At 42.2% G+C, this 977,305-nt stretch overlaps 19 protein-coding genes across 71 annotated transcripts; 11 read left to right on the top strand and 8 right to left on the bottom strand.

Moving 5' to 3' along the window:
• Positions 1-38,200: 38,200 nt before the first annotated feature.
• On the bottom strand, positions 38,201-85,106 carry TUBGCP3 (tubulin gamma complex component 3). The gene is made up of 22 exons (XM_077343742.1): positions 84,879-85,106; positions 79,702-79,809; positions 76,663-76,730; positions 76,125-76,202; positions 75,609-75,826; positions 73,942-74,114; positions 72,699-72,817; positions 66,679-66,804; positions 63,913-63,981; positions 63,117-63,249; positions 62,214-62,380; positions 59,834-59,944; positions 59,294-59,402; positions 57,743-57,932; positions 54,066-54,201; positions 52,222-52,290; positions 49,702-49,837; positions 41,707-41,795; positions 41,416-41,547; positions 40,982-41,122; positions 40,406-40,522; positions 38,201-39,268 (listed from the first exon to the last, which is right to left on the bottom strand). The coding sequence occupies exons 1-22, from the start codon at positions 84,952-84,954 to the stop codon at positions 39,110-39,112; spliced, it is 2,724 nt and encodes a 907-aa protein (XP_077199857.1). The 5' UTR covers positions 84,955-85,106; the 3' UTR covers positions 38,201-39,109.
• Positions 85,107-85,209: 103 nt separating this feature from the next.
• LOC143840327 (uncharacterized) lies at positions 85,210-105,020 on the top strand. 11 transcript variants are annotated; one of them, XM_077343737.1, is made up of 4 exons: positions 85,210-85,339; positions 99,265-99,390; positions 99,498-99,615; positions 99,697-105,020. In XM_077343737.1, exon 4 carries the CDS (start codon positions 99,761-99,763, stop codon positions 104,741-104,743), a length of 4,983 nt encoding a protein of 1,660 aa, XP_077199852.1. In that variant the 5' UTR covers positions 85,210-85,339; positions 99,265-99,390; positions 99,498-99,615; positions 99,697-99,760; the 3' UTR covers positions 104,744-105,020. The 11 variants fall into 11 exon arrangements, with proteins under 11 accessions (XP_077199852.1, XP_077199849.1, XP_077199847.1 ...); XM_077343730.1 differs by lacking the exon at positions 99,498-99,615 and adding an exon at positions 93,712-93,819 and having other exon boundaries at positions 85,220-85,339; XM_077343731.1 differs by lacking the exon at positions 99,498-99,615 and adding an exon at positions 93,712-93,819 and having other exon boundaries at positions 85,230-85,344.
• A 38,671-nt stretch (positions 105,021-143,691) lies between these two features.
• Positions 143,692-289,525, top strand: ATP11A (ATPase phospholipid transporting 11A). 9 transcript variants are annotated; one of them, XM_077343724.1, is made up of 31 exons: positions 143,692-144,452; positions 215,992-216,114; positions 219,851-219,940; positions 221,285-221,365; positions 222,875-222,982; positions 230,705-230,833; positions 231,439-231,542; positions 234,625-234,675; positions 240,197-240,261; positions 241,623-241,704; positions 245,017-245,167; positions 246,691-246,888; positions 247,348-247,521; positions 250,223-250,386; positions 252,059-252,130; positions 252,401-252,474; positions 253,334-253,437; positions 254,235-254,416; positions 254,807-255,058; positions 256,677-256,851; positions 258,803-258,905; positions 260,189-260,334; positions 262,653-262,712; positions 264,587-264,714; positions 267,384-267,519; positions 268,509-268,532; positions 274,094-274,159; positions 275,584-275,687; positions 277,255-277,420; positions 281,498-281,602; positions 284,589-284,813. In XM_077343724.1, exons 1-30 carry the CDS (start codon positions 144,414-144,416, stop codon positions 281,585-281,587), a joined length of 3,441 nt encoding a protein of 1,146 aa, XP_077199839.1. In that variant the 5' UTR covers positions 143,692-144,413; the 3' UTR covers positions 281,588-281,602; positions 284,589-284,813. The 9 variants fall into 9 exon arrangements, with proteins under 9 accessions (XP_077199839.1, XP_077199841.1, XP_077199840.1 ...); XM_077343726.1 differs by lacking the exon at positions 281,498-281,602 and adding an exon at positions 278,791-278,879 and having other exon boundaries at positions 284,589-284,722; XM_077343725.1 differs by lacking the exon at positions 284,589-284,813 and adding an exon at positions 278,791-278,879 and having other exon boundaries at positions 281,498-283,496.
• An 8,338-nt stretch (positions 289,526-297,863) lies between these two features.
• On the top strand, positions 297,864-444,391 carry MCF2L (MCF.2 cell line derived transforming sequence like). 11 transcript variants are annotated; one of them, XM_077343709.1, is made up of 32 exons: positions 297,864-298,370; positions 302,928-303,117; positions 380,871-380,954; positions 384,433-384,547; positions 398,118-398,208; positions 402,398-402,511; positions 405,949-406,065; positions 406,522-406,671; positions 408,170-408,294; positions 409,028-409,142; positions 410,902-411,021; positions 411,141-411,332; positions 412,383-412,574; positions 412,914-413,073; positions 413,191-413,267; positions 414,771-414,847; positions 415,206-415,272; positions 417,128-417,243; positions 417,930-417,999; positions 419,624-419,716; positions 419,808-419,900; positions 420,327-420,452; positions 421,618-421,839; positions 423,144-423,236; positions 424,867-424,945; positions 427,816-427,882; positions 428,794-428,909; positions 431,265-431,339; positions 439,478-439,596; positions 440,723-440,835; positions 441,518-441,621; positions 441,895-444,391. In XM_077343709.1, the coding sequence occupies exons 2-32, from the start codon at positions 302,949-302,951 to the stop codon at positions 441,987-441,989; spliced, it is 3,546 nt and encodes a 1,181-aa protein (XP_077199824.1). In that variant the 5' UTR covers positions 297,864-298,370; positions 302,928-302,948; the 3' UTR covers positions 441,990-444,391. The 11 variants fall into 11 exon arrangements, with proteins under 11 accessions (XP_077199824.1, XP_077199827.1, XP_077199832.1 ...); XM_077343712.1 differs by lacking the exon at positions 431,265-431,339; XM_077343717.1 differs by lacking the exons at positions 297,864-298,370; positions 302,928-303,117 and adding an exon at positions 321,477-321,498.
• Positions 444,392-450,540: 6,149 nt separating this feature from the next.
• On the top strand, positions 450,541-467,028 carry LOC143840323 (coagulation factor VII-like). The gene is made up of 8 exons (XM_077343708.1): positions 450,541-450,700; positions 455,311-455,471; positions 457,908-457,932; positions 458,021-458,134; positions 459,903-460,043; positions 461,982-462,088; positions 463,764-463,884; positions 466,365-467,028. Exons 1-8 carry the CDS (start codon positions 450,631-450,633, stop codon positions 466,904-466,906), a joined length of 1,281 nt encoding a protein of 426 aa, XP_077199823.1. The 5' UTR covers positions 450,541-450,630; the 3' UTR covers positions 466,907-467,028.
• Positions 467,029-469,308: 2,280 nt separating this feature from the next.
• Positions 469,309-491,690, top strand: LOC143840322 (coagulation factor X-like). The gene is made up of 8 exons (XM_077343707.1): positions 469,309-469,776; positions 477,361-477,521; positions 479,225-479,249; positions 480,696-480,809; positions 481,704-481,835; positions 483,737-484,038; positions 484,640-484,757; positions 487,166-491,690. Exons 1-8 carry the CDS (start codon positions 469,437-469,439, stop codon positions 487,741-487,743), a joined length of 1,770 nt encoding a protein of 589 aa, XP_077199822.1. The 5' UTR covers positions 469,309-469,436; the 3' UTR covers positions 487,744-491,690.
• A 4,945-nt stretch (positions 491,691-496,635) lies between these two features.
• On the top strand, positions 496,636-508,735 carry PROZ (protein Z, vitamin K dependent plasma glycoprotein). The gene is made up of 8 exons (XM_077343702.1): positions 496,636-496,792; positions 499,057-499,220; positions 500,431-500,455; positions 503,186-503,299; positions 504,318-504,446; positions 505,247-505,332; positions 507,103-507,217; positions 508,112-508,735. Exons 1-8 carry the CDS (start codon positions 496,723-496,725, stop codon positions 508,627-508,629), a joined length of 1,221 nt encoding a protein of 406 aa, XP_077199817.1. The 5' UTR covers positions 496,636-496,722; the 3' UTR covers positions 508,630-508,735.
• A 2,008-nt stretch (positions 508,736-510,743) lies between these two features.
• Positions 510,744-530,577, bottom strand: PCID2 (PCI domain containing 2). Of its 4 annotated transcripts, XR_013232118.1 has the most exons (16): positions 530,345-530,569; positions 528,759-528,817; positions 527,943-528,032; positions 526,885-526,958; positions 526,148-526,213; positions 524,965-525,006; positions 524,341-524,395; positions 523,161-523,264; positions 522,053-522,128; positions 521,808-521,949; positions 520,523-520,623; positions 520,273-520,346; positions 518,538-518,663; positions 512,827-512,950; positions 511,230-511,492; positions 510,744-511,198 (listed from the first exon to the last, which is right to left on the bottom strand). XR_013232118.1 is itself a non-coding variant. In XM_077343704.1 (15 exons), exons 2-15 carry the CDS (start codon positions 528,792-528,794, stop codon positions 511,403-511,405), a joined length of 1,200 nt encoding a protein of 399 aa, XP_077199819.1. In that variant the 5' UTR covers positions 528,795-528,817; positions 530,425-530,577; the 3' UTR covers positions 510,744-511,402. The 4 variants fall into 4 exon arrangements, 3 of the variants coding, with proteins under 3 accessions (XP_077199819.1, XP_077199818.1, XP_077199821.1); XM_077343704.1 differs by having other exon boundaries at positions 510,744-511,492; positions 530,425-530,577; XM_077343703.1 differs by having other exon boundaries at positions 510,744-511,492.
• A 947-nt stretch (positions 530,578-531,524) lies between these two features.
• On the top strand, positions 531,525-569,049 carry CUL4A (cullin 4A). Its single transcript, XM_077343701.1, has 20 exons — positions 531,525-532,286; positions 536,201-536,316; positions 537,829-537,933; positions 538,735-538,803; positions 538,899-538,972; positions 540,708-540,870; positions 542,373-542,462; positions 544,283-544,365; positions 545,902-545,969; positions 551,442-551,560; positions 553,638-553,830; positions 558,038-558,142; positions 559,112-559,222; positions 559,445-559,530; positions 560,696-560,803; positions 561,995-562,108; positions 564,659-564,764; positions 565,666-565,838; positions 566,959-567,111; positions 567,522-569,049. The coding sequence occupies exons 1-20, from the start codon at positions 532,127-532,129 to the stop codon at positions 567,615-567,617; spliced, it is 2,292 nt and encodes a 763-aa protein (XP_077199816.1). The 5' UTR covers positions 531,525-532,126; the 3' UTR covers positions 567,618-569,049.
• Positions 569,050-575,115: 6,066 nt separating this feature from the next.
• Positions 575,116-595,528, top strand: LAMP1 (lysosomal associated membrane protein 1). The gene is made up of 9 exons (XM_077343700.1): positions 575,116-575,411; positions 585,932-586,044; positions 588,847-589,060; positions 589,175-589,333; positions 590,620-590,822; positions 591,243-591,365; positions 592,432-592,501; positions 593,357-593,527; positions 594,565-595,528. Exons 1-9 carry the CDS (start codon positions 575,360-575,362, stop codon positions 594,702-594,704), a joined length of 1,245 nt encoding a protein of 414 aa, XP_077199815.1. The 5' UTR covers positions 575,116-575,359; the 3' UTR covers positions 594,705-595,528.
• A 3,279-nt stretch (positions 595,529-598,807) lies between these two features.
• Positions 598,808-629,441, bottom strand: GRTP1 (growth hormone regulated TBC protein 1). Its single transcript, XM_077343699.1, has 8 exons — positions 628,813-629,441; positions 625,802-625,953; positions 614,857-615,015; positions 612,394-612,518; positions 606,001-606,097; positions 601,933-602,105; positions 601,600-601,785; positions 598,808-599,255 (listed from the first exon to the last, which is right to left on the bottom strand). Exons 1-8 carry the CDS (start codon positions 628,881-628,883, stop codon positions 599,166-599,168), a joined length of 1,053 nt encoding a protein of 350 aa, XP_077199814.1. The 5' UTR covers positions 628,884-629,441; the 3' UTR covers positions 598,808-599,165.
• Positions 629,442-666,903: 37,462 nt separating this feature from the next.
• ADPRHL1 (ADP-ribosylhydrolase like 1) lies at positions 666,904-695,061 on the bottom strand. Its single transcript, XM_077343696.1, has 7 exons — positions 694,696-695,061; positions 683,795-683,959; positions 677,435-677,560; positions 676,515-676,655; positions 674,724-674,851; positions 671,029-671,161; positions 666,904-668,513 (listed from the first exon to the last, which is right to left on the bottom strand). The coding sequence occupies exons 1-7, from the start codon at positions 694,907-694,909 to the stop codon at positions 668,356-668,358; spliced, it is 1,065 nt and encodes a 354-aa protein (XP_077199811.1). The 5' UTR covers positions 694,910-695,061; the 3' UTR covers positions 666,904-668,355.
• TFDP1 (transcription factor Dp-1) lies at positions 685,320-780,052 on the top strand. Of its 10 annotated transcripts, none has more exons than XM_077343688.1 (13): positions 744,263-744,401; positions 746,448-746,533; positions 747,726-747,755; positions 762,128-762,194; positions 768,822-768,928; positions 772,012-772,133; positions 772,609-772,774; positions 773,107-773,253; positions 774,144-774,212; positions 775,315-775,466; positions 776,603-776,769; positions 777,688-777,769; positions 778,778-780,052. In XM_077343688.1, the coding sequence occupies exons 2-13, from the start codon at positions 746,522-746,524 to the stop codon at positions 778,926-778,928; spliced, it is 1,272 nt and encodes a 423-aa protein (XP_077199803.1). In that variant the 5' UTR covers positions 744,263-744,401; positions 746,448-746,521; the 3' UTR covers positions 778,929-780,052. The 10 variants fall into 10 exon arrangements, with proteins under 10 accessions (XP_077199810.1, XP_077199808.1, XP_077199803.1 ...); XM_077343690.1 differs by lacking the exon at positions 744,263-744,401 and adding an exon at positions 744,412-744,550 and having other exon boundaries at positions 773,110-773,253; XM_077343685.1 differs by lacking the exon at positions 744,263-744,401 and adding an exon at positions 744,412-744,550.
• On the bottom strand, positions 701,797-718,766 carry DCUN1D2 (defective in cullin neddylation 1 domain containing 2). Of its 6 annotated transcripts, none has more exons than XM_077343681.1 (7): positions 718,669-718,766; positions 716,022-716,238; positions 709,646-709,814; positions 707,090-707,220; positions 704,086-704,168; positions 702,727-702,823; positions 701,797-702,322 (listed from the first exon to the last, which is right to left on the bottom strand). In XM_077343681.1, the coding sequence occupies exons 1-7, from the start codon at positions 718,684-718,686 to the stop codon at positions 702,243-702,245; spliced, it is 795 nt and encodes a 264-aa protein (XP_077199796.1). In that variant the 5' UTR covers positions 718,687-718,766; the 3' UTR covers positions 701,797-702,242. The 6 variants fall into 6 exon arrangements, with proteins under 6 accessions (XP_077199796.1, XP_077199798.1, XP_077199794.1 ...); XM_077343683.1 differs by lacking the exon at positions 718,669-718,766 and adding an exon at positions 718,519-718,651; XM_077343679.1 differs by lacking the exon at positions 718,669-718,766 and adding an exon at positions 718,283-718,487.
• SLC9D1 (solute carrier family 9 member D1) lies at positions 718,522-742,441 on the top strand. 5 transcript variants are annotated; one of them, XM_077343678.1, is made up of 13 exons: positions 718,522-718,701; positions 720,425-721,303; positions 724,272-724,451; positions 725,240-725,431; positions 727,304-727,432; positions 728,265-728,357; positions 729,709-729,895; positions 731,061-731,178; positions 731,749-731,944; positions 735,206-735,356; positions 738,420-738,499; positions 739,235-739,384; positions 741,597-742,441. In XM_077343678.1, exons 2-13 carry the CDS (start codon positions 720,782-720,784, stop codon positions 741,708-741,710), a joined length of 2,112 nt encoding a protein of 703 aa, XP_077199793.1. In that variant the 5' UTR covers positions 718,522-718,701; positions 720,425-720,781; the 3' UTR covers positions 741,711-742,441. The 5 variants fall into 5 exon arrangements, 4 of the variants coding, with proteins under 4 accessions (XP_077199793.1, XP_077199790.1, XP_077199789.1 ...); XR_013232117.1 differs by lacking the exons at positions 718,522-718,701; positions 741,597-742,441 and adding exons at positions 718,762-719,275; positions 736,975-737,249 and having other exon boundaries at positions 739,235-739,267; XM_077343675.1 differs by lacking the exon at positions 718,522-718,701 and adding an exon at positions 718,765-719,124.
• A 6,776-nt stretch (positions 780,053-786,828) lies between the features above and the next one.
• Positions 786,829-797,762, bottom strand: ATP4B (ATPase H+/K+ transporting subunit beta). Its single transcript, XM_077343698.1, has 7 exons — positions 797,572-797,762; positions 795,945-796,073; positions 795,372-795,485; positions 791,790-791,989; positions 791,230-791,286; positions 787,424-787,513; positions 786,829-787,322 (listed from the first exon to the last, which is right to left on the bottom strand). The coding sequence occupies exons 1-7, from the start codon at positions 797,681-797,683 to the stop codon at positions 787,161-787,163; spliced, it is 864 nt and encodes a 287-aa protein (XP_077199813.1). The 5' UTR covers positions 797,684-797,762; the 3' UTR covers positions 786,829-787,160.
• Positions 797,763-819,793: 22,031 nt separating this feature from the next.
• Positions 819,794-874,052, top strand: TMEM255B (transmembrane protein 255B). Of its 3 annotated transcripts, none has more exons than XM_077343671.1 (9): positions 819,794-819,921; positions 827,622-827,764; positions 832,387-832,449; positions 842,883-842,972; positions 853,102-853,182; positions 862,359-862,444; positions 866,024-866,183; positions 868,594-868,737; positions 873,096-874,052. In XM_077343671.1, exons 1-9 carry the CDS (start codon positions 819,861-819,863, stop codon positions 873,261-873,263), a joined length of 996 nt encoding a protein of 331 aa, XP_077199786.1. In that variant the 5' UTR covers positions 819,794-819,860; the 3' UTR covers positions 873,264-874,052. The 3 variants fall into 3 exon arrangements, with proteins under 3 accessions (XP_077199786.1, XP_077199788.1, XP_077199787.1); XM_077343673.1 differs by lacking the exon at positions 873,096-874,052 and adding an exon at positions 871,118-871,275; XM_077343672.1 differs by lacking the exon at positions 832,387-832,449.
• A 1,397-nt stretch (positions 874,053-875,449) lies between these two features.
• Positions 875,450-928,323, bottom strand: GAS6 (growth arrest specific 6). The gene is made up of 15 exons (XM_077343670.1): positions 928,016-928,323; positions 927,198-927,367; positions 908,118-908,142; positions 905,774-905,827; positions 898,301-898,423; positions 897,226-897,348; positions 893,759-893,884; positions 891,311-891,432; positions 890,677-890,795; positions 889,371-889,560; positions 887,357-887,521; positions 885,317-885,485; positions 882,680-882,852; positions 881,418-881,646; positions 875,450-876,033 (listed from the first exon to the last, which is right to left on the bottom strand). Exons 1-15 carry the CDS (start codon positions 928,080-928,082, stop codon positions 875,882-875,884), a joined length of 2,007 nt encoding a protein of 668 aa, XP_077199785.1. The 5' UTR covers positions 928,083-928,323; the 3' UTR covers positions 875,450-875,881.
• A 31,897-nt stretch (positions 928,324-960,220) lies between these two features.
• Positions 960,221-975,578, bottom strand: C6H13orf46 (chromosome 6 C13orf46 homolog). Of its 2 annotated transcripts, none has more exons than XR_013232354.1 (7): positions 975,311-975,578; positions 972,106-972,157; positions 970,450-970,549; positions 968,068-968,121; positions 965,926-965,990; positions 963,867-964,000; positions 960,221-960,322 (listed from the first exon to the last, which is right to left on the bottom strand). XR_013232354.1 is itself a non-coding variant. In XM_077344266.1 (7 exons), exons 1-6 carry the CDS (start codon positions 975,513-975,515, stop codon positions 963,928-963,930), a joined length of 549 nt encoding a protein of 182 aa, XP_077200381.1. In that variant the 5' UTR covers positions 975,516-975,578; the 3' UTR covers positions 960,221-960,322; positions 963,917-963,927. The 2 variants fall into 2 exon arrangements, 1 of the variants encoding a protein (XP_077200381.1); XM_077344266.1 differs by having other exon boundaries at positions 963,917-964,000.
• Positions 975,579-977,305: the final 1,727 nt, after the last annotated feature.

Here is a 977,305-nt window from a genome sequence, read left to right as displayed (position 1 = left end):
AGGAGGGGTTCTGGGGCCCCAGTCAATGTTGTTGATTCAGTTGACCTCAACCAAATGTCTGGCAGAAGAGCTCCATTTTGCAGGCCTCGTGGAACAGTGTTATTTTTAAAACATAAACAAGACCCAAATTTATTTCTGAAAAAAACAAAACCATGGTAAATATGAACAACTAAGTAGTGTTATGTTAGGTTTTACACAGTACATGCCTCAAAAAACACTCTCTCATGCAGCTTTATCACATGCCTGTGCATGTTGCAACTATGTTACGCGCTGAGCCTACCAAAACCCTGTGGCCTACGTTAACACCTCTATGCACTCAGTTCTTTGTACCAGAAATTTATTTATTTATTTATTTATTACATTTTTATACCGCCCTCCCTTGCGGCTCAGACTGGTTTAACCCAAAGATCCTTTATTTCCTAAGATCTTTAATTCACCCTTCTTTCTCAGCCTTACAACCTAACTTCTAGAAGAAGAAGAAGAACGGTTGGTTCTTATATGATGCTTTTCTCTACCCGAAGGAGTCTCAAAGCGGCTTATAGTCACCTTCCCTTTCCTCTCCCCACAACAGACACCCTGTGAGGTGAGTGAGGCTGAGAGAGCCCTGATATCACTGCTCGGTCAAAACAGTTTTATCAACGGCATGGCAAGCCCAAGGTCCCCGAGCATTTGGGGGAGTGCAGAATTGAACCCAGCGTGCCAGATTAGAAGTCTGCACTCCTAACCACTACACCAAACTGGCTCTAACATACTTTCCCAGTCAGATCTTAATTGTTACGAGATATTAGTCTTATCAGCTGATCCAGAGTACTGCTTTGATTGGCTCCTGTGTCTCTGGGATACATTTTTGTACTCTGCCTGTCATGTCAGCTCCCATTTTGGATCATTCTGTCAAGGTGAGCAAATAATTTTTCTTACATATGCCAGACTTGAAGATGGGAAGCAACATTATACCCATTTGGACATTATTACTGTACAGGAAGTTCATAATGTTTTAATTAAATAAACAATCTGCTGTGTTTACATAGTGATGAAACCCAGTTAAAAATACTATGGATGCTACTTAACATCTGCCCTAGTTCATGCAGATCTATTTGTCTTATTTGAAAGCTAGATCTGAAAACTTTGTTGACATTTTGATCCTTCCATTTTAGGAAGGTACAGTAATTTATGACATCCAACTGAGAAAAACTATGTACCACAGGCTGCAGGGTAGTTTGTACAGTTTGAAGTTAACTTTTTCACAACAACATTGTTAGAATACAACGGTTAGTGCATGGAAGCAGCATTTTTCCTGATAAGATCCTTGTTCATAAAGCAAAACAGATAACCAGGGCCTAGGACCCAGACATAGTTTCTCTTCGGGGAAGAACCTTGAGAAGGCATCTCTTGCTATTCCACCGAGAACAAGCTCCCACATATCCCTCTATTCCAGAAGCAAAGGACAAGATCCTGCAATGGGCTCGCAGCTATCAAACAGGCAATCTCATGAGAAAGCCTGAGCAGATTTGAAGGCTGAATCTACATACAGTCAGCTTTAGTACTGCTATAGCAGTTCTATGGAGTCAATGAAGTCAAACCAACTCAATGGTGCCACTGTGGCCTATTATGCATGGCCGCTGAAACGGCGGTATGGAGAACGAGGAGGAGGAAGAAGCGAAGCAAACCACTTACGCACGGGACGGAATGCAATGGTGGCAAAACCCAGAGTATGCAATTATAATTGGCCTGTGATACTGGAGTGTTATATTGGTTTAGCACTGTATTACTCAATTTAGAACACCCCCCCCCAAAAAAAAAACCTTCAAGAAAGATTGTATGGCAAAAAAAAAAAAGGAGGGAGGAGCACTGTTTGAAATGACCATAGCATTTCAGGGACTGCTAATTACCTGAAGGAAATTTGCTGTATGAAACCCCTGTCCCTGTATTGCTTTACTCAAAATTGGGCCAATGACAAATAAGATCCACTTTAGAAAAACAATGTGAAAATCTTCTATAACTGGGTCTAATCAGGCTTGTGTTTATTTTTTACAAAGCAGCAGGCTGGTAATGACTGGTTTGTTAAGACTTTGGATTCTGACAGAGATAAACTTACTCAGGGTGAAGTACAGGAATGACTTCGTAGTGAAAAGTTACCGTTTAGGGCAAAATTATTTCTGTTATCTGAAAGCAATTGAGTCAATACGCTGTACCTGCAACCACTTAACAATAATAAGCATTTTGAGGAGAAAATAAACCCATACTACTGTTCTTTTATAAATCTGCCTCCTGTGTTTTAGTGCCCTTAAAAGAACTATAAAAAGTTGCCTCACATGACTGAACTCACTATTTAACAGCTATTGAAATAAAACTCTAAGCACATCATTCTAGAATACCACAGAGAGATCGAACAGGAGAGAACTGCTACTAACATGCATAATTCCATGTAAATGTGTAGGACCCATTACAGACTCATCCCCAAGGATTCTATATTACCCATCTCTTGAGACTGTCTCCTAATATTCTCTATTGTATTCTCTATTGTGGCCCAGCCTGGTGAAATGAGTTGTCAGTTGGGCTCTGGGCTCTGATGGAACTACCTAATTTCCCCAGGACCTAGAAAATGGTGCTCTTCCACCAGACCTTCAGTTGAGACCAGAACCAACTAGAGCCCAATAAAATCTACAGGTGTCCCTCTATTAATCTCTGGGTTATTCCCTGCACCAAGTTAGAACCCAATGGAACAGCAGTCGGCAAGCTTCTCCTTGCCGCGGACCACTGCGGAGTGGTGAGCAGGCCGGGGGCAGCCTGGGGGCCCGCGCACGCGCGGCAGCTCCAGCGCAAACGCGCGTGTGCGGCAGTCTGCACATGCGCGTTTGCGCCGCCGCCATGCCGGCGGCCGCGGCTTCCCCTCCTGGCCCCTCCGGGCCACGAGCAAATCGGCTGCTAAAGCGGCCGATTAGCTTGCGGCTCGGCAAGCTTCTCTTCCCTCCCCTCCCGAAGTGAGAAGCTTGCCGGGCCACGAGCTAATCGGCTGCTTTGGTGGCCGATTTGCTCGCGGCCTGGCAAGCTTCTCGCTTCGGGGGGAGGGAAGACGGAGCTGCGGCCCAGCGCCAAGGCCTTTGCAGCCCGGCGCCGGGCCACGGCCCGCGGGTTGGGGACCACTGAGATAGAATATCATACTGTCTGTGAAACGAACCAGAAGGTGGATCGATAAATCGATGAGCAGAAGTAACAGAGCAAAATAAGTTGATGTAGTGGTTAGGAGTGCAGACCAGCTGGGTGACCTTGGGCTCATCACGGCACTGATAAAGCTGTTTTGACCAAGCAGTAATATCAGGACTCTCTCAGCCTCACCCACCCCACAGGGGAAGAGGAAAGGGAAGGTGAATGCAACCCACTTTGAGACTCCTTCTGGTAGAGAAAAGTGGCATATAAGAACCAACTCTAATGATAATGATAATGATAATGATATTTTGACTATGATTTTATAAACAATGTACATGATGTAAACCACCTTGAGCCTGCATGCGGGGAGGAGTGGTATATTAAAACCAATAAATAATAATATCATAAAACCTTATGAATAATTTACGTAAGCATTGCATACATCTCTTTTTTATGTTAACAAATATAGCAAATTAAAGTGGAATGCCATACTGCACCATTATTACTGTTTGTCCTGTTAAAAATGACAACTTAAAACCACTTAAGAACAATGACGGAGAGAGCACAGAAAGTCAGTGAGGGAAATGGAGGTCAAACTGTGTGTATTAAAGGCTGAAGGCAGGCAGAGCAGGCATCTTGCAAGGGATTACAACTGGAATTTTGGCTTAAAGGAGAAAACAAACAGAACTTTCTAAAGTAAATTGGTTCCCCCCCCCATATTTGACATTGAGACATACTTTAAAATGTACATTTCTGTATGTCCCAGAAAGAATACCTCAATGCACTATTAGTAATTATATCGAGCAATGGAAGTACTTTAGTGCTACCTCATCATGATAGACATAAATTGTTACAGTGGAATGAAGTCATGCTATGGGGGGAAGGGAGGCTGTTGGCGAAGGTGCATTTGTTAAAGGGTTTTTTTTTTTTGCCATCAGTAAACATTTCCGCCACCTTTATAAAATGCCCCCCCCCCCCATAGCAAGCCTTCATGTTGGTGTACATCCCATAAGAAACAAATACAGGAATAAGAACTTCTCATAGTTCTTCTGTGGGCAACATGTGGCATTCTTTATTTCATTGAATGGCTGCTGAAATATGAATGAGGATACTGACCACACTCTTAAACCTTCTAAGGCAGTAGAACAGGATGCCACCACAATGAGTTTTGCCTTGGAGTTTTCAGAACTGGTAGCAACTGTCAGCACTAAGGAGAATAGCCACGGAAGAAAATTAACCGAGTAACGTTTGAGGAGAAAAGAAGGTGGGAGTAATGTCAGGATAGATTGATGGGACTCCACCGTCTTTAATATCCTTGGTTGTGGATGTTTATTTTGTATGTCAGCTTTTCATATGGTAGATGCTCATCACAAATATGGCTTCTGTTTCTGAAATGTTGATTTCCAGTGTTTTATGACTGGACATCAGATAAGTGAACAGATAACTTGAAGATACTGAAAATAAAGCTGAGCTAGTGTAAGCTGAGCCCCTGATTCAAACAACTGTTCTGTGAAGAATGTGAGAAGCTTCTGATTGTGCCAGGTAGGAGCTGAGCAGCTTCAAGCTCAGTAGTAATGTTCTCAAAGGACACCAAAGGAGCCTTAACAACTTTCTCCTGAGCATTTCTGTCACACACCTAGCATCACTAATTATATAGTGTACAGTGTCCATGTACATGTAAGTAATCCATATGTCTCCTTTCTCACTCTTTTCTCCTACAAAGAACTATGATTTGCAGTCTACATCCATTTTGGAATGAACTTAATCTTAGCCTGCACAGCTATGTATAAAGCAAGTGACATCTTCAAACGGTGAGAAAAATGAGCCAAAAGACTCTGAGTCATTAAGCTCACATTAACTACATGTTGTCACATTAACTATAGGGTGTAGCACCAATTTTCTCTTCTTTGTCATGATCTAACACTATCTTCTTTTTGTGTACATGCTGCACACATCACACCATTCATGATATAGGGTGTCCTGCTTTCTGTTTTTACCCTTGCCCTTGATTCTCTCAGGGGTTCTTTTTTTGTTTTTTTGTTTTTTTTGCCACTTGCACTATTTTTTGACATGAGATTTGGAGCTCATGAGGAGGAAAAAAATAATGCTTACAATTACACAGACATTTGCACCTGAATGTATTTCTAGTAGTAAAACAAATCCTCCAGCCTGCAAGTAACTTGGAATTTCTCTTCAGTTGTTTCAGTTCTAGTTTAGTGCAGATCAAGAAATCAAGTGAGCTGAGGGAGAGTGGCTGCCTAAAACTACACTACAACCTGAGAGCTATGGAATAAAAATGACTGTGTTGGGCTGTAGCCAAAAACCCATGGCAATAGGAAACCTAAGTCTTCAAGAGGCAAATCTCTTTATTTATCTATTACCCCAAAGATACTTTTTGCTTTCCACCACAAAAGTACTTTGTATAAAAGTTTACCACAAGACCTGTAAATTAACAGTATAAAACCCTACCAAACAAAACCAGACTTGTTTAGCTAGCCTGTTTAAATATTGTACAGTATAGTACAGTAGGGGGCAAGCAAGATGGTGATAAGAGTGGAGCACCTTTCCCATGAGGGAAGGCTAAGGAGTCCAGGACGTTTCAGTTTCGAAAAGGGATGACTAAAAGGGGGGGGGGGGAGGGGGAAGGATAGAAGTTTAGCAAATTATTCATGAGGTAAAGTGAGTGAATAGAAGGAATTTTCTCCAAATATTAGAATCACCAAATACTAGAATTTGGGGGAGGGCACTCAATGAAGTTGGTGGGAAACATACACTGTACAAAATAAATATTTCAAAGATTTTCACATTACCATTCTAAACCATGTTATTCATTGTTGGACCCAATTTTGAGTAAAGTGACACAGGGATGGGGTTTCAAACTGAATTTCCTTCTAAACCAATATAGCACTGTTGAGATGCCTTGACTCAATTGACTCAGTAGGGTTGCTGTAAGATGGAAGTGCTATTTTGGTTTACTGCAATAGCGCTCAACTAAGAACTAAGTCTGCAGAAGATTGTGTGGCAAAAAAGAATGGGGGAGAAGCGACATTGTAGGAAGTGCTATGGACATTTTAAACCATACACTATAGTGATTCAGAAGTGGGGTAGAAAACAGAAGAAATCAGTTTCCCTCAAAACCACCTGAGTCATGCTTTCCTAAGCCAATGCAATTAAGTTTGTATGAACAGGTAAATAAATTCCACCAGCAGCTGGTTACTAAAACAGGTCTGTTTGAAATGACAAAATCCATTAGCAACCAATTACTAATGCAGATACAAAGGCCGATTGAAAACAGACTTTATTGAATAAATGATGGCACTGTAGAATTGTCTGCCGGTATATGTAGTGATGGCCACAAGCACAGGTGGCTTTAAAAGACAAATTCATGGAGGAATAGGTCCATCAATGTCTACTAGGCATGATGACTAAAGGGAACCTTGATAGTCAGAGATAGCAAACCACTGAACATGAGTAGCAACATCTGGGAAGGCTTTTCCTTGGATGTTTTGTTTGTTGGCCTCCTAAGGCTACTGGCTGGCCACTATGAAACAGTATGTTGGACTAAGTGGGCCACTGGTCTTATCCATCAAGTCTCTTGTTATATTCTTTTGTAAGTCATTATTTCTATAGTAAACTGTCAGTGCCATCCTGTGGAGAGTTACTCCAGTTTAAATTCATAGTGAGTTTGGACTGAAGTAATTCTGCATAGGATTGCTCTGTTTGTAACTTCAGTTGTCCCTGCTGTTCTTGAAGAATCAAATTACACAGAAGAGAGCTTCAGAGTCTCAGATTCTGAATAATATAAAGATTAAATTATAGTGTTTACTGCGCTCTTTACATATAAATATTACTATAATCAGAAAAATATACATTAATTCTAAGAATATATAGCCACAGCCAAAAATATATGGGAAACTGTTTCACCGTTAGCAAAACTAACATTACATTTGCCATATAATTTCTAAGCTATGGGTAGAAGGTTAATCGGTCTGTAGTTCTGAGGGTTGTTTCTATCTCCCTTTTTATGGATGGGGACAATAATATTGGTTGTCCATCCCTGAGGTTAAAAGACTTGATAATACAAGAGCCCACCAATCAGAAAATGGGTTAATGCAGTAAAACCTTTACTACTAACATTGAATAATTTTCATTGAGGTGAGAAATACGATGGGAAAAATAGCTGGGAGCTAGGGCCCCAAAGAAAAGAAAGAAATCAGAAGGAGAAAGATTAGATTCAAGCCCAGCAGCAATTTAGAGACCAACAAGATTTTCATGCTATAAGCTTTTGAAAGTAAAAAAGAAACCCTTCAACTAAGAGCCTGAAACTCTTGCTGATTTCTAAGGTGGTACTGAATCTAAGTGTACTACTGTCCTACTGCAGATTAACATGGCTGCCCTATAAAACTTATTTTTGATGTGAAAAAGAATGAGTAAGTGCACCTTCTTCTATTCCTTTTTTACCTTATGATGATGCATTTTCAGCCTTCAGATTCATGGAGGACAGAGTTTGCAGCAGAGAAATGGTAAAGGATAGCTACATCAGAGGTATGATAAACTCTTTCCCTTCTTGGTCCTCCTACTCCAAATGGCTCCCAGTAATCTCAAACCACCTTGGGATTCAAATGGTGTGCTTATGAGTTAAATGAAGATAAAGAAGCAAATTGGTGCATAGGGGGAAAAGTCTTTAACAATTGTAAAACCCATATGCATTTCCTACAGATAAGTGAATGTATGGGTACAGAACTAAAAATAATCTGAAAGTAGATTCCCCCTGATGATTCCGCACACGAAATACGTAGCAGTTGTACAATTAAAGGCCCTTTCCCCTCTACACCAATTTGTCTCTTTGTCTTCATTTTGCCTTGGTGTGGCTCACTTTACTCCTCATTGCATATTAAGCATACATCCCTTTTAGTGCTGCTTCTCTCTTCTAAAATATGTTCTCCCAAAGTAGTTTTTCTTTTTCTAATTCTGAGTCATTATTGTACAGCATCAATATGTAATTGATTGGTTAATTTCAAGAGTACTTATAAAAAGCATTTAATTTAGTTCCTTATTTGCACAATTTACACACCACCTTTTTGCCCAGTGATGGTCACCAATGTGGGTAACAATAGAACATGAAGGAGAAGTCATTGAGAGAATTGTTAGTGGCCAGACCCCTCCTCACTTTGAGGGGAAACATCCTTCTTCAACATCACCTCCAGAATGCATTGCATTACCATGCAATCACCTCACCTGGCTGAAATCTATAAATGGATGTTAGTTGCTTCCAAACTAACCAAATTGTGCTGTCTGTTCCCAAGCAGAAATGGAACTATACATGCGAGCCAAACACCATGCTTCCAGGAGTTGTCTTATCCTTCCCTTCTTGCCTACACAACTCACTAACAGCCAATAGCTTGCTTCGCCTAGTTAATATCCTGCCCTTCTTCTAGAGATGCTAGTTGTTTCTTCTGCAGACTTTTCCATATTGTGACAGTAGCTATACTTGCTAATACTCACTCTCTTAAGACCTGTTCACCCCTGCTTTCTTTTAGTTTAAATTCTTGTGTGAGCGCTTCATTTATTTTATGTGTAAGTTTGATTAGTTTCTTTTACATTATTTCTCTTAATAAAAACCCACTTTATTTTCATCTGGATTATTTTAAGAGTTTCTAAGGGAATAACTCTGGTATACACTGGCAGAGATCCCATTATTACCCCCTCTCACTAACTAAATTTCCCATTCCAAACTGGGTGACAGAATCATAGAATCATAGAGTTGGAAAAGACTCAGTGTCATCTAGTCCAGCCCCCTGTAGAATGCAGGAAACTCACAACCACCTGCCCATCCACAGTGACACTAATTCCATGCCCAGATGATACCTCCCCAAAAAAACAGAATCCATGGCCAGAGTGGCCGGGAAGAAATTTGTCTCGCAACCCCAAAATGGTGATTGTCATTTCCCTGGACAGACAAATTAAACAAATAAACAAAGTTGTCAGGCACTAGTGAAACCCAGTGATAGAAGGGGACAGTTCTACAGTTTTGGAATTTCTACTGCACTGAAATGATGTAACTAAATAAAAAATAACCCCTCAATAAGCTATTGATGTAGCACATTTGGGTGTGACAACTGATCCAAGTGCCGTAGCTTTGAGATGAACCATGCCTTGATTTTGCATTTACTGTCTGGTCCTATAAGCTGCTGCAATAACATAGCACAGGTTCTGTTTGGTTTGACTCTTTTTTTCTTATAAAGAAATAAAATTAATTTGTAATCCAGGGGGAGGGAAAAATACAACTTTTGACATGGCTCATCTATCCTACTTTGCAGCACTTCCTAAATGGAAAAAAAAAAGTTAAGGGGACAATTGAACACAGACTATAGAAAATGTTTTAAAAGCCAACAACAATATATCATAAACAGCTCAGTAAATAATAGTGCCATTTTCTTAGTTAATACAGTGTTATAACACCTGAATACATTCACATGCCTGATTAAACATTAACAACATAAACCCATAAAAGAAGATTATAAGTTACAATATCTCTTTTCAGGTAACAGCATATTAACCACTGTTGTGTACCTCTTCAATTACATTCCTTTTATTTATGCTGTTGTGTAAAAACACTATTCCTGTTTTTAAGACAAATGATTGTATTATATAGTTTATTCATTTCCAAATACAAGTCCTCGTGCATAGGTTCAATATGAAGCTCTGCTCAAGAAAAATGGTGATGAATGCTTTCTTTAAACTGTCATAAAATTATGTTTTGTATATGTTTATTACTGAGTCATTCCACCATGTGCTAATTCCCACACAATCTTTATCATGCTACCGTCCAAGGCAAGGGTTGCACATGGTCAAAAATCAGCAGATAGATCCCATGGAGCATTTCTGCATATCAGTAAAAATAGCATTATGCCAGCTGAATGGCAGAGTGCTAAATTTTATCATGCTTCCCAGACCCTCCTCACCTTTTATTTATTTTATTTATTTTATTAATTTATTATTAAATGTATACCGCATCTCTTGCAACATAGTTGCCTCAAGGCAACTTATAGAATAAAACTATTAAAACAACAATAACATTCATAATAATATCCCTTAATTAATTAAGATAGTGATAACAAAATCTCCCCAGTCCAACTTGCCAATTCCAGCTAACCCCATGTCTTGATCTAATTCTAACCCTCGGATGCTCAGATACAGTGGGATCGGTTTTGCCTTTGTCTTCCGCCTTTTTGCACATCTCACCCTCCATATCTGCTGCTGGAAATGGTGGAAGAGAGCAATGTGCCTTATACATGTTGCACTTCCACCTGTCAATCAGTTTAGCCAATCAATCCCCTTTCTCCATATTTTAAAGGTCCTGTGATGTCTGCTAATTTTTTTTTAATTCATACTTCTCCGTTGCAATACCTATGGAATCAAAAATGCATAGTGCTTTTCAAATGCCACCCCTTATGGGATCACAAGTCCTTTGATACATGTAAAAATTAATATTGTTCCTGATTTTTTTGGGGGAGGGGTAGAAAACTTTCCAGAGGCATGCTTTATGTTACAAATGTGAAAAAAAAATATTTCTGTCATCACTTGTATGCATGTCCGCCTATTCGTTGCTCCAGGAAGTTAGCTATTTTAAAAAACAAATTCCCAGAGGGAGGCGGGTGCAAGAGCAGGATGAAGCAGGCGACTTTAGTGCGTTTGAGCCTCCATACCTTCCTTCTGCTGGTTGCCTGCATTTTACAGACTGTATTTTTGTTTTCAAATATACACCAAATAATAGCACAACCCAACATATGTTTTTAAATAATCAATGAAAAGCCCAAATGACACAATCCAGGCACCTTAGACAAAAATTGTGTAGCTTTCTCTATGTTCAATGTCCTTCATAAACATTAACACAGTAAGCCTTACAGCAGCTCTACAAAGTATGCCAATATTTATTTAGTTAGTTTATGGGCTAGCTACTATAATCAGGAAGAAATGGGCTATTAATCTTTAAGTGTAGAAACAAGAAATATCTGTGATAACTTTAACTGGCTCCTTTTAGCAGTTTTATTGTTTTTAGCCTATGACTGGTAAGACTGAAAGATGTTATTTTATAAAATCTTAAACTGCTTTTAGCCTTTTTTATTAATATTATATAAATGCTGTATTTCATGATGATATGATTCAATTGTTCCTGTTTGTAAATTGTATCTGTTTTTATCTATATTATATCTGTACTATCAAACAAACACCTTTAGTGCATAAATACCTGTACTATCACTATTGGTCTATGACTGTGAATAAATGAATAAAGACACAATAAATATAAATAAAACAAAAAACAGAACAAAAAAATCCCCCAATTAATAAAATAATGAGTCATTTGGAAAATTAAAACGACTGGCCATCTCCCTTGTTCAGGCTTTCTCAACCAGGTTTTCGTTAAACCCTGGGGTTTCTTGAAGGCCCTGGAAGGTTACCAGAATGGCTGGGAATTAATTTTAATTTTTTTTAAATATTTGTTAAACATTTATCAGGTGATATGACAATATATGATCAGGTCGACCCACCCACCCCTCCCAAAATGGCCATGATGGTCCTGGGGGGAGTGGGAAGGGGGGGAGGGGTCCCAGGTGGGCATGTACACAGCTATGCTTCCCAACCATGTTTTGTAACATTGTGCCACTTCTGGGGTTTCTTGAAGCCTGAAGAATGTTTCAGGGATTTCTCAATAGTAAAAAAAGTTGAGAAAGGCTGCCCTACTTCATAGCCAACTTGGTGTAGTGGTTAGAAGTGCGGACTTCTAATCTGGTGAGCCAGGTTCGATTCCGCGCTCTCCCACATGCAGCCAGCTGGGTGACCTTGGGCTCAATACAGCACTGATAAAGCTGTTATGACTGAGTAGAAATTTCAGGCCTCTCTCAGCCTCACCCACCTCACAGGGTGTCTGTTGTGGGAGAGGAAAGGGAAAGTGGTTGTAAGCCGCTTTGAGACTCCTTCAGGTAGAGAAAAGTGGCATATAAGAACCAACTCTTTTTCTTTTTCAATATTGGCTAGAGGTCACATAAAACAAAACAGGAAGATCCGACAGGGCATAGATGTCCCTGGGGAGTTGATTCCAGGGAGAAGGGTCAGCCACTGAAAATGCCCTTTCCCTGATAACTGACAAGCAAGCAGTTCACCAGCCAGATTCCTACAGAGGGACCTATGATGGTGATATAAGGAGACAAAGAGGGTCATATTGGGTGAAGCAGTCTTACAAATAGTATGGTCCCAGGATGTATTCATATTGTATTCATATCGTATTCATATTGGGCTGTATTCATATTGGGAAATGAGGCTGAGAAACAAGAGCTCACCTAAGCCCACATTAATAGCAGTCCTAACCTGATCTACTTGAAAGTAAGTTTTTTTTATGGGATTTACTCACGGAGACATGTTCTTAGAATTTTAGCCTTTACTGCTAAGTAAAATGAAATACAATCCTGTGTCCTCTTGGACCACATCATGTTCTCTCAACCACTATGCTATACCAACTCCCCTTGATTTTAGGAGCAGAGTTTGTGGTAAAGATTTACACTAGTATTCAACTGTGCAATTCTAAACAGAGTTAGAGTCCTTCTAAGTCGATTCAAGTGAATATATTTAGAAGAATGAAACTCTACCCAGGACTATATTGTAGGGATGGATCATATTCAACCAAGTATGTATATCATGTATATCAAATAAGTGCACCCCTGTAACTATCTGGCACTAATTTAAAAATGACTTAGAAGAACCTGTTTTTAATATAATGAAGAGCTTGTTACCATCACTCACATTTAACAGGAATTTATTATGATTAATTTTCCATGTATAATTTTCTTTTCCTTGTAGCCAATTTAGAGTTACCAGATGTTCATCCTTCATTTGAAAAGATTCATCCATTGCAACCCTACAAAGAACACCTGAGTTCTCCTATTTCAATGATCCCATTCAATTATATCACAGGTCCACTAGCTCTTGTTTTTTGAAATTTCATCCTTTGAACACCACCACCGTCTATACCTCATTGCCGTATCTTACTGAATTGCTTTGAAATGCAGGGTACAAATTCAGCTCATTAATTTCATTGAACGAATTAAGCTGAATTGTCCGACTGAAAAATTACTATTTAAAAACACTTAATCTGACTGGATCTCATTCCTCACTACACAAAATATTGTAACTACTAGGGGCCAAGCCTGTTGCACTCAGGAATACAACAGGTGGTAGATTGGGGTGGGGTGGGGTGGGGTGGAATGGCCTGTCCCTCCCCCCAAGACCTGGAAAGGGTGCAGGCTGGAGGCCCCTGTGAAGGGAACTCACAGAAGGGGCAGCTCTCACGCAGCAGGGATCTGCAGGAGGAGGGGTGGACAATAGTGGGGGACGGAAGGCAACTGGCTGAATGCTGGACATACAGGCAAGCTGTTTGGAGGAGAAAGCACTCAGGGGTAGGACAGCTACCCTGAGTGGATGTTAAGCGCTGAGTGGCACATAATGCATGAGACATGCTCCTCCTCCAAGGCCTTACCAAAAATATATTATGTGGAACAGATAAACCCCATAATATATTAGCTAAAACCAGTGAATAAGAATTAGGTTAAAAGCAATACCAGCACTAAAAAAATACAGTAAAAAGAACGCAGTAAAACACAATAAAAACTCAGCAGTCATTAAAAATCTATATTGATTTGGATCCTTTGTACAAGTTTCATACATGCCAGTCTGTGCCACAGACCATGTTTCCACAATAAAACCCACTGATCTTGCACACATGGAAGTCTTAATGGAAGAAGAAGTGATCTTTATTTAAGGCCAAGATTACATAGTGGGCATTAGAGTCATTCACCAGATCCAAGCTGTTATATTTACATCAAGGATTAGCAGCAACAATCATGCAGGAACTCATAATTCCACATGAATTCAGGCAAACCAGAAGCCAACTGAAATTAAAATGCCTTTGCTTATCACAGGAATGACAACCAAGATGGTGCCAGATGTATATCCCAGAGAATATGGTTCCATAATCTGATCAACACTATTGAAAATGGTATTGTCCCACCAGATCATCCAACACCTATCAGTTAGTGGGTATCCAGAATAAGGCTGTGATTAATAGAATGGAAAAGATAATGTTTGTACAGGAAGACCCAACATGAGATGGATTGACTCAATAAAATAAGACACAGCCCTCAGTTTGCAAGGCCTGAGAATGGCTGCTAACAATAGGATGTTTAGAAGAATGTTAATTCATAGAGCCATCGTAGGTCAGAAGTGACTTGATAGCACTTAACAAATACACATACAAAAATCTCTCTATGAAAACAGATTTACACAGGCAGGCACTGTGTTAGTACAATGGAGGGTGTATCTTTCCACTTATCCCTACAAAAAAGTTTTGAATGCCATCTCCAAAGAATTGTTGATCTTCCCAAGAAAAGTTGTTCTAATGTAAAGATACTTGTTTGGGGCAGTTTGGAGCTATTAAAGCTTGATTAGAAAATATGTTGTTAAGGGTAGCTCCGGTAGCTCTGTCCAATAACCACAACAAAGGTACAAATGACCTCACTCTTCATAAAGTTTGCAGGGTGACTTTGGGTCAGTCTCTATTTCTCAGCCTACCTTACTGCACAGAGTTGTTGTGTGAATAAAATTGAGAAAGAATAATGTAAGCCACCCTATTTAACCTAGAATGTTGAGATGGCAAGTCACTATGGCGGCTGAAAATTCCATAGGGATGCCTAGCATTTTTGACAAATATAAACCCCAGCATCTGTTATTGTCTCTTTGGCAGCTGCTGCTGATCCTGACAGTATTGCCCCTTAGGCATTATTGGTAGCAATGATCAGAAAATGTGGTTGCTAAAACACAAACCCCCAAAGTGTCAAAAGTCCCATTGAATTTCTAACAAGCAGACTCTGGTGCAAAAAAGAAATCTCTTTATTGAAGAAATACACAAACAGGCACAAGAAGTTTCCTTGCTGAAACTGAGTTACAATTAAGCCAGCATATCTAAATGGGCACTTACGATCCCTCCCCCTGTTTTGAATCTTGGCACACACAGGCCAAGTGCAAAAACCATCCAGCAGCATTCTCACACTAAAAGTCTGTGAAAGCAGTGCTAGTCTACACAACATCCCAAACCATTTACTTCAGTTACCCAAGGCCAGGAGAGGAGATAACATGGGAGTGAGTTCTGTTGAAATTTGCTACACCACTAATCACGGTCAGCACAAACAAGTCTGAGAACATTAAGTGGCAGAGCCAGAATAACAGGTCCCAGAAACAGCTCAAGGTAAAAGAAGAACATCTAAGAACATGACAGGTCGGTTAAACAACATAGCAGCACCAGACAGGAAAACAGCTTAGGGCAAGAACATATAAACTGGTGAACAGGATCTTGACAAAAAATGTCAAGAGCTATGGTAGATGTCCACCTTATACAGAATTCCACAGTTTGTAGAACTCTCAACAGAATGCCAACCACCAGCCATGTCTGGCAGTCTCAGTAGGGTCTTGGTGAAGCTCCATGTTCTACTACTTGTTCAGACTGCAGAAACGAACCAGAGGGAGTGAGGGAGTCAGTCTCAAACACTCCAACATTGCTCCTTGTCTTTTGCAAGATCCATGCAGAAGAGGCTACCTGAAGCAGGGGAATCAGCCTTGAATTTTCATGACATCATTTCCATAGCTTTTCCCCCGCCCCTCCTTTTTTCCCAACCATTATCTTACCCAGAAAGGCAACCAGCAATTTGTTTTACTTGGGCTACTAATCAATCCATAAGAAGAATTTGTCGGTGATACAGAAGGATGCAGACATTAGAAATTAAGAGAAATTTGACATAGTGGTGCAGTGGTGGCATACAATACTAATGACAGGATCTGTGAATGAATGAAGCTGTTGGGAAAGTAATAAGTGAGCTGCATTTGACAATGTGTTGTTGAAAACCATATTGCTATTGCAAAAATATAAATATTTTACTGCATAGGCTTCCTAGCTTCCTTCTCCAGTGTTTTCTGTCGTAATTATGGGACTGACACGGAATGTGAAAAGAATATTTTTAACCAAGTGTTCGTATGATGCAGCTGTACTCGTTCTTAATCACTCATTAATGTCTCGTCAAAAGAGTACTGTACTTTTTGTTTGTTTCATTTACTAAAGGTCAGCATACTTGGAAGCAATTGTCATGCACCATTACAGACCTCTTTACATATTTTTCTTGCATTGTTCTAAGCTATCATGTGCGCAAATGAGTCAATTGGTATGCAGATTGTCTGTCATTAAGACCATTTGAAAATCAGCTTTGTCATTGGTTTAGTGTTGGAACTTCAGATTCATGCGTTTACTTCTTGAATGTGTTGTGGCAGTAAGATCGGGTTTGATGATGAGTGGTCATGCCAGAATCATAAAGGATACTTCTATACCCAGTCAAACTAAAATGAACACTGATATAATTCTTCTCCACTCCCAAATGGAACTTCGGGATGGAGACAGACACTTGTTTCTAAGAGAGTGAAACAGGGTTTGATAATACAGTGATGAAATGTCTTGTTTACCATCATGGGTTCTACCTCCACCTCCCAAAATTTTTTGTAAAACCCTAGAACAACTTGCAAACTACTATTACTATTTATTCAAGGCATGAGCTTATGTGTGCATGCACACTTCCTCAGACAATGGAACAGGTATCATAAGAGTATAGATATAAGGAGAAAGTAAATCAGTAGCAAATTAATAAATAGCATCACAACATCCAAAATATGCAGTATGATAATTCCTTGCTAGAAATGCAAATCAGTCCTTTGGATTCAACTGCCGTTCACAAAAACATTGAAGGAATAAAAATGTTAAGGTTAGTGATTAGTGGCGGACGCTTTCCCAGTTGTGAAAAGAAGTAATTAAAAGGGACATTGGGCTAGATTTAGCCAGATTTTTCACACAGTCTTTCTCATTTCCCTTAGTTACTAGACTCTCAGTCCCATGCATTCCCCCCATAGGCATCCCATGATACCCAACATAGCCTCTTGTGTGGTCAAAGTGGATCTCTTCTTCCCTCTCATCCGTGGAAAAGTTAGTTCGATCTGACAGTGGCTACTCATTGAAATGGTGTGTTGCATTCACTTCCTCTACCAAATCCATATTGGCCATTGTTACTAGAAATGTTCAGAGTACCCATTAATACTCATTTCACAGGTGTTAATCAAGGGACTCTTTTGCCCATTCCTGAAACAAGCATAGGTTAGGCAATATTTTGTGGACAGAGCTGAAATAGGAGACAGTGATGGAGAGTTTTATTGAATATATGAAAGTAACAAAGGAAAACCTAGAGAGCCAAGTGTGGGGAATTACTGAATGGCTAGAAACTACATAGCATATAAAATCACACCTGTGTTTACAAAACAAGCAACAACAAGCAAATCCAATGATCCCTAGTCAAAGCTCTCCCAGTTACACTAGATGTCTCTTCTCCTGAGTTAGTGTTAAATTTGTTTATGATGACCAAGAAGAGGGTTGGAAAAATGTGAGCTTGAGGATGAGTGTTCAGAGAGGGTTTTTTTCTCCAAGTAGCCTCTGAACTGGAAGGGGGAAAGGTAAATTTCAGGGAGCAAAGGATTTGGGAGAAGGGAAGTAGATTAAAGAAGATTAAAGAAGCAGAGCAGAAAATTTCATATGTTGCTTGGTCCAGCAGCTCAACACTCGAGGTGGAGGAATCTCAAGGGGCAAAAAGGAAAGCCTAGATGAAAAAGAGGATCTCTATCCAGCAAATTCAGCACCAGAGCAGTGGTCTTGAGGACCAGGTAAGCCTTGTCCTGTATTAGCAAAAGGACAATTGGTCCCATGCCAGTCAGGAAAACACATATATCCATTTTTTCCTGGGTGTTATTATTGAGGCCAGATTCTATTGGTGGCATTTGGAGATCCTTCCTTTCATGGTGTGTGTGTGTGTGTGTGTGTGTCATGAATCTCTACATTCTACTGTGATTGGGGGAATATCAGGATCGTTGCTATTATTTGGGAAGTCAGGATCCTGGATATAATGGCTGAATTTTAACGTTGTTAAAGTAACAAAAGCATAAAATATCCAAAAGGTTCATAATAAGAAGACGGGAACATTAGGTATCAATGAAGATGTGAGATAGATCTGAACAAGATGACTGAATTATCTGACTGGCAGAACGGATTAATGCCTGAACAAAACCTAGAGATGATGGGTAGTTTTGGCTTTGCCTACGGTTTTGTTTCCAGAAAAGTCTGCACTGTAAGACAGATTCTCATAAGGTCCTGTAAGATTAAAATCTTGCAAACCTGTTAATCATGACCAGAATTTTGATTTGTCCTCAAGAAACTAAAGAATAGGCAAGGTCTGGGTGCACAGGGCAGGGCAGGGTCTGGGTGCACAGGAAACCTGGTATCTGACCTTTGTGAACCAGTATCTTACCTGTAAAAAATTGAATTTTGTCATTTTAATATCAAACATGGAGTCTCTCCCACAATTTCAGATATTGTAAGGTCTGAGAAGTCCTGGAGGGGGGTTCTCAGAGAGAGTCAGGGTGGTCTAGTGGTTAAGACTGGCAGCTTCTCATCTGGTGACCTGGGTTTGATTTCCCGCTTCTCCACATGCAGCCACCTGGGTGACTGTTTTCACAGAGCAGTCCTGGCAGAGCTTTCTCAGCTTCACCTCCCTCACAGGGTGTCTGTTGTGAGGAGAGGAAGGCAAGGTGATCGTAAGCTGCTTTGAGACTCCCTTGGGCAGTGAAAAGTAGAGTATAAAAACCAACTCTTCTTCTCATGCATCAAAAACATGGGTCCTGATGCAGAGCTTCTTTTGGGATAACACCACATTGTGACTAAATTTGCTTGTTCAATGATGATGTAAAATAAGTTTTGAGTTTTTGATCAGATATGCACAGGAATAATTACAGCTAATTCATCACGAACTGCACACACTACATAGACTTTCATAACCCATGTCTATTATGGTTGGATCTTTCATTGACTTTTGAAGTTGCATTTCTTGAAGTATTATCAGTTAAACCACACAAAGTTGTATCATACTGAGCTCAATATTGGTGGAATGAGACACAGTGGCTGGCCTATAACCATTAGGTAAGCTTATTTTTCAGATAAGACTTGATTTGGAGTCTTCTTGGCACAAATTCTTAGTCAGGCTTGCAGTGGTAGTGGTATATTTCAGTGGTAGTGGTAGTTTCTTTTAGCTATTGCCACATATATCCATAGGGGTTATTTTATTTATATGTCATCAAACCAAATTTCTGTGCACACACAAAAAGAATTAGGCACATGGCTCTATTGACAGAGTAACAAGAACATCATTATCTGTTCAGGTGAATGTGCTAAAAATTAAGTATTCCTTGTTGCTGGGTATTGCGGGCACAAACTTTCCTATAGAGAAGAGTTGTATTTGTGCTTGTTAAGTTTCAAAAATTTCTTTGAGCATCTAAAGTTCATTTGCTTATAAATCAGGGCTGAACTCTCATTAGGTGAATCTAGGCTAGAATGCGAGGTAGAGGTGGAGGGTGCTAAAAGTAGCCCTGCTGCCACTCTACCTGCCCATGACATCAGGGTCTACTGTAGCAACCCAGACCTACTGCTTGGCCTGCAGTGAGCCAGCTCCTTTCCTCTATCCATCAGGGGAAGGAGTGGGTTGGCCATATTTGCCTCCTAATCTAGCTCTGTTGGAAAGTGTGGCACCACAGCATGCCACAGCCCAGGCCCCAGGGAAGGTGGTGTAAATGGCAGCCAGTTCCCTCTGAGCTGTGGAAAAGGAGAAGCAAGGCGATAGGTTCCCTGCCACATGAGGAGGCAAGAAACATAGTTGCCTACAAATGTTGAGTAACCTTTCTTCTTTGTTTGGGTGGGACTAGCTTCCAAGGAAGGGGGCTTAAAATCTCAAATAGATTCCCACCATGCACATTTTTGTACAAAACCTTTTTGTTGTACTGTTTTAAATGCTGAGAGGGAAATTAAATAAAAGGAGACTCCATTAGTAATTTTTAAAGGGTCCTGAAACTTAAGGTGACTCTAAAGCAGTTTCCTCTAGAAAAGCAACTTCTAGTGGCTGAATGACACAAGAAACCCCATCAACTACTAGCAATTATTTGCTGGTTGTAATAGGCTAGGCAAGCTTTCCCCAAATATCTTTAAGGGCTTTTCAATGGGATGCAATAAAGCAAATGGTGCAGAAACTCAAGGAGATAACATTGCTTCCCAGACCTAAAAAGGTCAACAATGCTAGCAAATCAATAAGAACAAGTACTATTACTATGAGATTCTTCTCTTAAAAGTCTAGCAAAGATTGACATTTACAGTGCTGAAGATAACTAGGTACCCAACCTTCGTATTGTAGCCTGGATAGTTGTTAGCCAGGTAGTTAAGAATGATTCAGTAGTACTACAAAAGAATGGTTTGCAAGTGGTAGTAAACAGTTCAATGGATGATAAAGTGTAGGATATACCTGAAAAAGGGGGGAAAGAAAATTGAGATAAAACCTATTGAATGCCAGTAAAAGACATCACCCTTCAGAAAAACCTTCTGATAAAAACAATATTTTTCTTTTTGGTAAAAGGTGGTGCCCCTCTTGAAATAATTCATCAAATCTGTGGTATTATTACTACCTTGTCACTTGGGAGTAGATTGTGATTCTTTACTGGATTTGAGTGGAATGTAATTGGTAAACATTATTTGCTATGGAGCTTTTCAAATAAGCATATTGTGTTTCAAGGTTTAAGTGTTGTTTTTCCCTCCACTATGATCTTGTGAACTATGCCATTATACTTATACAAGTAGGAGATTCTTCCCCCATTACTTCCTCATTCCCTTTCCTGAAAGGCCCCATATCCTTTTCCTGATCTGTCTCTCTTTTCCACCCAGAGCCAACATACCTTTGTCTGCCCCCTGTCCTCAGGATTCCTTCTTTCCCATTTCCTGGCAGTTACCAAGGTGCCATCCAGGTCAGGCCCAGTTGCACAGTGGAGAACCCTCAAGGACTTTGAACCTAAGTCTTCCAGAGCATAATCTGAACCTCTATCACTACATCACATGGGCTTTCAGGAAATTGTACAGATTGCCCTGACCTAGATGGCCCATGGTAGCTTGATCTTGTCAGATCTCAGAAGCTAAGCAGAGATCACCCTGGTTAGTATTTGGATGGAAGAACAGCAGGGAAAGCCATGGTTGTTACACAGAGGCAGGCAATAACAAGCCACCTCTGAACATCTCTTTAGTTGAAAAACCCTCTGGGATTGCCATGAATTGGCTACAGTTTGATGATACTTCCCATTCCCAGTTCTGCTGACTAAGGATAATACCATTGGCCTGCCTTAACAGCCCGTTTGTAAGGATTGTGGAGATAATAGAAGTGAAGTTCTTTGAGTACTTTAATTTGTGAATTTATAGACACGCCTAATATTAGTATTTGCCAAATAGTGGACAGGATCCAGACTAAATTGTCAGTTTCCACTGATTCCCCCTTCTGCTGTAAATACCCTGCATATAGTTTGTCAGGTTCCCCTAACTCCCAGGAGTAGCATTTCATGGGTTACAATGGAACAGGGGAAGGAAATTTTGTTCTGCTGATAGAAATTCAATAGCCAGCCAGCCAGACAGACAGACAGACAGACAGACAGACAGATCTGACTTTTGATCCAACCCAATATATTTTTAAAAGGTAGTTGCCAAATAAAATATCATTAAAAATAAATACAGCTAGCTGTGATGGACAGTAAACTATTAAGGTTCTAACCCAGTCTGAAAAACTTGAGTGACAGAGAATTCTTCTACTGAGAGTGTAGTTGGGAGTGGTAGTTACAAAATGATAATCAGCTGGAAAGGAAGGCTAAGTAGAAAATTAAGAACTATCCATATTCAAGCCTGAGAGAAATAGCTCCTAGAAAAGGGAGGTGATCCTATCGAGTCTGAGGGAAATAGTTCCTAGAAAAGGAGGAGCAATCCCTGTTAAGTGGTTAAAAGGGGAAATTGGAACTTGTTTGAATGTCTCTGTGTATCTGTGAAACCAAGAAGCTTATACTTGTTTATGTAAGCAAAGACTGCCAAGAAATCTCTCTCAAGTTTTAAATGCCTGCCTGAATAACAGAAACAGCTACTAGTTTATGACAAATTATCTGAAGTTTATTTTTATACAAATTTACCTTGTTCCTATTGCCTATTCACCTCCTAAGTCCTATAACTAAGTCCTATACCTGATTCCTGCCTGACCATTTCCCCCTTCAAAGTTAAATAAAACAATTTATTGTTTAAGTACCATTAGTTTATCATGTACCATTATCAAACCAGGACATAAAAAGGATTTAGCTGCTCCCTTCAGTTCCCTAGGCTGATCAGTTTTTACCAATATCTATTCAAAAGACTGTGACACAGCCAGAGAAAAACAAAGAAGAAAAGGGAAAGGGGGTTGCTCACTCAAAAAGAAGCTCAATGGAAACCCTTTGAGGGATGGAAAAATTATACTGGCCTTAAAAGTTTAATATGCTTAGTGTTAGCCAAACATCTGTGGGTAGAATGTTCTATAACTGAGGCCACAAACAGAAAATGCCCTGAATTTCAGATAATTAATTAAGACAGAAGCAGTGGTGGAATGTGGGTAGGCTTCTCCACACATTTCTTTGTAGACTATTCCATCCACACTGACTTTGCTAATGCAGGTTTAATCAAGAAAACAAAAAACAAAAAACACTGTACTCTCTTATGCTCACTCCCAGGTAGGTAGGTATAGCTCTATTCCACAAGCCTGTCATTTTGTTCAATATTCTCAGAAATTTGCCTTTTTCTTATTCATATTTTGGATAGTAAAAGAGAACGGGGAATAATGACTCGAGTTCTGCCATAGTACTTATAGCAATTAATACTAACTCATTTTTAAAGAAACTTCATGCTCATTATTGTGTACTTACAGTTTGCAACCATTTGAAGTCAATTATGCCTACCTGGCTGCTGTTAGCTGCACAGTTCTTGCTGGCATAGTCACCTCAGATCTTGACTGCTAAGTCAAGATCATCCTTAGTTAACACGTGGACAGAAGACCACAAGGAAGTCCTGAGGAAGACAATGGCAAACATACTTTGAGTGACAGTGACTTAACAGTACTACCCACCACCGTGCTTAACTTTCAGTTTCTTTTATTTTTAACATAAAGTATTTTAATATAAATTATTTTTAACCTAAACATAAAGTAGCAAAACTACTTTCAGATTTGATCATTTAAAAGCCAGCTGAAGGGGCTTTTAAGATGAACTTGTACAATAGTGTACACATGAAATACTATGTCTGAGGACTTTACTACTGCTACTCTGTTTGCATGTATGACCAACAGTTCATGTGTGAATCACACAAGGTATAGTATTTTTGCATCTAAGGAACTAGTTCTAACATTAAGTCCTGTGAGGAAACCTGCTCACCATACTTTAGTGTACCTTTCTCAGCCTTTCTACCATTGAGAAACCTCTGAAACCCTGGAAGAGATGTCAGCAGGCCACACCTCTCTGCCACATCACTGGAAGTCACACATCAGCAGAAGTGAGATCACCCAGACACTCCACTGGATGTGACATCACACTCTGTCATTCCCTCCCCCACCCAATGCCAGAAGCAGCCCATTGGCCTACTCCACTGGGCTTGGGCAGGTATCCACTGCTCCATTGCCCCCTGCCACCATCACCCCAATGCAGTTAAGTTCAAATGAAAGCACTTACCTCTCTGGACTCCAGGCACCATCAGCCAGCAAGGATATTTATGACTGGATTCCCTTTTATGACTAGGGCCCTTCTCCTCCTCTTTCCACCTCCTCCAATCCAATCATTGGCCATTGGGAGGGGGGGAGACATGTAGACATTTATGGTCATATCACCCAGTAATTTTTTAATGTAAAAATATGTTGACAATTAATTAACTCACACCCAACTGGGGAAACCTTTCTGGGGCCAACAAGAAACCCCAGAATTTCATGAAACCCCTGCTTAGAAAACTTGCTTTAATGCATGCTTCAAAGTTTTGGAGACCTCTCATTTTGGGTTCGAGACAACTCATTTTCTTTCACTATACCATATTCAGTATCCCCCAAATCTAAGACACACATAGAGTTGCTACTAGGTCTCTCCTGGACCTAGAGATCTCCTAGAATTGCAGCTGATCTCCAGACTACAGAGACCAGTTCCCTTGGAGGAAATGGCAAGTTTGCGGGGTGAACTCTATGGCATCACATCCCTGCTGAGCTTTCTCTCCCCCCAAATTTTATCTTCCCCAGGAATTACTCAAGCTGGAGTTGTCAACCCTAGGAGGACATGTTGGAGTTCTTGTTTCCAGTGCAAATATCTTACAGGTCCAGTGCTAGAAACCTAGATATACATGTTATTAGACTTACATCTGCAAATAACCCTCTTTGCATTTCAGCTCCCATCTCACAGTTTCCTGACAGTTCCAATCATATTGCTCCTTGGATATGCAAATATTTTTGACTTGAATTATTGCTACAAGACTGGATCTCTTCTGGACTGCCACATCAGAAGTGCAAAGTTTTAAAAAACACATTTGCCAGCAGGAACATATAATAGCTAGGAATAAAGGTTAAGTGTGACAGAAGTATGGGTATTTTTGTAATTTGCATTTTATATAGCCCTATCAAAAAGAAAGCACAACAGACTGTCTATTTTATGATGATAAAAGAGTTATAATAAATCTATTGCAGAAGTATAGCCAATAGATTTGGAGTTGTGTCAAACACTGATAGTTGAATTATGCTAAGGTACCACTGAACGACCCACCTTAAATTATTTCAAACAACACAAGAGTATGTGTTGTGCAGAAACTCTCCCGAAGCACCACTGCTTGTTGCTTTGTGGAGTTTTCGTGTTTAATTATTCTGATTTTAAAGAGGAAGAAAGGTTTACCAACCTTTTTAACTGCTCTCCAATGGCCATTCCTCTCAATCGATATGTCTTTCACAAATATTGTGAAAGGAGAGGCACAGATGTTTTTTCTGCTGTTCAGTGAAAACAGTAGATATGTTAAAAGAACCATCCCCCCAAACCCAGGACTGTTGCCAAACATAGAGTATATCCATTCCTTTGGCAAAGTGTGTATACTGAATGCCTGATGAAGTGAGATTGCTGTCTCGCTTTCTCCTTCATTACCACATGTACATGGCAAGATGTCTTATCAGGTACTAATGGCATACACTCAATGTACACCTCATTCCCACCTTGTCCTGTGGATCCTGCAATTAAGGGTGGAAGAATTGCTCATATTAGTTCTATGGGAGCACTTGCTTATGTTTGATCTGCAATGCAGGGTGCCCAATCTCACTATGTTCAGTATGCTCAATTATGAATAGGCTTCTGCAATCATGCAAAACCTCACAAACTCAAGTCTTGGTTCCGTTTTTATTCCAGCAAGCATTCGAGTTAGGAGAACTGAAAATAAAGGAAAGTTCAGAACTGGAACACCATTGTGTTGCAAATGAAGCCTCCTGACTGTTAGTCACAAAGTAGGCCTGGCATATCACTGCAGTTGATTCCACCTTCTCTGAAAACTACGCTTTGTCAAGCTGATGGTGTTTACATTTTATTATGTCATGTGTATTCCACCCCAGCAGCTCGTTGTGTGCCCAGGCCAAGTTACAGGTCCACAGGAGAGATATTTCATCAGATCAAACCTACAAGCCACAGAGTGACACAGAAATACATGCTGGAGAGCTGGTAAAAATCTCTTTGTGTGCTGGTAAACTTTTTGAACTCGTCTATACAGCTGGTGTCTCTTGTTTGCCAAATCATTTTGCTCTTGCAGAGAATGAATACACAAGAACCATAGAATGCCTTTGCTCAGAGCCACTCAGTGCAGCTTTTCATGTAGAGTTGGAAATAACCATAGCAGAATCCACAGGACAATTTCAGTCTGGTATTAGCTAGCAAAAGGCTCTTCAGAAAGCCTCTCTTTACAACTGTACAGTAATATGGTTTCAAATGAATTGTCAAAATTATAGGATGGTTTGTGTCAATGCAATTCTAAGCAGGTCTGCTTGGAAGTAGGCCTCATGTTATTCCACGGGGCTTTCTTCCAGGAAAACGTTCTTAGGATTGCAGCCGGAATCTCTGTATCCATTTGATCAAAGATGCCTTAATGCAGCAGTTATGCCAGCACCAGCCGACCACCAAATCTTTACCCCCAAATGATGGGTTGGTGTAAGGATTTGATCAAATATTGAAAACACATTAGGTAAACTGCCCTGGGATTATTCGTGACAATGGGGCCAGGACTATTATTTGCTGCACAGGAAACCAAACTGGTCTTAGCAGGGTTAAAACTTTCAAACTGATAGATAGATGTCAGAACTAGGGGATCCTGGGCCTGCTGGTGAACAGGTGAGTCACACCTACCACAGCTCCTGGAGTGACTCCCCAGTGAAAATATCCAGCCATTGAATAAGTAAATAGGCCTTATCTGCCAAGGCCTAGTGACAGTGGATAGACACCAGATCCACCCAGTATGATCTCAAGATATGACCTCAGTCCCTGGTGACAATTTACTTTTCAGAGGCAAAATGAGTCCTAGGGCTGGCCTGCAGCACTAGCAAGGTCCTTACCTGGTTACTCAGGTTTGGGGCCACCTTATCTATGTGGTTCGTTGAAGTTCTTGAGATTGCTGGCCATATAAAGAAATAGTAGGAACACTAAAAGGTAAAGGTATCCCCTGTGCAAGCACCAAGTCATGTCTGACCCTTGGGGTGATGCCCTCTAGCGTTTTCTCGGCAGACTCAATACAGGGTGGTTTGCCATTCCCTTCCCCAGTCATTACCATTTTACCCCCCAGCAAGCTGGGTACTCATTTTACCAACCTCGGAAGGATGGAAGGCTAAGTCAACCTTGAGCTGGCTGCTGGGATCGAACTCCCAGACTCATGATCAGAGCTTCAGACAGCTGCCTTACACACCCTGCACCACAAGAGGCTCTAGTAGGAACACTAGTTCTATTTGGGAGTGCTATTTGGGAGCCTAAGCATCATGAATTAATGGATGGAAAACTATCCTGAATCTCAGAGGATTCTCAGAGACCTATACTTATCCTTGGAGAAGAGGACCCACCTCCCCAAATACTTGCATTCATCCTGGTAGTCCACTCCCATTGGCTTGCCAGTACCTTGGCTGTACAACATTCACTTCCAATCAAGCCAAGGCAGGTGGTCTGTTCCATCTGGTGCTCCATTTTCCAGAAATATTCAGAGCAAACTGCCAAGGAGATCACCAAATTGATGCATGTCAAAGTACATGCTGGAGGCACATTGTGTTGGTACCAAACCCCAGTGGGAGCAACCATTTTTGTGAACTATAGGGAGCTAAACAAAGTGGTACACTTTGAGATGTACTTTATGCCTTGAGCAAACATCCTTATCAACCCATTGTGATCTCTGTAATTTCTCTCCGCTATTAAGCTCACCAAGGGCTATTTGACAGGGATCAGTGCACCAGGAAGATTGATAGAAGAGTACATTTGCCATCTTACAGTTATTTCAGTTTACAAAAATGCCATTTGAACTATATGGCACTGTTGTCATATTCCAGAGACTTCTTCAAATCTTGGAGGACTGTCATGCCCAGCCTATACAGAAGACATCATCCTCTGAAACCAGATTGGCAATCCCATCTATTCTGCCACAAGAATGCTCTGTAAATCCTGTATAAGATAACCAAACTAACAGCTACACTCTTCCAAAAAGATGAAGGGAAAAGGCAACTCTTTGAGAAGTTTCACAGTCATTTCAAACACCACACTACCATGATTTGGAAACACCAAGAACACCTGAAAACCAAAGAAATGAGTAAAAAGAAACCCAAACAAATAGCTGAGCCCCTCTTTCAGAACAGGACACATGAACTTTGTTTCAAAAGGTAAAAAATCTTTTAGCAAATGGGATTCAAAATTGTTGTGAGGGAAATGATACAGAAATGATACTAAACGGGCAGCTAAAATGCTTGTACAACTCTTAAAGGGGTCTGTGTTTTGGTAAAGAAGTCCAATAAAACTCTGAGGTAAATGTTCAGAAGAAAAGAAGCAAGAATCTCACCTCAGTCATACTATAGTTAATAACATATTCACTTCTTTGGAAGAAAGGTTGTAACAGCAGGGTCACAGTTGGGGGTCATTTTACTTATTTAAACTAAAACATCCTATTCATAAGGCTACTGAACACTGTTTTTTCTTCTGTTAAATAAAACATGCAGTTCTGCGTTCAACCATGTCTTATCCACCCAGTCAAATATTTAATAAAAGGGGACTAAAATTTACCTCATAAATACATCCAATCCAATATTGTTTATAAAGATGTCTGAAGAAGAGACCTGTGAGGATACGTGCTACCAACATTACATCTATTCGTATCATCATGAATGTGGGCAGTTGGTGATTCTGAGACAAACAGAGCTAGTCTGAGGGAGAGGCCGTTTTTGAAAAGTTCTAAGCAATTACAAAGGCCCCTGAGGTGTTTCAATACAACCTAATCCTAAACATGATGTCTTGACCAAAGGTACAGCTGCCTCAGAAATTCATCCTCCCCAGCCTCCTCCCACAACTGCCACACCTATCAAGACAAAATTTTAACATGAGGTAGGTTTACACAAGTCAACAGTTGTCTTCCCTGCTCATTTCCCTACAACTTGAGCAAAAGCCAGCATTACCTAATTCATCAGGGGTATAATTTCCACTTTGTGGTCCTGTGTTCATTAACTTACAGCGGTGATAGCAGTAGTTTGCTATTTTTAAACACTTGATTTATGCCTTTCAGATGGATCTGTTCTGCTAAGATGCATTTTGTGTGTATTCAGCTGAAAGATAGCAAACATTTTTTTCTATGGCTATGGCAATTTGTTTGCCTAGACCTCAATTACAAAATTAACAGGGCAGCTTTTTTGTTGTTCCATTACTTAAGCCACAGTTTAAACCTCTAATACATTAAGAGCTGTAGACACCAACAAAAAGGTATAGCTTTGTTTACTCAGTTTTGTAAACCAGCTGCAGAGGTGCAGTTTCAAAATTCGTCATGCGAGGCAGAAGCAAACCAGGTACAGATGCAGAGTTTGCACATTGAAATTACGTTGTTTGCGTCACTATATCAGTAAATGGAATTTGATTTCATAGATAAAAGAAAGATTAAATAGAGCAATGTACTGATGTTCTAAAGACTAATAAACAGCACACGAGCAGTCCTGTCTGTAACCCAGTTATGCCTCCTGCACACAGATTAAGACGATTTAGTCTCAGCAGAAACATTTCATCTTTCTAGTCAGCCTCTAGTGAAAATAGAGATTGTTTTAATGGCATTAGTGGTTTTTATCATGAGGTAAAAGCTACAAACTCCCATGTAAATGCCAGCTTTTGGAAGCCAGAGCATTGCGGCTGCACCATTCAAAGGCTTAAGGGTTGCCAGGCTTAGGGCACTGTTCCTGCTTCCCGGCTCCAGTGGAATAGATGCCTAGCTTTGGTGTGTGCTGATTTCTCTGGGCTTCTGCAGCTTGGGTCTGATGCCAAATGAGTACTGGCGAGGTTTCCAGTTCCAAGATCAAGCTTGAGTCCCTTGGCTCTGCAGCAGTCAGGTCTGAAAGTGTAGTAAAGTCAGCACATTGTAGCCTTTGGGGAAGAGCCACAGAACTGTCGCCATCCTAAAGACCCAAGAAGGATCCCAGTTGGTTTCTGGGAGATGAACCATAATGTTTATGATTTAAAATAGATGAGATGAGAATGAATACAGTAAAAAGAAATTTTGTTTTTCTCTCCCATCCAGCCTGGTTTTTAAATACCAGAAGGGTAGCAAAAGAGGGATCATCATGAGTGAAAGAAAATCTGATTAGTAATAGGATGGTTATCCAAATCGGTCCCCACTATACGTCTGTCAGGTGTAGAGTTTTCTTTTTTTTTTTCAGATTTGTATGCCACCCTTCCCCACTGTTATATTTTTGTATCTTATATATATGTCCTCCCCCTTTCCCCTTTTTAAATTAGTTATTGGATTTTGAGGGTTTCTCCCTTCTTATTTTTCTGTTTTTTTCATGTCTCAGGGCAAATCCTTGAACCTGTTCAGTCTAATGTACTCATGAGTCCCTATCTTGGCATAGTACTCTCATTCTGCATGATTCTTAGAAGAATGTTTTAGGGGTTTGTCAACAGTAAAAAAAATTGAGAAAGACTGGACTACGATCTTGAGAGATCTGGGTTCAGCTTCCCACATAAATTCAGTGTGTGACTTTGGGCCTGCCACAAAGTCTGGGCCAGGCTCACCTCACAGGGTTGTTATGAGACAATAGAGGAGGGGTGAACAATGTTCAAAATGGCTTTGCATCCAAGCTGGGGAGAAAGGCAGGGTATAATTAGATACATGCATGCATGTGGCAGTGTAGTTAGAAAGTAACGATAAAAATAAAAAGACAAAGGGCAAATCGAAATAGGGGGCCCCACCGGCATCCAGTGGCGGGACCTCAAAATCAGTGCCAATGCTGGGCACAGGGGTTGTCACACCAGTCTTGGAAGATTTCAGAAAGACTTAATAAGCAAGAAGTCATTAAGATGACCTTGGCATTATCTCTTCCAGAGGGCCAGATTGAGGATACGTCAGATGTGCCTTCAGGCTGGGATGCAAAACATCAGACTCAGGAGCAGAAGTAAACTGACACTCAGTACCAGAGAAGTAAGCGATACAGTGACATACAATGAGGCAGCAGCTGCATCTCTTCTCAATATCAGGAGTACTCCCCAGTGAAAGACTTTACAGTCTGAATTTTGACAGGAGGGTCAAACCCCTTCAGGAAGCTTGGAGACTCTTAAAGCTACAATACTGGAAGCTCAGATAAAATGCAGACGGCTGGTTAGGAAAGGTACGAATAGATATTAAAAAGGCTTGCATGGTTAACAAACCAAGTAATAGAAGCAATTAAGGAGGATTAAGTATTGGAAGGCTAAAAAGGTAAAGGTAAAGGTATCCCCTGTGCAAGCACCGAGTCATGTCTGACCCTTGGGGTGACGCCCTCTAGCGTTTTCATGGCAGACTCAATGCGGGGTGGTTTGCCAGTGCCTTCCCCAGTCATTACCGTTTACCCCCCAGCAAGCTGGGTACTCATTTTACCGACCTCGGAAGGATGGAAGGCTGAGTCAACCTTGAGCCGGCTGTTGGGATCGAACTCCCAACCTCATGGGCAGACAGCTCCAGACAGCATATCGCTGCCTTACCACTCTGCGCCACAAGAGGCTCATTGGAAGGCTAGTCCAAGTTAAATAAAAGGGAGCAATTTGCTTAACCAGTGTTATATACTGAGAATAGGCTGGCTAATAATTCTGTTTCCTGTTATTGGCAAATAATAATAATAATAATAATAATAATAATAATAATAATAATAATAATAATAATAATAATAATAATAATAATAATAATAATAATAATGCAAGTTGCTGATCAGGCAGGCAAAAGGGAACTATGAAGAACTTATTTAAAAAAACACATAATGACCAAGAATAAAAATTCTCTTCACATAATTATAAACAGAAAACAAGCCAGGGAAGCAGTGGGGTCTTTGAATGATCAAGGGGTGAAAGTATGACTAAAGGATGATAGGGAAATGCCAGATAAACTGAATGCATTTTTGGCCTCTGTTTTCACTGTGGGAGATGCTTGCCCACCAGAAGGGGTGTCATAAGGCCTGAGTCAGATTGAGGTGACAAGAGAGGAGGTCCTACCATTAATGTTCAAATTAAAAACTGACAAATCTCTAAATCCAGATGGCATATAACAAAGAGTTCTGAAAGAACTCATATGTGAACTATATATCAAAGAGTTCTGAAAGAACTCAAATGTGAACTTTTGGTTCTCCTGACAAAAATATGCAAGCTATCACAAGAATCTGCCTCCATCCCTGAGGACTAGAAGGTAGTTAATATAACCCCCCATCTTTAAAAAAAGTTCCAGAGTAGGTCCAGGAAATTAAAGGTAAAGGTATCCCCTGTGAAAGCACCCAGTCATGTCTGACCCTTGGGGTGACGCCCTCTAGCGTTTTCTTGGCAAACTCAATATGGGGTGGTTTGCCAGTGCCTTCCCCAGTCATTACCGTTTACCCCCCAGCAAGCTGGGTACTCATTTTACCGACCTCGGAAGGATGGAAGGCTGAGTCAACCTTGAGCTGGCTGCTGGGATCGAACTTCCAACCTCATGGTCATAGCTTAGACAGCACGTCGGCTGCCTTACCACCCTGCGCCACTACAGGCCATTTCATCTAATGATAATAGAAGAAGAAGAGCTGGTTCTTATATGCCGCTTTTCTCTACTCAAAGGAGTCTCAAAGCAGCTTACAATCAATCGCCTTCCCTTTCCTCTCCCCACAACAGACATCCTGTGAGGTGGGTGAGGCTGAGAGAGTCAGAACAGTTTTACTGCTCGGTCAGAACAGCTTTATCAGTGCTGTGGCGAGCCCAAAGTCACCCAGATGGCTGCATGTGGGGGAGTGCAGAATTGAACCCAGCTTGCCAGATTAGAAGTCTGCACTCCTAACCACTACACCAAACTGGCTCTTGAGTAACTTGGTGAAATCTGTTATCAAAGACAGAATTAGCAGGCCCATTGATGAACAAAAGCTACTGAGGAAGAATCGGCATGGATTCTATAAGGGAAAATCTTGTCTTGCTTTTAGAATTTTTGAGGGGGTGAATGAACATGTGGACAACAGTGACCCAGATGTTGTTTACTTAGACTTCCAGAAAGCTTTTGATATTCTTCATCAAAGACTCCTAAGTAAACTCAACAGGGCAAGTCCTCTTGTGAATTAAAAACTGGTTAATTAACAAGAAACAGAGAGTGAATAAAATGGGCAGTTTCCACAGTGGAAGGTGATCAGCAAAGGGGTACTGCAGGGCTTGGTACTAGATCCAGTGCTTTTTAACATGTTCATTAATGATTTGGAGCTGTGAGTAAGCAGCAAAGTGGCTAAGTTTGCAAATGACATCAAGTTGTTCAGAGCAGTGAAAAACATGGAGGTACTCCAGAGGGCTGGGCAAACAGGTGTCAACGTAGCAAATGAGGTTCAGTGAGGGCAAGTAGTCACATTGGAGCTAAAAATCCCAATTATAAAAAAAAATGTTGATGGGGTCCAAACTAGTGGTAACTGACTGGGAAAGAGATCTTGGAGTCATGGTAGGTAACTCACTGAAGATGTTGATTCAGTGTGCAAATGCAATTTAAAAAAGAAAATGCTATTATTAGGAAGGAGACTGAAAACAGAGTTGGCCTCATGGTTAAAGCAGAGGCATGCAAGTTAATAAAGGGGCAAATAAATTCAACCCATCATATTGAAGACTGTATTGTAAACTTGCTTGGCCACAATTTTTTCCTTTAAGCGGGTTTCAGGGACGCTTCTTATGGCATGCATAAACGTTCCTGTGTTTTCTGTCTCTTCCCTTGAGCTGTCTTACACCAAGGCTGAACGGAAAGCCCATGAACCACGATTCCCATGAGGCTCTTCCAGCAGCATGTGTCAGTCAGGCGACATGGCTGCTGACCACAGCCTACCAATGAGCTCCTAGTACAATTGATGAAGTACTCTCCCATTTGAAAGCTCCCTCAAATGCACAATCCCTTACATAATCCTTCTATGGTATGCAAAAAAAAAAACACACACACATTTTTAAAAGGGGTGATTTAAATGGGGCAATTTAATGGCATCAGTGATCTGACTTTCTTGGAAACCTGCGAGTGTATAACCACCCCATATTTCACTGAGATGAGAGACTTTGTCCAATGAAGCCAAAGCACATCCTCAGGAATGTGTGAAGTGGCAGGGTTATTCAGTGAGAGAACTGAGGATAAGCTGGAGAGAACTCAGAAGATTCACTTCACAGCAAAGTTGATGGGCTTCTCTCACGTGTCTTTACAAGCAGTTCCCATGCAATAAGTTTAAAGTAAGACGTAGGTCAGTTTCACCAGTGGAAAGATCTTCAAGTAGGAGAATATGCAGCTCATGTATAGAGAGAACCTTTTCAAAAGCTCAAGGTTCACAATGTACCAAGACCACGCCATAGTCTAAATGGGGTCTTTGACACAGGAGCTGAGGAGGGATCTTGATCCCCACTTCTCAGAAAATATCTAAGTGGCTGGGAGCAAATTGCAAGTGATCACTGAGCGCTTAAATAATCAAACTAGGTTATGCCATAGAATTTGCAACTTGACCTGTTGTCAGTGTTTTCAATGTTAAAAGCCCACTGCCTGTTCTGCTTTAGAAGGTCGAGGAGCTATTATTTTAAAAAAACACAATAGAATAGGTTTTATTTTCTCAGATACTTACTGGCCTTTATTCCAGATAGTCTGCAATTCCAAAAAGAGATGGGTGCATGCAACCTTTCTTGGATCTGTGGAGGCGAAACGGTTTCATTGAAACAAAGTCATTTAGAATGGCTTCAATACCTTCTAGCTTGCCTTTCCTAAGTGCAGATATGTTTTTCATCTGCATAGACATGAAGGAGGCAGATGAAGTGACTTTGCAATCAAATCTATCAGTTTGGCCTGAAATGGAGCTACAACTCCATATGTCTCAGAACATAGTACTACCAGCCACCATCCCCCCCCCCCCAACTCTACAACAAATACAGAGTGAGTACTGCACACTTCAGATATTTAAAAAAGCTCTTGGCTTTTTCTACCAAGAAAACACTATATTTCCATAGAAAAAGGTTCAAAAGATTTCATCTCAGCATTTGAAGAAGTGGATTCTAGAATTAACATCTCCATGTTAGCACCACTGCCAAGAGGCTGCTGCCACATACTGTCAGAGCAAATTCAGCGGAAGCAGCTACAATGTCCATTCTTTTGTCGAGAAGTCCATACCAGACCTCTGTAAGGTGGGTACATGAACTCCTTCCTAAATGTCTGGATGACAGATGGACGTTAGAGCAAGCAGACATGCAGAACTGGGAAATTTGTTTTAAACTCATTAGTTTCATAAGCTGTTTGTACGGTGTGGCTTGTGCTGAGTTTTGTTACTAGTACAGTTTTATTTGGCATAATTTCACCTGTCCCCACCTCTGTTGTTTTAAGGTTGCTAATCTACCCCGTGTGTATGATGCACACATTCCGAACAAGAAGGAAGAAGGAAGAAGGAGGAGGAAGGAGGAAGGAGGAGGTTGCCTACTATCCACTGGTGTTCTTTCAGTGTTATTTCTACAATCACACAACTCCCCCAGTCTTCCCTGCAATAGGTATCTGTAATTTCTCTAGCCTGTTGAATTATTGGGAAGAATTGATGGGTGAACTCCACACAACTGTGCTCATTCTGGGCACATATGATGAGTGGCCATGGCCAGCAGCAAGGCCATGCTCAAATTTTATAGCTTTCATTGGTTTTGAGGTAGACTTTGCTCATGCTTCAGATCTCATGTCGTTGACTCCAAAGAAGAACATTCTATACCAGCTGCAATTTAGAGACTTGAATCAAGCTTCCGATTATAAGAGAGTGAACATGGAAGCTAGGGTCACCATCTGGAACTTTTTGGCTTTGAAGAAGTCATTAAGGCTTCTGATATGGGTCAGAGACCTTTGTCTTTCTTCACTATGCAAAGCAGAGTAGATACCCTGGCAAGTTACAGGCTGTATTTCCTATTTCTGTAGAAAGGAGTTTCATCTTCTGATGGAGACTGGAAAGGTTGTCTGGAACACAGAATGGAAGGAAGATAAGTGAAAACCAATGCTGCACATCCCAGTCTTACAATGGTTAGGAACCAATGTTCCATCATGATTGTGATGAAAAGCCTTACACCCAAGGAGTTATGCCAAAGTTCATGGCCCAAGGGACAATTATTGGGCCAGAACTCTAGTCATTCAGAATGTACAAAGGTTATTGGTTGTGATAGGCTTGCCACGCTGTCTCATGCCTCTGCTGGGATTTTGTGGTTCTACCATCGTTTTTTGGGCTTGCTGGTTCTTTTTTAGGTGAGAAGCTTTGGGCCAGTGGTTGCTTTGCTTGTTCCCATGTATTTAACTAGTCTTTACCCTGGAGAAAGTGTGGAATTTTCCCTACAGAGGTAATAATGGAAGATGACTGGGGACATCTTGTTCAGGTATCTGTAGAACTCTTGGTCCAATCCACTTAAAACTTGAGGGATGGACATGAACCAGCAGCTCCAGTACAATTTTGGTGCCATTTGCTCAAAATACAGCCCTTCCAGCCCTTTTAAAAGATTCCCCCATGGGGAATAATGGAGCTAAATACTGGAAATTGAGCAACGAGATGCCCATGAAGCATGTTTTTGTTCTACATTTTTAAATTCACCCTTAAGATATTGTCCATTTTTGTCCCTTTACCATCAAAAGTAAAGTCCTCAGTTTTTGTCCTAGTATTGGGCATTAAAGAAGTCACATATGACATTAAAGGGCAAATAGACCTCTGATGTGACTCATGCTCATTAATGTGCATGGAAGGAGTGCTTCAAAAGACTTCAAAAGAAGTGCTTCTTTAAAAATAATAGCCATGAATCTCACTTTCTCTACAAGTCAATCCAAGTCTTGAGGCAACTTCTCCTAGAGGAAGTGCTGGTACACAGTTCCCCTTCTCTCAGTCTTCCCAACTGACCACCTTCCCCCACTACCAAGAAAGCTGGGTTTTTTTTAACACTATAATTACGCCATAGCAAATCTTTTTAGCTGTAATCTTCTCTGAAGGCTTTAATGCTAGAAAGGATGTATTCATTTTTAAAATTAATTTCCCTTCTCTTTTTAAAGAGTGGTCTGTTTCAGAGGAAAGAAGTGATATAGAATGAAACGAGTCCTTCCCCCTCACCCCCAGTTCCTTCCTGCTCCTAACCTATAATATAGTATACTTCATTCTAGTGTTCTGGATATGGCTATTAATTTGCATCCAGCTGCATTTGCCGTTTTATTTGTCTCCAGCACTGTTGGAAGGCTCTGGGCTGGCTGGTAGAATGGCTGCGGTGATTAATTACTCTGGCATTTTAAACTTCTACTTTCTCCAGGTTAAACATCCTAAACTCAGGGGGAAAAGGATGCTAGGAATTTTGGGGTGTTTGAAGAGGGAAGCCGGATCATTAGGAATTAGAAGAAAAAGCCCTATTGTGGAACCAGTGCTGGAAGCTCAAAGCATCAAATGGGAATTCAACTTGCAGGCAAAAAAATGGAAGACTGTACTGTGGAAATAGTCTTAGTGAAAGCTAGAGACTGCCCCAGTGGCTTGAACCTCAGCAGAATATCACCGTGGCCCTCTCCTTTTCTTCCCTTCATTCTGTCATTCCTATTGCAGGTGCAGTAAGTATGACATCAGGAGCAATTCATTTTATTTCTGTCCGAACTCACAATTTTGCAGGGCCTGCAAAAGGGAGCTCCTCCACCAGGCATTTGCTTGAGGCCAACCAGCCCTAAAACACCCACTGCCCCCCCAGACACCCCCTCCCATGACTGAAGAACCTGTTTAAATATTGTTCTGGTTGACATGTTATGACTGTTATATTTGTTGCAATGTTCTATGTAATTACCCCATGATGTTATATGTAAACCGCCCAGAGCCATATGGAAAGGTGGTATAAAAATATAAATAAATAAATATGCCATGAGATGCTGATTAGCATCTCCTACTGCCATGGCCACCAAGGTCTTAGGACTGAGCTTTTATTGCCTAACTATGCCAGCCTCAAACCTGGGGCTGGAGAAGCTCAGAGTGCACAGAATGTCCAGCTGTGCCTCCGTATCTTGCTAACACCTCCAACTGCTATGCTGACGTTCCGGTTACGCCATGCATCAGCACTATGCTTGCAGGGCTGGCCAATGGTATATTCCAGAGGTACCAACTTTGGGCTTAGTTATCATAAACCATTTCGTGTTTAGGATGGTACTATGAATACTGGATTTCAGGAGCTGCTTTTGTGGCATCGTCATCTGTGAAGTATGGGTGTACTTGTATTTTTCATCTGAAGTCAGTTCCTACTTTGAAAAAGACTGAAAGCTAAAGCTTGAAACTACGGCAGGTCGAGGAAACAGACAAGAATGTTTGAAAGATAATTGTGTTTATTCTCTACTCATTTTACCTGCGAATATAACAAATGGTAATCAGCTATGACTTGATATATAGTGACTTCTTTACAAAAATGTTTCTCCCCAAAATCTGGACAGCAATATATAACTATGTACAATGGAAAAATAGGCAAGGAAAGAAAAATAAGTAGTCTTCATTATTTAAATTAATTTCTAATATACCAGATTTTGAACACAAAATACTTCATTCACATCTATTCATATTTACATGTTGCATTACTTGATTGTGCCGAGGCTCCAAATGCATTTTACTGGTATTAGTTATGTTTCACTCCTGTTGTCTCTCTATTGTTTGTTTCTGTGTAGCAGTTTTAAATTTTTTCTGGAAAAATAAATTGTTTTGAAAATGTTAAATATTACTGGACATATTTTAAACTGACTTGTTTTAAGACACGGTCAAGTACATCACGACTTTGAAAAAGGGAATCGGGGGGAAAAAAATGCTTTACAAATATATTCACTGACCAGATCCTTTTCTGGTGGCTTTAAAACAAAAGTAGTTTTCTGAATTGAAATGAGAAATTATAAACCATTCTTAATGCTGCAAGTGAATATAAATTTCCCGGACACAATTATAAATTATGGCAGAATGTGCTTCAAAAGCACCACAGAAAAATATAGTGATTTGTTAATGAGGTCATAAGCAAACTTTTAACATTTTAAGCTCACTTAGTAATATCAAACATTACATAATATGAAACGAGCCTTTTTACTTTCTGCACAATCACAAGACTGAAAATGGGTTGCTTGCAATAATGACAAACCCCCATTGCATGCCATTTGGTTTGAGTATGCCGATCTCGACTGCTGCATCCAGCCAACAGGTAACCTTCAGCCATCCTGAGACATTCCTTGCAGAGAGGTTTATATGTGTGAAGTACGTCGCCCTCTAGTGCCTAAAGACACCCTAAGCCTGGGTTCCCTGGCTTTATAATGTTCATTGAAATCCAGCCGGAAGCTCAGAAACTGAAGACTTTCATCAGAACTGGTGGTCAGTAACACCAAGAACTGCTGCACAATGCCCTGAAAAAAAGAGGGGGAAAACCCAAACAAGATGAAGATAAATGTGCACATACTAATATTTGAATATAATGAAATCATGATGAGAGCCGGTGTGATCCTCACGCGAGGATCCGAGAGAGGTTTGAATTTAATCCTCGCTCTGCTAGGGAAGCTTGTAGGGAAGCAGTGACTGATAGGCAACCCAGGCCCATAGATGGCTGAGGAAACCACACGGAAGGGAGGAGTAAGAGAAAAAACTGTTACACCGCCACCTTAGATCAATCTGAACAGAGAGAAAGCAAGGTTTGCATCTCCAGAATGTTAACGTGGACAGAAGCTGTCTTAGTGACTATCTAAGTCTCAGAGTCTGACTTCTGCAGGAAAGCAGGCTAGCATAGCGAATGCCTGAGAAAGAGACCGAAATCTCAGGGTCCAATTTCTTTGGGAAACTGGTGGACGATTAGTACTTTCTAAGAGAAGCTAACAGTTACCCTGTGAGAATCCCAAGGCTGAGGGAAAGGCAATAATCACCTGAAAACTACATAATTGGCTGTTCTGTGCACCCAAGAGTTCACAGAAACATTGTAACAATATGTCAGCAAAAGCTATGTCTTATCTGTAAATAGTTTTAAGCCTTTTTACTGATTCTCCTTATTTCTCCCACCCTTGTAGTGAATTAATTAAAATTGTTTTTTAATCCAGTTTGCCTAATGACTTTAATGAAATGAAAGGACTTAAGAGCCTACTGAAATTAGCAGCATGATGGCCATGAAATTTGTTCTCACCAGAATGCAGTCAAGCGAATGTCTTAAAAATTCTGTCCAGTTCATGGTTGAGTTTTTAACAACATACTAATTTAAATTATTTGTATGCCATTTTAGAATTTTGTTCTAGCCTGAGTGCCCTCTGATGCAGGCTCATCTGTAGACTGTTCGATGGCTGAGGAATCATGTGTGGGTTATTTGACCATTCCTTTGTTAAGAAGGAGTATCACACTTCCCGTAATACAATAATGGAACAGGCTACTCTGTACTTCATTGGTTTTCACCTTCCTCTATGTTCCATATAGAACAGTTAGATCAGCATATACTTTGACAGCAACAATACTTCATCCATAGGTAATTTATCTAAAATTCAACAGTAACAGTTTTTAAATACCTGATAGAAGTGGGTAAGAAGCCGCAGCTGTGAGCACATTTTTGGTATTGAGTCTTGGAATTCTTTAATTCTCTTATTCTCTTCTTCCTCTTCTGAAGCTGTAACTCCCCATTCACCCTTAAGAATTGAAGTGAAAAATGACATTTTGGGATTAGCAATCAAAAGGCACAAATTCACACAGCAGCATTTATTAACAAAGCAACATGTTGACTTTCTTAGAATACTTATTATGAGGCTACAAGTGTCTTAGATTAGTCTGATGATCTCTCAACTCTGAAAGTCAAGAAATTAATCAACGATATTCTTTGACAAACAGTGTAGTAACTATGAATAAAGAATTTCTCTCATTTAAAGAGCAGATGGCCACCCAAGTTATTGTAATGGAAAAAACGAAGGTTTGACCTTTGCATTCATTTTCAATTAAGAATTATTCAAAAACTAATAAAGAAAGGGCTTCAGTTGTGACTACAAATAATTATTTACCCAACCTTTCAAGAGTGAAAGAGATGATATTAAGGAATATAGAAAATACATTCTCTTGCTTTCTTTCATGATGTCATTGAAGACAATCTGTACCTCGAGTTCTCGCTCTTTTTTTCTTTCATCAAATTGCAATCGTAGCTGTAGCTCCTCCAAGGCAGATCTATACAGTGTGTCTTGAGCATTTTGAAATTCAAGGATCTGATCAAAGACGGCTCGAAGCTGGTTGAGAAGCATCTACATAAAGATAGTAATAATTTGAAAAGACACAAGCAAGATATATCTGAAAAAATGAGGTGTTTAAGTTGAAACCAAGATTAGTAAACCTCTACAGATTTGCCAAAATACTGCTTTATTACTATTTCCTTCTAAAGCAAGGGGACACATAGAAAAGATTATTACACAGATATTTTCGAAGCATCATAAAATAAATCACTAGGAAACCCAGGTGAAATAAATTCAACACTGAAAGTTCTGTTAAGAGAATAATAGAGAAAATGAAAAACTCATGATTACATAAAAGAGCTTACTCTTGAGTCAGTATCCAGCAAACAACGAGAAATAATTGTGTCCAAGAAAACTTCATGAGCAGCAATGATGTGATCCAAGTCCTGAGCTTGTTGAACTTTGTTCCACAGTTCATCCCATGAACATTCAAGTACCTATGAGACAAACTATCAGTGTTGGGACATGTTTTATTTTAGAGAGAATTGAAACAATTACTTCTCTGCTCCACACTTCTGTAACATAATTAGTCTGATATGTCAACAAGAATGTTTACCTACTTAAAAACAACAGTAAAACAGATGGTTAAAGGGTACCTCAAATGTAATGTAATACTGCATTTGATGAATGAAATGGACCATTTCTGATGCCAGAACGTGACACTGATGCAGCACCCCAGAAAGCTCTGTAAGAAACCCAAAGAATTTGGATATTAAAATTAATGCCAAAAAAATCCAGCTAGATTATTATATATAGTTTTTTATTTTCCATTAACAAGTTGCAGTATCGGCCTATTCCGTTCTTTAAGAGGAAGAACCTAAAGATAGGGGAGGCATACAATACACCATGGTTTGATCTAGTCTTCCAGTGAATTCATAGAAGTGGTTTTTTGCCACCTTCTTCTAGCAGCTCCCACTGCTTTTACCATAAAGCCACTGCAGAATATTAGGAGAACCTCCAGGACAATACACCATGTGGCATTGGGGGCACATCTCAAGAGGGGAAGAAACTGGTTAATATCTAACCACACCTGAACATGCTTGTGCAACCTCCCCAGTCTGTGGGAATTTGCAGTCAAATCCATATGTCAGAATTAAGGTACCATCATGTTAATCCCATTGCATTACTACCATAATTGCTTATGCTCAGTACTGCATCAGGTTACAAACTTAAAATACACCACCCTTACAAAAATTTAACTACAGGATCAAAGTTATATGTTGCCAGCACTGTGGAACTTTTGTATAATGCAAAGGTATTGCATTTTGTATAATGCAATAAACTAATATGAAATACGTGCTTTACTATTAGGCAGATGCAATCACTGTATTGCACAAGGAAGACATGACTCCCCAGAATCATTCAAATGATCTATAGAATTACTACTGCTGCCTAAAAATACCTCATTTCTCCTGAATTGTTTAAAAACCTAGGGTCAGACAATATGTCTCCCACTTTGGCACTACCTAATTCTGTATTATATTATAGGAACCAACAACTTCTCAGTGAAACAACCAAATGAATACGCTGAGCTCTTTAAGAAGCAAAGGATGTGGTGTCAGAATAGCTAAGCAATCCTACAGCTACCTATAAAAAATCCAAGACTGTCCAATATTTTTTCAGATTCGATGTTCTACTCATTATACAATACTCCAACACAGCAACTGGGATTAAGAATTTCTAGTTCACAGACAGAACATTAATCTAAAGAATTACACAGGATCAATCATCTTTGAACTGTAATTTAAGTTTATGTGAACATGGGACCAATCTTCATAATTACTCACATGCTTCAGACTATTAACAGGTTGTATGTTCAATATTTTAATACTATAGTTCCTGCACCAAAATTAAAATAAGAGTAGTTAAAAGTGACTTTTGGGTGCCTATTGCCATTGCAATACCAAAGTTGGTGCTTAACATCATAACTTTTATCCTTGACTTGTTAACAGCCAGTGCAAAACGCTATAACACGCTAGGGTTTCTTGACAGCCCTGGAAGGATTTCTGGAATGGGTAGGAGTTAATTAATTTTTAAATATATTTTTTAAAATGTGTTAAACATTTATTGGTGGATATGACCATATATGGTCATGTCAACCCTCCCTCCCCTCCCAAAATGGCCAATGATGGACCTGAAGGGGGTGGGAAGGGGGGGCACTTTAGATGGGCATTTACACTGCTATGCTTCCCTACCATATTTTGGGATTTCTCAATGCCTGAAGAAAGTTTCAGGGGTTTCTCAAAGGTAAAAAAGTTGAGAAAGGCCGCATTATAGAGAGACTGTTTCAAAACATAGCAGGCAGCAGAGATAGCTGGAGGAAATTACAGAAAAGATGGGACACTCAAAATAGAATTTTGTAATGTTTTGCTCTTTTCTGAGACCCATTATATGTAACACCTGTAAATGCACTACTCAATAATATTCTGAGGTGATTCTCTATGCTGCCTCCTTCACAATCTGAGTGTTTCCTTCTTATTTTCGCTGCCCAAAGGGTCTGGTCTTACAATTCTTAGAATGGCATAGTTATATCTGCTAGCATGACAGAATAGTCAGTGCATAGGGCTGGCTCTGAAGTAAACGGGGATCCTTTAAACAAAACAGTTGGTTCCCCCCCCCCTTAAACATAAATAGAGCTTATTTAGATGATAACATTGTTTCAGTAAAGGCAATAAGCATAATGATTGTAGATGGGTACAATTTTTCTTTGTCTGAAAATTCCTTAAATAGATCTAGTCACAAAGGATTATTTTTTTCACTTGCCACTTAGGCTCATAGCTTCCACACTGAACATAGGTTTTTCTCATACTCCATAGCATCTAACTCTCTTCCCACACACTCTGAAAAATCCCTTCCTCACAACTAGTAAAATTTGCCCCCTACGATACAGCTACCAGCCAGTCATAACATACTTCAATCACCCATCCAGTTCCCTTCTTTCTTACTCTAGAAGCCTGCCTTTTTAAACTACTGCAATATTCTTATAAAAGCCCACATTAAATCACAAATAAAGCACACAATATTTACATATCAAAACACCACAACTATGATTTTCTTTATGTGCCAGTCTGTGGTTGACTTCATTTCAAAACGCTTTTCTGCGTGAAACCAACCACACCTTGAGAAGCCGTGGCTGATCAGGAAATAACCAGCTAAATCCTTTACCATGTAGAAATAGCAGTTATATTCCATTTGTAGTTCCCTTCCCAAGGAATCTTGTTTGTTTTTGAGTATCAGAACTACACGTTCTTCAGTATTAGGATAGTGACTTGTCCAAACTACCTTCCGTCAATCCTTCTCTATGCCCATTCAATACATTGCATCTCATCCTTCATTCTGTTTTATTCTTTTAAAACATACCATAAAGTTTGAAAGCAATATTCTACTTCTTTAGGAAGAAAACTCTCTTGCTCATAGACCATTTAATGGGCAAATCTGTTTAAGAAGCTTGCAAGTCAGTGTTTTAGCCAATGAGCCATTCTCTATGACAGTAACAAACCAAACGAATATCATATTGGGTAGCCTACCTAGTGATTTCTGGGGTTTGTGTTCAACCTTGGGAGGCAGAGTCTCCCTTTTCCAGAGCATGATCCTTCTGAGCTTTCTGGGCTCTTTTTGGGTGAGCTTTGCAAAAATGCTTAGACTGAACTTTGTGGGAAAAGGAGATAAAGCATCGTCAGTCAAGGGTACTCAGGTGTAGCGCAAGCTTCAAAAGGAGATAAGGCCATGCCAAAGCTTCCCTGCTTGCACTGCAGTTTAAACAAAACAACAAAAATGACACCTGTATGCCACAGACTACCTATGAGAAAGGCCAAAGAATTGTTTGCTGTGTTTAATATTCCTGTACTCCCAGAGAAAACACAACATTGACAATGCAGACTTAAAAGTCAGAAAATAAGATTATAAAAACCACAGGGGATACAATATACCAAACCAGGGCAAAAGGAAAAAACCAACAGAACTACAGCTCAAGCACAGGCTTCATTTGGGTCTCGTTACCTTCTACCAGTCTCATACTAAATATCTGAATTGAAGAGCAGCAGAGTATGACAAAAACAAGACAAAACTGGAAGCTTCTGAAGAACATTGCTAGAAGCCCCGTTAAGTTCATACTATTCCACTTTCTAACAGGGTTTGAGAGAAGACCACTGCTACCTGGAGGAGTCTCAAAGCAGCTCACAATCACCCGCCCTCCCTCTCCCTGTGAGGTAGATGAGGCTAAGAGAGCTCTGAAAGCTGGGACCAGTCCAAGGACACTCAGCTGACTGCATGTGGAAGAGTGGGGAATCAAAACCAGTTCTCCAGATTAGAGGCTGCCACTCTTAACCACTGTAACCAGCTGGCTTCTCATCCCTCAAAGGAAATAAAAGCATGATGAATAATTATTAATTACAACCCAGTAATTTTTCTATTTTGTTTCTTTTCTTTGGGAGGGAGGATACTCCAATCATTTTTTTCCTGAAATGTTCTGTCAGGATACAGGAAGAGACACATTAGTGTGGCAAAGTCCCCAATTTAATTTTCTTGGACCGGTTTGGTGGCAGGGAGGTACAAGGAAGACTGCTAGCCTTTGTAATTCCAATAGGACATAACATTTGTTTGTTTGTTTGTTTGTTTGTTTTCTTGCTCACAGGAACTAAAGTGCAAGTTGGCAGGATGGCCTAAAACACTGGTTCTCAAAGTTTTTTTCAGGCTGCCGTTCCCTTGGCTCCCAGGCCACATCCCGGGTGCCCCTCACACTCATACAAACAAACATCCCATTCTTGGTGTTAGGTCATTGGGGGGAGGAGGGAGGGAGGGGCAGAGGGAGAGAGAAAGAGAGAGAGAAAGAGAGAAAGAGAGAAAGAGAGAAGAGAGAGAGAGAGAGAGAGAGAGAGAGAGAGAGAGAGAGAGAGAGAGAGAGAGAGAGAGAGAGAGAAAGAAAGAAAGAAAGAAAGAAAGAAAGAAAGAAAGAAAGAAAGAAAGAAAGAAAGAAAGAAAGAAAGAAAGAAAGAAAGAAAGGCAGGCAATGGAAAATCCCAAGGCCAAAAGCAAGCATGAGAAGGCATTCCAGCCTTCCAAAGATGGAGGCATTTGAGGAAAGGCTGCGTTAAGAAATTCCTGCGTTGGGGTGGACCCTAGTCTGAGGAAACAGTCTGAGGAGGGGAAGGAGCTCAGCAGGAATATGATCCAACCCGGATAACCTTCTGAAGTTGTTATTTTCTTCAGGAAGACAAGCAGGGTTTGACTGAGTCAGCACTAGGAAAACCCTTCAATGGCCATAAATTGACTCAGCTCGACAGCATTTTCCTCACATACCAAGATCAGCTGTAATGCCAGGAGAACTCCAACCCCTCGCCTGGAGGTTGGCAATCTCATTTCATGGAGAGGCTATAGCTCCGTCCTTACCATGCATCCATCCCAAGGCAGGTGGATGTGAATCAAAAGACCCAAGCAAGCCACTTCCTAAAGAGTCACATTTTGACAGATATCAACTGGATAAACCAAGAAAGATGGAATGTGTGAGTGAATTCTCAGACATAATTTAGAGTGCCATACTTCTGAGATTAAAGCAGCTGACCAGAAGACTCAACTTCACGCTTTGAAATCTGCCAAAATAAATTTTTGGCAGATTTCCTTGAAAACTTTCCTCTTAGGGTCCAATTTAAACTCAGTTGAAAAGCTATCCCTTAACAGGACCTCATGAGAAGGAAGGACTCCCTGGAGAACAGCCTAATGCTGGGAACGATTGAGGGCAAAAGAAGAAGGGGATGACAGAGAATGGGGTGGCTAGATGGAGTCACTGAAGCAGTGGGTGCAAGCTTAAATGGACTCCGAGGAATGGTAGAGGACAGGAAGGCCTGGAGGATCATTGTCCATGGGGTCACGATGGGTAGGACACGACTTCGCAACTAACAACAACTGGACCTCACCATTGTGCAGGCCAAACTTCCTTGTTCAGTTGTCTGCATTGGCCACTGTAAACCGCCCTAAGACCTAATTGGAGAATGGTGGTCTAAAAATTTAATAATAATAATAATAATAATAATAATAATAATAATAATAATAATAATAATAATAATAATAATAATAATAATAATAATAATAAATTCCCTGCATGTCTCAAAAAGATTGTGCAGAAGAGGCATCTGCAACCCAACAGACTGAGTTTTCATGAAAGCTGGCATTAGCTTTTCTCCATCTTCTTTTTTGTTCTGGGAGCGTTCTTCAAAAAACTACCTTCTCCAAGTGTTAAATGTGGAGGCAGAAATCCCATTTGAACATGCAGGGAAACGGTAAATGGCCAAAGCAGCACCACAACTGACTTGTTCTAAAGATTAATCCAGTTTTGCATCCCAAAAAGCAACAACAACACTATTCAGTAAAATTACACGACAAAACTAGGTTCTGTTCCGAACACTGCTATAAGCCTTTGCACAGGAGAAATGCACTGGTCAGAAACCATCTGTAATGCTCTATTGCCCCCTCAAGGCCATCTCAAAAATTTCACTATTCTTAAATTCTTTATAACTCCTTTGGGATTAAACACACTTCCCCAGTGAAACTCTTGTAATTAAGGAAAATCCACTCACTCTGTCACATAAAGTTATTAGGAAGAATTCACACATCAGTGGATGCAGTTCACCTATCCACACCTCTCAGAACTATGCTTAAAAGATGTCCTGACAGGAAAGGAGGAAACAAGGAATCATAATGAACTGACTGCCTAAAAGGGAGGAGACTACAGCTCATCTGCCAGTTCTTAGTCCACCAGAATGAATGGAGGCCAGCAATTATTTGCAGAATCCTAGGCAAGGATTCCCCTTCTTCCTCCCAACATTTCACTTCCTGTGTCCAACTGCTGCTATCACTTAATTGTCCTCAAGAATAATTGTCTCCTACAGTGATGGACAGCACTCAGAAAAATGAGGCTCTAACAACAACAGCAATGTTTAGTGAAGGGTTAAAAAAAATCCTCATTAGGCAGTGTAAGCCAGGGCAACAGGTTCTGTGCCCTGTGATTGGCAAAGCTAAGTGGAAGTTGTTATACTAACTGTGGGCTGGAAGGAGTTCAAGTCTAAGATTGGTTTATCATTATTAAATGTACTAGCTTCAAAGCCCATTCCTAAGAAACGGTCCCCTCCCCTGGTCAGGCAGCTAAAAGTGGCTTTGGGGCGCAGCTCGCAGCCGGATCAAGTGGGGCGGGGACTGGGCAGCTCATTAGCAGGCCTGGGTCAGATCTCCTTAGCAGGCAGTCAGCAGGCCGGGAGGCCCTCGTTAGCAGGCCCTCCACCACAACCCTTTGCCCAGGGCCCTCTCCCCTTACCTGCTGTTGGCTCCAGGCACTGAGGTGCGTGTGAGAGCAAAGAGGCTAGATTCCAGGGACAGCTGCAGGGGCAGGGCCAATCAGGCCAATTCCAACTTGAACAGCCAGACATGCTCCACCCCCCAGGCTGTTTCACAAATATATAGAGGAACCATGGATAAGGCTAATCTATCTAACTCCGAAGACACAAGCAGGTACATAAAAATATAAATTCCATAAAATCCCATAAAACCCTGTAAAACTCCCAAGGTACCAAGATGGCCAGGTCCCTCCTACCTCCCACAGGTTCTATAGCAGAGCCTAAGGAGGACTCATCGCTCTTGCTGGCCTGGCCTCAACCATAGACCTGGTGGAAGAGCTCTGTTTTGCAGGCCCTGCAGAACTTTGTCAGGTCCGTCAGGGCCCTCAGCTCTCCTGGGAGCTCATTCCAACAGGTCAGAGCCAGGATTGAAAAGGTCCTAGCCTGGGTAAAGGCCAGGCATATCTCTCTGGGGCCAGGGGCTACTAACAGATTAGTACCCACAGAGTGAAAGGCCCAGTAGGGGGCATGAGCAGACACACAGTTCCTCAGACAGGCTGGGCCCAAGCCATGAATGGCCTTAAAAGTCAGAACCAAGACCTTGAACTTGATCTGGGACAAAACTGGCTGGATATGTGTCCTCTAAGATGAACCAGTGAGGACACTATCAGCTGCATTCTGCACCAGCTGGTGTTTCCAGGTCAAGGAGAAGCGTAGGCCAGCATAGAGCAAGTTACAGAAATTTCGTCTAGAGGTGACCATCGCATGGATCACTGTGGCCAGACAGTCTGGGGGCAGGTAGGGTGCTGTGCTTGGTGAAGATTATGAAACATCATGCATGCTATCCCTGTGACCTGTGCCTCCATCATAAGAGAGGCATCCAGGATCACTCCCAAGTCCCTTGCTGTGGTCAAGATGTTAAGTTGTGCCCCTGCAAAAGTGGGAAGATGCGCTTCCTGTCTTGCTTCTTTCCTGTTCAGCCACAGGACCTCCATCTTAGAGGGGTTGAGTTTCAGATGACTGTGCTCTAACCATCCAGCAGTGTCATCCGCATATTGATGTCAATCCAGCCCATAGCTCCAGCCCAGCAGGTCTGATTCTGACCAATTTTACTTAGGAATTACTTGGGAGCAACATTTCATCTGCTTAACAGCATCCTTTGAGCAATCTGTAATTAGCAAAACCCAAATTTTAATTTTATTTTTGGTTTAGCATACAATAAGTGCATTGGCTTGAACAAATTATCCCTGGAGGTTACTCACCTACCTGGCATATTTTTTAGAAGCTTTGCATTGCACATGTGTCCTTTCCATATGTCTGTGAGTATATATTCCATTCGTTTTGCCCTCCACAGGAAGTTGAAGACCCGTAGGTAGTGGCTCATGCACTCTCGTGTGAACACCTGCAGGTAAGACCAACACACAAACTTAAAATATTATTATATTCTGTACCTGAGTTTCCATCACATGAAGCGTCATTTCTGGCACAATACATCAAGATGAACTGCAAGAGAACTAACACACATTTCCAACTGAGTTAAGAGATTTCCAATAAAAAGGTTAAGCAAGCACTGGGATAACGGTATTAGAATGAAAGGTGAGTCAATACACACACACAAGAATGAAGGGGGGAAACCTAGGACCTTTTCTCCAATAACTCTTTGCCAGGAAATAATAAAAAAAAATTGCTAGTATGGAAGATGCTTTGCACATACAAAGCCCAAACTCTCTAATATCCACATTTCAATGTTTTCCGGAATAGGGAAACCATGTTTACACAAGACACAGTGGAAAATCACTGCTAGTCAGAATTGACCATCTTAGGCTACAGTAACATCGAATAAACATCGAATAAAATATTTAGTGGGTGAGGGGAGTATTTTTCAGAAAAAATAGAAACAGTTATCCTGAAACTCTGCTATAATTACACTCCCCCCCCCTAATAAAAATCACTGAAATCTTCCATGTGGATTCTCTCCTGGTAATTTTAAGACAGGAGAGCTGCCCCCCTTCTTCCACCACATGGAATTGGATTGAGCATCAGCTGGTTCTTCACCATATTGAAATTGGTACCTCCCACACTGGGAAATTAGAGGCAGTCTGAACTAACAGTGTGCAGAATGTTTTATTTAAACTGTGGTTATTTTATCAGTGTTTTTATATATGTTGTTACCCACACTGATCCTTCAGGGAAGGGCGGGTCATAAATATAATAGCACTATTACTATCATTATGTCTCCCAGGTTCCATTTCACCAATGAACTTGGCCCTGTTTATTCCACACAATGCCAATACATTAGATGTTCTCCATCTGAGATGTCAGGGTGAGGAAGTGGGGCTTCCAGGAAGCGTTCAGCCGAGTTCCACCCCCTGACAGAAAAGGGAGGGAGAAGAAGCAAGGGCAAGGGTGAAGAAGCAAGGGTCACATGCAAGCATGGCAATGAAGAGCTCAACAAAAAGATCATCACAGTTTGTTGTGATGTCTGAATGATGCTTGAAGGAGTCACTTACACTAGCGGTACCCAACCTTTCTCAGGTCAGGGAACGCCTCCGTGGTGAGGGGAAAGCTGACAGCCTGGGTGCTGCGAAAACGCGCACGCACAGTTGCCGCACCTGCGAGTTTTCGCCACCAGGTGGCGCAAACGTGCATGCACAGCAACTGCGCACATGCGTGTTTACGTCAGTGGCGTGCCGGCGGCTGCGTCTGCCTCTTTCCTTCCTTCTCGCTGCAGGTGGGGGGAGGCAGGCGCGGCTGCAGGCGGCCCAGTACCGTGGCCTTTACGGCCCAGCACCGGGCCGCAGACCAGGGGTTGATGACCCCTGACTTACACCACACCACCCAGTAAGTCTGTAACTATGTTGAAGATACTGATCTGAATTTTGGACAGCAATGGCTGAGCCAAACTAATTGTTTACCCTTTCACTACTGAACTATTGCTACTCCTGTTGTTAACTGTGTTTGTCATTTTTTTTAAAAAGCAGGAGATGGAACGTGTGTGTATGTCTTTAAAAATGCATTATTACACAAAACAATTCCAGTACTGTTGGAAACCACTTTCTCTACAGTTCCTTTCTATACTTCAAACGGTTACCTTCAATATCAAGTTGCTATGAATAATAGTAAAAGATGAAATATAAAGAAACTGGTTACACATCTCTGCAACTAGTTACAATTTACTGGAAGGGATACAAAACATAAAAATGGATTAACAAACTAGCAAATGGAGATATTATCTCCCATTCGCCAAAGGATACATAGCAATAACGTGCTGGTCAAAATCTCACTTTAGACATCTTGTTCAGAAAGCACTGCTATTCTATACAGATGGTAAAAGCATTTTTAACAATAGTGCTGCTATTTTCTCATCTGTTTGAATGAATACTACATATCAGATTTTATTTAAAGAGTACAAATAGGTTCCCCTAAAATACATTTTACAGTTCTGGCAAATTATCCCAAATTAGTTGCTACAGTTGCAGAATAATGGAAGAAAATGAAAATCCATTTATTAAGTACTTTCTAAATTCTCCAACAGAACAAATGAATTATTTATTTCAAATAATGAAAGTCTTAAAATGTGGCATTTTAACACTCATTAATAATTTAGGGAAATTGAGATTTTGACTGTACTCTTAATACAAAGGGGACCATCCAAGGTGCCATACGGTCTCTTTAATCAGGCACTTCCAAAACTGCAATGGCTATTTTAATAACAAAGTATTTAGTGAATTAACCGGATGGTTGGGGAGAGGCTGGAAAATGACAACCTGAAATATATATCCTTACCGTTGCAATTGGTCCATCAACATGATAGTCTAAGCTGAAAACATCCCAGCCTGTATCACCCGGAGACACCTTTTTTTTGGGAAAAAACAAATTTATTTTTTCAAACCAATTGCATCCATAGTTAGTAGTTGTTTTCTAAAGTGAACCTATGATCCCTATATTAGCCTCGGCCCTTATTAAAGGCTATTCTATATGAATGGGAAATAGTCAGATACTTTTCTGGCAGAAAATGTGACATTCGAAGTATGAAATACCACATTTGAGAGCATATAGTATAAGGGAGACTGTGTCTACTGGGTTCATCTCCATTGGAGCATCACATTGTTTATAAAGTAAACAGGATGGAGAACAGAGGAACCTCAGAAATCTCACCCTCTATAAATACTGGGCTGAAGATAGTAGTATCTGAACCGATCTGTAAAAAGGACCTGTATATACAGTTTTTCCAACAATTTTTCATTGCAGTTTTAAAAGAAAAAAGAAGAAAATAGCCATATAGCAATAATGAAGTTAGTTATAAGGCTAAAAGACACTTTTCTATAACATTTTCTATAACATTCTATAACACTTTTCTATAACAATTCCATTGTTTTTTTATGGAAAATTCTTCAGGGGATTCTTTATGTAAGGTAAAGGTAAAGGTATCCCCTGTGCAAGCACCGAGTCATGTCTGACCCTTGGGGTGACGCCCTCTAGCGTTTTCATGGCAGACTCAATACGGGGTGGTTTGCCAGTGCCTTCCCCAGTCATTACCGTTTACCCCCCAGCAAGCAAGCTGGGTACTCATTTTACCGACCTCAGAAGGATGGAAGGCTGAGTCAACCTTGAGCCGGCTGCTGGGATTGAACTCCCAACCTCATGGGCAGACAGCTTCAGACAGCATATCGCTGCCTTACCACTCTGCGCCACAAGAGGCTCTTTATGTAACAAAAAGTAGTTAACTTTGCTATGATTACAAATTCGCCAATTTTGTTCAACCATATGTTCACTCCAGGTAGTTCTTGTTGCTTCCATCTTTGGGCAACAATTAGTCTAGCTGCAGCTGTTACATGAAATAAGAACTCTCTGAATCGTTTAGGCAAGTTCAGAGGCAAGGTTCACCTGGAGGAATGAGCTCCTGGAAGAGGTGAAGGGCCTTGCAGGAGCTTCCATGGTTCCGCAGAGGGTGTAAGATGGAGCTCTTCCACGAGGTTTTTGGTTAAGGTTAGTAGATCTGGTTAAGGGTGTGGTAGATCTGAGGCCCCCTCTCACAGGTTAAACATCTATTGTAAACATCTATGGATGGCACCCCTGGACCTTCCCTAAGACACTGCTGGATCCAGGTGCGGAGGTTGGGGTTTTAGTTTTTCGCTGCCTTCTTCTGGTTCGGTAATGGGGGGTTGGAATATTTTAACTTTTTATGTATGACTTTTATCTTTTATTCTTATAAACCACCATGAGACAGCTTGCCGATAGTGGCGCAGAATAAATCCAACAAAATGAATGAATGAATGAATGAATGAATGAATGAATGAATGAATGAATGAATGAATGAATGAATGAATGAATGAATGAATGAATGCTTAAACTGTGTTCCAACAATTGAGCCAGTGGCCTTAAATACATGCAACTCCATTTCATGGTGGCTTTAAGTTTTATTGTCACACATTAAACTGAGTCTGAGCCCATTTTTGGCATGATGTAATCATTATATTAGAGGTATACAGTTGTACAGAATTCATTTTAAAAATCAGGTTCTACATACAAGGACAGAATGACAAAAGCTAAGAACTAATTTTGTCCATTTTTTTGCTTAAAGTACTCAGACAAGCATTTTCCTGAGACATGACATTGCTCAGAAGTACCTCCAAAAGTCTGACATCTAAGCGCTTGAGGATCTCAGGGTTATCAAACTGTGCATTAGTTGCTCTGACAGCCGTCTCAAGGATTCCTGTCAGATTATGCTGATACAAAGTGGTAGCTGGCCTAGCAAGCTCCGGCCTAAAATTAAGATAAAAATAGGACAGATAAAACAGTATTAACAAAACAACATAGATGTCAGTAAAACAATGAGATATATTTTCAGATCACATATTAGTGTGCTTTGAAAGTGACAAATTACAAGCTATGTTTGTATATTTAGAACTAGTTGTGGATTTACACAAACAAAAATGACCTAAGAGCTCGATAGTTACATATCAGAATTCACAGCCAGGCTCGATAATTAAGCAACTTCCTGTAACCATGTCGCATCCCACAGTCAGTGCCATTATATACAACCAATTGTATATAAGACCAACCTTTAAGGCCAACAAAGAATTATTATGCTACTGGACTCTGATTTTATTGTGCTACTTCAGACCAACACGGCTACCCAATTGTATCTAACCAATTGGTCCTTGGGAGGGGGGCTGATTGTCTCCCTAGGTTTCCCAAATAATAATTCAGTTTGCCAACAGCAACCCTGGTAATTTTCTGTGCCTTCAGTATTGCTCTTTTGGAAAAACATCCCTGACTTAATTTTCTCTTGAACCCTTGTTTTTGGAGGATCTCAGATAATCAATGTGGCTGAAGTTTGGGCAAACCCTTCATCCTTGCGTGTGGCTGTATGTACATATTGTTGATCACTATCCTAATGAGGGAGGAGGTGACTTCCTCTAGAACATTGTTCTAAGATCAAACATTGCAGTCACATTTTCAAGACACTCTCAACAACCTTAAAGGTTAAAAACATCTTTAAAGAAACTTGAAATAAAAGCAGAATCTCTCCTGGTAAGTGACTGGAGTGCCAGTTAAAATTCCATCAACGAAGACCAAGCAGACACGCGTTTGCATTAGAAAAGCAATGGACAGGTGTAAGATAATATTCTCAATCAACTTGAAATAGAAAATTAAAAATTCCATATCAAAAGATATTTTGTTCCACTAAAACATGACTCTTCACTGTTTGATGAACCAAGTGTTGTGCCGATTCTATGTCTCCTCATTATTCTGTTGCACTTTAGTGCAGAGATGTTACATCCATTCATTTCCTGGACAAGAAGAAGCGCCCTTTGATGTCTGGCAAGTAAATGGAACCTTTTGTAATGAAAAATCTGCATTATGGAAGGGGAAGGCATGAAACATATAGGAAGCCTGCCATTCTACTTTGGAAACTCCATCCTAAGGGAAAGTCCAAGATGCTTTCAAAATATGCCGGCACCTAGGGAGGCAGATGAGGGTGTGGAAGTTAAGTACGGGATCTATGTATTTCAAAGCTAGAGATCTAAGTGTGCATTTAAGATACAGGTATTTTGATACATTCATCAAAGGACAGTTTTTACTTCCCATTGATCAAGATATTATTCATTGCTACAACTGCTGAATTGTTAATGCCAGAGTATCTATGAATTTTTATGTTAATCTTAACAGTTTGATACTAGCCTAAAAAGTAGGGGGGAGAATGAGATTTGAGGGCTAATTTTGTGCTGCAAAATGCATGGTGTCCATTTTAAGCTGCATTTCAACTAAATCAACCTTTATTCTCTGTCTCCAAATGGACACAATTTGCAATCCACATCCACCATAGAGAAGAGGATCCCTATAGGGAGTTTCAGGAGCCCCCTCCCTGAACAGATACTGTTTGTTCCAAGGACATTGTAACACCCAGCTATTACTGTGAATGTAGGGACTGTCCATGCATAACTATGTGCAGCTATTCTTGTCTATCTGAAACTGCTGGGAGCAGTATTCATAACTGGTTAAGGCCTTAGTGGGCGGGGAAGTGGGTGGGGCCAGTTTGAGTGAGGGGCCAATAGGAAGGCGCAAAGCACCTTCCAATTGGCCCCTCACCCAGACTGACAAGAATTCCAGCCATTCGGGTGAGGGCCCAATCAGAAGGCACAAAGCACCTTCTGATTGGCCCATTACCCAACTCGCTGGAGTTCAGAGGGGGGCAGCCCAGGCAGCGGAGGCTTCCCTGTGGGCCTCCGAGCAAGCCCGTCATGTCGGGGACACAGTGGGCCTGCTCTGAGGCCCTCAGGGAAGCCAGGGAATCGGCGGGAAGGGGGGCAGGCAGGGGAGGCCCGCAGGGAAGCCGGGGACTCAGTGGGGAGGGGGGCGGGCGAGCAGTGGGGTCCTAGTATGCAATAATATGGCAGCACCCACTAGCCTGATCTCCACAATACCAGCCTACAAATACAGTTGGGGACAACATGCTAACACCAGCCAATCAAGTACGGTTAAGGCCCACAAAGGTGGTAAGGTCTGCAGTCACAGTAACATCCCCCCCCACACCACCACCACCACGTATACTGTGCTAAAGATAACCAGCAGCTTGCAGTTCTTCAGGACCGAAGTGCAGACTCTTGTATGCCCAGCCCGTAAGAATAAGAACATGCTATAGGAGTTCTGGCAAACACCTGCTTGTAGCTTCGCAATCTTATATAGAAGCATCCAAACGGAAAGGGAAGAGGACAAAAATAAGTCGGGGAAAGCAAAAAAAAAAAAAAAAACGTAGATTCTTAAAGGTTGAAACCATGGGTTCTAAAGAAGTGCTAAAAATGTTACACTGAATCCGTACCTATTTGTATATATGCAAAACTGAGTTCTACAGCACTCACAATCCATTATAAATAATATCCAACATTTAATATCAGACAATAAGTTGAATAGCAAATGATCAATATAACCAAGAGGTGGGATAACAGATTAGACTGTCAACATCTGCCAATTCCATTCCACTTAGGAGATGAAATGCCCAATAATTCATACTACACTTTCTAAAATAGTGCCTCTACATTAGCTCAACATGAAACCTGAATATTTTAATATTCAATGGCATCGAGTTGCAACTGAATTATGGCGACCCCACAGGGTTTCAAGACAAGTGATTAAGCAGAGGCGGTTTGCCTTCCTCTGCAAATGTAGCTTTTAATTTCTGCTTTAATGTTTTAAAACTTATTTAATCAAACTTAATATTTTAAAATTGTATTTTCTGTAATTTTACCTTTGTTGTAATCCGCCCTGAGATTCCAGAGAGAGGGAAAATATAAATAAATAGATAAATAAGTCTTCCTTGGTGGTTTCCCATACAAGTACTAGAAGACCAACTGTTTTTTTATACTCCACTTTTCACTACTAGAAGGAGTCCCAAAGTGGCTTACAAACACATTTCCCTTCCTCTCCCCACAACAAACACCCCTGGAAATAGGGAAATAGGTAGGGCTGAGAGAGCTCTAACAGAACTGCTCTGTGAGAACAGCCCTAAGAGAACTGTGACTAGCTCAAGGTGACACAGCTGGCTGTATGTGGAAGAGTGATGACTCAAACTTGGCTCTCCAGATCCACTGCTCTTAACCACTACACCATGCTGGCTCTGCTTCGCTAACCCTGATTAGCTTCCAAGATCTGACAAGGTCAGGCAATACATATTAATAGCAGCATAATACATTTCTATTGTAATCGTAAATTTTCCTGTTCACCCATACCAAAACTCTGGACATACATCTTTCTCTCTTGTATACACATTAAACTGAATTCAAATACAATCCAAGTCACTTACTTAAGCAGGTCCATTAAGTGCCTGATAAAATCGCCTTGACCAAGAAGTAGGTAGCGCCTCATGGCCTGCATGTGTTCCAGTAAATTGTACTTTTTATTAAGAACATCAAGTAAATATTTGCTGGTCTCAAAATAGGCAGCATCTATTTTTCCCTGAAATGCATTTTCCAAATCTGTGAACATTTCAGCAGCTGTCAACAGAAAAATCTCACGTCACCTAGATTGCCAACATGCTTTTCTTTAACATTTACTCTCTTAAATGCAAGCAGCACACAATAACCTTCACAACTCAAGACACATCATTGACAAATTCTATAAAACCAAATCACTGCCTTCGTTTTTGCTTGATGAGGAAAGGAAGATCAATGTATTTAACTGGGGCTTAAGTACAGGTTTTCAGAGTTAAATGTCTTACAGCTCTTTAAATAAATACATTTTCTGGCTATGTAAGGGTGGCAATAATTGATACATATATTTGAACTTTCAGAATAAATATTTTTGTAATACTTATGAAGCTTTCGCACTTTTGCAAATATTCCCATGAGAAGTCTAAAAAATAAAACATATGCAAATCAGTGCAATGGTCTGATGGAGCAAAAACCAAAACCCACCCCATATTAACAGGATCAAATGTTGGACTGAAATGGATTCTGCAGAATGACCCACAAACAAACCACAGAAAATGAGTGTTTGTGCAAAGCCCACAGCCACTATTTAGACACAACAGAACAAGTAAATAACAACATCTATTCCTATAGGCAGGATTCCTTTTCGATTGGATGCTGTGAAGGAAACTTTTTTGGAAGCAAGGGGGTGTTGTTGTTGTTTTTTAATGTATTTGCTTCTCCCTGTAATGTGAGAGTGCCACAAAGTGATAGTTGAGATTAAGAACACATCTACAACGAAGTATGGACAGCCTTTACACTTGCACGACGGGACTTATCACATTTTTCCTTTTGCAGACTTTTTGGGGGGTAGGAGAACACATGAAACTATTGTGAGGGATCACTAAAAACAACTGTTAAATATTGATATCAACCCCATGCAGTAATGCCAAGAGGCACATCAATGGGAAAATGGCCTCCTAAGACTACATTAACCAATGATATGATCCACTGAGAAAATTCCATATGGAAGCATCCCATGCATTGGTTTTCTGCTAAAACATTAAACAAAAAGTGCAAGAAAGCAAGCTCTTGTACACCAATGCACTACAATGCGATGTCAATATTCTGAATGTAAGAAGACCTCAGCTTTTCAGAGGTACATTCTCCAAAGCTGTCATGCAACTAGGCAGGGCAACATCAAAAGCACTTCACAAAGTGTGCTGAATGACAACCCAACTCAAAACCCCTAGTGAAGGACCACGCATGGACTTTGCACCTCATGGCAGCCCAACCCACTCCATGCAGTCCATCTGCGGCTAAGATGGTTTCCTTAATGGCCAATGGTTTCTGGTTTCCTTAATGGCCAATCTGCCCATGCTCACCAAATAAGGCAAGTATTCTGTTACAAGGCATACTGCTAGAGTAATCGTACTCTAATTTCTTACCATCTTTTGGTGATTCTGCAGATTTAGCCACAGCTATTGTCTTCGATGATGGAGTTTGGTCATGACAAACTTGATGCAAGAAGTTTATGGATTTTCCTATCAGGAGAACCTAAACGGAGTATTTTTAGGAATTACCTTTTCAAGAAAATAAATTGGAGCAACAAGTTTTCAGTTATTTAAGGAGAGCCCAAAGACAGTACACACCTGTTATTTTAGCTGATGTTTCCAAAACCCAGCCAAAGCTAAAAGCCAACAATCATAAGTTAGCCAAACCAATTGTTCTGCACTCCCAAATATTTTTTTCAGACTAGAATCTTTGACATATTCTGCCAGATCAGTGACAGGCAAAAGGACCTAGTTCACAGATCAACAATGGCAATGCAGCTATGCTGTGTATTCAAATCAGATACAAGACCTGGGAGCGGTCCACTCAAATTAATTGGTAGACTTCACAAGAGAGAAAGGCGAAAGCAGGTCACTCTCCTCGATGCATGCATCTCAGATACGTTCACTTTTAAAAGAAGAGCTTTTCAGTCATACCTTTCTCGAGTGATCCATTGTAATAAAAGAAGGAATCATTGATTTTCGTAGAGAGTATTTATCATGCCACAGCCGGTCAGTTTTTACGGTAGGATCTGAAGCTACAAAAAACTGCAGACAAAAGACTTCATATTTACCTCCTTTTTAAAAAAACAAAAATTTATATTCAAGCTATTATATACTTTACAAGGCAAATAAGCACACACGGTTTTTTTGATAGCAATGTAAAATCAGAAAGTTATTTCACTGCTGTTATCTTTCAGCACAACACAGAACTAGAATGTAACAGCAACACTGGAATTTTTTTAATGGTCCCTACACTAACTGAAGGATAAAAGAAAGAGCAAGCCAATAGAAGCATGGACATTTTCAAACAAATAATTTGTGAGCAGTTGGCCCTTATTGCAGAAGGGAAGCAGGAAGACTGTTCAGATATTACATTCCAGGGGAGTGTGGAGTCAGCAGCCATTCACCCAACTCAAATGTTCTCCTCCATTTTATTTGCTGCAAATGAACATTACACATGAACCACAAGACACCATGCTTCCATGAATGTAGGCTCTGCCTGACCACATTAGCTACATGCTTAAATGACTTAATGCAATCCTATGTCTAAACAAGTGTTAAGGCGTTGTGTGCGTTGAAGGTCTATGCATAAGATGGATCTCGATAATTTTCTATTATCGGAATGGACTTTTTTAGCTCCCTCTTCCAACTGCAGCTCATGGTTTAGGGAACCTGAGGAATGGCATGAGGGGGTTCCATAGCAGGACTTGGGAATCAGTGGAAATTGGAAAGTAGTCTGGCTCCAACGATATATGCATAAGACCAGTGCTTGATCTCAGTGCCATGCAAAAATGCCATGGAAGACAGGGCATCATTGGAACAGGCCCTAGATATAGTATCCTAAAAATATAGCAGCTGTACTGCAATATTAATTCATATATAGGGGGAGAAACTTACCCAGGAGAGTTAGCATAACACAAATCAACAAAATCAGTCTCTGAAATGTATTATCGCAATTCCCCTTGGTAACTGGCATGGAGCCATAATTTAAGTATTAATGAGAAAAAATTAATTTTAAAATCCATCAGACAATTCAATCATCTTTGGGAGTTATAAAAGCCCTCATTTTATAAACCAGGGCAAAGTAACATGCAATTAATGTATTTAGAAAACATCTAGTAAAAAATACAAAGAGTGGGAAGAGCATTTTATAATTACTCCTGTAAAAAAAAGAGAGCTTGGAAAGAGTGAAGCAAACCAAGGTCAGAACATAATTGCAATATAATTATTTTATCGATTCACTTTACCCATTCAAGGTTCTTTGGCTTTTATTATACCTAGTTAGAAAAGACTGCCAGAGAGATGGAAAATCGTGGTACAAATGATGAACAAATGCCAAGGCCTTCCGACCAACAAATAAAAAGGGAGATTTTCTCAAAATGAAATTAAGAAGTTGTTTACAAAGCACAGCAGTATCCCATAGAATAACTGTTAGAACATGGGAGGCAAACCCACATATTTATTTATTCCACTGCTGTTAACCTCCTTTTTTCCAAAAATGCTCTTTGTAGGGTTGCCAGGGACAGGAGATGAAGGAACATGGGGAGCAGTCATCAGTGACAACGGTACGTAACTTCTCGGGGGGGGGGGGGGGGGGAGGGAACCAGAAGTATACCTCAATCCTCTCTAGGAATTGCTAAAAACTCTATGATTTCCAATGCTCTCTAGGGAGGGGTTTACTAGAAGTGATATCATGCTACAGGACTGATGGCTGTTTCTTTAAATTTTGAACAGTGATGGGAAAGGTGAGCTGGGGATGGGGGTTCCCCTGCTTCCACCGGCAGGGATGGCATCCCTAGATATATGGGAAACTTATTGTAGTGAGAATATTACTTAAAAGCAGACTGTTCTGAGAGCTTCCACCCTATAGAATTATTCATCTCAGTTCCTCCTTTGAACTTTTTCTATTGGAGTAAGGATCTGCAAGTTAGTGGAAGGTATTAAATATTGCTGTGCAGAATGTAGGATTATAAACCTATACATTTTAGGATCAGGACACTGGTAGCTACTGAGCTTTTGGGGGGAGCTGAGGGAGCCTGGGCTTCAACTCTCCCAGAGTGGAATAAGAGACTGATCTATGACAAAGCCCAGAATGCCCAGAATGCAAGAACTAGTTACATTTCATCTAGGCACACACGCATTTTCATACACCAATCTATGTTAATGTTAATGCCACTATTTCTTCTCACATCTCCTCTTAATTGTACAATTTTGAGCCATACAGGTTGAATGCTAGACTTTAAACATTTCATTTGTCACCAAAACAAGAAATGGAAAGAGAACCTCAGATGAGAAAATATTTGATGCAACCTACTTCATGATATGTGTCCTCCAGTTCCCCATCATAAATCCAGCGATAAAGAAAATTCAAGACAGGATGCGACACAAGGCCAAGAATGTGCTGCACCAGGGACCTCATATACGGGTCACCGGTTTTACTGTAGGCATGCACAGCTGATGCTAGTTCACCTCCTTTTCTTCCTGCAGAAACGACGATGGTAAGAACAAGGAAAGAAAAAAAAATCAAAGATCTATTGATCAGTATAGATATATGAAGAACAAGGATTCCAAAACAGCATTCTTGAAATGAACCATCATTAGTCTCAATGCACAGACCAGTGTCTCTGATCTTTTAAGCATGATGAAAAGATGAGAAATAAAGCACAAGATCACATGGTATCTCTATGCCAACTAATCCTTCCATCAGACGTTTTGGTTAAATATTAGCCAGAAGATCCAGGAGGAAAGTAAGGACAATCTTAGGATATTATTGAGATTGTACCTTTTCGACCTGGTGGAATGAGCTCCCAGGAGAGCTGAGGGTGCTGACGGAATTATCTAGATTCTGCAGGGCCTGCAAGACGGAGCTCCTCCGCCAGGCGTTTGGTTGAGGCCGGGGGGGGGGAAGTGACCGGAGTTACGATCTGTGGGTCTCACCTTGCGCTAAGCTCTATGCTAAGCGCTTCTTGCTAAGCGTATGCGATCAGAGCCCTCAAGTTATACCATCAGGCTGGAACAGTTGAGTTGGGTTAGGTATATTAGGGAAGTTATTCTGCCACCTTTGATACTGTTTCGATACTATTGATATTGTTAATGTTTTAATGGGGGTTTTATGGCTTATATTGTGTATTTTTTATTATGTTGTTAGCCGCCACAAGACAACATTGTCGAGAGTGGCAGGGTATAAATCAAAATATAAATTAAAAAATTCATATACCTTGACAGTGATCAACAAGTGCTGCAAGTGTCTTCAATCTTATCTTAGGATCATATGTCCAAACTAGGAGACGCCGAAGTGTTAAACTGCTCTCACTGCCCAAATTTACACCTTGATCATCTTCTACCTGCAACTAGATATTGAGAAAAGTAACAAAAAGGACAAGATCTAATAGAGAACTGAAGCAGAACCATTCATGCTGTTCTCTAGTATTCCTTTTAACCTCAAATATGTCCAATACACACACTTTATATTAAATTAAATGTTGATGCTGAAAATTTTGCACAGTTGAAAGAAATCGTGTAAATCAAAGGGAAAAGCCATTAATAGAGCCATATATTTAAAAGATATTAGAAAGCAGATTAAGAGACATGAAGTCTGTGGCATGACAAAAAATTCCAACAGTGCAACCTGAAATAAAGTTTCACCCTTCTAGGCTTATAGACCTCACTTTGCTGCAAAAGAACCATCACCACTTGAAAGGGTTCAGAATATTTTAACATTGTTTTTAGAGAAGCAATTTAGACAGGTGGGTTGCGAGCAGCCTGCAGCAGTTAATAATTCTTCCATGGTTTTTGAGCTTCCCCAGTTCAACATTTATCACGGCACATGATTTCTGCCACCATCTATCTACAAACAAAAGAAAACAACCCATTTTCATCCAGTTTCTAAAAACTCTCTCACTTGTAGACAATTCTTGCCCACTACAAAGAACCTCTTACAAGCCTATTATACAGGCCAATTTAGCTAACTTGGCAGATCCAACCAAGAAACAATCACATATTTGTTTGTTTACCTGGGAGTGTAAAACAGATAGTAGCCTGTAGTATTCTTTGAGTTCCTGGTTTAAGGCAGCACAAAAGCTCTGCAAAAGTGAAGAAACCAAAAACGGAGACACGGTTTACACATAAACACTCTCCACATTGCAGTGATCTTGAAAGTGTCTACATGCTTCCAACAGGACAAACAATTCTGCAATGCCAAATCCATTCATTGCAAGTCCCTTTTTAAATTCAAGAGGACTCATAAAAGCTGTCTGCTAAGGTATGAATATGTTTCAGAAAAAGCTTCAAGAAAAAAACACAATAACTTGTCTCACAGAACTCTGGATTATGACTACTAAGTAATTTTAAAAAATCTAGAACATGCCACCGAAGCTTCTCAAGTGGATTCAATTCAAGTGTCTTCAGAAATGTATGTTCAAATCACAGGTGATTACACATAAAACAAAAGACAACAGATTGCAAAGTAATTCAGCTGAATCAAAACATGAACAATAATAACTATGAGAAAAATGGGCCACAAAAAGGACAGAAGTGAATTTTCTGAAATACCTTTAAACATACTAATGTTATAAGTACTTATACTTATAAGGACTAATCATTATTTCTGCTTTTGACAACAGTTTGCTATCCTCACTTCTGCAGCTTTTCAACATAACTAAAGGATTTTACTCATTTCCCAGAATAGATGAATCTTAACGTCATTCCAAAGTAATGGGAATTTTGGAAGAACACCCTCATATCTCCCAGTATTCAACCACATATTCCCAAATTTTTACACACACTCTTGAAGCCACACATGTGCATGCTTTTTCCTGCACCGCCAATTCCAGCAATGATCAAACCTCAGGAAAGCAAAGTCATAAGCACATAAAAGGAGTTTCTACAGTTCTTGTAGACTTTTACACCACAAATATTTGTTTCTATAATATTTTTCAGCAGTGTCAGAATTAGTACATAGGAATAGATATCGATCTGTCACTTACTATGATTGTTGGGGGCGGAGTGTTAAATCGAGAGGTTTCCTTGTTGAGCTGATTCCAAAACATGTTAGTTTTTATTTGATCTTTTGAGTTTCCCAGAACCAATCCTGGTTCTTGAAAAGTAGGCACACTTTGTTCATGCCACAACTTTCTCCCTTCCTGGATGACCCAGTCTCCCACTGTTATCTGAGGTGACTGAAGCTCTTTCACACACCTGTTATCTTGAAAATACATCGCTGCTTTCCCCTCACCAACTAAGCAGGGTTCCCATCCTCTTCCTTAGAAGGTATCACCTTTCCCTTTGTGCTAATTTGGGAATATCCACCTGACTACCCAAATTATCTCTGCCAAATGACTACTCTAGTTTACCACACACTGTGTCAATTAGCTCTCAATTAAAATCTGTGTCTTTTGAGATTATCCTCAGCGGAGTGTATCAGCTAAGGATCTTAATCAGATCTCTCTCTAACCAGATTCAGACTGAACTCAGACTGAGCTGTCTTCCCTCCAGCCCACGGTCAGTATAATAACTTCCCCACAGCTGTGGCTGGCCAATCACAGGGCTCAGAGCAGCCCGTAGCCCTGGCTCTTTCTTCCTAGTGAGGATTTTCAGCTTCTCATGGACTACTGCTGTTGTTTTGGCACTTACAGCCTCGTTTTCTAAGTGCTGTCTGTTGTAGAGTCCTTTACACTTACCCTTTAATCATCATTCTAAACAGTAACTAAATTGAAAAAACGGCCTTTGGGTACCTGCATACCCTCCCATGCTTATACCTCCCTACCCACTATCTGCAGCCTTCCGTGCTGTCTATTTCAGATCACAGCTTCTTGGGGCAGCAACCTGTATGTTGTTTTGTTTTTTTCCCTGCAACACTGCATGAGAATATTTAGCCTGGGTGTAGCCAGAGACAAGAGCTGAACTCAAGAGTCAAAAAGCTCTTTGCCCTTGGTTCTTAGCTTATGGCTCCCAGTCTGACATGTTGAATTGAGCTGGCCACTTAATCCAGGTTCCACCCAAGATTACTTATATCTATGTTTTTATTTGTTTATTTAAATGGCATTTTGTATGCTGCCTTGGGGAGCATTGGGGAGAAAAGTTAGCTAAAAGCCTACACACAATGAAGGCCTTATAAGACCATGAAAAGTGTACAGTATAAAAACCTATAAAACTATCAACATGTTTGAGTTTGCAAATAGCCACAGATTTGCTCATCAAGTTACGCAGGACCTGCAAGATGAAATTTTTCCACTGAGCATTCGGTCAAGACCAGATGGCATGGAATATCTAAAAGTTCTCTCCCTTGCAAGACCCTGATAAATACAACCAGGCCTGGAAATTAAGGAAATTAACAGTTCCTTGTTATGGTTTTATTGTATTAGTGGTTTTATGAACCCTATAAACAAAATCAGATCTATCTATATTGAAATAACAAATGTCATCTTCAAAGTGAAAACATCAAAATATACATTTCAGCAGGGAGAACATTTACATTGCTTGCCTAAACACACCATGCCATTTCTAAAATTTTCTACCAGCAAAGAATTTCATATAAACTGAAGGAGAAACAAATCAAGCAAACCAGATAACTGAGTTCTAGTTAGTGCCCATAACTACAACACCACATCTCTTAACACCTACTAACAATTCTAAAATATCAGTAATAACAAGCCTTTGACACCAAAGACTACTGGGTTTTTCTTCCTCCCAAGCTTTTGTACAATTAGATACAGCAGATTTCTTTTCCTATATTTTAAGGAAGGTTAGGCATATGTTATCCTGTTTGGAAACCAACATACCTGACCCACTAGTCCAAATGCACGATCCATGCTCCTCTGGTCTGTATACTTCCGTATTTTGTTATGCAGCCATCCTAGTTCAGCAAGCCGGCTTGTAGTATCTCTCAGTGACTTAGAAAGGCTTACCTGAATTATTAAATGAAATGTTGATTAAAATACAACACTGTTTAGTTCAATGATTTTTAAAATAAGCCTCCTTTATCCAATAAATTCTTGATCACACCCTGTGCAGAATATTCTTTAAAGCAGTTATGTGTAATATAGAGCCAGTAGGGGGGGAAGTCTGTTTATTCCAAGATGGGTAAAATGAAACATGGCACAATAAAAGCCTTGTTATTCAACAATCACAAGGAACGGAGGGTGCCAGTTAAGCAAATATGCTGGGTACTCGGGATGGGCCCAAACCAGGAAAACCTGGGTTGGGTTCAAAATTGGAATGTGTCCCAAACTCAGACCAGAGCCCAGCCACTCTGTCAAACTGGTTCGGGAGGTTTCGGATGTTGGAGGTGTCCCCTGCAGGGTCCTAAAAACTCCAAATCATAGGGAAATGCCAGCTGACTCTCCTCTACCTGCCCACCAAGTTTGGTAAAGATTGGACTTGAGTGGATGCCAAAGCAACGTGGTCCCTTAAAAGTGCTTTTTCAGGGAAATGTTAGCCAAGGTTTCTAGATTGTACATAATGCCCCTTGTATGATCTTAAGGCATCAAATTTACAGAGGACCTCCCAGATATGTCAGTGTTCATGTTCCTCCCCCTTCCTCTCTGACAGCAGACATCCAGCCTTGATGCTGCACGAGAAGTGGCCAGCTAGGCTCCAGCAGTTCTTCAACAGGGCCCCATCCCCCCTTATAGGTGCTCCTCAGTTCTTCACCACCAGGTACAACCTGTGCGCCAGTCAAATGCTGTTGCTGAGGTGTACATCCTTCACTGCCGCCTGCATGTTGGTGCCGGCATAACAAATACAAAATTTACCTCCCCCTCCCCGGAGAAGCAGATCAGTGAGTACAAGATTAGTGGTCAGTAAAGACAAACACAGATCACCCTAAAACAAAAAGCAGCCCAGTGTCTGTGGGAGGGGGGAAAAGATGGCAGGGAAATAAGTTAACCCCCCCCCAAATGCAGCTTGAAAAAAATACCTAAAGAGTTAAACCTCATCTTACTGCAACGAAACATCTGCAAGGTGGGTTGGGGGTGAAATAAAATGGAATGAAAAAGGGAACCTACTTAGGAAGCAGAGAGTAGGAAAATCCCACTAGACAAAAATGTTTGCTATAAGAAAGAGGAATTCAATCCCTGTCAAGCTCTGGAGGGCCCCTTTTGTGATTCCGAGTCATAGTAAAGGGAATGGTCTCTCAAGAAAAGATGGTAATTGCTAAAGGAACAAGACAAGTATGTCCCCTTTCACCATTGCTATTCAATCTGGTCCTGGAGGCAATGGCCAATAACATCAGAATGGATCTAAGTATCTTTGGCCTACAGTTTGAAGACTAAGAACATGAAATATGCAGCTATGCGGACGATGTAGATTTAATGATGACAAATCCCCAAAATATCTATGCCAAAATTGTTAAATTGTTTGAATGAGTTTGGAGCAGTTTCTGGGTATAAAATAAAGTATAAGAAGACAAAAAATTATAATGTATGGGCAAGAAAAAAAGCGAAGGAGATGCAACTAAGTCTAGGATGCCAGGGAAACCCGACAAAAGTTAAATATCTGGAAGTGTATCTAGATAAAGATTTAAATAAGTTATTAAAAATAACTATGAAGAAACTTGGCAAAAGATAAGGAGAGATCTCACTGGCTGGGATAGATGGAACCCATCATGGTCAGCTAGGATTGCGACAGTGAAGAAGAAGGAAGAAGGAGAAGAAGAAGGAAGGAGAAGAAGAAGGAGGAGAAGGAGAAGAGGGAGGAGAAGGAGAAGGAGAAGGAGAAGGAGAAGGAGAAGGAGAAGGAGAAGAGTTGGCCCTTATATGCCGCTTTTCTCTACCCGAAGGAGGCTCAAAGCGGCTTGCAGTTGCCTTCCCTTTCCTCTCCCTGTGAGGTGGGTGAGGCTGAGAGAGCCCTGATATTACTGCTCGATCAGAACAGCTTTATCAGTGCTGTGGCAAGCCCAAGGTCACCCAGCTGGCTGCATGTGGGGGAGCACAGAATCGAACCCGGCATGCCAGATTAGAAGCCCGCACTCCTAACCACTACACCAAACTGGCTCATTAAGATGAATGTATTACCTCAGTTGATTTTTTAATTTCAAATCAGTGCCAGTAGAGCTTAGCGAGAAGATTTTATTGACCTGTACAAACATATTAAGAGCCTCTTGTGGCGCAGAGTGGTAAGGCAGCCGTCTGAAAGCTTTGCCCATGAGGCTGGGAGTTCAATCCCAGCAGCCGGCTCAAGGTTGACTCAGCCTTCCATCCTTCCGAGGTCGGTAAAATGAGTACCCAGCTTGCTGGGGGGTAAACGGTAATGACTGGGGAAGGCACTGGCAAACCACCCCGTATTGAGTCTGCCAAGAAAACGCTAGAGGGCGTCACCCCAAGGGTTAGACATGACCCGGTACTTGCACAGGGGATACCTTTACCTTTACCTTTACAAACATATTAACAAATGTACATGGAATAATAAAATACCTCGAATTGCTTTTAAAGTACTGCAAGATGAAGAGAGGAAGTCTGAGAATCTCTATTATAAAACTTTATTATTATTATTATTATTATGCAGCAGTTTTAAAGTGGAGTACAGACTGGATAAAAAAATCCAGAAAAAAGATTGGTCAAATTGGAGCAGGGAAGCTCGGTGGAATGGCTTCATACATTATTGTGGCCATGCAAAAAGAGCCAGGTGCAAAAAACTGAATGACAGCAAATTTTTAGGAGGAGTCTCATTAAGGTTTGGACAAAATACAGAGACAGAGTAAGTCCTAGTCATTCTCCACTAAAAATAATCATTCAAAGAAGATCAAAAGACTTGGGACGAAACACTAACTTTGTATGTTGTCTTTTCTATTTATTAATTAATCAGAATATCAAATAAAACTTTATTTTAAAAAAAGAGATGGAATTTGAAAACTTAAATTTTTAAAAATATTTTTTTTCAAACTTCTGGCGGTTTTCTGTTGGAGCAAAGCTGCTTTCCTTATCACGCTTCAGGAGCTCCCTTCTGAAAAATGAATCTACAGGATCACCGAAAGCAAAACTGGTCTGCATCTACAAGCATTGGCCTTCAAGTACTGAAGTTCAGCGCACACTGAAAAGGTTTTGTTTTGTTTTAAAGTTAACCTAGGCTAAGTGTACTACTGTTTTAGAAGAAGAAGGAGAGTTGGTTCTTATATGCTGCTTTTCTCTTCCTGAAGGAGTCTCAAAGAGACTTACATTCGCCTTCCCTCTCCCCACAACAGACACCCTGTGAGGTGGGTGAGGCTGAGAGAGCCCTGATATTCCTGCTCGGTCAGAACAGTTTTATCAGTGCTGTGGCGAGCCCAAGGTCACCCAGCTGGCTGCATGTGGGGAAGTGCAGAATCAAACCCGGCTCGCCAGATTAGAAGTTTGTACTCCTAACCACTACACCAAGCTGGCCCTTTGAGATACAACCTTAGCTCTTTTAATACCATAACCCTGGCCTAATTCAGGAGGAACTAAAGCCCTAAGCTAAAATTTAATTAGAAACGTTGTAAACAATTCCTAACAGACTATTATTACTAAAAGCCTCTATTTAACACCTACTACCTGAATATATATTTAACAATTACATAGGTTCCTTGAACCAGAGCCAGAAGCACACCAGACCTTCAACTGAAATACTGACTGAACAATGAACTTCCAACCCCCCATAAACCCTCTAGAAATTAAATAAAGCAGTTATAAGTAGAACTCAAATCTTTCAACAAACTAAACCATGAGAAAGTAAACGGGAGGAAAGGGTGGGGGGAAAGAAAGCAAAGAGAAAAAGAAGCAAAGGCAAAGGTTCCTCCACACACAAAAGACCTGCACACAATGCAGCAAAGGATGCTGAAGAAGACAGAGAGAGAGAAAAAAGAAAATTCAAGTAAAATAGCTTTAAAAAACAAACAAGAAGCAGCCCTATGCACACACCAGACCTGAAAAAGGAAAGGAAAAAAGCAGAGAAGGCAAGCAACAAAGACCATCCCCAGACACTCTCCAAAAAACAAGAAAAGAAACAGCAAAGGATGGTTAAAGGGAGAGGGAAAGAAAGAGGAAAAGATAATACGGCCTTCAAGGCCATACGTGGTCAGGGCCCAGTGTACCTGAGGCTCCCTATGCCCCCCAAAGAGCTCTATGCTCTGCCACCAGCTAATGATCCCTGGCCCTAAAGAAGCCCGCCTGGCCTCAACCAGGGCCAGAGCCTTCTCTGTCCTGGCCCCCACCTGGTGGAATGAGCTAGTGGAATGAGCTCCCACAGGATAGCGCTCCCCAACCTGTGGGCCGCGGGCCACATGTGGTCCTTTGACTAATTGGAGGTGGGCCCCGAAGGACGCCTTCTTCCCCCCTCCCCGGCCCTTTACTTCATCCCCCCCAGCCCTTTACAACACACTTCATTGTTGTGGCGTGTCTGTATCTTATTTTGAAGGGATGTTTAAACATTATCATAGCGATCAGAGAGCGCTAGGGCAGTAGTCGACAGTAGAGGAGTAAACTACCCCCCCCCACCAGGCCTCAGTAAAAGGCATTGAGTGGTCCCCGGTGATAAAAAGGTTGGGGACCACTGCCACAGGAGATCAGGGCCCTGACGAAGCTAAAACAGTTCCGCAGGGCCTGCAAAAGGGAGCTCTTCCGCCAGGCATCTGACTGAGACCAGGCATAACCAACAACATCTGCATGGCCCATGACCCCCCTCTCCCCAGAAATCAATCAAGGCATTCTGCTTCTGGACCTGTTTGTACTATCACTATTATAATGTTGTACTGTTATCACTGTTATTATCAGTTAGTAATATTAATGTTATAGTTATTGTTCATGGTGACCAATGGTGGCACAAACATGAGGGCAGTGGCACAGACACTGAGCCTTAGGTGCATTTACTGTGTGGTCCACCTTCTCCACCTGGTGGTTAGAGATGTCTTGGGGATGGGTTCTGCAGAGAATCCCAGTTAGGATGCTGAGACTCATGACTTCAGGCATCTCGTCCAGAAATGCCAGTATCTCATGGGTCACTTTTTTCATAGTGTGAAGGATGCTCATCTCCTGCTCAAGAAGAAGGCACTGACAGATGTGCCAGAACACAGCCTGATCAATTATGTAAGCACTCCCTATATCTTCATCTATGACCGTTTATGCACTGGAGGTTTCATGCTGGGCTTCAGGCTGGAGTTTTATTCATGGCAGGTTGCCCCAATTCTTCCTGTACCCACACGGGGGAGCATTTGGCCTGGTGCTCCTCATCTGCCCCCAATTTGTGCTCCTGCACGGGAGCTGAGGCAGTGAAGTTCCCAGTGCATAAACAGTCCATGCCATGCTCAAGCATTTGATGGGCACGTAGGAGTAAAATTGCCTCAAGATAGAGAGCTTAAAGCCGGGAGATACGTCTTAATTTACTGTTAAATGGATTACAGACTCTGCAGTGGCAATCATTGAAGAAGTATTTGAAAACGGGGAAAAATATACCTAGGAGCCCATTCTGATTGCCCAGAAATTATATGATTTATACACCAAATAAGAGTGGCTATAAGACTTATCATTTTGGCCTGCTGATTTTGTTTTTCTCTTATCTGCAAGCATTTGATGGAGCAGAAGACAGCACTGACTGCTTTGATCTCTGATACCAGGGTAGTTTGGGGAAAATAATTACATAGGAAGCAGACTTCTGTTGTATTCCTATGTCTATGACTCCTAAAATCATCTCAGCTTTCTATCCTAGGCTGTTTGCAACTTACATACTAATACAGCTAGTGATATACATACGTATTGTCTAAAAAGGCATTTTGCATGTCTGAATTGCGCAAATGCAGCATTCTAGAAGCAGCCTGTCTATACGAAACAGGTGTAAGATCACTGTCCAGTACCTTTCCGTCTACTTTATAACAGTTTTCAGAGTTGACCATTTTGATGACTTTGCCATCGATTCCCTGGAAGACGTACAAAATGTCTCTCACAAGAAATGCTTCAGTTATTTCAACAGATCCTGAAAAAAGGAAAGGGGGTGTCACTTGCAGGCATCTTTCAGAATCCTATTTGTTATTTTAACACCTCACTATTACTTCCGTTTGGAGGAACACTCATGGCATCTTACTGATCCACAAAATTCAAAGGAAATCATAATAATTACAATAGATATTCAAGCACACCTAAAACAATAAAATTCAAACAATTTAAGACCCCATCTTAAAAATTGCTTTTGAAATAATCTGACTTTTGTCAGGTGACCTATAGCAAAGAGAGGTCACATATAATACCGGGGGGGGTCCAAGATTAGGAGCAACTGCAAAAAAACAAACAAACAAACAAAACAAAAACCTTAAAAAGGTCCCACCAAAATAACCTCATATCTTCAGAAGTTATTAACCATTTACAGATTTTAAAATAAAAACCAGCATTTTCCTTGAGCCCAGAAACAAACTGGGAACCAAAATAAATGACACAAAATAGATGCTATATGCTGAAGCCCATATTCATATTCTGCCTTCCATATCTTGAACTGGCAGCAGTTTTTTGGACTGTCTTCCAAAGGATGTTAGAATAGTATAACCCTTATGTTACTAGGGGATTATAACTGTGGTCAAATCCATCTTCACGAAGGCTGGCTGCAGCAGACACCCGAGCCTAGACAGTAAAAAAGCATTTCTATGCACCTCCATCAACCATTTAGATGGAAGGCTCCCAGCTCCGGAGGTTGCTTTTTCAGAGGGAATACAGCCCAGTTCAGAGCAAACAGAAGACCTATTCCTGGATCAGTTATACCCGCAACCCACACATTTTGTCTTAATCATGCTTCTTTCCCCCATTATTTCTGCCTCAGAATGTGTCAAATTTAAGCCAAGGAACAGAAGCTAGAAGGGCTTAAATTTTTCATTGCCCCCTCCCTATATATTCCACTCGTTGTTGCTCAATATAACCTGCTTCTTATTTAATTGTTTAATTGTTGATACAAGAAATTTCACCTCTTTGGGACCACAAAGAATAGCTTGGATTTAAATTAGTTTGTTCCCATGGAAATGAACAGGTCTGTTTAAACAGGACGACTTCAGGCTTTCTACAGAAAGGAAATGGGAAGGAAAGCTCCTAACCAGTGAAACATGCCTTGCTTACCGCTTAGATCCCCTTCCCGCCTAGTCCTCGGCACATTACGGGAAGCGGCTGCTGAAACACCTTTTGAGGAAGAGTTCTGTAAGGTGGGTTGGCCTGCAGTTATGGTCCAAGCAAGCCGGGCCCCTAGCTGCTGGCGGAGACAATCGCCCACTCCGGCACGTTGATAGGATTGTCTGTGAAAAGAAAATTATATCATCCAACTACCAAAGTGTATGCATACACAAGAAATTAATCTACATTAATTCTCAAAAACAAGTATTTCTGAAAAAAATTAAATTTAAAACTGCACATTTTTATAATTCGGGACAATTCTAGGGAAGAAACTTGGATGCTGGCACGCTGGTACATCAAGTATATGAAAAAGAATCACTGATGCCCTAAATATTGGCTGAAATGCCTTCCATAATATAAACTGTTTCATCTGATAGCTGGAGTTTAATTTAATAGCCACCCTTATCCCTTTTGTAATTTGTTTTCCTTTCGCTATGGTAAGCAACTGTCATAACAGCAACTGAGATATTGCCACGTTGCATCTTAAGATCCCTAGTACATTGAGGTTTTGTGGATTACTAGAAGTCTCCTCATCTCCCCCTCCCCCATTTTTTGCAAGCCTCAAGGCTCTTGCAGTTTGCAGAAAGATACCCCTTGTCTGCTCATTACCCCCACTGTGTTGATTTTTTGGTCTTCTTTCTAGGGCCATGTTCAGAAGCTGATACCCAGATATGATAAAGCCACCTCTAGTGTACTAATGAGTTCACCAGGTTTGACATCCTTTTGTTATTCCGATAGGCACATAAGCCTTGATTGGCTGACAGTATTCCAAGTTCTGAAAACCTTTAGGTGGAAACCATAACTACCAGAAATAAGTTTTAGGAGTTGACTCTTCTAGTCGTCTATTTTATCCACAGGCAAGTTCTGAAAACCTTTAGGTGGAAACCTTATCTACAGGAAGAAAATTTGGAGTAGTCTCCTCTAGCGGTATATTGTAGCCACAGCCTTAAATGGAGTTCACATCATAAAAGACAGTATCCCTTTTCAAATCCCATGGAAAGATACAATTGTGGCTAAAGAAAGAATGAACTACCAATTTGGTTTAAATGCAGTTTATGTTCTGACCAAGAATTTGGCATATTTCACCAACAGAATATGTGCCTATAAGTATTTTTGGCCTCTTGCAGAGATCATATTGGTTCAGTGAATGAAGACACAGGATTATCTGCCTTTCCAAGTTCCCCGGACCTTTCCTAGTACCATCATGGAATCATTATGAGGTCTTTGAACAATTCAATAATCGTAACACCAATATCTCTTGGTAACAAACATCAAGGACAGCTACATTCAACAAAGGTTTGTGATCCTTATTGCAAGAATTCAGCTAGCATGTATCCAACCACCCAGTTTCTCTGATGGAGCACCATTTCCATTCACAGCAATGTCTGCCAATTAATCCCTTCTACCCCCCCCTCTCATTTTGCCCCCAGTGCTGCTCTTCAGGGTGTCCTGGCCTACTAGGATCCAAATTTGGAGCTGGGGGAATTAGTGGACTGAAAGAAGAAAGAGAAGCAGAAGAGTCTTGGTCCACAAAGTCTATGGATGGTTGGATACTATATTTATGGGAGCTGGATTTCTATAAAGAATTATCTTCAAGATGATCAAGTCTCATTTACCCTGGAAGAAGTGATTGTGGAGTTGGAACCGGCCCATTTGGGGCATACATGCCTATGCTGCTGATCCCACTGCTCCCCATACTGCCAGAACTTTGGCCGGGCTGGACATTTCGGTCTTGATAGTTCAACGGAAGAGTCTGAGGCCTGGCATAGTAGTATGGAGTTGAATGAGCATCTCGTGGCAGTGCTTGAGCAAACAGCGTAGCAAAATTTGACACCTTGAAGGGATAAAACAGGACATGTTTTAACAGATCCCTTCTCCTTCCATAGATTAAATAAGCCTGAACACCCTTCTGCTGTTAATTGCTTACTGTCATTTCTTGATTACATGCCTACAACGAAGTTTTTAAAAATACAAAATACACATTTGTAATTTCAAAACCATTCCTAATCTTATTAAAAATATTTCAGGTAGTCTTACTAAGATTTTGCATAGAAACAGCCGCCTAACTTTGCAGCTTTGCACTTGACCCATTCTGGGCTCTAGTTAAGAGGCCAACAGATTGAATGGCCTACCTTGCTTGATGGTTTTCGTGGATCTTCACTGAGGCTGAGGAGGAGGTAGAGGATTGACCATCTGTTTTTCAAGATGCCCTACCACAAGAAACTTGTTTCAGAACAGATCATTGGAGAGGCCAACAGAACACATATTCATTATCTTTGAAACCATAGTCTAGCGCTATTTTTGCTGACCCATATCCTTCCTGTTAAAATTAAGAAAACTACGCTCTTACTATACTATTTTTATTCAGTATAACTAAACTAAATTACTGCTCAATTGAAATTTTTACCTATTTTATATTTTAAAACTGAATTTTAAAGAATAATTTTAACTATGCTAATGTTGGACAATATGATGTACACCACCCTGAGCCGATCTGCTGGGAGGGTGGTATATAAATTAAATAAATAAATACATTTTCAATACTTTGCAAGTCAGATACAAACAAACCCCAAAATCTTTCTAAAACACTCATTCTAACAAAAACCACACTACTCAATATGCAGTTCCTCCCTCTTCAGAAAACAAGTCATCCCCAACTTAAATCTGTACCTGTGAGTAGAGTTTTCTGTAAAGTTCTGAAAACAAAGCTGCACTGTCTTCCCTTCCTTGCCGCACCACTGTGATAATAAAAGCACACCAGAACCATCATAAGCATATGGAATATTAAAATTTATATCAATTATTATGCTCGGTTTTGTCCACTATCCTGCACCAATGCATTAAATTAGATGTAACAACTATCTTCCATTCGCAAAAAGAAAAAAAAAACTATTCGTTTTTTTGCTTAGAGGTTGCTTGGTCTGGAGAGAGATTAGTTTACTAACATCTGCTCAAAGAGAAAGCAAAAGTTCTGCCACTTTAGGCCATGGAATGTATCCAACTTTTATTTTGTTGCTTCTTAGTCCACACTGTATAAAATCAGAAAGGCAAAGCAAAATAATCATAACGTCTGGAGTCTTAGCATCAAAGGGCACCACTTACATATTCTACCTGCAGCTGCCAACAGAGTTCATTGCCAGACACTTCTGGAAGCACAGAAAAAGATTATAGAGGAGCTGGGGGAATCCTATGGGGTCTATAAGATTGCCTTACTTCCCTCCTGTCAGTGAAGGAGGGGGGAAAACATTTTGGTTATAAATGCTTTATTTAAAAAATAATTATTATAATAGCAACTTTCCTAAGTACAAAAGCAGTTATAGGCTATATATATTACACAGAATTATTTATCATTCCTGTTCCTTGGTTTATTCATAAAATTGTTATCTGACTTTCCAGTGCGTAAAGGTTAAATGGCTTAGCAGTATAAGGAATGGTAAATAGATAGCACCATTTGACAGATTTGGTATTCAATTTCATAGAGAAGTGGGGGGAAGGGTCGAGGGCTTACCACGTTTCATTCATTTCTTCTACTTTAGCTTATTCTTAAGCAAGGGGAAGGAAAATTCTTTTTCGTAAGGTCATTGTCTACCATTCCCACCAGGCACGGCTGAAGACAGCCATTTGGGTTATAAACTGACTAGATCCTAGAATGTATCCAATTGTTGCCTAAGCCTGGAGAGAGCAGCTGGAATTATCTTGTCAGATAACTATTTCTACATCTCATTACACGAAGGTGAAATTGTACAACACTCTTGGGCATCTTTATTTTATGACACTGTGCAAAAAGGAATTCAGCTCATTCAGCCAAGGTCAGAGCAAGTGTGTTTGATACTAGTGAAGCAATGTTTCCAGGGTCAGAATATGAAGGAAGCCTGAGGGAAAAAAAGTATTTCCAAAAGTATTTCAGCTGAGATCCAAACGTTTGAGTAGAAAAAAACAGAAGGAAGTATAGCTTGATATATGCTAAAAAGAAAATTTGTATGTTCTTAAGTGATCAGTCCTTCCACAAGCAGCTTGTATGAACAAAAAGCTAAAGTCAAGAAGGACTCCCCTTTCCATTAGCCCCTCAAAGCATCAACTGAGTTTCAACCATGGCTTAGCTGCAGCTCCTTACTAATCACTCCTTACTAACAAAACCTTATGGTTTGGTAGAACAGGGTCCCAGCGAAGAAGCGCGACTGTCTGACTTGGATGGGGTGCAACTACTAGTAGCACTCTCAGCCAAGAATCTGGGCGGGATCTTTGACTCCTCCCTCTCCATGGAGGAACAGATCACAAGAGTAGCATGGCTGGTGTTCTTCCACTTGTGCCAAGCTAAACTACTAGCTCCCTACCTGGCCCCAGAACACCTAGCCACAGTGATCCAGGCAACAGTCACCTCTAGACTAGGTTTCTGAAACTCACTCTACACTAAGGTGACCAGATTTCAACATTGGTAAAGCAGGACACCATTGACCGGGGGGGGGGGGTTCTTGATTTAAAATTTGGGCTTTATGGAGCAACAAAAACTTTCATAGAATGCATAGAACGCAAAAATAGTATTGTAATATATGTTTTTTTATTTCAACATAAGTACAATTTGCCAGGTACCCCAAGATGTCCCTCCAAAAGTGGGACAATCTGGTCACCTTACTCTACACGGGTCTATCCTTATCCTTTATCCGGAAGCTACAACTGGTGCAGAACCTAGCAGCCGGGGTTCTCATGGGAACACCTCAGAGGGCCCACATCCAGCCCATGCTCCAACAGCTGCACTGGTTACCAGATCAGACTTAAGGTTTTGATAATTACTTTCAAGGCCATATGCAGTCTGGGCCTGAATACCCGAGGGACCGCTTCTCTGCCTACGCCCCCCCCCCCAAGAGCACTACACTCTACAATTTCCAACAAATTCATGATCCTTGGCCCCAGGGAGGCTCATCTGACCTCAACCAGAGTTGGCGCCTTTTCTGTCCTGGCCCCCACAGGACAACTCCTGATCCAGCACTGCTTGCAGGAAAACTGAATTACACTTGTACTGTCAACAGTTGTTATAAAGTTATAAGCTTTTACTTTTAGAAATGTTATAAGTTCATATAAGGTCTTCCACTGTCAAAAATGCTATAAGTTCGTAATCATGATGTTCACTGTATTGCACTACGAATCTTCATTGTAAATCACCCTGAGCTGCAAGGGAGGGAAGTATATGAATGTAATAAAATAAATAAAAAATCCAAATAAAATGCCTGAGTAAGGCTGAGAGGAATACGAACAGAACTTGAATACCTCTCCAGCCCATCAGAAGCCGTTCCCAGTGGTTTGCTTGGCTTTGTGTTGTGTTCTACAGCTTAGCTCAACCAAGCCTTCTTCTAGTACTAAGAACCCTCCTCTGGTTCAAGAGGGGCTTCATGCTGGAGAACCTGTCCCCATTTGGCCAAGCTAAGTGAAATACAAACCAGAAACTAGACAAGAACTACTAAACCCTTGCTACAAGGGTTATCATGTTTCTTATATCTATGCTACCACGAAAGTTAGAAACTGGATCAGACATAATACATGCTAATTCTCTATTAGTCTTTCTCCCTCTTTCCCCCATAATCTCATCTAGTAGAGGGATTAATGTTAGTGGAACATACACAGAAGCAATATATATTACACATAATAATAACAATAAAATGTACTAATAATATACCAGATCTATCCAAAAGGGACCAAAATCAAACAACTTACGTTCTTTTTTAATTTTTTCTGCTACCAGAAATTCATCTCTCTCAACTGTGGGGGCAAAATTGCTTCCAATGACTCGCACTGCATACTGAAACTGCTGGGCTACATCAGCTGAAACAGACGTCACAATCATATTCAACACTTAATGACAACAGTCTGTTTGTTTGCAACATTAATATTTTTAAAACGACAAATACACACATTAGAGCATTTACATCAGAGTAGCATGAAAGTCATAAGTGTTTTCCAACGTTTAAAAGGCCGGGTATTTTTTGCAAAAAAAAGATACAAAGTATTTTGCATATTGAACGTTTCTAGAAGCTCCACCCATCAAAGCAAGTGGCTTCCAAAGTTACTGGTGAGGTTACTGCTGCAAGCAAAAGCATTCTTCCTTCAACAAGAGCTGGTTGCTCTGACTTCTGGTCTTGCTTCCTTCTGCCTCTCCTCCCTTCCTCACTCCGGCTAAGAGTCTACTTATACATCTGTAATTGCAGGAGCCGGTAAGTGGCCCCTTGAGGACTCTCATAGCAGGGAAGCCTATGGCATTTCCCTTCTCACATCTTCCTCCACCCAAGTTTCCCTCCCTCTGGCTGCCATTTTACTTCTCATGATTGAGGCTTGGCTGGCAAGCAGTGATATGTATGTGTACCCTGCATATAATTTGAAGCCAATTTAATAGCATATCCTCCGTTCCAGGTGGAAGGCTGCCCTCATTCACTCTTTCTGTCTACTTGCCCTTTTTTGGAAGACAATTTTTAATATATTAAAATTAAAACATATTAGCAGGTGTATATTTAAACTTCAAGGGACTGTGTATATTAAGAAATAAATCTCAAAGTATTCAATGTACTTAGGACTGTACTCTACCATCTGGTAGGCCAATAATCCATTTTTTTTTAAATTGTGACTAGCCTGTGTATACAGCCCAGTGCTTCTGAGAACTGTACTGGATGGGGGGCAGAGGTCTCTTCTTTTCTTTGCCATGGTCGAATTGAAAATCCCTAGCTAATAGCAGATAGAGTTGAGTGGATTTAACGGGAAAGAGAAGAGTTAGGCCCCTAAAATTATACTACTCATATTTTTATTTATTCAAGGATAACATTAAAACTCTGCAAATGCTGCTCTGGTAAAAACCCTGTAAGACAGGGGTCCCCAACCCCCGGTCCGTGGCCCAGTACAGGGCCGCAAGGGCCATCGTACCGGGCCGCCAGCGGCCGCGTCTGCCTCCCCCCCTGCAGTGAGAGGGGGGGAAAGAGGCCGGCACGGCAGCCGGCGCGCCAGTGACGCTAACGCGCGGAACTGCCGCGCATGCGCGTTTGCGCCCCCTGGTGGCCAAAACGTGCATGCGCGACAACTCTGCGCATATGTGTTAGCGCTACCTGGTGGCCAAAACGCGCATGCGCGGCAGTTCCGCGCGTGCGCGTTTTTGAGCAACTGCAGCAACTCTGGCTCTCCCCCACCCCTGGAGGCGGTCCCCGACCAGATGAGGGTTGGGGACTGCTGCTGTAAGATGTCTGCAAAAGGAAGTTCTGTTTCAAAGAAACGAAAAATTGCAGATGAGCACCGTGTTTTTAATGAAAAATGGACTACTGAGTATTTCTTTATTTTAAACTTTTTTAAAGTTTGCCTGGTATGTCTTGAAACTGTCTCAGTATTAAATGAGTACAATATTAAAAGGCACTTTGAATCCTGTCACAAAAGCTACTCAATATATGATGGAAAGGTGTGAGTAAACTAGATAAACTCTCTTTTAAAAATCAATATTTTTACAGCTAAAGAGAACCTGTCTGCTGTGAAGGCCAGCTATCATGTTGCTAAATGTACTGCTGAGAGTGGTATACCATTCTGATGGTGAATTTGTTAAAAAGTGCATGATTAAAGTAAGAGAGGAAATGTGTCCTAAGAAGGAATCTTGTGTTAGTTGCGTCAGTTTATCTGTGCCTACAATCGTCAGGCAACTTGAAGAACTAGGAGAAAAGCTGCATGTGTCACTGATTGTCAAGGCAAAACATTTTGCATTTTTCTTCATTTACCTTTGAATGGTTACTTTTGATCTAAATAAGTTGGTTAATAATTTTGTTACATTTTGGTTTAAGATGTGCGCTTCTTTAGGCACTGGGCATGCTAATTCAGTCCCCATGTGCCAAAAGTTTGGGGACCTCTGATCTAAATGTATGAATGCCACCCAAGTGCTCTATATCACTGTCCTCCCTGATTGCTGAAATTGTTTCTGGCCTTGTTGAGAAGTCAGGGCATCTTCTTTGATACACAAAGAGGCATTTATTTGTACACTAACATCTCTACAGAAAGGTAATATGGCCAGTTATCACACTTGCCCTAATCTACCGTTTCTCTACAAAGCGATTGAAGGACAAGTGGCAGAATGGCTCTAGTCCTTCTTGGATGACTCATCTGCTGTAGACACTTCATTTTAGCTTCAGGCTGGGTTATGAAACTGGGGTTTTTTGCTGATCTCCACCTGAATGTAAAAATTGCCATACCTCTTTGCTGCTCCTTCTGGGTTAATCTGCAGCCTTTGCTTCAGTAAACCATGCTATTTTAGTAAGAAGTCTAGAGGCAAAGCAGGTATCAAGTATTGCACTTTAGACTGGTTTAAACCATTCTTTACAGACCAGATCCAAAGCACTGTTAGGAGACCAGTTACCATTAGGGTGGGATTAATCCAAAGAATGCAACCTTATCCCCCACAGTTTCAACCTGCAAGTAAAGCCTTTAGGAGAAATGATTAATCATTCTGGAATAGATGTCATCCGTATGTTGACAATACTCAGCTCTGTATCTCTCCATCCCAGGCTTTCTTAACCATGGGTTTCTTGACAGCCCAGGAAGGGTTTCCTGAATGGATTAAAGCTAATTTGTAATATATTTTTAAAAATATTTATCTGGTGATATGACCATATATGGTCATGTCAACCCCCCCCCTCCCAAAATGGCCAATGATAGGCCTGGAGGGGATGGGAAGGGGAGGGGCCCCAGGTGCACATGCACACAGCTATGCTTCCCAACCATATTCTGCAGGATCACACCACTTCCAGGGTTTCTTGAAGCCTGAAGACTATTCCAGGTGTTTCTGAAGACCACTACAATCTTAGATAAAATTCAGCATACATAAAATTCAAGTGTTAATGAGAAATAATAATAAAAACAAGTTAGTTAAAAATTAAGAAAAACAAAGATGAAATTTCCTAGCCCCCTAAAACAGAAACAACAGCCATAATAAACATACCAATCAAGCTATAGCAAGCTGAAACTTGCACATAGCTTTAGCTCAAATTTTCATACCCACGAAAGCATACAATGAAACCATGTGGATGACATGTGTATATAGCAGACAAAAGGAAAATAATTTTCTCCACTAATGAACTCAGGTATAGGCTAGAGGAAGAAGGAGTAAGAAATTTGGACTGCGGCTCCATGTAAAGAGTGCGAAACAAAACATTAAGAGGAAGGAATTCTCATTCTAAGGCTCCACTGAGACACAGTTGCTCAGCAACAGCCTTTTAAATGTAGTGACCTAGTAACATGATGGTTGGCATAGTATGACAACGAATAGCAGGGAAAGTAATCCCAAGTTTAAGGAAGGTAATATTTAAAAAGCAGGGAGCTCTATTATGGCTTCTTTTGACCAATTCAAACCAGTTCGGAGCTAGGTAAGACACTCCTGTCAAATGAGGCATCTAGACTGAATGGCGGTGGGAAGTGCTGTCAAGTTGCATCCAGGCACTAACCAGGTGCAACTTTGTTTTATTTCTAATATCTGAAACAACTGGGTCATTCCAGTCACAAACCACTAATTAAAGCAGCATGCACACAAGCCCTGACTGAGGGGAGACCAAGCTCAACCTACTTCAGGACCACTGGGGTATGAGGCAGTACAGTAGTTCTAAATAACCAATGTTAAGAGAGATCAGATATTCTCTACAGGTGATGAGTTTAAGTGAAAATTTACAGATATAAAATTACAGTCTGGTAAAACATATTAAGAAAGGCAATCCAGATTTCTACAAAGTGGCTCTTGTAGAGCTATCAGAAACTGTAATCTATATTATGGCTCTCCAATGTCTTATAAATCAAATGGCATTTGGTTCAATGCTTGGCTTTTAAAACTCTTCTGACCTCCCATGACTGAAATATTATTACAACACTCATATTTTGGGTCATAACAAAACGGAATCATTTTCCTTTGTTCAAAAGCATGAGAAAAAAATCGTGTATTTTTTTTTAGCAGTTTCTCTTGCAGGGAGACAGCTGAGAGACTGACCTGGCCTGCACTCACTACATACACAGAAACATGCTGTTTCTCTCCTTGCTGTTCACAGATGTGGCACTTCTTCAGAGTATTTCTTCATTTATAGCAAGCCCAACTGTTTATTTACAGCATGCCCAGTATGCAAGGCTGAGGTACAAGGACTTGCTCAAAAAGGGTCAGTGGTAGGCGTTAGAACCTGGAACTCCCACATCCCCAGCTCAACAGTCAGATGAAGATGCCTCTTACAGAGACAAGACTTACCATAGGTTGCCTAGTCTATACAGATTGGCAGCTACTGTTCAGGGTCTCCGATAGCCTACTACCTAGTCCTTTTAACACGATAGAACCTTGGATGCCTTTGACATGCAACCCCTCCTCTGTGGTTCCTCCCTTGACTGCTACTGTTTTGGGCCCCTATTTCCACGACAGCAAGAATGGACAGAACCCAACACTACCCTCTCTCTCAGCTGGTTCCTGCTGCACGAGAACGGGCAGGGGGTCCATTATAATCAGGGGTGCCATCCTCCAGGGGGGGGACCTGGGGATCCCCAGGGATTACAGCTCATCTTCAGCCTCCAAGATCAATTCCCTTGGAGAAAATGGATGCTTTGGAGGGTGGACTTTATGACACTGTATCTCACCAACACCTCCAGGCGTTTTCCAGACCAGGTCCGGCGACTCTACCACCCCCCTCCCCTGCCAGTGGGCAGGAGGGACATGCCAACCCTAGTCTAATGGGGTGGGGCAAAGCCCGGTCTGTGGAGCCTGCATCGCTCCAAGAGGCGGGGAGTCTGGCTGGGGTCGCTCTTCCACCCCCCGGAATGAGGAGAACCTGCCCGCCCGCTCTCCCCTCCCCACCTCCTTCCTCCCCCGCTGGGGAGTTGGGCCGGGGCGGCCCCAAGCAGGTTACCTTCGCCCTTGCCCAGGATGCGGCAGCACAGCGTCTGCAGCAGGACGTTGGGCGATTTCTGATCCGGACTCGCCATCGGCGCAGATGGGGGGGGGGGGAAGGCGGGACAACGAGGGAGGAGCCCTCGCCGGACGACCACCCTACCCTCCTGGGGGCGCGGGAGGGCAGCGCTTACTTCCCCGAGGCTTCCCGCCCGGCACGTTATTTAGGGCACCATTTTTAACAGAACCCGCCGAAAAAGGGAGGGGGGTGGGAAAGGGGGGGGGGAGCGACGGTTTCAAACACGGCCCCCCATAATGCCCCGCAGCACGGAGGGTGTAACACTGAACACCTTCCCCCGAGTAACGAGCGAGACGGTTCCGGGGTGCAGCAGAGCGGCGGTGGTTTCGATTCAGCCCTCCTCTGCGGGGGTCAAAGGCGTACAGAAAAAGAAGGGGACTGCCTCGTGTCTTGAAAGAGCTGTAAGGTCTGGCGGTGTTGGTTCGCCTTTTTGGTCTGAGCCCTCTTGATTTCCATGGCTTCGGGGGGGGGGGTTGATATCTTTCTATTAAAGAAACACTGGGCGGGGGAAACTTTGGAAGTATGCAAAGATTATTTTCCGGTAGGAAATTTCTGGGATACATTTCAGCCACTCAAAGATAATATTCCAGAAATGGAAACGCACGACTTTCGCACCTTTGTTAATCTTTCCAAGCCAAAATGCCTCCGGAACAGGCATTAAACGATAGTACCGCAAAAAGCACTGGTATGCATTCAGGGCTCTCCAGAACAATATTGGGAAACTCCTAACACAGAAATATCGTACACTTATTAGGCTGTTTTTTTTTTTTTTGTAGTAGTATTGTTGGTTTTTTTGCAGTACTTTTGTTTGTTCAATGCCTGTACCTGGAAAGGATTAATAAAGGTGTGAGGGTCTCTTTCATTTCGAAAATATTGTTCTTTAGTTCCTTGATGCATCCCAGTGTATTCTTTCTTTCTTCCGTTCTTTCTTTGGATTTCTATGCTGTCACTCCTGCAGTCAGTGGCTAATGGCAGCTTACAAACTACCCATAAAAAAACCCCGCAGCATCCTACAGAAACATAAATACCCATAAATATAAGCCACAGTTTGTTCAAGCTGTGATCTTTTAGGGTACAGGTTTTAAGGAGGGTACTATAGTTTATTTAATGTCCATTCTGAGCTGTTCGTTCTTTTACCCTGTCTCCTTTCCTTCCTTGCATGAGCCAGGGTCACACTGATTGTGGCCTACCTTGCTTAGCCTTAACCTGGACTGTTCCCTCTTTCCTCAACAATTCTGATGGCTTCTTTATCTGAACTGTTGATTACTTCCTCAATCCAGCCATTTCCCCAAATAAGTAGTTTGTGATAAAGTGCAGCAGAGTATTTGCCTACCTTGTATGACCATATTTTATATTTGTGAAGCATTTGAACACTGGAAATGCATGTGGAGTCCCTGTGCACTTGACGGCTGAATGCATACATAACCATGTGACTTGTCCTGGCACAATTTGTAGCCAATGTGGGAAAGATATTGGAAATTTACTCCAGTATTCTACTATTCTAATGACAGAATCCGCCACTAAGACCTTGTAGTCGGTCTTTCTTCTTTGGCTCCTATCTTCATGGGATCGACTGGTCTTCATTTGTTTACTCCTTTGCATGGCATATAGTTCTTTCTACTTTTCATCACTCTGAAAATATTTTTTCAGTGTTTTCAGATGTTCTCTGTTCTTCCTTTGTACTTCCAGACATGCACATGAAATTGCCTTATACTGAATCAGATCCGTAGTTGGCTTTGAGGACACTATTGTCTGCTCAAGCTGTCTGAGACTCTCCAGAACCTTAGGCAGAAGTATTTCACAGTACCTCTTGCTGGGTGGATTCATGTCTGATGGGTAGGCTTCCAACTATATTTTTTATATAGCCAAGATCAATTTAAGACAAATATAACTAAAATTGCTGTCATTACTCATAAATACCAGCTGCTTGTTTCTTTTAACTGAATATTAAACCTAGGACTTTCTGCACCAACTAGATTCCCTTCCACTGAGCTACAGCCCCTCTAACTTGTCCTTGGCATTGAATTAAAACATGCTGCAGTGGACTGTTCTGAATTTAATTTTCAGTTTTTTCTGATTTAATGATCTTTGTACAGGTGTTTCTTCATCACACTGGCATTCAATTCCCCCCCCCCCCCTTGCTTCTTCCTGGCAGCATCTCCTTTTGGAAAAGTACAGCCAAGTTGCAAAAAGTCACATGGTAGAAAACAGTTCAGGTGACTTGTTGGTCAGCTACTCCTGCTCCTGGATGTATTATGCATCTTGCATTGTAAAGAACTACCTGGTAGCTGCAGCTGGGCCTTGCCCCATAGAGTCCTTCATCCAGGGCAGGAAAGAAAGGATCAGAAGTTAACTGGAAGGCCCAAAGGGACCCATCTACCCTACCATTTAGTGACAGAAACCAAGGTTTAAAGGCAGGCAATATTGTTGTGGTTGCATTCATTTCTTAAATATACAGGCACTGCTTCTATTATTAGGGAGAAGTTGGTTTCTTTTTTTAAGAATTTGGATTTTTCTGAAAACTTGGCACTTTTCTCTGGTTGGAAGAAAGATCTGTCTTGCCTGTTCATGGCTTCAGTTTCTGGATTTATCTACAACTGAGAATTACGTATGTTGGTATGACAACCTAGCCCCATTCCCTCACTCAGATACAAGATTTTCCTTTCATTTTTTTCTTCCTTTGGGACTGAACAGTCCCATTATCTATTTTCTTCTTTTGTGAAGATTTATGGCTGTCCCACCCTGTCACAGTAGTATATTCTGATGCTGACTCAGCCCAGGAACTTGAGAGAGATCAGATCACTCTCTTTAACTTAAACTTCAGAAAATGGAATACAATGGGCTTTAGAGTGTTCAAGGATAAGATATTGTATTCAACTTAGAGGGGGAAAGGGCAAGTGAAATCAGGGGTAAAATGTCTTAGGTGAATAAAATATAACTCTGAGATAACTTGGTATAATACAAACTCCAGTTCATATATTTCCAGCATGTGAGAGTTTAATGCTTTACGCAATCTTAGAATCTTTGAGAGGTAAGGCTTTTGTTTCAGTGTTTTTATTTTATATTTTCTTGAGATCTGATTTCTTTAGATATTAGAAGATGGATACATAACCAAGTACCCTAAAAATCTTCTCTCTAAATACACCAGGGATCACTCCACTCTTTCCAACAGGGCAAGATCTGCCCCTTTTTCTGGCCCAAATGACAGTCTTCACTCCCACTCCTCCATGCCAATCTTCCCAGTCCTCAGAAATTGTTTAAAAAATTTCAGTCAGTGCTAAACTCTCCTTAGTCATGGCTTAACTGTTCCTATTCTCACTCAATGTTGAACTCTTCTCAGTTAGGACTAAACTGAGTCAGTTTCCAAGTCTTTCTGCTCAATTGGTGAGGTCTGGGGACCGGGACCGGTCCATGGATCAGTCAGTACCAGTACGCGATGACTCCTCGTCCTCCTCCCCACTGCTGCCTCGGGGGCTGCCCTGCCACTCTGCTGCTGGCTCACCTTTGGTTCTCTCTGGCAGCCATCATGGCTGGGGCTCCCCCTCAGCATGGCACTATGCAGCTGCTGTGCCTCTCAGTGGGTGGTGGGAAGTCACACAAGGCTCTTTGCCTCGGTGAGGCATTAGCCCCTCACATTCCTTCAGATGTTTACACAGCGCTTATGAGCTTTTAAAATCACAGTTGGTTTTGCAAACAGAATGCATATTAAAATAAAAGCAATGGGAGCAAGTCCCTTTGAATGTAGTTTGAGTATCAGTTTGTTCATGCAACAGCCTACATGTGACTTCCTCTTTGAAAAACATCTTTTAAAAGCACAGTGAAAGTGGAATGCCTATCTGTGTGAAGCCAATCACAGTATGAGTGGTCTGCTGTGATGAAGACTTCACAGATTGATGAGGAAACCTCACCAGCTGAACGTTTTCCCACTGAGGGGATGCTATCCTCCATTATTAGTTCCCTTCCAAAACTATCTCTTTTAAAAAAGAAAAAGTTTCCAGCTCCTAGTAACTAAAGGCTTAAAGTTTGTATTAGGATAATTTGTTCAAACAAACTATATTCTGTAAATCCTTATCAATGCCTTATTCAATACTTTGCAACTCATCCTGTTTCTTCTTATGAAACACACCATAAATTTCAAAAGCAACATTTCCCTTCTTCAAGAAGGAAAAACAGTCTTGCTCTTGACGCAGATTTTGCATTAAGAAAACTAAGCAATTATATATTGGGTAGCCTACCTAGCAGAGTCTCCCTTTTCCAGACCATGATCCTTCTGCCCTTTCAGGGCTCTTTGTAGAAAGCTTTGCTGAAATGCTTAGGCTGAACTTTGTGGGAAAAAGAGATAACGCATCATCGGCCAAGGGTACTCAGGTGTAGAGGAAGCTTCAAGAGAAGATAAGGCCATGCCAAATCTTCTGTTTATGCTGCAGTAAAAAAAATCTTCTGTTAGCTATAGACTACTGGTAGGAAAGGTCAAAGAACTGTTTGCTGTATTTAATATTCCATCACTACTCAGCCTTCTGACTAAGATCAAGTGTGTGTGTATTTAATATTCCTGTACTTCCAAAGAATATATACATACTCGCAACTCTGAATTTGAAATAGGTGACAAAATACAGTATAGAAGCTATGTGGGATACAATATACCAAAACAGCACAAACAGAACCACTAGTAATAGAACTATGTTGTCAGTCTGAGAGCACTCAGGTCAAAACAAGTTCTTACATTTCTGTCATTTTCTCCCATTATTCTCATACTAAATATCTATATTAAAGAGCCTGTATAATAAACGTAAACAACAAAACTAGGGTATGTTCCAAACACGGCTGTGAGCCTTTGCATACTAGAAATGCACTGGTCTATAATGCTCTATTGCCCCCTCAAGGCTGTCTCAAAAACTTCACTATTCTTACATGTTTTTTAACTCCTCTCTGATTAAAGACTTCCTCAGTGAAACTCTTGTCATTTAATAAACTACTCTCATTTTGTAACAGAACATTATTAGGAGGAATTCTTACACCTGTTGATGCAGCTCACCAATCCAGACCTCTCAGATCTATGCAATGTCCTGCCAGGGAAAAAGGAAACAAGGAATTGTAACAAACTGACTGCCTAAAAGGGTGGAGACTACAGCTGTTCTACCAGCTCTTGGTCCAATGGTTTGCAGAAATGTAGGCATGGATTCCCCTTCTTCCCAACATCTCACTTCCTATTTCCAACTGCTGCTATCACCAAATAAGTGGACAACAAATTGTCTCCAAAAATTTTTCAACATTAACTGAAAGCCCTATGAAACAGGACTGTCTTGCAGGTCAACAAAGATAGGACCCAGCATATATCCCAAGAAATCAATTTCCTTCCTATGGTACAACAATGAAGAGTGCCTAGTACTGAGAGAGGAATTGAGCAGCAGGGGGAGTCAGCCTTCTTATTTAGGCAAGTTTTATCCTGATATTTCAAAGGGCAAAGAAAGCTTATTTATTCATTTAATACATTTTTATCCCAACAGTCCCAAAAAGCTCAGCAACCATATACAGTTCTACCCCTCTCTGTTTTATCCTTGCAACAACCTGGAGAAGTAGGTTAGTCTGAAAAAAATAACTACTTCAAGAAGAACCGATAAGCTTCATGGCCAATGAGGATTTGAACCCAGTCTAGACCAAAATTCTAACCATGTAACTGTTATACCAGTTGTGAAAGAGAACAGCAATTTTCTTAGCTCATGGCTCATCTCCCTTCCCTCTCGACAGGGAGGGGTTATGCCTTTAATCTTGGTTTTGTTTTATGGGGTCAGGAGTTTTAATGGGCTCTTATATGTACTGTAATCCACCTCGAGTCTATGGAGAGTGGCAGGCTAAAAATGCAATAATTCATTCATATGGACAGTTAATACAAACCTTGCCGATACACTGAGCACCATAACATGTCCATGCACTGAAACAACAAATTGTGGCTTGCTTCCTTCCAACCAAATAAGGACACCAAACTCTGGTTTAATACAGAGTTAAAGAAGAGAGCAAAACACAATTTGCATTTTAGATATAACCGCAAACTATGAACTGCTGTTTTCCATAAAAATGAGACATTCTAAATTATCAACTCTTGTGAAAAGGAGAAAGAATGAGAAGGGCAGACAGAGCAGGTAAAGCAGCTGGTCTACCTAGTTCTTACCCACTATGCTACAAGAACTCTACATAACTAAAGCAAAATGGCAAGCCAGTATAGTATATTTGGAGTAAGTCTTCCTTGCCTCAGCAACCAAGAAAATGTACAAGGACTGCTTCATAGACTATGTAATGGCAATCACGTTTAGCATCATGTAGTGGGGAATGATGCCATCATGTACATATCTGTATGGTGAATGTGAAAAGAAATATAACTGTTGAGTGCATATTATGCTTTTACATTTGCAATGTAGAAGACTATGCTAAAAATGCAATATATAATGTGCCCCACCAAAATTTGGAGAAGAGAAACATGGTGTCTATATACTACCCAGACCACAAAGTTCAATAACATTACACACTATTTATTTTATTTATATTTGTAGTTGTTGACCTCCACTCCTGGGTCTAGCTGGCTCGTGGTGGTTTACATAAAAATCTTAAAACCCCACATAAAAGAAACACACAACAATCCAAGGCAGCAGCAAAAATCCTGATATGCAGGACATCCCCATTCCCACCCCCTTTCACATAGTCAGCACCCTTCCAGGGGGGGCGATTTCAAGCGATATCTAGCCGAACAGGCCTTACCAGGCCTGTATAGGGAGGAAGCCGCTCTTCCTAGCCCAGCCTCAACCAAACGCCTGGTGGAAGAGCTATGTTTTGCAGGCCTTGTGGAACGTTGACAGCTCCATCAGGGTCCTCAGCTCTTCCAGTTCATTCCACCAAGTTGGGGCAAGTACCGAACTTGGTGGAACAAGTTGTGTTGTAAAAATAAAACTGTATTATCTCAGGCCTAGAGTAATCATGAACGTGGAGGAGCTTTCACAGGAAATGGTGCTCAGAAGAGCCAAACATGGCTTCCAAGGCACTCAGTATAACTGCTTTACATTATGGTAGACTCTCATTTGCAAGCACAGCAATGCTCTCTTGTTCCTTCCGAGTCCCCGGGGTTTTGAAACCTAATGGGTTATAACTTTCCCCATAATAGTATAGCAACTCTATTATAACAACACTTCTTTGAATAATTGTAAATTAAAGACAAATACTTGTTAAAATTAGGTACACATTGGATGTTACTAAAGTTTGTGAGGGTTACTAAGGTTTGATTCCTTCTTTTTCTAAGAATAGCTAGGAACAGAAAAATCCTATCTTATGACTTGCTCTAATTGCTAGCTAAATACTTCTTTCCAAAGGAATTATTCTGCGTTTTCTTCATAACTAACCAAGTCCAACCAGTAAATTATTTGGACACAAGCCCACTCTTTACTTAATTTTTCATATCACATTAATCCTTACTACCGTCCTGAAAGGTTGTCCTTCCAGATGGGAAACTAAAGCAGGACTCAGACAACACAACCAGATGCATTTATAATCTAATCTATGAAAAACGATATTTGTTGCTGTGATTCTGACACCCTCCCACCTCCCTCTTGTTCTGCCATGTGTCATTGCAGTGAGCATCTCCCAGGCCCCTCCACAATGTCTGAGTGCAGGCGCTTCAGTGAAAGGGACCTTGTTTACTCCACACAATGCTAAAACACTAGAGCAGCTTCCTCATGAAACCTTGAAGTTTCTTGACGGGTTTCCCAGATGGATTAGAGTTATTTTTTTGCATATATTTTAAAATTTGTTAAACATTTATCAAGTGCTATGTCCATATATGGTCACATTGACCAATCCACCCCTCCCCAAAGGGGAGGGGGCCCAGATAGGCATACACACAGCTGTGCTTCCCAACCATATTCTGTACAATCGCGCCACTTCTGGGGTTTCTCAAAGCCCAAAGAATGTTTCAGGAGTTTCTCTACAGTAAAAAAGTCATGAAAGGCTGCTGACTAGAGCTTCAACTGGGATATCAGGGTGATGAGATGGAGCTGGATCAAACCATGAAATGTTCAGTCAGGTTTCACCTCCCTGAAGGAAAAGGGAGGGTGCAGAAGCAAGGTGTTAGACTTTGTCAATAGCAAGATTCGGCAACTGTCAGGAAAGGGTTAACTGTTTACACTTGTTCTTATGGTGGAGATAGGCAGCTCAGGTCATGTGATTGTTTATTGGCATGTAAATTGTACTCCACAACTTACATGCTTGTTCTCATATAGTTCCTCTAACAGAGAATTCTTCCTCCCTTATGCTCCTAACTGCTTTATCTCGGATCCATATTGGAGTCTCAGCATGTAACATCTTTAGTAGCTCCTGTACGAGCTAGAGGAATATATGTACTTTCTTGTTTTTTTTTATCCCAGTACCCTACTCTGATAGGTCTAGTAAATATAAATACTTATATTATACTTTAACACTGCCTTGCCTGGTCTCATAATTGTTAACTCTGCTAATTTAAAATACAAAATACCCAACAAAAGGGCCCCATGCCAGTAGGGCAATAAAGTGTGCTTGTACCCAACCTAAATTTAATCAAAACTTGTGATTAAATTTGAATGCTGCTTGAAGGTGTAACTTACTTCAGACCATCCTATCAGGCTTATGGCTATGCTAAAAATATGAAACTTTGGACAGTAAATGGCTGAACCAGATTAGTTCATTTTGTTAACCTTCTCACTACAAGTTGAACTACTGCTACTTCTATCTTTAATTGTGGTTTTTATTACAGAGTAAGAGAGTGAACATGTGTGTATATTAAAGAATACTTTATTATATGAAACAATTCCACTACTGTTGACGACCCAGTTCTCTACACTCCTGTTCCATACTTCAAAAGGTTCGATCTGAAACTTTCAAATATCTTTATACAGATTTCGCTGTATTCATATTTGGCTAAGGGCTAAGTGGGTGGTGAGTGGGCCTCTCACCAGGACAGACAGCAGTTCTAGCCAATCGGGTGAGGGCACAATCTAGGCCCTCACCAGGATAGGCCAGAAAGCCATGGGGAAGCGGCAGGACACTGTGAGTAAAGATGGAGGCCTTTCCCTCGGGCCTAGGAGCACACCCGGGGCCTCAAAGAGGCCCCAGGTGTGCTTCTAGGCCCGAGGGGAAGGCCGCGCCACTGCTGGGGGGAGGGGGGAAGCGGGCCTAGAAGCACACGTGGGGGGGGCTTTCAAAGCCCGTTCTCATGAACAGGCTTTGAATCTAGTCTATTAATAATACTATGAAGGTGAAACATAAAGAGACTGGTACCACAGGCCTGCAAATAGCTCCAGTTTACTGGAAGGAATGCAAAACATGAAAAATGGATTAACGAATTAGCAAATGGAGATATTATCTCCGATTCATCAAACTACAATAAACAATACCTTGTTGGTCAAAATCTCTTTTGACAAATTGTTCAGAAAGCACTGCTATTCTTTACATAAAGTAAAAGCATTTTGAACAACAGAGCTTCTACTTTCTCATCCATTTTAATGAATACTGCATATCAGATTTTATTTAAAGAGTGCAAAGAGGTTCCCCTGAAATACATTTTACAGTTCTGGCAAATTATCCCAAATTAGTTGCTACAGTTGCAGAATAATGGGAGAAAATGAAAATCCACTTATTAAGTACTTTCCAAAATCTCTGAGAGAAGAAATGAATTATTTATTTCAAACAATGAAAATCTTAAAATGTAGGATTTTTAACACATTAGACATTTAGGGAAATTGAAATTTTGGCCATATTCTTAATACAGAGGGCCATACACAAAGTGACCTACAGTCTCCCTCATCTCGGAATTCCAGAAGATCAAAGGCTATTTTAATAACAGTATTTAGTGAACCAAGTGGCTGGTTGGGGGTGGTGCTGGAAATAGACCACCTGAAATATATGTCCTTAAAGTTGCAATTGGTCCATCAATATGAAAGTCTGAGCTGAAAACATCACTTTTGGGGGAGAAGGGGGGAATAAGTAATTCAGACCAATTGTATCCATTGTTATTTAGCTGTTTTCTAACGCAAATCTATCATCCAACCATTAGCAATGGCGCTTATCAAATGCTATTTAATTCTGTCATTCCATATAATTCTTAGTGAGAATTAGTCATATACATTGCCGACATAAAATGTGACCTTCAAACTAGGAGATAAGACATTTATCAACATACAATATAAAGAAGATCCTGCATATAGGATCCTGTGTTATATTTCATTATTTGTGACAGTAAAGAGAGAGAACAGATGAACTGCAGAAATCTTACCCACTTTAGATACTGAGCTGAATGGTGCAGTATATAAACAGGTCTGTAAAAAGGACCCATAAATATAGCTGAACTAAATGCTTAGATTGTATTCCAACAACTGAAATAGTAATCTTAGGGGTAGGAATGAACCTAAAAAATCTGGTTTGGTTCAGGGTAGCCCCCACCCAAACCCAGCCAGTCCGGTGAGTTCAATTCTGCATGGCTAGAGAAAGGAGGGGATTGTCTGGGAAAGGTTCAGTGACAGGCAACCAATTATGTTCATTTTGCTTCTCCTGCTCCAAATCAGGGGCAAACAAAACAGACTGTTCAAACAGCTCACAACCATTTCAACCAGGTTTGCCCATAAGATGTTAGATTAAAATGGCTGACAGCCATTTCATCTTAACAGCTGATGCTGCACAACTGAACTGTTAGATTTAAATGGCTGCAAAAAGCCATACTGAACTAGACAAATGTCCTTTAATTGTTCAGAGAAGGAGCCTTTCTGGAATATCGATTTGGGGGCTGTGAATTGGCCTGTGTTTGTGCCAAATTTTGGCTCATGAGCTGATTCGTGTCCATTTCTACACATAGCTGATTTTACTGTGGCAGCCTTTCTCAACATTTTTACCATAGCAAAACCCCTGAAACATTCTCAGACTTTGAGAAACCCTGGAAATGGTGTCAGCGGGCCACACCTTCTTGTCACACCCCTAGAAGTCATGTCACCAAAAGTGCCATCATACAGACACTCCCACCAAATGTGACATCACACTCCATCACCCTAATTCCCCCAACACCAGAAACAGCCGAACAGCCGACTCTCCTGGGCTGGGTCAGGCATCTACCACTCCATTCCCCCCTGCCATTGCCTCTGCTTGTGTGTTTGTGCACACGTGTGGGTACACACAGAAAGTTGATAACTATTTTATTGAGGGAGGAAGTGGCTTCAATCCAGAACAGCCACACTGGCCTGTAAATGTAAGAAACCCTGTTCGAAGACCAAATATTTCAGTCACATTTTCAGGATATTCTCATCTGCCTTAAAGGTTAAAACAGTTTAGAAAGAAAATGAATGCAGAACCTCTTCTAGTAAGTGACTGGAATGTTCTATCCAGAAAGAGTAGACAAATACCATTTTTGTTTTTTTAATTTAAAAAGCACTGGAAAGCTGTAAGATATTATTCTCAGTAAACTTGAAATTTTAAAAAATCTACATCAAAAGGTATTTCATTCCATTCTTTACTGTTTGATGCACCAAGTGTTGTGCTAATTCCATGTCTCCTCATTATTTTGTTGCACTTCAGTGCAGAGATGTTACATCTGTTCAGTTCCTGGACAAGAAGAAATTTCCTTTGATGTCTGACAAGTAAATGGAATCTTTTGTAATGAAAAATCTGCATTAAGAAAGGGAAATGCATGGAACATGTAGGAAACCTGCCATTATACTTTGGAAATGCCATCCTAAGGAGAAGCCCGAGGTGCTTTCAAAATCTGCAGGCACCTAGGAAGATAGATGAGGGTATGGAAGTTAAGTACAGGATCTGTGCATTTCAATGCTGGAAATTTAAGTGCACATTTAATTTAAGATTAAGATATTTTGATACCTTCATCAAAGGGCAGTTCTCACATCCTATAAATCAAATTATTATTTGTTGAAGCAACCAAATGAAAGCCAAAGTCTCTATGAATTTCTACATACATCTTCTATGTAACTAACACCCTAAAACCTAAATGCAGAGAAACATTGGGGGGTATTGTTAATTGAATCACACAGATACTCCAGAATCTTGTGAGCCAGTTGGGCTATTTATATTATGAGGTGACAAACCACATATGAAAAACATTTATGGGAATCTGAAGGAGAGGGAATAGCCACTGAAGAAAAGGTGTTTATCTTGAAAATGAGTAATTTTAATCCAGATCCCATTTTAAAACTGAGAAGCATCTTTAACACTTTGCTGTCTATAATATTTTGGAAAAGGACTCTTGGGCGGAGCCTCTCTAGGGCCTGTCTAGCATGTGCTTCTGCCTGCAGGCAAAATGTGCACATCCTAAGAGGCCCTCACACCCTCCCCCCACAAACCCAGCGATGACACTTACCTCCATTTGGTTCCTGGACATCACCAAGGAACGGAGATGGGTGTCAGTGGGGCTTCGGCCAATGTGGGGGAGGGTCCATCCAGGGCTCCCACTGGGCCCAAGAGAGCCCGGGGCACCCTTTCTCCACATCTCCGAGGCTTCCAGGGCCAAAGGGGGGCTGCATCTCCATGCTGGCCCTCCCCTTCTCCATGGAAAGCCTCAGAGAAAGGGCGCACCAGGTCTTCTCTGGCCCCACAAAAGTCCTTCCCCACCTCGACGAGGCTTCAGCCAATGGGAGGGAGAGGAGGGTCCGCCCAGGGTTCCCGCTGGACCCGAGAAGGCCCAACACACCCTTGCTCCACATCTCCAAGTCTTCCCGGGCCAATGGGGGGAGGGGGCACGGCTCCAAGCATCGACCCTTATTTATTAATATTGGAGTCGCAGCCAGGCTCCCCTCCCCTCCCTGTGGTTCTCATTATGAGAACTTTGGGGCTTGCCATGTTGAGCAAATGTTATCTCACCACTGAATGTCAGGTGGGGTCTCTTTCACTAGTTGTTTTTAAGTTCAGGATGCAAAGGTTGACCACAAAGGAAGGTAAAATAAAAATGCCTGTATTTAGCACATAGTAAGCTGTCTGAAGCTCTGACCATGAGGCTGGGAGTACAATCCCAGCAGCTGGCTCAAGGTTGACTCAACCTTCCATCCTTCCGAGGTTGGTAAAATGAGTACCCAGCTTGCTGGGGGGTAGAATAGTAATGACTGGGGAAGGCACTGGCAAAACCACCCTGTATTGAGTCTGCCAAGAAAACACTAGAGGGCGTCATCCAATTATAAATAAATAAATAAAATAATTCACACACACACACCCGGTTCTAAGAGGGTAGTGATCTAGCATCTGTCATCTATTCTCCCTCTTCCCACTCCTCTGTGTAGATATTGGGGGTGGATGGCATGCATACCACCATGTCTTTTTAGGAGTCTGATTTTACTGCATGTTTATGTCCGGAGTTTAAATGGGGTTTTATAGGGTTTTATATGGAAAAATTGGACTTATCAATGGTTCTTTTTAATCTAAACTCAAATGCTTTAACAAAATATTTTCCATTCAAACCAAGTGCAATGCCGCATTTTTCTAATACAGAGTTCATTAGCTCTTTTTTCTCCCTCACATTTGCATCTGATCGAAAGTGCATTTTATTAATCCAAGATATGAATTTCACAGTCCTTTTTCTTTTTGTGCCCAGTTTTGCACCGTTAATCAAATAATATGAAACGGCTTCTTAAAAAACTAAGCAATGTGTTGTGCATACAAAATGTCCATTTCAGACACTTTGCCAGTGTGATATGGTTGCAGTGTATGACAGTGGTCCCCAACCTTTATTAGGCTGGGGACCGGCAGGGCATCGGGCCGCGCCCGCGAACCGCGCCCGCGGATCGGGCCGCACCCGCGGGCCATGCCCGCGGATCGGGCCGCGTGGGCGCGGCCTGCACGGGCCCGGCCCGGCCCTGATTCCCTCTCCCCGCCCTCCCGCAGTAAGAAGCTTCCCGGGCCGCAAGATTGTGGCCTGGGAAGTTTTTTACTGCGGGGGGGGGGGGCGCGGAGAGGGGGCCGCGGCCCGGCGCCGGGCCGCGGCCCGAAGGTTGGGGACCACTGGTGTATGACATGACTTTTGTCAATGTCCTATAATACCTTTAAGACCAAGAAACATTTATTCAAGGCATGACCTTTCAAGTGCACGCACTGTTTCACCATCATTCCCCTTTGCAACATCCTTCAGAGGCCACACCTCTCCCACACTGCATGTGCTAGCCTCAGCCTACCCTCATGCCCAACTCCCTTCCCGTCCCCTCCCATCTCAAACCAACAATTCCCTCCCTTTCTACACACTCCAGTTCTCCCCTCTATTTCCTCACGCCTTTCACTTTTACCCTTCTGCCATATGTCTGACCCATCCCTTCTGTCTTCACAGGCACTCCACCGCCTGCCTGCCGGTTTGACTACTCTGTACACAACCTGCTGACTTCACTACCCCCATCTTCTGTCCTGCGCCTTTCCTCTGGAACAACACCCACCACTTTTCACTCAAGCCTACCTGGTAAGTCCCCCACCCATCCATCTATCTTCTCCCACCTGCCATCACTCCACCCCTCCCAGACTCCACCCCTCAAAATCACATATCTCACCCGCTCCTTCTCCCTTCAGTGCCCTTCCATTTCCTGCTTGCCTGCCTGCCTGCCTGCTTCACTGCTCTCCACACCTAATGCTGACTCTGCTGTCAACATCTTCTGGCCTCCTGCCTGCCTGCCTGCCTGCCTGCCTGGTGAGTCCTCCACCCACCCATCCATCTGCTCCAACCTGCCATCAATCCACACCTCCTTTTCACTCCCATTCTCCATTTCAGAGGCCTTCACGCCACCTTGACTGTTCCCTGCATTACACCTACGTGCGCAGAGACACCAACTGCCATGCCACAGCAAAAGCGTGTCCGCACTCCAGAGGAAATTGAGAGTGCTCGACAAGCTCGTGCTGCCTACAACCGCCATCGCCGCGCTTCCCGCACTCCAGCTCAGGTTGCTGCTGAGAACAGACAACGGAGTGACCGACGCAGGCAGGCCCGTGCTGCCACTGCTGCATGCAACCTCCTGTTTCCCCCAGGCACCACTCTACAGGACCACACTCCAGGGACCTCCACAAACTTGCAACAACCCTGTGGAGCAACACCTACCGCTCCTCGCTCAATCCTACCTGCTGAGTCCCTGGTGAGTCCTCCGCCCATCCATCTGCTCCAACCTGTCATCAATCCACACCTCCCTTTCACTCCCATTCTCCATTTCAGAAGCCTTCACACAACCTTGACTTTTCCCTGCATTACACTTACATGCACGGAGACTCCCACTGCTGTGCCATGGCAAAAGCGGACCTGCACTCCAGAGGAAATGGAGAATGCTCGACAAGCTCGTGCCGCCTACAAACGCCAATACCGTGCATCCCGCAATCCAGCCCAAATTGCTGCTGAGAACAGACGACGGAGTGAACGGCGCAGGCGGGCCCGTGCTGCTGCTCTTGCATGCAACCTCCCCTCGCCCCTTGGCACCACGCCACAGGACCACAGTCCAGGGACCTCCACAGACATCAATCCGACCACTGCAACTCGAACTCCACCATACATAGTCCCCAGTGACCCAACAAGTAACCCTGCTGCTCCTCAACCTCTTCTCATGCCCACCGTTCATGGGGCTTTGCCTGCTGCATTCACCATCCCAGGGAGCCTAACCACTTCAGACCCTCACTCCTGTGGCAACCTCACTGAAACCTGTCTCTGCTGCCAAGCACGCCACTTTCCTAGCGAGAGGCACGATGCTGGCCGCTACTCTACATGCTGCTCTAAGGGAGCCGTCAGCCTCCCACCCATTCGCACTGCTACCCTCATCAACGACCTCCTCTGCAAGCGCCATGAGTACTCTGCCAACTTCCTGGACAATATCTGCTCCATTAACAGTTCCTTAGCATTCGCCTCTATGGGCGCCTCCATTGCCCCACCACCTCACAATGGCCCATACTGCTTCTGGATCAGTGGGGCTATCTACCACCGCACTGGGACACTACATCCCGCCACTGGCGAGCCACGCAAATATGCACAACTCTACATACTTGATTCACTGGAGGCAACAAACCAACGGCTCCAGTATGCCGAAAATGAGGCCTGCAACCCGATCCTTCTACAGGAACTTAGCTCCTTCATGGCTGCTAACAACCCTTTTGCCCATGCATGCAAGATGCTCTACAAAATTGAGCAAGATTGCCTCCGTGATGCCATCGCCAACAATGATACACTGTCCGCTGTCACAATGGCCATCATTCAAGACCGAGAGCATGGTCCCCGACAATACAATGCCCTGTGGTCCAATGAGGTGGCAGTCATCTTTGAAGCTGAAGGTGGATGCCCACCTCTGCACCGTGACTTACTCATCCACTGTCGCAGCCCATCTACTAGCCACAGTACACACACTGAGCGTATCAGCATACTTGACCCAAACCTTGAACCCTTGGTCTACCCCGTACTATTCCCTTTAGGAGATCAGAGCTGGGGTACAGAGATCCCACTTACCCCACAGCCTGCCTCAACGTCACAAGTCCGCCCACCATCCACCCACCCACGGACACGCGTTACACAGATGCAGTACTACCAGTTCCGCCTTTCTATCCGAGACACCTTCAATCCATTCCTAGCTGCTGGTAGACTAACCCAGCAGTACATTGTTGATGCTTATGTTAAGACTGAGGCCAACCGTCTCAATTTCCTAAGGACCAACCAGACTGCCCTCAGGGTTGAAAGCCACTATGGACTCATGGACCACCTTCAACAAACAACTGGCAACGTTCCCATACCAGGCACTGCAATCATCCTTCCATCTTCTTTCCAGGGGAGTCCCAGGAATAGGATGCAGAACTATCAGGATGCCATGGCCATTGTGCGTGAGTACAGTAAACCTGATCTCTTCATAACCATGACATGCAACCCACAGTGGCCTGAGATTCAAGAAAACCTTGATGGCCAACAAGCAGAGAACAGGCCAGACATTGTTGCCCGTGTCTTCCACCTCAAACTTACTTCACTCCTTGATGACTTGATGCGCCGACATATTTTTGGCATACCTGTGGCTCAAGTCCATGTCGTAGAGTTCCAGAAAAGTGGACTTCCACATGCCCATCTCTTGCTCCTCCTCAAACAGGAGTTCAAACCACACACACCGGACATCATCGATCTTATGGTCAGCGCTGAGATCCCAGATCCCCAGCAAATGCCTGCTTTATATGATGTTGTCACCAGACACATGATCCATGGCCCTTGCGGCGACCAGCACCTATGCTCTCCCTGCATGAAGGACAAGATGTGCAGCAAACGTTTCCCTAAATCCTTCCAAGAGGACACCCTACCAAACCACAATGGCTACCCACTGTACCGTCGAAGAGACAATGGCAGAACAGCATACGTCCGTGGAGCCAGACTCGATAATCGATGGGTTGTCCCATACAACCCCTATCTACTCCTCCGGTACAACTGCCACATCAATGTCGAGGTTTGTGCCTCCATTAAGAGCGTCAAATACCTCTTCAAGTACATCTACAAGGGCTATGACTGCAGTATTGTTCGCATCACAGAAACCAACCAGAAATATGATGAGATCCAAAGTCATGTTGACTCGCGCTTCGTAAGCCCCCCTGAGGCCATGTGGCGCCTCCTCGCCTACAAACTCCATTCCCAATCATACACCATCATACGCCTCCCTGTCCATCTCCCTGGCTTCCAGTCCGTCATTTTTTCTGAACATGCACCGCAGGACAACCCTGACTCTGACTCTCACACTGCCCAAAGAGACACCATGCTTACAGCATGGTTTCTACTCAACGCTCAGCATGAGGAGGCACGTTCAATCCTATACATTGATATTCCACGCACCTATATTTTCCGCAAAGACATCAGAGAATGGGTTCCTCGCAAACACCACGCTACTGATATCATTGGCCGCATGTACTCTGTAAACTTTGCTGCAGATATAGAACACTACTGTTTGAGACTCTTGCTTCTGCACGTCCCTGGGGCTACCAGTTTTGAACATCTAAGGACCTTCAACAACATTCCATGTGCCACCTTCAAGGAGGCTGCCCTTCACCATGGCCTCCTCCAAGATGACAATGTCTGGGATGCTACAATGGCAGAGGCAGCCCTGTGCAACATGCCACGTCCTCTTAGGGACCTCTTTGCCTACATCCTCATCTTTGGGGTAGTCCCAAGACCTCAGGAACTCTTTGACAACTACAAAGAACAACTCTGGGAGGACTACGCCATACAACATGTGCAAGGACATACCGATGAGTGCATTGATTGCCTGGCACGCACGTTGAAAGACATTGATGACACTTTGCAAATCCATGGTTCCTCATGCACCAAACAAGGTCTCCAGATACCGCCCACAATCCTACCACCATCACAGGATGAGCACAACCCACAACACTACCACGAGCTTGCAACACACATGGCAAACACTCTTAATGACCAGCAGCTTGCCGCTTACAACGCTATTCTCTCAGCTAGCCAAGACGAGACACGCCCAAACCGGTGCTACTTCATTGATGGCCCAGCTGGCACTGGGAAGACATATCTATACTCTACTCTCATCTACACGTTCAAAGGACAGGGAGGAATCGTTCTCCCTGTGGCATCTACGGACATTGCAGCAAACCTCCTCCTTGGCGGGAGAACATTCTTCAGCCAATTCAAATTACTTCCACCACTAACAGAGACCTCCACCTCAAACATCACCCCAAATTCGCCAGAAGCCACCATGATACGCCTTGCCACTGCCATTATCTGGGATGAGGCCACCATGGCACCAAGAGCTGCCCTGACTGCTGTTGATTCCCTACTCAAGGAACTTATGTCTTCTAACAAACCCTTTGGTGGAAAACTACTCATCTTGGGAGGAGACTTCAGACAGACACTCCCTGTTGTCAGGCCCAGTAACAGGACAACTGCCATTGAGGCCACCATCAAGTACCACCCTCTCTGGCCATTTTTTGAAATCTTCCACTTGACTGTCAATGTTCGTGCAACAGACTACGCCTTCAGTCAGTGGGTCCTGCAAGTCGGTGATGGTGCACATGACATCACCCCTACCCTTCCAGAAGACATTATGGAAATCCCTAGAGACACTATCGCAATCCATGACCTGCCTACAGATATCTTTGGTGCCAAGATCAATCCAGCAGATACCAACAGCTTTACTGACAAGGCCATTTTGTGTTCAAACAACACATATGTCGACACCCTCAATGCCACTATACTACACCACCTTGATGGCATTCCAACTACATACTACAGCGTAGACTCCATTGAAGACGAGAATGATAAGAACTCAGAAGTTTTCTTCCCTATTGAGTTTCTAAATTCTCTCAAACCACCTGACATGCCACTGCATCACCTGACTCTCAAGACTGGCGCAATTGTCATGCTCTTAAGAAACCTTAACACTAGAAAAGGCCTCTGCAATGGCACAAGGCTTATAATCACTGCCCTCAGGCCCAATGTGATTCTCGCACGTGTCATCACTGGCTCCGCATCAGGAGAGACACTCTTCATACCTCGGATCAAATTAGCCCCCAAGGATCCTGACCTACCTTTCACCCTCTGCCGGCGACAGTTCCCACTCAGACTTGCATTTGCTATGACCATTAACAAGTCTCAGGGACAGACCCTCAGCAAGGTTGGACTCCATCTTGAAGAGCCTATTTTGAGTCATGGGCAGCTATATGTCGCACTCTCACGAGTACGCCGCTTCCAGGACCTCCACATTCATGTCACCCTCGGACCACAGCAGGGCATGCTACTCCCACATTCAGACCGCATATTTACAAGAAACATTGTCTACCAGGAGGTCCTCTTCTAACCACCGCATGACCAAACACATTGCCACCTTCAACATCTTTGCTCTCTTCAACTATCTCCTCAGCACTCTACTTGCGCTCACTGGAAAACACTCTCTACACTACCAGCCCAGTACTTACCACGACAAACACTATGTGCCTCAAACACCACACAAGTTCATGGACACCAACAATTCCAAACAGAACACTCTCCCCTCCCCCCCAATCCTAGCATCTGTTGTATTTGCAGCTGCAATGGGCTTTAATTGTATCAATTAAATAAAGAAGAAATGGACAAGTTTCTAAGTTATTTATTGTTTATTGTTATTAGCAAGTACTGCCTCACAACATTTCCCTTTGTTTCCCAACTGTAGTCTCGCATCCCAGCATTTCCATGGGATCCAAGCGAGGGCTTTTCTCCACGATGACTGATCAATGTGGCCTGGAAATTATTTACAATTCCACCGAATCCCCAGGTCCCAACCTATCCTACCCTACAATCTCTCTGCCACAGAGTTCCCCTCCCAGTCAGGCAGGTATCATTCTCCAGTCCCCTCTCCAAAACAGCAGTTTTTCCGTGGAGAGCTGATCTGTATAATCCAATTCCAGGACTTTCCCACTCTGCAGCTGGAGGTTTCTGACCCCTGGGTTTCAAGGCAGGACCTCAGGAGTCCAAGATTTGGCAGGAGCTTCTGCCTCAAACACCATATGACTTCACGTACACCACCAATTCAGAACAGGACACTCCATACTCCCCCCATGTGGGCGCCCATTGTATTTACAGCTTCAACGGGCTTTTATTCTACTCAGGAAATAAATTTATTTTTTCGTCTGAAAACCACTTTGTTTTCTTTTCTCTACTGGCTATCATGGAAAGTGGCTTGCTGTTTGTTTGTTTGTTTGTTTGTTTGTTTGTGGGATGGTTGTCTCAAAATGCACAGCATATATTTTTTCTCTGAAATACATTTTCCATATCTGTGAACATTTCAGCAGATGTTAATAGAAAAATGATACATTACCTAAGCTCCCAATGTGCATTCTTTCCCCCCCTTTTTTTAATGCTGGGGTTCCCCAGTTTTTATTAATTTGTATAGAATATGAAAGAAAAATTAGAACAGAAAGTACAGAGATACAAAAATATTGAACCCCCATATAGTTATGATTCACCCTTACTTTGCTAATACATTTGTATCTATATAGTCTATATAGTAATGCCATAATCCTTTGAATTCTTCTGCTGATATGCAGTTGATTAGGCTGGTTAGCTTAGCCATTTTAGATAATTCTCTGAGTTTCTTCAACCAGTCGGTTATCATTTGCTGTTGTTTCCAGATCTTTGCTAAAACTATTCTTGCCGCAGTAGTAGCATGAAAAAAGAAAATTTCAGCTTGTCAAAAAATATTATTCAGCAATACACTTAACAACATATACTCAGGACGCATAGGACATTTAATATTCAGCATTACTTCTAGCATAGTAAGAACTTTTATCCAAAACTTCCTTACTTTCTTACATCTCTACCACATATGGTAGAAGGATCCAACTGTTTCTTTATATTTCGAACACTTGTCATATTTTTGGACATTTTACTGATTACCTTAGGTGTAATATACCATCTATAACAGTGGTCCCCAACCTTTCTGAGGCTGGGGACCGGCAGGGCATCAGGCCGCGCCTGCACGGACCACACCCTCACAGCGGGCCGCGCCCGTGCGGGCCATGCCCGCTCATCGGGCCGCGCCCACGCATCGGGCCGCGCCCACGCATCGGGCCGCGCCCGCACGGGCCGCGCATGCGCGATGCGCGGCCTGGCCCTGATTCCCTCTCCCCGTCCTCCCGCAGTAAGAAGCTTCCCAGGCCACAAGCTTGCAGCCTGGGAAGTTTTTTACTGCAGGGGGGGCGGGGAGAGGGAGCCGCGGCCCGGCACCAGGCCACGGCCCGCAGGTTGGGGACCACTGATCTATAATACATTTGATACCAAATTTTCTCTTAACATCTGACATTTCTTAGATTTTACAGTTTTACCCCACATTCGTTCCCACTCCTCCAATGTATATCCATTCCCTCCTTTAGTAAGACATGTAAAGTTTTTAATTTCCCAGTTGGAGTAAAGAAATCTTTATACGTGAGACCACCCAGTCTTTTCTGTTGAATTTTATTAAAATAAGCTTCTTGTAAAAAGTTTTTCCAGGATCTCAAAAGACAAAAGTCGTACATTGTTTTGTTCTATATACATGTTCCATTAAATTTAATACAAAGCGAATATAGTTTTTCATATATCTTTTTTGGCATAAAACCTGTTTGATCAACATTATCAACATTGCCTATACATTTCTTAAGTCTTTCTGCTAAAATTTTAACAAAGATTTTAAAATCCACATTCAATAATGAAATTGGTCTATAAGATTTCAGAGAGGATATATCTGTGCCATCTTTATGTATAAGAGTTATTGATGTCTGCTCCCATGATTCTGGAAGTGCTCTTTCTGAACTCCCCATTATATTCTTAATTAACTGGGACAATATTGGTGTAACAAAATGTAATTTTTTATAGTATTCAGCTGATAGTCTAGCTGGGCCAGGTGCCTTTTGTGTTTTCATAGCAAGTATTGCATCGACTTCTTGAGTTGAAACCTTTTGATTTAAAATCCTGCAATGGTCTTCTGAAAATTTCTTAATTGGAATGGTCCTCAGAAAACTCAGTTCTTCCTCTAAGTTACCTTCTTTATCCACTGTTTGGTATAGGCTTTGAAAAAAAAGTGTAAAGCACTCTTGAATACCTTTTCCAATAGGTATCCTCTGTTTTATATCAGTTCATGTTCTTGCCGACTGTAAAGGTAAAGGTAAAGGTATCCCCTGTGCAAGCACCGAGTCATGTCTGACCCTTGGGGTGACGCCCTCTAGCGTTTTCATGGCAGACTCAATACGGGGTGGTTTGCCAGTGCCTTCCCCAGTCATGACCGTTTACCCCCCAGCAAGCTGGGTACTCATTTTACCAACCTCGGAAGGATGGAAGGCTGAGTCAACCTTGAGCCGACTGCTGGGATTGAACTCCCAGCCTTATGGGCAAAGCTTTCAGACGGCTGCCTTACCACTCTGCGCCACAAGAGGCTCTACTTGCCGACTGTATCATCTTCAAAAATGATGGACAGATTCAAGTGTAAATCTTGGCACCTGTTGGGTGACTTAGAAGTGCCTCACCCCGTTTTATCATCCATAGAAGTCTTCAGAGGTTATTTCTCTCTTAATCAGTCCATCACCGCGACAAATCGCTCTTCAAAAGAAATCAGCTGAAACATTGCCTGTGTCACCAAAAGGGACTGCAGGAGAGATACGCTTCCCTCTTATCTGGTCCAGTATACTCTATGGGCAAAGGTAACGTTGGAAACTCACTCAAATTCAAATTTTAAAAAACCTTTAATGGCATATAAAAACGTCATAAAAATAGGGGTAAATCATAATTAATTGATAAAAATTACATAACCTAAAGAAAACAAATAAGAGAAACAAATAAATAAATCAAATTGGAAACTCACACAATATTTCAAGGGATAGTATCAGATGACCAATATTCACGAAATAAACAATATTTTGTAATTTAAAATAGTCTCTAACTTCTAATTATCCCCCTTTCAATAGTCTTCAGCCAAGAGAATCTGTCCGCTTCTTCTTTAGTAATAAGTTCTTAAGCAGATGGCTTTTTTTATAAAAAAGAGGGATAGAGAGAAATTCCAGGAATAATAAAACTCACAGTTCTGACGAACCCAGACCAAGAATAATAGTAAAAGCATCTGCAAAGTATTTAGTCCACCAAGTGGTTCATAAACGTAGAAAAAAAACCAAAAACAGAAAATCATAAAAAGAAGAAATGGTGGAGGTGACACTGAGACCCCAAACATGGGATACTTCTGATCCAGAGGATTCAAATTCAAATTTATTTTAATACAGCACTGTGGCCAGATAAAACAGATAGCAAGAAAAAACATTTCAGAGTAGAAAATTGCAAAATCAGGGAGCCAGTACAAAATTTAAAATATATAAAATTGTATAATTGATGGGTACATTATAAAAAAAATCCAGAGGATTATACCTCCACAGATCTGTTTACTAAGATCTGGTACCCCACAAGAGGCTTCCAGAGGAGAAATAGAGAAAAACGCAGCCATGATCGGCCCCCATCTGGTTCGGGAGCTTGCTTGAAAGCAAACTTATTGTGCTGCCATTCAATAAACTTCACAGCTCAAGACATGACAAATGATTCACTTGAATTCTAGAAAACTAAATCACTACCTCCATCTTCGCTTGATGGGGAATGGAAGGAGATCTATGTCTTTAACTTGGATTTTAGTAAAGATTTTGATAAGGTTCCCCATGATATTCTGATGGATAAATTGAAGGACTGCAATCTGGATTTTCAGATAGTTAGGTGGATAGGGAATTGGTTAGAGAACCGCACTCAGAGTTGTTTTCAATGGTGTTTCATCAGACTGGAGGAAGGTGAGTAGCGGGGTACCTCAGAGCTCGGTGCTCGGCCCGGTACTTTTTAACATTTATTAATGATCTAGATGAGGGGGTGGAGGGACTACTCATCAAGTTTGCAGATGACACCAAATTGGGAGGACTGGCAAGGATTTCCAGAGCAGAGGGGTGGATGAGAATAGGCAAAACAGGGTTGGAGCAGAAAGAGGGATAGTAGGAGAATAAATACGAGTTTCTTGTATCCTATCATCCTTTCCCATAAAACAATCCAATGGAAATAAACAAAACAGGAATAAGGAAGAGATTTCATGGAATATAGAAAGCTGTTCATCACAACTATAACTAGATGTGAATTGCCTAATAGGATAGAGCATGTGGTCACCTGCAGTGCTATCATTTTTTCTATTTTTACCAAGTTGTTTGCAAGGGAACCTCCAAGTCTATCCAGAAAGAAATACCACTGCAGACAATTCAGTTGGTGCAACTATCATCTAGTGATGACAAGAAGCAAAACATAGTAGTCTAAAAATATAGCAGCTGTAGTATAATGCAATATTTTTTTGTTAATAGAAAAGAAACTTACACAGGAGTTACAAGTATAACATATGCTTGTAAAACAACAACAAAATTCCATTACTGAAATGTATCAAAACATTTCCCATTGGTAAATAAAATTAATATTAAATAAATAAAATTTCCCGTTGGAAAATAAATTAATGTTACAGTCCATCAGACAATCATCTTTGGGGAGTTATGAAAGCCTTCATTTTATAACCAAGGTAAAGTAATATGCAATTAATATATTTAGAAAACATGCAACAAAAATGTAAAGAGCAGGAAGATCATCTTATAATTACTCTTGCGGGAGTGGGGAGGGAGTTCTTGGAACAGAGAAAAACAAACAAGATCAGAACATAAACTGCAATATAATTATTTTATTGATTCAGTTTACTCATTCAAGGTTCTTCAAATTTATTATTTCTAGGTAGATAGAAAAAAACGGCAAGAGAAATGAGAAATCATGGTATAAATGTCAAGGCTTCTCAAACAAATAAAAAGGGAGATTTTCTCCACATGAAATTCAGAGCTTGTATCCCACAGGATAATGGCTAGAACATGGGGATAAAATCCACATATTCATTTTCCCACTATAAGCAAAATCCATTTACCAAAGGTGCTACCATAGTGGTAATGTTACTTGGAACATGCTTGCCAATAAATAGTGTTCTCAGAGGTTCCACTCTAAGGAATTATTCATCTCATGAAAGGTTATCTTATGAAATAAAATTCCACTGACCTCACGCTGAGTGATAATGTAAAAACTCATGTTTCTCGTGCAGAAACTAAGAAACAGCAAAAAAAATATACTGTTTTTAACTTAGAGGAGGCTGTTAAATTTAATTCGGCGGAATGTAGAAGATTCTCAGTGCAATAGAATTGGAGGTGCCATTCAGACAGTCCTGATCTTAATAATTTTTGTATTTGTTTATTTTATTTTGTTGTCAAGTCGCAGCTGCCTTATGGTGACCCTATGAGGGGTTTCAAGGCAAGAGCATTCAGAGGTGGTCTATCATGGCCTGCCCCTGTGTAGCAACCCTGAACTTCCTCAGTAGTCTTTTATCCAGGTGCTGACCAGGCCCAGCCCTGCTTAGTTGCTGACATCTGCACTCAGAAAAGAGGGGTTTGGGTCACTGAGGACAAAAACATAGGAAAAATAAAACACTGTCAGTGATCAAAGGCTCATACCCCAACATTTGCCCACCACTATTTGCCCCATCGAGTGCAAAAGTTGGCTTGAAACTCAACATCAAGAAAACAAAGATCATGGCATCCGGCCCTCTCAATTCCTGGCAAATAGATGGGGAAGAAATGGAGATAGTGACAGATTTTATTTTCCTGGGTTCCAAGATCACTGCAGATGGGGACTGCAGCAAAGAAATTAAAAGACGCTTGCTCCTGGGGAGAAGCTATGGCAAATCTAGACAGCATCCTGAAAAGCAGAGACATCACCCTGCCAACAAAAGTGCGTTTAGTCAAGGCTATGGTATTCCCAGTTGCAACGTATGGCTGCGAAAGTTGGACCATAAGGAAGGCCGAGCGTCAAAGAATTGAGGCTTTTGAACTCTGGTGCTGGAGAAGACTCTTGCGAGTCCCTTGGACTGCAAGGCAAACAAACCGGTCAGTCCTAGAGGAGATCAACCCTGACTGCTCTTTAGAAGGCCAGATCCTGAAGATGAAACTCAAATACTTTGGCCACCTCATGAGAAGGAAGGACTCCCTGGAGAAGAGCCTAATGCTGGGAGCGATCGAGGGCAAAAGAAGAAGGGGACGACAGAGAATGAGGTGGCTGGATAGAGTCACTGAAGCAGTAGGTGCAAACTTAAATGGACTCCGGGGAATGGTAGAGGACAGGAAGGCCTGGAGGATCATTGTCCATGGGGTCGCGATGGGTCGGACACGACTTCGCACATAACAACAAATTTGCCCCATCTGTCACCATGCAAGTATTTTTGTGGACCACAACTGAATTCCAGGGGATTGATTGGCTGTTTTGGCAAAGAATTATCATATGTCTGCATTTGGATGAGTGACACTGTTTACTAATTTTTGCTATATATTCCCACTGTCATGTAGGGAGTTATTATTCTGAGGAAGAGTGCTTGCACTCGAAAGCTCACGCCTTGAATAAATCTTTGTTGGTCTTAAAGGTGTTACTGGACTCGGATTTTATTGTGCTACGTCAGACCAACATGGCTACTACCCATTTGAATCTAAAGTTAGAGTTAGGCTTAGCTTAGGTTTGGTTCTGGTTGGGGAGTTTTTAGGTTTAGTGGGACCGTTAGGGCTGGTAAGACTGAGTGACATGGTTAAGAAAGGCCTGTTTTCCATTACAAACACTGAGAGAGTGAACATTTGTATATATTAAGGAGAAGAGGAAGGACAAGCTCTTATATGCCACTTTTCTCTACCCAAAGGAGCCTCAAAGCAGCTTACAATTGCCTTCCCTCTCCCCACAACAGACACCCTGTGAGGTGGGTGAGGCTGAGAGAGCCCTGATATTACTGCTCGGTCAGAACAGCTTTATCAGTGCTGTGGCGAGTCCAAGGTCACCCAGCTGGTTGCATGTGGAGGAGGATCAGGGAATCAAACCCAGCTGACCAGATTAGAAGTCAGCGTTCCTAACCACTACATGAAAAATGCTTTATTATATAAAACAGTTCTACTACTGTTGACAATCCAGTTCTTGACACTTCCTTTCTGTACTTCAAAAGGATCATAGAATCATAGAGTTGGAAGGGACCTCATGGGTCCTCTAGTCGAAACCCCTGCACTATGCAGGACACTCACAACCCTATCGTTCAATATGAAACTCTCAAATGTTTATTAATAATACTAAAAAATTATTAAACAAAGAAACTGGTTACACAGCACTGCAATTAGTTATAGTTTACTGAAAGGGATACACACGATTAAAATCAGGTTAACAAATTAGCAAATGAAAATCTCATAAAACTATATATAGCAATACCTTGCTGGTCAAAATCTCTTGACATTGTTCAGAAAGCACTGCTATTCTTAACGTAAGGTAAAAAACAATAGTGCTCCTATTTCCTCATCTGTTTTAATGAATACTGCATATCAGATTTTATTTAAAGACTACAACTAGGTTCCCCTAAAATACATTTACAGTTCTCGCAATTTATCCCAAATTAGTTGCTACAGATGCAGAATAGTAGAAGAAAATGAAAATCCATTTATTAAGTACCTTCTAGAATCTCCAATGGAACAAATTAATTATTTATTTCAAATAATGAAAGTCTTAAAATGTAGCATTTTAACACTCATCAATAATTTAGGGAAATTGAGATTTTGGCTGTAGTCTTAATACAAAGGGGATCATCCAAGATGTCATATAGTCTCTTTAATCACACACTTCCAAAAGTACAAAGGCAATTTTAATAACAAAGTATTTACTGAACTGAGCAGCTTGTTGGGGAAGAGGCTGAAAACTGACAACTTGAAATATATATCCTTACCGCTGCAATTGGTCCATCAGTGTGATAGTCTAAACTGAAGGGAAAAAAATTAATTCAGTCCAATTGTATCAATTATTATTTAGCTGTTTTTTAATGTGAATCTATGATCCATTTGTTAGCCCTTAAAATGCTACTTAATTCAGTAACTATATTAGGGGTGTGTATTCAGTTCTACACAATGGAAAATATACCCGGAAAACACCTTATTGGTATTTTTCAGGAACATTTTGGCATCCCAAATGTATCTGGGAACAATCGGGGGAAATATTGCGGAAATATTCAGAAATTACCTGCAAACCAGATATATTCAGGAATAAGTATTACCTGGATATATTCAGGAAATATACTGCAAACCCAAACAATATACCTTATCTATCAGGTATATCTGGGAAAGAAACCTTCTGATGCCTGAGACCCCATTTCTTCTTCTATGGCACCTTTGCCTGTTAAGGAGGCCAAAGCCTGAGCAAGGCTGCTTGACAGGACACCTTAAAGGAGAAACACAATTTAATTTCTAGTCTATAGCTGAGTTCAACAATGGACAAACCCATTCATGTGAGGTAACAGGCTCCCACATTGTAGCAAACTGGATCAGTCTGTCCCTGAACTTAATAGGGACCGGCAACAGTATGATGACTTCTGGGATGAGGTTACCTCCGTGGAAGAGTGATAACCGTGTTGTGAGGTAAATTGTTTAGGAGTGGGATAATTAGGAGCATGATCGACCGTTTATAGATTATTTTAAATTGTAAAAGTTATAACGACTTATAAATTTATTGTATATGTCTTTAAAACTATATTGTAAGCTTCCCTGCGCCAGCAATGCCAAGAGGGGTGGGATATAAATCTATAAATAAATAGACCCCACTGGGTCCCAAAATTGGTAATCCCTTTGGTCTCTAATGCCAACCTGCAGCCAGTTCCAGGAGGGTCAGGGAGGCAGAGCTACAGGTTCATTTCTTAGCTCCACAACCACCTACTTCAATCCTAGTCTGCAGGCAGCTCCAGGGAATTTGGGGGAAAGGCTCAGGAATGAATGTCTAAGACATACACAGAGTCTGTAATTCATTCCAGGATGGCTGGGGAGGAAAAGCTCTGTGCCCACCCATCCCAACCTCAGCCTGCAGCTGAATCTTCAGGAGATTTATGGAGGCAAAATAAGGAAGTTTAAATACAGCTACAAACTAATTGCAAGTTACCAAGAACGACATAGTGGACTGCGCATGTGATGAGGGTTGTCAACAAGTTTTGAAAGATCCTTCTGAGATTGCAAAGGAGCTAGAAATGCTACCAAAGTTTGAAAAACAAGTTAGAAAAAGGAGAAAGAAACAACAGTTTGAGTCTGAGGCCCAAGAAAAGGCACTACAAGACCCAAAGCAGAAATTCAAAGTAGATTTCCGTTATGCTGTCTTAGACATGGCCATACTATCTGCTGAAGAGATATTCCAACAGCTATAACAATCTAATTCCCCATTTGGCTTCTACAAAATATGTGCTTAAAGCCTGCAAAATTTTGGGGAAATCATTGACGCGCAATGGAAACAAATATATTGATGCTAAAAATCTGTGCTGTGAACTTGTAACAATAACTCAAAGACTCTAGGATCTATGCCAGGGGTAGTCAAACTGCAGCCCTCCAGATGTCCATGGACTACAATTCCCATGAGCTCCTACCAGGAGCTCCTGCCATGGACATCTAGAGGGCCACAGTTTGACTACCCCTGATCTATGCCATCACAAGGAGTACTTCTCTTCTCTTCATACTGCAACAAAAACTCCTGGACAGTGTGCCTAATGTTTCTGTTGAACTAAGGATCCTTCTTATACTTCCAGTGTCAGTGGTGAACAGTGAACATGTTTTCTCAAAAATCAACTTATAAAACATACATACAGTCAAAACTAGTTGGTTTTAGCAACCATATCCATTGAAAATGCCCAGGCATCAGCGCTTGACCTGATGGAATTGGTGACAAAATTTGTAAAGGAAAAGGCACACAAAATGAGATTTTGACGCGCCTGAAATTGAAACTTTTACATCACAATTCATGGGATTGTTCAAAATTATTTATGATTTGTGTGCTAAAACCATTTTGAATTGGGGAATGAAAGTCAAAAATTATTATATTACTTAATCTTATAATTTTTTTAAAATTAGTAATTTCCAATGTCTTGGTTTTTTCCACAAGACATCTCGTAGACATAGAAAGTGTAGTGGGGTTAGGAGTAGGGTTGTGTGCCTGGCCATCCGAATCAGCTGCTCCATGCGGCTGCAGCCAGCGCCTCACTGCGGGGGGGAGGGAGGGTGCACAGCCGTGTGAGGCGCTGGGTGCAACGTCATGAAGCCTCCGATTCAGCCGGCCGGGCACACAGCCCTAGTTAGGAATGCGGACGTCTAATCTGGCGAACCGGGCTTGATTCCACGCTTCCCCACATTCAGCCAGCTGGGTCATCTTGGGCTTGTCACGGCACTGGTAAAGCTGTTCCGACCGAGCAGTAATAGGGCTCTCTCAGGCTCACCTCCCTCACAGGGTGTCTGTTGTGGGAAGAGGAAAGGGAAGGTGACTGTAAGCCACTTTTAGACTCCTTTGCGGAGAGAAAAGCGGCATATAAGAACCATATCTTCTTCTACTTTTGAAAATTGGTTAGCAGTGGGGAGGGTAGGAGTAGTTAGCCTTGCCTAGGGTGCAAAAAAGCCTGACATTGGTCCTGTTGAATTCCTTATATCCCAGTCAGAAGGTAGGACAGAAGTCAAAAAGAAGGCACTCATCTCCCAGTATCATTGAGAAGCAGTTCTTTATCCTTCAAACTGAAGAACAAACTCATTGCTCCTGATATTCAACAACATCATCCCCAGATCATTTGGATGTCCTTACAGCAACACCACACAAGGCTTATCTTTCCTACCACATCCTTTCCATCAGTTTTCAGAACCTCAGTTATGGATTTATTAAAGGCAAGGCAATGTCATCTATATATAACGAGACTTTACACAGTTTCTTATTGGCTTTTTAATATCATGAATATTAGTGTTGCTGTGAAGGATGGGCAAAAGGTCCTGCCCTTTCTGGAATGAGTTGCCAGCCGAAATCCGGGTCGTCATGGTGCTGCCAAAGTTCTGGAGGGCCAGCAAAATGGCTTTCTTCTGCCAGGCTTAAGGCTGAAGACTTGGATATCTGAAATTATACAGGCCTCGTCCTTGGCTCCTCCCTTATTATGCCATTCCCATTAGCCAACTGAGTGGGTAGGGGACTGGTTTTAACTGTTTTATTATTATAAACTGCCCTGAGCCCACTTGTGGGAAGGGGCAGTATAGAAGTCAAATAAATAAACAGAGAAGCTAGTACTGAATCAGCCTCCCTGGAAGGCCCAAAGAGCCAGATGTGAGGGGTGGAAGTGAGACAAAGGCAAAATTCTCTCTGTTTTTACTTAATAGGCTTGGAGGATTGAAAACAAGAAAAGCCAAGTCACTGTGTGTATGTATGTGTGTATATATATATATATATATATATATATATATATATATATATATATATATATATATATATATATATATATATATATATATATATATATATATATATATATATATATATATATATATATATATATATATATATATATATATATATATATATAAATCAAGTACAACAAAACAATAACTATTTAATACATAAGAAAGTAGATGTATAATACAGCAGATACATTAAGAGCAACAAGCACAATAGAGTCCTGTGCCATTCTGGAAGCTGTGAGTGAGGTCCTGCAAGCTACATAGAGAACTTAAGGGGTAAACTGGCAAATGACTCAGACAGTTGTCCTTGACATCTCAAAACTCATAGTCCAAAAGGAGGTGGCATTACAAATACTAATAAAGCCAGAGATTGTAAGATATAGCTCTTCAATAAACAGAGTAAGTTCTTCCTGGTTCCAGGAAACCCCACTTTTATACAAAACCTCACCATCATATCTCCATATTTTGGGTATAAACCCATTTAAAAGAGTGTATCGGTTAGCCCATTTAATTTTTTCCCCCATCAAATTCAACCTGGGGTAGATTCCAACAAATTTTCCCTTCTGGGATACTGTGCCTCCATGGGTTCAAAGTCCCAGATATTTCTCATATGCTGTTAGAATGCCCAAAATTTGCTCATTAGCTAGTGACCATCTGAAGAAATTAAATATCTTTTGTGTAGACAAGAAACATTGGATGAAAATTACTTTAAGTGATACAGATCCAACATCCATTATGACAATTGCCTCAGTCCTGTTGGTCATTTTAAGAGACAACCTTTTGGCCATGAGCTCGGTAACTGCATAAAATGTTAATGTTACTGAGTTTTTTTCTGTCGTTTCTTTATGCCAATAAAAGTATTCAGATTCTGTGAACTTTACTGTAAAAACGGACTCATTTTGGCATTATGTAGAGTTGCACGACAATCTCGTGACTCTGCCTTGCAAACAGTGTAGCAAAATTTGCTCCCTTGACGGGAAAAAATAAAACAGATTTCAAGAGATTCCTTTACCATAGACTGAATATGTCTGAAGACTGTTTCACTGTTCCTCTTGTTGCCATGTACGAATGTAATATGTACCTACAACTTAGTAAAATATAGAATGCACACTTGACATTTCAAAACCATTACTAATTTTCCCAAAGATATTTCTCAAATTCTTACTAGTGTTTAGCACAAAAAACTATCTTCTAAATTCCAACTTTACACTTGGCCCAATTCTGGGTTGTAGAAAAAAGAGGATCTACCCGGCTTGACTGCTTACATGGATTTTCACTATTTTTCATGATGCCCTACCAGAAATATTAGAAAGGATAGCATCAGTTCTTCCACAGCTTCACTTCTCAACAAGCAAGTGATTTACAGTTTAGTTTAGAAGCAATATGGTTAGAAGACATGCTTTGGTCTGATCCTGCGTTGAGCAGGGGGTTGGACTAGATGGCCTGTAGGGCCCCTTCCATGATTCTGTGATTCTGTGACATGAAATATTTCAATAATCCATGCACAGCTGATCATCAGTCCCCATTACCGACAGCCTACTGGTCAAGTCAATTATGGACTTGAAGAGTTTGTTCTCAAGGGTTGTGTACATATACTTGAAGTATTCAGAGGCCAATTACCACTTGACTTACTCTTGACCAATTACCACTTGACTTACTCTTGTACACAAGGAATAATTTTTGTTCTGAGACAAAGAGATTGGACCTGCTTCTTCAATCACTGCTGATGTCCTATTCCTCCCTCCCCCTAGATCTGATTTTTTTATTTAGCTGAGGAGAACACATATGAAGCGGCCTTATTCTGAGTCAGATCAATGGTCCATCAAGGTGAGTATTGTCTACTCAGATTGGCAGCAGCCCTCCATGGTTTCAGATGGGGGTCACCTTCTGCCTGATCCTTTTAACTGGAGGTGCTGGGGATTGAACCTGGGATGTTCTGTATGTCAGGCAGATGCTCTACCACTGACGCACAGCCTCTGCCTAGTGGGGAGCTGGTTTCATAGTGATATTTCAAAAGGCATCTCAACATAATCATGTGACAGCACCTTAAAAGACACACACATGTGAAATTTACTGTTAAAACTAATGTATAATTTTCTAGTAACAAATGCTTTCAGAACCCTATGCTTCAACTATTTTTCAGAACCCCGTGCTTCAACTACAAAAGAAAGAAAACCAAGATCACTTAAGAGACCAACGGAATGCATGACAAATAAATCAATACACATTATCTTAAAAATAGACAGTGATGTTTAAGTTTAAACTTAAAAACACTCTTTTTTTGCTGATCCATATCCTTCCCATTAGAAGTAATTTAGGACACTGTTCTCTAAAATAAATGCTGTTTATTTTATTTTTGTCAGATATACATTTTAATATTTTTGCAAGGCAGACAGGAACACTCAGATGTAATCCATTTCCAAAAACACCGTCCTAACAAAACCACATTACTCAATATTCAATCCAAGGCACCTCAGAAAGCAACTAATCTCCAACTGAGTCCTGTACCTGTGAGTGGAATTTTCTGTAAAGTTCTGGGGGGAAAGCAGCATGTTCCGCCCTCCCTTGCTGCACAACTGCAAAGACAAAAGCATATTAGAAGCATCATAAACTTGCTGTATGGAATGTTAGTTTTGACCAATATGCTGCATTTGTGAATTAGATTAGACATACCTGTCCTCAATTTGCCTACAGAAATCTATTCACCAGAGAACACTTGGCTGCTTACTGGACAGTCATTGCAGAGAGATCTTCCATAAAGGAAGCAAGTTTTTCCACATTAAGCCCTGGACAGCATCTAATGGCTGGCTGCAGTTTGTAATTGTCTCTTGTGTCTCATGATGACATTTCCCAATACTCACAGGAATCTTTTTGACAGTGGGTCAGAGCAAATAACTAGTGAATGCATTTTGGGGGGATCACTGTGGCTTGTTTATGTAAAGAGGAAGTAACAGCAATTGTGAAGAGCACTCTGTGACAGCCACCTTATTAATGGGAACTAAGCAGGCAGGGAAAAAGAAAAGAAAAAAATAGAGAGACACATCTAATTAGCTGTTGTTACAAACAGTGACTATAGTTCTAAGAACAAGGTGCTACACTATGCAAATGTTTTATTTATTAAAGCTGTCTGTTCTTAACCAGAGGCAAGGTTGTATCAGGTAGACAGCTATTAGGAACACTACGCTGTGCAGGGTATTAATTTGGTGCCTTCCAGAAAGCAATTTTCATGTACTTCCAGAACTGCTTCCTGAAAAATAAACCCACAAATAAGTTATTTTCATTTTAAAACTTTGTATTAATTATGTGCCAATTAAATAAAATAAATTGACTAAAAATAATTAGACTAAAATAAAATAAATTGACTAAAAATTGCACTTTTATTAATCCTTTCCAGGCCAAAATGCCCCCAGAATACTATGGAACAGGCTGGGCTGGGCACTAAAAAAATAATAGCATCACTAAAATCAGTGTGTTGAAAGCCCACCAGGGCAATATTTTGGAATCAAAACGAAGAAACATCCTGACTTTATTAACTGTTTCCAGGCCAAAAAGTCTCCTTAACACTATGGAACAGGCATTAAATAAATAAAAGCATCACTAAAACCAGTTTGATGCATTAAAGGCCCAGCAGAATAATAGTTTGTAAATTAACTGAGAACCGAAGGAGGGGGGAATCAATGCAGAATGAAAAAGAAAACCCAGTGGAGATACATGGTAAAAGTGAGGGTAAACACCCATGCATAATAGCCCAATGATCAAAGAGGCAAACTCAAGCACAACTGGTTTCCTGAAGCAAACTAAAGCCTTTGAACTGCAACCCTCTAACTATTAGGATCCTTGTTTTCCCCGGAAGAAAACAGATGCTCTGGGGAGTGGATGGTGTTGGCATTGTACCCCACTGAGGTCCCTGTCCTTCCCAAATGTTTCCGAACCTGGATCTGGTAACACTACTCCCCCATTCCCCATCAGTGGTCAAGAGGACCTTGTAATCCTAATTGTACTGAAATAAATACATTCTGAATTGGATTTATTATTATTATTATTATTTAGGGATTCATACACCAGCCCTCCCAGCAGGTCAGCTTGGGGTGGTTTCCAACATTTAAAAACCAATGCATAATAATAAAATACCATTTATCATAAACATTAAAACATTGATGTTAACTTTAATAGGTTGCTATTATCTATGGTTGCTATTGTCTATGTCTCCTTTGTTCCAGGATATTAGTTTTGACCTTCTTCCAGCTGAAGATGCAAAGTCATATACATTTACTGACAATGTTTCTTTCTAACAAAATATAATGGCAATCAATTCTCTTGAATATTTAGGCATGCATTGTGCTGATATTTTTCCTGAGTCAAAGTAACTAAATCCGTTCTCTTGATAGTCTGTGGTCTTTAAACTGACTTCAGATGACAATAAAGCTCGTCCTTCAAAAAGACTAAATTAAACAAGTTAATCCAGGGGCCCCCAACCTTTCTGAATCTGAGGGCACCTTTGAAATTCTGACATAATGTGGCAGGTGCAACCACAAAACAGCTGTTGAAGGAAGAGCCATGAACAGATGCTGAAAGCCCAAGTGCAGGGGGAAAGAGGGGGTAATTTAAAATTATGCACTGGGAAAGAGGAGAAAGAGACTGAGTAACTCTCTGGTGGCAGCTCTTGCTGATACAATGTTATTTTAACCTGCAAAGCCAATCAGATCTCCAACAACAAATCAGAAGCCCTGCAGGGCAAGAGCCCCACCTAATCTCCACACTTGCTGGACATTAGGACAGTGTCAGCAGACACCCTGGTACTCACAAGCACCGCGTTGGCAGCCCCAGAGTTAGCCAGCCCAATTTTCGTTATGTCCTGATTGCAGACAGAGGTAGTCAAAACATCATTCCAAAGTCCAGATACCAGCTAACGTACATTCACAACATCGTCCAAAGGTATATCCCAAAGCAGAGTTCTACAGCACAGGCCAGGATCAGAGACAACAGAATCAACCAGGAATATAGGCTGAAAGGCCAGGAACTAACCAACCTTTGTTTTCACACAGCCACACCCTTGTTTGCTGCTTTTATACATCAGGCTAAACACCTGTCCACCACCTAAATCCTACTCCTGCAAACACTCATCCTCACTGATTTGTAGTGCCTAGGATAGTTTCAAAGAGAGTACAAAAGGTGGAGGTTGCGGATCTGCTGCCTCTGCCATTCCATCAGGAGAAGTGGGTAGTACACGGTGTTTGGACACTGGTTATCTCCATTGCCTTGGAGCCTAGGCTGAGCTGCGGTGTCTGGTGGCTAGTTTCATTTTGCCATGAGAAATGATGGGAGGGAGTCATCAGGAGTTGATATAGGGGTGCTTGTGTAGCCATGCTTTAGTCTTAGCAAAGAACTAGAGACGTTCTGTTTTCCCTTGTTCCTGAATAAAGAGATTTTCTTCAACAAAGTCTGCTTCTTGGAAATACTGACTGGAACCTCACAACCACAGTGTTTCATCCTGACATCACTTATGGTTTACTAATGCTCCCCTTCCCGATACTCCCAGCCCTGTCTCCTGATGGTATTAGGGCCTCTCTTAGGGGCCTCTCTTTTACAGACCTCACTGTTCCCAGTTGTTTGGTCCCTGGGGCCCATTTCTCTGTGCCTATGGGGAAATGTGTCTGCAAATCTCCATTTATTAATATTTTTGGTAAACTCTTAAGAAGTGCAGCTAGGCCAGGAAGCTTGCCCAGACATCTAAGCATATCAGAAATAGGCCAATTATATGCATTTATGTGAGATGTCAGCCTCAAGTGAGAGAATTCCTGGCTATCAATTAATTGCACAAATGAATGGCATAGCCATTGACCTTCACTTCACCCTGAGATAATATGAACAAAAGAATTATCAGCATCTCACTAATCCTCTCAATGACCTCTAACACTTGGAAGTATTGTCTCCCCAATATCTCCTCACATTTAAGTCACCCTTCCAACCATTTCCTCCATCCTTGGCTGCTGGATCATCAAAATTACACTGATAAAATAGCACCTCCATGCTCAGGTCAGAATGCACATATTACAGATATCTGAGAAAGCCCCATGTTTGTTAACTCATTCAAAGATTTTTTCCTTAACTCAATAAAGGTTTCTTTGTCTCAGACTTACTGCAGACATTAGCAAAGTCTCCGTTTCTTTATTTTATTCTCACAATTAGTTCAAACACATTATTTTTGGACTAACTGCCCAGTCTTGGCCTCAGGATATGTGTTTGGCTATTTAAACCAGTAGTCAGGAGCTAGTGTGTGTGTGTGTGTGTGTTATTTCTGAGCTTTTAACACCCACCAGACACTTTATGCTGGCTAATCTTGTAGCTTCTTTCAACTGTATTGGACTTCTTGCTTTGAAAACCTTACGGGGTCACCATAAGTCAGCTATGACTTGACAGCACACCAACAGACACACACAATTATTATTTGGCCTCTTCATAATTCCGTGTTAAGATATGTGTGGTGTTTTCTGAATTTGTTTAAAAGGAATGTGACTAGGGTCAATCTAGCATGTGAGGATCCTGCTGTCAGAGTAACCCGAGGGACTACATATCTGAAAAACCACATGTTTCCTTACACCCCCCCCACAGGGCCCTTCACTCTGCGGATTTGAATTTGCTGGTGCCCCCCAGCCCAGGGGAGGTCTCCCTGGCAGAATGGTAGAATGAGCTCTCAGAAAAGGTGAGGGCCCTGACAGAGCTGGTGCAGTCCCACAGAGCCTGCAAGATGGAGCATTTCTATCAGGCACTGGGTTGAGGCCTGGCCGTGGAAGATCGGGGGACCCTCCTCAGGATGCCCAGTACATCTAGGGCAGGAGGCCAGCTGGACAGAGAGTGTAGGGGGTGGGTATTTTTGGCCTGCACTGGACTGGTGGGGTGGGAGAGAAGAAAGAGGGATTATGCTGCCAGGGGGGTTTGTAATTGTATTTTATTGTTATTTTACTGGGGGTTTATTGTAAACCGCCACGAGCCCGCCTGGACTGGGAGTGGCGGTCAGTCAATTGACCGCCACTCCCAGGCAGTTGGCGCTGCTATCATTAGATCTGACAGCAGCATTTGACATGTTCAACCATGGACTTATTAGCCCATCACTTAGCCAACATGGGAGTTCAAGATCATAGAATCATAGAATCATAGAATCATAGAGTTGGAAGGGGCCATACAGGCCATCTAGTCCAACCCCCTGCTCAACGCAGGACTAGCCCTAAGCATCCTAAAGCATCCAAGAAAAGTGTGTATCCAACCTTTGCTTGATGACTTCGAGTGAGGGGGAGCTCACCACCTCCTTAGGCAGCCTATTCCACTGCTGAACTACTCTGACTGTGAAAAACTTTTTCCTGATATCTAGCCTATATCGTTGTACTTGAAGTTTAAACCCATTACTGCGTGTCCTCTCCTCTGCAGCCAGCAGAAACAGCATCCTGCCCTCCTCCAAGTGACAACCTTTCAAATACTTAAAGAGGGCTATCATGTCCCCTCTCAACCTCCTTTTCTCCAGGCTGAACATTCCCAAGTCCCTCAACCTATCTTCATAGGGTTTGGTCCCTTGGCCCCAGATCATCCTCGTCGCTCTCCTCTGTACCCTTTCAATTTTATCTACGTCCTTCTTGAAGTGAGGCCTCCAGAACTGCACACAGTACTCCAGGTGTGGTCTGACCAGTGCCGTATACAATGGGACTATGACATCTTGCGATTTTGATGTGATGCCCCTGTTGATACAGCCCAAAATGGCATTTGCCTTTTTTACCGCTGCATCACACTGCCTGCTCATGTTTAGTTTACAGTCCACAAGTACCCCAAGGTCTCGTTCACACACAGTGCTACCTAGAAGCGTATCCCCCATCCAGTAGGCATGCTTTTCATTTTTCTGACCCAGATGCAGAACTTTACACTTATCTTTATTAAATTGCATCTTGTTCTCATTTGCCCATTTTTCCATTGTGTTCAGATCTCGTTGAACTCTGTCTCTATCTTCCGGAGTATTTGCCAGTCCTCCCAATTTGGTGTCATCTGCAAACTTGATGAGTAGTCCCTCCACCCCCTCATCTAGATCATTAATAAATATGTTAAAAAGTACCGGGCCGAGCACCGAGCCCTGAGGTACCCCGCTACTCACCTCTCTCCAGTCTGATGAAACACCATTGACAACAACTCTTTGAGTGCGGTTCTCTAACCAATTCCCTATCCACCTAACTATCTGAAAATCCAGATTGCAGTCCTTCAACTTATCCATCAGAACATCATGGGGAACCTTGTCAAAAGCTTTACTAAAATCCAAGTAAATGACATCAACCGAATTTCCCCGATCCAGCAAACCTGTTACTTGGTCAAAAAAGGAAACCAGGTTGGTCTGGCAGGACCTGTTGGAGACAAATCCATGCTGACTTCCTTGGATCACCAAATTGTCCTCCAGATGTTTGCAGATCGCTCCCTTTAATATCTGCTCCATTATCTTCCCCACAACAGAGGTCAGACTCACTGGTCTGTAGTTTCCCGGGTCACCCTTCCTCCCTTTTTTGAAGATCGGAATAACATTTGCTCTCTTCCAGTCCTCCGGGACATCTCCAGTCCTTAAACAGGTTCCAAAGATGATGGACAAGGGCTGTGCAAGTTCTCCGGAAAGTTCTTTGAGTACTCTCGGGTGCATTTCATCCGGACCAGGGGATTTGAAGATATAGCCCTTCAATTGCTCCGGTCCTTCAATCAATCAATAATCAGATCTCTTCATCCACAAAATGTTCACATATTATTTAATTTGAACATAAGTACAAACTGGAGACTTATGAGGAATTACGCAGGTGGTACAGAGACAGAATATATACATATTTTAAAACTCACTTCCACATATATGCATCTTCCCCTTTAGGTGTCTAGGAGCCTTCGTAAGTATGAATAGGAGAATTTCTTCATCTCCCTCTTTTGTTTTCTCTTTAACTGCCTTCAACTGCTGCCACTGATCCATGCCTCCTGAGTCCTTCCCAGGCTGTTTTGGGAATTTCCTGTTTTGATTATCGTGATATTTTCCTGTATTCCTTTACAGTCCTTCAAATATTGATACCCCTACCTGATGTGGTGACTCACTTGAGCCGTTTGTTTCATAACTGAAACGATCTGGGTTCTGGCAAAGTGAGCTTCATTTCACAAAATCTTGTACCCTGGAAACATGTGCTGCACCTTAAGGTGCTACTGGACCAATTCTGCCTGTATTTCTGTACTATTAACACTGGGTGGCAGTGCAGAAGCTTTAAAAGCTCTAGAAAACCAGCATGTTGTGCAGTAAACTGTGCATCTTCTCCTGTTCTTTGAATTATAAACAAAACAAATTGTTTATTCCAGTGTTTTGCTGCTAGTGCACCTGAGCATCTGCAGTGTTACATGCAATTTCTTGTACCAAACAAGTATGGTAAACAAACAAACCAACTCTAATGAACAATAGTATTTCTGATGGCACCAGTTTGTTTCTATATAAGTATGTATTTTCACGTGACCCTAGAGTTTGGCCACTGTGGTGTAGTAATTTAGAGCAGATAATTGGTTTTGATTCCCCACTTCTCCACAAACAGCCAGCTGGATGATGGGGTAGTCACAGTTCTCTTAGGGCTGTTCTTGCAGAGCAGTTTTATTAGAGCTCATTCAGCCCCACCTACCTCACAGGGTGTCTGTTGTGGGGATAGGAAAGGAAAGCAATTCAGGTAGTGAGAGGCAGGGTATAAAACTCTTCTTTTGTAGTTTGGAGTGGGGGAGGTATTTTGCCCAGAGAGGAGGGTTCTGAGCGGAAAAATAGCTCTAAGGAGAAAATGGAGAAAGAAGCCATCTGGGTCCCAGTGCAGAGGGTGGTGAAGCCCGAGAAGGAGCCTCAAGACAGCTGTAGCTTCCAAAGATCTACAAATATCAAGTGCCTCACAATCAGCAGGGGCACCACAAAAATAAGGTGACCAGATTTTAACATTGGTAAAGCCATTGACCGGGGGGGGGGGGTGTTCTTGATTAAAATTTGGTCTATATGGAGCAACAATTTTTTCATAGAACGCAAAAATAGTATTGTAATATGTATTTTTTACTTTCAACATAAGTACAATTTGCCAGGTGCCCACAGATGTCCCTCCAAAAGTGAGACAATCTGGTTGTCTTACACAAAAAGCCAATAAGGACTCAGACTTGTGCAAGGCCTCAGAGAGACAATAAAACTTTTAGCACCTCTTTGATGGCCTGCTGTAAGTTGTGTTGCCTAAATTTGAGTTTAATACGTGCGTCTCCTGTTTTGATTCCCTGTCCCTCCTTGTTGAATTAAACCCCACTTGTATTTTTTCAGTGCTGTTTTTGAATGGTTATAGGTCTGAGGGTTGCTTTTGAAATCCCATTATTTCCTTTTGAGCCTCCTGGCTGCCGCTGCTACCACCACCCATTAGGAAGCGGAGACCAGTGGTCTGGAGGCTCCAGTAATTTCTTGTTTATCACCCTCGCCCTCCATTATCCAATAAGTTCTGCCTCAAGTCCTAGTTGAGGGAAGAAATTGTGGTTACATACAGTAGAGTTTATTTTTGCTTTTTGAAATATGTGAGAGAAGGAAGTGTGAATATCTCTGCCTCACTCTTTCTGTAATTGTATATTTTTAAATAACCCAGTTATTTTTCTGGGACTGCCAGCAGCAGTCAGAAATGCATTTAGTTTTATGGAATGCAAGCTGCATTTATGTGTGTATAACACATGCCCTCATAGACGACTTCCAGAAGGAGTTGGAGGTAGGTGGTTGACGCTGCTGTTATTAGATCTGACAGCAGCATTTGACATGTTCAGCCATGGACCTAGCCAATATGGGAGTTCAAGAATAGCCCTTCAATGGCTCCAGTCTTTCTTCTAAGTTTGGGGACAGTGGGTGGCACTAAGGGAGAGAGTCTCCCAGAGGCATAATAGGTGGGGTTCTGTAGGGATCAATTGTCTCTCTGATGCTATTTAATATTTATATGAGCCCCCTCACCCAATTGATTCAGCGGACTATATCTTGATGACATCCAGCTATATCTGTTGATGGACCCCTATATTTTCTGGCCAGATATCTGGAGGCTGTGGCAGACAGGGTCAAGCAGAGTTGTCTGAAGTTAAATCTAGCTCAGACAGAGGTCCTCTGGCTAGGTCGACATGCCCCAGATGGGCCACTACAACTCCTGATTTTTGATAGAGTCCAACTAACAACTTTGGCAACCTTCAAGAGTCTGAGTGTGATGCTGTATGGGGGCCCAAGTCACAAACCTTACTCTCCAAGCCTTTTATCATCTGTACCCTGAGTGGAAGTTGGCACCCTGTCTGTCAACATATGAGCTAGCCACTGTGATCATGCAATGGTCACCTCCAGGCTAGATTATTGCAACTCACTCTACACAGGGCTATCCTTGAACGTGCTCCAGAAGCTCCAACTAATCCAGAACACAGTGGCAAAGGTCTTTTCCGTGACCCAATGGAGAGCCAATATACAATCTCCCATATGCTCTGACTCCAGATTGGAGACAGAATCAGAGTCAAGGTTCTGGGTTCTTTCCTTTAAAGCTTTATATGTACTGGGAGAGGGCTGGTTTATCTATGTAGCACATGTCACAGGCCCCACACTTCTAGGAGCCCTGCACGGTGTCTTCCGCCCCATGGATCAGGACTGTAGCCTCTTTTCTCCTACCCTTTCCCTCTTTATAGACACTCAGATTGACACTTCCTGTGGGGGGGGGGTCCCTGTGCCCCCAGTCCCTCTGCCCCCACAGTCTGGCTGCTCCCATTTCAATTCTACTCATTTAGGGCCCTGAGAATCCTTAAACTGGCTCTGGTGCTATGAACCCCACAAATCCTTAAACAACTCCTCGTCTGGGACCTTTTTATTTGTAGGGCCACCTCTCTCACAGTGTCCCCCATAGGACACTGTGATCTAGTAAAAGAAATTTGCTTAGGGTTCCTAGCCCCAAGGAGAATAAACTGGAGACAAAGCTTTTTCAGCCCTGGCCCCAGCCCAGTATCATGCTCTGCCAAATGAGATTAGAGCCCTGTGGGCCCTTCAACTGTTTCACAGGGTTTATAAAATAGAGTTGTTCCACCAGGCCTATAGTTGAGGCCTATGGTTGCAGGCCTCTCTGCCCAACTCCACTAGTCTGAAACCTTTATTGAAACCTTCCATATGATGTCGTCTCACACCCATGAAAGAAAGCAATTTTGGCAATTTTATTAGGAGTCAGACTATAAATTCAATGAACAATATATGCTGAGTGGGTAGAGTTCATTAAAATGGGAGGGAGTCTCTTAGTAGGCATAATTTTTGGCTATGATTTCTTGTACTTGCTGAATAACACGGTGTGCTCGAATTGTGGGCCACCTTGGGTTGCCACCACTGGAGATTTTGAGGGGTGGGACCTGGGTAGGGCAGAGTTCGGGAAGGGACCATAGCAGAGTATAGTGCCATAACGTCCACCCTCCAAAGAAGCCATTTTCTCCAGGGGAACTTATCTGGATCATTTGGAGATCAGTTGTATTAATGGGAGATCTCCAGGTGCTAACTAGAGAGTGATAACCTTAAGATCAACTGAATACCTGTTAGATCTTTGTCCCCTCTGGCCTGCTAACATTTGCTAGTCCAGAATGGCTGTACCATATTTACTATGAATTTTTTTTTTGGTCCAGTCAGCTTCTGGCTTAGAACAGACAGAAGATGACAAAGTTTGACACAATTCTTGGAAGTAAACAGGAAGGAAATTGATGGGATTTCTGAGAAACATATTAAGGGTTAGATGGTCCGAATGCCTGCATGACTAACTTAAAGCATTACTTGGGCTTTACACAATGTACTATGCCATCACACAAATAGTAATATTACCATCAAAGTCCCACGTAGCCTTATGTGCATATAATGAGCGATTTATCTGAATATTTTATAATGTCCCTCATCAGATCATGCTTTAAATGTAATGCTAAAATGATCTTGTCCCAGAAAAGGAAGTTGTAAATGCATATATTTTAGAGGGCTTTTGTTCTTTCACTTCAAGAAGATGTTCAAGCAAAACAATTCTTATAAATATTTCAAGAAGACATCAGAGGCTGTATATAGACTTGCCTCAATTGACTCTTTAATTCGATGAAATGGGGGAGGAATATTGGCAAGCTCAGTTAAATGAAACTCTGCATATTTTTATTAATTTGACCAAATAAGAGCCTCCAGGTTGTTTTAGTTCATTTGTCATGCTGAAGAGTTTGTGATCATTCAGTTTGCTGCTCAGCACTAAAATTCATTGCAGATTCCCAAGACATTCCATACGCTTAATACACATTCCTCTGGAAGTACATTTTATACAGGGTAAATACAACCAAGACACTAGCACAGATCCAGAAAGCCAGAAATGGAGAGGGCCACAGTGACATGGACAGATGTCAGAAGTGTTAATCATTAAGAAACATATACAGAACAGATTTATGTGGAATCCATTCACTAATTATGTATTTATTAGGAATTTTTCCCTCACTGGCAGTCTTCAAGCAAAGGTTGGATACACACTTTTCTTGGATGCTTTAGGATGCTTAGGGCTAATCCTGCGTTGAGCAGGGGGTTGGACTAGATGGCCTGTATGGCCCCTTTCAACTCTATGATTCTATGATTCTATGATTCTATGTCCAGCCCTTCCATTCTAAAATAGTGAGTTCCTGTAGATGTAAGCATGATCTAAAGGTACAAAATAGGTACAAATGACAAGCTTGCATAAATGCTAATTTGATTATTTTATTTATTTTATTTCTATACCACCCTGCCCAGAAAACCAGCTTATCCTTATCCATTGTTGTTCCTCTATATATTTCTGAAATAGCCTAGGGGCTGGGACATGTCTGGCTGTCCAAGTTGGAATTGGGCCAATCAGGGTGCAGCCAGATTTGCCCTGATTGGCCCTGCCCCTGCAGCTCCAGCCCTCCGTCCCTGGACTCTAGCCTCTTTGCTCTCAGGTGCCTCAGTGCCTGGAGCCAGCAGCAGGTAAGGGGAGAGGCCCTGGGCAAAGGATCGTGGTGGAGGCCTTACTAACGAGGGCCTCTTGGACTGCTAGGCTGGACCTGCGGATGAGGGCCTCCCAGCTTGCTGACTGCTAATTAAGGACTGCTAAAGAGCTCTGAGCTGCTGCCCAAGGCCACCTTAAGCTGCCTGGCCAGGGGCCAGGGGAGGGGACCCTTTCAAGGCCCATTCTTAGGAACGGGCTTTGAAGTTATTAGTCCTAATAAAGGGTAATGACATGGATTCTGTACTTCTGTTTGGATGTTATATGGGCTAATATGGCTATACTATAAACCAAAACAGCCCCTAAGTACCCAACCACAATGAAAACAGTTACCACATAATTAAAACACATTAATTGTCATCACAAAAATTAACAGACCACAAAACCTGGGTTTAACCAGCATTTGGGAAGGATTACTAAAAACTCCATGTCTCTTTAAAGCCTTTATAATACATGGAACATCAACAAGGATGGTAACCAAGCTTGTCTTCCTTGGGGTGGGGAAGGTGTTCCAAGGAGTCTCTTTCTCTTTTCCTCACCTCCATCACCATTCAAGTAGTGGGTAAACATGAGTAAGGATCTGTTATAATGATTTCAGCTCCCACCCAGATCTGCATGGGAGACGCTGATTATTGAGGTAGGTAGTGAGTTGAATCCAATGGCTGATTTCCGCACATACAACATCTCTCGTGAAAGCAGAAGCACGAAAATTACTCCCCACTGCCTGCTTTGTGCTAAATGAAAGCAATTGTATCCCCTGCTGTCTTTTCTGTATATGCAAAGGAATTGCGAAATTTCATTCCCAATTGAATGAAGTCGTGAGAGCATTCCGTTCGTTGTTCCATAAACCTTCTGGTTTCCTTTAAAATTATACTGTTGCTGTAGCCATTGCACAGCTGTAAGTGGAACTGAAAATGGAAAGCAGAGAGAATGAAATGGGCTACGGACTGGGTGACAGGACTTTTTAAAACGGAAACTGCAGACCATTCAGGACAAAGCAGTTCTTCATGTATTTTCTTATCCTGTTTATCATCACATCAAAAGGCATAGGCCAAAGTTTCTAACGCACAAGACTGTTGCATCTTCATGAAAGAAGAGTTTTTAAAATTATACTTTGATTTCTAGGCTGCAAGTGGGCTCGGGGTAGCTCACAAAATATATGCAAATTAAAAGCATATTTAAAACGTAATAAAACATTTAAAATTTTTACATTTTCACTGTTTCTACTACTCCCATTGTATCTTCAGTCATTCTGTCTGGCATATAAGAAAGGGCAAGGAAAAGGGCTTAGAGGTACCTCAATCATCCTGGCCTCAACCACAGGCCTGGTGGAAGACTGTCATTTTGCAGGCCTTGAGGAACTTTTTAATTTCCATCAGGGCCCAGATCTCTACTGGCAGCTCGTTCCACCAGGTGGGAACCAAGGCTGAAACGGTCCTGACTCTCGTCTAGGGCAGCCAGATTTCTCTGGGACCAGGGAACATCAACAGATTAGCATTTGCAGAGCAGATGACATATGGGGAGAGGCAGATCCAGGGCTGGGACTTCATAAGGCCTTAAAGGTTAACATCAACAGAATTCTACTGGCAGCCAGTGCAGCTGATATAGGAGAGGTTGAATATGGGCCCTTCAGGGTGTCCTCATGATGGCCCATCCAACTGCATTTTATACCAGCTGCAAGTTCCAGATCAAGGTCAGGGATAGGCACACATAGAATGAGTTACAGTAGCCCAGCCTGGAGGTGACTATCACATGCTCAATGGAGATGCCTATTATGCAGACATCCATTGGAACAATCTCAGTCTTCATTTGTTTTTTTGTTTTTTGTTTGTTTTTTGCAGGAGTAAGAGTATGTCAGTCAAGGATCCCAATGGGGCACCATATCTGTACACCGCCCGTGGCGCCGCGGGCGCCACGGACTAAATAAAACAGTAAGGGGTTCTGGGGCGGGATGTGTCCGGGATGAGGAAGGGTCCGGATTGGACCCTTCCTCATGACAGACAACCGGAGGGACCAAACGGCAGGCGCGAAGCGCCTGCCGATTGGTCCCTCCGATTCCCAGCCCCAGCAACTGCGAGCCGCGCTCAGCGCGGCTCGCAGTTGCTCCCGGCCTGACGTGGTGAGAGGCGCGAAGCGTCTCTCACCGCGTCAGGCCGGCCCCAAGGAAGCCCCCGCCGCAAACACAACACAAGACTCCAGCCGCCGAGAAGCTGCAGAAAAAAAAGAAACACCCCCGGAGGAGCCTTTCGCCGCTAGCGCGACGAGAGGCAGCAGAAAAAAAAACCCCTGTAGGAGCTCCAAGCCGCCGCGCCGACGAGAGGCAGCAGAAAAAAAAAAACCCTGTAGGAGCCTTTCGCAGATCCAAGCAGCAGAAAACAAAACCCTGAAGGAGCCTTTCGCAGATCCAAGCAGCAGGAAACAAAACCCTGAAGGAGCCTTTCCCAGCTCCAAGCAGCAGAAAAAAAAACCCCTGTAGGAGCTCCAAGCCCACGAGAGCTAGCAGGAAAAAAAAACCCTGCAGGAGCCTTTCACAGCTCCAAGCAGCAGGAAAAAAAACCCTGTAGGAGCCTTTCGCAGATCCAAGCAGCAGGAAACAAAACCCTGAAGGAGCCTTTCCCAGCTCCAAGCAGCAGGAAAAAAAACCCCTGTAGGAGCTCCAAGCCGGCACGCCCACGAGAGCTAGCAGAAAAAAAAACCCTGCAGGAGCCTTTCACAGCTCCAAGCAGCAGAAAAAAAAACCCTGTAGGAGCCTTTCGCACATCCAAGCAGCAGAAAACAAAACCCTGTAGGAGCCTTTCCCAGCTCCAAGCAGCAGAAAAAAAAAAACCCTGTAGGAGCCTTTCGCAGATCCAAGCAGCAGAAAAAAAAAGCACCTCCTGGTGTCCCCTGGGTCCTAGCGCCCATTGCATTCCTGGTTGCAATGGGCTTTCTTGCTAGTATTATAAATAAAATAACTATTAGTAGAGTAACATGTTCTTGATATTACTGTTTTAGAGGTGTTGCTACTTTACATTCAGGAAAACTTCATTTTTAGATGGGAAGGTTAGATTGGCAAATTCAATAATCAAAGTCTATGGCCAGGATTCTAATCCCAAAGGGACTGGAATGTACATTTCTCAAACACCAGCTCCTCAAACTACAGGGTAAATTGCTTTGGAAATGGGATGCCTGATTCAAAAGCTATTTGTGATCTAGTGTGAAAATTTGCTATAGACAAAAAAAATAGTCAACCATTTAAATGAGTGCATGGAAAACTTCAAGGCCACATAAAGTAGTCCTTTAGTTGCTGGCGTAATACTGCTCTCCTTTTAGGTAAATACTTCAGTAACACTTGTATCTTGGTTTATGTAATGAGGATGAGGTCAGAACGAAAAGGATTGAGTTCTCCTGATATGTGATACTGTCTGAGTGGCTTTCCACAGGCTCTTTTCTCCTACTGCAAAATGCACTTATTCTGTTTGATGTAGTATTCTACTTCAGATATTTGCATTGGGGCTCATAGCTTTAATGCAATGAGAGACTCACCATTTAAGGTAAGACAGAGATCTGTGATCAAAAGCAGAATATATTTTGCAATTCTAACAGTGCCATTTTAAACACAGATACACCTTTCTAAGCCTGTTAACTTCAAGGGACTTAAAATGGTATAACAGTTTAGGATTGTACTGTACGTGTATTCATTTGCTAAATTGATGTATAACTAACAAAATACTAGGTGTATAAATAACACGACTATCTACGTGAGAAACAGAGTGAAGAAGGATGGTTAAGAGGGACATGTTCTAGGAAGAGCAGTACTTCTGCTATTCCACACAATCTCAAGAAATAATAACATTATAATAATGTTATTTTTATAACCTGCCCTTCCCAGTTAGCTCAGGGCAAGTAACAACAAAGGAAAAACATATGAAAATAATATAAATTCCATAAATAAAAAATCATACTATAATATATAACATATATTACATTGCATAATATATGTTAATGTATTATATATATATTATATTATATTACATTATAGTAATAGCCACCTCCTTAAAAACTTACAGGGAGGGCTAGTTTACACTGGGCAGATCAGGGTTTTGTGTTCTTTTGTTGTAGGTGAGGCTTCTTAAGCAGGGAGGCCAGCATTTTCTTGATGTTAATTTCCTGGCTTCAGCCATAGGCCTGGTGGAACTGCTCTGTCTTATAGGCCGTCCAAACTGATATTGCCAAAAAAAGGCTATGGCCTTGTTCGAGGCCAGTTTTACTTTTTTCTCCAGCCCCACCTCCCTCTCCTAGCTGTGGGTCATCTTTTTTTCCTCTGGGCCTGGAGTGAGCATGCCCTAAAAGCCATCTCTTCTTCAAATGCTCCTCTAGAGTAAGGGATTCTGCAGCTGGCTTCTGGCCTGTTGAGCTGCAGAGGCTTTGCTAGAGCCTTCTTTGTACCCACAGATTTCTTTTTGGTGAGCATGGGGCCAGAGTTACAGACAATATGTTTCAGCTTCAAACATTGTGCTTATGTGCATGGCAATCCTCTAGCACAGTGGTTCTCAACCTTCCTAATGCTGTGACCCTTTAATACAGTTTCTCATGTTGTGTTGACCCCCAACCATAAAATTATGCAAGAAATTAAACAGAAATTGACCAATGGCGTGAAAATCCATTGTTCATTATTTTATATAAATTAGTTTTTTCCCGGGGTTTCTCAGTTCAGCTCTGCCTCTTGTCCCACCATGCCGATCTTGCTCTTTTCCGCTGTTCCAGTCAGACGAATGCTCTATCTCGATCTACCACGCAAGGCTGTTGTATGGATGCCCTCCCCCGGCCAAGCTGATTGTCCTGCCACGACCCCTGTGAAAGGGTCATTCGAACCCCAAAAGGGTCCCAACCACCGCTCTAGCAAATATACAAACTGATTGTAAATGTACCCAATTAAAAAAAGGTTTGAAATAGAAATATGTGTTTATAGCAACAGGATATCTGAAACAATATAGGAGGCAAACAGAGAAACTACAATGCAATGGGGCAATTAACAAAAACCAACTTGGCTCTCCCAGTGACAGAAGTCCCCTTCTGTTGTCACAATTAAAGGTAAAGGTAAAGGTATCCCCTGTGCAAGCACCGAGTCATGTCTGACCCTTGGGGTGGCGCCCTCTAGCGTTTTCTTGGCAAACTCAATACGGGGTGGTTTGCCAGTGCCTTCCCCATGCCAGTGCCTTCCCCAATTCACAATTAAGAAGCATGATATAAACTTTCACATTTCCCTCCAGTATAATATACCTATGTATCCAAACATGATCATGACCTGGATAGTCCAGGCTAGCCTGATCTATGGGGGAGGGGGGGGGGTGGAATTCAAGCCAGAGTAGTTCAGCAGTGGAATCGGCTGCCTAAGGAGGTGGTGAGCTCCCCCTCACTGGCATTCTTCAAGCAGCATCTGGACAGATACTTCTGGATGTTTTAGACTGATTCTGCATTGAACGGCATTCGCTGGCATGGGGCTCCTGGGAATTGTAGTCCATGGACATCTGGAGGGCCGCAGTTTGACTACCCCTGGACTAGATGGCCTGTATGACCCCTTCCAACTCCCTGATCTAATTAGATCTCAGAAATTAAACAGGATTAGCTCTAGTTGGTACTTGGATTGAGACCACCAAGGAAGTCCAAGGTCAATAAGCAGAGGCCAGCAATGGCAAACCACTTCCGTTGGTCTCTTGCCTTGAAAACCCTATGGCAGGGTTGGGCAGTGTGGCTCTCCAGATGTCCATGGATTACAGTTCCCATAAACTCCTGCTAGCATGCCCTGGCAACGGCTCATGGGAATTGTAGTCCATGGACATCTGGAGAGCCACACTTTGCCCACCCCTGCCCCTTGGGGTCTCCATTAGTTGGCTGTGACCTGATGTCACTTTTCACTATCACCTCCTGTGCCCATGTAGACTGCCCAAGTTGAGCATTAGCATCTGTAAAATAGCAGCATGAAGGAACAATTGTCTGGAGGTGTACTTATATTTTCTTGGGGAAAACTTCATGGAATTAATACTATTGAAAGAGACTAAGAAACAGTCGTTAGTGTGGAAAACCATGCAGCTGTTAAGTTTAAACTGGACAACAGAAATCTTTCTTATCAACATACAGCTTTGCTTTTCATAGGTGTTTCTTAAGTTTCCTCCACAAGACCCAACTACTCTCAGTAGATGTTGAGCAATCACTAACAGCAAAATGTTTGTGGGTGCACCTTAATGGATTAATGACTGCAGAGTTTTGGCTTTGATCACCTGGTTAGGACAGTCAGGTGACTGCAACTAATTGATTCTTCTATTTTTAAGCTTTGCAAGAATTAGTCTTCCAAAGGAATGAATCATAGTCTCTCATAGCCATTACAAATGACATCTCAAAAAGCCATTATTTGTTTTAATGAATATGTTGGCATATTTATTTCCTGGCACGCTGAGCAGTACATTTTTTATAAATCGACCATACAGTGGGATGTTTGTTGTGGAAAGCTATTATCACAGCAAGTATTTTGTGTTATATATTAGATTTAGAATTGTAGGCCATGATATAGCTGAAAAATTCAACCTGGATTATCCAAGTGCTCGCCCAGCGGTGCTAAACGCCTTGTCTGTGTTTTGCCGGCTACCAAGGTGCATGTGCGCTCATTCCCAGTCCACACAACAAGGAGCCGACATACAACATTCCACGCCACACGTCCTACCACTGGAGTTGTAGGGCAACCTCCAGGAACCATTTATAGGATAGGGGGCATGATTAGATGCCAACGAGGGGTGCTGCCAGCGCGGGGGAGGGTGCTGATTGCATGAACCCTTAGTATCCTAAGCTGCTTGGGTTTCTGTGGGTGTGGCCACAGTTGTGGGAGTGAATTTAGAGTTATCATGGCCACCAATGGGCTAGGCCAACATCTTTGCTGCTGCAACTTTGTGTTTGTTCTGAGACGACATCCCCATACCGAAAACACTTGGGGAGCCAACTAACTGGTGCCACATATTCCCAGGATACCCACACTCATGTGAATGCATAGGGTTGCACAATCATTCTGTCTACCACCAATACTGTGGAGGTAGGCTGTGCCAGGAGCTTGTTTCCATCTCCCAGCTGCTACATCTAAAGATCGATGCCCGGAATATGGGGAGAGCTTCTTAAAATTCCTCTATCTTGTATCTGTATGTATCTGTATTTATATTCTATACTGTTTTACTGTTTTGGGGGAGAATATTACTGATACTGTTTGTGAACCGCCGCAAGCCAGTTTCTGGGAGCGGCGGTATAGAAATACAATGATAAATAAATAAATAAATGAAAATTCCCCCAGTGGTTGGCTGTAGTGCTGCTGCACCATTGGAACTGAACTGTGCATTACCAATCATGCCCTGCACTGGTGTAAACAGCCCTTATGCTGGCATAACTCCAAGTTATGCCAGTATGGGGGTCAGTCAGCTCCCTGTGCCAATTATACCCACCCCCGGACTGGACTGCACTGTAAAAGTATAAGCACCTTTGATAGGTATGCCATTGCCAGGTGGGGATTGACAAGGAGCAGTTCTTCACCCAGGTGAAGTGTCCTTTCTCTCTCAAGTTCGAAAGCAACTCCCAAATGGGCTTCTTGGAATAAAGCACTTCAAGTCCAGTCAAGTGCCTCTTTCATCTTTTCTGCTTTTCCCTACCTGAAGGGACAATATGATCAGATTCTCTTCTACACACCCTGTCTTAACTGTTAGTCCAGTTCACTCAGGCTTTAAAGATATTAAATTTAACAATGCTTCTGCTTATATGAACAGCAGGTAACTGTATTTTTAGATCCACATCCTGAAAAGGTTCACTGGTTGATTTGTGAGTGTCTTAAAGATACAGAAGCAAGCCAGACTAATGTTTTTTTTTTCCATTTGGAAAAAGTGTGTGAAGCTTTAGATGTGTAAAGTATTTGGAGATGCTCCAAATCCAATTAGAGCAGCCTTTTTCAACCTTTTGACTGTGGAAGAGCCCCTGCTATAATTTTTCAGGCATCAAGGAGTCCTGGAAGTCAGGTCAGTTGGCCACACCTCCCTGCCACACCCCTGGATGTGACATGTCACTGCCCGCATTAATAGGCAGGCTGGAGGAGGACTGAAGAGGGAAGAGTCAGAAGGTTGGTTAAAGTAGGAGTAGTCATGCAGGCTCCACCCCTTTCCAGGTGCAGAAACCACAAGAGAAGTCACTCATAATTGCAAGGGGAGGAGGGGGAGCAATGGAAGCAGCTGGTTCCCTAACTTGTAGCCGAGTCCGTTAAGGCGAAAGGGAAAGGCCATGGACCCCCTCTGGAGTTCCAGCAGACCCCTGGGAGCCCACGGACCCCTGGTTGGGGACCTCTGAGTTAGAAGCTCAGATCTTTTGCATTTAGTATTGGTCCCCAACCTTTTTATCACCGGGGACCGGTCAACGCTTGACAATTTTACTGAGGCCAGGGGGGGGTAGTCTTTTTTCGAGGGACATCGCCGCCGCCTGAGCCCCTGCTCCATTTGATTTCCCACAATGCCACGCCAAGGGGGAGCCCCAGCCATGGCGGCCAGTGGAGAGCACCAAAGGTGAGACGGCGGCAGAGTGGCAGCCCCCAAGGCAGCAGCTGGGGAGGAGGAGGAGGAGGAGCTACGGCCCGGTACCAACTGATCCACGAACTGGACCGGGGGTTGGGGACCACTGGCATATAGTACCAAACTGTTCACCTGCAATAATATAATAACACAGTCTACCTACTTGCGATTATCTCATCCCCCAATATAGGGGAGGTGTCTTAAACAGAACAGTGATTGTGTATGCAATCTTTATAATACAGTTCGTTGAAAGCTATTCCTTGGATGGACAGAAACTCCTGCAGGCTGATAGCTACACCCACTTCTTTCATCTGCCTGGTAACCTGGAACCATTTAAGATTTTGCATATTAAGACGACACCATTTTCAATCTACTTTAACGCCATGAGGATTTAGCTTACAGAATACAAATGAACTGTGCATCTCTCTGCTGTTTTTTTCAAGCACACTTTGGAACATGAAGCTGCTCTGAGAGTTCACAGAGCAATGTTAGAAATAATAGTCTGCAATGCCCCAACCAGAATACTGATCTTTATTTTGTATTCTATTAACCTCCTTTAACCTCCTTTCGCTGGCAGGGACTCATGGGAATTGTAGTCCATGAACATCTGGAGGACCACAGGTTGACTACCCCTGGTCTATGGCATCATACCCCATTTAGGCCCTGCCCTCCTCAGGCTCCACCTCCAAAATCTCCAAAAGCTGGCAACCCTGGTTTGAATCCCTACTCTGCCATGCAAGTGTGTTGGGTGCCCTTGGCCCAGAAAAACACTCTCCACCTCACCTACCTCACAGGGTTGTTGTGAGAAAGAAATTGAGACAAAAACAATGTTGTAAGTCACTTTGGGCCCTCACTGTGGAGAAAAGCTGGGTATAAACTGAGCAACTAAATAAAACAGTGTGACTTTCCATTCTCTGAATGGGCAGTTTAAAAAGAAGGCTTTCTCTGACCTGAAGAGTTGGAAAAAATGTCTCACTCAGCTCTTGCTCTTGGCGGAGACACTTTGCTCTTGGCGGAGACACTGTCGGTCGGTCCCTCCGTGCATGACCAGTTGCTTAGATGTCCCCCCCCCCCCCCAGCATTCTCTCTGGGCTTGCTGCTCTTTCACCTCTACTGTTATGCATTCCTCCGGGTATTCTCTTCCCCTCCCCCAAGGCTTCCCTGTTATGGCTTGCTAGCGGTTCATGGCATTCCACCTGCCCTGCTAGCAGCTGACAGCTGTGCTCTCACTGCAGCCTTCTGCTCCACTGGGGTTTTTATGGGAAGAAAACTACATCTAGCTGGGAAAAGGACCTTGAGAAATCACATTAACTTGACATCATATTAAGTGCAGGCTTGCACATGTTATTGGTCGGGAAACAGCATAGCGCATAGCAGAAAAATGCAGGCTGTGTTGGACACTCTAGGCAGAGTTTACCTTGTACTTCAGCTTAATCTGGAGCCTGCTTTAACATGAAGATTGGGGGGAAGGGCATAAAGAAATTTAAAAGTGTGCCTCAGCCTAAGTAGATCTCCTTAATGGTGAATCCTGGCACCAATACATCTTACCTGAGATGGTATGTGACTTTCAGGTAGGCAAGTGATCAAATACCCCTCATGTTAGAAATTACAAAAAATGTTCAAAATACCCATCTTTGCTCCACGACGAATTTTTCTGATTGGGACAGGAAGGCAGAGCTTGAATGAATGGAAGCTGTTTGTGGCGTCACTAAGGGACAGTTCCATTTTAATATCCTGTGTTGCATTTCCAGGAAAAAAACAATGATTTCATTTACACACAGAGCTGACCAAAGGTTTTTTTGTGCCCTTAGGTGAATGATGAAATTAGGTTTAAAATGGACTTTTACCTTTATTACTTAACATTTGAAATAAACAAGTATAATAATGCGTATTTTAATTATTTTTTGGTACTTTTCATTAACCCTAGAAATTCAGTCTTACTTGATGCCACTTTCAGCCTGGCAAGCTAGGCGATTGCCTGTATGGTCATCCTGGTATATTACATGGACTGACACAGAAAAGTATAGAAGTGCGAAAGTAGATCAGTGCTAAGAGATCATAGCATGATTCTCCATTTAAAAGAAGTGATGCTCCTGTGTGCCAAGTCTATGACCAAAGAGATGGTATCTACACTTGAAAATGTTCCAAGGCATAATCCCTCCAACTTCTTTCTTTCACTAATTTTCTCACCCATTTTTTCCCCACACCTATGGAGTCTAGCAGGTCCCTCATTTGGCAGAAATAGATTCAAGGAGTATGTACCTGAAGAAGCTAGCAGGGAACTAATTTCAATCTGTGAGAAGTAGCTAAGCTTATCTTTTGGCTTCCAAATCGTTTCAGCTTGGGCCCAAGTTGGTGAAGCACAGAAAGAAGCTTCTATCACTCATCAGGTAGTTAAGCCATAAATCCATAGAACTAAAATGTGGTACTTATATTAAGGAATATCCTCCAAGCACTGATGTGAGACAAATTCAGAAATTTGTCCCCCCCTCCATCAACTAGAAATAATCTTGGTGTAAAAATACATGTAACAGAATTCAGAAATTATTTTGACACAAATACATAGGCCAAGGTAAACTGAAAAATACAAGTAATATATGTCCATAATTGCCCTTCCCCACGCCCACTCTTGGAATGTCCCTTTCAGCGTTAATAAACAGAACAAAGCACTAAGGACTGAGCTTGACATACACAAAAAACAACCTCTAGTGCCCAACTTTATTTAGGCATTTCTAAACCGCCCCTCTCCAAAAATTGGCCCCGGGGCAGGGTGAAGGACTACAAAATACAAATGCATCTAAGTAAAATTCTAAAATTCAATTAAAACCTATCCTAGTATAGAGAGATGGGTTTTTTTCAAATGTCATCTTACTTTCATTTCCAAATAAAATGACTAATAACCATTGACTTCCGCCTCCAAAACTGCCTTACCACATAGTTAAAAGAAGTGTCTTGTTGAAGCGAACACAAAGAACAGTGGGAGAGAGTACAGAGATTGCATGTGCTTGAGGGAGTGCCCTAAATAAGTACATCTCTTTCTGCTGGTTAATGTATTATGTATGCCTAAACTCATGGTTGCTAAGAGCCACGAAACAAAGATGCGCTGTGCACCAAGAGCCATCCCAAGCATCAAGTGACATGGAGTCACGTGGGCTTCCAAGCCCCATCTCTCCTCCCGAGGGACTGGAGCCCCCAGAATTGGCCTCCCGGTTCCCTCTGCAATAGCCCCGTCTGCATTTGTGATCAGAAAAATGGTGCCTTGTGATTCTGTTACGTTTTAATCCCACCTTTTCTCCAAGGAGTTCAGGGCAGTGAACACAAGGTCTCTCCTCTACAATTTTATCTTCACAACCACCCTGCGAGTTTAGGTTGAAAGACAGACAGCAACTTATCCAAAGAAACTTAATAAGCTTCAAGTGGAATTTGAACCCATGTCTTCTTAGTTCCGGTCCTATGCTCACCCTGACATTTACTTGTTATTGGACTTAATATCCGCCACTCCCGGCAAAACCGGCTTGTGGTGGGTAACAAAACAGGTTCTGGCTCTGTCAGAAATATCTAACAGAATATTCTTGTGATTCCTGACAAAGGTTCAGTTTTTCTTCCCGGCTGGGAATTAGCTATTCTGCAATCGTGGCTGGTGAGGAACGATGTGCAAATGAAAGGTTTGCAAATTGTCATAGCAGCCGAACTTGGTTAAACACACATGTAGAGCCACCTCCGGGGTGACTAACAGGGCTTGCAACACTCGGGTAGATTTCTGGAACTGTAGCTCTCCTCCGCAGCTTTTGCGCGCCCGGGTGAATCAGAAACTCGACAGTAGGAACTGCACCCTGCGCGCCTCCCCTTTGTCCCTTGTCCTCCAGATGCCTCCTGAGATGCTTCACCAAGCCAGAATCCGCGTAGGCAAGGGCAAAAGCGACCGATACCCAAACAGCCCTTTCCCTTTTTGTCGCGCCCATGCCCCTCTCGCCGGGCGCGCCCCCCGTTTCAGTTCCCGGGCCTGAGCAGAAGTTGTGGCGAGCGCAGGACGCTCCGTCGCGCACAGACGTGTGAAGCCCCCACCGAGAGAGACCTTGGAGACAGCAGCAGCTTTGCGTCTTATTGGACAGGCAGGTGCATCCGCGAGCCCGCGACTGGCTCTTTCCCAATTTGGAGGGGGGGTCTACTCCTCCCCGCAGTGATTTCACGACCCCTCCCCGCCTTCTAGGCGCAGGTGAGCTTGTGGTACAGCAGCCGAGTTCTCCCGTGGGGCAAAGACTCGACACAAACAAAACCCTCTCCGTCTCCAGGCTCCGCCCTCTTCCCCCCCTCCCTCCCTCCCTGTCTCCATTGTACCCTCCAAAGTCGGGCGGTCTAGGCTGAGCGGCGACGGTCGGCAGCCAAAGAGGCCGCCTCGTGTGCGACCGAGCGCAGGCACAGGGTCCTCGGCTCCCCGGGTGCAACAGGGGGGCGAAAGGGGTGTGTGGCTGCCCGGGCAAGGAGGCTGGAGAGCGCATGCTCGCCCACTCCGTATGACGTGAGCAGAGTGGCTAAGCCGGGGACGATCAAAGCGCGAGCAAGAAGCAGCCGAGGGAGTGTCGAGCCGGTGCGCGAGGAGCCTCTTTGCGCGGGAAGCAGCCGGGCCAAGGGAGAGGGGTGGGGGCGACGGCGGCTTTTCGGCCGAAGGGAAACCCGACGGAGCGACCGGCCCAAGCCGCTTGAGCTCGGCCGCGTGCGTGTTTGCCCCCCGCGCTGGTTTTCCTTGCCGAAGCGAGGCGTCGGGGCGCGCAGGGACGGCCAGCGGCGGCGCATGGGGAGGCGACCCCGGGCGCACGCATGAGTGCGCAGAAGCCCGGGAGGAAAGGCGCCCGCCCGCCCAGAAGCAGCCCCCCGGCCAGGCACGGGATGGTGGCGCGGCTGCGATGAGGCAGAAACTTCTTCGGCGTGGATGTAGGAGGTAGAAGTGCGACGAGGTCGGAAGAAGCCTCCCCCTGGCTGGAGCCTGCGCCCGGAGGACAAGGAGCCGGCGGCGGGGCAGGGGCAGGCGGAGAGCCGCCTGAGCAGCTGCCCCGCGCCTCGCCATGGATTGCAGCCGTCTCAGGACTTGGATCAACAGATACGTAAGTACCCCGCGGCGCTTCCCCCTCTCCCCCCCCCCCCGGGGTCGGCGCTGCCTTCCTCCGCCAGGCTGAGCTTGGCGCGCCGCGACGATGCTCGGGCACGAAGCCCCGGCCGGCCTCGCCTTCTCGCCACGAAGGGCGGCTGGCCCCTGGTTCCCCGGCATGTCCAAGTCTCCTCGAGCGCCGCGGCCGGCCCTTTAATGAGCCCAAAGGTAGAAGCCCTTGTTCGACCGGCCGCTTCCTCATTCCCTCCAATCCCCGGAGGAGGAAGGATTCAAGTTTGAGAGGGCAGCGCTTCCCCAGCGGTGGTGCTTTTCCCCCCAGTCGACTTCGCGCTTATAGAAGTCTAGTGGAAAGCTCTTTTAAACGGATGTGTTCCTGGACACGTTGGTTTAAGAACTCTCTGCTTTGCCCGCTGGAAACACTTAAATCTCAGGTGAAGCTTACTTTAATTGTAGCAGGCTTGGCCTTCATTTTTTTTTTTTTCAGAAGTGGGGAGAGTTGTTGGGTAGGATCACAACTATGCAGCATATGCCCTGCATATTGTTTGGAAGTTAGTCCCATTGTGTTCCAGGAGGCTTATACTCCACAATAATTTCCATTTCTTCCTCCTCCCCGCTGACAGCAGGGCTCTCCTTTTGCAATTTGAAGATGAAAAATATTTGCAATTAACCAAGTAGCAGTGGGTGGTATTTTTGGCTGGCAAGGCAATGTATGTGTGTAACCATGAATATTTAAGCATATTATTATCTTTGCTGTTAATTTTTTCTTATAACAGGCTAGAAACCTGTAACATTCTTCCATTTCATTTCCAAAGCTTTCCTAAATGCTTCTAAAAATGTTTTTTTTAAAACACCCCAAAGGTTGTTGCTAAACAGCTGCAACGGATAAATATCAGAGGGATAATTTTGCTAAATCATTATACTTGTGCTCAACATATTCCATGGTTAGGGCTTCTCTTTCTCTTTTTAATAAGTATAGGGCCTTGACTTGGATAGCCTCAGGTTAGCCAAGTCTCATCAGATCGTTGAAGCTAAACAGGGATGATCCTGGCTAGTATTTGGATGGGAGACCCCCGAAAAATACCAGTGTTGCTATGTACAGATGTGCCACTGTATACATTTCCTTTTATTCAGAGCTGAAAGGGAGATTTTTAATCTAGTATAGTCTGACACATATACACATTTATGATATGATATATACATATATGATATATATACAATAAGACTTTAGAATCTGTCTTTTTAGGTACAATTTATATGCCACTCATCTTTCTGAAGCATGCAGTAAGTGATCACACTTGAGTTTGTCTCATGATTTGCACTGAGTTTGAAACAGAAGCCTTAGAGGCATATACTACACATAATTTTCTGTAGCAGGCATCAGTTCTGTAATTGCCTGTGTTTTTCTGAACACTGATACATTGTGAAATTTCTTAATGAAACTTGATGTATGCATTTAGTTTGAATAGCCTCTAATCAAGGCAATAATAATAGGGTAGGTAAGCTTCTCCAGTATCTGTTTAATTTCATGATTAGAGGAAAGGCCCTGAGCATATCAGTTTTCCCTCACGGCTCTGGGCTTTAGCATAAGGGTTGTGTGTACACCAGACAAAAATTAATTTAAATCCTCTGTAAAGAAAGGCTTCATTGTGAAGTCTGTGTGCAAATATGTGCCTGTTCTCTGGTTTTATTCTGCCATTGTAACTATTGCACATGGGAACAATACAGTGTGATCCTAACTACGGGGAATCTTGTTCAGTTTGTCATCTTTGTGACATCTGAAGGTATTCCTCGCATACTTGACAATCACACAGAAACTCTTAGGAGGTTGAATAGTGTACTCAGTACCACATTCTTGAGGGTTTCCTGCATTCTTGTATCACTTCAGTATATACATAGTTCTAAGTAACTTCTCAATTCACGGTTCAAGTGAAATATAACAATTGGATATATGTTGGAATGTATCACATTCCTAAATGTTTTTGTTGGCATATCTGACCGGAGCACGTTCCACACAAATCTTCTGCATATTTATCAAGAAGTAAGTTCCGCTGGTTTCACTTGAGGCTTAGTACAAGGAAGTGTTCATGTTTTTGTGACTGCGATTCTGCATTTGGAATACTGTCCTAAGTACAAACTTGTTAATGAGCAAGATCTTGTGATGGGTCCCTTTACTTTGTTAAAATCTATGAAAAGAACTGAAGGAATTGGGCTGAATATGTTTGTGGGCCATGACGACGGCTCCAGTGACTTCAAGTCTCTCCCATCCTGCCAAGTCATTCATTACCTTTATTGGCATTCCACAGCATTGCAACGTATGAGCATTACAACGTATAACCAAGTCATTCCCACTGCATCCCTCCTTGGCATCGCCCACCAAACTTCCTGTTACATCATCACAATGCTAATCAAAGCCCCTTCTGTCTGCCATGTTTTCTTTGTGTCTAGAGATGCTATACTTCTGAATATCAGATACTGGGGAAAATGTAATAGGGAATTACCGCTGCTTCCTAGACGCACTTGGCATAGAAACAGAATGCTAACTTACTTAGAAACAGGTAACTTGTCTGAGATCCGAAATGGAGTGTGAGGCAGAGTAGAGCCTGAGCCTTAAATGTTGCTTTGATCCTGTGTTTGCTGTTGCGCTCCCGAAGTTATAGGAGGCAGCTGTTGAGACTGAGAGACAGGCTATAACTGCCTAAGACCACACACTTAATGTAAAGCCAGGCTAGAACCAGAACTGCAAACCTCAAGCCAGTTCCCCTACATTTGCATGCAAAGCACTCATTCTCTGACTTCCCCAAAGGGGAGAGAAATCTCTAATTTTATTGGTTACCCGTTCATGGTGCTGGCCTGGGTGGCTCAGGCTTGTCAGATCTCAGAAGTTAGTATTTGGAAGGGAGATGCTACTATTTAGATGGGAGACCTCTAAGGAAAACCAGCTTGGTGTACTGGAGTGTGGACTTCTAATCTGGTGAGCTGGGTTTGATTCCCCATTCCTCCACATGCAGCCAGACCTTGGGCTCACCACGGCACTGATAAATCTGTTCTGATATCAGGGCTCTCTCAGCCTCACCTACCTCACAGGGTGTCTGTTGTGGGGAGAAGAAAGGGAAAGAGATTGTAAGCCGCTTTGAGACTCCTTTTGGTAGAGAAAAGCGGCATATAAGAACCCACTCTTCTCCTTCTCTACCAGGGTCATGATGCAGAGGCTGGCGATGGCAAACCACCTCCTTTGAAACTCCTATGGGATCACCCTAAGTCAGCTGTGACTTGATATCACTTTCCACCATCACCTGTTGATGCCCAGAATGTATGCAGTGCACCCAGTCCTCCTCCTTGGCTGCAGGCTTCCAGTTTGAAGGAGCCTGGAGATCATAGAAGGTACAGACTTTAAAGCAGGGGTAGTCAACCTGTGGTCCTCCAGATGTCCATGGACTACAATTCCCACGAGCCCCTGCCTGTGTTTGCTGGCAGGGGCTCATGGGAATTGCAGTCCATGAAGGACCACAGGTTGACTACTCCTGTTTTAAAGGATGACTGTTCTCTCCAGCCAGCCAGTGTTCAGCTCTCTCAGCCTGCTTCTCCTATAGTGTCCCTCAGAGGTCCGCCTACGAATCCCATACAGGCTGAATGAGAGACAGGGTGGGAGTGAACCCTCTGAAACATCCTGCATTTTGGTGGGCCCTTGGTCTATAAAAAGCCTCCACCAAGCCATCATTTTATCAGAGACACAGAAATGGCCATTAGGTTATTATTGTGGTTTTTGTTTTGTTTTTTCCCCGCCTTAATGTGGTTAGAGCAGCATGCTGCGTTATGTGAGTATTAATGGCCAGGATGGGGGCACAGATACATAGACGCTGTGCTTTTAGCTGTTCATTTTCAAATGGGAGTTGCTTGCTGCTTGGACCCATTTTACCTGTATCATTTGGTAGCCTCACGATTTGCAGTGAGCTTTATTTATTTTATTCTATGTCTATTCCACCCTCCCATGAGGCTCAGGGTGGTTTACATAAGATTGTTTATTCTTTTTCTTTCTCATAATTCTGCCAAGGAGTTCAGGGGGGGACACCTAGAATTATTCCCATTTATCTTTCAAACAGCTTGGTGTAGTGGTTAGGAGTGTGGACTTCTAATCTGGCGATCCAGGTTCGATTCTGCGCTTGCCCACATGCAGCCAGCTGGGTGACCTTGGGCTCACCCACAGCACTGATAAAACTGTTCTGACCGGGCAGTGATATCAGGGCTCTCTCGGCCACACCTACCTTACAGGGTGTCTGTTGTGAGGAGAGGAAAGGGAAGGCGAATGTAAGCCACTTTGAGACTCCTTCAGGGAGAGAAAAGCGGCATAAAAGAACCAACTCTTCTTCGTCTTCATTGCCTCCTCCTCCTCCTCCGTTTTCAAAGTTGCTAATGTTGAATTGTGTAATTTGTAAGTTGGAATTAGTTACTTGAAAGATTTGTACATATATATTGAAAAATCTGATTTATATATGGTGTTTTGTAGAATGGAAATAATTTAATAAAAATATTTTACCTCCAAAATATTTTACCTTCGTAGCTGGCCCAAAGTCACTGGGTAAGCTTAAGTGTTGAATGGACAGTTGAACTCAGCCCTTGCACCTTCCTATACACCATGCTAGGCATTAAAGTCAGTTCTCCTTCTGTCTGTAAACAAGTGGTAGGTAGTAAGGAAAGGCAAATGCTTATAGTAATAATCAAGAACTGCAGGGAAAGTTACAGAACACCACTGCGGTGTATGGTATTAGCTGAGTACTGTACGTGTTTGCTAATCTTCAGTAAGGAGGGTAATGTACAGCTCTGCAAAAATGGATCCACTAACAAGATCAGCCTTATGGATTTAGCTAGTAACTGAGCCTCTTTGATGAAGTATTCAAAGGAAAAAAATGGTCATAAAACATATTGTTATGGGTGGAAGATCAGACACATATAAAAATAGTGAACATACGTGAAAAAGTAGCTTAATTTTTGGATGAATGCAAACGTAGAGGACCCTGTCATATTACTGGAGTCATGTATTTTTAAATGAAACTCTGAACTGGGCTATAGTTCTTCTGTGACTGTGATAAGCATGTGACCAGGAACTTGGCATTACAGTGTGGTCTTTGGAATGCAGAAACTTGATAGACTAGGCTGTAAAGTGATGTTTCCAAATTCCTGTGCTTAAGGCTGAAAATATCACTTCAAGAACCAGTTGTTACATCACCTGTTTTGGTTTGAATCCCTATGACAGCTCAGAAAATCTGCAGGGCATAATGTCATTGGGGAACGCACAGGAAAATGCCCTAAGTTCATAGTTCTCATCCCTACCTTTGCACATATTTAGTATGATTTCTGGGTTCACAGTAACAGAATGTTCTGACTTCCCAGCTAGTACTTTGAGTACATTTACAAGGGACTACGTTGTCCATGGAGATTGTGCATATAATAAAATGGTATAGTACAGTATCACATGATCTAGGCTATTACTGTACTGCTAGTGGTGTATACAGTACCTAAAGGGCAGATTCCTACTGTAGCATTTTATAGCTGGGAGAGCAAACATAGCTGCATAGACTTTTTTGTGGGTGGGTAAAGTGGGATACTTTCCAATGTGATGTACTCTGTAAAGTTGTTGGGTGGAAAAAAGACTGTAGAAAGGAGCTAGTAAATAATAGTAAATTATGATGTGATGGAGAACTGGGCTGTAAATACATTTTTTGTGCTTCGTATGGTTATCAGGTAGCCTTAATAAAAAATCAGATTTCATTTGTATGTAAAATCCAAAACAGAAAAAAAATGGTTTTCATTCAGTGAATTCTTTTCAGATCCCAGGTTTGGTCTTAGTAATAGAATAATCAGTAGAAAAGTTGCACACATATAACAAGAAACTCTGAAAGTAAGTAGCTAGTTATCTAGAGATTCAAATCTTAATTTTATGTATTATATATACAGTACCAAGGATAAATTTTGAGGAGGCAAGTTCAGAAATCAAACAATAACCATTGGTTCAACACCATTTTTTGTCATTGTGCAATGATACTTGTGCAGGTGTCAGCTTTTTGAAGGCCAAGGTAGATGTTGTAACGAGATGGGCATAATGAATCCTCATAGCATTATCTCTGTTTCTCTCTCACTCTTCATTAAAAGCAACTTGGAGAGTGCATGATCTGGATTGGAAAACACTTGATCCATTCCTAACCTGCCTGCTCCAGGTCATCCTCACCTTTCATACGGAACATCCAAAGTAGATGTGACAAGAGTCCATGAGGATGATGCTGCCATTTTAAAATGCCTTAAAGGCCTGGTCCTAATCAGGCTTGCAGGGCAGCAGACTAAGACACTTCTGTCCTCTCCCTTGTGTCTTTTCAAGTGTTGAAGATGCAATTACTACCCTGTGGCAAAAGTGGGTGCAGGCCGGTCAGAATTGGGCTCCTGTGGCAATTTAAAATGATTTTAACATGGTGATGGCATGCTTTTGGTGGGCAGGTGGTCTTTCAACAAAAGCTCCATTTCCAAATTATGGCTGTAATGCTAATTCCAGGGTTTCATGAGTGAGCAGTGCAAAATTTGAAAGAGATGGCCAGAGTTACAACAATTCTGCACGGCCTGCAAACTGGAGCTCTTCCACCAAGCCTTTGGTTGAGCCCAATGAACCAACTCCACCAAACTAGAGCCCCTAGAGGCCCCCTCCTCCACAAGCTGCACCCTGCAGATGAAGAACCGGTCTACGGTGCAGTGTTAACCATTGAAAATGTTAAATGTTTTGCGGTTCGATGTTATGCCATTCGTAATGTTAAATGTTCACAATTATGTTTTTCCTTGTATTGGATCACAAATGATGTTTCCTTGTATTGGAGCACAAGTTCAAATGTAAGCTGCCCTGAGCTGCAAGGAAGAGAGGTATATTTAAATAAAATAAAAATATAATAAATTTCTATGAGTGGGAAAATATTGCAGAAATGGAACCGCTACCAAAGCTTGCCCTTCTGTCTTCCATTAAGTATACCTGTCTGAATTTGCACTTCTTAATTCTTGCACAGAATGGTTCATACACCATTCTAGTCCATAATGTATGAGATGTGATTGCTGGTAATATTGTTTAAAGACGTTGGACATCTTCATTAATCACATTATTACTGTCATGAGTTACAAATGATAAAAGGTCTGGTAAAGCTGTGGTGGTCACTTAACACAGTGGTCCCCAACCACCAGGCCGCGGCTCCCTCTCCCTGCCGCAGTGAGAAACTTCCCAGGCCGTAAGCAAAGCGGCTGATTAGTTTTCGGCCCGGCAAGCTTCTTTCTGCAGGAGGGGGGGAGAGGGAAGTGTGGCCGCCGGCGCAAACGCGCATGCGCTGACCTGTTGTGCATGTGCGTTTGTGGCGCAAACACGCATGCACGGATGTGCTGCACATGCAAGATGCCCGGATCGCCTCCTCCCCCCCCCCACTGGTCCACAGCCTGAAAAAGGTTGCGGACCATTGATCTAGCACACATTCTGGTATGAATCTGCTAGGAGTTACAGGATTAAGTACATTGTAGTGTCAAAGCCTCTTGTGGTGCAGAGTGGTAAGGCAGCAGACATGTAGTCTAAAGCTCTGCCCATGAGGCTGGGAGTTCAATCCCAGCAGCTGGCTCAAGGTTGACTCAGCCTTCCATCCTCCCAAGGTTGGTAAAATGAGTACCCAGCTTGCTGGGGGCTAAAACGGTAATGACTGGGGAAGGGAATGGCAAACCAACCTGTATTGAGTCTGCCATGAAAATGCTAGAGGGCGTCACCCCAAGGGTCAGACATGACTCGGTGCTTGCACAGGGGGATACCTTTACCTAGTGTAATTGTACTTGCTAGGCTGGAAATAGAAGTCAAGCACAGTAATTTTCCATGGGAAATGTATCTGAGATATGGTTCTGGAAGCCTGTCCAGATGATATATCTTTGGCATCTGCTTGTTTGATTTTTATGACTGCTTTTCAGCTTGTGGTTCCCAAAGACATGGATAAGATCTTTGGACAGGGGAGATCTGCCACCCACGTGCTCATCCCTTGCCTTTCCTAGCTCATAAATGCTATCAGAGGGGTACCAGCTGATTGGATAAAGGGAATGGTAACTATTCCTTGAGAATGGGACCTCTGCTCCCATATTTAAGGAGGCAGTGATAAGACCTGTTTTTTTTTGGGGGGGGGGGAGAATGACAGAGACCTACTATGTTAGAAAATATCAGGCCAGTCACCAATCTTCATTCTTTGACAATGTGCCAGAGTGGGTGGTTGTCTTTCAGCTTCAAAAATACCGATATTTTGGACCCATTTCAATCTGGATTTGGACTAGGCTGTTTTGGTTGCCTTGGTTGATGCCCTCTGTTGAGAACTTGATGGGGGATATGACCCTGCTAGTTCTGCTGAATTTCTCCGTGGCCTTTGATACTGTTAACCGTAGCATCCCATTGAGCTGTCTCTAAGCACTGGAGCGAAGGGGTACTATATTACAGTGATTCAGGTTCTATCTGGGGGAAGGCGGGTCAGCTTCAATATTGTGTTGGGGAATTCCCAATCTGCCCCATGGCCATTGACCTGCAGGATCTCATCTTATTCCACATGCTATTTAATATCTGTAAGATGCCACTGAGAGTGGTCACCAGGAAGTATGGACTATAATTTCTCTGCTATACAGATGATACCCCACTCAGAATTTCTTTTCCACCTAATTCCAGTGATCCTGTTGATGTTCTGAACTGGTGCTTAGAGTCAGTATTGGGCTGGATGGGAGTGAACAAGCTGAAACTTAAGCCTGAAAAGACAAAGGGGGTTTGGCTTAGTAGAAAGATCTATGAGGCAGGTCTCCCCTGTGTTAGATGAGGTTATATACCCATTGAAAAGACAGATTTACAGCTTGGGAATACTGTTTGACACAGTGGTCACCTTAGGAAACAGAGGGTAGGTAGGCTGTGGCTTGTGGTACATTTGTCCAGCTCCATCTGCTGTATCAGCTGTGTTGATTCCTGGGCCAGTCAGAACTGGCCACAGTGATCTGTGCCTCAGTTACATCTAGACTGAACTACTGCTATGCGTTCTTCTTGGGGTTGCCCTTGAAGGCTGTTCAGAAGCAGCTACTGCAAAGTGCTGCAGCTAGACAACTGGTTGGGACCAGCTATCAGGAACATATGTCCCCAATACTGCAGTAATTACACTGGCTACCACTCTGCTTCCAAGCCTAATTTAAGATGTTGGTGTTGGGTTTTAAATCCCTTCATGGCTTGGGACAGGGTAGCTGACAGACTGTTTTCTCCAATACATTCCTGACCGGGAATTAAGATTGTAGGGAGATGCCATCATGACTATCCCATCAATTAAAGATTCTCATTTGGTGGGTATGCAACAGAGGGCCTTTTTTGTGGCAGCCACACAATTATGGAACAATCTCTCCAGGGAGGTGCCCCAGACCCCTCTTGGAATATTATCAGGAGACAGCTGAAGGCACTTTTACTTAGGACAACATTTTGAATTAATTTAGCTTTTATTATTGAGTTTGGAGTTTTTAGGTCTGTGACTTTTATGGGTTTTATAATTGTGTGTTTTTTATGTTTGATTTAAAGCATAAGCCACGTTGGTTTCCACATGGGAGAAAGGTGGTGGATGTTTTTTTAAAAAAAGTATCTGTACAACAGTATTATACCAAGCTACAAAACGGATCTAACAAGCAGCAAACTGTTTCAAAGCCGGATTGCACAGGCAGAAGATAAGTGGTTTAACTTGGAACGGCAATTGTTATAATAAACAGAAAAGATAGAATCTCACCTCTTGTGAAAGTAAAGGAGCTGCAGTTTGCCAAATCACTGGAGGGATAGAAATTTTTTCTCTCACCTTTCAAACTCATTAGTATTTGGGTGGGAAGCAAGTTCCATTTTACTGCATCCACTTCAGTTTCTCTCTTATACATGTGAAAGGCCCAGGTTGATTTCTGTCCTTGAAAGTCAATCTATGCCTTACAGGCTAGTATTTTGCTAGCTATTCACAGCGAGTTGTGGGTCAATGACTGCTCTTTACAAACTTCCTGGACAGCCAGCTGATTTGCATCTGTGGGTCATTAACGCCCTGATCTAGAAGCAATATGCACAGCATTTAAACTCATAAAAAGTACTTGTTGAATTAAACATCAAAGGCCTTAAAGGATTTGTCATCTCACTCAACTGGCTTTTTTTTTGTCATCAGAACAGCTAGAACAGAAGCAGAGACCATTGTATCCTGCAACTCCACTAAACAAAGTTGGAGACTGTTCTCCAGTCCAAAAGCCAGCATGGTGTAGTGTTATGAGCAGCAGACTCTAATCTGGAGAACTGGGCTTGATTCCCCACTCTTCCACATGGGACCTACTGGATGATCTAATGCAAGTCACAGTTCTCTCAGCCCCACCTACCACACAAGTTGCCTGCTTGGTGTAGCGGTTAGGAGTGCAGACTTCTAATCTGGCAAACCGGGTTTGATTCCCCGCTCCCCCACATGCAGCCAGCTGAGTGACCTTGGGATTGCCACAGCGCTGATAAGGCTGTTCTGACCGGACAGTGACATCAGGGCTCTCTCACCCTCACAGGTTGTCTGTTGTGAGGACAGGAAAGGGAAGGTGACTGTAAGCCGCTTTGAGACTCCTTCGGGTAGAGAGAAAAGTGGCACATAAGAACCAAGTCTTCTTCTGTTAAAGGGAGAGGGAGAGAAGGCAATTGTAAGTCACTTTGAGATTCAGTAGGGTAGAGAAAAGTGGGATATAAAAATCATCTCTTCTTCCAAGGAGCTGTTTAAGTTGGATGGAGACTCTCTTTTATTTGAAGAGTTTGTAATTTCTTTTTAGGCTGGAGAAAGATTCTATCTCATATCTTTTTGCGCATTATGTTGGGGGGAGGCACTCACCTTAGTCATGCTGTAACATTAGAGCAGTGGTCCCCAACCCGCGGGCCGTGGTCCCCAACCCGCGGGCCCCCGAAGCGAGAAGCTTTAGCGGCCGATTTGCTCGCGGCCCGGAGGGGGAGCCGCGGCCGCCGGCATGGCGGCAGCGCAAACGTACCTGCGCGGACTGCCACGCACGCACGTTTGCGCCCCTGCCGGGCACAAATGCGCGTGTGCGGCAGTCCGCACAGGTGCGTTTGCGCTGGGGCTGCCGCGCGTGCACTGGCCCCCGGGCCGCCCTCTCCCTCCACTACGCCACAGCGGTCCGCAGCGAGCGTAAGCTTGCGGACCGCTGCTTTAGAGGAAATTAATAACTGTTTCTAGTTCCAAGCTAATCCATTATTCTTTTTAACTAATTCTGACAATTCTTGAAACATTTGTATTTAAAATAGATTTAGTGGCCATGAGCTAAACTGGGTGGCTGGGGGGGGGAATCCAGGAATATGTTACAAATACTGCTGATAGAAATGTTTCATTACCAGTAAAATCAATGAGAAAGTGTCTGATGTCTGGAATTTTCTTTTCTTTTTTAAATTTATTACATCCCAGTTTCCTCCCCAGTGGGAATTCATCGTGGTGTACAGAATTTTCCACTTCTTCATCTTGTTCACACAACAATTCTGTGATGCAGTTTAGAATGAATGAATGACTAGCCTAAGATCACCCAGCAAGCTTCCAGAGCAAAATAGGGATTCAAATCTGGGTCTTTAACTTACTACCCATTTCAAATATTACAAAACTGTACTATTTGAGTAAATTATTGTAGGCAGTCAAATTAAGAATCCAGTTTAATCATAATAGTTTATGCCTAAATGGAGCAATAATTATATGGAATGATTACCTGTTTTTAAAATAACGTTTACAAAATAAATGCATTGTGAAATTTAATTATGAGGCTAGATCAGTCTTATTCTTTTTAACGATGTTCTGTTACATGAAGTGTAATAATTATATTTCACACTTATATAGCACTTCCATTGTTCAAAGGGCTTCACACCCATTGTGTTGGATCCAGAACAGTGTTTCTGTGGGAGCTAGGATCATTGTTTTGCCTGCTGCAGCTTCATATGTCCTCTAAAATGATGCTCTTATACTGCTCTGGATTCAGACTATTATTTTTCAGTCCTTATAATGACTCAGTGAGAATATAACAAAAGTCAAGTGATACTTTAAAGAATAACAACATTTCTGTATGTGTCCTAGTTTGCTTTGTCAGCTCATGAAAACTCTTACAATTGGACCACTAGACTTTTTGTTTTATTTTGCTTCAGTTAGACTGATATCTGCAGCTACCTCTGAGGTAGGTGCTATTGCATTAACTGAGTGTGGAAGTTCTGGGAGACTGAGAGAAAGTAGCTCTTTTAAGAAGAAGAAGAATTGGTTCTTATATGCCGCTTTTTCTCTACCCGGAGGAGTCTCAAAGCGGCTTACATTTCACCTTCCCTTTCCCCTCCCCACAACAGACACCCTGTGAGGTTGGTGAGGCTGAGAGAGCCCTGATATTACTACTTAGTCAGTATAGCTTTTATCAGTGCTATGGGGAGCCCAAGGTCACCCAGCTGGCTGCATGTGGAGGGGGAGTGGGGAATCAAACCCAGATGGCCAGATTAGGAGTCTGCACTCCTAACCATTACACCAAGCTGGCTCTCTTAGATCACAGTTCTTTTTTTTGTTTTTATGCCACAAAGCTACAACAGCTATGGCTTTTGAGAACTGAATCTCCTGAAGTGCTGATGATTTTAGACAGCAGTTAATCTCATGCATTTGGAACTGCCTAAAGTTTTTAAGGCATACACACCAGCCGCAGGAAAAGGTCTGCAAAACACTCGTGGTATGTGTGATTGTTTTATAATCTACAGAAGTTTTATAATCTACAGAAGTTGTATAATCTGCATAGAAGTTGTATAATCTACATAGATTAGAAGTTTTATAAAGTATAGAGAACAAATGACTTGTCCTTGTTCTGTAGTGCTTTAACTAAAAATAGCTCAGTTGCACCTCTATGAGATCTGACTAGGGTTGGGTTTGCATCTGAAGCAGCGCTCATTCCAGCATGAGCTTTGGAGTCAGTGCTCACTTCTTCAGATGCTGTAGAGAGGAAATCATATTCCTTATTTTTATTGGGGAAATTACTGAAGGGGATGGAGGAAAGGGAGGAGTTGGGGTCATTGAGAGATTTGGTGTGAATCATGTCATAACTCATGCATGGTTGTGAGTGTAAGAGACTGAAATGTAATAGATTGTTGTTACACGTAATGAATAGAGCCTCTTGTGGCGCAGAGTGGTAAGGCAGCCGTCTGAAAGCTTTGCCCATGAGGCTGGGAGTTCAATCCCAGCAGCCGGCTCAAGGTTGACTCAGCCTTCCATCCTTCCGAGGTCGGTGAAATGAGTACCCAGCTTGCTGGGGGGTAAACAGTCATGACTGGGGAAGGCACTGGCAAACCACCCCGTATTGAGTCTGCCATGAAAACGCTGGAGGGCGTCACCCCAAGGGTCAGACATGACTCGGTGCTTGCACAGGGGAAACTTTTACCTTTACACGTAATGGATGATAGAGGTAAGGGGGTTGGAGCCAACAATTTTTTCCACTGGTGAAAAAGCAGGGAATGTGCCCCCGCCCCCACCAAAACAGCTATGTTTAAGGTCATTAAACAAAAGCCATGTGGAATGGGGGCTATAATAAGGCAAGTTGGGAGGGGGAGGATTGACTAAAAATGCTGGCTGGATTCAACCCAAATGTTCCAGTCTCTCTCATGGTGTATAGATACACAAAATGTAGTGGCATGCACATTTTGTTCCTTCTGATTAGTCAGTTCCACTTTAAATTTGGTCAGCATTATGTTTGATTATTGAGTATTCAGCCTCAGAAATGCAATTCAGAATTCTGTTTGGTTTTTCAAGTTTTGTTGGTGTAAATCTTACTCTAAACTTTGTCCTGATGTTTTTGCTGGAGGCCAGAAAGTTATTTGAATGTATTACATTTGTATTCAAAGATAAGAAATATCTTACTACCCTGCCCCTTGTGTACTTGTGTGCTGGAAGTTAGCTGGTGAGATTGACATGGCAAACTAAATTTCTCGGGGATACAATTCCTCCTGCACAAATGATATCTGCAAACTTGGATGGACCTCTTTAAGAGCATTTGTATTAAACTATTCAGATTGAACAATTCAATTATTTGTTAGAAGTCATTTCTTATTGAATGTATACTGTTTTGTTTGTAAAATAGAATGTCATGAAAAATATTGCTGAATATAATGTCGTCTCTCAAGTTTTTACAAAGTTTTAACTGTTCCCTTGTGGTAATCAAATGGTTGTTGTTCCACTGGAAAGACGGATGCATTCTAACTGGAGTTAAACTGGAAAGAGGGATGTATTCTAACCTGTTCATTTTGTTTTGCTTTGTTAAAATGTAAATTCCCCTTTCCTCTATAGATAACCATTATATATAGTACAGTCTGTTAGTGTACTTAGTATGCTGTATGTGCAGCAGTATAAATGTGGAGTAGCATGCTATTTCAGGCTTCTTGAAAACTTATCCCTTGCAATGTGCTGTGAATCTACTATTTAACAGTTGTTTAATATTTTATAACCAATGTCATTTTCCTGTTCTGTTTTACTATGTCACCTAGTTCTGATCTATTTGACTGTTTTTAAAGTTGTACATTAGTAGGCTCTTGACCTGGGTCTCAAGAAACTGTGTGGTCCAGTGATTGAGCTGGGATTTGGGAGACCAAGGTTCAGATCCCCACTCTGCCATGGAAGCTTGCTGGGTGATTCTGTCTCTGTCACATTCTCAACTTAGCCTGTCTCACAGAGGCTTTGTGAATATAGGATGGGTCAGAAATTTTAGCTTCAATTAGTAATGTTAGCTTCAATTAGTATTTTTGAGGAAGAAGAAGAGTTGGTTCTTATATGCCGCTTTTCTCTACTAGAAGGAGTCTCAAAGCAGCTTACAATCGCTTTCCCTTTCCTCTCCCCACAACAGACACCCTGTGAGGTGGGTGAGGCTGAGAGAGCCCTGATATTACTGCTCAGTCAGAACAGCTTTATCTGTGCTTTTGCGAGCCCAAGGTCACCCAGCTGACTGCATGTCTGCATGTGGGGGAGAAGCGGGGACTCAAACCCAGCTCTCCAGATTAGAAGTCGGTGCACCTAACCACTACACTAAGCTGGCTCTTGGATACTTATGTCCCAGTCCTTAACACAATTTGCTTGTATTAGGGGTGAATTGGCCATTGAGGCTCCTGGGAAGAAATTCCCCCTTGACTGGAAGTCACTAAGTGGAGTCTCAGGGTATTTGGGTATTTGAAGGTAAGGAATGTTCTTAACCTGGCTGCTCTGTAGTAAGGGACAATAGGGGCCCACCAAGCATTACCTCAACAGGCCTTCTTGGTCTCAAACTGCCAGGCCTCTCAGCTTGGGGCCCTCTTGGTAGGTTCTCTCTCCTTTTTGGGATGGGTATTAGGTCATTTTCCAAGGCCTTTTCTCATCCTCAGTCTGCCCTTTCTGCCTGTATTCTGACTTTCAATAGCATTTACTTTCCTTCCAGTGTTTGAATGCTGAAGTACTTCATGGTTTTTGTAAAGGTCAGATACCTAGAGGACCTCTCAAATGTGCACTTATTGCCCACTGCAGGTCAAACGGCTTTCCTGTGCAAATATGAACGGGCAAGATTGCACATTTTGACATAATCCTTTCAAGGGGAAATGTAAACAGAAAGTTGCTACACTCTCCACTTTTCAAACTAAGGCTTCAATTGAATAGTTAAATAGTTACAAGGGTAGAGAACTATTAAAGCTGATGGTATTCGCTGCATACGTACAACTGCCACACAGTTATGGTTTCTTAAACAGGATTGGCACATTCAGTTTATTATGGGAATCTTCAGTCTCTGTGATTGTGCAGATTTGAGGATTGCCCAAGGTGATTCCTGTTTGTAGCTTCGTTAGAACCTGGAGGGTCAATTTGGATACCCCAGCTAATAGGTATTGAGAGAATTCTCCTCCATTAACTTTCTAATCCCTTTTTAACCCAGTGGCCATCACATCTTGTGGCAACAAATTCTGTAATGTGTGTGTTGCGTGAAGTACACAGAGAAGATTTGAGGCAGATAACTGGGTTTTTCCTGATTAGCCATAGATGTAGAACAATCGCTATGAGTGACTCCAACACCCATTATTTTGATAAAAGAAGCTATGTTATACTGTCTGTAAACCTATAACCTGGCCGCTTCCCTCCACCTACAGCTTGTATGCATCATTTGCTATTCTGTTGCCCATTCGTAGTTTGAAGAAATGCTTTTGGAGCACTTTCGGACTGTGTGGGTTTCCTGTACCATCTAGTGTCATCCACAAACATGATCATCTCCCTGTTCATACTTGAATCTTTATTGTCTGTAAATAAATTAGCACCAGTCTCAGTGCAAAATCTGTGAGGAATTCCACTGCTTGCTTTTCTTTAATGGGAGAGCTGTATACTCATTCCTGTCCTCTGCTTCTTGTTTGTCTAAATTAATGAACTATCCTTTTCTCCTTCTGAAGTGGACATCTATCTTGGGTGATTCCCACAAGTTGCTAAAGTTGCTGGTTTGTCTTGAATAATTGTTGGAGACATATTACTCCATATAAATAGAATGTTTTTGCAAAATAGTTTGAATTAGGAATCCTTATATATGTCGACTTCTCACAAAAAAAAAATTCTCACAGTGCTTTCTTTTGTGAAGAAATACAGGTACTGGAACAGTCCCAGCTTTTTTTTCAAACCTGAGGACTACCAATACTTCCTAGTGAAATCTCTAGCTCCTCTTGAACTAAGACAACCTGTGGTTACAGAGGACTCCTCTTCAAATGCCAAATTGAGGCCCAGATATAAAGGGGATGAGAAGTTTTCCCCTTTGACTCAAAAGGTATTTTCCATGCCTGAGGTCTCTGAGAAGAAGACATAATGACTAAAGCCTATGTCAAATAGAAAGGTCCCCATTTTCATTAAAAGCTGCACAAACTATCTGACTATGCCTGTCTCTTAGGTTGATGCTCCAATCATTATTTTTTTTTGGGGGGGGGGGGATGTTTCTAAGCCACTTTGGGATTCCCTCATGTAGTGAAAAGCGAGGTATAAAAAACCCATCTCTTCTTCTGAGACATTTCTGGACTGCTTTCAGAAGATGGGGAGGGCAACATTAGGGAATATATGGACAGGCAGGATGACTAAAGATTCAGAGGGTGGTTCTTCAGACTTTGTGAAATTCCTTGTCTCTTTCAGTAATTGCTGCTGTTGCCTCAGTTTTCTGTTTTTGCTTCTTTCCTTGGTGATTCCGCTTAAGGGGGGGAATCCAAAATCCTAGCTGGAATTTAGTAACAAAATGAAATATGCAATAGTTAAATTATATTTTAATTTAACTGAATTTGAATCACTGAATGCAGAGGTGTATTGTTGAGGATACAGTGCTCTTTGGATATAGCTATAATTTTTACTTGCTGTTATTGAAGTTTTGCTCTGTTATGTAAATATGTAATGTGATTTTAGAATTTATTGTTTAAATTTCTTGAGCTCTTTGATGGTGCTCATTAATCTTCATTTATTTTCAAAACTCCTTCACTGTTTTATAATACAAACATTCATTTTACTTGCTTCTAATTAGCACATGTACATTCAAAATCAAAAAGGAATTCCAGAGTAGCAGTTGGAGATTATTGAAGGAATTTGTTATTGAGAAAACAAGCACAACTTGATGAATCGAGACTACATTCTGTGTCATTAAAAACTGCATGTCTTGGAGACTGCATTTTTTTCTGGCTACTGGAAGATCTACTTGCTGATGAGAAATCATCGTACAATAGCAGTCATAGTCCCGCTGCATACTGCATTGGTCAGACTGCACCTGGAGTTTTGTACGCAGCTCTGGAGGCCTCACTTTAAAAAGGTTATTGACAAAATTGAGAAGGTGCAGAGGAGAGCAGTGAGGGATGATTCTGAGTCTGGGGGCCAAGCCGTATGAGGAAAGGCTAAGGGATTTGTGAACATACAACCTGGAGGAGAAGAAAAAGAAGAGGAGGAGGAGCTGGTTCTTATATGCCGCTTTTCTCTACCAGAAGGAGTCTCAAAGTGGCTTACAGTGGCCTTCCCTTTCCTCTCCCTACAACAGACACCCTGTGAGGTGGGTGAGGCTGAGAGAGCCCTGATACTATTGCTTGGTCAGAACAGCTTTATCAGTGCTGTAGGAAGCCCAAGGTCACCCAGCTGGCCGCACGTGGAGGACCGGGGAATCATTAGCTGGACAGATACTTGTCATGGATGCTTTAGGCTGATCCTACTTTTAGCAGGGGATTGGACTAGACAGCCTGTATGGCCCCTTCCAACTCTATGATTCTATCCCACAAAGGTCATGTAGCTTAGACAGGAAAAAAGAAACAAAATTGCTTCTCATGTATACAAATGCAAGGGCCTTCCTCTCACTTTTTCTGTTCAAGTATGGCCTGAGTCATATCTATACTTGCAGTGGCAGTTCCCCATATGCCTCCAGAGATTCTATATGATCTTAAACCAGGGGTAGTCTAACTGCGGCCCTCCAGATGTCCATGGACTACAATTCCCAGGAGCCCCCTGCCAGCGAATGCTGGCAGGGGGCTCCTGGGAATTGTAGTCCATGGACATCTGGAGGGCTGCAGTTTGACTACCCCTGTCTTAAACCATCATTTAGGAGCACTGTGTGTGGCTAAAAGTAGCTGGAACTGTGAGGGACAGCTTTGTGCAGATAACTTTACACAGGTAGAACGTTTGAATCATTTCTGAGACCCGTGTAATGGCTACCAGGTCTGTTCTTCATGCATGATCACATCTGAATGGATAGTTCTGTGAGCATTCTAAATTTTATGTAAGGAGTCAGGATAAATGTGAAATTTCTTCCTAAACCAAAATAACCTCATAAACAATGTTTTGTTGTTATATATGTATTTGGATCCAAAGAGTCTCTTTAGGTCATGGAGGAGCTTTTGAGTCCAGCTTATTCTTTTTTCTAAATGTCAGCTACATTGTTCAGGTTATGCATCATGTTTTTCTTGTTTTATTTCTTTCTGTGCTCATTTATGATTGTGGATCCATCTTGTAACCTGAGAGAGTTATCTGCAAAGCTTCTGAATGATTTTTGTTGCCTTTTCTAAAAGAAGAAACCTTTATTGTCTCTGTGAGTGTGTATTTGTCCTACTTTGAATAAACAAACATATTTTGGGCTGTGGTGGCTGCAGAAATTCTGGTTCCTGTTGCTATTGGTTACAAAATACTGCTCTGTTGCATATTGTATAAAACGTGCTATGATGTTAGAACCCTCTTGACATTCAGTTGCTTACATTTTTCAGCTGACATCGTCCCTGCACAAATTCACCACAAATCTTTAGACCAAGCTCAATAATATTTGCAATGATCTCTTATTAATAAAACAGGAGCAGTAGGGAGTGAAGGATTTGTGGAAGAAAGCCTCTCTGACAGAGAGCAGGACATAGCAGGACATACAGTCTGTTTACTATGCAAATAACTATAGCTGGAGGAAGAAAGCAAAAATATTTCCTAATCATTGCTTTATTAGATAGATGCGTGTCCATGTGTGCACTGCACGTAGGGATGCTGGTCCCCAGGTGGAGCTGGGGATCCCCTGAATTACAGGTCATCTCCAGAATAAAGAGATCATCATCATCATCATCATTGCCTCACCCAAAGGCTCAAGGTGAGTCACAACATTTAAAAACCCCAGTAGAAACCCTACACAAAGAATAAAATAACAATTCAATAGATTCTAATCACATTAGAATAAGATGAGGTGGTAAAACACAACTCCCAACAACCCAGCCTGAGGAACCCAATCTAGAGGGGAGGGAGACAGAGGGAGCTATTGGAATTTGCTACTGCCGCTCCGATCACTCCCATTGGGAGGCCCAGATCTTCCTTGCCACCTGGCCTCAACCAATGACCTGGCGGAAGAGCTCCATTTTGCAGGGTGGACTCCATAGAATTATATTCCACTGAGGTCCTTCCCTGTCCCAAACCCTGCCCACTCCCAGCCCTATCCTCCAAAGTCTCCAGCCGTTTCCCAGCCTAGAGCTGGCAGCCCTGACTGCACACACCACAAACGGTGGAATGCTCCAGGGCAGCATTATACATGTTTGGTTCCTCTTGGATTTGAGAGAGCGTTTGAGACACCCTGTCTTTCTAATACACATTTAAATGGCACTCCTAGAAAGCAGCAGACCTGTTGTCCCACAGCTTGTCCCTAGAAAGAGTTTTCTGCACTACAAGGAACCATGCTGTGAAGACTTCTGACTTCATTGAATAATGTTTTCTTCTGTCTCACTTCTACTTTTCCATCTTTGCCCCTCTTGTCAGCTAGAATGGTACATCATCTCCAGGCTCTTCTTCAGGAACATAGAACCATGTTCATCTAATAACTGACTCCCGTTGAAGAAACATCCAGTTATTTAAAAAAAGCAATAATGTCTTGTCCAATTCCTCATAAAGCAAAACATATTGATTAACCACTCACAATGATCAAAAGCATGCAGATTGTTCAGATGTATAGGAATGATTTTGGGGGCATGCAGGATCCTTCAGCACTCCCTGCCCCATTTCAAGCAGACTTGGAATGCTAGTTTGAGGGGAAGAGGTCATGCCATTAATTTGCATTCACACCAAACCACGGTTTGTTGGTTTGCCATAAAAGTTTTTATCTGACCACATTGAGGAGGTGAAATGTGACCTGCAATCCACCCAGGTGTATTCACTGAAATAACAAATCATGGTTTAATCTCTTCTTTAGCAGCAGCCATAAAAGCCCCCTTCCAAATTATTTTTATAGTTTGTTCTGCTGTTGCAGGAAAAAACAAAGCAAAACACAGTGAGGCATGCTGTAGGAACAGTCAGACAGAGGCAGTGTTAACTCATGATGAATTTGTTGCTTTTGTTGTTTGTTGAAATAATACTTCGCTGTTACTGGTTCTCCTGATCCTTGAGTACTGCTTTTGTTGGGTGTAAATTACGTTGATTTAAGTGGTACATAATTGTAGTATTGCCTCTTTTCTTTTATCAGATCATGTAGTGTAATTTTTCTGGTGGTATAACTGTCAAGCAACAGCTCATCTGGCATTCTAAGAAGGCAGAGAAGCACTTTGAATATTGTTATACTTCTAGGTGTAATTGCCATAGCAACAGTTTCCAGTGGTTAAGGCAGACTTCAGGTTTGCCGTAGGAGCATCTCCTTGGAATGTTCTTAAAAAGCAAATTTTGCAAATGTGGGTGTATGTTTATTTCAAGAGATGTGCACACACATTTGGAAGATCTGATAAAATCGATATTTGGTAATGTGGATAGAATTGAACTTGATTTGGTTATCGGATTCTATATAGGGCTTGCTCTTGTGTGCACTATATGCACTCATGTCAACTGAGCTTTCTTTGGAATATATTTGATATTGCATTACCTTAAAGCAGAGGAATTGGTCTATGTCAGTGCTCTCTAGGCCATGGGATTGTGGACCCTCATTGATGGAGAATATGCCCTGATAGACTGATATTTTTTGTTCTCTTTTTTAAAAGGACCTGCTGCCTGTGTAAATATTTACAGAGCAAGGTGGCTATGCTTCTTGCCCTCTCCTTGGATGTATGCTGCAAAGACCAGCAAGACAAACTCAGTCACTCTTTTTGACATGGGCAAGTTCAGGGCCCCTATTCCCCTGGATTCTTTCCAACAGTTGATGCTCTAATGTGCTACATGCACTTGTTGTATGAAACCTGCCTCTCCACTGGTGAAGTTACTTTATACTTTGCGTTGTTAGATTTGTTTTTTTTTCTGACACACATGGAAATGCACTCTTGATGTAGAGTTAGGCAAAAGTTGAGAATGGTGGCCTCAAATATATATTTTAGAAGGTAGGCTCCAAATCAGATACCTTAGAAACACTAGCTGGGGCTACACCGAACAGATTTTGCTTTGTCACCCAGGAAGACTTTTTTGATCTTATACAAGAGAGCATGTCACATTATAAATTGACCACTGAGGAAGGCCCCTGTGGGTCAAAACGTATTTGGTCTATTCTGTCATGTGCTGTTTTTAATATATTGGTGCACTTTGTTTAATAAATGTCTATATTGGTTTTTTAAATATTGTTTTGCAAGTAAACTTTTGGGTTCCTGACTTCTGTTCGGGTTGGGTTTCAGTTCCCTTTTTGGCTTTGTGTTAGATTTTCATTTCACATGACTTCCTATTGTGGGTTTGTAGTCCACTGGATCCTGAGTCTAGAAAATTTGAAGAACACAAGCCCAAAATTTGGAGCCTCTCCATTGAAGTGTGACCTAGAAATTTCATTTGTTTTCCCCCTTCATTTATTATGGTACTAGCCCCAAAGCCCATTGTATCTGAAAATACAACTGGCTGTAGGGCTCCTCTGCCCACCGCAGGTGGGCCAGCTGAGGCCTAGAGAGGCCTTAGTGGGTACTTTCAGGGAGGGAAGAAGCACTGGTGGGGACCCCACTCCTCCCATTGCCACTGCTCTGAAAAAGCTCTCCTGGGCCTCGGCAGGTGTTTTCAAGGTGGCGGTGGGAAGCACTTGTGGGGACTCTGCTTCTCCCTCCGCTGCCCGAAAAGGCTCTCTGAGACCTCAGTGGGTGTTTTCATGGCAGTGGCGGGAAACACTTGTGGGGACTCCTCCCACCACCACCACCATGAAAAGGCTCACTGAGGCCCCCGCAGGCCTCAGCAGGTGTTTTCGTCACAGCGGCAGGAAGTACTTGCAGGAACTCTGCTTCGCCCCCCCCCACCCTGAAAAGACTTACCAAGGCGTCAGCGGGTGTTCTCAAGGTGGGAAGCACCCCAAAAAAGCTTGCCGAGGCCTCCACAGGCCTCAGTGGGTGTTTTTGAGGTGGTAGCGGGAAGCAGTACCGGGGACTCCGCTCCTCCTTCCAATCAGGGAGGGTGCCTCACCCTGGCTGCATCCCTGTTTGTTGGACAGCCAGCCAGTCAGGGATGGGACGGCAATGAGTGCCAACTCCTCCCAGCACCCTCTTACAGATTTATTTATATAGAAGAAGATAGATAGAAGAAAGATTTTATCCAAATATGTCACCAATTAATTTGTCAGAGATTTTCCATATCTTCCAGAAGAGCTGAACAGTTAAATTGCAAAGTAGTGGTGATTCTGTCCCTGATGGCACTGGGTAATCTTCCTGCTTCAGTCAAAAGAGGATTTCATCTTAACCTATTTTAAACAGAGGATTAAGGGCAATTAGGCTCTTCCACTGCATCGTTGCTAGGAGAAAACGGTTTGAAATACACATCTGCTAAAGCTTTAGCAATGTTAGTAAAATTTAGCAGCATTTTAAAAATCCAGTTTTTAGACATTGCATTCGAAGAGGGCATATTAGATACAGATTAATATGCACTTTCACACTATTGAAAAACAGATGTATGTATCAGCAGCATAGATGTAAAAGGGGAATGAGAGATCATAGCCTTTTTGTTTGGCAACAGGAAGACAAAAGAAGAGCTAAAAGGAGTCTTTTCACAATATAAGCTGAAGGTTACTTGAGTTCAGGCACAATAGGCAGGATTCCCTGGAAAATTTCTGATAATTGAAAAGGTGGGAGTGATTTTTGGCAATTTCTGTTATCTGGCTCCCCTCATGTTGCTGGGGGAGGTGACAATTCCATTTTGGTATATGGATAATATTTTGAGCTACAGCTGGAGGGGGGGGGAGCAAGGAAAATCCAGGTTTATGGCAGACATTTATCGGAGAATATGATACACAGGATCCTAGTCAATACTTTGAACTTCCTGAAAGTATCGCCTCCTTGTATGTGAGAAATGTAACTTTTATTAGTCTCTCTCTCACACACTCAATCACATACACACAACATGGACTGGTCCAATTGTATTTTGTGAATGAGCCTCGCATACTTCCTCCATTACTGTTCTTGAGCTAGCAAAGTAGATTTCGTAACCGATCTCCAGATCAGATTTGCAAGCTTGCTTGATTATTATTTGTGGCTTCTGTTTAGGTGGCAAGTACATAATTGGCTAGTTCAAAGGTAATGACAAATTATGATTTGACTCGAAACACGGATAAAAGTGTCAAGTATAATGTAGAGGAGGGATTATGTGAGCATGACTGTCAACACCAAACAATTGCTTGGCAATATATCAAGCTAGTGTCTTTTGTCTACACTCAGTGTTGACGATCGTGGTCTGATATTGTTCTTCCTTCAGTTCAAGGGAATCTTTGTTAGGCATTCTCCTTCAGTAGTGCAGAACTCTATGGGATTCTTATTTATAAAATAATTTGTATGTAAAAGTCAAGCAGTTATTATGGAGGGATAATGCCTCTTGTAGCAGTATTAGGCTGCCTCCCCTCCCCCCAATAACCAGAAGTTTTTAATGCTCTAGTTCTATTTCTAGTTCCTCCAAAGTTAGATGTATGTATCTTACTAATTGGAACTGCAAGAACCACCATAAAGGATGAATGACACACTGCAAAACATAGGGAGCAGTAATGTCTTGTGTCTTGGATTCATGAATGATTTTTGCAGGTGGAAAATCGTACTTCCATCACTGAAGTATGACGGCTTTTCTTCTGCTTTTGCTGTAGCCCAAAATGCCGCTTCTGGGGGCCAGGACACCTCCAGGGGCAGCGTAAGAGAGAAAGTCTGTCATGAGATGAGGAAACTGGGGAAAAAACAAACAAACCATCCTTCTGGTCACAGATGTTTTCTGCAAGTTCCAAGCCTATGTCCTCTTTTCTTTTACTCTTTCCGTAGTTTGCGTCACACATTACGTGATGGGGTTCAGTGATGAGTAGAAATGCATTTTATTTTCCGGGTACAATAAAAATATCTGTATCTAACCTTGCTCCTAGATGAGAAAACTCCCTGTTGCATAAATGCCTAACAATATGAATATATCTCAAAGAACAAAATGTTAATACATGCAATTCCTGTTCTGATTTTAGATAATTGTGATTTGTGACCGCCATTTATAATAATGGTTCAAGAAGTGTCTTTTGAAGGAAATTTGAGTAAGATAAAAAATTACCGGCTTTACTATTTTTCTTATGGGATTTTTCTTATGGGATTTGGCTGCTATTTAATATGACTGCTCAGTTGATGTTACAAATGTCTTGTAACAAGCTTAAACAGGTACAGTGTGTGCTGTTGCTTCTTTCTGAAAGTAATAAGGTTGAAGGAAAGTGAAAACATTGCCTTTATAAAAATCTCAAATTATTCTAGTAATTTAAAAAATCTAGGCTGGTAATTAAAAAGACCCTATTTTTAAATCATTTATTCTGTTGTCTTTGTTCTTGTCGCAGGAATAGTCATTACTTTTAGTGGAATTCTCCCATTAGAATTCTTACCTGTCCTACATTCATTCATACTCAATTTGCAATGCTGCTATTGTTGACATGTGATACATAAACGTGAAGCTACCAATCGGAGCTCTTCCACCAGGTTGTGGGATGAGGCTGGACCGCGTGGATGATCTGGCCCCCATTGCAGCAGCAGTAGTAAAGTCCATCTGGCACCCTCTGTCCTCCCCCCCCCTCTGTAGTGGGTTACTGAGGGGTAGTGCAGATATGATCTGAGCTTTTTTACCGCATCTTGTTTTACTGTCTGGGGGATTGTGTAGGATGTGTTTTTTATGTTTCATTGGGGTTTTTATATGTTGTAACTCGCCCTCGGGCCTCCGGGGAGAGGCGAGCGATAAATCTAAGAAATTAATTAACAAGCTTAATTTAATTACGTTTAACAAGGTTGTCAGTTGTTGTTGTTGGGTTTTAGTATTGCAATTAGCAGATTCTGACCACTTGTATTACTAGAGTAAAATACACAGTTATATACATACTAAAGTATGAGCAGGTGGGAATGGATAAAAACTGCAAGTTTTTGTAATGTTTCTCTATGTTTCTTGTTATTGTCAGTGATGTTTAAAAGTAAAGGTAAATTTTAAAGAGCAGTTTTAAATAGTGGGCTTATTAAACTGAAAACGGTATTCAAACATTAATTATCTGAGCTCTAAATTCACTTGTGGGATTGCCAGTTTTAGAAGATTCTTGCTCTCAGAGTTCAGTGCCTCTTGCTGTTTTTACTGTCATTAGCCAGTTTGGTGTAGTGGTTAGGAGTGTGGACTTCTAATCTGACATGCCGGGTTAGATTCTGCACTCCCCCATATGCAGCCAGTTGGGTGACCTTGGGCTTACCACAGCACTGGTCAAACTGTACTGACTGAGCAGTGATATCAGGGCTCTCTCAGCCTCACCCACCTCACAAGGTGTCTGCTGTGGGGAGAGGAAAGGCAAAGCGACTGTAGGATCTCCTTCAGGTAGAGAAAAGCGGCATATAAGAACCAACTCTTCTTCTAGTGCAGAACAATGGATAGCAATATTTGGGTGGGGGGAGAGTTGTGAGAATGTGGGAAAACACTCTAAAGTTGCACAAAGTTTTGAGGTTAGCCTGTCAAATGTGCAGTGCCAACATTGTTAAATGATAGTAAGTAAATGCAAGTTAATTCACAAAGATTACTGGCCAGTGAAGGTTATTAGCTTGCTTGTCCATTTGTTTAATTTTTTTAAATAAGATTTTTATTTTTATTTTCCAGAATTAAAGATAGTGAAATACTTGCAATCTACATTGTTAATACAGAAAAAAGAAGGGTTATGCTCTTCATTTAATACATTTAGTTCCCCATTTCAATCCCTTTTGTATTATTTTCTTAAATAGTTCAGGTAAGGGCCCCATTGTTCTTGAAAGGTCTCTTCTGTTCTTCTGTTAACTATTAGTGTCAGTTTAGCCATCTTGGCAAAGTCAGCTAGTTTATTCAGCCAGTCTTCTATCGAGGGTAGTTATTGCGTTTTCCATTTCTTGGCCAATTCTAGTCTTGCTGCCGTCATCGCATAGAAGAAAAAACTTTGTGTGTGGGTTGGGAGGCACTGCGGAGGAACACTTAATAACATAGCTTCAGCTTTCATAGGAAATCTAAGACCCCACATTTTCTGCATAATAATATGTATTTTTGCCCAAAACTTATAAACTTTTTCACATCTCCACCACATATGAAAAAAAGAGCCTACTTTATCATCACATTTCCAACATTTGTTGTTACAATTTTTGGCAATTTTAGCGATCACTTTTGGTGTTACATACCACCTATAAAAGATTTTATACCAATTTTCTTTAAGTATTTGACTATTAGTATACTTTGGTATTCTAGACCATACTAACTCCCATTGTTCCATTGTCACATTAGTCTCAATATTTTGCATCCATTTGATCATACATGGCTTAACCTGTTCCATTTCTGTCTCATACCTTAATAAAAATGTATATATTTGGCCCTGTAAATGTGGTTTATCTTGGATTACCAAGTTTTCAAACTCTGGTATTGGAGCCTCTAGATTTAACGGTTGCTGAAACTCTGCTTTGAATCTAGATATTAGTTGGTTGTACTCTAACCATTGAATTTCTACTCCTTCTTTCTTTATTGTTTGTATATCCTTGAACTTGCCAGTCTTTGATATTAAGTCTTTGTACTGTAGACAAGTCAACCTTTTCTGTTGAGCTTTCCCAAAATATGCCTCAATTGGCGATTTCAATATTGATGGTGCTGGGGGTAGTCTCTTATTATATCTTGACCATACGTTCAAGAGTCCACTAATCCAGGTGTTTGCTACTGCTTTTTGCTTTTGTTTTCCTGCTGGCCATAGTCTTTCATGGAAACTGTTACCCATGGTTTTTCTTTCAAATACCAATTCTCTTGAGTGCGGTTCCCGAATCCAGTCCACTATGTATGTAAGTGCTGCTGCGTCTTTGTATAGTTTTAGATTAGGAACACCTTGGCCTCCTCTCTCCTTCACATCTTGAAGTATTTTAAAAGCAACTCTTGGCCTTTTTCCACTCCAGATAAATGTGTTGATCACTGATTGCCATTTTCTTAGCGTTTTCTCCTGGATCAATATTGGTAACATTTGGAACAAAAAGTTAAATTTGGGCAACAAGTTCATCTTGACCGTGGCCATTCGAGCCGACCAGGACAGTTTTGACTCGTTCCATCTTTTGATATCCAGTTGCATAGTCTTTCATAGTTACCAGTGAAGAGTTCTTGGAAGTCTTTGTCTAGGTAGATTCCCAGATATTTCACCCATTTGGGATTTGTCTCACATCTGGTTTTTCGGTTGATATTTTGCACGTCAAGATCTGTGGTTCCCTGTAAAATGATTTTTGTTTTATCCTTATTTATTCTGTACCCTGAATAATGCCCAAAGTCTTTCAGTAGTTCCAGGAGAGGGGGAATTGACGCTTTTGGGTTCATAACAGTACACACTACATCATCAGCATAACATTTTAATTTAAATTCCTGATCATCGATTTTGATTCCCATGATCTCCTCTGTAGCTCTTATCTTAGTTGTCAGCATTTCTAGTACCAGATTGAATAACAATGGAGACAAAGGGCATCCTTGTCAGGTACCTTTACCTATTTTAATGGATTGTTTTGTGAGCATTCCATTTATTAAAATTCTAGCTTCTTGTTCAGAGTATATTTGTCTGATGAATTCCAGGAAAGTACCACCACAATCGGTTGCTTTCAGTGTTTCAAACAGGAAGTCCCAACTAACGTTGTCAAAAGCTTTCTCCGCATCCAGGAATATGAAAGCGGCCTGCAACTTTTCTTTACGCACGTAGTCTGCCACATTCAAAACGAATCCTATGTTGTTCCTCATTAATCTTCTTGGCATAAATCCAGTTTGATCTTGGTGTATAACTTCTCCGATACATTTTTTCAGTCTTTCTGCTAAGATTTTTGCCAAAATTTTATAGTCCACGTTTAGCAGAGAGATTGGTCTATACGAGTTGGGTGAGTTCATATCTCCTCCTTCTTTATGAATAAGTGTTATTGAGGCCTGTTGCCATGATTTTGGGAGGGATTTTCCAGGATTGTCTATAATCTCATTCAATAGTTGAAGTAAATGTGGAGAGACAACATGGCTCATCTTCTTGTAATATATTGCACTCAATCTATCCGGCCCTGGGGCTTTTTGAGCTTTTGTTGCCATTATTGCATCATTTATTTCTTGCATTGTAATTCTTTGATTGAGAATTTTTCTGTGATGGTCTGTGAATTTGCTCATTGATATTTTTTGACAGAATGTTCCAGGGTCTATATTTTGTTCCTTTTTTGTATATATATTCTGAAAAATTGGGTAAGACATGAATTAATTTCTGCTTCATTATTATAATTCAGGCCTTCATGTGATAGCTTTGTGATGCTATGCTTCTGATAGCTCTTCCGCAGTCTTTGAGCTAGCCATCTCCCCGGTTTATCTGCCCATTCAAAGTTTTTTTGTTTGAGATAATCAAGTTTCTTCCTCATTTCCTCCGCCTCTAGGTTGTCTCTCTGTATTCTTAATAATTTTATTTGTTTTGCTAATCCTCTAGTTTGATGTTCTTGGTGTTGCTTTTCTGTCTGTTGCAGTTTTTCTTTTATTTCACTCAGAGTCTTTTCCTTTCTTTTTCTTATTGTAGTGTTAAGTCGCAAAAGTATGCCTCTCATATATGCTTTACTGGCGTCCCACACCGTGGCCAATGAAGAGTCTGGGGTGACATTTAGTTGGAAGAACTCTTGTAGACTTGCTTCACAAATCTGCTGGACCTTTGGGTCCTCCAGAAGATAATTATTCATTTTCCACCTTCTTATTCCAACTCTTTTCACACATAGCTCTATTTGTAATGGGTTGTGGTCTGCAAAGGTGTTTGGTAGTATCTCTGAAGTTCTCAGTTTGTGTAACATTTGTTTTGACGCCCAACATTGATCCAGTCTTGAGTAAGCATCATGTCTGTTTGAATAGAAAGTATATTGGCGCGATTTTGGATGATGTTCTCTCCAGACGTCCACTAGAGCCAAGTATTTGAAGTTACATCTTGCAGAGGGTGGAAATGTTGAGCCTGTTTTCCTTGAAGATTTGTCCCCATATGGGTCTTGGACTGCATTAAAGTTTCTGATTATCATTACCTCATCCATTTGTTTAATTGATTTCAAAAACTTTTTTTTAAAACCCATCCAAATTGACAGAAGCTTCCCTAGCTGCTGGCCTTGAAGAAAATTCTTAGTCTGCAAGGGAAAGCTGATGAGACTTACCTGTGCCTGTTAGTAACCGTACAATGTTTAACGTTTGTTTGCTTGGCAGGAGGGCAGCTTGGTGCCCGCAGGAAGAAAGACACCACACAAGTGTTTGGAATAATAAGGCCACAGCTTTATTCTCCAGGCAAAGGAGAGTTGGCTTGGCATGAGGAGGAATCCCTTAAAGAGTCGGTCAGCAGACCGATGAATCAAGGTATCAGATGGCGCCCTGGAGAACCAGCCTAGGCGTAAGCCTATAGCATGGAAGCTCCTTGCCCTCTGAAACCGCACACCCAGGGAAGGCGATTTAAACAGGGATCCAATGGGCGTAAGCCTCTGACTGTCTCCCCAAACCGCCTGGCAATGCGAGCCTGCCTCCCCAGCCGGGTTGACATTCGGCTCGCATACGTGCCGATCTCTTAGTGAGACCCCCAAATACCGAGGGAAGCAGATACGCAAACCTGCTTTTTCCCCCCAAAAAGGATTCTCCCCATGCCAACCCGCCAGCTATGACAATAACTATATATAACCCTAACAGTGACCACTAATACACGTTTTCGCAACAAACCCGAAAAAAGAGGGAGGGAGGGTGGGAAGCTTCCCCGTGCTGCGCGCCGAAGGAAAGAGGCCGAGCACGCATGCTCCAGCCCCTTAAATAGGCGTCGGAGACGCCTATTCCTCCCCCCGCCCGAGAGGCGTACTACGCCTCTGCAGCCCCACCCCCTCAGGCAATCCTGAGAGGCGCGTCAGCCGAGACGCGCCTCTTTCTTCGCTGCCGGGCTCCGCTCCTCCGCGGCAGCAACACGGAGCTCCCGGTAAGTCTCCGCTCCCGATTGCTTGGCAGGAGGGCAGCTTGGTGCCCGCAGGAAGAAAGACACCACACAAGTGTTTGGAATAATAAGGCCACAGCTTTATTCTCCAGGCAAAGGAGAGTTGGCTTGGCATGAGGAGGAATCCCTTAAAGAGTCGGTCAGCAGACCGATGAATCAAGGTATCAGATGGCGCCCTGGAGAACCAGCCTAGGCGTAAGCCTATAGCATGGAAGCTCCTTGCCCTCTGAAACCGCACACCCAGGGAAGGCGATTTAAACAGGGATCCAATGGGCGTAAGCCTCTGACTGTCTCCCCAAACCGCCTGGCAATGCGAGCCTGCCTCCCCAGCCGGGTTGACATTCGGCTCGCATACGTGCCGATCTCTTAGTGAGACCCCCAAATACCGAGGGAAGCAGATACGCAAACCTGCTTTTTCCCCCCAAAAAGGATTCTCCCCATGCCAACCCGCCACAGAACAGAAGCCATTAAAGCTTCTGTTCCCGCCAACCTCCTAAAGCTGTAGCCATTCCCCCAGGGTAGATCTCACATCATGAAGCCATAGATCACAGCCCCAATCTGATAAATGCACCCCATCTGATCGATAGAGTGCCTCTATCTGATGGGAAATATCAGGATGCCTGATTAACGGAACCCCCCAACCCAAACAGATCTTCGCCAAGGTTTTGTTCACCCTGCGTCTTGATAAATCTATCTTTGAAGGATCAGCTGCATTCCTCCAAACCCTTCGTTCTAACCACTCAGACCATATAATCTGGGCCCCTGGCAACCTAAAACGTAAAACCAAAAGGTCATCATAGATCATGCGTATCAGTTCAAGACCTTTAACATGCCCCAAGTCATTTTCCCCTAAGTGTATGAGCAGAATCGAAGGGGGGCCTTTTTGATGGACTTCTTCGGCGACGATCGTCAACAATCTTGGCCACTTCATGCCACGGTGTCCCGACCAACGAAACTCCAGATGCTGCCCGAGACCAAGGTCTTCTCCCCAACCGGATTCTGAAGCATAACGACCGGCCCAGAAGACAATGCTATGCCCGATGATTAGGATCGAAGGTATCCTCTTAAATGAAACTAAAAAGAGAAAATATTAATTCACCAGTTCCGGACGAATGTAAGCCCTGTATGCAGCAGACTTCCATCGTCCAACTGCCATGATCTGTGCTGGGGATGCTCCACTATGGAAAGCCTGAGTGGCCGCTCCTATGCGGAATGAGTGAACACTGAAACATTTTGGCTCAATGCCAAGGCCTTCCAGGCATAATCTAAGTATAGCGGTAAACTGATACCGCGATAAACAAGAACCATTTTCATGTATGAATAATGGGCCCGGGACCTTAGGCCGTATCACTAGAAAATCAGCCATGCTGCGAACTGGACAAGGTAAGTTACGATTTGATGCTGCTAAAATAACTGATGAACCCACACCTAATTGATCGGTCTTTGACCGCTGTAGTCTAATGTGTAATTCCGATCCAAAAAGCTGAATGTCCCTAACTGACAGGGCCGTTCCTGCCCTCTGTGACTTAGAAGCTGCAAGAAACTCGCAGCTTCTAAAGGCTCCATAAAAGGCTAATGTGAATGCCGCCTGCAGTAAAATTTCTTCATATCTGGAAAAACATACCTTACGAAGTGTTATAAGTAATGCCTCGAGCAATTGTAGTGTTATGGGCCTCCTAGCATCTGGAACATTGGGAACTAATTTTTTCCACCCTTCTACTGCCCTTCTTGCCAGGAATGAAGAGCTCGGGTCCCATTGACCCGTTACTTTACTGAAAAATGAGAGACTGGCTAAATGTACTCTCATGGTCTTTGGTGACATACCTTTTAACTTAAGGTGTGCTAAATAGTGTAACACCCTGGGCTCACTCAATGGAAAAGAAGGGGAATAACCCATGTCAATCGCAAATTTTAAAAAGGAATTAAAGGCCCGCCTATACGCCTGTTGTGTAGACGCCGCCAATGACCCCATCACCCCTTCCAGGATTAATCGACGCCAAGGTTCCAAAGATCTTCCGGAAAGGCTTCTGGATCCCTGTTCGCCTCGGGGACCAGGTCGAAAAATCTTTCTTTCTGGAACCGAGAGAGGGCGTCAGCGACATCATTACACATACCTGGAACATGCTTTGCATTAAATTGAATGTTAGCTTCTAAACAAGTTAAAACTAGATGACGCACCAGTCTCATAACTCTGTCCGAGCGAGATGTCTGCTTATTCACAATAGTGACCACTGCTTGGTTGTCACACCAAAACAGGACCTGCTTATTTGTGAATAAATCACGCCACAACTGGACAGCTACGACTATGGGAAAAAATTCAAGGAAAGTAAGATCCTTGCGCAGTTCGGGGCTCCAAGTGTCCGGCCATCGTCGGGCACACCAACGATTCCTATAAAATATTCCAAAGCCCAGGCTGCCAGCTGCGTCAGTGTGAACCTGGAGTTCCTTACCCGGATTTAAAATGGATTTCCATATAGAAACTCCATTAAATTTTTCCAAAAATTGCAGCCAAACATGTAGATCTGCCTTAATCCCTTTGTTAATCCTAATGAAATGGTGTGGAGCCCTAATTCCAGCCATGGCTCTGGCTAACCGTGAGCAAAAGGCCCTCCCTGGCGATACAACTTTGCAGGCAAAATTCAAATGCCCCAGCAAAGATTGCATCTGTTTTAATGTGGCTTTTTTACTAGCCATCATGGCTGCTAAGAGACTACGCAGTACATCCAGCTTATCCTCGGGTAACTGTGATGTCCCTAGTACTGAATCAAGTTGAATACCCAAATATGTCAGTTGGTATGCAGGACCCTCTGTTTTTTCCTGAGCCAAAGGTACTCCCAACTCGCCTGCTAGCATTTGAAAAGTCGCTAAGCGCTCAGCACAAGCAGGGGAATCAGCAGGACCCGCAAAAAAGAAGTCGTCTAAGTAGTGAGTAGCCTGATGAAAATTCCCTTTGCTCTTCACAGCCCATTCTAAGAATGTGCTGAAGGCTTCAAATGCCGCACAAGCTACGGAGCATCCGATTGGCATTGCCTTATCAACGTACCAATATCCATCAAATTTGAAACCTAATAGGTTAAAATCATTTGGATGGACAGGTAGTAAACGAAATGCAGACTGAATGTCGCATTTTGCCATAAGTGCACCTCTTCCACATGATCGAACTATTTTGACCGCCTGGTCAAAAGGAGCATATTTTACTGAACACAGCTCAGGTGCAATAGCATCGTTGACAGAAGAGCCTTTTGGGTAAGACAAGTGGTGTATAAGCCGAAATTGACCCACTGCCTTTTTTGGCACCACACCTAATGGAGAAACCCGTAAGTTATTAAATGGGGGAACTGCGATGGGGCCGGCTACTCGCCCCGCTTCGCATTCTTTCTTTATTTTTTCTCTCACTATACCAGGCATTTCTTTGGCCGATTTCAAGTTAGGGCAGTCCGTGGCTGTACGCAATCCCGTGAATGGAATACGAAAACCCTCTGTAAAACTAGCAGCCAAATATGCTGCTGAAACTGAATCAGGATAAAACTTGAGAACTTCTAATAGGGCCGGTATGTTAACAGGTGTAGGTGCTAAACTATTTAAGTCTAAACTAGTCTTCGTGCCTGTGACTTCAGTTGGCATTGAAACTGTTGGATCCCGACCCTCCCTCTTTTTTGTAGGAGGATCGGGAGCCCCGAAAGGGATTCTGGGAATTACTCCCTTTTCTACATGTAGCCTTGGAATGATAGCCGCCACATGACTCACAAGCATGTTCGAAGCGGCATTGCCGGCGTTTACACCCTTTTTTATTAAAGTCCCAGCAGTATAGGATGCTGCTCCTTCTGCTATATGATCCCTTTTTGTCCGACTCACGTTGATGTCTCATACCGGGTCCCACTTTTAACAGCCAGGTGGCCTGATGTATAATATCCCACCGAGTTAACGAATTATGTGAAGCCAGCTCTCTGAATTTTTTATCATAAGAGAGAGCTGCATCATCTCCGGCGCACTCTCTGGCTTCTAATACATTAGATAAGTGGCGGCTAAGATGCCATCCTCTCTCAGGATAAGCCGCCAGTACTACAGCCATGAATTCGGCATAGCCTCTTACCCAGTTTTGAAAAGTGCGCTCACATGTTATTTTGTCCTTCTTGCGTTTTTTAGGGCGATCCCCAGTATTGCCCCCTTCATCATCTAATGGCACCAGTGCAAACATATCCACGTAATACCCATCCAAAATTTTGTTATGTACCTTACTCGACATATGTAAGCCTGGTGGAGCATCGCCATCCTTGTACCGACCTGGTGGGTCAAATACTTCCCCAGTGATGTCACCCTCCTCCAAGCTCTGCTTCGCCTCCATCCGGCGGCAATAGAGCCATGGAGGTAGACCAGGGATAAATGCCCCTTCCAGCCAATACTCCCTATCCCCATAGTTGTCCCCTTCATCCTCATCTGTGGATGACTCACCAGAAGTGTGATCACAATGTGAGACACATGTCCTCCTGTGATGACAAGACCGACGTTTCTTCCGTGGCCTATCATGTGCCCTGGACCCTTCATTGTTGCAGTCATCGCCCGAGACAGATTCACTGCGAGTACTCCCTTCGCTGACATCTTGTATTGTAGCTTGACCCGAGGCGGCCCCTGTCAGCTGGGCGACAGCTTGGGAATAGCCCTGCCAAAATAAGGCTGAATCCCCCCCATCAACATGTCCCATGTTGAGGTTAGAACCGACCCCTGTATTACTCACGGTTGTTCCTATCCGGATCCGTTGTCTACCTAAGCGTAATCTAGGACTAGTGGTAATACCACCCCGACTAGCCCGTGGCCTCGTCTCCCTGACCTGACTTTGCTGGCCATGAGTTTCTAAGTTTCGTTCATTTGAAAGCTCACCCCTTGAAATTACTGGTCTAGTATTAAGGGGACGGCGGCGACCGGACCCAGGCCTGGGTTGTCGATTTTGACTACGGCCTCGATGTTGGGGACTGGACTGCCTAACTTGCCTGCTAGCTGCTCGCCTGCGGCGTCCAGGTCTCATTAATGTGGCCGTGCGTGGCGTTCTGCGAACCTCTTTCCCCACTGGGAGGGTTAAAGTCACGGTGGCAGGCGTGACCTGTGCACTGGGCTGGGCAGCCTGTTGGCTCCTGCCCGTTCCCATTGATCTCTCTAGAGCTCTTGCAGCAGCAGCTCTCTGAGGAGGGCGATTGGTAAGGGGCACATTGGCAGACTCCCCTGCCTCATTGATTAATGCTGGATCCCGACCTGCCCCAGATGCCCTGTTTTTTCTTTGGGGCCTAGAAGCATTGGTGGGGGCAGAATCTGAACCCAGTCCCCCTTCAGCCAGGGCCGTTGCAATAACCCTCCTCATGTCCTCCCTGCTATCACCAAGCCCCACTTTTTGAGCTTGCTGCTTCCTAGGAGCCATTGCTCACCCCGTTTGAAGCACTAGGTGCTCCCCTCTTTCCTCCCCTTCCTAATCCGCCCCAATCAAATGTCCCAATCAAATGTCCCCCGCTGATCCCTCTCCGTTTGATTGTTTGTCCGTTTTTTTTTTAATTAATTAATATAATGAATTCTGTGTCTATGCCAGCATAAACTACCAGCATAGACTTTTACCACCCAACCTGCGGCGGATTAGGGAGGTTCCCGACTCCCAGGCACGCCTACGCAGTTTGGCCTGTAAAGCCTGCCTCGAGTACTGCGCAGCTCCGAGCAAGAAGCTTCCCCGTGCTGCGCGCCGAAGGAAAGAGGCCGAGCACGCATGCTCCAGCCCCTTAAATAGGCGTCGGAGACGCCTATTCCTCCCCCCGCCCGAGAGGCGTACTACGCCTCTGCAGCCCCACCCCCTCAGGCAATCCTGAGAGGCGCGTCAGCCGAGACGCGCCTCTTTCTTCGCTGCCGGGCTCCGCTCCTCCGCGGCAGCAACACGGAGCTCCCGGTAAGTCTCCGCTCCCGATTCTGTGAAACATCAGAAAACTATAAGTGTGTGTGTATGTTAAAATTTCTTGAAGTCTGTCTTCTTGGTCTTAAAAATCTGTAGCTTTCAAGTATTAGATGCAGCAGTAGTTTGAATCTGGGGAAAATGAATGAGTTCCTGTATGCTCAGTGGTTCATTTGTATGTACACGTCATTAGGGAAAACGAATATAGTTTGCTGTCATAGGGACTTCATGTCACTTTAGAAAATAAGGTTAGGATCTCTACACTACCTTGGAGTAGTGGTTAAGAGTGGTGGCTCCTAATATGGGAAGCCAGGTTTGATTCCCCGTTCCTACACATGTAGCCAGAGGGGTGACCTTGGGCTAGTCACAGTCTTGATAGTACTGTTCTCACAGAGCAGTCTGTAAGAGCTCTCTCAGTCCCACCTACCTCACAGGAAGAAAAAGCGATTTCTGATGAAGTATGGAAATGTGATCAGATTTTCATTTCTTGATAGGCTGGTACAGATTATAGGGCTACCAAGTGCCCCTTGGTCACTCACTGCATTATCTATAAATGACTGGAAGTATGTCAGTGGCATCACACTGGGACAAGAAAAGGCAAATAATTCCTTGTTTCAGTTGACTGGAATATTTGTGAGCAGGTATAACATGGATTTGAAATTGTGATTGTTCCTTTTATCTCATTCCTTAGCCCCTGTTTCCCATCCTTATGGAATCCTTATGGAATTAATGAGCAGGAGAAAAAATGGCCTCCACATGGTACCCTAGGTAAAAATAGTAGAGACTAAGGGAAGCAACCTAGAATGTACCATATGTAAAAAAATGGTAGAGACTAAGGCAGGCAGCCTAAAATGTCACCTGGAAGTGACATCACATCTCCCCCAAGCTCCGAAGTAAGGGAAGGGCGCACAAATTCATTATGGTATTACAGATACACAGTTGTGTGAAATTCTGCACACATTAAGCCTCATTCTTTGAAGTGATTGGAGAATCAAGCTTGTGTAGAAATGGTTGTATTATAGAAAAAATGTTATTGCAATCATGCTTACAAATTAAGGATAATCTTTAAAAAATTGGTATCTGTCTTTATAGCTTGTTTAATGTTGGGCGTCTTTATTGAATTTTAGAATTACCTTCACTGGGTGTTTTCTGGTTGTTATCATTCTGCCAGCAATTTACCATCTAAATGTATTTTTGAGCATTTTATTTCTTTTAAAATATGTATTTGTTACATTATTATAAACTATAACGCAACATATATAACACTATACTCCATAGTTTTTAGCATTTTATTTCTAAAGTATAGCATTTGTATAGTGTATTTCTGAAAGGAAGTCTGCACAACCATATAATAAATATTTAATAATAATGGTAAAGACTTCTTGTTCGCAGCGGGCAAAAGTCCAGATGTAGAGAAAATGATGCTGGTTTTCTAAATTATTAATAAATGCTGCTCATAGCAAGATTTCTAACTTTATGATGTTCACAATAACTAGATAGTAACATTTTTTTCAGTTTTATTTGGGAAATGAATTTAAGTATAATTATTCTAACTGTTCATTTTAAATATATAATCATTCTAGCCGTTTGTTGTAAATAGAATTTTTCTAGCTGTTAATGAGACCATGTGACAGTGAGAATTCCTGGGTCAAGTTGAGATCCAGAACATCCCCCCCCCAGCATCTGATATGTAGAAGCTAAATCTCTGTAGTGTGACATGTCTGGTTGAAAGCTCAAATACAGCACCTTCCCCAGGTAAGCAAGGCACTTGGAACAATTAATTTGTATGTTGCAACCACCAACTTACATGTCCTTCCTTAGAGGTGGCGATTTGATGATTGCTAAATCAAAGTGGATTTCAAGATTTTTACAGTTTTACAGTTGGCCTTCAATTGGTTCATGTACGGGGCTCTATGGGGCAGGAGGTGTTCAGTCCATATTCAGTAGAATACAGTGTGAGATAAGAAGAAAGGTATGTATGAGGTGGATCTGTTCAAAGTTTTTTTAAAGAAGTCTTCAGAATGAGCACAGACTGGTAGGTTGCTAGTGGAGCACTAGTACGATTGTGTTCCTGATTATCCATCCCTCATGCTCTGTAGCTAATAAAGATTTCGGACCTTCATAAAGAGCATCCCATGCAATGCTAACTACAGTAGCCTTCAGCTAGTGACAGTCTTCAGAAGAAGGAAGTGATGAAATCTCTCTCTGCAGTGGATTTAGAAGCATTTGAAGGCTAATGAGGCAGGTATGTCAGTCTCAAAGTACCTGTTAATGAATCTTGCTTCCATATATTGATGGCACCATGTTCTAGGTCTTAACATGATTTCTGTTAGACTTGTGGTCCATTGTAGAAGAACTATTAGATTATCAGCCAGGGAAGTATTCTGTGTAATATCTGGTTAAAATCCAAACCGGTATAACTTTTAAAAAATTGTTCCGCCAACACCTCTCAACAAAGATGGAAATGATTGATGTTACAAAAATGAAAACACATGTCAAGCAATATAAAATAATTCTCTGTGCCATGTAAAACCACTGCTTACAATGGGAAGAGGTTTAACCCACCTACATTTTAAAAATTCAACTGAAGAAAAGAAATGGCAATCACTAAATCAGTTTTTATTTAAAACCGGTCTTCTAGAACTATAGGAGACAACTTCCAGATTAAAATGTCTAGGGTCTAGCAGATTTGTCGTAATAAGTAATTTTCGAAACATAAGAATGGGAAATCTTAAACTGATCAATCTATTACAGTGTTTTGTACAAAAGATAGCCTGAAGAGTTTGCTCTGTAATCTAATGCGTCAGATCATAATTTAATACCTGAGATCAGATTGTCTCGTGTTATGTCAATATTGAATCATTTATTTTATGTCCAGTGCAGTTTTTGTGTTCTTTTTTTTTGTAATTGAGTTTAAAACCTGACTAAACAGCCTACTTATGGTTTTCTATTGCTTGACTCTGCTACCACAATTACTAGTTAGTGACTAGATGTAGTTGGTAGCAAATAGAACAGAGTATTTTTCTGTATGTCCCGTATTTAATCTTCATAGCTCACTGGAATTGATCAGTGTTATGACAGAAATGGAAAAGTGGATATGCCCAAAAGATGTTTCAGTCATTGGAAGTACTGCATCTAAATCTACGATGCTTTCTTGGAGGTCATCTAAATGTAGACAACAGGATTTTAAACATGTTGGTATATTTCCCCTGCCCAAAGTGGCCTTTTACGGGTTAAGTGCCATCAAGTCACTTCCAAATGAGTAGAAAAGACTAAGAGTCCAGTTGCACCTTAAAGACTAATAAAATTTATGGTAGGCTATGAGCTTTCATGAGTCACTGCTCACTTCTTCTGAAGAAGTGTGACTCACAAATAATCATACCCTACCACAAGTTTTTTCTCCTGCTATAGTCAGACAGATTACCCATCTTGATTTAATTTGGAATAAATTACTTACAAAATAATATAATAATAATAAAGACAGAAGGCAGCTGTCAAGGAACAGGCCTATCAGGCCTCTGAGTCTCCAGGGTGGTATGTGCAAATAGACCATGGCCTTAATTCAGATTTTTAAATTTTTATTTTAGGGAACTGGGAAAATGGTGGTGGGGGAAACAGTTTCATTCAGTATAACATAGAATTCACAAAGCATGCAGCACACAACACAATAAACACTGGGATACAAATATCTAGGTAAAAGGTAAAGGTAAAGGTACCCCCTGTGCAAGCAACGAGTCATGTCTGACCCTTGGGGTGACGCCCTCCAGCGTTTTCATGGCAGACTCAATACGGGGTGGTTTGCCAGTGCCTTCCCCAGTCATTACCGTTTACCCCCCAGCAGCAAGCTGGGTACTCATTTTACCGACCTCGGAAGGATGGAAGGCTGAGTCGACCTTGAGCCGGCTGCTGGGATCAAACTCCCAGCCTCATGGGCAAAGCTTTCAGACGGCTGCCTTACCACTCTGCGCCACAAGAGGCTCTTACAAATATCTACTTACTCTTAAATCAGAAGATTCTACAGATTTATATATGAAAGAAACTCCTAATCTAACATCCTCTCCTGTGAAATATTTTTTCTGTGTTAAAGATATCAAGGTCCCAGCTAGCTCTCTGCTTTGTATATCCAGGTCCATACTTTTAAGTTCTTGATCCGATGTGATCAGGTGATTACCTACAACCAATCAGAGTGACTTCACCTTTTTATTCATCACCTCCTCAACCCACATTTTGCAGTTTCTTCCCACCAGCAGGCACCCAGGACAGCAAACTGGTCTTAAAAGATAATGGGGCAACTCCAGGCCTTCTAACAGCTGTGGATAGCTGGGCATTTCAAATCCTGGCAATAATTCTTGTAAGGGAGTCTTTCAAGATGTCTTATCTGACAGCAGCATAAAAGTATTAAATTAAAACTAGGCTCCCTATTTAACTCCAGTTAAAACCCAGCATTAGAAACCCAACCGCAGAATAAAAATACAAAACATTAATTAGCTCAACATGAATTTTAAATAGCTTTCAGGATAAAAATTAGACTATAAAATGGCATTAAATTATACCGCTTAATTAAAAGCCTAGGTAGAAGTAAATGGTGTGGCCTAGTGCCTAAAAGAGAGCAGTATAGGCACCAGATAAGCCTCAGGGACAGAAGATATTTCACCAGTGAAGTGCCATGACTGAAAAAGCCGTGTCTTTTGCTACCATCCACTTCTCCTCTGAAAGTAGCAGCACAGAAAACAGGACCTTTCCTAAGTCACATTACTAGCCTAACCTGTCACAAACACTTCAGGCTAGTATACATTTTATTCTCACAGTGCCAGAGAGTGTGTTGTTTGCCTAAGACCATCTAGTAAGCTTCGTAGCAGGGTGGTTATTTAAACTCAGTACAATATAGCAAACTATTAATTAAACTACATTGGCACTTGAGCATGCCCCTGGCAAAGACGCCTGAAGAGCCATCTCAAAGATGTACTTTGAGCACAAGGTGGATCAAAATTCTGCAGAGGGAAGCAAGTAAATGTTACTGCTATGGGAAATATGGCCAATGCCTACTAGCCACAGTTGAAATATATCAATACTAGAGTGCTTGGCCTTCCAGAAAACAAGCAGGAAAGGATTCCAGACTTGGGGTTGATAGTATAATATAGATCAGTAGTTCTCAACCTTCCTAATGCCCTTTAATACAGTTCCTCATGTTGTGGTGACCCCCAACCATAAAATTATGCAAGTACTCTTTCACAGAAATTAAACCGAAACTGACCAGTGGCATGAAGATCCATTGTTCATGACTGTATATAAATTGGTTTTTTCCCGGGGTTTCTCAGTTCAGTTCTGCCTCTTGTCCCACCATGCCGATCTCACTCTTTTCCACTGTTCCAGACAAATGAATGCTCTATCTCGATCTACCCTGCAAGGCTGTTGTGTGGATTGTGCCCCCCCCAGCCACGCTGCTTGCTCTGCCGCGACCTCCGTGAAAGGGTCATTCGACCCCCAAAGGGTTCCCGACTTCCAGGTTGAGAACAGCTGATATAGATAGAAAGATATAGCCCTTGATCAAAGCACATGTTTTCCTCTGAAGCCCCTTCTGACTCCTGGAGAGATCATTCCTAGGAAAGAATGTGGAAGAGTAGCTGCATAGGTCAGAAAGCAGGAGAATGAAATGCCAAGGAGCAACTGAGGCATGTTCTTTCTGGTCAATAAGGAGTTGCAGACACGGAGAGGAACATGAGAACTGGAAAGTCAACAACGTTCGAGTTTGGTGTGGGCGAAGCACTGGAAGGCTACTGAGACTCCAACTACTTCTACATGGCTGGACAAATTAGCGGACTTAGCAAAAATGGCAAGACTCACTAACATGGTTAAGAAGAAACCACTGGAAGAATATGATGAACAGTGGAGCGATTATCTGGACTTTCTTAAGAAAGACAGTAGTAACTGTTAGGTTAGGACCAATATGCAACGGGAACTGACTATATATTTCTTGAGATAATATTAGACTACACTAAGTATGGTATACGTGTATAGACGATGTATAGACAATGAAATAATTACTTATCAGCTGGTCGCTTTTTTCCTCTCTACCTTTCTGTAAATGCTTTATATAATAACAAATAATAAAATTATAAACAAAAACAAAAACAACATTCGAGTCCAATGGCACCTCTAAGACCCAACGAAAATTTATTCAAGGTGTGAGCTTTCATGTGCATGCACACTTCCTCAGTCAATGGAACAAAAATCATAAGAGTACAGATATAAAGAGTTTTTCCCATTCTCTGAGGAAGAGTGCAGGCATGTGAAAGTGCACACCTTGAATAAATCTTTGTTGGTCTTAAAGGTGCCACTGGACTCAAATTTTGTTGCGCTACTTCAGACCAACACACCTGCTCACTTGAATCTTCAGAAGTCAGTTACACAACTGCACATACATAAATATCCATATACAAAAAAAACCCATTACAGTCAGGAAGGTTGAATAATAAGTTATTAGGTTTACAGAAAGGTTCATGAATTTAGTCTATCACAATATAGATCCAGGATATTGAGTGACACCTCTGTGTAATACAGTAAAGTATTATATGGAACCTATATGTTCATATAACTGTACTACTTTTGGTAATATCTCATTATTCGTTTTTACAGAACTTTTATTCAACCTTTCTGGCTGTAAAAAGTTTTTTGTTTATGGCTATTTATGTATGTGCGGATAGATGTATAATTGGCCTCTGAAGATGATCCTTTTTGATCAAACCGCAGCAGGTCATTTTGTTGTAGGCTGTTTTGTTACCTGGGCATGTTTTGTGTGACTCCTAGCATTCTTGTGTATTTTCTACTGAGATTTTAATACATCGTTTTTGATTGACCTTTAGCACTGTACAATAAAATGTACGTTTGATATATTTTATGTTAGTGTTAGATGGCTGAACCTCTGAGGAACATGAGAACTCCTTGTGCTTTTCATGTACAGATGATTTGTGCAAATACCATGGTGATCCCAGTTCATAAACTTCATTTTAAAAACAACTATGTATTTTTGCACATAGTATGTCTATTAATATTCTGCTAAGTATTGCACTGAATTGTTGTCTTAAATGTGGGGCTAGCTTGCTGGGACTCCATTACGCCAGATACAAGTATAAAACTTTGTTTTGGATGCTCCCGATGTTTTAAAATAGAATAAAATAACAAACTGATTGAAAGCTAGTACTTTGAGGGAGACCCTCATTTGGCTTGCCGTCTGGAGCGCTAATTTTCTGTGTGTGCAGAGACTGTTGAAACATGAATTTGGAATGCATTCAGAGGAACAGTTTCCTCATTCACAAGTGGTACATTCCCATTATGTGATGTGTAGATCAGCTCCATTTTTGTTGGAAACATTCTCATTCCTAAGAGAGGTTATTAAGGGACATGAGACACTAGATTCATGTCTGCTTTGAAGGTCACATAGCATTATTGTAAAAGATACTATCTCATTTTCTTTTTTGAGTCTTCCTTTACAAAAATTATAGTCTTGATTTCCTGCTGTAATCCCTGTAGTCTTCTGGGACAGTAGACATTGATTACATTAAAAGGTATAATATGAAAAGTGTTGACTCGCACAGTTTCCTGCTGGTAGCATTGCATTGTTTTTTCCATTTCAACATTTCTTGAAATTAATGGACCTTTATGTCTTAGGTCAGTATGATTATGGAGCTGAGCTGCTACTTGCTAATATCTGATGACTTAAAATCAAAAGAGCTGTTTTATAAGAACTCAGTAACTCTTTTCTGTCTAAGAAAATCTGAGTATGTGCCACTTTCTGGATTGCAAACTGAATACACTTTGGGATATGCACCCCAGTATGGATTCAGTCTGTCTCTTTGTCATGCCATCTTTTTATTCTTTCCATAGTGCAGTCACAAGACTTAAAATAGTAGAATAATAAGGGATGGAGAATGGAAGAAGAGTATCATTATTATCTTAACCCCTGCCCACGGCGTCGCGGACTAAATAAAGCCGTAAGGGCTTGGGGGGAGGAGTTAGGGCGGGCTCTGTCCGGGATGAGGAAGGGTGCCGATTGGCCCCTTCCTCCGGACAGACCATTGGAGGGGCCAATCGCACCTGCCGATTGGCCTCTCCAATTGCCGCCCCGCCTCCAAGGGAGCTGCGCGTGGCTGACGGGTGCTCCCTGGCCGGCGGCCTGACGTGTCGGGAGGCGCAAAGCGCCTCCGACGCGTCAGGCCACCAGCATGCGGGACATGGCGGCCTGCTGACTCGCTGGCCGCGTGCTGCCCCGCTAGCGCCCGCTGTATTGGAAGTACAGCGGGCTTGATTACTAGTACATCATAAAGCTCAAGTTGACAATTCACTTCCTACCTGATTGGCCTTCCTGGGGATGTGCCACCAGTAGAGACAGAGCACTCTGCCAACAAGGGCCAATCAGTTCAAATTGCACTCTGCCAACGAGGGCCAATCAGTTCAAATTGCACTCTGCCAATGAGGGCCAATCAGCTCAAATTGCATGCAGATGAATCACACTCTACCTTATTGTCCCTGCCCCTGGAAATAGTCCCCCACAAGAGGCAAAGCCCATTACACCCAGGAATACAATGGGCACTAGCACAGGCATCTGCACTGTGCATTTCCTGGGTTCTGACCACCATATGCAGCCAGCTGGGTTGCCAACTTGCAGGTAGGGATCTGGAAACCATTGTGGACATTAAAGACAGGATGAAAGAAAGAGACAGAGAAAGTACGATGCGGGATGAAAAAAGGCATCAGTTCTCCTGGATAATACAGCTTTGGAGGGGCATTCAACCTCCTTTCCCCACCCCCATACAACAGTGTCTACACTGGTCCCCACTGTCCCCACCCAACTCTGCATCATCCAAAGGCCAGGCCAGGAAGGCTGCAGGGGATGGGGGGTGGGATGCCATCTTTCTGCCCCCACAACTCCTAAAGGTCTGGCTGCTAGGGAGCCTACACCAAGCCACAGATTAGCAACTGCTGGCCAAATGCTTTTCCCTGACTTCTCTGCACCCAGAGAGCATTTGGGGGAGGGGAAAGGAGTGTCATATTCAAAGGCCATAGGGAATGGGCTGCCTCCTTCCCACCCACATCTCCCAAAGGGCAGGATGGTCAGGGAAGACTGTAGGGGAAGGGGGCTGCCTCCTTCCTACCCTCCACCAATCTCCCAAAGAGTGGGCCAGACAGGGAAGGTTGCAGGGGTTTGCCTCCTTCTTGTCCCCTCCCCCATATTTCCCAAAGGCCAAGCTGGGTGGGGAAGGCCCTTCCCTGGGGGAGATGGATAGGAAGAGGTTGAGGATGGGGCAACTTACCAGCAGCAGGGCCTTTCAGAGAAGCCAGCACCTCTTCTGTCAAGCAAGCAGCAGGAAGAAGATGAGGAAGCCAGGTAAGTCCTATGATTGGCCCTAATTAGGAGAGTGCTCTCTCCCAATTGGCAGCACACCCCCCAGGGAGAACAAATCAGGTAGGGAGTGAAGTAGTCTGCATGCAATTTGAACTGATTGGCCCTCATTGAGACAGTGCTCTCTCCCTGTTGTCAGCACATCCCTAGGGAGGGCCAATCAGGTAGGGAATGAGTTTTCAACTTGAGCTTTATTATATTTAGTGATAATGATGAGCACTTTGTGATGACATTCATGTTTGTAAGTGTGAAATTCCCCTGGCAAGACCTACACCAGGCCACAGATTAGCAACTGCTGGCTGAGAGTTTTTCCTTGCCCTCTCTGCATCCAGAGAGAACTTGGGGAGAGGGCAAAGGAGTGTCATACTCAAATGCACCTGTTTTTGCCATGGAGACTGCTGCCTGGAGACAAGTTGTGATTCCTGAAGATCTCTAGGCCTACCCATGAGGTTAAAAAACAAAAACCTGTTGATCCCATGAAGTAGAAGGCAAGAAAAGAATTGATAATTGACTTTGTGATAAAGTCGTATTTATTCAAAATAGACTTTATTGCACAGCCAATTATTGATTCTTGTCTCAGCTCCCCTGGCTGCACCTGGAGGAGGCATCAAATCCAGCTCTTGACATTAGAATCTGTTACTCTTTAACGACTACACCACACTGGATCTTAAGATCGAGTGGGAAGCGGGGGGAGGAGGTTGTCCAAACCAGGGGTAGTCAACCTGTGGTCCTCTACTCCAAACCATGAGTTATGCTTTTGCCATGTGGCAAGCACCCATGAAGGCCACAATCCAAGCGTGTGTCCTAGCACCTGATGCATTGCCTTCAGTGCAAGTGTAGTAATGGACACAGAGATTGGCCACTAGTTTTTTTAAAGTGTGGTGGGCAGACAGTCCTCCTATACAGAGTTGTACCCTTCAAAATCCATTAAAGTCACTGCTTAGAATAGAAATGCCAATTTAAGCCCACAACCACCACCCCCGCCATGATTCCTAAGCTGATTCCAGTGCTTTCAAAGGACATGGCAGCATTTTCCCATGTGATAAAGCTTTTGCTTGTTAAGCATTGTAAGAAATTAAATTTCTGGGCTTTCCCCCCTATAGTTGACAATTTAGCTAGTGGCAATTTATAGTGGAGTACATACAACTCTCTCTCTCTCTCTCTCTCTTGGGGGGGCATTTGCTAAGAACCTTACCATATTCTCATTTCTCCACATTTGGTAATAGGTAGAAGAGAGAGGAAAATCACGCTCTGAGGACTAGTGCACAACATATGACTGACTCCCTTGATAATTCGTGTTGCACTTAATAAATTCTGCATGGTGCTTGTGTTTAATCCTGGTGTCAGAATGATAACAGCTGCAGGGCAAAGGATGTCAGACCTTTTTCCATCACTCTAATCAGCTTGCTCCAGCATCAACTCTGTATTTAGCTGAGCTGATATTCAGCAAAGTGACATCTGAGGGTACTCTGTATTTTACATGTTTATAGAATTAAAACATTAATTTTAGAAGGACTCAGCTGTCTTTTGAATTAAAAAAACCCAGCTGTCCTGGAACCTGCAATTTACCTACATGTCAAGGCTGCTTTTCTACCTATTCTGAATTATGGATTATTCTGAATTATGCTAGTTTCTCTGATGAGCCGTATGCCTCCCAAGCTGCTGGGTTAGGTTGGCAGTAATGTTGTTGGCTATCTTCCCCTTTTGTTAATATCCTCTAAGTTTTCCAAATGGAAGAGCTGTGTTAAATTTAAAGTACCTTCTCTATAGTTGAGAACTATCAATTTTCAAGGAAATCGATCCTTGATAATTGATACTGCACCGGAATGGATTGCAGGTATCAGTGATACCACCACCAAAACCAATTAACTAGGCCTCAAGTCAAGTTGGAGATCTCTTACATTAGTGTGACCAAATCTCTTTTTCTGCTCCTAATTGTGCTAAGGAAAGTATGTAACCCTTTGCTCCCAGTGGCTTGGCAGGAAATTCCTGCAAGTCTAATCTTGAAGCCAGCAGAAGTATATTTTCTCCCAAGGCTAACAGGCTGGAAGAAAGTGATACGCAAGACAGGGCACATATAGTTAAATGTAAATGTACCTTTCTGGGGTAAATGAACCTGTTGTATCTTCCAAAAACGTTTTTAGTAGTTTCATATTGGTTTTTTAAATTACATTAATCTCTTAATATTAATCAAAGATGGGAAGAGAAGGGGGAGAATCTACTCACATTTGAAGCAGTAAAGGAAGAATCCCATTGGGCGGAATTAGAAAGTAAAGTATAACATAAATCTTTGTAGGGGAAATATATGCTGAAGGTCTTGGGTATTGCAGAAACATGAATATATGACACTACCATATATTGTGCATTGGTCCCTTTAGCCCAGAGATGTCCTGATTGGCAGTGGTTCGCTGGCTTTAGGTAGTTTCCTGGCGTTCTGTAATACTATTTTTAGCTAGAGACAGCAGGAGTTGATCTTGGCTCATTGCTCATGGCAGAACATGTACTGAATTGTTATGGCCTCTCTCAAGAGATTGTGTATCTCGGCTTCCTGTAAAATGCTGAAATGGACAATTTACTGCATTTTACACTAGCATGAATCACTTGTTCTGATATTTTGTTCCAATCTAATGGCCAGTTATTTCAGTTTTTGGTATTCTTTATGCCTAACAATTACCTGGACCCTGTATGTAAAAAAGAAAACTCAATGGCCTTAAACAGGGTTAGGATTGTGCTGTAAGGCTTTGGTTATTGCTGAAAATTGCTGTGACACGTAGACTGTACTGAGAAAGGAAAAATGAATCTTGTGTATAAATATTAATGTTTAATATTGAAACTGTATTAAAATGTTTGTAGCTGTTAAATTATATATTGAACAGCATATCTTCCCAGCTGGTGGATTTAAATATTACATTTCATATCCACTTGTTTTTACCAAGAACAGCTGTTTCTAAAGCATACATTTGTGAACAGGGAATTGACAATTGAAATTTTACATGCTTTTTTCAGGTGACTCCTTTTATCAATCTGTTGGCCAACAAATATATTGCGATTTGTTATATTGAGACTGCAATTCTTGTGCACACTTTCCTAGGAGTAAACCTCATTAAACACATACCCTACTACCCAGAAGTGTATCTCCCATCCAGTATGCATGCTGTTCATTTCTGTGACCCATATGTAGAACTCTGCATTTATCCCGGAAGGACGGACGAGAACCAATGGAATGAAATTAATTCAAAAGAAATTCCGTCTCAATATCTGGAAGACGTTCCTGGCAGTTAGAGCAGTTTCTCAGTGGAACAGGTTGGTTCTCCATCCTTGGAAATTTTTAAACAGAGGCTGGATAGCCATCTGACAGAGAGGCTGATTCTGTGAAGGTTCAAGGGGGTGGCAGGTTACAGTGAATGAGCGATAGGGTTGTGAGTGTCCTGCATAGTGCGGGAGGTTAGACTAGATGACCCATGAGATCAGATCCATGTTAGCCATTAGTTTGAGGAGGCTAGATTAAGGTGGTTTATCTTTTGGGGGATCTGTGTGAATTAAAATGCCAATGTGCCATGGGAATTCTCTGGACTTTGTTTTATTGTAGACTTTCGAATACTACATAACTAGTGCTCTGGGCCCAAATGACTGGTGAATTGCCTGGGCATGCTGGTGAAATAAAACTATATGTCTGTAGTGCAAGGCACCACAGGGGACATAGTAAATACTTAATTGTATGGCCTACTCCAAGATCCACCAAAGGCCTGTCCATGATACTTGAGACTTAACTATGCTACAAAGGTTTCTCTGCCTTTTCAGATATTTGAAATCCTCCAACACTTGCTGGTTAAGATGAGGATAACTCACTGATTTGAATTTACTGGATGGCCATTGGACAATTACTATCGCTCACGAACAGCAGCTTCTGCAGTTCAATTGCTTTCAGTGTCTGTACAAGGCTGCTTCTTCTATAGAGTGTGTTGTAAACCATCCCAGGCTGCCTCCCCTCTCCATCACACAACCTTTGACAGTAAATACATGCCACTTTGTGCACCATTCTTGCAGCTGAAAAGAAATCTGCGGTCTGAAAAGGTTAGGCAATCTTTTAATGTATCGCTGAACAACAGAGACATCTGGAAGTTGTGATTACACCTATCTTTTCACCCAGACATAACTACCTCAAACTGGCCTTGGCATTTATGATCAGAACCAGTGCAATTATGATCAGCACCAATGTAATTCAGAATCCATTAATCCTAACATAAATTACATCTCCTTGCTTATTAATGAGAAAGAAGAATAATTCCACAGGAGCAAATTTAGAGTCCAGTGGCACCTTTAAGACCAACAAAGGTTTTTTTTCAAGGTTTAAGCTTTTGTGTGAATGCACAATTCCTCAGATACATTATTCCACAAGAGTAACTCTTCTCACCTAAGCTTAAGGATGTAGAGCAAGTTTTCAATTCTCAAATGTAGTTGAGATGCAAACGTGCAGTTTGGTGTAGTGGTTAAGAGTGCGGACTTCTAATCTGGCATGCCAGGTTCGATTCTGCGCTCCCCCACATGCAGCCAGCTGGGTGACCTTGGGCTCACCACAGCACTGATAGAACTGTTCTGACCGAGCAGTGATATCAGGGCTCTCTCAGCCTCACCCACCCCACAGGGTGTCTGTTGTGGGGAGAGGAAAGGGAAGGAGGCTGTAAGCCACTCTGAGCCTCCTTCGGGTAGGGAAAAGCGGCATATAAGAACCAACTCCTCCTCCTCCTTTTGATATTATTTACTTTTAATTTTATTATGACTGTGGTTTCCTGCCAGTCAAAGATGTGTTGCTTTAACATGACTACTCCAGATATCACCCCAAGTTATTTTACTTTTAGATGTAATTGATCATTTTAGCTGTTGGCAGCATTGAGTTGTTCTGGTTGGCTTCTGTAAACCATATGTAGAAATTTTCCTTCTGTTTTAAAAATTTTTCACACTCTTGTTTATTAGTTATTCTTCTGTTCTCCTTCTGAGGTAGAGGATATCTTGGTGAGTAATTCCCACCACCTTCTTCACTTTGACTGACCATCTCGCTCTCCTTTCTCAAAACTCTACACGGGGGAAGACGAGAGAAGAACTGGAGGGTCTCTGTCAGACGCAGTGGCCATTTTCTATCTGCTGGCTTTCAGAGTTCATCTTTTTTACTGCTCAAGACATGGAGGAACAAGAGGGCAGCAGTGGCTGAGGAGGAATTAGAAGCCCCTCTTGCCACTGACACCAGGGAGACCACTGGTGGGGCCAGCAAGAACTGCAGCAGGTTTGCCTCAGCCTCTTTAACCAAACTGATGTGGCTGGAGCTGCTAAAACACGTGAAAAGTGTTGCCTTTTCAAAGCATCTCCTGGACCCTCAGCCTTCTCAAGTCTATCCACTACAAAGGACAGGGGTAGTGGAATGGCATACGCCTGCTCCGTCCATTCTTCTGCTGTTGGGGTGGGCATGGGGGCAATGAAGCAGCATAGGCCTACCGTGGCCCTGCTTCTGGTGTGTGTGTGGGGGGTACCAGTGCAGCGTAGGCCTGCCCTGGCCTTGTTTCTGCAGGCTCCTCCTGTAAGCTACCTTTGGTGAAGAAGAGCAAACTGGTAGCCAGCCCAGAGTACAGGTATGGTTTTGTTCAGAAAATATCTGAAAAGTATTTCTGCGCTGCCATTTCCTGTGCTGTGGGAGTGGCCTATTGATGTCACATCCATTGGGAGTGTCTGGGTATATGTTACCTAGCAGGTGTGGTTTTTGTTGTATGATGATCTCTTCAAACTCCGTCCAGGGGAGTGTCTGGGTGATGTCACTTCTGGTGACGTGTGACTTTCAGCAGTGGTCCCCAACCTTTTTATCACCGGGGACCACTCAACGCCGGGGACCACTCAACACCTTTTACTGAGGCCCGGTGGGGGGGGTAGTTTACTCCTCTACTCTCAACCACTGCCCTAACGCTCTCTGATCGCTATGGTAATGTTTAAATATCCCTTCAAAATAAGATACAGATACGCCACAACAATGAAGTGTGTTGTAAAGGGCTGGGGGGGGGGAGAGAAGGCATCCTTCAGGGCCCACCTCCAATTAGTCGAAGGACCACATGTGGTCCGCAGCCCACAGGTTGGGGATCGCTAACTTTCAGGACATGGCTGGAAGGTGTGGCCTGTTGATATCATCAACTGCCCGAGTAAAAGATAAAGGATAAAAGATAAAATACTTCCCTGAGAGCATCACCCGCTGTGTTATCTTCTCACCACTGCCATCTTGGTTTTCACCTGCTGATATCAGTTCCAAGGTTTCTCAAAGCCTGAAGAATGTTTTAAGGGTATTTCAATAGTAAAAAGGTTGAGAAAGGCTGCTCTGATCAGTCACTGAAACCCTGCAGCCAGAAGCATACCTCACCTGACAGAGGCCATGTCCTATTTTTCCCGTGTCTGAGGAGAATTCTATGATTCTGTGTTGGAAAGCATCATCTATAATTCTTCCATTCAAATTTGAAGATCTTGATCAATCCTGTCATAATACGTAGGGAGTAGGGCATCCATATCCAACCTGAACTGGACAACTTGTTGATCAGATCCAGTTACTGGCTGAAGTGGAGACAGTGATCCAAAGCCTACAAACTCACAGATTCATACTAAATCTACAAAAGAATTCCCTGAATACGGTGCAACACCTCAAACACCAAGGTATCATAGACACTACATCCATTGCCTTTTCCTGACAGATAAGAAGGCAAGAAATATGAGAGATATTTGCGTCAATCATCAGAAATCCTCCTCATTGATGGTACTCACCAAGATTGTTCAGCTCAGGCAACAATGGCTGAGATGCTTTCAGTTATGAAAAAAAACAAGATTTCTCCATTCGAGTTCCACTCAGTTTGGCATTCATATCTGGAGTGGCTGCATTTGCCTGCCTGAAAATTGAAAGGAGCAACTTTCTTCAACTAGGCTGTGATACAGAAGTCATAGATATTCTTTTGGCATCTAGAAGGGAATAGACTAATGGGATTACAGTACTTCATGGAAAGCATTTGTTAAGTGGTGAAAGAGGAAAGGTATTGATCCTTTAAGTCCTCAATTCAAACCTGTTTTGACCTTCCTACAAGAAGGACTTGACAGAGGTCTAAAGGCCTCCACTCTTAGATGCCAGGTTGCATTTTTATTATTTATTTATTTTTATTTATATTTTTATACCGCCACTTCCAGTAAACTGGCTCACAGCGGTTTACAGGGGAAAAATGCCATAATCCAATAAAAGTATACACATTAATAAACACCTTAAAAATAATCCCAGCAACCCACAAGCTGGCAGGTTCCTTTATGGCCTTAAAGTAAGTCCCTCTTGGCATTGTCTTGGTGCAGATAATTGGGTTGGCAGATAAGAGTGACATAAGGCCTCAGCACCATCTAGCACTGTGCACAGGAGCCGGGGGTGGGGGGAGGATGACATTGTCATCTAGGATGCCTTTTCAGCTATTTAACCTTAAAAGATCTACTGCAGGTACATCAGTTTCCCACATGGAGACTATATGTGTGGTAATTTTTTTTCCTTCACAAGTTTCTTCAAGCCATTTAAGGGAAATCTTCATGAAGTGGTTGAGGATTGTAGCAATCTCATAGCAATGAAATCTGAGTATTGAAGCTAGGCATCAAACCTGAGCTGTGTGTTTTCCACAAATACAGAGTAATTTCTGAGTACTGACCCAAACTTTAGGCCAAAGGTCAACTCTGCCATCCACAGATCTCGTGATCTTTCATCCGTCCTTCTTTCTGAACCCAGGGCATCCAAGGTAAGAACCTTCAGTGAAGGGCAGAATATTGTTGTTGTTATTATTACTATTATTATTACTATAATTTATTATTTATTAAGAGACAAGGCACGTGCTGGATGCAAAGAGAGCTTCAACTCTGCAAGTCCTATTTTGCCTTGCTTACTGCAGAGAATCTCTCTAGGGTAACTCGTTGCCACCACTGACCTTTATACAGGAATCCCTGCTGAGAGGGACCGAACTCCCAGCTTCCCTTCTCCAATACTGCCCCATGCCTGGTCACAATGTGGCCAGTTTACTGCAGGCTGCAACTCAGGCAGAATAGCTGCCAGCCCAACCCCCTTCCTTGGGACTTATGTAGCATGTTCAAGATGGTTGAGGTTGATGTGGTACAGAGAACCACTATCTGCTCCCAAAATTATAAAAGATTATTTATTATAAAGAAGATGCTTACAAGTACAGTTTTAGCACCACATAGATTGAGCAAAGAATCGAAGGAAATTTGATATAATAGCAAATCTTCTGTCCCTTCTCTAAACATATCCAATAACTGTTAAAATGAAAGGTAGGCTGCTATAACTTAAGACGTTGCAAAGTTCTATTGATTATCCATTACTTCAGGGCCTCCTCAAGCCTGCCTGTTTGAGCATATGGTTAAGATGGCTGCTTGCTTTAGATCTCAGGGAAGAGGTCTTGCTGCTCTGATGAAATCCATACCAAAGAGAGGAGCTTTCTGGCTGCCAGAAGATTTTATTACCTCTCCTTTCCTTCATGCACAGACCAGGTCAAGCTAGGTCAGAGAATTACTTCCCAGCAACCTCCAGGAATCTTGTCTCTGACAAAGTGCACGAGCACAGGAAAGCTCATAGCTTGAATAAAACTTTGTTGGTCTTAAAGATGTCGCTGCACTCTAAATTTGTTCTGCTGTTTCAGACTAAAATGGCTACACACTTGAATCTGAAGCCTGTCTAGCGTTCCACACCTCCAAACCTCTATCTTCCTGCTTGGAGAAGGGAGGGCTGATCTAACTGTCTCTCAGCTATAGTCATTTGCCCCTGAAGAAAGGAGGGCATTTGGATTAACGCCCCTTCCCTTTCCTGGTTGCAGCCTTCGGGGGTGGGGGGAAAGAAATAGTTAAAAGGTACAGTGTGAAATCCTTCTCAGCAAAATCACATTTCTCTACAGCCTACAGATGCAGAACTGTGCATATTAAGAAAACAGATGTCCTGGTCATATCCATCTGTCCACCAAATTCAGAAAACAAAATGTCCAAGTCTGCCATCAATAGTTCACTCAAAGGCTGCAACATCAAAGTCTACAAACTCCATAAATTAGACATTCCATCTGGAATTATGGCTCAGTGAGGAATGCTACCACCAGTGTTTCATTTGCAAGATACACAACAGCAGAAGTCATCTGCAAGACAGCAACTTAGTCATCCATCTTATAAAGCACTATAAGATAAATGCATATAACTCAACCAATACCGCCTTTGACAGAAGAGTGCCCCTACACCAGATATCAGGACATTGCTTTGGTAGGTTCCATCAAGATGTCCTGCACCTCAGAGGAAGAATGTACCATTGGATGTGTAGCATGAAGTGTCCTTCTCCTCTGAGGAAAGGAGGACATCTTATTCCTCCTGAAGCCATCATCAAAAAAAACCTAACAGTGAGATCATTTCCTGTCCCAACTGTTTTTACTTACCTGTTTCTCTTTTATTCTATGTTACTATTCTGTTGCGTTTTATTGAAGTGTACTGTAACTATTTATGGAGTTATCCCAAAAGAGAAGAGGGCTGATCCCCACAGCAGAGTTGGAAGTGTGTGTGTGGGGGGGGGGGGAGTTGTTCCTGCATCCCTGAATGGACAGTGGGAATCACCCACTAAGATATCCTCCCTTTCTTCACAGTACCCAATGGTCCAGTCTTATATTAAAACAACTTAGGGATGTGTTAAGAACATTGCCTTTCCCCAGAGGATTACATATCATGTGTAGAAGGTTTACAATTCAGAATTTGTTTCCCAAGTATATAATTTAGACTTTGTTGCTTCTTTGTCCATTTTTCCAAGGGGAACCATTGCTCTTCCTGTATTGTACGAGTCCCATAAGTCAGGGGTAGTCAACCTGTGGTCCTCCAGATGTTCATGAACTACAATTCCCATGAGCTCCTGCCAGCAAACACCTGGGAATTGTAGTTCATGAACATCTGGAGGACCACAGGTTGACTACCCCTGCCATAAGTGACTATACCAACTCATGAAGCAAATCGGAACTTAATGGACTTCCTATCTCTCTGTGATGAAATGCTATGGTTCACAGAATCATACGGTAGAATCAATATCATCCTCTGCAAGTCAAAACCTATTAATTGTACCTCAGTACTATGGGGCAAGTACTTGTATAGTTTCTTCTTTAAAGCCTTTAAGGGAAGCAGTCTTAAACTTACTTAATTGGTTGATTAGTTTCACAGTTAAGAACTCTTCATGCAGTCTGTAGTGTCCTTTCCATAGGCTTATTCTGTTTGAGTTTACTGGTATTTTCATTGATGTGGTTATTTGGAAGAAACGTGGTAGGTGCACTGCTGTCTGACTGAATACCCTATACATAGAAAAAGTTGAGGCAGGTTTATAAAAAGCTGCTTCAATTAACTTCCCAATGAAAGTGGGCTAAAGTCCAAATCATTGTGAGTCAGAGTCATTCAAGTTCTCTGATTCATCAGATTCCAGTTGCTTTATTGCTATTGCTCTAACCGGCTAGATCATCAACCTTCCCTTCAGTATAATGCAGTGCTAGGATTGGTGGATTAGATTAGCAACAATCTAGCCTTAAATTATTTAAATTAATTACATTATTAGCTGCCTGTCTTCCTTACAGAGCTGAAGCTTGAAAACTTAAATTTAAAATGACAACTCAGGACTACTAGTAAACGTAACCAAACACAGTGCTAAATAAAACTGTCTTCATCTGTGTCCTAAAGATCAAAAGTGACGGGGCCAGGCACACTTTTCTGAGAAGTTAGTTGTATAATTTTGAGATTTGTCACTGAAAGGGGCCTCGCTTATGTACCCATCAAATGTGCTTCTTTGATTAATTGGACAGTCAAGGCTGCCTCTCTGTGGGCCATTTATTTATTTATTTATTTTATTTATATACCACTCTCCCCTGAGGCTCAGGGTGGTTTATATAAAATGCAGAAAACAGTACATGGAGCTCTTAGTTTTTCATAACAATAATATTAACATTAAACTATAATAGAGGTAACAGAATATAATGATGCAAACAGGTCCAGAGCAGAACGCATGGGTGGATTTCAGGGAGGGAGGGAGCAGGGGCCCTGTAGATGTTGCTGGTCACCTGGTCTCAACCAAATGCCTGGTGGAAGAGCTCCCTTTTGCAGGCCCTGCGGAACTGTTTTAGCACCGTCAGGACCCTGATCTCCTCTGAGAGCTCATTCCACCAGGTGGGGGCCAGGACAGAGAATGCTCTGGCCCTGGTTGAGACCAGGTGGGCTTCTTTAGGGCCAGGGATCATTAGCTGGTTAGTGATGGTGGAGTGTAAAGCTTTTTGAGGGGCATGGGAGGCCGTCCCACAGGTACACGAGGCCCTGACCGCATATTGCCTTAAAGGTAATTACCAGAACCTTTAGCCATTCCGCATGATGGTGGCTGCGCTGGGCAAGTAATTCCTGGGCAAGTAATAAAATTATGTAGATGTTACTTTTTCATCTTTGGTTATAAACTTTTAACATTAAGTGTATATATGCATTACTCATATAAAGTATGCTACCATTTTTATGACTAAGACTGGTAGAAATTTAATAAATGTAATTAAATTAATAAATTAATTGCTGAACCTGTATTTTGAATACATTTGTGGTAATAATTATAAATCATAACATGTTCTACATGAGGAACATGTGTGTATTTGGAATGAAGCTTTACTACTTTCGAGGCATGTTTCCAGGTTAAATACATGGAAAATTGAAATATAATTTTTTGTTATCATATAAAACTAACAGAAATGAGAAGCTGTAATCAAAATGTTATTCTTGGTTGTAGTTAAGGGTCAACAGAAAAGGTGAAACAGCAAAGCACCCATTATAATTTGTATTATTTGGTTTGAGTGACAAGTTAGTGTTTGCAATGTAACTCTGATTGTATCTTGCCTTGGCTGCAAATTTCAGTAGACACAATCCTCTAGTACCCTATTGCTAGAACTCAGATACCATACCACTCTCTATCGAGAACAAATTGGAGCATTCACATTTACCTTAGATCAGTGGTTCTCAACCTTCCTAATGCTAGTTTCCTCATGTTGTGGTGACACCCAACCATAAAATTATGCAAGTGTTCTTTCACAGAAATGAAACCAAAACTTACCAGTGGCGTGAAGATCCATTTTCATGATTGTATATAAATTGGTTTTCTTCCGGGGTTTCTCAGTTCAGTTCTGCCTCTTGTCCCACCATGCTGATCTCGCTCTTTTCTGCTGCTCCGGACAGACGAATGCTCTATCTCAATCTACCCTGCAAGGCTGTTGTGTAGATGGTGCCCCCCCCCCGGCCAAGCTGCTTGCTCTGCCGTGACCCCTATGAAAGGGTCGTCCGACCCCCAAAGGGATCCCAACCCCCAGGTTGAGAATCACTGCCTTAAATGCTGTGCTGGAATAAATTGTTTGGGTTTGTTTTCCAGTAAAGTCTGTTACTTAATGGAGTTTGTTGTAAGAACATGAGAACATTAAAATCAAGTAATGAAGAAACATTATCAGGATAATGTACTCTTTGTGTGCGGTCAAGCAAGTGGAAGCTCACATAGAACAGAGTATGTTCCGTTGTCAGAGGATGTGGGTTTTAGATGCATACAGAAGCCAAAATGCTTGATGGAGAATATAAAGCATAAAATCCTGTAAAAAAAATAAGTTTCCACATTTCTTGTTGGTTAAAACTATGCTTGTGGTTGGTATAGGTTTTTTATGCTATTATTTATTCATGTAAATTTCAAAATCTATATGTTCAACGAACTGAAGGTAGAATAAGTTGTGTTACTTCAAAGTTATACTTTCACCATGTAATATGCTGCGTGATGGTTACTGCACTTAGGAAATAAGGCTTTATAAATAGTCAAGTGTAGTCCTCATTGGAACTTGCTTCCAATTTATGTGTATTTTATTTGTTTGCTTGTTTGTTTACTGGGGCCACCTCTCTCCAAAATGGCCACCTCTCTCCAAAATGGCAGCTTACAACAGTCATAGATAAAAACCCAATACATTAAAATTCTTAAAAACCTAAAAGTTAATCTATTTAATATTAAACAACAGTCACTTGCTCCATCTACTTTTAATCCAGGAGCCTGGGATCATGAGAGATGGAGTTCCTGGTTCCAGCCTGGCCTGGATGGGGGTACAGTCTGGCAAGAGTTTAGGTGGTAGTGGGGATTTAATGGTAAGTGTGCCCACTTATCTCACCAGTCTCTTGAATACAGATAAAGAACTTCTGAACATGCACAAGTGTCGCCACAGCTGACTGGGCAGGAGCTCTGGAGGCATCTTCCCACTTCTTCCCCAGCTGTTCATATGTCACACCTGCTCAAAGACTGAAGTGTCAGCCACCTGCTGGGCACTCAGGTCCAGCAGCATCTCGGCGGCTGCAGTGACCAGCCTAAACCTCACTCTGGTCCCCAGAGGCACTCACTGCATTTGCACTTGATGGGCGGTGGCCCCACAAGCCCCGTCAATCGCTGACCTGTTGTGAGCACCTCCACTACTAAACTCACTGCTGGCCCTGGTCTTGCTGCACTGGCCAGCTGCACTCTCTCTGACATGCGGACAGAGCACCTTTAAGGAGCTCAGCCTGATTTGTGATTCTGATTGGCTGGTGCTGTCTGGGGAGCACTGGAAAAAAGTCAATCATTGCCAGTATGACTTGCCTTTTATATATGTAGGATTTATTGTTGCCCTCTGTATACATTTTCATTTTTTTTCTTGCCTTGTCTTGTAGTCAGACAGGTTTCACAACTGTTCATAGCTGTTTATAGCCCTTCAAATTGTACCTTAGAAAACCTAAATTGGTGACTTTGGTTAGTGTCTATGATAATTTCCCCCATCCAGACTGACTGACTGGCATTAAGAACCACAGGACAGTGATTGGGAACGAAGTTCAACTGGGCCACACCGAGACCTGCACACTTGCACAGCAGACACCTCGAAGCTCAGTAATATTGAGCAGGAGATAAAGTATTGGTATAGGGGGTGAGAGAGTCTCAGCTCCGTGGTATGGAGGGTGGGGTGGCTATTCTTGTCTGGGAGGCTTTCTCCTACAGGGCTCTCCTGGCACCAGTGATCTCTGGAGTGGAGTGTGTCGATATTGATTGGGATGCGGTTGAGGGCTTGGCTATCTGGCTGGTGTACCGCCTACCCTCCAGATACCCTGTTGAGTCTGCTGGAGATGGTTTGGACCTGGTGTTCACCATGGCAACACTGGGGCTCTTGCAGTTTGTTACCAGTCCTACCCATCAGGCTGGCCACACCCTTGATTTGATCTTTGGTGCTGGGATAGATGTGGAGCTGATGACAACGTCTATCGTCCCGTAGCTAAATAGTTAGCAGAGTTGCTTGAAACTCAACCCCTACAAGATGGAGTTCCTGTGGTTGGGTAGGAAGGTTAGAAGACCAGGAAGCGCGTTTATCCATCCTATCGCTCAAAAGGAAGAAAGAGGAGGGGGGTGGGGTTGCTTCTTATATGCCGCTTTTCTCTACCTGAAGGAGTTTCATAGTGGCTTACATTTGCCTTCCCTTTCCTCTCCCCACAACAGATACCCTGTGAGGTAGGTGAGGCTGACAGAGCTTTGATATTACTATTTGGTCAGAACAGCTTTATCAGTGCTGTGACAGTGCTGCGGTGAGCCCAAGGTCACCCAGCTGGTTGCATGTGGTGGAAGAGCAGAGAATCAAACCTGGCTCGCTAGATTAGAAATCCACACTCTTAATCTCTATGCTAATGGAGCAGGCCAGGAAAATGTTTACTGATCCTGGCTGGGATGCAATTTAACATTTTGCTCCTTGCCAGGAATTTGGGGGTGCAAATCGTGAGTATAGGCTGCCTGGCTTTTTACCAGCGATGCCAGGCATGGCTACGAGCACCCTGCCTGTCCCCATAGCACTTGGCCATAGTGATCCATGCAACAGTCACCTCCACAATTGACTTCTGTACCTCACGCTAGCCTACCCTTATCTCTGACCCCAAAATGGCAGCTGGTATAAAATGCAGCTGCTAGAGTCTTCACAGGAACATCTTGGAGGGCTCATATCTGCAGCCGTTGCCAGTTGCGGCCCAGATCAGGTTCAAGATTTTGGTTTTGACCATTAAGGCCTTATGTGGTCTGGGACCCACATATCTAATGGACCACTTGTTGCCTTATGCCCCCCTCAGAGTGTTATGCTGTACGGGTTTCAACCTACTGATATTTCCCGGACCCCAGGAGGTTCTTCCGGCCTCGACTAGGGCCAGAGTTTTTTATGTCCTGGCTCCAACCTGGTGGAATGAGCTCCTGGAAGAGCTGAGGGCCCTGCAAGTACTTTCTGTGTTCCGCAGGGCCTGTAAGATGGAGCTCTTCATCCAGGTGTTTGGTTGCGGTTAGGGCGTGGGAGATCAGACAGGTTGTTCTAGATTAGACCATCTGTAGTGGAGTTGGCATCCATAAGTTGTCCCTGATGCACATGGATGGGAAATTTTCAGTTGAGTGGGAGGGGAGAGTTTTTCCGATAGGATTAAAGATTTTAATGTATTTTTGTGGGGTATTTTTATGTAACCCACCACGAGATCGCTTGTCCAATAGCGGCAGGCAATAAATCTAAGTAATCATCTTTATTTTATCCAGCCATGGTGGAGTGTTAACATGTCTGAAGGAATAGGTGCTTATTCCCTTTTCAAACTGAGTTCCCAGGTAACCCCATAAGAATGGTGTGAAATTGTCTGCCCTTTCCCTCATTGCAATTTCCTGCTTTTTCAAGAATACCGCTTCCCCGCAAAGGAGTAAGAACAATTAGTCACCATCACCCTGCTGAAAAATGGTGCCCCAAACCACAGATTCCCTATTGGGTTTTCTGAGCTCTAAGATTCTTGCCTCTGGCAAGATTTCCACCACTGTTTGAGGAACAGAAATGGTTAACTGCTATCAAGACTCCCCTCTCAGGAAAGGTCAGAAAGCCCCGCAGGGTATGCACATTTCACCACACTCTGTTTTCAAAGAAGGCTGAAGAAACAAGGAGGGGAAGGCCGATCAGCTGTTCTGGAGGGGAGTCAAGAGAGATTGTAGCCTCACAGTATTGAGACAGTATTATGGATCAGGGTGAATGCTATCATAGTTTGAAAGAGGAAGAAGCTCCACATTACCTCACAGGAATCGGCCTCAGTACATAGCCTCTCAGGGGGATTCTCTAGGAAATTAATTTATGCTCCCAATAGTAGTTTGCATTGTAATAAATCAGAAAGGGGGGATCATTGCAGACCCAGCTTACTTGATTTTCAGCAGAATTTACCAAAGTGGGGTGGCTTCGAATTTACGAAGCTGAACACCCATCTCGAAGTCGGACATCTGTGCAAATTTGGCCTGAGTCTTCTCTAAAATGATCAGACATTACAAAACCTAAGAATTGCTATAAATAGCCTCGAGGTACAAGCTGTTTAACTTCAGTGAAACATGACTTTCCTGGTTTCCATGGTTATGTGCATTTGCAGGCTAATCAGCGACCCAGTTAAACTACTCACTTTTGAGCCTACTTAGTTCCACGCAAGCCGAAGCAGTCTGATGTAATTTGGCTTCAGCTAGCTATGGAATGTGCCACCAACAATAATGTTGCATTTAAACTTTGTCAGAAAGAGAACCAGGTACGTTCATGTATGTAGGCTTTGGAGAAACCTGAATTGGGAAGGGTCTGGCATTCCGGCCATGTAGCCCAACGGAAGTTGCAGTCTTTTGCACAGACTTGAAAGTAATCCCCACTGATCACGGTGGAATTTCGTTTCCAAGTAAACAGACTTACGATCAGTCTGTAACCTGTACCAGTAAACAGGGCAATCTCCAGCTCAGTGACAGCAGCAAAGTAATGCTAAAAACAGCAGCGGTGATAATTACAACTTTATGCAGCTTCTCCAACCAATTTTATTGGCATCCATAGGCAACTCCCCAAGGACTTCAAGGAGGAAGGAACTAGTTGCTATGCAGCAATGTCTTGACTGCACCAATATTAACCTGCTTGTTTACGTTTTCCTGTGTCTGGTAATGAATAGTGGGGGCAGAAATAGCAGCCCTCAAGGCTTAGATACAGTTTTTTTTCATGGGCCAGGTGAGACCTGTTGTGAGACCCATGCTTCCCAGGCATATGGGAGGGAATGAATTGGATCAGGACAGGGAAAACCTTCCTTCCTTCCTGGCCCAGCATTTAGCCCTGTGCACCTCATCCACACTGGATTTGTGCTCCCGCATGGGAGCTGGACAGTGAAGTTCCCAGTGCGGAAACGATCAAAGGGGCCCAGGTTCAACCCCCAGCATCTCCAGACAAAATATCAGGCAGCAGGTGATATGAAAGACCTCAACCTGAGATGCTGGAGAGCTGATGCCAGTCTGTTTAGACAATACTAAATCTTATGGCCTGTTTCTGTATTTGTCAACTTCATGTGAAGCATGATATTATAATTAATTTAGAGAACATTGCCAGGTATTGCACCCATCTTCTTTATGCCTGTAAATCTGCATAGATTCTTACATATCTTTGCTAGGCAGACTGCAAGCTGACAATGTATTTACAAACCTGGTTTATATGCTGACTGTAGTAGTCAATTACGACTGCAGCAGCGTGAATGTGATTTTATTTTCCACCTTGATACTATTGCCCCTAGGGGCTTGAATGCAAACTGGGACTTACGTTGATTTTTATAAACCATGTATTGTATAAGGTCCGTGTCTCTTTAAACTGGTGTAGGAGATTTGTGAATGCAGGTTTAGCATGAAATGCATGTTCATTCATTGGTTTAGTGAGCACGTTATAGAACAATCCCAAACATTTGAACTCAAGCCAAATATAAGTCTTTGTTAAAAGCTGTCTCGAGACAGAGGTATGTAATTATTTATTATTACAGTGTTAATGTTTATATTCATGTAATGATGAAGATTCTGATCTTAAGAAATTCATTTATATTGCAGAAATTACTGTGCAATCACTGAGGAAGTATGAGGAAAACGGGTTTTTGATACCTAGGATCCCGTTCTGTCTGAACAAAACAAATAAATGCAAGTTGTTGGAACTGATTTATTAACAACCTTTGGATTTCCTTTTGGTTCAGGCAATATATTTACAGCAGCGACTTCTCCACTGCCAGGGAGACAAATCTAAACCCTGATTTGTTTCTAAAAGCAGGCTGTTGTAGAAATAGAAGGCCAGTGTTGTTTAAGGGAAAACATTCATCAAGGTACTAATGGCAATAAAATATTGTGGATTTGTTTTGCATGATTCTGCTGTGGTGTTTTAATCTCTTCCAGCGCCAGAAGTTCTTCCCCCCGCTAATTTTAACCCTAGTGCAGTGCTGTGGATAGGGAGTGGGTGACCTACGGTTAGGCTTACACCCTCAGACTAACCTAATGCATAGGTTTGGGTTTGTGGTGAGGGTAAAATGAGAAAGTGGAGAATGTTGTAAGGCACTTTAAGTCAACATTGGGAATAAAAGTGGGCTATAAATAAATAAACAAACGGGGAGGAACAAAATCCCAAATTTAGGAGAGTCTCAATCGGGTCTCACACAAACTTTCCCAAGCCTTTGAAAAGATGTGGGAAAGAAAAACAAAACTATATTTTGACGATAATTTTAATGGTGTCTTTCTTAGACCTAAGACCTCTAGATTTCAGTTCAAATGACCCAGGATTGAAGGTTTTGTTTACACCCTTTTCCATTTTTCCCCATGTCACGATAGTTTTGTCACCCTCTAGTCTTGCCATAAAATATGGTTTACCACTTATGGTCTCAATGCTTTAATTTGATGCATTATCATCGGTGAATGTGAAGAAAGTATTAGCAGCCATGGTTGGTTTATAATAATATTTATTTATTATATATTTGTATACCACCCTCCCCTGATGCTCAGGGCGGTTCACATGGAACATAATCAATACATCGAACAATATAGTTCAGCAGGAACGTTTGGGTATGATAGACTTTTCTCCATATATCACCCAATCTCCCCAGAGGTCTAATTTTATTGAAAAAAGATTTGTGTGTGTGTATGTGTGTGTGCCTCTTGTGGCACAGAGTGGTAAGGCAGCAGACATGCAGTCTGAAGCTCTGCCCATGAGGCTGGAAGTTTGATCCCAGCAGCCGGCTCAAGGTTGACTCAGCCTTCCATCCTTCTGAGGTCGGTAAAATGAGTACCCAGCTTGCTGGGGGGTAAAACGGTAGTGACTGGGGAAGGGAATGGCAAACCACCCTGTATTGAGTCTGCCAAGAAAACGCTAGAGGGTATCACCCCAAGGGTCAGACATGACCCGGTGCTTGCACAGGGGATACCTTTACCTTTACCTTATGTGTGTGTATGTGTGTTTATGATAATGAGACCCTAGTTTAATTCATATGTGCTTTTCTGATATAGCTGCAGTGATTCAAGAAGAAGAAGAAGAAGAAGAAGAGTTGGTTCTTATATGCCGCTTTTCCCCACCCGAAGGAGGCTCAAAGCGGCTTAGAGTCGCCTTCCCTTTCCTCTCCCTACAACAGACACCCTGTGGGGTGGTGAGGCTGAGGCTGAGAGGGCCCTGCTATCACTGCTCGGTCAGAACAGTTATATCAGTGCCGTGGCGAGCCCAAGGTCACCCAGCTGGTTGCATGTGGGGGAGCGCAGAATTGAACCCGGCATTTCAGATTAGAAGTCCGCACTCCTAACCACTACATCAAACTGGCTCTCATGTTGTTTATTCACAGCAATAGTATATGCAAAGAAAATATTAAAAGTTAAGAAGCAAATATTGCCAGCTAATCCAGTTTTCTCTGTTTAGCAATGCAGACATCCTTCTAAACTACCATGGGTGGCCCAGTACACTTCTGCTTCTCTGGCTTTGATGCTCAATTGTGTTTCCTTGAGGCACGCAGCCACTGCATAAGCTTTTCATAATCAACTAAAACTTTAGTATGTCAGTCAGAGTAGCAGCACCTGATAAATAAATGAGGTGTTGTTGTTGGAACATGACATCAAAATGCGGTGCTTAGTTCCCCACTGTGAATTACAATCACTTTGATGTATTGACTGTGTTTACTTGCAGGTTAGTATGATGAGAACAATGTATGTCTTCATAATAAGGGAAATATCTTGGCACTCGGCACTTTTTCACATCATGGGATAAGCATTAGAGATCTAGCTGCTGTTTCCATCTTATGGCAAACACACCCTGCCTCACTGCCAACTGACTGAGAAATCAGGTAGTGGGTCATTAAATGATTATTCAGGTGTCTCGCATGACCTCGGGGTTTTAAATTCCTTTTTCAGGCCCCTATTTACTACTAGTCCGATTATCCCCAAGAATAACACTGAGCTGTAAAGCTTCAAATGGGTAGCCATGTTGGTCTCAAGTAGCTCAATAAAATCAGAGTCCGGTAGCATCTTTAAGACCAACAAAGATTTATTCAAGGCATGAGCTTTCGAGTGCAAGCACTCTTCCTCACTCAAAAGCTAACACATTGAATAAATCTTTGTTGGTCTTAAAGATGCTACTGGACTCTGATTTTATTGTAAAACTTCAGTAAGCATAAAACTTGGCTTAGCACTGAAGATCTTGTTTAGAATAGCGAAAAGATTTTAAAAGGGGGTGTCCGGAATTTTCGGTAAGGTTTAGGATTTTGATTACTCGTACATCTTCAGTTGTTTATAAATATTCTAAAGATTGTAATCTCAAGTTTCACATTGATCATTTAGATGTGCTGATACGTTTATTGAAAGGTTTGTGTTTTCTAGAAATGTGGCAATTATAATTTAGACTAGTAAGCAAGCCCGCTGTAAAATAAATACAGCGGGCGCTAGGCGCGACTGCCGGGGGCTCCCTTGGCCAGCGGCCTGAAGCGCCTCTCGCCGTGTCAGGCCGCCAGGAAAGGAGCAACTGCAAGCCGCGCTGCACGCGGCTCGCAGTTGCTCCAGCGGGGACTCGGCGGGACCAATCAGCAGGTGCTTCGCGCCTGCCGATTGGTCCCTCCAGTAGTCTGTCCAGAGGAAGGGGCCAATCGGCACCCTTCCTCATCACGGACACATCCCGCCTCCCAAGCCCTTACCCTTTTATTTAATCCGCAGCGCCGCGGGCTGTGTTAAGATGTTTGCAGCTTGTGATGCTAGGAATCTAATTTTCTTTGTAATGTGCAACATTGATTTGTCACCTGAAAAGCTTGTCTTAATGGGTTGCTCTGCACTTCTGAACTCATACATTTAAATTGTGTCATTTCCCTATTGCCTGTGTACAGCATTAGTTTCAAGCATCTCTGCAAAATCATCTTTTAAGCCCTTCTGGGGGGGGGAGGGGTTAAACATTTGTATATTGTACCAACTTCTTGGCTTATGTTTGGTCATAAGATGGGCAACGTTCCTTCCAAAAACGTTACCAAGACAGTATAAGAGGGGATAAGAACTCTCACACTTGGTATCCTGCAGAATCATTAAATACTCATTCAAATTCACTTATAACCAGGATGCCAGTCTTTAGAAACTTCTAGTTTTAGTTAGAAAAGGGTACAGTAACAACATCATATAAACTCCTTTTCTGCTATCTAAATGTAATTCCAAGTCCCAACATTTACACTCAAATTCTGGACGGCACTTGCAGTGCCTTTGACATACTGTGCCAAGTAAGGTCATATTTTTAGCTAACTTTCCAGAGTCAATAGCTTAAAGGTCGTTTCTAGTATAATGATACAAACAGATGAGCCAATCACTTTTATAAGGCAATAAGCTGAGTCTGCTACAATATATATTCCCTTTACTGCGTTGTCTTCTATCTTTTTTAACCAATAAACCACATTATGGCACTTTCATGCCTTAAACAGTTTATGGTTTGATCACTGACATAGACCGTTTATGCACTGGGAACTTGACTGCCCCAGCTCTCATGCAGGAGTACAAATCTGGGGCGGATGAGGTGTATCAGGCCAAGTGCTCCCCCGTGTGGGTGCAGGAAGAGGTGGGGCAGCCTGCCACGACTAAAACTCCAGCCTGCAGCCTGGCTGAAACCTCCAGTGCATAAACAGTCATAGACAGTTTTATTTCTCCTATGCCTTTGTGAAGTACAACGGAATTTGAGGGGACTGATTGGCTGTTTTAGCAAAGAATTATCCTATTGGCTGTACTTGGATGTTGTGACGTGATGGTCAGTTCATACTCTGGGGAAGAGTGCTTGGACTCGAAAGCTCACGCATTGAATAAATCTTTGTTGGTCTTAAAGGTGCCACTGGACTCTGATTTTGTTTTGTTGTGCTGCTTCAGACCAACACGACTACCCACTTGAATCTAGTTTGTTTTTTGTTATTGTTTGAGTCCTACCACATTGTTTATAGAAGGTCTTTGCTGTCTATTCAAATTGTTGCTGTTTTTTAATTGTAATTTCCCTTGAGTCTCTGTAAGAGGGAGAGGCTATGAATTAAGGAAATGAAATACTTTTTACATGGAGCACCACACCTGAAGTACAGGCCCACACCTGAAGTACAGGCCCTTTTCAGTGGATTTATTAGCTAAAATAATTCTTGATGGAACTGTACTGTAATACTCTGAAATGCTTTTATTTTAAAACAGAAACATTCGGTATAAGCAGGTTAACCACTCACTATGTTTCCAATTTAAACTGTCATCAAAGCTTCTGTTTATCCAACACACACAAACATATAGGATTGATTTGTTCCATGTTTGTCTTCTTGAAAGAGTGATAATTTGTCAAATAGTCCAGTATGATCCAATGGACAGAGTTCTAGACATGGGTGCTAAAAGTAATATTTGTTTAATCGTGGATCCAAGTCACTGAGTTCTCAAGCTGTAAAATAGTTCTTCTGACTTAATTTATAAGACTTTTGTGAGAGTTCATAGATGGATTTCAGTTGTTTGGAAGTTAATATCCATTAGACATAAGACAACTATATGGAACATTCTGTAAGTTTGTGCTGAAACAAAATTGTTATTATTTAGGTTTTTGCTGTGCAGGGTTTACACAGTAATCCATCTCCATATTAATAAGGATTTTATTGATTGCTTCTCTTTTGTTGTGCTTCCTAAATTTGCCGTTTACAAACAAGATATTCCATAAATACTCAAATCTTAACTAGCAAGCTGATAACATTTCTGCCCTGCTTTTGAACATTCGTGTCCCATCCTATTTTTAAGTTTTCGGCGACGCTCAACTTTCGTGCCCTTAAACTGAGACACAAAGTCGTATATAAATCGTTATTTCTTGACCATTCAAGTTTGATGAAGATAAGATCCTTTCTGTGTGAAATAAAGACAGCTTAATGGATTTTTCACCAGCTTGAGGATTCTGTATTTGCTGACAGTGCTGAAGCGAGAAGAGTCCATAAGTAATGCTTCCTCGTTGATAGTGCCAATGGAGCTGGGTTTCGGTACATTGAGCTTCAAGTTATTATTAGAAACTTATAATGCTTAAGTTTATTTATGGTTTCTTGGATGTACATTTAATGGACTTAAGTAATAGCATATAAAATATTGCACCAGCAGCTGCTGCTTCCTTTTTGGGTTGGGGGTAGTTAGGTAAGGAGAATGGGCTGCTCTTTGTAGTGGGGAAAGTAAGACATATTGTTGTTGATAGACATAACAATCATATTTTGATTTTTAGCATTAAGCTAATGAGCCCATTATTGTTCTAGTACCAATTTATGTATATAGTTTCTTAATAAGATGTTTAAAAGGCTGCCATGTAGAGGATGGAGCAGAGTTGTTCTCCTGCCTGGGAGAGACAGACCAGAACCAAGGGGATGAAATTAATTCAAAAGAAATTCCCTCTAAACATCCTGAAGAAGTTCCTGACAGAGCGGTTTTTCAGTGGAACAGGTTCCTCGAGAGGTGATGGGTTCCTCCTCTTTGGAAATCTTTAAACAGAGCCTGGATAGCCATCTGGTGGAGAGGCTGATCCTGTGAAGGTTCAAGGGGGTGGCAGATTACAGTGGATGAGCAATTGGGTTGTGAGTGTCCTGCATAGTGTGGGGGGTTAGACTAGATGACCCAGGAGATCTTTTCCAACTCTATTATTCTATGATTCTCTGTTGTCTGTTGTAATAATGGGTTTTAATAATGAATAATCTGCTTCTATTATACTGTACAACTTTGCTTGTACATTGTTCTAGTGGCTGTTTTCATCCATATATGCAGTATAAATTATTTGCATAGATGGGTTTGGGAGTTCCTCCCCCCCCCCCAAAAAAAAAATCCCTGTGATTAACTGTGCAAAACATGGGGAAATGTTAGCTAGCAACATCATTCAGATGGGCTTAGAGAGGAACACAGATCTACCTTAACTCAGACCATTGGTTCATTCACATACGCATTATTGCCTACTTAATTTGGCAGTGGCTCTCCAAGGTCTCAGACAAAGAAAATTCTTTAAGAACCACTAAATCCTGAAATGATTTTGCTATATTTTCCAAGAATGTGTGTGAAACAGTTATCGAGTGATATGACCTGCCCCCCCCCAAATGGCCAGTGATGTGCTGGGAGGGGCCCCAGGTAGGCATGAACACAGCTATGCTTCCCAACCATATTCTTCAGTATTGCAACACTTCTGGGTTTCTCAAAGCCTGAAAAATGTTTCAGGGGTTTCACAATGGTAAAAAAGTTAACAAAAGCTGATATAGATGGTGAAAATTAGGAATGCAAGATTAGAAGTGGCCCAGCTCTGAGGCAGAAACCAGTGGAGAAGTCGAATTAGCTTTACTTCAGATGTTGTGTTTGCATCCAAAGAACAGGAGAGACATATTTCTTATTATTTTATTGCAGATTTAAATTCCAAAGTTTCTTTGACAGTATATATGACAGATTTTACTCAAATTTAAAATCACTATGAAAAGATATGAATCCTAATTAACACTATCCATCCCTTCCTTTTAACAGTTCATATTTTTTGTGTTAAAATATTTTCCTATCAAGGTGGGCTGCAGCCTATGTGTCCGAGAAAATAGATTTGCCTTCAGTATTTAGATAAATGGCTTATGCATTTAAAAATCAACATAAGGTGAGGTCAGAGTATATTGAAACCTGTTTTAAGGGATAAGTGATTTGAATTACATGGGTTTGTTGTTATTGCTTTAGGAACTTAGTGAAGGCAGGACTGTGACAGCTCACTCCTGTGTGTCTCCTATGTATTCCTCAAGAAAAGATATTTCGGAAATGGAATTTTGACAGAAATATGAAAATCAAAACTCTGTTGATAATGAGAGGATACAACTAGGTTGTTCAGTGTATGACTCATGTACTGGATGAATGGAAATGACACATCCTTTCTTTTACAGTGTGCAGGAGAAGAGAACTGGGTGGACAATCGGACTATATATATTGGGCATCGTGAACCTCCTCCAGGCACTGAGGCATACATTCCACAAAGGTATCCAGATAACAGAATAGTATCCTCAAAGGTAGTGTATTTTCCCCTAGTTTGCCTGTTAAATCTATTTTGTTCTCTCAGATTTTTGTTTTCACTAATAATGCATTTGTTGCTTCCTTTTTTTTTTTACCAATGGCTGTTCAGACATATATTAAAATACAAAGCAACAACTGATTTCTGTCATTAAACTTCACGAATAGTTGAACTATCTCTGACTTGTACACAAATAAAATGGTATGGTCATAAGTGCTTATCTATTATGGCGGTTTGCCATATCAATGAGTTTCAAATTAAATTTTACATTGAAAATCTCGTATCTGGCAAAGGGAGCTTTGATTCTCAAAAGCTTTTACCCTGAAACTTTTGTTGGTCTCAATGTGTTATTGGGTTCGAATTGGGATGTTGTACTACAGACCTCCTTCTGAAGCATTTTTTACTTTTCCTCTTTCTGACATGATATTCCTTCCTCTTAATCTCCGCTGCACTGACTGCTAGAAAGAGTTCCAAAAATAGTTAGCAGATTTCAGTTTTGCCTTTCAACTCACTGGATAGAACATGCACAAAAATTGTGCGTGTGAGGATGTGGGGCATTAGTCAATCCATCAGTCAATCAATCAATTTATTTGACCAATCAATTATTTGACCAACAAATTCCAAGCACCAGGAAGTGTACATTAGTGAGTAAGAAGTAAAGGACTGGAGCCATGGAGAAATGTTTTCCATTACTGAAAGGCCTCACTGTCCTGGCTGCTCTGGCAGGAAATGTGGTATTCTTGCTTCCTATGCATGCACACTATAGCAGTAAGCCCTTCCAAGATGAGCAAAACAAGGTCACTCATTAGGATCAGACATGACTCGGTGCTTGCACAGGGGATACCTTTACCTTTACCTTTATATAACCTTCTAATGTACGGAAAGTGACAAAGCTAAATAAGTGCAATTGGAAACCCATGGCTTTTCATGGAGGCTTGCCATAAATGACAGTGTGTATCTTGCATTGGGTTTCCAGTGAAACGCCTGGAAACTGAATGTGTTTCCTTCTCCTGCTTCCCCCACCAAAGTTATCAGATGACATGAAGAATGTGAAGTCAGTGTTGTGAAGAGTAGTCACCCCATTTGAAATATTCATTCCATTTTTAATTATGTCTATCGCCTTAACTTCACAGTAAAGATGTATATTCCTCATTTTATTGTACGTTAACATGTCAAGAATACATTTCCTGCAACAGGATCTCCTAGACTTTTTCTGCACCAGGAATCTGGCCCAGCGTAGGGCTTGTACAGTCAAGGGGCTAATTTCTGCTTTGGGCGCAACACAGGCCCTCATTCGCCCTGTGCCAAGGGAATGCAAGGTCCTATGCTGTGCCTGTGCAGACTGATATCAAGATATTAAGGGGCAGCGGAAAGGAAAGTGGGGAAGTCCTGCTCATCAGTGTCCACAAATGGATGCCCTGTCTCCCTGCAGCATTTTTAAAGGGCATAAAATATCCCATCTAAATAAATGCAAATTCAGTGATCTTAACGAAACAGTTTGTGAAGAAAAGGGTTGTGAATCTTCAAGTGGGGCCTGGAGATCTGGAATTACAAGTGACCACTGGATGACAGAAATCAGTCCTTCTAGAGAAAATGGCTGCTCTGGAGAGTGGCATTGAAAACTGATAACAGGTTCATTTTGGCTGCACATGGGCTGCATGTGTCAGAAAATCATGTCAGGAGAGCTGTCTGGTTGTGTTACTGACTCTGTGTTTAGTGGAAATGTTACTAGCAGGTCATATTAGAGTTCATTTGCTTAAAGGCATGTGAGTAATGCTAGCAAGCTTGACATGGAATATTAATAATAGCTGTTAGGAATTTCGATGCGTAAGATATTGGCAGATGCCTTGGCACCGTGGATCCAGCTGCTGGTTTCAAGTGACTAGAAACATCTCCGGATGTCCCTGAAAGCAGAATGGAAGCCAACAAAAGTACTGAGATTTAATGGCAACTAAATACGCATTCTTTCCCAGGCACAGAGCCCTGTCCAGGGGATGGCTAGCAGGTGTCTTGCCTGATCTAGGCCATGGCTTGTTGAAAGATTCCCTCAGAGTGGGAGGCAGAACACTATCCAAAGAGCAGTCCTAAACAGGCCTGCTCAGAATCTTTCTCCCGCGAGAGGATTGCACTTCCATCAGCACCTAAGATTTCAGAATCATAAAATAGGCTGATGTGAATCGTGCAGACATAATTAGAAGTCTTAGCCAGCTGCTGCCTAGCGAAGCATACAGAGACACGAAATTTGGCCACCTTAAGAGTTGTTTTGTTAGAACAATCAGAGGGGAGGAGAGGAATATAAAATTCATTGGGTCTGCCTGGATCGTGTCAAGCTTGGCAGATCTATAAAGATGGACTGTGCTTTGAGTTTCTAGCCATCTTTGATGGCCTCCTAACTCTCTCTCTCTAGCCAGAATGGGAGCTTCCTGCCTGAGCCGTTTACCCAAGTAAATACCGTGTCCTTCCCATATTTCCAAAAAACGATCCCTTGTTTGTTCCTGGGACCTTGACTTACCGTATATACTCGTGTATAAGCCGAGTTTTTCAGCACAGTATTCACACTGAAAAAGTGCTTCTCGGCATATACGTGGGTATATAGGGTAATTGAAATAAAAGCCTGCTTCAGCCAGCAAATGGTTACATTGCTTCTGCAAGCCTCCTGCAAGCTGAAGCTTGCTTGCTCTAGCTGCTTGTAGGACAGCAATAGTTTGACTGAAGGACTCTGATCTTTTTTTCCCTTTGGCCTTCACTTCTTCCAAACTATTCGTTTGGTTTCTGTGGGTGGGGTGGGGTGGGTTTTGGAGGTGCTTTAGGATTTACTGTTTCTCCTAATATTTATTTCTTCTTTTTTCTGAGGGGCAGCATTATTTGCCTTTTCCTCTTGGGGTTGTGTTTGTTTTAAAAGTTGATTTTTACAGTTCTTTCTTTCAGTGTTGAGTTTTACAGTTCTTTATTTCAGTGTTTTGTTCTGGGGGAGGCACTGTAGCTGTAGTTAGAGTAGTCCATTCTCCCAGTTTGGTAGCTGCTGTACTTGTAATAGGTTGCCAACTTTAGGTACTGTTGTTCTGCTCTGGTTTCCTGGCCCACTTTTGCTCTTACTGTTTTTTCTTTGAAATATGTATTCAAAAACATTTAACCTACTGGTGCCTCAATTAATGTAAATTTACCAGTAACTGCTGCATTTCCCACCCTCGGCTTATATGAGAGTCAATAAGTTTGCCCAGATTATGTGGTAAAATTAGGTGCCTCGGCTTATATGCGGGTGGGCTTATATGCGAGTATATATGGTATGTTAGTTTCCGATCTGCGCTGTGTCTTCTGTCATGGCAAGTGGCAATGATAATTTAGCACCTTTCACTCCCTCAGCCCACAACTCAGCATGTTCCTTCTTCCCACCAAATTCTTCCCAAATGCACATCACAGCCATGATCAGAAAGATCACCTCCTGCTCCTCACAGACCTAGCATGTAATTTACTACACAGCTTATCAACGCTACCTTCTTGTCTCAGTGTATCAGATTTGCTTGTGGTCATTAGATTACTTTGCAGCTATGGTATGTGTTTACTCATAACAAGAAATTATTGTGCTGTGATAATGATCCAGAGAAAGTTAGTCACACTTAACTCGATTATAAACCAATATTTAGATATGATTAATTTTCTATGGACCAATTGCTTCTTTATTCATCAGTAGTAGTAAACTATGTCACAAACCCTTCTCTCTTTATTTCTTCTAGTACACTTTTTGGAACTTTGTACCGAAGAATTTATTTGAGCAGTTCCGAAGAATAGCAAACTTTTATTTTCTTATAATTTTTCTTGTACAGGTAAGATATATTGTATATTTTGTTCTGTTTTAATACCATATCTATGTCCTGTTCTTAATATAAGTTTCCAGATTGTTGGAGTTTTGTTGTTTTTTGTTTTGTTTTTTGCTTACAGTACAATCTTCAAAAGAACTTTTAAAATGTAAAAGTTTTATAGTATGTTAATTTTGATCTGGCAGCTAATATTTTATACAGAAAGGATTGCAGGTCTTTTAAGTCCCACAGTAATCAATGACATTTTGTCTCCGGCATTTTGAAGCATGCTAACCACACTTCATAGCAAGTAAAGCTTCCAACATTGAGCTAAAATGTTTAAAGATTGTAAATGAGCACCTGAACATATGCTGCTGCTTTTAACAGTTATTGGCTCATATGGTTCAGTATAGTCTAATCCAGGAGTGGCCAAACGGTGGCTCTCCAGATGTCCATGGACTACAATTCCCATGAGCCGCTGCCAGCATCTAGTCCAATGAGCAGCAGTGTTTCGTTTTTCAAAGAAAAAGTCTTATCCAGTACCTGTCACTAAATCTTTTGACTGGAGATGCTGGGGAATCATACCTAGGACATTCTGTATGTGAAACGTATACTCTTTGACTGAGGTAGCAAAAGGGTGTTGTTCTCAAAACGGAACTGGGTCTTATTCATATGTGTCCTAAATGAACTGTGAAGACTATGGGGTGGAAACGTATAGTTATACACAAATTGCCATATATATGATGCTTCTTTTAAGTGCAGTGGCTTTGTTTGTATTGCCATGGCTGTAGAACCTCATGACTACTTAATGCGTAATGTTTGTAGTGCATGTTAAGCTAAGTTAAGCAGTCTAAAAACATAAAGTATGAAACTGACAAGCATTTGTTTTGCATACGTCAGCTTTATGTAGGTATGCTTGTCATGGAACCATAATTGGCTGCTACACTCTTATTGAGAGTGCGTGTAGTGGCAAATCTAGATTTCCCTTGTTGTAAAGCAGCCTCTGCCACTGCTTTTCTCGTCAGAGAGCTAAGACTGATTGATCAACTTTGCAGAATGCTCCCCCAAGTTACTAAAAAAGTTATGTGGTGTTCATTAGGTTGTAGCTTCTACAAATGGCAAATAAGCTGCGTGAACCTAAGAACTAATTGATTGTATTCTGATTTGTCCTATTTTTTATGCCAATAAAGGTGGTTGTTGTTGGTTGTAGCTTACTATTTTTACTGTTTAATTTTAGTCCATACTTTGCCAAAAGCTGGAACTTTTAAAAAGAAGTGTTGAACCACATTTTTAAAATCAGTTTTAAGATTTGGTGTATTTACCCTTCTATTGCTGTTCTGTAAAACTATGCAATAATTCTTTGTTTTGCAGTTAATTATTGATACCCCAACTAGTCCTGTGACAAGTGGGCTTCCACTTTTCTTTGTCATCACTGTAACAGCTATAAAACAGGTAGGGACCTTGGTTGTCCAAAGTGGATTTATTATCAGCTTTGTGCAGTTATTCATCTTGCTTCTTCTGGTGCAGCCCCACACTGGGACCACGTTTGTGCAGTCTAGCCATGAACATATTCTCCCTAGCAACAAAATTCTCCTAGAATAGAGTCTCCCTGCCCCTTGGAACTAGCACATGCATGCTTTTTCAGCTTCAAGCATCACATGCTTCATGGGCAGGAACACCTTCACATGAACCATAGTTGTGAAATAACTTCAGGTGGGTAGCAATGTTAGTTTGTAACGGCAGAACAAAATGTGAGTCCAGACACACCTTAAAGGCCAACACAATGTTTCCAGAGTATACGCTTTTGTGAGTTCAAAGCTCATTTGGTTGCTTGAAGTATATCTCATACTCCTTTTATGTACTTATTTACATTTATGACCTGCCCCATTTCGAAACTTTGTAAAGGTTAACATTACCTGAGAAAGAGTGCTTTGATTCCTGAAAGCTTATATTCCAAAAATCATTGTTGGTCTCTAAGGTGCTACTGAACTTGAGTCAAGCTCTTCAGCTATAAACCAATACGGCTACCCTCTCAAAGTGTTACAGATTAAAACATTGAGAAAACATTCACTAACTTTTTAATATGCAGAGTACACTGCCTCAGGTTTAAGTCATAGGTCAGATTAAAACCACAAAGAAATGGGCAAATAATTAACAGAAGCTGTTCAGGCAAACCGCTGGAAGTCTTGCCCAGCTCTGAGCCAAGCATCCAGTTACTGTCCACTCAGAACAAACTTCATTGTGGCTGTAACACACAGGTCATAACTTTGCTTAGAATGGAGGAAATCTATGTAGTAAGCAGCTGGCTTCGGTACACATAATGGGCCTTTAGTGTTAAAAGCTGGTGAATTCCTTGAATTTCACAAATGTACCATGGGAATTGTTTGAAAATGTAACACACTGGAGATTGTTTTGACTATACTCCATTTTTTTACATATCAGCATCAGTCTGTTGGCAAAAGACAAGATCTGCTCTGCAAATGAATGGGAAAATGCTTTGGCCTCTTCAGAAAATGTTGAAATAGTACTTTTTTAAAATCCAGCTCTGCAGAGTTAACCTGTGATCACTGCTGTTTTTATCCTAATTGTTTAGTTTGCAAGAAGAGCTTGTGTTAGCTACTTTTCATTCATCAGCTATAAAAGAAGAACAATCGCCAGCATTTTCATGCTTTTGCAATCAACAGCTGTGATTTGTAGCTGAATTTCGCATTAGTGGTACTAGATCTTTATGACTAGCTATTTAAGTATGTCCCCTTTCACCTGAAAATATAATTATTGGTGCCAATCAAGAATTGAAGTTGCAAATGTTCATGATCATTTCAACTTTTGTCACCCTCTCCCCATCCCCACCAAATAACTTACGTTATAGTTTCTCCAAATTTTATGCTACAGATCCAGTAGGTCAAATCATAAATGCTCCTTTTTATTTATTTTGAATGTTTACTTAGTTATTTCTTTTAGGGCTATGAAGATTGGCTTCGTCATAAAGCTGACAATGCCATGAACCAATGTCCTGTTCATTTTATTCGACATGGCAAACTGGTTAGAAAGCAGAGCCGCAAACTGAGGGTGAGTGCTGTGAGCCTTGGACAGGGCTTTCTTCGTTAGTGTGTATATTATCTTTCATATACAGGGGATAGGCTCATGTATTCCCTTCACTGAGTCAAACGTTACCTTTAACAGCAGATTTTACGCATCTTCATGACATTTCTAAATATATAGCCGTTCACAAATTTGTTTAACTCAGATCACAGAAATGAATACAAATCGCAAGGAACAGAACTTGCAGTGCTGTTCAATTGTAGCAAAAGTTCTCTCCCTTCAATCCTGACCCTGGAATGGTCCAAATTCTTACCAGCTTTCACCTACCTACAGAGCAAGCAGAATCTGAGGCCAACATCCTCAGCTTCCAGATTAACACTGTGAAACAAAATATGCTGAAACATATGGAGGGCAGGGCGGGAGGAATCTTTCTTTTAACCATTGTTCGCTGTTATTTAACAAGCTGTTCTTGTCCTACCTGTTCCTAAAGGAATATCTCCTTTTATTTTAATCAGCAGCTACCTTACAAAAAATTTGCTTCTCTGAGAAAAAGAAAGGAGAAAATGAAACCCAACAAGCTATTATTGGGCAGCTGCTGCTACATTGTGTTCTCTTCCACTTCCTAATCGGAAATCCCTGCTCTAGTATTGCTGACTTGAGGTTGGGAAATTCTGGAAGACTTGGGGGAGAGCAGTTTGGGCAACGGAGGGTTTGGCTTTCTGAAGCTAACGTTTACTCCAGGGTAACTGCTCTCTAGTTGGGAGATCAGGTGTAATTCTGGAAGACCTGTGGGCCCTACTAGGAGGCTGGCAATGCTATCCTGCCCAATTATCTTTGATAATTTTTATGAGGGTTTTCCTCTGCCTCGCAAATGGGAAGCAAACATCCCATAGATCAATCCCAAGCCACTTCAGTATTATATATTATATATTGGCAAATGAAGCTGTGTTTTTTTTTTGTGCAGCCTTATATAAATAAATCAACCTGATTTGCTCTGGAATTATGTGACATGACTTTTCTAAAATCAAAGTGCTGGGTGTATTTGTAGTTACTTGTAAGGCAAATCTGTTTGGGGAAGCTGATCCATGAAGTTTAAGTGCTTTTATTATATATATATAAATTCTTATTTAAGGATTTGAGCATAAAACCAATATATCACAACAGGGCAAAAAACCAAAACCAACATTACCAAACTTGACAGAATAGGCAAAAGGCAAAATACAGAACAATAAAATATATGCATCTCACTAAAGCCTAAAATACATTGGATAAAATATAACAGTGGACCTATACAATTTCTTATAAGGTCAGCAGGATAATACTCATTTTAGCAGCATTTTATGGACATTGTTGTTGTCAAATATTTTGCAACCAGTTGTTATTTCTGGATCAAAATCTGCTGACAAAGGAAATACCACCCAGGATTCAATAGGATGCTGATATCTGGACAGAACAGGGGCAGTCTGGAGGCCTGGTGATAGTGCATGGATCACAGAATAATGAAAGGTGGTCTGCAGTCTCTATTGCACCAAATACACAGAAGCAGTCTGAAAATGGGATTTTAGCAAATTGTCCTCTCAATTCTGCTATCAGCAGAACATTCAACGTGGCAAACATAAAAGCCCATCTGTAGCTAGGGATTGTAAGAAGTTTCAAATATCAGGGAGGGATCATAGAGGAAGGAATACCTAGTGCAAAAGTGAAACATACACACTTGGTGCAGATTAGTGTGCTGGCATGGTAAAGGTCACTCACCCTTGTCCTGATCAACTTCCTGATCATCTATATTCCTGAGCATTAAGAGGGAAAAGCCAAGAGACTGTAGCCTATTATCTACACCTCTCCCAAGTACTTCTGAAATTGTCTTTTTAAAAGGTGCAGAAGCATTGAGTACTGAGAAAAGGACTTTCAGCCTCAGATTGATAGCAGCAATCTAAGCCCTGGACTTGAATGAACACCATGCAAATTCCACTCATAGGGGCAATTCTTGTGACACAGCTAGCCACTTCGGCCGTCTGGCACAGGAACTGAAACAGTGTATAATCCAGAGAATAAAAAACTTAATTTATCCTAATGCGTGCCCGAAACAAGACCTGTTAAATTATTTTAGGATTAAAGGCCTTAATAAAGCAGGTACATACTGACCTCTTTAAATTTAAAGGAGAAAAAAAACTTAAAAGAACATTCATATTGGCCCTAGTAATTTCAGCAGCTGGCTGAACATGGTTTTTCAGGTGAGATTATGGCTGAACATAACTTCCAGATATTTAAAATGAACCACCTACTCTGTTTTCCCCCTTAATAGTCCAAATCTTCTGTCTACAGCAAGGCCTTTTTGACAAAAATAATGTTTAGATTTACCATAATTTACTGATAGCCCCCAGATCCTGAAGATGAAACTCAAATACTTTGGCTCAATACTCATGAGAAGGAAGGACTCCCCAGAGAAGAGCCTATTGCTGGGAGCGATTGAGGGCAAAAGAAGAAGGGGACGACAGAGAATGAGGTGGCTGGATGGAGTCACTGAAGCAGTAGGAGCAAACTTAAATGGACTCCGGGGAATGGTAGGGGACAGGAAGGCCTGGAGGATCATTGTCAATGGGGTCACGATGGGTTGGACACGACTTCGCACCTAACAACAAGTGATAACCCCTCCTGAATACAATAATCAGTAAACACATGTAATGCCTTATGAAGACCAACGTCTGATCTAGATGGTAGTACTGTGTCATTCGCATAAAGATTAAAAAGCAGAGGGGTTTGAAGACAGCTTTGTTTAACACCTAGTGAAAGGGAATTAGGACCAGTCAGCTGCCCACAGCAAATTTGTGCCATTGGAATCTCACATGATTTAAAAATTAGCCAGAGAAGCCTTTTATCTAGTGATGTTTTAGGTAGTTTAGCCCAAAGACAATATCTTGGGACTGAATTAAAAGCAGCCCTAAGATCTATAAATGCATAGAAATGGTTTACTGGGAAAGAAGAATATTGTCAGCTAAATGAGACAGCATGAGACAGTGATCAAGGGCTGAAGTGCCCTCCTAAATCATGCTTGTTCAGAATTCAGTATAGATCCTGACTTTCCCTAGTTCAGAACCTTGGAATAGAGAAAGGCCATGTAAACCTTGCCTATTGTTAACAGCAGCCGAATAGGCTGATAATTTGTAGGATCATTCTTGGTCCCTTTTTTTGTATATGGAAATTATTATTTCATGTTTCCAAGCTACAGGAATAATTCCTGAGACATTAATGTGGGTGAAAAAATGGAGTGGGGGAGCAGTTTGTTCCACCATAGCAAATTGGTTTTCAAAAGATTGACTGGTATTAAATCAGGCCCAGGGGCCTTGCCTGATTACATTTGCTTAATTACAGAGCCTGCTGTTTCCAGCAGAACCAGCTGCCATAAGTCAGTCTCAGGCGATTCAACCGAGACCTATCCTGAATCAGATCCAGGGGCCTGTGCAATGATACAAGAAAAATGATGTTCCCAGGTCCCAGGAGCGATACATGATGGATTGCTGGACACTACAGAAAGGCTATTATTAACCATGTTCCCAAAATCCATGTTTGATTATTATTGACTAGGGGCCAAGCATGTTGCATTCAGGAATACAGTAGGCACTAGATTGGGGGGGGGGGGGAGTGTGGACAAACTCTGTGGATAGCCTCCCCCCAGGACCTAGAAAGGCTGCAGGCAGTTGTTAGGGAACTCACCAGCAGGGGAAGCTCTCGTGCAGCAGGGATCTGCAGAGTCTGAGCCTTGGAGGGAAGTGGAAAGAGGAGGGATGGGGGACAGAAGGAGATTGGCTGGCCACTGGACAGATAGGCAAGCCAGTTGGAGGAGGAAGCAGGTGGTCAATGAAAGGCTGGTAAGCCAAGATAGTCTATATGGAATCCTTCAACTGGGCATCCAAGTGGCCACAAGGCCAGCGAGTCAGAGGTAGAGTCTGTAGTGCTGAAAAGGTCTATAGGACCAATAAACCATCTCCCCCCCCTCCCCGCACTGATGGGCCAGTGTTACAGTTCCAGGGGATCCAGAATAGGCCGAAGAAGTCAGCAAAGAAGTTAATGAGTCAAACAGGGGAAGCCCAAGGAACTGAGGAGTACCGAAATCATCCAAAGCTAGTTGATGAGCCCTTAGTTCAAAGGCAGGTGCCGAGGACACTACAGATGCTGAGCTGTTGCTTCCACTGTTGGGAGCCACTAGACACAGCTACTCCGATGAAGAACCACACTGCAGTGCAAAGAACAACAAAGGAGCCCCAGGATGACAAAGATGTCCCCACAGCTGGCCACAGCAAGTGGAAACAAGCCCTTATTCTAAATCCCCTCCAAGTGATAGAGGAATATATAACAAACCCCCAAACTGTTTAATCTTGTTTAAAGTGTGAGGCTACTTATCACATTGTTTTGAAATCCTACATGGAAGGTAAGTAATGCTTTGTCAAATATGTCAGTCCTATCCACATCAGTCCCAGCAGGGAAAGCCAAAGACATTTTGGTGCTTCCCAATATGAATATGGGAGCCAGTGTGGTGTAGTGGCTAAGGAGCAGCAAGACTCTAATCTGGAGAACCCGGTTTGATTTCCCACTTTTCCACATGCAGCCAGCTGGGTGACTTTGAGCCAGTCGCAGTTCTCTTAGGGCTGTCCTCACAGAGCATAGGGCTTCTGTTGTGGGGAGAGGAAAGGAAAGATGTTTGTAAGCTGCTTTGGAACTCCTGGTAGTGAAAAGCGAGGAATTAAAAATCAGCCCTTCCTCTTCTTCTAAGCCAGTGGTTCTCAACCTTCCTAATGCCGCAACCCTTTAATATAGTTCCTCATGTTGTAGTGACCCCGAACCATTAAATGATGCAAGTGTTCTTTCACAGAAAATAAACCAAAACTGACCAATGGCGTGAAGATCCTTTGTTCATGATTGTATATAAATTGTTTTTTTCCCGGGGAGGATGCTGGAGCAGCTGGAGGAGCAGCAACAGTAGCGCCTCCCCCAACCTGCTCACCCTGCCGCAATCTCTGTGAAAGGGTCATTTGACTCCCAAAGGGGTCCTGACCCCCCAGGTTGAGAACCACTGTTCTAAAGTATAATTATAAACTAAATAATTGACAAATAGAGATCTTTAATGGTTCTTCAAAATCTGTTGTCTGAAACAGACTGTTTCATAGCAGGCAAGGGAAGGGCTGGCCTGGAGTACATTTGTTTAACCATGCCAAGAAGCCTCCTATGCCCAATTTTGTAGCGTAGTGCCCTTCTGCACAATCTGCTTTGAGTAGCTTCCACTGCATTCTCAATTACGATATAAAAAATTGTAAAAAAAAGATGAGGTAGTTGACAAGGAAGAGTAGGAGTGAGGGAAGATTCAATAAAGCTCATATTCTTGTGGGCAATCTTACCACCCCCTGAGGATACTGAACCAATATTTTCTTTAGAAGTATATTTGTTCCCTGGAAAAGGTGATCTAACTCAGAGCTCTCTGTCTCTTTTTAATGATTCTCTGTCATGTCAAGCTCTTGTGGCTTTATGATATATCTCTAACGGGGCTTCTAGTCTAGGACTGTGGTAGTTTGAAAACTAATCTGTATAGACAGGAACTCCTGTAAGGTCTTGTACACTGCAAGAAGAATAATCTTTGTATTTTTTTTTCTTCTGGTCTGGGACCAGATGTTGTCATAAGCAACTAGAAGGGTTCCTGATATTCAATAAAGCAACAGTAGAACTGTTTTAGTCCAAAACTGCATGGGCTCCTTCCCCTGCCTCTGCACAATTGGATCACCTGATTGTCTGCCGAGTGCAACTGCACCGAGGAAGTAGCAGAGCATGCACCCAGCCCCCATGTTCAGAAGTGCAACATCACTGTTAGCGGCATAGAAGGGGATATATGCATTGGCACTTCCTTTTTGTGGTCATTCTCTGAAGCTGATCAGGCATTTTGCTCTCTTAAAACAGGATTTTTTTAAAATCCAGAAACACACGCACACACAAATCTTTTGTCAGAGAACATTCTGTTAGGGAAAGAACTTTCCAACAAAGGCCAGAAAGTTGCTTTCAGGCAATACATGATGGCAACAAGCAATACATGATGAGGAGGAAGAGGAGGAGGAGGAGGAGAAGAGTTGGTTCTTATATACCACTTTTTCTCTACCCGAAGGAGTCTAAAAGCGGCTTATATCTGCCTTCCCTTTCCTCTCCCCACAACAGACACCCTGTGAGGGAGATGAAGCTGAGTGAGCCCTGATAACACTGCTTGGTCAGAACAGCTTTATCAGTGCTGTGACAAGCCTAAGGTCATCCAGCTGGCTGCATGTGGAAGAGCAGGGAATCAAACCCAGCTCACCAGATTAGAAGTCCGCACTCCTAACCACTACACCAAGCTGGCTCTCGATGAAGGCTGAGACGCTTTTGATTGTCTGTCCACATTACTTAGTATTCAGAGATGTGCTGCCTCTGAACATGGATACTCTGTTAGCTTTTCTGGCTAGGAAAAGGAAATTTAGCCTGAATGTTTGAGTGTTAATTTCTTTGTAAGCCATTTATTTATAGAGGCTGTTTTGCTGGCCAAGTAGGTCACTGAAAAGCAAGAGCTTGCCAGATGATCATTCTTATTCCTCCAGAGAGAGTTTTGCATATTCTTACTCTACAACAACATGAAAAATGATTGTAATTTCTACAAAAATGTGCACATTTTTCATCCTGCTCTAATTTCCATGGAGCGAAAATAAGCCACTATCCAGAAGGGCATTTTTTAAGGGAGTGTTGCAGAATAATTTTTATGGAGTGGAGATACTAACAGTGCAACCCCATGAACATTTTCCTGGGACTAAGCCCCACCAAATAGACTTGAGTAGGATTCTGAGTAGCCTGGCTTTACCTGACACAGTAACAGAGTTGACCCTTCTAGAAGGATAATTCTGCTTAGAGTTAAATCTGGTTTTGAATGCCAGTTAACCAAACGATGTTAAGCTCCAGTCAAATGCAGCCTCCCTCTAATGCCTTTTCTTCCACAGAATTGTGACAAAATATAAAGTAGCCCCACATTTCTTTGTAAGTGACAAGCTCTTAGGGAGAAAAAGATGGTAAAGAAAAGGGGCAGATTGTAAGCCATGACTTCTTAGGGAAGAAAAGGAGCAGGGTGGGAGAGAATATCAAAACTGATGATGAGAGAAATATTCCTTACTAGCATTAAAATAAAGCAGCATTTCACAATATTTACGAGTAGGCAGCTTTCGTCCTACTAGTACTGAGCTGGAGCAGGGTTATATCTCAGTTCAAGGCTTGCCCTAGAAGGGCCCTAGTTGGCAGGTGAAAAGGAAAAGCAGATGAGAGGAAGATTTGGACATTGTTTCCAAATTCCTTACCTTTTAAAAACCTCTTAAAGAAATCAGGAAAAAAAATGTAATCTTCAAAAAAGTAACCAGCCACTTTCCCCAGTCCTGAATACAGTGGTTAGAGGTTTGATTCTTCATACATATTTATTAGTCTGTTCGCAAACATACTTACCTGGAATTATCTTTCCTTGAAATTACACAGGATCAAAGTGTCTGCAGTTAAGCTGCCAAACTATAACCTGGAATAATAATAATTCAGTGTTACTGTTCATTCATAGCTCTTTATAGGAAGCAAACATTTGTAATGGTTAAGTGGTGTCATTGATTCCTATATAGTGTATGTACCTATATTTTGGAAGTGTGAGTTTGTTAGATTTGTGGTTTAAAATTGTTACTCTAACACTTGGTTTTCCTACTTTCTGAGGTTGGAGATATCGTAATGGTAAAAGAAGATGACACATTTCCTTGTGACTTAATACTTTTGTCAAGTAGCCGGGCAGACGGAACATGTTTTGTTACAACAGCAAGTTTGGATGGCGAGTCCAGTCAGAAGGTAGTAATTTGTCTGAAACTTCATTATAAGACCAGATTGAATGCTCTTTTAGGTTTGCACAGCATACACCTTGTGCATGGAAGTATATGTCATTCTCAAGTTTAAATGTAGCCGAACCGTGTTTTTCTATTCTTTCCTTTTATTCAATAAAAGCTATGATAAATTTGCCAAAGCAAATTAATACGCTAGTTGGACAATAAGTTTGTATCTGAGCACTGACTCTTCATGAAGGGCGTGCCTCCAGAATTTTGGGATGACCCTATTTGTGAAACCAGTGAAGTAAGGATCTCTGCCCACCCAGATGAATTAAATTTGAATAATTCATTTGGTATAAGTTCTGTACAATAAAAACATTATTTTTATATGCAAAATCATCTTAAGACATAAAAAGTTTCGGAATCTTATCTTTAATACAAGATAATTATTTTTTTTTGCAAAGTTGGAAATGTTCTGTGGTACTAAAACAATTCATAATTCTTTAGAATTGAAGAATTTCACAACTTAAAAAATAATTGACTGTTTGACAGAAGGCAGAAGCTCTTATTCTAGTTTTACTGTAACCAATGACTATTGAGATTTACCAATACCTTTTCTGTCCATTCCAGACGTATTATGCTGTTCAAGATACAAAGTCCTTCCAAAGTGAACAAGATATTGACACTTTGCACGCTACCATTGAATGTGAACAACCTCAGCCTGATCTATATAAGTAAGAATATGCAGTAAATTATTATCTTTTTGTTTATGGTGACTTTACTAAAATAATGTCTCTTGCAAGGCTCCATGTATACACATTGATTTCTCTCTGAGGGTACAGGGAAACTGCTTTTCAGAGATTCTTGCAAGAACTGAGCAGCCACCACATATTGCTAGCTGTTTGGTTTCCTCCCCTCCCCTCCCCTCCCCTCATGCTTCATTGGTCGAACATGTAGAATACTTGTAATAGGAATGCTTTTTTTGTTTTTATGTATCTGTTCTTGATTTGAGGATTGAATAGCGTCTGGAACAACTAAAATAGGTGGTTAGTCTTATATCTGTAAACATTTGTTTACATGTTTTTGCTTTCTGTTGATACTGTTTTTGATCATTATATTTGGTGAGATGAGATGAACTGGTATGATATCTTCACTAAGCATCTTTTGCATTACATATTTTAGCTTTGGTTGTTCAGTTGCCCACTCACTGCCCACTAGTGCTTGGAGTTGTTTTTAATGCATGTCGTTTAGAGTTTCTGAAATTACTTTCAGTTAGATGTAATGTTTATACCTACTCTGCCAAGCTTGAGTTGTGGGAATGAGGCCAAGCAGCTTCAATTTCTGTTGGCTCTTCTTTCATTTCCTACTGTCTGATCATGCTTAGAATCCTAACTTGGAAAAGTGCCTGAATAAAGCTAAACAACTGCTGACTGCTAACTGTGCCAACATTATGGGTATGCAATTTTTCTTTCTTGATATTTTTCATTTCGAGTTATCGGACCCAAAATTTTGGCGGAATTCTAAAGAAAGAACACTAGATACTAATACCAATAGAGTATTCAGATCCTGGATTTTTCAGAAATCCCGAATTTTGTTCAGGTCCAATAGACTCAAACTGAAAAACATTGAAAAAGAAATCAGCCCGAAAACTACTAAAACCGCTGATAGGCGGCTCAGTTGGGGCTCTGTCCAAAAGAGATGGCCAAGTAGCCAATCCTGTGGGGAGAACTCTGCCTGCAGACTCAGCTGGGGCTCTGCTTGACAGTCCAGTTTAGACCAGAACTGTGCATTAAAGCAGGGGTATTCAACCTGTGGTCCTCCAGATGTCCATGGACTACAATACCCTAGAATTGTAGTCCATGGACATCTGGAGGACCACAGGTTGACTACCCCTGCATTAGAGCCTAACCAGGAGCTGATCCAGCGAAGATCCTGCAGATGTGGCTGGGACTCTGCTGGACAGTCCAGTTTAAACTGGATTGCCCAACATCACCTGCCAAGGAGCCAGTTGCTTGGTTGGGGACAAGCTGGCCTTAGGATCATGTATGCTATGAAATGGTCTCTCTCCACCTCATGTAGACCTAACTGCATTAATTTTGTTGCCATCTTTTGCCTTTCTTGTTTTGTTTGGTGTACCCTGAGCAATCCGTCCTTTCTAACCTATGTGTTAATTATTGCTTTTATGCTTTTGTATATGTGCATTTTAGCTCTGACTTTAATTATTTTAATTATGTATTTTGAATGGTTTTTAAGGCTTTATTGTATATGTTTTTAATTTGTTAGCTGCCTTGGAAGCCCTTGAAGGCAGAAAGATGTGGTATAAGTTTTAAAATAATAGATTTATGAAATCCTAAATTATACATTTCCATAGTTCGAACCAAAAATGTCAGTATACATAAAAATTGAGAGAGCATTGCACACCTCTAAAACCTATGCTATGCTAGCCTGTATATTTTAATTCTTCTCTTTGGGGTTTCTCATCTAAGGGTTTGCTGCCACTATCCTTTTGATTCCCTTATTCTCCAGCAAGAAAGAATGAGAAGTAGTGGAGAGTTGAAGGTTTTGCTAATTTAACTGTAATGCTGGAGAGTTCCCAAGCCTTTGTTTAAGGGGAGGGATGAGGCAGCATCAAATCTGTGAAGGATTCCAGTTCAGCAGTTTCACCCTTTGAAGCTCTTTTACTGAAGACTTGTGACTTTCGAGTCAGAAAGTGTCCAATGGTTTGTGAATTTAAATGTCAGATTTATATCCGTTTATTATGTAGGGGACAGACTCATTTGTTCTATATAGAGAGCCAAAGGGCATTCTTGAAGCATGATGACATACATCACATTGGAGGGTGAGCAAGTGAATAGGTTCATTATGACCTTATTAGGTCCAATAATAGTATTGCCTGAGTAAAAATGGATTTCAGAGCCACCAGATGAAGGCAAGCAGAAATTCAGAAGCACATAGTACCCAGTGTGCTTTTCCCATGGAGATGGCACCATCTTCTAGGTAGAGAAATAATTTTGGAGTTAAATTTTTGTATGCAGATCACATAGAAATTTCCATTACCTATTGCTGTAAATTGATGGCGTAGTGTTAAGAGCAGCGGCTTCTAATCTGGCAAGCTGGGTTTGATTCCCTGCTCCCCCACACACAGCTGGGTGACCTTGGGCTTCTCACAGCACTGATAAAGCTGTTCTGACTAAGCAGTAATATCAGGGCTTTTAGCCTCACCCACCTCACAGGGTGTCTGTTGTGAGAAGAGTAAAGGAAAGGCAATTATAAGCTGCTTTGGGACTCCTGGTAGAGAAAAGTGGCATATAAAACCCAGCTCTTCCTCTTCTTCTCCTAAAAAAAAAATATAAATCTGCCACTTGCAATGGGACAGTTTTGTCTCAGGAAAATAGTGTTCATGGGTAGGTTGGAGCTTTACCTCCTGTGGTCCTTTCCAAATTAGTCCTTGAAGCACAGGTAAGCAGGTTCCCTGTAGCTGCAAGTTCCCTGTAGCGGGGACCATGTGTCCAAACATCTCATGTAGTGTGGCTGTAGACCTGCAGAAAGAAGAACAAGGTAGTCAATTTTGAGATAGTGATGGGAATTTAGATCATAGTGGGAGCTTGTTGATTGTTATTTCAGTCCAGGAATGGTCAACTAAGAAGATAAGACTTTAGGAAAAGGTGAACATTTGTGGAGTTTAAGATAGATTGATTTGTGGTTCATCTTTGTGATAGAAGAAGCAAAAACTAGTTGCATGCAGGTCTATACCATTACCTTACTGTATGTTTTTCTACAGGTGCACAGATTTCCTAATATGATTTTCTGTTGCAGGTTTGTTGGCCGAATAAATGTTTACCATGACCAAAGTGAGCCTACTGCAAGGTAAGACAGTGACTTCTTAAAAAGCACATCCATACGCACAGCTTAGGTTATTTATTCCTCACTTTGAACAGATTGTATAGGAATATCTTGGTTCCTTTGGTTTGTCAGAGGTTTTGGATTCAAAACACATATTTCAACTGCATACAGTAAACTATGTATTTTTTTAAGATGAAGGATTCTAAATCCTGTCAAATTTAACAGTGGAAAATAGCGGTCCTTAAAAGAGGGAGAAATCCAGTCATAGCTCCATTTCCTAAACATGATTAACAGTACAATCCTAAACAGGTCTACTCAGCAGGGATCACTCCCTGGAAAATGTTCTCAGGATAGCTCTGAAATAAATTAAGCAGTTGGGGACATTACATTTACATCAGCTGTACAATGGGATATTTTTAGTCTGAAAGTAGGTCTGATTTACCTGGTTCTAGTAAAATAAATATTATGCTTATATCCAGACCAAAGTATTTGTGAATGTTGCAAGGGACATATTTATTTTTATCTTAGGAAGGGTGTTTCATAGTTGTAAAGGGTGCGAAGTGTTTGACTTTTTGTTCCCAGGAATTTGATTTATCACTGTGGGGGAAGGGATCAGCGTATGGGAGGCATATATGGCACATAAAATACTTGATTGCACATGGCTAGACTAAATTTTCTGGGAAAATTCCAGGTGGCTTCCATAGAAAGATTAAAAGCCAGTAGCTAAGAACAAAGTACAATATATTTTCTGATAAAGAACTGTGTCTTAATTTTGCCCCCAAAACCTTATGGCATAACTTATTCTTATCCCATCCCCCAAAATGTATACACCAGTAAAAGAATGCATATAATTTAAGCAGCATTCTGTTTTTCTCAGAATGTAATGACTACTTTTTAGAACATAATCAGCTGCCTCTTTATCTTGCAAAGCCGCTCATTGTAAAACTCTTTAATTTGTAAGCACTAATGCTCTTAAGATCTTCTGTTAAGATCACTCATGCTTATTTATAATCTGTGTTGAGATACTGAAGAAAGATTGGTGTTATCCATATGTAGTGTTTCCTTTTAACGTGTTAAAGATTTACATTCTGGTTTCATATCCTGTTTGATACTTTACTCTATGTGCATTTTGCATGTGACCTTGGGCAATTTTTATTTAAAATAGGTGCACAGTTATATGTATTTAAATAAATATTTTCCCCTGCAATTATTCTTAAGTAAAGTTGTTCTTCTGTTTAATCAGTCTTTAGCCAGAAAGAACATTCAGTAAGCAGTTTCACGTTTGTACCAACCGCAGAACTTGCTTATTGCGTGTAAAACAGTGACAGTGTTAAGTGAATGTCGGGGAGAAGAGCAAGTCAGCAGGAAGTCAAAACACAAAACTATCCAAATTGGGAAGGGAACCAGACAAGGATGTCCGCTATTCCCCCTACTATTTAACCTGGTATTGGAGTCACTAGCTCGTAAAATTCAAGCAAACGCAAAGCTCTCGGGACTTATGATTGCTGGAGAAGAATTTAAACTTAAAAGCTATGCTGATGATGTTGTTTGTGTATTAACCAATCCAAGCACCACCCTAGAATTGTTGTTTGAAGAGATAAACACTTTTGGGAAACACTCTGGATACAGGGTAAACCTCTCTAAAACCAAGGTTATGCTATTCGGCATGTCAGACTTGAATATAGAGATAACCAAAAGGGCATTAAGGTGTGAGATTAACCCTAAAAAGGTCAAATATCTAGGAGTCCAAATTGGAAACCGCTCTGATACCTTGTTTGCAAACAACTACGGGGAGCTCTGGTTACAAATCCAATAGGACATTAAGAAGTGGAACAGCCTGAACCTTTCGTGGTCAGCAAGAATGGCCACAGTAAAAATGTCAATATTACCAAAATTTAACTTCCTCTTTCAAACCCTGCCAATAGATATCAACGACTCTGTGGTAAATAAATGGCAGTCTGGAATAAATAAGTTCATCTGGAACTATAAGAGGCCAAGAATTGCCTTTAAAATTTTACAAGAAGACAAGAAGAGAGGGGGACAGGGCGTCCCAAATCTAAAATTATACCTACATGCGGCAACACTGACAGCAGTGGCAGACTGGATAACTGATCCAACGACAAGAGACTTGGTGTTGGAAAAGGTAGATAGTAAGCAAAGCTTTCATGAAATGCTCTGGCCCTCTCTGAAAACAAAAGGAAAAGAAAAACCTAAGGTCAACTTTTGGACAAGATCTCTTCTAAAGATCTGGAATAAATACAAAAAAAGACTTTGTTCCTCATCATATTTATTGAAATCGCCAATAGAGGCGTATTTTTCCAGACAGCAGCAAAAAAGAATAACATGCCCAATGTACAAGGACTTGTTAACGAGAACAGGTGAGCTCAAGAGTCTGCAAGAATTAAACAAAGAAGGATATGAGCTACGATGGATGGAGTACAACCAACTGAAAGTTAGACTAAAAACAGACTTTGAAATTCAAGTGGACAAGAACTCACCTCTTAGTGATTTTGAAAACATGTTACTGCTCAAAAAACCACACCTACAGGGCCAGATCTATAAACTTCTTTTGAAATACGAGACTGAGTCAGAACAAGTAAAGAATTGTATGATTAAATGGATGCAAAACCTGGGCTCCATAATTGTTATGGAGGAATGGGAACGAGTTTGGACCAAAATTCCTAAACAAACCAACAGCCAAATTTTAAGGGAAAACTGGTATAAGATGTTTTATAGATGGTATATTACTCCAAAGGTCATTGCAAAAATCTCAGATAGGTTTGATAATAAATGTTGGAAATGTCATAAAGCAATAGGTTCCTTTATCACATGTGGTGGAATTGTGAGAAAGCAAAAAAGTATTGGGCTAAAATACATATGGTGTTACAGGAAATATTTAAAATGCGATACCCAATGAAGCCTGAATCTATGTTGCTAAGTTTCCACCCAAGTGCTTTACCAACTTCCTCTAGAATCCTCTTCTTCCATGCAACTACGGCGGCATGGTTGGTGTGGGCGAAGCACTGGAAGGCGACTGAGACTCCAACTACTTCTACATGGCTTGACAAATTAGCGGACTTAGCAAAAATGGCAAGACTCACTAACATGGTTAAGAAGAGATCACCGGAAGAATATGATGAACAGTGGAGTGATTATCTGGACTTTCTTAAGAAAGACAGCAGTAACTGTTAGGTTAGGACCAATATGTAATGGGAACTGACTATATATCTCTTGAGATAATATCAGACTACACTAAGTATGATATACGTGTATAGACGATGTATAGACAATGAAATAATTACTTATCAGCTGGTCGCTTTTTTCGCCTTTACCTTTCTGTAAATGCTTTTTATAATAACAAAAAAAAACACACACACACAAAACTGGATGTACCTTAAATACAAAGTATTAAGTCTGTGGGTTTGATAGACACAGACACAGCTCTTTGAAACCAATCAGCTTTTTATTAACTCCAACTCTAACCAGAAACACCAAACATTGAACATAGGAACACCACGAACTTATATACAGTCAAACCAGTCCACCAAGCCCTTGCCTGGTGGAATGAGCTCCGTGCGACTGCCAGGGGCTCCCATGCCTAGCGCCCGCTGTATTTTAGGTACAGCGGGCTTGATTACTAGTAAAATAATAAATCAATAAAATATAGGCAAGCAGTAGCAAGCTACCTTTGAACATCTGTTGCTCTTAAAACCCTAAAGGAACACTGTAAATCAGCTGCGACTTGACAGCGGGGGGCAGGGGAAGAGGCCGGAGCAAGCCAGTGGGAAGTTCGTAAGAAGAGCCATAAAAAAAAAAATTGTGCAGGATATAGGATTGAAAAGGAGGGATGTTGCATGAATCTATATATTAAAATAATTGCATGACTTTGGCAGCAAAGTTTGGGGTACAGTTGAGAAAGAGAGTTAACTAGAAAAAGGTGGTATAATTAAAATATCTGAAAAGAGTATAGTTGAAATAAGTGAAACTTAAATTGAGGCTTTATAAAGCAAATTTATAATCTTAGGCTCTGAATGACATAATGCATAGGTGACTAGGAGTGGCAGTCTCAATAACTGCAACATAGCTAAGGTTGCAATGCTGTGGTCTCTTGATTGATTAAGCCCCATTAAACACAGAGCCAGCTTGGCGTAGCAGTTAACACTGGTGGCTCCTAATGTGGCATGCCAAATTTGATTCCCACTCCTCCATATGCAGCCATCTGGGTGACCTTGAGCTAGTCACAGTCCTGATAGAGCTGTTCTCACAGAGCAGTCTCTCTGAGCTCTTTCAGCCCCACCTACCTCAAAGGGTGTCTGTTGTGGGGGGAGGCAGGGAAAGCAGTTATAAGCTCCTCTGAGACTCCTCTAGATAGTGAAAAGCAGGATATAAAAAACAACTCTTCTTATTTCATGTAAGAATTCATAAGATTTTGAGTAGTTGAGGAAAGTAGAGGGGAAAATGGGGATAACGGGGAATTGGGAAAGGGAAATTATACTGTATAATCCTCACAGTCTCATCCCTATAACAAAATGTATTGTCTGTACATTAACAATAGTCGTGTTTGCTGATATTCTTTAAAGTATTCTCATTGTTGTTGCGACTTCTCCGGAGAGTCCTTGCATAGTAGGTTCATCAGCTTAGCCATGGAGGCAAATTCTCCTACCTTGGACAGCCATTCTTCTATTCCGGGGAGGGAGGTTTGTTTCCATTTTGCCAGTACTATCAGTCTAGCTGCTGCGGTTGCATGAAAAAATAAATATTTTAACTGTTTCAGTGAATTTGGTGGGAAGAAGCATAACAACGTAAATTTAGCATACATTGGGGACTAATGAGGAATATGCTTGTTGTCAGGGTTCTGGAAGTGTTTCAGTCACCATCGATGATTTCATTCATTGTTTGTTGTAGCGATATAGATACTTCCAGCTTGATCTTTTTATAGAACTCGGCTGATATACCATCTGGTCCTGGTGTTTTGCCGGGTTTCAAAGAGGATATCACAACATCAATCTCCTGGATTGTAATTGTTTGATTTAGGAGCTTTTTATGTTCTTGTGTGAATTTTTTTTATCAGGATGCTTCAGAAGATTTGGTCACATGCTTTGACTGTCAGCCCACACTCACTTTATTTGGGAATGTCCCATTGAATTCCTAACCAAACCTAGGTCTTAGGGATACACACACATATACATGCATACACACTCACACCTGTGGTTAGGATTAGTTTCAGGGTGTTTGAGAGGTGGTCTATGCCTAGGAACTAGATTTAGCAAAGGTATTCTAATACATTTTACAAACTTGGACTGCTGATCTAGAAGTGTGTTTAAATGTTTAAGAGCTTAATTTTAATTTTAATTTGAAAACGCAAACCTGACCTATAAACAAAACAATTATAAAACAAAGGATTCTAATTTAGTAACAATGTGAAAGTTTTAAATAAAATTCTGATTCTCACCTTGTTCATTTCTTGTATTATGTGAATTTTAGAATCACTATTCTCAACCCTTTGGAGATAACTGTTAAACATTTGCCAATTTTACCTTTGCAGGCCATTGGGATCTGAAAATCTGCTTCTTAGAGGAGCTACTTTAAAGAACACAGAGAAAATCTTTGGTAAATATTGTAATTAATTACACTAATAGTATAAAAACAATAGAAGTCCAAGTGTACAGTGTACATGAAAAGATTTGCACAATGGCTTTCAGATATGTCTTTTGATCTATTCAAAAGAAAGTAGATAAGCTCTACTGAATAGGTTTGCTCAAGTATTTGCTAAAACATGAGACAAAAGTAATGTTTTCAGCATGTGTCAAGATGTTCCTGGAAAAGCCATAATTATGTACATTTTGGTTCACATTTTGCTTTGGTTTACTGTCATTATCTCTGTTTCTGTTTTGGCACCATTTTGAGGGTTATATTCTTCTTGGAATTAGTCACATGGGTTATCCAAGCCAATTGAAGATATCATAGCAAATATAGGCATGTCATGAAATTAGCCAGTCAGATTTGTCTGCCTACTGATGTTGCTGATTAAGAGCTAGGGCAATACTTCTTGGATCAATACCATCCTCCTCCTGCATGGATGAATACTTCTGAAACATCTCAGAGCAGCCAAACTTAAAAATTTTTTTTGCTAAAAGAGGTATTTCTTTCAATTAAGAATAGATTTTATATTCCACTTTTCTCTACCTTGAGGAGTCTTAAAGTGGCCTATGCCCCTTTGCTTCCTCTCTCCCACAGCAGGCACCTTGTCAGGTCTAGGTGCGGCTGAGAGAGTTCACTGTGATCGGCTCAAGGTCACCCAGCAGGCTTCATGAGGTAGAGTTGGGGGATCAGGCCTGGTTCTCCAGTCGAGAGCCTGCTTCTCTTAACCACTACACCATGCTGTCCCAAAACTTTCATAGAAAATTTCAGCTTACTTATGTTGGTAAATACATACAGTTTCCAGTGTGCTCCCTGGAACAAAGCCCACCATTATGATTGATTAACATTAACATTTATACTCAATCTTGTGTCTGCGGCGAAGGTCAAATAGAGACAGCTGAACATGTCCTATTTGAGTGCAGGCTCTATCGTCACCTCCGTACAAATTCACTGGCCCCATTGCTCGCAGAGTGCCCCAGAGGTCTGAGGAAACAGCGTCTTAGGCTACTACTTTCAGACACAAATAAAGATCTAACAAAAATTATTGCTAGATTTGCTTGGGTAGCTATAAAAATAAGGCAGAGCTGGACCAACCCTGTTCCCTAGTGCTTTTATACTGGATCCATATACAATTGTTCTTATTTCTTAGTTTTCACCCATTTATAACTGATTTTATATCTGTAATTTTATGTTTTTTACTGGCTGGTCTATGACCGTAAATAAAATTGATTGATTGATTGAACATTTATACTCTTTTGATTAATGCTTGCATACTTGTGATCACTTTTTTTTTTTTTTTAATGAAGCAGTATTGCTTTGTTTTGTTTCAGGTGTTGCTATATATACTGGCATGGAAACCAAAATGGCATTGAACTACCAGTCGAAATCTCAGAAACGATCTGCTGTAGAAAAGTAAAGCTGCTTTAAAATATATTCTTATGTATCATCGATGATGACTAGGGAGGGATGAGTTTTCACTTGCCTTTGTGAAAAATGTGATGAAATAAAGTTTATATTAAGTTTTTGTGAACCAGAGCTATATGCATCCCTAGCTCGATTTGTATTTTCCCCCTTGTTATTTATTCGTTAAGAATTTGGGTGCAGTAGTTCATTTCAGTGCAGTAGTAGTTCAATGAGCCTCTTGTGGTGCAGAGTGGTAAGGCAGCCATCTGAAAGCTTTGCCCATGAGGCTGGGAGTTCGATCCCAGCAGCCGGATCAAGGTTGACTCAGCCTTCCATCCTTCCGAGGTCGGTAACATGAGTACCCAGCTTGCTGCTGGGGGGTAAATGGTCATGACTGGGGAAGGCACTGGCAAACCACCCCGTATTGAGTCTGCCATGAAAACGCTGGAGGGCGTCACCCCAAGGGTCAGACATGACTCGGTGCTTGCACAGGGGATACCTTTACCTTTACCTTTAGTTCATTTCACTGTTTCTAGCTTTAACAAATTCAGATAACATTCTTCTTGTCTTGATCTTTATACAGAAATGTGTTCGTGTTATAAATAATGCAGGTTGGCCATTGATCAGAAAGCTACGTCTGATTAAAGAAACTCTGCCATGTGTATCTGCATGAGTATGCAGACATGTTTATTTTACCTCTTTAGGTGTACGTCTGTTAAAATGTAATGTTTAATTGCCAGTAAACCTTATGACCAAGTGCTGATTAACTTTTTAGAAGAGTTTAAGATTCTTTAAGAGAGTTTTGATAGTGCTGTGCACGCAGGGTATCCTTCGACTTAGCTGAAGCAAGAATGAAAAGAGTGTACTACTAATATTGGTCTCCTTTTCAAGTCTAGCTTCAGCTCTCTAAAAACTGTCTGTAGCCTAGGAGACATTGTTCTTCACCAACACTGTGTGAGCTTGTAGAAAGAACATATGCTGTTTAATTTAAAACAAACATAGCTTTTTATTTAAACCGCCCTGAGCCTTCGGGGAGGGCGGTATATAAATATAAATAAATAAAACACCTCTAAAAGAGGAGCTTGCAGTTTACTCTTTTACTGTTGTGTTGCTGGAAGTATCAGGACGCAAATATTTTGCAAATGAGGAAAACCTAGGATCACATTTCTGCTCAGTCATTAAGCTCATAGGGTGTGGTTGAGCCAGTTCTTGACTTAGTCCAATCTACTTTATAAGGATGAGGATAAAATCGGAGAGTCTTAAGGTTCACAGATGTGAGATGTAATGAACCCACAGTACATGTCTACATGAGACAGAACTGTATACAAACAGAACTGTATGCAAACATTACAGTTTGGGATATGATAAGTGGATAGCCAGTGCTTAACCAATAATCTAAGAGTATCAGCTCATCACATTGTTAAACTAAACCAGTACTCACTTCATGGTTCACAGAGAGCCACATTCACAGTTTCGAACTGCTAAAACAACCACATCTACTCCATCCCTAGCATGATGCTCAAACCTCAGGTAGGTTCACAGTTTACTCATTTAGAATAGAATCATGGACTCCTGGAGTTGGAAGGGGCTATACAGGCCATCTAGTCCAATCCCCTGCTCAATGTAGGGTAAGCCTAAAGTATCCAGGATTTCTCCAGTGGTGGCTGTTTAAAGGTGGAATCCACCTGCCGGCTGTAAGCCCCACCAGGCAAGGGGCTTGCCCACTTTGCTGAAATGTGGGGCAAGCCTGAGCTAACACAATTCCGCAGGGCCTGCAAAATGGAGCTCTTCTGCCAGGCGTTTGGTTGAAGTCAACTGAACCAACAATACCTGTTGGGTCCCCCAGAAACCCCTCCCCATGAACAGGTCCCAAACATGGGACCATAGTTGACAATGTCATGACCATTGATGTTGGAATTGTTGTATTGAAGTGTTGTTGAAATTATTGTTACTGGTTGTTGAGACTACTGTTACTATTTTGTTGTTCGAAGTTGTTGAACTGTACTTACCTCTGTTCCATGTAAATTACCCTGAGCCACAAGGGAAGATGGTAAATAAATACAAGAAGTAAGCAAGTACCACTTTGGGGAACAGGACTCCATTTGTATCCATCTGTTGGGCACATATACAAGCTTACTATTGTTGATCCCTGGCACTGTTAACCTGTGCTATCAATCCTTTCTCCTGTTTCCTGTTAATATTGCTAATGGTTCACTCAGAAACTTTAGAAATTAGGAAATTACTTTCAGTAAAGAAGCATGAAGAGAGCACACACCATAGTTGTCAAAGTAACTAAGCTATTAAACTTGAACCTTTCCTCATTTAATATGTTAACACGAGACTGCTTAGGGGGTAACTAAAGCCCTATGCTGAAATTGTAGTTAAAGTGTTTAAAATTTAAACAATTCCTAACAATCTCTTATTAAAAACCTAGTGAGCACTGGAGAACCAACCTAACTTGCAACTCTGAAACCAGAAGCATTCATGTAAACAGTTTACCCAACCTCCGCAAGGCCAAAATTCTAGAGACTGTAAAAAAACAACAACCTCAAAACAATCCCAAATGCCTATAAATCAAAGCAGACTCCAAGAGAAACTCAAAGGAAAACAAAGATAAAAAAGAACCAAGGCAAACCAAGAAAACCAGTTTAGCATATTTATGGTGCGTTGACCAAGAAAACCAAGAAGAGGCTTGTGGACTTTTGGCCATCTCCCGTCCCACACACATGCACATAAAGCAGGCTCAAACCAAATAGCAAAACTCAGAAATTGAAAAGAGAACCCTAACAGAACCACAACAAAACCACAGAGAGAAAGAAAAAAAACCTGCGCCTACCTGACCCATAATACCCAGCAGCACACACCCATCGATCCCAAACAACAGCAATTAAAGATGAAAAAGAGAAACTTTTATTAAAACTTTTGTTTAAAAGAACAGTCAAACCAGTCAAGGTCTTCTCCAAGTGTGGTGTCTGAAGAACCAGAAGTCGTCTACATGGTCTTTTGGGAAGGCAGGAAAGACTAGAAGTTAGAGAGCAAGAAGGATAAGGTTTTTTAAACCTGAAAGGAAATGTCTGTCCTTTCAGTGATTTGGGAACATAAATCAATTTGGCTCTTGCAATATGAGTCCCAAATCACACCAGAGAATTTCAGGTTGGCTAAAACCTCAGGCAGGGGGTCAGGGAGAGTCAAAAGCAGCTTTGATTTGTTTGGGGTTTTCTTAGTTTACCCGAGCGGAATGTGCACCCCTACTGAGAACCACAATGTCATAAAGCTTTGTTATTTTGTTAATCTTGAAACTGTTCATCTGATTTGTTTCAGATCCATGAATGTATTTCTTATAGTATACCTCTGCATCCTGATCAGTAAATCCCTAATAAATACCGCCCTGAAGTATGTTTGGCAAAGTGAACCATTTCGTGATGAGCCGTGGTATAATCAGAAAACTGAACTGGAAAGAAAAAGAAATGTGGTATGATGAACAGCTCTAATACCAGATAGTACTCATTGCTCAACAGTATATTTAGAGAGATGTTCTTCCTTTCCCACATAACTTTGGGCTGTACGCTCTTATCTAGTTTGTGTGAGATTTTCATCCAGCAAGAGAATCAACACACAAAGTCATTTCCTGTAAATGGATCTACTGTTCTGGATTGGAATATTGTTTTATTTATAGTACTAGCTTCAAAGCCCATTTAAAATAAATGGGCTTTGCAAGGGGGAAGGGAAGGAGAAGCCCCCCCCCCCCCCGCAGCTTACCTGATTGTAGCTGTCCTCGGCGGCAGAGAGGTAGGCGATCCTCCAGGAAGGCCTCTCGCCTTGGCAGGCTTCCCGGAGCCAGGGGTGGCTCTCCGCCGTTGTGCCTGGCGGGGAGGGCCCTTGCAGATGCCCCTGGCCCCGGGAAGGCCTTTTGAGGCTTTCCCAGGGCCAGGGGCAGGTCTTCGGTGGTGTGGCTGGCAGGGAGGGCCCTTGCAGCCATGCCAGGGCCTGGGAAGGCCTTTTGAGGACTTTCCGAGGCTAGGGGCAGCCGCAAGGGCCCTCCCTGGCGGGCGCGCAAGCAGAGAGCTGCCGATGGGCCCGGGAGGCCTCTTGCCGCAGCCATTCATCAGCAGATATAACAGTGACACCCAAGTCCAAACCTCTGGACCAGACAAACGAAGGAATACATACAGATATTTATTAGCATAGAGAAGAGAATAGCCTCTTGTGGCACTCTGCACATCAGAATATGATATGTGATAGACTTCTCCCTTGCACTACCCTCTGCTCCCCTGCCCCGAAGGAATAAGGCTAGCTACTGAAGATCTAGGGCCCTCACTCCTGCCACAGTGAGCCAGTGGATAAGCAGGTCATGACTGACCATGTCAAACGCTGCCAGTACGTCTAACAGTATAAGCAGCACTGATCCTCCCTGATCAAGCTGTCTCCGGATTTGATCCATGCAGGCAACCAACATTGTCTCTGTCCCTTGGCCAGGCTGGAAGCCTGACTGGGGTGGATCAAGGACTGATGATTCATCCACTAATGTGTTGAGCTGTTCAGTTTCTTTCCCAGATATACTAACTGTGAAACTGGGCAGTAATTGGGCCCAAGGATTGTTTTTTAAGAGCGGCCTCACCACTGCTTCTGTGGGTCCCATCAAGAAAGTCCCTGTAGCCAGGGATGCATTGACAATTTCCTGGAGGAGTTCATGTAGACCCTCTCAGCCAGCTTTCACTAACAAAAAGGGGCAAGGATCAAGGGAGCAAGTGGTGGGTCTCACAGCTCCCATTCACCTGTCTACATCATCCACAGAGAGCTTACAAATCCAGAATGGAATCTAAAGATGGCTAAGAGGCCTCATGTTCCTCTACTTCTGAAGTAGATGGATTTTATGGACTATATAATACTTATTTGAGTCTATTTGTATGTTATAAATATGTATAAAATATGGCTTATATCATAGCCATATCCTAATTCTTTTTTTCTTGTTTTGCTTCCCCCACTCCTTGTCAGTTTATTAGAGCATTTACAGATTTCCTTGCCTTCATGGTTCTTTTCAACTACATCATTCCTGTATCCATGTATGTCACCGTAGAAATGCAGAAGTTTCTTGGTTCTTATTTTCTCACTTGGGATGAAGAGATGTTTGATGAGGAAACAGGTGAAGGACCTCTTGTAAATACTTCTGACCTCAATGAAGAGTTAGGGCAGGTAATTATCATGTGCATGTTGTCATACAAACTAAGAAATTGACTCTTAAAATATAGACATATCAGTTATATGTGATTTGTTTGTGTTATATTGTGGAGGGGTAAAGTACCACTGAATTACATTACAAGTTAGTCCAAATAAGTTATTTAAAGATTTTGAGAATCATTGTTTCCTTTACAAGCCAAGAAATAAGGGCCAAACTAAGAATAGCAGTATCCTTGTTCTCAAGGGCTCCAATACAGCTGTTTTGGCACTTTTGAAAGTGTATGTTGGGGGGGGGGGGAAGAGTGCCATGCCATAGACCAGATCAACATGGGGCCATTGTGGCATTTTAAAATGGCAGTGGTGTCCTTGTAATTACCTATAGCTTAGTCCTAAGTCTTACAGAAAGTTATCTTGTTATTTTAAGGCCTGTCACTGTGATTTCAATCATTTGTTCTTCTGTATGTTGCTCCTCAGGTTGAATATGTCTTCACAGATAAAACTGGGACATTAACCGAGAACAATATGGAGTTCATTGAATGCTGCATTGAGGGACATGTTTACATTCCTCACGTCATCTGTAATGGCCAAATCCTCAATGATTGTTCTGGAATTGATATGATTGATTCTTCCCCAGGAGGAAGCAGCAAAGTAGGAAGATTTATCTTCTTAACTTAAATGCTGATTGAATAATATTGGTGGTAGTGGAGTTATTCAATATATAGAGTTTTGCAGTTTTTAGTTAAAGTGGCTTTTAAGTTTTGAGTAGAAATGTATTTCTAGCTTTACTTGTATTAAGGACATTCGTACTTCAAGGATGTGAGAACTGTTGCTTATTGTTTATCTTCTGTGCAGGGGCACTGTGCAAGCCAAGAATTTAGTTCCTGCTCAGAGATCATTTGCCGCAGCACCTCCACCTTCAGTTTGTCTGATGAGTAGCTTGCTAGAATTCCATTATGGGACTGCACAGAAGAACAATGATAAAAACAAGGTTGCACTTACCTGTTACTGTTTCTTGTATCTTCTGTACAGGCATACATACCCTCCCTCCTGCCCTTCTGCATGCTTGAGCAGTGCTAAAGGTACTGAGGGTGGGGTTGCTGCCATAAAAGAACACATGGTCCCTGGTTTGGATCTAAGCTTTCAGTTCTGGCATATAGCACCCCCCTTTTTAGCTATAAAATCCTCTCTGATGGCAGGCCTACTCATGTGCATTCCTCACGTGTGCCTGCACAAAAGATACTCAATGAGCAACAGTTACAACAGTTGCAACCCAGTTTTTCACATGAACAGGCTGGTCTCTTAAACTATCTCTTGTGATATAAAACTTAATATGCCAAAGCTTATGTTATCCTTCCCATTCTCATTGTAACTTTTGAGATTTCATATTTTCCCAATATTGTCTTTTTCAAGTGATCTGACAGATGGTATATCAGGTTGGAACTGAAAGCTGTACTTCTTTATTGGCTACGCATATCCAGAGAGAGCAGGTTGCTTAGGGAACTTGAAGGGGAGGAGTATACAAGGATCTGGCAATCTGTACAAGTTCTTGACTAAACTCAAATACTTTGGCCACCTCATGAGAAGGAAAAACGCTCTGAAGAAGAGCCTAATGCTGGGAGCGATTGAGGGCAAAAGAAGAAGGGGACGACAGAGAATGAGGTGGTTGGATGGAGTCACTGAAGCAGTAGGTGCAAATTTAAATGGACTTCAAGTAATGGCAGAGAACAGGAAGGCCTGGAGGATCATTGTCCATGGGGTTGCGATGGGTCGGACACGACTTCGCACCTAACAACAACAACAAATAAGTTCGTATTTATAAACAAACAAAAAGTATTTTGTGGAATAGGTGTGGCAATGAAGCAACCGGAAAACTTGGAAACTCTAACCTGTTAGTACGTATTTACGTGTTTATACATAAAAGATTGTTCTTCCCTCTGTCTTCCTTTCCCCACTATTAACATTTCCATTCTATTTTGGGGAGTTCAGAGCAGTGTATGGCTGGCAGATCATGTTGGGGGGAAGGGATTGCTTCAGCATTTTGTCCTGAGCCCAGCAAATTCAATTGTGGCATTGCATCCTTTTTTTCCTGCTGCTGCATGCAAGCAAAGAGCTCTTTGTTCACTTTCAATCTTTGGATGGCTCTCTGTATCCACAATAAAAGGTGCACATGGAGCTGTCCCCAACATGAAAGAGTCCCTACATCCACTCACACAGGAGGAATGTCTGTGCTGCTAAGCTGCTGGAACAGAACTCATAAATAGGTTTATAAGGAAGCCTTTTTCAGAGATGCCCAGCTTTGTAACAAGAGCATTCTGTTATTTTTTGATAGCTGGGAAGAGAAAGGAGTTTTAGCAGGTGGAGCTTGTCCTGTCCCAGTGTGGCTGAGCTTTGAAAAAGTGGCCTCTGTCATTTTTTTTCTCATTATTAAAGGTACAGAATGGTAATGCTGGAATATTGGGCAGGCCTAAAGTACCTGGTTGTATCTACCTATCCTGAACTGGAGGCCAGTTGTAAAAATATTATAAGCCAAAGACTGTAGGAAAGAAAATTTCAAAAAGTAGAACTACAAACAATGCTCATTTTACTGAAAATGGTTAATTTTCATTGTTGGAGCTCTGGTCTTAAAGCCTGTGACCCAGAGCAAATAAAAAAAAAATCAGAGTCTGTTTCACTGATGCATCATACAAATAAGGTAATTCAGCTGATTTATAATTCTTTTCCCGAGCATCATAAGCATTGAATAAAAGGGGCAGGGGCAGCTGGTTGGATTGAGTCTTTTAAGCCATAAGGAATTCATTTTTACAGGTCTTTAAATCCTTAGTATGACAATAAACACCAGCCTATGAGCTAATAGAAATAGTGGCACTATTTGTTGTTTAAATAGCAAGGTTGAAGCCAGTTAGGAAGCCACACCTTGTGCTATAGGAGCCCTGGCAGGTAGCAGAGGCTTATTCTTGTTCCTTGACCTATGCTTGAAAGAAGTTTTCTTGTTCATGTCTGAGCCCTGCTTTAAAGCTGTGTTATAGGTATACCATGATGAATCTTGAGTGAACAATGAGCAATAGTGACTGAAACAGAATTCCTAATACAGATATAGAACACAGAAAAGAAGACACAGACAAAAAACAAGTTCTGGTTTTAGAAATTCTTCAGATATATCTATTAATTTTTGCAGGTTACAAAATTGTAATGCTTTATTAATAGAGATGGGTGGTCTTTAAAAATGCAAGCTAGTATGTTACAATTAATCATCTCCCTCTCACTTGCATCTGTTCCAAAAAGAAAATATTTAATATTGGTGCTTAGAACTAAAAAATTGTACCAGAAGTGTTCCTCTTTAATTTATTAGGAGAGGGAAGAGCTCTTTTTCCGGGCATTGTGTCTTTGTCACACTGTTCAAGTGAAGGAGGATGACAATGTGGATGGATTAAAGAAAGCTCAGCTCTCAGGAAGATCTTCGGTGTATATATCCTCTTCTCCTGATGAAGTTGCTTTAGTTGAGGGGATTCAGAGGTATGTGTTACGCTTTATTTATATTTATAAAATTATATATACTGCTTCTCCTGGTATGTACCTGCTTGTGGCGGTATCTTACTGTCCCAATCTGTGTCAGAGTTGAGTCTTATTTCATCTGGGATCAGCCACAGGGAGTATGTAAGAACAGCCACAGGGAGTATGTATATAAAAGATGCACAATGTCAGACAGAAATTTGAGGGGAAGATAGGGGAAGAGAGAGTTGAAAAAACACAAGGAACAAAGCTGAAGAGGAAGGCTGAGAGTCAGATTTTGTGAGAGGCATTGTTTTGGAGACAAGGGCAGGCCCACGTAGAGCAAATTATAGAAGGCCAATCTAGAGGTGACCATTGCATGAATAACTAGCTAGGCAATCTGAGGACAGATAGGGTGCTAGTAGCCTCACGTGGCAAAGATGGAAAAATACCATGCGGGCTATTCCTGTGACCTGAGCCTCCATCGAAAGGAAGGCATTCTGGATCACACAGATTTCTGATGTTAAGTTGCACCCGAGCCAGTGTGGGAAGGCACACTCCCTGATCTGCTGCCTTCCTGCCCAGCCACAGGAAGGGGGTTGAGTTTCAAGTGACTCTGCTCTAACCATCCAGCTATGGTTTCCAGACTGCTGGCAAATGTATCCGGGCAGGGGGGGGGGAGTCTGGGTGACCGTCCATTAGAAGATAGAGCTGGGTGTCATCCACATATTGGTGACAGTCCATCCCATAACTCTGGACCAGCTGGGCCAGAGGGTGCATAAAGATGTTAAAAGAGTTTGTTAGAGACAACCACTCCCTGCAAAACCCCACACAGGAGTTTTGCCATCATAACCCTGTTTTGCAGCACATGTGTGCTTTTCCTAAATCTCTGAATGGAGGTAGGGGGAGTTTCAGATATGAACATCAATTTTAAATCTTTCCCCCTAATCATAGAATCATAGAGTTGGAATTGACCTCAAGGGTCATCTAGTCCAACCCCCTACATATGCAGGACAATCACATCCCAATCGCTCATCTACTGTAACCTGCCACCCCTTTGCCTTCACATGTTTGTAGTCTTGTGAACTAAGGTTCATATAGAGAAATCCATCATAATAAAATGTTGTGAATCGTTTGTGCTTTTTAAATAGGTCAAACAGTATAATTAAAATATAAAGCAATTGAATGTGTTTGGCTCTATCTGAGCTATGTAGCTAGAATGAGCATGAAAGGATTTTCCTGTATCTTTTGGGGCAGTGGTCTCCAACCTTTTTGTCACTGGGGACCGGTCAATTCTTGACAATTTTACTGAGATCCGGGGAGGGGGGTAGACTTTTGCCGAGAGACATCGCCGCCACCACCTGAGTCCTTGCTCCACTTGCTTTCCCGCCGGTGCTCCTGACTTCCCGCCACCCGCTGGGGGACGCTGCCAGCAGCAGCTGCGCAGTGCCATGCCAAGGGGGAGCCTCACCAAAGGTGAGCCAGCGGCATAGTGGCAGGGCAGCCCCCGAGGAGAACGAGGAGGTGCCGCGGCCCGGTACCGGTCCCCGGACAGGTGGTTGGGGACCACTCTTTTGGGGGAAGGAAACCTTAAGTTTTGAGCAGATGGTGATGTGAGTGTTGGTTAATGGATTACACAGTTCAGTTTCTTTATACATTCACTTTTATAACTTCTAATCTGTCATTCACTTTTTAGGCTTGGCTACACATACTTAAGACTGAAGGACAATTGTATGGAAATCTTAACTCGAGAAAATGACATTGAAAAGTGAGTAACTGTTTCTGTATGATGTAGGAGTATACTAAAAGCACACTGCAAAACCTTTATTTGATGTCTGCAATTTTCATTTGCAGAAAATACTTAAATTATATAGTTTAATGGGCTGATAATCTATAATTTTGCAAGGTTTGGATTTTTAAATTTCTGTGTGAGCAAATTTTATTTCTCACAAAAGTTGTCTGAGAATAGATTGAAGTTGCTTTTAACAGGATATTACATAAATTAAACATTTTGCTGGTTTTGTTTTTTCTTCTTCAGGTTTGAATTGTTGGAGGTCCTAAGTTTTGATTCAGTGAGGAGACGGATGAGTGTAATTGTTAAGTCAGCAAAAGGTAGGTTTTTATTTATTTATTTTATTATAATATATTTATACTAGCCAGAAAGCCCATTGCAAGCAGGAATGCAGTGGGTGCTAGGACTCAGGGGACAACGGAAGGTGCAGCTCTCTTTCTGTGTCTCTCCCTCTCACTGTGTGTCTCGGTGTGCCTCGCAGCAGAAGGCTTAGCAGGTAATTAGGGCTGGTTTGTAGGAGGGAAGGAGGGCTGGTGTGCAGTTTGGGGCAGCTCTCTGTCTTTGTCTCTCTCTCCCTCCATCGCAGCAGGAGCAATAAGAGGGAATTTGGGCTCATGTTCGGTCTGGCAGGGCTGTGTGTGTCTCTCTCTGTCTCTGGCATGTCTGAGAGGAACGTGGCTAGCATCCAGGGAGGGAGGGCAGGAGCTGTAGGGGCAGGGCCCTGATTGGCCCTATTCCAACTTGGACAGCTGGACACCCCCCAGGCTGTTTCACAAATATATAGAGGAACCATGGATAAGGATGATATTGTCCTCCCTTGCGGCTCAAGGCTTCTTGAATTGTGTGTTTTATTCTGAAATTCAATTCAAAACATTGTTTCGTACCTCTTGTTACCTCTGGTTTTTCATTTGATGTCTTTGAAGTCATACTTTAATAAGTGGAGGAGAAACTTAGGAAGAAACTTAGTTACCTGTTTTCCATTCTCTCTTGCTTTTCTCTGAGAATACGGGACCTTCAGGAACGTAGCATTTGGCACAGGAGACTGCAGTTGAGCTGGGGAAATCCTACATTAAAATAGATGAATGGATATTAAGGAAAATATCTATATTTGGCAGGGGACAATAGTATATTTAAAATTTGTCCTGTATTTAGAGTTTTTTGTTTTGTTTATATTTTCAGGTGAAATACTGCTATTTTGCAAAGGAGCAGATTCTTCTATATTTCCTAGAGTTGCAGAAGGCAAAATAGATCAGATTCGATCAAGAGTCGAACGAAATGCTGTGGTAAGATCCACTGTTAGGCAAGCATTAATTGTGCTCTTTCCACTGAAGGTCAAAAATCACAACAATTGTGTAAGTCAGACAACAGCCATTGTGTTGATTTCCATTCCCCTCCATCATGTACCTTTTTTAGGAAGTCCGTGTATTAGTTTTAGGAACATATCAGGAGTAACTTTTGCAAAGTAGGAAATTGTAACTCCCTTTAAATCTGATTTTAAAACTTTTTCATAAGCAGTATTGCCATGATCAGGGTAAACTTCCTCCCTAATTGAAAGTCAGGCCAGTAAATGAGATGTCACTATTAACTGTAATCATCATAAACTAATTTTATTCATATTTATATCCCACCATTTCTCAAAGGGATTTCAGTTTGGTGTGTATGGTTCTGTCCCCCGTCTTATCCACATACTAACCCTGGGAGATCATGGCATGTATCCAGCCATCCATAGACTTTACTGAGCATGACTTTCTTAACTCTTCCTCTAGCTGCCACCCAGTAGCTCCCTGAAATTTTGTTCCTGAGGGTTAATGGACCCTCAAACACAAAAGGGGGAGTGGAAAGTAATCTGCAGCAGGAGGGGAAATTTGGCAAAAGTCTGTGTCTTCCACAAACAGAAATGTATTCCACTGAGAAGCTGCATGGTTGTGTACAGGGAGAAGATGAGCCAAGGTCACCTAAGCAGGCCATGGCAGAGTAGGAATTTCAACCTAGGTCTGAACCGTATTGCTCCTTCAGATACTTATGAGGGGGATGGAAATCTGTAAACACATTCCTGTGCTTTTCAAACAATTTTCTTTAGGAGGGTCTGCGGACATTGTGTGTTGCTTATAAAAAGTTCACCTATGAAGAATATGAGAGTGTGCAGAAGTCTCTGCAGGAAGCAAAGTTGGCTCTGAGGGATCGGGAAAAGAAACTTGCTGAAGCTTATGAGCAGATAGAAAAAGGTCTTATCCTGCTTGGTGCCACAGCAGTGGAAGACCGGTTAGTACAGTTCTTTTGTTGTGTCCTCTACTGTATCGTGATGTGTTACTCCCTCTACTGTTTTCCTGACCTGACACAGCCAGGGAGGGTGGTCGTGGTGGTATTTATTTGTTGTGCCTGAATCGTTCCCCTGCATCACTTTTTAGTAAATCTTATTTTGTGTCCCTTCAATGGATTTAGTCCAGTCACTTTAATAAATAACTGTAAGAATTTGAACAATCTTATGTTAAGAAAAAATAATATGTTATAACCGTCTTGTTCCTTGCTTGTATCGTTTAATGGTATTGAACCATGCTTTACGAGTGAAGACCCTCACAATTTTCCTGTATATGTTTTAGTAAATCTCTTATATTTTTCATTTCACAAATGTTTTCAATTGGTGTCTCTCAGTCTACAGGAGAAAGCTGCTGATACCATTGAAGCCCTACAAAAAGCTGGCATTAAGGTGTGGGTTTTGACTGGAGACAAAATGGAGACTGCTGCTGCAACATGCTATGCTTGTAAACTGTTCAGAAGAAACACCCAAATTCTTGAGCTGACTACAAAGAAAATAGAGGAGCAGAGTTTACATGATGTGTTGTTTGAGTTAAGCAAAACTGTCCTAAGGCACAGTGGTAGTCTAACAAGAGATACTTTCTCAGGGTATGTAGAAAGCATAAGTTCTGACTCGCGTGTAAACTTTGATTATTTTTTTGGCATCGATTTGGTGATAAACTGGAAAACAAGTTTTTAAGGATTAGGTTGTTTATCTGAATTCTGTAGACAGAAGTTATAGCTCTCTGGAATGGGTGTTTGAGCAGTTTTATTAGGTCATCTCACTGTCTTGCAAATTCTGTTGTTACTGACTGATGGTGTCAGCATGCATTCATGTAGAAGAAGAAGAGTTTGTTTTTATACACCACTGTTCAATACCCAAAGGAGTCTCAAAGTGGCTTACAATCGCCTTCTCTTCATCTCCCAACGACAGACACCCTGTGAGATAAGTGAGGCTGAAAAGAGCTCTGAGAGAAACTGTTTTGTGAGAACAGCTTTAACAGGACTATGACTAGCCCAGGGTCACCCAGCTGGCTGCATGTGGAGGAGTGGGGAATCAAACTCAACTCTCCAGATTAGCAGCCGCCATTCTTAACCACTACACCAAGCTGTGTTTTTTTGTGAGCTTCCTATTCATTTTCCAAAATAGCTTTTTATATTTCCCTACTTCTCTGGCTTAGTATTCATATTTGTTCATTTTGAGCAATGCTTGGAGTTAAGATCAGGCACATGTCCAGCTAATTCCACTGTATGCATACAGTCATCAGTGATGAACATTTCTATCAGTAATAGCTTATTGGGAGATTTTGGCGGAAGGGAAGAGAGATCTGCTTCTACAAATCTCCTATTGCAAAAGCTTGGAATCAACCCATAATTTTTTAAAAGCTACTAAAATCTAGCATGGTTTGCGTTCTGTATAATGCACTATCTAAGCTATATAACCTTTGCATGATTTTCTTGTCCATGGAAGCTTCACTTGATTGGGTCTGCTTCCTAGTCTGGTAGCTCACTTGGATTTGGAACAGCTGAAGGTCCTTAATCCCCTTGCCAAGGATTCTGGAGCTTGTACACAGTTGCTCTTCTTCATCTTTTGGATTGATTTGTTTAGACCAGGGATAGTCAAACTGCAGCACTCCATTTGCTGGCAGGGGCTCATGGGAATTGTAGCCCATGGACATCTGGAGGGCCGCAGTTTGACTACCCCTGCCTTAGACCATTCCATGGAGGCCCATCACACACATTCAGAATGGCAGTCATGTTAACAAACTGCTAGTCACCCAGAAGTCCAAAACCCCATTATTTCCCTATGTTTTTATGAGAAATCTGGCCAGACGATAATTTAAAATTAGCTGTTCACCCCTGGCCTCTTTGCTTTTCCTTTTGCTTCTTCTTTGGCATTCATTCCCTGTTGAATATGATCATTCTCAAAGAGTAAAAAACACTTTAGAGTATGTGAAATAAGTGAAAAGTGAAAATTTGACTTCTGAAGGTAACCCATGAAGTTGAGGAATGTTGGCTTAGTATAGTAAAGTTCTCTTCCCATTGTAATAGAGGGAAGCAGAAATAAGATATTGCTGTTGAGCTACATTTCAGATCTACCTTGATATTAGAAGTATCTGATCAGTCTCTTAATTTCACGTACTTCTAAAAGTAGCTATGTAAAAAATGGAATTGGTTAAATTGCAAAACAAAGTTTCATTTTGTGCATGTTTTTGTCACTCTGTAGGCTTTCAACTGAGATGCAAGACTATGGTTTAATTATTGATGGAGCAGCATTATCATTAATAATGAAGCCACGGGAAGATGGGAGCTCTGGTAACTACAGAGAGCTCTTCCTTGAAATATGCAGGAACTGCAGTGCAGTTTTATGCTGTCGTATGGCTCCTCTGCAGAAGGCACAGGTTTGGGTTTCATTTCTTTAATCATCAGATAAATGCTTATTTGTACAAATATTGAAAATTGTTATGTAACATGTTGTAGTCATGACTCATAATGAAAAGTTTAAAACACCCACATATCCATGATTGATAATGAAAGGAAAAAATTAAAAATAAGGAAGAAAGAATTCCTGTAAGAGAGCAATTAGTTAATGGTACATTAAAAATGTTATCCTGCTGAGCTTCTGATTTATGCAGATTTTAAGCTAGTGCTAGGATAGATACAATACTGGAAAAAATGAGCATACTTATACTAACAAAAAGTGCTGCACTTTCAACAGATATTTCATTGGAAGTCTCAACAGTAATTTAATATGAAACTTGTGTTGGTTAAGAAGAAAAATAAAAGGCAAAATATGGTAGAAATTCTTTTTTAAAATTCTGATTGATTAGGGCTTTAAATCAGCAATGTTGTGAAAAAAAATGAAGAAAACAGGTTAAAAAGTATAGATAACAACACAAACTTTTGATCTTTCTGGCTCATTATTTTCTTGGGAGAAATTTCTAGCCAGTGTGCTCTCTTCCCCTGTGGCAGAACAGTCCTGCTCTGACCTAACCTGTTCCACCCTGATCCCCAAGGTTTTCCCGACAGCTGAAAAATGTGTTCTTTCTCTCGGTTCAACTGCCACTAGCAACTGACCTACATAAGAATTGCCCACTGGGAGGGTCAGGACTTCCAGCTTCCCTTGCAAGTTTTGAGGCCTTGACTCTGTGTGTCCTGCTACCTAGAGTCTGGATTACCATAGAGACAGCTTGCTACCTTGTGCACCTTAGGGTGTAGCCACTTGCTGACTGCCCTCCCCTTCCTCCTGTCACTCCTTTTAAAATAGCGTGTCCAAGATGGTGGAGGTCTATATGGCACAGAGACCCACTACCAGAATCAAAAGTTATAAAGCATTTATTTAAAAGGAAGCGTTCACAAACATATTCTTTGCATAGCACCAGATTGAGCAAGGGATTCAAAAGAAAAGGGTAAAATGCAGTTCCTCTGTCCTTCCCGCTATACACGCCTGTCAAATATGAAATATAAGGCTTAGGAAGTTACAAATTTTTAAAGACGATTTTTACAGGAGTTCCACTATCTTCAAACCACCTTCAGGTGTGCAAAGCAGTACGTGGCAATGGCCACCACTTCCAAATGTCAGTTAAGAACTCTGTCTCCTTCAATGGAACCGGGACCAAAGAACCCTTCTTCTTTGCTCCCAGGAGTTTTATATAATTGTTTCTCCACTCCATCAAAGAAGTTTTTCCTGAAGTCTCCAGAGGTTTCTTCCTACAGTCCTTCCAGTAGTTAATACCTCCAAATCTCTGTTCCCTGCTTGAGGGAATAGGGAACTTGACCATCTCATTGTCTTTTGTTAGACCTGTAAGCATTTCTTAAGAGGTAGCCGAGGTGAGGATGGAAAGACATTGAACTGTCTTCCCCCTTCCTGCCTGTTCTGATCCTAGGGGGGAGAAAAACTTTTAAAAACTCATGAAGATTTAGCTCAGTTCAGATCTGCATCCCATAATGCATTTCTTCATACCCTCAATGCCCCTGAATTAAGGGGGGGGGGGAATGAGTGAACTGCACTTTTTTGGTGTCGTCTTAGCCACCAGCCAGTCCTCAGAAAGAATGGCGATTTATTGATGAGAAATTATGAGGATAACATGTTTTTCTGTGTCACAGCAAGAGCAGAGAGACTATCTGAGCAGAAAATCATTTCCAGAAAAGAATTGAGAGCAGGCCCAAAGATATGTTTTGTTTACCTGTCTTTCACCTCTATCTCAAGAATATACCTGCACACACACACACATACTCACAGGTGTAGTTGCATGATCTAACACCTGGCAGATTGGAGAAAATAACACAAGCAAGAAAGAGGAAAGTTTGTTTCCAAAATAAGACTATTATGTTTTTTTCTCTTCCTTCCAGATTGTAAAATTAATTAAATGGTCCAAAGAGCATCCCATCACATTAGCAATTGGTGATGGAGCAAATGATGTCAGTATGATTTTAGAAGCACATGTGGGCATAGGTAAGTGGATTTGGGGTTCCAATAGAGAAAAAGCAAACATAATTTTAAAGTAGCAATGTTGTGTTGCTTGGCAGATTAGTTCTTTCAATTAGAAGGGACTGCCTACTTTTGATGAAAAGGGAGAGGGACTCCATCTGCTGGGCAGGAATTATATTACCTCTTTTAACAGGTTGGGTGGAAGTAATAGTCCTTAATATTTGTGTCAAAATAGATTAAAAACTTTTAAATATATATTTACACATCCCCAAATAATTGAATGGCAGGTACAGCTCAAGTGCATGAACATTCTACATCAAAATGTGCAGTGTGAAACAAAAGAGAGAGCCAAAAAAAGTGGCCAGGTGTGGTTGAATACGTGATAAGTTGGATTCATGAAAAGGTTTCTGCTGACGAGAATGGATATCTGTTAGCAGAGCTTCTTTTTCTGACCCTCCCTGTTGCAGCCCAAAATGGGGCACCTGGGACAGGGGGACCCAGGAACAGCTGAACAGGGGAGTCGGGTCTACAGCAGGAGAAGAAGAAGAAGAAGAAGAAGAAGAAGAGTTGGTTCTTATATGCCACTTTTCCCTACCCGAAGGAGGCTCAAAGCGGCTTACAGTCGCCTTCCTTTTCCTCTCCCCACAACAGACACCCTGTGAGATGGGTGAGGCTGAGAGAGCTCTGATATCACTGCTTGGTCAGAACAGCTTTATCAGTGCCGTGGCAAGCCCAAGGTCACCCAGCTGGTTGCATCTGGGGGAGCGCGGATTCAAACCCGGCTTGCAAGATTAGAAGTCCACGCTCCTAACCACTACACCAAACTGGCTCTCCTAACCACTGCACCAAACTGGAGGGAGGGATCAGTAAAATCACCCAACCCACACTCATCTAACCTGGTGTTTGCATAGAGTTGTGTACAGCTTGAGATGACGAGAGCTCAGCCTTCATGCTACAGTTACAACTTAACTGGTTATAATGTAATTTAAATAAATCCAGAGCACCAGAGTGGTGTAGTGGTTACTAGCTGTGGACTTTAAACTTGGTTTGATTCCCTACTTTTCCATAGGAATCTGGGTGACCTTATGCCAGTCAGAATTTCTCTCAGAACTATTTCAGCCCCACCTATCTCACAAACTGATTGTTGTGGAAAAGAAGGAGATTAAAGTTGGGTATAAGAACACCCTGTTCTCAGGGTGTTTTCAATTCAAAATACATAGCATGTAATCTGGTAAAACAAGGGGAAATCCAATTATTGATAATCATTTCGGGTTGCATCACCAGTATTTATCAATTTCTTTTCCTAGGTGTTATTGGGAAAGAAGGCCGTCAAGCTGCAAGGAATAGTGACTATGCAATACCCAAATTTAAACATTTGAAAAAAATGTTGCTTGTTCATGGGCATTTTTATTATGTCAGGATATCTGAGCTTGTGCAATACTTCTTTTATAAGGTAGGCTGGCCTTTTCTGTTTTGTTTTTGTAGTTGATAAAAGTGCTACATTGTGTTCTCAACTAATGTGAAATCTGTTGTTTCGTAAGTACCATATTTGTCAGCGTATAAGACGACTGGGCGTATAAGACGACCCCCCAACATTTCCACTCAAAATATAGAGTTTGTTATATACCCAGCCTGCCCCTGCATCTCCCTGTAACCGGCACTAGTGCGCAAGTGTGAGCTCTGTGTAAATAAGAGGCGGGCCGGAGCACCACTGCTTCCCACCGAGCAAAACGGGCTGGTCACGCCGAAAAGGCTGGCACCCCTGTCTCGCTGCTGATGCTCGCTGCAGCCATGCTGATGATCCGCCGCGGCTGCGCTGGAGACCGTGCGATACTGGATGGTATGTAGAATGAGGTGGGCGAGCATCGGGAGGCCACTATGGGCAGCTATGTCTATCCCAACTGAAGTGTACTCGGTGTATAGGACGACCCTCCCCACTTGGAGACATGTTTTTCAGTGGGGGAAAAGTAGTCTTATACGCCAGCAAATACAGTAATTTGCATAGTAATCTGATATTTAGATGGAGGTAGCTTATTATCAAGAGTCTCTTGTGGCGCACAGTGGTAAGGCAGCAGACATGCAGTCTGAAAGCTCTGCCCATGAGGCTGGGAGTTCAGTCCCAGCAGCCAGCTCAAGGTTGACTCAGCGTTCCATCCTTCCGAGGTTGGTAAAATGAGTACCCAGCTTGCTGGGGGGTAAATGGTAGTGACTGGGGAAGGCAATGACAAACCACCCCGTATTGAGTCTGCCATGAAAACGCTAGAGGGCGTCACCCCAAGGGTCAGACATGACTCGGTACTTGCACAGGGGATACCTTTACCTTCAACTTATTATCAAATACAGAAGTTTTGATCTTAAAATACGTTGTGCAGAGCGGGTATCTTTAACCCTTGTAGTCAGTTTCTTATGGGTACAGTGGTTGCAAATGTGTGTGAAGTGAGGGGGCAGGAATTAGAAATTCTCCCTGTGTGATGATCTGTTAGAATATCTTGATTCAAGTCACAACAGCTAGTCAACACTTCTTCCAAAGTTCTGTTTTTTGTCATAGTCAGAAATTTTCATTTAGCTTTCTAACATTGGCTTTGGGAAAAGTTTTTTTTTAAACTTAAAGCTCGCTTGTTTCCCAGCCTTAAAGATTATGCTGATTTATATATCTGCAACATTGTGACCTGTAATTCTGAAGCAGATGGCATTACAAGTGGTCTGCATTGATTTGCTAGCACAGCAAACTCACAACTGGATCACAGAAAAACCCACCTTCCAAAAACCACTTACTTTTTAGAATATTCAGTAATGCGCTGAATAAAGGAGTAAGCAATTTGACCACTGTAACATGAATCAGCTTCTAATTTCAGTTGACCAAGCTGGAGGGAAGACAGAATGTTTGTTTTTGTGTCTACACTGATAGGCAAGATCATATTAGTGATGACTTTTATTGACATTATCCCTAGTCTTGTAAAAACTCCATTTTAAATATCCAACTTTATAATATTAGATTAGCACATTGGATAAATGTGTTCTGTTAACATGCTGAGAATTACATAACTTGATGCCACAGTTAACTTTAGCCATAGTATTTCTACATGAGTAATTTCATCTTTTTCACCAGTTTTGATATAGTAGGTTATTTTATTTTATTTTTAAATGTTTATATTCTGCTGTATCTTCTTACACTGAACAAGGCTAACAAAAATAAGTTGCAAAGCATGAAAAAACAATATAACAGTTGGTCCATGAGGTAAAAATACATACGCCAGAACTGCCAAAAACAATTTGCCTCACCAAATGTTATCTGAAATAGAACCAGTTCACACAGCTTCCTGAATACAGAAAATGAAGGTGCCAATTTTTTTTTCAAATTCATCAGCTTGGAGGCCATTTTGCATTGTTTACCATGTTCTCGTGCTGCCAGACCACAAACAGTCTCATCCATCTCACAGTTCCAAGATCTCCTGACCTTTTAAATCTTTTAAACTGTTTGTTCTCCCTGGGGCATTGTTCTAGTCTACTGTGCATTATCCCAGTATATCTGGGATCTGTATGTGCATTGAATTTCATTGGTCCCCACTTGGTTTTACAAATATGACTTCTATCTACTATCGTGCTGTTTCTACATAGTACTGATTTTTTTTCATTTTTTAATTAAAGTCAACCTTCTTATGGAAATCTAAATGTCAAGTTCAGTTCAACTTTAATATCTGCTTGATTTCATGTACCTTCAGTTTTATTGTATGATAATGATACACCACATGTATTCATTTTGTCTTTCAGAATGTCTGCTTCATTTTTCCTCAGTTTTTATACCAATTCTTCTGTGGGTTTTCACAGCAGGTATGTCAGAACATATTTTCCCCTTCTTAATGGACTGGCACTATGTTGTAATATATTTTAACAGACCAAAAGGATTTTAAATATGTCTTGCTTAAGACAGAGTTGAACAGATTAGAGGTCCCCAAAGGTGCTATAGTGCCCATTGACACATTTCCTGATACCTGCCAAATGGTTTTAGAAAATTGGCAGGACCAGATGGGGCTTTTGGCTAGCTGGGCTCTGATTGGATGACAGAGATCGAATTGTGTGTGCAGATTTTAAAATATTTTCTTTTGGTGACAGCTGCCAACATAGCACAAGGATCTTCAACAATAGGCCTGAAATTTTGAAGAGTTAGAGTTATGTATTATCTCACTTCCTCACATTTTGTGGGTGGCTCCACCTTCCATGGCAGCTATTCTGCGGTGTCAGAATTCCAAAGGTGCCTGCAGGCTCATAAAGTTGGGGGCTCCATTGTGGAGATTGCGTCCATGCCACAGAATCAGAGTCAGAATTCTGCCAGCAAAACAGTTCTGTAAGATTTCTGGTTAACCAAAAGCAGATTGATTTAGTATCATGGAGGATAGCTGTCCTTGAGAATTACTAGACTGAGATTTTATCTCTAGGACTTTAAAAAACCACAACCTCCAGCTCACTCTTCTGACTCAGCTTCCTATTCATAATTCACTGTTATACAACCACTATGAGGTTCATTATCTCAAGCATGCACAATTTGGGTTTGAGCAAGTAGTATGGTTTTAAAATACTTACTCTTAATTTCCTTTAATGCTGTTAGTTGTGTTGGCTAAGATCACCTGAGAAAGTAGTTCATTAGATCAGGGGTAGTCAACCTGTGGTCCTCCAGATATTCATGGACTACAATTCCCATGAGCCCCTGTCAGCGTTTGCTGGCAGGGGCTCATGGGAATTGTAGTCCATGATCATCTGGAGGACCACAGGTTGACTACCCCTGCATTAAATGATCATGGCCACCACCTTATATTGTTGCAATTGTCTGAGGTGACAGCAATCAACTAAGAACTGAATTATATTGAAAGTTTTTAAAAGTAATAAATCACTACACAAATAGTATAACTTGTGAGGCTGATCACCCTCCTCCTCCAATTAGCATTTTAATGGGAAAGGGAAACATATGCTTGTGTGTTATGAGAGCCTGCATGGTGTAGTGGTTAAGAGAGCCAGCCCTTGAGTACTAAGAGTGGCAGCCTTTAATCTGGAGAACTGGATTTGATGCTCCTCTACATGAAGGCTGCTGGATGATCTTGGACCAGTCACAGTTCTCTCAGAACTCTTAGCTCCACCTGCCTCACAAGGTGCTGGTTGTGAGAGAAGGAAGGTAAGATGATTGTAAACCCCCATGAGATTCCTTAGCATAGAGCAAAGCAGAGCATTAAAAACCAACTCTTCTTCTTGTACTTCCTAAAAAATATGGCATTGCTATACATTTGGTTGGCTAGCACTGATTTCAAATATACAATATATTCATTTATTCCAGTTTTCTAATCAGATGTTTGGCAACCAGGAGTGCTTCATGTAGTTAGCCATGTTAGTCTGAACTGGCACAACAAAATTTGAATCCAATAGCACCTTTAACACCAACAAAGATTTATTCAAGGCATGAGCTTTCATGTGCATTAAAAATGCTCCTGGAATCAAGTGTTGTTGAACCAGGACTGCTGTTTAGTTTATGGCTAGATCTTTAAAGGCCGGAGCATGGTGAATTTGGAGAATTAGGAGTCTGGTATTGGATAATGGACATTATGCTTTGGAAGATCCTCCATTTGCTTCATCATTTCCCCTTTTAAATCTTTACCATTACTTTATCTTAGAAACGCTCTATGTCTGATTGATATAATCTGTTTTTCCATCTACAGCCTTTGTATGATACTGCGTATCTTACCCTGTACAATATCAGCTTCACTTCACTTCCTATCCTGTTGTACAGTCTAATGGAACAGCATGTCAGTTCAGAAACACTCAAGAGAGACCCTTCACTGTACAGGTAGAATTAATTCAAATGTTTTGATGGTACTTGAGACGAGTTAGTGGGATCTTGCTTAACTCTGATAAGCCAGAGACTTTGGAATGTACTTCAAGTTGAAATGCACTTCTGTTTGAGATTTTAAAAGGTTTAGTGAAAAAGAGTTATGTTTGTGAAATTAACCATTCATTTAGACAGTCATCTAAAACATTCTAATGTAGAGCAGTATACCTTAATATTTTAATCTAACCATATTAGTCCCTTTTAATGAAAATGGAAGTTTTACTGTTTTATTGTTCACTAGATTCAAAGCCCGTTTGTGAGAACGGGCTTTGAAAGGGGCCCCCCTCCGCGGCCGCCCAGCACACCTGGTGGCCCAGCGAGGCGGCGGGTATGCCGGGCAGCCATGAGGAAGCCAACCCCGGCCCCCTCCCCCCGGCGAGGCCGCAGCTTACACAGAAGCCATCCCTGGCCCCCTCCCTGCTGGCGAGGCTGCAGCTTCCACAGGGCCTGCCAAGCACACCTGCCACCTCTGCGAGGTGGCAGATGTGCTTGGAGGGGGCGGGGTGGGAGGCGTGAAGCATCTCCCGACTGGTTAGAACTCTGGCCTGTCCTGGTTAGGGCCCAATCGGAAGGTGCTTTGCTTCGCGCGTTCCGATTGGGCCCTCACCCGGACCAGCCCTACCCACTCTCCGCCCCCCAGGCCCTTAGTAAAATATGATACCGCTCACCAAGCGGTTAAATATATACATTTAGATTGTTGTTCAGTGCCCTAAAATGGCTAGTCCAAGAGGGGCAGTATACAAACTGATTTGATCAATTGATTGATTGATTGTGCATGCCTACGTGCGTGCTTGCATGTGTACATAAAGCAAAATCTTGTCTGCCCTCACTACCATCTTGTGTGGTAGTGGATATTTTTCCACCGAGGATGAGGACAGGTGGCAGGTAGCAACTACCAGGGATTTATTTATTAGATCCCTGCCTTTCTATCCTGTATACCTACAAGATGACTAACAAATGCTGGTGTGTTTCTAAGTATAAAAAATAACAATTGAAATAGGAAACAAAACTTAATAGAGATCTGAAAAATAATACCAGCAGATTTTAAGATGTTCTTTACCCCCAAAAGCTGAAATTAGGCACCTAACAATCACCAGGTAGAAAATAGAGGCAGCGCGGGGCGGGGGGGGGGCTTCTATAATCTGAGTGCCATCATAGAGAAGGCCTTGATGTGCACAGTACCTTAAATAGTGAAGGACACACGAGTCAGCGATTATGAGGATAACCTGATTACGAGAGTAGTTGCATACGATACGTGATCACCACATCCTTTTAGGAGTCCAAATGAGCTTTAACCACACATTCCAAATGTATCCCAACAAAGAATGCTCACTTAGGCTCAAGTAACATGCATTGGATTAAGCAATAATAATTACTCCAAAACAGCCCTTAAACAAAAAAAAAAATTGCATTTTGTCTTATGCTTTTATATCGGTAAATAGAATATGCTCCCATTTATTTCTTTTCTGTTCTGCTACTATGTTTCCCATTTGACTTGTACTATGATACATCCCAAATGCTTGCATTAGCTCGCCAAACTATTAGGACTCACGGGGCATGTGAAAATTAACTTGAGGTCAGCTTACTTGTTACTCAATAAAGCATTCTAATAATACTCTTAAAATGTAATCATGATTCACTTTCTTTGAAGCCAGCTAAATCTCTGGTAATAAATCCTCCTAATAATATGATGGATGCATGCGCTATTCTCATTACAGAATCTAGCACTTTATAGAGGTTATTGCAACTGAGCTTTGTGAATTCAAAGCAAATGTTCTGGAGACCTCTGCTGTCACTTTTTATTATTTAAAATGGGGTTATCACTTTATTTATATAGAAGATAGTTTCAGAGGGTAGCGGTATGATTCTGCAGTAGAGCAGTGTGATCCGAATCCAGTAGCACATTAGAGACCAGCAAGAGTTTCAGGGTGTAATCTTTTATGAGTCAAAGATCACTTTGAAGATACAGTAGAGTAGAAGTGGAGATCTGAGCCTTTTCTTTTGTCACCAGAAGGTGGGAGGGTGCTGTAAAAAATGCCTGTACCTTAGAATTTATTTTTATTTATTTTCGCATTTCTGTACCACCGCTCTCAAAAAGTCTCATGGTGGTTTACAACAATCCAGTAAAACACAATAACTCCCCCCTAAAAACACCCCTTAATACATTAGTCAGATGGCGGTCGATAAGAGTCCCAATTAGGGTTGTGTGCGGCGGCCTCCGAATCAGCTGTTCCAGCACCATGCCTGCGTGTGTGCGCTGAGTTACGCACCGGTGCCCATGCCTCCCCCCCCCCCCCCCCACGACGCAGTTTGGCTCCATCGGCCTGGAACGGCCAATTCGGACACTGCCGCTCACAACCCTAGTCGCAGTCTCTCACCACCACCCCTGTTCAGCCTGCAGGTCAAAAGCTTGCTCTCACTGGGAATGACACCAAAGAGCAAGTGTACTATATGCACATAGAACTGGACATCAAGGAAGGAACGTAAAAAATACACTTCCTGGATAAATATATAGGACCTTTCCATTAATCAAGAAAACATTTGCAATTTCTCATTTCTTAGTTTAAAGCATGATAAACATGTCAGACTCTCAACCTGTTGGAATTATTGTCTGTGTCACTCTTCAGGGATGTTGCCAAGAATGCCCTCCTGCGCTGGCGTGTATTTATTTACTGGACATTCTTGGGAGTATTTGATGCTGTGGTCTTTTTCTTTGGTGCCTATTTCTTGTTTGACAACACAACAGTGACCAGCAACGGACAGGTTAGTATCCAGCAAGTTTAAAACTGCCCTGGAAAAATCTGATGGAAAAACTAATATGAAACTTCTGCCGCTCTTTGTCTTCATTCAGTATAATCCATTGTTTCATAATTTATTTCAAGCTCACATCATTATTTGTTAATAGAAAAGGCTGGTATTTTTGTAGGGGATGGGAGGGAGTGACAATGCTTGAATTCTGCATGTGGAAGAGGGTTTAACAAGTAGATTGCAATATCATTTAGGAAGAATCCATGTCTAATAGGGACTATATATTTTTAATGTGGTTCATTTCGCCAGTAAATGCATACTTTGTATTTTCAATTGCTTGACTTATTCATAACTTCCTTTTTAAGAAACAGGCACTCAGATATAGCAATAAGCATCATTGTTAATTTGTCAGGCTACATAACCCATTCAGAGCATTCTATTTGTTATTAAGTGGCACTGCATTAGAACCAAGGCTTCTGATTCCCAAAGTCTGTTGGAGTAATTTCAACGCACTCTAATTCCTTGCTGGAGCCCCTTTGTGCCCCTTTGTGCCATACTGTTCTGGAGGGTCTCTGACTCTCAGCAAGTGGTTTGGGAGGCTGTGGGAAAGCAGATATTGAAAAGTCTCTTCTGCAGACATCCTCTAAGACAGGGGTAGTCAAACTGCGGCCCTCCAGATGTCCATGGACTACAATTCCCAGGAGCCCCCTGCCAGCATTCGCTGGCAGGGGGCTCCTGGGAATTGTAGTCCACGGACATCTGGAGGGCCGCAGTTTGACTACCCCTGCTCTAAGAGAAGGGGTGAGAATTGTAGTCTATGGACATCTGGAGAGCCACAGTTTGGCCACCCCTGCTCCAAAGCCTTGTTATCCATCCAACCCACCAAGAATAATTTTAAGGTCTTTCTGCTTTTTATTTGCATGTTAACATTTATGTGGTCTATTTTATTTGTGTCTTGCTTTTTTTTTTCCTTTTTTGCTACTTGCTTCTCTTCCTATCCTCAGCTAATGACAGCCAGCTCTCACATGGTAAGACTATTGTGGTTTTGTCATGATGTGTGTTTTCCACTTTTCCTATTGAATTACAGAACAGATCAGGCTCAGGTTTCTGGAAAGTGTTTTATCCTGTTCTGCTGTGCTGAAGTAATGCCTGTGACCGCTCTTCATTTGATATGTCAAAGCAACAAAGGAGATTATTTTTAAAATATGTGTATGTTTTACCTGCTACCTTTCAGTTAGTTTTTATTCCTGTTTGGTTCACTGTACATTTTGTTTGTTTTTTGCATAACTAGAATAATTCCCTATTGTGTGTTTAAAAATCAAATATTTAATAATAAACCAAATGTATTACTTAAGTGACCACTTTTGGAAAGGAATCCAGAGAACTGAGGTATCTAAAGGAGAAAAATTAAGATGACTAAATCAATTTATAAGGCACTACGCATAGAGCAGGAATAAGGTAAAGGTAAAGGTATCCCCTGTGCAAGCACCGGGTCATGTCTGACCCTTGGGGTGATGCCCTCTAGTGTTTTCATGGCAGACTCAATACGGGGTGGTTTGCCAGTCATTACCGTTTTACCCTCCAGCAAGCTGGGTACTCATTTTACCAACCTCGGAAGGATGGAAGGCTGAGTCAACCTTAAGCCAACTGTCATGGGCAGAGCTTTAGACTGCATGTCTGCTGCCTTACCACTCTGCGCCACAAGAGGCTCTTCAGAGCAGGAATATGGAACACTTAAAATAAATGTACTAAAAATGCACGTCTAGAAATAAAACCTTCGCAGATCCATGATCTAAATCGATGGCGGCCATACTTTGAAGGCCATATACTTTTGGATATCATGCCTAATATATGAGATAATACCAACTAATTATTATGATACCTCAGTCACAAAATAGAATTAGGAGATGGCATCTTCTAAGAAAAATAATAATGAATTTATTATGCTGGGAACACTGAATTCATAGTCATGTTTGTACCTTCATTTTTAACAGAAGTTAGACAGAACCTCTCAAAACATGTCCTAGCTGTTGGAAAAACCAGTACCATCTCTACATTTTGTTCTGCTATCTTTCTTATGAGAAGGGCTCCCTTTCTTACAGTGCCTAAGAGAAATGGCCCAAATCTGCCTATTGTGAAGACAGGATAAAGGGTTGTGTTTGGATAAAATATGCTTGCTAAATAATAATACTGGCCTGCTATAAAGCCACTCACTCATTATCTGTTGTGCTATTGTTGTCACGGGCAATGATAGTAGCAATTCTCCTGACAGCAGATCTCTTGAGGAAAGAGTCTACAGAAAAACAAACAATCAGCACCTATGCAAGGGCTAGGTTTCTTGCTGTGATATACGACTAACAGCCAAGATTCCAGCTTTTTAGATACTCTCTCCTGAAAGACACTTGTCTATTTAAATACCGTGCTTCATTTTAAAGTTGTATTCTTCTGCAGTTCTCACTTGTAAAAAGACTGTCATCTTCTTAAAGCTTTTTGATAGTGAATCTGACTGCTTTTCCCTAAATAAGAGATTAGTCGGTCAGTTAAAATTCAGTTCGTTTTCAAACAGCAACAGATCCATGGAGGCTGCTGTTTGAGGATCCTGTAAGAATGAAACAGTTTGCCTTTAGTGACACACAATTTGGGAAACAGAGACCTCTTGTCATTGACTCATCGAATCATCATAGAATAATGGAGTTGGAAGGGACCTGCTGGGTCATCTAGTCCAACCCCCTGCACTATGCAGGACACTCACATCCCAATCGCTCATCCACTGTAACATGCCACCCCCTTGAATCTTCACAGAATCAGTGCTGCAAGTAAAACAAAAATTGTTACTCAAATATGGGATTATAGATTATTAAATATTCCCTGTGTGAGTAATGCCTCAGGTCTAAAAAGGTTTCAATAATAAATACAAATTCTGTCGGTATTATTTAGTTATTAATATTAGAACAAAAGTCTCAGAGGCTTTGTGGCAGAAAACAGCTGTAGGGCAGTCTTTACATTTCTGGTTTTTAAATCCTTTATACTTCAGGGAGAACAACTTGTGTATTTTTTTTCACCTTTCATTGTAACAGACCCTATAGAATAATTTGTGCAGATTAAAAAAAAATCAGCTATCAATTAAATTGCCTCAAGTTGACTAGGACATTGTCATGTTCATACAGAATAACATCCATATTACAGATACTGTGATTCAAACGTAGGATACTGTTATTTGCTCAATGCGGACCTACCCTTGTCAGATACAGAAATTTCAGCAGGTCCAAAATGCAGCTGCCTGAGTTCTCTCACAAACACCATGGAGAGCCCATATAACACCTGTTCTGTGGCAGCTGCATTGGCTACCAATCAAGTTCCGGATCTGGTTCGAGGTATTGGTATAAACCTTTAAGGCATTACGCAGTCTGTGGCCTGTGTATCTGACAGTCCACCTAGCTGAATATGTTCCTCAGAGAGAACTCCAGTCAAGTAAATCTAACCAGCTAAGGATCACTGGCCCAAAAGAAGTATGCTTGGCCTCAAGCAGAGCCAGGGCTTTCTCGCCCTGGCTCCTGCCTGGTGGAACGAGCTCCCCAGTGAGATCAGGGCCCTCACGGAACTTACTAAGTTCTGTAGGGCCTGTAAGATGGTTGAGGCAACCCAGAGACTACATGGTTACATCTAATTAGGGTCTCCCTCCTCCCCTGAGTCTCATCCCCCTTATTTTATAATATTGATTACCCATCATTGGGGCTAGTAGCTACTTTTAACCATAAATTTAAAGCAATGCTATTTTTGCTGCTTTAATGTTTTGTCAGAATGCTGTAAGAATGAGATTGTTGTTCATCACCCTGAGTTGGCAAGACCAAGAGGGGCGGTATACAAACTATATCATACTGTATACTATGCTATTTTACAGTAGTGTGTCTGCAACATTTTGGAGTGTCCTTTTACATGTTTCAGTAGCAGTACATTATCTATGGACTCCAGGGAATGCTAGAGGAAAGGAAGGCCTGGAGGATCATTGGCCATGGGGTCATGATGGATCGGACATGACTTTGCACCTAACAGCAACAACATTATCTATAGCAGTATAAATCTGGTAGCAGCAATAAGCCTGAAGTTTCAGAAAAGCAAACTGATTTTCATACTAACACGTGTCAATTACATACAATTCGTTTTCATGGCAAGCCAGTTGGCGGGCATAAGTTTGGGATGAATGTATCCTAAAGCTGTGGAATTTTGCTTCAGTCCTCAAAAATATTGTTATGTATCTTTCTGTTCCTTCAAAGAGCTCAGATTTGGTCTCCTTCATATATATTTTTTAAATTTTCTTGGCTCATTTGCATCGCATATTAAGTGTTTACCTGTGACCAGAGCCCCAAAGTCCTTATGGAAGAAAGGCATTGTAGAAACATTGTCCTTTTTTTCCACGGTTCTGCAATTGTCTTGTCGTAGAGATGGCAAATAGACCAACCCAATCTAGCTGCATTTCCCTCAGCCATGGGTCTTCAATGCTTACTCTGCTCTTGTCCTGCCAAAAATGTTTAGGATTATCAGGGCATAGAGATACAAAGTAGACAGAACTTCAGGATTTAGAATAGCTTTGCATCTGGTGACAATTGTCTGTACCAGGAGCTCACTCCTGTGTCAAGTGATACTACCGATACTGCAGAAATTCTGTAAAGCAGGCCAATATTTTTATTCCCACATTACTAATTGCCACTCTTTTGAGATATCTTTGATGATGGCTCCAGAAGTTAAATAATTAAGTGACCTGGGTAGGTCTTTAATTACCCAGTATAGTCAGCTGTTATAGAAAGATATGTGAGGCATCAATTCTTATTAATGTAATGCTTGTATACCTGCAAATTGAGAGAGGACAAGCCAGTTAAATGTCTGATTGTACCAAGAACTAAATTCCACATAAAAGTGGAACTTGCAAAGTAAGAAGTCACTTGGCTTAATGGAGTCTCAATTATCCAGTTTTCTTATTAAATATATATTATGCAAGCCTATCTTCCAGAAATGTTACGATTACACAAGTAGCATTATACCTACACTTTTTGTATCCTTTGCATAATTAGAAAATATGCAGCTTTAGATAGAGAAGTTTCTAGATTACTCTTATTTTTATTCCTTGTCACAGTCCCAGATATGTGAGCCTCACACCTTTATGAAGATCAGCAGATATTCTTGTGGGGAAAGCAGCCTGTTTGTCCATATTAGTCCCTAGCATGTATTTCTACATCATTTAACCAATAGTCACTGAATTTCAGTATTGATGCTGTTTAGCCATATATTTTGCTGAGTTGATAACCTGAAATATTCAGAAACTAGATTCAAAGCCCGGGCTTTGAAGGCCCCTAAGAACGGGCTTTGAAGGCCCCCTTCAAAGGTCCCCTTTGAAGGCCTCAACAAGGCAGTGGGCGTGCTCGATGGGCCACGGGGACGCTGTTCCCAGGCCTCCCCACCCCGGGGATGCCGCAGCTTCCTCTGGGCCCTCCAAGCAGGCCTAGGGAAAGCCATTCCCGGCACTCCCCGCTGATGGCATGGCTTCCCTGGGCCCTCTGACCAGGCCCATCAGAAGCCATCCCCCCCCCCCGATGGCCCGGCTTCCCCTAGGCCCTCTGAGCAAGCCCAGGGGAAGCTATCCCCAGCCCCATTCTACAGTGGTGAGCCCAGCGGCCAGACTGACTGCCTACTCATGGTGGTCTGTGTGGCTTCTGGCCAGAGCTCTGGCTTGTGCTGGTAAAAGGCCCAATCGAAAGGCGCTTTGTGACTTCCGATTGGGCCTTCACCCGACTGGTTAGAACTGCTGTCTGTCCTGGTGAGGAGCCAGTCGGACAGCACTTTGCGCCTTCTGATTGGCCCCTCACCCGGACCAGTCCCGCCCACCCTCCACCCACTAAAGGCTTAGCCTTTTATGTAAACAGCGAACACTGTTTACAGATGCATTTGAGTTTCCATTCAGAAGAGAGGTAGGATATAGATAAACAAGTCTTGCATTTGTCAGTTTCTAATTTTTACATTTTTAAAGTGATAAACATAGTATGAAGAATTCCTGGAATAGACAGGGATTATCAGACACCAAATGTGAAGTAAAGCCTTTATAGGCTGAATTGCATCTATTCTATTTATTCTCAATCTCAACAAAGTCTATAGGATTTTCTTTTGAAAGAATGGTGTGGTGGTTTTAGTGACTTGGACTACAGCTTGAATATGAAATTCATTGGGTACCATTGTGCCAGTCCCTTTTAGCCTAACCTGCCTCACAGAAAAAGTGGAGGAGGTGAAAACCATGAATGTTTCTCTGAGCTTTTCAGAGAAAGGGAAGGATTCAAAACATTAGAGATCTTTTCAAAGTGCCTTTGGCTTGATCTAGGACAGGCGATAAGAGCACTGTGAGTTCAGTGAGGGGGTGAAGCAACAAATAAAAACACTGTGGGTTATGGTTTCATATTCTATGGAACATGGGCTGCAAGTTTATATCATTTGTTCCAATAGTGGTAGCTGATGCTCCCATTAAAGTGTGTGGACTCAATTTGCTATACAAAAACACATTACTTGGGCCACCTTCAGTATGTATGTCATTTTTCCTTCATAGATGTTTGGAAACTGGACCTTTGGGACACTGGTGTTCACTGTACTAGTATTTACTGTTACTCTGAAGGTAAGACCTATGTAGGTGGCATTTATACAGCCCCAGCTAAAATCATTTCCTATTATGTGCTTTGCAAAGATATTTTTTCCCCACACAGAACCTTGATAAATATTGTAGTGTGCCAATCAACTCACATGTAGCTAATTAGGAACTGTTGGTTAAAGTACAATGGTATTTCTGTCACAAGGAGCAATCAACAGAGCCCCCCCCCCCCCGATCTAGAACCTATTTTTAGTGCCAGCACTTAACCCTGGAAGATATGAAATACAACGTGAGTGACTATTGAAGGTAAAAAAAGATAGCTGGGCAGGGAATAAAGAAGGGAAGTGATCCTGGCACAATATAACATTGGAGAGAGGATACCCACTCCAGATACATGAACAGGTTAACCAGCTGTGGTTTATATTCTACTTTATTTTGTTAAGTGAGGACAATTTTCAGGAACAGCTCATCCTTTTTATATAAAACGTGAAGAGTACTTGCCACAATGTGCCAGCCCTCTGATTGGCCCTGGGGGAAGTCTCTCCCTTCCCCCCCCCCCAAGAGCCAATCAGAAGTCTGGCATGTCATGGGAAGTCCCACTCACTCTTGGAGGACCAACCCCCCAGCCCAATCAGAGGGCTGGGATGCCGCAGCCAATATGCACACCCTGATTAGCCCTTGAGGAGAAGCTCCCCCCACAGCCAATCAGGGGACTGGCATGCTGCTGACATCATGCCTGCCTTCTGGCAGCTACTGCACCCTTAAGGATGCCTATCTGCCTTTTGCCCCAGCCTTGCCACCCACAGGGCCCTCTAGGCCTTTGCTGTGCACCAAGGGCGGGGGGGGGGGAAGTGCTGCTACAACCCCCGTGCTCCCTCCCCGCCATGGACAACGAGCACCGCTACCTCAGCCCTGCCCTCCCATCACCACAACTTCTGGGTTCGGGAACTGTTGGCTGCCGGGTAAGTCACCGGGTGCAGGGTATGGGACTCAGTGCCGTGATGCGGGGGACCCGCCTTTTGCCCACTTTTAAAATGGGTTTAACAACTAATCATAAATAAAAAGCCATGCACCTTGACACTTAGGCTGTTAAAGAGGATGTCTCTTAAAACAACTAAGTCCAAAATAAGATGGACAAGGGGTTCTTAGCTGGAGGAAGGGCGTGGGGCCCTTACAACATCTTTCTGTTCTGCTGGGTGATTGGTTTTCCTGTCTGCTGACTCACTCCCCCACCACTAGCCTTGTCAGAGTACAACAACAAGGCATTAGAACATCAAAGAATAATGATTCCTAATTATTTCTAAAAGAAGCTGATTTTCAATTTAGAGTCTGTATAGTAACTGTAATAAAGAACAGGGTCTATTTCGTTTGGCTTTTGATGAGTTGCCTTCTAGTCCCACATCTCTTTCACATAATGTCCTGATTTTGATTTTAAATGTCTTTTCATGCAGCTTGCACTGGATACACACCACTGGACATGGATTAATCACTTTGTTATCTGGGGATCGCTACTATTCTACGTTGTGTTTTCTCTCCTCTGGGGAGGGATTATATGGTAAGAAATTGCTGCAAACTGTAATGCAGATCTCTCACACTCAGAATCACAACAAATGGATTCTAAACTACCTATAGAGAAAGTTCTACTTGAGGTTACATCATGGCTAGCCACAGCTGTAGTCTGGAAGAATTTCGGTCAATACCAGGTGATGAGACATCTCATCATCCCTTTTAAACAGAAAACCAGGTCAGTGTGGCTTGGTGATGGTTTTGAGAATTCTGTGGGATAAAATTAACTAGGATTAAGTCAGAGATGACATTCCACCCACTTCAGGTAGAAACCAATTTGGATTGGGAAAAGGTACCTCATCCTGTGCTTGCAAGAGGACATAAAAATAAGGTCACTGATTCAGATTCCCCTCTCCTTTTGGGTTTTTGCAAGTATAATCCCTTCAGTCATGAAGGAGTTAAGCTGAAGTTTCTGTAAGCTAATAATAGCAAGTTCAGCATAGAACCAATCAAGTATATTCTGACTGCCCTAACGGGGAAATGTTATTTGTTGATGTGTGTATTTATATACTGCCACTGACGACTGGTCGTTTCCTGGTGGTTCACAAACAAGCATTAAAATTGCAACATAAAAGCCCCACAAAACCCCATACAGCAACAGATGGGGGCTTAATTAAAATCTCAACCCAGCTACACTCAGCCCCACTGTTCCAGCTGATGGGCCCAGCTAAAGACACCAAGCAAGATGACCCGGGGGTACCCTTAAGATTGATTAATGGCTAGGCTGTGCACTGTCTCAGGAGGTTCGAGCAGGCTACCCAGGCATTCTGTAATAGCTCAGCCTGTACTGAGTGACAGCTTCTTAGACTAAGGAGCCTGGATACAGTCGGCAGTGACATACAGCCAGATGGGAGCTTCTTGGCCACCTGATCCTAAAGCTGAAAAGCTTTAGGAGGCTCTTTGGGTCATCTGCAAGGTGGTGCTGTACATATCGGCTAGTTCCTCATGCCTGCTAATTGTTGTGCATGGAGAAAAGCAATACGGCCCCCACTGTCAGAGCTCCTGTTCCTGATTCCTGTCACCTTGCAGGAGTGGTCTTGAGATCCTGAAGAGTCACTGCCAAGTCAGAGCGTGCACTACTGGGCAAGATTTACCAGTGTTTTGCCATGATAAAATAAAGGCCCCAAATTCATGTTTGCTGACCCTACTTTGTTGTTTGTTAAGATTCAGTTCAACTTGCAGCTGTGAATTTCTTCTTGGAATTGATCACTATGAATTATAATAGTGTCAGGAAAGGAAAAGAAAGAGATGTCTCCCTTTCTAATAGACCAAGACTTATTCTGAATTCTTTTAGGACTCTAGGAAGGCCAGCTATGAAATCCTAAAATAAGTTGTTTTCATTTTAGTGGATAGTAGATGTAATTGCTTGGAAAGCACATTTTCTGCTTGTATTATGCCAGTTAATGAATTTGACAAACAATATAGAGGTTCTATCCACACCCTCACAGTTTTTATGTTAGATTGCAAAGAGAACATTCTGTGAAATGATGCTTTGCACTTTATGCACATTGAAACCACCAAATGTCATGTTCCTTTTTTCTTCTTCTATCCATTAGGCCTTTTCTCAATTATCAGAGGATGTACTATGTGTTCATTCAGATGTTGTCTAGCGGTCCTGCATGGCTGGGTATTATAATGCTCATAACAGTGAGCCTTCTTCCAGATGTGTTGAAGAAAGTTCTTTGCAGGCATTTATGGCCTACAGCAACAGAAAGAGTCCAGGTAACAATACTGTGTCCTCATTTGGCTTTATATGCTTATAGGAATTCATTAGGAGCCCCTGCTTAGAAGATTCACAAGCCAATCAGACATTTCTGCCCATAAACTAAATCCATTAGACTCCTTAACGCAGGTTTTCTCTCTCTTTCTCTCTCTGTATTTATATATATATATTCCTTTCCTGGGTTTCCCCATGTGCTTGCTTCCTTGGCCAGACATTAATGTTTGAACTAATGATAGATGTGGACTGCGGGAAAGGAAAATTATAGGGAGGGAACAGAGTGCAGTTGCGATTACATTTCCGGAGAGCCACATTTGATTTATTATATAATAATGTGGTGAGGTCATCGCTCTGGCCGTATGGTATCTGGTTGGCAAGAAAAACATGGTGTTTGGGGGAAGGAAAATACAGTGACCAAGAAGCAGCTGGTTGTAGCTGCAGATCGACTGTGAAAAGTAGCTACAATGGAAGAGTGAGTAGGTTTTGAGGAACGTGTAGCAGACATTGAAAGGTGTGTTAGCTGATTAAAATTAGTAGCACTTACCTGGTGCACCTGTGATTTATCAGAGTGGCTTGCCTTGGACAGTTCTCACTTTCTGGAGAGATTTGTTGATTTTTAGGTCATTATATAACAGGGGGAAACCCCTCTTTTATACATAATTCTAATTTGATAAACTAATCTGATTGGTTTACTTGGGAAGGTGTGATCAAATGGTAAGAAGAACCAGAAGTTCAAAGCAAGTCACTAAATAAATGCTAAATAATACGATCCTTCAACACTGTTCGGAGGAACAAATTTAGAGCCCAGTGGCGCCTTTAAGACTGACAAAGTTTTATTCAAGGTGTGCACAAAAGCTCACACCTTGAATAAAACTTTGTTGGTCTTAAAGGCGCCACTGGGCTCTAAATTTACCCTGCTGCTTCAGACCAACATGGCTACTCACCTGAATCCAATGTTCAGAGTGTCATTTAACATGTTGACAGCTTCCAGTAGAATTTAGTTACTCCCTCCAAACTGGCAGAAACCAGCAATACTCTTTGCACTTGGTGACTTTAGCAAGACACCTGAGGATAGACCTGGTAAAATAGTAACGCTGTGGCAAGTTGTCCGGTATAGCATTTTTTCAGTAGCATGGTCCTATAGATAGAATCAGAGGCTCCTTAATGTGCACTTCCAAAGCTTAGCATTACTAATGTTGCTTAGTTATATGCACTAGAAAGCCTTTAGCATTTAATCCAATGTATTCCTTGTGTTTCTTCTCTTCCCTCTGTGTTCCTGTCTCCCAACCTTCTTTTCCTAAATAACTGCTACCTTGCTTTAAACTATAAATGATGCTCACGGGTACTTGCTTCAATCTTCTGGGGAAATCAGACTAAACATCAGTGCCTTTCTGTTGAGCAGTCCACCATCTTTATGCTTTCTCAGACTTCAAGCAGTCTAACTTTCTAATGGAGCAAAAGGTGATTTTTTTTTAATCCCCTGCCTTTCTGCATGCTTGGCCATCTTGTTCAGAGGACTTCAGATAGTGCATTCATGGTCACAAGTAGTTTGTGGTACTTGGTGTCCTCAATTTCGACATAGCTGTACTTGAACTATTTCCACAGGCTGTCCTTCTATCTCTTTCCAAGTTTGTCTGCATACTATAAGTCATTATCTGCATCCTCCCTCTCATTCTGTATGTGTACAATAGAGCATTTCCTTCTTGAGGTTCATTCCTGTTAAGTGCTGGTGCAAACACAATGTTTGCACTGCAATTATCTAAGTGAATTGGTCACCACACAAAGATGTGATGGAAGCTCCTGAGCACAGTGATTATTCTTTCTGCTGTTTCCAGCTTAGTACAGAATGCCGTTTCCTTTAATATGGGGCAAGATGTTCTCCCACCCCCCACTGTTGCTTAGTTTTTTATGCAAAGGATTTTTTCCTTGCATTGCCCTTTATAGAATATGTTTTTGAAAGGATCTAAGACATTTTGTTTTTGTAATATTCAGTGAATAAAATATAAATAGTAACATATAGCATTTATTATTATTTTTATTTTTAAAAGATTTAGTAACTTGAAATTAGGAAATGCATGGGTTGTATGGGAAGGATGCAAAACTGACCAGCAAGTAGCTGGTGTTTGACTTATCCTAACACTTTAATTAGAGACTATTCTTGAGCTTTCCTTTTTCAGTTTTGAAAGTTCAACGTTTTATTTCTTCATTTCTTACCATATCCTTTTCAACTGTCATTTCTGTGTGTGGTGATCAAGTTTATGTATTCTCATAACATTTTTGGGGGAGAGGAGAGTTTCATTCACTGTTTCCAGAAGGATTAAAAAGTGTGCAAACTGCTTTTCTTTGTACAATAGTAATCATTCGTTCTGCAAAAGCTTTGGAGGAATCTGTTTCTTTTGGTAAACTGCAAACCAAATCCTGTTTCCTTTGCCAATTCAAGAATGTTTGATGATGCTGGTCTATTCTCCTAATTTTAATCTTTTGCTGGGAATTTATGCCTATAGTTGCTTGATTATTTGTGCCAACCATTTATAATTATCCATTTAAATCCTATATAATTATCTATTTTAATTAGAAATTCATACTAACATCTTCATTTCAATTTAACATCATTATTCCTTTATCTAACAGCCAGACTCAGTGTAAACTTACCAGTTGTTCAACTTCAAAACTTATATCCATTTCCTAATTTAATCAATGTAATAAAAACTTCCAACAAATAAATCAAAATATATTCCTGACTGAAATGCCAAACACTGTATCTGAGACCAATGCAAGTAACTGCTTCACTTGTTTTGATTTCAGCCCATGTGTACCTTTTTGTTGTTTTGTTATAGAAATTAGAAATGGCAGTTTTGAGAAAGAATTTTCATGAATGTTGAGTTCCAGTCTTTAATTAATGTACTGTAAAGGGATTTTAGGGCTGAGGGAACTGGTAAGTTCCTTCTGAAAATGAGGTGATGTTTTCCAGGATATATTGTTACAAAATGATGTAGAACAAGTGTATCATATGGCAGAAATGTTAGAGAAACAACTGTAACCATTTATCTGTGTATAGTGCATACTGATTTTATGAGTGATCTTCGTTTACCCTTTCAATGAACTGGCAGAAACAATCCTGCTGCTTATCCAGCAACAGGTATTACTGTATGTGGTCAGATGCACACCTCTAGAGTTAATTCAGGTGAAGGAATAGGAAGTAGTAAGGACAGAGATGGAATGTCAAAGTGCAATAGGCAGGATATGTAGTAAGTAGTCTTGAAATCCAGAAAAGAACCAGCATTTGATAAAGGGGATCCACGCACTGTATAGCTAGTAAGGTCAAGAGAAAGAAGGAGGGCCGCATATCATATGCCAAACAGGTCAGACTGGAGGAACTCTCAGAGTGTGGGTAACCTCTGAGATACAGTCCAAAGCACACAGAATTTAAGTAAGGATAGAATCCAGTGGTAAGACAAACACGTTTCTTTCTGGGCTTGGAAACAGCAAATAATGAAAGGAGGATTGAGAAGATGGTATTGTTCTTGGAGCAAGTTTGCCACTGATAAGTCACGGGATGGGCAGGAAGGAGGTAGATTCTTTGAGTACATTGGTCAAGGAGTATTTGATTGGCTTGACGGTTTGATTTTGGTATGAAATAAAGTTAAATTTAAAATTATGTTCCTTAATTGTGATCTGATAATCTTTTGGTAGGGCATTGCTGAATGCTTTTTCTTGAGTTATTCCCAGAAGTGTAGTTTCTGTGCTTCCTTGATTCATTTCACTCTCTGCCTTTGTTCTCTGTAGGCCATAATTTTCTTAAGAACCATGCATTGCAGTCTACAAAATACTGTTTAATATGGACTAGTTTCACCTACACATGTGACAGTCAGGCTTGGAAACAATAGAAAGTGATTAATACTCAACAATTACAAATAACAATGTCTCCATTATTGTACTTTATTAAACCTGTTAGCTTCTCATTATTGATATTGTCAATTTGGTATAGCTTTAACCATCCACCATTTACATTTTCCTCTCTAATTCCTTGAGATGCTCATATTAAGCTGTAGTCTCGGTATTTTTCCTCATCCTTGCAGAAGATTATGAAACATAAAACAACTCAAAATGCATTGGTGAACAACGATGGGCCACTTCTTGAAGGAACCCTTTCGGCTTCTGAGGCATAATTAGATCATTGATAGGTAACAGTACTGCACGTGTTACCATTTTGGTAATTTCTCTTGGTGTGCTGTGATACTTTTAAAGAAAACCATTTCCTCCAGAGTTTTTGCTGTGCTTTAGCAGATGAAATATAATTTTCCAGGATTTTGATGTTATTGTTGTCTTCCATGTTTTTCAAACTGCAGGTAAGTTGTGTGGTAGAACATAATATGTTTTGAAAGGTTGACAACAAGCTTTGTTTTGGCTGTTGATTTTCATAGGATTTATGTGCATGGTTGCTGCCTTAATAAAATATGAATTCCTGTTTGCTGTTGGTCAGTCACTACTATGTCACTGTTCTTGAGCTTCAAATGAGAATTAGTGGCAGGCCTCATATCTAACAAATGCAGCACACAAAATGTAGTAAGCAAATATCAAATGAATCCATGTATGCTCAATAAATGGTTTAATGAGGGAATCTCCCAGCAGGAGTGTGCCAATTTTCAACAGAATAACAAATAAGTCCCGGTGGATTAACCTTGTTTCGGTAAACTTCATCAGTGTATAATGTAACAATCCATGGACAAAATGAGATATAATGGCAAATGCTCTGTGTTCTCTCAATTTCCAGGAACATGCAGTGGCAATTGTTCATATCTAGATGTAAGCTGCCTTTGGGAAGTAAACCATAGTTTTTATATTACAGTTGAATTGGAGATTTTAACAGTGACTTCAACAAAAACCAAAGTACCTTTTCTTCTCAAAGTACTATGGTATAATATCCATAAATTATTAATGGCACAGGTCTTGTCCTCTAATTGCCCTGCTTTACAGTCTTGTAATATAATGAAGCAAAATTAACTTTGAACTTCTATTCAGGATAGAACACTTGTTTTATTAAGCATCTATGAAAGATGAAAACACAGACTTTAAGGAAAGATAGTGTTAGGGCCAATTTGAAAATAAAATGATGCTAACAAAAACAGGTGCACAAGTATGCACTCACTTTTACCCTTTGGGCCTCTCATCAGTGAATGTACATGCTTGCTGGTCAAAAGCAATCATAAGAAAATACATTTATAGATTTGATCTTAAAAGGTCAAATGTATAAGAGCACTCAAGAAGGTAAACATTTTTTCTTCAAAGTGATTCCAAAGCTGAAATTATCAAGGTTCATATTATCTTCCATATAAGGTGCACCCTGGTGAATCATACTAGTTATCTTTATAGTCCAGCATCCTGTTTCATGCAATGGATATCCAGGTATCCAAACAGGGAATAGTAGTCAAGACTTTCTTTGACATTTCCGCCTAGCTTTCTAGAGTTTACTGCATCCAAATGTGGAGGTTTCTTTTTGTAATCTTAATTAAGAGGCATTAATGCACCTGTCTTCCACAGTAATTCCCTTGTAAAACCATCTATTCATCTGTAATGAACACATGAGTTTTCTTCATGTTAGTTTGGGGAAAATGTACTCAAGCACACCATTATTACCTATTGTGCTGCATTTTCAGCGGGAGATGCAGCCTAGAAAGGTGTTTCATAATCTTTAATCCCCTGCTGCCCATCAAGGATGATCATTGAAAGCATCCAGAGTCACTTATTAAGGACCTTAAAAACAGCATTGCAGGACAAAAAACTTTATTAATCAGTGTATCTAATTTTCAACATGGCTGAATTTGTTGATAATTTGTAGATTGGAGCCATGAACAAAAATAATATTTTAAAATCTTTTAAAAAATTAAATTGGGGAAAGGGGTTTAACCCTCTCCAAACCAATATTAGCAGCACCTGTAACCTAAAGAGGTTTATGCCCTCTCATTAATCTTAGTTGAGTTTTGTTGGCCTAGCAACCCCAACACTACTGCCAGGTTTCAAGCTTTGGTTTCTGCCAATAAAACACAGAGGCAGAGTAAAAGACCTCTTTTGAGCTTTGAGAGAGAATTCATTGGGGTCAGCCCCACCAACAACCAATGGCAGGCATTGCACTAAAGCAAGTGTGGTGTAGTAGTTAAGAATTTCAGACTAGGGACTAGATCCAGACTATGCTATACAAGCTGACTAGGTGACCTTAAGCCAGTTACACATTTTCAGCAGAACCTATTTCTCAGGATTGTTGTGAAGATAAAATGGAGGGAATAATAATATAAGTTGCTTTGGGTTCCCATTATGGAGAAATGCAGGGTATAAATGAAGTAAATAGTTAAAACAAAAGGTAGGTTTGTGGGTGAGTGGTAAGGAGGGATGGCAACAGAGAAAGATGAGGATATGGCAGCTGCCAGAGAGAAGGAATAGTGTGGGAAGGTGGGATACAGGGAACTGAGGTACCCCCATAAGTCTTTGCAGGTACTTAGGTCTGATTCTAATTTGTCCTGTATTGTTTTTTTTAAGGGTCTGGGGAGAAAACTGGAATTTACCCTCAGAATGATGTGAACAGCAGAAAACTATTATCCTCTGCTGGCCTGACAGAAAATTCAGAGAAAAAAACCGCCAGAAATCATGAAGCCTTCATGATTGATTGACCCCAAGAATTTTGAATGCCACACCAAAATTTCTAAATTGCACCTCCCCCCTCCCGTGAGGTCCCTGCAACAAATCAGCAGCCTAGAGTTTTCTGATTCAAGTTGGGGACAGCACCAAATGTATAGCCGTGATCTCTCAAATCCAAAATAATCCACGTGACAAAATGTTATGGATGTGAGTCATCGAGGTGTGATATTATCAATTATCCAAGGTGCATCTTAACACTTTGCATTCTTGACAAACACACAAAAATTATTGAACAACACAGAAACAGCACAGTGAATGGTTTAAAAAATTATTCAATTATAAAATAATGGTGAATTAAAAGTACTGAAATTGCTCCTTCCTTCAGACTGCATGTTCATTTTAAAGGGAATCTCTGTCCTGTTTTGGTAAATATATATCCATGGCCATAAAGCCTCTCTGAAGTGATGGATACCACAATGATACCTTCTAGTTAATCATTGTGATAAGTGCTGACTATGTCATTTATTTTCTTGGCAGAATACATCAAGCTATGGGCAGGACCATTTTTCAGAATTCACACCTCTTGCCTCTCTGAAGGGTACAAGATACAGGAGCAATGACTGCAAGAATTCCCAAGCAAGAAGGTCTAGTTCTCGCTCTAAAAAGACAATGTTTACACATTGGAGAAACAGTGATTATTCAATACTCCCATCTATCTTTAGCTATTCCAATAAACGCTGCAATGCAAGAATGGGGTACTACCAAAGGGGTTCAGGTTTGGAAACGTCTGTGTGACAGATCACCAACTCAAGCCTTCAAGAACTACAACTATGCCCCACTCCCCCAAGCCCAGCAAACAACCATTTGATAGCATTGATTGAAATGTTGCTTGGTTGTAATAACCTGACAGATTGGATCAAGAACACCAAGTATAAATCCTTCCAGGAGCACTGGCTTTTTAATGTTTTAGACTGCTGAAACGACGGATTTACCTACACAGTCTGGCACTGTGAGAATCGACAGCACTAGAATTTCACTCCATCCTGTCAAAACCTTTTGTGTTTGAATTGCTTCCGTCACCCTTGTCCTTTATTGTTTGAAATGTGTTGCTTCAGTTAATGATCCCCTTCTGAAATCAACGGTTAAACATTTTCAGTCAATAGCATTGATCAAAGAACATATTAACAGGTGCTGTTTCTGACTTGTCTTTGTCCTTTCTTTGTTCTGTCTATAGAAGAAGCTGGTGTTTCGTTTGTGCAAATCTGATGTCAAGAAATACTCTCTAATGCCCATTTTATTGTAAGTCGCCAAGTATATGCTATTAGGATTGTTTCTCCCCAGTAGACCAATACATTGCTACTTAGAGTCTGTACAGACAATAAGAAGTCGAGCTGGCTATCAAACAGGTGAAGTTGGCTGCCACCAGGTATATTGAAAATAATTATTGAATTTAAGACTTCATCCTAAGATTATTCTTAAGACTTTGTCAATAATAAATGAACCAGTGTTCTACTATTTTGCTACCTCTGAGATGGAGAGAATGTGTGGATGTTTGGGAAGTCTTTTAATGCCCTAAGGGTTTTTTCCCCCTGTTGGGGCAAAGAAGTAGTTCAGTCCTTAATAATTTTATAGAACGATGTAATATTTTAGATACTGATGGGGGGGAAGAGTGTGAGGAGAGAGGCTAACAGAAGGATTACTGTATTCTGAAGGCTCAGCCATATCACTACTGCTTCTTGTTAAATAACCACTAGATGGCATTTTTCTCTTTCTGACTGGGGATTCAGCTGTCCTTCACTGGGAATGGAAAATGTGTATGATTACACAAATGCTGTGATTGCACAAAAGCTGCACCAATAATTTAAAATCATTATAGCCAGCTTGTACTTCAGTCCTCCATCTGTGGCTCTCGTTTTGCTTCATGCTGGTTTTGATCATAGCAGACTCGTAGCAGTCTTGTTTATCCCACCCACCCACACCCAGTGTTTTATTTAGGGTGTCAAAAATCCAAAGGATGACTTCAGAGGAATTAAAGTTCTGGATAAAAATAGGGAACGCCTCTTTCACTTTCCATGAGCAGAGATTGGGAGAGTGGCAAATGCAGCACTTTACGGGATAAATAATGTAAACTTCCATTTATCAAAGAAGACACGAGCATGGCTTTCATAATTCCACCCTCCCCCCCCCCCAGTGATGTGATGTAAGGCATCTTAGTAGTTCTGTGGCTAAACTGAAGCACTTTAAAGCATCACAGTGTAAAGCAGGGTTTCTTGATGAATGGATGGGAGTTAATTAAAATTTAATACATTTTTGGGGTGATATGACCATATACGATTATGTTGTCCCTCCCTCCTCTCAAAATGGCCAATAATGGGCTTGGAGGGGGTGGGAAGAGGAGGGGCCCTGGGTGAGTTGGGTACACAGCTATGCTTCCCAACCATATTCTGCATGATCATGCCACTTCTGGGTTTCTCAAAGCCTGAAGAAAGTTTCTGGGGTTTCTCAAGAGTAAAAAAGTTGAGAAAGGCTGATTTAAAGTGATACCAATATAATAAAGTTAATATTGTTTGTCAAGATATTCTAGCGTAACTGCTAAATACGACCCCTACATAAAACACTGGTTACATATATATATGTATGTGTGTGTATATTTTTAAAAAAACAACTTGATATGGGTATTCATTTTATACCTGTAATAGTGACAAATCTCCTGTTTGGGTGTAGTTAACAAAATTATTTTTAATGCGTTTTTTAAAAGAAAATCTTAAAATTGCCTTTGCACTGAAATATTTTTCAATACTGTAGCTATTTATATATCTGTTTTACGCAACATTTGTTAACACACCATTTCTATTTTTTTAAGCGTATGTCTTAGAGAGTTGTTTTATACTTATATAAGTTACGGCTCTCCAAAAAATGTAGCTTATAGTGGAATTGTGATTGAATGTTGAAATTCAGATGAATGTTAAAATTAGAAGTAGATTATACTGCCAGATTCATCCAAAACCACTGATGCTTCCCCCCTCCTTTTTCATGCTTTTGCTAGGGATAATAGCTTTTGATGCAATACAACATCTGCTTATAACCAACTGCTGCTGCTATTCCCATATTCATGTTCTGCAAAGCTTATCTGTTTGTTTGTTTTTTCCATTGGCATCCTTTAGCCTTAAATAAGAAGACTCTTGCTTGAGATTCTGAAAATGCTGCATTCCTACTAGCAAAAGGGTTTATTGCAACTTTCTTACATCTCATCTATTCCCAAAACATTGAATGATCGTTAATAAGCTGGGATCTTTAATGGTAGCTGTTGACATTTTTAAAGCTTTGTTTCATTGTGTTACTTCTGGGGTAGGGAAAGAAATAGGATTTGGCATCAGAAGGGACATAGCAGTTGTGTTGGAGTAATATCTGGATGGTCCAGGTTTGAAATCCCCATTTGTGCCATGGAAGCTGGCTGGACGACCTTGAGCCATTCATACCGTTTCTGCCAACCTACCTCGCAGAGTTGTGAGGATGAAATGGAGTGGAGAATAATATAAGCTGTTTTGAGTCTCCAGACTAGGGAGAATGGTGGGATATACATTGAATAAATAAAATAATAATAATTCCATAAACAATCGGAACTTTAAAGAATATCCCCTGCAAATGGAAAAAAGCTATATAGGCTTACATAACTTTATCTCCTTTCCATTATGTATATTCTAGTGTAATCTGTTGTGATAGAAGTTGGACTTTCATCCAGAGATTATCATATTGTAGTGGCACACATCCTGCTATATTTGAGTATCTTCATTGCAGACAAATGAGTAATACTGCAAATTCTATATTGATCAACTGGCAAGATTGTACTCAGTATAATCTGGATTCACACTTCTACATTCAAACAGGTATTTGAGAGTATGACCTGATAAAGCTGATCAGTAATCAGTTTGTGGTACACTTTCATGGTAGAAGTAGAGAATATTTCCTGCAAATTTTCCCCACACATGGAGGGCACTGGATTTGAGAATGGGAGAACTCCAAAACAGTCATCTGTGCCCAGTAATCCATTTATCTGAAGACTGTTTTTGCTCAAGGCAATGTGTAGATAGGTTGAACAACAGACTAGGAATTAAAGGGTTGCAATAGGATTATTTTTAACTCAACAAAATCATTTAAAGGCAGAAAAATTGCAACCTGTGTAACTCAAATTGGCAGGTTTGAATGGTTAAATCTTTAACAAGAAAAGTTACAAGATCCTTTAATCCAGTGGTCCCCAACCTTTTTATCACCAAGCGTTTATCATCATCAGCGCTTGACAATTTTACTGAAGCCCAGGGGGGTAGTCTTTTGCCGAGGGACGTCGCCGCCTGAGCCCCTGCTCCGCTTGCTTTCCCGCCGGTGCCCCTGACTTCCCGCTGCCCACTGGGGAGCGCTACCAGCAGCAGCTCCACAGTGCCACGCTGAGTGGGAGCCCCAGCCATGGCAGCCACTGGAGAGCACCAAAGGTGAGCCAGCGGCAGAGTGGCAGGGCAGCCCCTGAGCCAGCAGCCAGGGAGGAGGACGAGGAGGAGCCGCGGCCCGGTACCGACTGATCCATGGACCGGTCCTGGTCCCTGGACCAGGGGTTGGGAACAGCTGCTTTAATAGATGTATTGGAATGTATGGGTACCAGCCAAATAATTATGAAGAATAAAAATGTACTACTGGTCATGCTCACATCTTCTTGATTAGTAGTAAGAGTCCATCATTTTAATTCTTTTGGTTATTGAATGATCATTATTTTCCTCAGCTACTTAATGTAAGAAGCCTACCATTTATCCTCTGGCTTGCATCAGTCTATCTATTCCACTATATTGCAAGTATCAAAAGAAGAAAACTGCGTTAGTTTGTGAAATTAATGTGATAATGTTTAAAAAGCTTTAATGAAAATCTGTCCAAGTATTACAAAAGAGAAAAGTGTACTTGATTGTATTTGACACAACTGCACACATCAGCTAACATAGCTTTACCTTCATCAAAATTATACAGAATTTTAAATGTACATGGTGTCTAAAAATTCTGTCATGTGCTCTGTCATTCTCAATACTCCTTTATTCTATAATGTAAAGTAGAGTCAGCAAAAATGCTTTTGGAAAATGGCGGGACATAGTTATCAGTGCATTAACCATTCAAAGTATCTGTAGTCATCAGCACTAAATAATGTGTTTATAAATGGTACAATGACAGGTGCACTTATCTGATAATTCAGCCTTCAGAACTACTGTTTAGACTAATCTATTACATTTCGTTAACTGGATCAAAGCAGTCCCAAATAAGTATATTCTCTGTACACTTGTGCATTAATGTAAAGTTTATTTTCAGTGCTGTTTTTAAACTTTTGTTTCTGTAGATATCTGAACAAGAATTCTTTATATTCATATTTTGGACCTTTCTGTAGATTGTATAAAGGGGTAGATGTTCAAATCTGCTTGCAATAAAATAAAATTTACATATTTAGTTCTCTTTTTGATTTCTGTAAACAATAACAGGCATTTAAAGGGTTTTAATTCAAATAGAAAAAATTACATTCAGTAAGCATTTCAGCTTCCAGTGAATGTTTATATTTAAACATATTCATTTTTTGACATCTGAACTGAGCGTTTTACAATAAATCGGGCTACTTCCATCTAGCTGTCTAGAATGGGTGAAGCGTTGAGCCATGTATGTGTATTCTGTAAACGGGTAATAACAGATACAGCTCCTCCCTTTGGAGGGCAAACTTTATTATATATTGATACATTATTGCACAATTTAAATTATGCAAAGTTACCCTTGGAAACAATATTGGCAAGTTCATTTCTATTTTTTTCTATGCAATTCAGAGAAAGCACTTCATATAGTGACTCCTACATATTCACCTTCTCCCTAAGATTGTTCTTCAGTGCCGACCACTGGATTTTGTGACAATTAAGGCTTGCTATAGTTACAATTATTCAGACATGAGATGTGCTTGTTTATAAAATGCAGCAGGCATGAAAGCCTTCCAACACTATAGTTATATGATTCTTCATCTCAAATGCATAAAGTGGGTCCTGATCTCTGAACTATAAAACTTGCAAATGCTGCCCACAAATTCCAAAAAGGGTACATATCAAACTTAAGAACCACTTTTAAACGGGGCACCAACTTAATCACAGTAACTAATATATCCTTCGCCTTTAAAGAATCTATGGAAAGTTACCCAAATTGGCTTTCAGTCACCTTCCCTTTCCTCTCCCCACAACAGACACCCTGTGAGGGAGGTGAGGCTGAGAGAGCCCTGATATTACTGCTCGGTTAGAACAGCTTTATCGGTGCTGGTTGCATGTGGAGGAGGAACAGGGAATCAAACCCGGCTCGCCAGATTAGAAGTCCACACTCCTAACCACTACACCAAGCTGGCTAAGACACCTGCTCACATTCGCTCTTGTGTGCATTAATTAAAGTTTTAGGCAGCAGCCTATAACAGTCCGCACTCCTAACCACTACACCAAGCTGGCTCTGTACTAATTTGTACAATTTTAGGACACTGGCTAAAAATGTGGATTAAGAAATAAATGTGTGACAGTTGGTCCTCTAGTCTAAACCAGGGGTAGTCAAACTGCGGCCCTCCAGATGTCCATGGACTACAATTCCCAGGAGCCCCTGCCAGCATTCGCTGGCAGGGGCTTCTGGGAATTGTGGTCCATGGACATCTGGAGGGCCGCAGTTTGACTACCCCTGCTCTAAACAAAGGGTGCCAACATGATGCCCACCAAGTGCTTTTAGAATGTGGATACTGACAATTTGGGGTTTTGTATATCAGCGTTTCTGATGGGCCATTGAAGACCTGTAGAGTTTTTTTTTTAAATACTGCTTTGACAACAGATGCCACTGCAACACGAAGCTCTTTAGTGTGTTACTGAACGTAAGCTTTGTGCTTGGCAGGAAAAGATCTTTCACAAGATGTTCATTTCATACTAAAAACAACTGCTGCCTGAAATGCTGAAGAGTTACTATTAGAGTTATGCATATGACGACCCTTTTGTGATTATCTCCACCTCCTTTAGCAGCCAGCTTCCAGTTGCCCCCACCACTCTGTGTCAGAATTCCAAAGGTATCCAAACGCGGAGGAACCGATCTAAAGGTTAGCAGGTTCCCTACATTCCTACAGCACGGAACTCGCAATGTATTAGGTCTGCATACTATTCAACAACTCATGTCTTAAACAAAAACATTAATATTTTTTCTTAATCTACTCATTTTTAATTTTGAACATTGCCTTGCATAATGTAAACATTCTCAAATAAATATTCTTCCCATGTTTGTTTAGACGGTTTTCAATTTTTCCTGCATGAGCAATTAGTTCTTTTCCACTATAAAGCTTCATGCATGATTTTGTAAGATTTTTATTAGCATATTGTATAAATACTCCTGCAATGGTATTAAGTACCATCGTCCCGTGGCCTCTTGATATATTTATATAAAAATAAAAGCAATAATATAAACAGTAATTGGAGATGGGGATCCCAAATATCTAAAGCATCTCATGACATTTCTGTAGTAAATGAAATTTCTCTAGTAAAGAGGCAAGTATTATATTATGAAGGACTCTCCATGGAGACCTTCCCTCCCCTTTCAGCAGATTTCTAAAGCAATAATCCAAATCCAATAATTTTGGCACAGACATAACTGTACAGCCATGAGCACAATCCTTGAAATGGGAGGGCCATTGAACTTTTAATTACTGCTGATGTTAATATGATGTTGTTCGCTCTGAGCTGGCTTGCTGGGTAGGGCAGTATATAAATTTAAAATGGCTGGAATGCAACTGGCACAAATCCAAATGTGAATCTGACCAAACACTGTTAGAGCACATTATCATGCCTACAATATGGCAACAGCGGTGACAAAGGCGGCTTGCATATTCTCTGTATCCATTGCTTCCTCGTGGCCGTACAGCTCAGCTGTTCCAGGTGGTTAAAACACTATTGTCATCAGGCCATAAAGATACGTTGATGCCATCTTTGGAATCTTGCTGTGATAAGTTTGCAAAGCACTTCCAGGATAAAGTTGCTCAGATTCACATGGAATTGGACTCCACATTTGCAAGTGGTCCTCTGGAGGTATCCAGAGAACCGTCTGGTCCTATTATTTTGGATCAGTTTAAATTACTGTGGTCTGGGGAAGTGGATGAGCTACTTGCAGGCGTATGGCCAACTACATGTCTCCTTGACCCCTGTCCATCAAGGCTAATAAAAGCTAGCCAAGGGGTATGCTGGTTGGGTCCAGGGAGTGATAAATGCCTCTTTGAGAGATCGAGAGGTGCCAGCAACATCAACGTGTGCTGTGGTACACCTCCTCAAGAGGGTATCCATGGACCCAGAGGCATTAAATAACTACTGCATAATGGCTAATATTTATTTATTTATTGAATTTATCCACAGCCACTCCTGAAACCAGTCTGGCTCGTGGTAAAAATCTATATCCCTACCCCTACCCTGACCGCAGCCTATAATGCCAGGGCACGCTGGTCCCCAGTATTCACCATCATCCTTGGGAGAGGTGTCCCTGCCCAGTTGACCTGAGGCTATGCCTCTACAGGGCTCTACAGTGGTTCATATAGGGAGGGACCCAATCTTCCTAGCCTGGCTTCAACCAAATGGCTGGTGGAATATTTTAATCTTACAGGCCCTGCAGAATGTTGACGGCTACATCAGGGCCCTCAGAACTTCTGGGAGCTCATACCACCAGGTTGGGGCCAGGACTGAGAAAGCCTTGTCCCTGGTTGAGGCCAGGCATGCCTCCCAAGGGCTGGGGATAATAAGCAAATTCATACAGAGCAAAGAGCCCTGTGGGCGGCATAAGGAGATAAGCAGTCCCTCATATATGCAGGGCCCAGACCGCGGATGGCCTTAAAGGTAAGAACCAAAACCTTGAACCTGATCTGGAAGCTAATTGGTAACCAATGCAGCTGCCTCAGCATAGGCATCCAAGATGATCTTGTGGGGACCCTAGCAGCTGCATTCTGCATCAACTGCAATTTCCAGGTCAGAGACAAGGGAAGGCCCACGCAGAGCAAGTTACGGAAGTCCAATCTGGAAGTGACTGTTGCATGGATCAGTGGACAGTGCTTGCTACTGTTAAATGGCAGCTCCCCATGCAGACCAGAATCCGGGAAATCCAGGTTCAAATCCTAATTCTGTCACAGTGCTCACCGGGTGATATTGGCCTAGCTGATTTTTCCCAGCCTAACCTGCCTCACAGGGTTGTTGTGAGGAAAACATGGAAGAGAAGAGAATGATGTCAGCCCCCCCCCCAACATATTCTACCTCCCAATAGCTTTACTCCTGCTGTAGGAGGAACAGTGCATTTGCTGGCTCAAGGAGGCCTCTTCCCTGCAGACTGCAAACCTTGCAGGGTGAGGTAGTGCTGCAGTTTCCTGAGTGCTTGGTCTGCATCCTAGGGTCTGCATCCTGGTGGCTTCTTGCAGAACCTCTGTGAGTGGCAACCCTTGGGGCGAGATGAAGGACCTACAAAGGTCTCCTCTCCCCTTGCTTGAAGGGAGGTTGATGGAAGATGGGAGGGGTGAATGAATCCTCTGACCTTGCCAACCTTGGAGTGCAGGGCTGGAGTGTGGAGCCAATTTCTGCAAGTCTTGCTTCCTGATCAGGCCTTCTTACCCTCACTGCCATACTGGTCAATTGTGCATGCCCCACTGTCAGGGTCCGCCGGGTCTTTGCCACGCTTCGGGTCCGCCACGTTGTTCGGTGAGGGAGACCCGGGACTAGACGGCTTTATCGTTAGGAAACAGTGTCTCAGAATGGAGTCGGTATTCTCTCTCCCGCTCCTGGGTTCAGGGTAGTTCTTTCACTACACCTCCAACCCCGTCTCCTCATTGACGCTTCCTTAAGTAGCCTCTCTAGCCCCTGTCTCCACCCTCCGGGCTTCTCAGGCGGACCTCGCCCTTCCGGGACTCTGCATCTCTCCCCCACCGCCCCACCCTGGGTTTCTCCCTTGCTCTCCCCGCTTGTACTGACTGCCCCCGTGCTACCGTTTCCCCCACCCCTGGCGAACTGATTCCCCACATCCCTTTATGTAAGTTTCGTATCCAAAGAGGGTCTGCCGGGATCTCTTCCTCTGTATCTTCCTTTCTTAGGTTTCCGCTCCTGTCCGCACGCTCCTTCTCCGGACCCCCCGCGCTGCCCAAACTAGTCGTCCTCGACACCCATGCATGGCCATGCTTCCCCTCCCCAGATCTTGACTGCAGGAAAGGGGAAGGAAGTCACTTTTCAGGCTAGGCCCTCCTTCCACCTGGCAGGAACGCGTGAGTCCATTGAGCAGACCCAAAAGCGGGGAGAGGGGGCTGATCTGGGAGGGGGTCATGCCCTCAGGCATCTTCATGAAAAAGACTTTTCTGCAGCCCAACAGGGCTGTGGTTTATGGGATGTGTTTGGCAGGGAGGCCCAGGGCCCAAGAGCAGTATGGCTGTGCTCTGCTTCATGAAGTCCTGAAAGCTGACCCAGTCCTTTCATGGGGGGGGGGGATGTATAACTCCACCGTGCAAAACTGCCTCCTTAACAGAAAATTTGCCTCCCAAACAAAACATTTCTGGTTAGAGGCCTGTTTCTCAACTCCACACCCACCCCTTCACACCTTCCAGGAGCAGTTGCCAAACTGATTTGGGTTATGGCATGAGTTGTGAGTTGTCAGTAAGGCTATTTTTAATTACTGTGGTGGATTACGTGCTCCTCTCACCGAGGAAGCCCAGGGAAGCTGAATAGGAAGCTGAGGTAATTTTCCACCATTTTCACCATCCCTTCTCCCTCAGTGATTCACACCAACACATCCTTTTCACAACAAAAAAGGATAACTTAATTGTCTCTTCTTTGGAAGGATAACACAAGGAATGTAACAAGTTGTTGGCCGTTTACACCAAGGATCAGCAGAGCTCTTATTTAAAGCAGTTACAATTTCACACACAAATCAACTTCACTGCCCTGTCAGGCTATTTCTGTTAAGCGTGAAAGAATTATTTCATTTGGAACGTTCCCCTAAACTCAAGAATCTCAGCCTATTGAAACAGAGTTAGATTATCTTGGAATATTTCCCTCAGCCCCCTCATAAGTCCTTAACCTTCTATTTCTGTAAGGTTATACACAGGATACCTGCTCTATTCATGCCCCTTGAGTATGGGTGAAGCCTAACTAATCAACCCCTTGGTCAGAGAGAGACTAAGACGTGTCTGAGGCAATGCCAAATTTTGCCTCCACTTAATTCACCTCCCTCTCCATGAGTTCTTCTCATTTTCTGATACTGCTTAGTATCTGCCTTCTCCACCTGTGGACAAGGTTTGCTGGGGTACCTGGTAACTAGAGGCCATATGTCACAAAGGGTAACCAAACAGCAAACAAAATGAAACAGGATCCAAACAGCATCTTGAAGACTGATAACAAAAAATTCTAGCATGTGTTAGAGTTCCCTGCCTCACTTACATAATGGTAGGAAATTAGTCAATGGATATGAAGTGATGCAATTGGGATTTCAAAAAATGAGACAGAGAGAGATGTTCTAAACGGAACATTAGTAATCAGGAAAAAGGACTCGGACTGTGGCATACAGATCAGTGGAAAACACTGATTCAGCATCTCTGCACAAGGAAAACAGATAGTGAGGGGCCTTGGAAAATACCTGTTCGCTTGACCTGTCCATTCAGCCAAATATCAGCACAGCATGAGAGCCAGATTGGTGTAGTGGTTAAGAGTGGCAGCCTCTATTCTAGAGAACTGGGCTTAATTTCCCATTTCTCCTCCATGTGCAGCCAGCTAGGTGACCTAGTTACAGTTCTCTTAGGACTGTACTCACAGAGCAGTTCTCTCTCAGCCCCACCTTCCTCACAGGAAGGGGCTCAGATGGAGGGAAAGGTACTTGTAAGCTGCTTTGGAACTCCTTTGGGTAGTGAAAAATTAGGTATAAAAAACCCAATCTTCTTTTCTTCCATTTCTATATGTGCCGAACAGCATTATCAATTGGATGGACTAGAATGTACTGTTTGTACAGACATAGCCTCTCTATGCCAACCATACGCTGAATGTACATGGATGAGTGTCAGGTAGCTGCTTTGCACAAACAAATGGGATAAAACTGAAATAATGAATGCCTAGTGTGATTTCATTTCGAGTATTGTATGCAGTACAGAAATTATATTGTAGAGCTAGAAAAGGGGAAAAACAACCCAAATCATAGGTTTTTGTGTAACTATGGGAGAAAATAAAGTTATGCATAGTGTAGATAAATTGGAGATTTTTTTCCTCCTCTTACTTCAAAACTACTAGAATTTGGGAGCACCCAGTGATGCCGACTGACTGCAGGCCCAGAGCTGACAAAAGGAAGTACACAGTATAATTGCATGGTTTATGGCATTCACTGCCACAAGATAGGGGGATCATCACTGCTTGAGATGGGGATTAAACAGAGTTACAGAAGATCGGTCAATCAAAGCTTATTTGCTAGGAGCATAGCTAAACTGATCTATCCAATTGTTGACCTCCGCTTTCCATTGCTCTGTAGTCGACTAGAGAATTTGAAAGGATGAACTGAAATTTTGTAGGGAAGATTCCCTTTGCATTAGGAGCTCAGTTCTGACAAAGTTTTGCCTTTATTAATATTTATACTTACATGTTTTGGGAAATACAATTTCATGAAAATTGGGGGGTGAGAATTGACCATGGGGAAGGCAAGTGGTTAGAATGCAGGTAAAGATGAAAAGATGAAGCTTCTAGATGAAAAGAAGAAGAAGGAAGAAAAAGGGAGAAGAAGAAGAAAGAAGAGTTGGTTCTTATATGCCGCTTTTCTCTACCAGAAGGACTCTCAAAGTGGCTTACAGTCGCCTTCCCTTTCCTCTCCCCACAACAGACACCCTGTGAGGTGGGTGAGGCTGAGAGAGCCCTGATATCACTGCTCGGTCAGAACAGTTTTATCAGTGCTGTGGCGAGCCCAAGGTCACCCAGCTGGCTGCATGTGGAGGAGTGCAGAATCAAACCTGGCATGCCAGATTTGAAGTCTGCACTCCTAACCACTACACCGAACTGGCTTTTAGTATTTGTGGATACTTTCTAGGTCGTTTTCTTGTATTTATCTTATTGCTTTAAAAACATTGTTTCACCCTGTCTCTACACAAAAGGCAGTATGAAGTAAGTTAGCAAATGTATAAAAACCAGGGAGTTGAAAAGAGCACAAAAGGAGAGATCCTTAGCCCAGGGGATAAACACCACAAATTCTTTCCTTATTTCAGAAACAAAAGCTCTGGACAAGACCAATCAATCAAGACATATCTGGCTGTGTGTTAAATAGAAAGAAGAAAAATGATGGTGGAAAAAAAAAAGGCAGGCCATGATCCCTCTTAAATATCCAATCTGATAAAGAGTTTCAGGGAACTCCAAAGCTTGCATGCTGGCTAGTCTTTCAGGAAAACCTGAGATGGCTTTTGTTTCTGGCTTTTAATCTTCAGATAAGTAATTAACAGCGCCATCCTGCTTAACACTTGATTCTAAATCCACCCAAGTCCGTAACTCTGTTTAGGGCTGCATATTGTGAAATGCCAATGCATGACTTCAGAAGGCAATCAGAGAGTCACAGAGCCTAGGACTTAGGGTTGCCACCTCCAGGTTGGGAAATTGGGGGGCGGAGCCTGGGCTGGGCAGGACTCGGGGAACGGAGAGACCTCTGCAGCGTATGGTGCAGCAGCCATTTGCTCCAGTCTGGAGCTGAATTGCAATTCCAGGAAATCTCTAGGCCGGACCTGGCAGCCCTAGGATAGGTCCATCCACAGCCAGAGCATGAGCCAGAATAGCTAAAAGAAACTTCCATACTCGGAAGCCTCTGGCCACCTGTGGTGGGAGGCAGCTTCAGAGGCAATCCCTTGGCCTTTGTGCCCATCCAGTGGCCAATAGTTGTTCCCGGCTAGGCAAGAGGGACTGATCGGATCCAGCCGGGCTACCGGCAGCGCCCGCCTGCTGTCTCCGCGTCGCGCATCCTCCGCTCGCCACGGCAACAAAGGAAGCCCGCCCGGATCCTCCTCGCCTCCGCCGCGTTCCCGCCTAGAATAACGGGGGACTGGGCTGGGCGGCGCTCGAGGGAAGCTCGCCGAGGGGAGGTGGGAAGCGCCGGCCCCTCTTCCCTCGAAAACTTAGGGGGCAGCCGCCCCCCGGGCAGCAGCCAGAGACGCAGCTTCCTTCGGAGGCGCAGGGCGGCGGCCAAGCCTCCCCCCCCCCCCCCGGCCTCGTGGGTCCTTGCCCAGAGAGGCGGCGTGCGCGCTTCTGCAAGCCACAGCACCTTGGGGTGAGTCATGTGCTTTGTGCCTTCGCCTGGCCGGGCGCTCCTCCTCTTCGCGGCGCTGCGAAAGGTCTCGCGTCCCTTCCCAGCTGCCCCCCGCAGCGGAGGGGACCCGGGCAAGGGGAGGGGGGGTTGCTCTGCTCTGCTCTGCGGATGGGGAACTTTGTAGCGCCTGGTGTTTCCTGGCTGAGACCGTCCCAAGGGGCTCCGCCGCCGGTTAGCAGCGCACCTCGTCCAGTTGAGTGGCCAGGGGAGGTTTGCCCGCCGGGCGCCAACTCCGTGAAACTCACCCCAGACCCCCGCTGATAAGTGCTCCGTGCTGGGCGCGGGCACCTCGGCCAGTCGCTTTTAAAACGGGTCTGTGCGCGTCGTCGCCCCCTCGATTGTATTTGGGACTAGACCCCCCCGCCCCGCGCACACACGCTGACTTAAACGCCGCACTGATTTCCCGGCTTACTCCAGGGTAAGGCAGCGTAGCCTCTTTACCTGAACGTGAAGCAAAGCTCCAGCCCTGTAGCTGTTTAATTAGGAGAAGGCTGCATCGCATCCAGTGGTTGGGGAAAGGCCATACAGTGCCACAAGGTATTCTGAGTATTCAGAGGCAGATGCGGACATAGCTTGCAGTGTGTATGCCTAAAAGTTTTGTAAATATTCCAGATTCCTTTCTATATTGTTTTGGGTTTTCCAATGTCCCTTCCTCTCCTCAGGCAATGTGGCTGTGTGGTGAATCAGCAGCCCTCAAAAGCATGCACTCATTCCATGGTAGGCGATTTTGTTCTGTTTCTTTCTTGATCACGAACCACCAGACTTTATTTTCCTAACATTTTTGTTCTGCACCTGCTAGGATTATTAGACTTGACATTCTCAAGTAGGTAAACATTTCTGTAGTTGTTTTTCTCCACCGTATCCTGCGCTGCTGCCTGTAACTTTAATTGGTGCATACGAGAGGGAATGTGAGCAGGTGCCTTAGCCAGCTTGGTGTAGACGGTTTGATTCCCTGCTTCTCCTCCACATGGAGCCAGCTTGGGCTCACCACAGCATTGATAAAGCCGTTCTGACCGAGCAGTAATATCAGGGCTCTCACAGGGTGTCGGTTGTGGGGAGAGGAAAGGGAAGGTGACTGTAAGCTACTTTGAGACTCCTTCGGGTAGAAAAAAGCGGCATATAAGAGCCAACTGTTCTTCTTCAGTAATATCAGGGCTCTCTCAGCCTCACATCCCTCACAGGGTGTCTGTTGCGGGGAGAGGAAAGGGAAGGCGATAGTAAGCTGCTTTGAGATTCCTTTGAGTAGAGACAAAGCGGCATATAAGAACCAACTCTTCTTATTCATGTCAAGAGGATGAGTTGCAGGAGTGAGATAAACTTGGATCTGTTGAAATTCCCTCACTGATACCACAGCTACTGGAAGGATAGTCCTAGTGTCTCCTATTGCATGTAGGAAGTCATTCTGTGATTGTCACTTAAAGGCCAAAATGGAACTGTTCACCTTAAACACCTTAAAGATAGCTTTACAACATACTTTATGAATGAGTGAAAGTCACTGGAATCTCACATTTTAAAATTGCAGTTCAAACTTTTTCTTATTTTGCATATTTTTACAGATTCAGTGAATTTGAAAACAGGATAACTAGAACCTTGCCTTGAAAAACAGTGACACCTGCATACTTCCTAAGTTTACTAGATCCCAGCGCACTCAGATTAGAAGAGAGCTCTTTTTCAGTATGTCTAGACAGAAGATGCACTACCTAAACTTGCAGAGGAAATAGGTTTGGAGACAGCAAACCCACTGGCATCACTGGATGTGACTCTTAAGATGGCACAATTAATTTTGCAAGCTCTCTGTGCTGGTGCATGCTTCTTCAGATGCTGGAGAGGAAATGGCTCTCATTATTGGTATTTCCAGACATCTTCCCATGTGTGGTTTTGTCAATGAGCCCTTCTCATTTTTCTGTTGCCCTCAAGAAAATTGCCCTCCTGTTGTTTGAGAATTGTGTGTGCCAGTGAACACTGAACATTCAGATTGTATCTCTTGGCTAAAGTGGTATGGGCAGAATCAGGTTTTCTCTGTTTTCAGTGGTAAACTGCGTATTAGTATAACTATTCAGGTGCCTTAAACAAAGTTATCATTTCTATATATGCATACAGTAGTAAAAGACAGATGGATATCAGTGTTCCATTAAAACACCGTGGGAACTGCTCCTGAGTACCTATAGTTAGATTGCAACTGTAAACTGATGAACTTGGCTTATAGATTCTGTGTTCTACATTTCAGAAATGGGTCCAATCTGTTCTTGCAAGTAACGATTATAAAGAACGAAAGCAACAGGCAAGAATAACAGAAACTGTTTAGCTGTAATTATTTACACATTGGTTGTGCTACTTATCTGCTTGGAAGCTTTAATTTCAAATTACATTGTAATTTCAGCTCCTCACTGTTCACTTGTGTGATTGCACTGGAAGTTTTTGCAGTCTTCTTTTAAAGCAAGTGAATGATTAGCCATGAGAACCAGAGCATACATCTGATTTCACCAAAGAAAAAACAAACGAAATTGAAGGATTTTGTTGCACATATGAACACATAAAGTTCTCCAACTTTCAGGCTTGGTTTCAAATGGGTAAGAAAGGTGCAGGATAAAAGAGAAGAATATATTTGTGAATTAAAATTGTGTATATTTATACAGTCTGAAAGCATCACAGGAGAGGTCTTTTGTTTGTTTTTAGTAAAACATGGCATGGATTCTATGCCTTGCTTCTGCTGCACCCTGTTCCATGGTAGAGGAGTTTGTGTTTATATAACACTGCGAGCCTAAAGGACCTAACACTACAGTGAAAGCACTGCAAAGGGGAGAACTTCAGCAAAGACAAGTGAAAACAAGGCCTAAGATCCAATCTTATGTGTTTATCGTTTATGACTTCGTAGTCCTCCTGTGTGGTTCCACAAAAATAGCAGGCTGGCTCATCAGATTTCAGAAGCTAAGCAGGGTAGGTCCTGGTTAGCTCTTGGATGGGAGACCACTAAGGAAGTACAGTGTCACTGCACAGAGGCTGGCAATTGCAAACCAGCTCTGAATGCCTCTTGCTTTGAAAATCCTACAGGGTAAACCATATGTTCCAGAGGGCCTGCAAGAGGATTCTCTTCTACCAGGCATGGAGTTGATTTCCAGGGCTGCACCTCTAACATCTAAATGGGCCCCGCATCTGGGGTTCCGGCCCTGTTTGCAAACCCCCATCTTGAGCCAGGCCTCACAGTGAGTTTTTACAATCTGTACGCCTGGCTCTTTAGGTTGGTTTTTGGGATGGAGTGATTGGAGTAATAATTACAGTATGTTTTTAGCATAAAGTTTGTTTTATTTTAATTTGTATCCGACATGTTTTATGCATCTGATGTAAGCCACCCTGAGACCACTTTCTCAGCCTCACCTACCTCACAGGGGGAGAGGAAAGGAAGGTGATTGTAAGCTGCTTTGAGACTCCTGGTAAAGTGTTATATAAAAAACAACTCTTCTTTCTAAACCTGTTAATGTTTTTTGGAATTATCCCTTTGAATCGTAGAATCATAAAGTTGGAAGGGACCTCCTGGGTCATCTAGTCCAACACCCTGCACTATGCAGGACACTCACATCCCAATCTCTCATCCACTGCAACCTGCCACCCCCTTGAGCCTTCACAGAATCAGCCTCTCCCTCAGATGGCTCTCCAGCCTCTGTTTAAAAGTTTCCAAAGATGGAGAACCCACCACTTCCCGAGGAAGCCTGTTCCACTGAGAAACTGCTCTAACTGCCAGGAACTTCTTCCGTATGTTGAGACGGCATTTCTTTTGAATTAATTGGTATCAGTGTGATGATAAAGGATCTGTAAGCCAAAAAGCCAAATCATTTCAAGAATGTTTCTTGTGAATTATAGTGATTTCTCTTCAAATGATTTGGAATGGTTAGGCCTGGCAGTCTGATACTTCCCAGTAGGTTGTAAATTATGTTTTTATGTAGTTTGTAAATTATGTAGGTTGTAAATTGTTTTTAATAAGTAATGGTATAGTTTATCACCAAGTGACAAATCACCAGAAGCATTTGACTAAAAATATTTGCATCAAATATATAAATAGGTCAGATCAGAACATGCCCTTCCACATGCTGAAGGTGTTTTCAGCTGACAAATAACTGTTTTTGTAAATCATGCACTAGAAATGTGTTTAAAAAAAATCCAAACTGTGTTTTGGTTCACGCAAAATGCTTATCAGCTGTTCCTTTTGCTCTAACAGAAGCATAAAACTCCGGAACCTATAATAGCACTACATGAATTCCTGTTTAAGCATTTGTAGAAAAGAAGTAGCAGCTGTTTTTCTTTCATTTGCCGTTTTTTGGATCCTGCCTATTATAATCTGTTAGATGTAAAATGTACATTCCTCCAGTTCTTGGTGTGGTCCTTAACCTGTCCAATATTGAAAGGTACTTTATTTCCCTTTGTTGTAAAATACAAAAACCTAAGAATATTAGCATAACCCAAATTAGGCTTATCACTTGCAGAAGAATCTTACTTTTTTTTTTTTTGCTTGTTAAATTGCAGAAGTCAGCCTAAGATATTTTCATGTCTGATTACTGGAAGTTTATGCTGTGCAAGGAAACCGGGAGCTGCAGTTGTTTTGCCAAGGAAAGCCAGACTAATGAAGGGAAAGAAGACACAGACTATCGCATTGTGGTGTCTGATATCATTCGGCTTGTGCAGGATAAGGAGCAAGAGCTGGCAATACAGCCAGGTATGGTAATATTTACTAAATTCTACATCTTGGGAGAATGACTATCATCTTACTGTACAATTACTGTTTGGGAGTGACATTTAAGGTAAGATAGTTCTTTTCTTTAGTTTAAGATGGGATGGCCAGGTCAAGCTACAAAAAAATTGACATTGAAATGGAAAACTGTCCATGACCAAGTTAGTTGGATGCTAATGGTCATTCTAATGTTAGAAATGCTTTTGTACGGCAGTGTTAAGTGCTGGCAACCTAGGCTAAAAGACATTCTTTCATGGCTTTGTGAAACACGGGTTAACAGTTAGAATATATGTCTCCATTTATGTTAAAGGGTTGATTAGTCAGCTGCAATCCATGCACAATTGTTTTATTGATGTTGAGAAACTTCAAAAACCTAAGCGCTGTTTCCCCCCCCCCCCGAACATTGCAATCTGTGTCATTCTAAAAAGGCTGATGCTCTTACACATAAGTCTGCAGAAGTTCCTAATGTTCTTTCTTTTCTAAGCGTTCACAAATGCTGCGTATTTGTTTTCAATCTACTTTCAATGGACTTTAGTGATAATTTTAAAGTGATATTTTTTTTATTTCACACACTAATATCCAGTTGCAAAGTGCATTGAAAGTGCTTTGTTCCAACCCTTGTGAAAGTATTTCTCTCTTAGTCACATTCTGCCACACACTATAACTTTGCAGTGTAACTTGAAGTATGATTTGATCATTTTGTACATACAGCTCACATTTTTCTAAGTGTTCCAGTGAAGTGGAAAACATTCTGAAACTTGATTTCCAGTTTTCAAATGACCCCCACATCCTATACAAAGTCACGAAGGGACACATGCGGAAGGAAACACAGTCCCTTTCCTCTTTTGCCTTTGACCCTGCTGCCTCCCATATCCACTATCTGTTCCTGTTCCTCGTATTCATAGAGAGGTGCTGGGCAGGACAGAGGGACATTGAGGACAGGCTGTTGTAAAGACAGGATGCATTGTGTGATGGTCTAACATTCATTCTGTCACCTCACCTCAATGCCTATGATTGGCACACCTATTTCCTGCAAGAAAAGTAGGAAAAGATAAGTTAGTGAATCTCCTGTTTTGTGTTCACTCAGCTTCATCGCTTATCGCTTATAGATATATCTATTTCTTTCTCCAAGTCACTTAAGCACTGTAATTTTCTTCCAAGCATGATTATCCAGCTAACTTTTGAGCCTGAGATAGCCTGATAAGGTTGGGGTTTAGTTTGTTTTTTTCCTATAGAACTTGCTTTCATTTTCAGTCTCTTCAACCATAGGTTGGTGAGATTATGAATTACACAAGAATAGAGCAAATCAATAGATGAGATCGTTTTAGAACATATGCAAGAAATCTAGCAACAACTTGCAGCCTGCCCATATCATTTGAAAACAACAGTTTCAGAATAATATAATTACCAGAGCACGAAATGTCAGAATTGACAAGAGATTCCAATATATCATGCCTGGTTTCAGCAAACAAAGGACAAAGCAACAGCACATGTTAAATGGTAGATACACACAAACAATCAAGGTTAAGTTTAGCAGCTGATCAAAGTACTCCTGAAACTTCTGGGAAAGTAATTGGAATTCAGTCAAAATAGTTTGTCTTTTCCTTTTGCCACAGAGCAAACAGGCTGTCTGGCTTGTTCAACAATGTATAATGTAATCCGAAATGAAATTGCACCATTCTAAGTCCATTAAAGTTACAAGTGCATAACTGCTGTTTGCTGCTAGGAACACTCTTTTTGTTGGTTGAGCTACAGCAGTTCTTGGATATCCCTGTAGGCTTTCTATCCAACATTTACCAGAGTCACAGCAAATGTAGAGTTTATATATGGACATAGTTGTTCACACAATTAAAGGGTGAGCCCAGGATGGAAGTATAGTAAGGAAAAAGTTCTTGAGTATAATGATTTATTTTATATTTATATATCGCCGCACTCCATTTGGATTCGCAGCGGCTTACAATAAAACAATAAAAAACAGCCCAATCCAACTCCCCTTAAAAGTATACAATAAACATTAAAATTATGCAGTTTCACGCCAGGATAACTTCTGTTGGTCTGTTCATAACCATGTAATCATTTTGGATTATTAATGATCAACTACTTGTTTTACATAGACGTTTTTTATATGCCATTAAAGGTTTTTTTGAATTTGAATGTATGGTAAAGGTAAAGGTATCCCCTGTGCAAGCACCGAGTCATGTCTGACCCTTGGGGTGACGCCCTCTAGCGTTTTCATGGCAGACTCAATACGGGGTGGTTTGCCAGTGCCTTCCCCAGTCATGACCGTTTACCCCCCAGCAAACTGGGTACTCATTTTACCGACCTCGGAAGGATGGAAGGCTGAGTCAACCTTGAGCCGGCTGTTGGGATCGAACTCCCAACCTCATGGGCAAAGCTTTCAGACGGATGCCTTACCACTCTGCGCCACAAGAGGCTCTTTGAATGTATGAGAATAACACAATTTAAATACTGTGGGATGATGGAGTCTATGGCATTGAAGTCTTTCTCCTCCCCTTCTACTACCCCCCTCAGCTCTAACTTTAAATCCTCTGGGTATTTCTCAATCTGGAGCTGGCAACACTAGCAAGTTTACACAGTGTAGGAATACAAAATGTTGATATGGGGCAGGAATGACTGTTGGTGCCAGGCTACTGGTAAAGATTACAGCACTGTAGGAACAGATTACAACGTTGTAGGAACCAGCCCTGCCCTGGATTGTCCCGGCTAGCCTGAACTCATCCAATCTTGGGCAATGATAAGTATTGGGATAGAGATGACTAAGGAAATCCAGGGTGACATGCAGAGGCAGGCAATGGCAAGCCTGGGGGGTTTGAAGTAGTCATCATCACCCTCCATCCCCCAATGCCCTTGTTCAGGTAGGGGAGACTGGTATTTTCCACCGTGTTGGGTATTTTTAGTCTTTTAATGGGGGTTTAATGGAGGATTTTAAGACTATTGTTACCCGCCATGAGCCTGTAGGGAGTGGCGGGAAATAAATCTAATAATAATAATAATAATAATAATAATAATAATAATAAGCCACCTCTCTTGCCTTGAAAATCCTATGGGATTGCCATAAACTGGCTGCAATTTGATGGACCTTTCCCCCTCTCCCCCCCTTCCTCCCAGAACTCCACCAGAGCACTCTGGACCTGTTGTGGTATTGCACTGTTCCATCGTTATATTATTTTATTATATTGTTATACTGTTACATTATTCTGTTATATGGTTACAACCACTGTTATTAATTACTGTATGTTTTAACGAAGACTGTTTCATGTATCGTTGACTAGTTTTAATGTTAACCGCCCTGAGCCTTCGGGGAGGGCGGTATATAAATCTAAATAAATAAATAATAAAAATAAATAATAAATCCACCAATTCACTGTATTGAAAAAGAACTATGATAAAAATTGCAATTGCATTATTGATTTACAAAAGTAGAAATAAGCTAGGTTAAGTCAAAATGTGTTTCCAGATTAGGAAACAGGGCAATTTAAAATTAATAATGGACACACTCTCACTACCTTGGCTGACAGCCTCCCGTGGTAAGGAGGGCTTAGTTATTTTACCTCCATGTGTATTGTATTGTTGAGGGTTTTTAAAAATAGTATGGGTTTTAAATGGGATTTTATTGTATTGGATTGTTATGTAACCTGCCATGAGCTGGAGTGCCGAGAGTGGTGGGTAATATATCAAATAATAAATAAATAATAGTTGACGTTTATGATGAAAAAGCATTGCAATAAATGGTGATGTGGCTCAGTTGTACAGTTGTTTAATGTGTTGGAAATGTTGCAGATGATCAAGTATAAATTTTAACACATAGTTGTTACTTTCACATATCTAGAAATTCATAGCTATAGTCTATGATTTATGGGGAAGCAGAGTGACATAGTCCAGTCAAGATGTCAAACTAGGAGTTTCACCTGGATACAGTGCTTTCTTCAGCTGTATGTTGCAGGGAACTGTTATATTGGGGAGGGGTACTGAGATCCTGCAGGGGTCACGTTCATAATAAGTTTGGAACAGATTCAACTATGCTTATTATCAAGTTAGTACTCATTTAATAGTATGGAAATTCAAATGAGAAAGGAAATAATACCCCAGATGAGAATCTATTGTAGTATAAATCTTGCTAAATCCACTTAGTGCTGACTTAAGTAATTAATCCCATGCATTGCCACTTGAAAAATCAAAACGTATGCAGAACTTTGCCCGCTTTCTTTTTATTGAATGTCTGACATAAAGAGAGGGTGTGGAGAAATATGGCTTATTACAAGTGGTATTCTCTTCAATCTTGCCTGTCAAGGGAGGAGGAATGCGTCGGGAGAGGAAGATAATGGAGGTGAATCACTGGCTGCGTAGTTGGTGCCGGTAGGAGAGATTTCGTTTCTGGGACCATGGGATAGGCTTTCTTGAGGAAGGCCTACTAGCACCTGATGGACTGCACTTATCGAAACTGGGGAAGAATGTGTTTGGCAGGAACCTGGGGAGATTCATCAGGAGAGCTTTAAACTAAAGCCACTAGAGGAAGGAGACGATCAACATAGGGAGTGTATGGAAGGAAAACGATTGGAGGCAGCCCAACCGGCAAGGCCAACTCATAGGGAACCAAAAGTAAAAGGATTCAGATGTCTTTATACTAACGCCCGAAGCATGGGCAATAAAAAGGAAGAGCTGGAACTTCTCATGCTGATGGAAAGGTATGATCTAGTAGGCATCACAGAAACTTGGTGGAATGATTCTCATGACTGGAATGTAATGGTGGATGGATATGAACTGTTCAGAAAAAACAGAATAGATCGAAGAGGTGGAGGAGTGGCACTGTATGTGAGGAAAGGGCTTACCTGTCAGGAAATTCTAGTGAAGGAGAGCATATCTACAGTGGAAAGTATCTGGGTGAAAATAAGCGAGGGGAAAACAAACAGTGTGGTGGTTGGTGTCTGCTACCGACCGCCTGACCAACGAGAGGATGTGGATGCTGCACTTTGTGAGCAGCTTGAGACAATATCCAAGCGGCAGGACTTTGTCATCATAGGTGACTTCAATTTCCCAGATGTGTGCTGGGAAACAAACTCTGCAAAGCGTCCTCAGTCATGTAACTTTCTGACCTGCCTGGCTGACAATTTCATTTATCAAATGGTAGATGAACCCACAAGAGGTTCAGCCATACTGGACTTAATACTGACCAACAGGCAAGAGTTGGTGGATGAGGTGAAGGAGGTGGGGACCCTAGGGGGAAGTGACCATGTCCTCATAGAATTCCTTTTGAGATGGGGAGCCAAGGAAACTTGCAGCCAGACGCAGATGTTGGATTTTCGTAGGGCAAACTTTAATAAACTCAGAGACATGATGAGTGTCATACCATGGACGACAATGCTGGAAGGGAAGGGAGCATGTGAAGGGTGGGCGCTACTCAAACAGGAGCTATTGCATGCTCAATCAATGACTATCCCAGAAAGACGAAAACACTGCAGGAGCTCTAAGAAGCCTATTTGGATGAACAGAGGACTTCAAGAGGAACTAAGAAAGAAAAGGAAAATGTTCAGGAAATGGAGGGAAGGACAGAGCTCTAAAGAAGAGTACCTACAGGTTACTAGGCACTGTAGATCAATCATAAGAAAGGCCAAAGCTGAGAGTGAGCTAAGATTGGCCAGGGAAGCCCATTGTAACAAGAAAAGATTTTTCAGCTATGTGAGGAGCAAATGTAAAGTGAAGGAGGCAATAGGCCCACTGTTGGGTGCGGATGGACAAACTCTAACGGAAGATGCAGAGAAAGCAGAAAGGCTTAGTGCCTATTTTACATCTGTTTTTTCCCACAGGTCAAAGTGTTTAGGCACATCTAGAGATGGCCATAGCCAAAGGACAGTGTCTGGGTGGCAGGTTAACATGGATAGAGAGGTTGTCGAGAGGCATTTAGCTGCACTGGATGAATTCAAATCCCCTGGTCCGGATGAAATGCACCCGAGAGTACTCAAAGAACTTTCCAGAGAACTTGCACAGCCCTTGTCCATCATCTTCGGAACCTCTTTAAGGACTGGAGATGTCCCGGAGGACTGGAAGAGAGCAAATGTTATTCCGATCTTCAAAAAAGGGAGGAAGGATGACCCGGGAAACTACAGACCAGTGAGTCTGACCTCTGTTGTGGGGAAGATAATGGAGCAGATATTAAAGGGAGCGATCTGCAAACATCTGGAGGACAATTTGGTGATCCAAGGAAGTCAGCATGGATTTGTCCCCAACAGGTCCTGCCAGACCAACCTGGTTTCCTTTTTTGACCAAGTAACAGGTTTGCTGGATCGGGGAAATTCGGTTGATGTCATTTACTTGGATTTTAGTAAAGCTTTTGACAAGGTTCCCCATGATGTTCTGATGGATAAGTTGAAGGACTGCAATCTGGATTTTCAGATCGTTAGGTGGATAGGGAATTGGTTAGAGAACCGCACTCAAAGAGTTGTTGTCAATGGTGTTTCATCAGACTGGAGAGAGGTGAGTAGCGGGGTACCTCAGGGCTCAGTGCTCGGCCCGGTACTTTTAAACATATTTATTAATGATCTAGATGAGGGGGTGGAGGGACTACTCATCAAGTTTGCAGATGACACCAAATTGGGAGGACTGGCAAATACTCTGGAAGATAGAGACAGAGTTCAACGAGATCTGAACACAATGGAAAAATGGGCAAATGAGAACAAGATGCAATTTAATAAAGATAAGTGTAAAGTTCTGCATCTGGGTCAGAAAAATGAAAAGCATGCCTACTGGATGGGGGATACGCTTCTAGGTAGCACTGTGTGTGAACGAGACCTTGGGGTACTTGTGGACTGTAAACTAAACATGAGCAGGCAGTGTGATGCAGCAGTGAAAAAAGCAAATGCCATTTTGGGCTGTATCAACAGGGGCATCACATCAAAATCACAAGATGTCATAGTCCCATTGTATACGGCACTGGTCAGACCACACCTGGAGTACTGTGTGCAGTTCTGGAGGCCTCACTTCAAGAAGGACGTCGATAAAATTGAAAGGGTACAGAGGAGAGCGACGAAGATGATCTGGGGCCAAGGGACCAAGCCCTATGAAGTTAGGTTGAGGGACTTGGGAATGTTCAGCCTGGAGAAAAGGAGGTTGAGAGGGGACATGATAGCCCTCTTTAAGTATTTGAAAGGTTGTCACTTAGAGGAGGGCAGGATGCTGCAGAGGAGCTCTGGCTGCAGAGGAGAGGACACGCAGTAATGGGTTTAAACTACAAGTACAACGATATAGGCTAGATATCAGGGAAAAAATTTCACAGTCAGAGTAGTTCAGCAGTGGAATAGGCTGCCTAAGGAGGTGGTGAGCTCCCCCTCACTGGAAGTCTTCAAGCAAAGGTTGGATACACACTTTTCTTGGATGCTTTAGGATGCTTAGGGCTGATCCTGCGTTGAGCAGGGGGTTGGACTAGATGGCCTGTATGGCCCCTTCCAACTCTATGATTCTATGATTCTATTGAACAGTTCACTCCTGTGAACTCTGGAACCTGACAGGGGTCGATTTGCAGCAGCAATCGGCAGAAAGGGGCGAGGTGTGCAAACCTCCCCAATTTTCTACCCAGGAAGTTCTTGGGAACTCATGGGGCCAATACTGATCCTTAGGGAGATTTATCTCCCTGGATAACAAGCTGTTTGTGTTCTGGGCCACGAAGAAGCCATTCGCCATCTTTGAACTTTTCTGTCTTCTCATATTATTTTTTTTTAAGATTGTTTTTCTTCTATCACTCCCTGAGCTGCTTGGAAAAGTCCTCAGAATTTTCACGGAGCTTAATCTCTGACTACAAATGCGTAAGAGTGAGTAATTCTCCAGTGACTTCAAATTGTTTTCGCACACCACCCCTGCTCTGTTATCAAGAAGCGGCAGTGAAGTTACCTCCTACAAAGCCTTTCCTGCCAGTTCTTTTCTTTTTTTAACTTCTGGGGGAAGGTGAGATATATTAATAACACTGAAAACGAAGAAAGCATTTAACTAGTCTGTTTATCATTTCACAGAGATTGTTTCTTTGATAAGGCATTCATGTGACACCTTTCCTGAAGCTCCATGACTTTCTAAGCAACGTCATCAAAACCCTTTGAGGGACGACCTCTCCTGGCTATTTGCAATATTGTCTGAGCTTGGCTGGTGACTTATAAGCCTAAAACATGTCTATATTAAAAAGAATGGCCCATCTATTAGAGAAAAAAAGCCAAGATTTAAAAATATTTACAGAAGGTTTGCTTAAGAATATTTTAAAGGAGATCCAAGACGGCAAGGAAGAAGTTTTTAACAGGATTGATGGACCAATAACAGTGGTTGATGACAGCACTAAATAAGGTTGGAAATCATCAGCAGAAGATAAATCTGAAATTTTGGAGATGGAAAAGGGGGTGTCGGAACCCCTCAGAAAACATGACTCCCCAGATAAGGAGGCATTAAAAAAGGCATACAGCTATTTCAAAGCAACAGTACCCAAGAACCAACCAAAAGATACATGGATCTGTTTTGAAAGTAATCGATTTAAATGAGCTTCTCAGGAAAAAAAATTGTACTGATACATTTCGGATTGGAGTCCAGGAGGTGCAACTGCCTCAAGATTTATCAGTGAATATTATGTGGAAAAGAGTACAGCTTCACTTTCTATGTCAAAGTCTAATTGGACAGAATATAAGTCTATGGGAACAACAAGGTGCAGTAAGCCTCAATATGGGACCCCCTTAAGAAGATTGGGGAAGGGAAAGGCAAAGGGAAGGGGGAACAAAGGGTTTGCAATCTTCTTTATTCTTTTTCTGTACACTTTTAAGGCAATATAATTGTAAGTGCTGGAAATGTCATGATAAAGTGGGTTTTTTCCTCACTCTCTTTTTTTTATTAGTGTATAGCTATAGGGCCAAAGTTCATACTGTTCTACAAGAAATGTTCAATGTTAAGCATCTAATTCAAACCTGGAAATATGGTGTTGAATATCTGTCAGGAAGGCTCTTAGACTGTGTTAAAAACCTAATTTTCTATGCAATCACTGCAACAAGGTTACATCTATAGCTAACAGAAAATTAGTTGAAGAATCTCAAGAACTGTGGAATTCTTATATGAAAAAATTTATAAATATTGGGCTAAGGTCAAGACATCATAGAATCATAGAGTTGGAAGGGGCCATACAGGCCATCTAATCCAACTCCCTGCTCAACGCAGGATTAGCCCTAAGCATCCTAAAGCATCCAAGAAAAGTGTGTATCCAACCTTTGCTTGGAGACTGCCAGTGAGGGGGAGCTCACCACCTCCTTAGGCAGCCTATTCCACTGCTGAACTACTCTGACTGTGAAAATTTGTTTCCTGATATCTAGCCTATATCGTTGTACTTGAAGTTTAAACCCATTACTGCGTGTCCTCTTCTCTGCAGCCAACAGAAACAGCATCCTGCCCTCCTCCAAGTGACAACCTTTCAAATACTTAAAGAGGGTTATCATGTCCCCTCTCAACCTCCTTTTCTCCAGGCTGAACATTCCCAAGTGCCTCAACCTATCTTCATAGGGCTTGGTCTCTTGGCCCCTCATCTTGGAGAAAGAGTGGGCTTTTCCTTTTTAAAAAATAAATACTGGGTTAAAGTATAAAAATGATCTGAATTGAAGAATTCAGGAGCTGGAAATGTCATCATAAAATGGGTTTTTCCTTTTTTTCATTTATTTTTATAAATACTGGGTTAAAGTTCATATTGTTTTATAAGGAACGTTTAATGTTAAGTACATGAAAATATGTTATTGTGAACAAGTGCAGGAGCCAGTTGATTTCCTAGCTTAAGGATAGGTCTTGGTTCAAGTTTAAGGGTAATTTTTGTAATACCCAAGGTTGATTGTAAGTGGAAATATTATGTTAAAGTGGGCTTTTTTGTTGTTGCTTTGTTTTTATATTTACAGGCAACAGATATATTTGGAGTATTTGGCAAAATGAAATTTCAAGCAAATGGGGACTTTGGGGGGTAGAGGGAGGGGTGATATTGTAATCAAATATATTCTTTCCTTGTTCTTTTCTTTATCTAAATAAAAATTAAAAATATATTAATAAAACAACATTTCCAAAGATGCAGAACCCATCACCTCCCAAGGACACCTGTTTCACTGAGAAACCACTCTGTCAGGAACTTCTTCTGGATGTTTAGATGGAATTTCTTTTGCATTAATTTCATCCCACTGGTTCTGGTCCGTCCCTCCAGGACAACAGAACAACTCTGCTCCATCCTCTATATGGCAGCCTTTTAAATACTTGAAGATGGTTATCATATCCCCTCTGTCGTCTCCTCTCCAGGAGAAACAGACCAATCTCCCCCACCTTTCTTCATATGTCTTGGTCTCCAGAACCCTCACTATCTTTGCTGCCCTCCTCTGGGCATGCTCCAGGTTGTCTACATCCATTTTCAACTGGGATGCCCAAAACTGAACACAGTACTCCAAGTGAGGCCAAACCACAGCAGAATAAAGTGGTACCATCACCTCCCATGATCTGAACATGATACTCCACTTGATACAGCCCCAAATCCCATTTGCCTTTTTAGCCACCGAGTCACACTGCTAACTCATGTTCAATGTATGGTCTTACTAAGACTCCTAGATCCTTTTTGCACATCTACTGCCAAGGCAAGTCTCCCCCATCCTATATTTGTGTGTTTGGTTTTTCCTACCTAAATGCAGAACTTTACATTTGTCTCTATTGAACTTCAGTTTAGCCCACTTCTCGAGCCTATCAAGATCATCCCGTCTTCTAATTCTGTCTTCTGTTGTGTTTGCTATTCCTCCCAGTTTAGTATCATCTATAAATTTGATAAGTATCCCCTCTAATCCCTTATCCAAATAATTTATAAATATGTTGTGCAACATATTGAATATAACAATAAAAGTTACCTTATTCATGTTTTTAAAAAAAGTCTGGCATAAAATACTTCTCATATCCATTATTTAAGATGTGATTTCTATTTCTAACAGGATAAAGCAGAATGTAGCTTGGCTGAAAAAATTCTAATTTTCATTGCTTTTAGCTAGCTCTTGAAAAGTATCTTTGAATGCTATCATTAAATAGCTTAAATAACTATAAGAGTTTTAATGCTATGATATCTGTGAATTTTTAACAACTGCACAGCCCTCCCTCAAAATATTCAGAAAATAAAATGGATTGTCCAGTTGCCTGTGAGCTTCCCAATGAGATTTAGATTTTTTTTTTTAAAGTCAGTTGCCCTGACCAAACTCCATTCTGCAAATTGCTATTGATTACTTCATCCTCACATAACTTTATTGGAGGGGAATATTGTATTTATTGGGAATGAATCGAAGGGGTTTTGGAGACTTATATTTTATTGTTTTATCTGTTGTAAGCCACCTTTGGCCGACTATGTCGGGAGGGGCAAGGTATAAATTAAATTATAAATAAATAAATAAATATGTCCCTTAATTGATTAATCATTGGGTTCCTATGAAAGATGAAGCGCTTGTTGTTCTTGTATAACTGAATAAAAGACATAAGTAAGGACTGTATAATGACTAAATGATGGAATAGCTGGCAGTATGGAAAAAAACATGAAGAATTTATTAACTTCAGTTGTAAAAGCCTTTTGCTTTTAATTTTTACTGCATAACATTTCCTTTGTTCTTGCAGACTGTTTCATCCAGTTTAACATATACTGTTGTCTCAAAGGATGTTTTTGAGTGTGACTTTAGCTAGTAAGGTGATTGACCGAATGTGGCTGATTACAGGAAATTATGTCAGGCTGTTGGCCACTAGAAGCCATGGGACACCAGGTAGATCTGAGAAAGCATTTGTCATGTCCATCTGGTGCACTGACAAAACAGAGGCAAAGAGTACAGTAATTGCAGATAGTTCGTTTTGTAATGCCAGCAGGATCCCATGAAATCTGTGATACCATCTGTACATGAGTACCAGCCAGACTATACTATGCTCTGTTCATGTCTCCCATATCTGTGTAAATGTTAACCAATTACATGGTAGTGGCATTACTTATGAATTTGCAAATCCTTAAGGGGACTCAGTGGAGGGCACATATATGGCCTGTGCTCTCTGAGCTGCATTGGCTCCAGATTGTAGACCGAATCAGAGTCAAGGTTTTGCTGATGACTTTTAAAGCCCTAAACAGTCTGTGACCATCATACCTGCAGGTATGCTGCAGGGACTGCTTCTCCCTGTATACTCCCCAAGGGGCATTATGATCAAGCCAGCAAAATTTGCTTAGGGTTGCCACCCCCAAAGAGATTGCATCGGCCCTGGCCTTGTGTAATACGCTCTCAAATTATATCAAAGCCTTGCAGAACCTTGAATGGCTACACAGGACTTGTAAAACAGATCTGTTCCTTAAAAAATCACTGAATTATGCTAGCATCCATGCTATAGATCATCTAGCGATGGGAAGACTTCTACCTCTTCTCTCCTTCCTTCTCAGAGAACCAGCTTGGTGTAGTGGTTAGGAGCGCTGACTTCTAATCTGGTGAGGCAGGTTTGATTCTGTGATCCTCCACGTGCAACCAGCTGGGTGACCTTGCGCTGGCCATAGCACTGATGAAGCTGTTCTGACCAAGCAGTAATATCAGGGCTCTCTCAGCCTCACCTCCCTCACAGGGTGTCTGTTGTGGGGAGAGGAAAGGGAAGGTAAACTGCTTTGAGAGTCTTTCGGGTAGAGAAAAGCGGCATATAACAACCAACTCTTCTTCTGTTTGACAGAACTGCTCTAGATGGTGGTTTTTAACTGTATTTTATTGTTTTTTTTATAGTATTTTGTACCCTTTTAATACATGAAACAGTATCAATTGCCAACCCTTTCTCTCTGCATAACAAACAACCCTGTGAGGTAAAGTGAGGCTGAAATAGTTCTGAGAGAACTGTGACTGGTGCAAGGTCACTGAGCTGGCTGCATATGGAGAACTGGGGAATCAAACCCAATTCTCCAGGCTGGGATATTATCAGTGTGCTGATGACACCCTGCTATATTTGTTGATAGGTGGCCATCCAGCTATCCTCCCTAAGCCCTTTTCATCCCCACTTTCACTGCATACCTTTATTGGCGTTTCTTTTTCATTCTGCATGGATTTTCCTCTTGTCAGCACTCGCTTCTTTTCCCCTTCAATGTTTATTTGTCTTTTAAAGAGTGCTTTTGTGGTGGTTTTCCCTTTCTCTCCAAAGGCGATGCATAATTATTCCCTCTAATTCTCCCCTCCACCCTTTTCCTGCCCCTCACAGGCCACTGTTCCACTGACCACGTTGTGAGATGTGATCAGTCTCTTCCTATTGGTCATTTTCATGCTGGGCTTGTTTTTTAAAATTGTAAGTAGAGATTCTTCAATCTGTATTTTAGCAAACTGTCAGATCCTTTTGGCTCTCCTCCCTTCATTGGTGTAGAAATCCAATCTTTTTTTTTTTGGTGTGTGCAAAATTGGGAATAGTAAAATATGAGTTGAATGCTAATGTTGGATCACTGAGGTAAAAATTGACAAAAGCAAGCTGTAAAAGTGAATGAATTTTAAATGAAAATTTAAGGAAGCCATTTTCTCTTTTTGGCAAAGGAAAGAAGATGAAATTAAAGCCAATGAGCCCCCCCAACCTGCCCTACTTCTCTCAAGCAAGCAGTGATGTCTGAGTTTGTATGGAATATACACATGAATGGCACCCACATGGTTGTTCCCACCAACTTAGTGGTTTTGGGTTCACTCTTCCAGCTCCTTTTAATTAGGTTGAAAGAAGGGAGCCTACAGCTAGGTATCTCTGAAGAGAGAAGAAGCAAGATGAACCAGTGCCAGATCTGGGTGCATGCTGTGGATCCAGGGACATAGCACACGTGATTGGGTCCAGTATGGCATTTAAGTATCCAAAAATATATCCTGAGGCCAAGTTTGGGCAGTTTGTTTGAAATAATTATTGGCATGAAATCAGGAAATGGTGACCAGCTAATGGCTTTAGCAAGTCTGAGGAAGGAACCTTGAGTGAATTAAAAGGAAATCTCCCAGGTGAGGCCATTTTCTAGGTTTTTTTCAAGTGGCTGTAGTATTAGCATTTGTACCTGAATAGGTGTTTGGATATGGCAAAGCCACCATGCTAAAATGGGTTTGATGATCTGGTGTACATGGCTGGGGAAATGGCTTGGGTGTAGATAACTTAATTAGGGAAGAAATTAGGAAAAGGATTTTCTAGGTTCTGAGATAGTGCTGAGGGCTGACAGGATTAGCAAACTACTAGAGTCTGAAGATTCATTTGAAGCATTCCCATGCGATAGAAAGAACCTCTGTGCAATTAATTATGTTACTTTGTGATAACCAGAATCCTCTTGCTGGGAACTGACGTCTCACAAGAGCGAGCTATTGTCTCTTTTGGGCCTGTCTTGCAACAGGTTTTCTCTGGGTACCATTCTGGCTTTGTTAATTTGTTTCTTGACTTCATCAGGTGGGTGCTTTAGTTCCAGAAAGGGTTGTTGTGGGTCCCTTGAGTAAGAATCTCTGTCTGTGGGATAGGAATAGATGCAGCTGTAGCGTAGAGCCTGGCTGTATACAATGGATTGTTTGGTATGTTTACCATGGTAGCTGGAGTCATACAGATAGATTTGTTTGTCAGTAGGTTTCCAGTATAAGGAGGTGTCTGTGCCCACTGCATACTTTTACAATAGTGTCCAGAAAATGTATTTCATTCATAAATTGGCAATCTCTGGCAAGCAGCATGCCTGCAGAAGCTTTCTGGCCCAGCCATACTTTTCTAGGTGTACCAGAAATATTATGACGAAAGGAAGGTTTGCAGACAAACCCCCTTTTGCACAAGAAGGGGTCCTGAGTCCTAACAATCCACGTGAGCCTCCTACAGTCTGCATCAATACAGCTCAGAAATGATTTGCTCACCAGTTCTGTTTGTAAAAACGAGGCCTGTGATTGATGCTTGTGTAAACATTTTTGCAGTGAAATAGTACATTGCTTGTGTAAGAAAGTTGTTCTTTACATTTAACTGAGTTGAATATGTTCTGATATCAGTGTTTAATTACAGGTCGTAGGTAACAAGCAGTATCCGACCTCAAGATAGTAGCACAGTAATGTTTTGGTGGTGGAAAGAGCTGTCAGGCCGCAACCAACTTGTGGTGACTGTTTTGGAATTTCAAAGCAAGAAACAAAGGTGGCTTATCATTGTTTGCTTCTGCGTGGCAACTCTGGACTTTCATGGTGGTCTCCCATCCAAGTACTGATCAGAGCTGACCCTGCTTGGTTTTAAAGAACTGAAGAGACCAGCAGGGCCTATTCTGCACACAATAGATGCATTTTAGAAGTAGATATTCCTGGTCTGCACAGGAAAATCCAGCTGCCAAAGCACATTGAAAGTGCATTATCCTATGTGTGCAGAATGGGCCCAGAATGCGCCATCCCAGTCAAAGCTGTAGCTGCTATAACATTATTCTAAAAAGCATGACCTATGAATCAAGCAGTCTTCAGTTTGAATGTTCTGTCTGCAATAGCTCTTGCATTGATTATTATTCTTTGATATTCTCCATGAACCATCAGCAGCAGTATTAGTACAATGAAATACAAGCACGTTGAATTTTTAAAATGTAATTCCCTCCCTAATTTGTTGCGGCTTGAATTGTTAGCTCCAATATTTATTTAATTTTCCGGGCTGTTTCGGTTGTGAGTGTGGGTGTTAATCACACATCCCCAAGGGAAGGCCTGGACCTCTATGCCCTGTTGTCGGCCCTCCAGAGGAACTGGTCCCACCTGGAAGTTGATGCTGGAATACAGGAAATAGCCCTTCAGTGGCTGAACTCCTTTCTTTGTGGTCAGGAACAGAGGGCTGTGGTGGGAGTTGCTCCTTCGTGGAACTTGGCAGGGTGCAATGATGTCCCCCATTTTATTTAATGACTTTATGTGCCCTCTTGCCCAGCTGTTCCTGGGATTTCGAACAATATGTGGATGATATCCAAGTGTAACTCCTGATGGACGGCCACCTGGACTCATGTCCAGAAACATTTGCTAGTTGTTTGGAAGCAGTAACAGTCTGGAGCAAGCAAAGTGCCTGAAACTCAACCCCTCCAAGGTCCTGTGGTGGGTAGGAAAGGGCCATGAGACAAAGTGCGGCTGCCCTGCTTAGATGGCATGCAATTGATGGTTGCACAATCCACTAGGTATCTGGGTGTGATTTTTGACACCTTGTCTATGGAGGCTCAGATCACTAGAGGAGCAAATTCTACCACCTCCACCAGGCAAGGCTGCTAGTGCCCCACCTGGCTTAAGTGATCCATGCAACACTCAACTTCAGGTTAGATTACTGTAACTCACTCTATGCAGACCTGCCCTTGACCCTGACCCAGAATCTGCAACTAGTCCAGAATGCAGAGGCTCAGATCCGCAGTAGAATAACCTGGAGGGCCCATATTCGGCTGTAGTCAGGCAACTGCACTAGCTGCTGGTTGAATTCCAGATCAGGTTCAAGGTATTGGTACTGACCTTTAAGGTCATTCGTGGTCTGGACTCGACATACCTGAGGGACTGCCTAACATACTATATCCTCTGAAGAGTGTTTTGCTCCACCAACATGAACGAGCTGGTGACACCTGGCTTCAGTCAGGGCCAGGACCTTTTCATTCCTGGCCCCTACCTGGTGGAATGTGCCCCCAAAAGTGCTGCAGTCTGAACTGGAGGCTCCACAGTTCTGAAGGGCCTGTGAAATAGAACTCTTCCACCAGGCAATTGGTTGGGGCCAATGAGTAAATAGAGCATCATTAAAAAGGGCCATGTTCTGCAGAATTCCCATCCCAGAAAGGAGAGAAGAGCAGAGCTGATTTGAGCAGCAAAAGATTGGCAGCTACTGTGAGTAAGGATAATTTTAATGGATTTAAATGCTATTAATTGGTTTTAATGTTTAATTGATATTCATGAATTTTGTAAGCCACACAGACATGCCGAGAGGGATGGTAATAAAAATCAAATAGAAGATGAGTTGATTTTTATATGCTGCTTTTGTCTACCAGAAGGGCGTCTCAACGAGGTTTACAATCTTCTTCCCTTTCCTCTCCCCACAACAGACATCCTGTGAGGTAGGTGGGATTGAGAGAGTCCTGAACAGCTTTTTCAGTGCTGTGGTGAGCTCAAGGTCACCCAGCTGGCTTCATGTGGGCCCATTATGCACGGCCGCCGAAACGGCGATTTCGGGTCACATGGAAAACGCGGAGGGGGAAGACGCGACACACACCGGTTATGCACGGGGCGGGGCGCGACGGCGGCAAAACCCAGAGTAACCAATTATGCACGCGGCGATCCGGGCGCCGCTTCTGGTTGTGCCCCGGTCACCCGGAAGCTGCGCTTTCTTCCGCGTTTCGCTAACGCGGCTTTTTCGGCGGCATGCACCGATGCTGCGGCCGGTTGCAGCCGGCACCGTGCGTTATCGGTGATTTTAGTCGCCACCATTCCACCCCGAATATGTGATAAAACCCCCGTGCATAATGAGTCGTGGAGGAGCACAGAATCAAACCCGGCTTGCCAGATTAGAAGCTGCTGCTCTTAACCACTACGCCAAGCTGGTGCCATAAATGTTATCAAGTTGCTTCTGACATATGGTGAACTAATGTCCTTCCAAATGCCCTGTTAACAGCCCTACTCAGGTCTTGCAATGTGACTTTCTTAATTGAGTCTCTCCATCTTCAGTGGGGTTTTCCTTCTGCCTTTAATCTTTCCTAATATTATAGTCTTTGTCTTCTCATGACATGACCAAAGTCTGATAGCATCAGTTGAGTCATTCAAATTTCTTGTTGTTTGTCTAGTTGTTTGTCTTTTTCGCAGTCCATGGAATCTGTAAACCCCTTTTTCAACATCACATTTCAAATGATTGCTTATGGGTACGCTACAAAATAATGTATTTATAATACTCAATCAGTTTTGGGGAAGCTAGTTCTTAATTCTGAAAACAAGTTTCCAAAATAGACTTTAGAACTTATTTGCTGCTCCCCAGTGAATGTGTGGGGTTGTTTTTGTTCTTTTGTACTCCTGTGTCTACTGACATGTTTTGTTGGCTGTCAAGGTACAGCCAGCTTACAACAAACCTGATTTCCATCAAAGTACTAAACAGGGCTGACCCTGCTTAACTTCTGAGATCTAATGGGATTGGTCTATTGGGGGCTATCCAGGTCAGACGCATTAGGTCTCTTTTCAGTGGCTGAGCTGAGGTTTGAAAACTTGTATACACCATGGCTGTCCAGCAGGTGCTGCTGTTGAATCATTGTAAGTTGCTTGGCAATTGAGTGATTTGGTGTTTTTCAAGTAGGAAGAGGAAAACTGTTTCAGCACCCCTTGGCAGAGCCAAGCTGTTTGTATTACAAACAAGAACACTACAGAAGCCATGGTGAGTGAACCTGCTCACTGTTCAATCTTCCTTCTTACCCAGTTGTTTAACCTGATTTTTACAGACTAGAAAATTTGTACACATTCAAGATGTGGCTCTTAGCCTAAAACAGAATCGAACCAGCAACAATTTTGAACAGTGAACCCTTCTTCAAGTCTAGAATTAGATAAAAGATGTTTGGATCATGTGCCGAATAAATCTCTTCCAAGTAAGTGAGGATCTTTCTGCAGAAATGCCTTTCCCCCTGCTAAACCCATGTGACCATTCAGTTTCCAAGGAAACCAGTTCTCTGCAAAGGACTGTATTAGGCTGAATCTGTCAGCTATACGGAAGTTGATTGTGCAGTTGCTGATTTTGGATCTAATGTTTGCAGTCTGGTTATTTTTTCCCTCTCCTCAAATGGTACTGAAGCATAAAAACTTTTAAAAACTGAATATTTGGGGGAAATAAGATTGGAATTTTGAAGAAAACTACAAGAAAGGTCTGTATAAATAGAAAATGTAATATAGATCAAAGAGTTGGTAATACACCAGGATTTCTCTTCCCCCCCCTCTTAGAGTGACAAACCAAATTATGCTATTAATGTATTAACTAGTTTATGGAAATTTTTTGGACAGTTCATACATTAATCAGTGAATGTTGACTGTTAATTCAGCAGCATAAATTGCAATAAACTTTCAGAATCTGTGTATGCTGAAATAATAGCTGATATTAACGTTTTGGTGATAGTAATTTCTTCATTTGTGCTTATTAATACCAGTTTATAAGGACTAACATTAAAATGAGAACCAAAGTATGTTAGTATATAGGGGAAGGTTTTAATTTAAGCTTTCTTGGTATTGATACAGTGTGGTCACGAGTTTTTTAAAGAGACATATCCTGGTATCAAAGGAGATTACGGTCTTCAAATCAACACCAAGACATACATCAAAGTTGGAAGGGGAAGGAGGATAGAGATAGGTGTATCACAGTTGAATATAGGCACACTTTATTTAGGCATCATTATAGCTGGGAATGAACTATAACATAATGTGCATATAATCACTTGTTTGTGTCTTGTTATGTTACAATGGGTTCTGAAATTTATATTTTTATACCAAAACACCACTGCATTTTTCTTTAAATGAAGTAAGGAGACCAGTTTTTCGAAAGGAGTTTATAGTGGTCTTCTGTCACATTTGAAGGGGTAATCAAGATTTGTTCAATTCATTAGGATGTTGCAAAATAGTGATTATTATTAAATGTATAGCCACTTTCCTCCTTGTACTCAAGGCGGATTACATATGAATAAAATCCCCATAAAAATCTCCACCCTAAAACAGCATTTCCTCCTCAAACCTAAGATGGCAAGATCCCTCCTACCTCCCACAGTCATCTAACAAGGGGATGTGCTAGATGTAATAGAGAAACCTGAGGGGGGAGGCATTGAACTTGTTAACCTGGCCTTAATTATAGACCTGGTGGAAGAGCTCCATTTTACAGGCCCTGCAGAACTTTGGCAGCTCCATCAGGGGCCTTAGCTCTCTCAGGAGCTCATTCCACCAGGTCAGGGCCAGGACCAAACTCTTTGAACACAGACCTTGAAATAAGACTACTTCAAAGGGTAGATTAGCCTGCAGGCCAAGCTAGGTGTAATCATTTATGTATTTACGTAGGAGATTTCTATGCTTTTTCTTTAGAGTTCTGATTGAGGCACCTTACAATACCTGGGAATATCAGTAGAATAAAACTGTCCATAACACAGTCCAGAAACAGACCATTCAAAATTTGGACTTATGAAACCCAGAATTCAAAACCTGGATATAGTGAATCTTTTGGCCTGAAGTCTATGAGACAGTAAAGTAGCTGCCAGGAGAGCATCAAGGAGGAGGACATTCCAAGGTGAGGGGCCACCACAGAAAATGCCCTGTCTCATCACCACCTGCCTCACTTCTTGAATGATGAGCACAGAGAGCAGGACTTGAGAAGCAGATCTTAGCTGGTGGGAGAAGATAGTCTTTCAAGTACCCTGGCCCCAAGCCATTCAGAACCTGAAAGGTAAGAGCTGGCACTTCAAATCACGCCTATAATCTGGGTAGCCAGTGCAGATCTTTCAGCACAGGGGATATGCCTTTATAATAAATCCGACTGCTGAATTATGAATGAATTACAGTTTTCTGACTGTTTTCAAAGATAGAGCCATGAGTAGATTTTTCCTGAATGTGTCCCCAACCACAGGTGGGAGTGACAGAATCAGGGGCATCCTCTTACAGGAATCCTGCTGGATTAAGGTCCTAGCAAACTCCTATTTGGTAGTGAAGGAAAGTGCTGTCAAGTTACAGCTAACTTACATTGCTGACTCAGTAAAAAGGTAAAGGTATCCCCTGTGCAAGCACCGAGTCATATCTGACCCTTGGGGTGACGCCCTCTAGCGTTTTCATGGCAGACTCAATACGGGGTGGTTTGCCAGTGCCTTCCCCAGTCATTACCGTTTTACCCCCCAGCAGGAAACTGGGTACTCATTTTACCGACCTCGGAAGGATGGAAGGCTGAGTCAACCTTGAGCCGGCTGCTGGGATCGAACTCCCAGCCTCATGGGCAAAGCTTTCAGACGGCTGCCTTACCACTCTGCGCCACAAGAGGCTCAGTACAAGAGGTAAATAGGATTGATTGGCCATTGCCTACCCCTGTGTAGCAATCCTAGATTTCCTTGGTGGGCTGACCCTGCTTATCTTCCAAGATCTGATGAGATTGGGCCATCTGGGTCATCTATGTCAGGGCAGGCCCATGTGTGCCCCGGCCAAATAGTTATGGTGAAATATGAAGTTCCAGACAGTCAGAGCAGTTTCTCAGTGGAACAGGCTTCTTCAGGAGGTGGTGGGTTCTCCATCTTTGGAAATTTTAAAACACAGGCTGGATAGCCATCTGACGGAGAGGCTGATTCTGTGAAGGTCCAAGGGGGTGGCAGGTTACAGTGGATAAGCGATAGGGTTGTGAGTGTCCTGCATAGTGCAGGGGGTTGGACTAGATGACCCATGAGGTCCCTTATAATTCTATGATTCTATCAGTGTGAGAATCATATGAAGTCTGTCCTCTTTAATTCCTTGTATGTGGCCCACTCCATCTTCCCACCAGCCAACACCAGCTGTGCTTCTGAGCTGAGGCCAGTGGGGTGGACCCAGCAGAACCACAGGCTCAGCCCCATGTTTATATTCCAGATATGATAGATGGGGAGCTGCCACATGCAGAGTGACAAGAGTGCCCTCGCAAAGGTAGGAAGCCAGTCTTTTAGAAGTCAGTGAAGCAGCTGTATTATCTCCAAGAATAAGGGAGGATCTTGGCTGAACTAACTGTAATGTAGTTGAAAGGATTGTTCCGAGAGGGAAAGTTCCTGTATCAAGTTCCCTTGTTTTCTCCAGCCTTGTTACTAAGGGGATAAATGACATGGGCTTGTTTGTCTTGCATGCCTCCTCCCGGGTGAGGAAATAGGTGAGGTGATGACATCAGCTCACACATTCTCTTACTAATTGTTATTGGCATAGAAAGGAAACTTCTTTGTTACTAGAGTCTTGTCTACTTTTTTTCCTGAAGCACATAATGAAGTTTTCTGGGAATGTCCTTATAGGTGCTGTTTTTCGTTTGCTCTTGTTTGTTCAAAAACGTTTAAAGTTTTGAATGGTCTTTTATTGATATATTTTTAAATGTTCCTCACCAATTTTGTTGTTGTTTTTGTTGGGGGGTATTTAAGGTCAGTTGCCTGAGATAGTACAGTTATATAAGCTTCCCTAGAACATACATTTGAACATGCAATTCCCCCCAGAACTTATATTTGAATAGCACTTCCCTGCTCATTTTTGTGTGAACAGTTTTCATCTCAGCATTCATCATCTGAACAAGGTATTAGAACTCTTTCTGTAGAACACTGATTCACCAGTCACTTCAGAATTCTGTGAAGCTCTGAGTTAGACCCACCAAAAATTATTTGTTAGCAAAGCATTATTGCCAACTGGCTTTTCCCACTGAGGAACTCCAGATTTTCCCCAAGTATTCCTGGGGAATCCTTATCCCCTAGGAGCAATATTTCAGGGGGAGACCAGGGTTCAATGATATTGGCTACCACTGGTATTTGTCATAGCTTGTGTTAAAAAAACAAAATCTATAAATACATCCTGCAGTGTCTGTAGTTGCATGAACAAAACTGCCTGACAACAAAGAAAGTGGGAAGCAAGCTGTCACTTAAAAAAAAATTAAATTATAATTTGGAACAAAATGATTTAATGGTAACCTAGCAGAACTCTTGATGTCAAGGTAATAGGAACTATAAAGATGATGCGAGATTTTAATGTAATTTTGGTGAAGTAGAAAAAGATTGTTCATTGTTTTTTCTGTGTGTGATGTAACTGGTCAGGTTGTATCTTAAGGGTAAGTTCTTCCTTTCTCTGATATGTATTCAAACTGACATGGTACCGGTTATGTCCTCTTGTTCTATTCTGAAATTCCTTTAGAATTAATGTTACATGTAAGAGTTGGACACGACATTTTATTAAACAGCTATTTGCTGCATTTGTTTAAATTAGCCTGACCTCCTCTTGAGTTCATATATGCTGTTGACTGCGTGTTATTTACAGTGCCTTCCTAAGCACTAAAATGTTGAAGTCTCAATCTGATGACACTGTTAATGTCATTACCTGAGAATCTTACTGCAAGCAATCCTCATGACAGCTTTTCCTCTCTGAATGTTACTTAAAATATTCATTATTCCAGTTAGTTTCCTGATTAAAAAAAAAACACTCCTGACAGTCACATGGGATTAATTTAAAGGTAAAAACAAAACACCTTTGTCTGCTGTTAACTGTCTAGCATCTACCTCACAACATTCCTGTTAGGTAGGGTAGGCTGAGGTCACCCAGCAAGCTTCCATGGTACAGTGAAGATCTGAACTTGGATTTTTCAAAGCCTAATCTGATACCCCAGCCACTACTCTCCACTGGCTCTCGAGAATGTTATTTGGGCTTCCTTAACAGACAGTCACAAATAAAAGACAAGCTTCTATAATTAAAAGCTTGCCTACAAACTGTTACTCTTTGCTGTTTCAGAATTTTGGTTAACATCTTCAGCTGTATGCAGTTTAATAGGTATGAAAATAAGGGCAAGCCAGTTATATACTTGGATTTCCAAAACATTTGAGGACTAAAACCAGGAAGATTTTGAGCTAAATCAGACTTCTGACAGTCCAGTCCTAAACTGCTAGACTCGTCCAAGTCCTTGAAATTAGTGAACTTACAAAAGTGTAACTTCATTCAAGATTACAGTGTGATGCAGTTGAACTAAATATAATTTGTGTTGCAGAAGGGGTAGGCTCAATATTTGTAAAATGCATGTGACCAAATGTCTAAATTAGAGAGATTCTCATTAAAAATAGTTCACGTGTGCCAGAACTTGTAAACAACCTGATTTCAGTAAGAGTATTTGCTAAAAGAAGACACTCCCAGGGACCAGCCGCCTTTTACCCTAATGGGGATTTAAAACTGTTTACATCATTCTCCTCTTCATTTTACTTTCACAACAGCCCTGTGAGGTAGGTTAGACTGAGGGTGTGTGACTGGCCTAAGGTCATCCAGAAAGCTTCCATGGCATCAGTGAGAATTCGAACATGAATTTTCCAGATCCAAGCTTGACACTGTATGTAACCACTACGGTGCTGGCTCTGAGCCATACTTTTGAAAAGTTGTCTATTCAGGAACTAGGGTAAGAGTGTAGGCTGCTTCAGTGTCACTTTTCTCTTATTTTTAGGATGTTATTTGGAATTTCTTTTGGATGGAGAATTATGCAACATAAAAATTGCCACAAATTACCCAATGCAAGTCCACAACAAATTTTTAAAAATCACATGTAATATCAGCCTCTGCAAGTGTACATCTATGATAACATAGATGAGCCTCTGCAAGTGTACATCTATGATAACATATAGTCACATAGATCTGAAGACTTCATGGAATGCCCCCTATTGTTCCTGAAAGTCCACTGGCACACTGTTGGTAGAGTTTAAATATGCAGAGAGGAATGAAGAACCAGGCTGCTTAGAAGAATAAAATAGTTTTATTAAGAAGAGAAACAGCTTGTAGAGAAAGAGAGAGACCTAACTGTTCTGTTCTGTGCTCATTCAATCTGATCAGGAGACAAGCAAGGAGGAAGTATGCTCGAAGGAGCAGAAAATCTCTAGTTGAGCCAATCAGGACATAAGAGGAGACTATTCGAAAAATATTTAAAAGTTCCTAATCCAGCTATGGTAAACACATATCTCTTCCGATGACCCCTGTTGGATATTCTTTATATGGTTTTGAATCGTGCACACTAAAGGGCTTGTATATTTCAACAATCCTTCTCAAGATCTAATGTTCATACTTCCATAAAATCTTCTGGGATTCTTCTTAGAAAAAACCCATTTGTATCCTGCTCTTTTCCCTGGATGCAGGACTGTGAATGTCCACGTTTGTTCCACAATCAGAGCTTTTAGAATTTTCTCTTATGCAGCCTCATTTCTACTTTTCTACTTCTTTTCCCATGTGGAAGGCTCTGTCACAGTTTCTGATTTAGTTAAATAAGTAGTCCCTTATTTGCTCTAGTTGATTTTCTGACTTTAGCATCTGCGTCCCATTCTGGTCCTTGGGGTTCTGATCAACTGTAAATTTCATACTGCTCAGTTGTACTGCTTCTGGTTGCTGTACTCTGTTTTCTTCCATTGGTGTGGATTCTTTGAAGTTTGTGTCTTCTGTATTTGTAGGGTTTTTCTTCTTGTCAATGTAGACTGTATTACAGATCTGTATAGTCTCGGTTCTTGGATTAAGGATCCTGTATCCTTTACATCAAAAACGTCTTGCTCAGTTCTCATTCTAATCTTGCTTCATTTCTCCTTGGGAACATAGGCATAGACTTTTGCCCCAAGCACCTTCAGGTGGTTCATACTTGGTTTGGGTTCATATCATTGCTCACATGGTGCCTTTCTGGCACATTTGATAGGTAATCTTTTCTATAGGTAGGTAGCAGCATTAATCACTTCCCCTCAGTATGTTTTTAGGTAGCTGTGCTTCTAGTAGCATGCAGCTGTACATCTTGATTAGGAAATGTTTCTTTCTGCTATGCCATTCTGTTCTGGAGCGTATGGAACAGTGAGCTGATGTTCTATTTCTTCTTTAGTCAAATAGTCTTTCATGTCACATCCCACATATTCTCCTCAATTGTTAGTGCAAATGCCAAATGGCTTTCTATGGTATCTGTTGGTTTCCATTGCAACATATGGTTTGAATTTTTCCGGTACTTGGCTTTTCTTCTTGATTAAGTAGACTTTGCAAAATCATCAATAAGGGTTAGAATACTAGGAGTATTCCCACAAGGAGTCTCTGCCTTTATTGAGCCACATACATTACTATGAATTAGCTCTAGAGTCTGCTGTGTCTAGTTTGTCTCATGGCTCTTACTGAAGTGAGGTGTGGTTTCTTTAGCTCAAATGTATTGAATACAGACTCTTTCAGTATTGCATTCGGTTATATCTATGCCCTTAATAACGTTCTAGCTATCAAGTTAGGTAATAGTATTATCATCTCTATGTCCAAGATATAGCCAAGAACAGTTCTTATGATAGCAAAATACAGTCAGGTTTGTATTTTCCATACATGTGTCTAAAGCATACAAATCCTCTCCTGCACTGTCCCAGTTGCAGTCAATTCCCCTCTTTGCTTGCTGAAACGTCTATCTGGATCTAGGTACAAAGATGGAAATTTATAATGAAGAAAAAACAAAACAATAACATAAGGTAATGATAAAGAAGTATAGATTGTGAGTCTAATATCTGTGCAGAAGCTTGTATCATTCCAAGCTAGATTTTTTCATCAAAATTAAATGGGTAAGCAATGATTTGCAGCAGCTTATGTGACTTGTTTTCTTTAGCATAGTTAATTTTGGGCTTGGTGTAGCTTTAATTCCTGTTTTTCCCCAAGGTGCTCTGATATTTAACAAAAGGTGTTTTTAATGTACACTGCATAGAAGCAAGAGAATTGAAAGGTTACATGCTGTATGGCACGTAATGCTTTGCAATTTGAGATTCATTCCCTTGCTGAGGTGTTTGCCCTTGCCTGCCAGTGTGACATAATAATATTGCTGATGTTTCCATGACATTGTTTATTTTTATGGGCTCTTGAATACTGTAGGAGACAGTAACATGAGAAAGGCTCCCTGTAGCCAAGTCTGAAACTTTCAGAAGGTGTAGATCATAATTGTAGCTGCCTTTGGGTTGCGACCCAATCAGTACTGCTTGTAAATGCTGCAAGTGTTTAAATCACCAGCTGATAGTTTGACATGTCTTTTGTGGAGTGAACATCAAGCCCTGAATACCAAGTGGAACTTGTACACACAAACACACACACCTCGACCACCGTTCTACTTACACTGCATTAGGTTGCTTTTTAACTTTGCTGTTGTGGCCCCTCTTTAAAGCATCATTAAAAATTCTTGTGACTTAAATAGTTGTAGATATGCTTTTTATTTTTTAAAACTGATGTTAATAGTTGGTTACTCATTTTAGGGTGAAATATGTGTTGCCACCAGATTAGCAGGAAATGGCACTTGAGGAATTGGCTGGTTTTAACACAAAATTCTTATTTTTCTATTGGATGAAGAGTTCACGGCTTGAAAAACAGTGGAGTTCTGGGGGTGGATTTATTCAGGCATCTTTGTTTTGTGGCTGCACATAGGAAACAGAAAGTGTGGCTTGTGGTATTTGTGGCTTCCTGATGAGATAATGGCCTTTGTGAAGTAGACTTTAGCATTTTCTTCTCAAGAACACGTTCTTCTTAGGAAGTACTTGGTCCTGCTGTGGAACCCAGATTAACCTCTCCAAGATTAACCCTACAAACCACAAAAATTCATTCAAGTCTGTAATTACCTTTTTAATTCAATTGGTGATGCAGGGACCAGGTTGCATCTAATAATGATGACATTTGTTTTTGTAGCGCTCCCTTCTGGGTTGGTTAAGGGCAGGCGTCAGTAGTATAAAATATACAAAAAATACAGTTTACGTAGTTAAACAATATATAATTTATGAATAAAAATCATTAAAAGCTGCCTCCTAAAACCCACAACATAGAGGAGGCTAGTTTAATGGGCAGAGTAATGTTTTGTGAGTCGGGTTCTTGGATAGGGAGGCCAGCAGTTTCTTTAATGGTAGTTTCCTGGCCTCAACCATAGCCCTGGCAGAACAGCTCCCTGTAGCCAAGTCTGAAACCTTCAGAAGCTGAAACCTTCAGAGAGCCAGTTTGGTGTAGTGGTTAGGAGTGCGGACTTCTAATCTGGCATGCCGGGTTCGATTCTGCACTCCCCCACATGCAGCCAGCTGGGTGACCTTGGGCTCGCCACAGCACTGATAAAACTGTTCTGACCGGGCAGTGATATCAGCGCTCTCTCAGCCTCACCCACCCCACAGGGTGTCTGTTGTGGGGAGAGGAATGGGAAGGTGACTGTAAGCTGCTTTGAGCCTCCTTCGGGTAGGGAAAAGCGGCATATAAGAACCAACTCTTCTTCTTCTGTTGATCATGAGTGGCAATGCATGTGTGTGTTTTGCGGGCCCTCCGGAAGTGTTGAAGGGCCCAGAGGGCCCTGATCTCACTAGGGAGAACATTCCATCAGGTCAGGGCCAGTTTTACTTCTTTCAGGCCAGGGATCTTAGAGCTCTTTGAGGGGTATAATAGAAGAGATGGTCCTTTAGGTATAAGGGTCCCAGACCATTTAGGGCTTTAAATGTAAGAATCAAAACCTTGCATTTGATTCAGTCTCCGATCTGGAGACAATGCAGCGGGGAAAGCACTGGGATAATATGTGTTCTCCGCGGAGTCCTGATAAGGGCAGTCCTGCATAGAACAAGTGGCTAGGTTGGATGCCAACAGATATGGCACAGGTTGTCTTACCTGGTGAAGGTGGTAGAATGCCTGGCACACAGGAAAACTTGGGCATACATACTGGAAAAACCTTTTAAAAGACTGTATGAAATTAACATTTAGAACATTTGACCAACAAAAACATGTTTGTTCATTTTTTTCCTGAATGGATTAATTCAAGCACACACAAAAGAACTTATTACGTGATTTTTTTCCTTTCCCTTGACAAAGGTTGAACTTTCTAGCAATTAATGACATTATATATGACAAAAGGGGTATTTCATCAGTTCAGTTACCAAGGCCCCCCCATAAACCCTTTGGGCTCCCCTTCTCACATTTTTCAATCTGTGGCCCCCTCCAAATGTGCCAGGGCCCCCCAGGGAGCCATATGTCCACTGTTGAGAATGGGTGTCCTAGTCCATCCTCAGGAATGTTCTGTGGGGGATACTGTTGCAAGGAAAGGATCACTGGTGGTGGGTAACCAATGTTACAAGTCTCCCTGAGAAAACATTCCCCTATGTCTGAGAAATAGCTATAGGTAGGCTGCTGGAAGATTTATCAGATAGTTGTTTGGAGAATAAGTCATATGGGTGATACCTACATTTCAATCAACCTCCTTTCTTTCCTTTCACAAAAATGCTACCTAATTCCTCCTCTGTTACCAGAAGAAAATCTGATGCAAAATCAAGTTCTGTGGGACCTGTGAAATAACAACAGAGTAGAATTGAGGGCACCAGCTTATGAAAGATGCAGTGTCTTTGCCAACAACCTTACAGTGTATGCATGTGTGGCAATGTACATATTTTAAATTCATCTCTGTAAGTAAAATATCACATATAAAACATCGCCAGCATGTATGCTGATGTAACCTTTTTGAAGGAGCACATTGAGTCATTATTTCTCCAGGGTGGAGAGAAATGGAAATCTCTTCTTTTAGGGTGTGTAGACTCACGAGAGCACGCATAATCAAACTGCATCTCTGGAGCTGCATGCAGCACTTAATTAGTTCCAGAATATATGCAGAGGAAGACTACAAGGCAAGAGGAAATGTATTGTTGCCTCCTTTGCTGTCCTAGCTGCTGATACCAAATGAGATTAACTGTAGGTGACAGCATTGTAATTATGTTGGGCCACTCAGAAGTCTGTCTGGATATCACAGATATAGGATCTGATCCCTCCGTGGATCTTGAGTTTGCAGTGAGGAAGGTTAAGTGTGGATATAGTTTATGTGCTAACTACCATCCAGCTCTGACTAAAGGAGGGAACCACAAGATCATCCACTGCCTCAGTATGCCAGTTTGCCAGTCAAGTCATGTGGTTCTCTTTGGCACTTAATAAGGCTTGCCTGCCAGTCTGTGCAACTTAGAGGCATTGTTCCTGGTTGGCTGTGGACCATGGTTCCCTTAATTTAGCATGAGTCTGGCCTGAAAAAAAGAGAGAGGGAGGAAGCAAAAGCCACCTGAGGATCTGATTAGTGCACAGGAAGGAGGGATAGTCTTAATGGGATTCCCCCCCCCCAAAAAAAAAAGAGTCAGGCCTATCAGGATCTGCAAAAGAAGGTGCACCAGAAGGAAGGGATACTGGAAACAGTGAAATATAAATATCAGATTGTGGTTCCTGGCTAAATTCTTACCATTTTTCTGTTCTATTTATGAACCTCAGTCAATCTAGCCATCCCTAAGGTATAGCTTTAATACAGAAATTTAGGGCTACCTGGTATGTCCTGGGTGCCAGTAGAGGATGGGGGGAGTAGTTGCCAGATCAGGTTGGGAAACTCCTGGAGATTTTGGGATGGAGACTGGAGATGGCAGGGATCTCAGTGGGTTGTAACTGTAGTACCTTAGAGTCCACCCCCCCAAAGCATCCTTTTTCTCCAGGGGGACTGATCTTTGTAGTCTGGAGATGAGCTTTAATTCTGTGGGATCCCCAGGTCCCACCTGGAGGCTGGCATCCCTGATATCTTGTGGACTTGTATATTCTTTGTGTCTTCTCACTCATTTTCTACATCAAGGAGGCTGGGAGCATGTTAAAAGGCATAGAAAAAGATGTTTATTTATGACTTAGTTACTAATTGTCCTCAAAATGCTGACTGGATATCTCTAGTTAATTGTGCTGTTAATCATCTATGTTGTTTGTGTTGAGAGCATAAGGCAGCTGTATCTGTCCAGGTTTTTCTCATTTTTACCTATGCTGGATCAAGCTTCCTTTAAGCAACTCTGCTGAAATTTAAATGTATCTTTGAGCCAATGTGCTGTACTGGTTTGTCAGACTAGGATCTGTGAGACCCAGACCTATATTTCCACTCTGCCATAGTAGCTCAATGGGTGACCTTGGGAAGGTTACAGCTAAAATGGTAGACAGGAGAACAGTGTAAGCTACTTTGAGTTCCCATTGGGGGAGGGGGGAATGTAGACAGAAATGAATGAAATAAAACTCCCTATCCTTGAGAAGAAGAAATTGGGCAATTTTTGAACCACCCAGATCAGTCAGGAACCCATGAACTCATCTTTAATTCCAGGCTGCAGACTATCCCCTCATTACAGCCCATGGAAAAAATATGGCCAGTACCATGTCTAATACACCCCACTGTTTCATTTGACCTTGGTAACCTAAAGGCTCATGTTCCGCCTCAGTTAAGTGGACGTGAGAGACTTTTTCAACTAGTAAGCAAATAAAAGTCTTAAGGAATGCAGCCAAATAGTTAAATCCTTTACCCTACTGGATTTCATGTCTATTCGTATCTGTTTTCCTATAAAAGGTTCATATTTGTTCTGGCATAAATATAAAACTAATATTTGATCTCACACAGATTTACATGCATTCTTCAAACTGAGAGTCTTGTATAGCCCCAGGGTTTAAAACGAGATTAAAGTGATGTTAAGGAAGATTGCTTGAGAAAGAAACTGCAGTATGGTTTTGGAATGGAAGGACTCTTTTTTTGTTAAAATGTGTATTGGCTTTTCTTGCTGTATAGAGGAGCAGGCAGCTTTGGTATGTAAGTGCTGCTGAAGCTGTACAACCCTGAGAAGGGCTTGCTTTTAATCTGAGAGAGAGAGAGAGAGAGAATTGGCTAATAAAGGTTTCACAGTAATTCTGACATGCAGTAGCAATTCAGCAGAAAATACCCACTTTGTGGAGGAGGGGAGAACTTTTTAAAGTGACATTGATGTAATTATCATTTGAGGTTTTGAACAGCATCCCTACTGCCTGTGCATTGCAGGGGGAGAATGCTGGCTACGCTTAACGCCTCCTTTTGTGTAGATATTGAGGGATCTGTGTGGAGTAATTGAAATGCAGTGCTATGAAGCTTCACCACTGCTACTTCTAGCGTTGAGGACGGGCAGGGAATGCTACCTATGAGTCGTCTTTGTTAACAGTCAAGGGTGAAGACGGTGACTGAAAACTGAAGAAATGGCTTTAGAAGAACTGGGGTGGCGATTGTATGCGGTTTCCCAGCACACTGGTAGGAGGAGCTGCTGGTCTTAAATTATTATGCTGTTGAATATGACACTTTGTAGTTTTAACAGGATTTTTTAAAACCTACCCTGGCTGTTGTACGTGTCTACACTGATGGAAAAGAAAATCATTTGGTTTTATTCTTTTACTGGCTATTACTGGTATTGGGATCTAATCCTCTGTCTTTATTAGTGGGCATAAAGGGGTCAGCTAGAAGAATCAGATAGAGAACAGGCACTGGTTCATACATGCCTCCTGTCTCGGAAAGCAAGTATAAATCAGATGTGCTTGTCCTTCAAGGTCACTTTGAAGGACTGAAATTATTTAATGGGGAGACTTTGCAAGCTAATTTTAGTTTGTTTTCAGATTGGCCTTTAAATTGCAAGAAACATAAAGAGTATGGCAGCAAAGCACTTGGTTTGCAGGGATTGTCATCTGAATTGGGAAGGAATGCATGCAGCTATTATGCACATTTGATGCTTGATGATATTGGTTTATGTTGTCTTATCGGTGTATAGGAGAAATTCCTGTACCTATTATATGGAACAGTGTATGTTGAAACAGAAGTACTCCAATATTACAGTGCAAGCCGTTTTTAATGACAGGCATAATTGAAAATTGGATGTGTTCTCTTCCTACATGCTTATCTGTCACAGGTGTGAAATTCTTCTCTTCCGTAGAAGCAATCTAGTGGGGTGTTGAGCAAAATGTCTAAGTTATTGTTCTTCTTTCAACCAATTTATTACTTATTAGGAAGCAAATCCTATTTATTTTGGTGAGTCCAAAGGGCTGCATTAGAGGAAGGAAAGTTCTGTTCTCCTTGCAGAAGTGCATCGTGTAGGTAAAAGAGACAACCTAGGAATTACGTCCCTTGTGTTTAAGGTGCTTTACAGTTATCATCCAGGCAATATTTCTAACAATTCTGTGAAGTAGGCAACACACTATATTCATATTATAAACAGGTGTGGCCAGGGCTGAGCAGTAGCTTACCCAAAAGAACTTCTAGGCTTTGTGGCTGGGTAGAAATCTTGAATAAGGATCTTTGTAACTTGTGTTCCTAATAATTATGCTTCACCATCATCTCAAGCAAAAGATGGATGTCAGGAGGGACATTCTTCCTTTCTGTTGCAGTGGTTCTAGAACTTGTTCCTTACTTGCATCCTTATATCTAGATTTTGGACTACTTTTTGGAGCATAAGATAGGCAACCAATCATCCAAAAAATAGGTGAAATACCATACAGACTTCCTTTCTACAGAATTAAAAATGGATGCTGTATCACTTGGAGAAAGCCTTGTATACTCAGTGAAAGCATATACCCCCCAAAGCCCTCTGCAGATGGAGGTTTTCACATGCTAACTTTTGTTCACTGCTGTTATGAGCATAGCTTTATTCCTACCTGCCTTTCAAAGTGTCTTCTCATTTTTCTGTTTGATTATGGAAGGTATTTAACAAGAAAGATGGTGGACTGCAGCTGCTAGTAACAGTCAGAACAAATCTCTCATTGGATGTTCCAGATGACTTTTTGAGCTCCATTACTGCTGTGCATAACCCTGTTTTGCATTGTATCTGTGGGGGAGGATGTAGGTGCAACATCTGATCCATTTGTGGCTTTCGCAAACTGAAACTTAGTCCCTTGTGCTGTGGTAACCCTTTCAGGAAAAAGATACAGACACTCCACCCCCTTCAAAGGAGTAATAGAGCATGACCCCCAAGCTATTTACAATTGGAATGGTTATGCCCCTTCTTGTGTGTCTGCCTTCTGAACCAAAGTCTCATCTGAAGAGGGGCAGTGGCTCAGTGGAAGAGCATCTGGTTTTCACGCAGATGGTACCAGATTCAGTCTCTCTTTAAAAGACCAGGCAGCAGGTGGTGAGAAAGATCTGTATCTGAAACCCTGGAGAGCTACTCCCAGTCTGAGTAGACAATACGGACCTTGATGGCTTGATTCAGTATAAAGTAGCTTTATTTGTTTATCTGGGATGTCTTTAAACACAAACAGAGATTCATGACATCGGTCAAGTGTATTGTTGTGTCTGTAATCCTGCCAAGGAATGAGCTTGAGGTCCGAGGCAGGATCGTGGTTTGCAATGTAATTGACCAATGTGTAGCTAGATCCCATCTGCCGGATCCAGTCAGTTTAAACTGAAATTGATTGATAGTGGGCAGTGGCTGGAAGATCCATTGTTTGCTAGTGTATATAAATGGGGTTTTTCTTGGGGGTTGTTGGTACAGTTCTGTTACTCTTGTACCATTTCGGGGTCCTAATGCAGAGCTCAAATCACTACCGGTGTCCATGTCCACCTCTGAACCCATGGATTTAAGATCTAGTTTGACCAAAAGATTGGTTTTAGGAAGAAGAAGAGTTGGTTCTTATATGCCGCTTTTCTCTACTCGAAGGAGTCTCAAAGTGGCTTGCCTTTCCACTCTCCACAACAGAAGCCCTGTGAGGTGGGTGAGGCTGAGAGAGCCCTGATATTACTGCTTGGTCAGAACATGTCATGGCGAGCCCAAGGTCACCCAACTGGTTGCACGTGGGGGAGTGCAGAATTGAACCTGGCTCACCAGATTAGAAGTCCGCACTTCTAACCACTACACCAAACTGGCTCTCTTAAATGCATTAGGAATGGATAATCTGAACTATTAATCCTCAAGTTATCATACACTGTCATTATTGAATGGTACTGGGTATATTTGATAATAACAGTCTGTCAGTCACATCTGATTCATGGTGAGGTCAGGAAACATGGATTTTCAAGTCAAGAGATGAACAGAGGTGGTTCGCCATTGGCCTTTTGTGCATTGTAGAAGATCAGATGGGGCTCCCCCCTGGAAAATATGCTCCCACGCCAGACAATTGTTATAGTTGGTTGTCACCCCTCTCCTAGCCACCCCGACTCTTAGTGGGGGCTGTTAAAATACAGTGTTACCATTTCCACTGTATGTTTTTGTATTTTCTGTAATTTTATGAATTATTAATGGGGGTTTTAATTGGGGATTGGATTATTGTTTTGAACTTTGAGTGTAGCCCGCCATGAGCCAGCTTGCTGAGGAATGGCGGACAATAAATACAACAATAATAATAGGAATTCTGTCTTCTTAAGTGGTTTAATAGTGTCTGAAGTTATCTTCCAAGCGCTGACAAGACTTGGCTTGGCAGGGAGTGTTTGGCTGTTGATTTGTAACATAGAAGAGTTCAATATAGAACCACTTAAAACAAGCTTAAAACAAGTTGCAAAGTTGGGTATGATAAGAGACCAAAATGGTAGGGACCTCACAGAAGCAGAAGAGATTAAACAAAGGTGGCAAAATTATACAGAACAACTATACAAGAGCGAGCTTAACATCCCTGATGACCACAGTGGGGTAGTTACTGACCTGGAGCCAGACATCCTGGAATGTGAAGTCAAATGGGCCTTAGGAAGTCTGAGCAACAATAAAGCTAGTGGTGGTGACAGCATTCCAGTTGAACTATTCAAAATCTTAAAGGACGATGCAGTAAAAGTGCTACACTCAATATGCCAGCAAATTTGGAAAACTCAACAATGGCCACAGGATTGGAAAAGGTCAGTTTACATTCCAATCCCAAAGAAGGGCAATGCCAAAGAATGTTCAAACTACCGCACCATTGCACTAATTTCTCATGCTAGCAAAGTTATGCTCAAAATCCTACAAGCTAGGCTCCAGCAATATGTGGACCGAGAACTTCCAGAAGTACAGGCAGGATTTCGAAGAGGCAGAGGAACTAGAGATCAAATTGCCAACATACGCTGGATCATGGAGAAAGCTAGGGAGTACCAGAAGAACGTCTACTTCTGCTTCATTGACTATGCTAAAGCCTTTGATTGTGTGGAGCACAACAAATTGTGGCAAGTTCTTAAAGAGATGGGAATACCAGAGCATCTTATTTGTCTCTTGAAAAATTTATATGCAGGTCAAGAAGCAACAGTGAGAACTGAACATAGAATCACTGACTGGTTCAAAATTGAGAAAGGAGTTCGGCAAGGCTGTATACTGTCGCCTTGCCTATTTAACTTGTATGCAGAGCACATCATGAGAAATGCGGGATTAGAGGAGTCACAAATTGGGATCAAGATTGCAGGGAGAAATATCAACAACCTCAGATATGCAGATGATACCACTCTAATGGAAGAAAGTGAAGAGGAACTAAAGAGCCTGTTGATGCGGGTGAAGGAGGAGAGTGCAAAAGTTGGCTTGAAACTCAACATCGAGAAAACAAAGATCATGGCATCCGGCCCTCTGAATTCCTGGCAAATAGATGGGGGAGAAATGGAGATAGTGACAGATTTTATTTTCCTGGGCTCCAAGATCACTGCAGATGGGGACTGCAGCAAAGAAATTAAAAGACGCTTGCTCCTGGGGAGGAAAGCTGTGGCAAATCTAGACAGCATCCTAAAAAGCAGAGACATCACCCTGCCAACAAAAGTGCGTTTAGTCAAGGCTATGGTATTCCCAGTTGCAATGTATGGCTGCGAGAGTTGGACCATAAGGAAGGCCGAGCGTCAAAGAATTGAGGCTTTTGAACTCTGGTGCTGGAGAAGACTCTTGCGAGTCCCTTGGACTGCAAGGCGAACAAACCGGTCAGTCCTAGAGGAGATCAGCCCTGACTGCTCTTTAGAAGGCCAGATCCTGAAGATGAAACTCAAATACTTTGGCCACCTCATGAGAAGGAAGGACTCCCTGGAGAAGAGCCTAATGCTGGGAGCGATCGAGGGCAAAAGAAGAAGGGGACGATAGAGAATGAGGTGGCTGGATGGAGTCACTGAAGCAGTAGGTGCAAACTTAAATGGACTCCGGGGAATGGTAGAGGACAGGAAGGCCTGGAGGATCATTGTCCATGGGGTCGCGATGGGTTGGACACGACTTCGCACATAACAACAACAACAAAACAAGCTACTAATTCTTTTTGTGATACTTTTTTGTTAATGAGCTTTTATTTATTATTATTATTTATTTTATTTATTTGATTTGTATGACCGCCGCTCTCGGAAACCGGCTCGCGGCGGTTCACAACATTTTAATACAGATACAATATATTAACCATTAAAATTCCCCATTAAAACCCCATTAAAACAATGACTAAGTCACAATGATGGCGATTAAAACTATTCTAAACTAGAAATGTTTAGTTAAAAATATATAGTATTCAGAAATGCCAAATACTCAGATGGGGATAATGGTCTGTAATTCATGGCCAGATAACATGTTTTGCATAAATATATAATTTGAATATTAAATATAATAAAATCAATCCAGCTTGCATTGCTCAATCAATGCAGACTTTGTTTTTCATGGAAGAGTGTTAGGAGAATTAGACTCTTTTACTACAGAAGTAGAATTAGGTTGAAGGACACATTCAAAGTCAATTCTGATTTTCCCTCCCTGAAGAATGCATGCTACTTGAAGATTGCTCTTAGCCTCTGTGAAAATGTCAAGTGTAGCTGTCCTACCAAGGGGGAAGAACAGACTAATTATCACCATGTAGGTATTCCTATAAGGTTCAGAAACATGGAATAATTTCATGGAACGGAGTGCTGGAAATTTTACAAGAATGATTTTCAGAAATGACTGGTGTGCTAAATTGCAATTTAAACTTGTTCCAAATGCCTACACTTGGAGTTAAACCTTCTTGGTTTAACAGAGTGAGTGAAGGATTAGAGTTTGGTGCGAACGGGACCCCCCCTTTGGGGCTCAAAGGATTACCGTTTTAAGACATGGGACATAAACAGTCCTGTTTGACCCATCAGAGCTTGGGACTCACCATGGAGCCTCCACTAGAGGTGTCACATATTCTGGAAGATGCCAACGCATTTGGGTGGGCAGGTCTGGATAGCATTGGCAAGCAGCTGTGGTGATCCAAACAGAGGCTAATGCTCAGTGATTTGCCCGGGTGGCCACAATCCAGGTGAGATTAACAGCAGGGAGTAGAACCATGACCCTGTTAAGGGACAGTGCTCTCTCCCACAGAACCCAGGGTGCCCCACAGAAGGCTTTTGATGGGAAGAGCATCCTTTCTCACCCAACACTCTTCATGGAGAAATAAGTCTACAGTGGTTGCGTTCAAGGTAGTGTCCAGAGAGTGATGAGAGAGTGGAGCTGTAGGCCTCAGTGGGAAGTTTGGCCATAAATGTCCATGAACAATAGTTTGCGACCTCTGTTACTGGGGATTAAACTTCTGGAGATGTTGCATGGAGGGGTATTGGAAGTGGCATTTTGGTGTTAGGGTTCAGCCATGGCTGCTTCCACCCACAGGAAGGAGAGGCCAAAAACATACCTGGCCACACCTTAACACCTGGAGATGGTCAGGCATCCCTGCCTTTGCTTGGCTGCCTGGCTGTGTCGTGCCCTGGAGTTTATCTCAATGGCTCCTGGGGAGAGGGGGCCCACTGTGCCCTCTGCACAATGGATCCAGAGGGCCTGCCTGCAGAGTAGGGGGTGACCAGAAGGGTCCACAAGCTTGGAGGGGCCAGGATGTGCTGTCACCATACTCCCTGGGCCCTGGGTCTGGTGCTTGTAGGTAGTTGTGCTCAGCAGGTGTTAGAGACATGGGCAGATGGTGATGTAAGTTGGCAGTTAGGCAGTTGGTTAGGTAGGTAGGTAGAAAGTTGGTTAGGTTGGTAGGTGGATACATGGAAAGTCAGAGCACCTGACCCAGGACCCAGGGAGTGTGCGACGTGCACGCTGGTGGGAGAAGGCTCTCCTCCTCCTCCCTTTCCTCCTTGCCTTTATTGCCACCACCTTTTCTGGCCTCTCACACACCACACACTCCTGCAGGTACAGTTGGTGCGGGAGCCCTCTTCCCTGCCCCCTTTTAAACCTGGCTTAATTACTAGTTGAGAAATATCCCGAACACACATCAACAGTTTAAGCCATCCAAACACAGGAAAGAAAATAAAGAGGTGAGATGCTGCAAAACACCACACTGGGCTGGGCCAAGCATGTTGTTTTTATACCCAAAAATGTATCCTAGGGCCACATTTGGGTGATTAGTGTTTAAGACAATGTGTTTGGATTTGAGACAAAGAAGTGATGACTTTGCTAATGGCTAAGCCGGTCTTTGACAAAGAAACCTTAATTGGCTTATTGGGAAGCTTCCAGTTTTGACATAATGACCAGGGAGTTCCTCAGGTGTTAGCCACATTTGCATGGCCTGAGTAGATGCCTTGGGCTTGATGGATCCACTCTAATGGGAGTTCGATGTGCCAGCAATTAAGAATAGAGAAAAGCTGCTGGAAGGATTACTTCATTGGGAAAAGACTTGAAGGGAAAACAATACTTCCAAGTGTGGAGGATTGTTGGAGATGTTAGCCAGCTGCCTCAGATGGCTGATTCCTTTGTTTTGTTGTTCCAGCATAGGGGGAAATTAACGGCCCAGACCCTCCTTGGTGCGATTACATTATTAAATAGTAAGTGGTTACTCATTGTGTATGATGAGAGAGGTCAGAGCTTTTCTCTCAGGAAATGCAGATGAATGGTTTTATGACATTGTTCAGGAGATCAACCGTGAAATCATAAGCAAAGTTACGCCCTGTTTAGACTTATGCAACTCTGCTTGGGATGGCACTGGAAGGTGTACTGTATGACTTAACTAAGGTGACCAGATTGTCCCATTTTTGGAGGGACATCTGGGGGTACCTGGCAAATTGTACTTATGTTGAAATTTAAAAAATATATATATATTACAATACTATTTTTGCATTCTATGCATTCTATGAAACTTTTTGTTGCTCCATATAGACCAAATTTTTAATCAAGAACCCCTCCAGTCAATGGTGTCCTGCTTTACCAATGTTAAAATCTGGTCACCTTAGACTTAACCTATTTTGACAGATTCCCATCTGGATCAGCTAAGAATTAATTCTGCAGGAAGGACAAGCATCTGAATCAGATTGATCATTGAAAAATGTATGGGATGTTCTTTGCTGCCAGGTATTGTATTTCTGTAATAACAGCTGGAACGAACAACTTGCGTTTTTAACACTGCAGGAAATCAAGGAGTACCTAGATTCTAACATACAGTACAAAGGAGCCTAAGGGATAGGTGTCTCAAAGGTTCCTGGTTGTCTCTCACTCCAGCCCAGCTCTAGGTACAGAGAGAGGTGAAAACAGATATGGGTTCTTGCTACTGACAGCACCTAAATAAGGCAGGACCTAACACCGGATGTTCCAACCATGCCTGGATCTATAAACAGAGACTTCAGTTAATGATGTTTACACTACTGCGGTTGGGGCAGGTCCTGTAAGTAGTTTCAACACACTGAAGTTCACTCAAATCTGGTCTAGACACAGACAGAGAACAACAGGCCAGTCCCAACTAAGATTTGACAAAAGTACTACTTACTGAAGAGCATCTTTCTCGGAGACAGATGCAGCAGTAATGGGTTGGAACAACTTGGCTCTGGCCAGGGATCTGGGCGGGGTGGGGGGGGGTGGGGAAGGAAGTACTGGGGAAGTAGACTGAACTTTTCAAAGTCCCACTTTGTTTTGTTTAATTAGTAAAGTCATGGGCTGTCAAAGCCCTGTCTGCTATTTCCTGCCTCTTCTGGGATCAAAGGCAGTTTGAAGGTATTCACCTGTGTCCTTATGCTGGCTGGTTCAGAGACTAAGGTTTTCTGTGTCAAGTTGCAAGAAGTATGAATAGTGCTGTGTTTTTATCAGCTTTGAATGGATGCATATGTGTAATTACCCACTGCTTAGCTTTTAAGGCATAGAACAGATGACCCTAAGGGACAAGTGTACAAATTTAAAATTGTGAAGCAGGCTACTTGAAGTTTAGCATAACTATAACCTCTTTGTGTGCGTGTGTATGGGAAGATTTGGAATTAGAAAAAAAAAATTAAGGGAGCAAAGCTCTGACAGGTGGCCAGAATGAGTTTTAACTTCTGATACAGTTTCATTAAAGCTGTAGTCCCTTTCTGATTTTTGCTTAGAGCCTCTTGTGGTGTAGAGTGTTAAGGCAGCAGACATGCAGTCTGAAAGCTCTGCCCATGAGGCTGGGAGTTCAATCCCAGCAGCCAGCTCAAGGTTGACTCAGCCTTCCATCCTTCCGAGGTCTGTAAAATGAGTACCCAGCTTGCTGGGGGGTAAACGATAATGACCGGGGAAGGTCCTGCAAACCACCCCGTATTGAGTCTGTCATGAAAACGCTAGAGGGTCAGACATGACTTGATGCTTGCACAGGGGATACCTTTACCTTTATACTTCCACGGTTTCATTAAAGCTGTAGTCCCTTTCTGATTTTTGCTTGCACTTGAGAAGGGGTGTTGCTTGCAACCACAGAAGACTTGAACCTGTTGCCATAAAATAATGGTTTACTATATATAGGGAATCACTATAGTGAGTCTCTGACCTTGAATAGCCGAATGCAATTGAAAGTCACTTTGGCTTCCCTTTTGGGTTTGCAAATAGGATGGGTAACTTGAGTAAAAACTCACTTCTTTAATCTGTGTAGACACAATGTCTGGTTCTCACACAATCAGGACTCTTATCTATTTTTAGACTTCTTTCTCATCAACAGCTTTATACTCTTAGGAAGCTCTCCTTGGAGGAAACAATTTCTGTATCCTCCTCCTTTGTCAAAGCATTAGTTGTTTAAATTTAACTATCCAGTTTTTAAAAATGTAAGCTTTATCAATGTTACCGACATGAAATTTGCTGGTATACATTTTTTGCTTTTACCAGCCAAGTGATCTTCTGTTTATACTACTTCAAAGCTATATGTTAGGGATGACAGCGTTGCTAGTTTCCTACACAAATTAGATGGATATTTTGCTGGCATTTAAAGTTTATGTTGCTTCAGGTGTACCATCAAAAAACCTAGGATAATGAACAGCTTTTTAAAAAGGCAAAGTCTTAAATTGGAAAGATACTGCAAAGCTCATCCTTATCTATGGTTCCTCTATATATTTGTGAAACAGCTTGGGGGGTGGGACGTGTCCAGCTGTCCAAGTTGGAATAGGGCCAGTCAGGGTGCAGCCAGTTGGCCCTGCCCCTGCAGCTCCCGCCCTCCATCCCTGGACTCTAGACTCTTTGCTCTCAGACATGCCTCAGTGCCTGGAGCCAGCAGCAAGTAAGGGGAGAGGGCCCTGGGCAAAGGGTCATGGTGGAGGGCCTGCTAACAAGGGCCTCCTGGCCTGCTGCCTGCTTGCTAAGGAGCTCTGTCCCAGGCCTGCTAACAAGCTGGCCAGCCTCCACCCACCATGTGAGCTGCGGCCCAAAGCCACCTTAAGCTGCCTGGCCGGGGCCCAGGGGAGGGGGCCCTTTCAAGGCCCGTTCTTAGGAATGGGCTTTGAAGCTAGTGTATGGAATATTTTCTTTATATATCATGTTGACATTTTGTTCAAATTGGTTCCCATAAATAGCCTATAAAACATCACTCTATGAAATGTCAATCTGTTCCACTTAATATTTCTGGTAATGGCAAGGAAGTGGAGCTGGTCTTATGGCTTAAGTGCCACTCAGAGCTTAATACCCACTCAGGGAGGCTGTCCCACCCCTAACCACTCCTCCTCCCTCCACTTCCCGCTGGGGCTCGGAGGCTGCAGATCCCTGCCGCATGAGAGCTGCCCTTGCCAGTGAGTTCACTTCCCAGGGGCCTCCAGCCTTTCCAGGTCCTGGGGGGAGGGAGAGGCCATATATTCTTCTACTCCCCCCCTTCCAATCTAGCATCTGTTGTATTCCTGAATGCAACGGGCTTTGTCCCTAGTCTGCATATGTTGCTCCTAGTCTGTATATGTTACTCAAATTTCCAAAGATGATAGCAGGACCCAGCAAGGCAAAATACATTAACCAGGAGCTCTGTTCATTTCCATCTTATGCATCCTACTGAACTCTGCAGAGATGTCATCTGATTCCCCACCTGTAAAACCTTGGTACAACCCCAAGCATCCATCATACATGCAGTTCAGCTGGGTGACTTTGGGCTAGTCACAGTTCTGATAGAGCTGCACATGGTGGAGTGGGGAATCAAACCTGGTTTGCCTGATTAGAATCCACTTCTCTTAACCACTACACCAAGCTGACCCTTAAAGTGAGGATACTCATTTCCTTCTCTGTTACTTGGTTGGGGTGATGAAAAGAAAACTCATAAGGTGACGGCTGAAATTAATTTGTGTGTGTCCTGCTTGATCATTCTCCCCTCTCTGTGCCACTGACTCCCTCCCACCTGCCGCAGCCACTCCTTTTCCTGTCCATCTCAATAGAGGTGGCAGTAGCCACTCCCAGGCCTCTCATTCCTCCTCCCCCACCCACCTGCAACATCACCACCTTGGTAACAGAGCAGCAATAGAGCTTGCTCCTCCTCCAGTTTGGTGTAGTGGTTAGTAGTGCCAGCTTCTAATCTGGCGAGCCAGGTTTGGTTCCTGCTCCCCCACATGCAACCAGCTGGGTGACCTTGGGCTGACCACAGCACTGATAAAGCTGATCTGACTGAGCAGTAATATCAGGATGCACCTGCCTCACAGGGTGTCTGTGGGGAGAGGAAGGGAAGGCGAATATAAGCCACTTTGAGACTCCATCGGGTAGAGAAAAGTGGCATATAAGAACCAACTCTTCTCCTCTTCCTCCTCCTCTTCTTCTTGACATGAAGCCTTGAAAGCACCTTGCTGGGATTGTCATGAGTCTTTGGCAATGTGAGAGTGCATGCATACATATACTATCTGCTTCCTACTAATCTGTGAAGATATTTATGACTTATACTTCTGTTATTGCAGCATAATAGTTTAATTCTTTATGCATATGTTGCTAAGCGTCGATGACTAACATAATTTTCACTTATGAGCTAGTACAACCTTATATTCTCGGCACACAATTTTAGTCAGCTAGAATTTATAAGCAGTCATGTCACTCTCACATCTTCATCTTTGCTACAAAAATGTGGGAGTGATTCTCATTCCAAATGTAGATCTCTTTTGTATCTTGCTGCCATAAATTTGTTTACTCATCTAAGCCCTTGTAACAAATGCATAAATAAAATGTTTTTGTTAAATGGCAATTTGATGTCTGCATAGAAAAAGGGGAAGATTCTGCCACTCCAAAAGCTTTTGCAAGTTCAGGACTAGGGGTATGAAAAAAAAATCAAAGAATCTTGGGTTCAGGTCAAATTTCTGTATTAAAGCTATACTTTAGGGATGGCTAGATTGACTGAGGTTCATAAATAGAACAGAAAAATGGTAAGAATTCAGCCAGGAACCACAATCTGATATTTATATTTCACTGTTTCTAGTATTCCTTTCTTCTGGTGCGCCTTCTTTTGCAGATGCTGATAGGCCCCACCAGACCAGGATCAGGGGCCCATCTGATGCTGTGGAGAGAGGCTCTGTGGCGCACCAGCAGACCCTTTCTGATTCTATGGATAGAGCTTGTTCTGTGCAGGATCAGCTGTTTGGTGGACTGGGAGGGTTCAAACCAGCCTTTCCTGACAAATGGCTGATCCACAGAGAGAAATCTCTCCATCAAATCCACTTGAGCTGGGGGGGGGGGGGGGGGAGTTTGAACCATCACCACCTATCTCAATAACCAGCTGATCCCCAGAGAGGCTTCTCTCCACAAATCAGCTGTTTAGCTAAATATATTTAGCTTTTGTAATTCAGGTCCTGAATATCACTAGGGGTCCACAGCTTGGCTAAAAACTCAGGGGGAGGGGGACGACAACAAATCAGCGTTGATTTGGGGGGTTTCTTTGTTTTTTTCTGAGCTGAATACACACCCCTGTTCAAGACCATGCAGACATGTGCAGGTTCTGTGTTTTGCAATTTCAGGACCGTGAGTTTGTCAACTGCTTTGATTGTAGTTAAAGTGTGGCAAATAGAAGTCAGTTATTTAAAAATTCAGATTAATTATAGTCACAACAGGAGCCAGAAGACATTTCACTGTGGCCCCATACAGCCTTGAATGAACTGAGCCCAATCAGCCAATCTACATTGCTCAATGCATAGAGAGAAGGGAGACCTGGATACAGTATGGAAATATGAAATATTTACTTCAGTCAAAAGGGGGATCTGTAGCACAAACTTCAGCCAGGATGGTATTGTGTGCAGATAAGGGGAAGTGAATAAATGGTAGTCTCTGGCTTTTTTTCATCTTAGCAATGGAAGATCTGAAGTGCCGTCTTCCAAATAACTATGTTGTGGATTACAATTTTATTGTTATGAGCTTTGGTAAGCCAGAGCACATCGAAATTACTCTTGTAGGTGTCCAAACACCTGTGGAGTTTCCCACTGTGTGGGCTAATACAATTTGCCGAATTTTTTCATCTTCCTAATGAGGTTAATTTTATGTTGCTGAAAATTAGTGCCATTGTATGAAAGACCAAGCCTGCAGGCTAATGTTAAGCTTTTTAAAATTAATTTTATCACCTTTTCATCTCCTTTTCTGTTTCCTTGCCTCTGCAGCTCAGCTTAAAGCAAGTCTCTTATGTTGCCTGAAATAATTTTATTAGGAATAACATTTTTATCACAAAAACCCCAGTCTTGTGGCCCTTTGAGAACTCATACATTCTTGGCACAATAGTGGTAAATTATCCTCTACTGTGAAATCTTTCAACAGATATGTGAAAAGATATATGTATCTTGTGAATGGACCTCTGCAAATTTTCAGTGTCAGAAAAGTGAAATCCCAGATGACGCGCCGATCATTAAATGATCCACCGCAAATTGTATTGTATCTTTAAGAAAAATGTTCAATCTTCCACTGAGAACATGTTGAGAAGACATTTAGGGACGAGATGGAAGTGACTGTTTTGGAGGGGAGATGAAAAGGTAGTACTCCCTGACCTGGATGCCCCAGGCTAGCATGATCTTTGTCAGATCTCAAAAGCTAAGCAGAGTTGGCCCTCATTAGTATTCGGGTGGGAGACCACCAAAGAAGTCCAGGGTCTCTCTGCAGAGGCAGGCAATGTTAAACCACATTTCTGAATATTTCTTGCCTTGAAAACCCTGTGGGATTACCATGTCAACTGCAACTTGATGGCACTTTACATACACACATTTACACTACAACTTGTTTCTTAACATTCCCTATTGGTTTAACTACCCAAAGTATTTATCTCTTTTGGAGCAAGAAGATCAGGTGCGGTTTACTCTGTATTTCCAATTAACTCTGTAGGATATTCCTGTTTTTTTCAGGCTGCTAATTAGCCTGTTGGTGGTTGTTGGGCAGAGACCAAAAAGAAAAGGAAAAAAAACCTGTGTGTGTATGTTTTTTTAACGTTATGGATCAGCAGCCAGAAAAATATTTAGATCTTCTTTCCTGATGTTGTCCCACCATCTGTTTCCTTCTGATTGTGAGCAGCCACAATCATTGTTGGGAATAAATTTTTTTGCTACTAGAAATTCCGAATGCGTGGAATAAAATGTACTGCCAATTGTACCACAGTGAACTTCACCCACAAAAATACACCCGTTGTGTATGGCCAGAATGGCCAGTTGTGCAAACTACAACGGATTCTGTAGTGAACTTTACTTTTGTTCTTTGTGGTTTTAAAATGTAAACAATTGTGCTGCGCACAGAGAGCTAGTTCCTTACTGTTGTTATCGGCTTCAACCGTTTTCTGGTATCATTCAAGTTGGAAGTAGTACTGTTGGTATAGAAGGAGTGTTTTCAGTGTGGTGGGAAAGTACAGGCTATCTGAATACATCCACAGCTAGAGAATAGTTAGTGCCAAGTAAAGTAGCGTAATCAGTTTCCCCCCTCTCTCTCTGCTGCATTGAATTAGACGATGAGAACAGACAGTGCAGGACTTCCTGGTATGGTTTAAGACATCCATGATCTGTACCCCTCCCTTCCTTCCTGCTGTAACTTGTGTTGTAGGCTTGGATTTTCCTTGGAGGCATTTTCTTAGGTATTTCTGGTTGGAATGCTTTGGGGACAGTCTTTCTGACTCTAAAGAGCTCAGCTGCACTGTTCCTTCTGTCTGATAGGGAAGCAGTGGAAAGGTGTGCATAGTTTCTTGCAGTTACATTGTTAGTGTTGCTTTTATTCTGTCTTGTTGGAGTCAGCTACAGGGTGAGTGCTGACCTCCTAGTGAAGAGTAGATGGTGGGACAGCCATAGAACACCACTTACAGTTGTTGCCAGTGACAGAGTTCTGCCTATGTAACCGCTGATCTGTGAAATATATGAGAAGGACCTCCAGCTGCCATTCTGCAGTGGAAGAGGAAGACCCCGCTTGGCGATTACAGAAGAGTGTTCCGCAATTCGAAGAAGGTTGCAAAGGATGATAGAAGGGACTTCAAGATGAAGGAAATATTCTTCAGTGTTTTAAGAAAGTACTCGCTAACATGGTGCATGGTAAAAATTGGATGGAACTTCCTCAGTGAAACCAACTGAGATTGTGAGTTTTTGCTTAAAACCTGGTTCCAACATGTGCAGGTTTTAACTCTTAAAACTTTATATATCTTCCTCTAGCCTTGTCTCTCTCTGTGTGAATTGTGTTGCTGGTTTCAACTACTACTGAAGAGAAGGTGTGAAGTGGTCTGTGCATCAAAAAAGCTACGCTTGTATGCTTATGAGTCATCAAGACTTTGATACTCTTTGCACCTGAGAAACCATTAATATGAACTTAAGAACTGGCCTTAGATCCTCCAAATGCCATTTTTTTGTGTTTGAACAGAAGAGGGATATAAGGAACTATCCGCTATCTCCCAGTTTTATAATTTCATGCATCTTTTTTCAACGACACTGTGGCATCCTGAGTAAAGCAGGCAACAAGAGGAAGATTTGAGGTGCCACTATAAGGGGGTAAAGTGAAAAAGACACAAAATGTCACAACGTGTATATGTAAGAGAGGGACAAGAGAATCATTACCGGATTCTGCGCAGAGTGATCAACGTTCTTCACAATGCTTCCTCAGCAGTATTACGGTCTCTGTCGAAGAGGCATGGGCGGCAACCACGCTTTACCCTGTCTGGTGAGAACTGTGTTTCAGAATAAAAATTCATAATCTATTTTTAAAGTGTGCCAATTTGGCCCTATATGTTTTCCATAAAGGAAGATAATGTGTGAACTCATCCTGAATCATACATGTGTTGGACCCTGCAGCCAAGAAGTTTGGTGAGGATCCCTGTATTGGGGGGGATCCTCAGTGGGAAAATATGCATCACATGATGTTCTGCAGTTACTATGAAATGTCTGGTTACAGCTGTTCGTCTTCTGAATGAGTATTTGCAATCTATTAACCACCGCTCTGAAGTGAAAAATCTTTAAATCGTGTGTAATTTGCTTCTTGCACAAGATCGTAGATTACTCTTCTTTATTTCTATTCCTTTTATTAAATCACTATCTTTTTTTAAAGATGCTTCATACCCCATAGGCTTCTTTTTTGACTGATAACAAAACAGTATTATTTAATTCCTGCATTGTGTTCTACTAAATACGATACTATGCGTATTAGTATGAATAAGTATACATTTTATTTTAGTGAAGCAGGCAGGATATTTGTTGCTTGGTCAACATCCTCTTTTAAACTGCATGGAGAAAATATGGCATTTTCAGTGTTGTTGGAGTCTGTCTTTTGACTATTTCTAACAGAACACAGGAACGAAAATTCACTACTATGTACAATTGTGAATTTGTTGTTGTTGTTGTTATGTGCGAAGTCGTGTCCGACCCATCGCGACCCCATGGACAATGATCCTCCAGGCCTTCCTGTCCTCTACCATTCCCCGGAGTCCATTTAAGTTTGCACCTACTGCTTCAGTGACTCCATCCAGCCACCTCATTCTCTGTCGTCCCCTTCTTCTTTTGCCCTCGATCGCTCCCAGCATTAGGCTCTTCTCCAGGGAGTCCTTCCTTCTCATGAGGTGGCCAAAATATTTGAGTTTCATCTTCAAGATCTGGCCTTCTAAAGAGCAGTCAGGGCTGATCTCCTCTAGGACTGACCGGTTTGTTCGCCTTGCAGTCCAAGGGACTCGCAAGAGTCTTCTCCAGCACCAGAGTTCAAAAGCCTCAATTCTTTGACGCTCGGCCTTCCTTATGGTCCAACTTTCGCAGCCATACATTGCAACTGGGAAGACCATAGCCTTGACTAAACGCACTTTTGTTGGCAGGGTGATGTCTCTGCTTTTTAGGATGATGTCTAGATTTGCCATAGCTTTCCTCCCCAGGAGCAAGCGTCTTTTAATTTCTTTGCTGCAGTCCCCATCTGCAGTGATCTTGGAGCCCAGGAAAATAAAATCTGTCACTATCTCCATTTCTTCCCCTTCTATTTGCCAGGAATTGAGAGGGCCGGATGCCATGATCTTTGTTTTCTTGATGTTGAGTTTCAAGCCAACTTTTGCACTCTCCTCCTTCACCCGCATCAACAGGCTCTTTAGTTCCTCTTCACTTTCTGCCATTAGAGTGGTATCATCTGCATATCTGAGGTTGTTGATATTTCTCCCTGCAATCTTGATCCCAATTTGTGACTCCTCTAATCCCGCATTTCTCATGATGTGCTCTGCATACAAGTTAAATAGGCAAGGCGACAGTATACAGCCTTGCCGAACTCCTTTCTCAATTTTGAACCAGTCAGTGATTCCATGTTCAGTTCTCACTGTTGCTTCTTGACCTGCATATAAATTTCTCAAGAGACAAATAAGATGCTCTGGTATTCCCATCTCTTTAAGAACTTGCCACAATTTGTTGTGCTCCACACAATCAAAGGCTTTAGCATAGTCAATGAAGCAGAAGTAGACGTTCTTCTGGTACTCCCTAGCTTTCTCCATGATCCAGCGTATGTTGGCAATTTGATCTCTAGTTCCTCTGCCTCTTCGAAATCCTGCCTGTACTTCTGGAAGTTCTCGGTCCACATATTGCTGGAGCCTAGCTTGTAGGATTTTGAGCATAACTTTGCTAGCATGAGAAATTAGTGCAATGGTGCGGTAGTTTGAACATTCTTTGGCATTGCCCTTCTTTGGGATTGGAATGTAAACTGACCTTTTCCAATCCTGTGGCCATTGTTGAGTTTTCCAAATTTGCTGGCATATTGAGTGTAGCACTTTTACTGCATCGTCCTTTAAGATTTTGAATAGTTCAACTGGAATGCTGTCACTACCACTAGCTTTATTGTTGCTCAGACTTCCTAAGGCCCATTTGACTTCACATTCCAGGATGTCTGGCTCCAGGTCAGTAACTACCCCATTGTGGTCATCAGGGATGTTAAGCTCGCTCTTGTATAGTTCTTCTGTATAATTTTGCCACCTTTGTTTAATCTCTTCTGCTTCTGTGAGGTCCCTACCATTTTGGTCCCTTATCATACCCACCTTTGCATGAAACGTTCTCTTCATATCTCCAATTTTCTTGAAAAGATCTCTGGTCCTCCCCATTCTATTGTTTTCTTCTATTTGTTTGCACTGTTCATTTAAGAAGGCATTCTTATCTCTTCTAGCTTTTCTCTGGAATTCTGCATTCAATTGGGTGTATCTTTCTCTTTCTCCCTTGCCTTTCACTTCCCTTCTCTCCTTAGCTATTTGTAAAGCTTCCTCAGACAGCCATTTTGATTTCTTGCATTTCTTTTTCTTTGGGATGGTTTTAGTTGCTACCTCTTGTACAATGTTGCGAACCTCCGTCCATAGTTCTTCAGGCACTCTGTCTATCAGATCTAATTCCTTAAATCTATTTGTCACCTCCACTGTGTATTCGTCGGGGATATGATTTAGTTCATACCTGAGTGGCCTAGTGCTTTTCCCTACTTTCTTCAATTTAAGCCTAAATTTTGCAACAAGAAGCTCATGATCTGAACCACAATCAGCTCCTGGTCTTGTTTTTATTGACTGGATAGAACTTTTCCATCTTTGGCTGCAGAGCACATAGTCAATCTGATTTCTGTGTTGACCGTCTGGTGATGTCCATGTGTAGAGTCGTCTCTTGGGTTGCTGGAAAAGAGTGTTTGCTATGACCATTGTATTCTCTTGACAAAATTCTACCAGCCTGTGCCCTGCTTCATTTTGTACTCCAAGGCCAAACTTGCCTGTTATCCCGGTTATCTTTTGGCTTCCTACTTTAGCATTCCAATCCCCCATGATGATAAGCACATCATTTTTGGGCATTGCTTCTAGAAGGTGTTGTAGGGCTTCATAGAACTGATCAACTTCATCCTCTTCAGCAGCAGTGGTTGGGGCGTAGACCTGGATCACTGTGATGTTGAATGGTTTGCCTTGGATTCGAACTGAGATCATTCTGTCATTTTGGGGATTGTATCCCAAGACTGCTTTTCCTACTCTCTTATTGATTATGAAGGCTACTCCATTTCTTCTACGAGATTCTTGTCCACAGTAGTATACCTGATGGTCATCTGAATTAAATTCACCCATTCCTGTCCATTTTAGTTCACTGATTCCTAAAATGTCGATGTTCAGTCTTCTCATTTCTTGTTTAACCACGTCCAGCTTGCCTTGATTCATGGATCTGACGTTCCAGGTTCCTATGGAATAAAAATCTTTACAGCATCGGACTGTCTTTTCGCCACCAGTTACTTCCACAACTGAGCGTCCTTTCGGCTTTGGCCCAGCCGCTTCATTCATTCTGGCGCTACTCGTACTAGCCGTCTGCTCATCCCCAGTAGCATATTGGACACCTTCCGACCTGAGGGGCTCATCTTCCAGCGTCATATCGTTATGCCTATTGGAACTGTCCATAGAGTTTTCATGGCAAAGATACTGGAGTGGTTTGCCATTTCCTTCTCCAGTGGATCACCTTTTGTCAGAGCTCTCAGCTATGACCTGTCCGTCTTGGGTGGCCCTGCACGGTATAGCTCATAGCTTCACTGAACTACGCAAGCCCCCTTGCCACAACAAGGCAGCGATCCTTGAAGGGGGACAATTGTGAATAGCTGAGCAATAAGCTCTTGTTTGTGCATTTCTCAGCAGATAACACTAACTCGTCTTTGGGACTTAATTGCCTTAAAGGCTCGCGTTAATTGGTACAAATAAAACCACCAGTGATAGAGAGTCCAGAAATGCAACTCTGTTTCTCATTTCTACTGTTGCAGTGTTGTGTAAGGTGCAAACTACATGTTACTTTTTATATATTAGTGGTGTTAGGACTCGGAATCAGACAACAGCCACAATCTCTCTGAAAACTCAATTCCAAAGCATGGCAGAGGCCTGATTTTTGGGGGGATTGTAAGGATTGTTGAGCTAGCCAGACTGAGAGTGGCAACCAATAAATAAATTAATTTGGATTGGGACTGCACTGCGTGTGAAAAGTAGATGCTTGAGCATTTCCACTATACCATTTTTCTAACTTGAATCGCACACACACACACACCCAGGTATTGCATGTGCAGCCATATAGTGGGGCAAAGAGCTCTGAGCCTGCATGCCAGTGCCAGTTGTGTGCCAGTGCCACCCCTCCGCACCATGTCACGGTTCAGTGAGCACCAAGATGGCCGAACAGTGCTGAAGCGCTCATCCCTAAGTATTGTGTTTTGCATGTTGAAAGAAGTCATAGCCCTAATATCTACTTTAGAGAATGGAATACAGGTTTTTATTATTGTAGCTCTTACATCCTAATAGAATTCTTTAGAGCAAAAAAACATAGTCTTTATATGTTTGTTTTTTTACTGCATGTCTGCCAGTAAATTACAAGTTAAAGGCAATGGCAGAGCCAGGTGCTTAGTGGTTACCCCCACACTATTAATCTGTAATAGGCTTCTGATAAACACCTGTTTATCCTGCTCAGGTCAAGCACGAGTATTGATTAAAACCTACCAGCTGCTCCTTTTCCTTCACTTTCAGAGTAAGAGATGAGGTTCAAAGGCCACCGTCTGGCTTTGTAGGGTTATGTGAGGTATCAAATTCAAATGGCCTCTTTTGTTGGCTTTGAAGATAATATCCTTGTTTCACCTGCCCATTGCAAATCATGAGAATTCAACAGTATGCAAACCAGTATGTACCAGAGCAGAGAGCAGGATTTTTGGAAGAATAGAATGGTTTGCACTCCATGAATTTAGCTAAGGTATACAAGGGTATAATAAAAGACAAACGTATTTATTATTAGGTGTAATGTGGATAGTTCATGTTTAGGAGGGACAACTCAGCGACTGGTTTCAGAAAAGGTTGTTGCATTGTGGATTTCTCAGAGATCTGGCAGAAATTTGGGAGGTTGGGCAGTGAACTTTTTGTTGCTGTTAAATGAGAGCCAAACTACACAAATCTGACCATTTAAAAATGTTGTGAGAGCCCAGCCTTTTCAAGTACTGAAGGAATTGGGTGGGGTGGGGGCAAGATCACCTGTCCCCCCAACTGCAGCATTTAAAAAAAATGGTCACATTCTTGTGTAAAATAGTATCAGTGGTCAGAGGTCAAAATTTCGCACCTGCCATTTCTGGGCTAAGTAATTGAACAGCTACAGAGTTTCCTGGAGGAAACATTGACTCTTGATTCATTCCAATCCAGCTTCTGACCTGGCCATGGGGTGGAGATGTCTCTGATCACCCTCAAAGATAATATCCCAAAACAGTTGAATCTAGGCAGGTCGACACTGCTGTTATTGTTAGATCTGACAGCAGCCTTCGACATGGACAGTCATAGGCTACTTGTTCAATGCCTAGTTGACATGGAGGTTCAAGGGGCTGCAATCATTCCTTCAAGGTCAGGAACAGAGCGTGACACTAGGGGAGAGAGCCTTCCAGCAACATGTCCTAATATGTGGGGTTCCACAGGGAGTGATTCTCTCCCTGATGTTATTTAACATCTACATGCATCCCCTTGCCGAACTAATCTTGAGGTATGGGCTGGATTACCATCAATATGCTGATGACACCATGCTGTATCAATTGATGGACGGCCATCAACACTCCTGAACTCTCTGGACAGATGTCTAGAGGCCATGGCAGACTGACTCAAACAGAGTATACCCCAGATGATCTGCTACAACTCCTGGCTCTTGATGAAATCCAGTTAACAACTTTAGAGACTGTCAAGAGCTTGAGTGTGATTCTGGATGCCTCCATAACTATGGAGGCCCAGGTCACAAACGTTACCCACCAGGCATTTTACTATTTCCATCGGACCTGACAATTAGAACCCTATCAGTCAGCATCTGACCTAGCCAGTGTGGTCCATGCAATGATTTCCTCCAGGCTGGATTACTGAAACTCACTGTATTCCGGGGTGCTCTTGAGACTGCTCCAGAAACTTCACCTGGTCTAGAAGGCAGCTGCACGAGTCCTCACTGGGACCCTTTGGAGTGGATCTGTCCTTGCCCAGCTGCATTGGCTCCAGACTGAATGCTAGATCAGGTTCAAGGTCTTAGTTCTCACATTTAAAGTCCTAAACCAGGGGTAGTCAAACTGCGGCCCTCCAGATGTCTGTGGACTACAATTCCCAGGAGCCCCTGCCAGCGAATGCTGGCAGGGGCTCCTGGGAATTGTAGTCCACAGACATCTGGAGGGCCGCAGTTTGACTACCTCTGTCCTAAACGGTCTGGGACCTTCGAATCTATAGTATTGCCTTTCCCACTATGTCCCCCAGAGTTGGGCTAAAGTACTGAACTGAGCTGTTGTAAGTGACTTGTCTCAGCAACTTTGTGTATACTTTTTAAAAAGGAACATGGTTGGAGGCAAGCACAAATAGTGAGGTATCAAGCAGCAGTATCCCAGCATCACCTTTTAGAATCAGGATCCTCCAAGTAGAATCAGAATACAGCATCTTCCTATACCCATCTCACCAGCCAGTCAAGAAGGATACTGTGATCCATGATACTGAAAGTTCTATAACAGGCTTTCTCAGCCAGGGTGTCATGAAATCCTGGGGTTCTTGATGGCTCTGGAAGGGTTTCCAAAAGGGTGGGATTTATTACTATTTAATATTTTTAAAATGTTTATTGGGTGATTATGGCCACATGAGGTCATGTTGACCTTGCCCCCCCATGGCCAGTGATGGGCCAAGGGGGAAGGGGAGGGGCCCCAGGTGGGACTGTATGTAACTATGCTTCCCAACCATATTCTGCACTATTGCACCAATTCTAGGGTTTCTTGAAGCCTGAATGTTTCAGGGGGTTCTCAATGAGCCCTCGGGTAGGGCGGTATAGAAATATAATCTTTAAACTGCCCGCGGCACCATGGGCACCGCAGACTAAATAAAAGAGTAAGGGCTGGTGGGGAGTAGTTAGGGCGGGCTCTGTCCGGGATAAAAACTCGGAGAAGCGAATCAGGAGCCGCAAAGCGGCTCCTGATTCGCTCCTCCGAGTGGCACTCCAGGGCCAAGTGTCCAATTGGGAGGCGCGCAAAGCGCGCCTGCCTGTTGGACACTTGGTCCATCTCCCGGACGCCGCACCACAGCCTCCAGTCCTCCCGTGCCGCCATCCTACACGGATGGCTGCCAGGGAGGAAGCTCACACCACACCGCGCCCCTTGGGGAAAATCATTTCCCCTCCACCCAACGACTGCCCTTCCCCGCCTTTAAAGCCTCCCCGACTGCCACCACATGCCCCCTTCCCACCCCCACCCCAAACGTCCGTCCCTGGCCGACCCCGCCAGCCCCTTTCCACCCCCCCCAAACTAGCCATTCGCCGCTTCTCCGCCTCTCCCTGGCCTTCCCCACCGACGGCCTCGCGAACATGCCTGACGCCCCCAGCACTCGCCGCCCCGCCTCAAAATGGCCGCCACCACGAGACCCCTGTGGAGCCGCCGCGTGCCCAGCCAGCCGCCCGCCGCTACCCGAGCCGTCCTTGACCAAGCGGACCGCCTAACCTTCGCCGCCCCGAAAATGGCCGACCCCACCCGCCGACCGGCACACCCGCTGACCGCAACCCGAGGCGTTGCCGCCTCCTCCAAGCCACTACACACCTCCATCCACGCCGAGAAGAGGACGCCGCAGCTGAGCTGCTCCGCCGACAGCGGCCCGCACAGCCCTCGTGGCCCGGCAACAACATGGCCGCTGCCACCCCGAGATCGCTGGCAAGCCGCTCACATGCCTGCACAGAGACGAGCCGTCGCCGCCCACTCCCAGCCATTGCCCTGCCGCCACAGTGAGTCTCGCCCACTGGGGAGGGGGCCCAGACCGACACGCAGCCACCCCCGCAACAATGCCCACCCACCCTGCCTCCCGCCACCATACCCACCTGCACCTAGTGCCCGCTGTATTTTAACCATAGCGGGCTTGATTCCTAGTAAATAAATAAATTAAATAGTTGAGAAAGGCTGGTCTAGAACAATAAATAACTTTGACCTTGCCCTGTCCCTTGTTGCTGAAAGTCATCTATCAGGGCAGTTTATGATGAGACAAAAATAATATTCAAGGATTTATATTTTATATTTTAGAAAGGTGTATATAGTTTAAAGGAAGAAATACAAATTTTAATGAGAAGCCTAAGTAGAAGGCAGGTTTTCAGATGATTTTCTTCTGTTGCCATAAATCATGGTGGTCAGGCTTCTGGAAGACTGTTCTCATGGTTGAGAACAAATGTCTTGTAGGAGGTACATCCTTATACCTTTAAGGTAGGACCCTTTATAGCCTTATTCCCACCAATATTTCACAAATGAAATACTTTTTTCTGAGAAGCATTTGTGCCTTCTTGGGACAAGCTCTCTCACTTTGAAAAACTTGTTCAACAAATTACTTTCTGGCACTGAGATGTTTTTCTAGGTCATGTAGGCTCTGTTGAGACCCTGATCTTGTTAAAATTTGAAGGTAGGCAGCCAAGACTCCAGTCACCTAAGAAAACATTAGTATCCTGTACTTAAGTTCAAATCTGCTGCCTATTCCAAATCCTGAATGTGGTTTTATAGTACGCTGGCTATTTGGTACACCTACTTTAAGTAAACATCCTGAAAAGCTGCTGACAATTTTATAACTGAAGAGAGAATAATGACACACGGTGGACTCATGGGTGGGAATAACGTGTATACAGTCTGCCTGATTTTAAAGGAGCAAAGTTCATTGCACAAGAACAGTAGGTCCCAGACCAAGTAAGTCTGCTTTTAGTGGAAGGTGGAGTTTGCTGTCAGACTTGGCGTGAAGATGGGTTTTGCTGGAATATCAGTAGAAGAAATGCAAAGCTATTGTCTTTTTTCTGGTTGCAGTGCCTCGCTAGTTTCTATGGCTCAAGGTAAACAGAAATTTCTGATCTTGTGTCAGAAAGACCGTTTGTGCACTGGGAACTTCACTGCCCCAGCTCCTGTGCAGGAGCACAAATCGGGGGCAGATGATGTGCACCGGGCCTGTGTGGTTGCAGGAAGAGGTGGGGCAACCTGCCACGACTAAAACTCCAACCTGCAGCACAGCATGAAACCTCCAGTGCATAATCGGTCAAAGGGAGGATTCAAATGGACCTCCACAACACAGTAGCCACGCGGGCTTTCTTATGTGGCAGTCGTCTGTAGGTTCTTGCACATGGCCAGGTGTATCTCACCATGCCTTTGCATCCCATGTATCACTGGCAGAGGTGTCATAATGGTTTTCTCTCTGTACAGCAGAGGCTGCAGATAAACCAAGTTTTCCGATGGTCTCAAAGCTGAATGATGTGTGACACTGGAATTGCACAGTCGGAACTTTAGCTCATAAAGCGGATGCAGCTGTGGATCAGGAAAGGTGTGCTGGGGATTGATGTTAGCAGTTCTTCTGGAATATTTTCTCTACTCTAGACTGTGTTAAGTCTCAGTAAGAAAAATCAGGAATCCATATGGTTACTGGATGTTTCCCCTCCCCCCTCTATTGGGTCCTAAATCAGTCAGGGAGACAACTTCCCATGGGGGGGGGGGGGAGTGGAGGATGAAGTTCAGTTTCCACATCACCATTATGATATGCAAGGTCAGGACCTTGGTAGCTTCTTTTTGTAGCTCAGTAATATGTCTTGCACCTCCAGTATCATGTGTAGCTTGAATTTTAGAAGAAAGATTAACTACTGGCAAAAAGAGTCTCTTGCGGGAATTTAAATCTTTTTTTCACTGTTCAGTAACTGATTTTCTTCACAGATTTCAGGACTGCTTGGAAGGGGTGGTGGGACAGTCGGGGTTTTTGTACTTTGTAATGCTGTTGGGTCTCGGTAGCTGTAGGCAAATTCCACATAAGACAAACCCAGTGTGCAAATATTAAATGAAAACCTTGTTAAAATTGACTGGAGTGTTGTGATGGAGAGGAAACTGCACATAAGTGTACAGAGCGCTTGCTGATGAAAAGTCCTTACTATGAAAATACTTCTTAAAACAAATCAGAAAGAGAATTGGGCTGCAGAGGGCAGTACCACCAAATTAAAAACCAAGAGCTAGCGATTTCAAGATGAGTATAGCTAAGAACTGATTCATATTTCATAGGAAACGTTGAAAAGCAGGCGCTCTGGGTGTTGGGTGGCGAAGGTGAAGTCCTGGGATTTGGCTTTCAATACAGTGAGCAAATCTGAAATAAAATGAATATTATTGTTATTGTTGTTGGATTTATTAACCGCCACTCCCAGCAAGCTGGCTTGCAGTGGGTTACAACAGTGGTCCCCAACCTTTATTAGGCTGGGGACCGGCAGGGCATCGGGCCATGCCCATGCTTCTGGCCGCGCCCGGCCACGCCCGGCCGCGCCCGCAGGTTGGGGACCACTGGGTTACAACATTAAAAACCCCTCAATAAAATATAGCCATCTCCAACTAAATCCGGTGACCAATTAATCCTCTTCCCATCCCTCCATCCAACAATACCCCTGTCCGACGCCTCAGGGGAAAAGATGCAATGGGGGAAGAGCCTGATGACCTGGGTGAACTGCGGAGGGGCCCCTGAGGAGGGGCCCCTGCCACCAGCCCAAACTAAATGACTGGTGGAAGAGCTCTGTCTTTCAGGCATTACAGAAATGCACAAGCTCTGCCAGGGCCCTCAGTTCGTCTGGGAGCGCCTTCTTATGGGAACTCTCTAGTTAGGAAGTCCTTTATTGTACGTTTCAGATTAACCAATAGATTGTATCCAAAGACAAATCGGTGTCCATAGATTCCCACTTAAATTATTCTTCTTTCCTTCAGTTCACTTATCAGCTAGTTTGGGAGATTTCAATAGAACATCTGCAAAGAAGAAGCTGCTACTGGGAATCAGATGGAATTGAAGCAACTCATTTGCTTTCTGTGATGCTTGCAGTTGGATGTTCACTTGTGCTGGAGTGTTTACTTCTCTAGGGAGAGCGTGCATGTGCACATAATGTCTTGTATATCCTAGAATCCAGTATGCTTTCTGCTGAAGGGGGGGGAATTAGATGCTGCAGCACACAATAGCAGGTTGTGATAGGGAGAATAGTGTTGGTCGTTGTATGCCTGAGGACTTACATTATTTATTTACTTCATAGTCCACCTTACTGAGACTCATAGTGGATTGTCTGGAAGTATGGGAACTGTGCCTAAGAGCGTCCAACTAGTATCTAGAACAGGGGTAGTCAAACTGCGGCCCTCCAGATGTCCATGGACTACAATTCCCAGGAGCCCCCTGCCAGCAAATGCTGGCAGGGGGCTCCTGGGAATTGTAGTCCATGGACATCTGGAGGGCCGCAGTTTGACTACCCCTGATCTAGAATAAAAGTATCAAACTTATTTTAGGAGGACCAGATCTGACATAAATGTAACTTAGTTGGCCAGACGATGAGTGCTATTAAATCTAATGTCTGATGCTGGAGATAAAAAGTTTATAAAGAACACAGGCAAATCCAATTTTTATTTAAAATACAAACATGCTTAAAACATTAATGCTCTTACGATATTTCCTTACAGTATCTCCCTGATGCGCATTCTCTTCCTTCCATTGTCCATTATGAATTAGCACTGGGATAGTATATAGGGATGTCAGGCACAGCCCCTATCTTTGGGCAAATAAATCTCTATTTTTCCCTGTTAGAAAAACTAAATCATTAACAGTGGAAAGGACAGCTCCTTTTTAAACTGTGTCCTTATTTTTTTCAGTTTCCCTCCATAGATTTTAACATCTCTAGGTCAAAGGAGGCCTAAAATGGTTTCAACTAGGATTTTGTGGAAGTGAGAGTAACAAAAACAAGTGTTTCTTATGCTAATGCTCACCCAGATAGGAGAACCACATATATATCCTATAGTGCCCACTGCAGAATGATGATGGTTCAAGTCACATGAAGAAGGCTCCCCTTCTGTATAGCTCTGGTCAGTCATTGCTGGAACTTACTTTGGTTATTGCAAAAACAGGAAATACTTTGTTGGCACACTCTGGAAGAAGGCAGGAAGATAGACATAGAGGTTTTCCCCACTTTACACATTCTCCTGTCCCTTTTGAAATTAGACACTGTCACCAGAGTTGAGGATTTGGTTTCTATGCTTTACTAGATTTTAAAGTGAATGTGTCACAGTGGTGTAGGGGTTAGGCAGCCCTTCCTGGGTCTATGGAACTTCTGTAAAGGGGCTTTTAGAATGACTGAACTCTGGAATATGTAATATAGGAGAATGTTGGAAAAAAGCAAGGTGATCTTTCTGGCCAAGATTGTTTCCTCTTCCTTGTTGGGTTTTGTATGTGTGTGTGCTAAGCAAATAATACCAGCCATACCTATAAAGAAACCATGTAAACAACAGTTCTTAATGTAGAAAGAGGCAACTCTCCAACTTGCTTAGCTCCATAGGAAACTGAAAAGGAAAAAGATGACTGACATTTTAAACGGAAGATTTAAAGAATAAGTATCTTTCTTTGAGGTAAGGTTGTGCTGCTTTTTTGGCTGGCCAGGCAAGCATGAATACCATAGGGGTGGCTGTGTTTCCTCATAGCTATGATGATAAAACTTTTGTTTTGTTACATGCTCTAAGCTACTTTCCTTAGACGATTTAATTATGAAGAGAGTAATAGTATTATTATTAAGAGAATAAGAGAATAACATGCCCAATATTAATCAAATGTATTTTGAGAGAATACTGTTTTTAGGAGAGTACTAATTTATAGATCTACCCTATAAGTGTACGGTGTTTGCAGAAGCTAATCTTTCCCTCTGATTACCTGACTGAAGCCTTTCTTGTGATGGCAAGTGATGATGAAAGTGTGCATGAACCAAAAGTCACACAGAACAGTAGGCAGTGGTGAGAAGGGGGAATTTGGTAAAATCTCCCCTCCTTATTCTTCTGCTCAACACTTCTATATTGTTGTAAGAAGCAGGAGAGAAAGCTTCACTTGTTTCCCTTTTCTCACCCAAATCCCTTTCTTTTTTTTTTTACTCTATGTTGCTTCAGCTCCTAGCATCAAGTTTTGGATGGTCAAAAGGGTCTGTGGGGGCGGGAGGAGAGACGTATCCATGAACACCTTCTGTAAGGGCTTTCATAGATTCCAACCCAATAGATTTAATGGCCAGATCTTTAAAAATCACATTGTAGGAGAGATTTGAAGCAGTATCCTACCCCCCCCCCCCCATATGCAGAAGACACAGGAAACTTCCCCATGTTTTTCTGCATTATTGTAGCTCTTTCTTACTCTTGGAAAGATCATTGTTGTGGGTTGCAGGGTCTTTGTCAAGGAAGAGCCCTAAGAATCAGCAGGCTGGAGTGAGAATGAACTTGACCCATGCCTTCAGCAGAGCAGCATTCTTGAAAAAGACAGAAGAAACAATATCCACTCTTTCTCCTTCCTCGATCCAGTCCACCCATCCACACATCTGTTTCTCCATGCTTGTCCCCTGAACTTGGGACTGATTCTTTTCAGGGGTTAGAAGGAGCTGTAGCTATCCAGAGGTTCGTGTGAAAAACTACACCTTCTGCTTACAGACTAGTAGGATACTTCCATTTGGAGCCTCTCCCCTGCTGTGAAAGGTCTGGAAAATAAACTTGTTTTATGCTGCTGATGGATTTGCATTCAGTGATCTTATGAGTGTTCAAGCAAATGTCACCCTTAGCCTTATGTGTCTTTGAAGCAGTTCGGTAGGGGATCAGGTATGTTTACCTAAGAAGAGGAGGAAGGGACTGCTTCAGGGCTACAATCATCCTTTACTCAGTTCATTATTGGTTCAAAGAGCTACTCTGCTCTTAAACTATCTGGGTTGAATAAACCTGGGCAACAGATTGTGGTTTTGTAGTGCTGATATTTCTTCCCATTGTGAACATCACTAAACAAATAAAGGATTAGGAAAAGAACAGTTGGGGAAGCTTGCCTTGAGGATTACCTTGAGGGTCTTTGCCAGGGACAAATCCCCATAATGAGCTATGGAAGCAGTGGCAGATGCCTTAGAAGCTAGAACCGTACCAGGAAACAGGGTACCTATCATATAAGTCCATGGTGATATAAACCTTGGTGAAACAGTTCTACTTCCCTATCCATAGGATAGCTTGTGAAGAGAGGTCCTCTTAGTAAAGAGGAAAAAGGTCTACTTTCCAGATAAAGGTTCAAGAATAACTGGGGAAAATCAAAGGAGAAATAATGCCTTTGGAGAGATTTATGAGGATAGCACCTGCTGGCAGTAGATGGACCCAGCCAGGTGTACAGATACAAGAATGGGGAGCTCTGTTGGAAGCTTTCAGCTGTTGTCCATCTGTACATGAAAACAAAGGGTCAAAGTTGATGAATGTGTGAGTGTTAGGGGGAAAAGAAACCATTGTAGTCACCATGTTTAAATTCAACTGAAATTCAAGTTCCCTTCTTTCCATATTGCTTTCCCAGGTGTGTTGTCTAGCTGTTGGTGAAGGTTTTAAAATGTGATTTTGACTGAAATTAAGACATTGTTCACCTTAGAAGTGTGATACCCTTCATATGGACAATGAAAGCAAAGACTAAAGTTGCTAGTTAGCCTGTAGGGAAACTTATGGCGTGGAAATGGACAATTGAAGCTTTTCATGTCATGGAGATAAGTAACATCTAATTAAGGGAAGAAGAAGTTTTTTTCACCAGGGTAGTTGATAACTCTAGTGAGCACAGATGTAATGTGAAACAGTGACTCACAGTTAATTCCTACCAATTTTACAACTGAATTAACATAGTTATGTGTCATTTCCTCAGCAACACCCAACACGGAACTGCTTGCCCTCTCATGTCTTACCACTACTAACGCCACCTCCAGCTAGAGGTTGAACAGCCTGAAAGCACAAAAATAGATGGCCATCTGGTCATCATTCCCTGCAATATGCAGCACACTGAAGGAGAGGGATGTAAGTCCGACCACATCCTCTCATTTTGTGAGGGCCTCCAGAGGAGAGGGCACCCAGACAAAGTAAGGGGGAAATGGCCATGAAGCACTGTCCCCAGCCATAGGAGGCTTAGACAGTAGAAGTGTCCTCAGCAGGCAGCCCATCAGAAGTGTAGGTATGTTTGAGAAGACTAGCTACTGAGCAGGCATTGAGAGCCAGTTTGTTGTACTGGTTAGGAGTGCGTACTTCTAATCTGGCATGCCGGGTTCAATTCTGCACTCTCCATATGCAGCCAGCTGGGTGATCTTGGGCTCACCACAGCACTGATATAACTGCTCAGTCAGAGCAGTTTTATCAGGGCTCTCTCAGCCTCACCCACCTCACAGGGTGTCCGCTGTGGGGAGAGGAAAGGGAAGGCGACTGTAAGCCTCTTTTAGCCTCCTTCGGGTAGAGAAAAGCGGCATATAAGAACCAACTCTTCTTCTTCTTCATTCTTCTTCCTTCCTCCTTCTTCCTCCTCCTCCTCCTCCTTCTTCTTCTATGAACATCTGCCCGGCCAGTTTCAATGCTGTACTTGCTCCACTGTTGAGGAACTCGCATTGAGTTCTCTTATTATATTTGTCTTCAGTCTGTGGTGCTTACAAAAGTAGGGTGTGTGAGTGTGTGCATCTGTAAAGAGCAACAACTTTTAAAATATATTGGAAAGTATTAGGATTGGTTCATAAGGTCATTTTAGGTTTGGGTGAAGTGCAAAGGGACTTTATTGAAAAGCTTGTGGTTTGGGGGGTGATATGATACAAAAGCTTGGTCCCTGGTAACATCTGTGATGGCCTGTTATCTCATCCTGATTGTTATTTGATGTTGTTATCAAGGGATATATGTGTGAATCCACCCACAGACCTTATAAAAATCAGTTTTTGTCTCACAGTTGATGAGAACTCCCGCATGTGCAGAAAGGCAAAGTAGCAAGATTACATTTTGTGTAATATGATTTATATAAAAGTGGATTTATCATTTGCAATTTGTCTGTTTTGTAATGCAGAGTGCAAGTCTGTTCAATATTTTGAATAGATCTAAGTTATAGAATACATTTAGTTCAGTGACTTTAGCTAGAAGACTTTTTTGTAATGCAATTGCAGCTGCATGCCTAAACTCCATGCATAGACCTGGAGAATGAGCTATGTAACAGATTACTTTCCCACATGGAAGGGTTCAAGGGGGAAATAATCTGTTGTTGTGAGTTATAGCTTTATGCGAATAGATGTAATTGCTATCCCATGATTTATTGACCATGGCTTCATTCTTGACCTTTTTTGTAACACTGCAGAAGGGGAGTGTTTCCTTCGATAGAAGAGCACCCTGCTTTTTCTTTGGGTTTATTAACAGTTGCTTCTGCCATTCACATGTACCATCTTATCTTGCTTATTACTTCCACCGAGATTACTGACAAGTAATCTTGAGGTCCCTAATTAACTGCTAATCTTCATGTCAGTGGGTGAAAGTTTTACCCTTTTAAGTTATGTCATACATGTCACTGAAAGGCAAGGTGGGAAAAAAGTGTTTTCTGTTTCATAGGTTTTTGTAAACTACAACTGAATTCCAGGGGACTGATTGGCTGCTTTGGCCATAAATGAGTTATCATACGGCTGTATTTGGATGTGTGACACAGTTTACTAATTTAACAGAATTAATTTTTGCTTCCTGGCAAATAGATGGGAAAGAAATGGAGATAGTGACAGATTTTATTTTCCTCGGCTCCAAGATCACTGCAGAGGGGGACTGCAGCAAAGAAATTAAAAGACGCTTGCTCCTAGGGAGGAAAGCTATGGCAAATCTAGACAGCATCCTAAAAAGCAGAGACATCACCCTGCCAACAAAAGTGCGTTTAGTAAGGCTATGGTATTCCCAGTTGCAATGTATGGCTGCGAAAGTTGGACCATAAGGAAGGCCGAGCGTCAAAGAATTGAGGCTTTTGAACTCTGGTGCTGGAGAAGACTCTTGCGAGTCCCTTGGACTGCAAGGTGAACAAATCGGTCAGTCCTAGAGGAGATCAGCCCTGACTGCTCTTTAGAAGGCCAGATCCTGAAGATGAAACTCAAATACTTTGGCCACCTCATGAGAAGGAAGGACTCCCTGGAGAAGAGCCTAATGCTGGGAGTGATTGAGGGCAAAAGAAGAAGGGGACGACAGAGAATGAGGTGGCTGGATGGAGTCACTGAAGCAGTAGGTGCAAACTTAAAAGGACTCCAGGGAATGGTAGAGGACAGGAAGGCCTGGAGGATCATTGTCCCTGGGGTCGCGATGGGTCGGACATGACTTCGCACATAACAACAACAACAATTTTTGCTATATATTCCCACTGTCATTTAGGGCGTTCTTAGTCTGAGGAAGAGTGCTTGCACTCGAAAGCTCACACCCTGAATAAATCTTTGTTGGTCTTAAAGGTGCCACTGGACTCTGATTTTATTATACCGTCTTTTGTAATCCTCAGTATCTGAATGGGCTACAGAGTTTTATGGACTTGCTGCCAGAGGGAGAGAATGGATCCAATCTTCCACTGGTGAGAAAGGGAAAGGGGAATCCCTTTGACCACTCAGTGTAGATTGGAATCAGGGTACTTGAATTGACTGAAGCCATTTGAAACAGGGGATATAGTAAGGAGGAATGGAGAAGGTGGGGTACAAAAGCACAACATATCCATCCATTTGCAATAAATAAACTGTCTAGATGTGCACTCCTGCACAGGAGTTGAGCAGTTTGATCCAAAGAATGAGAGAATCCCTTTTCTGAAAAACCAGCAGCATCCTGTGGATGTTCATAACACATGAACAACCACATTCTTCACAGAAATATAAGCTGTAACATAAAGGTAAAGGTATCCCCTGTGCAAGCACCAAGTCATGTCTGACCCTTGGGGTGACGCCCTCTAGCATTTTCATGGCAGACTCAATATAGGGTGGTTTGCCATTCCCTTCCCCAGTCATTACTGTTTTACCCCCCCCCCCCAGCAAGCTGGGTACTCATTTTACCGACCTCAGAAGGATGGAAGGCTGAGTCTACCTTGAGCCGGCTGCTGGGATTGAACTCCCAGCCTCATGGGCAGAGCTTTCAGACTGCATGTTGGCTGCCTGACCACCCTGCGCCACAAGAGGCCCTTAAGTTGTAACATAAGCACTATCAAAAGGACTGCTTTCTCACATTTGTAATACTGGCCTCTCCAAAGTGCTGTATCTCTGCTACCTTAAGAAAAGACATGGGGAAAACTGTGTCTCAGTGGCAGAGCCACCCATTGCACGCAGAAGGTCCCAGGTTCACACCTCTGGTAGTAGATGATGTGAGCAGACAGTACTGGCCTTGATGGACCAGTGGTCTAATTCGGTTTAAGAAGAAGAAAAATCATGTGGGAAGGCCCAGAGAGTCAAAGCTGCCTTACAGCAGGGGTAGTCAACCTGTGGTCCTCTAGATGTCCGTGGACTACAATTCCCAGGAGCCCCTGCCAACAAACGCTGGCAGGGGCTCCTGGGAATTGTAGTACACGGACATCTGGAGGACCACAGGTTGACTACCCCTGCCTTACAGCAGTGGTCCCCAACCTGCGGGCCGCGGCCCGGTGCCGGGCCGCAAAGGCCATGGCACCGGGCCGCGGCTCCCTCGCCCCGCCCCGCCCCCGCAGTAAAAAACTTCCCAGGCCGCAAGCTTGCGGCCCGGGAAGCTTCTTACTGCGGGAGGCGGGGAGAGGGAATCAGGGCCGGGCCGCGCCTGTGCGGGCCACGCCCGCTCGGCCCGATCCGCGGGCGCGGCCCGCGGGCGCGGCCCGATCCGAGGGCGCGGCCCGGGCGCGGCTCGCGGGCGCGGCGTGGGCGCGGCCCGCGGGCGCGGCCCGATCCGCGGGCGTGGCCCGCACGGGCGCGGTCCACGGGGGCGCGGCACGATGCCCTGCCGGTCCCCAGCCTCGGAAAGGTTGGGGACCACTGCCTTACAGGATTGTGGTGAGAGTGAAACAGAGGCAGGGAGAATGATGTTTGCTGCTCTGAGGTCTCTGAAGGAGGGGTAGGATAAAGATCTCTGAAGGAGGGGTAGGATAAAAACCTGCAAAATAGGGAAAGAAGAATGAGGCTCAGAAAAGAAAGGTACAGTGTGATATTGCAGGATACGAAAAAGACTACTCTCTGGGAAGACAAAAAGGGCTGAGAATAAATTGGCTAGCTCCTGTGTGGATCTTTGATTCTTAATCACCTGCCATTCTTGAGTTTTACTTTTGTTCTTTTAACTGCATTAACATTCTGTGAAGCATGATGCTCATGCATACTGACCATTCAGCTTAGTCAAATATATGCTTTTTTATCTATGCCGTTCAATATAGTTCTGCTCCTTCAGGAATTTTTAAAACTCCGGTTGATGTGAAACTTCCCATTCAAATTGCAGGAGCTGTTTCATTAGAAAGCTCCTTCAGAGACTCAACTGTTAGCTGATCAGCATTGTTCCTTTCAGGCTAAAAAGAGATGGCTTTACTTGATAGGTTACCATTTGTTAAAACTAGGGCCCTGTTAGGGGGGCCTTTGACATACCACTGCGGGAAAGCTTTACGATTAATTCATTTAAACATAGCTTCTTGTTCTTGGCAGAATTTATTCAGTCGTCAAGTTCATGCTGAGTAAGTAAATATAGTTTTAATGCGTGTGAGCTCTTTATACAACAAAAGAGAAACTGAGAAGGTGCTGCTAAATGGCTAGCCCTTTCGTGGACCTCTGATCCTGTTTAAAGACACGCTTGTTTCACATGTAACTTGAAGAAAGATATTGTATCCTGCCTAGCTTGGCTTTTGCAGCGGACGATGAAGTTTTACGCGTTCTTTGTGTTCCACCGGCAGGTTTGGAGATAAAATAGGAGGCTGTCTATAGGACTCTTTGTCACTACGTTGATTTGTAACAATATGACTTTAAGTCTAATTTCTTTACTATACAACGATATTGCAGAGCTGTGGCACCTTCTGAAGAAGAGCACAGGTGTGTCTAATTTTTTTGTTGTTGTTTTCTTTCCTTGTTCCTCCTCCTAGTGACTTCCTGGCATTCAAATAACATATGTGATACAGAACTGGATATCGCTCTCCATTCTAGCAAATTATTATTCAAAGTGGGTAGAAATAAATCTTTCAATCTAGCCCGGCTTTTGTAGTTTGAACGTGTGTGTGTTTTTAACCCAAGTGTGTATGTTGTTTTCAGATGATCACACAGTGCCACGTAAATGTTCTGAATTTGACATGTTTGTAAAAATGTATTTAGTGAAGATTCACAGCAACTAGAGGGACTACTTCCTTTTTGTATATTGCTGCTTTAGAAACTGTTTTGTTTGTCTTAGGATAACTGATTTTGAGGCTTGTAATTCTCAGTTTGAAGCTTTTTGTGGGAAAGCCCATTGGAATGGGAGAGAGGAAATAATTGCTTTGAAAGGCTTTCACTGCACTTTCTACCAAATTAATTGGCACAAAGTTCAGACTGTAGTATCTTGTGTTTCATCCCTTCAAGCTTTGCACAGAATTCTTGTTTCATTAGGGCATGAATGAAGGACTGGAGGCAGTCTTTTCTCTAAATAGTGAAACTACAGTCCAGTGTGAAACTGAGAGCTTCTTTTTTTGGTGGAAATTGGGGGGAGGGGGGAGAGGGAAGAACCAAATACTGCTGATTCAGTTCATGTTGCTAGTCTTGAGTTCTGCCTGATATGCATGACCGTGACAGAAGAATACAAGATGAAGAGCCATGACATGTCAGGTGGGAGATTGCTGCTCAGTTTCTTTAGAATTTTATATGTTTTTTTTTTAAACAGTAATTTCATACAGTCTCCCTAGTGAGATCAGGGAGAACATTTTAAACAGTAATTTGAAGGTCTAGAAGGCTTTCTGTATAGGGCTATGAGTGAGGATGTCTACCTTTAGAATACAGTCTACAGTAGTCTCTGGGTGAGCCTGTAGCATCATTTTGTATTCCAGTTAATGTTTCTATGCTTGACTATGAGAAATGATAGAAACCAGAGATTAGTAAACACCTGAGGATTCAGAAAGAGTAAGCTATAAGGAAACCTAAGCCTTCAGTCCTTTTCGTGTACATTCTGTGTGTGTGCATGAGAGGGTGAATTGCCTTGACTGAAAGTTCTTTTTTATACAAACTGGTAGTAAATTGAAAATCTATGTGGCTTTCCCAAGCAGCTCCATTGTGTTAGAAATTCCATCTAATTTAATTGAGAATAAGAAAAAGAGTGCTGGTATTTTCTGGTCTCTGCTAGCTCAATTATATTACAGCTAACTGGGGGTGCGAAATGGACTGGCTTATTAGTGTGGCTTCAGATGTTACACCTGTTTAACAGCAGAGATGGCTGAAGGATCTGACACCTGTTAATCAAATTCTGAGAAAACCAACATTTTAGTCTTGACAATTTCTAGAATCTGAAGTTCTGTCTTGTTACCATAAAGCACAGGCATGGTATTGGGGGAGGGGGAGGGGGAGGGGAGGTGGGACGGGACCATGCTGGCGGACACACAAAACCTGTTATCTTTAGTGGCTATAAGAAACCAAGTAAGCATGGGGACTTAGTGTAGCTTGAAGTAGGAACAGTGAGTGAGCTTGCATTTCACTTCAGTTCTCTGTGGTTGAGTGATTAAGACTGATGGCTCTTTTGTAGTAACCACCTCCTTATGCTCCCCTGCCCTTTGCTCCACTGTTCAGCATTTTGCGTGACATAAACATTGACCTAAAGTGAAAGGCATTCAGAATTAGGAGATGAATTTAAAATGAGGAATGAGCTCTGATTATTGAATATACAGGATGTGGCTGATCTGTACACTCGTTTGTTGTGATATATCAAGTGAGAGAAATTATGAAGGTCAGCAAGGTCAAGCTAGTATTGCTTGTGTCACATGGCCGGGTTTTTCCTAGTCTCGGGCAGTATATAAATTCAATAAATAAATAAAGTACAGTATATACTCTAATATAAGCCTACTTTTCCAGCACATTTCTAATGCTGAAACCCCTCCCCCCAGGCTTATACTCGAGTGAGGGTCCCACTTACCTGTTATTGTTGATATTGTGGTAAAATCAGGTGCCTCGGCTCAAATTGAGGTCAGTTTATGCTCGAGTATTACTATATGTTTTCTGTAGGAACCTGCCATTTTCAGTGTGCAGGAAATTCTCACATGCCATAAAGTCTGGTAGTGGCCCCTGACCAAACTGGCCATTAACCATACAAGAAATGTTGTGGGTGGAAAATGAATGCAGAAACTGGTGGAAATGAATGAATGAGCAGTACAAGGGAAAGGAATACTATGTGTAATTGTGAATGAAACAAAAATGATTTTTTTCAACTAAAATAAAGTTGCACACATCCGCAACCAATTTTTATATATTAATTCTGTTTCAAATGAAAGTTTGAAAAAGCATTTAACCCACCATCCGTAAATTAGTAAATTACAGGAGACAGCATCTTTTCTTAATGAGTTAACTGTTGCAATGGGGTGTGTCTTCCTCATGAAGATTCCTACCAGTTTTTTTTTAATCCAATATCTTTTTCTTCCTTCTCGATGAATAGTTCTATAAGTAATACCCCAAACGAGTTGCAAAATTAAATGTGTGCCTCAGGGCTGCAATTTCCACTTGTACGTGATGAATAGGATGCTTTTAAGTTGTTATTGGTCGGTTGTAAAATGAAGGATCTCTTTTACAGACTGTTACAATGCGTTCATTTGTGTTTTGTGAGCAGCAGTTCATTATCTAGTGTCCAATTTTCTATTTTGTGTGGTTAAAATAGAACATCTATAACTGAGACACCTCATGATGAATATCCATATTTATACTTTCAAGAGTGACCAAATTTGACACTTTTAAAGTATTTAAAAGGAAATTTTCTATGCTACGAATTGTCTTTGCAGTCTCAATACTATCATTTTGCTTGGAGGATACTTCAGCTCTTGACTCATACCAGTCGGGCTTCCGTCCTGGCGACCATGCTGGTCGCCCTGATGGACAATCTCTGGCACCAGCTGGATCAAGGCAGTTTGGCTATTCTTATGCTTTTAGAACTGTCAGCAGCGTTTGATATTGTTGACCATGAGTTATTAGCCCACCGCCTCGCTGGCACAGGGATGAGGGGGACAGCCTTGCGATGGCTGATCTCCTTTCTCCAGAACTAGACACAGAACTAGCATTGGGTATAGAACTATCAGACCCTTTCGCACTCTCTTATAGGGTACCACAGGGGGCAATGTTGTCTTCCACGCTTTTTAACATCTACATGGACCCTCTGGCACAACTAGTCCAGGGGTTTGGACTGGATTGTCATCAGTATGTGAATGATACCCAGCTCTATCTCCTGATGGATGGCCAGCTGGATACACCCCCCCCCCCCGAAACATTTGCCAGTTGTTTGAAAGCCATATCTGGATGGCTCAGGAAGAGTCGCATGCAACTCAACCCCTCCAAGACAGAGGTCCTGTGGCTGGGTAGAAAGGGACAGGAGCAGGAAGCACGCCTCCCCTTGCCTGGGGTGCAGCTTATGGCTGTGCCTGCAGCCCGGAATTTGGGTGTGATCCTTCATGCCTCCCTATCGATGGAGACTCAGGTCACAAAAGTAGCCCAAATGGCATTTTTCCACCTGCACCAAGCAAGGCTACCAGCACTCTACCTGTCCTCGGACCACCTGGCTGTGATGATCCATGCAATGGTCACTTCCAGATTAGACTCCTGTGACTTGCTCTATGCTGGCTTTCCCTTGTTTCTGACCCGGAAACTGCAGTTGGTGCAAACTGCAGCTGCTAGAGTCCTCACAAGATCATCCTTGAGGACTCATGCCCAGCCTATGCTGAGGCAGCTACACTGGTTGCCAATCTGCTTCCAGATCAGGTTCAAGGTTTTGATTCTTACCTTTAAGGCTTGGGTCCCACCTATCTGAGGAACCGCTTATCTCTTTATGCCCCTTACAGGGCTCTTCACTCTGCGGATAGGAATTTGCTGGCAGTCCCCAGCCCCCGGGAGGCACGCCTGGCCTCAACCAGGGCCAGGGCCTTTCTGGACCTGGCCCCAACCTGGTGGAATGAGCTCCCAGAAGAGCTAAGGGCCCTACCGGAGTTGTTAACAATCCGCAGGACCTGTAAGATGGAGCTCTTCTGCCAGGCATTTGGCTGAGGCCGAGCCAGGAAGAACTGCTCCCTCCTTGTGTGGGGCCTGTATGGGCATAGGAAAATCTGCTGGATCAGACTCACTTGGAAGCTATCTCCTGAAAGGCTGATGGTTGTGCATATGGGGGGGGCTGGGGAGAGGGAGTGAGGAGAGGGACTTTCTGCAGATTGTGTTTTGACCGTCATCTGGGGGGGGTATATCAATATTTTTATGTGGGGTTTTAATACTGTGTAAACTACCACGAGCTGCCTGGACCAGGAGTGGTGGTCAGTAAATATATTAAATAAATAAGTACAGTAACCCAAAATAACAAAATATTGCAAGAAGTAGTTATTTCCTCTTTTTAATAGAGAGAAATTCCAATACTACCAAGCATAGGGAAATCCATTAGTGGGGAAATCCATGTCTAATGGCAGAATGTTTATGTATTAAAAGGATGACTTTTTAATGTGATTACTAGGTTGATTATTTTGTTGCATAATTTGAATATTATGCTTAGCTTGAAGAAGGTCCAGGGTCCTATCCCTGGATTCTCTAGTTAAAAGCATCAGATGGCAGATTATGAGAAAGATCTTTCCTTTGAACCTGGAGGAATGTTGCCAGTCTGAATAGATAATTCAGTAGGGATCAGTCCAGAGAAGCATGCATACTGGATGGGAGATACACTTCCAGCTAGCAGTGTATGTGAATGAGATCTTGGAATACTTGTGGACGGTAAGCTAAATATTAGCAGACAGTGTGATGCAATGGTAAAGAAAGCAAATGCAGTCTTGGGCTGTCTCAACAGAGGCATTGCATTGAAATGGCAAGATGTCTTAATCCTGGGATATACCTCATTGGCTAGACTGCACCTGGAGTACCGAGTGCTGTTCTGCTGTCCTCACTTCAACAAGGACATAGAGAAAATTAAGAGGGTGCAGAGGAGAGCAATGAGGATGATCTGGGACCTGCGAACGAAGCCTTATGAGGAAAAGCTAAGGGACATGGGAAAGTCTGGAGAAGAGGCTGTTGAGAGGGGACATGATTGCAGTCTTTAAGCAGCAGCTTATCGTGGATGCTTTAGGCTGGTCCTGCATTGAGCAGGGAGTTGGACTAAGTGGCTTGTATGGCCCCTTCCAACTCTATGATTCTATAATACCAGTCTTGATGAACTGATGGCCTGATTTAATAGAAGGCAGCTTCTTGCTAATGAACTTCAGATTTTTCAAGCTCTGGTCCTTCCTCCCTTCTAAGCATGCACAAAGCCTCAATAGGTTGGGCTGAATACGTCCTTGTGTCAGCAAATCTTCCATTTTTGCTGTGCATGTAAGAGGAGAGCGTATGTGCATAAAGCAAGTTTGATCATGAAAGTACTGGAGTTTGTTCATGATGTCTGAATGAACTCTTTTTAATGGGATACCTTTTTATAGGTCCACCTCTCTTATTTACAAGCATTCTTTCATAGATACACATCCTTACAGAACATCACACTTACTCTGATGGACACTGGCAATTGCCATCATTCTTGCTGCGTACATCATTACAGGAAGCCCTGGGAGGACTATGTCCATCTGATTATGGGTTTGTCAAGTGTGACAGAGTATGTATAAGGAAATTACTTCCTGTATAGGATTATCCTCATGTGAAAAAAAAATAGTGAAATAGTGGTGGTCCTAATGGTGCTGTCCATGGTACACCGTTAGAAATCCCAGTGAAAAATGAGGTATAAGTAAATTCATGCGTTCTGTCTTGACTCTGCTAATAATTTTGGAGTAAAAAGAATGTTTTTGTTATGTTAAACTGCAAAGTCCAATATTGCATGTCTATTGACTATTAATACAAAGTATAAACCCTTACCTCTACTTATATTTCTATAATTATACTGGATCAGGCAAGATTTGTAATCTCATGTATTGTTTGAGATCAGTGGTGAATAGAACAGGCAGTGATATAGTCTGATGTCTATGTTTTTATTAGGGAAAATGGAGAAAGTGCACCCATTTTTGTCATACAAAATGTCTTTTGCGTCATTATCTTCAATATATAAATGTTGAGATGTGACCTTTGCCCTTCATGGGTAATGGTATCAAGCCAGGTAGGGGTTGTAAAAATGGATTCAGGAGGTAATAAATACTTCCCAGCAAGAAGGTATAGTTCTGGCCACCGTAAAATAGGTGTTCATTTGACTACTCCTGAAGAAAGCACCCCTGAGCCCCACAGACCTGAACAACTAATGCTAGGTGGGCAGCATTCTGTTTTTAGTCAAACTGCTTGAATAGGTAGTTGCCATGCTGCTTCAGGTATTCTTGGGTGAGGTGGATTATCTAAACCAGGATTGGTCCAACTGCGGCCCTCCAGATGTCCATGGACTACAATTCCCATGAGCCCCTGCCAGTGAATGCTGGCAAGGGCGCATGGGAATTGTAGTCCATGGACATCTGGAGGGCCGCAGTTGGACTACCTTGATCTAAACTATGGATCCCTGTATTACTCCCTAATGAGGATACAAAGTGGCTTTTGTAAATGACTTTTACAAAGAAGTTATATTTATTTCTTCCAGACTAAAATATGGCCACTTCACAACAACAACAAAAGAAGCGTAGGCAATGTAGTGTGTTTTAAATTTGACCTAACACCAGGAGAGAGGGGTGTGTTCATATTTGGGGGGGGGGTCACTAGGAATGAGGCCTAGGAGCCAAGGAAGCAGCAGCTCAAAAAGGTTTGTGAACCACTGATCTAGACCAATTTCAATCCAGATTCAGGCATGGATTTAGGACCCAGGATACATGAAGGACTGCCTCCTCCCATACTATCCAACCCATAAGTTAAGGTCTGTCTTACAAACCTTGCTGTCTTTAGAATGAGGTGGGTATCAACCAGAGACAGGCTTTGTTCAATAGTGATATCTTGGGCCAGGTTCATCTGTTTTCCAATATATTTGGTCTTTTCCTCTTCGCGGCAGTACCCCATATCAACATTCTTTTGAACTTCTGTCTCCTCTTCCTGCCCACCCACCATCCAATATACCTACTTTTTTATCTGTACATATCTTTGGTCATATTTATTTGCTCTATTGTTAATCCAGCCTTTTCCTGAAAGCAGCTGGACTTAAAGCAACTTACAATATTTTCTTCCATTTTATCTTCAGAACACCCTTGTGAGGGAAGCTAGGTTCAGAGTATGTGATGGATCCAGGGTCACCCACTGAGCTTTGCAGGTGGAGTAATGATCTCCCAGCTCCTAGTGTGAAACTCTTACTATACTACCACACTAGCTTTTTGGTGCAGTTGAACAGCAGTGAGCAGCCAGACCGGGGAGAGACACCAAGTCACCTAATGGATACTGGCAGGCGTGGTCCCCACGAGTCTTCCTCCAAACACCAAAACATCCCTGGAAAAGGAGCTTACTGGCAGAATCCAAGGCTTCAACTGGCTATACTAGAGGCCAGTTCACTAGGCTATACAGAGGCCAGTTAAACCCTCTCAGGCTCTGCTTCTATTATTTTGGAGATTTTTTAAAACTTCCCCCTGTGTATTTTTTAAAAAGATCTTGGAATTGTCTGCAAACCTGCGGCTTGTCTCAGGTTTGTAGAAAGATCTGTCTTGTCTGTTCATGGCTCCAGTCGATAGATTTAAGTATCCAAAGATTTGGCCATGTTGAGAATTATATATGTCATATATTAATAATTAATAACTATCTACTCTCTAAGCAATCTCATAGTTTTCAGTGGCTATTTAGGCTTGGCCTAAGAGCATGGCCCTGTTCTGTACGTGGAAAAAAGTCTTGGTCATGTTTCTTCAAAACAGCTGTCTGTTGCTTGTCATATGAGAGGATCCACAGCTTTCCTTTAATTTTATTTCTCCCTTCAATTTCCCTATTGTTATCACATTGCAAGCTTGTGACATATTTCTGCTGTTTCAGTAGGGTTTTTTTTTTTGTGGCGGGGGGAGGTTTGGGAACTCAGATTTCACTTTCTGTTCCTCACTTTCTTATTTCCTTTATTGCACAGTTCACTTTCTAGTGGCAAACCAACTGCTGAGGAAAAGGTGAAAAATAATTCGTGTTGGTGAAATCATAGCTATTGCCAGGATTCCTAATGGGAGTACACCACGGAAAGAGGACGGTTCAAAATGAATATAGCAGCCAAAAAAAGAAGAATCTATCCTAGGCTATAACAAACAGTTATACAATTTAACAATGAAAAAAGATGGAAATAACAGTATATACCTTATATCTTCTTTTTAATAGTAGTTGGCCAACCAAAATGGACTCTAGTTTCGTACCGTTTTCAATATGGCATTTTCATCAGTGGTTGTTTCCTCCTGTTACTATTTTAAGTGCATAGAGAAAACAAATGCCATTGTTTCAATAGGTATCCAACTAAATCAAGTCCTTCACTTATTCTATTATTCTCTGTTTCAATTTTAACAACATTTATATTGGCCTTTGGCTCAAAGGTATGGGGAAGTTTAGTCAAAAGACTACTTCCCGGATTGCCAGGATTCCTACTGGGCACAGTTGTCCAGATTTGTGACTGGTTTTACTAGTATTTGATTATTTTGTTTGAAGTATTTCTGTGACTTTAAATAGCTCTACAGAGCTAAGCATGGTAACTATCGTTATTTGCTGTGAAGCAACCATAAACAGGAAGAATGGTTGGCCTTATGCCTTTTGTTGCTCAGCTGAGGGAGTTCTTCATCTTCAGTCTTTCGGCCAGCAACTAATCTTTCCTCCTGGGACTTGGGCTACCACTGGCAGCCCTTCCCCCATCTCCTTCCCTTGACCTTTTGTACTTCCTGGCTGCATTGTTTCCTACTTGCTGAAGTCTAGGACGCTGAGAGGTGGAGTTCGTTCAGCATGGTGACTTTCAGCACAAATATTACAGGTTTCCATGAAGTAGCTTTACTTCGAGACTGGGATCAGTAGCACTGTGCATGCACAGTGACTTTTCTTCCTCCTTGCAATACCATCCATTCTTTCTGAGAATCCACACCAGAAGTTTGACAACACTGAAAGCTGCACCTTTAAAATGCTGATGATTGTCCTAGAAGTAAAAGTTGGCCCCATGGGAATCTAGAAGTAGTTTTCATACACTAAGAGGTTTCTCTGGATCGTGGTCCAAATGAAATGAAATCTTATGCTTAATTGTATAGTCAACTAATAGTTGCTAGTCTCTTTGTGCACATTTTCCAAGCTATAGATCAGGTAACATGATGTTAGAACTGAGGTGTAATACCATATAGGCATTAATTCCCCTGCTAGCTTTTGCCACTATCAGACAAAAACATGTATCATCTTTCTGCCCCAGTAATCATAAGAATAACTTTCTGCCCTAATAATCATTTTTAAAAAATCTGTTTATCTAACTACACTTTTAATTCAGTGTAGTGCTTTGTAAGCGCTTTGGGACATTTGAATATTCTTCTCAGTTAACAGAGGTTTAATTTATAGATTAGCATAATAGATTGGATCCAGTGGAAAAATCCCACCACAGAAGGGAAGGTTGATTTTTTGCTGGTTCTGCCCTTTGCCCCTTCTGACTCCTCTATCTGATGCCACGTTTTCTCCAGAAGTAGCATTTTGGGGCTGGGGAAAGAGGAGGGAGATGAGGAAGATCCGCTCGCCTTCAAAGAACATTTCCCACTTTTGTAGTGCATTGCCCTTTTAGTACACCCTTTTTGTTTAATGTAAACAGTTTGAGTCTACTTGTAATTTGTACGAAACGGTTTGGAATTGTTAATGTAAACGGTTGTAGAAAGGTGGCGTATTCATGGGGGTTGAAAAATAAAATGAATGCCTTCTATATAGATGTATAAAGCAGTGTGTATTGGGGTTTGTTTCAGATGAAATCATGCATCAAGATGTCATTCCCCTCTGTGCGACAGATATTGAAGATCAGCTAAGGAAGAAGTTTGCCTATCTGTCTGGTAAGGGCAAATTTTTTTATTAATGTGTTTAAATAACAAGGATTGATTTTATATTTACATAGGCTAGGATATCTTTTTCAATTGCAGATTTTTCTCATTAATCCTTCCAACTCAATTACTAGAGTAATGGGCCAGATGCAAAGTTGTTATACGGTGAGTGCATGACTGATCTGAGATTTTGAACCAGGGTGCATGACAAACAGGTTCTATTTTTCAACCACTACACCATATCAGCTTCAGACAGCACAGGTTAGATGACTGCTTTGTCATTTTTATAACATGTGTAAGTATAAATGGTTTGGTTTTCTCAAAGAAAAAAAAATGCCAATATCCCCAGTACTAGAGAGAGAGAGTGTGAGTGAGCAAATCTGCCCCAGAATTCACAATATGGCTTACATCATAGCTGGATATTTATTTATTTAGAACATTTTTTGTGCCACTTCCCCAGGAACCCACCTGAGGCAATTTTATGGAATTCCAGCATTAAAAAAAACCCAGCCCAGCATACCCTGGCCATAGTCCATTTGGGGCTTTAGAGATGACAGCCAGATTTCTGCATTGAAGAAGAAGAGTTGGTTCTTATATGCCACTTTTCTTTACTAGAAGGAATCTCAAAGCGGCATACAATCGCCTTCTCTTTCCTCTCCCCACAACAGACACAAGGTCACCTAGCCTGCTGCCTATGGAGGAGCAGGGAATCAAACCTGGCTCGGCAGATTAGAAGTCTGCACTCCTAACCACTACACCAAGCTGGATTTCTGTTTGAAAACAAATGTGCAACTGGTACAGATATTCTTCACTAGGATGATTATCAACCCTGTGAATAGCTAGCCAGCTGCATTTTGAACAGGCTGTTTCCTGTCTGTTTTCAAAGCCAGCCTCATGTAGAGTGAATTACAATAATCTAACTGGATGTAATCAAACCATAAATCGCTGTAGCCAAATTATACTTTTGGAGGAATCGCCTTAGGTGGCTGAAGCGGGTAGATTGAATTAAACTTTATTAGCCCTGAAAATGGCATTTCTTCAGTAGTGTATTATTGTCATATACACTGTAGTGTATTATTGTCATGTACATTGTAGCCTGAAAATGGCATTTCTTCAGTAGTGTATTATTGTCATATACACTGTAGCTTATTGTATACACATTTAGTTACCTTAAACTACCTTAGTCACATTTAACCTTGAAAACCAAGTTTCATTTAACTTTGAACATGCATTGTACACATCTACAGTGTACTTAGGAGCTCTGTTACTTGAATGTTGTATTGATTAATTGGTGAACTTTAGTTACTGGATTTCAAGTTTGTTACACCTCCTACCTCTCTTTGGACATTCACTGGGAACAGGAAGGTATAGTAAAGTCATGAGAGAGAAGGAACAGAATTGTGATATGAGGTCCGGCTCGGTCAAAGAGGAGGATTACATTGATTGGTACCTCCCTATGGTTAATCTCTTAGTGCTTGGCTTTTGTATCTCTGGTACGCTTGGTCTGCTTCTCAAGTCCCATCCTTGATTCCAGTGAAGTCATAATTCTGATTCCACACTTCCTGTCATTTCCTAATTTTCTTGAAGCTCAGAGCAACCTGTGCTGTCAACTAGGAGTTAAAGGTGGCTCTTCTTGAGTCTTACATAAGTAAGAATGTTGCTTTCAAATGCATTTAGCTTATTCTGAAAGAGAAAACATTTTGTAGGGTTTTTTTTAGTGCTCCCAACTATGTTCTATATTTGTGTTTTTAAAAAAGAGAAGAGAGAATGCCTTCAGCAGGGAACACTCCCCCTTTTCTGAATTCCTCTAGGGTATTTTCCAGGCCTTTGCATCTCTAGTCTTGTAGCACTTTCAAGGCTAATAATTTTTTATCGAGCATAAGTTTTTATGGACTGAAGCTCACTTTTTTGGATGCATACACAAAATAGGCTCTAATTCATGAATGATTACGGTACAATTTAAAGCTTGTTAGTCTTTATAAGATAATGTGATTGCTTTATGGTCTTAATCTATCAGGCTACTCTGCACATTTGTAAATGCATGCATCTGCAAACATAATTGCAACTTGGTTACATCCACTGTGCAGTGATGCTGAACAGAAATGATCCTTCTTAATTCCACCTCCTTGGATTTGTAGTTAACCCTTTGATCCTGCACTAGTAAGCTTATTATTTTACAAGTAAGCAGAGGTCTCTTAACAGGACTCTGTTCCAGTGGTATCTCAATTTTCGTCACAATTTAGTACTCCAGAACAACTTCTCTGTGAAGCCCGAAATTGGGCTTTGTACCATGCTAACAGCTAACTTCAAGCTAACTGAATTGTGCCCTCACAACATTAGAAGTGTGTATATTGGTTTGCCATTGGATTTACACAGCAAATGTGTGATTCTGCAAATTTCAGGAACATAAGGCTCTTGAAGATAGTTGGAGGGTTCCAATAATATAATAAAAAGTCATATCAGCAGTACTACGTGAAAGAGCTAACATTATGGATGATCTATTTGGGTTACCTGTTATTTACTCGGATGAAGTTAACCGTCTCCGAAAGTTGTCCTTTTTGACCTTCTTGAATAACAGCCGTTCCTGTTAGCCTCCACCGAGAATTTATCCAATGCAAGAGTGCAAATTTCTTAGAAGGCTTAATGAAGGAAGAGATATATAATATAAAAATATAAAGGTAAAGGTAAAGGTGCAAGCACCGGGTCATGTCTGACCCTTGGGGTGACGCCCTCCAGTGTTTTCATGGCAGACTCAATACGGGGTGGTTTGCCAGTGCGTTCCCCAGTCATTACCGTTTACCCCCCAGCAAGCTGGGTACTCATTTTACTGACCTCGGAAGGATGGAAGGCTGAGTCAACCTTGAGCGAGCTGCTGGGATCAAACCCCCAGCCTCATGGGCAGAGCTTCAGAAAGCATGTCTGCTGCCTTACCACTCTGCGCCACAAGAAACTGTTATGTAAATATAATAATGGGCAAAATTTAAAATAGCCCACTGTTGCCATGAAGGGGAGCAGGGAATAGCTGCTTTGGGGATAGGGAAAATGTTAGCTGTGTAAGTAGGGCTGGAAAATGTTCTTGTCCACACAGCCACTAACCTGGCTTTGCTGCAGTTTTTCTCAAAACATCACAGCCAGGGAAGGAGGTTTAGGACAGATCTCTGAGAACGTGAGGAAAGCCTTGTTGAAAAGTGGGGGATCCTTGTTTCCCAAAAGCATTGAATCCAGGGCAAATCACCAGTGTAGAAATGTTACTGCACCATAGAGTAGCCATGGAGTTCAGCGGGTTTGACACTTGCTTACAACATTGTGTCTGTAATACTACCAGCATTGGGCCTTTTGTTACAAATCTGTCTACAAACTGAAACAAGTGAATTAGAGAAAGTATTTGATGTCAGAATTGATTTATTTCCATGTTAATACTCTGAAATGACTATAATTGCTTCATTCAGTAGAGGGGTTTGTGAGTAATTCTTTTTTTTTTTATTGCTAGGTGGGCGTGGGAAAGATGGCTGCCCAGTCATTACTTTTCCAGAATATTCAGCTTTCAGCGAAATTCCAGAAAAGGATTTTCAGAGTGTTCTGACATACCTCACTAATATCCCCAGGTAAGGTCTGTGTACTTATATTGTATTTATCCAATCAAAGTAAATGATTTAAATATTATGTAGTATATACACAATGGAAAAGTTCAAGAGACTATAAAAACTAAATTTTACAAAAAGCATTGTGAGCATAAAATAGGGCTTACAAGTAGCAATGACCCTGTGACAACCAATGGATGAATAGACAGATGGACAGACTGCTTGAAGGCCTGCCCCAGGGAACTGAGGGAAGAGACAGAATCACTTTCTTACACTCTGCTTTTGAAATGGCACATGGGAGGCTTTTGAAAGTTCAACATAAAATGTAGGAGAAAATGTCAGGTGGAATCATGTGTTGGATGTATGCGGTGAACAGATAATAAACTTGAGATAACTTTGTATTCACAAAAACACCAGCTAATTTGTAGTCAACAAGTAGTTGTTTGAAGATCCTCCTTGATCCATTCACTCTCTTAGCCTCCTTCCCAGTGCACAGTCAGTGCTTAACTAACTCCTCTTCAACTGTCAGTTCTCAACTGTCATTTTTAACTGACTCTCTCAACAATCCCTTCTAGTAGCCTGTCACTCACAAGTTCTCAGACTCTGTTAGGCATTAACTCTTAACAGTTCATCATAGAGCCACTGGGCACAAGCAGGTAGGAACTTAGAGTTCAGGGTCTCTCTTATTATCACCTTCCTACAAATTTAAAGCAAGAAAAATTTCAGCTCTTCATCTTTGGAGGAAAAGCTGGGAGAGTGTGGAACTTAGCAGTAACCTGGCAGAAAGCAACATTCCCCTTGTAAGAATTACTCTAGTGCCACATTCCTATTTCCACGTGGAAAATTGAGCTGGGATTAGATGCTGGTGAGGAAGCACAGTAACATTCCTGCTGCAACAGAAGTTGATGGTGGAAACAAAAGTTTTGTTTCCTCCAGCCTAAATGGGTATTCATTACGATACATGTGCATATTTTATTTATGTCGCTGTATTTACCTGAATAGTTGGGGTGGGGTTCAGGCAGCTAGTAGGCAGCAGAGGGCTCAAGGCAAAGCTACCTTTAAGAACTGTTCCCCTCTGCTGCTGAGGAAGACCTATTGCCTGGAGACTTGGCATCTACTGTCCTGCGGCTGGAGTTGCAATGAAGCCTTGGGTCATCAGCCTGTGTGAGAGGCACTGTTGGGGGTCTAGTTTACAACCACCTCCTGGGAAAGGCCAAATCAACCTCCATAGGGTGCTCTACCAAGGCCAAATTGACCTTCATAGGGTGCACCTGCCTGGACATGGCAGCGGTGTACCTGACTGGGCCCCAGGGAGCCAGAAATGGGCTGAGCATAGCCCAAGCTGGCATGATCTATGTATGCTCTGGTAGCCAGCATGGGCTGCAAAGTGGCCCTGCCCTGGCCAGCACAGCTTGGCCTAACCAAGGCCATAGTGTCCCCTGCAGAGTGCATCAGCCTGAGCATGGCTACAGGGCAGTCTGACTGGGCCTGTGGGAGCCAGTAATGACTTGCAGTGTGGCCCAGGCCTAAGGAGCCAGCATGGAACTGCAGTGCAGCTTGGCCTTGGCCAGCACAGCCTGCAGGCCAGTGGAGCTGGCATGGGGCCACCACACGGCCTAATCCGACCTATGGCCCCGCCCTGTGGTTGGTTGCTATGGAAGATCTCACCACATGAGAGCTGTGGTAGGCAACGGTAGCTGGAGCGGCAAAGCTATGGGGTTGTTTCCGCCATCTTGCTGTTGCTGTTGCCTTAATATTAGGTTGTTTTAATTGGGGCTGGGGATGTTTTATTGTTGATATTAGATTATTGTTTTTATTGTCTTATTGTGAGCCACCTCAGGCCAGCAATTGCAGGGAGAGGCAGGGTATAAATATATAAATAAATAACCAGGCTGTAGCAACCTCCAGAGGGCACAGCTGTCCAGATGCAGTTGTGGAGTGGCCCAAGGGAGCTGGAAGAGGGCTGGGGTTTGGCCTAGGCCGGGCATGCAGTCCAATAGGCCAGCACCAAGATTTCAGCGTGCATCTCAGGACAGTGAAGCCAGTGAAGGCCCACAGTGCGACCCATGCCAGGCCAAAAGGAGGGCAGGGAGACTCAGGAAGCCTTCCCAAGGGAAAGCCTCCCTCCTCCCTTCCTAGTACATCATTCACCAATGTGGCAAAAGGGGGAAGAGCTGAAAAATTCCCTCCCGCAGCCAGATTCCATCCTCTCTCATTGGGGGCCAGTGTGAGTCCCAAGGCCAACCTCCAGTCTGCCACCGATCTGCTCACCCCACCATCCAAGTTGCTACTCACCAGGCATCCCAATAGGCAAACCAGTGGCATGGGAGAAGACCTGGCCTCTCCGACTCATGTTCCCCTTATGTGTGGGGGAAAACGGCCAACAATCAGAGCTAGCTCTGAAGCTGACATGGAGGGGCCAGGAGCAGGAGTACTCCCCATGTGCAGGCCCATGGACTAACAAGCTCCACCCCCAAGCAGTATGCTGATTGCACCTAGCCAACCACACCCACACTAAGTGTGCCTGACTCCCAGCCATCCCTTCCCAGCCAGTGTCAATGCCTGACCCCTTCCTTCTAGCCTCTGAGTTGACCGTGGCTGCAGTCTTGTGGCTTCAGTAAGCCTCAGGCATGCTTAGTGGCTGGCATGTTGTATATTATGGCAATAATATACTCAATCAAATGGAAGCCTTGCTGAGTGATAGCAGCACATACTTTTAATATTTTGAGGAAAGATTCTTCTAGTGAAGGCTCTGGTGGGTATAGTGATATGAACTTGTTATGTTGTCGTTCGATTTTTAGGAGGCCTTTTTAAATGTGAGGATGATATGGCAGTATTTGCTTTGGCACGTAATAGGGAAATGCATTTGAATTGCTTAGCAATATCCTGGCTCATGTACTATAAAAGCCTATTTTATAAAACCTTTATGGTTTGGTACACTAAATTGTTGAACTGTATGTGGGTATCTTATGTGGTTGCTGCCCTCAGCAAACAAGATCATAAACGATGCAAGGTGGAAAATGCTCTGTTTCCAATAAGTTCCCAATAAGTAACCCAAGTCCCTTTCTGCACAAATCTCATAATAGCACAATTTAAAATCCAACAAAAATTAAAGACTGTGTATAGAGCCAGAACTATTTAATATGAATGTATTTCTTTAGTGCCACAAAGCTGCATGTAGCAGCGAAAAGTACCCAGTTGCTGTCCGCAGAGATATCTTCCCACAAGCAAATACGGTTCTGGCTGCTTCAAAAGGTCTAGTTTGTGCAAGGGATAGGTCAAAGTCCTGCCCATTTCCTGAAAGCTGCCAATCCCCTTTAAACATGGTTGGAATGTCCACTGATCCGGCAACAGCCAATCTGGACCCTTGGAACCTTGACAGAACAGATGGGAGCTGAGACAAAATGCAGTTCAGATTCTGTTTTTCTTCAGACAGGGCTTCGATGGCAGGATTATTCTCAGGATTATTCTCAGGATCTTATTCCTGGTAAAGTGTGGTGTCCAGGGGAGACTCACATGCAACGATTCTGAATTACTTATTGGACTTCTGGAGTTGAAGGAAGTTAACTGGGCTGGCTGTTCTATTCTCAACTACTATGGTAGCTTTGAGCTGGGATTCAGTCATCTCAGGTCCAGTCATTCATAAATTTAATCTCGGTGCACATTGTCTGTGACTTGATCACTATCCCCAGAATAGCTCTTTTATTGTTATTATCCTCATAAGTCCAGCAGAAGCTGAGAGCTACAACTGTAAATATTTACAAGTGTTAATGCTGTTCCTAAGCCTGTAACTCTTCCCAGTGGAATAAATAACTTTTCTTATAGAGCAGGCAAGGTATTGTCCTACATAATAACAATACAGGAGAGGAGGAAAAGTAGACTTTTAGCAACAGCACACCAAAATTAGTTTTACCGGTCAGAACTTTGTAAAAAGAGAGGCTGGAGATGCTTTAATCCACATTTACCACAAGGGAAAAGATTATTAATAAATGCCTTAAAGAAATGATAAGATACTGAATTGTGGCTGCCAGTAAAATCCATATGACTGCCTATTTTTTATACTTATATAATCTCCATGCCTGTCACAGCTTGAGACACAAGTGTCACATCGCTGTCTAGGCCCCACCTGCCTGCTTGATGACGGATACGGCACCTGCAGGGTTATTTTACTATCCCTCATGGACCAAGACAGGCCATCCTTATCAATGGTTCCTCTATGTATTTGTGAAACAGCCTGGGGGGTAGGACATGTCCGGTTGTCCAAGTTGGAATAGAGCCAATCAGGGTGCAGTCAGCAATGCTGGCTGCACCCTGATCGGCCCTGCCCCTACAGCTCCTGCCCTCCCTCCCTGGATGCTAGCCACATTCCTCTCAGACACGCCAGAGACAGAGAGAGATACCCAGGGCCGTGCCAGACCGAACAGAAGCCCTCATTCCCTTCTATCGCTCCTGCTGCAAAGGAAGCAGAGAGCGACACAGAGACAGCTGCCCCAAGCTGCTGACAGCGACACAGAGAGAGACACCCTGCTGTGACGGAGGGAGAGAAAGACAGACAGAGAGAGCTGCCCCAAACTGCACACCAGCCCTCCTTCCCTCCTAAGAACAAGCCGTAATTACCTGCTATGCCTCCTGCTGTGAAGCAGACTGAGCCATGGGGGCGGGGGGGAGACAGAGATCTGCATCTCCCAGTGTCCCTTAGGTCCTAGCGCCCATTCCTGCTTGCAATGGGCTTTCTTGCTAGTATCCCTAATAAAAAACATGACTTGAACACTTAACACAGTGGCACAGCAAAATAGCTCTGCTATAATGAACAATTCAGTAAATCTCCTACAAGCATCTTATATGGTACTCCAAAGTGTTTGATTGTTGGTCAGCTTCAGTGGCATAGAACGAAGTCAAGTAGGGATTTGTCAGGAACCTTTGGTGTATCGGGTGAATCAGGTACTTTGCCACAGGACAGCCTTTTTGGTTTTACACACACACACACACACACACTGCTTTTTCTGTAGTTCCATCTTTACTTCCAAGTTTACTGCATTTTGAATTCAGTTCTTGCATGCACCACTAGAGGCTGCTGTTGGAATGGCAATACCAGATTCTTTGCTGCACTACACCTTTTGCATCGTCATCAGCTTGCCTTAAAACAAAACAAGAGCCCCCTGTGAAAGGAGATTTGCTTGCTTCAGGAAAAGAGACCAGAACAAAAAGTGAGAGGAAAATCTACTTCGTGCTTTTATATCCGATGGCAGTTAATATGTTTGATAATTTCCTTTGCATTAGCTTTACGTGTTTTTCTCCTGTTTACTCACTTTTTCGTATTGTATAAGAGCTCAGAAAAGTGATGAGATTTTTACCAATCCTAAATGGCAAAACAGACGTATATATAACATTGTTTGGCTTGTATTGGTAGTGGGAAATGGATGATAAGAAGTCATTGTATCATAGGAGCCATAGCAGCTGGGTTTTATTTTGCAGTGCACATTTATGTTCCAAGATACATTACTCAAGGGTCCTTTCCTGGCAGTGGTAGCTGCTACAGCAGTAGTTCTTAACCTTCCTAACCCTTTAATACATTTCCTCATGTTGTGGTGATCCCCCTCCCCAACCATAAAATGATTCAAGTGTTCTTTCACAGAAATTAAACCGAAACTGACCAATGGTGTCAAGATCCATTGTTCATGATTGTATATAAATTTTTCCCCCTGGGGTTTCTCAGTTCAGTTCTGCCTCTTGTCCCACTAGGCTGATCTTGCTCTTTTCCGCTGCTCCAGACAGATGAACGCTCTATCTCGATCTACCCCACAAGGCTGTCGCGTAGCTGGCGTCCCTCCCCCTTCAACCAAGCTGCGTTCCCTGCTGCGACCATGCGAAAAGGGTAATTTAATCCTCAAAGGGGTCCCGACTCCCAGGTTGAGAACCACTGTGCTACAGTTATCCAATCATATGACGAATAACAGCGGTTCTATCTGAACGTGCCATTTGATTGGCAGATCAGTTGTTTTCATTCAGCAGGCATCCCAAGTTTGCTGAAAAATCAGTTTAGCCTCCATTTGCCCCCTTTCTGCAGATTTAGCAATCTGTAGATAAGGTCATACATGGGAAAATAATATACAGATGGTTTGGATCCAACCAACTTTTCTGCTGGTGTAGACAGCAAGAGAAAATCTCCTTAGTTCACTAAAAAAAAGTGTAGAATAGGGAGAGTAATAAAGGGAATTAGGACAGCTTGACCAAAATTGTTGGTAAAATTCAGCCCTATGTATGAAGAATACAGAGGTATCTAATCCTGTAGTTTGTCTTGCATACTATGCATTTTGAAATAGTTCCCCCCCCCAAAAAGCCCCTCTGTTAAGAAAAATGGGGGGGGGGAGGTCCAGAGGGAAACAAATTTTCCACTATTTTTCCAGGGGACTTTTTGGAGGGCCGTTGTATCTCTATAAAAACATAAGTGGAATTCTAAATAAACACTCAATTCTAAGAGGTTGGTGAGGAATGCTTGCCAAAACCATGCTGATTTTTCTCAGTAAGACTTGTTTTTCTATATATTTTTAATGTCTACTTTTAATTATACTTGCTACTAATAACCTGTAATAGAACTTGGCCTCAACCATTTTGCCACCCATGCAACCTGAGCAGTCATTTGTTGTGGAAAATGCCCCCCTCCTTGTACTAACGTCACCACCACCCAGGGTCACAACAAGCTATAGCCTTCTTTGAAGGGGGGAAGTGACATAGGACACCCAGCCCAACATACAGTCCTGTCCCCCCCGGATACTTGCTACCTTCTAATCTTCCATTAAGGGAGTTTATCTTTCTCATGAGGCATGTTTTTATTAGAAGGGTAACAGTTTCACATTTGCAGAGAACTTTTTGGTCCATGTTTGGATCTAATCCCCTGTTAATTTGTTAGTCCTAGAAGTTTCTCTATTGTCATCTTTAGTTGTCTGAGGCCTTTGTGGAAAAAAAATCAGATTTTGTTACCTGTTCAGTATCTTATTCAATGAAGGCTGACTTAAAAATACAAAAAAACCAGTTTTTTCACAGTGTTCCTATCCTCTTCCTTTCTTGCCTTTGTCTGATGCTCGATTCACCTTCCTGACCGACTTCCTTCTCCAGATGTATTTAAAGAAATGTTTCTTTATATTTTTTAGCAATATGTTCCTTGCTTTGTTTCCTTATATGCAAACAAATGGAAATTGACAGATTTTACAGTTCTTAATATTTAGGTGAGACTTCTGTGTTTTAAGAGAAGTCTTAAAGGCTTTTATAACTTCTGCTCACTCTCTATTCTAACATCTTCTTGCACTACTATGTTATATTCCTAATCTAAGTTCACATTTTATCCGGCCTTCTGTTACAGTGGCTTTGAGTAACTTGTACATGTCCAGAAGATAATTGATGTCGAATTTTCCTTTCACCGTTCTTTAATTTTCCTTGAAAGTATTATTGTTAAAATTAACTGTGACTATAGGATTTCCAGTAAAGACTATCATCTAGTAAAATGTCATATGTTCATCTTGCAAATAACATGAGTATCGATACTTTTGTTTTTGCATGATGATGGAATATTAACTTACCACAGTGAAGTCCATTAAGTATAGAGCCCTGTCATTGCAGCATTGGGTTCCTTGGGTATCTCCTTGGTTTTTATTCAGCTCAGGGTCACTATCAATCTCAGGCAGTAGAGTTTGTAGTGTGTCCCAAGCATCATTTTCTTTTTTGAACCTGGTATTTCTACCCACAGTGATTGTCTCAACATCTTCTAGCTTATTGAAATTCATATCTTCTCATGTTAAGAGCGCATTTCACTCTTTCCTGTTTTTTTCTGTTAATTGGTCTGTTAAAGAATGAATAATAGATTAATATATATAAAATATTTATATTCAGAGATATTCATAGAATCATAGAGTTGGAAGGGTCATCTAGTCTAACCCCTTCACAATGCAGGAACTCACAAGTACCGGCCCACCCATGGTGACCTCAACTTCATGCCCAAGTGATTCCTCCACGAAAAATCTCCAGAATCCAGCCTGGCCTGGATACATTGGCATGCTTTATTCATTGGCATGCTTTATTCAGCTACACAGGATACCCTATTATGAGAAAGAAAAGGTCATTTTTAATGTCAACATTATTGGACTATACAGCCCCTTTGCTCTGAAAGAAAAGACTCCTCCAACTAAATGGTAGGTCATTATAGCATTGAAAACATTATCATGTGGAATATCAGTATTTACAACAGTGAGATAACATCCTAATTTTGTTTCCAAGCTCAAAAAAGTATGGAGAAGATGGTTTAGCCATGTATTGTGCTTCCCCTCAAAATTTATGTTTTAATAATAAGTTGTATTCTAATTACTTTGTTGTGCTTCTCAGACATGCAACTCTTCAGCTGACTTTACTGAAAATAGCACAAGAGCTGGAACATGACTCCAAGATATTGTTGCTTTCTGTCTAAATAGCTAAACTTCATAGTGTTTTTATACCAAGATGACAGTATTGGCTGTTGAGGAAGGATGACTCATGTTGCTCGCTTCTGGGCTATGAGATACTGAGATTAATGTGAACTGAAGTTTTAATGCAGAAGATACCAGTATGGTTAAGGGTTTAGGCTTTTGTTATCAGTGGTCATATGAGGTTATGGCTGCTACTAATTCATAATAAACCAGACAGGACATTGATGTAGTAGTTTTTTTTTTTAAATAACATTTTAAAATCTGAATTGTGTCATCTGAACTCAGTCCTCAGTGTAAACACTTTACTTCCAGGAATTACAGAGAAAGAAGAAAAGGAGTGGGTTTTTATACCCCTGCTTTTCATTACCTGAAGGAGTCTCAAAGCAGCTTCCAGTCGACATCCCTTCCTCTCCTCGCCACAGACACTCCTTGAGGAAGGTGAGGCTGAGAGAGCTCTGACAGGATTGCTGTGTGAGAGCAGCTCTATCAGGGCTGTGATGAGGTCATCCAGCTTGCTACATGTGGAGGAGCGGGGAATCAAACCTAGCTCACCCGATTAGAAGCTGCTGCTCATAAGCACTACACTATGACTTGCTCTCCCAATTCAAATTTACAGTGTAGTCCAGCTCAAGATTGTTCTTTTATATAATAGACCTCCAATAATGTTTTCCAGTCAGAAATTTAACTTTTTGAACTTTTAGCAATGTCTTTTACCTATTAGCAGTCTTTCTCATCATCACCTTAAAAAAAAAATAGATTTTTTCCCCTTGGCAAATAAATCTTAAGGTTTCTGCTGTATTGACAATTCAGAGCCATGTATACCAAAGTATTCCCGCAGTAATATTTCAAGAAGAACTAGTCAGCATCTGATGCAGCATTTTCCACCACCCATACCTTGGAGAGTGTGATGTTCTTCTAAATGACCTAACAATTTCTTCCACAGGACCTTGGGGGAAAGTTCCTTTCTAAATCACCAGGCTTTATAAATTCCCACCCTTTCCCTTAAGGACATGAGATCATATGTCAAAGTAAAAGGCAAAGTAAACGATTTCATTATAACCAAAAACTGAAAGTCTGATAAAGTGAAAACCTCAACAATAGCCGAGACAGTTCGGGAAGAGAAGAGGAGGATCATTTTAATGCACTGCCTTACTACTGAAAGGGGTTGTTGTTGGATATATTTGAATATTTGCAGAATCTCTAGATAGGTATATTTTGCCTTTCCAACCTGTTTTGTGTTTTATTTGGTCTGATTTACCTTTGTGGTTTATTTATTGAAGCTGTATAGTATTGCAAGACAAGGGCGTATCGAAACTCACTTACCTAGACTATTTTTGTCCTTCATCGCTGTATGCATTTCTAACTTGATAATCCCTTGAGTTCTCAACCTCCTTTTGAGCCATAGGCAGGAACCATAGTTAATGAGCAGGTTTTCTAAAGCTAGAATACTCTGCAAACTTGCTATACGCTAGAATTACTCAGCCTAACCCAATGAGGTGAGTGATAAGATGATGTCACTATTGTTGAGAAAATTATTGTTACCATTTCTAGAAGTGAGGTCCAAAAGAATGGCACCAGCTGATTGATATCTGAGCTAACAATCAATGTATATGGGTGGGTTAAGAAATCCGTATCATAGGTTTACAACAGAAACAATTTGGAAGTTCATTATGTATTTTACCTCTTGAAATTACAGGGTTTAGGGAATCTCAGAACTCTATCTTCTGAAAATGGATACTACGTGTGTAGAATCCAAGTACATACAGCATGCTACCCTATACAAAAAAAAAAATCTACGGATTGTGGAGTGACTTGCTTACAAATTGTTATTTCTCATGGTTCAGCTGATCTCACAATTTTATGGAAAACCCAATCAAGTGTTTTCATTTTTTCAATTGAAATAATATAGATTATATATTAAACTAGAAATTAAGCCCGCTGTAGCTAAAATACAGTGGGCGCTAGGGGAATGAGGGGAGAAAGGAAGGTATGGGTGGGCCAGTGACGGATGGAGCGGTGGCTCTGCGGCGGAGGGGGGGATCGCGGCGGTGACTTCTGGGAGTGGGTGGGCAGTTTGTTGGGAGGGGGAAACCACTGCGGATCTGCAGCCGCTTTGCGACTCCTGATTGCCCCCTCCGAGTTTTTATCACAGACAGGCCCTGCCCCTTCCTCCTCCCAGGCCCCTTAGGCCCCTTAGGGTTTTATTATTACCGCTCCACAGGAGCGGTTACAGATAATATATTAAATGTTGTTACTATTAATATCTCAGGTTGCACTAAAAGGCTATTTAGAAAGTGTTCACGGTATTGGCTGGCATTAGCATCAGCATCCTGGTTCCCTAGCAACCTGCAGCAGAGTCATATATATTAATGCCTTTTAGCCATAAGTGCTGTACCAGACCATGCCATGTACAACTAAAAAAGTGCCTTCTACGCAGTGACCTCTTCAGGTTCACAGGGTGAGCATTTGTTTCATAAATGCAGGACTGGATTAACCCATTATATTAATAACACTGCTGAGCAGAGCTTCAGTGATATGGAAGTTAGTTCCACAGTGCCGCAATAATATAGACAATGGAATTGTGTACTATAGCTGAATCATGCTGGGTGTGCTTTTATCTCAAAATGCAGAAGCAATAGCCTTGTCACCAGTTGGAGGTACTGGCTGAGTAGTAGGCAGGAGTGAACACAAAACGCCATGGGATAAGAGAGCTGTAGAGCCTTCAGTATTTAAGAGAAGAAAGATCATAGAAATAGAAGAAGAGTTGGCTTTTATGCCCTGCTTTTCACTGCCCGAAGGAGTTTCAAAATAGCTTAGAATCACATTCTCTTCCTCTCGCCACAGTAGAAATCCTGTGAGGTAGGTGAGGCTGAGAGAACATTGAGAGAAATGCATTCGGACTGATTGCTTCCTTTCTGACAGTCACAGCTAGATAGCTTCTGTACTGTGAAATAATAATATAAGAGTAGTCTTGCTTAGTCAGATCAAGTATCCAGGTAGTATTTTTTTCTCTCTCCATAGTTAGATACACCTGGAAAGCTTGTAAGTAAACCAGGAAGGCTTACCAGCCCCACCAAATGGTCCTCAGGAATGAACTTTTGAGAATGAAGATTTTTCGTAGCCATCATGACTATTGATGGGTATTCTCCACTAATGAAGAAGATTTAGGTATTATGCTCTGTTCTTCACTACCGGAAGGAGTCTTAGAGCAACTTACAATTGCCTTCCCTCCCCCCGCAACAGACACCCTGTGAGGTAGGTGAAGCTGTGAGAGCTCTGATAGCACTGTTCTGTGAGAACAGCTCTAACAGGACTGTGACTAGCTCCAGGTCACCCAGCTGCATATGAAGGAGTGGGGAATCAAACCCAGCTCACCAGATTACAGGCACCATTCTTAACCACTACACCAAGCTGGATCATAATGGTTATGATGTAAGCATCTTAATAAACTTAATGTTAAATACTAGTGAACAATAGTTAAAATTGTCATTTTGCTCCCCTCCCTTTCTATATTGAGGGGGTCAGTGCTCAGGTTGCTATCTAGCATTTGATTGTATCTTATGCTCTTGTTTCTAGTATTCAGGGGCAAAACAGCCAATGAGAAAATTCCCGAGGGGACAATAGTCTTGGGGGATTGCCTTCTCCATTGGTCAACACTGGTTTCAAACAAGGGGCTCTCTTGACCCTGTGTAGGGCAGGCAGCACCTGCAGCATGCAGGCAGCCCTCACTCCACAATGGGTAGGCACGGACCCACACTGTTTGGCCAAGCTCAGCACCAGGCAAGGAAGGAGGTATGGGGCTAGATCTTTCCCTTTCCCTTCATCTATTTGGGGGAGGGGGGAGGTCCTCTTCCCAGGCTGTTTCCTCACAGTCCATCTCTGCTAGTAATGAACATTTTAAACTAAGTCTTCCCCTGGAGAACTTGGGTATATAGTGGGCTGTAAATTGTAATAATTGGTTTATTTAAACCAAGATGCTACTCAAATATCTACTGGAAAGGAGAAGGAGGGGAGCTGTCAAAATCATTTTGAGTTGCTCACTTTTTTTCATGCTCTGGCTGGGCTTTTTATGCTGGATTTTTAATAATGCCTGCATAAATAACTGAAGAAATTAATGCCTGTGATAATTAGTCAAATTGATGGTTGTGAAGACGATGTATGTGTCTTAATAGATTTGAATTTAAATAATCCAAATGTGTTTTGAAAGCCAGAGATGAAGGTAGCATTTTCATATAGTAATCATAATAATTCATAAAGCAACTTCATAAAAATCCTTAGTCACCTTATGAAATGCCTGAACCTTATACATTTGTCCTTCACAATGTGTGTTCCTTTTGGGGAGGGGGAATAATCCATAAGATTGGACACAATATTAAAACAGAAGTGACATAATCTGTTTAAACAGACTCAAAAACAATTAGAGATTCCAGTCATTCTGGCCCATGCTTGCCTGTCACTTCCATTATATTGCAATTGGCTAGCAGTCAGCTGCTGGCATTACACAATTGGTTTGTATGCAAAATTATAACATGGGAACAGATCTCTTTATCTGTACTCTGCATTGGTAGCACACACAGCTGAACAGAGCAAGGAAACAAAGATCCAGTTAGGGTGCTTTCCTAGATTTCCATTTCAGGAAAACGGTCTTTTCCTTCACCTTTGCTGTATCTACGACGTATGGAATTCCTGCCTTGATTTGGAAAAACGGTCCTTGAAAACGCAGAAGACCAGAGCAATATCAGTGATGCATGGAACCAAAATCCTAAGAGCTTGCATTCCAGAAGATTAAAAAATACTGAGATAAAACTGGCATGTCAGTAAGAAAAGGTTAAACGAAGAAGAAAGAATATATTTTTTTCATTCTGAAATGGATATTATTAACCCTGTTATAAAGGCTGGATTACAATTGTAAGAGAAGCAGCAGCAACAGAAATCCTGAAATAACGAAGTGGAAGCATATCTGTAAACTGGATTCCTAAAACCGGGTTGCCTGCGGAGGATGGCAGTGGATGTTTTGGTTATCTGAAGTTGAAATTCTTCTTGATCAGAGCATAGATTTAACATTACTGGCATACTTAGTGACTTTTAAAAGGAACCAATTGTATAATTTTCTGCCTACCTTTCTCCTTCCCCTTTAGTGCGCAAGATGCTGGAATTGGATTTATCCTTGTCATAGATCGCAGGCAAGACAAATGGACCTCAGTGCAAGCCTCTATTCTACGAATTGCGGTGAGCTGTTATGCAGTTAAGGTTTTTTTTTAATCCCTTGACAAACCTTCCTGTTCTGTATTGGAAACAGAAAACTGTGTATTTTCTCATAAGCTTGGATGCTCCTGTTTTTCATGTATGTAATCATTCATTCTAATGTTAAATCATGCTGGAGATATTAATATTATGCATAGCATCATACTCATGATAGTAGTAATCCATGATAATACAGTTTTCATTTTTTTTAAATCTGAACTTAGAGGAAATTGCTACATTATCAGTGAGTGCATGTGAGCCTTAACTTCAAAGATTCTCTGGATTTTGTAAACCTAGACTTCAAATCATACCACAACGGAAGGGTATTTACTGTTTCAGTTTCCTAAACCTGTAAGGAAACTTGCTTCTAGCCATGCATTTCAATAAAAGGCAAATCACCCTGAGCCGGAAGCGAGGGTGGTATACAAATCTAAATAAATATATTACCTGGTCAAAAATTGAAGCATAAATTACATTTTAGAAGAAAACCTTTAAAATGATTGCTGTAGTAGCATGTTAGAGTACTTATGTTCGTTAATACATGTTAGCTTGCATACTTTCTAATTATACTGAATAATGAAAAACAGTAATTATAGCAATAAAGATTCATTTAAGCGGCAAAGCAGCAACTTTAGTTTCTCTAAGTAGGGCCCATTATGCGTGCACATTTTACTGTGGATTTCCAAACAGTGAGCCTTGAATTTATACCTCAGATTCTGTGTCTGTCTTATACACCAGTGGTCCCCAACCTTTTTATCACCGGGAACTGGTCAACGCTTGACAATTTTACAGAGGCCCAGCGGGGGGGGGTGTGTGTGTAATCTGAGCCCCTGCTCCGCTTGCTTTCCCGCCGGTACCCCTGACTTCCTGCCACCCTCTGGGGGGCGCTGCCAGCAGCAGCTGCACAGTGCCCTGCCGAGGGGGAGCCCCAGCCATGGTGGCCGCCAGAGAACACCAAAGGTGAGCTGGCGGCAGAGTGGTAGGGCAGCCCCCGAGGCAGCAGCTGGGGAGGAAGACGAGGAGGAGCTGCAGCCCAGTACCGACTGATCCATGGACCGGTACCGGTCCTCAGACCAGGAGTTGGGGACAGCTGTTATACACCATTCTTTCCCCTCTGATATATATATTCTGCAGCTACAATTTGAAAAAAGCACTTTTCCAAATGGGGGTGGAACATCACACAATGTGTAGGGAGTGATGTCCAAAGTATTAAAAATTTTTTACACAGTTGCCCTTTACTTACGCTAATATTATTCCCTGTATTTTCATATGTACTATAATGACACAAGATACTTAAACACCCCATGGCCTGTCCTAATCATGACACAACATCTTCCCCACCCCTAATACTCTCACCAAATTTACAAACTCCCCATCAAGACCCATACCTAAGCTAACCCTAACCTGAGCATTTACACTAATGTAAATCCCTCTATTGTTATATGTACTATAATGTCAAAAAATACTTAAAACATCCCATGTCCTTTTCTAACCATGTCAAAACATCTTCCCCATCCCTAATGCTCCCACCAAACCTATAAACCCCATCCAGTCCAATGACTAAGCTAACCCTAACTGGAGAATTATCCTTTGTTGGGTTTTGTGTGTGCATTTTACAGTTAGTTCATGGTGTTGTGGTTAAGAGCTTCTAATCTGAGCCGGGTTTGATTCCCCAGTCCCCTGCATGCAGCCAGCTGGGTGACCTTGGGCTCATCACAGTCCTGATAGTGGGGTTCTGACAGAAGTCCTGTCATGGCTCTCTCAGCCTCACCTACCTCACAGGGTGTCCGTTCTGAGGATAGGAAGGGAAGGCGAGTATAAGCCGCTTTAACACTCCTTCAGTCAGTGTAAAGTGGGGTATAGAAACCAACTCCTCCTCCCCCCTTCTTCTGAAAGGGAACAAAAAGGCAAGGAGGGGAACACAATGTTGAAACTGACCGTATTTTTTTGGAAACTGACAAGTAGTTGCAAAGCCCCATTTTCCATATTGTGGAGATCTAGGGGATTCTCTGCTGTGTCATCAGATACCTTGAAAAATAGGAGTCACATGATCTCATAATAGGGGGGAACATGTTGAGTGTACAGCATGCTTTGTAGAACCCACTGACACTGGTATTACAAGCTGTCGTTTTAGATGTATGTAAATGCGTTCCTGTGCAAAGTTGGGTGCAACTCCACTAGGGCTTACACGTGGCTCAAGTTTGTATGAGAGAGGAGTCCTCTGGCAGAAGCACTCCTTCAGTCTTGTGCCACTAAACTGAAAAAAGGAGTGTTTTTGCTAATGTATGGTCATACTAATTTCCTGTCCTTTCTTGCAAATTTCTGCAATATTCTCTTTATGGTTCTCTAATCTGATCCTTCACACTTTCTAGTGAACTTAGCAGTTTTTTTTGTTTGCTGCTGCTTTTTGAGGGGTCTGCATGTTCAGTACATCTGCCTGGAATATGATGCATCTTCTCAGCATTTAGTTGCCAATGCAGCATGTCAGAGTAAGATCCTTAATGTTTCTAGACATGGGAGTAGCTAAGAAACGGACAGTCAGGCCAAAATAGAGGGTGGGGTGCCGATTTATTTTCCTGTGTTTTAAAACATTTGTGATAGACCTTAAGGAAAAAATTAAAAGCTAGACAAGCTTTTAGGCTTTTAGGCTAAGCTTCTTTTAAGATAACAAAGCCAAGCTAAGTCAATGTGGATGGAGAATATATGTGTGGCTGCCTCTATGTAATTTATGTACTGAAGTTACATGGTGACCTTTTATGGCTCAGTATATGAACTGGTATAAAGGTAAAGGTAAAGGTATCCTCTGTGCAAGCACCGGGTCATGTCTGACCCTTGGGGTGACTCCCTCTAGCATTTTCATGGCAGACTCAACACGGGGTGATTTGCCAGTGCCTTCCCCAGTCATTATACCCCCCAGCAAGCTGGGTACTCATTTTACCGACCTCGGAAGGATGCCATATGGTATATGGCCCTCAAATAGTCATGTACAGTCCTATACAGAACATTTGGCAGCATTTGATTTCTGCTTTCTAACCAGGTTTAGATCCACAACCTGTTAAAGTTAAAGTGGAGGAAAGGAAGCAAAGCCTGATGGTTGCTATCCCACTAAAGCAAAAGCTCAGGTATCCTTACAGAGCCAAGGAATGAAGCTCAGAGTAGATCCATGGGACATGAATAAAACAGAAACCAACAGGAATAATATCAGCTGACCATGATGTTTCAGTCAGCAAACCTACAGCTGCATTCTGAACCACTTGCAGTCCGCAAAGCACTTTCCTATGTAGAGCAAATTGCATTAGTCCAACCTGGAGGTGATCATTTTGTGCATCAATATGGCATAGTCTGACCCAGACAGATCCAACTGGTAGGCCTGGGATAGGTGCCAAAATGCCAGTCATGCTACCATGGACACTTGTTTATCCAATAATAGTGCAGAATCCAACTCACCCCAAGGGTCTTTACAGAGTCTACAGTTGTCAACTAGACATCTGATAATAGTGCAGTCTTATGGGTCTGAAGCAATAGAACAAAGTTTGAATCCAGTGTCATCTTTAAGACCAACAAAGTTTAATTCTAGGTATAAGCTTTCATGTGCATGGACATGTTTTCAGATATACTGAATCAGATTTCCTCAAGTCTTACCTATAGGGAGAGAAGGTGGGGTTAGTTGCCAGGAAGGGCTAGTTAGAGTCAAGTTGCCAGTTTGGCGTAGTGGTTAGGAGTGCGGACTTCTAATCTGGCATGCCGGGTTCGATTCTGCACTCCTCCACATGCAGCCAGCTGGGTGACCTTGAGCTCGCCATGGCACTGATAAAACTGTTCTGACCGAGCGGTGATATCAGGGCTCTCTCAGCCTCACCCACCCCACAGGGTGTCTGTTGTGGGCAGAGGAATGGGAAGGTGATTGTAAGCCGCTTTGAGCCTCCTTCGGGTAGGGAAAAGCGGCATATAAGAACCAACTCTTCTTCTTCTTCTTGCATAAGTAACTGGATGATAAGTATAGCTGAAGTTGGATGAAAGCAGTTGGTAAGACTTGTGAATGGCAGCAAGTTAGCATTCAAACAGATGTGAGAACTAAGTTTGAGTCCAGTAGCACCAAGACCCAATTTCTAATGAATTCACTTAATAAATTATTCTAAATCGATAACATGTGATAATTTTAATGGTTTTGCAGGCATCATTTCCTGGAAATTTGCAGCTAGTTCTGGTATTGCGCCCAACAGGATTCCTCCACAAAACTCTCCTGGATATTGCATTCAGATTCCATAGAGATGATTATAAGATGAAGGTACCAATATTTTATTGAAAAACATAAGTGAATGCAGATGACTGCTTACCAAGTGATAAATTCCATTAATGATAATACAGCAATTTATGGGGCAGGTCCTTTGTAGTATTGAACAATTTTATATTGATGATAGTCATTCAGATTTCTAAATATGTGTTGATCTTATTATGTGTGGCAAATATAAATGGTACCATGATAGGGTTGCTGCCTTGTAACTGGTCATATGTTTCTACTCATTGTCATCATCTGTTTTTTTAAATATTAACAGAGATTATTTATATTTGCTTCCCCCCCTATTTATTATTATATAGAGAGGTAAAGCCAATCACAGATGAAATAGGAGGGTTGGTATACTGGGCGAGGCTGTAAGGAAGAGTTCGTAAAAAGTATAGAAAAAAAATATTACAGAACAGCCTTACAAATGCTAAGCATACATATTGTCCTTCTAGAGCAGCCTATCCCAGCTTTTTTATTATTGAGAAACTCCTGAAACATTCTTTAGACTTCAAGAAACCCCAGAAGTGGTGTGATCATGTGGAATATGGCTGGGAAGCATAGCTGTGTACACACCTACCTGGGTACACACCTTCTCCTTCCCACCCCCTCCAGGCCCATCATTGGCCATTTTGGATGGGTGGGGAGTCAACATATCCTTATATGGTCATAAGGTAAAGGTATCCCCCGTGCACCCCTCTGACCCTTGGAGTGACGCCCTCTAGCGTTTTCATGGCAGACTCAATTCAGGGTGGTTTGCCAGTGCCTTCCCCAGTCAATACCGTTTTACCCCCCAGCAAGCTGGGTACCCATTTTACCAACCTCAGAAGGATGGAAGGCTGAGTCAACCTTGAGCCGGCTGCTGGGATCGAACTCCCAGCCCCATGGTCAGAGCTTCAGGCAACATGTCGGCTGCCTTACCACCCTGCACCACAAGAGGCTCTTTATATGGTCATATCAACCAATAAATGTTCAACAATTTTTTTAAAAATACACTAAAATTAATTCACTCCAATTATAGAAATGCTTCCTGAAACCCTGGTTGAGAAAGCTTGTTCTAAAGAAACCACATAATGCTGAACATCTGCCTTTTGAAAGATGGACTGGAGGGACATACCTCTGAACAGCATATATTATCTGAAACTATTCAAGCTAATATAATCTGTTAAAGTTCTCTGTCTTGACACTGATGAACTTCACTGTGTGCTAGAGAGGATTTGGTTAGAACTGGGAAGAAAATTATTTCATATCCTAATTAAGACCATGCCATCTTACATTAGTCTTTAAGCTTCAAAGAGGGCAGTGCCCCCAGTTTGTAATATTCAGGAATGAGGGTTAAAATTAAGATTGTCACATATTGTTCAATGTGATGTGCACTTCCAAAGCCAATTTCCATGCTCGGAAAGTCTCCCAAGCAGGAACTTAAATAAAAATATCCTGTCCCTATATTGCCTTGCAGGGGAATACTTTTGCCAAGAAGATACACACAACTGTTCCTTTGGCTTTAAACTGGCCACAACTTTTATTACAAAGAGAGCATGGGGGTGCAGGAACCAGCCCTCTTGTGACCAGCCGGTTCATGCCTGAATGAGTTCTCAGAATGGGGTCACCTCCCCGATATCCTGCAGGTCATTGGGGGCACGGGGAGCCCGGCAAGGTGCCGGAGGGCCCCGGGCATGCCTGCGGGATTAATGATAAGAGTGGGTGCCAAATTGTTCAGCTGGCAAACCCAATTTACATAATGCGCTCCACAGAACTGAACCAAATTGGTAACGAGACAGGCACATCCTGTTCATTTGAATCAAAATCAGACCCGCAAGGTCCGGACGAATCTTCAAAAAGGCTCTCATGGCATGGACAGGACAGGGGGCCCCCTCACGCCTTTTTTACCTCTCCCTAAAAGGCAAACAGAGGGGAGCCTGGGAGGAGCACCATGCCCCCTCCTTCCCCAGGCATCCCCAGCCACGACGCCCCACAGGATTGTGGGATTTGTAGTCCCCCACCCCAGAGTCTTCAGGTGATGGCTTCCCCGCCGCGGCAAACACGCCCAGAGTAAGTCCCGATCGCCATTGTGGTTGCAATCCAAAGGATCATTTCTAAGGAGCAATCCACATCAGACTACATGAGACTTACTTCTGAGCAGACCTTCTTTGTCATGCTGTTATAGGAGAAGAATTTCCTCAGTGTATATTTCCTACCCCCTCTACATACAATTTGCATTAATATAATTGTTGACCTTCATTAAACTCTAAATTTATCTTTGTTGGTTGTCATAATTGCTGACAGATAAATTTCTTTCTACTTGGTTGGCACATCAAATATAGTCAAATGTAGGGTAGGTAGTTAGCTACCTTTGACATCACAGCTATACTTGATACTATTTTTAAAAACATAATTTTATCTAAAATTAAAATTATGTTTTCAGAGTTTAAGATCTTGAGTTCAAGATTAAAGATCTTGAGTTCAAAAACACATACTTCAGTTTGTCAAACTAAGATGTTTTGGAAATTCTAAACTCCCATTTACCCATTCCATTGGATGTCATATTTGGAAAGTGGCAGTATAGCCACAAACAGTATAGCCATAAACAATTAGAAAGATAGTATATTTTAACAACAGTGCCCCACCTGTATTCAAACACATGCATGTTATGATATTTGTATGGTGGAGACCCATAATCTTGGATCCAGCAGCATTCTAGAATGAACTCACTTGTGCTTATTTGAAGAAGGAGGACATGTGGCTCTAGTTACTATTGATTGTCCAACATTCCAGACCTTCTGAAATGTTCCAAGCTATTCAAGTGCCACCAATTTAATCTTGGACTATGCCAGGCGTAGTCAAACTGTGGCTCTCCAGATGTATGTGGACTACACTTCCCATGAGCCCCTGTTGGGAATTGTAGTCCATGGACATCTGGAGTTTGGCCACCCTTGGTCTATGCAATGGGGGGTGAACATGCAGGATGGGGAGGGGGGGCTTGCATGGTCCCCAAGCAATGTTGCTGAACATCATCTAGGATGGCACAAGGGCCTGGTATGCCTGGTACAGCTTCTTTGCCTGCACATTGATTTAAAACAGCTTATATGGCATGAAATGATTATAATATTAACCAGGTCCTTCCACAGACGTCTTTTTGCTTCTGCAGAGTCTCAGTGGCTATACCCAATTGATGCTGCTGTCTCCCACCTTCTGTTACTGCTCAGTGACAGTAACCCTGAAGTGTATCATTGACTGCTTTTACGTTGTGGGAAATGATTGTAAACCATTCATATTAAGTATCTACTGCTCTGTTAATAAAGTACTTCAGCTTATCTTTGTAGCCATGCCTTCTTGCTGCCATATGATTGAAACTCGGCGAGGAGAAATTACCCATTTTGTCACTGCTGAAACTAAAATCCTAATTTTCCATCGGTTTCACAATGATATTTCTGTGTTGTTAGATCATAATGCTGAGCTCACTAACAGAGTTAAATAGCTACATTGACAAAACACAGCTTACAGAGGATCTTGGTGGCACGCTGGATTATTGCCACAACAGGTGGCTGTCTCATCGCACTGTAAGTAATTCTTGTTCCAACTACTCTGGATCAATGGACCCTTCTGTTGCATATGCATTTGCTAACCAGCTTGGGCAAATGAATGTGAATTGAAATAGTTTGCATGAGGAAATGTCTCAGGGGAATTTAGTCATCTCAGAAAATCATCTTGAGTAATGAATTTGGGAGTGGTGATTTCAGAGCAAAGATATCTACAGTATGTTATTAATGGGCTTTTTTGTGTGTCTCCCAAGAGAAGGAGAATACAACAGCTGGATTGTAGATTTTTTTAAAGGTTTTATATTGCAAGTGGTGAAAGTATTTTTATTTACACATTTTAAGGTTTACTTTAAAGCAGTCTGTTTTTTTTTAGTCTTGTATCTCCATTTTGTAAGATGTATTTCTCAAGATGTGTACGTATTTAAGTTCACTTGATTGTGAGTTTGAAATGATGTGATTTTTTTCATATTCCAAAAGGCTATAGAAAACTTTGCTCTGATGGTTAAGCAAACAGCTCAAGCACTTCGGGCCTTTGGAACTGAGCTGGCAGAAACAGAGCTACCCAATGATGTACAGTCAACCAGTTCCCAGCTTGCAGTACACACTGAAAGGAAGGACAAAATGAAGGTATGCAAGTTGTTCTGTATCTGGAGCAGCTGTAGTCAGTTCAAACCTACCAGATTGAAACCCATGATGCTCTTCCACCAAGTCTTCTTCCATAAGAGGAAGACTTTCTTCAATAAATAGTTTTTTCCATCAGAAAAAACTGGAAGAATTCTTTCCTTTGAAGAAAGCAGGAGACAGTTATCTGATGAAAACCACCTTTTATAGAGCCCAAAATAACCTATAAAATTTTTAAAAGATAGAAAATTTATAACAAGTTTATTTGTGTTATAGTATCTCATTTCATTTATGTTCTTGTTCTTTAATTTGAAAAACTGTGTATGTGTGTTAATTGCCATCAAGTCACTTCCAACATATGGTGACCCGATTAATCAGTGACTCCCCAAATACACCTGTCTTTAGCCTTGATCAAGACTTGCAAAATAAGCGCTGTGGCTTTCTTTACTAAATCAATCCATCTCATGCTGGGTCTTCCTCTTTTCCTGCTGCGTTCAACTTCCCTCAGCATGATTGTCATTTCCAGTGATTCTTGTCATCTCATAATGTGACGAAAAATTCAATAGCCTCAGTTTAGTCCTTTTAGTTTCTAGGGTAAGTTCAGGCTTGATTTGATCTAGAACCTAGTTATTTTTTTTTGGTGGTCCATGGTATCTGTAAATTCTTCTCCAATATCACACTTCAGATAAATCAACTTCTTTCCTGCCAGCTTTCCTCTTTGTCCAACATTCACAGCCAGCAATAGGGAATCCCGTGGAATGAATTATCTTGGTCATGGTTGCCAGCAATGCATTCCTACACTTAAGAATCTTTTTTAGCACCTTCATGGTTCTAGCACTCTTCCTGTTTCAGTCTCATTCTGATTTCTTCATTGCAGTCTTCCTTTTGGTTGGTGTCAGAGCCATGAAATAGAAAATACTATTTCTTCATTGTCAACTTTAAAGTTTATAATTCCTCAGCTAGCAAGGAGCAGGATATTTAAGTATTTGCTGAACTCTTCAGGTGACCTGCATGGTATCCAAAAGAGATTGCAAGGCCTTGAACCATTTCAGGTCTGGAATTTCTGTATGCCATGGCCTCATTGGTGGCAGTACTCAGCCCCACTCATAAAGACAGCTTGTGGGACCAAGGCAGAGATTAATCTCTCTCTTTCCTTTATTAAAATGTGATTTCTATGGCTTAGAACAGCAAATGCTGGCAGGGGCTCATGGGAATTGTAGTCCATGAACATCTGGAGAACCACCGGTTGACTACCCCTGGCTTAGAAAATATGTCATGAAATGAACTCCTATTATATTTATTGTTAGAACTGTTACTGATATGCTATGTTGTGACTGTTATTTAATATATGATATTCTGTGTTTTCCAAAACTTACCATGTAAACTGCCCTGGGCTGTATGGAAAGGGCGGTATAAAAATCTAATAAAATAAAATAAAAAAATAATAATCTCACATTCCACAGAATGGCCTGGATTAAATCCTCATCTTTTAAATTGTCTACAGGAAGATCTCAGGATAGCATTAATACAAGGCGATGACATTCTCAAAAGCATTAAAAAACCAGTTCTTGAAATCCCAGAGTACCAAATGAATCCGGATCAACTTGAAAATCAGTTCACTGTGGAAAGGTGAGGTCAATCTACTGTTCTGGACACAGGTCATATTGTATGTCTTCCCTAAAATAAAACCTAATGCTAACGTAGCCAAGAGGTGTGCTAGTATATGTTTGTCCCCCCTGGAAAGTTTCATCCGTTTATCCAGGTAACACAAGGAGAATTCTAAGGCTGCACTGTACTCTGCGGCTGCACCTAATGCTATAGGATTAAGGGGTTACATAGGAATGACAAAAAATTAAAAAAGAACGCTAATACCAGTACCCTGACAACATCTGTGACTGCACTGATCAGCAAGGAAGATCCTGTAGCTCTTCTGTTTAACTTTGTAAAATGTTCTTGATGCAGATCAGCTTGCATGCCCAGAGCACTGAGTATTTTTACCTGTCTGTTACATTTTTAACCTATAGACCAGCCCTTCAGATAGAGAATCTGAAGAAGTGTGCCTGCACACAAAAGGTTATACTGCAAATAAAACTTTATTGGCCTTAAACTTTATTGGACTCAAACTTTGTTCAGCAAAATAGAATTGTTAGGAATTATATTTTACAGACCATTTGTTCCATTAAATGAAAAGTTACAACAAATAATACCATACAATAATAGTCGCTTATTTTTTCTATTTATATGGCAAGTCACATTTATTTCCAGCTAAATGATGAGTGTGATTTCAAAATGAAGAGAGCAGCTTATTTTATATATATAATATGCTGGATATGTTTTTGTCTTAGATATATTCTCTTTTTAGGCTTCTAGCACAACTAGACGAAACAGAAACAGCCTTTGATGATTTTTGGTCTAAACACCAACAAAAGCTTGAGCAATGCCTACAACTGAGACATTTTGAATTGCATTACAAGGAGGTGATCTTTTAAAATATATATATATGTATGATCCTTTAGTCTTGTTTAGCACACATTTTGCTTGTATTTCTTGCTCTTTTGACTTTCGCTTCTTCTGTTCAATTCATTTTGCCTTATGTAGTGTTCTGAAAAAAATTTAATCACTTATGGAGTAAATCCAAAGGTTTATTTCCACTAGCAGAAGATAATGCAATGGTTGAAGCCCCCCCCCCTTTCTCTGGAAACCACAATTTGGAGACTTCCGTGAGTTGCAATGGGAATGCTGCTTCAGGCTGATCCCCACTGACAGAGAATGACCTATGCATTCAGTCCTAAATCTGTGGTTCTGTAAATTAAGTTACGCCAAATGAGTAAACAACAACAAATGACAAGTAAAGAAATATAGACAAAATTGATGACACTTTAATGGGAATCTGCATTTTATTTACAGCCTTTAAAATGTTATTGTATAATTTGTTGTAATTGTTTTTATTACCTAATTTATAATGTAATGTGGTTTTTGGATCTGCTGTTAACAACCCCAAGATGGTGAGTCTGAGAGGGGTAATATACAAATTAAATAATAAATAAATATGTTCTAATGAGAAAATGTAATATCTGGTGAAAGGCAATCTGAAATATACAGATAAAATCTTGATATTTAAAACTTACTGAAATAATTCTTTACAGAACTGAGCTGAATCACTTCTTAGAGCAGGGGTAGTCAAAGTGCGGCCCTCCAGATGTCCATGGACTACAATTCCCATGAGCCCCTGCCACTGAATGCTGGCAGGGGCTCAAGGGAATTGTAGTCCATGGACATCTGGAGGGCCACACTTTGACTACCCCTGTCTTAGAGGTTCAGAAGGCATTGTCTGTAACTGGTGTCCTTTTTCTTCTTTTCTTTTCTTGTTTTTAAACTATCAGAGTCATACAGGGAAATTTCAGTGGGCACTCCTCACAGATGTTTTGTTATTTACCATTATTGTTTTATTTAGACAACTGCTGACACTGCTGTTCCAAACAGCTACTCAGACCAGCTCATGAAATAAAATGTTGCAATAAAATCATATAACCATGGCATAGTAGCTAGCCATTAAAAACTAGCATGAAACCAGCAATGTCTAGAAACAGTTATCAGCTGCTTAAAATGATGTTCGTAGGAAATCCTCAGCAAATGCAGACCATGAAAATCATTTAAAAAGATACTCTCGATAAAAACCTGGGTGAAAATAATTTGTTCTGCCTGGCACCTAAAGGATAGTTCGATTGGCACCTCTATAACTAAGCTGTGGATGTAAGAAAGAAGGATACTTTATCACTCTTGCCACCAAAGTGTGTTCTTGCCTACCACAAAGGATTAGTGGACTGTGAGAAATAGCATGGAATGCATTATACAGGATTGTAGCTGAAACTGAGACATTTTCCAGCTTCTTGCACCATGCCTTGCTCCGTTTGCACAGGAACTTTGAAACTGGTTGCCTCTTTGTCCCTTCCTGCTGCATCCTCTTGCCATTCCTCATGGTCAACTGCTATTTAGTAGGGGCTTTTGGTGGGTTCTTGTGGGAAGAGGAGAGATAATTATGATTCCCTCTGTTCTGTACTATGTTCACAGTTCTTAAGATTAGCAATTGAGATTTTTGTCAAGTCTTGGTTTATTTGCCAGCAGAAGTAGAATCTTCTTATTCAGTTGGTGATTCATGATGGTACAAGAAACCTTTTGTTCTGTCACAACTGTTTTCTCAGGCTTTTATTTATATGTACCTGTCTTTCATTTTAGGTTAAAGCAGCGCTAAATATTTCATCTGAGAGGCTATCTGCTTTCACGGAAGTGGGGAATAGCTGTCCGCACGTGGAACACATTTTAAAAGAACTTTCTCTCTTTGAAGAAAAGTTGCATGTAAGGGTTAGAAATATCTGTTTAGTGTGTACTTTTCACCGAGCTGAATTTATAAAAATATTTTTTTTTACAGTTTATAATCTCCTGTTGTATCAATCATCAATGATGTTTTTCCTTAGGATGTTTTGGAAAAGGCAAATATGCTAATTTCTGAAGGGGGAGAGTTAATACAAAACAATCATTATGCCGTGGACTCTATTCTCCCAAAGTGTAACGAACTTGAAAATCACTGTGAAACACTTACCATTGAAAGGAACAACAAAAGGACTCTCCTGAACCAGTCGTATGATTTACATAGCCAATTAGAGAAGGTAAGTCTAATCTTACTGTTTCTTCTTATATTTGGTCATAATGTTGGAGTATCTACCTTGAGCTATCACTTGCTTACTTTCAGGTGGGTAGGCATGTTGGTATGAAGTAATAGAACAAAGTTTGAGTCCAGTGCACCTTTAAGACCAAGAAAGTTTAATTCTGGGTATAAGTTGTTGTTTGCATGCACATTTCATCAGATTGCTTACTGTTGTTTTTGGTGAGGGACTGAAGCGGGACCTATATAGAATGGGCTGAGAAATCTGTAAAGTGTGAGATAGAATTATTGGTCAGGGAGACAGGCCAAGATCACTCAGTACCCAGAAAGCTGTCCAGAAAAACAAGGCAGATGTAGAGAGACAATCAAAAACCAGGATAGTATGGCCAATAAATTAGGAAAGTGACTGTGAATCAAGGAAGTTTTTGCCAATTCAGCCATTCCAGTCCTTTCAATCATTTTCAGATTTGTTTGTGAAGGATACAAGAACTTTGTCTGTTCAGACTCTTAAGTGACAAATAACAAGCACCTTTATTTTAAATATACTGCTAAATCACTTCATTTAAGGGCATGTGCTTGCGGAGGGGCTGTGGCTCAGTGACAGAGCCTGTTTTTGACATGCCGGAGGTCAAAGGGGGAGCCGGGTTTGATTCTGCACTCCCCCACATGCAGCCAGCTGGGTGACCTTGGGCTCGCCACAGCACTGATAAAGCTATCCTGATTGAGCAGTAATATCAGGGCTCTCTCAGCCTCACCTACATCACAGGGTGTCTTTTGTAGGAGAGGAAAGGGAAGGCGATTGTAAGCCACTTTGAGACTGCTTCAGGTAGAAAAAAGCAGCATACAAGAACCAACTCTTCTTCTTAATCTCTGGCACCTCCAGTAAGAATCCCAGGCAGTAGGTGAAAGGAAAGAATTCTCCCTGAGACCCTGGAGAATTGCGGCCAGTCTGAGCAGATAATAATGACGTTGATGGGCTGATGGTGTGATTCAGTACAAGGTAGTTTCATGTGTGTTTATGTGTGTTCTTTCTCCCTCTTTTGTAAATCTGTAGTCCATGAAGTGGTGCGATGAAGGAATTTACCTGCTGGCTTCACAACTTGTAGATAAATGTCAGTCCCAAGATGGAGCAGAATCCGCTCTACAGGAGATAGAGGTTTTTTTGGATACTGGGGCAGGCAGTAAGCTCAAGGAGCTGAATTACTTGTACAAAGAATATGAAGCCATCCTTAACCAAGAATTAATGGTAATATTAATGTATTGATGCCATAGTTTAATAATAGTATTTGATATTCATAAATAGAGACATGGGCTGGGGGATTTTAGCAACCCCAGCATCTCATTCTGATTAAGAATTTTATTTTGTGAAATACTGGCATTTGAAATTAGAGAAAATGTGTATTATTAAAGCTGAGTGTGTTCTTTTTCTGGGGCATTTTTGTATTTGAAGAATTCTTTTGTCTTGTATGCATAAATAGTTACTGAAAATAACTACTGAATATAGCTACTGAAAAAAAATTAAATGCATGGCATTATCCTGACAGTGTTTTTTTTAACTTTGATAAAACTTTGGGTCTTTCTACAGGACCATGTGCAGAAGGTCTTTCAGAAGCAGGAGAGCATGGAAGAGATGTTTCAAAAGAGACGAGTCAGTCTTAAGAAACTGGCTGCTAAGCAAATGCGTCCTGTTCAGCCTGTGGCACCTAGGCCAGAGGTCTTTGTTAAATCACAGTGTACATCTCCAGGTAAGAACATGCTCTGGACCTAATAGCATATTAGTCAATTCAGCTTGTGAGTTTGGCTGTAAATGTGAGCAAAGACCTATTCCAGTTTGAGCTGGTGGGTTCTGTTTCATATTCCAGGCCTTCAAAGAGAATCTGAAGACTCATCCAGCCCAGAAAATCACATGATCCGGAGAGCAAATTACAGAAGAGCAAAGGTGTGTGGTTTAATTATTATTGTTTTTATTTTCCCATCCCCCTTTGCTGTACATTTTATGTTTATTTATTTAAATAAATGCTTGTGAAAATAGGACTTATTTCATTCTGTACGGGTTTTGGAGCATGTATATGTCTTTAGATCCATAATCATAAGCGTCTACACTTAAACAAATTCCTTAACTGCAACAAAATGCAGAAGGTGATTCTGCCATGGTGGTGTAGTGGTTAAGACAGCGGCCTCTAATCTGGAGAGCTGGGTTTGATTCCCCGCTCCTCCACTTACAGCCAGCTGGGACCTTGGGCTAGTTACAGTCCTGTTAGAGTTGTTCTCACAGAGCAGTTCTGTCAGAGATCTCACAGCCTCACCTACCTAACAGGGTGTCTGTTGTGGGGAGAGAAAGGGAAGGTGATAGTAAGCCGCTTTGAGATTCCTTCAGGTAGTGAAAAGCGGAGGTATAAAAAACAATTCTTCCTAGTTTAATATAACTCTGATGGATGACCTTTGCCCAGGAAACAACAAGATAACATCTTTGTTATTTCAAACTTATTAGCAGTTGGTTAGGGTACCCTTTGGCTCTGACTGCATGGGTAAAATAGTGTAGCTCATTTTTGTAACAGTTATGAGATTGCTTCTTCACCCTTCTGTTTGTAAGATGTTGTAAGATGTTCAACGCCATTTAATAAAAGCCTAAAACTTCTGGTTAATATTGCTCAGAGATCTGATGGTATTACTGCTCTGCAGATGACATAAGTTTTTCCCACTTCTGTCCTGGAGAAGCAGTGGAAGGTCTGAATTAATGTCTGAAGTCAGTAATTACCTGGCTTGGGGCAAACAGAATGAAAGTTTGCCTAAACAAGACAGAAGAATTGCAGACTTCAAGCATTGTCTAGTCTGAGAGAAGCGGTATAGAAATCGAAGAATAGATTATTTTTATTTATTTATTTATTTTTCTATTTGTATACCCCCGTTCTTCCAATGGTCTCGCGGTGGTTTACAGCAATAAAACATTAAAATACAATAAAACCCTGTAGAATCATCCTTATAACAAAGGCAGCAGGTGGTCACATATTAAGCCTTCTCATTACCCCCAATCCCTTCCCTCCTTGTTCAGCTGGAGGCCAAGTCTTCTTCCATTAGGAGTGAGGCGACATATCTGGCTGAACCTTGTGGGGGATCCTCAGATTGAATACCGGGACTCCACCCTGGCCTCAACCATGTGTCTGGCGGAAGAACTCCGTCTTGCAGGCCCTGGAGAAAGCTGACAACTCTGGCAGGGCCCTCAGCTCTTCCAGGAGCTCTTTCCACCAGGTTGGGGCCAGGACCAAAAAGGCCCTGGCCCAGGTCGAGGCCAGGTGAACATTCCGGGGCCCAGGACAACCAGGAGATTCATACCCGCAGAGCGAAGAGCAGGGGGCATAAGCAACCAAGCGGTCCCACAGGTAAGTGGGGCTGAGACTGCGTATAGCCTTAAAGGTCAGTTAACCTTGTTTTCTCTCTTCAGAGTGATATGAGTGACATCCATCAAACCAGAGGTGGATCAGTGATGGATGATGATGAAAATCTAGCCGTGTTACGAAAGTGAGTCCAGCTTCTCATGTAGAACTCGATTATACTGTAGAGTTATCACACTAGAAACTTCTACAGTGATTACACTCACGTTATATAAGCATTCAGTACAGAGCAAAATGTTCTTCTGCCATTATAAAGTTGAATGAGTTGTCAGTATAAAATCCAAATGTGCAGTGTTTCAGGAAATGGCCATAAAATCTGCCTGCTCTGTTGCGTTAATCCCCTTGTGACTTGATAAGCTATGACAGAAGATGTTTCAGTGTGAATAATTCTTGGAGACTTGGCACAGTCTCTTTGTACACTATAGTCTTTCTCAGTGTCCAGCAGTCTAAAAGAGCCACTTCTAATCTATTCCTTATATTTACAGACATGTAATTAATGAACTTATTGAAACTGAACGCGCTTATGTGGAAGAACTTCTCTGCGTTCTCGAAGTAGGTATTTGATGCTGTAGCCTTACTATATCTAAGTTATTTTTTAAAATTTGCTCCTGCAGAACAGTCCAAATATATGTTTGTGAGATACAGTGCACACATGCATGCTTATTAGGCAGTATATGAGGATCAGTCTTGTAACCCACCATGAGCCACTTGTCAGAGGTTGCAGGAAATAGGTAGGTAGGTAGGTAGGTAGGTAGGTAGGTAGGTAGGTAGGTAGGTAGATAGATAGATAGATAGATAGATAGATAGATAGATAGATAGATAGATAGATAGATAGATAGATAGATAGATAGATAGATAGATAGATAGATAGATAGATAGATAGATAGATAGATAGATAGATAGATAGATAGATAGATAGATAGATAGATAGATAGTCAGTCGTAAAAGATTTGTTAATTTGGCCGTTTCTGAGTTGCTTTTCTTCTTGAAGCAGCTTACAGAAACTTCCATCATACAAAACAGCCTATTTAAATGCAGTAAAGAAAACTGGGATGTTGCGGGCAGGTCCTGATTCACCAGTTCTGGGTTCTGAGTTGCACATCATGGACCAAAATCCCTTTGGCTTGTGCTCTGGCCATTCTCAGGCTAAGTACCTGTATCCAGAGGATTGGAGAAACTCAGCCCAGATGTTATTTGGCTTTTGCTAGCAAGATCTTCCAAATATCCATACATTGAGCTTCTGAGGTCAGAGTACATGCTACCTTTGCCAAGGAGATACTAGTGAAAACAGACTTCCTATAAAAAGTGATTCCACACACACACACAATTTGGAATTACACATTAGAGCAGGGATCTTCAACCATTTCAGCCTATGGATTTGAAATTCTGACACAGCATGGTGGGCACAGCAGTAAAATGGCTGCCACAGGCGGCAGAGCCAGCAACAAAATAGCTGCCACAATGTACCCGTCACATGGTAAAGATCCTTGTGCTGTGATGGCAGATGCTTCCAAACTAAAATCTGCACAGCCAGTCAAATCCCCAGTAGGCAATCAGAAGGCTTGCTGGGCAAAAGCTATACCTGGCCCCTGTCCTCTTTTGAAAATCACTTGGCAGGCACCAAAAAGGAAGGCCCTATTGCTCCTAGAGACACCACATTGGGATTCCTGCATCTGGGAAATTGGGTATTGCACAGCACATCAACTCTCCACGTTTCTGATAATGAACTTCATGGAGACTTGCAACATAATGGTCTTGATTGGTGTAAAGAGTGTTACAGGAACAAAGGTCCCGATGATGACAGACTTAAAATGTGCTCCAACCCTGAAGTAATTCCTCCAAGAAGAGGGGACATCAGAAATTGCCTGATGTGACTTTGGTATTGTTTCCCTTCCTAAGTCAGGTATTTTATATGAAGCAGCTAAACTGAAAACTTTCATTAGTTGTGCTTAATGAAGAACATTTTAGCTTGGAATGCAAAGAAGGCCTTTCTTGCTCTCGGGAAAGGCAGAAAAAATAGGCCCTGGTGTTGTTGCTTCCAGCAGAAGTCATAAACAGGAACTTGTGGCAGGAAGGAAACAGTAAGAACAATTGGCTTGAAAGGTCATGATAGGAGGTTCTGATGTAATTGTAGTCAGCTTTGGAACTGTCAGCTGTGCGAGTGGTTTATAAATAGCTACAAGTATGTGAATAAATAGTTCAGAAGCATGCTTGATTCCAAACGCTGCCTTCCTTTCTTTAACTGTAATGTACTGTTTGCAAGCCTTAGATGTATTTGTGCAGGGTTCAGCTGGTAAAAGGGATAGCTGGTGCTCTTGAATTTTATGGCTGATGTTGAAATACTGCTGTATGCTTATCAGCTTTGAGCAGACTGAGCAGTAAATTTGATTCCCTTTCTGTATCACAGGGGTACGCTGCAGAAATGGACAACCCTTTAATGGCACATCTGATTTCACCAGGTCTGCAGAATAAAAAAGATGTTTTGTTTGGGAATATGGAAGAAATCTATCACTTTCACAACAGGTTAGGATTTGCCCTCCCCCTATTCACTGGCAGGAATTGACCTTTCCAAATCTCTTCATCTCAGTCTATGTTGTACATGAAAGACCATTGATGTGGAAGGTTGCTTGTGTGAGTTCACTCCCAGTAGCTGATGTGATATTTGAAATAGAACTTTATAGCCACTGTGGCGCTAAAATATTTATGGTATGATCCAACCAAAGATAAGCATTTTCACTGCCTATAGACTTAACTTTCTTTCATTGAAACCAATGAGGGGCCACTTTAAGCTCTGACAGAATCATTCCCTTAGCATTTAAATTCTGTTAGTGTAAAAAAAAAATCTTGGAAACTTCTATACAATGATAATATGGTGGCTGTATTCAGTAGTCACTTCTAAGCAGTGTTAAGATAAACCCGTAATCAGTGTACGTGGATCTAAATGGCTGCCATTACTCCCTCTTTCCGTCACTCGTGGAAAATTTTGGATTGTAACTAACTTTAAATAACAAAAATAAATTGCTGTAATATTGTTATTGGGGGAAAGCAAATATTGCACATAAGAAGTGTTAAATGCAATATATTAATAAGTGGGGACTGTCAATAATCTCTATGGCAACATTAATTTTACAGTACATTCTTATGGGCACATCTTGTAGATGTTTTAGGCTATTTCTTTGTATTTTCAAACACAATAATTTTCTTTATAGAATATTCTTGAGAGAACTAGAAAACTTCATAGAATATCCAGAATTGGTAGGAAGGTGTTTCCTTGAAAGGGTAAGTAGTACAAAGAAAAGGGAATGTTATTCTGCACTAAACTGTATTTATGTTTGATCTTTCATTGGAAGTTGGGTTTCTTTGTGGCAGCCTCCCTGTTAACAAAAGTTATATCCTGGGTAGAAGCACCAATAAATAAGCTTTGTTCATTCTTGACTGGTTTACACAATTTGAATAGTTCCTGTAATAGAATCCATTTGTGTGCACAACTTAATTTTAGTAAACCAGTGCACGGCTGTTTTACTAAATTCTATGCCCTAAATCAGTGGTTCTCAACCTTCCTAATGCTGCGACCCTTTAATACACTTCCTCATGTTGTGGTGATCCCTAGCCATAAAATGATGCAGGTTTTCTTTCTCAGAAATTAAACTGAAATTGACCAAAAGCGTAAAAATCCATTGTTCATTATTGTATATAAAAAATTGCTAATAAATTGTATATAAATTGGTGGCTGCCTTCAGTGGCGGCGCCCCCTCAGCCAAGCTGCTCACCCTGACGCGACCCCTGTGAAAGGGTTGTTCAACCCCCAAAGGGGTCCCGACTCCGAAGTTGAGAACCACTGCCCTAAATACTCTAGTCCTGAGTCATGTGCATCTGTATTGCACATCTCTGGCCTCTCAGATTAATAAAAGCACTTCTGTTTATTGCAGTACAACTGATTTATATGTATGAAGCTGGATTTCAAATGTGTATACATTACTGTACTTGATCATATAAATGGCTGTATTTGTCTTGTGATAGCTTGGTTATATGAGATGCGTTATCACAGATGAGCTCTAGGGCTATGGGATAGGGACATAGTTAGGAAAGGCCATGGGATGTATAATTTTTTAACCTTCTTTTACATGGAAAAATATGTTACAAATTAAAAAATATTAGGGGATTAAAGATTTTTGGGGATAGATTAGCTCAGGTATGGTTTGGGCTGGGGAGTGGTTAGGTTTAAAGGGAGTGTTAGGGGTAGGAAAAAATTAGACAAGGTTTGGAAAGACCATGGGACGTATAAGTTTTTTTAACCATAATGTACATGTAAAAATATGTAAGAAAATATGGATTCATATTAGGGTAATTTTAGGTTAGGGTTAATTTAGGTGTGGTTCGGGTTGGGGGTGGTAAGATATAGTGGGAATGTTAAGGATAGTTAAGAGAGTCATGTTTAGAAAAAGCCCTGAAATGAATAAATATTTTTACATCATTTTACAAGGAAAAAATTGATGGATTCATATTGGGTTTAATTTTAGGATTACGGTTAGCTTAGGTATGGTTTGGGCTGGGGAGTGGTAGCGTTTAGTGGGAGCATAATAGCTAGGGAGGAGTTAGATTCATGTTTAGGAAAGGCCATGAAATGAATAATTTTTTTACATTATTTTACATGTAAAAATATGATAAACATGTATGGATTCATATTGGGGTTTATTTTAGGGTTAGGGTTAGCTTAGGTATGGTTCAGGTTGGGGAGTGGTTAGGTTTTGAGGGACCATTAGGGGTAGGGAAGAGATAGCAGTACATCAAGTAACTAAAAAGTGTACACCTTACATCCATGGTCATCTTTCATTTGAGTAAATATGGTAAATCTTAGACAGCAAAAGCTCCTGGACTTACAATTCTTTTCTTTCCAATTCAGATGGAAGACTTTCAGGTTTATGAAAAATATTGTCAAAATAAGCCTCGTTCTGAAAGCCTGTGGAGACAATTCTCAGACTGTGTTTTCTTTCAGGTATTCTTTATTTTGTTGTATTACTTTGTTTCTCAATGCATCTCACAGCAGAGGTACTGTCAATTCTTTATCCGTGTCTGTTTCTTCATAGGAATGTCAGAGAAAACTTGACCACAAGCTGAGTTTGGACTCCTATTTACTGAAACCAGTTCAAAGAATAACCAAGTACCAGCTGTTGCTAAAGGTGAGAACAACTCAATTTTTATTATGCCCTTAGTCGATTTCTGCTCTAAATGATTAATAATGTGAGGTAAAGGAAATGAAGTTAATTTTTTTTCACAAAGAATAAGAGTTTATCTACAGATACCTCTGCAATGTATCCATTAGACAACATTTGTAATTTGCCAAGTTGTTTATACTCTGTCATGTTTGTTTTTCTGTGGCATACTGTCAAAGCTTACATGTGTCCCTTTTTCCATTCAGGAATTGAGTGCAGGATAGAGTGTAAGGAAAAGATGGTAGCTGAACAAAAATCATTCTTTGCAGATGTCCTCTGTAGCTCTACCCACATCTTTTTCTGCTTTTTATAATGGCCTTCCTGTTAACTTACTCTTTAAAAAAGGCTGTGTTCCCATGGAATTTCATAATTGTGTATATTGTTCTTTCCCAGGAAATGTTGAAATACAGCAAGAACTGTGAAGGGGCCGAAGATCTGCAAGAGGCATTAATGTCAATCCTGGGAATTCTTAAGGCAGTTAATGATTCCATGCATCAGATTGCCATCACTGGCTATGATGTAAGTGATAACATCTTAAAATATCATAATTTAGGGATACATAATAAGAGGACATAGGCAACAGGTCAAACAATGTTTCCCATTAACTGCAATATCTGTTAAATATGGGACATAATTTCATTATTTGTTTATAACTTCTGATTTTTTTTAGTTGATGAATGGATGGAGTCATGCTCCTGGTCTACCCTTGTAGTAGACTGAGCTCAACAAGTTGGTAGAAGATAATCTTCTCTTATGCCAAAAAGTAGTAAAAAAAAGCACAGCTGGCTAGAAAGTTTATTCCTTATGTTTCCTTTATTTTATTGTTTACCTGCACAGAGTTTTGTGTATGGAAAAGTGCTAAAAACTCCCATCTTCTAGTTGCAGCTTTAGTTAGTATGGTTTGGCTATGCCTCTTAGGATTCTGCCAAACCATTCTGCTAACTTGGCTAGACCAGGCCTACCTCCATTATCCCTCTCTTTGCACAATTTTACATCTTGAGGAAGATGAACATGCCTTGAGTTAAATTACTTGGGCTTTATGTGTAAGTGACTTGAAGCTGACTTCTCCCTAGTGACATATTTCCCAGCAGTGGGTAAAATCTAGCATACTAACTGTTCTACTGAGAGAATGGTTTACTAAAGAAGTTCAGTTGAATTTCACTCACCATTTTGGCATCGGTGCTCAGGAACACAAAAAGCTCAACATCCTTGTGTCTTTTATAGTATACTTTGGTCTGTTATGTAAGTCGATAAATGTGATTTTTCTTAATGTCAACACCAAGCGGTGGTTTATGCCCAGTGGGGGCACTATGGAGAATACATCAATTACAGCCTTGACTCTCCACACCAGAATAGCGTTAGCCTAATTATATTTTCAAGTGATTAACAAGAACGGACTTGTTTTGCCACTGACAAAAGCACTGAAAACAGAAAACAATCTAGAGACCGTTCTGGCAGAGTCCAAGTGTAAATAAAAGAGATAACAGAGACTCTTAAACTTTTGATCTTTAATTAAGCCACTGGACAGATTCTTTCTCTCCTTTGCTGAAGGACAGGAATACAGGTTTAGAGTTCTGCTTGACTTCAGGATGGGCTTTCTTCTTTTCCAATTCACAATGAAGAAAGGATGATAGAGAAAGACTATTTATTATTACTTAACATTTCCATTGTGTTTATTTTAAAGGGAAACTTAAATGACCTAGGAAAGCTTTTAATGCAAGGATCCTTTAGTGTGTGGACTGATCATAAGAAGGGTCACTCAAAAGTGAAAGATCTGGCACGGTTCAAGCCAATGCAAAGGCACCTCTTTCTCCACGAGAAGGCCATCTTGTTTTGTAAGAAGAGAGAAGAAAATGGAGAAGGATATGAAAAAGCGCCTTCATACAGCTATAAGCATTCCTTAGATGTAAGACTTTTTAATGTTCTAACAAGTAAAATGGAATTTATGGTTTGGCTGTAGTACCATAATATATTCCTTTGCATCACTGAATGAATCTCTTTTCTGTAAGAAAAATTTCATGTAACTCTGTAGGTCTGGAATGTTGAAATTTTTGACATGGTGATTTCAGGTTTTGTCCAATTTGATTTACACTGCATTCTCACTTTCTAAAAAATTAAGTAAATGATGGTTATAAATATGCACCACTGAAATTACTGGGATTTAGTTCCCATCAAAATGATTGATGTTAAGGACCTGTACTGGTTGTCTCAGTAGTGTCAAAGCCACAACAGCTGTGGCATTGAGGTAACATGAAAAGCTCATATATGGGAGTCTGCACTGCACTTTCTCCCCATGTTAGTATTAAACCTCATGAAACAAGGCTTCCTTCATGAAACATGTGCTCCCAGGCTTCTGATGTTATCCAGCTGCATGAGAAGGGGTGGCAACTCAGTGGCTGCAGTGCCACTGGAATAGAAATGGAGATGTTTGTGAAGTTCTATAAAACATAGATTAACAACTGGATTGTTAGCTTTCTTCAAGTGCTGATTTCTACTTTTTTTCTTAGTAACAGTGCAAAACAGTCTACTGCATGTGGGAGAACAGAGAAGCTTGTATCAATCCATGAAAATCTACTTAATATTTTGTTATGTTTAGTATTTATAAGTAGTATAAAAGAAGAAGAGTTCTTATATGCCGCTTTTCTCTACCTGAAGGAGTCTCAAAGCGGCTTACAATCCTCTTCCTTTTCCTCTCCCCACAACAGACATCCTGTGAGGTGGGTGAGGCTGAGAGAGCCCTGATATTACTGTTCGGTCAGAGCAGTTTTCTCAGTGCTGTGGCGAGCCCAAGATCACCCAGCTGGTTGCACATAGGAAAGTGCAGATTCAAGCCCGGCTCACCAGATCAAGCAATTATGATTTGCTCTGTTTCCTCCAAACTAGAATTAATAATCTGCTTTGGAACCCTGGCTTGTAGGCGAGAGAACAAACCAAAGTTAGCATAACTGAAGATAGAAGTCTTCATACCACACTTTGAGTCACTTATACCAACTCCACTACACTGAATAAGCAGTTTTCCTGTTCTCCACCATTATAACCCTTTTTTTGGTCAGTTGACACTACAAGTTCATAAGAAGGGGCAGTGTTTAAGGAAACAATAGAAAATGACCCCAAGCCACAATGGTAGATACTTCTGAATGAAAACAGTGGAGCTTTTGCTTTTCAAGAATGTGAGCCAAAATACCAGTTTGTGTGTATTATCTTTTCCAGATGACTGCAGTTGGGATAACAGAGAATGTTAAAGGTGACGCTAAAAAGTTTGAAATCTGGTATAATGCAAGGGAAGAAGTTTACATAATTCAGGTAAACTATATCATTTTATGCTGTTTTACTGAAATTATGCAGTAGTGCATTTTTGTGCCTACATGTCCCGTGTACACATGACATCGTTTTAAAGTAAGATGAGTTGTGTTTTCACATATTTTATTGTACTTTTCTTTATAGCTAACTTTTCTTCAATGCAAAATATATAGGCTTCCCAGGAGAGCTTCCATTTAGGCACTGATCAAGACCTAGCCTTTCTTAGTATCAGGAAGGTTCTTGAATCATATGCATTCAGTCCATATTCTGGGCATATGCAATATACCCTTTTAAAAATGTAGGAAGTAGTCCTAACTAAATGCAGGAATCTTCTACATGGAGGGTTTTTTTCAGTTTGGCATCCAGATTGGAGAGGGTTTGCTTCCCAAACACCCACATAATGTCCACTTAACTAGTTTTCCCCTCCTTTGCTCTGATCTTTTCTAAATTTGGTATCGCTGTCAAAATGTGCTTATATGCTGTGTGAATGGAAAGGTGCACATTTTGAAGGTCCTGCCTGGATCAATGCCATTTCCTTGCTTCAGCTGTTGGGGCCACCATTCCCCCCCCCCCCGTCCATACTTTTGAGAGATTTTTTTTGAAAGAAGATAATTGTTTTAGCGCACTCAAGATAAACATTTTCAGCTTTTTGAAAAACCCTTCTGGTGCAGGCAGACAAGCTCAGTGAGCTGAAGCAAGGAAAATACAGGGAGAACAAGCCTGTGTGTATGTGTGTGCTCCATCATTGCTGTGGATGTTTCTGCATTAGCCACATAGAGAATTGTCATACAAAGAAAAGCTTTCAGCGTTCCGCAGGGCCTGCAAAATGGAGCTCTTCTATGGTCTGTGGTTGAGGCTGGGCAGCAAGGATGATCATGGCCCCCCTGTAGGAGCGGCGGCTTGCGAGTTCCATCTGTTCCCTCCTTATCCTTCTTTCCCCCCCCTCCCCGAGGTATTGCTGGGGATGTTAGGGATGGGATGATGTTTCCATTGTATCTTTATTCTATACTGTTTAATATTGTTGTATTTTATGGTTTCTATGTCAGGGGTTTTAATGGGATTTTTTAGATTTTATCTGACATTTGTAACCCGCCATGAACCTTCGGGGAGTGGCAGAAAATAAATTACAAAATAAATAAATAAACAAATAAATTGTGTGGAAGCACAATGTGTAGTCTTGTTAGAAGGCCGCATTTCCTAAAGATGATGGCAAGAGGGCAGCAATGAGCAATCTATAGAAAACACTTCAAATGCAAAAATATAGTACAGACCAAATGTGACCAAATCTAATTTATAACTGCAAAAATTGTCTAGATCTTAGTAAAATGTTTATGAGTTTCTCATGCCCAATCCAAATAGGTTTTGAGCCTAAGCTCAAAAGTTTTATTTTAAAAATAAAACTATAAATAAAGTCCACAGGCAACTGCTTGCCATGTAACAATGTTGGAACATCAAAACTGCAGCGTCTTTCAAAACGATAAGACATTTTGTAGCCATGGCAAAGACATAATCTGTACTCCTTCCTAACAAAAAACCCCGCCATATCCCATGTTATTGGTTCTTCTGTTTGCTTTCCTTTGGATGGCTTAATTTGGTGAGTGTATGACTGGATTGTTTTTCTTCTTTGAGGCAGGCTCAAACCCCTGGAATTAAAGCCACCTGGGTAAATGAAATCAGAAAAGTATTGACCAGTCAGCTTCAGGCATGCAGACGTAAGTCCTGTTTTTTCCACCTGTAATAATTGCAAAGTGACTTGGGATCCATTTATGCAAAAGTAATTCCTTCCTCTTCATTAACTTAGTTACTGTTTACAATGTGGATGACATTGTTTTGCTCCGCATAACAGCAGGACATGTGGATTACTGTGGTATTACTTTGCCCTCCCAGACAGGAGGGACAGTGGCGATCACTGATCACTCCATCCAAGTGCTTCCTTCCAGCTCCTCTATTGTTACTCTATCAGCACTACCTGCATAGACCTCCTCTCGTGTCCTTCCCTTCCAAGTGAAAAAGCGGCAATTATTTTTTTGTGGAGTGCGTTACTCTTCATCTCCAGCTCAGTGTTTCCATCTGAATGGACAAGCTTGCTATCTCAATTGCATCCTACCCTGCCCCTCACACAGTTACTTATTGAAGCTATCTAGGAATATTCCCTCTTCTCCTAATCCGGAGACATATGTCCTAGCACAAAGATGTATGTTTGCAGGGTAGAAGTTAGGAGATTATGAATGGGTTGACAGTAAGCATTGGAATAGGTATTGCGGCAGGGATCTGCCTGGTGGACCCACCCCTGGGCCCAGCAGCAGGACGCACCTGGTTGGAGCAGGGTGGGAGCAGGAGCAGGAGAGGGTACCCGTGGTAGCCTGGGTGCCAGCCAGGTGTTTTAAGGCAAGGCATGGCTATGTAGAGCAGGGAACAGAAAAGAGGAGGGTGGAACGCAGCTCAGATATAAAAAGAGGAGATGAGGTTTGTGACTGCAGGAAAGGTAGACAATGTTGGCAGCAGTGTGAGAGAGTGAAGAACATAAATAGTAGCTGTCTAGGTTCTAAAATTGGGTGTGGAATGGGCATCGGGGAACCATCTTGTCAATAGACTCAGAAAGCACATCAACTAAGTCACTAGAGAGCATCGGATCCCGCAGAGCATCCTAGAAGCAAATTGAATCCATAAGAGCCAGCTTGGTGTAGTAGTTAAGAGCCGCGACCTCTAATCTGGAAAGCCAGGTTTGATTCCCCACCCCCCACATGCAGCCAGCTGGGCTAGTCATGGTCCAAGCCGAGCTGTTCTCACAGATAAGTTCTGTCACTTAGCCTCACCTACCTCACAGGGGATCTGTGGGGGGAAAGGGGCGGGTGATTGAAAGCCATTCTGAGACTCATTTGGGTAGTGAAAAGTGAGATATAAAAACCAACTCTTTTTCTGAAGTCTCCTTGGGCAAGCATATGAAAACAGTTTGCTGTTGTCTGATTGAAACCATATCATTTGTCTTGTATTCTGTCTGTATTTTAACAACAACAAGCCTTTAATAGCATATAAAAGTACAATATAAGAAGGGAAAGTTCAAAAGGATCCACTGCTAGAGAAAACAAAGGCAAAGATCATGCTTTAGGGGAAGACATAATACATTCACGATTTCTCATGGCAAGATATAAAAACTTTGCAACTGGTTCAATTATATCAGGGTTCTGGGATGTCAAAAGAAACTGAATCTTACGTTCATCCGAATACAGTTCTCTTTTACACAGCAGTGAGTTAAGAAATTTAGCTCGGATCGAGGAATAAAATGGACAATGGAAGAAAACGTGTGTAATTGATTCTATACAGCATTGTCCACATGGGCACAGCCTAGCTGAATACGGGATCTGTTGAAATCTCCCATATAGAACAGCAGAAGGTAGAGCATTAGTTCTAGCTAACGTGAATGTTCTACGCCAGTAGTCCCCAACCTTTTTATCTCTGGGGACCGGTCAATGCTTGACAATTTTACTGAGGCCCGGGGGGGGGGTAGTCTTTTGCCGAGGGACATCTGGGCCCCTGCTCCACTTGCTTTCCCGCTGGCACCTCTGACTTCATGCTGCTCACTGAGGGGTGCTGCCAGCAGCAGCTGCGCAGTGCCACACTGGGGGGGAGGCCAGCCATGGCGGCCGCCGGAGAACACCAAAGGTGAGCCAGGGGCAAAGTGGCAGGGCAGCCCCCGAGGCAGCTGCCAGGGAGGAGGACGAGGAGGAGCCGCAGCCCGGTACCGACTGATCCATGGACCGCTACCGGTCCCCGGACCAGGGATTGGAGACCACTGCTCTACGCTGTTGTGGGATGATTACATGGTAGAAATACGCAGCTAGGGGCTGAAAGCTTGGTGAGATCTCCAAGCTCAATGGTGAGCATATGTTTTCTAGCTTTACTGCTAAGTTCCTGCAGTTCTATGTCTAACCGACTGCGTTTAATTGAATTAAATGCAGTCTTTTCAGATACCAGATACCGGGAGTCTAAAGAGATTCCTATAGATTTAATTTTTCCCCATATGTGTCTTAACCAAGTAGATGACTCATGTTCAGATAGCATAAGGGAAATTAGACTATTGGGGTCAGATCTAAAATGAATGCGAAGCCAGAACATGATTGTTAACAACCATGCTCTGGTTTCCAATAGTCTTTGGCTGGTTTCTAGACATAGGACTGCATAAGAGACACAGTTTGGGATCCTAAGGATTTTACGAAGGAAGACAGATTGGAGACTTTCGGCTGCTTGGTTAAAAGCGTTGATCCAAATAGGGATGCCATAGAGCAGTTGGGCACTTAGTTTCCCATTGAATACTTTGAGGGCTGCTGGCACATACTGATTACCACTGGTGTAGAAGAAGCGTGTAATTTTTGCAGATGTGATTGCATATTTCCTCTGTGTAGCCCAATTTGCATTATGGTGAAAAAATATTCTCAAGTATTTGAAGCTTTTAACTTGTTCAATGTTGTTACCTCTTACATTCTATTCTCTGTAGCGATTCTGCAAGCATGTTCTAAAAAGAGAGCCAAAGAATTATAGAGTGGCTGAAGTTCTTTTAAATGTTTCTCTTCCTTCCTTACAGAAGCCAGTCAGCATAAAGTTCTTGAACATACACACAGTTTACCTCTGCCTGCATCATCTGATGTAAGGTGAGTTACTTTCTGTTCTCGTATTATTAAAGCTTTATAAAACATACTCTTCTCATTTAAATGCCTTGGCTCGGTTTCTATTTAAATTATATTATACATTTTAATTTACTTATAAATATCTTTTAGGTTTCTGCTTGTTCTTAAATGGAGCAACCTTTAGTTGTTGGGAATAGCAGAAGATGGTGAATCCAACTTTGCTAGTTCTCCAACAGCCTTCAAAGTTAGTTCACAGTATCATGTCTAGTTCGGCTCTTTATACCAAGTACAACTTTTTCTGACCCGAAAGGGTATTTAGTCCTAAAGTGAGCCAGGGAAATAACATATTTCAATAAACATCTGTATGTATAATTTATAAGCTTGCAGTGTGAATTTTAAACACTGGTCAAAATAAAATACGTTGTTTCACTCAGATATAGTGAAGGCAGGGCAAGGGGAGAAAATGATGTAATGTAATGTGTCAACATTACTTCCAGGTAAAAAACAAGATGTGATGTCAATGCATTATGCAATGTCACTTCTGCCCCCGCCACCCCTCATTTCTCCTGGCAGTCTATACACAAGTGGGTGGGAGGGCCAAGCCACCAGGAGCTTGGTATAGTGGTTACGAGCATGGATTTCTAATCTGGTGAGCTGGGTTTAATTCCACATTCCCCCACATGCAGCCAGCTGGGTGACCTTGGGCTCACCACAGCACTGATAAAGCTGTTTTGACCGAGCAGTAATATCAGGGCTCTCTCAGCCTCACATACCTCACAGGGTGTCTGTTGTGGGGATAGGAAAGGGAAAGCAATTGTAAGCCACTTTGAGACTCTTTTGAGTAGAAAAAAGCAGCATATAACAACCAGCTCTTCTAAATATACTCTCTGTTGCTGGATTTTGCTTTAACTGTGTGCTTTATGTTTACAAAACAGCCCTTCAAGAAATCAAGGAAGGAGTATTAAAAGACAGGAAGAAAGAAATGCTGATCCCTTAAGTCATGATGGTTGCATCACCTCATCATCACCAAAGTATCCTGAAAGGGGCAAAGGTATGTTTGAAATATATTTTAGTTTTCCCTGAGCATCAGGTACTGTGGTGTCAGAAGTTGTGGTGTGAAATGATAGTATCATATTTTGCAGTATCCATTCTTGTGGAAGATAAAACCAACCACATTCTAAAAGTTACTATTTTGTTTGTTTTATTAGATATATATAGTTGTGCTGTTCAATATTACCTAAATTCTTTGAGAAAATGACCAGGGTTTTTCTGCATGCACCTATTTTCCTCTTTAGTTTTCCTTTCTAGTTTTCAAAATATTTTAAAATGCAAAAAGATTGCAATGGTATTAAGGGCTTAGATTGTTACTTTAATTTCATCAAATTTCAATTATTATTTCTTTTTAAAAATCCCTATCTCCTTCTTTTACCATGACATTGGATAATTTCTGTTTACCTTTCCTGTGTGGTCTTCCTTTCTTTTCCCGTCTTCTTTTTTCTGGAAGATATGACAAATAGTCCTACCACAGGTTGTTCAGCACTTTCAAAAACACACACACACACACAGATACTCTTCACATTCAAAGCTTTCCTAACACCAATACTCAGAAAGATATATATTATAAATCTAAACTAATTCATTGTCTTGACTAGACTGTAGTTGTCATTCTCTTTGTGTGCATGTAAACCATTGCAGAAATAACAGGATTTCCAAAGTCTAAATTGACTCTTGCTGTCTCAAAGCCTTTTGTAGACATCCTAGATTTAGAAAGCTCTGGTATGTTCTGAAAACGGCAAAAAGATAGAAATCACCCTTGATCCATGAGTTTATCCTGACCTCCCCTGTGACTTTTCACCTCCACTGTGACTTTTCAAAAGATTATTTGTTACCAACCTCGTGCTCATGTTGTTGTTGTTGTTTTGAAGTGTCCACTTGTTAAGGTTCTAGCATGGAGACCTACACAGAAGTTTAGACATTTGTGCCACATCTACCAGAAAAGTGTTTAATGTTCAAAATTAATTTGTGAATGGGAATAGTAACACAGAATAGTAACACAGAATTCTAGAGAAAGGATGTGATGAGACACATGGGAAAAGAGTTTCCATGAATGAAAGCTCAAACTATTCAAGGTGCCATTGGTCATTTTCTGGCATCTTGATTATTTTTGCAGGCTTGATCAGTCTAGACATCACCGGTTTATTATCATTGGTTTGATGTGATCCCTGTGAACATTTTCCTCCACTCCTTTATTCCTCTTCCAAATCAAGTGGTTAGATTCTTCAGTCTCTAAAGTATCTCCAATGAATAGTGAGTACAGGGCTGCCACTAGTGGGAGATGGAGGGGACTTCACAGGAGAAAGAGGAAGGCCCAGGTCCTGGTGGTGGGGAACCCCTGCCTCTGGGGGGGGGGGGGGGGGCTGGCAATCCGTAGTGGATGCTGTTCAATTCCATTCTTATCATTGTTTCCACCTTGAACGCAATTGTCTATTTACAGAAAACATTTTTAAAGTTATATGCTTGTTTGTTACAGTGATGCAAAACTGAATTATTTTTACTCAAAAAATCCTGTGTGCAAAACATGATCTTCCTAAGACCTAAGGTGGAGAGAATTCTTGTTTTCTAACACTTGGATGAGTTTTGCTCTGAAAACTTGAATGCATTTTTAACGCGTATCACCACTCAGGTCCACCTTAAAATATGCTTTTGGACTTTTTTAGTAGCATATTACCAATGCTGCTGTTGTTGTGCTTTGTGAATGCATTCTCCCCTGTATGGCTCCATGTTCGCAGGTTATATGGATTGTACAGCATTATGCAAGCGTGAGTTTTCATTCATAGTGAATGAGGAAGACACATTTGAGGTAACCCGTATAAAATCAAGGAGCCATCATAAGATGGGAAGTGGTCACCACTGCAATTTGGACATCAGCTTCCCTGTGCATTTTTTGTGTGCCCATTTCTATAATATGTCTTTTTAAAGGCTTGGGTCTTTTTTTCTGGACAAACTGCAGATTGTTGCAGCCAGGTATTTAACATTCACATAAGATTAGTACTAATATTCCATGCTTGACTTGACAGAGTCCCCCAGGCTAAAATCCAAGCTTAGCCCATAATACTTCTTCCAAGAGCAGGAATTGATTATAAATGGATCATGCTTTCCATGTAGCAGATGGTTCTGCATGAAGTTGGGGTCACTGTGGGTGGGCAGGTAGTTGTGAGTGTCCTGCATAGTGCAGAGGGTTGGACTGGATGACTCTGGAGGTCCCTTCCAACTCTATGATTCTATGACCTCCTTCTGTTTCCCAGTACATACCCAGACATGGCTTGCATGCTACCCACTTTTTCTTTCTTTTTCTGATTCTTCAATCTCTCTTTTTCTGTCTTTTTGCCTATTCATCCTGTTGCAGCTTCTCCTACCAGCCCTGACAAAAATACTAAACGACACGAAGTAAAGAGTGATCCAACTCCTTTGGGTTTGAAAGGTAGAGTGGAACCTACTTTTCATATTCCATATGTATTAGGGCCTTGTTGTAATGTATTTGACTGTATTACCAAATCTCTTTTTTTTTACCCTCCAAGTATTCTCACTACTGCTACTGTGCAGAAATTTAACACCCCTTTATAATCTGTCTCTGTGAATAAAGTGAAAACCATAATGGATTGTTAAAATTGCTAATTTCACAGGGACAGTTGTAGGTTTCAATGTTACCAACCACATTTGAATCCTGTTAAGAACAGAGCTTTTAAATAAAAAGCACATTTCAGATGATGAAGAAGAAGAGTTGGTTTTTATACCCTGCTTTTCACTGCCCGAAGGAGTCTCAAAGTGGCTTACAATCACCTTCTCTTCCTCCCTTCCCACAAGAGACACCCTGTGAGGTGCGTGGGGCTGAGGGAGCCCTGACAGAAATGCTCTGTGAGAACAGCATTAGCAGGACTGCGATGAGCCCAGGGTCATTCAGCTGACTGCATGTGGGGATCAAAACTGACTCATTAAATTAGAAGCCGCCACTACACCAAGATGACTCTTGGTGCAAGCACTGGGCCTAGTATGAATCTGGGGTGAGTGGGGGATATGTGTGTGTAGATATCAGCATTAAACACTTGGAAAAATGAGAGCAGAGATTTTTCAGGCCACCTGTCAGTTTTGAGATTGAATAATAAGCCTTTGAAAAAAGCTTCTACATTTATCTCCATTTTCATGGAAACATAATTGGTCTGGCTGTGTTAGCAGGAATTTTTGAAACTGCTTTTGCCTGTGTTAATTTTCATGTAGAATATTGTGGGGGTTGTACAGTATCTAGAATAGCTGTGCTGTGGGTACAAAATCAGACAGGAATGGTTTGGGGGCTGACATGAGGAAACAAAATGGAGGGGGGATCATCCTCCTTTGCTTTTGTGTGAGGTCTGTGGACTTGCTCTTTGCTGTGGTCATTCAAGAGGGATGGAATGAGTTTTCCTTGCTGCAGTCTCCTGTGGCAATTTATAGACAGGGTTCTGCTGGGAGGAGTGGGAGATCCTGTTGTGCAGTGCTCTTCCCATCCCTAGGATCTAACCCAAGGGTGACAGCATCAGCCTGGCACTCTGTTGACAGCAAATGTAAGCAGATAGCAAAGCTGAAATTTATTGTAACTTATTCACTGTGAATTTATTGTGAAATTTAAATTAGGACTCTCATGTCCTTGGAAGCTTAAGTGAATGTCTAGAAAGGGCAAATGAGGTGAGAAGCACAAAATACAAGATCGTAAACATTTGCTTCAGAGAGGCTCCTCCTTCAGAACTTGCATTTTAGTCTTTGTTCAAGCCATTGTTAAAAGAAAGTCAGGCGTCTGTTTGAAAAAGAGACCACCAACAAGTCATAGGTATTAATCTTCACAATGGTATACACCTGAAGAGCTCCAAAGGACTTGCTGGGGAGAGCCCCTGAACAAAAGATCCAAAGCTTAGTAAAGTGTTAGATGCAAGTGGGTAGCCATGTTGGTCTGAAGCAGCACAACAAAATCAGAGTCCAGTAGCACTTTAAGACTTTAAGAATAAATCTTTGTTGGTCTTAAAGTTGCTACTGGACACTGATTTAGTAAAGTGTTGTGAAGGTAATGCAGAATGTTGTGAAGGTAATGCAGAGTACTGGATGAGAAAGCTAGCTTGCAATCAGTGGGACCGAGAATTGCAGTCCAGCTAATGACATGGAGGCATACTTGAAGGTAACTTGGAATCTGGCCATTAGTTCATTCCATGGAGAGTGCAGAGTGGCCCGGTAAAGGAAAGTCCACCTAGAAGGTTTCACAGCACTCTAGCACAACTTGTAAGCAAGAATGGAAGCCTCCATTGTAACATGACAAGCATGTCGAAAGGTCACATACTATTAGATAAAATTATTCAAAGTTTAAAACAACAAAAAATGCATCCATAAGAAGGCATCTGCAAGTCCTTGCAAGCCCCCACCCCTTGTCTAGGATGGTGAGTCTGGGCTGCAGCCCAGTTGAGCCATAGTGGGGCACTGGCTCTCGGACATGGATTGCGCTGGGTCTGCTGTCTCTGCAGAAAGGCCCCCTCCCCCTCTGTTTCTACTTCAGAGCATTTCAGAGGTGAACGTGCTGGGTTGGGGCGGTTCGGCCACCGAAGTGGCCGTTTGCGCCTGAAGAAGCCAGCGGCACGGGGGGAGGGGCGGTACGTTGACTATATTGAAACCAAACACAGATTAGAGAATCTGTATCTGGTATAGCATATCATATATATCATAAGCCTGTTCCACATAGGCTGGGAAGACTTTGGCAGATAGACAAATATCCAGTCATGGTCAGTCTTGTATTTCTAAAATACAGCTCGGAGAGGATAGGCTTATGATACCCATATGGGTTGGTTACATCCCATGTGAATAAGACTTGTGTATTCCATAGAAAACAAAATTTTGAGTCCATTATAGCCATCTTAAAAAAGCTTGCCTGACAGGGTTGTGTTAATATTCCTTATTACCAGCTTCTTTAATTAATTCGAAAGGGGTTATTAAGGAGGCTATGCTGATGTGGAAATTGTTCTTTGCAGAGAAACTTTGATTTCATAACACAGTAGTCTAATTCACCAAGAGACTTGTGCAATTCTGAAGATCCTTCTTTTGACAGCTTCTATGAAAATCTGTGATAAGAGATGTTGCAGAATATAGATAGCAAATATGAGAGGAAAGGGGGGGAAAGAATGGTTTTGGTTTAGTAAGCAGTGGACAGCTTACTTCGTATTTCACTTTAGCTACAAGGGTGCTCCCAATTTCAGTTTCAGGATAAGGGCAACATCACAGCTATTAATTAATTGGATTTGTTTCATGCTACTATCAGAAACCATCTTGTGGCGGGTTACAGTTATAAAAGCCCCACATGAAAAGTTAAATAATATAAAACCCCACAATAACAAGTGGCATGCTAAAAACTCCATCCTCTAACCAGCACCTCAGGGCTCTGGGTGCCTGCTGTGTGGATGTAGCTAAATATGGAGGGGCCCCTAGATCTTCATTGCTCTGGCCTCAAAGACCTGGCAGAAGAGCTCCATTTTGTAGACCCTGCAGAACCTAGAAAGTTCCTACAGGGCCCTCATCTCTTCTGGGAGCTCATTCCACCAGGTCAGGGCCAGGACCGAAAAGGCCCTGTCATTGGTTGAGGTCAGGAGAACCTCCCTTAGGCCAGGAATCTCCAACGTTAGTACCCACACAGCGCAAGGCCCTACAGGGGGCATAAGGTAATAGGCGGTCCCTCAGATATATGGGTCACAAACCATGAAGGGCCTTGAAGGTTAAAACCAAAACATTGAACTTGATCCAGGCTGCAACGGTCCTGGCCCTGACCTGGTGGAATGAGCTCCCAGAAGAGATGAGGGCCCTGTAGGAACTTTCTAGGTTCTGCAGGGTCTACAAAATGGAGCTCTTCTGCCAGGTCTTTGAGGCCAGAGCAATAAAGGCCAGAGCAATGAAGATCTAGGGGCCCTTCCATATTTAGCTACATCCACACAGCAGGCACCCAGAGCCCTGAGGTGCTGGTTAGAGGATGGAGTTTTTAGCATGTCACTTGTTATTGTGGGGTTTTATATTATTTAACTTTTCATGTGGGGCTTTTATAACTGTAACCCGCCACAAGATGGTTTCTGATAGTAGCATGAAACAAATCCAATTAATTAATAGCTGTGATGTTGCCCTTATCCTGAAACTGAAATTGGGAGCACCCTTGTAGCTAAAGTGAAATACGAAGTAAGCTGTCCACTGCTTACTAAACCAAAACCATTCTTTCCCCCCCTTTCCTCTCATATTTGCTATCTATATTCTGCAACATCTCTTATCACAGATTTTCATAGAAGCTGTCAAAAGAAGGATCTTCAGAATTGCACAAGTCTCTTGGCGAATTAGACTACTGTGTTATGAAATCAAAGTTTCTCTGCAAAGAACAATTTCCACATCAGCATAGCCTCCTTAACAACCCCTTTCGAATTAATTAAAGAAGCTGGTAATAAGGAATATTAACACAACCCTGTCAGGCAAGCTTTTTTAAGATGGCTATAATGGACTCAAAATTTTGTTTTCTATGGAATACACAAGTCTTATTCACATGGGATGTAACCAACCCATATGGGTATCATAAGCCTATCCTCTCCGAGCTGTATTTTAGAAATACAAGACTGACCATGACTGGATATTTGTCTATCTGCCAAAGTCTTCCCAGCCTATGTGGAACAGGCTTAGTACCCACACAGCGCAAGGCCCTGCAGGGGGCATAAGGTAATAGGCGGTCCCTCAGATATATGGGTCACAAACCATGAAGGGCCTTGAAGGTTAAAACCAAAACATTGAACTTGACCCAGGCTGCAACGGGCAACCGATGCAACTGCCTCAGCACTGGCTGGATATGGGCCTTCCAGGGTGTTCTATTGAGAACCCTAGCAGCGGCATTTTGTACCAGCTGCAATTTCCAGGTCAAGGACAAGGGAAGGCCCATGTAGAATGAGTTTCAGAAGTCAATCCTGGAGGTGACCATTGCATGGATCACCATGGCTAGGTGTTCCAAGGACATGTAGGGTGCTAGTAGCCTCACCTGGTGAAAGTGAAAAAACTCTAGGCTGCTACTTTTGCGGCCTGCACCTCAATTTAAAAGGAGGTGCCCAAATACAAAGGGAAAGGTTTATAATATCCTTGAGAGAACCTCCTATCCGCTAGTCACTCCCTCAGAGCAGCCAAGGCAGACAGGGATCAAGGGGGCAGGTGGCAATTTGTCCACTTGGGTTAATGAGAGCCACTTGAAACCATCAAATGTCATCTCCCGAGCTGGCCAACAGGCCTCTAGCTTCCTTTCTGACTCAATCGTAGCTGGAGCAACAAGACTTTTTCCACAAAAAAGCTTGCTAGTGCCTCACAGCTAAGATTCCAGTTGACTGAAATTTTGGCGCCCTTCTTCAAGGGTGGTGGGAGACCAAACTAAATATAAATATAAATAAGTAAACTAAATAATTGTGCTGGGCAAGAGCTTGTGGAAGCAAAAACTCCCATTTTGCCACTTTCACTGCCATCCCATATTCCCTCATAAGTGTGCGATAAGATGTTCTTGAGGCATGGTTGTGAGTCTTCCTCCACACTCGCTACAGTGTAATGCACTGGGGATTTATTATTCAGTTCTTCCACAGATGCCAGTTCTGTTTTAACATGGAACAGGGCCAAGTGGGTCAGCACTACTTACCTTATGCTAGCCGCACAACGCAGGAAAGGTAATGTATCTTCTCTAGGTCAAATGGAGTTTAGCATGGTGTGGTGTGTTTTGCTGTGGGACTGCATAAGAGGGTTCCTTGGGCTTTTCCTTGGCATCTGTTTGTCTGACCTGAAGGCAGTAATACTTGCCTGACTAAACTGTGAAATAAAATAAAAACCTAGGCTCTTTGGTATATTTTAGATGTTTATAGTTAAGGTTTCCCCACACTTCATTTATTTTATTACATCTGCAATATAGGGTTTCCATTCTTATTAATTTGTGTCATAGCTCTTCAAGGTAGTGTACAGTCTCTTGTCTTTTAAACCAGTGGTCCCCAACCTCCGGTCCGGGGACCGGGACCGGTCCGCGGATCAGTCGGTACCGGTCCGCGGCTCTTCCCCAGCTGCTGCCTCAGGGGCTGCCCTGCCACTCTGCCACCAGCTCACATTTGGTGCTCTCCAGCGGTCGCCATGGCCAGGGCTCCCCCTTGGTGTGGCACTGCACAACTGCGGCTGGCAGCACCCCCCAGTGGGTGACAGGAAGTCAGGGGCACTGGTGGGAAAGCAAGTGGAGCAGGGGCTCAGGTGGCAGCGGCAACATCCCTCGGCAAAAGACTACCCCCCCCCCCCGGGCCTCAGTAAAATTGTCAAGCGTTGACCGGTCCCCGGTGATAAAAAGGTTGGGGACCACTGTTTTAAACGATTTGTGAGATAAATTATCAAAAGAGAGGATTGTCTGAAGTCACCATTGAGCACCTTCATGGCAGAGCAGGACCATCAAATCCAACAGCAGCTCTCTCTGTATATCTTAGGTCATACTAGCAAGTTGCCTATCAGTATGATGGAGGTGGACAACAATGGCTTGTGTGTTGAAAGGACTGTGTGTAAGAATGAAGCCACAAATAGTGATCGACGTGAACCAGCCAACAAACTACAGTTCGTCATGAATTTTGGGTGGCCCATGGTTAAAGCAATGTTCATAAACTGAAGAACCACCATGAATTTTAATGAAGTTTTTTGCAGGTTGTGGCAGTTTCATGAAAAACAGCTCCCTGCAATTCTGCTGTTTGGTTTCAGTGGCTGGGAGCCATTTAAACCACTGCTTTCTGCTCCCCTCAAAAAGCTGCAGAAAGCAGGGGACCATTTAATCCAAACAATTGAGCAACAGCAATGTGAAAGCAGGGGATGAAATGCCTGGCAGTCACTTAAAAACCTGCTTTCTGCTCCCCACAGTTCTTCACAGGGAGCAGAAAGCAGTGGTTTAAGTAGCCATCTCTTTTCTCCTCCCCGTGGTTTTTCATGTGGAGCAGAAAGCAGAGAAGCCATTTAAACAATTGCTTTCAACTTTCTGCAAAAAGCAGCAGAAATCAGGGGGTTAAATTTTAAATGGTCACAAATCGGGTCAGTTCACAAACTGACCTTCTGGTTTGCATGGGTTTGTGCTTCAGTTCATGGTTCAGCAACAAATTACAAAACTGAAGCACAAAAAAGCAATTCATGTCCATCCCTACTGACAAAATAATCTGAAGATTCCCTTCTGTCAAAGGGCCATCCAATGTAAGGGTTGAGGGTCGCAGAAGTTGCCTTCACCACGATACTGTTCCCAAATGTAGTAATGGTAGCTATTAATTTTTAATATGAGATAATAAAAATTTGCATGCATTAACACCACTGGATGGGGCTAAAGCTGCTGCACATAACATCAGTTTGATGAAAAAAAGATTATTTCTTTCTTGAAATGTTCTTGCCCATTGCAGTTTATTTCTTTTGCTCTAACTAAACTGTTTCTTATCTGTGTACTTCAGGTAAGGTTGACTCTTAAGAGGGCTTGAGAATGTATTGATTAATGTTCAATACTGTTAAACTAATCCAGGCTCAAACGACATCTAATAGCTGGTCTAAATGAACTCAATTTCATGCAGATATTACACATTTAAGTGCCAGCAACTTTTAACATCAGTATATAGTGCTTCAAAGCACATACATGTATAGTGTTAACTTAATATGAAGATAGAGTTTGATGCATTGCACATAGTTTGATGTGTGTGGTGCTTCATGACCAGGGCAAAAGGTCCAGTGCTAGTAAGTCGCAGAAAGACCCCTGGAATCTGGGTATGGTGGACAGACCCAATTATAGTCAAGTCCTAGTCAAGAGGTCAAGGAACCGATGTCAGAAATCAATGCAGGTTGAGTTCCAAGAGCTGTGGTCAGGTCCAGTTCAAAGGTCATACGTAGCACAAGGAATAAGGATGCTAGGTGAGTCCAAGATGCATAGTCAAGTCCAGAGCAAAGATTGTAGCAGAAGGGGCCAGGTTTTAGAGCAAGTCCAAGAGCTGCAGTCAAATCTGAAATGAAAGTCAAAGCACAAGCAGTCAGGAAGCAAGGCTGATCCAGGGAGGCACCAGAAAAGAAGGAAGCTGGAACAGAAGTTGCTTGTCAGCAAAGGACTGGCTGTAACCCCTCAGTATTTATGGGACTACAGCAGCCCCTCCTTGAAAAGGAGTCAGCAATTCCTCCAGGTGTGCGGACTTACTACTGCATTCTCTTCTGCCTTTGTCTCTTTTCCCTTGGATGCTTTAGCAGTGTAGGTGGGGAGATTCCCTCCTCCTCAGAGGTGGGCTGTAATTCCTGGGAAGAATTTGTGCGAGTGAACCCCAAATGAGCCTCGGCTCCACTTTGGCTTTTCATGGCTAGCAATTCTCATGTGTTTCTCAACCAACCAGGTTCACTGTGATGCTTGAGCCAGGGAAGCTGTAGTTTTCAAAAACCACAGGTAGCCCAGAAACCATAAGCCCAAACCTGCAACTCATTTAGTTTGGTTGTATGTCTGAAACAAGTTATTTTGGGGGGGAAATTGTTTGTGCTTGCTTGTTAATAATGATGGACCATTGGTTTATTAAGGATGGTCTAAAACTTCTCAGTCCCTTGATGCTTCTGAAGAAAATGATGGCTGGTCAAGTGCTGAAGACCCACTTAATTCTTCAGATGCAGAAGAAGAAGGACGAGGAGAAAAAACACTGGTAATTATGACCCCCCTCCCCCCTCTGGTGCCTGGCCACTATTGGGATTTATATTTTTGATAGTTTACTGTTGGCTAGTGGATGCGGTGTGCTTGCAGGTTGCACCAATTTGTACATTGCTTCAGACTGTGAATATGTATTTTTTAAGTAAACTTTTTGTCTATGCTGTATGTACCTTCTAGATTGCCAGTGGCAGATGGGAATCCATTTGTTTCGGGGGGGGGGGGACATAAGCTAGATTTTTTAAATAAGTTAATCATCTACTGCATTGCTATTTCCCAAATAATATCCAGAAATATGGATATTTATACACACTTACTTTCTAGTGCCCATTATTAATAGGCAGTGGAGTGGGTGGAGTGAAGAGATATACATTGGTCAGACAACAGCACTGTGCATGTTATTACATTTTTGTAGGAAGTTGGACTACTCAGTGACATGGAGATATATCAGATTCAGTTCCTGTCACAAATTTGTATTCAGACCTACCTATTTACTTGTCAATGGTAGACCCTCACTTGTATGTCAGAGAGTAGAAGAACAACACAACAGGGAAGGACTAATCCTCCAGCTGATAGCTCATAAGCTGCAACCTATTTATTCAGTACTATGGAACCCTGCTGAAAGCTGCTCATAACTTCATAGTTTGTGGATAATTGTGGCTTTATGGGGTTTTAATGCTGTATTTGACTGGTTTTATGTGTGAACCACCCCGAGATGACGTGTCATGAGGGGCTGCATAGAAATTTGGAAATAAATTAAAAAATAGCTTCATTGTGGGCTTTCTTGAACATACTAAAGAGTAACAAAATTGTAGGAAATGGCATTTGTGTATGTTCTGTGGGCATAATTAAAAACCCCAATTTCCATGTCTTATTTCTGAGGGGAAATACTCCACATTTAAGAAAATCCATGCACACTCAGAAATCATGTCTTCATAAGGAAGAACAGAACATCCCTGCACATGTGGAAAGAAGGCTTAAGTAGTTCCCAGTGTTAGAAGTTCATGTGACCATTAGGTCTTCTGTGCCTGGTAGAATTCAATCACAGTAAAATAACCATTCATTCATTAACCAGTCATTTTTGTTTTAAACCATTGTGGCTCTTCATTCTCCCATGCATTTAGACTCCTGGCAAATACACTGTTATAGCTGATTATGACAAAGGCAGTTCTGAAGATCTGATGCTGAAAAGTGGCGACTTAGTTCAATTGATCAATGAAGGAGTCGATGGACTTTGGTAGGAAGAAGTATCCTTACTCTGATCCTTAATGGTTGTTAAAAGTGTGGTGAATGTGTGTAGTGGGATGTTGTATTCCTTCTCTCTCAGAAATAATCAGTTAGTTTGCAAAGTATGATTAAGATCTGAAATGCCCTATGCAAATAATCTCAAAATGTTGCTAAAATTCTGATGTAAAGTCCATATGAGACTTTCATTATTAAACCATAACAATGTTTGGTTGGTATGCAGACAACTTGGTAAAACCCACCCTGATTGGCCCTCAGTGGGGAACATGCATCCAATAGAGAGGGCACACCCCACTGAGAGCCAATCATGGACCTTCCCTGACCTCGTCCTCCTCCGTGCTGCTTCTGGGCACTTGAGAGGAGAAATAGCTGGCAGAAGGTAAACTGGGGGGGGGGGGAGGCCAGCTGTGCTGGCTCATGCAGCCTGGCTCAGCAACCGGGCTGCCACACACCCAGGCCTCCTGCTCGCTAGGGAGTAAGAGGAGCCCGGCTAGTTATGCTCTGCAGTGCTGCCACACTCTGCAGAAGCCCTCTTGCCTGCCGCCCCTTGATACTAGTTGAAAATATTATCCTTTCTATGCAATGAACTAGCTTCCAAATGCGTGGAGGTATGTATAATACTTTAATCATGCTTTGCAACATTCAGTTTAAAAGCAAACATTTTTGCTTCTTAGGTATCTTAAGAACCTGAGCACCAGTAAAGAAGGCTGGCTCCCAGTTAGTAGTCTTCTGATGCTTCTTGGGAACTCGAAATCTGCTGTGTCTCTGAGCAGCTCGGGTAAGATATAAATATTTTAATTTAGGCATCCAAACCAGAGCAGGTTTTGTTGTTGTTTGGGGGCAGGAGAAGAATCCACAGGATAATACCCCCAGTCTTCCCCTTCATTTGGGTGGATGCTCTGGAGTAGCAACGTAGAGCACACTGAGAATTGTTGCCATGTGGAAGAAGCCGTTGATCAGCTTGCCGAAGAGTCCACAGAGATGTAGTTAAAAAATTACAGGTAAACCTATTTTTTTGTCCTTTTTCATGCATTCCTGCTCTTCCATCTAGAATCTGCAGCTGGTTCAAGTACGCTGAGCTCATCATCAAGCTACAGTGAAAGCTGCAACATTAGTAGTACCAGCTACTCGGACATTAAGGCGTGACATCAGAGCTCCATCAAGACGCTTGTGAAATCATCATCTGGTAATGCAGGTATTGGACAGTAGATGAAATACGGAAGCAACAGACTTCTGTTCCTTTTGGTTTCTTTCCGTGTTTAAATGGTAGTTTACAAAGTCTTCTTAAAGAGATCAACTGGTCTACTAGGTGCAAGCCCGTGTGCTGGATCTAGCCTCTTTCCTCCAGTTCCAGGCTGCTAGCACCCATCAACACTGCCAACCCTCGCTATTTAAAACTGAAGGCCCTGCGTCAGAGGAAGCCTAACTGGCCTTGCCTGCAGAATATAGGACAATAGCAATGCAGATGCTTCTTGGAGCCATGGAGTAGTGAATGATGAATGGGATGCATCTCCAGACGGAAGTAAGCAAGTGTTTGAATGGCCTTAGATCACCGTGCACCCCAGGAAACTGAGCTTTTAAAAAGACTTCAGAGATTCTGGAAATTCTCCCCTTCGGACAGAAATCGCTGGAAAAAAGTATGCTAAATATAAGGAAAAGACCCAAATAAACATCTATGGAATTCATCAAGAGCATGGGGCAGTAGGAAGGATTGTTGGAAAGAAAGATTTCTGCAACTTGCCTGTTGGAAATCTATCATCTTGCTGGAATTCAGTGCACCTTGCTGTAAGATGGTGTGGGGAAAATACTTTGAAGAAACCGGATTGTATTTGTTGGTGTAAATCTGTACATTGAAACAAGTATGAGGGTTAATGTGTACGGTTAAAAGAAAAAAAAAAGAAAAGTGATCTTTAAGCAGAAGTCTAATGTGGTAGATGTCTAATGTATGGAAAATCATATACCATCGGGTTCAGTTTTGATCTGACTATACCTTCTGACTTTTGTTTAACCACTGTGCTTTACATTCCCATTGGTTTTATCACAAGCAAAGCTATGGTTGGGGGGGTGGGGGTGGAGAACAAACATTTCCACTTTTAACAGAGACAATACTCTAAAGAAAATAATCTGTAACAATGGCCTTTTTGAGAGGGATTTTTAAAAATCACTAAATGAAATTCTGAAACAAAGATAATTGTTTACAGAATGCTTGCAATTTGATAAAGTACTTTGATTAAAACGAATCTTATTTTTTTAATTATGAAAAAAACACTGAAACATGTTTTATATTAGTTAAAATATTTTTCAATATTATCTAATATCATGCACTTGTCATCAGCACATAAGACAGCCCCAAGCTAAGAAATGAAATGGTAAAATTCTATTAAAGATTTAGAATTGCATGGGAAAAGAAACCTTTTATGAATAGGGTTTTTATAAAGGAAAGCCATAAGTACACTGTGTTCATCATGTGAAATAGAGTAATGCTATATAAATTATTCCCTCTCAAATCCATCTTACAAATGTTAGTGGTTTATCAATAAATTTTTATCAAGATAGATTCTCCTTTATTTCACATACTTCTGAAATCAGAAGTAATGTAATTTGTTCCTCATTCATATGTTATATAATTAAATGCCACTTGAGAATGGGTGTTAGGCTTTCAGCACTTAGGTAAACTAGGCAGTTGTGGTATCGCAAGAAACAATTAATTTGACTTCTTGCTTTCTGGGGTATAAGCCAAGTCTTCAAAAGTCAGAAGTCAATCTGGGCTCACAATTTACAATCAAACTACAACTGACCCTGGTCAGCGAAATTTTTTATACGTATCTGTTTACGTCTGTGTGTGTGGGGGGGGAGGTGTATGTATCAATGTAAAAAGATGTATTTATACTCTTCAGGCTGCTAAGGATGGCGTTATGTAATCAGAGTTCTCTGAAAGGCAGCATTGTGGATGCGGCCCATGGCTTTACTTTAAACCCCATTTCTGGCACAAGATGATGCATCTCTGAATTATGTTACGCAAGCAAGGCTGTGCCGGTAAGGCGCTGTCTGTTCTGTTGTGATAATTAAAATAGCAATAGTCTGTAACTTATTTTGTAAATACAGGTGTTACAAAAATATCCATCTATGTTGCATCAAAACTTGTCCCTTCATGAAACACTGGAGGCAGTCCTGAGGGTCTGAGTGTGTGTCCTTCCATACGTGGGGCTTTGTTCATATTCTTGCCATTCCATGTCAGGAACCTGACAAACAATAAGCTACTGTTTTGTAGAGGGTTTATTTTTAAAGCAGTTTATTAATTCTTGGTCTCATGTGAAGGAGAAGTACCGAGCAAGGAGGACTGTGAAGAAAGCCCTTGTGTCAAGTCCTCTGCCTTTTCAACTCGCTCCTGACAATGTCTTCTCCCATTGCTCACAGGAATCATGTATATTTGCACTTTAATACAGCCCATATTTCAGTTTTCTACTGTTGTAAATAACTATTGCAGAATCAAATGTCTTTAATGTATGTAAAAAACTTGGAATAAATTTCAGCATTTCTTGCTGAGGCCTGTTATGCAAAAATTTTTCCCCTACTTTCACCATGCCACATTTTTCTTGCTGTTCTGCATTGATTTTTCCTTCTTTAGCACTCATTTCCTGGTTGCTGTTTCCCCAGGTCTTCTGAAAGAATGCCGCATGGGCATTTGCAAACTGCCAAACTTAAGAATCGCTTCAGTCGATCCATTTGGAGGAAAGTGTGCAATCAGCACAGGGGAGGCACTGCCCTGAACCAACTTGCTGGGTGGGCAGTCCAAAACTCCAATAAATTAATCTAAACTTTAAAAACTGCCAAGATCACTACCAGTGTGAAGGATCAAATCAGAGAATCACAAAGAGAAAACCTCACAAATTTTCAAGGAAGGACAGACAATTAGTGTTCCTGTGTAGCTGTCCTAGGACTTCGGTGAAAATTTACTGAAGCAAGAATAAAAAAGCTCTCCACTAGGCTCCTCCCCATATCCATTGCAGCCAACTTTCCACAAGCATGCATGCACACACACACATATGTTGCCAGTGATCAAAACTTGCAACGCTGGCATCAGTGGGTTCTGCTATACATTCTGTGCACTCCGTGTGTTCCCCCATATTATGAGATTTTTCACAATGGCCAATAACACAGCAGAGAATCTTCTCGTGTTCAGCAGCATGGACAGCAGGGCTTTGCAGCTGTTTGTCAGTTTCAGTATTGGGGTTTTTCTCCCTTTGCTTGCATTCCTTTCTGTTCCCTTTCATTTTATGAACTAATGCTAAAATGCTTGTGCAAAAGCTGAACCAAGAGGATTTACACTGAAGGCACTTGCTGGGTGCTACTGCACATCTTTGATAGGGCAATTGTGTGATTTGTTCTTTTTTAAACTCACATTACAAGTGACGTTCCAGCCCCAACCAATTTTTTTCACTCAGTCTTTCCCAGTTCTCCTGTTGCACGAAGCTTTTATCCATGTGGGTCTCAAAATCTCCTGCATAATCTTTTATGTCGGCAGAAGATCTGGTTGGATCTACTCCAGTATGACAACAACTTCATGTGTTTATCTCAGAGCATGTGGCTCATTCATCTTTCATTTGGTGACTCTCAGCTGAATCTGTGAAGTGCTTTCATTGGATAGTGAGGGTATGCGGTGGCGTGGAACCTGAATGGTGTGACAGCCATTTTGCATGTGAATGTTGTGTATTGGGTGATGAAATGTGCACACATGAACACATCCCATGCCTTCTTATTTTCAGCTTATTTCCATGTAAGAAGACTTAGGGTTAGAGTCTGATTGTAGCATACTGTGGGAGGTGATGGTAAGAACAGGTCTAAACAAGGGTGAAATACAGCTATTGTCCAAAAAAGCAGACCTCTGAGTTTATGGCCGGATAGACTCTGTTGACATGGGAGTTGAGCAAGACTATGAAGAAAAAGAATATGACTTGATAGGAAGGCTACTTCAGGCATATGGTTTGAGGCTCATCGTCCAACATACATTCTGGAAGAAACAGATTCTGATATATAGAATCATAGAACCATAGAGTTGGAAGGGACCTCATCTACTTAAAAGGTGATACTTTATCCCCATTCACCCTTGAAAATTAGTTGCTGACAATGAATCGTATAAGATTTGTCAGAATTAGCACCTACAGCAAACAGAGCTAATGTAATGTCTCTAGAAAGTGATCTAAGGTTAATTTCACTGAACTGGCTCATTCTATTAAATCTACTAAATGCAATCATAATGTTACCAGTCAGGCCCCTCCTCACATTGAGGGGAATTCTATATAGACAAATAAAACCATGGCCACCCCTTGCAGAACACTACACCAAATATTGATTTGCAGCACACTGCCTGACTGAAACTGACACTGATATAGATACAAGCTATATCTTCAGTGTAAAAACACTGTTCCAAAACAGGTCACAAGCATGAATGCCAGCCAGTCTCCAGTACGCACCAGGACACTACAGAGGCTGATTCATGAATGTGTTCCTCCCCACCCCAGGGAGATGCATACTTTAGGACAATAGGATTCCCAAGAGCTGGTAACTAATCTGGTCAATTTCCCAATCTCTGTCTTCTTGCACCTACCTACCCAAATTAGCAATTCCTAATACTTTGCCCAACCTTAATAGTTTTCCCAAGCAGTCGTCAAGAACACCTATTGTTCTCAGCTGGTAAGACAACCATAGCCATTATCTATTTCATGAGACCCCATTGAGATTTTATTGTTTTAGGGGCTAGCACATCAACATAACCAGTGCTGTGTGTGGGTGTGTTCTGGATTATTTGTCTATACCTCTACTTATATGTAGGTCCTCTCCTCCCTGAAATGCTGGCTGTTTTGCTGCTGAATCTGCGGACCTTTCTCCACATCGTGACGTAAATATCATCTTTCCCCCAAACATTCTCCTTTCCCCCCACTCTTATTTTCTTCTTTGTGTGTTTTTATCTATTTCTGTGTGATAGTTTGTTTGCTGTACTCCTCTTAATTCCCTTAATTAAGAACAATTCCAGTTTACTTCTGACTGGTTATTTAGAGTTTCTTGAAGGGAACCATCCTTGTAAATGCTGGTGAAGATCTCATTTACCCCCTCTTCATAAGTCTCCAATAAAAACTAATCTCCCTAACTAAATTAGGAGACCACCTATTTGGGTAATAATAGTCTCCTTGGACTATATTCCAAGCACCCTATCTTATGGCTGTTAAATAATTTATAAGCATGGGGAAAATGCCTTGCTAATTCTCCACTGTTGGAAGGAATTTCTGTTGACAAAGTATGACCTCTTCACCCCTGCTGCTGTTACCTAAAATAGATTTATCTGCTCTTGCATCAGCCCTAAATATTGTTGGGTTATTATTTTTATGCCACCATTCATGCAAGGAGCTTAAGATGGCATATATTGTTCATATTACAATGGGTGTGCACCTGGCCCAGCATCAGTATGTGTGTTGGCCTGGAAGGAATTTGAACCCAGATCTCATGGCACTAAAAACCAAGCTAGATGCAACAGCATCCTTGTGACCACCATGAGACACTGTGTTGGATGAATGGTTGTACACCGTCCTGAGCTGGCCTTGGGATAAAAGACGAATAAAGAAATAAAAAGTATAAAATATTAAAATAGAAAATATTAACTAAAAAAATGGGATCATTATATTAGAACCAAAAACAGCCACCACTGTGATAGCATTTTACAAAAATTTACAGCACACAATATGATTACAAAGAATTTTCAGTTTATGTAATTACAGGAAACATTAAAAGACAAACGGGGATAAATGTAATGTCCATGAAAGCCTTGAAAATTTCAGAAATCCCTAATAACATCTGTGGAAATAGTCATAGTGCCAGCCATTGGACAGGAATCTTGATAAACACCTGTCTCATTGTTTTCTTCTTGAATCACTCCTTAAAGCGGCTAAACTACCTATTAAAGGTAAGCTGTATTAATATGGAGCAATGCCAATCTCATCAAGTTATCCCTTTTCAACCGATGGAAGCACCTAACTGTTATTTAGGAATGCAGGAAGTTGGAAAACTGCTTTTTGGATGGAGGATACCCACATCAAGTAGTAAAACATGCAGTTCCTTGAGCTCAAATCAATTTCTAATTCATATCTCAAGGGATGTACAACTGACTTGTTCTGTGATAAGCAAACATCAGTTTAAAAAGGCGTAGCATATGCTCTACAACAGTGGTCCCCAAACTTTTTATCACTGGGGACCGGTCAACGCTTGACAGTTTTACTGAGGCCCAGGGAGGTAGTCTTTTGCCGAGAGACGTCGCCACCTGAGCCCCTGCTCCACTTGCTTTCCAGCTGGTGCCACTGACTTCCCGCCATCCGCTGTGGGGCACTGCCAGCAGCAGCTGCGCAGCGCCATGCCAAGGGGGAGTCCCAGCCATGGCGGCCGCTGGAGAACACCAAAGATGAGCTGGCGGAAGAGTGGCAGGGCAGCCCCCGAGGCAGCAGCCAGGGAGGAGGACGGGGAGGAGCCGCAACCTGGTATCGACTGATCCATGGACCAGTTCTGATCCCCAGGCCAGGGGTTGGGGACCACTGCTCTACAATACACACCTCTGGCCATATCTATTTAAAAATTGTTTACAGATTTTGCATGGAGTTAGTGACATCCTGAGTATAAGAGTGCTCCATTTAGACTTTAGGAGAGAGAATTAAGAACTTGAGAAATATTTTCACCCATTCTGGTGTTTATATGAATCCTTGGAATAAAAATATTCCTCTTGGAATATTTGCCCCCTTTTAATGTGAATCATCCACAGGGCCAGTGGCTCTTCCTCAGTTTTCTAATTTCAACAGCAAAAGGGTAGTTTATATCATGATTTGCCCTTGTATATTACTTTACATGTGACTGGGGTTTTGGACTGTAAAAACTCACACAGTTGAACATTGATCTTGTAATAAAAACAAGGAAGCACCACTTTGTGGAAAGGTGTCATACCAGTGAAGATTTGTGTGTTTCTTGTTATTCGTAAACCATCATATGTTTTTAAACTCACACATTTTCAGAAGATTTTACAATGACAGGAGGCATCTTGGATTTTCAGATTTAAAATGTACTTACTCCACAGGCTTAATGACAATGGATTTCTCTCATTTTGTCTGAGTAATTACTCAATAGGTCATTGTAGTGTATATTGAAAATAGTTATGAACCCGTCATATTATTCAGAATATTTATTAAGTTTGTCGTATCTTTCCTATTAGAATGTATCATAATGGTACAATAGGATATATTTAGCTTCTCCTACCTCTTGTGGCGCAGAGTGGTAAGGCAGCCGTCTGAAAGCTTTGCCCATGAGGCTGGGAGTTCGATCCCAGCAGCCGGCTCAAGGTCGACTCAGCCTTCCATCCTTCCGAGGTCGGTAAAATGAGTACCCAGCTTGCTGGGGGGTAAACGGTAATGACTGGGGAAGGCACTGGCAAACCACCCCATATTGAGTCTGCCATGAAAACGCTAGAGGGCGTCACCCCAAGGGTCAGACATGACTCGGTGCTTGCACAGGGGATACCTTTACCTTTACCTTTACCTGGTGAGTAAGAGAAACATGATGAGATGGTATTGTTTCATGTTGATATAGCTTTACCAGTATCAGGTGGGAGCTTATGCTTCTGGTAATGGGCAAATGGGTGTGTATCTGCCTCTGTGTTACATGCAGCTGTGTGATCTTCTGTTTTAATGAATACATCAGTCTAAGGAGTAGCTGAAAAAGAAAACAACAAAGCAGGTGTTTATCTTAATGCCAGTCCAATGGCTGCTACTGTGAATATTTCCATAGCTGCTATCACGAATGTCTGAAATATTCAGGGCTTTCATGGACATTACAAATTTTGGCTGCTTATGTCCATGGCTTTGTATTCTTGAAAAGTTTCCTGTAGTTCAAAGTCATACTGTCTGCAGGAAAAGCTTGTAGCACTTTACCACAGTAGGATTGCCAGGTTTCTTCTGGCAACTGGTGAGGGGCTGGGATGGGGGGAGGACTTACCAGAAGCAGGAGGGAGGCTCTTCCAATGTGCAGCAATATGCCTACGTCATTCCCCACATGATCCGGAAGTGACTTCAGAATGACACTTTAGTAGAAGAGGATGAGGAGTTGTTTTTTATATGCCACTTTTCTCTGCCAGGAGTATCAAAATGGGTTACAAGTGCCTTTGGGTAAAAACTTTATGGTGAATTTGCAGTTTTTGCTCCAATACCAGAGCATCGCCCTGGTGCCCCTGATGTCATGACATCACTTCCGGGGCATGAAGACAGTGACATGGACTTATCACTGCACATCAGCAGAGCCTCCTCCTTTTTTAAGGGTACATTCCCCCCTGCTGGCCAGCTGATTGGCAGTGGTGCCTCCACTGAGGGCCTCTGGCAACCCTATATCATAGTGGTGGGAATTTTTTTTAAACTTGCAGCCATTTTAATTTTAAAGTCAGTTATGATTGTTGCACAGGCCCAGTTCTGATCACAGTGCTCTTGTCTCCTCACCTAAAGGTTGCAATCCTAAAAACAGTTTCTTAAACCTCAGTGAACAAAATAGGACTTCTTCGTAGACCTGCTTAAGATTGTTCCCTTCACCCCTCACTATCCATTACATCACATTGTTAACTGTACTGGATGTTACATTTTTCCATTCTGTCTCCTCTAGTGCTTCAACTCCCCTCCTCCAACAGAAGTAACAGAAGCAAAGAACTTTGGTCACAAAGGTCTTCCTGGAATATCAGCTCACTATTTGGACACTGGTCGGTTTCATCATGGTTTCCCGTCACCGCAGCGTTCTGTTTTTCTACTTTTTCTTGATTTATCCTCTTTTGCTGACTGCAGGTATGATTTAAGAGATGATAAAAATTTACATTTAGCAAAATGTTATAGTGGTTCATATTCTCATGAAAAGCTCTCTGAGCAAAGAAATGATTATGCACTCTTTATTTTTCCAAGTTGAATCTGTTTTCATGATAGTGTTTATTCCTTTACTTAATGATCAAAACAGAAGAGGCTGTTGTCAGACTTATTGATAATCTTTTTTTAAATTGTGTTTCACTCTTACATGGTTTCCAAACTGTGAAATCAGGACATCAGGAGATTTGATCTTCTATATTTTAAAATAATAACAGTATCCATCATTTAATACATTCAAATATGAGCATGTGTTCCTGTGGAAGCTATAGGAGAAGCTGTAAAGAAAAGCAACTTAGACATCTAAGTATTTAAATATCCACAAGTTCATTTAAAAACTGCTTAGTATGGTTGTAAGGAATTAGGTTCCTTTAATCATTAAGGTTCAGCTTTTGGACAGATGCAAGAAGTTAAATGGGGAAAGCATATGGCTAATAGTGTCTTTTTAATATCCAGTAAATTAATAGTGTGCCGGCTGTACATTAGAAGAATTTTTCCCCAATGACCTATACTGTAATTTGGTCATTCCAATTTACAGTCTACAATTCAAGAGGGATTATTCACAGCAAATCATTTAAAACTATATTTTAAAGTTACCGTCTTCTAGGGAAAAACTAAAAGGGGTTTCTATCAGCAAGAGCTTCAATTTAACTCCAAAACACAGTTCAGTAACTAACCAGAGCAAAGATTTAACTAGTTGTTTAACTTGCTGCAGCCTTTCATAGTAGGCATTCTTAATCCATTGAATGAGTTAAAACAGAAGTAAAAATGTGTCTTCTGAAATAAAGCCATACATTGCCTGTAACCCTGCTGTTCTTACAATCAGGGACGTAAATCACAGAAATCTCCTAGTATATCAGATCATGCACATAATGTGAATTATGCTCTTCCGTGCACATAGTCTTCCTGAATATTCTTTTCATGTAGAAAAAGGGACAAAATTATGGATTCATTCCATTATACACATACACAGATGCAAGATGCCACTGTATATCTGAAGTGAATGTGGGTCACATTGTTATCTGGCATAATGACTACTAGGTTACGGTGAAACTTTGTAGAGAAAAAGGAAGAGGAAGAACAGGAAGAAGAAGAAGAAGAAGAGTTGGTTCTTATATCCCATTTTTCTCTACCTGAAGGAGTATCAAAGCGGCTTACAATCACCTTCCCTTTCCTCTCCCCACAACAGCCACCCTTTCAGGTGGGTGAGGCTGAGAGAGCCCTGATATTACTGCTTGGTCAGAGCACCTTTATCAGTGCTGTGGCAAGCCCAAGGTCACCCAGCTGGTTCCATGTGGGCGAGCGCGGAATCAAACCTTGCTTGCCAGATTAGAAGACCACACTCCTCACCACTACGCCAAGCTTGAAGGTACAAGAACAGAGAGCTGTTCCCTCTGCAGGTGGAGAGGGAACAGGGGGAGATCTCCTGCTTTTATAGTTTACCTTTAGACTACAGAGATCAGTTCCCTTGGAGAAAATGACTGCTTTGGAGGGTGACTCTACTGCATCATCCACAAGCCTCACCCTTTCCAGGCTCCATCTCCAAATCTCCAGGTATTTCCCAACCCTGAGCTGGCAACTATAAAATATGCACACATGCTAGATTTCAATTTACACTGGATGGAAGTGAAGTCAACTCCAGTTTTTTGTTGGCCCTGGACAAAACAGCATAACCAGGCCCCCTTTCCCACTTTAGGTCCCTGTTGATGAGAGAGACAGGGTATAAATGAAATAAACATCTCAAGAGAACCTTGAGGAACAAATTAGAGAAAGCTATGGTGACTTTGTCAAGATTACTCAGTGAGCCTAGACAAGGCTTTTTCAACCAAGGTTTTGTGAAACCCTGGTATTGCTTGATGGCCTCAGAAGGGTTTCCTGAATGGGTCGAAATTAATTGGTATTTTTAATATATTTTTAAAATTTGTTAAACATTTATCGGGATCGCACCACTTCTGGGGTTTCTTGAAGCTTGAAGAATGTTTCAGGGGTTCTCAACAGTAAAAAGGTTGAGAAAGGCTGACCTAGACTAAGTCTGGGTGGTGAAAATTTTAAAACCTAGCCTCAGTCCATCTCTAAAACTATCAAGTAGTTCTGACTAGGGGTGTGCATTCAGATCCAACATATTTGAGTTATCTCAGGAAAACCAGGGGGAAATCCTGAGAAAATCCCTGATACATTCAGAAATTATCAGCAGATCCAAAAGCAGCAAGAGACAAGAACAGATTGTTCCCCCTCTCAGTTTCTTGGGCTTATGCAGTCCCTTTAAAATTTAAAGAGACTGCAGAAGACAGCTTCTCCCAGAGCACATGACTGAAGGGCAAGAAATGGCTATTGTGGTCCCTCCAGCTCTGTTACTAAGTGTGTGAAGAAGTCTTCTGCACCTGCTCAGAATCTACATGTGCCTGCACAAGGACAACTAGATGAACAACAGTCCAACCCTGTGCGGGGGTTTTCCGCACTTCAATATACCAAAACAGAAAAATGGGGGGCGGGAGGGGACTGCACATCACTAGTTCTCACTAATCGCTTTTCAATAGGTAAACCAGTGTAAGGGATGGTAATTATGGGATAGTGTTTTGTTATGACATGGAAAGGAATATAATTCCATGGTATTTTATTCATACTTAGCATGGGCCATGCTAGTTCATTTTTTTAATTAAGCAAAAGCAATTAAAATGCCAAATTTGTTAGGACTAAAAGTCACAGCTAGACTTTGAATTTGATTTTTAAAAATTTCTCAGGATTTGATTGTAAGTATGCAATTTAAAAATGCTTCAGACTGTAACCTCAGGTTTTGGTGGACAGGTTTTTTGGTGCAGCCCTCGAATTTCTGGAACGATTGGCCTCGTAGTGGAATGATGAGCCCTGGGAGGAGTGGAAGCATTCTGTGATTAGAATGACAGCCCCAGGCAGTAGCAGAAATGTTCTGGACCGAGAGTGCCAGACCCCCACTTTCCCTAGGAATAAAATCAGTGCTTTGAGTCAGGGAATGACAGGGCAGCCCCTGGAGGTAGTAAAAGTATGCTCAGCTTGGAATGACAAGCCCCAGAGTAGAATAAGGTAAAAGTAAAGGTATCCCCTGTGCAAGCACTGCGTCATGTCTGACCCTTGGGGTGACGCCCTCTGGTGTTTTCATGGCAGACTCAATATGGGGTGGTTTGCCATTCCTTTCCCCAGTCATTACCACTTACCCCCCACCGTTTACCCCTCTTGGAAGGATGGAAGGCTGAGTCAACTTTGAGCCAGCTGCTGGGATCGAACTCCCAGACTCATGGGCAGAGCTTTCAAACTGCATGTCTGCTGCCTTACCACCCTGCGCCACAAGAGGCTCTAGAGTAGAATAGGGGTGTGCAATTTTTAAAATGAGCTGCAAGGGGAACCAGCAGCACCCAAGGCTGTGCAGAGCTCTCAGCTCCCACCATGTCAGCTGATCTTCTCTTGCAGCTCGGTTTAAACCAGGCTGCAGAGAAAGCCTGCCAGCCCCAAGCTGAGCTGGCAGGGCCTGTCTTCTGCATTCTGCATTATTTTTAAGAAAATCAAAAATCTTTTTTTTTTAATGGAAGCATTAAGAAATGGACGGCCACAGTGGCCGTTGCCAGGCAGTCACAATAGAATTGCCAGTCTTTCAAGCCCTGATTTCTTTCAAGGTCTATTCTGGCCTTTGAGAGGAAGATTTATTGGGGTCAGGTGTTTGGTACCGGGAGTCAGGTTGGCGTGGTTCAGGAAATGTTTAACTTTTCAGCTCTCCAAGGCACATGAAGGGATTGGGGTCTATTTAATGCCTCCAGAGCCACCACACAGCTGATCTTCACAGGGGCTTATCTCAGCAGGTCAGCTGTTTGTCAGGAGTGGGGAGGTTCAAACCACCCACAGCCCAAGCTGACCCTGTGGAGAGACTGATACCATACAACTTGCATGACTCACCCAGGACAGGCTGCTTGCTGTGGTTCAAAAGCAGCCAAACCATGAAAGCAAATGTGATGTAGTAGTCAGAGATTCAGACTAGGATCTGGTAAACTCTGGTTGAATCTACACCCTGCCATGGAAGCTCACTTGATGATCATGAGATAGTCACTTTCTCCCAGACTAATCTACCTCACAGAGTTGTCGGGAGGATAAAATTGGTGTTGTGTCAGCTGATTTGAGTCCTCCCCCCTATTTGGGGGAAAAAGTGGGATAGAAATCACGTAAATGAGTAGCTGAAGATGGATAAAAGGCTGATGGGTAGGTGAGAAGGAAGCAAGGAAAGGGCTGCCAGGAGGATGAGAACAGTGGGGAGGGGGGATGCAGGGGGAAATAGCATGTGCCCTGCTGGGCTATGGTTCAGTGGCTCATTATCAGCTATGCATGTGAAAGGTCCTAAGTTCAATCCCTGGCATCTCTAGTGAAGGAATCTGAAAGTAGGCTATATGAAAGACCTTTACTCAAGACCGGTCAGACTGAGTTATGCATGATGGTGGACCAAGAGTCTAAGCAACAGGGCCTAACCAACTTCAGTTCACAAGTGACTTCAGCTAGCCTATAATTTCCTTTTAAAGTCTTCTTAAATCACAAGGAAGCTAGCAATATCCTACAGAGGAAAAGGCGAGCCAATTCCTTCCTGGAAGAGCTGAAATCTGGGTCGTTGGAGCGAGAATGCCTAGAAGAGCAATGTTCATTTGAGGAAGCCAGAGAAATCTTCCAGGATAACAAAAGGACGGTAAGTAATATAGCACCTGAAAGGGTGCGTCTTCCATTGTCCTGAAGTTTTAAATGGCATCTTCCAATTTTAATGATGGTGACTTGGAGGGTGGTACAAGGTGGTTAATTTTAGCTGATGTTGCTCCTTGGGGACAGCCTTCAAAAGAATTAGCTTGGAAGGGGGAGATAAACATTGCCTTCCCTTGCATGTGTGGAACTCTAGTCAGGATCTAGGTTAGTTGATTGTACAAGGATATAAAATTCAGGTTAAACCCTATTATGGTTGTATTATTATGTTTGCACTAAGAAGGCCCTTGACATAGTGGCATAAGGAATTGCAAGCATATTTATCATTGGCACAGTCTGCTGAATCTCAGTGGTTTCATCTGGCAGCAATAATTTGGGAATAGGGCTGGTGATGCTTTTGTCAAAAGCAGCGATCCCACATTCCCTCCTTTTTCTGGCCTTGTGCAATGACAAACAACCTCAAAAAATGATGTGAGGAAATGGGAATTCTGACAACAGTGATATCTTGTCACTCAAGTTCTTGTCACTGTCCTTTATCAGGGTAAGAAAGAGAAGGAAATACAAGGTTTCTGCTCTGAGTGCTTCCCTTATATTATCTGATCTATTTGAAGACAAGAAGTTCAGTTGATTATTTAATTTACTTTTTTCTAACCGGTGACCATGTGAGTCTGTCACTGATTCTTAAACCAGAAGTGTTGAAAGATCTTTCAAGCTAGGATGTCCTTGTTCTCTGACATTAGTGCAACTTGGAACTGACCATTGTGCATCATAATTGTATGCCTCCTATCTATAGTGCGTATGCACGTTAATGCATACACATGTTCATACATATGTGCCTGAACACCAATGCAATATGTATTGTGCAGTTTGCTATTTCATATGCTACAGCTGGATAAAACCTTATTTGTTGGTAGCATATTTTAGGATAATTACAGTATTTTTCTTCTGTATCATTATCAAAGTCAGCATAAGCTTCTTAAATTATTGCAAAACAGGTTATTGACGAATGCCCAGAATAGCTCTCTGTGATCTGTAGCATTGTGGTGATGTTGGTAGAGAATTAGGATGGTTAAATCCTGGCTATGAGAATAAAGGTGCTTTAAAATATACCATATTAAGCCAACTGTATAATAATAATAGCTAGCATTTATATGATACTTTTGGTGTTTCTCATTTTTCATTGTAATCCCTATTCCATAGGTCAATACTGTCGTCAAGAACACCATCCATGCAATATTTTTCATGTGGACCAATTCAGTAGCACATAATTGCCTCTTGCTTTTGTGGCCAGCTGCCACCTGAATTTTTCTTTGCCTGCCAGAAGTTCCACCATATAGTGGAATGAGGAGGTCTTAAGATCATGAGGACCTGAAAAAATCTCCTTTTTTATTTTAAAAAAATCTCCCCCATTGTCAAGACTAGGTCCATATTACGGAAATCTTCCAGTCTGTTGCAGCTGAAGCGACACAGTTTCCCAAATCAACTCCACTCTTCCACACAGTTCCTTGATATACTATTAGTTCTGGTCATCTCTACGCTGGCAGATATTTGGCAAGGTTATTCACCCAAAGACTCACTTAGTTCACTTCCCTTGGAAGATCCCATGGATACTGTCCAGTGGTTGGTTGAGGAGGTCAGGAGGTTATGGTCAGGAGGCCTCTGGCCAGCTTCCCTGGGAGTGGCAGGCTATAAATCAAATAATAATAATAATTTTCTGTAAATATATTTAGTGAGAAAAAGCATTCTCTCTTTACCCTTTCTGTTCCATTCCTCCATGCTGCCAAGAAGATATCTGTATTATGCTCAAGGACTCTGCTTCCTGAACCAACTACGCTGTGTTAGAGCCACAAAAAGAGATCATGAGTTAGCTTTCTTGTTTTTCTGCTGCCACAGAACTGTACGCCTTGTTTTTTTAAAGACCTTTTTCTTGCATTTCTTCCATTAAACTCTGTTTTGCAAACCTAGGAACAGCTTCGTTCTGTGACCACATCAAATCGGGGTCATCCTTGACAATTGTCTGCCCCGACAAAGAGATTTGGGGAACTCAAAAGCTTGCACGCTTACATGACACTGGGTTGGTCCTAACAATAGGCATTGCTTGGATTGTGGTCTGGGCTTTTTGGATTTTGTTTTTGGACTAGCACTGCTGTAAACAACACACAATACTAATGCCCCAGTGTTGTAGATCATAAGCTCAATAACTTGCTTAAGGCCACTAAATGTCTTTATGATAGAGGTCAGATGTAAACTAGGACATCCCCCAGTTGTAGTTCATTCTCTGCTTGTCATCTGTGAAATGTTATTGGAGTTTGGTAGCCTTTCGTTGTCAGGGTGAAGGTACTTGTGAAGGTATTTGTGAAAGAAATAGGCGGTGATATATGAAAGCATCCTTATGTATGATTTGCTTCTTCTTTCTCCCGCATCCTAGATGGAATTCTGGAAGTTGTATACAGGTAAGGCAGTGCCTATAAACAGTGTTGTACAATGCTTCCTACTAGAGTTCTTTCCAAACATTTTGCTGACCCCACATATTTTTTACAGCTCCCAAAAGTTGCGACTCCAACCCTTGCCAGAATGGTGGGACGTGTATAGACCATTATCAGAATTACGTGTGCCTGTGTCCTATGGAGTATGAAGGCAAAAACTGTGAAACAGGTCAGATGATGTTAATTTCCACAAATAGCTTTGAAATTGTGTTTTGAATTCAAGGGCCAGGCATTTCAAATATGTGGTTCCAGCATCTGAGATATTTAGGAAATGATTGTGTGTGTTGAATGGGGAAAGTTTTGTTTTGCTTTAATTATGAGTGCTTCCCAAATGGGGCAGGGAGGCAGATAGAAGACTTGTGCAAACACGAGGCCTGTTTCCATGCTACAAAGTCCGCAGATTGGAGTCCAGGATCGGCACATTGTATCCCAGGCACTCTTCAGTTCCACAGTGCCCAGTTAGGATTTTAACTACAATGCAGAGACCGGGCTTCAGCCTCCTGCCCTCACCATTTTCCCAACCTGAAATTGTTCTAACACCTCAGTAAAATATTGCAGTGGGGAAGACCGAGGTCCATGTGCACCACAATCATTCACCAAATGAAACATCACACACACACTGAGGAACTAACATCACAGGCACACAGGGTAGGACCTTAGACTAGGGGTAGTCAAACTGTGGTCCTCCAGATGTTCATGGACTGCAATTCCCATGAGCCTCTGCCAGCATTTGCTGGCAGGGGCTCATGGGAATTGTAGTCCATGAACATCTGGAGGACCACAGGTTGACTACCCCTGCCTTAGACCCAACTGATATATTACACTCTACATAGCTATCAGCCAATAGGTAACTAGCTATGTTTCTGTTGCCAATCATATGTGAAAGTTGTGCTTGCTGGTGAAGGAATCACAGTTTTCAGCAATTATGCCCGATGAGGGGCTGTAACTTAGTGGTGGAGCATCTGCTTGATATGCAGAATGTCCCGGGTTTGATCCCCAACATCTCCAGTTAAAATATCTGGCAGCAGGTGATGTGAAAGACCTCTGCCTGAGACCCTGGAGAGTTTCTGCCAGTCTGAGTACACAGTACTGACCTTGATGGACCAAGTCAGTATAAGGCAGCATCATGAGAGCCAGAGCGATATCATGGTTAACCGCCTACTCTAATCTGTAGAACTGGATTTGATTTCCCAATCCTCCATATGAAGCCTGTTGGGTCACTTTGGGTCAATCACGATTTTCTCAGAATTCTTTCAGCCTCACCTACCTCACAAGGTTTCCGCTATGGGGAGAGGAAAGGAAGGCAATTGTGAACTGCTTTGAGACTCTCCTGTGGATAGAGAAAGGCAGGGCATAAAAACCCATTCTTCTTCTGTGGTTTGAAGGCAAGGAAACAATTTCCCCTACAACTAGAGCAGTTTTCTGACTTATTCAGTTGTGAAGTTGGTTGTGGATGTAACACTTCCTCTTAGCACACAATATCGGGAAAAGACTTTCAGTTCTAGCATTGCTAAATGTGGACTTCCAGACTGAGCGTTTTCTGAAAGTTGGGTGCACTTCTATCACATGTCTGACTCACACTAGGTCGATGGGAGGAGGCTGCCATTGGTTTCCAGTTCCTTATTCTATCTTCCTAGTTCCTTTCAGGTGTGTAACTGTGTTGATCTAAAGCAGCAGAACAACCCCTGAGTCCAGTGGCACCTTTAAGGCCAAGAAAGTTTTATTCAAGCTTTCGTGTGCACAAACACTGTCAGATATCTGACGAAGTGTGCATGCACACAAAAGATTATACCTTGAATCATAATTTCTTGGTCTCTTGGTTCCTTAAACATGGTTGTTCTGATATTCTTCTGAAGTTTTTCTCTAGCTTCACCCTTTTCCAAGAACTTATGGAAAACAAAATTTGGTTCATTTATGTCGCTTTCTCTATTGATTAGCTGAAATAGAAAAACTGAAGTGCATTTATGACAACGGCAATTGTCACCAATACTGCAGAGACACCCCAACCACAGTACGGGAGTGTTTTTGTGCAAAGGGATACAGGCTAGCCAGTGATGAAGTATCTTGCATCCCAGAAGGTAAGGAACATTTCATATCACAACCATGTAGGTAGCATCCCTTTCCAGATAGATGCCAGAAAGCAGAACTTTTCAATAGATTATCAAGCTGAAATCCGGTTTTAATTAGCTGATTTTATTTTTATTTATTAAATTTCTCTTTGCTCAAGGCCAATCCTAGCATGAATAAGGAAGGTAGTCAGCCCAACTGACCAGAGTTGGAAAATTACTCATCTCAGCGCCAATTCCAGGTTTTTTGGGGCCAGCCCCAGGGCAGAGAGTGGCCAGAGGCCTCCTCCCCTCCTTGGCAGGGAGACGGCAGGACAGACGCAAGGGCAAGAGGTCAGTGGCAGTGCTTCACCTCACTGCATGAGGATGCCATCCCTGAGTACCTTTTAAATAGGGCTTTTGTAATTTCACCTTCTGAGGGGTGACTTTTTCTTCTCACATAAATTGCATTTCTGGGTTCTGAGCTGAGAGATGGACACTATGACTTTTGTTAGTGTTCTTGCTAGGGATGCCAGTCTCCCGGTGGGACCTGGGGTTTCCCTGGAGCTACAGCTCATCTTGAGACTACAGAGATCAGTTCCCCCTGGAGGAAATGGAGGGTGGACTGTATGCCATTGTACCTCACTGAGATCTCTGTCTTCCCCAGGTGCCATCCCCAAATCTTTGCCAATCTGGATCTAGCAACCCTATTGCCTACCCCGCATCACCTGCCAGTGGCTAGGGGAACCTGGGAACCCTAGATCCGGCATACCGCTTTTGAGCTAGCACATGATGTTTGCATTGTCAGTAACAGAACTGCAACTCCTAAAGTGGTGGCTACAGAACAAACTGTATTTTATTATATTTTTATTGTTTTTATAGCATTTAAATGGGAAACTCCCTGAGCCCATCATTGGGGAGGGGCGGTTTATAAGTTAAATTATACATTAAAGTAAATAAATAATGCAAACTCATGGTGTTGGATCTTCTGACTCTGAACCAAGAGTCCTCCCTTAGCAAAAACAGATCATTGTAAAGATAAAGGTATCCCCTGTGCAAGCACCAAGTCATGTCTGACCCTTGGGGTGACGTTTTCATGGCAGACTGGAGTGGTTTGCCAGTGGTTTGCCAGTGCCTTCCCCAGTCATTACCGTTTACCCCCCAGCAAGCTGGGTACTCATTTTACCGACCTCAGAAGGATGGAAGGCTGAGTCAACCTTGAGCCGGCTGCTGGGATTGAACTCCTAGCCTCATGGGCAGAGCTTTCAGACTGCATTTCTGCTGCCTTACCACTCTGCGCCACAAGAGGCTCATAAAACAGATCGTAGGATCCAATTCATTGACTGGATAGTGAATCTTGAAATCAGGTTCAGTCCCACGGTTTTCACAGGTAGGCATTTGTTGGGCTACATATAATTTTAACAGCCCATTGAGAATGAACTGAAAATGATTTGCATGCCATATTTAGATAAGTAAGAAGTAAGAAGAAGTAAGAAGTGTATTCAGAGCCAATGTGGTGTAGTAGTTAAAATGCTGGACTAGGATCTGGAAAATTCAGGTACAAATCTCCACACTGCCATTGAAGCTAGTGGGTGACCCTGGGCCAGTTACACATGCCTGAGTACATACCTGACCTATCTCACAGGGTTGTTGTGAAGATGAAAGGGAGGCACAGGGAACAATAAAGCAGGGTGAAAACGCTAGAGGGCATCACCCCAAGGGTCAGACATGACCCGGTGATTGCACAGGGGATACCTTTACCTTTTTATAAATGGAAATAAATAAATCATAGAAGAGTTAGGCATGACCATACAAGCCATTTTCCTGCTCAACGGTCAGTCATACAGAGAAACTGCATAATGACGGTCCTGACAATATCTCTGCTTTTCAAAATATTATTCTGTTCAGTATAAGCCAGCCTAAAATGGCTTATATCACAAGTTTTGTACAACTTTGTTAATCCTTTTACAGTTGATTATCCATGTGGGAAAATACCCATTTTGGCCAAAAAAAATGAGTCTCGGGAGGGAAGAATTGTCGGTGGCCGTGTCTGTCCTCCAGGGGAATGCCCATGGCAAGTAAGTCTTTATTGAATTTTAGTAACATTTCCTCTTAACCTTTTCACATCCCATGTGCCTGGCACAGGACTCTGTAATCGTGCTTTGCATGAGGGATTAAAAACAACTCTGTTCTTTTTAGCCCAGCGAGCTAAACATGGCTATACTCATGCATGCAGTGAGGAGTAAGTTCACAAAATTACACAGTTAATGGATGACACTTATAGAAAAACATTTGTACGAAGCAATCAAATGAGTGATTTAATGACTAACATGTTTTTCACAGGAAGAAAAACCTCAAATTTTCCACAACCTCCCACAATCGATGGTGCAGCCTTGAGGGAGATTGGTATCTCACAAGGGGTTTTTTGACTCTCTGAAGCTCATATTCTAAAACTCTTATTTCTCTAAGGTGCTACTTATTGGCAGAGGAGCAAAGCACCAAGCTGCTTAAAGAATATTGAGAAGAGAAAATCACTTTGCAAAGCAAGAGAAGAGAAAGAGCATCTTAACAGTCGAACTTTTTCATTCCCTAGAGGAACTGAAAAATATCAGAAACTTCCTAGTCTAACTACGCATCTCCTCTGACACTCCCTGTAGGGTATTCTTCGTTGAAACACAAACACAACATTTCTTGCATATATGCAGCGTGGGTCCTACCTATCTGAGGGACCGCTTATTTGCTTATGCCCCCTGCAGGGCTCTCCGCTCTGTGGGTAGGAATCTGTAGGTTGACCCGGGCCCCCGGGAAATCTGCCTGGCCTCAAACTGGGCCAGGGCCTTTTCGGCCTTGGCTCCTGCCTGGTGGAATGAGCTCCCGGAAGAGCTAAGGGCCCTGACGGAGCTGTCTGTTCTGCAGGGCCTGCAAGACAAAGCTCTTCCACCAGGCATTTGGTTGAGGCTGCGGGGAGGGGGGGTTGACTGGAGTTCAATCAGGGGTCCCAACCTAGCCGAGCATCTCTGTAATATAATAACAACTAGTGCTGACTTGTATGGCTGGTTTAGCAGATTGTATTGGGGTAGTTTGTTTCCGCCATCTTGTGGGTCGTATTTGTTACTGCTTTAATGTGGTTTTTATGGGGTAATTGTTTATGCTTTTAATTGTTAGCTGCCTCAAAGCGACAAAAGTCGTGAGAAGTGGGATATAAATCCAAATATAAATAAATAAAATAAATATTACTGCACTGTTGAACTCACACCTAGCTGTTCTTACCGCGGACAAACACGTTACCCTCTGAAACTGCCCTCTTCAATGTGACAGCATCAAACATGGGAACTGCAGTGAGATTACTAATCTGTGTGTGAATGGCTGCTCTTGGCTCCCTGTATTTCAAAAATACCATACTGTAAAATGCCGAGGAGGTAACCCTTCTTTGGACTTCACATGCTTAAAGCCATTAGGTAGCGCAGGAGACAATCCTTTTCTGGTAGCGCAGGAGACAATCTTGTTCTGCTCCTTCCTCACTGCAGCCCCATCCTCTGTGGGCAGCTTCTCCACCGGCATCGTGTGGTTCCAGCACAGGCCTTTGGGCTGTCAAAACCTCCTTCCTCTTGTTCCAGCAGAGAAGCTGGTGGGATCCAACCCATTTTAAAGTGTTCTGCTTAAACCCATGTACTTCCTCCAATGCTAGATGGCTGACGCTTAAGCAAATGACTTCTGTGCAGACCCTTAGAGTGGTGATGGTTGTATTTGCAGGCACTGTTAATAGATGGTGTAAAAGAAAAATGTGGAGGTGTTTTACTTGCTCCATCGTGGGTCGTTACTGCAGCTCACTGCTTGGATGAAATGCAGTCCAGAGTACTCAGGGTAAAACTGGGTAAGTGAAGTCATCGGTCACTAGTTGTAGAAAACCTAAATGGGATGAATGTTTATTGAAACGTGAATTTAAAGAGGACTTGCAGCTAACCGGGCAGGCAGCCCTCTCCTTCTTTGTTCCCTTCTTGTCCCTTGACCCTGCTTCCTCCTTACTTCAGTTTTCTTTCCTTGTTATTTTCCTTATCTGCTGTCCCCTCAGGCCTCTGATCTTGATTTTTGATACTTCGGAGGATATCCTCATCCTTCCTGGTGGGTACTTGCATCCCCTTGTAAGAATCATAGAATCACAGAATCATAGAGTTGGAAGGGGCCACACAGGCCATCTAGTCCAACCCCCTGCTCAATGCAGGATCAGCCCAAAGCTTCCTAAAGCATCCAAGAAAAGTGTGTATCCAAGAAAAGTGTGTATCCAACCTTTGTTTGAAGACTGCCAGTAAGCTGCTAAACTTATCCTCATCTACCTTGTCTCATCTTAGTTCCTTTTCTTCCATACTGACCTAACCCTCTTTCCCTTGATCCCTTGCTTTTATGTACTTCAAAATGTAGGAAAGCCAATGGTCCTTGAATAATTGCAATTACTTCCCCATCCCTAAGTGTACCCCCAATTTCATCTTTGATAGGAAGGTACATATAACAAGTACTTCATGTGCAGAATTTTCAGGATAAGCAAGGCTGGAAATGGGACCTAATGTGCTTGATTGTGATAGGGACCTAGTGTAGCCAACCACAGTGCACCCAACCACAGGCAGTTACACTGCAAATGTACATGGTAGCTATTTTTGTATTTCTTCCCCATTTTTATTTACTGATCATCTCTGTATTTCAGGGGTTTTTTTCCAAGCAGTTCAATGAGTAGCTTGTCCATTCTGTTTGGGGCTGATAAACAGTGGCTTTACAATGCCGACTAGATAGATTTAATGACTGAATTAGATGTATAAAAACCAATGGATAAAGGACCAGGACAATTTTATATGGAGTTGCAGGAGAAGGGATTAAAAACTGGAATGTAAAAGAGCCCTGCTGAATCTCATGTGCATCTAGTTAAGCACCCTGTTTCCCCCAGAGAGCAAGAAGATGTCTATAGGGATCCCACAGGGAGGGAAACAGCCCTCCCCCACTGTTGCCATCCGGAAACTGGCACTCAGAAGAAGAAGAGTTGGTTCTTATATGCCGCTTTTCTCTACCCGAAGGAATCTCAAAGTGGCTTGCCTTTCCTCTCCCCACAGCAGACATCCTATGAGGTGAGGGTGAGAGAGCCCTGATATTACTGCTCGGTCAGAACAGCTTTATCAGTGCTGTGTTGAGCCCAAGGTCACCCAGCTGGCTGCATGTGGGGGAGTGCAGAATCGAACCCGGCATGCCAGATTAGAAGTCCACACTCCTAACCACTACACCAAACTGGCTCTCTCTCAGGGGCATATTGCCAATACAGGACGAACAGAAATGTGCTTTGAAGACTTATGACCCAGTTCACACATTTAGCAGAGCACCATGCAGGTAGCTTCTTGTCATACAATCATATGGGTATGTCATCATGTGGGCATCTTTGTGTAATGTAGAATTCCGCAGGGCTCAACCAATTTCAGTGGCTGGGAGCCTTATCAAAAACCTTTTGAAAGTCCAGGTATATAATGTCTACCAGGTTATTGTTGTCTACATGCTTGTTCACCTCCCAAAGATTGATGAGGCAGGTCTTCCTTTGCATAAACCATGCTGATTTTAACTAAGGAGGCTTTGTCCCTTTGTGCTTAACAATTCTTTGATTACAGTTTCTGATAATTTGCTCGGGATTAACATTAGGCTGACTGGCCTATAATTTCCTGGACCCCTTTTTAGAAATTGGTGTCATGTTTACTACTCTCCAGTATTCTGGTAAAGCAGCTGAATGTAGTGATCGGTTACATATACAGGTTAGTTGCTCAATAATCTCACATCTGATTTCCTAACAACTTGTGAGTGTACGCCATCAGGGTGTGGAGACTTAACATTTTTTAATGTCCCCAGTAGATCTTTTATTTCATCTTTGGTTACCTGACTTCACACTGTCTTCTTAAAAATAGGGGCTGTGGCATAGGTATGTGCCCCACACTTTTCACAGTGAACACAGAAGCAAAAAAAAGTCATTGAGCTTCTCTACCATCTCCCTATCTTCCTTTAGCAATCCATTTATTCCTTTGCCATCCAAAGGTCCCATTGCCTCTCTGGCTGGTTTCCTGTTCCAGATATATTTTAAAAAATGTTTGTTTGTCTTGATGCTTCACAAACCCTCCTCAAACTCACTTTTTGCATGCCTGATTATTGACTGACATTCTGATGTTGTAAACAGGTTATAGACTACATGGAAAAGTAAGAACAAAACTGCTATGTTAAGAAATGGTTAATCAATGTTAATATTATGAGTCTAAAGAATCAGATCTACTCTCTGGTTTTGGCTCATAATATATGATATCTGCATTCTCAACATGTTCATTGCTCATCCAGGTGAATATGACAGAGATGAAGAAGAAGAAGCTGAGCAGGAAAGGAGGGTTGCTGAAGTTATAGTCCACGAACAATATATTGTTAAAAAAACTGACAATGACATTGCCTTACTACGATTGGACAAGCCAGTAAACTTTACTGATTATGTGGTACCCATATGTTTGCCTGAGCGACCGTTTGCTGAAGCCATCTTGTCCTCTATTAAATATTCCACAGTGAGTGGATGGGGGCGCTTAATAGAAGGTGGGGCTACTTCTTCTCTCCTTCTGCGAGTGAATCTGCCCAGAATAAAGACTAAAGAATGCATTCAGCACACTCACTTCAATATTACAAAAAACATGTTTTGTGCGGGGTATTTGACAGGGACTAAAGATTCATGTGAAGGTGACAGCGGTGGCCCCCATGCTACTGAGTACAAGAATACTTGGTTTCTAACAGGGCTTGTGAGCTGGGGGAAGGGGTGTGCAACTGTAGGCACCTATGGAGTTTACACAAAAGTATCAAGATACATTGAATGGCTGAACAATCACATGGCTCACTAATTCAGAGTTTCTACTTTATCTGTTGTTGTAGATATATTTAGCTATTTCTGACATTTCTCTCTTCAGTAGTTTATAATCATCTTCAATAAATTAAATATTCATACAACAATGCTAAAGCTTAATTGTACTTTTTTTGTCTATTTGTGTTTTTTTATATTATTTGACTCAGCTGTAGGTCCAGGTTTTGGCAGAGGGATGCAGGCAGAAGAGTTGCTTTGCCTGACACAGATGGAAAAATGCCTGGTGTGCTACGTTCATGATCTGAGCTTTCATTATAAGGGAGGCATCAAAGATCACTGCAAGTTCCTGATGGAGTGTGAAGTTGTCAACTGCACTCTGTCAAAGCAGGGGAGATGCTCTTCCTCTTCTGACCCTTTCCTCCCTAGCCACAGGGCCTTTGTCTTCATTGGGTTGAGCTTCAAGCAACTCTGCTGGATCCATTCCGTTACAGACTCCAGGCACCCAGCCAGTGAATCTGGGGGTGTATCTGGCCAGCTCATTACGAAACAACTGGGTCTCATCTGCATATTGGTGTCACCCTAGCCCATGCCTCTGGACCAGCTGATTAAAAGAGTGCATAAAGATGTTAAATAACATCAGGACCAAAAGAGAGAACCCCACAAGGGAGGTCATAGCAATGCGATTGCACCTCCCCACTTGCTAATTACTATTCTCAACCTTGGAGGAAGGAAACCAGCCATTGCAAGCCTTACCCCCATATCACTATGTTGATGAGGCAGCATGCTAACAGCTTGTGAATGACTAAGTCAAACACTGGTATGAGGTCTAACAGCATGAACAGCACTCACCTACCTAATCTGGAAGTGACTGTTGCGTGGATCAGTATGGCCAGGTGGTCAGAGGACAGGTAGGGTGCTAGTAGCCATGCCTGGTGCAGATGGAAAAATGCCATATGGGCTACTTTCATGACCTGAGCCTCCACGGAAAGGGAGGCATCAAAGGTCACTCCCAAATTCCTGGCACCCGGTGCAGGAGTTGACTGCACACCATTCAGGCAGGGAGTTCACGCATCCTGATTCTGCCCTCTTCTACTCATCCACAGGACCTCTTGGAGGGGTTGAGTTTTAGACAACGTTGCCTGAGCCATCCAGCCACTGCTTCCAAACAACTAGAGATTGTATGGGTGGAGGGGGGCCGTCCGTTAGGAGGTAGAGCTGGGTGATTCAACAAAAACACCTCCTCATGCCTGGGGGAAGCAGAGAGAGCATAATCAAGGGAAGAGAGAATAATTCTTGCCACTTGTAACAGTGCCCTGACCATTTAAAAAAATATATTAATTTTGTTCATGTCTGCAAAGTCACCAAGGCAGAGGGAGGGGGTGATTCATTCATACACAAGATGCACCGTTCATTCCAGACACATGAAAAAGTTCATCTCTCCAACAGCATGCCAGGAAAGCTCCCTCTCTCTCTCTCACACACACACACACACACACACACACCACCACCACCTCCACAATTTTTGAAAAAGTGGATGCTGCAATAGGGAAAAAACTACCTGCCCATTATATGTATAGGAATGGAAGAAAGCATTGTGTGGAAACAAAAATAAGTGCATTAAGGCAGGGGTAGTCAACCTGTGGTCCTCCAGATGTTCATGAACTACAATTCCCATGAGCCCCTGCCAGCAAACGCTGGCAGTGGCTCATGGGAATTGTAGTCCATGAACATCTGGAGGACCACAGATTGACTACCCTTGCATTAAGGTACACAACACAGCTAAAGCTCCTGAAACAGAAAACTCTCCATATAGATTCTGTCCAGGGTCAGAAGAACTCTGATCCTCCATGTTCCAGTCTCCAAATGCTAATTTTTTTCTTACCTTGATTTCGAAAACTGCAGTCTTATCCCAAGTTATATCATGTTTTTTTAAAGAAAGCTTCCTCTATAAAGTTAGCATCTCAAAAGTGAAGAGCTTATCTCAAATGCCACAACTGATTCCTGCAATGTATTGATGATGCAGAAGAACAGTTGGTAAGAACAGTGTACATATTTTATTCCAAGCCTAAAGAATGGAGTCCTTATTCTGAAATGACTATCCTATGGGTCTTTAGGGTTTCTCTTGCATCATAAACTGCTCAGCAAAGCATCTGTATCCTCAAGTATGTGACCTAAACTTGTCTCCAATCCTTGCTTTTTTTTCTATACCTCCTCATCACCCCTTGTTTTCGTGGATTAGTGCTCTCCCAAAGCAGTTCAGTCCTACCCCCTCTTTTATGTACCTTGGCCCCCTTTATACCTTATAGGTCATTTTATGGTTTTATGGTATCTGCTCCCATGGGGCTTTTGTTTGTTTCTTTTCATGTCTGTGGAGTGCATGACTCCTGGCTAACCAAAATAAATCGAGAGTAAAGGGAATTTGTTTTCTCTCTTGTTGTCAGGTTAGAAGATTAGAATAACTTACTTTTTGGAGAGAGAAAATACTTCATTAGGAGTGACTTTCTCAGCTTATGGAGTTCAGTGTTTCTAAGTGATGAGCTTAGAGAGTGCAGGATTATTCCTGTAAACAAATGCAATCAGCTTTTGACCTTCTGGGGGCAAAGAGTAGGAAACAAAACCAACACATACTGTTTATCTATAAAGGCTCAACGACCTTACTTGGAAAAGTCCGGGATGTCTCAGCAGTCAGCACAGCAATTTTAAATATACATCGTCCATTAGCAAGCTTTTGGGTTGTGTATGATAAGAGCTGCAGCGCAGTCACAGGAAGTGTGCTTTTTGAACCTTGTTCATTGCTGGCCTTGAAGAGAAACATGCTCTTGTTCTCTCAGTCTGCCACTATGGCTAACCAGCTGTTTGTCATTCTGCTGTTCGGTTTTTTGTCAAGACTCCTGGAGGCAGAAATAAATGGTAAGATCCTTTGATTTCTTTTATTCTTCACGTAATTGTTGTAACTTATTTTGAGTAAGAGACATTTCTCTGTTGTTGTCAGGAGGAGAAAGTATCAGGTATGAGGAGAAATATTTCTCAATAGCATGGTTTTGTTATATATAACATGCCTGCATTTAGCGCCTGCCCGTCATGTGTGAAATTTGGATTCTTTCCTGTTTAAAATAAAGTGTGTGCCATACTATTTACTCTGTGGAAGCAAAGACTAGCAGCAATGCAGTTTAACTGCAGGGAGACCACATTTCTCTCAGAAATAACCGTGTTAGTCTGAAGTAGCACAATAAGATCAGAGTCCAGTAGCACCTTTAAGACCAACAAAGATTTATTCAAGGCGTGAGCTTTCGTGTGCAAGCACTCTTCGTCAGAGTCATTCTAAGCAGAAGATAAATTAACATGATGATGTACTAAGCTGACCAGATTTTGGTCTATATGGACTAACATATATTTAATTTCAACATAAGTACAATTTGCCAGGTGCCCCAGGTGCCCCCAGATGTCCCTCCAAAAGTGGGACAATCTGGTCACCTTAAAATTCAAGATAGTGTGATACAAAACCAAAGAATCATAAATTGACAGGGAGAAGAAAAGGAAAACAAGAAAGGAATATTTCTGTGATCGAAAAACTTTGTTTCCAAGGTCAGTAAAGCTGGTAGTAAATGTAACACAAGGAATTGCCAAACTGCCTAGGTTCCTAAATGAGCTAGGATATAGTAGGACATAACAGCTTCATTGGCACCCTGAAATGAAAATTTTAGGTGACTTCTAAATTTTAGAACTCTTCTATGGGGGAGGAAGGGGAGGAAGAGCCAGCATCCAATGACTGAATGAGGTATATGTACCATGTTGTCTTGTTTGGCTTTTTGTGCAGGAAACTAAGTTTTCATATAAAATTCTATCAAGATAGGCTAAGTGAAAAGAGTTCAAATAGTAAGAAGGGAAAATAGCTTAATAACAACTTTAGATACTAACATTGTATAACTTGTCAGTGTTGTAGCTGCTCATACCTCCTGAGGTGTAGCTAATTTTAGTTGTGTTCCAATTTTCTGGTTGTGTTCAAATTTTAGTTTGGTTGTAGCTGCTCAGATGACTCAGGTATAGCTAATTTTAGTTCAGAGGTCCTTGGCTAGTTTTTCCGCAGTGTGGGAAGGGTTAAACAAAGGTCAAACCAAGGGCAAGGTTTAAAATTGGAGGCATAGGGATATCTTAAACTCCAGTATCACTTTGGAACTTTACTACACTTACAGATTAAAGTACTACTACCAGAGACTAGGGATAGTATTGAGTTCACAGATAAGGCTAAATAGACAGGTTTTTGTAACAGAAAGGAAAGCAAATAACAAAATAAACAGCAGCTAGAGCAGCTAGACTGCTCTTAGAAGGCCACATCCTGAAGATGAAACTCAAATACTTCGGCCACCTCATGAGAAGGAAGGACTCCCTGGAGAAGAGCCTAATGCTGGGAGCGACTGAGGGCAAAAGAAGAAGGGGACGACAGAGAATGAGGTGGCTGGATGGAGTCTCTGAAGCAGTAGGTGCAAACTTAAATGGACTCCGGGGAATGGTAGAGGACAGGAAGGCCTGGAGGATCATTGTCCATTGCTGTCGTGATGGGTCAGACACGACTTCACAACTAACAACTACAACCAAGAGTTTAAATATAGCTAGGGCTTAAAGACAAACAGGAGGCCCAATATTAAACTAAAACCTTTAAACTAATCATATTCTTTAAAAAAGCCCCCCCCCTAAGAAAACTAGTAGTTTCATGCCTATGGAACTGCTGAGGCTATTCATGTGGAGTCCCTTTTAATCCAAGCCTAGAAAGGCTGAATTAACATTTGAAATTAAATTAACACTGGAAGGAAAAAGCAGCCTGAGAAGAGAGGCAATATGAATAACTCTCAGCAAAATCACCTTTTGATTTTGTTGTGTTACTTCAAACCAACGTGGCTACCCACTTGACTCTTTCAGCAAGGCCCATTATTAATCCACCAGAGGCTGGCTCACTCTTCTGCTTTTATTGGTTAGCTCCCAGTCAGTGTAATTGGCTCCAGAGGGGGATGGTGTTTTGGGCCCAAGTGATTTATTCCGGTTCCTGAAGATGAAACTCAAATACTTTGGCCACCTCATGAGAAGAAAGGACTCCCTGGAGAAGAGCCAAATGCTGGGAGCCATCGAAGGCAAAAGAAGAAGGGGACGACAATGAGGTGGCTGGATGGAGTCACTGAAGAAGTTGGTATGAGCTTAAATGGACTCCAGGGAATGGTAGAGGACAGGAAGGCCTGGAGGATCATTGTCCATGGGGTCGCGATGGGTCAGACACGACTTCGCACCTAACAATAACAACAATACAGGGGTAGTCAAACTGTGGCCCTCCAGATGTCCATGGACTACAATTCCCATGAGCCCCTGCCAGAAAACACTGACAGGGGTTCATGGGAACTGTAGTCCATGGACATCTGGAGGGCCGCAGTTTGACTACCCCTGCTGTAAGCAGGCCCAGTTCTGTGAAATCCGGGCCATTCTCCAGTACTGAAGTCTGGAATGAGGGAATAAATAGGTTGGTTTAGCAGACCTGTGAGTTCAGTGGTGGGGTGAGGAAGCCAGTTTCTCCACATCCCAAACAAATCTACATAAAAGTTTTTTTTTTTAAATCCCCGCAAATAATGAAAAGGCAGTTAAGTTATGCAGGTTGAATGCCAACAAAGCTGGGGGGATGGGGGCAGCTATCCATTGTATTTTGCTGACTGCAACATCTATGACTACCTTCCAACTGGGCAGAGATCATGGGTGTGTGCTGAGCAGAATGAGTTTTCATACTCAAGGCCAAGGTGTTAGGCCCACTTACTTACCTCTCAGGGACTTGTTAGATGTGTCCCACTCTGAGAATAGCAGCCTTATTGCTGCCAAGGAGCATGGGGGTCAAGAAGAAACAGCACCATCCTGATGAGAAGGGGAATGTTCCCTTAGAAAGGGACAAGTATCCTTTCCCACCAAAGGCCCTCCAAGGTAGCTTTCTCAGAAGAGCTGCCTGTTCCAGCTAGGCAGGCACCAATTAGGAAGTCTCAAGGCATGGATGAGACAGTGGTATAGGGAGAAAGGGTTTGAGTTGCAGCGCAAATTTAGAATCCAGTGGCTCCTTTAAGACCAACAAAGTTTATTCAATTTATGAGTTCTCATGTGCACGCACACTTCTTCAGATTGGGTACTGGGATACTTTTTGGAACAAGCAGGGCCTGTACAAAAGAAATGGCTTCCACTTGTCCTGAGAAAGAACCAGGCTGGTCGTGATTGCAATCAAAAAGATAGCAGAGCAGTTTTTAAACTCAATCTTGGGGGAAAGGCAACAGGAGATTAGATGCCTCTGTTTTGATGTGGCTTGTCTCTAAAAGATGAAGGGGTAACTTACTGTTCTAGAGGGAAATGGATTAGGACTGGCCACTGAGAGGATGACAAACAGCATTGACTACGGGTCAAGGTCTGGAGGCCCCAGGAAGAAGGTTGCAGGCAAATGCATCTGGGAAATTATAGATGTTTATATACAAATGCTAGAACTTTCTGAGGAAAAATGGGGAGGTGGAATGCTTAGTGTCAGAGGAGAACGGGGAGATTGTAGGCAGTCCAGAAACTTTGTGGAATTAGGAAGGGTTGGAGGTGGAGTGGTTCTGTATGTCAGAGTATACAGTCTAGTAAGACCAAGAGTAATAGATTCATTTACAGAAATGCTATGCATAGAAATAGTGTGCTCAAAAGAAAGCTTAACTCTGGGGATTTTATCACCCACCAGATCAAAGGTTAGACGATGATTTTAAAAACAGCAAAAGAATAATGAAAAGCAGCTTGATTAAAATAATGGTTTCGTGCTAGGTAATTTTAACTACCCACAAATTGATTGCGTCTATATTTGTTCAAGTCAAGGGAAAGAACTTGGGTTTCTAGCTACTTTCAATGACTGTATCATGGAGCAGATGGTTACAGAATCTACCAGTGGGGAGACAATCCTGGACTTGATCCTAAGATTCAAGATCTGGTGAGATAGTACCAGTTGGGAACATTGATCCTAATGCTATTAAGTTTAGCATTCATGTAAATAGAGTTGCCCCAAAAGACAAATACAACCACATTTAACTTTAGAAAGGGTCACTTCTCTCAAATAAGGGGGCTTGTGAAGAAGAAAAGGAAAGATAAGGCAGATCAGATCTCTTCAGGAAGCTTAAAGACTATTTAAAACTACAGTCTTAAAAGCTCAGATAAAATGTATACCACAGGTTTGGAAAGGTACATCGTTATTTTAAAAGGCTTGCATGGTTAATGAACAAAGTAATGGAAACAGTAAAAGGTAAGAAGGATTCTTTTAAGTGATGGAAGGCTAGTCCAACTGAGTAAGCAAAAGGGAGTACTGGTTTTGGCAAATAAAATGCAAGACTGATCAGACAGGCAAAAAGGCACAATGAGGAAACCCACATAAAATACATACAATACCATAAGACCATACTGTTGGCAAAAAACATACTCTTTAAACCTCCCCCCACCCATCTGCACCCTATAAGAGCCACCACCCCGCACACGGGGGGGGGGTCTTCTGGCGATGTCCAGTCTATTGAAGTCTATACCAGGAGGGACCCATTCTTCCTAGCCTGGTCTCAACCAAATGATGGAAAAGATCTGTATTGCAGGCCCTGTGGAACTGTGATAGCTCCATCAGGGTCCTCAGCTCTTCCAGGAGCAGAATCCACCAGGTCAGGGTCAAGACCAGGCATGCCTCCTGAGGGCCGGGGATAACATAAACATGTAACAAATAAATAAATAGAGAAGGTAGAGTAAGAAGTGATTTTGTTCCTTTCTCACATACAAGAGCTGGTGGGCAATCAGTGGCATTGATTCTTCACCCAAAGAGTAATTAACACACATAATTCTCTGCTACAAGAAGTGGTAGCAGCTACAAGTATAGACAGCTTCAAGTGGGTAATTGGGTAAATATATGGAGCAGAGGTCCATGAGTAGCTATTAGCCACAAGGTATAGATGGAACGCTATGTCTGGGACAGTAATGCTCTGTATCCTTGGTGTTTGGGGACCCATGGCAGAAGTTCTGGCCCACTGGTGAACCACCTGATGATACCTGGGCTTTGGCTAATGTGTGACACAGATTGTTGGACTTGATGTCCTGATCCAACATGGCTTCTCTTTTGTTCTTATTCTCTTAACCTAGTGTCAGTAGCTGCTATTACATTATCTACCATGCAATCTTCTGCTGCCCTTGCATGTCTCTGAATCAGAGCAATCACCAATAAAATGAAAGGTAATTATTAATTAACTCATCTATAAACAAAATTCATGGATAATGATTCTACCAGCATCTAGTTGAAAGATGCAGAATCAAGAGAAGCCTCTTAATTGCAAGCTGTAATTTCTACCCTACTCAGGAAATGATTTTCATGCAGCCCTTCTGTGTTTTTAATGTAAAAGAATGTACAAATACTCAGGAAATGAGGAGAGATAAGAGTGGTTAGCAAATTTAAATATCTTCAAGAAAAAATAGACATTGCAAAATTGTGTGCAATTTAAACAGTCACTTCCTTGGTAGTCCCAGGGATGGTGAAGGACACATAATCATAAAAACATTTAACTTTAAAAAAACACACAACATAAGCTGGAGTTCTCAAACTTTTTGAAGTTTATATAAACATATGTTGGGACATCCTTGCAAAGTAATTCCATAGAACTTTCTTCCTCTCCAACATAAAATGCAGGAATCTCACATCAGTTAACACTGAACAAGTTTGTATTCTACTTTTCATATTTGGTATTTGTAAATATATCACATACTTAACAAGCTATAGCTTATGGTCATTCCACAGAGGCAAACCCAACTTTTCCCAACTGAATCCTCTTCTATCTCATGCTGATCCTTCTCTTCCTTCCTCCTGCTCTCACAACCCACTTTTGGTCCTAACTCATAATTTATTAACCAGTGATTTAAGACAACCCAGTTTCTCCCATTCTGACTGCTTGTAGTAATCAACAAACTCTAGTAAATATAGGTTGCATGTACATGACTGATGCTGTTTCCACATGAGCTATTTGCACTAGGTGTGATGCTGTCAGAAAGGGGGAGGTTTTCCTGCTTCCTCACGGTATCATGGCATATTCGCCTACCACACTGTTGTAAAAAACATTACTTAGATGGCTGCATGCAAGTTCCACAACATAGATAATAGTGTCTCCATGGGCTGTTTAGGTTTATTTCATAGCATTTTTTAAAAGATGAGGCATCCTCATCTCATCTGTGCTGGTCTTTTCTGTAGGGCGTTAATAAAAACATTTTTTCTTACATTTCTTACATTTGTGCACTGGAGATGCCCACCCACACCCATCTTTCTGTAACTCAAGGCACTTGAAGTATATTGGGGAGTAGAGAATTCAGAGATATCATCTTGAGTGGTGGCAGCCCATTGTGGAGAAGGGACAGCCCAAATTCTCAGAGCAAAGGTTTGGGCAGGGTTTCCCTGAAGAGTTAGGGATTCTTTACAATCACCACCCCAGGCAATCCAGACATCTCTGCTGCTCACTAACTTTAGAGTAAGAGATATGGGCAAGGGAAGGGGTGAAGGACCCCCTAGTGATCCTGAGAATAATGACAAGAAAACTAGTGCTGCCCATCTTAGGCAGGAACACATCCCAACAGAGAGATGGTAAAGAGATCAGGTAGAGCAGCCACAGGGCTCCTTTGAAGGGAAGATGGTGTGGCTGAATCGTATTTTGGTGGCTAAGGTGGCCAGTCACAAGATATGGGGGGTGGACACTTCCTAATCCTCTTGTGATTTAACCTCAAGGGAGTAACATATGGAATGTAAGTAATAAACTAAATCAAAGTGCTAAACTAAATCAAAACAAAAACACTTAAAGACTTCAAGCAAATCGATACCTGAAAATTCAGAGGAACTAATATATTACAAGGTTATAATTCTCTAGCTATTACTAATTCTTGCAAAATCTCAAAGTAGCTTTCAGATTGCACATCAGAGAAAATGGCAGTTAGTGAGACCAAGGGAAGGAAAATGGAACTGCTTTGGGTGAGATGGTGTGCATCTTTCTATCCAACAAATAGCCTTTTCATCACCCTTGGAGCAAGAAGAGACCAGCCATTGCCAACTCATGGCAATGCATGACCTTTGCTGGTTTTGCAACTGTTAACAATGAAATTGGCACAGATAAGACACAGATTTCCTTATTCCATACAACAGCAACCAAGACTTGTGTTGCCATAAAAGTGAATGAATGGAAGTGTTCTCTCCTTTTGCTCAAGTTGTTGGTCTGAAGAAGCACAACAAAATTTGAGTCCAGTGGCAACTTTAAGACCAACAAAGATTTATTCAAGGTGTGAACTTTTGTGTGCCTGCATACTTCCTCAGACAACGGAACAGGGATTATAAGAAGTAAAGATTCACATTCTAATCTCACCTTTCTGTTTACCCTGTTTAGATGTTTTTAATAGACAGAGAAGTTTGCCTGGGAAGCAACAACATTTCTTTCTTTCTTTGCTTAGTATTCTTAGAAGACAAAACGGCTAACAAATTTCTGAGCAGAACCAGGCGTGCCAATTCACCGTTTGAGGAGTTTAAGAAAGGCAATATTGAAAGAGAGTGTTATGAGGAGAGGTGCTCGAAAGAAGAAGCCAGAGAGGCCTTTGAAGATCAAGCACTAACAGTAAGGACAAATGGGTTCCTGGGTTGATTTTGGGTTTCTAGTTGATTTCTGCTTTATACTAGTTGCAACAAATGATATATCTGTTTCAAGAACAGTGTTTGAGAAGGGGAATGAGTGTGCTGGCCCTATCACCCCTATAATTGCCAGATAAGTGCTCATGTACAAGATAAAGAGCCTCTTGTGGCGCAGGGTGGTAAGGCAGCAGAAATGCATTCTGAAGCTGTCTGCCCATGAGGCTGGGAGTTCAATCCCAGCAGCCAGCTCAAGGTCGACTCAGCCTTCCATCCTTCCGAGGTCAGTAAAATGAGTACTCAGCTTTCTGGGGGGTAAATGGTAATGACTGGGGAAGGCACTGGCAAACCACCCCGTATTGAGTCTGCCATGAAAATGCTGGAGGGCGTCACCCCAGGGGTCAGACATGACTCAGTGCTTGCACAGGGGATACCTTTACCTTATTCAAAATATAAGAAGTAATTATTTTTTTAAAGGGTCAGCAAGGTTGCATTAAACTGAAAATATTTGTAGATGAATAATACATTGCAGGTTTTTGCCAATGTCCTGTTTGGCCAGCCACTTCTGGGATCGTTCTCGGCAATGGAAAAACTCTAGAGAAGTGAGCTATGGAACCCTGCCCGTTGGGTCACAAGTGAGCTCCCTTCTCCTCCTCCTCTTATTTCCTCTTGCCTTTTGAAAGCATCTGCTGATAGTACACTTGGCAAGGAAAGCAAGGGCACCAGCTTCCTGATTATATGTATGTTTGAAAGAGCAAAATGAAGCTCAATTGATTTTTTTTTCATGACTCTTAACACTCAGCTAATTCCTCACTACAGAGCACCCCAGCTCTCTTTGTTTGGGTATGATCCTGACTTCCCTTCTGATGTCCTGCAATGCAGTTATTGCTCAGTGGATTCTATATAGGGTTACCAACCTCCAGGTAGTGGCTGGAGATTGCCTGATATTACAACTATACTCTCCAATTCAGAGAGATCAGTTCATCAGGAGAAAATGGCAACTTTGGAAGGTGGACTCTATGGCATTATACCCCATTATACCCCATACTTCCCAAACCCCAACTTCCTTGGGCTCCTCCTCTCCCTGGAAGTGGCAGCCCTAATCCTATACACAGATGGCCTGGAAGGGCTACAAGATGCTGTGTTAGAGAGAATTCCATGGTGGGAAGTGGTAGAGCTGTGCAGATCTTGTCATAGAACAGCCATTGCGTATATTCTATAAGGCTGTCTACCCCAGATCTTAGCACATCTCAGGAGCATAGCAGGGGCAGTTCTGGTTAGTACATGGATGGGAGACCACCAAGGAAGACCAGGGTTAGTATTCAGAGGAAAGCAGCGTCAAACTACCTCTGATCAAGTAGTTGCTCTCAAAAATGTATGCACTCACCATAAGTTGGCTGCAACTTGACGGTGCCTTCCTCCACCACCAGCAGTGGAGTATTATTAGGGCAGTATCCCTAAAATATTGTGCATTGAGGAGAGTGGGTAGTAAAGTTATGACAAGGGAAACTATTTGGTAAAAAGAAACAAAAGTTGGAAGGATTTCTAAAGTGTGATGAACCCAGTGGTACTTAAAGGGTTGTAGTAAGTCAATCTGAATCTCTGAATCAGTATTTTTTTATAATCTATGTGATGGACAGTTTGATATTCTAGTTAACTAAGTTTATTAACATGCTATGTTTTTCTCATTAGGAGGAATTCTGGAATAAATATTTTGGTAAGAGATATTTTAAAGTTTTTAGGTACTAAAAATTTTGTTGAAGATATAGAGAACATATACTTGATAAAATTACATTTGCTGATTCATCATGTTTAAAATTTAATGCGAAATCATGCTCTCTCAGATGTTCAGCTTCTAGTAGCAACAGGGTAGTGATGGTTACACTGGCAATCAAGGAACTACATTCTCATCCTGTCCTAGTGGTACCTCAAACTGGCTTAGATCCAGCCATCTGCTCTGAAGGAGAAAAAAGGTGAACGGGTCTCGTTTGAGAACCCAGAAAGCCTATGCAAGGGATCATGAGACTTGTATGGACACAGTCATGTGGGAAGCACTGCAATAAGGAGGATTTGTTGAGCTTTAGCAAATAAGTTGGCTGGATCTCTCTAGATACAGATCTTGTCAAAACTCTGTATAGATGAAGAACTAAATGGTGTGCATCCCCTTCGTGGCCATACATTAGTGAAGGGGGAGAACTTCCATGTACACAACAGTTCTTGTGCAAGCAGAGGAGATTCGTTCTCAGTGTCTCTGCTTGGCTGTCATTTAAAGCCATTTCATCCCCATGGCATTTTCCATTTAAAACCAAAAGAAACCATTATTTATTTATGCCACCTCTCCAAGGAGGTGGGTCACAAAATAATATCAAGTAACCAACCTCTCGAACCTTCCCTTTGTTCCACGTGCATGTTATTGTTTTGTTAAGCATGATTCTAAAGCCCTCTGTGCCGCCAGTCACAGCCATTATCTTTTGCCAGGAATTGACTTATTTTAAAATGGTGCCATTAAAGTTCATACTGTTTAAACAAATAACAGTCAGTCCTCTCCTTGTTCCCAAGGAGACTAAATTAAATGTTGGCATTTTGAAGGAAACAAAGGAAAGGAGGCCCAGGTAAGAAAGGATTGTGATCTGCATTTGTAAAGGTGCATGTATCCACAGCTGCAAGCTGTTGGGCCAGTAACATAAAGTCATCTATTTTATCATAGATGTATAAGCAAAACCCTCAATGAGTACAAATGGCATGCAGTTATTATATTCTTTAACAACTAAAGTCCATAGCTTAAAAGCATGTTGGGTCAAGTTTGATGGAATAATTCCATGTAATGGGCTTGGGGCTTAACAATGGTATCAAAAAGAGTTTGACATTGTGATATCTATTCACATTCATTCTGTGACCTGATCTAGAAGATTTGGGAGTTCTGAATGTTGCCGTAACATGGAATTATAGTTAACTGTGCTTTTTTTTTTTAAGAGTTCAGCAGCATATTGGGAACTTAGTATATGAATACTATGCCATATCTATGATCAGCAAATGGGATTCTGTCAGGAAATGTTTGTACCAGTGGGTACTGAACTTAAGCTAGAAAACAGCATGCATCATATTTGTCTATGTAGGAGACATATTGTAGTCTCTTTGATTCTTTCCCTGCCCCCAACTCTAGATGGGGACCAGTGCGAATCTAACCCTTGTCATTATGGTGGAACATGCCAAGATGGAATTGGTAAATACACTTGCATGTGTTTAAATGGTTACCATGGCGTCAACTGTGAATCAGGTAAGTTTGCCAACAGGAAATTCCTCTAGTCCAATAGGCTTTCCTCTTAATTACATGACCCTGCACTTGCTGAAGTGCTTCTTAGGTTGGAAAAAGGCTTAACATTTTCTTAGGGGATATGTTGGATACAGGCCTTTAGGCATTGTTTTCAACATCATTTCTTCAGGAGATTAACCTGAAAATCAGGAAATGGATCTGCAAAGGTACCTTGAGCAGAAAAAGTTCCCTCTAGCTCTTAGTCTCCCCAAATTTCTTCCATCCACCTAGGTAAACCTAAAACAGTTCAGGGCACACAAAGAAGTATGCTTGGACAGTGAAAGCATTACCTGGTGCCAGCTTTCTGGGAGGGCAGTCTAAAAATCCAATTAAATAAATAAATAAATAAAATTACTTCTAGGGGTATCAGTCTCTTTCTCTTCATTTATTATTTGCCCAAGGCATTTTAGCTGCACCTTCCCCCGCCCCCATAGGCTTGGGGTAGCATGCATAGCATCATTCATTTTATCCTCACAACTCAGTTCTGAGGTAAATTAGAATGAAAAATGATGGCTTGGATACAGAAGAGTATTTCTAAAGCAGAAGAGTAGAAAGGTGCAGCACAACTTTCTCATATCCCTTTCCTGCTGCAGTCCTAAATTCCCAGGGTGTTTTGTGCTGCAGCAACAGGATGAATATGTCAAAGGTTCAGTCAGTATTACAGGCCCAACTTCAGATCATCCAGAGGTGGGATTTTCATCTGGGTCTTTGTGGGAGGGCATGGCTGGCACAGTTTCCATTGGCTACAGGCAAATGTCCCAGATCCCTCTCTGTCTGTTAGTTTATGGTCTTTACCTTTGTCTGCAGAAAATAAATATATTTCCTTTCAGTGTTTGTATTTACTTATCTTTGATGCAGTCATCCAAAAGTATTGCAAACTCAACAATGGAGACTGTGACCACTTCTGCACCCTTGTGGAAAACACTGTTGTATGCTCTTGTGCTGATGGATATATTCTGGGCGAAGATGGAACATCCTGTGTTGCTACAGGTATAGTCATGTAATGATTTAAGATTATTTATAAAGTTTTATCACTTTAAACCAAACTGTACTGCAGTGGTCCCCAACCTTTATTAGGCTGGGGACCGGCAGGGCATCGGGCCGTGCCCGCGGGGACCGCGCCCGCGCGGGCCACGCCCACGCTTCTGGCCGCGCCCGCGGGCCGCGCCCGCGCATCGAGCGCCCGCGCATCGAGCCGCGCCCGGCCGCGCCCGCGAGCCGCGCCCACGGATCGGGCCGCGCCCGGAAGCCACGCCCGCGGATCGGGCCGCGCCCGCGAGCCGCGCCCGCGGATCGGGCCGCGCCCGCCCGCGCCCGCTGATCGGGCCGTGCGGGGCGCAGCCCGGCCATGATTCCCTCTCCCCGCCCTCCCGCAGTAAGTAGCTTCCCGGGCCGCAAGCTTGCGGCCTGGGAAGTTTTTTACTGCGGGGGGGGGCGGGGAGAGGGAGCTGCGGCCCGGCGCCGGGCCGCAGCCCGCAGGTTGGGGACCACTGCTGTACTGTATTATTAGTGTGGCATTAATGACTTTGTCTAACCCTGATAAATTAAGATTATTCATGAAGTTTTTGTCTAATGACTTTGTCTAACCCTGATAATAAGGGGTTATGATGAACAGGTTGAACTTCCCCTCTCTTTAAGAGCAACCAATGAGAACTGATGGAATGTTAGAGGGTGGGAGAGAGCTGAAAAACAGCAGTTAGGAGGGCAATTGGCAGTTAGAGGGATGAGAAGAAAAGCAAATGAAACTGTATCTGTAACTGTGGAGAGTAGCTGTTTAAAGATGACTGAAAAGAGTGCTTGTAATTCATTGTGTCTATTACTATTGTGGCTCTATTGGCTTAACTGAAGCCCTACTTTGATATGGGGGAAGGAGTTTCTTTACTGATGCTGAGTTCAGACAACTATTGCTGTGTAAATTTGGTTCCCATTCCAAATGAGAGCAACAAATTTTACCTGAGACAGATCTGGTCATTCACTCCCATACTTCCTTCCACTGACTTTATGTACTGCATTTGTGCTCTATTTATTTGTATTCTAACATTTGTTATTTCTCAAAATATTGAAAAGTATCACTCCATATAAAAAGCTTTTTGTGCTTCCTAATGACATGCCAGGTCTCTGATTGGCTCTCAGTGGGGAAGATCCTCCCACTAAGGTCCAATCAAAGACCTGGCATGCTCTCCCTCATGTCTCTGATTGGCCCACAGTGGGAGGGTCCTCCCTCACTGAGGGCCAGTCCATTGCTGCGCAGCCTCCCCACTGCCAGAGACCACTACAGAAGTCTGACCACCCATTCCGCAGCTGCCTTGCTGCTGTCCCCGGCATCCTTGCCAACAGGGAATGGCGGGCATAGCCACTTGTGCCCTCTGCAGGTTCCCCACTGCTCTCCCAGCATCTTTGATTACCACTGAGGACCATCATACACCCTCTCCACAAAAGCACCACCATTTTCCGAGCACACTCCACGGCCTCCTCACTGCTCTCCCCGGCATCCTTGCCATCAATGGCCAATGGGGAATCCTGCCTGGCCCCTCCATAAGGGTAATGCTCCTATCCTTGGCCTCCTGGCCACCAGATGAGGGTGGGGAAATGTCTCCGCCCATGCTGCCTATGGTTCTCAGAGGCCTCCTGATGCCCCAACAGCTGCAGGGGGGGAAAGTGCTGTTTCCCCGCCTGCTTTTAAAATGGGCTTCTCTGCTAATTTTTCAGAAAATGTTACTCCTCAATTACTACCTTTTCTAGAAATGAATTTGAAATCCTCTGAGTTTTCAAGACAGACCACGCAAGAGGAATTGCTAGGTATAATTGAAAAGACTTGCTCATTTCTTCCTTGGGTACATATTTGCTTGATTGTGTCAATACACTTTAAAATCCTGGTGATGTTTTTGTAGGAAGTTTTCCCTGTGGTCAAAATATAGTGAACAAGAAAGCACCAAAGAAAAAGAGGGAAGCAAGTTCATTTGGAGACATGGGAGATACTGGACATGACAATGAAGAAACAGAGCTGACCTATGATGATTCATTAAGTGTCCAGAATTTCACCAGTGATCAAAATTTCACCACTCAGCACCCTTCCCTACACTTCAAGGGCGAAGTATTGCTCAACAACTCTAAGTCAAAAACTGAGCTTGATGGTTTAAATATGAGAATAGTTGGTGGCCATGACTGTGCGCCGGGTGAATGTCCATGGCAGGTAAATGAATGTGCTATGTAACTTGCGTACCAGCTGATTAACTTTTTAATTGAAGCATTGTTTTAAGTATTAATGTTTATATCTTTACATCAATCATTTTGTTTTTTCCATGTGTAAAAACGGTCACATTAAGAAAGCATCTACCTTTTGAGGAATCTACTTATTCGCTTGCTCCCCTTTTCTCTTGAACATTTCAAGATCCAAGGTGCCTAATGACAATCAAAACGCAATTGGATAAAAAAGAAAATGTAAAACAGACATACAATTAATTAAAACTGCAATTAATACCAATATAAAAACACCAATGTCCCCTAGGAAGATATCCTACCTCTGACCAGATAGCCATCTGACGGAGAGGCTGATTCTGTGAAGACAAAGGGGTGACAGGTTACAGTAGAGAAGCGATTGGGATGTGAGTGTCCTGCATAGTGCAGGGGGTTGGACTAGATGGCCCATGAGGTCCCTTCCAACTCTATGATTCTAATAATAATAATAATAATAATAATAATAATAATAATAATAATAATAATAGCTATGATAAAAGTGTTTTGTCTTCAAATCTTGTTTTTCTGACAAGGTTTTTCCCCCCTTCTCTTTCTAGGCACTTTTAATAAATGAAGAAGATGACGGATTTTGTGGAGGAACGGTTTTGAATGAGTTTTTTGTGCTTACTGCAGCTCATTGTATAAACCAAACAAAATCAATTAGAGTTATTTTAGGTAGGTCCTCATAATCATTTGTCTTCTTTTTAAGGAAAGACTTTTCAAAGACATTTATGTAAGCATGTCTATAAGCTGGATGCCCTAACCGAGTCTACATGGGGGTGGGTGGGGGGAGAACAATTTGGAATTCTACTAAACGTCTCAAAATCTCCCCCTCTATTTACCTAGTTAAAATATTTATATCTCACCTTGACTCAATTCAAAATGGCAAACAAGACAAGAACAAAGGATTCAGCAGCATCATTTCCCTACACCTCATGTTTTAGTTTGACTGTCAAAACGTTCTGAATATTCTGAGCTCCTGGAAGATATCAAGTCCTCATCAGGCAGGAAATTCTTTTCTGTTTTGTTAACTGGTTAATTGAGGAATGTAGTAGAATTTCCAAATCTCCTTCTCCATGACTCCTTGCAGGTCCTCAGCTTGTAAACCTGGTATTTCTGCTTATATTTCTGTCCCTGTTGTGCGGCTTTTGCTATCCTCACAAGGGATTGCCAACCAGCTTGCAGTTAGATACATTGATTAAACAAATGATATGGGGAATGATCGGACATAATATTTGCTCTCTTTTCTTCCTAAAGTTTTTTTTTTTTAATTCTAGAATTAATATACAATCTTACAGTCCCATCCTCATTTAAAAGAAATTTTGTTTCAATGTTTGGGCACCTAACCTAACAATGTGCTTATAACTCAGTGGTCCCCAAACCTCAGTCCAGGCACCGGCCTCAGTCCATAGATCAGTTGGTACCGGGCCGAGGCTCCTCCTCATCCTCCACCTCGGCTGCTGCCTAGGGGCTGCCCTGCCACTCTGTCGCCAGTTAACCTTTGGTGCTCTCCAGTGGCTGCCATGGCTGGGGCTCCCCCTCGGCATGGCACTGTGCAGCTGCTGCTGGCAGCGCCCCCCCCAGTTCAAGTGGGGAGCATTTGTTCCTGATGCCTGATGAAGCAGTTGTTAGACGTAATATGACTTTTAAAATGTGGTCAACATTTAAAACCAAGGCCAGGGTTTAATAATAAGAATATTTTAGATTCAGGTGATTAGCCATGTTGCACTGAGCAAAAGAATGATTGACTCCAGTGGCTCCTTTAAGACTGACAGTTTAATTCTAGGTATAAGCTTTCATGTGCCACTGGACTCAAACTTTCTTCAAGTGTAGTTTATGTACATTTTAGCTGATCTTCCTAGATAGTGCCAAAAACAATATATAAAACCATACATGATATAAAATATAAAAATCAGTCTGTAAATATAGTCTGCTAGTAATCAGAAGACTTATAAAACAGGATATGGAAAGACTCTTTGGAAAACAGAAGAACTTTTATATTGGCTTTATAAAATCTGCAGATGGTCTCTGATTGCCCTTACTTGAAAAAATTCCATAAGATAGGATTCTCCATAGAAACCTCAGCATCCCATGAATGCTCTCAGTCAGGGCATTTCTGCACATAGGTAAAAATAGCATTATGTGCAACTCTCTTCCTCCTGTCAATCATCCGCCAGGCAACCAATCCCCTTTCTCCATATTTTAAAGGTCTCGTGAAGCCTGCTAATTTTTTTAAAATTCATACTTCTCCGTTTAAACGACTATGCATATAATCATAGATGCATAGTGCTTTTTGAACGCCACCCCTAATGGAATCACAACTCTTTTGATACTTTTAAACATTAATCTCATTCCTGATTTTGGGGGGGGGGATTTAGAGAGGCATGCTTTGCGTTACAACTTTGGAAAATAATTCTAAAAGATATTCCCATCTCCGGAAGAAGGGAGAGTGAGGCGGATGCAAGGGCAGGACATTGAAGGTGGAGGTAGCACTTCTTCACCTCTATATATTTCTTTTGCTGCTGGTCTGTTGGTTGTCCGCTGGGGGATAGCGCTTTTTAGGTTGGTGAATCCACTTTTTAGGATTCACTAACTCGCACTTTAAAATGGTGGAAATAGCGAGCAGTTTGCTGACCAGACAGGGGAGGTTGGCAACATCATGCGGAGCAGCCAGAATATAGTATCTTCAGAGGGTAAGTATGATGCTAAATTTATGGCATGCAGAAAAGCTCCTTCCCCCTCTAGACCACTCTAGATTATGGAGGAAGGCTCATAATACTGGAAAACTCACTTTGTTTCTTAGGATCTAGGCCCTCTGTAACTATATAGCTATTGTATGTTGAGTGCATTCATGTAGGCCTTTTAAAGTCCATATGTGCATTTTATTGCTAGCGTGTTCGCTGAACATTCTTTCAGAATAATAATTTTAATTTACATTGCTGCTGGGCATGAATATGCCATATAAGAGAAATGCCATGTCTTTGGGCTTGTTCTCTCTCTCCCTCTCTCTCTCTCTCTCTCTTTCATGCATACTCTTCATGATCAACATATTAGCACATCATAACTCTATTGCATTCACACAGGGGAAGTGGACGTAGCCTCAAGAGAAAGAACGGGAACTCTTTTCGCTGTAGAAAAAATATTTATTCATCACAGATTTGTATTGAAAACTTATGACTACGATATAGCCCTCATTAAGTTGAAGAGACCGATCCAGTTCTCCGAAAATATTACTGCTGCATGCCTTCCCACGCAAGACTTTGCAAATCAGATCCTCATGGCTCAAGAGGTAGGCATGGTTAGTGGTTTTGGGCGCATCCACGAAAAAGGTCGGCAGTCCACCAAGCTTAAAGTTGTGAACCTCCCCTATATTGACAGGAATACCTGCAAGCTCTCAAGCAATTTTGCAGTCACTGAAAACATGTTCTGTGCTGGTTATGATACAGTTGCAAAAGATGCATGTCAGGGTGACAGCGGAGGCCCTCACGTGACTGCATACAGAAACACTTACTTTGTGACTGGTATAGTTAGCTGGGGTGAAGGGTGTGCAAGAACAGGAAAGTATGGGGTTTATACAAAAGTGTCAAAATTCATAGTTTGGATCAAGAGAATTATGCTTCGAGCCAGGCAAGACAATAGTGCCAGGAGAGGGCAGCTGTAATCTGTTTCATGGGTTTGGGGGGAATCAGTACTGAATTCTGTTAAAAACTACCAGCACCATTTCCAAGGCCTCCCCAGAAAACCACTGCCAATGGCTAATATGTTTCTCACATAACTTGCCTCTTACCCTTACTATAGTGGAACGCCCACACATTTATATTGGCGGGTTTTAAAAATTTATTTATTTCAACTCTTACATCTTATCCATCAAGTTTTAATCAGTTCCTAAACTCCTTAATGGGCACTTGGCCATATGAATAGGACACAATGAAATCCAATTTCAAAGTGATTGGATGCTGATAGGATTCAACAATAAATATATTTAGCATTTTTAAAAAATTATTGCAATAGATCCAAATATTTTTAGATCAGATAATGTGTTGAAAAACTCAGAAACCTTTCAGATATTTCTGTTTAGCTGAAGGTTCTTTAAAATATCCACAGTTGTATTAACACTTGATGGAACATCTGCAAATTTCACCTACCATGAATTTACTGGCCCAGTGTGTCAATTTGGTACTTACAATTAATATTTCAGCTATTGGAGAAAAAAAAAACTTTCCAATACAACCTCCTAATTTGCAACTTTATAATTCATGCTACTGTAATTAATTACATTACTATTTCATGGCACAAATAGCCAGTGTTAAGCACTAGGGATGGGCATGAATAGGCCCAGGAGCCAAAATTCAGCACAAACTTTGTCCAATTTGGTTTGGCTGTTTGGGCCATTTAAACCTAACAGCCTAATGAAGTCCACAGCTGACCTGTTAGGTTTAAATGGCTGCCAGCCATTTCAGTCTAAATCTGATGGGCACACCTGTCCCGCTGTTATGTTGAAATGGCTGTGAGCCATTTCCCCAGTCAGTTTTGCTTCTCCCTGCCTTTAAGTAAGCTGTAAGTCATTAAACCCATTGGTTTGCCCCTCCTTGAAGTTTGGGGAACCAAAATGGTTTGCTATGGCTTGCTATAGCTAGGAAAAATAGGGAACAAAACTGTCCAGTTTGATGTGGAGCCTTTTGGCTTAATTTGGGGTTTAATTTAGGGGCCACCCCAAACAGAACTGTTTTTTAAGTTCATGCCTATTCCTGTTAAGCCCTCCTAAACCTCAATTGGATTGAAAGGATTAACACATGTATGTAAATCTGGTTTTCCTATTGCAATCACTGAGAATTAAAAGTAAGAGCCATTCCGCACCCAGAAAGTATAGGGAGATACTTACCTTTTGCAGATGCCATATTCAGTGTCTGTCCTTGCCCCCACCTCCTTCTACCTTCTTCCAGGAATGGGGCTTCTTTTTTTTTTTTTTTTTTAGCAAACTGCAATAAAATACTTGTAGCGTTCATACAGGCAGAGGAAAAAAAATCCCCCACCAGTTAATGAACAAAGCATGCCTCTCAACCCCCCCCCCCAAAAAAAAAACTTTAAAAAATTACTTTTCGTATGCTTCAAGGCTGGGGGGGTAGCATTAAAATAACAGAGAAGTTTCATTAAAAAACAAAACAAATCGTGGTCCCTTCAAAACAAGGAAAAAGGTGATTGGGTGGCTGCCATGATTGACAGCAGAGAGAGAGAGACACGTGTATAGCGTGTCCCTCTCCTCCGCCATTTCAGGCAGCCATGCAGAGTGCCAGGAAACACAAAAAAGCGGCAGAAGAAAGCAGGAGAACAAGAATGTGAGTAATGGCGGGGGGGGAGATTTTTTATAGCGTCAAACAATTTCGCTGGTGTGACACTATTTTTTTTTAGATGTACAGAATGGTCCTAAATGTTGCACCTGCCAATCACTCACTTTTCAAAGACTTGAAAAGAAACTCAATATAATCAAAAGGTTAACAAAATAGCTGGGAAATGTTTTGGAAGAGTGGAAGCTAGCTTCATTGGGGTGCCAGTCTTTACATGTAAAAGTCATTCCTGTGCTGAAGCCTCTTCAGAAAAACTGCACTGCACCCCCCCCCCCCAAAGAGTATTGAAATCAAGTGATCAAAACATGCTCAGGATCCCCAGGCCCAAGGAGGTAAAATTTGCCTCAACCAGGGCCAGGGCCTTTCTGGCCCTGGCCCCAGCCTGGTTGGAATGCTCTGCCTAATGAGATCTGAGACCTTAAACAGTTCAGCTCGGCCTGCAAGACAGTATTGTTCTGCCAGGCCTACAGCTGAGGCCTGGGAATAACATCAAGAAAATGTTGGCCTCCCTGCCTAAAATCTACCCAATCAAGTAAACCAAGAATTGATCAGCCGCCCTTCAGCAAACTTTTTATTCTGGAAAGAGAAGGCCGCTTTTAAGTGGTTTTAAATTGTATTGTTCATTTATATGTTTAACTTATGTGGTATTTTTAATTTATATTTTAGATTCATTGTGATTCATACTGAGCTGCCAGGGAAGGATGGAATACTAGTGTAATTATAAATACATAATTTTTTTACAAAAGGGAGGAAGGACAAATGGCCATAGTAGAGTTCATCACCACAAATATCCTAGACAGTATCTGGAACATGTGACATTTCACTTATACTCTATGATAATATCAGTGGCAGTTGGATTCATGTTCTGGAAGACTTTAAAATTAATGGGCTAAAGTACTGATATCCCAGCAAGGGAGAAATGATGTGCCAAACAAATATCTGTATGCACACACACACACACACACACACACACACACACAAATCTGTGGCTGCAAATACTATCCCACTATGTTCAATGGAATTTGTCCAATATGAGTGATTGTAGGAATGTGTTCTTAATGTGGAAAAACAATTCACCTGGGAAGGCCCTATTGTGTAGCTGTTCTGTGTTATCGAAAGTCTGTTCACACAATGTGTTTTATGTAGGGTTAGATAGTGAGTGAAACCACTTCTATTGCCTGTTTTGACACGCTGATTTGATCCTGTGCATGAATAGTGTGGTAAAATTCACCACCTTCTGATATGATACTTGCTAGGAGATGCTGGATTACAATCTTCATTCCTCAGAGCACTCACAAGACATTGTGTCTATGATCAACAGCTTGTTCTCCTGAACAACCAGTTTCAGAAGGGAATTAAGGTAATGGGTCTAACTCCTGTCTTTTAAAAAGGTCAGCAAAATAAAACAAATAAAAGTAACTTTATCACATGACTACCATAAAGGTTATACCACTTGGCTATCAATTTATGACAAAGCTAGTGAATTATACATATATATTTTATGACTTATCTTTTACAAATATCTTCCTTAATTCCATGTTCTCATTTGTTCTGTATGCAATAATAAAACAGAATTTTAGAAGTTCCTTTAGGAAATGCTTTCTTATTAGAAAGCATCTTTCAATATAGACGATGATAAATTACAGCATGTTTTGTGAAAGGAATATGTTATGATGAAGTCATTATTGGGGTATTTAGTTAATGTAAGAGAGTTTGCTCATCCATAGTGATATTAAGTAGAGTAAATTAATCTCCCAAGAAGTATATTGTAAAGTAGAAGTTACATTTATACACGTAGATTCAGTTGACATTTCAGGTTGCAGTTGAAAGTAGAGAGAGAAAGAAACCTAATCTAAAGAGTACTTTCCCTATCACAAGCAACCAGCTGTTCTGGCATCATGTATATTGAAGTATGAGAACATTGTTTATACAAGAGAGATTTGTAGAAATATGTGATTCCAGGAAAACCCATGTAAAAAAAATGGGTAACAAAGAACACACAGAGAAGAGGGGTCAGAGGGCAACTCCCAGGTTAAGACAAAGAGAGGCATCCTCCACTACCCCAATGTCCAGACATTTTGAGTTGCTCACTCTAGCAGTTATATCTGTGTAGTCCAGGGGAGAGAGCTGTATTTGATATTTTTAAAGTGCCCTTGTTTTACACATGAATTGTAAATCACCTTGTTTTTGCTCTTGCTCCTTCTATTCTGAGTCATTTGCTCAACATGTGGTTCAGTTTTATTATTAAAGTCCTTAAACTGTTTTTGCCTCTGTCTCTTCAAGCTAGCTTATTACTACAGTTAGAGACAGTTTGCCTTTTGCTTCAATATGACCGATTATGCACGGGCCGGAATGCCCAACGTGGCGGTGACTGGGCTTTGGGGGAAATCCCCGATTATGCCTGACGTCGCCACCATCCAAGGCCTGGCCCGACCAAGGTTGTTGGAAGACCCGTGTTAAAGGAACGCGGGTTCTTCCACGGGCTAGGGAGCACAGTGGGCTTAGGCAAGGACTGGGTCGGGCCAGCCCTGTGCATAATCAGAGGAACTGAGCCTTCACGTCCGGCTCCTCCCCCGACCTACAGCATCCCTGACCTACGGTATCCCTTTCGCTCCTGCCAGCTCCGCGGCTCCACGGAGCTGACTGGGGCATCCCCCCACCCCCACCATAGTGGGAGAGGAGCATGCTGCTCCCCACCATCATGCAGCAGGGGGCTATGCCCCCAATCCCCCCTCTGCTGCCACTGCCGGCGCTTCAGCGCGCGCCCGGTGCTTCCGGCTCCGCGTTGCCTGTGCAGGGCCATTGCGCCGGGGCAGCCAGTGCGTGCCCAGGAAGCTACACCCCCATGTATAATCGGGGGGTGGCAGGGCTTTTGGCCCTGGCGCAACGGCATGGCGGCAGCTCGATGTAGCAGCCGCCGTGCATAATCGGTCATTGATACGCATTGCCCCCACTAGCTCTTGTGCAGCTCAGTTATTTAAAACAGTTCAACCTTTGATCTCTTTGGTTATAGGACCTTCCCAAATTTCACAATTTGACATTAGCTGTGAGTCCTTTGCTAGGTTTTTTTGCAAAAATATCTTGTTGCTCCACCATGATCTATCCAATGTTTTTGATGCAGTTAGCAAACTGGAGACCCTTTGGCTATCTCAGGGTCTGGTTTTGGACTGCATCAATCCACTCTCCTTGGCTGTTGTGGACAGAACTCAGGCAGCTGTTTGGCTACCACACGCCCCCTTGACTCATGTCCCTCAAGACTGGTGAAAGTTGGTGGTGAGGAGCTCCAGATCCCTTTCCTGGAGATTATCAACTTGTCCCTAACTGCAGAGACTTTCCTGGAGAGACTAAGAGGAGCTGTGGTTAGGCCACTTCTGAAAAATCTAATCTGGATCCTTCCAACCCAGCCAACTACCTGCCAAAACCATATAATAAGCTTTTCTATTTCCATATCATATTAAGGCTTCTGCCTTAAGGATAGATTCAAATGAGTAGCCATGTTGGTCTGAATTAGCACAATAAAATCAAAGTCCAGTAGCACCTTTAAGACCAACATTCACCATGATCTATCCAATGTTTTTGATGCAGTTAGCAAACTCGAAATCTCACACCTTGAATAAATCTTTGTTGGTCTTAAAGGGGCTACTGGACTCTGCTTTTATTAAGGCTTCTGCCTTGCCATACATAAGGCATCTGCCTACAGTGTCTTTTGATCTCTTGTTATTCACTGTCTTAGGTGTGAAAGTAACTAGTTTATTGTGTCTGGGATTCCAGCCCTTGAGCTGTTTGAAGTTTTAGGAACAAACTATCTCCGCCTGACCTTGAGGACTACAGGTGCCAGCTGGAATAAACTTTCATTTTGGTATACCAGGGGGATGGCAACTGAAAGGTTTCGTGCCCAAATGGATGCCTGGGGGGAGCAGTGGGGCAAAGGTAGATAAGGGATAATAGTTCCTAGGAGCAATAGTCTTCACAAAGATCTAGAGATGCTTGCTTCATTATACTTTCAATAAAGAGATTTTAATTCAACTAAGTCTGCTTATTGGGAGAAATCTACTGAACTCTCACACTACCACATAGTTCCATGGTTGCCATTTCTGGGTAAGGCGGTTGAACAAGTAATCATTGGACAGCTTCAGAGTTTCCTGGAGGAAACATTGGCTCTTGATCCATTCCATTCTGGCTTCCAGCCTGCCCATGGAGTGGAGATGGCTCTAGTCACCCACATGGATGATCTCCAGAGACAACTATTGAGGTAGGCCAGTGCTGCTGCTTCTATTAGCTCTAACAGCAGCATTCAACACAGGCCACCATGGTACAGCCCCTAAATGGCTCCAATTTAGTCTCTAGGGTTGGGGGCAAAGGGTTGCACTAGGGAATCTCCTGTGACATACCCTAATACAGTGGTCCCCAACCTTTTTTCGGCTGGGGACCGGCAGGGCAACTGCCCCGCCCGTGTAGCGCTCATGCGCGCTGCGCGGCCGAAATCGCACATGCACGGCACGTTCATAAATACGCGCATGCGTGAAAGTGCCGTGTATGCGCGATTTCGGCCGCATAGCGGCCTGGGAAGTTTTTTACTGGGGGGACGGGGAGAGGGAACCGCGGACTGGCGCCCTGGCCTTCGCGGCCCGGCACCCTGGCCTTCGCAGCCCGGCACCGGGCCGCAGACTGCAGGTTGGGGACCACTGCCCTAATATGTGGATTCTGCAATCATTATTGTGATTGATTGATTGATTGATTGATTGATTGACCACCACTCTTGATCCAGCCGACTCACGGCAGTTTACAACAGCAAGCATAAAAATAATAAAATCCCCATATTCCTATAACATTTCCACAATTATTGCTATTTTATTGTTTTTATGTATGTCACCCACCCTGAGCCTTTGAGGAAGGGCAGTTATAAATTATTGTTATTGTTGTTGTTGTTGTTATTAAACAGGCATGCCAGTTACCCTCTCCACCCAAGATTTTGCCAGTGCTGGAAATTCTGATGTCATGTTGCTAGTGGCACCTGGCTGTGGCAACTCAGCTAAATGTTGAAGCTGGGGCAACCAACAAGGGGTCCAGTATGGGTTGGTGGGAAGAGAATCTTTCTCTATGCCTTAGATGTTATTTCATATGTAACTGAGGCACCACACTCTATTAATGTCAGTGCTCTTGGACTACATTTCCCAGTGTGCACTGGGTAACAGCCTTGGAGAGATAACAGCCAACTGCCAAGGTGGGGGAAGGAAATAGAGTTTGGGATCATGATTCCCTAGTGTTGCCCAGATTAACAGCAGTGGCCCCAGAACTTGTCAGTCATGAACAATCATTGAGAAGAATAAAAATGAAACTCAGCAAATAAGGGTCTAAAGACAATTTTTAACAAACAGCAAAAAGTGCATTTCCTTAATTTTGATATCTCAAACTGCCCTTTAATTTCAAAAATGGCATTCTGTTGACATCACCCAGCATGTGTGACAAACTGAGCTAGGAGAAAGGACTAAAGTACAACTATTTAATGATGACCTTCAGCACAGAAGATTAAAATGTTGTTTTATCTAGTGCCATCTTGTGGTACATTTGCAAAACTAACAAAACACACATGATTCTACAACAGCACACCAATATCCCATTGGATCGTGAGGTAAAATGATAGACATGCAGAAACTCTGCATGTCGAATACAGCGTCAGGGGCTGCCAGCAGAAAAAAAATCGGTATAATACGACTATCAGAAACCATGACGAAAAGACGCAGAAAAGACTGAAAACGGGGTTGAACATGCAGATATCAAACCAGTCTGCGCAGTAGATTTGGTACCCCATGCAGAGGTGTGAAAAACAACGACGTATCGAGCGAGGTTTCACCGACTCTTCCTTCGTGCAATATTGGCCCTACTGTACTCAGAATCTAGCTCAGGAAGAAAACTGCACACTACAATATCTTGGCATCTACTGAATTAAAACTTAGTATAAATCCTCCCCAAAATGAAACAGATTATTATTATTAAAAACATATGCCATTAAGCCATGTGCAAAGAGAGCAGTTCTTTTGTGACTGTGTTTTTTCAAACCCAAAGAGGCTAATCCCTGCTTCCACAGGATGCAGCTGCCAGGCTGGCACCCTCCTGAGCCAGTCGCAGATCAGGCCCTAATTTGCCCAGGGGCTAAGGGAACGCAGGAGACTCCTGGTTCTCTTAGACAGCTGTGGCCTGTCTTGTGGCAGACCTGTATGGACAGGAAGAACCAAGCCTTCCATGCCCAGCTCCTCCCTACACTATGGAGGCTGGGAGGGGGCAAAAAATCCCCCAGTCCGCTTTGCAGTGCTTCATGGCACAGCGGGGTGGCCCAGAGCTTTTTATTTTACAGGAAGGTAGGATTGTGTTCCCAGGAAATTCCCACCTTTCTGCAAAATTAAAAAAAAAACCTGCAGCCCCCTTGTGCAGCAGAACCTGTCCTCCACAGCTGCATGCCACAGGAGACACATTTCAGTTGGGAACCGGGTGCCCTGCTGTTATGTGTCCCCCATGGGGATACATTTCAGTGTGGGAGCAGATCTGGTGCTGAAATATGTCCCGTGGGGACACAGAAAGCTATGTAGCATGTAGCTATGCAGCTATGCACCACCAGCAACCCATTGTGGCTGCTGCCGTGTGGAATGGGCCAAAGTGGCTTACAATTGACAATCCTTCCTCTCCCCCACAACAGACACCCTGTGAGGAAGGTTGGGCTGAGAGAGCTCTGTAAGGACTATGACTGCCCCAAATGTACCCAGCAGGCTTCATATGGAGAAGTGGGGAAACAAACCTGGTTCTCCAGATTAGAAGCTGCAGCTCTTACCCACTTCACCAAGTCTTACTGACAATGGGCCACCCAAATCACTGCCACATAAACAAATAGTTCCCATTGAGGCCAACCCAAATCACTGTCACATAAACAAATAGTTCCCATTGAGGCCAACCCCACTGGGACCAAGCAAAGATAAGCCCTCTGTGGCAGAACATCTAGCCTGCTTGCAGAAGCTCCCAGGTTTTGTCCCCGACATGTCCAGCTAAAGGTTCAAGTGATATTAGAGACCTCTGCCTGAGAACTGCAGAGCAACTGCCCATCAAAGCAGAGGAGATGAAACAATGGAACTGATTCAGTATATACCTCTGTATGTGTGTGCACATGCGACCCTTGGTCCTGTCATTGCCCTTCTGTTTTCTTACGAGTTCTTGAACTTTAAACTTTACTCGTTCAGCCTCTTTACCAAAAAGCCACTGCTATGCACCCAAAAGAACACAGCTAACAAATCTAGAGGCACAAAATGGGAACTCAATATTGGATATTATGGTCTATTCTGTTTGTCTTCTGTTTTTGCAAGGCAGAATTGACAGGTATGGCTCTTATGCTCTCTATATTATTATGCTGACTCCCTGCTTAATTTTCAAAGCCTAGGAAGTCCAAGGGAAATTACGTCCAAGCTTATCAAGTAACCCATCTTCACAATTGGTTTTCTGATTTGTTTTAAAATATTATTTTGAGTTTTCCTGTGCTTTTCCCCCCTGGAGGACAACTGTAGCTGGGTGAAAAGGGATTTTTCTTTCTTTCGTAATGGCACTTTAAAAAATGGTTTAGCTTTGCGCTGTTTTTTTTTCCTTTTTCTTTTCTTGACTTGTTTCAGAATTGCTTTGCAGTTTCTTGGTTTCTAAACAGTTGTTAACTTTGAAAAGGTTTGTGCTTTGGGGGGAAAGGGGATTTTCCCTTACCCCGTTACTATTTAAAGTTAATCTTTTTAATATATATATTTTGGGTCCTGTTTTATAGTTGTCCTTCTATAGCTGTTTTGAAGATCTTGGGGTTGCCAGATTCAGACTGGGAAACTACTGGAAATTTGGGGATGTAACAGAGGAGGACGGGAACTTCAGTGGACTACAAAACCATAAAATCCACCCTCCAAAGCATCCATTATCTCCAGACATACTGATCTCTGTACTGAAGCGATTAAATGTAATTTCAGGGGATCTCCAAGTCCCAGCTGAAGGCTGTCATCCCTAGTGGCTTTTGGGATACTGATTTTGTCAAGTTTATGGGTTGTCCCATAAACAATACTGGAATACAAAGAATAATGAAGAATACTGGAATCCAAAGAATTCCAGAATCCCGGGTTGGGAAAAAACTTATGTCCCCAAATTGTATTGGGGGACTCAAATATCCCTGAATACATATATTTATGGCCTTTTCAAAATTCCAACCTGAAAAAAAAAATTTTAAGTGACTCATAGTCTTTTATAGTACTGCTGTTCTCACAATCCCCATGCAGCTCAGCATCTTTGCCTCTTTATGTTCTTTTCTACTGTCTGGAGTCAGACAAGGCACCTTTGGCGAAGTCAGAGACTTCCCTGATGCTACAGGAGCTTTCTCACCACCCTGATACCTTAGGCTGCTACTATTGACTTTGTCAGAATTTCCAAGCTGGGACCCTGGGCAGCAGTAGCTGCAGTGACTTGGCATGAACCTCACCACATCCTGCATGGGCCCTACATCTTCCAGTGTCTGTTGCTAACATCATCTCCCAGTGTCAGAATAACAAAGATGATGCTGGAGAAGAGCAAGACTCAGGAGCCAAAAGTCCACCCAGCAAGCAATGATGCAGCCAGCAGAATCCCAACTGTGATGGTCTGGGAAGGTCATGGAAGGACCCCAGCCATGCAACAACCAGGCAGGGAGACCTTCCAGGAACTGGCCAGTAAGAGAAAAGGGGATGGTCAGCAAGGATGGAGCAAGGACACTGGGAGAAGTGTTTTTCCAACACCTGGTCAGATGATGGCTCAGGCTGGAGAAGTGGGGCTGGGGCTGATTGATGGAGGTGCAGAAGAAACATAAATGGTAGCTTCACAACCAGGTTGTGGTGGAGCAGAAAGGAGGAGTGTGCCTTACCTTGGACAGGGTTTCATGCAGCAAATCTCCTTCCATTAAACAGCTGTGTCTAAGTGCTGTGGCCATTTCAAACAGTGCTGATTTTTCCCCCTGTGCAATATTCCTTGGAGGTGTTTTTTTTTGGGGGGGGGGAAATGTTCTGATGTGAACATCATAATGCTCAAAGGAGTCCAGGCAGATCAGTGGTGCTGCTATAGCATTGAAATGCTATATTGGTTTGTCACAGTATTGGTTCTCAGCACACTGCTTAATGTGTCCTCCTTCCATCAGCCAATCTCTTGATTAGTTTCTCCATATCCAGAATCTTTTTCATGTTCAACTCTTAGTTCCTTGATGTCTCTGAGTCTTGGACCCATTCCTAGTTTCTCCAGTCCAGTCAGGAACTAACTTGTTCCAAAGTTTATTAAAAGCCAAGCTGAATTTTCACTTCCCTTGCAGATTCTGCCCAGTTTGTCAGCATGGTATAAGTTACTCTTCTTTCTCAAAAGTTTGAAAGGCTGTGAATTTTCTGCGATATCTCACCAGCTCACAACTGTCATGGTCTTGAAGGGGACAGGCCTCCTCTTCCAGGGAAAATCAGATGAGCCTCTAACAATGGGCCAGACCTTATGAAGGACACATACTAAGGAGATAATGTAGCACAAGTCTGTATTGGTCGTGCCAAGTCTGTTTGGAGGAAGAAATAAAATTGTTCACAGCCTCTTTTTGTCTTGCTTTTCAGTATTTCTGTCAGCCCAAGAAGCAAATAACATAAATGCTCGATCAAAACGTGCCAATTTCATGTTTATTGAGGAACTCCTCCAAGGTAACCTGGAAAGGGAATGCCTTGAGGAAAGATGTTCATATGAAGAAGCCAGAGAAGTATTTGAAGATAGAGAAAGAACCGTACGTATGTTTTCTAGTTTCACAAAGCAATCCACTGAGTTGGCTCCACAATCTGTTTATAGCCTAATCAGATGATTAGCTGACACAAAAATAAATGCTTAATAGGTGTGGTAATGAATATCTACTACTCTAGTGCAGAATCATAAAATATTCAGGGATGTTATTCAAGCTTTACAAGCAGATGCATCCAATAAGTGTTCCAGACTAATATCCAAACCACAGGTGTTAATATATTTTAAGGTGATATACCCCAGCGGTCCCCAATCCCTGGCCAGGGACCGGTACCAGTACCGGGCTGTGACTCCTCCACGTCCTCCTCCCTGGCTGCTGCCTCGGGGGATGCCCTGCCAATCTGCCACCAGCTCATATTTGGTGCTCTCCGGCGGCCGCGATGGCTGGGGCTCCCCCTAGGTGTGGCACTGCACAGCTGCTGCTGGCAGCGCCCCCCAGTGGGCAGCGGGAAGTCAGGGGCGCCGGCGGGAAAGCAAGTGGAGCAGGGGCTCAGGCAGCGACGTCCCTCGGCAAAAGACTACCCCCCACCGGCTTCAGTAATATTGTCAAGCGTTGACCGGTCCCCGGTGATAAAAAGGTTGGGGACCACTAGTATCCACCACACCCTTGAACATAGGTTCAAGTGGGTAGTCCTGTTGGTCTGAAGCAGAAGAACAAATTTCGAGTCCATTGGCACTTTTAAGACCATCCGAGTTTTATTCAAGGTACGAGCTTTCGTGTGCATACATACATCCTCTGATATTCCATGATGTTGTATCTGAAACAGTGTGCGTGCACACGAAAACTCGTACCTTGAATAAAACTTTGTTGGTCTTAAAGGTACCACTGAACTCTAAATTTGTTCTTACCCTTGAACATAGTGAGCAGAATACATTTTTATAGTGGCTCCACACATTTTATGAATAGGCTGCTGTTTCCATTGAAGACACTCAGATTTTAATTTTTCTGGTTAATTGCTTACAACATTTCACTGCCAAGGTAGGTGAAGAGAAGGCCAGGGCCACCAAGAGGGAGGGATTGGAAGGACAAAATTGGGGGAGTGAGCTGGAAGGCACCTGAATGGAATGTATTTAATTTGTTTAAGACAGTCCTTAAAGATTGCCTTCACTTCAACCAGTCCTCTTTGCTTCAATACTCCAGTAACCAATTCATTCTTATTCTTGTATCAGTGTCTCATTAAAATATATCTTTTTTTCAGAATACATTTTGGAATGTTTATTTTGGTAAGATGATTTTACACTTATTTTGAAAATGATGTTGAAGTTTTTATGATATATATTATGGGACTGGCTATTTATATTAAAGGAAATTATATACCTTTAAAGAACATTTGTGGCCTTTCAGGTCACCTGATGGACCCTGAGCAGCAGGGATTTCCTGGTTGCTTTTGGAAGGGTGGGGCCCACTCTGGCAGGCTGCACTAATAGAAACATGGCAGGAACAAGGCTAGAGGGGAAATGGCAGCATGGAGGGAGACTCCAAGGCTGCATAGGCCAGGCTCAACTAACAAGAAAAGAAAATGGAGGAAGACTGAAGAGGATGGCCAAACAGCCTGCAGCTGGCAGCAAGCAGGACAGAAGTACAGGAGATGGGAAGAACCTGAGGTGACCTCATGGTGAAGGCAGCTGGCACCGTTACCAGGAAGAGAAGGTATTGGAGGAAGGTTGGGGAGAAGGGAGTCCCAAATAGAGTTGCCAGCCCCTTCCCAGTCAGGCTCTGGATGGGGTGCAACTTACGTCTGCATCAGTGGTCAGGAATTTGGGGGTGATCTTTGATTCCTCTTTATCTATGGAGGATCAGGTCACAAAGGTAGCCCAGATGGCATTTTTCCATCTGCGCCAAGCACAGCTTCTAGCGCCCTACATCTCCACTGAACACTTGGCCATAGTGATCCATGCAATGGTTACTTCTAGATTAGATTTCTGTAACTCGCTCTACGTGGGCCTACCCTTGTCCCTGATCTGGAAATTGCAACTGGTACAAAATGTGGCTGCATGGGTCCTCACTAGGTCATCTTGGAGATCCCATGTCCAACCATTGCTGAGGTAGCTGCATTGGTTGCCAGTTTGCTTCCAGATCAAGTTCAACATTTTGGTTTTGAGTTTTAAGGCTATACGCGTCCTGGGTTCTACCTATCTGTGGGACCGCTTATCTCCTTATGCTCCCTGCAGAGTGCTTTGCTGTGTGGTATGAATTTGCTGGTTGTCCCAGGCCCTCTGGAAGTGCGCCTGGCCTCAACCAGGGCTTTTTCAGTCCTGGCCCCTATCTGGTGGAATGAGCTCCTAGAAGAGCTGAGGGCCCTGACGAAGCTCTCTGGGTTTTGCATGGCCTGCAAGACTGAGCTCTTCCACCAGGCATTTGGTTGAGGCCAGGTTATAGATTGGGGTAATAAGATCAGGTCCTCCCCCGTCTTTGTGTATTTGGTACCCCCCCTAGGGCCAACATTGCCCCCCTGGGCAAACATCACCTGGTGATACCAAAACTGCAAACAGAAGAGTTGAGGTGTTCAGGAGTCAGTAGAGGATAAATTTGCGCCACCTGCCATTGTATTGTTATGTCGGCAGGATGATATAGTAGAATCATAGAATCATAGAGTTGGAAGGGGCCACACAGGCCATCTAGTCCAACCCCTGCTCAACGCAGGATCAGCCCTAAGCATCCTAAAGCATCCAAGAAAAGTGTGTATACAACCTTTGCTTGAAGACTGCCAGTGAGGGGGAGCTCACCACCTCCTTAGGCAGCCTATTCCACTGCTGAACTACTCTGACTGTGAAAGTTTTTTTCCTGATATCTAGCCTGTATCGTTGTACTTGTAGTTTAAACCCATTACTGCGTGTCCTTTCTTCTGCAGCCAGTCTAGCTGATAGTGTTGGGATATTGTATTTTTATTGCTATGTTTTTATTGTAAACTGCCACAAGCCAGCTGATCCGAAAGTGGAGGTATATAAATCCAATAAACAACCAGATTCTTACAGAAAAAAACACATTTTGTGGCAAAAGCATTCATGAGCCAGAGCCTACTTCATCAGATGTATGAAGTTTTTTTTTAATTCTCACGCTGTCCTCTGGGAAAGGAAAACCATGCATACAAATAGTTTTGTCCATAATAAAACAGGAGTCCAGTGTGTGACACAGATCCCTGATTTGGATCCAGAGTGTGGTCTGTGGAGAGGGGAAGGACTTAAGCCTTCCTCCTACTTAAATTTCAATAGAGTTGCTATTTGGTGGCGGTGGGGAGGGTGTAAATGTAAAAACTGCCTAGTGGAGTAGTTAGCTGCTCAGATTAGGAAAACAGCAAGAGGAATTAGCTACCATTCGCTTCTCCCATGCCATGATTCAAATCAGGACTCCTTACGCCTGTTGGGATTTAGATTACCATTTAGATCAGTGGTCCCCAACCTTTTTATCACCGGGGACCACTCAACGCTTGACAATTTTACTGAGACCCGGTGGGGGGGGTAGTTTACTCCTCTACTCTCAACCACTGCCCTAACGCTCTCTGATAGCTATGGTAATGTTTAAACATCCCTTCAAAATAAAATACAGACATGCCACAACAATGAACATAAGGAACATTTTATTTTCATGAAAATTTTAACTCATGACAATGACAAATCAATGGGAACCCTGAGCTTGTTTCTCTGCAACAAGATAGCCCCATCTGGGAGTGATGGGAGACAATGACACCGGAAGTGTGTTGTAAAGGGCCGGGGGGATGAAGTAAAAGGCAGGGGGGGGGGGGAGAAGGCGTTCTTCGCAGCCCACCTCCAATTACTTGACGGACCACATGTGGTCCGCAGCCCACAGGTTGGGGATCGCTAATTTAGATTACCTTTCAGCTAAAAGGCTCAATCCAGATGCTAGTAGTGAATTTGTAAATTGAAGGCCCCAATAATAAACTCTTGTTACGAAAAGTCTAAGTGTACCTACTAGTACTTTTTTTCCCTCTTCAGATGGTCAACAGTGCTCTTCGAATCCCTGCTTACATAATGGGGTATGCAAGGACAACATTCGCAGTTATACATGCACTTGTGACGATGGCTATGAAGGAAGAAACTGCGCCTTTGGTAAAAGTTCATCTATGTCTATGAAAGCTCCCTTTTCTTTGAGTACCTGTGGTAAAAATCCTTAACATATAAGTTTCTAACCATCTCTCTCCTCCTTCCAGTTTTAACTTCTCTAGTTTATCGTTTCCTGATCGTCCCAGTCACATAGAACTTAAATCCTACTGGTTTGGGCCATTATAAATACACTAGAAATTAAGCCCGCTGTATCAAAAATACAGCGGGTGCTAGCAGGCAGTGGGTGGGTGCGGGAGGTCCCCTGCCAGTCTCCCCCGGCCTCCCCCCTCCCCCTGGCCACCGGCTTCAGCACAGGGCTCAGAGCCCCACGCTGAAGCCTGCCCCACCACCCCACTTGCTCACTCCTGGCTTCAGCACGGGGCTCGCAGCAGGCCTGCCGCATTGCAGATGTGGCAGGCCTGCTCCGAGCCCCACGCTGAAGCCTGGTCCAGGCGCCCCCCTCCCCGTGGAGTCTGGGACAGGCCAAGGGGCCAATTGGGAGCCGCGCACTTTGTGGCTCCCGATTGGCCCCTTCGAGTTTTTATCTCGGACTCGCCCCACTCTGCCCCTTTCTCCACTCACTTACCCCTTGCTCCTTTATTCTTACCGCTCCTGTGGGATTGGTTTACAGATTATGATCATACCATTTCTGGTCACAATTCAATGAGTGGGCACAGCAGTAGCTCTTGGGGCTTTGTCACTGTTGGCTGCCCACAGAATTTGACTTCCACTATCAAAAGTGAAGCCTGGTTGGGTGAATGGTTCTATGGTCCTCTATCATTCTCAGCCTTTGCTGTGAAAAATGACTGAAACCCATGGTAGCAGCACATGACAGATGCACATCAGAGATGGCAAGTGGGTGAACCCTAGATGTGTTGGGCAACGGAAAGCAAAAAATGTATATAAACATGGCAGGGGAAAACACCACAGCCCGTGTAAGTTTGGAGCAATACAACTGCCATTTATGGTTGAATCCATTTTGAAGCTTTTTGTCTCATTTAAAAATGTGTCATGTTCTGTTTAGCCAAAAATGAGTGCCGCCATGAAATGGACGAGGGCTGCCATCACTTTTGCTATCCAGAAGCAAAGTCCTACCGCTGCTCATGTGCACAAGGCTACACACTTGTGAAAGGCAAATCCTGCATTCCACTAGGCAAGTATGGAAAATTTGGGAGGATAAAAGCATTCTGTTGAAAAGCAGAACACCAGGGCTTGGCTGTAAGATAGGGCAGTGGATAATGTTTAAAGTGAAAATGAAGTCTTATCCAAGAAGAAAACAGTTCAGAGGTGAATGTTCTGTCAGCCTTTGGTCAATTCCTCCGCCTTTCTCAGCCTCATCTTTCCCCATCCATAAAATAGTGATTATACCAATGTCACAGGATGGCTGTAAAGATCGTGGGCATAATTTGTGTGTGAGCAGTTAGAAAAAAGTGCTATACAGGAAATATTATTGTCATTGGCAAAGTGCCTACATTTATGAAGGTGGGGTTGGGGGAAAGATCAATGGCTTCCATTTTGTAGATATTCACTGGTTGTTTCTGTATATGCAATGCCTTCTATATATATAGCCTTCTCTATATATATAGCACCGAGGAGATCCACAGTGGTGGAGGCTGCATCATCAGCCTTTAGGATCAATAGCCAGGTCTGTGCATTAATGAAAACATGAGATGCAAATGAGAGCCTCCTGTACTTAATTACAAACATGTTACAGGACCATTGAACTCTGTGAGACTGGTTTTCCCCTCCCCTTTTAAGTGCCAGAACAATTAAGCTGCAAAAGTGTGATTTGGTAAGCTCTTAATACTCTACCACGTATTCATCAGGCAAGGAACTGCCTTAATTTTGACATTTTAAAAGGCATATTCATCGTAATGAACACGAATCAGTTATTTCTGGGAAGTGCCATTAGAATCTGACATATATTTATCTCTGTGTGTTTTTCATTGCCAGATCAGTGTGCATGTGGCAGATTTAAAGAAAACCTGCAAATGGTGCTAGCTGCAGTTGAGGGCATCTGCAGTGGATTCCCTTGGCAGGTATTTGGCAAGAGACAAGCTGTAAAAATGTGATACAATTCTAGTGCCACTGATACAAATAGGGCTTGTAGAGTCCTAGTAAGAATTGAATTAGTTGTAACAGTTCAGAGTGATGGTCATGGCTTATAGGAATTGCAAACAAACCATACACTGGTTTTCTAAAATTCCAATGCATTAGAGCAGCCTTTCTCAATTTTTTTTTTGCTGTTGAGAAGCCCCTGAAACATTCTTCAAACTTTGGGAAACCTCAGAAGTGGTACAGTCATGCAGAATATGGTTGGGAACCATAGCTGTGTACAAGCCTACTTGAGTCCACTCCTCTGGATTAATATGACCACAGATAATCATAGCATCAGATAAATGTTTAACAAATTTTAAAAATATATTTAAAATTAATTAACTCCCACTCATTTAGGAAACCCTTCCAGGACTGTCAAGAAACCCCAGGGTTTCAGGAAGCCTGCATTAGAGAGTTAATTTATTTACATTGATACTCTTTTCTCCACAATGAGGGCCCAAACTGGCTCACACAATTCTGCCTTCTATTGCATCTACTCAACAACCCTGTGGGGTAAGTGGACCTGTGTAGGTGTGTGATTGGCACCAGGTCACCCAGCAAGCTTTCATCGCCATTGTAGAGGTTTCGGTTCTCTCTCCCCATTGAAATGGTGCTTAAGGGTTAACAACTTGGACAGCTAAGATTACTGAAGCCGTTATTCATACCTGTAGCCTGTTTGCTGTTGGGAGCAGTGAGATTCCTGTATTCTTCCTGTACCATCTTTATCAATGCAAGGCAGTGGTGAGGTTTAGGGATGTTTTCCAATTAGAGCTCCAATAAGCAGGATTCCCAGAACTCATGAAAGGAAACCATGACATCATCCTTCAAGATTTATCTATCACGCCATGTTCTGAGGTAATAGGAATCACCTCATGGGAAGGCCAATTGAGTATCACTGTAGTGGATCAGTTGGCTTAAAAGAAGGGAGGGTGCTACTTTGTGCCTTAAGGAGCAATATGTAGCACCTTGATTTGTATGCTGGAACTCTGCTTACGGATGTTGTTAAGTACCTACCTTGCAACTGAGAAATCTTCAGCTGTTCACAGTCACTTTTGGGTGTTACATGGTTCCAGTGAGTTTTGCGGTTTTACTTCCGTGTTGAAGTAATTTTCCCTGAAAATTTGTAGCATGGTGTTTTAAAAGATGTTTTCTCTTTAAAGCAAATCCTCTTCTTATATTTTAACTTATGTGGTTCACTTGTTGTGCAACAACATCCTGGAACCTACATATTTTCTGCCAGGCTTGTCAGGATGTTGTATTGTTTGCTCAGTTTGAAGCAGTGCAACTCCCTGGATGGGGGAAGCAGTTGCTTCCTGGAGAGTAGTTTGGACCTCAGTAGTTTATTACAATCATACTATTTATTCTTCTGGCCCTTGTTGTCAGGCCTGCATTAAGGTTTTGTCTCATTTTTGTGCTTTGCATAGATTCCACATTTATCCGTCCTTTATTAAGAAGCCATCTGTCCTTTACTCTCCCATTTCCCCTGAAAAATTGATCACTCCTAGCTGTCTTGCGTTCCACACCACACATTTTAAATCAAATCTGAACGGTATCCAAAATGCTTTTGACTGTAGTTCATATCCAAAGTAATGGGGTCATTCATGTGTAAAAGCACATTCCGTGAGCATATATTCTGAGCAGAGCGACAGAGAGAGTCTGATACCTCATTGTCAATAAGGACAGGATACATTGTTGCCCATTTTGCTTTTAAGGTCCTGTTCTTAAGCTCTGAGGGAGAAGTGTTGTGCGGAGGTGTTCTACTGAAAACAAACTTTGTGCTGACTACAGCTGACTGTGCAGTGCTATCTCCCACCATTGCTGTGATTGGTAGGTAGGCATGTTACCTCAAGTTGTGTGTTTTGAAAAGTTCAGATATGAAATTTTTGTGAAAGGGGAAAATACAGGATGACCAGATGCTGAAAACCTGACAAAAATGTGTATGTTCCCCTCCTGGTGATTTGGCAAGTTGTACTACTAGACCCATACAGTTTGCCTCACATATTACATGGAAATGCACAGATATTCTGTGGACTGAGCTGAACTTAACCAGCTGCTGGGTTGCTCCAATTCCCCCTTCTTGGCTCAAGTGGAAGCTGGGCCTTAGATGGCACTGATACATTATCTAATCTAATTTAGCCAATTGTTATTATGGTATACAGCAACTTTTTCCAACTTTTTTACTGTTGAGAAATCCCTGAAACGTTCTTCAGGCTTTGAGAAATATGTATTTAAGTGTTTATATCTCTTCTTTACTTTTGACTCAAGCGTGAGGAAACCTTCTGCTAAGCTAAGGGGCCTTCTTCCAGGTGAGGTGGTTCTTCCATTGGAGAAAATGCCACATACGTTGGAGAAAGGCTACCTAGAGGATGGTGGGCTCCATCCCTTTGTGTAATAAAGCCTGTTCCCCACAGCTTGCCCAAACAGAAGACCTTTCCTGTAGTGTTCCTTGCTTCTGCCCTTCCAAAAAAAGCAATTCTGAAGGGTAGGAGACAGTGGCACATGCCATACCAATGGCATCATCTTCCCAACAACAGAAAGATCTCCAGATGGTTGTGGAAATAAGCAATATGTTTTAATTTTATTTACAGTAACTAGCAAGTGTTTGAAGCTCAATGAAAAATTTCACCATCCTCTCTAATGTGCTCTATAATGTAGATGGAATTGACAATTGTTTGTGCAATGATTACCATGCTCAGTGAACACACACTATGATCTCCACAGGAAACAACAGAAGGCCAGAAGCCAGACAATTAGCGTATGTGAAACAGGTACACATACACCCCCGCTATGACAATACCAGCAGCAGCAACAACCTGGCATTGCTACAACTTGGGACTCCTAGTACCTGCAACAGCTCCCAGTTACCCATATGTCTTCCGGAGAAGGACTTTTCGGAGCATGTATTGATTCCACAACAGGTGGCCATTCTCAGCGGGTGGAAAATGGAGGGAGACCACATGACTGATTCACTAGCTGAATTTCCTGTTCTGTTTCTTCCTGAAAATGAATGTACACAAACACTCAACAGAAGTCTGATAACCAGGGAATTCTGTGGCCACAGTCCTGTGACCATAAGAGAACAACTGGCTGGAGGGAGTTTCAGTGCTGTTAAATATAAAGGCACTTGGTTTCTGACGGGCATTCTAGAATCACAGGTGACAGAAGCAAGTAAGTGGGAAACATTTGTATTCACCAAGATTTCAAGATACATGATGTGGTTCAAGCAGATAATGGAATAATCAAGTGCAGCAACAAAGGAGCACATAAATTGGCAAGATTCAGTATTTATACAGGTCACTGCTGAAAATGGGTATGCTTATCAATTAAAATAAGAGATGTTTGGTCTTTGGCTCTGTTCTTGGTTACCAGAACTCATAACTGGCTTTCCTACATACAGCGAGACTCTATTTACTGAGTATTAGTCTCACTTTAGCAAAATATAATCAAAATGCCCTTCTCTTCCAGTGCAACTGCTCCATAATGCAACAGTGTAGTATACAACAGTGGTGCACCAAGGGTGTGTGTGTGAACAGTCCACCTTGGATACAGGCAATGGGGGAGTCTCAGGTGACTACTCTCTTCTAACCATCTGCAATAGCTTCCAAACAACTGGTAAATGTATCGGGGGGGGGGGGAGTTCGGGTGGCCATCCATGAGGAGATAGAGCTGGGTGTCATCCTCATACTGGTAATACTCTAGGTCAGGGGTCTTCAACCCCCGGTCTGCGGCCCGGCACCGGCGACGCAAACGCACACGTGCGGAGCCGCTGCGCATGCGTGTTTGCGCCCCCTGCTGGCGAAAACGCGCATGTGCGGCTGTTCTGCGCATGCGCGTTATCGCCACCTAGTGGCGAAAACGCGCATGTGCGGCAACTGTGCATGCGCGTTTACATGCAGCTGCTGTGGCCGGGCCGCCGGCTCTCTCCCACCCTCGGAAGCAGTCCCCGACTACAAGAAGGTTGGGGACCGCTGCTTTAGGTAATATGGACAAATTGTGCCAGAGGGCACATAAATAATGTAGGAGAGAGTACCACCACCCCCTGTGGGACCACACAAGGGAGTCAGTAAGGGTGCAATAATTCCTACTCCACTACCAACCTGTGTCTGGTTTCAGAGAAAGGAGCACAGCCATTGAAAGGGCTGTCCCCAGGATCCCGGCCTGGCAGTGGGCCAACATGATCGACCACATCAAACGCAGCCAACAGATCAAGCATCACAAGGATGGCTGAACCACCCTGATCCAGCTGGCATCAGAGATCATTCACCAAGGTGACCGGCACCATCTCTATGTCATGACCAGGATGGAAGCTCAACTTGTATGAATTGAGCACTGAAACTTCTTCCAAGTATGCCAGGAGCTGGTCCGCTGCAGCCTTTTCAACTAACTTGCCCAGAAACACAAGCTGCGAAACTGGTTAGTAGTTGGCTGGGTCCTATGGGTCCAGCAATGGATTTTTCAGTAATGGACAAACAGCTGCCTCCTTCAGCACCTCTGGGAACTCCCCTGTAGATAGGTAGAGGTTGATAATCTCTCACAGAGGGCCTTCTATCTGCTGGCCCCTCATCTTCAATGGCTAAGACAGACAGGGATCAAGGGGTCAGGGGTGGTCGCCCTCACTGACCTCAGCAACTCATCCACTTTGGTTCCTGAGAGCCGCATGAAGCCATCAAATGGCTATCCCCTCAGAGGCCAACAGACCTCTAGTTGGTCCCAGCAAAGCAAGACCTTGTCTACAAAAAAGCTTGCTAATGCCTCACAGCCAAGATCCAATTGACTACTATTTTGGAGCCCTTCCTTGAGGGAGGTCAAAGATCAAACTACCCTAAATAATTGGGTTGGGCAAGAGCTCGCAGATGCGATAGAGGCAACATAAAACTCACATTTATGCACCCTAATCGCCATGTCATACACCCCCTCATAAGCGTGTGATAAAATGTTCCTGCTTTGTCACAAATCTTCCTCCACACTCACTCTAGCCATCTCACTTCCCTCTTCCTCTCCCTTCGCTCCCGGGTATACCAAGGAGCCAGTTCGAGGTGGGGGTGGAGAGGGTGCCTGGGAGCAACCTTGTCAATGGCGGCAGTCAAACAGGACTGCAAGTCTTCCACTAGCACCGCTAGCAAGTCACTGGGAGGTATCGGATCCCACAGAGCATTCAGAAATTCAGTTGGCTTCATAAGTCTCTGTGGGCGGGCTAAAATGTGCCCACTGCTCACACAGGGAGGGGGTGGTATCCTGAGCTGGGCCTTCAGGACATAGTGGTCTGACCACTATAAGACTAGGCACTAAACCTTATACCTTCAAATGCATGACAAAAATATTACCACTATAAGAGAAATCCAAGAGTCATTAATGGAAAAGAAATGCTCTGTTTATTCTTGTGACCCTAGTTTGTGTCTTAGGGGAAGGCCAGAAGAGCTCAATTACTCAATGGACCCAATGGTATCAATTTGTTCAAATTCAACACTGCTTATATTTTGTAAAAAAAATCAAAGTATTGCATCCAGTGATTTCAATGGATGCTGTACAGAGATCCCAAATTCTTAGGATCTACACAGAAAATTGAATTTATAGAAAGCTAGCAAACATGAGGAATTTTTTTTTTCCAGTTACTAAAAAACAAAATAAAATCTTAATTTCTAGATGGATTGCCTTGAATATCATATTCTATCCCATGCACAAAAGTCTGAGTATTTAAATAATTTGTGACAAGATATTTATGTATGGTAGTATAACTATATAACAATTGCAAACAACATGAAAGAACCCATCTCAGTGTTACAACAAAAGGGAATCAATAGAAGGCATTGTCAGGATTGTAGCATAACTAATTTAGCATAACTAAATTCATTGACATAGTCCACACTGTTCTGTAAGGAGCGGTTACAGTGTGCTGCACACTCCAATAGACTCAGTCTGATATCACTGCCAGTCCCATCCTTCGAAAAGAGCAACTGCAAACAAAGGCAAACCAAGTCCGCAAAGCTGCTTTCTACCTGGACCACAGTGGACTCAACAGACAGTTGAGAGTGGAGGGAATGGGTTTTGTTTGCTGACAACAAGCTTCTGATGCTGGTGTGATATATAACCTTTAATGTGCCCCTGCACAAACAGAAAAGAAACGCACATTAGTATTGTAAATACAGAGTCAAAGCCATCAGCTAGACTTAGGCCAGCCTTTCTCAACTTTTTTACCACTGAGGAACCCCTGAAACATTCTTCAGGCTTCGAGAAACTCCAGAAGGGACACAATTGTGCAGAATATGGATGGGAAGCATAGTTGTGTACATGCCCCCCCCAAGACATGTCCTCTTCCCACCCCCTCCAGGCCCATCATTGGCCACTGGTGGGGGTCGACATGACTATACATGATCATATATCACCCAATAAATGTCTAACAAATTTACAAAAAAATTAAATTAATTAACTCCCACCCATTCAGGAAACCCTTCCAGAGCCACTAAACCTCAGTTTCACAAAACCCTGGTTGAGAAAGCCTGATTTAGATATAGAGTAGAAATCATGAGTGGCCCTGCCAGCATGCATCATACATTTTTTAAAAGCCTAATCTCTCTTGGTAATATGCTCTAGTGTGGGGCTGTCTGCTTGACAAGCAGACAAAATCCAATGTAGGATTAAGTTGCAGTGTGCAATCTTATATCATGCTGCGGATACCTCCTGCATGGGTTAACATTTGGAGTGGAATTGTGCCCGTGAGTGTGTTGATTCTTGCCCAGCCTGGAAGACTGAACAACCCTGCACTACCTGGGTGTGAAGAACAGACAGCTTTGCTCAATCGGCCTTCCTTGAGAAGGCTGTCAGGAAGAGTTAAGAATAGAACAACTTCAGAACTCTTTTCTGTCTTCAGTTCTATCCCCCCCCCAATAATAGGCCTGAAAAGAGAGACTAAAAAAGAAAGTGTCCTGTGGGCTGCAGAGGAGCAAGCAGTTATTTGAACCCACATCAACCAAATGAGTCCTTAGTGGATTGCAGCACAATCTGTTTCACAGTCCGTTCTCACTAAATATTACACTTGTTGTCTTGAAACAGTTGCCACTGGTTACAGGATACAGAAATGGACTGTTAAATACACAGTGATCAAAATCCAGAGTCAGTCATCTTAAACTGAGATAAGTCGACCACACTCACCCAAAATAGGTATTTGTTATGGACTGCATTTAGCTACCGTATTTGCCAGCATATAAGACGACCGGGCGTATAAGACGACCCCCCCAACATTTCCACTCAAAATATAGAGTTTGTTACATTACATTACACTACTATGGGCCACTATGGGCAGCTACGTCTATCCCAACTGAAGTGTACCCGGCGTATGGGACGACTCCCCCACTTGGAGGCATGTTTTTCAGGGGGGGAAAGTAGTCTTATACGCCAGCAAATACTGTACCTTACAATAACAGAACTTCAATGCGTACCATGTATATGAGGTTTGCTAGGATGCACTGGACTTCATCAATATCAACATCATTGACTTTCATGAATTTAAGGGCAACCAGAAAGGCATCTAGAGAAAGCTGGTGAGTTTTGAGTAACAAATACCTAAAAGAAGAAAAGATGTGCATCTAAGTTCGTATAAGAAACAGTCATACAAATGTAATTAAATATACTTATCTTTTCTAAAAGAGTTTTACTTTCCAAGGAAGCACCTCTGGCCAAAAGTCAGGCTGATCCACCTTTCTCTCCTCAGCTCATAATCAGAGCTAGAGGAGACCTGTTACAATCATGATGGAAAACTTCTGAAATCTTGTTCAATCGCTAGCTTGGATCCACTGGAGATTTCCACTGATGGAGGCAATATCCCTCAATGGAGTGGGACGCCCTCGTCTCCTCCATCTGCTGCATCCCCAAATAGTGCTCCTAGGGGAGAGGGACCCCCTAGGAACAGCATGAAGGAGAGTTGGAGTTTGCAGAAGGAAAGAAAACTGGCAAAGATTACTCTCTCCCCACCATGCATGGAAATCGTTTGGTCGATGTGAGCCCCGGTTCCACTGCGTATTTCTTTACTGGAACTCAGAAACAGGGTTCATACTAGCAGCATACGTTTAGCTAGCAAGGCTCTTCATAAGAAAAAAATTAAGAAGCAGAATCCTACAAAGGCTTGGAAAACCATTGGAAGTCAGCATGTCTAGACAATTCATTCTACTGCTTAACCACTCCTAAATAAGGTATGACACCAGAGATTGTGCCAGAATTTGGCATGACCACCAGCAGACAGACCACCTACCTGCCAGGATCCTACAGATGCGTGGCACTTTTGATGAACTTTCCTTTGCCAGTATTGATCAGAAGAAGAGCGCAGAAAGAAAGTCAGCATCTTCTCAGGTAATGCAGGGGAAAGGTAAGGAGGGAAGAGAAACTTTCTTCCCTGGGCATTATTTATTTATTTACTTACTTAGCTGTTGACTTATATAATACTAGTAAAAAAGCCCATTGTTTGAAGAAGACAATGGGCGCTAGCAGGTGGGGACCAGAGCGAGCAGCAGGCGAGGGACAGAGCGAGGGACAGGCTACCTGAAAGAGGAGGCGGGCGGCGGCTCCTCTGCATTTTTTTGTTCTTCTGCGGCTTTCCCGGCGGCTCCATTGTGTTCTGGGGCCATGAGGGCAGGGAGCACCCAGCAGCTGCGCTGTGGGCGGCTGCCGGGGCTCCCAGGGCGCCGGCTTGAAGCGGCGAAAGGCTCCTCCAGGGGATTTTTTTTCCTGCTGGCTCTCGTGGGCGTGCCGGCTTGGAGCTGCGAAAGGCTCCTACAGGGTTAATGTTTTTCTGCTGGCTCTCTTGGGCGTGCCGGCGTGGAGTTGCGAAAGGCTCCTACAGGAGTTTTTTTTTCTGCTGGGTCTCCTGGGCGGCGGCTTGGAGCTGCGAAGGGCTCTTACAGGAGTTTTTTTTTCTGCTGGCTCTCGTGGGCGTGCCGGCTTGGAGCTGCAAAAGGCTCCTACAGGGTTAATGTTTTTCTGCTGGCTCTCGTGGGCGTGCCGGCTTGGAGCTGCAAAAGGCTCCTACAGGGTTAATGTTTTTCTGCTGGCTCTCGTGGGCGTGCCGGCTTGGAGCTGCAAAAGGCTCCTACAGGGTTAATGTTTTTCTGCTGGCTCTCGTGGGCGTGCTGGCTTGGAGCTGCGAAAGGCTCCTACAGGGTTAATGTTTTTCTGCTGGCTCTCGTGGGCGTGCTGGCTTGGAGCTGCAAAAGGCTCCTACAGGGTTAATGTTTTTCTGCTGGCTCTCGTGGGCGTGCCGGCTTGGAGCTGCAAAAGGCTCCTACAGGGTTAATGTTTTTCTGCTGGCTCTCGTGGGCGTGCCGGCTTGGAGCTGCAAAAGGCTCCTACAGGGTTAATGTTTTTCTGCTGGCTCTCGTGGGCGTGCCGGCTTGGAGCTGCGAAAGGCTCCTACAGGGTTAATGTTTTTCTGCTGGCTCTCGTGGGCGTGCTGGCTTGGAGCTGCGAAAGGCTCCTACAGGGTTAATGTTTTTCTGCTGGCTCTCGTGGGCGTGCTGGCTTGGAGCTGCGAAAGGCTCCTACAGGGTTAATGTTTTTCTGCTGGCTCTCGTGGGCGTGCTGGCTTGGAGCTGCGAAAGGCTCCTACAGGGTTAATGTTTTTCTGCTGGCTCTCGTGGGCGTGCTGGCTTGGAGCTGCGAAAGGCTCCTACAGGGTTAATGTTTTTCTGCTGGCTCTTGTGGGCGTGCCGGCTTGGAGCTGCGAAAGGCTCCTACAGGGTTAATGTTTTTCTGCTGGCTCTCGTGGGCGTGCTGGCTTGGAGCTGCGAAGGGCTCCTACAGGAGTTTTTTTTCTGCTGGCTCTCCTGGGCGCCGGCTTGGAGCTGCGAAAGGCTCCTACAGGGTTAATGTTTTTCTGCTGGCTCTCGTAGGCGTGCTGGCTTGGAGCTGCGAAGGGCTCCTACAGGAGTTTTTTTTCTGCTGGCTCTCCTGGGCGCCGGCTTGGAGCTGCAAAAGGCTCCTACAGGGTTAATGTTTTTCTGCTGGCTCTCGTGGGCGTGCCGGCTTGGAGCTGCGAAAGGCTCCTACAGGGTTAATGTTTTTCTGCTGGCTCTCGTGGGCGTGCTGGCTTAGAGCTGCGAAGGGCTCCTACAGGAGTTTTTTTTCTGCTGGCTCTCCTGGGCGCCGGCTTGGAGCTGCAAAAGGCTCCTACAGGGTTAATGTTTTTCTGCTGGCTCTCGTGGGCGTGCTGGCTTGGAGCTGCGAAGGGCTCCTACAGGAGTTTTTTTTCTGCTGGCTCTCCTGGGCGCCGGCTTGGAGCTGCGAATGGCTCCTACAGGGTTAATGTTTTTCTGCTGGCTCTCGTGGGCGTGCTGGCTTTGAGCTGCGAAGGGCTCCTACAGGAGTTTTTTTTCTGCTGGCTCTCCTGGGCGCCGGCTTGGAGCTGCAAAAGGCTCCTACAGGGTTAATGTTTTTCTGCTGGCTCTCGTGGGCGTGCTGGCTTGGAGCTGCGAAGGGCTCTTACAGGAGTTTTTTTTTCTGCTGGCTCTCGTGGGCGTGCCGGCTTGGAGCTGCGAAAGGCTCCTACAGGGTTAATGTTTTTCTGCTGGCTCTCGTGGGCGTGCCGGCTTGGAGCTGCGAAAGGCTCCTACAGGGTTAATGTTTTTCTGCTGGCTCTCGTGGGCGTGCCGGCTTGGAGCTGCGAAAGGCTCCTACAGGGTTAATGTTTTTCTGCTGGCTCTCGTGGGCGTGCTGGCTTGGAGCTGCGAAAGGCTCCTACAGGGTTAATGTTTTTCTGCTGGCTCTCGTGGGCGTGCTGGCTTGGAGCTGCGAAAGGCTCCTACAGGGTTAATGTTTTTCTGCTGGCTCTCGTGGGCGTGCTGGCTTGGAGCTGCGAAAGGCTCCTACAGGGTTAATGTTTTTCTGCTGGCTCTCGTGGGCGTGCCGGCTTGGAGCTGCGAAAGGCTCCTACAGGGTTAATGTTTTTCTGCTGGCTCTCGTGGGCGTGCTGGCTTGGAGCTGCGAAGGGCTCCTACAGGAGTTTTTTTTCTGCTGGCTCTCCTGGGCGCCGGCTTGGAGCTGCGAAAGGCTCCTACAGGGTTAATGTTTTTCTGCTGGCTCTCGTGGGCGTGCTGGCTTGGAGCTGCGAAGGGCTCCTACAGGAGTTTTTTTTCTGCTGGCTCTCCTGGGCGCCGGCTTGGAGCTGCAAAAGGCTCCTACAGGGTTAATGTTTTTCTGCTGGCTCTCGTGGGCGTGCCGGCTTGGAGCTGCGAAAGGCTCCTACAGGGTTAATGTTTTTCTGCTGGCTCTCGTGGGCGTGCTGGCTTAGAGCTGCGAAGGGCTCCTACAGGAGTTTTTTTTCTGCTGGCTCTCCTGGGCGCCGGCTTGGAGCTGCAAAAGGCTCCTACAGGGTTAATGTTTTTCTGCTGGCTCTCGTGGGCGTGCTGGCTTGGAGCTGCGAAGGGCTCCTACAGGAGTTTTTTTTCTGCTGGCTCTCCTGGGCGCCGGCTTGGAGCTGCGAATGGCTCCTACAGGGTTAATGTTTTTCTGCTGGCTCTCGTGGGCGTGCTGGCTTGGAGCTGCGAAGGGCTCCTACAGGAGTTTTTTTTCTGCTGGCTCTCCTGGGCGCCGGCTTGGAGCTGCAAAAGGCTCCTACAGGGTTAATGTTTTTCTGCTGGCTCTCGTGGGCGTGCTGGCTTAGAGCTGCGAAGGGCTCTTACAGGAGTTTTTTTTTCTGCTGGCTCTCCTGGGCGCCGGCTTGGAGTTGCGAAAGGCTCCTACAGGAGTTTTTTTTTCTGCTGACTCTCCTGGGCGCCGGCTTGGAGCTGCGAAAGGCTCCTACAGGAGTTTTTTTTTCTGCTGGCTCTCCTGGGCGCTGGCTTGGAGCTGCAAAAGGCTCCTACAGGGTTAATGTTTTTCTGCTGGCTCTCGTGGGCGTGCCGGCTTGGAGCTGCGAAGGGCTCCTACAGGAGTTTTTTTTTCTGCTGGCTCTCCTGGGCGCCGGCTTGGAGCTGCAAAAGGCTCCTACAGGGTTAATGTTTTTCTGCTGGCTCTCGTGGGCGTGCCGGCTTGGAGCTGCGAAGGGCTCCTACAGGAGTTTTTTTTTCTGCTGGCTCTCCTGGGTGCCGGCTTGGAGCTGCAAAAGGCTCCTACAGGGTTAATGTTTTTCTGCTGGCTCTCGTGGGCGTGCCGGCTTGGAGCTGCGAAGGGCTCCTACAGGAGTTTGTTTTTGTCTGCTGGCTCTCGTGGGCGCCGGCTTGGAGCTGCGAAAGGCTCCTCTGGGGGTGTTTTTTTTTTCTCTGCAGCTTCTCGGCGGCTGGAGTCTTGTGTTTGCGTCGGCGGCTCCCTTGGGGTCCGGCCTGATGCGGTGAGAGGCGCTTTGCGCCTCTCGCCGCGTCAGGCCGGGAGCAACTGCGAGCCGCGCTGCGTGCGGCTCGCAGTTGCTGGGGCTGGGAATTGGAGGGACCAATCGGCAGGCGCTTCGCGCCTGCCGATTGGTCCCTCCGATTGTCTGTCGTGAGGAAGGGTCCAATCCGGACCCTTCCTCATCACGGACAAAGCCCACCTCAAGGCCCCTTAACGAATTATTTAGTCCGTGGCGCCCGCGGCGCCACGGGCGGTGTACAGATATCCTGCCACTTCCCTATAATGGCTCGTAGAGGGTCACAAGGTCCTCATTCAAAATCCCAATAAAACCCCCATTAAAAGGACATATGGATACAATATAACAACATACAGTGAACAGGTAATAAATAAAACAAGCCTCGCGCCCAAGACTGATACCCACTATTGGGGAGGAAAGGGGGCCTAGCTGGCAACGCCCAGGTGCTAACACCAGCCCTGGGACCGAGCTTGGCATGCCAATACTACTATCAGGTTGGGAAAAGAAAAAAAATCAAACCTTAAATAGTTGCTTCCCACGCATGTCATAGAGACCCATAGTTAGGAAAATAATCAGAAGGGTCTTCCAGCTGGAAAAAAACATGGCCTGACCCTTAAGGCTCAGATACCTTTCCAGGGAAAGGTGACTTATTTAGTCAAACATTAGAAACCTGCAACTTTCAGAGTTTGCAACATTCCTTACAAGAAAAGAATGAGAGGTGACACATCAATCCAGCCAGGATTGCCTTTTCCATCTATTGAGTAACACCAATTATTAATGCCATTCCCTATCAAATACAGCAAATACTACTACACTTACACTTTCTTGAAGAGATTCCTGTAGGTGATGATCTTCAACTTCTCAAGGATGAGGAAGATGCCACAGCGGATGAAGAATGTCTCATGTTTGGCCAAAGCATCATTCAGTAAAAGAAGGTTGCCTTCACTAAGGAATTAAAAATTGAGAAGCACCATGACATGGTCTTTCCAAGGAGATCACAGTGCATCCTTCCATACAGGAGAAAGGAAGACCTGTGCTGAATTTTCTGCAGCATGCTCATTTTCTATGTTCAGGTAGGATATTGTGGGGGGGGGGGAAATATTCATATGTGCAGTCCTTCCCACGGCATTTTGCAGTAAGTCAATTCAAAAGAGAAGTGATCAAAATCACAAGATGTCATAGTCCCACTGTATATCACATTGGTTTGACCCCACCTGGAGTACTGTGTGTAGTTCTGGAGGCCTTACTTCAAAAAGGACTTGGACAAAATTGAAAGGGTTCAGAGGAGAGTGATAAGAATGATCTGGGGCCTGGGGACCAAACCCTAAGAGGAAAGGCTGAGGGACTTGGGAGCGTTCAGCCTGGAGAAGAGGAGGTTGAGAAGAGATATGATTCCTCTCTTTAAGTATATGAAATGTCACTTGGAGGAGGACAGGGAGCAGTTCCTGTTCGCAGCAGAGGATAGGACCTGCAGTAGTAGGTTTAAACTATGTGGAAAACTGTATTGGCTAGATATCAGGAAAAAAATGTTCAGAGTACTTCAGCGGTGGAATTGTGCCCTTGCTGGCAGTCTTCAAGCAGTGGCTGGACAGATCCTTATCCTGGTTGCTTTAGGCTGATCCTGCATAGAGCAGGGGGTTGGACTAGATGGCCCGTATGGCCCCTTCAAAATCTATGGTTCTATGATCCTGCAGAGCTTACCCCTACCCTTTAACATAGTGGCGTGCAGTGTCATCACGTCACGCCTGATGTATGATGACCCCATAGGGGCGAACAAGAGATAGACAGAGGTGGTTTTGCCATTGCCTTGCCCTGCATAGTGACTCTGGAGTTCCTTGGTAGTCCCCTAGCCAAGGACTGACCAGGGAGGAACTTGCTTTGCTTCCGAGATATGATGAGGAGACTGATCTAAGCTCGGTCATCCACTCTGAAACAGAACAGCACCGACTGCAATTCCTGTGTTCAGTCCCATGGTCTGGCTTCTTTATTCTGAATAGTCTGAGAATCCAATTCCGTACTCCTCCTTTCTTGGCCCAAATCTTTTAATCCAAAAGACAAACCTAGACCATTTTATTTATCTACTTCATTTATATTTCACCTTTCGCCCCATTGTGTGTTTGTGTGTGTGTGTGTGTGTGAGAGAGAGAGACTGGTCTTAGGTGTTCCAGCAAGCTTCCATGGTACGATAAGGATTCAAAACCTGGCTCTTCCAAATCCCAGCCAGACATTTTAGCCAGTATACCACACTGAACCCCTCACTGAATTTTCACATATGATCTTAGTGGGCGGCTGTATTTTCAAAAACCAAATTAGAGCAAATGCCTGATCAACATCCTTCATAAACTAGCAGAATTACAGCCATGTAGGTTAGCCCACTCTTGTCAGATCTTGGAAGCAAAGCAGGATCAGCCCTGATCAGTATTTGGATGAGAGACCACCAAGGAAGTCCAGGTCAGGAAAACTACCTCTGAATGTCTCTTGTCTTGAAAATTCATGGGGTCACCATAACTTGTAAAAAAATAAAATAAAAAAAAGGTCAGTAGGTGAAACTTACCTCACAGCCTTTGTTACTTCGGCAAACTGCATGAGGTCATATTTGTTTAAAAGCTGGATCATTGGCATATGTCCCTGAAAACCAGGCACAGTTATTAGTATTTCAAATATCCATTATATTTATTCAGCCCGCCTTCGAGCCCTCACGAAGTTCTCCTTATACAAATACACTACTCCACAGAGGTTCCATTCTCTAAATTCCAAAGTGCTGTGGGGTGCAATCAGGCTTGGTATGTTCAGGTGCTGCTTACCAGTAGCATTTTCACTGGCAGCAAATAAATCAAAATCATCCTTTTATTTTTCTGGCTGGAACGGTGGCAGTGCTCAAAGGCAAAAGAGAGATATTCTTCAGCTGCAGACACAGAAAGGACAGGAAACAACTGGTAACAAATACTGGCAGCAAATACGGGTGTTTAATACAATTTCATCAAAGATACCCGTCCAAAAAAAACCCCCGGTGATCCATATTTAATAGTTTCACAAGTATTAATGTGAAATTAAATCTGCTAAAATCTTGTATTCCACATATATGACAGAGAAAACAGATTAGACCAAAGAGCAGATTCATAAATAGATGAGTACAAAAGTTTTGTGTAAAAACAAAAAACTCTGGCCCCTCCAAAGCAAAGCCAAATACAAAAAAATAAATACACTCCCCAGAGTGGAGCACAGCCACATCACTAATCTCAGCTGAATTAGACCTGGAACCAGATGCACATTTTGTGGACTCCTACGGCACCTCTATTACTATACCAACTGTTAAATCTATTATCAAGCTTCCTGAACGGGAATAAACCTTTTAAGTCATATTTTGTCAGGTTATTAAATATTGGTGAATGCAGGGGATCATTTCTGCGATGCATGTCAAAACCAAAATAACTAGAGTATTGCACGTTGTGATTAAAAGAATAACGTTGGCCTGATCCAGCTTAAAAGCACAAGCATTGTTGGAAGACTGGGAGCAACATGTAGGGTTTTGAGTTCTTCCCTCTCATGATGGTCTGTGGAGAACATCAGCACAGTCAGTGGAGAACATTAGAAGGAAGGGGAAAATGACTGCAACACAGGAAAGGAGGGAGGAACACTGGAGCTGCTATTCCATTCTTGGACTTGCATCTCATCGAGGAGCTCCACTAAAGGAAAGATTTCCATACTTGGAGCATGAATGCTTCAGCTTGCTCCTCCTACTCAAAAATGCCACACTCCCAATGCTGCTCCTAAAAACATAGGCAGGGGGGGGAGTTGGCAAATAGTTATTCTCTCCTTTTGCCAGTGAAATGATTGGTGGCATCTGAGCCTTGATCTCCCAACCACAAGTGGGAGGTGGCAGTGTCAGGCCTGCCCTGAACATCGCCAACATAGCCGACTATCAGTAAACGAGCATTCAAGATGGAGGATCTCAAGAGCCATGACAAGTAACTGATGACATCTCACTGGTGTCAAAAGCTGATGTGCTTTAAAGATTGCATAGTGGAACATCAGGGTCTCGAGAACACCCCACTCTCTTCCCAGCAACAATCTTAAAGAGTAAATTACCTTGCTTAAAATCGCTATCAAACATGGCCTTCCGTCCAACGTAATATTTATACGTAACCCTTTGAGCCATGCTGTATTCATCTTTGAGATTTGAGCTATCAATTGCTCTTATCAGAGGTTTGCACAAATGGAGCTTGTTGATCTGGAAACAACAGTGACGTTAGTAGAGGAGAAATTTGCACGCCACAATAACTTTGCCTTGGGCGTATTAAATCAGGAAAAGCCCTATAGGACTTGGATCATACCTTAAAATAAATTTTAAATAGCTGATTCACCAGAAACAACATGCCCCACTTTTTGGAATCATCAATGCTGGCGCGACTGTAACAAAACCAAACATTAGGAATGTATCAATATCAAAACACCACTTAGGAAGGGAGGGGAAAACCTATTTCAACCCCTTTTTAAACAAACCTTACACACACACAAAACCTAGATCCACGGTTTCAAGCAAATACATGAATTATATTCATGTTTCTCCAAATGAATTATATAAAAATCCAACTAAACCTTCTCTGCACTTATCTGTGCAAAATCCAACTAAACCTTCTCTGCACTGTGACAGCCATTTGAATGCATATCTACTAGTTTACAGTCAAAAACTGCCCAACAGTGTTAAGTACTTGAAAATTATGAACTGAATCAAAAGGCTATTTTCTGCCAATCCTCCCTCTTGTTGAGGACTCGGTTCACCATTCATGATGTTTTTGAGGGTCCTTTATCATCAAGAAGCAGCATTTTGTGGGCTTCAGTGGAGGGATGAAGGAAGAAACTTCTATTCAGTAGGCAGAAGTGTCTTCCATTCGTTTGGACTGAACTCTATTCACACCGCTGCCTCTACTGGAGTATTTCTGAATACTGATAAATGGTAACTAGCTATTATTTAATTTATTATCATATTTTGCAAATTCCATCCTAAGATAAAATTCCTCCCTTCTCTTGCTTTTTAAACTTTCTGCCAACAACTTTAAACTTGGAAGTGTAGAACTGACTGCCATGCTAAATTCACCATATTTAAGGGAATGCTATTTAGTCCAGTAACGAGAACGGCAATTCTAGAACGTTGCAAAACAGAAAGAAAAATAATGGGTGACAAGAAATAATTTATTCCATTCAATTCAACAAGTCAAACTCTTTCTCTTGAACACCATCCTTGTTTTGAAAGAGTCTGCCTGATGAAACATGGAGAACTTTCTATAACTTTCCTTCTATTAGAAGGAATAAACTCTCTGGCAATCTCCTTCTTTCATGAGCACTTACACATATACAAGCTTGTTAATAAAGGAAATTATAACATCACATTTTACAAACTGGGAAAAATATAACATTCATTCAAGAGAAACATCTGCTCACGTGTCACTGGCACAGACTCGGAAACAGCTCATGAGGAGTTCTGCCGCTTTTTCCAACATGTCACCAATTTTGCCTTTTCCTTTCTTTGCCAGCTGCTGGTCAGCCTATCATGATAGGGGACAACCAAGAGATATGACACCTACACCACTTTTATAGACATACTGTTTCCAAATCAGTGTCGCTTTAGGGGGATATTGTCTGAAGAGCATCTCCATGCTGAAAGATTAAAATATCTTGACCACACAGGCCAAAGTCGGACAGTTTAAACAGAATCCTGGCCATTCAAATCAGAGGGGTGGCACACTTTCATTCTGCCTGAACACATTCGAGGCCACCCAAATAAATGCAGCTTCACTTCCCTTCAGAATGATACTTTGTGGCAAATGCAAATGATTAAAGGAATACATGCCTGCAAATGGGACTCAGAAATCTCTGAAAATAATTCATTATTGGTTGGTGGTACTAAGAACATATTTTTCTCATATTAAACTTAAATGTTTTTGTGTGCTTAGAGGAGCTCAATATGCTGACAATTACAATAATTTCTCCTCTGTTGACATAGGACCTCTTTCTTCCCAGACAAGCCTCCGGTAAGTATCAGGGGTGTTATAATACTGCATAACTGATGGATTTTTCTCAAAGCTGATAATTTAGAGGAAAAAACAATCCACAAAGGTGCATAAGAACAGCTCTGCTGGATCAGATCAGACGAGGACAGCAAACTATCACACAGTAGATAACCAGTTACCACGGAAGGTGAAACGAATAGGGCAGAGGGGCCAAGATGTTCCTTCTTACATTGGTATTCAGATTTTGCTGTCTCTGAATACGGACATTCCTTTTAGTCATGACAGCTAGTAGACATTCAACAAAGAATACGTCAAGTAACAGAACGCATTGCTCCAAACATGAAACTTCCACAGTCTAGTCGTTATCAGTCACGCTGTTGTGCTTGGGCAAGTATTTATTTTATTACCTCCACAAGCTATATTGGTGTATCAAGTCATGGCCAAAATACCCCAGGGCCACTAACCCACTAGTCAGGAAAAGTGATCTAGAGTCCCCAAGATGAAAATCTCAGGATGGGAACAAAGTACCCTAAAGTTTCCCTAGCCTCATTCAGACCGTCCCCACAAAATCCTTGGCAGCCACTGGCCTGACCTCTTCAGATATTACTTACGTTATTAGCAAAAATTCGAAGATCAAGAGCTACTGCATACATGATCGGCAAAGCCCTGGGAAAAAACAAAACAAAATGCCACCTCTAGTTATCCATACAAACAACAGAATCTGAATGTCACAATCAGTTGAATATATATCCATAAATACTATCAGGCAGTTTGTTGTGAAGTTGCTAAAACGTTGCACAGTAGATTGCCAATAATGCCCAGGGGTCTGGAAACCGAAGGGTCAATCTAACAGCCCAAGTTTACCAAGCCTAAAGGAGGTTCCATGAGCCCTTCAAATCTTATTGACTCACATTTATTAGTTTGTACATTGCTATGCCTTGCCTTAAACAACTAAATCTAGCTTGCATTTTCTTCACTTTTGCTTGCCCAGATAAAGGCAACATAAACTTTGCTTTTGTCAGTAAGACTTTGGCTCTAAATATAAATTATTTGGCCACAATTAGAGATACTTGAAGTGTATTTTGGGATGACGAGTCATCTAGAGATGACGGGTGGCATTTGTTTAATTTTATCTAGTTATAGGTGAAACATTCGCCTCCATGAAGCATTCATATACGTCTCCATAACTTCATCAGAACAATTTGTTTATATGATTATGTTTGCCTGGTACTTACCAGTTGTCTTCTTTGTGCGCTTGAAAGGCTCGCAAGAAAGATGTGTTAAGCTCAGGGAAACTTAATGCACAGTTTATTTGCCTAACCATTCATCCTGACCAACAAGCACCAAGAAAGCAGTCAAGACTACAAGAAGGTGCAGGTTTCCTCTCTCAACAGTATGGAAATGAAACAGAAGATAAGTCAGTACACCCAAATACAATATTTTATTTATATTAAGTGCCATCAAACCACTTTCTACTTATGGAAGGAAAAAAATGACCTCCAAAATAGCAATTCGTAGGACTAAGATTACAAAACTGGAAAATAACGTGAATGAAAAATTGCACAAGGCGATAAAAATTGTGTACGGCATGGCGTACAGAAGCAGGTTACAAAAGTAGAAGACAATGTAGTAGAGGAAGGTGGTATACTTCATAGATTACAATTGATTACAATGGTATTAATTTATTAAATTGACCTCCAGCTACCCTGCAAACTGATAGGTTGAAGATGCTACCTTGCAAATGGTAGTACCCAATAGTACCCAAACATCTTCTGGGGTTGTCCCCATCCGGTGGCAGAACGGACCTGAAAAGATCAGGAAGGTTCCCACACTTTTCTTTCTGCAGAATATGTAGAATGTTTTAGAAGGGCCTTACTATGAAGAAAATTGAATTGTAGTTGTTAACGTTGCTCGAATGCTTGCAAAGTTTTTAAACTATTTATTTTTGGTTTGTAATTTTTGTAATCTGCCTTGTGTCTTTGAGAGAAAAACAGATTACGAAGTAAATTAATTAATGTCACTTGCCTTCACAACAGGCATCTCTAGGAACCCTTTGACTTTTACAGGTTCAAAGGAAAAGAAATAAGCACATTCTGCCTGCTACGCAATTGAGGGGGAGTTGGAGTTTGCAGGAATCTACAACCCTTTCTTCTGTATCTTGCCAACTGTCCAAGTGTGGATGACAAGTGGCTATTGGGGCACTCTCAGTCCCATCTGACCAGACTCCAGGCCATCAAGACCACTGGTCAAATGTGACTGTCAGAGTGCCCCCAATAACCTAATAGCTACAATTCTCTTCCCTGGATATCAAAACCTGCAGCCCACCCAGACTGCAACACAAGTGCTTATTTCCTTTGTGCTCATGTTACTATTCTAATTCCACGGCAGACACTAATCAATGTCAATGATAAAGGATATTGTACTATAACAGTCTGACATTTGTAAGCCTCTACAAAGTCATGGTTGGCAACCGCATACGTGCATCTATCAAAAAAAGAGAGAGAAAGCTATTAAGAATCACGAGATTATATCCAAAGCACGTTAATTAAATTTAAACTGTTAATTAAATTAAATTTAATTAAATTTAAATCAGATTTTAAAAAATATTGTTCCTGAATAGCAACAAATAATATTTGAATTATAATTCAAGAGATTAGACAGTGACATAGTTAAAAATTCCACTGTAATATAATTACAAACTTTAGCTTGCAATACTATATACACTTACCTGGGAGTAAGCACATTACAATTACTTCCAAATAAACATGTTTAGGTATACTTGTTATACGGAACAAAAACACTGTTTAATATGCTCAAAGAATTTTTAAAAAATGGTTTCTATTTTGAATGCAATACAAAGCTGCTCAAAATATGGTAACATTTCTACTTTTTGCAATCTGTTTGACAGGGTCAATTCTTCACTCTTTTAATATATGTTACATTCATAGTGTCATCAGCCTTTTTATGCAGTGCTCCGATACTATCTGTGGGACAGGGTTACTTTCTTTCTTGCCTAGTATACGTTTAAGAGCATCATATATACTTTTTGTTTCATTTCTGCACTGCACATGCCAAAACACAAACCCATCACAACAATTTGAGAAAGACTGATTTCCAAACTGAATCAACTGAGCCCTTCAATGTATCAATTTTACCTTAGGTGGGCAGCAAACATTTCATCATAGGGTGGCTCCAGGACTTGTTGACATTTTTCTTCTGGAGATGAAAGCTAGTTATAAAATAAGCTCAGTAAGTTGCTTTATTGCAAAAGAGTGTGACACATATACCATAGTACATTGGATTGGATACACTAACAGAAGGGCTGGGCAAATTTTACAGTTTCTGACCTCCTGATTCAGACCTTCAAACTCTCCCCACAAGGAAAGGAAAGGGGACACTTTGGGGAGTAACGGAGAGGTGAAGTTGTCCCTTTCCACTGAAAGAAATACCAACCTACAGAAATTTCCTGCTGGATTCAACCTCTTATTTTTTTTTTTAACTAGGTTCTGGTTACAAAACAAATGGCTTATTTTCTTGGACACAAATGAAGGTAAATGCAGATGGTAAATGTGAAAGTTCTCTTAATGTATTGAAAAATGACATACAATGAAGATTCCAAACCATATTATCATAGCTTGTACAACTTTTATACTTTATAAGCTGTGATATACCACACTGCATTTTCTGTTCTGTATAATATTTTGACAATCAAAACAACCTAACTACTGATTTTTCCATCTCCCCCCTTGTCTTCAGTTTTAGCTTAACACACTATCCAATATTTTTTAAAGGATCTCCCAAGCTGGGTTCAGAGCTTTCCATTCAACCAACCATACTCCAGTACTTTTTCCAACTAACTGGCAGAACTTAATCCCTAAACTAAACCTAACTGAACTAAATTTGACACTGTACAGCAAATCTTTTTGGTCTCTAGGGTGCTACTGGACTCAAATCTAGCTTTGTGGCAGTCATTTCATCACAACCTTCTACAGGTTATTATGTACTTGTGCAGTGTTTATCAAGGGCCAAGTTGGTTTTGAGAATTAAAAAACAGAAATGGTAACTCCATGGGATGCGTTCATAAGTTAATGTATTTAAGATCAAGGTATCAGGATGCTTAGTAACAGTTCAACCATATGCATGCTTATTTGGGAGTAAGCCCTATGGAATATAGTGGAACTTACTTCTGAATAAACCTCTGCAAGTCTCTCACCTGAAGTCTTGGATTTGCAACATGAGGATGTTTAAACGACACCAATTCTGCACAAAATGATCCCTCTCTGTTGTCAATGGATTCCAATACCTAAAGTATACAACAATATTACTGAACAAATCTGTACATTTAATTCTGAAACTATTTCATGAAGTGTAGATCTAAAAACCCACACAGTAGGGCTAGGTACTGATAAGGGTGTTTTTTTTCCTCTAAATACTCAAAGGCAGGGGTAGTCAACATATGGTCCTCCAGATCAGGGGTAGTCAACCTGTGGTCCTCCAGATGCTCATGGACTACAATTCCCATGAGTCCCTGCCAGCATTTGGGGGAAGGCACTACTATGAATCCCCCAAATCAAAGAAGCTGTGGTCTTGTAGTTGTGCAGATGGCATAAAGAATCTGGGCCAATGTAGGTGGGAGTGAAAGCCACCAGGGAGATGGGGAGACAGAGGAAGCTGGGAGGGCAAGGAAAGAAAATGGGCAAATAAGGCTGCCTGAGAAGAAAGAAGGCAGATAGTGGCAGAAGATGCTGCGAGACAAAAAAAAATCTAGGCTGGTAACAAGGCAGTAACCTGGGAAGAGGCATTTGCTCTTTCTCTCCTTTTCCAGTAGTTTCTCCACCCCTCCCCCCAATCAGAGAGAGAAGACGGACAAGCAGCTATAATTGGGAGAAGGTGCTTCTTCTTTCTGCTGCTCCTTCTTTCTGCTTCCTTTCTTCTCCAACTCCCATCCCAGCACAAAAAGGACATAAATGAATAAACAAAAGGTGTTTATTGTTTACTGACAAATTACTGAAATGCAGCTGTCACTTACCTGCTGCAAATACTGGTTTATAGTGATGTGTGCCATTGAAAGTAAGTAAGCATTTTATTCTGAAAAGAAAAAAATACGGAATTAATCACAGTAATGTCAATTTGTTTATCTATCAGCTTCAATATGGGTGGGTGTGTCAAGAACAGATATTTATGGTTGGAAATGGCACAACATGCAGTCTTGTTATTGGTGCAACATGCAGAATTAGTTGCACTTTTAGGCACACAAGTATTAAATTTCTTTATGTTAATGTGGGTGCTTGGGACCCCCCTGGTAAAAAGGTAAAGGTATCCCCTGTGCAAGCACCGAGTCATGTCTGACCCTTGGGGTGACGCCCTCTAGCGTTTTTATGGCAGACTCAATATGGGGTGGTTTGCCAGTGCCTTCCCGAAAACCCCTGGAGCAGCAAGCAAAACATTCATGTGAGGAGAACTGTGTGTACACTTAGCACCGCAAACTGAAGTCATAGGAGAGGTGATGGCTCAGTTGCAGAGCATCTGCTAGGCATGGAGAATGTCCCAGGTTCAATCTTCAACTAAAAGGATCAGGTAGAAAGTAATGTAAAAAACCATTACCCAAGCCCTGGAGAGCCATGGCCATTCTGACAGTACTAACCTTGATGGATCATTTATTTAACGTATTCATTGAATTTATAAACCACCCCTCACTATGACATCTCACACTGTACATAGCACCGGTAAAGTTGGAAACATACATCGAAATTGGGTCTGATTCAGCATAAAACTGTTCCAAGTGTATGTATATGCCTTTAAAATGCTGCTTTGGGGAGAAACTGTGGGTTAGTGGTTTGGCATGCAAGGTTTAAGGTTGAATCCATGGGATCTCCAGTTAAGGTTCCGGTAATAGGTGATACAAAAGCTATCTCCCTGAAATCTTACAGAGTTGCTATCAGTGTTAATAGGCAATACTGATTTGGGTGGACCAAGGTCTGATTCAGTGTAGGCAGCATGTTCACTGTGGTCTGCAACCAACTACTATGGCAAGAACAGTTGTGAGAAACCGTTCCAGATTTTGCCAAACAAAGCCATATTAGAAACAAGAACAGCAATGCAAATATGTGCCATTGAAACACAACTTAACAAATACCAGAGACTAAAAAATGCAATACAAAGGATCCTTCTGAGACCACCCTAATCTTGCCAGATACTAGTGCCAGCGTACCATGTATGGCGAACTTTTAGCACATGGATAATATGAGAGACAAACTTTCATACTCTGGATCAGGAATGTTAGCTCTCTTTGCTACTGCACCTCCCTAGCAGAGGCTAACATTTGACTTAAACAAGTCCTAAGTGATTTGCCTGCGGAAGCCTACGATCCACAGAGTTCTAGAAGTGCATATGAGAGAAAGTTATGTCTGTATCACCTTAAGTGAGTGAAATGCCATCTAGACACAGGCAATCAACTGCCCTTCAATCCAGCAGTCTCTATGAATTTCAGCACCATTCCCCTAGCTCTGGCCACAAAACCGAACTTGCCCAAGAGGAAACGAGTATCCTATAATAAGTGCGAGTGAAACTCCAAGCAAGTTCATAAATATATTTTCAAAACCTTATTTTCAGCACCTTACAAAACTTGCTGGAGAGCAAAGTGTGGATGCCGGCAGGGATAGCTGTCCATACCCCACAGTGGCCTGAGGCTCTACCTGACGAGCAGCGAGAGATCGCCCTTCCAAGAACGACGCCCACGCACTCCACTCCTCCTCGGACGCCCCCAGCCCCGAACACGCCACTGGCTGAGGGCTGCACAGGACCAGAGAGGCGGAACCCTTTCAAAAGCGGGGCGGGACTTCCTTTCTGGGATCCACTTTGCGGATTGGCTCGTCCTGATCCATCCAGTCCGCTCGACACGTGACACAACATCGCCGGTCGCTTTGACCTATCCGTGAGCGGCTGAGAAGGGGGGGGGCGTTCGAAAGGGGCGGGGCTCTGACCGCCGGAGATGCATCAATGAAAGGCTGATGTTTCGGGTGCGTCGCCGTGATCCCGAGCTCGTTGGGGCTGCTCGCGAGTAGTTACACGCAGGTTCCTCAGTATTGCAGCCTTGCAGAGCGCAACGCTGCTATGCGACTTGCACGTGTTTAAGCAAAGGCATTGCGGAATGAATGAACGAAGCTCCCTGTGGCTTAAAACCTTGCGCCTCTCAAGTTATCCCAGAAGTCAAACGAAAAATGGAGAGGCTCCCCGTGACATCTCGAAATGCAGCACATGCTTATTTTAATGCAGCTTTTTTTTCGAGCAGACGGGCCTCGGAAGCTTCCCCGGGGAGTTTTGTTCTAAGGTCTCGCAGGTGCACCAGAGAGGGTCCCTGTTTCTGCTGATGGCCCCGCAAAAGGCCCTACCTAGGTTTTGGAGGGCTGCATGCCTAGCGTTCGGTGGCCCATTGGAATGACCACTAGGCTGGCAACCCCTTTTATAATGGAGCGGAATAGAAAGGGACGCCGGTAGGACGAGTCCTCAAAAATAGCTGAGCAGAGAATAATTCCATCTTCGTTGGCCTCAAAGGTGCCGCTGGACTCCGGCTTTGTTTTCTTGGGCTGCTTCAGACCAACCCGCTTGAATCTATCGATTGCAAAGAGTTCACTACCTTCCCCTCGGAGGCTGGCAGAGAGATGCCCCCGCGGGTCAGGCCGACTATTCCTCCCCTGGAACTATTAAACAGCAGGGGCGTCAGTGGGCTCGGGGTCCGCTTGCTAAGTGCGCACGCCTTCCGGACTTGGCAGCGGCAGCCCTCCATGGGGCGCCAGGGGACTTGCTTCCCCGAGGCCCCTCCCGAAGCGCTGGGGGAGAGGTGGCAACAAGTAGCGGGCCGGGAAGGCGCCGCTCGGGGCTCCTCCTGGGCACGCGTTGCCTCTTCCCCGCGCCTGTGCGCCAAGCTCGGGATTCGGAGTCCCTGCGGCTTGGGCTGCCGGCCCGTTCCGGGGGGAATTGCACGCCCTCCTCGTGGCCCACGGCCCAGAGGAGGCTTTTGCTCCGCCGAGGCGCCTTGCCGTCGGGTGGCGGGGCGGCTGCAGGCTCCCACGAGCGGGACGGACCCAGGAGGAGCCATTTTGTGCGGCGCCGTCCGAGAGGCGGGGGGAGGGAGCGCCGGCTCCTGCTTTCCGGACTGCGAGCTCCGCGCCGCCGGGTGCCCTGACGCCACTCCTCCTCAGCCGGACGGTCTCCATGGCGGGCCCGCGGCCGTCGGGGAGACGGGAAGGAGCCGCGGCCGAGCTCTCCGCCCAGCGCACGGGCCCCTCCGCTTGGACAGACGCCGCCCGCCGGCCTTCCGCCCCCATGCAGCAGGTGTTCCGGGGGCCGTGAGGGGGACAACGGCGGACTGGTGCCCCATTTGACGGTCGGTCGGACATGGCCGGCGAGCCCCAGAAGCAGCAGCACTTGTCGGCCCTGGTGGGCTACACCAACGGGCTCTCCAAGCCCGCCTTCTTGGGGGTCAGGAGTGGGGTGGCCGGCGGTGCTTCTGCTGGAGGGGCCACCGCCAAGAAGTTAGTGATCAAGAATTTCAGAGGTGGGTGTGGAGGAGAGCCCCTGGGGGGGGGGCGGGGGACTGGCGTAGAGTTAATCCAGTAAACGAAATCCAGTTGCCCTTTCGAAGTATTTTAGCGTCCCTTGTTAAAGGGCCATTCGGAGCCACTTCAGATGTGTTCCTTTCCTTACAGGTGAATGTAGGTGTGCGTCCAAATGCTTGCAGGACTGCGCTTTTTTAAAAAGCTGTGTAGCAAGAGGAGATTTTTGACAGGGGCAGCTTTTCCCAGGACTGCGTGACAAGCTATAGATGTTGCCATCCCCCCCCCCCTTCCGTATTGCTTTTAAATGGATAGGTATACCAATCTGCTTTACACCTGGACATATTAGATCCCTACTTTTTCATCCCCTTGGACACCGTGGGTGTCTGAATTTCCTGCATTCTGCAAGGGGTTGGGCTAGATGATCCTGAAGGTCTCTTCCAGCTCTAAGATTCTATGACACCTTTTCGTTATTCAGAGTAAGAGCCGGAGGGATCAACTGGTGAACTCCCATTGAGTGTCTTTGTGGATGACACTGAAAATGTCTTTGAGTTATTCCCATTCTTCTAGTGTTAAATATGGCCAGTGGTGGGTGAGATGCTAAAAAAAAGGAGCAGACCACTTCCAAACTAAATGCAGGAGTTATGTTTTAGAATGGGATAGGATAAGAATGTACATTTGCAGTACAGATTCAGGAAATGCAAACAATAATTTCCGCAAACAGCTCTGCTGGTTTATGCCTATATTTGAAGGTTCACCATTTCCAATGATATTTTGTTTTGAATCACAATAACTCCCAAAACATCCCTTTGTTTTCTGAAATATTCCTCTGGCAGCCAAATGTATGCAGTGCTGCTTCCAAGGACACAGATGCTGTCATTTTGGCTGGGTCGTGTGCCTTTGTGGCTCCATGGCACATAGATGAAGGGCTTGGAGTGACTTCTCATCTGACGTACAGAAATGGAAGAAAAGAACCTTGGCACTTTGCCTAGGTCAGATTAGCGGCTGGCAGCCAATAGGGATGCAGGATTCTCTGCCTGTGTTGACATGTGATACTCATTGCCCTTTCCTCACCTTAGTGTCCACAGGGCCTTGCTACGGCTGTCCTGGGAGAGATTACTCTGCTGCTGTTATAGAACCAAGGTGGACTTTATCATGAGCTCATCAGTTATTTGGTGTCTTGCTGAGTCCCCAGTGGTTCATTCCAAACTACCACCTTCTGTTTCTGCTGCTTTTAAGCATCAACACATTAGAATCTGCAGGCATCAGCTGTAAATGCGGAGTATATAAAAGTTTCCAACAAAGGAACAAATCAGTTTAAATAGGAAGTATACACCTTCAGCAAATCTGTTTTCCTGCCCCCCTGCTTACCAGGTTAGAGTTGCCAAGTGAACGATTATACTACTCTGAACCTGAGCTTTGCATACTTTCATGGGTCACTGGTTTTTTTCTGTCTAGAAGTTTCTAGCTCAATCCCTCTGGTGGTGTGTTTGAGAGATACAACATTTACCTAGAATAGATGCCTGAAGCAACAATTATTAGTATTTTTTCTATATTTTTCCTTTTGTCTATATTAGGTTTTCTAGCTGGTCATTATTGATTTTTAAAAGCCTATTCCAGTCATAAATTTCACCAAGGGGGGTTGCTCAAAGATGGATCTTAAAGTTATGACTGGTAACAATTAGCATCATGTCATACAGTTAAATAACTTTTCTCTGTGATAATTGGGAGAAAATGCAAATAAGAGCTTACTTTTTTATGGATCTGCAAAGGAAGGCACTGGAATTTGAGAATGAGAAACAAGTTTTGTACCAAATTTAGTATGCAGAGAAAATGACTTTGGTTTTGCATTAATCATAACCAAGCAAGAACAGTTTCAGAGTAATGTTATGCACAACAATCTTGTGAGGTAGCTTGGGCCAAGAATGTGTGTTGGGCCCAATGTTATCCTGCACACCTGGAATTCGAACCTGAGCCTAGCAGATCCTACTCCATTGCTCTAACCACAAAAACAATAACACAGATTAGGTTCTTTAGACAGAAAATGATAAAGCAGTTTAGTTTTGTAGAACACATAAAAAGGGAAATGTCTCTTCCCCTCTTTTTATTATTTTCAGATTTGTATGCTACCCTCTCCCAATGGCTCAAGGTGGCTCACAAAATATACATTTAAATAATTTAAAAAATCAGTCCAGCTAATTTAAGTTAAAAATGGCATCAAAGTTGTTGCCACCTTCTCTTGCTGCCCACTGTCACTCTCTTACACCAGGTCCCCCCACCCTGCTTTGGCTGTCCCCTAAAGGCACCATAGTGTCTCTTGGCTCCCTGCTGTTACCCTCTTGTGGCCCCTGCTATGTGGTTGGCAAGCTTCAGTGTAGCTGATCTGCAGTTGGCAACCCAAATGCCTCATGAACTGTAGTGTATGTGTATATTAATGTCTGCAGATCCTAAAGAATGATGTCTGCAGATTCACATCATTCACTATTAATGTTGTAGGAAATTTAATTGTCACATTTTTATTAAACCACATTTACAGAACTCTGACTGGTAGCTATTGTTAGTCCTGTTTCATGTCTGTCTGCATGGACCAGCCCTTGTCTATTAGGGATTAAATACTTGTTACAATAATCAAAGTTGTGATTAAAAATTGGTTCTGAGGCAAATTTATATATTTGTGAACTGGTGATTTTGATTCATCTGAAATAAATATTGGTAATCAGATTATAAATTCCCAAGTATCCCTTAAAATTTTTCATTATGTAATAGGCCCAGTTTCTTTTAGTTGAATTGTTAGTTAAAAATGCCATTACTTTAAAGTGGGCTTTTGTTGAAATATTTTCTAGCAGGCGCTTATGTATCAGATTATCATCAGTCATTACAAAATTGGAATGAAACAATTTTAAAAACACCTTTTTGATCATTTATTTAAAGTGAATGAAATTTTGAAATTTTAACATGCGTAGCAGTTTACCATCTTTTGTTTTTGTTTGTGTGGAAATAATGTATATTGTTTATTTTTAAACACTTTTTGCCATGACTGAACCTTACTGAAATGACAATCAGTTTAATTCATTTGTGGGAATGGAAAGTCCAGATGTGCAAGTCTGAGAGTCCCTTCCACTCCTGTATTTGTGATGAGCTTCATGTGACCGTGATAGCAGCAGTAAATATATTGCTGTTTATTTGCTGTTACTTGGTATTTTGCAAAATACAAAAATATACAAGTACCTCATGTGCCATCCCATCCAGAGCTTATCAACAAGAGATCAGAAGGTTTTGGTTTATATTCTTAAAGTAGAATCATAGAATTGAAAGGAACCTCTAGGGTCATCTAGTCCAACTCCCTGTACAGCACAGGGACTCACAACAGCACAGGGACTCACAGTGACCCCAATTTCATGGCCGGATGATCCTCCCCCCAATAAAAAATCTCCAGAATCCAGCCTGGCCTGCAGGAAATTCACCTACCATCCCAAAGTGGTAATTAGCAATTCCCTGGAATGTGGAATTAATATTTTTAATATTTTTTGCAATTAAGGAAAAGCTTTCAACTGAGAGAAGAAAGCTGCATTGGGTCTCTGTAAGAAATGCACATAATAAATGCATTTTAAATAAGCAGACACATAGAATATAATAGTCCAGGATACTTATCAGCATTCCGTAAACTATTGGGCAATATCATTAACAAACATTCAAAAATGGAAGGTTAAGTTGCTATCATTCTGTCATCCCCCTGGGTTTCACAAAGCCTTTTTTGAAAGAAAAAAGATAAGTGAATACCTAAACCTTGTTTTGCCAGCTTGAAATAGTAGACCTCTGTTTTCCCTAACACTTAATAATAGCAGTTATTTTGGAATGCAGTGGCATAATGTATGTGTGGTGTGTGTTTCACCAGTTTTGTGTTTCTTTAATGCAGAGAGACCAGCATTGCCTGACAGCTACACTCAGGACACTTGGAAGAAGCTTCATGAAGCAGTTAGAGCAATTCAGAGCAGCACATCCATTAAATATAATCTAGAAGAGCTCTACCAAGTAAGAGTAGTGAATTCTTTTTAAAAAAAATTATTATCTGAGCAACACAGATACCTTAATATGGGTTTAAAGAGGTGTTTTGGGGGTAGTTTGCACAAACATGATAAAACTTTTCCTTCACTGTACCGTTTCTGATAGCCATGAAAAAGGAAGAGAGGGATTATATGTTTACAGATGAAAAGCTAGGAAGTTTGGTCAAGGTCTAGCAAATCTTTCCCCATGACATTTAGTTTTCTATAGGGAAACATTCAGTAGTGCTTTCTCCCATCTGCAGTGTTATTTACAATCCAGTTCAGAAACATTATTATTATTATTATTATTATTATTATTATTATTATTATTATTATTATTATTATTATTATTTATTGGATTTCTAGCCCGCCACTCCCCTGAGGCTCGGTTAACAACATGTAAAAACCCCATAAAACCCCTAATACATAAAACACCTAAAAACAATCCCCAGCCCACCCAACACACACCACCTGATTGCGGCAGAACTATCCGGGAAACCAGGGGTCACTGCTGATGTGGGGGGGGTGGCGATCTAAAAAGGGGAGGCGCCAGCCTCAACCATAAGCCTGGTGGAAGAGCTCCCTTTTGCAGGCCCTGCAGAAGTATGGCAAATCCCACAGGGCCTGCAGCTCCTCCGGGAGCTCATTCCACCAGGCGGGGGCCAGGTCCAAAAAGGCCCTGTCGCTGGTCGAGGCCAGACGCGCCTCCTGGGGGCCAGGAACAGTTTGGACAGTTCTGTGTAGCTTAAAGGTATGTCAGAATGATTTATAACCTCTTTTTAGTAACACAGGTATATTGCATATAAACTTGTTTGTTATGGAGAAAAAACACGGTCACAGATGACTTCAGTGAAGAAGGGAGGATGAGTGAAATTCTCCCTTACTGCAGACTATTTTGCAGTAGTAAGAGCACTGTTAGTGGAAAATTATTCTGCCCCATTCTCTCCCTTTTCTGCCTTTTTCGGTGCTCATGGGGCTGCTACAGAAATGTAGGGAAAATCCATGTCTGTGTGAGATCCAACTCAAAGTTTAGTGAATGGCATATGAAATTATTTAACTACAAATAAAAATGCAGCTGCTTTTTGACACTTGTTCTGGAATTTGTCTCTTTACTTGTTTAACTTTTGTTTGTTCTGCTGAAACAACAGTTTACACATGTTTCTTATTTTTAGTTGTTTCATATGGATATGATGGGAACTTGCAATATTTGCCTTCCAATAGTTTTAATTTTTTCTCTCCAATAATACTGTCTTCTTCCCACTCTTTTCTTCTGTTATCTGCAGCAAATTCTATTTAAAACCAAGGTAGATGCTTACTGAGTCTATCTTCATATAAATTTGTTCTACTGTATTTGAAAATGTTCTACTATATTTGTATTTGAATATTAATGAAAAATGCTTGATTCTGACATGGAAGGTATATATAGAGACAACCACATTTCCTTACTATAGCAGTTGGTTTTTATTCTGATTAATAATTTTTTTACAAAATTATTTTACAGGCTGTAGAAAATGTCTGCTCTTACAATGCATCGCCCACACTGTACAAACAATTGCGACAGGTCTGTGAAGATCATGTGAAAGCACAAATATTGCAGTTTAGAGAATATCCTTTTAATGTTAAAACTTAACCACCATAATAGTGTTCATTATACTAAAGACTACATTGGGATAGCTCTCAAGTTGTTTCCATAAATTAACTTTATGCAGTTGATTCATCTAGCTTGGTATTGTCTGTACTCACCAGCCATGGTTTTCTAGGATTGAAACAGAGAGAAGTCCTTCTGAGCACCTGCCAAGGTATGTGCTTTTACAACTTGACCATGGTTCCTCTGGAATGTGTGTTCTCTGCTGCTTCCAATTGTACATTCTTGAAACTTGTAATTTCAAGGTCTGATTGTCACGGTAAAGAGTAAAACTCCTTTTTAGAGTTTAAGTTTTTAGGACATCATTATGTTATCACTGTGGATGTAGAACAGTATTAATTTCAACTACTTGGTAGATTCTGGTTTTGTAGCACTTCTATAATGCTTTGATTTTAGTATCTTGGTTTCAGTGTCTTTGTATATGTTCCCTATGATTATATGACTTTACCTTGTCATATAACCATGGGACATTGTTCACTGTCTCATTGGTGACAGTCACAGCTTCTGTTGTATTTAACTATCTTTTTGAGGAGTAAAAACATATTTCATTTAGGGTAGTTTATTCTTATATGATCATTTTCTTTAGAAAAATGTGAATGTTAATAGCAGAAGCCTGCTAGATATTCGTCTTTGGAACATGAGAAAACGTATCACTCAATCAGTCTTGTTTTCTGAACAAATGCAATCATAGACAGGCAGATATGGAGGTATATTTTTCTCAGAATTGTTTAGCCACAAATTTCCCTTAACTTTTGCAGCACAGATTCTCTTGACAGTCTCTTATTTTTGAAGAAAATAAATAAATGCTGGCAAGATCATTGCAGACAAATGGTAAGTTCAATATAATGTAATGTTACATGTGCATGTACTAGAAGCAATCTTTCTGCAGGCAGATAAATATTTATTTTATCATTTTATGTTTGCAGATCATGATTAGAAGCATTTTTTTGTTTTTGGATCGTACTTATGTGCTCCAGAATTCAATGCTTCCTTCTATATGGTAGGTATAGTATCTAAGTCTCTCTTGGCAATGCATGAATCTTTTGTTTAAATTGCTAGTAAAATGTGTATGTGGGATACAATTGACGAGCTTTGATAGTAGTTTTGAGCCCTATAAGAAGTGCTCTGGACAGAAGGAGCATCTTGGCTAGGGCAGAGGATGGACTAAGCTGAATCTATACCCAAAGAGAATTCAGTATCCAGATTGAAAACACACATTGTATTTATTTATTAATCTATTTAAGGCTCTGGACCTCATGTAAAACTTTTCAATTTATACTGCTTTAAGATGGCTTTTCTATATTTAGTCTTGAGCTAGCTGTAGACTTAAATGAGATGCAAAAACACTCAGGGTTCCTCTGCATTTGTGGCATTTTTTAGCTGATAACTTTCTCATACCTGAATCTATACCAATTTGTATGAACAGTATGCATATTCTTAGAAGATTATCTGTCATCTGCAGCTGGCAAACCCTAAAAGGTTATTCTTCTGATTATTTGTGCTATTGGAAAAGTGTACCAAGTGATTTAAAATTTAGTGGAAATGCATAAAGGACTAGGCACCTGCTAAGGTAACTGTGGAACTGATGTTTCAAATGTTGTTTCTGTTATGAACTTCCTACATGGCCTTAGACAGCTCCTCTTTCTGTCTTAGCCTGCAACTGAAATGCAGAAATGATAAATAGGAATGGACATGAACCAACTGCTGAACTAAAGTTTGTCAAGAATTTTGGGCAGTTCATGGTTTGTGAAGCAATGTTCGGGAGCTGAAGAACCCCTGTGATCTCCATTTCTGCTTGTATCGAAGGAATGGAGATTCTATGTTCAGTTGTGGGCACCAGTTTGTTTCCAGATCAAGTTCAAGGTTTTGGTTCTGACCTTTAAGGCCTTACATGGATTGGGCCCTACCTATCTGCGGGACCGCCTGTCTGCCTATGCCCCCCGTAGAACGCTCCACTCTGTGGGGTATGAACCTACTAGTTGTCCCAGGTCCCTGGGATATCCCCCTGGCCTCGACCAGGGCCAGGGCCTTTTCAGCCTTGGCCCCAGCCTGGTGGAATGAGCTCCCAAGATAGCTGAGGGCCCTGATGGAGCTAACTAGGTTCTGCAGGGCCTGCAAGTTGGAACTTTTCCGCCAGGCATTTGGTTGAGGCCAGGGAAAGAGTGCCCGGAATCACAATTCTGGGGTCCTGCCCTATTATAGACTATGCTATGAGAACTGTGGTGGGCAACGGTGGCTGGAGCAGCGGAGCTATGGGGGGTTTTTTGTACCGTTCCGCCATCTTGATGTTGTTCAATATTAGATTGTTTTAATTGTGGTTGGGGATGTTTTAATTGTTGATATTCGGACTGCTGTTTTTACTGTTTTATTGTGAGCTGCCCCGCTCCAGTAGTTGCCGGGAGAGGCAGGATACAAAGATATGAATGAATGAATGAATGTTTATTTCCTGAAAACTTGTTGTTCTATGAGATGCTGTTAGATACAAATCCAGCTGTGAAAACGCTATGTATTTGTTAATTAGTAATCAGTTTCCAAGCCAGGTAACCTCTGTTGATGATACAAATACACTTGTAAGTACACTGGAACCCTGCGTGTGCTGTGACAGCGCAAGCATAATGTGCTGTCTCTGGCTAATGTTCAACAATTTAAGAGTGAGTGATTTTTGAAAGGGAGGTTTGTAAGCCATGTCATTGAATACCAAAATGAAACTCTAATGCTGTTTTGTATTTCTGCAGGGATATGGGGCTAGAACTTTTTAGAAGCCATGTTATTAGTGATAAACTAGCTCAAAGAAAAACTATTGATGGAATCTTACTGTTGATAAAACAAGAACGAAATGGTGAAGCTGTGGATAGAAGCTTGTTACGAAGTTTATTAAGCATGCTATCTGATCTACAAGTAAGTGTAGCAGCCATATTCATAAAGTGGCAGGAGCAAATCTGCTTTTTGAATGTCTTCTCATTCTGCTTGTCCATTTAAGCATAACAAATATGAGGCTTACCTTCGTACTCGAATTCTCAAGTAATGAAGAAGAAGTTGGGTTTTATGTGCTGCTTTTCTCTACCCGAAGGAGTCTCAAAGCGGCTTACATTCGCCTTCCCTTTCCTCTCCCCACAACAGACACCCTGTGAGGTAGGTGAGGCTGAGAGAGCCCTGATATTACTGAGCCCTGAGAGAGCCTTATCAGTACTGTGGTGAGCCCAAGGTCACACAGCTGACTGCATGTAGGGGAGCAGGGAACCAAACCTGGCTTGCCAGATTAGAAGTTGGCCCTCCTAACCACTACACCACTCCAAGGCTGACATTACCCTTACTTGAATATCCAGGGAATTGCTGATCACCACTGTGGGATGGTAGGTGAATTTCCTACAGGTCAGACTGGATTCTGGAGATTTTTGGTGGTGGTGGGGATCACTTGGGCAAGAAATTGGGGTCACTGTGGATAGGCAGGTAGTTGTGAGTTCCTGCATTGGGCAGGGGTTGGACTAGATGACCCTGGAGATCCCTTCCAACATGATCCTATGAATTATTTTGTGTTCAGGGCTTTTTCAGTGAGCTGTGTTATTCTATATATACTAGCTTCAAAGCCATTCCTAAGAACGGGCCTTGAAAGGGTCCCCTCCCCTGTCCCCTGACCAGGCAGCTTAAGGTGGCTTTGGGCCGCAGCTTGCAGCCAGATCAAGTGGGGCAGATGGGGGCTGGCCAGCTTGTTAGCAGGACCAGGACAGAGCTCAGCAGGCAGTCAGCAGGCCAGGAGGCCCTTGTTAGCAGGTCCAACCTAGCAGGCCAAGAGGCTCTCCTTAGCAGGCCCAGCAGGCCGGGAGGCCCTCGTCAGCAGGCCCTGCTTAGCAGGCCAAGAGGCCCTCGTTAGCAGGCCCTCCACCGTGACTCTTTGCCCAGGGCCCTCTTCCCTTACCTGCTGCTGACTCCAGGCACTGAAGTGCATCCGAGAGCAAAGAGGCTAGAGTCCAGGGACGGAGGGCGGGAGCTGCAGGGGCAGGGCCAATCAGGGTGCAGCTGGCTGAACCCTGATTGGCCCTATTTCAGCTTGGACAGCCGGACACGTTCCACCCCCCAGGCTGTTTTACAAATATATAGAGGAACCATGGATAGGGATATGCTTACTTGGAAATGTCTGAACGCTCAATGGCTCCTAGTTCCAAGGAAATGCGCATATACGATCACAGATTCAATATTAGTATATTGGTAGATTTGTTGTTTACTTTTGTTCTGCATTAGTTCCCAACTTGTAAACCGGAATATTATCTATATCAGTTTTTATCATGAATAAGAACAAGTTTATTCCTTGAACCTTTAAAAAGGTTATTGAAATTAAGACCTCAACATTTAATGTCTTGTCATAAATTAACTGCATATACATGAATATCTTTTTCAAATAGGTTTACAAGGACTCGTTTGAACAAAGATTTTTAGAAGATACAAACTGTTTATATTCTGCAGAAGGCCAAAGGTTAATGCAAGAAAGAGAGGTATGAAGTTGATTTTCTCTTGATGGAATGATTTCCAAGGAGACAGGACTCCTATTAAATATAAACTGCTCTCAGATGTGAACTCCATGTATTTGAGTGGGAGTTGTACTGCACTTTGGAGAATTGTTTAAATACCTCTACATGTGTGAATTAAAGGAAGTTCACTTTAGTTCTCTTTTGGTGAGTGTTAGGAGTGTGCAGAAAATAAATCAGTATATTTCAGGTTTGGGTATACGAAATCCCCCCTCCAAATAAGTATTTTCCAATATTACCAAATTCCAATACTACCAATATTCAGAGTTTTTTTGGGAAATATTTTTTTTGGGAAATCCCTGTTTGTTTGTTTTTTGGTTCTTTTAATACCCTTTGGAAGCCATTACAGTCAATGTTCCCCATAGGATATAATGGAAAATCTATCTGGGGAATCTGTTTTCTTGAGCTAAAGGGGCCAAATTTTCATTATAGCTGCTGGTGTCTCTTCTTAAAAAACTCCACAAGTTTCAAAAAAAAAAAATTGGTCCAGGGGGTTCAGTTCTGTGGGCCTTCAAAGAAGGTGCACCATCATCCATTGGTTTCATTGGAATGGGGGAATAGATATTTAAAGGGAATGTGGTCCTTTTAAATTAAGTAATTAATTATATTTATGTCTTTTGCAAGCCTGAGTGACCTCTACAGGTGTTTAAGGAACTTGCAATCTCTTTAAACATCATATTCAAGCACAAGATCACCTGGAAGTTATTTAAAGGGACCGCAAGCCTCAATTATCCAGCAATTAAAAAAAATCCTAAATATTTTCAAGGTGTTTTAGATAGCTGAAAAAATACTGAGATCTATATCCAACTGAAAGAATAGCCGGAAAATACCAGCAAGGTATCATTTTCAAGTTGACAGGAGACTTGAAAATGCTGTTCAATTGTTATGCTGTACTCAGGAGAGCCAGCTTGGAAAAGTAAAGAGCAAAACAAGTGGGCAATAAGAGGATGACCTCCTGTGGATGCTTCATCATGGAAACCAAGCTTGAGCAAAATACCATGTAGAAGCGGATATAGAGATCAGGGTCTCTCAAACCTTTCAGAATGGGACCCACTTCTAAAATTACATTAGTTTTTGGGACCCACTTGCCAAGCAGCTCACACTAATCCCCCCCAACATAAAATACAGGAATCTTGCATCATTACTCCACTGAACAATTTAGATATCAATTGTTTCTCTTGTTTATAAAGCACTTTTTTAACCATTGAGAAACCCTTGAAACATTTTTCAGGCTTTGAGAACCCCAGAAGTAGTGCAATCATGCGGAATATGGTTGGGAAGCATAGCTGTGTACACACTCACCTATGGCCCCTCCGCTTCCCACCCCCTCCAAGCCCATCATTGGCCATTGGGGGGGGGGGTTGGGTCAATATGACCATATATGGTCATACACTTGATAAATATTTAACAATTCTTTTTAAAAACCCTGGTTGAGAAAGCCTGGTATAGCGTTACTGAACAACAGACGGCATTTCCTGGTCATTGCATTCATCTTGTGGAGGCAAACCCAGATTTGCCATTGAACTTCTCAGAGGTTCCTCTCCCTGCTCACCGGAGAGACAGTGAGATTTTGAAATGTTCCCACTATGGTAATTAAATCAGCTTTATGAAAAAAATAAAATCACAAATGATAGCAAAGCCCTGAATTTAATTTATAGCCATCTATGCCCACTGTCTACACATTTGCACCAGGTAAGGTGGCTTTGGTATACAAGAGTCTTGATTTGACTTTGTACCTTTCACTTGGTGTACCTATAGTTAAAAATATATATGTTTATTTTGTATAGGTCTCACAATATCTTCACCATGTTAACAAACGTTTAGAAGAGGAAGCAGATAGAGTAGTAACGTATTTAGACTACAGCACACAGTAAGTACTCTCCAAAATGCAAGATCACTGTTGCTTTGAGGAAGGTTACTGTATATTTTTGATATTCAAGCAGAATAATGGTAGCACATTTGGTAAATCTGTCTTGTTTAAACTACAATAAGGAAATGGAAGCAAAGGACAGTTGAGAAGCAAGTTTTAGGAATTTATGACCATTATGTAGCACTCTGTTCAGATCATCAGTGTATGAATTGTTAATTTTAATGATAACTATAATTTGGAGAGATGTGGTAGCCACTGTGGTGGCTAAAGTGCTGGACTAGATCTTGGAAATCCAGGTTCAAATCTCAGCTTTTGAAACCCACTAGGTATTCTTGAACCAGTCTCTTTCCATTTGACATTTGTTGTAGGGTGGGTTGTTGTTAGGATAAAATGGAGGAGGGGAAACCAATATGGTAAGATAGTGGGACGAAAAGCAGGATATATGTATTTAAATAAATAAATACACATGGAAGGAGTTTTTGTTTACCATAACTACCTGCTAAGATGTCACTGTCTCAGATTTCTGTCATGGGGGTGACTTTCCACAAGGTTTGTTGGTTTGTTTATTTATTTATTTATATTTGAGCCTTGTGTCTAATTGTTTTAAGGTCAATTAAATTGACAAAACCTTGCACCTTAAATTCTGTGTTGGGTATGAGACAACTTTGCCCATATATTTTAAAGCATATATTTACATCCATCCATACAGGCTACATAGTTTTTAAAACTGGGGGGGGGGGGGGGGAGGGAGGAGTAAGCTCAGAAACTAGTTCAAGTTAGTATCATAACCTGTCACTTTTGTGTATGCTAATGAATTTATGGCATATGGACCTCTCTCGTTCTACCAATCAGGACACACATTATTGTTAGCTGCAGTGAATATCACATTTATGACATGGGCATTTCTCAGGGGTATTATGTAGTTGAGAAGTGGGTTGATTGGGGACATACAAGGAACAGAACAAGGGAAATCCTAGAGATAAATAATACCCATGCTATTCTTCAGCACCTTCAACCATTCTGGAGCTCATATCAGCAGTGGGCTAGGCAGCCCCCCAACATGAGTGACACAGCTGACCATTTTGTTTGGCACCTGTGAGGAAAAAAACAAAGGGCCCCATTCATTGGAGCAAAGAGACAAAGAAAAAACAATGATGAAGTGGTAAGAAACTTTTATTCCAAAATATAAATAACTCCTAGTTGTTCCCATAAAGCTTCTTTAGAGGGATCTGTGGAATATAACTGCAGCAATCCTTCCACTAAACCAGCTTTTTTCTTTGTCTCATGGCCCTTGTGGCCACATCTATGCCCAGGCAACTAAGGCAATGGCAGCAGAGGGGGGGGGGGAGAGAAAGGCAACAAGCACCTCACAGACCCCCACAGAGGTGACAGTCTGCAAATCTTGGGTGAACCTAAAATTCCAGCGTATTTCCCTGGTTATATAAGAGGACACACCTGTGCATACCTATGGTGTGTGTAGTTTCATCCTCTTGAATTGCACAGGTATTTATAGATATTTTTTCTTGCCTTAAACAGGAAGCCGCTTGTTGCCTGTGTGGAGAGGCAACTGTTAGGAGAGCACTTGGCAGCTATTCTGCAGAAAGGTACTCTTTTTTTCTCAGTAGTTTTTGTAGCCAACAGCTGCGACGTTTGCCCTTGTTTTATGGGCTGCTTTAGCCATTGTTATTAAAGTCTGTATTATTATGTGTTATTATGCAGACTCCTTGTAGGAGAAAAGATTTCAGTGTTGTCTAATCTGATTTTTGTTTAATTTGTAGACTTTGTATTCGGACTTTTATTGGCATAAAATTGCAAAGCATAAGATGAAAATTTCAAACAGTTCCAGATTTAAAATCCATCGTAAAAAGAATTTCATTTTAAATTTCCAGCAAACATTTAGCTATCTTTGTAATTTAGTATCATTTTAATCCAATGTTTCTCATCAACACAGCTGAATTTCAATTTCTTCAGATAGTTAGCTTAGGGGCGATGATGTACATCAAACTTAAGACACACCAGAAGTATGTGGTACAACATGTCAGGAACACTACACCCATGCAAACAGTGTCTCTCCTGAGGAGGGATCTTCAAAAATCTACCTCAGGTGACATTTGAGGGAAAGATGTTTAAGTGAGCTACTAGAAATGCTCTTCTTAACGTATGTGTCTCCAAAATTTTGGAGATACATGGGCATGGATTTGTATGTTGAGGAAATATCCCAGAAACTGGGAGAACATACACTGTTGTTAGAGGAGCCCAGAATCTGGGTATCCTGATCTTCCAGTCTCCGTGATATTAGTTTTAGTATGTGCAATACATTGGGTATGGGGGGGCTTAATTGCATTTTCCTCTCGTAATATTCTCGCGAAAAAAATGTGTAGCAATCCTTCTCCGAACAGAAGATGTCACTTGCATTTGAAAGGGCACCTTTGGATCCAACTGGTAAAAGTCCTTGTGAACACATTCTTAAAATGTTGCATCTGTTGATATATATCTGAATTGATTTCTGCTTTTCACGCTCTATATCTCAAATTAATGAAATGAAACAAAGCAGTAAGTCTTGCATGTACTGATTAATGTACTCTCTTGCGTTCATTTGATCCAGGGCCCTTGTAAACCACTTATAACAGCCTAGTGAGCAGTGCAAGTAGAAGATGGCACTGCTTTTGTAGGGCTTGTTCCTTAGCAGAAGGCACGAAGTGTAGTCAGTTTGGCAAGGGAAAATAAAGGTTTGCACATTTCAGGTTATGTATGTAAATCCTTTTTTTCCTTGCCTTATTACAGTTACCACTAATAGATGTATGCATATTTTTTTCTTTTCAAACTCAAAAGTTTATCAGTCTACTGTGATATTCTGGTTTTCTGCAAGTTTTTTATTTGAGGACGATCTTTGGGGCTCCCCCTTGGTTCCTTCACTGTCCAGTTAAATTCTGTGGTTGGTCAGCAGGTTTAGAGAAAATAAGAATCCTTTAGCCAATGTTCAGACTTCCTAAAAGCGTGTGTGTGTGTAGAATATACCCTTATTTGCACTTTTCATATCTGAAACAAATCTATATTAAAAAAAATATCGCCATCTGTCTGTTCTAGGTGGTTTCCTGGCGACTGTTACAGATTATAGACGAAGATAAAATTGTACACGCTTACCAGGGAGTAAGCCCCATGGGGCTTAGCTGTAGTCGCCAGGAAACTACCTAAAATAGACAGATGGTGATTTTTTAAAAATGTTGGCTTGCTTCTGAGAGTAAGCCCCCATTGAACGTTATGAGGCTTCTGAGGAAGCATGCACAGAATTAAGCTGCAATCCTGTGTACACTTGGGCTGTGTTCTCATGGAGATGATTCGCTGTGCAGCTCTATTTCCATCTCTGCTTTCCTCCACTAGAGCATTTTATAGCATCATGATCTAGTAGTTCCCGGCTTTTATTTTAAAGTTGTTTTTGCCCTTTTTTAGTTGTTTATACATGTTCGTTGCCTGGTTTGGATGCTATTGGAAAGATTTTCTCCCCCAAACACACACACAAACACTTTACCACAACATTGTGGTGCTTTTGAGAAAGATATATAGGGAAATAGAAGAGGTGGGTTTTAAATGGTTTTTAATAATTAATCTGTTGAATTAATATTTTATTATTTGTAGTAATGAATTGTTTGTATTTGTTGTGAGCCTCGCTGAGATGGACAGGGAAGGGCAGCATACAAGAATGAAGAGGGTTTTTATGTTTTGGGAGATTGCAGCAAAATCTGGGGGGCTGCTGTATGGGGGGTGAGAAGATCTAGATTTTCCATTTCCTGGCAGGAAAACCTGTCCTGTGGAAATCTTGTTGCTAGGCTGCATTGGCAGCTGCATCAACAATGAGGCAACCTCAGGATAGTATTGCTGCAGAGCTATAAGGGGAAATGTGCAGGTTGCATGATTTCCCCTTACAACTTCATAATGGAAAAATGTGAGTGATTTATCTTTAAAAATAAAGCTAGTAGATGATGGCTACATATCATTGTAATTCTGTTGCAATCTGGAAATTCCCAGTTAATTGTTTTGGAAATTGGAAAAAGCCTTCCAGGGAAGGATATGTATGTTGAATGAACAGTAGCCAAGAGAAGGCAATAGTGCTGGTGTGATTGGAACATGCAAAAACATGCATCTTCTTGGCTGCATAGCATCCAAAGGTGTTTTGACTTGCACTAAACCAGGTTTAGAAATGATTGCAGCAATGCAGGGGCGGGAGGACATGGAAGCAGGATAAATAGAGGATGCTGTTCTTTGGATCTTAAAAAGATCATTGCAGGGCTGGAAAAAGTACAGAAGAGGCAACCATGATTATTAGTGTGTGGAGCACCTCCCCTATGAGGAAAGGCTGAAGACTCTGGGACTTTTCAGTTTAGAAAGAGACAACTGAGATGGGTGGGCGTGATAGAGGTTTATAAAATTATTAATGGTATGGACTGAGCTGACAAAGATAAATTTTTCTCTCCCAAAGGACTAGAACTTGGTGGGCAATGACTTCAAGATGAACAAAAGGAAACACTTCTTTACAAAGAGTAATTAAAATGTGGAATTCACTGCCGGAGGATGTGGTGATGGCCACAGGAATAAGCTGCTTTAAAAGAGGAATAGATAGATTAGTGGAGGATAGGACTCTTGGTGGCTACTAGGCATGTTGACTAAAGGAAACCTCCATGTTTAGAGACACTAAGTCTCCGAGACAGGGTGCTGGATGTGATTGACCATTGGTCCGATTCACTAGGGTTCTTCTTATGTTCTTACGCTGTTGTAAGGCAATCAAGGTGGAGCAAAACAGCCAAGTAAAAACACCCTTACTTAGGAATAGGTGAACAGGCATCAAAATAAACCTGCAAAGTGAACAGGCATCTAAGTAAACATGCATAGTTTGGTGCTTTCAAGTATTCTGATTTTCTCTTACCTTTTCTTGCTCTTCATCAATTCTGCTTTTGGTTTTCTTAGAATTCCAATGAATTAAAAAAGGAAGAAAAAGAAATCTGTTATTTACAGTTGATATAAATGCCAGAAGTAATTAAGAATAAAAAGTAACTGCTGAACCCAAAATCATTATGTAATATTTCATCAAACGTTTTTGAAATTTAAAGAAAATCAGGACCCTGTAGTGACTCTGCCTTTTGGAGCAGATGCTAAGCAAGAAAAAGGGACGTTACTTAGTTGCTGTATGCAGTTCTGTCAGCACAAATATTTGGAGACCAAAATGCTAATCATAAAAAAGGGTGGTCTGACATTTGACAAAACCTTCCATGATATTTACAGTAATTATATTCCACTCAAAATTTTTAAAACCTATTTGGGGGGTTTGTAATGATTGACAACATTAAAAATATACAAGTCAGATTTTTAATACCTAATTTTGGTTTTCCCTGCTGCTGTACATTAAAATGATAACATGTTCCTCCCTTACAGGGACATTAATGGTGGTGGGTGGTGGGCGGGATTAGTGCTTAATGCTGTTTAAGGCTGGTGCTAGCTTAATGAATTGCACATTTGCAGCAGAAAAGAACAGAGAGATTAGTAACCTGTGGGTGGCCATAGCTGCGACTTGATGACACTTCCTGCCATCATAATTTACAGGGTTAGAACGAAGAAAGTTTTGGTTCATTAGTATGCCTTAAAACTACAGATATCAAACGATTAAAACAAATGAGTACATTACACCAGTGGTCCCCAACCCGTGGGCCACGGCCCGGTGTCGGGCCGTGAAGGCCTTGGCGCCAGGCCGTGGCTCCCTCTCCCCCCCCCCCGCAGTAAAAAACTTCCCAGGCCGCAAGCTTGCGGCCTGGGAAGCTTCTTACTGCGGGAGGGGGGAGAGGGAATCAGGGCTGCGCCCGCGCTTCGCACATGCGTGGCCGGGCCGTGCATGCGTGATGCGCGGCATGCGTGGGCGGGCTGTTGCCCTGCTGGTCCCCAGCCTCAAAAAGGTTGGGGACCATTGCATTACATTGCATACTTTCAATAACTAGTACATTATAGAATTCCTTATTTCATGCATACTTGATTTAGGACTGAACTACATGTTTATAAAACAAAGTTTGAGTCCAATGACACCTTTAAGACCAACAAAGTTTTATTCAAGGTATAAGCTTTTTGTGCATGTGGACTTCTTCAGATGCACATGAAAGCTTATACCTTGAATAAAACTTTAAGACCAACAAAGGTGCCACTGGACTAAAAGTTTGTTCTGCTGTTTCAGACCGACACAGCTACCTGCCTGAATCTAGTTCCACTTATTATTATTATTATTATTATTATTATTATTATTATTATTATTATTATTATTATTATTATTATTATTATTATTATATTTATTTCCCACCACTCCCTAGAAGGCTCGTGTTGGGTAACAGTAGTCTAATCCCATCAAAATACCCATTAAAAGACTTTAAAAAATCCCAACATGACGGAAAATAATCTTATTTCCACCGCCCACTACCAGAGCAGGGGGGAGAGTGGAGAGGAATGATGTAACTTCCAATCCCAGGGTAGGGGGTTCTACTTTGCTGACCCCAGACTCAACCATAGACCTGGCAGAAGAGCTCCGTTTTACAGACCCTGCAGAAAGCTGGCAAATCCCACAGGGTCTGCAGCTCACCCGGGAGTTCATTCCACCAGGTAGGGGCCAGGATCGTGAAGGCCCTGGCCCTGGTTGAGGCTAGGCGCGCTTCCTTAGGGCTGGGAACAACCAGTAAATTCTCACCCGCAGAGCACAAGGCCCTACGGGGAGCATAGGGCGACAAGCAGTCCCTCAGGTATGTGGGTGCCAACCCGCGTAAGGCCTTAATAGAAGTGAGACCTACTTCAGCTCTCATCAAAGCAGCTGGAGACTTTAGAGAACATCAGAATGTACCTTAAGAAATAATTTTTTATGGTAGAGCATTATTAGTGTGTGTGTTAAATGTTTTATGTCAAGTTTCTTCTTATGTACAATATACCAAGCACTTACCAATCGCACACTTATTATTCTTTACGGTAAAGCCTATGTGTTTTCAGAAGCCATATAAATTTGTGGGATCCATTCTGTTTTTTAAGAATAATGTGTTTTGTTTTAATTTTAGGATTTGATAATCTACTTAATGAAAACAGAATAGCAGATCTCACACTATTGTGCCATCTGTTCAGCCGAGTGAAAGGTGGACAACAACTCCTCCTGCATAGCTGGGGTGAATACATCAAGGTAATTTAAAATATCCTGTTTTCTTTGTAGGGATAAAAGCTTATCAGTTGTGACTCAATAATTTATAGGGTTAAGTGTTAATTTAAAATTTGAGCAACTCCTTAATTCCAAAGCCCTTTATTCAGTTGGTAAGACAAATTGTATATAATGGAAAAAAGATGACTGCAATTGGTAAAGTGTTTGAAGTCTTATACATTTTTCTCATCTCCCATTTCTCTCCCAAGCAGCCATCAAGTCTGTCACATGTCAAAATAATGTTTGATGTTAATCTGTCATTGCATGCCTTTGTCCTGCATTCAGTTTTTAAACAAGTATCACTTTTGTGAAGGTGTTCTTGTTTCACTACCATGTCCTTGAAATGCTTCTTTTGCGCATGCTTTTTAATTTGCTTACTGTTTTCAAGTATGCAAAAGGATTCCTGGAAAGAAGAGATCTGTTCATATTATCAGCTGCACATCTTGCATGGTTTTTGCCTTTACAGAATATAAGAATTGAACTCATATAACCTAGAACGCTTCTAGATTTACTTATTCCTTTTCCATCGGGCTGGTTGCAGTTGTTGCATTGACCTGAAAGCCAAAGGTCATGGAGAAAGTAATGTAGCTTGAGAGGGCATTCCCAAAGTGGGCTCAATAGAAATAGCATTCTGGGCTCAGAAGATCCTGTTGGTAAACAGATACATCATTTAAGATAGGAGGCAGTGAGTTTAAATTTTCATAGAGGCTGATTTAAGTTCAGCATAAGAAACATTCTTTCTAGGAGAATGGTTTGTATATGGCATCAGCTTCCAAAACAAGGTTCAAAATTAAATTTGTGAAGGTCCCAAGAAGCAGAGAGATCACTGACAAAAGTTAGGATAGCAGAGGCTATCTTCTTGTAGGACTAAAAGAGACAAGAGGTATAACCCATGACTTCCAGGGGAACCCACAGCCAGCCAGCAGCTGGGAAGCTCCCCTTAGAACTCAATTTGTAAGTGCTGATTTGGATTGGGATTGCAACATAAGCTGGTCCCCTTATCTTGTGGCCGTGATGGGCAGTATTTGCCTAACCGGATGAGCTACATGTGTATCCCCACCAAGAGGGAAATAGTGTACACTTGGACCATTTTCATTCAGTAAAATAATGGAAGGGGAAGGTTGAAGCCCCTCCTCCTCCAAAGGCACACTCATCGGGAAATCAGAGCTATAGTCATTGCGTGTTATACATAATATCTAGTAGTAGATCATGAAATTAGATTAAGATCTACTTAAGCAAGAGTTGTGGACCATTGTGCAAGAATCTCAGATCTTCCTTGTTTTTCCCTCCCCTACTAGCCCTTTCTGAACGTGAAAATGTTGATACAGTTATAGGTCTACAGTGGGTTGATGGGCTGCATTGAGGATGGAGAAAAGAGAGAGACAAGATACAGGAAAGGCTGGCTTAGATGATCTGGTTGCCTTAAGCAGGTTCTGATACAATTTTGAATTGGGAAAACAATGTAAGAGGGGAGGCTAAAGCTCCACCTCCCTCCACTTTTCATCTTGTACCCTTTTCAGCCCCTTCTCACCTCCCAATGGCTGACACTGGGGCATAAAAGCTTTCACAGTACTGTTTGGGTAGACACCATATTCTCTTGACAGGATCATGGGCACTCAGTCAGCATTCTTTTTGTTAAAATGCGGGCATTGTTTCTATGCTTTGGGGATTTTTGAGCCTTTTGTATGTATACATGTATTTAGATTTCAAATTTTCCACAAACCTTGGGCTTTCTCACAGATATATCAGCAGTTTTTTCCTGGCCCCATTGTGCAGATTTTTGATCCACACTCTGCAGGCAAGCTCAGAATTAGAGTTAATATTTGTTGTGTTACATCCATTGCAGTAGGATGAGATTTTATATTGAAAAGTAATATATATCGAAATGTAAGGTATTTTCATTTTTGTGTACATTTTAAGACTTTAGTTGCATTAGTAATTACAATAAACTAGTTTTTACAATAATTGAAATTATAGGCATGTAGGAGTAGGTGGGAAATATTAGGAAGTGAGAAAGTTTTAGTAACAATATATTTGATTATTGAAAGTATTTGTTTTGCAGAATTTTGGAGCAACAATAGTGATAAATCCTGAAAAGGACAAGGATATGGTACAAGAGCTGCTAGATTTTAAGGACAAAATGGATCATATCATAGAAGTGTGTTTTCAGAAAAATGAGAAATTCATAAATTTGATGAAGGAATCATTTGAAACATTTATCAACAAGAGACCAAATAAACCAGCAGAACTGATAGGTATAAATCTTTTTCTACAAAATCTTATTTTCTTTCTAAACTCCTATAGAATTGGTGTAGAGTTCCAAAGTAAACCAGAATGCAGTGATGTAATATCTACTCCATGTAAATATTTGCTTCAATGTGTGCTCTGATAAGTAAGCTGTCTGTCTGTCTGTCTCCTCAAGGGCTGTGTTTGTTTCTATGAATATGACTTTTGGACCTCTGCTTGCTTTTTTTCCTGAATGAATGTATGGCTGTTTGATTGTTATTGCTGTTTGTCTACAGAAAAAGGACATGGTACATCAAATAACATATCATCAGATTGAAATATATACAATATAATCTGCAATAAATAATTAAAACAGCGAAACAGTTCTACCCTTCATTGCCTGTTTTTAGTCTTTCAGTTGCAAGATAGAGAGAAGGCAGAGAACGTTTGCCAGCCCTAGAGGGAATGAATGGGGCTTTGTTAGGGAGGCCATTTTATTCAGTGGTGTTTATTGGGCTTTAACCATAGGGCAGTGGAACAGCTTTGCTTTACAAGACTTGCAGAGCCATTCAAGGTCCTGTCGGACTCTGATCTCACTTCCCATATACAGGATTGGTTTAAGGATTTACAGAGCCCATAGCACCAGAGCCAGTTTAAGGATTTGTGGGGCCCTAGCAGAGTACAATTGCAGGGGGAGTAGCCAGACTAGGGGCAGAGGGGACTACCACAGTGGAAAGGGATGTGACTCCGAGTGTCCAAGAGGGAAAAGGGAGGAGGAAAGAGGCTATGACCCTGATCTGGGGAGGGTAAGGCACCACACGGGGCCGCTAGAAGTGTGGGGCCCGTAGCATATGCTACATGGATAAACTGTCCCTGTCCATATGCCTACCAAAGGGCATTAAGATTGAGCCATTAATATTTGTATAGGGTTCCTGGCACCAGGGAAATAAAACTGGCCAACCACGGAAGGGCCCCTGATTGCTGATTGTTCTCTTTCCCAACACAGCAACAAAGTGTTATCTGCAAGACTGTGACCTGTCCCAAAAGGTCCTCCTAACCATCTCTGGCTAAATGTCTTTCCTTCCTGCTCCACCCAGAACAAACACTCCCAACCCAATTCCTATCCAAGACTACCCCAGGAATTTCAAGAACCCATCTGCAATTAAGCACTATTCAGATGGATCATTAGCACCTTTTTGTACTTTTTGTGGGAAACCCCTCATTAGGGTTTACTATAAATTGAGATATCTGTAAATTGAGATATCTCCAGTGACAACATGCTGATATTATCAGGATATCTGGCCAGAACATCATCTGTTTTGATCTTGTTGCCCAACAAGATCTGTTTTGATCTTGTTGCCTGGAGTTACAAATGGGGCTATAAAAAGGAGACAGAAGGTAGCCATCCTTGTCTCGTGTTTTGACTTTCCATTCATGAAACACAGCTTGCAGGCTGGGCTCCTGCTCTTCTCCCAGTACTGGATTCTCTTCATGTTGGATGGTAATTATGACTTTCTCTGATCCAAATATTAATCCCCTGTTGCAAACAATCACCTCTTTTGTTTCCTCTGGGTATATGTAGTAGCTTAATTTTTTGTGTTTGTATATTAGGGACTTTTTATTTTGCTTTTAGTAAAAATCCTTTTAGTATTAATTTCTGCAACTGCTTCTGTTTGAGATTTTTGGCTAGATATTTCCCCCATATGAATTGGTGTAGATTCCCACTTGTTGACCCTCTCTCAAAGCATGTATCCTAGAACTGCTAATTCCCCATCATAAATTCAGGAGAGAGGTCTGTTTCAGATAACAGTTTAGGCTAGCTGGACCACAGAGCAAAGAAAGAGTTTAATAGTTTATGAATTTTATGCTCATGTTTCCAAGAATCTCTTACAAAGCAGTAAGAGTCAGTGGCTGAAAAATGCTGCTCCTTAACTATATCAGCTTTTTAAAAGTTTGGCTTTTAAAAATGTATTCCTTTTTTGTTTGTTTTAGAACCACATGTTTGTTTCACCTAATATTTTGTGTCTGGTGCTTCTAACACAGTTCTTAGAATAACAATTGTGGCACTAACTCCTGCCATAGTATCTGTTGGCTCTTTGCTTAATGAGATCTTACCTTGCATACTAAAAAACTCCTTAACAGTCATCTTTAAGAGATTCTTTAACAGTGCAATCCTATAATGAGTTACTCCAGTCTAAGTTAAATGATTTAGAATTGTGCTGTAAGTATGGTAAGGCATGCAGGGCCTATGCAGAGCCAGTTTGGTGTAGTGGTTAGGAGTGCGGACTTCTAATCTGGCATGCCAGGTTCGATTCTGCGCTCCCCCACATGCAACCAGCTGGGTGACCTTGGGCTCGCCACGGCACTGATAAAACTGTTCTGACCGGGCATTGATATCAGGGCTCTCTCAGCCTCACCCACCCCACAGGGTGTCTGTTGTGGGGAGAGGAAAGGGAAGGCGAAGAAGAAGAAGAAGAAGAGTTGGTTCTTATATGCCACTTTTCTCTACCCGAAGGATGCTCAAAGCGGCTTCCATTCGCCTTCCCTTTCCTCTCCCCACAACAGACACCCTGTGAGGTGGGTGAGGCTGAGAAAGCGCTGTTATCACTGCTCAGTCAGAACAGCTTTATCAGTGCTGTGGCGAGCCCAAGGTCAGCCATCTGGCTGCATGTGGGGGAGTGCAGAATCGAACCTGGCATGCCAGATTAGAAGTCCGCACTCCTAACCACTACACCAAACTGGCTCTGTCAACAGAAAAGAATGCTAGGCTTTTTATGGGATGCTAAAGCAATTGAAGAAAACATTTTAAAAGTTATATATGATTAATTCTGTCCTATGTCCCACTGTTTATCCCAAAACTCTGCTTATCCTGAAATTCCTAACTTTTCTAAATTGTAGGTTTTGTTTCATAAACTTTCTACAAGTTTCTGTCTTAAACTTCTCCCTTCTCCCCTGTTCCAACTCTTATTGAGCCTCCAACTGAAAAGAATCCTCACTCAGTTTTGGCTGAGTTTTTATCCAGTCAACACGATCTTTTATTTGCTTTATAAGCAAGTTACTCAAACTGCTGTTTAACACTTCTCTGGGTTTTTTTTCTGTACCAAGACTTCCTTCTATATTCTTCAAAGAAGGATGTGAAATCCCTTTTTCCTGCCTGATAGTATCATTATTGTGTTGCTGTTATTCTCTGTTGCTTTTTATCAGCTTATACTGTCTCTGTTTGCACTATTGTCTGCTGATCTTCTTTCCTTCTTATTTTGCATTCAAAATTTCTTATTTTTGTTCCTAATGCTGGCACTTGTATTTCTGCTGGTCTCTGTGGTGATGGAATGGAATGCTTCTCCATTGTTCTCTTCATTGGCAGGCCCATCCTTGTTTCAGACATTTTTATGTTTCAAGAAATTTATATTAGAGTTCCCCTCTTTCTCTTTTGTTTGCCTTAAGTGTCAGGGAGGAATGTGTATAAAGGAAATAAATAAATTTAAAAAATTCTAAGTTCCAGCAACCCCTCACATCTTTTCTCTGTGCCTTAGATTTTTCCCTATGACTTCATCTTTTATTTATTATTTATTTATTTATTTGTTATATTTATATATTGCACTCCCCGGAGGCTCAGGGCGGTTTACATGGAACATAAGAATAATACATGAAACTGTCTATAATATATGAATAACCATACAATAATATTAATAACTAATAGTTGTAACAATATAACAGTATAAACAATGCAACAGTGCAACGGTCAGAAACCACTTTGAGCCACTTTGTAAAAAACAGGAGATGTTGTAGTCCTGCACTACAATGGGTTGGATTCAGCAGTGTCTGCTACTCAGCATAAATCCAATTCACCTTAATGGATTTTAAGTAGGCTGTCCTTGTGCAGAAAGTTCAGGTGGATAAAATAGCTCTTGCTTAATTAAGGTTTTACCCCTGCAGAATTACACATGCTTGCCTTGGAGTAAGACAAATTGTGTAAAATGGGTCACATCTGAGTAAATATGCCTGGGATTTTGCTGTTCGTCTTTCACCTGTGATAAATTCCTATTGCTTGCAATTTGCTCTTCCATTTCCTTTTTCCTTTCTTTTTCCAAATTTGTTGGAATCTTTGTCACAGAACAGATTCCTCACATTGTCTGTATAGTGACCAGAATAGTTTTATGTGCCTTATAAATCATATATGAACACTATGTGGTTATTTTAATATTACTTTCAAACTTCTTAAAACTTTTTTTAAAGCAAAACACGTAGATTCAAAGCTAAGAGCTGGCAATAAAGAAGCAACAGATGAAGAACTGGAAAGAATTCTGGACAAAATTATGATAATATTCAGATTTATTCATGGTATGAAAAACTCTTTTTATGCATTCTAGAAGGTAAACCACATGTTGCTTGACTACTGAATTTTTAATCAAGTAGAAATTCCTACGTTTTGTGTGTACTATGAGCTTGTGGGAAACGTCTGAGAGGAAGCCGAGTTCTGACTCTACAGAATGTTTGTGGTTTGGGCTTTTGCCACATCTACTTTGTTATGCTGAATACTTTAGACAGGAAGTCCAACAAACTGCATAATTTTTTTTTCCTGATAGGCACTGAGGAGCAGCCAAGTGCCTGCCCTGCAATGACTTAGTCATTTAGACAAACGCAAAAGGAAGCACTTGAATTAATAAGTATCAGGCAGTGATTTGTTGCTCTTGGTCACCTGACTCCCTGGTTAGAAAGTGATTCCTCATGGCCTACGAGTTTAATGTTTTCTCTTGTGATCAGCATTGTAAAGAGATAGTACATGATAATGTCCTGCATGTTGAGCCCTATGGTTCCTAGCACCTATCGTAATGCTGCGTGGGAAACAAACTGTTTCTGACTGATGGGGCGGGGGGCTTGTGAGTACTCAGAGTAGAATATCTCTTCACCAGAAAAGTGGGAATGAGTTCTGCTTGAACAAAGGCCGTCCTCTGCAGCTGCCTTTCTTTTACAGAAAAGCAGTTCCTGAAGTTTGAGGGATCCTCCCAGGTGACGCCCAAAACAGCATAGGGAGTTTCAGTTAGGATAGAGATTGAGCTGAAATCGGAGAACCCCCTTCCCTCATGCCAGGTGCTTTCTGGATATAAGAAGTGACAGTGAGGTCCAACCTTTAACCTAGCTGGCAGACATCTTGAGGTTTGAATTGGCAGTTGCTTTTTCCAATAAACTGAAACAATAAAAGCATAGACCGTTTTCTTCAAAGTGTCTGTCTGTTACTTGAAATAAAAATTCAAAATGACTCTCAAATTTCACTTGGTGTGTGCATTCTTCTCCCTATTACTCACACAGGCAAAGATGTTTTTGAAGCATTTTATAAAAAAGATTTGGCCAAAAGACTTCTGGTTGGAAAAAGTGCATCAGTAGATGCTGAGAAATCAATGTTGTCCAAACTTAAGCATGGTATGTAATACCAATCTGTTGTTTGTCCTGTAGATTTGAAAACATGTAGAAATAGTTACAGTGAGATATTCAAAGGCCTTTCTAATATCCTAAATAAATGCCCCTGTCAAATAAGTAAGTAAATGCTGGGTCTTCTGAAAACGTTTAGCATTAAAGTGTGTGTTTAAAAGGTAACCTGGAGCTGCTGTAAACACGGTATGTCTGTTTTGATTTATATAACAGAATGTGGTGCTGCTTTCACCAGTAAACTGGAAGGAATGTTCAAGGATATGGAACTTTCAAAGGACATTATAGTTCACTTTAAACAGGTACACTTAATTTCAGTGTTGTTTTAGACCCAGCTAAGTATCTAACACCTGATCTTCTATTTGTCTTTTTGGAAAGAAATCAGAATAGTAAAGCATAACATAAGAAGAGACCTGCTAAACCAGACCAAGGGTCTATATCTAGTACGGCATCCTAACTGTGTTCAGCCTGTTGTTTCAGAAATGCTGATAAAGGAGGCACAAACATCTGATTTGCTCTTCAGCAACTGGCATTCAGAGCTCATACTGTTTCTGAGAAAGGAGATCTCATGCAATTATCATGGCTAGTAGTCAATGATATATTAAATTGATCCTCCAGGAATTGGTTTTTTAAAGATCTGTAAGCTAGTGGTCATTACCATGTCTTGTGGAAGTGAAGCCATTACTTTTTATAGTAGGAAAAACTTTCTCCTGAATCTACTAATACTCATCTTACTTGGCACAAGGGTTTTACAGGGCTTGGATCATGCATATAATTTCCGTGTGTGTGTGTGTGTGTGAGGGGGGGGGGGTTGATTCCATCCCCTGTCACAGGAAGAGTCAGATTCCCCTCCCCAACTATTTCTGGTGATTCCCCAGCCTCTGGGAATAATATTTTGGGTGTGGTTGGGGGCTGTTCTAGAAGTGAATTAGTGAAAATTTCTCATGCATGAATAGAAATTTTAGGTAGAATCCAAGAGATGATAGGCAAGTTGTGCAGAATGTTTCGCACCCCACCCCGATACCACTTGTAAAGGCATATAAAAATTCAAGTAAGTTTTTTAACTGTGCTCACTGGAGAACTGACATGTATTGATCTCATTTGAGTTGTAGATTACAAAGTTATTATTTTACTGAGTTGCTATGTATTAAATGTATGTTTGGCTTTTGTAAGTTTTCTCAGGTTGTGGGGCTGTTCTGGTAGGCTTTGCCAGCCACAGACAAACTTTAGGAACAAAAACTAGCAGAACATGGCCCCACAACCTGAGACAGCTACAAAAGATTATTCTGGCCACGAGAGCCTTTGATAATACAAATTTATATTTGTTGTCACTATTTCATAATTAAAATTGTTCAGTAGAACAAAGTTCATCTTCTTAATATATAAAATAGCAAGTGGTAGTCATCTGCTTTTAATTCTATATAGTAGCATGATAACAAATCCTTGGTTTTATTTCTTCCCCCACAGTACATGCAGAATCAAAGTGACTCAGGCAGTATAGATTTAACAGTAAATATACTTACTATGGGATACTGGCCAACTTACACACCTATGGATGTCCTTTTACCTCCAGAGGTAAGTCTTCAAGAATACCTAAATTATCGTGGTTTATCATGGTCTGTACTGTCCCACATATATTGAAATGAATAAATTGATCGCAGTGCAGTGCAGAATCTTCCAGAACCTTTCAGTTCTCTTTTATCCCTTTAGATCACAGCTTAACACTTGCACATGTACACCAGGGATGGCTTCTCATTCAGTTGTACTTAATCTCTCTATGAAAGAATAGCTCCTGTAGATGTCATATAATCCCACCATAAAGAGTTAGCTGTGTGTTTTTTCCACTGGGGATTCTTTCAGGGACTGTAGAACGGTCGCAGGTAGTGATGGGAGAATTGCATTGCTCAAATTCTCTCCTGTGCCAGAAGCTTCTTGCATATGAGAATCGGTTGCATCAAGCAGAACAGGTTTAGGCTAGCCTTCCCACTGGTGTCATAAGTTACCAGGGGGAAGTGTTGGTATAAACATGTATATGTGCCTAACAAACTCTCCAATAATTCATAGTGCAATATGTTGTACATCTCATAGAACATGTAGATCAGTTTGTCTTGATCTGTGCATTAATTTTAAAATGGTATATTCCTTCTTGGGTTGCTTGCTATCTTTTCAGTGTACTTAATCTGTATCCATTTACCTGGGGGTTAGTGTTCTCTTATGGTTAGCATGTCGCACTAGGACCTGAGACACCAGAGTTTGAATCACCTGCTGTTATGGAAGAATGCTGAGGTATCTTGGGCCTGTCATACTCTCCCAGCCTAACCTACATTTGCAAGATTGTTGATATAAGGATTAAGTGGAAGATGTGAAAAGCCCATTTGAATCCCCAGTCAGGGGGAGGGGATCTTCATCTTCTAGATTCTAATCAGAACTGATTTAATAATGTTTGAGGCCCAGTGTAAGATCCTAGATTTTCTATACATTTATACATATAGTATGTCTGTAGCTTTTCCTAAATAAGACAGAGGCTTTGGCTACCATTAAGCATATATTCTGTAACTGGAGCTAGTCATACAAATTGTTCAGCTCTTGGTTCTCTGTCTTGATTTTAAACACAGTCTATTTGCCTGCAATACGTTTAGACAAACTCTGAGTCATTTATGTGTGAATTTTAGTACAAAGGTGATGGCGAGTCTCCTCTGGAATGGTACGGGCGTGTCTGTCTGTCTATATGTCTTTATTTCTCTCTTCTTTTTTGTATTATTGTAGATGGTTAAGCTTCAAGAAGTATTCAAGACTTTTTATCTTGGAAAGCACAGTGGTCGAAAACTTCAGTGGCAAACTAGTTTAGGACATGCTGTGCTCAAAGCAGAGTTTAAAGAGGTTTGTTTGTATTTGTATCCATGCTTCCTACCTTTTGTCAGTGATTCTTAATAAGATACAGATCGATTAATTTATTTCACAAAGTTTTTATGTTTTCTTTTAGCCAGAGATTGCCTTAAGTTGTCATAATAAACCAAGAAACCAATAAGAACTTTACACTCCGAAGCACAACAGTTGATATTTAAAAAGTTGATAGTAAAAGGTAAAGGTATCCCCTGTGCAAGCACCGAGTCATGTCTGACCCTTGGGGTGACGCCCTCTAGCGTTTTCTTGGCAGACTCAATACAGGGTGGTTTGCCAGTGCCTTCCCCAGTCATTACCGTTTACCCCACAGCAAGCTGGGTCCTCATTTTACCAACCTCGGAAGGATGGAAGGCTGAGTCAACCTTGAGCCGGCTGCTGGGATTGAACTCCCAACCTCATGGGCAAAGCTTTCAGATGGCTGCCTTACCACTCTGCGCCACAAGAGGCTCTTCCAAAAAAGTTGATATTAGAGCCTAAATTTCCTAGACATGTGATAATTTAAGACGATCAGGTTAATGCATCCCCCATGGCTATTTGCTGCCCTGTTTAAATTATTTTTGTTTGGATTTTTGTGGCTGCCACATATAAAAGAAATAGATAGTAGATCTGTATCAGACAGTATATAGCTTATTTTATTTACACAACAGAGCTTGAATTTAAGAAAGATGGGAGGGCAACAAGAAATGTTATAACATTCAGAACAGAAGGAATAGCATATAATATATTATGGAAAATCCTTTTAGTAGTGCCACAGATACATGATTCCTCCTTCCCAAGCAGTGTCTTTATGCTTTGTATACTGTTTTGTACATATGTATTATAACTCTGTTTTTAACTCTTTAGTTTTAATGATATATCTTTGGAAGTGGGGTGTTGAATTTAATAGTTTTATAATGTAATTTTATTATGTATGCTTTAAACTGTTAGCTACCTTGGCAGACCTCATAAGGGCAAAAAAAGCAGGATACAAATGTTGTCAATAAATAATAAATGCATAATTTATAAGGGGAAGGCTGCTTCCCCCCCTCCCCCCAGCGTCAGCGTGGCCTTCCGCTTGTGCCTAGAAGCACACCCTGGGCCTCTTCAAGGCCCCGTGTGTGCTTCTAGGCCCGAGGGGAAGGCCTCCGTCTTTACTCACGGTGTCCTGCCGCTTAACGCCTTCCGATTGGCCCCTCACCCAGACTGGCCCCACCCAATTTCCACCCACTTAACCAAATATGAATACAGCGAAAGATGTATAAAGATAATAATCTGCAGTTTTACTTTTGTTGTACTTTGCTAGAATCTGAATACACTAGGAGTATTAAAATAATTCATATTAATGTTTGGGCAAATATGCTTTACTTTGTGTGAGGCCTACAGTCTCACTAATGAATGGCAAGCTAGTCACGCCACTGCACGATAAACACTAGAAGGCAGACTTGATAGATCCTGAACAAAAAAGCAGCTTAGATACATACTAGCCAAATAAATAAAATGTGGCTTTAAGAGGGTTTACTGTACTACCAAGGCAACATCTCAGTTCAAACTTCAGTAGCCCAGGTAGAAAATTTTAACTGTGAGGGCTTCTCTTCATGAGTCTGTTTAGCTGTCTCCCTCTTGGTTTAGGTTTGCCTTGGTGGCTACAGAACCTAATCGCCTGTTTAGGAACACCATCCTGGTGTGGTGACGTTCTCTTTGTGCTTATAGAATAAAATAGTCTTGGCAAAGAATTTTTCATGATAATATTATAGATCTATCATTCTTATGTGCAAGATTACAATTTTACCATAACAATGGTGACAATTACAGGTACTGTAATATAATGTAACAAACTATATTTTCAGTGGAAATGTTGGGGGGTCGTCTTATACGCCCAGTCGTCTTATACGCCAGCAAATATTGCAAGCATACGTTATTTATTTGGAACATGCTTCTAAGGGCATCAGCTACCCTGGCAAGTTTAATGGGATCCTTTCCTGAAAGCATTAATTTGATGATTGGCTTTGGAATTTAAATCCATCAAATACGACTGGATTGAAGCTCTTTGGTGAGGGTAGTGATGGTGGTGGTTGTGATGTTATGATTTGGTCTTCCACATGAAGGCACTTTTACAAGATATTTTACCTCGTGGATTTGGATAGGGCTTCACAAGGACTTTGCTATCCCGAAAATGGCCATGTGAATTGACGCTACGTAATCAGATTCTATTGGCGTTTGACCCACAACAAGACCTTTGCTTACTTACGTAACACATGATTTTTTCAGGCTTAAGTAATTTCAGAAAATCCTTATAATTGAGTGTATTAACGGACAAAATCAATGTCTCCTGTTAAACTAGCAATGTATCTAGATGTCAGCCCCTGGTGCATGACAAATTACATTCTGGTGTAGCACAAGACAAAAAGATTAGCAAGTCTGTTGTTTTTTTAAAACAGTATGCACCATTATTTCTTCAAATAATAAGGCATTTTAAAGACAACAAATCAAATATCACATGAAACAAAACAACTCCATTCTACTAATTGTGTGTATGATTTTCTTAAGGGGAAGAAGGAATTCCAAGTATCACTCTTCCAAACATTAGTGCTTTTAATGTTCAATGAAGGAGATGAATTTGGTTTTGAAGAAATTAAAATGGCCACTGGTATAGGTATGTAGTGATCACTGAGCACATATCTTGCCTGTTATCTAATCCAAGTCCAGCAATCTTGAAATCTGTTGCAAAATGTTGTTAATGTTGGTAACTAGTATATACATGCCAGTTAGTACCTACCTTATAAAAGTTGTCACTAAAAATATTTCAGAATAGATAACATGTATAGTCATGTACAGATGGAAACACATCTTGTGGCTTCGTGATGTCTGTAGAGCTCTGTGATCTAAATTTATAATAGATACGGTACGTGGAGAAGCCGTTAAAGGCACACTTCCTAAATTCACTGAACAATTTGAGAACAAATTCACTGAACAATGAGAGAATCCAACATGCAAAACTTGAAATATGTCTAGCTTATCATTTCAAGTTCTGGGTCTGTGAGTGAATGTTTATTGGTCTCCAACCTCTGGTCTTAAAAACCAGAACTGTCTTTTGGTAGCAGCAGGGGGAGATGAACCGAGTGGTTTGAAGCTTGTGTCTCATCCATGGCACTGTTTGCTTTTTAAAGCAAGTGGCAAATTTCATGACTAAACAGTATCCAGACTGCCTCCTACCTGATCTCACAGCTCATATCTAACACTTTAAGGAACATTTCCCAGCTTGCTGCCTTTTTGGCCTGCAAATTCATGTTAGTGGCATGGCACAGTAGTTAGAATGTCAGACTAGGCTGCAGGAGGGTTTAAATTATTAGGCTGCAGTGGAAGCTAGCTCTTTAAGCCTAATCTACCTCACAGGGTGGTTGTTATAAGACGGAATGAGAAAACTGAGTGTGTTGGGGGTGGGTGGGAAAACAGGGTATAAATATAAAATAGATAAATTGTTTCATTGTATGACTGTTAATTATCACTGTAAAAAACGGTTTTCTTTGTTTTCGCTCTTTAAACTTGTATTGCAGAGGACAGTGAATTAAGAAGAACCTTACAGTCCCTGGCCTGTGGTAAAGCACGAGTATTGAATAAAAGCCCAAAAGGCAAGGACATAGAAGACGGAGACAAATTTACTTTCAATGGTGATTTCAAACACAAATTGTTCAGAATAAAAATCAATCAAATCCAGATGAAAGAAACCGTACGTATGAAACATTGGCACACCTTTGACACATTCTTCTGTTTTGATGTTTGGTTTTCCCACTCAGGCAGGATATACTGTGATATCGTACTGTATGTATTTTCAAGCATTTCTTCTTTCCTTAAACAACGAGCGTGAGATTAATGTAAATACTCTTAGCAGCTTTCTGGAATTTGAGACCCCTTTTTTACATACTGCTGCAAGGCTCAGCAGTTATCAAGAATGTCTGCCTCAAATTAAAACAGTGTTTATACCTGTGGGATGAGTGTTTTCTAAAAATTGTCAGCTTCTATACAATTTTGGTGCTGATCACAAATGCGTCATGTTGGATACACATTTAAGTAATGGGATGCCACTGCACAAATTGCTTGTTAAAAACCTGGTACATAGAATTGCAAACTGGTCTTGTCAATAACAATGAAATTATAGCAGAGATGAAATCTTACTTCTGTTTAATTTGCATTATTCTTAAAATATAATTTGAGCATTACATCCATGTGCCCAAGTATATCAGGTGTGCTAGGCTACTTGATCTCTATAGAATCCCAAACATTTTAGGATAATTAAGTCACTTTAGTGAGTCATTTCTGTAATACTCCAGTCCACAGTGACTTTTTCATGTTGTTATTGCCTTAGAGGAGCTTTGCAGTCCTTTGAAGTAGATTTCTGTATAGCCATGAGTTTAAAAATTAGCTGACAGTAACACATCTAAGGTATTTGAAATTCTGATCAGAAGGAGTGGTCATAATATAATCTTCATTATTTGCATCATGTACATTTATGTAAATAAGCCACAATCTGTATATTTTCACATTAAGCTTCAGGATAGGTTTTCTAACTATAATTCAGTTCCATGGGCAAATTATTGGGTTTACTTAACATCTTTCACTCCAGGGGCTAGTTCCTCCAAACAAATACCCCCTACTAGGGGGGGGGGGGACCTTATGCTTATGTATTTGAAAAGCTACATTGCAAAAAAAAATTGAATCAGAGCATTGCCTTTGACTGTATATGCATGTAGTTTGTTCTCTCTTAATGCTGCCTGTGTAGAAAAACTAACCAAAGGCAAAGGTGTGACACTGTCTGAGTGAAAGACGTTGATGAAAATCTTGCTGTTTAGGTTGAAGAACAAGTCAGCACAACTGAAAGGGTGTTTCAAGACAGGCAGTATCAGATTGATGCTGCTATAGTACGAATAATGAAGATGAGGAAGACACTTGGTCACAATCTTCTTGTTTCAGAGTTGTACAATCAGCTAAAGTTTCCAGTGAAGGTGAGTGAACTTTTAAGATTCTCACCCAATAAAATCCACATTTCCCATGAAGACTTTGAAACTGCTCTGTAGAACATGGTCCCCTACCAAAGGAAAGGAAAGGAAAGGAAAGGAACATCTGTTCTTTCTTTTTTTTATCCTGGCCTTAATCTCCTACCTCTGTAGATTCCCCTGTTACACAGTCTCAGTTGCAAGGTTCTTCAAGCAGGGACCAGTAATTCTGAACTCGATAAAATGCCATGGACTGAGGGGGTAATATAAAAGCAAAATGTAATAGATTCAGATTTGGTTGCATGATCATGGTGAGGTTCCTGTTGTCAGAATAATTACACTACTAAAATAAAAAAATTACCTATATGTATCTTTACAATGGTAAACTGAATACCCATCTATTTGTTCTCTTGTTACAGCCTGGAGACCTGAAAAAGCGGATTGAATCTCTCATAGACAGAGACTACATGGAGAGAGAGAAAGATAATCCTAATCAGTACCACTACGTTGCATGATGAAAAAGAGAGACTGTTTTTATAAAACAAAAGAACACTGGCTTCCCAGTAATAGATATCTGCGCTGTTCTCAGACTTTACTTCTAGCAGATCTGGGAATTTTGTTTGTCTAGTCAGTCAGTTGTCTGTATTGCTGGAACTTGAAATCTCCTTGCCTAGAGTCCATGGTAGCATTCAGCTATTTTTAGACCTGCCTCTTCATTTTTTTTTTTTGAGATGTCTGTTTAATTTGCAGGGGGAAGGTGAGTTGGAGTGTTACATGTAGCAATGCTTCAAACTGTATCCATTTGGGTGGCTTATATTTGTTATTGATTGATTCTTAATGCTACCGCCTTTGGTTTCAAGGATTATTTGGCTTCTGTTTAAAGTTTCACTGAAGAATGCCAGTTGTCTCAGAGTACACTGAATTTTTAAGTATGCACATAAAATTCTAATATTTCTATTTGATTATTTTTTACAAATTCACATATTCCTGAAGTGTATCCTAGTGGAGCTAAGTCAAGTGCCAAGAAGATAACAGCTTTAAAAGATGACATTTCAGTCTTCTGTTTAGCTAGTTGTTAATAAATTCTTTCCCACCCCCCACCCCTTGGCCATAGTAGAATGTTTTAATAAGCACTTTAATTTCAAGATAATTGTTAATTTAATTTTTTTGTCAAATACAGGGCAACTTTGTTTGCTTTTAACAGTAGCACTCTGTGTTTACTGTATAGTATATTTTTAGACAGACATTGCATAGTCCTGTTGTAAAAATAAGAAGGATAATCCCTCTACAGATCCATCGCTCCATGTTTGCTGGAAAGTGCATGTGAGAGAGGAGAGAGGATTCCTGTATCAGTGACTCTTCTCCTACACACTCAGAATAGTGCAGCATATTACTTTGTAGAGTAGAGGGAATGGCTTTCTCCCACAGTTTGCCTACAAAGGCTTTACAGTAGCTTAGAATCATAGAGTTAGAAGGGGACTTCCCGGGTCATCTAGTCCTGCCCCTTGCACAATGCAGGAAACTCACAACTAACTACCCACCCACAGTTGCCCCAAGAACCAAGCACTGACCAACCATTCCTGCTCATCCACTCACAGTCTGCCTAAGTTTACAGAATCAGCATTTCATTAAGCAGATGGCTATCTAGCCTCTGCTTAAAATTTTCTACAGAAGAACCCACCACCTCCCGAGGAAGCCTGCTGCATATTGTAAATATGGAAGTTAAGTTCAGAGAATGGAAGATACGTAAACTGATAACATAATGGCTGGTTCTACAGGATGCACATATGAAAAGCAACCAAAAGGGGTTTGACTTTCCTGTCATGAATGATACCAATGCCATAATGAACTTGCTTTGCATAAAATTAGCAATATTGTTTATTATGTAAGTACAATCTCATAGATTATTTTGACTTTTGCAAATTAAAGTCCTCCTTTTGTCACGTATATTTTGTTGACTGAGTTGCAAGAAATTTTTCTTTCCCTTTCTCTAAAAAAGCTAAACAAAACACACAAACTACTTAATGTAGGTTAACATTTTTAAGATCGGAATTTCTTTTGGTAATAATTATTAATTTCTTTGTTACAATTTTATAGCTGCAGTGGAGTATAAAATGACACGATAGATTACTAACTAAGCATTTTGTTCTGTCTTTTAAAATGTTATAAAACAGTCTCTGTATACCTTTGTTTGATATCCATAAAAACAAAGAGAATGTTCCAGAGGGTTTCTAGTAGTTTCCTAGTACAACCTTGTTTTTCTTTTTACTGCTGCTATTTTACCTGTAACAAACAGTGGGCTCAGCTTTGAATGTATGCAAATAAGCTTTCTAACATACAGGACAATATCTGGGCTCTGTAAATGTAGTTTCAAAACCATTTAAACTATAAAAAACAGTGTAACTGGCCACTGGAAAATACAACAGCAATCAGATGCATACTTTAGGCAGTTTTACAAACTGCTTTGCAGTTTTTACAGTTTCTTATTAAAATCCTAAATTTTCTCAACCATTAAATTTCTCGGTCAGGAAAATCCCCCACAGCTAATAAAAGGAAAATGGTGATTGCTGGGGAAATAATTTATCTACAACAGAGTGAGAATTTTTGCATTAAGAAGTTATGAACTCGGAAACCTGAGTTCCTTATGGAGATTATATTCAAACCACAGAAATTATACTTCCTTGTTGCCTTTGGCATGGGGAGAAGTTGAATATCTCTGTGCCAAAATTTCAAATTAACATATTGTAGAGACAAATACTTTATTGTATCATTTCTGTTGCTACAGCTTTATAATATGAACCAAAGTTATGACTTAAAATTTGCTAGTAGTGTGCCATGATTATTACATTTACTTATCAAGATACAATTAAAACATTTTTAAAGAATCAACACATTGAATTTATTAGGAAAAGCACTCAGCAAGTATTCAGTTGTCAGATGCTCATGCAAAACTGTTTGGCTTGCATGCACTTTTAAAGATGTATGCATAATGCTTTGGACAGTTTATAAGAATGAGAATTATTTGCAGCATTATCAAACCCACCATTTTAGTTGCAATTCGATAATTTGCAGACAGTTATTCACATAACAATAATGATATTAAAGGGGAGAAAAGGAAATTATTGGCCTGACCTCTCATTTTATAAGGACTAGTTATCTAGAAATTCTTCTTGCAGCAGGCAACTGGAAGACTGGCTCATTATAAGCTAGTCAAAAGGTTGCTATGGAATAATCAAAAATAAAAATAGATTGGTGGAAACATCATGGGCTATGCATTAGATACACCAACCAATTGGATGCTAGCAACCCACTTACCACCAGAACATACCAATTAGCTTTTTGTTAGGTAACTTGTAAAAATGGAAGAGCATGCACATAGAAGAAACCAACCTAGAGGTTAAACGACTGAGATAATGCAGGTTAAATGTGTTTATTACACTAAAGTGCTGTTATAAATAGTGGTGATCAAAAGCATGCAGTATACATTGTAAATAAGCAGAGAGCAGATATAAACTTAACTAGCCTGGTGAACGAATGTTAACTTTTCCTCACTCATCCTGTGCCCATTTTCTCTTGTCCTACTGGTTTGGATGGAAAATTTCCATCTAGCATGCATCATTCTCTTCTCATAACAACCCTCATTCATTAATTCACATTTATGTACCACCTTCCCCGAAGGCTCAGGGCGGTTTACATAGAACTGAAAACTATACAAGAAACCATGCATATAAATAACTATAACATTAATATTATTAACTAATAATAACAGGGTAACAGTATAACATTAAACAATAATAATACAAACAGCTCTAGGAGTCTTTGAGGTAGGTTAGGCTGACAGTAATTGACTGGCCCAAGGTCACCCAGCAACCTTCCATGACAGAGGGATTTCAATCTGGCTTTGTTACCCTAGTCAGGGGTAGTCCCTCTGGATGTCCATGGACTACAATTCCCATGATGGGAATTGTAGTCCATGGACATCTGGAGGGCCGCAGTTTAACTACCCCTGCTGAGGTCATGTATGTTCATTTTTACTAAAGACCTGGGGGGGGGGGGATTTGAACATGGAACATATAACTTTTGTAGCAAACAATATTAAGTATATAGTCTCAATAGAAGGAGCAGTATACTTGGATATTGAGTTAAATCTCATAAACCTGAACTATTCCACTGTGTAATCTTATGCATATTAATTGCTCATCTTTCAAACAGCTAGAACAGGGGGAAAACTTGTTATGACAGCTTGGTGTAGTGGCTAAGAGCAGCAGCTTCTAATCTAGAGAGCCAGGTTTGATTCCTCACTCCTCCACATGCAGCCTGCTGGGTGACAATGACCTTGTGCCAGTCACAGTCCTGGTAGAGCTGTTCTCACAGGGCAGTCCTGTCGGAGCTCCCCCAGCCTCACCTACCTAACAGGGTGTCTATTGTGGGGAGAGAAAAGGGAAGGCGAATGTAAGCTGCTTTGAGATTCCTTCAGGTAGTGAAAATGGGTGTATAAAAACCAACTTTTCTTCAAAACTGGACAGTTGGCAACTGTTCACAACATGTTTTGTACTCATATACTGAAGGTTGTCCCTTAATTCTGGGGTTGTCATACCTGAGACCTTCCGCCAGTGCCTGAAGTACCATTAGGAGAAAATGGGATGGGTACATAGTGGTATTGTGCCAGCACACTAAAAGTGATGTATGATTTGCAAAATCCATAGGGTTCTTTGTTGTTGTTGTTAATCTTAGAGCTCTCATGACATCATTTTCAGTTTTCATTCGTCAGCATGCCAACATGATGCTGGCACACTAGTCCCTGCCCCCTGAATGCTCCTAGAGTTTGCTGGCTGCAGCCTGGCAATCCTTCTTGGGTTTGAACCCTAAGGGAAGGCCTCAGGGAGACTCAGAATTAGGACACTTTTCACATGTGAAAAATTGCCTACCTTGGATTATAGTAGCTAAGAGTAAGTGTGGAGTCCCTCATGAGGTACAGTGAAAACACTACATGTGATTCATCTCCTTTGTATTGGCATGTAGGGAAAGGGTATGTTTTTTATAAAAAATACCTTTGCTGTATTTATCACAAGAGGTAAACATTCAATTGCCTTTGGTGTGCTGCTTTGCCAGTAAAAATGCATGGATTTTTGATGATGGTGATCTAGCAATGTCTCTTTCTAAGGGTTGTGGAAAGGAATCCATTGTTCATATGAAGATTCCTATAGAAGTAATTATCTCTTACTTCTGATTAGGATAATGTGCATTATCCTAACACAACTCCTCCTTAAATGTCATATAACCTGACAGCGAATAGTGAAACTTCCATTTATTTTACACATTTTAGTTGCTCTTCAAAGTTTACATAGCCACTGCCCAAATGGAAGATTGAATTAACATCAGTGCACATTAATGGCCTCAGCTGGAATGACTGCCTTTTCGGTCATTAAGGACCTGTCTTTCTAGCTTCTCTGAAAAGTGGCATCCCTCATAGCAACCACTTCAGCAGTCTTAGATGGCATTTGGCATCATTTACAATAAATTGCACATTTCTCGAATAAGAATTCCGCAAGGGTAGCAGCTCTTTTTTACCACATTAAAACAAACCCAGGTACACCTTGCAAGCATTTTTTCTGACACATTTTCAGAGTAAGAGACACAGGTCCCATTTTATTAAATGGGGCTTACTCCCCCACCCCACCACAAAGATTACAGCCTAAACAGAAGAAGAGTTGGTTCTTATATGCCGCTTTTCTCTCAAAGCGGCTTACATTTGCCTTCCCTTTCCTCTCCCCACAACAGACACCCTGTGAGGTGGGTGAAGCTGAGAGAGCCCTGATATTACTGCTCAGTCAGAACAGCTTTATCAGTGCTGTGGCGAGCCCAGGGTCACCCAGCTGGCTGTATGTGGGGGCATGCCAGATTTAGAAGTCCATGCTCCTAACCACTACACCAAAGTGGCTTGCCTCTCTCAGAAGCCAAATACTTTTAAAATCATCAGATCTTGTTTTAAACCAAACTCTTTTGTAGTATTGTGCCCCACCCTCCAGCCCTGGCTACTTTTCAGTTGTGAATATAAATGCATCAGTTAAAGATATGTAGAAGAGCAGGTTCTCAATACCTCACTTGTCCCTACCAGGAAGAGTTCCAAAGCAGCTTACAAACACCTTTTCCTTCCCCTCCCCAGAACAGAATCTGTAAAGTAGCTGGGCTGAGAGAGCTGCGGGAACAGCTCTAAGAGAACTGACTGACCCAAGGTCAGCCAGCTGCCTGCATGCGGAGGTCTGGGAAATTAAACTTGGCTTTCTCCAGATTAGAGTCCATCACTCCACACTGGTTCTCAGAGATTGAGTCCAGTGGCATCTTTAAACCAAAGGTTTTATTTAATCTGTGTGTAAGATTCTGTGTGCATCAGCACTTCAGATACTTTGAAACTAAACTCTTCAGCCCTTACATATAGGTAGCAGGTGAGGAGTGTGTGGCATTAGATTCAAGGTGTATAAGAAACCGAGCAGTTAACATAGCTAGAACGGAATGAAGGAAATTGGTTAGACCAACGAACAAGAGCTAATTAGCATACAGCATAATAAAGTTTACAACAGATGCTAGAACTGAACGACCTTCGATAAACCCTGAGAGTTGTAATAACTTATAACTCAGAAATTTCTTTCCAGCCTGTTCTTGAAGTTCCTTTGGAATAAACCAGCTACTTTGAACCCCACCCCACCCGGGAAGGCTGAAGTGCTCTGTGGTCCCCAACCTTTTTATCACTGGGGACCGGTCAACGCTTGACAATTTTACAGAGGCCTGGGGGGGGGGATAGTCTTTTGCCAAGGGACGTTGCCACCTGAGCTCCTGCTCCACTTGCTTTCCTGCCAGCACCCCTTTTTCCCGCCTTCCACTGGGGGGGGGGGTGCTGCCAGCAGCAGCTGTGCAGCCCCACGCTAAGGGGGAGCCCCAGCCATGGCAACCGCTGGAGACCACCAAAGGTGAGCCGGCGGCAGAGTGGCAGGGCAGCCCCCAAGGCAGCAGATGAGGAGCTGCAGCCTGATACCGGTCTGCAGACCGGGGGTTGGGGACCACTGCTCTACAAGCTTCACCATTTCTTGAGTCTTTTAGATGTGTCTGTTTAGAAGAGTTCGTTTTTAAACCCACTTTTCACTACCCAAAGGAGTCTCAAAGTGGCTTCTCCCCTAAACTTTGCCTCCCACACAAATCTTTTCATTTCATAATTCTGATGAAGAATTATGATAAACCCTGCTTTTCACTGCCCGAAGGCGTCTCAAAGCAGCTTAGGATCGCCTTCCCTTCCTTGCCACAACAGGCACCCTGCGAGGTAGATGGGGTTGAGAGAGCCCTGACAGAACTGCTCTATCAAGACTGTGAGGATCCCCTGGTCAGCCAGCCGGCTGCAAGTGAGGAACAAGCAATCAAACCCCGCTCGCCAAATTAGAAGCCGTCGCTTGTAACCCAAACACCAAATTGGCAATAAGAGTTCAACGCATCGGAGAAAGTGAACTTTGAATCTCGGCAATAGTTTATGAGGGAATAAAGACGGCAAGTTGCAAAGGCAGACGGGACTCCTGCATTATTTTATTAGGTTGTTTTCGTGTTCTGTTATAGCCTTCCTGCGAGCACACCCGCATGCTCTCTCTGTGTCCTTTAAGCCAGGGGTAGTCAACCTGTGGTCCTCCAGATGTCCATGGACTACAATTCCCATGAGCCCCTGCCAGCGCTTGCTGGCAGGGGCTCATGGGAATTGTAGTCCATGGACATCTGGAGGACCACAGGTTGACTATCCCTGCTTTAAGCGCCTCTCCCACGGCTCCACCACCGGGCGGCTCCTAAAACTGGTGCCAAAGGAGCGCGTGCCATCCCCTCGAGGGCCGCGGCGGGGAGAGAAAAGCAGGAATCGAAACTGAACCTCGACGCGAAGGGCAGGACCTCCGCCCGGCCTTGACATGGCCTGGCCTCGCGCCATTCCCGTCGCTTCTCGCGAGAGGACGCCAACCGCTACCCGGCTGGGGTTTCCCTCCCTCCGCGTTCCGGGCTCGGGGGGTTAGTCGGTCTCTCGCGCGGCCCCTTCTCTCGCCCCCCCTCCCCCCCCAGGCCCGGCGTCCTTTGGATCAGGTGACCCGCGGAGGCAGGCTTCAAAAAGAGGAGGCGGGGCTCCGGGGAGGATTGACGTCTTTCGGTCACGTGAGGGCGCCGAGTGGTGTTCTTCGAGGCGGGCGTCTCTCCGGCTTTCGAGGCTCCCTCCCGACTCCCTCGTCCTGTCATGGCGGCTCGGAGTGGCCGGGGGCTGCTGCTGCTGACGGCTGTGCTGCTGGGTGAGTGAGTGAGTGAGGGGGGAGCAGGAGGGGGGAGCAGGAGGGGGGGGCGTCTTGGGGAAGAGCCCGGGGAGGGGGGCGGGAGTGGAACGCTCTTCCTTCCTCCCTCCCTCCCTCCCTCCCTCCCTTTCTGGGCCGCTCCTCGTCGCCCTCCTCCTGGGCCTGCGTCTCACCTGGACGCGGCGCTGCTGCCTGGCCCGAGCCCCTTGCCCGGGCCGCGCTTCTCCAGGCTTCCTTCGCCGCTTACTCCGGCCGCAGCAGCCTTCCCCGAGGGCGCCGGCCTGGTGCTCCCGGGGAGAAGAAGGCCTTGCCCCCCGTCACGCCCGCGAGGAACCCGAATGGGGCTCCCAAATGGGGCTCGCGGGGGGGAGGGGGAGGAGGAGGGGCGCTTGGATCAGGGCCTGCCCTCGCCCTGCAAGCCTGGGCATTGGACCCTCGGCCCTGCGCTCGCTGTTCGACACCGCCTCCCCGGTGACTCGATACCTTCGTTGTGCAAAACAGCTGCTGTCGATGCAGAGCGTCTGCCGGGGATTTCAGATGCGTAGCTTTCGCTTGCAGCCTGATTGCTGTGTAACTTCTCCCTTCCCCACCCCGCCGGATATAGTAGTAATGTCTGCTCCATTCTCTTTCTCTCCCTACCCACCCCCGCTTGCTTATTTACTCCAATGTGGAACTTTCTCTCCCAAGCCTTGCGGTTGTTTTTCCTCTGGCCCCAGACTGGGAAGGAGGAAGTGACTGGCAGCTTTTCCTTTCTCTGGTTTGTTGCTGTAACATCGGGGTTGTTTCCTTTCTGGTTCTGTTGCAACCTCTGGGTAAGCTGTGTTGCTCAGGGTGTAGGCAGCTTTGTAACCTAACCCTTTAGGCCTGGTTTCAGTCGTCTTGTTGCCATGTTTATTACCATTCTTCTAAAATAACAGGCTCGGCCTGTACTTTCAACTGGCTGCCCTTTGCATTACCGCTCCAGGTGAGAGTAAATACAGTAGCCTGTCTCGCTGTATTGGGAGGGGTGTGTGTTGTGTATCTGTGGCCATTATTTAAGTTACTAAGCACGAACACCCATGTCATAAACAATAATTTCCTGGTAATGGTTAGCACAAAAAATGCCCCGTGTTTTCTTCACTGTGTACATATTTAGTCTTCAGAGGGAATTTTTACCTGTCATGGGATCACTAAAGCAGCCAATGTCCAAAACTGATTCAATTTCTCACCTTGCTTGTGTGGACTGTAGTTATGTGATAGACCACATGTTCAGTGGGTAGTAGCTAAAACTTCATTATTCCGTGAGACTTCTTCTCTAAGCTTTTACTCATTCAACTTTCGTCTTGTTATGTTTTTGCGTGTTTTGGGAGTGGCAGTAATGCTACCACATTTTCCCAGCCCTGTTGAGGCAGGACAAAAAATATCAAACTGGTCATTCGGATGCTATCTATCTCTACAGTTGTGTCCACCTTCCCTGAATGCACCCTGCAGGTTTGAGGGCACAAATGAAACATGCAGTGCTCTTAACAAGGCATTTGTTAGCATTGCATTTGGGAGGAACTGGATGCAAATATGCATTGAATGTAATAGGACTTAGAGTCCAGTAGCACCTTTAAGACCAACAAAGATTTATTCAGGGCATGAGCTTTCGAGTGCAAGCACTCTTCGTCAGACTAAGAACTCCTTACATGACCGTGGGAAGTTCTTAGTCTGAGGAAGAGTGCTTGCACTCGAAAGCTCACACCCTGAATAAATCTTTGTTGGTCTTAAAGGTGCTACTGGACTCTGATTGTATTGTGCTACTTCAGATAAACACAGTTTCCCATTTGAATCTTTCATAATAGGACTTAGTTATTAGTTGGGGTAATAACTCATCAATCCATCCTGTGAATAGTTGGCTGGCAATTTTGAATTGTTTTTATATTTGCTTGCATAGCAAGTACTCAGTCCTGTGCAGACTGGAGTTGAATTTGGTGGGGCAACTGTCAAAATAAAACATGCATAACGCTGTTCTCTTAATACTGTTAGTGGAATCAGGTTATGCGCATGGGATAAACGAGTCTTGCAGAGACCATTATGCAGGCTGGAACATAGAAATAAACAAGGGTGGGGGGAGACTGTGACTCAGTGTAAGAGCATCTGTTTGGCACACAGAAGGTCTCAGGTTCAATCCCCAGTAATATCCAGTCAAAAGATCAGGTGGCAGGTGATGTGAGTGACTGCTGTTGCTGCCACCTAACACCCTGGACAGTCACTGCCATTCTGAGTAGACAACACTGACATTGATGAGACAGTGGTCTGCTTCGGTATAGGGCAGCCTCATGTCTTCGCAACTCAGAATTCTAGGGTTGCTCTATGCTAACTTAACCTGACCTGATAGAGATCTTCATCTGATTCCACTATTTATGTTTTCTTGCATTGGATACCAATGCGTTTCTTCCCAGTAGAGATTGTTTTCGTCAAGGTGAAAGAAAATCTTGTCGCATTAGGCTGTAGTATTTTGTGTCTTTTGCAAACAAAGCAAAGGTGTATTATCTTTGAAAGGCAATAGCTGAGGTGAGTACATTAGCTTGGTCAACAGTGTTATTTGATTGAAACACAGATTAGGAGGATACAAGGACAAAACATTGTGAGGGTGAGGCCAACTGATCACTAACCCTCCTCAGACTCCATCCCCCAAATCTCCAGGTATTTCACAGCCTAGAGCTGGCAACCCTAAGGAAATGGATTTGGCTACAGTTATTGAGGTGTACTTTGTTAAAAAAAATCATATGAATTTGTATTTATCTCTTTAAACTAGAGATACTCAACAATTGTTGGTGCCTTTGGGTGCCATAGCAGCTGATACTACTGGTGCCTTTTGCGCTTTCACGTAGGCAGAGTGTGTTACTGTTTGCTTTCATGCAAATGAAAGAGGCATACACAGCTGCTAGAAGATCACGAAGACTAGTAAACTCCTTGGATTGTGGTTCCTTTTCCCCTTCAGGCTTTAAAAAAATTTCCTTTTTCCTCCATTTCATTCCCCCACTGTGATAGTTTTGCAGAAGCCATTTTGGGTTTGGTTCCGCCTCCTGTGGCAGCCATTTTAGGGTAGGGCTTTTAATCTCCTCTCAAATTCCAAATGTGCCTGCTGCCTCAAAAATATTTGGGACTCCTGTTTTTAGAATGTCCTGTTAAAACGCTGTAATAATGTATGTCTGTAGATACTTTGATGCTGGTCAATGACCGTAATAAATAAATAATAATAATAAAAAATAGACAGAAGGGCTGCTCATAGGTATGGGGGGTATGTGAAGGAGTGTGTGTGTGGTGGAGAACTGAAGGTACTTGAACACCTTCCCTATGAAGAAAGACTGAAGAGTCTGGTCCTTCTCAGTCAGAAAACAGAGGACTAGTGGGAGACATGATAGAGGTTTATAAAATTACACGTGGAATGGAGAGACTTGAGAATCTTTTATCTCCCAAACTACTAGAACTTCAGGGCATCTACTGAAAGTGATGGGCAGTAGGTTCAGGATGGACAAAAGAAAATACTACCTTATAGAGAGAGTAATTCAGCTGTGGAATTCACTGCCAGAAGCTGTAGTTCTAGCTGCGGGAATACATAGCTTTAATGGGGGATTAGAAAGACTGATGTAGGATAAAGTATCTCTGGCTACTAGCCATGGTGACTGTGGGGAACTTCCCCATTCAGAGGCACTAACCCTCTGGATCCAAAAGCAAGGAGGCAACATCTGCAGAAGGCCACAGCTTCTATGCTGTGTTTTTGGCTATGCAGAGGTACTGGTTGGCTGCTGTGTGAGACAGGATGTTGGAGTTGATGGACCATTGGTCTGGTCCAGAAGGACTCTTCTTATGTTCTAAGTCAGTAGTTCTCAATGCTGAGAACCTTTAATATAGTTCCTCATGTTGTGGTGACCCCCAACCAGAAAATTATGCAAGTGTTCTTTCACAGAAATTAAACCGAAACTGACCAATGGCGTGAAGATCCATTGTTCATGGTTGTATGTAAATTGTTTTTTTTCTGGGGTTTCTCAGTTCACTTCTGCCTCTTGTCCCACCATACTGATCTCGCTCTTTTCTACTGCTCCAGACAGAAGAACACTCTATCTCAATCTATCCTGCATGGCTGTTGTGTGGATGGCATTTCCCCGGCCAAGCTGCTTGCCCTGCCGTGACCTCTGTGAAAGGATTGTTTGACCCCAAAGGGGTCCCGACCCCTAGGTTGAGAACCACTGTTCTAAGTGTTTCTCCCTTCCTTCCTGTCTATATTTAGTGTAGTTGAAGTCTCTTTTTTTTTTTTGTCCTGCTAATTATATGTGTTTTTTTACAAGGGAGTTTTGAACCTCCATGTTGTATAGAAAAGAGTGTAACACTGGACTTTACTCTGGGTGTGGTACTTGCTTCTACTAGAAATTCCATTTTCTTTTGTCTATATGATACTTAAGTTTCCATACTCTAACAAATGAAGTTTGGCTGTCGAAGTAGCATTATTGCTTCTCAAACAATATACATTAACCTTGTACTTATATTGCACTTGTACCATCCTAGCAAACACTGTGCCAGTTTGAGCTCTCATTTGGCATGCTTGGTAGTACCCAACAAAGCATACTGCCTCTGACCACTTTCTGTGGAAGAGCTCTTCAGCTTAGCTGTATACTCTGACAGAATGCAAGTTGACCACTTATTAGAAGCAGGCATGTATTTTGTTTTACTGCCTGGCTAGGTTCACCAAAATGGGTTTTGGCATTCTGAAGTCTCCTAGCTGATTCATTCCCTCCTCCCCGTTGCTGGAATATTCTGGTAGAAAAATCAGAGAGCCAATATGTAAGAAGCTGACCTTATTTTGTCTTTTTTCTTTATAAATATGATGATATATAGGTTATAACATCTAAGGCATTCCCAGCCAGGGCTTGGTGGACCCTTGGAGGTCTGCAGGATCTCCAAAGGGCATCCACAACCTTTCCCTCCTGCCTGAATGGACTCAGCCACAAGCCAGGGAACCTGCTGCTTCCATTGCTCCCCCTCCCAAGTGTCTCTCATGGTTTCTGCGCTTGGGACGGGGCAGAGCCTGCATGCCTACTCCTGCCTTAAACTGCCCCCCCCCAAAGTTTTTCTTGAGCCTTTTTTTAAACATGAGGGGTGATGTCACTTCCAGGATGGGGTCTGGCCAGCTGACATCACTTCCGGGACTCCTCAAAACCTGAAAAATTATTTCAGTCAGAAGGTTGAAAAGGACTGAAAACTACTATTTTCAAGGCCATAAACAATTCTCAAGTTTTGAAAAACATGAACATTTCAGCAAAAGAACCTTAACAAGAATATTTGTTGTGCTTTAAATAACGTCCCAAGCAGACTACTGTACAAATATAATTTCCATAAAGAAATAAGTCACGTGATAGAAACACGAAGACAAAATCTGATCAATAAATTGTGGTTTTGTGATAACAAGACTTGGAATGCATTTAATAACAGTAAGGTCAACAGCTGGAAAAGTCTGTGCACAAAAATAGCATGGAAGCATAATATTTTTAATCAAATCAATAGTTCAACTAGTACATAAGAAGGGCTACGTATATGATACTCTCCCCCCCCCTCAGTTGTGTTGAATGTTCCTAGCCCAGCAGATGGAAATACTAATATCAAGTTTTTAGGGCTGGAAATACAGTACTACAAGATGAGATGAAGTGGTTAATTGAAGGCTACGGATACTTTAAACCTGATGGTCTCAAGAGTATGTTTTGCTTATCTAGCATTGTACTTTATCCTTTGACTAACCATGGCCTTAGGCTTCTGGGCAGAAAAAGCCCTTTCCCCATGATATATGTATTTAATTGGAGAAGCTAGGGGACATTCTGCTGGCAAAACAAGAGTTTCTAGCACTGAGCAAACGGAGGGTTCCTTGTAAGTAGACTATACTTTGATTTTGGCTACCTTGCCTTTACCACAAAGAAAAAGATTATTTAGAGAAGAAAGCAGGAGTATCTTTGTCTTTCGCGGGGGGGGGGGGGGAGGGGGACAGTATTTAGAAGATCATAACTAGATAACTGAAAAGTTATTATGTTTGTGAAACGGTCAAGACTTGGAAGTGTAAATAAATGCTCTTTAGGACCTGGATGTGTACACCGTTTCCTCCTTTTTCTTTGTTTGGCATAGGGAACTACAGGTGTTTCTTGTACCATAAAATTAGGCATATTAGCTCAGGTCTGGGATGTACTATCTTCAGAAAATCAACTCTGAATTTTTGGTAATGTTATTGCTACAAAATGTTGCTACTGCTACAAAAATACAAGCTAGTAAATATTATTGCTACAAAAATACAAGCTAGTAAACAGTAACTTTATTGCACTATTTATCAGCAGCCTGTACTGTCTTGCTAGATTGACTAATTTACAAGGTCAAATCTGAGGGGAAAGTAGAGATAAATTTGAGAAAAGTAAAGGAATGTATGTTATTTAGGTGATAAATGGGTGGGTATATCTTTAACTAGCCTTTAATCATGCTTAGTGTAAATGCTGGGTTCAGTGTCATGTTACCAGACCATTTCAGAACATCTGAACCATGATCATGGATGCCTCCCCTCCCATTTTGAATATATGCACTACATAAGTCTATTGAACTATACTTGGATTCTAGTGTGGCTTCTGTTTATCCGTGGACCAGAACTGGCAGCTCATGAAGAGCTGATCCAACATGAAATTTTGGCTGAAGCAGCTGTTTGGCAGGAAGTTGCAATACATCCATTATGTGTTGCTTTCTGACTAACTGTAGTCCTCAGTTCCAGGATGCATAGTTCAGTGATGGTCTTGACTCTCAGCCTAGCCTAACAGTAATCCGTCACTTGTTGGGAAGTGCAGGTCTTAGTGTGATCTATTTTATGGATCAGGGATCCACAAATTGATTGGATGGAGTAACCAACTTACTGATGTGTCAGTCCAAAAGTAAAAGCCAAGCGTATACTCAGGTAATGCCTTTATTAGGACTAACCCAATGATACATGCGTGCCAGCTTTTGAGTTCACCAGAGTTCTTCTTCAGACTGTATTGCAAGAAGGAATAAAGCAGGTTTGTAAATACCTTGTCTTTAAGGCCTGCAGCATCTTAAAACCAGATGCTGGCTTGACAATGTGTTAAAATCATGTCCTGAAAAATCTGCTTTTGCCTTTTTTATTTTCTAACGTCTGACCTAATGAAGACTTCTGGTGAACTCAAAAAACTGTTATTGGTCCTTAGATTGGTCCTATTAAAAGTTATTTTGATTGATTGTGTTCTAAGGAGCTAACTGTTGTTTTTGTCTAGTCAGCTATGAAGACCAACCCCACCATAATATTTCTTGTAACAAGAAAATAATTCCTAATCAGACCTTAACAGGATTTTGTGGTTCTGCTGCGTGCTGTGGTGGTAGCTTAAACATGAATTACCAAAGAGAATGATGCTACAAAAGAGAATCTGTGTGCGTGCTTCAGTTGTATAATGTATGCCTGAAAAACTTCAAGCAGCCTTAGCTTGTGTTGATCCTACACTTCATATACAATCTTTATGCCGTCAATATACTGTGAATACTGGGTGGAAAGTCTGGGAACTGTGTCAATGAAACATGGATGCACTGGTCTACCAGTTCAATTCTATAAAACGACGATATGTTCCTCAAGTTTGGAAAGCTAGAGAGCCAGCTTGGTGTAGTGGTTAGGAGTGGGGACTTCTAATATGGCGAGCCAGGTTTGAATCTGTGCTCCCCCACATGCAGCCAGCTGGGCGACCTTGGGCTCACCACAGCACTGATAAAGCTGTTCTGACCGAGCAGTAATATCAGGGCTCTCAGCCTCACCTACCCCATAGGGTGTCTGTTGTGGGGAGAGGAAAGGGAAGGCAACTGTAAGCCGTTTCAAGACTCTTTCAGGTAGAGTAAAGGCATGAAGGGTCAGGTTCTGATTTTTAAAAAAAACGCCATTGTTTGGTTTTAATAAAAACTGTCATAATTCACAAATTCCTTTAACCAGCCTTCCTGTGAAACAAAGGCAAGCAAAAAACCTGCAGTGGACTTTGTCCCCATCTCTGCATAAGAAGCTATGTCAAAGGGCTCTTACAATGGCCTTGAATAATTGCCATTAGCTGGTGCCTCAGTCAGGAAAAATGGTGGCGGGTTGATTGCTTTTTGTTTTAATTTGGAATCATGACCCACACTGCAGTCCTGGTGCCTAAAACAAGCCTTGTTCATGAAGTTAACTTGCTTGTTCCATTAATTATCACAAATCCAAAATGGATCTACTGAACTGAGGTTCGCAACTTTCTCTCTGTCTCAAAATAACCTTACTTGAGCATTAGTTTACAAACCACTTTAAGAGATCAAGCCACCCTGGTTAGACAGGGCTACCCATTCAGTATTAGTAAGGCAACCAATGTAAATGTTTTGGTGGGTGTTTTTTTTTAAAACAACTTCTTAAAAATTGTAAGCACTATGGGACCTCAGCAAAGGATAGTAGTATCTGCAAGTTGCACACCTTGGGAATTGCAATAGAAGTGGGGGTATGTGCAGTGCAAATCCCTGATAGTCTGGGAGAAGATCCAACAGTGTATATATCACTTCTTATTTTACAATAGTGACTCTGTGTGTGTGTTCTCAGGTAACGGAACCTTTTGGGAAAACAGATACGGTCTCCTGCCGTAGCAGACAGCTGGAGAGCCTTGGCAGTACCAGACTGTATACTTGCTGTAGTTGATAGGAAACTTCTGCTGGCAAATAGCAGTCAGTTAAATTAACAGTTGTCGCCCTCTGGCAGTGTGTTAATCACAGAAACTCCCTACCCCAATTTTTTGTTCTCTTTTGAGAGGTGAAGGCCTAATTGGAGGGGGGGCAGTTTCAACAGAATAATTGAAGCCATGAAATTAATATATAAAAGTCCACAGCACTGTATGGTTCTTACAGACATAAACACTTTTGATATGTTTAAATGTGACTGATTTTGTCCAGATTACTATGCAACGTGTGTTGTCTGAAATGCCATATAAATGTTGTTTTTTGATGTTATAACATTTCACTGTATGAAACCCGGCCATCCAAATATTCTTTCTGTTACTTATTTTTTTCCTACTTATAAATTAAAATTAAAATAAAATTTAAAAGTTGCTGGGATAAAATTAAAAAGTTGCTGTGGTGGCATAGGGTGTAGCAGTTAGCAGCATGTTTTTGTATTTGTATTTTTGTTTGCCAAAAACTGTTTATACTTTTCATAAATATACCAAGTAGTACAATTTATGTGTTAGGGGTTAGAAAAAGCCTATGCCATCTCTCCAGAGTACTTGCTTAAAAAGGCTTACAAAATGAAAGTAACATTGTAAAATTTATTTATTTATGATTGCATTTGTATACCACCGCTCCCAGCAAGCTGTCTCGCGGTGGTTCGCAGATGACAATAATATCCAATAAAAACATATAATATTCATAATCACCTTAAGCAATCCCCAGTATCATACAAAATGCTATATTTCTTATTAGTCTTTAACTTTACTGCTCCACAAAATGTGTTTCCCAGGTGCCTGGAACAGGTTTTTCCCATGACTTCAGAATGTACACGTCACCGCACTCCCCACCCTTCCACACACACACACACCAAAATCCCCCAGCCCCTGGTTTGGAATAACACTGTTAGTGTAGAAACATGATTCAGAGAAGGGACACATATGACAAGTTATGGTCGCTGGTCTCATGGCAATTCAACCCCAGCCTTATTTTTAAATGTGGAGATTAGAAAAATGAATGTTCCTTTGTACACCTGACAGTGCATTGATAAACCCTTAGTAAATTATTAGCTCCTGTAGGTGGTTATCTGGATAGTTGCTATTTGCGGCAGCGTGTACTATAACTAGAGCCTTTTAAATACAAAGAATCTCATATTGGAGATGAACTCTACCCTCTGCTTTCCTTCGCAAATGCTGGCCTATGTCAGGACCTGAAATATGTTGAAACAGTGCTGTATCCCTGTTATTGCACTTGCTTTATTCATGCTGTAACTCTCAGAATGAGGAACATTTAAGCATCCATCATAGTCCATAATAATGTAACTCTGAGCTCAACTACTAAAATGTATTCTCTTTTGCTTATTCTGCCGTTTCCCCCCAAAGGATTTCTGCAATATAATGATTTCAGCATGGTTGTGTGTACATATGATGACTTCAAACAAGCATGTTGGCAAGTTTTGTAACATGCTACCCAAAGATCCAAATGTGAACATTTAGTGTCCAAAAAGGCTAGATTTCTCTTTGCAAACTGATCGGTTTGCATTCTCATGGTTGCTTATGAGGAGTCTTTTTGGACATTGTTTTTGTCCAAAATGTAAATTCATGTAACGTTAACTCAAATACTGCAAGTGCATCACCAGCCCTTGATCTCTCTGTACAGTATAATGTGTTAAAAGCACATCTGGTTACTGAGTAGTGCAATCTTCCTGAAGGCACTTGTGTTTTGATCCTACAGATGATCCTACAGAAGTTAAATATTTTTACCCAGCTTTACTTGATGTACTACTTGTTCTCTGTTCACAGGATTCGTACAAGCATCTTCAACATTTGAAGTTAATGATGGTGATAAAGTCTGCATATTAGCTAATTTCTCTGTAGCTTTTACAGTTGAGTATGACACACAGAGTCAAAAACAGGTAAGAGAAGCTTTTGAAGTTCAAGTGCTAACTACTTCCCAAGACTAGTAATTGCTAAATCACTTTGTGAAGGTTTCTGTGTCTTTCTGTAGCTGAAACCAGCATAATGTCGGGTAGGATCCAGAGATTTCCTTATGGAAGAGATCTTGGCCACTTGTCATTGGGCAGCCCTCTGTCCTCCTCCCCCCACCCACTACAGGGGTCAGGGGCATTACAAGGAACTTAAGTGTAAGGGGGGGAGCATTAGAAGTCCCCCACTTTTTTGTGCAAGAGTATGAAGAATGATTTCTGCCAGTTCCCTCTTCCTACTATGCCCTCCTTCATTTGGAGCGGGGTGGGTGGGTGGAAGGAACAAGCTGTAGAAAGAAGTGACAGATTTTTGCTGTGAACTCTCCTCACAGTAATCTGGATCCAACTAATTGTTCCTGGAGCAGAAGCTTACTTTACTCATGCTTGGGGTTGTAGCGGTAGCTACTTGCAGTTGCCTACTCCAGCTGGCACAAAGCTTCTGTCAAAACTAGCTCTGCCTCTAGCATGGAATGGCGAGAGCTTGGTGTGACTCAAGCCATTCGGTAGCCTGCTGAACTATATCGATGCCGTAGATAACCGCTGAGGGTCAGTTTGCAGCTAGATGTCTTTGTTAAACCACTGTGGGTTCAATTGTGGGTTCCTGGCTGTGCTGTGTTTAGTTATGAATAAAACTGCTCCCTTGCCCAAGGCGTAGGGTAAGTAATAGTGCCATAAAATAAACAGTGAGCTAAACTGTTCCAGCCTTGCTTAATGAGCCATCATGTGTCCTTTTTGCTTGCAAAAGATGCTTTGCAGTTTTAAAGGAAGGCAAAAGCTGAACAACTGCCAGGGCATCATCTCACAGTGTTGTAAATGCCACCTTTGCAGTTCTTATGTCTGACAATCAGAGTCACTTAGTAACTTCTGCCTGGTGTGAAGTGGCCCTGTTTGGTTGAGAAATAATCTGAAAGTCTGCATGATGCACTACAACCCAGGGTGGGTTTTACACACACACGCACACACACACACAGGAGGGAGGGAGGGAGGGATATGGCCATATATGGCTATGTTGACCAATCCCCTCCTCCAAAATGGCCAGTAATGGACTTGGAGGGGGTGGGAATGTGTGGGGCAGCAGATGGATGTGTACTCAGCTATGCTTCCCAACCATATTTGGCACGATTGCATTACCTCTAGGGTTTCTCAATGGTAAAAATGTTGAGAAAGACTGATAGAATGAGAGAAGGCAGATTTAACATTTAGAGCAGTGGTTCTCAACCGCTCTGATGCCGCGACCCCAATTGCAGCAGCGGCGGGGTTGGAGGCGGTGTGCGCATGCGCACAAATCATCTGCCAGCCCCATTAAATAAAACCCTCTTTTTTAAACTTGCGGTATTGGGGAAGAAGGGTTCAGCACTTTATTGTAGGAACTTGGTAGCAGTCACACTCACTCTGTGGGGGTGACATGCTTGGTGGCAACCTGATTGTGATTGATCGATTTGCCAGTGTCCTGACTTCTTTGTCCTTATGTTGGCTTGCCATTTAAGGCATATCCTAAAATAATTTGTTTGAGGAAGCAGCACAATGATTTCTCTCACTCTTACCTTGGGTGTTGCCAGGCTGACACAAAATCGTACTTTTAAGAGTAACTGTGACACACACAAACTTTGATTAGTGTTCACTAAAGAAATGGTTATAACATTTGTATCCTGCTGTTGCTCTGCAAGCTAAGAGTGGGACTTGCTTGCCTTTAATGACTCAACAGTGGCTTAGTTTCTCCCCCAAAATGGGTTTTTTCTGCCTTCTTGGCCTACTGTGTTAGACTTAACTGCCTAATATGTTTTAGGGCAACTGTTCTCATTAAAGGCACGGAGACTGACAGATGAACTATGACACATATAAACACATTCACAGTAGTTTTTGCTGCACAAGCAAATGAGTGACTCATTCTTTGACTCATAAAGCTAGCAAGAAATCTTTGAAGTAATGGGAATGAAGGATCCCTGTTCTTTTCTCATGTCCACCTTCAGCTGCACTACAATTGCCAATTATTCCCTCACAGCCACAATGAATGCAGGAAAACAATGTTTAGATTTTCCTTAGTTCAGGATTAAGAGGCTCGGAGATATGATCAGATACTCTTGTTTGCCAACTAGATCACTTCTGAAATACAGTAGTTTGAGGCATTCTGCTAGTGACGCTGACCATCACAGGTCCTGTCAGAAGTGCAGGGACCATGAAGTTGAACTGGGAGCAGCTTCAAGCCAATATAAGACAAGATAATGTAGGAGGGTACAACACATGCAGAATGGGGGACACCCCTGCACTGTCATAGGCTATACTTGGATCATATCTGTGCATCAGCTGTGTAGAGCCAACCTAGTACGCTGGTGTGGCTTCCTTTGAGCAAAGCTTAATAACTTGCAGTAATCATGGCATCTTAAACTCCTTTGAGTAATGAGAAGTAATGTATGCTACGTTCTAGTCAAAAGCCTTACTGGTTCTGAGCAACCGTTTGAAGGCTTGTACAGAGTGCAAGTAAATCTAAACTACTTGGTAATTAGAAAGGAAACCTGATGCTCTGAAAATGCTTTGGCAAGGAGAACCATGTATAACTTTCAGCCAAGATGCATAGTGAGGGTATTTTTAAGGCCAAAGAAGACAACACTGTAAATCCACACATATACCAACCCCCTGATTACAAAAGACTTGGGCAGGGGGGGGGAAGGGCACAAAGCACAGCTGTGTTGTCATATTTGCAATTATCAACTGTCTTAATACCTTTTTTTTTAGAATGCCAGTTTTAGACTTCCAAATAATGCTACAGTACTGAATAGCAGTACCTGCGGTGAGAAAGAGAAAATTCCAGTACTTGCACTTGGATTTGGCAAAGGATATTCATTAATCTTGGACTTTGAAAAGATCGCAAGTTCCTACGGTGTCAAAAATCTGACCTTCAAATACAATGTGTCAGACGAGACAATTTTCCCTAATGCAACAGGAAAAGGTGAGTAGTGTTTGGCTTTTCACATGAGGGTGGGATAATGGTGTGCAGTCAACTTGGGAGAGATTCTGTGAAGTCTCCTGACCCCGGACACAACCGCAAACTTTTCTGCCTTAGGAATCAAAGAAGCAACTTCAGATCCCAATATACATGCGGCTTTGAATACGACGTACGTGTGTGTGCACAGCCACAGGATAACGATGCCAAATGTGACCGTTCTTTTCAGGAATGTTACGCTTGAAGCCTACGTTGCAAGTAACAAATTCAGTCTTAATGGTAAGTCTTATCCTCCAAGAGCATTTCTGTCACTCTTTGAATCGCATGGACTGCATCTAAGGCAGTGGTCCCCAACCTTTTTCCGGCTGGGGACCGGCAGGGCAAGTGCCCCGCCCGCGCATCGCGCATGCGTGCCCGCACATCATGCGTGCGCGGCCGAAATAACGCATGTGCTGCACTTTCGCGCATGCGCAATTTCGGCCGTGCATGCGCGATGTGTGGCACAGCCCTGATTCCCTCCCCCCCCTCCCGCAGTAAGAAGCTTCCCAGGCCGCAAGCTTGCCGGCGCCCTAGCCTTCGCAGCCCGGCGCCCTGGCCTTCGCGGCCCGGCACCGGGCCGCGGACCGCAGGTTGGGGACCACTGATCTAAGGGGTTCATGCTTGTTGCAGACTTGGGCTTTTAAGTTAGGCAATTTTGAGGAGAATGTCTGACTAGAAAACTCTTGAGACACTTGGTAAAATGCTATATTTCATTGACAGTCCAGCAAACCTGAAGAAGTTTACGGAGCAGTCGTTGTTTGAACAGTAAGACCAGGTAGCTCAAGCCAACCCGGGACAGGAAAAAGATAGCCTTTTCTATTTTGCAGCTAATAAGACCTCATTCTTCCAAGTGTATTCACCTTTAATTCAAGCAACTGCAAGGGGAAAAAAACCATAATCAAAAGACCTAGTTCAAACTTTGTCAATTTTTTGAGCATGGGGGAACCCCTGGAATAATTTTCAGGCTTTGGTTAGTGACATGCTCCTTCAGGGAAGTAAGTGCAGAAAAAGCCAGCCAATCAACCATTTATTGTTTCCATTGTGGGGAAAGAAACTAGACCTGTAGAGAGCAACAGTGTAAGTGGGCTCCAGTGACATCCACTGTTGTCAGAGGCCATCCATACTTCTGGGAAAGGCTGCATAACCCCAGGGTTCCCCAGAACCCTGGTTGGGAATCCCTGACCTAGTTGAATGAGAGGTGTTGAAATGGGGTCGGGGGTATAGTCAGTGAAATGGCACAATAGCAGGAAATCCTTCACCCCTGAATTTTGAAACACTTTTGTGTTCAAAATAGAAATGAAAAAAAAAAAACCCACAAAATTATGTCAAGTATAAAAAAAATTCTGGATAAAGGATGCAGTGATGGTGAATTACATACATAGATATAGGTCAATTCTGTTTTCCCACTTACTGAAATGGAACTGGGGTTTGCATGTTAATTCATAGGCCTTGTATTTGAGAGAGCTTGGCCTTAGAAGGCCTGTCAATTCCACTGATGGTTTGACTGCTGCTTTCCTTTCTTTCAGATACTTTATGTAAGGAAGATCAAACGCCCACAACTTCTGCCCCCCCTACAACCAGCCACGTACCTACGACTACTACTTACGCACCACCCACACCCTCTAAAAAACCAGATAAAGGACAATATAATGTGACCGGTCAAAATGGTACCTGCTTGCTTGCTTCAATGGGTGTGCAAATGAATGTTACTTACGATTTAAAAAATCAGGTACACTTGACTTTAATATCCCCAATCCTTTGTGGAACTCATTTATTTGATTTGATGATGATATCTGTACTACTCTCTCAACAACTGGCTCAATGTAGAGCTGGCTAGCATTTTTTTTTAAAGAAGAACCAAAGTTCTCCCATCTCCCCATGATAAGTACGTTAAATGAGAGATCCTGATTAATTATGTTAAAATACATTGTGGGGTAGGGTGACAGTTCTTACCCCCCTGGGACATAAAAAGGGGCTATGGGCCATGTTGCTGATGGTCCTGAACATGGCTGAATTGTGAAAGAGCTAATCTTTTCCCATTCTTCCCTCTGATAGTAATAAAATGCTCCCATAGACTTGTCGCTTTGCTAACTTGAGTCTCCATAGGCTGTACAATAACTGATAACGTCTGTATATTTCTGTTTTGAAGACTGAATCGGATATGTTGATCAATGTTCCGTTCAATACTTCTTACAACGGGACCTGTGGCAATTCCTCAGTTACCCTGAACTTGTCACTTGAGAATGGCCTGCTTGCCTTCCATTTTGCACAGGTAAGCATAATTAGCACAAGGCTTTTTGTGAAAGTTTAGCTCAGATCCCAAAGCAGTTTTAGCTCTTGCAGTGAAGTTAGGCTTTGCAGGAAGGAATCTGTGATAGCTTTTTAAAAAGCTGTCCAAACTCAGTGCTATGAAAGGCTTGGATTCCTTGCTTTGCCTATATTTAAGCATATTTGCATGCGTAACTCTGTTTCCTAGAGTCATATAAAGCGGCAAGGAATCATGCAAGGCACAGAATCATAGACGCTGATACCTGGAAATTGTTCTGGGCTCTTCAAGCTTAAGAGGTCACCAATCTTTTACACACTTTCAGTTCTGCCTGAGAGGATAAAATGCCTGCTTCAGACAGGAGGAAGGACAGTTTTGCTTGATAGACCCTCTGAACTTTACCCAGCTACGCGATGAGGGAAGGGGAACACAGGCAGGGAAGGCATTGTATGTTTTACTCTGGTGGCTAAGTAGCTACTATCCAATTTTGCTGGGCAGAACTTACCTGTACAACTGGAGCAGTCCTGCACTGGTAATGCAGCTCTGTTCCATTAAATCTCCATGTCCCAAAACTACAATAGAATGAGCCTCTAAGTCTTCCTCTTGGGTCAGGTAATAATTGCACCTCTCAATTAAATTAAATGACATGGGTATATGCCTTGCAGGCGCCAGATCGCTATCATAATACTGTGGCACTTCTGAACCTAGTTTGAGCACAAACCTTTCTAATCTGATGAAGATCTCCGGTGTATGGTCAGGTGGGATTTAGGCTTCATGCTTTCAAAAGTGGGCAGAGGCTAGCTTTCTGCAAATAGATACAGAGCTTTTGCTTTCAGATTGCAAAAATATATTTTTAAAGCTGAAGCATTTTCAGTGGTTGTGCATGGACCTCCCAACCTCTTTTCCTTTTCAGAGCTTCATCCTTCCTGTATGGTTTCCTCTTAGTTAAGAACTGTAGCATATTTTCATAGTGAAATGGTAGGTTTGTGGAACAAGTAAGCCTGGTTTTTAATGCATAACCAAGTAGCTTAACAATTAAGTTTAGTGATTAAACACCACCTCTCTTTTTAAGAATGCAAGTATTGAGAAGTACTTTCTGCAAGGCATCGAGATAAATGTCACTCTTCCTTCTGAAGCTAAAGGTAAGAACTTCATTTTTGAAACTTTTTTTAAACTTTGAAGTTTTTCGCTGGAAGGAGGGTGTTCGTGGCTGGGCTGCACAGGGACATTTCCAATCTGATAAATGCTTTTATGTGTTTCAAAAAAGATGGGAGAGCATGTTCTACATGCTCCAGCAATAGTGTTCTGATAGTCGATATCCAGAATTTGTTGCCTGATGATATTGTAAGCTTGGTTCTCTGTAAGGTTTTCTAGAAGCTCAATAGACAGGCCTATAGATTTTAGTTTGCTGTTAATCTTCATGAACCAGGGTGATATAAACTTATCCAACAGCATAAGGTAGACAAGACTCCCAGGTTGGGCTCTAAAGTTCAGGCGGAGCCAGTATTTAAAGATACGGAGCCAGGCTAGAGTGGCCAGTTGGGTAACGCCGGTGTCAAAGTATATTGTGAGGGCAGAGATGCATTTGGGGAGGCCCAATAAACAGCGAAGGAAGGCGGACTGCAGCCTCTTTACTCCTGCAGGGAGAATTGCAGATCTCTGAACTGCCTAAAGTTGTCTCTTAAGGCTTATTGCTTGATTGTCTGTTGTGAGGTTTAGTTGTACTTCTTTCCTAATGGGCTGGGAGCCAGTGGTGTACGCGCTTTTAAGTACGGAGAGCCTCTTCATTGGGCTGGCTGTACTTTATGTAGAACCCCCCAAGACTATTATAATGCTGTCCTATAACAGTCAAATCAATATTGAGAGGGGGCATACTGATTGGAGATTGTCTTTGCTGTCTCCCGCCTTTGGGTCATCTAACATTAAAACTTGTGCCTTTAAACAGCCTGTCCCTGTGAGTTAATAATTTCTCTCCCCCCCCCCCCAATATTGTGCAGATAAGAGCCGTTATGTAACCAACAACAGTCTGAGTGAACTAAAAGCTACTGTTGGAAGATCTTTCAAGTGTGTTGCAGAGGAGACTATCTGGGTATCAGATACAGTGTCCGTCAATGTATTTGATGTTCAACTTCAGGCTTTCAAGTTTGAAGGAAACAAATTTGGAGCAGGTGAGCTCTTTGAATACATGTTTAAAAAACTCCAGTTTGTTATCTGAAGTAGTAGGAGTTAATGTGACAGGGTAGCTTGGTCATAACCTGGTACTTTGATGTGTGTTCCTGTTAAATTTCCACAGAGGTTCTACACACTTCACGAAGGTAGAAGAGTGCCTGATATATTAAGGCAGTTGAAGTTGCTGTAAATGATTCAGCCAACTCCTTGACAAGGAGGAGATGGCTGTTAATATTTTATTTACAATTAGTATTATTACAGGCACCCAGCAGAATTTAAAATATCTGTATTGCTACTGTTAGAGTAAGTAATTCATCAGGCTGATAAAGGTATTATGATGTGTTTTGATGGACAGGAGTTTTTGATCAATGCTAAATATTGTCAACGTACAGCATCCACACTTCCGGATCAAGAGCAGCTGTGGAACAGCCTTGGTGACAGATGCCTCGTTGTTCTTAAATATAGGGCCTAATTCAGTGTTCAGCCCTCTTGTTCCTAAAGAACCAGTATGGGATTGCCTTATGCAAAAGTGAAGACATTTGGTCCAGTCCTTCTCCTGTTTGTGTAGTGTCTGAATCATGAGATTTACTGGGTGAGAAGGGCTAGGAGAACTAGAAAAGGCCTTAGAAGCCATCTGGGTGGCCAGTACTTTCCTAAGTACACATGAAGCTGCCTTACAGTCAGAACACAGGTCTCTCCAGGTTTGTATTGTCCTGGCTCTCCTAAGTTTCTCCTTTTCAGATTTTTCACATCAGCTACTGCTTGACCCATTTACTTTTGCCTTTTTTTTAAACTAGACCTTCTGCATGCAAAGCAGATGCTCTGCCACAGTCCTTCTCCTATGAGAGCCTTTTATTGTTCCAGTTTTGGCTGGTTGTCTATAAAAAGAAAGAATTGCCTAGAGGCAATTCTCTCCTTGATACATACACACACATGCGAACCTTTTCTCATTTTGGCTTGACCTGTTGTGTTTTTGCTGTTGTATGCTAGTAGAATCCCGACTGTCATAACGACGTCTTTTTCTTTTCCCCTCCAGTGGAAGAATGTCAGCTGGATGAGAACAACATGTTGATTCCCATCATAGTTGGTGCAGCTCTTGCTGGACTTGTCCTCATTGTACTGATTGCATATTTAATTGGCAGAAAACGTAGCCATGCTGGCTACCAAACAATTTAATGATTTGCACTTAATGAAACCAGTGTGGAAGAACAGCAGTTGCAAGAAGCAGAGACACCTTGTTTCTCCCCCCCCCTCAAAAAACAAAACAAAACAGGTTGATGAGGGAGCACAGTCTCTTCCTTGCCAACTGCTTCTTGCAGTGTCTGCTTTACTAAATGTGAAAATCCATCTTGTGGCATTTAACTATGCACCAAGGATAACTTCTATAATTCTGTTTTAATTTTGCTAATGGGTTAAAATATGTACCCACCTAGAAACAGGCTGAAGTTTTAAGAATGCTCTTCTGAATTGGCATGGTTTTTAATGTCAACTACTTAAATGGGTGTGATGTAGTTTTCACATTCATTCACTTAAATTCAGATTAATTATATCTAACAAAGGGAAACTTCCACTTTCTGGTACTACCATCCTGTGCTGAGTTTAGTTGCTGCACTTTTGCAGTTATAAATGTAATGACTGACCAATCAAACTTAAAATTATTCCCACTTTGTCTCTACCTTGGGTCTGGATCATTAATAAGCTTGAAATGCTGAGCTTGGTATATGCAAGGTGTGAAGATAAATTGGCCAACTCCCAAGATATTTTGATCTGTCAGCTTCATAGGAGCTGGCCCTTTTTTACATAAAATGGGTGTTACTTTATTTTTTTGTAAGTGAATTTCAGTCTCTTCTGTTGAAAGTTCAAGGATCCTCCTCCTGCACATGTGTACAATAGACTTTCAATCTTGCTAATTCTTGCTTTGACCTTGGCTGGGATTGTACACTACAAGGATCAGTTATGGATGCATTGCCTGTAACAATGCTAATAAAGACTTTTCTGTACATGTTTTGTCATTGTTCTCTTGAGTTAATACAATGGTCTCTATTGATAGGCTTAAATTTCAGTTTATTGGCCTCATCTACCACATTGCCTTCTCCAGGCACCTACTGTGGATTTCCACAGATCCACTTGGCTTAATTCAGCAGCCGTAGAACTAGATATTGTTTTTGCATATCAGTGCCACCTTTCCTCAGATGGCCTGTGTCAGCAGCTTGATGTAGATGTTAAGTAGTAGGGCAGATAACATGGGACTCCACCAATGCAACAAGGCTGAGCAGCAGTCCCCAAGCAGCTCCTTCTGAAATTCATTTCTATTAGGACTGGGCTGATAATATTGACCATAAGGAACAAGACTGGACATGGTGGATTGTACTATGAAGCACGCTGTCCTTCAAGCTTCACCAACTGAAAGTCCTCCACACATCTAAGACCATGCTGAGATGAGTGAGTTTAATAAAGTGAATGGAATATTTCTCAGCAAGATTCATTCCAAAGGTAGCACAGCAGCCTTGTTTGTTTTCCGGTTCTGAGGCTCCTCAGTAAACGGAGGGGTGTTCTGGGTCCATGGAAGGAGCTATGTGGTTCAAGGGCAATCATGTCCACAGTCCAGCCCATCTCTTTTCCACAGGACTGCCAGCCTTGCTGACTGGAAAATCCCAAAGAAATACTAGGCCCCTGCTGAATCCCACCTTCTTCCTTGGCCTGGCTGTCCTAAGTGTTCCCTATCCCCACCCTGGCAGAGACTCCTAGTAGAGCAAAGTTTGAGTCTAGTGCCATCTTTAAGAGCAGCACAATTTTACTTTGGGTACATGCTCAAATTAAAACTTTAATAGTATTGAGGGTGGCATTGGGCTCCAACTTTGTTTTGCTGCTTCAACCAACATGGCTACCCCTTCCATCTGTCCTCAGAGATTCCATAGAGAAGGACAGAGTGGCAAATTCCCCTATTAGCAAACCACCTTAATGCTCAGGCAACAATTTTCTGGAACATCCTCAGTATGAACATTGAAGGACGACAAACCTTGGGATGATTTGCACCAAGCCTGCTGATACAGTCAGCTCAAGTTAGGGAGAGTGTTAGCAGGGTGGGTGGTACCCCAACAGGATGCCAAATATATACCCTTGTTTCAAAAAGGTTGCTAAAAACAGTATTAGATAAAGTTGGTGAACTCAGGCTGGATCTGATCACATTTTAACCACAATTTTGTGAGTGTTCCCAGGTGTACTTCCACACCCCTCATACACAAAGTGTAACTGGGAGTTGCTGCAGCTTTGGGGGGGGGCACTTAAATGACTGAGCAAAGCACTGCCCCCTTTTCCCCATCCTTAGACATAACTAAGGAAAAGAAATGAAGCAGCCCAGATGCCTGTATTAGGAAGTCCTAATGTGAAGTTTCCCACAGAAGGAACGCATATAGGGGTTTTGGGTGATGTCTGAATGCATTTGGCTTGCTTCATTTATACCATCTTCCCAGTGGGGGGCACAGAGAAGCTTACACTGCTCTTTGTGCTGTTTTATCCTCACAAACCTGTGAGGGTAGGTTATACTGGGCATGTGAGACTAGTCAAAGGTCAACCAACAAGCTTCTGTAATAGAGTGAGAAATTGACCCTGGGCTCTTCCTGGCTTGATACTATAACGACTTCGATACTGGTTCTTGTGTTTGACCAAGACAAAGGAAAAGCTTATCTTTGAGAACTCTGTCACCTGAGTCTCTGATTCTTGCAGATTACAATCATTTCAATATGCTGCTTATATTACCATCTCTGTCCTTGCCCCCATTGAGATAAAACCATAGAAAGTCAGGGAAGGTAAAGTGAAGATAACAAATAATGACCAATATTATACTCACCAAGGCCATCCCAAACTATAAAATTACTGGAACAAATTATCAGTGGTGTCTATCCTATTGTGTATAGATTGCTGTAAGCTGGATCCTACCATGGAAGCTTACAACAATTAGTGTGTCATACTAACACTTATTATTCCGTTAGTTCTGAGGGTTATTTAAAAAAAAAAGATTTCTGGTTGGTTTTACAGCTCAGAATCTATTTCAGTGTTTGTTTAACGTCCCATCCTATTGATTATATAATCTGCCTTAAGTCTCAGTGAGAACGGTGGACTAGAAATTAAGCAAAATACACAAAACACTTTGTGTACAGAATATGCCCCAGCCTAGTCCCCTAGGACTGTTATTACACATGCACATGATGTCTGGAGAAAGCAATCAACATTTCTGGAAACAAGCCGGGAGGGCTCAGTGATATTGCCAGGAAGAAAAGAGATTCCCTTAGGTATCCATATATCAACTAATTTGCATGGGCTTTGGCATGTACCACTAGGTGTAAATAAACCAACATCCATTAGCCTTTTTATCCAGGCCTAGTACAAACTTCAAATAACCTACTCCCTTATGTTAAATTTAAATCCAATTCCTCTCACTTTTCAGAGTCCAAATCGGAAGTTCACGAGCAGGTGTCTAATATCAGCGCTGGTTTTTATCTAGATGTGTAAAACCCTCAAATCTAGATTTCTCTTTGCTCGCAGTTATGCTCCTGTACATATGGTTGGTTTTACTCTGCTACAACAGTGTTAAGTCAAATAGCAATCCCTCTGTAAAAGGTAAAGGTAAAGGTATCCCTTGTGCAAGCACCGGGTCATGTCTGACCCTTGGGGTGACGCCCTCTAGCATTTTCATGGCAGATAAGGTAAAGGTATCCCCTGTGCAAGCACCGAGTCATGTCTGACCCTTGGGGTGACGCCCTCCAGCGTTTTCATGGCAGACTCAATACGGGATGGTTTGCCAGTGCCTTCCCCAGTCATTACCGTTTACCCCCCAGCAAGCTGGGTACTCATTTTACCGACCTCAGAAGGATGGAAGGCTGAGTCAACCTTGAGCCGGCTGCTGGGATTGAACTCCCAGCCTCATGGGCAAAGCTTTCAGACGGCTGCCTTACCACTCTGCGCCACAAGAGGCTCATTCATGGCAGATACGCTAATATAAAAAAACAGTTCAGCGGAGCCCCACTGCCATCTGGTGATTTCGAAGGAGGCAAGTCTCTTAGAATATACACCATAGAAGTGCTAAGAGAGGGGCAGGCTCTGCTACAACGTACCACTTCTGTTTAACTGACTTTATGCAACTGACACCCTGTGCAGGAGAAACATCTGCGTTGCAGTTCAAGCCAAGGGGCTGGAAAAGGAAACCGGATCCGTTCCATTACAACGTCATACTGGCCTCAACCATTTGCTATGAAGAGCACAAGCAAAACAAAAAGGAATTTTGCAAATAAATAGAATTTTTATTTTGTACCTTCATAATTATTGTAAATATTTATAAGCCTATTTATTGACTTAAATATTACCAAAAAAAAAAAATTCCTCAAAAAGTGACTCTGACCCCCTCCCCAAGAATTGAACACCACACTGATGCCATTTTATTTATACAGCAAAGTTTCTTTAAAAAAAAAAGAGAGAGATCAAGTTATCCAGTTTACAAGACTTACTTGAAAGGCTGGAAAGAATTGGTCAAGTGCCAGTCAACACCACTGAGACTGTGGAAACTGTGCATGATTTAGTGCAACGAAGTGAAGGAATGTGCCCACATTTCCAGTAGAAGGTTTTTAAACATTGTCCGATTTATCTCTGAGCAATCAGCTTTTCTCTACAAGTTTCTCGAAGTTTGTTTATGGTAGCCATCCGTAGACTTCCAGGATCTGTAAATATTTTCTAGAATTGAGAATTAAACGCTTATGAATATAAATCCGGGAAATGAGTAAGGGGGACGGACACAAAAGAGCAGAGGTCAATGGCATTCTGGGGATAGACGGGGAGTCTGTGGAGATGCTGGGAACTCTTCTCTGGAAGGGTCTACTCAGCCACCACTTAGCTAAAGATTACCGCCCAATTTTCACTGCCCTCCTTTAATTTCCTCATCTGTAAAATGGTATACATCATAGAATCATAGAGTTGGAAGGGGCCATACAGGCCATCTAGTCCACCCCCCTGCTCAACGCAGGATCAGCCCTAAGCATCCTAAAGCATCCAAAAAAAGTGCGTATCCAACCTTTGCTTGAAGACTGCCAGTGAGGGGGAGCTTCACCACCTCCTTAGGCAGCCTATTCCACTGCTGAACTACTCTGACTGTGAATTTTTTTTCCTGATATCTAGCCTATATCGTTGTACTTGTAGTTTAAACCCATTACTGGTACAGCATCTGACCATTCACTATTCTATCACACCCACATTTCCTGCACTCAGGATCGTAATGTAACTGATGTAATCTGTTCCTCTCTGGATGTTCTTTTATATCACATCTTTTTAAAAAACAAAAAAGCCATGGTACATGAGAGGAGGAAGTGCAGAGAGAATATATCGATACTCAGAACATGTTTCTTTGCTTCTCCTGCAAAGTGACCATTGCAAAAAGACCCTTCCCTCCCATTTCGACAACACAACAATGTGTAATTATGTAATTACAACTATTATTTACAAACAGAGGGGAAGTATGTTCAATAGAGCAGGAAGTCTCCAGTTCAGCCAATCGGGCCATAGGAGATTATTCTTAAAATACCAGGAAGTTCCTTTCTAAATATGCTCACTACACATCTAGTTCAATTCCCTCTGTAGGATATTTGATAGACTGACCACTGGGTAGCCAGAGGATGTCCTTCAAGACCAGGGAATTGGGCCCACACCTCAAAAAGTGGCAAAGAGAGAAAATCACTTGTCCCTTACTATCCCATCTCCCCAAATTAAACTGAGACCTGCCAAGGAGAACTGCAATCCTACTGTGTTGTAACTGAAGTAAAGACTTCATATCTTCCTTCATTATATATTCTTTGTATGTATCTCCCTATTCAGGAGGAAAAGATCTCCCTATTCAGGAGGAAAATAACCAAAGATCTCCCTATTCAGGAGGAAAATAACCTGAATTCAAGGTACTGGGAACAGAGGGACTTGCTTATGTCACAGACAGCTAAGCCTTCCAAAGGATGCTGGCAGGTCCCTCTCAGAAACAAGGTGTCCTTCAACCTGGGCCCTCGCTCTGATCCAACACTGGCCTCGGCTTCCCAGGAAAACTTTTTGCAAGCCAGAAGTTATCAATGCTCCTACCAAGACCAATAATTAATTAGCATGGCACATGAAGAGGGGATTGATCAAAAGGAAAACTGGCTGAAAGAGGGCGGCGCAGGTTGGCATACAAAGCAAGAGGTCCCTCAACATTGTTCTACAGCCAGTATGTAGTGTACTAACTAGAGTAGGATTTCAACATAAGCTCTCAGCTGTAAGCTTGAGCAGCTTTTCCCAGCAGGTGGAAAATGGGGAATACTCTGGTCAATTGTGCTACCGAGTAATTTCTGCTGGTGTCTGCAGTCCTGCTCCTCCCTCCCTTGTTGCAGGAGGTCAGGACCAGCTAGAAGGTTTGGTCGTTCCATTTGATTCACACCACCATTAAAAGGAAGAGCTGCAGGCAGGTAACATTTGGATCCTTCACTGAGCTATAAATTGTGCAAATCATTGATTCAGGGTAGCTGAGTAACTAAAATGCCATTCAGAGCTCATTTCAGAGGAAAAGACAGCACAATGTGTTTTCTCTTTAGGCCCTTTATAGTAATCATCCCTGAAGAAATAATCATTGTTTAATGGATGAGATGTTCCATCCAACCACTACAAGATACTACATGGAAGAGTATTAGCACAGCACAATGAACTGTGGAGCGTTCACAGCTATGGACTTCTGCCAATCGCAATTTTTCCCCAGGATAATGAGGGGTTTTTTGCACATCCACCAATTTGTCTATAATTTGTGATGCATCCCAGATAAGTGTCTTCTGAAATGTTCAAAAGCATTACAGGAAAATAACAGTTACGGTTATTAATATGTTATAGATTGTTTCATGTATTGTTTATACGTTTATGTAAGCTGCCCTGAGCCTCCAGGGAGGGCAGTATATAAATATAATAAATAAAGCTAATGAATCAATATACTGATTAACTTAGAAAGAGCTCTGTACCTTGGCACTTCAGGAAGACTTAGATAAATAAATATAATTTTTAACAAACTACGTACCTGCATGAAAGTATGACACTCTGTCACGAATGGACCTTTGGTGATCTGCTTAAATTTATCACAGATGTCTGGGAAGTTGCTGGCTTCCAAAATGAAAGCTTGGTGTTGCTTAATTAACGTTAAGGCCACTCGAAATATTATTTTAGATCCCTCATAGAACAAGCAGTCCCAAATTCGAAGTACGGTCTGCGGGACAAATAATGGAATTTTTAAAAAAGATCACTAGAGCGCATGTAGCCAGAGATTAGAAGTTAGATGTTATCTAAAAACAGTAATAACCACCCTTCCCCCCCTCCCCATTCCCAGGGCTAAAAATATCAAGGTCTCTCTTGCCTCTACAGGAAGAATATCTATGAACAAGCAGATAAACCAACGGGACACCACCAAGGTCCACATGACACCATGTCTATCCATCAATTCTGCAATGGCGGGTATTTTCATTCTCACAAGTTCTCCCAGGACTTCTTGATCTGTTTTCAAGCCCATCATTTCTGGACTATAATAATCTAATAAAAGGGGGGGGGGAGGGAATAAGTAATCAACAAATAGGAGTCACACAACATAGTATTTCAATCAACACAAACAAGTTGTTTTATCTGTCTATACAAGCTCCCTTTAAGTGACAGCTCAGACAGAAGTTTACCTAATGGGAAGAGTTTGCTCCTTTGCCCTTTAGATGCTCATTTTATGCATCTCTCCGCTCTAAAACTATATTGCCTTTTTTCAAGGCGGCATCTGACATTACTGACCAAGACAAAATTAAGTTTCTCTTATGGGAAGGGAATATCACTATATGTAAGCACAACAAAATCAGAGTCCAGTGGCAGCTTTGAGACCAACAAAGATTTATTCAAGGCATGAGCTTTTGAGTGCAAGCACTCTTCCTTGAATCTATCTATATGTAAGCAGACAGCTGAGTTTTGTTCAGCTAAGTTTTGTTATGACAATTATATATGGAAGCAAATAAATGCTACCTTCTGGTAGTGACTGACAGAGGCTTAGACATTTTAAATATTATTTTTTGAATGTTTTATATTACAGAGTTTGTATCTGTTTTATCTAAGAATGGCTGGCATTATGCTGTACCTAATTTTTAAAAAGTCCTTTGTTTTTAAAGGAAACATGGCCAAGGATGCCAAGTTTTGTGCTCTGAACAGACACAAATTTCAGGTGTGTAAATATACAGTGGTCCAGCAGAGGACCAAGAGTAGTTACGGCAAAGTTGCATCCTCCAGTGTATCAGAATCTCTATGTCTATCCCCTGCCATTTGGAGTCACATGACATTTAAAGACGAACAGGAAGCCCCAAAGGCCCATGGGGTTGGATCCAAAGCATAGCCAGCACAGTGAAACTGGAAGAAGATGGATTGTCCCCCACCTTTCTTTTCTGCTGCAGCCTGCTGAGCCACCCCTCCCAACTGTGTTGCTGGAGTCACAAAATTATCTGCAATGGATACAGGCAACTACTGACAACTGCCCTTTTCTGTCTGCTGAAGTGCCCTTCTGCCAATGTTAACAGCACCTTTGGATATAACTCACTTTGATTCAGCTGGTTTTGGCAGCAGTTTCCAGATCAAGTTATGTCCCCCCTCCTTCCCAAGGGAAGAAAAATTGTGTGTGTGTGTTTTGGGCTGATTAAGGCAAAACACAGAGGGGGTTTTCCATTGCCTCCCTCTGCAAAGAGGCCCTGTTCTTCCTTGGTACTCTCTCACACAAATGCTAATCCTGGCTGACCCCACTTAACTTCTGAGATCTGACGAGATCAGGTGATTCTGGGCCATCCAAGTCAGACCAACAGGAAGGGCAGGGGAAGACTCATTGCATATTACACAACCAAAGGCTTTAACTTGACAGATTTGTGGTTATCCCTGGGCCTCAGTAATTTCCTTTAGGAAACTTTGAACTCGGCCTGGGGACACTGCTTGGGAGTCCCACTGGTGCTGCTCCCCTTCTTCTTGATTTCAAATTCTGATTTCACAATAGGCATCTCGCATCTGGAGTTATAGGACTTATTGAAGAAATTCAGTTTCTGCCGCTACATTCTAGAGACTAAGTGGATTGGTTTGACATGACATAAACATCATCAGTGTGCAGTAAGGGGTTAGCTATATAATATATACACACACAGAGGCCACTCCACCTCATAATAGGTTTTCCATTTCATGGCTATCTGTAAGGCACACAGGCGAGTTAACCAACTTCCTAGAGGTGGCCACAAGAGGGCCCCCTTGACTGAGCTTAGGTCGTCAAGCTGCACATTCCTGAGAGAGAACAACAGTTGCTGCTGTCACTCTCTCCAAGGCAAATGCCGAAAGGTCCTATTAAAAATGGTAAGGCACCATTTCAAGCTGTTAGAAATACTAGACTCCAAGCCAGAGGCACCCGGATCCCAAAAACCTTGGGGAAACTAGTCAGAGAGAATCTACTTTGAATTTAAAAGCGGATGAAACGTTAAGTTCCAAAACCCAGAATGAAGACAAGAGGAAGGTGTGCTCCAAGTTGTAGAAAATAAGGCAGTAGAGAAATGGAGCACATTCCCAGACAGAATTCTTCTTTATTGACACAGACACTGAGGAGACCAGTTCACAAAGCAGGCTCCTTCTGAAACCGTGACCATGATTCCATGTTTAAACCACAGTCATCGGGTCAGGCCTGCGTTGAAATAATACTTCATCCTACAGTCATCTGTGTAAATATACTGCTTGGGAAAAGAAATATTTAAGCTTCACTTTGTTAAATGTTCAGAAGATAGCCTAAAATAGCCTTCCGAGGTAGGAAAACCCACACATTCTAAATAGGGCTTTCTGAATTCTCAGGTGTACCGTCTTCAGAGAACTCATGAGGAGCAGCAAAGGAATGGTGTAATGCCAGTATGGTGTAGTGCAGGGGTAGTCAGCCTGTGGTCCTCCAGATGTCCATGGACTACAATTCCCCTGAGCCCCTGCCAGCGTTTGCTGGCAGGGGCTCATGGGAATTGTAATCCATGGACATCTGGAGGACCACAGGTTGACTACCGCTGGTGTAGTGGTTAAAAGTGGCCATCTCTCATCTGGAGATTTGGACTTGATTCTCCACTCCTCCACATGAAGCCTGCTGGATGACCCTGGGACAGTCATAGTTCTCTCAGAACTCTCTCAGCCCCACCTACCTCTCAAAGGAGAGAATGGGAAGGTGACTGTGAGCTGCTTTGAGATTCCTAAGGGTAGAGAAGAGCAGCATATAAAAACCAGCTCTTCTTCTTCTTCTTCTTCAATATCTGCTCACAATTCCTGGGTAGCAAAAAATGGGGGTAGCTGACCATTTTTGGTGGCAGCTTTAGCCACGATTAGCTGGATAATTCGCACAAAAACAAATTCTACACATTTTTTTTTAAAGAACTAAAAGCCTGCACTGAGGAGAGCATAAGTACGCCTGCTTCTGGCTCACTCCAAAGGGTAGGAGTTATGAGCAGAAACCCAAGGAAAGGATAACTAAAGTTTGTGACACTCTTACGGATTGTTTTTGACTGGGGCACAGGAGAGTCGGAGCTAGATCCTGCTTCATTATATAGGGTTAATATGCAGCATAGTTTCCACTAAGATAGATCCAAGTGCGTAACCGTATTGGTCTGTAGGAGCAGATACAATTCCGTATCTGAGGACGTGTGCGTGCACACAAAAGCTCATACCTTGAATAAAATTTTGTTTCCACTGGTAGTCCTTTTTTCTAGGAGTAGATGCTTCCCCCTCCCCCTTACTGCAGAGAAAAAATAATGTTTCCATGCCATTTCCTTCTGGACCCATTTTTTAGAACAATAGAATGATTGCCCAGTCAGGAAGACTGCAGGATCACCTGCACTTGTTAGCTTTGAATGAACGCCAGCTTACCATATGAATACCAGTTAATCACATGCTATGGCTTTCTACCATGTAGTTGCTTGGTCTTGTATATTTGTGCAAATATACTGTAACTTTCTGGGAAGTCTTTCCATTGTCTGGCTAAACTGTGGCTCTCCGGATGTCCATCAGCTACAGTTCCCATGAGTCCCTGCTTGAGCTGGCAGGGCCTCATAGGAATTGTAGTCCATGGACATCTGGAGAGCCACAGTTTGGCCATCCTTGATCTATTTCAACCACCTGCTTAACTTAAGAAACTGAAAACTACAGCATTTCTGACAGCTGCCTTGTACTTGGTGAGTCCATACTTCTCCTACCCCTGCTAACTTTTCCCCAAAGTACTTCAATGCTCTCTTACCATCATTAATATGCCCAGTTTCTTCAATCATTCCTCATAGGACTTGTTCTCTAGACTCCCAAATCTTCTTTGTTTTCCTCTGGGCCCGAACAGGGCTTCAGAGGTGGTCTGCTGATCAGGATGATCTCTTTCACTTAGCACGCTTAAAAAGAAGAGAGTTCAACATACCTGGTAATATTCGGCCAATGAGAGCATCTAACAACCAAAAAGACTCTTCCTCATTTTTTGTAATAAGAATCAAGTATCCAGCTATGAAGTTCATGCCCTGAAATACAAAGGAACGGCCTGTTTACCTCAGAGATCTTGTTTCATTCTATGTTGACAAGCATGACGTGAGCATACAATGAGAAAATCCATCTTCATTTTACTCAAAAGGAATTTCTGACTTTTTATGAACATATGACCTACAGGTAACTAATACATGTTGATGATAGTCCATTAGTTCACAAGGCAAGATAGGTGAAAATTCTGGTCAATATTCCCACAAAAGAATGACATACTCTGAACGATATTTAGAAATGTTCTTTGAATGTAAATGTAAGTGAGACTGTACTACAGATAATGTACAGGAGATGGCACTTAACAATAGACAGAATTGCAAAAGATGTTACAATGTAAAAATGGAAAGAAATCTTTTTTTTTAGGTATATGATGGTCTAGTCTGGTTGCCAAAATATATTAGCAAGAGGTCTTCAAGGTATTAAGGGGCGTACTAAAGAAAATACTACCATATGATCCCAAATGTGATCCTTTTACGGCTTATTCTTAGAAAGCAGAAACAGAGATACGACTCAGAAGTTCTTAGAAGAAGCAGCTAGAATAACACTGGTGCAGTACTGGTCTGGATATGTAAAACCTGGCTTAACCTACCGATGAATAAAATATCAGTAATTAAGTAGATGTGATGAAGAAAGTGGAGCATCCAGGAAGACTTTGCTAAAACCTGGCAACTGTTTATGATATACTGGAATAGAAGTAAGCCAAAAGAAAACGTACAAGTACTTTTGAGTTATGGATTATTTCAGTAGAAGTATATGAATAATTTATGTGTTCATATAAGTGACACATTCTTGAAGTGGTAATGAATTGTTCACAATGACTTTTATGTTATGTAAGGCATATATATTGATCTTAACAAAATTAAATTTTAAAGTTAAAGTCTCCATTTATAGATGTATGAAGTCTACAAAACACAAACAGTCAAGATTCTTCTCAATTTTTCAACTACAATACAACTTTGGACTCCCACTGTCTGAGCTACTAAAGCTACACAATGAACACACAAAAATAAAAATGGTATTTATCTATACTCAGGAAAGTATAAGACTCTAACGCACAACTTTCCACTTAACAAGCCATATTCCTAACAAATGTACTCCTTTGCTTTGAAGCAGGAACCCAAAAAGGTAAAGGACTATAAAATGTGGTTTAGTATTATAAACACAACCTGTTTTTATTAATTACAAAGTAAGTTAAAAACACTATAAGTCCTCAAACATAGTCTCACATACAAAATCCATTCTTAAAATTTCAAACAAGGACCAAACAATTTCAGCGCAATAGCCTTCTTCAGTGGTCAGGCATACATGGATTGTTAAATACATGGGCTCCAAATACATACATAATTGTTATATACATAGGCTCCAAACAACTAATAAGTATTTTCTAAACATGAAAAAGTCCCAGTAGAGGTTGTTTTGAGCCAGTGATAATATAGAACTTCTCCTGGAGGGTCATCCCCTTAATGGTGTTGTTAATATGACAAAGGATTGTAAGAGAAGGGGTAGTAGGAGGGAGAAAAAGTAGGGGGAAAGGGGAGGAAATAAAGATTGGTAGAGGGCCACTTATGCAGTTTTCTTATGAGCCCCACCTTGTTTGATCTATTGCTGAATCATGGCCCCGCCTTATAAAAACAGTAGCTCAATAGCCCGTTGCGGACGTTTCAGGGAATGGGCGGGGAATGGCGGTGAGGACTCCGCGCCTCTCCCTTCTGCCCCAAAAAGGCTTGTCGAGGACTCCGCAGGCCCTCGTAGGTGTTTTGGGGGCGACGGTGGGGAACAGCGGCGGGGACTCTGCACCCCCCTCCACTGCGAAAAGGCTCGCCAAGGGCTCCACAGGCCCCGGCAAGCATATTTGGAGCACGGGCAAGGAAGGCTGCATTGGAGTCTGAGAGAGGCTACACTGGCCCTTCTTGGGGCAAACGGGAGCCCTGGCTGGGACTTAAGCCCCAGCCAGGGCTCCCATTGGCCCAGAGAAGGGCCAGCGCAGACTTTCTCAGCCGCAGCGATGCTTCCCAGGGCTAAAGGAAGGGCTGAGCTACACTCAGACCCCCAGCCAACCTCCTTACTCAGCGGTATCCAGGTGCAGAATAATGCTGCCACGTTTGTTGAGGGGCGGGTGTGAGCAGGGCCAGGCCAATCAGGATGCGCACAGCATCCTGATTGCCCCATCAAGTTCCAGGGGACGGGAAACAGACAGGCTGCGCCCAGGAGGTCTCTGTGAAAATATTAACACTACAAGTGTTAAGGATATGGTGGAAGTCTTCTCTCTCAAACCCCAACTGAGGCATAAGGAGAAAATCTTTCCCTGCCCTTTTTGCTGCTACTTTGCTGCTTTCTGTGGTGATTTGCTATGTAAATGTTTTGTTTCTTCTACTCCTGTGATTTAACATGGGCTTGCCTGCATGTGAAAACGTATGCCTTGAATAAAACTTAGTTGCTCTTAAAGGTGCCACTGTAGTCAAACTTAATCCTGCTGCTTCAACACAGCTACCCACCCAAACCTATGCTGTATTCACAGTTTTCCTCAAGCTGCTATTTTCAAAAGATGGACTCCATTTGCAGAAACTGAGCATTTGGCCACATACCCATCAACTGCTGTTTTAGCCGTGTAAACTAATCGGAGGATCATCTTTAAATATTTATGAACTGAGCTATCAGTTGTATTTGTCAGGCTTACAGTGCCATTCTTATCTATGTTACATTCTTTTAAATCCACGGCAGTCAGTGGGGTTAGAAAGCCGTAATTCTGTTTAGGATTGCACCACTACTCTTTGAGCCCTTCTCCAGTTTCTCTCTGGATCTTCTCTGGGCCCCTCTTATTCTGCCCCCTTCATTGCCTCTACCTTGGCAAAACAATAATTTCCCTCATAAAGGAGGCCAGTTCTGATTCAAGGAGGAAGAAAAGCCCAGTACCCCAAGTACTTGGGAAACCAGAAGTTCAAACAGAAGCCATTTTTCTTTTCAGACACTTGGAGACTGTAACCATCTGTTCCCATCCCATGGGCAGTGTTCAAAAAGGTTAGTTACCAGTACCCCACCCCCACCCCTCCAGCCTGTAAGCCTGCAAAAAGCCAACAGCTGCTGTAAAAATGGTTCGGTTTTGCCGGACTATCTGCCCGCCAATTGTGAGGACGTCTTTCATTCCATATCCTACCCGTTTGCTTGACAATTGCAACCATGGAGACGGAGGACTATTTGGCACTTGATCTGCAGCGGCAGCAAACGGCTGTCCCCCAGAAGACGTTCAGGAGGGGAATATTCACCAGTTGTAAATGCTGGCATAGAAACTGTAGTATATACAGTAGTATATACACACACATATATACACTAAGACATAAAATAGTAAGTTCACCGTGGCATTTCTTAACAGAAGTGACCCAAGCACACACGTTTGTGTTACTCTACTGAGAAGTGCTGGGAAAGCTATGAAAAAACGAACACGCAGAGATTTATGCACTGTTCTGGCAGGCATTTAAAAAGACTCCCTGTGAGGTAATTTGGCATTCGCTTTTATCTAATCCCACAAAATTTGCTCTCCCTTTTTGAGTACCCAACTAAAAACCAGGGTCCTGACAGACACTTATCAGTAATTTGATGGGCATTGCCCCACTACACAAGCCATTCCCAGAGCAGCAGCACTTTTCCTGCTTCGTTTATTTTAGAAACAGTGGCCTATGAGGGGTTTATATCATCAGCATTATTTACAAACTAGCTTCAAAGACCATTCATGAGAATGGGACTTTAAAGGGTCCCCTTCCCTGGCCCCTGGCCAGGCTGCTTAGGGTGGCTTTGGGCTGCAGCTCGCAGCTAGATCAAGTGGTGCGGGTGGGGGCTAGGCAGCTCGTTAGCAGGCCTGGGAGAGAGCTCCTTAGCAGGCAGTCAGCAGGCCTGGAGGCCCTCGTTAGCAGGCCCAGCCTAGCAAGCCAGGAGGCCCTCGTTGGGAGGCCCTCCACCATGACCCTTAGCCCAGGGCCCTCTCCTCTTACCTGCTGCTGGTTCCAGGCACTGAGGCGCATCTGAGAGCAAAGAGGCTAGAGTCCAGGGACGGGGGGGGGGGAGCTGCAGGGGCAGGGCCAATCAGGGTGCAGCCAGCTTTGCTGGCTTCACCCTGATTGGCCCTATTCCAATTTGGACAGCCGGACACGTTCCACCCCAAGGCTGTTTCACTTATATATAGAGGAACCATGGATAAGGATATACAGTGGGAGTTTAAGTCAAGATAAACACGCACTCCTGCAAGGCAAAATTACCAACTATCACAAATCAGAGGGTCCACAGAGGAACAAGGATATTACAGGCGATATATATAATCTAAATGTAAATAAATAATGTCTGTCCTAGGCAAATTAGAAGAAGTCAAATCATTATTCCACAAAGCCTGCTGAGGAAAAGAGAAATCCTGTCTCACAAATCTTTTGGAATTCTTTGAGAAAGTGAACAAGCATGCAGTTAACAGTGATCCAGTAGACATTATATACTTGGATTTTTAAAAGGCTTTTGACAAGAGACTTCACCAAAAACTCTTAGCAGAAGAAAAGTTGGTTCTCATATGCCGCTTTCATCTACCAGAAGGAGTATCAAAGCGGCTTACAATCACCTTCCCTTTCCTCTCCCCACAACAGACACCCTGTGGGGTAGGTGAGGCTGGGAGAGCCCTGATATTCCTGCTTGGTCAGAACAGCTTTATCAGTGCTGTGGTGAGCCCAAGGTCACCCAGCTGGCTGCATGTCGGGAAGCGGAGAATCAAACCCGTCTTGCCAGATTAGAAGTTCACACTCCTAACCACTACACCAAACTGACTCCCACTTCTGGATTAAAAACTGGTTAACTGACAGGAAACAAGGAGTAGGAATAAATGGACAATTCTCAGAATGAAGGGAAGTAAGCAGTGAGGTAGCCAAAGGGTTGATATTGGGGGCAGCATTATTTAATTTGTTCATAAATGATCTGAGAGACCAATGGAATAGTTCTATACACAGTGAGTGATTAAAATGTGTACACACCTACCCAAGGCTCTCCCCTTCCCACTTTCTCCAGGTTCATCACTGGCCATTTTGGGAGGGAGGGAGGGCCATCATGACCATATATGACCATATCACCTGATAAATGTTTAATAAGTTAAAAATACCCCCAAATTAATTAACTCCCACCCATTTGGGAAACCCTTCCAGGGCCATGAAGAAACACTAGGGTTGAGGACGCCTGCCCTAACCAAGTTCATTCTTTTCTGCAAATGAATTTTGACCCAAGAATTGACACAGATAGTTTGCTATGAGGAAGTGGAGCAGGAATGAGATGCTTCTGCCTCGTTGCCATTAGAAGTGTGTGGCTCACGTGAATCCTTGGGCTGTGTGGCTTGCAATTTCAAACTTGTTCATTTGGCAGCATAGTTCTTTGAAATCAGACAGACTTTATTCCAAGACAGTAAGCCTAGAAGTAATGCGTCAAAAAGCAACAGAAATAGGTACAGCCATATACACAATCTTTGCCTCATTAGCTAAGAAAGAAGACCTTCTCAAGGTTTGATGGACATTCCAAAGATCAAATATTGATCCAAGAAAAAAAAATGCAATGTGTTCAGTATGGTTTCTTGCGATTTGCAGAGCATCAGCCCTAGGACTCAAGCAGATTAAACAAAGACTGTGCATCTCAAACCATCCGTAAAATACAAGTTGAAGGCTTGAGCAGCAACATTTTGCTTCAGGACAGCACAAGGAAGGGAGAAGGGGTTTGATACTTAATCTCCACTGAAACCCTGTCATCTATTTGCAATTTAAAGGAGTTTTTAAAACAGTTGAAAGCAGAATGAGAGACCCAGTTTCCAATGGCAAAACTGACTTAAATCCCTTCTCTGCAAGGCCTGGACAAGCATTTGCATTTTATGGAAAGGAGTAATCAGGGGAGCCCTCAGAATCTATTTTGAATAGGGCTTAGAAGTTATAAATGAAGAAAGTAAATCAAAATGGCTGGTGTGTAGCTATTAAAACATGGGGAGGAGGAAGAGGAAGAAGAAGAACTTAGATGCTGCTTTTCTCTACCAGGAGGAGTCTCAAAGCAGCTTACAATCACCTTCCCTTTCCTCTCTTAAGTCCAGTGGTACCTCTAAGACCAACAAAATTTCATTCAAGGTATAAGCTTTTGTTCAACTGCACAGTTCTTCAGATACCAATTAGTAGAGTGCATTGACAGAAACTAAATTTGTGCTTCCATTGCTACAAAAGCTGTTGAAAACATTTCTAGTTTTAAAACAGCATTTTCTTATATTTTTTAAATTATATACCTGACAATAGCCCACAGATTTGTTATGGTGCCCATATGCTACCAATACATTGTACAGCGTCTTCTGTAAACAGGGATCAGCAGTTTTGCGAAACCGTATGTTATCTGGAAATGTTCTGTTCATATCTGAGAGAGAGAAAAAGAAAGAGAACACAATTTAAAGGTATGTCCCTGAACATTTATTTACTGCTATTAAAAAAGAACAATTTTACTAAATGCAGGCTGTCTATCATTAAGGAAAGCTTCAAGGTCTTTTACTTGAAGGATCCATAAACTTTGCTCAGCGAGCATGATAAAATGTAACCTTCTCATTTACAATGTAAGCCTGGAGTCTGGCCCATGATCACAGCACACTGGAGGCATCTGGAACAGAGTGAATGAGTAAGTACAATTGTTAGGAAGATTGCTACTGAATTTAGGATGCAACTGAAAGAAATAAGCATGTTTAAGACTCAAATCTCATTGGATAGAAAAGCATTTAATTGTACCTTTGTGTTCGGGTTTGAAGCATGTTTATTTAAAATGAATTCCTAAGTCTTTTTCATGACTCCACAAGGTCTACGGGCTGAACATGTGTGTTCACTACCACTTCTGGAAATGTACATCTTTCTTCTGTCACCTCTGCTTTCCAAATGCCATAAAGAAAGCATGGAAACACTTCAGTCCTTCCCAGTATAGGGAAAAAAATAGTGTCCTTATATGACGAAGGAGAGTGGGTTTTTTTTTTAATACCCCGCTTTCACTACCCAAAGGAATCCCAAAGCAGCTTACAAACTCCTTTCCCTTCCTCTCCTCACAACAGCCACCCTGTGAGGTAGGTGGGGCTGAGAGAGCTCTGAGAGGGACTGCTCTATGAGAACAGCCCTAAGAAAACTGTTACTAGCCCAAGATCACCTAGCTGGCTCCATGTGAAGGAGTGCAGAATCAAACCCGGTTCTTCCAGTAAGAGTATGCTGCTCTTTAACTGCTACCCAACACTGGCTCTTCATGCGACACCATGGCAGTTGGAGTACAATTATCTTTGCCACATTCTCAAGTTCATTCGGAAAAGTAAACTGTGCCATGTCACACCTCATTTACTCTTCTGTGTCCCAGGCTGAACACAGCAGCTGTCAGTCAGGGGAAATTTTTTTTTTTTAATTTTAACAATGACCAGTGGATTTTTCAGTTTTCAGTGGGATTTCAGAATTGGATTACAAGTTGAGGAAAAGTCCTCATTCACAGGGAAATGCCGGCCTACACTGCTACAAGCAGGTTCTGAGTTAATCAAAGCAACTGATGCCAAAATTAATTGTGGAATGCTGTTTGAGCCCAGTCATGCGACTGTCCTCTGCAAAGGCCCCGACAGAGAGGACTGGACATTGCCTTGCTGCCGGTCTTGGAGGTTGCATTCTCATTGACCCATGTTACTGCCTTAGGCCTGATCTTGCCAAACACTGACATACACAGTACTGTGTGTCACTGTCAACTTGGAATGGGCCACTATTATGCATGCCTCAGTGACATCAAGATTAGCCATCTGTAAACATGCTCTATGGGCAGCTGCCTTTGAAGAGTGCTTGAAGAGGATTCATTGGTACACAATGCAGCTAACAGCTTTCCAACCGTTCAAGTCTATAGTTCTGTACTGTGATATCTTTACTGATCACCGGTTTAGTTTGGGCCCCAGTTCAAGGTGCTGCTTTTGACTATGGAAGTCACAGAAGGCCTGGGCTCAAGATAGCTCATTTACTCACTTAGGAACTTGTCCAGACTGAGGCCCCCTTTCACCCCTCTGATATGGAGCATATAGACATTTCTTCAATTGCTTCATTTATACCTGGCCTCTGTCCCCAATGTGCACACAAGGGAGCTTTGTATCATTCTTCTCTCCTCTATTTTATCCTTATCACAACCCTGTGAAGTAGGTTAGTATGACTGGCCCAAGTTTCCATGACACAAAAGAATATAATACATGTATGCATCTGATGGGCCAGATCTATTATATTTCTATTAATGGAAGACATTCTCATTGACAGAAACAAAACTTCCTTGCCTGCACCTTGCTGTTGTTTTCAATTGATCTCCCAAAAATTCTCTTCCTGGGGGATAGAAGACAGAAAGTACAGAACAAAGAAGAGTTGGGTTTTATACCCCACTTTTCACTGCCTAAAGAAGTCCCAAGGTGGCTTACACTCACCTTCCCTTTCTCCCCACAACAGACACCCTCTGAGATAGGTGAAGCTGAGAGATCTTTTGAGAGAGACTGCTCAGTGGGAAGAGCCTCTAACAGGACTGTGACTAGCCCAAGGGCTGACTGCATGTGGAGGAGTGGGGAATCACACCCTGCTCACCAGATTAGAAGCCGCTGCTCCTGACCACAAACCAAGGTCTGAAGAGCAAAGAAGGGGAATTGGTGAAAACTGCCATCCCTCCCAGTAGTAGAAGGTTGTGTTGGTCTCCAGCCTTGAGCTTAGAAACTAACCTGTCTGAATGGTGTCCACCAGCTTGTCATTCTTCTCTCCTTCAAGTAGCTTCTGGTAGTATCCAGGGTTTTGTTCCATGTGAGCCTGAGCACCACTTACCACCATCCAGACCAGCGTACGATGCTCATTTGGAATGCCTTTTCTGATATAGCGTTTCACTGCAATACAGCACACATTATATTTCTCAATATAAGTGTTTTGTTTGTTTTCAAAATATATGAACAAAGAGGACAGAAAAAAATCCAAGAAGTTAAGAAGCTGGTCATTCCCCTTGAGATCAGAAATCCAGGATTAAGTTTTAAAACCATGTCCTGGGAAGTTAAATTGTTTGATGCCTGTCACATAACTGCCAATGTAGTATAGTGGTTACAGTGTTAAAAGAAGAGTTGGTTCTTATATGCCGCTTTTCTCTACTAGAAGGAGTCTCAAAGCAGCTTACAATCGTCTTCCCTTTCCTCTCCACACAACAGACACCCTGTGAGGGAGGTGAGGCTGTGAGAGCCCTGATATCTGTACACTGCCCGTGGCGCCGCGGGCGGCGTCACGGACTAAATAATGCAGTAAGGAGTCCTGGGGCGGGATGTGTCCGGGATGAGGAAGGGTCCAGATTGGACCCTTCCTCATGACAGACAATCAGAGGGACCAATTGGCAGGCGCGAAGCGCCTGCCGATTGGTCCCTCTGATTCCCAGCCCCAGCAACTGCGAGCCGTGCGCAGCGCGGATCGCAGTTGCTCCTGGCCTGATGCGGGGAGAGGCGCGAAGCGCCTCTCGCCGCGTCAGCCCACCGTCTGAGGGAGCCCCCGGCTCAGCGGCGGAGATGGCGGTGCAGACGGGACGGAGAGTCTTCTGTTGTTCCCAAGCAGCCTTCCATTTGTCTCGGCGAGTCGTCCCTGGACTCCGCGTGCCTGCGGGGGTTCCCACGGGCGGCGGCCTGACACGGTGAGAGGCGCTTTGCACCTCTTGCCGCGTCAGGCCGCCGCCCGAGGGAGCCCCCGGCAGTCCACCGTCTGAGGGAGCCCCCGGCTCAGCGGCGGAGATGGCGGTGCAGACGGGACGGAGAGTCTTCTGTTGTTCCCAAGCAGCCTTCCATTTGTCTCGGCGAGTCGTCCCTGGACTCCGCGTGCCTGCGGGGGTTCCCACGGGCGGCGGCCTGACACGGTGAGAGGCGCTTTGCACCTCTTGCCGCGTCAGGCCGCCGCCCGAGGGAGCCCCCGGCAGTCCACCGTCTGAGGGAGCCCCCGGCTCAACGGCGGAGATGGCAGTGCAGACGGGACGGAGAGTCCCCTGTTGTTCTCAAGCAGCCTTCCATTTGTCTCGGCGAGTCGTCCCTGGGCTCCGCGCGACTGCGGGGGTTCCCTCGGGCGGCGGCCTGACGCTGCGAGAGGCGCTTTGCGCCTCTCGCCGCGTCAGCCCGCCACCCGAGGGAGCCCCCGGCAGTCGCGCGGAGCCCAGGGACGACTCGCCGAGACAAATGGAAGGCTGCTTGAGAACAACAGGGGACTCTCCGTCCCGTCTGCACCGCCATCTCCGCCGCCGAGAGGGGACTGTCCCTTCCGTCTCCGCCGCCGTCTCTGCTGCCTAGACGGGAATCTCCCTTCCGTCTCCGCCGCCATTTTAACCATTCTTCTCTTCGATCCCGCCTGCCAAGGACCGCTCGCCCTGCCCTGCCCCCCCCCGGCAGCTAAGCTCGCTAAGCCCCTGGCTGGGCTTGCCGACGAGCTGCCCCACTTCAACGCTGTCGGCGACGCAGCAGCGCCCGGGGCGGCGAGTGGCACGACACGAAAGCACATTTCCTCGACGAGCACAGCTACCAGCTTTGTGAGTAACAATTTCACTCTCCCACCCTCTCCGCTCCATCTGCAGCCTCAGATTGCTGACCTTCATAGGACCTGGCCAAGTATGTTATAAAGCTGTTTTGGGGGCTGAGCTGACCACCCAGATGGGCGTCAGAGAAGTCTGCTTTGTTGACAAGTTTGTTGACAGCCATTTCTGGCATGCCTCCCTATTGGGACAGCCTAGCGCCCATTGTATTTCCTCATACAATGGGCTTTTTTACTAGTTACTGAAGAAGAAGAGTTGGTTTTCTATGCCACTTTTCTCTACCCGAAGGAGGCTCAAAGCAACTTACAGTCGCCTTCCCTTTCCTCTCCCCACAACAGACACCCTGTGAGGTGGGTGAGGCTGAGAGAGCCCTGATATTACTGCTGGTCAGAACAGCTTTATTAGTGCTGTGGGTGAGCCCAAGGTCGCCCAGCTGGCTGCATGTGGGGGAGCGCGGAATCAAACCCGGCTCGCCAGATTAGAAGTCCGCACTCCTAACCACTACACCAAGATCTCCACTCATGCCATGGAAACTCACTGACTGCCCAGTCAGTCAGTAATGCTCTCTCAGCCTAAATTATCTCACAGGTTGTTGTGAGGATAAAATGGAAGAGTGGAGACCGAAGTAAACTGCTTTGGAATCCCGACTGGGAGAAAGGTAGATGGTAACGGCAGTAATCAATAACAAGCCGTCATTGCTGCAGAGAGGGGTGGGTTTTCTGAGAATGGTCTATCTTAGTGAAATATCAAGGATGTGAACCTATCTGAAGGAACTATCTTAAAAGCTCATGGAAATAGGAAAGTAGAGTTGTTTTACTTCAATGATAGTACTGGCAATAGGCAGAAATTGTAGTTTCTTGGCCAACATTATTATTTGAATGTTTGCATGTACATTTTAATTTATTATTTATTTTATTTATTACGGTCATTGACCAGCATCAAAGTATCTACAGACATACATTATTACAGCATTTTAACAGGACATTCGGCATCAGTGAGTTGACAAAGGCACAAAACATGAATACAGCATTTTGACAGTCAGGTCATTCAGCATCAACAATAGCCAAAGATTTCCGCACTCTGCTGGAAGTATAGCAAAACTTTGTCACCATGTAAGAAACAGAATTATCTTTATCTGCAAGCAAGATGTTAATTGTAAGCCGTGATTTTAATTTGATTTTTAATGTTTTACTTCTGTGTTTTGTCTTAGTTTTTAATATTTTTAAGATGCTTTTTTGTTATATATTAACCCTGATTACTGCAGAAAGATGGGGTTTAAATTTTGTAAATGGACACTAAGAAATAAGAAAAGCATCATCATAATTTGGTTCGAGGGTTAAATAAATTACAAAAAGCTACTAATTGAATCAATGAAAACCTATTAACAATGGTACAAGATTTTAAAAATAATAGAAAAAGAGTTTTAAAATTCAAGAAATAATTAATTAAGACATTTCACTAAGGTTCTGGAGTATATTGTAACTCCCCCCCCAAAGAAAATCCTGTGCATGGGCCTGATTTAATCAGTTTTCATTAAACTTCCATTGGGCCCAGCTTTGGTACTGATATCTGTCAAGGCGCTTCATAATTCCAAAGCAAATTACAGAAGAAGAAGAGCTGGTTTGTTATACCCTGCTTTTCACTACCTGAAAAAGTCTCAAAGAGGCTTATAAGCACCTTTCCCTCCCTGTCTTCACAACAGACACCGTATGAGGTAGGTGGAGCTGAGAGAGCTCTATCAGAACTCCTGTGTGAGAACAACCTAAAAGAACTGTCAGTAGCCCGAAGTCACCCAGCTGGCTGCATGTGAGGAGTGGGTTTGTCAAGCCCAGTTCTCCAGATCAGAGGCCACTACTCTTAACCACTACACAATGTTGGCTCACTAAATTAGTTACAGATTTACTGTATATATTCCTTTAAGCAACTGACATTCAATAAGACGAGCATGCATCTGTTAAGAGTATGCATTCCCCCCTGATGTTATAATATCTGGATATTTATAGCTAAGAAAGACACCACATTCCATCTGATTTTTGTCCCCACAACATCTCTCTTGGCTCTGCAGCTGACCCCGTCTGACAACCAGAATTGATTCTGAAAGTAAAGCCAGCCTGAAACACAGTTAAATCAGACTCATTATTCCTCTGTGCTGCTGTCCTTGTGACAGAGAACAGCCACAAGCTTGCAGCAAAGAAAAAAAAACACAATTTAAGTTGTGGCGACTGTAAATCTGCTTCCAAACCCCAGAGAATTTCCCAAGGCACAAAATCACAGAAACGTAACCATTCGGTGTGGGGTCTGTTTTTAAAGAATATATCAAAAGAAGTTCATTTTTCTATTTCCATCACCGTGCAGAGTAAGGAATACCAACAGACCCCCAGAATTTGCACTGAAAGTGTTCAAGTTCTAAAACTTTATCATCGCAAACACTTGCTAACTGAATGGAAGAAATAGTTTAAGCTTTCAGCTTAGACAACAGCTAGCATGATAAGATTATCACAGTGCTGGGAAAACCCAGGCCATCTGGATGACCAGGGTGTTTTTCTGGCATTCAGCAAGTGGAGACTTTTATTCAGACTGATTGTAAAAAAGAGAGATACAGACACCAGAGACTCTTTGAATGCTGTTATCGGGCATGCCCCAGCATTTCCTGGTTTGGCTCCCACACCTAGGATATTGCCTCCAGTTCCACATGTACACCATATTTCAAGACTGGCTATCCTTATTGCTCAAGTATCAAGTAGAAATAGCTGGGCGAGCAGAGAACAGCGAATGTGCTCTTGTCCACTGACAAATTCCTCTGCTCCCCAATCAACCCTGTTTGAGGGCAAACACATCCTTGAACTTGGTTTGAAGACTGAGCCTTGGCCCAAAAAATACCTTAAACTAATAGAAGTGGAAAGAATTGTGAATAAATCTAAAACTATAATACAGAAGCACCTGGCCACATTTGAACCAGAAGTACTCCAGCAAGCAACACTTTGCTTTGAGCAACTCAAGCCTCAAAGTCTCAGATTTTTATCAATTCACAGGATGTGGGTGGGGAGGGGGAATAAGTTGTTGCAAGGGAAACTTAGGAAGCTACTGGTGGATTGCCACTAGAGTTGATATCAATCCTTCCGGTTACAGAAAATAAGGAGACAATGGGGTATTAAAACATGATTTAAGATCAGGTATGAAGGGCATTGCAGGGGGAAAGTCCATTATTTTCTCACTAGCAACCAGGGTGCTCTTATGAATTTGGTGGCCCTGGGCAAAAGTCAGATACCCCACCTACCCCTTTATTCTCACTCTCAACAAGACTAAAGCAGTGAACTTTCACGATGCACGTTCTTCCAAAAATGTACCAATTTGTGTCCCAACTTTGTTCTCTTTTCCACCATCATTTTCTATCATGCCCTCTAGCCATATAGGACCACCCAGGGGAGGGACTGAGCAATTGCCCAGGGTAGCCCACAGGTAAGACTGCCTCTGTTGAGAACAGAGGTCACATGGGTGGCACATACAGCTGCCAAAATTGCAGTAATTCAATTTGAACACAGCAGCTATAGTAGGGGGGGAAGGAAAAGTTATATTGCCTACCCACTTGATAGAGACCTGGATACACAAACAGGCATTTGGTTGAGGCTGGGACCAGAAGATCCTGAATCCCTCACCCCTAATCCCCCCCCCTCAGTTTTTTAGGTGGTGGCTACTGTGACTGACATGTACTATTCCGGCTGGCTGACCAGGACTTTGGGGAGGGTGGAAACTGGGGGGGGGGAGGTTTTACGCCATCATTGCTGTTGTATTTTATGCTTATTTTAACTGTATTTGGGGGTTTAGTCTGTAACCCACCATGAGCCGGCATCACCAAGGCCCATTATGCACGGCCGCCGAAACGGTGATTTCGGGTCACATGGAAAACGCAGAGGGGGAAGACGCGACGCATACCGGTTATACACGGGGCGGGGCGCGACGGCGGCAAAACCCAGAGTAACCGATTATGCACGCGCCGATCCGGGCGCCGCTTCTGGTTGCGCCCCGCTCACCCGGAAGCTGCGCTTTCTTCCGCGTTTCACTGATGCGGCTTTTTCGGCGGCATGCACCGAAGCTGCAGCCGGTTGCAGCCGGCTCCGTGCGTTATCCGTGATTTTAGTCGCCGCCATTCCACCCCGAATGTGCGCTAAAACCCCCGTGCATAATGGGTCCAAGAGTAGCAAAAAATAAATAAAAACAAAATGCCCCAAAGGTAAAACAAAGGCTGGATGAGCTTAAAGGAAGAGATTGACTGTGAACATCTTCCTGCTACCTTGAGAAAAAGCAGCAACAGGGTCATTACCTTACTAGAACCAAGTTAAATGAAAGCCATTAAAAGCCAACATCAATAGAAGAAGAAGAAGAAGAAGAAGAAGAAGAAAAGTTATGTCTACGAGAACTAAAAGCTTAAGGGTGAATGCTGGTTAAGAACAACTTCATTTATTAATTATACTTCAAAGCAGTTGCAGCAACTCCCTTCTTTTCCGCCAGAGAACATGTCATTGGGTAGAAGCCACTGGAGCTGCTCACCCAGTCATCGCAACTTTGCCAGCTGGGCAACTGGATTATGCAATCAATTTACCCCAGGTATTCCTGTGTTTCTCCAGGCCTGTGGGGACATGACTATAGACACCACTTTGGTCTAGGCAGCAATGTGAAGCTGTAATTCACAGTCCATAGCCTAGCACACCAACAAAAAGCTATGAAGAAAAAATCCTAAATCAGCCAGTGCTAAAAAATAAAATGCCCTCTTTGTTAGAAACAATGTGGGTTTTAAACTGGGTTCACAACTCCAATATTATTTATATATTTTAAGAAATATTGGCCAATTTGTTTTGCTTTACTCTGTTCCCTGGTTGCCTGAGCTAGCCAATGCAAGCCCAGCATAACAGTACTACCACGCAAGTACCTGCAGACCAAAGTGAGTCCACTGACCCCTTTAAGACCAACAAAGTTTAATTCTGTATACAAGATTTCATGTGTAAGCACACTTCTTCGGATAAGGTTTTCCTCAAGCCTTACATGTAGGTAAAGAAAGGGTGGGGAGGCTAAGGCCCTTTCCGTACAAGGACCAATGTTGCCAATTGGTTTCACAAAGCGGAAATGCTATTTTAAATAGTGGAATCTCGGCATTCCGCATACCTTCATTTGTAGTGGAATCCAGTAGCGTTTCATTTGTTCCCCACAGGTTTCCGGTCTTGCAGGAATCACTAGAAAGGAAGCGATTTTTTCCTGTGCTTGTTCCCGCCCCTGGCCGTCAATCAAATGAACAGCCAATGGGCGGTTGTTATCATGCTCCCGAAAAGCCCCTTTCCCATTCAGCACAGTTTAAAAAAACACACACACACACACACGTGTCTAGCTGGTGTGTGAGCTGGCGAGTCATCGTTACCATGCTCCCCCGAGGGAAAAAAAAATCCCCCCTCCCCAAGGGTGCAATTTTCGGCTGAAATTAAAGGGAACTGGCAAACGGGGGGCTGTGCTGTGCTTGGGGACTTAGGGGAGCTTTAAAGCACTTCTGTGGAGGGACTGTAGCCAGAGAAGCCTCACTGGGTGAATCAAGCCTCGCTGGTTCGTTGCTTTCCCTGCTCACTCCAAGGGGAAAAAAATAGTGATCGCTTCACCAGAAGTTCAGAGGAGTGAGCCAGGGGGAGGGACTTTGTTGGAACCGCTACAATGAGAATGCACATGTCTTTTTTGCTAGTGTTGCTGATTGTTCGCAAGAGTATAGCGCTTTCCACAGGGTGAATCCACTTTTCCAGATTTCCCTAGAAGCGCTACAACGAATAGTTTTTTGTGGAACTGTTGCAGGAGTGTTGCAGATTGTGTGTGATGTCATGCGGAATGTCAAATTAGTAGCGTTTACCATATGCAAGCCTTTTGCTACTTCTAACTCGTGCGGAATGGCCCTAAATTTTCAGGAAAGGCTAGTTAGAGCAGGATGTGTAAATAACTAGGTAATAAAGATTAAAGAAGTTGTTAAGACCTGTGAATGGCAGCAATTTAGAATACAAGTAACTATAATAATGGGCTTTCTCTTTTTTCCTTCCTGTGCTTTTTACACTCTGAGACTGAGGAAAGTTCACACCTTGAATAAATCTTTGATGGTTTTAAAGGTGCTACTGGACTCAGATTTTATTGTTACACTCATATTGTGAGACTCTACTTGAATGGGGGGGGCATTCATTCTCTACCCTCCCCTTTTGTGTAGCCAATCAAATGGAGAAGGGTTGGCTATTTTTCTTTTGTTTGAAAACCAAGGCATACCTCTCATGCCTTCAATGACCATGACCTGCCAAAAATGGAACATATCAATCATGTAGCCTTGTTACTCTCCATGTTTGGTTCTGTCCTTCTCTGCAAATTCAGAAGAAGTGCTCCAGCTCACCAGGTAAGGCTCTGCATGCAGTCGGTTTCACTGTCAGCCTCTCACATTCCCAAATAAATGACCTCAGAAGGAAGGTCCTGAGAAAGGCCTAGCTCTCCTTAAGACTCTAGAGCAGGGGTAGTCAAACTGCGGCCCTCCAGATATCCATGGACTACAATTCCCATGAGCCCCTGCCAGTGAAGTCCATGGACACCTGGAGGGCCACAGTTTGACTACCCCTGCTCTAGAGAGATACTGCAAGATGGAGTAGGAAGTACTAAGATGGAGGGACCAATGATTTGAAGAAAAAGAGTTGGATATGCCGCTTTTCTATACCCGAAGGAGTCTCAAAGCGGCTTACAGTCGCCTTCCCTTTCCTCTCCCCACAACAGACACCCTGTGAGGTAGGTGAGGCTGAGATAGCCCTGATTTCACTGCTCAGTCAGAACAGCTTTCTCAGTGCTGTGGGGAACCCCAGAGTCACCCAGCTGGCTGCATGTGGGGGAGGAGCATGGAATCAAACCCAGCTCGCCAGATTAGAAGTCCGCAATCCTAACCAGTACACCAAGCTGGCTTTGATTTGGCATAAGGATGCTTCATACATTAATGTGGAACACCAAACACATGTGTGTTAGGGATAGGACAGGCACAGGATAGGAAGCGGAGCTGACAAATGCCTTTCTTCCCCCTCCCCCCTGCGTTGGATCCAATGTCTGTACTTATTACAACTTGAAAAGCTGGCTATTGTTTAATATGGCTTCTCAACTAAGTCCTGGTGAAGGAATCCAACATTGACTCTAGGGCCACTCCTACATGTAAGATACAGAATCTTCTGCACATGTACGATACATTATCTTATAGAATAACGATCTGGTATGGTTTTGGTTCAGCGGCTAAATTGTAAAGCAAATTTTATCATAAAGTACTTATAACTGTTCAGGTATGTCATTAGTTTAAGAAACAATTAATACGTAACAAGCAGTGCAATCCTAAGAACACTTTCTTAGGGAATTCTTAGGGAACAAGCCCTACGGACTAGATTTCAGTAGGACCCTGACTAGAGCTGCTTTGGATTTATTTCTCATTCTTCTTTCTCGTGATTTGCATTGTTCCTCACCACTGATCTAAATTTTTGCATTGTGAGAAACTAAGTTTGGCATGTTTTAGGAAGCAAAGAAAGATTTCCTACCCACAGCACTTTACTGTCCAGATTTTGCAACAAACTGCAGCAAACAGATTAAATTAGTTTCCTACAAGGACACTACGTAGGAATGAAACAAAGTCATCAATGGTCATTGACAAATTCACCATAACTCTATTAGTTTAGTCAGATTTATGGCAGGGGAAAATAAAGGTGATACTTGTATGCAGATATATATATCTTATAAAGGTAAAGGTATCCCCTGTGCAAGCACCGAGTCATGTCTGACCCTTGGGGTGAGGCCCTCTAGCGTTTTCATGGCAGACTCAATACAGGGTGGTTTGCCATTCACTTCCCCAGTCATTACTGTTTAAGACTCTGTTTTTGTGATAAACCGTTATTCTCATAAAGTTATGCCTAATTTCTGATGAGTTAGTACTCACACAGAACTGTTTTTATCAAAATATTGACAGTTTCAAAAGCAACAGAAATAGTAAGCCATCTTAGGTAGAAGAAGAAGAGTTGGTTCTTAAATGCCGCTTTTCTCTACCTGAAGGATGCTCAAAGCGGCTTACAGTTGCCTTCCCTTTCCTCTCCCCACAACAGACACCCTGTGGGGTAGGTGAGGCTGAGAGAGCCCTGATATTACTGCTCGGTCAGAGCAGTTTTCTCAGTGATGTGGCGAGCCCAAGGTCACCCAGCTGGCTGCATGTGGGGGAGCGCAGATTCAAGCCCGGATCGCCAGATTAGAAGTCCGTGCTCCTAACCACTATATCAAGGTGACAGAGTTCTCAACTTTTACAAGAGAAAACTCTCAATATAGGGCATTCACTCAACTGTATGGAGGGATAATAACTACTGATATAAACAACAATGGAGTGCCATTTCAGTTTTTCGTTTTAAGTAAACAAAATGTCTTAGGTTGATTGGGGGAAATTGTCCCATCTTATGGCCATATGGGCAGTGTTGTAGAAACAGAAGAAAAAAATGAAGCAGAAAGAAAAACCTCCAGAGCAACTGACATAGGACAATTGTCAAACACTTGAAGAAACTGCTTGACATGGGCATTTGGACTGAGTTGTTGTTCACCACCCTGAGATGGCACTGCTGAGAGGGGTGGCATAAAATCAAGTAGACAAAAGTATAAAAAGTTACCCTTCACTATCAGCCATACAAACTGTAGATGTCTAGATGCAGAATGACAAAAAGGGCACACACAGATTTGCTATCAAGACAGGACTGACCATAAATAAAGTATGCACTGATCAGAGGAACTCTCTGAAATACCTTGTACATTCCAACAGGTCTATATTATAAAATAATGGTTTAGAAAGATGTTTTAATAACGGGGAAAAGACTGTGACCTACACTGGTACATAAGATCTGTGGCTGTATCTGTCATCCTGCTATGTAATTTCTGTGTCCAGTTTGCTAATAATTATATTTTGTTTCAGATTTCTGCAATCCTCGCTTTCCCATCCTGTTGAAAGCATTGACTTATACAGCGTAATCAACCTTGAATTTCAGGGCAATAGGCAGACTATAAACAATGAACATAATAAATAAAGCTCCATAATTCATTCAAATTACTCTTACCTTTTAAACTTTTGGGCACACTATTGTTTCCCTTTAAAAGCTTTGACCACTGAATGGCTCTTCTGGTGAGTACCACTAGGTAGCCAGAAAAGAATTCTTCATAGGTTGTATAGTCAAAGTCAGCTGGCCTTTCAAACCCATATGGATCCACCCTGCAAATATAAGAGAATTACAGCATGTACCTAACCTTATGTTGCTTTTTCAGAAATGAACTCAGGAGGGAAATATAAAGAACATAAAAGGGCAAATAATGATGCCAGTATTTTTTTTTAATGATAAACTTGATAAAATTACTGGAAGTTTAAAAGGAAATTCTGGTTTCTTTTAAAGTTCCAGTTACTGCTAGTTTGACCCTAATATTTTAAAAGAGACAAATAAAGGATAGTAGAAGAGTCATCACTCAGTGAAAATACTTGTGTATGGCTGTGTTGTGAAGCCTCCAGTTTTAGAGGCAGTATGACTCTGAATACCAATTTCTGGGGTTGATATTAGTTTTCGTGTCCAGCCAAGTGCTCCCTGGGAATATCTGGATGTAGGACATTGTTGGATTGATAAACAACTTGGTCCAGGGATGGAGGGGTCATGTTTTTATGTTTATGTAAGCCCTTTACTCATTAGATGGGCTTACGTAAATCACTACGCTGTATTCTTGGCCACCTGAGTTTGCAAGATCTACCTTATGGGTCTTTCATAAGACTTTGTAAATCTCTAGGAATGTTCACTAAGATGCTAGATAAACACAAAGTATTGTTGTATAAATGGAATTTTAATAGACCACTTATGTGTGCCTTCTTTACATTTCTCTGCGATTTTAATCCCAACATAATTTTTATTAAATGAAAATTTGTTACGAATCAGAGCTATGAAACATTGAGTTGACGACGTTATTCATTCACACAAGGAATCCCTGGGCATTCGGATCCCCTTGCTTACTAAATGAAGCCCTTCACCCATGTAAGAAGATCACAATCTGACAAAAAGTTCATGCCCTGAATAAATCTTTGTTGGTCTTAAAGGTGCTACTGGACTCTGATTTTATTGTGTTACTTCAGACCAACACTGCTACTCATTTGAATCTACCCTTCACCCCTGAATGCAGGTTTTCTTTTGTTCTGACCGCCATTCAGCTCTGTTTATTGCTTGCTGCCACTAAAATGCAATGGATCCCTGAGAAACACACTTCCCTTTTGGTTGCTGTTTTGTTCCTTGAGCATATGAACAAACCAGAAAATGGAAAATCCTAGTCTGTGTCACTTCAAAGGCACCTCTCTTTAATAATGAACGGAAAGAGAAATGGGTCTGTATTCTACAGCTACAAATGCCTAAGTGCCAGTGGTTGCATCTGAACCTAAGTATTCAAAAACTGTGCAGGGGATTTTTTAAGTGGTAGGATTGATAGTCTAAGAAAGACAAATCCAAAGCTCTACTGTGTGCATGTGTCCCAGAACTATATGCTTGGTATCCTAAAGAGAAGCATCGGGCTACAAACAACTTTCTCCAGAAGTACACTCGGAGTAATACAATTCAGTCCAACTGATACATACAGCAATGTTAAAAAGCTTATTCTGGACTGTGCAATCCAGTTTAAAGCTGCAAATAGGGAGTTGTATGTTTCAGTACTGCTCCATGGGGAGGGGGGACACTCCACACAAATAGAAAAATAGCTTTCCAAGGAGAGGCTAGGCTTCTCCCTGGCATCTAACTTTGGAAACAGAATGGACAGGATCCGGGCAAACAACATTCAAGGGCACCAACCTCCACAAGTAGTCTGAAATGGTTTCACCCAGGAAAAACTTTTAACACTCGCCTGTGTAGGATGCATGTTTTACTGCATGTGTAAAGTGAGTCCCATCACCTGGTGACATGCATTAGATCAAAGGATAGAGAATTCACCACTGCCTGGTTATGAAGTTGGAAATAAATACTAAGCCAGACTCCTTGATGTCTCATTTGTCATCTGTCTGTTGAGATGCTGCTGCTGACTCCTTGGAATTTGTAAATAATTCCTTATTTCTGTCTAGACAACATCCACATTTTCATGATTCCTCATCACTTCTAGCTTTTATATACCTGTTTCATCTCTCTGTCTGTGTAAAGTTTACCTGTTTATTTAAGCAAAACAAGACAGTGCAAGAAGTTGTCTTATTGCACATGTTAAGGCAAATCTCTTTCTAAATAAATGACTCATATGTTTGTAATCTCTCTTTTCTGTTTCAAGGATGCACCCAAAACACACCTACCAAGACTCTTAAGTGAACACAGTGAATTAAGTCTGGTGCCGGTGCAACACAGCAGTCAATTGGTCACAGTACGAACAGGACTTTCTGAAGAGTTAACATTGCGAAATAGTACTTCAGCACTTCCAAAATTGGGACTCCAGAAGTTATATTTTACTAAGCAAAGGAAACACCCAAGAGAAGCTTCTAACAACTGGCCTAACTACTTTTACCTTCATGAGTCTAAAACAAGGAAGTTCCATCTTTTTTGACGTGTAAGATTGCATGCTATTAATTCCATGGGAATCCTCCTGACAATGAGAAACCAGAGCATTTCAATAAAGGGTACAAAACCAAATCTGAAAAGCAGACCTATAATGTGTCTAGAAAAGTTAGTGTTTTTTAAATGTTTATTCAGTAGCCTCAGCTAATCGAATAAAAATCCCCAAACAACATGTATGCTTTGCCGACCAACGCACATTGATTTCCAATGACATAAGCAGGCCTGAGGGCCATGCCCGGGAATGATGACCCCGTTGTCAATGACAAAAGTGCGTGCCCAAAGTGCCCAGCGGGAGCCACAGCAAGGGCAGCCCTCCAGGGACGAGGCGGAGGCGGGCAACCTCCTGGAGAACTGACCGCGAGGGTCCTCCGCGCCCCGGCGCTTCCCTCCTCCTTCCTCGGCGCCTGCCTGAAGTGCAGAAGGTGCCCTCGGCGGGCAACCCCAGAGGGAGGCGATGCTTGCAGCCGGCCACCTGCGCGAGGGGAGGGGACGAGCCCCCGGCCGCCACGTACCTGTGGACGCTGCTGGCGCGCGCTTCTTGCCGGGCCCGCCGCCGCTCCTCCTCCTCCTCCTCGCCGTCCATGCGAAAGGAGTCCCCGGGGTGCCTCCAGCACAGAATGCTCGAGCCCGCGGCGGGCCTCTCCACGGCTCGGCGCTACCCCCGGGAGCCGCTTCGGCCCCGCGCCGCTGCTCTCCTCCACGGCTCCGCCGCACGGCAAGGGCGGTCGCGGCGCCTCCACGCTGGAAAGGGGCGCAAAGCCCAGCGCGGGCTCCGGAGTTCAGCGGCGTCCCCTTCAGGGGCTGCTCCCGCTGGCCAGAGCGCGCAGGAGGCGGCGACGGCGGCGGCGCTGGGCTTGCGAGGGTGGCGCCCTTCCCATGCCAAGGAGTCCTTCGCGCGGCTCGTCCCTTTCGTCCCTGCGCGACGCTGCCTCGGTGGGTCCGCGCCGGCCACGGCTCCCTTCCTCGCCTCCTGCCGGCAGCCCGGTGCCCGGGTGCGCCTCCTGAAGGAGAGCCGCGCCGCAAACTTCTCGCCAGGCGGGCGGGACAACTTGGGAGAGCAGCTGGGAGGAAGCCGGGCAACCTGCTGCTCCCTCCCTCGCTCGCTCGCCCCCGCCCTCTCCCCTTCCCCGGCGCCTCTGACCTGCGCGCGCACTTCCCCGCCCGCCCGGCCAGCCGGCGTGCTCAGTGCCTTCTGGCTCTCCCGCAGGGCGTGAGGGCAGCGGAGCCGGGAGCTCCGAGGATTGCCCGGCGGCCAGGCAGGTGGCTCGCCAGTACCCGCCCCTAGCTGCCCTCCCTTCCCGGGACGGCCCTGCTCATGGTGACGGGGACAGGAATCCTGCTTCTGCCCGCAGGGAAGGAGACGCTCGGGGGCTGGGAGAGCCCGGGAACCCCGGCGCCTGCCTGCAGCTCTGGGTCAGGAAACATGAGCATTTTCTTTACTAAGCGAGAACACGCGGGGCGAGCCACTGTGGTTGGGAATGGTGGCCCCCGCTCTGCTGTAAAACTTACTTGGATGACCTTGAGCCAGCCACTGTCTCTTCGCCTGGCCTATCCCGCAGGGTTGTCGTGAAACAAGGAGACTGCTCCTTGGGGGAAGGGCAAGAGCAGTCATACGCAGACTGCCCCTTCCAGTTTTATGTGAACGCGCGGGCCTTCATACTTGCCTGAACTCCAGCCACCAATGAGTAGTAGCTAAGGATGGAGGACTGGTGTTTGGGTATAATTAACAGGAGACCCTGCTAGGCTGATCATATCTTGAGGGGTTTATGCCCATTCTTGCAGGCAGAAGCCTACCTGGGAAGATCTGTTTGTGGCATTATTGTGTAAAAGATCAGTTCATACTTGATTAAACAATTGAGTATTGCCACCAAATGGTCTAATACTGGAACGAGAAGGACGGTTAAAGAGTAACTTGTAGCTCCCTCTTTCAACAGCTTAAACTGTGAGAATTAGGTAGCAATTGAACTTCCTGGGATGGATTCAGTGCTGCTGCTGATCTCTTCCTTTTTCTTCTAGAAAATTCAGAAATTGCTTCCTGTTCTTTTGTGGATAGCCTGTGCTTTCTCAGCATTCATGAATCACTTATAAATTGTCTATTCTTTGTGAAGATGTTCAATGGGGCCCTAAGTATAGGGATTTTTTTTTTTTTACAAAACCCTTTGTATCCAGCCAAACTCACTGGGCTTATTATTGTAATAGCACAGTTATAAAATAATACTGCAAGCTATTTTTTAAGCAGTGGCTTTGTCTGTCTACAAGGTATTTAATTACTAAGCTCATTGACTTTGGAGAGTATAACACTGTTTAAGATTGCCCTGTAAGTCTCCCAGCCCATCAAACAAAAATGCCAAGATATAGGAAGTGATTAAGGTGAAAGGAGATGAGTTAGATAGAAGAAACTTGAAGCAACAGAAGTCCTGAGAAACCTCTATAGCAGTGGTTCTCAACCTTCCTAATGCCACGACCCTTTAATACAGTTCCTCCTGTTGTGGTGACCCCCAACCATAAAATGATGCAAGTGTTCTTTCACAGAAATTAAACCGAAACTGACCAATGGCGTGAAGATCCATTGTTCATGATTGTATATAAATTGCTCCCCCCCCCGGGGGTTTCTCAGTTCAATTCTGCCTTTTATCCCACCATGCCGGTCTTGTTCTTTTACGCTGCTCCAGACAGACGAACACTCTCTCAATCCACCCCACAAGGCTGTTGTGTGGATGGTGCCCCTGGCCAAGCTGCTTGCCCTGCTGCAATTCCTGTGAAAGGGTCATTTGAACCCCAAAGGGGTCTTGACCCCCAGGTTGAGAACCACTGCTGCTCTATAATGATTTGAGCATCCATACATGACAGTTTGGGGCTGCTTTTGCCACAGATGAGATGATTAAACACAACACAGTGATACCACATGAATTGTTCATTGAAACTGTGTGAACAAATAATGAAACGTTGAATTTCTAATGTGAAGCCATCCTCTGCTATAGAACCTTGTTAAACACTTATGCACAGTTGCACATGAACACACTGTCTAAGAAGTCCACTCCTGCATTTCCCCCCAAATTGATGGGATTAAATTCATTGGGAGTATCCAAGGTCACTAAGAGCTAAGATCAGGTTTTAAGTAGCTTAAGAATTCTGTCTCTGAAATAGATGGCCTCTGAATAACAGCATTTTACTTATGCTGTAAGCGAAGTTCCTAAGCTTTGGGGGTAAACTAAGGACCCTATGCTTGCTGTAGGCATTGCATTCACACACAAGCACGTGTACATACATTGCAACACAAGGTAATCTCATGTTTGAAGGAAAAAACAAAAGCCATCAATATTCTTAATTGATTTACATGCTTTTATTTGTCATACAGAAAATATTTGCAGTGGCTGGATTTTAAAACCCTATTTTCTGCATTGAATGTACATTATAATTTATCTAAACACACTTTTGGAAATTATTCAAATGGGTTGGTCTGAAGTAGCACAATAAAGTCAGAGTCTAGTAACACCTTTAAGACCAACAAAGATTTATTCAAGGCATTATCTTTCGAGTGCAAGCACTCTTCCTCAGACTAAGAACTCCCTACATGACAGTGGGAATATACAGCAAAAATTAATTCTGTTACATTAGTAAACTGTGTCACACATCCAAATATAGCCATATGATAAATCTTTGCCAAAACAGCCAATCAATCTCCTGGAATTCAGTTGTCGTTCACAAAAACATAGGAGAAATAAAACTCTGTCAGTGTTGCATTTGAATGTGTGTGTGTAGGGGGGGGGTGTTAAATGAGAGAGTAGTGTTTCTTATCCAAAATCCCTGAGCTTTCAAAAGCTCTTATTGAGAGCTGTTCTGCATAAAATGCTTCTACTGTGTAAAACTAAAGTACAGCTTAGAAAATGCAATGAAGTCCCAGATATTTCACAAGGAGAGTTAAGCACATGCCTAGATATCTTCCACAGACTAACTCTGAACTATTATGCAGAGTTGCTACTGAATAGGTGTAGAGTTGTACTCTGAATAGAATTGCATTGTAAAGAGCTTGGCTCTAGACTAGAACCTGCCTTGAATTTGCACAATATTTAGGGCAAAACAAGCTGTTACTTTTTTATTGAGCCCTTTCTCTCCCCATACCATGGTCCCTGTTGCATCCATAATCTTGCTGAGGACCGAGCTTGAGATCTGAGGCAGGAGCGTAATCCCGCAGTGCAATTAGCCAATGTGCAGCTAGATCCCCTTTGCTGGATCCAGTCAGTTTAAATTGAAACTGACCTATTGCATGCACTGGCAGAAAGATCTGTTGTCTGCTTGTGTGTATAATTTGTTTGGTTTTTTTTTGGGGGGGGGAGGGTTCTGTTTTGACTCTTGTACCATCATGCTGGGGTCACAACAAAGAGCTGAAATGAACTCCCAGTGTCCTGGCTTCCTTGAACCCACAGATCTAACACTCTCAGTCTGAGTCTGGCCTCTGTGGTGCTTAGGAAACCTATTCATTCTCCTCAGCTTTCTTCCGTTTGGAAGGAACAATGGAGAATCATCCCCATGTGGAAGCAACCCAAGTGTTCACCCTGTGGATAATCTATTCTTTGATAATCTAATCAACCATTACAAAAATTATTGATGGTCCCAACCCATTTGGTTTATGAGTAGGTTTTGTCTCCATTTAACAAGGTCGTGATGATGCAGCCCAATCAGTGAATGGGGAAAGAACCCAAAAGTAAAAAAAAAAACATCTTGCATCCTTGCTTGAAAGACTAGTAGATTGGTTTATTGGGGGGGGGTTCTTTTAATCTTAAACCAGATCTTGTTTGACTCAGGAGTGGTTCTCTCTCTCTCTTTCTCTCTCTCTCCATACCATGGCCTGTTATATATGGGTGTTTTCCTTTGCTTTCACCATGCATGTTTGTTGGGTTTTCTTTTTTGTTCTGCATTTCCCCTTTCACCATGCATTTCTGTTGCTTTCACCATACATGTCCATTCTGCATTGATTTCCTTCCCTTCATTGCTCAGTTTCTTTCTAGTCACTGTTTCATTGAGTTTTCTGAGAGTGGTTTTGTGCTGGTTTTTCCCATTGCTTTGCTTCCACTGAATTCAAAAGCATACAGATTCCCTTCGATTTCCCTGCTGCCCTTTCTTAGAGACCACTCCACTGCCCATGGTGAGGTTGTTCCGCTCATTCTGGACCTTCCACCATCCTCCCCCCTTCATTGATGTACAAGCCCTTCATTTCAGTCACAGAGGCATGTTCAGTGATGAGGGATGTTACAGCTTGAAGATATTCCATGCATTTAATATATATTTTATAAAGATACAGTTTGGAAGAGAGAGTGTCAATTTTTCACTCCCTGTAGTAGCAGAACGACACTGTTTTGTGGGACTGTATTGACCAACTTTGGCAACCAATTCCCAGACAGAAGGGGTTGTTCAATATTTTTTCACAGGATCTTGAAGTTCATGAAAGGGACCATTGTCTGTCTGCAAAATATCTCAGCAAGACAGATAAAAAGGTTTTCTGTTCACTGCATCCACTCAGAATAAAAATTATAGACCCTTTTCACTCTGCTTCATGAGAATATAGGGTACTGGGATTATGGTCTCTTTTCTCATGCACTTTGATGCCTCCTCTTCTTTAGAAGTGGGACAGTCAAAAGAGATACGCAGGAGAAAGGAAGGTCAACTGCTGCTTCTGTTAAAGCACATCTTTCCAGGCAGTGAGAGCCAATGTATTGTAGTGGCTAGACCAGGGTTTCATGAAATCCTGAGATTTCTTGATGTCCCTGGAAGCATTTATCAGGTGATATGATCATACATGGTCATGTCAACCTGCCCCCCAATGGCCACTGATGGGCCTGGAGAGGGACATTTATCTCTACCCAAAGGAGTCTCAAAGCGGCTTACATTTGCCTTCCGTTTCCTTTCCACACAACAGATGCCCTGTGAGGGAGGTGAGGCTGAGAGAGCCTTGATATTTCTGCTCAATCAGAACAGCTTTATCAGTGCTGTAGGAGTCCAAGGTCACCCAGCTGGCTGCATGTGGGGGAGGAATGGGGAATCAAGCCCGGCTTGCCAGATTAGAAGTCCGCACTCCTAACCACTACACCAACCTGTAAGATGTGAAACATTGAGAACAACCAGTCTAAATAATAGCAGCATAAATCTCCAAACTTGTTTGAAAAGGATGGGGTTTATTTGGGGGGGGGGGGATGGAGTTGTTGCTTCCTACTTGCCCTCCATCTAAACATCAGTACTTTAAAATTTATTTATTTGTAGTTACTAAGTGTCTCTCCAATAGGGTTGCTAGCTCTGGGTTGGGAAATACCTGGAGACTTTGGGCGTGGAGCCAGGAGTGGGTGGGATTTGGGGCAGAGAGTTTTACCATAGGATTTTCTTGGCAAAATTTTTACTTGGGAAAATTCTCATGCTAGTAAGATCCTGCTTTATTTTTCAGCATAGTTATAAACACACCTGTTTTCTCTTGTTGCTTAAAGGTGGAGGCTTTTCCTTTTCGCATTGCAAATTACTATTAGCATAAAGGCAAAACACCTGCTCATGTACAAATAAAACTGTATTTATCTCACTGGTGTGGTTATATAGTGTATTTGTTCAAACACAAGACTAGGAAAGAGGGGAGGGGGGTAGGCTTACATTTGTATATGTTACAGTTGTGTCCAGTAATTGCTTGTGTGTGTGTGTTCATTACATTTTAAGGGGTCATCTTTTGTAAAAAGAAACCAGAGTGTGTAATCTTTGTTTGAATAAATACTGTAAAAGCACAATTCATAACGGTAGAAATGCATTTAGAGCTTTCAGTTGTTCAGCTACACAGAACAACTCAAATATCTCTGTTGGGAAGTGGCCATTGGTCTCTCTTTCTCTCAGGCCACCCTAATGTTGTGAAATGCACTAAGGACTTATATACCTTTAGAATTGATTTTCTGCGATTTGGAAGGAGACTGGGAAATAATTTTTTTTACTTTTTTATATTTAATACAACAAGGGAGAAAAAAAGAGACTCCCTGTTGTCTCTAACAAGGAAATGGGGGAAAAAGGAAACAGTGCCTGAAATAAAGAACTTGGAATAAATAAGAACTGAATATAAGTTGTCCTCTCTGATTCTCCTCCCCAGTCATTTAATAAAATTTCATCAGCTTGCAAAAGCTGCCATAAAAATACACAGTGGCTGAGTTTAGAGCTATAATGGGAGGCCTCCCATCAATCCCTTTCATTGCCTACCAAAGTCTGGTGGGTGGGAGAGGAATGTGTGCCGGCATCACACCAGTGCATTAGAGCAGGGGTAGTCAACCTGTGGTCCTCCAGATGTCCATGCATTTGCTGGCAGGGGCTCATAGGAATTGTAGTCCATGGACATCTGGAGGACCACAGGTTGACTACCCCTGCATTGGAGCCAGGAGTGATACAAGTCTCTATAGTTTGTTACATATTAGATCATCCCTGTGTTACTTTCTGTTTTACCTGGAAGTGTCCTGTTTTAACAGGAAGTGACAAAGCTCATCAGCGTGATGCCAATGTGCCCACCACTCAATTCCTTCCAGGTGTTGTTGGCTGTGCCCTGACAACCCTACATCAGTCCAAACACTATGTGAAATAACAGTTTGGTTTGGTTACATTACCTATGGTTAGTGTAATTGACTCAATGCAGGCCAGTCCACTAATTGTAGTTACGTACTTAGTGTCTCTCCAATAGGGTTGCCAGCTCTGGGTTGGGAAATACCTGGAGATTTTGGGGGTGGAGCCAGGAGTGGGTGGGATTTGGGGCAGAGAGCTTTGCAATAGGATTTTCTTGGCAATTTTTTTTACTTGGGAAAATTCTCGTGCTTGTAAGATCCTGCTTAAAATCATGCAACAACACATAGCAACACATAGCAACGACCATTGAAAGGGAATGATGAGATGTTCAAGTTGGCTTTCGATAGGGATGTGGCACTTGTGACCATGTAGCAAATTTGTGCTGGATTTTGGAAAAGTCACGGGAATATCAGAAAGATGTCTATATCTGTTTTGTTGACTACAAGAAATCTTTTGATTGTGTGGATCACAACAAATTGTAGGAAGCCCTGCAAAATTTGGGGGTGCCAGTGCATTTGATCAAACTGATGCAGTCTCTCTACTCAAACCAAGAAGCTACTGGATGTACACCATTTGTTGACACTGACTGGTTCTATTTTAAAAGACAAATAAAAAATATTGAGACAAGAATAGAGAAAGGAGTGTGCCAAGGTTGTATTATTTCCCCTTTCCTGTTTAAATTGTATGCTGAGATCATTATGAGGGAGATTGAACTCAAAGAGTCAAACAATGGAACTAAGATTGGAGGAAGGAGTATAAATAATTTTTGGTATGCTGATGACACTGCCCTCCTGTCAGAAACTAAGGAAGGCCTAGAACAGGTCAATGTTCAAAGGTCAATGAAGTAAGGAATTCGGCCTTTTCTTAAACACTAAAAAGACAAAAAAAGACAAAATTAATGACCACTGCAAAAAACAATAACGATGGTGAAGTGATCATGTGCATTCAAGAATTCATTTTTCTTGGATCACAAACTGATGAAACTGGTGATTGCAGTATGAAAATAAAATGTTGAATTGCTTTGGGTTGCTCAGCAATGACAAGCTTGAACCAAAGATGGTTCCCCATCTTTGGAAATTTTTAAACAGAGGCTGGATAGATATCTGACAAAGAGGCTGATTCTGTGAAGATTCAAGGGGGTGGCAGTTTACAGTGGATGAGCAATTGGGATGTGAGTGTCCTGCATAGTGCAGGGAGTTGGACTAGATGACCCAGCAGGTACCTTCCAACTCTATGATTCTATGACTACCAAATGTAGATTAGTTAGATCTATCATATTTCCAATATCCACTTATAGTTGTGAAAGTTGGATGATTAAAAAATCAGACAAGAGAAGAATCTATTAGTTTAAACTCTGGTGCTGGAGAAGGTTTCTGTGTGTTCCATGGACAGCAAAAGTCACGACCTAGGAGATACTACAATGCATAGAATCTGATTTATCACAGGTAGGCAAAATCACAAAACTCCAGTTCACTTACTTTGGCCATATCATGCGATCCAGCTTAGTGGAGAAAGCAATTATGCTAGGATTGGTCAGTGGAAAAAGGAAACCAGGCCAACAAAGAGCGCAGAGATCAACATTTTAGGGTTGTACACCTCAGCAAGGTTCAGCCACTTTGGTGATCACTAAAGCCCGCGGTGGCCAGCACCACATCGTGGAGAGGAGGGGCGGCAGCACTACCCCTCCTCTCCGTGCCACGGCATTGGCCCTGTATATGCTGCTTCGGGCTTCGGTGATCACCAAGGCAGCCGAACCGCACCAAAGCGCACAACCCTGACACCTAGCTCTAAATCCATGACTTGGAAGTAAGTGCCATTGATTTCAACTCTTCCCATGGGAAGCCTAAGAAAAATATAGTTTTTAAAACAGCTTGCAATACAATGCAGAATGGTTTGCTTGCTTGGTTTATTCATTTGGGTTCTAACCACCTTGCGCATGTAGAAATCCTGTATGCCCCAGACTTGTGACACCATTACTGACTTGCGACATCATTACTAGTAATAATTTTTAAGTTTTAAATGGTTTGTGAACCTTTAAAATTTAAAACTTCTGAGTAGCAATGATGCATACAATCAGAAGGTCATCGAGGTCCTACTCATCCCAAAGCACATGCATAACAGTCTATATTGCCTGATAATTACAACAAATACCTTCTCTCCTTGAAAGTAGGGATGACCAACTAGCAGTGCAGAGGCTAGATCTGAGTCACAAAGAAACATTATTGTCCTGTTTAATTTTAATCAAGGTGCAGTACAGGTTATTACTATAGTCATCCTTTTTGTAAAGATCATCCTAGAACATCACGCTGGTATTGGAATTAGAATTTAGTTATACATTTAGGAAAAAATGATATTACCACTGTTTTAATTTGTATGGGAGACTTTGGCAGAAGAAGCACAGCAAGTGCTGTTCAGAATGTAGTCTTCTGTCATCTTTATTACTTGGCCAACAAGCCTTTCAGAAATACAGTCACTAAAATGAATTATAGTACTCAGACACATTTAGTTTAATAGTGTTGTTTCAGTATCCAGGATCAAGTTTCAATAGCTACATATCTTTTAATGCCACATAATCTATACCAGTGGTTCTCAACCTGGGGGTCAGGACCCCTTTGGGGGTCGAACGACCCTTTCATGGGGTCGTGGCAAGGCAAGCAGCTTGGCCGGGGGGGGGGGGTGCCACTGTTGCCGCTCCTCCTGAAGGCACCTGCCAATTTATATACAATTTATAACCCATCCATATACAATCATGAACAATGGATCTTCATGCCATTGGTCAGTTTCAGTTTAATTTCTGTGAAAGAACACTTGCATAATTTTATGGTTGGGGGTCACCACAACATGAGGAACGGTATTAAAGGGTCGTGGCATTAGGAAGGTTGAGAACCACTGCTCTATATTATGTACATTCCCCCATACAACAAAAAAGCTTAAGAATTCTTTCAGGCCATTTTTACCTTGGACAACAGGGCAGCAATTACTGCATCGATGATCCCTTCACAGTAACTACAAAGCAACCAAATGCCGACAGGTTATAGTCTCTTATGTCACCCGGATGCCATGAAGCTTTTGAAGGAATTGCTTGCAAATACACTCAAGGATTTTCAGGTGCCAAAACATTATAACATGCCGATGTAGAGTAATATGGCATGTTCTTAAAGCACATACAGTTATCAAGCAGCATTTCAATAACACTCTAATGCTCAGGAGATACTTCTTGGCGCAGCTCAATATGCGAGAGGGAGAGATCATGGGGGAAAGTGTTGCATTCATTGGCCATGTTCAGTCTCTAGCTCTTGCAAGAGTGAATAATACTGGTTATTCCAGTCTGCTGGTACTAAATAGCATTCAGCAGAAGATTAATGACCAGCTGGAAGGAGGCAGAGAAGAAAGAAGTCAAGCAGGAAGGTCTACTCTGTGAGGGATGGTTATGCAAAGATCCAGTATTGCATTTAGGTGTTAGGGTGCTACTTATGCCTTTAGTACCAGCCCTTGATAATACCACATCTGTACACCTTACTACATATCATGTGCTGTTATATTTTTAGCTATCATTGGCATGTACTTGACATATGCCATTCCATTCAGAAATGTACTTGGGACTTCCTCCTTTTAAAAAGGCAGTCATCTATTACAACATGAGAAGTATTTCCGCAGTGTAAAAAGAAAATCAAAGAGATCAAATAGTAAGCAGTCTTGGGCAATAACTTTTACAGGAATGTGATGCTGGGACTGGAATTTGTGGGAGGGAATGCATAATTACAATCTGGAATATGGAGAATACCTAAGGACAGGAGATTTCTAAAATGTCTACTGGCTGTATTCCAACTATCTGTTTCTCTTACCCATTTGTTCACTATGGTAGAATGCAATGATATTGTTCTTTTTAATATATATAATGAATATTCAACCAATCTTGATGGCATATGCCTAGAGTTCCCAGGTTCCTCATAGCAGCTCGTGGGGGCGGGTGAGCATTCTGGGAGTAGGGAGGCGCACAGGAAATTGACACAACATGCTGATGTCACCCAGAAGTGATGTTGGCATGTCAGTGACATTGGGGTGACACTCTGGCTTTGAGGAAAAAACTCTATGGTAGAATTGGGCCTTTTTTTTTTTTAGTTTTGCCATCAAACCAGAATTACCCAACAATACTGATTTGCCTGTGCCACTCCTGGGTGATGTTAGTACATCATGTTTACTTCCTGCTTCTTCCTTCCCTGTACCTGGTAAGTTCCCCCAGTTTCTGAGAGCCCAAAAATGGGGGAAGAGGCTCAAAACCAATGGGTCTCCAGGCCCCAACTGGGGGACCCAACTGTTGCCTGGTCAACAGAGCTGTACATTTATGCTTGCTGCATTTGAGTGGCTGGCTTCTAGCTCAAGCTACTGACCTTAGAAATCATGAACCGGAGATCCTTTGGACCTAGGCTTAAGTACAGCTGTTTATTGCTCCTGACTCAGAGTTACTTATATTTGCATCTACCAACAGCAAGCTCTTGCATGATCATCATGGTAATCCAGCAGTTCATAGCAAATTTGTTTGTAAATTGTAAGCTGTGGCGGGGCTGTGGCTCACTGGCAGAGCACCTGCTTGGCTTGCAGAAGCTTCCAGGTTCAATCCCTGGCATCACCAGTTATAAGGATCAGGTAGGAAGCAAGGTGAAAGACCTTTGCCTGAGACCCTGGAGGGCTGCTGCTGGGGTAGTCAAACTGCGGCCCTTCAGATATCCATGGACTACAATTCCCATGAGCCCCTGCCAGCAAATGGGCTCATGGGTAGTGTAGTCCATGGACATCTGGAAGGCCGCAGTTTGACTACCCCTGGTGTAGACAATACCGACCATTGGCCAAGGGTCTGAGTCAATATAAGTCCAAACCACAAAGATAAGAGAATGTGCCTTTGAGTACTATACAATCTAGATGATGATAGTATTTGTCAGCTGCATGTTTACAGTTCAGAGGCCACAGAGTTCATGTTTTCAGAGGAAGCGGTGAGGCTAAATAGTTGAATCAATATTCCACAGGCTATATACATAATAGGGCTATTTTTAGAGGCTGGGTATAACGGGGCAGCATTACAACCAGCTCGTTCTGTCAAAAGTGGGGATTTGGTCATATGCTAGTTTTCTTTACAGAACTTTCCCTAGGCTGCACCAATGCACTAGTGTTTCTTCTGCCGTTGCCTTATGGTAATTAACATAAAGCAAAAGAATGTGGCATTTAAAAAAATCAAAACCGTATAGTCCACAATACAAAAATGCATACAAGGCCTTGAGGTTTTTGTTTCTTTTCCTGGTGTGAGAGACTTCTTATGACCAGAGCTTCCCCGGGTTTAGTGCCAGCTTGTTTGCTGGTGTGGAGGTGTGTTTCCAAAATCCGAGGATGCTCAGAATCTCACTGTGCATATAGAGTTCACAGCCAAAGGCCTAAATGACATCAATTTATTGTGTTTCTGTTCTATCCTTTCTGCAAGACGTTTGGAGTAATATGCCTGGGATGTCCCCATTTTATCACAACAGCTCTACTGAGGTAATTTAGTCTGAGTGACTGGTCAGAAGTGGCCCTATGTCTTAGTGAGGCTTTGGACATGTGACTCTCCCATGGTAGGATTGCCTTTGCAGGCAGGAGTAGGGTTGGAAAGCTCAATATAGGGCCTGGTGACCTCCTAGAACTGCAACTAATGTCCAGGCTTAGACATCAGTTCCTCTGGACAAAATGGCTGCCATGGAGGGTGGATTCTATGGCATTATACTCTTCTGAGGTCCTTCCCAAACCGAATTTCCCCAGGACTGTGTATTATTATTACATGCAGACTTACAACCAAGCATGGAAAATCAAAGACAAACTGGATTACCAAACGTTCAATATTTCCATTAGCCACTTATGGCTGTGAAAACTAAATGATGAAGAAATTGGACAGGAGGAGAGTTGATTTGTTTGAACTCTGGTGCTGGAGAAGGTTTCTGTAGATTCCATGGACAGCAAAAGTCATAAACAAGGAAATACCAGAGCGCATAAAGCCTGATTTATCACTGGAAGGTGAAATCACAAATCTTTGGCTCACTGACCTTGGCCATATCATACGATCCAACTCAATGGAGAGAGTAATTATGCTAGGACTGGTCAGTGGTAAAAAGAAACCAGGATGACAAAGAACACAGTGATTACATACAATCAAAAGGGACATCAGCCAGGGCATTACACAATTAATAGAAGTGGTACAAGATGGGAAGACATGGAGACAGCTGAGACATAGGATCGCCCAGAGTTGGGCATGACTGAATGGCTAACATCACCATCATCATACAATTATATTTCACTCTGTGCCATTTCCTCATACAAGTTATGTCCCTCATCACCCTCCATTGCCTAAGCCACAGCACTCTAGGCCTCACCTCATGGCATCATCCAGTCTGGCATGTTATGCTGTGGCCAGAAACCAAGGTGTAAACTGCACAGAGCTTTTATTCCAATCCCAGGTCGATTCAGTCCCTGCCCTCTACACAGAATGCGATTTCCATTTTGATTTTGGGCGATTTAAATTTTCCTTCTGCAGCAAGAAGGATTGATCCAGAGTGATCCTAAATTTATTGTGCAAAATCTTAGAGTGCTTTTAATGCTCAATATTTAAAGAATCGAATTGAGAAAGCAGGCTGTTTTGAATCTGGGCTCTCCTCTGTGGTAGATTGGCCAAAGCTGATCATGTGATCAGCTTGCCTTAAAGGAGAAGCCCCTAATTTCTCTCAACTTCTGTCAGTCTTGGATTCCCCCCCCTCCTCTGCCTTCTTCGATCCTCTCTTCCCCCCCCCTCCAAGAAAAGAGGCTCCCTGCTAGGCTCCTCTCCCCCCCCCTTCAAGAAAAGAAAGAGGATTGGCTCCCCCCCCTTCTAAACTACCCTAACCACGTGCAGAAGAAGAAGAAGAAGAAGAAGAAGAAGAAGAGTTGGTTCTTATATGCTGCTTTTCCCTACCCGAAGGAGGCTCAAAGTGGCTTACAGTCACCTTCCCATTCCTCCCAGAACACTTTTCTATTTCAATGGGGGGGGGGGGAAGGAAGACCCGAGTTCAAATCAATCTGAATTCAACAGGATTGACAACGGAATAAACAAATTAAGTGCAGACTCTGCCCAAATATCCTAACAAACACATCCACCCACAGCTTCTCCCTCAGCATAGAGTTGCTGTAAACTGCCCCATCTTGAGGCCAAAAACAGTACTGAAAAAAAGATTTCAAAGTAAGCAGCTTGGACAGTTTACTCAGAATCCTACTCATATCTATTCAATGTGGCTTACTCCCAATAAAGGGTTCTTAGGACTGTGTTGTTACACTGCCGTGACATGCTGATATGCCTATCGAAGTCAATAGGCACAGAAGAGTATAGCTCTCTTTAGGATGACACTGTAAACACAAGGAGGTTTTTAAAAACGGGTTTGATTTGTGGGGTTGACAATATCTGGTAGCTGGAGCTCTCCCACTATTACAGCTGGTCTCTTGGTGACAGATCAGTTCACCTGGAGTAAATGGCCACTTTAGAAGGTGAACTCTCTGGCATCCGCTGAAGTTTCTTCCTTCCCTTCCTTCCTTCCCGGAGCCCTGCCCTCCTCAGGCTCCAACCAGAAATCTCCAGGTATTTCCCAACCCAAGCTAGCAACTCTATTAATGGGATAGATGGGATTTGAAGTGCTTATGGGACAAACAAGGCCGATGCTTTTCAAAAAGAGTTAGGACTCAGTATCCAGGAGCCCCACAGCAGCTGTGGGAAATGACTATCAAACAAATAAAGCAGAGCCTGTTTGGAGTCCGAATGTCACCACAGGCAGAGGAAGAGCTCCCCCACCCCTGCTGTTTTCTGAGCTGAAACAGCAGTGTGTAAGGGGGGAGTTATTTCTGTTTTTGCTGCTCCACATAGAGTATTCTGTGCATGTACAGCAGCAAGCATCTAGTCTGGCTCTAAGCCTAGCTGGATCATGTCTTTTATTTTCTGTCTTCAGAAAGTTTGCTTCTAATACCTTGTGTCAAAAATATCTAGAAACTGTGGTTTCATTGACAAGCATTACATTTGCTGTGTTGTCCGTGTAAGGCAATTAATATCTTCTGAAGATTCCAAATTTGGTATGGGTAGAATGACTGACTATATCCATGGCCTTTTCTTCTTCTGAAGTGCACAATCTGACGGTGAATATAAAAATACCAAAAGCTGTGAAGAATGTGCTTTAGACGTAATATCTCCACTGGAAGGAAACTGGAAACGGTTTTCAAAAACACCACCCGTGAAAAGATTTTCAGAGACGATCACAGCATAGTAAAAGACATCTTCCTCTTTTATTAGGTTCCCATAATATTCTTACTCTAGTTTGCCCATCCATTTGCATTCAGACATCTTGGGGTATTTGAGTTTGATTTTAGGCTAGAGCAGCCTTTCTCAACTTCTTTACCATTGAGAAACCCCGGAAACATTCTTCAGGGTTCAAGAAACCTCAGAAGTGATTGCCCAAATATGGTTGGGAAGCATAGCTGTGTACACACCTACTTGGGGCCCCTTCCCTTCCCTTCCCTTCTTCTCTTCCCTTCCCTTTCCTTCCCACTCCATCCAACCCCATCAACTCAAATACTTTGGATACCTCATGAGAAGGAAGGACTCCCTGGAGAAGAGCCTAATGCTGGGAGCGATTGAGGGCAAAAGAAGAAGGGGACGACAGAGAATGAGGTGGCTGGATGGAGTGACTGAAGCAGTAGGTGCAAACTTAAATGGACTCCGGGAATGGTAGAGGACAGGAAGGCCTGGAGGATCATTGTCCATGGGGTCGCGATGGGTCGGACACGACTTCGCACCTAACAACAAATATATATATGTGTGTGTGTGTGTGTGTGTGTGTGTATACTCCCACCTATTCGGGAAACCCTTCCAGGGCTGTCAGGAAACCTAGGTTAGAGATTTCTCTACAGGAGAAGAGGAGAAAAGAATGAGTCAGAGGAGTTGCAATGAACAAGTTGTATTCATGCTAACAGGGGCAACTTGGAGTCTGACTACATTTTAGCAGGATATCTCAATGTACTCGATGGTTCTAGTCCAGATTAAGTAATCATGGTGAAATCAAGTTACTTGTGACATAATTCTGATAATTCATTTTGTGATTACAGTAAAATTTTATATTGTTTGAAGAATTATATATTTATATATATTTTCTTTCATTGAAGTGGTGTATTTACTTTGTTACTAATACTATGCACAGATATAGCAGTCAGTTTTGAATACACATGTTTCCCAAAGAATAATTATTGTACAATGCATTGCACATAAGAATCTTAAAAGAATAACTGTTTAAACTGCATTTGTTCAAAGAGATATTTCTCCTAACAATTCAAAGGGCATTTCCGCACATTAGGAAAAATAGTGTTATGTCAGCGGAATGGCAAAGTGCTAAATTTTATCACGCTTCCCAGCCCCTCCTAACCTTTTTGCTGTCTCACCTTTGTCTGCCACCTTTTTGCACATCTCACCCTCCATATCTGTTGCTGGAAACGGCAGAAGAGAGCAACGCGCCTTATACATGTCATGCTTCCACCTGTTAATCAATTCAGGCAACCAATCCCCTTGCTCCATATTCTGGCAGTTTAAAGGTCCTGCGATGCCTGCTAGTTTTTAAAAAAAATCATACTTCTCTGTTGCAATGCCTATGCATATGATCATAGATGCATAGTGCTTTTTGAACGCCACCCCTTATAGGATCATGAGTCCTTTGATAAATAAGAAAATTAATATTGTTCCTAATTTGGGGGGGGGATGAAAATTTGAGTGGTATAGTTTGTGTTAAAACACTGAAAAATATTCTTTTATTTCTGGCAATATTTTCAAATATCGATAAATAAAGGAGACTTCTGTCATTTAGTTGCATCCACAGCATTTCTAAGTTTAATGGGGTTATCATCGTGAAAACAACCATAATTCTAAGTAATCAAAATCTATTCTAAAAACAAACTGATGAAATGAAAGCTTGCTGTCTCCTGAACCTTTGTTAGTAGTTGAATCAATACTATTGTTGTCTGAATGTCTGGATGTTTCTTACTTCCTGTGCCAACGGGAACTTGTCACTCGATTATGCAAATAGTTTTGTCCTACATGCAGCCATGAGTTGATTCATAAAACTGGTTGAACATAGAAATTAATTGAGCTGCACTATAATTAATGTAAATATTTGATGCAGGCTCATCACCATCTCTGCTGCATGCTGAATAAATCTGTTCATCTGTCAGAACAGATGAGATGATGGGAGATCTGGGCTTGCCGCCCTGTAAGGGGAAGAAAGGACTTAACTCTTTCTCTGAGTTGCTTTGCTCACCCAAACAGAACTCTCTATGGGAAGGTAAAAAGTCAAGCACCTTGTCTTTGGCTGCCTTTTAAAAATCTGACTGCTAATAATAGAGTGTCTGTTTGTGTCTTTGGTTTAAATTGCCAAGCCTGCAGCTGGGGATGTGGTGAGAGAGTTAAATGTCTTCTTCCTCTCAGTATGGCCCCCTAGTCCAAATCTCTCTCTCTCTCTCTCTCTCTCTCTCTCTCTCTCTCTCTCTCTCTCTCTTTACCATCAAAATCACAACTGACTTACAGTGACCCTGTGGGGATTATCAAGGCAACTGACATTCAGAGGCGGTTTGCCCTTGCCTGCCTCAGTGGCATGACCCTTGTGTTCCTTGGAAGCCTCCCATCCAAATACTATGCAAGGCTGATCCTGCTTAGCTTCCAATATCTGACAAGATGGGTAGGATAGTAGAAGAAGAGTTGGTTTTTATACATGAAGGAGTTTCAAAGTGACTTACAATCACCTTCCCTTCCTCTCTCTGCAACACACACCCTGTGAGGTAGGTGAGGCTAAGAGAGTTCTGACAGGACTGCTGGGTCAGAGCAACACTGTCGGGCCTGTGACGAGTCCAAGGTCACCCAGCTGTGTCAAATCTGGCGAGTCATCACTCTTAACCACTACACCACATTTTAAAATGTTTGTAAGATCAGTCCATGGATTTACCTTGTCTAGATTAACCCTGATTAGTTCTCTCTGAACTGACATACTTGTGTCTGAACTGTATCACCTCAGATCGCTGGTGTATGTATATCCAGTACTTTTCTGTACTATACTCTGTTTCTCTCCATGTCAAGAACTAGCACACCATGAGGGAAGATTCTGCACTCTCTTTCTCCTTCACTAGGCCCAGCTGTGCAGAAATAATTATGAGAGAGGAAGAGAGGGCTGCTAGCAATTCTACTCGAGTCCAATCCCCTGGAAACCAGTGGGCTAACTCTTCATAGGTTATATTGCAACTCACTCAAATCTGTTGTTAATTCCAGTGAGGATTTTGTGGTACATTCGAGAGACTGACCATGTTGCTGCCAGGACAAAGAACAGTACTGCATTGTGTAAAAAAAACAAAATAAACCAAAAACATTACATGTTACCTTAAAGATTAACACATTTATTGTGACATGCTGTAAACATACAATTCCAAGCTCTCTTAATCAAAGACACAAACCTGACAAAGTAAGTGCTGACTCAAGTATTCAAGCAGGGCTGATTGGCTAGACTCTACAGCTTAAGGTAGCTATTTCTAAAAGACAAATCTTTATGTTAAGGTGCACTGGAAGAACAGGTGGGATGCTAGAATCAGTATGATAAAGGAATAGCAGGCAAAGATTTTTATGGGACTTAAATTAGGAAGGGGCAGTTTATAAATCTAATTATTATTATTATTAATAAGACATTTCCTAGTGATGCTTTGCAGAAAGGGGAAAGATCAAGATGGGTAGCCATGTTAGTCTGTCTGTAGCCTCAGAAAAGAGCAAGAGTCCAGCAGCTCCTTAAAGATTAACCAAATTTGTGGCAGCGTATGAGCCTTCATGAGTCACTGATCACTTCTTCAGAAAGGTTAATGGTGAACAGCTGCCAGTAATCCAAGTTTGAACCATGTACGGATTTATGCTGGGTTACTAAAACAATTGCACAAGATGTTCCTGCATCATTTTATATGCATCCCACTCTTTAATCGAGGACCAGTAACAGCTGATATTTGAGTTGCAGAAAGTTATGACAGCTAGGAACACCTTACAGACCAATGAGATTTAGGGGATATAAACCTTTGAGAGTTAAAGCTCCCTTCATCAAATCTCTGATTCTTGGAAGGGTATAGCCAATTGATCTTCGTAGTATTATTGCCTTTTTCTGTGACTCTGGTCTTCTCATGATGTGACATAAGTACAGTAGCTTCAAATGGGTTGTTTACATTGGACCTGAATCTAGCGGTTCTACGGACTGACACAGCTACCTTCTGAACTAAATGTATAATTAAGCAGTAGTATCCATTAAGTACTGTTTAACTGCGTATTTCCAGTGATGTTTATGGGCATTCTTATACTGGCTCTTAGTTTGTCTCTTGCTCAGAATTACAAAAAATTGCTGACCCTTTCAGCCTCCTCAAAATCCTGCGTTGTTCTACTAAAGTACTTTTCACAATATGAATTAATGCCACAAGGTGGAGCTTTCCATCAACTGATAGTTCTGTTGCCTGGAACAAGGTCGGAACTAAAGCTCTTAAGGTTTATGTTGAACAAATAACGCAGCGAACCTGTAAACAGGCAAAACAACTTCAGTTTATATTTTATTTACGGTGTGTCAACAGGAACACTACCAAGAGTCTTGTGGCATCTTCAGGATCTTCATCCCACTAAAGATATGCTTCTTGTTTTATAGAACATGTAGTCCGTAGCTGGAATGCAGTACATGGCTTTTGTGGGAAAGTGAATCATGTGTTCAAAGCTATCCCATTGCCGTCAGCAGGACTTAATAATGCTCAAATTAGCAGGATCATGTCCTACTAATTGTGGCTGCTGTTTGAAAAGACATTCAGAGCCTTTCAGATTTGCTGTTGTTCCTTGCTCAGCACAATCCATACTTCTCTTTGATTATCAAATTAAAAAAAAGAGTTTTGCAAATTTATCTTTACAGCGACCATAAGGCTTCTGTTTGTTTTTGCTGTGACAGAATTATATAGCTTTTTGAAAAGGAAGAAACCATAGAAACTCCAGCACTTTCTATGTTAGTTTGCACTCCTAGGTGTAGTCTGCACAGGGCTTTTTACCCACTCCCAGATTGACTAAATCTCAGAAGTCTACACTGAATTTGATTTCTATTTTGATTTTGGGCGCTTTACATTTTCCCTCTGCAACATGCATGATTGATTCGTGGTGACCCTACCTTTCCCCCGTGATATCCTGGAGCGGATATAAGCCTTGATATTTCAAAAACCGCCATGAGTAAATATGCAGATTTTTGCTTTTTTTTTAATTAACTCACTGCTCTGTACCTTGGAGCAAAGCATAGGTGTGGAGTCTCTTCTGTCAGAATAAGTCTCTGGATGTAATTCAGTGTGGCTAAGGATCCACTTGTGATTTGAAGTGGAATTTTCCCTAGGGATAGCATTGGGGGTGGGGACTTCAGGCTGATGTGAGAAGAGGAAGTTGTACTCTGTATGCAAAACTCCTTGTACCTGCAGAAATATTCTGGTGGATCTTTCATCTTCTGAGAAATTTCATTTTTATGCTGCTTCAGAGCTCATTAAATTCCTACGAATCGTATTAAAAACTACATATTTATATCCTGCATTGCCATGAAGCCCAAGGTGGCTTATGAAATAATGTGCCTATCTGGTTATGATTACACAGAGGGAGAATTACTCTGCACATCCTCAGGAGCATCACCAGTCTGAAAGGCCTAGTCCAGAGATTCCCAACAACATGACCTTTGGATTCTAGGTCCCAATGCTGGTATTTGAAATCCAGAATCTGGCTTTGGTGAAATTCAGCAGTTAAGATGATTTTTCTGATAGTCCTAGCTATGATATACATATTACATACAGCTAGTATGTACAGATCTATACATTTTTCCCAGTGAAACTGGAATAGCAGCATCTAGATTAGCTGATAGGAATGACTTCTTCATGGCCAGAGGGAGTAACTAAGAGATGCATTTGTGCCTTTATTAAGAGCACAAGTTGATGGGTCTAATCTGAGAGGCTGGATTTTTAATAGTGATGCCATATTGGATAGACAAACAATAATAAAATCTAATTCTTCCCTGTTGTTTAAAGTATTCAAAACGTCCATCTCAGATCTGACTATTTAGCAACCATTTCTGTGTCAAAACTTCGAACGGCTTTTGCTCATTTACGCTTTGAAGCTATGCCATCAGCCCTACTCTCAGGCCATTTTTTTGGTGTACCTTTTGTCCTTCACCTATGTATTTGTGGAGAACCTGCTGTTGAAGACCTCTATCATTATGTTTTGGATTGTCCACTATACCTGGAGCCGAGAACCAAATATATTGAGAGATTTTTGAATGGTCAGAACTTCCCTGCAAATTTAGACAAAATGGTATTTTTATTATCGGTTACCAACCCCCTAATCAGTTATAATGTCTCATTATTTGCACTAGCAGCAAGGAAAATTCAAGCCAAATTTACGCCACCAGAGAGCTAGAGACCCAAATTCTTATCGTCTTTCATTATCTATGGACCACTGCATATATTGTTTTAATTGTTTAATTGCTTTTTTGATATCAACCACTATGATATTGCTAACATTTTAATGGCCTATGGCTGGAAACAATAAAGTCTTATACACATACACACATCTGTGCCTGTTATCAATACATAGTTGACTGCTGCAAGGAAGGCGATATAGGTCAATGACATCTTCTCTGTGTTCAGAAGATCCCAGGTTCAACTCCTAGCAGCTCTCATTAAAAGGGCCAGGTAGCAGGTGATTTGAAGGCTCTTCAGCTGGACTCTGGGAGAGCCACCGCTAGTCACAGTAGAAAATACCAATAGGCCAGTGGATGGATTCATTATAACAAAAACAGCATCCAATGACACCTTTAAGACCAACAAAGATTTATTCAAGGTGTGAGCTTTCGAGTGCATGCTGTTTTTGTTGTGATACTTTAGACCAACACAACTACCCACTTGAACCTGACTCCTTATAAGACAGCTTTGTGTGTTTGCCTGGCAACATGTGGCTGTTGGGTGTTTGCTGAGAGCTTCAGCATATGTAGTTTTCATGCAACCAGCCGGTTTAAATGTTCATTGCAAATGTTTGTAGAAATAATCCTAGGCGATCCAAAACACAGAGGGCTGTGAGTGTCCTGTTCCATTTACACTGGTCTTAATTAAGTGCTTCGTTCTAGTTTGGTAAAAATGACAGCAGCACAATGGGGGAATTTGCCTTACCATTCTGCTCCACAGCTTTCAGGACTTTATCTTGGCACTGCACTGGGCTCCCAGGGCTGCCCTGGTAAGCTTTGCCTCTCATTGACCATTTATGCACTGGAGGTTTCATGCTGGGCTGCAGGCTGGAGTTTTAGTCGTGGCAGGTTGCCCCACCTCTTCCTGCACCCACACAGGGGAGCATTTGGCCCAGTGTGCCTTATCCGTCCCCGATTTGTGCATCTGCACGGAAGCTGGGGCAGTGAAGTTCCCAGTGCGTAAATGGTCATTAAGCCCATGTTTATGAGAGGTAAATTAGTGAGAACGGAAGGCACCTTTATCCTCCTAGAGGTTTCCATTGCAAGGATGGCTTGCTAATCTATGTCTTCACAAAAGAATGTGAAACCAACACCTTCTTTAATGTCCCAGGAACAACATGTCCTGTGTGACGTCTTCCATTCAGTGTTCCTGTTCTGTTTCACCTAAGCTTTTATGGATGTAGATGTCATTTCTGCTCTTTCATGAAGGGAGATTCTTCTATCTCTTCTGACAGTGATCTTGAAGAGAGTGTATGTAATCTTGAACATTTTGAACAAACAAATGAAACATTTTTTTGCACTTGAAAGAAATCTCTCTCTCTCTCTCTCTCTCTCTCTCTCTGTATATCCAGTTCTACAGATGTGTATGATTAAAACATTCATTCATACTTATAAAACAAGGAGGATGGGGCAACAGTGTTTCCCTATATGAATGATCAGCAAAGCATCTTTTTGAAAGATACTAATGTTTTCCTTGCCAAATGTGGGATATGTGATGGGGTATATTTATATATTTGCAGCAAGAATAGACACAGAGGTAGCCTTGGATATAACTGATTGGATTATTATATTTTAGACACTCACAGCCTGCTTCTCTACAAGTACAGAGTGGCTTGAAAAGGTAATGCTGATTCCTCTTCTGTTCCATATACTAAAAATAGGAGTGCTCTTCAAGAACAGCCCTAAAAGAACTGTGACTAGCCCAAGGTCACCCAGCGAGCTGCATGTGGAGGAGTGGGGAATCAAACCTAGTTTTCTAGATTAGAAGCCACTGCTCTATACCATCCTAGCCCTCGTTATCCCTCTCCCCTGTATTTCAGAATATTTTTGGTTATTCCTCAGGTATGTTCTTGGTACCATGATGTATAACTATTCAGCAACGCTTGAAGCTTGAAGCAGCCAGGGAGGAGGATGAGGAGCCGCAGCCTGGTACCAACTGATCTACGGACCGGTCCCGGTCCCCGGACCGGGGGTTGGGGACCACTGATTTATATGTTCTAATTGATGTATACCACCCTGAGGGGTAAAATATGTCTATAGTAGCCATTTCCTCTCTGCCTGATTCTGTCATACTCCTATCACCGCTAATAATTGCCGGACTTTGGTTTATCTCTCTATATTTGTATTGTTCACCGAAAATTATTGTCTTTGGCCCAGGACAATATCTGTTTGATTGTCACGACTAACTAACAGAGAAAGGTTATTCCCATTGTTGACTAGTATGGAGAGCCATAATAATAAATTGGGAGGGAAGGTGGCATGGTATAGCCTGAGCTCATCAGAGCTTGGAAGCTAAGCAAGATTGATATTTGGAAGGGAGATGACCAAAAAAGACTCTAAAGAGGAAGGGACTAGCAAACCACCTCTGCTTTTCACTTGCCTTGAAAGCCCCTTGATGGGTCACCATAAGTCGGTTGTGACTAGATGACACTTGATGCACACACACACCACACGGACAAATAAATAAAATTTAAATTCCCATATTCAGGAGAACACCATTGCACCACATCATTAAAAAAAAAGATAAACTGTATTACAATTTACAAAGAAGCCAAACATATCTCATTCAAAATATGCAACTTGGATAAGAATAGTTCATTAACAAATGATCACATTACACAAATCCTGACATAGAAGAAGAATTACAAAACTCTCTGTAATGTTCATGGTAGAATCCATTTCCAGATGACTGTGGTGTGGCTGAATCGAGCCATGAAGAAATCCCATCAGCAAAATGCTGCTCCATTTCAGCCAGTGGCTGAAATGTGCATTTCAGCCTATCTCCAGCAGTTAGTGTGCCATGCAAAAACTAAAAAGGCAGTTTAAAATGTGTTTGATCAATGTATCTGACAATTAGGGGCAGCTCCAGATTTGCAAGGGCTGGGCAGAGAGTTCCCAAGGACCTCCTTCCCACCCACTGACTCATGTCACTCACTACCTGTCTGGGCTCACAAGCCATCTCACTACCCATGTTCATGGCCATCTGCACTGCAATGCCCACAACCCTTTCCCTAATGGCACTGGGTAATGTATGCCACTGGACACATGGGTAACAAAGCACTCACAAGTGAGCAGGCAGGGAAATGGCACATTGCATGGGTGGGCCACAGGGCCCCCTGCGAGAAGACCTGGGCCGGGCAGCTGCCCCATGTGAGGTCATGTGGGCTAAGACAACCTCACCCTCTTCCCTCCCTCGGCTGCACAATTCTTCTTCCATTTTTCCCCTCCCTTTCAAACTTAGCAGTCCTTTTATCTACTGTCTTCTCTCTGAAGATCTATGGCTGTCACACCCAGTCACATTATAATATTTTTATGACAAAGCTCCTGAACTTAAGGGAAGAGGCAAGATTATCCCTTTAAGTAAATCACTCAAATGGCACACAAGAGGTTTTATTACATTCAAAATTAAAATATTTTATTCGACACAGAGGGGAAAAGGACAGCTGAAATGAGGGGTAAATTATCTGAGGTAAATCAGTAAGAAGTCTTGAGGTAACAATATTTTTACAAACTACAGTTCATGTTTCCAGCAACTGTGAGTTTCAAACTTTTAACACAGTCACAGAATCTTTGAGATGAGAGGATTTTGTTTCAGTGTTTCCTAAATATTGCAGTACACTTTCTTGAGTTTAACTAACTCTTCAGGTTACCCAAGACAAGTATGCACTACCAAGCATCCAAATACTTTCTTTGAGCTCACCAGGGATCACTCCACTCGTTAGAGTTATTTCCCTTTCAACTGGGCAGGGAATCTCTTCTCTGTCTAGGAGGCCTATCCCTTTTATTGGCCAAATTGGGGTTTTCACTGATCCATCTCCTTGCCAACTTTCCCAGTCCTCATTCAGTGTTAAACTGTTCTCAGTTAGGGCTAAACTGTTCCAGCCCTCAGTCAGATATAAAACTGATGCCCATTCCGCACAAGTTAAATGTAGCAGGAGTGTGGCAAATTGTAAATGCTACTAATTTGCAGTTACGCATGACGTCGCACACAATCTGCCACACTCCTGAAACAGACCCACAAAAAGCACTTTGTTGTAGTGCTTCCAGGGAAATCACCAAAAGTGGATTCACCCTCTGGAAAGCGCTACACTCTTGCAAACAATCTGCAACAGTTTTGAAAAAGTTCTGTGCGTTTCAGCAAAGTCCCTCCCCCTGGCTCTCTCCTCTGAACTTCCAGCGAAGCGATTACCTTTTTTTTTTTCTCTGAGCGAGCGGAGAGCAATGAGCCGGCAAGCCTTCATTCACCCAGCGAGGCTTCTCCAGCTGCAGTCCCTCCACAGAGCTGCTTTAAAGCTCCCCTAAGTCACCAAGCACAACACAGCCCCGTTTGCAAGTTCCCTTTATTTTCGGCCAAAAATCGCGCCCGTGCACAGGGGGGGGGGTTTCACTCGGGAGAGCGTGGCAACGATGAATCGGCAGCTCACACGCCAGCTGCCAGCTAGATGAGTCTCTACGTTAGGAGGAAGCAAGGACTCAAGGCATATTCGTTGCAACGTGTGTTTTGCTTTTTTTTAAAAACTGTTCTTAAAGGGAAAGGGGCTTTTCCGGAGCATGATAACAACCGCCCATTGGCTGTTTGTTTGATTGATGGCCAGAGGCAGGACAAAGCACGGAAAAAATCGCTTCCTTTCTAGCGATTTTTGGCAAGACCAGAAACCTGTGGGAAACGATTGAAATGCTACTGGATTCCACTACAAAGGCAGGTATGCGTTACGCCGAATTCCACTATTTTAAATTCCGTTATTTCTTTCTGCAAGCAATTTGCCACATTGATCCTTGTGCGGAATGGGCCTGAGTTCTCTTCATCAGTCAGTTCCTACGTTTTCCTGATCAACTGACACTAACCACTAACCCTTTGAGCAGCCTGTCACTCAAGGCTCTCTGGCTTTGTGAGGCATTAAACCTTCACCATCCTTCATTTGTTTATATAGCAGTTATGACCTTTTAAAGTGCAGTCCGTCACACCAGCCTTGCTGGCCATGTAGAAAGCTGATTTCACCTGACCTTTCATTGCCCACAATAACACCCGAGCCAATGGCTAGTAAGAACAGCAGCAAGAAGAGTTGGTTCTTATATGCCGCTTTTCTCTACCCGAAGGAATCTCAAAGCAGCTTACAATCCCCTTCCCTTTCCTCTCCTCATAACAGACACCCTATGAGATAGGTGAGGCTGGGAGAGCCCTGAAATTACTGCTCAGTCAGAACAGCTTTATCAGTGCTGTGGCTCAGCAGTCCCCAACCTTTTCTAGGTTGAGGACTGCTTCCGGGGGTGGGGGAGAGGCAGCGGCCCGGGCACTGCACATGTGCAGCAGCGCTGCACAAACGCACATGCGCGGAACTGCCATGCATGCATGTTCATGCCCCGGCAGCCACAAACGGATTACAATACCTATTCTGTGCAACTATTTGTTACAATATCCCTCCTGATTTGGATTATGATTCAAAGTAATGGAAGTAATAGAAGCGCTGGATTATTATCATACTGACTGAGGCAAGCATTGTTGTAATAAACATGCAAGCGTTATTAACTTTCCAAATATAAGAAAGATGCAGCTGAAGTTATGCACTTTTAGGTTTCCATTAATTTTAATGGGATTTTAAGTACACATGTACTTAGGTCTTCCATTAAAATCACATAGAACTGAAGTTGCTTAATTGAATTTAGATGGTGCCCTGTATTTGTCAGCTTTACAAATAAATGCGATATAAAATAATTTAATGTTATGAACCCAGGAAGGCTGTGTGGGTTAAACCCCTTTGGTGGGTTTAATCATTTCTGTGGAATAACTGGCAGCGTTACATTTTCTTGTAAAAGTTTTTTAAAGGGGGGAAGGATCTAAAAACCAGGAAGCACATAAAATACTTGAAGACCAAAGTAGTAAACATTAGTTCTTCTACCTGGAGGGCCAAATCAAACAAAATTTATCCTTTAAAGCTCACCAAATGTGTTTCAGACCAACTTCCCATTCTGAAAGTCACCTTCCCTCAGGGCAGTTTCAAAACTCGGGCTACTTGTTAGCATCAAGTTTCATTTTATAGTACAGAATTCTCTTACTGTGGTCTTGACCTTAATATGAGCCCTGCCTTACATCCTTCTGGTGTGTTCACATTACAGAAGTGCGTACAGCTAACTGGGCTACTTTTGGCTCCTAAGTCAGTCTTACTCCCTTTTAGCCAAAAAAATACTGGAGAAAGGTAGATTCTCTCCTAAAATACTCCCTAGTAATTTTTGCCAGGGGTTGCCGGTGCCAATAGTTACAGCTGATCTCCAGATTATAGACCAAAGAAAATGGCTGCTTTGGAGGGTAGACTGTATGACCTTATGTCCCACTGAGATTTCTCCCCTTTATAAGCCCTGCCTTCCATGGACTCTACCCTCAAATCTCCAATAATTTCGCCATCCACAGCTAGCAGTCCTGCTTTGCTCCAGTTGTTGTGCGTAATTCTGATGGTTCTGCTCCCATGTGCTTCTTCAGTTGCTTGAAGGCCCAGTTCTGGTAATTCCAGGCAATTCCACAATCCGGCGCTGCTGTACTTACCACACCAATAATAATAAGCTACAAACAAAATGATAAGCCTGCACAGGCATGCAAGTGAAAGTAATGAAAGCCTGAGAAAAAGGTACCTTAGTAGCAGATTTGATCACTAAGATTTAAACATTTCCAATAGCATTTTTGAAAATAATAATAATAATGAATGCTCATTGAGGATGCAACTGTATCCTTTTTTTTTATCAATAAGCATCTCATCATTTAAATTACGGAATTTATTTTAAAAAACAAATTTAGGAGACCTTTGCTGCATAAGTACATGTTTATAAGGTTCTGGAGCATTTCTATCTTCCCCACAGCTCTCTTATTCACCTATAGCGAGTTTCTACTTTTTGTTTTATATTATCAGTATTCATGGACCACTATTTCCAAAGCAATTTTTAAAAACTCCAATTCAAACAGTGTTCTCATATAACCTCTGACATCTCCCTTTTGAGTTGCTGAAAAGTGGCCGTGCACAAAGTATTCCTGGGAGTTGTCTGCTATAACAACATATTTGAATGAGTAAGCATACAGTCCACGCTCAGAACATTCGCCTCCCTTCTGCAATATATTCAGAATTTTGCACATAACGATTTTTGTCAGAGGTGAACTTCTTTATTTATTTAAGCACTTATATCCTACTTTTGGGCCCTTCTTTGACATGATGGAGGAGGACCATTAAACTGTAAGGAAGTAAAAACTGCACTGCTTCTCCTCTCCCAAAAGTTTATTGTGCCACATTCTGTATCTCAAAAACAAAGTGCCAACTGTCCCTAAGGAAGGTCACTAGCTTGGCATCAAAGCAACAATCATGGGTTAAACAACTGCATTTTTTTAAAAGAGTGAATGAAATTTAAAGTGAAATCTGTGACTGTCAAGGTAAGAATATTTTAAGTGGGTCTATATGGAATGGGCTAACAGAGCCATTCAAGACAACTTCTTCACTCAGCCAACCTAGGTAGCAATGAAAAGTTGAACTAATTAGCTTAATCACCGGGGGGGGGGTTCAGAATGTTGCACAGCCTTGAGCCCCCACTCTGCCAGCTCATTGACACCTCCAGGGCTGCCTGACAGGAAGTGAGCCAACACAAACTTAACAGAGGGCTCCCCATCCAGGTCCCAGTCTGCACACATTGGATAATGCACTTTCAACGTGCTTTTGCAGCTGGATTTTCCTGTGCGGAACAGGAAAATCTACTTCTAAAGTGCAGTGAAAGTGCTTTATCTTACATGTGCAGAATGGGCCCAGTCACTGTCTGGCAATGGCATAGGTGAGGAGGGTAGAGGTAGGGTTGTGCAATCCGGCAGCTAGCCGTTTGCGCCCGGCGCTGAGTGCGCCGGGTGCGAACGGCCACTTTGGCTGCCGAATTGTATAACCCTAGTGGAGAGGCTGTCCCACCACACCTCCTGTTCAGCTCATGCTGGCTCCCGTTCTGTCAGGCACTTCTGGCAGTGACAGGCAGTGTGACGGCATGAGGTGAGCCTGAGGAGTCAGGGCCCTTCTCACAGGTGATCAAAGTGCTCCAGAGTGAAAGGAGAGACCTCATCTCACTGCTCAACAGCCTTCTGTTGTGAGCCAATCTGGAGTTGACAATCCTGAGCACGCCAGCCTCCAGTGCAAGGCCAGGGCTGCTGCTCCAGTGGCCCCATGGTTTAAGGCCACCTCTGAACCTTAATAATTAATTGTCTAATTATTTTTAAAGTGAAATGTGACTCACTCTCCCATTAAGGTCAATGAGATTTAATAATGCTTAACCTAGGCCGCACTGTTGTCCTAATTATTATATCTATAAGAGTTGCCATTCTTGAACCACAGATTTGCAATAATAATAATAATAATTTTATTTGTATAACCTGTCCTTCCCTTGAAGACTCAGGACGGGTTACACCAACATTAAAAACATTCAAAAATAAAAACATTTCCAATTACTCTCAGATAAAGTGAATGAAGTTTGAGTCCAGTGGCTACCCACCAGAATCTGTCTCAGATTTGAGATTTTAGCTGAGGCTAGTTGTCATGAGAGATAAAATCCATAACGGAACACTGACTATCCTCGTGTGGTTTACGTTATGGTTTAATGCTGCGATAAAGTGAATCAGTGGCTGAAGGGTTATACCCTTGGGGCTTTTATTTCAGTCATTCAAGCTGTTTTAGCTATCAAGCTTAATTGTATCGATGGCTCGAACCACCACAGGTTTAAAAGACAGTGTTAACGGTCCTTCGCTGTAGCTCTCTACTATGTATTTTTCCAAGCCTACTAATCTACCTTTCCTCTCATTCCCTGCACTAGCCTGACATTTTTCAGTTTCACTCCTTTCAGGGCCAGATACATTATTTGATGATTGTATCTGGTACTTGCCAGAACTAAGCGTGTTCTTCTGGTTGGAAGGAGAAGTCTTGTTCATTGAATCAGCATCGTTTATATGTTCGCCTTCCTTCATCTGTGATAAGGTGTCATGACTCAGAAGTGAAATTGGGCCTTTCTCAGTGTTGCTCAACAAGCCCTTCTTTCCAGAAGTTTTTTTCTTAGGCAAGGCCAATGCCTCTGAGGAGGGCAAACCATACTTCTCAGAATTAGGATGTCTGTGCTTTTTGTCTCCAACGCTAGCTTGAAGCTTGACGTGATCCTTTGAAGGCTGTAGTTGCTGCTGCTTCTCCAGTTTGACATCTGATGAGGGTGGCTTGAAGTTCTTAGAATGCCATAAAGTCTGTTTGTCATCTTTAGCAATAGCCTTGGCATTTCCAGAGTCGCTTAAGGTTTGTTTCTGCGGCTTCTTTGCGGCAGGATTTAGTTGCTTAAGCTTCAGTTCATATGATGGAATTTCATCTTTTTTAAGGTCCTCCAGAGCATTCTGGTCTCTCTCAGTGTTTTTGGGAAGTCCCTTTTTAAAAGAAAACTGGTTTTGTTTCTTCCTTGTTATATTTTCAGACTTCTCTCTATCACCAGAGGATGGTGTTGTCTTGTTAGTAAATTTATCCTGATGGTTTTTTTCTTCCAGTTTCTTTGGTCCCTTGGGAGATGATGCTTGATATTTTCCAGTATTTTCATCTCCTTTAGTAGCACATCCATGTTTCACTGGCTCGTTGGGTGGCATTTGGTATTTTAAGTTATCTGGGGAATGTACAAGTCCTTGATCATTAACTTTATGCTTTAACAGAGGTAAATGCTGTGGCTCTAAACTTGGAGAGAGGTTTGTTTTTGCTGTATCCTCAACATCCTTTGTAACGTCACTTTTGATAGATGTCTGGTGTGACCTGGAGTAAGACACTGTCTTCTTACCTCCTATCAATGTCTTGTCTCCTGGTCTCTCATATTCTTGCTCTTTTCTGTCAGCAGACAAGGGAATGAAATGCTTGACTGTTTTCTGCAGATCTCTTCTTCCTGAAGCACCACTGTCTCTCTTCAGCATAATCATTTCATTTTGGGAGGGAAGATTTCTTTCCTCTGACTTGTCTTCTGTCAGATTTCTTTCTTGCTTCCCAGGTTCTTTTCCAGAGGGCATTGGCTGCTTCTTGGTATTGCAGAAGGGGTTTGCTTCTCTTGCAGCATTGTTTTCAGGCTTCCTAAAGTCCCCTGAGGAGGGTGGTTGGCATTTCAGAGTCTGGTCCTTGGTATGCTTGCCTTCTGCTGCATTATTTGGTGCCATATATGTTGTTTTGTTTTCGCTTCCAGTAATACCAAGAGACTTTAAGGGTTTGTTAGGTGAAGACGAGTAGTGTTTGTCAGAATTCTGGCTGGGCACCTTATCTTCTCTAACAGAGATTTCATTCTTTATTGGCTCATTTGATGGGGGTCTTTGGAGGTCCTCAGCATTGTCCCAAGGTCTACTGACTTCTGCAATATTGCCTCCAGGCCTTGCTGAATGGTCTAATGAGGGGGGATGAGATTTTTCAGACTCAGGCCAGGGATTATGTTCTGGAATTTGGGTTTTGTGAGTGACAAGTTCTTCTAAAAGCATTTGAGAGGCATCTATTTGGCTCAAACTGCTCTTTTCATTATTGTTTACAGAGTCGGTCATTTTGTTAACTAAGCATGTGTTGGCCTTGCCAATATTTTCTTCTGCTGTAGCCGAGTTGTGTTTCACTAAATCACTAGACAAAGGGGAATTATGCTTTTCAGAATCATTATCTGCATGGCTTCTGCTTGGAGTGGAGGCTTGAGTCACCTGATTTGTGCTCCGGACTGATATATTTGGATTAGAATTATCCAAGTTGTTTTGATGACTGATCAATGGATGGAGTTGTGGCTTTGGGGGCAATTGCTCACTTTCTATTTGGCTATCAGGGATCTTTCCTTGGTTTCCCTCCAGACTTGTCTCTTTCCCTTTTATTTTGGTTATCCGTTCAGTTGTTGGGACAGTACTGTTGGAAAATGTTTCTTCTTTCTTAGGCAGTTTCTCTCCTTTTTGAACTACACCGTAATACGTGCTCCCAACATCTTGTGCATTCCCCTGACTTCGTTTTAGGGGAGGTATTTTGTCAGCAGCTGCTGGTTCAGCACTTGATGGTAGGTCATCAGTTGGAGACTCTTTGCTACAAGATGCCTGAGCTACAGGAGGGCAAAATGGAGGAATATTTTCCAATGCTTTCTGTTCAGGGAAACATTTTTGGCTGGCAAAGGGGTGATCTTTTATAGGCTCTCTGAATTCTATTTCTGTCTCCTGTGGACTGAACATGCCCTCTGGTATGCCAGGAATCCCATCCCCCTTAATATCCTGCTGACTGTGTCTAGCATTAGGCCCTTCTGTTGAATTAGAAGAGTCACAGGTAGGAGATAAGTTTTCTTTGTTAATAATTTGTCCGGCATTTTTATCCGTGGAGCCAGAAAATGCATTAGACACCACTGGTATGACACTCTTTCTGTAGCCTACACTGTTTTTAGACATGGTAGGGAAGATGCTCTCTGCGAAGGGTTCATTGCCGCATAAAGGTGGGCAGCTGTCCAGAATAGGACCTGGGCTTGCTGACACTACGTCCATCTCAACTATGTCCTTTCTATCAGTCACAACCTTGGGCATTTCATGATGCTTGTTTTGCAACTGTCCTTTCCATTGTCCATGCGCCAGGCCTTCTGGCATCCTATTCTCATCAGGATGAACGTCACATGTGTTCCGGGAATCCCTTGTCCCCCCCTCTTCAGTGCTGTGATCACAAGACTGGATGGTGCACTTGGCATTGGTGGTCCAACTCCACGGGTGACCGATTTCAGTAGCAACGTGGAATTTAGGGAGGGGGACAGTTGAACATACCAAATGTTGACGTTCAAGGCTATCGACACTTGGTGCTGTCCTCAGGTCTGTCCGTAGCCCTCTGATTTCTGCATGGTGAATGGCTTTTGTCTTTAGGGGGGTTTTGTTCTTTTTCTTCCCATTGCACGGCAGCAACGCTTTCACTTCAATGGCTGAACAAATGTTACTGGTTTGTTCAAACTTTTCTTTCAGTTTGGACATGACAAATTTTCTGTTGATTATTTTGGGCAGGTTATTGTCTGGTGCTTTCTTTTGAGGGGTCAGCTGCTTTTCCTTAGCTTCTTTTTCCTCAGCAGCTAGAAATTTCTTCAGAATGTTTTTCACAGTATTTTTACCACATTTGACTTTCTCTTGAGGCGTTATTTTTGGGCTTTCTTCTGTTAAGGAACTTCTGTCTAGCTTGTTTACAATGGAATTTAGACCATTTCTGTTGGCAGGTTGCTTTTCTTTGATGATAAGTTTGCCAACCTCCCTTGCCCTCTTTCTGTAAGGTTCCCGGTTACTGTTCATAAACCTTGACTGCAGAAGTTGAAATTTTGTAGGGCGAATGCCATTGGTTGCACCTTGGCATTTGCGCTTCAAATTCATCTTACTTTCTATGTCTTCTAGCCATTTCACCTTCTTACTCTGAACCTGTGGGTGGCTGGATGTGAGATCTGTGAGGTACAGCAGTAGACTGCTGAGGACAGCAAATGCACCTAGTTCAGTCGACATCTTACTGATCTTCTTCTTCAGTGCTATGGGATCGATCAGCACGCTATCACTGCAAAACTTTGTACCTTTTCTGCTTCTGTATAAAAGAAAAATGCCTGTTTTGAAGCCATCAGCATTGTTTTTACTTCCTTACTCTGTTAAAATACGTAATTATGAACACTTATCCAGTGCAAAAGTATAATAATCATGTTAGAGGCCATCACCAACCAGTTTTTACTGGTTCTTGCCCAGTCTTATCCACCATCCATGGAAAGTATGTACAGTATAGGCATGGTACATCTTTAATTACAAAAAAATCCTGAAAAAGCACACACCCCTGCAGAAATTTCCCAGAGCCTTGGTCCCTTAGCATCATATTACTGAACCATTGTACTTCACATTTTGTAAAGGCCTATGGCTATATACAAATAAAGTTTATCTATCTATCTACTACTGAACCAACAGGAATGTGTCTGTACCAGAGTGGGAAGGAATCTAAGACCTGCAAGCAGAAAGTTTGTGGTTGAAATGTCCTACTTCCCAGTGCCCCCAAGAATTTCCTGTAACTCCCTGAAAAGCTGACCAGATGCAAAATGCCAAATGACCTTGAAGACTGCTGTGAAGAGGAAAAAGTCTATCCTTCCCCCTCCTTTGATAATGAAAAGCTAGTTCTGCCATGCATCTCTTCAGAAGTCACAAGGAGATGCTGGAGGAAGGGAAAGTAGAAAGGATCTGGAACCATTCATAGATTCCAAATTGATATTAGGGAGTGCAATTGTATATGTATTTTTTCTATGTATTGGCTAAAGTGATCAGGAACAGAGAGGTATAGGATTCTGGCAAAATACTATGGATTACCAGCAAAATGTTTGCACAGGCACAGTGGGTTTTAGTTTTTTCCTCTTTCAGTAGAGCACAAACTGTTTTTAAAATTTACAAATGATCTGTCACTTTTTGACATACACAGTTACATCTGTGCAACTATTTCAACAGGGAGCTGCTAAATAACAGGGAAAGTAGACTATATGTTGCATAGTTCTTTGACTCCTCAATCTTTTTGTTGTTGTTGCAAGATACTTGCATGAGTTGGGGATCTCATTAAGGGTGAATGTTTGCAACACAAACCAAGCCAGGTAGCCCATACTTTTGCCCAATGTGACACAACCCATTCTGGGCCAAAGGAAAATGAAATCTGTCATCCCACTAATTATTCAGGGACATGTTCTCTTAAAATATATTTTCCCAAAGGATCATCCCAGTGAGACCTGAGGAGTAAAAACATGTTATATCCACAGCAATATCAATTGACCTCTGTCTTTCCTTTCAATTATTACGGCGGAGTTGGAGTCCTGGCATGGCTGTAACTACAGTCTGAAGAATCTGGCCTATAGGCAGCTGAGGATTTAGGAAGTGCTTTAAGGGGTGAGGATCAGTTGCTAAAAAAAAAAAAAGTGAACTCAGTGTGAAAGCTGCAGAATGAAATCAACAGACAATAGCCTAGAGGGAGTAAACACACACCAAAGGGCTCAACTTTCTAGCGCCGAAAAAATAAAAACGGAGAGAAGTTAATTCATGGAGTAACAGAACAGTTTCAGTTTACATACCAGGAAGGTTTTACAGTTTTATACCTCTTCATATACAAACAGAAGCAAGGCAACAATTCATGTTGGGATGAAATCCTGGCTCTGGAGAATACAAGGCCAAATGTCACTTTTGTCTTTAGGAGCTCAGCATTTGATCCCAATTGCATAGCAGCCCAGATCACTGAAAAGTGCTTCCCAGATTTCCAAGTATCAGCATAAGCTGCTGTGTTCAGGTAGATTCTGCCATCCACTTCACTGCAAATCAGCCAGACCCCCTTGCTCTAGGTGGACACCAACAGCAGGAGAATTGTGCCGGTCATCAATAATCTTTGTGGTCATGACCCATAAACAGTCTGAGTGTGGGAAGAACACAAGAGTGCTTGGGCGGATCGGGAAAACCATTCAGAGTCACAGAGGCCTGTTTCTGGATCTCTTCCAATCAAGCATTATCATTTTCAGTTCCACACAGGAACTGGAAATGTAGACTTTCCAAAGAAACAGTAACACGGGGTCCGCTGCCTTCTCCATTCTGTCTAAATGATACCTATGGTTTGTAGATAAGGATGGCAGAATCTATTCCTTGGAGCTTTTACTCACAGATCAACATTACATACGAGAACATTAAAATGAAGCAGTGGTTCTGAAAATTGTTTATGAAGACCATAACAGGTTTTCTTTTAAAGACTATAATAAAGTGAGGAGAGAGACTTTAATAGTAAGCTACAACAAGCAGTATGCTCAGCAATATAAAGAAGAGTAATTAGATCTCATTGTAAGATGGGGGTGGGGGTCCTCCGCCCCCCCATCCATGAATAACACATGTGGTAATGCATTTATAAAAAGCACCATTTCGCTGAAGCTGTGCCATGACACGTACGTGGAAGAATGGATGAAGTCACTGCTTTGAGAATTGCATTTATTATGTCTGGTTGTTTCCCTTTAACATAAACAGATTATAGAAGTCTTCAGATCAGAGATAAATGGAAGTATTTCAGTTAAATATGGATTAGGATGCATTTTAGATCTAGCTATGGAAGTGGAGGGAGTTTCCCCCACATACACACTAATTATATCTACAAGAATCATGGCATAGCTGTTCTAAAGGACAACAATGGATTTTTGCAACAATGCTACAGAAATCTAACAACAGTGTGTGCATAGATATTTTACCAGAAAGTAAACCTCATGGGATTTTGTGGGACTTACTTCTGAGGAACAGATTTCTATTCTATTCTATTCTATTCTATTCTATTCTATTCTATTCTATTCTATTCTATTCTATTCTATTCTATTCTATTCTATTCTATTCTATTCTATTCAACAAATTCATTGGGATGTACTATACATCCACTTTACTTCAGTAGGGCAATTAAACTGACTTTGTCTCATACTGAACTCATGGGAACATCAGTGAATGACTTCATCAGAAAATGAAATTAAAAAAAACACTTACATGTCTTTTAAAAATAAAAATGAAAAAGATACGGTTTGAAACCCAAGAAAATATAATATCAAAAATTGTTCAGATCGAAATAACTGCCTTTCATGTTGCAACTTCCTGCATTTGCCTAAAAGCCACCAAATAGCCCAGGAACTTTCAGGGGAAGGAGACACGTGCTGTATGTGTTGGTGGAGGGCATGCGTTGGGAAGAAGAAATCAACAGAAATCATTCTCCTCCTTTGTGCAAGCAGAAATGCGCTTCCGCATCCAGGACAGAAGCCAGATAGACTGTCTCATTTTCTACTCCCTGTTAGAGGGACTGTCTTTTTCACTGGCATTACCAACTTCCCTTATCGCAGCAGCAGTAAAAATGGATAATTAATTTAGTATCCCACCCCCCACTCTCATATTGTACAGGCGTGTTTTGAAAGGCTGAGAGATCAGTGCTGAACTCATATTAATACATCACACTTTTTACTTGCATATTCCAGGAGGAAGTGAAGGAAAACACATGACACAAGGGAAGAATTGTCCTGGGAAGGAGAGGCAGGCTCAAATAAGGCAGGAGACTGTAGTGGGGAGAATGGGGTAAGTAGAATAGGGGAAATTAGAGAACTCATTTCCTGCCCTTCCTTGTCCTACTTTGTCCAGCGGCTATCAAGATATAATATTTGGGATTATCTGGAGTTTCTGGGCTAGAGTGAGTCAGAAGAATTAAAAAGCAATTTGATCATTTTCACATTGTCTAATGTGGAGTTTTGATGTTTTTGATACCAGACACTAGATTGAATTCTCTTTCTATGCCAAATAACCTGATCTGTCAGACCTTTTAAGGGATAAATGTTGGTTATGTGAAACTCATCCTAATCTTGACCAACAGTGACCTGCTAACAAGAGCAAGCAAGAATTCCAGCAATGACACAGTAACATGCAAAAAGCGCCGTGGTGAAAATAAAGAAAGATGCTTATGAAGAGGCATAAGATTAATTTATTTACAAGTATTTTAGTCACCCAAATCTTTAAAAAGATTGTCTAGGATTTTTTTTTAAACACACCAAAAATCTATAAATGATTTGCAGCATGTATTTGCATATCTCTTTGCATCTGTTGGTACATTGACACACCATGGACAACTTCCTGGTGCTGGCGGTAATTTCAGACTGCAGTTTTTAGAAAGGAACAACATGAAGTGATTTTGTGAGTTAGGTGGAACCAAGGGGGTGTTAGGATTGAGAAACTGAGAGGAAAACAGAAATACTTCATTGTAAATATTACCTGGGGTGGGGGGGGGGAGAGAATCTCAGAAACATTTTGTTAGAAGGGCAATCAAATTAGTTTGACTTAAGTGTACAAGCAGTGTTCATTTTGCATGTAAAGTCTTTTACAGTCATTTTTATGTCTGGGGTGGGGGGAGAAGAAGAAGATGACCCACAATCCTTCTGATATGCGTGGTCTCCATTTCACCTGAATAGGGATCATGCATATTTTCTGCTTCAGGACAGATTACACAAAAACATGGTTACCGAAGTGGAAAATATGAGCTGTATCCCAGGGGTATTCAACCTGTGGTCCTCCAGATGTTCATGGATTACAATTCCCATGAGCCCCTGCCAGCAAACGCTGGCAGGGGCTCATGGGAATTGTAGCCCATGAACATCTGGAGGACCACAGGTTGACTCCCCCTGCTGTATCCTATTCAAATTAAATAGCAATCATGCATATCAAGAATTGTTGGTAGCATATTGTCCCAGGACACACAGTTGGACACCCCCCCTCAATGTAATGATTGAAAAGACCTATGACTAAAGTGCACTCCTGAACAGAGTTCAGCTCATAACTTCAATGGGCATAGAAGAGTTTAGGAGTACACTGTTATTGACAAAAGTCAGCCATAGGGATAGAGTTACAAATGATACACAATTTCATTAACAGTGGAAGTCGGGAGGTTTCATTTTCAAATTATAGGATTATTCTGCAAATAGCAGGTGAATATTACATTCTCTAAAAGATAGAAAGCAGATTGTGTTTAGGTATTCTTGACCTAAATTACACCTACAAAATATTTTCTTATTGTGGTGCCTGCAATAATGTTGTTATAATTAAATTTAAGGACCTTTCCACACATTTCATGGCAGCAAATCCTGCTTTATAACCAAGGGTTTATTTAATGGGCAGCTGCAGCTAGTTTTTGTATCTGATGAATGCACTTATATGATTTCCATAGAGTGGGAACTGCTCATTCACCTATTAATTTTTTAGGCATATGCTTTAATGTGCACACTCACACAAAAGGTGTGTCTCATTAAACCAGAATTTGATGTAAAGGAGGGCCCTGGTTTAGGGCCTGGCTCTTATGAATTGGGCTACAGGGTGTGTTTTAATACTTATAAAAAGGAGACAATACGTCAAAAACATCTTTACTTTTCCTCCGTAGTCAGTCGGTAAATAGCCTCTCCCAAGTGTTCTAGCCTTTCCCTTTGTTCAAGCTCCTGATACAAGCCTTTCGGGACCTTGTTGAGGCCATAAAGCAATCCGTACAAACAGCCAGCAATCGTTCCGGTGGCTGCACTCTCACCTGTAAAATCAAGCACAAACACAAACACCATTAGTGTGCCTTTTATCTGTTTGGGAGAAGGTGGAACAGTATGCTCTCTGTTTGCAAGAGAGAGGGGAAAATGTCTTCCAGCATTTCTGCTTGTGTCTCTGAAATGGCCCAAGGAAAACTTCCAGACTGTAGAATTAACATTTTCATCAAGGGTGCCTATAAGATTGATTCACCATCTGTCTAATTGTGAAAATTGTAATTGTTTTTATGGAATGTTTTATGTGTTTTATTGTATTTACTGATGTTGGAAAGCACCATGAGGCCGTTGGAGAACGGTGGTACAGAAATCTAAAAATAAAATAAAAATAAATAAAATAAGTATACTTAAGTGGAATTTCTACCATCCAATCTTGCCAGCCCTGTGAATAAAGCCCAGCCCACTATGCAAGAGGGCCTTCTCTGACTTTACTTCTTTAGGTCTTCCTAGGAATTACAGGACAACATGGTAGAAATGTGAAGAATGTTTGCTTGAGAACATTTTGCAACTTGAAATAAATGTATAATTGTATACATGCCAACTCTTTCCTATACCTACAGTCTCTCAAAACTGCAAAGAGAAGAAGGTAGAGTTTCCAGGTCCCTCCTGGCTACCAATTGAGGGGGAAGGGTTAGGAAAGTCCAGGTTGGGAAAGTCCTACAGATTTGGGGTCAGAGCTTGGGGAGGACAGGGACCTCGGTGGGGCACAGTGGCAAAGGATCAACCCTCCACCACATGCATTTTTTCCAGGGGAATTAATTTTTATAGTCTGGAGATGAGCAGTAATTCTAGGGGATCCCCATGTCCCACCTGGAGGCTGACGTCCCTAGAAGAAGGTGTGATTCATCCTAAATATGGGCTATAGAAAGAAATGTGCCACAGGAACTTTCTGCTGTTGCATTATCCTGCTGCATAAGATCAGTTTTACAATTTGGCTCACAAATAAGCCTATGTAACAATGAATCCCGGTGAACAGGAGTTTATGACAGTGTTTCTGAACACCCCTGGGACAGCACAAATGATCAGATATAAGGAATATTTCGAAGTGGAGTCTCTCTACTGTCCATCAGGGAGTTCTGTCACTGGGAAAGTGATGACTGGAGACTGATTGATGCCCCATCTTTCCCCTCAGTGGGGACCCAAAGCAGCTTTCATTATTCTCCTTTCCTCCAATAGCCTCACAACTATCCCGTGAAGTAGTTTCGGCTGAAAGCAAAACTATGGGGGGGGGGCGAGTGGGGATCTGAATATTGGTATCCCAGATTCTAGTCTGACACTCTAACCACTGCCCTGCCTTGGCTTTCTAGTAAATTTTAAACAAAACAATATTTAAAACAATATCACAAATTGTATTAAATCCATGGGTTCAGTAAAGATACTTCAGCTCCAAAACAACCCACATTTTACTGGAAACTGAAAACACTGAATGCAGACTAGCAAAACTGGAGGACTTATATATATGCTTGAGACTCTTGCCAAGACACACGATTGGTCTTTATTGGAGGCCCACGATAGGTCCATAAGCTTGTTTGCTGATTGGTTAGAACCCAGGTACTGGCAAACCCCAACCAAGAGTTCAGGATCCCAGTCTTTGCTCCGAGCTCAAGGCTTCTAAAGGTCCTAAGGCACAGCAAATTGCATAGGCTAAAGACCATCAAGTAGGAGCACAAAGCCACATCCGTGTCACAGGGATACCTGCTGTCAATAGAAAGGCAAGAGAAGTGTTTGGATGGGTATGAAAATGGAACAAGCCAGCACTGATCTCTGCAGGCTAGCATGTGACCTGGCTAACCACTGTACATGTCCATCTGAAAATGGCCTTCCTATAAAACAAGCTCCTGATCACCGTAGGGTGTTGGGAAGAGCCACAAAAATGTCTCACCACAGAGACAGATTGTATCAATTTGGAGGTAAACTCATAAATGCTTTTGTAATGCACAACTTCATTCAAGGACATAGTTTAACACATAATAATCAGAATGAGAGACAGGGCAATCCTGTTCACAATTACTGCAGTCTAAGCCAGTGGCCCCCAACCTTTTTATCACAGGGGACCGGTCAACGCTTGACAATTTTACCAAGGCCCGGGGGGGGGGTAGTCTTTTGCCAAGGGATGTCACCGCTGTCTGAGCCCCTGCTCCATTTGCTTTCCCACCAGTGCCCCTGACTTCCCGCTGCCCACTGGGGGGCGCTACCAGTAGCATCTGCACAGTGCCACACCGAGGGGGAGCCCCAGCCATGCTGGCCGCCAGAGAGCACCAAAGGTGAACCGGCAGCAGAGTGGCAGGGCAGCCCCCAAGGCAGCAGCCGGGGAGAAGGACGAGGAGGAGCCATGGCCCAGTACCAACTGATCTAAGAGCCGGTTCTGGTCTCCGGACCGGGGGTTTGGGACCACTGGTCTAAGCTACCTAAGATAGCCAATTTGTTTGAATCAGGAACAAAAAGATTCTCTAAAGGATGTAGAAACGAAATTTCTGTATATTGTCAAAGAATGACTCGGTTACTCACCACCATGGAATATGGCCCGGTTGCAAAGCTCAGTCCAGTCCCCACCACACCCCAAGAGAGCATCATAGGCAATCATGGGAGCATCATGACCTCTCCTTCCACCACGACCCTCCGAACTCCATCTCCTGTAAGTCTGAATGGATCATTAACACACTTGGTTGGGTGCTTTGGATATATATATATATATATATTTTTTTTTTTTTTTTTACACAATGGTGGAGAATTAGGCCTGAAGATTGAAGTGATAGGTATTTCTAACATATTTTATGATCACACTTAAAAATGCTTGAGGGTACAACATGGCCCTATTCCTTGAGCATGCAGCAGGACTTGGTTTTGTCTTAATATTTTTCAGTGCCTGTAGTGGGAAACAAGGTGGACACGCCCATGCTTGGCTTCAGGACAGGTGTGGTAAAAAGGTTTTCGTCTAAATCATGTCATCACATTTTAATGTATTTTGTGGAGCCCCTGTTCAAATAACAACTCTGTTTTGCCTTGAGCTGCTTCTCCAAGATTATGGGGACTATTTGCAACATGCCTAACAGTTGTCAAGGCTGCAGCCATTTGTCTGTCATTAGTCACTTAGGTTTATACATGATTCTACAAGGTTGCTTCCTTGGCTATCTCTAAGAGGGAACTGCATGGTACTGTTTCTGTTGTTCTTGGCAACCATTTATTTAATTCACTGGCTGCTGAACACTGTGTAAAGAGGCAGACAAATGAAGAGAGAGTGATTATGACCCTGTAGACAGAAGCTTGGCCTTGTAGTCAGCTTCCACCCATCTGATGTAGACTGATATTTCTTTCTTTTGGAGCCAGTTTAGTCTAATGGTTAAGAGCAGCAGCTGCTAATCTGGAGAACTGGATTTGATTTCTCAGGCCTCCACATGCAGCCTACTGAGTGACTTTTGACCAGTTGCAGTTCTTTCAGAGCTCTCTCAGCCTCACCTATCTCACAGAGTGTCTTGTGGGGAGAGGAAGGGAAGGTGATTGTAAGCCACTGTGACACTCCTTTGGGTGGTAAAAGTGGGGTACAAAACTCCAGCTTGCTTGCTTGCTTGCTTGCTTTCAATATGATTTCCTTTAGATGGGTATCATATTATGCCAAGCACACACACATGTCTATTATATCACTTCTACATGAGATGGCGACCACGGGCCACCATGAATAATGTAATAGCTTTCACAGTACAATGAGCAGAGGTGGGAAATGGGAGAACTCTGTACTGGGAAACATTTCCAAAACAGAGTTAATCTGACCAAACCAAGGAACATTAAACAAATAAATTTCTAGTTTGTTTATTAGAATGGACTAGAATTCAAAACACCCGTATTAGCTCTCAGGTGACCAAAGAGGCCAATGGAGCTTCTCTTTGGCCTATCATCTCTGGACCATACCCTTCCTCCTATTCTGCCTCTGGAGTTTGACATTTTGCCTGCCTTAGGACTTCAAGTGTTCCCATTAGATGTTTTCTCTGGATAGTCTTTGGTTTTCTTAGATTGCAGCCAGCGACCGCTTGGAGTTCCATTCTATAATAGGAATGGTGAACAAACCACCCTGCCACTCTCACGGCAGCTTTTCTTTCAGGCCTCTCCAAGTTGTCCCTTTATCACTCCCACTTCTCTTCCACCTGAAGCTGAAGGCAAGACATTGACAAATAGTTCCTTCTTGGTAACCGTAATGAGAATCTGAAGACTTCATGAGTATGGTCATGCAGCCACACTCCTCCTCTTATAACGGAGCATAAAATCAATTGCTTTGCTTATCTCCCTTTTCTATGCAAATTAGATGCATTCACCTTTGACAGCTTCCAACATTAGCTGCACCCAGTTTGAGGAAGCCAGTGATCTTTCACAACCTTCATAGTTCTATTTATTATTAAATTGTAGATAAGCAAATTATGCATTCAGCATTTATCTATGGCACGTTAATCTGCTACTCTCTGAGATGTCACGATCCCCCACTTGTTTATATGGAAAGAGAACACTTGTAAATCCCATTTAAATGCATTGACATGAACTTAAGATCCCCTTCAATGAGTGAATAAATATGTATTTAATCATATATTTAACGCTATATAAATTAAAATAAAATAATATCTCATGAAACTGAAGGTTATTTTCTATGAATTCACATACTTCTGATACTCCATGAACGCCCATGCTAGGAACGAATGGTGGGAGGGGGAAATTGTGCCTTGCTAGAGATGACAAAATACCTTGAGCCAGGGTCAACACAACTTAAACCCTGACACTGTTACTGTTCAATAGGGAAGCAGGAGAATATGAGGGAGGTGATGTGACATCATGCTAATGCTGTCATATCACTTCTGACCCAAACTAGAAATACTGTCAATCACATTGGTGTAGCACTGGAAGTTTAATCATTGAGTATTGTTGTATTCTAGAGCATTCTAGAGTCAGCATGGTGTAGTGGTTAGGAGCACCGATTTCTAATCTGGTGAGCCAGGTTTGATTCCCCACTCCTCCTCCACATGCAGCCAGCTAGGTGACCTTGGGCTTGCCACAGCACTGATAAAGCTGTTCTGACTGAGCAGTAATATCAGGTCTCTCCTAGCCTCACCTACCTCTGTTGTGGGGTGTCTGTTGTGGGGAGAGGAAAGGGAAGGCGATTGTAAGCTGCTTTGAGACTCCTTCGGTTAGAGAAAAGCAGCATATAAGAACCAACTCTTTGTCTTCATTGCACCAATGCAATGAGTGACATAACACTGTCAGCAGAACACTTATCAGGAAGGTCTCCCCCAGTCAAGACTGGTTTTATTAAGGCCATCGTACTCTGACCGTGTTTCAACTTGGGATCTGATCTGCAGCAAGCCATGATTAAGCGTAGAGTAGCATTAAAACCACCTGTACCAATATAATATCTCACACAGATTGTTTGTCAAAGCATGCCTTGGCACAATTTGTGTCAGAACCCCGTCAACTTTCTCAATTAACACTTTTGGCATTAGCAGCAAGAGCAGTTTATTGAGGTAGCAATATGAAGCTCAGGATTATTCTTGCTGAAACTAATTTGATAGGCAATACATTGGTCAACATAACCCCCAAAACCCCACTCCCAACTGACAACAGGCAGAGTTCCCCCGTTCCCAGGAAAAGGAAGTTTCCTCCCTATTTAATATTGTGAACCGCTGTAAGCCCACCAGGGAACAGTGGTATATAAATTGAAAAAAATAAAAATAATAAAATAAATATTCTCAGGGGAAAGCGTGTGAACTAGTCCTGAGCCCAGGTGCATGTTATATCATTCTTGCAAGGCAGACTCAAGGTCAGCCTCACTGATAACATTCAGGCTACCCTCTCCCACAGTTTTCGAAAAATTACAATCAGTGAACTTTCCCAGAATGTTAACAGGTGACAACATGCAAAAGGGCAATACCAAATGATCATGGCTGGAGGCTCCCAACCAGGCAGATCCTGACAATTTGACTCCAAGGCCAATTGCATTCAGTCCACAGTCATTGCTAGCAATTTATGTTAATGAGCCAAAATTAGTTCCCTGTAAAATTATATGAGCAAGGTAGATTTAACACCTGAAAGCTAATTAAGTCAAAATGTGGCTGCATAATTAAAAGGCTGCATACTTTTGCAACATAATTTCTACTACTTTCAAATAGTTAGCTAATAGTGCACATTTTAAAAATACATTCAGATGTTTTACTTGGAGAGTTTACCTTTTCTCTCTCCTCGGCATCATAATTTTCTGGAAATACAGGTTTATTCTGATTTTCTTCAGTGATTTCTCTCTCCTCCAAATAAAACTGCCATTTTGCTTCAAAGTAGAACCAGTGTTCCTGATATTCTGAATACAAAATACACTTATTATGGCATGTTTATTCTTGGAATGCTTTTTTGGCTGCATTTGAATAACCTTTGGTTTACAGAATAATATATTGACACATGACAGCAAGGTAAGATTTAAGGATAAAGTATAGCAATTTCTTAGTATAATTTAAATTAATAGCAGAAAATAAAATAAGTAAAAGGAAAATGAAATAACATAACAATGCTGTAGTCCTGAAGAGTTGGAGTCAATGCTTCTCCTCCCTCTAGGTCAGTGGTTCTCAGCCCGGGGGTCGCAACCCGTTGAGGGGTCATTTGGCCCTTTCATGGGGGTTGCGGTGGAGGAGGCCATGGCGGTGGTGCTGGTGGAGGCCGCGGTGGCATGGTGCTGGCCTCTCCATGTTGCCTCAGAGCACACGGAGGCTGCGTGGAGACCAGCACCACAGGAGCAGCGGCATGGTGCTGGCCTCCTCCCCACCACCTCAGAGTTGGCTAGATGGCCTCGCCTACGCCACATTCCATAGTTTTGCATCTATGATGGACCATCCACATCCCTCCCTCAGAAGCAAGATTTTCCCTCCATGTTTCTTTCCCTTTCTTGACTGAACAACCTGAATTATGTTTTATCCTTTTCTGAAGAATTTTGGCTGTCCCACCCTGTCACAGTGTAATATCATGGCTTTGCCTATCCCAGGAACCTGGCCAAAAGCCTCCAAATGCAAACAGAATCAACAAGTCCAATAGAACCAGTGTCAAATTAGAGAATTCCAGTGGGACCATGAACCAGCTCACCAGAAAATCCAAACCAAAGAATCCAAATTGATTTAAGCAGGGGGCACTGTTGTAAGCCCAACAAAACCCATGTCAAACTACAGAAGACAAACCACCTTAAACACACAATTGCTTGCAAGCCTAAGATTGAAGAAAAATAGATCTGGCAGCATTAAAATGCCAGCCCTGAATAGATATCTGGATAGAATTGAAAAATACCAATACTGTATTTATTGGATAAATATTCGAATCATAGCTATCTGGATGCATCTCCCTAGTGGTTCATTATTAGAAGTATTTCCACTGCGGAATAATGAATGAGATGCTAACAGACAATGCTATGTGGAGATATTTCAGTCTAAACCTACTGAATCAGTGTGTTCAGATAGGAATAGCTCTGCACAGGACTGCACTGCTAGCAGGTGATAGGTATTAAACAGGTCATGGTGAAGGACATGTAATCATAAACATATTATTTTACTGCAGGAAGTAACCTTTGTACACTAAAATTTGCTGAGCATTTCCTTGCAACATATTTATTTTACCAGACGTATACAGATTAGGACACTGATAACTCAAAATGATTTTCTAACTAATGCTCTTATAAGTAAATATTTGTACCATGCTTTGTGAGTTAAACCTGTGTGCATTTTTTTTCATGTTTTGGAAAATGTTATGTGATGTAGAAATGTACACATTTATACTCCTTTTGGTACCTTTGCACGCATATACACTGGCGGGCAATGTCATAGCTTCCTGGTCTTGGAATAACACCACTCAGCCCCAGATTAAAGTGGAAATTTCTGAAGCCACAGAAGGAGATTTTAAGTAATCAAATAAAAATGACTGAGAAGAAAACTTGAATATCCTTGCAAGTGAATGTTGAAATTATTCATCTTTAGTGATTATACCTGCCATATGCCGAATTGTCTTTTTGCAGTATTCTTCAGCCATTGGGACAACCTTCATCATTTCTCTTCCCCACTGGGCAAGTGGCTTGCCTTGTATGGCATACGATACAAACAGAGCTGTACACAGTGATCCTAAGAAACCTAAAATTAGAAGAGAAGGAGGAGGAAGAGAAGTTGGTTTTTATACCTCACTTTTCACTGCCTGAAGGAGTCTCAAAGCAGCCTACGATCACCTTCCCTTCATCTCCCCACACCCTATGAGGTAGGTGAGGCTGAGAGAGTTCTGACAGGACTGCTCAGTCAAAACAGCTCTATCAGCGCTGTGACAAGCCCAAGGTCACCCAGCTGGCCCCATGTGAAGGAGCGGGGAATCAAATCTGGATTACCAGATTAGAAGCCGCCGTTCTTAACCACTACACCAAACTGTTAGATATACTAGAATGAATGATATACATAGAGATTTTATGAAGTTAATTAATTCAATAATTAATTAAACTACTATTGAATTACTGAATGTTTGGTTTGTGGGCCACAATAAAGACTGGCCCTGACAATTCTCTCTCGTGTTGGTTCCTCCAGGCTTTCCTTGTAGCCCTGATTCACATCAGGGTTCATCATCAGACATGAGGGCACACTCACGTGTTCTACAGACAGGGTTGCCAAATCCAAGTTGGGAAATTTCTAGAGATTTGGGGGCTGGAGCCTGAGAAGGTGGGGTTTGGGGAGGGGAGGAACCTCCATTGTCTCCGGGGAGATGGCTCTGCTTAGTCTGCAGATCAGTTGTAATTTGGGAAGAACTCCAGGCTCCACTTGAAAGCTGGCAACCCTAGTTACAGCAAAGCCCTACAGCAAAAGCTGTGCTTGTTGAATGCAAAACTTTATACAGCATAATTAGGTTGGTTTATTTTCCAGGTTTTTACCTGTAGGGTGATTGTGAGTCATGCGTCCAACTTCAATGCTCACTTCAATAAGAGCTTCCAGGCTCTCAGGCTTCCAGTATCTCATCCCTAAGCACATAGCTTTCGTAGCTGCACCGAACCCTGATCCTACAAGAACAAAGATTACTGTAACCTTTTAAGAGATGTCAAGTTATAGATAGAAGCATACAATGTGTTTGATGTTGAGGTGAACACAGACATTGAATTGAAGGGGATCTTTTAGGGATCCATTTCCTGCAAACAAGAGAACTATAATTATTTTCCCCAAAGGAAGACTAGGTTATTTTTTTCTTGGTATGCTATTAAAGGAAAACACGGGCTGTCTTACATTAACACAGAAGTTATAAGTATATTAAGTAATTTAAAATGTTTCATTTATAACATTTTAGGCAGGTTGTCTTATATGCACAGTTGTCTTCCTTTTGGCTAAATAATAAGAATAATCATATTTCTGTCTGTTATTTATAGTCTGTTTTTCTCACAGAGATCCAGAGTGGATCACACAGGGTAAATCAATACTGTCAACAAAATGGGACATTCAATAAAAATGTGTTAGGATTGTAGACATCTGTAATCATCCAGAAATAAATGAAACATAGCATAAGGATTAACATGACAGGTTAAGCTGTACAAAAATTATATATTAGGCTACTACTTACAGTAGGTTATATATCGCAGTACAGGCCACAATTCCTAATGATTTATTCAAGAAATGTTGTAAACCATTTTATGCAGTACAACCCTATTGCCAGTGTGGAAAAGACCTCTTGAATCATCCAGTTTGCAGAAAGCCAGGAGAGCAGGAATCTTTCTGATCTCCTCAGCTTGGCCATTCCATTAGGCAGGAGCCACAACAGAGTAAGCACGTGTACGGGCAGTTGTGGATCTTGCCCATTTGCAATTTTCTACCTGCAGAAGCCCCAGCCAACAAGCTATTATGGAAAAGCATAGGGTGACAGATGGCCTAGCAGATAAGAGGGGTCAAAGCCATGAAGAGCTTTGTTTATGATTTCCAGTACTTCAAATCAATATTATAAAGACACATACAGGGTGACTCTGCAAAAGAAATACACACTCCACTTTCTGGACAGTATGCATGGATCCAGATGCCACCAGATAATACCTCTGACTCCCTCCAAGATTAAACCCACTGCATAGAACTTTCAGCTGTGGCTTGGACAATCCTGGAGATTTGAGGGGGGGGGGGGGCTGGAAGGCAAAGTTTAGGGAAAGGTGATAGCCGTTCAGGCTTCCACTTTCCAAAACTCCCATTTCCTCCAGTGGGAACTGATACCTGTAGCATGGAGATGTCATAATTCTGGGAGAACTATAGGCTCCAAAGCACTCTAGACCTTATCAGCACACCCTCTCTCATGCCATCCCGTATGGTCACCCAATCCTCAGGAGTGGATTAAGGATGTCACCAAAGGCTACGGTGCAACATGAGATGTCAAGACACAAGCAGAACTCAGATACTGCATCTCTGGATCTAAGTCATTAAAATAAAATAAAAACAAATAAAATATAGTCAATTTTTAATAATTACACAGCCAGTAGACAATGACTATAGCGTACTCCAGTATCTGGAAGGCTATAAATTCTTCTAAACTCGGCTCAAGGTTGACTCAGCCTTCCACCCTTCCAAGGTCAGTAAAATGAGTACCCAGCTTGCTGGGAGGGGTGGGGGGTAAACGGTAATGACTGGGGAAGGCACTGGCAAACCACCCCGTCGCCCCAAGGGTCAGACATGACCTGGTGCTTGCACAGGGGATACCTTTTTATATATAATCTCAGATTTTTGCTGTCTGATAGAATGCTTGCTATGATTATTTTATCAAATGTGGTTATTTAAGGTGTTTTTAGCCATTTTAAATAGATTTTAATTTTGACACTATTACTGTATCCAGTATATATCCATGGTATTTTATATTGGTGTGTTGAATTCTTTTTGGAATGTATTTTATTCTTGTGTAGACATAGGCAATAAAGTTTACTTACTATACCATTTATCCTCTCCTCAACTGCTGGGGACCAACAGGCCATCTTTAGAACCTGATGAGTCCACAATCTAGTAGTGTTCTGTAAGGATATATAAGAATTCTTCAGACACAAGAGTGTGCATTTGTGATACTGGTGGGTCGGGTGGAAAGTTGCTCCCCATGTGACTTGATTCATGATGTGATAATTGGTTGAAATGCAATGATAAGACTAGTCAACATGCATACCCACGAGTGACTCATATGGTGAATTACTTGCATGTCTAGGATTCTTGTGGCTTTCCTAGAATGACTTTAGACTTAAGTGGATCCTTGTTCACACAGATTTTAAGTGTACACAGTAGCACAGCTTAAAAAGGGAAGGAGAATTTTTAAAATACCTTTGGGGATGCTGCATTCTCCCAAACATTACACTTGGGGCGGTGTTACCTAATTCAGAGAATGTAAGCAGATGGGGGGTAGAAGCAGACAATTCTTAGGGTGGTCCTTTATCCCCAGCACTCCATTGTGCCAGCTGAGCATAGTTTGCTTCTGGACCATTTATGAATTCCACTTCCCATGAAAATCAGGAAACCAGGAAGAGCTTACTGTTTCTCTTTTCTGTTTTAACGCAACACAGGAATTTTTCCTTTGTGGGAACAAGGAGGAAGCAAAATCCCAGATGGTTTATGTAGTTTTTGGAGCACGTTAGATATGCCAGTGCCTTCAATTAGACATAAAGGTGTCTCAGAGCTGCATAGAGGCCTGATTGAAAAGTGATGCTGGTGAGGAAAACGAACTGACCAGACAGGGTGATGGTGATGGTGGTTGCACTCTCGGAAAACCTTGTTTGAATTGGGCCACACTGGGACTCCCATCTCCAAGTTGGGAAATTCCTGAAACCTGAACAGTTCTGCAGGGCCTGCAAAAGGGAGCTCCTCCACCAGACATTTGATTGAGGTCGACCTAAACTATCATTTCCCATTGGCCCCCTTCTAGTACGACTGCTACAAATCTGCCCAACCCACTGAGTCTCAGTTGAGCGGAGGCTCTTTGCAGTTTCCACCATTCTTTAATGTTATTATTGTTATTATGTTAATGTTATTGTTGTTATCAGCTTGTTGTTGCTATAAATGATGTTACCTGTATCATTTTTTGTTTCATGTTAATCACCCTGAGCTTTCGGGGAGGGCGGTAACTAAATAACTAAATAACTAAATAACTAAATAACTAAATAACTAAATAACTAAATAACTAAATAACTAAATAACTAAATAACTAAATAACTAAATAACTAAATAACTAAATAACTAAATAACTAAATAACAATTAAATAACAATTAAATAACAATTAAATAACAACTAAATAACAACTAAATAACAACTAAATAACAACTAAATAACAACTAAATAACTAAATAACTAAATAACTAAATAACTAAATAACTAAATAACTAAATAACTAAATAACTAAATAACTAAATAACTAAATTTGGAGGTGGAGCCTCTATCTATCTATATTATATTTATAGGCTGCTGAACTTGGCCCAGACGGCTCACAGAGGCTAACAACAAGTTTAAAATATAAGTACAAGCCTTGGGAGGAAGATATTTAGTACTGAGCTCTATTTTCTGGAGATCAGTTGTAATTCTGGGAAGAAGAGTTGGTTTTTATACTCTGCTTTTCACTCCTTGAAGGAGTCTCAAAGCAGCTTACAATAGACTTCCCTTCCTCTCCTGACTACAGACACTCCATGAGGGAGGTGAGACTGAGAGAATTCTGACAGGACTGCTTGATCAGAACAGCTTTATCAGGCCTATGACAAGGTCACCCAGCGGGCTGCATGTGGTGGAGCGGGGAAATCAAACCCGGCTCACCAGAATAGAAGCCACCTCTCTTAACCAATGCACCTCCAGATCCCAACCTTAGCAACCACATATGTGTATTTAATTTGTGTATTTTGTGTATTTAATTTGAATGCCTGGACAATACCGACTGGGATACCCTGAAACGTCAAAAGTCATGCGGAGCTGCTTTGCATGGGTAGCAGCCCACCTTAAATGCGTGAAGTTCCACTGATAAGTACTTCTTCCCTACTAGGCCTCAATCTATAAAACTTGGTCCATTGGATAACACAGGACAGATGAAATATAATATAATATAATATAATATAATATAATATAATATAATATAATATAATATAATATAATATAATATAATATAATATAATATAATATAATATAATATAATATAATATAATATAATATAATATAATATAATATAATATAATATAATATAATATAATATAATATAATATAATATAATATAATATAATATAATATAATATAATATAATATAATATAATATAATATAATAACAAATGGATTGAAAATTCCCATATTGCCTTGAAGAGCCAGAAGGGGGAGGGGAGCTGTTCTGCCAGACCTGATTGACTGCACCAAGTCAAAAATGATCATAGTATTGTGTTGCAATGTTTACGCACTGATGTTGTGTCAGTATAAGATATGAGAGTTGAGTGGTTCCATATCATAGAGACAGAGTCATAGGGACATGATCTGGAATTTGAACTACCATAGGTAAACTGATATTCTAATTTGGCAGTATTCAATTGGCTTTTGCAGAACGTTAAAATTATTCTGTAGAGCCATTACACTCTATGGAAAATTATAAAAGATAAATGACAAGTAAGTATCTACAGAGCGTTCTGCTTTGGCAGTTGCACTAAAAGAGTTTGCACCTACCTAGAACTTTTGCACTTTCAGCAAGCTGATTTCAATAGACCAGTTTCACGCTGACAAAAAGATCAGTAAGCACAGACCCTTAAATGAAACATGACAGGTTGTATTCCTGAAAATAAATACACAATTCCAGGATAAAAATCTGGACCAGAAGGCATAATGCCAAGAACAAAGACTCTTTAAATAGACATTAAGCTGGGCAGAGCTGATTTCTAAAAGGACACAGTGACTTAGCAGTGGAATTCCTGGCAGCACACTTGACAGCTCTGGGCAAGGACTATTGTGAGGCTCCCCCCCCCTTAACACACAACTATACAATAGGAATGATTCTTCCAATTGAAGGCAAGCTGGATTTTTAAATGCCCTTTTCTATTCTGTGTTGAAAAAGTAGCTTTCTTGGACAAATGATCTTCTTAACAAACCTTCAAAAAGTCATATTTATATCAAGGGTGGTGTAGGACTGGGATCAGGTTGCGATCTGTCCTCTGCAATAGAAATTTGCTGGGTGACCTTGGGCCAGTTACACATGCACTCTGCCTAACCTCTTTCACAGAACTGTTTCTACGTGGGGATTTCCCCCCAGGCGGAACGGTCCTGGGATCTTCCCATTTAAGGAACAGCCCATGGCTGCAGGCAGAGCTTCCACATGAAAGCTCAGCCTACAGGCAATCTGGATGGGGACGAAGCCAAGCATCATCTTCAAAATGGTAGAGCCAAGCTCCTTTTTTCTCTTCTCTCTTTTAGGGATGCCAGGACAGCAAGATGTAAAGGGTGCCCCTGTTCACCTCTGAGCCACCTTCTGCTAGCCCTACGGTGGAAACAGTGTAGGAAAGAATGATGGGGATTTCCACACCCTTTAAAATTAGTGAGATATTTATATTTTATTGTTGTCATAAGCGGAGGCAAGTGGGCATCGTGGGCCCTTTAAAGCATGGAGAAAGTGGATTGGCTGCTTGGCTTGATTGACAGGCGGAAGAGTCATGTATAAATCACATGGCACTCTTTCGCCATTTCCAGCAGCACTTGAGGAGGGGGAGAAGCGTGAAATGGTGGCAGAGAAGAGTGAGACAGTAAAAAAGGTGAAAGGGGCCGGAAGGCACAATTATATGTAGCTCAGCTGGCATAACGCTATTTTTAATGATGTGCAGAAATGCCTCCAATGTTACCATGCTTTTTTCTTGTGTTCAGTCAGCTTTGTAAACATCCTACTGCCATCCCATTTCTTTCCCATCCCTCTATTTCTTTTAAAGCTGTTTTCCCCCATTTTTAAATTTTTCATTGCAAAATGAATTCACAAGAAAGTCTCTTCCTGGGAATCTGAACAATTCTCCATGCCTTAAGTTGGAACAAGACTTCATAAATAGCTTAACAGAGTGCTTTGATATATTCCAGAAGCAACGTGGAAACCGTAGTTTTCCTAGGGAAATGGAATTGGGGTTGATAATGATGTAAATAGCTTATCAATTTTTTTAATAGATGGATACAAACAGACTGGCTTCCATTAAGTTTTCTAACGGTTCTTTGTTTTGAAATTACTTAGAATTACTTTAATAAACAATGGCATAGATCATAGGAGAGTTTCAACTTAGAAAAAAAGCCTTCCTACCTTTCTCATTAAATGGTGTGTGCCAAGCTAAGAGGTAGTTGTCTGGTTTCAGTTGTGAGCATCCCTCAATAGTAGCAGGGTCTGACCATTTTTCAGGAAGTTTGTCAACAGCATCAACATAACGTTTTACGAGTTCCCGATATAGATCTTCTAAACACCAGTAATCTGTTGAGAAAAGATCAATGTATATCGTTTTCAACATTGCCAGATCTGTCAATGCACATACAGACATGCTAGAGCCTTCTAAACTCTAGGAATATGCCCCAGATTTGCAGGAAAACCTGAAACCCACCAAAGTAATAAAAGCAGCACCTGTAGCTTTAAGACATGAATGCCTTCTGTTTACATTGCTAAGCAATTACACAGTATTGCCAGACTTCTATCCTTAGTTTCTGTTTGTAAAAAGGAGAAGTAGGAGGAAGTCCTGACCTTTCCGGGGCTGCTTTGGCCTATAAGGAATGACTCATCAAAGCCAGGCAGGGCAGCAACTAGGTGCTTTGATATCATGTGACATGGACTTACCTGGGCCTTGATTAGGGAAGCAGGGAAAGCTGAAAATGGGGAGCAGATAAAGATAGGTTGGATGGTGGTCGGAAGGGAGGGAAAGAATTAGAGGAAGGGGAGAGGCTGTGGAGGATATCAGGAAAGAGGAAGAGGAAATAGTGGAGATGGGGGAAATGAGGCACCCTGCAAGTCTTTTGGGGGTACTCCAATTGTAACTGTATAATCAAATAAAGCAGCAGGGAATGTTAACAAGGTAATAAGAAATCACCCATGCAACTTTCTGTCCCTCCCATCAGTCTTTTAACATGGATTATTTACTCTTTGCTATTCCTGAAAAAAAAGATAAAAGCAAACTTCAAAATTTTTTGCTGTAATATTAATTTTGTGACAACTGTGAAGAAGAAGAAGAAGAAGAAGAAGAAGAAGAAGAAGAAGAAGAAGAAGAAGAAGAAGAGAGGTTGGTTTTTATAAACCACTTTACCCGAAGGAGTCTCAAAGCAGCTTACAATCGCCTTCCCTTTCCTCTCCCCACAACAGATACCCTGTGGGGTGGGTGAGGCTGAGAGAGCCCTGATATTACTGCTCGGCCAGAACAGCTTTATCAGTGCTGTGGCGAGCCCAAGGTCACCCAGCTGGCTGCATGTGGGGGAGTGCAGAATTGAACCCGGCATGCCAGATTAGAAGTCCGCACTCCTAACCACAAACTGGCGTAGTCTGGGTAAAGGCACCAAATCCCACAAACTGGCGTAGTGGTGATCCAAGTGAATGTTGATTCTATATCTTAACCCACTGTGAAAAATAAGCATAATTATTTTCTATTGGTTCAAAGATCACCAAATTTGTTGGACCACAAGCTATACCTGACACTAAAGATTTGTCTTTAGATTTGTAAAGGCACCAAATCCCACAAAATGAAATAATCACAACCTCTGTTCATTAATAAACACAAACAGATTCTAATATGAGCAGTTTTGTCCAATATCATCCGGTTGTCCAAGTACTATTCAAAGCTAGAAAATAGTCACAAAAGTCCAGCTGTGAGGTTTCCAAACGCAGAAGATTCCTCATTTGGGGAACGTTTGGAGTTACTTATGACTACCTTCTAAATTGTATGTATGTGTTATTATATCTCTATTTTTGTATTATAAATATTTAGAATGACCAAATTACTAGTGCTATTGGACACAGTTGCTTATATCAGAATGTGTTTGTATTTATTATTGTATATAGATTATGATTATTTTGCTTAGTGTACATTTGGGGCCCTTACCAAGACTTTATTTTTTTTCTTCATTGGGCTTTTGGCTGGGTTGACACATTATGCAAGAAGCATAATAGACATACGACCTTATTGCATGTCCATGAGAATCTCCATGAGAATCTCCTGTACCACTGGCAAAAGAACTTCCACCTGATCAAGCCACAATATACAATAGGATGACAAAGATAGTAATACCAGCTATGGCATTTAACAAAAACCAAGGCAAAACAAGACAAAGAGAGATAAAAAGAGGTTTAAGGGCATTATAGTTGTTCCACATATCTTGAAGTCTTTACTAGGTAAATCCAGAGCTCTCAGCTTTTCGTTTATAAGTCTCCTTCCAAGCATGTGGGAGTCCAATTTGAACTGAACAAAGCTATTTGAAGCACAGAGATAACCCCTTGCTAATATCTGTGTGTCAGTCTACCAATAAAGGAACAATAATAAGGGTCAGGTAAAAAGACAGTAACTCGAGTGACAAGAAAAAGAAAAGGACTAACTTAGATATTATAAAGACACCCAGTCTCAAATGTGTCTAATGAACCATAAAACATAAAATGTTATATATAGTATGTGTATTAAGTATTTTGCTCCTCAGCTTAGATCATTTAGAAATGTATCAGTAACAAATGCAGTGGCATTTGCTGCCTTGGGGCCTCATATTAGCCAAAATAATCAGTTTCTTATATTTTTTATATCATTTCTATAGGTAGTCTTCAAATGTTGTCACCTGCCCTAAGCAGCACTGGAAGGGTGAGCACAAAATAAAACCATTACTACTACTACTACTACTACTACTACTACTACTACTACTACTACTACTACTACTACTACTACTACTACTACTACTACTACTGCTTGTTTCTTGTATTGTTTACATGTTTTATGTAAACCGCCCTGAGCATCCAGGAGGGAGGTGTATGAATGAATGAATGAATGAAAAGCATAAATTATTTAAATCACATTCCATGTTCAGTATTTTCATTGGGCTTCTTAGATACAGGGTTGTGTGCAAGTTTTGCATACCATATATTACTGGTATGGCATCCTTTTTATTTTTGACTGCTAAGTTACCAGTATTCAGGAAATAACAATCATATCAACTTATACCAGTAATATGCACCATTAGCACTTCTCCTCCAACCGGACTGCATCTAGAATATAAATACTTCAAAGAAAATGCCTGCCAGTCTGCTTTCTAAGACCACCATTCTGTCCAAAAATTATGGTATCTCCTTCTGAATGCCCCTGAGAAAAAGTTCGATGTCTCTTCCTTCATGAAAAGCATTTAAGAAGAAATGCAGATTTCTTTCCTTCTGACACAAAAGAATTTAAACAAGTACATGAGAATGTGCTGTGTGTGCCACTGAACAATATTACCTCATCTTTTAAAAAAACTGAGCAAGGAATACAAAGGAAAGATGTAAACACAAGTTCTCCTTGTCCCTCAACTCTGTGTCATCCCAACCTGACTTTGTTCTAAGACAAGCTCTGTATCTTAAAAGTTACAGTTTGCTAAAAGATTCCCATTACTTGGAGTTTTCATCAGGGCAGTGGTTCTCAACCTTCCTAATGCTGCGACCCTTTAATACAGTTCCTCATGTTGTGGTGACCCCCAACCATAAAATTATGCAAGTGTTCTTTCACAGAAATTAAACTGAAACTGACCAATGGCGTGAAGATCCATTGTTCATGACTGTATATAAATTGTTTCTCAGTTCAGCTCTGCCTCTAGTCCCACCATGCCGATCTTGCTCTTTTCCGCTGCTCTAGACATATGAAGGCTCTATCTCAATCTATCCCGCAAGGCTGTTGTATAGATGGTGCCCTGGCCAAGCTTCTGGCCCTCCTGCGACCCCTGTGAAAGGGTCGTTCGACCCCCAGGTTGAGAACCACTGGTCTAGAGCTAGGCAGCTAGCTAGCTCTTCGTCTGCTCCATATGGAAATGGCAGCCATCAAGATTATTCCAGGTTTAATCAGCCAGAATGGACCTGCAAAATGTCGCCTCTCCCTCTGTGCCAAGAGATTTTATCTCTTGTGTTTTCCCATCCCTTGTGGGACAAAGTATCCTTTCCTGAAATCTCCAGAAAGACACAAGCTAGCCTTTGCATCCTTAATTCTCTGTGTGGACAAGAGAATTCCAAGTTTCCATCTAATATGTTAGTCTATTTCATAGTCCACAGCCAGGGTGACCATGAGCATCTTCAAAGCTTTAGTGCTAGGTACCTGGGCAATACTTGGAAGCAACTGACTTCCTTCTACCTGCCTATCTTCTCCCAGGAAAGAGAAAAACTTTAAAAACTGAATATTGGGCTTGTGTCAAGCCCTTCTTCAAAAATAAGATGCATTTCCCCATAGGGACATTTTCAGTTTGGGTTTTAGTTGGTTAATATCTCAGATGTGCATTACTGAGGCCCCACAGCACTTCAAAAGAGCTGTAGCTGGGATGCCTCCACTACCCAGCCCAGATGAGAGATAATGAAATAGTGGCTCCACCTCTGAAGCAGAGAATTATATAACATCAAAGGAGTACGCAGGAGTCAGTTCATGAAATCAATAAAGATGTTTCTACAAAAGCTAAACAATTCACTCAGGATGTGTGTCTATAAGTCAGCAATGAAAGTACATTTGTTTGAAAGTTGCTGAGCAACATTAAGAAACATCAAATGTTTGGTACAAAGGAAATGCTGTGGATTGCATAATACTTGGAATGATAGCAGCTAACTATCAGATCTTACTTTAGCTAAAGAAACCCTGAGAACCTGTAAACCAGTATAAGCTGTCCTGGGCACCTGTGCAGAACAGCCTTACACAAGACTATTTTGCTTAGCTCAGCTGCTTCCTTCCTCCAGAAGAAGACAGGTGGGATGGGGTCAGTTTGTACCTGAGAGGTGGAATATCATTCTGGTTGGTAGCAGAATGTGTAAGAGGTAGAATAACAAATTAGAATTTGAAGTGTGATCATTTTGAAAGTGACAGCTTTGAGAATAATATCTCCCACTGGTGCTCTTGTGTCCCACTAGGATCCTGCTCTCAAAAGCATCTCTTAGTACTGGACAACATACAGGAATTATTTTCATCCATTATAATCACATTCCTAAATGAGTACATCAAAAGCAAGGCCTTCATACTTATATTTCTAAAGCAGTCTTTGAGTCTCCTTAAACAAGAAACAAACTCTCTACGCAACATAGATCAAAGTTTATGACCAAATGCAACCCTCATTTGGCATGCACACTTCCTTCTGCTTGCCAGCTTTTTTTATATGTATCTTGTTTTTAAATGAAAGATTTGGTCCAAAAACGCTGCCTATTCTGATCATCACCACAATTCATGTGCATGAAAAATTAGTTCAGCTTGTGGTCTTTCCATTGGCTTGGAACTTTAAGCAATAGACAAGGCTAGACATTTCACACATTAAATGATTTAAAGCGCAGAATGGCTTCTTGTAGATTTAAACAGAATTTAGAAAACACTGCAACTTAAAAGAGCTGGATTTTTACTCTGTTCCCAGTTAAGTATTTGCAAATTATTATGTACTTTGATTCTCAAGCCATAAATCAGGTTCCTACTGAACAAAATTCTATTTAAGGTTCACTTTGTTGAATTTCACTAGCTCCTAGAAGAATTGAAGGCATCTGTGGACTTTTAAAAACAGGTTGATTTGCAATTGCTCTGGATTTATATTCCTTTTTAGAAGATCTTACAAAACATAATAAAGTTTCTCAAAGTTCAAAAAGGGGATGCTTTAAAACTAGCTTTCCTTATTGTGTACTATAAAATGCAGAAGGGGAAGGGATCTTATGGAAACTCAGGGCTTTTCTCAAGCTTGTAAAAAGATCTGTTTTGTCTGTTCATGGCTTCTTACTGTGGATTTAAGCATACACAGATTCAGCCACTTTGAGAATATACAGATGTTAGCGAATTCTCATCTACCCTTGCTCATGTGTCACCAAAATTCACCTGTCCAGGTTTTTAAAATGCAATTAACATATGAACACATTCACAATCAACACACAGTCCTCTACATTCACAATATTCCTAAATCAATTTGTTAATAAATTAATACAATTGTAGAACAGCTACATAGCACCTATATCTCAACAAGATTTGTGGGGTATATGCTTTTGAGAATCAAAGGCCCCTTTGTCAGATAAGTGACGAGTCCCACAAGTCAAACGCCACTTACCTGTTACTGAATATAACCGCAGCAATTTAAAAAAAAATTCTTTAAAAAAGCTTGAAATCCCAGAAAGCAAATGATATGTTTCTTTGAGCGGGACAAAATTATCTAAAACAAACTCCTAAAAACTGAACAAAACCAATTTTATTCCACCTCCTTGAAGCTGTCTGCAGCAAATACCAACATTAAGGTATCTTGCAGCCTTCTCTATTGCATGTTCACACCTAGACCGTTTATGCACTGGGACCTTCACTGCCCCACTCCCCTGTCAGGAGCACAGAATGGGGGTGGATGAGGTGCACTGGGCCAAATGCTCCCCCATGTGGGTGCAGGAAGAGGTGGGGCAACCTGCCACAACTAAAACTCCAGCCTGCAGCCCTGTATGAAACCTCCAGTGCATAAACGGTCCTAGTGATGACTTAGAACTGCCATTGAAGATTAAAGATCAAAAGCTTTTTTCCCCATTCACATAAAGCGTGCTATGCCTTTAATGCCACAGAAAATATGCCAAATGAGATTGTATGATTAAAAATGTACCTGAGGAACTTTTACCTTTAGGTGTCATTTCAGAATTTACCTTTAGACAATTATGGTTCTGTTGGTAGCATATGCACAGTACAATCCTTCTGTATGGATAGTCAGAAATCCTAATGAATATTCAATGAACAATACGGCCAAGATACAAATTTCAGTGCTGTAACTATTCCCATGGTCTATTGTTGCAAACACAAAAAGGCACAGTATCTATTCCAGCCTTTTTCAACCTTTTGACCATGGAGGAGCTCCTGAAATAATTTTTCAGACTTCAAGAAGCCCCAGAAGTGATGTCAGCTGGCCATGCCCCATGCCACACCCCCAGAAGTGACATCACTACTCATATCCTTAGCCCTCCTTTTGCTTCCACCCCTTGTTCAGCCTCATGTACACTGGAAAGAAGAACAGGAACGGAGAAGACAGCCTGGACACCCCCCCCATACTGTGCTACTTCAGAGCTCCCACAGACCCCTGGTTGGGAATCCCTGATCTATTCACAACAATGATAAATGATAACATAGCATTGGTCCAGTCTGAAATTGTATCCACATTAGGAGACATACCTTGTTTAGCCTCACTTTGGATTTCCTTTGGACGTTGTGAGTCGACTCAAAGCTTTCTGCATTTGAGCCTTTCTCCCCTTGTTTCCCAAGCTGAAATTCATTATATGCTTTCTGCATCTGAGTCCCACGGAGGCAGACTCCCATCATGCTTTGTTCCCTTCCCCTTTTCAATTTCCCCCCACAAAATTTATTTTTGTTTCAATTTATAGCTTGCCACTCTCAGCAAGCTGGTTTGCAGCAGGTCACTCTAAAAACCCCAATAAAATATATGACATTTGTCCCTGTTAAAACACCCATAAAAAAACTCCTATGGTGGCGACAATTCAAATCCCATAGAGCTAACTAAAATCCGGTCACAGGGGGACCCCGAGCACCCCCCCCCATCACCCACAGCAATGGCTGGCTAGTGGGCACTTCGTATTCAGATCTTCCTTCTTCTCTGCCAGGGGAGTATCAGATCTTCCTGGGCTGGCCTCAACCATAGACCGAGCAAAAGAGCTCTGTCTTACAGGCCCTGCGGAATGTGGACATGCCTGCTTGCACCTATCTTTTTGTTGTGCCCTTTAATACCACCATTCTGTGACCTCGATTGCCTCTCCCCTTCCCCTTAAGTGTACTGAATATAACTTAAAAAACAACCCTAGGTTATTGCATTGCAGTGCTGCTGTGCAAGACTGCTTTCTTAATGCTAAAAAAAAGCAGATTTTTTTTTGGGGGGGGGGGAACAGAGGGAGGGGGAGGATGACGATGAGGGAAGGGATGGGCCCAAATGGTTCAAAATGGTGGGCACAGGTAATATGCCAGAATGCACACATTTCCCCATTGGGCAGCCCCCAAATAGATGCTGCCTTTATAGATGAAAATGCTGTAACCAGTATTTTCCAAAACATGCGGTCAATCAGAGGGCAACTTGGGACTGCGCTTGGAAAGCTGGATTTTAATGTGGAAACTGATGGAAAAGTCAGCCCTTTAAAAAGGCAAAATGATATCACTAGTGCAGAAACAGTCTTACTCTAAGCAATATCACTAGTTATAGCCATTACAAATAGCCCCTGTGTTTATTTTGAGTTTGGCATATTGTACTTCTTGCATTTCATGGCTTTTTAACTCTACTTTTTGAATTATTTTCTATTTTTATGTGTCTGGGAAAATATATATAACCAGGTTTCATTTTTACACCTGCTGAAATGGGCTCTAATTCCTTAATATTTAAGCTGCAAAAAGATCTGTTAGACTTTAAAAGTGTCAGAAGTATCTCCTTTGGTTTTGTCATAAGGACCGATTATGCACATGCTGGAACACCCAAGATGGCGGTGACAGGGCTTTGGGGAAAATCCCCGACTATGCTCGACATTGTCACCATCCCGGGCGCCGCCGAGCCATGGCACAACCCAGGCCCTCGGAATACCTGCATTAAGGAAACATGGAGCCTTCCGCATTCCTTGGTCTGCCGCAGGAGCAGCTGAGGGCTAGATTGGACCTGGCCCCTCCCCTGACCTACGACATCCCCACCATCGTGCAGTGGGGGCCCCATGCCCCTGCTCTCCCCACCGCTGTTGCCGCTGCAGAACACTCCCTGTGCTTCCGGTCCCATGTTGTGTGGGCGGGGCCGTTGCATCGGGGCAGCCAGTGTGCACCAGGGGAGCTCCTCCCCTGTGTGCACATGGGAAATAGCGGGGTTTTTTGCCCCGCCACAACAGGAAGGCAGAAGCCCAGTGTGGCTGCCGGCATGCATAATAAATCAAGGAGAGTTCTAATGTGTCTCCTTTAGTTGTGTCATAAGCAGGGTTATTCCTTTCTAAATCCATCAGAGACCTTTGAAGACTTTTGTTGTTGTTCTATTGCCAATTAAGATTCTGAGGATTACAATGCACTTCTCAGGAGCCCTCCGTAATAAAATCACACATCTATATTACCAGCACACTTTGGAGGGATGTTAAATTACTTTTATTTCATAAAGCACTCTTTCCTTAAACTGCTGGGATTTCCACCCTAATCTGTTCTAGTGGTTGATTTTGGACAGTTTTTAAGGATTTTTTTTTACTGCATTCTATTAGTTGTTCTCAGCCACGCTGGAAACTTTTTGATGAAAGAGTTTGTAAAGTACAAAGCAACCTACAAGTAAATAGCTAAACAGTTACCTAAACATGAATTTCCATTTCATTCATCAATCCTTCAATAGCCAACAGGGACGAAACGTTAATGAAAATAGGGCAATCCCTTGTTGGTGTTAGTGGAAGGCTAGCTAAGCAACCCCCATATAGAGATGGAGGAAGTTCAGCCACAATAGAAGTGTTTTATAACGTAAACTTATAGCATTGTTCACAAAGTGGCAGAGGTTAACAGTTCGTTGGGTTGTTCTAAATCTCTAAAGCAATGCCAATCAACACAAATACTACAAAAAGAAGAAACTGAAGAAAATAGAGTGGGAGACCAAAATAGATTTTTGTTTAGTGCTGTTCTCACTCGATGGCCAGTGACTACCACATATGATGCTGCCTCTACCATTCCTGTGTGGCTCAGAAACACTAGATCCACCAAGTTTTAAAAAAAATGAAGATCATATCGGATAATTCAAGTAAGCATCTTTATCATTTCTCGCTCTTCCTCTCTCACACACACAGAAAATAATTCATGACCACACGTCGGTATTGAACGGTTGTAATGCTGCACATGTGAATGGTGGAATCCTCACTGTCATTCAAGAGTTAAGTGTATTTTCACACTGCAGCTGCCCTGCTACATACAACAGACGGAGGTATAACAACAACCTGCAGTTCTATGGCTGGCATAACTATAAACAGTTGCCATCCCTCCTGATAAGACTTGTCGATAACATTTATGCGCCTACAGAGGTCAAGAGCAGGAACCATGTGACGTGCATGTAATCACAGACTATATTCAGAAGTATGTTAGTCATCCCTTCCCTTGATAGGCTGACTTCTTGCCATTATCTTTAGGGTATTAGCTACCCCTCTCATCATTGGCTAACCAGCCGCTAGGCATGAAATATCCAAGATTCTCTTCAAGAGACCTCTGCCAGCTAAATTTAGTACCTCTCGGCAACAGTCAGATAAGAGCTGAACATGATGCTGCATTGACGGTTTTGACTTTAGAAAAGAAAATTGGAAGCAAAGGAGAAATGGAATACATCATTTGATGCACACTTTTTTTCCTTATCGAAAGATACTGGCGTTTTGTTCTGCAGTGTCAACGTAACATTTGTCAAACAGCGTACAGAAATTGCATTGCAAGATACAACTAGGTGACTTTCAGATCCATTGTTATTCAGATGGGAATCTCCTTTTATTCTATGCAGAAACTACTAACTATTTTCTAAAGACAAGAGTCATCCCCATCCCCATTTTTCCTTAAAGGCAAATCCACACCAACACATCCTATATAAGAGAACATCACATAGCACATTTAGAAAACTAAAGAAGCAGCTCAGAAATTTGGTCACATTATTAACTGTGAATGGCAATATACATAAAAGAAGAAATCCTGAGGTTCAAATTGTTCACATAACATTATCTCTGCAGTACTTACAACAATCATATAAAATTGGTCAGTATTATCTTCCCCATATCAGGGAGCTAATTGTGGCTTATATAAGGCCACCTAGTACTTTTTTGGACCCTCTGAAACAGAGGTTTCCTGCCTCACAGCATACACTTATAGCCACCACACCAAAATTTGCTAAACTAAAGCGGAAAATGCAAAGTATCCTATAGAGCACTGATGCTCAATCACAGCACAAGTTCACTGTTCAACTATCAGGGCACTGGGTTTATAGCTGTTCTCCAGTTGCTTTCCTCCATCCAAACATGCACCCGGGCTGTTTAGTTTTTCCTACCTGTAACGAGAGCCTCAGCGGTAGCCATGTGCATAATAGTATTGTCGCTCACAGGCCATTTGTCAGAGGACAGCACTAGGTTCTCCAGTCCTCCAATTTCCTTCAGTTCCTCTTTGATCTTTGCGCCTAAGGCACTGTTTTCCCTGGTGAAGTTGCGATAGCCCAGAGCATCTCCGACCCCAGCCAGCAGCAGAGCAGCCTTAAATTTCTCCATCGCAAGATGACTTGGATGCCCTTTCAATATGCTTTGGTCTCGAAAACAGCCACTTGGTGATGCTTTGCTCTGTTGCTTTCAAGCACTGGATCCAGCCACACTTTATACTGGAGCCATTGTATCAGGGCACAGAGCTGTCTGTACAAGGCGGGCCTTTCCTTTTCTGGCTTTGGAGATGCCGGCTCTTGTCGCCCATCCAATGAAGGGATGAAAATTCTTAGTGCAAGTATTTTCTAACTTATTTTTAAGTTGCAAGTGCATGAAGTGCGCAACACACAAGCCCATGTACGTAGCAAAAATCAAAAGCCCTTCTATAATCCAGGACAAAGCAAGCCAAGAAATATTTTGGCTCTCCAGTTTAAGTAACTCTACACCTAGAAAAACATACGCTGCAAACAGGAGGTTTATTTTTAAGACTCTGCAAATGAGCATGTTTTTCTTTGATTTTCATACTACTTAACTCATCACTCTTTTGGTGGGTGGGTGGGTGGTTGGTTTCAAATGAACCAGAGATGAGAGAAATTGATTTGTTTGGGGACACAGCACCTAAAAGAATAAGAAGTTGTAGAGTTACAAGAACACCGTAGAAAGCCTGTGTGTCCTTGATTCCTAAATTAAACTACATTTGAATTTGCCTAGCCTCTATATAACTCAGAAATGCTCTGATAGGAACTGATCTTGCACCAAGTGACAGCTTTTTCTTATGCTCCTGGATTAGCATCACACTTTGTACACAAAAATGAGTTATTCTGGGGGAGCTAGGCATTCCCCAAGGATGCTAAATGAAACAGTTTCAGGTTTCCATCATGATCTTTGATTCTCCCGGCTTGTTAAATGTCTCTGGCAGGATTCACACTAGAGAAATTTAAGTAGTTCTGCATTTCATCACAATTAAACTGAAGTGGGATTATCAACTTTTAAGCACTTGATTAAGATTGAAATAAACTGACACCATGCAAGTATTTCAGACTCCCAACAAAGGTAAACCACAAATTGATCAAACCCGCCACTCATTGCTAGGAGGAAATCTCTGGTGTTTTCTGTATTGCGTTTGGGAATATGAAATATTTATTACAGTACTACAAACATTGCTTTATAAGCCAAAGAGGCTAAATGCCCATCAGTAATTTAGACGGTACGTCCAACTTCAAAGAGTTTTCCTGCTTTAATTCGCGGCAACTTTTTTGCTGTCTTATGGCAGCCCTGCTGTTTTCAAGGCTAGAGACATTCAGAGGTGGTTTGCCACTGCCCGCCTCTGTGTCATGACCCTGGTACCTCTTAATGGTATCCCATCCAAATACTAGCCAGGATTGAGTCTGTTTAGCTTCTGAGATCTAGCAAGACTAGGTTAGCCTGGGCTTTCCAGGTCAGGGCAATAGCTAAAAATGAAAACAAGGCAGTTGTAGCTGATGGCTGCATGCTTGAAATTAGTGCAGAGATTACAAACATGGCTATCTTTCTGTTTCACAGAACCCAGCCCCCAAACAGAACTTTGGCCATGCTAATTAAGTACAGTCCCACACCAGGTTTCATATACTTACATTGATGTTGTGATTGCTGCATCATATGGTTGAGAGACAGCCATGGATATCTACTTGATAATACCAGTACCTCACTGGTGACAAAAGAGAGCTAGACTTGTCCTGGAGACCTGAGCAGGTGATTCTTATCCAGACTTACACAAAGCAGAGATGTCTGTGATTTGTGATGAAGAGAGGAGTGGTGATGTAATATTATGTTGTGATGGAATTAGCCCATGGCATGGGAAGAGGAAGGCACAGACAAAACTTCCTGGCAGGCCATAACTTTGTTGATTACAGGTTTCTCAGGTCTTGGCACAGCCAAGGTCCATGATGGATGCTGCTGACAGCCCAAATGCTGACAGCACCTTCCCAACCCACCTGTTGGGGGTAACAAGGGGCCAAGGGCTGGAGCCAGCAAAAGCTGCTGTTCCTAGCCATCACCAGAGGCATGGCCCATGCATCAGCCCTGAGGTTGCCTGTCCGCATACTTCTCCTACCCCCAACCCCTTAAGGAGAATCTCCTTTTGGTCCCCCTGCACTATAGCCGACACCTAAATGCCACAGGAAGCAGCCAGTTGAGTTTGCCTGGCTCCACCACCAAACCAAAGGAACCCGCAATATGCACGCCAGCCCAGTTTTGAGATCACCAAGCTATATGTTGCTGCCGTCTACAGAGAGCTGTACACTATCTGGTCTGTAAAGACGACACAGTTTGTGAGGAATTGCCAGATGCTTAGGCATTAAGAGGTAAAATAAAGGCCTGGACCGCTGACTGACTCTCTTCCATGCACAATTGAGTCTCCTTGGGGGGTTTTGTGAACCCTGCCATTCTCTCGTCTGCAGGAGCTAAAACCAAATGATCTTGACATCTGGGAAGCAGTGCAGAAATTGCTCCAGGTGTGCTCAAGCCTCCCACTACAGGGAGATACTTACCCAAGTCATTTTCGTGACAAGAGCATCTCAATGGCCTTGGTGTGCAGCAGCTATGGCAAGGGTTAGCATTAGGTGTTCCCAATGCATGCCTTATCAAACTCTGAGACATGTGGTCCAAAGCTCCCCCAGTCCAAGTGGGGATCCCCACTCAGACCTCACTGCATGAAGCTTTCCCCAGTGTACAATGCTGTGCTTGCAAATCCACAACTACTAAATCAGGATGATCTTGATATGCTCAAGAAGGGGGCTAAACTGAATAAAATGAAGTTCAATAGGGACAAATGTAAAGTTCTGCATTTAGGTAGGAAAAAATAAATACACCAATATAAGATGGGGGAGATTTGTTTTGGCAGTACCATGTGTGAAAAGGATCTAGGAGTCTTAGTAGACCATACATTGAACATGAGTCAGCAGTGTGACTCAGTGGCTAAAAAGGCAAATGGGATTTTGGGCTGTATCAAACGGAGTATTGTGTCCAGATCACGGGAAGTGATGGTACCGCTTTACTCTGCTCTGGTTCGGCCTCACTTGGAGTACTGTGTTCAGTTTTGGGCATCCCAGTTGAAGAGGGATGTTGACAAACTGGAACATGTCCAGAGGAGGGCAACAAAGATGGTGAGGGGTTTGGAGACCAAGACATTTGAAGAAAGGTTGGCGGAGCTTAGTCTGTTTAGCCTAGGGAGGAGACGACTGAGAGGGGATCTGATAACCGTCTTCAAGTATTTAAAAGGGTGCCATATGGAGGATGGAGCAGAATTGTTCTCTTTTGCCCCAGAGGGACAGACCAGAACGAATGGGATGAAATTAATTCAAAAGAAATTCCATCTAAACATCCGGTAGAAGTTCCTGATAGTTAGAGCGGTTTCTCAGTGGAGCAGGCTTCCTCGGGAGGTGGTGGGTTCTCTATCTTTGGAAATTTTTAAGCAGAGGCTAGATAGCCATCTGACAGCGAGGCTGATTCTGTGAAGGCAAAGGGGTGACAGGTTACAGTAGATGAGCGATTGGGATGTGAGTGTCCTGCATAGTGCAGGGGGTTGGACTAGATGACCCATGAGGTCCCTTCCAACTCTATGATTCTATGATTCTAAGCAAAATGCTAGAAATAGGTCACCATGTGCCACTGCAAATAGGATTTGAATGCAGAAGACCTTCACCTGCCCAATGATTTTTTCACAGAGCTGGGCAAGCTCCAGGATGCGACTGAAGTAACGGCCCCAGCGCAGATAGAATGATCTCCAGCGTCCAGGAATGGAAGATCTGCCAAGGACAGAGCCACCCTCAAAGCTGTTTTACAGCTTTCTAGTAAGGGAGTATTGGTCTTGGTACATTAGTAAGGGGCCCTGCCCATCTGGGCAGATTTTGAGAAATGTCCTGGTCACTCTCACCAGCCATGGACCAGGTGATGGTGGGATGTTTAACTGGCTTCCCTGTCCCATCTGGTGGGTTTTAGAGTTAATAGGATTCCAGAGGATCAGCCTGCCCCCTGAGAATTGGACATTGTCACAAGACAGGAAAGAATTACAGAGCGGCACACCACCTTCAGCTAATTCCTTTTCAATCCAAGCTGCAGTCCAGAGAGAAACTAAGTCTCCAGGTCCCCCAACTAAGATGATGATGATGTTATCCGTTATCGTGTCCGACCCTTGGCGATTCTATAGGAAAGCCTTCGCCATGCGCCCGTCTCTGACTGCTTCTTTTAGTTGGCTCATGGCCATCCCTGTATCGGCTTTGTGTCAAGCCAGCGGATCCTTTGGTGACCACGTTTCCTTTTGCCACTGACCATGCCGAGTATTAATGATTTTTCTATTGAGTTTGAGATCGCATGATGTGTCCAAAGTCAGCTTGAGCCAAAATATCTTGCCTTCTAATGACATAGTTGGTTTGCTCCTCTCTAAAACGATCTTGTTGGTAACTTTGGCTGTCCATGGTATTCGCAGCATTCGTCTCCAGCTAAGATGAACTGGGTCCGGTTGTGGCATTCTGCCCTCCCCCCCCCTTTGATGAACTTCCATAAAAAAGCACAACAGGCTGACTGCTATTCTGTCCGACCTCATTGCATCTGAATAGCAAAGCCAAGTGAGAGATAGGCAGCTGAAGTCGCAGGGCAGATTGGCAGCTTTTTCTTTCTTTTTTTAAAGGACACTGTTCATCCTCCATTGCCACATCATCTCATGAGCAACCTCTGGACTCCAATGACCCCCTAAATCAGGCTGGCAGGGGCTCATGGGAATTGTAGTCCATGGACATCTGGAGGGCTGCAGTTTGACCACCCCTGCCCTAAATTGACAATACATGTGAACTGAACCTTTGGGGAGGACGGTATATAAATACAATAAATAAATAAACTCCCAACATTTGAGTATATCAAGCAGCTCATATGTAAACTAGCTAACTAAATATGCTGCTAAGGTTTTCAGGGTTTTCAGAGTTTTCAGTGTGCTGGGCAACAATGATAGATAGAAAATGTTACATGTGTGAAATTTAAGAGTTCATAAACCACTGAACAAAAATGATTGCAAAAAACCATTATAACTCCTGCTGGGAAATCCGTCTAAAAAAATAATAATACTGACAAACGTTTTGAAACAGAGGAACTCTTCCTATGCTATAGCATAGAGCAGGGGTAGTCACACTGCAGCCCTCCAGATGTCCATGGACTACAATTCCCATGAACCCCTGCCAGCGAATGCTGGCAGGGGCTCATGGGAACTGTAGTCCATGGACATCTGGAGGGGCGCAGTTTGACCACCCCTGGCATAGAAATTTCACAGTTAAAGTTTAACTGCTGGGAAGGTGAGGAGGAGGAGATGTCTAGGAGTTTACTGACATCTAGTGGAGGAATAAAAGCCAGGCAACATTGGAAGGACAATGCTAACCTACATGGCCCAGGCCAGCCCTCTTAGGAGCTAAACAAGGTTGGCCCTAATTAGTGCTTGGATGAGAGCCCACCAAGGGAATCCAGGGTTGCTACACATCAGTAGGTGCCAGCCAGCACTCCTCTCACCTTGAAAACCCTGGGATCACCATAGGTTGGTGGCAACTTGACTGCACTTTCCAGTACCAGCATTAGGGTAGCTCTCACATTTCTTACTAGATTTTTAAAAGCGTTTTGCAGAACACAAGCTCTTGTTATGAAGCTGATGTTTTGCACTGAGTCACATCACAATCTGCTAGCTACCTGGCAACTCACCCAGAAGGCTTACACAGTCCGCTATTGTAGCAGCTTTCAGACTTAACAGACACGGCCTGTATCAAGGAGCCTCTTTTGCCTTTTATCTATATCGTTACGAGATAAAAAGGAGGGCAAGGCTCTCACAATATTAACAGCTGGCTAGAACAAGGAATTTGAAAACATGACACATGTGAGGGTGAGAAAATGGGTAGCTGCCGAAAATGGGTCTCCACAGTAATCGAGAAAAAACGAAGGGCTATTTTGCACAGAAAAAAAAAGCCTTACGCCAGCACAATGGTGTAACACTAAAAAAAACTGCGCCTCCTGGAATTCCTCACCTGCTGGCTCCTCTGCTACCGTGTACCTGGCATTTTGCATGCCTGCTTGAAATGGCGGAAGAGGGGAATGGGCTAGACACGTTCCTGTCATCTGCCTATGAGTCAAGAAAGGCCAATCACCTTTCTCGCTCTTTTAAAGGGACCATGATGCCCGTAATTTTTTTAAGTGATTTATTCACGTAATTTTCTTAAAATGACTTATTCATTTAAATTCATGTGTTTATTCATGGATGCATAGGGCTGCTTGCAATCCTGAGCCTTGAAGCGTAAAAAAAAAAAAAATGGGGGGGGTGATTTTTTTTTTTTTGGTGGGAAAAAAGGCATGCTTTATGGGCAGACTAGTGGGAAAAAGTTTATTTTGTGCTCTGCCTGGGCGATTGTGTGTCTATTCGTTGCTTAAAAAAAGAAAGCCCTGTTCCGGGTTAAGAGAGTGGGAGGCAGGCTCGAGGGCAGACACTGGAGCTGAAAATCTCGCTACTTCAGCCACTGTGGTAACACACGTGTCTTGTGCGAGTGTCTTGCTGGCTGCTCTCATCCTGCTAGCGCTACTTGGCAGGGGTAATCCAGTTTTGTGGATTCTCTTGCAAGCGCTTTAGGAGGATGTAGCAGCCAGTTTGCAGATGTAACGCTGAACGTTTACGACATTGTGCAGAATGCCAAAAATATGGCATTTGCAAAAGGTAAGACTCCGACTTCTTTAATTGTGTGCGGAATGGCCCTGAGAGTTCTCCAGTTATTCTTACATTTAAAAACAATGCACACATTATGAATTTACTGACAAACCCATTGCAGGATAATGCTGGAATGAGAAAAAATGAAACTTTTAAAAATAGACCCAACAGATCTCTTCATCAGTCTAAAATCTTGGCACAAGCATGAAGGGATAGCTACTTGACTTGTGTAAAAATACCACATAACACACATTTTATTTAGGGATTTAATTTATATACCACAAATACTGCTTTTAATATAAGTACAATATAATACAGTTGTAATTATGTAACTGCTGGTGTTCACCCTGGGTCATGAACTGAACGGCATGCTGTGCTGTCAAAACTTTACTAAAATGGCCTCTAGTTAAACTTCTTCAAAGTATAAAATCATGCAAAATCTACATCCTATATGATACAACCAGTACAATAATTGAAGCCAATATCCTACAGACAGCCGGGGCCGTCTTCGGACTTCCTTCTTGCAGAGTCCACGAGTCAGCCATCATTTCCTTGGAAGCAGAAGTAGTGATTTCCATTCTGTCCGTGGCATCTCACCACGACTACTGAATAGTGTGCACAGTTATTGGCCAAAATGTCTTCATTACCTGATGCAGTTCAAACTGCAGACTTAAGTCCACTAAGGAGAGTCTATGGTTAGGAAGCTTTACGCTTTCCTCCTGTGACTACGGGTCGCGCATATTCCACAAAGTCATCTATTAGAACTGGCCACGCTCCTAAAGAAGGGTCAAACATTTTTGAATTAAAACATTCAAATGTTTATTAAAGCAGATTTTTATCTTTCAACACAGTCCTCTTTATACATAGCCTGACACATTTTATTCAGTGGGACATCTGAAAGAATGTGGATCCTATTAGGACAAAGCTGTAGGGCCTGCACGTCCAGATATTAATAGTAAATAAGACTGTACTAAGCGTAGTTACATTTTAAAACCAAACATCATTTTTATTTAAAGCAAAACCCTATCTAACAAGTACATATATCAGAAAATTTAAAATAGTAGTTATTTCTATGGATAAATAAAGTTGATTTTTGGTTACTTGGGTTCACCCAAAGGATTCATAGGGTGATTTGTTAATAGACAACACAAGTTTAGCACTAAACATTCACACCAGTTACCTTCTTCATCGTAGTTTGACATATCATCTGCGATCATATTTCCAAAATCTAAAAGAAGATTCCAAGTATCTTTAGGGATTGATCTTTTATGATGTTCCTATGCAGCAATGAAAACAAGAGGGTATCCATGTGTGTGTTTTTTCCAGGTTTTCCAGCCAGTTCTGTAAAACTTGAACTGAAGCACTGAGCAAAATAATTAGGTTGGCAAAGCATTTGGTCCAAAATCAGTTTTGGTCAGCAGATAGGGTGACTGTCACTGATTTCCCCATCTCATTGGCAGGTTTCCAGTTCAACCTAGTGCTGTTCCCAATGATCCCCTGCGTCTTGGGCGGGGGGGGGGAACACTTGGGGAGCTTAGTGGGCTGCAGCACAAGGGAGCAAATATCCATTCCATAGTCAGAAGTGCCCTCCAATAGCAGACTTTTCTGCCCTCCAATGTTTTCACTTCATAGAATCATAGAGTTGGAAGGGGCCATACAGGCCATCTAGTCCAACCCCCTGCTCAACGCAGGATTAGCCCTAAGCATCCTAAAGCATCCAAGAAAAGTGTGTATCCAACCTTTGCTTGAAGACTTCCAGTGAGGGGGCGCTCACCACCTCCTTAGGCAGCCTATTCCACTGCTGAACTACTCTGACTGTGAAAAACTTTTTCCTGATATCTAGCCTATATCGTTGTACTTGAAGTTTAAACCCATTACTGCGTGTCCTCTCCTCTGCAGCCAGCAGAAACAGCATCCTGCCCTCCTCCAAGTGACAACCTTTCAAATACTTAAAGAGGGCTATCATGTCCCCTCTCAACCTCCTTTTCTCCAGGCTGAACATTCCCAAGTCCCTCAACCTATCTTCATAGGGCTTGGTCCCTTGGCCCCAGATCATCTTCGTCGCTCTCCTTTGTACCCTTTCAATTTTATCGACGTCCTTCTTGAAGTGAGGCCTCCAGAACTGCACACAGTACTCCAGGTTTGGTCTGACCAGTGCCGTATACAATGGGACTATGACATCTTGTGATTTTGATGTGATGCCCCTGTTGATACAGCCCAAAATGGCATTTGCCTTTTTTACCGCTGCATCACACTGCCTGCTCATGTTTAGTTTACAATCCACAAGTACCCCAAGGTCTCGTTCACACACAGTGCTACCTAGAAGCGTATCCCCCATCCAGTAGGCATGCTTTTCATTTTTCTGACCCAGATGCAGAACTTTACACTTATCTTTATTAAATTGCATCTTGTTCTCATTTGCCCATTTTTCCATTGTGAAAAACATCAAACATTTAAAGTCTAGATTGTAAATGCCTTTATGAAATCACCGATATTGCCACACAGCCACCAACATACATATACATGCAGATCTACTTACCAATAAAAATTTATTCCAAAGATCTAGAAATTTAAATCTTCCTGATAAGACTAAATTCCAATATGCAATTGCCATTTCTAGATCTGAAAGAAATAAATGTAACATGTAAAAGGATTAGCCTTTTAAAACCCATTTCTGTAAAATAGGGTTAGGAAAGTCAATGAATTATGGAAGGTTACGAAATCAGATAAAATCTATTGATATTTGTTTAATACTCGTCCATGATAAAGGTAAAGGTAAAGGTATCCCCTGTGCAAGCACCGAGTCATATCTGACCCTTGGGGTGACGCCCTCTAGCGTTTTCATGGCAGACTCAATACGGGGTGGTTTGCCAGTGCCTTCCCCAGTCATGACCGTTTACCCCCCAGCAAGCTGGGTACTCATTTTACCAACCTCGGAAGGATGGAAGGCTGAGTCAACCTTGAGCCGGCTGCTGGGATTGAACTCCCAGCCTCATGGGCAAAGCTTTCAGACGGCTGCCTTACCACTCTGCGCCACAAGAGGCTCGTCCATGATACATGCTTACAAATACAACATTTCAGGAGAGCTAATTTTGTCATTCCAATGAAGTGTTTTCTCCCGCTGACCTAGACAGTCCATCTTGGAAGCTAAGCTGGTCGGCCCTAGCTAGTATTTGAATGGAAGCCCACCAAGGAATATTAGGGTCATGCTGTAGAGACAATGACAAACCACCTCTGAACATCTCTTGACTTGAAAAAAACTAGAGGATTCCCATACATCAGCCGTGCCTTGGCAGTAGTTTCCACACCACAAAGTATTTTTTTTACAGTAATTTCATATACAATGGAAAATGTTAAATTCTCAGTAAAAAAAAGCAACCCAACTCCTCTCTTCTTGAAACAAACACTTCTAACTGATGTGTATTGTCTATCATCAAAACTTTGTTAAGGTCTTGAACTTTTTGCCTTTCTCTCTGATGGTGGAAAGTGCCATCAAGTCACAGCGGACTTATGGGTAATTTACAGGGTTTTCAAGGCAAGAGATGTTCAGAAGTGGTTTGCAACTACCTGCCTCCACATCAGGCCCCTGCTGCTCCCTGGAGGTCTCCCCTCCAAATACTAGCCAAGGCCAACCCTGCTTTGTTTCTGAAATCTGACTATCCAGGTCAGGGCCCTTTAACCCCATCCATATTAACGTGACATTTTCCTCTGCAAATAGGAGGGTAAAAAGGCGAGTCAACAGAACTTCTGCACCTGCTTTACTAATCTCCATCCAACCACTGAAGGATGCTGAAGGAGCATTAATTTTTGCAGTACAGAAAACAGCAACTGGGTTATCATGTGAATAACTGTGTGAAAAACTCTTAGAATTTTTTTGACATTTCTGAAAAGATGTTCCGAGGGGTGTCACCACATAACAAACAGCATTTAACGCAAAGTGTTTCCTGTGCCTCATGTATCTCCCATGGCTACTACTTCACATGAACAAAGCCTACTAAACACTAGTTTACACTGATATATTTCCACATTATAAGAATCACAGGCAGAACTCTACAAGCTTTCATCCAAGTTAAACTAAAAGGAATTCACCCAAAATAAAAACGGCTGTATTAAAGGATTTATTTTATGATCAGCTTTTCCTTCTTTGTCAAAAGGAATTTGTGATTACAACTGAAGCATATTCAGTCATACATAAAACCTGAAATTTATCTACATCTACAAAGAGCATCACCTCTTACACCATAACTGAGAAAGGCCTAGAAAAAAATTACCTGCCCAAGAGAGAACAAACCTGAAGATTTCAACAAGAACTGGAAATCATCTTTCACTAATCTCTAGTCATAAAAAAGATTATTAGCAGATTATTAGACATTTTGAAGAAGTGTGAAGAAGTTCTGAATGCTTTCTTAACTTTATAACCAGAATTAATCTTTGTTGGTCTTAAAAGTGTCACTGGACTCAAATTTTGTTATGTTTTGATGAGATACTCTGACCTGTATGCTCATTCTAAACTCTTCATAGTTAAGCCAATAAGCCCATGTGCCTTTCCCTTATTCAGAGAAATACAGTGAATTTACTGATACATCATAAATTATGGCCTCAAAACAGGCCTCTGTTCCACACAAGGGAAGCAGACTTATGTAAGTAGACCTCTTTACAAGATTTAGATCCTTTATAAACAAACAGGTGCTGCTCATGGTAAATGAAAAGGCAGCAAGGACCTGTCTTTTGCCCATATAGCCTTCTGATGCTGTAGCAAATATAGTATATCCACAACAATATGCACTGGTTTGAAACAATATGTCATCCTGCCAACCTGTGAGCAATCATTTGGTTTTCACATGACTAAACAGCCATTTGGGTGACTGGAAGGATGAAATTGTACCCCTCTGAAAATGGCTGACTGCTTCTTCAATGGATTTGGTAATCAAGGAAAATTGTTAACATTTTATGTGAACTCCCACAATTCCGCAAAAGGCAGCGACTCCACCACATGTTTGCTAGAGTCTGACCGACCCAACAACATCCACTGGTCCCCCCTGAGACACCTCCTCCATGACCTGAAGCAGCCTGACCTCCCTGGGGGCTTTGTCTAAATTATTACTCTATTTGAAGCCACTATTAGGGTATTGTTGATATGTTATTTATGACTGTGCTGTATTTTTAGACTGTTCTATGTATTACCCCTGCAATGTTTTATGTGAGCCGCCCTGAGCCGTATGGGAAGGTGATATAAAAATCTAATAAATAAAATATGAATAAATGCAAATATAAAATTTGTGAATATGTAAAAACTATTTAAATATAATACTGTTCAAATATATAGGAGAAAATCTGGCACTGCTGAACATTCTGGCAATGCTGAACATTGGCAGTGCTGAACATTGGGTAACAATGGCTAATTTTTACAGGTTAGCCAGAATGCCTCAATTAAGACACAATAGCAAACCCTGAAATTGCCCAAGATACATGTAAACAAAGAAGCTTATTACTGAAAAAGAACTTAATTGAATTCAGTCTTTCAACATAATCTTTGGACTTACCTAAACCTTTCTGTCCAGGATTCTTTGCAAAATTAAATGTAAACTGATAAAAATCTTTAAATTTCATTGGGTCCTTTAATTCTTGTTCCAGTCTTGGCAAAAGAGCTTTTAACTTGTCTGTAGTATCACACCTGATGAAAAGATTTATGTTATTTTTATAAGATATTATCAAAGAAAAAGGAAAAAGTATAAGTTTACAGATGCACTAAGAGGACTAATTTGATTAATACTGCAGTTCTAGTAAGCATTTAAAATGTTGTCATATACGAGGCATAAATCAGCCTGCTCTAGCAAAACAGTACAATAAGAGATTTGTTAACTGGCATCCATGGGCAATGGGGTTCCTTCCTGGCAGCTACACAAAGTGTAAGGTGGCCATACCTGAGATCCATCCAAGAATGGCAGCCTGTTCCACCATTGTTTGTTGCTGCTGGCCAGCAGGCCCAGTGTGGCAGTGGCTAAGAGGGCAGCCGTGTCAGCCAAGGGTGCCAGGCATGGCCACTGTCCTCTTGCTGCTGCCAGACTGGTGGGAACAGGCAGCAATGCCCTAGCATGCTGGTTCATCTAGTTGGCCAGTTAACTGAATGTTAATTAAGCAAGCTTCACTTCACTCATTCAAAAGTATACAGTACTAATTCAGGGTAAAGGTTAAACAATTCCCAGAGTAACAAAAATAGAAACTTATAGAGTTTACTCGAACATGAAAGCATCGCTCTGAGTCTGCTCTAGCAGAGAGGATGGTTTATACATCTTCTAAAGAAATCTAAAGAAATACATAAAATAAATAAACAATAGCAACAACAAAAAACCCTATACTTCATTAAAGATATTTCTTTGACAGTACAGAAATGAAGCAGCAAAATCACCAGGGAGAAAATGCACTTGTCAATGTCAATTTGTGAGCTCATTTTACTTTCACATTCAATGTAAACCGGGAAAGGTCAATTTTTAGTCCCTTCTTAAGGCTTTGAGAAGGGAATACAGGTTATTTTAAGGTTCATCATCCAGTTTCCATGTCCAGGGTCCAAACAGCCAGACAACTATTTTATCTCTTCTTTAATTCAATTATCCTGCTTTCAGGACACAAAACAGCCCCATCTAGCTAAACTCAATAAAATAAACACTTGGAAGTTACTTCATGTTAGTGTTATGAGATAATAAGGCAGCCTTTCTCAACTTGTTTGCCACTGAGAAACACCTGAAGCATTCTTCAGCCTTTGAGAAATCCCAATAGTGGTACAATGGGGCAGAACATGGTTGGGAAAGCATAACTGTATACACACCCACCTGGGACCCCTCCCCTTCCCATCCCCTCTAGGTTCATCACTAGCCATTGGTGTGTGTGTGAGAGAACATGACTATATATGGTTGTATCACCTTATAAATGTTTAATGAATTTAAAATATATTAAAATTAATTATCTCCCATCCATTCAGGAAACCCTTCCAAGGCCACCAAGAAACCCCAGGATTTCATGAAACCTTGGTTGAGAAAGCCTGCTATAAGGCAACTATAACAGTCCCAGACTCAAGGTGCTGTGTGTTAATGCCTATAACTCAAATAACAAAACAATCTATATCAAAAAGAAACCCATTGCATCATGTGAGGAAGTAGTGAAGCGGAGTTGTAATCTGGATGAGACACTCCAAAGAATTGGTCCTGCTAGTTTCTTTATTCCAGGAAGCACCTTTGTAGAACCCCTGACATAACTGTGACATAAAGGGCCTGCTGCACATCATTTGACCAGGATATGTCTGCAACAAAAAAGGGGCTCTGGTACTTGCCCTCCTCACAAACTAACCAGTCTACAGTGGCAACTGGGCAGGGCATTACTTTCACACATGCACAGATGATCTGCTTTAAGTTAACCAACCTCCATGGTAGAAAGACTTCAAGTCTGTACATGGGCACTACTTCTCTTCCTTGTTCACACTATGATGGGATTTATATGGAAATAACTGAATACCAATAAAGCAATACTGCTGAAGATGAACCAAGGAGATATTCATGCTATTCAGAAGCAAGACAGCCAATTCCCACAACGGGCTGCCTTTAACATCACCATTTTCATTTTCTTTGGATTAAGTCAGATAAATTAGTTTTCAAGTGAAACAAGAACAGAAAAAGTGACCCAATGGCTTGGAAAGATACTCTAAATGAATTCAAAGTACTCATTCTCGTATATATGAATGTTTGGTCAATTTACTTTGATTCGATCCACATATACGGATTGAATCAAAGTTAACAGGTCAAACTCGGTGACTGGGGAAACAGGATTCCCCTAGCTATGAAAAGCTCCAACATATTTATGGACATCTAAGAACTTTTTTATAATTTGTATTGAGACAGATCCCATGGTAAACCAGGCAAGCCACTTTGAATTTTAAAAGTGTTACTGGCTGGAGGTACTGTAGCAATGGATACTACAAAGAAACCTTTGGATGATTTCTTGGATCTGAACATAAGTTAAGGAGGGAAATACAAACTGATTAAATACAAATTGATCTATGTTTTATAAAGACAGATCTTCCTACTAAGAAAGGCAGCCAAACTCACCCCAGTTCTGTCATGCCGTCTACAAATTCTTTCTTACTGAATTCACACTGAGTGGCTGCCCTGAATTTCCATGCTATGACCAAAACGCTGATACTGGCAGGGTCCAAGCTCAAGTCATCACAAAACTGCTGAATACCATCAATACCAATTTTATTTTCATCCTGCGGGTCTGCATGTGAAAAAGAACAAAAAAGAATGTTATGTTTTACATTAAGAACTTGCATGCCATATTTCAAAGTTTCATTATCACAAATCATCCTGCTAACCTATATTTACATCATAAACTAAACTTTAAAAAATCAACATTCTTGATTTATATCTATATGTCCTAAATTAGAAATCACCCAGTGAGGCCGAGTATACATAAAATGCCTTTTTTCTTGGTAAATTAGTGATCTCCAGGCATACCAGGAAAAACACATTTTAAAGAAACATTGTGTACTATATGGTTAACTGTGCCTTCCCCCTCATTTGCAGTACCTGGAAAATTCCAGACACAGTTTGGGGTCTTTTCCCATCTCTCTGTAGGCCCACTCAAGCCTCGCAAAATGGAGTGGGATGGAGGACTGCCTGCATCATGAAATACAGAGGAGCATAGTGGCATGGGCGCTACTTTTCCCAGCCTGGTGCAGACAAGCACCGGGTACTACATGACTTGCCTGTTTCTAAAACTGTATATGAACTGCTGAGAAACCAAAAGCCTTGTGTGGTGTTATCACTAAACTCAGTGAGACAGAGATAAGTGTGAGGGGGTGGGGAGGGCAGGAATAGAGCACAGATGAGACTAAAGAAAACAGAGGGTAGACTGTAAACGTGATGGTGTTGAAAAGAAACCTAGGCATTACACAGAAGGAAAAGGTTGCAGAGTGCTTTACAGAATACGAAACAGAGAGAGAGATACCTGAGAGATGGGGCACAGAGATATCGTCGGAGAAAGAGAATAAAGGATCTAGAGACCAGTCTGAAAAAGAAGACTGAGAATACAATAAAGCAGGGGGAAAGAATGAGGATTAACAGAGAGTTGCCCATGCTGGGGTAGTAAGAGAATGATACTGGGAAAACAGATTTGAATGAAGTTCAGAGAGTGGGTTGAAAAAGAAAACACCAAGTCATTAGCAGCTATATCCTGTTATGGCCCACATGATTTACTAACAAATGACTCTCAGTCAAATTTCAGTTGTGCAAGTCTGTCTTATAGAATCAGTGGTCTAGATCTAACCTTCTGCTTAAGCAGCCTTCCTCCAACAGAAGAACCATTAAAGTTAGGCTGAGGGAAGAATTCAAACTCTAGTCTGCCCTGTAGCGTGGTAATATAGGAGGAGGATCCACTCCAGTATAGCAGATATTAAACCTAACAGATGAATTCCTATAGGAAAACAGTACAGTGTGACCACCTTTAGACAAACCAGGGATTTTTTACATAGTCAGGGGATTTTTCAAGTATGCAGAAAGAAAAACATTTTGGTTATAAATGTATTATTCATGAAACACTAAGATATCAAAAATAATATTCAAAAAAGAAATTCAACAGCACTAGGGTAAAGTCATTAGGCACTGGTGTCAAAAAATAAAATCACAAAACATGACATAACATTATTTTCAGCCACATGTGCCAGCTCAGAGACTTAGAAAGGGGAATTCATGGACCAGCCTTCACTCAGTCCAAAATTCCTGATTTAATTAGGAACCCATCCATAAAAATTATCATCCAAAAGAACTGGCTTTAATGCAAGAAAGACCCCAGACATAGGTTGTTTTCCATGCCTAATATATTTATTCAGGAAACGATATTAGATCTAAAGAGATCACATTACTACCCTTAGGGAAAGGTTAGGCTCAGTATTTTGAGAGAGAGAGAAGGTATACAATTCAACTAATTTATTCCATCTGTCACAACACCTTAGTCATAACATCAACAAGTTTATCCACCCTGGTTTTCTTAAGAATTGTTACAAAATTTTAAGCAGTATTCCCCAAATGGTACATTTGCATTTTTTACTGTACAGATGACCTACAAGTTTTAATGATACCGTTGAAGCACTGGGGGGTGGTGTTGCTGAAATGCCATCAACTCACAACTGACTTATGGTGACCTCTGCTGTAGGGTTTTCAAGGCAAGAGGCATTCAGAAGTGGTTTGTCACTTCTGAATGCACCTGCGTCACAATCTTGGTATTCCTTGGTGGTGTCCCAACCAAATACTTGCCAAGGCCTAACCTGCTTGGCTTCCAAGATCTGACAAGATCAGGCTAGCCTGGGCTATTCAGGTCAGGGCTCAAGCACTGTAGTGACCTGTAAAATGTTTATATTTGTTGATCTGTTAGGAAGTATTTTCACCATCACTAGCTATTGAAGTTTTCCATAACCATAATAAAAATAAACTATTTCATCTATTTGACCAGCACAGGCATACTAGGGATCCAGAGGATGTTTGACATATTCCTATCAAGCAATGTCAATCATGTACACAAGAAGCATGGATTTTCTGTTTTTAATAATATGGATTAATCTGCCCTTCATCCCTTTCCCCTTGGAGCAGTTATGCACATGAGACATCCTTTCTTCTCTTAATGATCTATCTTAATCTGCAGAATAACTGCTAATCTTATTCACTACAATACTAATAAAAGAATAACTGTTACAGCTTGTCTTCTATTACAGAACCCAGGTGATTAAGGTCTTTAAGTAATACACCTTTCTTTTAACTGATGAAATTAAGCACATTTGCATTTTACCAAAACAGCAGAACTATTTTAGAGATAAGGGAAGATAAAATAATTTATATTTTACCAAATATAATTCATTGTTATAAAGGAAAGTTAATCTTTATTATTTCTTTTTTGTTTATTATAAGAGCAACCACAACAAAACCAGTCTAATAAAATATGTCCCATTTAGCAAGGATCCACCAATACCATGATGATAAGTTTAACTCTGGATAACAGAAATTGTGTCTAATAACACTCCATTACATTAGATGTTTTCAAAAAGCTGTCAGAATCACAGCAAAGGGGTGTCTCTTTCAAAAGGAAGCCAGTATGAATTCTGTACTGGGAAAGGCTATTACAGTAAAAGGATAGAGGCAGGTAGACTCTTACAAATATACATATCCCATGCTTGTCACTCTTCCCCTTTAATTTTTACCAAGCAGCAGGCACAATACAGAACAGGAAGCAAGAGACTGAGTCTCATGGGCAGGCTTTGTTTCTTGATAGCCCTACAAGGGTTTCCTGAATGGGTGGGAGTAAATGAGTTTTTAATCTATCCTTTTAAATTTGCGAAACATTTATCAGGTGATATGACCATATATGGTCATGTCAACCCCCCCTCCCACCAAAGTGGTCAGTGATGGGCCTGGAGGGCGTGGGAAGGGGTGGGGCCCATGTGGGCATGTACACAGCTATGCTTTCCAACTGTATTCTGCACGATTGCACCATTTCTGGGGTTTCTCAAAGCCTGAAGAATGTTTCAGTGGTTTCTCAATGGTCAAAAAAGTTGAGAAAGGCTGCTCATGGGAAACCAAGTCAATCATTTTTATACACTACTACAAAAATTCAATTAATTTAACAATTCAAAATTCATTGCCCTAGGACTCAGTCTTCTAGAAAAGGTTCTGGTCTTCACTGTGCTAATTACACACCAATAATAAGGAACAGCTATTTGCTACCAAATCTCCCTCTTAAGTGAATTTACAAGTGTCAATGAGATCTACATTGCTCTGAGTGTTGCTTTGGTAGTGGATAAGCAGTATATACTGAGGAGTATAAGCAACTAGAAAATAGCTATGAGTACATGGACAAGAATTTTCTTGGAAGATGTTTATGAGTCAGATCTTGTATGCTTAGTCTGGAGCAGCTTCAGGGCTAAAAGGTCTCACCATGATGGAGTTTCTCTTTGTGTGTATATATGTATACACATATATAGCCCACAAAACTACATCCAAACTTATGTATGTGAAACACACTCCCACTTCTATATAAAATACAACAGGGGATTTAAAGGTATCAATTCAAGGATTCACCATTTACCTATTATGTCTCTAGAAGGTAGAAGCCCAAGAATAGCAAAGACTATAACAAATTTGGGAAAGGACAAAGATACCCAATATAACTAATGAATACAATAGGATCCAGGGGAGATTTCTCAAGTATTTTATGACAACTTATAACAAAAAGTGAAAGGAGTTAATGGCAGTGAAACTCCTGTAGATTTGGAAATTTAGGGAATGACTACTGGTGTTACTAACAAAGAAATAAAGCCACCAAAATGTGAACGTTTTAATGTTAGCAAACAGATTCACAATTACATGAAGTTGTTTTGATGTTATAGTCTGTATAATGTTCCATGTAAGTTATATAATGTTCAGTGTAAACCGCCCAGAGCTGCAAAGAAATGGGCGGTATAGGAATCTAAATAAAGTAAAGTAAAGAAGCAAGCAGGTGCATTGCATTGTCCCCCCCCCCCCCTTCCAATGCATGTGTAGAATTCTGGATTACTGACACTAGCTTGCATCTAACAACAACCTTGAGCAAAAAGTTTGTGCTACTGGATTTTTCTTTTCTCTCTCATCCACTGCAATTATCCCTCCACCCATGCTACTTCTGCAGCCCAGAAAATCCTCCAAGACAGCATGGGGTAAAATGTCAGGGTCTGCAGTGAGTGAGAGAGAGAAATTGATATAGTTTCTCACATCCAACAGTGGAAGTATCTTTCTGACAGTGGAAGGCAGATGTTGAATAGAAACCCACAGTTGTGATCAAGGGGTTAAGACTGGAAGATCAACTCACTTGTCAAGTTAATATCAGTCTCAAAATACCAATATCATTTAACTTTATATTCCATATTTAAATAAAAGTAGTTTACCAGTGAAACTGCTGCACGTCTAATTGGGACAAATTAAGCATATTCTCCACTGCTTCTGTAGATACCAAGCATTTAGAAGAAATTTAGACAACTGTGTCTGTAATAGAACTATTTGCCCTTAAAGTGGTTTAATCCTCAATTCATTTCAAATATGTATTATACATAAATATGCTAATCTTGCAAAATTCAGCAACACATGCAAAGAAAACTTGTTTCTCGAAAAAGATCACCCATGCAGCATTGGGGTATCTGGTTATGCTGCGCAAGAAAAAAGAAAAACAAAAAAGTCTGTGTTCAGCACCTGGTATAAAGCAACGACCATCAATTAAGCAGGCAAGACTCTCATTCATGCACCAAGCAATAAGAGTTTATGAAATCACGATGGAAACTTTTGTGCAGAGAAGAAATGTATAAACAAACATGTATGCATATGTATACTTATGAACTAAATATCTGTTACATTACTAGTTCTTAATGTCCTTTATGCCTATGTCCCACTTAACTTTTAATTTTAAAATCTCCACAGATAATTTTTTCCCCTTTGTTAATGATTTATTAGCAATCTCAAGCTACTGACAAATCATTTTTGCTGTAGTTGTATGAGCACAAAGATGGAGCCAAGAATGTTGTTTTTAAATTCTTGAGACTTAAGAACTTTTAGTTCAAATTCCTATTAACAAATCGGTACAACTTTCGGTATATAGTGGAACTTGCAAAGCAAATCCACAGAATAGAATTTAGACTCATGCCTTGATACAACTAAGGATATCCATAACCAGAAACAAGTTTCCTGCTATACCAAGAGCCACAGGCATAAAAGAGATAAACATCCAGTTGCACAGGTGGCAATATACACTACATATCTGCACGGCCCAGGTTTCAATTACATTTGTACTGGGGTACATTACTATCACAGTGCAGGTGGTAAAGCACCTTTGGATGTGCATCTAAGTGCACATTCCACTGAAAGCAATGCAGGGGAACACACAGCATCAGTATTTGGATGCTCATTTGATTTATGCCCATCGTTCATGGTACAGCAAGTGATTTGTACATGGAGTTGTATTGCAGAAACAGTTTAACTGTAAAACATTAAAACTCTCGATATAAGTTTTACGTGTAAGGAATTAAATGCTGTAATATACGTATCAGAGATATTATGTTTCACATAGACAGACAGGTAAGTGGTTAGAGAGTTTCTTCTAAGCAGCAGTGCATTGTCTGCTGTCCACATTGTTTTAAAACTAAAACCATATGGAATGCTGTAAGAGAGAATAAGAAAAAACTCCAACTTCACACTTGAGAGGTTTTGTTTGCTACATAAATATACAGGCAAATCGTTAAAGCAGAATATTGGGACTGCAAATGCTTACTTAGAAGTAACTTCCATAGAATTCAATGGGGCTTGCTTCCCAGTAAGCATGTTCAGGACTAAACCTTCCCCCCCCCCTTCTGGTGATCTAAGTTGAAGTAGAAATCAAGTTCAAAAGAAAAAGTGAAAAAATAAACCTTACCTTTGTACCTGTTATACAATTGTTCTAATTTCTTTCTGTCTATTGAATTTTTCATGGATTCTTTGTAGTACAAGTCTGGGTTCTGGAAGTAGTTGTCTGTTGCCACTTCTAGTTTCCACTCATTCTGCATTAAACAGTATATAGCAGTCCTTTCACCAGCCTGGGTAAATGCCATAAACTGGCGGACCTTGTCCTTCTGAGACGATTTAAGTTTATGCTTTGGGATGCAAAAGAAGCAGGAAAGCCAATGAAGCTAATCCAGAAGTTTGTTTCAGAATTCTACTACAATAGCCTATCTTTCATTTCTTCTATTGTGTGACAAATCTCACTTTAGAATATCAAAAAATCCTTGTGCTTCTGTAATTAGTAACAGTACTCTCTTCTGAAAACTGAAATACCAGCATCTGTAGGTATATTTTACTTTTAAAAATCCAAATTCAGACTTAAGCTATATATCCCTAGGGGTTCCCAACATAAAAGCACCTACATTCTTTACATACTTTTAATTAAAGGCACAGAGTTTATATTTATTCAACAGTGAAATTACTGTAATAAACAAATGGGATTGGTATAAAAATAAAGCTCTGTCCTTATAAACACAATACATTCAAAGGTTTGAAAATATTTACATTGCATATATGTGAGGACACAGCAGAAAACATTTTCAGAAGGCGGTACTTAATCCAACTTGTCTTTGGTTACAAACCAAAAATGAAAATTAATATGAAGTCACTTTATATGTGCATTCCATCTGTTTAAATATTTCAGTTATATTTCTGTATTAATGACATGACCCCGTAATACCTTGTGGTGATTTTTATTTGGATGTATAATTTATGGACATCACTTATAATGGAGTTTCCTATACAAAAGTCACTTTTGCTTTAATAAATTGCATGAATCTACTACATAAGTTATCCCACATGATGAGCTCCATGTGACTTCCGTATTTCCCAGTTAGGACATCTGTTTAAACTGATCCTGACAGCTACTTTGGTGACAATGGAACTCTTGGGAAACATAAACTCATGTTTCCAGTTACAAATTATAAATTCAAACATTTCCAGTTAGGACAGATTTCCTGTTGCTCTTTTGCCGATTTCAATTCAGAATCCACTTTCTAGGGAACAGAGTACATGAAAAATGTTTTTGGTATTAACGCCTCTACAGGCAAACTGTACATACATATTTCCAAATCATCAATAATTCATTAGTGAATGACAACTGCCAACTCCGGAAACAAGGCAGAAAAGCCAGTTTCTTCTGCCTCCAATTCTAAATGTTGGTTCCTCTGCTCCTTTCAACTCAGCGAGAGAGAGAGAGAGAGAGAGAGAGAATGGCACAACAGACAGTTCCACAGCGCCAGCAGGGAACCAGAAAGGGGTGTGGAAACGATTTGGCCTTAGCCCCACAGACCTCTGTGGTGTAAAAGGGAAAGCCTCGTCGCACAAACACACCTGCAGCCCTGGGGTCGCTCTGATTTCTCGCCGATGGATCGCATATAAAGCAGCCTCCCCCGTCCTCCACAGAAGAGGCTGTGGGGCTCCACGGGAAGCCAACGAGGCTGGCCAATTGTTTTTTGAGAGTCTGGGGGCTGATCTGTAGAAAGCAGGCGCGGGAAGGAGGACCCAGCCCGGGGGAAGGGGAAGAGAGGTCAGGCTCCAGCAACCTGCCAGCTTCTCCCCTGCCCAAAAAAGGGAAAGGGACGTGTCGGGGCTGAGCGTGAGCCCCGTCCCAGCGCTGCCTCCGCTGTCGCTTGCGGAGTTCCCAAAATACCAGCACGCTCAGAGAGCCAGGCAACCCCCCCCTCCTCCCTTCCCGGGCCGCCGGCCGGCGAGTCGGTTTGCGACCGCCTCAGCTCCTCCGCTCCTCCTCCGGGAAGGGGGCCGCGGGAGGCAGGAGGAAACCGGGCAGCCAGCCTGCCTGCCTTTTTCTTTCTTTCTTTCCTCCCTTCTTTCTTCCTTTCCCGCGCGGGATGTTTTCGCTCGGCTCCTTCCTGACCTTCCTCCACCGGGAGAGGAGGAGGAGGAGGAGGAGCGGCGGGGGCGGCATGGGGGCCGGGACCTGAGGAGGGGGCAGGAGGGGAGGGCTGCACTGGGCTCCGCGGCGGAGGCGAGCCTCGTCCCCTTTCTGCCCCAGGAGGAGCCCTCCTAGCGAGCCACACGCGGAGGAGGAAGAGGCGGAGGGAAGGAGGGGGCATCGCAACCGGTGCAGCTGCTCGCGCGCTCTCTCGCTCCCCCGCCGCCGCCGCCTCAACCTACCATTTTATCAGCGCCGCTTTCACTCAACTTCACTATCCAGCGCCAGCGCTGCCGCCGCCGCCGCCGCCACGGCGTCCTCCTGCGCACGCGCGTACCGGGCCCTTTCGCTTGTCCGGCTCCCCCCGCCCTCCTACCCTCATCCGACCTTGCTCTCTTCCCCCCCCCTCCCCGCGCCCATTCCATCCCCTCAACCGCCTGCCATCCTCCTCCGGCTCTAACGGCAAGAAACCTCGTACTCCGCTCTTCTCCTTCGGCCACTCCGGGGCTTTGGGAAGTTTTGTATGTGTGTGTGTGTTATTTTTTTCCTGTGCCGCCACTCCGACTCAGAGGCAGAGCGCCGGGGAATCAACAAGGCCCGAGAGAGAGAGGAGGAGGAACTACATTACCCATGATGCACTCCGCATGATGCACACTAAAGGGTGCCTTTTCCCTTTTATCCTTCCCACAATGCATCGCAAAGCGGGGGGGGGAGCAGGTTCACAGTCGTTACATTTCCCACAGAGGGCCGAGTTCCTAGGGGAAGGAACTACATTTCCCATAAGGCTCAGGTGAAGGAGGAAGGGATTTGATGCACACCGTGCGCCTGGACAATCTTCCTCCGCGGTGGGGGTTGGATGGGATGTGACCGCAGAGCCCAGGTGGGGAGTAAATATTTGTCTTGGGCTGGTGAGGTGGCTGGCTGGCATTTAAAGGAGCCGCAGCCTTTCTCTGGGCTGGGCAGGGGGCATGCTTGCCTTTCCTTCCGGAGGGAGTGTAGGGAAGGAGAAGGGCTGAGATTGGGGACGTGGCTTTCGCTTTGCAGGGCAGCGATGGCTGATCTGTCGGCGGTCCTTCCCGGGCAGGTGTGTGGGCTGTGAGACCGGAGCCTTGAATTTTCCTATTGGTCGGGCAAAGGGGAGGGGGGATCTCGGTAGGAGGTGGATATCTAATGCTGGAAGAAGCGTCGTGAAATCCGTGTGTTTCCGAAAGTGGTCTTTTCCCTGCTGAGATCAGGTATTGGCAACCAACATTTTTGATTACTTGGAAGGCTGAAGCGTGGCAAGGCTGCATTCCTCGGGGAGTTGATGAGGTCTTTGGATGGGGCTTCAGAGTGAACGGGCACAGTAGTGGGCCGCATTCACGCCCTCCACAACCTTTAAATAGTTGGTGGGCGGCCTTTGACTATTCTATTTTTTAGGAATAGCTTTTGTTAGATCTTGAAAGTCGTAAAGCTTGCTATGGCGATTGAAAGCTTGAAATAAATTCTGTTAAGCCTTAAAGTGACCCTGGACTCCTGGCTTACGTAGCCTTTTAAGGAGAGGGTCTCTCCTACCCTGCCTCTCTATGACCTTATCTGTGTTTCATTTCAAGACAGTATTTTCTAGCTTACATACATATTTTTAAATGTGTGTAAACATAACAACAATTCTGAATGTCCTTTTCTGTTTTTAAAGAAAAGAAACCACAGATACCTGGTTCAGGTGTGGCCCAGTTTTCATGCTTTAACCAACTAGCTAAGCTTTGCATGACTGTTGTACTGGGGATTAATAGAAGGTAAATTTGGAGTTTGCCCTTCACGCTTGGTTTATGCCAGTGTTACAAAGCAGAACTTGATTCCTGGTCCCTAGCTCCTTATTATTTATTTATTTTTATATATGGGATTCCTTCACCACCACTACCACTCAGCAAGCTGTGTGTGTGTGTGTGTGTGTGTGTGTGTGGGGGGGGTTTCCAACGTTATTGTATGGAACTGTGCAGAAAACAAACAAGTTTGTCTGTATCCTAATGGTAACTAGGGAATTTCAAAAGATTACTTGGGGATACTGAAAAAAAGTAAAGAGCAAAGAAATGTCCAGTTCCAGTGCAAAAGGAACACCTATATGCAAATAAGCATTTAAGTGTGAATTAATTATAACTTTAGTATAACATAATAGTCCTTACAAGGTTTTTTAATCTTGCTACTACATATAAATGACATTTTAAAATGAATGCAGCTCATTTACTGCTCCTTTTCTTGAAATTTCTCCATCTTTGAGACTTTAACCTCCTTCGAGTATCCTTTTGCAAGAATGCGTACAGCATGGGACTATTAAGCTATTAAGAATGCGTGCATATTTTAATATAAAACTGTAAATAACCTATTTTTATTGTTTTAAAATGTAGGGTTGAGATCGGCAGTGATAAATTATCAGCCTAAGAAGATCAAGCTACCATTCCACAAGTTAATTTTAATTAAGGAGCATTTGATATTATCAGAGAAAAACAATAGATTCAGTACAGTGAAATGTTCCAATTTGATAGATGCTAAGTATTGGCATGTTTTGGAGAAAAGTTCAACAAGGAACTAACACTATATTGCTAATGCGGAGGAATTGGACTCTGAACAGTCATACCATGTTTAACCTCTTATGTCTGCATGCTGTTTGCGGATTGGAATTCATATTTGATTCAGTGGTTCCAAAGTATGCTACAGTTGATAGCTAATTTTTATTAACTGATCACACTACACGTGTACCTCAAATGCGAAAAGCATATGATAAAGAGTTTGGGATCACTTTCGAGTGCTTTTCTGCAATTAATAATAAAAACTGGATCATGAGAATAGCTGGATATATTTTCTCATGGGCGTTGGCTTCACTGCTGTGCTGTCAATTAATAACTTCTGCAGAACATGAGGATATAGTGAAGCATGCAATAAAACTTCATCGTGGGAAAGGAGCTGCCACAACTCAGAGGAAACAGTGGCTTGTAGAAAATTGCCGAAAGCTATCTGGCCTCCTGCGTCAAAAGAATGTGGTTCTCAACAAACTTAAAAGTGCGATACGAGCAGTGGAAAAGGACTCCACGCTGTCACCTGAAGAGAGGACTTTTCAGGTCCACACGTTTGAAATTTTCCAAAAGGAGCTGAACGAAAGTGAGAATTCAGTTTTTCAAGCAATCCATGGACTCCAAAGAGCTCTTCAAGGTGATTATAAGGATGTTGTGAACATGAAAGAAAGTAGTCGGCAACGATTAGAAGCCTTGAGAGAAGCTGCAATAAAGGTTGGTAACCTCAGTATGTATAGAATGTTAAATTTCAGGATGCATTGGATCAATTAATGCATTTATCTGTCAGACGAAACACTGGTTTTGGTGAACTGGAAAGTTATATAAGGTTGGCAAGTAGGATCATATTTTCTTCTAACTAGGTGAGTGCCACTAGTTGGGGTGACCAAACATCTATACAAAAATCCAAGGTGTGTTGACTCCAAGGAATCGGCAGAAGCCTTCTCCAGCACTAAAGTTCAAACCAATCAATTCTAGCAGCAAATTAGCATGCAAATACAAGTATTTACAGGCAGATGGGAAAACTGAGTTTGAATCCGGTGGTATTTTGAAAACCAACAAAGGACCCTGTACACCCCCCAGAGAGCTATAATATCTATATGTCAGTCCTTCATATCTTGCAACTACTTACTTAGCTTTTAGCTTGTGTTTGTTGAATATTTGCACAATGCGAAGGAATTTTTAACTCGTGGATGTCTGGAACTAAAATGTGGTGGAGTGGGCTGCTGTGATCCTGCTCTTTCATCTCACATAAGCAACAAATTCAACAGGAACCATTCCCAGGAACTGTGCGAAGACCAATTCCTTTGCAATCAGATAGAAAGCATGTCTACAATCTTTTTGCAAATCTGAATTTTTCATTTTGTGCTTTTTATTCGCACTAATAGAAAACTGTGGCTTGAAACAGTAGAACTGGATTTATCAGTTACAGCTCTGAAATATAATGTTACATTTTGTTTCAAAATTGTAACTGCAGGCAAATAGGGTCTTGCAACTAATGCTTTTCTTGGTATCTGTGTTTGAGCCTTGCAAGCTCATAGCTGTAATCTCTAGCATCTTGGCTTCTTGAAGATGAATATTTTTTTAAAAAAATTACAAACTCTGCTATGTCTTTTTCTTTTTTCATGTATGTCTGTGCTTCTGCCTGTTTGGGGGTAGATTCTCTTAGTGTTAAGCAGCCATACTAACAGTAAAGAACTTGATCTTCCCTTGTCGAATGTGAGCTGCTTCTCCACTGTGTTCAGTTGTTGCCCACTCCTTTCTTGAAGGAAGGTCTTGGTCAGTGTCTACATTTTAACTTTGTCTCTAGACCTTGCATGAATCCTGGCTGATAGTGGTTAGGAAATAATGTTGCTATGGATGCCATCCTGACTTGCGCTGGGCAAGGTAGGTAGGTAAGGGGGAGTGAAGCTTGTAAGGCTCATAAACAGTCTGCTGCCATAGCAATCAGAAGTGTGTTACTCATTTTCTTCCTTTCAAACCTTGTTCCAATATGGAAAGTGGAGAATTTCTAGAGCAGTGGGGAAGAGAGAGATGAGTCAAATGGAAAGAAATACTTAACATCCTTGTATTCACAGTGATGTGTCTTGCAAATTCATATGCTTCCCTGACAGTCACAAAGGTTCTAGGGTTGCCTCTCAAGCTTGGGAAATTCTTGGAAATGTGGGGAGGGGGGTAGTGCCTGGAGGAAGTAGACTTTTGGAATGGTGAATAAGCTATCGTGATGGACCTGTAAAGGAAGAGGATTTCCTCCCCTAAACCATCATTTGTTGTATGCCTGTCAAAACCATCCTGTGTAGAGTAAATCCTCTACAGAAAGGATTTGGTAGGTTGATACAGGAGGGAGGAGTTACAGAAGCTGGAGGGAGTTACAGAAGCTGGGGAGAGACTTCTGGTCAGACAACTGAGCTGCTTAGACAATGAAGTCTTGGTTGGGTAACTGAATCCAGAGTGTGAGAGAGATTTGCTCTCACCATGTCCTTTTGGGGGAAGAACATAGAAGGACCGGTTAAGAGAGGAATCTTCGGGATTATTTCAAACCTAGCCAATGGTAGCAATTCTCTTCTGGGGACAGAAGGTTTCCTTAGTCCTGTGTTCCTTAGTCCTGAGAACCAATAAGGGATTCAGGGAAGACTTGAAAGTTGTCTCAATGTAAGTAAATGTATTTGAATAGGTATATACTGCTAAAACCATAATCTAGTCCCATCCCTTCTATTTAGTTCCCCCCCGCAAGAGTTTAATAAATTCTATATATTTGTTAAAACTTTGCAACGCTTCTTGTGTTTGGTGGTTTACTGAGGTTGTGAGGGAGAATACCTTAGTCCAGTAGGCTGGTGCTGCTTTCCCCTATAACAGCAAGGCACAGGTGGGACAAATACAATAAAGCCCTGAATGGAGAATCTACATAAAGCTCAGCAGCAGCAGAAAGAAAAAGTGAAAGATTTTTATTTGAAAGGAAGAAGTTTATGTCAGCCACAAGCCATCTCTCCCTTACAAAAACAGAGGTGTCTCAGGCATAAGGATTGGGTTAAGTGCCTGGCCCTCTCCTGGCTGTGACGAGGATATGATGTCTTGGGATCTACCCTCTAAAGCTGCTGTTTCTTCCAAGATAACTGGTCAGTATAATTGGGAGATCAGCTGTAACGGGGGGGGGGGGGGGGTCAAGGCCTACTGCAGGGTAGTAAGTGGAGTTTGCCTGGAGTGCAAACCTACACAGAAGTTACTCCAGTAAACTCATTAAAATTGTAAAATTGCACAGTGATTGTCCTTGGTATAAACCATGGTCTCACAGCCTATTCTACCTCATAGGATAGTAAAAAAGAATAGATGTATGTAAGCCACCCTCATCATCTCAAGAAAAGGTATAATATCATCATTATATAGTTGATAAACAGCAGCAGCAGCAGCTGGTGATATGAATATTCTCCATCCCCATTCTCCATCCATTTTATTAGTTACTCCTTCTCGATTTAGTTGCCTTTAAAAAATTGAATAGTTCAATTCTTTTGAGATGCTATGTCTAAAAAGGGGTTCAAGGACAATAAACAGATATTTTACAAAAACATTTGGTTTGCGTCTTGTTTCAAAAGTATGAACTTCTCTAATTTATCAGAACGTTTCAATGAGATAGTGACCTTATGCTAGTGAACTGGAAAAAAAACTTGGCATCTTAAATTTCTAACAGGAAGAAACAGAATATGTTGAACTTCTAGCAGCAGAAAAGCATCAAGTCGAAGCCCTGAAAAACATGCAGCATCAAAATAAGAGTCTGTCTATTCTTGATGAAATTCTTGAAGATGTTAGAAAAGCAGCTGATAGGCTGGAAGAGGAAATAGAAGAGCATGCTTTTGATGACAACAAGTCAGTAAGTCTATGGAGTGATGGGTTTTGTGAACTATTTGGAAATAGTACCTATGTATCAATTTTTAAAGTAATCTTATCAACTGGGTAGGTGTAAAAACATTTAAAGCTGAGTAGGGTATTTGCAGAAGAAATACTCTGGGAAAAGTAAATGTTTCTATTTTTTTTTAAAGATTTTTATTTTTATTTTCCAAGATTAAAGATAATAGAATACATGTAATCTACATTATTAATACAGAAAAAAGAAAGGTTATGCTCTTCATTTAATACATTTAGTTCCCCGTTTCAATCCCCTTTTGTATTATTTTCTTAGATAGTTCAGGTAAGGGCTCCATTGTTCTTGAAAAGCCTCTTCTGTTCTTCCGTTGACTATCAGTGTCAGTTTAGCGGAAAAGTAAATGTTTTTGTAAGGAAATACATCTTGATTTTTTAAAATGACTTGGAAGGGAAGGAAGCCAAGAATGCAGTTGAAAGTCTGCTTTCAGAAGTAAGAAGAAAGAGGCAAGTGTAGAAATTAAAGCATCAAAGCTATATGATTTAAGTTCCAGAACAGCAACGTAGAGGTTGTCGTTTGCTAGCATACAGTTCACAACAATATAACTGAATTTATTTAAACTGAATTGTTAAACTATAGTGGGTTTGGAGACACAGTACAGTAGAGATTGGTATTACTACATCTTTTAAGTTCCAGAGTAAAATCCAGTCTAGACATCAATAATTTTTGAAATTCTTTTCTTCTTTGAAGTGCTGGAACAAAAAAAGCGTATTGAAAATTCTTTGCTTCCTTCATAGGTGAGAGGGGTTAATTTTGAAGCTGTTTTAAGAGTGGAAGAGGATGAGACAGACACAAAAAGAAATATTTCAAAAAGAGAAGTGGAAGATGATTTAGGGCTAAGCATGCTTATTGACTCCCAAAACAACCAGTACATACTTACCAAGCCCAGAGACTCAACCATTCCACGCGCTGATCACCATTTTATAAAGGTAAATTGTTATCAAAAGAACTGAGTACCCACTTTGAGCAACTATAACAGACTTGTTTTAAGATTGTGGTTCTGCCTACTTGCTGATCTTTCAGAAACAGACAAATGGCAGATTGTCTTGTCTGGGGGGTCTTAAATTGATTTAGTTAAATGTGTGAAACATACCTGAGCCTGTTCTAATTCTCTGGGAATTTAGTGATACAATTTGCATTAAATGCTACATGGTTCAGTACCCTATTCCCTTCCTGAACATTTTTGGGAGAGCCTTCTTAGCTGTAAGCATAGAAATCAGACATGACTATGCAATACATTTGGAGTTGCTAATGACAATATACTCAGCAGGAAGATGTTGTCTCTTGATTGTAGCTATGTACATAAATGGTGTATTATTATTAAGCTTATATGCCACTGCTTTCCGAAGACTCGCAGCAACTTACAACATAACCCCCCCTCATAAGATCCCCACATAAAACCCATTATACCCAGGACTCTCAGCCCTCCATGACCACAGAAGCTTGGCGGCCTGGAAATTCCTCAAGCAAACCTCCTTAGAGGTGGGGGGTGTAGATGTAATACACTGAGCCTAAGGAGGGGCCATAATATTCCTATCGCTAGCACTGGCCGCAGCCAAAGACCTGGTGGAAGAGCTCCATTTTGCAGGCCCTGCGGAACTGTGATAGCTCTTTCAGGGCCCTCAACTTTCCTGGGGAGCTCATTCCACCAGGTTGGGGCCAGGCGCGCTTCCTTAGGGCCAAGTTGACCTTAAAACATCTTGGTTATACTTTGGCCTTTGTATCTTTGTATTTTTTTAAAGTAATGTGTGAGATGTCGATTCAGTGTGGAATAGTGGTTAAGAGCAGTGGCTTCTAATTTGGTGAGCTGGATTTGATTACCCACTCCTCTGCATACAGTCAGCTGAGTGACCTTGGGCTTGTCACAGCCCTGACAGTGCTGTTCTCACAGAGCAGTCCTGTCAGGGCTCTCTCAGCCTCACTTACCTCACAGGGTGTTGGTTATGGGGAGAGGAAGGGAAGACCATCGTAAGCTGTTTTGATACTCCATTGGACAGTGAAAAACGGGGTATAAAAAACAATTTTATTGCCTTCTACTTCTTTACTGAGGGATAACTAATAGCTAGGACATCTTCACCATTAAATAAATTAACCTTTTGACAGTTCCATTATTTCTACATAGTTGTGAAATCTAAGGTCTGATAATAAAAATGGCACCATATATAACATCTGCATGAAACACCCTGTGGCTTCAATTATCTCCTGGTCAAAAGTGCTTCATAGGCTTCAGTAGGAACAAATAATCAGGATACCCTGCTGTCTTTGGGAGTTTTTCTGTTTGTTTTTGGTTTGAGGGGGGAATCCATAAGGTTAGAGAAGAGGTCAACCACAGGGGAGCTTCTGTGTGAACAACTTCTGGGCGAGACTATGTTTGCACAACCGTTACAATATGGTTACAGAGTGCTGTCAGGCCTGCTCTGACTGGTACCTAATCATGAATTTGAGTATCATTTAAAAATGTTATCACATTTTAACCATGACATTCACTACTCTGTTCACTGAGAAGAATATTGTCACACTAAACCTGAGAAAGAACATGGCCCACACCTTAAGTGCTCTCACACCATGAGCTATTTGTTCTGAGTGAAATGAGCAAGTTGTGGCACCTATACAACCCCTCCCCCCCCAAAAAAAAAACAATGTGCAAGCCTCTCAGAACTCAGGAGGCCTAGTAAATGGTTGGTAACTGATGGTGTGACCCCGCTCTCTATCCAGGATGTGTATCTCCTTCACTCCTGTTTTAACACTGTTTGTACGTATGCATGTGTTGAATGAATTAGTGTTTTAATTTTATTCATTAGGATATTGTGACCATAGGAATGCTATCTTTGCCGTGTGGCTGGCTGTGCACAACAATAGGACTGCCTACTATGTTTGGGTACATTATTTGTGGAGTACTTTTGGGACCATCAGGACTGAACAGCATTAAGGTAAGAGAAGTCTATTTATGTGAGGATTCAGTGTTTATAATGTGTGTTGAACAAATGAGAAAAGAATGTGTGTGAAAACTAAGCTACTGAAGGATTTAGGTAACAGCACCATACATCAGATTTTATTATTTTCATGCAAGTTGTGCAATGTGATTGATATTTCCCCCTAAAAATAAATTGTTGCTATATTTCAATGGGAAATAACTTTAGCTGTATTATATCGTTTTCTGCAGCAGGAATAAAGTGGCTGGTTTGTCCCAAGTGTAAAATGAAAAATGTACCAATGTCTTTTAATACCTAACAGGAAAATGTTCACGAGTCAGAAACAAATGTTTAGACAGTTTCCCCGCAGTTCAGAGACTGCTAACATACACGGAGCTCTGCATTAACAAGGTATTCCCCATGGGCTTTAGTGAGGATTAATCATGACTGCCAGAGCCCCAGCTCACTCAGAGCTCTGGAGGTGCAGCAAAGCCTCCTCTTGTATGCCATACTCCTGGATCATGGCCCATTAGTCCTTGTCACAATCTTTATGATAGTCTCTTGCCACAAACCCAAAGTTCTTTATACAAGTTTTCCCCCATTATTTTTCTCCTGCATATACCTTACATTGGTTAGTTTCTTTCCCATCTTCTACCTCACATCCAGCATGATTTGTTTTATTTTCTCTCTGAGGTAATGCTACTCTTTGTAGCAGTTTGTGTTTGTGTTTAACAAGGTGAGTGAAGTGTACATCATGGTTAGGCTTCTGGGTCTCATTTGTATAGAAGTTGATACAGTGAAACAATACAGTAAAAGAGGACTATAACTTACTGATGTTTTTCCCCCCCAGTCAATTGTACAGATTGAGACATTGGGCGAATTTGGTGTATTCTTCACTTTGTTTCTGGTTGGCCTGGAGTTTTCTCCTGAAAGATTAAGAAAGGTATCGCTCCGCAATATGTTCTTTAACTTGACAAATTTCTGAGCATCAAAATATCTATTATATTGACAACTCTGAAAGGCCCCTGACCTCTGCTGGCAGCTTGTTCTATCAGGATGGAGCCAGGGCCAAGAAGGTCCTGTCTCTGGTTGAGGCCAAGTGCACTTCTTTGGGTCCAGGGATCATGAACAAGTTGGAATGTGCTGATTGTAGTGCTCTTTGGGGGGCATGTTTGGAGAGGCACTCCCTTAGGCACATAGGGCCTGGACTGTCTATGGCCTTCAAAGTTAAAACCAACACCTCAGTCCAGAATTCAACTGGTAGCCAGTGTAGATGATGGAGAGCTGGCTAAATATGGGCTGCCTCCAGGGCCCTCATGAGGACCCTGGCAGCTGCATTCTGTGCCAGTTGTTTCTAGATCAGGGTCAAGGAAACACCTATGTAGAGCACATTACAGAAATCTAGCCTGGAGATGACCATCGCATGGATCACTGGGACTAGATAGTAGCTTCACCTGATGTAGATGGAAAAGCACCTGCCGAGTTACCTTTCTGACAGGTGTGTGCCTCTGTGGTAAGGAAGGCATCACTCCCAGATTCTTGATGGTATGTGCAGTTTTCAATTGCACTCCGTCAAGGAAGGCATCCTTCTGTGCTCTTCCTTCCCAGCCATGAGACCTCCATCTCGAGAGTGTTAGGCTTCAGGCAGCTTTGTTGAAGCCATTTTGTCATAGCCTCCAAACACTCAGCCAAAGATTTGGGTGAGTTGTTAACAGATACAGCTGAGTGGTGCAATAATTCCAAGGTTCTGAGACCCCAACTATGCACCCAAGCATTTATGCTTGAATCCATAGATGTCTTTTTTTCTATAACAAAGAAGCCCAAATAGTTGTAGCACTTAAAATACTAAAGAATGATTATGAATATCAGGTGATCATATATTGGAGGTTAAAATGGAAAGGCAAGTTAACCACATACTTAATAGTATAGGGTTTTGTTGTTGTTGATTAGTCTCCTTCCAGAAGATCCCCTGGTACTTTTTTTTTGGCCTAGTTTTAAATAACGTGGGCTGGATTAGTCAGTTATAAATTTTTGAGCTCCTAGGATGTATTTGAATGATGATGAAAAAAAATTATCATAGCCAATTCCCCCTCCCTTTCTTGATATTCACAGTGTTTAATATGTCTGAGTTCTAGAAGCTCTGACATTGAAAAAATCAGTTAATTTGAGCAGCTCCTGCTTTCTCTGAATTTGGACTACCAGAATTGCATTAAACTTCAGTGTTAAACTGAAAATCATTAACGTGCTAATGCTTATTGTATTGTGCTAGTCTAAGTGACTATTTATTCTCAAAGGTATGGAAGATATCATTGCAAGGACCCTGTTACATGACTTTGTTGATGATTGCATTCGGCTTACTGTGGGGACACTTCCTGCAAATTAGAGCAACTCAGATTGTTTTCATTGCTACTTGTTTATCATTATCAAGCACACCATTAGTATCCAGATTCCTAGCAGGGAGTTCTCGAGGAGATAAGGAAGGTAATTGCAGCTTTACTTCTGAATTAGAATGTTTATCGCATACTGAGTGTCCACATAAGAGTAAAAACAATTAGCCTTTTTTTAAAAAGTGTCTTTGGTTGTAGAAGGGTAGTTCTTTATGTAGTTCATGTACATAGAAGTGGCTTTGGTACTGGAGCTAGAGATCATGTCCTAGGACCTAGGATATGAGTGCAAGCATTGCTTTTTCCCATGATATAGCTTGTACATCTTAAGAGTCATGTGCACTACTGATGCCTAGAAGTTAAACTTAATGCAGTCTTTGTGGGAACTCGGTCTCCAACATTTTGCAAATCAGTTTGTGTCCTGAGAGTTAAAACTGCATGTTGCCTTTACCAGTAGAAATTGTTCCTACCTTCACTTTAGCACAAATTTCATTAGTAGGATGAAAAAAAGCTTCACACATGTTGCAAAGAGAATTTCCAGATTGCACAAATATATATAATATACAAGTTGGGCTGAAAGTTCCTAACTGCAAGAACTCTGGCTGTTACCTTAACAACCACAATGTAGCTGCTTTTTCCCAGACCCCCTAGGAGGCAGATGGCTTCATTTTCAGATATTGCCTCTATTCTTAATAGTTTCATTCTTTAGAACTGTTTACTACAGTATACAGTTACTTAAGAGCCTCTTGTGGCGCAGAGTGGTAAGGCAGCAGTTATGCTGTCTGAAGCTGTCTGCCCATGAGGCTGGGAGTTCAATCCCAGCAGCCAGCTCAAGATTGATTCAGCCTTCCATCCTTCCGAGGTCGGTAAAATGAGTACCCAGCTTGCTGGGGGGTAAATGGTAATGACTGGGGAAGGCACTGACAAACCACCCCGTATTGAGTCTGCCAAGAAAATGCTAGAGGGCGTCACGCCAAGGGTCAGACATGATTCGGTGCTTGCACAGGGGATACCTTTGCCTTTACAGTTACTTGGACTGATTAAACAAATTGTACATATAAAATTTTCGAAGCACGTGTTTGGAAAAATAGCCGTATCACTGAATGCATGCCAATCTGAAATGAGCTGAAATGAACATACATTCACAGTGAGCAGTTGATCAACAGTTCAGTCTTCAGTAAGTGTTGATCCTTATTGCTAAAGTATTGCTGTTGAATCTGTACAGATGTACTAATTTAATTTTTGGTTGTTGTGTAAAACAGGTGATATTGATTATAGCAGCGTTCTACTTGGTATGTTGATAATGCAGGATGTACAGCTTGGCTTGTTTATAGCTATTCTGCCAACACTTATTCAAGCTGGAGTTGGCACGCATTCCAGGTAACAAAGTTCATCAGTGTGGTTTTTACTTCACTTTTCTTGTCTGTTCTCCTGTCCTTCAAGGATCTTAGGGCAGTACATGTGATGATTTTGTTTTGCTGTATTAAAGAGCTTCCCAGCTTTTAAACATTTTAACCAATATCCACTGTGTGGTGTACAGAGATGCACTTGCATTGCAGCCACTAAATGTACTGGGAGTTTGACAGTGAGATCCTAACCAGAATTACACCCATTTAAATTTGTAGATGTAACTGTATTTGGAAGGGTGTAACTCTGTTTACTGTTACAGTGCTAGTCAGTTTCCTTTTCACTCTAATCTTAACCCTACCCCCCCCCCCCGAGGTGTAGCCCCTTCAATTTAGCCTGGACATTCCTGAGTAGAGGTTGACCAAGAACCTGGTGCATTTGTACACTTGTGCTACCATTTGTACATATATAAGCATCACTCTGGTTTATATACATAAAATAAACAGCATGTTGTAATTGAGTTTTTTGATTATAAAAATTTTAAAAATTCGGGAAGAAATCATTTTACAAGACTAAAACTGACTTGTTTTTCCTCTTTTACAGCATTATCAAGGAAATACTGAGAATATTGACACTGGTTGGACAAATTCTCTTTTCTTTGGCTGCTGTCTTCTTTATGTGTCTTGTTTTAAAGACTTATCTAATAGGTCCATACTACCGCAAGTTGCATGTTGAAAGCAAAGGAAATAAAGAAATCCTAGTTCTAGGAATATCCGCTTTTATGTTTTTTATGTTAATGGTAATTTTTTTCAAAAACTATTTATTGATATGTACGTAGGGTACTTTTTAAAGGGGAAAGGTAGTGTTGGGCGTTATATATGGGTGTTATCAGTGAAAAGAAAGCCAGGTTTTCTGGTTGGGATTGTGAAGACTCATAAATCCATATCATCAATAAATTATGTGTTAATTGAGTGTTAGCAACAGAAAACTGAGTTTTATGAATAGGGGAACATCCCACACACCCTTCTAAAACCTTCACATTGTTCTGTTCGTATAACATGTACTTGGCAGCAGTTACCTGGTGCACTTTGCTTTTAAAGCTTTTGTGGTTTTAAAAGGCTCCTTGAACTAATGACAGCAGTAAATGCTACAACATCTGAGTTCATGGCTGGGTTCTGCATTTGATTGGGTTTCAAAAATGATCAGAAAGTGACACTGGCATTGTAAGATGCTCTTGTGTATATACATCCCTGTGTTACATTGTTAAAAGCAACTCCCAGTCTTATGACAGGTAAAAGACTGATCTGTTTGTTGTAGAATAAGCAATTATAGGCTAGAGACCACTTCACCAGTGGTGGGGCTTACCAGTGCAACCTTCTGCCCAGCCATGCCAGTCTAAACCCACTGAAATTAGCAAGATTAGACATTGTTAATGATTGGGCATAGCACAATGAATAGTGTAAAGAATTGCTTTTAAGCATTGAGCTAGCTATACGTAGTATAAAATTTGCTGTCTCATTTTTTGCTGATTAAAAAAAACCCTTTTCCCTGGTAGTATTACACAATGTCTCGGGGAACTGAAATACTCATCCATTGATTTCTTCATATTAGTAGTTGCTTCCGTTCAGAGGAATTGATGTGGTCTGCACGTGTTAATAGTGAAATGGAAATCAGGAGTGTAAAAGAGATTTTTCTCATGTATGCCCTTTGGCAATAGGAATTACAGGGCAGGTCAAGGAAGAAAACAACTGAACACTACTTGTAAACCAGCTGCTCTTGGCTAAACTTACTCTAGCCTTCAGGGGTCAAGGATCCTGTAGTACATCCTGAAAAATGATAAACTTCCTCACAAAACTTTGGCTAAATGTCTATTTTTGTTTAAATAAATATGAGTCTAGAGGAACTGTAAAGATGAACAATTTTTTATTCCAACATAAACTTCTTTTGGACTGTATTTCTTCCCCTGCCCTGGAAGCAATGGGCTACCAAACGGAAATTAAACCTAGAACCTAGACCTACACAAACCCGCACTCAGTGCTGTCTCTGTTTTTGCTGCAGTAATGGTGTTGTGTCCCCAACAATTTTGGTTAGAGCTCATTCATCTGGATCTTCTAATACAATGAAAGTTATTATTGGCCAAGAGTGATTTTTGTTTATGTACATAGCCCAATGAAATCTTTTTTTTTTCCCTGTAAGGGCATAAATAGACATAAGAAGAAGAAAAGTTAGTTTTTATATGCCACTTTTCTCTACCAAAAGGAGTCTCAAAGTGGCTTACAATCGCCTTCCCTTTTCTCTCCCCGCAACAGACACCCTGTGAGGTAGATGAGGCTGAGAGAGCCCTGATATTACTACTCAGTCAGAACAGCTTTATCAGTGCTGTGGTGAGCCCAAGGTCACCCAGCAGGCTGTATGTGGAGGAGCGGGGAATCAAGCCTGGCTCACCAGATAAGAAGTCACTACTCTTAACCACTACACCAAGCTGGTAATGATCAAAAAGCAGTAAGGTTTTTTTTCCTGTCCATTATGACAGTCTATAGCAACAAGCTTTAAGGATACCATATCTCACCAAAAATTTAATTTGCCACTCCTAGACTTGCTATCTATAGCCAGCTATTATCTCTCTAAGGTTTCATATAGACTATTCATCCTTTGCAAGTTTATAGCCAGCATTCCCATGTTTAATTAGATTTTTCAGTCTTTTGTGTGCTTCATAATCATTTTGTAAAAAAATTGTAAAGAAACTCCTTTTCCTCTGAGTAGTATACATTGCATCACATGACCTTGGAATGCAATTACTTTCTGAACCTAGAACTCTTGTAGGTATCTATGATAGATCTTCACAGCCATTCAAATGGAGTCTAGCTCTTTCTTTATTTTACTAATCTGCTTAGAACCAGTAAATTCTTACTCCACAATAAATATTACTCGCTGAAGTACCTTACAGTTGTTTTTGTTTCTATTTCAGACTGTAAAACAGCTTTCTAAAAGTAGACCATTTTGTATTAATATAAAAGTGACATATAGGTTTTGAGAATGATAAGAGCCTAAGAGCCATGCTGAAATCAGACCAAAGGCCCATCTAGTTTAGCCTTCTGTTCTCACAGTGGCTGACAAGCAACCTCTAGAAAGTCCACACTGCAACGGCATCTACCAGATAAAACATTGATTTGAGACCTGGACCCCTCACAGTTAGAGCCTTGCATCTCTGTCCAAAGTGAATTTATAAAGAAACAGTTTTCTTTGTGTTCAAAGGGAGAGCCAACAAAGTATAACAGAGAGAATGCTGGGTTTCAGTGTCAGTGCAGTAGGTTTTATTTTTATATGAATAAATAAAATCAGCTTGGTGTAGTGGTTTAGAGTGGCGGCTTCTAATCTGACGAGATGGGTTTGATTCCCGACTCCTCCACACACAGCCAGCTGGGTGACCTTGGGCTGTTCTCCTAGACCGGTAACATCAGGCCTTACTCAGCCACATCTACCTCACAGAGTGCCTGTTGCGGGAAGAGGAAGGGGAAGGTGATTGTAAGCTGCTTTGAGACTCCTGGTAGAGAAAAACTGTATATAAAACCCAACTCTTCTTCTAAATGTGTTCATAATCCAGAGTTTTTTTGGTAGCACCTTTAAGTTATTGGGCACAAACTTTTGTGGCACCAGAGTTCACTTCTTTAAATGCATGAAATGTGAACTTCAGTGGGCAGAAGTTACCTACAAAGCAAAAAAGGACGAGGAATGGGAAGAAGTACTGTGAAGTAAGGTGCATTATGTTATGCAGAGAAGGCATGAAAGCAAGGTCAAGTCAAATGGATGAATGATTCAGTAAGACTCGTAATGAGCCACTTCCAACAGGTGATAAATTGTTGTGTAAGGATTAAGGACATTGGTGTTTCTGATGAGACAACATTCTACAGTGAACTGAACACCCCTGGTCTCTGTGCTGTTCATAAGATTTAAGTATGTAAAATTTAAGTATGACCTTGCATTTTCATGCAAGGAGTTAACTGAAGCAAGCTGTCATCCAGAAACCTATCTTCTCTTTTTCTTTCCCCTCTCCAAACAGACTACAGATTTATTAGATGTCTCAATGGAACTGGGATGCTTTCTAGCAGGAGCACTTATTTCTTCTCAGGGTCACATGGTTACTGAAGAGATCATGTCCTGCATTGAACCAATACGTGACTTCCTTGCCATCATATTCTTTGCCTCAATAGGTAATTGTTGCAGTGATGCTTAATTTCATTACTAGACAAAGAAGAAAGAGGGTATGTTCTGTATTTTGCTAGGGAAGCAGAACACCTTGGAAGCAGTTGAGTCTGGTGTTGTGATGGCACAAAATGTTCGTGAACTCTACGGTTACTCGGGTAACAAGGAACTGAAGGGGCTGTTAAGCATGCTTTTCTTTAATGGAAGCCCCTTTGACTGATGCCAGGTTGCTTTTGAAACCGGGATATTGCAGGTCAGTCTGTGATATGCTTGGGAAGAAGCTGATGGAAAGACAAAGGGATAAAAAAAACTGCTGCTACTTTTGTGAGCCTGACAATCTTTGGCATCTGCTTCTCTTGAGAGAACAGAATACTGGCAGTTTGGTTAAACTATCACACATTTAAATTATATCCCCCTGTATGACTATATTAAAATACCTAAACTTGAGCTATTGTGATCAGAAAATTGGGGGTGCAAAAAAAAATACTTTCACCAAAGAATTCACCTCAATGTGTCAATTATTGTGATTGTTCTCTGCCTGTAGCCCTGCTGCAGAATGATTGCTGGCAGAAAGAAGAGGGGTTGGAGATAGGCGCCAAGGACACTAAAGCTCTTAGTCATGCCAATGGATTACTGCATCACTCCCTGCCACTAAGTCACACCTAGAACCGTAAAGCTGGAAAGACTGAAGTGATACGAGAACTCTTCTTTTTGGACAGAAAGGCAATCCCAAAGGGGGGGGGTTAGAAATAAAAATTTTGGACATGAGATAGAGGGGTTTCTTCCATTTGGGGTAGCTCTTAGGATGGGCAATAAGCCATGGTGAACAAACTTTCTCCAAGGAACTCCATCTTTTCCATGAAGCAGAGGATAATGGAGAAGAGTCCCTTCCTGGAGATCTAAGATAATGGTGAATTTGAACTGTAACTTAAAGTAAAGCCTGCCTATCTTTCATCAAACATCATCCAGGAAGTACCTGTAGAAGGGAGAGAGGACTGTGTGTGTTCACCTTTTCTTTGTTCCCTTGCTAAGCACAAACATAACATGCATTCCTTCATTCACTTATTAAACTTCCTTATATTTGGAAACCTCTGAGCACTCACCATGCCTTTTTAGTCCTGCGTTCTGAAATGTAATAATGGGAGGGGCAGTAGAGAAGTTTTACCTTGCCTGGATAGCTTTAACGGGCCAAGTTGTGATAAATTGCCCGTATACTTGCTTGTACAAATTCTGTGGGATACAGGGCAACTAGGTGGGGCCTCTAAACAGCAGCATAGGTATAGAGTGTTAGAAGGAGATACTACTGTATGGAGGTACTCCTGTCTGGCAGGAGATACTCCCAAGAATCGTTGGTTGTTACTCAGTTTGTAACTGGCACCACTGAGGATCAAGGGGAAGAGGGTGCATTTCTAAAAAGAGACTTGAAGTAGCAGCTGGGTGTTTCTGGCCTCCCAAGGTCCAGTCAGGAGAAATAGGGAAGGGCTTGCAAGTCTCTTCCTTCACAGAAGAACAGAAATTGACACGAGCCTCTCCATTCTTGTACATGTTAATTTTCTTCCTTGGTTACCTGAAATATCCAAACATGGTATATTCAAACATAAATTATTTTTATTTCACTTGATGCAGAAGATGGAAAATGTGAGGCTGCAGGAAACAAGAGGAAGCAAATGTTTTGTCCTGTGAAGGCCTTGCAATCCACTGTTGCAGGAGCTAATGTGCTTGGCAACTTCCCAGATTTCAGTGCTGGAGCAAATATCTAAATTATTCTTTATTCTACCACTTAAAAGAAATTCTTGGCCAACATCATATCCTTAAAAGTGCTGGTGGTTTAATAAACCAATGAAGTGTGATAACAGTCATCACTAAGAAGACTTTGAATCTTGGATAAAATACTTTATTAGGTATGATGCTGGCAAGGCAAATGAACTTACCTTTGGGATTTCATGCTCACACACAGTCTCATTTAAGCCAGGGCTGCTACCTATTCAAAACAGTTATGTGTGCTTAAAACACCAGCACACTACCCACCTGGACCACCAGTCTCTGTGAATAGGTAGAGTTGCTTTTGCATGGATGACAGCCCAGTTTAAATGAAAGTCGCAAGGTTAATTGCTTTTATCCCATTAAAATCATGTTTAAATCGAGCCTTGAGGTTTACAGCATTTGAACTGGCTGTAGCAATACTATTTTTAATAGGGATGAGTTCAGATTCAATAGGCTTAGGTTTTTACTCCCTGTGAAACATTTCCCCCCTGTTGTTGATATTTGGGGGTTATAAATAATCCCAAAGAATTTATTCAGTGTTTGTTCAGAGCAAAGGCAGTACTTTCTGCCTTCACTTTAATTTTACTTAGGTGCCGTTAGATAACAAAATGTGATGTTGCATGGTGCATAATGCCCACATGTATATATGAACTACAAAACAGTTGGCCCTGAAGTAAGAGAATGAGGAATTTAGCAATTGCCTCTAGGCTATAAAGAAGATGAGTGGCAGAAGCCACTCAGAAAGTACCTCAGAAAACATTTCATTTTTCCTCACATACCCTCATTCTGCACTGAATACCAAGCATGTTAAAAATACAAAAAATGTTTTTAACTATCCTAATTTTAGAACACTGCTGTATTTCATTCACTGGTTTGAATGATAAAATATTCAATAAGATTTTTCCTCATCCCCAGCTCCAGTTTCCAGTTGTTCCTCAACTGGTTGGATGATTAAGGCAGGGAGAGGGGCTTTACCTCCTCTTCCCCCCGTATTTTGCTCTAGGCATTCACATCTTGGCTAGAGTATTTGACTGGAACCTGGAAGGCTCTGGTTCAAATACCTACATGTAAATTATATGAGTGACCTTGGGCCAGCTACAGGGTTGCTGGAGGATCAAATTGAGGATATAAATGAAATAAAAATGATCACATCTCTTAATGTAGCAGAATGAAGCCATTAAAACCTTTTGACATACTAGACTTTTCATGTTTAACATAAATAACATTTTATCATTGCATTCTTAAATATTTTAATACTCAAAAGACAAGACTAAAGTAAGAACTGTCCCCCCCCTTTTCTCTTGCAGGTCTTCATGTTTTTCCTACATTTGTCATTTATGAACTCACAGTCCTGTTGTTCCTTACACTTTCAGTTGTAATAATGAAGGTATATGTTTGAGTATCTTACAGTAAATCTAAGTATTAAATGTATAATTGATGTACCATGTTACATATCAAGTGGGTGGCTGGGTTGGTGTGTAGCAGTAGGACTGCCTGACGCCCCCCTCCTTCCACCATGGAGTCAGGGGTCCCCCACTGACAGACCCTGCATCCCCACTGTTGATCAGCTGGCCAGAGGGGGGGAATTTACCCTGGAAAGAGGAAGATCCACCCAATGTGCAGCACTACATCACTGCCACATGATTTTTTTTATTTATAGTGATGGTATGAAACATTGTATTTGGTTAGCTCTTTTGATAAAAATATTTTCTATCCTGTGTCAAGGTTACATAGCATAAGCCATCCTTAACTCAAATAATAGTGGCTACAACACAAGTCACTTGGCTGTTTTCCTTTTTTCACATAAACATGTACATTTTTACCAGATAAAATATATGGGTTCTCACAAAAACACACACCCTGAAATGCATTATATTATACTTTGTGCAACACACACCAAATCATTAATTTCTGGTTTGGCTTGATTAATCTAGGGAAACTCCTGTCCCCCATGTGTGTTGCAGCAGTAAGAAATAATAGGATAAAGTTTTTAGTTGCTGTTGCAAAAACCCAAAACCTCCTATCATTAATTGGCTGATGTGATTCCTTGTGCTTCTTTTTTTAAATGTTAACTTGCCTGTGTTTTTCTACTGTATGTCTAAAAACAAACTCTCTCTCAAAGTTTTTCCTGGCAGTACTTGTCCTTTCTCTGATTCTTCCAAAGAGTAGCCAGTACATCAAATGGATTGTATCTGCAGGTTTGGCTCAAGTCAGTGAGTTTTCCTTTGTCTTGGGTAGTAGAGCACGCAGAGCAGGGATAATTTCTCGAGAGGTGAGTTTTGATGCTATTAAGAATTTTTTTTAATACTTTGAGAAAATATTTTTAAATGTACCTAATTTTAACGCTTCCCCCATAGTAAGCTTAAGTGGAATTCAAAAGACGAATTTTCTCTCTTATTTCCAGCTAATTTTAGCTGAGCTACTTCTTTTTCACCTGCAGAAGAGTTGGGATACTGTCTCTTTTCTCCAGCAGACATTCCCTCACTCCCGTTTGCAGTCCTTTGCCTTTCCCTGCTTTCTTTATTCCATCGACCTTCTCCCTTTCCTTTTGTTCCGCTTTTCTTTGCCCCCCTGAGCTTCCTTTTTTTCTCCTACTGACCTCAAGCTTCAGTATGCAAACTGCTGCATCCATCTGGGTTTACTCAGGCAGCTCCCACATCTGAAATTTATCTAGGCAATCTAGAATGGCTCCCGAGATCTCTTGAGGTCATAAGATATCAGCATTTTAAAACTTTTAAATCTTCTTTTACCAACTTTTATTTTTATTGTTTACAGTTTTCTGCAAACTGGGTTGTTCCTTCACAAACTTACAGAAATATTATCTCTTCCTGTACCTGGCTCTGGGATCTGGTTCAGAATTAAATATATACATGAAAATATCTGAGTAGATCAAATAAAGGATTTGAATTTTAAGGACCAAGGAGTGCAAATGCTTGCACATGCTATGCGATTTCAAATGTCATCTTGTTGATGCTGATCAGTTGATTATATCCATATTTTCAAAAGTTCGTTAGTTTTGCATGGAAGCTATATTGTTAGTAGAAGCAAACAGTAGGTAGTCTACACTATAAGTCTCTTACTGAGCCAGCTGGAAAGGATGAGCTATACAAATAATGTTGCTGCTGCTGTTATATTATGTTAGACTTACTAGTCAAGTCAACTTTATTCCTGATCATTGACCAATAAATATGAAGTTAAAAGCAGTGCTACAAAAGCATTAAAATCAAGTCAATCTTCTACATTAGAATCCAAATTAAAATTTTTGAGGGCTTTCAAAGACACTATATATAGACACTATACAGAGTCACCCATTAATTAAAATCCACAAAATGTTTAGAGGGGAAATAGATAAAATATATTATGTACCCATAATCGAGTTCTTTCATACTCTGCTGGTTAGCCAAGCAAATTCAGCAATCTTGCTTGTAAAGTATCTGTGAGTATCTGACAAGATCAGTTTGAGACATTGTTTCCTCAAAATACAGGAAAAATCTGACAAAACTGAAGCTAAAGGACTTACTTGTGTGTGATTGTGATTGTATTTGCATTCAAAAAGAACCTGTTCAGTGGTCTCTATTTGCCCTTCATTACATAAGCAGATGTGTTCTGCAATTGGAAGTGTTTTGAATAAACTGATGGTAGTGCATTGTAAGAGTAAAGAAAATCTTCTATAATCAGAGTTAGTGATATTTTAAAGGTATGGGATTGTGACATTTTCATTAAGCAGATCTTTTTCAAATGAGGGTCCTTAACTGTATTAAGGTCATGTTGCCTTTCAGTATCTATAACTTTCCTTGAATGTTCCTTAACCTAAAGCCAGAAGAGCTTGGGGTGACAGGCCATAACAGCCCAGTTTTTTTTAAATTAAGGCACAGCGAAATGAGAGTGCTCTAGTATCAGAGTTGTTAGCCCGTTCTGACAGAACATCAGCTTTAGCTAATACATTAGAGTTGCAATCCAGATCCTGATCCGGACACTGACCATCCCTATCTCAATCCTAAGAGCTGCATTCAAAATACTCTTATTTGATTCTTAGTGCAAAAAAAGCATGCAGAGATGAATTTGAATGTAGTGTGGCCAAAATGCTCAAAGGCAGGAATAGCCTAAAATGTGTCAAGATTTTCAAAAGGTGATTCATTTATTATACTATTATTTGGGGAGGGAGGGGACTCAGGAATAGCAGTCATAGCATCTTCAGTTTATGGGAATCTAGGGTTAAAAACTACTGAGGTCTTTCTCAACCTGAGATTTAGAAACCAAGGCTGGATTTAAATGATTTAACAGTCTGATTTGGTTTGAGGTAAACTCATATCTGCCCTGAGTCCACAGACAGAGGGTGGACAACAAATTCAAGTATGTATGTATAAATATGTTTCATACTACTTTGGTTCATACTACTCTAAAGTAATCCCAGTGCTTTATGCCAGATATGCTTGCTGTGGACATTTTAATCAATGATAACCCTTTTCATTCTCTGTTTCCAGGTCTATCTCCTTATATTGAGTGTGACTACTCTAAGCCTGTTGCTTGCACCAGCATTGTGGAGAGCTGCCATTATGAAATGTGTACCAAAATCAGAAAGACGATTGAGTTCTTGAATATGTTTATTACAGAGGCTTCTGTGTAAACTTGTCTCTGTAGTCACTCCATTTCTTACACAGGAAACAAAGTTTTATGTTTCTCTGTTTAGTTAGGAGCTGTACATTGAATAAACAAAATGCAACGTTTCCCATAAAACATGTTATTAACATGGAAAAATATGTGTTAAATTGCTTTTGCAAAATTGGATTTTTCTAAAAGCAGAAAGCAATCTATGAAACTAATCACTGACAACTGTGCCTTTTTTGATCATCTTTTGCATTCACTGCAGAGAACTGTGCATTTTATGGTGCCTGTGGTACTTCTATAAAAATTTCAGCACATTTTTCTAGTCTAATATCAGCCACAAAACATGTATCTTCTGTGTTATACACTGGCTTGCAAAGGTCTTGAGTACTGTTTGTGTCACAATAAAAAATACCTTGCACCTTCAATGTGGTAGGCATGTTGTGAAAATCCCTCTCCCCCATAAATCCAACTTAGTTCCAGGTTGTAATGTGACAAAACAGGACAAACATAGAGGGAGGCGAATACTTTTGCAAGCCACTGTATAAAGTTTAGTTTATTTCAAAAGTAATGTTGAACTATTAAATCTATTTAAAGAATTAAAATTAATATTCCTAAAGAATGGTGTTTCCAGATTTATCCATGTTACTGTCTTGTACTTAATATAATTTTGATTTGTCATGCTGTAATTGTTGATGCATAAATAATTTATTATGATTAGAAATAGACCTGTTGTGATTTATGTCATCAACAGAAATTGAATTTTTTTGTGGGGGACACACATATATTTGGGATTTCGTCTCTTTGCCAGATAGGCAATTAAACAAATAGCAACAGGAAGTAAGTTGAATGTTTTCAGATACTTCATAACTCAGAAAATACGTTCTCATACAGAATAAAGATAAATGTTATTATAGTTTCAGTTTTAATTGAAAATATAAATATATAGCTACTGTTATCCCTTTGTGCAATAATGTGTTGGTATAGGCAGCGGTTCTCAGTTTGTTGGCTATAAAATTAGTTTTTAAAGATTTCTGAATTATAGAACTTCAGAATTAAAAATTGAGGGCTCTTTATAGATAAAATTGATTAATGATTTTTAAAAACTTTGTATTTTCTATGGAGCACTCTTGACAATTTTTTCTAAAATTACCCTTAGAAATTCTCGCTTCAGTGTACTAATAATTTTTACCTCAGACATTTTATTTTTCATCTTTAGTGTATCATGATATTTTAAAGTCAGAGTCCAGTGGCGCCTGGACTCTGATTTTGTTGTGCTACTTCAGACAAACATGGCTACCCACTTGAATCTATGATATTGTTAAGGTTATTCCTAGTTTTTTCATTATATCATATCTAAATATAGTGCAAGAAAATCACCATTTATTTATGTATAACATTTGTATCCTACCCTTCTGTCCAGTGAGACAAATAATTTAAAAATCAGGGTCAGACATGACTTGGCGCTTGCACGGGGGATACCTTTATCTTTATCTTTTAAGTCACCTTTAGAAAAGTATGCATGTGTATGCACACACACCTAACACTGGTAGTTCAAAACACTGGTTAGTCAATCAAGATGGGTAGATGTGTTAGACAGTAGCATCAGAAAAGAGGAAGAGTCCAGTAACACCTTAAAACCAATGAGTGGTGACTCATTGGAAGTTCATACTCTGGCACAGATGTCGTTAGTCTTTAAGGTGCTTGCTCTTTTCTAAGATGAAACAGAAAAATCTTAATAGGGAGGGATGACAAAGGAAGCAAATATGAATGCAAACTCTTTTAAGGTATTTTATATTCATGCAAATTCTGCACATTTAAAGCGATCCATTGATGAATAAGGTCAGTCATACAATCTTACTAGATTCCAATGAAATCTTGAAATCTAGTTGAACCAAGTGAATGTGGCTTTATATACCATGAGCACTATAAAAGTTTCCTCTTGCTCTGCAGGTCTCCACTGCACCCAACTTAAATTTTCTGTATTGTCTACTAAATAGAGACTATTCCCTTCCCTAATGTAAACTGCGTCAACTGATATGTTGCATGTATCCCCTTGCAATGTTATATGTAAACCGCCCTGACCGTATAATAAATATGTTTAGGCTTACATTGCAAGATTTTAGTGTAATGCAGTACCCATGAAGCACTACTCTGGTGTAAGCCTGTTTTAATCAATTTTAGGTTGGAGTTGGGTCCATAGGGTTGACTAGTTAATAACAATTTAGACATTTAGCGGGGCACCAGGGCAAGTGAAGGTCTCAATACATTGACCACTTTCGGTCTACAAGGCTTCCAAGCCAGCCATAGCAACTAATTGGGGACAAGGTGGTGCCAGAAAGAAATTAGTCCTTTCCCGTCACTCGAGTAACAGGAGGCTGCCTCGGGCTGCCCTTGCAAAACAGCAGCAGGCTGCCCCTAAGGTCAGCAACAGCCGGCTGGTCTCGCGCTCTAAATTCCCGCGCGCTCCACAGTCCGGGAGGAGGAAGGCGTGGTGCCATCGGGAAGGCGCGAAAAGCTCGCGCATGCGCGCCCTCGCCGGTAGGCTGGCTGAAGCGTGTTATGTTGGTGATGATGATGAGATGGGGGAGGGAAGCACCAATGTCCCCGCGTGTGCTTATGTGGGGCACGTTACAGCCCGTGACGTCAGCGCGCAGCGTCACGCCGGAGGGACGCACAAAAGTGTAAGTTTCAATTTTTCTCTCCTTCCTGCCAACCGCCGAAAAGCCAATAATTGAAGGATCGTCGTGGGGGGCGGCGATGGGGGGCGGGTAAACGGAAGCCGCCGCGCGCCCCCCCCCTTGGGTCTCCTCAGCGGAGGGACGGTGAACAGGTGTGAGGGGCGCCGGCAGCTGAGCCAGGAGCCCGAGCGGGCAGGCGAGGGGGAGCCTTGTGTGGGCTGGGGGGCGGCCAGGCAGGCAGGCGATGATGACGCTCCGGAGAGGGATGGTCGTGCAGCCCGGCCTTCATGCAGGATGCACACGGAAGCGACTCCCGCTGAATGCGTGCGGGGGGGGGGGGGGCTGGAAAGAGAGGCTTGCTGCCGGTTAAGCATGCCCAGGATTGCAGCCCGGGAAGGGGGTTCGGCCACTTCCACGGTGCTCGCTCGCCTTCTCCCCCCACCAGGATCCCAAGTTTGACGAGGGAACAAATTTCAGTCGCTTTATTTTTTTTGGAGGGGGGGGGTTACTCCCAGGGAAAGCAGGTCTGTCCTGGCACACAGACTTGCCTTTTGCAGGATGGCTTGCAGAACTCGAGGGGAGTCAGTCCCGGGCTTTGGGGGCTGCGGTTTAGGTGGCTTCATGGGCAGGGGGAAAAAAAGAGAAACTTCGTTGGAGGAGAACTTGGGAAACAGGAGCTCCTCCTCGCCCCTCGCGACCTCCCCCCGACCCCCAATCTGCTCTGGAAGCCTGGGCAGGGGGGAAAGGGGGCAGATTTGAGGGAGGGCGCAGAAAAGGAGCGAGCGAGGAGTTAATTGGCCCGCCGCTCCTCTTGCCCCGCCGATGGTTCCTGGGGGCGACGAAGGGCTGGGTGGGGAGCAGAGCGCCCCTTTCTTTCCCAGCCGAGCCACTTCGCCGGGCGGCTGGCGAGGGGGAAGAGCGAGAGGCGAAGCCGCCGCCGAAACACCTCCTCTCTGCCTTCTCCCCACCCCCGAGGGGGTTTTGAGGAGGGCCGTGCATTGCACATGTGCAGTTGGCATCTCCGTCTCTCTTTTTCCGTGCAGAGCGGCGCTGTGGGTGGGGGATTGCTCGGGAGTGCGTGGTGGGGGATGGAGTTTGCTCTCTATTTCTCCTCCTCCACTTGGCCAGGTACGGAGGCGCCTCTGGCCACCGGGGGGGGGGGTAGGAGGAGGGCTGGCGGCGGCGAGGACAGGTGGGAGAGGAAGAGGCAGCGGCGGAGCGGCTGCTGCGGGGGAAACGTTTAGGCGGGACGGTTTGATGCGAAGAGGAGGTCCTCTTCCTCCTTCCCCTTCTCTCGTGCTTCTCCCACCCCTCCTCCCGCCCGCTCCTCTCCCGGGTCGGGTGAGAGGCGAATGAGGGTGAGATTGGCGCATGGGTGGCCCATATCTTTTTTCTTCAGACGTCAGTTATTGCTCTGCTCGGGCTTCTGAGGCCCTGGAGAGGGGGCGGGAAGGTGCAGGAGGCGGGGGCTGGCGGGAGTTGCTCTGTGAACCATAGATGTTGCTTTTCCTCCGCTTTTCTTTTTGCAGGGGCTCTGAGGATCTACCTTCTTTAACCAGCTTGTAGCAGCAGATACATTCCCTGGGCCTGCTTGGATGCATGCTTGGCAAGGCAGCGTGCATTTAGTTTAGGATTTGGGACAGTGTTCTAGGGGGTGGGCCCCGGAGGCCTAGCTGCTCTAATGCAGGTCAGGCACAGGCATCCCTCCTCCCCTTGCACAGAGCGGGTTGTGTATGTATTTATGTATGAAGCATAATAATGCTTTCCTAGTACATGGCTGGAAAGTATCCTCCCCCCCTCCCCCCATGATCTTGTGCTGTCAGTTCAGGCTTTCTTTGGATGTTCAAAAGGAAGAAGCCAAATATCTTGAAGTTTTATTTTCCTTGCTTAAGGGAAAGCTGTTGCAAGTCTTTAGTGGTTTTACATTTAATATGTATGTCTGCCTGTTGTTTTTCAGCCCATTTGTTGAAAATAAAGTAATGCCTAACAATAAACTCCGTTTTAAAATGTTTCACTTCACTAACTTTGGTTTTTTAACTTTGTTTTTAGAATATAGCACGGCTTCCCTCGTTCCTCCTGTGGTGCTCAAACAAGTGAAGAATTGATTTCTTGGATTTGGTAACATGGCAAAAGATGTAAGTATGTAAGAGAATAAATCAGCATATACTGATTACTATTAATGAAAACTTGGTATTTGTTCTGATCCTGTGCAGCTGTAACCGATTGGCTTGCTTATGTAGCATCCATCATAAGGTGAGTGAAACAGACTCAGTCTGTGCTGTATGAGTGTGGCAGAGCATCTTGATGAAATGGCTCCTGTGTCATAATTGGGTATAGTTTCACTGATGTAACACGCAGCCTTGCAGTGCCAGGTAGAGTCCTCCTCTAATCAATACTGCATTGCTTTGTGCAGCATCGGCATACCGTCTGGCAGGGTTGGCTTTTACAACACCAGTCTTTTGGTTCTTTATCAGGTTAGACTAAAATGCTAATAGAATGGCTCAGTTTGTAGTGTTGTACTACTGCTGGTAGCTGCCCTTTTGGGTAGTAAGATCATGTGCCAAAGTCACTTTTATTTGGGCTCCTAGTGTCCCTGCCAAACTTTAATTACATATGGTTTTTGCTTGCTGTTCCACTTGATAGGTTGAGAATACTTCCCAAAGTTGAAAAAGGTTCCATCTTATTTGCTAGCTCTCTGCCTCACAGAGTTGTGGCAGTAATAACTTGCCTAGATATGTTTCCATATCAGGCTTTTAAAGAATTTGCATATCACAAAAAGTTTTACTTGGTAAGCTGCAATCAGCTACTTGTCTATAAATTTTTTTTCAGTTGCTCCCTAACTCAAGCCATTATTAAGTCAGAGCTGCGTTTTCAGAGTTCTGTGTGTCTTAAATAAAAATATTCTTAAGGACTTTTTGATCAGTGATTTATCTTTAACCATACTGCAGATTTAGAATGCCAGGTGGTGTTTATGCCAACTTTGTTGTGCTGGAATTGCGTCCTTAGTCTCAACAATGATAGGTAGCTGTTTGCTCTATAGAGAAATTCTGAAACCCATCAGTCATTTTGGCAGGACTAACTAAAATATCACAGAACAATACACAAGCTTTAAAGTTTCCTAGAACTCTTCATCAGGCTTGACTTGAAAGAATAGCAATATGTTTTGAACTGTTGAAGGCGTAATACTAGTCTGATTGTGTCCTATTTAAAGTGGCTGTTTTGACTTGTTTGATTACTTTCATTGTCATGTATCAAAGTTATGATCTTTAAAATAAAAACACAAAACCTGATTGCCATGAATTTAAACTTTTTTTCTTACCTTTCTAGAGTTTGAAAAATGAGCTTAGTTGTGGCAAGGTAATATTTCCAAAAGTGTAATCGGTATTGGGTGATCACGTTGATTTAGGGTAGTGCCGAACATCTTGTGACCCGCCAAGTCAAGCACAGTTCACCAGCTATATATTGTGGCCTGCTATATGCATGATTTTGTAACCCCATTATAAACAACAAGAGGTAGGCTGCCCTACACAGAGCAAGTCATAGCCTCTTTCAGTTTCGTAGGTCAAAGTTGTGCAGTACTTAAAATTTTATATATATAAAAGACCGATTTAGAATATTTACATCAAGTTTCCCGTTTTGAAATTTATTGTTCTTAAACAGATATACCTAATAATTGCGGTCATAATTTAAAATGATAAATGACTAAAGGGCCCTTACGTGTTCTAGGACCATATTCCAGAACCTTTGGTCAGGAAACCCATGTGAATGATACCTCCTTCGAAACAAAGATTTCTGCCTAGTGGTCTCTGATAGATGCAGAGATTCTATACAGATGGTGTAATTTCTAAAGTACAAAGTATCTTGAATGTACTTATTTAGAAGTAAATTCATTTGAGCAAAGTGGAACTTGCTTCTAAGTAAGTGTAGAGAAGGTTGGCTGTAAATTTCCAGACCTTTCTGTGAATAAAGGCTGGAAGTTAAGGGCAAAATAATTTTTCTGGTTTTCTGTGCTTATTAGTCAAATCATATCAAAAATATACATAATTTGAAAAACAAACATGTTGCATAACTTTTTGAAGTGATAAAATAGGAGCATGATCTATAATCTTGGTGATAATTAGGATAATGTCTCCTAAATCCTACTGTGGCATATTGTTTCATTTACAATAATTAAAACAGACAGTCTAAAAAAGATACAATCTTTCCCCTGTATCAAAATGTTGTTTTCATATCAAAATGAAACTATCTGTTTCATTATTCAATTTTAAAAGATGTTTAGATTTTAGACAAAAAATGTCAGATTTAAATACATTCTTATAAAATAAAACAAAATTAAGGATTTGAGTTTTTATTTCAAAATATATTATTGCATTCTTACTAAAGCTTATTTTTAGAATTCATAGTTGGCAGTCTCATTTTAGGTAATGAAATGTCAAAAACAAAATTCTTTTCCCTTCCAGGAAAGAAAGCAAAATGTTCTGAGGAAGTGACTTGTAAAATTGGAAAGAAATAGCAATAACATTATGAATATATGGTTGTATTTTAAAAAATCAGATCTACTTAAGTAACCTGATAACATTGACCTTGTTATAAATGGAGGGGGGGTGTCATGAGGAAGTCATCCCAATGTATGGTGGGTGCTTTGCTTTTTAAAGTCCACTTCCTTTATGTGGCCAAAATCTGCTTAGCTAGTTCTATATTTTGGCTTGTGATGATTTTGATCTGTAGCTCCCTGCAGTGCCATGTAATACAGATTGAATTCTAAAGAACAAATGATGGCATGATGTGTCAGTCTAGTGTAACGAGGGGATACTCTGGTGATGAAAATTCTTTCGACCTCTATATGGCTAATGAAAGAAGGACTCTGAAGAAAACACAGGATTTAAGGGTAGTATTGTTCACCTAAGAGGAAGATAGGCGTGTGGATCAATGTACCCAGTAGCCTGCGAATTTAAAAAGTGCAGGTGAGAAACAGGAACCAAGGACAGAACAGCAAAACCATACAAGGCCTAGGAGATAAAGATTTGAAGGGCTAGTGATTTCAAATCACCGAGCCAAGGATTCATAGGTTACTATATCTTCAATTTGGGCCTGTCATGTAGGCTTCTACTAGCTGTTACCTGTTCTTTATTTTAAAGTCTGCATCTGATCTAAGTTTGTATGTGTAGTTTGCATATAAGGTTTGAAAAGTCACACAATTAAAATAAGGACATAAGAGCTGTGCTGTGTCTGTCTAGTCTAGCATCCTGTTTCCCACAATGACAAACCAGATGCCCCCAGAGACAAAATCCCCTCCCTGCTGCCGCCTCCATCTATTGGCACTCAGTGCGTACTGCCTATGAAGATAGAGGTTCAAATTCATGGATGTCTAATCCCCTTTTAATGCCAGTTCAGAAAGTGATTATCGCTATCCTTTAGGACTCCACAGGCTACTCTTTGAATGAAGTACTGCTTCCTTTTGTTTGTATCAACAAAGTTTTTTATTTTATTTTCTCCAGGCCATGCATCATCTTATATACTTCATGTCCCAACCCTCACTCCATTAATCTCTTTCATAAATTAAACAAAGAAGCCCCATTAGCCTTTAGTCCTTGATCATGTTTGTTACTCGTTTCATCTCTTCACCTTCAGTCAAGGCAGAGACAGTCAAGATGGTACACGTTATTCCAAATGCATCTGTTCCACAGACATTATAGCACTAGCTATTTTCAGTTCCTTTCCTGATAATTCTTACTGTAGAATTTACATTATTCACCATTTCTCCACAGTAAGTCAATATTTTTATTGGACTTTATTCTGTGAGTCCAAGCTCTTTCCTGGCCAGTGCCCTCCCTGTTCAGACTCTCATCAGTGTCTGTGGAAAGTTGGGATTTTTCAATTCCATTACATGCTTCTCTTTACACTTATTTTTATGGTGTTGTCTCTTCACACAATTAGAAGAGAGCTTCTCAATCTGTTTTTACCTTCCTGAACAGTGTTTTTGTCTTGCCTCCCATTCCAGATCTTTTATGTACAAATTAAAATACCCTGGGTCCTAATACAGTTCCCCATGTTACCATTTGTACATATTTGTTTCCATTAGGATAACTATTTACTTAGGTGCTGTTGGCAAGACACATTATCAAAAGCTTTTTAAAAGTTCCAGATCTATGAAGTCTACTCTCTCCCTTATTTATGTGGTTGTCAAGTCTTGAAGAATTCTGTGCTGATTGTTCCTGTGTCATTTGTTTTTCTGTATGTCCAATAGTTTCATCTTCAGTACTGAGTTCTGGCAGTTGGAATGTGTTTCAGACTAGCTTTCAAATACTCTGATAGGAGGCCAGTATTAACGACAAGTTGCATCTTATTACGATGCAGCTCCTTTAAAAAAAGAAAATACAAAAAAGTATGTCTGATTTAAATAACCAACTTAAAAATGAAGACATTGCCAAATCCAGAACATTAAGGACTCTTAAGAAACTCAGATGTGAAATCATAGATTTAAATACAGGCTTCCTCGGGAGGTGGGGGTTGTGAGTTTCCTGCATAGTGCAAGGGGTTGGACTAGATGACCCAGGATCCAACTCTATGATTCTATAAACACAATAGTAGCAGCATACAGCAAAGATACAAACAACGGTGACTAATCGTATTATACGAAGAGAACAGTTAACTAAGCAGTGTTTATATATATATTACAGAGAGCTGAATTGCAAAGGTGGAGAATGGTGCAATAGAACAGTACAATAGGAACAAAACAATAAATACTGGCTAAGGTTTACAGATGTTAACTACAACATTAATACCCTCCTCAGCCTAGAGTAGCATCTTCTTGATTTAGTTTTTTGTCTCTGAAAACTATGGTTCTGCCACAAGTTGTTGCCTCTCATTACCCATAGACTTGATATAAAGAATTCATTCACTTCTCTGCAATTTCCTTTCTTCTTTTTAATATTAAGAAATCTTAAGAGTGTCTTAATGTCCTCAATATGTTTCTTAAATTCTCATTTCACCTGCTTTGCAGCTTATACTTGTTTGCAGGGTTTGTGTTCCTTTCTCATTTTACTCATTTGCTTCTTACAAGAAGCCTTCACTGTATTACTTCCTTCATCTTGCTGATTAAGTACTGATGTCCTCTTAGTTTTTATGGTACCTTTTCTGATCTGTAGTATATGTTTGTCTAAGGGTCAATTTTTGTAGATCTTCCTAACAATCTGATGAGACCTGACCCACCCTTTCAACTTCCGTATTACTAATCCTCTCATTTTTGCAAAGTTTCCTCTTCTGAAATAAAATGTGTTCATGTTGGTCTTCTTGGGCAACTTGTTGTTTACATAAATGCTGAACTGGATCTTATTGTGGCTGTTACTTAAGCTAGTTACATCTCATACTGGTTTATGGATAGCATTCTGGACCAAATCAGGCTTGCTTCTTTAGTCAATTTTATAAGGATCAGTCATGGTATATAGCCACTTTTACTCTTGATCATGTAGCTGAAATATGTATTTACCCAGTCAATGTATATATTTTACAACACTTTCTATTTTGGTTATCTCATTAATTTTTTCTTCTCAGTTCATGAGTTTTTAGTTGAATGATGAAAAGTCATGTGAATACAGGTGACAATAGCCTGAGCATTGGATGTGCTCTGGGAAAGTTAAGGAATATATTATTACTGTATTTCAGATATGTTGAAATAGTTAAAATGAAAGCAGAAGTCAGGGTCAGAACTTTCTGTCTCCCAGCGGGAAACACCCTCCTTTCCCTAGTCTGCTTCCTGCCTTGAGAGGGATAGCACCTAGACTAGGCGTCTCTTGCTTCCTTTTCTTTAGAACAGTGGTCCCCAACCTTTTTATCACTGGGGACCACTCAACGCTTGACAATTTTACTGAGGCCCGGTGGGAGGTGGGGGTTGTTTACTCCTCTACTCTCAACCACTGCCCTAACGCTCTCTGATCGCTATGGTAATGTTTAAACATCCCTTCAAAATAAGATACAGACATGCGACAACAATGAACATAAGGAACATTTTATTTTCATGGAAATTTTAACTCATGACAATGACAAATCAATGGGAACCCTGAGCTAGTTTCTCTGGAACGAGATAGTCCCATCTGGGAGTGATGGGAGACAAGGACGCCCGAAGTGTGTTGTAAAGGGCCGGGGGGGGGGGTGAAGTAAAAGGCCGGGGGGGGGGGGAGAAGGCATCCTTCGCGGCCCACCTCCAATTAGTCGACGGACCACAGGTTGGGGATCACTACTTTAGAAGACACCTCCTTTCCATTCCTTTTTTCCTTCCTTGTCCCGCCCTTCCTTCCTCGGATCCTCCCTTCTGCCTTTTCTCTTTTCCTTTATCCTTGGAGGCTATTCATGGAGTAATGGAGCAGGATACCAGGTGCACAAGTGCACTCGTGGTTGCAGCAGCCATTTTGTTTTTTGCCATTCAGAGGGCGAAATGGCGACGAACAGATGGTAAAGTAATTTCTTGTCTGAAGACAAACAGGCTCCAGATCCAGTCACCGAAGGGCCCGTGGATCCCAGGGATGCTGCCATGGCGGTGGCACAAGGCATTTTGATCCCAGCGGCAGCAGAGGAGCAAGGACAGTGCTCCATTTTTCAGAAGGCCGTCAGGGAACCACGCCGCCACCCCCAAGCCATCTGACACAGCGGTTACAGGAGAGGGTCTCAATTTGGGCATGGGAACTACAGAGCCAAAAGGAAGAGGTGATCGAGAAGGGTCCCGTTGAGACAGAGGCACAATCCCAGTCGTGGATTCTGGTAACATGGCGGCAATGGCGGGAAGGTTCAACTTACGCCCAGAGTTTTTAAATTTCTTGCAGAACTTGATGCAAGCTGAAATAGCTAAATTTTGTCAACAAAATATGCCATCCTCTTACAGGGCATCTCGTTCTCGTTCCTCCTCTAGAGTTTAGCGCCTGCAGGCTCAGGTCGTCTTCCCAGCAACCTCATCCCAGGTTTAGATGGCCTATAAAGGCCACTCAGAAAAGTCCTTATTCTCCAAATCATCACTCAGATATTTCTGAGGAGGACCCGGAGAACAGGGAAAGAGAAGGGGGTAAATTAAATACCAATGAGGAAGAGTTTCAGGCTATCCTTGTCCTGCAACAGGCTGAGGGATTTTTTTAATTCTGAGGCACTAATAGGTTACTCAGCGCCTCAGCGACAATGCAGACACTTCTGACATTGCAGCTCATGCCATGGCTTCCACTACTGTGGCTAAATGCTTATTATGGCTCAAGGCCTAGGAAGCTGATCCACACTCAGACTATTGTCAAAGCATATCCTTTCCAGGGGGATAAGCTTTTTGGAGAAGCCCTGTATAGGGTCCTAGAAGAGACTAGAGATAAGAAAAAAAACAATGCCTTGCCGCATTTGCAGAGATGGCAAGCCCTTTCCGTCCTCCTTCCGGAATCAGAACTCTGGCTCCAGATACAGGCCAGAAGGAAAAAGGGGCTCTTGGGGTCAGGGCAGACAGGGCTATCGTAGAGGGGCTTCGGGTTACTAATTTAACCCATTCAGACGCGCATTCAGAACGTTCAGAAGGCAACAATAAATCCCCCAAAGCAATGCCTTGCTTCATTCGCAGAGATCAAAATCAAAATGGCACAAATGTATTAAAGTATTTTTTCTTATCTAATGAATATATTTCTAATTTTAACTTATCAGTATCCATTAATTTCCAAACATTGGCAACCAAAATGGGGTCCCAGGTATTCTTATCCCATTTTCTGTATCTTCATCAGTGATCACCAGTCAATATCTGGATAGAGTAGCACAATTACACATTTCACTTGGAATATGAACCAATAACACGTATGACTTAGATAAGAGTTCTGTTTTTGATGGGGCCGTTTTGTGGGAGGGGCCAGCACTCCTCCCTCAGTTCTTATTTGTGGGAGGGGCCACCACTCCTCCCTCAATGCTTAAAGGCAGTGTTTTATGAAAAGTCATCAGCATCCAGTGTTTCACCAGAAGCTGATACTATGGGTGATAAACAATCTATAAGACCTAAGACAGCTTAATAGATACATTCCTACACCATGATTCAGAATGCTATCACTGCAAGAGGTACTCCCTCTCCTCTCTAAAGGGGATTGGTTTGTAATTGTGGACTTAAAAGATGTGTACTTTCATTTTACTGTACTTTACTTTGGGCTTGTCTCATCTCCCAGAATTTTCACCAGATGTGTCTTGGTTGTAAGAACGCAGGGTTACTTACTGGTAGTGGACTTTGAGCAACAGCAGCGACTAGATGTGCTCACATCTGTTGAATCTGTCAAACTCAAAGCTTTGTTCGATCGCTTCATCATTAAGAGGTTCCAGTCAGCTCATTCTATAGAACAGCTCTTAGGAGAACTATCTGTTCCGCAACAGGTACTTGAAAACAGGGTTGCACTTACCTGTAACTGTTCATCGAGTGGTGCTCCGTGCATTCACACATCCTCCCTGCTGTGGGCATGCTGTCTGTCTATACCTCTGCAGGATGGCAGCAAGGGAGGATAACTGAGGGAGGAGTTCTGGCCCCTCCCATGGCAGGTGACTTTTAGGTGGGAAAAGTCTCCTCATTCTCCGAGATGGGAGGGGGCCAGTTGATTTTTCCTTAGTAACCTCTTTAGCTTCTCTCTGTGGCAGACTCTGCTTACTGCAGATCCCTGGCGTTAAATGCAGAGAGCACCACTCGAACTACAATTACAGGTGAGTGCAACCCCGTTTTCCTTAGGAATGCTACCATGAAGGACCTTCCTCACAGGCCTAGATTTGCGACTTGGAAATTGCATACCGTGCTATCATAGCTAACAAAATCTCATTTCCAGACTACTAAATAGGACTCTTTAAAGTGTCTGAGAATAAAGGCTTTTGCTTAGTGTCCATCAGTCCTGCAAAATGTGTGTCAGATTTCTGGGCTCTACCCATCAAACCCAAAGTATGTACCTTCCATATGGATAAAAATTAAGAACAGGCCCAGCCTTCAGACCTAAGACCAGTTATATTATTCACAAATCTCTAGAGGTTAATTTACCTTGCTTCTGCCCAAATTCTATACATCCGAAAAAAGTATCTGATGTAACACTAGAAGAGGAGTTGGTTCTTTCATGCTGCTTTTATCAGTAGGAGTCTCAAAGCGGCTTACAATTTCCTCTCCCCGCAACAGAAGACACCCTGTGAGGTAGGTGAGGCTGAGAGGGCCCTGATATCACTGCTCGGTCAGAACAGCTTTATCAGTGCTATTGTAAGTCCAAGGTCACCCAGCTGGCTTCATGTGGGGGAGAAGGGAATCAAAACTGGCTCGCCAGATTAGAAGTCCATACTCCTAACCACTACACCAAGATGGCTCTCCTAGAGTTTAGGGGAGTTCTGAAAGCATGTATATTCAACACACAGGATATCAGTAAAATTAATATTTTTTTTCATTTCCATCTCCTCACTTAATTTGGGGAATAAAAGGTCCAGATCTGTCATCAGTAGCTATCTCAAAGTGTGCATTATAGAAGCCTGTAAGGTTCAAACATTTGATTTTCCACAGGAATAATTGCCCACTCAGTGAGAAGTCTGGCAAATTAAGCAGCTGTCACTAAGTGTGACACAGTGGAAGAAGTATGCAGGCAGCAACCTGGTCCTCTGTTTTATGTTCATCAACTGTTGTAAGTTTGGTGCATATAGCTCAGCTGATCCTACATTTAGCATAAGAGTATTCCAGCACATAACAGACACAGATGACAATGACCCATCCCGATAACTGGACACTGCTATGGGAGGTCCTGCCAAGATGTCCTCCACCTCAGAGGGAATACAACAATTGGATACTTACCATAAAGGTTCCTTTTCTGGGGAAAGGAGGACATCTTGTCCTTCCTAAGTCATGATCACCTATTAGAACAATAAACATACTTTCTTCTCTAGTTTTATCTAGTTTCTTCCTGTTTTAATTGTTCTATATTATTACTCATTTAAGTTAATGTTACATTTATCTATTATATATACAGTTTTATAATCTATCTTGAACTTTGGAGTTACCTGAACTGAAGGAAGGGTGGCTCCCAACAAGGAGACAGGAAGAAGTAGCAAATAATTCCTGCCTCCTTGAATGGATGGTAGGGATTACTCACCAAAATGTCATCCTTTTCTTCATAGTAAGTATCCAATGAGCATTCTCCAGAATGCATGGAACACGAAAGAAATTCAGTGGCTCTGGCGGTACTGAAAGCTTTGTTTTTAATGCCCCAGATCAAACTTTAAGAATGTACCACTCATTTATAACTAGTTTTTCCAGAGAAGTTAGATTGAATTCAGCTTAAGTGACATATGATATGCTTGTATAGGAAAATGAAAACTTTGTATACTGGCACCTGCTAGTGTGTCTGGTAGTGCCTATTCCTTATAAGAAAAGAAGCATGATCTTTTTTCCATGGTTTGGGTGTGATTTTTCATCTGAAGTGAGTAGCTGCATTGACTGTTTATACATAAAGAACAATGAACAATACAGCTCCCAAGCAGTTTTCATTCTGTTTACCTGAGTCCAAAACAAACTGCACTCAGTGTTCCACATTGCTCTGAAAGATACTTTGCTATAGAAATATGATTAGGTGAAACATGGGATTTAGCAAAGGCCAGTAATACAGAGTATCCAGTAGCGCATTGTTAAAATACTTGATTCATGTATAATTGGTATGCATGACCTCTAGGAGCAAACTACTGGGTTCCTATTTGAAACTATTTTGGGGGGATGTGGACTTACTCACTTTGAATTTGCATCTAACTTTGGCATCTGAATTATGTTTCTGAATTACAAAAAAACCCAAACTGTTTGAATTGTTGTTGCTAAAAGGGCTTCGCTGATTATAAATCTACACTTTCCTTCCAGTTGAATTCCTCGTATCCAGTATGTTTATTGTAGAGATGTTTTAATCCAGTGTTTAAACCATATTATGAATTTCTGTCTCATAAATATAAGATAGGAAAGAATGTGGTAATGTATCAGATCTAAAGACGCTTGCTCCTGGGGAGGAAAGCTATGGCAAATCTAGACAGCATCCTAAAAAGCAGAGATATCACCCTGCCAACAAAAGTGCGTTTAGTCAAGGCTATGGTATTCCCAGTTGCAATATATGGCTGCGAAAGTTGGACCATAAGGAAGGCCGAGCGTCAAAGAATTGAGGCTTTTGAACTTTGGTGCTGGAGAAGACTCTTGCGAGTCCCTTGGACCGCAAGGCAAACAAACTGGTCAGTCCTAGAGGAGATCAGCCCTGCTCCTTAGAAGGCCAGATCCTGAAGATGAAACTCAAATACTTCAGCCACCTCATGAGAAGGAAGGACTCCCTGGAGAAGAGCCTAATGCTGGAAGCGATTGAGGGCAAAAGAAGAAGGGGACAACAGAGAATGAGGTGGCTAGATGGAGTAACTGAAGCAGTAGGTGCAAACTTAAATGGACTCCAGGGAATGGTAGAGGACAGGAAGGCCTGGAGGATCATTGTCCATGGGGTCGTGATGGGTCGGACACGACTTCGCACCTAACAACAACAATCAGATCTAAATTAGTAAAGTTGTAGCTGACAAAGTTTGTAGTACCTAATACTTAATATTAAGTACTTGCTTCAAAAACATTTTTATTATGTTTTCAATTATCTTTAATATATTCATTGCAGCTCTTATGCCTGCAGATGCCATCATTTCAGATTATTTAAAAAATGTGAATGTTCTGTACTGTATTGCTTTGTGGTGACATAACTTGGTTGTTGCTGTTTTGTAAAGTCTGCAGAATAATTACTAAATTACAAGTTGTAATATAAACTCTATCTGAGTTTATACCAATTTATACCAATTCATATTTATTTACCAATTCCTGATGTATTGTACAATAGTTTTAAGTACTATTGATTATATCATTTCATCACTTTGTTTCTTTGTTAATTAAAACTTGAAAACTTTGAAACTTCACAGTGTTGCTAAAATTGGCCCATGTTTTTAAAATTTTAGTTGGCTTTTGTCAGCATGTACTCAGGGATTTTAAGAGATCTTGTGCACTAGTCTGCACTAGATGTTCACTTACTCTAAACTGTAATGAAATGGTCTGGACGTTGTGTTGGTAAAGGGACAGGAACTGAGGTTTTCCCTACCCCTGTAGGTATGGTCTTGTATGGACTAATTTCTATACCGCTTAATGTATCATGTTTAAAAGTTTGTGTTTTGTTTGTATTCCATTTGGGTTTTCTGATTTTGAATTTATGTTGTAAATGGACTTCCCATCCTTTTAACTGTGTATGACCTATGCTATGTAATCTGCCTTGAGTCTTAGTAAGAAAGGCGGACTGTAAATAACCAAAGAATTACACAGAAAGAAAATATAGTGTTAGTTCTTGGTGCAAAATAGGAGTGAATATGGAACGTACATAGGCAGGTCAGAGAAGATAAAGTACACTGCTGTGGTTGTGATGAGACTGCACTACTATGAAACGTCTTACTTGTTCTGTCTAAATGTAGGCTAATTAGTTATATTATACTATTATGGTTATATCTGGAAGTAGGCTGTAGTGCTTGGTGTTTTGAAGGTTTTGTCTCTCTTTGTGCTTATGATCTTCAGGTTCAGGTTGACAGGTAGTTTGAGAAAAAAACTGGAAATGGGGAAGACAAATGAAACTAAGAGGGTAGGTTTTAAAGAAATGACTCTAGCAAAAAACACCAATACAGCTTTTCTGGAAACTGTCAAGCACATAAATGAAAATGTTGATAACTTTGTTTTAAATCAAAGCAATTTAAGTCAAGTCATCCACACCAGCTTGCCAGAAATGAGAACCATATATAGTACTTAAACGTGTTACTCTAGTGGTGAAAATAATTTTGTCTTGTCCAAATTCTCAGAGATAGAAAGCACCAGCATTTTGACCACCCCTTTGCAATTTCATTTATTCTAATACTCCCAGGATCTGTAGATCACTTTATGTCTGTTTCTATAATCAGCACTAACAAACTCTGGTCCCATACTATTATGGAAAGTTTATTGTTTTGCAGTTTCATAGTGACTCTATGAGTGAACCTTATGGCTTCATCAGAAGTTTGCAAACTGACAAGGCCTTAAGTGAATGAAATCCCTTTGCAACACTGTTTGTCTAAGCCCTCTAACACAGTGCTTTGAAACCTGTGGGTTGCGAATCTTCTGCAAGCAGGTTGTGGACTAGCCCTCCCTAACGGTAGTTTCTGCCCTTTGCATCCTCCCTTTTCTTTTCCCCTTGCCAGCTTCTCACATTCCCCTGCTTTTTTGTAACAGTATGAGAAGGAAACAGCTATCCAGCACCTAGCAACTTCATAATAGTAGATGAATAAAGGGGAGAAGGATTGGAGAGCGAGTGGGAGCTGTTCATGCCATGGAGAAAACCAGAAGAGCAACCCAACCTCTTGCCCAGGCCCCTGCAGTGCCTCCTGCTCTGCACCTGCTGTGGCACATTTCCTGGGCCAATCATCTTGCTGCCAACCTCTTCACTACCATCTGCCATCTTGTATCTTCTCAGCCCAGTGGTTCCCCTCTCCCCATGCACATCCTCAGAGTCCAGTTTTATCACAGAAGAAGGGAGAATATGACCTCCCACTTACTTGGGGCCAATAGTGGGGGCAGCTGCATGCTTTGTGCGATTTTTTTTGTTGGTTTCTCAAAAATGTTTTGTTGAGCACTATAGAAAATAGATTGCTGGAATAGATAGGGCACACACACACACACACACACACACACACACACACACACACAACCTTGGGCCAGCCCTGGATGGGTTACTGTGCAAAGTAATTTGGACTTGTGGGTTACCATTAAAAAAATGTAGGGAAACAATGCCATTAAACTTGTATCTGGTTAGTGTGAAGAGGTTGTGATCTGTGTGCTCCTTGTTCTGAGAAGATATTTGTAAACAGGACAGTGTTGGAAATTTGTATATTTCCTACTTCATGTTGTAGTCACCATCCGGTTTCCAAAAAGTTGGCTTGTCTTACAAGGACCAGATCAGGTGTATCCTAGTGATGGGAAACCTCACAAAACCTGTGTGTAGCTATCCATGTGGCTTTGGCAATTCTGAAACCCTTTCCAAGTAGACCATGCCCTTATGTGGGTCTTCTACTACTCCTACTATTATTGCATGTGTATCCCGCCCCTTAGCAATGTCTTGGGGTGGCTAGCAATATATGTAATTTAAATTCAGTATAGAATTACATTAAAATATAATGTAAATATCTTACAATTGTAAATATCTTTAAAAGGCTGGACAACTAAAACTAATTCCTAATGGCCACAGACCTAAGTTCACCCAGTTGGTTTCAAGAGCAATGTCAGGTTCTGTAATGGGGGGTGGGGTGTAGGGGAGGCCCATTAGGTGCATATTGTGCTGGCCTCAGTGAAAGGCTTGGCGGAAGAGCTCTGTTTTGCAGACATTGCAGAATTGTTGGAGCTCTGACAAGGTCCTGATTCCACTCGGGAGCTCATTCCACCAAGCTGGGTCTGGGTCAAAAAATCCCTGTTCTTTGGGGCCAGGGATCACCAGCCTGTTGGCATTGGCTGAGCATAGAGCCCTTCAGGGAATGTACTCAGAACATGCATTCCCAAACCACTTATAGTCTTAAAGGTTAATACCAACACCTTAAACCTGGAAGCCAACTGGACGAATCAGTCATATAGATCGTCCAAGATGTTTGCTTGAGAACCTGGACAACTGAATTCTGAACCCATTGCAGTTTCCAGAGCAGAGATAAGGGAAGGCCTGTATAGAGTTATGGTAGTCCAGCCTAGAAGTGGCCATCACATGGATCACAGTGGCCAAGATTGCATGGAACCATTGCATTGATCACAGGTGGTATGGGGCCAGATAGGACACTACTAGTTTAGCTTGATGAAGGTGGTAAAACACCAGCTTGAGCTACTATCATGTCCTCAGCTTTCATTGTTAGGGAGGCATCAAGGATCACTCCCAGACTCCTGGCTGATTGAGCAGATGAAAGCTGCATAGCAGCCAGGCTGGGAAGATGCACTACCTAATCTGGTCCTTTCTCACCCAGTCAGTTGACCTTTGGCTTCAAGGGATTAAGCTGCAGGCAATTCCGCTGGAACCACTCCACCACAACCTCCAGGCATCTGGACAAAGAACCAGGGTGGGGGGGATGGGACCGGCCATCCATCCATTAGGAGATAGTGTTTGGCATAATCTGGGTATCAGCCAAGCCCAAAGCTCCAAACCAGCTGGGTGAGGGGGTGCATGAAGATGTTAAATAATGTTGGGGAGGGAATGGCACCTTGTGAAAGTCCGCATTGGAGCTGGTATGCACGTGATTGATTCTTCCCAACGACTACTCCCTGTCCTCGATCTTGGAGAAAGGAGATCAACCACTGCAAGGCTGTCCCCTGTATCGCCCCATTGACAAGGCAGTGAGCAAGAAGCTTGTGGTTGACAACATTGAATGGTGCTGTCAGTTTGAGTAGTATCAGCAACACCAATCTGCCTTGGTCCAGCTGGTCATTTTAGTCTGGAATGGCCTGGGATGGGAGGGTGCCTATACTACTTGTTATATGGGGATAGCGCCTTTTTGAAAGTATAAGTTACTTAGTCTAAAGTAATTTTGTTTTCATGCATGAGGCCAAAATATGTTCAATAACATACTATTATCAGTGATTATTTCTCTACCTTAAAACGTGAGTAAGAATTATAATTTTTATAAAGTATTTTATGTTGATTACAAATATTTGTCTTCTTTCAAAGGCTGGCCTAATTGAAGCTAATGGAGAACTAAAGGTCTTTATAGACCAAAATCTTAGTCCTGGAAAAGGTAAGACCTTTGTTTGGCAAATACATTGCTTTATTTTCACAAATAATTTTTAGTAAAAAAACAACAACCCCAAATCAAATCCACCCTGTTACTGTGAGCAGGGAAACCAGGTTTGGATGCATTATCTGTTCAATTAACCGCCTCCCTTGTTAATTTTCCAAATGGTAGTAAGCTGCAAATTAATAAATGAGTTAATATTATGGTATGATTGGCAGGCAACATTAATGTGACTTAGAATATTCCTTGGAGTTTGTATTTCTGTAAGTAATATGCTATGATGCATTAACTGCCATGTACACAATAGAATTTGCTGCGGAGGTCCAATTCATGTTAAGCCAAACCAATCAAAATGACCTGATTCTTATCCAATACTACAGGAAAATTACATTGGTCATAACCCAGCCATATAGCACAGCCCTATGCTTGTTACTTCAGAACTTTCAGGTACAGGATTCGAGCCTTGCTATTCAGTCCTATGTAGAATTATTCTACTATGACCATTAATTTCCATGGACTTAGACTGGCATAATTCTGCATCGTATTATAATGTTAGTCTCTTATTTCAGAGGGAGAGATTTAAGCAATTTTTCTCAAAAATTAATTATGTACAAGATTACAGTGGAACACTATTTTGTTTGTCAATATTGGGAATGTTCTTAATACACTTTCATTGTGTATGGGTGAAGAGCAAAGCTCACTCTAGTCTTAAACCGCTCCGCGGGAGCGGTGGAAATAAAGCCGTAAGGGCCCTTGAGGTGGGCCCTGTCCGGGATGGGGAATGGTGGCCATTGGCCCCTTCCCCCTGGATTGACAACCGGAGGGCCCAATCGCCTGGCGATTGGGCCCTCTGGTTGTCAGTCCGCCGCCAAGGGGCCAATCGGCTCCTTGGCCCTGACTGCCGCCATTACCCTGCAGGCAAGCAAGGTAGGCGGCAGTCAGACCGGCCCTCCCAGTTTCAGCCCGGCAAAGGGACAGCCTAGCCGAGTCTGCCGAGCCCATCGGGCTTCCTGCGCGGCAAAGGAACAGCCCGGCCACAGCGTAGTCCGTTTGCCGCACTGGAAGCTCCGGACCTGACCTGGAGCCTGCCAGGCCTGTTGGGCTTCCTGCGTTGCCCCGGCCCCCACTGCCTTCTCCCCAACCCTCCACATGCCCATTTTTAAAAAATGGGCTTTGTTCCTAGTTACGTATAAAATGCATAAGTCTATTAGGCTTTCTAGTCATTATTGGTTGAAATAAGGCTCAAATTTAGCTACATCACAGTGAACATCTGGCTAACCATGTGTTGATATGTGTAATGGTCTAGAGTAGCACATTTCATTATTGTAGTGTGTTCCTTGTCAGCTGAGGTGTTGACTATATATATCAGGTGCCAACTTACCACAACACATCTATTGCATTGGGAATAGGAGATTTGCTGATAGTTGCCATTCAATTCTGGGGCGGTCCTATGGTAAACACGTGTGTTTGAGCATTGGTGTAAATGGAATTGTTCAGTAATGAAATAAATGAATCTCCCTCAAATGTATTGTCCAATCTGCAGGATTTGTTTTAATGATGGTTGGGATATTGTCACAGTTTGAGGATGATTTCTGGGGATCTGCATGCTCTGGCTAGCTTTGGTAGTTCAGCAAAGCTCTTTATGTACCCTAACCAAAAAACATTCTGTGGTGGTGCTCAGAGAGTCTCCACAGTACCAATTGTTTACAATCTGTCATATAGCCATCCCTGCTTCTTTGTGTGGGAGGAGGAGGCTCATCATATTTGCTGCTGGACTGTCGTACTGTGTCTTTAATTTAGAGGTTCTTGTGCACCTTGTATGTATTTGCAGTCACATCAGCTTAGCTAGATGCTGTGGTCTTGTACCTTCTTCAGCCAAACAGTTAAACATATTGATAGTTAAGCTTTGTACTCTCAGCTGTAATATGGCAGTAGATGATAGCTGCTATGCAAATAAATATGTGGTATGGGGCAGTCCTTTATACTGTACTGTCTTATGAATGTTCTCAATGTAAACCACCCTGAACCGCAAGGGAGGGTGCTATAGAAATATAATTAAACAAACAAATAAATAAAAATCCTGCTAAAAATAATAACGATCAAATACTGCTAATATTGCAGACAACCTGTAGTAAAATACCAGAACTAGCACACACGGTAAGAGCTTAAAGGTGTTATATATTCAAGAAACTCTGCTGACATCATGTTTCTGGAAGCTGAATTGTCAAAGAGAAGTGTTGTCAGAGACCACCTCCTGTAGGTCCCTGGTTGAATGTATATGAGCATATCAAGCTGTTTTGTGCTGCATCAGAACTGTAAGAAATGGTTCACTGTACTTTATCTGGCAGCAACTTTCCTATAGCCTCAGGCATAGAGATGGAGTTGCCTTGATGTAGTGCAATTAACAGCTTCATGCACCATCAAGAGTTTTATTTATTTTATTTATTCATTTTACTTTATTTTATTTTATTTATTTATTTGTTATATATTTATATACCACCCTCCCTGAAGGCTTGGGGTGGTTTACATAAAACAGGAATGATACAGATAACTCAGTTTATAATATAATAATAATAAAGTGATAATAAACAACATTATAGAACAGTAGAACATTGGGGAGAACATTAAATCGACTTGTACTGAAGGCCCAGTGGGTTGGGTGGATCTGCAATTATTGTCATAGGAGGGAGGCTCGGGGGGGCCAATGGGAAGCCTGGTGGAGGCCTCAGCCAAATGCCTGGTGGAGGCACTCCCTTTTGCAGGCCCCGCGAAACTCTTCAAGTGCCATCAGGGCCCTGATCTCCTCTGGGAGCTCATTCCACCTGGTAGGAGCCAGGATGTTGAAAGCTCTGGCCCTAGTTGAGGTTAAGCAAGCTTCCTTGGAGATGGTGGAGCGTAAGGCTCTTTGAGAGACATAGGCAGAGAGGTGATCCCTCAGGTATATTAGGTCCAGTCCGCATGTGGCCTTAAAGGTGATAACCAAAACCTTAAGCCTGATCTGGAATTCGACTAGAAGCCAGCATAGCTGCTGAAGAATGGGCTGGTTATGGGACCTCCAAGGTGTTGCTGTGAGGACCCTGGCAGCTGTGTTCTGGACCAGTTGTAGGTTCCGGATCAAGGAATAGGGGCAGGCCAGCATAGAGCAAGTTGCAGAAGTCCAGACTAGAGGTGATCGTCGTGTGGATCACTGTGGCTAGGTGTTCCGGGGCCAAGTAGGGTGCTAGTAGTTTCTTGGTGAAGATGGTTAAATGCCATCCATGCTGCCGTCGTGATCTGAGCTTCCATTGAAAGGGAGGCATCAAGAATCATCCCCAAGTTCCTCACTGAGTTCCCGGCAGCTGGCTAATGTTTCTGGGGGAGAGTCAGGGTGGCCATCCATCAGGTGGAAGAGCTGGGTATCATCGGCATATTGGTGGCAATCCAGCTCAAACCTCCACACCAGTTGAGCAAGAGGGCACATAAAGATATTGAATAGGTTTGGAGAGAGCACTGCCTCCTGAGGGACTCTGCAAGCCAGTTGGTGACAGCTCTATCCACGATTCCAGAGAAAGGAGATCAGCCACTGAAGGGCAGTCCCTCTGATCCCGGCATCACAGAGGTGGTGAACTGAAAGCTCATGGTTGACTGTGTTGAACACTATTGAACGGTCTAATAATATAAGCAGTGCCGGTCCAACTGGCAACAGAGGTGACGTTTGTTGTGACCTTTGACACTTACCGATGGACGCGCAGGTCACAAATGTGATGCTCCAGGTGTATTACCATCTGCACCAGGGGACGTTACTAGCACCCTAACTGGGCCCAGGAGATCTAGCAACAATCACCTCTAGGCTGGTTTACTGTAACTTCCTCATGGCCCTGACGCAGAAATTACAGCAAGGTTGAAGGCTGCATTGGCTACCAGTGGAGTTCTGGATCAGGTTCTGGTTTTAATGGATGTTTCTGTATCATCTTATGCTGGTCTATGACTGTAATAAAACTAACTAACTGGATCAGGTTCAAGATTTTAGTATTGACCTTCAGGGTCTGACATGGCCAGGCCCTTTATACTTGAGGGACCCAGTATATATCCCAGAGAGCTTTGCACTCTGCAAGCATCAGCTTGTTGGTAGTTCCTAGCCTCATTGATATTTGCATGACCTCAACCAGAGTGTGGGCTTTTTTGGCCCTGGCTCCAGCCTGGTGGAACGAGTTGCTGGTCAAATCCAGGCCTGGACATAATTCTTCAGGGCCTGCAAAATGGCAGTCTTCCACCAGCCCTATGGCTGAAGTCAAGGCTGTCTGGTAATGATACTGACCTCTCTCCTTGTTTTTACATCCTCCGGTCTGATTAGCTCAGCATAGTGTATCTAGTAGGTACAGGGAGAGGTATTGTTTTTTTCTGTATTATTTTTATTGTAAATGGCTTTGAGCCCGCTTCACAGGGAGGAGCAGTATATAAATCTAATATATTAATTAATTCGTCTTTCCCGAACAATGATACTTTTAACTAAAAATTCTAGTGATAGAACCTAGGATTATTTGATGAAAAGCATGTGATCAGTTCTAATTGATCACAAGGAAGCCTCAATTAGAGAGGCAAACATTTTTGACATTTTGAAGCCATGGAAATAACTCATTTTTGGTGAAAAGTGGACATTTGGTGGGAAATGTATTCCAGGTTGCTAGTATATGCAATATATACAAAACATCCCTGTAAATCCTAAACTTAATTTGTGTCTTTAACAGGACATATAATTTATCGGATAACGCTAGCTGTACCAATCAGCAAAGTTATGGAGTTTAAAAATGCCTTAAACTTTAACATGCAAAATTGCAAATGTAGACCTTTCTTCAGAGGGAATTGCAAGCTGTGGAAGCCTGTGCTAACCTGAACACATGCATCTTAATTTTTTTCCACCTGAGATGTCAGAACAAATAAACGTTGAAATAAGAAAACAAATTTGTAGTAAAGTTGTATTATTTGTACAGAAAATGTCTCATATAACCAGAATAGGTAGGACTACCAGTATATACAGATATCAAATACAGTGAAAACACTGAATTTTTAAAATAATGTACTATCAAATACATCATAGCATATTAAGTGCTGCCAAAATTACTCACTCAAACTATAGACATATCCTCAAAAATGTATTGTTTACAATGTATATGAGAGTTTTCATAATCTAATGCTGTAGATCAGTGGTCCCCAAGCTTTTTATCACCGGGGACCGGTCAACGCTTGACAATTTTACTGAGGCCCGGGGGGTGGGGTAGTCTTTTGCCGAGAGACGTTGCTGCCACCTGAGCCCCTGCTCCACTTGATTTCCCGTCTCTGATTTCCCGCCGTCCGCTGGGGGGCGCTGCCAGCAGCAGCTGTGCAGTGCCACGCTGAGGGGGAGCCCCAGCCATGGCGGCCACTGGAGAGCACCAAAGGTGAGCCGGCGGCAGAGTGGCAGGGCAGCCCCCGAGGCAGCAGCCGGGGAGGAGGACAAGGAGGAGCCACGGCCCGGTACCGACTGATCTACAGACTGGTACCGGTCCTTGGACTGGGGGTTGGGGACCACTGCTGTAGATGTTCTTAATTTTTTTCTTGTTCTGTACACTCTGTCTGAAATATCTCACTCATTACAGGGGGGGGATATTTTTTTCCCCTTAGTATTCCCCAAATGTTCTGAAGGGATGTCGCCTTAATTTCTTATGCCTTCTGTTGGGTTCTGTCTCTAAATAGTATTCCGTAATAGTAAATATAATAGCAAATATTTCCACATTTCTGAAAATCATATCTGTACCTAGTCAAGAAAACCAATCCTGTCCCCTCACCTTTCACTATCTAAAAGAATTTAATTTTCTAACCACCTCAGATACATTCATTGACAATTCACTTTTTTACCACAAGGGGTCAGTATTTGTGCAGCAACAAGTTTCTGACTGGCTCAAATGATCTGCAGGACTGCTAGGATGCTGTTGACAATGATATGCCCGTTTACCTGGGAATAAATCCCCTTGAAATCAGTGGGGCTTACTTCATGCACAGCCTGAGACTGCAAGGCTTGCCCTCATCTTCATGCTAAGCACAGTAGTAAGTCACTGCACAGTTAATTTTTGATCAGAAAAGTAGACAAAGCGATAGTGGGGAATAGGGGCTACAGCCTCCTGGCTACATACATGGAAGATGGTAGATGCGGATGATCTCATCACGACGGCTGACGGTGATTTATCAAGGAGTAATCAATCATCTAAGAGTAGAGCCACATAGCAATCATTTCGGTGTTGCCTGGGAATTTTACTACAAGTCAGAGCTTGGCTACAGCATTTACATAGTATATTTTGCAGCCCGAGTATGTACTTTGGTTCTGTTTGTTTTCATGTTTAGTATCTCTGCCTTGAGGGGAAATAAACTAAAGTGTTTATAAGTGCATGATCTCCCATCCTTTATCTTGGCTCTTACTCGGTTAAGAGTTGTGCTCCTCTTAAGCATTTTCAGCTGTTTGATTGTTAAATTATCTGCTGTGCAAAAAAGAATGAAGGCAGTATTCAACATTAAGTGCTGATCTCTTTGCAGTTGATCCGGTACAGGGATTGGTTGCTAAGTGCCTTGCATGTCAATTCTTCTTTATTCTAATTGTGATTATTTGGGTGTCTTCAGGTGTTGTTTCATTAGTAGCTGTTCACCCTTCCACAGTGAATACACTTGGAAAACAACTCCTGCCGAAAACATTTGGACAGTCTAATGTCAATATTGCACAACAAGTGGTAAGAGGCCTGTGTGAAAAATCTACTAATCTTTCAAATTGATTGTATTTAGGTCCATTTCCTTTGTTTAAAAAAATTAAGATTAGTATATGTATTTCATAAAAGACACATGTAGTCAGATAGAAACACACACATACACACCTGAAGTAGCTTTTATTAACTTACTTATATACAGGTTCATGGCATTTCTCATTTTATATTTTGTTTAAGTTGGATATATGAGTACATTATGAGCATAATCTATGTACTTACTTTAGCTGACGCTATCGAGGGAGAAGAGGCCATGTTTCTTGGAAAGCGGAATGTAACCATCAGTTACAGATATTCTGAATGTAAAATAGTTGATACTTCAGTCCTATAATGCTTGCTTTTTAATTTAACATACAGAAGGTATAAGAGTGATTTTAATAGGTGCAGCATTTGCTTCAAGCCTTTTGTGAACCTAGGAGAACCTTTATCACATATGTATCACCTTTATCACATATGTATCACCTGAAGGATATCAGAGCAATATACAATTTTCCATTTTATTAAAATCACAACAACAATTCTGTGGAGAGATTCAGATGGGTAGCCATGTTGATCTGAAGTAGCACAATAAAACGGGAGTCCAGTAGCACCTTTAAGACCAACAAAGATTTATTCAGGGTGTGAGCTTTCGAGTGCAAGCACTCTTCCTCAGACTCAAAAACTCATGCCTTGAATAAATTTTTGTTAATTCTGTGGAGAGTGAGATAATCACAAATCCAAGATAATAGCTAAGAGGAAATCTGATCTCATGTCGTCTGTCCACCATTGTATCCACCTAACCACCTTGGCTTGGCTCTGCTCTCTTCTGCTTCTTCCCAGACTCTTGAGTCCTATTCGTGTGTCACTGAAGCAGTTTCCACTTGGATTGACCCAATATAATTCTTTCCACACGGGGGCAATGCCCACATAGTGAAGCGTCTGTGACCCTTGTATCAGGAAATGTACTAGCTAACTATTAAGAGCTTCCTGGCAGAGAGACAAAGCCTTTAGCAGCATCTGCTACCTAAGGTCCTTGGGTATGCCAAGGATATAATCTAGGATTTTCTGCAGCAAAATTGAATTCACGGTGATTTGTAACTTGGGGTTTTTACCCCACTGAGATGTGTTTTGGAATTCTGCATGTGAATTGCTGGGGTACTGCTTGCGGTTCAGAAGAGGACCATGAAGTGAGGTTGATGCTGAAACTGGCACCTAAAGTTCCAACTGGTTTTTGCTTAAAGCAAAACGTGCAGGTTAATGTAGTTGTAAAAGCAATTAAGGAATTCTGAGAGGAAGCCAAGACACATGAAACTTCTCAGGTGTGATTCACACATCTAATAGGGTTCATATTAAAGAAGCTTAATGTAGATAACCTGATTCAAATGAGTAGCCATGTTGGTCTGAAGAAGCACAATAAAACCAGAGTCCAGTGGCACCTTTAAGACCAACAGATTTATTCAAGGCGTGAGCTTTTGAGTGCAAGCACTCTTCCTCAGACTATGAACTGACCATTATGACAGTGCTTGCACTCGAAAGCTCACGCCTTGAATAAATCTTTGTTGGTCTTAAAGGTGCTGCTGGACTCTGGTTTTATAGATAACCTGAACAATCTGGATGATGTCTTGTTACATTTTGAACCATATAGTTTCAAGGTTTAAACCATATAGTTTCAAGGCCTTTAAAACAGGGATTTAAATTTCTGATTAAAACATCAAAAAAACCCACCAATTTTTAAAAATCATGTATTGTTTAGAAGAGGTGCATACTAATTTATAAGCATCAAAACACATTAATTTAAAACAGTCTTTTTATCTATTGTTCTTATTTAAATGTTTACAAATTGTTTTACTATTTTAGAAAATGAAGGGCAATGCATTGGTTTGTTTTAGATAATAATGAAAAGCTCATGACCCCAGATTAGTTTCTACAGTCTGCAGCCATGATAGGTTTTTGTAGACAGGTGTTGGCTGGTTTACAGATATGGGTTGTCTTGCCCTCCCATATAACTGTACCACCCCACACCCTTAGACAGAAGTGAGACCTACAAGTGAGATTTGTGTTGTCTAGGAGATGAAAAGAAAATCTTACGTTGTTTGTTTGGTACGTACTCATAAAAATTTATAAGTAGGATACTGAGCAAGTCGTACAGATCAGAGTGTTAATAGGAACAGCAAGGAGCAAAAAGACGGATGAATTAGTGGATAGCACTGACCTGCTAATCTCTGGCTCCCAATATCAAGCTGCAGTGCTTGAACTATTGTTCTGTATAATGACTAAGCTTCCATCACAGTTTTTCCATTACAAAAGAAAAAAAGCAATTCATAAAAGGATCATAAAGTGAAAATTTATGGTGGCTTCAATCAGTGGAATTGCTGATGGATGTGGAGTTTTCCTCTGATTGCTGCAGGGAGGGCAACACTTTTAGCCGCAGGAAAATTTGTTCCTGAGATCGCAGGACTCATGTGAACTAATAGCCATGTGGGTTGAGGGGCACCTGGACAAGGGAGAAGGAGATAAAATTGCCTTCCTTGTCTGCAGGCACAGGGCTGCTGATGGATGAGGGACCAATTTTTACATCTTCCCCCTTACTGCATCCCCCTAAGCTATGTTGTTCTCTGTCCACATGAGTCTTGTTGATCTCAGGAATCAGCTTTGAATTGGACCGCTTGGTGAAGGAGAATGCATTGGACATCTGTGTTCTGGCCGACTGCTATGCTAATTGAAGCCTGAGTGTTTTGATTTAATTTTAATCAATGTTATTTTTAAGGGAAATGTATAACTGAAGCAAAAAACAAATATTTAAATCCAGTCAGCTAGTGGTGCAGGATCTGGGAGACCCAGTTTTCAGTCTCCCTTCTGCCATGGAAGCTTGCTGGGCAACCTGAGGCCAGACATTCTCACCATGTCTTGGCTTGATATAGATGGCATAGAATGGAGGAGAGGAGAAGCCTATAAGCTGTTTTGAGTCCTCACCAGGGAAAGAAAGGCAGGGTTAAATGAAGAGTGTCTTTTAAAATCTAATTTTTCTTGTCTGTTTAGTTATCGATTGTTCTCTATTCTGTTTTGTCTTGTAGGTTATTGGTACGCCTCAGAGACCTTCTGCCCCCAATACTATACTAGTAGGAAGTCCTCACACACCTAATACACACTTTGTATCACAGAACCAGACTGCAGATTCTTCGCCTTGGTCTGCTGGGTGAGTAGAATTAAGTTACAGCTGACTGATGGAAACATTTGCACATATATACCCCAAAATCTTGGGTTGATCCTGGAGATGGAATTTTTCTCTTCCCCCCTCTTGCTCCAGCAGCCTTCTGAGCCTTTTTGTTGGAATGCAGTGAGGAGAAAGAATCAAGAACTTCCACTGTTGACAGCAGACTTTGATGCAGAAAAGAAATTTGACAAATCCATTACTATAAAACTTGCCTCTATGAAATCCTTTATGTGGTTATATTTTAAATTGTTTCTGTTTTAAGGTGTCCCATCTCCTAATTGTAGTAGGCCAAAATTGTCAGCATTAGAGTGGATAAATGCCCAAGTTCAGTGCCACATAATAGTTTTAATTAAGTTTAGTACCTGAAATGTTTAGTTGCATAAAACATATGTTTGCCTGTTGAATGCTCATGGGAGTTCTGTGTGTGCATAAATCATTGTGTGTATGTTTGTTATAGGAAGCGAAATAAAAAAGGGGAAAAGAATGGCAAGGGTTTGCGGCATTTCTCTATGAAGGTTTGCGAAAAGGTTCAGAGGAAAGGAACTACCTCCTACAATGAGGTAGCAGATGAACTAGTTGCAGAGTTCAGTACTGCAGATACCCACATCTCGCCAAATGAATCGGTAGGTCTATTCATGCTCTGAATGCACTAGAGGAGGCTCATGTATTTTTGGAAGTTCAGGCTTTCTCTTGTCATAAACTTTCCCCATAATGATCATCCTGTGGTGTCCTAGAAACACCCATAGAAAGACACAGCCAATAACTGCACACTTCCAGAATTTGTCTACAATCCCAATGTATGTTCATTGGTTGTACAATTCTTGTGTCTTTTATGTCAGAAACAGATGCTGCTGGATTAGTTATGGCAAGAAATGCAATTGTCTGCCATATAATTTTTTTTCGTGAAATATTGTAATTTCAGATAACACTTTTAATTAATGAACTTTGTCTGCAGCAGGCTTATGATCAGAAGAATATTAGACGCCGTGTCTATGATGCCTTAAATGTCCTTATGGCCATGAACATTATTTCCAAGGAGAAGAAGGAAATCAAATGGATTGGCCTACCTACTAATTCAGCTCAGGAATGTCAGAATTTAGAGGTAAAATGGAGTGAATATTATGCAAGTTTTGAAGTAATGTCTCACTGGTGCTATAGTTCATCTGGTGTTGCTACAAATTTGAAAGATTTCTTTTTATATAGAAAAGATTTATGATTATGTTATAGAGTCTGAGTTGGTAACTGCTTTTAAAGGCAAGAAATATCCAAAGTGCTTTAGAAATTCCCAAGGTCTTGAGCATGTCCAGTGGAATGAATTTTTTCTTTTTCTTTGAACACTTAGTATTCACGCCAGACCATCTACTTTTGAAACTAACTTTATTTCAAAAGTAATTTGCTGTCCAGTACGGACTGCTGCTTTTTTGAGGATAATGTAATGGCCCTTCATGGCTCTTTCCGTCCTGGACCATATAGTGTCTGATCTAATTACTTCCACTGCTACATAACTGACAAGGTGGGGGGGAGTTATACCTTCCAGGCACACTTTAGTCTCTTAAAAGAGAGTAACCAAGGGAGCAATAGGACCATCATACAGCCAACATGAGGACTTTCCCCAGATTTATATCCATTGTTCCAGTAGTGCCAGAGTTGGACAAGGGTTGCTTTAAAAACTGTGACTTGAAAGAGAAGCCATACATCCCATTATTAAGTTTGCTTGAAAATTGTATGGGGAGTATGATATATCCATCAGGATTGCCATAGGCTCTAAAGAGATAGCAGCTAGTATAAGAGCTCTTATCAGCTGTGCCCCCAGTTTTCTGTCCTTGCCATAATTCATTTTCTGTTACACTTTCGTTAAAGCTCTGTAAGCTTGGGTGACAATATTGACAAAAAGGTGGGGATACACAGGGTTTGAAGTATTGATTAAAATCGACAATACTCCTTAGCTGCATCCAGTTAGGCAAAAACTAACAAAGTTCCTTTTTTGTTAAGGTGGAGAAACAGAGAAGACTTGAAAGAATAAAGCAAAAACAGTCGCAACTACAAGAACTAATTCTTCAGGTATGATCAAGGATCACTTTATGTTACTGGGCAGATGAGTTTGCATTGTTGCATTAGTCCTCTGATTAAGATGAGTTGATTGGTGATGACAGCATTAATATATTCTACTGATTGTCTGGTTTATCCCTGTAGTAGTCTTCAGGAACAGGAATTCAATTTCAGTTGAATTCCTGTTTATTGATAAATTCCTTTTTAAATTTCATGTTGTTGCTTGGACTGCTTTAGTTTATATTTGTGCTCTGTTCATAAGCTCTGCCTTGTTCAGTCCCTGTAATTAATTGAACTCACCACCTCTACACATACACATTGACAGTATCCCAATCAGTGCTCTTCAGAAGAGCTGAGAGAATTTTTCAACTTCCACATTTATTTGCTGCCAAGAAGAGGTGAAGGAAGTTGCTACTGATTGGCCATGACAGATTTCCAATAGAATGTCAGATAGAGAAGGGGACATACAGCCTCCTACTGAAACAGAGTAATACCCATTGTGTTTCAAAGCCCATCTGACATCCATGAGTACCTACAGTGTTTTGGACTAGATCTTTGTATAGAGGCCCACTCAATACAATTAGTACAGCTCAAGACTTTGAGCTAATGATTGCATGGCTTAGGTTATGTACATGAGGCTTTATGCATGTAGGTCTTGGGCTTAATGTATCCAGTATGTTCACCTGCAGACATTGTGGTCCTGAAGGTGGATTCTCCATGGTTTATACACTGCATGAAATCTTGATTTGCATAAGAAATTGCAACTGTTTTCAAATTGAGGCTGAGACGTACATTTGTGAAATAATGTTCAAAAATTAGGATACGTCACATGTAGCCATGTAAAATACAGATGTCTTAATTCCTTGCTAGATTCTTTCAGCATGCATTGGTTGAGCGATTTGAAAGCTATGTGCCAAGGATTCAGGTTCACAGATGAATTTTAACCATTGCCCAGTAGACATCAGATACATTTTTAGTAGCTCTTTAACAAAAAGAGTATTTACCATCTTTGGCGAACTCAAATGTGCAGTGTTTCTTTTTAAAGCAAGACCAGTCTCAACTGTTTCCTTATTGTTAAAGCAAGCCTGTATTTAAGTTGTTGCATTTCTAACAGCAAATTGCCTTCAAGAATCTCGTTCAGCGCAACCGTCAAGCAGAGCAGCAAGCAAATAGACCACCAGCATCTAATTCTGTGATACACCTGCCATTTATAATTGTGAACACCAGCAAGAAAACTGTGATTGACTGCAGCATTTCTAATGACAAGTAGGTGGACAGACAGTATAGAAGTGTGTTCTCCTTTGATTGCAGTTATTGCAGTTATTTGTGTGGAAAGAAAGGCTACAAGTTAAGATTGATAAAGTTGGAATGAAGAATGCAGCTTACTCAACTGGCTTTGATGGGCACAGACAGATTTCTGGTTCAGAAATCATCAGTACATCTCTTTTGATGAATAACTGACAGATCAGATGAGATGTAGAGGCTAAGGAAATACACAGAATCCACTGCTGGTTGCCTGCCAGATGTAATAGTTTGGATGCTGACTTTCACCTGCAGTCTCACATTGGGACTGTACCTGTGCAGGCCAGCGGTGGACATTTTCTTTCCTAGCTGTAAAAAGCTCCAGAAGGGGGTACACCTCCCTATGGAGCTGGTGCATGAACAGGTTTTCCCACCCCGAGTGTCACATGTTCCTGGGCAATATGCCCTCCTTCCCTCTTTTTTCTCAGCCATGAGGATGGGCTGTTTTGTGACCTGCTCCATCTAGGCTTCTTTTTTTAAAAAAAAATTAAGTGTGAAGATTGAGGTACTGGGTCTCTTTGAGTCCCCATTGTTCTTCTTTCATGGTCACTTAGAAGAAGAATCTACAACCCTTCCATTTTGGATTTGCTGGAGCTTGTGGTCCCTTCTGTGACATTCAAGGCACCTATACTACTCTAGATCCTCTGTTGTCCTCCTAACCATGACCACTGTTAAAGCAACTTGTAGCAGCTACCTCCCCCGCTGAAAGGTAGTAAAGGGATTGAGGTGGACGCTGCCTTCCCCCTCTCCACCAGTCTATGGGAACTCTTCCCCCTGATAAGGTCACCTCTGAGCCTAGCAGCCAATTCCAGCCCAATCAGACTCTTGCAGCTTGTTTGTACCCACTTCATACCCTGTCCTGCTCCACTCTTTTGCGGTCCTGCTACTCCAGACAGTTCACTACGACACTGACTAATTTTCTCTATATGACACTTCCAGATAGTTGCATCCTAGAATTGTTTTCTAAAAGCCTGCATTGAAACTTTGTAGTGTTTTTTAAATGTGCTATATCTTGAAAAGTTACCTTATAAATGCTTTGGAAGAGAACTTCAAATGTGTGTTTGCAGCTTATTGACCGATTATCTTTCTCCAATCTCCAGGTTTGAATACTTGTTTAATTTTGACAATGCTTTTGAAATACATGACGATATAGAAGTGTTAAAGCGCATGGGGATGGCTTTTGGGCTGGAATCCGGAAGTTGCTCAGCAGAAGACTTAAAAAATGCAAGAAGCTTAGTTCCCAAAGCTCTTGAACCATACGTGACAGGTACGCTTCTGTAATATATCTGAAATGTGGACTGAGAAAAAAACATGCTGCTGTGTTGGAGCTTGAAACAGCTACAGTGCATAGTATAAATAGGGTGTCAAGAAGCTGCTAAGAGGGATAGTTTCAGAGGGTTGTCGTGTTGGTCTGCAGTAGAACAGCTAGACGTGAGTCCTTAGAGAGCAACAAGATTTTCAGGGTATAAATTTTAGAGAGAAGGGAGCTTTTAACTCTTGGAAGCTTATACCCTGAAAATTTTGTTTGTCTCTAAGGTGCTACTGGCTGCTAAGAGTGAGAAAGTGAAGTCACATTTTCCTCCAAGTGACCCAATAGCAGCTATAGTGAAGGTTTTAATACTCCAGCAACTTCTAGATCCCTAGAGAATCGTCATGAATTTGGCTTGCCAGACAATCATGTGAGGTCAGAGAGGCCAGATCATTCTGAGAAGTTATTAGAGAAATGAGCACCGTCTTCATGAGGGACATCCTGTTATCCTAACCTTGATGCCATGAAGAACTGCAACAGAGCAGAGTGTTATTATAAGTATAAGGTCTCTTCAAGGTTATTGTGCTTCTGGGCTTCTCTAGCACTCACAAGATGATCTAGATTTTGCTCCACCAGCCACCCCTGGTACTGCAAGATCAAAAAGAAGTAGTTGTGAGGGAAGGCATTTCTTCAGCTTGATCAGCTACATCAAGTTCATTAACACTGAGAAAGGTTGTGTGGACATTGTAGCATCCAATAAAGAGGCAATTAACACCAGTGTCTCTGGTGAGTCTCTGCTGCTTATGGAAGTAGGTTATGAAGCCCCACTGTCCCTGGGGGGATGACACACGGGCATTCTGTTGTGTGTGGGGAAAGTGTGATCTTTTTTTTTTAATTCGGATGTTGCAAAATACTTTCTCATTTCTTATTTTACAGAAATGGCTCAGGGATCAATCAGCAGTGTCTATGTCTCATCCTCATCAGGTTCTGCTTCAAATGGCACAAGATTTTCTAACAGGTTTGAGCACACTCAAAATGTTCTAAGTATAGACTACTGCCTCATAGTGTTCCATAATCATGTAGCATGTTAATAGTGCAATCCTAGGCTATTCCTCATGTGTAAGTCCACCAATATCAGTAGGCTTAGACAGGAGTAATGATAAGTTTGTATTGTTAGACCAGCTGACTTCCATCTGTGGTTCCTAGGAAACTGGCTATGCCATAAGGCTTCCAAGCCATGAACATATAAGAAACCTAGGATTGGAAGGCAGTAATACAAGATGCAGATGCGAAAAGGTGTAGTGGCTTTTGCCTATCACGGTATATGTACTGTCATGCCAAGAAGGTCGGCACTGCCTATGAAAGACTTCAGAATCTGGTATGGGCTTCCATAGGGTCTCCTAGTCTACAGGCTGAAAGAACTAAGAGGAGAGGGCAAAAAACAGTTTTACCCTCGCCCCTAAGTACCAACTTGTCTCTGTTTGTATTGAAGTAGAAAATATACTCGGCTAAGGTCAGATAGAGAGAGCCTACTAAATGTGTCTGAAAGACAGCCTAGCATGTAAGATTTTTCCTCCCACAAAGGTGAAACACAGAAAATGGATAACTCTTAACTAAGATGAGTTTGCTGTCTTCTTTCTGCCTCTGCAGCTTTGGGAACTAGCCAAAAGGAGCTGGGCGGAGAGCAGTATCTACCAGCTGGCTCAATGGGCCACTTCAAGCCTAAGAAGCCGGCTTGTGAGCTCTCTCCCCTCTGTCTCTTTGCCTTCTGGTAGCAGCTCCAGTGTTCAGTATAGAGGGTATTCTCCCCCTTCCTCCACCCTAAGAAGGTGGAAACTGTAGTTATGATCCATCCCACGATGTGACACAGCCAGTGTAGTGGTTTCTGTGCATCCTGGACAGAACATAAGAAGTGAAACGGCTCCTCTACAGAGTAGTGACAATCTTAAACCATAACCTCAGCCTCTTGCATTGTGTTTGACTTCTCATGCCACTAAAAGGTTGGTCTAATGTGCTCACATTCCAGTGACTATTCAAATGGAGGCGATGGGGTGTTGGCTACAAGTTCCAATGGATCTCAGTACAGCGGCTCCAGAGTAGAGACGCCAGTTTCGTATGTTGGGGAGGATGACGACGACGATGATGACGATTTTAATGAGAATGATGACGACGACTGATGCGTTTTGGTTGTAGACTTTTATAATGTTAAAATTCAGCAGAGCTTCAGGAATAAATTCTAGGAAGAGAATTGTTAAAACTTGCCCCATCAAGGAGATACTGGTAAGAGTCCTGAATTTAGAAACCACGCCTCCAATAAAATAAGCAGATGGTTTGTTTTTATGTAGGTTTTTTAAACATGTGGTGAGGATGTGTGTGTCGATACCAGTGTGTTAATGCAGAACTTTTATTTACCCTTGCTTAGGATTTTTTAACTTGAAGGAAAATGCATTTTGCCCCTAAGTGTTACTGCTGAGTTTGAAACTGTAGCCACATGAATGGAAAATAAAATCTGTCCACCTGTCAAAAATGCATACACTGAATGGCATTTTATTTAGAGTACGTTTAGGTGACACTTTGTACTGAAGTATAGCAAAAAAAAAAAAAAGTTTGCTGATCATGCAGAGTCCAAAGAAACAAACACAAGAGAGCCTCCTTTAAATGTTAATTTTCAAAAACAGTACAACTTTATTTCCCTTTTAAAAAATTTTACGGATCATTGTTATTTCCATCAAATTTATATATATTGTGTTTGCTGAATGTTAGGACATATGAGTTATGAGTTTTGGCAGATGTTTAATGCCAATCTGGTGCAGCTGTGTAAATGTCTTGAAAGTTTGAAATGAGTTTTTGCTTACGATGAAAATTTGCCTGATTTCTTACAGGTAGATTTTGAAAACAATTTGTGATATAGTTGTTTACATACCAATAAGTCTATCATATAAAGACATGTACTGAAACAAATGTTTATATTTGTTTCTTAAGCATCTTCCAATAATCTTATTATAAAGTTGAAATTAAATATAAAAATGTTTTATGTTTAACTCAAAATTGTCAATCATTTTTAATACTTCATTTTTTTAATAAAAAAAATTCAGGGCAGGTGGTAGTCTTTTTAAATCTATTCACAAAGAATTAACTGCACAAATACTGTCAGCTGCCTGTTCTAAGACAGTAGTCTTTTTATTGAAACACAAATAAACTTTTCTGTAATATTTTATGGAATATAAGCAGTTTGTTTTACTTGTTTAACTGTGGCACTATTAGTTTTTATTAATAAAATGCGCGTGGGCATTTTTAACAAGTTCTTGTTTCTCTAATCAAGATTATTTTCACCTTGTATTTGAGTGATACGGTTCTTCCATTTGGAAGAGTTTCAGAGTCTTTAAATGGATGGGTATCTTGATATATTTAAGTGTGAAAGAGAACAGTGCTAAGTTTGTGAAATTCAAGGTCCTTAAGAGGATTCCAACAGTCACAGAAATATGTAAGTGAATACATTTATTTCAGTAAGCCTGTCAAGATTCCCCTACCTTCCGGTGATTTCATTGTTCTCCACCATTTTTGCTTGTTACAAGAGCTCCTTTTCAGACCTCAGAAAAAGGAAGGGAGGGGGTTGGGCACACCCTTGAGCCTTCTATTCCTGGCAAGCTCTCCACTTCGTAGTCAGCTAAGGTGGAGTGCCATGCATGCGTGGCTGGGCGATCGCCCTCCCTGCCGCTGCCGGTCCGCAGCCTGAAAAAGGTTGCGGACCACTGAGCTAAGGTATTAGCAGTCTCCTCCCCAGTCTGATGATGATCCCCGTGTTTTATACCTCGTTCCCTCCCTGTCAATCCACCTCCTTTATTTTCTTTACAGGCTTTCTGTCCAGCCACTCCACCCACCTCCCATCCCATTGGAGTTCCTTCCTGCCCTCAGCTGAATCTCATTTCCCTAGGATTGTTGCAAGGCTGACTGCTCTTCAGCTGTGTGGTTGGACAGGGCTGGTTCCACAGAAATACTTCATTACTCTTCTCGGGGCTATCCCGCCCCTTTCCTTTGCTCAGTCTGTTCTCCAGAGGTTGGATGGTTGCTTCCACTTCCTGCTTGGATGCTTTTGCAGTTTGTCAAATCTCAACCTCCTGGTAGACACTGTCTCCTGTTGGAGCCTGATTGGAGGACAGAGAAGTTTGTCCTGAAGGGTTTGGGAAGCCCGGAAGATCAGCAGTCAAAGGGAGGACCTCAAGGGAGCTTCTCTTGTGGACATATTCCTACAGGGTCAATACTGAGCCCATGGCCGGACAAAGCCCAAAATAAAAGGGTTTTCATAGAAACATTGTCTTTCATCGATAAGTTAAAATAAGTTTCTTTTTTTTCAATCAGTGTGAAAAGTCTAAATATGCTTGTGCTTTTGATTCTAAGGGAAAAAAGAATTTCTGTTGCCAGTCAATGAACATTACACTCACATTTAAAATCTCTCCTCTCTTTCTCTCTTTATATCTCTTGTTCACCCACACATTGAGGGAACCCTGCCTACACATCTTACAGAAAATGAAAAAGGGAAGGAAAAAGAAACAAACCCATCCTGTGAAATAAACTAGGTACCAAAAAGGTTGAGAAATTTTAAAATTATTATAAAAATATATGAAATAGATGGTTTATTGCACAATGCTAAATAAGGTCAACTTAAACAATACATTAAAATCACAGTAGAAAATAATGCAAAAACCCTTTGAGTTACACATACAGGGCAAAAAAAATATGCCACGGATACCAAAACAAGCTGATGAGTTTCAATCCATCACCCCACACAAACATAAATAAAATACCATATATAAAAAGCTTTTTACAGCCAGGGTGATTTGTTAACAGGATGAACATCTTCAACAAACTCAGCAGCCTAAAATACAGTTTGCACAGGAGAAATTACTTCCCCTAATCCAGTGGTCCCCAACCCCCGGTCCAGAGACCGGTACCAGTCCGTGGATCAGTTGGTACCGGGCCACAGCTTCTCCTCGTCCTCCTCCCCAGCTGCTGCCTCAGGGGCTGCCCTGCCACTTTGCCGCCAGCTCACCTTTGGTGCTCTCCAGCAGCCACCATGGCTGGGGCTCCCCCTCGGTGTGGCACTGCTCAGCTGCTGCTGGCAGTGCCCCCAGTGGGCAGCAGGAAGTCAGGGGCATCAGCGGGAAAACAAGTAGAGCAGGGGTTTAGGGGCTTTACGATTCCTCGGTAAAGGACTACCACCCCCTCCCCGGGCCTCAGCAAAATTTTCAAGCATTGACCGGTGCCTGGTGATAAAAAGGTTGGGGACCACTGCCCTAATCCACAGGGCCCTTTGTCTTCCCCCCTCCCATACAAAACCATGAGGACACACAGGAAGAGGAGGCCCCTGAAGTCTTGGCTAGCCCCAGAGAATTAGGATGTGCCTTTTCTCTGGTTTTTAAAGTAAGAAATTAAGGATATTAACAGTCTGGGGCAAGTGAAAAGAGTGAATGCTTTCTCTCCTAAAGTATCTAACTTCTTTAAAATTCCAACTGTTGATGTGGCATCCAATTTGTTGGTATGTAGGCATCTCTGGCTGAAGTCCTAGCCAGTGGATACATTATGTAAATCGAATGTGGCTACATGGCCATTCCTTGGAGGCAAGCTCTTTGGGGACAGTCCTAGATGACATATAGAAACAAAATACAAAGAAAACGCTATGCAAAATGACCAACACTCAGTTCTTTCGTTCCAATCAGATTCTGACTAGGTTTATAGGAGGCTTTGGAAGAAATTCCTGAAACACATCAAGCCAATCTCATCACTCCCGTTGTCAGTTCAGGTATACTGAACAGTCAGCTGGAATAGGTAAGAACACAAAACAACAAAACCAATGATCCTGACACCAGAACAGTCAGATCACCCTGTCACACAAAAGTTGTCAGGGATCTAGTGAAGTGTTGGATCTCTTCCTTCATGGGCAAATCCATTCATCAAAGGGGACCGTAGGGAAGAAATTAAGGTGTGTTAGTCTCTCTGAGGTGCTCAGGGCAGGACTGTACTGGCTGCCCTGTTCAGGAATGGCAGTGCAAGGGAGTGTGTTTGATGAATCTGCCCCTCCCTGCCTCTGAGGAACTGTATTAAAGGGTTTCAGCATTAGGAAGGTTAAGAACCATTGTGCTACATGAAAGCCCATGACCAGGAGAATTGTGCATTCCCAGTGGGGTCTTGAGGGTACACGTGCTTTAACAGACTCCTTGTCATGTGTACAAGTTAATAAAGCAAGTAGTGTGGGAGCCTTGCCATGTGTGCTGGACATTAGAGGAGTGTGCTGCATCTGCCTGGTAGACAAGAGCATCCACCACTGAAATGGGTAGTGGTCAAAAGTATGGTGCCCAAAGGGACTCCCCTTGAGTGTGCATTAAAAAATTGGGACACCCTGGGTGGTGGAGATCAACTGACTAAAAGGCAGTTATTATTTCTCTACCAGAATGTATGGCCATGGTATGTTCTGGCAAATGCTATGATGTGGTCAAAGGGTGGCACCCTTGAATATAACACAGAATTGCAACTGATGTTCTATTGTAAACAAATGGGTAAATGGCAGGAATGCATATATGCTGAGTTTAAAGGACAAGGTGAACTTTTGTGTGTCCCAGCCCAAGGAAAAGGAAAAATAATGGTTTGGCAGGGTTTTTTGGAAGCAAAGAGGAAAGTTGAAAAGGAGAAGGTAGTGGTGGTGCAAGGGTTAAATGTGGACAGTAAGAATACTGCTGAAGAGGGAATTTTTTTTGAAGGAGATGGAAACCATAGCTGAAAAATAGAGTCTGCAAAATTTAAAGTAACTGGTGAGCAGAAGAAATGAAAAATAAAGCTAAGTTGAATGCAAGCTTTCCATCGTGGCATCCACCTGTATAACAGATGATGTTGCTTTTCATTGTGTTTTGATGTCCTGTAGCCTTACTGGACAAAGACTTTATGTGTAAATTCAACATTTTGAAAACTAAAATAGCTTTTGTTCAGAATTAATATATATCTAAATTGCTAAAAGAACAGGGTGAAACTCATAGTTTGGTTTGTTTTGTAGCTGGTTTGGAGCTATATTTCAATAAATCTTCCTTCTCATAGCATTGTATAAAGAAAATGTTTGCAGAAATCATTAGCAGTACTAATAAAGTGTTAAGTGAAGTTTTTCTCCTGTATAAGCACTGATAAAATTGGGAAATGTTTAAAATATCTTGATTAAATCGAATTAAATCCGAGCGAAGTGAAAAGCAGTTTCGTTATTGGGATATGAATGAAGGTTAAAAAGAGTTAAAAGACTTATCTAAGAAGCAAAACTCGTACTTTATGGATCAGGGAAATGCAAGTCAGTTTATGGCACTTGGATTGTTATAGTATTTAAAGGAAAATGAAAATTGGTCTAATTATTCAATGGTTATGAGTACTAATAGTCTAGGAGTTTTGCATTGAAATAGACCCCCAAAAGATGGGGAAACATGCTGAGCAGTTTCCCTTTTTGAATTTCATTTTGTGTAAAAAGAAAAACAGACAAGAACGTTAAGCAATTTAATATTTAGAATATTTTATCAGTCAAGGTCATAGCAATAATTCCACTGCAGAGAGGATGAAAGGAAATAGGTATCTTTTTAAAATGTGGCTGAGAAAAAATTAAGAATGTATAAAAGCTTTTCAATGAAATTAAAAGAGTCTTGCACAAACCCTAGAACTAAAATTCCCTAATGCTTAAAAATCTTCTACACTATTTATCACAAAAAAGAATAATTGTGAGAGTCAAGCTGATAGCTGCTTGTCTGTTCGTTACAGAAGCTGATAAATTCACCATAAAGAATCAGTTAACAGTCAATGTGCCTTATTTCTAGCTGGGCTTGAGAATGCATGAGAGATCATGTGGTTTTAAACCAGACATTGGGAAGCTGATATCACTTTCAGCCCTTCCGTTGCATTAAGAATTTATTTAATTTCTCGGTTCCCGTTTTTACCCAGAGTTGAATGTTGTTGGTCTTGGGGTTGCCACAAAAATGTATACATTGAATAAAACTTGTTGGTCTTAATGGTGCCATTGGATTCAAACTGTTCTGCTGCTTCAGACCAACACGGCTACCCATCTGAATCAATCTGTCTTCAAGACTGATTGTCTGATCTCAAAGATCACTTGGCCGGGTCTCAGTCTTCCTCTGCAGGCTTCCTTGGCCACATTTCCGTAGACAGCATCTGCCCGATATCCACTTGGTCCTCCCTATTGACGTTCGTCAATGTAGTTGATGTCAATTCCAGACAGGATGCAGCTTAGTCCTTATTTCTGCTGAGGATCCCACTCCCACCTCCTCTGTCTGGGACTACACAGGAGCCACAAAGATGAAAACTAGTCTGCACATACCTGTAACATATTCATTGAGTTGTCTGTTCTGCAGGTACACATCCCTCCCTCCTTCCCCCGCTGTCAGATTCTCATATCCTTGAGGTGCTTCCATGGCGGGAAGAAGGGATGGAGGGAAGGAGTGCTTGCTCCCATGTTTATCAGCTGGGCGGGAGGGAGCTGGCCTGTGAGGGAAAGGGACTGAATGCTCCAAACTTTCTAGGCACACCTTTTAGAGAAAAATCTCTACAGCAGGCCTGTGCAAGTGCAGCCTTATGTGTGTTTGCACAGAAAACCTTGTTTACTTGGATACTGAATTTAAATAATCCAGTCATTGAGTAGGATCCTGTGACTTTCTCCAGCTGCCATTGGAGCCTTCTTTGGTGTTAGAAGACCTGAAGTATATATTAGCATTTATATATTTCAGGATATTCTGAATGCATTCTCTCAGTAATTCTTACAATAGCCTTGTATAGTTGGTCAAAGTTATTCCAATGCAAATTTGAAGCTAAAAGGCATAGTGGCTTGCCTAATTAAGATTGGAATTCATAATTGAGATGGGCTATTATGGCACACAATTCCCTTTTGAATGAAACCGTACCGGTTGCTTATGCTTTGCTTTCACAAAAAAACCTAGATGTTTTAAGTACCAAAGACCATTTCATGTTAAAGAACCTGGATTTGTGTCAGATAAAAGCATCCTAAAATATACAAAACAGTAGTTACTGTCTAACTTCAAATAGATTTGTTTTAAGTCCTCCATTAGAGTTCTGCTTGTGATTCATTGGCTCTAAGGGCATGGAACTAACTGTTGTCCAAATTCATAATTGAGATGGTCTATTATGGCACACAGTTCCCTTTTGAATGAAACCGTACCGGTTGCTAGATCTGAAGCCCATTGTATCAGAAAATACAGTGGGCGCTAGCATGCCCCCGGGCCCCTTGCAGGCCTCCTGGCAGCCCCCGCAACCCAGCGGCCTGCCCCCCGGGCGCGTCCTTGGGGCCGCAAGCGGCAGGGCGCAGCATAGCGGCCGCTGCGGTTCCTGGGGACTGAGGCAGTTCATGGTGAGGGGGCAGGGGGAGTGAGTGGCTGCGGGCTCCCCTTTGGGGCCAGGCAGTGTTCCTCGCGGCAAGCTGCTTGTCCTTGGGAGAGAGTCAGGATGTGCAGGCCCTGGGGTGGCGGGGCAGGAGTTGCAAAGCGCCTCCCAACAGGTTGGAGCTCCAGACAGTCAGGTGAGGGGCCAACTGGCAGATGTTTTGCGCCTGCCAATTGGCCCTTCACCTGACTGGCTGGTTGGCTGGCAAGGCTGTCAGTCTGGGTGAGGGGCCAGTTGCCGTTGGCCCCGATCCCGGACAGGTACGCCCTACAGTGGCCTTACCGTTTTATTAAGAGGAACAGATGTGTTTGTTTCAAACAGCAATTTCACTAGTTTTTGACAGAGCAGCGTGTAATTTGCTGTCAAGTTACAGCTGACTAACAGTGACTTCATAGGATTTCCAAGGCAAGAGACATTCAGAGGTGGTTTGCCATCACTTACCTCTGTGTAGCAACCCCGGACTTCCTTGGTGGTCTCCCATCCGCATACTAAACAGAGTAACCCTGCTTAGCTTCTGAGATGTGACAACATCCTTATCAGGGCAGAGCTGCCTGTGGGAAAATGTGACGTGTGATGCTCAACAGTCAAGAATATCCCATGTTCTATGCCCAAAGTTCTCTATAGCAACAGAATAGATGAGCATTACAACATAAGACGTTATTTTGTTTAATATTTTTTGAAAAATACACAACATTGGTTAAAACACTTCTAATGAAATCACACAAACATGGATCTTTTTAAAAAATTGCCCTGTTCAGCAAGAAAGTATGCTTCTTGGTGTTATTAAAAGTGAAGAAGAAACTGTATTAACATCTTTAAAAGCGCTCATATACAAGTGATAAATGTCAAACATGCTTTGGTGTTCAAAAGTAGAGGTTTTAAATTGGGAACCGTAAGCAACACAAAATTACATGAGGCATAAACATTACCCTGCAGTGTTTTATGAACTCTCAAATCATTAATGTTGTCGTTGTTTACTTTTGTATCCTAACTTTGAATTCTACTTTTCCTTCATACGGGTCATGAGGATTCCCAAAAGTAATTCTAGCACCAATAACTCTGCATACAATGGCTACTTCTTTGTCCAATGAAATGTCAAGAAGTTTCACAGCGACCAAAGGATTTACGTAGCTAGGCTGCAATGAAAATCAAAAGGTAAACAGTTAGCTCTTCCATTGATTTAAAATTGGTAATAAATCCTTTGAAACGGAAACCATGATTGTGTGTGAAAACATACCTGTGCTTTACATCCATAATAAGGGAAGTAGTGAAGGGCAAAGGTACCATTTGCAGGATAATATTCAGCATCCACTGGCCTATTATCTTCCTAGTATTAACAGCGAAACGAAGTGTTAGTACATGGACTGTAAGCAAATAATTTAGTTGAGACAATGGGAGTTTGTTCTTCTAGGATTTAATTAATCACTCCAGTCCAAATTTTGGACCCTGCCCTGATTTTTGAAACAATGCAAAGAAAGTTATGCATCTTGACTACAAGACTGCTTTCGAAATCCACAACAGTATGTTCATTTTTTCTGCGGCAATTATATCAAGTGATAGGTTTTTGACAAACTCGAAATACCAAGTAACATTGTCTAACAAATGAGAGAATATTCGGAACTATTGGGGTACTAAGGCAATTGTGGATACTGTGGCCCATTCCGCACAAGAATCAATGTGGCCAATTGCTTACACTAAGCAATTCCGGAATTTAAAATAGTGGAATTTGGCGTTATGCATACCTGCCTTTGTAGTTGAATTCAGTAGCGTTGCAATTGTTTCCCACAGGTTTCCGGTCTCGCCAAAAATCGCTAGAAAGGAAGTGATTTTTTCTGTGCTTTGTCTCGCCCCTGGCTGTCACTCAAATGAACAGCCAATGGGCAGCCGTTATCATGCTCCCGAAAAGCCCCTTTCCCTTTAAGACAGATTAAAAAAAAACACGTTGCAACGAATCTGTGTTGATTCGTTGCAATGGAGAGACCCATCTAGCTGGCAGGTGGTGTATGAGCTGGCGATTCATCGTTGCCGCACTCCCCCGAGTGAAAAAAAAATCCCCCCCTCCGTGCACGGGCGCGATTTTCGGCTGGAAATAAAGGGAACTTGCAAACGGTGCTGTGTTGTGCTTGGTGACTTGAGGCGAGCTTTAAAGCAGCTCTGTGGAGGGACTGCAGCCGGAGAAGCCTCGCTGGGTGAATGAAGGCTCGCCAGTTCATTGCTCTCTGCTCACTCCGAGAAAAAAAAAAGGAGAGAGCCAGGGGGAGGGACTTTGCTGAAACCACAACAATGGGAATGCACAGGTCTTTTTCGGAACTGTTGCAGATTCCTTGCAAGAGTGTAGCGCTTTTCAGAGGGTGAATCCACTTTTTGGGATTTCCCCTTAAGCACTACAATGAAGCGCTTTTTGCTGATCGTTTTCAGAAGTGTGGCAGATTGTGCGCGACATCGTGCATAACTGCAAATTAGTAGCGTTTACAATTTGCCACACTCCTGCTACATTATACTTGTGCGGAATGGGCCTGTGTTTTGCGAAGTCAAATTGTTGTGTTTTAAACCAGAGTTCCTAATTTTGTTTATCTTTGTGTTTTATATTTTGCATCTTAACCTTATGTAATGATGTAATGATGGTTCTATATGCCAATAAAGGTTTACAGACTGATGGACAAGTTGTTGTCAGTGGGTACGTGAACTGGTATCCTCTCATTCTATTGCTTTGTTTAGAATACTTTCTCACCCAGTAGGGTTCTCAAGGCAGTGAACAATCAAAGCTTTTAAAACTAGCTTTCAAAAATGCATATTATGAAAACAGTAAAATAAAAACATAAAACAAAGCACATAAACAGGAGGGAGGGTCAGTGAGGGTAATGCCAAATGGAACAGCTAGTCATAATTGACTTCATTTTAGGAATGAATGGGGACTGGGGAATTCCATAATTCTGGTTCCAGGACTGAGAGGACCCTTTCTCAGGTTGCCACCCATATAACCTTAGATGGCAAGGGCAGGCAAAGAAGGATGCTTGAAAGATGACTGCAGTGACTGTGCATCTTGAATTGGGCTTCAAAGCTGACTTGTATTCAATAAGTCATGCCAACAATAACAACAACAACAACAAGCCTTTAATAGCATATAAAAGTACAATATAAGGAGGGAAAGTGCAAAAGGATCCACTGCTATACATAGAAAACAAAGGCAGAGATCATGCTATAGAGTGGGACAAAACACATTCATGATCTCTCATGGCAAGGTATAAAAACTTTGCAACTGGTTCAGTTATATCCTGGTTCTGGGATGTCAAAAGAAACTGAATTTTACATTCATCTGAACGCAGTTCTCTTTTACACAGCAGTGAGTTAAGAAATTTAGCTTGGATTGAGGAATAAAATGGACAATGGAAGAAAACGAGTGATGACTCATGCAAAGGTGAATCTGCTGAAAAAGGCAGCACACAGAAAGGCAAATATCCATGTATATAACATTTTATAATATAAAAGCTCAGGAGAGAAGAAGTGAAAGTCACTTAGGAAGTCTGTGCACCAATAAAGCTAGTGGAGGTGACAGTATTCTAGTTGAATTATTCAAAATCTTAAAAGACGATGCAGTAAAAATGCTACACTCAATATGCCAGCAAATTTGGAAAACTCAACAGTGGCCACAGGGTTGGAAATGGTCAGTTTACATTCCAATCTCAAAGAAGAGCAATGCCAAAGAATGTTCAAACTACCGCACCATTGCACTCATTTCTCATGCTAGCAAAGTTATGCTCAAAATCCTACAAGCAAGGTTCCAGCAATATGTGGACCAAGAACTTCCAGAAGTATAGGCAGGATTTCGAAGAGGCAGAGTAACTAGAGATCAGATTGCCAACATACACTGGATCATGGAGAAAGTTGGGAGTTCCAGAAGAACATCTACTTCTGCTTCATTGACTATGCTAAAGCCTTTGATTGTGTGGAGCACAACAAATTGTGGCAAGTTCTTAAAAAGATGTGAATATCTTACCTGTCTCTTGAGAAACCTATATGCAGGTCAAGAAGCATCAGTGAGAACCAGGCATAGAATCACTGACTGGTTCAAAATTGAGACAGTAGTTCGGCAAGGCTGTATACTGTCGCCTTGCCTATTTAACTTGTATGAGGAGTACATCATGAGAAAGACAGAGCTAGATGAGTCACAAATTGGGATAAAGATTGCAGGGAGAAATATCAACAACCTCAGATATGCAGATGATACCACTCTAATGGCAGAAAGTGAAGAGGAACTAAAGAGCCTGTTGATGCGGGTGAAGGAGGAGAGTGCAAAAGTTGGCTTGAAACTCAACATCAAGAAAATGAAGATCATGGCATCCGGCCCTCTCAATTCCTGGCAAATAGATGGGGAAAAAATTGAGGTAGTGACAGATTTTATTTTCCTGGGCTCCAAGATCACTGCAGATGGGGACTGCAGCAAAGAAATTAAAAGACGCTTGCTCCTGGAGAGGAAAGCTATGGCAAATCTAGTTAGCATCCTAAAAAGCAGAGACATTACCCTGCCAACTGAAGTGTGTCCAATCATGGCTATGGTCTTCCCAGTTGCAATGTATGCCTGTGAAAGTTGGACCATAAGGAAGGCCGAGCGTCAAAGAATTTAGGCTTTTGAACTCTGGTGCTGGAGAAGACACTTGCCAAGTCTGCAAGAAGACACTTGGACTGCAAGGTGAACAAACTGGTCAGTCCTAGAGGAGATCAGCCCTGACTGCTCTTTAGAAGGCCAGATCCTGAAGATGAAACTCAAATACTTTGGGCACCTTATGAGAAGGAAGGACTCCCTGGAGAAAAGCCTAATGCTGGGAGCGATCGAGGGCAAAAGAAGAAGGGGACGACAGAGAATAAGGTGACTGGATGGAGTAACTGAAGCAGTTGGTGCAAGTTTAAAGGGACTCTGGGGAATGGTAGAGGACAGGAAGGCCTGGAGGATCATTGTCCAAGGGGTCGCGATGGGTCAGACACGACCTCACAACTAACAAGAACAACAAATATTTTATAAATAGATTTGGCACCCATACTTACTAGAGTTGTGCAGTTCACTCTTGGTGCAGTGCCGTTGCCAGGGAGAAAATTGATGATCTGTAATACAGTAGATTTCTTCATTAACCATTGCAGTGAGATTTTTGTACCAGGCCTGTGTCCACTTGGCTTAGCAAAACATTAATTCCAATTTGTGAATTGTGAACTCAGCATTGGATATGGTAGGAAGAGTCTCAGTTACTCTACAATTTTGGAGCCTTAGGCCTTCCACCTTTGTTTTAGTCACTTGTATAAAGAGCTCTTTTCGATCTTGGGTGTCTTTTTCCAATTTTTTCTTTTCTTGAATACCGAGAGGCCTTATTCATTAGGATTGTTCGTTATACTAATCAATAGTAAGTATATGAATTCGAGCATCTCTCATTTCTTTCAGACAAATAGTGCTTTAAAGGTTTTATATTTTTTTTACTCTCTTTAGATTACTAAAGACCTCTTATTGTGGAACAAGCAAGTTTCAGATTGTTGGTAAAGGTTGGCAGTTTTCAGAGGAGAGAATTAATAACACCGTTTAAAATATGCTTTTATATATCTACTTTGACACTTACTCTGTTCATTTTTATGATTAAACATGGCTTTCCTTCTGAAAATCCAAAATTGGGGTCTGTCAGACCTGAGCAGTTTTCAAGCATCTCTCGGATAAATCTGCAAGAGTATTTTGTGTGATTTGGAGCATGGAATGAGTTCTGGTAGAAGTAGCCTTCATTAGTACAGGGTGTGTTTTCTTGTTGTGCACTTTCATTGTACGCTACATGGGTTGATAGACAAAGTAGGAGAGAGTTATTTTTAAGTATTGTTACCAGAGACATTCTTTTTTCAAAGCAGGTAGCTTAACCAGTATATATCCTATAATAATTCATCTTCCTTTTTCTCACCTCCTTAGGCTCAGTTGTGTTACTAAACTCCAAACATTCAAAACACAAGCTGGGGAGGTAAAGTAGTCATTACCCGTCCTTCTACTTGCGACTAGAAGGAATGAAAAAGTCATTTAACAGTGCAATCCTGAAGGGAGGCTGAAAGAACTAAGGGAGCCAACTAGCAATTATGTTTGCATATCTTGTAGACACAACAGTATAAGTCAGGGTTCTGCTGATGCAGTGCCAAAGCATGCCCCCAAGCCAACTACCTCCCACTTTCATGCCTGCACTGAGACCTGTGCCAGATTATCAATGGGCAGCCATCATGGGGCCTGGGATGGTGGCTAATCTGGCATAGGTCTCAGTGCAGGAGGTAGTTGGTTCCCGAAACTCTTTCAGCCTGGGAATGCCCCCTCGCCATTAGTGGTGGAAAGTTACACCAGCAAAAAAATATGGTGTAGCCCATAGGCTCCTGTGCAAAGCAAAAATGGGAGTGTCCTCCCATTGGCACAGCCCTCCCCCCCCAAAGACCCAGAGGAGCATAGGATGCCGACTACAGGTACAACTGGTTCCCTGTCTTCCAGTGTGGTGTAGTGGTTAGGAGTGCAGACTTCTAATCTGGCGAGCGGGGTTCAATTCTGCACTCCCCCACATGCAGCCAGCTGGGTGACCTTGAGCTCGCCACGACACTGATAAAGCTGTTCTGACCGGGCAGTGATATCAGGGCTCTCTCAGCCTCACCCACCTCACAGAGTGTCTGTTGTGGGGAGAGGAAAGGGAAGGTAACTGTAAACCACTTTGAGACTCCTTCGGGTAGAGAAAAGCGGCATATAAGAACCAACTCTTCTCCCCTGTGGCACAGCCTTTCCCTAGTACCCACCACTGCCCCCCAGCCTGCAAAAAACCTGTCCAGGATTCCCCGGAAATCACTGGGTAGTATGTGCTTCACAGGACTCTCTCAGAGCTCTCCACCGACTGGACTTAGAGTGACAGCATGGCACTTTGGTGGTGGGAAAAGCAAGGAGAGGGCACTTAGCACAATGGCCAAGGAGGAGAGCAGAATCCATACTGTGTGGCTAATATGTTTTGATTGCAGAATGCTAACAGCTACTCCACCGCTCCAACCATGAAGTGACAGGTAAACAGGAATCCAAACCTGCTTCTCTTGCATGAGGCCAAATGCTGCCTCCCACACTCAAGGCCAGCAATGTATTTGGGCAGGGACAATGAGAACTGAGGCCTCAAGGCACCACAACCCCTTGTCATCAATGGGAGGAAATCCCAGGAAAGATACCCAGGTGAACTGCTGAGGTGGTGGTGTCTGTGAGGGGCGGGGAGGGGGGGGGGTGTTGAGCACTACACTGGCTTGTTAACTCTTTATTTTGTCTGGAATTCCCCTCCCCCATGTGCAGAGAATAGGGCTCATCAGTGGTTTTTGGCAAGGGGGTCTGGCAACTACCCTACACAGGTAACCTTGGGCTTGATAGAGCTCTTCTGACTGAGCAGAGCTCTCTCATCCTCACCTTCCTCCCAGGGTGTCTGTTGGAGGCAAAGAAAGGGAAGGTGATTGTAAGCCTCTTTGAGACTCCTTTGGGCAGTGAAAAGCAGGGTATAAAAACCAACTTTTCTTCTCCATCCCAACTGTGGGAGAATTCCCCTTAGGGCTGTCTGATGACATGTCCAAGAGGGAAGGCTCTAACTCCAGCTGTTGGATATAAAGGGTCCAAGCTTGGGTAATGAACCCACATTGGTGTGGTTGGTTGTATAGAAGCTGCTGATTCTCCGTCATCTACCAAACACAGCAGGGTCTTGTAGCACCTCCTGACTACTTTGTTAAGAGAAGGTTGTCAGCCAACTGTGAACTTTGTGCTTCTGTCACAAAGGGGGGCTAACATCTAGAAAGGAAGTATTAATGTGTGGGTAGGGGGGTCACAGAAGCTGACTTGGCCCTTAGCCACATGTTCCCCAAATAATTGAATGGCAGGGCATGTGGACCTTTGTGCCGCGTGTTCCCATACTTGTGTTCAGTGATGTCCCTGACTTCTAGCCCCAGTGCTGCCACCACCTGCCCATTGCCCTGCTCTGCAGCCCATCTCCCCACCCTGCCTTTATAAGGGCACAAAACAAGCAGGAGTGGCTGAAGAAACCTATGGACATGTGCTCATGAAGAGGCTATGGGTGCTGCATGCTGCCTCACAATGGCCTGCCCTGGTGACTTCCCCTTTGCTCTACTATAAGTGGGGATGGGTGGGCCAGAGGCACATTTAGTGGCCTGCCTGGCCTGCCAGGAAGCTCCTTTACCCATGAGCAGGGAACATCTGTGACTGGACACATGCTCTTTGTCATCCCTCCATGCCCCCTTTTTTAGTGATTGCATTTTTTGGTCAGTAGGGGCTGTGGATTCGGTTGGCGTTGCTGCTGGTGGGAGATGGCTGGGGCCCTTGCCAGCTCTGTCAGATGCCCTGTTACTATTAGACAGGACTCTGCTGCTTTAAGGGGGGGGGGAGGTTCCACAGTCACAGCCCCATGGTCTTCTGAAGTCTCAGCTGTGACATGTGATGGGCTGGGCCCCCACTCCTGTTGACCTGTGATTGGTTCTGACTGCCCTATCCATCACACTAGGTGGCCTGTGACCAATGGTGTGATTGCAGCCCCTGCAACCTGCTTCTCAGTCTATTGCTTGCTTCCCAGTCTCTGCCAGAACCCTTGAGAGAGCAGACCAGCTGCTCCATGATAATAATAAGAGCTGTTTTTTAAACCCCACTATTCACTGCCCAAAGGAGTTTCAAAGTGACTTACGGTCGCCTTCCCTTCCTCTCCCCACAAAAGGCATCCTGTGGAGTGGATGGAGCTGAGAGAGCTCTGACTGAATTACCCTGTGAGAAGTTCACAATTAGGCTGTGACTAGCCCAAGGTCAATCATCTGGCTGCATGTGGAGGAGGGGAGAATCAAACCCGGTTTGCCAGATTAGAAGCCACTGGCTCTGGTGCCTGGCTGCTGTGGCGTGGGCAGCTCTCTTAGGATTGCACTGTGAAGCTGCTTAAGTGCCCACTGAGCATGCATCTTGTATGAAAACAGTTATGTGCTCCCTTTTTCATTGTCCACAGTGACTCAAGGCAATTTGCAAACCAGTATGCTGGTAAAATCAAGGAAATCCAATTTAACACCTATCAATTGAAAGCCCCCAAACATCCCCACCGGAAACTTGCAAGTATAGTGCCACACACACACACACACACACACTTTTTCTTTCTGTTTTCATTTTGGGTTACCTGCAAGAAAGCTTTCAAGAGATGTCACGAAACCTCCCCAGGAGCTATTGGAAGAGAGGCTGTAATAAATTTCCAATCCCTTCTCTCCATACTTATCTGGACGTAATGTCACGCCTTTATTGGAAGAGAAGTGTTAATTATACAAATGTAAAGAAAAAAACAAAGAAACAGTTGTTATCATGTAGTTTGCTTCTTTTATTACTACACTTATATATGAATAAAACTTACATATATTCTGACTGCTTTCACTTCTCATTGCTTTTATTTACAATTTGTACATAACAACCTTGTGCACCAAGTTTACTAACGCTTCTTGAGTTTTCCTGCCTTTGTTTCTGTCTCACAGTATTGGTCAGAAAGATCAGATCGCAGAAACAATATTCCCATCAAAACTTTGCCTCTTAAGCTTTCTAAAATCTAGCACCATGGCCAGAAGGAGGATAGAGATTGCTAGCATTAAGGCTACAGCACTAAAGACACCCAACCCCTCCCAGCACATTCAAGTTGACAATACAGTTAGCAAACTGGACATTTTATAACTTTCATTGAATGGGCACAAGAGTCATAGAGTACCTGGTGATTTTAACCGATCTTGATAGTCTGGTGTGTATGGACTGAGTGTCTTCATCAAGGAATATATGGAAAGTGCAAACAGCCCAGTCACCACCACATAGAAAGCAACATAGTAAAGGCTGATCCATACTATTAAGAAAATGTTAAAATACGTTACATTAATTATGGTTTAAAACAAAATATTTAATCATCTGATGCTGTATACACCATGGTACAGTCATGATTTAGAATAGCAATAAAGTATGTACGGTTGGTTGTGGATGAAGAACAAATGGCCAAAATTGTATTAGGCCAAAAGTGTATGAGGCTTTTTTGGCCCTGGCCTCAGCTTGGTGGAATGAGGTCCTGGAAGAGATCAGGGCCCAATGGGAACTCATTGAGTTCCTCAGGGCCTATAAAATGGAACTTCTCTGCCAAGCTGGGTGTGATGGTTAGGAGCACAGACTTCTAATCTGGCGAGCCGGGTTTGATTCTGCGCTCTCCCACATGCAGCCAGCTGGGTGACCTTGGGCTTGCCATGGCACTGATAAAGCTGTTTTGAACGAGCAGTAATGTCTGGGCTCTCCCAGCCTCACCTACCTCACAGGGTGTCAGTTGTGGGGAGAGGAACGGGAAGGCGATTGTAAGCCGTTTTGAGACTCCAAGTAGAGAAAAGTGATATAAAAGAACCAACTCTTCTTCAAGCCTACAGTTGAGGCCAGTGTAAGAAACACCTCCAGATCTACCATCTAGCTTGGGCCTCCCTCATTCCATTCTGTTTTTATTTTTCCATCTTCTCTCCATTTTGCTTGGGGCTGGTTTAATTCTCAGTTGACCTGGATGACAGCATTGAAGCTGGAATTTTATTGTGAAACATAATTTTATTGCCTAACTTGTGGATTTTAAATTATTGTACAGCACCCCCAAGCAACCTGGTTGAGAGGGGGTGATATATAAATTGAAACAAACATAAATATTATAAGAATTACTCATTTATTATATAAGCAGGAAATATAGATATCAGCTCCCCTCCCTCTCCCAAAGGAATGTGGTTCAAGAGGACACTGTAAAATGTCACTAATGAGATTGGGAAGGAATTTCCACTTATGGTGGACTGCAGTGCTAGTGCAACCAGATGCGCAAGATGCAGCCAGTGGTCCAAGGTGTCTTGCTAAAGTTGACTGACCAGATGAGCCCTGAAAGATCAGTGCAGACCTGATCTTCTAGCCAGACCCCTGTCCACCTAACTCTCTGAAAAAACAATCTATAGTCCTCTGGTTTACCCACTGGAACATCATGGGGTACCAACCATCCCCAAGAAGATGAAGTCTACTCAAGCCAAGGTTGAGAAATGCGTGGATTCCTGCCTCTAGTTTAGCCAATACTCCTTTCATGACATAACTAAAGTTCCTTTTCAAATACTGTGCAGGGAAGCTGTGGAGGCATCTCCAGCTAGGACTGAAAAAAATATATCCTTTTCAGCTTTTTCAGCCTTGTACCATCTTGGTAACTGATTTTTTTTTCTTTAATAAGGCATATTTGTCACTTATCAAATTGTGTACCTTATTAGTAACATTGGAAATAAGCACATTTGAACAGCACAAAGTTGCCAATATTCTATCCTTTTTATAAGTTCATGACCACATACCCCAGTTAATCAAGGTTCTTCCCATTAATTGTCCTGTGTCTGGGTTCCACACAAAACGCTGGAAATTTTCCATTCTTTGACTGCAGGTCTTCTTTTCGTTCAAAGTCGCCATTTTCCCAACCTCCTGAAAACAAGGAGCCCTTGGAGAAAACAAGTGCTTCAGCTGGTGCCCAAAGAAATGGCCAGGTAACCCTTTTCAATTTATAGCCTTTCCTTCTGAAGGTCACCCAGGTTACATTCATTATCAGTCAAAAGTATCAGCCCACTGTAACCATTGTTCCTTTAAGTAGCTTGATAAGCAAAAGCATTCAGGTAGATACAAAAAAACCCTGCTATCAAATGTCCTTTTCTTCTTCATGTTGCGTATTTTGCACAGAACTTGTGATATGTTCAATGCTGCAAGCTTTATCAAAGCAGATAACATTTAACAACTTCCCTGGATAAACCGTAAACACGGAACTTGCTCTACTTTTATACAACTCATTTTGATGTAACTGCACAGTGTTGCAATGAACAGAAGTGTTTCTGTTTCTATTGTTTTAATCACTTGCTATGTTGATCCGTTGGTAAGAATGAGTTGATAGAATTTCCTTTGTCAACTAATAATGTTTGTATTCCAGATGTAGCTATTGAAATTTCTAAGCATTGTCAAACTTGTGCTACAAATAGAATAAAACCATAGGAAAAATTATTTCTGTCAAGCATTGGAAAAGAAAATATGTAGATTTTGGTTGTCGTTGATTTCAAAATTAAACCAATGATATGGAGACAGGCCAAAATATGATGTATGTGACCAGTGGTTTCCAAAGGGAGTGATAGCACCCCATGACAGTGAGTGTTAAGAGGCAAAGGGGTAGGTGGGTGAGAAGTGCTGGAGGTGGGCGCTGTTGACTGAATTATTCACTTATTTACCATCGACCAGGCTGTGGCACCATGCTGGTAAATGGCACTCCAAGTTTCAGCCTCCACATAGTACGGAAATCTAGTGGAGCTATCAGAACTTTCAGTAAATATGCCTCCAGAACTCTAGTTAGACCTGAGCACTAGTTAGAAAGTAACACCACCATGTGTGTTGCTTTGTCTTTTTCCAAGTTTTTGCTAATAGGTCCTGAGAGAGATTTCTTCTCAACAACAATTCAGAGCAAAAACACATAAATGAAATGGCTGAAACTGTAGAAGACATGTTGTACAGCGTATCAAGAGCAATAGAATTTTGATTATATCTAGATGAGCCAACTTTTCCAGTCAGTTCATCTTTGCTTCTTGGTTATGTGCACTTTATAAAAGATGATGATGACAGTTTTGGTCAAAGGATGTTATTTGCAAGGCAAACTTGCAGATGCTAAAGAGGAATCTATTTCTGAATTTTTGATCAGTTCTTCAAAGACAAGGAAATTCTGCTTATTAACATGCTTGGGCAAGGGATGGAGCACCATCGCTACTGTGGGTGTAGGGCTTTCTTGAAAAATGCACTATTAGATGTCTTTCCCATTCACTGTCTCATTGCTAACATTTGGTTGCAAAAAACCCCCTCAGTGATTGCCTGCAGTGAATAAGATTAAAGCCCCTGCTTTCAGGGATTGACTATTCTGGGAGCTCTTGGGTTGAGAATGGTGGTGGTTTCGAACAGTCACTGCTCCATACTGATGTTTGTTGAGTATCAAAAGACAACTTCTAGAACTTTTAGCTTTTGTACTAAAAAGTCTTAATAAAATAAGGGAGAAAAGATCCGTGGGATGCTTTTATACCCTTCCTGACACTGCTGCGGAGTTGTTAGAAGGCAAGCATTTTCTCTGTGATGAACTCAACAGGATCTGGCATGACATTGCCTATTTATTTACAAAATTTGATGCAATGAATTTGCAGCTGCAGGGCAATTTCATCAATCTTATAATTCAAAATTCCAAATCTCTCATCTCTACATTTATTTCAAAGTTCAAACGATTCAAACATAATATAGGCTATTGCAACATAATACAGCTTGCAACATAATATAGGCTTTTGCAAACTTTACAGATTTCTGAGTTTGGGCTAAAAGAGAAAAGTGGGGTATACAGGAGGACGGTTTGCAAGTTTTCTGTGACCATTTGGATATGCCGCATGAAGATATGTCTGAGTAATCCGAGGCTGTCTTTCAATGGAAATTCCAGAATGGGTGATAGATCCATTTTTAGATACTAAGGAAGCTGGATTAGTTGAAGAATCATAGAATCATAGAATCATAGAGTTGGAAGGGATCTCTTGGGTCATCTAGTCCAACCAGTGTACTATGCAGGACAATCATAACCCTGTTGTTCATGCACTGTAACCTGCCACCCCTTGAACCGCCACAGAATCAGCCTCTCCGTCAGATTGCTATCCAGCTTCTGTTTAAAAATTTCCAAAGATGGAGAACCCGTCACCTTCTGAGGAAGCCTGTTCCACTGAGAAACCACTCTAACAATCAGGAACTTCTTCCGGATGTTTAGATGGAATTTCCTTTAAATTAATTTCATTCCATTGGTTCTGGTCCATCCCTCTGGGGCAAGAAGAACTAACTGAGTTACAGGATGATACTGGTGGAAGACAAACTTTAAGAAATAATACTAAGAGGTTTGGTTGGAGAAAGATAGTTCCGATTGCTACTCTGCACCAAAGAGAATGGCTAGGAAGCACCTTGTTGCATTTCTAACATCATTTGGTTACATGTAAAAATATGTATTTTTTCAGCATTTATTTTACACACATTAGGGTAAAAGTTAGGTTTAGGATTACCTACGGTATGGTTTGGGTAGGGGAGTGGTTAGAGTTTGCATTAAGGGTAAGGAAAATTGGGAGCCATGGACAGGAAACCATACTGGACGAAGAAAGATTTCTTCATATAATGTTACATGTCATATGTTATGTTACATGTTAGCTAGCCATAACCCTTATTTGAACCCTAATGTGTGTGAAATTTTTACATTTTTACATGTAAGCTGGTGTAAAGAAATATTTGTACATTCTGTAGACTTTCCTAACCATGACTCTCACTCTTCCTTACCTCTAAAATGCACTCTAAACTTAGCCACTCCCCATGTACATCTGCATTCACGGAAAGATCTTCACTCTTATATCCCTTTCTAAAAATTATCTTAAACCCTGCTCTCCAAGTTAAGTTGTGACTTTAACTTAGTACCCAGCTGCTGGGTTACTATTTCTAGGTGAAACTCTGCACCTGTTTCCCTGCCTGAATATTGCAGAATACTGTTTTTGCAAAGCAAAGGCAGTGTTTTTCTTTCATATAGTCTTCCTGGATCTGATTGGATATAGCTCCGTAGCCCATATGTCAGCTGCATTCCTCAGATAGCCTTGTCCTTGTGCTGCCCTCGGCTAGAAATGTCCATCTGGCAACAGTTTGCATGCTTTTTCTGTGGTAGGTCTGGACTTCTGGAATGGCTTACCAAAGTGAAGGCAGAGGATGCCTTCAGAGCAAAGTCTAGTATGGATTCATTTCAGAGGGTGTAGGGTGGAAGGGAAACTGTTTTGGCAGGGCTGGCTGTATTCTATCTCCTGTGCTGTATTTTTATCTTGTGTTTTTATGTGGGGAATGACTGGTTATGGAATTTAAAACACTGTTTCGTTTTTCACATACTTCATAACTGGCAAGAATAGTAGTAGCCATGAGAATAGCGCCTCTGCATTACCTACATTATTTGTACACTTGATGTACTTTACTAACGCATGGTTTCACTCACAGTCAATTGCATATGTGCCAAAAGCTAGGGCAGCTTTCCGGCTGCATGCCTTGTCAGATTCATCCCAAGGTTTGCTCCATGGTCACTCTAGCAGTGTCCTTGGTCTCTTCATCCCTTACAGCCCATCAGTAAACCCAGGGGCTGCCCAAGAGAGGATTCTGGGAGATGACTGTGTCAGACACCTGGGTCATTTCCTCCTTCCAGAAGTTAACCAGGACATTCACAAGAGCACTGCCCATATCAACAGGAGAATTTCCAATGCCGTCCAAAAACCACTCTGATCTATCCTTGCCTCTCCCAGAAGTCCAAAAATGATCCCTGAAATGTTGTCTCTGAGGGACTTGGAAGTTTTAGCAGAAGAAGGGAATAAGCAAAAATTGTTTTCCTTCTGTGAGCAGAAATGTAAGAAGAAGAGTTGGTTTTTATACTCTATTTTTCTCTACCAGAAGGAGTGTCAAAGCGGCTTACATTTCACCTTCCCTTTCCTCTCCCCACAACAGACATGCTGTGAGATAGGTGAGGATGAGAGAGCCCTGATATCATTCCTCTGTGAGAACAGAACGATCAGGGCTATGACAAACCCAAGGTCACCCATCTGGCTGCATGTGAATGAGCGGGAAATCCAAATTGGCTTGCCAGATTAGAAGCCGCCACTCTTAACCAAGCTGGCTGCAAACCAAGGTCTCATAATAACATGAATCACATCTATGCAAAGTGCCTCTTCATTGTAGTTGGAGAAATGTAAATGGCTTATTTGGAGGAGGAGGAGGAGGAGGAGGAGGAGGAGGAGGAGGAGGAGGAGGAGGAGGAGGAGGAGGAGAAGGAGAAGGAGAAGGGGAAGGAGAAGAAGAAGAAGAAGAAGAAGAAGAAGAAGAAGAAGAAGAAGAGTTGGTTCTTATATGCTGCTTTTCCCTTCCCAAAGGAGGCTCAAAGCGGCTTACAGTCGCCTTCCCATTCCTCTCCCCACAACAGACACCCTGTGGGGTGGGTGAGGCTGAGAGAGCCCTGATATCACTGCCCGGTCAGAACAGTTTTATCAGTGCCGTGGCGAGCCCAAGGTCACCCAACTGGTTGCATGTGGGGGAGCGCAGAATCGAACCTGGCATGCCAGATTAGAAGTCCGCACTCCTAACCACTAGACCAAAATGGCTCCAGTGATGCAGTGTGAAGCCTGCTAGTCAAGATGGGGTACAAGAAATTCTTTTATTGGATTGAGCCTCAGTGGTGGGACTGAGGTTGGGCCCAGCAGTCTGTCAGTGGAAACTGCTGGTGGTTGTGCTTCTCTCTTGTGTTCCTCAAAGCAGACCATTTGACCCTGAGAAAGTTGTCCCAGGGGTCATGTGGATTTAATAGCGGAGTGGAAGAGGGTGTCTGCCTTTCCCTCAGTGCAGCCCCCACCCATGGACCTTTCAATCTACAAGGGGCCCATGACTCTGGGAATCATCTTTCCTTAGGCCAGAAAGGGCTGCTGGAAGGAGATGAATGTGGGGGAGAAATCTTTGATCCTAGTACTGGTTCAACTTGTCATGCCTTTGCATGAGAGCCAGTGTGGTCTAGAAGAAGAAGAAGAAGAAGAAGAAGAAGAAGAAGAAGAAGAGTTGGGTCTTATATGCCGCTTTTCTCTACCCAAAGGAGTTTCAAAGGGGCTTAACAGTCGCCTTCCCATTCCTCTCCCCACAACAGACACCCTGTGAGGTGGGTGAGGCTGAGAGAGCCCTGATCTGCTCGGTCAGAACAGCTTAATCAGTGCTGTGGAGAGCCCAAGGTCACCCAACTGGCTTCATGTGGGGGAGTGCAGAATCGAACCCGGCTCGCCAGATTAGAAGTCCGCACTCGCCAGATTAGAAGTCCGCACTCCTGACCACTGCACCAAACTGGCTCTAGTGGTTTAGACTGGCAAGTTTGATTCCCCATTCCTCCACATGCAGCCAGCTGGGTGACCTTGGATTAGTTACAGTTCTCAGAGGTCTCTCAGCCCCACCTACCTCGCCAGGTGTCTGTTGTGGGGAGATGGAGGGCAGGTGATTATGAACTGCTTTGAGACTCCTTTGAGTAGTGAAAAGCAGGGGATAGAAACCAACTCTTTTAGTAATAACAAAATGCGTTGTGCAGTACCAAGAATTTGGAGTAGGTTCACTTATAAAGGGAGAGGCTGCTATGGTTCTTTCTCGGTCTTATAACCAAGTACTTGCACTGTTGCTGCTGCTGGGTCCTGAACTGCACTGCGTCTCTTTTTAGAATCCACCTCCACAACTTTTGAATGATAAGGCCTTTACTCTGAACAGATGGCCTTATTAACTGAGTTCATCCTTTAACCGAATCCTGGCCTGAACTCTTTGCCACTCTTACGCAAGTCTTTCATTTTTGACCCCTTCCTTAGGTAGGAAATCTCTGTGTGCATAAAGCACTTCGGAGGAGTTTTACATATACTGTATTTTGTACTTCTAAACAATTGGAACATACTGTTTACTTTTTAATCTTGTTTTCGTAATCTTGAGCTCACCAGTGAGATGAAGGACAGCCAAGCCTGCGTGTGAAGGACAAGGTGAACAGGAAATCAAGGAGAAAGCACTGAAGATGTGAAAGAGTCAGCAGCATTAAAAAATGTCCAGACACTCTTCGCAGCTGGCAGAAGTAGCCAGCATTGCAGCCTCAGTAGGGATCAGTGTCCTGATACTGTCATCACATTCACCCCTGCCTCTCCCTCCTCTCTCCCCCCATTCAAGATTACTGGTTCAAAAGACCAACAGGGGGACCCCCAGAATCATAGTACCTTTGATTCATGAACAGACGTAGCAAAACAAAATGAATCATCCCTTTTCAACTGGGGTGCCCAAAACTGAACACAGTACTCCAGGTGAGGCCGAACCAGAGCAGTACCATTACCTCCCATGATCTGGACACGATACTCTGTTTGATACAGCCCAAAATCCCATTTACCTTTTTAGCCACTGAGTCACACTGCTGACTCATGTTCAGTGTATGGTCTACTAAGACTCCTAGATCCTTTTCACACATGCTACTGCCAAGACAAGTCTCCCCCATCCTATATTTGTTTTTTTCCTAACTAAATGTGGAACTTTACATTTGTCCCTATTAAACTTCATTTTATTCAGTTTAGCCCACTTCTCGAGCCTATTAAGATTATCCTGTAGTCTGTTTATGTCTTTGGTTGTGTTTGCTACCCCTCCCAGTTTAGTATCGTCTGCAAATTTAATAAGTATCCCCTCTAAACCCTCATCCAAAACATTTATAAATATGTTGAACAAATTACAGTACAATCAACTTGTTCAAATCTATTTTTCCAATCACGGCTACCCACTTGAATTTATTTTTAAATGTTAAATTTATGTTTAGTACATTTTTAAAAATGTTATACTGTTTATATATGTTATTTGTATGCTAATAAAGGTCTTCTAATTTTGATAATGTCATGGATATTCAAATGCTATACTGCTTTAGTCTTTCATAGCTTTATGCTGTTATTTGCTTGGGTCCCAACTATGTGGAAAGGAGGGTATTCCAGCATACTCTACAGAAGATAAATATTCACCTTCTCTTTCCCCCTGTTTTCTCTGCTATCTCACATTTCCAAAGAGTGTAGTATAAAAGAACAAAGCAGCAGATAGATACAGGTGCTTTCCTGGGCTGCAATAGAACAGCTAGATTTAAGCCCAGTAGTACCTAATAGACCAAGAGGATCTCCAGCCCTAAACAATATGGGAACAGTGTATCTATGGGACCACCTTTTCCATTACATCCCCCCGAAGTCATTAAGATCATCTCATATTCCCCTGCCCAAAGGAGGTGAGCTTGGCCTCAACAAGGACCAAGGCCTTTTTGACCTTGGCTCCAGCCTGGTGGAAGACTCTGCCAAGAGAGATCAGGACCTTAACCAGTTCCACAGAGCTGCAAGACAGAGCTGTCTCACCAAGCTTACGGTTGAAGCCCTAATGGACCATCAAGAAGTGCTGGCCTCACAACTGCAAACTGAGAGAAGTTTTGCCCTCTAAGATCTGACCCCCACTACCACCCTAAATCAGTTTGAGGCTACTGAAGTAGAATGTTTTTATGTTTTATGGCAGGGGTAGTCAACCTGTGGTCCTCCAGATGTTCATGAACTACAATTCCCTTGAGCCCCTGCCAACAAATGCTGGCAGGGGCTCATGGGAATTGTAGTTCATGAACATCCGGAGGACCACAGGTTGACTACCCCTGTTTTATGGCATCTGTATGATTTTATCTATTTACTGATTATTGATTTGTGTTATCTGCCCTGAGTATTCAGGAAGATGGGCTCTAATTTTTTTTTGTGTCTGAAAACTCATACCCCCCAAATCTTCTTAGTCTCTAAGGCGTTCCTGGGACTAAAGCTAGTTGTCTTTCGGGAACGTGGCCTCTTAAAATTCACCTTTATTTTCCTGGAATGGGTGTATAGACTGCCACCTTGTGGTCGAGGGTGGAATGTGTGTCTGGATTTTCTTTTCGTACAGCGATGCTTGTAGGACTTTTTCAGACCTGAAGCAGTGATATCCTTATTTGCAGCTCCTGGTGGATAAAGATAATTGCTTTAAAGTAAAGTGTGTTTCCACTCTCTCAAGAACGAGACTCACAGCAGCTAAGTTTGTAGGCCACAGTTATTTTCCTCGATGTAAAAACACATACGCAGCCTGACCTGGCCTGGCCCAGGATATAGGCTACCATGTCTCTCATGGCCAGGGATGAGAAGGAATCAGGTGGCCACATGTAGGTTGGGAAACTCCTGGAGATTTGGGGATGGATCCTGGAGAGAACAGGAACCTCAGTGAGGTACAATGCCACTGAATCCATCCTCCAGAGTTTCCATTTTCTTCAGGGAACTGAACTATTAGTCTGGAGATGTAATTCTGAGGGATCCCCAGGTCACACCTGGAGGTTGGCATCCATGTCTCTATGCCCCTCCTATTTACATTTTAAAAGTGAAATTCTCCTCCCCATATTTCTCTTTCTTCCTTCCCAAGCAGAAAAGGCTGGAGTGAAAGATGCTGCCAGATTTTAAAATACAAATCTTCAAAATGGAAGCTCGTGAGGAGAATATTTGAGGGAAAATAGTGACTAAGAGGTGGATTGCCTTGAATACTTTTCAAAGCACCATAGAAATGTGTGTTTACCACGGTGGCTCGGATCCTGTGAACCATTTCCCTGCTCACAAAAGTTGTCTCTGCTTCAGAGCTCGCTTCCCCTTTTGCTTGCCTTTCTGTTTGCACAATGTCAGTGGTTTTCAGCGAGCCCTTGAAATACACAAGCAGGCAATGTACAAAGAGACCTGCAGTCAACAAGCTCCTCTGTGAAGCGTGACATTTTTAAAACTGAGAGGCTGTTATCCCAAGTCCTGGTTAAAAACATTAAGCAGAGACCTGTTGAGACAAGAAGCACCTGCTATAACTGCAGCATTATCCACCTTCTGCATGCTATGCTAATATGGGTGGAATGAAAGACGATCTACAATGAATTCTGATGTGTCTGTGGCAGGAAACACAGCTAGGTTCACATCAGGTTTGCCTTTGTAGAATAAAGAGCAATCTCTTCTTTACACTTGCAATGCTGTTCCATAAAAATCTGGTTTAGCACTCACAGCTATGCCTCAAAAGTTTTATCATGGTCCTTTGGCCATAGTTTTATGGAATGCAGGTGGCTCTTGTGGTCGTGATCATTAAAACTATTCCATATACAAAAATTTCACAGTCCAGTAAATTCAGGCCCGTAAAAGCATTTTTAAATCTGGGCCAGGCCTTGGGAATAGGTCATCTCTGGCAAACACAGGTGCCAGTTTACGCACATTGGTGAATTGCACGTACAGATTCACCTAGTGTGTTTTGGTCCTTCTGCACCTCTCCAAAGGGGTGGTGGGTCCTGCAGATTAGGCAAGTAATGTGTACAATGTCCATGCCATTCCACTACTTTGAGCAGGGTTATCATTTGGGTGGATCTGTGCACACACATGTTCCTGACAGTTAATGCTGGAGCCCTCCATGCAAAAGGACGTTACCATGAATCTAAATTCTGGACTGAACTGCAGTATGCCTAAACATGTGCTACATGGGATACATTTGCTATATATTGAATACACAGCCTGTAATCACATCAGCTGCAAGATGCCAAGAACAGACTAGGCATGTTGGGAACTGATCGTTTTAAAAAGGATGATGACTTCCATTCAGTAGCACGGCAAATAAAATATCGGCTCTGATAATACCTTGATTGCAGCATGTCATAAATGGCTCATTTCCTAGCACAGCCTCATCAGAACCTTAAGAATCTGTTGATACTTGAAATTCCCATCTTGTTAAGAACAGGGAACAAATTAGAAAGTCAGAGATAGCATTCTGGATCGACCAGAACAATTCTGTGGACCAAACTAGTTCTGCCCACAAAGCACAGCTTTCTGTCCTGGGACTAGCATTTTGGAGATCGGGGAGTGGGGTGGGGAGTGCTCTGTACATAGAGACTGTTCCACCCCAGAAACGCTCTGAAGCAGGGGTAGTCAACCTGTGGTCCTCCAGATGTCAATGGACTACAATTCCCATGAGCCCCTGCCAGCGTCTGCAGGCAGGGGCTCATGGGAATTGTAGTCCATTGACATCTGGAGGACCACAGGTTGACTACCCCTGCTCTGAAGGATCCAAGCCCATCAAACTAAGGGAAAGTTTCATTGATGGTCACTGCAGAGCACCCACACGATTCCAAGTTGGCCTGCTCTCTCTTTTCTTAAGCTTGTTTTATGTTGGCATGAAGTAGAAACAAGCCATTCTACTGTCCTTGCAAATCAAGGCTTCGTTTTATCTAAACATTTGCAGAAGACTGAATTAAGACATAGCATTGTTCGGGCTGTTGCCTTTAGTAAGACTGATGAGCTTTCAAATGGCTGCAGCTTGGATATTGTGTTCCCAGGAGCAAAAAATTCTATACCTGATTTACAACTCACAGAAGGGGAGGCTGATCTTCTAAAGGCAGTAAGGATTGCCTGACCCATCCAGGAAAGGGCATTGGCTTCCAAGTGAATTACGACTTTATTATCTATAGCTACCCCTGCAGAAGCAAAGCCAGAGTGTAGCATTTCATGTCTGGGTGACACAGTCCTTAATTTGTGTTCTTGGAGGCTGCAATTCCAGTACTCAGCAACCGACATGGCCATCGCTGTTTTAATGAGCTTCTGCCTAATTTCCACCTCCCTGCACAATAGCTCTTTTTTTCTGGGTTTGTGCCTTCTTGTTCCGAAGAGATTGTGAGTCTGGGCAACCTGTACATTTATTCTCCACATAGGCAAGTCTTTTCTACCTTATCCTGGCGAGCAAGCTGCTTGGGCCAGCCATGATGTAGCTTTCTGGTGTAGTGGTTTAAGTAGCCAGATTAGGAGCTGGGAGACCCAGCTTAGAATCCTCTCCCTACAATGGCAGCTTGCTCAGTGCTAGACTCTCACTCAGAGCCTAGCCCCTCTCACAGGGTTGTGGTGGAGATAAAATGGAAAAGGGGAGAACACTGTTATGAAAAGAATGGGGGGAAAGTGGAGGATGAATGAAATAAAGGCAGAATAAGAGCCTCTTGTGGCACAGGGTAGTAAGGCAGCCGACATGCTGTCTAAAGCTCTGTCCATGAGGCTGGGAGTTCAATCCCAGAAGCCGGCTCAAGGTTCCATCCTTCCGAGGTCGGTAAAATTAGTACCCAGCTTGCTGGGGGGTAAACGGTAATGACTGGGGAAGGCACTGGCAAACCACCCTGTATTGAGTCTGCCATGAAAACGCTAGAGGATGTCACCCCAAGGGTCAGACATGACTCGGTGCTTGCACAGGGGATACCTTTACCTTTACCTTAATAAGTGCGTGTATTTATTGATAGTTTGCAGACTGTTGTGTATGCAGCCCTGTCGAGGACTGAGCTTGAGGTCTGAGGCAGGATCGAGATTCACAGCCTCTGATTGGCTCATGGCTAGCAGGCTTCCCTGCAGGAACCAGTGGATTCAAACAGGTGAACCGCAGTCTGGTTGGTCAGCTCATGGCAGGTTCCTACAGGGATTCAATCAGTTCAGACCTAGCATGTCCAATCACCTGCAGTCGTGGGTAGATCCATGGTTCTACTACTGCATATATTGTGGGGTAATTTTGGGGAGGGTGGAGGTTCCAGTGCAATCTTGTATTCTCTTCTATCATGTTCTGGCACCAATAAAGAGCTACAACAATTCCAGTGTCTGTGTGTTCCTGAACCCATGGATTTAACATTCTGTTCCTGATATATAACAAGTCTTTGCAAATATTTAGGAGTCATGTTAGGATGCATCCACATGGTGTCGTTTCCCTGTTGTAAATTCATTGCTGATGTGAACTGAGCATCCACCCGAGTGCTTCTTATGCACTTTCCTTGGCCAGGGATGGCCAGATTGCCATTTCCATCCACCTGCCATGCCATCTGAGCTTTGGTAGCAAATGCCAATGTTTTTAAAAAGCCGGCAGAAAGCCCTCCAGTGGTACTGTGGCCCTACAGTGACATGGTGGGGAAAATGGCAGCTGTGAAGGGAACATGATGGTCACTTTGGTATAGTGGTTAGGAACCAGCCAGGTTGGTGTAGTGGTTAGGAGTGCGGACTTCTAATCTGGTGAGCCGGGTTTGATTCCGCGCTTCTCCCCCACATGCAGCCAGCTGGGTGACCTTGGGCTCGCCACAGCCCTGATAAAGCTGTTCTGACCAAGCAATGATATCAGGGCTCTTTTAGCCTCACCCACCTCACAGGGTGTCTGTTGTGGGGAGAGGAAAGGGAAGGCGACTTTAAGCCGCTTTGAGACTCTGCTAGAGAAAAGTGGCATGTAAGAACCAATTCCTCCTCCTCCTCCTCCTCCTCCTTCTGACATTGATGTGGGCAGGAGGTTCAAAATATGCCGTCTCCCATCTGAACAGTGTGCTAATCCACTGGGACTATAATCTTTTGGAAACTTTGACAGCAAAGTAGGTTTGGGAAAAATGGGAACATAGCAGGGGAAAACCTGAATAGCGAACGACTGGAGGGGGGTGCTGTGTGGATGCCCTGAAAAACACTGCTCCAGTTTGGAAGCAAAGGGGGACCAAAACAGCCAAGTAGATGCAGCCTTACTATAAACTAGTTAGTGATCCAGCCCTACAAAATTATATTGGCTGATTTAATAGACTGAATTATTCTTGAGATCAGAATGAATGTAGATGCCCATTGTATTTGTTCACTAGTAAATTGTGAGGCAGCCTTGTGGTAGAAAAAAGAAATAACTAAACAAATCCATTTGCTGTCTAGAAGAACGAAGCATCAAAAAGGTTAGGTTCCTATTAGAGTTTGATGTAGATGTTGAATGCCAACAATCACAAATGGAGCAGAGTTTGTGGAAGAGATGCTTGTTTTATGTCTGCCTTTCCACTAAGCCACCCTGGATCATATCCTATAGCTTCCCTGACAGTTCCTGATCATTAGGAGAGGCTTTTTAGGAGGTACAGAGACAACGCACAAGGGATATGAAACTAAACAAAGCAGAGGTAAGACCCTGGGGTCTTAGCTAAGGCTAAACAAATAGTTCTCTTATCCACTTATTCAGTTATCAAATAAGAAAATTACATTTTGTCTGGGATGTTTTCTTTAAACAAATCCAGATTGCATGTTATTAATTACATAGCTGTTCTCTAGGTGCTTAGGGCATTAATCTTTAGGACGTCTGGTTAACTGTTGTGTAATTAGTGACCGGGCCTGGAGATTCCCTTCTGGGGAAAGATCAGAGCTTTCCCCCTCTTAGGATCCACTACATTGATCTCTTTTAGCCATGTGGACTATGGTAGACCAGCAAGAGCCAAAGTACTTCAGTATCTGTTGCAGGAGCAGAATATGCTGAATGAGCATACCTCCTCAACACAATTGGATCTGTCGGGCCATACCTTTATATAGCAATAGTTTCATACTTTTTCTTTATGTCCTGGCAAATTATGTAATATGTGCAATAATCTATGGTTTATGTGGTTTTCTATGTCCTTTCTTCTTGAAGATGAGCAAGTGGTCTTTAAAGAGCATACAAGTTTATTATCAGCATCAGCATCAGCATCAGCATCAGCATCAGCATCAGCATCAGCATCAGCATCAGCATCAGCATCAGCATCAATATATGTGGTTCTAATCTATAAAAGGTTCAATACATGGGGTTGGATCCCCCTAGTAGGATTGGGCGATTTGGGCGCCGAAGTGGCCATTCCCACCCATTGCAGGCAGCATAGTGGCGCGGGTGGGGGAGGGAGGTGCGGGCAACGCCAGGCACACATATGCAGGCATGGAGCTCTGCAAGTGTGTGTGTGCATGCGTGGGTGCATCAACCGGTGCTCCTGTGCCTCCCCCCCTGCCCACGGCACGGCGCTGGCTGCGCCCAAATCGCCCAACCCTAAGCCTAGTCTTACCACAACCAGGAAGATTTGAGGTACAGAAGAAAAAATAGCCAACATTGAAGGTGAAGCGCTAGGGGAATTTCCACACATTAGTAAAAATAGCGTTACGCCTTCGGAATGGCAAAGCGTGACATTATATGGTGCCTCCCAGACTCTCCTCCCCTTTTTGCTGTCTCACCTTTTACTGCCATTTTTTCACACGTCTCACCCTCCTCATTTGCTTCTGGAAAATGCGGAGGGGAGCAACATGCCTTATATTTGTCGCACTTTGACCTGTCAATCAATTCAAACAACCAATCCCCTTCCTCCATATTTTGTCACAGTTTAAAGGTCCCACGATGCCCACTAATTTTTTTTTAATTCCATACTTATCTGTTGTAATGCCTACGCATGGAAGGGGGAGATCTACAGCTCCTTCCACTTTCAGAACCATGAACAAGAGGCCAATGAGCAAATATGTAGCTTTAATATTAGAGGGCATATGTAAAATGCTAATTCAATATGAAGATCCTGTTATGTGAACTGCAAGTATCCCATTGGGCATTGGGCAAATAGCAGATCTTGAAAGTGTTGTGTGCATCAACTTAATAGATCTTGGCATTCAGAGCAATAATTCAGGATGTCCGATAGAAAGCACACACGGAAATTTCAGCATGCCTCTCGCTTCTGTCCCACACGACTTTGTGTGTAGCAAATGATATCATTCTGCCTTTTGCTGTGCACGCTGCAGACCATCATGAAGAAACAATTCAAATTTAAGCTTGATTCAGTTTTTCTCTAGATTTTTCTCTAGATTTTAAAAAGGTGGCTAATGAGTCATAAAGTAGTTTATCCCAAAAGTAGCGACAGCAGAATTGGAGTCAAAGAGAGAAATACAAAGTGGCTCTCCGGATAGCCTGGAAACAAGTTGTTTTGAATTTACAAGTAAACTGCTAGCACTGTCTAAAGCCAAGGGGGGCCGTTTGCTGTCTCAAAGCTATCTTGCTTTCCAGACTGTAGTCCAATAATTTTATGGCACAGATTCAGCTTCCTAATAAGGTGGGCATTATGTAGCAACAAGAGATTCCCAGTTCCCAGACTTATGATAACCCTGTAGGGACACTGATACACAGAACAAAATTTTTATATGTAAGATTTAAAATATTTCTGTGCCATAATGGTTGAAAATAGTGGATTGGAGCCAAGGCTCCTTTCTACATGGTGGTGTAGTGGTTAGGAGCAGTGGCTTCTAATCTGGCAAGCTGGGTTTGGTTTCCAGCTCCCCCACACGCAGCCAGCTTGGGGTCATCACAACCCTGATACTGCTCTTCTGACTGAACATTCTTGTCAGAGCTCTGTCAGCCTCAGCCTAACCTACCTCACAGGGTGTCTGTTGTGGGGAGAGGAAAGGCAAGGTGCTTGTAAAGAGGCATTTAAAAACCAACTCTTCTTCTTCTTCTTCTTCTTCTTCTTCTTCTTCTTCTTCTTCTTCTTCTTCTTCTGATGCAACCTACCTAAGATACATAATTTCTACAACTATCCCAAGCATCTCATACTGTGACATAAACAAGTGTTTATCTATAAAGGTTGTGGTCATGACACACCAACACAAAGCTCAAAGAATTCAAATTATTGTGCAAATGCAAGTATAGGTTGCCAAGTACTTGTGTCCAAAAGCAAATAAGAGTTCCCCAAAATATCCCCCAACAATGAAAGCACATTGCAATGATGCAATTAAAATGAGAATCATCTCAGGCTGGCCCACCTTCATTGTCCATCAGTTCAGTCTTAAACAGAGTCACATCCCTCAGAGCCCATGGACCAAAAGGGCACTTAAGGTGGCATATCTTAATATTTTTATGCAGTGGAGACAAAGGCTGCCATGGTTCTTATGAGGTATCTGTAAGTACCCAACAGATGCTGACTTTCAGAAGGTCATCAGAGAAGCCATTAAAACGAACGTGCTCCATTTACAAGGTTGCTGACCGTGGAAGAAGCCAATTGAGTGACATCTGTTATCCTCACAGGCTGTTTCTAAATTAATAGCGGTGAGTCGTTGCCAGTCAACTTTTCTAAATGTCATGGCAACTGTATAGCTTCAGCATTTAATTCTGAGATTTAGAATATAGCCTCTTTCACTGTCCTTTGCAAGCTGTCTGTGTCCCAGTGCCTTCACTTGGCAGATGCCACCTACCCGTGCTTTTTGAACACCCTCTGACTTATGTGGGACTTGTCCACTGAGAGGTCCAGAGCTCCCATGCTCCTCCCGCTATTATAAACCTCTGCTTCTGCATTTGTTATTTATTATTATTATTATTATTGGATTTCTAACCTGCCACTCCCCTGAGGCTCGCGGCGGGTGACAGAATGTAAACCCCCATAAAACCCCGAATACATAAAAACACCTAAAAACAATCCCCAACCCACCCCACCTGATGGCGGCGGAACTATCCGAGAAACCAGAGGTCACTGCAGATGTAGGGGGGGATCTAAAAAGGGGAGGTGTCGGGCTCAACCATAAGCCTGGCAGAAGAGCTCTGTTGTCTCCCAGTGTCCAGCTTACTGCCTTGTGCACCACTGACAGAGTAACCACTTGCCAAGTGACTGCCCCCCCCCCTCCTGTGGCTCCTTTTTAAAGTACAATGCATGGAACAATGGAGGTCCAATGTGGTACAGAGAACTGTGACCAGCATTAGAAGTTATGAAGCATTTGTCGAAAAGAAAATGTCTACACACCTATTCTCAGCACAGCCACAGAATGAGCAAGGAATCCTGAGAGCCGATGGCTTGAGATTATGTTGACCCAGGGTTTGGTGTCTGGCTAGCAGTTTGTGAATTAAAAAAAAACAAGCTTGGAAATCCTGTTTATGGATGAATACCACAACCGTGTACTGCTATTTGTGTCTCAAACCTGTTTGGGGGAGGAACTACAGTTGAACAAAACACTAGAGAAGAGCACAAATCCTGAGGTAAAGCAACAATTCAAAATTAGAATGTATTGTCCTTAGAGACCAAGGAGAAGTGAAGGGGGAGGAGTAATTCAATTTAAAAAGCATCGCCAGACAACCATGGCAGAATCTCTGTTACACAACCTATGAGAAGGTCTGGAGTATAAATCACCATTATCAGTGACCAACGTAGTGTCTCCAGTTCTTTATAAAGTTAACTATTACAGTGGCCCAGTTAAAATTAGAAATGCTGTGAAGGATCACAAAGGTCACCTTCTGGTTTCATCCTTGTGATTTCAGGATATTCAGAATCTGCTGCCTTTGGTGGCTTTCTGTTTCCCTGACGTATGTGGTATCTACAAGCTCTAGAAAAAAACAAAATTTGAGTCTAATGGCACCTTTAAGACCAACAAAGATTTATTCAATGTGTGAGCTTCCTTGGTGGTCCCCCTTCCAAGTATTGACACTGCAAGTATTGGCAAGATTAGGCTGTACCATAGCACTCCACTAAGGATGCCAGCCTCCCAGAAGGACATGGGGGTTCCCCGGAATTACTGTTCATCTCCAGACTAAAGAAATTAGTTCCCATGGAGAAAATGGATGCTTAGGAGAGCAGGCTTTACAGAATTGTGCCCCACTGAGGTCTCTGTCCTTCCCTGGTTCTATCCCCAAATCTCTAGGAGTTTCCCAACCTCAGTTTGGCAGTTCAACACCTTCCCATCCCTTGCCAATCTGAGGAATCTGACAACCCTCCATTTTCACATCAGTTTTTCAGAATAGGATTGCATTAAACACACACACACACAATTCTTCATGTTTGTAGGCTTAAAGTTCCTTGTTGCTCTTATTGTTCTACAGAATGCAAGCTCTTCACAAGACGGTGATTGTATGAATGCAGAATATATAATGACTGGCAATCTTTCTCCTACAGAAGAAAAAAACTGTGCCCAAAGCTATCATTATCAGACCAAACTGAGTGGCTATAATGTGGATAGTGGGATTTTTAAGATAAATTATATACTTAACCAAACAGCCAGAATAGTTGTTATGCATGGTCATTTGCATATGTGCTTCCTTGGGAATTGTGACAAGCACAGTTGATGCAGTTATATATTCTGCAACTTTATCCCCCTCCTTCTTCTCAGTCTTGCCTTCTGAAAAGAATCTCTCACTTGTTCTGGCAAAGCAGGTGATGTAGGATGAGATCAGTTAGCTGTTATCTTTGTAGTCTTTCTCTTTCTCTTTCCCCATGCTTCTGTGCATGATGCAATCTTGTAACCTTTGAAATTATTTATTTCTCTCTTGTCCCTTTAATTTCCCTTTTCCTCCACAGCATAATTTATCTGCAGCAATACGAGATTCTGCTTATACTTGCAGAAAGAAACAAGCCATGCCCCCCCCCACATCTTTTAATGCAGGATCTTTCTAGATCATTATTTAGCAATAAGTATAAAATGCACTATGTGTATATATGATACATTACGTGTAATCCAGATTCCAGCACTAAGACTGTGTTTTTGTTACAGGGGGTATCATATTCTTCCTCCTCTATTACAACGGCAGTTCCATGTTTGGAACTCAATTCCCTGGCAAAAGCAGGGCTGATTTAGATTGGGATCGTGCAGAAAGGGGATTTCAAACTTTTCTCCATTTTTAAGATGGAGCACCAAAGATGAGCTGGCAGCAGAGTGGCAAAACATCTGTTTTCATGATGTAAATGTTTCTTTATTTAGTTTTTACCCTCCCTTTCTGCCTAATGGGGGTGCATAATGGCTTACATTATCCTCAGCCACAAAAAGTGTACAAAATACTAGAATATTATCTGTAGACAAAAGGGTTGCTCCATTTGGGGAAGTCTATAGCCCTCGGTATATACAAGTTTTGATGCATGTACGTAAATGTGTAAAGAAATGAGGAGGAGGGTCATCACAGGGCAATCCAAACTGGGCCCACGTGTCTGTCATTTAAGTTCTTAGCATGGAAGTCTCACTGCCTGTCTAATAACATATGGCCTTTGCAACACGTGATTCAGCCCTAAACCTGTTGTAGGGTTTGTGCTGGGCTGCAGGCACAACTACACCTTTCCACTACACCTTTATATTTTTCAACTACACCTTTATATTCCAGTCAAGTTTATCAATAGCAGCTTTCAGAGCAATGTTCACATTTATCTTATTTTTACTATTCAAAGGTTAGTTTGAATATTCAAATAGTTACCAAAATTATGGAGAAAGGTTCTGATCAAACCCATTGCCTGTCTGCCTTCCAGCAATCTCTGAGTCTTTTGTGCTATACTAGCCTTTTAAAAGGACAAATTGGAGAAGATGAAGAAGCTTTTCCTCAATTACTAACATGATTAGAATCTAGACTTTTCAGTGGTAAAGCTGATGATTTAGAAGTTAACTGAAGATTTTGCAGGACTTCTGTTGAAGATTAAATGAGACCCCTACCTTTAAAACCTAGGATATATCCACAGAGTAACGTTCTGGACACAACACTGGTCTTGCCTAAAGGTTTCTTCTCTTCAGTGGGGCAAAGTCATCCATAGATGGTTAGGTCATGACTCTGCTCGCTCAAGTAGGGCTATTCATATTCAGATTATTTTGAGTGACCTTAATGGGTGACCATGGGCTGACCTTCCAGTTTTTACAAGATCCTCAATACATATATGTATTCATTTTTTGCTTTGCAGTCCAACGTGTTTTTCTTGTTGCTTCTGGGTGGGAAGTAGATGATTTCACCCCACTGAAGAGAAGAAACCTTCAGGTAAAACCAATGTTTCATTCCACTTCAGTGGGGAAAGTCATCCACAGATAGTTAGCTATGCCCAAACTATGCTCCCTAGGTTGGGAAAACAAAAAGCACATGGGCACCATCGGATATTCTGCCACCTGTTGGAGCAAACTTCTGCCAAAGGCTACATCCTCTGAGGGCTGTCCTGTAGTGTCTAACAAGGGTCAAAAGGGACAACCATGTTGCAACTCTACAGATTTCATCCACTGGGTCCCTGGTGGTAACAGCAGTCAATGTAGTTGCCACTCTTAGGGAATGAGCAGTCTTGTAGATGCCCTGCTTCAGTCAGAATACACTGGTGGATAGGACACTGGTCTCCCCAAGTTCCGGGTGCTATGGGAAATGAATAGGGCATCAGACACCCTAAGGCAGCAGTCCCCAAACCGCAGTCCAGGTACGGTACTGGTCCCTGGATCAGTCGGTACTGGGCCGCAGCTCCTCCTCATCCTCCTCCCCGGCTGTTGCCTCAGGGGCTGCCCTGCCACTCTGCTGCCAGCTCATCTTTGGTGCTCTCCAGTGGCTGCCATAACTGGGGCTCCCCTTGGCATGGCACTGTGCAGCTGCTGCTGGCAGTGCCCCCAGCGGGCAGCGGGAAGTGTGAATGATAGTACATGTGTACTTTAAATTGCAGAAGGGAGCTTTGTTTTACTGTTAAGACTTCTGAATTGCTTGTGGAGGGACTTCAGCCAGAGAAGCCTCGCTTATTCGTGTCAGGCGTCGAAAGAATAGCGTTTACAAAAGGTAAAACTTTGGCTCCATTTAAGTTGTGCGGAATGGACTTGACTGTGATCTTGTTCTGCCCTATTGATTGAAGTGGGTCTTGGTAGACATGTGTGGTTATGTATGAGAATATGACAGCTCTGCAGATGAAGTTGGAAAGCCTGCAGGGCTCTCAAGCTGTTCCTTAAGCCAGCTTCATTTATGCTTGGCCTCATCTGAAGACAACAATCCCTGTATAGTACAGCCCCTGCTGCATGCCCCTCAGCCATTCTTGCTGACCTCTCTTGTGATTATCTTCTGGGGATGTAGAAAAGCCATTGCGGCTGCCTTTGGGCTTGGTGGACTATGGTAACGCCCTGTGCCTCTTTAGATCTATCGCCTACTGGTAAGATAAGAGAGTCCATTGCAAAGGCCTGGAGTGAAAGCGATCCAACAGGATCATGTCTGTTGTGGAGATCAGTAGACCCTGGAATAGCTGCCAGATGCATGATGGTGACTGCACTGAAGGCTAGACTTTTCAGACCAATGGTCCAGACTAGCCCTCTTGTCAGATCTTGGAAACTGAGCAGAGATGGCCCTGGTTAGGGGTTGGATGGGAGACCAAGAAAGTCCCGAGTTGCTATGTAGAAGCAGACTAAGGCAAACCACCTCTGAATGCCTCTTGCCTTGAAACCCTGCAGGGTTGACGGAGTTGGTTGTGACCAGATGGCATTTTCCACCACTGGCACTATTTGTTTCATTTACCTTTCTCCCCAATGGAAGCCAGCATAGGATAAGAACAACTCTTGCTGGGTCTCTCGTTTGCCCAAGAAAGGAGCACCAGAGTTGGTCCAAACCCAAGTGTCTGGCAGCAGGCCATCTAAGGTATTTACTTGTTCATTGGGCACTCAATATTGAGAGGTGCTGCTAAACTACAGTTTTTGCCCTGACCTGGTGACTAGTCAAACCTCAGAAGCTCAGCTGGATCAGCCCTGGACGGAGAGTGCCAAGGAAGTCCCAGGGCCTGATGCAGAGGCAGGCAATGGAAAACCATCCTTGCCTCACCTTGAGAACATGGTGACGCTTTCCCCCACCCAGGCGTGCTTTCCATTAATCCCTATGGGCAGGCATGCTTTTCCTTGTTTCTTATGAACAGACGTGCTTTCTATTAACCCCTATGGGCCGGCGTGCTTTTCATTATGGGCAGGCATGCTTTTCCCTGTTTCCTATGGGTAGGGGTGCTTTCCATTATTCCCTCTGGGCAGATTCAAGTGGGTAGCCGTGTTGGTCTAAAGTACCATAACTGAACAAAATCAGAGTCCAGTGGCAACGTTAGGAGATCAGCAAAGATTTATTCAAGGCGTGAGCTTTTGAGTGCAAGCACTCTTCCTCAGATTTCCTCAGGCAAGCTTTCCAGTGTTCCCCATGAGCAGGCGTCCTTTGCCTTGTTTCGTATGGCCAAGCTTGCTTTCCATTATTCCCTATGGGCAGGTATGTATTCTCAATGGGCAACCATGTATTGTCTATGGGCAGTCGCTGTCCCTAGTTTTAGTACGGCCCCTTGAGGTACCGGGGCCAGCGCCACAGCTGCCTTCTGGCTCGCCCTCCCTTCCCCTCTGGCGCCGCCTTTCCCCTGCCTCCGGCGTTTCTCCTCCTCCTCGAGGGCCGGCCGCTCCGCTTGCATGCTGACCACGAGGTCCCGGCGCGGGGAGGCAAGCGGCGCGGCCGGAGGATGCAGCTTTCTGCCGCCACTGCCCCGATGACGGGACCTTTAGCCATGCTGGATCCCTCCGGTAAGTCCTCAGGCGGAAAGGGGCGGGAAAGCGAGCCTCGTTCCCCCTCTGCCGCTCATGCTCGGGAGGACCGGGGCGGGCGAGGAGTTCCTTCCCGAGGGGACAAGCTCCGGGGGTGACGCGCGAGAGTGGGGGGGAGGAGGGGGCGGGTGGTGTCCCCCCCTCAGTGGCAGACAGTCCTCGGACGGGGTCGGGACAATTGTCAGTGGAGGAGGTGTTCACAGCCTCCCTCGCTCGACTTTTCCAATTCCTGCAACCCACTCGGTGCCTGTCACAGCGTCGAAGAATGCGTGCGCGAGAGAGCTGCTGGAGGCAGGAGAAGGCTTTCGCCCCATCTCTTTCTGAGCACGGAAGCTGATATGGCCAAACTGTAGCGAGTGTTTGGGTTTTCTAAGTCACAAAGTGTTTCGACGCCCCGTTTCCCCGCAGCTGATCCTTCTCTTAGTTGATCCTGTGGAAGGAAGGCTCGCCTTTGTTTTTCTTTTGCAACAGTTCAAAGAAGTAAGAGCTCATTCGGTCCTCCTCACGCCTAGATTAACCCCCCCCCCAACCTCCTTCTGGAAGCGCTCCTAGGCAAACCTGGTTGACGCCACTTCCCAGCAAATTGCTTTTGAGGTCTGAGCTCCTTTGCAGTGGTCTGGGGTTCGCTTCCTGACTGCGGGAGGCTCCTTCCTCCATGGTTCAATCAAGCCATGACTTTTTCTGCCCTGAAAGGACTATGGTGCACATAAATCTAAACAGATTTAAAAGGGTTGGGGGAAATTATGTCATGTACTTTGGTGGTAGCAGAAAGCTGACTGCAGTTCAGCTGGTTAAGAAATACAAGGACAGTAATTTTGAAGTGACAATTTAGGCAAATAGTATGAAGAAAACGTCCCTTGTTAAAATTTCTACTGATTGATGGTGGATGTGATCCATAGCTCATTGAAATTTGTAACTTGGATAGAATTTAGACCCTTGTCTGCACATGACAGGGCTGTGACAAAATTTCTGCACAGAACCAGAGCATGCGTTCTACTGAAAACATCTATCCTGCTTCCTTAAGTACGCAGATGCATTTTGTTCTATGTCGCACAGGGTGACCACTGGCTTCTCCTGCACACAGTTTGTACAGTTTTATATGTACTAACAGCCTTTTCAAGAGCATTACTTCACTTGAAGCATACCTCTAACATTGTTTGAGTTCATACAAGTGAGAGAGAGTGCAAACACAAATGGTTCATGTTCCCTCCCATCATGCTTCTACATCTTGTCTAAAGCAAAAAGAGGTGCAAGAGAAAATGTATCTCCCTGGGGAAGAAACATGCATTTCTGGGCTTTAGGATGAGATTCATGAATGTGGGGACAAAGCTCTTCTCCTGTTCTCTTCTCTTTGAAAGCCACACATAGGTTTTCCATCATACCTGTTTCTGTCATTTGCAAACAATTATAATTAATCTCAAAAAGTGTCAGTGCTTCTTGGAATAATTCCTGTAGAAAAAAAAATGCATTCAGCTGAAGCTCAAAATTTCTTATTCACCAGGGCACTGTTTTCAGGGCATGTGAAACAAACATAGCAAAGAGAATATCTTCGAACATGTGCAGAATGCATTTCACTTACTGCTGAGTAAGTTGCAGCACATGTACATATGGAATGTGTAAAAGGTGATTTTAGTAAAAGCTGTAACTTTTTGAGCAGGTTTGTATCTGCCTACCTTTTTAGAAAACGAATGGAGGAAAGTCTGGTAAGTTTTCCAGGAAAGGTCAGTGGTCCCCATACAAAGATATTCCTGTGTTGACTGTTGCTTCTGCAATAAAGTCTCTCTCTCTCTCCACCACCCCCCCTCCCCGCATATAGCAGTCTTCACTTAGGAGATATTCACACACTCCCTGCCTCCAAGATTCTGTGATATGGAATAATGTTTTCCTCCCGGTTTTGCCCTCAGATTCATACAGTTTAGAAGTAAAATACATAAAAATGAATTGGAAGCACTAAAATGTCAGTGGCATTACCTTTTCTTTAGCTTCCTAACTGGGTGAGCAAAGGGACGGTAATCTTGAGTAACTCTGGCTGCTTCATGGCATGATCCAAGGAGTTGTGAAGGGAGGCAACAAAGTTAAAAACACATCTATTTTACAGAATGCCCTGACGTGAATAGCCCAGGCTAGCCCAGTCTTGTCAAATCTTGGAAACTTATAAGCAGAGTATTTGGATTGGAGACTATCCAAGGGATATCAAGCTCATGAGGCAGAGGCAGGCAATGGTAAACCAACTTTGAATGTCTCTTTCCTTGAAAACTTTTTGGGCTGCCATAAGTCATCTGTGATTTGACAGTACTTTCCACCGCCATTTTACAGAGCATTACTTAGAAAATATAAATTTGGATGTGATTGTGGGAAATATTAGGACAGCTGCCCCACTTTCATTTAAAAGACTTATACACTGCTTTTTGACAGACATTCAAAGTGGTTTCCAGATGTATAGATAATGCCAGAAACATTAATCTTTGAGTCCAATAAAAATTCTTCTGCCTGCAAGAAGTCTATGGTGCAGTGGGTCAAGGTTAGTTAAAGAGTAAAAGCTCTATCCATGTGTCCAGTTAAAGCTGCTGTGATATTCATGTGACAACTGGATTTATATTTCCATTTTAGCTTTTCTAAATTACCTCTGATATAGTCTTACTCAGATTTTTCCTGTCCTTGACTGCTCCAGTTTTATCCTCATATATTAATACAAATGAATCACAGAAGAATGGTCAGATATTTTGTTGCTTTTGTGATGTCCATTAAAGCCAATATAAAGTTTTTAAAAAGTGTATTGATTCTTGTTGGTATATAATACCTGCATGATGCACTGGAATCTTACCATGGTATCAGTATATGGCCATAAGATTCCTTGCATCTTCTGTCTTGTATCTACCTGAGTTCAGACAGAAAAGCAGCAAACTATGCTTTTATTTAGTCTGCCCCTTCTCCAGCTGAAATACTTTAAAATTAAACAATGAGATACCAACAAAAGGAGCATCCTGTTACTTTAACCAGTCATTAAATTATTTATTGGAGAAGCAATTGACACCTAAGCAAACTAGTCACAGAGATACTGTGTAGCTAAATTAATAAAGGCATCAAATTGTGGTTTCCCTCATCCTTAAAATTCAACAAACTAGAGAACTGAATGTTTGATATGTACAGAAGAATTAAGCATCGATTCATGATAGAGTTTAGATTGGTAGAGAGTTCTGTCTTTGGGTTTTCAGTAGTAATTAGTTTCTTCATGCTGGACAAGAATTTCAGCTGAGGAAGTAATCACTAAACACAGATCTGACAGTACCTTTAAAATACATTCATTTAAAATACTTGGTTTTGGAAAACAATGCACCATTAATGGGATTAACATGAACAACCCGCTGAAACTGGCTATAGTAATTTTATTTCCTAGCTTCCCATAAAAAAACCATTAAGTATAACCCTTTAAAGATAGATGTAGCAGCTGAGAGAGCACATGTCAAATATGTGCTCTTTATTGGGTCCCATTAAGGACTCTCACTGCTGCATTCTGGACCAGTTGAAGTTTCTGGAGCAGTTTCAAGAACACCCCTGTGTAGAGTAAATTGCTGTAGTCCTGTCTGGAGGTGACTGTTACATAGATCACTGTGGCAATGTCAAATGCTGACATCCAAGGTGCTACTTGCTGTGTCTGCTGAAGATGGTAAAATGCCTGGTGGGCAGTATTTGTGACCTGGATCTCCATTGATAGAGAAGAGTCCAGGGTCACACCCAGGCTCTTGGCGGTGGCCAAATTTGTTAATTGAACTCTGTTAAGAGCCAGGAGTTACATTGACTCATCGGGAACTCATCAACCCAGTCAGAGGACCTCTCTCTTAGCTGGATTCAGCTTCATCCAATAACACTCAAGCCATAGCCCCTAGAGAACTGGCCAATGAATCTGGACGTGTAGATGGATGGCTGTCCATCAACAGATACGTATCACTACTGTCTTCTGTTTGGATCAATAAAACTATACACTGTGGCTGAAAATGGATTTCTCTATGCAACTCTTCCATCTGAATCCCTCTCATGAAAAAGCGTTAGATTGTAATACTGTTAGAGATCACATACCTATCGTTGCCCCTTTACACCTGAACTGATACTCAACAACAAAAATGCCCCACGTTTTAATTTAAAAATGGGACTGCAGTTTAAAAATGGGAGATTTCGTAGTTCTTCCTTCTTTAAAAGTTCTGGAGCCAGCTTTCCTCATTGTTCCATAACAGCTGAGAGGTACAATTCTTCTTCCAACCAACTACTACTACACGAGTTGTCTCTTCTACCATAACTATTGTACTTCTCCTGTATAAATGATATAATCTGCCCAGAACTCTCTCACACAGGCATATATTTTACCATATCTTTCTCTCCCCAATACTGAAGAAGAAGAAGAAAAGGATTTTATACCCCACTTATCTCTACCCAAAGAGATCTCAAAGTGGCTTACAATCATCTTCCCTTCCTTTCCCTTGTGAGGTAGGTGGGGCTGAGAGAACTTCAAGAGAATTGTGACTGGCCCAAGGTTTCTTGTGGAGGAATGGGGAATCACGCATGTTTCTCCAGATTATAGTCTGCTGCTCTAATCACTACATCAGGGGTAGTCAACCTGTGGTCCTCCAGATGTTCATGGACTACAATTCCCATGAGCCCCTGCCAGCATTTGCTGGCAGGGGTTCATGGGAGTTGTAGTCCATGGACATCTGGAGGACCACAGGTTGACTACCCCTGCACTACACCACATTGGTTCAGCGAGCCCCTCGTTTTTCTGTTGTCTGGACAATCCTCACAGAGGATACTAAGAAACTATATTCTCCTCGATTGCAGTGTTCCTAAACCTAGGCCAATTGTGGAAGGGAGAGAAGGCTAGCAATATAATTGTTGTAAAATATCTCTTAAAGGCTTACATCTATTTACATAGTCTTATTGGCCAAGAACAAAGTAACATGCTTTAACTCTCACATTTTGTGTTTATAAATGCACCCTACTTCATTTCCTTTTGTGACTGTTTCAGTAGGATATTGCACTTTATCTGTAAGCAAAGGCAACTCAAGGGAAACCATTGTAGAGATGCTAAACCACATTTGAGAGACAGAGCTGTCTATCTCTCTATGACGCGCTTTAAAGAGTTTATAAATGCCATTGTAAATGATATCTCTTATTGGATAATTTCTTTGGCTATCCAGTTTCCTCCTATAATGACTGGACTACCCAAAGGGCCAAAAGCCTTGAAGGGAATAGATACTCTGGAAATCTCTTTCCATTTCCCCATAGACATGTTTAAATAATTTAAAAGGTATTGTTTACCTGAAAGAGGTGTGGTCATCTGCTTGCCTTACCTGACATCGCAGAGTCTGACACAAAGGATGGTGACTGAATTATGACTCTAGTGAGTGGGAGATTATCTTTTTCTCACACTGTAAAGGTGTTACTTCATTTAAATACATTTGCATTACTAAACAATGAGTATTCAGCTACTTGTGTATTGAATTCCATGTGGATTCAAAGTCTTCCCCAAAAGTCTCTTTAGGGACTTTAAAACTCCATTTTCAGCAGGTTGTGAAATTAGATAAGAGCTTGGTGTATGGGCTGCTGGGTTTTAAATGTTGAGGGATTTTCTGTCATTTAGACCCTTTGGGTGGAGAGTTTGGGTGGAGGAAGCTGGTATTTTATCTTTGTAGTTTAGGGCGGCTGTACTTGTTTGAACAGTGTAAGTTTCCTCATCAAAATAGCTATCATGATATACAATATTGTATGAGGCATGGGTGTCCAGTGAGCAGCTGTGGGCAAAAAAAATCGAGCTGTTCAAATTTAACTTTGCTACAATCGCATCATGAAAAGCGAGCCACTATAAAGAATTTCTGACAAAAGGAAAATAAGTATGAAAAAAGGTTCTAGTACATATAACTCACATTTGAGTCACATCTAAACTTTGTACAGCTAGAATGAAACCTCTAGATTCTAACATTCACAGACAATGTCTCTGATACAGAACTTCTGATTCTGATACAGAACTTCTAAGGGCATATGTTGAATATTTGGTGATTTAACATTTCCCTTATAAAGCCAGTTTTAGAGCATGTTGCACACTGGATGGGGTTCAAGAGAATGGCAGTATAAAAGTAACAGCTCCCTCTTACATTGCCTTGCAGTGGAAGCAAAGCATAATTATAGCTACTTATGTTGTCACAGTATGAAAATGGCATGATTGGAAGACAGGCAAATGTCCAAGTTCTCACAAGAGTTAGTCTCCATCTATTCTTTCCATTTCCCTCTAAACCAGCCTTTCTCAACCTTTTTACTATTGAGAAACCCCTGAAACATTCTTCAGGCTTTGAGAAACCCCAGAAGTGGTGCAATCACGCTCAATGACATTTCTCTCCAAAAGACTGAAGTGGGAATTGAAGGCAGCAAGCATTCTTGAGGTTCAGTCTAGTGTAGCAGTGGATCCTTTTGCATTTTCCCTCCTTATATTGTACTTTTATATGCTATTAGGCTTCTTCTTCTTCTTCTTCTTCTTGTTCAGTCTAGTGCAGTCTTCCTCAACTTTTTTACCATTGAGAAACCCCTGAAATATTCTTCAGTCTTCAAGAAACCCCAGCAGTAGCACAATTGTGCAGAATATGGTTGGGAAACATAGCTGTGGGTATGCTCACCTGGGGCCCCTCCCCTCCCCCCCCTCTCCAGGCCCATCAATGACCATTTTGAGAGGGGGTAGGTAGGTCAACATGACCATATGACCATCTTCAGGACCACTATTATTCGGCAAAATATAGCCGTTTTTTTAATTTGCAGTGTGTAGTTGTAATGGTTCTTTGATTACAGCCAGAACACAACACACTCATCTGTAATCTGCTGGCTTGGGGTTTCTTCAGGTCTTTTCATGAGTACTTGAATGACAATTAAACAATTCTGGTCAATGTAAGTTTTGATTTGGGGCAACTAATGACTTTAGGCTCCAGTAAACTTTTTCTTTTCTTTTTTATGACATTAGTGTATGTTGTATTAATTCTATACTTACATTAAAGCTGAACTTGACCCATGCACTCCAAGTTTATTTATTTATTTATATTTTAATTTATACTCCTCTCAATGTTGTCGGCCTGGGGCGGTAAAAGAATAAAATACAACAATTGCCATAAAAAACCCTTCAATCAATCCCCAGTAAATGCCCTGGAATTCTTCCCTGGAATCTCTGGAATTCTTAATCTGAATAAGTATAATTGAAGAGAATAAAAGTGATACTTTCCTTTTCAGAGGGCTAATCTGGTGGTGACAGATTCTCTTTGGGATGGTGCACCAAGACTGGAAAGATCAACTTCTTGAGGTTTAGCATGACATGAATCTTGGGTCAGTTGGATAAATCCCACATTCCTGTGATAAAACAGAGGCATCAGTGGCCACAAGCTTATTTCTGAGTTCTTAAACATTTCTGTAACTGAATGTGGTCAACCGGCTTGCACATTATAGCATACTGTGAGATACCTTCTAGGTATCCAAAATCTGAAGGAAATAAATTCCATAATAATACTGCCCTCCTGTCCAAGACTGCCTGGGTAAGTGGACTGTTAAATAAAGTAACAAATGTAATACTAACTATGAAGACAGCAAACTTACTGTCTTAGAATTGTTAACTTTTATATGTTATCTGTATATTTATTTATGTTTGTATGTAGGGAACTTCGCAAAAAGGAAGAAAACCTCTCTTTGGTTCACTATTGCTTTGTTGGTCGTATCTACTTTCATACTGACCATCGGCCTTGCAGCTACCACAAGAACAGAGAATGTAACCGTGGGAGGCTATTACCCAGGAATAATCGTAAGTGAAGTAGAAATTATGTTTCATGCACTCCAGTATCCATTATGCTATGCTATGAATTAGATCAGGGGTCCCTGATTTTGTCGAATCTGAGAATATATAGTGTGTATCCCAACAAAATTACTGGAATGGAGGTTACCATGGTGGTGGAATCCAGTCACAAAAGCCCTGTGAGGTTCTACAAAATGTGAATAGGTTCCAAGCCAAGCATCCTTCTGTGATGGAAGCGGCTGGGTCCAAATGGATGAACCCTGAAAACATAAAAAGGGATACTTCATGGGCTAAAGCAAGTTCCTACTCTACTGGAGGAAAGTCAGTAATGATTCAGCTTTGAGGAAGAGATTCTTCATGGGAGAAATAAGTCAGTGCCAGGAAATACATTGGAAGACACCATAGTATCCATGGATATCACGCTGGATGAACAGAAACAATTGTAAATCAGTTGGGGTACTTCATCTGCATCCATGTTTCTGGCTGTGATGTCAATGTGACATCATGTTTTGTGGTCTATGGTCTGTGTTCCAAGAGCAGGTATTGTGAAAATTGAGGGAAATTGCTCTGTTGTTAATGGGTGTGAACACTTGTGCATGAAGAAAATACACAGAGAGTACACGTTTTGAAGGTGAGATGTCCATATGCAAACTGAGGTCAGAGTTTGCATATGGACCATTCAGGGCAGGTTGGATGACTGCAGACCATGCTAGAAATATCAGGAGGAATGTTGTGGCATCAGCTGCATTTCCCCCCTCATGAGTAATATTTAATAGGGAGAGCCTAAGTGACAATTATTTCCCACTGTAGTTAACAAAAATAGATTTATGGTACATTAATTATAAAATGAGCTCAAGTTAATCTATCTGTGCTGTAAGATAATTTATTTTTTACAGCATCGTGCTGTGATTGAAGATGTTTTGATCCCTAGGAAAAGAAAATTAACCAAGAAATGAAACAATTCTGTAAACCTCCCATATATTTTAGGTGCTTCATTTAATTAGTGAATGTTCATTTTTGTTAATGTTATTTGTTAATAGTTATTATGGTTACCATAATATTTGATCCTGCATATGAAACCTGTGCATACAGCTCAGGTAGCTTGGAGCAATCTTTTTTTACTTAAAATTCCAGGCTGTGCATAAACATTTAAATGCATTTCATTTTTTCCCCTGTAATGTACAAAAACAAGCAACTGTGTTTAGGTAACCTGGTTTGGTTCTGTCGTCTTTGCAGACTTCTAGATCTAGTAATTAAGAACGCTTTACTGGTTTACATAGTATGGAATGCTCTGTTATCCATATATGTCTTCAGTTTGCCAAGATAGATCTAAAATTTTATGGTACAATAGTTCTGAGCAGTTGCCCTTGGAAGAGGAAAGATAAATTGAAAGAAAAGAATAGCTCTCCCCTTTGGCTTCCTTTATCCATCATGGCCAATTTCAAGCCTGGATACAAAAGAAATTAGACATATATTAATTATTGAATAATGGACAAATCCTGTCTATGGGTCAGGTGAAAGTAGAAGATATCCATGTTCAGAGATTGCTAAACCAAAAGGGTTTTAAAAATGCAGCTTTTGGAAGTCAGTGATCCTTGTAATTTCTTATATAAAGTAGGGATCCTAAAGTAGGGATCCAAGATAAGTGATCAATCCACACCATTCGGATGTAACTAGACATCATCTGTAGTACATAAGGGCTGTTCCAGCTGCTGATCTTTGGAAGGGGGCATTATTGTCTCTTCTTGCCCTTCTGCATGATTATGGAGTCTGATAGGGAGAGGTCAAGTAGACTGAGGGAAGGAGTTCTGTTCTCTCTCCTGCAGAAAAGTTGGCTATTTATGGAGCCCAAGAAGAATAGGTTATTTGTAGGCTAATAGATATTTGTATGATCTTTATAAGTGGCCTCCACTTATAAGCAGAGTTACATCCCTCCAAGACAGTCAAAGTCAATGGGCTTAGAAGGGTATAACTCTGCTTAAGGTGCTCGTCTGGTTCCCAGATAGCATCCCAGCATGCAGAGTCACAATTTGTCCTGTCTATGGAATTGCTGCCATTGTGTTTTTTTTTTCACTTTTGCTACACTGACCATGACCAGAAAGTTTGTGGCAGTAGTTGTTTAAAAGCTTCCTGAACTGCCAAAGAAACAAAGTAAACATCATGATGATATAAATAGCATTTGTATTTGTTTCCCTGTTGGGAACTAAAAGCCTGAGAATTACTATTTGTGCATGATTTTATGGTGAACATACCACTGAGATATAACTAGACATTTTGACAGAAATGCACACTTTACATCCTAGATTTATCATGGTACTAATCCATCTGTTTAAAATCAGAAAGAACACATGTACTATTATTCACACAACCAATTGTAAATGTAGATAACATGAATTTATACATCCACAATTGGATGCCTGAAAAGGGCTTGTGATAGTGAGACTGAATTCCCTTTAGTTTACAGGAAAAGCAAAAATATTTGACTTGCTAAAGCCCTTTGCCTCATTCTCAGTCTTCTAAGTGTGGGTAGACTATCAGGATCATGCAAAGCCTTGTATCATCTCCTTTGTCCTTTCTTTGTGAACTAACTTTCCCCTTTGTTGTTCACGATAACTATAGAAGAAGAAGAAGAGTTGGTTCTTATATGCCACTTTTCTCTACCCGAAGGAGGCTCAAAGCGCCTTACAGTCACATTCGCTTTCCTCTCCCTGTGAGGTGGGTGAGGTTGAGAGAGCCCTGATATCACTGTTCGGTCAAAACAGCTTTATCAGTGCTGTGATGAGCCCAAGGTCACCCACCTGGCTGCATGTGGGGGAGTGCAGAATGGAACCTGGCATACCAGATTAGTAGTCCGTACTCCTAACCACTACACCAAACTGGCTCTCTATAATGTAGAATTATATCCTATGCTCAGATGAAAACTTGATAGCCTTGCAAACTCTTATTAATATTAATCTAACCATGGTGACAGCTGAGCCATAGGATCGCCAAGAGTCAGACTCAACTGAATGGCTAACATCATCAACCTTGGTCAGCAGCATTTACAGTGCAGAGAACATAGCATTGTAGCTGAGATGGACCCAACCATGGATGAGTTCTTGAACTAACTGTATAATCCATTTAAAAAATATATTTTTTTATTAAGATGAAAGATAGAAATATAAAGTAATACCGAAGGAAAAGATTAAAGAGTATATGACAGATGTAATGCATAGTAGAACATAAATTTTATTGAAACCATCAAATTATGTCATACATCTGAATAGAATATGTCTCCACGGCACAAATATTTTCCCTAATACAGATAATATTTATCATTATATAACAATCAAAAGGAAAGAAATAGTGATCTGCTTATTAATTCTGTTTATCCACAAATTCTAAAAAGAAGTCCCAGCAGTCATGAAATTCCTCTAACATTCTATGTCCTTAATTAGGTAAGTTTGCCATTACAGCAAATTCTCTAATCTTTATTTTTATTTATTTATTTTTAAATTTATATACCACTGCTTCCCAACTGGTCTTGCGGCGGTTCACTCGATAAAACATAAATACAGTAAGACCCAATTAAAGCTACCCAGTTAAACAATTAAACAACAACAAGGCAGCAGTGGTCACATCCTCTATAGCCAAACCTATCCCACCTCATTCAGCCAGAGGCCACGTCCTCTTACAGTGAGGGTGGGAGCCGGTCTGATGGACTTTGGGGATCCTGACTTGGAATGTCGGGACTTTGCTCTGGTCTCAACCGTACGCCTGGCAGAAGAGCTCTGTCTTGCATAATCCTGATCTACTGAACAATGATTAAGAAACAGTGGACAGGATGCAGGCTAAATTTTTCATTAAAATGGAACGTTCCTGTCTCTTTCTTCCAACCACAGCCCACTACTTTACAAAATCTGCTGCTCCTGAGGGATGAGATGAGGAGATCTTGTAGCAGGACGGGGAATAGGTCAGAATTACTATTTTGGGTTGGATTCAACCTATTAAAAGAGGCTCTTGACTAATAAAAGTATGGCACTTTGCTCATGCCTGTTCCGCACTGGCGGCACCATGCCGGGATGCTGACGGGTGTTTGGGATGGGGCACTTTTCCCCACCTCTTCCTCAATCCAGACAGGGGAGCATTTTCCCCATTGGGTCTTCCCTGTATTTGTGCCTCCAGACAATGCAGCCGGAGCAGAGAGGTTCCATCGTCTTTGCGGTGGTACAGGGCATTTTTTAAAATTGTGGGATTGTGTTACAGTGGCATTGACTGGGCATTTTCAGTCCCTTCTGGGACACCATAGTCTAGGGAGGAGCCGGACCTGGATGGCCCAACTCTTCCCCTGCCACACAGGTCTGCCCTGACATAGACCCCATTGGCACCCAGGGCAAAAAGAGAATGCGGATATATCTGCATTCCTTTGCTGCAGGGCTACAGAAGGCCTGAGTCAGGCAAGGCCTATGCCAGGCCTGAGCTGGTGCCATCTGGAAGTGTGCATTAGCCCCACAATCAGATGAACGCTGGCCTGGGCCTTAGTGATTGTGCAGAAAAGGTATCACTGTCTTTTTCTGTATACCGAAAATTAATTGTATCTTGTATGAAAGAGCCAATATAACCTATTTTTCTTGGTTTGTTGTTTGCCATAGCTTGGCTTTGGATCCTTCCTAGGGATTATTGGTATCCATCTGGTAGAGAATCGGAAACAAATGGTAAGCAAGCTATACATTTAAATCCTGTTTTTAAAATCTAAATAGGCTTAATTTAAATAAAAAGGAGGAAATGTACAATCCACTTATTAGTGAAGGTAGCCCTGAATATAATCCTGAAATGCATCCGTTTTTCATAGCAGTTCCTGGTGATATTCAGAAAAGGTTAAAATCAGTAAAAGGTACAAGATTCTGCTCACCATTTTCTCTCAGACTAACCTCCCTCACAGAGTTATTGTGAGGCAAAAATGAGCAAGGAAGATGTATGTCATTCTGAACTCCTTGGAGGAAGGGTGGATTAAAATATATAGTTGGCATCTCAAATATTATACAGTTTTTTTCTTGCCAGGTAGTTTTGGTGGGTAAGTTGTCTGAGGACCTAAAAATGTGCCTGTAAATAACTAAAACTACAATCCTTGGCTCTTGTGGCGCAGAGTGGTAAGGCAGCCGACATGCAGTCTGAAGCAGACATGCTGTCCCCATGATGTTCTGATGGATAAATTGAAGGACTGCAATCTGGATTTTCAGATAGTCAGGTGGATAGGGAATTGGTTAGAGAACCACACTCAAAGAATTGTTGTCAATGGTATTTCATCAGACTGAAGGGAGGTGAATAGCGGGGTACCTCAGGGCTCGGTGCTCGGTCTGATACTTTTTAACATATTTATTAATGATCTAGACAAGGGGGTGGAGGGACTACTCATCAAGTTTGCAGATGACACCAAATTGGGAGGACTGGCAAATACTCCAGAAGATAGAGACAGAGTTCAACGAGATCTGAACACAATGGAAAAATGAGTAAATGAGAACAAGATGCAATTTAATAAAGATAAGTGTAAAGTTCTGCATCTGGGTCAGAAAAATGAAAAGCATGCCTACAGGATGGGGGATACGCTTCTAGGTAGCACTGTGTGTGAACGAGACTTTGGGGTACTTGTGGATTGTAAGCTAAACATGAGCAGGCATTGTGATGCAGCGGTAAAAAAGGCAAATGCTATTTTGGGCTGTATCAACAGGGGCATCACATCAAAATCACAAGATGTCATAGTCCCATTGTATATGGCACTGGTCAGACCACACCTGGAGTACTGTGCGCAGTTCTGGAGGCCTCACTTCAAGAAGGACGTGGATAAAATTGAAAGGGTACAGAGGAGAGCGACAAAGATGATCGGGGGCCAAGGGACCAAGGCCTATGAAGATAGGCTGAGGGACTTGGGAATGTTCAGCCTGGAGAAAAGGAGGTTGAGAGGGGACATGACAGTCCTCTTTAAGTATTTGAAAGGTTGTCAGTTGGAGGAGGGCAGGATGCTGTTCCCGTTGGCTGCAGAGGAAAGGACGCACAGTAATGGGTTTAAACTACAAGTACAACAATATAGGCTAGATATCAGGAAAAAACTTTTCACAGTCAGAGTAGTTCAGCGGTGGAATAGGCTGCCTAAGGAGGTGGTGAGCTCCCCCTCAATGGCAGTCTTCAAGCAAAGGTTGGATACACACTTTTCTTGGATGCTTTAGGATGCTTTGGGCTGATCCTGCATTGAGCAGGGGGTTGGACTAGATGGCCTGTATGGCCCCTTCCAACTCTATGATTCTATGATTCTAAGCTCTGACCATGAGGCTGGGAGTTCGATCTCAGTAGCCGGCTCAAGGTTGACTCACTCTTCCATGCTTCTGAGGTCGGTAAAATGAGTACCCAGCTTGCTGGGGGGTAAACGGTAATGACTGGGGAAGGCACTGGCAAACCACCCCGTATTGAGTGTGCCATGAAAACTCTAGAGGATGTCACCCTAAGGGTCAGACATGACCCGGTGCTTGCACAGGGAATACCTTTACCTTTACCTTTACCTTTACAATCCTTGGCACAGTTACACCACTGAATGCTGTGAGTTGTACTTATGAGAAAACATATTCAGAATTGGGCTGCATGGTTTATTAGAATACTTCCTCTACTTGTTTCTGTGCAGAAGGTACATATGCATTACTGATGATCAATTTACTTTTGATTTGTTTCTTGCACTCAATAAGAAATCAGATTACTCAAAAGATGCAAAAGAAAATCTAATGACATTTGGTCATAGCAGCTCAACCACTTGAGTGGGGGTGGCTTGGCTCAGAGGGTGGGTCTTGAGACACTGCTGTTCCATACTTGGTCAGCTGGTCAGAGTGTGGGTGGGATACTTAGAATGAAAAGCAGAACCCATAAACTTTGTGTGCCAAGCAGTGGCCAGCTAGGTGATTGCATGTTTTGAAGTGGAAGGCGTACTCAATGTGATTTTTACTGGAAGCCTCTTTAGGTGTCTGGTGGAAGTTTTGGCATGGGTGGGAAGGCTTGGTGTAGCCTATCACAGCAAGGATCACAAGGACCAGCAGGGTAGGGGATAACACTGTGCCTCCTCTCCTAAGAGTTCTTGCAAGCCCCCCCCCCTGTCAGGTCATAACCACCAACCATTAAAATAATCCATAAAAACAGAGGCCTGCACAGGCATCAAACAGCAGAATGTACCTTCATCTTTATTAACTCCAAAGTTCAAATTAAGAAGTAAAACAAAAAACCCAAACAATGGCAAGACATTTGTCTTGGCCTTTTAATAATCTGATTATTTAAGCATTACAGGGATGGTTTTAGCTTCCTTCTTATGGCTGCCTTTGTTGACCTCAACAGGGAATGTAGTTAAAGCCACGAAATGTGCTCATCTCAATTTAATCAATAAAGGAGCATCTGTGAATGGAACTCCTTGGCTGATAGGCAGCTGCAGTGCCTTGGCTGGTGTTCCGTACTCTTATATAGATTTATAATTTTATTATTTTTTTCTTTAATGGCAGGTGGGTGTTTCTTGATTATATTTTTGGTAGGCTTAACTTGTAATCATGCTTAACCAAGGGGAGTATCAAGTAGCACAGCATGACTGTTGAAATGTTGCTTTCTAACATTGGTTGCAAATTGTGTTTCTCTGTTCCATACCACAGTCTTTCTTATTTTTTGGCATCGCAGAATCAGCTCCACTAAGATGTCAGAGGCTGGCTTGAGACTAAAAGCCTGTTCATTTAAGTGAAGACAACTAACATGAAATAATCTTCTTGCTCATATGAATTGAAGTACTGCAATGTTTTAGGTCACAGAAAAAAGGGTGCAATCCTGTGAACTGCTCGTTACATTCCTAGACCACTCACACGAGCCATGTTTTCAGGCATTTCTTGTTGGAATCAACTTGCCACTGATTTTACAAAATCACAGGGACGATATTGAGTTGAAGGCCATTAAGCTCACAGAGCATCCCTCTCTTTACTCCAAGACTCATTCACATATAATTTTCCTATAGATCAAATCTGTATATCTTGTGACATTCCCAGCTGAATGCAGATTGCCAGTATTTCTTGGAGCCCTTTCAAATGATTGATAATATTAGTGTGCTGACAGAAAGCAAAAACATGATTTTGGTGGACTGTCAAGTCAAGTTTATTCATGGTCATTGACCAGTAAATATGAAGTTAAAAGCAGTGATACAAAAGGATTAAAATCAAGTCAATCCTCTACATTAGAATCCAAATTTAAAATTTTTGAGGGCTTTCACACTGTACTATTGAGTCACCCAGTAATTAAAATCTGCAGAATATATGCAGGGAATCTTTGGTGGACTGTCTTGCACTCATGGTTGGTGTTTGACCATGGTGGGTTCTAAGGTGTGAATGCTCGTCTTAAGGAGAAACACAAAATCCTCTCTGCCCACCTAATATGTTTAACAGGGAAAAAATTCTTTCATGATCCTGTTATATCGAACAGACTTTGAATGGAAAACAAAACAGACCTACTGAACCTCCCTAAAATATGATTTTATAGGCAAGTGTGAGGGTAAATTAACAAAATGGTAATTAGATACCAGAGATAAATGGGGGGAAAACAACAATTTTGATTTGTTTGTGTTCACTTGAGATTGAATTGTATGAGAAATATCTTGAGTTCAATAAATATGTCTCCATTAAGAGAATCATGGGTGACTAGATAATCAATTGTTGACAACAGTTAGTTGAGATCTTGCCTTTCTGCCCCCTGCCTTTCCTCTCAAGCCTGGAAGCATCTTAGGGCATCAGCTTCTTTGAAGTAGAACATTTGGCTGTTCCTGTTCACAAAGCAGAGAAAAGCATATATATATATATACCATTCCAAATGACAGTGCATTATACTGGTCATAGTTACATATAATCTACTTGTTCAAATCAATTATTCCAATTGATATAAATTAAAATACAGAGGACATTTGGCCTCTTTGAGGGATTACTGAGAACGTAGGTTAGCATATATAGTGAGGTTAAGAAACCAATTACTTTCTTAAGTTACAGTAAAGGTAAAGGTATCCCCTGTGCAAGCACTGGGTCATGTCTGACCCTTGGGGTGATGCCCTCCAGCGTTTTCATGGCAGACTCAACATGGGGTGGTTTGACGGTGCCTTCCCCAGTCATTACTGTTTACTCCCCAGCAAGCTGGGTACTCATTTTACTGACCTCGGAAGGATGGAAGGCTGAGTCCACCTTGAGCCGGCTGCTGGGATTGAACTCCCAGCCTCATGGCAGAACTTTCAGACTGCATGTCTGCTCTCTTACCACTCTGCGCCACAAGAGGCTCCTAAGTTACAGTACAATCTATTTATTCAAATCGGTTATCCCAAATAAGAGATAAATTAAAATGCAGAGGACATTAGGTCTTTCTGAGAGCTTGTCAAGAATATGACAGATATATGACATTGTATTCTCATAAAGGTGAGGTGTGTAAAGAAACAATTTGATGTAATAATTGTTTAGGAATTCCCAAATGGTTTAATTTGATCCAAAGACTGCTGTGTGAGATGATATCAAATGCCTCTCTAAAATCTATAAAAACAGTAAACATTTTCCCCTTGGGATGTGAGGAATATTTCTCAACAAGAAAGGAGAACACATATGTATGATATATAGTACATGAGCCCTTTTAAAAGGCAGTTTGTTCTGGACCTAGTATTGAAAAATTGTCACTCCAGTGCTGAGGTGCTAGATATAAATGGGCTGCATACAGCTTTCCTGTTACATATTGGTCTAAAATTGCCTAGAGAATGATGTGGGGACAATAAATGCTTCACACCATTTTTCAGGATATTTCCAGTTGAATCTATCACAAATCTATCACTACACCAGCTTGTTGTAGTGGTTAGGAATGCGGACTTCTAATCTGGTGATCCAAGTTCGATTCCCCACTCCCCCACATGCAGCCAGCTGGGTGACCTTGGGCTCGCCACAGCACTGATAAAGCTGTTCTGACTGAGCAGTAATATCAGGGCTATCTCAGCCTCACCTACCTCACAGGGAGTCTGTTGTGGGGAGAGAAAAGGGAAGGCGATTGTAAGCTGCTTTGAGCCTCCTTCGGGTAGAGAAAAGCAGCTTCTTCTTCTAAAATAGGAGGCAATTTATGGGGATATTCAGTGTTGGCCAGTCTTACTGGATTTTAATCCTTTTACAAAGGAAAAAATTCCTCTAATTCAACCAGTGACCATTTGGAAAAATTATTTAGAAGGAGAGTAGAAGACGAAAGTATGGTGGATTCTTTCTCATTTAAAAGAGTGGTAAAATAGTTTCCCCAAAGATTCATTTATATATGTGGAGTTTTGTTTTCTTAGAAAGGGTTTGTTACTTGTGTTCACTTTTGCCAAAAGGTTTTACTATTATGATAACATGAAGCACAAAGCAATTTTTGCCAAGTTAGAACAGAATAAAGTTCCTCTTAAGTCTCCAAGAATTGAAGCTAAGTCAGGGCACTTCTGCACATAGAAAAAAATAGCGTCACGCCAGCGAAATGGCGTACCGCTAAATATTATTGCGCCTTCAGCCATTCCTCACCTTCTTCCTGTCTCTGCCACCTTTTCGCGCTTCTTACACTCCACATGCCTGCATGAAATGGTGGAAGATAGCAACACACTTTACATGCAACTCTCTTCTGCCTGTCAGTCAAGCCAAGCAGCCAATCCCCTTGTTCAGTGTTTTAAAGGGCCCATGATGCCTGCTCATTCTTTTTAAATAAATACTTCTCCATTGAAATGCCCATGCATCTAATCATAGATGCGTAGTACTTTTTATAATCACGAGTCTGGAATCTTAAAAAAATTAATCTCATTCCTGATTTGGGGGGGGGGGGTGGACCTTAGAGAGGCATGCTTTGTGTGACAACTTTGGAGGATTTTTTTTTTTGCCTGCACAATTGTACACCTATTTGTTGCTTCAGGCAGTTTGCTTTAAAAAAAAGTCCCCAGAAGAAGGGAGAGGGAGGCAAGTGTGAGGACGGGACATTGGAGGCGGAGATAGCACTTATTTGTCTACATACATTTCTTTAGCATGTTGCCTGCTGGTTGCCCTCCTGTAGCTCATGCTTTTTAGGTTGGGGAATCCATTTTATGCAATTCCCCAATTCACGTGGTAAAATGGAGAATGTTGCTTTAGGTTTGCTGACTAAACACAGGAGGCTGGTGAAATCGTGCAAAACACCAAAAATATAGTGTCATCATAAGGTAAATATGATTCTACATTAATGGCATGTGGAAAGGCCCTCAGTCATCTGAACCATAATTAAGGATCATTTCCTGGTTCTGTGAGAGATGTTATTAGAATTCAAATTAATATTTTTCACAGAACTATTCACCAAGGATGAATTATCATTACCTAACCTTAGTTCTGAAAGCAAGGGAGCATGATCACTATCATAAAATAATATAGCAATCAGGTCTATAATAGTACAGAATACTAAAAAGTAATATTGCAACCTCAGTTGGACACCTAGGTCCACCATTGGGCTCCTGTTTCTAAGAGGGCTGGGAATGCAAAGAAACATTAATGCCAGTTGATTTTAGCGAATATATTAAAAGTAGACTTGCCAAGACCAAAACCAATAAATGTCTTGGTCTTAGTAGACGGTGGTAGATCACTAGTCTAATCCAGCAGGGCTCTTTGTATGTTCTTATTTGCACAAGAAAACAAACAAGTATTTGATCTCAAAGAACGGAGAACTACATCAGGCTTTCTCAACCAGGGTTTCATGACAGCCTCAGAAGGGTTTTGCTGATTGGGTGGGATTAATTAGGTTTTGATATATATATATATATATTAAAAAAACATTTATTAGGTGATATGACCATCTATAGTCATGTTAACCCCTACCAGTGATGGGCCTGGAGGGAATGGGAAGGGAAGGGCCCCCGGCCATACAGACCCTTTTTGGCCGAGGCTTGTCACATGTGGTAGCGACTGGGGTCCAGTGAAATAAGTACTTCCATTTTAATTTAGGTGCGGGGGTGGGGGCGTGTGTGTGTGGAGTGGCATAGGCCTGTCCCCGCCCTGTATTAGCAGGCTCCTAATGCAGGTTCCCTTTGGTGAAGAAGAGTAAACTGGTAGCCAGACCAGAGTGCAGATATGATTCTGTTAAAAAAACATCTGAAAATATTTCTGTACTTTCATTTCCTGTGCTGTGGGAGTGGCCTGGTGAAATCACATAAGGTGGGAGTGTCTGGGTGATGTCATTTCTGGTGACATGTGACTTCCAGGGACGTGGCAGGAAGGTGTGGCCTGCTGACATCACTTCTGGGTTTGTTTGTTTTTTGAAATCTGAAGAATGTTTCAGTGGGTTCTCAATGGTAAAAAGGTTGAGAAAGGCTGAACTGCATAATATATTTATTGTATTTTTATTGTGTCCCTGTTATATAAACATTTTTCAAATTGCTGTGAGTCACCATGGGGGCTCTAGATAGGGCTAGAAGATAGTGTTCACATTAACTCACTGAATGAACTAAATAATTGATTTATTGTAGTTCAAAGAATTGCTGAATTGTGAGTTCAGGAGCGAAGGATGCAGTGATGCGTCTACATCTGCTGATTGTTTCTGCAGTAAGAATTGATCCTGTTCCTCTCTGCAGTGTTCATACAGAGTTCTGCCCTTCATCATGCAAGACAATGATGGAATGAGGGAGCTGGTTTACCTAGATATCTGCATTTCCAATTCTTATTTAACTGATAAAAGTCTAAGCCAGGGGTAGTCAAACTGCGGCCCTCCAGATGTCCATGGACAACAATTCCCATGAGCCCCTGCCAACAAATGCTGGCAGGGGCTCATGGGAATTGTAGTCCATGGACATCTGGAGGGCCGCAGTTTGAGTACCCCTGGTCTAAGCAGTAACTGAATTTTAAAAAAAGAAACTCAGTTGGGTTGAAAGACAACAAAATAGCTACGTCACCTTGTAAATGATATACGTTTATATTTATTTATATTTATATACATTTAAATTTATTAACCGGCACTCCTGGACCAAGTTGGCTCATGGTGGTTTACAGTAAACCCATAAACACATAAACAGAATAACAAAATAAATACACATCTTAGTAGCAAAACCCATATTTTGAACTTTATTATGTCTGGGGCAGGGTGTTTTTATAACTTTTTATCCACTTTATCCCTTTTATAACTTTTTATCCATTTTGATGATCGCTTGAGCAACAGAATGCTTGAAGGGAAGCTAATTAAGTGATCTTATAAATAGCCTTTCTTCCCTCAAGGGATGATTCCACAGCTGGGTAATTACAAAACTCTTTCCTCATTAGAAATCCATTGTAATTGTAGCAAGTGCTACAGCTAGAATAGACATTAATGAATAATGAACACCCAGTACCTATGACATAATTGTATCTTCTGTGCTGTAACCATCCAAAAGTGAGGTCTCAATTACAACACTGCTATTACCAAGGCGCCGACCTTTGGAAAGGCTAAGGTGACAGCGCATAAATTGTGAGGCTTGGTGCCTATTGCAGCGATAAGACTTCTTAATAGCTGAGGAATGGGTACTAGTGCAAGATCTCATATATTTTAATTTCCACAGTATGAGGTGGAGCATACTTTACGGCACATTTGTGTTTGGGGGTGGGGTGGGGAATCAGCTAACAGGCTTGCCATGATATCATGGTAAATTGCTTGACAACTCTGACCCTTTAACGAACAGCATCCACCCCCAGCTTGACAGTACATGTCCCTATATCCTGATAGCACCACCTCCAACAGGCTGTAAAGAATTTCAGTCATTTAATATCTTCCATCAGGATATTATATCTATGTTGTTTCCATAGTAATAAATGTGTTTTCTTGGTCACAGTTCTACCAGATACTGATAAACCTCATGCACTTATGGATGGAGATACAGCAATATGCCTGCTAACTTTACAATGTGCTCACCATACAAATACATATGGGAAATGGCTGATATTTGGTTATTTAAATATTTACACTTTGCTTTTGTTCCCAGTTGGCAGCATTTCCCCCCTCTTTCAATTTTCTCCTTTAGGATAGGGTCTGTGGTTCAGTGGCAGTAGAGCATCTGCTCTGCATGAAGAAGTTAAAAGTTAAAAGGTGCAAGTGGCAGGTAATGTGAATGACCACTGAAGAGCTACTGCCAGCTTGAGTAGATAACACTGACTCTGATAGTCTCATGGCCTGGTTCACTGTTATGCAGCTTCACATGTCTTTGTGTTTAATCTTTACCTCAGCTATGTGAGGTCCATTAGGCTGAGAGAGAGTGATTACCTCCCATGAAATAGTGGGGAGTCAAACCTAAGTTTTGCAGATCTCAGTCCAACATTCTAACCTTGTTTATTATAGTCATTGGACAGTAACTAAAATAAACTGGTTAGAATAGACAGTATTTATTTGAAAGTCTCCCTGCAAATAAAAAATACCTCCATAATTGTTCCCAGCTGTGCTAGATTTCTTCTTGCAGAGAGGTTTTCATATTGGGGAATATTTGTTGCATTTAAAATGTGAAAATGAGACAATTAGTTCTGGCACTCTGGAGTGTTACCCCTCATGCCACCTTATTTTGCTGCATAGAGAGGTCTTTCCTAAGCAGACTGTGTAATGCAGGGGTAGTCAAACTGTGGCCCTCCAAATGTCCATGGACTACAATTCCCAGGAGCCCCTGTCATCTGGAGGGCCGCAGTTTGACTACCCCTGGTGCAATGTGTCTAATACAGAACACCCTCCTTATTCCTGCTTTACAAACTGGTCACTTGCATCTGAAAAGTTTGCCTGTGGTCCTTCAGTGCATTTGAACACAGCTTTACAATAATAATTTGTCCATTTTTACTTTTTAAAAGTTAAAAATAAGTTTCAAAAAATTTAAATCATTGCATAATGCTTCAGGCTCCCAGTACAAAAATAGAGTATTGAAGAACTTTTTATATGCTAGGTTACATACAAGTTGAAAGTGTCTATTGCCAGGAATTCTGCATCATAATCTCCCTTTCCTATTTCTGCAGTAAATCTGTACATTGAATCATCAAATGTGCACATGACATACTGCAAACACTAAAATAACTTATTTCATAATCATATTTGGGTAGTTGTATAGAACACGTAATGAATTCTGCTTTTCTCTTTCTAGCTGATAGCATCTATCGTGTTTATCAGCTTTGGAGTGGTGGCAGCTTTCTGTTGTGCAATAGTTGATGGTGTATTTGCAGCACGACACATAGTGAGTATCTCTTTCAATATTATTCTTTTGTCCTGGTTGACACACAAATAATTATGTGATGTAGCCAGGAAGAAAATGTGGCTACTGTTGAATTCTAACTCTGTTTATTCAGTCATATGATAGTTGGTGGAACACCCTTCAGAAGCCACATCAATGTGAAAATATAAAGGTGTTTCAAAGATGGTGGTTTGGCTCTCATGCGGCGTTACCATGGGCAGGAGCATTTCCTTCTCCTTCTCCTTAAAATGGCATAATCCCCATTTCCGGGATGTTGCATCACTAGCAGCAGCCACACTGAGGCTTCCATAGGTAAGAGCTGCCATGTGGAAAAGACCAAGATACAGAACTTGGCTTGGACCCAATGCAATGTTTTCATGGCCAGAAGTACACCCCGAAATAGCTCTTGCACTGTTGATCCAAGAACATTTGAGAGGGGTGATATTTTGGGGTGCAGTGGAAGGGGAGAACTGTTCCCTCAGATATAACATAGCTCCTTAAAACAGTAAAATTTTAGAAGATTGTATGTTCTATGGGTTGCTATCTCGATTTCATTAAGACGATATGAGGATGAATGCAGACATTATCAATGTTGGCCACTGTCTTCCAATTTCTTAATGTAAATAATTTATTCTACTTGTTACTGCTTTTTTAAAAATAAGATAAATAATAACGGTTCATTGTCCACTTTCCGTAATTAGGCACTTTTGTGAGGAGGGGGTTGGTTAAAAAGGGAGAAGATGAAGTAGAGTGAGAAGACTTTAATATATTCTCCCCCTTTTTGATGATGCCATAAATTTGCAGAAAATATTGCTGGGGCAGACAGATTACCAGAGATGCATATAACTAGGTTGTTTGTCCCGTTCAGGGGGAAAACACTTCACTTAATAGAACTCTCTAGATAAAGGCACTTATAAAATTAGAAGCTGATGTAAAAGTGATTTAAAGTACCCCTGTCTAATTTGAGAAATCATCATTTGCAGTGCTAAAAGTTTATTCCAGCATTTGTGTATTCAAAACCACCCTACAAATAAAGCAATAAAAATGGGATGCCAGAATCCAGTGAAACAAATACAGCTGAAAGTATTTTGTAATGATGTTAGTCCAGAAAAAAAATGGATATTACAGGAATCCATTATCTGAAAATCATATTTGCTGTTAGGTGTATTGTTACCTAGCAGTAGATCTGGTCCTTGCATATTGCAAATGTAATACCCCTGTAAAAAAATAAACACAATATTCACTTGCTTGATAAGAAAGAATTGTTTTGCATCGTGATTTTTCCTCCAGCAAGGGAAAAAATGAACATGTTCTAAATAAATATACCTCTTTGTTTCAATTACTAAAGGGATATGTATTTCAAGAATGGAGTTAATCTCTCATATCAACCAAAGGCTGGCATTTATTTTTACAGCCTATGGAAACTTAGCAAAGTTGCAGCTGTGGGACAGGTCAGTAGATAAAACGAACAGGAACTTCCAGAAGAAACTAAAGGAGGTCAAGCCAGTCAAAGGTAAAAGGTAAAGGTATCCCCTGTGCAAGCACCGGGTCATGTCTGACCCTTGGGGTAATGCCCTCTAGCGTTTTCATGGCAGACTCAATACGGGGTGGTTTGCCAGTGCCTTCCCCAGTCATTACCGTTTACCCCCCAGCAAACTGGGTACTCATTTTACCGACCTCGGAAGGATGGAAGGCTGAGTCAACCTTGAGCCGGCTGCTGGGATTGAACTCCCAGCCTCATGGGCAGACAGCTTCAGACAGCATGACTGTTGCCTTACCACTCTGCGCCACAAGAGGCTCAAGCCAGTCAAGGAGAGCATCAAAAATCAATAAATGAACTGTCCACATGCACTATCTGACCTATGCCTGGAATGACGATTATAAGAAAGGATAGAATATTCAGGCAGCCTATCATGATTTTAGAAAGTACATAATTGTTTCCAATGAATGTGATACTGGAATAAATCTTTGTGAATGGGCAACAAAAGAAAGCAAGGTCAAAGGGGATAGAGGAAGGAAAATGACTACTACTTAAGGAATCCATTTGAAAACTCAGGTTGCATATGGATATACACATATAGGAGATTGAGCATTTTTTTCTGTTTTGGGGTAAGCTTTGCTTCTCTTGGCCTTTGAACATAACGGTTGGACATACCTCGTTCTGAATCCAGTGCAGTTTTGACCCTTCTTTCCATGGTTCAGGCAGGAATTTGATTTTAAATGTTTCTGGGTACTTCATATGTTTACTCAATTACATATTTTTTTCAGTATACATTTCAAATTCATCTTTTGAGAAAAATATAAAAAGCTGTTCTGGGCGGTGGAGGAAGAAGGTCTATAGCTGTTTTATATGGCCGTCAGAGCTCTGCACAGCTGGCTACACTGGGGGGGGGATTTGGAGTGACCATAAGGGCCAACTAAAAACACAACGACTTCTGTTGGAAGAACAGTAGCCAGATGCTCCTTAATTAAAGGTTTTATGAACCATCTTTCCATGCATGGTCTCTGAAGAGACTATATAAAATCATTCATGGTACAGAACCCTCATATCTGCAGGCTCCTCTGGTAAGTCCAGCTACTACAGCTTCACTCATCTGAGCAAAACCTCTTGAAGATGCCACCCTACAAATGGATAAGATCAACAGTTGCCCATACATGAACATTTTCTGTTGTGACTCCCACCAAAGCTCGTTCCACACAAGTTGGATAATGCACTTTCTGGGGACTTTTGCAGCTGGATTTTCCTGTGCAACGCATTTTTTAATATGTGTGGAATGAGCCCTAGCAGATGGTTCCGGAGAAGGTCAGGAAGATGTTGACACTTTTATCATCATGATGAAACACCGTAAAACATCACAAAATCAGATTCTAAAAAAGGTTAACAAATAGAAGTAAAACTGGACAAAACATGCACAAAAGATACATGGCAGAGTCTGTTGCAGAACATGTAGGATCCCACAACCCTACTCTTTGTCTCAAAAATGTTCACCCACAGAAATTCAGCCCTGGGGGGTTCCATAATGCCATCTGGTGGATTTAACTTGAAATAGTTTTAAGAAAAACAAATAATTTTCAGTTCCACAGAGGCCTCCATAAAAATAGAAATCATTCCCTTAATAAATGGTAAGGTAATAGGAAACTGAACTCAAATACCGTGCAGTGCTTTGCCTTAATTAAATTTACCAAGCCACTTTGGGGGGGAAATGTTAGATGTATTTTCTTTGTCCATGGTGGTGCATGATGTAAAATCATAGCTAATTATTTTAATGTAATTTCCATCCTGTGTGAGTCATTTAGTTGCATGGCTTATGTGATAATTTTTTTAAAAAAAATAGAATTAATCATTCTTGAATGCAAAAGTAAGATTTGTTTTCTTCCGAGGCTCTGATCTTATTTTTGCTTGTAGCCTGTTCTTGAATTATTTCATTTTTGATGTATAACCTAAAATAATGGGCAATGATGTTCTAAAGCAAGTATCCTAGGCTACCAATTGTTTCAATGACAAATTGCACATGTGATTATCCAGGTTGTCTCTTTGTTTTAAAACTGTGCCTCTAACTATATAGGGTATTGGCTTTCTATTTAGGAACTGCATACTTCCAAGCAGACTGTATATATTATAATGTGGGTAGTACAGCTTTCCATGGATTTTAGTGAAAACTGCTTCAAATTTTGTCAGTAGGTCCCTTTCCATTAGAGACTGACAATCAATACAAGGAGGGCAAATTGGACTTCTCTTAGCCTGAGACAGGCTAACAGGGTCAGTTGCAGCCCCTCATACTTGGAAACAGAAGTGTTCAGAGTGCTGAAAAAGAAACAGCATAAAGGGCAACAAAACTAAGGGCCATTTCGCACGGCTTCAAAGTAGCACAATGGTTGCTATTTGGAAACGCTACTAATTTGCCATAACCCACGACGTCGTAGACAATCTGCAACAATCCTGAAACCAATCAGCAAAAAGCGCTTCGTTGTGGCGCTTTCAGGGGAATCCAGAAAAGTGGATTCACCCTCCGGATAGCGATATACTCCTGCAACCAATCTGCAACAGTAGCGCTAAAGACCTGTGCGTTACCATTGTTGCTGGTTCTTCAAAGTCCCTCCCCCTGGCTCTCTCCTCCAAACTTCCGGCGAAGCGATCGCCATTTTTTTTTCTCCGAGCGAGCGGGGATAAACGCACCGGCGAGCCTCTTTCTGTTTAGAGGCTTCCCTGGCTTCAGTCCTTCACCTTTAGTCACTAAGCACAAACCACTGAAAAGCCCGTTTGCTGAAATAAAGTCCCTTTATAAATTCAGCCGAAAATCGGGCCCGTGAGAGGGGGGGGGATTTTTTTTTTATCACTCGAGGCAGCGTGCAAACGATCATACAATCAAACGACAGCTCACATTAGGCAGCTGGATGGGTCTCTCCGTAGCAACGAATCTATCTAGATTCGTTGCTATGGGTCGTTTTTTTTTTAAAAAACCTTTCTTAAAGGGAAAGGGGCTGTTTGGGAGCATGCTAACGGCTGCCCATTGGCTGCTTGACGGCCAGGGGCGGGACGAGCTTGGCAATAGCGCTTCCTTTCTAGCGATTTCTGCCGAGACCGGAAGCCTGTGGGAAACGCTAAAAAACGCAACTGATTCCACTACAAAGGCAGGTATGCATAACGACGAATTCCACTATTTTAAATGGCGATTTTTCATTCCGCAAACAATTTGCAACAAAGATCCCTGTGCGAAAAGGCCCTAAAGATTACAAATGAGAAAACCTGGAGGGGCATGAGAATTGTCCAGGAAGCCCCCTCGGAAATCAGGAGCTTGTTTTCTGAGATACATAAATCCTTTGTTTAATGCTGAAATATGTGGATTGGAATTTGTAAGTAAGGAAAGATAACACTCCTTTTTAGGATGATCACACATCTACTCAACATAAAAATAAAGGTTGAGAGAAATTTAGTACAACGCCTTGGTTAAAGATGGAAAAACAGTTGCAGTCAGGTTCTTGTGTCATCTTAAAAACTTGAATTGCATTGTTTAATATCGGAAAAGCTAGTTGTGTTTGGGGAAGACAATATAAGGGTTCCTTTGATTTGGAGGACACATTAATTTGACTGGCCCCTTTTGAAGGGGACAGGATACTTTTTTCACATTTCCCGTCCATCCCCTCATTTTAATTAAAATGTTGATTTTGTCGCTTTTTAAATTTTTCGTAAAAGGTATACATTAGTCTTTGTTTTGCCTTATGCTAATTTATTTATTATTATTTATTTGTTGTATTTATATACCATCCTCCCCTGAGGCTCAGGGTGGTTTACATAAAACATAGAAAACAATACAAGGAACTTAGTTTTAAATGTAATCTTATGCAGGAAAGATGAATCACCCAAGGTCCAAACTAGACATGTTGGTGTCCTACAAGGGGCCCAATCCTGATTCAGTCTACAGCATGGTGGACTGAGGCAGTCTTCTTCCCCTGCACCTTATAAGTGTCAAAATGGCTGCACTCCCCGCCCCCCCCCCCCCCCGGGAAAGAAAACAAGAGTATCTTAGTGTGTTGAGGCCATATCAACAGTGCTTAGTGCCAAACTAAATGTAACAGTGTCTTTGTGACTAGACTGTCTTGACTAGTTTGGCCATAAGTAATGTTGAAATGGCCTCAAGTCCTGGTTTCCCATATAGTGCCTGATGTTTTTCTCTAGCAGGGCTAGTAAAACCTTGAGGGGCATTTAGGCTGGGAAAACAACATGGTGGAAATGTTTACTCCTCCTACTGCCACTTCTCCCATTAAATTAACCACTTGTCACAGGCTATTTTATTTTATTTTTAAAAACATTAAGAAAAGGGATCATGGATCCCCAGTGTCTCATCTGCTTTGCTTTTTAGAGTGAAATTATAATGAGGCAGGTAATGTCGAAACCAGTTTTATTAAGTTTTCCCTATCTACAATATTCATAATTGGTTGCTAGACAATACAGTCACATTCCTCTGGAGGGCACACTTGCTCTTTCTTACATGATTTTAACCATGAAAAATGGCATGTTCCTTTCATGTTTGGTTTTTAATTTTTAAAAAGCAACATCAGTAAATGTACTTATGGTACAGCTAATGTGACAAAGCACAAGCTGTTTCAATTTATGCTGCATTTACTGGAAGTCCTTATGCCTGGTTAGTTATAGAGATGCTACAGACTGTGAGCATACAGACTTACAGAGAGTGAAAAGGCTATATGTTGAGAAGGAAACAGAAATCCTGTGAGGCTTTAAAGATGTATTCCTGCAAGAACTTTTATGAGTTGGAGTTCCCTTATTCAGATGCTTATTACAAAGAAATAATTTCAGAGATATTTATAAGAAGAAGAAGAAGAGTTGGTTCTTGCATGGGAATGCAATCCCACCTTCCTGCAAAAAAACAAACAAACAAACAAACATGGTGCCATGAAGTGCTGCAAAGCTGATTGGGGCATTTTCTGCCCCCTCCCAGCCTCTTTAGGGCAGGGAGGAGCCAGGGTTTCTAGGCCTGACTCTTCCCGTCCACATGGGCCTGCCACAGGAGAGGTCCCATTGGCCCCCACAGCTGGTAACGGGAATGCAGATTCTCCCAAGTTCCCTTAGCCCAGGGCAAATGACAGCCCAATCCGCAGCAGGCCCTGGAGGGGGTTGGAATGGCGGCGATATCATGTGGACATGGGGATTAGCCCCACATCCATACTGACACTGCTCCAGCCTTTTCTGCCCATGTGGAATCAGCCCTTGAGCTGTTAGATTCCAGTACTTGCATTCTAGGAAGAAGAAGTAAACAATGGAGATACATCTGAGAAAATGAAGTCCAGCTAGATCTAAATGTCACTCAAATTTCCAGCCACATGAGGTGCAAAAGTGTAATGAAGTAGGATAAATGCAACTAATGGAGTAAACAGCAGTTATAGGAGCTTGGATATCATCTAGACTTAGAGGTTTTGCTTGTGCTCTATTTGATATCAGATTCTATTTGATAATAGCATGTGCAAGCTCAATTGTGAATTTCAGTATTCTACAATTCCCTAACATGGGTGTCCTACTAGAATCTATTGTACTGACATTTTAAAATATGCCTTTTGCTTGTGAATCTGAAAGTTCATTGTCTGAATCAAATTTCAGAATATTTGTTTGTTTATAAAAACACATGGTCACTTCACACAGATTGGCCACTGGACCTCCTTCAGGGGTAGCCAAACTGGCACTCCACATGTCCATGGACTACAATTCCCATGAGCCCCTGCCAGCACAACTCATGGGAATTGGAGTCCATGTGGAAAGCTACAATCTCAGGTCAATCATTTTATTTAATAGAAAGTAAATAATACAATTTACGCTCTTATATCTACAAGGAAACCAAGAGCGAGTGAAAATCTAGGGGCTTTACGCACCGGGATCTTTGTAGCAAATTGGTCACTGAATGAAAAATCGCCATTTAAAATAGTGGAATTCGTCGTTATGCATACCTGCCTTTGTAGTGGAATCCAGTTGCGTTTTGTAGCGTTTCCCACAGGCTTCCGGTCTCGGCAGAAATCGCTAGAAAGGAAGCGCTATTGCCAAGCTCGTCCCGCCCCTGGCCCTCAAGCAGCCAATGGGCAGCCGTTAGCATGCTCCCAAACAGCCCCTTTCCCTTTAAGAAAGGTTTTTTTTTAAAAAAACAGACCCATTGCAACGAATCTGTGTTAATTCGTTGCAACGGAGAGACCCATCCAGCTGCCTAGTGTGTTTGAGCTGTCGTTTGATTGTTGCCACGCTCCCTCCGAGTGAAAAAAAAAATCCCCCCCCTCTCACGGCCCGATTTTCGGCTGAATGAATGTGTAAAAAATAAAGGGAAAATACATCAGCAAACGGGCTTCTCTGTGTTTGTGCTTTAGTGACTCTGGGGAGGGACTGAAGCCGGGGAAGCCTCTAAACTGAAAGAGGCTCGCTGGTGCGTTTATCCCCGCTCGCTCGGAGAAAAAAAAATGGCGATCGCTTCGCCGGAAGATCAGAGAAGAGAGCCAGGGGGAGGGACTTTGTAGAAACCGCAACAATGTTAACGCACAGGTCTTTTTCGCTAGTGTTGCAGATTGGTTGCAGGAGTGTATCGCTTTCCGGAGGGTGAATCCACTTTTGGGGATTTCCCTGAAAGCGCTACAAGGAAGCGCTTTTTGCAGATTGGTTTCAGGTGTGTGGCAGATTGTCGACGACGTTGTGCAAAACAGCAAATCAGTAGCGTTTTCAATTGGCAACCATTGTGCTATTTTGAAGGCGTGCAAAAAGCCCCCTAGTGATTATTTTCTTCTGCAATTAGGAACAGCAGCTCCATTTTGCAACACAGTTATGCTCAGCTCCTGCTGATTTGTGTCAAAACTCATCACCTGATGATAAATCAATTCAGATCCATGCATGTATGAACTGTGCCTTAGTACAGAGCAATGTTTAGTTGAGGGTCCTAATTTCTTTACAGACAATCATACTTTATCAGACAATCATATTAATGCCTTCACCACCTGGTTATCAGAATACAGAATATTCCACAGAATTTTCACATATCATATTAGAAAGCTTAATATGATCTTCTTCCACTCTCCCTTGTCCTCTCCCCTATCCCATCCCCCCGTTCATTAAGTGCCAAACATGTGTCAAGGTCAGTCATGTGTTGTTTGTGGTGCCTGGAGTCAGTGGATGAGGTCAGGTATTTGCCAGCAGCAGAGATGGTTGTATGTGTTTGTATATAATGCTATCAAGTCTCAGCTGACGAACAGAAGTGGTATTGCTCACCTCTCCATAGCAATCCTGGGCTTCCTTGGTCATCTCCCATTCAAATACTGATCAGGGCTGGCCATGCTCAGATTCCAAGATCTGATGAAATGAGGCTAGCCTTGGCCATCCAGACCAGAAACAGACAGGGAGATTTGGTTTGATATTTTGCTTGTCATCTTCTGCGCTAGCACATCTATGTGGGTTACATCTACAGCAAAAATTAAATGAGAAGAGTGATCTTTTCAAGACCACTGGGAATCCCCTTCTGCTGATTGCCCATGTTTTGAAGGTAACACTGGTTACAAAGAAGGGTTCATGCACACAAAAGCTTATACCTTGAATTTAACTTTGTTGGTTTTAAAGAAGCCACTGGACTCAAACTTTGTTCTGCTGGTTATAAAGGATGCTGTCTCCTTATCCACATATCTAGTGTACAATGAACACTTTCCCTCTCGCCCCAAAATTTCAGAAATACAGTTTCATAGATGTCTGCCCAACATCTTTTACATTGCAAAATATTGCCAGGCATTTTGGAAATGAAAGCAGAAGAGTTCGACCTCATAACACTTTCCTTTGTGCTATTTTTGTACTAAAAATTGCCCCCACCTAAGGAGAAACATGAATGCCTATATCATTTCCTTTGTAGAGCAAAAGGGAGAGGGCAGGTTTAGTGAACAGCTTCTATGGTTGCATTTGATGTTTCTAAAAAGGGTCAGACAGACTGCACACTATTGAGTATCACAAGCTGTTTGGCCCCTAGTCTCACAGAAACTTCCAGGGACTTAACATCATTCCCAGACAGAGAGCTTCATTGCCCAACTATTCTTGCTGTTAGGAAGTGTTGCATGAGAGCCAGGCTAAACCTGTATATGCAGCCTCCCCAAATGTAGTTTGGCCCCTGGTTAGAATCCAGTTCAGTTCATGCATATACATAGAACTCTTTTCCCTAGTATATCTCCCTTCCTTGCAATATATCACCTATTTAAATTTATTTCTGAGATGATGACAAATATGTACTAGTAAGAAAACAGATAACAGAGTGTTTCTGGCTATCCAGTAACCTGGGCCCATTCTGCACACATAGGATAATGCACTTTCAATGTGCTTTGGCAGCTGGATTTTTCTGTGTGGAACAGGAAAATCTACTTCTAAGGTGCATTGAAAGTGCATTATCTATTGTGTACAGAATAGGCCCTAAACTAATTTCACTTAAACTTGACAGCATTTAATGGGAGGGGATGAAGTTCTATTTGGTGTTGTACAAATAAAACTATAACAGTGGAACTCAAAGCATGTTTTCTTGGGAAGTTAAGTCCTTGTGAGCACACTTGAGAACCATTTTGAATAGGATTGCTCTGCTTAATATGTTGTTGCAATTGTCTTTTCTTCTTTCAGGAGCCTAGGCCTTTATATAATAAAAGGTGCCAGTATTATTCAAGTGGAATAGGATTCCTCTATGATGCCTACCAGACAGAGGTAAGCTAACATACTATTGTTGATTTGTAGCCATGCAAATAGGAACTCAATTTTTCAACTTGCTATTAAAACACCAATGGCCTTTCCGCACCCGTTAAATGTAGCGAAATCCATAACTTAGGTAGTCGTTATATTCCGGCCATTCCACATGACTTTGCCAACATCCAGCATCTGGGCAGCAAACAGCTGGTTACATCCTCCATTTTAAAGCGCTAGTTGGGGAATCGCATAAAGTGGATTCCCCAACCTAAAGAGTGCCAGCTAGAGGAGAGCAACCAGCAGGTCACCAACAAAGATAATGTGTGGAGGCGAAGAAGTGCTATTCCTGCCTCCAATGTCCTGCTCTCGCACCCACCTCCCTCACCCTTCTGCTGGGGACAATTTCTTTTTAAAAGCGAACTGCCTGGAGCAACCAACAGGTGAACAAGCGTGCAGGCAAAACCAAATATTTTTCCACAAAGTTTTTTTTTAAGTATCACAACGTGATTCCATAAGGAGTGGCAATAAAAAAGCACTATGCATGTATGATTAGATACATAGGCATTTCAATGGAGAAGTATTGAATTTAAAAAAATTAGTGGGCACCGCAGGTCCTTTAAAACACGGAGAAAGGGGATTGGCTGCCAGGATTGATTGACAGGTAGCAGAGAGTCATGTGTAAAGTCCATTGCTCTTTTCTGCCATTTCCATCAGGCAGTGTGAAGTATAAGGAGCAGGAAAAGGCAGCAGACAGAAGCGAGACAGCAAGAAAGTGAGGAATGGCTGGAGATGCGATATTATTTAGCGCTACACCATTATGCTAGTGTTACGCTATTTTTTTCAGTATGCAGAAGTGCTCCCATATCTGAACCAGAATGAAAGCCATTCATGTTCCATGATTGTTTAGGAATGGTCCCACGAAATCCGTACATTAAACAAATCGTTTTCCCCCAGCCTTAAAGCCATAATTCTGCTGCACAGTGTTGATTGGACACAATCCAAGAATGTCCACATTCTGTATTCAGATTGTTAGGACAAAGTAGAGGAGACGATAATGTTTCTGTAAGCCAATTTGAGTTGCCTTTGGGAAGAAAAGTAGGATATAAATATCTAAATAAATAAACTCATTCGTTTTTGTCCTTTGGCCAACAAAAGGAATATCCCATGGCGATAGACTTTGGCTGAAATGTTAAACAGCAGACTCATTTCCCCCCTATTACAGGATGTTTTACACACAGCATATTTGCAGAGTATAGTTTGTTCTGAACAGAAGGATGGTGTGTACTCAATAAATCTAAACTATGTGCCAAGAAAAGCTATATTCTGTGACAGCGTGACATTGAAATTATGCACACCAATCCCATTTGCTTATCTTTGATTACTTTGCATAGTTAATGGTGTTTATGATGGGAAGAGGGAAAGGACTCATAGAATCATAGAGTTGGAAGGGACCTCATGGGTCATCTAGTCCAACCCTCTGCACTATGCAGGACATTCACATCCCAATCACCCATCTACTGTAACCTGCCACCCCTTTGCCTACACAGAATCAGCCTCTCCGTCAGATAACTATCTAGCCTCTGTTTAAAAATTTCCAAAGATAGAGAACCCACCACCTCCCGAGGAAGCCTGTTCCACTGAGAAACTGCTCTAACTGTCAGGAACCACTTCCGGATGTTTAGACGGGATTTCTTTTGAATTAATTTCATCCCATTGGTACTGGTCTGTTCCTCAGGGGCAAGAGAGAACAATTCTGCTCCATCCTCTACATGGCAGCCGTTTAAATAGTTGAAGATGGTTATCAGATCCCCTCTCAGTCATCTCCTCTCCAAGCTATACAGACCAAGTTCCCCCAACCTTTCTTCATACGTCTTGGTCTCCGAACCCCTCACCATCTTTGTTGCCCTCCTCTGGGCATGTTCCAGTTTGTCAACATCCCTCTTCAATTGGGGTGCCCAAAACTGAACACAGTACTCCTCTCTGTCTGCCTTCTGAAATTTCTTCAGATGCTGCCCACAAACTTTCAAGACAATCTGTGGAGCGTTAAGGGAAGTTTTTTCTTAAATTTTAAATTAACACTGAGATTCTCATTGGGGATAGTGGCTAGAACATTGAACAAAACCTGAAAAGACCTAGGTTCAAGTACTACTTTGGACACAAATCTCATTTGGTTAGCTGGGTCTGTTTCTATCTCTCAGACTATCCTACTTCAAAGGGTTGCTGTTGAGGATAGGGGCAATAATGTACCTAATGAAAGAGTTTTTGGGAAAAGGAGAGGATAAATTACTTTGCAAAGTACTGTATGCATTGTTGGTACCAAATTCCAGTGTTTGCTATGCATGAACATGAAGTCATCAAGAAAAAACAAACAAAATAACCACAAAAATAAATTACAAGCATTGCTTCAAAAAAGTTGGTTCATTCTCTGATATATATACACACATACACACACACACAATGTGTGTACATATCTATGTGACTATATCTGCTGATCTCTTTAAGTAGTATATGAATAAGACCGAGGGACCAACTCTCTTTTTAAAAGGGTTTTACACTTAAATAGCTTACTTTTAAAAGATTTTTTTTAAGTATTAAAAATACACTTCTACTTTGTTCAGTGCTGTGAAAAGTACTCCTAAAGCAGTTCATATACAGGCTTTCATTTTCTTTTGTTCCTCTCATTGATTGGATTGCCATGTAACCAGGGAAACATTGCATGATACACAATTTGAGATCCTGAGAAGTTTCTCACTCCTGTGATTATGGATAAACAGTTGTGAGGATATATTTTGAAATCTGTGGCAAGTTCTTAAAGAGATGGGAATACCAGAGCATCTTATCTGTCTCTTGAGAAACCTATATGCAGATCAAGAAGCAACAGTGAGAACCAGGCATGGAATCACTGATTGGTTCAAAATTGAGAAAGGAGTTCGGCAAGGCTGTATACTGTCGCCTTGCCTATTTAACTTGTATGTGGAGCACATCATGAGAAAGCCAGGGTTAGATGAGTCAAGATTGCAGGGAGAAATATCAACAATCTCAGATAAGCAGATGTTACCACTCTAATGGCAGAAAGCGAAGAGGAACTAAAGAGCCTTTTGATGCGGGTGAAGGAGGAGAGTTGCAAAAGTTGGCTTGAAACACAACATTTATTATTTATTTAGTTAGTTATTTATTAGATTTCTATACTGCTGTTTGCCATAGCCTCACAGCGGTTTACACATACAATTCTAAAACAATAAAACCCCAATAAAATCCCCATTAAAAAAACAATCACATACTAACCAACTATGCAATGGTGACCATAATCTCTAATAATCCCTCCTTATTCAGTGTGGGGCACTGATCTCAATCTAACATTAATCTGATGTTAATCTAATGTAATGAGAGCCCGGGCTGAGATGAATTTGGGAACCAGTTGGAAAAACCCCTCCCCCGTGACTTTGCCCCGGCCTCAACTGTAAGCCTGGCGAAAGAGCTCTATTTTACAGGCCCTGCGGAAAGCTGGTAACTCTGGCAGGGCCCTTAGCTCTTCTGGGAGCTCATTCTACCAGGTTGGGGCCAGGACCGAAAAGGCCCTGGCCCTGGTTGAGGCCAGGCGTACGTCCCGGGGGCCTGGGACAACCAGTAAATTCATACCCACAGAGTCAAGGGCCCTGCGGGGGCATAAGCAAGCAAGCGGTCCTACAGGTAGGCAGGACCCAGACCACGTATGGCCTTAAAGGTTAATACCAATACCTTGAACCTGACCTGGAAACAGACAGTGCAGTTGACAAAGCACCGGCTGGATATGGGCCCTCCAAGATGTCCCAGTGAGGACCCTAGCAGCCGTATTTTGTACCAACTGTAACTTCCAGATCAAGGACAAAGGTTGGCCAGTGTAGAGGGAGTTACAGTAGTCTAATCTGAAAGTGACCGTTGCATGGATCACAGTGGCCAGGTGTTGTGAGGACAGGTAGGGTGCTAGTAGTCTGGCTTGGCGAAGATGGAAAAAAGCCATCCTGGCTACTTTCGTGACCTGAACCTCCATTGAAAGGGAGGCATCAAAAGTCACCCCCCAAATTCCTGGCAACCGGTGCAGGTGTTAATTGCACCCTAGCCACAGGAACTCCGTCTTGGAGGGGTTGAATTTCAGACAACTCTGCCTGAGCCATCCAGCAACCGCTTCCAAACAACTGGCAAATGTATCCGGGGGGGAGTCTGGCCGGCTGGCCGGCCGGCCATTAGGAGGTAGAGCTGGGTGTCATCCACATATTGGTGACATCCTAGCCCGTAGCCCTGGACCAGCTGGGCTAGAGAGCGCATATAGATGTTAAAAAGCTTCAAGAAAACGAAGATCATGGCATCCAGCCCTCTCAATTCCTGGCAAATAGATGGGGAAGAAATGGAGGTAGTGACAGATTTTATTTTCCTGGGCTCCAAGATCACTACAGATGGGCAAATAAATTAAAAGACGCTTGCTCCTGGGGAGGAAAGCTATGGCAAATCTAGACAGCATCCTAAAAAGCAGAGACATCACCCTGCCAACGAAAGTGTGTCTAGTCAAGGCTATGGTCTTCCCAGTTGCAATGTATGGCTGTGAAAGTTGGACCATAAAGAAGGCCAAGCATCAAAGAATTGAGGCTTTTGAACTCTGGTGCTGGAGAAGACTCTTGCAAGTTCCTTGGACTGCAAAGCAAACAAACCGATCAGTCCTAGAGGAGATCAGCCCTGACTGCTCCTTAGAAGGCCAGATCCTGAAGATGAAACTCAAATACCTCATGAGAAGGAAGGACTCCCTGGAGAAGAGCCTAGTGCTGGGAGTGATTGAGGGCAAAAGAAGAAGGGGACGACAGAGAATGAGGTGGCTGGATGGAGTCACTGAAGCAGTCAGTGCAAACTTAAATGGACTTCAAGGAATGGTAGAGGACAGGAAGGCCTGGAGGATCATTGTCCATGGGATTGTGATGGGTCGGACATGACTTCGCACCTAACAACAGCATTTTGAAATCTGAGATGTCTGAGAGTAAAGATCAACCCCCAGGATCCTTCCCTCCTGTATGCTTATTTCATAATTGATTTCCCTACATTCCCCCAATCTCTGCACTTTTCTTCTATTCCCTAAGTACTTGCTGATGCCCTTGAAATGTTCATTGCAGTACAGGAGCTTGAGAGTTACAGAGACAAATCCTCATGTGCCCAGTTCTTCTCCTTATAAAATTTCCCCAAGTTCAGATGTGTAGAGTGTGGTTCTCATGCTTACCAAGGCATCTATCACTCTTGTCAGACAAAGTGGATTTGCCCAAGTGAAGATTTACAACTGTGTTTATATATATAATGTTTATGGATATACAAAGTTTGCCAAAATGGTGATTACAGTAGCAGGAGGTGAAAAGGAAATAAAGAAAAGCTGAAATAAAAAATGCAAACAGTGCATCTTGCAAAATGCCAGGCATGCGTCATCACTGTTCTTTCCATGCCTCAAAACCAGATTATGGGACCAGTTATGGCTAATAACTCTAGGCACTAAGGGGCAAACCAGGTGTTATGGCAACACATGTCAACTTGGGGCCATGGCAAACTGATATAAAATAAATGAGAGTGTGTGTTTGTTTTAAAGCATGCTATGGGTCGACGAGTGAGCAGAATCTTTCCTCTGTGCTGTTGCTCATCAAAAAGCTACTTCTCCCTGTCTTTTCGTGTCCTGATAGGAGTGGCCTCTAACCTTCCAATGAAAACTGTTTTGACAAAGCAGTCCAGGGGTGGGGAAGTGTGGGCACAGGAAAGGCTCATGTCTTCCTTCCCATTCACCAAAGATTAGGGTTGCTAGACCCAAGTTGGGAAACTGCTACGCCAGGGAAGAACAGGGACTTCAGTGGGGTATAATGCCATAGAGTCTACCCATCTCTTGAGAAACTGACCTCTGTAGCCTGGAGATGAGTATAATTCTGGGGGATCCCCATATGTAACCTGGTGGCTGGCATCCCTATCCCTGCTCTATATGAAATAGTAGACTTGCCAAGCTTTAGTGCAGGTGGTGGTAGGAGAGTTCCTGGGATTTCAGCTGATCTCCAGGCAACAGGGATCTGTTCGCTTAGCAAAAATATCTGCTTTGCAGACCTCAGTCTCCACCCTAAAAATCTCCAGGTATTTCCCAGCTCAGAACTGACACCCCTATGGATTAGGCTCTGGTCTCATTCTTATACATGTTATTGCCACTGTATTGACTACTTTGGCCCTTTGTTAATTAATTTTACAAGTATTAAGTGTTTCAGCTTTGATACGGTGTTAAATAGTTTAGCCCACTGGTGACTCAACAACTGTGTTCTTCTAGTTACATAACTCATTCTAAGGAGGACTGAACACTCCCACCTGGCTGATAACTGTGTTGGAGTGAAGGTCTATTGAGGAGGTCTCCAGGTAGCTTTTGCGTGACAGTAGAAGTCCTTTCCCTCAGAAGGCTCATTGAAATCAGGCCTTGAGAAGCTCCCAGAAGCCCTGGTTGTCTCTGTTTGGGCTAGATTTTAACGCTGGAGCATTTGACCAGGTATTATTATACAGACAAGATGTGTTAGATTTATGAACACTGGTATTAGTACTGTGTACATTTTAAAGCAATTGCCCTACACTTATTAATTTTAGTGTTGTTTATTTTAAATCCAAACTCCTGGCTAGTCTTTTTCCTCAAATGCTTTTTATCATGCTGCCAGAATTATCAGCCTTCATTTCACTGGAAAGTGAGTTTCCTTTAAAACAAATGCATAGAAGGCTTGGGAGAGGAGGTTGGTGGGTGGAGATTTCCTGTAAAGCCTGTCAAATTTTATTCCATTGCTTTTACAGGAGGAAAAAAACCCAGATGGAGTTCTTTTGAATAGTTCTTACAAGACAAGATCGGTTCTTAAGCCTTTCTTAATTAAATAATTAAATGATACAAGAAGCAAAGCATTACAGGCCTGTGTTCTGGCTACTTAGAATGAGGCTCTTAAGAATACAGAATAAATATAAATAGTGAATGATTAACCACCTTACTCTGTAATTATCCAGATCCATTATGCTGGTTATAATACAAAGAGTACAGTTCAGCAAATTTCAGTTGGTACTAAGCCCCGCTGAACACAATAGAATGACTTAAACATGCCTGACTTAAATCCTGTTCATTCAAAGGGACTCTGGGCTGTGACCATCCATTGTTGCCTTGTAGCTTCCGGTACCCCAAAAAAAACCCCAACAGTTTAGGATCATGCAAAAGGATCATGTACTAAACTGGCACTGTTCCCCCCCTTATAGCACAAACTACTTTCAAATGTAGTTTTATGTAGAACATGGGGTGCCATTATAAACAAGTGATGACTTCCTTGGGCTTAAAGATTGATTCTCATGAGTTTTAAAGATCTGGGCCCAAATGTAGCTATACTAATAGGAAAGGGTTCTTACTATCAGAGTAAGTCAAAGATCTCTCATGTTTCATATTCTCAAGCACATCAGTCTATGCGATTCAGAGTTCATTAGCTGCTTGTTGGCAAGAAAGATGTATGGAAAAGGAGATGACAGGGTCTACCCATGTTGGCGGAATATTGCATCGCGACTGCTACAGCAAACAGGAATAATACATGCACCGTTCACTTTAAACATTCATCAGCATACATTTGCTGAATGGATGAAGTGTGATTTTCATTTGGTAGAAAAAGTATTTTTACAGGACTGTCCCAAGCAAATCTACACCCTTCAAAGCCCATTAAGGTCAATTGCTTTGAAGGACACAACTCTCTGGATACATAATAACAAAAGAGTACAAACTTTGCTAATGTCACTGAAAAGTTACATTAATTATTTTGGTCACATTGCCCATATAAATGTAATTATTGAAGTTTTAATCAGGACATGGCAAAATAGATTCAAGAAACACATCTGTTGCAGAGGTTCCACCCCAGAGCCTTATGCAGATCCTCGTTAGCTGGCTTTCTCATTTCCTTCATGGAAGGCAGCTCCATGCAGACATAACTTTGCACAAACAGAGCTTTTGCTGTCTACTGAACGAGGAGTTATTATGGAAAGGAGGTCCATACAACTAATTTGGCTGCCATTTCCACAAGGTGCCATTGTGCAATCAGAGCCCAATTAATTTCCCACCCCCAACTAACCCAGGGAGGCATCGAGAGGACCGAGTGGCTTTCTGCTCATCTCTCTGGTCTGCAATGGCCTTGTTGAATTCACACACAATGGAAAAGGAATGGGAGGGAAGAGCTGAATCAGCTGTACTCCCCCATTGGCTCCTCCCATTCCCCCCCTCTCAAAATTTCTTCTTAGAGCGCCATCGACAGAAAATGGCTGGAGGAAAGCCGTTGCAAGCAAAGGGATTCAGATATTCAAGCAGGAGAGGACTGTGTCCAATGCCACAGACTCCACTCTCTCAAACAGCCGTTTTCTCAAGGGAAACTGATTTCTGTAGATTGGAGATGAACTGTAATCCCAGGTTTGCTGGAGGCTGGGATCCCTAGCTGAGAGCTACTACAGTTGGATCCAGTGCAAGGACTGTGCACAGCCTGGATGAGGGTTCATTTCCCCCCAGGTTTCCCCTTGCCCTGGCAGCCATTTCACACCCTGGGAAAATATATTCTCAAATAGGATTGCCAGTCACCGCCATGTTGCTTTGCATGGTGACAGCTGAGATGAATGCTTCCTTGTTTTGCTCAGGCAAGGTACTGCACACTCAGAAATGAAACTGCCTTCTTATGTAACAGGCATTTTATGTCATGAGCAATACCATGCATATCATAAACTTGTGGCTTCTGGAGGCATGGCAGGGAGGCATGACCATGAACACGGAAGAATATTTTAGGGGTTGCTCCATGGTCAAAAGGCTGAGAAAGGCTGACTTAGGTGCATTTATTTCACTTGGACTAAAAGTTGCTCAGCACATTTCTATGGTGCACCTGTCTACATGCCATTTCCTGGCCGCCCTCAGAATGTGGCTAACAGGATTGGTAGGAAGGCTTTTTGTGCTCTTGTTTTAATCAGGAACAAGGACTGCTTGTTTCACTCAAATGCACTAATAATAAATACAATGGTCTCAATATCTAAATCTCTTACAGCTATAGCATTCATAGAGTTACCGCTGCTTCTTCCCCCAGATAGGAAGAGTGTTTGCATTGAGTTCACATGAATAATGAGTAAGTGACCTTCCCATACAGGTAACCTGCTTTCACCTTTTATTCTAGGTGACATGTTACACCTTAAACAGTAAATGCCAGCTGAGAGTGAAGAGCAACACGTGCTACTGTTGTGATTTGTACAACTGTGAAAAGTAAGTACCTATCAGGTCAGAAAACTGCTGCCAGTCTAAGATTTGCCTTTTCCAACCCTCAAGGAAAAAACAGCATGATGTCATTCAGGGGATGTCTTAAATGCATTGTTTTCAGAAATGGCCAACTGCCAACAAAAAAGCTCTGTCTTTTAAAGCATGTGTTTATAATATCTTCCACAGGATCTGGGAGGAATTGGAGATAAAACTTCCTAAAGCTTCAGTGTGGGTGATCCAGTGTACTATACCCGTGTAGTCTGTTCTATCGTGCTGGCCTGGTTCAATATGAAGAAAGCAGAAAACTGCTTGTTTCCTGCTTGCCATGCATTAAATCCTTTTGCTGAGAACCTTCCTCCCACACAAATATGCATGCCAGCGCTAGCACAAGACGTTTCAAGTTTCGCAAAAGACCAAAAACAAAACACAGTTGGAAAATAGCCTCACAGGGTTATTCTGCCATCTCACACACCCTTTAAACTGATTGCTCCGGTTTGCCGTCGAGCTTCTTGGCTTTGATTTATAATTTCAACCCAGGACCTACCCAGTTCACTCTCTTTCCCTGTAGCCCAACTGCAGCCTTTCCATTCTATTACACCTACAGTTTATTATTTCTATCTGGCCCATCCAATTCTAAAAACACAGGAAAACAGCAATGTTAAAATTCCACCTCTCTCTTTAATGATTATAAAGATTCCTAGGATTTGGAACTTGTCCAGTTGAGCTGCTGCTGAGAATTCCTGTCGCCTGTGCCTGGTAGTGTATAAATAGTCAATACAAGAGGAGATTCAACAGTTTGGTTGGATACAGAGTGCTATTTCTGAGGCAAGTGTTTTGAAAGTGCATTTGAGCCCCCTGAATTTTGTTTGTGCCATATGGAAGAAGAAGAAGAGTTGGTTCTTATATGCCGCTTTTCTCAACCCGAAGGAGTCTCTTAGACCCTTTATGCATGGCGGCAGTTTCCCTGCTCTGGCGCTGTGCAGTTGCAGCAGGGCACGATGCCCCGCCATTTCCCCTGTACGCGTGGGAGCGGGGCATGCTGGGTTGCCCCGGCGTAGCGTGCGTGTGCTGTACACTGAGGCCAGGAGGGCCAGATTGCTGCCGGCCGAGTAAAGCAGTGGGGGTGGGGGAGGTGGGGAGGGGCCAGGCCCACTTCACACACACTGGTAGGGTCAGGGGGTCGCCCCTGGCAGCTCCGTGTCTCCATGGAGCCCGCAGGGGCATGGGGTGTCCCTTAAACGCGGACAGTACTGCTCGTGCATAATGGGCCATAGTGACTTACAGTCACCTTCCCATTCCTCTCCCCACAACAGACACCCTGTTAGGGAGGTGAGCTGAGAGAGCCCTGATATTACTGCTCGGTCAGAACAGCTTTATCAGTGCTATGGCGAGCCCAAGGTCACCCAGCTGGTTGCATGTGGGAGAGTGCAGAATCAAACCCAGCTCGCCAGATTAGAAGTCTGCACTCCTAACCACTATACCAAACTGGCTAAGTGCTGGGTAGAATTTGTAAGAGAAATCATGGCCTGTCAGGCTAATATAAAGAACAAAGTTTGAGTCCAGTGCCACCTTGAAGACCAACACAGTCTAATTCTTAAAGGTACTATTGAACTCAAATGTTATTCTGTTGCTTCAGACTAACACAGCTACCCACCTAAATCTAAGCTAATGTAAGGTTTGCTTTCACTTTATAAGTTGAGTACAAACCTAATTAAACATCACACATGAAAATGTCATTATGTAAGGGCTCAAGCACCTTGAATTGTGAGCTGTTGCCACATTTTGGTAACGTGCTTCTGGTGAGCAGCTACATTCTGGGCAAACTGAAACTTCTGAACAAAACAATCTATTGTGATGGTTTAGCCATGAAACTGCAATGGTACGAATGATGGTCATGAGGTCTGAATTTGGCTGCATGGAGGCTTCACGGCCACAAAAAAGGTCAAACATGCTGACGGGTGAAGTTCCAGGCCTTCTGACTGGCTCTAAGAATGCTCGACGGTGGGTGAGCTGCAGTGCCTTCGTGACCGGACATTGACTAACCATGCAGCCTTTGTGTGTGTGCGTGTAAAGTGCTGTCAAGTACGGCAATCCCAGCCAGGAGCTTTCAAGGCACGTGTGAAGCAGAGGTGGTTTGCCATTGCCTTCCTCTGGAGAACCTTTCTTGGACATCTCCCTTCCAAGTACTGACCCTGGTTGGCTTTTGCAGTTGGGCTACACTGCCCTCCCATTCAGCTACTAGGATGGCTTTAGTTCCATTTTAGCAGCCCAGATATACTGTTTGGCCACTGGCAGATATAAGCAGCAGAGCCCTTAGGCAAGATCAAAGGAAGTGCCTCCCCTCCTTGCATTTTAGCCTTAGCATAGCACTCCCTTCAGATTCCATTCTATTGTTAGCACGGTTGTAGCTCTTGGATAACCTCATTATACAGAAATAGTGCGGTGCTTTCTACAGCTATTAAAAAACTGGTGGGTGCTCCAGTCCTGGATTTATACAGCAGGTGTTTGCACAGCTGGCAAGGGCATTTACATTTTAAAAAATGTTTCCTGAAATGGCATATATGATAATTTCACCCTCCCGCACAGGGTTTTCCCTTCTTCTTTGCTGATCAGCCCTCTTTTCCTTTTCTTCTGTTTTTCCCCTCTGGCTGTCCTACCCAGCACTACTTGAATGTATTTAGATATATGCTTACCCAGCCTAGGGAATTGAAGGGAGAGACTAACATCCTTCTTATGTCCTGTTTTGAAAATGGCACATAAGAGGCTGATGTCGTTTAAAAATAAACTATTTTGTTTAACTTTGAAGGGAAATGATCAGGCTGGAATCAGGTGCAGGGCTGATGGGGTAAACAAACAACAGGAAATAGGTAACTTTATGTACAATAAATGCCAGATAATTTGTCCTAAACAACTGTTTCTTTTATTCACACAAGTCTTTAAAACTTGAGGAGAGAGGTTTCTTGGCAGTCTCTGATTAAATGTGCAAGCATAAGCTTCTTTCTCTCACAGACAGGTTGGCGAGGACAGGAACATTCAAACAAGTTCCAGTTTCCTTTCTTATCCATTGGCTAAGAAGCACCACCTATTTCCTTTAAACTGGATAGGAATGCCCCTCCCCCTCTTTCCTAGGAACTAATCCCCTCAGGCTTGAATGGGGATCCTTCTTGATCCTCTTACTCCCATCACCTTCTTTCCCAGTCAGCTCTTTGTTCTTAACTGCCACTCCTAACGGTATCTCTCAATAGAAGAATTCCATTTGAATCTGCTGTCACTCAAGGTTCCCAGGCCAGGTTAGAGCACACAACGAAGAGATAGGAACTGATTCAGAAGTGTAGCTAGCTGCTGCAGCCTCCAAAACTCGCACACATTTATGTAAAGTCCTTCCCTAGTTAGTGAAGATTAGAAACTTGTTTTTAAAACATTGGATGTTCCATCAGTCTCATTACAGACGAAGGAAGCTAGATTGTGGCAGCTTTGAGTGCACCACTATGAGAGAGGAAATTAACCTGGTGGGGACAGGGAATGTGGCTCTGTTTTTTTCTTAATTCCTGATGATGTGATGTGATTTCTCCCCATTTCTGCCAGCTCAGAACATTCCACCAGCTACTATGAGTTCCTAGGCGTGAACAGTTGCCAGGATGTGGTTCACCTGTATCGGCTGCTCTGGTCCTCCACTGTCTTGAACATCATTGGCTTGTTTCTTGGCATAATTACTGCAGCAATACTTGGTGCATTTAAAGATGTGGTAAGGTCTTGAGCTATTCCAGTGATAGAAATCCCCATGGTGTGGTATCCTGCCTGAGGGTAGAAGGGAGTTCCTCCAGCCCAAGAACTGCTTAACTGAAGGGAGCTTCCTTATGCTGAAGGAAAGCATTTCAAAACTGAAAAAGTGCCGTCTGGGGTTGCCATCTGCCTCCCCTCTCAGAAGGTCATGGCACAGAGAACAGGCCTTCAGAAGATGATCTCAACTGATGGGTTGAACAATATGGGTGGAGGTAGTCCTTCAAGTACTCTGTCACCCAAATAATTTATGGCTTTAACATAGTGACTTATGCCCAGAAACAGATGGGCAGTCGGTGAAGATCTTTCGGTGCGGGGCTGATAACAATCACTTTTATCACTACACTAAGTGTATTGTAAAGTCCTAGCGCATTCCAGTTAATATACCATTTCAGTACATGGGATAGGAGTTCGGGTTATACAGTTTATAGAACAATGGGATATTAGCCCTAGATTACTGTTATGTGAATATAAAATTAAATCACGTGTACCAGGTTCTCTGAATTCCCAGCTTTCATTTTTGAAAAGTAAGTCTCTAATCCCTTCCACTGTGGATTTATGCCTTTCCCCATACATCTCTGCTCTAGAAGGGGCTAGAGCAGGGATTCCCAGCCAGGGGTTCATGGACTTCTAGGGGTCTGCAGGAGTTTGGAAGGGGGTTCACGACAACTGAGAAGTGGTATGATATGGGGTGGTAGTGTCTGGGCTGTCTTCTCAGCTCCTACTCTTTTTTCTGGCCTACATGAGGTAGAGCTGCCATAGTAGTAGTAAAGGCAAGGGGAGGGAGCAAAAGGAGGGCTAAGGGTGTGGGTGGTGATGTCACTTCTGGGGTGTGGCAGGGGTTGTGACCAGTTGACATCACTTCTGGAGTTCCTCAAAGTCTGAGAAATTATTTCAGGGTCTCCTCCACAGTCAAAAGGTTAAAAAGGCTGGGCTAGAGGCTCAGTATGTATGTATGTATGTATGTATGTATGTATGTATGTATGTATGTATGTATGTATGTATGTATGTGTATTAGTATTAACATAATATTGCTGTAACTACATTCTAGGGATGATTTCTTTAAAAATGAAAAATTGTACAGCAAGCAGGGGGAGGAAATGTTTCTCTTCCTTTAGAGGAAGGTCAAAGGTTAGGACTGAAAGCCACAGGACAGGGCAAAACACATGGAATATAAGAGAATACGAGTAAGAGTTTTGTCCTGGATGACATTGAACTTTCTAGAACAGAGTGATTACATTCTACAGACATGGCTCTGGACCTATACAAAATGGTACTGCAAGGAGACAAGAATGGTTTCCCCCTCCTTGGAACTGCAGTTTTTCAAAGGAAGACTAGAAAGAAAGAAACACCTCTTCTGGAATGTGGAAGAAGCACACTTGTGACTGTACATGTTTAATCCAACTTCCTTTCTTTGCATATATTTAGAATGTTTTTCCTCACAGATTGTGGGCATGAAAAGGCTTAGAAGTATTTAAGTAATTTTGCTGTGCTTCCTCCAACCACCCGCACCCCTCCCCAATCAAGGGGGTATCTGCTTAACACATCAAGGTCATTCTTCTTCCTCACTGGGTTTCCTGCTGCTTTTGGCATTTGATTCTGCTTGCTGCTTCCTTTTGTCAAGGTTACTTTATGTATGGGATACACTCAGCAAAAAGAGCTGAAGAAAAATGTTCTAGCAAATAATTCCTTTCTGACGTAGCTACCTATGCAGAATGACCTTGGTGTGTTTCAGTTCTGCTGCTACAATGGAACTGTTCTGATTATGCAAAAAAAGGTTTTACAGCTGTCTGCTGAAAGGCATCTGCTTAACAATGGTAATCACTTTGCCTGAAATGTCTAGAAATTGTAAACTATTCAAAGTATTCTGATGGGTATCTGCTCGGAACTGAATAGCAGTCAGGCATGCAATCAGATGCCTTGGAGAATCTTGCCATCCCTTGCTTGCAGATCTGTTGACTTTTTTGTTGCGTAAAAGAGATAGTTCCATTGTTAAAAAACCTTTTCAATTTGGATTGCACTTTGCCTAGGACATTGTTTGGGGGAAATGCCAAGGCCAGAGTAGATGTTACAGCAGCCACAGCCACTGACATAATTTTAAAGAAGAATCTGGCCATTTAAATAGGCTACAAGACCCTTTCGGCACTGGGAATGGTATGTGGAGGAAATAAGCTAGCTTGGTCCTGTCATGGCCCAGGTCTGGCTCAGGCTCTTGTGCTAGCTTCAAATGACCAACTTTTTCTTGGAAATTGTGACAGAAGACCCATGAGCATCATAATGCCTAGTTCAGCCCATGCAGAATAATAATCTGATGAATATAAAAATTAGGACTTAGCAAATAAGTAAAATGTTGGCTCCTTTCTTATGTTGCACAGGCACCGATGTCCCAAATTACCTTCAGCTCTGCTCCTCCACCACAGATCCTCTATAATCCAGCCCAGCAGATTTTGACATACACCGGATTTTGTCCTTCTGCAGCAGCTGTTCCTCATTATGCATCCTACCATTTACCGCTTCAGGTAGGTGGAGAAGTTCTGTCTTCTTGCCTTATTTGCCTGCAAGTTACTCCATTGTAGAAGTGCTGTTTGCCAAGGGAGCTTCTTTTGGTGATAGGGAGGGGCTTTCTTCTTTTGATCTCATGCCAGGGCTGGTGTACTGTTCTGCTCGTTCCTAAATAAAACCTTCACCAATCAATATTGTATGTATTCACGGTACAAGAAATACACAGATGAAACCCTCTTCTCCCCGACTGTAAAAGTGTATGCAGTGTGTCATCTCAAATATTTTATTGCACAGAACATACAATAAAAAACTGAGCCAACAAGTTGAACTTCTGCAGAGCAGACACTGCGACTCTATTGTGGCAGCTTTGAGATGTACTGAAGTTATGAGGGGTTTTTTTTAACCGACAACAACTGCAGTCTGTGCAATGAAATATATCCTTTGCCAGAGACCACATGATGGAGAGGATGTCCAGACAGAAGTAACAAATTCAGATGTGAGTAACAAGACATACGACAATACTTTTGTTCATAAATCAGTTATTCTGCTTCTTTCCTCACTGTCAGACATCCTCTCTCTACGGCTGACTCTGTGACAAGGTGGACTCAAAAGGTGAATTCGGTACTGTGAAGGATGATTTACGAATCCAAACTGCGGTTCAGTGTCATAATTACCCATAGTTTCTAATCTGGTTTATCGTGACCTATGAATTCGGTCTGTTAGCTGTTCTTAAGTGTTACATAATCTGTACCCAGTGTGTTATATATTTGCTTATTTAAAATATTTAGTGACCATCTTTTTTTTTTTTGCTTGTGGAGCTCAATATGGCTTGCAATATTAAACAAAGTTAGAATAGATACTAAAAATAAATCTACTGACAAGGATTCTTGCCCCTTATGTAGAACACATCCACATGGATTTGGGGCTCCTTTGGGACTTCTGAGGCTGGGCTGATCTCCACAGACAGCACTGTCAGGATTGCCCCAGCCTCCACAGGCATCACCTCCATGACTGGGCTGGCATGTCCTGCCATGGCTGCCCCGCCCTCCACAGGTGCCGCCTCTGTGACTGGGCTGGCCCGTGGCACTGCGGTCGGCCCAGCCTCCACAGGCAGTGCTGCCATGGCTGTGCTGGCCTCCTTGGCCTCTGCCACCACCATTGGCCACCTCCATCTTCTGGTGTGCTTGGGGGGAGGGGAGCAATTACGTACGTCACATCCACGATAGCTTTCATTTCACCTAGTGCACTAGAAGATGTGATCCACATCAAAAATTAAAATTTTAAATCATTCAGTTGAGTCCAGCTTTTGGCAATCCTAAGGCTCAACGGTTGCCACATTTTTCAACCTTGCACTGCTTCTTTTAGTTGAAAAATACTCTGGCCAGTGCCCATTTTGATCACATGCCAACCCTGATTAATGGGGAGGGTTAAGAAAAGACCGGTCAACCTACCTTGTAAAAATGTTGCCAAGAAAATCCTATGGGACAGCTCTCCTATGAAAATCACCATTTAGAACTGCTTTAATCCAATGCAGTCCTAAATGAAACCAGATTCCTCCTATTTGTGAATGTCTAAGACTCCTGAAAAGATGACAAAGAACTGAGTTTTTGTACCCCAGTTTTTACTACCTGAAGGAATCCCAAAGTGACTTACAAACACCTTTCCCTTCCCCTCCCCACAGCAGGCACCCTGCGAGGTAGGTGGGGCTAAGAAAGCTCTACGAAAACTGCTCTGCAAGAACAGCTCTATGAGAAAATAGCATTCAACGAGATCTGAACATGTGGATCACAAAAATGAGAAGCATGCATACTAGATGGCAGATACACTTCTGGGTGAACAAGATCTTGGGGTACTGCTAAATATGAGCAGACAGTGTGATGCGATAGTAAAGAAGGTAAATGCAGTCTTGGGCTGTGTCAACAGAGGCATCACATCAAAATCGCAAGATGTCATAGTCCTACTATATACTGTATTAGTCAGACTGGACCTGGAGCATTGTTTAGGGTTCCCCACTTCAAAAATGAACAGGGACAAAATTGAGAGGGTGCAGGTGAAAGTGACAAGGATGATCCAGAACCTGGGGACCAACTTCTATGAGGAAAAGCTGAGAATGAGACTTGGGAATGTTCAGTCTGGAGAAGAGAGGGTTGAGAGGGGACAGAAGATAGGACTGGAAGAGAGCAAACGTTATTCCGATCTTCAAAAAAGGGAGGAAGGATGACCGGGGAAACTACAGACCAGTGAGTCTGACCTCTGTTGTGGGGAAGATAATGGAGCAGATATTAAAGGGAGCGATCTGCAAACATCTGGAGGACAATTTGGTGATCCATGGAAGTCAGCATGGATTTGTCTCCAACAGGTCCTGTCAGACTAACCTGGTTTCCTTTTTTGACCAAGTAACAGGTTTGCTGGATCGTGGAAATTCGGTTGATGTCGTTTACTTGGATTTTAGTAAAGCTTTTGATAAGGTTCCCCATGATGTTCTGATGGATAAGTTGAAGGACTGCAATCTGGATTTTCAGATAGTTAGGTGGATAGGGAATTGGTTAAAAAACCGCACTCAAAGAGTTGTTGTCAATGGTGTTTCATCAGACTGGAGAGAGGTGAGTAGCGGGGTACCTCAGGACTCGGTGCTCGGTCTGATACTTTTTAACATATTTATTAATGATCTAGATGAGGGGGTGGAGGGACTAATCAAGTTTGCAGATGACACCAAATTGGGAGGACTGGCAAATACTCCAGAAGATAGAGACAGAGTTCAACGAGATCTGAACACACTGGAAAAATGGGCAAATGAGAACAAGATGCAATTTAATAAAGATAAGTGTAAAGTTCTGCATCTGGGTCAGAAAAATGAAAAGCATGCCTACTGGATGGGGGATATGCTTCTAGGTAACACTGTGTGTGAACGAGACCTTGGGGTATTTGTGGATTGTAAACTAAACATGAGCAGGCAGTGTGATGCGGCGGTAAAAAAGGCGAATGCCATTTTGGGCTGTATCAACAGAAGCATCACATCAAAATCACAAGATGTCATAGTCCCATTGTATACGGCACTGGTCAGACCACACCTGGAGAACTGTGTGCAGTTCTGGAGGCCTAACTTCAAGAAGGATGTAGATAAAATTGAAAGGGTACAGAGGAGAGCGACAAAGATGATTTGGGGCCAAGGGACCAAGCCCTATAAAGATAGGTTGAGGGACTTGGGAATGTTCAGCCTGGAAAAAAGGAGGTTGAGAGGGGACATGATAGCTCTCTTTAAGTATTTGAAAGGTTGTCACTTGGAGGAGGGCAGGATGCTGTTTCTGTTGGCTGCAGAGGAGAGGACACGCAGTAATGGGTTTAAACTACAAGTACAACGATATAGGCTAGATATCAGGAAAATAATTTTCACAGTCATAGTAGTTCAGCAGTGGAATAGGCTGCCTAAGGAGGTGGTGAACTCCCCCTCACTGGCAGTCTTCAAGCAAAGGTTGGATACACACTTTTCTTGGATGCTTTAGGATGCTTAGGGCTGATCCTGTGTTGAGCAGGGGGTTGGACTAGATGGCCTGTATGGCCCCTTCCAACTCTATGATTCTATGACCCACAGTAATTTATTTGGTAAATTTATTTTTCAATTTCTTGACTATCCCTCTCGACTTAGCCAACTCAGGGTGGTTTCCAACAATTTTGGTAAGAACAATTCAATAATTCATAAAAACAACATAAATTTATCAAACAATAATTATCTATTAAAACCTATTAAAATTATTTAAACAGTCAGACTAGTTGTTGGCTAATATTTGTACTGCTGTGTTGTTATTATTTCTTATAGTGAACCCAGATCTGGCTCTCAAGGATCCATCCAGAGGGGGATCTGAGTGATGTTATTGCTGGGGTTCATTGGCTCCAACCAAACAACTGCTGAAATTATACACTGACTAGATATCGGGAAAAAAATTTCACAGTAGCTCAGCTGTGAAATCATCTGCTTAAGGAGATGGTGAACTCCCCCACACTGGTAGTCTTCAAGCACCAGCTGGCTGCTTTAGGCTGATCCTGTATTCAAAAGGGGGTTGGACTAGATGGCCCCTTCCGACTGGTTCTATTCTATTCAAACAGTGACTAGCTCAAGGTCACCCAGCTGGCTGCATTTGGAAGACTGCATGTGGGGAATCAAACACAGTTCTCCAGATTACAGTCCACCACTCTTAACCACTACACCACACTGGTTCTAGTTGGTCATTGAAAGTTACAAACCACAGCAGTGCCTCATAACACCTTAAAGACTAACAGGAACTTTCATGCACCCAGTGTTGAAGCTAATTACACAATCCATTTTCAGTTCTTAAGGTACATACGATTATCTTGTTGCTCTTTTGTTTCATTACAGCCTACCAACAATTTCCCAACATCTTCATCTACTGATATTTCCTTATCTGATGATACCCAGCCACCATCTCAGTCCAGCTCCAACTATGGTCTTCCTCCCAATGCCCCTCCATTATATACCCCAACCTATTTCCTGTCTGGTGAAAAGCCGCCACCATATGTCCCATAGCCTGGAGACCTTTATCAAGAGACTATAAGGTTGAAGAAGAGAACTCACCACCTTGGCTAGCAGATTTTTGTGGATGCCATCATGTCATGTTGTGAGGCATGGTATTGGTCTTCTTCATACCCAAATCATTTGCAACCAGCAGACAATTCATGGAAATTCTGAACTAGAGCAATGTGTCAGGCAAATGTTGTCATTTTCAACCTCTTTTTTTCTGCTATCATTGCTCTTTCCCCAAAGTAACTATTTTTTTCCAGTAGATATTTCAAAGATAGCAAAGTCCTGCTTAAGAGAGGGCCCCATAACTATTCTAGTGGCCCAGGACAGAGAATGGGGATGTCCATTTACATCCAAGGAAGGTAGGCCAGCTCCATTCATATGAGAGAAATGCTGGTGCACATTTGCAAGCCAAGCTGTTTTGTGTGTGGATCTCCTTTGCTAGAACAATGTTTAGGATTCTGGCTGCCTAGTTTATTTTTCTTAATCTGTGGTTAGTTTCGCCTTTTTTGTTCCAGTATAGAGAATTCAGAGTTTGCCCGGTACAGAGAAGCTGACAAAGATTTCCCTTTATCATTGATATTAATGTAGTTCCTTTTTTGGGGTAATGTCTTCCAAAAGATTGTGACATTTATTTTACAATAAAATATGCTGTGTGTAATATATTTGTACATTTTAAGCCTATGCATGTAATAGAATGGATAGAGAAAGCATTCTGAAGAGTAAATATTGAAATTTCAAATTATTTTAAAATATCTGAAGCTATTGTTTTGTGTGAATAGATGGTTCTGTTTTACTTAATACTATCAAAATAAAGCTATCTTTTCTGTATGCTACAGATTCATCAAGCTACACAGTGTTTGTTCTTGGTACATAAAATTTATCATTATCCACAACTGAGAAATGCAGGTAGACCTTTATCTTGATGTGTATTTATTTTATTTTATGTGTATTTATTTTATCTGCTAGGCATCCCTCCTAACATCACCTTTTTCACTAGCTTAGATGAGATGTTTTGCCTGTATTCCAAAACCCCTTGTTAGAAGTATTTTATATATCCTGCTTTTCACTACCTGAAGTAGGGGCAGGTTGGAAGGCCTTCCAGTGGCTGGGTCTTTGTGCCCTCTTTCCTTCCTTCCATTATGGCTGGGAGCTTTGGGAGAAAAAACACCAAATAGGAAAAAGGTTGTGTTTTTTTCAGCAGTTGCTGGGCAGATCCTTCAGACTGCCTTTTTCCTATTGGTCAAATATCCCCTGCTCAGGGCTGATCACCTCCTGTTTTAAGACGTGTCATCGTATGACATGTTTTATTATATGGAGAAATGTGCAGAATGGGTTCTGGTGTGCACCGCTGATGATTAATTTCATGATTTCCCGCAATGGACTTACACTTAATAATTCTATAACTCCAACAGTACAAGTTATCACTCAAAACTTCCATTTCAGTCAGCTGTGTGCAGCCAATGCTGAGTGAGTTCTACATAAACAGAGCCCTATCTAGAGCCCTACAAGCCCATGAGCCCCTGCCAGCATTTGTTGGCAGGGGCTCATGGGAATTGTAGTCCATGGACATCTGGAGGGCCACAGTTTGACTACCCCTGATCTAGAGAATGGGTGGATCGATCCTGCTTTTGGGGCTTAATTTAATTTAATCTCCTTCATGCCACCACTGTCCCACTTGGCTTTTGTCCATGCAGGCCCCATAAACCCCATTTTGAATGGTAAAAGGGGACCCCAATCACCGGTCTTTTCCAGTGGAAGTGCTGGTTGGAGCCAATGACTGTACATGAATAATCTATGATAAAGGGAGGGGAAGCAATGCATTATTTTGAGTGAATCTGCAGCAAAATACTTCACTGATTAAATAATGAGTAGCATACATTTTATACAAATTTATTGCAAGGTCGCTTTGATTCAGAACCATACTAGATCTATTCATGATCTGTTACTGAATCTCCCATCTCCCTTTTAAAACTTCTTCAAGTAGAAGGTGCTTATGTGTGGTACTTCATAAGCTAGGTGTGAACTACGGCAGTTGGTATTCCCTAGACAGGATGCCAACTGCAAAATCTCACTGGCAAATAAAATAATTGATGCCAAATTGAACTAACATCAAAAACCATCGGGGGAGGGGGGATGAGAGAAAGGAGGGAAAAATCCAGCCAAACAAAGACTCCCTTGCTGCAGTTGAGTCCAAAAAAGTTTCATATTTTATTCTTTCATATTTTGTAAATCAAGCAGCAGCATTTGGTAATAAAAAAATACAGAACTATTTTAAATCTTCCAGTCCACGCAGAATATATTACCAGTTGCAACACGACAGACATGATCTGTCCCTTAACTACTCACCTTAGGCAATCAGCTTTGGGTTATTAAGCTTTCTGAACTATTTACAAATATATTACAAATTTGAAACTCTCTGAAGCAAAGAAATATTTCAATAATTAATTTGAACATTTGAGTTTCATTAGCTCTACATAACTTCAGTGTTCAAGAGAACTATACACAGTGCTGGAAGTCTGAATAATTTATATCTTTATATATATATATATGTATATTTTTTTTAAAAAAAGAGCATTGAGAGGGGTTTTTTTAATATAAAACTTTGGGGACTTCAATCACATCTACAGAGCAGTCTCTACTGGAGGACAGGAATGAGACGTGATATCACTGGATTTGTAGAGAGCCTCATCAAGATCCAGAGTTTGCTGATTAACTTTCAGTGTCATGCAGCCATGGTAGAAAGCGGTGACTGAAGTTGAAGTGACAGGAACATCTGCATTTTAAAGAAAAGGGAAGGAAAACATCTTTGAAGGTTCTGATCTTGATTCCTCATTCTTGTTAACCAAGAACCAAAACCAAGTGCCTCCCTTATGCATTCTGCAAATATTTGCAACTCTACGACTCACCGGAGCTTCACAAATACTTGAATAGTGTAATTCAGGAAAACATTCTGAGAATGAAATGCTGTTGGGTTTCCATTCCTGCACAGACAAGTTAAAACTATATAGATTCTCACTCTTCCCTCTTTTCAGATTTTCTTCCTATCCTGCTTTACAAGATCTTCTATTTACAGTGAGATTTGTTCTTGCACCAGGGAAAAATCTGTTCTGCAGGGGCAGGTCAAGGGTCACAAGGTCTCTATAACCCTTCAAGTGGGATTGCCATGTTCAGGAAGTCTTTCCCTGACATTTCCTTGGTAGAAGGGCTGGGTTTGCGACACAGATTATGCAGCAAGGATGTTCTTCTGTCATAGCACAAAGGATGGATTTAGCAATATCTGCCGCTCAGAACAAGCAGGCTGTTCTGTTACAGGGAAAGAACAAGATATGCAATTTTGACCTGCTTGTAGGCTGGCCATCCTAAGAACAAAGTGCGCATTCTCTGTAGCCAACAGCTGATCAATGGCCTGGCACTGAGAATACAGAGAAGCCTTCCACATGCTTGTTACAATGCAGTCACAGATAAAACAAAACCCGATGTCTATCCTTCAATACAGTTAGTTTAACTAATCCAAATTCAATAACTTTGCCATTCTATAACACCTGGAGACACACAGATTTGGTCATTATTCCACAAACAATAGGAAGGAAAAACAGCTCAGCAGATAGAGGCCTGCTTGGGACATAATGGAATCTGAAGAGTTATTTGTTTATTTATTTATTTCTCTATTTATTTATTCGTTCATTCAGATTTATATACCACCCTCCACGAAGGCTCAGGATCTTCCTGCTGAACAAGAGCAATTGGACCAGCATTTCTCCATACAGCACTTCCACCAACTGCATTAATTGCCTGCTGGCTTGAGAAGATTTTTCTCAGTCCTATACAAGGGTAGTATCCTCTTATCACAGGCTATGCCTGCTAGGGTGGGAGATAAACCACACATTCTACCCACCTCCAGCGGGGAATAGGCATGCATTTCTCCTTCGGGGCACAGAACCAAATATACTACTTGCACCTGTGGACAGCCAGGTTGACACTCTAGACTGTAGACTAGGGAAAGCGAGAAGAGAGCAGGAGAGTCTAAAGCTGTGCCACCTTCCTGCCATGACAGCAAGTGAGCATGCCAATGGGAGAGATCAGTGAACAAAGAAAGGGTATGAGATCTCTGTTTGTGAGAGGTCTATGGAGGTCTGCAGATGTTGCCACCCTCCAGGCATAAGGCTACCCATCCTGGTGAAATTGGAGAGCAACATCTACTTTGGTTTGCAGATAAGGCATGAAGGGGGAAGTAAAATTCTTCCCCCACTCCTAGCTTTACTGCCCCCCCCCCCACTGCTTGAAGCATGTTTCTCCTAGCCTAGCTTCCATACCAGAAATCAGATAGGCTGGAGGAAGTATGCTGAAAAGAACCAGATACAGGAAGGTAGTGTCCCATTTAAAAACAGACTCCCCTACCCCCACATGAAAGAAAATGCATAAACAATATAATTAAACCTTCCTTTGTCCTCCATACAACTAAGAAGTGTAATCAAACTGGTCCTACAAATTGGGCACAGAAGATAGTTTGGGTAGTTATTCCTGTAATTGTGTTCCTTGAGATTATTATTGTTATTCCTGGGATTGTGGTCCCATATTGAAGCCAGTGGAAACTAACAAAATAATGACACTGAATAGGCTTAAATGCCATGATAAATCAAATGGGATTAAGAACAAACAATTCTGAGCCCAAAACGTTATCTTTTTTGTCTACCGTGTACACTGTTGTTCTGCACATGACTCTTACCTAGTAGTACTGTTTGAAAGATGAAAAGTTTACCGCCAGGCATGAGACATGGATATCAGATACAGATATTTATCTGACTTCAGGGTTGCTAACTGCCTGGAGAAAAAACATCCTGTCCTTTTATGAGAAGCTGAATGGGACGTTATTTGACACATAATGTTAGTTACTTCCAAATTTTGCAAAACTTCATCTGCCCCAATTAAAAGGGCAAGACGTTTTTCATGAGGCCTGTTAGCGACCCTGTCTCACAAGCTATTAAGAATCAACCAAATAATAAATTTCTGTTCTTCTCAGACACACTGAAGGAAATCTGCACTAATGAGACTCAAGGTAATTACGTAGGTCATACATCTTTTGATCAAAGCTTCATTGGAAGTGTTAAAAAAAAACTCTTAGTAGATGCCTACCAGTATCCATGTAAACACTGAAGCAAGAAGAGAGAGACAGGATTTTAGTATAAGCCAATACATGATGAAATCAGCTTATATCAATGTTATCTGCTACTATTAATTCATAATCCACCTGTTACTTAAAACTACAGAGAATTATTAGCTTGCACCCATACACACACATTCACACAGAGAGAGTGGTTTTGAACTGGTCTCTCTCTAGCTAAGGTTATAAGAGCATTTTAAGGCCAACTAAGTTTAATTCTGGATATAAGCTTTCGTGTGCAGGCACACTTCATCATCAGATACAAATCATTATACTTGAGGGGAAATAAATAATAAAATGTATGAACTTATAATGTACAAACAACACAGTTTGCAGACACATTGTTGTGCAGTAAAAAAGGGACAGATTTCATCACTAGAACCAGATTTAAATATCCATTTTTTTAATAAGCATGATTGGATTTATCCATTCTCTTTTTATGATTTCATCTTTTTCTTATTTATCATGTTGTCAAACTGAGAAAAAAAGGGTCTATTGCACAGTCACTGCAGATGAAAACAAATATGTATACCCCACCACCTCCACCCCTAATTAATAAGAAAAAGAACTGATGAGACCAGAATGTGCGAACTTGCAGAAGAACCAGGCACAATCTAGCAGAAGTATAGAATATTTTAATCCTGTTTAATTTAACCTCAGTCAAAGAGATAAGAAGCAACTGAGATAGTATGATCCGTCCCACACATTTAGAATCTTCCAGGCACTCTGGATTTATGGAGAGGATCTTCCAAATTCCTCATTCTATCTCCTGAAGTATAACAGTTTGTGTCAAGCGCAATCCAACCCCTTTCCTCCAAAAGTATAAAGAATAAAGTTAATCCTCTAGGCTTTAAGGCAGGCAGGCAGTAATGGCCTGCAAGTCAGGGAAAACACTGCATTTTTCAGAATACAGCTATTTGAATAAAAATCACCGGAGGATGTAGGGTTTTTTTAATGGACAGGGGAAGGGAAACCTCTGCAAGCATTTTCACTTCTCCAGATCGCAGAATTTATCCACAAATTGAGATATCTTAATTCTCCTTTCTCTAAACATTGGCTGCCAGATTCAGCTAGTCCAAAAATAAAACACCAAAAGAAAAGCAGACAAAGATGCCCTATAATTAAGGGAGACTCAGGCCCTCTAAAGACCCTAAAGGCAACTAACAAAAGCAGTGTCAGGACCCTGCTGGACATTCCTGATCGTCATCTTATCTCTTCCCTCTTCCAGTCCTTTCACATTCTACATTTTTGGACCGCTTAGCAATGTATTGAACTTTTTACACCATGATTTTCTTAAGGCCACCTGACTAACTACCAGGTGATGGAGGTGGTGGAAAGTGTGGTCAAATCACAGCTGACTTATGACAACCCTGTAGGGTTTTCAGGGCAGGAGATGTTCAGAGGTGGTCTGGCCTACCCTTTCCTGCCTCCATGTCATGCCCCTGCTATTCTTTGTTCTCCCACCAGATACTAGGCAGGGCCAACTCTGCTCAGCTTCCAAAATATGATGAGCTTACCTGGGCTAACCAGGTCAGGGCATAAGTGTGATAGTGGTGTGTCTGTAACCAACTCAAGCATAATGCCCATGAGAGCCTAAGCATTTTTCCCCCACAGAAAAGACGAGAAACCTGAGTTGGTTCACTGGGTAGAGCAGCATGTGATGTAATTAATTACATAAATAAATCCCCAAATCATCATGGTTGCCTCTTTCTGTGCTTTTTCCAGCTCAGCCACTGCCCACTGCAAGCATAACGTATTCCAAATGACTCTGCATCACAGATCAATCCAGGGGTATTATAACATTAGTTGTTTTAGTCCCTTTCTTAGTAAGTTCCATCATGGAGTTTGACATTTTCACTGCTGCAGCACACTGGGGTGATTTTTCTCATTGAGCTCTCCCAGGTTTCTTTCCATCTCGTTCTCAGCCAGTTCTGACCCTATTAGCCCTGAGTTAAAATTGAGATCTTTGGGCTGAAGTGAGGAGGGAAACTTGAAGAGCGGAACAGGTGGAAGGAACCCACTGTGAGCAGTCAGAGGAGACTCACTGACACAGTGAAGCCCTAGAAAACTGGCAGATGTCAGAATAGAATCTTAGAATATGAACTGTGAGGTATTTGGGGATTTGGTTGCAATATCAGTCAGCCAAGTCCAAACTGATTCAGCTGTTGCTCAACCCACTTGCTCGAGCAATAATATTTGTTATTTTCTACTCATCTGTTTTCACTTGGCCACCTGGGTTGATGGTGTCCATAGGAATATCCTACATACAAGTTGTGAGCAGTTGTGCCACACATATAATTGTTCCCACGTTCACTAATGGCCCACATGTATTCAATCGTTAAAGTGAGAAGGCCCCCAAGATATTGCCAACGGGCAGTGAAATGAATCCATCCGAATGTCTTCTGGTAAGAGCAATATCAAAAGGCCAGGTTTTTCTGGGGATGGAGGGAATGAATGAAAACATTAATGATACTGCAATGTAAAAGGACTGCCCGTTTTGCATTCTCAAAGGTCTAACAGTAGCAGACGAGATAGATAACTTAACTCCTCTTGTCACACCAGAATCTAACAGCAGAGCTGCTACCCTGTAGAATGACTTCTGTGTTACAATGATAGATCTTTCTCAGGAGATGATTGTGGGAATTAATGTAGCTTTTTGCACATTTTCCTTCAGTACTTCTATGCAACCCTCACTTTCTTTACTGCAGATCTGCAAACAAAGCAAGGGATGCAATTCAATGCAATAACAACGGGTTTCTCTAGGAGAACAGATTGCTCCTTTTCCCTAGGCGCAGTTACAATTCACTTTCACCTTATTCAAAAATAAGGTCAGCCTGATCTGCAACATGATTTTAAAAAGCAACCCAGTGATGAAAAAGATCCTTCATAAGGACAAAGACTGAGAACATCATGGTTCAGTTACTGTTTCCCCGACTGCCAGTTTCATGAATTGTTAGAAAGAAACAACAATACGGTTTGCAAAATGTGATCATCACCTGGCAATCCTCCCACGTAGGTCTTTACAGATGACTGCAAATAATCATCCAGGATGGTCAAGTTCTCTTCTAGCTGTGAACTGCTTAGCTCACTCTGTCCGGCAGTCCCGTCCACGGTGAGCGATATTTGACTGTTGTTGACGGCAACATCAACCAAGTGCTCTTGCTCATCACAAATGTTTACTGCCAGTCTGCAAACCACGGTGTTCTCCACTGTCACAACAACAAACTGAACGGCAAAGGAAGAATAAGGAACAACATGGAAGTGGTACATATTCACACAACCCCCTCCCCCTTACCTTTAAGGCACTTACGGAGGCCTTAGTCAGTCATTTAAAGTTGTAATGGGCATCCATCCTCAAACATTCTGCATTACTTTACTTACTAGGGAAACTTTGAACAAAGTTTATTTTGAAGTTAACTACAACCACAGCAAGTTCACAAAGATATTCAATATACTTGTCCTTATGAATGTGCACACATGAAGCTGTCTTATAATGAATCAGATTATGGGTCTAGCAAGGCCAGTACTGTCTATTTTGACCGGCGGCAGCTTTCCAGGGTCTTTAAGTGCAAATATTTCATATCACATTCTACCTGATCCTTTTAATGGGGGATGCTGGGAATTGAACTTTAGACCATCTGCATGCAAAGTTCATGTTCTGCCCCTCAGCCATAGCCCCTCTCCTTGAAACTGGCTGATACAGCATCAGTCCATCTGGTGCCCGGGAAGATATTTTCTCCTCTCTGCTAGTGACTTGACCCTAGTGTCCAGAAATTTAACTTTCCCCCAGCTACATTACATAGAATTTGTAACAGATTTCAAGTAAAAAGACTTAGTGGATGATCCTAAGCATGTTTACTAGAATGGCTGCAACAATGGCCTCTGAAAATTCACCACTAGTACACATCTTATTCAGCAGTTCATATCTGACCTACTCATAAAAATGTCACAAAAGGGAACATTTCAGATGAGACTTCTGAATGCTCCTCCATTTGTACTCTTCCCTGTTCCAATGGGATCTAGACATCTGGAACACAGTCCTGCAAAATTAGCATTTTAATGTCCTGTTCAAAGGAAGAATGAAGCATGTGCTTAAAGCTCTCCCACTGAAATCAATCAGACCTAAAATTGCTTAACTTTGGCTTGGTTAGGCATTCAGTTTACATGAATCAGTCTTGCTGTGGTTCTTCAAAGCCCCTCCCAACACACCATATACATAACAAAAATTATATATATAATAATATAACATAATATATACCTGCTGTTTAAGTTTTTTTGTAGAATGATAATCAATAAGAGCAACTGACAAAGGGACGACTGCTTCACTTTTGACTAGAGCAAAAAGCACCCCAGTATCTGTAGCCGGCCGAATTAAAAAGTTAATTTTTACTTCCCATTTCTTCCTAGTTTCGTTACCATTGTGAGGTTGTACTGGGGAGAAAGAGAGAAAAGGAATATGTAGTTAACAACAACATTCTTTAAAAAATAAAGATTAAAGTAATCAAGCAGCAGATACAGTTTGCCCCTCTGAGACAGCAGCTGCATACCAAAATTTTTCACCCACAAATGAAAGAAAAGACCATTGCCAAAGTATGTCAACAACTTCTCCTCTTCTAGTTCAAAGAACATCCTGTATCCCTTTAGACCAGTGGTCCCCAACCTGCAGTCCGTGGCCCGGTACCGGGCCGTGAAGGCCATGGCGCCGGGCCGCGGTTCCCTCTCCCCGCCCCCCTGCAGTAAAAAACTTCCCAGGCCGCAAGTTTGTGACCCGGGAAGCTTCTTACTGCGGGAGGGGGGGAGAGGGAATCAGGGCCGAGCCGCGCATGTGCACATGCGCCCTGCGCGGCCGAAATCGCGCATGCGCGGCACTTTCGCGCATGCGTAAAAGTGCCGCGCATGCGCAATTTCGGCCACGCAGGGCGCATGCGCAATGCGCGACCGTGCATGCACAGTGCACGGGCGGGGCAGTTGGGGACCACTGCTTTAGACTATCTGAAACCAAAGTAAAGGCTTGGATAAAAGTAGTAGGAAAAGATCCTGCGTTGAGCAGGGGGTTGGACTAGATGGCCTGTATGGCCCCTTCCAACTTTATGATTCCATGATTCTATGATTATATAGCTCAGATCACCTTCCCTATCTTGCTTTATTAAGTTGGCCTGAAGAGTCAGGGAGACAGAATTTCAGACAATGTTGGGAAATGTTGAAACCCTTCTCTTGTTTATGACCAGAAGTACTTTTACACTAATTGGGGGGGGGGGGGCGGGGGGGAGGGAGGAGAGGTTTAACTCTAAGCTGGAATTTCTGTAATCAACAGGAAGATCATCAACCTACGGTAGTCATAATGATTACTCTCCAGCTTGGATATCAAACAACTGCCACTGAACGATCTGATTTTGACTCCAGCTGTGGGGAAAACACTTTCACCAAAACCATGGCACACTCAACAAAGCAGATATAAACAAAACACTACCCAACTATGCCCTGGATCCTGTCTTCATTTACTTCAGTTGTCATGCTTTGTGAATGCATACCACACTAGCACCATACAACCAGAAAAACAATCCATACAATGTTTTTGAAACTTGCAGCAGGAAGCCTCTCCCCTCCCAATCCTGTATTTTTTTTAATCTATCTTGCTGTTGTGGGCACAGATCTAGTTATAACAGAAACTGGCTACAAAGAAAGACACTGACATTTAGACCAGAGTCTAAACAAATTAGAAAAATGGAGTTGAGACAGCAGGAGTAATTGCTTTCAATAATATTTAGGGGCCAAGTATATTTTTTAGGTTTGAGAATCCCATATTTGTGTGTATAGCCCACATTTGCCCAGGGTTGCAGTTGCTGAATCTATACAATAAGAGACAGCAGTTACCACCAGACAATGTCTATAACAGACATTGCCAAGACACAGGGTGGAGACTCCTTGTGTAAAAGAGTATGACCAGATGGCAACTTCCAAAGTGCTTTCTTGGACATCCCAATGATTGACAGACAATTTCTTCCCCTCCAAGACCACCCTGCATTCTTCATGAGGAACCTGCCATATAAAGTGCTCCTTCCACCTAAGTCCCTCTCAAGTGTATTGAGTGACACAGGGCCAGGTAGAACCAAATCTCTAGATGCAGCTGAATGAGATGCTCAACAGTGTTCCTGATCACTGATATTAAAAGTCCAGTCCTTGTGTAGCAAGATAACATACTAGATAGATAAGATTCCAGGTATGCTACCAGATCAGCATAACAAGGTTTACTAGAATCTCTTAAAGTTCCAAACAAAGAGATTTCTCTGGTATAAAAAAATATATATCCTGTATCACTCATCACTTCAACAATTAGGGATTAGGTCCTTTAATTGCATGACTAGATTTGGATGGCATTAAAAATGGTGGAAGAGCTGGAGCTTTCCCAGTCTCCTCAAGGAGGCCAAACTTTCCCCTGCTCCTTGATTCTGTGACTTTCAGAAGTTAATCCAATAAGGAAGCATTTTGCATTCAAAAGTTCCACAGGGCCTGCAAGACACAGCATTTATAGTTTCAGTCAGGAAATATACCAAACTGATTTTCACCACTGTATTTTAGGATATAGTGAATTTTTCTTCCTCGTTATGGGCAGTAACTGGAATAAGGAAGGTCCCCAAGTAAAATATAAAAATGTAAATACATTAGTGAGAGATAAACACTATCTCTGTATTTATAAGAATTAAACGTGTGTGTTTTTTGTTAATTTTAAATAACATTATCATTTTTTCATTACCCTCCACAACAAACTGGCTTGTTTTAACAGATAGGACAAAAAGATTTATTTAAAAGGATGGCATCACTCTCTGCTTGGGGGGGGGGGCGTCCTTTGTTTTGTTTTGAAGAGTTAGAAGGTACAACACAGCAAAACACTTACTATAACTGAGATTAAAGACAGCATAACCGTTGCCAGGGTAGAAAGAGCCTCTTCCTGCTATTCTAAAGCACTGCATCTTATTATTCAGTTTCACTGTGTCTTCAATGGTTGTGTCGTCACCACTTAGAAAGTTCCAGGCCCGCATGCAGCCATCTATTCGAGGGTTGATCTAGCAAGGTAAGGCAGAACATGTAAATCTCTTACTGGTTGCCAGCCAGCCTTAGGATGCTTTCACTTTCTGAGTAAACATTTATGTTTTTACTAGGGGCCAAGCATTCAATAATACAACGGGTGCTAGATTGGGGGGTGGGGTGGAAAAACTCCGTGGACGGCCTCCCCCTCCCCCCCGGCAGCTATAAGGGAACTCACTGGCAGGGGCAGCTCTCACACAGCAGGGATCTGCAGCCTCCAAGCCTCAGAGGGAAGTGGAGGCAGGAGGGGGTGGTCAGGGGTGGGGGACGAAAAGTGATTGGCTGGCTGCTGGACAGACTGGCAAGCCGGTTGGAGGAGGAGGCACTCAGGGGCAGGACAGTTGCCCTGAGTGGGCATTAAGTGCTGAGTGGCACTTAAGCTATGAGACACGCCCCTCCTCCAAGCCCTTACCAGAAATATTAAGATGAACAAATATGGTGCTCCCTGACCAGTACTCAACTAATTCATTCCTTTCAGAACTGGACCCATTTGCTGCTAACATTATCAGTGAGGCATTTCTGGTGTATCTGCCTAATGTGATTACTCAAATTTCATGTTTACCAGCATATTCCAAAGTGGGTTTACATGCATTATATACATACTAGTTTCAAAGCCCCTTTATAAAAAGGGGTTTTGAAAGGCGCGTGAGTCCGGCAGGGAGGTTCCCTCGGGCGGCGGTCTGACGCTGCGAGAGGCGCGAAGCGCCTCTCGCCGCGTCAGACCGCCGCCCGAGGGAACCCCCAGCAGTTGCGCGAAGCCGCCCGAGGGAACCCCCAGCAGTTGCGCGAAGCGCGGCTGCTGGGGCTTCCCTCCCTGCCGGTCTGACGCTGCGAGAGGCGCTTCGCGCCTCTCGCCGCGTCAGTCCGGGAGCAACTGCGAGCCGCGCTGTGCGCAGCTCGCAGTTGCTCAGCCAGGGAATCGGAGGGACCAATCGGCAGGCGCAAAGCGCCTGCCGATTGGTCCCTCCGATTGTCTGTCGTGAGGAAGGGTCCAACCCGGACCCTTCCTCATCACGGACAAAGCCCACCTCTAGGGGGCTTAACGAATTATTTAGTCCGTGGCGCCCGTGGCGCCACGGGTTGTTTAAAGATGGTGATGGTGCCTGAACTAGTAGCAACTAACCAAGACAGCTTATTGAAAATATTAACTCAGTCTGGAGAGACAGTAAAAAAGACAAATTCACTGATTCATTAGGAAAAAGAAGACTCGCATCCAAGCATCATCATCATCATAAGTAATAATTCCCAAAAAAGTTAAGACAGAAAACTGTAATGACTCCCTTTAAATGGACTTCAACTGTTGCTATTTGGTGGTCTCAAAAAATCCCAAATATTTTCAGGATTTTTGGGCCAGCCATTTCAATTAGTCAAAAAACTGTATTTTAATGTTCCTGCTGAATTAATATCCACTTATGTATTTGTCAGATACTTTTCCAGGTCAGATTAGCTGAATGCGCACCCCTAGTCTTCTTAGTCCAGTGTTCAATCCCTGATATTTTAATTTTAAGGATCTCAGGGAGCCTTTGCTTATTTGAGGCACTGGAGAGTTGCTAATAGTCAGAGTAGGCCATACCAAACTAAATGGATCTTTGGCCTGGCCCAGAAGAAGGTACCTTCATATATATTCAACAAGTCACAAATGGACTTGCTGTAAAGACTTGATTTGGGTACTAGAGACAAAACACTTTATGAAAATCAGCAATTTAACATTAATAATTTCATTTTTCTTTTGAGACTGTTGACACACATTCTACTATACCCAGATTAAAGCTCAATGCAGCCACCCAAAAATTGCTTTTGGCATTTGATTTGTGCCTGCAATCTCAGTCTAGTTAACAACATTACTTACTGGCTGTACAAGATGGTGGGTATTAAAAGGAATGCCTCCTACTGTTAGATGTAGCTGATACAACCCTTTGTCCAAAATAAACAGATCTCCTGAGACAGCTATCTTCATAACTGCATCCTTGTTGACTTTTATAATCAAACTTCTCTCTAATTCTTCAACTGATATCTGAAACATAAAAAAATTACAGATGGGATCAGGGAGAAGTATCAGCCACAATAGGACAAACTGTTCTGTACTCTACTTGATAAACCATCCTTGGTTGTCTAAAATGTATAATTCCTAATGCAATCCTAATGCAATCACATTACATGAAGATTATATTAGGTTTATCTTAGCCTGATCTTTTCAACTCTTGGAAGCTGAGATGGGTAAGCCCTGGATGGGAGAGTGCCAAGGAAGTCCAGGGTCCTATGTAGCACCAGTCAAAGGCAAACTACTTCTGTTGATCGCTTGTCTTGCCAAGCCGCTATGAGTTGACTATGACTAGACTTCATTTTCCACCAGTACCTCAGGGTTGCATCTGTCATTTTTTTACATTTGAGATTCTAATGTAGAAATTGTTCGTGCATTTTATACATTTTTTCCCACCACAACCAGGGATAGAAAACTATTTTTATATATGAAACGACTGATCAGTGGCTGTCTCACCAAAGAGTCTGTGCCATCTAGTATAATGGTTAAAGTTGTTGTTTTAATTTCCTGATCATGAAAACAATGCTGTCTTAATTTGTCCTGAAACAAGTGAGCTCACTATGCTTTTTCAGGATGTTAATACTGTGGCATTTTCATACAATATGGGTCACAGCAAATGAAACAATAACCAAGTTTCCCAGTACCTAATTCCATAAAGTTTGTAAAAAGTGGGAGCAATAGTGCATTTGTTAGAACAGAGAACCTTCCAGGCTCATCCAGCATTTTGAAAGAGAAAGAAGAAACCAGTAGATTCAACCTAAAAAATAACAAGGCTTAGTATGGTAAGTAATATAACTCAATTAATTCTAGTTGCATAATATAAAAACCTGTCAATTCCTTTACTGTAAAAACCCATAGGATTCATGTGCAAGATCTAATTCTGCCTTTCTTACTTTTATTTTAATTCTAAAACTCAACCTATAAAATTGATCTCTGAGCATGAATCGCAAATCATCAAGAACACTCAAACTAAAAGAACAATTTCTGGCTGAGAAAAGAGAATGAATGAGGATTAAAATGACTGCCCAGCCTATCCAAAAAGCTCTTGCAATTAAATCAAATTACATATTAATTACATTTAAAGCCCACATTATTCTCATTCAGTGGACAAGTATTCTATAGCTGCACAAATATAGAAGCCACAAACACACCATATGATCACAGCATCTTCCTACCTTCTCTTTACTTTTCCAGTCAAGAGAGGAAAAATCTGGAATTTATTGTTGTGGATGGTTTTAGGAAATTTGATTGCTTCATAGTAAGGTTTTTTGGGTCAACAAATACATTATATAATCTCGCAGTTCTGGTTTGGCTGTTGCAACTGACAAACCGGTGCATACTAACTATTTGGCTGTTTTCCACAGTAGATTTAATTATTCTCAAATAAGTACCTTGAGCCAATACATTATCTTTGGCCTTTATAAAGCTCCACTCCAGTGTTCCACTTAAAGCGGAATATCATTTATGTTACTGACAGTGGCTAAGTTAGCAGGTACTGCAAAAGTGTTTTACACATTTATTTCTTACCAAAATAAATTAGTTCTCTTTAAATGAGAGTTTCTTTGTTTTTGTGAGGAATACATTTTGCATTGCATACAATAATATCCAATAATATTTCCAAACTTCAATTTGCAAGCAGGTCTATGTTCAAAGCATCCTAAGCAAGCAATTAACACTGTTACGGAGAAACCAACTGTTGTTGCAACATAAACATCACATCTGCAGACAGCCGCCTTCTGAGAAATGCAAAATGTTCCCAGCAAACTTTTGGAAGTGTGGATTTTAAGAGTTATGAAAAGCAACCTATGATAACCACACTCACCGTTTGCCACATTCCATGGTTGATAAGTGGCCCACTGCTAGTCACGCGGCCTACCCCTCTGTACTTCAGCTGCAGTTCTAACCGACCATTGCGCAAAGCCAAGACTATCCATGTACCGTCCTTATGGCCTCCAGCAAAGAAAATAATGCCTTCAGGGTCAAAGGTTCTAAAGTCAAACTCAGCCACAAGTCTAAACACATGGATGAAAAAACACAAAATTTAAATCATGCAGCATGGCATGAATGGAAAAAAGCATTGTGTTTACCATATAGATGTATCAATCTAAACCCTTAAGAACTGCCTTTAATTTCTGTTGTATCTGACAAAGAGATGGCATATAATTAGGTTCAGGAACAAAAAAAGGTTATCAACAAGGAAAATGTCTATTACCGTATACGTTCGCATATAAGCCGAGTTTTTCAGCCCTTTTTTCAAGCTGAAAAAGTCCCCCTTGGCTTATATGCGGGTATAGCTGCCAGATAAGATAGGAGGGTGGGGAACAAGTAAACTTACCTTAAGAAACAGAGGCAAGAAGAAATAGAGATGCAGCAAGCCCAGGAGGGAAAGAACAGACCCCGCCTCCCCCCTCCCTAACTTAACAAGGCTAGCATGAGGCTAGCACGTGTTGCAGGAAGCTCTGAAGCCTCTGTCTCAGAGGGAGAGCAGAAGGAGGAAATGCCCCTAGATGAAGGAATAAAGGCAAGAGGGAAAGAGGAGGGTGGGAAGAAAAGGGGAAAAATCCTGTCCAAAACGGGAGGGGGGAAGAGGAGGAAAGGAGAAAAAGCCACTATCCAAACACCACCCTCGGCTTTTATGCGAGAATAAGATTTTCCAGCATTTTGTGGTGTAATTAGATGCCTCGGCTATATGTGGGTCGGCTTATATGCTAGTATATACGGTAGTCTAGTGGGGTTGCATCCCCATTATGCCAATAGATCTTTCCCTTGTTGTTAACTTTTTTTTGGTTCCTGGATTTTTGTTTGGGTTTAGATTTTTCTCCTTGTTGATCTGGATATAATTAGGGTTGCCAGTTCTGGGCATACCTGGAGATTTCTGAGCTGAAGCCTGAGGAGGGCAGGGTTTGGGGAGGAAAGGGACCTCAATAGGATATAATGCCACAGAATCCACTTTCCGAAGTGGCCACTTTCTCCAGGTGGAGTGATCTCCGTCACCTGGAGATCGACTGTAATCCCAGGAGGTATCCAGTCAACACCAGGAGGTTGGAAAGTACATATAATCAATGGGAATAGATCCCAGACAGAACAGCCACACAAGTATTCTCATACACTTCAAAATGGATTCCTACCTTGTGGGTTGTTTCCTTTTAAAACGCAGTCTGATAATAGGCGCGCCGCTAAACATTCTTCCAAGGTAGAGTGACTTAATACTTTTTTCAGCAGCGAACGATACACAAGGCAAAATATCCTATACAAGGGAAAAACCAAAAACATAGCTCAAAACTCCTCAAAATAATGTTTTGTAATAACAGTGAAAATAACAAGCAATACATTTTCTTTGTTTTGACTTCTATCAGTGCTAATTTGGTGACGGTGTATTCGCCTGGCAGAAATGTGTATGTATAACTTAACCAGGCATTCTTAAAGCTGTCTCCCAATAGATTTCTACTGGCTAGCGTCTGTTTCTAGATTCTGGTTTGGCAAAGAAACATCAGTGCATCAAGGCAAAGGCCAGGCTGCTACGGTGTTAACAGTTAATACATTTTGTTTGAGGAAGCAGATAATGGGCTTGGCTAATGGGGTCTTGGGACAGACCTTTTTGGAGGCAAGTTTCCTGACTGACATAGGCATACATTGTTCTTACACCAGCCTTTGACAAGTCTGATTGAGACTCAGTTTTTTTCTTCTTTGCACGTTATTGTTTCTGAACACTGAAATGAAATTCTTCTACTTCTACTCAGCACCATATGAATTAAATGCTACCTCACAGGTATTCATGTCTCTGGAAAGCTTAACTCCTCCTTTTCCATTGCAGTGGCAGCTGTAACTTCCTGGTGAATTGACACAGGTTTGTTCACAAAAGTTATGTGCACATTCATCCACATCTATACAACACCAACAAGGGGAAAGCAGAAATATTGTTACGTATATTCATTTTGGAAAGAAATAAAGTAATGGAAATACACCCAAAGTTTTACATTCCTGTGCCTTTATTTCCCTACCCTTGTAAGTCACATGAGCAAGTCACATGAGCAAGGCGGGGAGGCTAGAATCCAAGAATCCAAGTCAATGTAGAATATACTATCAATAAAACTGCACAATTTAAACAGTTATGCTAGAATACTTTTAAAAAAGAAAGCCTAAAACAGCAACATAAAGAAAGCTAATTATCATATAGAAAAGGCTTTTTATATAAAATTATATCCACTTGTTTATGGAAGCTACCACTGGGAAAGCTCTCTTCCATGTAAATTAAGGCACAAAAGATAACTTGATTAGCAATGGACCCCCTTTTTTTGCATCTCAGGAAGGACCCATACAACACTACTGGATATAATTCACATCAGCTATCTGCCACAGTCATTAAGCCACACAGCCATCAAGCCATACAAAAATTAAAAGTTTGCTTCTGCAGATAGGCATTATTTAGGGTCAGAAAAATAACATTGGCCTCCCTCTTCAGGAGACTGTTTACATGGATGTAGTGTCCCTGACACGTTGCACCATATACTTCTGGTGTGTCCTAAGTTTGAAGTATTTCGTCGCCCGTTAGCTAATCATCTGAAGAAATTGAAATTCAGCTGTGTTAATGAGAAACACTGTATTAAAATGATATTAAATGTGAGGGACAGAGCAACTATTATAAAAGTAGCAAAGTTTTTACTGGCAATTTTAAATAAAAATCTTTTACGATAGATTTTACATCTGAAACTGTTTGAAAATTTCATTTTATGCTTTGCAATTTATTAATAACATTGGCCCTATCACAAAGTATAAGGTTGAGTGCTGAATTATCCCTTCCAACAGAGAGTTTACCCACAAGATTTTATGGGTCCGCATCATTCTATATCCTCTTCAAGTTTTTAATTTTTTTTTTATTGGGCATATTTCAAACCATTAAAGATGGCTGAAAACCATGACAATGAGTTTGATTGAGCAGATTTGTTCCACTAATGGAACAGATTGATTTCTCCTGATTTAAGAAACTCTCCCATTAGTGGTACAAATCCAGTTTGCATGGGTAGCAAACAGAATGGGCATTCTAAAGGCTAAACACTAATCCAGTAAAAGAAAAGAAAAACTTCAAAATAGCAATACTACGCTTGGATTGGGAAATGGGGTGTGAGCAGGCACAACAATTTCTAAAACAGAGGGTGATAAAAACTGAGCGGCAGGCAAATTTGGGGAGGACACTGGCTTTTCTGTCTACAGAAAACTAGTTTCCTTGGCTGCTTATCTCTCCAAATTGGAGATTTTCAGTCATAGGAATGCTCGAAGCAGACAGGCTATGTTCCTGCAGAAGAGGAGTAATTGAAAATATGGAACATGTTTTACTTCCTTGCCCCTTATATCAAAAGGTTTGTTCTAAGCTTATCCTTCTGCTTAGTAGGCACTCTGGGCAACCAGCCATGGTGTATGCTAGTATGTTACTTACAGAGAGAAACCCACTGGTATCGGCATATACGGCAAAGTTCTGTGAGGCTACTTACAAAATCTGCCAGACATTGGTGGCTAAAGATTTCAGCATTCTGCAGGGCCTGCAAAATGGAGCTCTTCCGCCAGGTCTTTGGTTGAGGTTGGGCGGCAAGGAAGATCATGCCTTCCCTATAGGAGTGGCGGGCTGCGAGTTCCATCTGCTCCCTCCTCACCCTCCCCCCCCCCCAGAGGTATTGCTGGGGATTGCTAGGGATGGATTGCCACGTTTTTTATTATATAGTTTTGATATTGTTGTATTTTATGGTTTTATGTCAGAGGTCTTAATGGGGATTTGGGGTGGGTGGGTTTTCTGACACTGTAACCCACTACAAGCCTTTGGGAAATGGCAGGAAGGAAGGAAGGAAGGAAGGAAGGAAGGAAGGAAGGAAGGAAGGAAGGAAGGAAGGAAGGAAGGAAGGAAGGAAGGAAGGAAGGAAGGAAGGAAGGAAGGAAGGAAGGAAGGAAGTACATACATACATACATACATACATATTGTAGAATTTTAACAATGATTTTTAAATCTATTGTCTTATTCAAGGTATACTTCCCCTAGAATATGTACCTCCGATAGAATTATGTGTAGGGTTGATTTTAAGGTTTTTTTCTCACTTATTGTGGTAGAATGGAATTTCATTAAGATTGTGTTGGTCTATGACTGCAGTAATAAAGACATACATACCAATAGCAAAATAATATAGCACATATTGGTTTTTCATTGAATTCACCGCTACTAACCTTGGCAAAGTTTCGTTTCATCATCAAACTTGTAGCCTTCATCACAAAAGCATGAATAGGAACTTATTAAATTTTTACATTGAGCTTCTCCACAAATGCCTGGTGATACTACACATTCATCAATATCTGAAACAGAAGGGAGAGGGAACCCAGCAGGATTAAACAAAAATAATCAGAATGTCAACCTCATTTCACTATCTGCCTCTGAAATTAAATCCTAGGCCAGAGTAAATTATCCTGCAATGGTTAGAGTCAAAAAATAGAAGCCAGGAATAGAATCACAGAATCCTAGAGTCGGAAGAGGCCATATAGGCCATCTAGTCCAATCCCCTGCACAATGTAGGATCAGGCTAATGTATCAAGGATAAGTATTTGTCCAGTCACTGCTTGAAAACCGCCAGTAAGGGGGAGCTCACCACCTCCTTAGGCAGCCGATTCCACTGCTAAACTACTCTGACTGTGAACCCTCCCCCTGATATCAAGCCAGTACTTTAACCCTCTGGATCCTATCCTCTGCTGCAAAAAGGAACTATTCCCTGCCCTCCTTCAAGTGATAATTCTTCAAATACTAAAATATAAATACACAAATACTTATTTTTCAAAGTGCTCAGAAACAAACCAAAAAAACCCCCAGGAAATCTTTAGGTTTTGGATAAATGCTATTAATTCACAAATAAGAGAAGATCTATGGGCCTCCCCAAAGGAGGAGTACCCCACCATATGTCATCGGTGGTGGTCATCCTCTCCCTGATTGTTCCCCAGTAGGGTGGGTGGGTTGCCGCTGGTTGTTGTTGGTAGTTCAATTGTTGGTTTTAGTGGAAACAGGGAATTTAGGGGTTTATACTGTTTTATTATGAGCCTCTTGTGGTACAGAGTGGTAAGGCAGCAGACATGCAGTCTGAAAGCTCTGCCCATGAAGCTGGGAGTTCAATCCCAGCAGCCGGCTCAAGGTTGACTCAGCCTTCCATCCTCCCGAGGTCGATAAAATGAGTACCCAGCTTGCTGGGGGGGGGGGGGTAAATAGTAATGACTGGGGAAGGCACTGGCAAACCACCCTGTATTGAGTGTGCCATGAAAACGCTGGAGGGCGTCACCCCAAGGGTCCGATATGACCCGGTACTTGCACCGGGGATACCTTTACTTTACTGTTTTATTTTGTAACCCGCCATGAGCCAGCTTTGCAGAGGGTGGCGGGTAATAAATGCAACAACAACAACAAGGAAATAATCACCAAAAATGACAACTGTGTAAAATAAAGTTGGAAATGGTGTGATAAAAAAGATCACAGCACTAAGAAATGAGAAATCATTTGTTGTGCACAGGAAATAAGCCAGGATTCAGAATCAAAATAAGACTTGATCCAGCAAGAAGGTTCCATATATGGAAGTGAGTTTCTGCATAGCGTTTCCTTGCACAAGAATCACAAGTCGCTGTCCATCCAAATTCACAGCTGCAAAGTGATGAAAACCAGTACAAGACATTCAGTCTTATTTACATTTGTAATGCAGAAGACATCACCACTCACTCACTCACGGCTATATAAAATGAAAAATTTTCAGTTGTTGTGCACCAGTACAGCAGCAGCTAACAGTATTGAACTTGGGAGACTTGAATTCAGCTCCTCACTTAGTCATGAAACTATACTAAGTCACAGTTATGTTTGGGCAGTCCCTGTCTCTCAGCCTCCTCTACTTCTTGGAGCTGCTGTGAGGATAAAAAGGATAAAAACTCCATACACAGGATTCTGAGTTCCTTGAAAAAAAGAGGAGTTATTCAGGCCTTCAAAATACCCAGGCCAGAACCTTTCAAAAACCATAATCCATGCTACAGAATCCTGACACTACAATTTGTGGTCCTGTAAACATTTCTGGTAATGGGGAACACCAAGAGAAGTTTGGCAAAGATGGGTTTTAGAGATTCCTGAGAATTTGGGGGTAAAAAAAAAAGCAGAGACCAAACAAACAAAAAAAGGAATACAACAGAAAGTAAGAGAGTTCATGCAATAACATTATAAATGAATTAGAGGAATAAAATCAAAAGGCCATATTCAACAACACAAAGCAACAAGAAGCTCAGCTATGCCTTTGGAAAAGAAACCCCCAGATGAACTGATGAACAATTTAAGCCACAATAAAAAATTGTACTTTGGTAAAGCCATTCCGGCAAACATTTGCCTGCAGTTCAATTACTCTACGAGGGCAGATCTTCTAGGCTTTTCTGTATGATCACTGCACTGCGCTGTACAGAAAATGCTTGGCTTAAAAGACAAGTATATATTTTCCAGGGATATACACCCATATAACTACGCCATCTATACTGGTCCTGCATTTGTCCCCATTTACCATCAAGGGAAGCTAGCATAAGTCAATACACCTGGAGCCTAGTTATTCTGGACAGACATTACAGAAGGGAACAATGCGTCATTTGCCAGCACTACAATATATCAACAACCTTTAATTTTTTTACACATTACTCTACTTCCTCCAAAAAATCTTAAAATTCGGACTACTCTACCATCATTTCTTCCTTTTCTCTCTGCCTTTTTTCAAACCTCACATTTCCTTTTCCTTGTACAGAATTATTTCTGACTAATAGAAATATGAGAAAATGGGGACAGGGAAAGGATTTAACTTCTTTGGCGTGTATCCCACAAAATGATGATTTTGTTCAGAAAGAAATATTACATGACAGCTTACTGGGGGAGGGGGGAGGGGATCTAAGCCTTATCCTAAACATCTCTGCATCGTTACAACATTTCTCTAATAATTAATCATAAACCAGATTTTTTTACACCACAGAAGTTTTTTTTTAATGTGCACTGCCAAAACACAAACATTTCATGATATAACAAAATGCAGTCCATCAAGATTAAGCAAGGGGGGGAGGGGCGTTATACACTTTGCCAGATGTTGCTTTTCTCTCTTTCAGAGAAAACTGGTTCGCTGGGGCACTTTGGCACAATTCACCACACAATTCCTTTGTGAATCACGCCTTTGCTATGGTGCTGGATAGGTCTCGTGGTATGACTTCAGGCATGCCTAGGCATGAATTCCTGGCTTTTCATAATGAAATCTTAAACCAGTGATGTATGACAGGGTAGTTTAGATCAGCAATAGTTTAGTTTAGCACTTGGTAATAAATGCATGACAGCATTCCGTGGGTCATTGTGGCTTAAGCTTTTCTGGACTGGAATCCACTTTGCAGGAGGCAAGCAGGCCCTAAGCCAAGAAAAATCATAAACAAGGCAAATATCTTAGTTTTTAAGATGCCTCCAGAGTCGTTTCTTCTGGTTTCAATTTAGTAGGCTGATATGATTATAACTTTTGTAATGCATGGAATGTTTCACCTAGCAGAACTGGTGCTGTGAGATTATGCAGCAAACCCTCCCCAATTTGCACAGTAACCACACAAGACCATACACCTTGGACCTCAGTACACAAAGGAAAAGTTAAATCACAGACTCTTACCTTCACAAGTTTTGTTGTCTTTCTCAAGTGCATAGCCAGTGTAACAAGAACAGTGATAGCTGCCTTTCTTGTTGAAACAGTTATGATTACAGCCACCATTTTTCACGGAACATTCATTAATATCTTGATATAGATACAAAAGAATTAAGAGTTTTCAAATTCACATAAGGTTAGGAAAAGCATATTCCAAGACAATGGGTGAGATCCAACCAGATCCTCAGTGAAACTCACAGATACTCAATACTCATAACTTTAAAAAAAATTATTTAAACAATCTAGTTCGGGAGAAATTTAAATGTTAACAGCAAAAATTCTTATCAGCATTTATATGAAGGTGCTAAATCAGATGGCCCAGAGATTTGGAAGCGCATGCTTCAATATGTCAATGATATTCAGCTACACATGACATTAGTAAACTTCTAGAAGTGGCTGTCTGTCCCTAGATATCAAATGGGGAAGGCTAAAATGAATTTAGCCTTCAACTAAATCTAATGAGATCAATTTAGTTTGTTGTAAAACTGACATCCTGGATTAGCACAACAAAACAAAATCAGAGTCCAGTGGCATCTTTAAGACCAACAACGATTTATTCAAGGCGTGAGCGTTTGAGTGCAAGCAGTCTTCCTCAGAAAGTGCACAACTTGAATAAATCTTTGTTGGTCTTAAAAGTGCCACTGGATTCTTGATTTTGTTTTGTTGTGCTGCTTCAGACCAACCCGGCTACCCAGTTGTATCTATCCTGGATTAGTTTATGCATCTTGAGTGTGGTAAAGCTACTATGAGCAGTTCATGGGCTGAATCGAATCTGTATTCTGCTGGTGGAAACGGTTGGAAGGATTTCCTTTGGAACCTAAAAAGGCAGAGATAGGGATCACATGGCCTGTATGGGAAAGGCTACGTGGGACACCGGCTATAGAAAGAAGGTGCATTTAGCCAGCTTGAGTGCAAAAGCTGGCAAGATCCAACTCCAGGCATATAGTTTAAGATTCTTCTAAAACCCACATAAATAAAAAAAAAACACTTGGGGGTGATAGTTAGGTATGCAGAACCATAAGCAGCACAGTAACAGACTTACCTTGGTCGCATATTTCTCCTTGCCACCCTCCTTTGCAATGGCAAAAGAATCCACCCTTCTGATCTTCACATGTTTTAGTGCCTTCTTTATGACACGGGCTAGGCGAACACTGATCTGGTAGATCTGGGGGGGGGGGAGGAATCCATATCATAATTTATAAGCCTTGAAATAAGATGTTTAAATGAGAAACCACACACCCTGCCTTCTAATTATCATCTCAAGGCTTTGCCACTTTGCCAATCATCAATAAAACTAAATCTCCCTGTTGGTTTTATTTTTGATTTTTTCCCCTGTGTTTTGCTCCCTAAATTTAGTCTCTCACCAAAGAAAGCCATTTCACCTTTCACACTGCAGTTCACAGCCATTACTCTGTTGCTGTGGTGAAAACGCTAATCCACACTCTGACGAATTCTTTCCTTTACAGCAAAAATTATCCTTTCTGGGCTTCCATGGTTAGTCCCCTCTTCTCTGTCCAACACACAGGAGCCAACGTCTTCTCTTACCAACAGGAACTCCTCCCCTCAAAGACCTCTGGTCTTGTTCCTCCTTCTCTTCCCTCTCCCATCTTGACCTGCTCCAGCCAGGGAACTTGAGTATTCTCATTCCATCATCCAAGGGTCTCCCACAAATTCCAATAATTCTGGCCTTTCCCCCCTTACCGTTGTTTATACTTAAGAGCTGCCCTCCAGAACATCTGGTTAATGCTGCCTCTCCCTCATCCTTCATATCACTCCTCAAAATCCACCTCTTCCACAAAGGCTTTGGCACAGCCCCCCAAGTCCCCATTTCCTATCAAAATATGTCTGGTCTGAAATGAAATGAATGCAGGTTCTTTCCTTGTTTACTGTTGCTACCATGTCCCATCCTTCCCTTTGCCATTTCCCCTATGATGAATTTTAGTTTTTAAGCTATTTGTGGCAGGGATCTCTCTTGTACTCTTCAAATTGTCATGTACACGGATGGCATTATCAAATGATATCACCGTTTAAGCTTCATACGCCAGTTACTACAACTTCTGTTACCATATCAATTGGAGAAGAAAAAGACATCTTTTACATTATAAAGACAGACTCCATTTTTCTGTTATGACACTGTTTGCTAGATCATTTGTGCACATACTGAGGACACTTGTCAAGCTGCATGAATGTTTGCAGTATAGAATTTCCTATTAAATAATATGCAAAATTTCTCTATTCCCTCCTGACATTCAGTACATGATCCTAAGGAAGGATTCTTTGCAAATCAGATTATGAGCCTTTTAACAGTACAGACTAAAGAAAAAGCACTTTGCCGTATTTGCCACTGTTTCTGTATATCTGTCTACTCAAAACCATGGATTAAAAATTGGGTTCATGCACGCTGAACACTACACACAGACCTGCCAGTTCAATTTCACCTTCTAGACCACAGAAAAGACAGGCTGGACCCATAGCTGTTCTCACAGAGTATGGGCTCATATAGTATACACACCCATTCCCAAGCACTTGTCAATCCATGCATCCATTAGAACTCGTTACACATGCCAGCACCCTCTCTCGTTACACATGCCAGCACCCACATGCTATAGATATGCTCAGTACAGTGCAATTCTATATGCTTGTCAAACTACAACCTTAGCACTTCAACATACTGAGCTGTATCGGATCTGAAGTCCATGCGTGGAAATGCAGCTTCCCTGCCTTTCCCTCCCAGTGCAGCCTGAAATACTGTTTCTGAAATGTATGGGACCTCCAGGAGCAGGAATGAGGGGGAGGTTAAAGGGCTGCCAGAGCAGGGGGAAATCTGCAAAAAATGCCTTCCCCCTCCCACGATTCATTTGTCCATAAATTTTTCACAGGATCCCTCTCGCTGCCTCCCAAAGTAACCAGTCTTAAATTAGCATGAACATGCAGCTTTGGTCACGAGTACAGTTATTGTGGTGGGGAGAATTTCTTGGAGTATCGCTTAGCAGCAACAACATTTGAAACTGGCCAAGACAAATCTTGCCATCCAAAAACTGAGCAGACTTCACGGGTAGCTTAATAATCCTGTACCATTCGTCTTAGAGAGCCTAAAATTTGCTTTTGGTTTCCAGAAGTGGGCCATATAGATCAGGGGTAGTCAGCTGTGGCATTTGCTGGCAGGGGCTCATGGGAATTGTGGTCCATGGTCATCTGGAGGACCACAGGTTGACTACCCCTGATACAGATCAAACACACCCCAGAGCATATGAAGCATGTACTATGTTCTAAATGTAGTTGTTGTTTTCCAAAGAGAAGACGATAAGGTTCTAAGAATGGAGCAGCCTGGAAATGAGTAGGCACGTGTGGACCCAGTTCAGATCAGTACAATAGCACAAGGGGAAGGGGTAGGCTTAAGCATTTTCCCTTTGGCCATTTTTCTGACCAGAAAAGGACCCTTAGCTACTGTTTGTCCTCTTGGACCACAAACATAATATTAAGTGACAATAAGTTGCAACTGATTTATAGTAAACCTAGCAAAGGGCTTTCAAGGCAATTGAGAAGAAGAGGTGGTTTGCCACTGGACTCCTCTGCAGAATTTTCTTTGGTAGTCTCCCTTCAAAGCTGCAACCCTGCTTAACTTTTGATGTCTTACTAGTTAGGACTATTCCATGCTGTTTTCCTTTCTACCACAAATGTAAAGCTACTTATGCTAGCACCCATTTTTCGAATAGGGCAAGCAGTAGTTGTATGGGAACCATTTCAAATTGGGAAAATATCAACAGGTGGCAGTGGAAAACATCTGATCTGAACTGAGCCTACAAATGCTTACTGTGTGAAGTATTGAGAGCTGTATTCATAGAATTCCCTGGTTTGGTCTTAAACAAGGAGTGCTTTCTCACATATGCAAAGATAACTATAAACCTTTACCCTTGAGGTTTGATGGCCATCGCCATAATCTGCCAGTGGCACATTCTGATGGGCATTTGTGCTTCTGCCCCTAGGTCCACTCTGTTTAAAAAAAAATGATAGGATTGCAGCTCAACTGGAGCCTAGCTTTAGGCCTAAATGGACAGTCCTTCAGCAATCTTCCAGAGGAGATAAGGCCTTATCTTGAATCATAGCACTAAGTTCTGCTGTGAGAACTGATTCTTAAGGAATGGTATGTGAATATACTCTGTTCAAGACAGACATATCTATAATATTTTATCTTGGAACTCAAGACTCTGCTATTTGAGGAAGTCTACAACAAAATGGTTAAGCACTAAAGAATACCTCATCAGAAGGTTTCACCCAGAAAAGTAAGCAAAATCGATTGCTCTTGCAAATCCCTGCAAGCAAAAACTTGGAAGGTATGCAAAAGCCCTCACAGAAGAGAGATGGAGGTAAAATTCACATTGTCTCACACAGCTGCAGCTTCCATTCAGATTAGAATTTATTTGAAAGGTATTCATTGCACCTTTTTATTAATTGCCATCTGCACATTATAAGAGGAATACTTGCAGACTTGACAGATCACAGAGGAAAAAAGGGAAAAACAGTTTGAGCCCAGTGGTAGGAGTCAAGAAGTGAAATGCTTCCTTTGTTTATACACCCAGAGTTTGTTACTTCCATAATTGAACACTCTTGCTCTTAAGCTTAGCTGGAACACGATTTCCATTCCCTGAGAAGCAGCATCACCTTACCAAGGTCCTGAAAATGCTCTTTAGTCAGGCTCTTTCAATTCTGAGGAAGAGACCATGTGTCAGAATTCCATCTACCCTCTCCCATACTCACATTAGACCACTGGCTTGCCCCAACCCCATTCTGTATCTGCCACTCAGCTCCATAGAATGCACAGAATACTTGTAAACTGAACTCTGCGAATTCAGTTCAAAACATGAATCTGACCATAGGTGGGAGCCGTACGCCAGTGACATGGATTGTTTCTGGCAGGTAATGCCAGGAACAAGAAATTCCAATTCCTTGCTCAGATGAAGTACAAATCAGCTCCCAGCCCTGCCACTTCCTTATAACATACAATACTACATCACATCAGGAAGATAAGGAGGTATGCTATAGGATTCAAATCCCCTAGTAAGCCATAAGTGGTTTTAGATGTCTCACTGTCTACAAAAAATGCAAAACACTCAAAAAATGGACTTCATACTGTTATTATTCTTGCTCAATAGGCTTAATTAACACACTATTCTTTAGTGGACACTCTGTCAGGGTCCATTCACCACTGTGAGTCAGTGTTAAGTGATGGTGGCAGTGGGGAGGAGCAATTTCAGGAACTAGATTACCCGAGGGAAAATGGGTTCCAGATGGAACTGTCCTCAGCTTTTGATGGCACAACTATACAAAAGAGAGTAACGCATTATTAATTTCTTCCAAGAATTCTTTTGTATAACATAAGCAGTATCAGCTACAAATGGCGTTCTGGCCATTGGCTCCTGAGGTTTTTGCTTCGTATATGGGGCTGCCCTTGAAGACTGCCAGAAAATGACAAGCAGTCCAATGCAGCAACTTGTTTACTAACATGAGTCGATTGGCGTACTCACATAATCTCAGGATTGCAGGGGTTCCACAAACTTTTTGAACTGGCAGGCACTTTTGGAATTCTGATGTAGTGTGAAGGCAGCATCCACAAAAAGGCAGACCTAATCATATAAATCTGTACAGCCAAACAAATTTCCACTTGCAAATCAGACTGGATAATGCACTTTCAATGTGCTTTGGCAGCTGGATTTTCCTGTGCAGAACAGGAAAATCTACTTCTAAAGTGCACTGAAAGTGCATTATCTAACTTGTGTGGAATGGGCCTTTGCTGGGCAAAAGCCCCACTTGGCAGACAGCAGGAAAGGTGTCAGGAGTCACCATAGTATCCACGGGCACCATGTTGGGGACCAGTTAAATATAGCAACAGCAATATTTGTTACAAAATTGTTTCCAGATCCAGTTCAAGGTATTTACTTTTACCTTGAAAGCCCTTTACCCTCTGTATCCCATATAGTTGCTTCTCTCTATACACGCCTATACAGACCTAATTATAGGTTTGCTACCTCTCTCCTCATGAAAAGAAGTGAGGTTTGTGACCATAAAGGCAAAAACATTTTCAATGGCAGCTCCATCACTGTAGAATGAACTGCCTTTTCCTTTGACTTGTTTAGTCAATGGTGCAAGGCACTGAAACTTACCCCTGATTTAATGTCAGGAAACAGGATGCTAATCTCCAAGCAGGGCGGGGATTGCTGTGTATCCCCCAGAATCACAGCTTATAACCAGACCACAGAGAATAGTTTCCCTGGAAAAAGTGGATGTTCTAGAGCAGCGGTCCCCAACCTTTTTGTGGTCGAGGACCGCCTCCGGGGGTGGGGGAGAGCTGGCGGCCCAGGCGCCGCGCACGCATGGCAGCTGTGTGCAAATGCACATGTGCAATTGCTGCGCATGCATGTTTTCACCAGCAGGAGGCACCAACGCACATGGGCAGAGTTGCTGCGCATGCGTGTTTTCACCAGCAGAGGGCTCAAACGTGCATGCACGTTAGCTCCGTGCTGGCAGCCACGCCTGCCTCTTCTCCCCCCCTCTCACAGTGAAAAGTTAGCCCGGCCGCTTTGCTCGTGGCCTGGCGAACTTCTCGCTGCGGGGGCCGCGGCCGCTGGTGGCCCAGTACCATGGCCTTCACAGCCCGGTATCAGGCCGCAGATTGGGGATTGACGACCCCCATTCTAGAGGAGGAACTCGATGGTATTATAGCCCACTGAGTTGTCACCCCAAGGGCCAGACATGACTCGGTGCTTGCACAGGGGATGCCTTTACCTTTATGGCAGTATAAATAAACAAATCCTATAATTAAGCTGATGCCACATCTATTAACATTCTGGTAAGCCCATCACAAGGCAAATGGCCTCTGGTTTCGAAAGATCAACAGAGAGCAATCTGCTTTTCTTTTAGGCTGCAGTTCCATATAGTTGTAGAATTACACGATTCATTTAATTGAACTGGACTACAATGCTAAGAAGTTGGGAAAAATTATCCTTTCTACACAATGTTACATGTTATTTTTCGGGAATCACTGAGAGGTTTTCACCTTCCCGGAGAAGTCACATTAGTTTCCTATGGGTCTTTTCCCAAAAGACATTTTAGATATTATGTTTGCGGTTTTCTTTTCAGATCATATGCCCAAATACAATCCTTAAAAGTTACTCCCTTCTAAGTTAATTGACTTTAACAGACTTGGCAGGGCGTAGCACTGCAGAGGACCATATTTTTCATTTCAGTTTGCTCCTCACTGCCCTGTAATAAATCTTAATTCGGGTTTTAATTTTTATAAAGAAAAATATTCACTGCCTTTGTGCAATCAAGGCCTGGCATACAGTCTCATTCCAGTAAACATTAGACAGTGTGCCACAGAATTAGAGGAAATCTGAGACAACATCATGAAGCAACAAGACTTCTCCTCTATTGACATAAGTTGATGAATGGCATACAGCTATAGAGGCCAGTGCATAAATGCAATGACAAAAAGCCAACGTTTAAAACAATGTTTGGAAGAAGGATAGGTAACAAACTAAAAAGAGAGATAGCATCAAAGATTTACAGTAACTGTAGAGATAGAGTATCAGAGGTTCAGTTCGGACATCACATGCATCATGGTTTCATCAAATTAAGTACAATTCATGTGATTGCCTGGTGATTGCCTGGCAAGGATCTCAAGTAACGTCTGTAATGCTTGCAATATCTGTTCCACTTAATATTTCTGGTAAGGCCTTGGAGGAGGAGCATGTCTCGTGGCTTCTGTGCCACTCAGCATTTAACACACATTCAGGGCAGCTGTCCCACCTGAGTGCTTCCTCCTCCAGTCGGCTTGCCTGTCTGACCAGCGGCCAGCCAATCACCTTCTGTCCCCCACCCCTTACCACCCCATCCTTCTTCCACTCCTCTCTGAGGCTTGGAGGCTGCAGATCCCTGCTCCGTGAGAGCCGCCCCTGCCAGCGAGTTCCCTAACAGCTGTCTGCAGCCTTTCCCCCTCCCCCCTTTTCCTGGGGGGAGGGGGAGGCCATCCACAGAGTTCTTCCACTCAACCCCCCTATTCTAGTGCCCGCTAAATTCCTGAATAACACTATAATCTGTGAACTTTTAAAAAACCCTGCCCTATCCCAAATAGCCATTATGCTAATTTCAGGTGTATTCAACATACCTTACAAAAAGATTGTTAAAACAAATTGTACACCACATTTTGGGAAAGGAATATTAACTGGTATGAAGTGAAAGGAAATGTCCAAACTTTCACATAAACGAGAAGTATGGTCCTTAATGCTTCATGTGAACAGAAGAAATGTCCAGAATAATTTTACAATGTAATGCCTTAGTCTTGGAAAAACAGAACAGTAGAAATATTGTGTCCGACTCCCTGAGGGATAAGAGACCAATATTTTGTCAAATTCAAGGAGACAAGGAACAATGCAAATGAAATTCAATGTGGGTTGCAATATGGGCAAAACAATAACACTATAATTAATCATAACAGAGAAATATGAAAAATGCTTACTATGCACACATGTATGGAAATCTGGACTTCTTAAGCCATACGTCTGAATACATGCTGAAGAACAAAAACAAAATAATTATTAAGCCAGAAGCCAAAATTCCACTAATTTCTTATCTAGTGATATTATATTCAGCAGAGTTAATTGTTTAAGCAAAATCCATGAATGTAAAAATACAGAACTCTAAATGCTTTAAATGTATTTTCATTTCATCTAGATGTTTTAAATCTACTATGTCATTGTACCCCATCATGTCATTGTACAGTTTATAATGCTATTTTGCTTTATCAGTTTTCTACTAGATTTTAATAGGTTCTAAAAAGATATTAGTACCTAGATATCTATATACAACCCTATCCAATGAACTGGTTCACAGTGGTGTACATTGTATTACTAACATCAAAATTTAAACAATTCATTAATTTAAAAATGAAAATAGATACATTTTAAATATAGTGTAACATCTGGGGTTAAAAACAGAATAGCAGCATTGGCAGTCTTAATTTATCTTCTGATCTTCCGGACCTAGAGTATGGTTAGGGGGCATCTTTTTCATAGGGAGGGCCTGGTAGATGTTGCTACTTCACTGAAACCCAACCAAAAGCCTGGCAGAACAGCTTTATCAGGGCCTGGATATGTTCTGGGAGCTCATTTCCACCAGGTGAGTACCAGGACAGAATATGTCCTGGCTCTGGTTGAGGCCAAGTGTACCTCCTTGGGGTCACAGACCACCTGCTGGTTGGTATTAGTAGAGTGAAGCACTCTTCTTATTGCAGCAAATTGAGTAAAACAAGATTCTAAGGAGCTGACTCAAGATATTTAGAGCAGTGGTCCCCAACCACTGGGCCACGGCTCCCTCTCCCCCCCTCCCAGCCTGCAGCGAGAAACTTCCCAGGCTGCAAGCAAATCGGCCACCAAAGTGGCTGATTAGCTTGCAGCCCGGCAACTTTCTTTCTGCGGGAGGTGGGGGGAGGGGGAAGCACGGCCACCGTCACGCCGGCGGTGCAAACGCGCATGCGCGGCAGGTCTGCACATGCGTGTTTGCGCCTGGTGGGTCCACAAATGTGCACGCACGGCAGTTTCACGCACGTGCGTTTGCAGACCCACCAGGAGCGCAAACGCGTGTGCGCGGCTGGTCTGCACATGAGTGTATGCGCGAAACTGCCGTGTACGCGCTTTTGCTGACCCAACAGGCACAGGACCCACCATTTGTGCAGGAGTTGCCGCACATGTGCGGCACCTGGATCGCCCTCCCCCCACCGGTCCGCAACCCCAAAACGGTTGCAGACCACTGATTTAGGTGTTATTTACAACATTTTCTGAGCAGAATGAAGCTTTCCTAGGGTTGCCAGCTCAGGGTTGGGAAATACCTGGGTACTTTGGGAGTGGATGGGATTTGGGACAGGGAAGGACTTAATGCTATGGAGTCCACCCTCCAAAGCAGCCATTTTCTCCAGGGGGACTGACCTCTGTTGCTTGGAGACAAGTTATAATTCCAGGGGATCCCCAGTCCCACCTGGGGACCGGCATCCCTAACAAGTCCATCGAAATCAGCGGGTACAAAGTGCACAGTTACACACTTCTAAGTCCTTTAATTTAAGATGACTCTGTCAGTCTCCCTTTTGATTAACTTGTCATACTTATTGACATCATCATGGTGATGGTAGCCCCCTACTCATCTTATTTGTTTGTTACTTTGGGAAAAAAACCTTTATTTTTACTTTTCAAGAAAGCATGTTTTGTCAGGACTGTTGTATTTACATGATGGCCCAAAACAATAATGAGTCACATATTTTCAGTGATCCAATGTATGTTAGTATTAGCATTTAGGGGTATTCAAGTGAACATTCTGTAACATATTGCTATAATAGAATATTTTAGGGAACCAAATGGAACATCAGCATGCAAGCAGCCTTATGTACCAGGGGGAAATGTGCCTACAACATTTCCTGAAATTAGAAATACCATCTAGCCAGCTCAACATTGATTAACTGGTGTATGTGTGTGGTGGTGGTGGTGGTGGGGAATGCTGAAAAAGTTGTCAATACATACTTAGTGCCTGGTAAGTACCACTACACACACAAAAAGCCCTTAGAATAGCCAACTCTTTCCTGGATTAGACTTGACAGCTCTGCCCTTGAAGAAAATAGAGATAAGAAATGCTTCCTTACATACTTTCTTTCACACCATTCTGAATCACTGCTAGTGTCTGTGCATTAAAAACTGCACACAAGAAGCAATATGGTTAAGATTTAAAATAAAGAGATATGCTGCTGTATAACGGGGTCTAACAACACAAAAAAGCCACTGCCGCCAAACATTGAACAGGTATTAACTGCAACTCACCCAAGTATTTCGGGTAAAAATAGTCCTGTGGGAGAAACAAAAGGAAAGTGTTTTATTGAAAATGTATACATTTTATCTGCAACTGTATTAATACTAAAATGGCTTCTGAGAGTGATTAGGCCTTTCTTTGAAGAGAAGGGGCAATCTCCTCTGGTCCTCCCCATTCCAGAATACCCCAGAGTTGCTTGTTATATCTGCAGAATTTTTACCTAGCAGCATCCTCAGTTCAGCTCGTGTTGTTTACTTATGGAAAGATTTGCTTGCAAAGAGAGGCTTTAGCTGAAATATGACCTACCTTAGTTGGCACCCCAGTCACAGACTTATAAATGTATTGGGGAAGGAAAGCTCCTATTCAAATGGCAGGTTTGTCTTCTGCCACTTGAATTGTTGCTCTTTCTAGCCAACAACCACCCAAAGGCTGCAGCATCAGATTTGAAGAAGAAGAGTTGGTTCTTATATGCCGCTTTTCTCTACCCGAAGGAGGCTCAATGCAGCTTCCAATCAACTTCCCTTTCCTCTCCCCACAACAGACACCCTGTGAGGTAGGTGAGGCTGAGAGAGACCTGCTATTAATACTCAGTCAGAACAGCTTTATGAGTGCCACGGTGAGCCCCAGGTCGCTCAGCTGGCTGCATGTGGAGGCACGAGGAATCAAGCCCAGCCCACCAGATTAGAAATTCACCCTCCCAATCACTACACCAAACTAGTGTAGAAAACAAAACAGAATACACTAACCTGGCTAACTCAATGTTAATTGTTTTTTCTTGTGCTACCTTGGGATCCACTCAAACTACCACTATCTGTTCCCAAGAAACAAATGAGTGCAAAAGCACTTCAGAATTGCAGCATAGTGTCATAGCCCCCCAAAGCCTCATTGAGTGACACTGAGCTAAAGGACAGGCATTGAAGCAATAGCTGGGTCCTGACAGATACTTAAAGCGTACCCTAATGTTTGCTGCTTCTTTGTAGTGGCACGAGGCCAGCATTAAAAATGTTTACAGTACCAACTAGCATTCTATGTATTTGTGAAATAAAACAAAATTATTTTTCCCCTAAGGTTTTCCATTCCCAATGATTGACAGCACAGTACAGAGGAGTGGCAATATCAGAAATGGGATGCAGCTTGCAGGGGGGAACAATGTAGAAATGTGGCAACAGCCCAATTTACATGGATCCTGCAGCATCACTGAGCAAAGTTGGAAGCCTTCCTCGAGACTAAAGAGACTTCCACCCGCTTAAGTGACTCCTCTGCAAATGGAACAGCCACTTGTGATAGTAGAGGTCTCTTTCAGCTGGAGGAAGGAACTTCTAAGGGGCGAAGAGAAAATTATACGAGGATTCCTATAACAAAAAATGTAAACTATGTTTGCAGAATGTTTCATTATTTATTGATTTGTTAAGCAATTTAAACCAAAATCTTATATGCCATAAATAAAGCCGGACAGGATTGGTGAGGAGTTGGGACTCATTGTGTACCTGATTGGCCGGCCATCTAACAAACAGCCAATCAGGTAGGCTGTCCCACCCTGATTGGCCATGTGTCCAACCAACAACCAATCAGGTAAACTGTCCCATCCAGGAGGGGGGAGGGCCTGGGACTGCAGCCGGGACCAGGGCCTGAGAGGGAAGGGAGTTGAGCATGGCCTTGCCGGTGCATGGGAGGGCGGAGAAGGCCGCTCCCCCTGCCAACGCTCCCCTCCACCCCGAAAAGGCCCAGTGTGGCTTCTCCAGTTCTTGGTGGGCTTGCCCGGGGCAGGGGGAGAGAAGGCTAGCATCTGTTGTGTTAAATTACAATGGGCTATTTTGCTAGTCACATATATAAAGCACAGTGAAGATGAAATACAACTGAAAGATCAGCCTTGCTACATGCCTGATCAAGTCCTGAAACCCAACTGTCTTTTTTTAAATCTGCAGATCCTAAATAGTTATATTTACATTTGAAAGCCAAACAAAAAATAACCGAGTTATCTTTTGCTGCACGTGTGACATTTCACATTACGAAGGCTTCCAGAAACACAGTGAATTGGGACTCCATTTTATATCAGAAAGATTAATTTGGCAGGAAGAGTAAATTCTATCCTATCATTGGAAACTGTTAAGATCAAGACGATAGTATTGTTGAGAACAAATGTGAGCTTATCCTTTAGAAATTATTCTTCTTATACAAAAACACTACATGTGCAATAAGATGGAGAGGTTTGCTAAAAAAATCATAGAAGTACAATCCCATATTTTGTTTCCCATCCCTCCAAGACTGTGCAACCAGAATTCCGCTATATCCATTGCAGGTGAGGATTTTAAAATTGTTAATATACTACAGCATATTTATAAATATCAAATCATGTATATGAGATGAAATGGAGAAGCTAAAAATGAAAAAAGGACTCTCCAACATTAGGCTCCATTTTATGAGACTAAGAGTTGGATCTTTGGTTTGTGTGTACTTCTTTTTATCCACTTCAGAGGTGGTCCTTTGCTTTGGAGTTACTTCTTGTGGTATTAGGCACTGCACAAGACTGGGGTTTTCCAAGGAAGTGCCAGAAATACCTAGCATGGAGAAGAATGTGCTCCATGGAAGACCACCTTCACAGGGGACAAAAAGGAGTATGAGAGGAAATAAGGGCCCAACCCTAAATCTTTTTTATTTATAATGATGAATTGTGGCACATTCATGGTTTGGGTTGCCCTGAAAGAATATAAAATTTTGAAAATCAAACGAATACACACAAATAATGGTTAATGCAAAACAAACTTTCAGCTGCAAAAACACATTGAAAGTACAATTCAACTGGGTAGTTGTGTTGGTCTGAAGTTAGTACAACAAAATTTGAGACCAATAGCACCTTTAAGACCAACAAAAGGTTTATTCAAGGCATGAGCTTTTGTGTGCATGCATATGAAAGCTCACACCTTGAATAAATCTTTGTTGGTCGTAAAGGTGCTATTGGACTCAAATTACATTGAAAGTGCATAATCCAGTGTGTGCGGAATGGGCCCCATGTTGCTTCTCTGAATCTAGAGCCTCCAGAGGCATCTTTTGATATGAAAAATACACCACTTATGTACTTCTCTATGAAAGATCTAGTGAAGCCTTAGTATCATTTAAATTTATTTATTTAAACACTTCATTCATAAAACAACTCAAAGATTCATACTTCAAACAAGCTGGGCTGTGTAAGAGTCAATCATTCAATACACATTTGCTGCAGGGGAGAAAGCAAAAGGAAGGATTTAAAACACAGCAGCTCTCTTTCAAGCTCCTTTCTTTATAACAGGAGGACGAGCATCTTATGGTCATTACAAGAGCATGAGCTGAAGACTACACTTCCTAGTTTCAAAGGACAGTTGGGTTCTGTTCAGAACCCACCATGGATGCTATGGCCACAAAGGGATCATGCACCACATATTACATTTCTAATTAAATACAGGTAAAGGTAAAGGTATCCCCTGTGCAAGCACTGAGTCAGGTCTGACCCTTGGGGTGACGCCCTCTAGCATTTTCATGGCAGACTCAATAGGGGGTGGTTTGCCAGTGCCTTCCCCAGTCATTACCATTTTACCCCCCAGCAAGCTGGGTACTCATTTTACCGACCTTGGAAGGATGGAAGGCTGAGTCAACCTTGAGCCGGCAGCTGGGATTGAACTCCCAGCCTCATGGACAGACAGCTTCAGATAGCATTTCTGCCGCTTACCACTCTGCGCCACAAGAGGCTCTCTTATATATATACAGGTACAAAGTATTTTATTTTTAAAAACATTCCCATCTCAAATGACCAAACCAGCAGAAATTATGTGTTTCCAATAAATAGGCCAGAATTGCATAATATAAGAGAGTTAAACAGAAGGCTAGCAGTCTCTTAAAGACTAATAAAATTTGTTCCAGGAGAACTTATAAATTAAACCTTCCCTCAGAGATAATTGTTATTAGTTAGAATAAATACTGTCAAGTCTTTAAGGTGCTTAAACTGTTTAATTTTGTTACAGTTGACTTAACAAAGTTATTCCCTCTGGGATTATAAAAAGCTATGTGTTGGAATAAATTTGTTTCAGGACTAGAAAACACAAATCGACACAAACACATATTTAACACCCAACTATTGCTTATTATGCTAACTCTACAGCATTAAAAAGGTAAAAAGGAAATCATTCATTTTGACTGCAAAACTCACCACAGGAAATAAAATAATGCAGGCTTTCTAGCTACGGTCACAGCAAAAGGAATTAACAATGATCTGGTTGCATAACAATAGAAAATAAAAGATATCAGATCCAGCTTTGTTTAAACATAACAGTAATCCATGTGCCAGATATCAACACAGCCCAAAATAGCAGATACAAACTTGGGCTGCATTCAGATGTCACAAGAAAAACAATTAAATTTTGCACAATAAAATCAGACTCCAGTAGCACCTTTAAGACCAACAAAGATTTATTCAGGGCGTGAGCTATGGAGTGCAAGCACTCTTCCTCAGACTATGATCTCGTTACATGACAGGGACTATATAGCAAAAATCCAAATATATTTCCTGTCATGTAAGGCGGTGGTCCCCAACCACCGGGCCATGGCCTGGTGCTGGGCCGTGAAGGCCCTGGCACTGGGCCGCGGCTCCCTGCCTCCACAGGGCAGCGTCACGCCTGCGCGTTTGCGCCATGCACGGCCACAAACGCGCATGCACGACACTCCTGTGCATGCGCACATGTGCAGGAGTGGCGTGCATGCACACGTGAGCGGGAGTGCCACACATGCGCGTTTGCTGCTGCGCATGGTCATGCGCGACCCACCCTCGCACACACGCACGCCCTCCCCGCTGCCGCCCGTCCACAGCCTGGAAAAGGTTGCGGACCACTGATGTAAGGAGATCATAGACTGACAAAGAGTGCTTGCACTCGAAAGCTCACGCCCTGAATAAATCTTTGTTGGTCTTAAAGGTGCTACTGGACTCTGATTTTATTGTGCTACTTCAGACTAACACGGCTACCCATTTGACTCTAATTAAATTTTGCATACACTGGGCAATATCTGACTGTTATCAGAAAGAACATGGCATTTCCTCATATTCCCCTCTGCTGCTGCAGTTTCCCTCCAAATGCTAGAAAGATCACTTTCAGGGTTTCAGAATCTGTACAGGGAACAGCTGTGAAAGCTGACGGGCTTAAAGCAAGGAGGAACAAGGAAAAATACTGCCCCCATCCTCAGCAGAGTTATACAGGCAGAAAAAAAGAGAGAGAGAGTTCAACTCCCAGTCCCTCCTCAGTACAGACCCCCCAGCTTGAATAGGTATTTGTCCATGAGGGTTCTGCAGTCCTAGACTGATCCCTCCAAGTGGTCAGAAAGAACTGCATTGATAGACAGTGATTAAACAGTCACCCCCTCCTCCAGCTGTCCATAAGGATTAAGGCTAGACTTTGACAGTAAACCCCAGAATTAAAGGGGGGGGGGTTGAGAGGGACTAGTGCAATCCCTACAGTGTAGTTGCTGTGCATTTAAATTCTAATGTTACGTAGGCTGCTGTATTATCCTAACTTCTAATGGAAACCTCTACTGCATTGAGGGGCTATGTTTTGAACTGAGTTACTAGCAAATAATTTCAGGAGAGAGAGAATCTGGCACCACCAAATGGGTGACATTTTGCAACCCAGCATTATTCCTAGTATTGAAGACTCTTGTACTGCCAATTTTATGATGCTTAGGTTTGTTTTTAGGATTACTGGGGATTAAGATATGTTTTATGATGTGACTTGTTGTATATTGTTTTATTTTTTCTGTGAACCGCCACGAGCCAGCTTGCTGGGAGCGCCAGTATACAAGTCTACATATTATATAAATAATTAATAAAATCCTTTTTTTAAAAGTCCAATAGCACCTTTAAGACCAACAAAGATTTATTCAAGCCACAAGCTTCCACGTGCATGCTCACGCCTTGAATAAATCTTTGTTGGTCTTAAAGGTGCTCCAAGACTCAAATTTTGTTGTGCTACTTCAGACCAACATGGCTACCCACTTGAATCTACCTTAAAATCCTTGAACACCTTTGGGATCTTCATGCATGTATTTACATTAACGCAAAATATTCAGATAAACGGGGTTATTTTTCTACTAGCAGTTTACCTAAATGTGAACTTTAAGCAAAACCTTCATGAGAAAATTCAGTGCTGAAATCTTCTGAAGAAATTTCACTAGAGTTATAGCTCAATCAAAATAGTAACAGTTGTTAGGATCTAAACTGAAGTTGCATTTTCAATGGTATTTGTCTAGACGATGCATGTCCACCAACACAAACCAAAGACATTTTATAACCTCTTAATCTTCCACTCCCTTCTCCCACACCACCATTACATTCCTTCCTTGTTCTCTAATGTATTAATAAACATTTAGATAGTCATTTATGTATACATATTTCCATTATTAGAAGTGACCTCATTATCTTGGCTGGCAGTCATCCGTGTTAGAAAAGACAGGGAATTACTACTATATTTATAACTTGGTTAATACTGCACTGTTAAGAAACAAAAATATATTAGAAATAAAATTGAAAATCTGCAAAAGAGTTGTAAACACAGCTGTGATGCTTTGATCACCATTGTCCAAAGACATTGTGGGCATGCTCTCCAATCAAAGAGAAACCCTTATCTCCCCATGAAATTTGCATTCATGCTCACCTTTTCTCTCCCGTTAAAATCCTGTTTAAAATGCTAAACTTTGGTGGTTAAGTCATGCCAGAAGACATCATATTTTTTCTACTAAGAAGAAAACCTTCTAGGTTTGCTCCTGATCACTCCCTTGCCACAGTTGGAGTCATCTGTGCCTCCATTTTGAGGATCAAGGGTGTTCATGTTGTTCCACATGACCTCATCCCTGGATCACTGGCAGCCGGACATGTGAAGTGACTACACTGAAAAGTATTAAAAAAGGGTTTACCCTACCAATATGGGTCAATTCTAAGAACAGCAAGCTTGTAGCTTAGAAATCCAAATTCTAAATTAAGTCCAACTCTATATAAAGGATGAGCCGGTGTGGTATACTGGTCAAGAATGCTGGACTAGTATCTGGGAGACCCACGCTCAAATAACCACTTGTGCTACAGATATAGCTGTCAACCTCCAGTTGTGGCTGAAGATCACCCACTATGACCTTCAGGTGACAGATCAGTTAACCTGGAGAAAATGGCCATTTTGGACTCTATGGCATTATATTCCATTGATGTCCCTCCCCTCCCCAAACTCAACCCAGGTATTTCCCAACCTGGAGATGACAACCATAATCGTGGAAGCTCACTGGGTGACCTCGGGCCAACCACATCCCCTCAGCCTAGGCTGAAAAAGGAGGAGAGAAGAAAGATGTAAGCTGCTTTGGGTCACCATCAGAGAGAAAGGCAGGGTACAAAATAAATAAATAAATAAGCTTTGTTCAATAAAGCAGAGATTCTCTTTGAGAGTATCAGAACAAGCATTGTCATTCCTATTAGCCAAGACTATTTGATACCATGCATTATAAATTATATTTACAGCAACACAGTTGCTCTTCACATTTTTAGATACAGTGGAATCTTATTGCTTTAAAAGAACAAATTGGGACAGAAGCAAAACCTTGAGATCATCCGTACGTATACCTTTTCCCTGAATGTTCTTCCAAATTCCCTGTTAATTTTTACAATGATCAACTCTAAAGTAAGGTTACCAACCTCCATGTAGAACCTGATGTACTTGTCAGAATTACAGAAGTCAGTTTCCCTGGAGAAAATGTCAACTTTGGAGGAAAGAATTTACAGTATCAAACCCTCACTGAATTCCTTCCCCAAATTCTAAGCCTCTGTGGGCAACACTTCCCAAATCCCTAGACTCCCAAGCTGGAACTGGCAATTCTATAAAAAGACCTACAAAATTCAGAAACATTAAAGCCACACAATTTCAACATGACAATGAAAAACTAGAAATTAAACAGGTGCAGAAAAAAATCAGCAAAATGTATAAACGTCATTATTTATCCCAAAGGGTAGCATATATACTTTTTGTTTGTTTGATCCTATCCTAAAGGCTCTACAGAAAATAATGTATATCTTCATAATTGAGTCACCAACATCATAGAGTTACATCTATCCAAGACCATTCACTTCCATGGATTTGTAAGGATGCAACTATGTTCAGTATTGCACTGTAAGTCATTCTATAACCTAGACAAGTAACCAGGGAATTTTATCTCTCTATCTTGGCACCCAAGAGCTTTTTCTCTGCGTCTTTCAATATATGACATGTGCCGAGCACGACTCACAATTTATACTTTTGTTAGTTATATTTTTCAACATGTATATGGATACCATATTTTTCACAGTCAGAGTAGTTCAGCAGTGGAATAGGCTGCCTAAGGAGGTGGTGAGCTCTCCCTCACTGGAAGTCTTCAAGCAAAGGTTGGATACACACTTTTCTTGGATGCTTTAGGATGCTTAGGGCTGATCCTGCGTTGAGCAGGGGGTTGGACTAGATGGCCTGTATGGCCCCTTCCAACTCTATGATTCTATGATACCACTGAAAATCCAGAAATGAAAGCACATTCTTAATCCTGTCTGGCACTAAACATAGCTTGCTCTTAAAGTCAGACATCTGTTCAAGATAAAATATAGCCAAGAATAACAATGCCAAATTTGCAATCAAAGGAAAAAAACATTTTAAGATAATCTGTAGCAGTGGCTATGAACTAGGTGGTCTTCAGTTCAAATCCAATCCCAGCTACAAAGTTACAAAGAGAAATTAAGCAACCACTTGTCAGTAAGCAACCTCCTTACCCACAAGGGAATTATGCGCAGACAAGGGAAAAAATGTGTAGATCAGTGAATCCTATAAATTTCCAAATAATTCATTTTCATGCAGTAATATAGTCATACTAGAAAGAAAGCCCATTGCAAGCAGGAATGCAATGGGTGCTAGGACCCAGGTCTCTAGTGTGTCTGAGAGGAACGTGGCTAGCGTCCAGGGAGGGAGGACGGGAACTGTAGGGGCAGGGCCAATCAGGGTGCAGCCAGCTGGCTGCACCCTGATTGGCCCTATTCCAACTCAGACTTCCAGACACATTCCACCCCACAGGCTGTTTCACTAAATATATAGAGGAACCATGGATAAGGATATTTCATCTGGAGGTCAATATTAAGCCGAGCAAGAAGAAAAGTATCTTGTTGTCAATATCTTTAATCTTTAATAAAGCAACCATCAAATACAACCAAGGCTAGTATCCCAGGTATAAACTAGTTTTGTTGGACTTCCTCAGTTGTACATTAATTGCATGTGACCAAAATTAATTCAGGCAGAGCTCAAAGTCTGTTACTCAAGAGACTTTGAGCTCTGCCTAAATTTGTTTCCTCATACAACTGAGGAAGTCTAACGAAACTAGTTTATACCTAGGATACTAGTTTTGGCTGTGTTTTATGGCTGCTATTAAAAAATGTTATGGCTGTAAAACAAATTATTCAGAAACGTACAGAATGTTCTACCTTTGCATATCCTATGTCTATTTCTACCTTGCTAGCTTGATTTACATGGAATTATGACAGCTGATGAGAAAACTCTGTAAAGTGCTTTTTAAAAAGTCCACATCTAATAATAAGTTCATGGAACAGAAGGGTGAATAGTCAGATGGTCTTTCATACAATTACCAGAGATAAAATAATGCATTGCATTACCAGTACATATATATCCCATTTCTAATTAATCAAACTGATTACAATAAATGTGAAAATGCTTTATTTGATTCAGCTGCTTTTATACATGTGCAGTTTTTTTCATAATGTTTCCTGATCATTGCATTACTTTCATTAGCAGCCAAATGAACTGCAGTTCAGACTCAGTGGGTGGCCCCAGGAAAAAAAGAAGAAAAAAAGACTCTTTAGCTCCACTTTCTCCACCTGGATAAATACTTATCAAACTCAGATAGATTGTAAGGATTCGACAAATACAGAAGAGGTCTTATCTGCCCTCACTCCTAGGGACAATGGTGATTTGTAAAGATGGGGGGTGTCAGTGTTATGTCTGTAAACCAACAGTTTCAATGATGTCCCTGGAATTATTTTAAAACTTCCTAAGCATTTTTAATATACTGCAACGTGAATGTTCACACACAAAACCATAGTGCAAAGTATTGTATATCTCTCTATAAACAGCTATTTATAAACTCAACAGGTCATTTTGGCAAAAGTTAATTACAATGCTGAATTTTCTTTTCATGGAAAGACAGGTCAAGAGCATCAGCCTATATAAGTATAATAATTAAATAAGAATCATTAATTTGAAAGGTAGACATGTCACATATTTTGCAGAACATACCCATGCAATAGAGATCAGATTGCCTACAGCTCATTCTCATAGATAGGTATGCCAGGCCCCATGTGGGACCTGGGGATCCCTTAAAATTACAGGTCACCTCTAGACTATAGAGATCAGTTCCCTAGAAGAAAAAGACAGCTTTGGAGGGTGGAATCCATAGCATATTGTACTATGAGGTCCCTCCCTGCCCCAAATCCCAACTCCACCCCTAAATCTCCAGATATTTCCAAACTCAGAACTGGCAACCCTAATTCTAGAATTTTATGTTTTCCTGTGAGGACAATGTAGTGTGGAAGGATACCATTACATCAGCCAAAAAGTAAGGATTGTTTAAATTAAATTAATATTTAACTTCTGTTTTCTTGATTTCTGCTCTCCTATCTGTTCTTCCTTATGTTTTCATTTCATTTCCATTCTTCTTCTGGCCTTATCTTGCCTTTATTATCTAAATGACTCCCTGTTCATTTCTTTCATTAGGACTTTCTATTTCTGCTCTGGGGGGGATCTAAGTGGTTCAGCCAATGGAAAGTAGAGACCCCACTACTGTTTTCCTCTGTGACATGTTCAGCCAATCGTAGACAAGGTTTCCTCACCACCACCCAATCACCCTGTATATTACATTCAGACCAACCACAAGAGATTATGACAGCTCATCAACTTCTTCTTATGAATGGATACAATCAAAAGTAAGCACTTTTAATGCAGTAATTAAAGCCACACCTACTGGATATGCAAGTTAAATTGAACACAGGCTTATTTAGGAGAACAGCTTATTTAGGAGAACATTCATTTCAACAGGGACAATTAAGATGAACAATTTCCCTGCTAAAATCTATAGGATTTGACATGCTGAATTTTGGGCAGACCATAGGAAGACCTATCCCAATTGCAACCTCCCCCCCCCCCCCAGCTACTAAAATGACATATTGCGGCCACAGTAGGGTTTCTTGGTCCCTCCTGGCAATCAGTGGGGGGTGGGGGTGGAGGGACTTACCAGGAGTGGGAGATCAAGAGTACATAGCTGGTGATGTCTCTTCTTTTAGCATGGGCCTGAAGAGCCAGTGAGATATAATGGTTAAGAGCTTCAAACTCTGGAGAACTGGGTTTGATTCCCCACTCTTTCACATGCAACCTTCTGGGTTACTTTGAGCCAGTCACAGTTCTTAAAGCTCTCTCAGCCTTACCTGCCTTACAGAGTGTCTGTAGTGGGGAGATGAAGGGAAGGTGATTATAAACTAATTTGAGACTCCTTTGAGTAGTTAAAAGCAGGGTATAAAAACAACTCTTCTTCAAGTGATGTCTTCATGCTGGGATGTCTCAGCAACCCTCTGGCATTTGGGCAAAAATTCAATGGTAATAATGGCTTCTAACAGAGTTTTTGGGCAAATACCAGAGTGTTGCCTGGAGGGGATTCCCCACTTCCAGCAGCGGGCTGGCTATCCTAGGTCAAAACAAGACTAGATCATCAGTACCCATTGAAAGTATGGCATCTGAACTGGGCCAGAGATGCATTCAGTGCTTATAACACCCTTCAGTTTTCCCTATGGTATGTTTAAGTAATGTTTTTAAGACTCAGTCTTGGCTAACAGGTTTTAATGCCTGACGGAACACTAAAGGTCAGTCCATTCTGCTCCACTGCATAATGTAAAAGCTTAAGGCACACTCTCCACTGCTATCTCATCTAGGCTCCATCACACTACGAGGACTTGATGAAGAATAGATTACATGCCTTGCAGGCTTAAAACACATTCCAAACACAACAATGCAGTTTCTCGCAAAGCTACATGCCTTGGAGGTTTCCCAAAATTTCAACCAGGGGTAACATCTTGCCTACTTTCCTAAGGCGCTGTAAAAACATCCTCCTCTGACTTCTAAAATCTCCTCCCTAAAGCACTGGGTCAATAAATGGAATGAAGTTTCTTTCAGCCCAACAAAAGCCATCTTTTCAAATTCCTTAATGGACTTTAAGCCTAATATGTATTGAACCAGCATACAAACGGATACAGTGAGAGATATAACCATGCCAGAATGCCATAAACAGCACTGCCCATAAATATGTCACGCTTTCAGACCTTGCTTAATCTCTGTCACAATTTGTCATTCTTAAACAATTCTCCCCTGCAGAGAAACCGTATGACTGAAAACCATTACACACCCATCTCCGGCACAGACTTCAATGACATAATACGCAACCCAATTCCTTACATTATTTAAAAAAAATGACTGAAAGCCTAGACAGACATGCTGGTGTCAGTCAAAGGGGCACAATTCTCAACAAAGACCTCTCCCTGCCTCTGAGGCAGGTTCAGCTGGTAGAAAAAGGCCCAAATCACATACAAAAGAAATAAAGCACGGTTTGTAATATCTCTGTATTCCATTTCAAAAAGCAAAATAAATCTTGAGGTCAATCACTGTGAGTTCACAGAAAACATCCATTTACTTTAACACAGCAGTTAAAGAGCAAATTCAGCATTCAGCATTATTAGGAAAGGGCCTGAAATAAAACAAACACACATAATATACCACATAAAATCTGAAGGGTGCTTCTGATGACGTGATGGCCCTATGATTGGCCCTTGGGAAGGAGGGCCCTCCCCCATGAACACAAGAGGCCACAGTGCTCTCTGATGGTGTGGGGCACTCCATGACTCCCACCTGCTTTCTCCGCCATCTATGCCGCCAACAGTCACTGGGTAAGGCCACCTCACCCTCCAACAAACCCACCACAACCTCCCTGGCCCAAGGGAGGACCCAAGGGAAATCCCCCCTACTGACCTCCCCCAATTCCTCACCAGCAGCAGGGCCTGAGGTGGGTGGCTACCTCCTCTATGGAAGCCTGCCCAGTCTTCCCATCCCCCGGCAGTGGCCAGGAGGCAGTAGGGGTCTGCGAGGCCTCCACGGACAAGGGACCCACCCTTCCCAGCCCCACCACCAACACAGATCAACCAGCATATCTTGCCCAACATATCACACCTGCCTCCTCCCGACCAGTCTTTACCACCTGAGTGTCACCAACAGGGGCAGGGAGCTGCAACTTCCACCATACTCTCACCATGACCTCTGGGCTCCCATAGCAATAGATCGGAGGAGGGGAATGCCACCTCAGCCTGCTTTTAAAGAGGGCTTTAATCACTAGTAAACTTTGTATACAGTAGCCCATGTATGGGCTCCTTGTTATTAATCTGGATCATCGCATCTGAGAGAATATCAAAGCTCAGTTTATAAAAAACACACCTTCATCACAAATCACAAAAAAACTAAATAAGTTGGGTCTTATAGAAAATGGTTTAGAAGTAGGGTTGTCAACTCCATCTTAGAAAAATTCCTGGACATTTGGAGGTGGAGTCTGGGGAAAGTGAAATTTGTGCTTGGGAAGGATCTCAGCTGAATATGATGCCATGAGCCCACACAAAGAGCAGTTTGCCTGGTAATGTTTCCAAGAGACATGGAGCACAAAGAATTGATTTTGTAGAAACTCTTTTGTCCATGTAAATACTGATAAACCTTGAAACAGCTGTATTTGCTCAGTGATTGTGGTTTAATTAAGCAAGAATTTACAGAAACACTGCACACTGCCTTGACTGATTTCCATCCAGTCTTTTTTGCCTACTACACAGTTTATCTCTTCTGACTGCTTACGACTGTGAACTCACCCTTTTTTGAGTTTTACTACCCCATGTATTGTTCCATGTATTGTTCTTATGTTATTATGTAAACCACCCTGAGCCCCCGGGGAGGGCGGTATATAAATATAATAAATAAAGCAGCCATTTCCTCCAGGGGAACTATCTCTGTTGTCTGGAGATCAGCTGAAATTCTAGAAGAATTTCTGGCTGCACCTGGAGGCTGGCAACCCTATTTTAAGGACATAATGATGGTACAGAAAAGTATGAATCGTGAGGAAGGCACAGATAACCTCTCAAAATAAATACTGAAATGGTTCAGGCCAAAGAGATGGAAAAATATCCTTATGCTATGCATAATTCGTGGAAGACCTGCAAGGACTTCCAGGGGGCACCTAATTTTCTCTATATCACCTCCCTTACTATTTCTTCTTCCCTTTTTATGGACGTTCCCAAAGCCTCTCCCCTTTTCCTACTTCCTTTTCTCCTTCCTCCCACCAGCCAACCTACCTTTACCAGTCCCCATCTCCAGTTTTCCCTCTGTCATACCCAACAGCCTCTGCCTAAAAAAAAGTCTGGCTAGCCTGTGAGATGGCCTGAACAGGTAGAGACTGAGCGTGTTCAAGCAGTGGTCACCACTGGGCTGGGGCATGCCAGGCCGAATTGCATATGTCAACCACTATCCGACCAGGCCCAATTGTGTAGTGCAATTATAGTAGTTGCTGCTGGGCCTGTCCTCAGTGACTCCTTAATCAGGGGTCTTGACACTGTGGAGGTAATGCAGAACTTTTGCCAGCCTCCCAGTGCACTCCTGCTTCAGCCCCATGGCTATGTTTTACAGACCAAAACTTGGGATGCTTGGCAATAGTGTTATGGTTGCCTAGCAACCTTCAACAGCCACTGAGAGTTCAGTGGGCATTTCCCCCCTAAAAATACAGGTATTTCTGTTATTTTGGGAGTTTTAATCCCCCAAAGGAGTATTTAAGATAATTCTACAACACTGGAACTTCTTTCAGGTTTGTAGAGAAATCATGCTGGCCTGGCCCCTAGTTCCATTTTGCGGATTTATTGATCATGCTCTTTATTGCGTAGTTTAGAAATAGCTATTGATGATTAATTGCCAAAAATGCTGACATTTCCTTGACTACTAATGGCATAGACAAACACATGGAGAATAGGTTTAATAACAGCTACTAAAGTCTGTTCATGAAAATGTAAATGTAATTGTCAAGTTCTCATGATAAACTTCAGGATATACCTCAATTTATTACAACCTGTTCAAGAACTTTGCAGTCATCTGGCTGATGAACTAAAAGGACCTTGGGCCTGGCCAACAAAACAATTCTTATGTTCTTTCTCTAGTACAATGTTAAGATAAAAATCCGGGAACATTCATTATTGTTCTGTCACCTGCCCACACATTTACACTTAAACTGTGTTTTAATGTTAGCCTACAGAAGCCTTTCTCAACTTTTTTTACCGTTGAAAAACTCCTGAAACAAACCTCTGGCTTCAACAAACCTCTGAAGTGGCATGATCGTGCAGAATATGGTTGGGAAGCATAGCTGGGTACATGCCCACCTAGGGCCCCTTCCAGGCCCATCATAGGCCATTTGGGGATGGCGAGGCAGGTTGACACGGCCATATATGGTCATATCAGCCAATACAGAATTAACAAATAGAAAAAATATATACAAAAGTAATTAACTCCCACCCATTCAGGAACCCGCCAGGGCTTTCAAGACACCCCGGGGTTTCATTAAACACTGGTTGAGAAAGCCTGACCTACAGTAACACTTATTGGTATTACATCACCTTTGCATTTATATACCCACTAAGTAGCACACTAGCATACAACAATCTTAATATTTATATAGTACTTTCTGAAGTCCAGAACACACTGCAAATATTGTAGTGCCTTACAACAGAATTATAGATATCCAGGAATTATTATCATGGCTTTTTTGTGAAATCAGTGCAACCTTGTATATGAATCATGGCATTTTTTTAAAGCATTGTTTGTTATTATGTTACAAATGGGCCAAAACTGAGAGAGAGATTATGCTATACTTCCTCCTGATGGCTGAACAGCAAAAGGATATAATTGAAGCTTAATATATTAACATATTTCTTAGGCAGTTCACATCTGCCTTTTCTTCCCTCTATAACAGGCTTTCTCAACCAGGGTTTCATGATTTTAAAAATATATATATTGGGTGATATGATCATATGAAGAAGAGTTGGTTCTTATATGCCACTTTCCTCTACCTGAAGGAGGCTCAAAGCGGCTTACAGTCGTCTTCCCTTTCCTCTCCCCACAACAGGCACCCTGTGAGGTGGGTGAGGCTGAGAGAGCCCTGACATCACTGCTTGGTCAGAACAGCTTTATCAGTGCTGTGATGAGCTCAAGGTCACCCAGCTGGCTGCATGTGGAGGAATGGGGAATCAAACCTGGTTTGCCAGATTAGAAGTTCACACTCCTAACCACTACACCAACTGGTCAGTCATGTTGATCCATCCCCCCCCCCACCAAAAATGGCCAATGATGGTCCTGGAGGGAGTGGGAAGGTGAGAGACCCCAGCAATACAAATCCTTGTTGGCCATGGCTCATTACACGTGACAGTGACTGGAGCCCAGACAGGTAAGTACTCTCATTTTAACCTAACTGCAGGAAGGGGGAATGGGGCAGCATAGGTCTGCTCTGGCCTTGTTTCTGCAGGTTCCTAGTGGTGAAGAATGGACTGGTAGCCAGCCCACAGTACAAGTATGGTTCTGTTCACAAATCATCTGAAACTATTTCTATGCTGTGAGAGTGGTCTGGGAATGTCACATCTGGTGGGAGTCTCTGGGTGATGTCATTTCTGGTGACATGTGATTTCCAGGGCGTGGCCTGCTGACATGACTTCAGGGATTTAAAAAGTTGAGAAGAGCTGTCTAAAATTTAGGATTATAAAAAAATGAATCACCATATGCACCCTTTGTCAAGCAGGGGTCAAATAATCCTGTCAAGATACATAAATTTTGGAATGGGGTTCAGAAGAAAAAAGCTAATGACCACATTGGACATAAATCAAACTAACATGGAGTGTAGGGAAATCTAAATATTTCCATGAGTATATTTATTTTAATAACTGAAATAACAGAATTTATTTCTGTATCCTCTTGAATGGAACAGTGCTACTTTATCAATGGAACAGTGCTACAATAGAACCAGTATTGAGATATATGTTCAAATCTCAGCTCTGTATAACGCTCATTGGTTGACCCTAGGCCTCAATCAGCCTAACCTTCACAGGGTTGAGAGCCAGCTTGGTGTACTGCAGGGATTCCCAACCAGGGTCCCAGGGAGTCCTGGGGTTACCTGAGAGCTCCTGGTCCAGGGGTTATGTGGCTTTCCCCAGAAGTTTGGATGGCCATGGACAACACTAGACTTCCCCTTTTGCTCTACAGCAGGGGTAGTCAAACTGCGGCCCTCCAGATGTCCATGGACTACAATTCCCAGGAGCCCCCTGCCAGCATTCGCTTGCGAGGCATTCGCTGGCAGGGAGCTCCTGGGAATTGTAGTCCATGGACATCTGGAGGGCCGCAGTTTGACTACCCCTGCTCTATAGGCCTAGTCTCTTTCTCCACAAAGGAAACAGTAAATGACCAATTGATTGACTGGCTGGCTCCTGCATCTTACTTCCACACCCATTTATCTGAAGGGACATGTTATCATTTCTGGGGTTCTTTGAAGTTTGAAAAATATTTCAGGGGTTCCTCCATGGCCAAGAAGTTGGAAAAGACTGGTGCAGTGCTTAAGAGCTGCAACCTGTAATCTGGAGAATGGGGTTTGATTCCCCACTCCTCCACATGCAGCCAGCTGGGTGACCTTGGCCCAGTCACAACTCTCTCAGAACTCAGCCTCACCTACCTTACAGAGTGTCTGTTGTGAGGAAGGGAAGGGAAAGGTGTTTTGAGACTCCTTTGAGTATTAAAAAGTGGGATACAAAAAAAGCCCAGCTCTTCTACTACTCATAGTTTATTTGCTACATTTTTGAACAACTGTGCAACTGTTCATTGTCCTGTGGCAGTGCTGTGCTGTGCATCTATTGGAATATACATGTCAAGGCATGTTTTGCCTTAAATACCAAAATATTAACTCCTCAAAGAGAAAAGCCAAGTCCCTCCCATTCTCAGTACTTTTGACCTACATAACTCTCACCCTCCCCTCCTAAACATCAAATAATGAACAGGAAGGCACAGCCCAGTGCCCAATCACCAGGCAGTTTCTTCTTCAGGGAATTTGCTCCCCAAACTAAAGCCAAATAATCCAGCAATAAAAGAGCCTGTTTAGAACTGCACATCCCTACAAAGCAAGCCAACTAGAGATCACCTGTATGTATTTCAAGAGTACTAGACAGACTGAATACTGTTGGCAGCATACAATAAACCTTAAAATGACACTGGGACCTGCTTTAGTACAAAACTGCTGTTAAAAAAAACAACATACATGTGTAGCCATTGTAATTAGTGCAATTCTGTATGCAAGTACAGGTCCAGAAAGTTAAGAAAATCTGCTGGTTCAGCATGACATTTCAATTGTTTAAATGTTTATGAAAGGTTTTTTTCCCCAGTGGAATCCCTGTACTTGCAAGCAGTTTGGATACCTAATATTCAAGGAGGAATGGTGGAAACCTGATGCATACAAGAAAGTGCCTGGAGGTATGCAAATAAGTGTTTTGATATGCAAAACACAAGCAGCACCTTCTCCCCCCCCCCCCGTGGTTACAATCCAGCTGCACTAGGATTGACTTCACCCTTAAAAACTTAAGATTCCCAGAAACGAGAATCCATTCAAGTCCATTTCGTAAAACACGAGCAAACTTTCATTTCCCTGCTCTGCGCTCTTGGCCTCGCAACCCAAACACAATCTTGTGAAGCAAAGCGCTGGTGGTTACCCTGCGTGGACCGAGTTATTTATCGCAAGGCTCCTCCTCCCAACAACTTCCCCAGCTGGACGAGCAGCTGGCGTCCTCGTTGTGGTGCCTGCTGCTCGGGCAGCAACGCTGCGCGATTCAAAGGAGGGGAGGAGGGCGAGGAGCCCTCCCGCAGCCTCACCCCAGCGCCATCCCCAGCCCGCCTTTCCTTTCGCCTGGCTCTTACCGTCTCGGGGTCGTTCTCGAACACCTCGCGGGCCTCCTCCTTGTTGCAGATCTCCTCCACGCACTCCCGCTCGAGGTGGCCTTGCTTGGCCTCTTCGAAGACCTGGAAGGCGCGGCGGTGCCTCGGGCGGAGGAACTGGGAAGCCTCCTCGCGGGTCCTGTGGAACAGGGCTGGGGCCCGAAGGGAGGCCGCCGAGGCGGGAGGGGGTTAATCGAGGACGCCCCGACGCGGCCGCGCCTCGCCCACCCCAACTACACCCCGAGGCGCCCAGGCGCAGGGCGAACGCAGCGCCCTCCGCGCCCGGCTCGGTTCCGCCGCCTGCCGCTCCTCCTGCCCCCGAACAATGCCTCAGCCTCACGCCCCGAGCGAGGCGCCACAGCGAATCCGCCGCAACACAACGCAAACAATGACCTCCCCGCGCCCTTTCCCCGGACGCGCGAGAGCCCCGTGCCGAGCGAGCGGGTCGCCGCGCCCCTTTCTCGGGGGAAGGGTCAGGGCGACCCCTGTGAAGCTCGCTCGTTCGCTCGCCCGCGCGGCCAGGGATGCCGGGGAGGGAAAGCGATGGAGAGGCTGCCAGATGTGGCCGGGGCTGGGCCGACCTTGAGAGGAAGCTTCGGGCTGCAGGGGGCACGGGCGGCTCGGATGCCACTTGGCCCCGATGGACAGTCGCGCTTTAAAAAGACACAACGACCGAGAACGCCAGCGGCGGGGGAAGAAGGACGCGGCGAAGGTCCCGCCAGGCGCGAAATCCGGCCGGCCGGGCGGCGGCGGCTTCTTCGGCGCGGGGGGCCGGGGCAGCCCCTCGAAGCGCTACTCACTCTGAGAGGAGGCGGAGGCCAGCAGGAGCAGCACCAGGGCAGCCGCTGGGGCCGGCGGTTGCTGCATGATGCGGCGGCGGCGGCGGCGGCGGCGGCGGCGGGGCTGCCGAGGCTCGGGCTGAGGAGGCGCAGGGCGGTCTGGTGCCGGAGGAGGGAGCGCAGCTACTGTGGGAGGCAGAGCGGAGGCTGCCGAGCCCAGCGGGGAAGGCGCTGGGGCTGCCTTTGAGCCAATCAAGGGGGAAAGTTCGCGCTCGGGCTTTGCAGCGCCGACGACACACCTCAGGCCGCTTCCCCCGCGCAGGCTGGCCAGCCGCTGACCGCGGGGGGATGGAGGGAAGGGAGGAAGGAGGCCAGGAGGGAAAGGCCGGGCTCCCCACCCCCGCGGGACCACGGCAGGAAGCGCCCGGTGACCCGCTGGACACGATGCCCAACTTTGGGGAGTTGGCCCTTGCCCTGCGGACTTTCTCGCTTTGGACGCCGCTTTCCAAAGGCGCCAGCAATTCCTGAGCTTTGGATGAAGTCACTTTCCTCCCTTCATTAAACTGACACGCGTGCATGTGCGAATCGGCCGCCTGTGTATCCCTCCTTTCCTCCAAATGGGTTAGGGGGCAGAGTTTCTCCCCCTCCTCTGTTTTGTCTTCCGACAACCTTGTGAGGTAGGTCAGGCTGAGAGAAAGTGGCTGGCTCAAGGACCCCATCAGATTCTAGGTTGAGTGGAGAGATTAATTTTCAAATCAAGGTCTCTTTTCTCCCGCACACACATATATACATTGCAGTACTCTAACCACTGTGTCCTGACTCTACATTTTATGTCTTTATTTGTCATCTGTCTGTCTCCCAGGGATTCTAGGCAGATAACCTAGTGTGACTCAGTTTGGGACGTTCAGTAACCCAGGGGAAGTCAACCTGTGGTCCTCCAGATATCTGTGGACAACAGTTCCCATGAGCCCCTACCAATGGGAATTGTAGTCCAAGCATTTGCTGGCAGGGGCTTATGGGAATTATAGTCCATGGACATCTGGAGGACCACAGGTTGACTATCCCTGCAGTAACCAAATGCTTTCAGATTTGAAATCTGGAACCATCAGAAATAACTGGATTATTAAACAGGACACATTAAGCAGAATAAGGTTTACATAGTAGGAGACTGCTTACAGTAAGAGATGTTGGTGATGGTGTTAGGTGCGAAGTCGTGTCTGACCCATCGCGACCCCATGGACAATGATTCTCCAGGCCTTCCTGTCCTCTACCATTCCCCGGAGTCCATTTAAGCTCACACCGACTGCTTCAGTGACTCCATCCAGCCACCCCATTCTCTGTCGTCCCCTTCTTCTTTTGCCCTCGATCGCTCCCAGCATTAGGCTCTTCTCCAGGGAGTCCTTCCTTCTCATGAGGTGGCCAAAGTATTTGAGTTTCAATAAGACACAGGGGTAGTCAAACTACGGCCCTCCAGATGTCCATGGACTACAATTCCCATGAGCCTGGCAGGGGCTCATGGGAATTGTAGTCCATGGACATCTGGAGGGCCACAGTTTGACTACCCTATAAACCTGTGCCTAATCATATGAGCCAAGTAAGTTTGTGAACTACAGTGCATTTGCTACATGTTCACATTGTGTTGTGTACCTGAGCTGAAAATCTGCATGTGCAAGCATCACAAGGTGTGATACCAAAAGGACTGCATGCATCCTTCAAAGAGTCTGAAATTGGCCATTTCCAAAGCATGTACAATTTAAATATATTTAAGTGGTCCTGATACATATGCTCCATGGTAGCATCACATGACTTCAGGTGGTGTTGGTGTTTAATTGATGAAAGAAATGTCCTTTACTCTGGACAGCAGAACTTGTGGATGTGCTACAGAAAGTAGAAGGCAAACACTTAAAGCAGTTTAAAATATATTAAGGGGGGAAACTCACAAGCATCTCACGTGCAAAGATTATGGAGCATAGGTTTGAAAGGCAGATCTGGAGGAAGGCTGCTGGTCAATGCCCTGCCTGGGCACCTCTTGGGAACCTCAGTGTGTATGTCACTTAAACTTCCATTATGACAGAAAAGTAGAATGTAATGCAATAAAGAAATTTTGGAATGTGGAGGCTATTTGCTCAATACATTGCAAGGAAAGAGATGACAGTACAAAGATGCATTAGTTTCTCAGGCATGACTCTGGAGGAGAAAGAAGCCTCCGGAAGCCTCTACTGCATCCTTAGGGCTTACCTATACCACTTTGTTGTTTTTTTAGAAATGAGTGCTTTTTCCATTTGCAAATGCAGCTTCAAGAATAGAGAGTGGAAAGAAGGGAATTTTAACCCTTTTTCTCCCTGTCATTTACCTGAGGCAAAAACTGTAATTACTCCTGCTTGGTCAAGTTTCCAAATTCCCATGTACCAACTTATATGAAGTTTTCCTCCTTGACTTTCATTGATTAAAGAATGCCAGAGATTGTGTTTGCAAAACAGGAGAGAAACTCATTTAAAATAAGCATGGAGTGTTCCTTGACTGCCAGAACAATATTGCAAGCTTTCACAGCAAAACTAATACAAACAAAATGCTTGCAAAGGTACAATCAAGGGTGTTTGCTGGGCCTGTAGCACCAGAGCCAGTTTAAGGATTCATGTGGCCCTTGCAGACTACAGTTGCAATGGGAGCAGCCAGAGTGGGGGCGGAGGGACCCATCACAATGAAAAGGGATGTCACTCCAAGTGTTCTTAAGAAGGGAAAAGGGGGGAAGAGAGAGACTAAGGCCTGATCCATGGGGGAGAAGGCACTGTGTAGGGCCCCTGGAAGCACAAGGCCCATAGCATGTGCTACAATAAACTGCCCTGGGTACTGTACATATTGTAGGCAGCTTTGTTAGAGCAGAGGGGAATGCTCAGGGGCAGAACATCAGCATCTGAAGTGAGGCAAGAATCCTATGCCTAAGAAACCATAATGTTTGTACAAGCATTCTTTATAACACCTCTCTCACCTTCTGACTGGAATATAAAGATTCAGATCCCCCTTTCTACTTGTATCTGATGAAGCTGGGTCTCTCAAAAAGCTGAAAATCTTGTTGGTCTCAAAGATACAAGAGAAAAGAAGGGGAAACAAAAAAAACAGAAACTCACAGACAGGTGAGAACCAAAGAGGTTAAGGGACACAAAAGTATAAAAAATATATCTGCTCTTGCACACAGAGAGAAAGAGACACACACAATTCTATCTTCCATCTAGGGAACATTCCAGATAGATGTTGAGAAATGGTTCTGGTGTACAACAACCTATAATAAATTTCAGTTCCAGGAAATGAGTTCGTCCGGTGGGAGGGCAGTATAGAAAATAAATAAATAAATAAATAATGATAATGTGAAGATTTGTTTACCCCTTGGTTGAATTTTAAATTTATATTGTATTTATTACGGTGTTATTGTATAGGCCTCTGATAAAGACTTTACGGATTGAAGCACATTAGGTCCAAGTTTTTTCTACTTATCGTGTGGATGTTTTATTGATATATGTGTGACCTATCGGGAAAAGAAGTATTCCCTTTCTATGTTTTTTTAAAAAACTTTGAGCTCTGTTTAATATAAAGGTAAAGGTATCCCCTGTGCAAGCAGTCATGTCTGACCCTTGGGGTGACGCCCTCTAGCGTTTTCATGGCAGACTCAATACGGGGTGGTTTGCCAGTGCCTTCCCCAGTCATTACCGTTTACCCCCCAGCAAGCTGGGTACTCATTTTACCGACCTCGGAAGGATGGAAGGCTGAGTCAACCTTGAGCCGGCTGCTGTGATTGAACTCCCAACCTCATGGACAGACAGCTTCAGACAGCATTTCTGCTGCATTACCACCCTGCGCCACAAGAGGCTTTCTGTTTAATATATTGTTTATTTAATATCTTTTTATACTTTTGTGTCCCTCAGCTCTTTGGTCTCTAAAGTGCTACTGTGCTCGAATCTAACTATTCTAATACAGACCAACACCACCACTCTTAAGCTGTGTAGTAATAATATTACTGCACAATGTAACATCACTAGACCCTGCCCTAAGAGTTTTAGAACAGGGGAGGTGTTAAAAAGCATAGTAATGGTTTTGTTTCTTTTCCCTTTCACTACCTCCCCTCTCCCATATTGTTTTTGACAAGCAATAGGAATTGGTATGGGAATAGTCTCCTTCCGTAATCCCTTGGACAAATATAGCTCATCAAAGAAACACAAACTTATTTGGGGGTGCATCAACATTTCCCCTAATATGAATGGGTTAACTTCTAATCTAGCTAGGAGCAGCATGTTTCAGATGGCTTAGAATTGCATTACTGGAACAAGGAGAAAGATAGAAGAACTGAACACAGAAAGCACAGGACATAGTAGGAAAAGTCTCTTTCAAGAACTGGCAAAGAACAAAGATTTATAGTGCCAACAGAGAATACTCTGTACATTGGAAAGCGTGATAAATTGGGGGGGGGGGGGTGAGAAACAGCCTACAATAAAAGGATAATTTTTGTAACTGAATAATCTTTTTTAACTTCTAAGATTTTTGTGTGATTAGGGCAGATGAGTGGAAAAACAATTTTGAACTCTGTGTACTGAGATAGCATATGCTTTTAGGGGAAAAAACACATGAACCTGTTCTATATATACAGAAAGCAAGATATTTTAGCTGAACTCCCAGAGGAAAAGAAAATCTCTTCTGCGAGAGTAAGGTTCCTCATTTGTTAGAAGGAATTTGCAGGATCTGGCCAAAGGCAGTAGCAGTTTCATCTTAAGCTGTTTTATCTCTATAACTCATGGACCCAGTCACATAATTGAGGTCTGCCACTGCCACTGGAACACATCACCGAAATGGACCTAGCTCTCCCACTATGGGTACAATTTCTTCTGGTTTATTTCTGAACTCTTCTACCGTGCAGACTTCCCATCCCTGAGGGCTGTTATTCCTGCTTTTCCTCTGGATAGCTGCCAGTAGGCTCCGGTGTAGACAAAGTTTGTTGGTTCTCAGCCAGGCTCACAACATTCCATTGACCAAGAAAGCCAGCTGCTTCCCACCTTATGAGCCTTCTCAGCCACTCCCCCCATGAGTAAGCTTTAACTGGGCTTTCTGTTCAGTTTCAGCTGCTGAACAAATTCAGTGGCCGGGGGTAGGCTTCCATTTTCTATTTGGACATTCTGATTTCTTGCAGGAGGCCTCTCATTTTTTTCATCCTGGACTTCTCACCAATTCATACTGTTGTGTGTTGAATAGTCCCCACCTTCATGAGCAATAAGAAGCTTTGGGACAATGCACAGAGTAAGGACCACTGGGGCCTTTTGTAACATCTATTCTATTAGAAATATAGGAGCCAAAGAAATTCCTGTTGGCGGCAGAAAAAACACTGGTTCTGCACCAGATTCTAAGACGGCTGATATATGAGTTTCAACAGGGGTTGGTTCCAATCTCTGCAGAAGAATTGTTCAAAGACTCCCAGTTCTCTGGCTCCATGTTTCAATTTGCCACTGCTTCAAAGCTTCCTCTCTGTTTCTCCTCCTGCTCCATTAATGTCTCATTCTGACAGCAAGAGGAGCAATTTCCAAGCCATTAAGGTCCACCACAGTCAATTAAGTATGTTAGATCAAAACATACTAATGGGTACATCAATACTGTATCTAAATCTCAGCATTCCAAGGTCTGTGGATACTTAAATCCAGGTCAAGAAGTCATGACTAGGCAAGACAGTCTTTCTACAAACCTGAAAAAAAAAACCTGAAATCTAATAAATAAGCAAACATTGCAGTATTTTTTTTAAACCCAAATAACAAAAGCAGCACCTGTAGCTTTAAGAGATGAAGGAGCTCTCAGTGACCATTGTGGCGATTACTAGGCAATCAAAATAGTATTGTCATCCTTCAGGCTTTGGTTGCTGATAGTAAAATGCAAGGGGAGGGCAGGGTCCTTTCTAGCCTTTGAGGGAGGATTCATTTGGATATGGTGAGGCCTCGCAGCAACCAACTCACCTATAACTGGGTACTTGCTATTGCTCAACAGCAATGTGATGTAGTGGTTAGATTGTCAGACTAGGACATGGAAGATCTAGGTTCAAATCCCACCTCTGCTGTAGAAGCTCTCTAGAATGACAACTTGGGCCAGTTGCATACTCTCAGTCTAACCTACCTTGCAGGGTTGTTATGAGGATGAAACTGAGGAGAATTATATTTGGGTCCCCACAGTGGAGAAGTAACTAAATATAGCCAAAGATGGGAGTCAGGTAAAAAGTGGGCTGGTGGCAAGGAAAGAAGTGAAGAAAGATGAGGATATGGTAATTGCCAGGATAATGGCAAGAGGAAATAGTGTGTGTGTGTGTGGGGGGGGGGGCAAGGGACAGTGATGTGCTCTCTGAAAGTTCTTGTTGCTTCTCTGTTATGCAACAGGGCCCATATTGGCAGCTGGTGCTGCAAACTGACCCAAAATTTCCCTGTGTAGAGACTGCCAGGGGGACGGCAAAAAGAAAAACGGAAGATGGTACCTGATAAATGTAAATTGCCTGGGTGTAGGAAGGAGAAAAGGAATCAGGAAAAGGAGAGAGGTTATAGGGACTTTCAGGGAAGGGAAAGAGGAAATAGTGTATGTGTGTGAGTGTGAGGGGGAGGAATCACATGCCCTCCCATAAATCTTTGCAGGCCCCCTGCTTGTTGATACTAATGTTGAAACCAACTCATAACAATGTACTGCCATTCTGATGCTTTCCATTTCTCTCTCCACCCCTGTGTTTCATCATGACCTTGAAGATGGACCAGGGACACCCTCCTAAGCCATCGAGGAAGCACCAGTACTGCAAGGTCACACAGGCCTAGTGCAGAGACAGGTAACAGAAAGAAATAGTAATGAGGTGATAGGCTGCTGAGGTAGGGAAATACCTGTTTTTTATTCGTACAGAGTTCATACATGGCAAAACGATAGGAATGTGAGACCTTCTGCCTGAAATGGCACAGTCCATTCTACCATTTCAAAATTCTACCACAGCGATCTACAACCAATGGCTTGGAACCTGCAAATGAGTCACAAAACCCTACCTGCTGAGCCTTGTCCCTACAGAGCCACCATTTATTTCCTGCTGCTAATACATATACAAGTCACACCTCCTCTTTCTCGTTGAATACAGGCTGGTCCAAACCCTTGGCTTGTTCCTCACAACAATATGACTTCTAGGGCTCATTTTGTTTTTATTTTTCCTGGCTCTCTTGGTCAGCTGTTCCTCTTCCTTGTGTCACATGAGTCTGATGATATGCGACTTCCTGTCATGTGCTTGCGCCTTAGTAGACCCCCAGGTCTGGAAAGGTTGAGGATTTGTACTGTATCATGTCATTGTGTTGCATGTGTAAACCTGGCCACAGAGTAATGTTCTCAAAGATTATTTCTAAAGGATCACTGAGTATAAGTATCTTCCACAAATGGTGTAAGACTCTTTTTATTGGTATTCAGCGACCAAAGATAGATGAGATAGGGGACTTAATAGATCTAGCGAAGTATTTTGTAATCAACACATTGTTACTTGCCCAGTTCTCCTAAATCTTTTGGGTGGTCAGCAGCTGGAAACTTAATAAACCAAACTTAAAAAAAAAACCACTTGTAGCATTTTGTTTTCTGTATCAATTGGAACTATGGCAGTTCCCATAACAGAGATTATGACATAGCATGTTTCTTTTTGATTTTGTCTCATCTCAGAGGTTTCCTGAGAAATGTATCATGAAGCTTATCAGCAAAAATGTTGTCGTTTGTTACAAATGGAAGGAAGGAAAACACATGGCTTTCCTTTTCGTCTAATAACTACTTTTACAAGAAATATTGTGAAATTGTTGCCCTACATTCAAAAGTCAATTAGGCCCCGTGTTTTCCTGCTGTTATAAAATATGTGCTCTGACCAAATTGAAAAGAAAAAAAGTGGAATGTTGGCAAGGAAAACCATTTTTTGTTCATTTTTCCTTAAGTGACCTTACCGGCACATAGGTCTGTTTTTCTAACAACAAGTTAATGTTCTCAACCAAAATAGAACTAATAGTTCTAAAATAGAATTAATGAAAGGATGCATAGTGTGCCTCATTTTGCAATATTCGGCCATAGGGCTACCAGCTCTGGGTTGGGGAACACCTGGAGACTTTGGGGTTGGAGCCGGGAGTGGGTGGGATTTGAGGCAGGGAGGGACCTCAGTGGAATATTTGTTTATTTATTAAAGGCAAACTCCATTGTACCCAGGAATACAATGGGCGCTAGGATGCAGACCTGCACTGTCACCTTCCTTGGGGTTGGCTACATGGCAAAAGCTCCTGCCCACCCCTGGAATCGTGAGGCTCCACCTCCAAACCTCAAGAAACATTCCACACCAAGGGGGTCACCAACCTCCAGCTGTGGCCCGGAAAACTCCTGGAACTGGACTATAGAGATCAGTTCCCCAGAGGGAAATGGCTGTTTTGGAGGGGGGACTCCAAATGACAATTCGTCTCCAGGCTCTTGGAGATGAAAGGACTTGCTTGGGAGGGGGAAATTCTAGATGGGAGAGGTTGGGACCTGGGGATTTTCTGGAATTGCAGCAAATTTCAGGTCATTTCCAGGCAATAGAGATCAGTCTCCCTGGACAAAAGCCCTGGTTTTGGATCCCACGGAGGTACAGGGATGCCAGGTGGGGAAAATCCCTACGGGGTTTTATCTTTGACACATTCCCACTTGGAAGATCCCTTAAAAGTTACTTCCTTCTCTGTCATTAAGTGTCCTTTACTCTGTTGTGTAGATGCAACCTTGGATGGATTTCAGGGGGAAAAGTCATGGATGGGGGAGGGGAACATCCCTCTTTCTTTGTCTTTGAAAAAGCTTGCCCTGGCTTCATCTGTTGATCATAATTTCCTGTCTGTATCAGGGTTACTGAAAGTCTTTCATTGTTGTGTGTTACTGGAACTATTACAAAACTAACATATGTGAGAAGAAAGCCAACTCTTTCAACATCATGCTTATGGTATAACCCATAATAAAATAACATTGTAGACTTTTAAACCTCACTGTCCCACTTTCCAAAGGAAGCTTGATGGCAAGTTTAGCTGATGTCCCAGGGCTGGGATCAGAAGGTGGTGTGAATGGGCATCTGTTGAAGTTCACTGGTTCACCCATTGCCAGTCAGATACACTTGGTTCATGGGCTTTCACGGGGAACAGGATATGCTGTAGCTGACAATATACTGTTGAGGCCCCTCCTCTCCCTAAACCCACCCCTCCCCAAGTTCCAACCTAGGGTTGCCAGTCTCCAGGTAGTAGCTGGAGATCTCCTGGAATTACAGTTGGTCTTCAGTTAAAGTAGATCAGTTACTTTGGAAAAAAATGACTACTTTGAAAGGTTGGCTTTATGGCATTATACCCCACTGAGCTCCCCCCCCCAAACTCTGCCCTCCTGAGGCTCCACTCCCCCCAAATCTATAGATATTTCTCAACCCAAAGCAGGCCAAACCAACCCCAAATCTCCAGCAATTTCTCAACCTCAAGTTGGCAAGCCTACCTCCATTAATGTGCCTTGTTTGGGCAAAGAAGCCCCCATATGAAAAATCAAATTGTTGGACAAGATATCTGAAAAATTGAACAATACACTGTACTCTTCTGCTACAGAGTGAAGCAGAATAAAACTAATAATGCCTTCAATAAAACTTTTTTATGTCACTAATTCATTCACAGGTAGGCTATGAATTTTTATTCATTCCTTTCAGAACTGTGTAATGCAACTGGATAGGCTCTGTAAAGCAGAAAGTATGAATTTTGGGTTAAAATCTAAAACACAAGGAAAGTTAATTAGAAGAAGAAGAGTTGGTTCTTATATGCCACTTTTCTCTACCAGGAGGAGACTCACAGCTTACAGTCACCTTTCCTTTCCTCTCCCCACAACAGACACCCTGTGAGGGAGGTTGGGCTGAGAGAGCCCTGACATTGCTGCTCTGTCAGAACAGCTTCATCAGGAGTGTGTTGAGCCCAAGGTAACCCAGCTGGCTGCATGTGGAGGAGGAGCAGGGAATCAAACCTGGTTTGCCAGATTAGAAGTCCACACTCCTAACCACTATACCAAACTGGCTACTTAGCAGCTTGGTTAAGTTTGGGCATAAGGAAAGCTAACTATTTAGTTGCTTAGTGCAGTGGTCTCCAACCCCCACTCCGGGGACCGGGACCAGTCCATAGATCAGTCGGTAACGGGCCGCGGCTCCTCCTTGTCCTCCTTCCCGGCTGCTGCCTTGGTGGCTTCTCTGCCACTCTGCTGCTGGCTCACCTTTTGTGTTCTCCAGCAGCTGCCATGGCTGGGGCTCCCCCTTGGTGTGGCACTGCACAGCTGCTGCTGGCAGCACCCCCCAGCGGGCGGCGGGAAGTCAGGGGCACTGGCAGGAAAGCAAATGGAGCAGGGACTCAAATGGCGGTGACACCCCTTGGCAAAAGACTACCCCCCCCCGGGCCTCAGTAAAATTGTCAAGCATTGACCGGTCCCTGGTGATAAAAAGGTTGGGGACCACTGGCTTAGTGGATACCAGAGTACACTGCAATCCATGTTATGCAAAACTTTAAAGTATTCTGGGTATAAAGATTTGACTCAATTATTATATAATATCAGAGACAGTACCTAGCTGTGAGGATATTAATCCTGGCATGAAGAAAAAGAAAACAATTTCCATTTACATTCCATTATATTTCTCTTGTCCAAGCTTTTTATTGTTGAGAAAATACTTTTGCACAATATTCTGCATAATTCCAACTGTGATTGCTCCCAGAGGAAATCCTTCCAGGCATTTAAAGTGTATAATTCATGTCTTACGATCAGATGCTCACTGCTGATAAACACAGTTGGACAATAAAAATCCATCAGAATATAAGAAAGGATTAACTGGAAACCATGAACCTAGTCCCCAAAGCCTGTGTGTATATAAATTTTAAGGACACAAGAAGAAGTTAAAGCTACTACCATTTCTCACAAGAAGAACTCACAGAGGAAATAACTTTTGCACTGTAACCTATCTGGAGGTGGCCTTCTCTACTTCAGGAATGTACATCTCTATTCTACTTACGGTATACTGTTTATTAAGACAGTGTCTTATAGTGGTGAGTACTGGTCTAGCTCTGGGGAGACCTCAAACCTATAATGAAGTTTACTGGATAACTTGGGCCCTTCCATGCTAGACCTGGCTGTAAGAATAAAATGAGGAGAAAATGAAATATACTGTCCTCGAAGGGCACCCCTGCCTAATTGTATTAAGTAACTATTGAACAGTGATATCCAGTTAGGCACCCTGGCACCCACTTCTTTCTCCAATTTAAAGAGACTTCCTCAACACAAAGGGCCAGTCCTTACTCTTCCCCACTTCAATGGAGGTACTTCAGAAAAGCCCAGGCCTTTGTGTTTGCAAGGAGCACCCATTTATTTAGATATAACTACCTCTACCACAGGATTGTGGCTGGCCTGGAACTCCCTAACTGAACTTGATTATGATGGCAGCCATTTTGTAAAGAGTTCCACTCACTCATGGTAGTCATTTTATTGTGGTGCCCACTATGAGTTCTCGAAATTCCAAAACAGCCCACAGGTTCAAGTCTGAGAAACCCTCCTATACTTGGTGCACAGCACAATTTGGTACAATTGAATATCATTGGCTAATTTGAACTAACAGACCCAACATTTTTGTAAACCACCGCAAATCTCTTTGAGAGTGGTGGTATATAAGTCCAAAAATAAATGAATAAAATAAAATAAACATTCTCTAGTAGCTCTACGAGAATCTCAGGAGTGGCGAATTAACTAAAATGAGAGTCAAGAGGCACTTTAAAGGCAAACACGATTCATTCCAACACAATTTTTATCAGAGTCATGAAGCAAGTATCTATTAGACCAATTTTATATCCACAGTAGAAAGAGGGAGGGTGTTACAAGGGGATGTCAGCTCAAAATAATTTTCAGACCAAATAGTAATCAGTTAATTGGAGAAGATGCAAGCTAGATGCCTTTAAAGGAAGCTTGCCTGGCATTACTGATCTTTCTAATGAGGGCACTTGATACTCTACACGGTTATCTTTTGATTCTCAATAAGAAAAAAAACTAAGCATTTCCCTGAACACAATCTTTAAGATCATTGTTTTAAGGCATCAGATGGGATATCAAAGGAAGTGCTGTCAGGCTGGCTGCACTTAAGATGTTCTCTCAGCCAAGGCAGGCAATAATCCAAACTTTAATTTTGATATTCTTGTCCTAAAGTATGTATTTCACCGTCAATAACATATAAGTCATGGCAGTGCCACCATTAACAGCCACACCCTCCTATACCCTATTGATTTCAATTAATTTAGAGAGGTATAACTCTACACAGGATGACATTGTGGATAGCTGTGTCTTGGTACAGAAGAACTGGCTTGTTTTCATGCACCTATCAATTTGAAGACTTCCTTTGAGTCTAGAGGGTCCCTTAAAGCCACTTCAGAACACAGAAGAGACACCAATTTAAAGTGAAGACACAAAATGATCATTGATAGAAAAGATTCAAGTTCAAGAAAGGACTTTGGAAAAAAATTCTAGGCTGCCAGAAGATTTATCAAACAGAAGTCTGGTGACACCATAAAGATGAACAACATTGATTGCAATATGAATTTTCAAGAGTCGTATCATGGCTCTCTTCATCAGATAGGTTTGTGAAGAAAATAGTAAGTACTGAAAAATAGGTTCTTAAGGTGTGACTGGACTTTTGCTTTATTTCGCTATGACAGGCTAACACAGTTACCAAAAAATAGCAAATCTACTTTGAGAGCAAGATAAAGTATTGTGGGTTATAGATTCAGAAAGGTTCAACTGACAGTTTTGGCTTAAGATGCCATGGCAAGAAGTTTGTAAACTGTCACTTCTGCTTGAATGCAACCCAGCAGCAGAAGAATTTCTGAGCGAGAAAGTGCTGTCATGGCAAACTTTGCCAAATGGAATCACATTCTGTGTACAGTTAAGCATCTCCACATGTGTTCCCTGGTTTCCAAAAGCATAGGTACCTCGTAATGCTTCCTTCTACCCAGTTTAACTTGGACTACACAAATGTTGCTTTTCCAGAGCCAGCATTGTTCATAATCTAAGGCCTTTCTGCCTGACCAACATGCATTCTAACATTTGGCCTAAATTTTAAGTGCTTTTGGTTTTAAATAACAATTTTATGCACTGCCATGAAGGAATTTGGATGGTGCATTTGTGGCTATCCACAGTATCTGTATTAGAATTCTATATTAAGCTACTACTATTGCCAAGGTGAATATTTTAAAATTCTTCTGTGAAGAAAAAAACTTAAGGCAACAGTGATATCTTTTTGATGAACAATAAACCTCAACTGTAATTGTAAAATTATAATGCTCAAGTGTAATCAGACTGCCAAAAAGTGAGTTGGTTTGAGAACTGGAGTCACATAGCTGAGGCTGGTGTGTGGGAGCTATTTAGAAAGCATTTACTTAAAGGCTTAGCTGACCATACACAGCCAGTTGCTGTATTTCTGGATACAATCAGACCTGTGTGGGTTTGCCAGCTCTGGGCTGGGAAATACCTGGAGACCTTGAGGGTGGAGCTGGGAGAGGGTGGGACTTGGGGCAAGGAGAGTACTCAATGGAATATGACACCTCCAAAATGACAATTTTCTCCAGGAGGACTGATCTCTATTGCCTGCAGATGAGCTGTTAAACCGGGAGATCCCCAGGTCCCACCAGGAAACTGGCATTCCTAGGCCCATGATTGGTTGCCACCACATAAGACTGGCTGCGCCTCCTTCTTCAACAATGCCATGTGGATGCAATCTCAGAAACACATTTTGTGGCTGCAATGGTGCCATCAGTCAAGTGGAGTATATGTTGTGTGCATATAAAATATGTAAGAATCCATTTTACGCACCGGAATGTTGTGGTTGTTTTATAATGTTGTAGTTGTTTCACAATTGTCTGGATTTCCTATCTGGTTAAAGTTTGATTGGCACTTTTCCGGGATATCTGTATCACCCTGATCCATCGTAGCCATTTCCTGAAACTGTAGATTGACTTAATTTGACAAGAGAAGTTGCATTGTAATAATCAGGGTTGTTATTGTTGCAATGCCAATTAAGGGCAGAATGACAATTGTGTTTCGGGTTTGAATTCTATCTGGCCATTTTGAAGATTTTATATGCATGTATTTCTAAGTTTAATGCTAAGTGGAAATCAGTATTTTAGACTGAAATATGGGGAGGGAAGAAGGATGGCACTGGAACTTAAATTATTCATCTTGATGATTCAATAACCTGAAGTATTCCTAGAAGTTTTGGCTCTCTTTATAATGTTAAAATCAAATATCATAATTGCTGGGTATGAGGGGAGGGGAATATGCATTTGGAATCAATTCTCTGTTTTCTAGTGTGATCAAAAACTGGATAATGTGAATGGTTTCAGTTTAGTTTCTTCCATGAGTTGCTTTTTCCAGGTTTGCTTGTTGTGGACTCACAACCCGTTAGTTTCCATTTCAAACAAATTCAAGGCTGCAACATGTTACTGCCAACATTTATATTCCCCCAGTAAGCTGAATGTGCTTCAAGCTTTAAATCTTTTAAAGTGGAATTCTAAACAGAGTTATACCCTTCTAAGACCATTCAGTTCATTTGACTTAGAAGGGTTTAACTGTGCTTTGAATTTCACCATTAGAACCTGGAGCCATCAGTAAACTATTGTTGTGCCCCAATTCTTCTCCTAGAGGTTAATGTCTAGATATCTAACATTGTTTTTATTCATGCCACTAAATCCAGTTTTTTACAGGATGAGTGTCTGAAGAACTAAGTCAAATAGATGTGACAAAAGACAAACACTTAAGGTTAAATGATAAATTAAGAGTTAATACTTAATGAGGTGGCACACATTATAAGGTTCTTAATTTTTATCATGGCTTGAGACCAATTTTTGCTAACAAAAGGGATTTATGCCAGTGGAATGGGATCTCCCAGGAACAGTAGGGGGTAGACATAGAGGATTGCAGTGGGAGGAAAGAACTGTAACATATCTACACAGAGGTGTTAAACTTGTGCTGCCTCCTGCTTGCAAACGCATGGTTTGAAGCTGTGCATTTGCAAAGCTTCCTGACTGGAAACCCGTGCTGCATTTTCCTGCAGTCTCGTCACAACTTTTTGCCCTCCAAAGAGGTGGCAAGCGAAAACAAAGTGAACTCCCCCTGCTCCTCCTCCTGCTCCTCAGCTTGTCAGTCACTGCAAGCCACCAACCCCAGAACAGCAGTTGTTTCAGTGACTCAAACTTCCTTTCCTCCTGAGTCCCAAAATTAATTTTCTTAAAAACGGCACTTCTGCATTGCTGTGTGGTAATGCCACAACACAGAAGCGTTTTATTTTAAATTATCATTTCAGTGTTGCTATGGAGAAATGCCACGACAATAAAGCATCCCCCTTTTGGGGGATTCTTGCTGTTCTGGTCTCTATTTACATTTGGGTAGATTTGTGAGAAGGCTGGGCATGGTAACTGGACCCCGATGAGTGATTTTGTGTGAACAGTAAGGCTTAAAAATGAGGAACACGGATGACTAGCTGATCAGGAGAGGGCAGCTTCATCACATAGACCCTCTCTTTCCTCATTAAAATCCAAACAACAGAAAACACAAATGGAGATGTGTCTTGGCTGCCCGATCTCAAAACAAACAAGGACAATGAACAAAACATTTTATTTTAACTTGGGGAATGTAGCTTTGTGGTCCCACAGCATCGCACACTGCACCATTTTTTTAAAAAAATTATCATAAGTAGGAAATGGAGAAGGGAGGGTTGGTGCAAGGGTGGTGAGACTGTCATGTGTTTCTCCCTCCACACAGGCTTGCCCCTGGTTGCTTCCCGATGTGAAGCATGATAAGGACTGACAAATCCATACCACTTCCGCACACGGGGCAAAATCGTGTGATGTCACCTACCCAAAAATGTGTGATAATAAATTCAGCCATTTCTTTCCTCCACACTCTGCTGTGGCATCTCGCATTTCCCTCTTCTCACTGGCGTTGAAAAAGGCACTAGCGAGAGCAATGTGCTCTTTTAGTCACTGCTCCTCAGCTTGTCAGTCAACGGAGGCAACCAATCAGAGGTCTGCGTGCCTCCAAAGTTCCCTTGAGCACAAATTAGAAAAAAAAATCGAATGCTATGAATGGCAACAAATATGCATTGCCACATAGGACAGAGCACACAAAAAGTACAGCAGGGCGAGGGAGACAGATTCCCACTCCTGCAGTAGTTCAACTGCCATCTTTATCTAAGTAACCATCGCTGTCCAAGTTGTCAAATCCCCATCCCTTCTACTCCTCTTCTCACTCCCACCCCACCCCACCGTTCCATGCACCTGCCACTCAGCCTTCCCCACTTGCCTTGGCCCTCTTCCTCCATGAACATTCTGAAGCATGGGCGCCGCTGCCACTGCCACTGCCTTGCCCCCCGTACACGCACGCATGCTTCCCAGTGAGGCCTTGCCGCTGCCGCTACTGCTGCCACTGCCCCCCCACCCCCGCACACACACATCTCCCAGTAATAGTCTCTGGGTGTTGAATTTGTGACCAGCTGTGTGCCTCATCTCCCCAAACCCTGTGATATTGCTCTGGTAAATTTTCCTTATGGTCATATGCTCATTAAAAGAAAACACAGATTATTTGGCGGAGCAAGGTTCTGTCACCACCTATAAACTAGGAAAGCAAATAATTCTAAGCCATTTGTGTTCTAGATAAGGTCCTTGCCAGAGATTTGTTGCTTAAGTCTACATAGATTCCCTTCCCCCTTTCTGCCATGAATGCATTAGTATCTTCCAAAACAGTTTCAGTGGAATGTCACGAACATATTGGGACTTGCAGAATATGCAATTATAATAAATATGGAACATTACTGGCACATGCCAGCTGTTCTGGCCATGCTTCTCTTCCTGTTAAAAGATTGAGTAATCTGGAAACATGACTTCATGTGGCATTTCCAAATAAAGTGTACATTATGCTTTAATATAGAGGTTCAAATGAAAGCATGCCATCATGGAACCTCCGGTCATTTCTAATGTATACTTTTATGCATAGAATTATTTACTTGTGATTCAGGTGTAAAGATAACAAGGGAAGACGTTTGAGGGTTTCCAGGGTTTGTGTATTCTGTGACACTCCCCCCCAAAAAAACTTGTGGCTGGCTAGTTGGCTGTGAGATTTAAACCAAAAGCAATTATCTGCTTTCTTCCCTACCAGTTAGGATTCTGAATCCTGCATTAATCCTAGTTTAGGGGGAAGAGAACAAACCATAGTTTATTTTTGAGATTTAACAAAAAACTCCAATTTGCCATGGAAGTAGAAGTGATACTGAAAAGTCTGCAGGGAAAGGAAGAAGGGACTGCATGAGCCTAAGAATTTATATAGCAAGAAATCACGATTTCTCATAATTCCTGAACCCCATCCTTGCAACGTACAACACAATCCCAAACAAGGCTTACTTCCTAAATATTAAATATGACTTACTACCTATTAAAATGCTAAAGACTAAAGGCAAAAAATGACATCCTAAGCCTTATTACAGTCTTCTAAAGCCATTGAAGCCCATGGGTTTCGAAGGGTGTAAATTTTGCCTTGGATGGCACAGTTAGAATCACAAGAATGAACAATTCCTTCTCATATGATTGCCCATGATTGTTACTAAGCTAACCAGATTTAAGGACTTTCAAGCAGAGGCGGCTTATCCTAGTAGCACATGTAATGGGCCCCATGGTTCCAGGGTCTGCACTGTTAGGGGTCTTCATACCTAGGTGGCTTGTGGACCACAAGAATGAAAGACAAGAAGCTTTCTGTTGTTTCCAAAGTTCCAAAAGGTAAATGTGCCCTACTGTTATAGCACAAGTAACAGTGCCAGTCGTGTTCTGCCGAAGACCCCGTGAATCCTTCAACTGGCTCTTGGTGCTATGGGCCCAAAAATCCTTAAACTGAGGCTGCTTTCACATCCTGTGGATTTCAATGGGAGAAAATTGAGCATGTGCCTCTGTGGAGCGTAGAACTTTAAAGGCCTGAACATTGACTGGATCATGGCCATAATTGGCAGCTATGCATATCATAGCTCCCCTGAGTTCCTTGTGCTACTCTGCAGCCTGGGTCACTTCAGCTTGTGTTGTAGCAAGAAATTAGGAAAGCAGCATTACCAGCAAACTCTTATCATTGTGTTGACAGTCCTTATCTTGACGGTCACACATGAATCATTAACATTCAGCAACACTAATTCGGTAACTGCCCAATCAACAACTATTTCATTACAAAATTATTTTGCTCTTGTAGCGCCACAGTGAACATCAAGAGGACCTCCTTTGTTTCTGAAAACCTGCCTTCTTGGCTTGCTTCGGTGCACAAAAAAAAAATTCACAGGCCCATTGTGCTTTCCATTGGCTGTAGCAGTTCATGAGTCCTAGAAAGATGATTCAACACAAGAGTTTGGAGCTAGTGGGATCACAGCTGTGCTGAAAGAACTGCAGCATGTCTCTATCACAGGTCTTGACCCGGAGACTCCAGCTGGTATAAAATGCAGCTGCTAGGATCTTCACAGGAACACTGTGGATGGCCCATATACAGCCGGTGCTGAGACAGCTGCACTGGTTACCAGTGGTACAGTGGTTCAAGGTTTTGGTTTTAATCTTCAAGGGCCTGCACAGTCTGGGACCTACATATCTGAGGGACCACCTATCACCCTATGCCTCCTGCGGAACCCTATGCTCTGCGAGTGACAATTTACTGGTCGTTCCTGGCTCCAGGGAAGCACACCTGGCTTTGACCAGGGCCAAGGCTTTCTCAGTCCTGGCCCCGACCTGGTGGAAAGAGCTCCTGGGTGAGCTACAGACCCTGCAGGTGTTGTGCAGGGCCTGCAAAACTGAGCTCTTCTGCCAGGTCTATGGTTGAGGCCATGGGCAGTGAGGAAGATCTACAGGGCCCCTGGTGTTAAACAGCACGATTGTGAGCTGACCTCTTTCCTTCCCTCCAATGGTAGGGGTGGGGGGGTTGGAGTTGGAGGTATTCCACCATGTGTGTGTTACTGTGATTTTGTGGTCTGTTTTAATGGGGTTTTAATGGGATTTTTAAATTGAACATTAGTAACCTGCCACAAGCCAGCCTCGGAAGTGGCGGGAAATAAATTAAATAATAATTTAATTTAATTACCAAAGTCTGAGGTTAGAAGCTACCTGCTTCAGACTGGCTTAGCCTAAGGGTGACCAACTTGCACCTGCATTTCCTTATAATTTCCTTATTTCGAGCAGGCACCCGAAAGCTCACGCCTTGAATAAATCTTTGTTGGCCTTAAACGTGCAATTGGACTCTATTTTTGTTGTGACACATCCTCCATGTTACCTGTATTTATCAGATCAAGTACTGTCCATCTTATGATTAGCAGACTATTATAAGTAGCCTATTAGGAATTAAATTAAAATTAAAAGGTACTGGCCTGTATCCTTTAAGGCCTCACATGGTCTGGGCCATGGGTACCTCTGGGATTGCCTCTCCCAGTACATCCCCTGGAGAGCACTACAATCTGCAAAGACAAACCTGTTGGTGATCCCTGGCCCCAGAGAAATTTGACTGGCCTCAACCAAAGCCAGCTCATTTTCAGCCCTGGCTCCTGCCTGGTGGAATGAGTGACCAGTTGAGATTCAGGCTCTGATGGAACTAGTGAAGTTCTGCAGCACTTCTAAAATGGTACTCTTCCAAAATGCCTATGGTTGAGGCCAGGATTAAATTAGGAACAACAATTATGGGCCTCCCTCTTCCTCTTCCAACCCAACATATCTGGTTATACCTGTTCTCCTCACATGGGGAGATCTACCCACCATTGGTTTGGAACAACTCTATACTGAAATGCCAGTGGAGCTATGAAGAATGGAACAGCAATTATTTTAAACTATAATGTTAAAAATGTTTTAATTGATGTTAGTATTAAATATGCTGTATGCTGCCCCAAGCCTGTTCATGGGGCGGGGTAGCCTCTACTTTGAATAACAATAATTATATCTTTCCACTCAGTGATGTGTGGCGTTTTCCTTCTGCCTAAGGAGCCTTCCTCCAACTTTGGTGGCTCTCCTTCCAGCAGAAGAACCACGGGCGTGGGAAGAATCTTAGACCAGGATTTTTCAACCAGGGTTTCATAAAACCCTGGGATTTCTTGACAGCTCTAGAAGGGCTGGGAAAAAATAACTTTTAATATATATTTTTTAATTTGTTAAACATTTATCAGGTGATATGATCTCATATGGTCATGTTGACCCCCTCTCTCATAATGGCCAGTGAGGGGCCTGGAGATGGTGGGAAGGACAGAAGCCCCGGGTGGGCGTGTACACAGCTATGCTTCCCAACTATATTCTGCACGATCTTGCCAGTTTCTCAAAGACGGAAGAATGTTTCAGGGGGTTAATGGTAAAAAAGTTGAGAAAGGCTGTCTTAGACTGTAGGTTGACTTAAAACTTCCTTGAACAGAGTGGCAGGACACAGGCCATTGGGGCTATTCAATAACTGGTATTTAATCGCTACAGCAAACAGTTATTTCCTGTAAGTTAGCCATCTGTTGAGGTGCAGAAGAAGCCCAGTGCTAATTAAATGCCTTCCAGATCTGTTATGTAAAACCATTTCAACAAAGACTGGATCGGTTCCAACTTCTGTTGAATGTGATAATAGGAAATCTTTTTTTCCCCTGGAGATATAAATGAAAGAAAACAGGGCAGAAAAATAACTGCAGCTGTAAAATTATGAATTGTGTTTTCATTTTTTTTGTAAGAAAATGCTTTCATTATATATTGGGGAAGGTCAGGTGGGTAGCATAACCACCATAAAAGCAAGCAGCAGCCTAGATGCCCTAAGGTCAAGCAAAGGTAGATTATGTAACACCTGTAGAGCAGTCTTAACCAGATAACCTCAGAAGTGAGCTTCTGGTCTTAACCAGATATACTCAATTCAATGGGGCTTGCTCCTAGGCATTTGTTCTTAAGATTGTAGCTGCAAGAACCCGCTCACATCTGGGATTTTAAATGAGCCCATAAAACAACTGAAGCAGGGTGGTTCTTTTATGAAGCACAGAAGCAACTTGCACTTCCTTGCAATGCAAAATGTTGACAACTAACGGCTTGTAATAAGTTGTAATAAAGTGGGTGCTAACAAGCATAACAGATGAGGAAGCATATGCATACTCTCTGCAATGTGCTGTATTCCCTGCCAATGTTGTTGTTTGTTTTAAAGTTGTGCCTGGAGGAAATGGTGGAGGTTATGAGCCTCATTCTACTAGGCATTGTATCAACACAGTTGGAGCAAATGTAAAAACAAACAGCATTCAACAGGGGAGGAAAACAGCAAGAAACAGATGACTTTATCCAAGGTCACTCAGCTGGCTGCAGTGAAGTCGCTCACTGTTTGGCCGAGCTCAGTCTCATTGTAATCTATGTGCTGTTTTGTTTTCTTTCCAGCCTATAAATCTCTGAGCTGTTTGGGACTGGCTTCACTTATTTGAGCAAAGCCTTCTGAAGGTGCCACACCACAAACGGGTAAGAACCACAGCAGCCCATCCCTGACCATTCTGGTTTTGCACCCTCCTGGTGGAATGGCTGGCCTGATAAGGCCAGGAAGGTTCCTACTCTTTTATCATTCTGCAGAACATATAAAACAGAATAGTTCATGAAACAGAATAGGATTGCTGTTGTAATGTCTGTTAACATTTTGGTGCTTTTATTATATTATTTGCCCTGACCTGGATATCCCAAGCTAGCCTGATGTCATCAGATCTTGGAAGCTAAGCAGGGTCAGCACTGGTTAGTAGTTGGATGGGAGACCTTCAAAGAATTCCAGGATTGTGTGCAAAGATTGGCAATAGTAAACCATCTCTGAAAGTCCCTTATCTTGAAAACCCTAGGGGGGTTGCCAGAAGTTGGTTGAGACTTAATGGTACTTCTTACACAGAAATCACATTACTGATCAACCATTTCTGCATGAGGAACCTATTCCTTGACAGCCTTTGAATGTTAGCAGCTTTTAGAGCCCCCACCACATAATGTCGCCTCTATCCCGAGGCTGTCAAGGAGCTGGGTCATGTTTTGAGCATTTTTAACTCACAATGAGGGAAATCGCCCAAATTGACTTTACTGCCCTCAATCGCTCGTCCCATCGGTGAACAACCAGTGAGCAACTAGGGGCAAGCCCATGTGGAGGGGGAATACCATTTTGATAGGAAATGAACAGAGGTTTGACCTCTTTTGTGGATTTTTTTTTTACAAATTCCTATCAAATTATTTAATGTCAGATAACAGATTTTTGAGAGGGGCTGTTGTTCAGCAGTAGAAGCCCCAGATCCAGCCCCTAGCACCCCCATTTTGAAGGATTTCAGACAGTGGGATTAACAAAAGCCTCTGTCTGCCTGAGGCCTGGGAAAATCTGTGTCACTCAGAAGAGACAGTATCAAATCAGATGGGCAGTTTGGTATACTCAGATGACATAGCTAAAGTAAGTATTTTTTTTTTTGCTGATAATCCTTTTTTGACATTCATGAGAGCAGCTTTTTGTAGGGGGGGCTCTAAGCTATAATATGAAGGAGGATCTCACCCCTCCCATTGTCAGATGTCTGTACTTGGTGTAGAAACAATTCATAACTCTGAATGTTTACATTCTGATAATGTAGTTATTTATGAGAAAATAATGATATATATACAACAAACATTATTATTTACAAAGAAAGCATGGATTTTAATTAAAACCCCATCCTTTACCCATGTATCAACATTATCTACTTCACAGTTCCAGTTAAACTGTTTATTATGAATTATTATGGAGGCTAATGGGGAGACTGTTGTAACTGATTTTGATTTATGCATGTCCTAGATTTATAAATCAGGATAGATTACTGTTTTCTTTTGTTAGTGCCGGTCTACCTTTTTCGTCAATCGCAAAAAGCACTAGCTAAGATAAGCTTAAATTACCTTGTTCGAGCTGAAGCCAAGAAAAATTGCTCTGCTTATGGGCTTTGACAAGTGTTAGTAAGATAGACGGCAGGGTCCTTAGAACTTCCACTACTATAATATGTCTTTGTCTTTGTATTATATTAAAGGATTTTAAAAAAATTCTCCAAAACTAAAATAAAAAATACAGTATTTGCTGGCGTATAAGACTACTTTCCCCCCCCTGAAAAACATGCCTCCAAGTGGGGGGGGGGTCGTCCTATACACCGGGTGCACTTCAGTTAGGATAGACATAGCTGCCCTTAGTGGCCTCCCGATGCCCGCCGGGTGCCCATGATATCACCTAATATATGTCTAGAGCCTCTTGTGGCGCAGAGTGGTAAGGCAGCCGTCTGAAAGCTTTGCCCATGAGGTTGGGAGTTCAATCCCAGCAGCCGGCTCAAGGTAGACTCAGCCTTCCATCCTTTCGAGGTCGGTAAAATGAGTACCCAGCTTGCTGGGGGGTAAACGGTAATGACTGGGGAAGGCACTGGCAAACCACCCCGTATTGAGTCTGCCATGAAAACGCTAGAGGGCGTCACCCCAAGGGTCAGACATGACTCGGTGCTTGCACAGGGGATACCTTTACCTTTTAATACATGTCTAATAATTTTTTTTAATATGTAAAAAAATTAACTTCCACCCATTCAGGAAACCCTTCCAGGGCTGTCAAGAATCCACAGGGCTTCATGAAACCCTGGTTAGGAAAGCCTGTCAGGCCCACATTACCTCTACAGGTATTTCCAGATGTGACAATTTTGTTCATGTTGTGGGAAACACGAACATAATTTGGACATCCCTATACCAGTTAGCCCCTTTCAGTCACTACAGTTTTGGCAGTCAAACCATGTCAGGGGACTTTGTACTATCCAATAGGCATGGCTGCCATTTTGTGTGAAGAGGGCCACGTGCATTTCCCCAGATTCAGTACATGCAAATACATACCTGAAAAAATAGTCAGGGTTTCTGGTTGCATGTACTGAAGCTGGAAACACATTAATGTTTCCCTTTCACCATGAAATGGCGAAAATGCATATTGTGCTCTCTCTCCTCACATGCTGTTTCAGCACCATTACTGCAACAGCAGAAAAGGATTAACGAGACTGTCATATAAAGTGCATAGGTGCCCTGTAGATTTTTAAGAAGAAGAAGAGTTGGTTCTTATATGCCACTTTTTTCTACCTGAAGGAGGCTCAAAGCGGCTTACAGTCTCCTTTCCTTTCCTCTCCCCACAACAGACACCAGGGTGAGACTGAGGGCCATTTCGCACGGCTTCAAAATAGCACAATGGTTGCTAATTGGAAACGCTACTAATTTGCCATAACCCACGACGTCGTAGACAATCTGCAACAATCCTGAAACCAATCAGCAAAAAGCGCTTCGTTGTGGCGCTTTCAGGGGAATCCAGAAAAGTGGATTCACCCTCCGGATAGCGATACACTCCTGCAACCAATCTGCAACAATAGCGATAAAGACCTGTGCGTTACCATTGTTGTGGGTTCTTCAAAGTCCCTCCTCCTGAGCCTGTCCTCCAAACTTCCGGCGAAGCGATCGCCATTTTTTTTCCCCCGAGCGAGTGGAGATCAACTCACCGGCGAGCCTCCGTTTAGCCAGTGAGGCTTCCCAGGCTGCAGTCCCTCCTCAGAGCAGTTTAGTCACTAAGCACAAGAAGCCCGCAGAAGCCCGTTTGCTGATGTATTTTCCCTTTATTTTTCACACTGTTTCGGCTGAAAATCGCGCCCGTGGGGGGGGGGGAGGGGAGATTTTTTTTTTCCACTCGGAGGCAGCATGGCCACGATCAAATGACAGCTCAAACAGAGGCTTCCCCGGCTTCAGTCCCTCCCCTTCAGTCACTAAGTGACCTTCAGTTTCACACATTCCATTCAGCTGAAAATCGGGCCGTGAGAGGGGGGGGATTTTTTTTTTTTCACTCGGAGCCAGCGTGTTAACGATCAAACAATCAAACGGAGCCAGCGTGTTAACGATCAAACAAACGACAGCTCAAACACCCCAGGCAGCTGGATGGGTCTCTCCATTGCAACGAATCTACTCAGATTCGTTACAATGGGTGTGTTTTTTTTTTAAAAAAAAACCTTTCTTAAAGGGAAAGGGGCTGTTTGGGAGCATGCTAACGGCTGCCCATTGGCTGCTTGACGGCCAGGGGCGGGACGAGCTTGGCAATAGCGCTTCCTTTCTAGCGATTTCTGCTGAGACCGGAAGCTTGTGGGAAATGCTAAAAAACGCAACTGATTCCACTACAAAGCCAGGTATGCAAAACGACGAATTCCACTATTTTAAATGGCGATTTTTCATTCAGTGACCAATTTGCAACAAAGATCCCCGTGCGAAATGGCCCTGAGAGAGCCCTGATATCACTGCTCAGTCAGAACAGCCCAAGGTCACCCAGCTGGCTGCATGTGGGGGAGTGCAGAATCGAACCCAGCATGCCAGATTAGAAGTACGCACTCGTAACCAAACTGGCTCTGTAGGGTTCTTTCCCCTCTCCTTTAAAAAAGAAACCTTCCACAAAGGTATTTTTGTATCGCTGTAGTATTTTTCTTTGACCAGCAGATGTCCCTGTCGATCTACCTGCAGCCTCGCCAAAAAACTAACATCCAGCTTTCTGTGAATTTTGTGATGACTTGTAAGCCCCACGGGTACGAACTTGGATGGAAAGTTGATTACTGCACTACTTCCTATTTATAAGGCCACTTAATTCAAGTAATTTAACAGTTTGAGCCTTTCTGCCTGTGTGCATTAGCGACAGCTATCACAAACCAATAAAAGATATTGTGATTGTCAATTGTGACAGGTCTACAATATCATCCCTTAATTGTCCGCTCGATGAGTTCTCCTCAGTTTGGTGTAGTGGTTAGGAGTGTGGACTTCTAATCTGACATGCCGGGTTCGATTCCCCACTCCCCCACATGCAGCCAGCTGGGTGACCTTGGGCTCACCACAGCACTGATAAAGCTGTTCTGACCGAGCAGTGATATCAAGGCTCTCTCAGCCTCACCCACCTCACAGGGTGTCTGTTGTGGGGAGAGGAATGGGAAGGCGACTGTAAACTGCTTTGAGCCTCCTCCAAGTAGGGAAAAGCGGCATATAAGAACCAACTCTTCTTCTTCTTCTTCTTCTCCTCTGTTTTGGTGTAATCTTTCCTAAAACTGATTAGATACTATCTTTGTGGAAAGACCACCGTCAAAGCACCTTAGCACACCAGGCAGGTTGAAAGATGCCACCTTTATTCTCAAATATTTTCCTTGCTTCAGTCATCCTCCCCCCACCCCACTACCTTTTTGATCTCATCGCAGGGTTTGGGCGGGGGGAGGGGGTGGCTTTCATTTTTAAAAATGGCAATGGGTTGATCACTACAGCACAACCACCCAAGAATGATCTATTGCCATGATCTACTAGCTCTTCTGAATTCCTAACTATAACAACCCCAAAAGGCTAGAGCAGGGGTAGTCAAACTGCGGCCCTCCAGATGTCCATGGACTACAATTCCCAGAAGCCCCTGCCAGCATTTGCTGGCAGGGGCTCCTGGGAATTGTAGTCCATGGACATCTGGAGGGCCGCAGTTTGACTACCCCTGGGCTAGAGGCTGACACTTAAAAAAGCAAAAGCTGGGAGTTGAGAGAAGTTAGCAGACCACAGCGATAGACAAGGCGACAGGGAGAGGGCAGAAGCTAAAGCGGGCTGTGACAATGAAAGAGTAAGGCTTATGGATGCCCTTGTGTTTGTTGCAGCCGTGAAAGCTACATGGAAAATCATAGTCATATACAAAAAATGTGGCCCCTTCATGGCTTTGCAGAGATTGAAATATGGGTCTCCCCAGTCATATTCACGTGCTCGAGTCAGTAAACCAGAGATTCATTTGTGCTAGCTGTAGGACCAAGCTGCCCCTTGGCAGAGCAAAGAAATTGCTTGTACGATGTCTTAAATACGTTTTGATGGGACAGGCTATGACTATACCACTGAATCATGTGTTGATTTCCCAGAAGTTCTTTAGGGTCTTTTGTATGAGCAAAGCGCAAACCGGCGAGCAGCTCAGTTCTAGTTATGCTAGTGAAATTGGGCTTTTTGTAACCTACCAGTAACAGTTTTCACGTTGTTTCCAGACAAAAGGGCCGCATGAACAGGGAAAGGATGCGAAGTTGTTTGAATACTCCTCAGAGCGTGAAGGGTATGAGTGTTAATAGAAAGATATGTCTGTGGGAGTGATTATATTCACCTCCGTGCTTTTCTTCTCTTAAAAAAAAAACTTGTTTGAAAAAAGAACTGTTTTGAACAGGGAAAAATATAAGGAGCACATTCAGAATCCAGCTGTGAACTCTATTAATTCCCATGGTTACTGATTCAGTGCAGGCTATTTATATATCTGTCTCTGGAGTAAATATGCAGTGCACAGAAGGGGTCTGAAAACGAGGGCTTTTTTGAAAGAGGGACAATACTTTGTTTTTCATTCAGGGAACCATACAGGTATTGCAGTTCAGACTTTTGGAATGAGGATTTTCAAATCCACTCTCCACATCTCAGCAGAAAGATATACCATTGTTTAAAAGTAGAGCTATACTGAGAGGTAATTGATTTTGGGTGCAAAAAATCAATCAATCACAATTTAAGAGCTGTTCAAAAGACTCAGCCATACCCCCTCTTCTCTTTTCTATTTCTTTCCTCCCGTGAATTTGAGGGCTTCTTTGGCATGGCTTTGTTTTGTTTTAACTTGCTGGGGCGTACTCACTGCTTGTTCCCAAGTTTGTACAGTCAACATGATGATGTCACGGTGTCCCACGATTTTTCAGATGTGACTATGCCATGATATCCCTGAGGGCAAAGGAGCCCTTCCTAATAGGCTGCTGACTAACCCTACTGCTTTGGCAGTTTCCTTGTCTGACAACACTGTAACACGTCTGCCCTGATGCTCTCTAGCCACGTACTTTGACTAGGGGCAGAATGTGGATCCAAAGGTGCACACGACTGAAAGGGATGCAGTGCAAACAGTTACAGCGGCAGCTAGTTGTGGATATCATCGATGCGCAATGCATTATTTTTGGTCGGACTTGTACCTGAATTAATCAATTGTGTACAATTCATCAACCATGTACAATTGGATATAAACCAAGTAACATTAGCCAGTTTACTTTTGCAAGGGAACTTCTTCAAGGAACACACAAATCATCACTCCTGGAGTCTGAAAATGCTGTTAAGTCCATGGTGAGGGGGTGTGAAACATTCTCATAAGCAGAGCTTTAATTTCTATCCTAACACTTGATTTTCAATGGACTGAAGTTGTAAACCTAGGAATGCTTTATTTGGAGTAAATGCCACTGAATGAAATAAGATTTCGAGTAGACCTACTTAGGATTGCTGCCTTGGTCTACTGAAATGTATAGTTTCAGTTGGGGGACATGCAAGGACTTGCAGGGGACATCTCAGTTCCCACGCCCCCAGTGTTTCCTCTTTTCCTTCCCTGAAAAACCCCATAGCTTTTAATCTTTTCTTGCTTTCTTGTCTCGCCCCAGATGCCTGCCATTCAGCTCAGTGGTCTTCAGTTTTCCTTCTTTCACTTTCCCTGGCAGCTTCGATCTGGGAAAACTGGCCGAGTGATGGAGTGCTGGCCACCTGATCTACTTGCATACTGGGGAATCTGCAAGTTCTTGCAAGGAGTACCTCACTTTCCCCTGTCTCACCCCCTCATTTTCTCTTTTCCTTCTCCTGGCAGCCCCCATGTCCGCTCCTTTCTTTTCTTAGTTTTCTCATTCCCACTAGCCAACAAACCAACTTTTTATCTGCCCTCCCATCTTATTCTACTTATACTTAATTTATATCCTCCCTTTCTCCCCAGTGGGAGACCTTGGTCCACCCTGGATAGTATTTGGATGGGGGACCTCCAAGGGACACTAGGTTCATGATGCAGAGGCAGGCAGTGGCAAAAGCACCACCAGATGGAACCCAAAACACCTTGCATAGTTGTCTGCTCTTCCACTATCTTCACAACAACCATGTGAGAATCTGTGACTGGCCCAAAGTTACTCCGTAAGCTTCTGTAGAAGAATGGTGATTCGAATCTATGTCTCACAGAGCCTATTTAACCACTATACCACGCTAGCTTTTGTGAGTGGCTGCCGTCAAACAATAGCTAATATCCAGCCTCAAAAATCAAACTTGCAAATGGGCCTGTTCCTTCTCCCTGTCTTTTACTGACAGAATACTGTTATGGTTGCCTAGCAATGGCCTGTGGTCATGGAGGGCATTCATTTTTTTTAAAGCTGCAGGCACTGCTCCTGTATTTTGTGAGGATTTAACACATGCCCCCTTTAAAAAGAGATTTCAGATTTTTCTGTAACCATTTTTTCAAGTGCATAGAAATATCTATCTCGTCTGTTTGTGGCTTCCATCTCTGGATTGAGGTATCCTCCAATTTAGCCATGTTGGGAAATATAGCTATTGATGATGTTATGTTTATTATTTCTACCTAGTTAGGCCATCAAGGCAGCATTATAAAGACTTTAAAAATCCACACATATGTAAATCAATGAAAACAAACAGGAAAAGAGGGTCATATTTATCACTTTAATTTTTTTTTTTTGAATTCCAGGAGGTCTGACATAAAATACAGACCTATTGCATCAAATAATGTTTGAAGTACTATGATACTATTTATATCTGATTTGTATATGGAAATACTTTTGAAACTATATCTGAAAGATTATGGCATTTAGGTACCTAATGCTCATGACAGTAGGGCCCCCTTTTAACGGCCTCTGAACACAATTATTATAAAAGCTTCTGCAGCTTTCTGAAAGGCCTTTTCAATTTAAAAAGTTTCCAATCAGTTTTTCCACAGTTTATTTCAACACAGGTGAATTGATTTGACACAATAGTAGGCCTAAGGTGGAAGCTATATTCAATCATTTAAGATGGGGGAAGGGGGGAGAAAATTGTATTTTAGTGGTAGAGCACCTCCTTTTGTATGCAGAGAACCACTGAATTGATTCAGTGCTTGGCTTCTCTTAACGAAACTCAGATTGTAGGGTTGGGAAAGACCTCTGTTGAGCTGCTATCAGTTGGCATAGACAGCATGGTGTAGTGGTTAAGACCAGTGGCCTTTAATCTGGCAAGCTGGGTTTGATTCCCACTCCTCTTCCACATGCAGTCTGCTGAGTGACCTTGGGCTCATCACAACCCTGATAGTGTTGTTCTGACAGCAGTAATATCAGGGCTTTCTCTGCCTCAACTACCTCACCGGGTGTTTGTTGTGGGGAGAGGAAGGCGATTGTAAGCTTCTTTGAGACTCCTTTAGGCAGTGAAAAAAGGTATTAAAAACCAACTCTTTGAATTAATTAATTCAAAATAAATTCCGTCTCAGCATCTGGAAGAAGTCCTGACAGTTAGAGCAGTTTCTCAGAGGAACAGGCTTCCTCGAGATGTGGTGGGTTCTCCATCTTTGGAAATTCTTAAACAGAGCCTGGATAGCCATCTGACGGAGAGGCTGATTCTGTGAAGGTTCAAGGGGTGGCAGGTTACAGTGGATGAGTGATAGGGTTGTGAGTGTCCTGCATAGTGCAGGGGGTTGGACTAGATCAGTGGTTCCCAAACTTATCTGGCCTACCGCCCCCTTTCCAGAAAAAAATATTACTCAGCGCCCCCTGGAAATTAATTTTTTAAAATTTTAATAGCAATTAATACCAGCCGGTGATACCGGCGCATGCCACTTGGTGTCCAATTACTGAGTAGCCGCGCCGAATGGCGTTGGCGTCAAGCTATCGGCGGTAGCTAGGGACGGCGACCAGCGATTCTCAAATACATTATCCCCTACAACTAATGGAGCTATTCCAAGTATACGACTGACCTATTTATAGCTGCAGCTGGTGGGGACCGGAGAACCGGTCCGTTTCTCTACAAATACTTTACCGGAGAATCGATAGTTTTCAGGCCTAGTAAAAAGGCTTAAGTAGGGATCAGAAAACAGTTATAAATAAATAAACTACCGATAAATAAGTAAGAAATTTTGGTTTTAGACTAAAAACATAATACAAATAAAGGATGACGTTTTATATTTATTGGTATGTTTATGAGTTTGAAAACAAATGATTCAAAAATTCAGAGCGAGACAATCTCGCTCTTCGGCGGAGAGAATCGAAAGTGCGGAGCGATACTGTCTCGTTCTTCGGAGCGAAAAGGTTTGTAAAGTGCATATAATTATTACAAAATAAATAAATAATACTCACCAATTATAGTCGCACTATTTGTTAGTTAACTTTAACTTGTACAATATCACAACAATCTAACTTAGAGTTATATTATGCTGTAATTTTACCCTAATCATTATGGGAAGTCTCCTGATTCATAGCGTGCTCCAAAATCTGCTGGTAGTACTGCCACTGCCGTTCCAGACTTTGGCCTTGCGACTGACCAATCGCACGAGTGGCAGTTGCCCGCAGCAATGCTCGTAGTACTCACGTGTTTTGGAACGGCAATTCAGTGGCACCGCATAAACAGTAGCAGTGCCCGATTGCACATATCTCAATGCAAGTGAGGGAGTATGCTGAAACCGAGCTAACGTCCAGTACGTTGTTCAAAGAAAAATTAAGCGTTATGAGCGGAATACATAAATCAATTTTTCTAATTCTTCTCTTCTTTCCTTTATGCTTTCACCACCCCCTTACAGTTATTCATCGCCCCCAAATGCACCTGTGGCCCATTACCGCCCCCCTGGATTGCTGCAGCACCTACCAGGGGGCGGTAGCACCCACTTTGGAAATCACTGGACTAGATGATCAAGGAGGTCCCTTCCAACTCTATGATTCTATGATTCTTCTTCCTGATTTGACATCTGGTCCTTCTCCCCCTTCACTTTATCAAGTGCCAAAATGGCCCCATTGGCTGTTTTGGCACTTGAAAAGGTGTAGGGGAAGAATAACCACAGCATCTCAGCCCGCTGTGCTGCTGGCCTGATACATTTCGTACCACTTTGAAATGTTGGTAACATCCCTGTGACAGACACAAGGATGCCACAATGTTTGATTTGGCCCTAAGATCCTTTTAAATGAAAGCATCAAGGTAGCTAAGCACCAAGCCACGGCTCCTTCCCTCACTGCTTTATAACTATTTCATTTCAGGAAGCCTTTCCATATTTCCGTATCATACACCTCCACTGAATCCATTCTCTGTATCACATGGCAGAAAACACCAACCCATCCCGGCAACTCAAACAGTAAAGCAAAGGAACAGTCAGTTGAGCTCTCGATTTGTGTTTATCCTGTACTTTTTTTTTCATCTGATCCTTTCCTCAGTGGTCTCCTCCAATTCCACATTGGGTCTAAAAACATGGAGAGTCCTGTGGAATAGAGTAACAGGTAAAATTATTAGCGAAGAACAGATGAAGCTAAATGTTTGAGCAGATCTGCCCTCTGTGTGCTGAGTTGACTATAACTTTTATCACCTGTGACCATCACCCTCATGGCCTCATCTTTGGTGGCTTTGATTGCCATAGTCAAAGGAACATTTCATATCCATGGACTAACCTTTGAAATAATCCCACTGGATGGATGCAGGCAAAAATGTGATGTTTAAGGACTACGGGTTTTGCTGGGCCAGCATTTTATTGGTCCTACCAATAAAACTGTATTCTGGCATGCAAACAAGTGACTTGGATCCCACAGATAATCTCATCTGATGGAAGATTGGTATTTGTCAAGTCTTACTTCTCCACCTTCTGCTGCAGCCCAGAATGCCCTCGGAATGGCTGTTCCTGAGGGAGAGACCACCGAAGGGGAAAAGTTCAGAAGTCTGACAAAGGGAGGGAAGGAATTGGTGGAAATCACCGTCAATCACCTCAGAAATGATTGATGGGATCCTGTTCAGAATCATGGTCTGAAATACCACTGAGCTTCAAGGGACACAGAACCAGGTCTTTTTTTTTCTTTATTAACTACGTCCCCCCATTCGTCCCCCATTCTCTAGTCACAGTAGACAAGATTCTGCAAGGCTGCTCATTTGGCCTCTGTGTATAGGCCAATATTTTTGAAATCAGCGCCATGCAACTGTTTCAAATATAGTCTTGTGAGCACCTTGCAAGCAAGCCAGAGTCTGGATAAAAACATATATTACATGCCTGAGGAATCACTCAGCCCATCCTCCATAACCCCCAAATATAAACAACAACAGCAAATTGTACTTACAGCATGGGCCTATTGATGAAACAAAAATAAATATATTTCCTTTTTGACAGCATGCATAATATGCCCCCCTCCAAAGGGAAAATGTTTAATTTGCCTGTTGTACCAAACTACCCTACAATATTGGAAATTATCAAGAGACATGGTTTAGAACACATTGTTAAGCATGCCAAAATCCCTTTATTTAAATGGACTTCAGTGACCTCTACTTTGTGTTTGATTGTAGTTTGAGGGGTTTTTTTTAGGCCACTGCCCTGTGTGACATTCCACCTTCTTCACTTTTCTGTTTGTTTTTGTTTGTTTATAAATTGACTTCTGTATCACCCCTCTCAGACTTAGCTGCCTTGGGGCGCACAGCATAGAGTTTGAAGACATTCATTACATAAAATGAAACAATAATACAATAACTTTCAATAATTTTAAATAACATTAAAACAATTTAACAAAATATGAGCAGCAATGGTGTTGATTTTGGTCTTCCAAAATAAGGGCAGTAGGGGGAGAGGGAAAGGACTGGGAGGAAAGCCCAGTCAGCTGGCTTGGTGTGTTTCCACCGGCCTCAACCATAAGCCTGGTAGAGGAGCTCTGTCTTGCAGACCCTGCAGAACTTAGAGAGTTCCATCAGGACCCTGTTATCTTCTGGAACCTCATTCCACCAGATGGGAGCCAGGGCCAAGAAAGCCATAGCTCTGGTTGAGGCCAGTAGCTGCATTCTGGACTAGCTGTAATTTCTGGAGCAGGGTCAAGGGAAGGCACACAGAGAGCAAATTGCAGTAATCAAGCCTGGAGATGACTGTCACATGGATCACGGCAAGGTTTTCCTGGAGCCAGATAGGGCACTAGTAGCTTTACTTGGCACAGGCAGAAAAATACCAGCTGTGCTATCTTCGTGACTTGAGCCTCCATCTTTCGGGAGACATCAAATATCATGATTGTGTGGCAGTTAGTTGCACACTACCAGCCTGGGGAGGTAACGCTTCCTAGTCTGGACCTTTCCTCCCCAGCTATAGGATCTCTGTCTTTGAAGGGTTCAGTTTCAGGCGGCTTGCTTTGAGCCCCCCATTACAGCCTCCAGACGCTGGACCAATGAGCTTGGAGGGGCATCCGGCCAATCATCCATCAGGAGATAGAACTGGATGTTATCCACAAAGGTGTGACTGATTATCCCAATACTGACCCTCTGACCATGACTGTGCAGAAAGGTGGTCAGCCTCTGGAGGGCAGCCTTCCCAGTCCCTGCGTTGACAAGGCAGGGATCAAGGAACTCATGGTCTACCATGCCAAATGCTGCTTGAGACTGAGCAACACAAACAACTTGGTCCAGCTTAGCCTGGAGATCATCCATTAGGGTAATCAGAGTCATGTCCACCCCATGGCCAGGTCGGAAGCCCAACTGGAATGGATCCAGAACTGATGCTTCATCTAGGAATGCTATGAGTTGGTCTGTGGCAGCCCTTTCAATCGCCTTTGCCAGAAATGTAAGAAGTGAGACGGGTCGGTAACTGGCTGGGTCTCACAGGTCCAATGATGGTCTAACAAGCACCACCGTGATGTGTATGTGGCCAGGCTAACAATCCCCCAGAGGACTGAGCACATGGTCTGTGGTAGGATCAGTCACCAACGAGTTCTAACCATCGAGCTCCAAGGATCTCCGCTGCGGGATCCAATCAGTTTAAACCAATCAATGGGATCTGGCCAATGGTGTGTGGCCACACCCAATCCTTTAGTCTTGGATGTGTATATAAGTTGGGGTTTTCAGGGGGGGGGGCATTCAATGCGGTCTTGGTATAACTTGTATCATGTTCTGTTTCCAGTAAAGACCTGTAATGATTTCAGTTTCTGTGATTCTTATCTACAAGATCCACCATGGATCTAACACACTGCCTCTTTCAGACCATCCAGGAAGGTCCCTGTAGACAAGGACAGATTTATTATTGCTGCCTCTTCTTGACAGTCTGGTTGTTGTGATACTCTCAGCCTAAAACCAGTGGGTGTTTTGAAAATGGGATGATTTAAAAGCCATCTTGGATCCCATGTTGAGCAAAAGCTGGCACAGAAACATTTAGAACAATTAAGGAAGAATGTTGGGTGGGAAACATTGCTGGTGTAGATTAAGATTTATCGTAATACGGCTCCAAGACAGCTACAAAACCATAGTTTAGCAAATCTTGCCGGTGTCCAAATGTCCATCAATAAAAGAACTTAGAAATCAAATGTTTAAATCATTATAAAACTATAAAAACATGTCACGACTACTTAAGGCAAATTCCCAATAGCCCAATTTTGTCATACTTTGCATGCTATAGCACAGTATTTGGCTATTTGTTTTGTGACCTCAGTATTTCCCCGGAAGAGGAGGCTCTTAATTTCCCCTTTCTCAGATTCACTGGGAATCCAGGGCAAGAGGGGGGTGATTATTTTATTAAGAATTCCCACATAAATTGAAGAGGACGTGCCCAATGGTCTCCAATTCCCCACCTCCACATATACAGATTATCTCTGCTTCTGGAATCTTTTTATAGCGCCCCTCAAGCACAGCAGATGGTAAAGCAGAGCACCGCACAAGAGTAAATGCCCTCCTGCAGTTCTTAATCTCCAGAAAGGACAGATTAACTGCTGGTTTCTGAATATATCTGTTTCTGGGGGTGGGTGGGCATGAACATGGGTGATCTTGACAGGTCTCATTTGGTCTTTCCCCCTTACATCTCATAGGGTCCCGATCCAATCTAGTAATGAAAGGCAAGGACATCCACCTTTCCTACAGCTACTCTTTTTTTTCCTTTTGCTTCGTCTGCTTCATCCAGATGGGAAGACAACACAGCCAGCTGCTTGGAGACCTGCAGAATTTAAATATATTTTAGATGTCACATGGCACGATTTGAGACAACTCTCTACTTACATTCTACTTAGGACAAGCCCTCACTTGGCATTCGATATGTAAAAGGATACTGCTGTGCCTGAATCTTTCTGAAGCCAAATTGCTTGAGGATACATCCGGGGGGGGGGGGGGGGGGAGAAGGGGAATTAAAATAACTAAACAAAGACTAAAGGCGGGAAAGATTTTAGAGCCCTACAAGTCATCTTGGATCCCATGTTGAGCAAAAGCTGGCACAGAAACATTTAAAACAATGTGAAATAGAAAATAATCTGAAGATAGATATCTAGGGTCAAGGAATTATAAACAATCCAGGGATGGTGTGAGGCAGAAGGAGAACACTGATAAAATTGGACAGCTTCCAAAGCATTCATTTTTTTCAGGGCAATTGATCTCTGTAGTCTGAAGGTGAGTGGTAATTCTAGGGGATCCCCAGGTCTCACCTGGAGGCTGGTATTCCTAACTAAGGCTGAAGTCCTATGTGTATTTGCTTGGGAGTAAGCTCTTGGGCCTTTGTTCTGAATAAACATGGTCAGGATCTAGCTCAATGGGAAATACCAAAATGCAAGGGAAGAATAAGGTAACAGGCTGTTGAAACACCCAAACTGCTACACTAAAAATCCAGAATACATACAGGAAATGGTAGCCAGCATATGTTGAAAGCTCCACCTAGTGGTCAAGATAATAATAGATGCATAACCCTGGTAGGTTGTAGAATTATAGAATTGGAAGGGACTTCCAGGGTCATCTAGTCCAGTGGTCCCCAACCTTTTTATCACCAGGGACCGGTCAACGCTTGACAATTTTACTGAGGCCCGGGGGGGGGTAGTCTTTTGCCAAGGGGTGTCACCGTCGCCTGAGCTCCTGCTCCACTTGCTTTCCCGACAGCGCCCCTGACTTCCTGCTGCCCACTGGGGGGGGCGCTGCCAGCAGCAGCTGCCCTGTGCCATGCCAAGGGAGAACCCCAGCCATGGCGGCCGCTGGAGAGCACCAAAGGTGAGCTGGCAGTAGAGTGGCAGGGCAGCCCCCGAGGCAGCAGCTGGAGAGGAGGACGACAAGGAGCTGCGGCCTGGTACTGAATGATCCACGAACCGGTACCGGTCCTCGGACCGGGGGTTGGGGACCACTGATCTAGTCCACAGCCAGCAGAATGCAGGCAATTCATAACTACCTGCCTACCCACGTGACCCGACTCCCATGCCCAGATGATGCCCCCACCTAGCCAGAGTCCCTGGCCAGTCTGGTCTGCAGGAAATTTGCCTCCCGATCCCAAAGTGGTGATTGGCATTTCCCTGTGCTGTCCGGGGGAGGGGCAAGCAGGTGGTCGATGTGGATGGGAGCACAAATGTTGGGAGAGCTCAGAAGGGAGTGGGCAGGGGAAGGATGCATAAGTGGGCATTGGAGAAGGGGAGGATGGGCAGGAGGAGGTTCTGAGTAGGACATAGCAGCAGGGAGAGAAGGAGGCTGATGAGCTTTCTCTGCTTAGGGACCTCCAAGGCATGGAACCGACCCTGAAGGGGGCAGCCAATTAGGACCACAAGAGACAATTCTATGGTTTGTGTCCAAGGGAGCTGAAGGTCTTGAAGAAAGCTTCTTTAAACTGAGACACCCACAGTGCTCTCTTATAAGGATGACTGAAACAATTGGAACATGACTGCCAAATAAGTGTTTTCATGGTTAGGAAATGAATATTTGCCTCCTCTAGACTGGGGCCACAATTAAAAACTAGCTCAATTTTTAATTAACCTTTCCTCCAATAAACGGTATTACATGGCTTTGATTTTTGCGGTTTTGCTTTGTTGGACCACTTGGCTAACCTAAATATTCTTTTCCCTATCAAAGTTCTGTTCACGAGATTTATTTTTTGGAAGAAAAAAAAAGCCATACACAGCTGTGAGAGCTTCCTCTTCCTTTCCAAGTAGTTTCTCTTCTGTTGAAATATCTTCAGTTTTCTGAGCAGGAGAAATGTTAACAAATAGTGATTTCTTTGTCAAATGCTTCAAGCTAATAACGCATAACAGTGAAAGAAAGTGCAGCTCTTTTCTGGGGGCTTTCTTGCTCTTGTTCCAGGGTCACATCCAGTTCAAACCATGTGACTTTGGGAAAAAGAATTCCTACTTCAAAATATACAACATGCTTGATTGCATTGTTGGCTTTGGACAAGCAGTGTATTTAAAGTTGCCTCCTTTGCTTGCCATGGAAAAGGGCCTTTGGTTCTGGCTCAGCAATGCCGAACAGATTTCTGCCTGCGTGTAATGCTCTGCTCTTGATGAGATGCTAACGGGTGGGGACTCAACATGGCTCTTAGATTCCGGGGTCCATTTCTGCCCAAAAAATGCCGCCATAACACCAAGCAATTTGATTAGAAAGCCAGGAACATTACAGCTGTGCTTTGAAAACAATTCTTGTTGGCCACAACAAAAAGGAGAAAAATCCTAACCCAAACAAGAGTCTAGGGACAAAAAACGGTTAACAAAAAGGGAAATCTCTGTAGGCCTAACGAGGATGTGCCATAGAGTTTCTAAAATGTGATGTAGTTATAAAAATACCAGGATTTATTAATAACACAATATAAATTAAAAACACCCAAAGGCCTTATACATAGCCTCAGATAAAGCCCAATCCTATGAACATACTAGTGCCTCAACACCATTTACTAAATGTGTTTCAGTGTTGCTGCTTTCATCAGTGTTCTGGCATATATATATATATATATATATATATATATATATATATATATATATATATATATATATGATATATATATATATATATATATATCACATAAAATAAAACTCATTATACATTTATTTATTCATTTATTTATATATTACATCCTGCCGCTCCCAGCAAGCTGACTCGTGATGGGTCACAATAAAGACTCCAATAAAAACATACAATATAATCCCATTAAAACAACCATTTAAAAAACCCCTATGGAAGTTGACAATTCCAAATCCCATAGTGCTAGCTATCGTCCGGTCTCAAGGGGGACCCCGAGTGCAGACCCATTTTGTATTTTGTAATGTTAGCTCCTTTACATAGGCAGATCTTTAACAGATATCGACTATGACCACTGTGTGAACAGTTAGTCACATGTATGGACCAGTGGGCCAGGCAGAATAAACAGAAGCCTCTAAATTCTCAAAAACAGGTCCTGGCCATAGCAAACATTAATCGTGTTCCAGCTTGCACTTTCAGCATCCACATACATGGAAAGTATGCTCAAGTATACTTTGAGGTAATACCGTCTGGAATGGTGCCATACAGTGCAATCCTCCATTCACAAGGGTGGACATGGATGGTAGAGGTAGAGGGTTGCCTGGGGTCACTGGTGGCCTCCTGTGCACACTAAGTCTCTACTGGCAATGGACAAGGGGGGGGGAAGGCTTCATTCCGGAGAAAGGCCTTCTTTCCCCAAAACTAAGCCTTTGGGGGCTGCGGCTCCAGCCGAGGCCGTGGCTTCATTATGGGCCTGCTCCTTGGGCTGAAAAGAAGCCGCTTCCTTGGGTGGGAGGGGCAAAAAGACTTCATTCTGGGGAAAGGCCTCCTTTCCCCGGAACGAAGCCATTTGTGGTGGTGGCTGAAGCCGTTGCGGGGAAAGGAGCAGGCCCGTCCCCGCTCCTTTCCTCAGCGTGAAGGGCCAGAAAGGAGCAGGGACGCCGCGTCGAAGAGGGCGAGGGGAAGCCGACCGGGCAACTTACCTCTGGGAAAGGCTTCTTCCTTGGAGCGGCAACTCCCCGGCCAGCCCAGGCAAGGCCGGGCCAACCAGCCAATATAATTAACTCCCACACATTTGAGAAACCCTTCTAGGACTGTCAAGAGTTTTATGTAACTCTGGTTGACAAAGCCTGCCCAGAGTAAACGTCTGTTCATTTGACCCAGACCTGCCCTTCCTGGAAGCAAAAATCATACATGTACATGATATACAAATGAACTAGCTTTATACTGCATCAGAGCACTGATCTAGCAAGGACATCTCCTTTGGTGACAGCTCAGAGTTGTTGCACGTACCCTGTTTATACTTACCTCTTCTTCCACTTTGTCCCTCAAGTCAATCTCCACAAATAATGCTGGGTCCTTCTGTAAGACAAACACCACACAGTTGTGAGTGACCTTCAGGTGACAGCTATATAATATACATATGGCCATGTAAGAAAGGCTTGACAACTACTCTTCCCAGGGAAAAGCAGTTTGCTATGCTTATATTTGCATCTGAAGTGTGAAGGTGGTTGTATATGCTGTTTCCTTGCTGTTTCATCCTCAGAATAACCCTGTAAGGGTGAAAGAGAGAGCAACTATGGTCACCTAGTAAGGATTTGAACATAAATCTCCCAGATCCTCATCCAATGTTCTGTTTAGCCACTATACCATGCTAGCTCTCCAGGTATGCTTTCTACAAATTTAGAAGTTAAAACTGATGCAGAAATTAGACATGTGTCGGTCTTCATCTATATAGAATGGAGGTTGTCTTTACATAACACAAATGACTGGATTAACACATACCTGAACAGAGATGGAATTGGGGTGTGTGGGGGAAAACCTTCACACCAATCTAGAGCACATGGGCCACTGAATAAACTGTAACAAATGTGAAACATTTTAAAATCCCACCTTTGCCACATTCTTTTTGTGGTCTTTCAAAATGGTGAGAGACAACTTGGTCTCTAGAACAAGGTTTGAGGCCACAGTGGCACCTTTAAGACCAGCAAAATTTAATTCTGAGCATAAACTTTCACGTGCTCACTGGCCTCCACACTTCTGTTGCTTGCTCGCTACTTAAACAGAAAGAGAAGGCAGTTAATATGTTCCTGAGATAATTACTTGCCTTTATATCCAGGAGAACCTCTTCTAGCTTAGTTTCTGTCTTTGTCTTCTACAGAATTAGAACGAGATGATTGAGTGCTGCTATTTTCCTAGTTGTTTATGTAAGAGGCAGGTGTTGAACAAGAGGTTTTAAAATATTAGCTTGAATTTTCAGTACTGAAGGGAAGTTCTCATTGATCCGGTTTCTCTCTCGTGCCTATGGCCAGGTGCTCTCTATCACTACAGCTTTGTGTTGCATTCCTTGTTTGATTTGTTTGCGGTATTAAAGAGGTGACCAAATTCAATTTAATTAAAGTGAGAACCAGAAATTCAGAGGAACTGGGACTCCTTGGGGCCCAACAACATGGAGCTCCATTTGCAGCTCCATCACAGCAGAGGTGCCAACCAACGCATCACAAAATGCATCCCCAGCTTCTGTAACAGCCCAATGTGAACTGTGGGTTCTTCTCAATTGTCATGCATGTACTGCTCCATTGGGCTAGGACTGTGGCACAGGTAAAGAAGGGTCTTCAGTCTCCCCCCTCCCCCATTTCCCTAACCTGAAATGTCCTGTTAGGACTGTCCACATGTTCCTTAGGATGTCACGTTCCTCATTCTTGATTCTTTCAACATGCGAGAAGCTGAAGAGACTACTGAGAAAAACCCAGGACAGGGCTGTACCAAGGGCCAGACATGGTGTCTGGAGTGAGCCCCCCCCCCCCCAAGCCACCAGGGACTTATCTCTGATTTAGCTTACAGACAAAAGCAGACCTACTTTAAAGAAAATGACTGGAACCTGTTGAATGAGGGCCATTCTGCACCAGAGAAATAAAGTGAAATGCTTATTTTACGCAGACTCCATATTTTTGGCAATCTGCACGACATCACCAGCATCCAGTATCCAAGCAGTAAAACAGTAGCTACATCCTCCATTTTAAAGCACTATCTGGGGAATCGCATAAAGTGGATTCCCCAGCCTATGTAGTGCTAGCCAGAGGAGAGCAACCAGCAAGCCACATGCCAAGGAAATGTGTGGAGCTGAAATAGCGCTATGTCCATCTCCAGTGCTTGCTCTCGCACCCGTCTCCCTCTCCCGGGGACATTTTTTTTAAAGCAAGCTGCCTGGAGCAACAAATAGGCTTTAAATTGTGCAAAGCAAAAAAAATTTTTTTTTAATCCCCCCCCCCAGTTAACATATAAACCATGTCTCTCTAAAGTCCCCCCCCCCAAAAAAAAGAATTTGGGCATGAGATTCATTTTTAAAAGCTTCAAGGCTCATGATGCCAAAAAGGGTGGCATTAAAAAAGCACTATGCATCTATGATTAGACGCATAGGTGTCTCAACGGAGAAGTGTTACATAAAAAAAAATTAGCTAGCATTGCGGGCCCTTTAAAACATGGAGAAAGGTGATTGGCTGCCTGGCTTGATTGACAGGTGGAGGATAGTCACGTGTAAAGTGCGTTGCTATCTTCTGCCATTTCAAACAAGCATGCGGAGTGCCAAGAAGCGTGAGTAGGCAGCAGAGGAAAGCAAGAAGGTGAGGAACGGTATTTTTTTCAATGTGTGGAACTGCCCTGGTACTTAACTCTGTAATGTCACCTGACCTGTTTTGCAATTGTGTGCTTATGAGCTGATTCTTCTTGCTTGTGATCACTTTCTTTATCCTTTCTGCTCTCGTGTACTTTCTTCTTGATCTCTTTGAGACTACACAGGAAGGAATATTAATATGGGTTTATGCAGTCTGACTGAACAATTAAACATAAACATTAAATTCATGGTGATAGGTTAGAATGTCATTTTAAGCAACTGATGTTAGGGGGGGGACACAGGCTACATAAGGATGCAGCTCATCTTCCCCCCCCCCCAGTGTCTTACCAGTTGAAAGAGGCCTGGAGGCCAGGGCAACTTACTGACAGGAGGGCAGCTCCTTTTCCACCCAGCAGACTTCTAACACTGGTAGAAAGTTGGAGGTGGAGAGCAGATCCCTTATTAGGCTTTCCTTGCTGAGGCCCATGATTTACTCATGAGTAAACATTCCCAGTGCAGAGGCTTTTTCTGGCTGTCCTGTGTCCCAGAGGACTAGCAGGGGGTTGTTTCTGGGCCTTCCACAGCCCCTCCTCCTCCTCCTCCAGAAGATATGCAGAGCCTGCACCTGGTGGTGGTGGTGGTGGTGGTGGCTTGCCCCCCCCCATGTCCTCCAAATTGAAAGAGGCCAAGAAGCCAGGGAAACTTACTGACAGAAGGGCATGCTCTGAGACCAGCTCCTCCTCCACCGAGCAAACTTCTGAAAGTGGCAGGGAGTTGGAGAGCTGACCATGTATTGGCCTTTCTAGTAAGAGCTCTCTACTGGTTGGGGCTAAACTACCAGGGCTGAGGGCCCTCCTGATTGGGGCTAAACTATCCTGGTTGAGGGCCATGACTTACTCATGAGTAAACATTACCAGGGCAGGGGCCATGACTTATGAATACTCATTCCCAGGGTAGAAGCTTTTCCTGGCTGTTTGCATGCAAATTGACCTGATTGGTCCTCATTGGCAGAGTGCAATTTGACCTGATTGGCCCTCACTGGCTGAGTGCAATTTAAACTGATTAGCCCTCACTCATGAGCAAACATTCCTAGGGTAGAGGCTTTTTCTGGCTGTCTGCATGCAGGTAGGGAGTGAGTTGGCTGCGTGCAAATTAAACTTTATAATATTTACTGATGATGTACTTCTAGGGTTGAAAGGAAAGTAATAGTGTGGGGAGGTGGGGTTTTTTTTCCTATGTGGTGTTTTGACTGTGGTTGGTTGGATATAACCTATTGCATCTAGGCTCCATGCTATGCAGTGAGAAGAGCCACACTTGGATCTAGCGCTAGGATAGTGTGAGGCCCGCGCAAGAGTCTCAATGCACAAGGACTGTCAGTCTTCTCAACTTTTGTCTCTCTGCCTCCCCCCAGCAGTCATTTTGCACCCTGGGTATGTTTATTCTCAGTCTCAAGGATCTGAATAGAGTAACCCATGTAAATAGGAGAAGAGGGCAAAATCACTTCCTTTCTTTCTGTCAGCTAAGCTCCCCTCATGGAAGAAATAAGAAGGAACAATTTCATCTCCTCCCCACCGTAGCTTCCTGCCCACATAGCTTATTTTACCTGGGTCCTGCAACCCTGGGGATAAACATAGAGTATTTGCAGATTGCACAATTTCATTCAGCATCATTAGTATCTCTTGTGTGATTCATAGAACACCCGGTATAATTTTCATGCTAAAGTGCTTGATTACCAGCTAATATCATCTTCTGCGTTCCATGCCCCTTCTTTTGTAGACGAAGGTTCTAGGAGAAAGAAAATAGTTTCATAAGCTGTGCCCTGTGTAGGCACAATCTAGTTCCCTTCTTTAGGACTACCTGTCTCCCATCATGAAAACAACACTGAAAGGTCCAAAGGCCAGTTGTAAGAGGCATAAAATAAATACTTCTGAAACACCAATGGTGGGCGGGAAAGTAAAGTTAATCTAGTGGAATTGGGATACCTGTAGCCTTCTGCCCCCACCAAGCTCCCCCTCTCTTGCTTTATTTTGAACTCATCAACAAAACCTTTAGCTGTAGATCTCTGGTAAAATTGAATGATACTAGGAGATTCAGAGAGGCACTGTGGCCTTTGCAACTTAGCATATACTAATGTGCAACGGGAGTCTGTGGACATCAAAGTTAGTCACAGCAATTGTAGCCTTTGTAGTGGATTAGCAGCACTTGTGTGAAGATTCTAAAGTACTGGAGAATGGAATGTTTAGAGGCAGTTTCCTTTGAGGGAAGTGACAAAGCTGCTTGGACTGGACATCTTATCCTGCTTCCCAGGAAACAAAGGATAGGGAGCCAAGGAAAAGGGTGGCTGTACCAGCAGTAGGTAATCTGGGAAACAGGCACCTGAATTAGGTTAAGCAGATATACACCTGAGGAAGCAGAGAAAGGAAGACATGAGTAGCTAATAGTGGGAAGAAGACTCAGTGTGGGCACAAACAGAAGATTTTTTTTTACAGAAAGCCAAGTGGGGAGGGGAAAAAAAGCAAGGGATGATGGTTGGGACTCAGATCTAGAGTGGGTAAAGGAAGCAAAATTGACCAGAGAGGTAGAAGAAAATCATAAACTTGGGAAAAGAAGGACTCATGAAGAATGGTGTTAGAAGAGGCCAGGAAGAGGGAGAAGCTGGTAAGATTGCTACATTCCTCCCTTTCCTTGGCTCCTGTCACTTTAAAAAGCTTCATGCCTGAATGCAGGTTTTCCATCAGTCAGGAAGCATTTCAGGTAAGAATTGTTACCTGTCTAGGGACTAGGGATGAGCATGAACTCGGAAAATGTGATTCGGTTGGATTCGTGGTTTGTGGTATACCGAGTCCACAAGCCATGAACTGTCACAAACTGTTAGCTGCTGAATGAATTGTTTCAGTTCAAGAGGTTCTTGATGCAAAAGAATACCCCCTCTCCCCCTGTGCTGGAGACACCAGCCTCATAGGGGATTTCCAGATGACTCTTCTTAACCTGCCCTCCAAAGTGGGTAGGTTGGCTTTATGAGGTCTGAGTTGTCCCCCGCTTCCAACAAAGTGCCCCTAGAAAAGTGCTTTATGATAGCTGAAAGGTCTTAATTTTGACAGATGCAAGTTCAGAGGCTCAGTAGCATATAGAATGGATCCTGTGCGAGCTAGAGACATCAAAAATCACAGAGAACCATCCCTCAGATGGTCCTCTGCATGCTCTTCAAGTCCCCCCACCCCCATTGATTTAAAGTTTGGTTAATATTTAGATTGAACCGAGACAGTCTGTCTGGAAATGTATCTGTTCATGAACCATCACACAGCATTTAAAGGCCCACCCTGCTAAGAAAATGAGGGGCTTGTCAGCTTTTCCTAAATCTTGTCAGATTTGTCAGCTTTTCCTAAATCTGCTCTGTCACTAGACTTGTCAGCTTTTCCTAAATCTGCTCTGACGCCTTAAAAAAAACTAAAACAACACACTTGAAGTACTTAATAGAATGTGATGGGAAATGTTCTACCTAATTTTTTATATATAAGGGAGCATAAGATTGCCAGAACTAAAGCCAGTGTAGCACCGATAGTTTTAAGTGGTGCATAGAGGAGAAAGTTCCTGCAGGTAGAATGTGAAGCAGAGCCACAACTCAGGTGTGGATCATCTACTATGCTGCCAAAAAGTCTCCAGTTCAAACCTTGGTGTCTCCAGATAAAGGAAAAAGGTAACAAGTTATTTGAAAGGCCTCTGGTTGGGATCCTGGAGAGCCACTGCCAGTCCACGTATACAAAACGCACACAGGACTGACATAAGTACATGTGCAGGAGCAGCATTTCCCTCCACAGTAACCCTGTGTTGCAATAAAGCATACATAGCAACATTCCCCGTTCTGTACCAGTCTTTATCAGTATAGTTGCCTCCTCACAATCTGGGTTTAGAAACCATAATGAGGTAATAAGTTCCCATCAGCAGTGAAGAGGGAGGATGTGGTTAAGGAAACGGTTTGAAAATAAAAAGCCACACAGGCAAGGGAGTGGTGAGAAAGATGAAGCAGATTTTGAGCCGGGCCTCACCTATACACCTCCAGCCGAACTTCCTTGCCCTGAAAGGCTATGCTGGGACGATAGTACTAAGTTGGTTTTGCTTTCTATTGGCTGATCTGAGGTAGCGGCTAGTCTCACTGGCGGAAACAAGTATTACTACAGTGGAGGAAGACTAGCAAGCGGTTGAGAAAAGTTGGCCAAACATGGGCCTACCTCAGTACTTGTCTACAGTCCATAGTGTGAAGCCAACATATAGCCGAAGGATATTTTGTTGAAGACTGGCTGCCCAGCGGGTCTAATCTTTAGGACACACATTTCAGCTGAGTGGAAAGCCAAGCAAGAGAGAACTCTTGCCACACTGCTAGACGGAAGCCTGATTCATCTTTTTCAGCAACACAAATGGCCTTGGAGTCATTGGTGATGTGCTTCTATAAAATCAGAAGTTACCAGTCTCATATATGAGATACTACACTTGATCTTAGCCTAAAGGCCAAGCAGTATATCTGTTCAAAGACTAGAGGCAGTCATAGTGGTATTTATTTCCCACATTATCTGGTGTTAGAGGGACACTTCCCATCTTATTGACATGGTTAAATTAAACCACATTCCAAATTTATATTACTACAGAACTGACTTTAGCAATAGGACTGGGGATCACATGTGACCCTATCATGAAGGCTACTCTGTGATATCCTTAGCCTCTACTAAGAACGGAGAAACTTGCAAATAAGTCCCTTGGAGAGATAAATCGTGAGACTGATCCCAGACACCTTCTTGTCAAATTGGTCCTTTTGGCAATACTGACTGCTGACCCAAGCTCAGTGCATCAGGACAGGGCAGCAGAGGAAATGAGTGAGAAACAGGCTTGCTCTTCCTTCCTTCTTGCCAATGAGCCAAAACTGCTTCCGGAGAAGTCGCTTACCAGCTTCTTGCAATGTCTTCTCAATCTGCCCTCCTAACTCAGGTGTAAGAGAATGTCCCAGAAGCCGGACACTCTTGCTTTTGTGAAGGTCAGGAGTTTCCACAGCTCGGTGGGTCCCGGGGGGTGGTTTGGTCTTGAAAGGCATACTCGCTAGATGCCGTCTGTATATGATGGCTGGTGTCTTTGGTGTTTTATGTTTCTTCATGTTAACTAGGTCTGCAGAGCAGGGTTTTTCTCAGGGGATGTTTTGCCTTTGGTTTGCACACTGGGTGTTGCACAGCTTCTATGACATCACAAAAGGTGAAGTGAAACAAACTGCCTCACCCAGTAAAAATGCTGCAGTGTTTGAGAAGCAGGCTCACACAGTTCCCTCTACTTTCTTGGTTGGTCTCTGTCTGTCTGTCCTTATATTTATTGATGGCCACTCCCGGACTGGGCTGGTTTGTGGTGCAGTTGGATCACCTCCAAATTCCTGGCCAAAGGTACAACCATAAGCTGAAACCCATCCAGGCAGGGGAGATGCACTTCCTGATCCTGCCCCCTTCTACCCAGCCACAGGACCTCCGTCATGGAGGGGTTGAGTCATCCAGACACTGCTTCTAAACAACTGACAAAAGTTTTTTTTTTTTTGGGGGGGGGGAGAATCTGGCTGGCCTTTCATCAGGAGATAGAGCTACGTGTCATCTGCATACTGATGACAACCCAGTCCACAATCCTGGACCAGCTGTGCCAGAGGGCACATAAACATGTTGAAAAGTGTGGGGGAAGAATATTGTTCCCTGCAGCCACCCACAAAGGGGAGTGCAAAAGGGCCAGACAACTCTTCTTCCACTGCCCCCCCCCCCTCTGAGAGGCAGTGGGCTAACAGCTCGTGGTCGACCGCATCAGATCTAGAAACACAAGAATAGCCTAACCGCCCCAATCCAGCTGGCGACAGAGATTATCTGTCAGGGCAACCAGTGCAGTCTCCACCCCATGGCCAGGACAGAAGCCCAACTGGTACAGGTCAAGGGTTAGGATATTATTTTGGATAGCAGTTTAAACTCTTATGGTATAGATGTCATACCTTGAATGGAATGTGTTTGTCTGTGTGTGTGTGGGGGGGGGGGGGTTGTCAATCTTATTTCATGGCAAAGGATTTCTCTATCCCTAAGGAGCTTGGCCACAGGGCTGGGGCATGAGACTGGTTGTGCTTCTGCCATCTTTGTCTGTCTCAGTTATCAGTCATGAAGGTTTCTTTTTTCACAGGTTGTAAAAATCTAGTTCCCTTCTGTTCCTCCCTGTTTTCTGAAGTGGAAAGAAGAATCTGACATAAGGATTGAGAGACAGATGATAGATAAGGAGTGAGAGAAAGAGATAGAGAGATTACAGAGAGACAGATTATAGAGATAACAGAGAGATGATAGAGGAGAGAGAATGCTGCATTTTTTTTCAGTTTCCCTGTGCCGGGGAAGGGAGTGGTCTCTGCAGGGACAGTAAAAACAGTTACTGGGGAGGGGGCTGAGAAAATATTAATGTTCCCACCAACATAGCAGCTTCAATGCAGATTTTCTGGCAAACTTCGCAGCAAAGGACTTTTGGGAAAGACTGGAGAAAGCTAGGCAAATGCTGGAAGGTGAACATATGTACCACAATGCTATAAGGCAACACAGGGGGAAAATGTTGGGATACCAACATCATTGGCTTTTTCAGCTACTGAAGGATAATTTGTCAAAGAAAGGATACTACTGATAGTTAAAAGAAAAGGCCAGCTGCAATTATTTTAGCTCTGTATTACAGACACACCCCAAAGAGCTGGCTCTGCACTACACACATCCATGCATTCCCTTCAATCTCAGCCAATCAATAAGCATTGACTTTCACTAATTCCCAAAGCTGTTCATTGCAATCCTATTTCTATTTATTGGAACACAAACTACTGAGCTCGATGGTGCTTGTTCCCAAGTGAGTGAGTATTGGATGGCAGATTTAGTTGACTGATCTGCCCATTAAGTC

This window comes from Paroedura picta, chromosome 6, assembly GCF_049243985.1.
Source record: "Paroedura picta isolate Pp20150507F chromosome 6, Ppicta_v3.0, whole genome shotgun sequence".
Classification (NCBI taxonomy): domain Eukaryota; kingdom Metazoa; phylum Chordata; class Lepidosauria; order Squamata; family Gekkonidae; genus Paroedura; species Paroedura picta.
The sequence above is the reverse complement of the archived record's forward strand: the minus strand, read 5'-3'. Positions and strand labels throughout refer to the sequence as shown.

Bases quoted from the DNA above. Each gene is read 5' to 3' on its own strand.
- PROZ (XM_077343702.1), top strand. From the start codon at position 496,723: ATGGGAACTCAATATTGGATATTATGGTCTATTCTGTTTGTCTTCTGT. The intron at 504,447-505,246 runs GCAAGTATGGAA...TTTCATTGCCAG, and splicing joins CAAATCCTGCATTCCACTAG to ATCAGTGTGCATGTGGCAGA. The intron at 507,218-508,111 runs GTAGGTAGGCAT...TGATCTCCACAG, and splicing joins TCCCACCATTGCTGTGATTG to GAAACAACAGAAGGCCAGAA.
- GRTP1 (XM_077343699.1), bottom strand. From the start codon at position 628,883: ATGGACGGCGAGGAGGAGGAGGAGGAGCGGCGGCGGGCCCGGCAAGAA. The intron at 601,786-601,932 runs GCAAGAGAGACC...TTTGTCCCGCAG, and splicing joins TAGATATTCTTCCTGTAGAG to ACCGTACTTCGAATTTGGGA. The intron at 599,256-601,599 runs GTACGTAGTTTG...TCTCAATTCTAG, and splicing joins AGTGTCATACTTTCATGCAG to AAAATATTTACAGATCCTGG.
- LOC143840327 (XM_077343734.1), top strand. From the start codon at position 99,761: ATGCCACAGCAAAAGCGTGTCCGCACTCCAGAGGAAATTGAGAGTGCT.
- TMEM255B (XM_077343671.1), top strand. From the start codon at position 819,861: ATGCAGCTTTCTGCCGCCACTGCCCCGATGACGGGACCTTTAGCCATG. The intron at 866,184-868,593 runs GTAAGGTCTTGA...TATGTTGCACAG, and splicing joins TTGGTGCATTTAAAGATGTG to GCACCGATGTCCCAAATTAC. The intron at 868,738-873,095 runs GTAGGTGGAGAA...GTTTCATTACAG, and splicing joins CCTACCATTTACCGCTTCAG to CCTACCAACAATTTCCCAAC.
- C6H13orf46 (XM_077344266.1), bottom strand. From the start codon at position 975,515: ATGAAGAAACATAAAACACCAAAGACACCAGCCATCATATACAGACGG. The intron at 965,991-968,067 runs GTAAGTATAAAC...TCTCCTGCTCAG, and splicing joins GGGACAAAGTGGAAGAAGAG to AAAACTGAAGATATTTCAAC. The intron at 964,001-965,925 runs GTATGGCTTTTT...TAAATTCTGCAG, and splicing joins GAGGAAGCTCTCACAGCTGT to GTCTCCAAGCAGCTGGCTGT.
- ATP4B (XM_077343698.1), bottom strand. From the start codon at position 797,683: ATGGCGACTTTGAACGAAAAGAAGACCTGCAGTCAAAGAATGGAAAAT. The intron at 796,074-797,571 runs GTATGTGGTCAT...TTTTCTTAATAG, and splicing joins AAGAACCTTGATTAACTGGG to TATGGATCAGCCTTTACTAT. The intron at 795,486-795,944 runs GTACTCTATGAC...CTTCCAATAAAG, and splicing joins AGATCGGTTAAAATCACCAG to GCGTGACATTACGTCCAGAT.
- LOC143840323 (XM_077343708.1), top strand. From the start codon at position 450,631: ATGGTTTCCCGTCACCGCAGCGTTCTGTTTTTCTACTTTTTCTTGATT. The intron at 457,933-458,020 runs GTAAGGCAGTGC...TATTTTTTACAG, and splicing joins ATTCTGGAAGTTGTATACAG to CTCCCAAAAGTTGCGACTCC. The intron at 460,044-461,981 runs GTAAGGAACATT...ATCCTTTTACAG, and splicing joins AGTATCTTGCATCCCAGAAG to TTGATTATCCATGTGGGAAA.
- ATP11A (XM_077343721.1), top strand. From the start codon at position 144,414: ATGGATTGCAGCCGTCTCAGGACTTGGATCAACAGATAC. The intron at 216,115-219,850 runs GTAGTGTATTTT...TATTTCTTCTAG, and splicing joins ACAGAATAGTATCCTCAAAG to TACACTTTTTGGAACTTTGT. The intron at 256,852-258,802 runs GTTTGGGTTTCA...TCTTCCTTCCAG, and splicing joins CTCCTCTGCAGAAGGCACAG to ATTGTAAAATTAATTAAATG.
- TFDP1 (XM_077343688.1), top strand. The intron at 773,254-774,143 runs GTAAAATGGAGT...TTTTTTGTTAAG, and splicing joins AGGAATGTCAGAATTTAGAG to GTGGAGAAACAGAGAAGACT. The intron at 776,770-777,687 runs GTACGCTTCTGT...CTTATTTTACAG, and splicing joins TCTTGAACCATACGTGACAG to AAATGGCTCAGGGATCAATC.
- ADPRHL1 (XM_077343696.1), bottom strand. From the start codon at position 694,909: ATGGAGAAATTTAAGGCTGCTCTGCTGCTGGCTGGGGTCGGAGATGCT. The intron at 674,852-676,514 runs GTATAATCACTA...TTTTGTATTCAG, and splicing joins GACAATTCGGCATATGGCAG to AATATCAGGAACACTGGTTC. The intron at 668,514-671,028 runs GTGAGTAACCGA...TTGATTTTACAG, and splicing joins CCGGGCCATATTCCATGGTG to GTGAGAGTGCAGCCACCGGA.
- SLC9D1 (XM_077343678.1), top strand. From the start codon at position 720,782: ATGCGAAAAGCATATGATAAAGAGTTTGGGATCACTTTCGAGTGCTTT. The intron at 721,304-724,271 runs GTTGGTAACCTC...AATTTCTAACAG, and splicing joins TGAGAGAAGCTGCAATAAAG to GAAGAAACAGAATATGTTGA. The intron at 725,432-727,303 runs GTAAATTGTTAT...TTTATTCATTAG, and splicing joins CTGATCACCATTTTATAAAG to GATATTGTGACCATAGGAAT.
- MCF2L (XM_077343709.1), top strand. From the start codon at position 302,949: ATGTCTGATTACTGGAAGTTTATGCTGTGCAAGGAAACCGGGAGCTGC. The intron at 414,848-415,205 runs GTGAGTCCAGCT...TTATATTTACAG, and splicing joins AATCTAGCCGTGTTACGAAA to ACATGTAATTAATGAACTTA. The intron at 439,597-440,722 runs GTAATTATGACC...CCATGCATTTAG, and splicing joins GACGAGGAGAAAAAACACTG to ACTCCTGGCAAATACACTGT.
- LOC143840322 (XM_077343707.1), top strand. From the start codon at position 469,437: ATGCAATCAGCTTTTGACCTTCTGGGGGCAAAGAGTAGGAAACAAAAC. The intron at 477,522-479,224 runs GTAAGGACAAAT...TTTTCTCATTAG, and splicing joins TTGAAGATCAAGCACTAACA to GAGGAATTCTGGAATAAATA. The intron at 484,039-484,639 runs GTAAATGAATGT...TTCTCTTTCTAG, and splicing joins CGGGTGAATGTCCATGGCAG to GCACTTTTAATAAATGAAGA.
- TUBGCP3 (XM_077343742.1), bottom strand. From the start codon at position 84,954: ATGGCGAGTCCGGATCAGAAATCGCCCAACGTCCTGCTGCAGACGCTG. The intron at 63,250-63,912 runs GTAAACAAACAA...CTCAATATCTAG, and splicing joins TATCTGTTTTACACTCCCAG to TTGCAGGTAGAAGATGATCA. The intron at 57,933-59,293 runs GTAAGAAATTAG...TTCTGTTGACAG, and splicing joins TGCAGAATCACCAAAAGATG to CTGCTGAAATGTTCACAGAT.
- DCUN1D2 (XM_077343679.1), bottom strand. From the start codon at position 718,465: ATGGAATGGGCGCGGGGAGGGGGGGGGAAGAGAGCAAGGTCGGATGAG. The intron at 716,239-718,282 runs GTAGGTTGAGGC...TGCATCCCAAAG, and splicing joins AAAGCGGCGCTGATAAAATG to CATAAACTTAAATCGTCTCA. The intron at 702,824-704,085 runs GTAAGTAGATCT...ATTGCTGCATAG, and splicing joins TTTGGAATAAATTTTTATTG to GAACATCATAAAAGATCAAT.
- PCID2 (XM_077343704.1), bottom strand. From the start codon at position 528,794: ATGGCACACATCACTATAAACCAGTATTTGCAGCAG. The intron at 526,214-526,884 runs GTAAAATTGATA...TTTTTTTGATAG, and splicing joins ATGTTTGCTGCCCACCTAAG to ATGCACGTATGCGGTTGCCA. The intron at 520,624-521,807 runs GTAATTTACTCT...CTGTGTCTGCAG, and splicing joins TGATAGCGATTTTAAGCAAG to CTGAAGAATATCTCTCTTTT.
- GAS6 (XM_077343670.1), bottom strand. From the start codon at position 928,082: ATGCAGCAACCGCCGGCCCCAGCGGCTGCCCTGGTGCTGCTCCTGCTG. The intron at 908,143-927,197 runs GTAAGAGCCAGG...TTTCTCCCACAG, and splicing joins TCGAGAACGACCCCGAGACG to GACTATTTTTACCCGAAATA. The intron at 905,828-908,117 runs GTGAGTTGCAGT...TTTGTTCTTCAG, and splicing joins TTTTTACCCGAAATACTTGG to CATGTATTCAGACGTATGGC.
- CUL4A (XM_077343701.1), top strand. From the start codon at position 532,127: ATGGCCGGCGAGCCCCAGAAGCAGCAGCACTTGTCGGCCCTGGTGGGC. The intron at 538,973-540,707 runs GTAGGTATAGTA...GTATTTCTGCAG, and splicing joins TCAATGCTTCCTTCTATATG to GGATATGGGGCTAGAACTTT. The intron at 540,871-542,372 runs GTAAGTGTAGCA...TTTTTCAAATAG, and splicing joins GCATGCTATCTGATCTACAA to GTTTACAAGGACTCGTTTGA.
- LAMP1 (XM_077343700.1), top strand. From the start codon at position 575,360: ATGGCGGCTCGGAGTGGCCGGGGGCTGCTGCTGCTGACGGCTGTGCTG. The intron at 575,412-585,931 runs GTGAGTGAGTGA...CTCTGTTCACAG, and splicing joins GCTGACGGCTGTGCTGCTGG to GATTCGTACAAGCATCTTCA. The intron at 590,823-591,242 runs GTACACTTGACT...TCTGTTTTGAAG, and splicing joins CTTACGATTTAAAAAATCAG to ACTGAATCGGATATGTTGAT.